The sequence below is a fragment of the Homo sapiens genome, chromosome 12 (assembly GCF_000001405.40).
Source record: "Homo sapiens chromosome 12, GRCh38.p14 Primary Assembly".
Classification (NCBI taxonomy): domain Eukaryota; kingdom Metazoa; phylum Chordata; class Mammalia; order Primates; family Hominidae; genus Homo; species Homo sapiens.
Window position 1 is genome coordinate 92,655,835 of NC_000012.12, and position 1,016,300 is coordinate 93,672,134.

Genomic DNA, 1,016,300 nt, shown 5'->3' on the forward strand with positions numbered 1-1,016,300 from the left:
ACACACAGATCTTGTGCACAAGCCCCCTTCTCAAGACAAGCCATTAAGAGACAATTACAGTGAGTGTTCACAGCTGAATTATTATGTCCAGGTGCTGCCTCTGTTATCTCTTTATGGCAAAGTGAAAGCTGAAGCGGGCTTGGATTAAATGAATAAAGATTTTCCCAGGAGATGCCACTGCTAAGATTCCATCAACTCGGCTTGTGCATCTGTGAAAAGAGATCCAATTCACGATTTCCATAGCCAAAGTCAAGCCCAATAGATAAAGCTTATAAAAGAGCTGGTCTTTAAAAATGGCATGTGTTCTGGGCTATTCAAAGACAGGAAGACCAAAAAGAACTTAATCCCAAACAAATGAAAACTCTCTGGCTGAGGAGTACCAAACTTAAAAGGTATAAGGAAAGGATCATGTAAGGCTTAAAGAGATAAAAAAAAAAAAAAAAGTAAATCAATTATCTTCAAGACACTAACCACGCTTCCTGGAGAAGAGAATCTTAGAAGTTGAATTAACCATACTCCTCACATCTTTTAACTCCATTTTATTCCCTGAAAGCATCAAGTTCAGCCAGTGTATGACACTGTATTTCATTTAGTCAACAAATATTTATTGAAAGCCTACTGCATGCCAACTATTCTACAGCAGTGAAGATGCGTAACCCAATCTCTATCTTCACAGAGTTTATAGTCTACTGGAGCCAAGTACCCCTCCAACTATGTAATATACAGTAAGGTAAATTGGAAAGGACACTGAACTAAGACTCAAGAAAATTGAAGTCAAGACTCAGCTTCGTCTTTGACTTATAAAAGACCATTCACAAATCATTACATGGGTGTCCCCATGCCTTAGTAAAATGAGGAATGTTTGTGAGCTGCAACCTAGTTTACTTTCTGCTTGTGTTCCTTGGAGCTCAGAGCTCAGAGCATCTTGAAGGTGAGGTAGAGATTCATGACACCAGGTTCCAGGTTCCTCTACCCTGTATTTTAACTACAGAAGCCGTCTGCTTCTGTTTTCATACATCAGAGTTTAGAGTACGATCTCATTTGAAGAGGAAAAAATAACAGCTAAAATAAAGTTTGAAAACTACTGCCTTAAACAACTTTAAGATCCATTCCTGTTCTGTGGTTTGGTTTCCCAAATTTCATAGTTTCTCCCTCTTAGAGCATAAACCAGTCTTTCATCTCTGGCAGATAAATCACTAGGGGAAATCTCTGAGAAAAGTTTCTCTCCTGATCATACATACTTCTTGGCTCAATATTATCCTACCACAACCCCAGATGATTTCCATCTCTACTCATCCCCAGCAGCATTCTACATTGTTTCTTCTTCTCATCTTTCAAATGTAAGGTCACCAGTGTAAAGTTGATATGGGCATCTCATATTCCCTCTAAGTTACTATCCTTGAGTGTTTTTTCTTGTATAAACCACTGTGTTTCCTATTTCAGGCACCACTATACGCAACTTGTTCTCCTTAGGAAAGATTTTTGGTTTTGTTTGTTTGCTTGTTTACATTCCACCTTGTTCTCAGAATGCATAAAATATGGGATTGCATAATATCTTTAAATGAATTGAAATAATACATGCACACATTTTAAAAAAATAAATAGCCCAAACGGCAGAATGGGGAAAAAAATAGGCCTACTTCTCAGAGGCAACTTCTTTAAATCATTCAGCTATTTTTTTAAAATCCTGGCAACCGCCTTCATATCCCCTAAATAATATGCTGATATTTAATTTTTACATTTTCTACCTATTGATTTCTCTCTTTTTTAGACAGAGTCTCGCTGTCACCCAGCCTGGAGTGCAATGGCAGGATCTCGGCTCACTGCAACCTCCGCCTCCCGGGTTCAAGTGATTCACCTGCCTCAGCCTCCCAAGTAGCTGGGATTACAGACACGTGCCACCAAGTCTGGCCAATTTTTGTATTTTTAGTAGAAAGGGGGTTTCACCATGTTGGCCAGGCTGGTCTTGAACTCCTGACCTCAGGCGATCCACCCACCTCGGCCTCCCAAAATTCTGGGATTGCAGGCGTGTGCCACCACGCCCAGCCCTGGTTTCTGCTATTACAGATGGGAGTTAGTGCTCACCTACCCCATGCTCCCATTGTAAGTGTGTCACTATTTTAAGCAAATGCATTTTTCTAGTATGATGATTATTTAAATACTGTTCCTGGAAAGGCCAATCTGTTTGCTAAGAATAAAGCCTAAATGGGAACCTAAAAGTGGAAAAACAAAGGCTGGGAAATAACATGGAGCTATGAATAAGATTAAAGTACATACTCTACCAAAAAAAAAAAAAAAAGAGTATTTCTCTGGTTCCATGAATAAACCATTGCTTAAATCATTCTCAAACTATAATGTGTATAAAATTCACCTGGAATCTTGTCAAAATGCAGATTCTGATGCAATAGTTCTGGGTAGGGCCTAAGATTTTGCGTTTCTGACAAACTCCCAGGTGACACCAATGCTGCTATTCTATGAACTACAGTTTCAACAAGGTCTTACCCGACGGCTTCCAAATTTCCTTCTCCTTTTCCTTCTCCATGGAGAGCCCTCTTCAGAGGGACTCTTAAGAATTATCTCATCCTATTCCATTTATTACTCTACAGGGAGAGGCAACCTAACCTGGCTTTAACCATAACTACTTGCACAATGAGGAGGAGCAGATTTCCCATCTCTGATTCGCAGATGGGAAACACTGTGGCAGGTAAGGGATTTCATCAGGGCTGCATGGCAAGTAGCTGAATTCCGTAACATATGAAGAATTGCTTCCATTTCTACATTTCTTGTTAAAAGACTCAGAGGATGTTGAGCACTTAGAAACAAGCTGAAGAGCATGTCTGGCCTGAGCCCGATGAAAGTCAGAGTCAATAGCGTAAGCAAAGGACCAGGCACATTCCCTGTTCCTTTCCCTGGTCTCTGCTTCTCATTTCTTAATCTTTGCTCATACTCAACCAGGCTACCAGCAATCTGGAGACACATATGGATGGAAAAGATGCCAAGGGAAGCCCTCCCCTCCTTCCATGATTACTGTCCTTCATTGCAAAAGAAACTCTTTTTAAATATGCCTGGAAAGCAGTACCTGTTGTTTTTTATGTGGGTAAAGGCCAGTGGTATGCTACAAATGTTTAACAACTGACCATCAAAAAAAAAAACAAAACAAAAAGAGGCCCTCTTTTGTAGCATTTGCCAGTTTCCATGGTGTAAATACTCTCACTCTGGCCAATATCAAGCTTCCAACATGACTTTACTGAACATGGAATTAGAAAGATATGAGGCCAGTGACTCTCACAAGCTAGTATGAGCCGGCCGCAGTTCATCATGATAAAGCCTATAATTTTATCATCAGGCAAAATTAAAACTGTAGATTCAGAAAAGATTTACACCTGTTTGATCAACCTTCTCATCATCACGTCCCTTTACTACCAAAGTAAGTTGACCTGCCATTGCTCTTTAACAGTTGGTAGTTTTTCTTTAATGCAAGGTATTTAGCAGAAACCACCACATAAATTAAGCCCTTGTCCTATAGATAGCTTTTACAAAGAGCTTTCCTTGATCCCTATTGAATTATTGCCCTGGACCAGAGAAATACAATGCCCTTCCCAACAGTTTAATGTATTTAGTAACCCTCTGGAAAGAGAAAAATAACAAAACAAAACATTACAATTTTACATGTTGAAATTAAAATGAATCAAAACTTTTTTTTTTTTTTTGAAACAGGGTCTCACTCTGTTGCCCAGACTGGAGTGTAATGGCCCATTCATGCCTCACTGCAGTTTCAACCTCCTGGGCTCAAGCAATCCTCCCGCCTCAGCCTCTTGAGTAGCTGGGACTACAGGCACATGCCACCATGCTCAGCTAATTTTTTGTCTTTTTAGTAGAGACAAGGTTTCACCATATTGCCCAGCCTGGTCTTGAACTCCTGGGTTCATGTGATCTTCCCACCTTGGCCTCTCAAAGTGCTGGGATTACAGGCATAAGCCATCACACCTGGCCCTCGAACTTTTTATTATGTTCTAGTTATACATTGTATGAAACTTTTTCAGGCATTGAAATAAATGCCTTTATACCACTTAAAGGAAATGAGAAAATTTTTTGTACAAGAACAAAAAGATCATATGGCTGTGTTGAATGACAATATTTCTTAAAAATTTATTAGTGATCAATTTCTATTCATTTAAGAATAGTTTGAAGTTAAAATGTAAGCTTTAGGAGATATGTATTCTTTGACAGATTTTAAGGGTTATGGAAATCAAAACAAGTTTGGTAAGTGGCTATAGTAGATTGCCAAAATTTTCACAAATTATTCCCTTCCTTAACAGCTACGTCCTTTGCAATATAGCTTTGCAATTTCTCCCATCAACAGGTGGAGTTGGTCTTGTGCCTTCTTTGGCCAATGGAATGTGACAAAGCAGCATTGCAGTTCAAGCCTAGGCTTTAAGAGACCTTTTGGGATTTCCTAATTGCTACAAAAAAAACCTGACACCAGGTGAGTAAACCCAGGGTAGCCTACTGGGGGATGAGAGACCACCTGGGACAAAGATGAACCATCCCAGGTAAGCTTTGTACCCCAACCACCACGACACACCAGCCAGGCTCCAGCTGACCTAGCACCTTCTCACACCTGAGCCCAGCTCAAATCGCCAAACCACAAATTCTTCCAAAATGGGATGTTGATTTACACCAGGGGTATCCTATCTTTTGGCTTCCCTGGACCACAAGGGAAGAATTGCCTTTGGCCACACATAAAATACACTAAGGATAGCTGATGAGCTTTAAAAAAATTGCAAAAAAAATCTCATAATGTTTTAAGAAAGTTTGCAAATTTGTGTTGGGCCACATCCAAAGCCATGCTGGGCTGCATGTGGTCCCGTAGGCCATGGGTTGGACAAGCTTGATTTATGCCATTGAGCTTTGTAGTGCTTTAATAGCTAAAACTAATTGATATAGTCACCTATATCAGGAAATACTCAAAATACACCCCAACCATATGCTGTATGTAGACCTTTTTGGAGGCTGATTGAAACCAAACCAACTTCTTAAGATAACTGAGGAAATTTAAAATGGTATGAGTATTAGACAATATTGAGGAATTATTGCCCCTTTTGTGAGATGTGGTAATGATATTGTACTTATGTTTTTAAAAAGTCCTCATCTGTTAGGGACATACAAAATTTATACATGCATATATGAAATAAATATGTACCTACACACATACATAAACACATACACGCTGAAATATTTAGGGGTGAAATAACTTTATGCTTGGAATTTGCTTTAAAATACTCCAGCAATTAAAAAAAAAAAGAGCAGGAAGCAGGGCATAGAAGAGAGGAAAATAGGCGAAATGTAACGGTGATAATGTTAGAAGGTTGACAATGGCTGCATGGCAGTTTGCCATGATATTTTCTCTACTTTTGTGTATGTTTGAAATTTTCCAAAATAACTTTTCATGTTTTTGCCTTCAAAGAGGTTCTTAAGATTATTTCTGAGGCTTTCCCAAATACCTGGAAAGAAAACAATCATTAAATGGAAACACCGCGTAATACTATCATTGGCCTGATGGTTCAAATAACCAATACATTTCATAGCGCCACTGTGGAAGTGGGAGGAATCAAGTAGTGACAGTAGAGATTAGATTAGCTGGAAGTCATAGTAAAAGTCAAACCCAAAGCATGCTTAATGGAAATTACAAAATTAGTAAGACAACAACAAGGAACCTGGCTAGTCTCATTTTAAGTCCAGTATTTTTCCGCTGTAATGCTGCCACTCCCTCACGTTGATTACATTCAAGTGGCCAAATGTTATAAGCAGGACTCTTCTGGTTGCCGGTGACAGAAGCGCAACTTAAATTGCCTTTAGCAATAAAAGGTTAATTTTTAGATTGATCAGTTAAGGTATTAATCGACAGTTGCTTAAACAGTTACCCCCCAGATCTCAGCATCTTAACACAATAAACATTTCTTTTTAGCTCTTGCCACTGATCTATGGTGGCATACCTGCCCAGATGGCTGCAGGATGCACTCTTCTCCAAGCCTTCAGCCTCCTAGCCAATGGGTAGGGAAAGGAAATGAATGATCCCTCATGGGATGTGATCATGGGCTTCGGCCACATAAGGTGAGAACTCACAGGCCACACCTAACTACAAGAGTCTGAGAACTGTGGTCTAGCTGTGTGCATAAAAGGAAGAAAAAAATGGATTTTGACAAACACACTGCAATTTCTGCCATGGCTAGACTTTCTGCTGGAGAAGGCTGCAATGGTACATCTTGCACAGCGGGATCCAGGGTTACACCATCATGTGAGATCTCTTTCACATTCTTTCTTCCTCTCTCTTTTCTCTATTATGTTCTGCCTCAGCTCTGCCTCATTCTGTCTGCTGGCTTTTCCCGCCCTCAACTGAAGAATCTTTAGGCATCCATACTGTTTGGAAACATGGCTAGTGTGCATTATGTAAATACTGGTTTTTCCTGCATATCACAGTATTCAGTTTTAGCCATTCATTGAAATATCACAGTTTCCAGTGGAGTCACATAAGGAAGAAATTGCAAAGGTGGTAAAATAAATACTGACATTTAGGAAAAGCTGGAATAACACCTTCCCTTTTCCCTTTTCTTCTTTTTCTTTCTTCTTTTTTTTTTTTTTTTTTTTATACAGAGTCTTGCTTTGTTGCCCAGGCTGGAGTGCAGTGGCACAATCTCGACTCATTGCAAACTCTGCCTCCCAGGTTGAAGCAATTCTTGTGCCTCAGCCTCCCAAGTAGCTGGGATTACAGGTGTATGCCACCATACCCAGCTAATTTTTGTATTTTTAGTAGAGATGGGGTTTCGCCATGTTGGCCAGGCTGGTCTCAAACTCCTGGCCTCAAGCAATCCACCTGCATCAGCCTCCCAAAGTGCTGGGATTATAGGCTTGAGCCACTGTGCCCAGCCATCATGTTTCTTCCCTCTTAATGCTCAGTTTTATGGGAAAGAAGGACATACAAATAAACATAGACAAAACAAGAAAAGTTTAAATGTGCCAAGCCAGAATTATAACCAAAGTGCCCTTAGCATCCAGAGGAGAGTGGATGACTGTCTCAAGAGTTAGAAGGGTTTTGCAGAAGGATGATTTCTCTTTCCTCTTGGGAAGGAGGGATATTCAGGAAGACAAGTCAGGACATGCAAAAGTACAGATTTGAGAGAGTCCATGCACTGAGGGAAGAAGGCCAACCTGGTTGGAGCACAAAGGCCATGGAGTGAGTGGGCAATAAGATATGAGAAGAAGGAGGAAGTTATAGTCTAAATACAAAGTCTTATCTACCAAGTTCAAGATTTTGAATTGGTTTCCATATTGGTAACGGAGGCTTTGTAATCAGAAAGTCGTTCAATATGGGGTTGTTTGGGTGGCGGTGGTTGTTTTATGTCAAAAGATGGATAATCTAATGGAGTGTAGTGGATGACTTGGAGCAAGATGATACCAAAGAAATGAAGTCCAGAGAGGAAGCTGATGGAAATAGTGCAGGCAATAGAAAGTGAGGCCTGAGCTGAGACTTTGGCAGTGGGAAAGCAAAGAAGAAACATTTCTGAATTAGAATTTGTAAGATTTGGTCACTAACTTGATGCAGACAATAAGAGACATAGGGAAACAGGTAAAGCATCTGAAATTTCCAGATGGCATGTGGATGAACAACCCCATTGATTGGTTGCTTCAAAAAAAATACAATCCATTTGAGCCATATTTCTATATGTTTAAGCTATAGGAAAAAAAGTTCTAGAAAAGGAGATTTTGGCTTGAGGTTTTCAGGGCAATCAGAGAGCACAAAAGCTGAGTTAAAATAGTAGAAATTGGCTGGGCACGGTGGCTCATGCCTGGAATCTCGGCACTTTGAGAGGCCAAGGCAGGTGGATCACTTATGCCCAAGAGTTAGAGACCAGCATGGGCAACATGAAAAAACCCAGTCTTTACAAAAAAAAGAAAACACAAAAACTAGCCAGATTTGGTGGCGCATACCTGTAGTACCAGCTACTCAAGAGGCTGAGATAGAAAGGATTGCTTGAACCCAGGAGGCTGAGGCTGCAGTGAACCATAATTGTGCCACTGCACTCCAGCCTGAGTGACAGAGCAAGACCTTATCTCAAAAAAAAATAAATAAAAGTAGAAATTACATTATGTAAAGTTTGATTGCTAGATAGTATATACAGTGTTTCCAAATGAAAACCAAAGTCAGAAACCAAAGTCAACACACACACACACACAATGTTATACTTTTTTGAAAATGTGTATTTCCTTTTTGTGTTTAAAATCCAGATAAAAATTATGTTGTCTATTACCTGTAGTAGTTTTAGCTGGTAAATGTTTAATGGGAAATAAATCACGAGACTATTTTAATGGAGAATTTCTACGTGACATTACCTAGAATAATGCACAAGGACTGGCTAGTGATGTTTTAAAAGACTCAGAAAAGATTTTAGAAAAGTAAGGGTGGAGATAGAATATCTACAATAAATTTTGGGAACTAGAATTGAGAAAAGTATCCAAAGACACAATTATTCTTAAAGTCCTTTTGGAAAATGATGTAGAATGCTTGATGTTTCCCCAGAGCCAACACAATTTATTTGTCAGAATTGAGCCATGAGAAGAGAGTTAGAAAATTCTTTAAGATGATTCTAAAAAAGTAATTATGTCCTCACTTGTCCTGAATATAGCATTTTATATACTTTAATGAGGACAGGATACTCACACCATTAACCCATTTCACTTAGTTACCAACTCCAAGTGTTGAATGTTAAAAACACTGTAGAAAAATTCCAACCCTGGGGAGCTCCAAGTTCCCTCGCTGTGGCCAGCACTGCACATCCTTCACAGTAGATAATGAAGGAGGAATTAAACACGGTTCCTGCCAGCTTTGAAAAATCATCTTACACCATATAGGCAAAAGCCAATGACATATTGCCCTGGAGAGCCACAGGGCAGCAGTGGAAGGCAGGGCAGCCCCAGGAAAGCTGTGCCTCTCTCCTCCCAAGGAACAAATGAATGATCCTTCTTCCACCACCCACTGTCTTCGGTACTCAGAGCAAGTCACTGAAAGTCTCCACACCTCTAAGATGGAGAATTGTTAAAGCTTGTCTTTGTTAGCTCTTTGGTTTTGTGTGTGTGGGTGAGGATTATATAAGATAAAGTGATGGACGTGCAACATAAAAGCAGAACGGATTCTTCTGTTGACGTTACTGTCACTATAATACTACTTATATTACAAAGCTTGGAGAGAAGTTGAGAGTATGATATTCAAACAACTTACTGGCTACCATCTGACTCTTTTATAAGCCCCAGAATTCCACAGTGATATCTCTCAATGTAATGTGCTTATTCAATTTACAAGATAAAAGAGTACTGAAAGATTATCTTGGAATTGTATTTCTTCCTTTCAAATGTGGGTTTCTTTTTTTTATGTAATACTGGCTCAAGATCTCCATCCTAAAAAGCATACAGTCCTATGGCTATGACCTATCAAACTAAGGGAAGAGTTAAAATAATCTGTATTCTCAGGATCCTCTCTACTGAGAGGCAAAGGCATGTGGGAAAAAGAATTTGGATTCAGACTTTGTTTAAATTCTGATTGATCACTTGCTAACTGTGTGCCCTAGGATGGTGATTTTCTGGGCCTCAGTTTTCCCATCTTTAAAATGAGGGAAGGGAATGGGTAGAAATAATACCTACCTTGCAGGGCTGTTATGAGTATTTAGGCAAAGTGTAAAATGTGCCTAGCAGAGCGCGTGGCCAGCAGGCATGTGCTCCTTAAACAGTGACAATTATTCCTAGTATCACCCAGTAGCAGTCATCTTGCTCCTTCTACCTGAGTCTGCAGAGATTTCTAGATTGCATCATAGTGTCAGTTTGCTGTTCAAACATGGGAAATGCATATTTTTCTTGTATTGATCAATGTTTATATTATGTGTATATTTTGTTCTTATTACTCATAAGAATGGGATAAGAGTAAATGAAATATAGACCATAAAGCCCTGGAAATTAGCACAATGTGTAGTTTTTTATAATTAGCTCTGTTAGACATGGAAATCAAGAAAGGAACTCATAAAACTTTCTTGAGAATGATCTAGGAGATACACCTATTTTACAACTCGCAGAATGCCGGTAATTACTATATCCTTATTAATACAAGCATAACATCTATATAACATAAATTCAGTTTCATTTCCTCCCCTTCCATCTAAATTTGCATTCACTATATCCATTAATTACATGAATTAATTGATTTTAATAATTTTTTAAAGTTGACACCTTTATAGTTAGAAAAACAAATGCCTATTCATTTGCCTTTCATTAAAGAACACAAAAAAAAGACATATGGAAAATGAATTTAACATCAATTTTTTTATACCAAACAACAAGCTTTATCTAATTTCTAGTTGGGAGACAAAATTGTTGGGACAGTATGGACATATGCAAAATCTCTTTAGTTTCTTCTGAATCTGGCACTTGCAAAAGTGCTAACAGACAGCAGCAGGTACCAGCAGAATATCATGGACTTGTTGGCCTTGACTGATGCTGTTTGCTTGAGATTTCAATAATCAGATGTGCAACTCTGATGTCTTTCATTGTTCTATAACCACTCACTGAACTTGGCCAAAGTAATGATCCTGCAGAAAATAATAACAAAACATTCCACCCCACCTGGCTTATGAACCTCTCAAAGATCATTGCCTCCCTCTTTCCCCTCTCCCCAGTCCCTCCCTTCTCTCAGACGGTGACTTCCCTTGCAGGTCTAAGCCTTCTGTTTATTTCCCTCTACCTCTTTTATCCTATTAAAGCCGTATCTCCATCCCTCTGCCACCCACCTTCCATCTCTGGTTCTCTATTTTCTCTCTTCAAAACAGATTTGACCTATGTAAACATCTGGCTGCTAGAAACTCCTAGACTGGTAAATTCAGCTTTACTTGGTCACCTATGATTTTGAGTTGTAGGCCCTCCTAGTTGGGTGAGGGTCACTACCTCTTCATAGCTGTTCATTCCCAGGCTGACCATCTCTTTACATAGGATCCATGGGCAAGGATAGGACCGCAGCAACAAAGCTGGAAGGAGGATTGGTTGGGAACAGAAGGAGGAGTTGTCTGCCTTGAGCACCTTCTCCAAACTGATGCCTTCTCAAAATATTTTAAACAAATATGTTGACATAATAGTTGTTAAGATGCATTAAAAATCATCACAGGAAGGAATGTAAACGGACATCTGTAGGAAGTTAGATGGGGGCGATTGCAGTAGCTCATGCCTGTAATTCCAGCAGTTTGGGAGGCCAAGGTGAGCAGATCTCTTGAGTCCAGGAGTTTGAGACCAGTCTGGGCAACATAGTAAGACCTCTGTCTCTACAAAAGAAGTATATAAAAAATTAGCCAGGCATGATGATGAGCAACTGTAGTCCCAGTTGCTCAGGAGGCTGAGGCAGGAGGATTACTTGAGCCCGGAAGTTCAAGGTTATAGTGAGCTATGATCCTGCACCCTGTACTTTAGCCTGGGTGACAGACAGAGACAGACAGAAAGACAGATAGGCAGACCACAAGAAGAAAAAGAAAGAAAAGAGAAGGAAGGAAGGAAGGAGAAAGGAAGAAAGGAAGGAAGGAAAGAAGGAAAGAAGGAAGGAAGGGAAGGAAGGGAAATTAGATGGTAGTTAAAGGGGCCTTTATATGTCCTTGGTACCCTGTCAATCATCAACCATCAGCAGAGGCTCCTCTAATACACCCACAGTCTCCCCTCCCAGGTCCCTGGGATATGTGCATTTTCTGTGTGCTTCCTCTCCTACAGTAAGAACCTCAGTTTATGTTTGATATTGGAGTAAATTTTTTAGATTAAAAACATTTTTCTCAGGATAAAGCAAGAAAGGACAGTGATTCACACATATATGTGGGTTTTTATCCCTGCTATAGTACTTTTAGCATCAACACTGTGTGCAGTAGGTATAAAAAATAAATATGTTCCCTTATATTGGTGAGGAAAATGAGATACATGGTGGTGAATGAATTATATCTAAGTTCACATCATGATTAGAATATAGTCCTTGGACCCCACTTCCAGATTACTTGCAAATAAAAGAAGTTGGCTCTCAATTTAAGTTGGGATTAACATAAACTAATGGATCTTAAATTATGAAAGATATGAAAGAGTCTAAAAGAAACCAGGCTAAATATTGAAGAGCCTGGTTTCAGTGAATATTTTAGTGCTTTTCTATTATTATTGTCATTATTATTAATGACCCCCTAGTGGTATATTTTAGAATATTGATGAGCTTTGACCTTAGATGCCATACCATCATGACATTATTAAGTGTCAGAAGAATTGATAGCTTTTAGAAAGTAACAGCAAGGCTGAAATTAACTCCCAACCAGTATGCAGTTGACAGCAGCAGATGAATGAGAGTAAGTGCAGAAAAGATGTGGTTGCAAAGGAAATCACATGTTTCTGCCCCTTGAATCTCTCAAATCTGATTAACATCTGTGCTTTCCCAAAGACCACTGTGAATTCTGATGGTAGAAGAAGGTGAAGGCCTCCCCTTTTACTTCCATTGACCAGGGAGCTGGAGGATACTGATTTATGGATTCCCTTGTTAAATGAAAAGCAATCCTTGGTCTTGGGAAATAAAATTATTGGAAAAATATAGGCATTTGCCAACTCTTTATTTTCTGTTGAATCAAGCACTTGCAAAGGTGCTAACAGGCTGCAGATTTTGGAAGAGGTTTACAGCCTACTGGAGCTTCAGAATTCAGAAGGCTCTTCTGTGTTACAGTTTTGTCAACATGATCTGCATGCAGGTTAGAAGCACAGTAGCCAGCTAATAAAATAAAAATTTGGAAAGGGAAAATATGAGAAAATTTTAATTTTTTAAAATCTAAAGTAAAAACAATTTCTGAAAGAGTGTTTTTTTTGTATCAAAAGTCTCTTTGGCTTTAATGGCACATTTCTTCTGAGGGCTGTTTGAAATGGAACCTCTACCACTGTTGGGTGACTCTGAGCCCCAGAGGACTTGGGTAGAAATCAAGAACACTAGTCTCTGGCTCTTGGCACTTGGGCCAGTGCTCCATTTTCATCTGAGTTGGCAATACTGGGCTGGATCTAACCTCTTTCTCAAAGCCAAAACCCCAAGGAGGCTTTAGAACTTACAACATCAATCTTTCAAAGGGCACTGTGTTGCTGTAAGTGCTGGCCAGGACACAAACAGAGCCTGAAGATATTTAGGCAGAACATCTCAACCATATGATCATGAAGATGATTAATAGGAACTTTTCAGTAGGCTGTAAATTTCCTCTTCTTTGGAGAGACCCTCCAAAAACTCTGGAGGAAGTGAAGGTGCACATCATGTGGAAGCTGTAATTCATCAAAGCATGTTTTCACCGCAATACTGTTGAGGGAGTGAGAGAGAGGGAGGGGAAAAGGAGAATGGGGAGGAGGCATGGAGAACAAGAGTGAGAAAAGTTTTCAGAGTAGCAACTATGAACAAGTCATCTTGCAGTTTAGTGACATGGCTTCTTGAAGAAGTGTTCCGTGTGAGAAACCAAACTGCAAGCCAGACAGAAAATAAGAATAAAAAGATGGAAATCGATGCCCTTCCAATGCTGCTGCTCCCCTAAGTACCTGGCCCTTGTTTCTATTGGGAAGCTATCATCCCCACTCTCTCAACAGCTCCTCCTTGTGCACTGTGGTCAGTCTCATAGATCATAGCGGAACTTCCACGGGCAAAGTAGGGAAGTGAATTCTCAGCAAGCTTATCTGGGGGCCTGGGTTCCACAGGGAGTTTGGGGAATGTTAAGAGAGAGACTTAGAGCAATTCTAGAGCTGGGAAGAAAATTTGGCTGTGAACTTTACTGTAAATAGGGGTTTTCCAGAAATTTAGCTCCTTCTTCACCCTCTGCCCCACCCAGACCCACGCTTTAGGAGCTCCTCCATGTTCTACTCTGGGCCCTCTTTTTTTCTACTGTATTTTCAGCAACCTCAACAAACCTTCTTCTTCCCATTTCTCTGTATTGTTTATCCCTTATCTCTAGTTTGAATGGTTTGAGCTTTGCTGTTCATTGTCTTAAGCACCCTAAACACATTTTTCTAAGTAGTGGAAGTAAATAGAGAAACACACAAATAAATAAAACACAGGGACCTTGTTCTAGAGCACTCTCATGGTTTTAACCACTTCTGTAAGATGATCCCTGAACCTGAGTCTTCAGTCCTGAGAGTCTTCTCCCATAGCCCAAGTTCACTGGGTCGGCTTTCTTTTTAATATCTTCACCTGATTCTCCTGTGAGCAACTTACACACAGACCCAAGAGCCATTTTCCTCTCATTCATCCCAGATGAATTATATTACAAGGATAATATATTATCCTTGTAATATAACTTATATTATATTACTAACTTATATTACAAGGATTACTCACCACCTGCTCAGCCACACAGAAACCCCCAATCACCTGTGATTCCTCAGTCTCCCTTGTTCCTAAATATCCAAATATTTGTTACATACCATCACCCTGTTGCTGCCATATTTCCTGAACCCATCTTTTTCTCTTTCTATAAAGCCCTCCCTTAGTCCAAAATTCTCTGTCTGCCACTTAGGCATTACAACAACCTTCCTTCCTAGCCTGTAGTCTTTGCCCACCTCCAACCCTTCCTATGTAGGGTAACCATTTAATTTCTCATCCAAGCCAGGACACCTTTAACAGTGAAAGCAGCCACTATTAATAATTACTTCAGAACTATAGGTATGATTCATATCTATCCTGGATATATATGGTCATGCCCATTCCACATCCATCTAATGTAGTAAAGCGGAACTCTGATTCTATACAGCCCTGAAATAAAATCTTTACTAACTCATTGCAGCTTGTCAAACAGATTTGATACTTCCTTAACACAGCATTTAAGAACTCAAGGCTCTGGCTGCAGCCTGCCATCCTAGCATGGTTTCTTTCCACCCTTCTTCCTGCCTCTCCACTCCAGCCAAACTCAGGGACCTATGCCCTATCTCTTCCAAAATTTGACCTTTGCCTTCACCTTCCATATATTCCACTCCCAACCACCGCTGGTCTCCCAATATCCAAATCCTATCTAATTATCAAGCTCTACCTTAAAGGCCACCTCTTCTGGAAGCCATTCTTACTCTCAACATGGCAGGCTCTGAAATCAAGCTGCCTGGATTAAGTTCCTGGCTGTTCCACTCACAGGAAGTGCACCCTCAGACGTTTTACCCTTGTCTTAGTTTCCTCATTTGTAAAGCCTCATCAGTTGCTCTGAGCATGAACTCACTAAATACTTAAAACTGCTTACAGCACTGTCTAGCCTAAGGAGAGTACCCTAGAAGTGCGGTGATCCAGAAATCCTGTTATTGGGTATATACCCAAAGGATTATAAATCATTCTACTATAAAGACATATGCACATGTATGTTTATTGTGGCACTATTTACAATAGCAAAGACTTGGAACCAACCCAAATGCCCATCAATGATAGACTGGATAAAGAAAATGTGGCACATATACACCATGGAATACTATGCAGCCATAAAAAGGATGAGTTCATGTCCTTTGCAGGGACATGGATGAAGCTGAAAACCATCATTCTCAGCCAACACAGGAACAGAAAACCAAACACAGCATGTCCTCACTCATAAGTGGGTACTGAACAGTGAGAACACATGGACACAGGGAGGGGAACATCACACACCAGGGCCTGTTGGGGGTTGAGAGTCTAGGGGAGGGATAGCATTAGGAGAAATACCTAATGTAGACGATGCGTTGATGGGTGCAGCAAACTACCATGGCACGTGTATACCTATGTAACAAACCTGCACGTTCTGCACATATACCCCAGAACTTAAAAAAAAAAGAAGTGTGGTTGATCATGATTATTTTGAGACACCTCTCTTTCCTGTATGCACCTAAACCCTTCCTCTTTTTTTTTTTTTTTTTTTTTTTGAGATAGGGTCTTGCTCTGTTGCCTAGGCTGGAGAGTGCAGTGGCGCGATCTCGGCTCACTGCAAGCCCCGCCTCCTGGGTTCACGCCGTTCTCCTGCCTCAGCTTCCCGAGTAATTGGGACTACAGGTGCCCACCACCACACCTGGCTAATTTTGTTTTTGTATTTTTAGTAGAGACGGGGTTTCACCGTGTTAGCCAGGATGGTCTCGATCTCCTGACCTCGTGATCTGCCCACCTCAGCCTCCCAAAGTGCTGGGATTACAGGCGTGAGCCACCGCGCCCGGCCACCTCCTCTTTTTTTTCTTATAGCTTCCACAGGACCCTTATTGCAGTCTACTTTGTACTTCAGTATTTCCCAGGATGAAAATATTTTGAAAATAATGTCTTGATAACAGCAAACAAAACGAAAAGAAGAGAAATAGAGCTTCCCTGGTCCACCTACCTGCTGGGTAGGCGTTCTGGCAGCCCATGTTTCCCCAGAATCATTGTCAGGACTTTGGAGGAGAGGTTGTCCTCATCAATGTTAGGTTTTGGGGTGGGGGAAGCAGTAAGTAAGCAATCTCTCAGTAAACCTTCAGACCATGAGCTCTGGGAAGGCCCAACACTGTTGTGACTGGAGGCCTGAGGAGGGGACAACAGAGCAGGACAAGGGGGAGGAGGGGTCATAGGTCAACGTGAAAAGGGGGACAAGGAAAATGCTCCATACCAAGGGGACAAGTTGTTTAAAGCCCTGTGGCAGGCCAGGCGTGGTGGCTCACGCCTGTAATCCCAGCACTTTGGGAGGCTGAGGTGGGCGGATCACTTGAGGTCAGGAGTTTGAGACTAGCCTGGCCAACATGGTGAAACCCCATCTCCACTAAAAATACAAAAATTAGCTGGATGTAGTGGTGCGGACCTGTAATCCCAGCTACTCAGGAGACTGAAGCACAAGAATCGCTTGAACCTAGGAGGAGGAGGTTGCAGTGAGCCGAGATTGCACCACTGCACTCCAGCCTGGGTGACAGAGCTGGATCCCTCTCAAAATAAATAAATAAATAAATAAATAAATAAATAAATAAATAAATAAATAAATAAAAATAAATTAAAAAATAATAATAAAGCCCTGTGGCAGGAAGGACCAGGGTCCATTCACGATGTGAACAGCAGTACCGAGAGAGAGACTATGCCCAGTGAGGTAAGGCTGACATCTGGGGCCCGGGCCACACAAACCAACCAAACCTAGGTCGTGAGGACCAGATTGTACTTTATCCTGAGAGCAATGGGGAGCCATCAAGCGGCTGCAAGCAAGAAGGTGGGAAGATCATGTTTGTCTTTTGCAGAGATCTCTCTGGTAACAGCGTAGAGAATGGAGAGTCCGGGTGCTAAAGTAGTTTGAGAAGTGGAGTTAAACCAAGGGAATCCACGTGCTTTCCTACAGGGCTTGTCGCAGGCTGTAGAAACGGAACATGCCCTGTGAATCTCCCAAGAAAGGGAGCCGCCGGGGCACACATTTTCACAAACTTGTTTGACCGTAGAATGCTTTCATTTCTTTCTGCAAGCCATCCACTATCATATCCTAAAATACTGTTTTCTGGAACACTATCTTGGGAAACACTGATTAGGCTTAATTTAGAATCTTTGCTACTCAGTTGTTTATGGATATGAAATTCACCCCTAATGGCACCTTCAGCACAGGTTTCCTCATTGAATTTCTCTACATCCCCCAGCAGGCTGCCTTCCTTGTAACATTTGTAAATGATCATCCTATCATTTACTGTAACAACCTTGACCGTGTTGTTGTTATCAACATTGATTGAAAACTTGCTAGGGATGCCTGACACTGTGCTTCTCATATTTTATCTCATTTTATCCTCATAAAGTCCCTCTAAATTTCATGGATCTTTAGGAGGTAAAAATAAATTTTCATGTGGTTTTAGCAAAGACATGGTAAAGCCATCCAATGTGAATCTTAAGTTCTTAATAATTAATTCCACTGTTTTTATTCTCCTTTCCTAGCTCAGAGGAAGGGATATTTTAAAGCCATCAGGGGAATCTCTGCCCATGTCAGGTGTGGCTTTTGGGTAATGCTGTAATTATAATTAGGATAAACTTGAATGGCTAATTTTAGAAAATGTTTTCCCCACAAAGTGAGAGTAAAATGACAGCTTGTTCACAGATGATGAGATGACTCAGTATGCAAAGGACTCGTATTCAAGAAACCAGGAGCTAGAAGATTTAATGATCAACTACTTTTGGCCACCTGGCCCAGCCATGCCTCCTAATGAAGCTCCTCTCAGCAGGGCATCAGGCACATCCACACCAGCTGGAAGGAGCGAGTGAAGGGACAGAGAGAAGCTAATAAAAATGATCCTCCCGTCTTTTTATCCCTGGGAATTAGAATAAAAATCCCATTCCTTCTGCCAAAACATGAGGAATGGAAAACGCATTTCTCACAGTCACATTCATTATCATCATAACCAACATAGTGAGGCTTAACCCTTTACCTAGATCTCACAGTTGACACCAAAGTTTGCATCAAACCTGGGAGGGCAAATCTGATGTCCCCATTTTACAGGCGAGAAAAGAGAGATGCTGTGAGGTTAACTGACTTATCTAAATTTACCCAGTCAATAAGTTAACACTCAAACCCAACTCATTTTCAAGCACTCTGTTATGCTGCCTTAAAATGGTACCAGTAAGTAAATCCAAGGGTCTGGTCTCCATAAGAGTTAGTCAGTTTTATGAAGAAAAACATTTTATCTGCCATTAGAGGCTATAATGATAACATTCTCTACAAGTGAGTGCTTCTGCTTTTCAGGAGCCAGGAAGGGCTTTCACTGGCTTGGCCCTATGTTTGGATTTGTGTGGCCTGTTCCCAGTGACGGCCATTGAGAGTACAGTGCATCTGGCCTGACCCCCTGCCAAGCTGACTGCCTCAAATTGCTGTTGACCTGACCTTCAGAGTTGGAATAAGCCAAGGGCTGGAGACGTGAGTGGCAGTAGCTGGAGATAAATCTCATGTTTGCTTCATTTGGAATGTCTCAGAGGCCAATGGTATGAGGAGCCCACAAGGCAGGATCCGACAATGGTTCTAGACCCCCAGTTCCCTCCTTGAGCTCCCCTCCTATGTGATTTAGCAGGGATCGGTTCCCTCCTCCATCACATTAAGTAAGAGGTGTGTCCATAGGTGTCGTATATGGCTTCTGAGTGTCCTCCAGGGATCTCCACCTCCTGATCTTCATGCCCCTCTGTGATCCCCTCCGCTTGAGTTTGGATTGGACCTGGTAACTCAATTCTAGGAAGGGAATACAGCAAACGTGATGAGATGCCACATCTGAGATTAGGTGACACAAAGACTGTGGCTTCTCACCTGGACACTTGGCCTCTCCTGGCTTGTTCACTGGCTGTAGGTGAGGGTAGCCACCATGATGTGATCTGCCCTATGGCAAGGCCCCGTTCATGGGAACTGATGACTCTGTCCAACAATCAGGAAGGACCTGTGTGTGGCCTGACCACAGCCATGTGGGTGAGCATGGAAGCAGAGCCTCTTCTCTTCAAGCCTTGAGGTTCCCTGGCCAAGACTTCAATTGCATCCTTGTAGAGACCTTGAGTCAGAGGGGCACTTAGCTAAGCTGCATGTGGATTTTGCACCCACAGAAACCGCAAGATAACACGTTTGTTGTTTGAAGTTATTAAGGTTTAGAATAATTTTTTGTGTGTGTGCAGCAATAGATAACTAATACAATAAGAGGAAATCCCATGGTTGGGTACAAAGTGGGGACCTCAAGTTCTTCTCAGCAAATGTACCTTTTAATGCTCTTCTCCTTACATATTTGGTGGAGGAATAATGAAACTTTTGTGGGTCCCTGACGCAGTGGTGAGTCAGGAGTGTTGTGTGCTGAGCATGTAAGATTTTAAATCTAAGGAACTCTGCATTTGCTGCCCTGACATGTCCTCTGTCTAGCTCAGCACCTGCCTCTTCTAGAACAGCAAAACTGACGTCTTATACTGCCATCTTCATATCTAAGGACCTCTACTTAATTATTAAGTAACTTTTGTGTGTGATTCTGTCTTTAAATCTGTACATCTACACATAAACATATATAGAGTATATCTTCCTTTATATATTGACACAAACTGTTGACTCAATGATAAGATTAAATGAACAGTATGTCATTCAAATGTACTTCATACTTAATATAGATGTGTCTTTATTCACAGAGAGACTTCAAGGTCATTGTGTTAAGCAGTAAGGGCTATAGCAGAAAAGAAATGAGAACTGGCTTTGCTTTACTGTCAACAGAGCAAATTCGCAGCATATAGAACAATTTATCTTCTAACAGAATATGAAAACAGAAATCATTGGGAGTTATTTTATTAAAAGTTATTTATTAATTAGTTAATCACTGAGTTATTTTCAGTATCTGTCACTCCCCCATTATAACTGCCTCTCCATTAATTTTATTTTCTTCATATAGAGAAATATTCTTTTCAGATAAGTACTCTCTTTCTTGTCTGTTCAAACTTAACTCTGAAGCTCTGAAAAGCACATGACCACATTTGGCACTGAAAAAGAGAATAAATGATCCTCTATAAATTACCGTACTATAAAAAGGCAATTCACCAGTCTTCTATAGGGAGTCAGAAGGATGACCACTATGAATAAAGAATAGTATATCCCTTTTCTCAGACAGACAGGCACACACACACACACACACACACACACACACACACACACACACACAGTCTGTCTTTTCCCTTAGAGTAGCTATATTTGTTCCAATTAATATTTGAACAGTGGTAAGGATTTGGATCTCAGGACTTACTTGATTACTATGGTGATGCTTAAGGCCTCCTGGAATACAAATGATTTTCTGAATCTAGAGAGACTTTGCAATGCTAAGGGTAGCACCAGATTAACTTCATTGGAGGAGAAAGCAGGTATAGTATCCAGATTGATAAGGCAAATGAGGCACTGACTTTCATGCCTTGCAGATCATGTTTGCACATCCCCGAAGGTATTTTTTATGAAACGATCACCAGATTGACCCTTTGCTCAAAATGCATCACTTGGTACAATTTCAGTCTCTTTAGGGCCATCTATGCAAATGAGATGGAAAAACAGTCAGCCAGGTTACCATTAACAACAAGGCAATGCAGTACAGATGAGCGTTGTGCCTGCTTATGCACAGCTGCTAAATGAGGAGACTGGGAACAGGTGATCTGCACAGCTTTGCCAGCTCTGCAATTACTCTGCTTCACACCAAGTAAAATAAAGTGATGAAACTACTCCAAGAGGGCTTTGTAACCACACAGAACTGCAACCCCACACAATTAGCGTGGCCTTGCCCACTTTGCTGCAGGATCAAAGAGCTCATCAAAACCCTGGATCTAGCCCCCAACATTCAAGTGAAATAACTGGGGAGTCAACAAGCCCAAGAGGTTGGAAGCTATTGTAAAAGGTCCATGCCAAGCAACTCTGGGTGTTTTAAGGGCCTGCTTGAATTGTCTCAAAGTCCTCATAGAACTTTCTGATTTTTTTCTGTCTCTCTACAACACTCCCTTGGAAGAGAATGAAGTTCTTGGACATGTCAAAGATAAAACTGTCATCACAATGATGCTTTCAAGTCCGACTACCTTAGGCCCATCCTTCAACTTAAAGCTGGGGGTGAAGGGCCACATGAAGAATAGCATAACAGTTAAAGAGCTCTGGATTCAAAGGACATGTCCATTCTTTGCTGTGTGGCCTTGGGCAATAACTGAACTTCTCTAGGCTTCTGTTACCCCTGGTAAAATATGGAGAGTAAGAGTACTTCTGCCTCCAAGACTGACTGCTAAATAAGTAAAGAGTCAAAGACTCCAATGTGGAAACTTTGGAACACTGTACCAGGTAGGGAAGGCACTCACCCCATGAGACAAGAGCACCTGAGCCATTCCAAGAACATGAGGTGCTTGTCAGAGCTTTGAGTCCAACACCACAGAACTTATCTCTCCACTCAGCTTAGCCAGACATTGTGCTGAGTATTAACAATTGACAGAACACAAGGATTATCTTTTTTTTTAATTTTATTATTATTATACTTTAAGTTTTAGGGTACATGCACACAATGTGCAGGTTAGTTACATATGTATACATGTGCCATGCTGTTGTGCTGCACCCATTAACTCATCATTTAGCATTAGGTATATCTCCTAATGCTATCCCTCCCCCCTCCCCCCACCCCACAACAGTCCCCGGAGTGTGATGTTCCCCTTCCTGTGTCCATGTGTTCTCATTGTTCAATTCCCACCTATGAGTGAGAACATGTGGTGTTTGGTTTTTTGTCCTTGCGATAGTTTGCTGAGAATGATGGTTTCCAGTTTCATCCATGTCCCTACAAAGGACATGAACTCATCATTTTTTATGGCTGCATAGTATTCCATGGTGTATATATGCCATATTTTCTTTTTTCTTTAATATTATACTTTAAGTTTTAGGGTACATGTGCACAATGTGCAGGTTAGTTACATACGTATACATGTGCCATGCTGGTGCGCTGCACCCACTAACTTGTCATCTAGCATTAGGTGTATCTCCCAATGCTATCCCTCCCCCCTCCCCCCACCCCACAACAGGCCCCAGAGTGTGATGTTCCCCTTCCTGTGTCCATGTGTTCTCATTGTTCAATTCCCACCTATGAGTGAGAATATGCGGTGTTTGGTTTTTTGTTCTTGCGATAGTTTACTGAGAATGATGATTTCCAATTTCATCCATGTCCCTACAAAGGACATGAACTCATCATTTTTTATGGCTGCATAGTATTCCATGGTGTATATGTGCCACGTTTTCTTAATCCAGTCTATCATTGTTGGACATTTGGGTTAGTTCCAAGTCTTTGCTATTGTGAATTATGCCGCAATAAACATACATGTGCATGTGTCTTTATAGCAGTATGATTTATAGTCCTTTGGGTATATACCCAGTAATGGGATGGCTGGGTCCAATGGTATTTCTAGTTCTAGATCCCTGAGGAATCGCCACACTGACTTACACAATGGTTGAACTAGTTTAGAGTCCCACCAACAGTGTAAAAGTGTTCCTATTTCTCCACATCCTCTCTAGCACCTGTTGTTTCCTGACTTTTTAATGATTGCCATTCTAACTGGTGTGAGATGGTATCTCATTGTGGTTTTGATTTGCATTTCTCTGATGGCCAGTGATGGTGAGCATTTTTTCATGTGTTTTTTTGCAGCATAAATGTCTTCTTTTTACTAGTGTCTGTTCATGTCCTTTGCCCACTTTTTGATGGGGTTGTTTGTTTTTTCTTGTAAATTTGTTTGAATTCATCGTAGATTCTGGATATTAGCCCTTTGTCAGATGAGTAGGTTGCGAAAATTTTCTCCCATTTTGTAGGTTGCCTGTTCACTCTGATGGTAGTTTCTTTTGCTGTGCAGAAGCTCTTTAGTTTAATTAGATCCCCTTTGTCAATTTTGGCTTTTGTTGCCATTGCTTTTGGTGTTTTAGACATGAAGTCTTTGCCCATGCCTATGTCCTGAATGGTAAAGCCTAGGTTTTCTTCTAGGGTTTTTATGGTTTTAGGGCTAACGTTTAAGTCTTTAATCCATCTTGAATTGATTTTTGTATAAGGTGTAAGGAAGGGATCCAGTTTCAGCTTTCTACATATGGCTAGCCAGTTTTCCCAGCACCATTTATTAAATAGGGAATCCTTTCCCCATTGCTTGTTTTTCTCAGGTTTGTCAAAGATCAGATAGTTGTAGATATGCGGCGTTATTTCTGAGGGCTCTGTTCTGTTCCATTGATCTATATCTCTGTTTTGGTACCAGTACCATGATGTTTTGGTTACTGTAGCCTTGTAGTATAGTTTGAAGTCAGGTAGCGTGATGCCTCCAGCTTTGTTCTTTTGGCTTAGGATTGACTTGGCAATGCGGGCTCTTTTTTGGTTCCATATGAACTTTAAAGTAGTTCTTTCCAATTCTGTGAAGAAAGTCATTGGGAGCTTTATGGGGATGGCATTGAATCTGTAAATTACCTTGGGCAGTATGGCCATTTTCACGATATTGATTCTTCCTACCCATGAGCATGGAATGTTCTTCCATTTGTTTGTATCCTCTTTTATTTCCTTGAGCAGTGCTTTGTAGTTCTCCTTGAAGAGGTCCTTCACATCCCTTGTAAGTTGGATTCCTAGGTATTTTATTCTCTTTGAAGCAATTGTGAATGGGAGTTCACTCATGATTTGGCTCTCTGTCTGTTATTGGTGTATAAGAATGCTTGTGATTTTTGTACATTGATTTTGTATCCTGAGACTTTGCTGAAGTTGCTTATCAGCTTAAGGAGATTTTGGGCTGAGAAAATGGGGTTTTCTAGATATACAATCATGTCATCTGCAAACAGGGACAATTTGACTTCCTCTTTTCCTAATTGAATACCCTTTATTTCCTTCTCCTGCCTAATTGCCCTGGCCAGAACTTCCAACACTATGTTGAATAGGAGTGGTGAGAGAGGGCATCCCTGTCTTGTGCCAGTTTTCAAAGGGAATGCTTCCAGTTTTTGCCCATTCAGTATGATATTGGCTGTGGGTTTGTCATAGATAGCTCTTATTATTTTGAAATACGTCCCATCAATACCTAATTTATTGAGAGTTTTTAGCATGAAGGTTGTTGAATTTTGTCAAAGGCCTTTTCTGCATCTATTGAGATAATCATGTGGTTTTTGTCTTTGGTTCTGTTTATATGCTGCATTACATTTATTGATTTGTGTATATTGAACCAGCCTTGCATCCCAGGGATGAAGCCCACTTGATCATGGTGGATAAGCTTTTTGATGTGCTGCTGGATTCAGTTTGCCAGTATTTTATTGAGGATTTTTGCATCAATGTTCATCAAGGATATTGGTCTAAAATTATCTTTTTTGGTTGTGTCTCTGCCCAGCTTTGGTATCAGGATGATGCTGGCCTCATAAAATGAGTTAGGGAGGATTCCCTCTTTTTCTATTGATTGGAATAGTTTCAGAAGGAATGGTACCAGTTCCTCCTTGTACCTCTGGTAGAATTCGGCTGTGAATCCATCTGGTCCTGGACCCTTTTTGGTTGGTAAGCTATTGATTATTGCCACAATTTCAGATCCTGTTATTGGTCTATTCAGAGATTCAACTTCTTCCTGGTTTAGTCTTGGGAGAGTGCATGTGTCGAGGAATTTTTCCATTTCTTCTAGATTTTCTAGTTTATTTGCATAGAGGTGTTTGTAGTATTCTCTGATGGTAGTTTGTATTTCTGTGGGATCGGTGGTGATATCCCCTTTATCATTTTTTATTGCGTCTATTTGATTCTTCTCTCTTTTTTTCTTTATTAGTCTTGCTAGTGGTTTATCAATTTTGTTGATCCTTTCAAAAAACCAGCTCCTGGATTCATTAATTTTTTGAAGGGTTTTTTGTGTCTCTATTTCCTTCAGTTCTGCTCTGATTTTAGTTATTTCTTGCCTTCTGCTAGCTTTTGAATGTGTTTGCTCTTGCTTTTCTAGTTCTTTTAATTGTGATGTTAGGGTGTCAATTTTGGATCTTTCCTGCTTTCTCTTGTGGGCATTTAGTGCTATAGATTTCCCTCTACACACTGCTTTGAATGCGTCCCAGAGATTCTGGTATGTTGTGTCTTTGTTCTCGTTGGTTTCAAAGAGCATCTTTATTTCTGCCTTCATTTCATTATGTACCAAGTAGTCATTCAGGAGCAGGTTGTTCAGTTTCCATGTAGTTGAGTGGTTTTGAGTGAGATTCTTAATCCTGAGTTCTAGTTTGATTGCACTGTGGTCTGAGAGATAGTTTGTTATAATTTCTGTTCTTTTACATTTGCTGAGGAGAGCTTTACTTCCAAGTATGTGGTCAATTTTGGAATAGGTATGGTGTGGTGCTGAAAAAAAATGTATATTCTGTAGAATTGGGGTGGAGAGTTCTGTAGATGTCTATTAGGTCCACTTGGTGCAGAGCTGAGTTCAATTCCTGGGTATCCTTGTTGACTTTCTGTCTCGTTGATCTGTCTAATGTTGACAGTGGGGTGTTAAAGTCTCCCATTATTAATGTGTGGGAGTCTAAGTCTCTTTGTAGGTCACTCAGGACTTGCTTTATGAATGTGGGTGCTCCTGTATTGGGTGCATATATATTTAGGATAGTTAGCTCTTCTTGTTGAATTGATCCCTTTACCATTATGTAATGGCCTTCTTTGTCTCTTTTGATCTTTGTTGGTTTAAAGTCTGTTTTATCAGAGACTAGGATTGCAACCCCTGCCTTTTTTTGTTTTCCATTTGCTTGGTAGATCTTCCTCCATCCTTTTATTTTGAGCCTATGTGTGTCTCTGCACGTGAGATGGGTTTCCTGAATACAGCACACTGATGGGTCTTGACTCTTTATCCAATTTGCCAGTCTGTGTCTTTTAATTGGAGCATTTAGTCCATTTACATTTAAAGTTAATAGTTTTATGTGTGAATTTGATCCTGTCATTATGATGTTAGCTGGTTATTTTGCTCATTAGTTGATGCAGTTTCTTGCTAGCCTCGATGGTCTTTACATTTTGGCATGATTTTGCAGTGGCTGGTACCGGTTGTTCCTTTCCATGTTTAGTGCTTCCTTCAGGAGCTCTTTTAGGGCAGGCCTGTGGTGACAAAATCTCTCAGCATTTGCTTGTCTGTATTTTATTTCTCCTTCACTTATGAAGCTTAGTTTGGCTGGATATGAAATTCTGGGTTGAAAATTCTTTTCTTTAAGAATATTAAATATTGGCCCCCACTCTCTTCTGGCTTGTAGAGTTTCTGCTGAGAGATCTGCTGTTAGTCTGATGGGCTTCCCTTTGTGGGTAACTTGACCTTTCTCTCTGGCTGCCCTTAACATTTTTTCCTTCATTTCAACTTTGCTGAATCTGACAATTATATGTCTTGGAGTTGCTCTTCTCGAGGAGTACCTTTGTGGCGTTCTCTGTATTTCCTGAATGTGAATGTTGGCCTGCCTTGCTAGATTGGGGAAGTTCTCCTGGATAATATCCTGCAGAGTGTTTTCCAATTTGGTTCCATTCTCCCCATCACTTTCAGGTACACCAATCAGACGTAGATTTGGTCTTTTCACATAGTCCCATATTTCTTGGAGGCTTTGCTCGTTTCTTTTTATTCTTTTTTCTCTAAACTTCCCTTCTCACTTCATTTCATTCATTTCATCTTCCATCGCTGATACCCTTTCTTCCAGTTTATCGCATTGGCTCCTGAGGCTTCTGCATTCTTCACGTAGTTCTCGAGCCTTGGTTTTCAGCTCCATCAAATCCTTTAAGCACTTCTCTGTATTGGTTATTCTAGTTATACATTCTTCTAAATTTTTTTCAAAGTTTTCAACTTCTTTGCCTTTAGTTTGAATGTCCTCCCGTAGCTCGGAGTAATTTGATCGTCTGAAGCCTTCTTCTCTCAGCTTGTCAAAGTCATTCTCCGTCCAGCTTTGTTCCATTGCTAGTGAGGAACTGCGTTCCTTTGGAGGAGGAGAGGCGCTCTGCTTTTTAGAGTTTCCAGTTTTTCTGCTCTGTTTTTTCCCCATCTTTGTGGTTTTATCTACTTTTGGTCTTTGATGATGGTGATGTACAGGTTGGTTTTTGGTGTGGATGTCCTTTCTGTTTGTTAGTTTTCCTTCTAAGAGACAGGACCCTCAGCTGCAGGTCTGTTGGAGTTTGCTAGAGGTCCACTCCAGACTCTGTTTGCCTGGGTATCAGCAGCGGTGGCTGCAGAACAGCGGATTTTCATGAACCACAAATGCTGCTGTCTGATCGTTCCTCTGGAAGTTTTGTCTCAGAGGAGTACCCGGCTGTGTGAGGTGGCAGTCTGCCCCTACTGGAGGGTGCCTCCCAGTTAGGCTGCTTGGGGGTCAGGGGTCAAGGGCCCACTTGAGGAGGCAGTCTGCACGTTCTCAGATCTCCAGCTGCGTGCTGGGAGAACCACTGCTCTCTTCAAAGCTGTCAGACAGGGCCATTTAAGTCTGCAGAGGTTACTGCTGTCTTTTTGTTTGTCTGTGCCCTGCCCCCAGAGGTGGAGCCTACAGAGGCAGGCAGGCCTCCTTGAGCTGTGGTGGGCTCCACCCAGTTCGAGCTTCCCAGCTGCTTTGTTTACCTAAGCAAGCCTGGGCAATGGCGGGCTCCCCTCCCCCAGCCTTGCTGCCACCTTGCAGTTTGATCTCAGACTGCTGTGCTAGCAATCAGCGAGACTCCGTGGGCGTAGGACCCTCCGAGCCATGTGCGGGACATAATCTCCTGGTGCACCCTTTTTTAAGCCCGTAGGAAAAGCGCAGTATTCGGGTGGGAGTGACTCGATTTTCCAGATGCCATCTGTCACCCCTTTCTTTGACTAGGGAAGGGACCTCCCTGACCCCTTGCACTTCCCGAGTGAGGCAATGCCTCACCCTGCTTCAGCTCACACACGGTGCACTGCACCCACTGTCCTGCGCCCACTGTCTGGCACTCCCTAGTGAGATGAACCCGGTACCTCAGATGGAAATGCAGAAATCACCCGTCTTCTGCGTCACTCACACTGGGAGCTGTAGACCAGAGCTGTTCCTATTCAGCCATCTTGGCTGTCTCTATGTGCCACATTTTCTTAATCCAGTCTATCGTTTTTGGACATTTGGGTTGGTTCCAAGTCTTTGCTATTGTGAATAGTGTTGCAATAAACATACGTGTGCATGTGTCTTTATAGCAGCATGATTTATAATTCTTTGGGTATATACCCAGTAATGGGATGGCTGGGCCAAATGGTATTTCTAGTTCTAGATCCCTGAGAAATCGCCACACTGACTTCCACAATAGGTGAACTAGTTTACAGTCCCACCAACAGTGTAAAAGTGTTCCTATTTCTCCACATCCTCTCCAGCACCTGTTGTTTCCTGACTTTTTAATGATTGCCATTCTAACTGGTGTGAGATGGTATCTCATTGTGGTTTTGATTTGTATTTCTCTGATGGCCAGTGATGATGAACATTTTTTCATGTGTTTTTTGGCTGCATAAATGTCTTCTTTTGAGAAGTGTTTGTTCATACCCTTCGCCCACTTTTTGATGGGGTTGTTTGTTTTTTTCTTGTAAATTTGTTTGAGTTCATCGTAGATTCTGGATATTAGCCCTTTGTCAGACGAGTAGGTTGCGAAAATTTTCTCCCATTTTGTAGGTTGCCTGTTCACTCTGATGGTAGTTTCTTTTGCTGTGCAGAAGCTCTTTGGTTTAATTAGATCCCCTTTGTCAATTTTGTCTTTTGTTGCCATTGCTTTTGGTGTTTTAGACATGAAGTCCTTGCCCATGCCTATGTCCTGAATGGTATTGCCTAGGTTTTCTTCTAGGGTTTTTATGGTTTTAGGTCTAACATGTAAGTCTTTAATCCATCTTGAATTAATTTTTGTATAAGGTATAAGGAAGGGATCCAGTTTCAGCTTTCTACATATGGCTAGCCAGTTTTCCCAGCACCAGCACCATTTATTAAATAGGGAATCCTTTCCGCATTGCTTGTTTTTCTCAGGATTGTCAAAGATCAGATGGTTGTAGATACGTGGCATTATTTCTGAGGGCTCTGTTCTCTTCCATTGATCTATATCTCTGTTTTGGTACCAGTACCATGCTGTTTTGGTTACTGTAGCCTTGTAGTATAGTTTGAAGTCAGGTAGCGTGATGCCTCCGGCTTTGATCTTTTGGCTTAGGATTGACTTGGCAATGCGGGCTCTTTTTTGGTTCCCTATGAACTTTAAAGTAGTTTTTTCCAATTCTGTGAAGAAAGTCATTAGTAGCTTGATGGGGATGGCATTGAATCTATAAATTACCTTGGGCAGTATGGCCATTTTCACGATATTGATTCTTCCTACCCATGAGTGTGGAATGTTCTTCCATTTCTTTGTATCCTCTTTTATTTCATTGAGCAGTGGTTTGTGGTTCTCCTTGAAGAGGTCCTTCACGTCCCTTGTAAGTTGGATTCCTAGGTATTTTATTCTCTTTGAAGCAATTGTGAATGGGAGTTCACTCATGATTTGGCTCTCTGTTTGTCTGTTATTGGTGTATAAGAATGCTTGTGATTTTTGTACATTGATTTTGTATCCTGAGACTTTGCTGAACTTGCTTATCAGCTTAAGGAGATTTTGGACTGAGAAAATGGGGTTTTCTAGATATACAATCATGTCATCTGCAAACAGGGACAATTTGACTTCCTCTTTTCCTAATTGAATACCCTTTATTTCCTTCTCCTGCCTAATTGCCCTGGCCAGAACTTCCAACACTATGTTGAATAGGAGTGGTGAGAGAGGGCATCCCTGTCTTGTGCCAGTTTTCAAAGGGAATGCTTCCAGTTTTTGCCCATTCAGTATGATATTGGCTGTGGGTTTGTCATAGATAGCTCTTATTATTTTGAGATATGTCCCATCAATAGCTAATTTATTGAGAGCTTTTAGCATGAAGGGTTGTTGAATTTTGTCAAAGGCCTTTTCTGCATCTATTGAGATATTCATGTGGTTTTTGTCTTTGGTTCTGTTTATATGCTGGATTACGTTTATTGATTTTCGTATGTTGAACCAGCCTTGCATCCCAGGGATGAAGCCCACTTGATCATGGTGGATAAGCTTTTTGATGTGCTGCTGGATTCAGTTTGCCAGTATTTTATTGAGGATTTTTGCATCAATGTTCATCAAGGATATTGGTCTAAAATTATCTTTTTTTGGTTGTGTCTCTGCCCAGCTTTGGTATCAGGATGATGCTGGCCTCATAAAATGAGTTAGGGAGGATTCCCTCTTTTTCTATTGATTGGAATAGTTTCAGAAGGAATGGTACCAGCTCCTCCTAGAACACAAGGATTATCATTTTAAGAGCATAGCAAGAAAGTCAGCATGTACTGTCTTGTTTAGAGGCTTAAGAAAAAACATTTCAATACTTTTTAAATGAAAGACTTTACCCTCGCCATAGTGGGACAACCATTGGAATAGAGAGCAGTCCAGATCAAATCTAGACAACCAAGTCATCCAGAGTGATGTCAAGGGGAACAACAGCATGACTCAACGTTAGGAAAAAAAACAGCAGAGTTACTACAGTGGAGACCCAGAAGGGTCTCTGTACACAGCAGGTGCTCAATACATGCTAGCTGAGTGAACTACTAAATTTGATTTGCACAGCCAGCCTCTGAGTTAGAGCAAATACTTTCCATTTTGCAGATGTAAAACCAGAGATTCCAAGAAAAAAATGCATAAAATTATGTAACGAGGAAACAGAAAATCTAGAAATCAAATCCTGATTCTTATACTTTTGAGTTCATGTCTCTTCCTATCATATGGAAATGCTCAGTAGATGGAATCTGCTGTATCTACAATGATGCAATGGCATCATTGTTTTTATTACTTTTGTTATTATTATTACTATTGCATCAAAATATCTTTTAGATGAACAACATTATCTATGAGCTCTGCCTTCCAGGAGCACATCATTGAGTAAATAAAATAAGACAAGTACACAAGTAACAATCTCTTGCAACCCAAGTAACATTGGGCTTAAGCCACCTTCCAAGACTTCTGCCAATCCCAATGGGTCATTCGTGTGGTCATGTCTGGCTCCAGGCTCTTGTGTTGCTGTCTGTGCTGACTCAATTTGCTACCAATTTCAACAGGGACATGAAATTCAGCCCCCTCTTAGATATCACACAAATATACACAAACATCAAAATATGCATAAATTACAACTCAAAAAGACTTCCAATTATTGTAGAGTTTACTGAAAATTTATGAAGGAGAGATCTATGTCTAGTAGTTCATCCCACTTTAAACTGAACTTTAGATTCAGGTTACACAGTAGATTTTTCTAAAGATACTGCATCAAGAAATTTTTACACGACACTTCGCCCCCACCAGTAAAGCCAGCCATGTCATATATAGCTGGCTTCTTTCTACCTTCATACACACTCCCTCCCTCTTTTGTGTCCTCCCTCTCTTTCTATATTTCTTCTTAAAAGCACAAAGGCATTAGCCTTACTGTCCCATTCAAACGAGTATAATCATCACCTTTGGTCTCTTGGGTCTTATTGAAGCCAGTACTGTCTTCTACTTATGAGTAGCTCATCAGTGTGGTTTTCTAATCAAAGACAGCTTTCTCCCTAAGAGTCATTCCACTGCCAGCTGTTGAAATAATCTAATTAATGTCTTGCTACCACTGCATTAGTACAAGGCTGATCTGTAATAATCAACCTTGTAATTGATTAAGCATCCACTCAAACACAATCATGGCTAATTATAAGCTCTTTTTTTTTCCTTTGTTTATTTCCTGTGCATGGTATAAATAAGATTTTGTAGACTTTTCTTTTCTACTTAATTTTATATAACAAATATCTTCTATATAACTACATAGTCATTATATGTGTCATTTTTCATGGCTATGTAGTAGGGTTTTGAATGTATATACCATATCGTTTACTTAACCATTCCCCTATTGTTGGACTTTTAGGCTCTTCATAAATTTTTTCTGCTATAAATTAGGGTATATCTTTGTGTATAGAGATCTTCTTTTGCCCTTAAAAACAGAAATTTGGGAAGAATTTTCTGTGAAACTTTCACAAAAATCTAAATGAAATTATTGGTCTATAGATATATTAGCAACTGAGATTGCAAGTATTCTATCAGTTTATTTTCATTTAGAAAAATGCTTTTATAGAATCAAAGACATGTCTATAGAGAGCAATCAAATTCTTATTAAGTGACTATCATATATCAGGTATTTTTAATTAAGTGTTGATGGAGAGAGAGAAGAACAATTTTAACTTTTACAAATCCCCTTTATGAAAATGTTGCCATTCCCTATATGCCTGATCGGCATTATCATTCATTCAGTAACACTCAGGGTAAGTTTAACAAAAAGATGGCAACATATCTTTCATATTTTATTATTTAAAGTTATGTCCATGCCATTGTATATTGGCTTGTTTCCTGGAATGCCCTTCCATACTTATGACGAATTCATGATTTTTTGAATTAAATGATGAATTCCTATTTTTTTCCAAATCCTGTTCAATTATCACCTCCTCTATGGAACATTCTCTGGCCACCCCAATGATGTGTTGGAGCCAGCTTACATGAGCAGCAGAAAGCCAGTTGTATGCATCTCTTCTCATATCTGCTTTCTATGACTTTAGGTAGTTAGCTTGAAATCAGCCATCACAGTAACATTTACACAACAAGAATTGGTAAACTTACAAACTGGGACTTTTCCCTAGAAAGCTGATTGTTTAACATTTCCTGAACCACCTCCACACCAAGGTAATCACATGTTTCTCTGAAGTACTTTTATTTATTACTACTTTTAGATTAAAATTTTAATTTTTTTTTTTTTGAGATGAAGTCTTGCTCTGTAACCCAGGCTGGAGTACAGTAGCACTATCCTCACTGCAACCTCTGCCTCCTGTGTTCAAGCAATTCTCCTGCCTCAGCCTCCCAAGCAGCTGAGACCACAGGCGTGTGACACTATGCCCGGCTAATTTTTTTGTATTTTTAATGGAGATGGGGTTTCACCATGTTGGCCAGGCTGGTCTCGAACTCATGACCTGACATGATCCACCCACCTCAGCCTCCCAAAGTGCTGGGATTATAGGCCTGGGCCACTGCACCTGGCCTAAGTGTTAAGTCTTATACTTACTATGTTGGTTATCACACCATCTCTATTTGCACATCTTTCACTGTCAGTCTGGAACTTCTTGAGCCTAGGGACTGTGTCTTAATCATCTTTTTGCTGCTTCAGTCTTGTACAAAGTAAGAACTCTATGAACTATAGTGCTTATTGTTGTCATTGTCATCATTGTTATTTAAATGGTTGTTTAACTGAACTGGTAAGTTAGTATGTTAACTTTAGGGCAACGTTAACTGCAACATGGACTCTTGGCAGATAGGCAAAGTATAAACTAAGCATGTTTTAAATTGGCTTTTTAATATCCAAAAAAGTCAATTTAAATTTTACTGGTATATTTTAGGGGCTTGATTTCATTAAGAAATATTGTAGTTAATAAGCCAAGTGTCAGACTCAGACAAACTATGGTAAATTTTTTGGAGCCAAATCTCAGTGATTAAAGAAGAATTAAAACTGACTTGATAAAATGGAGATATTATATAACCACACATTCATTTTTCTCTCCCAAGCCAAAAGCTAGTGTTTTTCACATTTTTTTTTTAGCCCCACAGGGACTAAAAAGGGACTTACACAGACTGGACACTCTGGCAAGTCTCTGGGACTGATTAGAATGGGCCCTCTTCTTCATGGTCTGTTGACCTTGTCATTCAAACCTCCATACATGATGTAAAATCCTTTTAAAATATTCAAAGACACAAGTTCTGGGAACAAATTTTTGCCACTAAGGCCCCTGGTATCACAGATAATGCTTATCAGTTTTGGGATGTCTTGCCATGGCCTGAAAGAGGTAAAAATGAGGATTCCTGAAACATTAATTTATGAATAAGCAAATCACAAAACACAAATGGTGGTGTCATCTTCCTCAGCATTACTTCGAGTGGCTTCATAACAAAGGCTTGTCCAGTGATGGGTTTTAGAAAGAGCACTGAACCAGGAGTCAGAATTCCTGGGTTTTAAGGCCAGCATCGCACTAGAGGCAAAATGATCTTGGGCAAATTGTTTAATCTTTCTTGGTTTTGTTTCTGTAACTGAAAAATGAGGGGATTTGATAGGTGCCTCCTTGCTTTCCTCCCAATTTTTAATTCTCTGACATCTGTGGGGGCTAAGAGATTAGTTCCCTTGAGAAGCTTGTGCCAGGAGGAGCAGATATTGTCACCTTCACATTTTCAGTGATTTTTCTTTCTTGTCTTCTAGTTAGAAATTTCTGAGACTGATTTTGCTGCAGGCAGAGAACTGTGAGAAAGGAAAGAAACATTCTTGGGAGTTTTGACCAACGGCATCTTGAAACTAAAAAATTAAAGTATGAGAAAACATACACAGATAATGAGCCCAGAATAACATAGTCATGGACCTTCTAGTGAGACAATTGCATCTAAAAAACAATGAAGTAAAAATGCATTTCACAGCCAAGAAAAACATGTAGAAACAATGAGTGGAGGATGTTTCTACTTCCCTATTCTCTTTGTGATGCTAATATCAGGAAAGAATCATTAAATCTAATGGCAAATTTAGAAAAGCTAGCCTTACTATATGGATACCCTGAATTAAAATTGCTTTTAAGTCTTTTCTGCAAAACTCAAAAATACTTCCACTGATAAGAAAGTATGATGAAAATCAAACTGATGCTTAAACATTGGGCCTTAAATATTTTGAAATCTAATCAATTGGGGAAATAGAGGAGTTCATTTGAAATAATACCAGAAATAAATAATATAAAGAATCTGTGCCAACAAATGTTGTGACATTATTCATATGTTATTCACTGTATGTCCTTAAGTGAGAGTTATATGTGATAGTAAGTGGTCATTGTAGTACATCTGCTTCTCTGTATGAACAGGTGTTATATATGCCAGAGGCACCATTTGTGTGCCTTCTGACCTGTAACTACTAGTGTCCTTCTCTTGACAAGTATTTATAGTATAATAGCTAAGCATAACAGACATCAGAAAGACACGGTTCAAGCTATAGTTCTGTCATTTATTATTTGAACAGTTCACTTTACCTCTTGAAACTTCAATTTCTGTATCTGTAAGACAAGGTTATAGTAATACCATCCTTACAGGGTTATAAAGAAAGGGCTTAGAACATTGCCTAAAATATAGTACATGCTCAATAAATTATTTTGTCTTGTTTTATAACCTTCAATGTGCATGGTCCTGGGGATTTTAAAAGGTTGCAAACAGTAATCTGCATATCCATTTGTTTGTTAAGTTCCAAATGACCTAGAGGGTTCTAAGAATGTTGGCCCTGCATGAATTCAAAGTACAGGTGGAAGCTGCTATGGATTATAGATGTGAAAACATCCCTTTCGTAGAGGCAGGAAATCAGAGGCAGCAGCAAGCCATCATTCCAGCTGCAATTCTAGAAAAATTTAAAGATTTTCCTATGTGGACTGAGATTGTTAGCTGTTATCTTCCCTGGAGACACAGGCTAATTCTGGTACGAGCAGAGGACTGGCTTGGCATAAGTAGTGGTACACTGCTAGGGACAAGAGAAACCAGCATAGCTTTTGATAGCTACACGGGCTGACGTGGGAGGTGAAATCTAGAGGAGACCCAAACGCATGGCTATTTTTCCCAGAAGGCCACTGCTGAGTGCTGAGGCAGTGGGAAGCAAGAGTGGGCTGAGAAGACAGACTGAACTCTCCCGCAGTCCCACAGTGCTTAGGCAACAAAATCCCACTAGAAGTGCTCTGTAACAAGCATGCCACAGGTTTCATCCTTGAGACATTTGACCACAGAGATGGACTGAATATAACCAAAGCTTCTACCGAATCCTAAAACCAATAAAAATCTGATTAGATTGAGAGGATTAACACTTTGACCCAGTTACCAAACAGAGGAATGGATAAGAGCCCCTGACAAAAATATCACTTATTTTATGTACAATGTGTGTGTAACACTCAATCAAAATTACATAGCATGTGAACAGACATGAAACAGTGGCTAGTAATCAAGATAAAAAACAGACAATAGAACTGGGCCCAAATGTAATCCAGATATTGGAGTTAGCAGATAAAAACTTTTAAGCAAATATAATAAATGCGCTTATAAAAAATTGTAGAAAGATGAGGAAAATAAACGAGAACATAAAGACTTTCAACATAGAATTACAGTCTACCAAAAAAACACATTAAAATGGATATTCTAGAACTGAGCAAATAAAATATCTGAAATTAAGAACTCAACAGATGGATTTAATAGTAGACTGTAAGTCAAAGACAGAATTAGAAAAACAAAAGAGAGGCCTACGAAAAGGTTCCAAACCAAAGCCTTACAATGAAATAAAAAAGTGGGGAAGGGAAAAATGGAAGGAATAGAACAGAGTATAACAGACGTGTATGACACATAATTGAAGTCTGAGAAGGAGATAGAGAAAATGGAACAGGAACAATACTGGCAACAAACAATTGCAGAATATCATCTGATTCTTCTCCTTTGTTGTTTATGTTGTTCAATGTGTGAATTACATTACTTTTTTAATGTTAAAACAGCATTGTGTTCTTAGAATAGACCCCATTGCAGTAGATCAGCAACTCTCCAGTCTCTTCAGCCCAGCTCTTTCCTCTTGTAGTTCTTTTCCTAGGTCAACACATTGGAACTATCATCCCTCAGCTGTTTCCCAAGCTGGAGTCCCTGATCTTTCAACATGGGCCTCCCCATCCCATTACTGCCTCTCTGATGATCTAAAAACCAGGGACTTGGCCACACTCACTAGGTATCTTCTGTAATGAGTAGAATTTTTCTGTTGTCATGTTACTGCTCTGGGATGTGGCCTTTTGAATACCTACCTACAAAGCAGCTCTTCATTTTCAGACAGCCCTAAGTACTATACGTTTTTATTTATTTAGGGCTAAAATTTGGTTATCTCTAGATGACAACCTAATTTGGGGCTGAAGCTATTCAGAATAGTCTATTACTTTAAATTTCACATGATTCTTTTTGTAATGAATTAATTTATTTTTATTGATACATAATAGCTGCACATATTTTTGCAGTATATGTGATCATCAATACATTCATATAATTAAGTCAGTGTAGTTGGAATATGCATCACCTTAAATACTTTTCTTTATGCTAGGGACATTCAAATTATTCTCTTCTAGCTATTTTGAAACGTACAATTGATTTACATTAACTATAGTTACACTACTGATCTATCAAACACCAGGTCTTATTTTTTCTAAGTGTATATTTGTACTCATTAACCATACATGACAACTCCTTCAATGTGGAAGATAATTCTTATATAACCCCAGTTTTCTCTTACACAAGCTAAACATCTCAACTTCTGTTAACTTTATCTTACTTCCATATTAATTGGGACTCTTGGTTACTAGTGATAGAAACCTAGCTGATACAGGCTTTGAAAGGGAGGATCTAGAACATAGCTGGGAAATTTAAGAGATTAGAACTGGCTTTGGGCATCCACATGCTTTCCTTTCCTGGAGCTGACTTCACTTTAAGGCAAGCACTCCTGCATGGTAACTATATTAGCTCTGAAGCTCTCTGACATACCCTGGAGACATTTTCCTCATTGTCTTGATGATCAACATTGGGCTCCTCATTACTTATGCAGATTTCTGCAGCTGGCTTGAATTTCTCCCCAGAAAATGGGGTTTTCTTTTCTATCTCATTGTCAGGCTGCAAATTTTCTGCATGGCTGGGGAGGCCTCAGGAAACTTACAATCATGGTGGAAGGCACCTCTTCACAGAAGGGCAGGAGAGAGAATGAGTGCCCAGACAAGGGGGAAGCCCCTTATAAAACCATCAGATCTCATGAGAATTAACTCACTATCACAAGAGCATGATAGGGGAAACTGCCTGCCGTGATTCAATTACCTCCACCTGGTCCCTCTCACTACACGTGGGGATTATGGCAACTACAATTCAAGATGAGATTTGGGTGGGGACACAGCCAAATCATACCAGTAATAAACATGACTATGAGCAAATCCCAGTTGACATCATCTTTGCAGTATGTAATCAAAGAGCAAAGATCTTTCAACTTCTTTGAATGCCAGCTTCTTTCAACCCGCTTCTTTGAATGCCAGCAAAAGTCTTGATTGGCCCAGCTTGTGATGCCTGTCAACTCCTAACCAATCACATGCAGATAGAGTGATAAACTGTTCTGATTGAGCAGGCCTGGTTCTGTGTTGGGGGAAGGGAAAAGGAAAATCAGCCCTACCCAAACCAAGGGAAAAAGGATCCAACCACTGGGAGAAGGAGGGGAGGAAAACCACTCTAGTTGAGCAATGTCCTACTGTAGATTAGATGACAGTGCTATCAATACAGGCATGATTACATAATTGTAATTCCATCCTGCAGGATAGTATATAGCTCTTAAATTTTATGTATATTCAATGACACAGAAGAATGCCCATGATATATTGTTAAATGAAAAAAAAAGCATGATGGTATATAAACTATTTTGCCATTTTTATAAATAATACTCAATACCCTGCCCTCCACACTTACCCTCATAAACCTCTTTGGAATATATTTGGTCCCTCTTAACCTATCTAAACTCATTTCCTCATCTTGCCGTGAAAGATAGCAGGAGAGTTATTGTTAGATACAACGTTAAAGTATCCTACGTGTGACAAAAGTTATCCTTATCTATGAGAAGAAGAAAATAATAATAAAGTTGTTGGTTTTTCAGACAACGCGAAGTGGATCCATAGAATCCTTACTAAGTTAATTTGACCGAACTTATGAGCTGTGACATCGTAAACCATGCACAAGGGCTCTTCCAGGGTTAAACAAAATGCATAACAATCAAATACAGCAACATCTGCCAAAAGAAGTAACACCAATAAATTGCAAGTGATTGTTTAACTATCTAATGTGGTATAATCAGCCATGCACACAGATCATTCCCCAATAAATGCTCTCACCATGCATGGGATATGAGGCATAAATCAATTTCTGATTACTATAATCCTTTAAACAATAATCTGAGAAATATTTCTGCCCGCAAAGAAAACAAAAAATAAAATCAGGTAAAGTGCTCTGTGGTCAGGAAAGTTTAAAGATAACTCTGTCTTGATAGAATGACTCTAGGTTGTATAGGAAATACGAAATAATAGGCATTGCATTTTGAAAAAACTTTACATTCATCGCATTATTTATATAAAATGTGATAGTAATTTGATCATTCTCATAGAGCCGCCTTGCTTGAGAAGACTTCATGAGTGTCATTTGACAAAATTGAATCAACCTTCCTTTCATTCAGAAATAATTCTTGCTTTATGTAACAAGCCATGTTTTCTTTCTTCTCTCTCCACTCTTTGCTGTCCTCAGGAGCATTTTCAGAAGAACAGAAGGTTTATGGCTCTCAGTTTCTAGGGTTCCTGCTGTTTCTGTTTATTCACCACCTGAAGTCTTAATTCGCTGTGTGTAGCCTGCAATTGACTACTGTGGAGATAATTTTGACATAATCATGCTAGAATTATGACTTAGGGACAGAAATCACAGGAAAGTGAATGAAGTCTTACAATGGGTCCTAAATCACCAAGAAGAACCAGCAATAGGATAATTTTCAGCCTAATTATCTGTTCTATCTTTACTACATATAAAAATAAAATCCGCAGGCTTATTTTTCCCCCATTGGCTCTTAAAACTCATTTCCAAGGCTGTTTTTGCAGTTATTAACTTCTTCACATCTAGAATTCTGACAAGGGTACCACTTTAGAAATGTCAGAACTAAAAGTTGGTTTGAGTTGAGCTGAGTGAAATGTACCAGGTAAATCAGCAGCCACTTGGGACTTCGACACAATTTGGAAATGAATTTCACACTTAAATCCCATCTCCTTACTTTCCAAGGTAGATGATTTGCTGCTGGTTCAGTCAACATCAAAACAAATTCATTCATGTAAGTCTAAGCATTACTGTGAGCCCCTGTTGATTGTCAAAGCAAAATTCAAAGCAGCCCACACTAAAATTAAACAGAAGAAATAAACCCCACAGTGCCTTTGCTGGGTCTTGGCAAACAGATGGGCTGGTGCAGAGCCAGGGGCAGCCTTAGGAATTGTGAAACCTCAGCTGTGCCTGCTTCCTGAGTTTCTCTGATGCACACTTGCTTGGTTTACTTTCATTTTTCCACACTTGCCTCTATCCCTCAGAAACACTTAAAGCCATTCTTCAAGCCAATCTGATGTCAAAAACAGAGTAAAAGAAAGGCATGGTGCTAGAAGTTGGGACATATCTTAGCCTAGCTACATATTAATTAGAAAACAAATCTCAATTAATATTGAAATGGCTGTGAGAGACACAGCCTTATGTTACCTCCAAGTCACACACTTGGGTAACTCCCTCCCTTCAAGTGTGGGTGAGTAGAACCTGGGATTTGCTTCTAACCAATAGAATATGGCAAAGGCGATGGGCTATTACTCCTGTGATTATATTACAATATATTTATAAGACTCCATCTTGCCAGACTGGAGGGAAAAAATGTCCCACTGGCCTTCAAAAAGCAAGTTGTGGTGTGAACTGCCTATGGAGAGGATCACATATCAGGGAACTAGGGGTGGCCTCTGTGGACTGAGAGCCTCAATCCTACAACCACAAGGACTTGAATTCTTCCAACAACCACATGAGATTGGAAGAGGACCTTGAGTTCCAGAAAGGAATGCAGCCTAGCCAATGCCTTGATTGTAGCCTTCTCACAAGGCCACAATAAAAAAAATTCAGATAAGCTGTGTCTAGTCTCCTCACCCACAAAAACTGTGAGATAATCAATGTGTGCTATATGTTAAGCCACTAAATATATGGTCATTTGTTATCCAGCAATAGAAAACTAATACAGTAACCATCAAAATATTCACATTGGAAACACTTTTGCATGACCATTGGAAATCAAGGAATTGGTGCTATCTGTAATCTAGAAATCTAGAAGAGTTAATTCTTCAGATACAGTCTGATATGGTTTAGCTGTGTCCCCACCCAAATCTCATCTTGAATTGTAGTTCCCATAATCCCCATGTATTGTGGTAGGGACTTGACGGAAGATAATTTAATCATGGAAGCTGTTATCTTCATGCTGTTCTCATGATAGTGAGTTAGTTCTCATAATCTGATAGTTTTATAAGTGGCTTTTCCCTCTTTTGCTTGGCACTTCTCCTTGCTGCCGCCATGTGAAGAAGGACATGTTTGCTTCCCCCCCACCATGATTTTAAGTTTCCTGAGGCCTCCCCATCCATGATGAACTGTGAATCAATTAAACCTCTTTCCTTTCTAAATTACCCAGTCTTGGGAGTGTCTTTATTAGCAGCATGAGAATGAATCACGGACACAGTCTAAGTGGTCCTGGATCAAAAGAAGATGCTGAAAGCTGCCCTCTTTCTGACAGCAATCTTTCTGGAAGGGAGGAAGAGGAACTAATAAACTCCCACAGATGCCTCTCTATCTGTGAGGATGCATTTGGATGTAAGCAAAGAAAGCATGACTCCACATTGCTTAAAAACAAAAGAAATTTAATGACTTGGGGAAACAAATGTAGAGGAATCTCTTTCTAGCATTGGAGGAGGACTGATTTGGCTACTCAGGATGTCATGAAAGCCCAGTTTTGTTTTGTTCTTTCTAACTCCACTCTGCCTGTCATGGTGTCAGATATATCCTAAGACTGGCTCCTAAACCCCATAGATTCAAGGTGTCTGCCAACAGTTCCCATTGCTGGCTGCCTCCTCTTCCACATCCATCAGGAAACAGTCTTTGTCCCAGGATTCTCAGCAAAATTTCTGAAAGTCACACTGATTGGACTGGCTTGGGTCACATGCTGATCTCCTAAACCAGTCCTTGCAGCCTGGGGGTTGAAATGCAAATTTGACTGAGCCAAGGTCCAGTGTTCCACCCCTCAAGCTGGGAATGAAATAAGCATGGAGAAACACATGGAACCTAAATGGAAATCACGACTCTGGAAAGGAGAGTGGATCACGGGTGCAGGGAGGCTGCTAACAAATGTCTACTAAAACTCCAATTCCAAGAGGTGAGTTGGCACTGTTCCAAGACTCAAAAGGCAGGAAAGCATAGGGAACTCATGGGAAGCCCGGCCCATTGGGTCCTTTCACTTGAGCTCTAGGAATGCACATCTGAGGGAAGGCCTCAGATGTGGCTCCTGGTCATAAGTCTGAAAGCAAGCAGAGGACTGGCCATGCTGGGGAGCCCTTCATTCCTGAATGAGTGTGATGGCACCCAGCTTATGCTCTGATTGTGGCTGCAGCTGTCACTCTAGGTCCCTGCCCCTTAAACTGCAAAATTGCTGAGCAAGCAATCAGAACCTAGTGAAATCCTTTGTCAACCCCAAATCAACACTGGCCAAGCAAAGATACCCTTCTCTAAGGAATGGCAAATGGAATAACTACTGAGCATAGTAAAAGAGCTTACAGGTCATAAGAATAAAGCAAAAAAATTCTAGGATGGCTCAGTAGAACTACTTTTTTTGAAACAGAGTTATTTCAAAAAACAGAAAAAATTAGAAATTATAATTCATGATTCTTTGACTTTAATTTTTAGACCACATATAGTTGAGTTAATCATAACCCTCAGTTCATGACACACTAAATAATCCATATTTTTGACATGAATCAAGAACCTACAGTCTGCCACCATGAAAACATTTTGTAATAAAAAAGAATTGCAAAGCCAGGAGCGGTGGCTCACACCTGTAATCCCAGCACTTTGGGAGGCTGAGATGGATGGATTACCTGAGGTCAGGAATTCAAGACCAGCCTGACCAACATGGTGAAATCCCGTCTCTACTAAAAATACAAAATCAGCCGGGTATGGTGGCACATGCCTGTAATCCCAGCTATTTGGGAGGCCGAGGCAGGAGAATCACTTGAACCCAGGAGGTGGAGGTTGCAGTGAGCCAAGATGGCACCACTGCACTCCAGCCTGGGCAACAAGAGCAAAAGTCCATCTAAAAAAGAATTGAGCTGAAATACTCCTATTTATCTTGAAAGGAAAATTGATGTTAAAGTCATTATGGAAACAGTTAAAGGCAATTTGGACTATGCAGAAAATGGAACAAGCAAAATAGCCAAATAGAAAACAGTATCAAGAAATTATCCCTAAGGTAAAAGCAATAGCAATAATGTAGAGAAAAGATAAAATATCAGAGTGAAGCGATAACTTCACTCTGAAGAGTGAAGAAAGAGAATGAGGAAAGTGAAGAGTGAAGTGAAGACAAAGAAGAATGGGGACTGAAGGAAAAGAATCAGTGGAAGAGAGATAAATGTCAAATAGCACAGAAAATATTTCTTATTTAGAAAAAATATTTTAAATAACAGAGAGTACACACCAGATATTTGGTAAACAGAACCCACCATGACATATGCTAGGTAAACCTCTCTACCTTCAAATATAAAAGAAAAAACTTAAGCCTGGACAACATACCAAGAACGTATCTCTTTTTTTTTTTTTTTTTTTGAGATAGAGTCTCACTCGGTCGCCCAGGCTGGAGTGCAGTGGCGTGATCTCAGCTCACTGCAGGCTCCATCCCCTGGGGTTCAGGCCATTCTCCTGCCTCAGCCTCCCGAGTAGCCAGGACTACAGGCACCCGCCACCTCGCCCGGCTAATTTTTTGTATTTTTAGTAGAGACGGGGTTTCACCGTGTTAGCCAGGATGGTCTCGATCTCCTGACCTCGTGATCTGCCCGCCTCTGCCTCCCAAAGTGCTGGGATTACAGGCGTGAGCCACCATGCCCGGCCAACCCTATCTTTTAAAAAAATTCAAAATAAAAAATTAGCAGCATTCCCTGTAGTCCCAGCTACTGGGGAGGCTAAGGCAAGAGGACCACTTGAGCCCAGGAGTTTGAGATCAGCTTGATATAGCAAGACCTAATCCCAATAAAATTATATATATATAATGTTCTATTGTATTGTGTGTGTATATATATATTTCACACTTCAATAGAACATACACAATCTCACAAAGAAGTAAAAAAAAATTTAAGAGTATGGTACCCAGCAAAGAGTAAATATTCTATTGACCTCCTATTTCAACTATTAATGACTGAAATCATGCAAAAATGTCTACAGACCTTTAAAGGAAAATACCATGTTGCAAGAATTCCATGCCCTGCACATGTGATAGCAAAATAAAGTCATTTTGGGGTATGAAACAGCTCAGAATATGTACTACCTAGAAACTTTTCCTAAATAAATACCTCAGAAATATTGAAAGATATCAAGATGCATTGATATTAATCTGATAGTCACCTTTTTTTGTTTTGGTTTGTTTTTGAGAGACAGGATCTTTCTCTGTCACCCAGACTGCAGTACAGTGGCATGATCACGGCTCACTGCAACCTCAGCCCAAGCATTCCTCCCACTTCAGCCTCCCAAGTAGCTGGGACTACAGGTGCCCAACACCACACCCAACTAATTTTTGTATTTTTTGTGGAGACGGGGTTTCAGCATGTTGCCCAGGCTGGTCCCAAACTCCTGGGCTCAATCAGTCTGCCCACCTTGGCCTTCCAAAGTGCTGGGATTACAGGCATCAGCCACTGTGCCCAGCTATATTAATCATTGTAAATATGGTACAACTGAATTTTTGTAGCCCTAAAACCTAAAAGGAAGCTCAAATAAATCTCATACCTCTTTTCAACAACTAGAAAGAAAATATCTTTTAGGAATTTGCCAATTCAAAGCCATAAAGTAAGCAAACCAGGATGTCATCTTTTAGCATAGACATACTTTTTAAGGTATACTTTTTATTGAAGCAAAGCATACATAAACGTAAAACTACACACAGGCAAAAAATGCTGAGGCGAGCTGCTCCCTCTGCGATATTGGAGAGCACCTCCATGTGTCATCTGAGAAAGGGCCACAGTGAGGTTGCCCCAGGTTCTTAAAGGAAAAGCTGACTCTGGGGTGTCCCTTCCCCACCCAAAATGCCTCCCTGTTGCCATCTCCTTGACAAATCAGATGGAGGTGGCACATTTTTTTCCGTGATAATCTTTTGTGACCTTTCTATAAGACTCTTAATTTCCTTCTTGAAGTTACAACCAGAGGTTGGAAGTTTTTGCATTGGGATCAAGTATTCCATTATCATTATCCCCTAGGAGAGACAGCTTTACAATCCCATGTGCGTGAGGGGATTGGTAGAAAAGAGTATGACCTTCCTTCCACAAACTAAAAGCTAAAAGACTTTATTCATTTTTTTCCTTCCCAAATTGAAGCAATTCACTTCTAGACATCCTTGGCAGGAGCTCAGAACTGTTTATGCAGGCTCCATGCAGGCAAAATATTTTTTGATATCCTGCTTTTGGTTGAGTCATGGTAATGTTGGCAATGGTGGTGAGGGCAGGAGATCAAGTCATTTTTCAAAGTTCTAAGTAAATGATGTTCTAGTAAGATCAATATGAGAGAATTAAAGACTAATATAAAGTTTATCACAAGGCCAACATCTATAAGTTAGACCTTTTTTTCTTTTCCTCTAAGGGCAGTGGTTCTCAAATTTTAACCCATGTAAGAATCACCTGGAAGTCTTGTTAAACACAGACTTCTGGCTGGGCACAGTGGCTCACACCTGTAATCCCAGCACTTTGGGAGGCCGAAGTGGGTGGACCACCTGAGGTCAGGAGTTCGGACAGCCTGGCCAATATGGTGAAACCCCGTCTGTACTAAAAATACAAAAGTTAGCCGGGCCCTGGTGGTGTGCACCTGTAATCTCAGCTACACAGGAAGCTGAGGTAGGAGAATCGCTTGAACCCAGGAGGTGGAGGTTGCAGTGAGCTGAGATCGTGCCACTGCACTCCAGCCTGAGTGACAGAGTGAGACCCTGTCTCAAAAAAAAACCACGGACTTCTGACCCCATCCCAGAGTTCCAGGGGTTGGAGAGCATGGAGGGGGAAGATTTTTCCTTTCTAACAAGTTCTCAAGTCATAGTGATACTGCTGGTCCAGGGACCCTACTTTAAGAACTACCGACCTCAGGGAACCTTCACAGTAAGTATCTGTAATGAGTCCAATCAATGAAAACTTCAGTGAATTAGACTTCATTAGAATTACTTCAACTTTGTTTTGGGAAAGTCTATAGACATTTTTGTTTAATGCTGCATACATATGCATTATCTCCACCTAGGCATCAAATAAATATTCTTTGGGGTACTGATCTAATGAGAATACTGGTAGATATAAATGCTCTTCCATTTGCATTTTAATTATTTGAAAACTAATGTTCACAAATTCACTCCCTGGTGCTCTAATCATTTCCTCTACTATTCAATGCTTATCAAAGCAAGTCATTAATAAAATAGATCAACACAAAATGTTTTATGATGTGAAGAAAGTAGAGTCCCAAAGAATGCATCTCACAACCTTAGAGAAAATAAATGAAATAGAAACCTAGAACTGCTTCACTGAACTATGAGTGATGATTTGTTGAATGCCTCAAGAGGAAGTAAAAAGTTACATTTGCATCATTTCTGTATTTGATCAGCCGTTGTTTACCTGACTTGTTCTTAGGCTGCCTTAGATTCTGAGCTGGCTTCCCTTTAGGCTTTTTCATAAACAAATAACTGGAAATGTCTCTAAGGAGGGGAGAGACCAGTTCCTCATTGCAGCTGGTAGCAAGGTTGCTTTCACTCAGCCAGGAGGACGCATTGTTACAGGTGTGGAACTTGTTGCTCCGAGCCCTCGCCTGGCAGCTCACTCTGGATCTGCGGGTTCTGAGGAGCCTCGGGACCCACCTGGGTGCAGTTGCCTTCAGGGACAGACCATCTTACAGGTATTAAAGGCAACATTCAGCTGCTTTCTGGGTTTCTCTCTTGCACTTTCCTTTTGTCCTATTGCTATCAGTTTCGCTTGTTTTGCTGATCTCTCCAGGTCTCATTAGAATTAGTGAATCATTAACCTGCAATGGTTTCATTTCTAGTACAGTGAGATGGCTTCCCCAACAGTGTGGGTGGGTGTTTGCTGGATTCTCAAAGCTTGGAAGGTCAAAGGTTGGTGAATTTTCTTTATGGTGACCATGTATTAATTTCCTCTTTTAAACATAAAGAAGAGTTAGCATGAATGGATTGACTTGTTAACTTTTGATTCTACCAGATCCACTGGGTGTAGTCATTTAGGGAAAGCTTCCCAGGAGCCTTAGCCATTATCTCATTTAATTTCTGCAACAGGCCTGTGAGGGAGGTTCTTTGATGTCCTCTTGGTAAATGCTGCATGGCAGTTGGCAGAGGAGAAGTGGCTTGTCCTAGGTCACACAGCCAATTGGCGGTGATACTGGAAGAGAAACCAGACCCATTTCTTCTGGTGCTTGAGCTCTTCCTGCCTTTCTGCAAACCACCTCCCTAAGCCCTGCTGTTTTTAAAGTTTCTCCATTTCCGCAGTGCATCATGTCGGCAGTTACTATTGCCTTGGTTCCAATATTTAAGACAGTGGCTAATAAATAATTCTTACCGATGTGAATCCTATTGGCCATAAATAACTTCCTACCAGCAGCTACACCCCTGTGTCTGAACGACTACAAAGGAAACCCAAAGCCGTATCCTAACCCCTCAAAAGAGGAGAGGAAAAGGCCAGAAGGACAGAGGGGAAACCCAAAGACTAAGAAATCTGATCTAACTATTATGCAAGTGCCTATGCAAATATACTGAATTCCTTTAACATTGTTGCTGCCTAGAACTTGGACAGTCTTCTAAAGGAGAAAAATAATAGAACGGCCCTGATTGTATGTATGTGTGAAAGTACCTATTGATTCAAAATTAGCTGGGTGGGGTGGTAAGCATCCATAGCCCCAACTACTCAGGAGCACTGCAGCATGAGGATTCTGTGAGGCTAGGAGTTTGAGGTTACAGTGCGATATGATCACACCTCTGCACTCAGCCTGGGCGACAGAGCCAGACTCCATCTCTAAAAAGAAAAAAAAAAAGAAAGAAAGTACCTATAGATTTGATGCTCAGCTCAGCATTTGTTTGTTGGGAGAATGAGGAACTGGCCTCTCCATGTAGCAACAATGTACCTTATTTTATCAATGGTAGGGAGGGACCATTTCATACCTCTCCAGCAATGTTGGTATCAACCTTCAGAGCAGCCTCCAGGAATTACCAATCTAAAACCAAAACTAGTACAATCTCACCTTAACTGAACATAAGTTTCCTAAACTGGCATTGCCCTCTTTCCTCCACTCTGCAAAAAAGGGTACCTCATGGGTTTTAGTTCTACATGTGAAGTTCTATAACAATTGAGTCCTCAGCTCAAAATAAAGCAAACACAACATTAAGAATTTTAGATTTCTTTTGTGAATAAGAGTTGAATTGACGTTAGTTTGCATCTAAGTTGTTCCTCAAACAACTCACCAGTCTGAAATCCAGTACCTGTTAGTTTCATTTGGCATTTTAAAAAGGTTTTTATAGAGATGGGGTCTCACTATGTTGCCCAGGCTGGTCTTGAACTTCTAGGCTCAAGGGATCCTCCCGCCTTTGCCTCCCAAAGTGCTCGGATTACAGGCATGAGCCTCTGTGCCTGGACTTACTTGACCTTAAACAAGGTAAGAGTCAGGGAGTAAAATAAGAGACCACAAAGTCCCCAAAATCAATGTCAAGTCACAACATTGTCATGACAATGTCATAACATTGAGCTCCTCCTCTACTGATAGGAATAGATCTAACAACCTATTAATTATCTATTCACAAGGTTGTTGGACTTCTATGACTGACACAGATTAAAAGAAACAAAGAGGAGAGAGTGGTTGCCATAGGCAAGTACAAAAAGCATAGTGAGAAGTAAGGAATAAAAATTAGGGAGTACATTGGTGTGGGGCCATTTGGTGTGGGAGTGAATATTCAGATGCTATAGAAGCCTGTAACAATTATTGTATTCTCCACAGAACTATAGTAAACATAGTAGTAATCACTGTATTTTGGCAAAGTACTAGAATGATAGTCAACAGAATGAGGTCAGGTTATAAGGAAAAGGTTTATTGGTTTTCAGCCTTCTCTATATCAAGTTAAAGAAGCAAATAATACACCCTAGAAAAGTTCTACTAAAAAGTATTGCCCATGCAATTAAAATTATAAGAAGTAAATTATTAGCCATTCTTAAATTTTGGCTATCCAAATGTGGGCAAAGGGTTTCAGATTGCTGAGTTCTGCTTTAGAATGATAAACTTACTAAAACTATTATTGATGATCTTGGAATATACGGTCAACTACTAATGTTCCATCCACAAACAATCCACGCACAGTCTGAAGCCACCTCCCATGCCATCTGCGGCCAGGGAAGATGGGTCTCTCGCCTGTCCCACAGTCCCACACCTGGTCTGCAAATCATCAAGCATCAACTCTCATGCCATAAGGGATGTGTAAGGATTGATGTTTTCCCACACATACCTTCTTCATGTGGGAAAGTACAGAATAACGAAACTGCAATAAGCCACTCCCATGAATCAAGCTGTGAAATGGAAGGGTCAGCTTTTCTTGAGCATGAGAAGAGATAATTCTGCATGCATAGATTGCAAAAAACACCTCCAATCATGAACAGTAGGGTACCTGGTGATGTCTGGGTTTTTCTTTTCAAACCTGCAAGTCCTTTTTCCAAAATGTAAAGATTGATAGAATCTAAGATAAAAGACGTTGTCAGATACTTTACATCAGTTACCTTCAAAGCCTGTCTCATTCTGTAATTTAAACCTTGAGGGAAGGAGGCTTGTTTTCCTTGTTCTTGCATCCCCAGAATGCACCACAATATGTACATACATACATAAATGTAGATGATAAGGAGGATTTAATGTATATTTGATTCTCTTAAAATGGAATAATCACAAGGGGAGGAGCTATGTGGTTTCCAGGAAGTACCTTAAGTTACCAAAGTTTTTAAAGGCTTTTTTGTTTGAACCTAGAAGGAATATTAAGTAGACAGTAAACAGACTTCAATACGCTATTTAGATGAGAAGGCTGGAGTCACGTATATTAATTATCTTCTGAACGTAAAGGATGCTGATGTGAACTGAGCTCTATTGCCTATGAAGAATTAGAAGTTTTCCTTTGAAATTTTAGACCTTTTTTCTCACTGCAGTCTCCCTCATTTGCTACATATTTCACAGTCTGCTCTTCCTCACTACAGATGCAATAACCTGCTTGACATTCTCCTCTGGAAAAGGAAAAGAACTACGAGAGGAAGCATGGCACTTGGATGCAGAAATTGAGCACCCTCCATGTGATCCAGAGAACAGCAACTCATACGTCTTCTGGAACCTTCTACCAACAGTAGAACCTCTTAGCTTTATGGAGAAAACAGAGTCATTCTGTCCAGAGGTGCCACCCCAAGACTGTGGAGCCTCTCCTCGGCCCTCGCTGAGGAGCCTGCCAAAGAACCAGGGGAGTCTCCTCCAGTTTGACCGGCAAGCCCCAGGCCGCATCTCCACCTCGCCCACTTTGAGGAGATTAAGGACCCGTGGCTGTGGGACAAGGCAGGATGCCTGGCAGGTGACCACCTGGGGAAGCTGGGGAGCTCCTGTGGGCTTCCCATGTTACCTTTCGAAGAGCCTGCCAGGAAGCCCAAAGGATTCTTCACACTTGCTGTCACCCTTGAGACTCCACTCAAGATTGACCTCTGAACCTGAAAGGGCCCTGAATGCAGCTGACTCACTGGAGCCCCAAACCCGGCCCACTGACAAGTATCTCCCTCCTGAGCTTCAGCCTGTCAATGAAGGGTCCCTTCACCAGGCCTCTCTTCGGCAGCAAGAAGGCCACTTCCTGCCCAGCCCCACCCTACGACACCCTAGTCCTCAGGTAACACAGCTCTAAGCCTCCGGCCTCTCAGTTGCTGAACCACAAAGCAAAATAGATCTCAGAGTTGCTTAGTTCCCCCAAGGGCCAGTAGATCCTAAAAAGGAGACAGCACAGGAAGTCACACTGAGGGGACACATTCTCTTTAGGAAGCATTGGCTCTTAAGTGAAAGGAGGGCAGCAATCTGGGGAGGAAAGAAAATGATCTCGCTCACTTTCTTCTGTCCTTAGAGGCACTTTGAGAAAGGATGCACCAAGGCCAGGCTTACCGATGGTCTGTCAGGTACCCGAGAGCAATGGGGGCCCTCTTGCAAATGCACACTATTTAAAGACAACGTCGTGTCACTGATTTAAAAGGGGAGAAAGAGCCAGTTATTCAAATTTCCAATCCCACCAAAATGTAAAACATGTTTTAACTAGGAGGGCTCATTGTTTCTCCTTTCAACATGTTTGCTTTGGAGTTTGGGATGGGTTTGAGCAAGACTAAAACATATGTTCTTAAAATTTATTTCAGGGAGAAGAATTGCACCCATCCAGGTGTGTATGCATTTATTTTCTCCGGTGCTATGACATCTGTTGACTATTTACTATTAGATTTTTATTTCTGTCCTGACATAACAAAGCTGACGGTGTGTTAACCAGTGCACTTTGTTTTATAGCACTCAAGTCACTCTTCGCATTTATAGGTGCACGAGTTTTCATTTCAAGAGTCTCCCTTTAAGAGCACAGCATTTGGGGGCAGGATACAATGCCATATGCAGTCATAGTTTTCATTTTGAATTGTCAATGTCTTGGCCCTGTGGCTTAATTAACATCCACTTAGTAATAGGTTTTGTCTGGTAGAGAAAATAGAAAGGCCAGAGATATGCAACAGCTTTTCAAAGAAAAATTTGGAGGATAAAAGAAAGGAACAAGATGTCCTGGTTAAATCTAGGGTGACCTTTAAAATAACCTGTTATGACAGACTGTGCCCTTATCCAGAATGAAGTAGACTGTGTCATTTCCAAAACCAGCTCTGAACTTTCAGCACGGCCCCCTGGTTGTAGCAATGGATCTGCCATCTCTGACAGGGATGAAGAGTTTCTGCAGCAGCAAGGGAAAGATCCATGCCCAATTTTATCTTCCTGACTTGTGGGATTGGCAGGAAAGCCCTCATTTCATTTGAAAAGTCACAGAGGATTTTTTTGGAGAAATAGCTGCTGTTTTATTACTGGACCTCAATCCTCAAGCAATAGTTTGATATTCATAGCAGTAAGGATAACATCCATGTACACATTCTTTGTTGATTTTAATCCTTGTTGGCCTAATTGTACCAACAAAGGTAGAAGATACTTACCAAGCCATAGGGAAATGCAAATTGTTATGTCTGTGTATCAGCTAGCTGTTGCTAGATAAAAAACCACTTAAAGTAACAGACAGTTATTGTTTCTTATAAATCTCTGTGTTCCCTGGGGGTGACTTGGTCTAGGCTGGGTTTAGCTGAGCAGTTCCACTCCAAATGTTCCTTATCCTGCTCATGGGATCAAAGGGCTCCCATGGGTCCATGGGATCAATTAAGCAGATTCTTTATACAGTGAAGGGAGAGGTTCAAGAGGACAAGTAGAAACATGCAAGGCCTCTTGGAGCCTGGGCTCTGAATCTGGTCTAATTTTATTGACCAAAGCAAGTCACTCAGTTGAACTCAGCGTCAGGGAATTACATGTTACCAACAGTGGGAGAGCATTGAAATGTTACATGGCAAAGTGTATGGATGTAAGGAATGGGGAAGAGTGGGGCTGTTAATGTAAATCTTCCATACATGTGAAACAGAATAAAGCTCTCAGATGAGATCTAGTTCAGTTGTGTCAAAGAAAGTGGAAAAGGGTAGTCTTAGAAAAAAAAATTATGTTTAGAGTCGAATTATTTTAATAAGATTTTGAGAAATTTTATTCCTTACCCTAAGAGCAGTGTGAAACCATTTGATGAATTGATATGATCAGATGGATGTCAGATATACCTGGGATTTAGATGCAAGTAGACTTGAGTCAAATAATTCGAATGTTCAGGTATGAGAAGTTGTTAAGTTAGATTATGATGAAGGCAGTGGGGTTAAAAAGAAGTATCTCAATGCAAGAGATATTTAGGAGATACAATCCCCCAGACTTTGTGAATGGTAGCCTATCAGGGTGAGGGAAAGGAATCTTCAAGAATGACCTCCAAGCTTCTGGCTTGTTCAACTGGGTAACCAAGGTGTCCATTCACTGACCTAGATAAACTTGGGTAAAGAAATTAAATATGAGTGGTTAGAGTGTAGGTCTTGTGTTCAGGTTTGGACATGTTGAGTTTGAGGAACTATGAAACATCTAAGTGGAGATTTTGAGTAAATAATTGGTTAGAGAAGGCACCAGGGGTGGATGTACTATATGTATATTTGTGAGTCTTAAATCAAGGAATGTTTCCTAGAGCAGGTAAAGTCTGGGTCCAGCTCTGATTATTAGATGGAGCCGGCAGACATAAAGGCAGATCAATGGGATGCATGAAGCCATTTGCAAAAAAATGATGTGAAGGTAATTTCCATTGCCATATGAAATCTGTGAGGAAATAACAAAAATAGTCTTGGTAAATTTTAAAAGAACAGCTAGGTCAGGCTGGGCACAATGGCTCATGCCTATAATCCCAGCACTGTGGAAGGGCCAGGCAGGCGGATCACTTGAGGTCAGGAGTTTGAGATCAGCCTGGCCAACATAGTGAAACCTCATCTCTACTAAAAATATTTTTTCTTTAAATAAGCTGGGTGTGGTGGTGGGCACCTATAACTCCCTTCTTAGCCTGTTGACTTAAAGGTAGGAGGAGCCCAAAGTGTCCAGGTGGCAATTTTAACTTCAGTTTAATGGAAACTTTCTTGCGTCTCCTGGTGGCAGTGTTCCTCCCTCTGGAACTAAGACCTCTAGGCCAGCAGAACGTAATGTCACAGGAACAGGAGGCAAAAATTTGGCTAGTGGATCACTAGGGGTGATGATGAGTAGTGCCACTTTGACTTCCACCCCTTGATTCCTGAACCTGTGAATCCTGGCTATGGGAGAAACAGTACCATATATTGGATGCTGATTCAGAGCATTACATGGCCATCCAGAAAACTTTGTCCCAGCCCTGCAAAGTATTGTCACCTAGTTGGCACTACGATTGTGACTTCAAAAGGCCATTCCACCATTCTGTCAATCTAGCTGCTTCAGGATAATGGGGAACATGGTAAGACCAGTGAATTCCATGAGCATGAACCCACTGTCGCACTGCTTTGTCCATAAAGTGAGTGCCTTGGTCAGAGGCAATGCTGTGTGGAATACCATGATGGTGGATAAGGCATTCCATGAGCCCACAGATGGTAGTTTTGCCAGAAGCACTGCATACAGGATAGGCAAACCCATATTCGGAGTAAGTATCTATCCCAGTGAGGACAAACCTCTGCCCTTTTCATGATGGAAGAAGTTCAGTATAATCAACCTGCCACCAGGTAGCTGTCTGATCACCCCAAGGAATGGTGCCATATCGAGGGCTCAGTGTTGATCTATGCTGCTGGCAAACTGGGCACTCAGAAGTGGCTGTAGCCAGGTCAGCCTTGGTGAGTGGAAGTCCACTTTACTGAGCTTATGAGTAACCTCCATCCCTACCACCATGGCTACTTTGTTCATGGGCCCATCGGGCAATGACAGGGGCAGCTGGGGAAAGAGGCTGAGTGGTGTCCACAGAACGGGTCATCCTATCCACTTGATTATTAAAATCCTCCTCTGCTGAGGTCACCCATTCATGAGCACCTACGTGGGGTACAAATATCTTCACAGTTTTTGACCACTCAGAGAGGTCTATCCACATACCCCTTCCCCAAATTTCTTTGTCACCAATTTTCCAATCATACTTCTTCCAAGCCCCTGACCATCCAGCCAATCCATTGGCTGCAGCCCATAAATCAGTATATAATCGCACATCTGGCCATTTCTCCCTCCATGCAAAGTACACAACCAGGTGTACTCCTCGAAGTTCTGCCCACTGGGAAGATTTCCTTTCACCGTTATCCTTCAGGGATGTCCCAGAAAAGGCTTGTAGTGCTACAGCTGTCCACTTTTGGGTGGTGCCTGCATATTGTGCAGAATAATCTGTGAATCAGACCCTAGTCTTCTCTTCCTCTGTCAGTTGGTCATAGGGAACTCCCCATGAGGCCATTGGTGCAGACTGGGGGAGAGAAGGCAGGGTGGCAGGAGTGGAGACCATGAGCATTTGAGCCACTTCCTCATATAACCTACTTGTGCCTTCAGGACCCGCTTGAGCCCAATCACATATATACCACTTCCATTTGATGATGAAATGCTGCTATGCATGACCCACTTTATGGCTAGATGGGTCAGAAAGCACCCAGTTCATGATAGGCAGTTCAGGTCGCATGGTGACTTGATGACCCATAGTCAAATGTTCAGTTTCCACCAAAGCCCAGTAACAGGCCAAGAGCTGTCTCTCAAAAGGAGAGTAGTTATCTGCAGAAGATGGCAGGGTCTTGCTCCAAAATCCTAGAGGTCTCTGCTGTGATTCACCTATAGGGGACTGCCAAAGGCTCCAAACAGCATCTCTGTCTGCCACTGACACCTTAAGCACCATTGGATCTGCTGGGTCATATGGCCCAAGTGGCAGAGCAGCTTGCACAGCAGCCTGGACCTGTTGCAGAGCCTTCTGTTCTGGACCCCACTCAAAACTGGCCACCTTTCAGGTCACTCGATAAATGGGCCAGAGTAACACACCCAAATGAGGAATGTGTTGCCTCCAAAATCCAAATAGGCCTACTAGGCATTGTACCTCTTTCTTGGTTTGAGGAGGGGCCAAATGTAGCAACTTATCTTTCACTTTAGAAGGAATATCTTGAAAGGTCCCACACCACTGGACCCCTAGAAATTTTACTGAGGTGGAAGTTTTCTGAATTTTAATCAAATTTATGTCCCATCCTCTGGCATGCAAATGTGTCACCAATAAGTCCAATGTATTTGCTACTTCTTGCTCACTGGATCCAATCAGCATAATGTCATCAGTGTAATGGACCAGTGTGATATCTTGCGGAGGCGAAAAGCGATCAAGGTCTCTCCGAATAAGATTATGACACAAAGCTAGAGAGTTGATATACCCCTGAGGCAGGACAGTAATGGTATATTGCTGGCCTTGCTAGCTGAAGGCAAATTGCTTCTGGTGGGCCTTATGGACAAGAATGGAGAAAAAGGCATTCGCCAAGTCACTGGCTGCATACCGGTACCAGGAGATGTGTTCATTGGCTCAAGCAATGAAACCACATCTGGTACAGCAGCTGCAATTGGAGTCACCACTTGGTTAAGCTTACAATAATTCACTGTCATTCTCCAAGATCCATTTGTCTTCTGCACAGGCCAAATGGGAGAGTTGAACAGGGATGTGGTGGGAATCACCACCCCTGCGTCTTTCGAGTCCTTGATGGTAGCATTAATTTCCACAATCCCTCCAGGGATGCGATTTTTTTTTATTTACTATTTTTCTAGCTAGAGGTAGCTCTAAATGGCTTCCATTTTGCCTTTCCCTCCGTAATAGCCCTCACCCTACCAGTCAGGAAGCCAATGTGGGGGTTCTGCCAGCTGCTAAGTATGTCTATGCCAATTATATACTCTGGTCCTGGAAAAATGACCACAAGATGAGTCTGGGGACCCACTGGACTCACTGTAAGTCAGACCTGAGCTAAAACTCCATTAATTACCTGACCTCCATAAGCCCCTACTTTAACTGGAGGACCACAATGATGTTTTGGGTTCCCTGGAATCAACCTCAGCTCAAAGCCAGTGTCCAGTAGTCCCCAAAATGTCTGATCATTTCCCTTTCCCCAGTACACAGTTACCTTGGTAAAAGGCCAGAGGTCTCCATAGGGAAGGATGGGAAAAAGATTCACGGCATAGTGAATTGAGATCGCACCACTGCACTCCAGCCTGGACGGCAGAGCAAGGCTGCATATCAAAAAAAGATTCACTACATAAATTGTCAGTAATGTAGTGGGGTCCTTCCTCAAGGGGACCTGGCCTTCCCTTTATTCAAGGGGTTCTGGGTTTGTAAACTGGCTCAAGTCTGGAAATTGATTGAGGGGCCGTGATTCTGTTTTTACAATTCAAATTAGTCTTGTCCATTCAACCTAGAAGTTTTCTGCTTATGAAAATTAGGTAGGAATGTAGTAGGCTTCCTATCAATTTTAATTCTAGGAACACTGTAATTAATTAGCCAGTGCCAGCACTCTACAGGAGTCAGTCTATTCTGATTGCCGCTTTGCCTCTTCCGTCCATTATGGTAGCTACACCCACCTTGCCTTTGATGGTTGAGTGCTGCCACCTGGCCTCTGCCACCTTGGGATCCAATTATTCCCATTGTATTTAAATTTTGTAGTTGAGTGACTGCAGTTCCCACTGTTAGATCTGACATACAGAGAAGAGCAATTACAGGGCTCTTCAAAAATGCAGGTCCTGCCCTCACAAATCTATTTCACAAGGCATTGGTCAAGGGTGTATCTTCTGACCCTCTCTACTGGGATGAGTAGGTCTAAAGTGACTAATCCACTCCACCATCCCAATCTCCCTAAGCCTTTGGATCCCTTCCTCTACATTAAACTGAGGGAGATGAGGCATTTCCAGCTCACTCACAGTGGGCTATCTTTTAATCCATATTTTAGCTAACCAAGAAATAAACTCTTGGACCCTTTTTTAACTCCCCAAGCTGAGACATTAAATGCAGAGTCCCTATTTAGTGGGCCCAAATCAATAAATTCAGCCTGATCCAACTCTATGTTCCTTCCACCATTATCCCACACCCTTAATATCAATTCCCATGCCTGTTCTCCAGATTTCTGTTTATATAAATTAGAAAACTCAAGCAGTTATTTTCAAGTGTAGGACCCCTCCTCATGGGTCACACTCTCAACCTTACCTCTAGGTGCCTGCCGGGACTTTAGTCCAGTTACAGGTCTAGAGGCAAACAAGGTTGTTGGGGGTGGCTCCTGAGAAGAATCAACATTATCTTGCCTGCCAACTGCCTCAAGGGAGGCCATCACTATTGCCTCAGGCAGTGCAGGGTTTATCTCCCCAGACAAAGGTGGAAAGGCTGATGGCAGCATGGGTCAGGGTGGGGATGTTGCCACTACTGGGGATGGGGAAGCTGTTTTTTTCTAGCAAAAAGCATTGTCAGAATTTACAAACTCAGTGTCCCCAGCTTCATCAGCGTCCTCCCGGGCATCCTATTCCAAGTTGCAGGGTCTCATTCTTTTCCAATCAATGCCCTCACTTTAACAGTAGGCACCTGGTGGGGCTGTGCATGCACCTTTCATTGCAGGTCAGCTACTCACATAATAAGAGCTTGTGTCTATTTTTCAACAATTTCAGCTCTTTCTCTACAAGAGATAAGACTGTCACTCAGGGCAATCTTAGCAAATTTTGAGGCTCAGTGTCTGCTTCTGAAGCCAGGAGTTAGAATCCCTGAGTTCATCATTTTCTCTCAACACTTTGTCTACTGAACTTAGGAGCACCCAACCAGCTTTGTTATGTTCCTTGGTTCTCCACATATGTCAAAGGTATTATGTATAGAGTCACTAAACTTGCCTGTCACAAGCAGTGAATCAGGAGTGTCAAATGCATTTATGTTGCATAACTCTCCAAACGGTTCACACCAAGGACTATCAGTGTTCTCCATACTATTAGAAGTAGAGTCCTTAGCATTTTTCGGTCTAATCATATGAAGCAGCCAACTCCAGAAGCCCCAAAACCAATGAAAGAACTCCATCCTTAATACTCTGTTCCTCTAGAACCACTCCTTGTACCAAAATCTGTATTAGTCAGAGTTCTCTAGAGGAACAGAACTAATGGGATAGATAGATAGATAGATAGATAGATAGATAGATAGATAGATAGATAAAGAGTTTATTAAGTATTAACTCACATGATCACGAGGTCCCACAATAGGCTGTCTGCCAGCTGCGGAGCAAGGAGAGCCAGTCAGAGTTCCAAAGCTGAAGAACTTGGAGTCCAATGTTCGAGGGCAGGAAGCATCCAGCATGGGAGAAAGACGTAGGCTGGGAGGCTAAGCCAATCTCAGATCTTCACGTTTTTCTGCCTGCTTTAGATTTGCTGGCAGCTGATTAGATGGTGCCCACCCAGATTAAGGGTGGGTCTGCCTTCCCCCGCCCACTGACTGATATGTTAATCTCTTTTGGCAACACCTTCACAGATACACCCAGGATCAATACTTTGCATCCTTCAATCCAATCAAGTTGATACTCAGTATTAACCATCACAAGATTCTTACATTACTACTAATAAACAAGAACTGAAAACAAAAACAAAAACAAAAACAAACCGAGACAGATCCCCCATTTGTCTCTCTTCACTCCCTCTTCTCTTCTTCCACATGTCTCTGCAGTCTTTTCTGCAGCAGCCATTTGTTCAAAGAGCCCACTTCCTTGAACAGCTGCTTGCCAGGCTGCATGGTCATATAATGTTAGGTGAAGAGTGAAGAGCTCTGCATGAGGCCCCACTGTCTATCTAAGAGCAAGGGTTCTTGCCTCAAAAAAAAAAAAAAAAAAAAAAGGCCTATCAAATGGTATAAACTAGGATTTAGCAAACTATGGCCCATAACCTGTTTCTGTTAATAAAGCTTTATTGGAACACACCAACGCCCACTCATTTGTGCATTGCCTGTGGCTGTTTCAACATTGTAATGGCAGAATTGCAAGAGACTGCATGGCCCACAAAGCCTAAAATGTTTACTATCTGTCTCTTTACAGAAAAGGTGTGCTGACCCCTGGCCTATACAATTAAGAAATGCTTGCCTCTGTGGCTTCCAATCACAGCAAAATTTTTTGTCTTGCAGAATAGATATGAAACCTTTTTCAAAAATACTGATTCTTCTATTACAGTGGTTTTGGGGTTTTTTTGTTTTGTTTTGTTTTGTTTTGTTTTTTTTGAGACAGAGTCTTGCTCTGTCACTCAGGCTGGAGTGCATTGGTACAATCTCAGCTCACTGAAATCTCTGCCTCCTGGGTTCAAGTGATTCTCTTGTCTCAGCCTCCCGAGTAGGTGGGATTACAGGTGTGCACCACCACACCCGGCTAATTTTTGTGTTTTTAGTAGAGACAGGATTTCGTCATTGTTGGCCAGGCTGGCCTCAAACTCCTGACCTCAAGTCGTCCACCCTCCTTGGCCTCCCAAAGTGCTGGGATTACAGGTATTACAGTGTTTTAACCTGTAATATATGTAACCTGACAATGTGTAAGTGAGAAGTGCCCAATATACTCTTAGTTCTGAAATTGGCTAACTGGAAAACCCTTGCTCTCACGTTTTTCTTTGTGAACTCGTTCTTCCTGCCATTCCCTCTCTCATTCTGTAATATTTAAGTGAACTCATACTCACTTCAAACCTTCCTCTGTTATCACTAGAATATGGCCTCTGGAAAAAAAATCTTCACAATTCATTCTTACACAAGTGTGAGGGAATTTAGGCTTAAGGGATATACACTCTCATCTTTCCAAGTACAGCCAGTACATTTCTCCCTTTTGGGTTTCCCCGCATCTTATAAATGTCTCCATCATAATTTCTAAAACACTATATTGTGTTTCTTTTAAATTCATCTGCCCCCAAGAATCAAAACCTTCCTGAGAGCAGAGACTGCTTCTTATTTATCTTTGAACCTCTAGCATCCAGTACCCAGAAAGAGTCTACTTCCAAAAAGATGAATGGAAGAAGGAAGACAGGCAGGTTGGCAGGCTTCTTGGATTACCGTTCCACTTATCTATCCCCAATGCATTTGCATTTTAACAAAAGACAGCTTGAAGCCAAGCAGTGAAACTGTGTTGGTGGAAATTTTAAACATCAGAAGCAAGTGAGGGAGATGCTTTTGTGGATAGGGAAACATTCCTAGCATCCCTTCAATTTTATATTCATAGGAAGCATCCATCTTACCTAATTTTCAGGTCAGCCCTGAAAGAGAGAAGAGAAACGTACATGCTACATTTCTATAAGACTATAGACTAACCTTCCAATGCTCAAATAGAAAGTAGGAGAAAAATTAAATACATCCATATTAGCCACTGGGGCAACACTAACATGAAAGCCAACTGATGAGATATTTGAAAGTTTGTCTTGAGGAAAAAACAAACAAAGAAAGTATTAAATGCCAGTAAAACTTCCCCCAAAGTCAGAGTCATCTGGGGTTACCAATAGGGGGCAGCAGGACCTGGAGTTAAAATCTACTGGAGTCAAACTCCCTGAATTTAAATCCTAGCTCCACTTCTCTGTGGCAACAAGATCTTGCACAATTTCCTTAACCACTTGAAACTTCGATGTTTTTAATCCACAAAGTGGAGACACAAATACAGTCAGGCACTGTATTAATGATGCTTTTGTCAACAATGGGCCTCATATACAATAGTGGTCCCGTAAGATTATCATAACGTAGTTTTGCTCTACCTAGTTTATGTTTAGATACACAAATACTTCCCATTGTGTTACTGCTGCCTACATTATTCAGTACCATAACACGGTGTACAGGTTTGTAGCCTGGGAACCCCCAGTGACACCTTACAGCCTAGGTGTGTAGTAGGCTACACACCATTGAGGTTTGTGTAAGTTCACTCTGTGATGTTCACACAATGACAAAATTGCCTGAGGATGCATTTCTCAGAACGTATCCCCATCATTAAGCAATGCACACCTGTAGTGTTCCTCTCACAGGTCTTTCTTTTGAACTGGTTAATAATATAACTCAAATAGTAGCTATGGTTATTCTTAGAGAAACCATTCATTCAGCACCTCCCACATGTAAGTCATTGACTTATCCTTTCTAAAATTTTCTAACCCCAGAGCTAAATATTCTAACATCAGGCACATCAAATGTAATGTATCTGACCTTTAGGTTCAATACAATATTATACCCCACAGGCTTTTATTTAAAACCCCTTATGTCCCTAGCACTGTCTGTTAACTGTAGAACATACTAGAGGAGAAGACTCTGTCAGCTTCTTCGGGGCTTTAAGGCTTGTTGGACAGGATTCAGAGACTACTAGGCAGTGTACTGCTCATTACTCAAAAGAGAAGACTGCAGCCTTGGGGAGCCTTCCTGATATGGGCATGGTGCAAGGGGAACCACGTGCCACTCTTCCAGCAGCATCAGCTCATCTGTTAGGCTGGTGCAAAAGTAATTACGGGTTTTGCCATTACTTTTAATTGCGTCAAAAACTGCAATTACATTTGCACCAACCTAATAGAATGTAAGTTCCAGGAAAGTGGGATTTTCATCTGTTTTGTTTATTGCCTTATCCCCGGTACCTAGAACACTGCCTGGCACTTAGTAGGTGTCCAATAAATGTTTAAGGAAAGAAAAAGAAAAGAAAAAGGAAATTGATTGGTAGTTGGGTTTGGACATGCCTTTTAGGGAAAAATTGTATGGTCCCCTTTTGTTTCGTGTATTTTCTCCTCCAACTATTTATCTGACTCCCTCCAGCTCCTCTTGACCTCCTCGATCTTCCTTATAGTTTTGTGCTTGTCTCTGAGTGTACTTTGGGTTTGTGGGGATTTGTACAAATATTGCTTAATCCCACAAGGGAGTATGTTGAGTGTTTTCCATAAAAAACAGTAACCTAGAAAGAAGGTGAGATTTCTGGGCAGTTGCCAGCAGTTACCATGGTGCTCTGAACACATGTCCTCAAAAAATATTACTGATTTGACCCCACAGCCACAGTACATGGCATTTCTCACACATGATGAGACTCTTAAGAGGCATCTCTGTTCTGTGTTCAAACTGATGTATAGGGTACAAGTCTTCCATTTGTTCACTCTGCATTTATGAGAAATCGCCATCATAGTACCGGATTCCAGGCGGTAAACTAGAAGCTCATCATCCTATCTGCTTCTCATTTGCGTTTCCAACAAATGGAATACTTTGATAGAAAGTTGAATTGGAAACCATAGTCGAACATACAAAAGCGCATTCCCAACAATTTTTTGAAACTCATAATGGAAAAATATATCCCAGATTTAACCAAGAGAACTGTAGTTCAATAATTGGCAGTACAGTTGTCATTTCTCTTTTGATTATTTTAAAAAGAGATTTTTAGAAAAAGTTTGTTACTGATGCTTAATTTGTTCTTCCTGTGTAATCAACCCATAGTTATAAGCAAGCATTCCAAATTGCACTATATTTCTTGCATAGGGTAAAACATTATGATTCTTAAAATGGAATGCCAACTTTTTCTAGTCACACAATTGCTGAAAAGCTGCCTGCTGAAAAAGACTACATTTACCATGAACTCTTACTACCAGACAAGGACTATAGTTTCTGATGAATAGGGCCTGATAAGGCTGCCTGATTAAAAAACAAAAATCACTGGGCAACATTCGTAGCAAAGGAAAAGATAAGACTATGCTTTATCCAAGTTGCAGTGCCTTCAATAAGATTTTTATTCCTTTTAGACACACATATCACTAAAGGGCAGTTGTACTTCCCATATTCTCTAGCCTTTGTTATTATTTTTTCTTAAAATTTGCACCTGGGAATTAAAGGCTAGGAGTCCTTGGCTTAAGTCTGCTGCACAGAAGGAATCTTTTAAAAATGTAAGTGATCTATTAGTCATATTTCTAAAAGGGGAGCTTTGAATTAATCATCTTCAAACGTTTCTGCCAAGATAAAGGTCACCACACAATTACTGTCCTCACCCACTGGCCACAGAAGGAGAGAAGGAGAATGATGCTCCTGGATCTCACACTAGAGCATGCAGGATGCAGGCAGCCTCACGTGGCACACTTGCTTTCCACATAAGGAAACGGTGGCCCGGGGAAGCGACAGGCCAAGGTCACAGTTGGGAATCTGGGTCCTAAGTTGGGTGCCCTTGCCACTCAATAGGACTGCCCCATATTCGTTTCCTGTGGCTGCTATGATAAATTACCATAAATCAGGTGACTTTAAAAAACAGAAATTTATCCTCTTTCCATTCTGGAAATCAGAAGTCTGAAATCACAGTTTGGGCAGAGCCACACTTCCCCTGAAGGCTCTAGGGGAGGACTTTCGCTTGCTTTTTCATCCAGGCGTTCATTGGCTTGTGGCTGCCTCCCTTTAATCTCTGCCTCTGTTCGTCTTCACATACCCTTCTCTCTTCGCTGTGTCTCTTCTCTTAGTGTCTTTTTTTTTTTCTTTTTTTTGAGATGGAGTCTCACCCTGTCACCCAGGCTGGAGTGTAGTGGCGTAATCTCAGCTCACTGCAACCTCTGCCTCTCAGATTCAAGCTATTCTCATGCCCCAGTCTCCTGAGTAGCTGGGACTACAGGCGTGCGCCACCACATCGGGCTAATTTTTTGTATTTTTAGTAGAGACAGGGTCCCACCATCTTGGCCAGCTGGTCTCGAACTTCTGACTTCAGGTGATCCGCCCACCTTGGTCTCCCGAAGTACTGGGATTACAGGCGTGAGCTACTGAGCCTGGACTCTTAAGTGTCTTTTATAAGGACATTTGTCGTTGGATTTAGGGCCCACTCAGACAATCCCGAATAATCTCATCTCTAGATCATTAATTTAATCATATCTACTAAGACCCTTTTTACAAATAAGGCCATATGCACATGTTCCAGGGGTTAGGATGTGGACATATCACTTTTGGGGGGGCCACCATTCAAACCATTATACCCCATTCTTTTTCCTAAAGTAGTAGCCATCATCACATCATTTTAAAAGTTTTGTAGTGCATTAAAATAGTTGGTAGTCTCTTTTTCTCTTCTTCCCATTCACAAGTCTTCTTGGAGTCAGACCTGCATATTTGAATTTCTAATTCTAGCTCTGTCATTCACTACAACATTGCGACCTTAGGTAAGTTCCTTATGCATCCCTCTAAGCCTCAGTTTCCTCTGGTCTAAAATAAGAACAGTAATATCCACTACATAGGGTGCTTGTGAAAATCAATATGATAATGCATGTAAAGCACGTAACAAAGTGTCTAAGAAGAATCAGTTCTCAGTAAACGCCAGCTGATTTTAAATTAGAATAATATTCACCAAGATCAGTCTATTGCTTACAAAATGTAGACATTTGAGGTCTACTGGGGGACCCATTTCCAGCAGCCAGAGACATTTCTGGCACCAGCACGTGACAGCTGCCTCATTGTTGAGTGCTGACACATGGGTGCACGGCCTGCTCAGCAGTGGGGTTGGGGGGGAATTCCCGGGATGCTCTGAATTGTTGCTTTCTCAGCCCACACCATGGACCTTCAGATCTTCAGCAGAGCATAGAATAAGGAGACGTTCTGGTACCAGAAGGGAGACGAGACTATTCCAGCAGCCATGGGACTAGTCCCTTCGGATCTGACCAGCTTGGGGCAACGCAACTCAGGGTTAGTGAAAGAGTGGCTATATTGGGGTTTCTACATGGTGGGTGGGGGTGGGGAAAGCCAGTGGAAGGGTGTCCTGCTCTAGAGAGCTGCAAAGTCTGGGTCAGACACCCAGTTATACAACCTTCTGGGTTCCAAAGCTTGTCCTGAAGCAAAGAACCAGAATAGCCAAGCATAAAACCAAAAAAAAAAAAAAAAAAAAAAAAAAGCATTTATCAAGGATATTTGTTTAGTTGTATTTTTCTAAACAAATAAAGGGTGGCATGGAGTTATACTGTACTTACACGGTGACAATGGGTTGCCAGCCACACCCCAAATAGTTTGCATTTATTATTAGTTTATTCACCAGCTTAGTCCTCCTGTGAGGAAATCCAATCTCTAAAAATATTCTTCCCTGTCCTCTTCACACTGGGCACCCCTACCCCACACAGACACCACTTTGCTTAGGGGAGGGAGATAAGAATTCTGAATTCACTACAGTGATTGCTTCCAGTGGATGGTCAATCCAGAATTGGAGACAATCCTGCATGAATGCCACATTTATTAAAAAAAAAAAAACCCTAATATTTAGAACAGCCAAAAGAAGATACCAGTTCGGATACACACTGCACCCACCGTGAGACCTAAATTCAGTCATGCTGAACTCATTACAGCTATTTGAGTTAATTTCATTCATCCAACGATCCGAGCAACCCCAGCTGACACAGACCCGGGTCTTTTCTAGAGTGCCCAGAAATCCAGTCCACTGCCAGGCATGGAATTGACATAGAGGCACATTTTCCGCACCAATCCATGTCTCTTCATGTTACTGGTGCAGATGTTCTGATTGCTTTCCTAGGTCTCTGCATGGCTACAATGGTGGTTCTTGATATTTTTATTAACTCATGCTGTCTTTTGATGAACAAAATATATTTCATGCCACAGAAATTTTGTTATGCCCTTCCAGAGGCATATTCACCTTTCCAGAATTAGCATTAGTGGGTTTTGAACACCAAGGCAAAAAGTCAAGGTCATGGATCAAGCCGTTCACAAGCCGGTTATCTTCTCCCTGCTCCCTATGTGCAAATTCAACTCCAAATTTGACCTTTGTGCTCCCAAATGGATGCATGATGTCAGAAGGTATCCCAGATGAGCAAAATGGATGTGGGTAACGTAACCAACCACTTTTAACTGGGGGAGGGTGAGCACTCAAACTGTATTCTGCTTTTGTATATACATACAATTATTCATTTATGTTCCAGAACGGAAAAACAAATGCAATTGAGGACTGTCAGTATTTCGATCTATAGGTCAACATGTCTATTTATTCAACAAGCTTATCTGAATACTTGTTCTATGTCAGATTCCATGCTAACAGATTAGATTCGGTGATATATAAGATCCAGTATGAATCTTCAACGTGTTTATTATAAAGAGACAAGGTAGGAGTAGGGAAGGGAAGGGAAGAGAGAGAATTGTCCCTCCCTGAGTGGGTCGGAAAAGATTTATGGAGGAGGAGTGTCTAAGCTAGAATTTAAAGATGAATACAAGTTTTTCAGGCAGACAAAGTACAGCTAGGCAGGCAGATGGGAACTACCTGAGCCAAGGCATGGAGGCGTAAAGTGCACAGTGTGTTTAAAGAACAGTACACAGCTAGCTATTCTTGGAGTACACATTCTGCAGGAGTTTGTGTAGGGAAATGGCAATGATCAATCACTCTGAGTATATGTGGATTGGGTTATTGTTCCATTTACTTAACAAATGTTTACTGAGCCCTTGCTAAACAGAGGAATTCAGACCAGGAGCTGGACCTAAGGGTGATAAGGAAAATATGACATGAATCTACAAAACATAAGATACTTTTCATGAGAGAAGATGGTTTCATTCATTCATATTCATCAGCAACAATGGATTAAGTTCTAAATTAGCACCTACCAACACAAATGATTATAAGACATGTTTTTTGTACTTAAAGAGTGTCAGTCTAATGGAAAAAACACATAAATAAAACATGATATTATAATATATTCAATAATCAGTCTAATAGCATTTATTGGCTGCTTACCAAGTTCTGGACACTGATCTAAGTGCTTTATATTGATTAATTTAGCCCATCCTCACACAATATTATTATTGTCTGCATTTCCCAAATGGCAAAGTAAGGACTGGAGAGGTTACTCAAGTTGTTCAACCAAGGGTCACACTGCTAAGATTAAAATCCACGAAATTTGACCCCACATTCTTAACCACCACTCCAGAGGACTATAGAAGCATGGAACAGAAACACAGAAGCCATCCAAGAAGGGGTTGGGGAAGATGAATCCTTCCACCCCAACAGTAGTTACACGCTCTCTGAGGTCTCCGGGGAATAGAAAACCAGTTTATAGAATCTTGGGAAACTACCAAACTTAATGATACTAGAGTGTATACATCTAGAGTTCAAGCTCACAATAGTCCATTTTTTTCCCAAAAATTCCCCTACATTACATTTCTCATTCAAATTATTGTAACTTTTTCAATCCCCGCCCTCTTTAAATGCTAAAATCTCATTATATGCTTCTTAGATTTTTATCAAGAGACCTATATAGTTGATGGGGAAGCTTCTGACATTTCTCTTCAGGGTCTTCTTTTTCGGAGCACTCAGCATTTTATGTTATGTAATACCTTCTGAAGACCATTATAAAACTTTCTGGCTGGATTTGTACACTGCTAATCCATTATGTGTCAATCCCAGTGTCCTGTATGCAATATGATGAAGGTAGAATTATGTTTCTCATTCAAATTATTTTAACTTTCTCAACTCCCACCTAATTCAGTTCCCTCCATCCTTATAACTATCATTGACATGGAGTTGGCAAACAAAAAAGGAAAGTTGTAAGAACTCACAGCCCTAATGATCTTCTTATAAAATCAAATCATAAAGTAGAGAAAAAGTCAAACAGGACCGTAGAATGCTGAAAGATGGCCTCATCCTTGGAGGAGGAATCCAGGATGAGAGATCTGTGTCAGTAAGGATAGCATTTGCCTGGATGTCACAGAACCCAACTAGAATGACTTTAGCAAGGAAAGAGAGGGTTTTGGGTAACATAACAAGATCCCAGGCACCTGTTTTTCTATTCTGCTGTTGTCTTTGCAAGAGTTGTGATATATGTTCAGGTTTCAAGATCTATTCCGAACAGCAAGAAGGCAAAGGACAAGGAGTAAACAGAAGAAGCTAGCTAAGTCTGTCCCCTTTGAAAAACTTTTTCCAGGATTCACATGCTTGAGCCTCCATTTAAATCTCATCAGCCAGGTTTGGGTCACATGGCCTTCAGTAGCTGCAAGAGAGTCAGAGCAGGTCAGCCTATGACCTCAGCACATACCATCCCAGACAAAGCAGGGTTTTAATAGCAAGAAAAGGAAAGAGCATGCACATTGAGTTGGCACATTATCTATTATTACAATAACAGTGATGACTACATTCTCCTAAAGTTTCCTGATTAAAAAAAAAAATAGAAGAGCAGAGAAAAGGCAGGTGAAACAGATTACAAAACCCCAGGGAATATAGACAATTGACTAAAGCTGAGCCCAGTGTTACTTAAGTACTTGCCCCTTTGTGATTATCTCCTTAACACAGATAATCCATGGGCCTGAATCTCATAGTATGACTAGGAGTTAGACAGACTTGGGGAAGGCACCTAGGGGATAAAACATTCCCAGCCAAAGCACCAAGCTGGGAAGCACCATTTTGTATGGGGAATTACAATGCATTCCCTATTTCCAGAGATCAAATTGCAAAGTAAGGAATATCAGGCAGGTAAATGGAGCCAGATCACGGAAGGCTTGTGTTTGTGCTTTAAAAATGTGTTTATCTGGTATGAGAATCCTCTGAGGTGTCTTAAGCCAGGGAGGGAAGGTTCAGACTTAAATTTTAGATAACTCACCTTTAGTGACCATTATAGGATGGAATCAAGGAGATAAAAAGGAGGGCGGAGAAACAAGGTAAGAGGCGACCATGTTAATACAATTGGAAGATGTTGAGGCCCTGATCTGGTGGAGACATGGAGGAGTGCACAAATATGAAGAATTATTTCCTTTGAGTATCATGGAAGACTTCTTGGAGGAAGCAGCCTTTTATAACTGAAAATGAACTTTATTTTGTGTCTACACTCTGTATCTGAACAGTCTGAGGCATCCTTGCTTCATATATTTTGTAAAAAATTATGGGATATAAGTTAACCACTAATTATAAATTCCTAAACAACTTGTTCTACTATTCATAAGTAAAACGATTTGAAAAAAATTTTGGCAAAGGCTAAAAACGTGAAATAATACTCAAAACCTAAAAGTAGGAAAAGCCTATATCAAGTTACTTATAACCTCAAAAGTAATTGTTCTCTAGTTGTGGTGAGTATCCAGGGAGCAGGGTGAAAATACAGATACAGAAGCCCACTTCAGATCTACTAAATCAGAATCTCCACGGTGGGACTTGGGGATGAGTATTTATAATTAATTCCACAGGATATGCTAATATACACTGGTTTTCATCAGCAGCATGATGAACCTAATAGGGCATGATACACTCCACCATTACACATATTGACAAGAAAGAGGGCATGGGATCCGAGAATGTGCAATTAAGAGGCAAGAGACGAAAGTGCAGGCAGAAAGGCTGACACTCATATAGAATGTCAGAACCATGGAACTTGGCTGCAGAGCCTGGTAGGACTTGAGCAGCAGCTAGGTAGGAAAATGGAAAGAGCAGAGGAAGGACTGGGATAGGGAGACTAACAGGGATCCAAGCACAGCCACTTTGGGGGTGGGAGAGTGCTAGATGGCAATAGACAAAATCACCCTATCCAAAAGGGTGTGACAAACCTGGTCTCTCAACTTTCCAGGCAATTCATAGCTATGCTTTTGTTGGTAAATCAAGACAAATTTCTTTCTATGTAAAGTATATATGCTAACTATTATTTGTTGGTGAAAATATAGAGATTACATTGGTCAGTAAACAGAAGAAATTGCATCTCTGTCCCTTAGAATAGACCAAAGGAATATCTGAACAATTCTGATGAGAAAACTGTGAGTCCCTACAGTTCCATGTTATTAGGCAGGTCCCCAGCACGACAGACCCCTTACCAGCCTGACCAATTTTGCTCCTTAGAGATCACTGAGCAAATACCTGGTGGCTTTGGCACTGTTCCCTACTGTGTCTGTGACATCACCCATTTATTTTGTGAACATCCTACAGACACATTTCATGAAATGGGCCAAGGGAAAGAAGAAGGTAGGAGAAAGGAGAAGGGCAGAGGAAAGGAGAAGGTAGATAGTCCTGTGTGATGAACTTTTCTAACACTATTTCTCATTTTTCTCTGGGAAAAATAAAAGTAGCTGACTTTAAACAACCAGCTTCAGATCATCGGGGAACCATGATCACCCCCATGGATCCTGCTGCCTTCTGAGGCAGTATGCATGATTTGCAAAGACTTCTGTGTTTGAGGTCTTTTTCCTAGTATCCTGAGTCAGAACAAGCAGGGTGCATTTGCGTTGACATGTCTACGTGAGCTCTTCTGCTTTGGATTAGTCAAAACCATAAACAGCAAGTAAGGCTGGAAGAGGTGGTGAGTAGATGTATGGGGAGTTTTTGTCATCACAGCCCTCCCCTGCCTCCCAGTCCTTCCTAACAGAGTGGCAGCAGGCAGCTCGCAGCCATTCTGCATGACCAGAGGTGGTCTGAACCATGAACCTGCCTAATTCAGCTCTAAGATCTCTCCTTGCATCTTTTTAAAAACTTATTTTAATTCAGAGAGTACATGTGCATATTTGTTCCACGGGTATATTGCATCATGGAGGAGATCAGACTTCTAGTGTACCCATAACCCAAATATTGAATGTTGTACCCAATAGTTAATTTTGCAACACTTACTTCCCTCCCACCTCACCCCTCCCCACTTTTGGAGTCTATTGTTTCCATCTTTATGTCTATGGGTACCCATTGTATAGTGCCCACTTATAAGCGAGAGAATGTGATATTTGATTTTCTGCATCTGGATTAGTTTACTTAGGATAATGGCCTCCAGCTCCATCCATGTTGCTGAAAAGAAAATAATTTCATGCTTTTTTTTTTCCAGACAGAGTTTCGCTCTTGTTGCCCAGGCTGGAGTGCAATGGCGTGATCTTGGCTCACTGCAACCTCCACCTCCAGGTTCAAGCGATTCTCCTGCCTCAGCCTCCCAAGTGGATGGGATTACAGGCATGCACCACCATGCCCAGCTAATTTTGTATTTTTTTTAGTGGAGACAGGGTTTCACCATATTGGTCAGGCTAGTCTCGAACTCCTGACCTCAGATGATACGCTCACCTTGGCCTCCCAAAGTGCTGGAATTATAGGCATGAGCCACTGCGCCTGGCCAATTTCATGCTTTTTTATGGCTGCATGGTATTCTATGGTGTGTGTGTGTGTGTGTGTGTGTGTGTGTGTGTGTATATATATATATACACATATATACACACACCACATTCCATGGTGTATATATAAATATATATACACACCACATTCCATGGTGTATATATAAATATATATACACACCACATTCCATGGTGTATATATAAATATATATACACACCACATTCCATGGTGTATATATAAATATATATACACACCACATTCCATGGTGTATATATAAATATATATACACACCACATTCCATGGTGTATATATAAATATATATACACACCACATTCCATGGTGTATATATAAATATATATACACACCACATTCCATGGTGTATATATAAATATATATACACACCACATTCCATGGTGTATATATAAATATATATACACACCACATTCCATGGTGTATATATAAATATATATACACACCACATTCCATGGTGTATATATAAATATATATACACACCACATTCCATGGTGTATATATAAATATATATACACACCACATTCCATGGTGGTGTATATATAAATATATATACACACCACATTCCATGGTGGTGTATATATAAATATATGTATATACCACATCCCATGGTGTATATATAAATATATATATACACCACATTCCATGGTGTGTGTATGTGTACACATACCACATTCCATGGTGTTTATATGTGTGTGTATATACCACATTTTCTTTATCTAATCAACCATTGATAGACACTTAGGTCAGTTTCATGACTTTGCTATGGTGAATAGTGCTGCAATAAACATGTGTACAGGTGTCTTTTTTATATTATGATTTCTTTTCCTTTGGGTAGATAGTCAGTAGTGGGATTGCTGGGTTGAATGGTAGTTCTATTTTTAGTTCTTTGAAATATCTCCATACTGTTTTCCATTGAGGTTGAACTAATTCACATTCCCACCAATGGACTATAAGCATCCCTTTCTCCACAACCACGCCAACATCTGTTGTTTTTTTACTTTTTAAAAATAGCCATTCTGAGTGGTCTAAGATGATATTTCGGTGTGGTTTTCCTTTTATCTCTTGAGCACAGGTTCTACGAGCACAGGCGGAGTTCTGTGGTGCTGAACTTACCTGGACTTGAGGTGTTCCCCGGGGACCTTCTGGTGTCAGATGGAGCTGCTGATTACCTATGCCATCCACTTCTGCTGCTGAATTCAGGTTCTGTTCATTCAGTATACTTTCATTCCATGCCCACTGTGGAACAGATATTGCCATAACCAGGGGGAATTTTCAAAATATTGAATAATTAGTAGAATATATGCACTGACCTGTTACAATCAGCCTCACCAATTACAACGGGCACCAGCTGTTACTGGAATTACGGGAACCAGCTGAGTACCAGTCTTGGTATTGGGCATTCCATTTACAGAGATGAATAAGGTATGGTTCTTCCCTTAAAATGTCTTCTGGCCAAATGTCTTATCCCAGGCCCAAGACCTGAGACAGGTGCAGCATCCTAGATCAGAGTGCCCTCTCTAGGCTGGTGAGTAGCTTCCCCATTATTGCTGTCATGTTCATCTCCCACCCCACTCCTGGGCTTCAGCCTCACACTGATATCTTCCAACCAGGGTGGTACCATGGGGAGGCAGAGGTGCCGGTGGCAGATGAGTGTCTGATAGACAGGCAGCTTTAGGGATAAAGCGTCTGCATCTTCATCTCATTTGTGAAATAAAAGAACAATTAGGGTCTTCAGAGTGTTTTCTTCAAGATTCTGGGGATAGGTAAATCAAAGCCTTTGAGAGCTAAGAGGAGACTTAAGGATTATCCATGCTGGTGGTTTTTAAACTGGTTTAGTTCTTAGCAGAGTCCTTTTTACAAAAGAATCCTTGCTTGGAAATCCAATGTATAAAACAAATCCAGGTGAAGTTGCAATGCTTGCAGCTGAGATGAGCCCCAAAGACTCACCTCCAAGGCATCCCCAGGAGTCTCAGACACCCAACAAAACAGTTTAAAAACCACCAGGGTCATCCCTCATTCACATATGTGTGAGTGAGACCCAGAAAGGAGAAGTGGCCTAGTCATGGGGTCAGCTGGTTTGTGCAGAGAAATGGAATCAAGGCTCCTGACTGTGAGTCCAGTGCCCTCTCTACCAGTCTGCATCTGTTATCATCTGTCATCTATTGTATGGGCAGCTGCAGTCTCCTGTACGTGGAGCCCAGGACCACCAGTGAATACATCATAACTAACATGTTTATAGCTCTTTATTTTTACAGAGCCTTTCACATCTACTTACTGTCTTATATGATACAGTAATCCAAGTGAACAAACCAAGAGGGATTAAGTGATCTGCTTGAGGACATGCCCCTAGAAATCTGAGCTAGTTCTAAACACAATGTGGCCTTAACAGAGGTTACTACATTTTAAGAGGCTTTAGAATGCTGTCAATTAGTTAACAACTACAACAGTGGTTCTCAAAGGCTGTCCCGAACTAGCAGCTTTGCCATCACCTGAGAAGTTGTTAGAAATGCAGATTCCAGGCTGCCCACCCCCAAGACCTTCTGAATCAGAAACTCTGGGGGTGGTGTCCAGCAGTCTGTTAGTCCATTTTGTTTGTTGTGGTGGTGGTGGTGGTTGTTGTTTGAGACAGAGTCTCACTCTGTGGCCACCACCACGCCTGGCTAATTTTTTTGTACTTTTAGTAGAGACGAAGTTTCAACATATTGGTCAGGGTGGTGTCGAACTCCTGACCTTAGGTAATCCACCTGCCTTGGCTTCCCAAGGTGCTGGGATTACAGGCGCAAGCCGCTGTGCCCAGCCAGCAGTCTTTTTTAACAAGTTCTGCAGGTGATTTTGATGCCGGCTACAGTTTGAGAACCACATGCTAAGGAACAAGTTCATCGCTGCTTCTACATCTCACTAGCTGTTATTTTTGTGTGTGCCTAGCATCGTGGTAGATACCACACAGCAAAAGATAAGCAGCCTCCTCCCTATACCCCTCTGCCCTCTTCTCAGGAGTTTAGAATAGAGGCCTCATGTTCCCAAGTCACGGTCTAAAGCAGTGCTGCTCACGCTTTGCTGTGCATATGAGTCACCTGCAGATATAGTTGAAATAAAGATTCTGGCTTAGCAAAATTGTATATTTAAGGCAGATAATGAAAGATTGTGGATTCAATAAGGACTCATGAATCTTCTGAATATTTACAAAGCTTTCCCAAGGCTCCAAAGCTAGAAAAGCACAGGAGAGAAATTGGCCAAGGATCAGGGACCCCAATTATTGCAGTTCAAATTGGATGTAATAATTTACTGCCAGGCATGTGAAATCTAAGTGTGGTGAAGCTGATTTGTGCCTAAGGGAGAGTCCACCTAATCTCTCTTTAATAAAGATCAATAAGCTGGTCAAAATGAATGAGAGGATAATCTGTTGGGCAGGTGCCTCCCAAGGTTACAGTGGGAAGGTGCCTTAAGCACATCCTTTGCAGTAAATGCTGCTCAGTTCATTGCTTCCCTTTGATTGAATTATTATGCACACTCTCCTGGGGGATCTGATAGAGAGAGAGATGGACGTATAAGACATCCATTTTGTATGCTGAATGGTCAGAACATGCCACCCACACCTAAGAGACAATTTTCAGCTTTGGCTAGGTAGCATTACAACTTTATGCAAACAGCATAAAATTCAAAAGGCTAGAATCCAATCGAATCTCTTTCCTTCCTGGTCTTCCAAATAATGAGGGATTGAATAACGGCTTCCTTCTCAAGTCAAAGCAACTCCTAGAAGATGGCCAGTAGCAAGAAGCCCCGACATGGGTGATGTTTTAATGTTCCCTATTTTGGGAGTCTTCATTTAACCACATCTGGGGATTATGAGTGAATGCAGTTTCCAAGTCTCCCATTTGCTCAAGCTATTGAAGTTTGCATGTGATGGGGGCGTTCTGGAAAGATGGTGTGAAAATGAAGGGCCTGTCCTTTTAGCCCCAGAGTGCTTTGGCTCCCTGTCTTAAATAAATTACTCAACATCTTCAGTACAGTTTATAGATTTCCTTTCAAGCAATGAGGAAAAAGAGTTTAAATAATACACCAGTAAAGAAACAGGACAGTACCACCTTAAGGCAGCAACAGAACACCAACTTTTAGGTTGCAACATTGTTTCATTCACTTGTCTGCAAAAATATAAATATTCATTTTGTGCATTCTCAAGAGAAAGAGAATTAAAGCAGGATGAATTCTGTTTGGCTAATTTTCAAAAAGCAGGTTTTGTAAAGCACTACGATGATCTGTCGCTAGTTACTCTAAGTACTCGTAATAATATATTGTCTTTAATTTCACCCAGAATCCAAAAAGCCAAGATGGCCTTTCTCCAAAAGAGGAGTGGTAAGTGTTGCAAATTGCCATTTTTGTTTTAATTAAGCTTCCTGTAGCTAAGAAAGTAAGAAATGGCTGAAGAGTCTCTTCATTCTGCTTTATCTTTGTATAAAGGCAGATGGCACGTGAAATATAAATGATATCATCACATCCGTAGTATTGGCTACGGAACATGCCAAGTGGTGCCAATTTGTGCAGCGAAACAGTGCTAATTGCCAGTGGTTAATTAGTTCTGCAAAAAAACACAAAGCAATCCTAATATAGTGATGCTTTACAACACTAAATTTATAACTTGCTGCTTAGAAAGCAGCTCACTCGATGAAGCAAACTTGCACAAATGTATGCCCCAGTTTGCAGTTAGTGTCGTGTATATTGGGAACATTGAAAAATGAATGAGATCTTACAGAAACAGATTCTGCAAATACACTTCTATTTCTGGGAAAGCCAATTGGATTAATCCTAGTGGGTTTAAATTCATTCTTGGCTCCATCAATAATTGACGAGTTATCCATCTCAATCAGCGGTCCCTGAGACTTTACTGCCTAAGACAAGGGTGGCCACAGTCAAGCCGTTCCTTCTGGCATGCTGTGGGAAGAGGGAGGGAATGTTCATGATGACAACCTGACTCCTGTTTTCTAGGGGGAGAAAAGGGACTGATTTGTGTTCTCCCAGCATTACTAGTTGCATTACTTACACACCACGACCAGCAGCAGCAGCGGGGCCTTATGGACTGTTACTATGCCTCATTCTGTTAAAAATCTGCCCACGTGGCCTTGCCAATCAGTTTGGCATCAGTTGCTGACATCTGCAGTGGTTCTATGGACACACACACCTTGCTATTTTTTAAGTCCCATCGCTAAATAAAAAGCCCTCTGAAGTTCTAATTCTAGCTGCTTCCCTTACTGCCCTATGACCTTGGCCAAATGGATTACTCTCCCTCAACTCAGATCTTCCCTATAAAAGGCAGAAGACCAGTGCCAGCCTCACAGGGTGATTGTAACGAATGCCGTATAATGCAAGTGGAGCCTACCCCAGAGCTGAGCACACACAGACGCTCAGTCAATCTTGGCCGTATCACTAGTAGTAGTATCTTTAATTAGGGTTTGGAAAACAACTTATTCTCATAGCCAAGTGTATGATTGACTTTCACTTTTTTTCCCAAAAATAAAACGTTTATATGGAACATACTGTAAACATTATGAGCTGCAAATCTTAAATTGTTAGTAAAATGGTAACACCATTGCCACCAGGGCTGTTGCTCATCAGTCATTTAGAGACGTGCTTTGTCTGTTTTTCTGACAGATCTGAGACAAGGCTTATGATGCAGCCCCTCCTGAGCTCTTTCTTCGAATAAACAGAGGCAGAGCTGGTCACCAATCACATCTGAGGTCTCAGGAGAAGGGGCATCTCCCCCCTAGCCCTCCCGAGGGCTTATCTAGGACAGGGAAGCTCTGAGGGCTGCCTGAGAGATAGAATATGCTTTCAGAAGGGAAGAACTTGGCCAAGGAAGGGACACTACTACAAGTTGTTGGGATTGATCCATTCTTTTCCCCAAAAAGAAGCAACTTGTTCTACACACATGTGTTGAGCAACTGGGCCAAGTACTGGGACAGATATCTAAGATGCCAAGATGTCCATTATCAGCTCACAATTGAGAAGATGGGACTGACAAGTAAACTGTGGGTGGCGGAGGAAAACATGCTAAATGGTTGGCACTATGTTGGAGGGAGGGAAGCAATGAGGGAGATACACAAAGGAAGAATAATTAGTGGACGTTTTCAGCAAATGTTTTCAGCAATGAAGAGAAAGTCATTTCTAGAAGCTTCACTTTCACAAGAACACAATATCTGTTTTCTTAAAATTAACGTCTTCTTCTTTCATTTATCCTCTTAGCCTTATTTATCATGTAATTCATATCTCTATAAATGGTAATCCACATCAATATAACAAACATACTTCTATGTTGTCATGTGCTTTTCCAATCTTTAGAGATTTTTCTTTTTCCTCCTTTTTTCCTTCCTTTCCTCCTTCCTTTCTTCCCTTCCTCCTTCCTTTCTTCCCAACCATCAATATAATATTAGTAATAAAAGCTAACACCTCTATAACGTTTAGCACATTACCAGGTACTGTTACTGTTTGCATGTATTCTTGTTTATGCATGTCAGTTAACACATGTGAACTCATAAATTCTACAACAATCCAACAAGGTAGGTAACATTATTACTTCTCATTTTGAAAATGGGGAAATGGATTCAGAGAGTTTGACTAGTTTGCCTGAGGACACACAGCTCATAAGCTATGGAGCATGCAGCAGTTCCAGGCAGTCTGGCTTTGAGTCTGTTCTACCCCTGATGTGGCCCTGTTCCTTCAACTGTAGGAGTCCCCATCACCAGACCTGGAAACTCCTCCCTCCATTCTCTCATTAGAGCTCTCCATAGATCTTGCCTTTTCTCATTGATTTGTCAACCACTCCAAAAATTTATATATTCAGTCTTAACCTTCAGTTTTGCTCCAGTTCCATGTCACCAATGACTACTGTACATCTTCATGCCACCTACCTCTTAGTTACTAAGTTTGAGACTCCAGAATTAACCTTGGCTTCTCGATTTCTTTACCCTGTGTATCCTCTCTCGTAACCTTCAAATGCTTCTCATTGCCTCTCCTAACCACTGCCACCACAATGGAGGCAAGAAGGTACTAAATGGGTGTGTCGTTTTCAAGAGTTAATGTGACCACTGGGAGAATGGTCTCCTCTCCCCTCACTGGAATACCCACCCAGCCATTTGGCCAGGAGGCTGGTCAAACCCATAGAAAGCCATGGTGAGTGCCCTTCAAAACACGGGGTTGGCACTCACTTTCCCACAACTCCAATGCTGCTTCCATTGTCTCAGCCTCTTTCTTTTCCAACTGGCTGCTGATTTTTTATTTCCACAACATGCAGTCACTATGGTTTCAGACATCAACAAAAGGCATATGTCCCAATTGCAGTAGGAGGTCTTTAACTGGTTCCAAGATTCCTTTGCTGCTGTGGAGGCTAATGAGTCTACAATAGGTTTCCTCTTTCAGTGCCATAACCCTACCAGAGAAACCAGCCACAGCCCATTAGCACATTCTGAAACTATGACACGGTCTCCTTTCAGCACACAGGGAGCCCCCTACCTGCAACAGCAGATAACCTGTGCCTTCTCTTGCTCCTGAAAAAAACATTGATTAACTTTCACAAAACTGTTTAGATCCATGCCAATATCGTGCACTCTGAGGCAATAGAACAAGTTGAAAAATTGTGATAAACATTCATTTGAAATGCAGCCAAGCTGACTTTTAAAAGCCTTGCACATTGTTATTTGATAGCTTCTTCCTGCTTTGGTTGGTAAAATGAACTCTTTAAGTGGGCAATTCATGATGTCGCAATAGAATAGTGAATGAACTAAAAAGAAAATGTTCACAATATAAGCTTAAAAAGCAAGTTGCAAAAGGATGTGTAAATATGGTACATTATACCATTTAAAAATTAATTATGAATATGATCAGAATACCATATTTCCAATGGGTATATAGGGGTGAAGACACATTTCATGCTTTTTTTTGTTTGTTTTTTCTCAAATTTTCTACAATAAACATATTATCTTAGAAATCAGATTTTTTAAACAAATATTATTAAGAAAAAATGACTATAACAAAAATAAGTGGGTGATTCCATTCTAAGGAAAATAGAGTTTCCAGCATATTCTGGTATTCTGTAGCAGAGAATTATTGTTTGGGGCAACTCGCTTGAACACTGGGCTTTATTTTGTCATCTGCTAAATTAAGGGTTGAACCAATATGTCTGAGGTACCTTCTGATGTTAATAAATCTTAGGGTCCAGAGTTTGGAAAAGTTAAGACTGTGAAGGCTATGTCACCCCAATGGGTAGGCATGATAAGACTGTTTGCTATATGACCATTCTGTGCCTAGGATTTTTTTTTTTTTAATTTGTAAAATGAGAGGTTTGGACAAGGTAGTCTCACGGGCCTGTGTCCCCCAGGTCTGACATTCTGTGGTTCTGCAGCTCCTACTAGAGCTCAGAAATGGCTTTGGAACTGTTAGTGGCTTAAAGACAAAATATGCCATCTCTTATCATGAATGTTAGGGAATGAACGAAAGATGCCAAGGCTACCGAAGTCATGTCATTAAAGAATCAATGTTTGAAAATCCTGTTTCTAACCATCTTCGAGCAGGGCAAAGACAAACACAAGCACATATCTGATCTGGAAAACTGCCTGTCCTCTGTGAAAATTACCAGCTTCAGGGGCTATGACTTCTACGGTCTTAAGGTATCTTTCAAACTGTTAACTATGGGGTTTGACTTTTTCTTTTCGTTTTTTGGTGGGGTGGGGAAGGTCGGGTCAGTATTTTAAGCTGCCAGATTACTGCCTTGTTTATAGTAAGAGCAAAATGCAAGAGAGGAACCCAGGACTGAGCAGGGCCTGCTCTCCTCAAACACACTGAAAGCTGGGGAAAGTCGTTTTATCTTAAATAAGGTAACAAATGTGAGAGCACTTCATAGGCCAGGAAGCCTCTACAAATGTTAAAAGTGGGTGTTACTACTCTTCGTCTCTCTGGGCCTGGATTTCCTCATTTGAAACGTTAAGTTGTTTTTGATAAGACAATTTCTAAAGGTCTCTTTGCACTCTAAAGCTCTCACTTCATGCTTCTTCAGTAGTTAATTTCAATAAGTTTTGCCAACGGAACCTGGAATCAGACTTCCCAGTCCTGGGTTTAGGGTTCTTTGAGTTTTTTTTGTCAATAAACTGAAAAAGACTCATGATATTCTCAAGCATAATTCAAAACATCATCAATCTGAATTGATTTGAATCTTAAACTAGAAATAATGCACATTGTGCATTTCATGCTGCATATTAGGAGGAATTGGCATCCCGGAGCCCCACAGAGAGAAGCTGTGGCTTGGGTCACTTGGGGAGTCACTGTCAAGAGGGATGCCCAGGGTCTGAAGCAGGAAATCATGATTTCGGGGGTTGCTTGGTCCTTTGGAACTGCAAGCCAAAGCAAATAGCCAACAGGTCAATCCACTGAGGTGGAAATGTTTTGTTCTCTCTTTTTCCCTCATGTACAGGATAAGACCTGGGATGAAGTCTTGGAAACACATCACAAACTCCCGACCGATCAATTAGACCTGAAAAAGCAGCAAGAGGCCGTGTGGGAACTTTTCACAAGTGAATGCACCTATTTTTTGGACCATTTATTAGTTCTTAAGATGGTAATGCCAGGCTTAATTTTTGTAGTAGATGGAAAATATTAATTTGTTTTTTTGGGCACTTGTTTTCCTCTTCTGAAAGAAATAAAGAAAAGAAAGAGAGAAAAGAAAGAAAGAGAAAGAGAGACAAAGAGAAAGAAAGGAAGGAAGGAAAGGAAGGAAGACAAGAAAAGAAAAAGAGAGAAAGAGAAGAAGAGGGAGGGAAGGAAGGAGGGAGGAAGGGAGGGAGGGAGGAAGGAAGGAAGGAAGGAAGGGAAAGAGAGGGAACGGGAGGCCAGGTGAGGCTTTTTTCTCCCTCTTTCAGGGGATCGTGAAAATTTTTATTTGTCATTTATTTTTGTTTACCTATTACTCTACTGTCTCTTTATACTTTAACATTGGATGAGATCGTCTAAGTGAACTAGTCCAGTGTCCCATCCGATGTTGAATGAATCTCTTCTGCCTTGTCTCACCAGTTTGCACACTCCTGAGCCAGGGAGCTTACACCCTTCTCAGGCAGTCCATTGCATCTTTGCTCGGCTTTCTCTCTCGGAGCTCTTGCTCCCTCGTGAACAGTACCAGGTGAATGCTTTTTATCAGCTGCAGGGCCACCATTGCAGATATAGGGGGCTACCACCCACATGCAATTTAGTACTGTTGAATTACATGGTATATTCATGATGTCTTTCATGTAAATAGCACCCCTATGGTCGCAGCCATGCTCTGGTGAGGCTCAGAACACAGAATTTTTTCTAGAAGAACAATAGAGCAAGGAAGAGAACCATAGAGCAGCTTCCTCCCAGGACCACAGGGGAGGATGGGCCACACAGCTCCCAAGGTTGCCTCTGCCCACCGCACTTTTGCATCCTGGTGACTGTCTTACACAGCCAAAAGGCACTGTGCTGGCAGATCTGAGTTCAAGCCCTGGCTCTGCCTCTGTTTTGCCTTGTGACCTTAGAAAAGTCTAGTCCTTCATACCCTAAACCAGGGGTTGACAAATCTTTTCTGCAGAGGTGCAGACAGTAAATATTTTGGGCTTTTCAGGCTATATAGTTTTTGTTGCAACCACTTAACTCTGCCATTGCAGTACAAAAGCAGCCTAAAGGAATGTGCATGACTGTCACCCAGAAAACATCATTTACAAAAACAGGTGGCAGGCCAGATTAAGCTCACAGGCTGCATACTTTGACAGTCCTTGTCCTAAGCTGTAAAAGAGAAATGACAATACCATCCCTGGCTATCTCATAAGACCATTATGATGATCAAATTAGTTTTCTTTGAAATCTATCAAGTGCTATACAAATGTCAGTTATTTTCTGTAAGTAATATTTTTTGTCAATCACAGTGCTAAATCCTTAACTTAGCAAAATGTGAACCGCAAAGACACTCTAGGAGAAAACTGAAATTTAGAGACAATATCAGTTAGGATGCTTACAAGAGCACGTAATAGAAAACTAGCTTAAATAATACAGGATTTTATTAGTCCATGTGACTGCAAAGTTCAGAGGTGGGAGAGAATTCAAGGCATGTTTGATCAAGGGCTCAAAACAAAACAAAACAAAACAAAACAACATTTCTTCCCATCTCTCACCCTGCCTTCCATGGCATTAGCCACATCCTATGGCTGGCTTCTCTTGTAGTCACAGCCTGGTTGCTATCCTTGAGCTAATGGCCAGAGAGAGAGAGAGATCTTCTCAGCATTCATAGCAGAAGTCTTGAGATTTATTCTGATTGGACTGGCTTAGATCACGTGCCCACCCGTGAGCCAAATCCTCTAGCTCTGTAAAGAAGGAATGTGCCAATTGGCTTAAGGCAGTCAAGGCCCACCCCTGGGAATGAGATCAGCTTGCCACATGGCACATGTGCAGCCTGGGGAAGAGTAGACACTGAGGTGAAAACCATGCTGTTTTTAGGGAAGGGGAGTATTGCAGGGGGTGGTAACAATAAATGTTCACCGCAGAGAACGAAGCCCCTGAGTTATGCCACCTTCCTTGTCCTAAGAAACTGCACAGAACTTTCTATCCCACTGTAAGCTGTCCAAGCTTTTCAAACTGACATTTCCTGTTTAAGAAAAGGCCAATTTGAGCTCACTGTCAAATACCTCAGTGTATTTAAAGTATATATGTACCTTCCTTTTACACAATCAATATGTTTTCCAAAAGTGCTTATGAATTAAAAATTTGTAACTCATATAATAAATATACTGGAAGACTCAGTATTTTTTTTAAATAGCAAAATTTCTGTAAAGCAAAGAATCTTATAGCAAAAGTAGTATTTCTTCCAAATTGTCCTAATCTATCTGTAGTAATGAGTTCTGTTTCTTACAATCATGTTTTAAATGCTTGGATATTGACAAATTTCCAGACAACCAATACTCCATGGATTTTAAAAGGTCTAAGTGGTTCTTGACAGGTGGCCTCTAGACCAGCAGCATCAGAATCCCTTGGTGACTTGTTGGAAATGCATGTTCTCAGACCCCGTCACAGATGAGGGTGGGGGCCCAGCAAGCTCTGGTGTAACAAAGTTGCCAGGTGATTCCGATGCAAGTTCAAGAACCACTCATTACACTAATGAAATAATACAGGAATAGGAATTGGAGAAGGTTATCTATCTAAAGCCCAGTCTTTTAACCCCTAAAATTCTTGAAATAATTTGTCCTTTTGTCCCTTTGAATGCTTCCTGTCTTATGTATACAAAGTATTTCTTTTTCAATAAATTGATCTCTCTTCAGTTTATAGAATGAAGGGCAGGCTATCTGTAAGTGAGGATTGTACTTTTTTTTGACTTGCTGTATAGTTCTCCAATTTGTGAAATCATCAAATTAAGTGAAAATAACATAAAAACTCCCTCAATGTTTTCATCCATGTTTAATGCCTCTAAACAAACTGAAACATTTTACCAGTTATCAGAGATTAACTCATTAAATATCTACTTTTAATTCCCTGAAAGTAAAGTATATTTGGGTCTTTTGCAGAAGAAAGAGCATATGAGAATACACCATGAATATTGTTTTGCTCTCAAGTTAGTAGTGTTGTTGGCAAGAAGAGAATCTTTGGGATTTCTTTGGCACTAGAAGTAGAGGAAGCCCATTTGGACAGATTATGTTCAATAGGAATGTTGTTAGAATTCACATAAGCAACCACAACTTTCATACTGAAAAGCTCATTTCCAATATGTTCTTTGAAGCTTAAATGTGACCATTTGTCTTGAGTATAACATTTAAACCTTGAGAGTGCTGATTTCTCCATTGTTTTGTAAAGTTACACCCAGGAGGTTTATGTTTAAAGTTCTTGCAAAAGGCATGTTGCAAAATTAAAAAACAGAAATTAATGTGTATATATTTTTTATTTCAAAGATCTTTATGAATACACTAAGATATCTGCAAACTCATGAATATCTCCTAGATGTGGATTTATGGAGACTTTTTGCAAACCTGGAGGAGTTAACTCAGGTGAGCCAAGTAGGAAGATTCATGTTTTAACATTCACTAGAGGACCATGAAAATTCATGCTTGGTCTGTTCTTATGGCTTGTATGCCATAATACATCTCCATATTCCATTCCCAGTCAGGACTTCAGGTTAATAAGAAAGAAGTTGAAATATCCATTATGCCTTTCCCATAAATTGTAGATATTAGTTACCCTTTATTTGTCATTTTTCCATGGCTATTTTAAAAAGTAAACACATTCCTAAGATCTCCATCATCTTCATAAATGTTTATTTTCAAATGAATATCCTCTTCTCGCATACATTATAAATAAATAATATTTTTCCTCTTAAAAGTAAAGGAAGAGAGATAACAAGAATTTATTTATAAGAAATACTTATAAGAAAATATATATTGGAGAGTGGAGGAAATAAATCTTTGAATTTTTCTAGGAGATATATTTGAAATGGGAAACACCTGTAAGAATGATACTTGAAGTTCAACAAATGTTTATTCCTTAACCCTGGGTGTGTGCCTATTTTTGTTTTCTTTCTCTCTGTCCCTAGACAAGCCTTGGTTTTGTGAACAGTCTCTTTGGCATCATCAAGGACTATGTAGACGCTTCTGAGATTTCCTCATCACTGGATTTTATTTCCGTGCTCACAAAGGTAAACTCCTTCTGGGAGACCTCAGCTTCATGTAGTAAAATCACCCACCTCCCAGGACAGTTGTTTATACCCTACTTGATTTTAATTCTCCCTGGGAAAGTTCTACCTCCACTCTCCTACAAAGGAACTGTCCCTTTCTCTGCCAGTCAACATTTTCAAAAATAACTTGCAGATTCTGTTTTCCCATTGCCACATCTCCTGTGTGGGTTTTATTAACACAGAAATCTGCATGCATAGAAAAGCCATTTCCAATTCTGTTTTTTAAGTGGCTTCAATTTAAAGCAACATTCACGGCAATAGTTTAGTGTTTGCTAATTACGTAATTCAGTTGTTTTAACGAAAGTACCAATTTCTCAGAAAGAAACAGAATAAACCTTCAAATCCATCAACACCCTTGATCATATTTCTGTGGGTGAAATGAGAAAAGAGGAAAACCTGTACCCCGGGTTTGATCAATGTTATTTATTTCTTGAGTAGACATTTGGACATCCTCCCCTACTTTTCTTACTTTGAGGTTTTTAATCTAATTTTAATCTAATTTCATTTAGCAAGATTTGAATTTTTACACTCCACTTTTTAAGAGAAAAAGATAGATTGAGATTTACTGAGAACCTCCCAAGTGCTATGTATGGAGCCAATACCCTGTACACAATAATATGAAAAATTAAACAAGCGCCTTGCTTTTAAGAAATTGTAAGTCTTGTAGGGGAGAAATTAATCCAATAATGACACTAATGATTATATAATCAAAGTAAGATAAATGCTGGGGAAAAGGAGTAACATAAATATAATGAGTGTCCAACAAAGGAAACCTTGTAAGTTGGGATGCATAGTAGGGCAGTCACAGATAGGAAATGCTTCCTGGGGATATGATGCTTGAGAAGATACATGAAGAAGGAAGAGTTTTAACAAGGCAAAAATAAGCTGCAAGATCCTTTAGTGAACATTGAAAATGGGCTTAAGTAAGAAAATCTTTGGATATTTTTGTTTGTTGTTTAGTTTTTTTTTTTTTTTAGACAGTCTCACTCTGTTGCCCAGGTTGGAGTGCAGTAGTGCGACTTCAGCTCACTGCAACCTCCACCTCCCAGGTTCAAGAGATTCTCATGCCTCAGCCTCCCAAGTAGCTGGGATTAAAAGCATGCACCACCACGCCGAGTTAATTTTTGTATTTTTAGTAGAGATGGGGTTTCACCATGTTGGTCAGGCTGGTCTCGAATTCCCTCCCAAAGTGCTGGGATTAGAGGAGTGAGCCACCATACCTGGCCCAAATTTAGTTTTTAGTAAATATTCTGGAGAAATGTCAGCTTCTCATCAAAACATGTAAGTATACTTAGAGGCCACTAAAGAATGGGGTATTATTAGGCTCTTTACTAAGGGTCTATAATAAACCCACATATGAATGCCCCACGCTATGCTACAGATGTGCAATGATGGGCTATAAAAACTTCTCCTAAATGTAAAATGTTCTAATCAGCCAGGTGAGAGTCAGTTGTGCCACGGTAGCAAATGACCTCCAAATCTCAGTGGCTTGGTTCATGTCTCACTATGCTCTGCTTCCAAGTTGTCTTGACCCTGGGACCTCTGCTGATGAAATGGCCACTACCTGGAACATTACCATTTGGAGACCATGGCAAAGCACTCACTGGCTCTTTGAGTTTCTGCCCGAAACAACACATGGCATGTCTGCTCACATTTCATCAGTACATGGCCAAGCTTACCTTCAGTGGAGCAGCTACATATCATCCTCCCCAAGAAGAGCAAAGAGATAAACAGGAAACAGTATACCTGTGCCTCACAAGAAGCTCACCAGCTGGAAGATAGGGACGTCTTGTTATTCACATGTGAGCCATCCAATGAGATAGAAACTGAGGCTTAGAGAGGTTACATAATTTAGCTAAGATCATATAGCCAATGGGTGATAGAACTGGATATCTAAGCCTGACCATTAATGACTCTATTTTTGGTGGGGGAGGGGGTGGTGGGGGTGATCAGAGTCTTGCTCTGTCACCCAGTCTGGAGTGCGGTGGCACGATCTCAGCTCATGGCAACTTCTGCCTCTCAGGTTCAAGCAATTCTCCTGCCTCAGCCCCCCGAGTAGCTGGGACCAGAGGTGTGCGCCACCATGCCCAACTAATTTTTGTATTCTTAGTAGAAACGGGGTTTCATCATATTGGCCAGGCTGCTCTCGAACTCCTGACCTCAGGTGATCCACCTGCCTCGGTCTCCCAAAGTGCTGGGATTACAGGCGCAAGTCACCGTGCCCAGCCCCATTAATGACTCTTAATCTTGGCTTCTAACCAGTTACCTCCTAGTTCCAACATTTCTCAAGCATCTCAGTGTCCATGAGAAGACCCTCTCTTTACCTCCAAGTCCTTTTCAAGGCCCAGCTATCAATATTCCCCTCCAAAATAAACTCACATCATCTTTCAAATTACTTCTTGCTGAAGCCAAAACTTGACATTGCTCCCTATAGTGTTTTGTCTTCTAAGGTCCTATAACAAAATATTTTTCTAGGTTTCACCATCTCTGACTTTGTTACTGTCACTTCTGCTAGTGGTTTTTCAGACTGGGTCTGCTTTCTCTACTCACGAGTAAGTGTGTTTTCCTTCTCCAATTTCACCACATTGGGATACGATTGGAAATTCCTTAATGCAGCCCATGAGTTATTATATTAATCAATAAACCTATCAATGGACACATAAGCTTAGCAACATGGTAGACACTATGGAATCCTGAAGAGAGTGCCTTCCAGTAACGAGCCAGAAGAATTGCTGAAGAGAAAAAGAATAACCATCATTCCCAAGAAAGACGCTTAATTGAGATGGTGGCATGTAGTTCAGTGTGCTCAGTTTACCCATTATATGTATGAATATATGTATATATAAATTAACAATTTGCCTTATTCTAAAAACAATTTTAGGTGGCTTACAAATGTGTAGTCATTATAGCAAGTTTAAGACATTAAATAAAAATAACGAAGAAAAGGGAAGACAAGCATTAGATTGAGTAAGATAAAGCGCATGCTACTAGATACAGTATGCTGAGTAGAGATGTCCCAAATTTCTTTTTTTTTTTTTTGTTTTTGGATATGGAGATGGAGTCTCCCTCTGTCACTCAGGCTGGAGTGCAATGGCGCGATCTCAGCTCACTGCAACTTCCACCTCCTGGGTTCAAGCAATTATCCTGCCTCAGCCTCCCAGATAGCTAGGACTACAGGCCCATGCTGCCATGCCCAGCTAATTTTTTGTATTTTTTATTAGAGACGGGGTTTCAATGTGTTGCACAGGCTAGTCTCGAACTCCTGAGCTCAGGCAATCCGCCTGCCTCACCTCTTAAAGTGCTAGGATTACAGGCGTGAGCCACTGCGCCCAGCCAAGATGTCCAAAATTTCTACATGTTTAGAAGCCAGCAAAATTAAATGCATGGAAATTTTTGAGACATATCAGATGAAAAGTTAAGTGTCCTTACTTTAATCACTTACTATCAATACAAGCTTAACATTAACCAACAGGGTCACCCAAATCAAAGGCAGTATTTGTTACTGGGTGTCCTGGAGGGTGTGGCACCTGAAGAAAGCTTAAACAGAAGTAAAAGGGTGAATTAAATCAAGACAGCCTAAATAGAATTTTCTTTAAGTATAGGGAGAAAAAGACTATTTATTCAGGTGTCAACTGTTTATTATGAGAGTACGATATTCTGTTAAAAGAATGTTTATGTGGAGATTACCTTTGTATTTCCATGCAGTTGTGGCGCCTGCTTGATCATGGCGACTCCTCCACTTTTCCCTGTTCTAGTTAATGATAAAAGTGAGGAGAAACACTCTTTCAGGGCTCAATGCTCTCCTTAACTTGTGTTCATCCTCCTTCTGCTCTTCCTTTCTTGCAGTATTTCCGAGGGAGTCTCTGTCAGAGCCACCAGACCTACTGCCTGAACTATTCAGCTGCTATCTTTTATCTTGAGAGCCTGAGGCAGAGAGATGACTTTGGAATTTATTTAAAAGTAAAGTATCATTTTCTTTTCTTTTGTATTTTTGCTGATGCTTTTTGGGTGTCACATGTACTGGGAATGATTATATCTAAATTAAATGGGAAAGAAGAAAACAAAATGATCAATAATATGTTTTAACTACAAATCTGCTTTCCTCATAAATACATTGTCCACTGCACACTTAGGAATATTAAATGGTGCACATCTGGAAAGATTATATTATCTAATATCCCTCCTGAAATGTTGGCTGGGGCTTAAAAATGTTTTCTTGGTTCATTATGCTATTTGCGGTAGAAATTGGTACATTGTAAGGAGAAAACTATATAGTAAGAACCTGAGCTTTGTGACTTAGAAGTTTGGCTCTTGCAGGAGTTAGTTCCAGCATAGAAACTTGGGACATCATTTACACTGTATTCTACATGAATGCTGCCCCCTTGATTAGAGTATAAAGCACAATGTCAATGTTGCCTCTGGAGCTGTGCCAATATGGCAGCTCTGGGTCCCACAGCATTAAAAGAAGAATTTTCTGCCAGGGTCCTTCAGCATTTTCTAGTAGCCAAGCCTAAAACCTATCTCCCCTGACTTCTCTAATTCTGTTGGTCCCTGCTTTGATATTTCTTTAGTCTGAACTGAACCTTTTCAGTCCTGTGCCAGAGCCCTTTTGGATCATCCAGAGAAAATGGTCCAAGCCTTTCCAGAAAACCAGCTCTTCCCTGCAGCTGCGAGAAGCCCCTGCCAGAGCATGACCTCAGAGGCTTGGGAGGAAAGGCTCCCATGGTTCCCAATGACTCAGCTGTGAATCAGTGGGCTTCCGCCCCAGCCTTGATATGCCAGGAAGCCTGGGTGTGCCAAGGACGAGAAAAGGGGAATAATCTTAGGGAAGAGACTTGGCCATATTTTTGTAGCTTCAGCCCTTTAGTGTTTTTTTTGCTACTCAAACTGAAAGGTGATAGCTCATTAGATTTCCAAATGCATGAATAATCATATTGCAAATGTTTCCCCTAGAAGCTGATGGATTACACTCTTAGCTAGGCCCCCAAACTGGGAGAATCCAGGTTCCTTTCTCTCCCTTCCAAGCTGGGAAAGAGATTAATTTAACAAGGTCCAACTATTGTTTTCAAATAACTTTGGAAAATCCTATATACATATATTCAAAGCCAGATGATTTTTGACAAAGGCACCAAAAACATACATTGGAGAAACAACACTCTCTTGAGTAAATAGCATTAGGAAAACTGAATATCTCGATGCAGAAGAATGAAAGTAGACCCCTATCTCTCACCATATGTAAAAATCAAATAAAAATGAATTAAAGATTTAAGTGTAAGGCCTGAAACTATAAAACTGGTAGAAGAAAACATAAAAGAAGCACTTGAGGACATTGGTCTACACAAATATTTTAGGGCTAAGACTTCAAAAGCATAGGCAACAAAAACAAAAATAGACAAATAGTACTATATTAAACTAAACGGCTCCTGCACAGCAGAAGAAACAACAGAGTAAAGAGGCAATCTGCAGAATGGGAGAAAATATTTGCAAACTATTCATTTGACAGGGGACTAATACCTAGAATATACAAGGAACTTGAAGATCAAAAAAATAAATCCCATTACAAAGTGAGAAAAGAATCTGAGTTGACATTTCCCAAAATGAAACATACAAATGGCCAACAGGTATATGAAAAAAAAAAAATCTCAACATCACTAATCGTCAAGGAAATGCAAATCAAAACCACAATGAGATATCATCTTACCCCAGTTAAAATGACTACTAAGATATCATCTTACCCCAGTTAAAATGGCTGCTATTTAAAAAGATAAAATAAAATAAGAGATGCTGGCAAGGATATAGAGAAAAGGGAACTTTTGTACACTGTTGGCAGGTATGTAAATTAGTGCAGTTGTTATAGTAAACAAAATGGAGGTTTCTCAGAAAACTAAAAATAAAACTACCATTATCCAGCAATCCCACCACTAGGTGTTTAGCCAAAAGAAATAAATCAGTGTATCAAAGGAATACCTGCTCCTCCCATGCTTATTGCAGCACTATTTACAGTAGCCAAAATATAGAATCAATCTAGTGTTCATCAACAGATGATTAGGTAAAGAAAATGTAACATATCTGTGCAGTAGACTATTATTCAGCCAGAAAAAAGAATGAAATCTTGTCACTTACAGATAAAACTAGAGGTCATTAAGTGAAATAAGCCAAGCACAGAAAGACAGATATTGCATGTTCTCACTTGTATGTGGGAGCTAAAAAAGTTAGTCTCATGGAGATAGAGAGTAGGATGATGGTTACCAGAGGCTGGGAAGAGGGGAGAAGGGGATGAAGAGAGGTCGGTTGATGGGTGCAAACATACAGTTATAGAAGGAGTAAGTTCTAGTGCATGATAACCCACTAGGGTGACTATAGTTAACAATAATTTATTGTGTGTTTCAAAATAACTAGAAGATTTGAAATGTTCTCAACATAAAGAAATGATGTTAATAATTATGGTTATGGCTATCCTAAATACCCTGATTTCATCATTACACATTGTACACATGTATCAAAATATCATGTGTGCCCCATAAATATGTACAATTGTATATGAATAAAAATGTGTGTGACATCCAGGGATATTTTGGGAAAGGTAGTAGAGGATAAGTGCTGTTATAACACATGATGCTTTTTTTTTTTTTTGAGACAGAGTTTTGTTTTCTCACCCAGGCTGGAGTGCGGTGGCACAATCTCAGCTCGCTGCAACCTCCGTCTCCCAGGTTCAAGCGATTCTTCTGCCTCAGTCTCCAGAGTAGCTGGAACTACAGGTGCCTGCCACCGTGCCTGGCAAATTTTTTATATTTTCGGTAGAGACGGGGCTTCACTATGTTGGCCAGGCTGGTCTTGAACTCCTAACCTCAAGTGATCCACCTGCCTCAGCCTCCCACAGTGCTGGGATTACAGACGTGAGCCACCGCACCCAGCTCACATGATGCTTTTATAACGCATAATACTTCACCAGACACTTTCTCAAACATCTCTTAATTCGGAACACAAACCTGTAAAGTTGATTACATTGTTCCTTTGTGTCCCTGAGGCTCAGAGAGGTTAGATGACATTTGCAAGGCCACATAGCCAATAGGTGGCAAAGAAAGAACCATAGCAAGATTTTCAGGCAAAAAAATCCAGTGCTCTTCATATCAGAACTATTTCCAATTCCTTGGGGCTATGACCCATCACCATGGAACTATTAGCCTCATGAAACAAAGGTGAGAGGTCAGGGAGAGACTCGCAGATACCCAAGGTGACTAGTGTTTGAGCCCTTGCTATGGCCTAGACACTGTGCTACATGCTGGTCATCCATCCTCTTCTTGTCTACACACTAACTCTGCAGAATTTGATATTGTTCCCGTTTTTCAGGAGTTTAGACAAATTAGGCAACATGCTGAAAGATATGGTTGTTCTAGGGCAGAGGTAGGATTGAATTCAGACCTGTCTGAACCCAATGTTGAATCTCCTACAATGTTCTGTTGTAAACAACGTTCTTGGAGAACGTAAACCTATGCCATGTTATGGGCTGCCTGAAATCGACCTATAAATGCAGTGGGATAAATTTACCCTCCACACCACATGAGGCTAAGCTTTATGAATGTATGTACTTTATCCTGGTGTACATTAATGGGATTAGAATTCTTCCTACTGTTTGTTTTTTAATTAATTAATTTATTTATGTATTTATTTATTTATTGAGACAGAGTCTGACTCTGTCACCCAGGCTAGAGTGCAGTGGTACAATCACAGCTCACTGCAACCTCAGACTCCTGGGCTCAGGTGACCCTCACACCTCAGCCTCCCACATAGCTGGGACTACAAACATGTGCCACCACACCTGACTAATTTTCTAATTTTTATGGAGATGGGGTCTCGCTAGGTTGCCCAGCTTGTCTCAAACTCCTAAGTTCAAGCAATCCTCCTGCTTACTATTTTAGAAACAAAACGATGCAGAGGAAGAAACTGGGAACTTCGTACCAAGTCTCTTCGTGTGGCACAACTAACAATGGCTAAGAACTCTAGCTGCCATGGACTGAGTGTTTGAGATGTGCCAGGCTCTGTTCTAAGCACTTTGTGAGAATTATCTCATTAAAACCTCTCACCAACCTAATGAGGTAGTTACTCTTGTTATCAACATTTTACTGATAATTTTTAGAAAGGGTAAGTAAATTTCCTGAGGTTCCAAGAATTCTGGTTGCCCCATCCTAATGCTGCATCCCACTAAGACAAATTTATTAGGATATTTTATTTTATTTTATTTTATTTTATTTTTTATTTTATTTTATTTTATTTCATTTATTTTATTTTATTTTATTTATTTTATTTTATATTTTATTTTATTTTATATTTTATTTTATATTTTATTTTATTTTATTATTTTATTTTATTATTTTATTTTATTTTATTTTATTTTATTATTTTATTTTATTATTTTGGAACAGGGTCTCACTCTGTCACCCAGGCTGGAATGCAGTGGCACCATCATGGCTCACTGCAGCCTCAACCTCCCTTGCTCAAGCGACAGGACATATTTTCATCTGGGGCCCTTGAATCCTTTCACAGTTCCCCTAAGCATATTGGATACTTATTATAAAGCAAAAGTAGCCTCTATTGATCTAGACTTATCAATAAAAAGGCCTTTTATGTCCAATCTCTCTCAATGGAAGTGTTATTTGCCTTCCCTAACGGACCTGAAAAATGAAGTCAATAGAGAGATGAAAGGAAAACTTACAGCTTTACTTTTATAATGTCAAGCCATTCTTTTTGTCTCTTCTGAAGTTTTCTGAAATACAAATGCTTCCAACATCCCTGCCTGGATCCTTCTCTAAATTATTTACCACGGATGCTTCTTGCCAATTGTTACCTGGAGGAGTTTGGTGTTTTCACTTTGACCCTGAATACCAGTGCACGCTGGCAGCCACAGCTGTTCCCCACAGCAGGGCAATTTGGGGCAGTGGCCTGGGGCAGTGAGTTTTTTGGGAGGACAGGGGCCTAACTGCTGCTGAGAAATCAGTTACAAGAACTCCCAGCCACCCAAGAGGTCCAGGACCTGAAGGTAGCACTGGAACGCTGCTGCCCGTGAGTCAACATGGAAATCAGCCGCTAAAGCATAGCCCTGCTCCCCTCCACTCCCAGCCTTATCTTCATCTGTCGTGCTCACTTCTGTCTCCATCCCTGCCAACCTCAATGAGAACCACAGTCATTTGGAGGAGACCTTGGAGATCATCTAGCCAAGAGCCATCTAGCCACACTGGAGTCTGAGGTTGCAGTCAGCCATGATTGGACCACTGCACTTAGCCTGGGTGACAAAGTCAGACCTACCCTGTCTCAATAAATAAATAAATAAATAAAAATAAAACAGTTGGAAAAATTCTAATCCCATTAATATACATCAAGATAAAGTACATACATTCATAAAGCTTAGCCTCATGTGGTATGAAGGGTAAATTTATCCCACTGCATTTATAGGTCGATTTCAGGCAGCCCATAACACAACATAGGCTTAAGTTCTACAAGAATGTTGTTTACAACAGAGCATTGTAGAAGATTGAACATCGGGTTCAGACAGGTCTGAATTCAAATCCTACCTCTGCCCTAGAACAACCATATCTTTCAGCACGTTGCCTAATTTGTCTAAGAAGAGAAATCGGAGGTCCAGAGAGAGAAGGTGGTCCTTGGAGCCTGGCTTCTGGAGCTCCATTCACCATGCACTGTGAGCTCACTCTCATGGCCAGCCACCTGTACACAGGGGAGAGGAGAAGATTGAATTGTAGACAGAGTCTTGCTCTGTTGCCCAGCCTGTAATGCAGTGGTGCTATCTTGGCTCACTGCAACCTCTGCCTACCGGGTTCAGGCAATTCTCCCACCTCAGCTTCCTGCGTAGCTGGGATTACAGGCGTGCGCCACCATGCCTGGCTAATTTTTTTTTTTTTGTATTTTTGGTAGAAACGGAGTTTCACCATGTTGGCCAGGCTGGTCTCGAACTCCTGACCTCCAGTGATCCTCCCACCTCGGCCTCCCAAAGTGCTGGGATTACAGGCATGAGCCACCACGCCCGGCCAAGAAGATTGAATTTGGCAGAATCCCCATGATGAAGAGCCCAGGATGTTTTCCAAAACATCCAGCTGAGCCAGGTACTATGGCTCACACCTGTAATCCCAGCACTTTGGGAGGTGTGCAGATTGCTGGAACCCAGGCGTTTGAGGCTAGCCTGGGCAACATAGTGATATCCAGTCTCTACAAAAAATTTAAAAATTAGCCAGGTGTGGTGGCCTGCACCTGTGGTGTCAGCTATGTGAAAGGCTGAGGTGGGAGGACTGCTTGAGACCAGGAGGTCAAGGCTGCAGTGAGCCATGATCATACCACTGCACTTCAGCCTGGGTGACAGGGCAAGATCCTGTTCCCCATCCCCCTTAAAAAAAAAAAACAGCTGATAGTGTGGGAGGAGAGTGAGACCCCACCTCACCCCACCAAGGACATGGTCAAGCTATGAAAGACAAATGCAAATTGCTAGGCAAGAGGCTAGGAGATAAAAGGGGAGGGTTTGTTTAAGGGGGAAGAGAGAAAGAACTCTCTCTTTCCAAAGAAGAGAATAGAGCCAGCAAAATAGTAGGGTCTCATGGGCTGTGTATTTGACCCCTCTTCACAACCCAAAATCTTCAGTAAAATAAATACGTATACTCACAAAACATGTCATGAGGGGGTTTACAGCAGAAACTAACATAGGAAACCAAGGGGATATGTTTGTTCCATGTTGTTCAGGGAAGAAACAGTATACATGGAAACAAGAGTCCAGGAGCCAGAGGAAGATGTTAGAATCTCAGTCCCATGAGTTGGTAAATATCTAGGGGAGGAGTTTAGACCTCCACAGGCCATTGGATTGGTGGGGGGTTGAGCTAATTGTACCTAGATCTTCAAAATGCAAGGACTGACACGTGGGCTTGAAGACATCTCTGGGGATGCAGCAGGAGTCTCCTGCAGTGTGCCTGGCCCACCTGAGGATGGCCCTGAAGGGTCTGGGTCACAAGGCAAAGGATTTAACCTGGAGAATGAAAGGAGAATGGAAGGTGGAAATGAGGCAACAGCCTGCAGCAGGAGAAATATTTAGTGTAAAGGCAGGATCCCTGTTGTAGTCAATTCAGGCTGCTAGAACAACACACCATAGACTGGGTGGCTTATAATCAACAGGAGTTTGTTGCTCACAGTTCTGGAGGCTGAAAGTCTCCTGGTGCCAGCATGGTTAGGGGCCGGTGATGGCCCTTTTGTGGGTTGCAGACAGCTGTCTTCTCGCTGTAGCCTCACATGGTGAAAAGAGAGCTAGAGAGCTCTCCGGGACCCCTTTTATAGGGACACTAATCCCATTCAAGAGGGCTCCATGCTCATGGCCTAATCACCTCCCAACAGCCCCACTTCCTAATGCCGCTCCACTGAAGGTTAGGATTTTATTAGGTTGGTGCAAAAGTAATTGCAGTTTTTGGCGTTAAAAGTAATATTAGGTGGATTTGAAGGAAAGCAAACATTCAGTTGATATTAATCCCTTTATCGCTGAACTCAGGGTCAATTTGGTGTGAGTGTTCAGGGTAAGAGAAGAGGAAGAGAACACACACACCCCTATACTCCTTCCTGATGTACCCATCTGCATGCTGGCCAGCAACCACGTCCATGCCTCATTTGCCACCTTCATTAAAGCCAGAGCCCCTTACGTTCAAGGAAGCTCACATTCAAAGAAACAGCACAGCAGATAAAACAAGCGTAAAAGCTATTCTCATGTTTACTCAGGTTTCTCAAACATCATTTATGGAACCCCAATGGATAACCCATGGCAATACTTACTACAATTACTAAATTACTAAAATTTCTTGTCTTCCCCGGTGCTGGCATACCCTAGAACTGCCTCTTCTTCCAAACCCCAACTCCAAACTCTCCCTATTGAAAATTGTCCGCATCTCTACCTCTCTCCTCTCCTCTCTTTGTTCTAGATCAACTGAGCCTCTTCAACTTCTATCTTCTATTTTCATTTCTCTTCATTTTCGATCATTACCCTGATCCTCCCCAACTAAGAGGAGTCAAGGAACTGACCCAACAAGCAAGAATCCTTCCTTTTCCCTTCTGCCTCTCCAGTCTCAATTCTCAATTGTCCTAACTGCATCACAACAAGGATGGGACCAAAGCTGATGAAACCAGAACTCTCCCCTGAAGGCCAGGGAAGAAAAGCCAATGGGCAAAACTAAATTCACTCTCCAATGAGAAGGGTAAACAAGGCTGGAACCCACCTATTACTACATCTTATCACTACTGCTAATGGAACATGCACTTTTCAGGGGATTTAATTTGTGGCTTATAAATTGTCCCAGCAAACTCACAAGTAGGTCCTGCAGTTACTGAGTAAAATCTCCAAGAACCTCTCATATCCAGGCTTCTTAGTGGCTCAGTGGGAGAGGTGATCATTCTGATATGGCTGCTTTTGCCTTCCCCAGTGGTGTGAGCAGAATGAACAATGCAGACGGCTCCACGTGCCAGAGCTGCTAGTGGCCCCACTACAGAGGCTCACTCGATATCCGTTGTTGCTGAAGAATATCTGGAAAAGGAGCATGGACTCTGCTGAGAAAATCATGATCTACTCCATCAAGGAAAAGGTGGAAAAGTCCATCCGTAAGTCCCTGAGATAAGTGAGCTTAATTACAGAATTGTGGCCTTGTGACTCCTGGAAACCTTCTGGGCTTCCATCCTAGGAGGTAATTCCACTGATTTGAGGTCATGGCTCTTGGAAATGTGGGTTCAAGTGTGAGTGCATTGTAAATCAAATGCGCACAGAACAATGGGCTCCAGTCACATCCTGGCGAACCCTATGAGAACTCTAGCACCAAGTTTACACAGGATGTGGCTCTGTCTCCAAGTGTTTCAGAAGTGAGTTCAGGCAGGAAAAGTTCTACTTCCCAGATAACTGAAGGCACTTTGTTTTTAACAGCCGTACTGACCCCACACACAAAGCAAATGGGAGTAAACACCATGGAAAGTGTGTCCAGAGGATAAATTACCATTCATCATTTCTTAAATCACCGAAAGCCAGGGTCAATATGGAACTACTGCCAACTGCAATCTTTAAACTGAAATTTGAGGATGGGAACTGAGCAGGCCCTATGATGACTTAAGTTTATTTGTGTAACTCTGTATAACTGAAATTCCCATAAAGAAGTTCATGATTTATGCCCAAAAACCAAGATTTTCCTCGTGGGCATCAGAAGGGAACAATTCAAATTGGTGATATTCAGCTATACATAATTTTTTTCTTTTACAAGTTTAAAAGTAAAATGATACTGCCTGAAACAGATGCTTTAAAAAAAAAAGTAAGACTGTTTAATTGGGTTTTTCTTCTGTTTTTAAATTTTTTATTCAAATTCTAAAATTATCTGAAGAGCTGGAATTAAGTTTATCAAGCAAGTAAGACAAAGAATCTCTTAAAGATGACTTCTTTAGCTTTAGAAGTAATCTTAAGGATTATTACTCATTTGGATGGGTTTGTGAGGAAAGATAAAGCAGCACCTCTGGAGATTTCTCAGTGAAAGATGGATTCTCATTGTTGAGGGAAGAGATTTGTGTGGCCTCCCTTTATGTCTATTACCTTAAAGATGGTGAATTCTGAAGGTTCCACTAACAATGTGATTCTTCAGGTCTCTTACTTGCCCTCCATGTTTTCAAAAAACATTTCAAACCCTCAATAGCAACATGTTATTAGAAAACATTGGAAAATGAATATAAACCTTCCAAAGAGAAATTGAGTTCCTACCAAAAAAGAAATAATCACCATGATCATGAAGTGAATATATACTTTTATGATTGGGACAAAAACATATGTTTGTCCTTGTTAGTCTGATTTTTTTTTTCCTCCTCTAATTATAGGCTGTGTGGTCTAGGGAATAAGAGAAAACTACCAAGGATTTTATTGGTATTATTGAAATAAGAATACACAATATACTTTCAAACTACTGAATTAAATTAGCTAAGCTTGATTTTTCTCTGCAAGAGACTGATTCCAAATTAGTGAGTTTTCTAAGACGCATGAACAGCAAGCAATATGTGAAATGAACTTTATATATTGTCTGGCTCCAGGGGCAGCCAGTGTTTCTAAATGATTCCTGTGGACCTTGGTTAAAATTTATACTGCAATGTCATATGCACCTAAAAATATACTGACTATGTCATGTCTTTCAGGGGACCTTGAAGGAAAAGTGAAGTGGCTGGACAATTTCCAAAAATTTAGATATCTACAGGAGATTATAGTGTGGCCACCGCTTTGGGATAGAGATAAAAGGTTTTTCATTCCAGAGGTACAAAAAAAAAATCAATTAGGACTTATGTCCATTTCTGGAATTTGGGCATTCAGATAGAAATACAATCATCTTAGATGTCCCCATCTGTCCACTTGAAGAATAAATCTAGTTTCATGAACAAGAAGTAAAGTCTTCATCTGTAGGGCATTGTATGCGGGGAGGCTGAGGTCGCTGTGCCATTCTTATGATGGTCCTTCTGAGAGGGTTTTTCATTGTTTCCCATTCCCATGTCCATCTGCTGGCATTTCCAAATGTCATGAACTTTCTAGATGGAGTTAATTGCCCCAGCTTTTTAAACATGTTCTCTTCCAATCACTAACAACATCTCTTTTATTTTCTCGCTTGTTTTACAAGTGTTTGAAACACATTTTTAAAGAACACATGGCAGAAAACATCTTGTCACCAACCAGCAGACACCTTCTCTATGAAGGAAAATTAACTCTTGCAGGTAAATAACTGCTTCCTTTAAAAAACCCAACATCTGTGCCGCCTTGTAACTTGTTTGACTGCCAGTAATTGAAGAGCAGGAGGACTTGTGTTTGCCTATGTTCCAGGTGATGGAGGGTGTGAATGAGAGAGTCCCTATGGAGTCACACAGACTCAGGCTTGAATGAAGACTTCGCAACATAACTAGCTAGGTGCTCTCTGTTTTCTCTCTGTAATGGGATAACTCTAACTATTCCATAGGATTGTTAAAACAACATACAAGAACAACTTCGCTCACGGTCTGGAATCTAGTAAATAGTCAATGGCAGCTGTTATCATCATAATCGTTGTACTCCCCCAATGAGCCAGACAATCAAGCTCTCAAATGTTTATGGAGACTCTATTATATTATATAGGACAAGTTGTGCTAGGTAGGTACTATTGGAAGATATAAAAACTCATTCTGTATAATTCTTTCCCTCTAGTTGGGAAGCTCTGCCTTATTACCAGACCTTCAGGATAAGTTCAGAAAAGAAGAGAGTCCTTGAGGCTGCAGTGCCCTGGAGAGGCTTCGTGCAGTCCATGGGACTGGAGGTGGGCTTGGAGGGGCAGGAAGGATGAGGTCAGTGGAAGGACAGGAGGGAGGTCATTCAGATAAATAGCACAGCTGGAGAAGTCTTGGAGGCAGAAGCCCCTGGAGAAACTTAGTTTCTAGCAGAGTACATAGGAAGCCAAGCCCCTGGGGCTGACTGCCTGGCTCACTCCCTGCTCAGCCTTTTCTGCCTGTACAACCTTGGGCCATTTACAGTGATCTCCTGTGCTTCAGTTTACCTTACTTTATTGTGAGGATTAAATGAACCAACGGATGTGTAAGCACTCAAAAGAATGATTGACACAAATTTCATGCCCAATAAATATCATGATGATCAGAAAGGCTGCCTGGCTGAAATAAGGTTTTAAATCATTTATTTATTCATTTCTGCACAAAATCTTGACCAGGCACTTACTGAGTGTGAAGTCCTGTGGGATGGGATGTTGCCTAACAGTGGTGATGTGATATCTGGTGGGGAGGGGCTGGGAAATAATCCCTTAATACATGTATATTGAAACTCTGCTCTATTTTAGAGGTAGTCTGGATGTCAGGTTAGGACATAATCCCCACCTGGCAGCTGTTAAATAAGGAAGATAGACATATCCAGCGTTTTATATCCAAGGGCTTTTTCATACATTGTCTCTTTCCAGTAAGTTAAATAGAGAAGTTGCTTTTAATCCCTTGTTATAGGTGAGAGATTTGGGGCTCAGGGAGGTTCTGTATCATGCCCAAGTTCACCTGGTGGGTAAATGACCGAGTACCAGCTGGAGCCTGGCTGCCTTGGTCCAGCTGGCTTCCAGAATCAGAGCAACTGCCTTGGAAACCAAACAGAAGGACCCAGCCAGGAAACTGCAGGCAACCAGAAGTCATTGAGCTCTCAGACAGGGAAGTGATAGGTTAAAAGGGTGTTGAAGAAAGCGTTGTTAATAAGCAGTGTTCAAAATGGCATAGAGGAGACCAAAGCAGAGTGGTGAAACCGGAAGTTCAGTGGTGAACACGGTGAGGTGAGAAGACTCGGGGCCTGTCTGTTGCTCTACCATTTTTAACATGTGGTCAACCCACCCCCCACTTTCATTTGAAAACATAACAATTTTAACTTTTCTTTAATGTTATTTACAACTTCAAAGTAATTATATTTTATGACAAGAACAAATCAAAGTAATAAAGCAAAACATTATCTGTGTTCCAGCATGTATCTTTACCTCCAAAATTAGCCCCACCTGAAATTATGTGAGGCTTTGGTTCACTCCTTCCCTCTTCCTACCTACCTCCCAATACTGCAAGATGCACCAGCTTCTCCTAACACATTAGAAATGGGCATGATAGAAAAGGATATGGGAGACATTGCAAAGGCAAAACCAGGAGGATTTTATGATCGACAAAGTGGATGAAGAGGAAATGAGTATCAAAAACTGTTCTAATCTATGTATCTGAAAGTTTTGTTGATAATGCCATGAGTGGTAGAGGGAGTGGGTCAAGGAGTCAATTTTAGGGTTCAGGTTTGGGCATAATGAGAACCCACATGGAAGCTGGAGGAGCAGCTCCTGGTGGGTGAAAGTCTAAGTCAGATGTGAATTCATGCATCGCATGGGTTCAAAGTGACTGTCATAGATGTATGGGTTGGAAGCTCACCTAAGAAAGACTCTTTACAAACAGACTCAACTTTTCCAGAAAATGCTTCTTGTACAGTCAAATGTGGTAGTATGGACATGAACTACATAATGTCACTAACACCAGGCACTTGTTTAATGGCATATGCTGTATTAGTCAAATTCCATCAGAGATGGAGACTCCATATGATGTAGTCTACATGGCATCAAGCCAAGTGCAAAGTCCTGAGACTGGACTCAGAGTTGAGCATCGAGATTTGATGGGGCAGGGTGATAGTGTTAGAAGAAACAGGACATTTCACTTCTTGGTCTTTTGGCTAAGATCAAGTGAGGAAACAGGACATCATTTTAAATGAAAAAAGCATTGAACCAACAGTCAGGGGATCTAGCACCAATTGTAGGCTTTGGGAAAATTTAAATTCTCTTATTCTCTTTTATAAATGTTATTGCTGCTGCTGATAATGATGATGACAATGAGGATGAAAATGATGTGATGAAACCTAACACATACTGTGTTTCCAAATTTCTCCCAGCCTTAAAAACTGTACTCTTATAATCAAATAAGTATATGTTCTCATTCCCAGAAGGTACACATTTTCATAATTTGTTTCATAACTTACTTGGTGGAAAACTAGGGCCTCAATAAATGGTAGATAAAATAATTACCACTTTCTAGAATAATGTCTGTAACATTATCTAGAATAACATCTGGAATACGTAGAAGGTGTGCTCCCTGCCTGTTTGTCAAAATAAAATAGTTGAAATTAGAAGGAGAAAACAAAACTATTTCATTTTGACAATGATCATTGAGCTGACGCATACATGAGTAGCAGAAGATGGGAATAGCAAATTTTACAGGTTTGAAGGTTGCTGTGGACTGAATTGTGTTCTTCCATTGCTGTGGACTGAATTGTGTTCTTCCACAAATCACATGTTGAAGCCTTAATGTCCAGTATGACTATACTTGGAATAAGGAAGAAATGCAGGTAAAATGAGGGACTCAGGCTGGAGCCTTGATCTGATAGGATTAGTATCCTAATCAGAGCAGACATCAGAGAGCTCACTCTCTCTGTTTGCCATGTAAGAACACATGCAGAAACCCAAAAAGAAAGCCCTTATCAGGAACTGAATCGACCAGCACCTTGATCTACTTCCCAGGCTCCAGAACTGTGAGAAATAAATTCCTATTGCTTAAGCCACCCTGTCTGTGGTATTTTGCTATGGCAGGCTCAGCTGGCTGTTCACAGGTCTAGTGCTGTACCATTCCTAGCCCTGTATATCAGTTGGCATATAGATTCAGCCACTGGAGACGGACAGGTTAAAAAAGATAGTTTATTTCTCTCTTGTTAAGTCTCAACCTATATGACAACTCCACTCCATGAAGTCATTAGGAATCCAGATTCCTGCTGTCTTATTCCCAAATCTAGGGAACTGCCTTCTTCTGTGTGGCCCAAGATGACTCACCAATATGTCTGTATTCTACCCAGTGAGAAGGAGAGACAGAGACAAGAGAGCTTAGCCCTGCCCTTCACGAATATGACTCAGAAGTTGCATGCTTTGGCTCACATTCCATTGGTCAGAATTTAGCTCCTTGGTCATATTCAGCAGCAAGGAAATGTAGTCTCTGTTCTCTGAGGATGGGTACTCACTAAAACTTGGGGATTCTACTGCTACAAGAGAAGGGGAGAATGGTTTTCAAGGGACAACCAGAAGTCTTTGCCACAACTTGATTTATGAAAAGTTAAGTTTTTAATATGATTTTTAAAAAAACTATTCAAGGACTATTTAATTTGAATAAAATACCAGATTTCTCCCCTATGCAAATATAGAAAAAATCTTTTCTCTAAACTTAAAGAATGAGAGGAGATAGAAATGAATCCTAAATGTTTTAGCTACTACTTTAAATCTTCTAGGGGTAAAAACATATAAGAAAGAACTTCTAGAACAATATATATATATAATCTAAATAGAACAAGCTGAAAAAAATTTACTGGGTTTTCCTATGATTACTCTAAGCACTTGTCACATCTCCCTCTAAAAACCTTTTCCTCTGAAATCACTTAAATTTAACCCTTTTTTCTAATTTCTAAGGGATAGAGTAAAATAAGGAAGGAGATGCCTTATTCTGATACTTGGTTTCTCTTCTACTACTATTCCCTTCTTAGGGAAAACTAAAGAAAAGCTATTTGCCTTAAGTAACTATTAAAACTAATATCAGAAAAGTTTGTAAATATGAAACAGATGGAGAATATCTAAACATTTATAGACACTTTCTAAAACTTGAGAAATAAGTAGTTTTAATGACTGTCAACCTAGGCCGCCATAACAAAATATCACAGACAGGCTGACTTAAACAGCAGAAATTTATGTCTTACAATCTGGAGGCTGAAAAGTCCCAGGCCAAGGTGATGGCAAATTCAGTTCCTGATGAGCGCTCTCTTCAAGACAAGGAGTGGGGGATAGGGTGGAGGTATCCGGTGTCTCAAAGAACACTAATGCTACTGGATCAGTGCACCAGCCTTATCACTTCATTTTACCCTAATTACTTTCTTACTCCAAATGCAGCCACCCTAGTGGTTTAGGGCTTCAACATATGAAATTTGAGTGACACAATAGCATAATTCATAGCAGTGAGAAAATGCCTTTTCTCTGGTTATGTGTGCCTTTGCCAATAACCACCCAGAGGAATCTAGAGGCAAAAATGCTGCAAGTTCAATCAGTTGATAGATTTACCCTCGGCTGAGTTGAAGCCACTACAAATAACATCTGAGTTATCTTAGATTCAAATGAGACGCATCATAAATTCAATGTCTTTAATGTTGGAAGCTTGGCCTCTCATCAAGTCTCTGCTTTAGGAAGAAATCAATTCAACATTGAGGCAGGCAGCTTTCTGACCTACATGATTGGAGCCCCTGGGGTGCCGTAATACTCACCCAGTTTTGTTTTCTAAGGAATTCATTGATTAAAAAAAAGAGAGAAAGAAAGAAAGAAGGAAGGAAGGAAGGAAGGAAAGAGAGAATGAAAAGAAAGAAAGAAAAAGAAAGAAAGAAAGAAGAAAGAAAGAAAGAAAGAAAGAAAGAAAGAAAGAAAGAAAGAAAGAAAGAAAGAAAGAAAGGGAAAGAAAAACTCTTCTACTTAACAGTTTCAGGTCCCCATTTCAGCTTCTCTTTTTTTCCTCAGAAAGCACGAGATTCCTAGATGTTTATCTGTTTCTCTTCAATGATTTCCTCTTAGTTACGAAAACTAAGTGCAACAAAAAGGTAAAATGCTGCTATTTCAAAGTACGTTTCTAAACAAGTTTGCTAAATGAGTTTAGAAATATTTCTAAATAAACTGTGGTAAAAATATAAAATATTCTTAAGCTGAATCTTTTCCTCTAAAAAATGAAGGCATTATAAACTATTGGCTTTTTTAGTCATAAAGCTCTGAAGTAAATAAATAAATAAATAAATAAATGAAACCAAAAAAATGCAAGTTGCATTTCTCAAGGATGTCAAAAGAGGAATACATTTTTAGAACAACTTAATCTATATACTTGCAAGCTAAGTCCCAGAAGCCACAGGACTTTGCCTGACCTGCCTAAGCAAAGGAACCCAAAACATCTTTGTCCATTTTGGCCTGTTCCTTTTCTGAATTGGCCACCACAACAAAAACAGCCAGAGTAGGGCCCCTCTGAACTGTCTACTGTCTTATGTCGAGGTGGTTTCAACACTCATTCTGATTTGAAAGCTCACATTATTTCTGAGAAATAATGATTTGGAGGTGGAGGAGAGAGGGAGCCCTGATCTCTCAGTGTCTACCTATATAAAAAGTGTAGAAGCCAAACATGTATGTAGCATCACAGACTAAATTAGTCAACTGGGAGCTAGAGCTACAAAATCTCTATAGGGAATAGGGATTTTTTTCACGTTACTTAAGTATTATTTGTTACTGTTATTGTTGTTGTTATTTTTACTACCCATTAAGCCACTGGTCTGCTGCTGGTCCCCAAAAGGCTTTCTGTCTAATTTACTATTTCACAATCTGTTTCCTGAATGGTGTGTTTGAGTGGTATCAAGTAGAGAAGTTTATCTAAGGCTCCCAGACACCTGCTCTAAGAGGTGGGAAGAGGAACGCAATGTCTTCAACAGTCAGAGATACCTAATGTTGCTTTATTCCATTCATTTCTTTACCAAATGACTAGCCTTACATAGATAAGATCATGAGACTAGCTATGTCATATCTTTTAATAAACTAAGCTTCTACATGGCATGTTGGTTAGTTGAGCTAAATCTTTAAGCAATAAAATAGATACCCATTAATCAATCTATGAATAGCTAATCGGTGGTTGGGGAGGGAATGGGTGTACGAGAATATTAAGAGTCATAGTTTCGGAATTTGTATGACCTCCCATTATAAGTTACTCAGACTAGCATGTCTGAACAAGCCAAATTCTGAAAAATCTCTACCCCCTTCAAAAAAAACCTTGATGCTTGCATAGTTGACCTTCACGTCAAATAGTGGTACAAATCAGAGTATATGAATTAATGGCAGCCCATGTTGATAATATAATAAGCTGATATTCCGGTTTTATGCATCACAAGTTGATTCCTAAAGTAAGGAATGGTATCAGTTTACATGCCTCTTTGCTATTTTATGTACAATTTATACCATGCAGGTCACAATTTTTAATTTTTACCCCCTTTTAAAAAAATCACCATCTTATGTGTTCAAAACAATTTCAATTATTCATAAATTCTAGAGCATGGAATCTATTAAGAATTCAGTATTAGATCCCAGGCATACAGTTGGCCAAAGTGAGGCCCCCTTTCTCATTCATCGAACTCAATACTATAGAGAGATTAAGATACTAGGAATGAAGAACTTCCCATTGACGTGAGGGTGATTTAAATGTTTCCCAGTTATGGACATCAACCATTATTTATTCAGGTAATGAAACTTGGAGATCAGAAACACTTTGCTGCTGGACATGGTAGCTCACTCCTGTAATCCCAGCACTTTAGGAGGCTGAGGTGGGAGGATCACTTGAGCCCAGGGGTTCAATACCAGCCTGGACAACATAGTGAGATCCCATCTCTACAAAAAAATTAAAAAATTAGCAGGGCATGGTGGTGTATGCCTGTAGTCCCAGCTACTTGAGAGGCTGAGATGATGGGAGGATCACTTGAGTGTAGGAGGTTGACACTGCAGTGAGCTGAGATCGCACCACTGTACTCCAGCCTGGGTGACAGAGTGAGACCCTGTCTCAAGAAAAAAAATTTTATTAATAATAATAAAATAAACACTTTGCTATAAATCACTATGCTTTGGGGAAATGCTTTTCAAGATCCAGAAAGAGTAGTAAGATTTTAGGCAATAATAGTTTTTAGGCAATTGTTTCTCAGAATCTATTTGCTTACAGATGCACTTTAGATAAGTGTGCCAATATTTATTTCTTGTTTATTGCATTATTTTTCTTGTTAATTTCAGAAACTTGGAGGCTCAGACCCTGGTTTAATGTGTCCTTCTCTTACTCCTGAGTTGCAAGCAGTAATAAAAGAGGGTGGTTCGTGTACAGTACTCGATCAGCCTATTCCACTAGATAGATTGGTAGTCAAAAGTATTGAACCACTCCATGTGTCAGGTATGTGTCTATTTTCATTATTCAGCTCATCTGTTTGCCATCACAGAGTTTTATATTGGCCTTTCTTGGTAGCAGGTCATAAATCCAATTCAAGTCTTCATAAAAACAAGACTGTGTTCCTATGTGTCTACATATCTTTCACTCTATGAATTAGTTATGGTGTCCGGTGCTTGAGTGATAGCTCTGTTACTTGCTAGCCGTATGACCTTAGACAAGAGACTCTTCAGTTTTCTAAGCCTTTGAGAAATAGGGATAATAATATCTATTTCAGTGAGAGTCTGTGAAAATTAAATAACAAATGTGATGCATTCAATAAATGATAGTTGCTACTGGTATTGTTATTATAGTATCATTAATACTATTGCTGTTATTAAAACACTGAGAAACCATAACCAGACGTGCAAGAGTAAGATATTTTATTACCCTCTATTAAAATAATTATGCCAGCAATATATATATATTCATATATATACACACATATATATGCATGTATCTACATGACACATGCATCAGAAATATATATCATTTTTAATCTTTTATTCAAGTATTTCTTGAGTTATCTCCTGAGACCCAGGAACTCAGCAGGCCCTACAGATACAAAGATGAATAAGAAACAGCCGTTGACCTTGGGGAGCTCTTAGAATAATGAAAGATCAGTAAATCCTCTGTCAGAAAAGCCCTGGGACTCTGAGTTACTCAAGGCTTGAGTGGGCGGCAGTGTTCAGGAGGACGCAGACACCACTCTGCCTTGGCTAGAGGCTCCTAGACCAGCTGAGGCCAGGCAGGTGGGGACTGACTTCCTGTCCCCATTGGAGGGGCCGGAAAAGAGAAAGCGCTCACCATCCCCCTCAATTCCCATCCCAGCAGCCAAGCCCAGAGCTTCAGTGAAGAGCATAGGACTGACTCATACATAATAGAGAAACCTTAAAGAGTGAATGAATGAATATACAAACAACAGTACCAAATACTTACATAGTTATGCTACATAACTAAGTTATATATTTAAATGCTGGCCGGGTGCAGTGGCTCATACTATAATCCCAGTACTTTGGGAGGCCAACATGGTAGGATTGCTTGAGGCCAGGAGTTTGAGACCAGCCTGGGCAACATAGTGAGACCCAGTCTCTTATTAAAAAAAAAAAAAAAAAAAATAGGCTGGGCGTGGTGGCTCACGCCTGTAATCCCAGCACCTTGGGAGCCCGAGTTGGGCAGATCACCTGAGGTCGGGAGCTCGAGACCAGCCTGACCAACATGGAGAAATCCTGTGTCTACTAAAAATACAAAATTAGCCAGGCATGGTGGCGCACACCTGTGACCCCAGCTACTCTGGAGGCTTAGGCAAGAGAATCGCTTGAACCCGGGAGGCGGAGGTTGTGGTGAGCCGAGACTGAGCCATTGCACTTCAGCCTGGGCAACAAGAGTGAAACTCCATCTCAAAAAAAAAAAAAAAATAGTGAGGTACAGCAGCACACACTTGTACTCCCAGCTACTCAGGAGGCTAAAGCTGGAGGATGGCTTGAGCTCAGGAGTTCGAGGCTGCAGTGAGCTATGATTGCCACTGCACTCCAGCCTGGGTGACAGAGTGAGACCCTGTCTCTAAAAATAAAAATAAATTGTAAAAATTTTAATGCCTTACATATATTAACCCATGAATTAATATAACCTCTCTCTCCAAGAGCAGAAGGGAAGCCTGTATCCAGAAAGATAGCCTCTGCCTCCTGTGTCCATTCTTTCTATTTTCAGTAAGATTTGCTGAAAGGTAACAGGGCAGACCTTAAAGCCTCTTGTATTTAACTTGACTGGGACCAAAGTCTATGTAGGGCAAAATCTGCCAAGCCAGACAGCAGTTCAGGAGCAAGCCACAAAAAGGGTATGTCAAAGTTGCAAAACCTTTGCTTGGTGAGTGCTCTCACTTTCAGTGTGAGCTTCTTACCTGCCCAAGGGATGGCAGAGGAATGTAGATAAAACAAAGCCTCAGTATGTGGCGGCTGGAAATCACTTCTTTTCTGTCATTTGTTTAGTTTACTTTTTCATGGGGAAAAATATCATAGTAGAGGGCATCCTGTGCTAGGAATTTATTCTCCTACTACAGTGGCTATAGTTATAGATTATGATACAGTTATACGCTATATAGTTATAGATTGTGGCCTGACACATAGACTTGAGTAAAGGAAGGTGCCAGAACACCCATGAGGAAGAGGATGCAGCTTGGCTGAGGGTTCAGTGTAGTCACAACCCTGCCAGCTTTAAGACTTGAACTTTATGGGAAATCTAATGTCACCGGATTACCTTGAAAGATGCATGTTTTTTCTCCTCTATTTCTTTTTTTTTTTAATTAAAAGATCTTTTTAAAAACATGCTTCTGGGAACATGCACAGTGGCTTACGCCTGTAATCCCAGTACTTTGGTAGGCTGAGGCGGGCAAATCACTTGAGGTCAGGAGTTCAAGACCAGCCTGGTCAACGTGGTGAAAAAATACAAAAAAAATAGCCAGGCGTGGTGGCACACACCTGTAATTCCAGCTACTGGGGAGACAAAGGCACGAGAATCACTTAAACCCAGAAGGCAGAGGTTGCAGTGAGCCAAGGTCGCACGACTGCACTCCAGCCTGGGTGATGGAGTGAGACTCTGTCTCAAAAAGCAAAAACAAAACAACTATGCTTCCACCTTTTTTATTTTCTGATTTGTAACTACCATCTCTTGTTCCTTTTAAAAATATTTTTCTCATTCCTCGGGCCTATTAACTTGACTAATTAGATACAGTACATGGGCAGAGCAGCTATAGAACAGGAAAGAGTAAATGAGGACAAGAGAGAGATTGAGCTCTGGAGTGACAGACCTAATTCCAAATCCTGGCTATATCATTTATAAGCTCTGTGACCTTGGAAAAATTAATATGTTTCCTCATTTACAAGTAGGAATTAGCTGACCTATCTCACAGGGTTGCTATATAGAGAAAAAACATAGTATGGTGCCCAATACATAGAAAATGCTTTTAAAATTGTGTCAGTTATTGTATTAGAATGTCAGTAAAAAAAGAGCTATTCTTGCCTGTATATTATACTCTCTCCAAATTGTATTTTACAGGCCTAGCTTAGCAGGTCCTTTTATTTATAAAGTCCCTTGTACCCATACTACAAACCAAATGAAGCAAGGATGCCTGGAATAACCTGGAAGTACAATTATAGTTTTTGAGGAAAATGAATTCCAAAAACCAGCCAAGAACAATGACCTGATCTTTAAAGCCTCACTTGCTACAGGGAATTTATAAGGCAAAGAATTAGAGAGTAAAACACAGCCAGCTTTTTTTTTTTTTCCCCAGAAAGTCATTTTAATAGGTTTAAGTCCTCTCGCTGCAGAGAAGCTGGACAGAATTTTATGGCCTCTCATTAACAGACTTTATTTTTTGTAGTAGAATTTGGGAATTATGATGTTTAGATTGTTATGAGTATAATCTGTGATACTGGGGTAGTTCTTGCAGTTAAGAAAATAAGTATTGTATTCACCTGGATTCTGAAAGAAGCCCAACAGCCCCTCAGATAAGCCTGAGTTAAACTAACTTCAACAAATACAAATAGTGACAGCAGACAAGCATCAGCTTAATGATCAGCAAGAATATGTCACTTGCTCACTTTTTCTCTTTCCTGAAGTACTTGATGTGGGCAGGAGACAGCCCTGGCCTGTTTTTGTTTGTTTGTTTCTAAACACTGACTATAGAAAGAATGTATAGGGCGGGCGCGGTGGCTCATGCCTATAATCCTAGCACTTTGGGACGCCGAGGTTGGGTGGATCATGAGGTTAGGAGTTCGAGACCAGCCTGGCCAACAAAGTGAAACCCCCGTCTCGACTAAAAACACAAAAAAATTAGCCAGGCGTGGTGGCGGGCGCCTGTAATCCCAGCTACTCAGGAGGCTGAAGCAGGAGAACCATGTGAACCTGGGAGGCAGAGGTACAGTGAGCCGAGATCCCGCCACTGCACTCCAGCCCGGGCGACAGTGAGAGACTTCGTCTCAAGAAAAAAAAAAAAAGAGAGAAAAAAGAATGTGTAAGCTTCAGGACTGTGTTGTATTAATAATTCAAAGAAGAGACTTTCATTTTAAGCGCTCCTGCTATATTAGAAAAAGAAGTCTGCTCTCCCACTATCTTTTCTTTGAGGCCAGCTAGGAAATGACAGAACAGGCTTTCTTTTGCAAACACAGAAACCATGCCAATGTCTCTTTTTGTTTTGTTTTACATTTCACCCAGTTTGGTGGATGCTGGATTTTGAGTGGTTTTTGGCTTTTCTTGGCCTGAAGTATTCAGGTGGTTTTGTATTTTTGCCACATCTTAATTTGTTTATAAACCTTGGTTGGATGTGACTTCCCTTTAAACACAAAAATAAAATTTTTTAAAGGAGTGGTGAAGAACAAAGAAGAAAATATTATATTGTTTTGTATATTTTTATTATCTATATTTTCATACACAAAAAAATCTACCGCATATGTTTAGCTTGTTCTACGAGCAGGGGCCCCATTACCTAAGCCTTAGTTGCATTTCATCAAGTATCAGAAGTCATTAGCTAAGGAAGAAAGGGTTTTTATAGTAGAGTAGGCTTTATTTGGACATAGTGGTGGGGTCTTGGCATTGAAATAAAATTTAAAAAAAAATTATAAGCTAGATAAACCTCCCACCCTCGTTAAAACAGAAACAAGCCAAATAGAAAACAAACCCCAGATTCTTGTACTAAGAAATTGTTTGGATTTCATATGAAATGATTTGGCTTTTTGTCTTTGTAATATCTTTTTCTAGTCTTTGGGCTGAGAAATGCTTTTCTTATACAACACGAAAACAGATATCGACAGTGTATAGCAGCATTCTTATTACAAGCCCAAACGGAAAACATCAAAGTATGTATTTTAATTTTGTAGGTCTTTGATTCTTCAGAGTTTACATAAGCTCCCCCCAAGTGTCTTAAGTAACAGTGAATGGAAAGTTTTGTGTTTTTCTCTCACCCACTTGGGAAGGGCAGATTTGGGAGGAGGGGAGGGGTACATCTAGTCCATATAATGCTCAAAAGCCTCAGTATTGACAATTTCCTCACACTTGTGGGGTTGAGGAACAATTTCCTCACACTTGCGGGGTTGAGGAACAATTTCCTCACGCTTGCAGAGTTCTCCTGCAGAAGCTCAAGAACTGCCTGCGTTCTACAGTTTCTGTAGGAAATGGGGGAAGAATTGATTTGGATTGCATGATGAACCTTTAAGATGCTCCAATCAGTTTCCAAAGTGCATATAATAGGATATTAGCTTAAGGAGGGCCTGGCGCAATAATGATCCCTGTCAAGTCAGCTTGTCAACCTTTGAAAAACTGCCATTGTTTTTACAGCTATGGAGTTGAAAGAGCAGCTGCCTGACTCTGGTTTCTCTGTCTTAGAAGTTTCTATTTTTGTATTTCCCCTGGTAGGCTTTCATCATATCTACAATGTGGCCAGACAACAAATGCAATATTCAATTTCCTGGGTCACTGCCCTCAGTCTCTTTCAAGTTATACTACAGGTTAAGAACTTGTTTCCACAGAGAATAGAAATTCCAGCAATGCCACTTTCAAACTACATATATTCTCAGTGCTCATTTTTCTAATGAGTTATCATTGACTATTGTTTCTTGATTACTCATAACTGTTATCCAACATGCATACCATACTCATTTAGCCCATCTGCATTTTCCTGTAAGATTAGAAGTATTTATATTAGATGTAAGAAAGAAAATGGGAAACATATGCAAATGTTTCATTAGTCTTCAGTTTTAAAGAGCTGGTCAATAAATATAGCAGAAAATATTAGCCCAAATATGTGAGAAATTGTCAGCTTAACATTCTAATCTCTATTTATGTATTTTTTTCTTTTTTTCAACAGAAAACATGGATGGCACAAATAACAACTGCAATTTCTTGCTTTACCAAGAGTCAGGAAACCAAGAAAATATCTTTATTCACATTGCCCGCAGAATCCTCTGAAATTTAGGGACCTAAAACAAGTGGCATGTCTTTTTAGAAGATTATGGTTTAAGGTATAATTTCATTCAAAGTTTTGTAACACTTAGCTAGTGATAAGCTAGAAGGAAATTTGCATTTTAAAGAAGTTTCAGAATTTGAAATTTTGAGCTAGGAAAATCCTCAGTATAGAGGAATAATGACTGCAACAAATTTGAACTCTGAGGAATTTCTTGACAAATATATACTGACATCCAGATTACCTTCTAATGCTTCCGTCAGGTTTGTAAGAGGTGTGAGTGAAGAAAGGTGCTAATTTGTAAAGGGTGAATGATCAGATAAATGGAGTATCAGAAGGAAAACAATGTCCACTGCTTATGTCCAATATGAACTCCAGCATCTTACTCTGTATCCATAAAATAATGAAACCAATTTTCCTTCATGGCCTGTCAATCAGTCTTAACCGCTTTATAGTCCTACCTCAAACATAATGATAAATCTTTAGATACAAAGCTTGATTGTTCTTTTAATATACAAAGCAATAAATAGGGACTACATTTAAGTAGCAGTTTTAAAATTCCTATTCTCAAACTCATCTCAGGTATATAGTACTCTAACGTGGAAGTAGAAAATCCCAAAGACTAAATTCCATTACTTTAAGATAGGAAGAAAAAAAAAATCTGGCTTTCACCAGTTAACACTTTTGCATGGCTTTTCTTGGCCTGTTGTGAAGTGTACAGATTTTCATAGACATAGTAAGGTATCTGTCTCTTAACTTTATTTTTTGAAGAATGATGGTGTTTGCCATAAAAATACTTTCTGGTTTTGATTGGTGTGTGTGTGTGTGTGTGTGTGTGTTAGCACAGTACAGTCACTTAATTTTATTTGGCAGGACTTCAAATTTCTTCAGAATTTTTATCATGAAAGGCAGTTTGAATAATTATTATCATGGCAGGATATATACTATTAACTACATTCAAGGAACTAGTTCTTAGGGTCAGATTATTGCATCAAAGGGAAGTCCACAAACTTCCATTTCAGAATCGTACCTTTTGCAATTTGCAAAGTGAAAGTAGTAAATTTATCAAATTTGGCTGCAAGACAACTGAAGCCTTAGCTGATTTTGTTAAGCTGAAGAATGGGGTAGAGAGGATAATGTTTGGGCAAGTCATGTGCCCAGTAATTCCTTGAGGAAGGTGAAATTTCACTATGCAAACAAAGCAGTAAAGACAAGTGCAGCAGAAAGGCTTTTGTACAAGGCAAGCACTATTAGAATGGAGACTAATAACCTCTTTATAATAATGTCAGAAATTTAATAGAAGAAAAAAAGGAAAATCTGGAGGACAGTAACTATTGTTAATAGCTAAGAATAAATGAGGTGGAGGGGAGAAAAAGGGGAGAATAGACTTCAAGCTTCAAGTGAATTCCTAGAGATGGCATCTGGATGGGACTGAAAGCAGTTATGTCCAGGAGAATACAATATAGATTATGCAAGAGAAGATTTTATAAAGAAATTTCTGGTTAAAAAAAATTTTTACATTAACAATCATCTTGCAAATGTTTAGATATAAACTAACCTCGGAGGTGAGCAGTGGACTAGGATGAGGTGGCCTCTCAAATTCCTTTAGTCCCATGAATCCAGCAACCACAGACTTACATGTATAAAGGTAGTTTTCTCCCTCTGAATCTCATTAAAGGGAGAGACAGACTGACTAAATTAACAAAATATATAAAACAGCTCAAGAATATGCTGTACATAAACTGGAATTCTATAAAGCTCACAAAGTAACATGTCTAATATACAATATATTAGATGTTTGAGGATATGCACATTAAACTCTTTGGAGGGTTTAGAATGAAGCACATTCGAATGAAGGGATCACGGGGGTCAGAACAAAAACCATTCTAGAACCGTGGCTCCCAGGAAGAAAAAATAGCAAAAAACAATGGCACATTGGGCCTTCCAAAAAGTATCTTTGGGGAGGGGAGGGAGAAAAATAAATAAATAAATAAATAAATAATGTTTTAAGTATCTTTAAATGGTCATCTGGGTATTAAATGCAGACACACAATGAAATAAGGGGTTAATTACATATTTTTTATATTTGTTTTTAGTTTTGTTAATTCTCTACAATATTAAATGGAATGTCTAAGGCAAAATGGCATTAATAATTTCTCTTGAGATCAGGAATTTAATTACTATTCGAAATTGAACAACATTAAAACACCACTGTCTATATCCAAGTGCAAAGTCCTAATATTCTGTAAATAAATTAATGCAAAATGGTTAATACAGTGTTCTCTCTTTTGTTAGACAAAACAATTTATAGTCACAGAATACAACTAGTTTAGAAAGAAATGTTTTTAATATAATATTTAAACATATTAAAAAAAAGCAACAATTCAATAAGGATCCTTCCATTGTTCTTTATACAGATTTAAATGCTGTCACGTACTTTATCAGTTACATTTATAATTAATAACCTTCCAATCACTGAGTTTAGAAATTGCAGTATTTACTGAGCTAACCTTTCTCACAAAGTAAGGCACAACTACATGATCACAAGTAGTAAACACAATACAAATAATGAACCCAAAAACTAAATGAGAAAATGTTCATGCATAAGTATCTACAGAACTTATGAATATATGATCCAGTTCAAGGAATTACAGAATGTCATATACACAACTGCATTGTGTTACAATAAATTTATTACTTCTACACAGAAAGAACTTAGTGACTTCTAATTCTATTTTATACAATTTTACATAAATTTAGTAAGTTTATGCACAATATTCACATCTGCAACAATAACAAATTGATCATTAAAATTCAGGCTAAGGGCAATTAAGACACAATAATGTGTGGCACGTTATAATTACAGAATACCATTCATCAAGCTCATGTCTAGGAATACTATAATGGTGGCACATTTAAATCTTATGGATCAAATCATCCATGGTTTTATAGCCAAAGTGCATTTTTTTAAAAAAACTCCTATAGTCAAACAGGTCATGAATATCAAAATATATGATCATAATTTGCTCTCTACTTAAAAGCTAAACATTTTTATGCAAATGTAAGGTTAAAAAAAAGTGGCTTTAAAGTTCTCAAAACTATATAAAATAATCATAAAGACTTTTTTAAGAGAGATGGGAAAATAACAAATTTGGCAGTTACTATTTAACATTACTGTCAGGAAACTATTAAAGTAGATAATTCCACATTAAGAGGTAGTTGAACAAAATGTTATTTATACACTGCATTGAGGTTTTTGTGTTTGTTTCCCTCATTTTTTCTTCAAAGGAACAAATCCTATACCAGCAGCTTTGTCTTCTTTCTATTAAAAAAAAGTCTGTAGGTATAGTTTATTGTACACTAACCCAGCAAGACTTAATTTTAACTCACATTCTGTGCCGGGGTTTGGAATTTACTAACATTATGTCAATGTGCTTTTCATTAAAGCCAAGAGCTGTACATGCCAGCTTTAACTGACTGACAAAATAATAGTACCAGCAAACATGTAAAATGTACAGCCAATAAGGACTTCAAAGATGACTTTTTAATTAAAAGGAAAAAAATTTAAATTTTTATTTCGAAAACACATTAAATTGGGGAGAGTTAGTAGCAAAAAATGTTCGGTTTCATTTATATTATCAGTATAGTAGCCTATGGTAGGTAAATTACTCGGGACTTATGAAATGAAATTAGATAAAAATGAGAAAATCATTCAAACACCTATATATGGTTACTTGTTGTCTTAAAATTTTTTTGTGAGTATTTTGGGGGTAAAGGGGAGACAGACAGAAGGCCTGGAGTGGTGTTCAATTAGGAGACAAAGTAAACAAATATTCAAACCCAGATTTCTCATGGAATTTATTATCTCAAAAAAAAAAAAAAAACAGTGGTGCTGTGAATATCTGTGTTTTTCCAGCACACTTATTAAGTTATTTATATGTAAAAGGATAGAATTAAAACTATTTGGAAGGATTTATAAGTATATAAAAATGCATAAATAGTTCAGTTTATATTATCCAACTATTATTTTTAATAAAGAGCCACTGTATTTCTTCATTATATATGTTCAAGGATATATGTTTATCCAAGTCCAGGGACTTAATCAATGTTCTTAATAGCTAATGACAACAGGGTTTACTTAAATTTTTTTTTAAATAATTAAACAAATATGTAGTGATCTCTTTAGTTTACATACACTGTAGGTATAGCATGAATATAATTTCATTTCAGAATATTTGAAAGCAAATGTATATTAAGAACTATTATAAATGAAATATTAACTACTGTTATAAAATGATTGCACTGAATGAATGTATAACTACACTTCTTCTCTAGAAAGATTAATAAACCAATATTAATAACTTCTCTCTTGAGATGTTTTACAATTTTCCAAATTAATAAGACTATGCTAAATTAAAGTTCGATTCCATTGTTCAGCATACAAATAAGCTAATTTCTTAATTATCCTTAAGATGCTTAGCCATGCTGTTTCAGTTTTTATTGTAACTGGGATTCCTAAATACATTTGTTTTTGGTGATACTCTATTTCTAGGTGTTAGTTACTTAAAGGGAATTTCACAACATTATTTTTGCAAAGTTAAAATTAAAACTGGGAACAGTTGACATGGAACACCAAATTCAGAACCATTTTAACTTTAAGTCAATTTTACAACTTTTAAAAATTCTTCCCAATAGGGTAAGAAATAGAAAGTAAAATATTTAATGTCTTCTTATCATTTTATATTTTGTTTTCACCAATAAGACCACAGCAATATTAGTTACTAGCTTTAAGATGCAAAATTATAAAACAAATACATGAAGCTGATCTATGCTTGAAAATGTTAAACCAAATAAAGGAAAAAATCAGATCTATGTAAAAAGCAAACTCAGGTTCCTGAAGATGCTAGAGAGACAAAATAAGGGTATGATATGAAGGCTGATCTCAAAAGACTTCCCACTTACAAGAAACCGAGAATAAGAACATTATACAATGTTTATTATTCATCCTCCAACTGACAGCGAGGGTAAGAAGCTTTCTAAGATTCTAAATGGACAATGCGTGGGAGTTTAAGAAAGAGACAGAAAAAGACAAAAAGAAAAATTAACCCTATTCTTTGCAATACAACCCCAGATAACTATAAGTAAACAAATTGATTTTACAGAGGTTTTTATAAAATCCACCCAAGAAAATTTAATTAATATTGTTAAAACAAAAACCATTTTTGAATTCATATTACTACATATTTTAAGATAAACTGTATTTAGAACACCCAAGTAGTAAATTCATAACATAACAATGCAACTGAACCATGAACCCACATATAAGAGAAAAAGGCAGAGGAAAGTGTTACAGTTCTGTGCATAACTTCACAAAGAGAATATTTAATATAATTAATGTGCTATTGTGCAACAAAAACAGCAACAAGTGATAATATCATCCATGTACATTTTTGTACATTAAATTTAGGAGAAAGAAGTAAGCTATGGAATTGCATTCTTCATTTGTGAATAATGAAATTATATTAAAAAAATACATTGCTATTTTCTGTCCAAAGTTTATTTACATTTCATTGGCTAATTCTAAACTTGGCATGAAAGCTATTCCAGGGGCTAAATGGGAAAAAAGTAATGAAAGATGATAAGCCCAAGTCTCACAAAAATAGAAGAGTTTTACTTGATATCCATAACATTCCAAAATATACTAATTCCTATTTGGTCTAGTATTGCAACCAGTGTCCAAACCAAATAGTAGTCCAAGACCTCTATTAAGTACATTTATTAAAAATCTAATGTTAGTGTAATATTACTCTGAAGTTGTGATAACCCATTATCCTTGCAAGTCATTGAAACATGCATCACAGACACGAACAGGCTTCTTGGAGGAAGGAGTTAAGGCATTTTTGGCTGAACATTCAGCACAGAAGATATTTCCACACTGTCGGCAGTGATGCTGTAAATGACAAAAATTAAACAATTTCAAGAATAAAAACTATACCAAAAGTATTATGAAACTACATGAATACCACCAACTACATTATGAAGGTACATTAGCTTTCAAGTCATTGGTATATTATTTAATGATATGTTTCAATATGTTAACTTAATCTCTGTTATAATTAAATTGAATGCTTCCTATTTATCAAACACTATGCTAAACATTTTACATAGAATTTATTATGGAACTCTCAAAAGAACCAGAGGAGGCATTTAAAAAGTTTTTATAAAGTATCTCTATCAAATGAAAAACTATTCCTATTTGCCAAATGTTTCAGGCACTAATGTCTCCAAAAGAAATATAAACTTAAGTCATTAACACAATGGTAGTATTTAGAATATATTTTTAAAATACCTCTGCTTTTTCTTCCTTTAAAGAACCCAATGATTACTAAAACATGAGTTTAATATTGGTGCACTGATTCAGAAAATGATTGTCCCAGACAGTAACTAAGTTGGAAGACAAGGACTGAATTTAAAAGTAAAATTCAAACACATATGCTAACCAAAAGCTAGACTGCATGAAGTTATTCTATGTTGTTGTTAAAGTTTACTGATAAACAGAAAATTATTCTGTCAAATGAAGGACTATTTTGATGGTTAAAACATTAATTATCAGTGACAAATGAAATCCAGAAACATAGTTACATGAACAAAATTATTTACCCGTCTCACTGTTACTGAAAAGCCTTTCCCACAGGCCATACAGTTTTGTACTTCATTGTCTTCGGCCCACTTTCTATTCAACGCTTGTGTATGTTTGATCTGTTTTTTAAAGAAGTATCGATATATTATAGTATTCAACATTTTAAAGAATGCTAGATTATTTCTAACTTGCTGCCAGAGTTCTATAAAATTTTGACTATATGACCCATGAAATAAAATTTTAAAAATCAGAAATACACTGGTCAGCTTCTATTGTCAAAAGTAGCTATACTCATAAATCTGAATGACAAAATAAAATTAATTGAATTTTATTCCTGAAATATCTTGCTAACCTTTGCTGATTTCCAATCCATTCTAAACATAATGATGAATTTTCCCTGGTGACTCTGAGAATATACTCAGATCGCTTCTTTAACACATACTGACTCATATATTCTTTGGTATTCTTGAATTTTGTAGTTCTTTCCATATACTAACAATTAATGAATGACATGGCTTTCTAATGAATCTCTGAGGTCTCTGAAACAAGTTCTTTACTTTTATATTTAATTATCCACAAAACCTACAATACTGCTAAACAGAGAGTAGCTATTTGAAAGTATTTATAAAACATGAGATTTTTTAAAAGGTAAAAATATGCTTTTCACTAATAAGCCAATTCTAGACTAAAAAACTGCTTCATATCCATAGGTGACTGACCTGAAGTGATTGGTTTTCTCTGCCCAGCTCCTGCACTGCTGCAGTTGTATTATCCAGCTTTCTTTGCAATTCTAATACTTTGGTTTGAAGCTTTTCTATTTCACCTTCTCCTTTAAGACATCTGGAATAGATTGCAAAGAGGTAATTAATTTTTTAGAAAATCATTTAAAGACCCTTCTAGGGTATAGATAATGGACTACTTTAGTAATTTAAAATATATGATACATTAATTTTGACTATCTGATTGTTTTACAGGTTAATTTTTAAATGGCTACTTAAATACCTATAGAGGCTTATGCACTTTTCTCAAGATTCTTCTATTTTTAAAAACTATGGAATATGACAATCTTTTTATCACTTACAATGGAAATAAACTAATTTTACTAGATATCAATCACCTTTCCAGTAGTGCTCTCCTTTCATCTTGATTATTCTGAACCGTTGCTTCTAATACTGCAATTTCACCCCGTAAGTCATCCGTTTGTTTCTCAAGCTCACTAACTCTCCGTTGACTAGATTGCCACTCCTTCTTCACAGTGCCTAAGTTTTCATTTAATGCTGTAATCTGCATGGTAAGTTTAGCCTCATTTTCTTCATGCTTCTTCATTCCTACTTCCTTTTCTTTTATTTCGGAATGCTGAAAAAAAGGAAAAGTTGGGGGGAAATCTATTACAAAAGTAGTGCAAAATAAATGTAAGTGATTTATTACATTTAAAATACTGGCAATTTGCTTCTTCGGGAATGGAGGCAGGAGAACATATTTCATTACACATTAATAAAACTGATTCCACAAGCATCTATGTAATATGAATTGGCTCAAAGGTCAAAATGCTGAAATGATGGATAGTGACCATCATGATGGTGAGCTAAAGTGACACAATGTGAGATCTTTCTTCTTCTCCACCAGAGCAGGAAAGACACATATGGTTAGGGATAGCAAGGTGCCCTAGAGACAAAGCTGAAATTTCCTTATTCGTCCCAATTCCATATGCTTTCTTTTCTCTATCAGTCTGCCAAAAACCATTATGAAACCTTCAAATGACTGTTTGAAGTTAAAATTGAAACTCTTCAACTAAAATATTCAATGGCCAAGTTATCTGGGCATATTTGGACTTAATTCAACAGAGGAAAGCCAGATGCTTCCCATTTGGCATGTGCAACTTAGGAAAGGAAAAGCAGACTTTGTTCATCATAATTTCAAACTCAAGTTTCCGCTCCCCCTTATCAACATTCGTTTTGACCCAACAAATGGGTTTAACATGACTAGCATTCACACCATTTACCAGATCTACGTAGTTGTGGGGTTGTTTAGCTTCTGACACTTAAAAAACAAAAAAAATTTTTTAATTTTATTTCATTTCAATGTTCACTTATAAAAACAGAATTATGGTTACAGGGTAAAATATTTCCAACCACATGTCAGCTATGTAAATAAATCAGATCTCCTTCCTTAATCAAAAACTAAAATGTTAGGAAAGCATTTCAATCAGATCTTATAAGTAGAACAGTCCTCTCACTGGATTGATTTAAAGCTCTACTGCAAAACACACTTCCCCCGATTAACTCACTGACCAACTTAGCTTCTTTCTCAATAAATTCTTTCTTCAGCTCCTCTTCTTCCTTTTTCACCTGGTCTTTTAGTATCTGCTGATTTCTCTTCTCCTGTTCAACAGCTGCCTTCAGGGAGTCCGCTTTTCCTTGAAGTTCTAATTTCTGCTGAATTAGAAGCTGTTTAGCATCTTTAAGATTTGTTATCTCCTGTTGAAAAAGTAGGGCCAAAAATAAATCATCCTTCATAGTAAATATTTCAAAATTTGGCTAAAATTTATGCAATTTATCACAATAGATCAAATATAGGTTTTACCCACTTATGAAATTCTTAAAGTTCAGTATTTTAAAGAATTGGTTAAAAAGATACAAGATTATAGTATGTCTTGCTCAACAATCATTTAAATCCAGGTGACAAAAATGTATACGTTTTGATTATGTGGAGAAAAAAAAACAAACTGTACTCTCTATTTTCCCTTTCCTCACTTAACATTTACTGGTCATCATTTAGTTATCACACACTGAGTTACGTTCTGGGGATATAACATAAAGATGAATTATACACATTCCCTGATTTAAGGAAGTCACATTCTAGAGGACAGAGGAACATAAAGAGATAATTAATTATAAACCAAAATGAAAGTATGCTTACAGACATAAAGGACATTATGAGTGCTCTCAAGAAAGAATCTAACCTTTTTTTAAGAAATTAGTATTTTACAAAGCAAATAATAGACAATTAGTTTTCTTCAATGGGTACCCTATCTATGCTTATAACAGGTAAAATGTTAAAAATAACAGATTATGAAAGGACTTTAGGAAGAAAAATAATTGAATAAACAATCCCTTTAAATCTTACTTCTAAACTCTTTCATATTTTGAAATTTACTACCTGTGAGCATAATTTTCTAAATCAATACATCTCTTGATTATCATTTCAATGAGATCCAAACTCTTAGGGTTACTTTGCTTCATTGGGTAATGTGAAAACAAATGTAGCAATTTCAATATGTGTACGGGTATTATGCAATACAAAAGCACTCTGGCAAGAGTATTTGTCAGAAACAACAGAACAATTTGCCTAGCACATAGCAAGTTCTCAATAAATAAATAAATATGTATGGGTATATATATTTCTTTAAAGAGCAATATAACACAGAAGGCAGGAGAAATGATTATCTTAACATACCTTTATGCTTTCTAGTTTGTGGGACTTGAGTTCTTCGTTTAGTTTAGTGATTTCTTTTTCTTGTCTACATTTAATTTCTTCTATCTCTGCCAATTTAGACTTCTCATTTACCAGTTCTTTTTCTTTCAGTGACTGTAGAAAAATGATATATTTTAAAATTATTTTAAAGCAAATACTTAAATGAAAATGGGTGTAATAAAAATGACTGCTACTATTGATGACACTGGCTCTGCCCTTTTCTACCTAACTTGGGCAAATTACTTACCCTCTCTTGGTTCTTGGCTGTTTCCTTATTTATACAGTGTGAACAATAATAAAATAATTGTAAAGATTAAATAGTTATAGTTAATATTGTGAGATAAATTGTACCTGGTCAGAGTAATGATACTGCAAAACTACGATTCTTACTCTTATAACTCCTATTTTATTACTATCACTATCTTTATATAAGGTATCTAGTTAGGATATTATCTCAGTTAATCTCTAGTATATGTAGACTTTTAAATCTCCATTTTCTAGGTGAAGAAACAAAGGTTTAAGAGACATAAAATAATCTATCAGAGATAGAGCCAAAACCAAAGCAAGTCTGTATGATCTAAAGCTCACACAACTAAACTCCTATAAACAACAGTTCTTTTTCTTTTTGAAACAGGGTCTCATTCTATCACCCAGGCTGGAGTGCAGTGGTATGATCATGGCTCACTCACTGCAGCCTTGACCTCCCAGGCTCAAGCTATCCTCCCACCTCGGTCTCCCGAGTAGGTGGGACTACAGGTGTGCACCACCATGCCCAGCTAAATTTTTTTTTTTAATAGAGACAAGGTCTCACTATGTTGCCCAGGCTGATCTTGAACTCCTGGGCTCAAGCAATCCCTCCTCCTTGGTCTCTGGGAGTGCTGAGATAACAGGCATGAGCCATCAAACCTGGCCTTATGAACAAGAGTTCTGTCAGAATTCTCTAAACTTGAAGCACAAATCATGAATTTCATTCCAGCTTCACCATCACCACACCCACAGAACATTTTTAAATTAAATTTCAGGAACTGAACCATTTAGAATTTACCAAGAATTTCAGGGAATATACACTGCAGAGTAATATCCTGTCAGCTAACAGGAATATATGATTTCAACTATAAAACAAAAAATAAACTCTTTCCTAGGATCTGAATTTTTCTTTCATACAGAATTTAAAGTGATTTTTAAAATGTACTGGTCATATATTAGTAAACCAATGCTTTCAACTTTGAAACTTAATAAACTCCTTAGACAATCTGGTTCTTAATTTTAAGAATTCTTAACATGTTTAAGAATTATTTCTAGATCTTTTATTATCTCATTCACACATCTAAAGGATAATACGTTATATGAGAAATAGTTGAGGAACTATATTATCTTTTCTGCAATAACCAAGGGTCTATGGTGTGAAAAATTGACTTGTTTGTAAAACTAAAGAGCAGTAAGAAAAAAGGGTAGAAATAACAAGGAGGCCATTAAGAAGTACTTCCTAGCATTAAAATCCCAATGATCAAAAGTGTCAGAAACTAGAGGTCCCTCTGAGAGAGCTGTTGAAAATAAGGATGATGCCTGTACTAAATAAGAGGTTTGACTGGATGATCTCTAAGACAACTGTAACTCTAAGATTGTAGATTTAGGTCAGAAACATGCAATACCTTTTCTTTCTGAATGTCTTGTAGTGCTTTACATCGCTCCTGCAATTGCTGTTCTTTCTTTGCTGAATCCTGCTCCAATGTAGCCTTGGCAGTCTTCAGTTCTTGAATCAATTTATTTTGATTTCCAATTTGATTTCTGTTTGAAATCAAGTCCTCCTGTGCTAGAGAAAGCTTCTCTTCTACAGACTTACAAAAACAATTTTCCCAAATTATTATATGCCATGTTTTTAGTAAATTCAACAGAAACATAGTTAATATAAACATTGTAGAAAGCAATAAACTATAAAAAGATAGCATATTATACCCTTCAGTAAGACAGGTAAAAGAGAAAGAATTCTAAAATATTAACTCTCTTGCTTATAGAAAACATTTATAATATAAAATATTTAGTAAAATGGAAGCAATTCCAAAGCCTCCAAAAATAATCTATTTACTAAATAAATATTTAAAGTATTTGCTGAATGTTGATCACATCTTCAATATTGGCTAGTTGATATGAAAGAATACCAAATAAGTAGGGACCATATCAGATACACTCAGAGAACATATATATGGTTAAAGTCATAAGGCAGTGTGAAAGAAAACAATCTTAAAAGAGATATAATTAAATGCTTCATTATGCATACATATACATTTGGTAGGTTCTATGATGTCCCTTGACATGCTAAAAATATTAATAAATAGTATGGTGTTATGATATAGTGGTTTTTGTCCAGGGTTCCTGAATCACAACTCCCACATCCTTTGTTACAGTTTTTTGTTACAATGTTGGGTATGTTAGGCCTCAGGAAACAGAATCTCGTCTCCTGCCCTTCTTCCACTGGTCCCTAGGCAGGCCTCTAATCTTCTTCCCCACCCCATTTTCTGATTGTGAGTCTTAAGACTCTTCCCTGAAAGGGTCCTGCCTCATACCCTGGGTGAAAGAATGCTTCCATAAAAATCCAAGAGAACTGGGTTTGGGGAACTTCTAGATAGCTGAACATACGGAGCCTGGAGGGTGGCATGCCCGGGGAGGGCACGGAAGCTCTGTGCCCCTTCCCCCATATCACCCAACACATCTCTTCATCTGTATTCTCTGTAATATCCTTTATAATAAATCAGTAAATGTAAGTAAGTTTTCCCTGAGTTCTGTGAGCTGTTCAGCAAACTAACTGAACCCAAAGAGGGTGTCATGAAAACCCCAACTTGAAACTAGCTAGTTGGTCAGAAGTTCTGGAAGCCTGGATTAATGATTGGTGTTTGGAGTTGTAGGGAGCAGTCTTGGGGATTGAGCCCCCAATCTGTGGGATTTGATACTATCTCTAGGGAGATACTGTCAGAATTAAATTGGAAGACACACAGTTGGTGTCTGCTTCTTGGTGTGTGTGGGAAAATCCCCATATGTTTGGTCACAGAAGTCTTCTGTGTTGATGATTGTTGTGGTGTGAGAGTAGGGGAAAAACACAATTTGAGAGAGTTTTTCCTGAAACAAATAGGAAGGATTATTTTGTCATGGAATAAAAATAATAACAACTTCACAGCTGACAACCTGATCAAGTGAACAAAAAGAGAAAATTCAGCCAAACATAGAATGAGGCTCTATCCTGAGAAAGCACACTGTCCTCTTCTCATCTATATCGTAGAAGTAGTGATTGTCATTTAACATAGTCCATAGTTGTTGACTGTTTTAAAGCCCAAGTATTTTGAGAAGAAGAAGTTGGGGAAAGGGGAAGCTTTTTCACTCATGACACTTCAGTTGGGGATAAATATGGTAACAGGTAGATAATGGGTATGGTAGGAACCTTGCCACTCTCAGCTGCTACTGCGAAGAATCAGCAGGGTAAGAGATCCAACTGATCTCTTCCATCAGATCTGGAAAAAGCTGATCTTTCTTATTCTGGAGATACAGCTCCTTTGAAAAGGAGGCAGAAAACGTAATTTAGCAAAGGATCCTTGCTGAGTAGGCTTGTATACAGCAAGTACTCAGTAAAAAAAAAAAGAAAGATGAAATAAATAAATAAAGATCTTATTTATGAGGATTCTTAAGCTTCCTGAAAGTTTACTTCTTACCAGTAACCCAGTTACGTCTTTCTGATATAAATTAAATCTTAATTTTCAATGACTGCCAGTAGAACACTAAACCCCTTGAGGCTTTTTTCAGGGAAGAATTAACATCAGCTAGTTCTTCACTAATCCAGCACCTAACCATTAATTGAGAACACTGCTAAGACAGAACAGGAGGGTACAAGCTGGTCTTTGACTTAAGGGAGTTGAGTACATCGCCCAAAAAGCAGAACAGCCATGTAAAATGGAAGCTACACAGGGCAGGAGAGTATACGCTATGTGCCAAATGCACAGAAAAACAGTGAGTGTGAGATGCTGTGGAGTGGGGTTTACAGAAGGCTCTATACCACATGTGGGAACTGACCTATATGTCACAAAGGGTGAGAGTGATTTCACATAAAAAAGGAGAAAAGTTGACAAAGTCCAGTTCAAACAGTCTACAGCAACTATAATTAGTTAATAGAGATCCTGATCTAATGTTTAAAAATACCAACGCTTGCTAGAGCCTGGAAAGCAACCCTAACCTCTAACCACAAGATTTCCAAAAAGCCCATGGTTTAAATAACAGCCTATAAAATGTTAAACTCACAAAACCCAGTGACTGATTTTTTAAAGTCAAGCTCAAAATTTGGACTGCTCCATGAAATCCTTTCTGAACATGCCAAGACATGTTTTCCCCTGCCTCTGAACTTTCATCTACATCATTCAATGACATAGATGAACATTTATACTGCCATGCATTTTAAATGTTCTTTTCATCTTTCTTATTGCAGATTATAATAATATTGCATATTATTTCCTCTGCTCAGCATCTCTTCCCTCGGAGAACCCTCTCTCCCATTCCATGGTTTTGTTGGGACTATCTCTAACCCATCTACTCCCCTTGAAATAGGCAAATCCCTAAATGGATCAAATACCAACCTTGACCCTGATTATGCCAATCACATTATAGCACCCCAGTAAACAAATGATTTCTGCAGTGTTCCATGGTAGCTGTTGTTTTTGTCTATTCAGCAAGTTTTCCCATACTTTCTTAAAAAAAAAAAAAAAACTTCATATTTTTAGTTGTTTTTTCTTGATTTCTGATGAAATGATATAGAGTACTAGGCTAAGAAGATTTATATTTAATTCTAAATCTATTATCCTAGAATTTTCACTTCACTCAGGGTGTAAATTTTACAGTTAAATTCTACCTCTACCTTTCCTGGACAACAAAGAGTGGTGTACAGCATAGCCAATCTGAAATATCCAGTCAACAAACTTAAGTACTTCATAAATAATCCAGCAGATGGGGCTAAAGGCATAGATCAGGCCAGGCTACCTTCCATTCTACTGGTGTCTAGGTATATACACTGTTAGCCCATGCTCTACACTGTCAACCCATGGTAGATAGCCTTGAAGTAGTTAGGTATCATGTTACAAGGCTCTGAATCTCTCCTCTTCTCTCTCTTATACACAAGACCATCCAACATCATTGAAGCAAAAGAAAAATAATAACTGATAGCCATCTCTTATCCTAGTCTATAAATATCATCTGAACTTCCCTAGGAATTGACTATTTTTTTTAATTAGCTTCTTAAGTAGTTCATACACTTCTCATTTTAAAAGCATTTTATATAAAATTTACCAATCTTTTATTTTGTTAAAAAATTATAGTGAAATGATGAAAGAATGGCAGACTTTGAATCAGAACTAAGATTTAACCATGGTTCTGTTATTGTACAGCAGTAGGCCTGTCTTCTCTGCAAAAGGAAGCACTGGGCCTGCTCTCTTTGGCAAAAGCAAGCTTTGGAATAGAGGATCTATCCAAGGTCCCTTAACAGTTGTAAAACTCTATGGCAGCCTTGTCCCTCAGCTTTCTCTTTTTGCCCATATTTACATTTGAGTTATTCTTTCATGTATGAAATTATTAGTACACAACATAGCTTTCAAGCATAATAAAAATCGCTGGCTTAATGAAAGAATATCAATCAAATCAATTAACATTGATTAATTTAATGTTGGTTCCTGTTACTAGCTTATGCTTTGGGTAAATGACATCCATATGGAAAGAGTGTGATTTCTATAAGACTTTTCCAATCAAACATTAAGTTTCATCTCTTCTATCATTTAAATATCCTTCAAATTCATCCACTTTTCTCCATCCTTGCTATTACCAGCCCACACCACCATCGTCTTGCACTTAGACTACTGCAAAGTCTTCTGGTCTTCAGATTCAGCCCTGTTTCTCATTCCTCAATCTGCAGTGAGTCATTTGCCTAAAATACAAATGTAAGTAACTCCCTTTAGTGGTTCCTCACTGTTCTTAGGCTAAGCCCAAACTCCTCCACAAAGCTTCCTTGACTTTCAATACTTTCAATAGTGTTGTAAGGTCAAATAATAATAATTTAACACTACCTAAATCTTGTGTGGTATTTTTTCTTAATAACAACTATTGCTAATTTTTACCTCCAGATAAACAGATAGATACATAGATAGATACATAGATATTCTACTGGCACTATGAAAATTCTTTCACCCAATTTCCTATCTCTGTCAAATCCTTGCAGCCAGGTATGGGTTCAGTCCTTTTGTTTCTTCTCTCTCTCCCATTAATCTCTATTTCATCCTCTTTAATGTTCATCCCAGTTCTAATCAACTCATACCTCGACTATTAGAATTTATGGAGAAAGGAAGTTAGTAACCTCTTAACTCATCTCTCCACCACTAGTCTATCCCAGGTCCAATCCAAGCTGTCTGCAAACCACTACCAGGTTGTTTTCTAAAGTACTATTTTCTTCATTTTACTCCTCTATTTAGACTTTTCACTTTTTCCCCTCAAATATAAAATCCAATCATCTTTGCTAGGCATCTAAGATACTTCACAATTTAGATCCAACCTTTTAAACCTTAATTCCAAACATAAACTAGTACGCCAGCAAGGCAATTATGTTAACTGTCTGCTTGCTTTATTCATTCTCACTATGGCACCTTTTCTCAAATGTGCCCCTGAATAAAATGACCTTTCTCCGGAGTCTCTGTGTATTCAAATTCAGGACCTAATCAAGTCCCACCTCCTTCATAATTCCTTATAACAGCCTATGGATAAAATATATGCTCCCTATCTAAATAAAACATTTTAATATTCTTTCATTCTCAGAATTTTGCAATATGCACTTTAAATAAACAAAATCCCAAACATAGGAAAGAAACAGATAAAGCATTTCCCCTTAACAAAAAGAGAGACAGAAAAAAAACTGGCTGAATCCTCTGTGAGAGAACACAAATATTCCATTTTCCTTAGAAAACTGGTACCTTCCTGTGACCTAAAAATTGTTTACCCTTTTCCCATTATCCTTCAATTTAATAAACTTGATACTTTATCTAATCAAATAACATTACCAAAGACAAAATTTCTATACATTGTTATATAATTAAGGGTAAGTTTATTTTGAGCTATAATCTCCTAATTTTAATCATTAGGCAATCCAGTAATATTGGGAACTTGACAAATATTATAACTAATGTCAGAATTGCCTGACAAGCAATGGTAAAATTGCTTGCATTTTTTCACAAGTGGTTTACATTTAAAACTTAACAGCAGCCTATCTTTAAAGTTATTCACACACAAAGACAGCATAATACTTACATAAGTTAACAGTGTCACAATTAAGATATATCCAAATTATCTTACTATTATAAATATGTCATTTTAAAATGCCCACATTTTAAACAATTTTTTAAAGCATGCTAATACAAAATAACAATTTAATAGAAAACAGCACACTATTCCACAAATACTAACATTTCCTTGCCCATTTGGATTCAAATAGATCATTTAATAAATGTCTATAAAACTTACTGAGACTTTATGGTACAGTATAGTTTACTATACCTTAAGATCTTGCCTGGTGGCTAGAAGTTCAGATTCCCTCCCATAGAAATCAGATTGAAGCTGTTTGAAAGTTTCCTGACTTTTTTCATAGTTGTTTTGTAATACTGATATTTTCTCTTTCTCTGCTGCAAGTTCCTGGGCTGCCTGTGTTAACTGCTGCTGTAGTTTATTCTCAAGCTCTGTCTGAAACATACAATAGTTATTTAAAACAGTATGCATTCCAAAAACCAATTACAAATATAAAGTAAAATCCAGACAACTAGAAGAAAATTCCAAACAATAAGATGAACTGTACTTATGCCCCAAATTTCTACCTCAATAGGGTAAATTACTTATAAAGTCAAAGAATTACAAAATCTAACAAGTCTCAATTTAAAGAACATAAAATACAAAAGTAATTAATTTTTTTTTTTTTTTAAAAAGGCATTTCACTGGGAAGTACTATCAGGTCTCGGGAGAAAGAGTAACAACTACATTCTGAGGGAGCATGCAGTGCTAGATGCCTCAGCTGACGTAATTTAAGGTGGAACTAAGGGAAACTTGTACATGAAAGAAAGTAAGAAGCCATTACTTTGTTGAAGTATTAATATATAGTTTCTACTCTTGGAAATTCAAGAATAACTTAGGAAATTTCTACAGGTCATCTTAATTAATATCAAGGCAGAAAAAGAAAATCTCACAAAGTTTTAAAGCTCCTCTAAACTCTAAACTTGTCTTTAGTCTTCAAGAAGATTCAGGAGATATGCACAAATTATGACATAGTTAAAACATATACATATGCATAGTATGAAAAATAGGTATTTGACTTTCAAAATATACTACCTTCAATAAAATTGCTGTTGAAGTCATTAGTGACTGCCATGTTCCAAAATCCTATATTCTTATCCTTGTCAATGTCTTACTTGACCTGTCAAGTTGTACCTGATATAGTTGATTATGTCTCCTTCTAGAAACACTTTCTTCAACTGGTTTCCAAAGTACTTTATATTTTAGGTTCTCTTCCTACCTTACTGGTGATAACTTCTCAAAATCTTTTACTAGCTCCTTTTCCTCTGCTACTTCTGTGAATGTTGAGACACCCCAGAGTTCTATTGCTGGCCCTCTTTTAATCCATACACTCTCTCTTTAGAAGATCTCAACTAGGCCGGGCATGGTGGCTCACACCTGTAATCCCAACACTTCGGAAGGCTGAGGTGGGTGATCACCTGAGGTCAGGAGTTCGAGACCAGCCTGACCAACATGGTGAAACCCCGCCTCTACTAAAAATACAAAAATTAGCTGGGCATGGTGGTGGACACTTGTAATCCCAGCTACTCAGGAGGCTGAGGCAGAAGAATCGCCTGAACACAGGAGGTGGATGTTGCAGTGAGCCGAGATCGCACCACTGCACTCCATCCTGGGCAACAGAGAGACGCCATCTCAAAAAAAAAAAAGAAAGAAAGAAAAGAAAAAGAGAAAGAAAAGAAAAGAAAAAAAACCCAGATCTCAACTAGTCCCAGGCTTTAAAGATATTCTTTACAACTGACTCCCAAACTTATGTCTCTAACTGCAACCTCTCCATCTGAACTCTGGGTTCTTATATCCATGTATCTTCCTGATGTCTCCACTTGAATGACTGACATACCTATCTCAAGCAGAAATCTGGATTCCTGAGAGTAGCCACGAGCATCAAAAAGCTGTTACTTCTGAGCCTGGCTCGGAGAGGGGGGTCTGCCATTGCTGAGGCTTGAGTAGGTAAACAAAGTGGCCAGGAAGCTCGAACTGGGTGGAGCCCACCACAGCTCAACAAGCCCTACTGCCTCTAGACTCCACCTCTGGGGGCAGGGCATAGCTAAGCAAAAGGCAGCAGACAACTTCTGCAGACTTAAACGTCCCTGTCTGACAGCTCTGAAGAGAGCAGTGGTTCTCCCAGCATGGCGTTTGAGCTCTGAGAACGGACAGACTGCATCCTCAAGTGGGTCCCTGACCCCTGAGTAGCCTAACTGGGAGACACCTCCCAATAGGGGCCAACAGACACCTCATATAGGCAGCTGCCCCTCTGGGACGAAGCTTCCAGAGGAAGGATCAGGCAGCAATATTTGCTGTTCTGCAATATTCACTGTTCTGCAGCCTCCGCTGGTGATACCCAGGCAAACAGAGTCTGGAGTGGAACTCCAACAGATCTGCAGCTGAGGGACCTGTTAGAAGGAAAACTAACAAACAGAAAGGAATAACATCAACATCAACAAAAAGGTCATCTACACCAAAACTCCACCTGTAGGTCACCAACATCAAAGACCAAAGGTAGATAAAACCACAAAGATGGGGAGAAACCAGAGCAGAAAAGCTGAAAATTCTAAAAATCAGAGCACCTCTTCTCCTCCAAAAGATCACAGCTCCTCGCCAGCAACAGAACAAAGCTGGATGGAGAATAACTTTGACGAGTTGACAGATGTAGGCTTCAGAAGGTTGGTAATAACGAACTTCTCCGAGCTAAAGGAGGATGTTCGAACCCATCGCAAGGAAGCTAAAAACCTTGAAAAAAGGTTTTTTCAACCTTTTTGAATGATGAATGGCTAACTAGAATAAACAGTGTAGAGATGGAGCTGAAAACCATGGCACGAGAACTTCATGACACATGCACAAGCTTCAACAGCTGATTCGATCAAGTGGAAGAAAGGGTATCAGTGATTGAAGATCAAATGAACAAAATAAAGCAAGAAGACAAGGTTAGAGTAAAAAGAAATGAACAAAGCCTCCAAGAAATATGGACTGTGTGAAAAGACCAAATCTACATTTGATTGGTGTACCTGAAGGTGATGGGGAGAATGGAACCAAGTTGGAAAACACTCTTCAGGATATTACCCAGGAGAACTTCCCGAACCTAGCAAGGCAGGCCAACATTCAAATTCAGGAAATACAGAGAACACCACAAAGATACTCCTCAAGAAGAGCAACTCCAAGACACATAATTGTCAGATTCACCAAGGTTGAAATGAAGGAAAAAATGTTAAGGGCAGCCAGAGAGAAAGGTCGGGTTACCCACAAAGGGAAGCCCATCAGACTAACAGCAGATCTCTCGACAGAAACCCTACAAGCCAGAAGAGAGTGGGGGCCAATATTCAACTTTCTTAAAGAAAACAATTTTCAACCCAGAATTTCATATCCAGCCAAACTAAGCTTCAAAACTGAAAGAGAAATAAAATCCTTTACAGATGAGCAAATGCTGAGAGATTTTGTCACCACCAGGCCTGCTTTACAAGAGCTCCTGAAGGAAGCACTAAACATGGAAAGGTACAACCGGTACCAGCCACTGCAAAAACAGGCCAAATTGTAAAGACCATTGATGCTATGAAGAAACTGCATTAATTAACGGGCAAAATAACCAGCGAACATCATAATGACAGGATCAAATTCACACATAACAATATTAACCTTAAATATAAATGGGCTAAATGCCCCAATTAAAAGACACAGACTGGCAAATTGGATAAAGAGTCAAGACCCATCAGTGTGCTGTATTCAAGAGACCCATCTCACATGCAAAGACGCATATAGGCTCAAAATAAAGGGATGGAGGAAGATCTACCAAGCAAATGGAAAGCAAAAAAACACCAGGGGTTGCAATCCTAGTCTCTGATAAAACACACTTTAAACCAACAAAGATGAAAAGAGACAAAGAGGCCATTACATAATGTTAAAGGGATCAGTTCAACAAGAAGAGCTAACTATCCTAAATGTATATGCACCCAATACAGGAGCACCCAGAATCATAAAGCAAGTCCTTAGAGACCTACAAAGAGACCTAGACTCCCACACAATAATAATGGGAGACTTTAACACCTCGCTGTCAATATTAGACAGATCAACGAGACAGAGGTTAACAAGGATATCCAGGATCTGAACTCAGCTCTGCAACAAGCAGACCTAACAGACATCTACAGAACTCTCCACCCCAAATCAACAGAATATACATTCTTCTCAGCACCACATCACACTTATTCTAAAATTGACCACATAATTGGAAGTAAAGCACTCCTCAGCAAATGTAAAAGAACAGAAATCACAACAAACTGTCTCTCAGATCACAGTGCCATCAAATTAGAATTCAGGATTAAGAAACTCACTGAAAACCGCAGAACTACATGAAAACTGAACAACTTGCTCCTGAATGACTACTGGGTAAATAACAAAATTAAGGCAGAAATAAAGATGTTCTTTGAAACCAATGAGAACAAAGACACAACATACCAGAATCTCTGGGACACATTTAAAGCAGTGTGTAGAGGGAAATTTATAGCACTAAATGCCCACAACAGAAAGCAAGAAAGAACTAAAATCGACACCCTAACATCACAATTAAAAGAACTAAAGAAGCAAGAGCAAACAAATTCACAAGCAAGCACAAGGCAAGAAATAACTAAGATCAGAGCAGAAATGAAGGAGATAGAGACACAAAAAAAACCTTTCAAAAAAATTCAATGAATGCAGGAGCTGGTTTTTTGAAAAGATCAACAAAATTGATAGACTGCTAGCAAGATTAATAAAGAAGAAAAGAGAGAAGAATCAAATAGATGCAATAAAAAAATGATAAAGGGGATATCACCACCGATCCCACAGAAATACAAACTACCATCAGAGAATACTATAAACACCTCTACACAAATAAACTAGAAAATTTCTAGAAGAAATCAATAAATTCCTGGACAGATACACCCTCCCAAGACTAAACCAGGAAGAAGTTGAATCTCTGAATAGACCAATAACAGGATCTGAAATTGAGGAAATAATTAATAGCCTACCAACCAAAAAAAGTCCAGGACCAGGCAGATTCACAGCTGAATTCTACCAGAGATACAAAGAGGAGCTGGTACCATTCCTTTTGAAACTATTCCAATCAACAGAAAAAGAGGGAATCCTTCCTAACTAATTTTATGAGGCCAACATCATCCTGATACCAAAGCCCAGAAGAGACACAACTAAAAAAGAGAATTTGAGGTCAATATCCCTGATGAACATCGATGCGAAAATCCTCAAATAAAATACTGGCAAACCGAATCCAGCAGCACATCAAAAAGCTTATCCACCACAATCAAGTTAGCTTCATCCCTGGGATGCAATGCTGGTTCAACATATGCAAATCAATAAATGTAATCCGTCACATAAACAGAACCAACGACAAAAACCACATGGTATCTCAATAGATGCAGAAAAGGCCCTCGACAAAATTCAACAGCCTTCATGCTAAAAACTCTCAACAAACTAGATATTGAGGGAACGTATCTCAAAATAACAAGAACTACTTATAGTAAACCCACAGCCAATATCATACTGAATGGGCAAAAACTGGAAGCATTCCCTTTAAAAACCGGCACAAGACAAGGATGCCCTCTCTCACCACTCCTATTCAACATAGTGTTGGAAGTTCTGGCCAGGGCAATCAGGCAAGAGAAAGAAATAAAGGGTATTCAATTAGGAAAACAGGAAGTCAAATTGTCCCTGTTTGCAGATGACATGATTGTATATTTAGAAAACCCCATTGTCTCAGTCCAAAATCTCCTTAAGCTGATAAGCAACTTCAGCAAAGTCTCAGGATACAAAATCAATGTGCAAAAATCACAAGCATTCCTATACACTATTAACAGACAAACTGAGAGCCAAATCATGAGTGAACTCCCATTCACAATTGCTACAAAGAGAATAAAATACCTAGGAATCCAACTTACAAGGGATGTGAAGGACATCTTCAAGGACAGCTACAAACTACTGCTCAATGAAATAGAAGAGGACACAAACAAATGGAAGAATATTCCATGCTCATGGATAGGAAAAATCAATATCATGAAAATGACCTTACTGCCCAAAGTAATTTATAGATTCAATGCCATCACCATCAAGCTACCAATGACTTTCTTCATAGAATCGGAAAAAACTACTTTAAAGTTCATATGGAACCAAAAAAGAGCCTGCATTGCAAGGACTTCATGACTAAAACACCAAAAGCAATGACAACAAAAGACAAAATAGACAAATGGGATCTAATTAAACTAAAGAGCTTCCGCACGGCAAAAGAAACTACCATCAGAGCGAACAGGCAACCTACAGAATGGGAGAAAATTTTTGCAATCTCCCCATGTGACAAAAGGCTAATATCCAGAATCTACAAAGAACTCAAACAAATTTACAAGAAAAAAACAAACAACCCCATCAAAAAGTGGGCAAAGGATACGAACAGACACTTCTCAAAAGAAGACATCTATGCAGCCAACAGACACAGGAAAAAATGCTCATCATCACTGGCCATCAGAGAAATGCAAATCAAAACCACTATGAGATACCATCTCACGCCAGTTAGAATGGCAATCATTAAAAAGTCAGGAAACAGCAGATGCTGGAGAGGATGTGGAGAAACAGGAACACTTTTACACTGTTGGTGGGAGTGTAAATTAGTTCAACCATTGTGGAAGACAGTGTGGCGATTCCTCAAGGATCTAGAACTAGAAATACCATTTGACCCAGCAATCCCATTACTGGGTAAATATCCAAAGGATTATAAATCGTGCTACTATAAAGACACATGCACACGTATGTTTATTGCAGCACTATTCACAATAGCAAAGACTTGGAACCAACCCAAATGTCCATCGATGATAGACTGGATAAAAAAAAATATGGCACATATACACCATGGAATACTATGCAGCCTTAAAAAAGGATGAGTTCATGTCCTTTTCAGGGACATGGATGAAGCTGGAAACCATCATTCTCAGCAAACTATAACAAGGACAGAAAACCACACACCGCATGTTCCCACTCATAGGTGGAAAGTGAACAATGAGATCACTTGGACACAGGGCAGAGAACATCACACACCAGGGCCTGTCGGGGGGTGGGGGGCTGGGGGAGGGATATCATTAGAAGAAATACCTAATGTAAATGATGAGTTGATGGGTGCAGCAAACCAACATGGCACATGTATACCTATGTATCAAACCTGCATGTTGTGTACATGTAAACTAGAACTTAAATAAAAGAAAAAAAAAAGCTGCTACTTCCCCCAATAAATGGCATTACCAACTACCCACATGCACAAACCCAAGTTATCCTTGATCCTCTTCCTATTACCTCTCACTTTTGAATCTATCAGAAAGTCCTGATGATGCAACTTCCAAAATATATTCACAAATCATTATAATCATTCACAAAATCCTTTATTTTCCCTTTAGTCAAACCCCACCATTCTCTGTTCTAAATTCTCCAATAGAGTCCAATTGCCCTTAGAATAAAATATACCATTCTGTTATCTCATAATCTAATTTGCATATAAATGATCTGGCCCCTGTCTAATTATCTGAGCTCATCTCATGTTACCTTCTCCCTCAGAACCAAATTTAACCATATTGGTCATCTGTTTTTAGAAAATACCAACATCAACTCAAATCTCTTCAGCAAAGCTTCTTTGATCACCCAACCTTCAGTAGAATTATGTCCCATCACTATCTTTCATACCTCTCTGTTTAGTTTCTCTACGCACTAAAGTATAAGCTCCACAAGAACAGGTCCCATGTCTGTTTTATTCGCAGCTGTGTCGTCTTCAGCACCTAGAATTGTGCCATGGCATAAAATAAGTGCCTAGTAATATTTCTGAAACAAGTGATTGAATGACAAATAGACTGGAGGGCCCGGAACATTTATTAGGCTATATTAACAGCCTAGATAAGAGAAAAAGAAAGTCTGGACTAAGGCTGTAGCAGTGGAAAATGAGAAGGATGGATTCAAGAAAGCTAGGAGACAGAATGATAGGAATTGGTGCTAACTGCCTATCGGGGAGCAGAGAGCTGATCTCCCTATACAGTATCTGATAACATCCCATGCCATCCTCCTTTCATAGAGTTCTTCTTCCAATTCACATTGAAGAATTCCTGGATATCTTTTTCACATTGACGGTCATAATGCACTTACACATTTTCTTTTCTAAAATACTGCTTCTTTTCTTTAACATTTTTTCACAAATCTAGGTTTCTTAACTCTTTAATTATTGTTCTGACTCTTAACTAAGCTCTCTGTGAAGTCTCAATAATGGCCATAATAGCTCTTTGGGCTCATGTTTGGGCTTTCAATATTTTTCCTTTGACAAACTCATTCATTCATTTTTTTAAAATGATTAAGAGCTTATTTGCTAGAAAAGACAAAATTCTCTGTCTTTGAGGAACTCAAATCCATTAGTGAAGAAGTTAAATGAAAAAAAAAACAGATAAATGCAACAGTTTGATAACTGCTCCATTATATAATACAGTTTTCTTTTGCTTTACATTTTGCTTTCTCATTAAATTATAAGCTGCTTGAAAATAAGGGGCCATATCCTATTCACTTTATATTTCCACATTAGATTTTGAGCAAAGTTGGTGAGGGATTGTTGACTTAACAGCATGCTTTCTTGATTCTAGATCAGTAACTCCCGAATAGTCTTATGCTATATATAATGTTTTAAATCATCTTTAGATTACTTACAATACCATTAGGTAACATAGCATTAACAATATAAATGCTATGTAAATAGTTGTTTTTACTGTATTTTAAATTTTGGTATTTTTAATGCTGTAGTATTACTTTTTATTTATATATATATATGCAGAAAATGTGTAAGTGCATTATGACCTTCAATGTGGAAAACTATATATCTATAGATATCTACTTATATATATAACTCTATAGCTATAGATATAAAACTACATATCTAGACATAATGTGTGTATACATATTTTTATGTTTTATATATATATTTAAGTGTGTACACACATACATCTATACCCATTTAAACATTATCCTTGTTTTCCCTACTTCACCATGGGCCAGTGACAATGATAACTTTGTCATGGCCTATTATTACATGGTCTACCATATACACTGACATTCTCAGGTCACAGTTTGCTATACTTCCATATAATATCCAACAACTATTTTACTTCCACATTGTATGAGTCACAGTACTAGAAACTTTAAATACATTATCTCAATCTTTACAACAACTCTATGACTCCATTAAATTGAGCTCAGAAAGATGAATCATTTCTCTATGACCAGTAAGTTAATGTGTGTCCAAATTTAACAAAATTAAACAAAATTTGCATTCAGATCTGCCTGGCTTGAACATCTCTAGATTACTTACAATACCTAATACAATGTAAATGCTATGTAAATAGTTGTTTTACTGTATTTTAAATTTTGGGTGTTTTGGTTTTGTTTTGTTTTGCTTTTTTGAGATGGAGTCTCACTCTGTTGCCCAAGCTGGAGTGCAGTGGCACGATCTTGGCTCACTGCAACCTCTGCCTCTGGGGTTCAAGCGAGTCTCCTGCCTCAGCCTTCGGAGTAGCTGGGACTACAGGTGCACACCACCATGCCCAGCTAATTTTTGTATTTTTAGTAGAGACAGGATTTCACCATGTTGGCCAGGCTGGTCTCGAACTCCTGACCTTAAGTAATCTGCCTACCTCAGCCTCCCAAAGTGCTGGGATTACAGGTGTGAGCCACTGCACCCAGCCAATTTTGTATTATTTTTTAATACTGTACTGTTACTTTTTATTGCTTTTCTTCTCCCAAATATTTTCAACTCCAACTGCAGTTACAGAATCTACAGATATGGAGGGTCAACTGTACAGGCAATATATATTAATCACAAATCCAAAAGAAATATTATTATAACTCATAATTTTTAAATAAGAAAACATGCTAAAAATACTTGTGTTTTTTATTTCACTAAGTTACGATGCTATAAAAACGAAGATTTTGTAAATATTTGGATACAAGGCTAGTATATTTTGAAGAAAATGACCTCAGGATATGAAAGCATACAACAAAGTATGCACTGTGATAATTACATGTTGACTTTTGATTATATATGGTAAGAAAAACAAAAGAATAGACACATTTGTCTACTCTTGGTTGTATTATTAAAGAACTACTATTTTGTAAAGCAGCATAATAATAGCTACAAAAACAGTGGTCAACATAAAATGTGTATTTTTGATTGTTTTAATTTATATACTTTGTACTTTAGCAGTATGAAAGCCAACTCTTAATGGCATGATATATTTAGTTTATTCTACATAGGAGGGATTCTACTATCTTCTCCATAGACCAATTAACATGGACATACTAACAGTAGAGAAGGAACTCATTGTGCTCAAATATTTCATATTAAGTATAATCCATTTTTACCAACTCTTGGTCTGGACAAGTATTAAAACACTTAAGAATAAAAAATATGCTCAATAATAAATTAGAATAGATTTGGAAATGGAAACCATTACAGTGTAACTTAAAATATTAATAATTAAAACTATATGAAGCTTTACACTAGTGAATGTTTTTAAGATATCCCACTTTGTAATTTTTATTCTTAGCCCTTAATAAGAATGATTTATTTTAAATTCCTTTAAATTTTTCTAATACACGATGAATGTTGCATAAATTATTTCCTTAAGTGTTACATTATTATTATTATTATTTTTTTTTGAGACAGAGTACCTCTGTCGCCCAGGCTGAAGTGCAGCGGCATGATCTCAGCTCACTGCAACCTCTGCCTCCTGCCTCAGCTTCCTGAGTAGCTGGGATTACAGGAATGCACCACCACGCCCAGCTAATTTGTGTATTTTTAGTAGAGACGGGGTTTCACCATGTTGGCCAGGCTGGTCTTGAACTCCTGACCTCAGGTGATCTGCCTGCCTTGGAGTGCTGAGATTACAAGCGTGAGCCACTGTGCCCGGCCAGTTATATATTATTTTTAATAAGATAGTTTCATGTCTATCAAATGATTAGTACAATAATTTTAAATAACAATTATCTGACAAGAGAGTTATAGTGAATGGAAATCCAGACTCAGGTATTTGATAATATAGTCAAATGCTTTCATATATTAAACTTAGAAAAAAATTAGCTTATGTAAACTTTTCAATGTTGCAACTTATCCATCTGTATTAATCATCATACTATTTTCTTAATTGCCAAGTTTTTCTTCCTATAAAAAGTAAACAAATATATCACTACCTTCTGTAAAACAGCAATTTTAAGCTCTCCTTGGAGTGCTTCAATTTGTTTTTTCTTCTGTTCACTTGATTGCTTTAGCTCATTTATGTTCCCCTGAAGTTGTTGCTCTTCTTTTTCATTTTGTTTTAAAGTATTCTGGGCCTGTATAAGTTGTTCCTGCATTGAATTGAGTTCCAATTTCAACTGATGAGAAGCCTGAAAGAAAAAAAAAATCTATTTAGCCTTCATTTGTTCATTCAAAAGACGATGTACTGAGTAACTAGAAAAAAAAATCTATTTAGCCTTCATTTGTTCATTCAAAAGACAATTTACTGAGTAACTACTACACTCCAGGCACTACTCTAGGAAGAAATTACTGAGGCTGTTGGCTACAGATAATTAGTAAAGATACCTGCCCTCATATTGCTTTCATAACCAACACTATTCACTATTAGGTGACATGCTGGATTAATCTTTATTATTTTTTTTAACACTACCTTTCTTTTTGACTTATAATTGTATAGTTACAGCTTGTAAATGATCTACATTAGTATTCTCTTGTATTATGGAAAATAGGTATGTCAACATCAATGTCTAAATTGTTGGATGTCAACTGTCTTTCAAGAATATTCTCGGCCAGGCACGGTGGCTCACACCTGTAATCCCAGCACTTTGGGAGGCTGAGGCGGGAGGATCACGAGGTCAGGAGATCGAGACCATCCTGGCTAACACAGTGAAACCCCATCTCTACTAAAAATACAAAAAAATTAGCCGGGTGTGGTGGCAGGTGCCTGTAGTCCCAGCTACTCGGGAGGTTGAGGCAGGAGAATGGTGTGAACCCAGGAGGCAGAGCTTGCAGTGAGCCGAGATCGTGCCACTGCACTCCAGCCTGGGCAACAGAGCAAGAGACTCCATCTCAAAAAATAATAATTAAAAAAAAAAATTCTCATATGCCACTAAGCCTATTGGCCACAGTTGTCGCAAAGAATAGCTCTATAGTAACTATGATAAAAACAAAATCACTTTTGACAAAATACATTTAGTATCTGTCTGATGACATTAAATTACACTGCACAGGCCAGGTGCTCACGCCTATAATCCCAGCACTTTTGGAGGCCAACGCGGGCAGGTTACTTGAGGTCAGGAGCTCGAGACCAGCCTGGGCAACATGGTGAAGCCTGTCTCTACTAAAAATACAAAAATTAGCCAGGCGTGGTGGCAGGCACCTGTAATCCCAGCTACTTGGGAGGCTGAGGCAGGAGAATCGCTTGAACTTAGGAGGTGGAGGTTGCAGTGAGCCGAGATTGCGCCACTGCACTCCAGCTTGGCTGACAGAGCGAGACTCTGTTTAAAATAATAATAATAATACACTGTAGAATAGTTACCTCATTTAGAGATCTGGGGCATATTTTACTACTACCTTGTTTGTACAATCCACTAGGATATGTTTCTGTTCAAATTCAGACATCATACAGAAGTCACACTGAAGTTCCTCTGTCACCAAGGTAAACCACTATTATCTCCCACCCTCCAACCAAAGTCATGTTTTCATGTTCTATGCATATTTTACTAAGAACCTAGCATTACATTCAAGCATTTGACCATATCCAAAGTTACTTTTGAAAAAATGTTAGTGTTATATATAGACGTCTCAGCTTATCTCCACAATGAATAGCAAAATATTTTTATGCAAAACAGGAGTCAGAGAGTATGACAATAAGGATGATATATGATATAACCAATGATAAAATAATAACTAGCATGAGCATTTACTTTATTATAGTCAGTGTACTGAGTACTTTAAAGATATTAACCCATTTATTTCTCACAATAACTCTATCACATAGATTCATATAGACTCTATCATATAGAAACTAGAGCACAGAGATTAAGTATTTGGTCTAAAAGATGGCGAAATGGCATAGCTAATAAATGGCATAGCCAGGATATAAATTTGAACAATCTTGATTCAGAACTTGGGCATGAAGCAATTATAATTTTGCTACTTACATGGCTGGCATCTACAACACAAGTCTGCTTTCAATCAACAACTAGAATACAATCACATCAAATACTTGTCAGTACTATGTCTTGCTCCTTTATCAAATCAGATTTTCTAGAAAGTTGCATACCTAGACTCTAGCAGCTAGCAGGTATGGCTTCAGAGAGCAACAACCATATATTATACCCATGTGTTTACTCATTTGCTTGTCTGTTTTTGCTGGAAACAATAGAAGCATTAACCACAGAAAAATATTTTGGTTGTTCTACAACCATTATCAAGTATACATTAGTATGTGTATAAATGTCCATGAAATAAAGAGCCATAAAGAGTCCATGAAATAAAGGTCATTTCTATAGAAAGCCTTTTAAGATTTTTTTTTCAACCATAAAAATGGTCCTTAACCCTGTAGTTAGCTGACTCAATTTTCTACCTTTATTAATAATATTTCTTTATTTGGGTCTTTGATTATAAACTAGCTTAAGTCTTTTTAATAGTAGGCAAAATACAAATAACAATTTTAAACTATATACATGATTTGTTACATTTCAGAGAAATGAACCTATGACCTAAATATCAGTATGAAAATGCTTATTTTTCTTAAAACTATAAAAAAAAATTATCTGTGGAAATGCCCCCAAGAACAAACATGCTTTATATATTTATTTGAAAATATAAAGACCTTACTATACTTTACAGATTTTATGTTACAAAAAAAAAATCTTACCTCCTTCTCTTTTTCAAGTGACTTTTTCAGTTCCTTCTGTTCCTTAAGTGTGTTTTCCATCTGCACTTGAAGTTGATGCTTTAATTCTTTGCAAGTTTTTTCCTTAAAAAAAATGAAAACTATATTACATAAAAAATATTTGTAATAACCTTAAGAAGTTTAGTTTATAACCTTAGTAAGATACACACGAAGAAATAAACTAAAATTATGATGAGCTAAGATGAGACAGGATCATCCATTTCAATGATAAAACTAGGAAAATATTACAGAAGTAATGGAGGAGGGACAACAAAACACTAAGGGTTTTGATCATCAACCAAGTCACAATGGCATATTTTAAACATTAAAATGATATCTTAGAACACTTTAGAAATCACATTTTATGTCACACAATTCATTATAATTAACTTGCCACACTACTTTTATAGCAATGGGCTTCAAGAAAATGGAAGCAAGAAAACTTAGGAAACAATAAATTAAGAAATGATCACAATAGGAAAAGTGTACAGATAGAAAATGTTTTCTCTAAACAGAAAAGAACATAACAACACACATGAGAAAGACTAATATTCAACTGAAAATATTCTTGGCCTTTAGAAAATGGCGTGCACACAGGTGCATACACACACATTATTATCTTGGGCTTCTTCTCAGGTTAAGCAATCCCAATTAATTTCCTCATAAGAACTACTTTAAACTATTTAAATGTGGAAAGAAAAGCAAACTGTGAATTAAGCAGAAAAATCAGTACATTTTAAATAAAATAATCACTTCTACCTAAGAAAGTAAATGTAAACTACTAACCAAGTCTAATATAGCGGCTTTTCCTTTCTGATTCTCCTTTTCAAATTCACTTTTAGAGTTTTTCAAAGAATCAGAAACTTTTGATAGTTTGTCCTTTACTGTAGAAAGCTCTGTCATTAAAGCTTCTTTCTCCATTTTCACTTTTTGTAGTTCTGTTACTGTTGTTTGAATTCTGTTATTCAATTCCTCATGCTGAATCTTTGTTTCTTGACTTAAAGTTTCAAAATCTTGTTTCAGGATTTTTTTTTCTTCCTCTTGCTTGGTAAGCTTTTGCTTGATACTTTCAAGGGCTTCAGATTTTTTCTGTAGATCCAATCTTGTACTGGATACTCTAAATATTTAAAAAACAATCTTTTTAAATAACACATAATTTACCACTTCTAATTTACCATTCAAAATTAATCACAAACAATTACTGAGTTCTGAAACTTTTTTGTATAGTTCACAAGTAAAAATAATTTAATTTCATAAAATCGCACCACTGAAAAATACTTTAGAACATCTCATTTGATCATTTAACAGATGTAGATTATTTTTCCCAAGTCAAATAAGTTAGTAGTGAAGACAAAACTATCTAAGCTTCCTGACTTAATCCATTTTTGTCCGCCACAACTAATCCCGAGGAAAAAAACTATGTATCACAGACCCTCTACTCTATAACAGCCAGAAACGTTTTTCCATAAAGAATCTATTCATTATGTTAGTTCTCCAACACAGAGAGAACTTTGTCTCTTTCCTTGAAAACATGAAACACATTATGTGTGACAGTTCTTAGGCTTCAAAATATTTATGGTTAACCCAGAAAAAAATCAAAGAAAGAAAATTAAAAAAATATTTTATTTACAATATAGAGGGAAGACAAATGATTTACTTTAACCCTAGAAGCTAGCAGATTATACAAAGGATTTGTTATCATTTGTTCCTTAATATAGTTCTCTTATACATGAATGAAAAAAGCAACAAGAATGAAGAAATAAAGTTATAGCTTTAGAAAGCTATAGACTTTTATTGTTTTCATAAAAGGAACTATGCAAATTATACAGCAAAACCCTCAATACACTATAAATAACAGCCATTTTAAAAGTCAAAACCAGATGCTAAGTAACAGTATTTCTAGAATGCACACTAGTTCCAATGTAATCAGAATAAATTTGTAACCAATAAAAATAAGTCAATATGTTAAAGGGAGGTTGTTAAAAGATGTACTAATAAAGTATTTGAAATTGTGTATTAATACAATATCAAAACTGTATTTATACCTCGAAATCTAATTTTTTAGTTCTAGAAACACACTTTTACCTCCTAAAAAATAGCTGGAAAAGATGTTAAAGCTTAATAGGTTCACAAGATATTATTCCTCCTTGATTTTTAAAGGTCCAAATGGAAAAGTCATTATACTAATATTATTTTACATTTTAATATAGTTAAAATCCCTGTTAAGCAACCTTAGAATTAAGACTTGATATATTTATTTACTATGCTGCTTAACTTTTTCAAAATTAATTACAAAATCATAAGACTATGTGAATCAAAGAAAGCAAAACAGAAATAGAGGCTTACATAGTCACTGTGACACTTCTTGTTTTTTTTTAAGTAACTAAGGGAAGAAATAAACAAGTCCACAATCATAGTTGGAAACTATAATATCTCTTTTTAGAAACTGATAGAACAACCAGAGGAACAAATTGGCAAGAATATAGACAATAAGAACAGCACTGTAATTGTTATTTATAGCCACTCCACCCAATAACACAGAGTACATATATGTGCACATGGAAAATTAATTATGATAAGCCATATGCTGGGCCTTAAATAAGACTTACTTTCAAAAGTTTGAATTTTACCAAGAATGTTCTCTGACCACAATAAAATTAAATTAGAAATTAGGGCCAGGCACGGTGGCTCACGCCTGTAATCCCAGCACTGTGGGAGGCCAAGGTGGGCGGATCACAAGGTCAGGAGATCGAGACCAACCTGGCTAACACAGTGAAACCCCCATCTCTACTAAAAACACAAAAATTAGCCAGGCATGATGGCAGGCACCTGTAATCCCAGCTACTCGTGAGGCTGAAGCAGGAGAATCGCTTGAACCCAGGTGGCAGAGGTTGCAGTGAGCCGAGATCACGCCACTGCATTCCAGCCTGGGCGACAGAGTGAGACTCTGTCTCAAAAAAAAAAAAAAAAAAAAAAATCAGTAACAATAATATACCTAGGAAAGCCTCAATATTTGGAAAGTAAACATACTTATAACCTACACATTAAAGAAGGAATCACAAAGGAAATCAGAAAATATATTAAACTGCAGAGGAATGAAAATACATTGTAAGATGGGAGGGAAACATTGGGTGTATAAATGTAAGGGGGCCCTCAAAAAGGGGAGCCCTGTATCCTGTTATTTGGGCTAAGCCCTGGGCTCATGGGTGGGGTTTAGTCAAAGTCTCTATATGTTTATCTGATATAAGAGCAGAAGGGACCCCAGCCCTCCTTGCCTAGGTAGTACTCCAGAAATGTGAGAAGACCTCAGAGGAGAAATGTATGTACAAAGTACATAGGCAAGAAAGATCTTAAAGGTTTTCCTACCCCAATAGGATGTGGGAGCCCTGTAAGTGAATTCTGAACCATGAGATTAGAACATAGAATGAAAATGGGTCCACTTCCATTGGGCCCATTGGAAACAGAAAGAACCATTGGGCCTGCAGAGTTTTTGAGGAACAGAACAAAAGCCATCTCGGAGATGATCTTCATGGACTGATGCCTGCATTCTAGAGATAATGATGAACCATTTGGTTGGTAATGTAATGGATCAGATATGCTCCTCAAATACCTAGGCACTGGAAACTACCGTGAGGAGGAATGCCACCTGAGGCACAAGATGCAATTCTATAACCTCCGATTCAAAGCATCAGGACCCAATTTACTAGATATGAAAATGAGAATATTTTCACCATCATATCCCCAAACAAGGATGAAAACCATGAAGGTGTGAAACAACTTAATCATCAACTCTGATGGGTTTTATTTCACCTTTCTGAAGAGGACTTTTCTCAGGTTCTTAGTCTCTACCTTTACTACTGGAACAGTCAAGAGCCCTCATCCCCTTGACACAAGTCAAGTCCATCAACTCAGTCAGAGCAGGTGATTTGATGTTTAAAGACAAAATGTACTCAAATGTAACCAGTTATATGAAGACATTCAAATGAATTGGGTGGAACTGATTTTTATCCATCAAAATAATGGTGAGTGATGTGTTCATTGAAGATCTCATCATGGCAGGACCCAAATTCAGCATCAACATCAAGGATAAGCTGGGCAAGAGACTAATTCTACCTTGGGAGTGAACGAATGATGCTGCAGCTAAGCACTTCTATGGCTATATATGTTCAGAAGCACATGCCCATTCTGCCACCAGAGACATTTGAAATTTCATATACTAATAAATCGTATAGGTCCCAATAACTTCTAAACCAATCCACCCTTATACTCAGAGCTGCCATGAATCCATTGAGCACTTTAGTGCAAATTAGAAAAAAGATACCCTCTTTCAAGATAATTTATTCCATCTGTGGCAAAACTGTCATAATACACTGATTTTATTAGAATAAGGCTACATACTACCATCTGCAGAAATCTTACATCTAGCATTGACAAGTGAAAAGTGGGTAACTGAAAAAAAGAAACAGATACTACAAAATGTAGACAGACACAGTGACGCTTTCACATTTAAAAGCTATTAAAAAAAAGCAAAGTAATAAGGTCTAAAGATGGAAACAATAAAGAGGAGAAATAAATAAGATAGAAAACTGACAAAATAAATCAAAAGCTTTTTACAATAGTCTGATAAAACTGATAAATCTCTAATTAAATTGATTTTTAAAAAGACAAATTAGCATGATTAAGAATAAAGGAGGAACACTACTACAGATCCTAACAGACCTTAAAAGTGTAATATTATGAACAACTGCCAATAAACTTGAAGTTTAGAGGAAATGAACCCATTTCTGAAAGACACAATGTACCAAAACTGACTCAAGAAAAAAAAATCAGGAAATTAGAATAGCTCTATGTCTATTAAATGAATTGAACCCCAAATGAAACAATCCAGAAAGAGAACTCTAAGCCTAGCCAGTTCACTAGTGAATTCCATCAAACTTTTAAGAAACAAATAATATCCATCTCATACAAACTATTTCAGAAAGGAGGAGGAAATACTTCTCAATTCCTTTTTAAGGCCAGTATAACTCTGATATCAAAACCTGACAATGATATTAAAAGAATACTACAGACCAATACCCCTCATAAATATATGAAACATTTTTAACAAAGTATTATCAAATCAAAAACAGCAATATACAAAAAGGTAATACAGCATGGTCAAGTTAATTTATCCCAGGAAAGCAAGGTTGGTTTAACAGTAAATCAATCAATGTAACTGACCATATTAACAGAATAAAACAGAAAATCCATATGATCACATCAACAGATACAGGAAAAAAGGTGATAAAATTCAATCCAAGCACGGTAATTTTTCTTTTTTAATAATTTTTTTTTTTTTGAGACGGAGTCTCGCTCTGTCGCCCAGGTTGGAGTGCAGTGGCACTGGAGTGCAGTGGCATGATCTCAGCTCACTGAAACTTCTGCCTCCCAGGTTCAAGCAATTCTCATGCCTCAGCCTCCCGAGTAGCTGAGATTACAGGCGTGTGCCACCATCCCCTGCTGATTTTTGTATTTTTAGTGGAGACGAGGTTTCACCCTGTTGGCCAGGCTGGTCTCGAACTCCTGACTTCAGATGATCTGCCTGCCTCAGCCTCCCAAATTTCTAGGATTACAGGCATGAGCCACAAGGCCGATAATTTTTTTTTTATATATAACTAGGTATCAAAGGTAATGTCTTCAATCTGATAAAGGGAATCTCAGAAAAACCTACAGCTAACCTCAAACTTAATGATGAAACATTTAATATTTCCTGCCTAAGATTAGAAATAATGCAAAGATATTTGCCAATACTGTTTACATTCACAATGTTACTGGATGTCCCAGCCAGCAAGAAAAAAGATATAAAAGGCCTATAGGTTGGAAAGGAAGAAGTAAATTTGTCTCTATTCACAGATAACATGAATGTCTAGTTAGAAAACATCAAGAACTCTACAAACAACAACTAAAACTAAAAAGTAAATTGAGCAAGGTTATAGGCAGAAAAGTCAATATATATTTAAAAATTCTATTTTTATACTAGTCATAAGTGGAAAATTAAATTTAAAAAACAATTACATTTACAATAGCATTAAAAAAATATTCAGGAATAAATTTAACAAAAGATGTACAAGATGTCTATGTTAAAAACCATAAAATACTGCTCAGAGAAATTAAAGAAGGCCCAAGTAGATAAAGAGACATATGTTTGTGTATTAGAAGACTCAATGTTGTTAAGATGTCATTTCTCCCCAAATTGATTTATAGTTTCAAGGGAATTCTAATCAAAATACAACAGTTTTATTTGTAGACATGTACAAGTTAATACAAAAATGTGTATGGAAAAGCAATGAACTTACAAGAGTCAAGACAATCTTGAAAAATAATAAAGGTGAAGGATTAATATCTAATATCATAAAGCTACATTAAAAATATACCATTTTATGGTATATTAAAAATATCTTCTGGTTTCTTTTGTGTGTTATGCCACACCAACTTAGCTACATTTATGACTTTCAATATCATAATTATGATATTAGATACTATGATATTAGGTACCAATACCATGATACTGGTGTCAGGATACCATATAGACACATAGACTGTGGTTGTCTACAGGAAAAGGATAAGGAAGGTATTGACTAGAAGGGCAAGTGAGAAAACTCCTGGAGTGATGACAATGTCCTATATGGTGCTGTGGCTAGATCCACAGATACACAGAATATACACTGATTAAAACTCAAAGTACATATGTAAAATCTGTGCATTTAACTATGTGTGAATTTCGCATCAATAAGAAAAACAAGAAGGCACACTGGTTTTTGTGTTTCCTTTGTCTTCATAAACATAGACAATCTGCCAAAATGCATCACAAAGCTGAGGTTATTTTTTTTTTTTTTTTCTTTTTGAGATAGAGTATCACTTTGTCGCCCAGGCTGGAGTGCAGTGGTGTGACAGCCTCGACCTCCCAAGCTCAAGCAATCTTGCTATGCTACCCAGGCTGAGAAGATCACTTCTTATAAGAAAGAATCCATTCCCTATTTGGTATAGCTAGAAGGCTAACTACTTTTGGGTAACACATAAATATCCCCGAATTTTTTAATTTTACAGTAATTTATTCAAATTTGTGAACAACATAAAACAAGGTTTATGCCAGAGAAATGAGCACCATATCATTGTTGAAAAGAAACTGGATGACCCAAATTTTATAAAACTAAGTTTTCAGTCCTTTCTAGAGAAGTTTAACCCTATTATGATGGCTTTATTTTTTCATTCACATTAACATCAGTTTATAAAATCAACACAAAATAAATATCTAATAAGTCTTTAAGCACTACGATAGCAAAATTTAAATCTGAAGGAAATTTTAATACTTAGTTCACAATCTTTTCCCTTAATTTGTAAGTAAAGTGGTTTAGCTTACATTTCCTTCTCCATTTCAAGTTGTTTACTCAATTCTGTGGCTCTGAGCTCTAAATCTGTGTTCAGCTGTCTTTGCTGTTGTAGATCTTGCAAAGCCTGCTCCTTGCTTGCTTTAACTTCAAGACTATCAGCTTCTAGTTTCTATGAAAGAAATATGATATGGCAGCCATTTTAATATTAGTAATTATCAATCTATTATTAAATACTATAACATTTTTGTTTATATTCAAACAGGTGTGACATACAAAAAAAAATTTATTATAATAAAAAACATATTCTGAAACCATTACTAAGGGTGTTATTTATTTTAAAATCTTTCAGAAGACCCAGCAGAAAGCTTTATACATGATAGACTGCCACTAAGTGTTGGTGTTTAAAATTAATTCTGGGCTGGGCGCGGTGGCTCACACCTGTAATCCCAGCACCTTGGGAGGCAGAGGCAGGCAGATCACTTGAGGTCAGAAGTTCGAGACCAGCCTGGCCAACATGGTGAAACCTTATCTCTACTAAAAAAAAAAAAAAAAAAAAAATTAGCCAGGCGTGGTGGCCGGTGCCTGAAGTCCCAGCTACTCAAGACGCCGAGGCAGGAGAACGGCTTGAACCTGGGAGGCAGAGGTTGCAGCGAGCTGAGATCGCACCACTACACTCCAGCCTGGGCAACAGAATGAGACTCCATCTCAAAAAAAAAAAAAATTAATTCTGAATGAAACAATCAACTTAAAAGAAACATAGAAACATAAATAGTTATTATCTCAGTAAAAGTTATTAACTCAAGTATGAAAAAATAAGTTAACAGGTTCACTGATCTACTCACTTAAAACATATTATCTTTTATAGTCACAGTTAAAAACACTGATGTAATTATAAGATATTTAAAACTAAAATGAAGTTCTCACGTACTCCTTCTCATTAACACCTATTGATCCTAAATATAAAGCCAATTAAGTTCCTGATTTTGCTTCTTTAATCTCTTGGACTAGATGACATTGTTGTTCTTCAGAATATAGTTTGCATCTCACATGTATACATGTAATTATGTGTGTATTTTTACAAACTTACAAAATCAAACTGTTGAATATAAGTTTGAAAAGCTTTACACAATGCATTTCCTTGCAGTGGTAGTGATTTTGCACACTAAATATTTTATAAACTGATTGGTATCTGTAGCCCTTACCATTGACCTACACTGAAAATATTCATTAAATAAAAGATATTTGATGTAGCTAAATTAATTATACATGTCTATATAAAAAATATGATACTCCCTAAAATGATAATTACAAAGTGTTAGAGCTGATAATCACAATAAAAACTCAGTTCTAAATAACCACTATTTTTAATAGGTACCCAAAAAGAATTCTCATTAGACACTTTTCAGTAAAATAATACTTCTGTTATTTTTAACCATGCCTAAAGTACCTTGCCTTTGCTATTATCGTTTGTCATAAAGAAAAAGGAACCTATAAACAGAATTGTAAATGTAATTATTCCCCCATACTATATTGGTATGTATGTACATATATTCATTTCATGACTCTAAACTTATACACACACGCTTCACCGGGTTGAGGAAGTATAAGTTACATATATAGTAACTTGAGAAGTTTTTGTTTAACTGATAGTAGCTCAATTTTTAAAAATTTTTTTTTTTTTTATTTTTAGCCAAAGGCAGTTAAGCAGCAAGCGGTTCTAATTTGAAGGACACAAAAACTCAGGTCAAATCCTTCTGAGATGTCTAATCATCTTATCTCTTCAGTAAATCAACACATTCATATGGAGTTGTGTTAAAGTAAGATACAGTTTATCATAGTCTCAATGTGTTTTTAAATTAGAAGCAAAATCCAAAGGGTATAAAGTTCTAAAAAGGAAAAGTCTACCATATCTGAAATGTGATATTGGAGTAAGTTGGTAAGAGATGGAAGAATGAAGGAACAGAAGAGACTTCACAACAAAAAATTGAGAAGTTCCTTGTAATGGTAGAGTAGATACCTGGTTATCTGTCTTTGGAAAAAGTAACACATTACAATGGAATCAGTATGTAAGTTGACTGTCATTTATAAAAGATGCTCATTAAGGGAGACATTAAAAATAAAGATAGAATTCAAACTTAAGACATGAAAAATTACAAGCAATTTTTTAAAAATTTTATACCACAACTTCACCTTTCTTTGTTAACTAAAAATCTTTGATTCCATGTAGGTCATGAGATTCCATTGCTACTGAAGTAGAAAATATGACTAAATTCAACTTCTTTTATACAAACCTTAATTTGACCTTCTAGCTCTTCGGTTTTCTGTTCTAAAGAGAGGTATTTCTCTTTATATTCTTTAAGATGACTTTCCAGCTGACTGCAATGTTCTTGCTTGTCTTGTAACTTTGCAGTGACCTGATCCAACTGAGTAGTAATCTTATTTAACTCCTTTAGAAAAGTACAATTGAAGAAAACTTTGGTAAGGTTTACTATATTGTAGTGGCCAAATGTTCAACGTAAAATTGAAAACTCTAATTTTATTTAAAAAAATATTTGGAGTAAGAGCTCAGATAAATCTAATGATATATCAGAGGCTATACTTACCTACCAATATAAACGACATGAACTAAATTCTTGCATAGTCTGAGATCCTAAGTTTATATGTATAACAGTTTAATAACTTTTCAATGTTTATCTAGGAAGAATTATTTTAGGAGCCAAATATTAGCCAGGCTAATAATAAAATAACACTTTTATATTATAATTAAATATTTTCAATGTTCAAGACACCAATTTTTAAAACTATTTTTTAAAAATATTACAGTGTTTACATTTATGATGCTTTTCAATTCATTTGGAATATCCAGTTGCACAAAAAAAAAAAAATAAAATAAAAATTACTAGTAAATCTACTATGTACCAAAAGTAGGACACATACCAAATTTAACAGCAAACATTCCATTCAAATGGGCTTTTCATAAAGGGTAAATATAGAAAACTGTTTTGTTCTGTTTTTTAACTTGATATACTTCTGTATTGTTTTTTAAAAAATGGACCAATAAAGCCAGGTGCGGTGGCTCACACCTATAATCCCAGCACTTTGGGAGGCCAAGGTGGGTGAATCACCTGAAGTCGGAGTTTGAGACCAGCCTGACCAACATGGTGAAACCCTGTCTCTACTAAAAATACAAAATTAGCCAGGCACGGTGGCACATGCTTGTAATCCCAGCTACTTGGGAGGCTGAGGCAGGAGAATTGCTTGAACCCGGCAGGTGGAGGTTTCAGTGAGCCAAGATTACACCATTGCGCTCCAACCTGGGTAACAAGAGCAAAAAACTCCATCTAAAAAAAAAAAAGACCAATAACTAATATTACTCCCTGAATAACAAGTAAATTTTAAAAATTTCTACCAGTAAAAGCTAAGAAAAATCTACCAGCAACATTCACCGTGACCCTAAAGTAGGATGCTTCTATTCTACCAGAGTATCGCTTCTGTATTCCCTCCAGCTCCTCACTTCCTCCTATTACCAAGAAAGGAGTAACTCTTATAACTGAGGTAGAATATACAGTGTTCTTTTCCTGTTTCCAAGTGGCAAGTACATTTGGGTCATGGTCCAGTCTACCTACTAAAAACAAATGTGGTGGTCTGCCCCATCCAATCACCAACACTTGAAGGGATGGGGCAACAATTCAAAAGTTAGGAGGAAACATTACTGCTCTACACCAAGGTCTAGGCTAGGGGAGAAGGACAATATCAGGAAACCAACCACACCTGCACACTAGTAGAAATTTATCAAAAACAAAGCTGTTATTTTTATCTCCATCTATGTGACCCCCACTTTTACTACTCAACTGGAACTCATGGAGAAATTAAGGGGGATAAGCAAGTCTATCACAAGATTATACAAAACTGGGTATCATCTTTACATGTTTGCAATTTATTTATCTACCAAAGCACTAGGTGATAGTATGAAATTGCATCTGTTTCCCTACCTGCTGTTTATCTTGTAATGCATTTTGAGCTGTGTCCAAATGATTCTGAAGATCAGCTCTTTGAGCAGTTTTTGCTGCTTCTGCTGATAGTAATAGTTCGGTTTTGGCTTTAATCTGTAACAGCATTTACAAATTATTTAATTTATATTTAGTTCTTGATTTCCTCTTGCTTGAACGCACACTCCTTTTGTGACTAAACAAACTATTTAAAAATTAAGTCCTTGGCAAAAACATATGGATTTATATATTGAAAAATATGTATGTGAAAATCGCCAAAATAGGAATGATAGGGGAGAAGACTCCTAATAATGCTGGATAAATAATAAAAAGATATCCTCATGTGATTCCAAAACACTTTAGTATTCCTTTGCTAAGAAAGAAAAGGTACACTTTTTTTCCAAAAAAGGCCACTGTATTTTCAGAAGTGAGTATCTGAAAGTCTACCACTATTATGATAAAGTAAATAACCATGCCCCAAAAAATGATTACTCCGAAGATAATCAAGAATTACAGAATTCAATGACTCAAAACAGCCAGACAACTGGCACTTTGTAAAATTCAGTATTCCCTGATAACTTCTCACTTAAAGGGTTTTATTTTTGAAGCTCACAGTCAAAATATTAAATATTAAAAATTCAAGGCTGCCAATAAAATCAAACAAGCAAAAAGATCTATCTTGTTATCAAAAGTAACACCTTTAAGTGTTGGAATACCTTTAGTACAACTCACCTCGAATACGAAAAGCAAAAAATAGGCCAAGTGCGGTGGCTCACACCTGTAATCCCAGCACTTTGGGAGGCCAAGGCAGGCAGATCACAAGGTCAAGCGATCGAGACTATCCTGGCCAATGTGGTGAAACCCCATCTCTACTAAAAATACAAAAATTAGCTGGGCATGGTGGCATGCACCTGTAGTCACAGCTACTCAGGAGGCTGAGGCAGAAGAATCACTTGAACCTGGGAGGTGGAGGCTGCAGTGAGCTGAGATCGCGCCACTGCACTCCAGCCTGGCGACAGAGCAAGACTCTGTCTCAGAAAAAAAGAAAGAAAGAAAGAAAAGCAAAAAAGAAAATATATATGTAAAAACATGTATTTAAAATTAACATATTTTGAGAAAACAGTAAAAATGGGGGGTGCATTCTTTTAGCTGGTTGAAGAGAGGATCAATGAACATAAGAAATCTAAGATTTACATTGTATGGATAATTACAAGCTGAAGGAAAAATTCAAATAATTTTTTCTCAATATCAAAATACTTAATTTTCACAGAAATAATAGTTACATCAAGGTATATACATTTACATTGATTTAAAGGTGAAAACTAAAGAAATCTTCCCTTTAAACAACACATAGTAAATCTATACTGATGAATATATAGCATAGACTACAAATATATTTTTGCAGAAGTCAGCTTTATTTACATACGGCATTTCATCTATCTGAGGAACCAAAAACTCATGAAATATTTTAACATATGATAATCACTCATGATCTTTTTTATACAGCATGCTTCAACTAATGTAATATATGTATATTCCAAAATCATGTAGCATATAAAGAAAGTTTGGGGGAAATTAAGTAATTGCTCCACTAGTTTGCCTTATTTTAGAAAGGCTTCTGATGGGGGGCGGGGGGGGAAATGTGGCTATTCATATAGCCAGCCCCTCTGTTTGCCCTTTTTATAGGCAATGACTAAGTACCAATTACTACAAGGCTACAATTGTTGCAACTTTTGCATTAAAGCCCTTAAAACAGTAAAAGCAGTGAAGTGCCCTCATACATGTGCATAATAATGTACCTTGATGCTGTCCTGATCATGCACACAAGGAAGTACCGTGGAAGTAGAGATCAAAAGGTGTATTATGGAACTTTAAACTGAGAAACAGCTTAAAAGCCTCATTTGTATAGTTAAAGGGACACTCCAGAAAAAAACATTACCTTAACAGTTAAGCTACAGCTGGCTACAGCTAATACCCTTTGGCTAAGCACTTTTGGTTGACATTCTTTTATTAATAATATCACTTAAAGCACTAGGTTTTTCTCAGAGTCCTAATTCTCAAAAGAAAAGTAAGGCCATACATCCTACTTTATGAACTAACACTAGCTCATAAAGAAGTTAAAGTAGTTTTGAAAAAAGCCTCAAAAACTTAAAAAATATCTACAGGTAATATTTTTCAGAGTAATGGCAAAGAAGAAGTTACTGTCAAGGTGATAATGGGAGCAATGATAGTAACAAAAAAATGGGCTGATCTCATTGCTGGAACTAGTTCTGAAATGAATAGCAGTGGAAGAGCAATATTTTGTAAAGGAAAGGAGCTTACAATGCAGAAAGAATCACAGACTGCCCTAATATATTAGTTCATTCACATTGTCACTAGACTCCCATTCCCTCCTCATTCCCCTCCCCCTTATATTTGACATCCACATAACAGGTTATCTATCATATAACTCATCTAGCAAATAATTTTTTAAAAAAGAAAGAAATGTATATTCTCTCCAAGTTCTAGTAAGTATGCCAGTTATATTATTATATTCCGTCTTTCCAGTGGAATCATTATCTTACAGTAAAATCAAGCCTTGAACTATTTCTATAAATTTCTATTCTATATCATAGAATAAGAAATCAATAGTAAGAATGGAGAAAAAATTATGTCTTACTGCTTACCCCATGATTGACTCATTGAGGAAGACTGCTATATAGAATTCTGAAAGAATACGGCACCATGTAAGGGAATTTTTTTTTTAATCAGAAGTCAGACTTTTAAAGGAAGATTTAAAAAATCAAAGTCAAAAAAATATTTAGCATAGAAATCTAATGGTATAATATCTAACTAATTTGAATGTAAAAAACAATCATGGCATGATCAAAACAAGGAAAATCTAAAAGATTTAGTGATTTCACTAGGTGTAGCTTGAGGACAGAGAGAGCGCACCTGAGAGCAAGAGCCAGAGACAGAGAGACAGAGACAGAGAGAGAGAGGGAGAGGAGAAAGGAAGAGTGAGAGGAAGGCAGAAGGGAGGAGGGAGGGAGAGACAGAGAGGGGGAGCAGGGGAGAAAGTCAAACAGGAAAGTTCAACAAATTATCTAGATATAGCCTTTATCTAATTCTTATTTCAAATTTTTTTCAATTAATATGCAAGGTAAAAAGAGATAGAAACAGAATTTAAAACATTTGACGGTCTAAAACTGGTGCTTTACACAAACATTAAATTTAATATTACCTGTATGTCAAGCTGGGAGACCTTCTCCTTGCTTTCATTTAATTGACTATTTAATTCATTGACACTAGTTTCTAGGGAAAGGACACGGTCTTGTGCAGCTCTAAGATGTGCCTTCTGCTCTTGTACCTGGTCATGCAAATTCTCCTGGGCTTGTTTATGACTTTCTGACTGATTCTTCAGCTTCTCTGTTAGTTGAGTTACCTGTTATACAAGTAAGACTAATCGTGAAGTTCACAAATGACATAACAAAAATTCAGAAACCTAAATTTAAGAACCATGAGAATATTAAAGTGCTTTATGATAGTTTATCTCAAAATTTTTCAAGTAAAATTATTCACTTGCCAAAATATGTCAACATAGTATCTCAAATACCAAGAAATAACATTAAATTCAAAGACTGATATTACTTTTAAAATTATTGAGCTGTAAGTTATATAAAATTCATTCAATTTAAGTTGTACAATTTGAGATTTGATGAATGCATACACTTATTTAACTAGCCATCACCACAATCAAGATAAAGAACATTTCCATTAGCCCAGAATGTTTCCTCATGCCCTTCTGCAGTCATTCCTCCCATCCCATCTCTAACTCCAGCCAATCACTGATTTGGTTAAGTAATAAGTTTTCTTTATATATTCTGGGCATTTCTGAATTGTCAGATACACATACTGCAAATGTTTTCTCCCATTCTGTGTTACGGCTTTTATTTTCATAATGGTATCTTTTGAAAAGCATACTTTTTTTTAATTTAGATGAAATCCAAGTCATTTGATATTTCTTTGATGTACCTTGCTTTTGAGTTCACCAAGCTTTTTGACCATGTTTTTAACCAAAAATTAAAGTTTTTTCATTTGCATCCATTGAAATTTTAAAAATTAAAATTTTTTCAGCCAGTTTCTATTTTCCTCCTCCCCACCCTTCTGTGACATTAATTGTACTTATGCTAGCTTACATAATACTATCCCATGGGTCACTAAGGTACTGTGTTTTTTTCCCCATCCTTTTTTCCCTCTGTACTTCATTGTGAACAGTTTCAACTGCCTTGTCTTTTACGTTCACTGATATTGCTTTCTACTTGCTTAATCTATTAAGTACATCCAATAAAATTTTCATTTCACGTTATTTTTGTTTTATCTCTAAAAGTTCAATTATTTTTATTTTTTTTTTACCATTTCTGTTTTTTTTTAAGAGACAGGGTCTCACTCCGTCACCCAGGCTGGAGTGCAGTAGCACAGTGATAGCTCACTCCCAGGCTCAAGTGATCCTTTCACTTCAGCCTCTAGAGTAGCTGGGATTACAGGCACAAGTTACTGCACCCAGCCATTTCCACTGCTATCTCCATCATTATAGTTTTTTGTTTCTATCCATAAGCATATTTGAAGAGCTGTTTTAAAGTACTTGTCTGGTGACTCCATCATCTCTTACTTCAGGGTCTGTTCCCACTGAATAATTTCTCTCCTCGTCATGGCTCACATTGTTTCTGTTTCTTCACATGTGTAGTAATCTTTTACTATTTATTGTGACCACTCTCGATTTTGTTGTCTTCTTTCAAAGAATGTTTTGTCCCAGCACATATTTAATATTTTTGTGGTTCTACTGGATCCTTTTAAGGTCTTTTTTACACTTCGTAAGGTCAGGTGTATGGCAGCTTTTACTCTAGGGTTAGTTTAGCCTTACTGCCCTCCTAAGGTATGACATTTCTGATATGTCTACTGAATACTCCAAGTGTTCAACCACATCTTTCTTCTGATTGGCTGGAACCTGAACATCTTCCAGCCCTGTATAAGCACTAGTAATTTTTCAGCCTGTAGCTCCTTGATAGTATTCATTGGCCTCATAGAATCCCACTTTACAAGTACAAAACTTGGCATTGAACAAAGCCTCAAGTGAATTCCTAAGCAGATTTCTGAAGCTTTTTCTCTGTACTGCTCCTTCCTTTCTGGTATCCTACCCTACAAATTCGATCTGCCTTAACCTCCCTGAACTTCAGTCTCTCAATTTAATTTAATATCTCACATCCTCGGTTCAATAAGACCACCAGGCTTTCCTTAGATTCCCCCAAGCGGTGCCACAGTCTGGAAAATGTCTCTGGATCAAAAGTTAGTGTGGTCAAAGAGTTCATGTCACTTGCTTCTCTTCTCTCAGGGATCACAGTCCTGCACTGCCTATTGTCCAATGTCTGAAAACAGTAGTCTTGTACATTTTTTCCACTTTTCTTGGTGTTTATGGTAGAAGGGCTAAATAGGTATTAACTATCCCAATATGGCCAGAAACAGATTTATTTTAATTTATTCTTTAAAATGAATGCAGGGCTTCCTGACCATATTTATATGATAAGCAACATCAAGTTGTATACAACTAAAAACTAACCTAAAGAATTCTTCAAAACTAACTTTGAAATTTGGGGGGAAATCTGTTATATTCTAATTCTAAAATTAGAAAAGTGATATGGCTTTCTGATACTTTGTTTTAAATATTTTCTCATTTAGATAATAACTCTCTTATTACACAATTCTTCCAAAAAAGCAACTGTAAATTCTTTTTTGTTTGAAAATGTATTTATCTAAATTTTATAAACTTTTCCTAAACTACATTTTAATGCTGGAACATTAAGGCAACTTATCAAAATTATTATTGGCTATACATGATGCAAAGACATATACTTTATCAAAATATGTTACTGTTAAGTCTGTATATTAATCAATACACAGTAAAAACTAACACTTGATTAATATCTTCAATTTATGAATACATTTCATTATTCTTTTTTCTAAACATCACAAAATGCCATTAGGCAAGCATGCACTATTAATATTTCTGTTTTTCCAGTGAGCTAATAATGTAAAATGATTTATTCATAGTCACACTAACTTACATCCAGGGACATGAACTGAGAAATTTTCCTTTGTCAAATCATGTTAACTAACTTTCACTACAATAGTAACCTACCTCTTAAGGTACATGAGATGCTATTTGGCAAAAAATATATAACACTTAAAATGTGCTAAAAAGAGCAAGAATGAAGAATCATTTAAATAAAGCACTTAGTAAGACTTAGAGAGACAGAAGTAAATTTTACAAATATAATATATTTTACAAGCTTACTTGCTCCTGTAGTGTATGGTTTTTTTCTTGTAACTGGTTAAGAACAGCAGTCTCTCCTTCACCAGCCTGAATTTTTGCATAAAGATCTTCTCTTTCTTTTTCTAGTAATGAAATATTTTCTTTACTCTTCTGTAATAAAGCTTCAAGGTTCTGGATCTTTTGGTCCTTATCGCCAATTTGACGTAGAACTTGTTCCAAATCATTCTGTAAAGAATTGAAAACTACTACTTTAAGAATAGAGAACTTAAAAAGTTATTCCTCAAACATAAAATGACTAATAATAAATTCTATCACTCAAATACTCAGTCTTACATTTTTTAAAACTATTACATTTCAATATGGTAAATTTAGTTAAGTACTTAGAACTATATATTTAATAATATAAATCTATATCATTATAAGCTAGAATTTAACAAAAAACTCTCACTTAACCACGTTTTTTTTCTAACACTCTAATATGACCTCCTGCTACTACTCTTTTTCTGACCCTGATTTCAGACACATGAGACTCAATCTCATACTAGGCACACTCCCACTTCAAAGCCTTAGTGTACCAACTGTTCCTTTTGCCTGGAACTCTTCCCCCACAGAGTCATATAGTTTACTCCCCGTTCAACTGTTTGTTCAAACATCACCTTCTTAATTAGGACTACTCTGACCATTCCATTTAAAATTTCAGCCTTTCCCAATATTCCCTATCTTGGTTATCATTTTCTTTCCATAGCGCTTACTTTCCAACACACTAAATAATTTGCTTACATTGTCATGCTTATCTGCCTCACTCCAACCACCCCCCATTAAAATGTATACTCTAAAAAGGATTTTTGTGTCTCAGTCATTGATATATCCAAGATATCTGACACATGTTCTAAAAAAGTCACTGAATGAATAGAAAAATAAATGATTCCACTCTAAATCACATATACCCGCAGGCTCACTTCAATACCCCAAAAGAACTCTTCCATCGATATAGCAAGAGATCCCTCTTCTTTTACTTTCACACCACTCTGCTGACACAGACCCAGCAACCATGTGGTACTCTCATGATTTGTGCCAATATTAAAATATTTGAGATCAGTCACTTTCAAGCATACTTCTCATCCTTCTAAGCTTTGGTCAAATGACAAAAGGCAACCAAACCTCTCTGCCTCTCAGTCTCTGTTCCTGCCACCGATAGATAACTCCTCTCTCTACATTCCACTAATCTGGAATCAGAATTCCAGGCCTAAGCTTCTTTCCATAAAAGTCACTCTGAGGGAGGGGAACATCACACACCGGAGCCTGTTGGGGGTTGGGGGCAAGGAGAGGGAGAGCATTAGAGCAAATACCTAATGCATGCGGGGCTTAAAACCTAGACGACAGGTTGATGGATGCAGAAAACCACCATGGTACATGTGTAACTATGTAACAAACCTGCTCATTCTGCACAAGTATCCCAGAGCTTAAAGTATATATATATATATATATACACACACACACACATATATATATGTAAAGTCACACTGTTTTCAAACCTTAACTGAAATTTGATTCTCCCTTTACAGATGCCAATTCTCCCTCACCCCTCACCCTGCCCTGGTCGGTAATGTCTATTCCACTGGGCAAGTAGAGGAGGGTTACCTTTTCCTGGTATTTCACTGCCATTACTCTCTCTCTCATGTGAAAGCTTCGTGCTGCTCTGGGGAGTATGCCATTTACTTATTCTACTCTCTACTTTTTGTTGCTATCATCTATTAAATCCCTACCTCATTCACTGAAGACTTGAGACCTGATTTAGTCTTTCTCTCAATCCCAATTTCTGCCAATTTCCTGGGAAATACAAAATACATAGATAATTAAGAGCATAGCCTCAACATTTATATCATCTTAATTACTGGACCTTTACTCATTCCACATTTCACCCCCTCATATAGGATTTGTAACCACCTGAAATTCTTCCAGCTAGAAATTTCTAACTATCCTACTGTATGACCACAACTTACTGCCTTCCAATTTAATGACCTAATTTCTGTTATTCAATGTCAGAGACGTCAATTTCCTTCTAACGTATTCAGCATATGCCTAGCTTTTCTTCCTGAACTTCCTGTGTAGATACGAACTAACCTTAACTATTCTTTCAACCACATTGTCCATTTCCTTTCACCCAAAAATTTCCAAAAGCCACTCCCAAAATAGCCCAATTCTCCATTCCTTTACTTCTAAGCACTGTAAAATCACAAAGTAAAATCACAAAGCTCCATAGATCGACGCTACTACAAATTTCTGGTTCCGGTTTCAACCTCCATCACAGTATATACTCAGAATTATCTTGTCAATCTTTTTATTTGAATGAGGTCCTCACCCTCAAACATTCCCCTCAATAACGACTTAAAAGATTCCATATTATCTCTACATTCTCAATCTCTGCTTGCCTGATTTTCAGCTCTTACTATCTCCAACTTTATCAAGAAACATGAGATTTTCAGGAATGATCAATCTTTATTTTCCAAAAATAATTTTATATAAAATTATATATGTATATATAATTACATACACATATAATTAATTAGAACCATGTTTAATAATATAAATCTATATTATTATAAACTCGAATTTAACAAAAAAACCTTCAATTAACCACATTCTTTTTCTAATGCTCTAAACTCATCTCCTACTACTCTTCTTCTGATCCATGAGACATATATATATATACATATAACTACATATACATATAATTATATATATAGATATATGGAGCTATGTATATATACCCCACTCCATATTTTCCTCCTTTCCTCAAGCTTCAGTGGATGAGTTCCATTTCACCCTCCCCCATTGTATCCGTTACCTCGTAGCTTCTTAACAATACCTTATTCCCTCAGTTGCCTCTCCCCCAATATCCTTAATAACTCCCTCCCTATGAATCCCTTTGTCCTAGACTACAGACATGTCCAGGTCTCTCGTATTCTCAAAAACATTCCCCATGACACATCCCTCTCCAGTTTCTGTCCAGTGTTTAAACAATTCACATTTACATTTCAAAAATAATTTATATTTACATTCCTAATTCCCTCATCTCTCATTTACTCATTAATCGACAATCAGATTTTCATCTCTATTACTTTACTGAAATTATGTTTAGCAACATTATCAATTTACTTCTTAATTGCTTACTCTAATTGGTATTTTTCATTTATCATACTGAGCATCGCCACCACACAAACCCACATTTGAAGGTGCTGATTACCCCCAACTTTCGACCCTTCCTATTCCTTTGGCTTCCATCTGCAGGTTATTCTTAATTACTCTGATCATTCTCACTCTTCCTTGGGCTGCTCTTCTTCTACCCAGTCATCACTTAAGGGGTGGTGTTTCTCAGAAGTCTTATGTAACCAATTACCTATTTTTCTCACTATGCTCTCTCTTCTGGCTGATCACATCTACTCTAATAATTCCATTTACTTCATATATTCTGATGTCTCTCTCGGTTAACATATATAGCACGATTCCCTCCTCCGAGCTTTAAATTAATATTAAATATATCGCGCTGGTGCCTCAAGACACATCCTAAACTGAACACACCACATTCCCCTATGAGATGGCCATTTGTCTCACATTCACTAACACAGCTGATGACACCTCCACTTACCATGCATCCACCGCTACCAACCTGGAAGTCATTCCCCTTCTCCCTCATCCCTTTTATCTATTAAGTCAACCAGTGCTGTTTATTTATTTTACCTCCTAAGTATTTCTCACATTTGTCTGTATGACTTCAACAACTGCTTGAACTAAGACCATTATTATTTTTCATCTGAACTGCTGCATATATTAGTCTTTTAACTCATTTCATTCCAGAATATTCCCACCCAAATCCATCTTTCACACATCGACAAGAATATTCTATTTAAAAAGCAAATCTGACTATGGCAATTCTTTCTTAAGACCTTCAATACCTTTCCATCTTCAAAATCTTTCCATCTTGAAATATAAATGTCATGTGAGATCTGCTATAAACTTACCCATATCTAATGCTCTGACTTCTTTAAGTAATCTCTAACTTACACTTTAAGGTCCAGCAAAACCTAAGAGTTTAGTTCACACTAGCTTCAGTATCCTTTATCCTTGTAACTTCTATCTGGAGTAAACTTCTCACTACCACCATCTTTGCACCCCAGAAATATCTACTCATCCTTTGTGCTCAGATTGTCACTTTTAAAAAGTTTTCCATGGCTGCTCCTTTCCAGACTCTGTTTGGTTTAGGTAACTATTCTCTATGCTACCATAACAATTTTATATACAGATACACACCTAGAACTAGACTCATTACATCTGTTAGTTGTGAGGACTTTTCATGTTTCCATAATGAGGGACTTTGCCTGGCCCCTCTTTCATCCTTTCTGTATTCCTCCCCAGGGAATAAGAATTTAAACTTATTGGAAAGTGCAGAATAAGAAACAAATAACCATGTTCAACTGAGTCCCTGCTGTTCCCTCAGTTTGAGAGACAACCTGTCTGCAAAAGGGTGAAAGGCTGCCATTTCTAGCTTTGTGGCTAAATTAATAAAGTTAATTCTGGGTACAGTGTAAGAAAGCCCACTTGGCTGCTGACTTATACCAAATTCTTCACACTTGCTTTACTATTGACATTTCTTCCTTGACCTTTACAATAAAGCTCCTAGAGTTATCTATATTCACTCTATCAAACTTTTTTCTTCCCATTCTCTCTTGAACCCCCTCCAATCAGGCTTTTGTCTCACTTCTTTATGCAAATCACCCTAATCAAGGTCATCAATGACCTCCATATTGCCAAATCCAGTGGGATTCTCCATCTTCATTTTGTCTGGTCTCCATCCTTCCAAATGCCCAGACTAAAATCCTTGGAGTCACCCTTGAGTTCTCTCTCAATACTCTACAATAAATCAGTCAGCTTTACCTTTAAAGCATAACTAGAATCTGACTTCTCACTACCACTCTAATCCAAGCTACATCATTTCTTGTCTGGATTATTGTAGTAGCCTTTTAGCTAATTTCTATGCTTCTACTTATGTACCTATACAGTCTACTCTCAACACATCAGCCAGAATAATTCTGTGAAATCATAAGTCAAATCATTTCACCGCTTTGCTCAGAACCCTCCAGTGGTTTTTCAACTTAACTCAAAGTAAAATAAAGTCCTTAAAATTACCTATGAGGAACTGGAGGTTCTGATCTCCTGTGAGCTCTATGACCTGCCCTTTTTAACTCTTCTAACACTCTCCCATCCAGCCCTGACTTCCCGTTATTCTTGAGACATGCTCCTGCCTCTGGACCATTTAACATACTAATGTTCTTCTCTCTGAATCACAGGCTCCTCCTTCCTTCAGGTCTTTCATCTTTTCAAAGAGGCCTAACACTGCAGTCCCAACTCTGGCCTCCCCAAAACACTTCCAACTCCCCATCCCTCCTTCCTTCATCTTTATAGCACTTATCACCATTTAACATGCTATATGTTTTGCCTATTTACCTTGATTATCCTTGCCTCTCTCACTAAGCTCCATGAGAGCAGATATTTTTGTCTGTTTTGTTCACTGCTATGTTCACAAAATCAGTTCCTTGGCTGAGACTAGAAGTTAATAAATGTTTTTTGACTAACTGAATAAAGAACAAATAAATGAATCCAGTATTTTGATCTCTATCCATCTGACTCCCATGCCACTCTCCAAACTCAGAAGAGAAGGGCATATTATTTATTGCCTCCCTCAAACTGCAATATTGTTTCTACATATATATCATTAGATTGCCATCTCCTAGAGGGCAAGCACTCTGTCTAGTCACAGTGCTGAGCACAGTGATTAATGAAAGAATGAATTAAAGCCGGGTGCAGTGGCTCATGCCTGTAATCCCAGCACTTTGGGAGGATGAGGCAGGCGGAGCATGAGGTCGGGAGGACGAGGCAGGCGGAGCATGAGGTCAGGAGATCGAGACCATCCTGGCTAACACGGTGAAACCCCATCTCTACTAAAAACACAAAAAATTAGCCGGGCACGGTGGCGGACGCCTGTAGTCCCAGCTACTACCCGGGAGGCTGAGGCAGGAGAATGGTGTGAACCCAGGAGGCGGAGCTTGCAGTGAGCCGAGATAGCGCCACTGCACTCCAGCTCCAGCCTGGGCGAAAGAGCAACACTCCGTCTCAAAAAAAAAAAAAAGAATGAATTAAAAAATATCAAAGTCAAATTCACTTCAGCATTTGGGCAACCTCCCCTTACCATAACAAAATGAAAACTTCTTTCAATATTCTAAGGTATGCTGCAGACTTTGTATAAATTTAACCCAAACAATTATATTTTCTACACCTACAATTCCAGTGTTCAGATTATGGTTATAAAGCAGGAAAAGAAATGACCAACAAATACTAAGTTCTACTGAAGGAAATACAAAATATTCTTCTTTACTGGGCTAATGATGCCAGAAAATTTTATTTGAACATTTTTCATTTTCCAAATACTGTATTTTAGTCAATAATAAACAATAATGAATAAATTATTTATAAGTAATTTAAATAAATGTATTTAACTAAACTGATTTAATAGATAAATCTAATAAATTTAAGTAAATTAATATATAAAATATAATAAATACATAATAAATTAGTTTATAATAAATATTTTACATTATGTTGGAAAAACTTTTCAACATAGTAATCAAAAGAAAAATAATTTTCTGATTATCCAGACTTCAAAGTTATCAAAATCCCTCACAATCAAGTATTTTGTACTTTCTAGTTTTACCACAACAAAAGGATAATGATTTGGATTAATTAATTTTATTTTTTCTCTTATATTCTATGTAATGGTAATTAATTTGTGTTTACAAGGCTAATAACGCAACTAATGTTTACCTGAGCTTCTCGAAGTTTTGCCGTGGTGCTTTGCTGAAGAGCCTGTTGTTCTTGATGCTGTTGCTTTGTTTTATCTAATTGATGCTGCAATTCTGTAGAATTTGTAACTTTTTCCTTCAACTTAAAAAAATGTAGATTGTCAATTGAGAACTTAAAGGCATAATGCTATCATTCATAAGTATCTGGCATTACTTCAATTCTCAAGTCTGAACAGAACAAAAAATTCAGGAATATATAAGATAAACTTTAAAAGTGGTACCTTGGCTGGGCACAGTGGCTCATGCCTGTAATCCCAGCACTTTGGGAGGCCAAGATGGGCGAATCACAAGGTCAGGAGTTCGAAACCAGCCTGGCCAATATGGTGAAACCCTGTCTCTACTAAAAAAAAAAAATACAAAAATTAGCCGGGCATGGTGGCAGATGCCTGTAGTCCCAGCTACTCAGGAGGCTGAGGCAGGAGAATCACTTGAACCTGAAAGGCAGAGGTCGCAGTGAGCCGAGATTGCGCCACTGCACTCCAGCCTGGGTGACAGAAAGAGACTCCGTCTCAAAAAAAAAAAAAAAAAGAAAAGAAAAAAAGCAGTACCTCATTACTTACAGAATCTTAATCTCATGTTAAAGAAAGTATTTTCTATAAATAGGCTTATCCTAAAAAAACTTTCTCCAGGCTGGCATTTAGTTTATTATTTTTTTGTAAACTAGTATGATCAAGGAATTAATTACATATAAATTATTTTTAACAATAATTTAAACCACATATCAGTATTTCTTTTATTTTTTTCCTTAATAGTCATAATTATCACTTATTGGAAAAGAATAGGATCATCTACCACATCTAAGATTTTAGGTCTAGAAGAAAATCTATTGCTGAAGCTACAGATTTTATCGTAGAATATGTGTTTAATTCTGGCCAGTTGTGGTGGCTCACACCCGTAATCCCAGCACTTTGGGAGGCCGAGGCAGGCAAATCACTTGAGGTCAGGAGTTCAAGACCAGCCTGGCCAACATGGTAAAACCCTGTCTCTACCAAAAAATATAAATATTAGCTGGGCGTAGTGGCGCACATCTGTAGTCCCTACTGGGGAGACTGAGGTGGGATAATTGCTTGAACCCAGGAGGCGGACGTTGCAGTGAGCCGAGATCAAGCCATTACACTCCAGCCAGGGTGACAGAGTGAGACCCTGTCTCAAAAACAAATAAAATTAAATTAAAAATTAAAAACTTAAAAATAAAAAAGTGTGTTTAATTGCAATAAAGATGCAATTTAATAACTTTTACTTTATATTACAGGCATCATTTATGGCAACTGCAAGTCTAATGAGGGACAGCATTCAAATATATGCTTAATTTTTAAAAGCAAAAATCTTTAAATGGAAACTCAAAGTTTATATATACCAACTACATGTCATTAACGATCTTTACCAACAATTCATAGTTTACTGTTTCATTAGGAAGTAGTCCTTCCTGAGTAGGAAGACTCTAGCAGCCTGATGGGTTCACCCCCAGAATTTTTCCTGCCTAAACCTGAAAGAGTAGTTTTCCTTGTGCATTTCTGTTGAGAACTTTAGGGAATACAATTACAACAAAATGACTTAATGTAGTTAATAAGCAAGATGTTGCTATTGGAGAGCAATAAATTTGCACTTTAAAAAGTCCAATTAAAGCTTTGACAATTAACAGATTGATGAATCATAATCATGTTAAAGATGCCTCAAGCCTATCAATAAATTGAAAATGCTAGCTTACCTGCTCTTCTAACCGAGAAAGTTTGAGTTGTAAATCAGCCACTTGTTGTTCTTTATCCATCAACTTTTCACTTGAAAGCTGTCTCTGTTCCTTCAGCCTACCATGAGCTTCCCCTAGTTGGCGCTCTGTCTCCAGAAGTTTGCTATGTAACTTTAAAAAAAGAAAAAAAAATGTATGTACATATGTACAAACACACACACAGCACCACCTACTTTCCAAACAATGTTTTACTTTTCACCAAAATAAGTACAATATCTTAATTTTCGTGATACTTTGGGGAAACCTAAGATTTTATACAGTAATTTTAACTGCAACTGAATTTTAATCATATATTATAATGAATCACATAAAATTATCGTTAAACATCACAATTTTTGTTTTTGTGTTATGTTACTGCTCTCTTAAAACAAATGCAGGTTCTTGTTTGGATATAAGTGTTGGAACTTTCAGGAACTTAAAAGAATAAAATACAACTTAAAAATTAAGACACTTAGTACACACTCAGATCTATTTTACAGTATTGTTTAAAGTTCCACAGTGATTCTTGTTGGTTTTCCATAGCCAAGAACTACTACAGTTAACTTTTTACATTTGGGTATTGGATAGTGCCCAGTGCATTCCCAAGTCCTCATACTGGCACATAATTTCTAAATAAAATACAGGAAATGATCATATATATAGATATATATATGTGTACATATATATATCATATATATATATATATGGTGACCCTCATTCATTAACTTTACAAATGCCACCCAATTAAAACTAAGGGAGTTAAGAACCATCACGAGTAGTCCACCCTGTTATACATACCCTATCCTAACAGCAAATCAGTGTTCCTTCCTACCTCTTACAACACTTTCCTGCCACTAGTTCGCTCTCACTAATCCCTCTGGCTGTGAGACACATCTGCTTTCGAACTGCCACCTGTCAAAACCTATCCGATATTCCCAATTCCAAGTACCACCTCCTCTCTCTAACACAAAGATTTCCTGATCACATAAATGGATTAAAAATTACAACAGCTGAAGTACTAAGAGGGGGAACAAAAGAAAGAAACTCTTCCAATTTCCCATAATATACAGAATCCTTTTATTATAATTCTCATAATCTTTGGTATGATAGATAGTACTTGCCTTATCCTCTCCATGATATTTACACAATTATTAAAGGTAGGTACTGTCTCTTACTCATTTATGTATCCCCTAGTAAATGAGGGATGTGTCTTTTAGAAAGCATAAACGCAGCCAGGCACAGTGGCTCAGGCCTGTAATCCCAGCTACTCAGGAGGCTGTGGCAGGAGAATCGCTTGAACCCGGGCGGCAGAGGTTGCAGTGAGCTGAAATCTCGCCACTGCACTCCAGCCTAGGCAACAAAGTGAGATTCCATCTCAAAAGAAAAGAAAAAGAAAAAAAGAAAGCATAAATGCTAAATTTGTTTATCTGAACTAAAACTCAAATATGTAAGTTAGTTTAAGTTATTCATTGATATCCCCATGGCTCAGTTTCCTTCCACTATGAATGCTTATATTTATTCATTCATTCACTCACTAAAACATAGGCAGATTAACAAGCAAAATGCTGGCTGGGCGCGGTGGCTCATGCCTGTAATCCTAGCACTTTGGGAGGCTGAGGAGGGTGGACTGTCTGAGCTCAAGAGTTCGAGACCAGCCTGGGCAACATGGTGAAACCCCATATCTACTGAAATACAGAAAGTCAGTCAGGTGTGGTAGCATGTGCCTGAAGTCCCGGCTACTCAGGAGGCTGAGGCACGAGAATTGCTTGGACCCGGAAAATGGAGGTTGCAATGAGCCGAGATCATGCCACTGCACTCCAGCCTGGGTGACAAAGTGAAACTCTGTCTTAAAAAAAAAAAAAAAAAACAAAAAACAAGCCAAATGCCAGGCAGTAAAAATAAAAAATGAGTAAGAGATGGTCTTTGCACCCGAAGAGTTCAGAGTCTATTAAAGAAAGACATAAATTATGATAATAAACTATATTATGGTATAAGTAAAATATTAAAGATATGTACATGCTTAAGCTATCTTGGGTGTGGGGAAGCAGTGGCATGTTTAGAAAGGATTTTTAGGGAGAGTGTGGGGGGGGCGGGTGAGGGTTGAAAAATTACCTGTTGGGTACAATGGTTACTATACGGGCAATGGGTACACTAACAGTCCAGACTTCAACATTACACAACACATACATGCAAGAAATCTGCACTTTTACCCCCTAAATATATTTTTTAAATTTTTTCAAATATTTAACTTTTATTTTAGGTTCAGGGATACATGTGCAGGTTTGTTATATAGGTAAATTACGTGTCACAGGGGTTTGGTGTACAGATTATTTCATTACCTAGGTAATAAACATAGTACCCAATAGGCAGTTTTTCGATCCTCACCCTCCTCCCACCTTCCACCCTCAAGCAGGTCTGGCTGTCTGTTGTTCCCTTCTTTGTGTCCATATGTATTTAATATTTAGCTCCCACTTTTAAGTGAGAACATGTGGTATTTGATTTTCTGTTCCTATATTAGCTCGCTTAGGACAATGGCCTCCAGCTCCATCCACATTGCTATAAGGAGCATGATCTTGTTCCCTAAAAAAAAAAATTATAAAAAGTGACAAGTGAAGTAAATAGTATCTATCAAGGTGAAGAGGAATAAAAAGAATATTTCAGGTCAAGAAGACAGACTGAATGATACAACAAAAGCAAGACACAGCACACATGTAGGAAAAAACTAAAGACACTTCCATATTCTTGCAGTGAAGAATAAGGAAAAGAAGGGTAAATTGCTGAGGAGGTGAGCCAACAAGATCACTATGGATAGTGCATGTCATAACAAGGGACCTCAACTTAATCCATTAGGCCATAAAGAGTTATTAATGGGCTTAAAGCATGGTTGGAACATGGTAAGATTTGCCTTTAATATAGATTACTCTGATGCCTATATAAAGAATCAATTTGTCAGGGGCAAGAAGGAAGGCAGATCAGTTAACGGTTGTTACAGTGGTTTAAGAGTGAGACAAGGAGGACAGGGCCAGCAGAAGCAGGGAAGGAGAAGACATGTTACAGAAATATTCTTAATTCTTCTGATTCACTGTATCATGGAACTCACAGTCCAAACTCAAAAATTAGTATTAGCATATGTGAAGTGCTTACTCTAATTTCTGAAACATAACTGAAGCTCATTAAATTACTAACATAATCATGATTATTATTATTACTAAAGGATAGAAAGCCATGAAAATTATTAATTATAGTAAAATAAAGTATCACTGCCATTTTAGAAAAACAGCTGAACATTATCAAAAAAGTAGCTGAGACCTGAATATCCCCCAATTTCCATTTTCAACCAATTTTCAATGTTACCTAAAGCAATAATTAGAACACAGGTATTAAAAAATTAAGTTAATGGCAAAGTCAAAACTTGCATTAAACTTCATCTGATAGCCACTATATTATTAACCTATACAAAATATTTTTGCCTTTAAGCTAGATTTACCTACACAAAATACTTTTGTGTAGGTAAATAATGTAGTTCAAAATATGAGCTATATAGGTAAATAATATATGAATTGTATATAATATATGATATGAATAATATATGAATTATATATCAATATCATGATATGAATATCATGATATATTGTGTGTATATATACTATATATATAAAATATATATTTCATAAATATATAAATATATAATATATATTTCATAAATATATAAATATATAATATATAGTTCATATATATATAATTCATATATTATTTACCTATACAAAATAGCCACAGCATTAGGGCTGATTCACTTTCTACAAAATATCTAATTTTTATTTATTTTCAAAAAAGTTTTCCCTAAAACACATAATTTTTTAAAAATATCCAATTTGGCCGGGCGCGGTGGCTCACGCCTGTAATCCCAGCACTTTGGGAGGCCGAGGCGGGTGGATCATGAGGTCAGGAGATCGAGACCATCCTGGCTAACAAGGTGAAACCCCGTCTCTACTAAAAATACAAAAAAAATTAGCCGGGCGCGGTGGCGGGCGCCTGTAGTCCCAGCTACTCGGGAGGCTGAGGCAGGAGAATGGCGTGAACCCGGGAAGCGGAGCTTGCAGTGAGCCGAGATTGCGCCACTGCAGTCCGCAGTCCGGCCTGGGCGACAGAGCAAGACTCCGTCTCAAAAAAAAAAAAAAAAAAATATCCAATTTGTATGCTATTTGTTTTATAATAATGATGCTTTTAAAATTTAGTAACAAAAAAATTTCAAATGAAAGAATGGTCAACAATTCAAATTAATTATAATAGCTAAAATCTAGTGAGTACCTACACGCCCCAGGTACCATCCTAAGCAATTTATAGTATCAATTCATAAACATTTCCCCACAAAGCTGTAAGATGGATATTATAATTTTTTTAAGGGAAACTGAAATTAAAAGAAATGAGATCTGACAACACTACAGGATATAAAAGTTAAGAGTTAATCTTTTAAAATGACAATATTTTTTCAACATGAACTATATTATGATCAAATAACCATCAAGTACACGAAGAAGAAACCAGAGGGAGAATTACAATAAATAAAATTAACAGCTCTTACTTGATTAATTTCACTTTGGAGTTGTAACCCATGCTGCTCCTTTTCTTCTCTCTGTTGTTGTAGCTGCTTAAACTCCGCCTTTAGATGCTGGTACTTGGTCTCTACCTCAGATAATTCTTCTTTGAGCTTTTGAGTAGCTTCTCCTTTTTCACTTAGTTCTACATGTATTCTATGCAGTGAGGTTTCAGATGCAGACAATCTTGACTGAAGCTGTTGACAATCTAGGTCTTTTTGATGAAGGGTTGCCTGAATATTCTTTTTACTCACAGATTCTTCATTATGTTTCTCCTCTAACTTAGTATAGTCTTGTTCTTTTTTCAGCAAGTTTTCTGTCAAGGTCTAAAATATCAATTTAACAATTTATTTCCTTTTCTAATATTTTTAATTACTCCAATTACTCAAACAATCTTTGGAGCAGTACTGTCTCCTATTATACATTTTAGTCAATATTAAAATATAAAACAGTGACAATGTTCTAGTCAAGAATTAAATCATTACATACTAACTTGTGATTTCACTATTGGTCCACTTAACTAAAATCTACTAATACAACTTAAGAATTGCCAAGCAAATGTTGACATAAAAAAAAAATAAAATCTACTGGATTTTTTAGGTTATGTGACATATTTATATTCTTCCACTTGAGTTAAAAACTGAAACTACCATTCTACCAACAAATTATTTTGAGTAACAATATACTATGCAAACTTTGATTTTTCACTGTGCAATTTCATAGTTGGTAAGAGCTTTAGCACAGCAATATCATCCACTGTTCTAATGCACCTAACCTATTGATTGCATCTTTTTATGCTCTTCTTGTTAAAGACCAAGTTTTGGAGTCACAAGCTAAGACTAATTCAAATTTTTTTCTAGGTGTATTAAAAAATGATCTAAAGCTAATCACCTGCCTTAAATTTTGTCATTTTTCAATGCTATCAAGTATAAAACACAAAAATAACACTTCTAATCAAAGACCTGGATCAACCAACCTAATCTAATGTCAAAGCCTGGTCTCAGTGGGGTTGTAAAAATTAACACTAAACATTTTAAGTAAACATATTTAAGCAAAAAACATGGATCAGAATTTTAACTAAATTCTGTAAGACATCCAGCCAGGATAAGAAGCTACTGTAAGTACCTGGTGAGTCAGTTAGTGGACCTTTAGTGTACAAACTTACATGCAGTGTGCTGGAAGGGGATGACACTGAAATAGGAAAGAACAATCAAAGCCTTCATGCTTTAAACAAAATATACTCTAAATGAAATACACACAACTAAACAAACAACAACCACAAAAACCTTCTAAGAAAGTTAAAACATAATGCATGAGTCAGAATGGGTTAATAGAAAAGTGTGTCAAATTTCTTAAGGCACAATTTTTTTAAAAAATGAGCAAAGTCAAGGGGAGCTAGCTAGTTAAGATCATCTAAATACAATGAAGTTTGAGCCTGGTTTTAAAAGCAATGGGAAAAATCATGGAATACATACATATGATACATGCCATCTGCTCTATATAAATGTATAAGACATGAAGGAAAAGGCAAACAAGTTTCAGGTGGGGTGACAGCAAAACCCTATTATTTCACAGGGGATAATAGATCTTTATTGCTGCGTTCCCCAACATGGGAAACGCAGCAATAAAGGTTCTTGAATATTTGTCTAAGAAAAAGTAAGCTAATGTTACTTATCAAACAGAAATATACTATGGAAAAGCAGTGTCCAGAGAGATGATAAAAGTATGTATAAGAGAGGCCAGGTGCAGCAGCTCACACCTGTAATCCCAGCACTCTGTGAGGCTGAGACAGAAAGATTACTTGAGGTCAGGAGTTAAAGACCAGCCTGGGCAATATAGCAAGACTCTATCTCTACCAAAAGAAAAACAAATTAGCCAGGCATGGCGGTATGCACCTATAGACCTAGCTACCCGAGAGGCTAAAGCAGGAGGCATGCTTGGGCCCAAGAGTTTAAGGCTGCAGTGAACTAAGATCACGCCACTGCACTCCAGCCTGGGCAACAAGGGCAAGACCCTGTCACTAAAAAAAAAAAAAAAAAAAAAAAGAGTACTTATAAGAGAGGATGACAGACAGACTTAAAAGTAAGAAGAGCAACCATTAAGTTTACAGCAAAATTAGCTACAAGATGTGTGCTTTGACTAAGCAACAAAAACAGAAAAAAAGACATAGAGCCAAGAAAATCACAGAACAAAAATAATACTTCTGATTCAACTATGTTAGAAAAATTATCTTTTTATAAACATTTCTTTGTAATTCCAAATTTTTCTTGACATAATTCTACATTTGTTTTGTTTAGGAAAACATTTGTTTTAGAATTTGTAAGCAAATTATTCATTAATCTATAAATCATCTTTTTTTTTTCTTTTTCTTTTTTGAGACAGTCTCACTCTGTCGCCCAGACTGGAGTGCAGTGGCGCGATCTCAGCTAACTCCAAGCTCCGCCTCTCGGGGTTCACGCCATTCTCCTGCCTCAGCCTCCCCAGCAGCTGGGATTACAGGCTCCCGCCACCATGCCCAGCTAATTTTCTTGTATTTTTAGTAGAGACGGGGTTTCACCATGTTAGCCAGGATGGTCTCGATCTCCTGACCTCATGATCCGCCCACCTCGGCCTCCCAAAGTGCTGGGATTATAGGCCTGAGCCACCGCGCCTGGCCAGCTATAAATCATCTTTTGTAAAGAGAATTCTAAGTTACTGAATTTCATAAATGCAACCATGTTCACATACACTGAGAACTTGGATGGAACATACCTTTTAAAATATGCTACAAAAATTAAGGCATATAATGAGTTAGAGTCTTCTTCCCCACAGACTTACTTAGAAAGTAACCAACTAATCCCACCTTTCTATATACACCCTTGAGATAGTTTCACTCCTTTTTTTTTTTTTTTTTTTTTTTTTTTTTGAGATGGAGTCTCGCTCTGTCGCCCAGGTGGGAGTGCAGTGGCACAATATTGGCTCACTGCAAGCTCCACCTCCCGGGTTCACACCATTCTCTTGCCTCAGCCTCCCAAGTAGCTAAGACTACAGGCGCCCGCCACCATGCCCAGCTAATTTTTTGTATTTTTAGTAGAGACAGGGTTTCACCATGTTGGCCAAGCTGGTCTCGATCTCCTGACCTTGTGATCTGCCCGCCTTGGCCTACCAAAGTGCTGGGATTACAGACATGAGCCACCGCGCCCGGCTGATAGTTTCACTCTTTAAAAGGCAAAAAACATATGGTAACAACTAGGGACTGTTTAAAATTGCCTTGTCCCAAAAAAATTAACCAAAATCTACCAGCATTATTACAAACATGAAAGAGAATTAAATTTTCTTTAAAAGTACCGAAACCACTTTCTTTCTTTTTAAAAGAATCTAATCCACTCACACTTTGTAATTTTTACAGGCAAAAGACTAACTATATTTTATTATTAAAACTTTTCATTTTTATTATGGTCTTCCCATGGAATCTGAAGCAAAATATTATAGTGAATACATGGTTTTTGAAGAGTGACTTTTTAAACTATAGTGAAATTCATTAAAAAATAATAAGAGCATTTTCACTTCTCCATATTAATCTTTACAACAAAATATGAGATAGAGATTTACAGATGAGGAAGGTGAAGTTGACAGAGCCTGATATGATTGGTCAAATGGTAGAATCATGGATTATGATTCTAAATCCAATAAATTTTTCATAACACAATTGAGACATTCAATAAATCAATTTGTACTCCCTAAAATATATCCTATTCAAATTTAAATTATAAAATGCATGTTAATCCTATGTTATAACCTAATTATCATTTGAGTAAGCAAAATTCTTCCCTTCCAAGTATCCAGTCCCTTTTTATTTTCTCACCAATTGTTATCTCAATATATATTCTTACAGCGACAATTTCCCTATATTACGCTCCATTTTTCATTTGTTACTTGTTCAGATAATGAAATGAATATAAAAAGAGTGCCATGTTTTAATGCTTCATAGCTTACAAAGTTATTTCAGAGATCTCATCTCACTTGTTCCTCAGAATAGCTTGGTGAGAATGAACAAATTAAACTACTTTGTAGCTCGCCAACGTCTCTTATTTTATGAGATACATATGCTCTTACATTGTTCTATGCCTTTTGTACACCTAGCTCTCAAAATGAAATGTCTTAACCCCTCTGCCATATGAAATGCTCCTTAGCAACCTTAAAGACTCAGCTAAAAAGTTATGTTTTATACAAAAGCCTTTTACTGCCTAATTTACTAGGCAGTAAATTAGGAAAACTCTCACCTTGGTCTTGACCCAATCCTGTATCACAACACTTAACAATTAAAAACAACAACCAGCCGGGTGCAGTGGCTCACATCTGTAATCCCAGCACTTTGGGAGGCCGAGGCGGGCAGATCACAAGGTCAGGAGTTTGAGGCCAGCCTGACCCACATGGTGAAACCCCGTCTCTACTAAAAATACAAAAATTAGCCAGGCGTGGTGGTGCGTACCTGTAATCCCAGTTACTCAGGAGGCTGAGGCAAGAGAATCACTTGAACTCGGGAGATGGAGGTTGCAGTGAGCTGAGATCGCACCACTGCACTCCAGCCTATGTGAAAAAGTGAGACTCTGTCTCATTTAAAAAAAAAAAAAAAAAACCAACAACAACCCACATTCACTAAGGTGCTTACTAAAAGTCAATAAGCACTTTTATTATTTTATTAATTTATGTAATGTTCCTATTAATCCTAAGAGGTAAGTGGGTATAATAATATTTCTTAGCAGGAGAGTAAACAGACTCTCAGAGGCTTAGTGTCACAGCCAGTAAGTGGCAAAGCTGAGATTTAAGAATGCCTGTGACTACTGCACTATACTGTTCTTATCAATATACCACTTTGCAATGCAGTGGTAATACAAGCGATATAATAACTACTGGCCAAATGTGGCTCCCACTTTGGCATGTGAGCGTCTTAGAACTGGGACTGGTGAAAAAGGAGAGCAATGGAGAAAAGCGATGAAGGATGAGACCCAAAAAAATCTCTGTCTCTTCCAATGACCTATATTATATTGTAGTGACTGTAGATAAGCAATATAATTTTGTTTAGAATTTATAAGGAAACAGTTAATTGAGCTGTTTAAATGTCAGAAGTTATTTTTGTTAAAAACTAGGAAGAAAGTTTCTTCAATTTTTCCATTATGTTTTTAAGTTTTCAAGGCTAGTAATTATAAAACACTGGTTTAAACCTGAAAACCTTGACATTAACACAAAAGCAATTATCTTTTCCATCCATTATATATTACAATGTTACCTATCCACGTTGATACTACCTGTGACCCACAAAAGCTGCCCAGGACATTTCATGTAATAGCCTTCAAATGACCAAGTAAAGAGATTCCAAATTCAAAGCACTTGAAAATCACCACTGTCAATAATTATGGTTTACCAAAGACATGGGGTAAGGAGGGGTGAGAGAAGTAGATAGTGAGGATAATAAGAAAAGGCAGATGCAACTGTGGGCTTGCACTGACTGGTGACCAAATCCCAAACAGAGAAACCCTTTGGGAAAAACAAAACAAAACTGCAAAGTGTTAAATTTATGTAAGGCATTATTAAGATTAGTAGAAGGTCTTATTATTCCCTAATAAGAAATGTTCCAATTCTAACACAATAAAATAATCTTGATTCTATGTATTAATCATAAAATAGCCACAGGACTTCTTTCAATAATGTGCACGTGTGAATATACATACACACAACACACACAAAATGTGTGCTAGAGTATTTGACTGTACATTTCAGCTATCAATATCAAATCATGTCCTTTATTAATAGCTTAATGTTTGAGAAACACATAATAACACTGATCATCAACACTCACTGCTTGCAAACTGCTACTCTACATATCCTGGTCAGCTTCCAAGAGATAGAAGGTAAGCTCTGGGTTCAAAGAAATTAAAAATCAAACAGAGGGACAAAGGCAAAACTAAATTATGTAGAAGTTTTCTACGTGTAGTTTGACAGGATATAAAAGGGGCGCAAGGATCTAGAGGTTTACTAGGGAAAAGCACAGCTATGAAAGATTATATTTTAAACATCAATCAACACCAAGAGTTGATGGGGAAAGGGGCAATGGTAAACTGGTATAATTACTTTGGAAAATAGCTGGAGGTCATCTAGTAAATCTGAGCACGTGTCTGCCCTACAGGACAGGAATTTCACTTCGAGTATCTAACATAGAGAAATTCTTGTACTAATGCATAAGATTTATATATGAATGTTCATAGCTATAATATTTGAATATTTGTAGTAGCAAGAAAAATAAAAAATAGAAAGTATACATGGACCATTTCTCCTCCACACCAAAGTATAATACAGTTGTCATGAAGAAAAGTACTCATGTGATTGAGTTATACTGAACTAGCCACACTTTTTTTTTTATGAAACACCACTTTTACTAGAAAGACCGACAGACTATTAATATTCGGACTTGAGTAGGAAGGGAATCTGTCACTTTAAAGAATAGAATTGATAGTATTTGTTGCCAGTGATAAAACTCAAGCTTTCAAATACAGCTTAGAATTTTGGAAAACATGTATCCACCACCATGAGCTTGACAGCTTCCTCATATTTAAAGCCTAATCTGAGATTGATGGTGATATTGACAAATGTGACTGTTTTTATATTGTACAATAAAATGTATCAAAATTTGGAAGATCTGAGTAACTCAGTGAACCAATATTTTCCACATGACTAATGCATGATCTTATAAAATCACGCACAGGAAAAGATCCACTCAAAAGGCAAGATAGATCAAATTTTAATGTTACAGTGTACAAAAAGTCCACTGACTCGGTTTCAGATTCCACATTGTCACTAACTTTTAAGACACTATTATCAAATTTGAGCACAGTATCAAATAAAGAAAGCCACAATTATCTGAAAAAGTATTAAAATATTCCTTCCTTTTCCAACTACATATCTGTATGAGACTAAATTTTCTTCATATACTTCAACCATATACTACAATAGATTTAATGTAAAGGCAGATATGAGAATCTACCTGTCCTATATTAAGCTAGACATTAAAGAGGTTTCCAAAAATGTGAAACATCACAACTATTCTTGCTGAATTCTTTTGTTTTAGAAAATGGTCATTTTTCATAAGAAATGCTATTTATGTTAATATTTAATGAGTTAATGTTTTTTAAATAAATTAATATTTTTAAATTACTTTTAAATTTCGATATGACAAGTGTCCATAGATATAACCTCACCCAAAAATGGCTCTTTGGAGTCCTTAATCATTTTGAGAATGTAAAAAGAAGTGCTTGCCAAGGGCAGCAAATTACCCTGAAACTTCATGGCAGCAAATTACCCTGAAACTTCATGGCAGCAGCCTAAAACAATATCTATTATATCATATAGTTTTTGAGGGTCAGGAATCTAGAAGTGGCTTAACTGGGTGATTTCACCTCAGGGTCTCTCATGAGGTTATAGTAAGCTGCTGGCCAGAGCTACAGTTTCTGAAAACTTGACTAGGATTGGAGCATCTACTTTCAAGCTCATACACATGGCTGTTGGCAGGAGGTTTAATATTTATAGCTAATTATATTTCTCTTTATTCCCTTATGCCCTATTTTTTTCTTTCTTGACTTTTTCCTTATTATATTTCACGAAAATGTTAAGTTATTACAACTTAACCAACACATTCACATCTCTGAATAAAAGGGTTTCATAACTCTCTACTGCCCCACCACCAAAAAAGTAAAGACAAAGGGAAAAAGTATTAATATTAGTACCTCCCCTAACCCCAAACAAAATACTATATGTTGCTCTTTATTTTTTGAGATGGAATCTCACTCTGTGGCCCAGGCTGGAGTGCAGTGGCATGATCTCGGCTCACTGCAATTTCTGCCTCCCATGTTCAAGTGATTCTCCTGCCTCAGCCTCCTAAGTAGCTGGGATTACAGGCATGTGCCACCACACCCAGCTAATTTTTGTATTTTTAATAGAATGGGATTTCACCATGTTGGCCAGGCTGGTCTCAAACTCCTGACCTCAGGTGATTTGCCCGCCTTGGCCTCCCAAAGTGCTGGGATTACAGGCGTGAGCCACCGCACCTGGCCAATGTTGCTCATTTATAAAGAAACAATACAGAAAATACTAACATTTAAAAATACAAAACAAAGTTGAAGGCTTATCTTCCTGATTTTAAAACTTATTACAAAGCTACAGTAATCAAAACAGTGTGGTACTAGCATAAAGATGGACATAGAGTCCAATGGAATAGAATAGAGAGCCAGAAATAAACCTTTGCATATATTGTTGCTATGGTCTGAATGTCTGTGTCCCCCCAAAATTCATATACTGAAACTCTAACCCTCAAGGAGATGGTATTAGGAGATGGGGCATTTCAGAGGTAATTAGGTCCTCAGGGTTGAGTTCTCATGAATGGAATTACAAAAGAGGCCCCAGTGAGGTCTCTTGTTCTTTTCACCATGTGGGACACAGTGAGAAGGCACCATCTATGAACCAGAAAGCAATGTTTCACCAGACACCAAATCTGCTAGTGCCTTGATTTTGAACTTCTCAGCCTCCAAAATAGTAAAAAATAAATTTCTATTGTTTATAAGCTACCCAGTTTATAGTATCTTATTATAGGAGCCCAAACAGACTAAGACAATGGTCAAATAATTTCTGACAAGGGTGCCAAGATTATTCAACGGGGAAAGGACAGTCTTTTCTACAAATGTTGCTGGGAAAAATGGATATCCATGTATAAAAGAATAAAATTAGACCCTTACCTTATACTATATACAAAATTAAATCAAAATGGATCAAAAACCTAAACATAAGACCTAAAAATTAGAAAACTCTTATAAGAAAACAAAAGAAAAGCTTCATGACACTAGGTTTAGCAATGATTTTTTGGATATGACACCAAATAGACCTTAACAAAAATGAAAGTAGATAAATTAGACTACATCAAAATTTAACATTCCTACAGAATGGGATAAAATATTTGCAAATCACATATCTGATAAGGGGTTAATATCCAGAATATATAAAGAACTCCTACAACTCAATAACAACAATGAAACCCAGTTTTGTTGCATATGGCCAGCAAGCACATTAAAAAATGTTCAACAACGTAGTCATTAGGGGCATGCAAATCAAAGCCACAATGAGATACCACCACCCTATACCCATTAAGATGGCTACTCTCAAAAAAGAAAAAGAAAGTAAGTGTTGGTGAGGATGTAGAGAAACTGGAACCCTGGTACAGTTGGTGGGAATATAAAAGGGTTACAGCCACTATGGAAATTAGTATGGCAGTTCCTCAAATAATTAAAAATAGAATTATCATATGATCTACCAATTCCACTTACAGGTAAAGAATTGAAAGCAACGTGACAAAGAGATATTTGTACAGCCATGTTGAAAGTGGCATTACAGCCAAAAGATTGAAGCAATCCAAGTGTCTATCAGCAGATGAATGAATAACATATATACATACAACAAAATGTTATTCAGCCTTAAAAACAAATTCTGACAGAAGCTATAACACAAACGAACCTTGAGGACACTATAAGTCAGTCACAAAAAGACAAATACTGTTGGATGTAGTAACCCAAAGTTGAAAAAATTTAAAAAACAACATTTTTAAAAGACAAATACTGTATGGTTCTATTTATATGAGGCACCTAGGGTAGTCAAATTTTAGAGACAGAAAGTAGAATGGAAGCTTCCAGGAGCTAGAGAGAAGGAGTAATGCAGAGTTAACAGTTATAGAATTTCAACTTTGCACAATGAAAAAAGTTCTAGAGATTGGTTTGCACAATAATGTGAACATATTAAACACTAAAAAAAAAAAATAAGTCACATTGTACTATGCCAATATATTTTTTAAAGTATGTAAGATTAATATTTAAAATACATAAAATCAATTTGCTATTATATATAGCTTTAAAATTCTCACCTGATTTTTTTGTGTTAATTCATTAACTGAACTTTTCAGTTTTTGTAGTTCCTGTACATATACAGCAACTTCCTGGGGGCCTTTGGCAAGTTCACTCCTTAGCTGGCTTATTGTGGCCTAACAAAACAAAACAAAACAAAAATTAAAGCAAACTAAATTGTCTAAAAGATAAAAAAAATGAAAGTATATAAAGGTTTTAAGAAAACAAATTTTTTGTTGTTGGAATTTTCAATTTTGTTCTTTATCCTACCACCTATACTGCCACATTATGCTTTTTTCGGCTTACGACAAATTTTTACAATTTAACTAAGATGCATAACTTCATTTATTTAGTAATACATAAAATGAAAATCTGGCATCCTACTTTAAGTTTCTGAAGTATCAAATTGCAAACCTAAATTTACTGGTTCTTAAACTCTATACTTCAATCTTCCAGAATTTAAAGATAATATGCCAGTTATATCTACATTTCCTCCCAACTTCTATAGCATAAAATTATCCTTTTACTTTAAGACATGTATATACAAACATGCAACACAGAGCTTGATATTAGTGAATCATCTTTCTAAATTGTAAAGAAAATATCTTTGTCCAAAGAAGTTACCAAGCTGAAGTTATACACAGCTTCCTTAAGCTAGATCACTATATGGTCAGGTATAACCGTCAGGCATGAACTTGCTTTAGTGCATTTTAATTATTATTATTTTTTTTTATACAGGGTCTTGCTCTGTCACCCAGGCTTGAGTGAAGTGGTACGATCACAGCTCACTGTAGCTCTGAGCCTCCCCGCTTCAAGCAATCCTCCCACATCAGCCTCTCAAGTAGCTAGGGCTACAGGTGTGTGCCATCACGCCCAGCTAATTTTTTTATTTTCTGTTGAGACAGGGTCTTACTATGTTGCCTAGGCTGGTCCCCAACTCCTGGGCTCAAGCGACTCTCCCACTACGGCCTCCTGGGATTACAGCCATGAGCCACTGAGCCCAGCCCATTTTAATATTTTAAAAAATGTGAAAATCACTTTTTATTACTAAAGCAACAGTTTGATCATTTAAAAATAATATAAGACAAAGACAGGTAAGCAAAGATCTTGGAAATAATAAATTTCGAATACATAAAAGCTGAACCATTACAGAGAAAGACGAAGTATTTTTTTTTAAGTATGGTCTGCTGCAAATGACATTGACAAAATAACTTTCTATTATATTAATATTTCTAATATTGCTTATCGGCTTTACTTTCCACTTTATTTATAAAGTTACAATCATTTCCAGTGTCTATTTCTTTATTACTGAATAAACTTTATAATATGAATAAGATACAAGTTTTAAATTTTTTCTTAATACTTATACTTATTCATATCATATATTACAAATGAGTGCTTTCATCTTCAAGGGAGAAATCTCAGAAGGCTACTAACTTATCACGGCAACAATGCTATTATTTAAGAGATCATTGGCTGATCTTCTTTTGGAAACCCTTCCAGAGTGTGTGGAACTTATTTTTTTAAGGGATTCTCAGTGGTGGTGTATCCTCATCCATTTTATGGTGGCTTTGATTCTAAGTTTTGGAAACCAACAAGTTTATAGGCAAGGTAAGTGACTGAACTGAAAGATCAAACACTTGGGCTTATTTTATTTTAATAATTATTTTATTTAATAACCATTTTATTTTAATAACTTGGGCTTATTTTAAAAATCAGAAGGTAAGCGATTGGACTGAATGATCAAATTCTTGGGCTTATTTTAATAACCATAAATTAACAAAATTAGTTTTTTTAGTGTGTTCCAGATGGGCTAAAAGTCAATGAAAATAAGTTTCAAAAATGCTTTTAGGAATGGAATATGTCTGAGATATGTGCATGGCCTGACCTTTTTGGGAAAACATTCACTTAAAAGTACAAATTCTGATGCAATGAAAGGCAATCTGTAACATTACCATATTGTTACACCTTATACACAGTGCTTCAGTATCATATGTAACAGCTGATATGTTAATATATACATAATCTTATACAATTCAAAGAAGAAAATGTTGAAATATTCATGTATTTTCAACTACACTCAAGTTAAAGGCCTACCCTAAAACCATCTGTCTTAAACTGAACATGTAACCTTGAAATGGATTTAGCTACTGTGAGTTTATTTCAAATTACTATTTCTAATAATTTTGAATCCCAAAATTATTTTGTTAGTAGGGTAACAATTTGACTATTTTAACTCACTATGTTTTAATCATATAGCAAAAATGCCAATTTATTACAAAATAAAATATCACATTTAAATCCCTACTTGTAAATATCTTATCAAAAAAATTTGCACAGGTTCCTGGCACATAACGCACAGAAATAATAACAGTATATATTAAAATGCAAATTATGTGTATATCTCATTAAATATCATGATTTCATATTGAAGTTCATAAAATTTATTAAGCCAAGTGTAAGGTCTATCTTGCTGATAAATTCCAACATGTAGAAATAAGAATTTCTAGTAAGAATAAGAATAGAATTTTCCTTATTAAATAAGGAAAATGTAAAGCAAACACACTCCAAAATATCCTATTTTAGAGCTTTTTTGTATCCTATTTTATAGCTTTTAGATATGCTCTTACTGTATAAGGTTAACAACTAAAAAACTGGACATTAAGTGTATCATTTACACTTTGTACAACAAATTTGGATATTGTGAAAACTAAAATTTTTATATAGATAAATTCCAGCACTTGAAACTTTAAAATTTACTCAAGGGGACAATAAGGAAAGATTTGGGAAGACTTATACATCCAGAGGCCAACTTTAGTTATGAAGAAGAGGAGTGAGGAGAGTGAATTCTGGAAAGGCTTCCCCTTTTCTATTGCACATTATGAATCATTAATCTTTTACAATAATCACATATTATGTTTATATTTGGGGAAAAAATAAAGATTAAAGACAGACAATAATTACAAAAGACAAAAAGTAAATACAATCCCTCTTCAGATATCACTATGGGTGAAGTTCAAAGATCTCTATTCATACTGACCTTCTTCTCTAATAGGCCAAGATTGTATGTGCCTTGGACTTTAACCTTCTCCTGGGAATCCTAGCTCCCACTGCTTAACTCTGACTCTTGCTTATTTCATTCTTCTCACACATATCCTCCATGAGATCTTCCCCGACAACTCTAAAACTGTTCTAAAGTATTCCCACTTCCACTACCGCCCATATGCACTTTATTTTTCTTCCTCGCAGCCCTTATTATTACCTAGCTTTCTATCATGATTCAGTGTACTTGTACAGTCTGTTGTTTGATTTCCACAAAGGATTAAGCCTTATGGGAGCAAGCATTCTGTCTTATTCAGTATTTTAATCCCCACACCTAAAGTAGTCCCTGACACTTGGAAGACCCAAAAAGACTCACTAAAGGAATGAGTAATTATACCTCCAAAGAGATAATAGATATTTATTTCCAAGGAAACAATATATTAGATCCTATAAAAAGTTTGCACTTCCTTGGTTTTCTGAAATGTTATTGAATTCAATACTGAATTTTTACTAAAAAACTTTACAAAATAAGGAAAGATATTTCAAGCAAACATCCTGCTGGTGCATTAGAATTAAAATTATTGTTTTAATATGCTACAACTATAAGTAAATAATCATTTTAAAATGGTTGAAGCTATGCATGATTAGCAAAACAAAAATGAGCATGTCTTCAAAGCTCTAAGATTGCCTTAAAACATAAAATTGCCATATAACAATTGAAGGTGACACATTAAGGGTATTATTAATATTAAAAAGCCTCCCAAAATCACATTACCTCAAGTTTAAGCATCTCCATTAGAAAGCAGAAAAAGTAATAACAAAATGGTGGATGAAAGGTGGCAGACAAGACTGACAAAAGTACACACTGAGCACATAATTAAAATGACCAAACATGCCTACACATCTAGTCTCTTAAAGAAGCATACTTTAAAAGATATTTAAATACTTTCATAGCTATGCATGGGTATAATCATACTTATTCCATATCTACATGAACATTTTAGCACTTAAAACTGGGATTCAATGAGTTTATTTGGAAAAAAGTAAAATTCTTTAAAAATCATTTCCATTAAATACTACACCAAATATAAGTTGATTACAGCTTAGATATTTTCAATAATGTAGATTTGTATAAATATACTTTTTAACCTTTAAATCCTCAATTTCCAATCCATAAAACAGCCAATTATCTATAAAGAATTTTCAAATGCTTTAGAATGAGATATTTTCTATATGCCTTCAAAAATACCCAGGCAAAAAGAAGTCAATGAATTCATAAGGTATGCATTCAATGAAAATAATAAACACAAGGACATACATAGTTAATAATGTACACCAGATTATGTATCTTCAGCCCCAACTAGGTATACTAGTCAAATAAACATTTATTTGAGCTAAATGTTAAAACACATATTCCTAAAATTGCCATTAATTTTGTTTGAAATAAATGTTTACTTGAGATTTTAATTTTTTTTCTTTTTTTGAGACAGAGTCTCACTCTGCTGCCCAGGTTCGAAGTACAGTGACATGATCTTGGCTCACTGCAACCTCCACCTCCCGGGTTCAAGGGATTCTCCTGCCTCAGCCTCCCAAGTAGCTGGGATTACAGGCATGCGCCACCACACACCCGGCTAATTTTTTGTATTTTTAGTAGAGACAGGGTTTCACTGTGTTGGTCATGCTAGTCTTGTACTCCTGACCTCAGGTGATCCACCGCCTGGGCCTCCCAACGTGCTGGGATTACAGGTGTGAGCCACTGCACCTGGCCCTTAAAAATAAATTTTTAGCTTCTTTAATTCCTTTGTATGTGTTTTGTTTCTGATGCCAATATTTAGGTTTGGTAAAAACAGCAACATCCATAATAAAAATTGTTGTATTAAGTCCTATAATTCACTAACATACTTAATTGAAAATAACTAGAATTGAATTTTAATAAATTAATAAAACGTCATATATTCAGATTAAGGAAAAGCTAAAAAACAAATGCAGTTATAAACAAATAAATGAGATGAAGTAATTAGTAATTTTTTTCATATGGAAATGGTATGACACAACTCAAAAGTATTTTAAGCTATTACCCAATACAAATATTACAACACACAATATGGCAAAATTAGAAAAGTAATTAACAATAAGTTTTAGGACAAGATTAATAGCACAAATTTACTTAAAAGGCAATCATCAGACCACCTAAATTAGGAGACAACATAATAAAAAGGGAATGACACAGGCTTTGGACAAAACCTGAGTTCCAACCCTAGCTTTTATATTAGGTGTGACCTTGAACAATTTACTTAATCTCATTGCCTCTCAGATTCCTCACATGTAAAACATACTTAATAGTTAACTTACAGGGTTATAAGAAACAAATGCGACCACGTTTTAAGTGCCTAACATAGTATCCAAAACCTACTGGTGCTCAAAAGAGTAAGAGTTTGTTTCTAATAATAATATTATTCTGACTCTTAAGTTACCATTTCCTAAAGTTATTCAAAATATTTTAACATAGCCAAGGTCTCATTCATCACTACATATCTATTAATTAAATAGGTAATAAGTATTATTATTTTATTAAAAATATAATGAAATATTAAATCACCTATTCAGTTACTCAGCACAAATAAGTTCCTTTCTAAATTTATTTCCAAATACTTGAAAAGATAAATTTTTATGAAAATTTAAATGAAAACACGAAGAACTGATTTCTAAGCCATTTTCCTTCTTTCCTAGAAATACCTTTTCTAGAAAAAAAAAAAAAATCACCATTTCTTACAAAGCCCTGTTTGCAGGAGGAGACGATGGAGGGAGACACTAAATTCTTTCACCTCCCTATCTTTCATAACTCTAGTCATAGAATGGGTGTGGTGACTCACATCTTTAATACCAACACTTTGGGAAACTAAGGCAGAAGGATCTGCTTGAGGCCAGGAGGTCAAGACCAGCCTAAGCAACATAGCAAGACCCCATCTCTACCAAAAATAATTTGTTAAATAAAGAAAAACAAAAAAACTCTAATCATAGCTTTTTCATCTTAAATGACTTATTCTCCTTAGATATAAAGGTATTTTAATCTACAATAGAAATATAAATTCATAAAACACTAAAAATTCTTAAATAAGAATTTATTAGAGTAACTCTTAAATATTACTTAGAAATGAGTAATTCTTAAATTAGAGTAACTCCTAAATGTTACTTAGAAATGTCTTCCCATTAGCAAGTTATATTATATTCTCACCTTTTTTTTTTTTTTTTTTTTTTTTTTTTGAAACAGGGTCTGCCTCTATCGCCCAGGCTAGAGTGCAGTGGTGTGATCATGGCTCACTGCAGCCTCAACCTTTTGGGCTCAAGCAATCCTCTCACCTCAGCTTCCCACCTAGCTGGGAGTACAGGTACGTGCCAGCACGTCTGGCTAACTTTCTATAGAGACAGGATTTCACCATGTTGCCCAGGCTGGTTAAACTCCTGGACTGAAGCAATCTGCCTGCCTCAGCTGCCAAAGTCCTGGGATTATAGAGGTGAGCCACCATACTCAGCCTGTATTTTTTTTAAATGCAAGTAAACATGTAAATTTATTTTCCTTGTTAATGTTCTATTTGTTTAAAAAGTATATGCATAACTCCAAAACTTGCAGCTGGAATAAGTCAGAGAGGACTCAACTTTAAAATACATATTCCTAAAACTGACATTAATTTGGTTCTGTTTTAGTCACCATAATACATTTATTTTAAAATTTCAAATAGCATTTAAGATATTTTTTAATCAAAAGGGAGTGTATTTTTTTTTAATTTGAGAAATACCAATAGGCAGACATATCTAAACAAAAATAGTTCTTACTGATACAAAGAAATAAATGACTGGGTTCACCCTGGTTTAGGTATTTTGACATTAACATCTGAATAGCACTTTTCCTCATGAGACTTCTTTGATTCAGCCTCTCCTTGATTTCACATTTGTACTTATAGATTTATCATTGTCTTCTGCTGATTAATAATACCAGTAGGACAAGAGCTTTTAACTGGCTTCAGTAAGTTCATGAACCACCTGAAATTGTTTGAAAATTTTTGGAATTAAGTGTTATTGGGCTACAAAGTGTCAATTTTGGAAAAACTGCATCCAAATATCATAAGTTAGAGAGTGTAGTGTTAGGCATCATAAGGCCTTACATGCCTATGTGTGTTATATCCACAAACTTTCACCATCTCTTCCCATAAGATAAAGAAAGATTTTTAAAAATGAATTAGACATGGGTTATCTATAATACTTATACCCCAAAGCTTGATGACATGTTATATTTGTGAATAGAGTGGCTTTTAGATCACCAGTTACAAAACTCTAAGGAAGAGATTCAAATTAAAATGTTACGGTAACAACTTTTTAAACTGAAAATATGAAAATCAGAGGTCTACTTTACATAAGGGAGCTTAAAGACTACAAATAACAGTAGTCATAACAAAATGTCTCCTATAATAAAGTAAAAAGGACAAAGGCTAGGATTTTTAAGCACATTTATGTATTATACATCTTAGAGTTTATTAAATGCTGACATATTATACAAGGGATTTACAGGCCAAAGTCATGTCATGTAAGAAATAGTAGAAGAACTGAAAATGTTTATCTTGGAAGAGAAATACTCCGAATAAATATGAGCAGTCTTCAAATACCTCATGTGGAAAGAGGAACAATTTATTCTGTGTAATTCCTAAGGACAGAACCAGAACCAGCGCATGTAAATTACAGGGAAACAAATGTCAGCTCAATAAAATAGACTTAGGAAGAAATATGCACACCGTACACCACCTAGCAAGGATTGTGGATCACTTAGCAGGGTTGGCATAAAGGGAAGTTCTGGACTGAATTTAGACTAGTTCAAGACTTCTTTCAAATTCATAATTCAAAGTCCATCAATTAGAAATAAGCTTATGGCCGGGTGCAGTGGCTCACGCCTGTAATCCCAACACTTTGGGAAGCCAAGACAGGCAGACCGTCTGAGGTCAGGAGTTCGAGACCAGCCTGGCCAACATGGTGAAGCCCCATCTCTACTAAAAATACAAAAATTAGCCAAGCGTGGTGGCAGGCACCTGTAATCCCAGCTACTTGGGAGGCTGAGGCAGAAGAATCACTTGAACCCGGGAGGTGGATGTTGCAGTGAGCTGAGATCACGCCACTGCACTCCAGCCTGGGTGACAGAGCAAGACTTTGTCTCAAAAAAAAAAAAAAAAAAAAAAAAAAAGAAATAAGCTTATTACAAAATAAGCCTTTCTTAAATATATTTTCTAAACAAAATTGGTAATATAATTGTAGAAAATGCTATCATTCTTCCTTTAAAGTCAATTACCATTTATCAACCAACCTTGAGTAAATTTAACCTTAAATATCATGTCAACAATATATATATTAAACAGAATAATAATCTTTATGCAAATATTCCTGAGTGTCTAGCTTTATAAAGCAAAACATACTGAGAGACCACATTGACTATAAACAAATATTATTCAGATCAAAAATGAAAGAAAGACAAATATTTTGATAGGCCACTCAGAAAAATCTCAAATCCTGGCTTCACTCAATAGTATACACTACACAAGCTAATATGAATCACATTTAAGTACAATGAACTTCATTACCTCTGAGCTAGCATATTGTGACTGCAATTTTTTGCATTCATCTTTGAGTTTTTCAGATTCTCGCTCACGTTCCAAGGTCATGTTATCCATTAGTGTTTGAACTTGGACCAGTTCTTTCTTTAGCACGGCAACATCTTCTATACCAGGTCTCTGAAGCTGTGAAACAACACATTTTAATTAAAAATTAAAGTGAAAAACTAAAATAATACACATTTTTAGAATCATTTCACTACAAAGGAATCAAAAGGGAAACAATCATCAATATCAATTTTTAGACTTCAAACATTGAACACTGATATCTTCTCCCACAATAAGCCACTTCCTCTTCCCATCCTACCTCATATTTAATAGTATTAATACTCAAGGTGCTGTATAGTAAATTCACAATTATCTTTACTACTTTATTTGTTTTCCTTCCCTTCACAAACTACATCTATTGGTCATAACAGTGACTTGAAAATGCTACATTCCTTCTTTTTCTATCCTACAAAACTGGTAATAAAAATGAAGGAGCAAATGAAAGCATAGAGTTTGCTCCAGGTTGGATGTAGTTAATTTATATATTTATTGAGAGCTAAATAAAGGAAAGAAAGTCAAGGACAGATCCAAGATTATTAAGTCTTGGGAGAGTATTAGAGATGTATGGTTCCAATAACAGAAATACAGTAATGAGGAAACATGATTACTTTGATTTTATACTTGTTGAATTTGAAATTAAAGCTAGAAATTCAACACAAAGTACCCTAAAAGCAGATGGATTTATAAAACAAACATGCAAGAGAAGACCAGGATCAGAGATGCAGATATGAAAACTACTAAAATGACAGATGATATTTAGATAGAAACAACAAAAATGTTAAGGTAGTAAGTTACGTATCATAACATTCCATTTTTATTTTAAAAATCATATACAGAATATATATGCAGGTGGTAGAATATAGGGAATTGCTTATTTCCTGATTTCACTCAAATTATATTTTTAAACATTTTCCTTCAGGGTATGTATTTTATTTTTAATTTAGAAAGGTATAAGAGTACATCTCAATAAATAATTCCTAAATTACCAGTTCCGTCTTCAGATCTTGAATTACAGTTGCCTCTTTGTTTAATTCTTCTGTCAGACGTGTCACTTTTTGTTCAGCAGCTTCTCGAAGACTCCTTTCTTCATCATACTTTGACTTTATATCTAATTAAAGATAGTTATATAAATATTAGTTTAAGGGGAGGACAGTTTTATAAGTTTCCATATATTACTCTGCATATCTGTATATCACTCTAATTCAAATTCACATTCCTTAGATAACCATAAATATATACAGTAAATTTATACTTCTAATTACATGAAATGAACTTAAAATTAACTGTCTACATAAATTCCACTCAACATTAAGTTAATAATTAGCATTTTAATGTACTTAATCACATATTTTACCTAAAAGCACATGTTAAAAACATATATATGTAATAGTATAACCAAGTGTTACATTTATACTACATTATTTACTTCACTTCTTTAAAATGTTCCTTTTTAATCTTTAAGCATGCCACAGAAGAAAATGTATCTTCTCTAAATTTCAAGAAGAATCTACAAAGAAACACCAGTCCTTTGAAGGCAGGCAGCTAGAGGACAAACAAAATAATTTACATAGCAACTCTGAAATCATTAAATTCCATTAATCACCATTGGAAGTCTATCACAAATGCTTTAACACACTAAAATACTATATTTATTGCTAGGGTATATAATGGCAAAAAGGTAATGAGATTGATTTATTGGCTAAAAAATTCTAACTCAATTTACCTGCAATTTCAGTAGCAAGTTGGGCTGCTTTCTGTTCAAATAAGTCTTTCATTTGCTTAATATTAAAATTTTCTGTTTGGGCTTCTTCTAATTGCTGTTCCAAAGACTGTAGTTCTACAAAAAAGTGTCGCAGTTATTCAAATACCATGTTAATTACATATGCTAAATTGTTATTACTTATATTTATTACAGTTGTAAAGATGATCAACTTAAGTTTATTATCCAATTACAAGTAGTATTTTGACACTTCAAGAAATTAAGTATATCTGCTTCACTTAAGGTACAAATCATAATTTACAAACATACACTACAAATGAAATGAATATTTAGAATCACTGCTAAATAATCTATAAATATTTTATTACAAGTTATTTTGATTTCACATTTCACAGTTATTTTCCCATATCCATCAAATGACCAAAAAGGAATACACCCCTTATCTTTTTTTTAAGAGATGGGGTCTCGCTATGTTACGGAGGCTGATCTTAAATTCCTGGGTTCAAGCCATCCTCCCCTATCAGTATCCCAAAGTGTTGGGATTATAGGCATGAGCCACCAAGCCTGGCTCAAAAAGGAAAACATTCTGCTCCTCTGATAAAATTAGTTATAAAGCGGGATGTTGGAAATGGTTAAGATCTCAAGGCCTTTTAATTCATTAAAGTATGCAGTCAACTCCTAATACTTCATCATAAAGAAAATAAACTATCTTACTCTTAATATAGACTTAAAATTTCATTAAACAACCATATTAATGTAATATTCCAGAAGTTTCTTACTTCAAAATATAATGAACTAAAAAAACTAAACTTTTAGTTAACTGATTAAATTATGAAGTTCACATGTAACTCTCTACACCTAGAATATGACCATTATCTTCACTGTTTTAGAGTCATAAAGCATAACCATGAAACAAAATTCATTTGGCAGGCATCAAAGAAAAAGAAAGGAAAACAAATAAGAAGAAAAAGAAAACTGACAAAATATCTGCTTTAAGTAAAGTTACCTGCTGATGAATCAGTCACCAACCCATCAGGTTTGGCCTCCTCAATTAAAACAAAAGACATAAACAAATGAATTAAAAGGAAAAGATAATACTGTTAAAATGGTCAATGTTAAAAAATCTCTGAAAGTCACTTTCTTTCAGGTAAGTAGTAAGATTTTGGTGAAAATTTAAATTTGGTGGTTTCCATTCTTCCAGATCTGTAAGAGACCAGCAGGCAGACTAGCCTAATGATCTAACTTCAGTTTATTAGTTCTAACATAGATTTTTTTGTATGTTAATATATATGAAGTTATTATGGTCATCTTAAATTCCATGAATTCAGTAATAAATAAATAGCACAATTATTGTAATTATAAATATAGATTCTAAAACAAATACTTAAGTCAACTGGCAACATTCAATCGTATTAGTATGTAGCTTTGAAATAACTTCTAACACTAACATAGTTTGCTACATGGATGCTACATATTTTGCTGTCATAAGAACTTGGAGTGTTATCCCCCTCCGCTCAAGCATGTAATACCTGTTAGACCCCATATGTGAGAACTTGGAATGAACTTCTCCTCTCTTCAGTAGTATTACATCAGACCTTATCATACCGCAGATCTGAGCTACTGACCTCAACTACTGGACTTCAAAATACATATTAACCAAAGAGTTTGAAAGATACTTTGAAAGCTTAGGCCATGGCAGGCTGCACTTTTTCAGCTGCTTTCTTTGAGACTGGCAGCTCATGCTGCAATAGGGCCATATCCTATTGGCCTTAGATCTTTGAGTCTCGGCAGCCAACACCTACATCTCCTCTAGCAGCAGGAGATCCCCATTGTCTGGGATCTCCACTGTTTTGGATGCCATCTCTCCAGAGAGACTGCTCATAAAAAAAGGTACACCTCAACCCTTTTAGACTTTACTTTTCACAAAAGCCTGCTTCCATCCTGAGAAAGTGACTAGACTTTAATAATTTTGGAACTCACCCACTATATGGTTAATATACCTCATCTATTGATATTCCCTGTAAGATTTGTTCATGTTATTTCTCTCCCTTTTAAGCACTGTGAACCGAAGAAAATCTCTCTTTGGCAATAAACCATGCAATTCATGAAATCATACTTCAAATCATGCTTCTTATTACAATCAAACAGAACACCTATAATAGTTGAACATTTGCATTAGTTAAAACATGCTATCAAGCTATCACTACTAAAACTTGCATTAGTTAAAACATCCTATCACGGCCGGGCGCGGTGGCTCACGCCTGTAATCCCAGCACTTTGGGAGGCCGAGACGGACGGATCACGAGGTCAGGAGATCGAGACCATCCTGGCTAATATGGTGAAACCCCGTCTCTACTAAAAATACAAAAAATTAGCCGGCCTGATGGCGGACGTGCCTGTAGTCCCAGCTACTAGGAAGGCTGAGGCAGGAGAATGCTGTGAACATGGGAGGCGGAGCTTGCAGTGAGCCGAGATCGCGCGCCACTGCACTCCAGCCTGGGTGACAGAGCGAGACTCTGTCTCAAAAAAAAAAAAAAAAAAAATGCTATCAAACTATCACTACTAAAAAAATTGGCTTTATAAGCATAAATTTTTAATTCAGGACAAGTCAACTTTAAAAGAAGCAGAAATAACAGATTCCATAAGGCTTAATTTGTCACATGTATTAGGAACAAAATAATATACTACCTTGGCATTATTTTTATATTTTAAAGAATTATACCCATCTGAAAGAGTTTAATAAGGCATTTCCTAGTATATCTGACTTTTTGTTTCTCTATACATTGAACTAAGACATACTGATTGCTAAGAACCTTAAGTATTTAAAATATATTTTCCCCAAAAGGTAAATTTCCTGCCAAGGTAACTTACATCTTGCACTGTGGAAAAGTTATTTAAGTGTATTAAATGTGAAATAGTCATCTCAAATGCAGTAAACAATTTCCACTCTGCTTTCAGATACAGAAAAGAATACAGCCCATACTCAATTAATTATTAATGGCATCTATATAAAACATGAGTAAATGAGTTATAAGTAATTTGGATTACTAAAAACTCCTTTAATGTTAACAGAATCACCAATTAGAAAAGCTGAGTAGTAATAAGACTGATTATCTTGTCATTTATTTATTTGTTTTTGTCTTTTTCAGTCCAACTGCCAATTCTTGGTGCAAAGGCTTTAAAAAGCAAACAAGCCTCACTGAAAGTCACAATATGCCAAGATAACATGCAAAGGGATTATTAATTACTTTACAAAAATATTAGAACTATTGCTGAAGGGTAACTACTTTTATTCTTACAAATGATGACTATGGTAAAATTATTTGGTAAAACTTCGTTAATCTTTGATTCTTCCTATAATTTCAGAATAAAATCAATATAATTTCAGCATAAAAATCATAATTAAGGCATTTACTTAGAAAATACACTAAACTATATAGAATCTAAGACATCAAAAAAATCCTATTCAAAGAGAACCACTTTTGATACTGCAGTGATTTTCTTCTGTTTTTCTCTATGTATTATTTTTATGTAAAGTCATACAGAATATGAGTGTGTGTGCATGTATGTACAAATACACATTTTTTAGTTTTTTAAAAACTTAACATTGTTAATAGAACAGGTTTCCCAGTTTTCAATCTTCACTAACATAATACATAATATTACTAGCTATTTATAGCTAGTAATATCTCTTTCCCTACCAATATACACTTTAGTCATTATCAATTTGTCAGAAACTTAAATGCTTTGAAGACTCACTACTGTTTGAACCTATTTTTTTTAACCATTTAGGTATATTACAAAACATTAGGATAATACAGCCTGGTATAAAAAAAAACAACATATAGATACCTGATTCTTTTTTTTTTTTTTTTTTTTTTGAGGCAGAGTCTTGCTCTGTTGCCCAGGCTGGAGAGCAGTGGTGAGATCACAGCTCACCACAGCCCTGAAATCCAGAGGTCAAGTGAATCTCCCATCTCAGCCTCTCAAGTAGCTGGGACCACAGGCACATGGCACCACACTCAGCTAATTTTTAAATTTTTTGTAGAGACAGGGGTCTCCCTGTGTTGCCCAGGCTGGTCTCGAACTCCTGGCTCAAGCAACTCTCTCGCCTCAGCCTCCCAAAGTGCTGGGATTACAGGCGTGGGCCCATCCAGTAACTCATTTTTAATGGAACACCTTTTAAAAAATTACATCTTCACTCCTCATACATTTGTTTGCATTCATCAGAATTCAACACAGAGAAACAAATTAGGAAGTTATTTATATCAGGCCGCCACCTGCTTGCAAAAAGGTATTAAGTTTAGTTTTCAACAATAAAAATAAACAACTAATAAACATGCTTTAAGTAGTTAAAAGCAATTACTTGCTGCTGCAGCCCTTGATATTTTTCTAATTCCTTCTTTAATTCTTCCGAGTACCATTTTTCTTCCTAATAAAAAAGATTTTTAATTAGTAAATTTAAAAAGAGGTATTATCTGAAACACTGAAAATAAAAAGGTATAACAATTTTTATTCTTACCTTAAGTGAAGCCTGTAGGTCTTGGACCTCTTGTCTGAGCAGTGTTACATCATCTCTAAATAAAAATGGGAGGAAGGAATTAATAGTCAATGTCCTTTAATTAACAAACTGGTCTTAAGAAATCATGGCTAGTAATTGTATATTAATATTATAGTTTTTTCAATTCAAAAAAAAACTACGGAAGATTTTATCTATAATAGCATATATATAAATCCCTCAGAAAAACGATTTTATTCCTAAAGCTTACTGTTTATAAATGGAAAAAACATTTTCTCATGGAAATAATCATATAACTGACTGTTAAGTGCCCAAGCCAAGAGGCAAAATGTCTCCCATTAATTTACTAACAATAAGCATCAATGGCTTCCTATTGTAGTTAGCATAAAATCTAAACTCATTAACATGGACTACAAAATATACATAATCTAGTCATTGCCTTATCACTCTCCCCTTCATTCATTTAGCTCTATCAACATTGGCTTCCATCTTTCATACTGAGAAAAAGCCCTGGTTCACTCTGCACCACCATTGGTTACGCCCTGATACTGCGCACTGAGTAGAATGCCGTCTGCAACTTGCGCATTTCGCAGCTGCCATCTTGCCGCTGCTCCTTCTCAACGCCACTTCCACTCACTGCCACCAACACCAACATGAACGGGAGCTCAACAGCTTCCACTAGGTGTTCATTGAGAAGGGCACATTCCTCTTCACCTCAGAGTTGGTGGGGGAAGGCCCACCCAGATAAGATCTGTGACCAGATCAGTGAGGCTGTCCTTGATGCCCACCTTCAACAAAATCCTGATGCCAAAGTAGCTTGTGAAACTGTTGCTAAAACTGGAATGATCCTTCTTGCACGTGAAATTACATCCAGAGCTGCTGTTGACTAACAGAAAATGCTTCGTGAAGCTATTAAACACATTGGATATGATGATTCTTCCAAAGGGTTTGACTACAAGACTTGTAATGTGCTGGTAGCCTTGGAGCAACAGTCACCAGATATTTCTGAAGGTGTTCATCTTGACAGAAATGAAGAAGACATTGGTGTTGGAGACCAGGGCTTGATGTTTGGCTACGCCACTGATGAAACTGAGGAGTGTATGTAGGCCTTTAACCATTGTCTTAGCATACAAGCTTAAAGCCAAACTGGCAGAACTACGCCATAATGGCACTTTGCCTGGGTTATGCCCTGATTCTACAACTCAAGTTACTGTGCACTATATGCAGGATTGAGGTGCTATGCTTCCCATCAGAGTCCACACAATTGTTATATCTGTTTGGCATGATGAAGAGGTTCGTCTTGGTGAGATGAGGGATGCCCTAAAGGAGAAAGTCATCAAAGCCATTGTGCCTGCAAAATACCTTGATGAGGATACAATCTACCACCTATAGCCAAGTGGCAGACTTGTTATTGGTGTGCCTCGGGGTGATGCTGGTTTGTATGACTGGACAGAAAACCATTATGGACACTTACAGAGGTTGGGGTGTTCATGGAGGAGGTGCCTTTGAGGAAAGGATTATACTAAGATCAACCGTTCAGCTGCCTATGCTGCTCATTCAGTGGCAAAATCCCTTGTTAAAGGAGGTCTGTGCAGAACGGTTCTTGTTCAGGTCTCTTATTCTATTGGAGTTTCTCATCCATTATCTATCTCTGTTTTCCATTATAGTACCTCTCAGAAGAGTGAGAGGGAGCTACTAGAGATTATAAAGAAGAATTTTGATCTCCACCCTAGGGTCATTGTCAGGGATCTGGATCTGAAGAAGCCAATTTATCAGAGGACTGCAGCCTATGGCCACTTTGGTAGGGACAGCTTCCCATGGGAAGTGCCCAAAAAGCTTAAATATTGAAAGTTTTCATCTTTTTTCCCCATACTTGTTGGCAAAGGCAACAGAGAAGCCTTCAAGCTCTGAGGGAAAGGGCCTTCCTTCCTAAATTTTCCTGTCCTGTTTCAGCACCTGATCAGTTGTAGTCACTCTAGTCAATGACATGAATTTTAGCTTTTGTGGGTAAGTTGGGCTTGCTATTCTGTCCGTAGGTGTTTTGTTTATCAATAATGAATTTAGTGAGCATAGGTGATCCATGTAACTGCCTAGAAACAACACTGTAGTAAATAATCTTCGGTGTTTTGTTGGGCTTGCTATTCTGTCCCTAGGTGTTTTGTTTACCATTGTAATGAATTTACTGAGCACAGGTGATCCATGTAACTGCCTAGAAACAACACTGTAGTAAATAATGCTTTGAAATTGAACATTTGTGCCCTACCCAACGCTCCAAAGTCCTAATTGCGTTGACTTTCCCACACCAGATGCTGAAAATGTCCACATAAAGTACTTGTAGTTCCGCTTATAGCCTCTGCCTGGCAATGCCACAGCCCTGTCAGCATGAATTTGTAATATCTTGAGCTCTATTATGAATGTGAAGCCTTCCCCTTATCCTCCCTGTAACTTGATCCATTTCTAATTATGAGCTCTTTGTCAGGGTGTGTTCCCTATCTGATCAGTCTTGTATGTAACGCAAGTTCCCAGTTGGAGCTCTAGCCTGACATCAAAAAAAGGCAGTTACCATTAAACCATCTCCCTGGTGCTTACGCTCTTAATTGCCACCTCTTTAACAGCACCAAATCAAAATCTCTCCACTTTCAGCTGTATTTTGGAGGACATACACGCAAGGTTTTAATTTAGTAAACCAATCCTATGCATGGTTTCAGCACTAGCCACACCTCACCAACTCCTAGCTCTAGAAAAAAAGGCACCTGGCATCTTTGTGATGCCATACAGGGAAGTCACAGGCCAGTACCTGAGGGTCTGAAGGTTGCACACTTTAGTACCAGATAACGTTTTTTTTTCTTTATAAGAAAGCCTGAGTACTCCACACTGCACAATAATGCCTCCCAGGGTTTTAGTTTTGTTTTATTTTCAAAACCAGATCCAATGAGCTTTCTCAACAGCTGGTGTAGCTACAGAGAAGTCAGCTTCCTTCAGAAAGCAGTGTTTTTGGCGGGGAGGAGGAAATCCCTTCATACTTGAACATTTTCTAATTGCTTATTTATTGTATTCTGGGGTATGGCCTTAAGTACAGTGAAGCTATCACCTCAAATGGCAGCTTTAAAAAAATTTTTTTTCTCTCAATACCATGATTACCATGATTCCTTTAACATGTTTCCAGCATTCCTAGGTAGGCCAAGGTGTCCTACAGAAAAACCTTGGGTTTGACCTACAGGGGGTTTGGCTGGTGTTAACAGAAGGGAGGGCAGAGCTGGTGTGGCTGGCCATGGAGAAAGCTGACTTAGCTGGTGTGATACAGAGAAGCCAGCTTGTTTACATGCTTATTCCATGACTGCTTGCCCTAAGCAGAAAGTGCCTTTCAGGATCTATTTTTGGAGGTTCATTATATATGTCTGGTTCTCAATTCCAACAGTTTAATGAAGATCTAAATAACATGCTAGGTTCTACCTTAAAAAAAAAAAAGAAGACAAAGAAGAAGAGGAGGAGGAGGAAGAGGAAGAAGAAAAAGAGGAGCAGCAGCAGCTCTGTAAATAGGGGGGAAATACACACAACACACACAAAACACTGCTTATTTCTGTTCCTTTGGGTATGACATGCTCTTTCCTGTCTCAGAAGCTTCTCACATTCTGTTCCCCTCACCTAAGGGTCAAACTGACAAAGAATGGTGAACTGACCATTCTAAGCCCTTCTGCAGGAGAGAGATTTCATGAGAAAACATCATTATAAAGAATTATTATTCTGGCCGGGCACGGTGGCTCACACCTGTAATCCCAGCACTTTGGAAGGCCGAGGCGGGCAGATCACCTGAGGTCAGGAGTTCGAGACCAGCCTGACCAACATGGAGAAACCCCATCTCTACTAAAAATACAAAATTAGCCGGGCGTGGTGGCGCATGCCTGTATTCCCAGCTACTCAGGAGGCTGAAGCAGGAGAATCGCTTGGACCCAGGAGGTATCGGTTGCGGTGAGCCGAGATTGTGCCATTGCACTCCAGCCTGGGCAACAAGTACAAAACTCAGTCTCAAAAAAAAATTATTATTCTGGATGTCAGGAACATATCTTCCCCTGCTGGATTCAAATTCATCCTACAGATATACTCAAACAAGTACAAATGGTATCTCCAAAGGAACTTTGTGATGTCATAAGTATGCAAAACATGAGAAATAACCTGAATAGTCATCAACCAAAGAATGAGAAAATTCCATGCTATCATTAAAAAGATAAGATAGCTCTATCTACCTTGATATGAAAGAATCCATAAGATACAGAGAGAAACAAAAGATACAGAACAACGTAGAATTGCTATCTTTTATATAATTACATATATTTATATATTTATTTATATGTACATAGATATAAGCATATGAATATATAAGCATAGAATATCTCTGGAAGAATACGTAAGAAATTGATGAAAAAAAGAGGCTAGGGAAAAAGGGGTGGCAAGCGCTCAATTTTCACCATAAACTTTTTTGAACCATCTGAATTTTGTACTATGTACATCTACATATGTACATTTAAAGATCTAGCCTAAAAAAGCTCACTAATGCATCAAGCTTCAAATATTTGATTGATGTTGATGAAATTCGCATATAAGCTGATGAACAGAAGGCTTTAAAGCAAAAAGGTTTCATGACCCACCTGAGTCATGTGGACTTTTGATCTAAAAGACATAGCCTGCTCATAGTCACATGTCATCCACAGTGTTATAGTGGAGTAGAATGTAATTGTCAGAAACTGAGGTGTAGGAAAATGGGAAGAAGAGATACAATACAATAAAAACGGAAACGCATGCAGTAACTTCCGTAAGCAATGAGAAGCCTGCAAAAATTACTACTTAGAGCAATGCCAATCAAATTTGCATTTTAAGAATATTATTCTGGCCAGGCGCAGTGACTCAGGCCTGCAATCCTAACACTTTGGCAGGTTGAGGTGGGAGAATTCCTTGAGGACTTCTTGAGGTTCTTGAACAACATAGTGAGACACTGTCCCAAAAAGAAAAAAAAAGTAAAAATTAGCCAGGCATGTTGGTCCATGCCTGTAGTCCCAGTTACTTGGGAGGCTGAGGCACGAGGATTACTTGAGACCAGGAGTTGGAGGCTACAGTAAGCTATGACTATACCAGCCTGGAAAACAGAGCAAGATCCTATCTCTAAAAAAAAAAGAAAAAAGAATATTATTCTGGCAGCAATATGGAGAATTGGAGGAGTACAAGACTAAAGATAGAGAGCCAACTATAAATATGAAAAAACATTTCTGAGTGAGATTTAAGGCCTAAAATAAACTATAACAGTAAAAATGTAAAAGAATATATGCTGTTAAGGAAACAGAATTAACTAAACTTTATGATAAATCAGATGCGGGTAGGAGGAGCAGATGTGTAAAAATGATCACACCTACTTTCCTGGCTTTACTAACTGGGTGGACAGATAATGACACCATTCTCCAGAAGAAGTAATAGTAGACAAGCAGTAGGTTTAGAAGAAAACAGAAAAAACTCTGTTTTCAAAATGTCAATGATGAGGTGCCTCCAGAACATCTGAGGGAAGATACCTAATAGGCAAGTTGGGAGATAATTCTAGGTTGGAGATATGGTTTAGGAGGAAGTTATGGATGTAGATATTACCCTAGGTAGATCATACAGAGAAAGAGCAGCATACAAAACAGATCAAGAAAAAATTATCACAATGGTATGTCATCTCAGAAGAGTAGAAGGAAGGAGAACTGGCACAGCCAAATTTTGCAGTGGTTGTTGCAGATACTCTACAGAGATGACTACAATCAAGTTCTTCCTTTCCTATACTAATCCACTAAAAGACAAAGTTTATCTTCAGGCCTCATGAATCTGACTTGGCACTATGACTACTTTATCCAATAGAATGGCAGAAGTGATGCTCTGACACTTTTGAATCAAGCCTAAAGAAGATTGGCAGCTTCTGCTTCTTTCCTCTTGGAACATACTACCTTAGAACGAACTACCAGCTTTTGAGGAAGTCCAAGCAGCCACATAAAGAGGCCCACATGAAAGAGAATTGAAGCCTTTGGCATAAAGCCCCAGATGAGCTCCCAGCTGGCATCCAACACAGACTTCCAGCCATGAATGTGAGGCCATTTTGAACCTTCTGGTCTTCCTACAACCCCAGTCTCCCTCACTTAAAGCAAAAGAATCATGCAGTCAATTCAAAGAATCATGAGAATTCATAAACTGTTATAGTTTTAAACCACTATGTTCTTTGGGTAGATTGTCAGACAGTAATAGATAATCAAAACAGAGGTCAAGCAAAATAAGAACTGAAAATAATCCAGGTTACTGTTGGTCTTCAGAGCCATAGCCAGAGAATGGTAGGGCAGAAGTCAGGCTTCAATTAACTAAAACACTAAATGAAAAGTTAAGAAGAACAAGGGTAGACCGTGGATGCTTTTATGTTAAAAGTTCATATACTGGACACAGTCTAATTCATAGTTGAAACACAACTCTATTAAATTGATATTAAATATAAGAACATTTATAATATAATTTAACTACATGTTTTTAATGTATTTCCTAACAAATGACAAAAGAATAGTAGCCAAAATTATTAATTCACACATAAAAATACCCGAGAGCATTAGCAGTCATATTAAAAAGGAAGATCCATTCTTCCCAAAAGCACTGGTTTTCCCACATATTTTAATACAGTAAAATGGCCATGTTTTATAGATCTACATTATCTATCAACCACAAAGTTTATATGGTTATCATATTTTCCTTTATGTAGTATTCTTTGTGTTACAGCAGATTAATCAACCAGTAAGTTTTTTTTTAGGAAAGCATAAAAATACTTTTTTACAAGTACAATGAAGTGAAACTTTTATGCCCTCAGTGGGGATAAAAGACAAGAGTTCTCTCCAATAGCAGAAGAAATGCAAAGTTATACCATTGAATGCTATTCTAAGTAGTTATATTTTAGTTTACTTTTACTTCTTAAAATGGCCAAGAAAAATTACCAGGAAACACAATGTGTACGTATGCTTATTGCTATACTGGTGATTATAAATGGAAATTTTTAAATTTTAAATTAAAAATTAAATTTTAATTGTTGGCTAAATTTATTATTTTAACAACTTACTATAAAGTCATCTAAGCAAATCGTATCATCTTATATTACACACAATATGCTAAATATAATTTAATCTTCTTTTGCTAACTCACAATCTTCATTAAAAACATAACCTATGTACCGTATTGTACTTGCTGGCATAGATAGTTACTGGTCAAGGATTGAATAGTTTTTAACAATAGTGGAGGAAGGATATGCTAAATGATGACAGATTTAAATTAAATAATACAAAAAGGTTACTATTTTCATAAGCTAATTAATCATGATTAAACGACGATACCACATGCATATTCCATAACATTATACTTCAAAATTATCATACCGTACCGCTTCAAAGCAAGATTAGACTCTCCTCCATGACCTGAGTCATTACCAGCATCATGAACAGCTTCATAATGTTTGAAAAGTTCATCAGCAGATCCAAGAGATTTCATACACTGGGGACATATGAAACCCTATAGAAAGGGGCAGAAAAAAGTTTCAAAATAGTATTTAATATTGTGAAATAACAATTTGCATATTATTAAATATCACCAAATGTCTGAATCATACCAATGGTGCCATTAGGTAAATTTTATCTTATGGTATTAATCCCAAATTCTAGTATCATGCAAAGATACTTCATTGTCTATTCTAGTTGAAGTTTACAAAATACAAAGAAAGCCCTTGCAACCATCTTTTATTTTTAGGTCAGATAAATTAATAGCTGGAGTACCCAAGTCTAATCTGAAAAGTTAGTTCTAATATAGATTAGTTGAGAAGATTTGCCATCATATCCTTCCTTTCTCTAGCTATCCTCATTAGTAAAATAATATCTGTTCCAATCTACTTCATAGGAATGCTATGAAAAAAAAAAAAAGAAGATGAACCACTGAGGGGGAAAAAAAGTAATTCATAATCACCACAGAGTTTGGATATCTACAATGATAACAAGTTTTCTAGTCAGTAAATGTCCTTGCTAACCTACAGCTAACACAGTAAAGGCCTAAAATTAATGTGTAGCCCCATAAAATATAAAAAACAAACATAACTACATAACTAATCTCAAAATTATTATATGGTTAAAACTACCAACTAGAGTACTATGTTAAAGATGCTGATAAAGATCCATGTTTTACAAATTTTAGGTTGCAATTCATTAATGAATTATGAAATCAACTTACTGGGTTGCAACTTTTATTTTTTTATTTTATTTTATTTTATTTTATTTTATTTTATTTTATTTTATTTTGAGAATGAGTCTCGCTCCGTCACCCAGGCTGAAGTGCAATGGTGCAATCTTGGCTCACTGCAAACCTCCACCTCCTGGGTTCAAGCGATTTTCCCTGCCTCAGCCTCCCGAGGAGCTGGGATTACAGGCACCCGCCACCACGCCCAGCTAATATTTGTGTGTTTTTAGTAGAGATGGGGTTTCGCCATGTTGGCCCGGTGGTCTCGAACTCCTGACCTCAGGTGATCCACCCGCCTCGGCCTCCCAAAGCATTGGGATTACAGGCATGAGCCACCATGCCCAGCCGGGTGTGGTGGCACACACGTGTAGTCCCAGCTACTCAGGAGGCTGAAGTAGGAGAATTGCTTGAACCTGGGAGGTGGAGGTTGCAGTGAGCCAAGATCATGTCACTGTACTCCAGCCTGGGTGACAGAGCAAGACTCCTTCTCAAAAAAAAAAAAAAAAAAAAAAAAGAATATTTGTAGTCATTCATTAAATCAAAGATTTTTTTAAAATAGTAATTAGCAAAATCATGATAAAGTTATTACACATACAATTCTGCTAATTAAAGGTAGCAAGAAATAAACTTGTTTTGCTTCCATCAAGTACACCACAATTCTAAAATTCCCCTCTATTAGAGATACAAAAATAAAATGGAATGTGTGTGGCAGTGGTGCTTCGGCACTGTAAGCAACAAGTAAATATATTATAACTTTGAAGGTTCTATGGAAAGTAAGTTTTATTAGAATGTACAGCTTTTACATATAAGAATGGTCATCCTCTCTTGATTCTATAAAAAAAAAAAAATACAATTCCCTTTAAAGATCACTGTTCCCCAGGGCTCTCTCATTGACCTCCTCCTCTTCTGACTCAGCATTCTCCCAGGTATATAACAATGCAATGGTTTTAGCTATCACTGACATGCTGATGACTCCCAAATCCATCTATCTAGCCAATAACTCACTCCAGAATTCTTCTGGATCTTTAACAACATATATCTCTACCTGCATCCCACAGGCATCTCAAATACAACAAATGCAAGACTCATTTTCCAAACCTCCTTTTCTCATCAACGCCCACCTTTCACCTAAACTAGAAACCTAAAAATTTGGCTAAACTACTCACTACTCTCCCTCTCACTCATTTCTAATAAAACATTAAGCATAAACATTTCTCCTTTCCATCTTCTCATCTCCATCCTCATTGCAGCTGCTCGTGTTCGGATACTCAGTATCTCTTGTCCACACTCTGCAATAACATTAGAAACAGTGCTCCTATATCCAGTCTTCCCTCTTCCTAATTAATCTTCCACAGAGCTGCCAGAGGAATCTTTCTAAAACAGATTCTTCAATATCCTTCAGCAAACTTTATCATCAATATGGCATACAAGGTTCTGCATAACCATTCCCCTAACAACCTATGCAGTCTGATCTCCAGACACTCCCTCACCATACTTCAACAATACTAAAATACCTGCGTTTCCCTGAGCACGCCATCATACTTCAAATTTCTGTGCCTTTGCGTATACTGCTTTTTCCCTCCAGGAGCACCCTCATTAGCTTGTCAAGTTCCTATACTCACTGTAATACACAGCATATTGGATTTTTTTCATCCATATTTCCATAATGGCCACAGGTGGTACTTTAAACATACTATATTTTTCTATATTGTATATTTATTCACTGAAATATGAATGAACATGGCAGTGCAAAAATTGGCCAAAAAAAAGAAGATCTTTAATAGCTTACAGATTATAAAATCTTCTAAGGGAGAAAATGAGCTAAGCAATAAGTACTCTGAGCACGTAAAAACTAAAAATAAATAAATAAAAAAACTGCTCCTTGAATGCTGATGCCAAAAAATGTACATCCTCATTTATTATTTGTGCACATTATGTGGCAGAATCAAGGCTCACTGTTTATTGGGGATACTGATATGTAGACAAATATTACCATACAATGCTATATAATACAATTATATATAAAGAATTACAGGAACACAGGAGAAGTATCCAACTCCACCTGTGGCAGCAGTTAATACTTTACAAAAATACATATACACATACATATTATATATGTGTCTCATCTCCATCCTCATTGCAGCTGCATAGTGTATGTGTGTGTGAGAGAGAGAGAGAGACACAGTCACTGGAATTCAGTACGAAAGAATAAATAGGAGTTTACCTGGCAGAGAGAAAAGCATTCTAAGCAAATGGAGGAGCATAAACAAAGGTGCAGGAAACACTATGAATAGTCATGTTACATTTAGGAAACAGAAGGCTTCTAGGTGTGTTCTGATCACAGAGCCAGAATGAAGGGCAGGGGCACAACAGGTGATAAATGCAATAATCTCCTATGAAACTCCTGAAATGAGCAAACGGTAGTATTGAGGATGTGCCTCTGGACATCAGAATACAGTAATGCCATTAGGCTCCAGAGATATGGTACTCAACATTGTCTTCTGAATGAATGAATGCTCCCAGTCAGGATGTTAGTCTAGCTGCTGTTATTCTCCTTTTCTTCAAAACCATCTGTTGGCATTCTTAGATCTCCTACCCACTGTTGTACAACACTAGTAGATATGCCTTTAGTGCAACAGTACATGTACCCATATAATGTTTAGCCTGTCATTTCTCTTTTGTGTCTCAACTTCTGCTAATAACTAGAAAGCAAATGAAAAAGTGTTCCTCGGAGAAGCTACATCCCTATTACACGATTTAATCTTCACAACTGTGGCTTTTTGACTATTGGCTCCACTTTCAGGTTTGGGCTCCAGATACCTAAGTGTGCCAGAAAGCTAATGATCACACTGAGGTATGCCATACCTTCTTACAACTTCCAAAAATTACCAGATTAATACCCTGAAATAAATGATTCATTCCTAATGAGAAATTTCAGAAATCAGTAACATACATTTCATTATAGAAATATTCCACATAAGTGAATTTTCCATGTGATTAAGATTTCCTTGTTTAAATAAAACTTAAATTTGGGGACATTTCTAATAAAAATAAATCTTTCTAAAATACATATAATTCCGCACCTTCTCAAATAGATGATATTAAACCTTTGTCTAATACCTCCAAGACATAAATATTTATCACTGAAAAGATGTCTTCTACCCTATTAATTCTGGCAAGCCTCTTTAATTCTTATATCCACATTTTATAGTTTGCCTGCTCTGTATTTCAACAGTCATTACTAAAAATTCTTAGCATACTAGCTCTGGGAATGCTAACTTGCAATAAATGGGATGGGTAGATTAAAAAAAAAAGTTTATTAAAACCCATCATTCATTTAAAATAAAAGTATAATGAGTTTAGAATGAGTGCCTCAGGGATGTCCCATGAACAGATCGCATGACCTTTAGTTCATGGACTTTGAAAACCAATTTGATATAAGAGACTCCTCTATTTTTTTCTAAATGATGTCCAAGGGGATCGAGGTTGCTAGATAGATAAATTCCAGAGAAAGGCTGTTAGCTAACAATAACACACTAAAACTAGCCAGCTACATTTATTTCCCTTAGTCATTTCAAATTTGTCACCAACTTCCAAAAAACACAATTTACTTAAGATTTAAAACAATATATTCAATACTTCCAGAGTTTGGTTATCTGTAATCCTTTCTCATATCCACTGCAACTAAGAACTTACCTTAACTGGAACTTAAGGTACTCCTGTTGTACCAAGTATCCTTTTAGTTAAAAGAAAAAGCCCTGGCCGGGCGCAGTTGTTCACGCCCATAATCCCAGCACTTTGGGAGGCCAAGGCAGGCCGATGACTTGAGGCCAGGAGTTCTAGACTACCCTAGCCAACATGGTGAAACCCCATCTCTACTTAAAAAAAAAAAAAAATACAAAAAATTAGCTGGGCATGCTGATGCACCCTTGTAGTCCCAGCTACTCGGGAGGCTGAGGCAGAACTGTTTGAACCTGGGAGGTGGAGGTTGCAGTGAGCCAAAATTGCACCACTGCACTCCAGCCTGGGTGACACAGTGAGATTCTGCCTCAAAAAAAAAAAAAAAAAAAAAAAAAAAAAAAAAAAAGGAAAGCCCTTATTTTAAGTGCAGAGTAGGTGAGATTATTACTTTTGATTTTGGCTAGTCCATCAAGAAGAAAAGTTGACCCACAAGGTCCAGAAGGATAACATGTGATAAAATGCTAACCAGATTTTCAAGAATCTTTTATGCCTCCAGCTTTGCTTGCACTGCTTCAGCCAGTTTAACTGGTATCATCCTACATGCACCCATTTTCTCCACCACAGTTAAAATCTCTGGTTTAACTGTCCTCCTATAAAGTTTTTCCTGAGTTCCTCTTATGCTGAATTAGCCACTGCACTTTTTGCAAATAATACCTATCATAGAAACCTCCTGGGGTAGAGATTGTACCTTATTCACCTATTATCTCCCTCACCTGCCAAAATATCTGCCACATAAAAGGTACTCCATTAATGTGTCAAATAACTAAATGTTGTTAAGAATCCTTTCTTATATACATAATTACCTCATAGAAAAAAGTAATTTTTGGTCTTTCTGGTGCAAAAGGTTGCATTATTTTATAAGATTTATAAAATATTTTTTAAAAGCTATGTTTCCTTTGTTTTTGGAATACCATAGTGATTTTCAAAGAAAACACATTATCAGGATCATCTGAGAAATTCTTTTCAGCCTGAAAATGGGCAGCGCTTCCCCTAACTTGCTCCCCTCCTCAGCCTTTGTTACGTGCAGCCTCAGATACTGGGAAATACTGAGAAATATTTTCGGACTGATCCACTGTTACTTATGAGAGTATGTCATTCTGTCACCTTCCTCAAGTCTAGGGGTGTTAAAACAAAAATTGAGACAGTCTGAGATTCAAGTTCTAACGCTGTATATTTTCCTGAATAGGGACAATAACTGTTTATATGCAAAGTCTTTTTCCTTTTTTTTTTTTGGCGGTGGTGGGGCAGGGACGGGACAGAGTCTCACTCTGTTGCCCAGGCTGGAGTGCACAGGCATGATCTCGGCTCACTACAACCCCTGCCTCCCATGTTCAAGCGATTCTTGTGCCTCAGCCTTCCCTGTAGCTAGAATTACAGGCACATGCCACCACACCCAGCTAGTTTTTGTATTTTTAGTAGAGACAGGGTTTCACCATGTTGGCCAGGCTGGTCTCAAACTCCTGACCTCAGTGGTCAGGCTGGTCTCAAACTCCTGACCTCAAGTGATCTGCCCACCTCAGCCTCCCAAAGTGCTAGGATTACAGGCGTGAGCCACAGTGCCCAGCCTCAAAGTCCTTTTTCTAAGTAAGAGCAAAGTATTTTATACTAAAGCATTTTAATACATCCATTAATGAAACATTAACAAAATAATAAAAATATAACTTACCAATGTTGGAATAATATTCACTTAATATTTTGATTTCATGGCAAAATTGATACAAAATATTAACTTAAATTTCTGTATTTATTTACAAATTCACAAAAAGACAGCTGCAAACAGGAAGAGAAACCACGCAGACTTCCCAAGAGCCTCTTTTCCTTATTGAAACTTCCTTTAAGCATGCATAATTAAAGCAATCCATATTCCCTTGTAGCATAAAAAGTTAAGCAACACCGAGGCAAGGAAAAACCAGCTATTTTGAGCAACCCAAAACCAAGCTGCTAAAACAAAATATACAGGACCCACAGTAACACTGGAGTCATTAAGAAGTTCCTGTCCTCTTGTTTCATTTTCATCGTGCACTTTCTGGTAATGCTCCAATAAATCAATAGCAGTTATACATCTTTTCATACATAAGGGGCAGATGAAACCCTGTGAAATAACAACTTTTAGAAAAATATACAGAAAAATATTTTTATAAAACAAGACAATGCAAATAGAAATAACAAGAAAATAACTAGTGTATCTCTTCTGGTATACGTAAGGAAAATTTTCAAGTGGTAACTGTACAAAAGGTGAAAATCTATCCAAAGTAGGACTTCTAAAATTAGTTCCCATCCTTATGCTATAAATTTGCATTGGTTCAATTCCTTTTCATTATGGTATCCAGTTGCTTCAGTTAGAATATTATTTTGTTTATGACACTTTTAAAAAATTCTTTCTGCTTATGATACTTTGTCCTTACCTATGTAAGACCTATTATCGGCAAGTTAGCTTTTATTTTATTTATTTATTTATGAGACAGTTTCACTCTGTTGCCCAAGCTGTAGTGCAATGGTGCCATCTCAGCTCACTGCCATCTCCGCCTCCGGGGTTCAAGGGGTTCTTGTGCCTCAGCCTCCCGAGTAGCTGGGACTACAGGCGCGTACCACCAGGCCCAGCTAATTTTTTTTTTTTTTTTTTTGAGACGGAGTCTCACTCTGTCGCCCAGGCTGGAGTGCAGTGGCACGATCTTGGCTCACTGCAACCTCCTCCTCCCAGGTTCAAGCAATTCTCCTGCCTCGGCCTCCTGAGTAGCTGAGACTACAGGCATGTGCCACCACACCTGGCCAATTTTTGTATTTTTAGTAGAAATGGGGTTTCACCATGTTGGCCAGGCTGGTCTCCAACTCCTAACCTGAGAAGATCTGTCTGCCTCGGCCTCCCAAGGTACTGGGATTACAGGCGTGGGCCACCACGCCCAGCCGAGATCAAGAAATTACTGGCAAGTATAACAAATACTTTTATGTCATATAATGTGTTCAACAAAGAAGTTCTCTTTGAAAGTAATTTAATGAAAGTAATTTTTAGTCTTTACTATATTCCACTAGGTTGAGATCCCATTCTTCCCCACACCCATAATTCCCAGCAGATGATTCTTCCTTGTAATTTTCTGAGCCAAATAAAACCATCTTCAAACAGTATTTTAAATTACATATACCTAACAATATCTATATTTTAAAATATGGGCTGTTATACTGATGTATGTATGGCTTGAGGTTTTGTCAAATAAGAATAATAGGATGAGGGGCTGGGCATGGTGGCTCATGCCTGCATCCCCAGCACTTTGGGAGGCCAAGGCAGGCAGATCACTTGAGGTCAGGAGTTCGAGACCAGTCTGGCCAACATGGTGAAACCCCATCTCTCCTAAAAATACAAAAATTAGCCAGGCATGGTGGTGTGCACCTGTAATCCCAGCTACTAGGGAGGCTCAGGCCAGAGAATGGCTTGAACCCGGGAGGGGGGAGGTTGCAGTGAGCCAAGATCACACCACTGCACTCCAGCCTGGGTGACAGAGTCAGACTCTGTCTCAAACAAAAAAAAGAATAATAGGATGAGAGACTAGAATTGAAAGCATCAGGGAGAAAGTAAATAAAATGAAGACAGCAATAAGCATGAAATGTTATAACATCATGAGTGTCAGTGTCAAAAATAGATGTGGACTTGGGTCTTGGGTCTCAACCAATGCCTGATTATATGACCTTAAGGAAATCACTTTGCTTTGCTTAAATGTCCTTATCTATAAAATGGGGCTAATACTAGCACCTATTCTTCTAGAGTTTTTGTGTATATAAAATACTAAATACAGTGCTTGAGATATTGTAAGTGCTCAACGAATATGAATTGTCATTAGATGTACGCTTAAAGATGAAAGGGAAAGACTGAGAGACTAGATGAAAAGATAGCAATTAAAAACCTAGATTACTCAGCAAGGCCAAGGAAATGAAGTAATGAGAATATGAAGAAGAAAGTTTGTGAAAGGATAGACAATTATAGTAAAGAATGGGGAGATATGACTTTAATATTTCAGGTGAAACTATTGTGCCTGATGATACAGTAGAAGGTACTGCCATGGAATTAAGTAGCAAGAAAAGAGATACGAAAGATCATTGACATTGACAACATTAAGGAACTGGGAGGTTAAAATGTTCCTTGAGTTATCAAAGTCACTTAGAATAGCAAGGAGAGAGAGGAAGACTGAAAACAGATGCCAGATGGGAAGCAAGACAGGGTAGCAATTAAGAGCTAGGCTTGGGCTTGAATCCTGGATTCATATCACTCTTAGTAGCTATGAGACCTTCAATTGCCTCATCTGTTAAGTGGAATAACAATAACACCTACTTCATATGAATCTCATGACAATTAAATAAGATAATACATGCAATGCATTTATCATTGTACCTGGTACAAAGAAAACATTCAGTAAATGTTAGCTATCATTACTTTAATTATTCCTTTTGTTAATAACCTTTAAAGGAGATTATCCAGGGGATGAAAATGAGGAATATGAGTTCATCTTTTTTTTTAACTGATGAAAGAGTTGTCTTCCAGATGACCACAGTCTCAAGTGCTAGAACTACAGAACAATTCTTCTTTAAAAGATGCTTCAGCCCAGCACAGTGGCTCACACCTGTAATGCCAGCACTTTGGGAGGCTAAAGCAGGCAGATCGCTTGAGCCTAGGAATTTGAGACCTGCCTTGGCAACATGGCAAATTCCCATCTCTACAAAAAATACAAAAAAAAAAAATTTAGCCAGGCATGGTGGCATGCACCTATAGTCCCAGGTACTTAGGAGGTTGAGGCGGGAGGATCACTTGAGCCCAGGAGGTCCGGGCTGCGGTAGCCATGTTCACACCACTGCACTCCAGCCCAGGCAATAGAGTGAGACCCTGTCTCAAAAAAGAAAGAGAAAAAAGAAAAAAAGAAAAAGAAAATATGCTTCATTTGTTTTGTATTGTTTGAGACAGAGTCTCGCTCTGTCACCCAGGCTGGAGTGCAGTGGCACAATCTCGGCTCACTGCAACCTCTGCCTCCCAGGTTCAAGCGATTCTCCTGCCTCAGCCTCCCGAGTAGCTGGGATTACAGGCGCTTGCCGCCAGGCCTGGCTAATTTTTGTATTTTTAGTAGAGACGGGGTTTCACCATGTTGGCCAAGCTGGTCTCGAACTCCTGACCTCAGGTGATCCGCCTGCCTCAGCCTCCCAAAGTGCTGGGATTACAGGCGTGAGCCACAGTGCCCAGCTGTTTTGTTATTGCCACCATAGCTTTAGGCTGCCTTTCACTTTACTCTTGTTTTTCACTGTTAAGTTTCCATATACAGTCATTCATTCAAAAAGTATTTACTTGCTGGTATTCTACCATGCAGTAGGGTAACTGTGGTTAACAGTGAAATATTGTATATCACAAAATAGCTAAAAGACAGCCTTTTGAATGCTCTCACCACAAAGAAATGATACATGAATAAGGTGATGGATACACTACACTGATCGGATTATTATACAACATACATATGTATTGAACATCAAAATGTAACCCACAAATAGGTGTAATTAAAATGTGTCAATTTAAAAAGTAAATAAATTTTTTTAAGTAATATACGATTTTTTAAAAATCACATGGGCATGTGATTACTATGTTCTAGCTGTTGTGGTATGGTGCTAAGAATACAATGATAAATAAGACAAGGTCTTCACCCTCAAGAAGCTTACAGCCTCTCTGAAAAAGTTACCCAAAAAAATGACATTTTAGGCCAGACACAGTGGCTCATGCCTATAATCCTAGCACTTTGAGAGGCTGAGGCAGGCGGATCACAAGGTCAAGAGATCAAGACTATCCTGGCCAATGGTCTATTAAAAATACAAAAATTAGCTGGGCATGGTGGCACGCGCCTGTGGTCTCAGCTACTCGGGAGGCTAAGGCAGGAGAATCTCTTGAACCCAGGAGGCAGAGATTGCAGTGAGCTGAGATTGCACCACTGCACTCCAGACTGGGCGACAGAGTGATACTCTGTCTCAAAAAAGAAAAACTTACATTTTATGCCCCACTAATCAGAAAATCCTATTAAATCCACATTGAAAATGCATCCAGAATCTCAGCACCTCTACTGTTACCACTCTGCTCCAAGTCACCATCACATTGTACACAGATCATTACAACAGCCTCCTAACACTCTTTGCTCCTACCCTCACCCCACTAACACACAGCAGCTAGAGTGTATCCCATAAAAATGCAAATCAAATCTTGTCGTTTCCTTGCTTAAAATTATCCGATAGCTTTCTACGACAGTAACAGTTAAAAACTAAAGTCTGTATAATAGTCTATAAGGCCCTACAAGAGGCAGACCCGATCGCTGACCCAATCTCCCCCTTGCTCACTATGCTACAGCTACAATAGCCTCCTGGTTGCTTTTTCAACATGACAGGCATATTCCCACCTTAGAGACCTGCTGTTCCACAGACCTGGAAAAATACTTGCCCCAGAAATCCACGTGACTCATTTCCTCACCTCCTTCAGTTCTTTTTGTGTTATCCCCTCCTCAGAGAAGTCTTCCCTGATAACTATTTAAAATTGCAGCCACCAAGAACACTTTATATGCCTCCTTTCCTGCTTTATTTTTTTCAATAACACCAACTGTCTAACTTGATACATTTTTTATTTATTTATTTTTGAGACAGGGTCTCACTCTATCATCCCAGCTGGAATGCAGTGGCAGAATCATGATTAACTTGCGGCCTCGAACTGCTGGGCTCAAGCGATCCTCCCACCTTAGCCTCCCGAGTAGCTGAGAATACAGGTGCATGCCACCACTCCTGGCTAATTTTCTTTTTTATTTTTTGTAGAGATGGCATCTCCCTATGTTGTCCAGGCTGGTCTTAGGCGATCCTCCCACCACAGCCTCCCAAAGTGCTGAGATTACAGGCGTGAGCCACCATGCCTGGCCAATACATGTTTAGTATGTTTTTATTTTTGCCTATTTCCACCCACTTGAATGTAAGCTCCACCAGGATAAATACTTTTTAGTTTATCCTAACAAATGGGTAAAAGGGAGCTCTTTAACCCATCCCACCACGTGAGGACACAGGGATAAGACCCTATCTATGAACCGGGAAATGGGCCCTCATCAGACATCAAATCTGCCAGCACCTTGATCTTGGACTTCTCATACTCTAGAACTATGAGAAATAAATTTCTGCAGTTTATAAGCTACCAAGTCTGTGGTATTTTATAATAGCAGTCTGAACTTACTAAGATAAGCAGGTGAGGTACAGAGATTAGCTTATGGAAAAGCCCAAGAAAAGAAAAAACTTGGCACACTATAAAAACAGAGAATTCGATATGCCCGGATCAGAGTATCAAGAAGACTATGAGAAGAAATGAAGCTATAGAGGTAAAAAGAAAGCTGATCACCAAAAAAAAAAAAAAAAGATAAATAAACAACAACAAAAAAACTTCTAGAACAAGCTAAAGAATTTAGACTTTATTCTAAGGACAATTAATTGAAAGCCATTAACCTGGGTGTTGTTTTTTTTTTTTGTTTTTGAGACAGAGTCTTGCTTTATCACCTAGACTGGTGTGCAGTGGCACGAACTCAGCTCACTGCAACCTCTGCCTCCCAGGCACAAGAAATTCTCGTGCCTCAGCCTCCCGAGTAGCTGGGATTACAGGCATGTGCTGTCATGTCCAGCTAAATTTTTTTTCTTTTTTCTTTTTTCTTTTTTTTTTTTTTTTGTATTTTTAGTAGAGACAGGGTTTCTCCATGTTGGCCAGGCTGGTCTCAAACTCCTGGCCTCAACTGATCCGCCAGCCTGGGCATCCAAGTGCTGAGATTTCAGGCATGAGCCACCATTCCTGGCCTAACCTGGGTTTTAACCAGGAAAATGGCATCATAAAATCCTAGCGATATTTTAAAAGAATAGATTCAATTGGAAGAGAGAGGAGATAGGAGGTGGGTAACATCAGATAAAAGGAGGACAGTTACAATAATATGTGAGGGTTAATGATTGATGGTAGTCTGTGTTAAGGCAGTAACAGAATGGATTAAAATTATTGCTTAAGCAATTTCAATAGAAAAGGTTTTCTGAGAAGGTGATAATTGAACTAAAATTAAAATAATTTTTTTTTTTTGAGACAAAGTCTTGCTCTGTCACCCAGGCGGGAGTGCAGTGGTGCGATCTTGGCTCACTGCAACCTCCACCTTCTGGGTTCAAGTGATTCTCCTGCTTCAGCCTCCTGAGTAGCTGGGACTACAGGTGCGTGCCACCACACCCTTTAGTAGAGATGGGGTTTCACCATGTTGGTCAGGCTGGTCTCGAACTCCTGATCTCGTGATCTTGGCCTCCCAAAGTGTTTGGATTATAGCCATGAGCCACCACGCCTGGCCTAAGAAATGAGATTTGATAGGTAGGTGGAGGCCACAAATGCAGGGCCTTATAGACCATGATAAGATATAATGGAATTTATTTTGCATAATAGGAAGCCAATGAATTTTCTTTTTTCTTTTCTTGCTGGGAAGCATAGCCTCCAGCAGAAGCTGGAAGCAGGCATTTCCTAAAGCCAATGAAGATTTTAATTCAGGGAATGGCCTGATCTGATTCCAGTCCTTGTGGTTGCTCTTTGGAGAAGTGACCTAAAATGATAAGGATAATACACCCTTATGATCATCTAGGTGACCAGCAGAAACAGAAAGAAGAAGATAAGACCAGGCACAGTGGCTCACACTTGTAATCCTAACACTTCAGGAGGCCAAGGTGGGAGGATTGCTTGAAGCCAGGAGCTTGAGACCAGCTGGGGCAACATAGCAAGACCCCTCGCTACAAGAAAATTAAAAATTAAATTTCCATACAGCTACCTTTGGAAAAAACAAAAACAAAAAACAAAAAAGGTGGGGGAACGGACTGAAGATATATCTGGGGGCTAAAATGAATAGGACTTATCATGTACTGAATATGGTGGATGAGGAAAAGGAAGAATCAAGTTTACTCTGAAATCCTGAGCTTCAATATCTGAGATTTTCTACAATTTTCAGCTTTCTGAGACAGCTAAAAGAATAGCAAGTTGAATGTTGGGGTAGGAAAGACTGGAGGGCAAGAATTTAGCTTAAACAATAAATTTAGGACAAATATTAAATTTAAAATGCATATTAAAGTCCTAAGCTTCCACCTTAAGAATCTAGAAAAAAGATGAGCAAACTAAATCCAAAGTAAGTAGATGGAGGAAATTAAATATAAAAGCAGAAACCAATAAAAGAGGAAAGCAAAACACAGAGAAAATTAACAAAGTCAAAAGTTGGCTACCTTAAAAATTAATAAATGGATAAACTAATAGGAATAATTAGGAAAGAAAGAAAAGGATAAAATATTTTATCTCTTACCAAAATCATGGGATATCACTACAGATGCTATAGACATTTATGCCAATAAATTCAACACATTAGATGAAACAACAGATTCCTTAAAAACACAATTCACCAAAACTGACTCAAAAAGAAACAGAGAATCTGAGTAATAATCAATACACTTCCCAAAAAGAAAGCTCCAAGCCCAGATGGTTTTACTAGTGAATTCTAGCAAACATTCAAGGTATACCTCCCTAATTTATGAGGCCAGGAAAACCCAGATACCAAAACCTGATACAAACATTTCAAAAAAGAAAATTACAGACTGATATCCCTCATGACCAAATGAAAAGGTCCCCCAAAAATACATAAACAAATGAAATCTAGCAGTATACAGGCTGAGCACCCATTATCTGAAATGCTTGAGACACTTTTGGATTCTGGATTTTTTTTTTTTTTTTGTATTTTGGAATATTTACATGATACTTACCAGTTGGACATCCTAATCCAAAAAAATCCAAAATCTGAAATGAACATCATTTCGGCACTCAAGTTTGGAATTTTGCAGCATTTCGGATTTTGAATTTTCAGATTAGGGATGCTCCACCTGTATTAAAATAGTAACAACACAGCAAGACCAAGTGGAGCTTATCCTAGAAACAAGAGTAGATCAACATTCAAAAATCAATGTAAATCTTCACAGTAACGGAAAGAGAAAATCATATTATCATCTCAATAGATGTGGGAAAAGCATTTGGCAATATTCAAAATTCATTCAAAGGGAAGGGGGAGGGGAAAAGAAGGGAGAGAGGGAGGGAGGGAAGGGGAAAAGCTCTCAGAAAACTAGAAAGCATCCTTAAGCTGATCAGAAAAAAACCCATGGCTACCATCATTCTCAGTGGTAAAAACCTTAAATGCTATTCCCTAAGTTCACAAAGTAAAATACTTACTCTCCCCAATTCTATTTAATATTTGACCCAAATTAAGGCCCAATATTGTGTGCTGCCTTGACATCTGGTGAAAGTGGGAGGGCCTCAAATGGCCTAACCAGAAGTTTGCCTCCCCATTCTCCTCCCACAGATAAGGCTGCCTACTCAAACAGCCCTTCTGATCACAGGGACCAGGCACAGTCCCTGCTTATCCCTACGTAGTGGGTTTCCCATGTCCTGGTCCCCTGCCAGCCCACAGACTTATCCAAACAATCCAATCATATCCTTCTTTAGGAACCAGAAGGCACCCCAGACTCTTGATACTACCAAGCCTGCCTCCTACAGCCCCTGGTTGTTCATTTTGTTCCCAAATGTAATCTACATGTAGCCATGCATGGCATGTAGTGTCCTACTCCCCTAGGCTGTAAACATAAAACAAACTGCTGTTGATCTCAACTGTCCAGTGTCACGTGTTACATGTTCAGCCATTCCCATAACCTGGGGCAAAATCCCTCCTTCACTACACAGTAAATAGGAGGCAATGAAAACACTGGCAAATGCAAATGACTTGCACCCAGTATAAAGGAGTCTCACAATTCAATAATAAAAAGACAATCCAATGTTTTTGTTTTTTTTTGAGTTGTGGTCTCACTCTGTCACTCTAACTGGAGTGCAGTAGTGCAATCTCGGCTCACCGCAGCCTCCACCTCACAGGAGCAAGCGATTCTCCTGCCTCAACCTTTCAAGTAGCTGGGATTACACGCACACGCCACAGTGCCTGGCTAATTTTTTTTGTTGTTGTTGGAGGGGGCGGAGTCTCACTCTGTCGCCCAAGCTGGAGTATAGTCATGCAATCTCGGCTCACTGTAAGCTCCACCTCCCAAGTTCTCACCACTCTCCTGCCTCAGCCTCGCGAGTAGCTGGGACTACAGGCACCCACCACCATGCTCGGCTAATTTTTTTGTATTTTTAGTAGAGACGGGGTTTCACAGTGTTAGCCAGGATGGTCTCGATCTCCTGACCTCGTGATCAGCCCGCCTCGGCCTCCCAAAGTGCTGGGATTACAAGCGTGAGCTACCACACCTGGCTTAATTTTTAAAATAGGCATTTCCAATTCCAGAAAAAATGGCATAGATGCACTTTTCCTTATTCCTTCTGCCAAGTACAGCTAAAATTCATGGACATTACATATAAAACAAATGTAAGAAGACTCTGAAAGATACAGAGGGGAAGGCAGACCAGTTAGTGATCTCAGGAGACAAGGAATGACAGACTGATGAGTTCTTTGCCTCATATATTCTGAAATGAATACTAGAGAAGCCAGCAATCTGGAAACACCAGACTATGCTAACAAGAAAAGCCTGCTCTCTCTAGGCACATGATCAGGGATGAGGTAGTCCTCCCACTGCTAAATCTGACTGGCTTTTTAGAAAACGGGCTCAGTGTAGTAGATCATGCCTGTAATCCCAGCACTTTGGGAAGCCGAGGCGGGTGGACTGTTTGAGCCCAGGAATTCAAGACTGGCCTGGGCAACATGGCAAGACCCCATCTCTATGAAAAAAAAAGAACAAAAATTATCAGGGCCATGGTGATGTGTGCCTATGGTCCCCAGCTACCTACTCTACTCGGGAGGCAGTGGTAGGAAGATCACTTGAGCCCGGGAGATCGAGCAGTGATCACACCACCACAATCAGCCTGGGCAACAGAGTGAGATGGAGAGGAGGAGGGGAGGGAAAGAAGGAACGGAGGGAAGGAAAGGAAAAGGAAGAAAGGGAAAGAAAGGCGATGCAGTACTGAGATACTACAACATCTGGAGGTCAGTTGAAGAGGTAGGAAAAACACCAGAAGAGAGGTATCAGAGAAGCACAAGAAAGACTGCGTTATTAGACAGCAAGAGTCGACTGGACTAAATGCGTCTAAGAAGTAAAGTAAGATGAGGACAAAGAAGTACAGATGAGAATTAGTAAAAGACAGGCCATTAGTGAGTAGTTTCAGTGGAAAAACTGAGGATGGAAGCCAGCTTGGAATAGGATAAACAATAAACAAAGACATTTACTTCTAGCAATATGGTGTACTAAACAGTCTGAACTGTCCTGATGAAAACAATGAAATGATATAAAATATCACTTATTACATTATGTATTACATATATTATATATGTTATTACAGCTGACCCTCGAACACCGCAAGTTTGAACAGTGTGGGTCCACTTACACGTGGATTTTCTTCCACCTCTGCCTCCTCTGAGACAGCAAGACCAACTCCATTTCTTCCTCCTCCTCCTCCTCATCCTACTCAACATAAAGACAAAAATGAAGACCTTTATGACCTTCCACTTAAAGAATAGTAAATATATTTTCTCTTTGTTATGACGATTTTCCTTTTCTTTTTTGGCTCTATGGAATCTTTCTAGTCATATGATTTTTCTTTTTTTTTTGTTGAGACAAAGTCTCACTCTGTTGCCCAGGCTGGAGTGCAGTGGAGTGATCTCAGCTCACTGCAACCTCTGCCTCCTGAGTTCAAGTGATTCTCCTGCCTCAGCCTCCTGAGTAGCTGGGATTACAGTCACGTGCCACCATGACTGGCTAATTTTTGTATTTTTAGTAGAAACATGGTTTCATCACGTTGGCCAGGCTGGTCTCAAACTCCTGACCTCAGGTGATCTGCCCGCCTCGGCCTCCCAAAGTGCAGGATTACAGGCATGAGTCACCGTACCTGGCATCTTTTTTTTTTTTTCCACTTTTATTTTAGATTCAGAGGGTGTATGTGCAGGTTTGTTACCTGGGTATATTGCATGATGCTGAGCTTTGGGGTACAAATGATCTTGTCACCCAGGTACTAAGTATAGTACCCAACAGTCGGATTTTCAACCACTGCCCACCCCCTTCCCTTCTCATTCTAGTAGTCTCCAGTTTCTGTTGTTGCCATCTTTATGTCCATGAGTACCCAATGTTTAGCTCCCATTTATAAGTGAGAACAAGCAGTATCTGGTTTTCTGTTCCTGTGTTAATTTGCTTGGGATAATAGCCTCTAGCTGCATCAGTATTCCTACAAAGAATATGATTTTGTTATTTTTATGCCTGTGTGGTATTCTGTGGTATATATGTACCATTTCTTTTTTTTATCCAATCCACCATTGATGGGCACATAGTCCGATTCCATTTATTTGCTATTGTGAATAGTGCTGTAATGAACATACAAATGCGCATGTCTTTTTGGTAGAACAGTTTGTTTTGTTCAGATATATACTCAGTAATGGATTACTGGGTTGAATGGTAGTCCTGTTTTAAGTTCTTTAAATCTCGAAACTGCTTTCCACAGTGGCTGAACTAATTTACATTCCCACCAGCAATGTATAAGCATTCTCTTTTCTCTGCAGCCTCACCAACATTTGTTTTTTAATATTTTAATAACAGCCATTCTAACTGGTGTGAGATGGTATCTCATTGCGGTTTTGATTTGCATTTCTCTGATGATTAGAGATATGGACCATTTTGTCACGTTTCTTGGCCATTTGTATGTCTTCTGAGAAGTGTCTGTTCGTGTCTTTTGACCATTTTTTAATGGGGCTTTTTGCTTGTTCAATTGTTTAAGTTTCTTACAGATTCTGGATATTAGACCTTTGATATCTGCAAACTTGGCTGCACAGTTTGCAAATATTTTCTCCCATTCTGCAGGCTATCTCTTAACTCTGTCGATAGTTTCTTTCACTGTGCAGAGGCTCTTTAATTAGTCCGGCTTGTCAATTTTTGATTTTGTTGCAATTGCTTTTGAGGACTTAGTTATAAATTCTCTCCCGACACTAATGTCCAGAATGATGTTTCCTAGGTTTTCTTCTAAAATTCTTATAGTTTAAGGTCTTACATTTAAATCTTTAATCTATTTTGAGCTAAATTTTTTATATGGTGAAAGGTAGGGAATCCAGTTTCATTTTTCTGCATAAGCCACATGATTTTCTTAATAATATTTTCTTTTCTCTATCTTACTTTATCGTAAGAATACAGTGAGACACGTTCATCAGCTTGTTCTTTTCTGCCCGCGGACGCCACTGAAGAAGCATCGTTAAAGTCTCTCTTCTCCCTTCCGTCATGTCTAAGTCAGAGTCTCCTAAAGAGCCCGAACAGCTGAGGAAGCTCTTCATTGGAGGGTTGAGCTTTAAAACAACCGATGAGAGCCTGAGGAGCCATTTTGAGCAATGGGGAACGCTCACGGACTGTGTGGTAATGAGAGATCCAAACACAGAGCACTCCAGGGGCTTTGGGTTCATCACACATGCCACTGTGGAGGAGGTGGATGCAGCCATGAATGCAAGGCCACATAAGGTGGATGGAAGAGTTGTGGAACCAAAGAGAGCTGTCTCAAGAGAAGATTCTCAAAGACCAGGTGCCCACTTAACTATGAAAAAGATATTTGTTGGTGGCATTAAACAATGAAGAACAACACCTAAGAGATTATTTTGAACAGTATGGAAAAATTGAAGTGACTCAAATCATGACTCACTGAGGCAGTGCCAAGAAAAGGGGCTTTGCCTTTGTAACCTTTGACGACCATGACTCCGTGGATAAGACTGTCATTCAGAAATACCATACTGTGAATGGCCACAACTGTGAAGTTAGGAAAGCCCTGTCAAAGCAAGAGATGGCTAGGGCTTTATCCAGCCAAAGAGGCTGAAGTGGTTCTAGAAACTTTGGCGGTGGTCGTGGAGGTGGTTTTGGCAGGAATGACAACACTGGTAGTGGAGGAAACTTCAGTGGTGGTGGTGGATATGGTGGCAGTGGGGATGGCTATAATGGATTTGGTAATGATGGAAGCAATTTTGGAGGTGGTGGAAGCTACAATGATTTTGGCAATTACAACAATCAGTCTTCAAATTTTGGACCCATGAAGGGAGGAAACTTTGGAGGCAGAAGCCCTGGCCCCTATGGTGGTGGAGGCCAATACTTTGCCAAACCATGAAACCAAGGTGGCTATGGTGGTTCCAGTAGCAGCAGTAGCTATGGCAATGGCAGAAGATTTTAATTAGGAAACAAAGCTTAGCAGGAGAGGAGAGCCAGAGAAGTGACAGGGAAGCTACAGGTTACAACAGATTGTGAACTCAGCCAAGCACAGTGGTGGCAGGGCCTAGCTGCTACAAAGAAGACCTGTTTTAGACAAATACTCATGGGTATGGGCAAAAAACTCGAGGACTGTATTTGTGACTAATTGTATAACAAGTCATTTTAGTTTCTGTTCTGTGGAAAGTGTAAAGCATTCCAACAAAGGGTTTCAATGTAGATTTTTTTTTTTTTTTGCAAACATGCTGTTGATTGCTAAATGTAAGTCTGATCATGATGCAGAATAAATGTCTTTTTTTAATGTGCAAAGAAAAAAGAATACTGTATATAATATATATATAACATGCAAAATATGTGTGAATCAACTGTTTATATTATAGGTAAGGCTTCTGGTCAACAATAGGCTATTAGTAGTTAAATTTTTGGGGAGTCAAAAGTTATACATGAATTTCAGCTGCACAGGAGGTTGGCACTCAAATTGTTCAAGGGTCAACTACACGCTATAAAATATAAAATATTATATAAATAGAACCAAAGTTAGCTTTCACCCTGAATATTTCTTTAATGTCCTGGAGACCATGATATTTCCAATTTAACTTAGAAGCTGTTAAAGGCACAATGTTAAAACCTACAGCTTGTCCAAAGTAGGAAGCCAAAGTCAATGTAAAGGTAAAAAGGAAACAAACCTCAGAGAGACAGAGACAGAGACCAACCAAGACCTTGTCTGTACCTTAGTATTGGTGGCATATGGAAAAAACAATTTCCCCTGAGAATCCATAACCACTAATAGCCCTCAATTAGATTAGCAGTCAGAATGTATGCTATTGTATAATCTGAAGAATTTCAAGCTCAGAACTTAATTTACGGCAGTCCCCAGTTAACAGCACCTCTCTAATGTTCCCCAGTTAACGGCACCTCTCTAATGTTCCCATCCACTAAGTGGAAGTGGATCATGACAAAGTTTTTCATCCTTGTTGTCTCTGAGTAGGCTGAAAAGCAAGAGAAAGAAGTGGAATGGGTCTTGCTGTCTCAGAGGTGGCAGAGGTGGAAGAAAATTCACATATAAGTGGACCTGCGCAGTTCAAACCTGTGTTGTTCAAGTGTCGGCTGTAATAACATATATGTAATACATAATGCTGAGCAAATCCTCGCTGCAAGAACATCGACATAGCCCACAAAGAGTTTCCACTAGAAAAGTTCCAAGGAACATAAATTCACAATCGAAAAAAATTCACAAAATACACAAGAGAAAAAGCCACAAGCCATTACGAGTGACATCCAACAGAAAGAACTGGCAACAGAGTCAAACCTATAAAGTTTCAAATACTATAATGCTATAAACATTACCAGACAGAAAATATAGAATAATCATATTTGAATGTTTTAATAAATAAAAGGGAAGCTTGAAAATTAAAGCAAAGAACAAGGAACTAAGAAAAAGAAAGATCAAATTTGAAAAAAAAAAAAAACAATCAGAACTAGCTGGACATGGTGGCACATGCCTATAATCTCAGCTACTCAAGAGGCTGAGGTGGGAGGAATGCTTGAGCCCAGAAGTTCAAGGCTGCAGTAAAAGCTATGATTGCACCACTGCACTCCAGTCTGGGTGACAGAGCAAGATCCTGTGGAAAAAAAGAAGAGGCGAGGAGAGGGGAGGGGAGGGGAGGGGAGGGGTGGAGAGAGGAGAAGGGAAGAGAAAGGAACGCCAGGAGGGGACTGGAGGGGAGAGGAGGGGAAAGGAGGGGAGGAGAGGGGAGGGGAGGGGAAGGGAAGAGAAAGGAAGGGATGGGAGGGGAGGGAGAGGAGGGGAGGGAAGGGGAAGGGAGGGGAGAGAAGGGAGGGGAGGGGAGAGAAGGGAAGGGAGGGGAGGAAAGGGAAAGAGAGAGGAGGGGAGGGGGAAGGGGGAAGGGGAGAAGGGGGAAAGGGAGGAAGAAAGGAAGGAAGGAAAGAAGGAAGGAAGGAAAAAAGAAAAAGAAAAGCCAGTCACGGTGGCTCACGCCTGTAATCCCAACACTTTGGGAGGCCGAAGCGGGCGGATCACAAGGTCAGGAGATCGAGACCATCCTGGCTAACATGGTGAAACCCTGTCTCTACTAAAAATACAAAAAATTAGCCGGGTGTGGTGGCAGGCGCCTGTAGTCCCAGCTACTCGGGAGGCTGAGACAGGAGAATGGCATGAGCCTGGGAGGAGGAGTTTGCAGTGAGCCGAGATCCGCACCACTGCACTCCAGCCTGGGCAACAGAGCGGGACTCCATCTCAACAAACAAACAAACAAACAAACAAACAAAAACAAAGAAAAAAAGAAAGAACTTCTAGGAATGAAAAAAAGACATTTAAAATGAAAATTAATGGCATATTAAACAGCAGGTATTCTCCATAGCTGAGGAAAGATTTAATTAATTGGATAATTCATTTTTTAATCCAAAATGAAAAACAAAAAAAAAGGATATAAAATATAAAACAGGCCAGGCACAGTGGCTCATGGCTGTAATCCCAACATTTTGGGAGGCCAAGGCAGGAGGATCACTTGAGGTCAGGAAGTCAAGACCAGCCTGCAACCAGAGTCACAGATGGAGACCCCATCTCAAAAACTAAAACTTAAAAATTTAAAAAATAAAACAGGGAGGGGTGCAGTGGCTCACATCTATAATTCCAGCACTTTGGGAAGCTGAGGCAGGAAGACTGTTTAAAGCCAGGAGTTCAAGATCAGCCTAAGCTACATAATGAGAGCCCATCTCTACCAAAAACAACAACAACAACAACAACAAAAAGCCAGGCATGGTGATGTGCACCTATAGTCCCACTACTGGAGACGTCAGATTGGGAGAATTGCTTGAGCCCAGGAGTTTGAGGTGCAGTGAACTATGACCACGCTCCAGCCCAGGCAATAGAGCAAGACCTTGTCTCAAAAAATAAAAATAAAAAAAATACCTATGATAGAATAAATGATAAAGGGAGAAATTTTAACATACAGGAAGCCCCCAACTTAGAATAGTTTGACTTAAAATTTTTGACTTTATGACTGATTTATCAAGATGTAACCCCATCATAAATCGAAGAGCATCTGTATATCTAATCTAGGTTTCAGATGGCAATATCAGAAAAAAATTGAGGCAATAGTCAAAGATAATCACCGAGAATTTTCCAAAACACTTCAAATACACATTGGTGTGTACAGAAAGCCCAATGAGTCTCAAGCAGGATTAAACACACACACACATAACAGGAAATGAAAGAAAGAGACTAGAACAGATTAATTTATTGGCTGATTAATTATAAAAAACAACCACAGGAGTAGAGAAAAGGATCCCTTCAATAGAACCAAATAGACTAAAAGCAGTCTTCTCAACAGTAACAATGTGACCCAGAAAAAAGACAGAGATGGAAGTTTTCAATGTGCTGACAAAAAAAAAGGTCTGTATGTAGAATTTTATGCTCAGCAAAATCGTGTTTCAAGAACGAGCATGAAATAACATTTTAGACTGAAACTGAGAGTCTAGCAAATCAGTCCTCATTTTAAAAAAATCCTAAATGATGTTCTATAAAACGAATAAAATAGGCCGGGCGCAGTGGCTTACGCCTGTAATGCCAGCACTTTGGGAGGCCGAAGCAAGTGGACCACAAGGTCAGGAGATCAAGACCATCCTGGCTAACATGAAACCCCATCTCTACTAAAAATACAAAAAATTAGCCGGGTGTGGTGGCGGGTGCCTGTAGTCCCAGCTACTCGGGAGGCTGAGGCAGGAGAATGGCGTGAACCCGGGAGGCAGAGCTTACAGTGAGCCGAGATCGCGCCACTGCACTTCAGCCTGGGCGACAGAGCCAGACTCCATCTAAAAAAACAAACAAACAAACAAAAAAAAAAACCCAAGAAAACAATTGTAAGTGGAAGGCTGAAGATGCAATAAGGAATGGTAAACAACTACACTGGTAAATACATGGATAAATCTAAAAATAATAATAACCTCTAATTTGTGAAGATAAAAGAAAATAAGATAAATCTAAACTAATGAACCACAATATAAGTTAGGAAGTAGTGATCCATATCAAAGCATTCAAAAATCCTCGAAACGGAAGGAAAGAAAAGTATGTTAGACATTATGTATGTTACAAAAGAAACAAAAATGGGCCAGGCATGGTGACTCACACCTATAATCCCGGCACTTTGGGAGGCCAAGGCAGATGGATCACTTGAGGTCAGAAGTTCGAGACTAGCCTGGTCAACATGGTGAAACCCTGTCTCTACTAAAAATACAAAAAAATTCGCAGGGTGTGGTGGCACGTGCCTGTAATCCCAACTACTTAGGAGGCTGAGGTGGGAGAATCATTTGATCCTGGGAGGTGGAGATTGCAGTGACCCAAGATCATGTCACTGCACTCCAAGGCAACAAAGCAAGACTCTGTCTCAAAAACATTAAAAAAAAAAAAAACACTAAATGAACAGAATATAGTGCATAATATCCAAACTAGTAGCAGTACCCAGGACTAAACCCAGCAATGTACTCCACCACCATGTGAAGGTTGCTTACCAAAGGGCCAGCAAATAAGGAGAATGAACAGCTAGAGAGGTAAGAAAAAAACCAGAAGTGTGTGGTATTACAGAAGCACAGAAAAGGGTGTGTAGTAAGGAAGTTAAATCCAAACTAAGGCAAAAAGAGAAAAAGAAACAGAAGAGCAGGACAAAGAGAAAGTACATAAAGAGTAATAAAAATAAATCAAAATATAACCAAAATAATTCAAAGGGGTTTAGCGGTTTTCCCAGTTAAAAGACAAGTGTTAACGCTCTTTGCAAAAAAAAAAAAAAGAACAAACCAAAAAAAAACCCCCACCTAAAACAAAAGGAACAAGAAAATACGAAAATGAAAAGAAAGATAAAGTCCGGGAGCAGTGACTCATGCCTCTAATCCCAACACTTTGGGAAGCTGAGGCAGGCAGATCACCCGAGGTCAGGTGTTTGAGACCAGGCTGGCCAACATGGCAAAACCCCGTCTCTACTAAAAACAAAACAAAACAAAACAAAAAAATTAGCCAGGTGTGGTAGCATGCACCTGTAATCCCAGTTACTCAGGAGGCTGAGGCAGGAGAATCATTCGAACCTGGGAGGCAGAGGTTACAGTGAGCCAAGATTGTGCCACTGCACTCCAGTCTGGGCAATAGAGTGAGACTCTGTCTCAAAAAAAAGAAAGAAAGAAGAAGATACACAAAATACTAATCAAAACAAAGCTGGGGTTATTCCACTACTATTAAACACCAATTCATCAAAAAGATATAACAGATCTAAGTAGATAAAATATGAAGCCAGTGACTGTAAACAGCATATTAGAGAAGTTTGGCTCTGAAGGAAAGCAAATAACACATGGTACCTGAAGACGGGATTTCAAGTCAAAGAAAGAGTTTTTGGTCTTGGTTTTATTCATTTTTGATTTTTTGGTGTTCTTTTCTTATTTGTTTTCATATGAATCATATTGAACAAATTTGTATGTTATTGGGAATTATATGAAGTAGAGGTAAAAAGTGAAGTAGCAGGAGGGAGAGAGGATAAATTAAAAATGAAAAAGAATGGAATCCACAGAACAAGAGAAAGGACTGAAATTTTATAAAAAGGACTTTTTTTCAGTGTAATAAAGTAAGAGGAAACAGGTATGGTATAGGTATGATAAAATAAGAACATTTATCTAATGGTTCCTATTTTCTCAGTTATATATACGGTGACTGAGAGAAGGTTAAAAAGAGACAGATTTCAAAACAAAGAAGGTACAAAATAACTATCTCAGAAAGTAGGAAGTTAATCCTACTAATATGATATTAACAGTATTGCCAGGCACTGCTCAATACCAATACCCATTGGAATTGTTTTTTGGTGTTGTTCTGATTGAGGTCAACTAAATTATTACTAGATTCCTTTCAGTTCATCATATTATGAACACAGTTTAGAACATTTTTCTTAAAGACATTTACTGAAACTTGTTCTTAATAAAGTCCAGCTGATAGTTTTCCTCCCCTCTCGCAAATCTGTAAAATCTTACTATGGTTAAAATACATACACATGGAGACAAAAAATAAACACATGGTCAGAGAGAGACAAAACAGAATGATGAATGGACAGAAAGAGGACATATCCAGAAACGTATGCACAATACACAGACTCATCAACCAAGAGGTGGAGAAGAGGATAGCAGAGAAAAAAAGACTGGGTAAGGACTACAGCTAGGCCTTCAAAGGGGCAACTGACAAAAACTATCAGAGCAAAATTTGAGCATCTTCATCTCTTCGTGGCAGTATTATGGGTGAGTGTTATGTTCTTCACATTCCTTATCTCCTTTTTCTATAATCATCCAATATTACTTATTTATTAAAAATAATATTAATGCAACTAAAGCTGACTTTTCAAATTTTTGGAATTTTTTTACTTATTTACAATAATTTCTTCATTTTTAATATAATGTATTTATATTTAATATAATGTCTTTAATATCAAAGACAAAAGTCCTTACAAAGTCATACATGAAGACAGTAAATAATATGTAAATTTTATAGATAACCCAATTTTTCCTTAGTCCAATAACAGTTCATGACAGTACACACACATAAATAGATACTAATTAACCTGTAATTCTTTATAAACAGACGTTTTAAAATCTTCAGTGAGATGACATTAGCATTAAAGACAAATTGGCAATATTATTTTTCAGAGTCTTAATGTACACTTTCTCAGTCTCACAACTAGGCACAGGCATATAGCTACAAGTATGTTTCAAAAGTCACATTCCAACTTTTACAAGAAAAACTTGTGAGAACTTTTCCTATACAAATCACCAATCGTTACACCAAATATTTGCTCATTTTCCCTTAATATTGAATTTTATTGCCAAGTTATTATTTTCATACCTCTGAAGAGCTTTCATTATTGACGTCCACTGTGTTTATAGGAGTTGCTGATGAATCTAAATCAGAACCTTGAGAGCCAACTCTCCCAGGAGTCTGGAACACAAACAGTAGGGAGGAAAAAAAAACAAAGCAGACATTAACAATATATTCATCGGCCATTTAATAATCTAAACCTTTTCACATAAGAAAAGTAGATGTCTTTACAATAATAACAGTACTAACAGTATCATTTATGGAAGAGTGTACCTAATGCTGTATCAAAATCTCTATATATGCATTTCTCTCATTTTAAGTCACTTTAAACAAAATGTATACAACACTTTACAAAGTCTTCAAGTCACCTTCACAAAACATCATATTTAATCAAAATGACATCTCTTAAGACAGGTAAGATGGATGTTATCTCTGTAGAGAAGAAAACAGATTTAAAGCAGGAAGTGACTTGTTCACCATTGTACTCTTTTGTTTTGGTTGTTTTTTGAGTTGGGGTCTTGCTCTGTCACCCAGGCTGGAGTGCAGTGGTACAATCTTGGCTCACTGCAACCTCCACCTCCCAGGCTCAAGCGATCCTCCTATCTCAGCTACCCAAGTAGCTGGGACCACAGGTGCACACCACCACACCCAGCTAATTTGTTGTATTTTTGGTAGAGACGAAGTTTCACCATGTTGCCCAAGATGGTCTCAAACTCCTGAGCTCAAACGATCTGCCCACCTCCGCCTCCCAAAGTGCTGGGGTTACAGGTGTGAGCCATAACGCTCAGTCCACCATTGTACTGTCAGCAAAAATCAGAAAGTCCTCAAGATGCAAGTTCAAGGAAGAAGAAAAAAAATCAGAAAGTTCTCAAGATCCAAGTTAAAGCAAAAAAAATCAGAAGATGCAGAACTAAAATGCAGATCTTCTGATTCCTTTGACAATGCTTTCTCTTTTCTTTTTTTTTTTGAAACAAGAGTCTTGCTCTGTCATCCAGGCTGGTCTCACTCTGTCATCCAGGCTGGAGCATAGTGGCACGATCTTGGCTCATTGCAATCTCCACCTCCTGGGTTCAAGCAATTCTCCTGCCTCAGACTCCTGAGTAGCTGGGACTACAGGCACATGCCACCATGTCCAGCTAATTTTTTTTTGAGTAGCTGGGACTACAGGCACATGCCACCATGTGCAGCTAAATTTTTTTTGTATTTTTAGTGGAAACGGGGTTTCACCATGTTGGCCAGGCTGTTCTCGAACTCCTGACCTCAAGTGATCCCCCCACCTTGGCCTCCCAAAGTGCTGTGATTACAGGCATGAGCCACAGCGCCCAGCCGGCAATAGTCTCTTTTCTACACAAACTAAAACTACAGTGATTCAAGTGGTGCAAAAAAGACCAATGCAGCCCAAGTTATCAAGTCCCCATCACCTACCACTCAAACCAATCATTACCATCCAGCTCCAATACTTGATATGACACCATCAGAGACACATTTTGGAGGGTTAAAGGTCTTTTCCCCCTGTACCATTTATCACTTAGCATTATCATTCATTAAAATCTAGGTGTTACTTTTATATCAAATTGCTTTTTGGATGAATCTGAAACCTAGTAAAACACTGGGTAAAAAGAGATTTAGAGCACAAAAACTGACTCAATAATACTCATCAAAAATATATATGGTATATGCTAGCATTATCCACACTTTACAAATGAGGGAACCAAGGCATAGAGACTAAGTAAATTGCCCAAGGTCAGATGGGTAATAAATGAAAGAAGGGATTTTAATTAGAGCAGTGTGGCTCTTAATCACTAACCAATACTGCTTCTCTGTTAGACATCTCCACTGAAATGCCCCTCAATCACCCAAGATTCAAAACACCTCACTACATATTTGCCTCAACATGTGAACATCCTGTACATCACTACTAAATGTTCAACCTAAATCCAAATAAGGATGAATTCATAATGCTATATTCATCAAAATGATTATAAAAACTATATACAATGGAAAAATATACACAGTATGATTTAAATTATATATAAAAACTACTGATATAAGAAAAAAGATTAAAAAGAAATATTCCAAAATTCAAATAATGATTTCTGTAGCAAGACAGGAATCTTCATTTTTATTTTTTTCAGTTTTCATTTTGCTACTTTTTTTTTCAGAATTTTAGATCCATACTTGAATTGCTTTTATCTTGAAAAAAATGTTTTATGTTAAAGATAAGCAAACCTCCAGTTTAATAGCCAGCATTCCTTTTTTTTTCCTCATGCAGATACTTTGCACATTTATTTACAGGCATATCTCATTTTATTGTGTGTCTCTTTATTGCACTTTGCAGATGTGGCGCTTTTTAGATATTGAAAGTTTGTGTCAACTCTGCCATCAAGCAAGTCTATTCCTGCCATTTCTTCAAAAGCATGTGCTCACTTTGTATCTCTGTGTCACATTTTGGTAATTATCATAATATTTCAAGCTTTTTTATTATTATCATATCTGTTATGGTGACCTGTGATCAATGATCTTTGAAGTTACTACTGCAATTGTTTTGAGGCACTACAACCCATACCCATATAAGATGGCCAACTTAATTGATAAATGTTGTGTGTGTTCTGACTGCTCCACTCACTGGCCATTTCCCAGTCTCTCTCCCTTCTCCTTGAGCCTCCCTATTCCTTGAGACACAACCATATTAAAATTAGGCCAATTAATAACCCTATAATGGCCTCTAAGTGTTCAAGTGAAAAGAAGAGCTGCTCATTTCTCACTTTAAATCAAAAGCTAGAAATGATTAAGCTTAATGAGGAAGGCATGTGGAAAGCTGAAACAGACTAAAAGCTAGGCCTTTGTGCCAAACAGCCAAATGTGAATGCAAAGAAAAAGTTCCTGGGGAAATTAAAAGTGCTACTCCAGTGAACACACAAATGATAAGAGCACAAATTGCTGAGAATGTTTTAGTGACATGGATATAAGTTCAAACCAGCCATTAACGTTCCCTTAAACCAAAGCCTAATTCAGAGAAAGGCCCTTCAATTGTACGAAGGCTGACAGAGATGAGGAAGCTGCAGAAGAAATGTTTGAAGGTAGCAGAGGTTGGTTCATGGGATTTAAGGAAAGAAGCTGTCTCCATAACATAATAATGCAAAGTGAAGCAGCAAGTGATCATGGAGAAGCTGCAGCAAGTTATCCAGAAGATCTAGCTAAGATAATTGATGAAGATATCTATATTAAGTAACAGATTTTCAATTCAGAAAAAAACAGCCTTCTATTGGAAGATGTCATCTGTAACTACTATAGCTAGAGAAGAGAAATCAATACTGGGCTTCCAAGCTTCGAATTCCAAGCTTCAAAGAACAGGGTAATTCTTGTTAGGGGTTAATGCAGCTGATGACTTTTAAGTTCAAGCCAATGATCATTTATACCGTTCTGAAATTCCTAGGACCCTTAAGAATTACGCTAATGCTACTCTGCGCTCTATACATAGAACAAGAAAGCCTAATTAATAGCACATCTGTTTACCACATGGATCACTGAATTTTTTTTTTTTTTTTTTTTTTTTTTTTTTTTTTTTTTTTGAGACGGAGTCTCACTCTGTCGCCCAGGCTGGAGTGCAGTGGCCCGATCTCAGCTCACTGCAAGCTCCGCCTCCCAAGTACATGCCATTCTCCCGCCTCAGTCTCCTGCCTCAGAGTAGCTGGGACTACAGGTGCCTGCCACCAAGGCCGCCTAATTGTTTTTTTGTATTTTTAGTAGAGACAGGGTTTCACCGTGTTAGCCAGGATGGTCTCGATCTCCTGACCTCATGATCCACCCGCCTCAGCCTCCCAAAGTGCAGGGATTACAGGTGTGAGCCACTGTGCCTGGCTGGATGACTGAATATTTTAAGCCCACTATTAAGAGCTGCCACTGGAAAAAAAAAAAAAAATCCTTTCAAAAATATCACTGTTCATTGACAATTCACCTGGTCACCCAAGAGCTCTCCTGGAGGCATACAAGGAGTTTAATGTTGTTTTCATGCCTATTAATATAACATCCATTCCGCAGCCTATGGATCAAGGAGTAATTTTGACTTTCAAGTCTTATTATTTAAGAAATATATTTTGTAAGGCTATAACTACCATAGATAGTGACTCCTCTGACAGATCTGGGCAGAGTGTGTGGAAAACCTTCTAAAAAGGTCACCATTCTAGATGTGATTAAGAACATTTGTGATTCATGGGAGGAAGTCAAAATATCAACACTAACAAGAGTTTAGAAGTTGATTCCAACCTTCATAATGACTGTGAGGGGTTCAAGACTCCAGTAGAACAGATACGGTGGAATCAGCAAGACAACTAGAATTAAAAGTGGAGCCTGAAGATGCGACTGATAATTTTCTTTTTTTTTTTTTTCTTGAGACGGACTTTTGCTCTGTCACCAGGCTGGAGTGCAGTGGTGTGATCTCAGCTCACTGCAACCTCCACCTCCCAGGTTCAAGCGATTCTCCTGCCTCAGCCTCCCGAGTAGCTGGGACTACAGGTACGTGCCACCACGCCCAGCTAATTTTTGTATTTTTAGTAGAGACAGGGTTTCACCATGTTGGCCAGGATGGTCTCGATCTCTTCACCTCGTGATCCACCCACTTCGGCCTCCCAAAGTGCCGGGATTACAGGTGTGAGCCATCGCGCCTGGCATGACTGATAATTTTCACAATAAAACTTTAATGGAGGAGGAATGGCTTCTTAGGGATGAGCAAAGAAGGTGGTTCCTTGAGATGAAATCTGCTACTGGAGAAGATGCTGTGAACACTGTTGAAATGACAACAAAGAATTTAGAATATTCCATAAATTTAGTTGATAAAGCATCAGCAGCTTTTCGGAGGATTGACTCAAGTTTTGAAGGAAGTTCTACTGTGGGTAAGATGCTATCAAACAGCATGCTACAGGGAAATCTTTCATGAAAAGAAGAGTTAATCAAAGCAAAACAGCAAACTTCATTGTTGTTTTATTTTAAGAAATGCCACAACTCCAGCCTGACCAACATGGTGAAACTCCGTCACTACTAAAAATACAAAAATTAGCCAGGCGTGGTGGTGCGTGCCTGTAATCCCAGCTACTCAGGAGGGAGGCAGGAGAATCGCTTGAATCCGGGAGGTGGAGGTTGCAGTGAGCCAAGATCGCACCACTGAAAGAAAAGAAAAAAAGAAAAAAAAAGAAATTGACACAGCTATCCCAACCTTCAGAAACCTCCACCCTGGTCAGTCAGCAGCTATCAGTATAGAGGCAAAACCTTCCACAAGCAAAAAGATTATGACTAGCTGGGCAAGATGGCCCACATTTGTAATCCTAGTGCTTTGGGAGGCCAAAGAAGGAGGATCGCTTGAGGCTAGGCATTTGAGACCACTCTGGGCAACATAATGAGACCCCATCTCTACCAAAAAAATACAAAAATCAGCAAGGCGTGGTGGCGTTCACCTGTAGTCCCAGCTACCAGTGAGGCAGGAGAATAGGGTCTGGAGGCAAGGAAACTAAGGCTGTTTCATGGCAACTTCCTAGAACTAAATTGAAAGGAAAACCCTAACTTTCCACACCTAAGTAACAAAAGGACCACAGGCTACTCCCTTTGACCTTTCCTTTGACCTTTTCTGCACAGATGGGAAATTGGCTATCCACAACAAATCAGACTGATTGTGGGCAAGTCTTCATTTGCATAGAAGTATAACTGTGTAGCTTTACCCTAGGCTCTGATTGGTTGCCTTTTGCAACCAATCAGATGTTTGCACAGGAGTGTGACCTTTGTAACTTTACTTCAGCCTCTGGTTGGCTGTTTTCTGCAACCAATCAGACTGAATGTGGGTTACCACTTCATTTACATGAGGTGAGCGTGAAGTGGCTAATCAGAAACGTCTAGGGGGTATTTGGACCCAAGAAGATGCTGTATCCAGGCCCTTGAGCTGCTGCTCAGGCCCACTCCCACACTGTGGAGTGTACTTTCGTTTCCAATAAATCTCTGCTTTCGTTCTTTTGTTGCTTCATTCTTTCTTTGCTTTGCTGGGCGTTTTGTCCAATTCTTTATTCAAAACGCCAAGAATCTGGACAACTTGCAGTCACGACCCTCTACCAGTGACAATAGGAAGGCTGAGGCAGGAGGATCACTTAAGCCCAGGAATTCAAAAATGCAGCGAGCTATGATCACACCATTGCATTATAGACCGGATGACAGAGCGAGACTCTGTCTCATCAAAGAAAAAAGATTACAAATCACTGAAGGCTCAAACGATTGTTGGCATTTTACAGCAATAAAATATTTTTTAATTAAAGTATCTATTAGACATAATGCTATTGCACACTTAATAGACTACAGTATGCCGTGAATATAATTTTTATATGCACTGTGAAACCAAAGAATTTATGTGACTCGTTTTATTGCGATACTTGTTTTATTGCAGTGATCTAGAACCAAGCCCGCAATATCTCCAAGATATGCCTATATACAAGTATGCCTATATACTTGTATAATTTTTATATAAATCAGGAAACTAGAACAAGTACAAAATAACAACCAGTAATTAAAGCTACAGAGAAATTCCCAAACTCTTCTCAAACATACTTCCTCAAAGAAGGGTATAAGATTAAACTTTTATTTTATATTCTGGATAGAGTATTAACCTAGCATGCCATGACAAAGGGGAAATAAAATGATCTTGAACCTTTTTTAAAGTACTTATGTTCTTTAGGATTCTCAGAAGAACTCAGGGTTCTGTGAGGTTCTGTCAACTAAAGAATGACAAAGAAGGAACATTATGGCTGGGTGAAATGGCTCACGCCTGTAATCTCAGCACTTTGGGAGGCTGAGGTGGGTGGATCACTTCAGGTTAGGAGTTTGAGACCAGCCTGGCCAATATGGTGAAACCTCATCTCTACTAAAAATACAAAAATTAGCTGGGCATGGTGGTGCACACCTGTAATCCCAGCTATTCGGGAGGCTGAGGCAGGAGAATTGCTTGGACCTGGGAGACAGAAGTTGCAGTGAGCCGAGATCGTGCCACCGCACTCCAGCCTGGGTGACAGAGCGAGACTCCATCTCAAAAAAAAAAAAGAAGAAGGAACATTACTTGTGTAACTATGTCTTCTTTTTTTTTTCCTTTTTTTCCCTTTTTTTTTTTTTTTTTTTTTTTTTTTTAGAGACAGGGGTCTCAGAATGTTGCCCAGGCTGGTCTTGAACTCCTAGGCTCAAGTGATCCTTCTCCCACTTCATCCTCCCAAAGTGCTGAGATTACAGGCATGAGCCACTGCATCCAGCCTATGTTTCAATAAAGATGGCTAGAGAACATCAGAGGCACACTTCAGAAAGAGACAGGTATCTTACTCATGAGTGAAAAAAAAAAAAAAAACCACAAACATTGTTTAGAGATGGAGGAGGCAATAACTGTATCCTGTCCAAGAATAGTAGCAACCACCACACCAAGGCTTATCCAAAACAGGTAGAAAGTGGCAGAATTTCAATAAAGTACTAAAGATGAAGAATGCAAAATGAATCTCTGGCCAAAGGCAAAAAAAAAAAAAAAATGAGAGGAGCTGGATATGAGGGGTCTCCATTTGGTTGTCGATACCAGGAGACAGTACCCACTACCCGAAATGATGAAATTGTAAGGCTTTCATCCTCAGAGAAGTCAGAGAAGGTTAAGCCAACTGAATACATGAGTGAAATAAACATGAATTTTAGATACCACCAATCTAGATCAAATCTCACTTCAGCCTAACTTCAATTTGCTACAGGCTTTAGAGAGGCTGCACTTTATTGCCAGGTCTTGGAGCCTGAGCACTACCTCCTGCCTCAGCGTGGTCGCTGACCCTTCTTCTGGGAGGTTTCCACTTTCTAGACAAGCAGACAAAGCTTGTGAAATAATCAAAGCAGTGATGCCAAGGATGTCATGGCAGAAGGCCTGGGTTCCTGAGTCACTGAGAGCTCAGAGGGCTGGATTTGACATTCCTGATGCATTACACAGGCACATTCATCCTGCTGACACTGTAATCTGTCCTCATTGGGAAAGTTAGGATCATCTTCCTGGGCACTGAATAGGGTCAGCTTTTAATCTGGTCTCTTCACTTTGTAGTGGGACAAAAGGTGTTGGAAGAATTAGGGGAGAGGGTGCAGTGGGCCTCTACTTTCTCCTTCCTCTTGCTCGTTCTCATTTTCTTTGTCCTTACAATCTTCCTAAAATGCCTATGCTTTTTTGGAAGTTGATCTAGCTTTCTTTTCTGGACTGGAGGCACAGCAGGATATTGTGAAACCTCAGCCACATGACTCTTGGGTGTCTCCTCCAATGGCTCTGATAATGATTCCAAACTTCTCTTCAGAGGGTGAACTTCCATTCTCCCTTGGGTGGAATTTATCTTCCACATCTTGAGTATTTGGTGATGAACGTTCAAGTCTTTAGTGACATGTTTGGGAGACTGGAGATTCCTAAAGTCTGTCACTGAGGACTTTTTTTTTAAAACCTACTATGCTGATCCTAGCCAGCTTTGCAGAAACAAGGAATCACAACAAAAGGGACCAAAAGTCAAATGATATTTTTAAAATGGTAGTTAGCACCCTGACTGTTTCCAATGACGTATCCTTAGCTATCACTGATACAGGAGATATACTCATTTCAGATTTCTCCCCTCGACTTATCTAAAGGCATTCAATGGCCTTCAGAAATAAAGTCCTCAAGTTGTTCTTAGCCTAGGGAATCTCAGATTTCCTAGTATAGTATGGAAGAGCAGGCCTCAGTCTCTACAGTCCCTTTAAACTTTCCCAAAATCTAACATTCTAAAACTGTCTAAATTTATCCAGAGTATGTCTTTACTGTGTGTTTTTTTTTTTACATTTAATGCCCACAAAATTTTCTTGTTTTAATATCAGCTACAGTTCTGCAAACACCAAAGCAAAATTCTTTCCCAAAATAATATAATTGAGACATGAATTTATAAATAAATAAAAGCCAGCTCTGGATTTAATGATACACTCATGGATGTGGCAAAAAGTAAATGGCGAAAATGTTTTAAAAGAGCATTTAAATTTTTTTTTGTAGTTGTTTTTTTTTTTTGTCTTGTTTTATTTTTTTGAGGCACAGTCTCACTCTGTCACCCAGGCTGGGGTACAATGGTGTGATCTTGGCTCACTGCAACCTCTGCCTCCCAGGTTCAAGTGATTATCCTGCCTCAGCCTCCCCAGTAGCTGGAATTACAGGTGCCCGCCACCACGTCCAGCTAATTTTTGTATTTTTAGTAGAGACAGGGTTTCACCATGTTGGCCAGGCTGGTCTCTAAATCCTGACCTCAACTGATCCGCCCACCTCAGCCTCCCAAAGTGCTGGGATTACAGGCGCGAGCCAACACGTCCAGCCTAAACTGGATATTTAATATAAAGAACCGTTCTATAAAACTAGAAATTCATTTTTGATTCATTAACATTTCAATAACTTCACACTACGATGGTATTAAGAACAATGAAAGACACTGGAAACAGGAAGTTATACTTCCAAAGAACTGTATTTTCCTCATTTCTGTTTCCTTTATTTTTCCAGATGCCAGATGGCTTTTCACCAAGGTTTTCCTTGACTGAGCCGAAGTAAGCAATTCAAAGAAATATTGTACTTTTTTTTATTTTTGTAAAGATGAGGTCTCTGTATGTTGCCTAGGCTCATCTCAAACCTATGGGCTCCAGTGATTCTCCTGCCTCACCCTCCCAAAGTGCTGGGATTACAGGTGTGAGCCACCATGGCCACCTGAAATAAGGTACTTCTACATAAACCTATTATCATCACCAAAAATACCCTTTCTCAAATTTGCCTACAATAATCCTAGTAAATATACCTAAGTAAAGCCCAAGAGGCATGGGGAGTAAACAGAGAAAAAAACAAGGAAACCCTCACAAGTCAGGGGTTTTTGATGTCCATATTTTAAATATACTCCTCATGATTGCTGTTAAATTATCTAAGAACTTCTTGTTTTTTTTTTTTTGAGACGGAGTTTCACTCTTGTTGCCCAAGCGGGAGTGCAATGGCATTATCTTGGCTCACTGCAACCTCTGCCTCCCAGGTTCAGGCGATTCTCCTGCCTCAGCCTCCCAAGTAGCTGGGACTACAGGTGCACGCCACCATGCCCAGCTAATTTTTTGTATTTTTAGTAGAAACGGGGTTTTTCCATGTTGGTCAATCTGGTCACAAACTCCTGACATCAGATGATCCGCCCACCTCAGCCTCCTAAGGTGCTGGGATTACAGGCATGAGCCACCGCACCCAGCCTTCATTCTTATTCTATTTTTAAGCCACTAAAATTCCTTTATTTCAAGGAGAAGCCCAAAAACAATAACACTAACCCTAAATAAAGCATATAAAGCATTCTAACTTTTTCACTTATAAAAGTTTTATTTTGCAAAAAGAATGGGATTGGAATGATTTATGCTAAAAATTTAAAGTGATAGGCTGGGCACAATGGTTCACATCTGTAATCCCACCACTTTGGGAGGTCCAGGTGGGAGGATCACTTGAGCCCAGGAAGTCAACGCTGCAGTGAACTGTGATTATGCCACTTTACTCCACCCTGGGCAACAGAGTAAGACCTTGTCTCCACAAAAAAAAGAATTTCAAATATTATTAAGATGGAACCAATCTTAAAAACAAGGTACACAATGGACCAAAAATAAAATGGAAACATAGAGTATCCAGGATTCTGGAACCTAAAACAGGTAGAGGCAGCTAAGTTCAGTAATAAGAACCAAAAACGCCCTGGATGCGCAAGGTAACAAGAAGCCAGGCCCACTGTGAGAACTTAGTAAGCGGGGCAAGGCAACTATCCCTTGCAATGAATAGAAACTCTTTAAAAAGCTGTAAATCCGGCCGGGTGCGATGGCTCACGCCTGTAATCCCAGAAGTTTGGGAGGCCAAAGTGGGCATAACACGAGGTCAGGAGTTCGAGACCAGCCTGGCCAACAGGGTGAAACCCCGTCTCTACTAAAAACACAAAAATTAGCTGGGTGTGGTGGCGGGCGCTTGTAATCCAAGCTACTCAGGACGCTGAGGCAGTAGAATCATTTGAACCTGGGAGGCAGAGGTTGTAGTGAGTCAAGATTGTGCCACTGCACTCCAGCCTGGGCAACAGGGCGAAATTCTGTCTTAAAAAAAAAAAAAAAAAAGGCTGTAAATCCTGCCACACACTGTTTAGGCCCAAAGTTTGAGCAGAGCTTTTCCAGGTAGAGATGAGAGGGCATTCCAACCAAAGCATTATTTGTAACAGCTTATAAATCATAAGCAACCTATATGTTCAAAATGAAGAAACTGTTAACTAAACTACGACGTAACTGTTCAACAGTCTTTTTTTTTTTTTTTTGAGACGGAGTCTCGCTCTGTCACCCAGGCTGGAGTGCAGCGGCGCGATCTTGACTTACTGCAAGCTCCGCCTCCCGGGTTCACACCATTCTCCTGCCTCAGCCTCCCAAGTAGCTGGGGTTACAGGCACCCGCCACCACACCCGGCTAATTTTTTTTGTATTTTTTAGTAGAGACAGGGTTTCACCGTGTTAGCCAGGATGGTCTCAATCTCCTGACCTCGTGATCCGCCCACCTCGGCCTCCCAAAGTGCTGGGATTACAGGCATGAGCCACCGCGCCCGGCCTGTTCAACAGTCTTGACAATTAATGGGATAAGTGTGTAGGTTATAAAAGCATGAAGGTTATGTAGAAAAATGAGAATGCAGTCGGAAGCGGTAGCTCACGCCTGTAATCCCAGCACTTTGGGAGGCTGAGGCAGGCAGATCACCTGAGGTCGGGAGTTTGAGACCAGCCTGACCAACAAGGAGAAACCCCATCTCCACTAAAAATATAAAAATTAGCCAGGCGTGGTGGCACGTGCCTGTAGTCCCAGCTACTCGAGAGGCTGAGGCAGGAGAATCACTTGAACCCAGGAGGCGAAGGTTGTGGTGAGCTGAGATAGCACCATTACACTCCAGCCTGGGCAACAAAAGCAAAACTCCATCTCAAAAAAAAAAGAAAAATGAGAATGCATATGATATATGATACATCTATTGTGAGAAATTAAAAAAAGAAAAAACAAAAAGAAAGAAAAGAATGTATATGATATAAATCCTGAATTTGTCAAAGAGGTAAATACAACATTTGTATATATTATGACTTCAATTACATAAAAATACATACACATAAAGAGATTAAAAGGTAATCATATAAGACCAATGAGTTTTATGTTAGGATGATTTTTTTGTTGCTACTTTTCCCCCTCATATTACTGAATAGATGAGATTTGTGTTAAGATGATTTTATTAACCACCCACCTACTTCCACCCATAATTTTTTGTTAGTGTTGTCATATTACTTTTTAAAGTTTTCTGATTTTTTTTTTTTTGAGACGGAGTTTCTCTCTTGCTGCCCAGACTGGAGTGCAATGGTGCAATCTCAGCTCACCACAACCCCCGCCTCCCGGGTTCAAGCGATTCTCCTGCCTCAGCCTCCTGAGTAGCTGGGATTACAGGCATGCACCACCACCCCGGCTAATTTTGTATTTTTAGTAGAGACGGGGTTTCTCCATGTTGGTCAGGCTGGTCTTGAACTCCTGACCTCAGGTGATCTGCCAGCCTCAGCCTCCCAAAGTGCTGGGATTACAGGCGTGAGCCACCATGCCTGGCCAAAAGTTTTCCGATTTTTAAAAAACCATTTGGCCTTGACAAAAAGATCCAGAGAATTCTAATTATCAAACACTCACCATTAATGTTTAAGTAGCTACAACCAAACAGACCAACTAAAGGAAAACCAGCTACAACAAAACTATTTCTCTATTCACTATACTTCTGAACAAATGTTTGAGTTTTCCACACCAATTCTCTGCAGCCACCAACTGTATGTCCCACAATTTAATTGAATTCTGACACTATCTGGAATTAGCACAGACCTCACAGACTAAGGGATCAGTCCCTTAAGACTGCCCTCCCCTTCTAACACCAATAGCAAATAAAAGGTCCCCAGGTTACCCACACTTTTGTCTACTTTGGCTACATGTCGGGAACCCTCACAACTCCCCTCCTCAGGTTTGATAATTTGCTATAGCAGCTCAAAGAACTCAGGGAAACATTTTACTTATGTTTACTCTAAAAGATATCTTAAAGGATACAAATAAACAGCCAGATGAAACAGTATGTAAGGGAAGGTCTGCAGGGCTCCCAAGCACAGGAGCTTCTGTCCCCATGAATTTAGAGATACATCACCCTCCCAGCACATGAATGCATTCGACAACCAGGAAGATCTCCAAAATCACTGTTTAAAGTTTTTACAGAGGTTCCATTATGTAAGCATGATTGACTAAGTCATTGGCCATTGGTGATTAACTCAATCTCTAGCCCCTCTCTATGCCTGAAGGTCAGAGGGTAGGGTCGAAAGTTCCATAGCCTTAATCTTGTGGCTAGTGTCTATGGCAACAAGTCCCCAACCTGAAGCTATCTAGGGGCCCATCAATATCACCTTATTAGCATAAACTCAGGTATTGCCAAAAGGTACTTATTATGAATGACAAATGACATTCCTTTCACCTCCATCACTCAAGGAATTCCAAGTTTTAGGAGCTCCATGCCAGAAACAAGAAAAAAGACCAAATATATATTTCTTATTATAACAATATTACATCAATATTTGAAATTATGAAAAAAATACATAGTATTCCAAGTATTTACTTCAAATAAGAACAGATGTTGGCTGGGTGTGGTAGCTCACACCTGTAATCCCAACAATGGGAGGCCAAGGCGTGCGGATCATTTGAGGTCAGGAGTTAAAGACCAGCCTGGCCAACATGGTGAAACCCCATCTCTACTAAAAATACACACACACACACACACACAAAGCTGAGCGTGGTGGCACACACCTGTAATCCCCTGGGGAGCCCAGGGCAGGAGAATCGCTTGAACCCGGGAGACCGAGGTTGCAGTGAGCCGACATCACGCCACTGCACTCCAGCTTAGGTGACAGAGAGACTCTGTCTCAAAAAAAAAAGAACAGATGTCTGCAATAAACAGGATATCCTAGACTGCTGGTAATAAAAACAAATTCATACTACAAGATCAGTATAAAACCGCATTAATCTCTGCAAAAAACTATCAAAGAAGCAAACACAAATTTGAGAAAGAACAGCACTTTACTGGGAGAAAAAATGTTATTGTTTACTTATGCAATATCTTAAAAAGAAATATCACTGTCACAGAAGTTTTAACAACCTAAAACTTTTTTGAAATAAATGATTTATCTATTGCAGACTAGTTGTTTACTGAGTATAATTTAGACATATATATATATATATTTTTAATAGGCAAAATCTCACTCTGTGACCCAGGCTGAAGTGCAGTGGCACAATCATGGCTCATCGTAGCCTCAAATTTCCTGGGCTCAAGCCATCCTCCCGCCTCAGCCTACTGAGTAGCTAGGACTACAGATGAGTGCCACCACACCTGGCTAATTTTCTTTTCTTTTCTTTTCTTTTTTTTTTTTTTCTGAGACAGGGTCTTACTCTGTCACCTAGGCTGGAGTGCAGTGGTGTAATCTCGGCTCATTGCAACCTCTGCCTCCTGGGTTCAAGATATCCTCCCACCTCAGCATCCTGAGTAGCTGGGACTATAGGCACATGCCACCACACCTGACTAATTTTTGTATTTTTTTTATAGAGACGGGGTTTTGCCATGTTGCCCAGGCTGGTCTCAAATTCTTAGGCGCAAGCAATCCACCTGCCTCAGCCTCTCAAAGGGCTGAGATTACAGGCATGAGTCATCATGCCTGGCCCTGGCTAATTTTCTTTAAGCAAAATTCTTTCTAAAACTGGAAAGGATACAAGTATTAGAAATTAAATAATATACAACTCAAAACCTTGGGGATTTATAAGCTATCTATAAGGATTTCTTATAAAATGTAACTTTAGGGGCCGGGTGCAGTGGCTCACGCCTGTAATTCCAGCACTCTGGGAGGCCGAGGCGGGCGGATCACGAGGTCAGGAGATCGAGACCATCCTGGCTAACACGGTGAAACCCCGTCTCTACTAAAAACACAAAAAAGGTTAGCCGGGCATAGTGGCGGGCGCCTGTAGTCCCAGCTACTGGGGAGGCTGAGGCAGGAGAATGGCATGAACCCAGGAGGTGGAGCTTGCAGTGAGCCAAGATTGCGCCACTGCACTCCAGCCTGGGTGACAGAGCTAGACTCTGTCTCAAAATAAAAAAAAAATTAAATAAAATGTAACTTTCAACACTGATTTTGTTACTCTATTTCATCTGCATCCCACCATAAAAACAAATTAGAAAGATTTTCACAAAAAGTTTGAAAAGCCATTTACTATATGCAGACCTTAAGAACAATGCTTTAAATACATTATGCAAGCCTTATACTAAATGGATAGACAAAGGGCTCTCACTAACCCTTTTCTACTATTAAGAGCTAAAAACGTAACATATAGATAAAGCGAGAAGTTATCTTTGCAAATAACAAATACTATTTCATGAAAAAAAATTCATGTAAAGTAATTGAGGGGTTCCCAGGGAGTTTTCATACTTGACCTCTTAGCTTATCACATACTCTTTAGGTAAATTCATTTACTCCCTTAATTTTCATTAACACCATTGCTGAAAATAATAAAACACTAACTTTAATCCAGACCTTTGCTGAGTTTCCAATTCATATTTTCCTGTCCTGCCAAATATATCTAATTGAATGCCTTGAGAGCACCACAAAGTCAGCTTATTCAAAACCAAATTCATTTATCTTTGCTCAAAGCTTTCACCCATCTACATTCTCCATCTCAGATTATAGAACCATCACACACTCATTTTGCCTAAATCCAAGGCATCACTCTTACTTGTCTCTATTCCTTAACCTTCACATCCAATCACCAAGTTAATTCAACTGCCCACTTAAATTTTGAATCTATCCCCCTTTCTCCATCTCCTTGGCCACTACCTTAATTCATGTTGCAATCATCTCTCACCTGGACGATAAAAGAGACCTAATATAGCACTCTATACCTCTACATCCACATTTGTAGTTGTTTACTAAGAAATCAAGCAATGGATTTCTCAAAGCATTGTAACCAAACCAAACTCTTCATTCATCTCAACACTTTACCATCCTAGGAAAAAGTTTACTTTCCTCACTATGTTCTCCAGCTTAGTCAATAATATCCTCATTTATCAAGAACTTCAGTTAAAACCTAAATGAACTATTAACCAGGCATGGTGATGGGCACCTGTTATCCCAGCTACTTGGGAGGCTGAGGCAGGAGAATCACTTGAACCCAGGAGGCGGAAGTTGCAGTGCACTGAGATCACACCACTGCGCTCCAGCCTGGGTGACAGAGTGAGACTGTCTCCAAACAAACAAACAAACAAAAATTAAAACCTAAATGAACTAAAACAGATATTTGCACACCAATGTTCATAGCAGCATTATTCACAATAGCTAAAACATGTAAATAATCCAATGTCTGTCAACGGATGAATGGATAAACAAAAGGTAGTATATACATCCACAATGAAATATTATTCAGCCTTTAAAAGGAAGAAAATTCTGATAACATGCTGCAACATGAAGCTAGAAATAATTATGCTAAGTGAAATAAACCAGACACAAAAGGATCACTATCGTATAATTCCACTTATATGAGGTACCTAGAACAGTTAAATTCATAGTGACAGGAAGTGGAATTGTGGTTACAGTGGGTTCAGGGGAGGGGAGGAATGAAGAGTTATTGTTTTATGAGTATGGAGTTTAGTTGTAATGATTGTACAACAACGTGAATACATTTCATGCCACTGGATTATACACTTAAAAATGGTAAAAATTGTATCTTTTAAATTACGTATATTTTGTCATAATTTAAAAAAAATTTTTTTAAAACCTAAATAAGTATTATATTGCAGGCATTACCATACAGACAAAATAATTATTTTAAGTATTTAAGAATGCAGAGTTTCTACTACATATCCTTTTGGGATATAGCACAAAGCCAAAAAAAATTGCTAAAAAAAGAAACAGTAAAATTAATTCAATAATCTTAGCCATAATATTCATATTGTTAATTTTAAAGCTATTTATGTATATTTTAGCAAAAAACATTTGCTAATGTTAAGAACCAAGATATTCAGTATAAGAAAAAATGATATAAATACAGAATCAAATAAGTAAAAAACCATTTTATATCTTAAATTTGAATTATCATTTGGGTTTTTGTTTCATTTTTTTCCTGAGACAGAGTCTGGCTCTCTCACCCAAGCTGGAGTGCAGTGGTACAATCTCAGTTCACTGCAACCTCCGCCTCCCAAGTTCTAGCAATTCTCCTGCCTCAGCCTCCTGAGTAGCTAGGATTACAGGCGTGCACCACCACACCCAGCTAATTAGTAAAGATGGGGTTTCGCCGTGTTAGCCAGGATGGTCTTGAACTCCTGACTTGTGATCTGCCTGCCTCGGCCTCCCAAAGTGCTGGGATTACAGGCATGAGCCACCGCGCCCAGCCCTGTTTCTTAACAATAATTCTTATCATTCAAAAGCTTAAAAGCAAAGACAACCCAAAAGCAAAGCGCACCCTACGTGCTTATACTATGGTCTCTAACCATCACTCCCCACTCAAAGGAACCAGAATTTTCTAGAGAAATGGCTGATTCCAGACATGGGAGAGGGAATTTACAAGATAAATCTGAAACATATTATTGTGCCAAAAAGCAAGGAAGCTTTTTGAACACAAATAAGGTCCTGTCAAAATGACAAACGTCACCTTGAAGGTACTCCCAGTAGCTAAAGCTGAGATCATTTTCACATCAGCAAAACACATTGACTGTAATTGACTGAAACATGCTAAACATATGTAAATCCGTGAGTTCATAATATAAAAATCCATGAGTTAGTCAACTAATCTTTGACAATGGAACAAAGGCAATAAAATGAGAAAAGATAGCTGTTATCGCTTGAATGTCCCCACCAAAACTCATGTTGAAATTTAATTGCAAATGTAATGGTATTGAGAAGTGAGGCCTTTAAAAGGTGACTAGGTCATGGGAGTTCCACCCTCATGAATGGATTGCCATTATTGTGAACATGGATCAGTTATCATGGGAATGGCTTTGTTATAAAGACAAGCTTGTGGCCGAGCATGGTGGCTGACACCTGTAATCCCAGCACTTTGGGAGGCCGAGGTAGGAGGATCACTTGAGCTCAGGAGCCCAAGACCAGCCTGGGCAACATGGTGAGACCCCGCCTTAATAAATTTAGGTTGGGCACAGTGGCTCACGCCTGTAATCCCAGCACTTTGGGAGACCGAGAAGGGTAGATCACCGGAGGTCAGGAGTTTGAGACCAGCCTGGTCAATGTGGAGAAACCTTGTCTCTGCTAAAAATACAAAAATTAGCCAGGTGTGGTAGCAGCCACCTGTAATCCCAGCTACTTGAGAGGCTGAGGCAGAAGAATCACTTGAACCCAAAAGGTGGAGGTTGCAGTGAGCCAAGATCACGCCACTGCACTCCAGCCTCGGCAACAGAGCAAGATTCCATCTCAAAAATAAATAAATTAATTAAATTTTAATTTTAAAAAATTAACTCAAGGTCAGGCGCGGTGGCTCACACCTATAATCCCAGCACTTTGGGAGGCCGAGATGGGCAGATCACGAGGTCAGGAGTTCAAGACCAGCCTGACCGACATGGTGAAACCCATCTCTACTAAAAATACAAAAATTAGCCGGGCATGGTGGTGCGCACCTGTAATCCCAGCTACCCAGGAAGCTGAGGCAGGAGAATCGCTTGAACTCGGGAGGCGGAGGTTGCAGTGAGCCAAGATCATGCCACTGCACTACAGCCTGGGCGACAGAGCAAGACTCCATCTCAAAAAAAAATAAATAAATAAACTCAAAATGGATCACAAACCTAAATGTAAAACACAAAACTATAAACCCTAGAAGATAACATAGGAGAAATTACTGTGGTTTGTCCATTATTTTTTTAGGTAGAACACCAAAGGCGCAATCCATGAAAGAAAGAATTAATAAGCTGGACTTCATTAAAATTTAAAATGTCAGCTCTTCAAAAGACATTGTCAAGAGTAAAAAGACAAGTCACAGACTGGAGAAAAATATTTACAAAAGACAAACCTGATAATGGACTATTATCCAAAATATACAAACAACTCTTTAAATTCAACAGTAAAAAAATAAACAATCTAATTTAAAAATAAGGCAAAGACCTTAATAGACAGGCATCTTACAAAAGAAGATATACAGATGGCAAATATGCATATGAAAAGTTGCTCCACAGCATACACCATCAGGGTAATGCAAATTAAAACAATGGGATACCACAACACAGCTAGTAGAATGGCCAAAATCCAGAACACTACCACCATCAAATGCTGACAAGGATGTGGAGAAATAGGAACAGGAATTCATTGCTGGTGGAAATACAAAATGTTACAGCTACTTTGGAAGACAGTTTGGTAGTTCCTTACAAAACTAAACATACTCTTACTATACAATTCAGTAATCACACTCCTTGGTATTTACCCAAATGAGCTAAAAACTTCTGTCCACACCAAAACGTGGACATAGAAGTTTAAAGTAGCTTTATTCATAATAGCTAAAGCTTGTAATTGACCAAGATGTCCCCCAGCGGGTGAATCAATAACTTACTAGTACACCCAGACAATATTCTCCAGCGTTAAAAAGAAATGAGCTATTAAGCCATGAAGACAATGAAGAAACTTAAACATATATTACTAAGTGAAATACAAAGTGAAAGGAGCCAATCTGAAAATGCTACATACTGTAAGATTCCAATTATATGGATTTCTGGAAAAGGCAAAACTATGAAAAAAGTGAAAAGATCAATGTTTGCCAAGAGTTAAGGGGAAGGGAAGGATGAATAGGCAAAACACAGTGGATTTGTACAGAAGTGAAAGTACTCTGTATGGTATTATAACGGTAGATACTAAAAATTTGTCCCAAAATCTACAGAATGTACAACACCAAGAGTGAACCCTACTGTAAACTGCAGACTCTAAATGATAATGATATGTCAACATAGGTTCACGAATCATAACAAATGTACCACTCTAGTGGGGAATGTTGATAATGGGGGAGTCTATGCATGTGTAGGGGCAGGAAGTACATGGGAAATCTCTGTAACCTTCACTCAATTTTATTGTAAACCTACAACTGCTCTAAAAAGTAACTTGTTTTTCAAATCTATGAATTTCCTTTTCTCAAGAAAGAGAAAATCAAAAGAAAACTAAGAAAACCTCAGTGATCACTGCTGGAGTAGCTAGTGTACCAACTCTTATTCTAACACTTAGTAATCAATGAAAAACAATTAAGTCTTTATCCTGCCTTCCAAGTATGCACTGAAATTTGGGATAACCAAATAGCCCTGGTTGATATCGAAAAGTTCTTTACAGAAAAAATTTCAGTTAATATATGTAGAAGCAATGAAAGATTTAGAAGATCATTTTGCAAATACTGCTGAAATCTAACCCAAATGACATCATAAAATCTTCTTTGAATGTTCTTACTCAAATAAGAAGTCTTTCCATCCTTTAAACTCGACTACGTCCCTTATTTATATTTCCTCTTGCAGCACTTACTCATAATACAAGGAAGAACAAAGTGGTGTCAGTGGTAGTTTGTTATGGTAATTACCATCAATGAATCAGGCCTATGTTTTCATGCCCTTGTAATTCTCTTATGTAATCCTCCCCTACATAAACTCTGGGCTGGCCATGAGACTTGCCTTGACTAATGGTAGTAGCAAATGAGACACAAGCAGAGACTTGAAAGGCGTCTGTCTGCACAATGGGATTTGTTCTCTTGTTGCTGGAAACTCCTCTGCCACCACATAAACCCAGACTAGCCTTAGACACATGTGGCCCAATGGATAAAACCAGCAATATGACTGAAGGTACCTTAGATCATCCATTCTGTTTTCCACCTTATTTTCTTTTTATAGATTTAGTGGGTACAAGTGCAGTTTTGTTAGATGGGCATATTGTATAGTGGTGAAGTCTCGGCTTTTAGTGTACCCACCACCCTAATAATGTCACTGTACAGAATAGGTAATTTTTCATCCCTCACTCTCCTCCCACCCTCACCCTTTCCCCATTTCCATCTTTACGTCTATCTGTATCCATTGTCTAGCTCCCACTTATAAGTGAGAACATGCAGTATTTCACTTTGTTTCTGAGTGATTTCACTTAGGATAACGGCCTCCAGTTCCATCCCTGTTGCTACAAAAGACATGATCTCATTCTTTTTTATGGCTGAGCAGTATTCCATGGTATACAGAAACCACATTTTCTTTATCCAATCATCTGTTGATGGACACTTAGGTTGATTCCAAGACTTTGCTGTGGTGCAAAGTGCCATGATAAATAGCCATGTGCAGCTGTCTTTTTTATACAGTGATTTGTTTTCCTTTGGATATATACCCAGTACTGGGACTGCTGGATTGAACTGTAGTTCTGTTTTTAGCTCTTTGAGAAATCTCCATACTGTTTTCCACAGAGGCTGTACTAATTTACATTCCCATCAACAATGTATGGGCATTCCCTTTTCTCCACATCCTCACCAACATGTTGTTGGTTTTGTTTTTTAATTTTTTGTAACAGCCATTCTGACTGGTGTAAGATGGTATCTCAATGCATTTTTAATTTGCATTTCTCTGATTAGCAATGTTGAGCATTTTCTCATGTTTGTTGGTCACTTGTATGTCCTCTTTTGAGAAATATCTGCTAATGTCCTTTGCTTACTTTCTGATGGACTTGTTTTTTTCTTGTTGCGTTCCATGTAGATTCCGGATGTTAGTCCTTTGTCAGATGAATAGTTTGCAAGCATTTTCTCCCATTCTGTAGGTTGTCTGTTGATTATTTCTTTGGCTGTACAGACAATTTTTACTTTAATTCCCATTTTTTTTCTATTTTTGTTTGTGTATTTGCTTTTGAGGTCTCAGTCATAAATTCTTCGCCCAGGCTAATGTCCAGAGAGATTTTCCTAGGTTTTCTTCCAGGGTTTTTACTTCCAGGTTTTTTGTTTGTTTGTTAGTTTGTTTTTGAGGCAGAGTCTTGCTCTGTCACCCGGGCTGGAGTGCAGTGGCGCGATGTCAGCTCACTGCAACCTCCACCTCCCAGGCTAAAGCAATTCTCCTGCCTCAGCCTCCCAAGTAGCTGGGATTACAGGCATGTGCCACCACATCTGACTAATTTTTGTCTTTTTAGTAGAGACATGGTTTCACTATGTTGGCCAGGCTGGTCTTCAACTCATGACCTCAGGTGATCCGCCCGCCTAGGCCTCCCAAAGTGCTGGGAGCCATCACACTTGGCCTAGTTTGAGGTCTTACATCTAAGTCTTTAATCCTTCAGTTAATTTGAGTTATCTTTCGTATATGGTGAACAATATGGGTCCAGCTTCATTCTTCTGCATATGGCTAATTTTCTATTTATTGAATAAAGTATCCTTTTTCTATTTATTGAATAAAGTATCCTTTCCCCGCTGCATTTCCCTACCCCCACCACACCCTCAGGTCTCCCCTTACCACTCACCCACCAGCCCATGCCCCCATGGCCTCTGCCCCTGCCTTTGCTTGCCTCTAGCCCTGCACTCAGATCCCAGGCCCATAATCAGAAACCACAGTGCATATTTTTGTCAACTTCATCGAATATCAATTAGTATAAGTATGTGGCTTTATTTCTGGGTTCTCTCTTCTGTTCCATTGACCTGTGACTATTTTTATACCAGTACCATGTTTACTGTAGCCTTGTAGCATAACGTGAAGTCAGGTAATCTGATGCCTCCCACTTTGTTCTGCTTAGGATTGCTTTGGTTATTCGCTCTCTTTTTTGGTTCCACACGAATTTTAGAATTGTTTTTTCTAATTCTATGAAAAACAATGTTGGTAATCTGACAGAAATTGCATTGAGGCTGGGTACACTGGCTCACACCTGTAATCCCAGCACTTTGGAGGCTGATGTGAGAGAATCACTTGAGGCCAAGAGTTTAAGACCATCCCCTGGGCAACATAACAAGACCTTGTCTCTACAATTTTTTTTTTTTTTTTGAGAAGGAGTCTCGCTCTGTAACCCAGGCTGGAGTGCAGTGATGTGAGCTCAGCTCACTGCAACCTCCACCTCCAGAGTTCGAGCAACTCTCCCACTTCAGCCTCCCAAGTAACTGGAAGAAAAGGCGTGCATCCCCACGACCAACTAATTTTTGTCTTTTCAGTACAGATGGGGTTTTGCCACATTGGCCAGGCTGGTCTTGAACTCTTGACCTCAGGTGATCCACCTGCCTCGGCTTCCCAAAGTGCTGGGATTATAGGTGTGAGCCACCGCACCTGGCCAAGCTTTGTAAATTTACTTAACTTCTCTAAGCATGAAATTCCCATTTGTAAAGTGAAACTAATAATGTCAGCCTCACAGAATTGTTGCAAAGATTAAATAATAAATATAAAATGTTTAAATTAGTGTCTGGCATTATGGTAGATACACTATAAATAGACACATATTATTATTAAGTACATCTCTCTACACAAAAAAGACCTAGAATCAAAATTTAAAAGCTGTCCAGGCACAGTGGTTTGTGCATGTAATCCCAGCACTTTGGGATGCCAAGGTGAGAGCATCACTTGAGCCAAGGAGTTCAAGACTAGCCTGGATAACAAAGTGAGACCCCGTCTCTACAAAAAATACAAAAAAGTAGCCAGGTGTGCTGGTGTGGGCCTGTAATCCCAGCTACTAGGGAGGCTAAGCCAGGAGGACTGCTTAAGCCTGGAAAGGCTGAGGTTGCAGTGAGCCGTGATCATGCTACTTGCACTCTAGCCTGGACAACAGGGCAAGAACCTGTCTTAAAAACAAAACAAAACAAAACAAAAACAAAAAAAGCTGGAAGGTACTCAGAAATCATTTGGTCCAATTGCAGTGACTTCATACATGAAGAAACTAAAAGAAAGAATAGCTGGCTTGCCTGACAACGCTCTGCTATCTAATGGTAGAGTTGCAATTAACACTTAGGTTTCTGGGATCTCAACTGATATTTTCCCTACAATCTCAAAATGTTTCTTGTTCATCTCTCTGATAACAATTAAGCCTAACTTTTCTAATCTCAATTTCTTCATTGATAAACTCTAAGGACAGGATGAATTCACAGGATCTTCCAACTCCAAAATTCTCATTCTATGATTGATTTGGAGCCATAAATTGGCTGACCTAAAAGGATGTCAAACATATTTCCAGTATCTGTATATGCTTAGTTTTCTTATGGTCATATTTAAAATTCTAAAACTTAAGTTATTAGTTACATGAAAATAATTTGTCTCTCACAAGCAGCCAAGTCAGTAAGAGACTGAGACTATCAGAACTCATTATAGATAAGTTCCTAGTACCTAAATTGAGTTTACATATATCATACAATTAACTTAATATTAAGTGAAATATTAAGTGAATATAAGTATTATTAAGTGAAATAATAAAAGTTTTAAAAATACCCACCATATGATTAAAATTGACCTACATATGTTAGGCAAGTTTAAAGTATAGGGTGTTTTGATTCATCAAATATGAATAGACAGCTACAAAAACATACCAAAATAAGGGTTAACAGTCTGCTTTAAAGAAGAAGCCACTTTTCATTTTATTTAAGTCTTAAACTCACTTAAGGGAACAGGGAAAGGTACTGACAATAAAATTTCTTGAACAGAGATCTGTGGATCATGCTCAAAATCATGGACTGTGAAACAAACTTAAAAATCTGGGCCGGGCGCGGTGGCTCATGCCTGTAATCCCAGCACTTTGGGTGGCTGAGGTGGGCAGATCATGAGGTCAGGAGTTCAAGACCAGCCTGATCGAAATAGTGAAACCCCGTCTCTACTAAAAATACAAAAATTAGCTGGGCGCAGTACCACACACCTGTAATCCCAGCTACTGGGGAGGCTGAGGCAGAATAATCGCTTGAACCTGGGAGGCGGAGGTTGCAGTGAGCCATCATCAAAGACCAAAAGTAGATAAAACCACAAAGATGGGGAAAAAACAGAACAGAAAAACTGGAAGCTCTAAAAATCAGAGCGCCTCTCCTCCTCCAAAGGAACGCAGCTCCTCACCAGCAACAGAACAAAGCTGGATGGAGAATGACTTTGACGAGCTGAGAGAAGAAGGCTTCAGACGATCAAATTACTCTGAGCTACGGGAGGACATTCAAACCAAAGGCAAAGAAGTTGAAAACTTTGAAAAAAATTTAGAAGAATGTATAACTAGAATAACCAATACAGAGAAGTGCTTAAAGGAGCTGATGGAGCTGAAAACCAAGGCTCGAGAACTACGTGAAGAACGCAGAAGCCTCAGGAGCCGACGCGATCAACTGGAAGAAAGGGTGTCAGCAATGGAAGATGAAATGAATGAAATGAAGTGAGAAGGGAAGTTTAGAGAAAAAAGAATAAAAAGAAATGAGCAAAGCCTCCAAGAAATATGGGACTATGTGAAAAGACCAAATCTACATCTGATTGGTGTACCTGAAAGTGATGGGGAGAATGGAACCAAGTTGGAAAACACTCTGCAGGATATTATCCAGGAGAACTTCCCCAATCTAGCAAGGCAGGCCAACGTTCAGATTCAGGAAATACAGAGAACGCCACAAAGATACTCCTCGAGAAGAGCAACTCCAAGACACATAATTGTCAGATTCACCAAAGTTGAAATGAAGGAAAAAATGTTAAGGTCAGCCAGAGAGAAAGGTCGGGTTATCCTCAAAGGGAAGCCCATCAGACTAACAGCGGATCTCTCGGCAGAAACCCTACAAGCCAGAAGAGAGTGGGGGCCAATATTCAACATTCTTAAAGAAAAGAATTTTCAACCCAAAATTTCATATCCAGCCAAGCTAAGCTTCATAAGTGAAGGAGAAATAAAATACTTTACAGACAAGCAAATGCTGAGAGATTTTGTCACCACCAGACCTGCCCTAAAAGAGCTCCTGAAGGAAGCGCTAAACATGGAAAGGAACAACCAGTACCAGCCATTGCAAAATCATGCCAAAATGTAAAGACCATCGAGACTAGGAAGAAACTGCATCAACTAACGAGCAAAATCACCAGCTAACATCATAATGACAGGATCAAATTCACACATAACAATATTAACTTTAAATGTAAATGGACTAAATGCTCCAATTAAAAGACACAGACTGGCAAATTGGATAAAGAGTCAAGACCCATCAGTGTGCTGTATTCAGGAAACCCATCTCACGTGCAGAGACACACATAGGCTCAAAATAAAAGGATGGAGGAAGATCTACCAAGCAAATGGAAAACAAAAAAAGGCAGGGGTTGCAATCCTAGTCTCTGATAAAACAGACTTTAAACCAACAAAGATCAAAAGAGACAAAGAAGGCCATTACATAATGGTAAAGGGATCAATTCAACAAGAAGAGCTAACTATCCTAAATATATATGCACCCAATACAGGAGCACCCAGATTCATAAAGCAAGTCCTGAGTGACCTACAAAGAGACTTAGACTCCCACACAATAATAATGGGAGACTTTAACACCCCACTGTCAACATTAGACAGATCAACGAGACAGAAAGTCAACAAGGATACCCAGGAATTGAACTCAGCTCTGCACCAAGCGGACCTAATAGACATCTACAGAACTCTCCACCCCAAATCAACAGAATATACATTTTTTTCAGCACCACACCACACCTATTCCAAAATTGACCACATAGTTGGAAGTAAAGCTCTCCTCAGCAAATGTAAAAGAACAGAAATTATAACAAACTATCTCTCAGACCACAGTGCAATGAAACTAGAACTCAGGATTAAGAATCTCACTCAAAGCCGCTCAACTACATGGAAACTGAACAACCTGCTCCTGAATGACTACTGGGTACATAACGAAATGAAGGCAGAAATAAACATGTTCTTTGAAACCAACGAGAACAAAGACACAACATACCAGAATCTCTGGGACGCATTCAAAGCAGTGTGTAGAGGGAAATTTATAGCACTAAATGCCCACAAGAGAAAGCAGGAAAGATCCAAAATTGACACCCTAACATCACAATTAAAAGAACTAGAAAAGCAAGAGCAAAGACATTCAAAAGCTAGCAGAAGGCAAGAAATAACTAAAATCAGAGCAGAACTGAAGGAAATAGAGACACAAAAAACCCTTCAAAAAATCAATGAATCCAGGAGCTGGTTTTTTGAAAGGATCAACAAAATTGATAGACCGCTAGCAAGACTAATAAAGAAAAAAAGAGAGAAGAATCAAATAGACACAATGAAAAATGATAAAGGGGATATCACCACCGATCCCACAGAAATACAAACTACCATCAGAGAATACTACAAACACCTCTACGCAAATAAACTAGAAAATCTAGAAGAAATGGATAAATTCCTCGACACATACACTCTCCCAAGACTAAACCAGGAAGAAGTTGAATCTCTGAATAGACCAATAACAGGATCTGAAATTGTGGCAATAATCAATAGCTTACCAACCAAAAAGGGTCCAGGACCAGATGGATTCACAGCCAAATTCTACCAGAGGTACAAGGAGGAACTGGTACCATTCCTTCTGAAACTATTCCAATCAATAGAAAAAGAGGGAATCCTCCCTAACTCATTTTATGAGGCCAGCATCATCCTGATACCAAAGCTGGGCAGAGACACAACCAAAAAAGAGAATTTTAGACCAATATCCTTGATGAACATTGATGCAAAAATCCTCAATAAAATACTGGCAAACTGAATCCAGCAGCACATCAAAAAGCTTATCCACCATGATCAAGTGGGCTTCATCCCTGGGATGCAAGGCTGGTTCAATATACGCAAATCAATAAATGTAATCCAGCATATAAACAGAACCAAAGACAAAAACCACATGATTATCTCAATAGATGCAGAAAAAGCCTTTGACAAAATTCAACAACCCTTCATGCTAAAAACTCTCAATAAATTAGCTATTGATGGGACGTATTTCAAAATAATAAGAGCTATATATGACAAACCCACAGCCAATATCATACTGAATGGGCAAAAACTGGAAGCATTCCCTTTGAAAACTGGCACAAGACAGGGATGCCCTCTCTCACCACTCCTATTCAACATAGTGTTGGAAGTTCTGGCCAGGGCAATTAGGCAGGAGAAGGAAATAAAGGGTATTCAATTAGGAAAAGAGGAAGTCAAATTGTCCCTGTTTGCAGATGACATGATTGTATATCTAGAAAACCCCATTGTCTCAGCCCAAAATCTCCTTAAGCTGATAAGCAACTTCAGCAAAGTCTCAGGATACAAAATCAATGTACAAAAATCACAAGCATTCTTATACACCAACAAAAGACAAACAGAGAGCCAAATCATGAGTGAACTCCCATTCACAATTGCTTCAAAGAGAATAAAATACCTAGGAATCCAACTTACAAGGGATGTGAAGGACCTCTTCAAGGAGAACTACAAACCACTGCTCAAGGAAATAAAAGAGGATACAAACAAATGGAAGAACATTCCATGCTCATGGGTAGGAAGAATCAATATTGTGAAAATGGCCATACTGCCCAAGGTAATTTACAGATTCAATGCCATCCCCATCAAGCTACCAATGACTTTCTTCACAGAATTGGAAAAAACTACTTTAAAGTTCATATGGAACCAAAAAAGAGCCCGCATCGCCAAGTCAATCCTAAGCCAAAAGAACAAAGCTGGAGGCATCACACTATCTGACTTCAAACTTTACTACAAGGCTACAGTAACCAAAACAGCATGGTACTGGTACCAAAACAGAGATATAGATAAATGGAACAGAACAGAGCCCTCAGAAATAACGCCGCATACCTACAACTGTCTGATCTTTGACAAACCTGAGAAAAACAAGAAATGGGGAAAGGATTCCCTATTTAATAAATGGTGCTGGGAAAACTGGCTAGCCATATGTAGAAAGCTGAAACTGGATCCCTTCCTTACACCTTATACAAAAATCAATTCAAGATGGATTAAAGATTTAAACGTTAGACCTAAAACCATAAAAACCCTAGAAGAAAACCTAGGCATTACCATTCAGGACATAGGCATGGGCAAGGACTTCATATCCAAAACACCAAAAGCAATGGCAACAAAAGACAAAATTGACAAATGGGATCTAATTAAACTCAAGAGCTTCTGCACAGCAAAAGAAACTACCATCAGAGTGAACAGGCAACCTACAAAATGGGAGAAAATTTTCGCAACCTACTCATCTGACAAAGGGCTAATATCCAGAATCTACAATGAACTCAACCAAATTTACAAGAAAAAAACAAACAACCCCATCAAAAAGTGGGCGAAGGACATGAACAAACACTTCTCAAAAGAAGACATTTATGCAGCCAAAAAACACATGAAAAAATGCTCATCATCACTGGCCATCAGAGAAATGCAAATCAAAACCACAATGAGATACCATCTCACACCAGTTAGAATGGCGATCATTAAAAAGTCAGGAAACGAGAGGTGCTGGAGAGGATGTGGAGAAATAGGAACACTTTTACATTGTTGGTGGGACTGTAAACTAGTTCAACCATTGTGGAAGTCAGTGTGGCGATTCCTCAGGGATCTAGAACTAGAAATACCATTTGACCCAGCCATCCCATTACTGGGTATATACCCAAATGACTATAAATCATGCTGCTATAAAGACACATGCACACGTATGTTTATTGCGGCACTATTCACAATAGCAAAGACTTGGAACCAACCCAAATGTCCAACAATGATAGACTGGATTAAGAAAATGTGGCACATATACACCATGGAATACTATGCAGCCATAAAAAATGATGAGTTCATATCCTTTGTAGGGACATGGATGAAATTGGAAATCATCATTCTCAGTAAACTATCACAAGAACAAAAAACCAAACACCGCATATTCTCACTCATAGGTGGGAATTGAACAATGAGATCACATGGACACAGGAAGGGGAATATCACACTCTGGGGACTGTGGTGGGGTTGGGGGAGGGGGGAGGGATAGCATTGGGAGATATACCTAATGCTAGATGACGAGTTAGTGGGTGCAGCGCACCAGCATGGCACATGTATACATATGTAACTAACCTGCACATTTTGCACATGTACCCTAAAACTTAAAGTATAATAAAAAAAAAGAAAAAAAAAAAAAAAAAAGAATCGCTTGAATCCAGGAGGCAGAGGTTGCAGTGAGCCGAGATCACACCACTGTACTCCAGCCTGGCGACAGAGCAAGACTCTGTCTCAAAAAAAAAAAAAAAAAAAAGAAAAAAAGAAAAGAAAGCTATTAGAAGATGGTCAGAGAATGACAGATTACATTAATGCATTTAATATTTCAATAATTTCCATGTAGTCTGTACTCCCTGTTTCTATTCCCTTACTTCCTAGTCATTCATTTCCCCCTGTGACTCTCTTGAAACTGAAATAGGTATGACCCAATTGTCACATTCAGCGGCCACTTCTCAGTCCTTATTTGACTCAACTTCTCTTCAACATTTACACATACCCAACACCTGGCCTCTACTTGTCTTCTGAGTGCTGGACCTGTATTTTCTCCTGCCTACTGAACATCTCCACTTGGGAAGTCCAGACCTCTAGTTCACATTTATCTTCTTCCCCAACATTTTCTTCCTCCTCTACCCTTAATCTTACATCTATTCCACCACCCTCACAGCTACCCAAACTACTCACAAGTCAACAAGTTCTAGCAATTCTATCCCTCTTATTGAAAATCAATTTATTCTTTCTCCATCCCCAAAACTGCTGCCTGAATTCAAACTTTCGTTATCCCTAGACTGAGGGCCAGAGGTCCAGAAATTCTGATTCAATTGAGAAACTCAAAAATCTGGTTTGTTTTTAAGAATTCCAAATGACTCCAATATGCAACGATTTTAAGAACGACAACAACTTTCTAGCTGATCTCTCCCTAATGAAGTCATCCTCTCTACAGGGCCAACAAGTAGTCAATATATACTACTGAAAAACCACCAGGCATCAAGCACCACGTTAGACCTAAACATAACAAAGAAAGACAACAAAATCTCTACCCTGGCGGGGTGCGGTGGCTCACGCCTGTAATCCCAGCACTTTGGGAAGCCGAGGCGGGCGGATCGCCTGAGGTCAGGAGTTTGAGACCAGCCTGGCCAACATAGTGAAACCCCATCTCTACTAAAAATACAAAAAAAAAATTAGCTGGGAGTGGTGGCGGGCACCTGTAATCCCAGCTACTCAGGAGGCTGAGGCAGGAGAATTGCTTGAACCCGGGAGGCAGAGGTTGCAGTGAGCTGAGATTGCACCATTACACTTCAGCCTGGCCAACAAGAGCAAAACTCCACCTCAAAAATAAAATAAAATAAAATAAAATAAAATAAAATAAAGATTACCTGGGAGAAATATTTTTGGAGGGTTTTTCCTTATTACAGATTTGATAACTTTAAAATTCTCTGGCCGGGCGCGGTGGCTCACGCCTGTAATCCCAGCACTTTGGGAGGCTGAGGCAGGCAGATCACGAGGTCAGGAGATCGAGACCATCCTGGCTAACACAGTGAAACCCTGTCTCTACTAAAAATACAAAAAAATTAGCCAGGCACGGTGGTGGGCGCCTGTAGTCCCAGCTACTCGGGAGGCTGAGGCAGGAGAATGGCGTGAACCCGGGAGGCGGAGCTTGTAGTGAGCCGAGATTGCGCCACTGCACTCCAGCCTGGGCGACAGAGCGAGACTCCGTCTCAAAACAAAAAAAAAAATTTTCTGTGGCTCCTTACTGTCTACAGTATAAGGTCCAAAACCCTTCAAGCTACCTGTTGCAAACATCCCATCCACATCCAGAAATACGCACAATCCCCCTACTCTATACTAAACTATATCATGCTCTTGGATTTGTCTGGTTCCTATCTCTAAAATGCCCTTCTGTCCTTTTTCCCTCCTTGCCTGAGTCACTGCCATCCTCTGCAAAGACTTCCACAATCTCTATTCCTTGCCCTCCCCTACCACACCCCCTCTCCACCACATAGTTACTTTTTCTTTTGTGCTTACAAACTTTTCCTCTGTGTATCTATTACACTTATCACATTGTTTTGTAATTATTTATCTGTCTCCTCCATTAAAACTCAGCAGGTTTTTTTTTTACTCTCAAGAGTGTTTTGCACAGTAGTTAGCACAAAATAAATATTCGGTAGTACATAAAATGAATGTACCTATGTTCTAAGTCCTCATCTACCTCATCTACAAAAAAAAAAAAAAAAAATGGAGATTAGAAAAATAAAGGAAGTGATAAGAAAAGTGTTCCTTAAAGAAATTTGGAGTTTATAATTATAATAACACTGAAACACCATTTTAAAAAAATCAGCCAGGTGTGGTAGTTCACACCTATAATCCCAGCTATTCCTGAGGCTGAGGCAGGAGGGCCACTTGAGCCCAGGAGGCAGGGGCTGCAGTGAACGTGACGGTGTCACTGTGTCACTGCACTCCATCCTGGCTGACAGAGCAAGACCCTGTTTCAAAAAAGAAAAAAATAAGAAAAGAAAGTTAAACACCAAAAACAACAACAAAACACCAACATTAGCAGCAGCTAACATTTAAGACTTTTTTTTTTTTTTTTTTTTTTTGGGATGGAGTTTTGCTTGTTGCCCAGGCTGGAGAGTGCAATGGCACAATCTCGGCTCACTGCAATCTCAGCCTCCCAGGTTCAAGCAGTTCCCCTGCCTCAGCTTCCCTAATAGCTGGGATTACAGGTGCCCGCCACCACGCCCAGCTAATTTTTTCTATTTTTAGTAGAGACGGGGTTTCACTATGTTGGCCAGGCTGGTCTCAAACTCCTGACCTCAGGTGATCCACCCACCTCAGCCTCCCAAAGTGCTGGGATTACAGGCATGAGCCACCGCGCCTGGCTGAGACTTTTATACATATTAGTTATCTAGTTCTCAACTTTATAAGGAGGCTAGTATTATTACAACTATTTTACTGAGACACAGAGAAGTAACTTCTCCAAAACTACACAGATAGTAAATGAAACAGGATACAAACCCAGGTAGTCTGGCATCAGAGTTCATGTTCTTAACTACTAAATTACATTATTTCTTTAGCTCAAGCAAAAGGCCACTGGAATTAGAGAAGAAAATTGAGTACTAGCCCTGGTTCTTTTCATTTCTTAACGTCTTCTTTATTCTTAGTTCTAGTCCTGGTTCTTTAATATCTTAATCTCTTCTTTATTCCTAACATGCTAAAAAAAAAAAAAAAAAAAAAAAAAACTACTCAAAAAGAAAATCATTCCATTAGCTGTCACTTTTTAAAATTCACTTCAATAAATTAGCAATACTTTCATCAAACTTAGATGGGCAACTAATCTGGGAAGCCTTCCCAACATCTAAAACCAGGGCCCTCTTGCTGGGTGTTCTTGGGGCATCCTGAGTTTGTCCTTCCTAGAACTCATTCAAGAGTATAGTTGTATGAATCTCTGAACAATTCCTCTCTCTTCCACTGGACGCTAAACTCCACAAAAAATTCATGACTACTTTACCCATCATTGTCTGCACAGCACACAGTTGGCCCACAAAAGATGTCTCAAAAAAAAAAAAAAAAACACTAATCACAGTTTTTTTGTTTTGTTTTGTTTTGTTTTTAACACAGGGTCTCACTCTGTTGCTGGAGTGCAGTGGCACGATCTTGGCTCACTGCAACCTCTGCCTCCCAGGTTCAAGCAATTCTCCCACCTCAGTCTCCCAAGTAGTTGGGACTACAGGCGTGCACCACGATGCCCGGCTAATTTTTGTATTTTTTGGTAGTGACGGGGTTTCACCACATTGACCAAGCTGGTCTCGAACTCCTGATCTCAGTGATCTGCACGCCTCGGCTTCCCAAAGTGATGGAATTACAGGCATGAGCCACTAAGCCAGCCCACAGTAAGTTATAATACTTAAGAAAGAAATGGCAACAAGGTTTACAAGCTGCCTAAGGTACTAAACGTTGATTAAATTTCTAACCATCAAGTACTTTAAATTCATGTTTTTCTTTGAAGGACTATTAAGTAAAATATTCAATACATACATATTGGAGCTACTTCACTTTGGTTTTGTTTTGAGGTTTTTTTGTTTTTGTTTTCCAGCTTCTTTCAAGCCTCAGAGAAACACCTTAGTAAGCTAATGAAAAAGGAGGAGCAGGAGGAGGGACAAAAGCAGGAGAACCAGAAACCAAATTTCCGTAAAGTATCCTGAGACTTATTGATGATGTTCAAACACTTTGAGTTCTAATTGATGGTAAGCAGTTTGTCTGTTTCTTCTTTTAAAAAATGCTATTTAAAGGAAACTATTCAGAAGAAAATAAGAATAGTTAAAATGAAAAGTTCATCTAAAAACAAAATGCTAAAGGAATGCCACATAATTTTTTTTTTTTTTTTAGACGGAGTTCCGGTCTTGTTGCTCAGGCTGGAGTGCAATGGAGCAATCTCAGCTCACTGCAATCTCCACCTCCCGGGTTCAAGTGATTCTCCTACCTCAGCCTCCTGAGTCGCTGGGATTATAGGCATGCACCACCACTCCCGGCTAATTTTGTATTTTTAGTAGAGTCAGGGTTTCTCCATGTTGGTCAGGCTGGTCTCGAACTCCCGACCTCAGGTGATCCGCCCGTCTCGGCCTCCCAAAGTGCTGGGATTACAGGAATGAGCCACTGCACCCAGCCAAGGAATGCCACATAATTTCAAAGCACAGAGTCCATTTCAAATAAATCTCTAAATTAACAATAGCTTTAATCTTATAGCTTAATATCTGTGCTGAGAAATAAGATTAGCAGGGAGGGGTAAAATAGGTTGCCATGTTACACAATTTAAAGATTCAAGTTATACTTGTTGGTAAATACCACTTGTAGAGTTAATAAAATATATATTCTACCTTCTAAACTAGTAAATCACCAGATTTAAGACATTTATCAAAATGTCCCTATTAAATACTCAGCATTAACACTGACCCAACTACAAGATAAAAGCTGAACTCCTTCAAAGGGACTCTTACGTCCTCTCACAATTTGGTCTCTAGCCACCACGGTAGCTTCATCTCTTACTAATTGCTACAGACCATCTCACTTCCTAAGCTTCATTGTTCACACTCCTCACAGTACTACCTGCGCCTTTTATGACTCCATCTCTTTGCATTTGCTGTTCCCTCTGCCTGACATGCCCTTCCCTCTTCTGAGCTGTGAATATGCCCCCGTCCCTGAAGCTTTTCCTAATTGCCCTCACCTCCCACAGAGTGCCTCCTGGGTCCTCTGTCCTCTTCATTATTCTATTACATAGCACTGTCATTACTTTTAAATGTTCACCTCCCAAACAGCCTGTGAGTTCTAAAGGGAGGACCCACAGCTTAATCAACTGTTTCCTACCCCTTAGCATGAAGCCTGGCATTTACTGAAACTCAATATAAATACACTGAATAAAAGAAAATTAAGTACTTAACTGTGAGAAACACTTCAAACTTTCCTACTAAAGAGTTAATGCATTTAACACAGTGATTCTCAACCAGAGGCAATTTTGCCCCTAGGGGACATTTGGTAAAATCTGGAGCTATTTTTGGTTGTCACAAGGGGGAAGGGATATAGGGGAATGCTACTGGCATCTAGTGGGGGTAGATGCCAGGGATGCTGCTAACATCTTACAAGGCACAGGGCAGCCTCCCACAACGCAGAATTATCCAGTCACAAATGCCAATAGCGCCGACGTTAAGAAACTCAGTTGTCAACTGACTTATTCAGAAGTGATGATTCAATATCACATCTCTGCAATAACCACAATCAATTTCACTTTTGTAGTTTCAACAGAAGCTTCTTTAACAGTTGATAGGTATGCACCAACATTAAAAATGATCTTCATATAATCTCGATGTTTAACTTTAAACCAAGATTACTAGAAAGCATCCCATATTTCTGAAAACCAATCTATAACTACAGCTGAGCTACCCTTAAACCAGTAAACACTTTTATTTGTAAACTTCAAAGCAAACCACAGGCAAACTAATTTTCACTTGCAGAACTATGACAGAAACACAATCTGAAACATGAGGTAATCAGTTCCTCCAGGTCTGATAAAAGAAAAATCTCCTAAAGCCTGAAAGTAAATCATGCACAGATGTCTTTACTGCTGAACTAAGGAAGTGATGGGGAAAGTAAAGGACATGCCCTTGTTACTGCCAAAATCATCGCTTACCGGGATTTCAAAATTCACAAAACACTGCAAAATACAATTAAATGTCAACACAGGTTGTCAGATAAAGAAGTTAACTATTTCTCCCTCTAATAACTGACCAAGTTTCACATGACTTCATTCTTTCAGGAGAAAGCTAGGCAGAAGCAAGAGCACTCCCTTCCTATCTACTGGATGACTCAACTCTCTTCCGCACATTCCTCGGCTGAATCCTACAAATTCACTAATTTCTTTTGTCCTTTGAACTAGTTATCCTACTCCCTCGGTAAAGAACTAATAGGCTCGGCACCTACTTTTCAATCATTTACATTTTGTTACACCCTATCAGCCTCAAAAAGAAAAGAAAAAAGCTATACCAAAAAAAAAAAACAAATTTAAGTTGACAGGTACAATAACTCTTACAGGAAAAGAGATGTGAATTATGTTATTCTAGTAACTGATTCTTAAATGATACACCTACAGTTTTCTAATGCTCTAATCTTTCTATCCTCAAGGTTTTCCAGATTTCAGAGACAGCACAGGCAGAAACTAAGTGTATATACCACTTGATCAAGCTTACTGCGGATTTATTCTTGGATAGCTAAAATAAGGTAGTGGGGCTTGCACAGAAAACATATTTTTAATTAAAAAAAAAGTTTCCAACAGTGAGTAACATCTTCCTTCTCGGCTGACTGTGCCAGTGTCAGTCCCACGCCTGGGCCCAGGCTAGGCCGGGGCTCACCACACCACCCTCCACTGTGGTCCAAAGGAGAAAGCAGGGCCGTGTGTGGCAGGTGCGCATCGTGTCAAATTGGGGGGCACGGGGAGTGCGGCGGGTGGGGAAAGGCGAAGCAAGCCGCCCGAATCTCCCATGGGGCGTTCTCCAGCCCGGCAGGCGGCGGCTGGCCCGTCCCACGGGCACCAACTCTCCATTTTCACTCCCACTCAGGGTTCCCGGGAGGAACGCGCCGGCACCACACCCTCCAGCTCGCAGCCCGCTCGCACACACGGAGCCCCGCGCCGGAGCGGGCGCCAGGCCTGGACGCGCGGGGCCACCAGGGCTCTGCCTGCCGCCCCGCCGCGCCGGCCCCACCCGCCCTCCCCGCCCCCGGGCCGGGCGACCGAGGCCTAAGCGCCTGCCGGGCTGTGGGGCCTAGGGAAGGAAGGAGCCCGCGCTGAGGAGGGGCGCCCGCGCCGCGGCCCCGAGCTCCGGCTGTCCCGCTCACGTGCTGCCAGAAAGACGGTTTCACTCTCTTACCCTCTGTAAAATCCTCCTTAACATGGTTTAACCACCACCCGGCGCCGCCGCGGTGACTCTCCAGACCCTGCGCGGGGCCACTCACTACTCGGGGTGCGCGGGCGGGAGGGACTGGGCCGGGAGGGGACCGGGAAGGAGGTCGGGGCGAGGCGGTGGCGACGGCCGCTCGGGCGGCCCCGACTTCCCCACAGGCGGCGAGAGGGAGCACGCGAGAGAGAGCGAGCGAACGACTAGGCAGCCTGCGAGCGCCTCCAGCCCGCCCGCCGGGCAGCCCCCGTAACTGACAGATGGGCGGGCCCGCCCGCGGCCGCCGGGGGGCGGGGCGGTGGCGGGCCCGCCCCTCGCCTGTCCATTCGCGGGAGGCGGGGCTGAAGGGGGCCGGTCCAGGCCAGCGACCAATCGGAAGCGGTGGCAACGTGGGCGGCTGCGTGACAGACAGGCGGCAGGACGCTGTCGCCGCAGCTTCTTCCGGCTAGCTGGGGGACGCCGAGGCTGCGGAGTGCACGCCTGGGCTCCGTCAGAGGGCCGCGCCCGCGCGACGACCGCGTGCCCGCTAGTGGGAGGCGGGCGAGGACCCCTGGGGGTGTCCCTCCCTGACCCAGGCGGGAGGAGGGGACGCCTTAGGCTGTTTTGTAAAATGTGTCGGTGTGACCCTTCCGGCGATGGCTCCTGACTCGACGTGGTATTGAGCCTGAGCTATATGCTAGTTTCTGCTGGAAACGCTGACTCTGCCTCTTAGCCCCTGGGTTGAAGCCGACTAGAGAATCTCAGACGTGCTTAACCGGTCTGTTGGGCTTCCCTGCCCTTTTCCAGTCCCAGGTTTCCTTTCCCTGCTCCCTTCCTGCTTCTAATTTCAGCCAAAGAGAAAGCAAAGATTTAGAAAAGAAGGGTAGGAAGAAGCTGGAATTTGAATTGGCAAGAGAAGTTTGAGGTTGTCTTTTCTAGATCAAAACAATTTTTAATAGGCTGATGTTCACATGTTGCACTTTCTAAAGCCCGTGCTTGACCTCCTAAGGAATTTTAAGTCCTATTCTGATAATCGATTTATGAAGTAAATTGTCATTAACGCCTCTGTTTTATAGATTAAGAAGAAAATGAGGTCACAGATAAATATCGTGCCAAAACGACGTGGTCTTTGAACTGACCTCCAGGCACGATGTCATTATTTAACTCGAGAAATCACAGCTTCTGCGTCCTACCATTCTGCCAATATTCACAGCCAAGAGGCTCAACTTAACACCCTGGTAGAAAAAGAGAAGCCTTTAATATTGCTTGAATAGGGAAGGAGAGGGAATAATGGAACTAACCTTGCTGGGAGGGAAAAAAAAAAAAAAAGAAAAAACCAACAGACCACTGAATGAAGCCTATGAAGCAATGAATGGAGTGCTTTTTGGAAAGCACTTCCAGATCTTTTGAAAAGCAGCACAAAATTAAATATTATTTGCAAATCAGTTAATGAATAGGAAAATGTTTTGTAAAGTATAATGCATTATATAATGTAATATGATATTTCTATCCCAAATATATTTGGTTTTTTATTATGTGTGTGTGTGTCTCTCGATGGTGCAGCAGCACGGTCATGCCTACAGCTAATATATGAGTAATCACTAGTGATAATGCACTTACAAAGAACATACTTTTCCATCTTTCTAAACATGAGGTGCTTTATTTTCAGACAATATGGGAAACATTCTCAGCGACATGGGGTGATAAAAGTGACTTTTTTTCTCTTTTTTGTTTGTTTTTCAAAAATTAGTTTAGGGTCAGGCACACTGATTTTATGCCTGTAATCCCAGCACTTCGGGAGACGGAAGCAGACAGATTGCTTGAGCTCAGGAGTTTCAGACCAACCTGGACAACATGGCAACAACTCGTCTAAAAAAATATTAGCTGGGTGTGGTGGCATGCGCCTGTGTTCCTAGCTACTCAGGAGGCTGAGGTGAGAGGATCACCTGAGCCCAGGGAGGTTGAGAATGCAGTGAGCTATGATCTCACCACTGTACTCCATCCTGGGTGACAAAATGAGACCCTGTCTTTAAAAAAAAAAAAAAAAGTTTAAAACTGCTTATTAATGTTACATGCTAAGACCTTCTTTACTGGAATTCTCATGTAGAATCCTTTGAATAATATAATAGGCTCTCATCTACAGCTGAGCTAGATGGATTATTGGAAAATCTGTGTACTCCCCTGCACAGTTCATGATAACTCCATCACTGGGATAATACACTGGAGAACTTAATTACTCCAAAAGAAAATAAGCAGTGGGTGAGAGCTAACCATGTAAGAATACCCTTCACTAATCTAGCAGCTTCCTATACATAGCAGTTCTGCTTACCCTGTCTGACCACTAATTCCCATCCGTTCAGCTCTTGTGCATTAATATTCCCCCACCATCTATTTACTTTGATCCCCAGCAAGACCTCAAATCCATTGGCCCTTCTTACTTTCTTAATATCAGTCATTTCCCTAGCCTACTCGTTTCCATCAAAACCCAACCTAAAGCCCATGGTCCAACTTTACAATCTTCCCTTTGCAAATATGCTTAACTTCTTCACCTTTCTTTTTTTTTTTTTTTTTTTTTTTTTTTTTAGATGTAGTCTGTCGCCCAGGCTGGAGTGCAGTGTGCAATCTCACTGCAATCTGTGCCTCCTGGGTTCAAGCAATTCTCCTGCCTCAGCCTCCCAAGTAGCTGGGACTACAGGCACCCACCACCATGCCCAGCTAATTTTTTGTATTTTAGTGGAGATGGGGTTTCACCATGTTGCCCAGGCTGGTCTCAAACTCCTGAGCTCGGGTAATCCACCCACCTCTGCCTCCCAAAATGCTAGGATTACAAACATGAGACACCATACCCGGCCACTTCTTCACCTTTCTCTTCCTCCATTGCTTTTGTCTAGCAGAGGCCAAACCCTGGTTAAGTTCAATTAACCACCTACTCTCTGCTGCACAGGATCCATAGGAATAGAAGGCTGGGCACAGTGGCTCACACCTGTAATCCCAGCACTTTGGGAGGTGAGGGGCGTGGATCACCTGAGGTCAGGAGTTCAAGACCAGTCTGGTGAACATGGTGAAACCCTGTCTCTACTGAAAATACAAAAATTAGCCGGACGTGGTGGCGCACGTCTGTAGTCCCAGCTACTGGGGAGGCTGAGGCACGAGAATCACTTGAAGGCAGGAGGTGGATGGAGGTTGCAGTGAGCTGAGATCACGCCATTGCACTCCAGCCTGGGCAACAGAGTGAGACTTCATCTAATACGTATATATATATGAATAGGAAAGTGTCTAAATATCACTAGAGATACACATATATAACTGGGGTTGTTGGGCTCATTCTGCATTAATAACCACAGATCTCAGGCATATGTCTCCACAACAAGAATATCAATTTTCTGAGCACAAGGATCTTGTCCCCCATTCAGTGCTGTGACCCCAAAACTAAAACATTGCTCAATTCATGGTAAGCACTAAATAAATATTTGTTGAACGAATGAAGGAAGGATTGAAGGAATGAAAGGTATGTAATTACTCCTTTAACAGTTGCCCAGCAGCATTCCTGTTACACTTTATTTCTGTCTTCTTTCTCAAGATCTTCAAGATGGCCTACACATCTATAGTTGCTGCACTTTCTTACTGTATATTTTCTTCTCGACCCATTCCAATCAAGCCTCTGTAGCCTGTGTCCCACTGACTCCAATAAGGCTGTTCTTATGATCACTAATGACCTGCATGTTTCCTATTCCAGTGACTACTTTGTTGTTTCGACTTCGACTGTTTCCTATATAGAAAACAGTTGGCCACTCTCTCCTTGAGTTACTTTATTCTCTTGGCTTCCTTGACACTATACTTTCTGGTTTTTCTCCTCATTGCCCATTCCCTCTATGTCTGATGGCTTCTCTACTGCGTATCTTAATGTTGGAGTGCCCCTACTCTGTTCTGGGGCCCTTGCTTTTATCTGTCATACTCAGCCTAGAAGTAATCTCAACTAGTCCCCTGACTTTTAATTTCATTTATCAGGCCAGCTACGGTGGCTCACACCTGTAATCCCAGCACTTTGGGAGGCCGAGGTGGGTGGATCACGAGGTCAGGAGTTCAAAACCAGCTTAGCCAACATGGTGAAACCCTGTCTGTACTCAAAATACAAAAATTAGCCCGGCATGGTGGTGCACATCTGTAATCCCAGCTACTGGGGAAGCTGAGGCAGGAGAATGGCTTGACCCCAGGAGACGGAGATTGTGGTGAGCCGAGATCGTGCCACTGCACACCAGCCTGGGCAATAGAGCGAGATTCCATCTCAAAAAAAAAAAAAAATCATCTACTTCATATTTCTTCTTGGATGTCTAGTGAGCATATCAAACGTAACATGGCCCAAACAAAACTGTTTCATTTTTATCCTCAAAACATCGTCACCAGTTTTCCTGTCTCCATATGTATCACTACAAGATACTTAGTTGATTCAAACCAAAAATCTCTTTATCTCACCACTTCTCCTCCTTCCAGCGAATCCATCAGGATATCCTGACAAATCCACCTCCAAAATATATCCCAAATCTGACACTTCTTGCCACTTTCACCCTAGTTTATAGCCCCTTCATCTCCTGTCAAGACTACTAGAATAGTCTTCTAGTTGGTCTCCCGCCTTTTACTTTGGCTTCTCTGTAATCCATTCATTACACAGAAGCCAGGGACGACTTTTTAAAATGCAAATCAAAAATGTCACTGCCCTCCTAGATTGTAGCTTCCATTATCATCACAATGAAATCCAAATACCTTATCCTGGCTTACACGCCCTGCTGATCTGGGCCTGCCTGCTTCTCTGCTTTCCACTTAGAATATCCTCCCCTTGACCCACTATGCCCCAGCTGCTCTGGACTTTTCTCAGTTGCACAAAACCTGTTCCTGCCTGTACACCAACCAGTTCCTATTTAGGGAATGCTTTCTCCTGAAATCTCATAGTTAATTTTGTGTCATTCAGATTATTCCCTTAAGGTCACCTCCTTAGAGAGGCCTTCAAGGACCACCTCATCCAAAGTGCTTCGAATCTCTGGTCACCCATTCTAATTCTCTACATGGTAGAGAAACTACCATTTCTGACTTCTCTTGTTTGTCTGCATATGTCTTCCCAACAAGAATGTCAATTTTCTGAGCACAAGGATCTTGTCCCCTCTTCAGTGCTGTGACTTCAAAACCAAAACATTGCTCTATTAATGGTAAATACTAAATAAATATTTGTTGAATGAATGAAGGAAGGATTGAAGGAATGAAAGGTATAGAATTACTCCTATAACAATTAACTTCCAAGGTTCCTCAAGCTAACATCTTCCTATTTATGAAGAAGTGATCCAAATGCAACAATCCTGAAAGCAACCCAACAATCTTTTGATCCTATCTGACAATCTTTTTTCTTTTTACATAATGTGTATGTATGTTTCTTGACTCTTCAAAATTTCCCAATATTTATGGGAAACAACCTATTTCTTACTTTCCATAAATTAGAACATTGGGCCAGGCATAATGGCTCACACCTGTAATCCCAGCACTTGGGAGGCTGAGGCGGGCAGGTCACCTGAGGTCAGGAGTTCAAGATCAGCCTGGCCAACATGGTGAAACCCTGTCTTTACAAAAATACTAAAATTAGCTGAGCATGATGACAGGTGCCTATAACCCCAGCTACTCAGGAGGCTGAGGCAGGAGAATCCCTTGAATCCGGGAAGCAGAGGTTGCAGTGAGCCAAGATGGGGCCATTGCACTCCAGCCTGGGTGACAGAGTGAGACTCTGTCTCAAAAAACAAAACAAAACAAACAAACAAACAAAACATTGTTAAGGCACCTTTCTTGTCAATTTCCTGTGCTATAACCAAATAATTCATTTCCAACCAGAAGCAAGTCCATGAAAAAAATCACAATATCACTTGAACCCGCAAGGCAGAGGTTGCAATGAACCAAGGTCGCGCCACTGCATTCCAGCCTGGGCAATAGAGCAAGAAACCATCTCAAAAAAAAAAAAAAAAAAATCACAACAAAAATAAGCAAAGTGTAGATGATGGCTCTGTATAAGTAAGGCCAAAACAGTTTATGGATTCTTTAGAATCCAGACATGACCACTAACCCAACTAAAATAGCTTTTTCTTTCTTTTTTCTTTTCTTTTTTTTTTTGGTTTTAAATTAACTGAATTGTTCACAAATTATGTTAGCATCATTGAACTAACTTGTTGAAGCCTAGCATCAAGCCTATGCTTCTTTCAGCCCTTGAGGGCAGGGTAGGGAGGGCAGTAAAGATGAGGAGCTCAGAGGAGTTGGGAGATACATGAATTCTCTAGTACTTCCTGCTGGTTTTCTCCAGGCCCTAGGTGACTTGCATAACCTCAAAAAAAGTATCTGGTCTCCATTGAATTTATTTGAAGGCAGGATTAGGGAAAATTCAGAATAATAGTGAGGACTAAGTTCTGATTTTTTTATCTTGCCCAAATTCCTACCTAAGGGTCCTAGGGAGTCATGTCCTACAAACCGTAAATTCTCATCAGATGGGTTTTATTTGATCCTATATATAGTGACTTACTTTTCTTTTTTCTTTTTCTTTTTTTTTTTTTTTTTTTTGTTGCTGCTGTTGAGACTGAGTCTCGCTCTGTCGCCCAGGCTGGAGTGCAGTGGCGCAATCTCGGCTCACTGCAAGCTCCACCTCCCGGGTTCACGCCATTCTCCTGCCTCAGCCTCCGGAGTAGCTGGGACTACCGGTGCCTGCCACCATGCCCGGCTAATTTTGTTTTGTATTTTTAGTAGAGACGGGGTTTCACCATGTTAGCCAGGATGGTCTCCATCTCCTGACCTCGTGATCTGCCCACCTCGGCTTCCCAAAGTGCTGGGATTACAGGCATGAGCCACCAATCCCGGCCTATAGTGACTTACTTTTCAGTCTTACTCTGGCATAACATTATGACACAAGGAGAAAATATTAAACCGCAAAATATATTTTCTTGCCATACCTTGAAAATGTCCTGCAAAGTCTCTTGTGGGAAAAATCCACATCCTGTAGAGAATCCCCTTTCCCCTTTGGTTTCCTTCTTTCCTTTCCAGATCCAGGAGATAATCAACTAAGAGCCAGGCACCCTTTTAGGTCCAATAAGAAACATTTTACAACCTACTCTCTCTCTCTGTCTCTTTTTTTTTTTTTTTTTTTTTTTTTTTGAGATGGAGTTTCAATCTTTCGCCCAGGCTGGAGTGAGGTGGCGCGATCTCAGCTCTCTGCAACCTCTGCCCCCCGGGCTCAAGTGATTCTCCTGCCTCAGCCTCCCAAGTAGCTGGGATTACAGGTGCGTATCACTACACCTGGCTGATTTTTGTATTTTTAGTAGAGATGAGGTTTCACCATGTTGGCCAGGCTGGTTCACCTGCCTTGGGCTCCCAAAGTGCTAGGATTACCGGTATGAGCCACCATGCCTGACCACAACCTGTTGTCTCTCTGAAGTCTGCTGAGAGATTCTTCTGCACAATAAAACTTGGTCTCCACAATCCTTTATCTCAACCTGAACATTCCTTTCCATTAATCCCAGGTCTTCAGATAAACTCAACCAGTTGTCAATCAGAAAATTTAAATTTACCTATAGCCTGCTTTAAGTTGTCCCGCCTTTCTAAACCAAACCAATGTATTTCTTAAATGTATATGATTGATGTCTCATGCTTTCCTAAAATATATAAAACCACGCTGTACCCCAACCACCTTGGGCACATGTTCTGAGGACTTCCTGAGGTCTGTGTCATGGGCCATGGTCACTCATATTTGGCTCAGAATAAATCTCTTAAAATATTTTACAGTTTGACTCTTTTTGTCGACAATAATTACATTTTAAGATATATTATAAATAATGCCCTTCCAGCCTAGGCAACATAGCAAGACCCTGTCTCTATAAAAATTTAAAAATCAGCCAGGCATGGTGGCACACACCTGTAGTCCTAGCTACTTGGGAAGTTGAAGCAGGAGGATTGCTTGCATGCAGGAGTTTGAGGCTATAGTGAGCTACGACAGCACCAGTGCATTGTAGCCTGAGTGACAGAGTGAGACATTGTCTCTAAATAAATAAATACATGTTTTAAAATAAATGAAAAGAAAAATGATGTTCTTGGCTGGGCGTGGTGGCCCACGCCCTTAATCCCAACACTTTGGGAGACCGAGGCAGGTGGATCACTTAAGGTCAGGAGTTCAAGACCAGCCTGGCCAACATAGAAACCCTGTCTCTACTAAAAATTCAAAAGTTAGCTGGGCATGGTGGTGCACACTTGTAATCCCAGCTACTCAGGAGACTGAGGCACTAGAATCACTTGAACCTGGGAGGTGGAGGTTGCAGTGAACTGAGATCACACCACTGTACTCTAGCCTGGGTGACAGAGTGAGACTGTGTCTCAAAATAAAAATAAAATAAAATAAATATTTTAAAAATGATGCTTTTAATATATGAAAAGCAATAGCCAAGTCTATCACATTTAAACTTCAAGTTTGTAGAGTACAAAATAGACAATGTAAAGGTGGCACAACAAAAATTCCCATCTATGATAACAGGGTGACTCTTGAATGCCAGTGTCTCCTAAGCAAGACCTGCCTGTGGGCCCCAAGCTGAGCAGCAACAAAATGTAATACAACATATAAAGTATTACAAAAGTGGTGTGGGTACATTTTAGAAACAGAACTAATATCTGAAGCTATTTCCTGAAATATGTCTGTGGGATTGTGGAAGCTAAAGCAACTCCATCTTAGATGCTAATCCACCATGTTGACATCTGATTAATCTGTGTTCCCGGAAGGCCTCTAAGATTTCTACTTTTTCCATTGTTACAGTGAATCCTTCCCTTAGGTCAAAACAACCTTGACCATAAATCCTACCTTAGCCAGACTCACACAGCATTCTTGCCTTCCCCTTGGAAGTCAACTTCAATTGTGCTACACATTTTTTCCCTGTGATATTTAAGCCCTGGGTCTGAAGGGTAATGGAACGGGAGTCCACCATCTCCCTTTTGGACATCTGAGACTGTGCCTTCTTTTTGTAAATCCCTGTTAAATGTTTCTTTCTGAGAATTGGTTGTATCAGCCTCTTTCTTCAGCCTCTCAGCTTCCTCAGACGTTGGGGTAGGTTTGCATAGACCTACTCACCACAGAACAGTGGTCAGGTGAAGTTATTTAGAGTGCAGTATAGAGATGTCATCCCAGCATTAGTCAGAGCTTAGATTTCTTTAAATTTGTGGAGTGTAGTGTTTTTGAAAGTGTGTTCCTTGAAGCCCTAGAGTCCTCAGAAGCCACCTCAGTGGATGGAGAAAATCGAGCAATTGAGGCCCTGTGCTATTCACCTTTGCATTAGCTGGTATAGCTTTACTTTTATCTTTATGTGTTTTACATAATAGGGTGATGAAGAAGAATTCTTTCTTTCTTTGTTTTCCTTTCTTTTTTCTTTTTCTTTTTTTTTTTTTTTTTTTTTTTTTTTTGGTTGTAGATAGGATCTCACTCTGTCGCCCAGGCTGGAGTACAGTGCTGCGATCTCAGCTCATTGCAGCCTCAACCTCTTGGCCTCAAATGATTCTCCCACCTTGGCCTCCCACAGTGCTGGGATTACAGATGTGAACCACTGTGCCCAGCCTGACATTATTTTCTTTACACTGTACACTTCAGGCATGCTGAACTATTACACATTTCTGGGCTCATCATAGTCTCTCCCTTACTTCTGAACCATTATATATGCTATTTCATATGCCTGGAATGTTCCCTACACCCATCCTACTGTTACTTGTCTAATTCCTACTCATCTGCAAGTCTCACCTTGCCTCCCAAACGAAACTACATGGCCTACGTATACCTACATTTTTGTACTCAACCCTGTAACTACAGGGAAGAAGAGACCTTGGGTCAAAAACTCAAAACACTCCGGGCCACATGACAAATTTGACAAAAATGTAAGGTACGTCTTCCAACTACCTTCTCTTGTTCTGAATACACACCCCCAAACTGTCAATTATAATTGGATTCCCATGTAGTTTTGTCTTTAAAGAGTAAATGCACTGGTCCCATTGGTACAGCACAACTCACATAAAAAATTTGTTGCCCTTTGTAAATTAATACCATTTCAGCCTCTGTACGTTTGAATATTATGAGTCTGCTAAGAGAAGAATTTACTTTCAACATGCTGACAAAAATTCAAGTTTTGAAGCTGCTGAGCAAAGATTCAGAGCCTGGACCACAGTGAATTTACCAATTTAAATGAGCATCCTGAGGTCTCTTGACAGCTAGCCAGCTGGCCTCCCTACATGATATAATTAGGATGATGGGCTGCATACAATTTAGACCTACAGCACTTCTATCTCCCCTTAGAATTTGATAGAAACTCAATGATAGATGATTCCAGAGGCTAATTCTAACAATACCATTGATTAAACTCATAGATTACTTAGAATGGTCTGAACATTTAAAGTAATGCAGTAAGGACTCAAATAAATGGTTTTTGTGAAATACTAATCTGAAAATGTCTTGCTAGCATATAGATGGCAGCATAAGTAAAGAATAGAGATGGTAAAGTACTCTAAAGTATTATTACTAGTGACATTATTATTTTGTAAAAATATATTCTAGTGGCCGAGCACGGTGGCTTATGCCTGTAATCCCACCACTTTGGGAGGCCGAGGCGGGTGGATCACGAGGTCAGGAGATCGAGACCATCCTGGCTAACACGGCAAAACCTCATCTCTACTAAAAATACAAAAAATTAGCCAGGCGTGGTGGTAGGCGCCTGTAGTCCCAGCTACTCGGGAGGCTGAGGCAGGAGAATGGCGTGAACCCGGGAGGCAGAGCTTGCAGTGAGCCAAGATCGCGCCACTGCACTCCAGCATGGGCGACAGAGTGAGACACTGTATCAAAAAAAAAAAAAAAAAAAAAAAAAATATATATATATATATGTATATATATATTCTAGTGAAAGAGGTACATACACACATTCCCTCTCTCATTTACATCATTGTTTCTAAGTGATATCAAATGAAATTTAATATTAAAATTTGTAAGATAACATAAACAACACAATACACTTTTTTTTTGTTTTAGATGAAGTCTCACCCTGTAGCCCAGGCTGGAGTGCAACGGCTCAATCTTGGCTCACTGCAATGTCTTCCTCCTGGGTTCAAGCAATTCTCCTGCCTCAGCCTCCCGAGTAGCTGGGATTACAGGCGTGCACCACCACGCCCAGCTAATTTCTTCGTATTTTTGGTAGATACAGGGTTTCACCATGTTGGCCAGGATGGTCTCGAACTCCTGACCTCCTGATCTGCCCACCTCGGCTTCCCAAAGTGCTAGGATCACAGGTGTGAGTCACCGCGCCCGGCCCAATATGCCTTTTTAAAACTTTTTCAGGACAATGCTTGTTATGAGTTAATTGGCTAAAAATGGGACCCAAAAATATATTCTATTGACATATTTTGGTTAATATAAAAAATAGACATTTAGATGATGAAAAAAAGCAACAAACAAATTAACCTGAAAAGAAAATTAAAGAACAACTTGGGAAACATACAGTACTCCTCCTCTTCCTTTTCCCTAATGCCTCTTTCCTCAGGTTGTAGAGCATTGTGTGGCCTTCAGGAAAAAATATCAATTTGCTCAATTAAATTAAAATCCAGTTTGTAATGTTGTTCTGTTGACCTAAAGGGAAAAACTGAGGCAAACGGAATGTAAGTAGAGAGTTTATTTGGGCCAAGTTTGAAGACTGCAACCTAAAACATAGACTCAAAGTTCCCTGAATATGTACTCCAACTAGCAGCAATTACAAGTAGCTGGGGTTTTGTTTTATTTTATTTTATTTATGAGAAAGGGTCTTTCTCTGTCACCCAGGCTGAGTGCAGTGGCACAACCATGGCTCACTGCAGCCTGTGCCTCGTGGGCTCGAGTGATCCTCTTGACTTTTTTCTTTTTTTTTTTTTTGGTAGAGAGAGGGTCTCACTGTGTTGCTCAGGCTGGTTTTGAACTCCTGGGCTCAAGCAATCTTCCTGCCTCTGCCTCCCAAAGTACTGGGATTACAGGCACAAACCACCACACCCAGCCACAAGTAGGTTTTTAAGGGACAAGAAGAGGTGATCTTACACTGTTTACTGATATGGTTTGTCTCTGTGTCCCCACCCAAATCTCATGTTGAATTGTAATCCCTACATGTCAGAGAAGTGGCCTGGCAGGAGTGACTGGATCATGGGGGGCGGATTTCCTCCTTACTTTTCTCATAAAAGTGAGTGAGTTCTCACGAGATCTGATGGTTTAAAAGTGTGGCACTTCCCCTTTCACTCTCTCTCTCTTCCTGCTCTGCTACGGTAAGACGTGCTTTGCTTTCCCTTTGCCTTCCGCCATGATTCTAAGTTTCCTGAGGCCTCCCCAGCCATGCAGAACTGTGAGTCAATCTAACCTCTTTTTAAAATAAATTACCCAGTCTTAGGTAGTTTTTTTTTTTTTTTTTTTTTTTTTTTTGAGATGGAGTCTCGCTTCATCACCCAGGCTGCAGTGCAGTGGCACAATCTCGGCTCACTGCAACCTCCACCTCCAGGGTTCGAGTGATTCTCCTGCCTCAGCCTCCCCAGCAGCTTGGATTACAGGCATCTGCCACCACCCTGGGCTAATTTTTGTATTTTTAGTAGAGACGGGGTTTCACCATGTTGGCCAGTCTTGTCTCAAACTCCTGACCTCAAGTGATTCGCCCACCTCGGCCTCCCAAAGTGCTGGGATTATAGGCATGAGCCACCATGCCCTGCCTCAGGTAGTTCTTTATAGCAGTGTGATAATGGACTAATATATGTACCAATAATTTACATTTAAATAATATAATTTATTGATTGGCTGTACCATGTTCTTTGTATCACAAATTTCAGGAACATGAAGATAATGGGCAGTTCAGCTAGTCAGAAACAAAATGGCTTTTTTTTTCTTCAAAATAGGTGTATTTAAACAGAGACAGGGTTTCTCTATATTGCCGAGGTTGATCTCAAACTCCTGGCTTCAACTGATTCTCTTGTCTTTCCAAAATGCTGAGATTACAGGATGAACCAGCATGCCAGCCAAAATGCCTTTAAACAATTGTCCCTGACTGGGCACGGTGGCTCACACCTGTAATCCCAACACCTTGGGAGGCCAAGGCAGGAGGATCCCTCGAGCCCAGGAGTTAAAGACCAGCCGGGGCAACAAAAGCCATGATCATGCCACTGAACTTCAGCCTGGGCAACAGAGTGAGACCCTGTCTGAAAAAACAAAAAACCTGATAAAGGGCACGTTGGCTCATGCCTATAATGCGAGAACTTTGGGAGACCAAGAAAGGAAGATTGCTTGAGCACAGCCTGGGCAACATGGTGAGACCACATCTTCACACTCACACAAAAATTAGCCAGACATGGTGGCATGCACCTGTAGTCCCAGCTACTCTTGAAGCTGAGTGGGGAGAATCACTTGAGCCAGGGAGGTCGAGGCTGCAGTGAGTTGAGATCATGCCATTGTATTCCAGCCTGGGAAACAGAGCAGGACCCTGTGTCAAAACAAAAACCCAAACAAAAAACAATTACCCCTGGGCATAGATGCAAGATGGTGGGGGGTTGTAGGATGTGACTAAAGTCACATACTCATGTCTCTCTGGGCCTGGCACCTCTTGCAGACCTCACATAGCTCAGATTGCTCTGAGCTATATTTCTTTCCTCAATTCACTCAAGAAACTGCGCTATATATGTTGTTACTGCATAACATGATGGGAAGAAATGTAAAACTAATAAATAATTTAGTTTTTTTATGAGAAGTGACAAAAATCTTTAAACCCTTTCATATACTGAAGAAAAAGTCTGAAATAGCATATATCGTAATTTTAAGTAGAAAAGTTAGGGGTATTGAAACCACCTTCGCAAAAATAAACACTGAGAAAATTATGAAAGAGGTCTGACCTGACTGACTCCAGCTTGCTTACACTCTCCAAGCTGCCCTTCTTCATTCCTGGGTGCAGGCCAAACTAACTTTGGGAGGAATTTAATTTATAGTCTAACTTTGAAACAAAGATGATAACAGCAGTTTCCTGAAACAAACCTCCTTCTTGCCAGGGGGACCAGACTGCCTTTGTAAGACTAACATATTAACCACAAGATTAGAAATGATGGCTTAGGAGCCATGCAGCCAGAAGCCACAGGATTTCAACCCTCCCCAGTTGCTCCTAGGGATAATATTACTATTGTAAAACCTGAGATTGGTGCTCAAGATATTTTTTAGACCCTGCATTATGGTGCATCAGCTGGCACCTCCTGATCAATCAGCACTCTCCACTCCCTGGCCCTCTACCCACCAAACTATCCTTAAAAAAATGCAGTCTCTAAATTTTGGGGGGGACTGATTTCAGTAATAAAACTCTAGTCTTCCATTCAGCTCGCTCTGTGTGAATTAAACTCTTTCTGTATTCCAATTCCCCTGTCTTAATAAATCATCTCTGTTTGGACAGTGGGCAAGGAGAACCCACTGGGCAGTTACAGTATTATTAGGTTAATAAATATATTTGTCCAGGAGTTCGAGTCCAGCCTGGACAACATGATGAAACTCTGCCTGTACAACAAATGCCAAAAAAATTAGCTCAGCATATTGGCCCATGCCTATAGTCCTGGCTACTCGGAAGGCTGAGGTGGGAGGATTGCTTGAGCCCAGGAGGCTGAGGTTGCAGTGAGCCGTGATGGAGCAATTGCATTCCAGCCTGGACGACAGAGTGAGTCTCTGTCTCTAGAAACAAAAACAATATATATTTGTCCCTCCATATTGACAATCTTGCTAAATTTTAAATACTGTGAGGTAGAGTAGATTAAAGGGATCTATTGTACCTTTTGCTCTGAGTTAAAAAGTTGAAAACACTTGGAAAGAGCAAGCCATTTTTAAAAGCTGAAGGCATTCGGAAACACCAAGTCATTTTTCAAGCTTGCATAGTAGCTTCTGACCTCTAGTGGGAACTTGGCTTGAATAACTATGCCTACAGTGTAGAGGGAGCCATATCTACTCTTGTTTTGTTTCATTCTGTTGAATTTTTATTTTCGTGTCTTGTTTCTGTGGTTTGAAGAATAACTACTAAAATTTGGTTTAAGTGTAAATCCTCTAAAGAAATTCTTGCCAGAGCTTTTCTTTATATTTTAACTTGCTTACTCAAGCAACTTAAGCAACAGTTAACTTAGGAAGTTTTTTGTTGAGGTTTTTTTTTTTTTTTTTTTTTTTTTTTTTCCCCATGCAAAAGAGGTATCGTTTGTGTTGAAACCTGGGTTTCACTGGACAACACAATTTACCTGTGGTTGACCTGAGTTTCACTGGACAACACAGTTTACCTGTGGTTGGTTGTAAAATGTTCTGTAATTCAATAAAATAAAGATAAAATACAAGACTCTTTTGGTGGATAAAAATTAATCAATATTTTGACTTTAAAGAAGCTTTGTGTTTCTTTTTAAAATCAATGTTTTGACTTTAAAGAAGCTTTGGTAAGAATGTTTCAACACTGAGTAACATTCTGTTGAACTTTGCAAACATTGTATATGATTTTAAAAGTAATTTATGATAATAGGAAGTTGCATTGGTTATTTACTTGCTCTGTATTACTTTATATATTGTAACTTTTCATTGCAAAGATAAAAATAACTAAACAGAAAGTTTGTAACTAAGCATTTGGTAGCACCGTCTAAGCTTCTTACTTATTTCATTTATTCCTCACAACAATCCTGTGAGGTAAAAAGTAATGAGGTGTTTTGTTGTTGTGATTGTTTGTTTGAGACGGAGTTTCGCTCTTGTTGCCCAGGCTGGAGTGCAATGGCGTGATCTTGGCTCACCACAACCTCTGCCTCCCAGGTTCAAGCGATTCTCTTGCCTCAGCTTCCTGAGTAGCTGGGATTACAGGTATGCGCCACCACACCTGGCTAATTTTGTATTTTTATTAGAGACAGGGTTTCTCCATGTTGGTCAGGCTGGTCTCGAACTCCCGACCTCAGGTGATCTGCCTGCCTCAGCCTCCCAAAGTGATGGGATTACAGGCTTAAGCCACTGTGCCTGGCTAGTCATGAGGTTTAAAAAGATTAAATAACTTGCCCAAATTAAGAAGTGATTGAGCAAAGATTTAAAACCAGACAACCTGACTCGAGAGCCTGCAGTGTCAATGATTTCTAATACTTAAATACCTAGTATGCTGGTTACACTAGTAAAGAGGCAATATTATTCTAGGAGTTTAAATGTTTTATTTACTTTTTTATCTATATATTTTTTAAAAAACATTCTCATAAGCTTTCATCACATATAACTCTATGGTCTTCATAATTTTAATTTCTAATGCCTAACAGTCTATCAACATTAGAATGTAGAAAATCAATCCACAAGGAAGTTTGTTTTTTTATCTCTATTGTTTCATTTTTAGTATATATATTTTAGGTTTTTGTTCGCTCATTAAAAAATGTATAACAAATCAGAAGCATATAAAGTGCATTCCATGTGTCATTGTATAATTTTTAAAAAGCTAAAACCATGGCTCTCATCTAGTACGTATATAAAGAGTTGTCTGAGCATGCTGGCTCACATCTGTAATCCCAACACTTTGGGAGGCCGAGACAGGAGGATTGCTTGAGCCCAGGAGTTTGAGACCAGCCTGGGCAACATAGTGAGACCTTGTCTCTACTAAAAATAAAAAGAACTTAGCCACCTGTGGTGGCATGTGCCTGTGGTCCCAGCTACTCAGGAGGCTGAAGCAGAAGGATTGCTTGAGCCCAGGAGGGCAAAGTTGCAGTGAGCCATGATTGCACCACTACATTCCAGCAGCCTGGCTGACAGAGCAAGACCCTGTCTCAAAAAAAAAAAAAATCCAAAAACAAAATCAAAGAGCTCATAGATAAGAGAGTCAACAACAGGAGAAAGCCAATTCAAAGGGGCATAGGACAGGTAGTCACTGAAAGAAAAAACAAATGCTAGACTATACTAGAACAAACAAAAATGCTAGACTACGATTACTAAATTACATAAAAACTGGTTAGTGCCGCATAGGGTAATAAAACTAACTGTTGGGTTGTAGTCTGTTTACCAGCCTCACAACATCTGCATCTCTATGGGACAAAGGTTATTTGCACTTATATTACACAATGATTATTTGCATCACTATCTGGTTTTCTACAATTTACTTTCTGCTCTTACATCTTTACCAATTATCACTATCTATTATATTGCATATCTTATATATTTACTTTGTTTGCTGTCTTCTCCATTAGAACATTTTCCCACTTCTGTACACTGCTATATCCCCAATGCCTAGAACACTGCCTAGCACATAGAATGTACTTAAAAGTATGTGTGGAATAAATAAATAAGAAAAAATTTTTCCATGCTGGCTAACACGGTGAAATCCCGTCTCTATTAAAAATACAAAAAATTAGCTGGGCATGATGGTGGGTGCCTGTAGTCCCAGCTACTCGGGAGGCTGAGGCAGGAGAATGGTGTGAACCCGGGAGGTGGAGGTTGCAGTGAGCTGAGACCGCGCCACTGCACTCCAGCCTGGGTGACAGAGCAAGACTGCATCAAAAAAAAAAAAAAAAAAGAAAGAAAGAAAAAAATTTTTTAAATGCAGATCAATTTGCCTTTAAAACCACAAGCTATTTTTTTTTTAACTTTTTACCTTTTTCTCTTTTTTTTTTTGAGACTGGGTCCCACTCTGTTGCCCAGGCTGGAGTGCAGTGGCATGATCTTGGCTCACTGCTGCCTTGACCTCCTGGGCTCAAGCGATCCTCCTGCCTCAGCCCCCTGCGTAGCTGGAACTACAGGTGCATGCCACCATGCCCTGCTAATTTTTGTATTTTTGGTAGAGGCAGGGTTTTGACATGTTGCCCAGGCTGGTCTTGACGTTCTGGGCTCAACTGATTCACCTGTGTCAGCCTCCCAAAGTGCTGGGATTATAGGTGTGAGCCTCTGCACCTGGCCCCACAGTTATTTTAAAAGGAAAAATGGGGGAAATGTAAAGTAAACAAACCCCAAGTACATTTAAATGTAAGTTAAATCAGCTGTGTAAAGGACACCCAAGCCCTCATATTGGTGATTGAACAGAGAAAAGCTTGTTTCTACCTATTTGTGGAGAGATGAATAGAAACGACGTGTGATGAGGAAATAAAACATGGAGAAACTGGAGAAAATCTACTAACCCCTCGTTCTTTTTTTTTTTTCTTTTAAGATGGAGTCTAGCTTTGTCGCCAGGCTGGAGTGCAGTGGCGTGATCTCAGCTCACTGCAACCTCCGCCTCTCGGGTTCAAGCGATCCTGCCTCAGCCTCCCAAGTAGCTAGGATTTCAGGTTCATGCCTCCGTGCCTGGCTAATTTTAGTATTTTTAGGAGAGAGATTTCACCATATTGGCCAGGATGATCTCAATCTCCTGACCTCAAGTGATCCACCCACCTCAGCCTCCCAAAGTGCTAGGACTACAGGCGTGAGCCACCGCGCCCAGCCTTACTAACCCCTCATTCTAAAGGTAAATGGAAGGATACAACTTGAGAATGTAGGAGAGAAAAAAAATTTCTTTTCCTCTATTCTTTTTCATTGTGTGGGTCCCTGCAAGTTAGCCTGACAAAAGATAGATTAACAGAAGAAAAGGCATACAAATTTTATTTAATGTTAATTTTTAGCAAACAGAGGTGCTTTTTGTTTTTTGAAGAGATGGGATCTCACTGTGTTGCCCAGGCTGGTCTTGAAACCCTGGGCTCAAGCAATCCTCCCACCTCAGCCTCCCAAAGTTCTGGGATGACAGGCATGAGCCACCATGCCCAGCCCACAGGGGCTTTTCTAAAAAATGAAGTGAAGACTCAGTAAAGCAGATAGGCCTAAGAGCTTAAGTACCACTTTAAACAAAGAATGATAAATTGTGGAGATGGAACAAGGCAACAGAAAAGTGTTTTAGGTTTCCAAGGGCAAATGGTGGGAAGGTAAATATATGGGAGGAGAAACTAATGGAGTAAGGTTGATTTGTGCAGGTCCACTTTGGTATTGACAATCTACAGAATAGGAGAAAATTTTTGCATTCCATCCATCTGACAAAGGCCTAATATCCAGAGTCTACAAAGAACTTAAACAAATTTACAAGAAAAAAAACAACCCCATTAAAAAGTGGGCAAAGGACATGAACAGACACTTCTCAAAAGAAGACATTCATGGAGCCAACAAACATACAGAAAAAAAGCTCAACATCACTGGTGGTTAGATAAATGCAAATCAAAACCACAATGAGATACCACCTCACACCAGTCAGAATGGCAATTATTAAAAAGTCAAGAAACATGGCAAGGTCCACATCGGTGGAAGAAAGCAAGCAAGCTAGGGTGGTAGATTATTACCTGTAAAATTATCTGGCCCTGGTGGGTTTTCTTTGTATGTATGAGAAAATTTTTAAATACTAATTTAATTTTTATGATAATTGTGATTTCTCCTAAATTCATTCATTATATTCTCTTCTTTTAATTTCTGTTTATCATTATTGACCTTTTCCCTCTGTCTTTTAAAAATTATTATTATTTTCTTTTTGAGTCAGAGTTTCACTCTTGTTGTCCAGGCTGGAGTGCAATGATGTGATCTCGGCTCACTGCAACCTCTGCCTCCCAGGTTCAAGCGATTCTCCTGCCTCCCGCATAGCTGGGATTACAGGTGCTCACCACCATGCCCAGCTAATTTTTTGTATTTTTAGTAGAGACGGGGTTTCACCATGTTGGCCAGGCTGGTCTCGAACTCCTGACCTCAAGTGATCCACCCACCTCAGCCCCAAAAGTGCTGTGATTACAGGCATGAGCTACCACGCCCAACTCTTATTTTTTATTATTTGAGACAGAGTCTCACTCTGGTCACCCAGGCTGGAGTGCAGTGGCAAGATCACAGCTCACCACAGCCTCCATCTTCCCATCTCAGGTGATCCTCCCATCTCAGCCTCCTGAGTAGCTGGGACTACAGGCAGGTATCACCAAACCCAGCTAATTACTGTATTTTTTGTAGAGACAGAGTTTTGCCATGTTGCCCAAGCTGGTCTCTAACTCCTGGGCTCAAGCAATCCTCCTGCCTTAGCCTCCCAAAATGCTCAGATTACAGACATGAGCCATTCTTCATTTTTCTGGCCTATTCTTCATTTTTAGTTTCCCATTCTGGCCGACTTGACCATTATCTTTTGCCTAGATGACTATAGAATCTTCCTCTCTAAATGATTGTTTGGCTGGGTGCACTGGCTCATGCCTGTAATCCAAGCACTTTGGGAGGCCAAGGAGGGAGGATTATTTGAGCCCAGGAGTTCAAAACCAGCCTGGCAACAAAGTGAGACACTGTAAGAAAGAAAAGAAAAGAAAAGAAAAGGAAAGAGAAGAGAAGAGAAAAAGAAAGAAAGAGAAAAAGGAAGGAAGAAAGGAAGGAAGGAAAGAGGGAGAGAGGGAGGAAGGAAGGGAGGAGGAAGGAAGAGAGGGAGGGAGGAAGAGAGGGAGGGAGAGAGAAAGCAATAGGAGGGCAGGGGAGGGGAGGGCAGGGGAGGGAAGGGAAGGGCAGGGCAGGGAAGGGAAGAGAAGGGAAGGGAAGGGATTAGCCAGGTGTGGTGGTAGACGCTGGCTGAAGAAGTAGGAGGATCACTCCCAGGAGGTCAAGGCTGCAGTGAGCCATGATCACACCATTGCACTCCAGCCTGGGCAACAAAGCAAGACCCTGGCTCAAAAATAAAAATAAAAAAGTCATTGTTTATATCACAGCCAGAATGGTCATATTTAAACATAAACTAGATTTCTTTTCCTAAACATAACCTAGCCTATAAATCATTAACCAGTTTATACACATAATTCTGCTCCTTGTTCTATTCTCACTTAACAATATATTGGACCTCACTATGTTCAAATATGACATGGGACATACATTTTTTTTTCTTAAAGTATTCTTTGTTTATATGAAATTCAAATGTAACTGGGTGTTCTGTATTTTTAGTTGCTAAATCTGGCAGCCCTACTTCTACCATTGGTCCAACACAAGGTGGCTGTTCCAGTTCTAGCCTCCACTCAGCCATGGGAAGAGCTTAAGTAGGCTTGAGGAGCACAAGTCCAGTTCTCTTTAGGGCAAAACCTGGACATGTCACATATTACTTCTGTGCATATACCATGGGTCAAAACATTTCCACATTTAGCTTCTAAGGAAGCTGGGAAATGTAGTCTTTAGCTAGGCAGGCATGTAGCCAACTAAAACCCTATTGCCAAGAAAGAAAAGAAGAATGGGTACGGGAAAACAACTAGTAGTCCCACATTGACAATAATCTTGGCCAGGTGCGTCGGCTCACGCCTATAATCCCAGCACTTTGGGAGGCCAAGGCAGGGGGAATCACCTGAGGTCAGGCATTCAAGACCAGCCTGACCAACATAGAGAAACCCCGTCTCTACTAAAAACACAAAATTAGCCAGGTGTGGTGGCCCATACCTATAATCCCAGCCACTCGGGAGGCCGAGGCATGAGAATTGCTTGAACCCAGGTGGCGGAGGTTGTGGTGAGCCAAGATTGCATCATTGCACTCCAGTCTGGGCAACAAGAGCCAGGAAGGAAGGAAGAAGGAAGGAAGGGAGGGAGGAAGAGAGGGAGAGAAGAGGGAGGAAGGGAGGGAGGGAGGGAGAAAGCAATAGGATGGGAGGGGAGGGGAGGGAAGGGAAGGGAAGGGAAGGGAAAGGAAGGGAACGGAACGGAAGGGAAGGGAATCCCAGCACTTTGGGCAGCTGCGGCAGGAGGATCACCTGAGGCCAGGAGTTCAAGACCAGCCTGGCCAACATGGAGAAACCCTGTCTCTATTAAAAATAAAAATTAGCAAGGCATGGTGGCTGGTACCTGTAATCCCAGCTACTCGGGAGGCTGAGGCAGCAGAATAACTTGAACCCAGGAGGGGAAGTTTACAGTGAGCCGAGATCATGCCAATGCACTCCAACTTGGGCAATAGAGCAAGACTCCATCTCAAAAAACAAAGAAACTAAATGAGAACATAGTGAGAAATGAAAATTAAATCTGATTAGGCTAATACTTAGGTTTACTCTGCCAGGTGCTTTGCGAAACCTTTTACACACATTATTTCATTAAATCTTTTTCTTTGAGACAGAATCTCTGTCGCCTAGGCTGGAATGCAGTGGTGCAATCTCAGCTTGCTGCAATTTCCGCCTGCTAGGTTCAAGAGATTCTCCTGCCTCAGCCTCTCAAGTAGCTGGGATTACAGGCATGTGTCACCACACTGCCTAAGTTTTGTATTTTTAGTAGAGACGGGGCTTCACCATGTTGGCCAAGCTGATCTTGAACTCCTGACCTCAAATGATTTGCCCACCTCAGCCTCTCAAAGTGTTGGGATTACAGATGTGAGTCACCATGCCCTGCTTCATTAAATCTTTATTGCAACAAGAGGAATTATTATTATTATTATTATTTGAGACACAGTTTTACTCTGTCACCCAGGCTGGAGTGCAGTGGCACCATCTGGCTCACTGCAACCTCTGCTCCCGGGTTCAAGTCATTCTCCTGCTTCAGCCTCCCGGGTAGCTGGGATTACAGGCATGCACCACCATGCCCAGCTAATTTTGTATTTTTAGTAGAAATGGGGTTTCACCATGTTGGCCAGTCTGCTCTCAAACTCCTGATCTGAAGCGATCTGCCCACCTCGGCCTCCCAAAGTGCTGGGATTACAGGCATGAGCGACCATGCCCGGCCAAGAGGAATCATAATTCTTATTTGGCAATAGGGAAAATGGAGGTTGTAAGGGTTAAGTGACTTTCCTAAGTCATATAGCTGATAAAAGATGTAGCCAGTATTCAAAACTGAGGTTAACTTCATTATGCCATATTACATTCACACCTTAAAAAAATAAAATCAAGGTATCTGATATCTAGACAGAGTCTTACTCTCTTGCCCAGGCTGGAGTACAGTGCTGTGATCATGGCTCTCTGCAGCCTCACCCTCCTGGGCTCAAGAAATCCTGCCACCTCAACCTCCCAAGTAGTTGGGACTACAGGCATGTGCCACCACACCTGTCTAATTTTTGTATTTTTTGTAGAGATGGGGTTTCACCATGTTGCCCGGGCTGGTCTTGAAACTCTTGAGTTCCAGCAATCTGTCCACCTCAGCCTCCCAAATTTCTGGGATTACAGGCATGAGCCATGGTTCCTGGCCTTTAAACCTTTCATTATGGAAAATTTCACATGTGAAAATAGAAAGAAAAATGTAACAAAGCCATATGTACCTATTGCCCAGCTTCAATAATTATTTACACCCTGCCATTCTTTTTTTATGAATCTTCCCTTACCCCCTAAATTCTCACAATTTTTTCTTTTATCATGGAGTATTTTAAAACAAATCCCAGTCATCAAATTTCTCTACGTGTAAATATTTCAGTATGCTTCCCTAATGCCTAAGAACTTGAAAAAAGAAACATAACAATAACATTGTCATGCCTCCAAAGAATCATATTTAACATCCAGTCCAAGTTTAACTTTTCTTGATTGTCTCAAGAGTATTTTTATGGCTGTTCAAATAAAAATTCAAACACAGTGCAGACATTACATATTTTACATATTCTCTTAAGTCCGTTTTTTGCTTGCGTCAGCAGCACATATACCAAAATTGGAACGATACAGAGAAGATTAGCATGGCCCCTGCTCAAGGATGACATGCAAATTCGTGAAGCGTTCCAAAATAAATAAATTCATTAATTAAAATTAAAAAAAATTTTTTTTAGTCTACGCTTGGTGGCTCACGCCAGTAATCCCAGCACTTTGGGAGGCCGAGGTGGGCAGATCACAAGGTCAGGAGATTGAGACCAGCCTGGTTCACACGGTGAAACCCCATCTCTACTAAAAAAAAAAAGTACAAAAAATTAGCCGGGTGTGGCGGCGTGTGCTTGAAGTTCCAGCTACTCGGGAGGCTGAGGCAGGAGAATAGCGTGAACCCGGGAGGCGGAGCTTGTAGTTAGCTGAGATCGCACCACTGCACTCCAGACTGGGCGACAGAGCGAGACTCTGTCTCAAAAAAAAAACAAACTTTTTTTAAAGTCTCTTTTAATGTATGACAGTTCCCCTTCCCTTGTGTTTCCTCGCTTTTCTAATGCTTTTAACTCTGGGATCATGAATTAACTTTGTAACCTGCTATGTGTTCATTGAAGAAGTAAGGCTGTTTGTCCTGTTGAATTTCTTACATTCAGAATTGGGCTGACAGTTTTCTCCTGGTGTCATTAATGGGTTTTTCCATCACCTATACTTCCAGTAAGCTGGTAGTTTGTTGAAGAGGCTAGTCTAAATTCAGGTTCAAGTTTTTTTTTTAATTTGTTTTTATTTTTTCTTTGTGGGTTTTATATATATATGCAAGGTTAGACCATAGGTGGTACAGTAGCTTACTTTTAAAATAAACTGTGTAACTAATTTATTGAATGTGCTGAATTGGTTATTATAATCAGTAAACTACTTTTTCTTATCTACTGCTACCTTCAAGCAAGCAGATCTCCCTTCTTTGCCCCAGATGACATTTCAGGGAGATCTCTTAGCTTTGGGGCCATTCTCAGATGTGAGAAGAGTCTCATTTTCAGCTATGGAAAATTCTAGTTCAGTCTATATTAAACTTTAATTTCTCATCCAATTTAAATCTCCTGTCCTCTCTTCTCATCCCTATTCCTCCCCTGTCTTCTATGACAGCTGACAGGCAGGACCAGCATTGAGGAAATGGTACATGATCTGTCCTTTTACTCCATCTGGTGAACAGTCTCCACAGTGTCCCCGTGGTTCATGGATAACCTTATGCATTCTTGCCCAGTCAAACAATGGTGGTGTAATTGCTGCCACAGCAACCCTGTGTACTTGCCCTGTCACTAGAGGTCACTCTAGTTCCTCTATACCCCCTCAAACTCCAGGAGACCTGATGCAGGATTTTTGCTCCTTAGCTCAGCTAAGTCTGGGTTCTTGTCTCACGACCAGGAAGAATTAGGCACACAAACATCAAACAGTGAGTGGAGTAGAATTTATTAAGTGAAAGGAAAGCTTTCAGCAAAAAGAGGGGACACGGCAGGAGGTGGGGGTAGTTCTCCTACCCGAAGACAGGAAAGTTCCCCGATATGGCTGAGCCTGGGGCTTTTTATGGGCTCAGAATAGGGAGTGTGTGCTGATTGGTTTGTGAGTATCCAAAAATGGTCATAGCAAAGACACCACTCAAAGGTGGGCACAACAGTGTAGAAAACCAATTAGGAAAAGGTAGGTATATGTAAAATAGGTGAAGAGTGGGGATCAATCAAAGGAAAGTGCACCAAACAGGAAGGTGGGTTCTCAATCCCATCTGAGTATTTACCCAGGACAGTTTCTGTCTTGAAGGTTGGGTTTCACCAGGGACCTGCCCCTATCTGCCTAGGCATTTGCCTGCCTCCTGCCTCTATCAGACCCTTGTCAGGTTCTCCCCAAAACTTAATTGCCTTTCAGTCCTGTAGTAGCACTGGGCAGGCCTACACACTCCTCCAGCCCAGCAGGCATCTGGCCAAGGAGTAAAAGTCCCTCACCTGTTTCTGGCTAGCCCCTCGATTCTCTAAGGGGTGCTCTTACTGTCCCCCTTCACTTGGCTCCATCCCATGTGGAACAGGGAATAAATGCCAGTGTGTTCTCTCTTTTTGTGAAGTCCCCCCAAAGATGCACCTGTCTTAATGAAACACCAGCCTTCTCCGCTATAGGATTTTGGGAGTGACAATTCCTGGACGAGAAAGAATGACTGTGTCATAGTAAGGCCTGTGCACATGTGTGCAGATACCCTTTTCAAAATGGGGGCTACTTCCCACCCATTGTCAGCACCACTGAGGATTATCCTAAAAATAAACAGGAAAGTCCTAATCTATATTCAGACAAGTTTGTTAAGATTTACCCCTTGACTTCATTTTATAAAGTAGCTTAGCTAAACATACAGAATTTTCTAGTTTATTTTAAAATGAATGACTTAAAGAAACTATAATTTTTTTTTTTTTTTTGAGACAGGGTCTTGTTCTGTCACCCAGGCTGGAGTGCAGTGGCATGATCACTGCTCACTGAAGCCTCAACCTCCCAGGCTCAAGAAATCCTCCCACCTCAGTCTTCCAAGGAGCTGGACTACAGATGGACACCACCATGCCCAGCTAATTTTTGTATTTTTACTAGAGATGGAGATTTCACCATGTTGCCCAGGCTGGTCTCGAACTCCTGAGCTCAAGTGATCCTCCTGCCTCAGCCTCCCAAAGTGCTGGGATTATAGTTGTGAGCCACTGCACCCAGCCAAGAGAAACTCAAATATAAATGATACCCTTCAGGACATGTTTTCATGTGTCATTGGGATGTTAATAAACATCATATACAAGAGCTAACAAATTCTTATCTTTTGTCCGTATTTTAGAAGACCTGGGCGGCCTACCAAATATTAACAACAACAAAAGCAACAAAAGAAAATAATTTCTGGCAGAGCGTGGTGGCTCATGCCTGTAATCCCAGCACTTTGGGAGGCCGAGGCAGGCAGATCACCTGAGGTCGAGAGTTTGAGACCAGCCTGACCAACATGAAGGAACTCCATCTCTACTAAAAATACAAAATTAGCTGGGCGTGGTGGCATGCACCTGTAATCCCAGCTACTCGAGAGGCTAAGGCAGGAGAATCACTTGAACCTGGGAGACATAGGTTGCAGGGAGTCATGATTGTGCCATTGCACTCCAGCCTGGGCAACAAGAGTGAAACTCCATCTCAAAAAAAGAAAAAGAAAAAGAAAAAAAAATCATTTCTAAAAACAGCAGAAGACATGGAAGCAGGTCCACAGTGATAGATCAGCTATGTTAAACATACTCAGTCTTGTTTTCTATTTTAGCCTTTGTACATAGAAATATTTACTTGTTTGATTCACATCTTTGTTAGACACAACCTATACCATTTTAATTGATGTGTTAAGGTCTATGTGTATTTTTTTAATTAATGGGTTTAATTACAATTGCTGTGTAGATAATTGCTTATTCAATCCTGAAGTAGAACTGGAATTAGGAAATGAAAAGAGGGTCCACTGACTCACTACAGTCAGCTGAGCACACTCTTATTTTGCTCTCAGAGTAGAGGTGAACAATAATCTAATCAAGAACTGCATGGTGGTGAGTCAGTATTCAAAGATGAATGGGCCAAAATAAGAGTTTAAAAACATGTGAGACGTGTGGATGGATATTACAATAGGTCAATTGCATCACATTAAACTTATTCTGGACATGGCTGGTTAAGTATGCTTGAATCTAAGTATTATATCTTCCAAATGTGTGCACTTAGAAAAGCTTCAGGCTCATAAAAGGATGAATGTTTGTGGAAGAAAGGAAGGAGGAATAAAAGAGGAAAAGGGGGGAAAGGAAAGGAGGGAGAAAGAAAGGGAGAGAGGGAGGAAAAGCAAAATGGTTTTCACTACTTCATTTCAACCACTGAGTGAGTATAAATTGCTAATGATTTTTTCATGGTGTGGTTAAAATGTTGATTTTAGGCCTAGTCACATAAATGAAATAAAAGTAAGAGTTTAATTAAAATTATGTTATGGTAATAATCGAAAGGATGACAGCACAGCTTGTGTTTGAAAAAGGAATGTTAAGAGTTTATATGTTTTTGGGTTTTTTTTTTTTTTTTTTTCTTTTGAGACAGAGTCTTGCCCTATCACCCAGACTGGAGTGCAGTGGTGCGATCTTGGCTCACTGCAACCTCCATCTTCTGGGTTCAAGTGATTCTCCTGCCTCACCCTCCTGAGTAGCTGGGATTACAGGAACCCACCACCACGCCCAGCTAATTTTTGTATTTTTAGTAGAGATGGGGTTTCACCATGTTAGCCAGGCTGGACTCGAACTCCTGACCTCAGGCAATCTGCCTGCCTCGGCCTCCCAAAGTGCTGGGATTACAGGCGTGAGCCACCAAGCCCCGTCATGTTTTTGTTTTTAACTCTGGCATCATGAATTTACTTTGTAACATATTTAACATTCCAGAATATCAATGTCATGCCCCTCTGTGTGAAGAGAGTCCACTAACAGGCTTTGTGTGAGCAACAAGGCTGTTTATTTCACTTGGATGCAAGTGGGCTGAGTCCAAAAAGAGTCAGCAAAGGGAGATAGGGGTGGGGCAGTTTTATAGGATTTGGGTAGGTAGTGGAAAATTACAGTTAAAGGGGGTTGTTCTCTTGCAGGCAGGGGTGGGGGTCACAAGGTGCTCGGTGGAGAGCTCCGGAGACTTAATGTCCAGGAGAAGGAATGTCACAAGGCTAACTGATCAGTCAGGGTGGGGCAGGAACAAATCACAATGTCATCAGTTAAGGCAGGAACTGGCTATTTTCATTATTTTGTGGTTTTTCAGTTGCTTCAGGCCATCTGGATTTATAAGTGCAGGTCACAGGGGATATGATGGGGGCTCAGAGGCCTGACAATCAAGTCATTGCTTTGTTCTCTTGGAAACTCCATTTACCAAGTCGCTTGAATATAGTTACAAATGTATTTAAACACAAAGACATGGTAATTAATAGAAAGGAAATGTTCCATTAAGAAATACAACGTAGAATGCATGTTTAAAGCAAACTTGTAGAAATAGAATTTCAGGGCAAGACAGTACTTCAGTCATTCTCAATTCTGTGTCACATGCAGCAGAGTTAATCTTTGTGTAAGTCTTGAGTCTTGGATACAGATGCTGCAGAGAGGGTCACAGCCATGGTCTTGTGGGGCTCACATAGAGGCTGCATCCCTTGAATTGCCCTCCCCCTTCTCCCTCCATTGCATGGGAATATCGTTCAACCTGCTGTGAATTTGCCATGTGGTGCTGTCACCCTTCCTTCATTTCAGTCCCTTGAAGTAATCTACAAGGACATGGAAGGAGATGAGAAATTGCCTCATGGCCAAAGTAACCCTTCTCTTCAGGGTGTTCCTATGGTATTTTATTTTGTTTTATATTTTTTTTATTTATTTATTGTTTGTTTGTTTATTCTTTTGAGACAGTCTCACTCTGCTGCCCAGGCTGGAGTGCAATGGCATGATCTCTGCCCACTGCAACCTCCGCCTCCTGGGTTCAAGCAATTCTCCTGTCTCAGCTTCCAGAGTAGCTGGGATTACAGGTGCCTGCCACCACACCTGTCTAATTTTTGTATTTTTAATAGAGACAGGGTTTCACCATGCTGGCCAGGCTGGTCTCGAACTCCCGACCTCAGGTGATCTGCCCGCCTCAGCCTCCCAGAGTGCTGGGATTACAGGCATGAGCCACTGCACCCGGCCTATTTTATTTTTTGAGACAGAGTCTTACTCTGTCACCCAGGCTAGAGTGCAATGCATGATCTCGGCTCACTGCAACCTCTGCCTCCCGGGTTCAAGCGATTTTCCTGCCTCAGCCTCCCAAGTAGCTGGGATTACAAGTGTGTGCCACCATACTTGGCTAATTTTGTATTTTTAGTACAGATGGGGTTTCACCATGTTGGTCAAGCTGGTCTCGAACTCCCGACCTCTGGTGATCCACCCGCCTTGGCCTGCCAAACTGCTGGGATTACAGATGTGAGCCACCGTGCCTGGTCCCCTCTGGTATTTTATATGACTATATTGCACTGATCACATTGATCATTTTAATTTCTTGCCCCTAAAATATTCACTCCATATAAATTGAGTTCATATTCATTTTGGAATCCTCATTGAACAGGCTTTCTTGTATGCCCATACTGATCAAGGTCTGTGTTAGATATTACATTTAAAATTGAACAAAGTAGGTGTGGTCCTTAAATTTTGGAAGGGTTGCTGGCATCTGAGGAAGACAGTCATTATCTAAATCAACAGGAAAAATAGAAGATTGCAAGTTGTATTATGAAGGAAGAGACCAGGGTTCCAGGGGCTAGAACAATAGGAGAGGCAGAATCAAACTGAGGATTTAGCAAAGCTTCTTTGAGGAACCAACATTTAACTTGAGGCCCACAACTAGGAGCTATTCCGGTTATTCAGGCTTTGAGTGAAAAGAGGAATGTGCCTGCCATATGGGGCACCACATGGGAAGCTGGGGGCAACTGGACCTGGAATACATTGGGCAAGGAGTGAGTGATGGGGGAGGGTCAGGGCCCAGGGGCTGTGGGGCCTTAGAGGCCACATTAGGGATTTTGTATTTTATCCCAAGTGCAAACTATTTAAAGTTTGAAGCAGGTAAGTTGCAGTGGCTCATACCTGTAATCTCAGCACTTTGGGAGGCTGAGGCAGGAAGATCGATTGAGGCCAGAAGTTCAAGATCAGTCTGGGCAATATGGTGAGACCCCCCCGTCATCGCTACAAAAAATTTGTTTTTCAAAACATTAGCAGGCCTGGTGCCACATGCTATAGTAACAGCTACTTGGGAGGTTAAAGCAGGAGGATCACCTGAGCCCAGAAGTTTGAGGCTGCAATGATCCATGACTGTGCCTCTGCACTCCAGCCTTGGTGACATAGCGAGACTGCATCTCAAAAACAAATAAGTAAATAAAAAATAAAGTTCAAAGTTGGCAATTGATGTGATTTGCATACCCTGCCTTGTGTTCACTGGCCAGTATTGAATATTTAGAAATAAACTAAACATGAACAATGAATCAATGATACAGTTCATCTATGCCATTCCCTAGTTTTACCAACCACAGGCAATTAGATTAATGCAATATAGTTTGTTCTTAGAAAATATGTAGTAGAGGCCGGGCACGGTGGCTCACGCCTTAATCCCAGCACTTTGGGAGGCCGAGGCAGGCAGATTACCTGAGGTCAGGAATTCGAGACCAATCTGGCCAACATGATGAAACCCTGTCTCTACCAAAAATACAAAAATTAGTCAGGCTGTGGTAGTGGGTGCCTGTAATCCCAGCTACTCGGGCGGCTGAGGCAGGAGAATCACTTGGACATGAGAGGTGGAGGTTGCAGTGAGCCAAGACCGTGCCATTGCACTCCAGCCTGGGCAACAGGGCCAGACTCAGTCTCAGGAAAAAAAAAAAAAAAAAAAAAACCTGGGCGTGATGGCTCACGCCTGTAATCCCAGCACATTGGGAGGCTGAGGCGAGTGGATCACCTGAGATCAGCAGTTTGAGACCAGCCTGGTCAACATGGTGAAATCCTGTCTCTACTAAAAGTACAAAAATTAACTGGGTGTGGTGGTGGCAGGTGCCTGTAGTCCCAGCTACTCAGGAGGCTGAAGCAGGAGAATCACTTGAATATGAGAGGCGGAGGTTGCAGTGAGCCAAAATTGCACCATTGCACTCCAGCCTGGGCAATAGAGAGAGACTCCAGCTCAAAAAAAAAAAAAAAAAAAAAAAAAGAGAGAAAAGAAAAGAGAAAGAAAGAAAAGAAAAAAAAGAAAACATGTAGTAGAAATTTGTTTTTTTTTTGAGATGGAGTTTCGCTCTTGTTGCCCAGGCTGGAATGCATGACGCGATCTCGGCTCACTGCAACCTCCTCCTCCTCTCCTACCTCAGCCTCCCGAGTAGCTGGGATTACACGCATGCACCACCACGCCCAGCTACTTTTTTTGTACTTTTAGTAGAGATGGGGTTTCTCCATGTTAGTCAGGCTGGTCTCCAACTTCCGACCTCAGGTGATCCACCAACCCTCGGCCTCCCAAAATGCTGGGTTTACAGGCGTGAGCCACCGCACCTGGCTGTTGACTTTTAGTCACTCACCATTCCCTTTCCTTTTCTACTAATCCCTCATTTTATTTTGGATAAGTACACTGTGATGGTTAATTATATGAGTCAACTCGACTGAGCTAACAGATACTAGGATAGCCAGTAAAACATCATTTTTGGATGTGTCTGTGAGAGTGGTACCATTTGAATCAGTAACGGAGTGAAGAAGATCTGCCTTCACCAGTGTGACTGTTCAGAGCACAAACGAAACAAAAAGGCAGAGGAGGGGTGACATCACTTTCTCTTCTTGAGCCAGGACATCTATCTTCTCTTGTCCTTGGACATCAGAATTCCTCGTTCTCAGGCCTTTGGACTCTAGGACTTGCACCAGGGTTCCCACCACCCCGTCCCAGTTCTCAGTCCATCAGTCTTGGACTGGGATTTGCACCACTGGCTTCTCTGCTTCTCAAGCCTTTGGCCTCGACTGAATTATATCACTGGCTTTCCAGGTTCTCCAGCTTGCATCGTTCATTTGTTTCTTGGCCATTTGGGAGTCTATACATTTTTTTACACTTCCTTTCCAAGAAATCAAATACAGGGCTGCCAGTTGGGCACACCCTCAATGAGTATGGCTGATGCTACTTGCCATGACAACGTTGCCTGGTTTCCTAATGTTAACGTTAGCTCCTACCTTCTAAGTTGGGTCACTGAAGTCCACCTTTATAAGTGGGTGTGTTCTGGAAATAGCTGTTTTTCTGTAGACACAGTATCTGTGATCCCTGTATTGGATCCACTGAGTTATAATACTCTCCTAAATCTCACTATGGGAGGCTAGTCTATGTAATTGAACTATTGAACTTCTGCCTCAAGAGCTAAAACCCAGCTCTACCCAACTAGAGCCCTGTGAAGTCTTAGCATTCCCCTTCCTGGGGGCCTAGAGACTCTCTACTAATCCCCAATTGCTGTCTAGGGCTCTACTCTAAAAAGATGAACAGGCCAGGAGTGGTGGCTCACCCTTGTAATCCCAGCACTTTGGGAGGCCGAGGCGGGTGGATCACTTGAGGTTAGGAGTTCAAGACCAGCCTGACCAACATTGTGAAACCCCGTCTGTACTAAAAATACAAAAACTAGCATGGCCTGGGGGCGCACAGCTGTAATCCCAGCTACTTGGGAGGCTGCGGGAAGAGAATTGCTTAAACCCGGGAGGCGGAGGTTGCAAAGGGCCAAGATCACACCACTGCACTCCAGCCTGAATGACAGAGAGAGACTTAGCCTCAAAATAAAATAAAATAAAATAATAAAAAGATGAAGATTCATAAGCAAGTTCCATGCTAATTTGAGGCATTACCTCTTCATGGAGGCCTTTACTGACATGCTTCAACTGTAAACTGGACTCTCTTAGATATTAGCATTGGATACATTTATGTCAAGTCTGCCACTTCCCTTTGAACACCAAATTGGACCACCTGCTAGCATCCTTGCGGGTCTGAGTCATAGTCATGTCATGTGCCCCATCCTGGCTCCAACCACTACTTTCTCCCCACCAGCCAGGCACCAGGTCCCTGCATGCCTTGAGGCTGACCTACTAGATAATGACATCTGTCCTTTTTCCTCGGTTATTAATGTCTCGATTAAATATAATTTTTATTGATTTGAACTTTTAAGCAAATAAAAAAATTGTTTTGCTTCATTGAAATCTCCTTCTTTGAGGTCAAAAAATGATAATGCACAAATCTTTTTCTTTTTTTTGAGACGGAGTCTCATTCTGTCTGTCACCCAGGCTGGAGTGCAGTGGCATGATCTCGGCACATTGCAACCCCCACCTCCTGGGTTCAAGCAATTCTCCTACCTCAGCCTCCCAAGTAGCTGGGATTACAGGCATGTGCCACCACACCTGGCTAATTTTTGTATTTTTAGTAGAGACGGGGTCTCACTATGTTGGCCAGGCTGGTCTCAAACTCCTGACCACAGGTGATCTGCCCACTTCAGCCTCCCAAAGTGCTGGGATTAGAGGCATAAGCCACCGTGCCCGGCTGACTTACTTTTTTTAAAAAAAAAACTTTAAAAAATTTTAATATAGATGGGATCTCACTATGTTTGCCCAGGCTGATCAGAAACCCCTGGCCTCAAGTGATTCTCCTGCCTCAGCTTCCCAAATTGCTGGGATTCCAGATGTGAGCCACCATGCCTATTTTTTTTTGTTGTTTGTTTGTTTTTGTTTTGTTTTGTTTTGGTAACTCTCATAGCTTTTATTGTTTTCCTGCCCAGGATTCAAACATTTCAATCCAAGTTACATACTGAATTAAAATCATTTTGGCAAGGATAAGCAAGTATCCCTTAAAATTTAAACAAGAAAAAATTTTGTCTGATATTTCAATGGATTTTCATACTTTAGGTCAGCATATTTCTTTGAATTTAGATATGTGGAAATACTGTGGCATTTGGTTTACAAAATAGGCCATTCAGTAAGACCGTAATGTGGACAGAAAGTTCTGTAGAACACAGCAGCATGGGGAAGCAAGTGATTTTTTGCCAAGCTTACTCCAGGTACTTAAACATGGCCCAATTCTGCAGTGAAGGAGAAAAGCATAATTAAAATTTCTAACCTTGTACCTTCTTCTTCTGTTCTTATGCACAAAATTTCACTCCCAACTATGCCCTTTACACCTCTTTTCCAACCTCTGCTCTTCCAGGGTATGACTATGCTGTTTGGTTTCATTTGTCCAGAAATATATCAGGCAGATTCCAGAATTCTGAGAGAGGAAACCATTGTTTTTTTAGGAAATTATATTCTCTCTTTTTTTTTTTTTTTTTTGAGATGGAGTTTTGCTCTTGTTGCCCAGGCTGGAGTGCAGTGGCGTGATCTGGGCTTACTGCAACCTCCGCCTTCCGGTTTCAAGCGATTCTCCTACCTCAGCCTCCCAAGTAGCTGGGATTACAGGTGTCTGCCACTACGCCCAGCTAATTTTTGTATTTTTAGTAGAGACGGGGTTTCACCATGTTGGCCAAACTGGTCTCGAACTCCTGACCTCGTGATCCACAGGCCTCAGCCTCCCAAAGTGCTGGGATTACAGGCGAGAGCCACCGCACCCGGTCGGAAATGCTATTCTCTATTGGCACTTGGAACAAATCATTTACAAGCTCAAAATGTTTCCATAATATATTTTAGAAAAGAAAAGAAAAAAAAAAGATCAAGTTGCACATCAGGAAGTTTTTCAGAGAAAATATTATCACTGCCAATCACTAGTCATGTTTTATTGCCTCGGCAAAACAAATGAATAAGAAATATTTGTTCCCATAAAAGCACAACTGTGATTGCAAGAATTCTGAAATTTGATTTGGTTGCTAGTGGAATGAGTCTGACCATTAATCTCTGAACTATGACCCTTTTCATACGTTAGGATTTGACGTCAACCCGAAAATGGGAGGATTAGCCACATTTTTGAATTCTAGAAGTTTGGCTAGTTCATAAGCGCTATCCAAGTGCTTTTGGTGAGGACTAACCTCTAATTTTTTTAATCTTGCCCAAATTCCTATCTAAGAGGTCTGGGGAGTCATGCCCTACAAATCATAAATTCTCATCAGATGGGTTTTATTCAACCCTATATATCATGATTTACTTTCCAACCTGACTCTGGCATAACATTAGGAGACAAAGAAGAAAATCAAAATATTTTACCCCCAAAACATGTTTCTTGTCATATTTTGAAATGGCCCTGCAAAGCTGTTCTTTGTGGGGGGAAATTTGCATCTGTAAAGAATCTCTATTAATATAGCTAGATCTTTTTCTTCCAGACCCTCCCAATCCTAAAGAGATTAACTAAAATCTGAATAGAAAACATTTGTCACCTATTGTCTCTAAATGCAGCCACTATAAGACTTCAAAAGAACTTTGGTCTCCACAGTCTGTTATCTTAACCTGAACATCCCCTTTCTGTTTATCCCAGGTCTTTAGACAAACTCAACCAATTGTTAACCAGAAAATGTTTAAATTCACCTACAGCTCCCACTTTGAGTTGTTCCACCTTTCTGGACCAAACCAACGTATTTCTTAAATATATTTGATTGATGTCTCATGCCTCTCTAAAATGTATAAAACCAAGCTGTGCCCTGACCTCCTTGGGCACATGTTCTCGCATGTTCTGAGGGCTGTGTCACGGGCCATGGTCACTCATATTTGGCTCAGAATAAATCTCTTCAAATATTTTACAGAGTTCGACTCTTTTTGTCTACAGGTGAATGGTGGTTTTTAGATAGCAAGTTTTAGAAAATTGAAAACTGTTTGACCACTCACTTGGTCGTTCTTTATTGTATCAGCCTTTGAGTGTAGATTGCCCTGACTAGTGTTCCAGTTCACTGTTCCCATAGAAAGGTGATATTTCTTTTCTTTCTTTTTTTTTTTCTCTTAAATAATATGTTATTTATTTTTGCTGGTTTGGGAGTTGCTTTTTGTTTTGCTTTCTGTTTTTTTTTTTTTTTTTTAATTTGACTTTAACTTCTGGGATACATGTGTAGAATGTGCAGTTTTGTTACACAGGTATACATGTGCCATGGTGTTTTGCTGCTCTTATCAACCCATCATCTAGGTTTAAGCCCTGCATGCATTAGGTATTTGTCCTAATGCTCCCCCTCCCCTTAACCCCCACACCCCAAAAGGCCCCGGTGTGTGATGCTCCCCTCCCTGTGTCCATGTGTTCTCATTGTTCAACTCCCACTTATGAGTGAGAACAGGCAGTGTTTGGTTTTCTGTTCCTGTGTTAGTTTGCTGAGAATGATGGCTTCCAGCTTCATCCATGTCCCTCCAAAGGACATGAACTCATTCTTTTTTATGGCTGCATGGTATTCCATGGTGTATGTGTGCCACATTTTCCTTATCCAGTCTATCATTGATGGGCATTTGGGTTGGTTCCAAGTCTTTACTATTGTAAACAGTGCTGTAATAAATATACGTGTGCATGTGTCTTTATAGTAGAATGACATATAATCCTTTGGATATATACCCAGTAATGGAATTGCTGGGTCAAATTGTATTTCTGGTTCTAGATCCTTGAGGAATTGCCACACTGTCTTCCACAATGGGTGAACTAATTTACACTCCCACCAACAGTGTAAAAGTATTCCTATTTCTCCACAGCCTCGCCAACATCTGTGGTTTCCTGACTTTTTAATAATTGCCATTCTAACTGGCGTGAGATGATATCTCACTGTGGTTTTGATTTGCATTTCTCTAATGACCAGTGACAATGAGCTTTTTTTCATATGTTTGTTGGCCACATAAATGTCTTCTTTTGAGAAGTGTCTGTTCATATCCTTTGCCCACTTTTTGATGGGGTTGTTTTTTCTTGTGAATTTGTTTAAGTTCCTTGTAGATTCTGGATATTAGACCTTTGTCAGAAGGAAAGATTGCAAAAATTTTCTCCCATTCTGTAGGTTGCCTGTTTACTCTGATAATAGTTTCTTTTGCTGTGCAGAAGCTTTTTAGTTTAATTAGATCCCATTTGTCAATTTTGGTTTCTGTTGCCATTGTTTTTGGTGTTTTAGTCATAAAGTCTTTACCCATGCCTACATCCTGAATGGTATTGCCTAGGTTTTCTTCTAGGGTTTTTATGGTTTTAGGTTTTACATTTAAGTTAATTTTTGTATAAGGTATAAGGAAGGGGTCCAGTTCCTGTTTTCTGCATAGGGCTAGCCTGTTTTCCCAGCACCATTTACTTAATAGGGAATCCTTCTCCATTGCTTGTTTTTGTCAGGTTTGTCAAAGATCAGATGGTTGTAGATGTGTGGTGTTTTTCTGAGGTCTCTGTTCTGTTCCATTGTTCTATATATCTGTTTTGGTACCGGTATCATGCTGTTTTGGTTACTGTAGCCTTGTAGTACAGTTTGAAGTCAGGTATCATGATGCCTCCAGCTTTGTTGTTTTTGCTTAAGATTGTCTTGGCTATACGGGCTCTTTTTGGTTCCATATGAAATTTAAAGTAGTTTAGAAAGGTGATATTTCTTAAGGATGGTGTGACGGTTAATACTGAGTGTCAACTTGATTGGATTGAAGGATGCAAAGTATTGTTCCTGGGTGCCTCTGTGAGGGTGTTGCCAAAGGAGATTAATATTTGAGTCAGTGGACTGGGAGAGACAGACCCGCCATCAATCTGGGTGGGCACCATCTAATCAGCTGACAGCATGGCTAGGATAAAGCAAGTAGAAGGGCTGGGCACAGTGGCTCTTGCCTGTAATCCCAGCACTTTGGGAGGCCAAGGTGGGCAGATCACCTGAGGTCAGTTAAAGACCAGCCTGACCAACATGCTGAAACCCCGTCTGTAGTAAATATACAAAAATTAGCCAGGCATGGTGGTGGGCACTTGTAATCCCAGCTACTCGTAAGGCTGAGGCAGGAGAATCACTTGAATCCGGGGGACGGAGGTTGAAGTGAGCCGAGATCGCACCACTGCACTCCAGTCTGGGCAATAGAGTGAGACTCAGTCTCCAAAAAAAAAAAAAAAAAGGCAGGCAGAAGAACATGGAATGGCTAGACTGGCCTCCATCTTTCTCCCATGCTGGATGCTTCCTGCCCTCGAACATCAGACTCTAACTTCTTTGGCTTTTGGACTCTTGGACTTACACCAGTGGTTTGCCAGGGGCTCTCAGGCTTTCGGCTACAAACTGAAGACTTCATTGTCAGCTTCCCTACTTTTGAGGTTTTGGGACTTGGACTGGCTTCCTTGCTCTTCAGCTTGCAGACAGTCTATTGTGGGACTCACCTTGTGATCGTGTGAGTCAATACTCCTTCATAAACTCCGTTTCATTTATACATTTATCCTATTAGTCCTGTCCCCCTAGAGAACCCTGACTAATAAGGATGGAGAGTGGGATACACTTTTCCCAACTCACTCTATAGAGCCTTCTGTCACACATACATAAAAATGTGTATCCTCAGCTGGAAGGGGGATGTCAAATTTATATACTGATTAAAATTTGTCAACACACCATAAAAATTCATGGAATAGTACTGTGCCATGCATTCAGGTACAGAACTATTGTCTTAGGTCTGGTTTGAAAAAGCAGCTTACTCTGGCTAAGAAGGAAGCTTTCCTTGACAAATAAAAAATCCATCTTTGTGGCTGAGGGTCTTGGCTGGTTAGTGTAGGCCAGTGTTTTCAAAGTGCCTCACAAATGAGATGAGTTTTAGTAGTATATAGACACAGCAATAGCTAAAATAGTTATCCTGTGATTTCTTTCCAAATTCTCTTTAATCCTTCTGATTACATCAAGAAGAAAATTTTGATTTGGTACTGCTACTTTTTTTTTTCTTTTAACCACTTCTCTTTTTTTGTTTGTTTGTTTTTTGTTTTTTATTGGTGCTGCACAAATTAAACCACTTCTCTTCTAAAGAATGACAGAGAGAGAAGGTGCAAGGAAGCCTTAGGCTCAGAGCTTTCAGTAGACAATCCTGTCTTATTAGGATTTAATAACACTGTTTTGCTTTCGTTGTGATTAGTTTTACAATTACCTTCCCTTTCTGACAAATGACACCAGTCGTGTAACATATTGGTGGAGCACATGGCAGCTTGCTTCCCCCAGAGCAAGCGCTGGGGAGTGGGGACCCATGATGGAAGTGAGTCTTTTTATTACCTAATCTCAAAATGACATCCTATCACTCTACCATATTCTATTTGTTAATAGCAAGTCATAAGTTGAGTCAACACTCAGGAGAGGGGGATCACACAAGGACATGAATACCAGGAAGCAGTGATCATTTGGGCCATTTCAGAAGTGTTTGCCACAGGGATATATTGCAATTGCTGTTTTCCTTCTTTTCTCCAAGAAATAATATGCTCCATGGGAACAGAGATAGTGTCTTGTTCATTGGGAGCATTCCTAGCACTGGACATAGTGCCTGAGACTTAAACTGCTCATAAATGTTTCTTTGAAGGAAACGAAAAAGGAAGGGAGGGAGGAAAGGAGGGAGGGAGGCAGGAAGGAAGGGAGGAAATGAATCAGCATGAGAAGATCAGGGCACTTTGCTAATCCATAGAAAACAGGAGATGGTTCTTTGGGGAAGGAAAACTCAACCATAAAAAGGATTGTGAAGAACAGAGTCAGTACTTTTATTTATTTCCTAGTCTTGAGCATAAATGAGCTTCTAGGAAAGTGGAAGCACTCTGTGAAGAGACAACGCCCACCATCTTGCTCCCAGGGTAGCTTCTGTGGATGGTGGAGAGCTGAGCTATAAAATAGCACAATGTGTTACCCATGGAAGGGCAGTCCTGGTTGAGGTTCTTAATTGTGAATGTACAGATTCTGTTGAATGAATTGTGATAACCTCCAATTATCAGGAAAGAATCAATTAGGGAGAACTCCTTGGTGCTTTTTTTCACTTGCACTTGCAGAGTGCAGCAAGAAGTTACACTGAATGCACATAGACTGCTAGACTGCTTTGGCATTTAAAATTATAGAATAAACATATCACTTTGTTAGCATAATTCTTTTTGTGTGTGTTGTGGGGGTGACAGCATCTTACTCTGTTGCTGTGGCTGGAGTGCAGTGGCACGATCTCGGCTCACTGCCTCAAGGGTTTCTTGAGGCACCTCGACCTCTGTTCAAGGGTTTCTCCTGCTTCAGCCTTCCGACTCGACCTCTGTTCAAGGGTTTCTCCTGCTTCAGCCTTCCGAGTAGCTGGGATTACAGGTGCCTGCCACCATGCACTAATTTTTGTATTTTTAGTAGAAATGAGGTTTCACCATCTTGGCCAGGCTGGTCTTGAACTCCTGACCTCAAGTGAGTGATCTGCTCACCTCGGCCTCCCAAACTGCTGGGATTACAGGTGTAAGCCACCATGCTCAGCCTTTGCTAGCATAATTTTAATGGCTCCATAATATTTAATCTAACAGATATGGCACAAGCTGTTTGGTCATTACTCTACTGTTGCATTTATGGGTTGTATCCATTTTCTTCTTTTTTTTTTTTTTTTTGAGACAGAGTCTCACTGTCGCCCAGGCTGGAGTGCAGTGGCGTGATCTCAGCTCACTGCAACCTCTGCCTCCTGGGTTCAAGCGACTCTCCTGCCTCAGGCTCCCAAGTAGCTGGGATTACAGGCATGCGCCATCACACCTGGCTAATTTTTCTATTTTTAGTAGAGATGAGGTTTCACCATGTTGGCCAGGCTGGTCTCGAACTCCTGACCTTAGGTGATTCACCCACCTCGGCCTTCCAAAGTGCTGAGATTACAGGCATGAGCCACCGCGCCCGGCTGGGTTGTATCCATTTTCAACTGTTATATAAAATGCTTCAATAAATGCTTTTGTAAACTTATCTTTCCACAATTGTATAAATATCTCCTTAGGTTGAATTCCTAGAAATGGAATTGCAGGGTAAAGAGTATGCACTCTGTGTGTGTGTGTGTGCATATGCATTTGTGTATACTGTCAAATTGCCCCCAGAAATTACGTATAAACTTTCATTCCCAATTTATAGATGTTTATACACATTTGATGAGACAAGATTTTAGCTGGGCTGGGTGCAGTGGCTTACATCTATAATCCCAACACTTTGGGAGGCTGAGGTGGGAGGATCCCTTGAGTCCAGGAGTTTCAGATCAGCCTAGGCAACATACGGAGACCCCATCTCTCTCTCTCATTCCATATATATATATATATATATATATTTTTTTTTTTTTTTTTTTTTTTTTTTTTGAGACAGAGTTTTTGCTCTTGTTGCCCAGGCTGGAGTGCAATGGCGTGATCTCCGCTCACTGCAACGTCCGCCACCCAGGTTCAAGCGATTCTCCTGCCTCAGCCTCCTGAGTAGCTGGGATTACAGGCGCCTGCCACTGCACCCAGCTAATTTTTGTAGTTTTAGTAGAGATGGGGTTTCACCATCTTGGCCAGGCTGGTCTTGAACTCATAACCTCATGATCCACCTGCCTCGGCCTCCCAAAGTGCTGGGATTACAGGCGTGAACCACCGCGCCCGGCCCCCGTCTCTATATTTTAACTTTTTTGTTTAAAAAACGTTTTAGCTATTTTTTTAAAGTTGCCAATCTGGTAGCTGAAAAATAATAACTTATTGTTTTGATTGTATGTTATAGTCATTAATGCTCCCCCCAAGCACATGATAAGATTTAATTTTATGAGCTGGGCATGGTGGCTCATACTTGTAATCCTAGCACTTTGGGAGGCTAAAGCAGGCAGATTGCCTGAGCTCAGGAGTTTGAGACCAGCCTGGGCAACATGGCAAAACCCCCTTTCTACTAAAAATACAAAAAAAATTAGCTGGGCGTGGTGGCACATGCTTGTAGTCCCAGCTACTAGGGAGGCTGAGGCACGAGAATCGCTTGAACCTGGGTGGCTGAGTTTGCAGTGAGCCGAGATCACACCACTGCACTCCAGCCTGGGCAACAGAGCGAGACTCTGTCTCAGAAACAAAAACAAACAAAAAAGAGATTTAATTTTATGGCCCTTGAGGTTAAGCGGGGCCATGTGACCTGGTCTGGTCATTGAGTTGTGAATAGCAATGGTATGTGTCACTTCTGGGTTGAGCAAGACCTTTCAGAGTTCTCTTTCACTTCTGCAATTGATTACCAACAATGTTTCAGAAAATGGCCTGGGTCCCATAATTGATTAACATAAACATACTCTGTTCAGTTTGATAGAACAACATGGAATAAAGACTCTAAGTAAGGCATGATGAGTATGAACAAAAAATATGACTTCTTTGTTGTAAGCCACTGAGACTTAGGGTTGAGCGTTATGGCAGCATTATCTACACCATCCTGACTAATACATTAAACATCTTTGCTCACTACTGAGACTAAACATATTTTCCTGTATTTATTGACCATTTATTTGGACTTCCCTTTTTGTGAATTTTCTGCTCATGTCCTTGCATGTTAATTTTTTAAACATATGACGCTCAGCTACACATTTGTTAAACCTGGACCTGATCATCACTGAGGTATCAGGGAGAAAGATGAAGTCTGTGAACTAAGAAAAATAGATGTATCACAATAGTCTCTAATACCCAGGGCAAGATTTCTCCAATCTACCTTTAAGGATCTGAAAATCCTTTGCCACAAATTGTTTTTTTTTAAAGCCATGTGCTTTCATTCAATGATAATGTCAAAATTAATAGAAGCATATTTTGGATCATTTGAATGGTCACTTTATAACTGAAGGATGTTATTTACTTTTATGATCAAAATGGTTTCTTATGGGCATCAATACCACTACTTTTATCCACACAGACTCATAAGAAAAAAACAAATGTGAACATAATACATAATGTAATGTTTTTGCACCAAGTGAGGGACAAGTGGTATTTCAGCATATTGTACACAGTAAGATCAGAGGTTGCACAGCAGAATTACTAAAGAAAATTGTGGGAGCATTGGGTCATCCCACAGTCTGCAAGCAGGCTCAGCTCAAAAGAATCTGGCCCAGAACACAGCACCACTTTCACATTGTCACTTATCTCAGTTATGGTCCTTTGCTTGCAAACAACAGACATAGATTCTGACTAATTTAAGCAATAAAGAACTGATTGGAATAATACAAGAAAACACAGTATTCAAGCAACAAAAAGAACAAATCAGGCTCAAAAAGAACCAGACTAGGGGATCTCCAGGGGCTTCAGTACCAGAAATTCCTGAATCAGTACATTTTGGATGCTGCCAAGAAAATGACTCAATGACTCAATCCAGTCTTCTTTTTTTTTTGAGACAGGCTCTTGCTCTGTTGCCCAGACAGGAGTGCAGTAACCCTATCATGCCTCACTGCATCCCTGAACTCCTGGGCTCAAGAAAATCTCTTGCCTCAGCTTCTTGAGCAACTAGGACTATAGGTGCATGCCACCACGCCTGGCTAGTTTTTTAAAATTTATTTTTTGTAGAGACAGGATTTCGCTAAATTGCCCAGCAATCCTCCTGCCTCAACCTTCCAAAGTATTGGGATTACAGGCATGAGCCACAGTGCTGTGTCCATCAACCCCAGTCTTCTATCTGTGTGTCTTTATGTTCTAGATTCAAATTTCTGGCTTCATTTGGGTCATATGCTCTTCATATGAGTGGGGTAGGGGGAGGATGTTTGAGACTTCAAAATACTCAAGACATCTGGATGCTTAATGAAGAAAAAAAGTTGTTACAGTGGGGCACAGTGAGTTCACACCTGTAATCCCAGCACTTAGGGAGGCCAACACAAAAGGATTCCTTGAGTTCAGGAGTTCAAGATCAGCCTGGGCAACATGGCAAAACCCCATCTCTACAAAAATACAAAAACTGGCCATGCATGGTGGTGTGCACCTGTAGTCCCAGATACTCGGGGGACTGAGATGGAAAGATTGCTTGAGCCTGGGAGGTCGAGGCTCCAATGAGGTGAGATAGCACCATTGTACTCCAGCCTGGGCTGAGATCCCGTCTCAAAAAAAAAAAAAAAAAGTTTATATATCTCAAAGAATGTGTGAGATATTAAGGGTCACTCCTAGAAGGTATATGGGATTTAATCCTTCCTGAACAGAAGAGTGGATGGGACCTTTTTCTTATAAAGACCTTTTCTTTTCTTGCTTTTTTTTTTTTTTTTTTTTTTTTTGAGAGATGGAGTCTTGCTCTGTCACCCAGGCTGGAGTGCAGTGGCGCAATCTCGGCTCAGTGCAACCTCCACCTCCCAGATTCAAGTGATTCTCCTGCCTCGGCCCCTACCAGTAGCAGGTACAGGCGTGCGCCACCATGCCCAGCTAATTTTTGTATTTTTAGTAGAGACGGGGTTTTGCCATGTTGGCCAGGCTGCTCTCAAACTCCTGACCTCAGGTGATCCACCCAGATCGGCCTCCCAAAGTGTTGGAATTACAGGTGTAAGCCACTGCGCCCAGCCCATGTTATTTTATTTATTTATTTATTTATTTAAGACAGGCTCTCACTCTGTTGCCCAGGCTGGAGTGCAGTGGCATGGCCATAGCTCATTGCAGCCTCGAAATCCTGGTCTCAAGCTTTCCTCCTGTGTTGGCTTCCCAAAGTGCTAAGATTGGGGAACTGTGAGCCACTGTTCCCACCTGCTATGAACATCTATGTCCATATTTGTACATGTAGACATAAGTTGTCAATTGCGAAATATGGTTAGGTAATGGTTGGACTGCAATTTTCTTAACTGACTGGAACTTGTAAGTCTCTCAGTCTTTGCTAAGGAGCTCTATGTGCATGTTGGAACTTGCCTTTAACACTCAGCCAGGCAGTTTTCAACTCTGACTTAGCATTCACTTCCTGCTAATATAGTTTCAAGATCAGCCAGAGGTGAGAGTTCAGGGCCTTCTCAATTCTTTCCTGAACTTGTACACAGCCCTGGGCATGCATATAGTTCTACTCATTTGTATTGCTTTCTTTTTTTTTTTTTTTTTTTTTTTGAGACCGAGTTTCGCTCTTGTTGCCCAGGCTGGAGTGCAGTGGCACAATCTCAGCTCACCTCAATCCTCAATCTCTGCCTCTCAGACTCAAGTGATTCTCCTGCCTCAGCCTTCCTGAGTAGCTGGGATTACAGGCATGCACCACCACGCCCGGCTAATTTTGTATTTTTAGTAGAGATGGGTTTCTCCATGTTGGTCAGGCTGGTCACGAATTCCCAACCTCAGATGATCTGCCCACCTTGGCCTCCCAAAGTGCTGGGGATTACAAGCATGAGCCACCGTGCCCGGCTTTATTGGTATTGCTTTCTAGACTCCCAGGAATCTATCACAGCATGTCAAAGCCCCCTGTGGACATCTCATTCCCCTTCTTTTCCTTTTTTAAAGTTTTTTCATTATTCTATTATTTTGCCCTCATGTTTATCTACTACCTCAGTGTAATCACCTAATGGGTTCCTCTTGCCTGCTGTCCAGAAAAGCGAATGCACTCAGAACAGCAGATTTATAAAGCAAAGAAGGAATTTAATAATTGCAGGTCTGGCCAAGTAGAAGCTACAAATCTTGTGACATCTGGCCACATGACTCTTGAGCAGTAATGCATTATAGAAAAGCAAGCTAGGGAACAAATGGCTGGTTATCATTTAACTGTACCTACATTTTAGCAGAAATCAGCTCTGCCCCTCACCATAATCCTAATCTTGTGGCCTTTCATTAGTCTTAAAAAGGTGGTTTCAGTTTTAAGGAGGAGGTCAGTTTTAGGGAGGTACTATTATCATCCTTGATGCAAAGTTAAACTATAAACTAAATGTCTCCCATGGTTAGCTTGACCCACACCTAGGAATAAGTGAGGACAGCCAGCCTGTGAGGCTTGAAACAAGATGGAGTCAGCTATGCTAGACTTCTTTTGCTGTCATAATCTTTACAAAGGTGATTGCATCCGGCAGCCATGATGTTAAACAATTGCCTCTAATTGTTTTTAATAAACCCCCATAGAGAAAAGGCTCTTTTCACTGCATGAGCTCCAACTCAAGTCAAACAATGACAACCTTGCAATTGGGGTCTTCCAGGGACCTATGAGACAGGTTAAATAATGACCATTCCCTGGGGATGGGGTTTTGAAGGAGCCCCAGTAACATTCTACCTTTCCAGTGGCTGACAGGCTGCTGGTTTCCACTGTGATCATTACAAATTTGTTGCAGCTTGTTGGTTTTGTGGCTTGTGGCTGCCTTGTTGCTTTTTAAGGCTTTCTTCGAGCTGCAAAAAGTGGGAATGGAAATAGAAAAAGTTAAAATGACACAAACTCTCCCTTTCTGAGTTTCAGTCACTTTTCTTGAATAAATATTCTCCAGATTGCTGAAAGCTTTTGATTTTCCAGAATTCTGAAAAAGTTGATTGCATAAATGTTTGAATCATTCTCATTGTTTTTATGGAAGAGAGAATATTGGGAAGGTCCTTACTCCACCACTTCACTGACATGACCTTATAAAAACCTTTTGATCTAAGAATAATCAACCATTTTATAGATTAGTAGTATTGTAGTGCATCTCATCCATTATCTAGTTTCCAAGCTGTATAAATTATGCTAATTTTTCTGCCCTTTTTTTTCTCTAAGTCCATTGTATTTCTCTTTGATGTTAAGTAAAGTACTTACTGATTCCACCTGATGATCAGATTGCCTCAGAGGACATCAAGCCATTCTAGCCAAGAGATTAGCTGTTTCACAAGCATTAAAATTAAAGGATGCTTGAAGATTGTAAACTAAGTAGTTTTAAGGTAGGGTTGCCAGATTAGCAAATATAAATACGGGACCCCCAGTTAGATTTTAATTTCAAGGCTGGGTGAGGTGGTTCACATCTGTAATCCTGGCACTTTGCAAGGCTGAGGTTGGAGGATCGGTTGAGCCCAGGAGTTCAAGATGAGCCTGAGCAACATAATGAGACTCCATCTATACAAAAAGTTTTTTTAAAAATTAGCTGGGCATGGCAGTGAACACCTGTAGTACCAACTACTTAGGAAGTTGACATGGGAGGATTACTTGAGCCCAGGATTTCAAAGCTGCAGTGAGCCTTGATCATGCCACTGTGCTCCAGCCTGGGCCACAAAGCAAGACCTTGTCTCAATAAATAAATAAATAAAATGAAATGTGAATTTCAGATAAACAATGACAAAATATTTGGGACACATTTACACTAATCATTTTCTTGTTGTTGTTGTCGCTTATCCGAAATTCAAATTTAACTGGGCATTGTATATTTGATCTGAAAGCCCTGTTTTCGGTGAAAAATAAACAAAACAATACCTGTAAAGTCATTCTCAGATGACTTGATGGTGATCCTTTCTTCTGTTTTCTTTTAAACCACTGTTGAAGCTCTTTTCTAGTCTATAAGAGATAACTAGTTTTGATTAATGTAGGTTTAGTTCTTTTATGGAAAAATATGTTAATTTGGCATGGTGACAATCCTGTCCATATTTCTTATACATTCAACAAGTATATTTAAGATGGTCTACTTATATATACTAATCAAGATTTGTAGTCTGTACAACCAGAATTTTAAGTTCAGCTCAGCTCCTAGGAAAATACATGTATAGAACAAATATGCTTATGAAAGACCTCTAGAGAGCCAGAACACTCAAATCAGGAAAACAAGCCAAATCAGTAAAGTCAAGGACTTGCAGGTAGATAGATAAATATGTAGGGAGAGAAAAAGAGAAACAGAGAGAGAGAGAGAGACATAAATTTAAGCAATTAAATACAATGGCACAGTTTATTCCATAATATGGAATTTATTATTCATTAATAGCAATCATTTACAAATCATACAAAGCATCAGTAATTTGGAATCTAGTTGTCACTAAGGAAGACAGGAACTCAAGAAAACTCAGATAAAAAAAAAACCCTCAAAATATGTGTTGTGAACTAAGAAAAAAAATCAAAACACCCTCCAGACATAGATAAGGCTTTGAAGAACCTCTTTGGGACTCAGAGGCAGCTTTTAACCCCCGGTAACACATACTTTCAATCCACTGTAGTCCTCTTACTTAATCATTCAAAAATAATTTCAAAATACCCTTAAGAAATTGAAACCCAGACATGACAGAATTTATATACTATTTCCAACTCTAATTGCTTTTCATATCTCTTCATTAACCATGTATTAATCAACTAGTCTGTGTCAAGCACTGTGCTATCACTCTATCTTTTCAGAATCAATTTCTCTTTGGTCATCAGTCAATCATTTTGCCTTATAACGACACTGGGCAGCTCTAAACATGGAAGCAAGCCCTGGAAGAGACCAATTTGATCACCAAATGTTTTCTTTCTCACTATTCTCACCACATCCCAGGTGCCCCCGTGACTGCCTTATTTCCGTTTGGCTTCTCTTTGAGACACTGCTTTGTTCCACTGTCTCGAGACTAGCAACATCATGAGGGAATCTGGTGTGGAGAGGCAGAGAGGAGTGTGTATGCGACACTGCCCAGCCCAGTTGCTGTCCAGGGGTGTCAAGTTGCCCTCAAAATATCACTTTGTGCAAGACTCAGCCAGGAGGAAATGACATTCTCAGCCTCCTACGTAAAGACTCAATCACAATACTTCCTTTGATTAAAAATCTAACCAGAATTCTCTACAGCTGCTTGATGTCCTGAGTGTAAGCTCTACATGGAGAAGAAAGCATCAAACATTCATAAAATGGAACTCATTTCTTTGCTTCCACCTGCTGCTCTGAGCAGCAGTAGCCACTCTGCACAGGCAGATAAATTGTGAGTTCTGAGAAGCTAAAAAGATCACCCATTCAAAACTGCAAATATCCTTACCCAAGCTACCAACTGTCTACCCCATCACCACCACTGTGGTGATCTGTTGACCAGATTTTCTGATACTGCCACTTCCAAGGTGATTAAGTCTGGGCAGTGGCAACAGTTCAATTTTTTTTTATTTTATTAAAGTTATTTCTGAAGATGGCCAACTAGACGCAGCCAGGAAGAGCATCTCCCGCCGAAAGACCAGACCATCAGGGAAACTGGGTACACTCTGAGCAGATCTTTGGAGATAAGGCATTGAGAGTGAATGCAGGGAGGACGTAGACCCCGGGCTGAAGGCAGAGGAAGCTGAGAACCATGCACAGGGCTGCCAAGCACCAGGACTTGTTCCTGGCCCCCAGTGGTTCCTTGGGAAGGGGTGAGTTAAACAGGTGGGGAGCAGCTTACTCTCACCACGGACCTACAGACTTCTAGTGCAGCAGACCCCATGACCCCCATTTGAGCTGGCAAGGAGAGCTGTTCAGAGAGGTGGCAGGGGCAGAACTCTAGCTTGTGTGGAGTCCAGAGGGTTTGGCATGAGAATGGCTACAGTGGAGCATGGCCAGGGAGGCCCATCCTTCAGGGCTTGCCATGCTCCTCTGGGTGGCTTTGCCTCTTGGTGACTGCCAGACCTAGACGAGCAGGGCAGTCTTCCCTGTGGGATGGGGCCAATCTAATCTGAGTGCTCCACTGTCAACCAGCTTCTTCTGGGGCCCCAGCCTTGCTGTGCTTGCTTGCAGCATAGCCTTGGATGCCCAATCAGGGTGCTTCCTGAGGGCCTTCATTTTAGCTCTTTCACTGGCAGAGCACTCTTAACCATTGGAGAATTCCAGCAGACTGACCTATGCTAAATGCACCCACCTGAAGCCTCCCTGAACCACAGCCTCCCCCTGCCACTTTACCTGTGTACACTTGCCCATGCCTGCCCTCATGCCAACACATACACACACTGCTTTGCATGTGTGTCTGCATGGGTGGAACCTACTTCTCTTTTCCCACGGATATGTGTGCGTGCATTCCACCACCCCACTGCCAGTGTGAGCATGTGCCTGGATGCCACCACCCTGCCCCCACCCCACCCCCACTAGTGCCCCACCTGTGCCACTGCTGCTGCTGAAATACACATGAGCACAAATCCTGTCATTACCACCACAACAAAGCACTTTGGCCAGCACTCTCCATCAGAGTTTTGTTGCCACCTAGCCAGGAATACTTCGACCCCCTACCAGCGCAGCAAGTTCTTAATCTCAAGGGGCCAAAGAACAAAGCTGGAGCCCTAGTACCAGCCCCACAGGGTTAGAACACACAGCTCAGGAGTGCTGAGCTGAGCCTTGGGCCCCTAAAATCTTCCAGAAACAAAGCCAGTCAGCTGAACCCACCTTATATCACAATCAAACCCTCAAGGATGTCAAAGAATATAAAAGCAAAAAACTCCATCCAAAGGACTGCAGCTTCAAAGGTTAAGGAAACATCAGCCCACACAGATGAGAAAGAACCAATGCAAGAAGTCTGGCAACTAAAAAAGCACCTTCTTACCTCCAAACGACTGCACTAGTTCCCCAGCAACGGTTCTTAACTGGCTGAAATGGCAGAAATGACAGACATAGAATTAAGAATCTGAATAGGAAAGAAGATCATTGAGATTCAGGAGGAAGTAGAAATCCAATCCAATGAATATTAAAAATCCAATAAGTCACCAGGCACTGTGGCTCCCACCTGTAATCCCAGCACTTTGGGAGGCCGAGGCGGGCAGATCATGAGGTCAGGAGCTCGAGACCATCCTGGCTAACATAGTGAAACCCTGTCTCTACTAAAAATAAAAAAAAATTAGCCGGGTGTGGTGGCAGGTGCCTGTAGTCCCAGCTACTCGGGAGGCTAAGGCAGGAGAATGGTGTGAACTTGGGAGGCAGTGCTTGCAGTGAGCTGAGACCACACCACTGCACTCCAGCCTGTGTGACAAAGCGAGACTCCATCTCAAAAAAAAAAAAAATTCCAATAAAACTATACAAGAGATGAAAAGTGAAACAGCCATTTTAACAAAGAACCAAACTGAGTTGATAGAGCTGAAAAACACTACAAGAATTTCATAATATAATTGCAAGTATTAACAGCAGAATAGACCAAGCTGAGAAACAAATCTCAGAGCTCAAAAACCAGTTCTGAAATCAACTGAATAAGACACAGATTTAAAAAAAATTAAAAAATTAAAAAATGAACAAAACCTTTGAGAAATTTGAGATTATGTAGAAAGATCAAATCTGTGACTCATTAGCATCCCTGAAAGAGAGACAGAGAAGGCAAGCAACTTGGAAAATATATTTGAGAATATTGTTCATGAAAATTTCCCTAACCTCACTAGAGAGGCCAACATTCAAATTCAGGAAATGCAGAGAGCCCCTGTAAGATACTATACAAGATAACTATCTCCAAGACACATAGGCATTAGATTCTCCAAGGTCAACATGAAAGAAAAAATATTAAAGGCAACTAAAGAGAAGAGGAAGGTCACTCACAAAGGGAACCTTCATCAGGCTAACAGCAAACCTTTCGGCAGGAACCCTACAAGCCAGAAGAGATTAGGGCCTATATTCAACAATCTTAAAGGAAAGAAATTCCAACCAAGAATTTTATATAAGTTTCATAAGTGAAGGAGAAATCCATTTCAGATAAGCAAATGCTAAAGAATTCTTTACCACCAGACCTGCTTTTCAAGAGGTCCTCAAAGGAGTGATAAATATGGGAAAAAGAGATCATTACCAGCCACCACAAAAGCACAAATACATAGACCATTGACACTATAAAGCAACTACACAATCAAGTCTGCATAATAACCAGCTAACATCATGATGACAGGAAAAAAGTCTGCACATATCATTAACCTTGAATGTAAATGGGCTAAATGTCCCACTTAAAAGGCACAGAGGCTGGGCACAGTGGCTCACGCCTGTAATCTGTAATCCCATCCTGGCACTTTGGGAGGCCAAGGCAGTTGGATCATTTGAGGTCAGGAGTTTGAGACCAGCCTGGCCAACATGGTGAAACCCCATCTCTACTGAAAATACAAAAATTAGCCAGGCATGGTGGTGCACATCTGTAATTCCAGCTACTTGGGAGGCTGAGGCAGGAGAATCAATTGAGCCCAGGAGGTGGAGGTTGCAGTGAGCCAAGAGTACACCACTGCACTCCAGCCTGGGTGACAGGGAGAAACTCTGTCTCAAAAAAAAAAAAAAAAAAAAAAAAGGCACAGAATGGCAAGTTGGACAAAGAAGCAAGACCCAACTGTATGCTGCCTTCAAGAGATCTACCTCACATGCAATGACATGGATAGGATCAAAGTAAAGAGATGAAAAAAAATCTACCAGGCAAACAGAAAACAGAAAAAAAGCAGGGATTGCTATTCTAATTTCAGGCAAAACAAACTTTAAACCAACAATGATCAAGGAACACCAAGGGCACTACATAATGGTAATGGATAATGGTAATGGGTTCAATCCAAGAAGAAGACTTAACCATCCTAAATATATATGCACCCAACAGTGGAGTACACAGATTCACAAAACAAGTTCTTAAAGATCTACAAAGAGACTTAACCCCATAATAATAGTGGGAGGCTTCAAAATCCCAATGATAGTGTTAGACAGATCAATCGAGGCAGAATAATAACAAAGATATTTGTGAGCTAAGCTCAACACTTGACCAAATGGACCTAACAGACATCTACAGAACTCTTCACCCAAAACAACAGAATATACATTCTTCTCATCTGCATATGGCACTACCTTAAAATTGACCACACAATTGGTCATAAACAATTCTCAGCAAATTCAAAGAAACGAGAATCATACCAACTACACTCTTGGACCACAGGATGATAAAAATAGAAATCAATACTAAGGAGATTGTTCAAAACCATATAATTATATGGAAATTAAACAATCTGCTCCTGGATGACTTTTTGCGTTAACAATGAATTTAAGGCAGAAATCAGGAAATTATTTGAAACTAATGAAAACAAAGATATAGCATATCTTTAGATATAACATATCTCTGGGACACAGCTAAAGCAGTGACAAGAGGAAAGTTTATGGCACTAAACACCCACATCAAAAAGTTAGAAAGATGTCAAATTAACAACCTAATATCACACCCAGGAGAAAAAAAAAAAAGAGCAAACCAACCTTAAAGCTAGCAGTAGAAAATAAATAACCAAAATAGAGCTGAACTGAGTGAAATTGAGACATGAAAAACCATAAAGAAGATCAACAAAACCAGAAGTTAACTCTTTGAAAGAATAAATAATATTGATAGACCACTAGCTAGACTGTGATGGTTAATATTGAGTGTCAACTTGCTTGGATTAAAAGATGCAAAGTATTGTTCCTGGGTGTGTCTGTGAGAGTGTTGCCAAAGGAGTTTAACATTTGAGTCAGTGGACTGGGAAAGGCAGACCTACCCTCAATCCGGGTGGGTACTATCTAATCAGCTTCCAGCTCAACCAGAATAAAAGCAGGCGGAAGAACATGGAAAGACTAGACTGGCTAAATCTTCTGGCCTCCATCTTTTTCCTGTGCTGGATGCTTCCTGTCCTCAAACATCAGACTCCAAGTTCTTCAGCTTTTGGACTCTTGGACCTACACCAGTGGTTTGCCAGAGACTCTCGGGCCTTCAGCCACAGAGTGAGGGCAGCACTGTCAGCTTCCCTACTTTTGAGGTTTTGGGACTCAGACTGGCTTCAATTGCTCCTCAGCTTGCAGACAGCCTATTGTGGGACTTCACCTTGTGATGATGTAAGTCAATACTCCTTAATTAAATGCCCTTTAATACATACATCTATCCTATTAGTGCTGTCTCTCTAGAGAACCCTGAATAATACCTAGACTAATAAAGAAAAAAGAGAGATTCATATAAATACGAGCAGAAATGTCAAAGGGGACACTACCACCTAATCCAAAGAAATAGAAAAACCCCTCAGTTTTTGTTCATAGAGGTGTTCACAATAGTCAGAACTATTATGAAATAAAAGGCATCCAAATAGGTAGGGAGGAAGTCAAACTATCTCTCTTCATAGGCAATGTGATTCTTTATCTAGAAAACCCCATAGCCTCTGCCCAAAGGCTACCAGAACTGATAAACAACTTCAATAAAGTTTCAGGATACAGAATCAATGTACAAAAATCATTAGTATTTCTATGCAACAATAACATCCAAGCTGAGATCCAAATCAAAAACATAATCCCATTCACAATAGACACAGACACACAGACACACACACACACACAGAGACACACGTATAACCAATACCCAGGAATACCATAGCTAACTAGGAAGGTGAAGAATCTCTACAACAAGAATTACAAAACACTGTGAAAGAAATCGGAGATGACATAAACAAATGGAAAAACATTCCATGCTCATGGATAAGAAGATTCAATGTTCTTAAAATGGCCATATTGCCCAAAGCAATTTATAGATTAAATGCTATTCAATATATAAATGTTTATATATTCATTGTTATTTTTCACAGAATTAGAAAAAAAACATTCTAAAAGCCATATGCAACCAAAGAAGAAGCTGAATAGCCAAAGCAATCGTAAGCAAAAAAAAAAACAAAAAAAAAACAAAGCTGGAGGAATCACATTACTCGACTTCAAACTATACTACAAGGCTACAATAATCAAAATAGCATGGTAATGGTACAAAACCAGACACATAGACCAATGGAACAAATTAGAGAACCTAGAAATATAGCCATATCCCTTCAACCATCTGATCTGCAACAAAGTCTACAAAAACAAGCAATGAAGAAAAGTCTCCTTATTCAATAAGTGGTGCTAGGATAACTGGCTAGCCATATGCAGAAGATTGAAACTGGACCCCTTTTTTTCACCATATACAAAAATCAACTCAAGATGTATTAAAGACTTAAATGTAAAACCTAAAGCTATAAAAGCCCTAGAAGAAAACCTAGGAAATACCATTCTAGACATAGGTCCTGGTAAAGTTTTCATGATGAAGACATCAAAAACATTTGCAACAAAACGAAAAACTGACAAACAGGACCTAATAAGTTAGAGAGCTTCTGCACAGCAAAACAAACAAACAATGGAGTAAACAGAAAACCTACAGAATGGGAGAAAATATTTGCAAACGATGCCTGTGACAAAGGTCTAATATGCGAATCTATAGGAAACACTATACACATATTAAGCAAAAAAATCAACAATCCCATTAAAAAGTGGGCAAAGGACATGAACAGACACTTTTCAAAAGAAGATATCCAACAAACATATGAAAAGATGCTCAACATCACGAATCATTACATAAATGCAAATCAAAATAAAAATGAGATACTGTCTCACACCAGTCAGAACGGGTATTAAAATAGTCAAAAAATAGGCTGGGTGTGGTGGCTCAAGTCTGTAATCTTAGCACTTTGGGAGGTTGAGGAGGGCAGATCGCTTGAGCTCAGGAGTTCAAGACCAGCCTGGGCAACAGGGCAAAACCCCGTCTCTACAAAAAATATTTAAAAATTAGCCAGGCATGGTCATGCCTGCCTGTAGCCCCAGCTACAGGCACGTAAGGTGGGAGGCCAAGGTGGGAGTATCACTTGAGCCTCAGAGGTGAAGGCTGCAGTGAGCTGAGATTGCACCACTGCACTCCAGCCTGGGTGAGAGTGAGCCCCTGTCTCAAAAAAAAAAAACAAAAAAACAAAAAAACAAAAAAAAACAAAAAAACAAAAACAAAACAAAAAACAGCTGGGTGCAGAGGCTCATGCCTGTAATCCTAGCACTTTGGGAGGCCAAGGCAGGTGGATCACCTGAGGTTAAGAGTTTGAGACAAGCCTGGCCAACATGGTGAAACCCTGTCTCTACTAAAAATACAAAAATTAGCTGGACGTGGTAGAGCACACCTGTAGTCCCAGCTACTCAGGAGGCTGAAGTAGGAGAATTGCTTGAATCTGGGAGGCAGACGTTGCAGTGAGCGGAGATCATGCCACTGCACTCCAGCCTGGGCGACACAGCAAGACTCCGTCTCAAAAATAATAATAATAATAATAATAACATGCTGGTGAGGCTGTGGAGAAAAGGGAATGCTTACACAGTGCTGTTAGGACTATAAATTAGTTCAGCCACTGTGGAAACCTGTTTGGTGATTTCTCAAATAATTTAAAACAGAACTACCCTTCAACTTAACAATTGCATTATTGGGTATATACCCAAAGAAAATAAATCATTCTATCATAAAGACACACACATGCATATGTTCATTGCAGCACTATTCACAATAGCAAAGACATGGAATCAACCTAAATGCCCATCAATGGTAGACTAGATAAAGAGGTGGTACATATACAGCATGAAATACTTTGCAGCCATAAAAAATAATGAGAGCATGTTCTTTGTAGAAGCTGTAGGTCGTTATCCTAAATGAGCTAATGTAGGAACAGAAAACCAAATACCACATGTTCTCACTTACAAGTGGGAGCTAAACACTGAGTACACATGGACACAAAGAAGAAAACAATAGGCACTGGAGTCTACTTGAGGGTGCAGGGTGGGAGGAGGGTGAAGATAGAAAAACTAACCATCAGGTACTATGCTTATCACCCGAGTGACGAAATCATATATACAACAAAACCCCGTGACATGTATTTACCTATATAATAAATCTGCGCATGTAGCTCTGAACTTAAAAGTTTAAAAACACAAAACAGCCGGGCACGGTGGCTCATGCCTGTAATCCTAGCACTTTGTTAGGCCAACGCAGGCAGATCTCTTGAGGTCAGGAGTTCAAGACCAGCCTGGCCAACATGGTGAAACCCTGTCTCTACTAGAAATACAAAAAGTAGCCAGGCATGGTTGTGGATGCCTGTAATCCCAGCTACTCGGGAGGCTGAGGCAGGAGAATTGCTTGAACTCGAGAGGCAAAGGTTGCAGTGATCCAAGATGGCACCATTGCACTCCAACCTGGGCGACAGAGCAAGACTCCATCTCAAAAAAAAAAAAAAAACAAAAACCAAAAACCAAAAATAACAACAACAACAAAAAAACATCTGATGTATCTCTCAGAAAGCAATATTCCATTTATGTTTCAGGACTGGATTTCTCTATGGGCTTATTGGTGTATATGGGAGACAGAGCACGTTCTAATAAATATTGTCAATATTTGCTTACAACAAATTTCTTTCTTCTTTTTTAAAATTTTCTTTATTTTAGTTTGAAAAAAAATAGAGATGGGGTCTCACTAGGTTGTCCAGGCTGAGCTTGAACTTCTGAGCTCAAGTGATCCTCTTGCCTTGGTTTCCCAAAGTGCTAGGATTATAGGCATGAGTCATTGTACCTAGTATCTCTCTCTCTCTCTTTTTTTTTTTTTTAAATAAAATAGAGACAGAGGCTAGGTGCGGTGGCTCATGCCTGTAATCCCAGCACTTTGGGAGGCTGAGGCAGGCAGATGACGAGGTCAGAAGTTCAAGACCAGCCTGGACGACATGACAAAACCCTGTCTCTACTGAAAATACAAAAATTAGCTGGGCATGGTGGCACATGCCTGTAGTCCCAGCTACTCAGGAGGCTGAGGCAGGAGAACCGCTTGAACTCGGGAAGCAGAGGTTGCAGTGAGCCGAGATCACACCATTGCACTCTAGCCTGGGTGACAGAGCGAGACTCTATCTCAAAAAATAAATAAATAAATAATAGAGACAGAGTATGACTATGTTGCCTAGGCTGTTCTTTAACTCCTGGTCTTAAGCAATCCTCCTGCCTTGCCCCTGCTAAAATGTTGGGATCACAGGTGAAGCCACCATGTCCAGCCTTTTTTTTTTTTTTTTTTTTTTTTGCTTTCTCTCTCTCTCTCTCTTTCATAAATTAGAGATGGAGTCTCACTATATTGCCCAGGCTAGTCTCAAATTCCTGGCCTTAAGTGATCCTCCCACCTCGTAATCTACTTTTTGGGGACTAATGAGGTGTAGCCAAAATACAACATGTGGGAGGCAGTAAATGTAGAGATTAGGAGTAGATTTGGCAAGCCAGACTGCTGTGGTCACACCCCAGCACAGAATTTATGAATCCGGCTCCTCTCCATTCAAATCTCTGCCAAAAATCACCTCCTTCTGGAGGCCCACCATGACTATTCTATTTAATACAGCTTACCCCACTGCCCTATCACTCTCTACACCATTCTCATTTTATTATGCTCAGAGTATCTATTATTCTCCGAAGAAGCATTTCTTGAAATCTAGCTGGTAATCTTCTTTCCTTATTAGAATGTAAGCTCCATGAGAGCAGGGATCTCTCTGTATCAGAATCTGTATTGTGCTTGGTAGGTAGTTGACTCAATAAACATTTCTGAGTGAATGAATATATTATATGGAAATTGAAGAATACAAGCTTCTCCACATAAGCACGTGGCAGAAAAGACAAAAAGAGAGGTAGAGAAAAAGACTCTCTTTTTATTTAAGCTTCCCTCCCCTGTTGAAATCCACTACTCCAAAAAAGGGAGACACTGACCAAAACAGAAACAAAAGAAACTAATTCTTGGTTTTTATGCTTCCTGATAATTTAAGGGATTTTCATAGATAGGTTTGACAAATGCAATTTTTTTGCCTTAGGCACTGGCACTAGAAACTATTAATAAACAAGATTGGCCTACAGAGGGTGCTAGTTCTCTTCAAAAAAGTAAAAGAAGTGCATGCGCTTTTCCACTGGGTCTGGGAAAGAGTTTACAAAACAAGCAGAGACACAGCTTAGTAACAACTAATGAAACGTCTAAATTGCCACATTTTGCTTCATAAAAAAAAAAAAAGGAGGAATCTGTGAAAGTGCCAGAGGCATTCAAAGACGTCCCCTGAGGAAAAGAATTGGCATCATTTTTCAAATGCAAAGAGAAGCTAAGCTAAGAGAAGCATCCATTTAAAAAGTTTTTTTAGTTCTTATTTTTGATAGAGAAGGGGTATCACTATGTTGACTGGCCTGATTTTGAACTCGGAGGCTCAAAGGATCCTCTGCCCCTCAGAGTGCTTGGATTGCAGGTGTGAGCTACCAAGAGAGGCATCCAGAAGTTGAAAAGACTGAATCTGTTGTGAAACAGAAGACCCAGGTCGGGGGAAGTTGTTGCCAGCCCTGGAGGGAGGAGAGGTGACAGGCCTCTGCCACATTCCACCCCCACTTCATGCTGGGACATGGGGACCTGGAGACCTAGTGTGAGATGCCTGTAGACTCTGTAACTGGAGGAGTGTTCTGACAGCTGTGTTTCCTGAAACTGAGTCTTGGTTTCAGAGTTCAGCAAGGGATATGCATGGTGGTGGTAGCGTTGGGACAGAAGCGGGGCACTACTTGAGAGTTTTGAAATATGTAATTTGTCACAGCAAGGACAAGGGCAAGTGAGCCTGGCAGGAGGGAGGAGCCTCTTCAAAGTCTGGATCTGCAAAAAAAATCTTCAGAAGAGGAAATGAAACAAATAAGCGAGTTCTTAAAAAAGCTTTTGAGCTCTCTAAATGAGCAATAGTTGAGGCAGCTTTGATAGTCCAAAGCTAACCTCAAGGCTGGGATTCTTTTATTTATTTATTTATTTATTTATTTATTTATTTATTTATTTATTTATTATTTTGTAGAGATGGGAAGGGGAGGGGTCTCACTATGTTGCCCAGCCTGGTCTTAAACTCCAGGCCTCAAGCAGTCCTCCAGCCTTGGCCTCCCAAAGTGTTGGAATTACAGGCATGAGCCACTGTGCCAGGAAAAGGTTAAGAGTCCTTTTTTTTTTTTTTTTTTTAACTTCAAGGCTGAGATTCTTAATCCTAGTACTCTAGACGTCATATTCCAGTGATCAGATGCAGAATCCATAAGTGCTCTGACAGGTCTTATCATTATGTGTGGTGTTTTCACTTAGTGAGTGCCCTTGTTTTGTCAGTTCAAGGTGGCTTGCTTAGTTACTTTATTGTAATGTTCAATGGCTAAACTTTAAACAAAAATCAATAAAGGGCAAGGAATGAGTTTGCAAAAACTATCAGCCACTTCCCTCAATTTAATTGTAAAATCAATCAAATCTGTTTTTTGGCACAGTGCAAGGAAAACATCTATTTGTCCAATAAACTGTCTCATTGATTAAATGGTTCATTTGGAAGAGATAACAAAAGTCTAAGATTTTAATCTCAAGGAAAAATGTATCTTGCAAACATGTTTTCAAGATCCTGAGATCATATTATTTTCCTTTAAGGATTTGCTTCATCCCAGGTGTTCATCTAATCCTACTTTTGCTATTTTTAATCATTATTCATCTATGTAAAATGGAAAATCTATTTAGATGCTTAAAAGTCAACGTAAGCTCACAAACCTGAATTTCAGCAACTAAAAAGGGAGAAGTAATAATGATTCAGTTCTTACTGGGAGCTACTTTATACACTATTTTATTTGGACCTCATAACAACTATATGAGAGAGAACTGTGCACTCTCTGCCAGGGGTTAGGGTTAACATAAAGCCAAAACCCAGGCAGGTCACGAAAATGAGCAAAGCAGGCCAGTTATGAGTGCTGTCACCTTACAAGGAGGTGGAAACAATGTTTCCGGATCCTGTTTCTTAAGAGAAGCCAAAAGATTTACGTAAAGTCTCCTGATTTTTTTTCAATGGTGGTAATTGATTAAAATAAATATTTCCAATACTGTATGTACTGAATAAAGAAAATTTGGGGCTGACCCTGGCCCAGCAACTGCCACTTAGCAATGTCTGGTATTGAAGTGAAAATAAGGCTCAGGGCTGGGCACGGTGGCTCATGCCTGTAATCCTAGCACTTTAGGAGGCCATGGTGGGCAGATTGCTTGAACCCAGGAGTTCCAGACTAGCCTGGGCAACATGATGAAATCCTGTCTCTACAAAAAGTACCAAAAAAAATCAGCCAAGCATGGTGGCAGGCACCTGTAGTCTCAGCTACTTGGGAGGCTGAGGTGGGAGGATTGCTTGAGTCCAGGAGGCCGAGGTTGCAGTGAGCTGAGATTACACTACTACACTTCTGCCTGGGCAACAGAGCAAGACTCTGTCTCAAAAAGAAAAGGCTCAGGAAGGTGACATCACTATGCTAATTCAAGGAGGAATGAAAGAGTGACCTCATGGGACAGTAGATCAGAGAATGTTCTACCTGGTGGCCAGCCTATTTGTGGGGAGGGGTCCCTAAGAAGAGGCTGTATGCTGGCTTGGGTTATGGAGGGCCAAAGCTCAGGGGCCTGGGGGAAGGAGAGAAGCTTAACCAAAGTTTGGCTAACAGGCATTTTGTTCTGATTGATCAGTGGTGACAAGCAGTTCAGCTAGTCATTTAGGAGGTCAAAAACAGAAGACTGGAAGATCCCTATCTAGTTTTGTCATCAGTAGACAAAGGGGCACTCATGAAACTTGTCTAAGTCATACGGGGAAGGGTGGCCCCTTGCAGTAAGTCATTTTCCAGAACGTAAAAGGGCAATGGGCTTTCTTAACCTTCAGGTAAAATTCCACTTTGTCAAAACATAAGCATGATGTAGACAAAGGTTGAGAGTGAGATCAGGCTTATTGCCCAGTCTTAAGCCATTTAAACCCAAGGTGGACTTTCCCCTCAGGAAAGAAGGGAAGGAAAGAAGCTAGGAAGGCCCTGGCTAGGTTCTGTGTGGGTTGGGGAATGTGAATCCTGATGGAGCAGCCTAAAGAAGTCAAGCAGTCCTGTAGCAGCAGCCGTGGGGGAGGTTCCTCCTGGGAGTGGAGGAGGGCGAGTGCTGCAGGTCCATCAGTGGAAATGGGAATGGACCATTAGGCGGAGAAGACTTATCGAAGCTGCGAAGTCCAAGATCAAGGTGCCAGCAGATTCTGTTCCTGGTGAAGGCTATCTTCCTGTTTTGCAGGTGGCTACCTTCTCGCTGTGTCCTCATATGGTGGAGAGTGAGACTTCATCTAAAAAGAAAAAAAAAAACCCACTCCGGACATAGTGACTGTAGCTGGGTCTTGGACTGCAAGAAGACCATCCTGGTGAGAAGATCTTGACCACAGGTGATATTCACCTTGGATAAAAAACATTCTGATAATTCAGAATGTTTGTGCAAATAAGATTTCTAACCCAGTTCTATGGAGGTATAATTTATATATGGTAAAATTCACCTCTTTAGGTATTCAGTTTATGAATTTTGAGAAATGCAATCACCAGCCACTACAGTGAAGATTCAGAACATTTCCATCACCCCAGAAAGCCTCCTAGTGACCCTTTGGAGTCAGTCCCCTCCCCTCAGCCTGAGCTCCTGGTGACCAGTGATCTGATTTCTATCCATGTACTTCTCCCTTTTCCAGAGCATCACCTGAGTGGAACCGCACAGTATTCCACCACAGTATTTTGCATCCGACTTCTTTTCCTTGGCATGTGCTTTTGAGATTCATCCTTTGCTGTTATATTATCAGTGGTTTGTTCCTTTTTGTGGAGAGTATTTTATTGTTTGGATATACCACAGTGTGTTTATTAGTTTATCGCCAGTAGATGGACATTTGTATTGTTTCCTGTTTCTGGCTGTTAGGAATAAAGTTAATATAAATATAAAAAAAAAAAAACCCAATAAAACAAGAAGCTAGAAAGTTGCTAGTTTTCAGTAGAGGGGGACAGGCTGCTGTAGAAGCTCAGGACTGCTCTGCTTTTGGCACCCAAAGGTGAGAGTGTTTTGCTGAAGGCAGCAGCTGTGAGGAGTGACAACTCCACCAAAGTCAAGGAAGCAGGTGTAGAACAGGCAGGTCATAGGTGGCAATCTGTGGTCCTAAAATACCCTGGAAAAGACCGGGAGCCCTTACAGGATTGAGAAACCAAGAGAAAATGTGGGGCAAAAAAATTCCTCAGGTTTCATTCACAGTCATCCCCACAGCCATCTTAAGTCATCAAGAAAGATTCGGAAAAGCTCCGAGAATCAGCAGATGGGGGCTAGTGCAAAATAATACTTTTTGTCTTAATTATTAGTAATCTCAATCCCTCACTCAATTCTTAGGTTGATGCCTGGGAGGTAATATTTACTACCTTGCATTTCCATAAATGGTGACCTTTTTTATATGGATGTTGGACACCAGGGAATGCTCTTAAGTTAACTGCATTTCATCAGATCCCCCTACTATTTAAATTGATCTTATTTCTATCATTTCACCTCAAGATTTATTGTTCTTATCTTACATTCTAAAGAACTGAGGGCTGTCTTTGAAGTGGATATGAAAAGTTTCACCTCAGTCTACCAATATATCATTGAAAGTTTAAAATAACAAATACAAGAACAAAAATACTCTCCACTTGTCCAAGCATCCCAGGAGGTCTCTGTATTGTTTAAATTACTTCTGAGTTTAAATTGCAATTGCTCTAGTAAATTAGCTAACATCTGCTGTCTGCCTGATGATGAAGACCACCCTACTAGAAACCAAATACACTCTTTGCTTGAGTCATTTATTTACTATCCAGGACAACACTGACTCACAGCAGTATAATATGAGCCACATTTTATTTTAAATGTTGTAATAGTAACCACATTTTAAAAAGTGGGAACAGATAAAATTAATTTAATAATACATATTTAGCTCAGTTTATCAAAAGTATAATTTCAATACATAATCAATATAAAAATTATTATTATTATTTTGAGATGGGATCTTGCTCTGGCACCCAGGCTGGAGTGCAGTGGAGCTCACTGTAACCTCAACCTCCTGGGCTCAAATGATCCTTCTGTCTCAGCCTCCTGAATAGCTGGGACCACAGGCACACATCACAATCCTGGCTAATTTTTTAATTCAACTTTTCTTTTCTTTTTTGAAATGGAATTTCACTCTTGTTGCCTAGGCTGGAGTGCAATAGCACAATCTCAGCTCACCGCAACCTCCACCCCCCGGGTTCAAGCAATTCTCCTGCCTCAGCCTCCTGAGTAGCTGGGATTACAGGCATGAGCCACCACTCCTGGCTAATTTTGTATTTTTAGTAGAGACGGGGTTTCTCCATGTTGATCAGGCTGGTCTCGAACTCCCAACCTCAGGTGATCCGCCCACCTTGGCCTCACAAAGTGCTGGGATTACAGGTGTGAGCCACCGTGCCTGGCCTTATTTAACTTTTTAATTTAATTTTTTATTAATTATTTTTTTATTTAATTATTTTATTTAGAAATTTTTATGTAGAGATGAGGTCTCACTATGTTGCCCAGACTGGTCTCTAACTCCTGACCTCAAGTGATCCTTCTGCCTCAACCTTCCAAAGTGCTGGGATCATAGGTATGAGCCACCACACTCAGCCAATACAAAAATTATTAATGAGATATTTTATATTCTTTTGTCTTCATACTAAGTCTTCAAAATTATGTGTGTATTATAATCTTATAGCACATCTCAATTTGGACCTGCTACTGAAGGAGATTAGCCACCCCAAAATATGCCACTTTGGCAAAACGATTATTTTGAGCTGAAAGCAATTATGAATTAACAGACGCTGGAAGGAGGTCTCTGCCCTCTCCTTATCTGCCTAAAATCAGAGCATAAACTTCCCTTGGTGCAGGTCCCCTCTCCAACCCTCCCCTGCCAGGAAAGGAAGAATGACTATTATCATTGGAGAGGAGGAGTCAACACTGAGATGAGTTTGCACAAACAGAACTTACTAAAATAACCTTTACCTTCCATTGGTTCTCTCATCATTTTGTAGTTACTTCCCTATGATTTACCATCCTTTGAAGCCCAAACTCTTTTCTCTTTGTTAAAATGGTATATAAGCCCTCAAGTCTAACTGCTTCTTTGAGTTTCACTTCTATTATGTGAACTCCCATGCACATAACTATTAATAAACATTGTGTGCCTTTTCTCTTATTAATCTGTCTTTTGTTAGTTTAATTTATTTAACTTAAGAAGATGGAGGAAAAGTTTTTCTTCCCCATCACTACATTTCAAGTGCTTAATAGCCACATAAAGCTAGTGGCTATATATTAGACAATGCAGGTCTAGGAGAATATGTAGCATAAATCATTTCTAATCTACACTTTATTTTTTTTTCTTATGCAAAACCTATTTTTGTCAGTACTTTTTCCATGGTTGCAGAAAATCAGCATAAACAGTGTTACATTTTAGCAGCTACCAGCAATTAGTAACGTAATGGAGTCTGTAATACTTTAGTTTTATATTCTTGAAGGTTTCAGAGCATGAGAAAAAGACCAGTCCTTTCCCAAATTTCTTCGTACTTTGGTCCTGAAAAAGCTATTACTAATAGTTCTGCAAAGTGAAAAAAAGTAAATCTCAATTTAAAAATTACACGTGGTTTTAAAAACAAATAAATACAAAACGAGACTATATCAAAAAGCCAGGCACGGTGGCTCAAACCTGTAATCCCAGCACTTTGGGAGGCTGAGGTGGGTGGATCATGAGGTCAGTTGTTCAAGACCAGCCTGGCCAACATGGTGAAACCCCATCTCTACTAAAGATACAAAAATTAGCTGGGTGTGGTCATAGGCACCTGTAATCCCAGCTACTCAGGAGGCTGAGGCAGAGAATTGCTTGAACGTGGGAGGCAGAGACTGCAGTGAGCCGGGTTGTGTCACTGCACTCCAGCCTGGGCGACAGAGCGACAGAGTGAGACTCCTTCTCAAAAAAAGAAAGACTAAATCAAAGTAAGAATTCACTTTGTACTTTGCTGGAATTTTCTATTCTGTAGTCAATGGTGGTTTCTAGTAGTGCAGGGTAGGGAAACTCCAGAGCCCAACTAAAATAACCACATGTTCTGAAGTTAATTAAAAGTATAAATTAGTGTTATAAATAGCAAGATGTCCCATTCAATGGTTTTAATTATTTTACTTCTTTGAAACAACAAATGGATTTGATTAAAGAATAATTTGATCTATTAAAATGTAATTAAAGGCATGTGTTTGAGCACTTCCATTATTTCTCCAAAAATATAAAGATGTGCCCTTTATCCCTTTGTATATATATTTTGGCTGCATTTAAAATTTACACAAGTGTTCAATACCTAAAATCTAAAAGTAGGATTAGATGTAAAATTCCCACATGATTGTTATTTTATTTTTCCCACCACCATATCAGACATGAAAGATGAATTGCGAATCTTCTTCCTACTTTTCTTTCATGCTCTGCTCTGCTCTGAATGAAGACTCATGCTGTAGCAGTTAAATGAAAATAAGATCTTTTTTCCTTTGGCTTATCGTTACTAACAAAGGATTTTTTTTGGGGGGGGGGTGGTAATAATTCCTGGTAAAGGAGAAGAAAAAAACTCATCATTAACAGGCCCAGCAGACTTTATGGTGATATCAATTAAATTTTTGATAAATGAATGACTCTCTGAGTAAATGAATGGATATGGCCATGACATAGGATGTAACAAATACTCAGGAACCTGGTATTAGAATCAATGCCCAGTTCTGAGAAGGCTCTGAGTGTCATCCATAGTCCTTATGCAGTCTTCCACGTGTGATTACTCCATGATGACTATTCTCTGGAAGCTTATATAAAAATAAATCTGCAGAAGGTTAGGGATGTTTGGGGCTGTTAGTACAATTCTTCAAAGGAGCTGAAGGTCTGATCAGATCTGTACAACTTTGCACATCTTGCATCCTGCCACTTCCCCAAATCTCTGCTGTTTAGTTCAGCTATTACTGCAACTATTCACTTAAAAAACGAACTGTCAAGAAAACAAGTTGTGGCTCTACTGAAGCCTAAAGCCAACCACACTGTGTTGCTTCTAGCCTTGTTTTGTGTTCTGATTCTATGCCAGGGGTTTAACTTACAGTTCACGGACTCCTACTTGGATCATGGCTTTGGGAAGTCTATGAACTTCCGGAAATAGCATGAGTCTTCTTTTTTTCTTTTTCATTTTTATACCAAGGGCTTTCAGTGGATTCTTGCAGAACCAAGAACCACTGCGCAAAGCACACGTGCACACTGGGAACTGAGAAGCAACACTGTCATAATCAGTCAACTGAGAAGAGCCCACTGATGCCTGACTGCCAAGGACCCTGCTAAGCTGCTTTGCGTCAAGAGAACAGACAATCCTGGCTTGGCACATTACATTTCAGCAATGGGGTGTCCTTTGGACTAGCGGCTTCCATTCAGTCCACACACAACTGTAAACCACACTGGGCTTTACGGATCAGAATTTTTAACTATAGAGAAAAGATCGTGCACGGGGGTAGTATATCAAATTGCTGTGCCCGGGTCTTCTACACCACACCTATACAGGGGTGGTGATTGAAGTTAAGAGCATCACTTTTTTTTTTCTTTTTTGAGACAGAATGTTCCTCTGTCGACCAGGCTGGAGTGCAACGGCGCGATGTCGGCTCACTGCAACATCTACCTCCCTAGTTCAAGCGATTTTTGTGCCTCAGCCTCCCGAGTAGCTGGGATTATAGGTACCTGCCACCATGGCTGGCTAATTTTTGTATTTTTAGTAGAGACAGAGTTTTGCCATGTCGGCCAGGCTGGTTTCGAACTCCTAACCTCCAGTGATCCGCCTGCTTCGGCCTCCCAAAGTGCTGGGATTACTGGTGTGAGCCACCGCACCTGGTCGAGAGCATCAGGTTTTGATACAATAAACAAAAGTAGAACTTGACCGTGAGGTAATTGCCATGTCATACCATGGAAATAGCTGCATGAGGGATGGCTGAGGATATTCATCTCTACAAATCATTTTCAAAGTTTATCTAGGTTATTGAACCAAAAAACCATGGGAAAAAAACAATGGTATGTATTCTTTCACACTTGATCTTAGAAGCCATGGTATGTATTCTTTTATTCCAAATACTTATCAAGCTCATCTAATAAGAGCAATTTATCTCCCTGAGAAACTTTGTGCTTCTGCCTTGGCCCATGTTAATGAGCCATGTTTGGCTCATGGTGGCTCATTCCCATAATTCCAGCCCACCTTAATGTACTAAAGGACAAAATCACACGATTTTCTCTTATATATGAGAATCAATTGTGAACTTTTGAAAAAGGTGTTTACAAAGCCAGTAATAGATAAAAAGTTTTTTAAGTTGCCAAAAATCAGCAGCAAATTTAACATTTCTTGGGTAAATATTAGAAGCATTTCCTTTAAGGTTGAGAATGAGCTAGGATGCCTCTTGTTTTTTTGTTCTGTCTTAAAAATTGTTTTGAGACAGTCCTGCTTCAGCCCCACAAAGTATTTTGGGATTACAGGCATGAGCCAGCATGCCCGGCCTCTATGAGGCCTTTTAAATTACCTTTTCTTCCATGTAATATTGGGAATTTTGATCAAGAGACATAAGTAAGCAAAAAGATCAGAAGAAAGAGAGTCAGGAGACTCAGCTGTCATTATTTACAGATGATATAAATATTCACAGAAAACTCACAAGAGAATTGGCAGAATCTGTTTAGAATTGTGAATAGAGTTCAGCAGAGTTCCAGAGGCCTTTCTGAGCTCTATTAACCTAGGAATTAACCTAACAAAAATGCCCAGCTTCTCTTGAAGAAATCTTTAAAATTCTACGAAAGCTGTATTTTTCCAACTTTAACGTACCTCCAGATAACCTGGGGATGTTTAAAAAGCAGATTCTGATTCGGTAGCTCGGGGGTGGGGCGGAGCCTGCGTTGACATTTCAAAGCCTGTCAGGTGATGCAGCAGGCCCTGTACAACACTTTGGGTTGATGGTCCTGATGCACTTAAAGAATACATGCAGACAGAAGGCATGCTCATGTGGGGACTCTTTACCATTGCAAAGACTCTCATTCTCTCCAAACTAGTCTATGATTTTTAATACCATTCTCACCAAAATCCCAGTAAAATTTGGGGGTCAGAGGTACTTACTTAATTTACATGAAAAAGGTCAACTTTCAGAAAAAAAAGTGGGGAAAATGGAGAATTTGGCTACCATATATTAAGACATGTAACAAAACCAGGGTAATTAAAAAACACCACCACCAATTTGATAATGCCCAGGAACAGACAATAAAACAATGGAACAGAATATAGAAACAACCCAGAAACAGACCACATGATATTGATTTATGAAAGAGATGGCATCAAAACTTTGTGGCTCATGCCTGTAACCCCAGCATTTTGAGAGGCCAAGGAGGGAGGATTGCTTGAGGCCAGAAGTTCGAGACAAGCCTGTGCAATATAGTGAGACCCCATCTCCATTATTAATAATAAAAAAAAAAACCTTGGTGAAACAAAAAATACATTGATAAATGGTATGCACAAAACTGGCTTACTAGATGGAGAGGATAAAAAATTCTCTCTCTGACACACACACACACACACACACACACACACACACACACACACACAGTCTAAGCTAAATACCTGAAGTTGTTTATGCTTCTGGTAGAGATTGGTCTTGGGCTTCTGATTCAGAGGCAGAAAGCAGAGGCGAAAGACACACTCTTTCTTTTTTTTTTTCCTTTTTTTTTTTGAGACAGAGTCTCGCTCCACTGGCAGGCTGGAGTGCAGTGGGGTGATCTTGGCTCACTGCAACCTCCACCTCCTGGATTCAAGCAATTCTCCTGCCTCAGCCTCCCGAGTAGCTGGGACTACAGATGCGTGCCACCACACCGGCTAATTTTTGTATTTTCAGTAGAGACGGGGTTTCACCCCATTGGCCAGGATGGTCTCGATCTCTTGACCTCGTGATCCACCCGCCTCGGCCTCCCAAAGTGCTGGGATTACAGGGGTGAGCCACCACACCCGGCCAAGACACACTCTTTCAAGCAAGCTTCCTGCATCAGCACATGGGATCCACTACTTAACTCCTTCAGTTAGTCACTCTTGGCCTTGCCATTCATGGAAATTCCTCTGAGATTCTCACAACAAGCCAGTTCTCATACATTGTCTCAGTATATGGTATTGTGAATTGAGTTTTATGATTTCTTTTTTTTGGTCTTCATTAGTATTTTATTGCAAACTTGGAAAAAGGCACGTGAGGAGCTGATAATCTTATCCAGGTTTAACTACACTCAACTTTTTGATTATTGAAGCCAATGCATTAAAGGTTTTCTCTAACTCTGTGTTGTTCACAAATTTTATTTTCATATCCTTGTTTTCATTCAAGTTCATAATGACTATTTGAATAGGTCAGAGTCATAGACAAAGCTCTCAGACAAATAATTAAGAGCTTTCCCACAAAGCTGGTATAGACCTACTGGTTGACCCTACGTGGGGATAAGGCACTTCCTGATTCTTTCCCTTTGTATCCCTCCTCTCTATAGCTTAGGCCACCTGACTTCTCTCTATGGGCGTGGTCTCCCCCATTTGTCTAGGGATAATACTCAGAATTTGAAGGTCTCCAGACCAAAAATCTAGAACTCAGCACAGGATTGTGATTCCTCCTTGTACAGTGCTGGCCCTTAGGGCTAACAGCCGAGCTTCTGCCATGCATGTGACCCTTTCTTTTTTCTTTTTCTTTTTCTTTTTTTTGACAGGGTCTAACTGTGGCCCAGGCTGGAATGCTGCGGCATCATTACAGCTCACTGCAGCTTCGACCTCCCCAGCTCAAGTGATCCTCCTGCCTCAGCCTCCCGACTAGCTGGGACCACAGGCATGTGCGACACCAACCAGCTAATGTTTTTTTTTTTTGTTTTTTTTTTGTTGTTGTTGTTGTTTGTTTGTTTGTTTTTAGTAGAGATGATGTCACATTATGTTGCCCAAACTCATAGCTGGTCTTGAACTCCTGCCCCCAAGTGATCCTCCTGCCTTGGCCTCCCAAAGTGCTAGGATTATAGGCATGAGCCATTGCACCTGGCCAATGCTTTCTGAAATTACCGTTTCAATAAACTGCTTTTTATCCCCATTATTCTCTAACTGGAGTACCTTTATATTTTTTTAAAAACATGTTTAAACTTGGGATCTTTTCATCCATTTTGCATATATCCTCATGCAGAGACTTCTCCCCACCCATACCCCAATACTAAAATTACAAGCCTGTGGCCTGTCCATCTTTCTGTGGTGCCCATTCTTGCCTGCCGAGGACTACCATTTGCTCCTGACTCAAGTACACTGCCCACTTATTAGTGTGCCCACCATTCCCATTAGACACTTGCCAACCTCCCCCATCCTCTTTGTTTGCCTGAACCATGTATCTGTTTGTTACCTGTCACAGTATCTTTATTTTTTAAAATTTATTTTAATTGTAAATTGACAGATTATAGTTGTATATATTTATGAGATTGTTGTGGCTCAGAAAACAATATCCCAAAGTGAAGGCCTCAGAGGTAGCCTCAGAAGCAAGTTCTCTCTGACCTTCTCCTTCCCTCCTGTCTCTGGCCCATCAGTCTCCCCCGAGGCTAGCCATAAAAACTATAATCCTTCTTCCCCAAGGTGTGTTATAGAAACTAGAACTCCTGTTCCTCAAAGCCAGCCATAAAACCTAAAAACATTACTCTAACCTCCTGCCACTCCCCGACCTTCCTGTGTAAGACCTGGCCATAAAGAAATCTCTGACTTACATTGTTTAACGATAGGTCATAAGACACTCATTCCAAAAAGGGTTCTGCCTCATACCTGGAAGGAAGACAGCTGCACAGAGAGGCCAGGAAGAACCTTAACAGACAGGCCTTGCTGGGATTCCCCACTCGGTCTATTTCCATAAGATTATACCTTTTCTGTCCAAACACAGTTCTACACTGCGGTCCATTCTTCATGGAACCTAAGTATAAAAATGGATGGTTTTACCTGTATCTTTGGGTCTTCATTCTAAAGGCTCCCATGTCATATAAAACTATGATTAAATAAATTTGTATGCTTTTCTCTTGTTAACCTGTCCTTTTTTATAGGAGTGTCAGCTTGGACCCTCAGGATGGGGAGAAAAGGGATCACCCCCTTTCTATCCCTATGAGGTACAAAGTGATGTTATGGTTCTCTTTTTCTTTTTTTTTTTTTGAGACAGGATCTGGCTTTGTCACCCAGGCTAGAGTGCAGTGGCACAATCTCGGCTCAGTGCAACCTCTGTCTCCCGTGCTGAAGCAATCCTCCCACCTCTGCCTCCCGAGTAGCTGAGACTACAGGTGCACGCCACCAAGCCCAGCTAGCTTTTGTAATTTTGGTAGAGACAGGGTTTTGCCATGTTGCCCAGGCTGGTCTTGAACTCCTGGGCTCAAAGCGATCTACCGCCTTGACCTCCCAAAGTGCTGGGATTATAGACGTGAGCCACCAGGCCCAGCCCATGATGTTATGACTTATGAATACAATGCGGAGTAATTAAATCAAGCTAAATAACATATACATCACCTCAAATACTTTTTTTTTGTGGTGAAGACATTGGAAATTTACTGTCTTAGCAATTTTGAAAAGTACTATACACGATTATTAACTACCTTCACCACGCAGTGCAATTTATCTCAAAACCAAACCAAAACACAACCTTGCTCCTCCTGTCTAACTGAGGCTGTATACTTTGACCATCAACTCCTCATTCCCCCAGCCCCCAGCCTCTGGTAACCACCATTCTACTCTCTGTTTCTATGAGTTTGATTGTTTTAGATTCCAAATATAAGTGAAGACATACAGTATTTGTCTTTCTGTGCCTGGCTTATTGCACTTAGCATAATGTTCCCTAAGTCCATCTCTGTTTTGCAAATGACAGAATTTCTTTCTTTTTCAAGGCTGTCACTGTACCTTTAAAATGCCATGATCTGTTAACCAGTCTTGTCTTCCTCAGCATCTTGTCTTTCTTCAGCACTACATCATCTCCTCAATATTTTTCCATCCAATATTGGCCAAAATATTATAAGCAATTTTATCAAATGCTTGCTGAAATCCAATATGTGATGGTGGTGACTTCCTCCGGCATGTAATCTACTAATCCTATCAAAAAAGGAATGTTTAGCTTGGCACGCTTGGTCTCAGTGAATCCGAAGTAGTTACCACTGTTTACCTCTCCTTTCTTTAAATGCTTGCATGTCAAATATTGTTCCATTCTCTGGAATGACTTTTACCTGTGAATGGAATCTTGAATGTCATTCTACAGTAAAATTCTCAACCAAAAAAAAAAAACAAAAAAAGCCACTGATTTCTAGTCATCAATCTATAAACACTAAAGACATTTTACTAGTTCACATAGCAAAAAAATTCTGAGGTAGGGTGGTTTCAGGTTGGTTGATTCAGCGTCTCAATAATATTATCAAAGACTCAGATTCTGGCCAGGCACAATGGCTCATGCCTATAATCCCAGAGCTTTGGGAGGCCTAGGTGGATAGATCATTTGAGCCCAGGAAGTTGAGACCAGCCTGGGCAACATAGTGAAACCCTGTCTGTATAAAAAATACAAAAATTAGCCGGGCATGGTGGCATGAGCCTGTAGTCCCAGCTATTCAGGAGGCCAAGGTGGGAGGATCACTTGGGCCTGGCAGGCAGAGGTTGCAATGAGTGGAGATTGTGGCACTGTACTCCAGCCTGGGTGACAGAGGGAGACCCTGTCTCAAAAAAAAAAAAAAAAAGACCCATATTTTTTCCATATCTGTGCTCTGCCACCATCATTATGATGGCCTTATCTTTGGCTGGTTCTCTTCATGGAGGCAAGGGAGCTATGGCAGCTATGACCTGCTTTTCTACAGGTCTTCTTTTAGGAGCAAGAAAAGCATCTAGGAGCTCCCCTTGCCTGACCTGCCACGGTTTTATTTCACAGAACTGGGTCACTTTCCCCCTCCAAACCAGTCACTGGCAAGCTGAGACAGATCAGAATTTAATCCCGAGACATACAGGGAAGAGATGGGTAAACCCTTGAAATTGGCTGTTTACCAACAAGAGAAAGTCGACAAATGCTCTGGGCTAGGAAACCCTACTGTCTGGTCCAGACTGGAGGAATTACTGTCTAATTTGGAGAGTGGTCATATTTGAAGACGGTTACTGATGAAGACCTATTAAAATAACATGGACTTTTTATCTATTCAAAACAGCTTAAAACAGGACTGTGTCCAGAACAAAGGGGTAGATTAAGTTATCTCTAAAATTCCCGGCCAACTGTTTAATGCTGTGATTCTGTTCTCATTGTTTTCACTGTGGAAACTGCTTGCAATTTGGAAGAGTGCGTGTCAGCAATGTTTGTGCTGCCAGCAAAAGTGAATAGTTGCTGATCTGTGTGCATTTCCCCAAATAGCACATTTGTGGAAAACTGAGTCATGGGGATTCTAGGTACTGTGAATCCATCATCTGCACAATTTTCTGAATGCCTTACATCTTAGACACTGGCGGCTTCCCTGTAAATAAACAAATTGTAATGAGACAGTTGACACATAACATGGGATTGGCCAAAGCAAAGCAGGTTTAGCTAACTGGTTTTCCTCTGGCAAATTGTTCCTTTTTTTTTTTTTTTTTTTTTTTTTTTTGAGACAGAATCTTGCTCTGTCACCCAGGCTAGAGTGCAGCGGCATGATCTTGGCTCACTGCAACCTCCGCCTCCTGGGTTCAAGCGATTCTTCTGCCTCAGTCTCCCAAGTAGCTGGGACTACAGGCGCGTGCCACTGTGCCTGGCTAACTTTTGTATTTGTAGTAGAGACAGGGTTTCACCATGTTAGCCAGGCTGGTCTTGAACTCCTGACCTTGTGATCCACCCTCCTCAGCCTCCCAAAGTGCTGGGATTACAGATATGAGCCACCTTGGCCGGCCATTGTTCCTTTTTATTTATTTTGCCCTGAAAGCAGATGATGGTGTTAAATAAAGCAACAAATTAAATGTGGATGTTAGTGCTGCAATGGAGGAAAACTTGCAGAAAAATTGACCTGACTTATTTAATCAAGTGCAGAGACATTACTGTGCTACCTGGGGAGCTATTCAAATACAATACAATCTATATGCCTTCCACCTGAGCAACCAAGTTCTTACAGCGCTAACTAGAGAAGGTGCAGGGGAGGGGGGGAGGACTGGATAAAGTTATTTTTGTGGCAGTTAAGCTTCGATTACTTGTAGATCCATAAATCATCAGCCAAGGTTCTCTTTTCTCCAGCAGTGAGCACAGGGAGGAGGAGGTGCATGCAAGCGATACTGCAGGGCCAGAATCAGAATCATCAGCACGTAGCAACTGATTGGATTTCTGGAGCAAGAAAGAAGAGTTGAAGATAATGTTGAACTTTCTCATTGGGAGATTTTACTAACATTATTGAGCAATTACTGCATGATGGATGTTACGCTAAGAGCATTCTACAATTATTATACCTCTTACGTCTCCCAGTAGTTCTGTTAAGTAAGTACTATTGTTTTTGTTTTAGAGACAGAGTCGGCTCTGCCACTCAGGCTGTAGTCCAGTGGTGCAATCTCAGCTTACCATAGCCTCGGGCTCAAGCGATCCTCCCACCTCAGCTCCCCAAGTAGCTGTGGTCCCAGCTGGCTCCATATGAAAAGCCTCTTGCTTCCTTAATTACTAACCAATGGTAATAGTTTTTTTCTTTTTTGTTTTTTTCAAGAGACAAGGTCTTGCTCTGTCACCCAGGCTGGAGTGCAGTGGTGGTAACATAGCTCACTGCAGCCTTGAACTCCTGGGCTCAAGGGATCCTCCCACCTCCGCCTCCTGAGTAGCTGGGACTACAGGCATATGCCACCATGCCCAGCTAATTTTCAAATATTTTGTAGAGACCAGGGTCTTGCTAATTGCCCAGGCTGGTCTTGAACTCTTACCTCAAGCAATACTCCTGCCTCAGCCTCCCAAAGTGCTAGTACTTCAGGTGTGAGCCACCACCCCCGGTGACCAACAGTAATTCTACACTTCAATCTCTTGCATCCTTACCCTTATCTTGTGTCCTTATGATCATCATAAATAGCTCATTTGGCCGGGCACAGTGGCTCATCCTGGGCAGCACATGAAACCTCATCTGTACAAAAAAATATAAAAATTAGCCAGGTGTGGTGGCACATGACTGTGGGCCCAGCTACTTGGGAGGCTGAGGCAGGAGAATTGCTTGAGGCTGGGAGGTCAAGGCTGCAGTGAGCCGAGATCATGCTTCTGTACTCCAGCCTGGGTGAGAGAGCGAGACCCTGTCTCCAAAATAAAATAAAATAAAATAAAAGCTAATTTGTCTCAGGCTTTGAATTAATCTGCATTAGCTCATGTAATTGTTGCAATAACTCTATGTGGTAGGTACTCTCAGCCCTGTTATACAATGGGTTTGAAATGACTACTGATATACAGAGGTTTGAAATGATGTTACTTGCCCAAGTCTCATGGTGAATGGAGGAGCAAGGAATGGAACTCAGCTCATTTAACACCAAAGGTCTGACCACCACACAGCACTGCCCTCTTTAGCCAAACTAATGTTTTTGTCTTTCTTACTTTTGACCCATTTTATTCCACCTTTCTGAGGTATTTTCAGCATTTTCATTAAGCTAATGAATACAACAATTATTTAAGCAGCTAATCCTTAAATATGCTTCTATAAAATGTCCTTTTAGTTTCATTTTCTCCTTATCACTCCCCAAACCCACCAGACCTACACTTCATATTTTCCCAAACGTGTATACACAAGGCATTCACCTGCTTTTATATGATGTCCTTTCCTGTTCATCTCAACCTGGTAAGGTTAAGAAGGAAAATGATTTTACATATCAGAGGGGAGAGTGCTACAAAAGAATATGAGACACAGACAATTTTGTAAAAAAAAAAAAAAACAACTTTGTATGAGATACCTTATGTACATACACAGAACAGTTAAATCCTGGGCAACATGAAAAAACCTCGTCTCTACAAAAAAATACAAAAATTAGCTGGGCATGGTGGCACAGGCCTGTAGTCCCAGCTACTTGGGAGGCTGAGGCGGGAGGATTGATTGAGTCCTGGAGGTCGAGGCTGCAGTGAGCCATGATTGACAGAGTGAGACCCTGTATCAGAATAAATAAATAAATAAATAAATAAGAATATAATAAGCCAAAAGTGAAGTACAGTGAATGACTAAGTGTTCTAAAGAAAAATAAAAGCAACAGTCCATGGAAGAGGTAGACCTTAAGGATGAGTGGGATTTGATGGGAAAAGGGTGGAAGCTAGAGTGAAGACAGAAATCAACATCTCATTACTGACAGCTATTTATCAAGCACCTCCATGTGTTTGGCCATTAAATTAAAGTTTTGAGGATAGAGATGGAAAAGCTGCTTGCTGTCTTTCTCCCAAATACTCTGTGTTTGGGAAAGGCTTAAACAGATAGCAAAATACACAGTGACACAAAGAGGCACACAATACACCGAGCAAGAGTTTCAGGCATTCTGAAAATGCAGGGGACATATCCCAGTAAGAATGGTAAGCCCTGGGACAGAGGGTGAGCGGTTTACATGGATCAAAGGGCTCGCTCATGATAACAACAGCCTTCTCTAAGCCAGGCACTGAATACTGTGGATACAAAGAGCCCAGAGTCATCAAGAGGAACCAGGAACTCTAACATGATGTGTGGAGCAGGCTATGCAAAGAGGGGTACCTCTCCCAGTCAGAGGCATCAGAGAAGGCTTCCTGGTGGAGGTGAGTAGGAATCACGTGCAATCGTGCAGGCGAGGCGGGGAGAGGACACTTCTGAGCAAAGAAACTGGTTAGAAAATGTACTGGTGTGTAGGGAGAAAGAGGGCCTCCAGGTCACTCAGGGTTGCTATGAGAGCACGAAGTTTAAGGCCAGGAGCAGTGAGATGACATGGAAGAGAGAGGTGGTGACTGGCTGCCTTAGGGAGCCTGGGCTTGATATTGAGCCAGGAAAATGTTTTAAGCATCCTTTAGGTTAGGGAGCTGTATGAATTAGATTCAGGTTGAGCCAAGGTTTTAGCAAGCTTCAAATGCCAAACTGAGCAAATCTTCCCTCACTGTGAGTTTGCTGTGATCACTGTTCTTATGGTTCAGAGAATAACTGTGCTGTAGATATTAGGCTCAATTCAAAGTGGAGCTGCTGAAAAATTTATTAGTGCTGGAGTGCATAGGATGCTGTTCATGCATGACTAGCATTTCAAAGGGCTGTAGATTAAAAGTGAGAGGTCTCTGAAGTCCAATTTCAAAACCCAGAGCCTCTCCGCCACTTATCTCCTACTTCGCACCAATCCTGGAATGAGTCTATAGACCACTGTAACTTCTCCTTCTCAACTTCCACATCTTTTCTTCTCTTTCTATTAGCAACCTTTATATTCCCTTTGGGTGTTTTCTTTTTCTTTCTTTTACCACTTATGATGCCCACATGGTCATACTATGGGAAATGCAGAGCTGAATCCCATTAGAGTCCATTGAGAGCCTGCTGTGCTCCAGGCATTGTTTGGGGCATTTTAAAACATTATCTCATTTAATTATCCTAGCAACAGTAAAAGGCGGGTGTCATTTTACATGAAGAATTCGTGGCACAGACAGGATAAATTACTTGCCCAAATTCACACAACTAGTAATGGACAGAGGTTTTTCACATAAGCTTTTTGGATGTGAATTGGAACACACTCGTCTCTGTGAATTCCCAAAGCTCTTGGGATAACAATACAAAACTTTGTCATGACCTACAAGGGTTTGGATGGCGATTTCTCCGCTCTCTCACCCTACAACCAAACCCAGACAATTGGCATCCAGGGCCCAAGGTCCTGGCCACTCTGGCATACTGTCTCTGGGTTTCGAAACAGTTCATTTAGGATCCTTTATATACAACGAGTTACAAATCATATTCTGTGAGTTTCTGATCTAAGTTAACAGTTCTTTCTTACCAAGGAGACGATGAACACACACACAGACAAGAAAGAGCTGCAGGGAAGTAACAATAACCTCCAACAGGTTCTTAGTTGGAACGGACCCATCACAACAGACAAACAGGAGAAAAACAGAAGTTTATTAATATGGATATTTTATACACGCATGGGGGACATCCAGAGAATGAGTTTTCAAAGAGGTGGCTTTAAGTTCCAGTTTATATATAGCATCTTCAACAAAGAACAATAGATTTTTAGACAAGTGGCAAGACAACAAGAAAGGACTTTTTGAGTTTCTGTGAGCAGGCTGGCAACTCAAGGAAAAGCAAACAAACAGCAGATAAACGCTAGTTAGGAAAGCCTGCCAATGCAAATTCCTCTGGTTCCGACTCTAGGCTGATGAGGGTCTAAAGCTGTCTTCAGTGGTTAAACTTTTCTTGAGGGAAAAGGCGGGGGTTGGTGGCCAGGATATTTTTTGCCTTTGTAAATCTATGTCCTCCTTTTGGACAAATTGAGGCAGAGACCTCTCCTGTACCTGTTTCTTCTTGAGCATCTTCAGCTCAACAATCCTTCATATTTTGGGGAAGATATTCTGGTCTCCCACAGAGCCTTTCAAAGAAGGTTCAGCTCTGGTCTGGGTTCCTCGTCTCTCACTATTATCTGAGTTTGTGTCTCCCACCCTCCTCTGAGTCCATACTGGTCTGTGGAAGAAGGCTGCTTCCCTGAATAAAGGCCCTAATGTTCTATTTGCACAAAGCTCAGTCTTTCTCTATGCTGAACTTGGCTTTATTACTAAGTGGCTGTGAGATTTTCATGTTGTCAACTCTCCTATCTCAGTTTCAGTTTCCTCATCTGTGCAAAATCAGTCATCCCCAAAGTGTTGCCCAGATCAAAAATTTTAGAATTCTATGAAGAGCTTTACCCACTAGTAGAAGAGAGAATTAATACATTCATCAACGAGGACCCCATTTGCACTATTGTCCAGTATAATTATTTAAACTTTCTATCTTTGTGGCATTTATGATTACTTATTGTAAATGAAACTGGTGTGAAGGACACACATTTTTAATGCCTTTAATTGTCATCCAAAGGCGCTTTCCAGCTGAAAAATTCCATGATTCTAAATGTGTATCATCAATTTCATGTCAGGCAGGATCAGAGGCTTGGTCAATATTATTTTTTCCACAGTGAAATTGTGTAAGGCAGGAGATCCTACTTAAGCTAACATATGTGTATCCTTCACAATGGAAGAATAAATAAAAGTATAAGTTGTGGATTTGCTAATAGTTTCTTCCTGCTAAAAATATTAACCTCTTCTATTCCTTAACAATAACTTAACACATGTAGTTTTAGCTTAAAATTTTGGGGAACTTTTGGTGTCTTGAAGTATTTTCTGCAAATTTATTTCTCATCTCCAAATTCTATGTCCCTTTTCTGAATGTTCTTGATGCTACATTTTCATGTATTCATCAACTTGAGATGTTTGGCTCCTTTTTTTTGTTTGTTTGTTTTTGAGACAAGGTCTCACTCTGTCACCCAGGCTGGAATGCAGTGGCATGATCATAGCTCACCACAGCCTCGACTTCCCTACCTTAGGTGATCCTCCCACCTCAGCCTCCTAAGTAGCTGGAACTACAGGCACGGGCCACAATGCCCAGCTAATTTTTGTATTTTTTGTACAGGCGGTGTTTTGGCATGTTGCCCAGGCTGGTCTTGAACTCCTGGGCTCAAGTGATCCTCCTGCCTCGGCCTCCCAAAGAGCTGGGATTACAGGCGTGAGCGACCACACGTGACCTTTTCTACTGTTCTCTGAGCTCCCCAACATTTTCATATTTGCCAAATCACTGTTATGTACAGAGAAATCTCCATCAACTATTTCATTATTTGAAAGAAGCGACGCCAATAAAGAATTTACTCTCTGTTTACTTGGACATAAAGAGCTACTCCAAATTAAGACCTGACATTTTCTCATCTCCTTCTTTGCAATAAAAATAAAATTGAAATTAAACTGGGATAAGTGCAACACATTGTATCTAAGCAGCCATTGTCAAACTGTTTCTAAATATCAACAGTAAAAGCTCTAATCTGAGTCAATTTTGGAATGCACATATATTCCAAAGGGAAATGAATTTTCAAAATGGTATAGGACTCAACATCGCATATTTTAGTCTTCAGGCCAAGCAGGAAAATACTAACAAGCTACTTCTTCCAATTTTGCTATTAATGCAAATTGATGTAAAACTACCTGCTATGGGCGAAACACTCAGCCTCTGCAAATGGTCTCATTCTGAAACTGTCAGTGTCAGAGAAATGGTGTTTCCCTTCCGCAGCTCATTGAAATGGAGATGGCATGGAATGGAGTAAAGGGATGGGGATCTGCTTTCTAATCAGGCAAAATTAGATTCATTTGAATTGGTGCATGGACTGAAATGAAGGGAAAATCCAACCAGTGCCTATTTTTACCTCCTTAGACAGCCTTTGAGCAGCTAGGCATAGTAAAACCATACATGCTAAAATTTCCCACATTGATACAGAATTCATGAGGAAATTATTTTCACACTTTAATGGAATGGGTCTATTGCTTACATTATACAATGTAAGGGAAAAAATTACTAAACTCAGAAGCACATTTCCATATTTCTCATCAACTTAGTTTCTTTGATACAAACATAAGAAGCTACCCCAACTATTACAGAGCACATTTTGCAAATTTCACTAATGCATCGTACTCATGTGACATCAAAAGCAAAAATATCAAAGCAAACACACAGACAACAAATGAAAGCAAACCTTTATAGTGTATCATTCAGTGAAAAATACATGTTCTAAAGAGTTGTGATATATGATACTACGGAACTATAATATATTCCAGTTTCTACAATTTCAGTTCTTTTCAGATTTGGTGTTTATAAAATAACCTAGTAAAGAAGTGGTAGGAGAAAGTGAAATTTTACACAGTGGATTATGTGAAACACAAACTAATGAAACCAGCCAAAGTTTCTGAGTTCTTTTTTTTTCCCAGCCTTCCCCCAGCCAAATGAGTTTTTAATTCATATAGGATTTTTAAAAATCATTTATTTAATTCTCCTATATTTTAGAATAATAGCGTTCCTAGGTTAGTAGTTTTCAGACTTTAAGTTTTCAGGACAGCAAAATTTCCCAAGGCAGTAGAAAGAGCTAACATAGAGTTGCCAAACTGTTAATTTTGCCAATAACAACAATAACAAAAAGCTACCATTGCCATCATTTCAGACAGGAAAGGATATTTCCACACCAAAAATGTAGGAAGTTCATAATGTCAGAATACAAAAGAGCTCTTCCCAAGAAATACAATTTGTTAACCGTAGATAATTTTAAAGGATATACTTATAGTTTTATATACATTTAGAAACATTTATAACATTAAAATTTATTTTATACTACAACAAATATTATGTTCCCTTGGTACAATTTTTTTTTAATTTGATAGCACTATATGTATTTCATACTCTGGTATTTGATAGCACCCATGATGAAGGGCTCTAAGGTGTCATTTGTTTTGGTGTTATATTTTTATCAGTGCCATCATGAAAAATTCTGTTTTACAGATATGAGCAAAAATAAAAACAATAGTCTTAATAGTGTTTTGTTTTTTGTTTTTGAGATGGAGTTTCACTCTTGTTGCCCAGTCTGGAGTGATGGTACGATTTGGACTCACTGCAAACTCTGCCTCCTGGGTTCAAGCGATTCTCCTGCCTCAGCCTCCAGAGTAGGTGGATTACAGGTGCCCGCCACCATGCCCAGCTAATTTTTTGTATTTTTAGTAGAGGCGGGGTTCCGCTATGTTGGTCAGGCTGGTGTCAACCTCTTTAGCTTGGGTGACTCATCCACCTCGGCCTCCCAAATATGCTGGGATTACAAGCATGAGCCACCATGCCCGGCCTAATGCCGTTTCAATTATTCTGACATAGTCTAGGCAAATCAATATGCTCAGGAACAGTAGCTCCCACATTCTCAAGTCCTTCCTTTTACCTTGCTTACAATGGGCAGGTAGAAAGGCCGGTTGAGCCAGGCCAGGTGGGTGGCTGGGACTCCGCAGGAAGTAAGCTCAGGACTCTCCTCAGTTATTGCCCCTCACTTTCAGGGCAGAACCATATGGTCTCCTTGCCTTACAGAGAGAAGCTGGGAATTTTTACAATAGGTGTTCTGTGGGCCAGTAAAAACTCTGGCCCTTCCCGGCATTTGGGAACCATTGAAATGGGTCCTTTAGTCTTTGAATTCCTGAATTTTGTGTAATCCAGAGGAGCCTGAGACTCTGCGTGGCTATGGGTTGAATCCACAGCCATCAAAAAGCACCTTCCCACTGGTAAGTTAAACACAGTACAAAAAGCACTGGTTCTAGGGACAGAAAAGTTGTGTTCAAGTCTCTATTTAACATAGACAGTTGACTCTTGAACAATGTGGAAGTTAGGGGTGTTGACCCTTCCAGGAGTTGAAAATCCAAGTATAACTTTTGACTCCCCACCAAAACTTAATTATTGATAGCCTGCTGTTAACCAGAAGCCTTACTGTTAACATAAATAGTCAATTAACACATATTTTGTATATGTATTATATATTGTATTCTTACAAATAAAGTAAGCTAGAGAAAAGAAAATGTTATTAAGAAAATCATAAGGATGAGAAAATATATTTACTACTCATTAAGTGGATAATCACAAAGGTCTCATCCTCATCATCTTCACATTGAATAGGATGAAGAAGAGGAGGAAGAGAAGGGGTTGGTCTTGCTGTTTCAGGGGCAGCAGAGGTGGAAGAAAATCTGAGTTTAAGTAGACTCACACAGTTCAAACCCATATTGTTTAAGAGTTAACTGTACTTGATTTCATAATGTTTTCTAATGTTTTTCTCATGTTCAGATGGGGGTTGTGGGGAGGAAGACCACACAGATAAAGTGCAGTCAAGAATTCTTGATAGAATTTGGGAGGCCGAGGCGGGTGGATCACGAGGTCAGGAGATTGAGACCATCCTGGCAAACACAGTGAAACACCGTCTCTACTAAAAATACAAAAAATTAGCCAGATGCAGTGGTGGGAGCCTGTAGTCCCAGCTACTCAGGAGGCTGAGACAGGGGAATGGCATGAACCTGGGAGGCGGAGGTTGCAATGAGCGGAGATCGCTCCACTGTACTCCAGCCTGGGCGACAGAGCGAGACTCCATCTCAAAAAGAAATAAAAAATAAAAAAGAATTCTTGATAGAATTCTCATCATATTCTATCAAGGTTACATAGTATCAATAGAACATCACTATTGATATCAACCTTGCTCAACTGGTTGAAATAGTGTTTGTCACATTTCTTCATTGTGAAGTTACTTTTCCCTCTTTCCACACTACTCTTCAGAAGGAAGTCACTTAAAGAATGGGAAGCTATGTTCCACCTCCTTCAGGGTACAGTACCCTCATAAATTGTTTGAAATTCATTTACATGGAAGATTTGTCTATTCTCCTCCATCTATTTATTTATTTGACAATTTATTTATATCAATATGTTGTCATTAGTTTTCATTTCAACTGTTCTAATATGTGTATAGTAATGGTCTTAATTTGCATTTCCCTTAATGGCTAGTGATATTGAACATATCTTCAAATGCTTGTTTGCCATCTTTGTATCCTCTCTGGTGAACTCTCTGGATGTCTTTTGCCAACTTTCAACTAGATTCTTTTTAATGTTGAGGTTCAGAGTTCTTTATATATTCCAGATACTAGTCCTTTGTCAGATGTGTGATTTGCAAATATTTCTCCCAGTCTTTAGCTTGTCTTTTTATCTTCAACAGGGTCTTTTGCAGAGTAAAACTTTTAAATTTTTGATAAAGTCCAATTTATTATTTTTCTAACGGTTTGTGCTTTTGGTATCACATTCAAGAACACTTTACCAAGCCCAAGGTCCCAAAGACTCTTCTATGTTATCTTCCAAAAGCTTCATAGTTTTGCATTTTACATTTACCTCTATAATTCATAATCAGTTAATTTTTGTATAAGGTATGAGATTTAGATGAAGATTTATTTTTGTCTATGAATATCTAATGAGCCAAGAATAATTTTAAGGAAGTGATATCAATGGAAATGAACTCTAAACCAGATGGGAAGAAAATGAAGATGGGGCCAGGTGTAATGGCTCATGCTTGTAATCCTAGCACTTTGGGAGGCCAAGTCGGGGGGATCCCTCAAGCCCAGAAGTTCAAGACCAACCTGGGCATCAAAGTGAGACCCCATCTATACAAAACAAAAAATTAGCCTAGTGTGATGGTGCAGAGTACTGTGGTCCCAGCTACTCTGGAGGCTGAGGTGGGAGGATCCGAGGCAGAGGCTGCAGTGAGCTGTGATCATGCCACCACATTCCAGCCTAGGCAACAGAGGGAGACCCTGCCTCCAAAAAATAAATAATAAGTAAAGATAGAAGGCTAACAGATAATTCTTAAGTGTCAGAGTCCATGCTTAAGGTAAAATAAATGTAGCTACGGGCTGGGCTTGGTGGCTCATGCCTGTAATCCCAGCACTTTGGGAGGCCAAGGTGGGTGGATCACCTGAGGTCAGGAGTTCGAGACCAGCCTGGCCAACATGGGAAAACCCCATCTCTACTGAAAATACAAAAACTAGCCAGGCATGGTGGTGCGCACCTGTAATCCCAGCTACTAAGGAGGCTGAGGCAGGAGAATCGCTTGAACCAGGGAGGCGGAGGTTGCAGTGAGCCGAGATTGCACCACTGCACTCCAGCCTGGGTGACAGAGCGAGACTCCATCTCAAAAAAAAAAAAAAAAAAAAAAGTAACTACAAAGCCAGTCAGCCAAAGACTAAGAAATAGATAGTAGTTGGAAATTTCAGAAAGAAAGCAGGTACTGGTGGTGTAAATAAAAAGCCCAGTAGTGGCCAAGGGGGTGACTGGCTGAGATGAGGTGGAGTGGGGTAAAGAAGTTAAGGAACTGAGATATCAGGGTGTAGAGAGGCAGCCTGTGAAAGCTGAGGTCAGAGAATGATGCAGGAGTGGGTGGAGAGAAAGCACATTGGTCAGGGGCTCAAGTGTTTTTGAATGAGCAGGAATGAGCGGAGGTCAAGGAGATGACTGGTCCAAGATGGGGGGAAAGGAGCAAGAGGAGACAGTGTCAGGAGGGAGGGAGAGAAATGCTTTGCAGTCAACAGTGAGGAGCCAGGGGGATGCTTTTTCTACTTCTTGGCCTTAGGGTGCAAGGGGGATGAGAAAGAAAAAACAAAACAAAACAAAAAACTATCCTGTCCTTGAAGAGGCAGTGGGGAAGGAAATGGCCTCAGAAGTCTTCCAATGTCCGTTAGAGCAAACAGGTGAAAGGAATATTTGGAGAAAATGCTGCATGAGATGATCCCAGGACAAGAGGCAGGAGGGCAGTTTCAGGAACTCAGAAATACCAGGAATAGGAAGAAGGCTTTGAGTCACACTGGAGAGCAGAGCCCAAGTGACAGAGCTGCCCTTGGTTATCATGAAATTCTGAGGGATACGTCGTTGTTAGACTGGGCCTGAAAGTCAAGAGTGGAAGTTCTAAGAGTCCTCAGAGAAAAAGAGGGTGAGCTGATGTTCAGGCCTCTAACTGAGATAATTATGTGAAAGCACTTTGCTTATTTATTTATTTGTTTATTTGTTTTGAGACAGGGTCTCGCTCTGTTGCCCAGGCTGGATTGCAGTGGCATGATCTCGGCTCACTGCAGCCTCCGGCTCCCCAGTTCCAGTGATTATCCTGCCTCAGCCTCCCAAGCAGCTGGGATTACAGGCATGCGCCACCACACAGCTAATTTTTTGTATTTTTAGTAGAGATTGGGTTTCACTACGTTGGCCAGGCTGGCCTCAAACTCCTGACCTCAGGCGATCTGCCTATCTCAACCTCCCAAAGTGCTAGGATTATAGGCCTGAGCCACTCCACTGCCTAAGCACTTCATTTATAAAGCTGTGTCTTAAAAAGCTGGAAATCACTAGCTATTGTTAGGTGGTGAAAGGCATTACACAAAGCAAATTAATATGTTTGATACTTGTTGTCCAGAAATTATATATTTATGATTATATCTACACACACGATAATATTAAAAAATATCCATTGTTGCTGGGAGCAGTGGCTCACTGCTATAGTCCCAGCTATTCTGGAGGCTGAGGATGGAGAATTGCTTGAGTCCCGGAGTTGGAGGTTACAGTGAGCTATGATCATGTCACTGCACTCCAGTTGGGGTGACAGAACAAGACCCTGTCTCTAAAAAATAAAAATAAAAAAATCCATTGGCCTAGACATAACAATTTCATGGTTAGTTATATAGACAAATATATAAATACACACATACACGTTAGCCAAAAATGGTAAGTTCAAGCAGCTGTAAAATAAAATGCAATCGGACATTTTACAGCTTGTATTTTAAGGTCCTGGCTCAGTTCAATCTGTCTTCTCACTGGTTCCTGCTTCTCTCTTCTTTGTTCTACTTCTATTTCTCACCATGTTTTGACAGGTGAGGTTGTTCATGCAAAGGGATCCAACAAAAATACAGGAATGCCACCTTTGCCTCCTCAACCAGGACAGAGCAACCCTCCCTTTCCTCCTTGCAACAAAGCAGGCAAAACACACATTCTCCTACCGCCCCACCATGAAGCTGAGGCACGAATGGCAGTGATGCTATTGTTTTGCTTGCAGGGAGGGAATTTTCATGCAATCAATAAGTCACCTGCCCTCTTTGCCCAGGATCAGCTCTCCACCCAAACCCCTGTGAGCTTCAGTGGTAGAATACTTCAAGCTTCAGCCAGCACAAACATGTCACAGCAAGAGGGACAGCGATTGTATTTGCACACACAATTTGTTTAAGTACAGGCTTTATTTGATCCTTAAAAAAAAAGAACAGCTTTGGTATTACATTACAACCAAAGGAATTTAGCCTTTAACCTGCAGTTTCCCTATTCTCAGTGATATAAAACCTTTTTCTGATAAGAGGTGAGGCCCAGTGAAATTTTATTCTTTTCCCTCTTTCCCGGAGGTGAGGTAATGAACTAACAACTTAATTAGACCCTGTTTTATACCAACTAAAATAATAGAAGGGAGTCTTTGGTAACATGGCAAAAAAAAAAAAAAACAAAAAAAAAACCCCAGGAACATCAGGCATCATAATACAGAGAATATATGATTAGAATTAATCAGGATATGGAAAGATATGTTTATCCTGTAGATACTTCACCCTGAAGCCATACCATTTTTATTTCCCCTCCATTGGGCATAATGGAAGGGACTTGAACCCTCTGCAATGGACTGAATATGCATTCCCCTGAAATTCATATGTTGGAGTTCTAATTCCCAAGGTGATGATATTAGGAATGGGGCCTCTGGGAGGTCGTTAGAGTTAGATGAAGTCCGGAGGGTGGAACCTTCATCATGGGATTAGTGCCCCATATAACAGGCCTCAGAGAGATCCCCTGCTTCTTCTAGCATGTGAGGTTACAGTGAGAAAACGACTGGCTATGAGGAAGCAGGCCCTCACCAGACACTAAATCTGTCAATACCTTAATTTTGGACTTCCCAGCCTCCAGAACTGTGAGAAATAAATTTCTGTGTTTATAATCTACCCAGTCTATGGCATTTTGTGATAACAGCCTGAAGGGACTATGACATTATTCCCCACTGCCCAGCTCCACTGAGAGCTTGAGAGCTAGGACTCTAGAGGACACCCGAGAGAGAGAGGCTGGCTGGAGAACAAAGGGAGATAGGCTTTTTTTTTTTTTTTTTTTTTTTTTTAACAAAGGCCTTCTTGTTGCTCACAAAGGAGGAGGATTCTCATAGACTAATTTCCACCAATGGAAAAAAATAAGAGCAGCTTTGCCCCATCCTCTGAACCCAGTGTCTCTCCAATCATCACACAGCAAGGTTTTTTGTTTTTGTTTTTGTTTTTCAGGTAATGGTCTGTGTATTTGTTTTCTATGCTGTGTGACAAACTACCACACGCTTAACAGCTTAAAGCAACACATGCTTATTATCTCACATGCTCTTTGAGTCAGGAGCCTGAACACAGCTCTGCTGGGTTCTGTCCTTAGGGTCTCACCTGGTGGCAATCAAGGTGTTGGTCAAGGTTGGGTTCTCATCAGAGGCTTGACCAGGTAAAGATCTCTGTGCATACTCCCTCAGGTTGTTGAATTTATTTCTTTGCCATTGTAGGGTTCATGGCAACTCAATTCTTCAAAGTCAGCAACAGAGAGAGAAAGAGAGAGAGAGAGAGAGACTCTACCTGGGTCTACTAAGAAAACAGAGTTCTACATGAACAAACATGATCTTGGGAATGACACCCCATTACCTTTGCCATATTCCACTGGTTACAGGCAAGTCACAGGTCCTGCCTACACTCAAGAGGGCAGAAACTTCAGGAGATAGAGATCCTGGGTACCACCATAAAGTCCATCTGTGTCTCTCTAGTCTAGAAATTTAAGGGTATAGCCAAGGAGTTCTAGAAGCAACATTTGTAGAAGAATCATAAAACGAGGGTAGATATTTTAAGTCTACACACATATTCACACACCCTAACCTACAAATAAAATAAAGGTAGGAGTTTTTCTTGGTGGTCAATGGCATGAGATATTGTAGTCATGCAGTGTGGCTTTGCATCTCTGATCTATAATTTATTGGTTGCTTAACTTTACTAAGCCTCAGTTCCCATCTTTAAAATGGGAATCATGGTACTTATCTTTGAAGCTGTTATGAAAATTAAATTAGATAAAGTAGACAAAACACTTAGCACAATGTCTGGCATAAAAGTGCTCAAAAAATGATTGCTATTGTATCCGGGTAAGATCCTGAGGTGCCTCAAACAAAGTAGAATTTTATTTTTTTAGTTTTATATACTTAATTAACTAACTAATTTTTGGAGACAAGATCTCCAAAAGTCACTCAAGCTGGAGAGCAGTAGTGCGATTATGGCTCACTGCAGCCTGTAGCTCCTGGGCTCAAGCTATCTTCCCACCTCAGCCTCCTGCATAGCTGAGACTACAGGCATGTACCACCATGCTAACTTTTTTTTTTTTAGTAGAGCTGGGGTCTCAATATGTTGCCCAGGCTGGTCTCAAACTCCTCGGCTCAACCCATACTCTCACCTTGGCCTCCCAAAGTGCTGAGATTACAGGGGTGAGTTACTGCACCCAGCCCAAGGTATGATGTTCTCTAGACACAGATAACTTAATCTTCAAGGTTGGGTTCCTTCTGAGATCTAAGAGGTTTGACACCATTTTGGCTCCATGCTTCCCTCAAAACCATGGTCTTTTTAACCTCCTGAGTGGCTCTACCAGGATCTCAGCCTACCTTTTCCTGTATCTTCATCAATGGAACCGGTAAACTTTTGCAATGCTGAGTTCAAAGTCCCTGCAGACCTTCACACTTCATAACTGGAATGCCCTGGAGGAGGCTGGCCTCTTTCCTACCCACCTATGCCTCCACCCATCCTGTCCTTAGGCAGACACCTACGGGTCCTAGCTGACTGTCTTAGCACAAGCTTCCTATATGCTAGACCTGCTTAGACCTTGGAACCTGGCTCCTGAGATGGATTCACTCAATTATTCACTCACTAAACACCTAGGTGACACTTACCAAGTGCCAGACACAGAGCTAGTTTGAAAGAGAGAGAAGAGTGATGAAGACAGAACCCTCTCTTCAAGCAGGCCATTGGCCAATGGAGAGGCAGACACACACCAACAGAGTAAAGCCAACACTTGACTTTGGACAGGAATATATCGGACATCTTACACCAATCCCTCAGCCTGTGAAAATGCAATGATCAGCCGGGCCCCTTGCTTTCTCCCATGTCTCAGTTCCATCAAGATTCATGCTTTCTGTACGGTCTCACACCACTTGTGCATTTCCAACTTCTACTACAGTTTTATGCCTCACGTGATAAGCAGTTTTTGTGCTAGCTGTTTAGTAAATGTTTAGTACTTACTAAAACATTTCATACACCATGTTTTCCTTTCTCCGCAGAACGTGTGTGATGGACTTATGGACTCATTCACTGCATCGATCTTGGGCACTGCCCAGCTTCATGTTCCACTCTCCCGTTTATCCCAAATTGCTGAGGATTTCCTAAGAACCATCACTTTCCAGAGCTCATTATTTTCTGTTATTTGCCTCAGCAGCACAAGCTGTTTTCACAAAGAAATAAAGGGTCTTCTATTCCAGAAGAGTTCTTCTATGCATGTAGGTGAGCAGACAGTGCAGAGCCATGCTGAGGTGTGTGTGCCTTGCTGTCACTGTCTCTCCTCCGGGAGGAACACTAGGCTCCTGTACACCAGGCTTCCCACAGCCCAGGAGGAACACATCCACGCCTTGCCAGTCATTTGCATCTTAGTAAGACTAAAACTAATAAAACTAACAATAAAACTTAAAATAGATTGAAGGATTACAGTATGCCAAGCATATATGTATTGTGTTATTTGGCCCTCACAGTCACCTTTTGAGCTAGGCACCAGTACCAGCTTTAAGAGCTCAGGAAGCTGAGGTGTCAAGATTTTAAGTCATTTGCTCAAGGTCACACAGCTAGGAAGTGTAGTGGGAGAGTCAGTCCCCCATTTGTCCAATGCAGTGCTGTCGCCCAAGTGTGAAGAGGGATGTGCGGGTCTGAGAACAAAGTTAGCCTGCTTAGTACTTTGTCCAAGGTCAGCCCTGGCTCCAAGCCCAAGAAACAAGGCAGGATCAGCAGCCACAAAGTCCAACAGTCAGCCAGGCTCCCATACTGCAGGGGTCTCTATCACAGCCCAGCTCTGGATATGGGCAAATGAAAGCTAGCAGCAGAGTACCCAGGCTACCTCTGCACAGGGAGTGACTGCGGAACTTCAAGAACAAAAGAGAGGCAAAAGATGTGGGGTGGCCTGTCTGGGAGGGACTAGGGAACAGGGACACCTTGCAGATAACTCTCAGGACTGAGGAGTAAATATCTTTTATTAAACAAAGCTTATAATTCTGACTCTAAGCCTGGCGTTCCTAACAATGGCAGGGACTGATGGCTGTGAAAGGCACTAATCAGACACAGTAGATTCGTGTTTACACTGGGAAGGGCCGCTGATCCCGCATAGGCCTTTGAAGCCACCCGTGCTCACACAGATTGTAATGCACTATGAAGTCATGTCTTCAAATAAAAGGGAGGAGTTGAAATAGACCTGTCTAGCCAGTTATTTCTCTAAGGCACTTCAAAGAAACATTTTCTTTGATCGTTTTGACTTTCCATCTATAAGAAATGTGAACATATTACTCATAGAAATTGCTGAGAGACCTCAGGCTGATGGGGGCTTCAGTTTGACCCATCGCCAGTGAAATGGGAAGGATAAGGTAGGGAAGGGCACACTGGTTCTTAAAACTTCCACCAGGAAGTGACACACATCCCCCACTCCCTCACATTTCACTGGCCAAAGCAAGTCACCTGGCTTATCTAACTTCAAGGGGAGCAGAGAAACACCATCCCACCACATGCTGAGAGGGAGGGTGGGCAGATACTCATGACCCCCAGTAAACAGCACTGATGACTAACACAAAGGCCAAGTGATAAGGAGGTTGTTTTTAGGAGGTCAAATGAAGGAGTATATTCTTCAAGAAAATAAGGCACTGATGAGCTTTGTTACATCTCCACAGTAATTTCTAAAATGGAATTTCCCCATGAAGGCCTTTAATATGAGCATTACAATTGTTTAAGAAAACAAAGTGTCCTGATTTGACTAAATTATCAAGGAAAAATGTGGAAATTACAAAACTGGGACCAAAGCAATTTTCCCATGTGTAACTGGAGGATGAAACAATCCGTCTCTCATTCTGGATTGTTGGTGGGAAAATCCACTATAGGACTCTACAAAGGAAAACTACCAAAACTTGGATGGCACCTTAAACCTTTTCTCCCTGGAACTTGCCTATTATCTCGCTTTTTCTCTCAGCAGTTTCAACGCATTTTACATGTATCACCACGTCTGGAGTTTCAGATAACCTGACGATGACTATTTATATTTCACTCACGTGTTCCTTCATTCAACAAACATTTATTTTGAGGATCTACTACACGCAGCATTCTTCTCTAGACACTAGGGATACAAAGATAAGACATGGTTCTACCTGTAAGGTACTTATTAACAAATTTAGTTGAGGGAAGAAAGAACATGAATCAGAAAATTATAGAATATTGCAAAAGTACAGGCTGGTCTCAAGGTAGTGAGATATCTTAATTGATTTTTCAGTCAGCTGCAGATCGAATTATTCGTCCTACTCTTCCCTTCTCATTACCGTACTTGACTAGACTTTAAGAAAAAAAAAAGTAGGCCAGGCTCGGTGGCTCACACCTGTAATCCCTGCACTTTGGGTGGCTGAGGTGGGCGGATCACCTGAGGTCAGGAGTTCGAGACCAGCCGGGCCAACATGGTGAAACCCCGTCTCTACTAAAAATACACACACACAAAAAAAAATTAGCTGGGCATGGTGGTGGGTGCCTGTAATCTCAGCTACTCAGGAGGCTGGGGCAGGAGAATTGCTTGAATCTGGGAGGTGGAGGTTGCAGTAAGCCCAGATTGCACCTCTGCACTCCAGCCTGGGTGACAGAGTGAGACTCTGTCTCAAAAAAAAAAAAAAAAAAAAAAAAAAAAGGTGCCAGCTATTATGGGAGAGCTGAAATGATATTTATAAGGACATCACCTTCCTTGCAAGGGAGTAGTGTCCGTGTAGGGGTCACTCAGTACACAGGGACATGGCTTGAGGCAGTGCAGGTGTGCATTGCACAATATCAAGGCACACTCATCCCCTTACAGGCTTCTTAGATTTATGCAGATGTCACTTAGGTGTCTTGAACCACGAGTACTCCTATCTGTGCCACCATTTGAACTGCGAACAGGACAGCCAGCAACGAACCAACCCTTAGTTCTCTGAAATATGTTCATCATATGCTTACTCTTATTTTTATTAGTATGATATAATGATAATCTCTAACTTGCTGAACAATTTTTTTTAATAATCATCGATTATACATCCAGTCTGACTAAGACTGTTCTAACCACATTGGAAGTCCGAGATAAAGATATGCCACAGTCCTTGACCTCAAAAAGCTTTAAAACTAGATGGGGAAGAGAGACAAAAGCACATAAATCAGTTCGAGGATAATTAAATGCTAACTTGTGTAACACTAAGTTTAAATACAATCTGAGTTATGAAGACCAAGACATCAGCCTTAGATGGGACTTCATCTGGAGCTTAAAGGACATGGAATATTTGGGTAGGCCAGGGGAAAGAAAATGATGAGAATGTATGACTCTATCGATCTTTGGCCATTACTTCCTGGGCAAAACACCTCAAAGCTCACGCCTTGCTGATGGAGAGTAGCAGCTGCCCCTGTTGTCACAGCAAAGAGGGTGGCACAGCTGATAAAGGGTAGGGAACTCTGCCCATCACTCTCTGACCTGCTCTAACTCCTTTCAGCACATCAAGTTACCCTGTGCCATTGTCCCAGGTTCCTTCCGTGTAGAGCAAGTCCTTCCTTCTGCTATTACCTTGCAGCAGTTAAGAGCACACGCTAGTTCACTAATTCTCCAAGTGTGGTCCCCAACCAGCAACATGAGCATTACTGGGGAACTTGTTAGAAATGCAAATCCTTGACCCCTGCCCCAGACCTAGTGACTCAGATAGTCTGGGGGTTAGGTCCAGCAATGTGTGGTTTCCCAGTCCCTCCAGGAGATTCCGGTGCACACATGTTTGAGAACCACTGGGCTCAGCAGACACCCTGGCTTCAACTCCTGGCTCTGTTGGCACTCATCAACTCCGTGCCTCAGACAGATGGTTAATCCTGCTAAATCTCAAAAGGATATAATAGTAGCACCCATCCCCATGGGGCTATTGTGAAGAAAAAATAAGTTAATGCATAATGCAAGGCCCTTAGCCTAATTAATCCTTGATAATTGGTAAGCACTCAGTGACTTAGTACAATTATCGCCTGATAAGATTTCCCTTTACTTTTTTTTTTTTTTTCATCCAGGCTGGAATGCAGTGGCACAATCATGGCTCACTGTAGCCTCGACCTCCTGGGCTCAAGTGATTCTCCCACCTCAGCCTCCTGAGTAGCTGGGACTACAGGTATACGCCACCAAGCCTGGTTAATTTTTTGTATTTTTTGTAGAGATAGGGTTTCACCATGTTGCCCAGGCTCACTTCGAACTCCTGGGCTCAAGCAATCCATCTGCCTCAGCCTCCCAAAGGGGTGGAATTACAGGTGTGAGCCACTGGGCCTGACTCGTTTTCTTACCATAACATGGTTGGGAAATCTTATCTAAAGATATGTTTCTCAACATATCTAAAGATGTATTTCATTGCTCCTTCTCTTCTCCTTCACCACTGTCATCTCCAATAGCCCCATTCTCACCACTCTTTGGCTTACTAGTCTTTTTTTCAATAGCATAAGATTTACCATTTTAATCAATTTAAGTGTACAGTTCAATGACATTAAGTACATTCACATTGTTGTGTTATCGTCACCACCATCGATCCCCAGAACTTTTTTTTTTATCTTTCCAGACTAAAACTCTGCACTCATTAAGCAGAAATTCCCATGGCCCCTTCCCCTTCTCATCCCTGGAAACCAGCAGTCTTCTTTCTGTCTGTCTCTGGGAATTTGACTACTCTAGATACTTCATAAAAGTAAAATCATACAGTATTTATCCTTTGTGATTGGCTTATTTCATTAGCATAATATCCTCAAGTTTCATCCATGGTGTAGCACAGGTCAGAATTTTTATCCTTTTTAAGGCTAATATTCCATTGCGTGCATAGTACACATTTGTTTCTCCATTCATCTACACATGGACACTTGGGGTGCTTCCATCTTTTGGCTGTTATGAACAGTGCTCCTGCAAATATAGGAGTACAAATGTCTCTTGGACTCTCTGCTTGTAATTTTTTTTTTTTTTTTTTTTTTTGAGACAGTCTCACTTTGTTGCCCAGGCTGGAATGCAGTGGTGTGATCTTGGCTCATTGCAACCTCTGCCTCCTGAGTTCAAGTGATTCTCCTGCCTCAGCCTCCTGAGTAGCTGGGATTACAGGTGCCTGCCACCATACCAGGCTAATTTTTGTATTTTTAATAGAGATGGGGTTTCACTGTGTTGACCAAGCTGGTCTTGAACTCCTGACCTCAAGTGATCCACCTGCCTTGGCCTCCCAAAGTGCTGGGATTACAAGTGTGAGCCACTGCATCCGGCCTCTGCTTGTAATTCTTTTGGGTTTATACCCAGAAGTCGATTGCTGGTGGTTTACTAATCTTGATAGCCCCCATCTTTAAGAGAAGCCTTAGTTTCCTGTCTCCTCTGTCAAGGTGGCTTAGCCTCCACTACCAGAGAGCAGTACATCCTCCTTCTGCATCTAGGAGAATGTTATAGGAGTATCTTGTATTCTTCAAAAACTTGAAACTGGGTGAGTAAAGGGCCAGTTTTCCTCTAAAACATACTTAGGCCCCTCTAACCCTAGACTTCATTTCATCAGAGTAAATGGTTTTTATTGTCTGTCTACAAATACAAACTCCTCAAAGAGAAAACTTTATTTTCTGCCATTCCACTGGTGACAAGGACCTGAGAATAAAGGAGGATTATAGGGCAGACTGTCTGCTATGATAACTTATTTTTCTTCCAGTTGTTTCCAACCAAACATACAGTATTATTAACTTTGACTGTGGTCGTCATTTTGGCTTCAGGCTTAATCTATTTTGACTAGGAATATTGTCCTCGGAAACACTACAATTTCCTGAAGAGACTGCAAATCAGCAGTCTTGACTAAACTCATACATGGCCGTTATCTTTCCTCTGCTTGAAAGATGTACAAAGACAGTATGTCATTGTGAGCCAGGAGGTTTTCTTTATTTAGCGTCTGCCTTCTGGCTCAGCTATAAGGTAAGGCAATTAGGTACCCAACATTTATAACAGACATGTTTAACTTCCCTGATATGTCCTGCAGAAGTTAAGCAAACACAAAGATAATAGATTTTAACTAGCAGTTAGGAAGTTTAGACTTCAAACCTTTGAGACTGTATAAAATATGATGGCGAGACAATGGACAATGTATTCATTTACTACTTAAAACCATCTTGAACTGAAATATTTAAGGTAGAATCATTTCTACCTGTGAGGTCCACAAGAAATGTGTACTAAACATCTTTTAATGCAAGACTTTGATGTTGAGCATGGTCAAGAATAAGCAAAACAAATGTGATCCCTCTAGGAGGCAGTGTTGTGTAGTGGAGATATCTTGATTCAGGTTGGCTATGTTGCTGTTAGCCTCCACCTCATACTGGTTATATGACCTTGAGCAAATTACTTAAGTTCTTCATATCTCAGTTTCTTCACCTGAAAAGTGTAGATACTATTAGCACAGGAAGGCCATTTCCTGTCATTTAAGGGTAACTGGTATCTGGAAATTCCCACATTGATTGATTGATTGAGACAGGGTCTTGCTCTGTTACCCAGGCTGGAGTACAGTGGTGCAATCATATCTTGCTGCAACTCAAACTCCTGAGTTTAAGGGATCCTCCCACCTCAGCCTCCTGAATAGCTGGGACTTCAGGTGAGCGCCATCATCCCTTACTAATTGTTTCTTACTTTTTTTAGAGACGAGGTCTCCTTATGTTACCCAGGCTGGTCTCTAACACTTGGCCTCAAGCCATCCTCCAGTCTTGGCCTCCCAAAGTGCTGTGATTCCAGGAATGAGCCACTGCACCTGGCCTCTAGGGCTACTTAAAATAAATGCACCAAAATATCATTTGGAAAAAGTAGGTGTTATTGGGACATTTTCTTGAAAAATGAACTAAAAATTACACCAATTATAAAACTGTCTTACATTTAACCAAATTTAGTTTAAAATTTCAACTGTACAGTTATTCTCAGAAAAAAATTCAACAAATAAATTAGTTTGGAGCAATAATCTATTGCTTTGGTATTGGATTCTCCCTTTTGAAGCACTTGTCACTGTTCCCATCATTGTTTTCTTCAATTGTTAACAGGTTGAGTCATGTCAAATCCTTGTTTGCCATTGGCTTGCAAGTAGTTCTAGTAGCTCTCCTCCATCACTTTCATCAACTTCATGAAATTCTAAATGTTTAGCAAATTGTGCTTTTTCCCTTTGCAGTCCTTCTGCTTTATATTTTCAATGTAGAGTATCATGTTGTAAATATCTGACAATTAATGAGACTATGGCCAACAAGGGTGACTGGCCCACTGGTCAGAAAATATGATGGATCAAACAGGAATAGACATTTGAATGGAGACTGATTTTAATAAAGGGCCAGCTCATGACAATTTTTACTTTCCCAACACCTATTAACTACAGAGACGTGGAAAATGAGTACTCAGATAGCATAAACGCTCCATTTCTCATTAAATTGTCAAATGCCATGGCTCAGCACAGTGTCACATGAGTAACATGTGTGCCTTAGCTGTTAATATTCTCATTATTTATTTAAGAGGACCCACATGTTCACAAAGGAGTTGAAGGCATTTAAATACAAATTGTATATAAGCTAAGAAGAATATTTTCCTTAAATCACTCCACTTTTCCATCAATAAACACCATGATTAGAGAACAAAGGAATCCCTCACTCTTAAACCTGCCTCTATTCCTTATTCCCCTTTCCCCTTATTTTGTCTTATCTTCTCTCGGCAACACTTATTGCCATCTGACAGACTGAAAGTTTATATATAAATACATGTGTGTGTGTTTTCATCTTTCTCCTGCCACTAGAATCTAAATTTCAGAGTGCAAGGATTTCCTTTGTTCATTTATTTGTCCCTAGCACCAAGAACAAGATCTGGCAGATGGTGCGTGTTCAGTAAGATTTGTTGAATAAATGATGAATGGAAGACTCCTCATTCCAGGGCCCAAGTGCCCAGGGACCATCACAGCAATTCCATGGCTAGGGATCCCAATGCACTATGTCCTGAAAGAGTCTCTGATGTGAATAGGAAACACAATCAGTGGATACTGTGCAAATCCTAAGAAGAAAAGACAGCACAGAGATTCCAAGAAGCACACGGTAGATTGAAAGGCTGTGCACAGTTACTGCAAACTCAGCCCTGATTTGTGGTTGAACTAGGCTCCATTCTAATTCAATTCAATTCAGAAGGAATAGAAGGGTCTTCTGTGGGGCAAAGGAAGCAAGTTGGAATTCTCCCTTCCACAAAGAAAAAGATATGTGTTTTTGCATCATGGTGTAGTGGAAAGAACTACCTGTACAGATCAGAAAACTGGTGTGCTGATCTCAGCTCTGACGTGACTTGGGTCTGTAACTCAGCAAAATCACTTCAAGCTTTCAGGGCTCTACAGCTTCATCTGTATGACCAGAGGGTGTGACTAGATCAGCATTTCCTAAAGCACGATCCTTGGAACAACTGGCACTCTAGACCTGCACTCACAGGTAGTCGCTAGACACATTTAGCTATTGAGCACTTGAAATGTGGCCAGGGTCACATTTTAAAATATAAAAACTAAAACAACATACAAGGAAAATTTAAAGTGTCTCACTAATAATTTTTATGTTGATTAATGTTGGAATAATAATCATTTTGTAGATTGGGTTAAATACATTATTAAATTTGGGATAGAAGGGGAGGCTGGGCATGTTGGCGGAAAGGGGTATATGGGGACTGTCAGTACTTTCTATTCAATTTTGCAGAAAATTGAACCTAGAACCAAAAAATGAAGCCTATTTATAAATAAATAAAATTTATATAAAAAGTTAGGTTTACGTGTTTCTTTTTACTTTTTAAATGCGGCTACTAAAACATTGAAAATTACATATGTAGTTACAGATACAGTTGGCAGAATATTTCAACTTGACATATATTTCTATTGCTGTTCTATAATCTGAAAGAAGAAAAAATGTTTCTCTAACCAAACACTGTACATCATATCCCCCACATTTCACCACCCCTCTCCCTTGTCATCACGCTCATTATTAAGGTGTGAATATCGACATGGATATAGGGTGTGGAAAGGTAGACAATGGAGATTTGGAGGGGCGATGGGATGGGAGAGGGGTGGATGATGAGAGATTACTTAATGTGTATAATACATGTTATTTGGGTGATAGATGCCCTAGAAGCCTTGACTTCACCACTATGCGATCTATGCATGTCACAAAATTACACTCATACCCCATAAATTTATGCAAAAAAATACCCAAAGTGTGTTTAATACACAGTATGGAGAAACATGTTTGATTGGCATTTTCTAGATGCATTTGATAATGGAATCTATTTTCCACTGACCATCTATTCATACCCTTCAGTTCTGAGGAAGATATTCTGGAAATGTCAGATCTAGATTCTCTGTAAAGTCTTTTTGGAGTCCAATAATTTGTGACATTAGGATTCTAAGGATGTGGAAGGAGGCCATGAGTGAGAGTCTAACATGCCTGTTCAGATAGGGAGAGTTTTAAGGAGAAATCATGTTCTTCACCAACACCTCACAGGAGAGGTAGCAGCTAACTGAATGCTGAAAGGGAAGAAAATTGGGAGACCAGAGCCTGGAATCAAGGGACTGGGGAGGAGAGCCAAGCTCAGGCCCAGGGGGTCTCCTAAGAGAAGTAAACCTGGCTCTCTACTGTGTGGGATGCTGATGCTTGAGAAACCAGCACCACAGGAAATGTCAAAGTCCTGGATAGAAGTTGGAAATGGAAAACATGAAGTTCCAGCAGCAGCAGCAGTATGAGCAACTAGAGGGCTGCAGAAATCCCACCGTTGAAAGAACTCCTTCCATGTCAGTGGGTCAAACCCAGCCAGGGAGGCTAGGCTGCTCCACACTTCCACCCTCTCACCCCCAGGGCTCCAGAGAGCAGATGAGGAGAAACCCGTAAGGATTTATCTAGCCAGATAAAGCACTGAAGCCACAGCCTGTGGCCTCTGACCGAGATTTCTACGTGAGTGATAGGAAACCTATTTCTGTGCCTGACATTTCTGCCTGTTTCCAGACAGGGTGTCCCAACTCAAGTGCTATGTGGCTTAGGATTTCTGGGGTTCCATTATGAATTGAAGTTTCTCTGGGATGAACCTCAAAAATTTTCCTACCGTATTGCTTCCTAACTTCTCCTTGGTCCTCTGAAACTGCCAAAGTCTTGCTTTGTAGAATTACTTTCTGTAAGCTCCAAGTGTGTATTTATTTTGAATTAACATTGTTTACAGCTTTATTGAAGAATAATTTATATACAATAAACTTCACCAACTTAAAGTGTGAATGGATTTTAGTAAATGAAAATAGTCATGCCACCACCACCACAATCACATTTTGGAACACTGCCATAACCCCGAAATTGTCCTCAGGCCCCTTTGCATTCAACTCCTGTCCATATCCCCAGCCCCAGGAAAAAAACAATCTATTTATTGTCCCTTTAGTTTTGTCTTTTTAGGATTTTCATTAAATATTTTGAGACAGCCAGGTGGGAAGGGATCCCCAGAGAGACTCCAACCGGCCTGCTCCCCGGGAGGAGTGCGCACTGGGGTGGAGCCTTGGGAAGTTCGTGCCATTTGCAGGGGGAGGAGCCTGGCCTTTCTTCTTCCTGGGTGGAACCCGGGATTCAATCTGTGAGGCGGAAGCCTTTACTAGCAGGACTCTCACTCTGCTGAGGGTCCCTGTTTGCCCTTTTTTTCCTTTTCACCCAATAAATTCCATTTTTCTCACCCTTCAAAGTGTCTGTGGGCCTAATATTTCATGGCCGTGTGACAATGACCCGGCTCTTAGCTGAACTAAGGAGAAAGCCCTACAACGATTTCAGGTAAATGGAATCATACAGTACTATACATGGTATTTTGTTTTTGGCTTCTTTCACTTAGCCTGGTGCCTTTAAAATTCATCCACATTGTTGCATCAGTACTCTATAGAGGAGGAAAAATAATTTTTCCTCTACCTTTCATGAGTTCTTAATTGGAACAGACCCTTGTAACAAAAAACAGATTAATAAGAGAAAAACAAACAGAAGATTAATCACATGTATACCTTATGCATATGTGGAAGATACTCAGGGAAGAGTGAATAAAATCGCCAGAGTAGATCTCAAAAGCTTGCTTACACTTGAGACTACAGTCATGTACCATGTCCCCTGAAATAAAGAAAGAAGGGTGTGGGAAATGCCTAGTTATGGGGAACTGGCCAGGAAAAGCCCCATAAACGAGGTTTAGATTTGTTGTACAGATTTAAGCCTATGCCTTCTCCATTGGCAAGAGTGTCTAGTGATCTACCATCCTTTCCTCCTGGTACAGAGAGGGAGACAATCTTACAAATGGAGAGTTCCTTTATAGATGTACATTTCTCTTACAAAAGGGTAACCTCTACTCTCATTTTCAGAGCTTCTCCTGTGTCTGCTGTTTCCCAGAAGAATCACCTCAAATAATCCTTATGCCAAAAAAGCATATTTTGAGGTGGTATATTCTGGTCTCCTACAGTCATATTTTGGGGGTATTGTGCCCTGTAGCCCCATCAACTCCATTCCTTTTAGTTGTTAATATTTAACTGTATATCACCATTTTCTTTTTATCTATATATCAGTTGATGGCCATTCAGATTGTTTCCAGTTCGGTGTTATTATGGAATGATGTTATGAACATTCATGTATGTCTTTCAGTGGGCATATTTTCTCATTTCTCTTGGGTAATACCTAAGAGTGGAATTACTGGGCGGTAAGTGTATGTTTAACATTTTAAGAAGCTTCTTTTTTTGAAACATCTGTATTGTTTTCCATTGCCAACAGCAGCGTATGAGATTTCTAGTTGCTCTATAGCCTCACCAACACTTATTATTGCCAGTATTTTTAACCTTAGCTATTCTAGTGTGGGTGTAGTGGTCTCCCATTGTGGTTTTAAGTTGCAGTTCTGTAATTACTAATGATGCTAAGCATTTTTTCATGTGATTTTTTGACAGTTCATGTATTTTCTTTTGTGCATTGTCTATTCAAATATTTTTCTCATTATATTATTGGATTGTTTTCTTAAGTTGTAAGAGAAATTAATGTTATCTGGATACAAATCCTTTGTTAGATATATATTTTACAAATATTTTCTCTTAATGGCTTAGCTTTTCATTTTCTGAATTGTGTCTTTTGACAAGCTAATGTTTTAACTCTTTATGAAGCCCAATTTATCAATTTCTCTTTTACAGTTCATGCTTTTTGTAATCTATTACATAAGAAACTTGCCCTAATCCAAGGTTACGAAGATTTTTTACTATATGTTATTCTACAAGGTTTATAGTATTGGCTCTGAGATTTAGGTCTACTCTCTGTTTTGAGTGAAATTTGTGTATGCTGTGAGGAAAAGGTCAAGGTACCTTTCTTAATATAGAGATCCAGTTATTCCAGTATAATTTATTGATGGCTGTTCTTTTCTTACCTTGGCACTTTATCAAAACTCAATTGACTATGTTAGTGTAGGTCTATTTCTGGACTCTCAACTCTGCTGCATTAATCCACATACCTGTCCTTATGCCACTACCACACTGTCCTGATTTTCTAGCTTTTCTAGTAAGTCCTAAAATCAGATAGTATAATTCCATTAACTTTGTTCTTTTTAAAAATTGTTTTGGGTATTCTAGTTCCTTTGCAGATGCTGCATTTTAAATAATGCTTTAATGATTGGGAAATATAGCATATCTAATACTATACCCATTTTATTTATTTATTTATTTATTATTTTTTTTTTGAGACAAAATGTCACTCTGTTGCCCAGGCTGGAGTACAGTGGCACCATCTTGGCTCACCGCAGCCTCTGCCTCCTGGATTTAAGCAATTCTCCTACCTCAGCCTCCCGAGTAGCTGGGATTATAGGCATGCACCACCATGCTTGGCTAATTTTTGTATTTTTAGTAGAGATGAGGTTTTACTATGTTGGCCCAGGCTGGTCTTGAACTCCTGACCTCAGATGATCAGCCTGCCTCGGCCTCCCAAAGTGCAGGGATTACAGGCGTGGGCCACCACACCCAGCCATGCCCATTTTATAGACAAGGAAGCCACAGACTTATAGACAAATATCTGACTTCACATCACAAGTCTGAGTTTCTGTCTTTTTGTGGTCACGTCTCATTTTCCTACTGGACTGCCAGTAAGGATCCTATGACAGCAGAAACTATGTAGGTTTTCTTCACTTCTGAATCCCAGGTAAAGTAGCTTTTATAGTAGGTTTTCAACAAATACTTCTTGAACAAAAGAAGGAATCAGGCCCAAGAGAAATTCAATGACTTGTGTCTGGTACTAAGGTCAGTAGCAGAACTGAATCCAGAACTTGAGTTTCCAAACCCTTCATTTAGTACTTTTTCTATCATGCAATGTGAGTGGAGGAGATAGAGAAGAAATGCAAAGAAGAAAAAACAAAGCAAATGATGTTGGTGTAGATAAGAGCATTATTAGAAAGTTTGATAAATGCTTTTGTTTTGATACATCTCAGCCTATAGCCTGCAGCTGCCAGCCACTAAACACTTAGATGTTTATGTTTTGCTTGAAATACTTTTTAACATGCAGAGGGATATCCAGATGATTCACAGATCCCAGACCACAGCCTAAACAGGAGGCAACATTTCCTTCCTGAGCATGGTTCTAGGAAAATAAAGAACAGGTGCATGAGGCCAGAATGAGTCTCTGGGGCTCACAGCAGACAGACCCCAGCTGAACTCTTCTGGACTGACAATGCTTCCAATGAGGAAAGATCTTCAGGGAGCAATGTTTGGCAATGATTTTCTCCCTACAATCTAATTATAAAGTAATTTCAATCAAATATATACAAACATATATATATATATGTATATATCTTGTGCTATAGTTCTTCTTTTTTTAAACCTGGAAAACCAGGTGCCAGAAAAAATAATAACACGGTGTTAATCTGAGAAGGAAAGTAACTGGAAAAGAGGATAAGGAACGTACAACAATCAGACAGTGGAGGTGGCTCCGACTCCACAACCTCTAATTCATGTGACATGTAATCTTCTTAAACAATGATTATAGATACTAACTGTGTATTTGAAGGGGATGGAATTGTCATTAAGTGCTATGCAATATCCTGTCAACCAAATTCTCCCTTCAGGTAAACACATGTCGCTTCTGTTGAAATTAGTAGGTGTCACAGGTAACCGGGAGGCAAGTTTGGTTCTGGAACCTTACAAGGCACTGTGAAGACTTTGATTTACAAGCGATTATTAAGGAAGATTTCCACCAGAAGTAGTCATCCATAGGGGAGAAATTAAGTATCTTTATTTCAATAGAGTCAAGAAACATTCGCTGATGGTAGACTTTGTTCAGAGCAAGATGCTGAGTGTTGCTGCGACAATCCAAGAAGAAACACGGACAGCCCTGCCCCAACTTGCTCCCAAATCTGCAGGTGAAAGGCAGACCATCTCTTGTGTCTGCCTCATTCCCTCAGTTCTCAGCTTAAATGTCACTTTCCCTGGATGACATTCGATTTGCCCAGTAAGATGCAGCATATTTGTAATTACTTATTTAAGGCTTGTTTTCCTCTTTACCTCCAAGAAGAAAGGGACCACGCCCATCTTATGTTGGCAGGCTGTGGATGTCTTGAGAAGAACACAGGTTCTAGAGCCAGCAGCCTGTGTTCATATTTCAGCTTCACCACTTATCTCAGTATGATCTTGGGCAAATCACATAACTTCTCTAAGCTTTGGTATCCTCATCTGCCAGACAGAAATAATAATTCTCTAGTACTTATCTCATAGCACTGCTCTGAGCTATGATTAAATGAGGTAAAGCCACTAAGTGGCCTGGCATGTATTAAGCCCCCAATAACAATGAAATAAAATGTCAGCAGATAAATGAAGTTCATCCCTTTAGTGAATAAAAAAAAGACAATGGTTGCCATTCTCTGGTTATTATAATGATGATACAACAACAATAATTCTTATTGAATGCTTACTATGGGCCAGGCACTGTAATAAATGCTTTACATATAGTCAGTGAATTTAGGACATGTGGATATCAAGCCATCGATGACAACCCGGCCTTTTAAACTCTTCTCTCTGGGCATATCAGCATTTATTAGGGAAGCAGGACCATCAGAAGAGCCAGTGTTGGTGGCATACGAATGTCTGTGTTAGTCAATGTCTTGGAAGGAACTGAATGACATGCTCAAAGGGTTAATTGAGGAGGATGAAATGAAAGAACTGTGTCAAGGATTTGGGCACGGTTAAGGAAAACAATAAGCATCAAGGAATACCTAGGGACTAGCAGCATTTGGGCTGTTACTTCCCCTAAGCTTGAATGGATAAGAAAGAGAAATGGTGTTTCCAGGGTGCAGTGAGATCTATAGTCAAGGGAGGGGAGCTGCCCTGCAGATGCAGTAGTGGGAGATAGAGGATCCCAGCCATGCCAAAACCATGGTGAGGCAGGGAGCATCCAGAGAATGCTCAGAGCACTCTCCTCCTGCTTGCTTCATCTCCTGTTGCTACCTCTCCATGGCCAAACTGTGCTAGAAGCCAGACAGTGATGGAGCCAAGGTGATGCAGCCCATAATTATCTCCTCCTGAAGCAGAGAATCAAACAGAGAAGGGCTGAGAATGAATCTATTTAGAAGAGCAAACAGAATAACCTGCACAAAACCACTGACCATCACATCTAGTCAAACTTGAGTAAATTCATGTTGACTACATGAAGAACATTACAGGGAAGTGAGGAATCTCAACAGTTAAGCCAAGCAAGACTGTCAGAGCTTAAAAAGTTAAAAAGAGGTTGGGGATCTGGTTCTCAGTCTCTTTCTGGGCTACCTTATAGCAATTTGAGGCTCCGTCATCAGTTTCTGCAAGGTTTCAAAGATCCAGGAGAAGCTTAGTGTTGTGTCAAGATGCTGATGGACCCATCACAGAAGTTTAATCCAACCTCCATCCCAGAGTCTTCACAAATGCTCACCAAAGAAAATTCCCAGGACGATTCAGGGGCCTCTCAAATCTGCTCCGAGACGTTGACAAAAAACCTTAATAACTTGACTGTCAATGCTAGTAACGAATCCCCTTCCCCTCTACCGGAATGTTCACTCCATGAACAGTCTACAAGAGCAACAATCCTCAGGGAAATCACAGATCACTTGCTTTACAGGAGGAGAGGAGTAAGAACATTGCTGTCTGTGCAGAGAGAGAGGATGGCAAGATTCAGATACATGTTACTCGGCGGAGTTCATCCGCATGAAAGAATACTAACAAACACTGGGCTTAAGGGAGTTAAGAAGGAATCAAGACCATTCAGATGTCCCTGCAGTTTCTGCTTGTTTAACAGATGGGATCCTTCTGAGAATGCTAGAATAGGGAATTTTGACACCAAGCCACTTCAGCCATAAACCTTATTCTTGTACCTTTTTTTCTTGCTGGTAATTTTATATAGCAGATTGAGAAAGCTACTCTATGCTACTATAGACTATACACCAATACTTTTGATAATGAGTTCTAGGATGTATTTTTCTTCTTGTATCTTTTTCTTCCCGCTATGATACTAGTAATTTATAAGGGATCTGTGTAATTTGAATGTATTTGAATAACTTTAGCTCTACTGTTTGATTTGACCCAAAGAAGCCAAGACGACATAAGTATTCCCATGTGTCTTAGAAGCCCAAAGTCAATGAGATGAAACCCAACATCAAGAAATTGAAGCAAAGTTACTTGTGGATAAAGAAAGCATTAGGTAGTTTGGCTATAGCATAATAATTAGATTTTCTGGCTTTCAAAATTTTGGATTGCAATCACAGCAAACTTTGTTATTTTTACAGTTTTCAGTACAAAAAGGAGTTTATATAGAAACAGTAAAGTTGGCATTTGAGTACCTTTAAAAAACAAAGTTAAAAAGAAAGACAAGCTTTTATTTCCTGCTACAACTACTGAAGATGCAAAAAAGGTAAGGGCCATTAGTTAGCAACCAGTGTCTATTATTCCTCTTTCTGCTGTCATTGTTGAAAGATGAAAGTTCATGCAAGCAGGCTCCATTCTTGCACATGACCTAATTATCATATTTAGTTGAATGTAAAAACCCTAGTTTTGCTGATGAATCTGAAACATCACAGCCAATCACTTTGCCTTCCCATTTTCCTGTCTAACATCAACTGATTAAGATTGGGAGTATCTTCTGTTTGTTAAATGAAGCACAATTCTTCTGGATGATATCTTTATATTTTATTTTTTTGTTGTGATAAAATATATAATACCTAAAATGTACCTTTTTAACCATTTTTAAGTTTACAATTCAGTGGCATTAAGTACTTTCACATTGTTCTGCAACCATCACCACTATCTATCTTCAGAACTTTGTCAACATCACAAAAAGAAACTCCCTATCTATTAAACAATATGTCCCATTTCCCTTCCCCCCAGACCCTGACAATCACCATTCTACTTTCTGCTTCTGTGACTTTGCCTATTTTAAGTACCTCACATGAATGGAATCGTATAGTATTTGTCCTTTTGTGACTGGCTTATTTCATTTAGCACAATGTCATCAAGGTTCACGCATGTCATAGCGTGTATCTGAATTACCTTCCTTTTTTAAGACGGAATAATATTCCACATTATATGTACATACCATATTTCATTTATCCATTCATCTGTCAATGGACACTTGGCATGCTTCCACCCCTTGGCTAGTCTGAATAGTGCTGTTCTGAACATGGCTTTGCAAATATCTGTTCTAGCCCTCATTTTCAATTCCTTTGGTCATCTACCCAGATGTGGGATTGCTGGATCATATGGTAATTATATGTTTTAGTTTTTGAGAACACGCCATACCATTTTCCATAGCAGCTGCAGCATTCCCACAGCAATGCACAAAGGTTCCAATTTCTCTACATCCTCACTAATGTTGCAGAACTTTATCCTTAGTTCAGCTAAAACCAGGCTCTTTCACACGACCAGGAAAGATTATGCTTGCGGACATATACAAGAGTAAGGAAAACGGAATTTATTGGGCAAAAAGGAAAAAGGCAAAATAATTCTTAGCAAAGAGAGAGAGAGTCCTGCTAGCAGATTTACTGCCTCACAGATTGAATCCCAGGTCACCACACAGGAACAGGAGAGGCCAGGCTCCTCCCCACTGCAAACGCCATGAATTTCCCGAGGCTCCACCCCGTCCTCCCAGTGTGCAGGTGGGCATTATTCAGAAAGAATCAGTCAGGAAATGGCAGGCTTCATCCAGAACCAGCAGTCTGGTTTTTCAGCCTTCAGGCTGCTTTAGGCTCAAGGGCGGGGTTTTGCCAGGGGACTTTTGGCTGCCTCCTGTCTCTATCACTAACACATATTTACTGTTTCTATTTTATTTTATTTTATTTTTTTGAAGACAGTCTTACTCTGTTGCCCAGGTTGGAGTGCAGTAGCACAATTATGGCTTACTGCAGCCTCAGCCTTCTGGGCTCAAGCAATTCTCCCACCTCAGCCTCCCAAGTAGCTGGGACTACAAGTGTGCACCACCACACTCAGCTAATTTAAAATTTTTTTTCTAGAGACAGGGTCTCACTATGTTGCTCAGACTGGTTTTGAACCCCTGGGCTCGTGAGCCCCCTGCCTCTGCCTCCCAGAGTGCTGAGATTATAGGTGTGACCCAGCATGTCTGGATTTTTAAAAAAATAATAATAATAGTCATCATAATGGGTATAAGGTGGTATTTCCTTATGGCTTTGATTTGCATTTCCCTAGTAATTAGTGATGTTGAGCATGTTTAAATGTACTTATTGGTCATTTGCATATCTTCTTTGGATAAATGTTTGTTTAGATCTTTTGTCCATTTTTAAATTAGGTTATTTGTTTTGTTGTTGTTGAGGTGTAAGAGTTCTTTATATATTCTGGGTATTAATCTCCTATAATATTTATAATTTGCAAATATTTTTTCTTATTCTGTGGATGGCCTTCCTACTCTGTGGATAATGCCTTTTATGCACAGAAGTTTTTAATTTTAATGGAGTCCAATCTATGTATTTTTTCTGGAAGATTTATCTGATTTTATTTTAAGACAGAGACCTCAGCTCACTGCAACCTCCGCCTCCCAGGTTCCAGCGATTCTCCTGCCTCAGCCTCCCGAGTAGCTGGGATTACAGGCATGTACCACCACGCCCAGCTAATTTTTGTATTTTTAGTAGAGACGGGGTTTCACCATGTTGGCCAGGCTGGTCTTGAACTCCTGATCTCAAGTGATCTGCCTGCCTCAGCCTTCCAAAGTGCTGGGATTACAGGCGTGAGCCACCATGCCCGGCCAAAGATATCTTTTAATGTAGGCTTTGCACGGCTAAAATTTTTGAAGAGCAAGGCTCAGATTGGATGTGGTTTTGGTTGTGGTGGATTTTTATTCTATTCAATTTACAGCAGAGCAAAAAGAATAAAGGCTTAGGTTTCATAACTCACAAAAGTACACTAACTGATTCATATACTTTGGATGATTCCATCATATGTCCAGCACTGAAATTTTTCCTCATGGCAATTGAGGGATACAGGTCTCCCTGCCTCCTCTCCAGTCTATTGGATGCTCTAGCACCTTGCCGGGAGGCACCAGAAGGGAGTCAGATGAAAGTTACTCTTTCACTTGTAGGTCACAGTGTATTAGTCTGTTCTTGCATTTCTATAAAGAAATACCTGAGGCTGGGTAATTTATAAAGAAAAGAGGTTTAATTGGCTCATGTCTCCTCAGGCTGTACAGGAAGCATGGATGCATCTGTTTCTGGGGAGGCCTCAGGGAGCTTTTATTCATGGTGGAAGGGAAAGCAGGAGTAGACATCTTACATGGAAGGGGCGAGAGACAGGGAGAGAGAGAGAAAAGAGAGATAGAGACGGGGGGTGTGTCAGACACTTTTAAACAACCAGATCTCATGAAAACTCACTATTGGGATGACAGCAGGAAGCGGGATGGTGTTAAACCATGAGTAACCACCCCCATGATGCAATCACCTTCCACCAGGCCCCACCTCCAGCATTGGGAATTACATTTCAGCATGAGATTTGGGCAGGGACACAAATCCAAACCATATCACACAGTAACCCAACTCATTTTCTTAAGCAAAGACAAACTTAAAAATGCGGAAAACATTTAAATTCTGCTCAGAATTAATTAGCTCCTATAACTGAAAGAGAGAGCGGTATCCTGGCTTCAGGTATGGGTGGCTCCAGGTTTGCAAACAATGTCCCAGCTCTGCTCTTCTTGGGTAGGCACCATTTTTAGTTAGTACTTCTCTTTTTTTTTTTTTTTTTTTTTTTTTTGAGACAGAGTCTCTCTCTGTCACCTAGGCTGGGGTGCAGTGGCGTGATCGCAGCTCACTGCAAGCTCCGCCTCCCAGGTTCACGCCATTCTCCTGCCTCAGCCTCCCGAGTAGCTGGGACTACAGGCGCGTGCCACCATGCCCGGCTAATTTTTTGTGTTTTTTAGTAGAGACGGGGTTTCACCGTGTTAGCGAGGATGGTCTCGATCTCCTGACTTCGTGATCCACCCACCTTGGCCTCCCAAAGTGCTGGGATTACAGGCGTGAGCCACCGCACCTGGACAGTACTTCTCTTTATGATAACAAAATGATGCCTGTTGGCTCTTAAATTATTTCTTACCTTCTCAGCAGCTCCAAGCAGAAAATAAGTTCTCTTTTCCTTATAGTTCTAAGAAAGTCCTTGTGTGATCTTTTATCTTAAAACTGACTACACTGTTGGCCCCACGGATGAGTAAACATCGGTGGGTCAGCTGAAGTGCTTTCTTTGTTGGGGAGACACGTTCTCTGATGAACAACTATGGTCAATATTGACACCTGTTACACTATGAATGTATTTCTTCCCATCATTAACTTGCTTCAGCTCTTACATGGAGGAAATACTCATACTGATGGTACACTATTCAGGGCTGCATGAAGATGCCCCTGCTCCCAAGATGCGAGGGACCAGTGGGCTAAGAGCAGCAGAAAGAAAAATCCATAGATATATTTTGTTTTGGAAACCAACATTTAGGCGTACATCACTGCCTCATGTAGTATTTCAAAGTAAATAGAATCAGTTCACTAATCACCCAATTCTGCTTGTTTTTAAAAAATATAAACACCAGCTAGACTGAAGACTTGAATAGGACTGAGTGTATGTGCATATAACATAAGGAGAAAAGCTGTGAGTATAAGAAAAACGCCTATCTTATTTTCTGACACCTGTCCAAACAAGCAGAGGAAGGTGAAGACAGAAGACCATTTCGGCATATTAAATATGAGAAAGAAATAAAAATACTCTGGGGCCTGTGAGCCAGTGATCTATCCTCTGACATAACTGTTATTTCTATAAAGTACAATTTTGAAGCTCCTTGACAGCTGAAAGTTGAAAAATTACTTGTTTATCTTTTTCACTCCTCCTTAAATGCCAAGTTTACATTTTACTCTTCGTACCACTATGTTACTTTCTACCTATTCTGCAGGCAGTCAATTTAAAATATGATGTATTTGGCTGGGTGCAGTGGCTCACACCTGTAATCCCAGCACTTTGGGAGGCTAAGGTGGGCGGATCACCCAAGGTCAGGATTAGAGACTAGCCTGGCCAACAGGGTGAAACCCCATTTCTACTAAAAATACAAAAATTAGCTGGGCATGGTGGCAGGCACCTGTAATCCCGACTACTTGGGAGGCTGAGGCTGGAGAATCACTTGAACCCAGGAGACAGAGGTTGTAGTGAGCCAAGATCGTACCACTGCACTCCAGCTTGGGTGACAGAGCAAGATCATGTCTCAAAATAATAATAATAATAATAATGAAAAGATTTATTTGCCTCCTTATGAAAGAAAATTTTAAAATAAAATAAAATGTAACATATTCCCACCCCAGGACCTTTGTACTTCTTGTTCCCGCCACCTGGAACACTCTTTCCCTAGAGAGCTATATAGCTCACTCCTCCACTTCATTCAGGTCTCTGTTCAGTCGCCACCTCATTATAGGGGCTTTTCCAATCACCCTATCTAAAATAGTCTCCTCCAACCCCATCACTCTCTCTCTACCTTTTCTTACAACACTCATTCCTACCTGATATTTTATACATTAACTTATTTTTATCTGTTGTCCCCAATAGACTGTAAGTACTACAAGGGCAAAGACATTGCTTTGTACCCAGGCACTGCTTTATCTCCAGCACACAGAACACTGCCTTGTACATAGTAAGTGTTCAATGTATAGTATACAGTGAATATATCTCAATCTTTTTTTCATTGCTACAGACAAGACAGCATTGTTCCCATGCAAGGGCACACTCCCACAGGGATAAACACATCATGGCAAAGCTTAAAATTAATTTTCTGGCAGTACAACCAATGGTGGATTTTGTTTTAGTTGGAAATTGGGGGTGGAACTCAAAAGCATTTTACAATTATGTCAATGATAAAGATCACTTATTTAAAGATCCCAAAGCTCTTATAAGGGAAAAAATAGAATTATGTCTTACAAGACAACACAGCAAATCAAATTTAAAACTTTTAAATATATATTTTATATATATATACTTTTTTTTTTTTTTTGAGATGGAGTCTCGCTGTGTCGCGCAGGCTAGAATGCAATGATGCGATCTTGGCTCACTACAGCCTCCGCCTCCCAGGTTCAAGTGATTCTCCTGCCTCAGCCTCCTGAGTAGCTGGGACTACAGGCGCCTGCCACCACGCCTGGCTAACTTTTGTATTTTCAGTAGAGACGGGGTTTCACCATGTTGGCCAGGCTGGTCTTGAACTCCTGACCTCAGGTGATCCACCCACCTCGGGCCTCCCAAAGTGCTGGGATTACAGGCATGAGCCACCGCCCCAGGCTCGCATTTTTTAATTTATTCATTCAGTGCCCATCACATGGATCCTGTCAACCTTCAGTGGACCATGGGCATACACTTTGGGAAACGCTGCCGTAAAACAAATACCTGATTAAGTATTCATTTTAGTTCCCAGTATGTGCCTGATACAGTTCACTGCTTATGAAAGGAATATAAAAATATGAACAGGCCTTTGAGGAGCTTATAACCGAGTAGATACTCAATAAATATTTAGAGAGATCAAATTTTAGAGATCAAAGCAATGTATATGTCTAGTATCATTAGAAAGAATGAAAACACTGGCCGGGTGTGGTGACTCATGTCTGTATTCCTAGCACTTTGGGAGGCTGAGGCGGGTGGATTGCTTGAGCTCAGTAGTTTGAGACCAGCCTAGGCAACATGGTAAAACTCTGTTAAAAAAAAAAAAAGAAAGAACAAAAGGAAGAAAGGAAGGAAAGGAGAGAGGGAGGGAGGGAGGGAGGGAAGGAGAGGGGAGGGGAGAGCAGGAAGGGATGGAGGGAGGGAGAAAAGGAAGGACGGAAGGAAGGAAAACACCTTTGTCCAGTGTTGAGAATAAATGCAATACTTCCAACTCTGTGGTCTCAAGATTTGTTTTGCTGTATCTAATGCGGATGACCTTTATCAGCAAGACACCCATTAACACATAGAAGATAAGTTGCAGTGTGAATAGTGCCTTGAGACTGTGGCAATAAAACTGGAGCCACGCCTGAGTTTGCAGTTTATTTGGCCGCACGTGGCCATGGAAAGTGAGCATGAACCATCATTGTATGATATACTCAAGGCTCAGGAATATGTATACAGGTTATTAAGTCAAAGTAGCTGTAAAACACTGCACGAGAGTTGATTCAGTCTGTTAAATATTTTACACCTCTTACAAAAATATCTACCCAAAAAGAAAATTAGATACAGTGAATAATTCACAACATAAATGCTCTTGTGTGGGCAGGAGTTGGGTGGTATTTGTTTTTATGAGGTGAAATCTGCAGTTATAACATAGACTTCTTCCTAGAATGGCAACCAGGATTCTAAACTGGCAACAGGCAGCTGCAGGCCTGATGTGAATTTACAGGTTGCCTAGTAGTGCTACTGAAAAATAGATTGTGTGGTAGGAGGTTTTCTCATAACTTTTTTCTTTGTCATTGCTTTTCTTCTTCTTTTCCCTGTGCAGGCTGTAAACAGATTGTAAAATGTGTGACACCCCAGAATCTGAGAAAAAATACAAAGCTACTTTTAGTATCCTTCACCATAGCCTACAAGTTCTTTCCTTCCTCCCTTCCTCCCTTCCCCCACCCTCCCTCCCTCCTCCCTCCCTTCCTTCTTTCCTGCCTTCCTTCCTTCCCTCCTTCCTTTTTTTGAGACAGGGTCTTGCTATGTTGCCCAGGCTGTTCTCAAACTCCTGGACCCAAGTGATCCTCCAGCCCTAGCCGCCCAAAGTGCTAGGATTACAGGCGTGAGCCACCAGCACCAGGCTGCTCTTGCTTTTCTACCCAAAACTGCTGGACATGTGCACTTGATACCTATGACTTCATCTACTTTCAGACAGCCATGAGGGGTAGGAGCTAGGGAATGAAGGTGGGGCCCGATGAATGAGTATATCAATCATGTTTTTAATTTTAGATATCTTTTGGTATTTCAACATTTTGGGGAATTTACAGACCCCAGAAGAGACCACCCCTCCCGGGGCTATCTAATTCCTAAGGATAATAACTTGCCTATAAGCATGCCTTTCACACACAAACCAACCAAACTCAAGCCCATATTCACCAACCACCTCCTTATCTATCTCTCACACACTAGCCAATATTTCCCCTGAGCTAAATTATCTCAGGGCCAGGTATTAGGCAACCACAGACCACCTAGATAAACCAAAGCCTGCTGGGATTATTCAAACTAGGCAAAGCTGAACTGTTTGCCCTGCCTTACCTTTCCTGCAGAAACAAGGCTCTAGCCTAAGTGTTCCCCTCGCTCCTTTGTCCCTTCTGACAGAATCTGCATGATGTGGCGTTTCTCCTCTCAGAAGAGCAAGTAATAAATTCTACTTTCAATAGCATCGGCCTCTCCTTGTCGTCACTCAGTCCGTACCTCCATAAGTTAAAATCTCACAGATGCAAATGGAGAAAATGGACTTTTGTAGCCATTTTTAGGAACAAGGCAGCTTGGCTTCAAATCTTGCTCAGAGACAAACTACTTTCCCCAAGGCATCATCAGTGACCGTAACACACACCTAGTCACCTAGTGTAGGATGGGAGCCAGGCATTCTCTCTGCATGGCTTCCTACTTCCCACGTGACATAAGGTTGCATGGCCATGCGCACTCCTGTGTTGACTTTCTACAGCAACATTAAGGTCCAGAAAATTTGTGTGGCCTCCTGAAGAAAGTAGGAATGCAGATCTGTAGAGGGAGTGTAAAGGTGGAGCCCTGCTCTTCCGATTCTCACACAGAGCCACTGGAACAATTATAACGAGCATGGCTGTAAACATTTATTTACTGAGTGCCTCTCTCTCTGCTTCATGTTTTACATGCATCGTCTCACTAAACCCTTGCAACAAGGCCATTAGGTAAGTCCTATTATTATCCCATTTTAGAAATGGGAATTTAGTGTTAAAGACACTGGTCATATAGCTGGTAACTGGCATCTTGGGACTTGACAGACTAACTCTAAATTCATAGCCCACACTCTAAATCCCTACTCTATATCATCTGTCCAAGCTGAATGAGGCTACCTCTCCCTCATGAGACAGAATTCAAGAGTCCAGTTCCCTTTGTGAATGAAACATCAGTCTGAAAACCTTAACTCCTAGTTGGGCACCTTTAATTGGCTGATGGATGGTACCATGTCTCCTTCCAAACCAAACATATTTTTGGTAGGTTTTCAGAAGCAAGATCAGCTCCAGGCAACACTGTGAAATAGGCAACCCTCTTGGTTTCTGGTGACTGAAACCAAGTGCCCTCACTACCTCTGCAGATGACCCAGATCACTCTACTCCCAATACCGTCTTCTGTGGTCTGTGCCTTAGGCCCCAAATTCATTCTCTGCCTTCCTAAACTTATCAGAATTCTCATTCCACTTTTTTGAAATCCATTAAGGGCTCTGGATTCAAATGAACCTGGTTTCTAATTCCAGTTGTACAGCTTTTAGCTGTATCACCTTGAGACCCAATTTCCTTATTTGTAACACTGTCACAATAACATAGACTTTCTCAGTTTTTTTTAATAAGAATAAAATGTGGCATATCCAGTGTGTTGTCTCAAGATCAATTCTTAACACATGGTGCTCCATAACGATAGTTCAGCCATGAGGAATATTTCCCCAATTTTCATATATGCTATTTAAACAAAAAGTAATAACACTGGCTTCCAGAACCACAAAAGTCAGACTCTTTCCATTGTAGACATACATCACAAATACGTCTTGATAGACCAACCAGGAAAGTAAGCACTGACCTAGCACATTTGCTGGGAATTCAAGTGATATGGTTTGGCTGTGTCCTCGCCCAAATTTCATCTTGAACTGTAGCTCCCATAATTCCCATGTGTCATGGGAGGGACCCAGTGGGAGGTAATTGAATCATGGGGGCAGGTCTTTCCCATGCTGTTCTCGTGATAGTGAATAAGTCTCATGAGATCGGATGGTTTTATAAAGGCGAGTTCCCCTGCACACACTGTCTTGCCTGCCACCATGTAAGATATGCCTTTGCTCCTACTTCACCTTCTGCCATGACTGTGAGGCCTCCCCAGCCATGTGGAACTGTGAGTCCCTTAAACCTCTTTCCTTTATAAATTACCCAGTCTTGGGTATGGCTTTATTAGCAGTGTGAGAACAGACTAATACACATAGGAAGTTCTGTTAAAACTAGACAGTAGAATAAATGAAAATTAAGCAATTAATCTAATAAGAGATGTAAGAGAATGCAGTCTACTTTACAATTTTGTCAAATGTTTGGAGCTCTCATGTCATAAAATTCTAAAAGGAGAATTTTGTAAAAAATTCGTCACGGAAAAAGCACTAAATCAAGCATCATAAGACAAGCATCCTCATCACTGCTCTGCCACTTATTGGCCATATGACCTTGTATATATCACTTGACCTCTATGGATGTCAATTTCCTTCTCTGTAAAATGAGAATGTTGGACCAGATAATCCCAAGATCTTTTCCAGTTGTACCACTCTTTGAGTCAATGACTCCGCCATTATCCCTCCCCTTGTTCTCTGGAGATTTTGTTGCCAAAATAATTAGTGTTGCCCCCGAGTAACATCACGTAGCAAAGTCCAGTCACGCACAGGAATTCTAGGCACTGTGACTGCGAATTCTAATCCCTCTTTGGTCATGCCATCATTGAATGACCTTGGGCAGGCACCTAACTTCAGCTAACTGCCTCACCAGCCCTCCAGGGATTTGCCCGATAAATTTCCAACTCCTTACTCTCCACAAGCTGCCCTCCAAAATGCCTTTACAATGCTTAACTTGGGACCACCCATGACAAATCATGAAATTAGGCTTTTTCTCTGAATAATTCTCAATCATAGTATGTTTCTGCCTCAAACATAAAAGCCTTCTTTTCTTCCTGTTAAAATCATAACCGTCTTTCAAGGGAGGTGAAATACAAGTGAAAACTTAAAAGGCTGAAAAATTTGTCAAATCTATGGCAAACTCAAGTCTGGGTAGAAGAACTGATACACATTGTATAATAGAACCACCATGATTTCATTAGGCTAGAACAAAGGGTGGAAACTAAGGAGAAATACAAGCCCTCAGCAGGTATTTTTGAGCAGATGTGTCTTATAATAGGATTGGCACTACAGTCTCTGACCTAAATTTAATGGAAAATAAGTCCAATATTTCTATTAATAATAATAATATAATAGCTGTCATTTGTTATGCAAATATTGACTTAGGCATTCTGATAAGGGATTTACATGCTGTACCTATTAGAATGCTTTCAGCTGCAAGTAAGAGTACCTAACTATAAGGGGCTTGGTGGTTTCCTGTCTCACATTGGCTGAGGAGGAGTTGGTCCCAGGGTTGGCTAATTGAGCAGCATGACACCAGGGAGCATCCATCCTCCAACTCTGCTATTTTCCATGTGTGGGTAATATCACCCCTTGTGGTTGCACAATGGCTGCAATGATTCCAGGTGCCACACAGATATTTCAACATCTACCAAAGCACACCTCCCACATATCTCTTTTTATTGTTTAGGAAAACTGTACCCAAAAACTTCCTACAAATTTCCCCTGACATCTCATTGTCCAGGATTAAATCACATTACCCATACCTAAACCAATCAACGACAAAGGAAATGGGACTGCCAATATCATCTTAGATCAATCATGATTCACCTCTGGTTCACCTTCCTTGAACATATGGTATGGTGACCACCCTACCCAAACAAAACTGAGCCCCACTGGCAAAGAAGGGGAGGGTGAGCTGGGAATTGGCAGTTGGGTAGATAACAGTGTCCACTACACACAAATTATTATTTCAACAAATACCCTCTGAGGAATTATTATCTTCATTTTGTAGATGAGGAAATTGAAACTCAGAGAAGTCAAGTAAATTGCCCATGGTCACACAGCTAGAAGTTGAGAAATTCTGTGTTCTTAACCACCATATTGATAGTTCTGAAGTTTCAGTGTATGCAAGAAACATTAGAGAGTTTAGTACAAACATAGATTCTCAACTCAACTCCACACCCAGGGATTCTGATTCAACAGTCTAGGAGAGGAGCCCTCAGTCTTCATTTTCAACAAATAATTTCAGTTAATTTGGATACAGGTGGTGTATGAACCACATTTTGAGAGAATAGGATTGGCTATTACTTGGACAGAAGTCCGACTTAAAACAAAAACAAGGCCAGGCATGGTGGCTCATGCCTGTAATCCCAGCACTTTGGGAGGCCAAGGCAGGCAGATCATGAAGTCAGGAGATCGAGACCATCCTGGCCAACATGGTGAAACCCCGTCTCTACTAAAAATACAAAAATTAGTTGGGTATGGTGGCGCGCGCCTGTAGTCCCAGCCACTCGGGAGGCTGAGGCAGGAGAATGGCGTGAACGTGGGAGGTGGAGGTTGTGGTGAGCCACCGCACAGTCTGAACAACAGAGTGAGACTCTGTCTCAAAAAAAAAAAAAAAAAAGAGCAAAAAAGCCCCCTGATTTTCTGGAAGTCCCAGACTCACTATCTACAAAAGCCATCCATCGTTTTTAAGTACCACCACAGAAACATCTCATCCCAGTCCCTCTATAGTCCGTACAGGTCAGCCCCTATATAGTGTCAAGATCTTGCTCCCTAATTTAAGAAGGTTATAGATAAAACTTTCAGATGAGGGGAATGAGCTCCATGAGAGATCTAACAGGTCATCTAAGTAACCATTGAAGAATGTGGGAAGATTTACGGTTGAGGACAGTCAACTCTTGTGGGTAGGGATGAGAGAAAGCCATCATCACCCTTTAAATATTGTCTAGGATATTACGTGTAAAGGACACTCAGAGGTAGGATCAATGATAAGAAATTATGAGGCAGCTCATTTTGTTTTACTATGTGGGAGAACAGACTAATAATTAACTTGGTCAACAATGGTAAAGGCTCTCCACCTCACAAAACACTCCGAATGCATTCCAGCAGAGGCTGGCAGACCCTGTGCCTGTCACCAATGCTGTAGAAGGGAGTCCTCCATTGAAAGGAAGCATTGTGCAGATGACTTCTAAAATATGCTGTGATCCTTCAACCACATCCTCTGCAAACTGACTTGTATTCTTTTTTCACTATAGTCATTTCTGCTGAATACCTAGGGGTACCATTTAATTTCGAATGCATTAATGTCCTATTTTCCCAAATTGATAGAATATGTCTGACTCTTCTTTGTGTCTTCATGGTACCTAGCTCAAAACCATGCTCATCATAGGTACTTAATAAATTGTTGGTAAATGTAAAAGGATGGCGTAGAATGGCGGGTAAGCACATCCAGATGATGGGTAGAAGATAACTGTTAGTACTTCTGCCCTGTTTACCACCATTCTTCCCTCTCTGGACAAGGGGCATGGAGGCTATATTTGCAATATGCACCCTCCTCGCTGGCCATTATTGATTGGGTCAGAAATTAACATGTGAGGCAAGCTAGGGCCATAAGACTGACACTAAGATATTAAGACAATCTTTTAAGGTGGCTATAATTGTAACATGTGAGCTAAAAAGCATGATCTACTGAAAAAGAATGAGGCAGATGACAGACAAAGACTGAGCTCCCTGGCTTTCCATCTCCTGGGTCCCCATCCCTTCCTGAGGCTCATGTATAAGTGCGCCTTTGGTCTCTGAGATGAACCCCTCTGTCTTTGTAAAATTCTTCCTCCCTCCTTCCCTTTCTTCTTTTCTTGTTTTAGATTTTATTGAAGTTGGTTTTAGTTCATCTCAATCAGAATATTTAATCCAAAGAAATTTGTTCCTGAGTTTGCTGTTGAGGCCACTGATGCAAATAACTCATGCTCTTAGAATTCCAAGAAAATCCAGGATTTGGGGGACCCCAGTGACTACAGAGCATTTAGACCTTTGCATGTTACCAGATATTTTAGAAGGTTCGAGACTGGTTCTACTGCAGGCTGATTTTCTTACCACTCCAAACCCTAACCTGCAGGGGCATCAAAGCTCTTATGAAGGCTCCACCATCAGACCACAGGTCTCCTTATAACGAAGATCCCATCCCCTGCAGAAGAAATTTTGAGGTAGGAACTAACCTCTAGCGCAATGAGGCAAGGCCAGCCCAAATAACAGATGGGAATATTTAGAGGTATCTAGAACTCCGTTATGCTACAAAGTGTTTCTCCGTACAACATCTTGGGTCTACATAAGGCAGTATCCCTGTAAGATGCAAATCGTCTTTCAAAACCACATTTATCAGTGAGTAGTCAGTCACATGAACCTTTGTACTTCAGTTTTGTGGCAAAACTGTTTCCCAAGATGCCTGTGTTTTTCTTAATCTGTGCCCCATGCTGTTAAGCAGAGCATGTGGCCTGTCACTTTGACATACTTAAACAGGCTGTGAACAAATCCAGCTGATGCTTTTCCAAAACCCATTTCAATCTTGGCTGCAAGGGCATCCCTGGCTGTGAGGGGTAGGTAGAAACAGATAGTCCAGGAGTAGGCAAGGAGATCATTGAGAAATCCATGTTTTTCCCTCCTGCAATTAGGATATCTCTTATGTTGGCTAAAGATGGCAAATCATTAATACATGGGAGATAAGAAAGAACCAATCCTTTCCCCTTTCATTCTTATTCCTTAGAGTTCTGATGATCATACTTTGCCTAGGACATTCGGAGGCCCCTGCCATAGTCCTTTCATCAGCCCTTACTGCTTTTTGATCCTTTTGTTTTTCCCCAGGCATAACTGCCCCTTGTGCTGAGTTCCCTTAGGAAAGGAATCACGTTTCAACAAGGTCCTCACATTGTAGAATGAAATCTCTCTGACTCATTGTATAAATATGCAAAACCCTAAATTCTCTTAATTAAAAAAGTAGAACCAGGGAAGCCAACTCAACTTCTTGCTCTGAATCTGAACAGAAGTGCTGTTTGGTGAAAGCAACTCCTCAGATGTGTGACCAGTTCGGCATCCACAGACAGTAATGAGGAATAACTTTAATAACCAATATTCTATAAGGATAGGGACTGTCATCAGAAGAGACATCAATAATCTTCTCTTGGCAAATGAACAAACAAAAATCACTCCCATTTTTTCACTGATGCTTGAAATTTCTTTAACAGGAATTAAATATTTCTGGAGAGGCTATATGTAATTTTGGCTAAAAGTTTAGGTATTTACTTGTTATTGCAACTAGGCAATAAGTATCAAAATTTTTCAAAATATGCATACCTTTCGACCTCACAATTCCACTTCCAGAAATTTATTTCTAGTAAATAATCTGAAAGTTGTACAAAAAAGTCTGTACGTGAAGCTTCATTATAGCTTTTTAAAAACTTCTTATAATGCAAATTTCAAACATACGCAAAATTAAAGAGGATAATATGATGAACCACTGTGTATGTACCACCCAGCTTTATCAGTTATCCACATTTTACCCAGCTCCTGTTTTATTTATTCTCCACCATTCTTTTTCATTGCTATTTTTGCTGGAATGTTTTAAATGCAATTCCAGCCATCTGGCATTAGTCTTTTAAATATTTTAGTTGTAATATTTTTAAAATAAGAATTTTTTTGGATCTTATTATTACCTGGTATCTTTCTTTCACCATCCAAGTTAGCAATAATTTCTGAATATCCTCCAATACACATTCATGTGCAATTGCAGAATGTCAAAAATGTCTTTTTACAATTTGTTTAAATCTGGATCCAAAAATTTTCACAGGTTGGATTTAGTTGATAGTTCTCTTAAGTCTCTGTAACCTATGACATTGTCTCCACTTTTTATTATGCCATTTATTTGTTGAAAAATTAAGGTCATTTTGTCCTGTAGAATTTCTCATATTCTGGATTTGGTCAATTGTCTCCCTCTTGTATCATTTAATCATTTTTTTTCCCCCTGTAAACTGGCAATTAGAGCCTGAGGCTCAATTGAATCCAGGTTCTCTTTCTTTCTTTTTTGGGTAAGAATACTTTGTAGATGGCTCTGTGTACTTCGTATTACATCACATCAATAGGCACATCAGGCTGTTCATCCCATTTTTAGTGGTGTGTACATCAATTAGCAGATTCAAGTGCTCTCAGCCTAATCCCTCCATTATATACTTTTTCATCAATTTTTCGCCTAATGGTTTTAGCAGTTATTGATGTTCATTGCCTAGATCCATTATCTCGTTAGAGATTTTAAAGTGTTGATGTTGTAATTTTTTAATACCATATTGTTACATTAGCTCTTCCTTCTGTAATGAAGCTTTTGAACCCCAGCTTTTTATTTTTTAAGAAAATGTCAGTTATCAAATAGTAAACACCTATAACCTTCACCTAGATTCACCAGTTGCTAACATTTTGCTACATTTGCTTTATCACTCTCGTTATTTATACTTATTTTTTGCTGTTTCATTCAAATTAGTTTACAGACATTATGGCAAGCTTTAAATATTTCAGCTTGTGTCTTCTAATAACGATGACATTCTCCTCATAACCATAGTTCCACACTCAATAAATTTAGCATTGATTCAATATTATCTAATAAAGATTTTTTAATTGCCAATTGTCACCAAAATGATCATATATGTATGTGTGTGTGTATATATATATATATATATATATATATATATATATATATATATATACTTTTAAAATCCAGAATCCTTCAAAGGTACATGTGCTACAGTGGTATCATGTCCAGTAATTTTCTACTTCCATCTTCTTTCTACATTTATTAGTTGGCATTCTTTTGTAAAGAAGAGCTTTCTCTTTTCCTCCATTGCCATCATTATTTTTTAGATGCTCATATTGACTCAAATTTGTCCAATGCGAGCAACCATAACCTGGTTACTGCATCATTTTGACCCAGTCCCATTGGTCTTTGAGCATTTCCTTATTTTCTGGCACACGTGATTCTAGGCTCACCTTACACTTTCCCAGTCTCACACCTAGAATCAGCAGTTTCTCCAAACTTCCCTGGTTCTTTTCAATGAAAAGTGCTGTTTAGAAACCAAGATTTGGCTGCTAGATATGCTTCTAGATATGCTCATTGTTTCTAGACCCTGTCAGTGCACAGAGCTAAGAAATATATCTTTCAAGAAACGTGAGTTCATACTGATACCTCTTATTCAAATCCTATATCATAGAGAAATCTTCCTCCATTCTCCCTTTTTATATTTTATCTTCTCCCACAGTAAGAACCCTCATTTCCAAAAAAATTAAGTGTTTTATTGTTTGCTATATGCTTTAAAATGCACAAAATATTCTTAGTATTACTTAGCAATAGTATTGTACCACCACAAAAAACAAGTAAAATTAAATATTTCTTTAAAGTTCCTTCTCTTCATAAAATATATTTTATTAAGGTGTATTAAAAATTTATTTGAGGCTGGGGATGGTGTCTCATGCCTGTAATCTCAGCACTTTGGGAGGCCAAGGCAGGCAGATCACTTGAGCCCAGGAATCCAAAACCAGTCTGGCCAACACACCAAAACCCCATCTCTACTAAAAATACAAAAATTAGCTGGGCATGGTGATGCATGCCTGTAACCCCAGCTACTCAGGAGGCTGAGGTGGGAAGATGGCTTGAACCTGGGAGGCAGAGGTTGCAGTTATCTAAGATTGAACCACTGCACTCCGGCCTGGGCAACAAAGAGAGACTCTGTCTCAAAAAAAAAAAAAATTTTGAATTAATTCTGCTTTCTATGTAGGAATACTTGCTGTAGAGTTGGATATATAGTTAAGTTCATTTGTTTCTCTTTATATTCAATTTCAGTGTTGCCCTTTTCATTCTTTTGATTTAATTTTATTTTTTGAACATGTATAATTTTTACATGGTTCAAAAGTCAAAACTACAAGAAGGAAAACTCTAAAAAATAACAACCCTATTCCTATCCTTTATATTCTATTATTGTCCCCAAGCCTCTTTGGTGTCTAGTTTTATGAATTCATAGATTATTTTTGATATGTTTATGCTTGCAAATATAATCAAATATTTCTTCTTTTTTATTACTGTTATATATATTTTGCTATTTAAAAAGATTTATATTTTTAACACAGTGGTTACCTTTTTACTAATATTTAATTTTTTAAGGGTCATAATCCCTTTTTCTTACATAGACTTCTACAATTGGTTTGTACCTTTAAATGATATCTTCTGTCTGCCACATACTACCTACATATCAATCAATAGTCTTATTTTACTTCCTCCTTTCCCTTTCTCTTCTTCAATGTTTTCAGTTGTATTATCTCTAATGTATCAGAATGTATAATATATACATATTTTTCTTTCACCTCTGTTCCCATCTTTGTTTAAGTCTTAGAGCTACAATTAAATATAATCAGCACTCACCATCAGTGCTTTGCTGATATCTCATCATTTCCTGGTGGGATACATTTATTGTCTAGTAGATTTCTCAGGATGGAATCATGATTATGTGTATTCTCACTCTTGTATGTTTACAGCTATTTGCCTATAGCCTTGATATTTGAAGGTCAACTGGGCTAGATAACACAGACTTGTTTTTAAAAGTGGGAATTGAAACAATTCAAGGAATCAACAAAGATTGGTAATATAAATAAATAATGGTCAGTTAAATAATGGAATCCTGTCCATTCAACCATTATACATACTATAAACAGTGTGGAAAAATAGAAAATGATACATAAACTTGCAATGGTCAAATTTGTGCATATGAAGTATAAGGATGCTACAAATGTGTGTGCACATGTATTTAGTAAAAAGAGGGTTGGATATACATGAAAAAGTTAACAGTAATTTTCTCTGGTTAGTAGAATTATTGGTGGTCTTTAGCTTCTTTGTGTGCTTTTCTGTATTTTTTAAGTTGTAGCATTTGTGGGATTGGAGAGAATACAATTTTTTTGAAGAGCAAGACAAAGATCTAAAGTTTTCAAGGTTTATTTTTAATGTGCTTTCTTTAATCAATACCACAAGATAGGGTGTACCAAGGAAAAAGCAGTGTGATCTAATTAGCAAGCTCAGGACAGCATAAGCTGGCCTCAGTGCCCTGCCTGCGCTAGGCACTCAATCAGTTGGTGCTCGTGATGATGAAAACTAAAATGAGTCCGTTCCAAGCAAGAACCTTTTGGGGAGTAGAGTTAACTTTTCTGAGTCAAGCTCCTGCCTCCAGGTTTGCACCGAGGATGAAATGAAGTAGTATTATATATCTGTAAAACCCCTGTCACTTCATCCAGGCAGAGAAGATAGATTGTTAGTACCTTATTCTCAAAACTAACAGAAATGTGTTCAGTTTTACTTGTTCTGAAGAATATAAAAACAATATGGATGAATGGCCAGTAAAAGGAGCCAGAAGCAGCCTATGAGAGTGTTCTAGAAAAACATGAAGGGGACAAGAAAAAGATACGAGGGATAGATGGATAAGGAGGGAGAAAGAGATAGAGAGAGGACAAGATAAAGTTTAGAGCCTATCATTAGAATATGTAATACTTGGGACTTTGCCTTCCGTTTAAGTAAAATGGAGGAAATCTGTGCCCTTACATCCTGACTGTGCTGTCGTTATGATAAAAAGAAGTAAATGGAGTGCAGGGTACACTATACACCTGCTTCTTTAAGTAATCCTTGCCAGGTAACTAATCGCTGGGATTCCAAAGGTTGTTCTTCCAGTGGGGGTGACCGTGAACTGTACCCCAGAGCAACTGAATCAGAATTTGAATGGGAAATGTCAGCCATAGAATTTGTTTAAAACATCTCTTCCAATGATTACGATGACTAGCCTGGTTTAAGAACTGCTGGCCCATACATAGGGCTACCATCTATCCCCTCTGCTGGGACAGTCCCAGAGCAAGTATTACTAGCAGCCCTTTCTCTTACAAAAATCTCTCTGCAGGGTATATATTATGCAGTTTCCTATCTGTACCTTGCCTCCGCTATTGGCATTCTCAGTGAAGGTGCATAGGGATAGCCTTGTACCATTACTTTCAGTCCAGAACTGAACACAAGACGTAGAGAAAAATTACCCCACGAAATTAAATTTGCATCAAAGTGTAGACCAAAGTCAGATCTTCCCTGAGAGTGGAATCTGATGTATACAGAAAACAAAGGCATAACTTTAAGTGGGGGAGAGAGAATGGGAAACCCGAGACATCTCCAAGACAATTGCTTCTGCTACTTCACCATTTGGCTCAAGCCAATTGAGAGAGCCAGAAATGAACATAGGTTTGGTTTTATCTGCTGGTTATTTAAGAACTTTTGCTTGTTTCTTCTTTACCTCTTCCCCAGTTTCTGGAAGAGTCAAAATAAGATAATCATTTGGCAGTGATATAACATTGCTCTTCAACTGCTGAGAAACCAATCAATATTCCCCATCTAGCTAATGTGTCATTCAATATTGAGTGTTACCTTGTTCTAGTTTAATCCTGATCTGTTACCTCTAAAATAAGGACATGCAAAGATAAAGATAAAAACTTGGGCACTCTCAAAAATATTCATGTTATAAATATGTAAGGGAAAATATTTCAGGTCATAGTCCTCAGTACATGCCAATACATTCTTGGGGTACCCACTTTCCTGCAGCACCAGAAACTTTGGCTTCCTCCTATGCTCTGGACATTTTCATTCTTCCTCTTTTTGCTCATCCTCTTCCTGTATCCCATATTATGGGCCTTTTCCATGGAAAGCCTTTTCAATTAATTCACTTTTAAATTCATATTCATGTTACCAAGTTTACAAATTTTAAAACATGGTTTTCATTACTTTCAATTCAAACTATGACTCTATCTACAAAGCCAGTAAAACAAGAAGATCACCTTCAAAATTTCTCTGACAAGTTTCTAGAAACTCCAGTCGACAGACTAAACTGCTTAAAGAATCAATCTCAGGTACAAATTTAATCAATTAAATAGTCTTAATTTTAAACTGCATTTGTAAGTGTAACATGTTCAGATTCATTTTTACGTGCTTCAAATGCTTGACAGGATGAAGTTATAACCATAACAAGCAAAAACCTCCCTAGCATTTAAAGATCTCTTGTTGCAACTCTGATCAAATAAACTTAAAAATATAAATTGAATTATCTTAACTATTCCAGTTCTATTTACAAACTTATCTTTATAAACATTCACCTTACAAATCCCAAGATTAAAATGTTACAGATTTTATATTGCTATCATAAAGATAACTTTTTAGGGTCAGAACGTGTTGGATTCTTTTGCAATAGCAAACATACTGGCCCTTTTAGAGCAGCTTAATTTGGGCAGATGGAATTCAGCAACCCCTAGCCTAGGCTGGATTCAACTAATCTCTTTACCGCCTGATTGAATTCTTCATTCCTTTCATATTCTTTTTGTCCAGCTCCATCCACAAAAGCCCCCATCTGTCTAAAAACGATCAGCCTTTCTTTGACCCAAAATTTCATCAAATCATAGTCCTTTCTTCACGTTGTGTCTGAAAATCCCTTTGAAATGCACATATACTATCTTGGATGGAGACTGCATCATGGCTTTAATTCTCATAACACCATCAACACCACACACACATTGGTTTCACTTACTCAACAAGAGGCTCAATGAGGTAACAGACTATTATGAAATGAATTTCAATGTCTTCTAAAAACTTTTTTTTGTTGTTGATATTTGTTTAAAACACACTGTGGAAAGAACACAGGCCTTTTTGTAAGCAATTTTTGAAAGGCTTGTCTCCTAGGCAGCTACAAACTCAAGACATTGCTAGGAGAAATTCTGTTATATGAAGACAGGGAGAGCTGGAAGGGATCTGATGACCATTTGGTCCCACCCCATGCTGTACAAAGAAGAAAACTGAGCCCCAAAGAGCAGGGGCAAAGGAGGGTAAAATGCCTTCACTTCTTCTATGTTCCAATTTGTGTGCAAGTTGAACTTCAGTTGAGATGCACAAAGTGGCACTCAATCCTTTCCCACTCATGCACGTTGCAGACATTGCCATGCTCCTCAAGCTCACTCATCCCCTGGCCCTGAATTCCTAGAAGACCACTCAGCCTTCACCTCCACTGAGTCAGTGGCAGGTATCATACATTCACTCACCACCCTCAAACTTCTAACCCAGCCTCACAAGAACCTAAATACTTTGTGAACAGAAGCTAAATTTCAGTGAACCAAAGGGTGAAAAGGAGATGAATAAGTAGAGACTCTCTTTCCAGAAATCTGGAGAAGGAGCAAGGTTGCACAGCAGCTGAGGGAGGGATGCAGGGTCAAGGGCAGGAGGGAGGCTGGAGAGAGTTGAGCCTATTCAGCTTTTAGAGGGAGACAGAGGGAAGGAATTGAGCCTGTCCACAGAGACATGGAGGAAGGTGAATACATAGGGCAGAGAGGGAATGATTGGCAGGGAAGGAAGAACCTTGAGAAGCGAGAGCAGGCATGGAGTGCACAGGTTGAAATATTGATTTTGAAGGAAGGAGAGATGCTTCATTCTCCAAAATAGGAGGAAGAAAAGGTGGATATGGGCATAAATACTGCTAAGGATGTGAATGAGAAAACAGTCCAGATGACCATGAGGATGGGGGATAAGCCAGGAGGGAATGTAGACTGTGTGGATAAGGAAGAGTCTAGGATCTGGACACCTTCACGAGCTAACTGATGGGGTAGTGGGGATAAGGGAATGAGTGAGCTGGGAGGACCTAGGAGTTTGAGACTTGGGGATGAGGGAATCCTGAGTGATGACGCAGCAAGTTAGGGCTGTTGAAATCCCGCATGGCAAAGTATAGGCTACGTGAAAACATTGAGGCCGAAACTAAAGATCGGAAGAGTTAGTGCATCAGGAGGACTGTCTTCCTGGACACTGGAGTTACCCAGCTGGCAGTTGGCAGAACATGGGGGAGAGAAAGGTCGTGAGCCTGCTGCCAAAATCTTTTTTTTTTTTTTTTTTTTTGAGACAGAGTTTCACTCTTGTCACCCAGGCTGGAGTGCAATGGTGCAATCTCGGCTCACTGCAACCTCTGCTTCCCAGGTTCAAGAGATTCTCATACCTCAGCCTCCCAAGTAGCTGGGACTACAGGTGCACACCACGACGCCCGGCTAATTTTTGTATTTTTAGTAGAGTCTGGGTTTCATCATGTTGGCCAGGCTGGTCTCAAACTCCTGACCTCCAGTGATCCACCCACCTCGGCCTCCCAAAGTGCTGGGATTACAGGCATGAGGCACCATGACCAGCCCCAAATCTCATGTGAATATTGGAGACTGAAAGGCAGATTGACACATGATAGGGATAACATAGGACAAACTGTGAACCACAAAGCCAATGGAAATTTACATAAGAGAGAAGGAATAGTGACCTGGCAATAGCTTTGGAGAGCAAGAGAGATATTAATTCCTAACTCCCAGCCCAGAGGGGCAGAGGGCAGGTGAGCATGAGCCCTCGCCACTTGAGAAGGATAAAAGGGAAGCAGGAACCTTAGGGGAGACTAAGGTTCAGCTGATAGCAGAAGACAGAGGAAACATTTAGGAAAAATGTTAAAGATATATGAATAGAGTTCCAAAGGGCACAGTTGAATGATGTGGAAGGAAAGGAGAAAGGGCAAGGAGACAAAAAGCATCCCTTTGTAACGGGATAAAGATTAAAGAGGTTTTTATCCAAGGCAATGGCTGAGATTGAGAGAGACAGGAGGCAGGGAGACCTCTGGCCTTAACTGACTAGCTGTGTGACCTTAGGCAAGTTACTTGCCCTCTCTGTGCCTCAGTTTCATGATTGTGAAATAAGGATAATACTAATACTTACCTCATAAGATTGTTGTTGCTATGAAGATTAAATATGTTAATATATGTAATGCACTTAGAAAAATGATCAACACATAGTCAGTTGTGAAGAAGCATTAGTTTTGGAAGGAAAAAGATTCCACTCCGCACTTTCCTTCAAGTGACAGACATTCAATTATATCAAGTCCTGAAGAATACATCCTCATTTCCCATCACTTACACACAGCAAAAGCCCAGCATGCAAAAGAAAAAAAAAACCCAAAAAACAAACCCTATCAGAGTCAGTGATAGATTCAGTTTCTCAGTAATTAACTATTATCTGTTCCTGTACAGAAAGAAAAGAGTGCTTAAAAAGTTGGTTGAAGACAGAAAGAATCTAGAGCTATAAATGTTAAAGATGAACAGTTAATATCATCAGAGAAACAGAAATCAAATCAAAACCACAAGGATATATCACCTCATGCCCATTAGGATGGCTACTATCAAAAAAAGCAGAAAATAACAAGCGTTGGTAAGAACGTGGAGAAATTGTAACCCTTGTTTGCTCTTAGTGAGAAGGTAAAGTGGTGCAGCACTGTGAAAACAGTATGGCAGTTCCTCAAAAAATTAAAAATAGAACTAGAATGTGATCCAGCAATCCCACTTCTGGGTACATATGCAAAAGAATCGAGAGCAGGGTCTTGAGCAGATATTTGAATACTCAAGGTTATAGCACTACTCACAATAGCCAAGAGGTGGAAACAACCCAAATGTCCATCAGTGGATGAATGGATCAACAAAATGTGGTATATCTGTACAATGGAATAGCATTCAACCTTAAAAAGGAAGGAGATCCTGACACCTGCTACAATATGAATAAACATTGAGGATTTTATGCGAAGTGAAATAAGTCAGTTGCAAGCAGAAAGATACTGTATGGTGTCCCTTATATGAGGTCATAGGAGGGGCATAGAAACAGAAAGTATAATGGTGGTTACCAGAGGCCTCAAAAAAGAGAAGAAGGAGAGTTGTTTCATGGCTATAGAGTTTCAGATTTGCAAAATGAAAACGTTCTGGAAATCTGTTTCATAATGATGTGAATATACTTAGTACTACTGAAATGTACACTTAAAAATGGTTAAGATGGTAAATTTTATATGTTTTTATAATAAAGAAAAATGAAAACAAAAAGATCATCTAGTATCTCCCCCCTTCCCCTTTACAGGTGACTGAAGTAAAGCCCAGAGAAGGTAAGCGACTTATCCAAGGTCACACAGTTCACGGAGGCAGAATCAGGATCAGAACCTGGGATTCTGACCCCTGCAGTAAGGGTCCGTCCATTACATCCTGCTCTCTATGTGAGGTGCTGAGGTAATGGAAAAGATGACACTGTTGATTTATCAGTAGTGACAGTGACATTCCAATGAACCTGAAAGGGATAAAGATTCTACTCTGCTTATAAATGTTCATGTGCCTGTGCTCTTTCTCCAAATCTCATCAGGATTATTCAAACCAGCAGTCTCTGACAGGCCACAGTGGAAACCTCAAGATATTCACAGCTGCTCTAGTCTGGAGACAGGCCAGAAAGCAGATGAGAGCAGTTTTTCCGTTCCTGGGCTGTTGCCCCTGTAATTTAGAAGTTCCGACACTGGAAAACAAGAAGAACTCAGGGGCTCACTTAAAAGCAAGCTCAGTGTGGGGTCTCCAATGTCGTGCAGGGAAGCTGCTAGTCAAAACTTGCTAATTTGAAATGGGTTCACTGACTCCTTCTTCGGACTCAGGGAATGAAGTCTTTTTTCCCCACTTAGGAGTTTTTCTTCGGCTCCTTATTTCAAATTCCATAAAAGAGACAACAGGAAAAGCTGGCCCTAGCCCAAGAAGCAGAGATGAAAACCAGATCTCTATTTTTGTAAGTGTGATGTCTATAGGTTGCCTTCTATTTTATATCAGAAAGTTCTATTGTTTCCATGGAAACAATGAGTGTGGCTGAGGATCCCTACAGGACCTCAGCACTTTTGGGGCTTGGGTGATTGGTGCTATTGGCTTGGTGATTCCAAAAACCTCCCTAAGTTTCAAAATTTTAAAGCTCAAGCCAACCTTCTCACACCCCTGCTGTGCTCCTCCCATCTCTTTGACACACAGATACCTCATGCATATGGCACTGCTCTGAGCTCTGAAGGTGTTAGGAAAATCCTCCCTGCAGAAATATGACCTGTGATAAAGAACTAAATAAAACATTTTTTGGCAAGAACATTTCTGAAGATCTTTCCAATCCAGAAATATTTTTTTTGTTTTCAGTAACCCTACCAAGGCTGAACCAGGATGCCTATAAAAAGCCTTCTGTGTTCCCCTAAGCACTCTTAATGAATCCTCAGGAAGGATGGAATAAGAGGGGGGTCAGAGACCTGAAGCCCGTGCCAGAGGCTGAGCATGCCAGCTTGGCTTGGTGCACTGGTGGCAGTGCTCAGGGCCCCTGCCTCCTGTCCTCCCATTGGCATGGTCTCAGCCCACACTCCTTAAGGGAATTGGCTGTGCTCCTGGCTTGTCTCGCCTGTGTGTCTGCTAGTTATCGAACAAAGGGTGGGATTACTTCCATGCCCAGTTTCCCAGATGCTCGCAAGCACAGAGCCAAGAATCAGCTGAAACAGAAGGGACAACTGAGCAGAGAAGCCCTCTTGATGAGACTCGGCCACACTTGAGCTGTTGTTCCTGCCACGAGACACACCTGTCATATAAAAGCCAACAAGCCATACAGGAAACATGGTGTGCCTCCTGTTTACAGCCGATCCTAGAAAACAAAAACTTTGCTGAGACAGCACCAAACGTGAAAATGGGGAGACCAGCCAAGGGGCCTGAACCGTGCACAGCCCCTCTCCCTGTTGCATAGACAGGAGGAGGAGTCAAAAGCTAAGAAGGTTTTGCTGCTTCCAGAAGCTGTTCCCTCACCTCCTCCTCTCCTTCACTAGGTATATTTTCCCCAATCTTCAAGGACTAGCTTCAGAGCCTGAAACTCCAGGAGCTGACCCCCTGATAAAACTTTTTACCCCAAAGTAAACGCAGGCAAGATGCTTGCTCCGGGTGGAATGATGGGCACCTCTTGGTTCATGGCTACCTTCTGCAAGCTAAAAGGACCTACAGGGTAGGGGTGCATACTATCCCTGGAAACCGAAACACAAGAAAGTCTCTTAAAACCCCCTTGATCACCCAAATGTCCAGAAGTCATTGGACCATCTGAGGCTCCTCCAGCCCCAATTCCTTCAGGAGCTAATTGCAGAAGAATTTCAAAAACGATCTCTCATCAACTTGTCCAAGGAAACCAGGACTCAATATACCAGAAAGTTGTGAAAATGGGGTGTCCAGTGGGATGACTAGATCCAAGGTTTAGGGAGAATTAGAAGGGAGATAGGAGAATTGAAGAAAGGTAAGGACAAAGAGGAAGATTATTCCAGGGCAAGAGAGAAAAAACCAAAAATATTAATTGGAGTAAATAAGAAAAGTATTAATTGGAGCTGTTTTGAGGGATCCAGAGAGGAAACCATTCCCCTGGCACAAGGTACATGTTTTAAGGGCAAGAGAAAAAAACATATGAAGAGCACTGAGTAAAAGCACTGAATTTTTTTCCTGGCTACTCCTTTGGAAAGAAGAAAGGGGAATTGTGTCCATAATTATGCATTTTTTTTTTTTTTGAGACAGAGTTCACTCTCTTGCCTAGGCTGGAGTGCAGTGGCATCATCTCAGCTCACTGCAACCTCCAGCTCCCAGCTTCAAGCAATTCTTCTGCCTCAGCCTCCCAAAGTAGCTGGGATTACAGGTGTGCACCACCATGCCCAGCTAATTTGTTTTTTAAATTTCTGTAGTAGAGACTGGCTTTCACTGTGTTGACCATGCTGGTCTCGAACTCCTGACCTCAGGTGATCCACCCGCGTTGGCCTCCCAAAGTGCTGGGATTACCAGTGTGAGCCATTACACCCAGCCTATGTCATATTCTTTACAAAGCTGAGGTTAAGGAAACCAACTTGGTCCTTGGATCAAGTCATTTATTTCTATAAAGCAGCTCCAGGCTGCTATAGGTAAGGAGAAGAGACATAATAATATAGATCAATACTGACTTGGGAGTCTTCTCTTCTGTGAGTTTCCATGAACAAAATTTGGGAGTCAGGGATATGGAAACAGAAGGGAGCTGCAACTCATTGAGCATCGCTCTGCTTTGAGCCCTGGGCTGAGTGCTTTATATTCAGGACCTTTGTACTCCAGATCCATACAAGCAGCTGCCCACCCAATATCCCCACTTGGGTGTCTAAAGGCATCTCAAACTCATCCCAAATTGAGCTTCTGCTCTTTCCCCCATATCCTGTTCCAGCCACAGTCCTTCATTCAGTGGATCTCAGCTCCATCCTTCCAGTGGCTCAAGCCAAAAGTGTTGGAGTCATGCTTCACCCTGTACTGCTCGCATACCCCATGCCTGCTTCAGTAAGAAAATCTGTTGGTTCTACCTTCAAAATGTAATCTGGAATGGCTGTACTTTTCCCTACCCCTACTGGCTCCACCCTGGTCCAGACCATCCTTGTGTCTCACTTGGATGATTGCAATGTTCTCCTTGCTTCTACTCTTGCTCCTTTGCAATCTATTCCCACCACAGTGGCCAGGGGGATGTTTTTTAACATGTCATATCATGTCATTCCACTGGTCAAAATCCGCCAACAGCTTCTCATTCTACTCAGAGTAAAAGCCCAAGTCCACCCATCTGGACCACATTCCCTCCCTGATTCCATCTAGTGATACCCCTTGCCCACTCGGCTTCAGCCTCACCAGCCTCTAGGCATCAAAGCTTTTGTGCTTACTGTTTCTTCTGCCTAGAGTCCCTGTCCCTAGATCTCACCCCCTCAAGTTTTTTCTCAAACATTACTGTGGGGAGGCTTTCCCAACTAATCTGAATAAAATGGCCTTCTTTCCTGCTTAATTTGTTTTCCAGAGCCCATATACAGTAACTCTTATTTATTTTCTTTATTTATCATATGTCTCTCTTCCCTAGAATGTAAGTTCCTGAAGTTAGGATTTTACCCACTGCTGTATCCCCATTGCCTAGAATGGTCATTGACACACGGTGAATGCATGATGAGTGATCTATGTAGTTGTGCCCTCTGTAAAAAGTCTGCTGGGCACGGTGGCTCATGCTTGTAATCCCAGGGATGTGGGAGGCTGAGGTGTGAGAATTACTTGAGCCTAGGAGTTTGAGCCTGCAGTGAGCTGTGATCACATCACTGCACTCCAGCCTGGGCAACAGAACGAGACTGTCTCAAAACAAACAAACAAACAAACAAACAAACAAATAAATAAATAAAATAAAAAAGCTATGAGTTGATGAATCTATCTCAAATCTATTCTTCATCCAGAGTCCTCATTCCAAGTGAACTACGCACCCAGCATCATGAGCTGCCTAAACTGTTGACCAGAGCATCAGCTCACGCAGCCCCAGGGAGATCCCTGATGTTCAGGCACTGTTGGGGGAGGAAGACAAGGTACAAAGAAACCAACAGGAGTCAATGTCAAGAATTTCACAGGGGATAGGAAATTTTGATTTGGTTCATGCAGCTTGGATTCCTTCAGAAAGCCTTGAACTGCCACCATTAGAAAAAGATACACACACATACACACACATGCACACACCCACACGCCCTGCCTGGGAGAACTGACATTACCAAATTCCAGAAAACCGAAAACAATCTTATCCTAACAGGGAGAGAGACATCATGGAGAACATGGCATTTAGTAAGGAGAAAAGGAAATATAGCTCCTGAGTTTGAATGGAAGAAGAACCTAAAAATAACTAGGCGGGGCGTGGTGCCTCACTCCTGTAATCTTAGCACTTTGGGAGGCTGAGGTGGGCAGATCACTTGAGGTCAGTAGTTTGAGACCAGCCTGGCCAACATGGTGAAACCCCGTCTCTACTGAAAATACAAAAATTAGCTGCACATGGTTGCAATTGCCTGTAGTCCCAGCTACTCGGGAGGCTGAGGCTGGAAAATCACTTGAACCCAGGAGGCAGAGGTTGCAGTGAGCCGAGATCGCACCACTGCACTCCAGCCTAGGTGACAAAGCAAGACTCCATCTCAAAAGAAAAAAATATGAAAATAAAAAAATAAAAATAAAAATAACTTGCCCTATTCAAAGATATCTTGCTTGCCATATATTTTATAATAAAAATAAATACATGAGTTGAGGGAATGAGGTGAGGGTATCTTTAATACTGCCTTCCATTAATATCTTGGCTTTCTTTCTGAGAACACATGGTACATTCCAGGAAGACAGCCCTGTCTTATTTCTAATTTTCTAAAATGATTGTTCCTGACTTTAGCAGTATGACATGGGTTTTTCCAAGCCCAATCACTCATGATTTTTTAGCCTAGTAATCTTTAAAACCAAAGATGCGTTTTGTCTTGGAGCTGGGGAAGAGGAAGGCAATGATCATTTACAGAGCCCTATTATGTGTCAGACACTTTATACTTCACTCCTCAAATTTGAAGTTCGTATCATTATCCCTGTTTCACAGATGAGGAGACTGAGGCTTAAGAGCATTAAGTGATTTGCACATGATTGCCCAGATAGCCAAGGCTTGACCTCAGGACTAATGAACTCCAAAAATGCTATTCCTTCAACTATGCAGTGTTGCGTTTTTCCTACAGTGACTAACAGAAGAGTGAGAGCTGTGCCTGGACATTAATAATGAATTAGCTTTATTTGTAAACCCCTGACCAAGAAAATATGTAATACACAATATCTATACCTGTAGACATTTTCCTTCATTCAAGGAAATAGCACTTCAAAAGAATGGAAATAACACAAAACAGTTTGATGGTAAACCAAAATAATCTGTTCAGGTCAAAAGAAGTCAAACTTGATCCAGCCTTCGAAGGGCATTTTCTAGCATCATCTGAACAAATCTTACTCCATCTGTAAGGTGGAGATAATTATTTAATTTTTAAATTTTTCATGTATGACTTTTTACACCTTTAAACATCTCTAACAATTGAAAGTCATGATGTGTATGATTCCTGAGCGATCCATTGGGATGCTACAAATAGCTGTTAATAGAAAATCCAGGCTGGGCGTGGTGGTGCACACCTGTAATCCCAGCACTTTGGGAAGCCAAGGTAAGAAGATCGCTTGAGCCCAGGAGTTCAAGATCAGTCTGGGCAATAGAGCAAAACCTCGTCTCCACAAAAAATACAACAATTAGCCAGGTATGATGGTGCATTCCTGTAATCCCAGCTACTCTGGATGCTGAGATGGGATGATGGCTTGAGCCCCAGGAAGTCAAGACGGCAGTGAGGCATGACTGCACCATTGTACTTCAGCCTGGGCAACAGAGGAAGACCCTGTCTCAAAAAAAAAAAAAAAAAAAGGAAAAGAAAATCCAAATGGGATGACAGAGTGGTTTTAGGTTGGCAATGTCAGTAGCTCTGTGGCATGACCAGGACACAGGTTTCTCTCATCTTGCCACTCTGCCACCCTCTGTGCAACGGCTAGTCTTCTTCTCAAGGCAGGCTCTTGTAATGGTCTCAAATGGCTGCCTCAGTTCCAGCCAACATTCAGATGACAATCTTGAGAGGTGGAAAAGGAATATTCCTGTCTTGGGTCTCTTGGGTCTCCTTTTACAAGTGAGATAAAACTTCCATCATTCTGGGCCAGGCATGAAATTGCAGGGATGACCTAGGAACCTATATGCTCCTAGTGATACAGAGGCACGAGCAAAGTCCAACTGCACAAGCACATTGCAAGCCTCCTTTTTCATCCCATCTGTTAATATTCCATTGCTCAAGGCACATCCATGGCAGAACCCAAAGTCAAGGAGCAGAGAAGTATACTGCTCCTGTGTTGGCACTGTGACGAGGGTTCTGATATATGCTACTACAGGGAGTGAAGAATTGGGATCAAGGATTTAAACTACCAGCTACACGGGCTCATGCCTGTAATCCCTGCACTTTGGGAGGCTGAGGTGGGCAGATCACCTGAGGTCAGGGGTTCGAGACCAGCCTGACCAACATGGTGAAACCCCATCTCTACTCATAACAAAAAATTAGCCATGCATGGTGGCGTGTGCCTGTAATCCCAGCTACTCAGGTGGCTGAGGCAGGAGAATCACTGGAACCTGGAACCTTGGCTGCAGTGAGCCGAGATCGCACCACTGCACTCCAGCATGAGTGACAGAGTGAGACTCCATCTTGGGGGAAAAAAAAAAGAATTTAAACTACCTAAACTACCACCTGTGGTTATATTAGGCAGAACCTTATGAAACTGCCATATTTCAAATACAAAATAGTCGAATGCTGACCATCCTGTATGATTCGGTGTAATGCCATCACTGGAACTTCAGCATGACCTTTTGTCCACTGGCTATCAGAACTCTCTGGAAAGCAGAGGACACAGTTGGTGGTTCAGAAAAAGCAGATTTACTAAGGACATAGGAAGTGAAAAACAGGTAATTATCTGTCTCTGATATAGCAGTATCATTCCCTTTAAGCAGAGTCATGCTACATTTGAATCAAGCACTTATTAGAATTTAAAGATTATGTGAAAATAAACCTTCAAGGTTGAGTCCCAAAGATATTTTTCCCTGGGAAGTCAGATGTGTCATGGTCCCATAGGAAGACTATTACTTTTAAGTAGAGATTTAATTACATTTTAGGATTGTCTTAATTATCCCCGCTCAATAAACTTCCTTTCCAATAGAATCCACGAGCAGCACATCCTAACAAAAGTTCCCTAGTTTGTCATCCCCTCATCCCTTTTCCCCTCCACCACGCATATACACCCATGAACTTGATTTCCCTGCCTCCACCTTAGTTCATTCTCATCTCTTTGGAATACCTGTTAGTCACTTGCTGACCTCCAGTCATCCTTTCCACACTCCTGTCCCCATGCAAACTACCTCCTCTGCCTTCCCATAATACTCTATATATCTGTAATATAGAATTTAACACATTGTAACAAAAATATGTAAGTATACATCCATTTCACCCTCTAGATTATGAACTCCTTGAGTTCAGGGACTGTGTTTTATTTATCTTTGTTTTTTTGTTTTGTTTTGGTTTGTTTTTGAGACAGTCTTGCTCTGTTGCCCAGGCTGGAGTGCAATGGCACAGTCTCGGCTGAGATTACAGGCATGTGCCACCATGCCCAGCTAATTTTGTATTTTTAGTAGAGATGGGGTTTCTCCATGTTGGTCAGTCTGATCTTGATCTCCCAACCTCAGGTGATCTGCCTGCCTTGGCCTCCCAAAAAATTTTGTATTTTTAGTAGAGATGGGGTTTCGCCATGTTGGCCAGGCTGGCTCGAACTCCTGACCTCAAGTGATCCACCCTCCTCAGCCTCCTAAAGTGCTAGGATTACAGGTGTGAGCTACCGCGCCCGGCACTCTCAGTTTATTTTTGGCTTGTGCAAAGTCTAAAGCAGATGTGCCTGCTTGGGCAGCTCTCCACCAAGTGGTAACGCAGGGATCCAACCTTCTTCCATCTTGACACTACCATCTTCAACATGTGGCTTCTAAAAACAGTGCAAACATGAGACATGTCATGGGAAAGGCACAGCAGATGCTCACCACCTTAGCTCAGAGATGACACAAATGACTCCTTGGCTAGTCACATGGCCTCAGTTAGAAATGGGGGTGTGGCGAGGAAGGCGGGTGGGAGGGCCTGGATGAGCAACAACTCTACACGATGGAAAGGGAGCATGAATCTTTGGTAGTTAGCTAACTATCTCTGCTACAGGGAGGAGAGAGGAAGAAAGGTAGGGAAAAAGGGAGGGAGGGACTTACTCAATGCCTAAATACATACATACTACTTTTTAAGTCCTGTGCAAAGACTTCTCAAATTTTCTGCCACTTAGATCCTTAAAACCAGATGTAGAAAGCAGTTGAACAATATGCTGAGAGAAAACACACCAAATATAAAAACTAAAAATAAGGAGGAGCCCATTGCAGTTTCATGTCTTAAGCACAGTCAGGAGGAAGGAAAGCTTCAGGATCTGGGGACAGGGTATACATATGTCTGCTTGAGTTCCATGTCTTAACTTGAGAGAGGAAGAGAGAAGAGGAGAATAGCAGGAATCTGCTCAACTGGAAAGCTTCTAAGGAGAGGAGGCTTATGGGAGAAGCGTTATCAAGGGATACATCCTGCTATGAAGAAGGCAGAGTGTTCACAGTGAAAAGCAAACCAGGGAATTGGGGGGACATGACTGGGTCATGAGAGAATCATAGTCATCACTATTTGGGAGTGGATGAGGAGTGAATCACCAATATGAGACTACATGTCCAGCTATTGCAGTTCAATGCGAAACATCTCTAACAAGTCATTTTAGCACCAGTAAGCTCCTGCTCTTGAGAAAAGCAACCACTATCCAGGAGGTTGCATACAGTGAGGAGGTCTGGGATTGGAAGCCGGGGGGTGAGAGAGGAGGAGTAAAAGCATCTGTGGTGGAGACTGATAGCTGTTCACTCAAATCCATTTCCTCTTCTTCCTGAGCACAGGGCCTCCCTTGCAGTTCAGCATTGCCATGTCAATGAAATATGAATAGAAATAGTATGGGCCCCTTTCAGAATCAGCCTATAAAATCCTCCTATGTGTGATCCTCCAAGTGTCTTCATCCTCTGCCAGCAAGATGCACATGGCAGTGAGGTCTTATGTTTTGGTGAAGCCACATTTGAACCTGGGTCCTTGAATGACTTCATGGAAGAGAGCCTACTTGCCTAGCTGGACACCTGCCAGGACTGTTAGATGAGCAAGAAATTAATTTCTACTCAATGATAGACACTGTGACTGCCACCCAGATTCCATTTCAATCAAGGACTTATTGCCACAGCTGAGGTAGTGCTGTCAGCAAAGAGTCCCTTCAGGGGCTGCCTCCCTGAAGAACAAGAGAATGGTTTTATTTAAGGTTATGCCCTTTTGAGAAAAGCCCACATCTGGGGATCAACCAATGTGAGGCTCCATGTCCAACATTGTGGTTCAATGTAAAGCATCTCTAACACGGCATTTTAGCACCAGGGCTTCTGTAGTCTTGACCAAGGTTTAAAGCATCTGGCCTGATTTACAGATCAACTTCTCTTTTGCCCAGTGCTGCTTCCGTTTACTCTTTTCTACAGGTTTTTAATGAAAGAACACTCTTTAATCAACATCTGGCACACTAAACCCTCAGAGTCGCCTTCCTGGACCCCCTGTCTCCCCCTGCCATGCCCCGTAAATACACTATGTTGTTGGATGTGTTTCATCTATATGCTGTGTTAGTTCAGATAAGCCATGGCATATTTGATCTACATATAGATGAAACATTTCTTCTGCTGACACGGCTATGCTAGGTTGGCCAGCACACATGTTCCTTGCTATGTAGAAAAGTCTAGGCCGTCTGCAATAGGAGAGAATTTTGTCAAGACACAAGCAGTAGAGACAGAGGCAGATGGGAGAGAGAAAATCCAGCTGGAGTGAGTCTCTTCCCAGTTTTTGTAGCAATGATTCCTAAAACTTTTCCTTCAGCAACTCTAGTATCTTCCCCAGTGACAGAAGCCATTGACTCCCTTTTCCTTCCTACTTTTTTTTTCTTAAGATGGCTTAAACTGGGTTTCTGTCATTTGCAACCAAAAAAGTCCCAATACAAGCGGTTTTGTGCTATGTAAGTGAATGAGTACCCTACCCTTTCACTGGTACTCTCTCAAAAGAAAATTAGAGACAGATTTACATAAACTTTTAATGAAACCATCATTTATTGAGAACTTTCTACATGCCAGTTCCATTCTACATACTTTTTTGTTTTGTTTTGTTTTTTTAGGCAAAGTCTCACTCTTGTCGCCCAGGCTGGAGTACAATGGTGTGATCTCGGCTCACTGCAACCTCCGGCTCCCGGGTTCAAGCAATTCTCCTGCCTCAGCCTCCCGAGTAGCTGGGATTACAGGCACCTGCCACCACGCCCGGATAATTTTTATATTTTTAGTAGAGATGAGGTTTCACCATGTTGGCCAGACTAGTCTCAAACTCCTGACCTCGGGCTATCTGCCCGCCTTGGCCTCCCAAAGTGCTGGGATTACAGGCGTGAGCCACTGCGCCCTGCCTATTCTACATACTTTTAATATATTAACTCAGTCCTCACAAGAGCCCCACGAGATGGGTACCATTACTATTATTCCCACTTTCAGACAGGAAAACTGAGACACAGAGAGATTATGAAATACACCCGAGGTTACCCAGTTTATGAGTGATAGATACCCCCAGCGCCTGTGCTCTTACCCAGTGATGCTCTCTTGCCTGTGTTCACACAGCCTGAGATGGGGACATGAGAGGCTTCTGTCTCATATGGGTTATATTCATGAATGACTAGGGTTCTTTCCCTTCTCTCTCTCTTTTTTTTTTTTTTTTGGTTGAGATGGAGTCTCACTCTGTCACCCAGGCTGGAGTGCAGTGGCACGATCTCGGCTCACTGCAACCTCCGCCTCCCAGGTTGAAGTGATTCTCCTGCCTCAGCCTCCCGAGTAGCTGGGATTACAGGCATGTGCCACCACGCCTGGCTAATTTTTGTATTTTTAGTAGAGACGGGGTTTCGCCATTTTGGCCAGGCTGGTCTTGAACTCCTGGCCTCAGGTGATCCACCCGCCTCTGTCTCCCAAAGTGCTGGGATTACAGGCATGACCCACTGCGCATGGTAGGTCCTTCCCCTTCTCTTTGTGCATCCATTATAACTTGCAAGAGCAACTACCTTACAGAAGTTAACAGCAAAAATGAACCAGAAGGCAGAGAAATTGATCCCCAAACTAACAAGCAAAAGAAGTAATTAGGGGTGCTGTGAGAGGAAAAGCCAGGGCTGGGAGGGTGTGCAGACCTGAAGTTATTTAAATGATAAAGGCACGGGGTGCTGCAGGAGAGACGTTGAAGGGTTAATGTTGGACATATAAACACTAGACCCGTTGGGAAGAGCCCAAGAGGCAGAGCAATCAGCTCTGAACAGTACACAGGAGGCTGACCAAAGAGCAGTGCTTTCTAAGCCAGGACATGGGCTAGAACCTGCCAGATAGAATGTGGTTTTCTCAAGAACCAGGAGAATGGGGTCAAGAAAGGTCAAGCTGGTAGGGAAACTGAGAGAGGCTCTGAGTCAAGAAAACCTTGGAGGGTAAAGTGTCAGGTCTCTAACTTCACAGTCCCTATTATCATGTAACTGTGAACTCTTCACACCCCGAGACTTCACATATTGGAGTGAAGAATTGGTTTCTTAAACTTCAAGGGCTAGGTGAGTGTGATGTTTCCTTACTGAGCCAAGGAATAACAGAAGAGTACGGGGCAGAGCTACATTCCCAGAGAAAAGTCAAGAGGAGTCCAGTCCTGACCCTGTGTCCACCATCACCCATGGGAGACAATGGTGAAGGCTTCTGCTGCTGAGTGTGGGGGACTCTGGCATTTTGTCACCACTCTTAAACTGAGTTTGCCTCCAAATATGTTAGCCTGCTTTAGAATAAACAGTGATAACAATCCATTTATTTGCAGAGAAGGACTTCCCTCCACTTGCCCTGGGTTAAGCTAAAGTAGAATGAAATATTGGTAAAGGCGGGCAGGCACACATTTCATCCATCACTGCTTTTTTTCCAGGATGCTTTTGACTACATCTTATGTGCATATAATGTCTCTGATGATAAATATTTCAAGATTAGAAGATTCTCCTTATTTACCACTGCCTACAGTCACTTTTTACAGTTTCACACCAATTTAACTATGAATACCAACTATGGTAGGTGATGACATACATTAGCTCACTTAGTGTTTGAAACTACCTCAAGAAAAGGGCATTATTATATTTCGATTGTGGTAAAATATCCATAACATAAAATGTACCATTTTAACCGTTTGGAATTTACAGTTCAGTGGCATTCAGTATATCTACTTGTTGTACAACCATCACCACCATCCATCTCTAAAACCCTTCCATCATCCCCCAACTGTCACCACCATCCGTCTCTAAAACCCTTCCATCATCCCCCAACTGTCACCACCATCCGTCTCTAAAACCCTTCCATCATCCCCCAACCATCACTATCATCCATCTCTCTAAAACCCTTCCATCATCAGCCACTGAAACCTCACACCCATTAAACAATAACTCCCCATTCCCTCTTTCCTCCCAGCCCCTGGTAACCATTATTTTGCTTTCTTTCTTTATTTAGCTACTCTAAAGTCAAATTGTACCTCAGATAAGGGCAGTCATAATATTTGTCCTTTTGTGTCTGGCCTATTTCACTTAGCATGTTTTTGAGGTTTGCCTATATTGTAGTTTATGTCAGAATTTTTTTCCCTTTTTAAGGTTGAATATATTCCATTGTGTGTGTGTGTACATACATGTAAGTATGTATTTTGTTTATCCATTTATTCTTTAATAAATATTTGGGTTATCCTTTTGGATTTTGTGAATAATGCCGTTATAAACATGGATGTCCAAATTTCTGTTCAAGTCCCTCCTTTCAATTCTTTTGGGTGTATACCTGGAGACGGAATTACTGGATTATATGCTAATTCTATTTTTAAATTTTTTAGGAACCTCCCTAATGTCTTCCACAGTGGCGGCACCGTTTTTCACTCCCACCAGTAATGCACAAGAGTTCTAATTTCTCCATATCCTTGAAAGCCATTATATTTCATCCCCAACATTACAGACAAGGAAACTGAGGCTCACAGAAATGAGGACTTCTCACAGTTACAAGCTACTGAATATCAGATCCCCTACGGGAAGCCAGGATTCCTGACTCCCTGTCCATCGCACTTCCCCAGTCCTACAGCTGCCTCAGTCACAGAACAGCAAAAGTAGAAGCCCACTGAAACCCAAAACCAGCAGAATTATATCCAGGAAAGAATTTGTGTCTGGGAGTTACTGTGGGGAAAAGCAAGAGAGATCAGATTGCTACTGTGTCTGTATAGAAAGAAGTAGACATAGGAGACTCCATTTTGTTCTGTACTAAGAAAAATTCTTCTGTCTTGAGATTCTGTTAATCTATGACCTTACCCCCAACCCCCTGCTCTCTGAAACATGTGCTGTGTCAACTCAGGGTTAACTGGATTAAGGGCGGTGCAAGATGTGCTTTGTTAAACAGATGCTTGAAGGCAGCATGCTCCTTAAGAGTCATCACCACTCCCTAATCTCAAGTACCCAGGGACACAAACACTGCGGAAGGCCGCAGGGTCCTCTGCCTAGGAAAGCCAGGTATTGTCCAAGGTTTCTCCCCATGTGATAGTCTGAAATATGGCCTCGTGGGAGGGAAAGACCTGACCGTCCCCCAGCCTGACACCCGTAAAGGGTCTGTGCTGAGGAGGATTAGTATAAGAGGAAGGCATGCCTCTTGCAGTTGAGACAAGAGGAAGGCATCTGTCTCCTGCCCGTCCCTGGGCAATGGAATGTCTCGGTATAAAACCCGATTGTACGTTCCATCTACTGAGATAGGGAAAAACCGCCTTCGGGCTGGAGGTGGGACATGCGGGCAGCAATACTGCTTTGTAAAGCATTGAGATGTTTATGTGTATGCATATCTAAAAGCACAGCACTTGATTCTTTACCTTGTCTATGATGCAAAGACCTTTGTTCACGTGTTTGTCTGCTGACCCTTTCCCCACTATTGTCTTGTGACCCTGACACATCCCCCTCTCGGAGAAACACCCACGAATGATGAATAAATACTAAGGGAACTCAGAGGCTGGCGGGATCCTCCATATGCTGAATGCTGGTTCCCCGGGTCCCCTTATTTCTTTCTCTATACTTTGTCTCTGTGTCTTTTTCTTTTCCAAGTCTCTCGTTCCACCTTACGAGAAACACCCACAGGTGTGGAGGGGCAACCCACCCCTTCAAGTTACCACCCCAGTTATTCTTATAATGGTGATAGCTCGAAACACACTGTTGCTAGAACTCTTCAAGCAGAAATGTATGTGGTTCAATGACAAGATTGATCCTGTTGATTTAGCAAACATTTCATCCTTCAGTCATCCGGAATTCATTAATTCATTCAACAAGCATTTATTGAGTGCCTATTAGGTGCCAAGCATATTTTTAAGAGCTGTGAACAAGACTGCCAAGCTTTCTCCTCTCATGGAACTCACATTCTCGAGAAGAAAACAGACAATAAATAGAAAAGCAATAAATTGGATCATTTCAATGTTATAAGCACACTGAAGTCTATGAACAGGGTGATGGGACAGAGTAATAAAGGCAGGGAGGAAGAGCGACTTTAGATACTGTGAAGCCTGTCTGGAAAAGGTGGTATTTAAGCTCCATGTGAAATCTGGTAGAAGAACATGTGGGCATACAGAAGAGCAATGTAAAGGTGTTGAGGTAGAAAGAATTGGAATGTTCTAAGAAAATCAGGGTGTCAGTCTGGTGGGACCATGGAAACAAAGAATGGAGAGTAGAGGGAGATGTAGTCAGAGAGAGGACAGGCACCAGATCAAATGGGTCTTTATATGATAATAGCTAATGTTTATTTAGCACTTACTTTGTGTCAGATGCTATTCCAAGTAATTTTTATGGGTTAGTTATTCAATCATTATGCAACCCTATAATTAAATACTATTATTATTCCCACTCTTCAGATGAGGGCACTGAGGCCCAGAGAGGCTACATAACTTTTCCAAGGAGCTCTAGTTGTTAAGGGGTGGAACGTAGATTTGAACCCAGGCAATTTGGCTTCAGAGTCTCGGTTCATAACCACTTTGTCATAGGACCATCTTGTGATTAGATGTTATTGCAAGATCAATAAGATATCAATGAAGGGCTTTAAGCAGAGGTGACAGGACTTGTTTTGTATTGTTGAGATGATCACCCTAGCTGCTGCATGGAGCAAAAAGGGAGGCAGAGAAACCAGATGGAGGCCATTATGGAATTCCAGCTGAGAGAAAGTCATGGTGTGGATGAGGGAGGTAGAGGTGAAACAGACAGAAATAGACACTGTTAGGATACCTTTTTGAAGCAGAGCTGTAGGGGTTTGCTGACACCTTGGATGTGGAGGTGAGGGGAGGGGAGGAACTCAGGCTCACTGCTAGGTTTTTTACTTGAGCCATGTGTCAAGTGGAGAAGACATCTAGTGAGTTGGGGGAAGAACAGGGTGTAGAGGGGATATGTGTTGAGTATTTGAATGTCTAGCATCCATTTCCCTAACAGCACCCCCATTTCTTGTTAGGGAACACCACCTCCTTTTTTTTTTTTTTTTGAAGCTGAGTTTCGCTCTGTCGCCCAGGCTGGAGTACAATGGTGCAATCTCGGCTCACTGCAAACTCTGCCTCCCGGATTCAAGCAATTCTCCTGCCTTAGCCTCCCAAGTAGCTGGGATTACAGGCGCCCGCCACCACATCTGGCTAATTTTTTTGTATTTTTAAAGAGACGGGGTTTCACCATGTTGGCCAGGCTGGTCTTGAACTCCTGACCTCAGGTGATCCGCCCACCTCGGCCTCCCAAAGTGCTGGGATTACAGGCATGAGCCACTGCGCCCGGCGGGAACACCTCTTTCTTATGAGTTATAGTCAAGCCGAGAGGCCATACATGATTGAGATAGTCCAATCAGGTAATCCTTTCCTGGAATGCGAATCTGAAGAAGGACAAAATTCAGTCCCTCCAGGAGCTCCTAACAAGTTTTTTCTTTTGCAAGGCATTTGCTGTGCTTCCTAGTTCCAAGTCCAGGACTCCAGCCTGCCATCAATTCTGCGAGTCCCAAAGCCTTCCAGCACATTCTGCCTGCCTAAGTTAGCCAGTGCCAGTTCTTCTTGCTTGTAAGCAAAGAAAGTACAGGTTGGGGATAGGATAGGGTAGAGGTGTGATGCTCATAATCAAGAGATACATTTTGGACAGGGTAAGTGTATTAGTCTGTTTTCACGCTGCTGATAAAGACATATCCGAGGCTGGGAAGAAAAAGAGGTTTAATTGGACTTACAGTTCCACATGGCTGGGGAGGCCTCAGAATCATGGTGGGAGGTGAAATGCACTTCTTGCGTGGTGGCGGCAAGAGAAAATGGGGAAGATGTAAAAGCGGAAACCCCTGATAAAACCATCAGATCTCGTGAGACTTATTCACTACCATGAGAACAGTATGGGGGAAACCACCCCCATGATCAAATTATCTCCCACTGGGTCCCTCCCACAACATGTGGGAATTATGGGAGTACAATTCAAGATGAGATTTGTGTGGGGACAACAGAGCCAAACCATATCAGTGAGATTAAGATGCCCATAAGACGAGTCAAGGAAGCTGTTTGATATATGAACCTATAGTTCAGGGGTGAGGTCTGGACCAGAAAGAAAGAAATTTGGAAATCTTCAGCATATACATAGTATAGTTCTGTGTGGGAAAATATGCCATATCTTTTGCTAAAAGGATCCTGATTTTCTTTCGGGGAAATATCCCTCCTTCTTGGCTAAGAATCATGACAGGCTGTTAATCAAAGTTCCAGATTCTCCTCTAGCCAAGAAGTAAGGAGAAGTCTCAGGCCTGAACAGTCAGCACAAGCCATTTACCCAGTCGTAGTGATTATTCAGGGCTATGCAGATAACCCAGATCATTTCAATAAGAATTAGCCAAAGGACTTTTAGTGGAACAATAAGGAAGGAAAAGTTGTTCTTTACAGAAGAATTGCTAAACTGGTACAGTGCAAGCTTGGAGCTACCAGAGCCTTTTTTTTTTTTTTTAAACCACCTTGGGACTGTAGCCTAATAAGAATGAGACCAACACAACACAACAGGAAAAAAGACCCAAGTAACAGAGGGAGAGAGGCCACGTGCTGATGCAGCATTGAGGCCCATGAGGCTGTCAGTCCTGGAGCTAACATCACAATTACATGAATCAATGAATTCCCATTTTTGCTTCAGAGTTGAGTTAGTTTCTGCTACTTGTAACCAAGTGGGTTCTGACAAGTACAAATGGCATTTAAATGAGTAAGATCACACAGGAGGAAAATGTAGCTAGGACTGAGCTGCAAAACACTAATAATTAAAGCTCCAGTAGAGGAGGAGGAGCCAGCATTTTGGTTAGATTGTTTCTTGTCTTTGATGACAATTGGGACCAGAAAGGTAATGCAATGTATTGTATCGCTGAAAGAAAGAGAATCTGTTAGCAGAGTATCGCAAATTTTGTTTAACTGTCTGATAGGTACAAAAAGGGCCTTATGTTTGCAAATTCCCAATATAAAAAATTCGCTTGTAGCTTAGTGTTGGCACGTTATTCCTGTGTTTAAAAGTCAGTACCTCATTGCTGAAGAGCACCATTGCTGCTGAGTCATGCCATCCAAGACAACTATGGCTACCTGCCTTTTCTTGGCACCCAGCATTCCGAGATGCTGGAATTCAGTGATTTTGGCGAAGACAAGTCAGACATGTGCGGACTGTTGGTAAATATGCACCAGCCCTTTGTGGCTTGACTGCCCAAAGTCAGGGAAGAGCTTGGACTCGATCTCTGCTGGCCCCTGAATTCATTTTGGATGAGGCAGGTTGGTGTGTGCTAACCAGGGTCCCCGTTCCTAACAATAGCCAGACTGGCATCGTTGGCTTCAAAATGGATTGTTCTGGCTCCCAAGTCAAAAGCGGCTCTGCACAAAACTAATATTTTGAGCAAATTGTACAGAGTTGTGCACAGTGGAATGATGAGTTTTACCCAATAGGGAGTGCTGAGACAGCCAAATGGTGGCTCTGAAGTGAGTGCCAGGAAGCTGGTCTTGGGGATGGGAGCAGAGTCATCATAGAAATGGATGAATGGCAGGGACTGCAGAAACAATCAAGTAAGAGTCTGCAATTAGAGGAAAGAGTTTGCTCTTTTAGCCAGACACAAGAAGACAAAGGGAAACTCTTCCTTTTGCCACACAGGAAAGAAAATGTGGATTTCAAGTTGTTTTATTCTGGGTTAGTAGGCTCTGAGAAGCACTTAGAGCCATCCAGCCAGCCCATGCTTTGAAAAACTATCATCATTGACTCTGTGAACACAAGGCTCATTGATAAACAGCACAATGATGCTCTTAAGTACTCAGGCACTGGAGCCAGACTGCCTGGCTCACCACTTCCTTCCTTAATGTTCCTGCGCCTCAGTTTCCTCACCTATGAAATGAGGATGACCATGAACGTGGGAAGCATTATGTTAATGAAATAAGCCAAACACAAAAGGGCCAATACCGCACGATTCCACTTATATGAGGTGCCTAGAATAGGCAAATTCCCACAGACAGAAAGCGGAATAGTGGTTACCAGGGGCTGGGGGGAAGAGGGGGAGAATGGAGTTATTGTTTAATGAGTATAGAGTTTCTGTTTGGGATGTGGAGAAAGTTCTGGCAGTGGATACTGGTGACGGCTACACGACATTGTGAATGCATTTAATGGCACTGAACTGTAGACTTCAAAATGGATAAAATGGTAAATTTTGTGTTGTATATATTTTACAATTTTCAAATTAAGTTTGTTGCTACAAACAAAAAATTGACCTAAGAAGTCATAGACAAAAGAATTAGTGCTGTGCGACTTCAGTACATAAAGTACAAAAAAATGGCAAAAATCCTCATTGGTGTTGGATTTTAGGATAGTGTTGTAACTGCCTGAGGGGTTCTTCCTGTGACCGCACAAAGAAAAACCATGGCATTATATTAAAGAAAGAGTTTTATAGACACAAGGCCGGCCATGCCACGTGGGGACCAATTTAGTACTGAAATAATTCTCTTCCAAAGCTCCTAGGTTAAGAGTTTTTCAAAGGCAGTTCGGGGGAAGTGATGGGGGTGATTAGGCCTGCTGCTGATTGGTTGGGGCAGAGATGAAATCATAGGGGGTCAACGCTGTCCTCCTGTGCACTGAATTGTTTCTGGGTGGGGCCACAGGAGTGGGGTTGAGGGTCCAAGTGGAGCCATCAGGTCAAGGTGAAGCCATGGGTGTCAGACATGCAAAAAAACCTGAAAAGATATCTCAAAAAGCCAACCTACAACAGAGATGTTATCTGCAGGAATCACTGGGGAAGCTGCATCTCCTATAACCTCTGGAATAATGACTAAACAATCCTTCATGTCTATACCTTAGCAAGAGACTCAGGCTCTTCTCCTTCCCCTAGCCTGGAGGCCTCCCCTTAGCTTTAGAAAAGCAATTGAGTTTGAGGGAAGGCCTATTATCATTTAAATTTACCCAAATGTCCCTCAAACTCAGCTCAGCCCCAAAGCCCAGGAATAATTAAGGGAAAGGCAAGATGGGGGTGGGGCGAGGGTAGCCCAGCTCACTGTTACAATTTTTCTTACTGATATAATTTTTGCAAAGGCGGTTTCAGTGTTGGTGTTGGATATCAACACCACTGAGGGTGGTGGAGACTGGAAAGGGAGTCTTAGGTGGCTGGTCATGTTTTCTTTCCTGATCTGCAGGCTGATTGCCTGAGTGTGTTGCCTTTGTGAAAATTATTGAACTGTCATTTATATGTGCACTTTATGTATATTAGACTTCAATGAAAAGCACCCCCCACCTCTACAAAAGACAATATTATCCTCCTCAGAGGGCTATTTTAGTATTCAGTGAATTAGTGCAGATAACAAACTTAGAACAGTATCCGGCATATAAGGGCCTCCTAAGTCATTTCCAGCAGTGTTAAAAAAACAAAAGAAAAGCTTTCCTCCAGAAAGCTTTGTGGACTCACCCCTGCGGTTGAGATGCCAATCATTCCCTTCTTATCCACACTTCCTGTGCTTTGAGATACTTTGTATTTGCTCCTCCAAATTCTCCTCCCTGCCACCACCACCCCAGACCCCAGCCCCGGCTTGGCTGTGTCCCTTTGTTAGAGTAGGTAGTTAGGCAGACATAAGCAGCGAAGGAGAGGGGCCTCTTAGCCCAGAAATGTCAGGCAACCATCAGGTGATGGTAGGGCTGTTGTTAAACTGTCTCTCTAAAATAATAATTGGGGTCAGCTGGCACCAGGGAAAGCTACTCTAACAATAGACAGAAAACACCTGAAGCTGGTGATTAGCAACTTCCAGATAAGATCTCAGGAGCTGGATGAGCAGGCTCAAGCATGTGCATTAATTAAGATGCAAAATGGTGGAGTTTAACTGGTATATGACCTTCCTCCAGGAACGCTCAACTTGTAAGGGAAAAATGCCTCAAGTGAACATGCGCACAACTTCCGTAAACACACTGTGCAGTGATCCTTCCCAAGCGCTGGCAGGCCACTGTGCGTGAGGATAGCCCACCCCAAGGGAAGAATCAAGGGAGGAGAAACAGAAACCCAGGAACCACGCCAATGGAGAAAACCCCAAGTCAAGGATCAAATAGGGCACTTGGATCTCTCAAGTTGCCCGCTCGGCCCTCTTCCAAGTGTACTTTGCTTCCTTTCTTTCCTTCCTGCTCTAAAACTTTTTAATAAACTTTTAATTCTGCTCTAAAACTTGTTTCTCACTGCCTTATGCCCTTTGGGTGAATTCTTTCCTTCGAGGAGGGAAGGATCAAGTTTACTGCAGGCCTGTCGGATTCACTGCTGGTAACACCTTTATTAAAGGTTGCAGGTCCTGTCCAGCAGGCCCCTCCACTTGGCTCTCTCCCCAGGTTCTGGTAACTGCCTCTTTTGGCCCAGGGGTAATAATGGTCCCCTGCAGTTAATCCCCAAGGATACTGTACTACTATCCCTTGTGGTTTCTTGTGGTTTTCTTATGCCCAGATCTTTATAAATCACTTCTTATTAAAATCTTCTCCAGTTTTCCCAATTGCAGTGTATTATTAACTTCTGGGACCTGACTGATATCTACCCGCTTAGAAAAGCTATGGAAAGCAGGCCGGGCGCGGTGGCTCACGCCTGTAATCCCAGCACTTTGGGAGGCCGAGGCGGGCGCATCACGAGGTCAGGAGATCGAGACCATCCTGGCTAACACGGTGAAACCCCGTCTCTACTAAAAATATAAAAAAAATTAGCTGGACGTAGTGGCGGGCGCCTATAGTCCCAGCATCTGGGGAGGCTGAGGCAGGAGAATGGCGTGAACCCGGGAGGCGGAGCTTGCAGTGAGCCGAGATCGCGCCACTGCACTCCAGCCTGGGCGACAGAGCGAGACTCAGTCTCAAAAACAAACAAACAAAAAAAAGAAAAGCTATGGAAAGCAGCCATGTAGGCTACGGGACCTCAATCAGTCAGATAACTGCTGACTAGGGCGGACACAAGCAGCTGACCACGCTGAACCAATCAGAATCATAGAAACAGAGGGATTGAACCAGTGGAGAACCACAGAACTATAAGATCATGCACAGGTAGAGCCAGGGTTGGGGCCATGGCAGCCCAAAGGCACCAGCAAGCGGAAGCTACTGTAGGGCAGTTGAAAAAAATTGGTCTGTGGGGAAAAAGGAACACATGCAAAGTATCATTTATTCATGTTTTAAATGCATTAATATATTCAAAAATGTGTTCTAACAATATGCAATCAAATGTAAAATCATCTAATGTGGTCTTCCCAGTTATTAAACTCCATTTTTTTTTTTTAATGTGGGCATGGAGGGGATGGAGTTTCACTCTTGTCACCCAGGCTGGAGTGCAGTGGTGCGATCTTGGCTCACTGCAACCTCTGCCTCCCAGGTTCAAGCGATTCTCCTGCCTCAACCTCCAGAGTAGCTGGGATTACAGGTGCACACAACCACACCTGGCTAATTTTTGTATTTTTAGTAGAAATGGGGTTTCATCATCTTGGCCAGGCTGGTCTCGAACTCCTGACCTCAGGTGATCCACCCACCTACACCTTCCAAAGTGCTGGGATTACAGGCGTGAGCCACACTCTATCTTTTTTTTTTTTTTTTTTTTTAATTCTTCAGCTAAAACAGTGGAAAAGGTGATTTATTATATGGTTGTTACACTCGGCCACAAATAAACACAGAAATAGTCCAGAATGTCACAGGTCCAGGGCAGAGGACCAACATGGGCATTTTGTTTATGAGCAAGGTGGGTCTCAGAGGTGATCGGCGATCAGAGGGCGATGAAGTTCTAGATCCATTGACACAAGCTCTAGACAGTAGCATGCAGTCCCACAACTTGTACCAGCATCCCCAGCGTCTGGCATTCCATGTTTCTGCTCCTGTGGCCTCCACGGTGCAACAAGCTAGCGGTTTACTTGGACCTCTGCCTCATCTTTCTTCTTTTGCGCTTCAGCCTGCGCATTCGCTTCTTCCTCCACTTGGCTCTCATGGCACAGAGGTTTCCAAAAAAAATGGCGCTAAGGCCGAGAGCCACACTCTATCTTTTTTTAAGAGACAAGATCTCACTTTGTTGCCCAGGCTGGGGTGCCATCATAGCTCACTGCAGCCTCGAACTCCTGGGCTCAAGCCATCCTCCTGCCATAGCCTTCCCAGTTGTTAGGACTACAGGTGCACATCACCATGTCCGGCTAATTTTTTAATTTTTCTTAGAGATGGGAATCTCACTATGTTGCCCAGGCTGGTCTAGAACTCCTGGCCTCAAGTGATTCTCCTCCCTTGGCATCCACAAATTACTAGGATTACAGGCGTGAACCACCATGCCTGGCCTTGAACTGTATCTTTAAAGCCCCTGAAATATTGTTCCTACCAAAGTAATATAAATGAGATTATGTCCTAAAATGAACTGTATGAAATGCAAGAAAGCTACTCATTATGAAATCCTGTTAATATATGTGTGTTGGGGTGGATAAGGTAAAGAATGATTGACGCTACTTAATAAATTGTGGTTATCCATTAGTACATTTTTAAATTAAATTACTAATGAAATACAACAAAGTAGAAAATATCAGCCTTCATCATGCTTCTAAGAGCAAATACTGATTTGTGAAACTTATTTCAGTGATACATATACTGGGTCAAGTGTAAAATGTATTTCCACTGGGTCAAAAAAGTTTTTAAAATTCTAGTTAACTGTGGTTAAAATATGCAGTTCAGAAATTACTGTGATGTACTACAGTGTGGGAGTAACACAGGAAGAAAACACAGTAGAGTTATTATAAATAAAATCTTGCTAACATCTATGGGAATCATATATTCTGAGCCTTAATATGTTCTTTCATAGATGGTTTTAAGTTGGAGGTGGTCATCGAGCTACCATTTCATCATCATCCTTCTCACTTTTCTCTTTTTACAAACTGGAGAACGGTACTGTCATCATTTAGGTATCCCCCCAGTGCTTGGAACACCATATGCACTAGATAAATGTTTGATACATCTCTAGAAAATGGTCTTTTCACAAAGCCATTGTGTTTACATAGAATCAATGATATGAATAAGATATTTAAAATTTCCATATATGCACTGCTGTAATCAAACATCATATGATCACTGTAATATCCCATAAGCAGTGGTTTTATATAAAAAAATTTTGAGGCCGGGTGCAGTGGCTCACGCCTGTAATCCCAGCACTTTGGGAGGCCGAGGTGTGTGGATCACGAGGTCAGGAGATCGAGACCATCCTGGCTAACCTAGTGAAACCCCATCTCTACTAAAAATATGACAACAAAAGAAAAATTAGCCGGGCATGGTGGCAGGTGCCTGTGGTCCCAGCTACTCGGGAGGCTGAGGCAGGAGAATAGCAGGAACCCGGGAGGCAGAGCTTGCAGTGAGTGGAGATTGCACCACTGCACTCCAGCCTGGGCAACAGAGTGAGACTCCGTCTCAAAAAAAAAAAAGAAAAAAATTTTGAAAGACTACATTTTAAAAAAATGAGCTATTATTGTTATTCTTTATATTATTTTTCATTGGCATTTTTATTTAGATGTAATAATGTTGATGCTAATACCGCGTCAGTAACAAACTTTACTAGCTGTAGTGAGTTGAACTGTGGCTCCCAAAAGTTATGTCCACCTGAAACCTCAGAATGTGATCTTATTTGAATACAAGTCTTTGTAGATGTAATTAAGATAAGGGTCTCAAGATGAGATCATCCTGGATTGAGCTGGGACTTTAATCCAGTGAGAAATGTCCTTCCAAGAAAGAGAAAAGAAGACACAGAGACAAAAAGAGAAAGCCATGTGAAGACCAGGGCAGAGGCTGGAGTTATAAAGTCCCAAACCACAGAATGCCAAGGATTGCTGGGAGCCACCAGAATCCAGGAGAGAGGCATGGGATGGATTCTCCCTCAGAACCTTCAGCGGGAACGTGGCCCTGGCAAGACCTTGATTTTGAATTTGTGGCCTTCAGAACTTAGAGAGAATAAATTTCTGTTGTGTTAAGCCACCAACTTTGAGGTAATTTGTTAACAGCAGCTCTAGGAAACTAATATACCAGCTGAATAATATACTGATAGTTTAAAGGTCACACCAATTATAGATTTGGTTTTCCTGGCCCTTGCCTGACCTATGTCTTTCACTTAGAGAATGTTGGTAAGAGTTTATTCTGAAGCAGTAGTATTGGATTCCCACAGACAAACATACGAGGTCACATGGCAGCTGCTTTACACAGGACTGTCAACTGGGCCATTGCTATGGTTAGAATGTTTGTGTTCCCTACAAAGTTCACATTGGGATTCAATCCCCAGTGCAGGTTTATTAAGAGGCAGGACTTTTAGGAGGTAATTAGGTTATGAAGGCTCTGCCCTCATGAATGGAATTAATGCTCTTATACAAGGGCTTGAGAGCCTGTGCAATATAGGGGGACCCCATCTCTACAAAATATTTAAAAATTAGCCAGGCATGGTGGTGCACACCTATAGTCCCAGCTACTCTGGAGGCTGAATTAGGAGGATCACTTGTGCCTGGGAGGTTGAGGCTGCAGTGAAATGTGATCATGCCACTGCACTGCAGCCTGAGTGACAAAGTAATACCCTGTTTGAAAACGAAATAAAATAAATAAAAGGGCTTAACAGAGTTCATTTGGCCCTTTTTGCCCTTCCACCATGTGAGGACACCACAAGAAACCCCCCATGAGGAATAGGCCTTCACCAGACTCAGCTGCTGGTTTATTGCTCTTGGACTTCCCAGCCTCTAGAACAGTAAGAAAGAAAGTCTGTTCTTAATATATTATTCAATCTAAGATGTTTTGTTATAGCAGCAAGAACAGACTAAGACAACTATTGCTTGGATTTTCTTTTACTCCTCAAAAGCCAAATATGTCCATGGTTGAAACCAAAGAAACTGGATTTTCATTCCAACTGAACGACCACAGTAGCAGAGCGATCAGGAACATGGGATGGGGTCAGGTAGTTCTGGATTGGAATCCCGGCTCCAACCCTTAACTGAGGGAGTGAACTTGGACAAATACCTGAAACTCTGGGCCTCTCTTTGCTCATTTGTAAAACAAGAATTGTTAAACTCCCTCAAATGCTGTCAGACAATTTAATAAGGAAAACACCATCTTGACAAAGTCTTAGTGGTACCTCAGAAAAAAGAAGTCAGGGATGGATATTTATACAGTTTTGAGATCTTGGTTCAAGTAACCTCAAGAGTCTTTAAAGAAGGGAACTGAAGGTCAGGCGTGGTGGTTCATGCCTGTAATCCCAGCACTTTGGGAGGCCAAGGCAGGCAGATCAACTGAGGTCGGAAGTTCAAGACCAGCCTAACCAACATAGAGAAACCCCATCACTACTAAAAATACAAAGTTAGCTGGGCGTGATGGTGCATGCCTGTAATCCCAGCACTTTGGGAGGCCAAGGCAGGCAAATCAACTGAGGTCGGAAGTTCGAGACCAACCTGACCAACATAGAGAAACCCCATCACTACTAAAAATACAAAATTAGCCCGGTGTGGTGGTGCATGCCTGTAATCCCAGCTACTCGGGAGGCTGAGGCAGGAGAATTGCTTGAACCTGGGAGGCAGAGGTTGCAGTGAGCCGAGATCGCGCCGTTGTACTCCAGCCTGGGCAACAAGAGCGAAATTCTATCTCAAAAAAAATAAATAAATAAAAGGGAACTGACTGGAATTGGGCTAAGATCATGATGTAACCTTAGCCCAAGGTGGACGAAGGGAGGATCTTAAAGCAAGTGTTGATGAGTAAACTATGGCTTGATGAGAGTGAGCAATTTGCCCAAGGGAGCAGATTGTTATCTCAGATAAGCTGATCAGCAGGAATTTCCTAATGCAAACAGAGAAGTTATTTGTTGGCTTACAGTCTTATCTATTCTATGAAAAGTTTTCAGAACAAGTAACTTAAGTTATATTGACACAGGTGGTCTGAGTTCTAAGTCCAAATAGCAATGTCATGTTGATGGCAGTTGTCACAGTTCTCAAGAGAATGATATCTACTTTCTGTGGCTGTTGTCAGGAGTAAATGACATCATGGTTCTATAGTATCTGCCACACAGCAGGGACTAAATAAGATATTATTATTATCCATTTTAATTTATTTTGAAAGACCAAACAGATGTAATAGGAAATTTTTATATCTCTCAAATTTTTATTGCTTTTCATAAATAATAAGCAAAGTAAATGGCTTGCGGCTTTCCTGGAGTTTAGGAACTACTAAGTTACTAAGGTTATAGTAGAATTTGCACTTACTGAAAGAAAAAAAAAGGGGACAAAAGGAAAAAAAACATTGAGAGCTCTTTTTCTTTGCCATGATGCTAGTTGTCGGCATATTTGCATTCCCCAAGGACTTGGGAGTAATTAGCTCTGCATAAGCTGCACATCTTCAGGAAGAAAACAACTTTTATAAATGCAGAGAGGTTTCATGAAATGGTGTGTCATATGGAAATGCAATAATTTCTGGAGACTAGGAGTCTTTATTCATTCCCTCTGCATATTCTCAATTGAATTAGTAAAATTTTCTTATAAGAGAATGCTACATCTCTTCAGTCTCTGAACATACAAAGCCCAGAGGAACTTCTTGAGTGTTTGTATATTTGAGTGTTTGACTTCAGAATCTCTAGACGGTGGTTGAGTCTTATCCTCAGGAACAGAAAGCAACATGGTCAGATGCCTGTTTGACTCCAAGGGCAGTGCTCATTCAATGCCCCCACCCCAGCTTTCTCCACTGAACCTCGCAGCAGCATTCTAAAGACTGCAGGAGGGACTGCCCTGGTTTTGCCCCCTTCACTCCAGGGAGTCTGAACCTGCTTCACTCAACTTTCCCATCTCTAAAAGAGAGACAAAAAGTGCAGCACTCTTAATGTTTTGATGCGTCATTAAAACAAATAAAATAATCCAAACGATGTAGAAGAAAATTGTTTTACTGACAAATAATAATTATACATATTTATGGGGTACAATGTAACATTTTGATACACCAAGGGATGATTAAATCAAGCTAATTAACATATCCAGCACCTCACCTACTTACCTTTTTTTTCCTAGTGAGAATATTTAAAATCTACTCTTAGCAATTTTGAAATATGTAGTAAGTTATTATTAACTATGGTCACCATGCTGCGCACTAACATTTATTCCTCCTGTCTAACTCAAACTTTGTACCCTTTGACCAACATCTCCTCTTTCCCTGTCCCACCCCGTACCCCCATCCTTGAGTAATCATCATTCTATTCTCTACTTCTGTAAGTTCCACTTTTTTAGATTCCACAGGTAAGTGAAATCATGGAGTATTTGTCTTTCTGTGCTTGGTTTATTTCACTAAACATAATGTCCTCCAGGCTTATCTATGATGTTGCAAATGACAGAATTTCTTTCTTTTTAAAGGGTGTCTAGTATTGTGTAGCCAATTCTTCATAATCCCAAGATATCATTACTATGTGATAATAAAGGCAAGCGTATGAAGTAAAAGAAACTGTAGTAGGTCAAACTAATAAGAAAAATGCTGATCTGAATGTCTATACAATGCATAGATTGTGTTTTTAAAAATGCAACAGTATATAATTTCCGGACCTGCTATAGTCTTGGGAACTAAGCAGTATAAAACTTGGCTAGTGACTAGATAAAATGATGATGTATAACAGACATTAGTTACTTATATGCTTAATTAATCTGAACATTTACCCTACACTCTTATTGGCGTTATTAATTTGTTCAATTTGTTAAAAGAGTTTCCTAAGAAAATGTGGCTTTATTTCAGTACCTATTTTGAATCCCAAATATTTTTTATATTCTGGCTTGATAACTGAGTGACTAAGAGGTTTCAGGGCCTTGCTACTTGGGTTTGTATACAGGCCTACCATTTTCTGGCTATGTTTTCTTAGATTACTTCACCTCTCTGTAACTTAGTTTCCTCAATGATAAAATAAAAATAATAATCATGGTCACCTCATAGGGTAGTTAGGAGGATTGAATGTGTTAGTTCTTATAAAGTGATTAAAGAACCAAATGCATAGTATGTTAGTTCTTGTTTATTTTTCTTGAAGTTAACTGTAGGAATTTTACCACTTACAATTTACAGTGGCATTGCTCTATGGGAATAATACTACGTGGGAGGATTCTACCGTGGTTTTTGATATAGTTTGGATGCTGTCCTCCTCCAAATCTCATGTGGAAATGTAATCTCCAGTGTTGAAGGTGGGGCCTCGTGGGAGGTGATTGGATCATGGGGAGTCTTTCCCCCTTGGTACTGTCCTCACCACAGTGAGTGAGGTCCTGTGAGATCTCATTGTTTAAAAGTGTGTGGCACTCCCCCAACTCCTGCTCCTGCTTCCGCCATGTGAAATGCCTCACTTCCCCTTTGCCTTCCACCATGATTGGAAGATTCCTGAGGCCTCCCCAGAAGCAAAAGCTGCTATGCTTCATGTACAACCTGCAGAGCCATGAGCCAATTAAACCTCTTTTCTTTATAAATTACCCAGTCTTAGGTATTTTTTTATAGCAGTGAATGGATTAACACATTTTATTTCAAATTTATATCCTGTATAGCCTTGCATTATGAAAAGAGCACAGAACAGGAAGTTAGGACATCTTGCTTTGAGGTCTAGAACAGCCATCAACTATATGATCTTGGGTGAGTCACTTCACCTCTCTGAACCTGTTTCCTCAAGAAAAATAAGCAGAGTAGGCTGCCTGCGTGATCTCAAGACAACACACTGTGCTAGAATGAGTCTTACAGCAAGAGTTCAAAGTTCAAATTCTAATTCTAGAACTCGTTGAGTGTAAAATTCACAGCAAGTCATAGAACCTCTTGGAACCCCAGTTTCCACATCTGGAAGAAGGGGCAGAATAGTATCAAAAATGCTTCACTCCCAGGAATGTGGTGAGCATAAAATTAAATAATGAAAAAGTCAACTATAAAGCACTAAATAAATATAAGGTAAAACTATTAATAAAATCTCATTTAGTTTAATATTTCTGCTAAATCTTTTTATTTTCCTATAATCTTTTCCAAGTATTTGTTCTTCTGCAGGTAGAATTCTGTGGGTTGAAACCAGACTATAAAAATCTGTGTGTTTTTTTTTTTTTTTGTCACTCAGACTATCTGCTATGAAGAATGTTTTCCCTTAGTTAAGGTAACAGCTATAAATGTTCAGTTTGCCCCTGAGTCATTATCTGAGTCATGATTCTGTATGAGTCAAGAAATCTAAGAAATATAGAAATTATCTATTTATCCCCTTTCTTTTCTTTGTATAAATATCTCTAGATATAACCAATAAATAACTTGCCTCTATCTTGGGTTTCTTAATATTTTAAAGAGACTGTTGTAGAGGAATAGGGTAATGGGAGATTATCTTCATCAAGAAAGAGCCTGTGCATATAACCTGTACACACACACACACACACACACTCACACACACACACACAAAATCAACAAAACCCTATGCTCCAGCCAGAAAAACACCTTCTTGCCACTAGGCCCCTATTAGTGCTGGTCCCTCCACCTGGAATTCCTGTTCCTCTGATTTCTAACTGTTCAATTATACCTAGAATTCAGGGTTTTGTTATAATCTCAAACTTTCAGTGAGATGGATTGAGTGGTTCTTTGCCCAGTGAAAAATCTTTAAGGCCAATATTCCTTTTTTTGCAGATGGTGAATCTGACAGAGGAAGAATTAAATGACTTGTTCAAGGTCACCTTTGAGGAATTTGCAGGAAGTTTAACTTATGTATATTTTTCCCCTGTAGTACCCCAGGTATATCTTTTCAAATCATCCTCGTCTGAACCAATTTATGCTCCCCTTACCCATCAGGTTCTCCTGTAACACATATATAATACCACATGTTGCCTTGCACTATAGTTGCTTGTGAATAGATACCTCCCTTCCCAGAGAGTAGGTCCCACAGAAGAGTAACTATCTTATTCTCCAAATCCTTTAGAGCTTTTAGCACTGAGTACATACCCAGGTATCACAAATTTTGTATTTGTTGAATTGGAGTGGAACATCTCAAGGATATTTTTCTATTGCCTTTCTATGAATAAGCTCAGTTTTGCATGAGTCCACTTTGATTCTCACCTAAATAAGATCATGTAGAAACACCAAAAGCACCAGTGTAGATGCAAGAGATGGTGAAGACCTGAGGCCTTCACTGCTGCCTCCTGCCAGCCCTGCAGTTCTCAAAGAACAAGGGTCGTTGGGCAATCCTTCCAGACAGCTTCTGGGAGTGACCCGTCCTTGACACATTGAGTTAGCTGTGCTCTGAAGGCCCAAAGCGATTCGAAGCATGATTTTAATGACTGTCATTACTTCTGCCATTACTACCACCCAATAAAAACCATCATCAGCTTGATGTGATTATCCCTCGGTTGTGCAGTGCCTCTGGACTCCAGCAAGCAACAGAGCATATGGTCTTTGCCAATAGCATTATTCATCAATGGAGGATAAAATTCACAGTAGCACCCAGCTTGTCACAGTGGGGAATGGCTTTGGGCAAGTCACAGCTTCAGCTCAGCTTAGCTCTTTCCAAGATGTGGGCTCTTATTCACAATGCCCTTCATAAAAGTGAAAATGAAACACATGCTGAATGGGATTTTTAGAACAATAAGAACCCTATAATTAGGAAGCAATAGCTAAAATTATATTATCCCTGAGAGCAAAGCATAGTAACAAGTTAATGCAATTACTAATCCAGCTTTTTCCGAGGTAGAAGCAAACCATGCAATTATATCCTTAGTCTATATTTTTTCAGGGGCCTAATGACAGGAAAACAAATGAAGTGGATCCCCATCTTCCACCCTTGCCTCCGCTAAGCCATCAGAGGACAAGTTTCCCACCCCACTCTCTCCAATTTCACTTGAAAAATAAAACAGGCCTCCAGCTGTGAAATGGATTATGCTCTACAACTATGTACCTGGAATAGAAGCCATCATTCTTCATGAAGTTTGCTGAGAATTATGTATCGCAGCCTGGCAGCTTCCTGTTCCCTCGTTAGCCTGCATATCCCACTTAACGAAAGATTCGCCATGCACTGACTTGTATGTGACTCACAGTGTGCACAGTATGCACTGACTGTGACCTGTCCCCAAATGAACACAGTACCAGTCTAACGTACCACCTTACCTATGGCTCTCTCCCATACACACCCAATCCACTGCAGGCAAATGATCTACCCACAATCTCCCAAACACAGTCTTCACTGTCTGGTCACTGCTCCTTTACACGTGGCATTCACTCTGCTTGCAGAGGCATTTTAGAGTGGATATCTAAAGAAGGAGATTTCTCCCAAGCATGCACATAGGAGGGCACTGGTCTGATGCTCTGATTGACAGTTCACTACTGCAAAGAGGACAGATGAGAAAGCAGCTCAGCTCTTTGATGCTAAGGAAAAAACACAGAACCTCACTTATCTATATGTAATCACAAACTTTAGTATCCATCAGTACCAAGCCAAAATAGTTCCTGTTTGGACATACATTATTAGAAATTAACAACAAAATTTAGTAAATGGTTGGCCAGTTCTGAACGCAGAATAGCCACCTCTGAGTGAGCATTTTGATCAATCTAACTCACACATTTCTGGTTCAACAAAGTTATTAGATGAGAAGACCCAAAACGGTGTGTAAATGGGACACAGATTTATAAACAGTTAATTTATAATCATATATGGCAAATTAACCTGTATGTCACTAATGTGCCACCAATCATAAGACATGCCATCATTTAATCTGTCATGAAGAAGTGAAAAACTCAATTAAACGGTGACATCATGCTTCCTGATTAGAAATGTTCATTTTTTTGTTATGCTAAATTTACATAAATACATATTTATTTAAACAACACGGGGCCACAATATGAACATCTATGCCCAAGTTTCTGCATGCCCAGCAATGACTGCCACCCTGACAATGGTGACTGATATCATCAAGTGTAACATGCATCCTGATTCAAGTTGTTCAACTGTGACACAACGGGTACCTTAGCACTGATGAAATATGGTACCCGCCTGCGTCACATGAGCTTCTCATGATCCAGCAGCCTCTCCTCACCTGACACTGGCTCTAGTCCCCAGTAATGACTCTGATCCTGTTTGTCCTAGGAGTCTTCTCTTCCTTTGTTTCCCACTTCCCTCACTGGGCTACTCAGTAACCAGTTAGCTGTTAAGGCGCAAGCCTTTTTTTATTTTAATTTTTATTTTTTCCAAAACTCCTCAACAATTGCAATTGCCACTTTGTTTCTACTATTATTGCCCTTGACTTATTTCTTTATTTATTTAAGTTTCTTTTGTTTTTAAACAAGAAGGCTGGGTACAGTGGCTCGTGCAGATAATCCCAGCAATTTGGGAGGCCGAGGCAGGTGGCTCACTGGAGGTCCTGAGTTCAAGACCAGCCTGGCCAACATGGCAAAACCCTGTCTCTACTAAAAATACAAAAATTACCTAGAGGTGGTGGCACACGCCTGTAATCCCAGCTACTCACATGGCTGAGGCAGGAGAATTGCTTGAACCTGGGCAGCAGAGGTTGCAGTGAACCAAGATCGTGCCACTGTACTCCAGCCTGGGCAACAGAGCGAGACCCTGTCCAAAAAAAAAAAAAAAATCTCAAGGCTGGGCATGGTGGCTCACGCCTATAATCCCAGTACTTTGGGAGTCACAGTACTCAGGATCATCTGAGGTCAGGAGTTGAATACCAGCCTGGCCAACGTGATGAAACCTCGTCTCTACTAAAAATACAAAAATCAGCCGTGCATGGTGGCATATGCCTGTAATCCCAGCTACTTGGGAGGCTGACACAGGAGAATTGCTTCAACCTGGGAGACGGAAGTTGCAGTGAGCCGAGATTACGCCACTGCACTCCAGCCTGAGCAACAAAGTGAGACTCCATCTGAAAAAAAAAAAAAAAAAAAAAACCAAGAGAATCTTCCATCATCAATTGAAAAACAGTAACTGCCCTTATTCTCACCCAGGAGGAGAGAATGAAAAAATGTTATCATTTTAATATCTTTATAATTTTAGTACCATGTACATAACATGAAGTTTACCATTTAATCATTTTTATTACAACAAAATATTTTTTAATTTTTCTGCTATTGTTGTCATATACTTTACTTCCGTGCATGTTATAAACACCATGATACATTGCTATAATTTTTCCCCAAGAGGCTTTCAGAGGTCTGCAATGAGTTAGGGTTGAAAAAACAGTGATCCAATGTGCTAGTTCAAAGACTGCCTCTCCTTGGCTTCCAGGAAGCCTTCTAAACCTACCTTTTCTATTAGCCTACCTTTTTTTTTTCTTTCCAATCTTTTAAAATTCTATTACAGATGTACAGCAAGATCAAAGGGAACACCTTGTCCCTGGGGCTTTAGCTACTGGCTGGAAGAGAAGCATAGAAATGTCTTTAACTCTTTCCAGTGGATATCACTAAGGTTATCCAATCATCCCATGACCACTCGGCCAGAGGGGGTGAGATCACCCCACCACATCCTTTACATGCACACACACACACAAACACACACACACACACAAACACACACACACCTTTCAGGCTTACTGTTGCCTTTTTATTTACTTTGCTTCACCTTGGAAGAGACTGTTAATGCTCATGCTAACCTGATTTCACCTGTATAAAAATGTCCAGGGACATGTGGGCATTCTGTGATTTGTCCTGGTTCTAAATATCCCTGAGGGTGGTCCTGACCCACATAAAAACAAGTCTGCTTCAGAGCCAGCTTCAAAGCCTACCTCTCTGATCCCCAAACCTCAGGTGATCGCACTGTCCTCTGGCCAGTGATGGTTCTTAGAGTCTGTACTTCCTATTTGATATTTATACGCAATGGCGTGCTGGTAAATGTTTAGCACCTGGCTCTGGGGGTGGAGAGGTAGGAGTCTGGGTTCGGCGGGTTTATAGATTCAATTTCTGTGGTGTAAACACTCCCACCATGGCTATTTCAAGCCACCAGTATGATGTCACTGACCACAGTCAGGAAGAGACGCAGAGTGGCATATTGTTATGTAGTATTTCTACCACACAGATATAATACACATAAATAACTTCAAGATCAGAGATAATACTGAAAGGTAATAAAACAATTAGTAATGAGTTTTGACTATTTATTATCTTTGTTATTAGTATACTTTATTTAATTATAACTTTATATAATTTAATTTCTAATAATGGCTGTGTTTAATAACCAGCTCACAAAACTGGAAAACTTAGCAATTGGCTTTTGCAAGCCAGTAGGAGCAGCTCCAGCCCACAAAAGTAATAAAGTATATGCTATCTTGTATTATTATTTTAAATCTTTTATGTCCCCAACTAAATTATATACTTCAGATTATGAAGTTATTTGTCTTAAATACTTCTTTTTATTTACCATGCTGCTAAACACAAATAGGTAATTAACTTCTTTTTTTTTTTTTTTTTTTGAGATGGAGTCTCACTCTGTCGCCCAGGCTGGAGTGCAGTGGCACCATCTCGGCTCACTGCAACTTCCGCCTCCCAGGTTCAAGAGATCCTCCTGCCTCAGCCCCACTAGTAGCTGGGATTACAGGTACGTGCCACCATGCCTGGCTAATTTTTGTAGTTTTAATAGAGATGGGGTTTCACCATGTTGGCCAAGCTGGTCTTGAACTCCTGACCTCAGGTGATCCACCTGCCTCGGCCTCCCAAAGTGTTGGGATTACAGGCGTGAGCCACTGAGCCCAGCTGGTAATTAACTTCTAACATTAATAACGTTTACTCATTGTAAATGTTTTTGAGAGGCCACTAAAATTCACCAATAACAAAATTTAGACTGGGCCCCAAATCTGACCCTTCCTGAATCATATCTTTAACCTAGAAAGTTTATGCACTAAAAAAATTTATCAAAAAAGATATATTGGCTGAGTGAGGTGGCTCACCCCTCTAATCCCAGCACTTTGGGAGGCCGAGGCTAGTGGATTGCTTGAGCCTAGGAGTTTGTGACCAGCCTAGGCAACATGGCAAAACCCTGTCTCTACTAAAAATAAATGAAAAAAAAAAAAAAAGATGTATTACTGACAGTGTAATTGAATCATTTCTGCTACCAGCTATAAGATTGCCTACCATTAAGAGCAGCGGTGACCAGCTTTGTTATCAATGCTGTTAGGAACATTGATTAACTTTCAACCCCAACAAGCAAGCAAGCCAACTCCTATGACTGCTGAAGTGAGCGCTCTAAAAGAGAGAGTATTCTTGGAGGAGGGAGCCCCGTGGTGGGTAAACAAACTGAGAAACTTAGCTAACCAAACTTGCAAGAATGATCAGTCTCTTTATAATTTACGGTTACCAAGAATTGGCATGTAACCCAAAATGTCAACTTATTATCAAGGAGATACTATCATTATCCTACTGATGGAATATCTTCCCAGTAACAATGATATTGGTATTCATTAACCAGGATTCTTCCTTCCCAGAAACAAGGAATCAGATTAGCAATGAGAAGGATATTTGTTGTGTATCAACATGGAGAATTTAAAGGTCTTGAAGCATATATCCTCTAGATATGAAAAATCCAAACGAACTATCTCTCTTCCACAGTGGAGTGTATCTATTTGGTGCAAAAGTAATTGCAGTTTTTGCCATTAAAAGCAATGGCAAAAACAGCAATTACTTTTGCACCAGCCTAGTATCTAATCCCCAGACTATTAATATCTACCAAAGTGTGTCTGTCATCTATGAAAATTACTGGTAAAGTCTGTGAAAATTTTCACTGAAGGTCAGCAAAGGCACTATTATCTCATGCTGGAGAAGTTACAAGTGAATACTAGTACTAGTAACTAGTATTCATTAATACTAGTTAGCTTTGTACACTACAGTTCCATGGCAGAGACAGCTTACTGAAAATATGCCCCAGTTCAGGGTTGGCAAATACATAGCACATGTGCTGTCCCCATCCCTTCCCATACTCTTGGCAGACATCACTAATTGATCACTACACTCTTCCTTCATTGAGTCTTACAGTTCTTCCCAACACAGCTCTATATGCAGCACTACCAATCCTGGCCCTGAGCTCCAGAAGAAGAATTAGGAAGCAAGGCATGTGCAGGTTTCTCACAGGGAGGTTAAGGACTACATGGAACTAAGTGCATTATTTCAAGTTCATTTTGATAGCTTGCTGTTAGAAGGTTAATGTTGTTGCCTGCTGCTCCTTACTGTAAACCCCTAGGTCCTGACTACCGAGGGGATATCAAGGGCTCTATGTTGGCTTTGGTTTTTCTCCTCTCCAGTGTTACAATATGGAGATGCCTACGTCTTACTTACACAGAACGAATTGTTCACCATCATTTTGTCAGTGAATGTATGTTTTAGAAGTCAGTTACTATGGGTGCAGCACACCAGCATGGCACATGTATACATATGTAACTAACCTGCACATTGTGCACATGTACCCTAAAACTTAAAGTATAATAATAATAATTAAAAAAAAAAAAAATAAAATAAAAAGAAGTCAGTTACATATTTAAGCTTCCCTTGGCTCTTTGCCACTTCCACTAGAGGGCGCCACTGAAAAGGAAAGGAGGTAAAACTAAAGGGAAGCCATTTTTCTCCTTAGTGCCTTTCTGTTGCCTCTGCTCAGCCTTACCATCCAGAAGAGGAAGTCCTCAACCAGTCTGCACAGCCTCTGGTGTACCACGGACATAGCACTCTCCACACAAACAGAAACATCTCTTGCTATACTTGCCCTTCTCCTCTGATCCCAAACACCCTTCATTCATCTCAATCACTTTCCCATGGACTTGTTTTCCTTCTTTCATTAGAACCAGAGCTCCATGAGGGCAAAGCTGGTCTTTGTCTTCCCATACCATTATGGTGCCTGGCACAGAGTAGGTCTTCCATACACAGTTGTGTGTTACAAACCTCATGTGCTGAAAAATCACAAGCCTCTTATTCAAGGTGACAGAAATGGAAACCACACCACCTTATTAAGTCGTAGCAAATTTTCCACAACTTCATAAGCATGTGCTTGGACCCTGCTTTCTAATTCTTCAAACCAGGAAATAACTCCCACATGGGCACTAGTGTTCTGCTCTTCTACACAGTGGAATTAAGCTTCTTAACTCCGCATCTATAAGGTTTGATACAAAAGGAAACTCTATTGTCATTTAACCTGACGTTCTAGCAGTTTTCCTTGAAGTTCTCACAGGAGAACTTTGGGGACAATCCTCTCATCAAAATGATTTCTAGCTGCTACCCTTCTCCCACCTTGAAATTCTTAAAGTTTCTTGCCCCCTTGTTGACTTTAATTATGTTCTTCCAATAGCCTTGTAAAATTGAGCAAGTTCCCGACAGCATTTTGAAAGGCCCTGTGAGCTCCCTGGTCAGCATTTTCAATCTCTAATTATAAATCTGCCTGATGGCTTTCACTTAATACTTCTAAGGTGGGGCTGAGGGTAATTGATGGTTTTGAAGCTAGCTCTTTAATAGCAGCCGTCAATGTATCAAGGCTTAATTTCTTTCATGATCTCAGAGAAGTTGCTGCAAGTGGTGAGGAACTTATGTTATCATCCATCCTAGGAAAACAGAGAGATTTTATTAGAGTGTAGTGAAATATTTATAAGAACATTAGAGCTTGTGGGACTCAAGAACTGACTTCACCTCAAACTTTCATTTGCATACTTGCTTCCAGGGAAATCTATTATGGGATGGCCTGGATATATCACTTTAAAAATCCTGCTTTTAATGAACAAATGAGAAAAGGTGAGTAGTTTTCTCTAGAAAGAACATTTTTCTCACCCACTGTCTTCCCGGAAAGATAAAAATATGCTCAAAATATAGCATAGAAATAAAGGGACTATTTTGAAACAGAGACGAAAACATTTTAACTCAAGAAAGAAACGTCAGTGATGATGGAGGATTTCCTTAACAAGAAGAAGAGGCTTCACTGTTTGTTCACAAAGAAACTCGGTCTCTCAGTCTTTAGTTGTGACTTTCTGTTTTACCGAACTATTATTTTAATTGTGGCTTCTCTGTGTTCTCGTTGCCTTCCCGTAACATTTCCATGTTACTTTGTTGGTACTCATTGTCCTTCTGACAAGCCATGTCAGTCTCTTCCACACTGCCTCTTCCATCAAATGTATACTACAGTACCTTCATTAGCCCATTATAGATGCTATGTTTATTCATTCATTCAACAAACATGTCTTGTGGGTCTACTATTGGCCAGATGTTATGAATACGAACACAGAAAGCAGTCCACACTCTCAAGGAACTTGCAGTTCAGTGAGAACTTGACTGGTTAGAAACCACCTGGCAATGTTACAAACTATATTACATTTTCAAGCTATATTCAAGTTATCAGAGACTGTCATCACTCCTCCAAGCTAGAGATTCTGATTAGCTGACACATTTGCAACACTGATCTAGTGAACAAGATGTAACTATGATTCCTTGACCTGAATTTAGAGGCCTTTAGTACAAAAACAGTGCTGGGAGAGAAAGCTGAGGGAAGACTGGTAGAAGTCTGGAACTTCAGCAAAGAACAGATAAATTCATAGAAAGACAGATCTGCTTTCCTCTAGTTCAGCGGTTCTAGGGTAAGACTTTGTGCAACTGGGAATTAGAATTTTCTGGCAGCAAAGCTGTATCAGCCCTTTACAGGTTTACCTGGAATAATTCACACTCCCTTCCTTAACGTTCTACCTGGCCAAACTATCCAGGCCTAGCATAAACCTCAGAGCCCACAGTGAGAATCATAGTCACCTAGTTGCTCTGACCTACTGCAATAAGAAACCAATGTTTTGTTTTGTTTTGTTTTGTTTTTATGAAGTAAATGATGTTTAATGCCAAAAAGCACACTCGCTTTGGGTAGCTCAAGAGGTGTAAATTCAGACAGAAGCCTACCTCCAAAGTACAGAGCAGAAAAAAGCATTCCCAAAAATGCATTCTGGATTTTACCTCTCCCTCAAGCCCATGCTTAAAGTCAGCATCTGTGTAATGCTAATGATTAGTAAATCAAAAGGCATTTATTTAATGGAGCCGCTTCAGTATGCTGCAGTAAGTTGCCTTCTGCCATATGGCTTTGGGTATGAAATGATTAAACTATAATATCTGGAGCCTCTGTTGCTGGCTATTTAACGGTGTTATGCATCATGAGCTCCGAGATGGCTGCAAATCTGTTTTCAGTTTGCATTCCCAGCAAAAAAGGACTCCTGGCCCAGAGGGATTTAAATCCTCCTCCACTAATCACTAGGGCATACAGAATCACACTGATCCTGCATATAGTTAGTAGCTACAGACAACCCAATCCTAACTCAGGAAAGAGACAGGGACCTTCATTAGGCAGCCATTTCCGGGGTTTAAAAACAAAGAAAATGATAATCTGTAATGGCTAAGAAAGCAAGAAGAAGGGAAGGAAGGCCCAGCACAGAGCCCTTGAGATGAGGACAATTTGGGGCACAGTAAAAAGGCTGCAAACTGGACCTTCTCAAACACTAGTCCATTGGCTGATCATAATCGCTACCTGGCATGGATAGCATCTTCTCTGCCAGGCACTCTGCTAAGCACTTTAACACATGCTACCTAGGGTGGGTGTGGTGGCTCATGCCTGTAATCCCTGCACTTTGGGAGGCTGAGGCAGGAGGATCACTTGAGCCCAGGAATTTGAGACAAGCCTGGGTAACATAGTGAGAACCCATCTCCACAAAAAATAAAAAACAAAAATTAGCAGGGCATCATGGTGCCTACCTACTTAAGAGGCTGAAGTGGGAGGATTGCTTGAGCCTAGGAGGTTGAGGCTGCAGTAAGCTGAGATCGCACCACTGCACTCTGGCCTGGATGACAGAGCAAGACCTTATCTCAAAAACAAAACAATACGAAACAAAAACATATCTCACCTCTCTTAATATTCACAACATCCTCTATCTAGTAGGTACTACTATTGTTCCCATTTTACTGATGACAAAACAGAGGCTCAGAGGACTTAAGCAAGTTGACCGAGGTCACAGCTGGTTAGTGGTGGAGCTGAAGTTCAAATTCAAGTCGGCTAGACTGCAGGGCCAAAATTCTCTAACTACAGTCCTAGTTGAGCATCACCACTAGTTCCTTAGGTAAGAAACACTGATGGTGAATACCACCATCAGGGGATTTTTAGTTTCTTGCTTCTAAATATGATCAGTAAACTATGTATGATCCTCATTGCAATGGGTGGACTTAGTCTTTTTTTTTTTTTTTTGAGACAGAGTCTCGCTCTGTCGCCAGGCTGGAGTGCAGTAGTGCGATCTTGGGTCACTGTAACCTCTGCCTCCCAGGTTCAAGCGATTCCCCTGCCTCAGCCTCCCAAGTAGCTGGAACTACAGGCGGCATGCCACCATGCCTGCCTGGCTAATTTTTTTTTTTTGTATTTTAGTAGAGACAGGGTTTCACCATGTTGGCCAGGATGGTCTTGATCTCCTGACCTTGTGAGCCGCCCACCTTGGCCTCCCAAAGTGCTGAGATTACAGGCATGAGCCACCGCGCCCGGCTGACTTAGTCGTTTTCAACAAATCCTTTTGTTGGCTTCATAAAATCCAAAGTTGAGAAACCATTTCAAGTGCTGTTATATACAGGCACCTGATCCAGCAAACCATGCCTAGTATTTAAATGATCCCAGAACTTAGAAAGGGCAAAAATAGATAGTTATTTCCTGTTCAGAATTCTGCCTCGATATGGCTCATGCCATTTTATGTGCTATCCATTATAGTATTGTAAGTGTTACTAGGAATATAACCCAGTTCCTGTCCCCAAGAATGTTGCCTTTCTACTGGAGAGACTGGAAACAAAGAGGTCAGTTATACTTCAAAGTATAAGCAATTTAATTCCTCAGTGGAATTAAAGTACCATAGACATGGAGAGAATCAAAAGAGTTCAAAAGAAAGCCTTGGCTACTTTGCTATGTGCAAGAGCAACTACCAGAGTAAAATCAGAAAAGAAACTCTTGTTCATCTATTCAACTCAGCATGAATAAATCACTTAAAATCATAATTGTTCTGGAACTTTGGGTGGCTATGGGCAAAAAGTCCTATAGAGAATTTAATAAAACTGTAGGCTTTGTATCAATCAATTCCTTTGGAAATTTTTAGCATAACTCAGGAGTTGGAAACTTCCTTCTTACAAAAGACAGAGGCACTGTCTCACCCTCAGCCAATAGCCTCCTCCCTCATGGGTCCTGCTTCATTAACTTTTAACTGGTGCTTTTACTATTCAGTTTGTACTTTTAAACTTTTAAAGCTTTTATCAGATGTCCTTTGAAACCAAAGCATACCATTAAAACACACACATTTCCAACGTGACCAGATTTTTTTAAAAAGACCTATTCACAAAGACCTTGAGAGGACAAAGAATGTATTTAATGATACCAACTAGCATGGCGCCAGTAATGAATGGTTCTGTTCTGCCAATAATACCCAAAACTAAGGCAATGATTTTTTTGTAAGCCTTGTTTTGCTTTAGAAATTTACAGTAATATACTTTCCCATATATTATCTTATTTCATCCTTCTGTCAACCATAGCGCCAAGCAGAGTTGGTTTTATTATCCCCATTTTAAAATAAGGAAACTATGGTTCAGAGCATTTAAATAACAGAGCCAGGCTTACACATGCAGTAAGCAACAGAGTCAGCGCCAGAATTCCAGCTCTCTGGTTTCCAGCCCATTGCCATTTCAAGTCAGCTATTTATATCAAACAATATAACTTCTATTCTTATGTGATCTCTGCAAGGAAAGGTTGCAAGTCCTATTTGTCTTTGGATCCCTGGCACCTGACTTGGGACAAGTCAGAGTTTATGGTGGACCAGAAATAAAAACACTTTGTTCTAGTGTCTATGCTTTTCAGTCACTGTTACCAGTTACGAGGGTTAGGCTAACACTAAGAAGGCCAAAGTTTCAGGTTTTAAATATGCATGGGACAGTGAGTTTTCTGGTATTCCATGGCCACACAATCTTGCTAACCTATCCCAAAAGGGACCTGGCAGGTTAATGGATAGATTGGTCCAATGTACTCCCCTAATCCATCGTCCATGCTTGAAATCAGGGACTGTCACTCTCACAACTAACTTCTCAGGAAACATCCTTGCCTGTAGTCTCTCCCAGGAGGATTCTGAGGCAGGGCCTTGTAGATTGGTAGCCACACTCTATTCCCAGTGATTCTCCCTGTACCCCCAGCCTGGTATAGCTAATTAGAGCAGAGCTGGTGCTTGGTTCAAAGGCTATGGATGAGCATCCAAAAATCTTTGAGATGTCCTGGCAGAATGATACTTCCCAATGGAAACAGTGATTTACTGGGCCCATGAAATGTTCCTTATCATAAATTCAAAGTGAAGGTGTATGGTAGAAAGGAATTCACCAGGGTGATGAAATGATGTACAACAAACCCCCATGACACATGTTTACCTGTGTAACAAACCTGCATTTATACCCCTGAACTTAAAAGTTAAAAAAAAGTTAAGGAAATAAAAAAGAATATAGACCAAAAAAAAAAAAAAAGGAATTTGAGGAGAAGTAATAGAGAAATTTAAAAATTAAAAGACTTTAAAAAAACAGAGTGAATATAATAGAAAAGAGTAACTTAGGAGTGAGAAGAGAGAGAATCAGAGATGAAGACACATTGACGGTAGACCCCCAGGGGAGGAAACTCAGGGAAGCTTCCCCCCTGGGTTCCAGCCAGGGTTACAGAGCTGATGGCTGTCTGCTGGAACCGAGGTTGGGTTTTCTTCCCTTCAAGACCAGTTGCTCTTTAATCTTTTTGGATCCCAATCACTTTCATCATCTGATGAAAGATATGGGTCCTTGTCTCAGAAAAATGTGTATATGCACATTCAGACCAATGACTGCATTTAATTTCAAGAGACTTCTAGATCCCCTAAACCTGACTTCAGATTCACTAGGGACCCATGGGCCACAGGGCAAGAAATCTTGTTTAAACTATTAGTTCATCTCAGATAGCTATGGTATCATAGCCATCTCTGAAGCTCAGCATTTAGTATGGGGCCTGAAACGTAGCAGGCATTGCATACATCTTGGTAGAATGATTGAGTGAATGAATGAATGAATGAATGAATGAATAAGTAGATGAATGAAATAAATACAACTTGAAGTTTATGTCCTACTCAGCACATTGGGAGCATCCTCTTCTTCTTATGAAATACTGTATTAATGTAAGCTGAGTAGTATGTCAGGAAGGAATGCCTTTACCCAGATGATGTTTAATATATCCATCAACATAATTGATGGGCACACTGTCACCTTCTACATCCGGAGCTAGAAGGCCATTATACCACCAGTTACATGCAAATGAGAACTTGGAATGACATAGCCTAGAAGAACAGCTCTACTTTCCTAGTAGATATAGAAATGAAAAGCAACTATGTTTTCTACCTGAAATATATGTGTAATGATTATTTTGAACTGTAAGCTACTTTTTCCTACTATATAACTTGAAGGCAAGGTTATGTGACATAGCTTTGTACCTGCCCCCCTTGCTCACTGCCAATCTAAGTGTGTTACAGATAGAGAGATTTTAATTAAACTTATCTCATGGACTGTAACGTGGGTAGAGAAGACCTGCTTTTTGGTTTGTCGGGTGATGGGGGAAAATAAAAGGGAATTATAGCAGAATATAATGATCTCAAACTTTAAGTATTGAAGTCATTGTTTCAAACTGATTACATCTAAAAGTAAGAGTCAATTCTGTGAGCTATTTTTTTTATTTCTTAATTCTTGATCATAAAACTCCCATATAGTCCAGGCATAGTGGCTCAAACCTGTAATCTCAGCACTTTGGGAGGCTGAGGCAGGAGGATTGCTTTAGGCCAGGAGTTTGTGACCAACCTGGGTAACATAGCAAGACCTTATCTTTACTAAAAAAAAAAAAAAAAAAATTAGTCAGGAGCGGTGGCATGCACCTGTAGTCCTAGCTACTTGGGAGGCTGAGGCTGGAGGATTTCTTGAGCCTGGGAGATCAAGGGTGCAGTAAGCTGTGATCATGCCACTGCACTCCAGCCTGGGCAACAGAGTGAGACCCTGTCTCAAAAACAAAAAATAAAACCAAAAAGCCTCCTATATAAAAAGCTGTGCTTCAACCTAAATCTTCAATAATTAGAATTGCAAGGTATGGCAAACAATTGCAGTTTTCACGTAGACAGTCTTCCCCTCCTTGTGGATCCCATGCCCTGGTAGCGCAAGAAGAACGAGGGCCCAATTCACTCACAGTGCAAAACTTATGGGGTTCCATTTGTCTCAGTACTTCCTTATGGGTACCAGTGGCATAAAATATTGTATGGTGCTTCCACCCAAGGAGCATGAACATTCTCTCATTAACATATTTAAAGCCCAGTAACAGAAAATCCATACTTGGCATGTGACATAGCTAACCCTAAAAACCTAATTTTTGCTAGCTCTTGAGTCACTTAGCTTACCTAAGCATAACATTTATTTTATCTTTTTTTTTCTTTTTTGATACAGGGTCTTGCTCTGTCACCCAGGCTGGAGTGCAGTGGCGCAATCTAGGCTCACCAGAGCCTCGACCTCCCAGGCTCGAGCTATCCTCCCACCTCAGCCCCTGAGGAGCTAGGACCACAGGTGTGCGCCACCACACCCAGCTTATTTTTGTTTTGTTTTGTTTTGTTTTGTTTTGTTTTGTAGAGATGAGGTTTCACCATGCTGCCCAAGCTGGTCTCCAACTTCTGGGCTCAAGCGGTCTGCCCTCCTTGGCCTCCCAAAGTGCTGGGATTACAGGTATGAGCCACCACGCCCAGTCACATTTATTATTATTATTTTTTAATGTGATTTAGCATATTGCTGCTGTATTCAGCATGTGCCTGGGGTGAAGGACAGTGAAAAAATAATTTTCTAGCTCGGCACAGTGGCTCATGCCTGTAATCCCAGCACTTTGGGAGGCCGAGGCAGGCAGATCACCTGAGGTCAGGAGTTCGAGACTAGCCTGGCCAACATGGCAAAACCCCATCTCTACTAAAAATACAAAAATTAGCTGAGCATGGTGGCACATGCCTGTAATCCTAGCTACTCAGGAGGCTGAGGGAGGAGAATCACTTGAACCCGGGAGGAAGAGGCTGCGGTAAGCCAAAATCACATCACTGTACTCCAGCCCAGGCAACAGAGCAAGCTCCATCTCAAAAAAAAAAAAAAAAAGAATTTCCTGAATACCTTTATGAGGCAAGGACTTTCCAAAGATTATCTTATTGTATTAGTCTGTTCTCATGCTGCTAATAAAGACATACCTGAGACTGAGTAATTTATAAAGGAAAGAGGGTTACTTGACTGAGTTCCACGTGGCTGGGGAGGCCTCAGGACAGTTACAATGACAGTGGAAGGGGAAGCAAGCACATCCTTCTTCACATGGCAGCAGCAAGGAAAAGTGCCAAGCAAAAGGAAAGGGAGAAAAGCCCCTTAAAAAACCACAGGATCTTGTGAGAGCTCACTCACTATCATGAGAACAGCATGAGGGTAAATCCCCCATGATTCAATTACCTCCCACCGGGTCCCTCCCACAATAGGTGAAGATTATGGGAACTACAATTCAAGATGAGATTTGTGGGGACAAAGCCAAACCATATCACTCATCCTAAGGATTTTCTTTTTTCTTTTTTTTTTTTTGACCCATTTTACAGACCAAGAAATTGAGCTACAGTGAGGTCACACAGCCGAGAATCACACAGTGAAGAGTTGGGATTTGAGCCTGGAATACTCTGACCTCAGAGTCTGGATGCTAGTCTCTTGCTGCCTCCCCTGTGTTATGAGGTCATGTCTAAATCACCTCCGTTACTGAAAATGCTTGTGAAAGACCTATTCTGCTGGATAGAGCAGTCACCTTAGTCAAATATGATCCAAATGTTGCCATTAGGTCCTACCCAACCCCATCAAAGATCAGAACCTGGAGGTGTGGTAACTCCCTCCAGTCCAGAAAAAAAAAAAAAAAAACAAACCCAGTAGGTCAGAGTAAGGAGCTGCTCTGAGCCATCAGTGGGAGGGTTAAGTTAAAGAATAGAAAGATGTAACCTGACCCAAAACTTAGCTCTCATTTTCAACAGGCAAGAGCTCCTTGCAGGGTGACCTTGACTCAGACCCACAATTTCATCTTTTTTTTTTGTTTTCTTTTTGGAATGGCAATAACAATGTCTGCCCAGCATCCACCACTTTAAGTTGGTGTTTACAATAGAACTGACACAGCCCTTTAAGCAGGCTCTTGCGTGCAGAGTTAACTCTCCCCTTGCACACAGAGCAGATCGTCAGGCTCCCTCCAGCCCCAGGACCTTTCTCTAACCATAAAAAGGCAATTGTACCTCTAAACCCCAAATCCTTACCTATCCCTGCTGCACCCAGCTGTGCAAGGTGAGTCCTAGGAGGTCACATCCCACATGATTCCACGTTTTCTCATCAGTATCCTTTGCTAGTTCCAGATATTGCAACATCACTACTGTTCAAGATTAGAACTTAAGAACTTGAAAAGGTCAAGAAAGATGTGGTGCCTTGTCTCCACATCAAGTAAACAGTCCGTGGCATTGGCCTCTGACAAATGACAACAGACTCACGGGGCAGCAGTTGAGGAGCTGTGCTTACATGATACTTACCATCCTGAGAAGCATGGATGTATGGGGATACCCATACCCTGGTAACCCAACCCCATGGGCTCAGACAGTGTTGAACACTAGAGAATCTTCATCATTTGCTCAGCTGTCACCACTTCCACAGATGCAAGAAATGGCCGATGGTTCTAGAGGATGACCCCAGCCTCTCAAATAGAAAAGGGAGTGTGTTAGATGTCATCCAGCCAGTCGTATAGAAAGGTGGACTTTAAGAAACTGTGGTTAATGTTGGAAGGAAACATAAGGCAGCTTTTAAAGCTATTTTCATAGTCTTCAAAGAGAAATAAATGACCAGCGCCGACGGCTGCAGACAGCAGGACAGGCAGCCTGACGGAGCTCTGTATTCACTTTATTCTAATCTGTTGGGGGCAGGGGAATTCATGGGTCCACACTCTATGAATCCATGGGTCCACAGACTAATTACATCATACATTGTCTGATTAATCCTCCCGATAATTGATCCTGCTCTGGCATGAGATAGCTGTGTGACCTTGAACCAATCATTAACCTTTGGGCCTGTCCTCTTCTAATGCCAGGGTAAGAATTATCAACATATATGTTGAAATCCCCAAGGATTATGCCAAGGAATGGAACAGAGAGGAAGACAGTGAGACATGTTGAGGGGGTAGAGGACTTGGATAGAGAAGAGTGAGGCAGAGAAGCAGCGTAAATAAGTGGGAGAATATCTAGGGAGAAAAGGAAAGACAAATTCAATAAGCAGTTTCAAAGCATGAGCCTCAAAATAAATGTCTTTCTTCCTTGCAATATTACTGTTTTGTACTGGCTTAAGAAGCTAGACTATCTCCTGTCTGCAGAAAACAGACAGGATAACAGGAAACAGTTTTGGATTCCACAGTGATTATAGCTACTTAAGTTTGACTTACCAAATACTGTCTCAAACAGATGGTATGTAACATTTGATTAAGGGCTTATCCTGCAAGCCCGACAGGGAACATTTCTTTCCCTCTTAATATAGAAAAAATGTAGAGAAGAAGGGAAATAAACTGACGATCTTGCCCATGTTCCATGTATACCAACGTTTATGCCTTTTCTAAAATGAATCTGTGCTTATTATGCAACTCAAGACCAAACTGCATACTGGTGACACCATAGAATTTCAGTAAAAAAGGATATTGAAGATCATCCTATATAAGCCCCTTATTTTATAGGTAAGGAAACAGAGACACAGAAAGATAAGTTTGTTTGCCCATGGTCACACTGTGGCACATCTGGGACCAGGTCTCCTGATTCCAGGTCTGGCATTCACACCAGTCTTTATATGTGCATAATGTTCAATATAGGGAAAACATACAAATCTGTCAGCACCATTACTACTAAATTAGTGCCAATCTGTGATGAGCAATTATCAGAACTTGAAGCTGATGGGTAATGCCATTCTAGTCCAGTTAATGAGCCAAAAGCTTGGTTCTTCAAAACACTTAACATTAATCAGCATTTGGCTTCAGTTTGTGACAAGTGTTTTCAAAACATCACAGACAATTACAATATTCCTAGCTTTGCCTAGTGTAAATACATGATGAAAGAAAGTCAGAATTTCATAAATGACAGTCTCCAGAATGGAAATAATGAGTCCCTTAGAGAAGGTACAATGTGTTCATCTTTCTTGCTAGCCAAAAGTAATTTGGGAACTAACGAGGTCACTGAGAAATTACAAAGTGTGAACTTCTGCTGGGTGAGGATGAAAAGGCCTCTTTTCACAGTAGCAAAGCAGAGCTAGCACGTGAGATCAGCCCCATATGAGTAATGAAGGAGTGACACCAGGCTTCATGCCTCATCGGCCACCCCCACACACACCCCCTTCCCCCTTGGTTACTGGCAATGCCTCAAAGGCGGGGGGCTCCCAAGCATGGAGTACTGAAATGCTCATCTAGGGAAGAAGAAGCATTCCAAGAGGACTTGGGAACTCATTACACAGTAGCCTGATGCTGGGAAAGTAGTAGAAGAAAGAAAACCAGAAAAAAAAAATGGTGGTTTGTACGAAGATGATGTCCTCAGCTCCAAGCTCCACGTTTCCCAGGACGGTTCTTGCAGAATTTTGTCCCCTAGGATTTCTGGAGAAGTTGTCTATGATTGATTGATTGATTGACTTTCTGCAAGCCAAGAACCCAACTGTGGTTAATATTAGGTTTTCTGAAAGACAGAGAATTGCTTAATTAACTGGGCTTAGGATAGTGTTACTCATTAGCTAGTTTTATATTAATAAAAATATGTTAATCAATTAACCAGTCATTGTCGATCACCTGGTTAATAACTAATATTTATTGAGAAGTCATTGTGTGACAGGAACAATGTGAAATGTTTTCCCTTCATTATCTCATTCACTCCTCACCATGAGTCTTTGAGATGATAGTAATCATAATTACATTCAGGAATTTATTCGACGTATATATTGAGCACCTGCTTATCAATAGACAGTTCTAGGCATTGGAGATACAGCAGTGAACAGGCAAAATTTCTCTTGTCTCTTGGATAGATTATATCAGGTAACTATCGCTGCCTAACAAACCTCCCCAAAACCTACTGGCACAAAACAATTAACACTAATTATTGTTCATAAGTGTATGGGTTTTCCAAGCGGTTTTTCTGATCTTGATGGGACTCACTCATGTATCTGTTGCCACCTGGCAGATTAGCTGGTCTAAGAGGGTCTCTACTAGGAAAACTCATCTCTACTCCACAAGGTCTCTCATCTTTCAGCGGCTCTCCTAAGCTTATTCTTATAGAAAAGGCAGGGGTCCCAACAGAGGGGCTGGAAATGTACAAAGCCTCTTGAGGCCTAGATTGGGAGCTCATACAGTATCACTTCTGCCACACTCTGTTAGCCAAAGAATGTCATGAGACTAGCCCAGGTTCAAGGGTGGGGAAATGGAGTTGACCTCACAATGGACAGAGTTGCAAAGTCACATTGAAAACACAGGGTATGAGAGGTCATTGATGCAGACCATCTACTACATATATAATGATGACTAAAATGACACTAAGGAATTCATGGAAATATTTCATTTGAGTCTCACAATAATCCCTGGAGGCAAATTCTATTACCAATCTCTGCTCCCCAAATGAGGAAATTGAGGCCTAGGGAGGTTACAAAACTTGTCTAAGATCTATGAATATTTGGTGATGGCCTCAGGGTTCAAACTTAAGATTCCAGTGTCTGAGCACTGACCCACTATGTGATTCTCTCCAGCCTGCGCACTTCATGAGAGAAAGTACAGGACATGGTCACTGCCCGTAAGGCACTTATAGTCCTACTGGGGATAGATAAGTCCCTGAGGAATCAGTAAAAATACGTGTCTCTAACCCAAACTTGGTAATTGCCCAACAAGCAGTAAGAATTAAGGGGGCCAGGACAAGAGACAGAAGCTTCCATAAAGAGATTCTCCAATGAACTGGGCTTTGAAGGGTCTAGGCAGTGAATAGCAAAAGGGGAGAGTTTTCTGATAATGGCATCCTCTCACCTTCATGTAAGGGCTTATAGTATAAACTTCCTTTTCTTTAGAATGGCATTCAGTGCTGCAGGCAATAGAAAACCTGATTAACAGTGACTTCTCATATAGGGATTTTTGTTTGTCATGCACAACAAGTGTGGGAAAAAGAAGTTCAGGACTTCACAATAGCCAGATGATGTCATCAAGGAACCAGGTTCTTTCTGTCTTTCTCCTCTGCCATTCTACAAACATACCCCGATTCCTGGGGGTTTCATAATGCCAGGATGGCAGCTGTATTCATGAGTATTCTTGTGCATTCTCAAATAGGAAGAAGGAGGAGGTGAGCATGCTAGCACATCCTGTCCACTGAACTACTTTCCCATGATTTCCACCCATTGTACCCTCCTTACTCTCTTTGGCTAGAACTCAGTCATGCGTAGCTGCAGGGAAAGCTGGAGAAGCTAATGTTTCAGTTTTCTGAAACTCTGTAATATGGGCAAACAAGAAAAAAAGGGGGCTGTGAATGACTTTTACATAATCAATCCACAGTGTCGATCCCAACCCGCCCAGCACCGTCTCCCAGCACTTTCCCCAGCCACTCCTATGCACCAGCAAACAGAAGTCCTCTGCATTAGTCCATTTTCACACTGCTGATAAAAACATACCTGAAACTGGTTAATTTATAAAGAAAAAGAGGTTTAATGGACTCACAGTTCCATGTGGCTGGGGAGGCCTCACAATCATGGCGGAAGGCAAATGGCACATGTTACATGATGGCAGGCAAAAGAGCGTGTGCAGGGGAACTCCCCTTTATAAAACCATCAGATCTCATAAGACTTATTCATTATCATGAGAACAGCATGGGAAAGACCCACCCCTATGATTAAATTACCTCCCATTGGGTCCCTCCCATGACACGTGGAATTATGGGAGCTACAATTCAAAATAAGATTTGGGTGGGGACACAGCCAAACCATATCATCCTCATTCCAAGTGCACTTCAATCAATTGTTCTCTTGGCTCCCTTTTTTATTTTCATAATGTCCTCTTGCCTTCATGGACTGTTGAAATTCTTCCATGACTCTTCTCTGATCTCCCGTAGCTGGCATGACCCCTATCTTGTGTTAGGCCCCTTGGTCCTTCTGCTGCTGCCCCTGCTGTAGCACAAAGCACATTCTGATTTCATAGTTCCTCTACTAGAATGCAAACTCTTCAAGTCAGGGGTCATGCCCTGTCCAGTTTTCTACCCACCTTTAGAACCACATGCAGCTCCAGGATCATGCAGACATGAAGGAAATTGAGTGAGCTTCATGATTTAGCATGAGGAGGATGAGGAAAAGAAAGGTGGCACAAACAATTGGGGGACTGAAGGAGCTGTTGAGGAGGAAAGAAAAAGTCTCCTCTTCCCATTTAGGCCCTCTTCCAACTGGGCCTAAGAATTAAACTGATATATGACAGATTGACCGGAGAAAAGCATACAAGTTTAATTACAATTTTTACACATAAGCAGGGACCTTCACAAGAGAATGAAGGTCTGAAAAATTGACCAGACAGAAAGATTCTTGCTCTGTTTGCCCAGCCTGGAGTGCAGTGGTGTGAACACAGCTCACTGCAGCCCCAATCTCATGGTCTCAAGCAAACCTCCCATCTCAGCTTCCCAAGGTGCTGGGATAACAGCTGTGAGCCACCGTGCCTAGTGTTTTTGTGCCTTTTAGACAAAGAAACTATTAATTTGTGAAGAAATAACAAGACAAAAGGGTGTTGGCCAGGGACAGCAAATTGTGAGGAAGTGACTAAGATACATAGTAGAAAGAACCAGAGGAAAATAAGGGTTATTTTGGTAACTTTGTTTGTCCAGATCCATTTCAGCATTGATTCCCAGTGCCTGGTGATAAGAATGTTCCTCTCTCTCTCTGTCTCTTTCTCTCTTTTCTTCTCCACACCATGATTCTGTAAGGAATGTTCTTCTCTTGCTGGTTCAGGGTAGACACCTTTCTCATGGGAAATTTTATGGCCTGTTTAGGTTAAAAAAAAATGTGGAGGGGAGGGGTGGTCAGAAAGCCCTTCCTGCATCTGCTGTTTCTCAAGTGCCTTCAGCTCAAAGTCATCAATCTGCCAAAGTGGCCTATTTTGGGGTGGCATGTCCTGAGCTCCTTTAGAACAGATGACAGGCACAATGCTGGTGCCATCGTCAGCACCAGAACACTGCTGAGTTCTGTTTCAGACTTGTTGAGTGTGAGGTGATCATGGAATTCTCAAATAGAAATTTAAAACAGGCATCTACTTTCAGAAGAAAGGTCAGGATTTCTTTTTCTTTTTTTTCTTTTTTTTCTTTTTTTTTTGTTTGAGATGGAGTCTCGCTCTGTCACCCAGGTTGGAGTGCAGTGGTGCAATCTCAGCTCACTGCAAGCTCTGCCTCCCAGGTTCACGCCATTCTCCTGCCTCAGCCTCCCGAGTAGCGAAGACTACAGGTGCCCGCTACCATGCCAGGTTAATTTTTTTTTTTTTTTGTATTTTTAGTAGAGACAGGGTTTCACTGTGTTAGCCAGGATGGTCTCGATCTCCTGACCTCATGATCCGCCCCCCTTGGCCTCCCAAATTGCTAGGATTACAGGCGTGAGCCACCGCACCTGGCTGGTCAGGACTTCAATTGTAAGTTTGATACAAAGTGGAAAAGGCTGAAGATTTCATCCACAGTCTGAAAAGACCATATGAAAGAGGAAGGGGTGAGCTCCAAAGAACAAGCGTATGTCAAAAGTAGTGGTGGGCAAAGACTCAAATCTAATATCACTGAGGCTTCTGCCAGGCAGAGAGCAGTGGCCGTCTGCTCACCGCAGTGGCCAGTGTGTCTTTGTGAAGAGCAATGGAGGCCAGGATTGAGGTGAGTATTGTCAGTACCAACTCTAAATTTCAGATTAGCTGTGGATGGAGGCAGTAAATAAGCAAATGCGTTTGTCCAATTTCCTTACATTGCAAGTTGCAAAACCCACTTGAAGTTGGGTCGAGACCAGCTTAAGTAAAGCAGAATGTATTGGCTCATGAAAGAGCAGGATAGCTTTGGCTTCAGCCATGGCTGGATTCGGGGTCCAAGTAATGTCCTCAGGACTCTGTCTCTTTCCATCCATCTCTCATCTCTCTTCATTTTTGATTCTCTCTTAATGTTAGATTCATTGTCTCTCACTATGGATGGCTTTCCCCAGGTATCCAGGAAAGGTGACAGAAAGCAACTCTGGTCTATATCATCTTTACAATCTTGTGATCCAATACTGAAAAAAGAGCCTTTCTCTCTCTCTCTCCGCATTTAAACATCAAATCTCAAGGAAGAATCTGATTGGCTTTTCTAGGGTTTTCTGCCTCTTCCCATTCCAAAGGAATAGATTTATCTGATTGACTGAACTTAGATCACATGCTAACTTCTCTGGAAAGTGGGGGATTCCCCATAAAAAAGTAGTTCCATTAGCAGAAGAAGAGAAGAAGGCATTCTAGACAGAAAACAAAACAAAACAAAACAAAAAAACCAGAAGTCTTCTCTTAGAAGGACTGTTGCAAACAGGGTTTAATCATTTGGGTCCTGCTTCCTTGTCAGTGGATCCAGACGCATGGAGCTTATTGATAAGCACCTGTGGAGACGTGTTTGACTCGCACCCCTGCTGCTGCTGCGTGCTTGCCTGTTTAGCTAGAAGCCATTCTCTACCTTTCAGACGTATCCCCAGCAGAGGAACTGAATGGAGACTTAGGCCAGTCAGTCTCAAGGCTGGTTATTTTTAGTAACTGGATTCTGCCCTAGTTGCCTTATAATTACATCTGTTTTAGATTATATTTGGCTCCCCCCTCCGTGCCTTCCTGAGCTACATATTGGATTCCAACTCTGTATGCTATTTCTTCCAGGCCTAGAATATTATTTTCTTCTCTCCTGATATAATCCCCTTACCAAGATCCTATGGCTGGGTCTCCACTCTTTCTTTGAATGGCAGCTGTCTGTACTAGAGCTATCTGCAACTGGATCCTGAGCTCTACCCACTTGCCGAGACTTCTTCCTATCTCTACTGGTTGGACCACCCCTGCACCATCTCTGAAGGCTGGTTCAGTCTCTGAGTCCCACTCCACCCCGCACTGGCCAATCTCCAATTATGACAGCTGCTAACGTTCTTATAAAAACTTCCTTAGTCTCTAAATATAGAGGGTAATCAGACCACATGGAACAGAATTCATGGAAGCACCCAAACTGTGTTTATTGCGTTATAAACATTTGATCTTCTCTGCAGAACCATGAAGAAGTGGGAAGAATGCCCAGTTCCCCTACTTCTTTAGCACACTTTGCCACCTGGGCCCTGAAAGAGTTTGTACCACTGGCCAGGTGCAGTGGCTCACTCCTGTAATCCCAGCACTTTGGGAGGGCAAGGCAGGTAGATCACAAGATCAGGAGATTGAGACCACCCTGGCTAATATGGTGAAACCCCATCTCTACTAAAAATACAAAAAATTAGCCGGGCATGGTGGTGGGCGCCCGTAGTCCCAGCTACTCGGGACGCTAAGGCAGGAGAATGGCGTGAACCCAGGAGGCTGAGCTTGCAGTGAGCCGAGATCACACCACTAAACTCCAGCCTGGGTGACAGAGTGAAACTCCGTCTCAAAAAAAAAAAACAGTTTGTACTGCTGAATGGCAGTGTGTTAGAACCTTCATAAAACAGATCCTACTCTTTCTGCCTGAGCCTTTTCTTCCATAGAGTTCAGACTTTGTCATGGGATAGCTGCCCTCTGGCCCTTCCATTTCTCCCATAGCTCTTTCTAGGCTTTTGTATATAAAACTCAGTTTTCCCTTCCTTCAGGAAAAGAGCAAAGAACTCATGCATATGGATACACACAAATAGATTTTCTCAAGTCTGCCCCATTAATTTGCCAAACATGCCTGATGCCTAAAGAGAAACACCAGCAGAAGAATAGGTTCAGGTTGAAATCTCTGCAATAAGAAGAGTTGTGTTACTAGAAAACTGTTTCCCAATCTGGGTCTATATTACTAAAGCATTCTTGGTATGTGTACGGGATACCTCTCATGTACCACTTCACATCCTCTCAGCCCCACCTCCAAGTGCAGCCACTGCTGCAGTATTGCGCTCCATGTAGTCTTTGTCCAGCTTCACATGAGTGTAATCTCATCTTGTCTGGGTCCCCACCACATACCTCTTGCTTCCTGTACCAGGTCTTCTCTCATGCCAAGGTGCAGTATATCTAGGGGAACCTGCTTGGCACCCAAACGTTATAATCCAGAAGTAAGAGCGTGGCTAAGGCTGTTGGGACCATCTTGGGCCAATAGATGACAGGAGTTAATGGCTAGGTAGTTCCTCCGTTCCTCCTTTTGTCTTCCAGGCATGCTTTTTTTTTTTTTTTTTTTTTTTTTTTTTTTGAGATGGAGTCTCGCTCTCTCTCCCAGGCTGGAGTGCAATGGCGTGATCTCGGCTCACTGTAACCTTCGCCTCCTGGGTTCAAGCAATTCTCCTGCCTCAGCCTCCTGAGTAGCTGGGATTACAGGCGCCCACCACCACGCCCAGCTAATTTTTGTATTTTTAGTATAGACGGAGTTTCACCATGTTGGTCAGGCTGGTCTCCAACCCCTGACCTCGTGATCCACCCACCTCGGTCTCCCAAAGTGCTGGGATTACAGGCGTGAGCCACCACGCCAGGCCCAGGCATGCATTTTTGAGACACAATTCATAAGGCTGCTCAGAAGGTTCCAGTGAGATAGAAGAGGAGTTGTCTGTAGCTGTGGCCAAACCAGTAACTCATCCTCTTTTGGGCTTTTCCTCCTTCCCTGTCTCACATCCCTTGATCCCCACTCCTCTTCTCTGGAATCACTGATTTTTTTTTTTTTTTTTTTTTTTTTTTTGAGACAGAGTCTCGCTCTGTTGCCTAGGCTGGAGTGCAGTGGCCCGATCTCAGCTCACTGAAACCTTCACCTCCTGGATTCAAGCAGTTCTCCTGCCTCAGCCTCCTGAGTAGCTGGGATTACAGGTACCCACCACCATGTCCGGCAAATGTTTTGTGTTTTTAGTAGAGACAAGGTTTCACCATGTTGATCAGGCTGGTCCCAAACTCCTGACCTCCAGTGATCTGCCTGCTTTGGCCTCCCAAAGCACTGGGATTACAGGCGTGAGCCACCACCCCCAGCCTCTGAGATCACTTTTCAAATAAAATATCTCAGGCTCTGCTTTCAGAGCCACCCAAGACAAGAGAGTATATCATGGCTTCTTTGTAATTGTCTAACAGAAAGAATAAAATTTTGGTACCAAAGAGACCTCATGTCGAATTCTAACAGTATGACTGAAAACAAATTATTTAGCCATCTTAAAACCCAATTTCCTTATCTTTAGTACACAGATAACATGAGTGGCCCCCATGATGTTTGTCTAAATACTAAATCAGATAGTCTCTCTGAGAAGCATAATAGGTATCTGACACAGAGTAGCACTCAGTCAGTATTCATTCTCTTCTCCTTATTCTCACCCGTTGTTCTGATAGAAATAAGAACTTTTTAAAAAAGAGTTATAAAGTAGAAATGAAAACAGACATAATAAACAGACGGTTGTATGTTCAAAGAAAACATACTTTAAATATGCATACTTACTAGCATATAGATGGATGCATATGTAAAAATTCATTAAGCTAAACACTTAAAATTTGTGTGCTTTATGTAAGCTATGCTGTAATTGCCAATTTATTTTTTTCAAGAGATAAGGTCTTGCTCTGTTACCCAGGCAGGAGTGCAGTGGCACCATCATAGCTCCCTGCAGCCTTACACTTCTGTGCTCAAGTAATCCTCCTGCTTCAGCCTCCTGAGTTGCTGGGACTACAGGAATGCACCACGTGGTTATTTTTTGTAGAGACAGGGTCTCAAACTCCTGGGCTTAAGCAACCCTCTTGTGTCAGTCTCCCAAAATGTTGGTATCACAGGCGTGAGCCACTGCACCAGGCTTGTAATTCTTTTTAAGTTAAAAATTGTATGGATGTACTAAATACTCCCTAAAATGAAAGGACACATTATTGTTCTAAAATGCATTTAACATACATCCACAATGGGATGAACAAATGGGTTCTTATTTCTATCAGAGTAGGAACTCTTTAATAAGTTTTAAATGAAAATGCCCTTATTGAATATATATATTCAAAACAAAGTGTTTACGTATACTAAACCATCCTTGTTTTTCTTTTCTTTTGTTTTTAGTTGAGACAGAGTCTGTCACCTTGGTTGGAGTTCATTGGTGCAATGATCGCTCACTGCAACCTCAAATTCCTGGACTCAAGTGATCCTCCCATCTCAGCCTCCTGCATAGGTGGGACTACATGTACCCACCACCACACCCAGCTAATTAAAAAAAAAATTTTTTTTTGTAGATGCAGAGTCTCACCCTATCAACCAGGCTGGAGTGCAGTGTTGCAATTATAACTCACTGCAGCCTCAAACACCTGAGCTCAAGCCATGAGCTCCTCTGCAGCCTCCCAAGTAGCTGGAAATACAGATACCATGCCCAGCTAATTTTTATCTTTTGTAGAGACAGGAGTCACACTATGTTGACTATATTGGTTTTAAACTACAGCTCAAGCTATCCTTCCATCTCAGCCTCCCAAAGTGCTAGGATTACAGGTGTGAGCCACTATGCCCTGAAACTTTTATGAAACTAAAAGTTTCATAGTATGAATGACAGATTCTTTAAGAATCTGATAAAAAGGGAACATCACATTTTTAATCTCTTGCATACTTTTAAAAATATGTCAACAGAGAAAATAAAAGATTGGATATTTATATCAGAAAAACTAATCGTGGCCAGGAGTGAGGCAGAGGTGGTGGGGCCGGCCAGTCATCAGAGCCAACTCAGGAGGCGGGACATTGACACGAAGGGAGGACTTTGGCTTGATCTCTATGGAAATGGGAAGGAAAGCCTTGGTCTTATTAGCGGCAGATAACCAACTGAGATAATCAACCAACAGTGGGGTAAGAAATTCAACAGTGAAGTAAAACAAAAAAGTGCATGCCATAGAAGTCACCACACAGCCAGAGTTGGCGGCGCTGCTTGAACACCTCAGAGTAAGAAGGAAACCCTTGTCAAATAAATGCTAGGATGCTATCCTCTCAGGTCTTGACTTTTACTGTACTAGCTTCTGTTCTTATCCTCTTTCCCTCCTAACATCAGACTGGGGAAAGAGGAATCATGGAAGACGGGATCCCTTAGTGCAAGAGCGGAAGGTGTCACCATCTCCCCTCAGTTCTCTCTGCCCACCACATCTAGGGGAGTGGCAATTTCTTGAGTGCCACCACCAGTGCCTTGCACAGGCAGGGAGGCACTCACAGTCTTTGTTGGGTTTGTGGAATGGATCCTGTGACCTACAGACAGTGATGGGGTGCAATGGGTGCTATCCTGTATGGAAGTAGAGCGGTAGATGGCCCAGTCCTTGTCTGGAGGCATTCATGATGCAGTTGAGAAGACAAAAAATGCACTCCAGCAGGGGCCCACTGTGGACAAGGCTTCATGCCAAGTGAGGGAACCCAGAAAAGTATGTGAATGATGACCAGTGTGAGGGTGGCCCAGAAATGGAAAAGGAAGGAAATATCATGGGAATGATTTGCTTACATTATAAGTATCTAAGGGCAAACTTGTACAATGATTCTAAGATAGTGACAATTACTGCTCGAAAGAAAAGCACGTATCACTTTTGAGATATATGCCTTCTTGTAACACATCTCAAAATGCCAAGAAAACTACACACAAGCCTAGAGACAAGTCAGTAGATACTAAAGAGACAGAGCCATATTAAAACAGGTTGTGAGGGTAGCAGCTATGGCAGGAGCTGAGGGGGTAAAGGAAGCCCATCCAGAGAGCCGAATCTTCCAGGTTACGGAAGTGTAGAGCCAGGAAGCCCCCCGGGGCCTTCCAAAGACCCACAGCATGCCGCCAGCCTTTGGGTACCTGCTACATGGGAGCACCCACAAGCCAACAGAGTAAGGCTGTGGCACAGCATCAACATCGTGAAAGGACTGCAGATGTGAGCAGGCAGCTGAGAGACACTGATCCCTTCTTCTTCCCCTCCTCCCTACTTGACACACTGAAAGAGCGTAAGAAAGGGTGGAGTGGAAGAGAGAAGCTGTGAACCAGAATGAGATTTAAACTATGCAGACCTACTTTTTTAAAACGGCAAATTTCTACAATCTGCCCTAGATGTTGTTGGACAGAAAAAGGGATTAGACATAGCACCATTGAAAGTGCTGATTAGGGGCCAGGCACGGCGGCTCACGTCTGTAATCCCAGCACTCTGGGAGGCCAAGGAGGGTGGATATCTTGAGGTCAGGAGTTTGAGATCAGCCTGACCAACATGGCGAAACCCCATCTCTACTAAAAATACAAAATTTAGCCAGGCGTGGTAGTGGGTGCCTGTAGTCCCAACTACTCGGGAGGCTGAGGCAGGAGAATCGCTTGAACCCGGGAGGTGGAGGTTGCAGTGAACCAAGATCACGCCAGTGCACTCCAGCCTGAGCGACAGAGCCAGACTCCATCTCACAAAAAAAAAAAAAAGTGCTGATTTTAGGGACCAAGAAGTGAACCCATTCCATGTTTATGCCCCCAGTATGTTGCAATTTCCCAATTAACTGCTTCCTGAGAGGTCAGTGATGTAAGAGAGGCGTATATACACGCAGTATCCATTCATACAAACAAAGAATTGATTTGAAAAGATTCAAATAGTTTCAGGGTAGGATAAAAACAGCGACATTCACAGGGGGATTCTTATTGTGCCCTGGATTGAACCAAGTTCATTATCTTAATCTATTTCACCCTCCCAACAAGAATTGCATTATCCCCATTTCTCAAATGAAGAAACCAAGACTTTAAGAGACTTTGAGAGCTAAGGAGTCTGAAGTCCTACTGTTTGTAAGTGTCTAGTAAGTGGCTGTCTGCCCTCAACCTCCTCTTATTGCTTGTCCTAAGCCAGGATTCATTAAATCAGTCTAGTTTTACTTTCCATTACCTGATTTTATAAATGTTTAAACTTAGTCCCAGAGAAATTAAAAGACTTGACTAAAGTCTTTAGTATTCAGTAGCAGAGGAGAGATTTCTAACATAAAAAGATCTTCCAAGTTTTACTACAGGGCTTGTAATAAAACCATTACAAAGAAAAAGAATTATTGCAAACTTGCCTACCAACATGTGATAAGCACTTTTGTTCTGAGCCGTGATTGTCCTTACCTTAAGAGAAACATAGTACAAAAAAGGTGACTGGCTCTGGCTGTCCTCTTATCGAGAGTGGGCAATGGAGGGGCTTTGTACAATTCTTGCATTCTCAGCATCTAGCATAGTGCCTGGCAAACAGTCATTACTCAATAAATGTTTGCTGAATGAATATTATATATAACTCAATATTCCCTGGACACAAAAAAATAGCTCTTTTCCCCCTTCACATTGTGGAGAGAACACTAATGAACAGATTGACTTTGTTTTTTCTGCCAACTCACATCATTCCAAGTTTTATTTGCGTTTGTAATACAGATGCATACAAGTGGACTCATCATCCATCATCTCGTCTGAGCTAACCACCATGACATCATTACCAATCCCCAGATACCAAGGCCAGATCTTCTAGATCAGTCTCTCTACATATGTGTATTGCTTTTTCCTTTGCATTACTTATTTCCTTTTTGTACTATAGCTGATATTCCAGGAGCTGACTCCTGGACCCTCTTTGCCCCCAGTGACTTTCAAGGTGCAAGATTCTGTTGCCTCTCTTTTGCTGATAGATGTTGCTGAAAGGCCTGTGTGGAAACTTACAAAATCAAATGAGTTTTCTTCTCCTCCCCTTCTGTTAAATTCTAACTCACCATCCCTCACCCATACCTGAAGCCCAGCTCTCTCCCGCAGGCAGTCTCTGCCAGCCAGGCCAGGCCTGAGCTTGTTCTCTGCGTGTCTGAAGCAGGGAGTCCTAAAAGGAAATATTGCTCTCATTCCAAAGTTGCTTCATCTTCATGGGCAAAGAAAAAAAAAAAAGCAGAGGAAGGTAAATGCAGCAACTCTGAGAAATTCTTAGTTGATTATTTACTGTTGCTTAACCTTCAAAAGATTCCACTGTAGAAAGGGAGGGCCGGTATTCATACAGTTCCTAGCCCAGGTAACTTCTCTTTCCTAGACCTGCTAGTCCAGTTAGCTTGAGCTCATTTGCAAGGAGGCCAATTCTGTGACCCCTTTCGTTTCCCAGAATGCCTCACAGTGGACACTCAAAGCAGTCGACTTGCTAACAAGGCTAAAGGAGTTAGGTTTTACATCATTCCTGAATTATTGATGTGCTTTGCAAATTAGCTTTTCCTGTGCACATGACTCTCCTTAGCTAATCTTTACAACATATAAGACAGTTGTCAAAACTGTTTTGAAATATGATTCTGGGGTTTCAGAGTACCGTTTCACGGGACTTGAGTTTTCAGAACAAATCTCTGTGCAGAGATAGGAACTATTCTGCTTAATAAGTATTATTATTATTAATTATCTGAAGCAATTACTCAAAATACCTAAATGCAATTTGCAAAGTAGTCAGGTAATAACACCATGTAGAAGTTCATGTTAAGAGCTACCATTTCAATGAATGTAGGGAACACTATCCACTTTTCTCAGAGTCCTTAGAAAAATATAGTAAGTGAAAATAAAGGCCGGGCATGGTGGTTCATGCCTGCAATCCAGGCACTTTGGGAGGCCGAGGCGGGCGGCCTTATTTGAGGTCAGGAGTTTGAGACCAGCCTGGCCAACATGGTGAAACCCCACCTCTATTAAAAATACAAAAATTAGGGCTGGGTGCAGTGGCTCATGCCTGTAATCCCAGCACTTTGGGAGGCCGAGGCGGGCGGATCACTTGAGGTCAGGAATTCGAGACCAGCCAGGCTAACATGGTGAAACCCTGTCTCCACCAAAAATACAAAAAAATTAGCCAGGCATGGTGGTACACACCTGTAATCCCAGCTACTCGGGAGGCTGAGGCAGAATTGCTTGAAGCTGGGAGGTGGAGGTTGCAGTGAGCCAAGATCACACCACTGCACTCCAGCCTGGGCAACAGAGCAAGACTCCATCTCAAAAAAAAATAAATAAAAAAAAAAGTAGAATGGTTTATTACACATAAGAGGCAAAGGCAAAATGACACATGGTATACAGACTGAACCAAAATATCAAAAATAACAATGCACTCTTTTCTTTTTTTCATCCAACAAGAAGCCATAACTTTATTTATGATAGAAGCAGTACAAATTTCAAACCAAGCTGCAGTCACTCATTTGAGACACCAATAAAAGTTGCTTTCAGATGGTTACACTGTTAATTCCATAATAGCATTTACAATATTATTACTTTGTTCTTCCAGGCTCCAACTGCCTTTGCTCTGGACACATTCCCTTGTGACATGACCAATTCTATGTCCTTAACTTCTACACCTGTTTCATCAACCTCATCCTCTTCACTCTCCTTTTGTACAGTTGGAGTCTGTGTGTTTTCTTGAACATTTAAGACAGCTTCACCCTGAACTTTGAATTTCGCAGCAGTTGCTACTTGTGCTTGCTGAGATAAATCTTCAATCTTGGCTTCTGCCAAAACGATATAGGTATCCGAAGCAGGGCTCTTGTAGACATCTGGTTTCGCGATGACAAAGAGGATATTCTTAGATTTCCAGATAGTGACTCTAGTAACCCCTATAACCTGTCAAAGACCCAGTTTGGACATAGCCTTCTGTGCCTTCTTTTCACTCCAACTCTGTTGTGCTTTACTGACTGGTTCTTCATCAATTTCAGCTGCTGCCACCACAATGCACCCTTTATTATGGCTATACCAGTTAGGAAGAGCAATTGGATGCAAATCACAGAGATACCTCAAGCAGCTAAAGAAAATCAATGGTTACTATCACACATAAGAAAGTCTGAAGGTATGCAGTCCTCTGTCTTTTGTATCTGCCATCCTTAACCTCATGACCCAAGAAGGAGGCTGGAGCCCTAGGCATCACATCCATATCCCAGAAAAGAAAATGGGAAAAAGGACAAAAGGGGTAGGCCAGGCAAGGTGGCTCATGCCTGTAATCCCAGCACTTTGGGAGGCCAATGTGGGTGGATCATTTGAGGCCAGGAGTTTGAGACCAGCCTGGCCAACAATGGCAAAACCCTGTCTCTACTAAAAATACAAAAATTAGCCAGGTGTGGTGGTGCACACCTGTAATCCCTGCTACTCAGGAGGTCAAGGCAGGAGAATTGCTTGAACCCAGGAGGCGGAGCTTGCAGTGAGCCAAGATGGCACCAGTGCACTCCAGTCTGGGTGACACAATGAGACTCTATCTCAACAACAACGACAACAACAATAAAATGTTCATTATTGACTGAAATTCTAATTTAACTAAGTGTTCCTTATTTGATCTGGCAACCCTGACCACCCAACATCTCCTGGGATTTCATTAGTCACCCCTACTGTGAAGGAAGATGGAAAATGTAGCCTTTTAGCCAGGCACTTTCCCACGCTGCTTATTCTACCAAGGAAGACATGGAGAGTGAATACTGGGTAAGGAGCCAACAGTCTTTGCAGGAGTGAGGGTGGTTCTGGGAAAAAGTGACAGAGCTACATCCATGCCCCATGCCCTCTGTGAAGAATTTCTTGACTGCATCAGCCTCTTGTGGTCACTGTGACCTCTGAAAGCCTATGGCCCTTTTTGTCTTAGTTCTATTAATAGATACAAAGTAAAGATTACTGATTTTTAATTAACATGTAAGAACTGATGTATTCAGGTGGCTACTGTCTTCTTCAAAGGGTTAAACACACAATATTGCCACTCTTAAAAACACTTTTAGAACTTAGAGCTGGTAGAAGCAGAAGTCTCCCTTTACAAGGCATACGGGAAGCTGCAGGCTGTAGGCAGGGCCAGGGATGCGTTGGAAATTTGCTAACTCTGAGTGCTTCAACAAATTGCATTCTATGTCAAACTCATGCCATTCCTCGTAGAAAGACCAATTTCAAATGTCCTCACTCATATGGGGAAGCCAAAAATTATAACAACTGAACTCATGGAGATAGAGAGTAGAATGATGGTTACCAGAGGCTGGGAAGCGTAGCAGGGAGCAAGGGGAAAAATGGGAATGGTTAATGAGTGCAAAAATATAGTTAAATAAGATCTAGTATTTGACAGCACAACAGGGCAACAACAGTCAGCAATAATTTACTGTATATTTTAAAATTGCTAGACTGTATATGTGGCTCACGCTTGTAATCCCAGCACTTCGGAAGGCCGAGGTAGGAGGATCACTTGAGCCCAGGAGTTCGAGACCAGTTTGGGCACCATAGGGAGACCTCTTCTCTTGGAAAGACTCAAAAATTAGCCAGGCATGGTGGTGCATCAGCCTCTTGTGGTCACTGTGGCCTCTGAAAGCCTATGACCCTTTTTGTCTTAGTTCTATTAATAGAACTGCATGGGAGGCTGAGGCCAGAGAATCACTTGAGCCCAGGAAGTCAAGGCTGCGGTGAGCAGTGATCTTGCCACTGCCCTCCAGCCTGGGCAACAGAGCGAGACCCTGCCTCTCAAAAACAAACAAAAATGAAACTAAAAGAGTAGAACTGGAATGTTCCTAACAAAAAGACATAATAAGTGCTTGAGGTGATGGACACCCCAATTAGCATGATGTGATCATTATACACCACATGCCTATATCAGAACATCACATGTACCCCTGCCATGAATACATACATGTATTATGTACCCATAATAATCAAAAATTAAAAATAAAAACTTACACTATTTCTCCCCAGAACCTTCTCCTACCTTTGTAGGAATATAGGATTATCTTCCAGGATGTCAATAGCTCTGGCCAGTGGGGACCAGACTGATGAGAAGCAGCTGGTTTAGGAAACTGATGTTGGAAAGCTCATGGCCTCTCATAACTCAGTCATCTGTGGCCTGATCAATGTCACTAAAGCATGGTTTGTACTCTGTGGTATGTCCTAGAATAAAGGTAGGGAACAATGGAGGAAAACAGGCCTGAATTAAAATGTTCTCCATGTCTCTCTCGAAAAATTCCAACTTGGAAGTCCCTTTTGCCTGATAGTGACTGCTTACAGTTCCTACCCAATGTAAACTACAGTTCCATGTTTTTCCCCCTGGCTCTTAACTGGCTGAACTTGGGATGTTTTATAAGTGTCTGTCTGTACTTCCTATGACAGCCAATCACATCCAACCTATCCTCAGGTCCCTTCCCCAAATTAACTCTGTGGTCCACTGACTTCCAAAAGTAGGGTCAAAATTATTTTTCTAAGATTAAGCCTTAATAACGTCACTTATATGTTTCATCTTTTCCTGGATGGCTACTGGGCAAAAATATCTTCATGCAGGTGCTGATAACAGTAAACACATCATATATCTTCAGCCTGGGGTTTAAACACATTCATTTCTGGGTTTGTCATATGTTCTCTCGCTATTTATACTGCTTTGGGTCAGCTACTTGATACTTAATAAAATTTGCCTCCAAGCTGTCCTGCAGGGAAAATGACCTATCTGGGGGGAATGCTGTTCCAACTCTATAACCTCTGATGATTGCCCAATAGTCCTCCAAAAAGGTTGCAGGGCAGGAGCAAGGGAAGGTCCATGCCACTTCCTGGCATTTAATGGCAACAAGTGCTTTAGTGTAAGTATAATTATATCCCCTGCTTTCAGGAGGCCTTTCCAGCCAACCTCTCGGACACGGGAGCAACTGTAGATGGCATGAGCAATGTGGAAATTCGGCTTCTGCTCAAGGTCAGAACAAGCCGTTCACCAGCGTTGATTTTACCAACCTTTCGGTTATTTTGGAAAGCCGAAAGAGAACGCAACAGAGGCAAGAATGGATCTATGGGATGGAAATAAGGAGCCATTTATAACCCAAAATGAGACTGCCAGGAAAAACAAACACACAGAAAAGTACATTTTATCAGAGGCTTGGGCTGCCCAGGGCTATTGGGGTACAAAGTACTGCGTGTTCAGCTCCCTGGGCCAAGAGCTACAGTAAGTCAGGCCCCCCTGCAAAGCTCCTCTCCTGTCAGCCCCATCAAGCAGCCTTAGCCACCTGGCGGAGACAAGCTTTAGTGTTTTTAAAGTGTGTGCTGCGTGAATGTTTCACATTTTTGGTAAAGATGTGGGGTCATGTTGCAACACTTAAGTGCTTCTGCGTAAACCTTGCGCAATTCCGACAGGCACTGGGTTCCTAGCATCAGTGGCATCCTCTGCTCACATACGGCTTATGTAATGTGTGATCAGGCCCCCCAGGTTTCTCCTTGTAGCCTTTGAAAAAAATTTCAGGCTCTGAACTTGGCCCTGGTTTCCGGCAGTTCTTTGCTCCGAAGGTGCGTGGAATGGCTCAGCTGTCAGCACCTGCTGGTGAGATACAGAAAAGTGCCACGGGTTGATCTTTCTCTGGCACCAGTACACAGGAGGCTGGCGATGCTCCCCAGATGGGCTTGGCCCGCCCTGAGGCACCCTATAGGGAAGGAGAGTGAGGGCGGTTCATCTAAGGAAGAGTAGGTCGGAGGATTGAACGGGGGCTGCTACCAATAGGTAACAAACATGAAAAGGATTTCCCCAAAGCAAAACTTTCTAGCCAGAGCAGCAGCACAGTGAATGGTTTACTCACAGCTCCTTTGTCTGCTGATGGGAGATTTGGCACTGTGCTTGCCTCTTGGGCTTACCTGAGCAAAGTTACACAGTAGGTCAAGTGTTTGATGCCTTCTCACCTCCAGTCACTGTGCTGGCGCCCGCCTCCGTGCCTGGCTTCTGTTTCCATCCAGACTTCCATCCATTCAACAAAGCTTTCGAGCACCTGCTCTATGCCAGGTGCTGTGCCAAGTGCTGGGCACCAGGCAGGGCTTTCTCAACACCTGGTGGCCCCCTGTGGTGCGCTGGACCAGTCCTAACACAGGCCTCCTCTCCAGTGTCACTCTCGGCCCCACCATTTCCCAAAATTATCCCTCCCTGCATTCACTTCCTATGACTCTTGTCCTTTCTTCAACCTTAGGGATGGGACTATTTCTTTACAGTTTTTATCATAGAAATCCAACAAATTTTATTTTTATAAAAGAATTGTTCTTGGTAGTCACAGATTTCTCTCTGTGGAATCTGAGTTTCTGCAGATTAAAAAGTGATGATGTGAGCTGGGCGCTGCAGGTGGTGCCTGTAATCCCAGCTACTTGGGAGGCTGAAGCAGGAGGATCACTTGAGCCCAGGAGTTCGAGACCAGCCTGGGTAACAGAGAGACCCCCCCATCTCTAAAACATTAATTAATTAATGCTAATTAATTATTTCAAAAATGGTGGCATGAAGAAACAATGTCTTCCATGGAATGAACAAGGCATTAATTGAAAAATGTGAAGCAGGAAGGAACAGGGGAGGAATACATTGTCTGAGCAGAATCTACAATTTCACCAGGTAGACAAGTTGCCCCTTTCACCTCTCCATTTATTATTGGTGAGCTGTATGTGTAATGGTTAAGGAGGCAAATTCTGGAGCTGGACTACCTGGGGATTCAAATCCCAGCTCTGAAGGTTATAATCTAAGAAAGCTATTGTTATTTGTTCCTTAATTTCTTCATGCAAAAAGAGGGATGGTAGAAATACCTAAGCACATCTCACAGAGTGGCTTAGGGATTAACATAAATTAATATGTATGACATTTTTATAACACCGGGATGCACAGTAAGCACTCTCTATATAAATATTAACTTTGATTTTTCGTGAAGGCAACTCTAGGCTTTCTACTTTGCAGTCAGATTCTCATGGCAGTTACTGCATGCGAAAGACAGAATTTGTTATTTGGCCTGCAGTTTCCACATCTGCAAAGTAGGAAGAAATGATTGAATAAAGATGTGGGGGCGGAGGCTGCGTTCTGGTCTGTGATCTCCACTTGCTTCGTGACCTTGGACAACTCACTTACTCTCTCTGCATCCTGGAGATTGGACTTGATCTGAATTTCCCAAACTCAGGTCATTCAAATAACACTTAGAGAATCTTTGCCATATTCCAGTCCACTTTCCTATACTCAGCTACTAACTTGATGTTTTCCTTTAGATAATCCTTAAATCAATTCACTTTCATATGTAGCCTCACAGGAAGCAGTAATATCCACGTATGCAAGAGTCCGATATGCTACAGATTTTTGTTTTTCCTTTATTTATTTATTTATTGTGATAGCGTCTTGCTATGTTGTCCAGGCTGGCCTTGAATCCCTGCCTGGGCTCAAGCAATTCTCCCGAGTAGTTGGGACTACAGTTGTGTGCCACCACAGAGGGCATGATACACTGTCGATTTTTCTAATGCATGTTAAAATAAATGCCTAATGAAAGTTTTAAATGTTTGTATAATGCCCAAATCATCTTGCATCCTATCAATGAGATGAGGACAACATTTCTGGAAACTCTGGATCAAATGTTCCCTCTGGATCCAGGCAACTGTAAAATCTATAATGTTATACCATGTTCAGGTGGCTATTTAACTTAGGGTATGTTTCTTTATACCATTTGCCTCCTTGAGAGCTCAGACTGTGGCTTAAACCTCTTTGGGCACGTAGCAAATAGAAGAGTGCTTGATAAATCTGTATTTAATGTTAAATTAAAAGCACACCATACATACATACAAATATATCCATCGCCTACTCACCCCCAGACCCCATCCACTGCCAAAATGCTCATTTCTTTCTCTCCACCTCAGTGTCACTGTGTTCCTCAAGTGGCTGTCTGTAAATGAACTGAAGCATGTGGCGTTCCAGGCCTTGTGTGGGCACTCAGGAAATGTTACCTTCCCTGACCCCTTTCCCTCTTCCTGTGCCTCTTTGTTCATGAGTTGCCATTTGTCTGTGTGAAAAGTGGGCCGACTTCCCAAGGAGTTTATAGCCCAAGCTCTTGGGTCAGAATAATTGTTGTCTTCAATTTCAGCCCTAAAAGAGGTTCCATTGCCAGGTGCAGAAACTTCTAATCTAAGAAAAAAAGAAAGTATACTTCTAAAAGCTATTATTAAAGAGATCTTGAAAAACTGTCTGGTGATTTCCTAAAATTCATCAGCAAAAATTGAATACACACCCACAGTATCATGACCCCATTGTGGGTTCACGGTCTGAGAATTTCACAACCAACCAGCATTTACTAAGCATCTGCTTGAGCCCTCTCTGTCCATAACCTTGGGAGACACAAATCTGAATAAGGCTATCTATTAGACCATGAGACTAGAAGAGACTAAAAGACTGAATACCTTGAAAGCAAGGAATATGTCTTCATCTTTGCCTCCCCAAGGGCTTAGCAAAGCATCATGCATGTGGTAGTTATGCATTAAATATTTGATCCGTAAATGAACAAATGGATGAATGACACTGCTCCAGCACTGAAGGAGCTTACAGTCTGTTTGAGAAGAAAGAAGCCATAGATAAACGATGGGTTAATTAACAATAAACTCCACATTACAAGAGATAACACTGGCTAATAAAAACGTTAAATGAAAGGGGTGCTGTCATTTACTTTCCCCCAAAACACCAAATGTTGATTCAGCCGCAGGTCTCAAAAAAGAATGTGTGTTGGCCACTCTTCTGTACTTTCATTTTTCTGCACATGAGTCCAACTTTAGAAGGAAGTTGCTAGGTTGTTGTCATGTGACTGATTTTTATTTAATTAATTAATTTATTTATTTATTTTTGGGACGGAGTCTTGCTCTGTCACCCAGGATGGAGCGCAATGGCACAATCTTGGCTCACTGCAACCTATGCCTCCTGAGTTCAAGCAACTCTCCTGCCTCAGCCTCCTCAGTAGCTGGGATTACAAGCATTGCCACCATGCCCAGCTAATTTTTGTAGTTTCAGTAGAGACAGGGTTTCACCATGTTGACCAGGCTGGTCTCGAACTCCTGACCTCGTGATCCACCCGCCTGGGCCTCCCAAAGTGCTGGGATTACAGGTGTGAGCCACCGCACCCGGTCCATGTCAGTGATTTCTAAAGGCCACCAACCTTGCTGGCTCCTGGGAATGAGCAGGGTATTATTTAATGTAAATAAATCAGCGAGTGTTTATCCTTCCATGCATTCTTCTGCCATCCACAGGCAAAGAGAGAAGTGGCACTGGTGACTTTTTTAGAGCTATGAAGTTGGAATATACAAGAGAAGCTGAAAGCTTTCAATTAATGATTTCTTAGGCTTTAAGTCAGGGTGACCCTTCAACATAAAAGGGCTTTAGCCACCACTTGCTGGGGAGAAGCGCTGGGCTTTCTACACAGTTCTCTGGGACTCCAAATTGTTAGCATAAAAATAGCAGCCCAAATCAATGTTCTCTATTATTCATTAGTTACCGAAATACTTTTCCCAAATATACGCATAGCTGAAAGATGCCTTCTTTCAAAATGTTTTAAACCACTTTCAGCCCATGAATCTTAGTCCATCTTTAAAGGGCACCCATTTTTTTTCAAACCATATATTTCAGTCGATTTCATTGGGCACTGATACCATCACCAGCAAAACCCTAATTAATTGGGAAGAATGACATTTCCATTAAAATTCTTTTTGAAAAATGATTTATGCACCTGGCTGATAAAAATTTCAAACAGGGCAAAACAATATGGAGTGGAAAGTAAACTTCCATCGACCTCTGGAACCCAGTCTCCCAATCTTTTTCATAGAAACATCCAGTGTTAAATTTCTGGGGTATCCTCCTAGAAATACTCTGTGTATATATAAGTGCATACACACAAAAGAGGTCTTTAAAAAGTTTATGGAAAATGCATATTATGAAAAAACTATGCATGGATTTTCATTTTTCTTGCACCAAAATAAACTCATACTAACCTGTTATAACATGTCTGAACAGAATCTAGTTGAGGCAGTAAGAAGGATAAGACTTCAGTTTGAAAAGCGCCTCTGTCAGAGCAACATGAATTCTGCTAAAATTGAAGCAAGAACAAACTTCAAATCTAGGGTGAAGTTTGCATGGAAGAACAGTGAAATCATTGAAACTGTACAAAAAGTGTGTGGGGACACTGCCCCAAAGAAATCAACAGTTTACACATGGCTAATTCCTTTTAAGAAGAGATGAGACGATGTTTAAGATGAAGCCCACAGCAGCAGACCATTCGCATACATTTTGGAGGAAAAAGTTAGTATTGTTGGCTCATGCGTATAATCCCAACACTTTGGGAGGCCAAGGTGCGAGGATCACTTGAGCCCAGGAGTTTGAAACCAACCTGGGCAACATAGTGAGACCCCCATCTCTACAAAAAATTTAAAAATTAGCCGAGTGTGGTGGCACAGGCCCGTAGTCCCAGTTACTTGGGAGGCTGAGGTGGGAGGATCACCTGAGCCTCAGAGGTCAGCCTGCAGAGAACCACTATTGTGCTACTGCTCTCCAACCTGGGCAACAGAACAAGACCCTGTCTCAAAATAATAATAATAATAATATTGTTTGTGCCCCAATTAAAGAGGACTGACAGTTAGGAACATAAACCTAATTATAAACATAATAAGCATAAGTCTAATTATAGCCAACACCATAGACATCTCAATTGGTTCAGCTTACACAATTCTGAATGACAAATTAAAGTTGAACAAACTTTTCACTGGATAGGTAACAAAACCACTGCACTCAGATCAGCTGCAGACAAGAGCAGAGCTTTCAATGGAATTTTTAAAGAAGTGGGATCGAGATCCTGAAGCATTTCATTTAAGGATTGTAATAGGAGATGAAACACGGCATTACCAGTATGATCCTGAAGATGAAGCCCAATCAGAGCAATGGCTACCAGGAGGTGGAAAGGGTTCAGTCAAAGAAAAAGCAGACTGGTCAAGAGCAAAGGTCATGGTAACAATTTTTGAAGATTCTCAAAGCATTTTGCTGTTGACTTTCTGGAAGGCCAAAGAATGATAACATCTGCTTCTTATGAGGGTGTTTTGAGAAAGCCAAAACTTTAGCAGAAAAAATCCAAGGAAAGCTTCACCGGAGAGTCCTTCTCCACCGTGACAATACTCCTGTTCATTCGTCTCATCAAACGAGGACGATTTTGTGAGTTTCAGTGGGAAATCCTTAGACATCCAACGTACAATCCTGATTTGACTCCTTCTGACTTTTTGTTTTCTAATCTTAAGAAATATTTAAAGAATACCCATTTTTCTTCAGTTAATAAGGTAAAAAAGATTACATTGATATGGTTAAATTCCCAGGACCCTCAGTTCTTTAGGGATGCACTAAATGGCCATCACTGCTTACAAAAGTGTCTTGAACTTGATGGAGCTTATGTTGAGAAATAATTTTATATTTTTATTTTTATCTTTTAATTTTTTCCATAAACTTTTTGAAGTCCCCTAATGCAGCAGTCACCAACGTTTTTGTCACCAGGGACCAGTTTCGTGGAACACCATTTTTCCACGGACCAGCATGGGTGGAGGGCAGTTTTGGGATGAAACTGTTCCACCTCAGATCATCAGGCATTAATTAGATTCTCATAAGGAGTGCACAACCTGGACCCCTCACATGGGCAGTTCCCAACAGGGTTCACACTCCCATAAGAATCTAATGCCCGCTAATCTGACAGGAGGCAGAGCTCATTCGCTTACCTATTACCTTCTGCTGTACGGCCTGGTTCTTAATAGGCCATGGACCAGTACCAGTCTGCTGCCTGGGGATTGGGGCCCCCTGCCCTAGTGTGTGTGTGTGTGTGTGTGTGTGCGCGTGTGTGTGTGTGTGTGTGTGTGTGTGTATTGTGTGTGTGTATTCCCCTCCCCTTCCTTACATATACTCTAACATTCTTCAGTGAAACTTAACAGATATTGTGAAGTTTGCTGCAAATCTGTACAGCTGCACTATATTTCATAATATGAGTGTCCCATAATTTACCCAGCCTCTTCTGAATAGACATAATGGTGGTTTTCAGTTTTTTACTTCCACAAACATACTTTTGCACATATGTATGACTAGGACTACAGAATCAATTCCTTAAAGTGGAATTACAGAATCAGAGGATATGTGAGTTTTCATTCTGATAGACATTGCCAAATGGTGACACTTAACTTTTGATGAGAACTGCCAAAAGTAAAGTATTTGTTCGTGCCAGAAACAGAGTGAAGATAGCATTTTATTTTAAAGTTTAATACCTCAGGCAAGCAAGTAGCACATTTATTCATGAAACTCATTTGCCCCTGTCTTGCCCACCTAAAGCACATACACATTGTTATGAACCCATTCAAAATATACTTGTGACAACAGCTTACTCAATGAGGAACTTGCTAGAAATTTCGTATCACCAAATTGTGTGAGTATTTGTCGCAATGGGGTTAGCTTGCACGCTCTCTACTTTGCCCTGGCTGTGTTTACTACCTTTCATGGCCCTGGTCAGTTAGTAACACTGTCTTGTTTTTCTTTTGTAACCAAAGGTCAGTTTGTGACCCTGCTCCACTCCCCACCTCCTCTGCCTTAGTTTCTTCTTGCCTTAGTTTCCTCATAAGAGTAACCAGTCTTAAAGTGTCAGGGCAGGCACATTACTGATGTATCAGTGAAGAGCCCCTGGGCACAATGGAACTTGAATTTGATTTTCTATTACCTGTGAGGGTGAGTTAGTAAGCAGACAGCCTTGTACTCTGTTCAGCGGCTTCCCTTGCTGCCTTTCTATAATGAAAAAAGCAGAGACCCAGAACATTCTCCCGTTTCTCTAGTGTTTACCCAACACACACTCTGTGCTACCATCCCCATTTGTGGCTTCTTTCCTATTTGCTCTTGTAACATGAGAAACAGTGTGGAGGTTTTATGCTTGTTTTGTAACCAGCTATAACCATTTCCTTTTCTCTGCCTCTGATTATAAACACATTTCCTTCCTGGTAACCATTGAAAATCTATATCTGACCAGGTTGAAACCAAATGAAGTCATTTTGGTTCCATTGGTGACAACCAATTAAATATAATTCTGTTTACATTTAGAATGGGTTGTAAATTTAAGAAAATGATTTAAGCCCTACTTAAAATATTTTTTGGCTCATAAAACCATGAAATCATTTCTGTAATATGAGTAATCAAGAAGCTTCATATTTACATTTACCTTTAAATTGCTCTAAAAGAGCCAGAGACTGGACATTAAAAACAAACAAACAAAAGATTCAGAGTCTGCAAGGAAGCTATTTCACTATCCCCATGCTGCGAGCTGGTTAAGCTCTTTAGCTCAGATAGCCCTATTTTCTCAGGGAGCAATGGAAAAAACAGATCTCCTACTTAAAAATAACAGTAAAAACAAGAAACACACTGCACTATATTGGTAAACCTCAAACTCACGTAAGTCAGTTACCTGCCCCGATGGGAGTTTAGAAGTTGGTGCTACTACTCTTAGTACTGCCATAAGATGTCACCAGAAAACAGGACCCTGAGTTCTAGGAAAAGGGATAAGAATGGACAACAGGTGGGAGCCACCAAACTATTCCAGGCCGGATGACAGAAACCTTAAAAGAAAAGTTCCAAATACAATTAACTGACCAAACCCCTCCACACAGTGGAGAGGCTTCATAATCAATAAAGACAACTTCCCACCTCTGAGCACTTACAACAAAGATGCAGATGTATCTTTGGCAGTGGACTTTTTTTTATTGAGTTCTATCTCCTTTTCTTCACAAGCATGTATTAAGCAAGTTTTATGTGTTATACTTTCACTGGGTGTTGTGCAAAGACTAAAAAGTCATCAGCTCTGCCCCATAGTGGGTGGTTGTTAAATGTTGTTAAATGAATGGATCTGTGAATATATGCATGTGTGAATGAATGAATAAATAAAGCTTATAATATGGTTATGGGAGAAAACACAGCTTTAATTTTCTGTTACTTGTCAGGGTGGTGTGTACAGAACACAGTGGTATGCGTGACCAGTTCTACCCAGGGTAGTGTGGCAAGATCTCAGACTTGAGGTGACAATTGAATGGGCGTTGGTCAGATGAAAGGAGTTTAACGTAGACAAGTAAAAGACCACAGAATGAGCAAAAGCCTAAAGCAGAGATCAACAAACTACAGCCTGTGGACCAAATCCCATCTGCTGCCTGTTTTTGTAAATAAAGTTTTATTTGGGCAGAGCCATGCTCATGCATTTATATTTTTTCCATGGCTGCTTTCACACTACAATAGCAGCATTGAGTAGTTGCAACAGAGACCACATGACCCAGGAAACCAAAAATATTAACTATCTGGCCGTTTACAAGTAAATGTCTGCCGCCCTCTGGCCTAGAGATATGAAAGAGCTGAATATTCAGGAACCTGTAGGGAAGTCGTAATAGCTGAAACTTGTAGTCCAAAAAGGGGCTCAGTGAGAGAAGAGACAAAACGGTGATCAGAGGCCAACCCTGAAGGTTCTTCTGTGCCATATTAAGAAATTCAGTTTTGCCATCGCATGTTCTCACTCATAGGTGGGAAATGAACAATGAGAACACTTCGACACAGGAAGGGGGACATCACACACCGGGGCCTGTTCTGGGGTGGGGGAAGTGGGGAGGGATAGCATTAGGAGATATACCTAATGTAAATGACGAGTTAATGGGTGCAGCACACCAACATGGCACATATATGCATATGTAACAAACCTGCATGTTGTGCACGTGTACCCTAGAACTTAAAGTATAATAATACAGAAAAAAAAGAAATTCAGTTTTGCTCCTTTAGGAAATGGGTAACAAGAGCAATTTTGCTTTTAGAAATATCTCTCAGGGATCAGGATAGACGAGAGAGATGCAAGTTTGCAGCAGGAGATCAGCTCTCCAAACTTCACATCTTATAAATTCCTTGATTCAACAAACATTGAAAAGCTTAATGCTGTCATTATGCCTCTTGCTCTATCCTTGGGAAACAGAACCTGGCACACAGACATGCCCAATCAATATTTATTGAATAAAGGAATTAAGGAAAGAAAAAAGACAATATTGTAATGGCATCATTATTAAATGGTTTTCTGAATAGGCTGCCTCTGCTATGAGACAAATAGCTGAGATTCTCACAGATTTCCAGTTTCCATACTAGCAGGCATTGAGATCCAGGCAAAAGGAGGTTAATAGTGAAACACAAGCCAGAGAGAAATTCCTCCCCTTCATCTCTGGTGCCAACATCATCAAATACCAGTCACTGGCCAAACCTGTGTTTATTCCATGCCCTGTGGCCTAATGAGAGGGGATGGGACAAGAAGCAGCTCTGCTAATAACTGTCATGAAAATAATAATATCACTTGGCTGTATGCGGCAACTTTCATTGGAAGCTCTTGAATCAATTTTTTCCTCTTGCATAACTATTATTTCCATTTTATTTCCACTAAAGGAGAAGCCAAACCACAGAGTGGTTGTGACTTGCCCAAGGTCATGGAGCAAATCAGAAGAGCAGTTTTTAAAAGCTGAGAAGGATATCAGGGGATGTAAAATCCAGTTGCCTTCCCAGCCTAGAATGGGCTGGGTTCATGACTCAGTAAGACACATGGCGTTACCTAAGCTCAGTGTCTCTGAAAATGAGTCACACTAAGGGAGACTCAGGGCCTGAGGGGCTGTGTCAGACATACGTTTTCAGTAGTCACTCATTGTCCCTGCCCATCAGATTTTAACGTCTGTCACCGAAGCCCATCACAGACAGGGCCTCTTGGGAGGTTTAGCCTATGGAACTGGGAAGGTCTGCCTTGGGGGTGTCTGTCTTTTCTGGATGTTTACCCAGCTGTCAGTTCCTATGAAGCCCAGGTCTCCCCATTCCATTATCCATCAGGAGCCCATGGCTGGGGTAGCTGTGGCTTCCACTCGGTCCATGATGATTCTGGTGTTTGCCTGTTGTCCCAGCATAATTACTAATAAATCTTTTTTTTACTCTAAAAAAATGCCCCAGTTTGGACCATAAATTAATTATATGGTCACTCTAACTGACAAATCAGGAAGCACCTATGCAGAAACCAAAAGCCCTCTTTTCATCATGATGATTCTATCTCAGCCACTTTTGTTTCATGGACCTAGAATCTTGAACTTACAATAGGCCCAAACTCCCAGTCAGTTAAGGAATCTCCTCTGAGCTATGTAAATGCTCCTGGTCATAGAGTTAGCTACACAGCCCATAGACCAGTTAATTACTAATTGTGAATAATCACTTCCTTACCTTGTACCAAAATCTGCCTTCCATATCTTTTATACAATGATCTTAGCACTATTCTCAAGAAGCTGAAAAGTCAATTCTCCCTCCTGTCCCATAAGAGAGCCCCCTTAAGTCCTCCGTTGTACAGCCCAAACACCACCAACCATCAGGAACAAATTCTAAACAGCATTTAGGAATGTAGCTTTGGAGTCAGACATACCTGGATTCGGATCTGGGCTCCATCACTCCCTAGCTAGATAGCCTTTGGTAAATACTTAACTTCTCCAATTTCACTTTCTTTGTCTGTAAATTTTGAACAAACATTAACTACTTAAGCTAGGCATGACTGGTTATGGAACCAATAGCTAGTTCTCCTTTCTTTCTTACTAACAAGGGGCTCACTTAAATGCTCTTGGATTACCCAACTTCCTTGCAGCTAGATGTGGTCATGCAACACAGTTCTGGACAAGGAGCTGCAAGTGGAGGTACCAGCTGGAGTTTCTGAGAAAGCCTGTTAGAGGGCACACATCCAGCTTGCATTCACCTTGTCAGTTTGTGCTACTTAGCTTCTCCCTTCTTTCAAATACTTCCTGCCTAAAAATTAGTTGTGAAGCACAAAATAGAACAGCTATGCTGCATACATGAGGAAGCAAGCCTCCAGCAAAAGAGACTGGGTTCTTGATGGCACCATGGGGCCTGCATACTCACTCTGAAGTGCTTACAGCTGGACTTCCTATTACATGAGAAAAATAAATCCCTCCATTGGTTAAACCATTGAAATTGGGTTTCTGCCACTTGCAGTCAAATGAATCCTAAATGACACATACTTCAGAAGGTTGTTTTGAACATAAAATGAACTTACTACAGTGCCCAGCACAAAACATATAGTGAATGGTTTGCTATTATCACTATCATAATTATTATCATTGCTACTCATTGCCATAGACCTTAGAGAGAGGGGCAAGAACATGTAGCTATAGCAATCCTTCCAACCTCTGATAGCACCAGTACAAAAATATCTGTGATCTCTTAAGCACACACAAAAAAGTCAGTTGCTGATGTTTTGACAAGTGCATCTCTGTTAGTGGCTAATGAAGCCAGTTCTTCAAAGCACCAGATCCCGAGAGCACAAAGAAATGAAATTCCACCTGGCTGGCAGGTCAGGGAGCAAGTTCTTTCCTGTAGTGAAGGGTGCGCCTGGTTTCCTCTCTGGACAGGGGATCCATCCATATTGTATAGTGCATTTCCTGGAAGTGCTGTCTTCTCTGAACGACAAGCAAAGCACAACACCTTAAGGATGTCATTATTTCATGGAAAGAGAGTTTCTGCTCAGAAACCAAAGCCACACCTAAAACCAGCTGAGCATAGGAGCACATGTTCAAATGGAGCACTGGGAAGTGGAATTAGCTTTCTATAACCTCACTGAAGCATCTGCCAAGATCAGACAAGGATGGGACTAGCTATACATTCTTCCCTGGAGTCCATCAAGCCACAGATTTGGGTTCACGGGGGCCTATCATGGTATTCATCCCACCTCCACCTACTCCCTACTGCACTCTGCAGATATAAAGAGTGGTGAAGTGGGAAAAAAAAAAAAAAAAACAACAAGACAAAACAAAACATCATAAATTTCAGAGTTCAACAGACCTAGGGTTCAAATTCCAGTGGGTCACTTCTAAACTGGGTACCTTTGGACAGACCATTTGCCCTTTCTGAGCTGCAGTTTTTGTATCTGTAAAACAGATAAGAGTTTCACAAGTTTGCAGAGGATTGAAGGAGAAAGTCTGTGTGGCAGTACCTGGTACAGGGTTATCATGAGTCCTTCTTTCCCTATCAGCAGGATGGTCTTGGCTGACTTTTTGTATTCATCACCCAAGCCCAAGGAGTGGACCCAGCTCAGGTCACTGCCACCAAGGGCAGCTCGTTTGTTGCCTTCTACCCCGTGCATCATCATCCAAGTTTTTGGGCCACACTTGGGGAGCCAAAGCCTTCTCCAAAGCTGAGGTCATAAAGCAGAAAAAGACAAAGCTCTGCTTTCAGAGAGCAGGTTTGGTTGGCAGTGAGCAAACCACCTCTCTATAGCCAATCTGCCCTTGGGTATGGGAGTGAGTCCCCAGTAAATCCAGCAAAAAGTGGCTGGCCCGCTCAGCCCTCCCACCTACCACAGCCACGCGCAACACCTGGACAAAGATCTAAGGCCTGGGAAGCAGCTTTGCCCAGCCTCTCCATCTCCGGGCACAGCCCCCTTGGGGCACAGCCTCAGGCAGGATGGAATATGACAGTCACAAGATTCACACCTCAAGCCACAAAACATATTCTTCTCCCAACGTCACCTGGCAGGTGTCATCGTAGTTGGTTTTATAGCTACAGTGGCAAACACAGTGTTTTCTTCACCTCTGTGTCACAGGAATGGCCACTGTTACTCTCCTCACTTTTAACCACTGGAGTATCTAGGGACATTTGTCAACAGGGTTTGTGGATATTGAGACTGACCGGATATTCATACATACATTTCTCTGTAACTCCATAAGCTGGCAACATAAGACCATGCAGAAACCAGAAATTTGGGGTCCATACATAATGGCTCCACACAAAATGTGTTTTGTCACAGAGTATAAGAATAGATAAACTAGTAATAGCAAACAATGTGCTAACTGTACTGCAGGCTCTGTGCTGAGCATGTCACTTTCTACAATTATTATTATCTCCATTTTACAAAAAAAAAAATCCCTTGAGTCTTCTTGGTGTGTTCTAGATATTAATTCTTTATAGGTTTAGATATTATAAATCTTTTCTCACTCTGTCACCTTTTTGTTAACTTTGCTTGTTGTATCTACCCTTTACAGAATTTTTAATTTTTAAAATATAGTCAACTCTATCAAATTTTCAACTTATGGCCAGGCATGGTGGCTCATGCCTGTAATCCCAACAATTTGGGAAGCCGAGGTGGGCAGATCATTTAAGGTTAGGAGTTTGAGACTAGTCTGGCCAACAAGGTGAAACCCTGTCTCTACTAAAAATTCAAAATTACCTGGCCATTGTGGCACAAGTCTGTAATCCCAGCTACTGGGGAGGCTGAGGCAAGAGAATGGCTTGAACCCAGAAGGCAAAGGCTGCAGTGAGATGAGATGGCATCACTGCACTCCAGCCTGGTCAACAGAGTGAGACTCCATCTCAAAAGATAATAATAACAATAATTTCAACTTATGGTTTGTGTAATGAGTACCTTCTTTAACACCTCTGATATTTTAGCTTTGTAATTTTACTTTTGCACTGAATTCCTCTTTGGCATATGCTTGAGATAGTGAACGAATGAGCTGTTTCTCCACTACCAAGTAGTAGGTTTTAGGCAATCCATCCCTTCCCCACTGATTGATGGTGCCATGTTTATCCCAAAGCAGGTTCCTATGTAGACTCAGGTCTGGCTCTCACTCTTTGCTCTTTCCCTAGATGTATTTTACTATGTTCTTGTTCCATACTGATTTTATATGGAAGGGTGAGTTCCTTCTCTTTGCTCTTCTTTTTCAAAATGACTTAGGCATCATGAACATTTATTCCTTCATATGAATTTTAGAGTAAGTATGTTGAAGTCCTAAAAAAAAGACTTGTAATAATTTTGTCTGAAATTACATTGAATGTATAGGTTAATTGTGAGGGAAATTAACATATTTATATTTCGAAGATGTGGTGTATATTTCTATGTATTCAGATCTCTTCAAAGCAACAACTGAGTTTTAAATTTTTCTTGGTAAGTTCTTTGATAGGTTATTTCCTACATACTTTAGAGTTTGGGAATCATATCTTATTTTTTAAAAAATATTTTTGAGATGGTTTTGATAAAGAATAATAATTCTTAGGCCAGGCACAGTGGCTGATGCCTGTAATCCCAGCACTTTGGAAGACTGAGGTTGGAGGATCACTTGAGGCCAGGAGTTTGAGGCCAGCCTGGGTAACATAGTAAGACCCTGTTTCTACAAAAAAAATTAAAAATTATCCAGGCATGGTAGTGGGTACCTGTAGTCCCAGCTATCCAGGAGGCTGAAGTGGGAGGATTGCTTTAGCCCAAAAGTTCAAGGTTGCAGTGTGCTGTGATCTCACCACTTCATTCCAGCCTAGGCAACTCTGTCTCAAAAAAAAAAAAAAAGCAAAACAAACAAACAGAAAAACAATAACAATTGTTTAAAAGTGATCAGGTATTCATCATCTCTGCTGAAGTCTCTTATTCTATTTAGTCTATTGATTAAATATGCTGATACAACCTTTTATTTCTTTTTTCTCTCCTTTTCCTTTTTTCTTATCTTCCTGTCTTGCCCAGAAACTGGGTAAGCGTTATATATATATATAAGAAGCACAAAAATACGCTTACTTCAAAAAATATATAAATGTGCTTACTCAAAAAAATATATATATATGCTAACTCCAAAAGCTAATAACTTATCGAACTTCTACTTGAACTTTATTCCCAAAGAGATGAACATATTGAAATAACATGATTAACCCACAAAGCTGATAAAGTGTCCATTGACTTAAATGTTCCTCCTTAGTTATGTGCCAAGCATTGTGCCTCTGTGTAACAGCAGCACAGAAATGGCAATATACAAAACAATTAACAGTTAACTGTTGCTAAACAGTAACAATGAAAGCAGGTTGTGTCTAAATTTTCTTTTAAATCCCATTGTGTGACCCTTTACAACTTTCAAATAACTTCCATACCCATTACACCATTTGTGTTTCATAAACACATATTAGTAGGGAGAACAGGTATTGGCTCATTTTATAATTAACATTCAATATGGTTGGGTTTTGGAGGATCAAAAACTAGAAAGGATCAAAATTCATATTCAGGTCTTTAAAGCTTCAAGTTCTCTCACTATAACAAGCTGATTTATATATAAACAAAATATATAAAACTACGTGATTCAATTCAGTAACACTGAATTTTCATTTAAATCTCATTCCATCCTGAAAAAGATGATCTGATATCATCCTATCATTTTTAAAGAAAACTGTATCAGCTGATATTAAACGTCTAAACATTTTCAAGGTGTAAGAGCCAGATGACCATATCAATTAGGGTTGTAATTCTACTAAGAATTTGGGTCTATACCATGGCAAAACAGTCAGTTAATTTGGTCAGTTTAGGTAAACAGGTCAGTTTTGTGGGAGGGAGGGAAATTGGGTAAGAAATATTCATCACATTAATTTTACTAACATTGCAATACAACTAAAAATGTTATTTGGTTGGGCATATTTAAACATTTAAAAGCTGCTGTAAAGATAATATTGTTACCTCATTTTTATAAGAAGAAAAAACTAAGTAAATCCATTTCTTGGGTGTGCAAAAATAGCCCAAGGGGAAGTGACAGACCTGTGAACAGAACTCATGAATTAAACCTGAGCTTGGTCTACCAGTTCTCTGTAATCAAGCCCCATGATTCACTCATGGAAATCAATGCCTCTTAAACTCACTGAATGACAGACACCTCAACAGACACACATCTGTGGATTCCCATAGCTCCTTTAAAAGTAACCATCAGGAAGCAATTAGGGAGTGCATCTGTCTCTAACAGTCAAGGTATTTTTCCTTCCATTTCTTGCATCTTCTCTTAGGGAATGTGTAACGGATCGTCCTCTCTTAATGGTGCTGTTACTTGGAATATACAAAGTATGCTGACTTGTGAAAGGGTCCCAGGCTTAAACAGCAGGAAAACACAAATAAAGCTGTATTCAAAGAAGATGAATCAAAGTATCTCAGAAGAGGAAACCAGAAAATTGTAATCTTTCTTAAATGCAGCTTTGTGAGCTGAGTAATAAAATACAATAATGTAACTAAGCAGGAGGCTTACATAACTGAAAAAATGAGGGGCAAGGAACTGTTCCAAATCCATTGTACTTATTAGAACCTCTGATTTCCTTTGAAATGGCACATGCAATAAAATTTACTGTGAGCTAGCTAACAAAAAAATCTCATTTTTATGGGAAATAAGTATTGTCAGAAAAACGAATAGATTCTATTTTAAATCCTGAAGATTATAAAATTGAGGTTTTAATAGATGAAGAAAAAAAAAGGCTCCAGAACAGAGGCATCATGGAGGCAGTGATTTCTATTTAATCTTTTATCTGTAAGAGAAAAAAAAATCACCTCAATTGAAACTAATATAGTTTTCTGTGGCAGAATATACCACGATAGCTAATAATGCACTGGCTGTCTGTATTAAGTGAATTTTCTTTTTGTTAAAAAAAATCAGTGCTTGTTAAGCACATGAACTGTGCAAGTTTATATCTGGCCAACTCCTGTCCCCGCACCTGTTCATTCAGGCATTAGCCCTAAGGACTTACAAAGCAAATGAATGTATCCGTAGAGCAATGGGTAAAAATAAACTGAACTATTCTTTTAACACTATCAAAAATGATCTGACCAAATAGAAGATCACATTTCACGAGGTAAAATAGCCAAATGAGATGTTTCCTCACGTTTTATGATTGGTTTGGCTTATTCACTGCGTATGAAATAGCTGACCTTCATTCCAGGAGAATGAGCAGCAACCAAATTTAATGCTGTTTGCTCAGGGGTTCAAATCTGGTTTAGCTGGTTTAATTGCCTCTGAGGCAAAGTTTCTAAATGTGCTACTGTTACACAGAGACCCAATGCTTGGCACATAACTAAGGAGGAACATTTAAGTCAATGGACACTATATCAGCTTTGTGGGTTAATCATGTTATTTCAGTGTGTTCATCTCTTTGGGAATAAAGTTCAAGTAGAAGTTCGATAAGTTATTAGCTTTTGCAGTTAGCATATATATATATTTTTTGAGTAAGCACATATATATATTTTTGAAGTAAGCATATTTTTGTGCTTCTTATATATGTATAATGCTTATTTTATATATATATAAAATATATATTATATATATAAATTATACATATATAAAATATTCTCTATAATAAGAAGTTCCCGGCTGGGTGCAGTGGCTCACGCCTGTAATCTCAGCACTTTGGGAGGCCGAGGCGTGTGGATCACGAGGTCAGAAGTTCAAGACCAGCCTGACCAACATGGTGAAACCCCATCTCTATTAAAAATACAAAAATTAGCCGGGTGTGGTGGTGCACGCCTGTAATCCCAACTACTCGGGAGGCTGAGGCAGGAGAATCGCTTGAACCTGGGAGGCAGAGGTTGCAGTGAGCCAAGATGGTACCACTGCACTCCAGCCTGGGTGACAGAGTGAGACTCAGTCTCAAAAAAAAAAAAAAAAAGAAGAAGAAGAAGAAATTCTCCAGGACAGACAATTATAAAATCAACTAGTACTGTCACTCCCTGGCTCACTATTCTTTAGCCATATTGGCAATGGATTCCTTGAAAAACCTAGATGTGGTTGACTGAATCATTGTTCACAATTTTTCACATCTTTCCTATATTAGATAATGTATCCACATTCATCTACATTCTTCCAAAATACCATCCGCTATGGGTAAAATATTTTCCCCATCCCACTGATTTTGGGCTGGGCCATGTGGCCTCCTTTAGCCAATGAAGTGTTCCTGAACATGTTAAGAGGCCTTAAATGTGCTTGTGTGATTCCATTTGGGCTCTTGTGCTCCTGTCATGTGCTATGTAAGAAACATGTTCCTGGAAGCTATTGGTCAACACAGAATGAGTAACACACAAGGGAGACCTGAACCCTGGAGTCCAGCCAAGCCCCACCAGTTGCAGCTGGCTCACAGACCCATGTGGAAGGAATAAATGCTTATTGTTTCAAACTAGAGTTGTGGATAGTTGGTTGTAGCACACTGCTATAGCAAAATGTCATCTCAGTGCCTCAGCACATTCCCTTCCCTCTACCAGAAATCATCTTCCACGACCACTCTTTGCCTAGTTAATTCCTACTCATGCTTCAGAATTCAGTTTAAATGTCTTGACCACAGGACAGATGTCACAAACCAGATTACCTGCCCCTTCACATCCTGGGTTTCCTATTTTGTGAGATTCATCACTTTTGCAATGTTTTGCTTCATGTCATTCAACTAGAATATAAGCTTCTTTAAGCGGTGGGACCACAGTATATTTTTCATTGGTATTATTCTTAGCACACGACACACAATGCTAATACAAAGTAGATTTAATAAATATTTGTTACCTGATTTTTAAAAAAGGCCATGTGGTTCTACTACTTAAGAGTTAGAAAAGAAACTTAATTTGTATGAGTTTTGGTTTTCAGCAACTATAACATGAACACAATAATACCTATCTCCTAAAACAGTGAGGATTAAATAAACCAACCATTAAATTTAATGAATTTGAGGAAAGACTTGTAAGTATCTGACACATGGGTGCATAAAAGGCATTTGACAACTGACAGCTTTTATTATGGTTGGAAAGATAAATATATTTGCCCTCTGTCTAAGAACTTGATTTATTTTAAAGAGATATTTTTGCAACTCAAAAAAGAAAAAAATCAGATTAGGTTGCAACTTATGATTATTTAATTTGGACATTTCAAAGTATCCTGTTTACTTCCCAGGCTCTGAGTCCCTTTTAGAAGCACTTTCAGGTAGAATTCAGCTAAGAAGAAACAGGTTGGCGATTGATACTTGGTTTATTTCAAACATTTGTCATTAAATGACTCTATCCTTTTAAAAAAGAATGAAATTCATTTTTGCTATTTATGTTTATTTCTATTTGTATTCCTTCCCACCATTTTTGCTATTTAAAATTTTTTCCCTGCTTAATTAATTTTTTAGAGTTGGCACTTACTTATTTTCAAAATGTTTTTCTTCATTCCTACAAATAGCTTTTGGAATAGGATTTTATACAACCTAAATCAGTTTTTTTCTTTTGCCAAAAACAATATGTATCCACTACAAAAAAATTAGAAAATACAGGTAAGTGTAAGGAAGGAAGATTTAAATGTTTGTAATCCTGCCACCCAGAGATATCCACTGAACATTCCTCCAGATAGTTTGATTCAAATGCATATATTTAATAATGGTGGAATTATGTTGTACATTTGCCCTTTTGAAGTTAATATTTCATTTAATTACCACAATTATCTTTCTATGCCAATAAATATTCATCTACATCTTTTATTAGTAGCCTTCCATCATAACATCATTTACCTGAGCAATTCCCTATTGTTGGAAATTTAGTACATTTTACTTTTTTCTTTTACTGTTATCAGCAGTATCTTCATGAATAAGTGAAGAGATAAAAATGAGTTACTCAAACCTTTAGAAAACACCACTTAATGGGGTCTTGCAGTTCAGAGCAGAACAGATCATTATCCCAACTGTAATCCAACCCTTTCCTTGCATTTCTTATTGTGAGTCTAGGACCATCATTGGAAAATAATCAAGTTTGGTAGGTGGGCTAAACTAGAATCAGAGAATTTGAGGCAACACTTTCATTTCTGGTCTCAATAATGAATGTGTAAACCAGAACCTACAAATCGACTCATGATCAAAAATATCATAACAGAAAGCAGGAATTCTGAAATGGGAATAAAGGAAAGAGAAGGAGACCTACAGACCACTGTTGCTCTCCCTATCTGCGGCTACCACGTCCATATTTGTTTTGACAAACACTCCTTTACCACAATCGGGTCTCTGGTATCATAAGCACTGACTTTCCCATTTTACAGATAAAGGCACTGAGGCACACACAGAGGGGCTGACAACAGTGTCCACAGTGCCACAGTTAGTAGCACAGCCAGGGTCTGAGCCTGTGTGTTCTGCCTCACAGACAAGTGCTCTTTTCATGCTCACAGAGTTCTCAGTAATACTGGGAATTATTCAGAAGAGGGAACAGGACGCAATGCAGCAGGGAGATTAGCAGAAACATAATTCTCCTGAGAGTCAGCATGGAGGTATTTGTTAGCTACTCAACACTGGTCTAACATCCTCGGTAAGAGGATCATAAATACCTCTATCCACCTCCCTAGGGCAATATGAGCATTATTGCTTATTTAGAAATTTGTCCCTGTAAGAGCTTTGATATTCTCAAAGGAAAGGTGCTGCCAAAAAGTGAAAATATTTTCTATGCTTCCACTATGCACGTGAGAGAAAGGAGATTTGGATCAGGTAAAAGAAGTATTGTCAGGCACATAAATTCTTTATCTAATCATATTAGGATAATACTCCTGAGCTCCTTGAATGGAGGCATCATGAGTACCTGCTGCGCTTAGCACATACCTTACAAAACACTGAAAATCTTACTCAACACAATCAGAACTGCTCATTAATGAGCTCATCAGTAATGTCAGTCAAGAAAAAAAAAAGGGGATACATTTATGTTGTAAATGTAATCAGTCGACAGGTTCTTCCCGCCTGATGCACAGAAGAAATCAATTCACTGACACCATGGTATCGGAATAAAGGATGAGTTTAGTTAATGCAGGGCTGCCCAGTGGAAGGACTGGCGTTATCACTCAAGTTGGTCTCCCAGAAGGCTCAGAGGCTAAGGTTGTTCAAGGATAGTTTGGTGGGCCAGGGACTAGAGAATGGGTGTTCCTGACTGGTTGGGGATGCAATCAGAGGAATGTGAAAAAATTATCTTCATGTGCTAAGTCTGCCTCTGCGTGAGGGCCACAGGACAGGTTGAGTCATGAGTCACAAGTCCAGGTGGGGTTAGTAGATTGCCAGAATGCAAAACCCTGAAAGACATCTCAAAAGACCAATCTTAGGTTCTACAATAATGATGTTATCTATAGGAGCAATTGGGGAAGTCATAAATCTTGTGACCTCTGGCCACATGACTCCTTAGCAGTAAGAGATGATAGAAACTCTGCCTATACCTTAGCAGAATCCAGGCCCCTTCCATAATCCTAATCATGTGGCTTTTCATTAGTCTTGCAAAGGCAGTTTCAGCCCCTGAACAAGGAGAGGATCAGTTTTAGGTAGGTACTATTATGATCCTTGTTTCAAAGTTAAACTATACACTAAATTCCTCCCATGGACAGCTTGGCCTACACCTGGGAATGAATGAGGACAGCCAGCCTGTGAGGCTAGAAGCAAGATGGAGTCAGCCATACTAGACTTTTCTCACTGTTGTAATCTTTGCAAAGGTGGTTTCATAAACATTGTATTTTATTTTATTTTTTAATCTTTTTAAGATGGAGTCTTGCTCTGTTTCCCAGGCTGGAGTGCAGTGGTGTGATCTCAGCTCACTGCGACCTCCATCTCCTGGGTTCAAGTGATTCTCCTGCCTCAGCCTCCCAAGTAGCTGGTATCACAGGCATGCGTCATCACACCCGGCTAATTTTTTTTGTATTTTTTAGTAGAGGTGGAGTTTCACCATGTTGGCCGGGATGGTCTTGAACTCCTGACCTCAGGTGATCTACCCACCTCAGCCTAGCAAAGTGCTGCAATTACAGGAGTGAGCCACCGCACCTGGCCCATAAACATTATATTTTAAATTAAATAAATATAAATGTATTTACCAAACTGGTGGAAGGCCATGGTTCTTTCCCTCACTATAGATTCACTGGCAAGGGTCCAATACCACCTTTTCTGGCCTAAACCACACCCATAAGATCTCATTTTTCATTTCCAACTTTTCTTTCTTTGTAGGGGGTCAGAACTTAAAGACACTCATGAGCAAAATACTGTAGAGTTTATTATTTTTCCTAATCTCTTACTGTTAACTAATTTAACATTAGTCTTTCCAAAGCATTCCATTTAAATGTCATTTTAATAATTCTCTCTCTCTTCACCCTCATGTTATTAAAGTAATATTAAAGTAAATAGCATAATTTTAATAACAAGTAAAACCAGCACAAATATGTCAGGGAACAAACAATTCTGATTCTCATAAAGCACAAAACTCAACTCCTCAAAGAAGAAAGGGATCAGTGAGGACAGATGGACAGCTCTGTTCAGTGTGTTTTGAGCACCAGCCCAAGCCTTACAGAGGGAATGGATGCTGGTTCCCTCTATGAATCTCTTAAGTAGAAGTTGGTTTAAAGAGTGCCCACCATAGTTTTTTTTTTAAATTAGTTAATTATTAATATTAAACAGTGTATTTGTGGACAATGACAGGTGACAGTCCCAGGTAGGAGTTTAAATCATATGTATCCATTCATACTCAAAGTTTTAAAATCCCATCCTCCCTACCCAAATAAATTTCCAGAGTCTGTCAACTTGCCTGTCTACATAATAGATATGAATTCACATTATCCTGCTCGTAGGACCATAAAAGACCCAGTTACTCACCAGGGAAGCCTCTTAAGATGAGAGGGAAGAGCTAGAAGAGCAAATTAAATCTCAACTTTTATTTTCTTCCTACTACTTACAAACATTGTAAGCTTTCTTATTATTTCTTATTTTCTGTCTCCCAACTTTGGAAGGTAAGTTCTGCGAGAGGAAGGATTTCATCTCCCTCACCTACCTCTGTATTCTTGGCACACTTAGAAGAGTGCCTGGCACAGAGAAGTTACATAATAAATGTTTGTTAAGTGAATGATTGATTTAATCCAGGTAAACACAACATGGATGTTTGCTACACAAATTTGATCCCACTTAATGGTTAACTTTTTGTTTTTCCATTTTTTAAATAAATTTCTACACTGTTAGAAATTTTTCAAATTTCTTGGCAAAAATATACCATGCAAAAGGCTAGCCAGATTTTAATCTTGTCTAAATCAGGTCAGAAAAATCACTTTTATTCCAGAAAACACAAAGGGCAAAGTACAATGGCCAGAGCTGTATAACAGCTACACTCACCAGGTGTGCAAAGCGATTTAATATTGTCATTCAGACTCAGCCCTAATGAGCAATCTTGTTTATCTACAAAACTGTGAACAACCCACTGCTAACAACCGGACATTGTCCCCAAGCCCAGCACACTTCATGTCAACTCTCGATGCACCCACAATCTAGGACCGTTATTAGAACTTCTAATAAGGACCATGATAGAACTGCTGAGAAATAAAGAAAAAAATGGATTTCATGCACGTGCTTTAAAACTTTATGTTTAGTTATTTTAAGCATATGTTTTGTTCTGGTACACTTAGATTTGCAACTGAAAAGAGAAAGGCATATCAGAAAGAAGTTTTTTGTTAAAGCAGACTGATGAAGAAACCAATGCTAGATGGAAAGCACAACTCATTTTAAGTTACCGGAGAAAGCAACAGAAAGTTTCTCCAAAAGAAAGAAAAAATAAAGAAAGAAGCAGCCAATTGGAGAGTTACTTATTTTTATTATGCCAATTAAAAAGATAGTCAAGGGGCCAGGCACGGTGGGTCACTCCTGTAATCCCAGCACTTTTCAAGGCAGAGGTGGGTGGATCATTTGAAGTCAGAAGTTCAAGACCAGCCTGGCCAACATGGTGAAACCCTGTGTCTACTAAAGATACAAAAATTAGACGGGCGTGGTGGTGGGTGCCTGTATTCCCAGCTACTTGGGAGGCTGAGGCAGTTGAACCTGGGAGGCGGAGGTTGCAGTGAGCCAAGATTGCACCACTGCACTCCAGCCTGGGCGACAGAGTGAGACTTCAACTCAAAAAAAAAAAAAAAAAAAAAGTCAAGGGCTTCATGCCACGTCTTTTTTTTTTTTTTTTTTTTTGAGACAGAGTCTCACTGTGTTGCCCAGGTTGGAGTACAGTGGCTCAGTCTTGGCTCACTGCAATCTCTGCCTCCCAGGTTCAAGTGATCAGCCTCCTGAATAGCTGGGACTACAGACGTGTGCCACCATGCCCAACAAATTTTTGTATTTTTAGTAGAGATGAGGTTTCACCATATTGGCCAGGCTAGTCTCGAACTCCTGACCTCAAGTGATCCGCCCACCTCGGCCTCCCAAAGTGTTGTGATTACAGGTGTGAGCCACCATGCCTGGCCCCACATGTCTCCACAGAGTGAACATGACCACGATCTTTCTTCAAGCATCACCTTTGATAGCCTTTCAATATAGAGTTATGGGCTTTACTTCAAACATTAACTCGTCTTCCACATTCAGTTATCAAAGCCATTGAATACAACCTTTAAAACATTTTGCAAGTTCAGCACTTCTTCTCCATCCCATTGATACTGATTCAGACTCTGCTCCTCATTGCAATGAGCTGTTATAACAGCTCCTGAATGATATACTTGCCAGTGCTCTATCCTTGTGCTAATCCATCTCCATGAAGCCACCAGGCTTCCCTCTGACCCAGACTCCCTGGCATACCATTTAAGGCTTTCACCCCAACTCAACTTACCTCCGAAATCCTTTTTTTTTTTTTTTTTTTTTTTTGCTCTATCGCCCAGACTGGAGTGCAGTGGCGCGATCTCGGCTCACTGCAACCTTCATCTCCCGAGTTCAAGCAATTCTCTGCCTCAGCCTCCCGAGTAGCTGAGATTATAGGCGCCCACCACCACGCCTGGCTAATTTCTTTGTATTTTTCAATAGATATGGGGTTTCACCATCTAGGCCAGGTTGGTCTGGAACTCCTGACCTCATGATCCACCAGCCTCGGCCTTCCAAAGTGCTGGGATTACAGGTGTGAGCCACCATGCCCGGCCTGAAATCCTATTTCTAGTCAATCCCCCTGCAGCATATATTTTATGCTTTAGGCACAATTAGTAGACAGTGGGCTACATGAGTCTGAAGCCCAGTGGGACAATCTGGAGCAACTGAACATTTGTAAATAGAGTAGTTCACGATTTCTGTGGTGGATACTGTGATGCGCCACTCAGATCCTTCAAGAGCATGATGCTCATTCTTCCAGCTGCAGGGGAGTGCTGACTCACAGCTAACTCTCTTTCCAAAGAAGCTGCCTTACTCAAGCTCACATCCCCTCCAAACTGGCAGCCCATATCCAGTGACTGGTTGAGGCAGAGCACAGAAGCCCAGACCCCTTGCCTTGATGGCAGATAACTCTGAAGGGTGATCCCAGCTTGAGGACTCATCCTGCGCCATGGGCTCTGTGTTGGCTATATTATAGCTTACCTTCTCCTTCTGTCCAGTCCTGCTTCCCTTACTTCCAAGGAATTCTTCCCTATAAAGCTTCTGCATAGGAATCTTAGGCACAGGGCCTGATTCCAGGAAACCCCACCTGAGGTGGTTTTATTTACATTTTACTCGAAATATTATTATCTTATAAAAATGACTTGCTTTTTAATTAATGTTTATGCTTGACCATTTCAACTTTTTTAAGGTTTCATTTTAATTCAAAGTGTTTAATTGAAAGGAAGGAACATCTGTATATATTTTTAAAGTATTAATTCCTATCCAGCTCCACAATCAGATATTGCTTAAAATATTGGAGTCAGAACTCTGAAACCTGGCTCCATCATTTCCCGGCTGTGTAATCTTCAGTAGGTTACACAGCCCCTCTGTGTTTCCGTTTCCTCACCTACAAATTGAGGATAATAACAACAAAATGATCCTAAATAAACTACTGGGAAGACTAAATGAGTTATCATATATAAAGCATTAAGAATGATGCTTAGCAAAAATACATGTGCTAAAATTCATTAGGGTAACACTAGCTGCTATAACAAACAGACCTAAAATTGTTCAATGACTTGACTATATAATAGATATTTCTTCCTCATTTGTCTACACGGTTTTACAAGGACTTAGGTTGATAGATGCACAGTTTTCTTCACTACATAGTTTCTCCATCCCAATTGGCCAGAAAAGGGAAAGAACATGAAGGAGTATGTACCAGAGAATTCTACGGAGGTCATTCTTCCTGCTCAAATCCCATTGGCCGGAACATAATCACATGGCCACACCTAACTGCAAAGGAGGCTGGGAAGTGCAGGCTAGACAATGGATTGTAATGACTAGCTGTCTATACAGCAGACTTTGCTGTACTGATAATTATTGTTATCATCTCATTATTACCAACTTTCGAGCTTGGGCTCTTATCTCCACTTACCTAGAATGTTGCAAAAGCCTCCTCACTGGTCTCTCTAACTCCAGGCTATTTGCCATCCCAAATCCTTCCTCCACAACAAACCCAGAGTTATTTATGTAAAACACCAAGTCTGATCTTTTCCCTCACCGTCCTCCAGCTTCAGTTTAATATCCTTCTGTGACCTCCCCACTGCCTCAGGTTCCAGTCAAGTCCCCTTCATTGCCTTCGTGACTCAGTCCCTCCACATCCCTTTAGTTCATCTCCAAAATCCCCGCCCACCTTGCAGCGGGTGTTTGCGATTTGACACCCACTTTGTGCCTGCAACAGTGCTGGACATAGGCTACTCCAGTGAAGAAAGCGGGCGGGATCCCTGCTACATTTTAATGAGGTAGCAGAAAAAACAAGTAAACAAATAAATATGTAATATTAAGCTATAAGGAGTACAGTGAAGAAAGATACAGGGTAAAAAAAAATGGGGGCGGTGAGCTAAATGAACAGGTAGTAAATAACAGCTTAAATTTCACGTGCAAGTGATAGCCATTCTGCAGCAGGATGCATTGTGGACTTTTTATCTTCACTATCATTACCCACACCCCTGAGACTGCATATTACAAAAGAGTTCTTATCATTGACCTATATTTGCATTCCTTTTAGCTTCTTTTATGGCTGTTATTCAGGGAAATAATATAGAGCACTAAAGATTGCCTAATGTGCTATTTGTGTGGGATGCTGAGAGAATATCATTTGCTATTGCCCCACGGGGCAGTGACGGTACAAATGACTCAATTTTTTTCCCTGCAACCTTCTTTGCAGGAAAATTCAACTAAAAATATTTAATAAAACCAAGTTTTACTCAAGTATAAAAAACTGTTGTTTTTTAAAGTTCCCTGGGCTATGTTACTGTCACCGTGGTAGCTTAAAAAGTATTACATATGTGATGTTCCTGTCACTTTACTGGATTTAGGTTTTCAAATTCAGAGCAGGTGAAATTGAAGGTTTTCTTTACAGAGGCTGTTCTTTTAACCAGGGTGATTTGCTCCCACCCGACTTAGTCATTTTTAAAATTCTTATTTTTATTTTAGAGACAGGGTCTTGCTCTGTCACCCAGGCTGCAGTGCAGGGGCACCATCATAGTTCCCCGCAGCCTCCAACTCCTGGGCTCAAGCAATCCTCCCACTTCAGCTTCCCAAGCAGCTGGGACTACAGGTGCACATTACGATGCCTGGCTAATTTTTTATAGAGACAGGGTCTTGTTTTGTTGCCTAGGCTGCTCTCAAACTCCTGGGCTCAAGCGACCCTCCCACCTCAGCCTCCCAAACTACTAGGATTATATGCATGAGACACCACGCCCAGCCTGAATTTTTTTTAATATAAGAAATCAATATAAAGACAAAATAAAAACGGGTAAAATGTGTGCCTTTAACCTAAGGTATAGACAAACCCTTATTATCCTCATCTAACACACAGACCTTAATTCTACTGCTGATTTCCTTCCCACTTCTCTTCAACTCAGAAGCACTTTCTGAGGCAAAACATAGCTTCAGCTTTCTGGTCTCATGGCAACTTGGCAGCACAAGGCTTCTAGGCTAAAATCCCAGCTTCCATGGATCCACGCTGTTTCAGTCACAAATATTTACCTTGCCTGGCTCCGCAGGCTAATTAAAGGGGTAGGCTCTGTTCCTCTTGGCTCTCCTCTAAATTGCTTTTAGAGGAAGAAGCAGTGGCGGGACCAGAATGGCAGCCCCATCACTCATCTCCACAGCCACACGGTGACTACCTTACAAATATCCTGTTCAGATCAGAAAAGGGGTTTGCAGCCACGCCCTTGCCTCTCTCCAGCTAGATCTGAAATTGCACATCCCAACGATGATTTCCCCTGGAAGCTGACATTAGCCCTAGCAGCGTATGTGACTGATGGTGCCTCTGAAAGAGGGACTCTCAGGATCAAATACTAAGAGCTTATTATACCAGTTAGAACACAGTGTTTCACTGTGAATATATACTTTTATTATAAAAATGACATATGCTTATTATAAACAATTCAAGGTGAAGAAAAGTTGGGAAGTTCACAGGGAATTTTTCTTCTGCTCTCACTCAGCCCCAGCACTGATCCAAAGACTGCCCTCCCTCTAGAAACCTCTTTTATCAGTTTCTGGCATTTTCTATGCATCCACAAGCAAATGGATATATACACACACACACACATATATATATATATATACACACACACAAACATACATATATATATATATATGCATTTAAATAAATCACTCTAAAGGCTTTAAAGTGATTTCATAATAACAAGCAAGTCCACATTTGATAAACCATAAAATGGAGTCACATAGTTCCAGTCAGCAAAGGGCTTGGCCCTTCCTACAAAGCAGAGTCACTGGGTGAATCCTGCTTACAACTCACAATCGAGTCAAGAAGCCAGAATCAAATTGCCAGGCCCAGGAAGCAATCAGAACATGAGGTGAGGTTACAACTCTGAAAACAGATACTCAAAGTCTGGGCAGGGGAGGGAAATCAATGGAGAAGGTAGAAATACACTCTGAAAGGCAAGGGGCTCAGAGTGCTGGGTCTAGTTGGAAGGGGAGGTGATATGGTTTGGCTGTGTCCCCATCCAAATCTCATCTTGAATTGTAGTTCCCATTATCCCCACCTGTCTTGGGAGGGACCCAGGGGGAGGTAATTAAATCACGGGAGCAGTTTTTTCCCATGCTGTTCTTGTGATAGTGAATAAGTTTCATGAGATCTGATGATTTTATAAAGGACAGTTCCCCTGCACATGCTCTCTTGCCTGCTGCCATGTAAGACATGCATTTGCTCCTCCTTCAACTTCACCATGATTGTGAAGCTTCCCCAGCCATGTGAAACTGTAAGTCCATTAAATCTCTTTTCCTTTATACCAGTCTTGGGTATTTATTATAGCAGTGTAAGAACAGACTAATACAGGAGAGAAAGCACCCCAGGGTTTACTGTCATCACTGGGGTGATGGGTAGGGAGCAGAAGTGGAGAAGTGGCAATTTGAGTTTGCCTTACAGGAAGAAGCAAAGATACCACTGGAAAAACAGAACACATCCATCCACAAGTTGAGAGGAGACAGAGAAGCCCACAGGGGCTGAAGCTGGATGGCGTCTACCTGGGAGGCAGTCTCCCTCTGCCTCCTCTTTGAGAGATTTCTAATAATATTATAAGTTGCCTTTCAGCTTGCTTTTGTTGCTTTCTTCTTTTAATATAGTAAAATGTATATGTAATGTAAAATTCATCTTTTTAGCCAATTTTTTAGTGTACAGTTGAGTGGCATTAAGTATGTTCACAATGTTGTACAACCGGCATGATCGTTCATCTCCAGAACTTTTTCATCTCCACAAACTGAAACTCTGTCCTCATTAATAACTCCCCATTCCCTACTATATTAGTTCATTTTCATACTGCTATGAAGAAATACCTGAGACTGGCTAATTTATAAAGAAAAAGAGGTTTAATGGATTCGCAGTTACACATGGCTGAGGAGGCCTCACAATCATGGCAGAAGGCGAAGGAGGAGCAAAGGCATGTCTTACATGGCGGCAGGCAAGAGAGTGTGTGTAGGGGAATTGCCCTTTATAAAACCATCAGATCTCATGAAGCTTATTCACTATCATAAGAACAGCATGGGAAAAACTCACCCCCATGATTCAGTTACCTCCCACTGGGTCCCTTCCACAATATGTGGGGATTATGGGAGCTACAATTCAAGATGAGATTTGGGTAGGGACACAGCCAAACTGTATCACCTACTTCTCCCAGCCCCTGGCAATTATCATTCTAGTTTCTGCTTCTATGAATTTGACTACTCTAGGTACTTCACATAACTGGACTCATACAGTATTTGTACTTTTGTGACTGGCTTATTTCACTCAGCATAATGTCTTCAAGTTTCATCTATGTTGTAGCATTTGTCAGAATTTCCTTCTTTTTTACAGCTGAATAATATTCCCTTGTATGGATATACCACATTTCATTTATTCATTTATTAGTTGATGGACACTTGGATTGCTTCAATGCTTTAGCTATTGTGAACAATGGTGCTATGAACATGGGTGTACTTTCAGGTGCTTTTCTAAATGAAGTATTCTAAGCCGTGAAAGGTGAACAGGGTTTTTCTAAACAGAAGACATTCCCAAGTGAGGGAAAGTGTGGTGTGAGGAAGCACAGCTTGTTCAATGAAAGGTAGGAGGCCCCATGAGGCAGCGATATGAAAGAGGGGAAGAATGACAAGTGAGATAAAAAATGTGGGTCAGGCCATTAAACTTAAAAATACAAAGAAGAATAGAATATATTCACCACCTAGTTGTGCTGTGTCTTAATATCTTGCCCTATTTACTCATTTTTCAAAGAAATATGGTATTACAGATACAATTGATCCTTCCTGCAAAATCCCTCATCTCATTCTTTCATTCCCCTTCATAATGGCAACCATTTTCCTGAATTTTAAATTTATTTTTTCATGTTTTATAAATTTACAACGTATATGAACCATGTCATGTTTTGCATACTTTTACATTTTATATGAGTGACATCACACTCTGTATATATCCATTTCCAACTTGCTTCTTTAAATCAACATTATGTTATAGGGTTTTACTTAGATTATTTCATATTAATACTTCATAGTATAAATATTTTACACTGTATTTTTGTACCATTACAAACAGTGCAGCAATAAACATTCTTGTACATTTTCCTTGTTTATATGGGTATGACTTTAGGCTATGGACCTAACAGCCTCAATTTGTAAAGGCAAATTTCTCTCCAACTAAGTGGTTATATCAATTTACACCCCAACAAACAGGGTTCACTTGTTCCCATTCTGCCACATCCTTAACAACAGTGAGTATTGTCAAATGTTTAAATTTAACAAGTTGATAAAATAGAAGGTAGTTAAGAACTCAGATTTTAGAGCCAAACCACTAGTATTCAAATGCTGGCTTTACTGTTTACTAGTTGTATGATTTCAGCCCTACTTTCCCTCTCTGGAAGAAAAAAAAGGTCGTAATACCTACCTCACACACTCATTGCCAGGAATATGTGTGTTAACATATGCAAAGCAGTTGGAATAATATATATATTGTTAATACTCAGTAAAGCCTTTAGAATAATACACGGTGAGTGCTCAATAAGTGTGAGCCTTGTTTTAACATTTTGAATTGGCCATTCAAGTCTTGTCTCCTGTGAATTTTCTATTCCTTTCCTTACCCTAGGACTTATCATTTTAACTTAACTATTCTGAACATAATCATTCATTTGTGGTTATATGCTGGAAATATCTTCTTTTAGTCTGTGGCTTGTCTTTTTTGTTTTTATGACATTTTTTGTTAAGAAGTTTTAAATTGGAATCTAGTCAATATATCGTTCTTTGTACTCTTTTTTCTCTTGTTTAATCAATCCTTCTCTTTGGTGCGGTCATACAAATATTCTCCTATATTTTATTTGTAAAAGTTTTTAAAGTTTGTTCTTCACATTTAGGATTTTATGATTTAATCCATGTTGAATTTAATTTTGTGACTAGTGTGAGGTAAGGAGTTTTTTCAATCACTTCTCCATATGAGAAACCAAATATTGTGATATCATTAATGAATTTGTAATGTCATTTTTGTCATGTTATTTCTATATATGAATAGGTCTGGTTTTAGGCTTTCTGTTCTATTACTCTATTTGGGGGGGTTTTTGTCTTTTGTTTTTTTTTTTTTTGCCTACAACAAACATTTCTTTTTTTCTTTTTTTTTTTTTTTTGTTTGTTTGTTTTGAGACAGGGTCTCATTCTATTGCCCAGACTGGACTGCAGTGGCTTGATCATAGCTCAGTGCAACCTCAAACTCTTGGCTTCAGGCAATCCTTCTGCCTCAGCCTCCTGTGTAGCTGGGACTACAGGTGCACTTCACCATGTCCAGCTAATTTTTTTATTTTTTGTAGAGATGGGATCTCACTATGTTGCCCAGGGTGGTCTGGAACTCCTGACCTGAAGTGATCCTCCTGCCTCTGCTTCCCGAGTAGATGGGACCACCGGTGCATGCCACCGCACCTGCTAATTTTTTTTTTTTTTTTTTTTTTTGTAGAGACAGGGTCTCCCTGTGTTGCCCAGGCTTCCACTGTCTTGATTACAATAGCTTTAACATTCATCTTGACATGCTAGGTTATTTCATTACCACTTTGGTTGAGCTAGGAATTCCCTTTCCTGTCTGGTTCCAGGTCCAAGTTGGCCAAGAGAAGACCTTGTGTGAGACTTTGGGATGTGGAAGTGAAGGGCAGTTCTTTACTCTGTGAAGCTCTTCAAAGTTAGATGGGGTGACAGACACAGAAGTACCTAACAGATTCCAACTTGCCCTTGTTCTCCTCTGCTTTGCATCCTGCTGTTCTTCCCAAATTCTGGTCCCGCAGCCCAAGACCTACTACCAGATACTTGGCTAAGAGCCACAGAGAAGGTGGCTTCACAAAGGCAACAGCTTCACACAGACATCTCCATGAGTTCCCTTGGCAGGACAAATTCAGTAGCTGGATGTGTACTTGGCTTCTTAGATTTTTTTCTGTAAACTCGATGTTGTCCACTTATGCCAGTGCTTTCAAAAGATAGTTTAGACTCTTCTCTGAGCTCCCAGCTTCTCCTTCCAGATCTTCATCTCCCCAGCTCCTCCCACAATTGGATAAAGTCTGCTTTCTAGAATAAATCCCATGTCATAACACTCTTTGTGGCTCTAGTTCCTTGATTGAACCCTGACTGACATATTTGATAGGTTAAAGTGAGCCTTCCTATCTTGGTCTTCTACAAACTTCTTGGTCCTTTGCTCTTCCACATGGCTTTTTAAATCATCTTGTCAAGTATCAAAAAAAAAAAAAAACTGTTGGGATTTTGAGTTGGGATTGTTTTGAATTCATTAATTAATTAAGGAAGAACTAACTTTTTATGATATTTAATATTTTAAAAATTATTTATTGATGTTGATAGAGTGTAAATTATCTTTATACTAATGTTGTGCTTAGTAACTTGTTGATTTTTTATGTTAGTTCCAATTGCTTGCCTGTATTTTCTCTTAGACTCTATGAGGGCAATTTCTATAAATAGCGATTGTTTTGTTTTGTTTTTACAATTAGTATGTCTTCCTTTTACTGCCTTACTGTTCAACTAGAACCCCCAAATAATGATTGGCTACAAATAGTAATTGTAGGCATCTTGTCTTGTCCCTCATATTAAAGGAAATAATTCTAAAGATTTACCACTAAATATGATGTTTGCTGCAAGTTTCTGATAGACATATTTTACTCTGTAAAGAAAATCTGCTTCTATTTGTATTTCTTAATTTTTTTAAATATGAAAGTGTTAAATTTTAACAAATAATTTTTCTGCCTCTATTGAAGTAATCATGTGCTTTTTCTCTTGCAATTTGTTAATGTGGTAAATTATATTAATAGATTTTTCTAACACTAAACCATCCTTGCTTTCCTGGGAACTCAACCTGGTTATACTGTATTATAATATAGTATATAGTATAGCATATTTTTGTTTTTAAACAAAATATAGTTTTGTTTTATACAAAATATAGTGTGTTTTTGTTTTTAAAGTAACCAATTTTGCTAAATATTATTAGAATTTATAGCTTTATATTTAGAAGTGAGGTTGGCTTACAATTTTCATTTATTTATTTATTTATTTTTGAGATGGAGTTTCACTCTTGTTGTCCAGGCTGGAGTGCAATAGTGCAATATTGGCTCACCGCAACCTCCACCTCCTGGGTTCAAGCAATTCTCCTGCCTAAGCCTCCCAAGTAGCTGGGATTACAGGCATGTGCCACCACGCCCAGCTAATTTTGTATTTTTAGTAGAGACGGGGTTTCTCCATGTTGGTCAGGCTGGTCTCAAACTCCCGACCTCAGATGATCCACCCACCTCAGCCTCCCAAAGTGCTGGAATTACAGGTGTGAGCCACCATGCCTGGCCTACAATTTTCTTTACTGTCCATGTCTTATTTTGGAGTCAATCAAGCATACGTCAGTCTAATAAAATGAGCTTTGGAGTACTCCTTCTTTTTGTAATCTTGTTATAGTCTCTGGAATAGTTTATATAAGATTGGGATTATACATTCCTTGAAAATCTGGTAAAACTCACCTGTAAAAAATTATTTGTGGCCAGGTGTGGTGGCTCATGCCTGTAATCCCAGCACTTTGGGAGACTGAGGCTGGAGGGTCACTTGAGGTCAGGAGTTCGAGACCAGCCTGGCCAACATGGCAAAACCCTGTCTCACAAAAATTAACCAGGCATGGTGGTGGGTGCCTGTAATACCAGCTACTTGGGAGGCTGAACCAGGAGAATTGCTTGAACCCAGGAGGCAGAAATTGCAGTGAGCCGAGACTCTGTCTTAAGAAAAAATTATTTGTATGTTATTTCATAATATAGGTAGCTATAATCATTGATGTCATATCTTTCAAGATCATATAATTTAGGCTATTTCTTCTTAAGTTTATATTGATTATTGTTTTCTGGAAGTTAACCATTTTGTATGTCTTCCGAATTAATTGACATAAAGTCATACCTGATTGTCTCTTGTTACCTGTTTTAATTTCTGGTATATTTGTAGTTATGTCCCTTTCTAATTCACAATTTCAATATTGCTTTGAATATCTTTTGTATGTAACATCATGCTGAAACTGGCTGTAAGAAAGCCAAGTTTTAAATAGTTTTAATAGCTAATTCTTCCGAAAACCCAGAGTTGTAAAGAGGAATAGAAACAGAAATACCACTAAAACTACTTCTCCATAACTTCTACCTACTGTCCCTAATTCTTCCCCTGGGAGTCACATAACCTCAAATGTGTACTTCTACATACTCCTTAGAAATTATTACTCTTAAGTAAATCCAAAGTGGTGGTGTTTTGTTCAGTCCGTTCAAGAAACAAGAGACAATACATATCTCTCCTGAAATACATCTTTTGCAGTTTAAGGAGCCTCAGTTTTTCTGAAAGTTACTCAAACACCCTGCATCCCAAGCTCTTTGCTAGCACTCCTTTCTGATGATCCATCCCCAGGCATCAGCATCTGGAACTGAGTCCTTTAGTCCAAGCGTAGTCTGACCAACATGAGGAGAATGAGTCTAAGGCTATCCTCTCACTGGACCATTCCCTTCATACTTCCTAAAATACATTTCTTGCTTGTTCATCACACTGTTGACTCATGTTAATTTTGCAGTCAACCAAATATTTGAGTCTTTTTCACACGTGCTGTTGAGGAATCTTTATCCCCAAGTAATAAAAGAAGACTCCATTATATAACTCCCTAGTCTACAGACTTCAAAAGAGAATTTTAAGCATGTTTGGGCCTTGAGCAAAGCACTGAGATAAAAAGTTGAGGGTGAAGGAGTAGCAGACAGTACTATCCTCAGCAATTAGAGGAGGAGTTCTTTCTTTATAAAGGAAGGCATCTCAGCTGGGTTATACCATAGTCCAATTTCCACAAACAGGGAAGGAAAGAATTCCCTTTTACTGAGTACCGACTGGGTGCCAAGTCTAGGTTAGGTGCTTTATGTGTGTTTATCTCGGCTTTCGTGCTGATAACATCATTGGGTCAAGGTGCAGTGTAAATAAAGAAGGATGTAAATAAATGCTAGGTAAAGTTATTCCCATTTTATGTATGAGGAAACAGAAATTCACAGCATGACTCGCCCCAAATGATACAACTAAAAAGTAATGGGGCCTTGTTCAACTTCTGCACTCTCAGCCAGGAATGAATGACTACAAGTAGAGAGGAGGCAGCAGGCAACAAGAGCAATTGGATGATGCTTTGTGGTTTAATGAAGGACAGGACTTTCACCTACATTAACTCTTTTGGATCACCTGCTCCACCTACCATAAGAGGCTGATTCTCACAACAGCCTCTTATGGTAGGTGGAGCAGGTGATACAATCTTTATTTTACATAAAGATTACAGGGCTCAGAGAACTGAGGGACCTACCCAAGGTTGCCCAGCTAGCCAGTGGTAGAGACACTTTGACCCCGGCTTTCTGACAGCAAGCACCTCTTTTGGCAGCAGGTATGGGGCAAGGAGAACAGCAGGGACCTGGGGCAGGTGTTGACAGATCAATGTGGACATGGGGAAAAAAGCCCCAAAACCCCTCACCAAGGAAATGTAATGCTCTGTTATTTATTTAAAAAAAAAAAAATTTTTCTCAAGCCTTTGAGATGCACAGAAGAGGCCTGGCGTGGTGGCTCATGCCTGTAATCCCAACACTTTGGGAGGCCAAGGCAGGTGGATCACTTGAGGTCAGGAGTTTGAGACCAGCCTGGCCAACATGGTGAAACCCCATCTCTGCTAAAATACAAAAATTTAGCCAGGCATGGTGGCTGGCACCTGTAATCTTAGCTACTTGGGAGGCTGAGGCAGAGAATTGCTTGAACCCAGGAGGCAGAGGTTGCAGTGAGCCAAGATCACACCACTGCACTCCAGCCTGGGCTACAGAGTGAGACTCTGTCTCCAAAAACAAAACAAAACAAAAAGAAGATGCACAGAAGAAAGCAAGCCCAGTGTATTAGTCTGTTCTCACGCTGCTAATAAAGACATACCTGAGACTGGGTAATTTATATGGAAAGAGGTTTAATGGACTCACAGTTCCACATGGCTGGGGAGGCCTCACAATCATGGCAGAAGGCAAAGGAGGAGCAAAGTCACGTGTTACATGGCAGAAGGCAAAAGAGCATGTGTGGAGGATCTCTCCTTTATAAAACTGTCAGATCTCATGGGACTTATTCACTATCATGAGAATAGCACAGGAAAGGCCTGCCCCCATGAATCAATTACCTCCCACCGAGTCCCTTCCATGACACATGGGATTTGGGTGGGGACACAGCCAAAGCATATCACCTAGGTCGATGACAGAAGCAGCAGAGGTGCCTAGGACAGAACACATCACTCCTTCTGCCACAAGCATGTGCTGGAAATGCCTCCAGTCAAGTATCCTTAGAACAATCGTTTTCCCAGCTATTTAAACTCCACTGAAGTCAAGCACCAGCTTATTCCAGGCCAGGCTTTGCCTGCTAATTAACAATTCACCTGCTGGTTACTAGTTCCCACAGGGCCTCAAGTGAGACCAAATCCCCCAGCTGGAAGGTCCTCTTTTTTTTTCCAGCACTGCTAATTCAGCTCTGTTGCCCATCTCAAGCCTGGCTGAGAAGTTGTTCCCCTGCAGCCCCCTTAGTTGCCCCAGGGATTCTAGATGCCCTCTATATTCAAGCCAACATTCATCGTCTGTCAACAGGTGGTGGACATGTACTTTTATGATTGTACTCAGGTTCCTCTGAGTTTTGTTTTTTCAACCCAGACATTAAGAAATCCTTATTTCCTATAGAGGATTTAAGAAATAGAAAAATGGCATGAACCTGGGAGGCGGAGCTTGCAGTGAGCCAAGATCACACCACTGCACTCCAGCCTGAGTGACAGAGCGAGACTCCATCTCAAAAAAAAAAAAAAAAAGAAAGAAATAGAAAAATGAAATTAAAAAAAAAGATAAAAGACATTAAGAAATCCAGAAGCAGAAACACAACTTCTCCAGTATTTTCCAAGCCTGGCTATGGATCAAATTCACCCAAGCACCTTAAAAGAATATACAGATACAGAAAGGATTCTGCAGCAGAGAACCACGTTAAACATTACTTGGATGCCATCAGCAAAATGCAGACTCTGGAAAAAAAGAAAAAAGAGAGAGAGAGAGATGAAGGAAGATGAAGGGAGAACTTGTACATTAAAAGAGACTTAAGAAACGTAACAACCAATGGGATGTTTGAACTTAGTTGGTTCCCATTTCAAAAAACACAAGGTAAAAACAGACAAATGAAAAAAGAAAATTTGGGACATTTGAGAGACAGTTAAAATTTTGAACACTGGCTATATGATGATATTAAAGACTTTTTATTATTTCTGTTTAGATGTAATAATGGTATTGTGGTTATATTTTGAAAAGATTTCATATCTTGAAGAGAAATGTACTGAAATATTTTTGGCTAAAATGATGTGTCTAGGAATTGCTTCAATATGGAGGAGAGCGAGTGGAAATCCAGACGAAGCAGGAATGGCCATCAGTCGATGATTTTTACAGCTGGATGTTAGGTTCATGGAGGAAAGTGGGGTTCATTATACTTTTTGTTCTACTTCAGTATATGTTTGAAATTTTCTGTAATAAAAGTTTAATCTCCCCAGTTTTGTGAACTATTCTATTTATTTTATCCTCATCCTTTAACACACCTATGTACACGGAACTTCCTGTGTAAAATGTTTATTGAGTGTTTATTCCCCAGAGGAGAAGCAAAGAGGAAGTAAGAGTAGGATATTTTTGAACTATGTACAAATACAACCAGTTTCAGACCCTTTTATATGATCTATACTCATTCTAGACTGAGCCACATAGAAGAGCTGTTCCTGAAGTCAGATCAGCCTGGTTACCTCTAAAAGACCAAAAGACTAAACTAAAACAGCCTTTTTTTTCTTCTGTGGAAGCGTACATGTGTGTTTGCATGTGTACGTGTACCGAACAGCTGTCATGGACCTTTGTGCAGGCTGTGCACTGCACAAGTTTGTCACATCTAAGGGGGCATGCTTCACCTCATCAACACATTGCAGATCTATATATTTATTGTGACAACAGTCTTGTAAGTGGCAGCAAAATGTCTTCTTCTAACAAAATTGGTATTTTTGATAACTTTCCAAAAGATGGAAGCAAAAATATCTTAAAGTAGGGACTTCTTTTCTAATTATGTACTTATGGTATGGGCTAGCAGTGGACCTGAACTGACTGTCTTGCCTGAGTTTGAATCTCTTCCCCCAAACTCACTCACTGAGTTTGTTATTTAATAGCCTTGAGTTCAAGTTTCTTCATCTGTAAAATGGGATGATAATATTATGTACCCTGAGAGCACTGTTCAGAGCATTAAATGCATATAGACAGTATCTGGCCCATAGGAAGCCTTCAAAAAGTGTTAGAGATTAGCTATTACCATATCTGTTCACCCATATCAAATTTTATAGGTGTCGGTATGTTGCGTTATTCATAAACTCAACTAATAAATTTTGCAGTGGACTGAAAAAAGACTGTCTCCACTATTTCATGAATCCAAACTATTTTAAAAAGAGGATTTTCCCCTAACCATCAGTTCTGAAAAATGCAAGGAAGCTCAAGCTCCAGGTAAGCAGCCAGGGTTTCTAAGCCTCTCTGCGCACAGAAGCTGTGTGCATATGCTAATGAGGAACCTTTGAAGAAAAGTGCTGGGGTTTTTCCAACGCTCTAACTACTTGGCCAGTAAGCCTTTAATGATGGGAAAAGACCCAGTGGGAGTTGCCAGCCACAAAAGGGGTTTTACCTCACAGGCAGAATAGTCAAAATGCTTCAAGACGTTAAAAGCCTATTTTTAAAAGGAAAGAACACAGAGTATGTCTTTAACTTGATGTTAAAAATAAACTCAGCCGCCTCCTCTGCGTTTCCCACCCTCTCCCACTGTCCTTCCGTCCCCTGCACTGCCCTAAAGGAAAGAAAGAGTGCTTTTGTTTCATTTTTATTTTTCTCATGAGCTTTTCTTTCATTATTATTTGTTTACTCTTAGCCAAACTTGTTTTTCCGTTCACAAAACAAGTTGCATTTTTCTCTTAAAAATTCCTCGGGGATTCCCAGGAAGCAAGACGGATTATCAATTAGAACTAGCCCGTGTCAGGATGAGTAAAAGATTCGCGCGGAGATAAGCAAAGTGGAGCCCTTACGGCGTCCCTTGTGCCCAGAAAGTATCTGCAGGGGACGTTGTTCAAGCAAGGGGGCCTTTTATTTATTTTTTATTTTTTTATTTTATGTATGTATGTATTTATTTATTTTTGAGATGGAGTTTCACTTTTGTTGCCCAGACTGGAGTGCAATGGCGCGATCTCGGCTTACTGCAACCTCTGCCTCCCGGGTTCAAGTTCTTCTCCTGCCTCAGCCTCCCAAGTAGCTGGAATTACAGGCATGCACCACCACGCCCGGCTAGTTTTGTATTTTTAATAGAGACGGGGTTTCTCCATGTTGGTCAGGCTGGTCTCAAACTCCCGACCCCCACGATCCTCCTGCCTCAGCCTCCCAAAGTGCTGGGATTTGAATGCTTTTTCATATTGGGGTTTAAGTACAGACACTTCCTGAGGCATGACTAGACATAGCAACACTACTTTGCTGAGCTGCCTTCAATAAATTCCATTAAGCAGCCATAAAATTCCAATAGATCAGATGTGCCAGTTTTTGTTCATGAAAAAGCTAATCTGTGTAGCAGAAAAGCTGCCAGCTGGAGTGGAAAAGCTGGATTTCTTATTGTATATTGATGGCGGAGGGATTTCAAGACCCCAGTGGAAGCCAAAGTTGTTGAAAGACAAGGAGACCCAGGCCTGTGCATAGTACTATGATTTCACTGGAGGGAAATATAAGAGATGAAGGGGTGGCTGAAGGCTTGAGACCCTGTTTACTTAAAAATATTAAAAAAAAAAAAAAAAGAAAGCCCTTAGGCAATATAAGATAAAGGAAAAAACAGCAAAAATCATTTTAAGAAATAAAATTCTGCCAGTGTGGTGGTAAACACCTGTAATCCCAGCACTTTGGGAGGCCAAGGCGGAAGGATCACTTGAGCCCAGGAGTATGAGACCAGCCTGGGCAGCATGGTGAAACCCCGTCTCTACAAAGATACAAAAGCTAGCTGAATGTGGTGGCATGCACCTGTAGTACCAGATACTCTGAGGGAGTGGGGGAGGCTGAGGCGGGGGATGGCTTGAGCAGGGTAGAGAGAGACCTGGAAGGAAGGAAGGAAGGAAGGAAGGAAGGAAGGAAGGAAGGAGAGAAAGAGAGAAAGAAAGGAAGGAGGGAGGGAGAGAGGGGAGGAAGGAAGGAGAGAGAAAGAGAGGAAGGAAGGAAGGAGGGAGGGAGGGAAGAAAGGAAGGGGAGGGAGGGAGGGAAAGGAAGGAGGGAAAAGGAAAGAAAAGAAGAAAAGAAAGAAAAAGCTCTAGCTGGGTGTGGTGGCTTGTGTCTGTAGTCCAGATATTGGGCAGGCTGAAGCAGGAGGATTGCTGGAGCCCAGGAGTTTGAGGCCAACCTGGGCAAAGTAGCAAGACCCCATCTCTTTAGAAAATTAGAAAACAAAGTTCCTGTCTAGGGTTGGCCTCTAACTTGCAGCATGACCTCAGTCCAGTGATTTTCTTCCCTACAATTTCTTTTTCACAAAATCAGATCCCTCTCTTCTTGAATCTGTTCTTTAATAGGAATATATAATTGATAAATTACATATAATTGAAAACAAGATATTACATCAGAGCGCTTAATAAGTGAAAATCACAGTACAAACGCATGCTTAAACACTGTTGAAATTTAATGAAGTAATTTTGACACATGTCTAGAAAGTCAGAAGGGAAATTTTGTTACTAAAGGTTGAGTTTGAGCCAATTGTTTTCCAATTTTCATGAAAGCGAAGCACTGTAATACAAAAGCATGCCTAGGAACACTAGCACCTAACTCAATATGCCTTAACAAATGAGTAAAGGAAGAATGCCAAGATTTCCAGCCTGCAAAGCTTCACCTCTAGGGAATCTATGGCCTTCTTGCAATGGATCTTCTAGTTTATAAGCTCACCAACATAATTTGACACCCAGTGAAAATGATATTTTCACCATATGTATATGCCACCATTTTCAAATGTGTGTAGATTGGTTGTGACTAATAAAATACAATAAAAAATTATAAATTTATCATTTGTATATGTATTAATAAAATACAGACTCATTTAAAACATTACCAAAATTGAGTCAATTGTCAACATCTATTTCTGGATCAACCAACTCTAAAATTACAATTTCTTCCAGCTGGGAACTCTGGAGTTTAATATACTATAGCTTTTTGTCATAAATTGATCTCTGCTGTATTAGTTCATTCTAGAAAGTGATGGAACATTGATACTTTGAGTAACTTGTGTGCCAGTAACAAAGTGCTTCCCTAAAGCACAGCCAGGAATCAAGTCTATGATTAAAAACATCTGAGTCAATAACTATTTATTTACTTATTTGTGTTGTCCTGGGAAGGCTTGAGGATGGCTTACCAAGATGCACAAAATTCAGCAAGATACCATCAGTTAAATAAAAGTAATGGGGGAAAAAGATAGGATAGAAAAATGAGTAGCAGGGCTGTGGTTAGGACATAAAAGGCGTTCTGTGAAATCCCACATTCTTCCAAGTGCTGGCCTATTTGGCTCTGCCCTTTGTAAGCAGCCAAAGGGAAGAGGAAACCATTATTAGATACATAACTCATATTAGCTGTTAATAAATATACATCAACTTCTTATAAGAAGCCCAACTCTTTCTGCTGGAAAGATGAGAGAAACTTCAAGAAATGGCAGCGTCCCCAACAACATACCAGTTGCAACAGATCAAAAACTCAGTTTTAGCCCATGTCCTCATGCCAGAGCCAGATTCAGTAACTAATTTTTTACAGACTTTCTCTAATGATGAAAAAGTACTTTTCCAACACTCCGTGAAAATGATCTCTTCCCTCTTGTTTAAGTGGGGAAACAGAGGCAGAGAACAGTGAATTGCTTCCACTTCATATACTAGGTCAATTGCTAAGATAAAAGTAGAAATAATTTGTCCTAGCTGGATATAATTACCTCCAGATGTGCATTTGCAGATTACATGATGATTATGAAGTGCTCTTGAGGACTCCTTAAGGTGTAATGGTGACCTTTGACTCCATTTCATTTTCTCTTCCATCCCCCTGATGCAATTTTCCTCACCCTGACTCTTATCCTCTTGCCTTGGTCACCACTGAGCACTCAAGGATGTAGAAAATAGATGGCCTCTACAAGGCGGAGGTCCAGGGGAAGCCATCACAGAGATGGATGAAATAGCAGAGCTGGAACACTCGGGCATGCACTATGGAGATGGCCTGGAATGAGTTTCTGAAAAGAGTCTGGGCCTCCAGCACCTCACTGCTGACCAAGAAGTCCAGAAACACGTCTGTGCAACTTCCACTTCCACGGCACCAGCAAATCACCAGGCCATTTAATAATTCACCAAGCAAATACGTACTGAGTGCCTTCCAAGACACCAGGTGCTGAGCCTGTGCTAGGGAATCAAAGGCAAAAAAGGCACAGGTGTGTCCCCATAGAAACTGTAGCTTAGCTGTAAGAGAGTCCATCACACAGGAATTTTAATATGGCATACACACATTGACTCTGGAATCAAACTCTTGAGTCCTACTTCCACTTTTGCTATGTGAGTAAGTCAAACTCTTGGGGCTTCAGTTTTATCGTCTGTAAAATGGAGATAGCAACTACCTTCTAGAGAAAGAGCCTAGAACAGTGCTGGACACAGTTCCCATGCCCAGACCACTGCCTTCTCCTGGGATCCTTATCTCTGTAAGAATGACCAAAATTTACTGTGCGTGTGATATTCCAGGCACTATTCAAAATATTTGAAGTGTGTCAACTCATTTTCCCTTTATCATAGCCCCATACAGAGGATATCACTATTATTTTCATTTTACACATCTGAGACATGTGATTCAGTGCCTGGCCCCAGGTTCTCAGAGTGGCAGTGTACATCAGTGGTTAAGGGGACACACTCTGGGACCAAACTACCTAGACTTTGCAACTTAGAAGTTGTCAGAGCTTGGAAAAAGTAATGAACTTCTCTGGGCCTATCTTCTACCTATTTCTCTCAGTTTGTTCCCCATCTTTACCGCGACCTCTGCAGACTACATTTTCCCAGGCTCCTGCCCATGAGTGTCTGGTTAGCTCAGCCGACAGGAAGCAGTGGTGGAGCTTAGCAGTAGGATGAGGGAATGTCAGGGTACTTAAGCCCCTCTCAGTTTGGGGTGGCTGCTCTGACAGTGGCTGCACCTCCTCTAGAGCTCCAGTTCCCGCTGGGCAGTCCCAGTGCCTCACCTCTGGTGACATCCCCACTTCCTTCTGTCCCTCCAACCTGGAGCAGCAGCTTCCTACTGTTTCTCATCTTTGGATTGTCTTGCATCCTCCATTTGTTTTTTGTGTTCTTGCAACAGACTTATAGTCAGAGCCCCATGTCAGACTTCCTCTGGTGAACTACTAGAGTGGCAGATGCACCGTGCTCCAACAGTCTCATCTGCTAAGTGGAAATAATAATTGTGTCTACCTCATATGGTTTTTGCAAAATTAAATGAGTTAATATATTTAACGTGCTTGGGACAAACCATGGCACACAGAGTGACAGCCATACTGTAACACACAGCCAAGGCACCAAAGTCCCTTTCTAGACCCCAGAGAGGAGATCCCCAAAGCCTTTGAGAATGAATAAGACTCAAGCAGGTGCAGAGAAGATGGAAGGACATTCGAGCTGTCTTAGTCCCTTTGTGTTGCTATCAAGAAAGACCTGAGGCTGGGTGATTTACAAAGAAAAGAGATTTCTTTGGCTCATGATTCTGCAGGCTGTACAAGAAGCATGGCGCCAGCATCTGTTTCTGGTGAGGTCTTTAGGCTGCTTCCACTCATGGTGGAACATGAAGGGGAGCTGGTGTGTGCAGAGATCACTTGGTGAGAGAGGAAGGGAGCAAGCAGAAGAGAAGGAGGAGCCAGACTCTTTTTAACAACCAAATCTTGTGGGACCTAAGAGTAAGAACTCACTGATTACCACAAGAATGGCACCGTGCCATTCATGAGCCATCTGCCCTCATGACAAAACACCCCCCACGAGACCCCACCTTCAACACTGGGGATCAAATTTCAACATGTGATTTGAAGGAGACAAGTATCCAAACTGTATCATAGGCAAAGGGATCAGACAACTAAGTGGCCAAGAGGTAAGAGAGAGAAGGGGGCCTTCCGGGAGCCAGGAAAGGGAAGAAACACAGGAAGACGGGGCATGCTAACAGAGCAAGGGGAGGGGATGGAGTCAGGGAGAAGGATGAGGCTGGAGAAAACAGAGCCCAGAGCATACCTTTTTAGGCATATTGGAGTCCAGACTTTGCCCTGACAATGGGGAACCATTGGAGCATTTTACTGAAGTGACACATTTGAATTTATGTTTTAGAGAGGTTTCTTTGGCTGCAGTATGGAAAATAGATGGGGTGGAAAGGAGAGATGAGAGAACAGCAGGAAGAGCTGTTAGGAAGCCATCGTGAGTGCCCAGGCAAGAGATAATAGCTTGGACTATAGTAGTGACCCAGGAGCAAAAAAAAAAAAGAAAAAGAAAGAAAGGCTCAAGTTATTCAGGAGGTAAAAGGAACTGGATTGGCATTGGATTGGATGTGGGAGCCAGGGGAGAAGATGACATCAAAAATGATGCTCCAGTTTTTGACTTGGGTAAATGTACAACAGCAAGCAGCCCAGCCGAGTGATTAGAAGCATGGGCTACAGTTTCAACAGCCTGCATTCAAAGTCTGGCTCTGTCCACAGCTAGCTGTTGAACCTGGGGCAAGGCACCGATTCACTGGGTGCCTCAGAGTATAAGAGAGGGATAATAATTGTATCTTCTGTACAGGGCTCTGGAAAAGGTTAAATGAGGTAAAGTATGTCAAATGCTTGGAACGGAGCCTGGAATATCACAAGCACAGTAAATCTTGGCCACTATTACATAGACAAGATCTCAGGAGCAGGCATAGTTTGTGGGGGTGGGAGCATCATGAGCTAGGTTCAAACACACTGATTCTGAGACATCTAGGGAACCACAGAACAAGTTCTGGGCTGGAGATGTAGATTTCATTTGAGAGCTGCCAGTAGTAGAGACGGTAATTGAAGCCATGGGAATGGAGGTGATTGTCCAGGGAGTGTAGGTAAAGTGAGAATAGATAAGTGCCAAAGGGCACAGTCTGGGTATGTCAACATTTAAGTGACAATTTCAGAAAGAGAAGCCAAGGAAGAAACCAGAGAAAAGCAGTTGGAGAAGCAAGAAGGCAACCAGAAGTGGCCTTGGTACAGCTGTGATGGGGAGACAATGACGAAACAGCAGGAACTGGCACTGAGAGTTATTGGTGTAGCTTGGGCTCTCCCCTCATCATCCTCTCCAGCTGGGAGTCATGTGACAGAAGCAAGAAGCCTGTCACAGCGCACATGTAAAAGAGCAAACTCCAGACACACACGTCTTATCTGTGCTGACGGCCCACCTTGGTGACTGGAAATGACACCATCCAATTTTTTCTGGCCGCAATGTTGCACCCCTGATTTTTTCCTTCATATGACAGACTTCACAGCAAATACTCCTACTGAGTCCAAACAACCGCTACGATTGAGAACAAGCATGAATCCGCCACCCACCTTCTCCTGGAAATAAGGTGATGTGTAGGTTCCTCATCTCCTTTCCAGTGTCCACAAACCCATCTGAGTAATTGCAACTTCAAATTTTTCTTTTCTTTTTTTCTGTTACAGACACTGATTCCAGAAGAGTGTTCCATATGCTATGCTTTTTTAAATTTATTATTTATTATTTTTATTTTTTTGAGACAGAGTCTCGCTCTGTCACCCGGGCTGGAGTGCAGTAGCACAATCTCAGCTCGCTGCAACCTCTGCCTCCTGGGTTCAAGCGATTCTCCTGCCTCAGCCTCCTGAGTAGCTGGGATTACAGGCACACACCACCACACCCGGCTAATTTTTGTATTTTTAGTAGAGATGGGGTTTTACCATGCTGCCCAGGCTGGTCTCGAACTCCTGACCTCAAGTGACCTGTCCACCTTGGCCTCCTAAAGTGCTGGGATTACAGGTGTGAGCCACCGCGCCTGGCCCATATGCTAAATTTATTAGAACCCCCAAGCCTGGCCAAAGGCCTCACTCCTAAGATTCTGGTGGCAATGCCAGCATACACTGGGCTCAGAGGAGGTCTTCAGATACCAGGAGGATTACTCTAATTCAACGCAGAAATGTTGTGAAACTGCTTTATATTCTGTCTAGCACAAGCAAGTGGGGGTTACTATTTTTGTAATCATTATAAGAGCCTTCAACTATATAATTTTGGGAAGTGGTGATAAAAAACAGAGTACTTCTCCCTTGAATTCTACCAGCCCCAAACTTTCATTAACATCCAATTAATTTTCTTAAAAAAGTTCAGCATGAAACTCTCTGCAGCACTTTGGCACAGTAGTATCTATGCATTTGGAATGACACAGTAATTTCTTATCCTAGGGAAAAAAAATTACTCTGTCAAAATGAATCTTTTAGCCTAAGATGAACTGGTTCCATTTCTCATTTCTCTTTTCTCAAGGTTATTGGGTTGCTGAACTCCCATGAACCAAAAAGAAAACACTGAATGGTATCCAAACCAGCCTGGAAAGGACAGCGAGAAAAGCCAGAACCAAGGCTGACCAGCCTGAATGCTGGTAAATGTTATCAAGGTAACAACTTCTCATGTATCGGTATGTGACCAATAAAAAGGGAATGTGCTTGATTAGCAAAAAGAATCTCCATGAAAAATAAGGCATATTAGCATGATGACTTTATTATACAGCAATAACATAAATGGCAATCCACTCTTGTAGAATATTTGTGTTGAAATTAGGAAATGGCAGCAGATTCAAACACAAGAGTTAATGGAAGCCCTAAATATAGATGATATTCCATCTGGCTGCCAAGAGCCTGCCTCAGCACATTAACCAGAAGACCAAACCAGAGAAGGGAAATAGCTTTTAAAAGTGCAAAAGAGAAAAGAGATTCACTTAGAATTTTATCTGGTAAAAAAAAAACATCTAGTCATAGGATGAGGAGTCATCTGTTTCATGGACTATTTATGACTCAGATGTTAATTCGGATGCTGTCTTTAAATACATGGAGAGAAGAGAGAAATTTTCCCCCTTTATTTAGGCTTGAAAGAGTTTTGTTGAAGCAGGTAGCTCACAGCTGGTAAGTGGCATTCAGTTGTTTAAAATAATTTATATGATTTGGCTTTCATATTTGCTACATTTGTGCAACAAACAGAGCTGCTGTTTTGATTCCTCCAAAACCATTTTAAACTCTAGCACCATGGGGACCATGTACCCTTAGCATTTTGCAAGAGTTATACTTTGCACTAAATGAACAGCAAGCCTGTGTTTACAAAACAAAATTATTTTTTTCCAGTTTCAGTTTTGCTTATTAACAAAGTAGATATTTCTCAAGTCAAAATTTCTCCTTTGTTTATGGTTGGAGATCTTGGCCCTGATGAAAAAACAAAAATCCACTGATGAGTACAGAAAATCACCACCATGCAGACATCTCTCTTTACAACAATCCTGTGGCTCACAGAGCCATCATGATTGCCAGTGTCCTCGTAGAAAGTCAACAATAGCTATTTGCAGTTGATTCGGTTCCTCTGTTTAGGAGATTTTTTGTAGCATAAATAGATTACAGTGTTTGCAAAAATGTGTGTTTATGGTTGACCCTTATGCTTCTCAGAATCTGTTTGGAGTACTAAGGCATGCTATCCTGGGTGTGTTGATTTCTCTTTGTGCAAACTCTGCTGAAAACCAAGGGCAATCAACAGGATGAAGAAAGTTTAATTCAGGACCCCGGTTGATAGAGATTACCTCTGGGTCTAAGGTCAGGGATGCTTTAGTCCTCCTTGTTAGAATCTCCAGGGAAACCCTAACTCCCAGATATTAATCAGATCTGTAGAACCCTGCTTAAAACCTTCCAGTGGCTCTGAATTACTCTTAAATAAAACTCCTTACCCTAGCTGATAACACAGTATATAATCTGACCTCTGTTCAGACCTTACCAGACCTATTATGCGCTGTTTATCCTGAGGCCTCTCACCTTGACCTGCAGAAGGCTGTCTTCTCCCTTTGTCTTCACATGACCTTTCCTCTGTGTGTAACTGTGTCCTAATCTCTCTCTTCTTAGAAGGACACCAGTCTTACTGGGTGAGGGCCCACCCAGAGGACCTCTTTTTTGCCTTAATTACCTCCTTAAAGGCCCCATATTCAAAGACAGTCACATTCTGAGGTACTAAGTGTTGGGACGTCAACATATGAATTTTGGGGGGCTATAATTTGCCTATTCTGCACATTTCATATAAATGGAATCGAACAAAATGCGGCCCATTGATTCTGGCTTCTTTCACGTAGCACAACGTTTTCAAGGTTCATCCAAGTGGTAGCAGGTATCAGTGACAGAGCAGGAGCACCGTCATCTTGGACAAACATCGCCATTTCAAGTTCCGGCTCCTTTTCTAATCTCAGGCATTTCAAGGAAATCACTTCTCTTCTAACAACAAGCAGCCAGAAAGAGCAGACAGTAAAACACAGATAAGACAGCTCAGGCACAGAAGGTGGGGGGAAAGTCTCTTGGGTAACTGCCAAACTTCACACTCATACAATGGGCCCCAGTAAAACAGTGGGCCCTAATAAGCACATTCCTTTCCCTTTAGGTACACTAAGATAGGGAAGCTAAAAGCAGGCTTGGGTATGCCTGCAGCTGAAAAAAAAAAAAAAAAAAAAAAGGATAGAAACAAACACAAAAACTCCCTCTCAAATAAGCAAGACAAAGAAACACAGAAATATTCTGAGCCTGTGATAAGCTCTCCTGCCCTAAACCCTTAAATACTCTTAGTCTGTAACAGAGAGTGCCCCTGACCTAATTCAGCCAGAAGCCCCTCTCGGGTTTATTCTCCAAAATAAACCTGTTTTTAACTGTGAAGCCACTTTTCATGTTTCTTTCTTCCTTATTCAACTCTTACTATCAGTACTTTCTTCTTTTTTATGACTGAATAGTATTTCACGGTATGGCTGTATCACATTTTATTTATCCATTCCTCAGCTGATGGAGATTTGGATTGTATTTGCTTTTTGCCTGTTATAAATAATGTTGCTATAAATGTTTGTGTACAAGTTTTTGTATGAACATACGTCTTCAGTTATTGTGAGTATATACCTAGGAGTGGAACATTCTGGGTCATAAACACACATAACTTTGTGTTTCCCTTTTTGAGGACCCACCAAACTGCTTTCCCCAGCAGCTGCCAGCTGCATCATTTTACATTCCCACCAGCAATATATGAGGGCATGTTTCTAGAGATTACATAATCACAAACGAAGGGCATTGTCCTTTATAGCCTGCTGAAGTTCAAAAGAGAGAGGAAGAGATGTTCAAGTAAGGAAGAGATGTTTTATTAGGAATATGAAGGGTTCACAAAGTCCTGCTTACTCATTTTCAGCCAACTTTGCCATGGCATTATTTAATTAGCATTTTCACCTCATCTTCAATCTTAACATGAATAGCCTGGGTCTCAAGGCCATCTTTTCCCAACCAGTATAAGCACCTTCGAGACAGCATTCAATATGTGTCAATTTATTTCCTATTCAATAAGGAAAATTAGGTCTTGCTTTGCCCACTCAGCTTTATTCCTGGAAATACACTTTTCAAAAAGTAGAAAGTTCAGTCTTGCTTTAAACCACCAAGCTGCCTGAATGGATTTCATCCATTATTTGGGCTTTATTTTAAACTTTGCTTTTAATAGGCACAGAACCAATGCATATTTTAAACTTTTGACGCAGGCAAATTTTATATGTCCAAAAGACTCTTGGAAGTTAAGCAGACATAAGGGGTACCGTGTGTGTGTGTGTGTGTGTGTGTGTGTGTGTGTGTGTATCACAGAATGAGGGGCACATGCTGCCAATTTAGTAATTAATTATCAACTAACAGAAGGCCACTACCTATACTGTCTGTGGCAGCCAGAGCCTCACCACACTGACACCAAGTTGCTGTGCCTCCTTGACAGAAAGTAACACAGATTGCCATCAATGGATAGACAAAAAAACTCTGAATCTATGGTTATACGTGTGCATCTTACAAATGGAGTAACAACAAATAGAAGAAATATATTTACAAATGAAAATGAACCCGCATTTATTTACTTCACTAAAACTGTTTTTTTTTCTTCTCATCAAAGATTTCTCTATTCATGCTACTCAACATCCCAAAAAGAATCAGCATAAGGCCACAAACTCAACAAAATTCCTTCTCCTGTTCATTAAACTCCTGTCCTGACTCCAAGTTCACACCTAAATAAACAGGCAAGCCTGTGCTCTGCACCCTGAGGAACAGTCTCCTAGGCTTTGTCCTTGCAGAGAGCCCATTTCCAAGGACAGGCCGTCCATCTACCCAGCTTTTCTCAAGGCCACATAGCTCCTCTCTAAAGACAGCCATCCCCAGGGGTTCAGTTGATCCTGACAGCTGCGCCTACAGAGAAAGAAGGGAAGAGAGATGGGAGAGGAAGATCTCCCAGGAGTCAGGATGCAAGGTGAAGCCAGCTGTTGATCAGCGGTCACTCAGCAGCTAGACCATGCGACACTCTCCTTCTGAAGGCTGCAGGCTGTGAGAGTGTTCTGAGTGGCATTTAAGGATAGCTCCCATGCAGCGTGCCAGCTTCGGCAGGGCCTCCTATGGTAAGCCCTAAAACACAGAGGGAAAAGAATAACCAAGTGGAAGTGGATCATCATGCCATCTATCAGAGACAATGCATGTGAGAATGCTGCTACTAAATGAATGAAAAACGCTTTGTAAACTCAAAGTCTGTGGTTCTCAAACTTGAGCATGTATCTTTTTTTTTTTTTTTAAATTAAAACGCTGATTTACTTGGCCTTATTCTAGAAGTTGGATTCATTCGGTCTGGGGTAGGACCTAGAAATTTGCATTTCTAACATTGCATTTCCCAGAGGATCTGATACTGCGGGTCAGCGGCCACACTTGGAGAACTAGTTGCTAAAACACAGGATCCATGTCAGCTGAAGCTATAATGGGCAATCATGAGCCATGCCCAGACTGAGCAGTAAAAGGAAACAATGTTACTGTCTAAAACAAGCAAGAAAATAATAGAATATTTAAAAATAACAGAATATATAATGCTTGAGTTGCCAGTAGCAAAGTGTTATGATTAGGTCCTTGAAGTCGGAAAAAGCAGAGATTAACTAGACATTTCTGAATAAGCCCTGTCCTCTAACTCAGCAGAAAGGAAGAGACCAAGTCCATCATCCTCTCAGTAAACCATTAGCCCTGGAGCATTGGCTTTCCCTCTTCACAGATGAGGAGTTCCATCTTCTAACTCACACAGAGCAGGGAGAGGATAAGAGCTGAGGAAATGCCATCAGCCCTCAGCTGGTGACTGTCTCTACTAGTAGTGCCTCATATGGGTATAAGGCTTTGTGGTTTTGAAAAGCTTTCCAGTGATCAAAACAATGTGACATGGGTGAAAGAATAGACAAATGGACCAACTGAACAGAATAGAGAGCCCAGAAAAAGACCCGCCCAAATTTAGTCAACTGAGCTTTGACAAAGGAGCGAAGGCAATACAGTGGAGAAAGGACAGTCTTTTCAGTAAATGGTGCTGGAACAACTGGACATCCACATGCAGGAAAAAATAAACTAGAATCTAAACCAAGACCTTACATCTCTTTCACAAAAATTACCTCAAAACGGATCAAAGACCTAAAGGTAAAAATGCAAAACTGTAACTGGTGACAGCCAGAAAGAAAAAATAATAATTGAGTGACTACTAGTGCCAGCTATCGAGTTAAGTACTTTTAATAGCTTATCGCATTGATTCTAAACTCTGTACACAATGTATTATTCCCAAATTGCAAATGATGAATTTTTTGCCAGTGATAAAGTATAATTTCTCTATGTTATTCCCTATAGAATCTGGAGCAGGAGCCTCAGTCTCCTATCAAAAGGAGAAGAACCTGAAGAAAACACTTCTCTTCCTTCTCTCTGCCTAGGGGCAGTGACCTTGGATTCAACCACCATCATCCCTTCCAGACACCAGAGGGGGGAGTCCCACAAGGCAGAAGGTGCCCCTGTGACCCATCCACTTCTCTTCCATGTTCTTTACCTCCTTGCTCAGGAAGCCATAAAGTTGAGCTGAGTGGAAGGTGAATTTCATTGCAAAGTTTACACAGGCTCTGCTGACAGGTTCATGAAAACACTACTGAATATGTTACATACCACCAAGGCTCACAGCACATCCTGTGTTGGAAGTGATACTTTTCCATTACCAGTAAACCTCCTTTTGTCCTAGGAGCTCACTGAACAGCTAAAATCAGGTGATATTTTTATGTGGAACATGCAACGTATTAAGTCCTTTTGCTCAGTGACCCAAAAAGGAACTAAACGGTACCCAGACTAGAAATCAATGTCAAATTATTCAAATAAATTCCACTTAAAGAATGGTGGTTTGGAAAGCGCTCAGTCAGAAAGAATTCTCCCAAGATTAGTTTACTGTGAAGTAGAAGGGAAGAACGTTTTAACTTTGGTTGGAAATCTGATGACATTACATAGAAGGTGATGAAACATCCTCTAAGAAACGGTTCTGATCCATTGTATGGCACCCCCCTCTCACATTCCCCCATTTTACCCACTAAAGAAGTTCTTTTACAAGAGGCTAAGGAAACCAAGCAATATAAGATCTAATCAAAACTGAGTGCTGGAAATGTGTGGGGAGAAATCCATAATTAAACTGAGCAATTAACTCCAGAAAGTTAACTGGGGCCAACTCTGACACTGCTATAAAGTTATAAAATCTCCAGCATCTCATTTCTTTGTCCCTCTACCCAATTTCCCCTCAAAGGTAAGCCTCTCTTTCTCTCTCCTCTCTTCTTCATATTTAATAAAACTGTTTGCCAGAAAGGAAAGAATCTTAGGTTAGTCATTTACACTTTAGTGCGAATTAAAGCCAGTGTGTCAACTCTCACAGGAATGAGAATTTCAAGCCATACTTCTAATTGTGGAATGGCTGTCATTGAATTCTTTTAAGGGTATTTCATGGAACAACTAAATATAAGGAAGAGGAGAGAAACTGCCCAAGTCTGCCTATGCCTAAAGTCAGCCTTAAGTTCAATCTTGAGGGTGACAGCTTTCATCTGCCACTCCCAATTGAAAGTGAATTCAGATTAATTCCTAGATGTTTGTTTGTTGTTTTTTTTTTTTTTTTTTTTTTTTTTTTTTTTTTTTTGGGACGGAGTCTCGCTCTGTCGCCCAGGCTGGAGTGCAGTGGCGGGATCTCGGCTCACTGCAAGCTCTGCCTCCCAGGTTCACGCCATTCTCCTGCCTCAGCCTCCCAAGTAGCTGGGACTACAGGCGCCCGCCACTACGCCCGGCTAATTTTTTTGTATTTTTAGTAGAGACGGGGTTTCACCATTTTAGCCGGGATGGTCTCGATCTCCTGACCTCGTGATCCGCCCGCCTCGGCCTCCCAAAGTGCTGGGATTACAGGCGTGAGCCACCGCGCCCGGCCAATTCCTAGATGTTGAATGAGAGTTATAATTTATCCTTTCAGGATCTACTGGTTTTCTTTTCTTTTTTTCTTTTTTTTTTTTTTCAGACAGAGTCTTGCTCTTGTTGCCCAGGCTGGCGTGCAATGGCATGATCTTGGCTCACTGCAACCTCCACCTCCCGAATTCAAGCTATTCTCCTGCCTCAGCCTCCCGAGTAGCTGGCATTACTGGCATGTGCCACCATGCCCGGCTAATTTTGTATTTTTAGTAGAGATGGGGTTTCTCCATGTTGGTCAGGTTGGTCTCGAACTCCCAACCTCAGGTAATACGCCTGCCTTGGCCTCCCAAAGTGCTGGGATTACAGGCGTGAGCCACCATGCCTGGCCGGTTTTTCTTTCTTTTTTACTTTTATTTTACGTTGAGGGGTACATGGGCAGGTTATGTAGGTAAATGGGGGTTTGTTTACATATATTTTGTCACTCAGGTACTAAGCCTAGTACCCAATAGTTATTTTTTTTCTGATCCTCTCCCTCCTCCCACCCTCCAGCTTCCAAAAGGCCCCAGTGTCTGTTCTCCTCTTTGTGTTCATGTGTTCTCATCATTTAGCTCCCACTTAGAAGTGAAAACAGGTGGTATTTGGTTTTCTGTTCCTGCATTAGTTTTCTAAGGATAACGGCCTGCAGCTCCATCCATGTTCCTGCCAAAGACATGATCTCATTCTTTTCTATGGTTGCATAGTATTCCATGGTGTATATGTACCATGTTTTCTTTATCCAATCAGTCATTGATGGGCATTTAGGTTGGTTCCACATCTTTACTGTTGTGAATAGTGCTGCAACAAACATTCGCATGCATGTGTCTTTATGGTAGAATGATTTATATTCCTTTGGGTATATCCGGGATCTACTGGTTTCAATATCCACCTCTTCTCCTCTAGGCCCAGAAAACAGGTTAATTTCTGATGGCTTTTAAGTGTCAGCCCTATAGGACCCATTCTCACTTGACACCAGGTATCTCCACTCCAGATGCCCTTCCCCCTACCAGGTTTTACTTGAAAAGCACAACATGAGTGGCTTGGGCCAAATGTGGCCATAGGTCCTTCAACAAATGTTGAGTGAGTGTGACCCTTGGAGCAGAAAGTTGACAGGGATCTGACACATGGCTCGTCCCCCAGAGGCTCTCACTGCTCTCTTAGCTGGAAGAACTTCAAACTCTCAGACAGTGGAAAATTCAGTCTGTTCCAAGCAGGAGACACAAATGTGCTCTTAAAATTCATACTGGCGTTTGGAACTGCCCAGGGTATTATAAATATAATCGTTCTGAAGTGTGAGTGTGTGTCAGGGAGAGAAAGAGATGGAGAGAGAGAGAGAGACAGACAGAGTGTGTGTGTGTGTGTGTGTGTGTGTGTTTGTGTGTGTGTGTGTGTGTGTGTGTGACGACAGAAAGGAAAGTGAGAGCAGACCCAGGGCCAGCAAGTATCCATGCCAAGAACACAAGGCCAAGCCCAGAGAAGAATGTCCACCAGATGCCCAGTGACTACATTTTGGATTTTCTACTGCTTCCTCCTCAGAGAAAAGGGGGGAAATAAATTAGAGAGAACGCAAAGGGAGAGAGAGAGTGAGCAAGATGGGTGGGGATGGAGAGAGAAAGGAACAGGAAGTGGGAGCCTTACTAAACATAGAGCAAGAGGCCCAGACTGAGAGAGAGAGGCTGTCAGAATGAGGAACTACTGAGAGATCACAGGCTTCTCCACCAGTTACAAGTGATTAATATCTACATTTATTGTGTTTTGAAGCCATCAAGTTCTATGTCCAAATGACCCCACCCCTCCCATAATGCAGCACCAAGACTAATCCACCATCCACAGGGCATTCTGTTTCCTGCCAAACAGATGGGGCTTATTGAGGTTGGTCTTACACAGCCTCTTCCAGGTCTTGGACACACGCTGGCCAGCCTCTGTGGCTGAGGAATAGAATAAAGTTAAGTGAACTGACCCTACACGTGGGCCCCTATGACCTTCATTGCTCTTGAACTAACTGAGCTGACCAGCCAGCCTGAAGCAACATGGCCCCAGGGCAGGGGCTCTTAACCTTTTATGCACCAGGCTTCCTTTGGCAGGCTGGTAAAGCCACAGACTCCCTTCTCAGAATAATGTTATTAGGCATAAAATGAAATACATAAAGCTACAAAGGAAATCAGTTACAACATCAAATATTTTAAAGATTACAAATACAGTAATATTTTTACTCTTTTATCAGTGCTTTAAATAATAGGATCTGGTGAGAGGTCAAATAACAACCATCATTTCAAAGAGTGATGAGAGAAGGAGTGTTTCCATTGTCTACAACAACTACCAGGTGATATGAAAAGATCTGTTATTTCTGTGGCAAGAGTCATAGGCGCTGCTAATACCAGTGCAGTTTCTTGCCTACATTCTTAATAGAAACAAAAAGCTAGATTTCAGTGAGAGGTTAGATAAAATAAAGATGCAATTTTTCCCCATCCAAATTTATGAACCAGAACAAAGGCAATAAAAGGAAGGGAGCTGCAACAACAGTAATCGTAGTGACAAAGCAACATCTGCTACAAGAACAACAGCAAAAAATGGCTGCCATCTCTGCTCTGTATCAGGCCCTGGGTTAAATGCTTTCTACTCATCTTTCTCTTTCATTCTGAGGGAGGCATCATTTTGCCCACTTTACAGATGAGGAAACTGAGGCTTTAGGACATTAGGGAACTTGTCTAGGACCATAGCCAATAAGTAGCTGTGGCAAGAATGGAAGTCAAGGCTGTCTGACACTGAAGGCCACATTCGCTGTGCACTGTGTCTTCAGAAAGAGATAGGGTGTGTGTGTGTGTGTGTGTGTGAGAGAGAGAGAGAGAGAGAGAGAGAGAGAGAAAGCTGTTTCCTTTTTCTCATTCATGCCAGAAGAATTGGACTGGTTTAAGCATCTATACTTTCACCCATCTTGACTATCCATTTCCATCTTTTTAATGTTTGCTCTTTTCAGTTCAAAGACCCTTATGCTTCATACATTCATAGCCAGTACATATATGTTGGGTACTGGCTATGTTTACTGACACCAAAAATTCAAAGATAAATATGTTCTCTGACTTTCAGGAAGCTTATAACTTATTGGAGAAAACAGATATGCAAACAGATAAATTATAATATGCAGCAATTAGAATTCAAGGTAATTTGCACAATAAGGAGAATTTATTGACTCATATAACTGAAAAGTCCAGAAGTAGACAGGCTTCAGGCACTGTTTGATTAGGTCTTCATCAGCAGTGTGCTAGGAAGTATGTCACAACTAACTGACTTTCCAGAGAAAAAAGAGCCATGAGTTTGTCTATTTCCATGGTGTAAATACTCCCACCACGACCTATTTCAAGCTACCAACATGAAGTCACTGAAGATAGAATTAGGAAGAGATGTGCGCAGTCACCCCTTGCCTGATGCAGGCTAGCTCCAGCATGCTATGACCATTCTCATTTCTTCACAGTTCTCTCAGTTTTTCCATCCTCTGTATGCTGGTTTTGTCCTGATGATGCAACCAGCAGCTGGGACTGTACACTTTCCTTCTAGTGTCTAGCAAGCTTCTCTTCTACTAATCACCAAAAAAAAATTCCTGAGCTCTTCTGAAAGAATCGCTGTATCCAAGGAATATCACCCAGCTGGCTTAGCCTTGGGTGGCATATTAAAATAAGCAATAGCTACCTTCTCTCAAGGCTCTTCATTTCACCTATCAAGTACTCCTTGTTGGACAAAGCTACGGTCTGAATGTTCTTGTCCCTTCAAAATTCATATGTTGGAACCTAATACTTAAAGTGATGGTATTAAGAGGTGGGGGTCTTTGAGGAAGTGATTAAGTCATGAGGGCTCCACCCTCATGAATGAGATTACTGCCCTCATAAAAGAGGTTGAAGGGAGTGTCCTTGTCCCTTCCACCATGTGAGGTCATAGCAAGAAGGTGCCGTATAAGGAATGGGCCCTTACTAGGTGCCTTAATTTTGGACTTCCCAGTCTCCAGAACTGTGAGCAATAAATTTCTATTGTTTATGAATTACCCAGCCTAAGGTATTTGGGTATAGCTGCCTGAATGGACTAAGACAGGCAGAATTAGCACCAAAAACCTATCCTCTAGAAGGTGGAATTATCAGCAAGACAAGAAAATGATATTCTTGTTTACCCATTTTAGTGCCTGTGTCAACCAGATGTTCCCTTCAGAACTGAGACCCTCATTTTCCCACTCTGGAAGTATTGATGGCTGATGGCTCACAGCTGAGTTCCTCCCAAAGCATTGCTCTGACCAAAAGGAGCTGCCAGACTCGAGGATATTGTCCCCCTTAAGAGGACACTGCCTCTAATGGCTGATCAATGAGTGAGTATAAAAGCCTGAGGTCACCTCAATTCAGGCATGTCTGAAGGATCATCCTGGCTCCAGCGCTTCCAAAGGGGAATCAGATAAAGCCTCTGTTGAAATCATATACTGGGTCAATTTCTCCCTCTGTGCCATCATCCTTCCCTCTCTTGCCTACATCATTCCTATGTGTCCTCCCCACTAAACCTCCTGCATGCAATCTCAGTGTCGGTTTCCATGAAACTGAATATTCAATGCCTATCTCTAAACAAGTCACCAGATGTTCTAGACAAATCAGGGCCCATCCTGGAGCTGGGAGTGGAATCAGTCCCACCCACATCCCATGGCTGCCCCACGGTGGGAGAGGGTTGGGATGTATCTTGAGAAATAACTGCACTGTCTGCTACATAATAAGGCATACTGGGTGATGTAAAAGACGTATGAACAATATCACAGTCCAATGGCTGAGCCATTATAGGCATAGAGAAAGAAAAAAGCAGGCCCTGACATCCAGAAATAGTCACCGGTAGACCTCAATATTATTACAAGCTGATCTGACACTCACAGCCAGGCTATAGTTCTCCTGTTGGACATAGACAATCTCACAGAACACCAACCTCAGACAAGCTTATTCTGAACCACGATAAAATGAAACAAAACAAGGTCACTACCTAATTTTGTCCATGCACAAAAACAAGGTCACTCTGCCCCCTGTAATGCACTCAATCATAGAATTGCCTGGATTTCTGATGGTATCTGACCTAGAGCAAATCTTTAATTTCTTAAGCCCTCCACAAATCACCCAACCAAAGTCCAAATCTTCTAGTAGTTTCTTTCTAACACAGTTGCTAAGATAGTGTCCTTAAAGTATGTTCTCCCTAAATCAATGAGTAGTAAGCCCAGCTTGTTTAATTATCAGTGTGTTCCTGGTGGTCTTTGGCTGGAGGGCATTGGTAGCCTTCAATCAGTGTTTGTATGGTGAATAACTGGGTGTGTAAATGGCTATGTTGCCCCTCTTTCAAGAAAGGCTTAACAGAAGACCTTTGAGCTGGTTCTTAAAGGAAGATTGAGCTTTTCCAAGCAAAGCAGGGTCAGAGAGAAGTCATTCCAAGCAAAGGAAGCAAGATGTGCAAAGGTTGGCATCACTGAAATGAAGGATGAAGAGTCCATATGGGTGGGGTGTTGGGTGGACCGGAAGGGTGCTAGGACCAAATGTGGATATCCTTGTAAGTCACAACTAATCTTTTAGGCAAAGAGGACAGAGAAGCAGGAGAGAGACAGAGAGCTCGAAATTTGAAATCTGATTGCAGAGAGTATTACTGGAGTAGCCATAACTATTTTTCCTCCAACCCTTTCTTTCTTTTTTGGAGAGAAGGAGAAGACATTTGCTTTGGTTGAAGCAAAATTGCATATTTTGAGTTTTCTCAGTTTTCCCAACCTGACATTTAAGGCGCACACCTAACAACACTGAGCCCTTAATTCCCTGGATATTGTGAATGCTTCGAAGACATCATGGCCTTCTCTCAAAGGTTTGATAACTTGCACTTCACTATATAATTCCTCTTGCTTGTCAGAAGTGCAATTCAGCTGGTCACTTCCTCTGTTATTTATAATTAAATGACTTACCATACATTCCTTAAAAGAGACTTCCAGATGCCCTGATAGAAAATGCCAATGTCTTCCCACTTCCTTGTGTGTGTCCACCTTTGACTCTCCATTCGTGGCGCCCCCAAGATGACCTTCATCGTCTAGGGGTCTTATCTCTAGGACCTCCCAGGCCGTACGATTCCTGCAGTCCCTCCGTCTGTGTTTAAGTCTTGCTTGTGCTCCACAAAATCCTTCTGCCTTAACAGCCCTACAGCTGCACGGCCTCCTCTTCTGTTCCCTTCTGTCTGTCTTGCCCTGCCCTGCCACTGAGCACTCAGATTTTATAACATCTTGCCTTGCCAACTGGTTTTGTGAGTATCATATAAGTATCTGTTAATTATAGATCTTTTACAAATAACATATACCTGATACAGCTGAAGGAGACTGAAATGTCCCCACTCTTACAAATCCATGTTAGTGCTGCCCTAGACTACCCTTAAAAAGAATTTTGTGTATATTTGTGAAATCCACATTTTCTACTTTTACTCTCTCTATATATATCTCAATAACCTATGTATTACTTTGTGCTTTTAAACATAAAGATAATCATAGTGTTGTATCATTTTATTCTATGCTTTTTATACTCACAATTATGTTTTAAGATTCAGTTTTGTTAATATATGCAAAGCTTTTAGAACAGTGCCTGTAAACACCATATAAGTATTAGCTACTATTATTTTCAGTATTATTATTATTGTTATTTTGAGGCAGCATCTCATTCTGTCACCCAGGCTGAGTGCAGTGGCATGATCACAGCTCACTACGCCTCAACCTCCCAGGGTCAAGTGATCTTCCAACCTCAGCCTCCTGAGTAGCTGGGACTAACTACAGGCATGCACCCCATGTCCAGCTAATTTTTGTATTTTTGGTAGAGATGAGATCTCACCATGTTGCACAGGCTGGTCTCAAACTCCTGGGCTCAAGCAATCTGCTTGCTTCAGCCTCCCAAAGTGCTGGGATTACAGGTGTGAACCACCACACCCAGCCTATTATTTTCAATATTATTAATAAATGTATTTACATCATTCCTTGTAATTATAGTAAGCTAACATTGATCATACAACATTTTATTTATCCCATTCCTCTCTTGATGTGTTGGGACTTAGAAAACGACACCCCAGAGTGAAGGCCTCTGAAGCAAAGTCTCTCTCTGACCTTCTCCTACTCTCCTGTCTCTTGCCCCTCATTCTTCCCTAAGGCAAGCCATAGAAAATGTGATTCCTCTTCCCCAAGGCAGATCTTAGAAACCAAAACAGATTTTACATGAAGCCAGTCATAAAACCTAAAAATATTACTGTAATCTTCCCCTGCCTTTCTGTGTAAGAACTGGCTGCAAAGAAATTAAGACCCTCGTCCCAGAGGGTTCCTATTCCATACCTGGGAGAAAGAAATGCTGCACAGAGAGGCCAAGAAGAAGCTGAGCTGACGGGGCTTGATAGGTATCGCGACTCGGTCTATTTCCATTAGATTATTCCTGTTTCCCCCAATTGTAGTTCTACATGGCTGTACATTCTTCATTGAACCTAAGCATAAAAAAAGGGATCAATTTTTCCTGGATCTTTGGTCTCCATTCTGAAGACTCTCATGTCTCATAAAACTGTGATCAAATAAATGTATTATGCTTTTCTCTTGTTAGCTTGTCTTTGTTATAGGGGTGTTGGCCATGACCCTTATGACAGGGAGGAAAGGGATCACCTTCTTTCTGCCCCTAAGGTACATATTTAGGTTGTTTCCAATTTTTCACAATTAATTATCAGCAGTATCCCAAAGAATATCCTTAAATATGCCATGTTCATATGTTCAAGAGTTGGTATTTGCTTAAAAGTGGACTTGCTGGGCTGTAAGGAGAATGTATTTTAGGTTTTGCTAGCTATTGTCAAATTGTTTCCCAAAATGTCTGTACCCTCAGCAGTGTATGAGAATTCTTATTTTTCTATCTTTGCCAACCACCACTGATTTTTTCAAAAGTTTGTGAGTACAAAGTAATAATCTTGTTTTAACTTGCATTCTTCTTTTCATTAATACGTGATATTTGTACATTTTTTTTCTCTCCATTTATTGGCCATTATGCACTGGGCCTTAACCTTTGCTGGGGTCTTAGACGCCTTTGAGAATTTACTTCAGAAAAATACACACATATATATATATACACACATACACTTTATAAACACATTGAGGGGCTTCACAGAGTCCCTGAAGACCCATCCACAAAGCCCCTTCAGAGCAGAGACTCTCGAGCTTTTAGTAGATATGAGAACCTTCTGGGAAGTTTTTAAAAATGCAGATTCCTAGGACCCATCTTTGAGGATCCTGACTCAGAGGGCCCTAGCTAGGAACTGAAGGGCTGGTGCAGGTGATTAAAAAAAGAAAGAAAGAAAGAAAGAAAGACAACCAAGACTATACTTTCAGGGGCCATTTCTGTAGTTCGTTAAGAAAGACAATCTTGAGTTTCTGGATTCCCAGTAAGAACTCCTATTTCTGCTTTCCAAAACGTTCCCTTCTCCTACAGCTATGAAGCAAAGGATAAAGTCACCAAGTTTAATGTACTAAAGCTGTAACTTGCCTTTAAATTGATGCTGTAGCTACTTTTAAATCCATGGTTACTTCTGCAGATATACCTTGTGCCTCTCTCCTCCTTAGCTGGAAAGGTCGGTGAGGGAATGAATAAATAGGGTGACATGTGAGACAAAGAAAAACACAAGGAAAGGAAAAAAAATTAGGAAATTCGAAGCTATTCAGAAAATGCTACATAAAAAGCATCATCCTACTAAATATGAACAGCTTGTGTTTGGAATGGTTTGTGTTTCTAATTTTATTTCATGAGCAAGCTCATTTTTTTTTCTCTGCCAGATACTTCAAAGATTCTCTTGCAAAAAGAAGGAAATAAATTTATTTTCCTCTTGGATCCAAATTCACATAAATGATTCTGTTGTAAGATGAAGAAAATTGATTGCTTCAATGGCAAATAAGATACTTTTTTAATTTAAAAATTTAGTACTAAGGAAATCATGTGCCAGGGAATTCTCAAAACATTTTGAGAGAGGTTGAGAATCCCGGTATGATGAGATGATGATGTTACTCATGCACATATTCCCCCGCTTTCTTTTTCAAGCCTGCAAGTGTCAAGACAGAGTTAATCCTTATTTTTGACTCAGTCACACGCAAATGCGTTCTTCTCTGAGCTGGTCAGTGGCCAGTATCCTCTTGAACCTTTGGTGGAATTCAGGTCCGTGAATGATGCCAGGAACAAGAATTAGGATCTGATTCTAGGACTTTATAATGACTCACTCGGTACCTTTGTCCAGTAACAATAGAAAAATGACTCGGTTGCTCTATCCATGAAACTAGGGCAGTGATGCTGGCTGCCTGCCTCACACAGGGTTGAGGGGAAACCAGGCTTACAAAATGACAGAGGTCTCCGGAGCACGGGCATCACATGGGAGGAGGTGGGGGTATCTTCACAGAGCCAGAAGACAACAGAGGGGGCAACCTGACACAGAACCAAAGGAGGTCCTTGAACCCTGCCACACCAGCCTGGGTGGAGGGTATTCTGTATACACTGTATACACTGGAGAACATGGAATGAAGTCAACTTACATCTTTTGTCTTTCTGGAGACCATCTTTTTACTTTCACACATTACTCATGGATTAAGAAGAAAAGTGGTGGCCATGACATTTTCTAACATTTTCTGGTATCCATTATCTTGTTCGCTTGGCCATACAGTGCTTCTTATACTCTAGATTTTCAGATTCTAGACAGTATGTTCATTAAAAGCAGGAATTAAAATTGACATATAGATATACATAGACGTGTGTGTGGTGGGTAAGGTGCCTGGCACTCAATATAAACACTGGATATAATAAATGAGTGAATTCCTACACACAGAAAAACACAACACACACAAACACAAATAAGTCAGCATTTTTCCAGGACCCAAGCCACAAGGAAGAAGATTTGGGGAGTGGGAGACTTCTGCTGCCAACCTCATTCCTGCCTGTATTATTTAGGATATAAATACCATTGCAGTAAAGGAGACTGAGTGACCATAACTTAAACAAAATAGAAGTTTGTTTTTCTCTCATATAACATGGCTGCTCTGTGGTATCACAACCCCAAGTTCCTTCCACCCTTCTTAGAGTGTTATCTCCATCTGCATGGTCCATGTAGCTCACCGCAGCATCTGCATCCCAGCTGATAGAATAAGGAAAGGAAGGAGAGCATATCTTCCCTTTCAAAAAGGCTGTATTTCTTGGGCCAGAACTTAGTCACATGACCACATCTAGCTGCAAGGGAGGCTGGGAAATGTAGTCTTTATTCTGAGTAGCTGTAGATCCAGTTGAAAAATAAGCATTGTCTTAAAAAAATAAAAAATAAATAAATATTGGGGGAAGTAACTGTCCCTGTCACACTGAAAAAATAAAAGCACAAAGATGTAGGTTTCTCAGAATCACTAGAAAAATTCCCAGTAAACCTAGGACTAGTACTAGGCTGGGTGCAGTGGCTTGCACCTGTAATCCCAGCTACTTGGGTGGCTGAGGCAGAAGGATGGCTTGAGGTCAGGAGTTTGAGACTAGCCCAGTCAATATAGTGAGACTCTCATCTCTAAAATATAAATTAGCCAGTCATGGTGGCACACATAGAACAAGATCCTATCTCTAAAAAGGAAGTAGCTAATACTTAGTTGGTCTCACAAGCATGTCAATCTACTAAGCAGATGTTCACTCCAGAGAAAGACAGTTCTCAACTTCTTACATTTGCCTTTTAAACAATTTACACTTTCCTCTATTAATCTCTGATAAATTTAAGCTTCATTTCCCATACCAAATTTGGGTTTTCATACTGCAGGTAGAATTTTATATTTTCTGACCTCTAGGAGAATAAATGCCCAACCTGATCACCACACATACAAGGCTAGAAGATGAATACATTTGGTGTGAAATCAGAGATCTGCCAGCATTCAGCTTGGGAAATAAGAATAAAAAGCCAAGGAGCCTGTCCAGAATAGGTAAGGTTACGAATGATCAGACAACCTAATAGTGATAATTAACGTAACCATAACATAGTTAAAATCTATGGAGGACTTACTTTGCATCAAATGCTTTGCCCACATCATTTTATTTAGAATTTTCTTTTAATGTTGGAGGGTGTATTAGTCTATTTTCATGCTGCTGATAAAGACATATCCAAGACTGGGCAATTTACAAAAGAGAGAGATTTATTGGATTTACAGTTTCATGTGGCTGGGGAGGCCTCATAGTCATGGTGGAAAGTGAAAGGCACATCTCACAAGGTGGCAGACAAGAGAAGAGAGCTTGTGCCGAGAAACTCCTGTTTTAAAAACCATCAGCTCTCCTGAGACCCATTGACTATCATGAGAATAGCACCAGAAAGACCGCCCGATGATTCAACCATCTCCCACCAGGTCCCTCCCACAACATATGGGAATTATGGGAGCTACTAGATGAGATTTGGGTGGGGACACAGAGCCAAACCATATCAGAGGGCTATCCTGTTACTAACCCTATTTATAGTCAAGGAAATGGGCTTAGAAAAAAGTTGAGGAACTTGACCAAGATCACACAAATACCAATTGACAGAGCCTGGACCTTAACTCAAGAATCTAACTCTACTGTTGGTACCTGAAATCACTGATCACTGTGGAGTCTCAATTAAAGAAAAAGACAGGCTGGTGGGAGCAGGGAAAAGCAACAAAAAAAGGCAAATACACTATAAGTCTGCCTTTCTTCATGGTCCAGGACATACAGACCTCCTGTGCAAATAATTCATAATCTTCCTGTGTCCAGCTATCACCAGACCCTCAGCTAATACAAAAAATGCAAGTTAGCTCCCTGCAAACTTGGTATTAGCAGTACTGCACGTAGCATTCTGCAGCCCAAAACCGTCCTATAAAATCTCCAGCAAGCCTTTGTCTCCTGGCAGTCAGCTTCTGTTCTGCTGATTTGCCCGTTGCTTTCTTGCAATGTATTTTCATACTTTCTCTAATAAATTTACCTTTCTTTATCTACAACTGTCTTGGTAAATTCTTTTACCTCCACGCCACTGGCCCAGATAATCATCACTCCCCAGCAATAATCTCTACCACTACGCTGATGGCAAGGAGGACAGTGAGCAATGTCCCACGCATCCTTCCCGCCCACCATCACATGGATAGGTATCAATCTTGTTGTTCATCCTATCTGGGAGTATTGAGTTTGGTGACCTAAAAAAGAATATAAAAGTTCCAACCATCAGTATTTAAGAAGTGATCTCAGAAATTTACTTAAATCTCCACATAACCTTTGTAAAACAAAAAAATCCAGAAAAAAATTGAAATATATTAAAAGAGACTTCAAACTTTGATGAAAATGTTTTGTAATTACTAAAGTTTACAAAATCTACACTATTGCAGATGGTCATATCTACAAACTACTCTTTTATGGCACTTACTGCTATTGGAATTCATCACGTAATAATTTGTGTAAGTTTACCTTGCCAGTGGAGAGAAGACTCCAAGAAGGTGTTTGTTCCTAAATCGGGAACAGAATAGGTGTCCAATAATTATTTACTGAGTGAATCAATGTTTTTCTTTCAACATATCTTTTTAGAATTATTTGCCACTTATTAGAAATAGTTAATATAAATAATTATATTATTAGATGTTGCTGTGCTTCAAAATTTGATACTAAGAGCTTGCACTATAAAAAGTTTTGCTTAATCCGTGTTAACTTATCACAGGAATTTAATATCCCACTGACTTGTGTGTGTCTGTGTTCCCTGTGGGATTTCATTTCTATTAATAAGTTTGTTTACTGGACTACTTTTTGCCCCCAACATTTCGTGTGGTCGGTTTTAAATTTGACACTGCTGGATATGAAGGAGTCAAGTCATTAAGAACTCAAACTGCTTTAGAACATGGTAATTATGCTCCAAGTGGAATGAACCGTGGATCCATCTGACTTTAATAAATCCATTCTTGAAAAGAAATCTCTTCTCCCTGAGATATATAATTAATGTAACATGAAGTCTAAAACTAAATTTCTCCCCAGAAATTCCAGGTGAAAATTTCAGGACACTTTTTACCCTAGAATTTTGATTCTTCGTCACATAGGCAGACAGATTCTTACTAAGTATGCACAAATGCTTAACGGGCCCAAGAGACTTTGACTTCCTTAAGGTTTTCTAAATGGTTGCTCTCTCAAATGCATGTTCATGTTACTGTTTCCTTTTGTGAGCAAGCCCTCCCTCCACAGCTCCCTCTCAATCCAGCCTTTCAGCTGCAGGATTGTAAAGAACTGAGGATTCCCCAATGTGAGAATTGACCAAGAGTTTATATACCCCACTACCTTTTATAGGTTGTGGGAGCCATTCGTCTCAAAAGGAGAACAGCGCCCTGGTGTCTTTGTGAGTTTGCATCAAGGGCTCCTCACTGAACAGAATGTTTGCTAGAAAAAGACATGCAGATTGGTTAGCTAGTTTTTTTCCATGAAGATTTCCCCCCACCCCAACTTTTTATTTTGAAAATTTTCAAGCCTACAGAAAAGTTGAAAGCACAGTTCAATGAACACCCATAAACCTTTCACAAAGATTAATCAGTTGTTAACATTTGTCATGTCCCAAAGAACATTTTCTACCTCTTTACATATCTGTATGTGTGTGCTTACAAATATAGAAACAGGGTCTTGCTATATTGCCCAGGCTGGAGTGTAGTGGCAATTCAGAGCCCCAAGCATGGCTCACTACAGTCCCAAACTCCTGAGCTCAAAAGATCCATGATCTTCACCTTCCTGAGTAGCTAAGACTACAGGCATGTGCCACACACCCAGCGTGTGTCTGTGTGTGTATGTGTGTGTGTTATTGAACCATTTGAAAGTAAGTTGCAGGAATCATGATGCTATACCCTTAAATACTTACTCTTATTTGTCCTAAAAAAAAGGATACTTTCCTACATAGTTATAATATCATTGTCATACCCAAGAAACTTTCCTTTGATTCAATAACATTATCTAATATACAGTCCACAATCACATTTCCCCAGTTGTTCTATAATGTATTTTACAGTTGGGTTTTTTTAGGGGAGTGCCTATCTGTATTCATTCAAGATTCATGCATTGCATTTAGTTATCATGTACATTTAGTCTCTTTTAATCTAATTCTACCTACCTCCAGCCCTGCCTTTTTGGTTTTGCTCTGTCCTTTCAAGTTTTTTGAAGAGTTTAGGGCAGTTGTCTGGCAGAATGTGCCCTAATCTGGTTTTATGTGATTGTTTCCTTGTGATTCAATTCTGCTTAAGCAATTTTGGCAAGAATGATACAATGAGATGCTGTTCCCATGAACTTTGAATAAACTCAAGGACAGGGATTTTACCAAGCCTGAGTGATCAGATTCAAAGAGGCTTAAAAAAAAAGGCATTTTTGAAGATGAGAATTTAGTAAGTATATGGCTCTTCATAGCAGGGTGAGATGTCCCAAGCAAAATGAAAAAATGGAGCTTCTAAGATTAGTGTCCAAGATTATTCATGACTTGAAAGAGGCCCTTGTTATGTCAAATCTAGCAACCTTTGTTGAATCATCAGGACTGAGATTTGGGCAGAGTCAACCTCTGCTGTTGTAAAGTGGATAATTACTAACTTGGTGCAATTTCAGGAATGCAGAGGCCACTCTTCCCCACTCAGCTACACTGCCTCCATTATGGGAGTGGTGACGCCTGTCTGCTATTATTAAAGATCAGAGCTGCTCTCTAATGACTATCTACTATATGTCAGGCCTTGTGCTTAGTGGTTTATTAATCTGTTCCTTACAAAAACCTCATGAGGTAAACATTATTATTCCCATTTCCTAGGTGGGAAAGTGAGGCTTAACAATGTAACTTCCCCAAGGACCCAAGCAGCTAATTTAAGATGTGAACCAAAATCTCCCTCCATAACTAAAGTTCCATAATTCCATGTTCCATGTGATGCTCCTCTATTCCCCAGTCCCAGTCTTACCTCATTCCCTAAATGGCTTTTCCTTCTCTCTCTAGAGCATACATTACACTGGACATCTGATTACCCCATTTTATGCCAATAGATCCTTCTACAAATGCTAACCATTATTGTGTGTGCCAGGTCCAGTTTGTGCCAGGCACCTTGCTGAATGCTCTACACACCCAAACTCATTTACTCTTCCCAAGAACCCCAGAAGGAAGGTGTGCATCAGTAATGTCCTGTGACCACTCTGATAGTAGATGGCAGAAAGAGAATCTGAACCAGATCTGACTTCAAGCCTGAGTTCCTAACAAAGATAGGAAGAACAAGGCAACCCCGGATGATACAGTAGCCAGACACTTGCTAGTAAAGGCCAGAACACTGACTCACTAAGCTCTGAACTCCTCTGCCCCCATGCTGCCAGGGGCACAACCCCAACAGACTGCCCAGCACACTGCCCTAATGGCCATTGACTCATCTGCTCCAACGAGCAAGTCACTGCACAAAACTCCTCCCCCACAGAAAGGTGTTGGTCCTCCGGCATTCAGAAAGAACCAGGAGCCAACATACCACTCACAGGAAGAAAACGCACACACTGTCTCTATTTGTTATTCCTCCTACACAAACTCTTTAAAATGATTGAGTTTAATAAAGGAAGATGTTTCCCTGCAGCTGTAGAGAGGAAATGTTCTAAAGTAAAAATCAGAACACAGTCTGACTAGGATCACTATGCCTATAGCAAGGATGTCCTCAAGCGGGGAAAATGAACTCGGCTAAATGCATCCAGTCTGTTCCTCTGGCCCTTCTAATGAGCAGGACCTGCAGAAGGCGAGGAAGGTTATGGTCGCACCCATAAACACCTCTTGGAGGCACCTGCCTTATCCATGCCCCGTTCTTTCACAAGTGCACCCCACTCCCGACCCCACTTCCCTGACAAAGCTGACAGCACCAACAGTAGACGCCTGTTAGGGCATCTTTCCTAGATTCTCTCCTAGAGACTGGTATTTAGCAATTCCTGCTCTTGAAGGTTCTTGAACTTAGAGCAGTAGAAAGGCCAGGAGGAAAAGCCAGTCTTGGCTGAGCAGAATAAAGCAGCCTCAGTGAGAGATGAGATGAGAGACAGACACGAGCCCAGGTGGACCCGTCACAGCCCCGTCTCAACACCGCCCAGTGAATCTATCACACATGCCTAGTACATTTGTCTCCCCATTTCCAAAATGAACATTCTCCTCTCTTGAAACCCCAGCCCACCCATGCCCGCCCTACCCTTCCTTTGAGTCCTGAATTGTATTCCTTATTGCCTTCTCCGGGACTCCTCTGTCATAATTATGCCCCCTCATGGATTATTCCCATGAACATAGAGTAATACTGCCCATCTTTTAAAAACAACCTCCAGCTGGGCACCATGGCTCATGCCTGTAATCCCAGCACTTTGGGAGGCTGAGGCAGGTGGATCACTTGAGGCCAGGAGTTAGAGACCAGCCTGGCCAACATGGTGAAACCCCATCTCTACTAAAAATACAAAAATTAGCCAAGTGTGGTAGCACAAGCCTGTAAACCCAGCTACTCAGTAGGCTGAGGCAGGAGAATCGCTTGAACCCTAGAGGTGGAGGTTGCAGTGAGCCAAAATCGTGCCACTGCACTCCAGCCTGGGTGACAGAGAGAGACTCCATCTTAAAACAAACAAACAAACAAAAACACACACAAACAACCTCCCTTTTCCACACATTTTCTTCTAGCCTCCACTTCATTTTCTGCTCCTCTTCAAAGCAAAGAGTTGTCTCTATTTACCACCTTCACATTTTAAAAAATTTTCTATTCTGTCTTCAGTCCACTTTAGCCAAGCTTCTTTCCCAATCACCTTGTTGAAGTCAAAATTAAAATATAGAGACAAATCTCTACAAGTAATGTTTTCTTTGGCAAGAAAGGATCCCAATGTGGGGTGTACACACAGTCTGGTTGGTTTTTGGTATGTCCAAAGAACAAATAGAAGGTTGGGGATTTTATAAAAAAGAGAGAGGATTGTTATGTGTGGTCCTGAAAGAAAGTTCATTGTGATTAGCAAAGATTTGGGGAGCTGGCAAGCTCCAATTGGTGGGCGAGGGTGGTGGGCAAAGTTAGTCCTAGAATTGCAGCAAGTTATCTTAGCAGCTGTAGATAAAACTGGTTTCAGGTTACAACCAGCAGTTTCAGCTGCTGGGCTTGCAGAAAGTAACATTTCTAGAGCAAGTTGAGCATGACAAGAATGACCCAATTCATATGATCAACTTTCACGACCCCATGAAGACTGGTGTCATTAAGGTTACTAATGGCTTTGATGTTTGCCTAATCTAAGGATCACACACTAGTCCTTTCTCACTTGGATGGCCTGCAGCATTTGACAAAATGATGATCATTTTCTCCCATGCAAGATTTGCATGACACTCCCTTCTCCTGGCCTTCCTTCTCCTTTTCTGCCTCCTTTTCCATCGCCTTTACTGTGTCCATCTTCTCTTGTTCTCCAAATATTGAGGGAAGGGAGAGTGAGGCAGGAAAGGAAGGAAAACAAACACAATGTTGCATCCCTGAGCTGGCTTTCTCTCAGGATCATGCATGGCCAGTTACTCCATGTCCCAGGACTTTTCGTCCAAGAGACCACAGGAATGACCACATCTGAGCACTGGCTGTCCAAGGAGAGGAAGAGGGAGGAATTTATCCACCAGCTCCCATTCCCCAATGGTCAAAAGTTTACTCCACAGGGTGTTAACTCCTCCTCACTTCTCAGTCACTTCTACAGAGGCATTGAGCACGTTTCTGTCATCAATAAGAAATCCCCGAGATGGAAAGTGACACCCACAAAAGGTCAGTGGGAGCAACACAGAGCCAGCCACAGAGGCAGAACAAATCTGCAAGGCCCCTGAGGCACGTGAGCCTGAGAGCACCTGGAGTAGCTCATGACAGGTGTCTATGACACCCCAGTCCTCTGTGCACAACGCCAGACTTGCCAACTTCACATTTCCTCATGAATGTCTAATAGGTATGTGAAGCTGAACGTGGCCAAAAGAGAACTTTTCTTCCTCTATTCCCCAACTTGCTCTTCCTATATCTTCCCTATCTTGGTCAGTAACATCTTAATCCAGCTAGTTGCCAACCTAAAAAGTGAAGGGTTACTATAGACCCCTCTTGCATCCTCACCCCACTCATCTATCAGTAGGTCTTGTTGGCTCCAGCTACAAAATGTATCCCAAATCCATCCACTTCTCCTGTCTATACTACAACCAACCTAACCCTGCCCATCACCATATCTCAGATAGATTCTGCTTTTCTTAACTGGTCTGCCTGCTCTTTGTCCCTCTAAAACACAGTCTCCACACAGTTGCAACCAGAGATACTTTCTTTTTTTTTTTTTTTTGCAACATCTCATTATTTAAAAATTTCAAGCATATATAGAAGTAAAAAGAACAGTAAATCAAAACCCCCACTACCCACCATTAACAAGCATCCAATCATGGCCAATGTCATTCACCTCTATCTCTAATTTTGAGGTAAATCTCAGATATTACACCATTTGGTCTATAAATGATCTGATTTTGCATATGTTTGCGTCTCTTAAAGATAGGAACTTTAAAAATAACCACATCTAAGGAAAAAATCAATAAAAATTCCAATTAAAAAAACACAAAGTGTTTTTTTTGTTTTTTTTTGTTTGTTTGTTTGTTTGTTTTTTGACAGGGTCTCATTCTATTGTCCAGGCTGAGTGCAGTGGCACAATCATGGCTCACCCCAGCCTCGACCTCCTGGGCTCAAGCAATCCTCCCTCTTCAGCCTCCCGAGTACCTGGGACTACAGGCATGTGCCACCACACCCAGCTAATTTTTGTATTTTTTGTAGAGACAGGGTTTCACCATGTTGCCCTGTCTGGTCTCGAACTCCTGGCCTCAAGCTACCCACCTGCTTCAGCCTCCAAAAGTGCTGGGATTACAGACATGAGCCACTGCACCTGGCCCAGAATGGTCTTTTCAAAAAGTAAAGCAGAACATGTCATTTCTTTGTGAAAACCTTCCCGTGGCTTCCCATCATGCTCTGAACAAAGCCAAACTCCTTCTTAAGACTGCTTTCACATGGCTCCTGCCTATGCCTCTGGTCTCATTTCCAGCCAGGCTCTCCCTGTCCGTGCACACCAGCCACCTTCGTTCTTCCCTGGGAGCCCTTATTCTAGTCGTTCTCTCTACCTAGGAGGCTCATTCCTGTCATCTTCCTATGCTTGGCTCCTTCTTGTCACTCAGGTCTCAGCTTATATAAGGACATCTCTTATCACCTGTGTCAAGTAGCCACCCAGCCCTCGCCACATGACTCTACTCTAATTCTCGCCATAGTCTTTTGCCCATGACATTTCCAGTGTGTCCTGGACAGGTTTACTCTTATTGTCAAGCATGACTATTAATAGCACCTCATTCACTCTCAAAAGTAGGCAACAAGGCTGGACACGGTGGCTCATGCCTGTAATCCCAGCACTTTGGAGGGCCAGGGTAGGAGGATTGCTTGAGCCCAGGAGTTCAAGACCATCCTGGGCAACATGGTGAAACCTCGTCTGTACAAAAAATACAAAAATTAGCTGGGTATGGTGGCACATGCTTGTAGTCCCAGCTACTTGGGAGGCTGAGTGGGAGGATCCCTTGAGCCAGGGAGTTTGAGGCTGCAGTGAGCTGAGATCACACCAATGAACTCCAGCCTGGTGACAGAGCAAGACCCTGTCGCAGAAAAAGAAGTAGGAAACAAATTTTATGATCACTCTACTTATAAGAAACTTATTTTTATTTGACTTTGACTAGCTTATCACCTATCTCCTTCTATGAGGATATAAGCTCTTTGACAGGAGGTCTCTCTGATTAGTTCTTTACTGTATCTACAGTACTTGGCTCATAGGAGATGCTTGATAGGTATCTGTGGAAGGAAGGAAGAAGGAGGGAAGGAAGGAAGCAAGGAAGGTAGGAAGGAAGGAAGGAAGGAAGGGAGGAAGGGAGGAGGGAGGGAGGAAGGAAGGAAGGAAGGAAGGAAGGAAGGAAGGAAGCAGGGAAGGGCATGAGGAAGGGAGGAGGGTGGGTGGGCTCAGGCCCTGACTTTTCAGTTCCTGGTTTCAGACATCTTTTGTAGTACGTACTGGGCTTCCATAATCTCCCGTTAAAATTCCTGTTTTGCTTAACATAGATGGAATGGTTTTCTGTGAGTTATAACCAAGCAATTCTTGACACCTGCTGATTTCTTTTAATAAATTGTCCACTTTCCTCTTCATGCTATACTTTACTTCTAGTGAATTGCTTTATTTAATAAAGAAAAAGAAACTTTTATCAGCACCATCCTTTTAAAAAGTGTTTTCTTTAATCGTAAGCTGTTGAGAAGTCTGGAATTGCAAACAAACAATCCTAATACAAGGTAATTCTTTCTGCTCCAAAATCTACAATAAATATTAGTGACACTGGCAATAAAGCTTCAGATCCTGATTATGCATGAACCCGTTTTTACAAAAACGTTTCAGTGGAAGATATAAATGCATTGTCAAAACAGCATTAAACCCTTGAAATAAGAGCCAGATTTTTTTTTTATAATTCAAGTATGTAAAGCATGTGTATTGCCATGGCCTTTGGGTCATTCCATTTCAGGAAATTCATGCTTTAAAATAGTCATTGTCAAATAAGAGCCATTCTTGGAGGAAACGAAAGGTTGGGTATTATTCATTCAAAGAGAACAATCCAAATATCAAAACTCATTTTGTTTTGTTTTTAATAGGGGATGCTGGGGGTTGGGGGTTTTCTCTGAACTTCAGATAACAGATAATGACAGGAATGTTGATTCATAGTGCACAATATTGAGAAAAAATAAATAAGCTCATTCCCCAAGTAACAGTAACAGTCTTTGAACAAAGAATGAGGAAGCCAAGCATGGAAGGAGATAAAGAAGTTTTACTAAAGAAATGTGCCCCATACCACTTCTCCAACCTCAGCTCTGCTCTCTTTCCCAAAAGAAAAGATTATATTTAACAACCAAAGAAAATTAGAAGATCATCGCACCTCCTTCCAGTAGCCCACCCCCAAAAGCAACAAGTGCCATTTCTGTAAGAAAGGCACTATAAATTCATTTATTTCATGAAAATCCATTGTACTGAAATGTGCTAGGATTTGGATGTACAGTGTGAGTAAAACAGACAAAATCTCTGCTTTCTTGGGGCTTGCAATCTTCTTGAACCCTCAGAAATGGCCCAAATCCCAGCCTATGTGATTTTTCCATCAAGGAGGCAGCATTCCATTGGCCCTATAGTCAGTCAAGGGGCCTGGGTGAAAATCCTGGCTTTACAGTTTACGAGCTGGGTGATCTCAGGACAGTTACTTAATCTCCCTATGCCTCAGATTCCTCATCTGTAAAACTAAGATGGTAATAACATCTACCTCATAGGGTTGTTGGGAGGATTACATGAGGTAAGCAATGTAAAGCAGTTAGATCAGTGCCTGACATAGATTAAGCAATATTTAAGAGTTTGCCATTTTTATCATTAGTACAGCAAAGTGGGATTGACCAAAAAGGTCTGTATTTAGAACAGTTAATCAATGAATATAATGCACCAAAACATCCCTGTACATAGTTTCCTGGTAGCCAGGCCCAGACAGGAATTATGAGGTTTCTTATTTGGAGAAACTGAATGGCTCCAGAGAAAAGACCTTGATATGGTTAGGCTTTGTGTCCCCACCCAAATCTCATTTTGGATTATAATCCTTATAATCCCCATAATCCCCACATGTCAAGGGAAAGACCAGGTGGAGGTAACTGAATCACAAGAGCAGTTTCCCCCATGCTGTTTTCATGATAGTGAGTGAGTTCTCAGGAAATCTGATGGTTTTATAAGGGGCTCTTCCCATTTTGCTTGGCACTTCTTCCTGCCACCTTGTGAAGAAGGTACCTTGCTTCCCCTTTGCCTTCCGCCATGATTGTAAGTTTCCTGAGGCCTCCCCAGCCATGTGGAACTGTGAGTCAATTACACCTCCTTCATTTATAAATTACCCAGTCTCGGGCAATTCTTTATAGCAGCATGAGAATGGACTAATACAGACCTCCATAGGATAGCATTCAGAAATTTCTCAGTTCACAAAGCATTCAGCTCCTTAATTTAAAAAGAAGGAAAAAAAAATTTCCAAGTATTGCGGCCAACTCCCTGCTGCCAATCGTCCTAAAACAACTACCCTCAGAAAGTTAGCCCCAATGAGGTCTGAAGCATCCCCGCTCCACTCTCCAGCAGCTCACGCTTCATTATGCATGAAGAGCTAAGGGTGACCAGAACTTTGATAATAGAGAGACACCAAGAAAAGCAGGCATCTCATCAGAAACAAAGAAAACATAAGAAACTGAAGAGAACCTGAAGCCCCTGAAAGATCAGGGGAAGATATTGCAACTATAAAATAACATCAAAATTCTATGGGGACAAAAAAAAAAAAAAACCAATAGAGAACAAGAAAGTTTGGGGAGCATTAAAAATAAAATTGCTCAAATTGAAAATTCATTAGAACAGTTGGAGAATAAATTAAAAAGCACACACACATACACACACACACACACACACACACACACATATATATACATATTAGTCAACCCTGTTCCCCTCCCTTAACAGTGGCATCAAGAGTCTATCTTCCCTAACCCACTTTTCTTCCCTATCCCGTGCCCTGGGCTATATTAGAGTGCTCTTGACACTAGAGACATCTGGCAGATGAGGCTGGAAAATGTCCAATGAGGGATGGAAAGAAGGAGTGATGGCAGAAGTGGAGCCCAACTTCATACCTTTGCAGCCGCCTGGGCTCAGTTTCTGCTGCCCCTCCCTAGGTGCTCTTCCCCTCTGCATAGAGGCGACACCTGATGAAGTTTTCATAAGTACACAAACACTGGACTGGAATTACACAGACTGGTTGTGTGTCCAGGCTCTGCTATGAAGTTTCCAAAGAGGCAAGAAGCATGTCCATCAGAACAGCTATTGGCTTGCAATCTTGTTGTCACCATTAACCAAAAAGAAAGTATCAATTTTATTTGAATGGCCTTTGGCAATGTTGGTCTGAGAATATGTGGCATGAAATAATAATGATTACTATTAAATTGATTATAAGTACATACCTATATCAACTGATATATAAAAGAAATGATTGAGCCAGGCACAGTGGCTCATGCCTATAATCCCAGCACTTTGGGAGGCCAAGGCAGGAGGATAGCTTGAGCCCAGGAGTTTGAGGTCAGCCTGGGCTAACATAGTGAGATCCTGTCTGTACAAAAATTTAAAAATTAGTTGGGAGTGGTGATGTGCACCTATAGTCCCAGCTACTCAGGAGGCTTAGGTGAGGGGATCACTTGAGCCCAGGAGATCAAGTCTGCAGTGAACTGTTATAATCATAATAATAATAATAATAATAATAATAATAAACTGATAATGTGAAAGAAAAGATTAATATGTAAAGGATTGATCCAAGATCTCAAACATTTGATAGGAGTTCCTGAAAGAGAAAAGGAAGGGGATAAAATAATCAAATAAAGAACTTTTTCCAAGGTTTGAAGAACATAAATCTTCAGATTGAAAGAACTTAGCACAGAAGAAAAACCTATACCAAAGAAACAGCATCATGAAATTCTAGAGCATGAGACACAAAGAGAAGAAATAACATTCCTACTTCACACGATACACCAAAGTTGATGCCAGGTAGATTAAAGACTTAAACGTGGAAGTCAAACTTGAAAACTTTAAGAATAGAATATAGCATAGTATCCTCATGTCCTTAGGATAGAGAATGATTTTTCAAATAAGACATCAAATGTACAACATATAAAGAAAAATCTGTGGCTGAGCAGGTTGGCTCATGCTGATAATCTCAGCACTTTGGGAGGCCAAGACTGGTGGATTGCTTGAGCTCAGGAGTTGGAGACTAGCCTGGGCAACATGGCAAAACTCCATCTCTACAAAAAATACAAAAAAACGGCCGGGCGTGGTGGCTCATGCCTGTAATCCTAGCACTTTGGGAGGCTGAGGCAGGAGTTTGAGACCAGCCTGACCAACATGGTGAAACCCACTGTCTACCAAAAATACAAAATTAGCCGGGCATGGTGGCACGTGCCTGTAGTCCCAGCTCGGGAGGCTGAGGCAGAAGAATCACTTGAACCTGGGAGGTGTAGATTGCAGCGAGTTGAGATGGCACCATTGCACTCCAGCCTGGGCAACAAGAACAAAACTCTGTCTCAAAAATACAAATAAATAAAAATAAAAACAAACTAGCCAGGCTTGCTGGCACACACCTATAGTCCCAGCTACTCGGGAGGCTGACGCAGGAGGATCACTTGAGCCTGGGAGGTCAAGGCTGCGGTGAGCCATGATCGTGCAACTGCACTCTAGCCTGGGTGATAGAGTAAGACCCTATCTCAAAAAAACAACAAAACAAAAAACACCCAAAGTGACACATTTGACTACATTAACTTTAAAACTTATATTTAATCAAAGGAGTCTGACATGATTTGGATATTTTTCCTGCCCAAATCTCAAATTGAAATGTAATCCCTGATGTTGGAGGTGGGGCCTAGAGGGAGATGATTGGGTCATAGGCTCAGATCCCTCATATCTTGGTGCAGTCCTCATGATACTGAGTGAGTTCTCACGACACCTGGTTGTTTAAAAGTGTGTGGCACCTTCCCTCCCTCTCTCTTACTCCTGCTCTCACCATGCAACGTGCCTGCTCCCACTCCACTTTGTGCCATGATTGAAAGCACCCTGAGGCCTCCCCAGAAGCTGAGCAGAGGCTGGCACAATGCTTGTACAGCCTGCAGAACCATGAGCAAACTAAACCTCTTTTCTTTGTAAATTATCCAGTCTCAGGTATTCCTTTATAGCAAAACAAGAATGGCCAACACAGAGAACATATCAAAGCTGCGTGATTGTTCACTCATCCTTTTGTCCTTTCCTCCTGTACTCTGACTGCAGTTCTCAGCCTTACTTGCAGCAAGTGTAGCCATGTGATGACATAGTGGTCAATGAAATGCATCCATCTGGGACAAGGCACCCTCCATCACTTAAAGATACACAGCTAACAGGGCGTGTGTTTTGTTTTGTTTTTGTTTTTGTTTTTTTATTCTCAGTGTTCAAGACATATTTGAAGGGAGGAGGAGGTAGAGGTTGCCATGAGCTGTGATGGTGCCACTGCATTACAGCATGGGTGACAGAGAGAGACCCTGTCTCAAAAATAAAAATAATATGGAACTCAGAATAGCAGCATTTAACTGTTCCTAGAACTTTCTAGAAATGGTCATCATTCAACTTCAGCAACACGTATGCATTACTACTACTTCACACCAAAATCCCCATAGTTGCAAATAAAATATGAAAGTGCTTTGCAAATATAAAAGGTAACATAAACAGAAGTGTGCTAAGAGGAAAGAAGTGCTAAAAAGAGAGTGAAACCCACAAAAAACATTATTTTAATTTCAGTAAGAAGAAACAATTGCAATGTCCTTAGCAATTCACTTACCCTCACTTGTTCTTCAGTGTCTAAGTCTGTAACATGGAGGTAATAATAATACCTCCCTTATAGGATTGGCGTGACAATTAAATGGGTCAATAAACTTTGGAGCTTAGAACAGTGTCTGGCATTTCAGCATAATAAATAGTTTGTTTTTTTAATAATATTGCCTTAAAAATGTCAATGCTCACAGCCCTCAGTAAAATGAAAAAAAAAGAGAATGAATTGAGAGAAGAGGGGGCTGAAACATAAAAGGAGCTGGGCATTTTTTACAGGCAATCTGACTTGAAGCCTCTCTACAAAATTATGAAGCAGATAACACTGTGCCTGTTTTATAGATAAGGACAAAGAGTCTCGAAACTATATGGCTATTAAGTGTACTTCAGGCACATTTTCATTTCATTTTACTTTTTTTCCTCCTTTTATTTTATTTTTCCATAATTTATTGGGGTACAGGAGGTATTTGGTTACATGAGTGAGTTCTTTAGTGGTGATTTGTGAGATTTTGGTGCACCCATCACCCAAGCAGTATACACTGCACCATATTTGTAGTCTTTTATCCCTCGCCCCCCTCCAGTCCTTCCTTCGAAGTCCCCAAAGTCCATTTTATCATTCTTATGCCTTTGCATCCTCATAGCTTAGCTCCCACATATCAGTAAGAACATATGATGTTTGGTTTTCCATTCCTGAGTTACATCGCTTAAAATAATAGTCTCCAATAATAGTCTCCAATCTCATCCAGGTCACTGCAAATGCGTTAATCATTCCTTTTTATTTTATTGCTGTGTAGTATTCGTATACACACACACACACACACACACACACACACCACAGTTTCTTTATCCACTCATTGATTGATGGGCATTTGGGTTGGTTCCACGATTTTGCAATTGTGAATTGTGCTGCTATAAACATGTGTGTGCAAGCATCTTTTTTGAACAATGACTTCTTTTCCTCTGGGTAGATACCCAGTAGTGGGATTGCTGGATCAAATGGTAGTTCTAATTTTAGTTCTTTAAGGAATCTCCACACTGTTTTCCATAGTGGCTGTAGTAGTTTACATTCCCATCAGTAGAGTAGAAGTGTTCCCTGTTCACCGCATCCATGCCAACATCTGCTGCTTTTTTATTTTTTTATTATGGCCTTTCTTGAAGGAGTAAGGTGGTATCGCACTGTGGTTTTGATTTGCATTTCCCTGATCATTAGTGATGTTGACCATTTTTTCATATGTTTGTTGGCCATTTATATATCTTCTTTTGAGAACTGTCTATTCATGCCCTTAGCCCACTTTTTGGTAGGATTGTTTGTTTTCCTCTTATTGATTTGTTTGAATTCATTGTAGATTCTGGATATTAATCCTTTGTCAGATGTATAGATTGTGAAGATTTTCTCCCACTCTGTAGGTTGTCTATTTACTCTGCTGGCTGTTCCTTTTGCCGTGCAAAGCTCTTTAGTTTAATTAGGTCCCAGCTATTTATCTTTGTTTTTATTGCATTTGCTTTTGGGTTCTTGGTCATGAAATCCTTGCCTAAGCCAATCTCTTGAAGAGATTTTCCAATGTTATCTTCTAGAATTTTTATAGTTTCAGGTCTTAGGTTTAAGTCCTTAGTCCATCTTGAGTTGATTTTTGTGTAAGGTGAGATATGAGATCCAGTTTTATTCTCCTACATGTGGCTAGCCAATTATCCCAGCATCATTTGTTGAAAAGGGTGTCCTTCCATGGACTACTACACAGCCATAAAAAAGGATGGGTTCAGGTCCTTTGTAGGGACATGGATGAAGCTAGAAACCATCATTCTTAGCAAACTATCACAAGGACAGAAAACCAAACACCGCATATTCTCACTCATAAGTGGGAATTGAACAATGAGAACACTTGGACACAGGAAGGGGAACATCACACCAGGGTCTGTCGTGGGGTGGGGGGAGGGGGAGGGATAGCATTAGGAGACATACCTAATGTAAATGATGAGTTAATGGGTGCAGCACACCAACATGGCACATGTATACATATGTAACAAACCCACACGTTGTGCACATGTACCCTAGAACTTAAAGTACAATAATAAAAAATGATAATAATAAAAAGAAAAGGTTGTCCTTTCCCCATGTTACATTTTTGTTTGCTTTGTCAAAGAGCAGTTGACTGTAAGTATTTGGGTTTATTTCTGGGTTCTCTACTCTGTTCCACTGGTCTATGTGCCTATTTTTATACCAGTACCACGCTGTTCTGGTGACCACGGCCTTAGAGTATAGTTTGAAATCAGGAAGTGTGATGCCCCCAGATTTGTTCTTTTTGCTTAGTCTTGCTTTGGCTATGCATGCTGTTTTTTGGTTCCATATGAATTTTAGAATTGTTTTTTTCTAATTCTGTGAACAATGATGGTGGTATTCTGATGGGGATTGTGTTGATGGCTTTTGGCAGTATGTAGATTGCTTTTGGCGGTATGGTCATTTTCACAATATTGATTCTACCCACCCATGAGCATGAGATGTGTTTCCATTTGTTTGTGTCATCTATGGTTTCTTTCAGGAGTGTTTTGTAGTTTTCCTTGTAGAGTTCTTTTGACTCCTTTGTTAGGTATATTCCTAAGAATTTTATTTTATTATTTTTTATTTTTTTCAGCCATTGTAAAAGGGGTTGAGTTCTGGATTTGATTCTCTGCTTGGTTGCTGTTGGTGCATAGAAGAGCTACGGATTTGTGTACATTAATCTTGTATCCAGAAACTTTGCTGAATTCTTTTATCACTTCTAGGAGCTTTCTAGAGAAGTCCTAAGGATTTTCAAGGTAAACGATCATATCGTCAGCAAACAGTGACAGTTTGACTTCTTCTCTACTGATTTGGATGCCTTTTATTTCTTTCTCTTTTCTGATTGCTCTGGCTAGGACTTCCAGTACTATATTGAAGAAGAGTGGTGACAGTGGGCATCCTTGTCTTGTTCCAGTTTTCAGAGGGAATGCTTTCAACTTTTTTCCCCATTCAGTGTTATGTTGGCTGTGGGTTTGTCATAGATGGCTTTTATTGCATTAAGGTATGTCCCTTGTACGCCGATTTTGCTGAGAGTTTTTAATCATAGAGGATGCTGGATTTTGTTGAATGCTTTTTCTGCATCTACTGAGATGATCGTGTGATTTTTGTTTTTAATTCTGTTTATGTAGTGTATCACATTTATTGACTTGGGTATGTTAAACCATCCCTGCATCCCCAGTATGAAACCCACTTGATCATGGTGGATTATCTTTTTGATATGTTGTTGGATTCAGTTAGCTAGTATTTTGATAAGGATTTTAGCATCTATGTTCATCAAAGACATAGGTCTGTAGTTTTCTTTTTTGGATATGTCCTCTCCTGGTTTTGGTATTAGGGTGATGCTGGCTTCATAGAGTGAATTAGGGAGGGTTCCTTCTTTCTCTATCTTGTGGAATAGTGTCAAAAGAATTGGTACCAATTCTTCTTTGAATTTCTGGTAGAATTCTGCTGTGAATCCGTCTGGTCCTGGACTTATTTTGAAATGGTAATTTTTAAATTACCATTTCAATCTTGTTGCTTGTTATTGGTCTGTTCAGGGTAGCTAATTCTTCCTGATTTAAGCTTGGAAGGTTGTATTTTTCCAGAAACTTATCCCTCTCTTCTAGATTTTCTAGTTAATGCATGTAGAGGTGTTCATAGCAGCCTTGAATGATCTTTTGTATTTCAGTGGTGTCAGTTGTAATATCTCCTGTTTCATTTATTAGTGAGGTTATTTGGATTTTCTCTCTTCTTTTATTGGCTAATCTTGCTAATGATCTATCCATTTTATTTATCTTTTCAAAGAACCAGCTCTTGTTTCATTTTTCTTTTCTATTTTTGTTTTTGTTTTTTTCCATTTCATTTAGTTCTGCTCTGGTCTTGGTTATTTCCTTTCTTCTGCTGGATTTGGGTTTGGTTTGTTCTTGTTTCCCTCATTCCTTGATGTGTGACCTTAGATTGTCTGCCTGTGCTTTTTCAGACCTTTGGATGTAGGCGTTTAGGGCTATGAACTTTCCTCTTAGCGCCGCATTTGCTGTATCCCAGAGGCTTTGATAGATTGTGTCATTATTGTCATTCAGTTCAAAGAATTTTTAAATTTCCATCTTGATTTTGTTTTTGACCCAATGCTCATTCAGGAGCAGGTTATTTAATTTCCGTGTATTTGCGTGGTTTTGAAGGTTCCTTTTGGAGTGGATTTTCAGTTTTATTCCACTGTGGTCTGAGACAGTGCTTGATATAATTTCAATTTTATTACATTTATTGAGGCTCGTTTTATGGCCTATCATATGGTCTATCTTGGAGAAAATTCCATGGGCTGTCGAATAGAATGTGTATTCTGAGGTTGGATGAAACGTTCTGTATATATCTGTTAAGTCCATTTGCTCCAAGGTATAGATTAAATCCATTGTTTCTTCGTTGACTTTCTGTCTTGATGGCCTGTCTAGTGCTTTCAGTGGAGTATTGAAGTCCCCCACTATTATTGTGTTGCTGTCTATCTCATTTCTTTTCTTAGGTCTATTAGTAATTGTTTTATGAACTTGGGACCTCCAGTGTTAGGTGCATATATGTTTAGGACTATGATATTTTCCTGTTGGATAAGGCCTTTTACCATTATATACTGTCCCTCTTTGTCTCTTTTAACCACTATTGCTTTAAAGTTTGTTTTGTCTGATATAAGAATAGCTATCCCTGCTCGCTTTTGGTGTCCATTTGCATGAAATGCCTTTTTCCACCCCTTTATTTTAAGTTTTTGTGAGTCCTTATGTGTTAGGCAAGTCTCCTGAAGGCAGCAGATGGTTGGTGAGTTCTTATCCATTCTGTGGTTCTGTACCTTTTAAGTGGAGCATTTAGGCCATTTACATTCAATGTTAATATTGAAATGTGAAGTACTGTTGCTTTCATCATGCTCTCTGTTGCCTGTGTACTTTGGTTTTTTGGTTTTTGATTTTGCTTTTTAACTTGTATTTTTGTTTTATAGATCCTGTGTGATTTATGCTTCAAAGAGATTCTGTTTTGTTTTGTTTCAAGATTTAGAGTTTCTTTTAGCAGTTATTTTACTAGTGGTTTGGTAACGGTGAATTCACTCAGCATTTGTTTGTCTGAAAATGACTGTATCTATCTTTCCTTCTTACATGATGCTTAGTTTCACTGAATACAAAATTCTTGGCTGATAACTGTTTTGGCTGAAGATAGGTCCCCAATCCCTTCTAGCTTGTAGGGTTTCTGCTGAAAGATCTGCTGTTAATCTGATAGATTCTCCTTTATAGGTTACCTGGTGCTTCTGTCTCACAGCTCTTAAGATTCTTTCCTTTATCTTAACTTTGAATGAGCTGATGACAATGCCTAGGTGAAGATCTTTTTGTGATGAATTTTCCAGGTGTTCTTTGTGCTTCTTGTATTTGCATGTCTAGATCTCTAGCAAGGCCGGGGAAGTTTTCCTCGATTATTGCCCCGAACATGTTTTCCAGGCTTTTAGAATTCTCTTCTTCCTCAGGAACACCAATCATTCTTAGGTTTGATCATTTAACATAATCCCAGACTTCTTAGAGGCTTTGTCCATATTTTCTTATTCTTTTTTCTTTGTCTTTGTTGGATTGAGTTAATTCAAAGACCTTGTTTTTGAGCTCTGAATTTCGTTCTTCTACTTGTTCCATTCTATTGCTGAGACATTCCAGAGCATTTCACATTTCTAAAAGTGTGTCCAAAGTTTCCTGAATTTTTTATTGTTTTTTCTTTAAGCTGTCTATTCCCATGAATATTTCTCCGTTCATTTCCTGAATCATTTTTTTCCCTTGCACTGGGCTTTGCCTTTCTCCAGTCCTTCCCTGATTGGCTTAATAACTAACCTCCTGAATTCTTTTTTAGGTAAATCAGGAATTTCTTCTTGGTTGGACCCATTGCTGGTGAACTAGTATGATTTTGAGGGGGTGTTGAAGAGCCTTGTTTTGTCATATTACTAGGGTTGTTTTTCCGGTTCCTTCTCATTTGGGTAGGCTGTCTGAAGGAAGGCCTAGGACTGAAGGCTGTTGTTCAGATTCTTTTGTCCCACGGGATGTACCCTTGATGTAGTACTCTCCCCCTTTTCCTATCGATGTGGCTTCCTGTGAGCTGAACTGCAGTGATTGTTGTCTCTCTGCTGGGTCTAGCTGCCCAGCGAGTCTACCTAGCTCAGGGCTGGTACTGGGGGTTTTCTGCACAGAGTCCTGTGATGTGAACTGTCTATGGGTCACTTAGCTGTGGATACCAGCACCTGTTCCAGTGGAGGTGATGGAGAGTACAATGGACTCCATGAGGGTCCTTAGCTTTGTGGTTTAATGCTCTATTTTTGTGCTGGTTGGCCTCCTACCAGGAGGTGGCACTTTCCAGAAAGCATCAGCTGTAGCAGTATGGAGAGGGACCAGCAGTGGGTGGGGCCCTTGAACTCCCAATATTATATGCCCTTTGTCTTCCACTACCAGGGTGGATAGGGAAGGACCATCAGGTGGGGGCAGGGCTAGGTGTGTCTGAGGCCAGACTCTCCTTGGGCGGGTCTTGCTGCGGCTGCTGCCGGGGATGGGGGTGAGATTCCCAGGTCACTGGAGTTGTGTACCTAGGAGGATTATGGCTGCCTTTTCTGAGTCATGCAGGTTGTCAGGAAAGCAGGAGAAAGCCGGCAGTCACAGGCCTTACCAGCTCCCAGGCAAACCAAAGTACCAGTCTCACTCCCACCATGCCTCCCACAACAGCCCAAGTCTGTTTCCAGGTGGAGGGTGAGAAGGGCTTGAAAACTTGCCCAAGGCTATCTGCCTCCCAGCTGCAAGAGAAAAAAGCTTTAGTTCTGCCCTTGCCTGTGAAGTCTGAACACCTGATTCACGCCCTCCCCTTAGTTCTGGCCAGGAGGCTTCTTGCCCTGTTTAAATTGTTACAAAGTTCAACTAGAGAATTCCTTCTCCCTGTGGAGTTTTACCCTCTGCTCCTCTGGCCACCCTCTGGATGGATCCCTGTGGTGTCAGGCAGGAATGGGCTGTCTGGGGACCCAGCAAGCTCCCAAGGCCTTTCTGCTGCTTCCTCTACCCCTGTGTTTTGCTCAGCTCTCTAACTTGACTCAGGATCATGTAAAGTCAGAAGCTTCTCCCACAAACAGTACTTCAGTTTCTCCAGTGGGGGTGTGTGTTCGGGAAAGGAGGATCTCCCTTTCCCAATTCAACAGTTGGGGCACTCACAGTATTTGGGGTGTCTCCCAGGTCCTGCAGAAGCAGTCCACTTCTTTCAGAGGGTCTGTGGTTCCTCTCAGGATTGCTGGTTTGTTCTTGCAGTTGATCTGGAGATAAAATTCACAATGCAAGCCTCCGCATGCTGCATTTTCATTTTAAAAGGCACTACAAGTGCTTTACCTTTCAGAGAAGCCATATAATTCCATAGACACACTCCATTATCATATGCTAAAGATTATTTAAGCTGTTCATTCTTGCTAAATTGAACCATAATCAAACTGTCAAGAAGGCATAGAAACTCAAAGACTGCTGTTAAATCACCCTTTTGCCCCCTCATTAGCAGGGAAACTGACCTCAGATGTTTTCATCTCACCCCACAAGTGTTATTTCTCCAGCCTTTACTCACTGCCCCTTCCCTCTACAGTCCTGAGCCTAGGTTTCTAGAAGAAGAGAAGCTGCTTTGGATGGGTCCCTTCTCCCATATGTCCCACCCTCTCTCTCTATTTAATTTTGGCAACCTTGGCTAATGTCACCAGAGATGTGTCTGATTTTGTCAGTTTTCTCAAAGAAGCAACTTGCCATTATTGATAACTTTTATTTTATCTTTGTTTTCTATTCTATGTAATTTACATGTATTAAGTTTTTAGCCTTTGTAGTGTATAGTTCTGTGATTTTTGACAGGTACAATCATGTAGGCAGAACCATGAAGATATAAAGCATTCCGATTATCTCTAAAAATTCCTTACAACCCTTTGTTGTCAGCTCCTTCCCTCGCCTCCAACCCCTGAAAATTACCATGTGTTTTCTATTCCTCCAGCTTTGCCTTTTCCAGAATATCATATAAATGAAACCATGTGGCATATACCTATTTGAGTCTGGATTCTTTCAGTTAGCATAAGATATTTGAGATTCACCCAGTTGTTGCATGTATCAGAAGCTAGTTTCTTTTTATTGCTCAGTGGAGTTCCATTGTTTGGATGGACTACAGGCTGTTTATCCACTCACCAGTTGAAGGACATTGGGGTTTGGGATGTGATATGGTTTGGCTATGTCCCCGCCCATATCGCACCTTGAATTCCCACATGTTGTGGGAGGGACCCAGTGGGAGGTAATTGAATCATGGGGGCAAGTCTTTCCCATGCTTTTCTCCGGATAGCGAATAAGTCTCACAAGATCTGTTAGTTTTAAAAAGGTGAGTTTCCCTGCACAAGCTCTATCTCTCTTTGTCTGCTGCCATCCATGTGAGATGTGATTTGCCCCTCTTTGCCTTCCGCCATGATTGTGAGGCTTCCCCAGCCATGTGGAACTATAAGTTGATTAAACCTCTTTCTTCTGTAAATTGCCCAGTCTCAGGTATATCTTTATCAGCAGCGTGAAAACAAACAAATACAGGGTGCTTATGAATAAAGCTTCTATAAATACTTGCACACAGGTTTTTATGTGACTATATATTTGCAATTTGCTTGGATAAACATCTAAAGTTGGTATTAGTGGGTCATAAGGTAATGATATTTTAACTTTATAAGAAACTGCCAAACTTTTTCTAAAGTATCCATACCATTTTGCATTCCCACCAGTAATATTTAAGAGAGAGTTCCAGTTTGGGTACAGTGGCTCATGCTTATAATCCCAGCACTTTGGGAGGCCAAGGGAGGAGGATCACTTGAGCCCAGGAGTTCAAGACCAGCAGGCTCCATCTCTATTATAGTTAAATTAAAAAGAGAGAGGCTGGGCACAGTGGCTTACACCCATCATCGCAGCACTTTGGGTGGCCGAGGTGGGCAGATCACTTGAGGTCAGGAGTTCAAGTCCAGCCTGGTCAACATAGTGAAGCCCCGTCTCTACGAAAAATGCAAAAATTAGCTGGGTGTGGTGGCACATGCCTGTAATCCCAGCTACTTGGGAAGCTGAGGTGGGAGAATTGCTTGAACCTGGGAGGCGGATGTTGCAATGAGCCGAAATCAGGCCACTGCACTCCAGCCTGGGCAATAAGAGTGAGACTCCATCTCGGGAAAAAAGAAAAAAAAAAATTAAAGAGAGAGTTCCTCTGCATCTTCATGAGCACTTGGATTTTTTATGTTTCTTTTTTTGTTATTATTATTTTTATTTTTTATTTTTTTCTGAGACAGAGTCTCGCTTTGTTGCCCAGGCTGGAGTGCAATGGTGCAATCTCGGTGCACTGCAACCTCTGCCTCCTGGGTTCAAGTGATTCTCTCACCTCAGCCTCCCAAGTAGCTGGGATTACAGGCACCTGCCATCATGCCTGGCTAATTTTTGTATTTTTAGTTGAGACAGGGTTTCACCATGTTGACCAGGCTGGTCTCAAACTCCTGACCTCATGTGATCTGCCTACCTCAGCCTCCCAAAGTGCTGGGATTACAGGCGTGAGCGACTGTGCCTGGCCAGCACTTGGGTTAAAAAAGTTTTTTTTAGCTACTTTATTTTGGGTTTAGTGGTATCTCTTTGTGGTTTTAATTTGCATTTTCCTAATGATGCTGAATATCTTATAAATGCTTATTGGGCATTTTTATATTTAAGTTTCCTTTTGAGTTGTTTGCCCATTTTTTAATTGGGCTGTGTTTTTCTTATTTTCGAGCTTTAAGAGTCCTTCATCTATTTTGTCCTACAGCACATATTGATTTCCTGCTTCCTTTTTTATCCTCCCAGGGGCCACATCTAACATTTTTGAGATGAGCATACAGATTGTGTTTTGCCCAGAGCCACTAGTCACAAGGGAAGGAGGGGTCCAGATATTGATAAAAGATGGGAAAGGCCTTGATTGTACAGTAATCCAAAGTTTTCCACTGTCTTCATCTAAGTTAGAACAACACAGTGGGTCTATGATAAGAGAAAATAAAGAAACAACATGGCACAAAAGTCTTAAGGAATGGGCCAAGCTAGTGAAAGAAGTTAGTTTAGTAGCTACTTCACTCTGAGACAGGACCAGAAGGTACAATTTTCATTCTACCCTTTGCTCAAGATTAAGGATTTATTGTATGCCCCTCATCTTCAGTTTCAACAGGACTGATCTGATTGGCTGAGCACTGGAGCCAAAACAGAGAGGAAGAGGTAGCGTCCAAAGACGAGGAGACACTGGAAGGAGAGGAAGAGGAGTGCCCTTGCGCACACCAGACAGACAGCTCAGTATGTACTGAGCAATGATTTTCTTTTCTTTGCTTTTTTTTGGTTGTTGTTGTTATTGTTGATACAGGATCTCACTCTGTCGCCCAGGCTAGAGTACGGTGGTGTAATCTCAGCTCACTGCCTCCCTGGTTCAACCTATCCTCCTGCTTCAGCCTCCTGAGTCACTGGGACTACAGGCACATGCCACTACAGACTAATTTTTGTATTTTTTGTAGAAATAGGGTTTCCCTATGTTGCCTAGGCTAGTCTCAAACTCCTATATTCAAGTAATCCACCCGCCTCAGCCTCCCAAAGTGCTGTGATTACAGGAGTCAGCCACCATGTCCAGTAAGCCACCATGCCCAGCCTGAGTTATGATTTTCTATGTTGCAACATTATCTGGACTCCTTGTGCACACTTGGTCAATAGAAAGATTTTTAGGTAGGAAAGGCTTAGAAACGGTAATCTGTTTAGGAGTAAAAGAAAGAGCAGGAGGGGCATGCCGCTATGTTTGCAAATCTCCTCCCAAAAGATTACAAATATCAATACTCCATATCAAAGAAGAGAGCAGAGATGAATCTTTATGCTAATGGACTGTAATATCAATCTTCTAGCCATTCAGGACAAAGTGAGGATAAGAATTAGCTCAACTCCCCATCACTGTTTCCACTACATTTTTACTTTCACAAAGGAGAAAAATTTTAAATATTCTATAAATTATAATTATATACTATAAAATATAATTGTTATATGATAAATATAATATATAATTATAATATGCATATTTGTATATTTTAATATATGTACTCAATCACTGGCTTTTAACTTTAGTCAAATAATCGAAACCATCTTCAAATTTCTGACTCCATATTACTTACTTGACCTGAGAATATGTTGTGATTTTGAAGTACTCACAGCATCCAGGAAATGAAAAAAGACAACCTCAAATTGCCCAATCTTTCTATGGGAAACATAAGTAGTATATTTTTATTTCCTTTCTCTATGTCAAAAGAGACAATTAAACCTGCAATACAGAAGTCTGAATTCCTTCAAATCGACATCAAATTACTGTGCCCTAGTAAGTCACCAAATGTCTTGACCTCTGCAGATTTTTTGTTGACCCCTATACTTTGGATTATTTCCTTAATTATCAGAATTTACATAGGGCTGTTCCACATTGTGGCACTCTATGCAAGATGAGTGGTTCAGAAAACACATCATCATGGGTCATCGTTTATAATGAGAAGTAGATTAACCCAGGGGCATGCCATCAGATGATCTGCCAAAGGTACAGTTGACAAAGTCTTCATCAGTCAGTACTGATATAAATACCATCCTCCTCAGCAGATCATTTGCAATGTGTCTCTCAGAGCTAAATCAGTACTCTAATTGCAACATCAGTTAGGGGCCCTACTTGGTGATGAGAGGGGCAAAGATAAGAGGATGTTCTCAACTGAAGCTATTTATACACACCACGTAGTCCTTAATTATCTGTAGGGAGAGGAGGGAAATAAAGAGAAGGTTGACATGACTGAAATTGAATCCACCCACCGCCCTTTGTGCCACTCCAGCAAGAGAAAATTCTTACTAAGTAAGAAAAGTACTTACTTTCTAAGAGAAAAAGGTAAGAAACCTCCAGTTCTATGAGAGTACAGCCTACTCAGTTGCCAACTGATATTTAAATGCTAATACTCCTTTTTATTGTGTGAGTCTTACAACCATTCAAGACTTCAGGAGACTTAAAAAAAAGAAAACTTAAGTTTTATATCCCCAAAATTAAACAAGCAGTCTAGGTAGAATCTCCTTTTATCGTTATAGAAAAAAGTTGTGGATTAGAAAATTGATTCAGCTATTTCAGAAGTTTGGTCAGTAAAAAATCCAGACTTAAATACAAGAAAACTTCCTGGAACTCAACATACAATTATTGATAACTGTTGGGGCTCAAAAACCAATACCCCAGAATATGATGTTTTGCCTTCCTGAGCTGAAGAAGCGTCAGGGTCTCTCTGACCTTCCCTGCCCCCGTCCAAGCGAAGCTGAAGTTTCTTTAGCTGCCTAAGATGCAGACCCACCAAGAACAATTGTTTTTTCTTACCAAGATATAACCACACCTGAGCAGACCCCTTTATCATTTAAATTCCAAACAGAACTATTTACAAGTTAATCCTGCATTGCCCCTTAATAGAATTCCTCTTCCCCCTCTTCTATAACCTGTTTTACCAGGATCCAAGCCCCCATTCCTTCTGTAACCTCAAGATGGTTTATAAGCTTCTATACCACACTGAGTAGCTGGGCCTTCATTCTGAAGGCTCCCGTGTATACATGGCAAATAGATTTGTATGCTTTTTCTCCTACTAAGCAATCTGCCTCATGTTAGTGATTTTCAGTGAACCTTTAGGGGGCCAAGAGCCTATGGCCCCCACATTACATATTCATAAATTGATATATGCCAGGAGATTCAAAAGATAGTACAGGATCAAACATAAGGTACACTTGGGAAGAAATAACTGTAATAATAACTGCCTTTATTTAGTGCTTCTATGTGTCTGGGACTGTGCTAAAAATTTTGCCTATATTTTCTCAATAAATTCTTTCAGCATCTCAGTAACAGATACAGAATTATCCATGTATTACTGATAAGGAAACTATGGCTCAGAAGATTAATCAATCCAAGCCACATAGCATTAAAGGAGAAGTATTAATATTCAAATACTCATCTGACTCCAAAGCCTATATCCTAAAATACTACTCTTTATGGTACATATTTGTATCAACCTCATGGCTTATCTTACCCATACTTCTTGTGTTCCCATAATGTTGACTGACCTTTTTGTTGATACTGGCCCAATTGTCCCATAGAACTGATGTTTATGGTTTTTTAAATAAACAGAAATTGACTCTCCTTGATCTTAAAACTTGAAACTTACATTGTTTTATCTGAGTTCCTTCCTCAGGAAACTGACTCTCAGGTAAGAAACTGAAACTCATCAGATCACTGCATCCAGCCAGTGAAGATGCCAGACCCCTCATCCGTCATGATTGCTTCCTGACCCCTCCATGATTTCTGTTTTCCCCTACACAGCTACCTTCATACCCTGCTGTATAACCACTAAATAAACCCCCAATTTTATTTGGTTGGGAGAGATGGACTTGAGGCTGATCTCTCCTCTCTCCAGCTAACAAGATCCAAATAAAAAGTTTTCTTCCCTGGCAATACTGGTTGTCTCAGTGATTGGTTTTCTGTGATGTGAGAAAGGTGACCTAGACTGAACCCCTGGCATTTCAGTGACATTATGACCTTTGAAGGCATCTCTTGCCATTTCCCCATGCATCTTTAAGCTGTGAATCCACTGTGAACTGTTTAACTTTCTGGTTATTTCCCAGCTCCAATCTAACAATGAGGTCATTGTAGGTCTACATCTTTCCAGTCTGCACAGAGACTTTGCACTGGGCACCCTGACAATCCAGTGATTGTGCATGTGTCCTATACCTAGTCTCATTCCAATCAGCCAGTGGCTGGCAGAGAGGGAGCAGGAGAGGAAGGGTACCCTGCCCTTTTAGCAGGGGTTCTGTGTGGGCCAGCTTTCCTTGGCAAAGCTACAGAAACTGGGATTGACTTGGGTAACACAAATGCAGACTAGTTTGAAACCATCAAAAATGATACTGTAAAATAATATTTAATGACATGAAAAAGTCCACTAAGTTAAAAAATAAATATATGCATTTGTATATATGCACTCAAAGTCTAAAAGAATGTTCATTAAATTATTAACAATTATCTTGAGAACCAGGAACAATTTTAACTTTCTTTTTTATTCCTTTTTGTGTTATTTGAACTTACAATAATAAATGTATATATTTGTAAATGTTAAAAAATATGTAAATGTTTTCTCTTTTGGAAAGAAATAAGAATCTATGCATACCATTTGATGAAGCCATATTATTATTATTATTATTATTATTATTATTACTATTATTATTATAGATGGAGTCTCACTATGTTGCTCGGACTGGTCCAAACTCCTGGCTTCAAGCAGTCGTTTCACCTCAACCTCCCAAAGAGACATATTATTTTTTAAATTTATCATAAAAAATAAAGATGAACTTAAAAATATAGCCAGGAAAACATTCATTGCCATATTGGCAAGATAAAATTTCAAATAAAAGAGTCCAACAACACAACATTGAATAAATATATCCATCAATGGATATTTTGTAATTTTAAATATATTTTATTTTAACAGATATGACATGGAAATATGTGCACAATATATTAATTGAGGGGAAAGTTACAAAACAATAGAGTATGGATCTGTTTTATAGTTAAAATTCACGTTAAATATATTTACGCCTAGAAAATAATCTAAATTTAACAAAAAGTAGGTGGGATTATAGATTATTTTAATCACCTTAAATTTATGTATCTATATATTTTTTATTATCCTACAGTGAACCTTCATTACCTATGTAATTGTTAGAAATAAAGGTGGGGGTTTGGGGGCTTTATCTGGTTGGGGTTTTCTTTTCTTTTCTTTTCTTTTTGTTTTTTTTTATACAGATGAGGTCTCACTAAGTTGCCCATGGTGGTCTTGAACTCCTGGCCTCAAGCTGTCCTCCTGCCTCGGCCTTGCAAAACATTGGGATCATAAATGTAAGCTACTGTGCCCAGCCTTGGGTTTCTATTTTATTTAAATATCAATGGCTCTCATTGGGATTTAGGAGTTTTCTTTTTTGTCATCTCACTTGACCTTGCTGAGAGCACATGGGAAAACCATCAGCAGTTAAGGTTGTATAGTCCCAAAACAAAACAGACTAGACTAACGAGTGTACATTTTAATAGAGAAGGCAGAGGCAATTTCTCAATCACCATATTAGGTTTTCTTAATGAGTGTTCATGTATTCATCATTGAGTGGCAGATTGTCCCCAGAGCCTGGTTCTACTCTATAAAGTCCTGTGCGCCTCATATCCATGGTAACAAAATATCTGAGAGTTTTTATTTGCAAACTTGGCAGGCTGCTGGAAAGCAATGGTGAGGAAACATGAATATTCTAAGGTAGTACATTATTTCACAGTAGCTGTAATATGAAAATTATACCTTTATGAAAAGTATTATCTTCCTCAAAAAACTGAAAATAGGATTGTTACTGGTAGCTAATCCATATGGGTCTGCAGCAACCTCAATTCTTGCCACCACAGAAGAAAGAATTTGAGGGGCATAAGGCAGAAGGAGAGACTGAAGCAAGTTTTAGAGCAGGAGTGAAAGTTTATTAAAAAGCTTTAAAGCAGTAAAGAAAGGAAGGAAAATACACTTGGAAGAAGGCCAAGCAGGCAGCGTGACCTCCTGATTTGGGGTTTTATAGGTTGGCGTGCTTCCAGGATCTTGCATTACTTCTTCTCACTCCTGAGATCTTATTGGGAAGCTGCTGATCAGTTTCAAATGTTTTCTATCTATTAGGAGACTGCCTTTCCCTGGCAGGAGCTGTAACCAATTATTACTTTACAGAAACAGTTAACGATGTTGCCCAACACTCCTGGTGTGTGTGTGTTGCAGGGGCTGGGGCCCTCTCCTGCCCTGCTCATACCTCACTATCTTCCCACTGTAACAGGGTTACCATTGATTTGGCAGTTCCACTTCTAAGTACCTACCCAAAAGAATTGAAGGCAGGGACTTGAATAGATATTTGTACACCCATGTTCATAATAATATTATTTACAGTAGCCAAAATATGGGAGTAACCCAAATGTCCATTAGTGGATGAATAGATAAACAAAATATTATTTAGTCTTAGAAAAGAAGGAAATTCTGCACCTGCTACAACATGGATGAAACTTGAAGACATTATGCTAAGTGAAATAAGCCAGCCACAAAAGGGGAAACTGAGTATGATTCCACTCATCGTGGAACTAGCCCCTCACTCAACATTGATGTAAGATTTGTCCATGTGAATACCTGTAAATCCAGTTAATCATTTTAACTAGATAAGTCATATTCATAGAGACAGGAAGTAGAATGGTGGTTGCCAGGGGCTGGAGGGGAGGAATGAAGGGTTAGGGTTTAATGTCTACAGAATTTCAGCTTTGCAAGATGAAAAAGTTCTGAAGATGAATGGTGGTCATGGTTGTACAATAACATGAATGTACTTGCTACTGAACTGTACACTTAAAAAATAGCTAAAATAATATATTTTATGCCATGTAAATTTTATAATTTTTAAAGAAAAATCTATATAAACTAAAAAATCATTGTCAGGCATGTAATTTCTCATGTAGCTCATTTAGCTCTAAGATATATTTCAAAATTGTCTTCTTTCCACTTCCATGGTCCCTGGCCCAGTTCAGACCTTCTTCCTCTTATATGACCTGAATTACTGTAATGGCCTCCAGAACTTGGCCATGTCTTTCTCCCCTCCAACTCATTCCTTTACCTATCTCCAACTTTATCTTTCTTTTTCCATTTTATTTATTTATTTCAATAGCTTTTGGGGTACAAGTGGTTTTTGGTTACATGGGTGAAATGTACATTGGTGAAGTCTGAGATTTTACTACACTTGTCGCCCAAGGAGTGTACTTTGTACTCAATATATAGCTTTTTATCCCTCATCCACCTCCCACCCTTCCCTCTTCTTAGTCTCCAAAGTCCATTATACCACTCTATATGACTTTGCATACCCACAGCTTTGCTGCCACTTACGAATGAGAACATATAGTATTTGGTTTTCCATTCCTGAGTTACTTCACTTAGAATGATAGCCTTCAGCTCCACACAAATTTCTGCAAAAAACATTATTTCATTCTTTTTTATGACTGAGTGGTATTCCATGGTGTATATAGATCACATTTTCTTTATCCACTCATTGGTTGGTGGGCACTTAGGTTGTTTCCATATCTTTGCAGTTGCGAATTGTGCCTCAGCATTATCTTTCTATTATCCTTTCATTTACGAATTTTTTTCAGACCCACAGAAGATAATATAAGCACCCACTTACCTGCCACTCAGATTCTTAAAGATTATTATCAGTCACATCTTTTTTTGTATTCTGTGGTGACCCCATTTCTCTCCTTCCCCAGAGTAAAAACTATTCTAAAGCTGGTAAGTATCATTCTGTCCATACTTTTACACTTTTATAACATACATATATATGTGTGTATACATATTTATGTGTTGTCTGTACATGCATATGTATATATGTATATACTCATATAATATGTATATATGTATATGTATATATGTATATACTCATATAATATGTATATATGTATATACTCATATAATATGTATATATGTATATACTCATATAATATGTATATATGTATATACTCATATAATATGTATATATGTATATACTCATATAATACATAATATGTTGTTTCATGTGCTTTAAAAATCTGACACAAATGCTATTATGCACTATACAGCTTTCCTCAACTTGCTCCTTTCACTCAACATTGATGTGAGATTTGTCTGTGTTGGAACATGTAGACCCAGTTTATTTATTTTAACTGCTCTAGAGTATTCCACTGTAGAAACAGTACCATGATTTATTTATCCCTTCCTCTACTAATGGTCATCTAGGTTAGTTTCCATTTTTTGTTTTACAAACAATGAATAATCCTTCCAAATATGTAAGTTCCTCTAGGGTGTACACCTGGAAAGGCAATTACTAGATCTTAGGATCAATGAGGAGCATTTGGATACAGCAAGGGAAAACCTGGCTCACAAAAGGTCTAGAGAAGAATGTTGCTGGAATTGATTCAATGGCTAAGAGATCAGTGCCTTTATTAATCTTTTGACCTTCCCTTCATTGTCTCAACATGACTATAGCAGTTCTAAACACCACTTCCTCAGACCATACTCAAAATCAGGCAGTGAGGGAGAGTACATAAAACCATCCAGCAGACATCCTATTTCTCATTGGCTAGAAATGAGTCACATAGCAACCACTAGATGCAAGAGAGAATGGGAAAGTTAGTATTTGGGTTTTCCAGCCTCTACAGTGGGAGATGAGAAGGGAGAAGTTGTTGGAAATGGCTTTTGGGTACCCAACCAATATATCTACCACATCATTAAGTTAACTAGATATTGTGAAATTGCTCATTCAATATAGTTGAACAAATTTACACAGCCTCAAGTAATATATGAGTTCCCATCTCCCAAAATTCTGTCGATATTGTTAGATGCTTTATTTTTTGCCAAAATAATAGATGTCAAATTGTATTATCTCATTGTGGCTTTAATTTGCATTGCTTTAATTATTAGTGAAATACAGTGCCTTGTCAAATGTTATTGATTATCTAGGGTTCCTATTCTACAATTTCCTGATTATATGCTTTATCCCTTTTCCCTTGAGTTTTTTTGTCCTTTTTTTATTTTGTTAAAGAAGTTATGTTTTTTTAAATATAGTCTAGATACTGGTATTTGTCAGTTTTATGTGTTGCAAATATCTTCTCCCAATTAGTGAATTTCTTTTAGATTTGTATATAATGTCCTTGTCTTTATGATTTACATTTATTATGGTCTTGTTTTAAGAAATCTTTCTCTACTGTGAAGTCATAAAGACATTTCCTATATTTTCTTCCTTCATTTTTTAAAGTTTCTGATCTGACAAATAGGTCTTAAATCTCTCTAAATTGATATGTTCATATGAACGGATATTCATTTTTCCATGTGAACTATTTCAGCATTGTCTATTGAATAATTCACAATTCATTGATTTACAATGTCTTTCCATCATATATTATCATATATGCTTGAATCTGAGTTTATATGTCAGCAATAAATTTTTTAAATTGTGTTATTTAAATAGTCTATACCTTTACTAATTTTTGGTCTATTTGATCTACCAGTTTCTGAGAGAGATATGACAAAATCTCTTCCCTTTTTATCATAAATTTGTTGATTTCTACTGGTCAAATTTTTCTGTTACATATTTTGAGGCTAAGTTGTTGAATGTATGTAAGTTCAAATGTAGTAATATTTTCTTGGAGACATGTACCTTTTATTAATGTCTTCTTTAATCCCCAAGAATGATTATTGTCTAAAATTTTTTTGACTGATGGTGATATTGTTAATGCAGCTTTTTTTTACTCAGTATTTTTGTATAATTTTTTTCCATTCTTTGATTTTCAAATTTTTGTGTCATGTTCTAGAAGTGTACATTATATTCCTTTTTCCTCCCTATTTGAATGAAAACTTTATGTTCTGTTTTATTATTTTCATAGTTACCCTTTAATTTTGAGCAATACTGAACTAAAATTCTAAAATTAATCAATTTCCCTATTGCTCTCTGGAAAAAACTATTAGCTTCTTAAAATACTTTAATTCTAATCCCCCCTTCCATTTTCCATGCTATTATTGTCTAGCATTTTCATTCCCCCTTGCTTTAAAACCCTCTAAACATGTCTACGTTTGAGCAGTCAATACCCATGTAGACTTATCAGCATGTTTACCAATTTGCTTGTTTACCATTCTTGCATCCTACTCTTATGAGGTTATTATATCCAAAGTATATCCATTAGCAATTCTTTCAGCAATGGTTTGTGACTCTCAATGTTTCATCTTTCTTTGAAAATCTCTTTAGTTTGCCCTCATTTATAAATATTTTAGCTCAGTATACAATTCTAGGTTAACAATTATTTTCCCTCAACACTTCGATGGTATGAGTCCACTGTTTTTTGACATCTATTATTGCTGAAAAGGTACTGCTGTAAGTCTATTTACAACTATTGTTCACTAGTTGGTAGCATGTCTAACATTTTATAGCTATGAAGTTTTTCATTTTTGCCTTTGGTACTTCACTATGGTATGTCTAGGTGTGAATTTGTTCTTAGTTTTTATTAATGCTGCTTTAACCTGAGAAGATATTTTTCTTCAAGCTGGAAAATTCGTCATTATCTTTTCACACACTGCCTCTCCTACACTTTTTCTATTCTCTCCTGAAACTCTTATTAGATATCTATTGTACCATCTCATTCTATTCTTCGTGTTTTCATCTTAGTTAAGTAAATTAAGATATTTTCATACCTTTATTTATTTTTTTTCTTTCTCTAAGCTGTATTCTGGATGATTTCCTTGAATCTGTTTTCCAGTTCATTAATTTTCTCTTCAACTCTATGTAATCAGATATTAAATCAGTCCCAAATGGGTTTACTTTCAATGAACATAATTTTCATTTCTAGAAATTCTATTTGTATCCTTTTCAAATATATGAATTTTACATTAATGTTGCCCTATTCTTTCCTACACTTTGAATTTCTTATTATTAAATTATATTTATTTAATAATATTAAATTATATTATATTTATTATTATTAAAATATAAATATTTTAAAAATATTTATTATATTCTCACTCAGATTATTCTTTCATCTCAGTTTGTTGGGATGTTATTTTTCCTATTCATTGCATCTGTTAGTTATCTTACAGTGTTTTGTTTTTTATGTAACTTGTAAATATTCTTAGCATTTTGAATTCATTTTCACCTGGAATTGCCTTTTCTAAGGGAATGGTCTATATCCTGAGTTATGGGTGCTTATGTGCAGTACCTAATAAGAGGTGAAAGTTTCCCAGGTCCAGGAACAAAGTACAGTAGTCCCTTGTTATCCATGGGGGATACATTACAAGACCCCCAGTAGATGCCTGAAATTGCAGATAGTACGAAATGTTATATATACTTTGATTTTTTTCTATACATACATACCCATACCTATGATAAAGTTTAATTTATAAATTAAGCACAGTAAGAAATTAACTTTCTTTAGCATATATTTGGCTTTTCTTTGGCATATCAAAATTGCCAGCATCACTACTATTGGCCTTCGGGGCTGTTATCAAGAACAATAAGGTTTACTTCAACACAAGCACTGCAGTAATGTGACAGTCGATCTGATAAGCAAAGGCTACTAAGTGACTAACATGTGAGTAGTATATACAACATGGATATGCTGGAAAAGGGATGATTCATGTCCTGGGTGGGACAGAGTGAGATGGCATGAGATTTCATCATGAAGCTCAGGACAGTACACAATTTAAAACTTATGAATTATTTATTTCTGGAATTTTCCATTTAATATTTTTGAACTACAGTAGACTGTGGGTAACTGAAATTACAGAGAGTGAAACTGTGGATAAATGGGGACTACCGTATTACAGAGGTAGCAGGAGCTGGCCACAGAGTGTTGCAGGGGGCGGGGGGTCATCATATGTGCCTCCAGCCACAAGGTATCCTTTTTGGAATTTGACAGTGTATAAATATCATTACTATTATACCCTAGATTTTCCTAATACAGTCATAATTTCAGACATTGTCAGTCCTCATGTTAAGCCAGCGTTTTTCGCTGCAGGTTGTGAAGTATCAGTGGGTTGTGGAATCAATTTAGTGGGTTGACCTGCAGGGCTTTTGTTTTTAAAATGAAATGCAGATTAAAATAGAATAGGAAATGTCAGAGTTGCATTATGTAAGAGGAAGTGTTGGGATTTGAAATGTTTTGCAGTTACAAATGTATATGCATGTATGTGATGAAAAATGTATTTCATGCTGTGGGTCATGGTCAAAATTGTTTGAAAGCCTCTAAGTTAGATAATATGTCCAGATATGAGAATTAGAAAAAATGGAATAAATTATAAATTAGTTGATTTTGTTAAAGTATTTCTATCAGTAATCAGAGAAGCCAGCAAAACATGGTGGAATGCAAGTCCTTAGTGTTCCTAGTTTATCACTGCCCTTTTCAGAAGCATATTTCTTTCTGAATTCACTCCAACGTCTCCACAATCTCGATAGGATTTTCAGCTCTCTTTTGTGATAATCACGTAGAAGTATGTCTGTATGTGATTATCATAAAAGGAAAGCCTAAGTAGTAAAGAATATCAACAAATAGCAGATTGCTTTAATATTTTAGTCTACTTAAGTAAACAAGGATTTTTCCTACCCCTCTGGCTCTTTAAACTTATAAGCTTACATGTTGATATGCCTCAGAAAATTTTATCTTCTCAACCTCTTGGGTTAAGAGAGGCCTAGTGAGGACAACATGGGCGGTCGACACGCTTGCCCAGGATGAAGCAGTCAGCTAGTTGATACCATGTGAAACCATGGGACCCCGTGTTAACAAATCTAATTTTCAAAGAGAAATGAGAAATTTTTATTTTTATGTGAAATATCCTGTTTTTAAATGTTGGGGCCAGGTGCGGTGGCTCACGCCTGTAATCCCAGCACTTTGGGAGGCTGAGGTGGGCAGAGCACTTGAGGTCAGGGGCTCGAGACCAGCCTGGCCAACATGGTGAAACCCCATCTCTACTAAAAATACAAAAATTAGCCGGATGGCTGGGCACGGTGGCTCATGACTGTAATCCCAGCACTTTGGGAGGCCGAGGCATGTGGATCACCTGAGGTGGGGAGTTCAAGACCAGCCTGATCAATATGGTGAAACCCCGTCTCTACTAAAAATACAAAAATTAGCTGGGTGAGGTGGTGTGCGCCTGTAGTCCCAGGCACTCAGGAGGCTGAGACAGGAGAATTGCTTGAACGCGGGAGGCAGAGGTTGCACTGAGCCGAGATCACTCCACTGCACTCCAGCCTGGGTGACAGAGCAAGACTCCATCTCAAAAAAAAAAAAAAAAATTAGCCAGGCATGGTGGCACATGCCTGTGGTCCCAGCTACTTGGGAAGCTGAGGCAGAAGAACCACTTGAACCCGGGAAGCAGAGGTTGCAGTGAGCCAAGATCATGCCACTGCACTCCAGCCTGGGTGACAGAGCGAGACTCCATCTCTAAATAAATAAATAAATAAGTGTTGGAAATTTATTCAAAATAATTTCAAACACTGTGAAAGACAATGTGTCCACAGGCAGCCCCATTTGTGATCTCTTCCCCCAGAAGCATACTAGATAAAACTTCACAACGATTACTCCTCAGAGCCTCCCTAACTTTACCCCATTCTCACCTTCCCTCCCTCACCCTCACGTCAACTGCTCTCCACTTTGAGTTACTAACGCAATTGATATGTGCCTCTGTTACACTGCTTATGACATTATATGGTAGTTATGTTGTTGCTGTTTGCTGTTGTTTTCTTTTAACATATCCATCAGCTCTGCTAAAAAATAATTAATAATTCAATGTGGAATCCTGAGGTTGGGGCTGTCATAGTTTGAGGAAATCAGTTTGAATCCCAGCCCTGATGAGACAACTTTGGGTGGGTTTTCACATCTAAAATGTGAGTGAATTATAATAATGGATAACATGGTTGTTGCATTGTCAGCCTTGCAGGAGAAGCCATCACCTCGAATTCACATGTGCAGGGGACACTGCAATAGAACTTTCTTTGCCTTGATGTAAACTGATGTCAATTGGACAGATGTTTCTTGGATACCATCTATTCCCTTTTGCTGCAGCCTCTTAATGGCCCTCTCAAGCTTCTCAAACTAGGCATGTTCCATATGCTGGGAAAAGTCATGCTCTGTTTGACAGTCACCTTCCGAGGGCCTCTGATAGCAGAACTCGGTGAGGATTATGGAGATAGATTGATGGGGAGATCAGCCATCTTGCTGCCACACACACCTTGACAGAGAGATTTACTGCCTCTCCAATATCGCTTCCGAATCAACTTTTTTTTTTTTTTTTTAATGGGTTCTCACTCTGTCGCCCAGGCTGGAGTGCAGTGGCACAAACATGGCTTACTGCAGCCTCAGCCTCCTGGGCTCAAGGAATCCTCCCACTTCAGCCTCCCAAGTAGCTGGGACTACAGGCATATGCCACCACACCCAGCTAATTTTTGTATTTTTTGTAGAGACAGGGTTTCACCATGTTGCCCAGGGTGGTCTCAAACTCCTTGGCTCAAGTAATCCACCAGCCTCAGCCTCCCAAAGTACTGAGATTACAGGCCTGAGCCACTGCACCCAGCCCAAATCAATTTTTGCTGTTCATTCCCAAGAGGAGAAAACATTAAAAGGTTTTCCTTTTTTCCATTTTTCCTTTCTTTTCCCCTCAACCTCCCTTCTTCACCCTTATACCATCCTCCTTCCTTCTGGCACTGGTTCCCCCTCAAGCAAAAAGATAACGTGTACCTCCAGGATTCTTGATAATCAAACACCATATGATTTCTATCAGCTGAATGCCTGGCAAAGCAATACTTCCCTCATCAAAAATTAAAACTGGAGTGGCATTTACTTTCCTCCAATATCACCTAAGAAGTTATAGTAGGACACGAAGCCAGAAACTTCTCAATCTCAGCTTTTAGTTGAGATTATTTTGCCCATTGGATTATGGAGCTCTTTCAATGGTGAAGTTAGTAAATTTAAATTATCGGGAAATTAACCTTTAACCCCATTGAAATGGTCAGAGTAATTCTCAATCTACAGAAGGAAAAAACAAAACATGGCAACTGAGTGATTTGTTCTATTACAAATCCTGTACAAGGAATAATTTGGAAACTGGGTGGCTTGTTCCAACTGACTATAAAAGTTGAGCAAATAGTCAAAATGCCTATTATGCTAATTTTTCTTTTTTTCTGGATTCTATGCATAAGGCCAGTGTGAACTTAAAGCTCTAGTTCTTTCATGCCTGTAATAAACCAAAAGTTTCTGCTCAGAGCAGAGTACAGAATTAGAATTGCCCATTTGTCCTTTTTTACTATTCTTTTAAGACTTTTGCAGGTTCACAAATGATATAACAGGACACTCATGAACGCTGAGCTACAGCAACAGAGACACATGTGTATCTGTAGTCAGACCTTCCCACAAGGCTTCAGGAAGAAACCTTGAGTGCAGACTGATTTTTTTAAATTAAGATTATGGGTAGTAGGCCAGGCGTGGTGGCTCACGCCTGTAATCCCAGCACTTTGGGAGGCCAAGGTGGGTGGATCACAAGGTCAGGAGTTTGAGACCAGCCTGATCAATGTGGTGAAATCCCATCTCTACTAAAAATACACACAAAAAAAATTAGTTGGGTAGCGCGCACCTGTAATCCCAGCTACTCAGGAGGCTGAGGCAGGAGAATTGCTTCAACCCGGGAGGCAGAGGGTGCAGTGAGCCAAGATTGCGCCACTGCACTCCAGCCTGGGGCAACAGAGCAAGACTCTGTCTCAAAAAAAAAAAAAAAAAAAAAATTATGGGTAGTGGGTGGAATATTGAGAGTTTATATGAGCCAGGCACTTTCTAGATGCTTTATAAGGTCCCATCATCTTCACAACAACTCCAAAAGGTAAATACTAGCATTATTTGCATTTTGCCAGTAAAGAAAATGAGGCATAGGGAGGCTGAAAGGCCCCTCTACTATGTGTCTGAATTGGAACCAGGAAGGCCCATTTCAAAGCCCACAATCTTGAACACTCCGCAGGCTAAAGCCTCAGAACCATGTCTTTCTCTCAATCTGGTTGGTTAGTGATGCAAGAAAATGGATAGTCACATATACCTTTGTGTCATTTATATTCCTTTTGTGGAGAAATATGCTTGCATTTATTTATGACAAAAATCTGGCTGGGTGCGGTGGCTCACGTCTGTAATCCCAACATTTTGGGAGGCTGAGGTGGGCAGATCACCTGAGGTCAGAAGATCAAGATCAGCCTGGTCAACATGGTGAAACCCCATCTTACTAAAAATACAAAAATTAGCCAGGCATGATGGAACATGCCTGTAATCCCAGCTACTCAGGAGGCTGATACAGGAGAATTGCTTAAACCAGGGAGGCAGAGGTTGCAGTGAGCCAAGATTGCACCACTGGCTCTCCAGCCTGGGCAATGGAGTGAGACTCTGTCTCAAAAAAATAAATAAATAAACATAAAATAAAGTAAAATAAATAAATAAATAAAAATTAAAAAATCTAGAGTGGCTAACCTAGATGGAAGTTTGCCTGTGGACACACGAAAGGGGGCTGGCCACTCCATGGTTTTAGGCAGGTTTCTCTAAGGGGACAAGGTTTGAGAAAAGCTCTCAACAAAGAGAAGGATGGGGGTTGGCAGATGTGGAAAAAGAGCTTCCTCTTGCCTGTTCCTGGCACCTCGGCCCCAACCCAGATGTAGAGAGCTTGACTTCAGAGACTGCTGCCAACCAGGCAGGAATGGGGCCAGGGGTGACAGCTGGCTTGGGAAAGGTGGAGGCTGCCCAAACTTTAGGAAAACTCTTTATCTTGGCAATGGCAGGTCTTCCCATTCATCATGGAAAGGTAAATATAGGAAGCCATGAGATAACCATCTGCTAATGAGGGTTTACTTTACTAAGGCAGTTCTTACTTACAGATCAATCCCTGGCAAGTAGTTGGTATTTCCCATTGTTAGGGAAAATAGATTTGTCCTCCAAGATACTCTCAATACTTCAAATCTGACACTAAATAAAAGAACAAACAGTGTTTTCTATGCTCACACTCAGCACAGAACACTTCTGTGACCAGATGTGTGGCCTGTTCCCATGCCAGACAATTCTCCAATTCCCACGCCAGACAATTGTAGGACAACTGGGTGTCCTACAATTTAATTCAATTCAGACACTATGTACCTGGAAGTAGCGTCAGATCCCACAGGTTCAGGGCTCAGTACCACAAGACTTCTCCCCACCTCTCCCCCACACTTCAGACACCAATCATGAGCCCAAGTTGTCACTGGTGCCTCTGACTGATTGGCTGTAAATCAGAGCTTCCCAGAACCCATCTCAGGTTCCATCGTTTCCTAGAATGGCTCACAGAACTCAGAAAAACATTTTGCTTACTAGACTACCAGTTTATTACAAAGGGTACTGATAGGGACAGGAGGCAGAGAAATTCTAGGCAGAAAAGGGCAGGGTCCCTGGTGAAGCCCCACCTTCAAGCATGGAACCATAACCTAAAGTGAAAACGTGCATTCCTGCTTTCCCGCTCAAATGTTGCCTTTTCCAAAACCACACACGGCCCTCTCCACCCCCCATCCTGTACCCATAAAAACCCCTAACCCAACTGGTGGAGGGCAGAGAAGGGGAGAAGAGAAGAAGCAGATGGACGTCAGAGACTGCGGTTGCACATCAGAGAGAAGCAGCTTGACTTTAGAGGGACAGCTTGACGGTGTTGCTTCAGAGAGGAGTCCAGCTGGGTATGGCTGTACTCCAGGGGAAGATCACCTTCCTGCTCCATCCCCCTTCCAGCTTCCCTTCCCACTGAGAACCACTTTCATTGGCAATAAAATCCTCCACATTCACCACCCTTCAATTCGTTCATGCAACCTGAGTTTTCCTGGACACCAAACAAGAGCTTGGGTGCCACAAGTGCAGACACTAAAGGCTGTTATGCTGATCCTCTGCCCTCATGAATAGGTAGAGGGCCCACTGAACTGTTTAACACTTAAGGCATCTGTGGACAGCAATGCTAAAAGACCACTGTAACACACGCCCTCTGGGGCTTCATGGGTCACAGGGACCACACCCCCTCTCCGCCCAGATGCTGTCACAGGGCCTCACAGAGTTTTGCTCCTGCTGGCGCCCAAAAACGCTTACTCCAGCTCCTGCACCCGCTCACCTGCATGCTCCCCCTCCCTCAAGGGGTTAAGAGCTGCAGGCTGAGTAAGGGAAGCACCCCATCACAAGGGTCAAGGGAAATTTCTTGTCTCAGTACAACTCAGAAACAGCCAGATGGAACAGATATGTTGCCCTTGCATATGGGAAGATACTGGACACAGGGTGCAGAGCTTCCTTGCCCTCTCCAGGTATGCCACCCACCAGGCACCTCCGCAAGGTCAGCAACCCACAAACTCTCTGAGCCCATCCTTCTGAGTTTTTAAGGAAGCTTCATTACTGCATAGGCATGATCGATTACATCACTTGCCATCAGTGATCAACCCCCTCAGCCTTCAGCCCCTCTCCCCTTACCTGGAGGTAAGAGTTGAGTGGTGGGGCTGAAAGTCCCAACCCTCTAATCACATGATTGTTTCCCCTGGCAACCAGCCACCCTACCTCCACCCCACCCTGCTTGTCCAGAGGCCATCCAGAAGCCCCCAGCCTTCAGTCATCTCATTAACATACAAAAAGACACTTATCACTAAGGAAATTCCAGGATATTTAGTTAGTTAGTTAGTTAGTTTTTGAGACAGAGTCTCACTATGTTGCCCAGGCTGGAGTGCAGTGGCATAATCTCGGCTCACTGCAACCTCCATCTCCTGGGTTCAATCGATTCTCCTGCCTCAGCCTCCCAAGTAGCTGGGATTACAGGTGTGCACCACCATGCCCAACTAATTTTTGTATTTTTAGTAGAGACAGGGTTTCACCATGTTGGCCAGGCTGGTCTCAAACTCCTCAAGTGATCTGCCCACCACGGTCTCCCAAAGTGCTGGGATTACAGGCATGAGCCACCACACCCAGCCAATTCCAGGGGTTTTAAGAGCTGTCTGCCAGGAAATGGAGGCAGTGACCAAATATATTTTTGTTACTATATCACACCATGTACATTTTTAAAGGCCTGAGTGTCATTTCTAAAGAAAGGAGGGGGTAGTAGGGGCTGTCAGAAGTGGGTGCAACATTCTAAACACAGTTGCCCTCACTGGCATTATAAATCATTGCTGTTCATTTTTAAATAACTGTGCACAAGAAAAAAAAACAGCTTTAGAAACCTTTACAAATTTAGGTAAACTTGTCTGGAGTTTTTGGTTGTTTCGTTTGTGAAAAGCTGTTTTCACAATCCCAAGCATTGATAAATGAAAGCTACAGCATGCCTGCATAACCCAGGAAGGCTCTGGACAGATGACCTAGCTGAGAATGAGCCAGCACTTGTATCCACAGTTTCTACCTTCTAAAGATAGAAATAACTGGGCACGGGGCAGGGAAGGGTGTCCCACAGGGACATTTTGACCAATGCTAAAGAAATAAAGAGGACAGGAGCCCCCACCACAAGTTCAGCCAGATTCAGCCAGATGAGAATGGTAAGTGGGACTTCAGGGGAGCCAGAGCCAACAAGAGAGAAGTCCTCGGTCATGAGGGCATGAAATCAGAGGGACACCTTAGGGTGGCCTATTGGCCAGCTTTCAGTGTCCCATTGAAAAAGCATGGGTTGTTCCAAGCCACTGAGCAGCTGCCCTAGGGAGCATTCAGATACTTGCCCAATAGTCCACAGGGTGACCCACATTTTTGTTGCTGTTGTTGTTCTTTCAAGAGGATTGAGCAAGGCAGTCGACTGACAACTTGAAACCCAGCCCAGCTCACTGGCCTCATGGGGGTAGACCAGCCTGCTTTGTGTAGTACATCCAACTCTAAACTAGATTTCCTTGCTTCCTACTGGGCCAGTCCAATGTGATGCCCATGTCTTACAGTCTTCCAATAGTTTTAAAAAAAAGAAAATGGAAACAAAGGAAGGAAGGAGGGAAGGAAGGAGAGAAAGAAAGGATGGACAGACAAGCTGGATTTCTGCACCTAAGTATTCCAGTTAGGAGACAGGCCAAAGGCTGGGCTTACTTTACCCTCAAGACAATCTGTAATTGCCCAAGGGGTTCAGCTTACCCACTGCCTGGACAGAGTTAATTTCTCAAGACAGGGGGATTGCAATAGAGAAAGAGTAATCCATGTAGAGCCAGCTGTGTAGACTGGAGTTTTATTATTACCCAAATCAGTCTCCCTGAGCATTCAGGGAGCAGAGCTTTTAAGGGCAACTTGGTGGGTGGGGGGTAAGGCAGTGAGCCAGGAGTGCTGATTGGTCAGGGATGAAATCATAGAGAGCAGAAACTGGCTTCTTGGCTGGGCACGGTGACTCACGCCTATAATCCCAGCACTTTGGGAGGCTGAGACAGGTGGATCATTTGAGGTTAGGAGTTCGAGACCAGCCTGGCCAACATGGCAAAACCCCATCTCTACTAAAAATATAAAAATTAGCCAGGCATGGTGGTGCGCACCTGTAATCCCAGCTACTGGGGAGGCTGAGACAGGAGAATCACTTGAACCCAGGAGGCAGAGATTGCAGTGAGTTGAGATTGCACCACTGTACTCCAGCGTAGGTGACAGGGCGAGATTCTGTGTCAAAAAAAAAAAGAAGAAGCCAGCTTCTTGCACTGAGTCAGTTCCTGGGTGGGGGCCACAAGATCAGATGAGCCAGTTTATCAATCTGGCTGGTGACAGCTGATCCATCAAGTGCAGGGCCTACAAAATATCTCAAGCACTGATCTTAAGAGCAGTTTAGGAAGAATCAGAATATTGTATCCTCCAGCTGCATAACTCCTAAACCATAATTTCTAATCTTGTCGCTAATGTTAGTCCTGCAGAGACAACCTAGTCTCCAGGCAAGAAGGAGGTATGCTTTGGGGAAGGGCTGTTGTCATCTTTGTTTTAAACTATAAATTATAAACTAAGTTTCTCCCAAAGTTAGTTCAGCCTACGCCCAGGAATGAACAAGGACAGTTTGGAGGTTAGAAGCAAGATGGAGTCAGTTAAGTTAGATCTCTTTCACTGTCTCAGTCAAAATTTTGTAAAGGCGGTTTCAAATCCTATGAAGGAAATACTATTCCTTTTGTCTACAGATAAGAACATCAAGGCACAGAGTGCTTAAGTAATCTGCCTCAACCTGTCAATATTTTTTTAAAAGTCTATGTGGCTCTAGAATCCAGATGTTTAAACACTATCCTGTCCTCCCTCTCAATTAGATGATTAAAGTGGTTTGACAGTACCTGCTTTATAGAAAGAGTTCAATAAATATTGGCTACAATTATTATTCTCCTTTTATACATGGACCTTCATATTTTAGTTAAAATTATCAGCTAAGATTATCAGTTAATTAAAACATTTAAAATAATAATATAATAATTTGTCAAGTCATATTTCCTAGGAATTTCTACTAGGTTTAGGAAGTATCTCTGGTAGCCAGCCTCCAAGATGGCCGCCAACAATCCCTGCCTCCTGGTATTCACACCCTTGTATGGTCCTCTCCCATATGGTATCAGGGTTGATCTGTACAATCAATGGAATGCCACTTCTGAGACTAAGTTATAAGAAATTGTGACTTTTGCCTTTCTCACTTTCACAATAAGATCCCTAACTCAGGTGGGATAAGTTAGCTGCCATGTTGTGAGTAGCTCTATGGAAAGGCCCCTATAGTGAAGAACTGAGGCCACCTACCAACAGCCATGTGAACGGGCCATCTTGAAAGTGGATCCTTCCCCAGTCAAGCCTTCAGATGGGCACAACCCAGGAGAGACCCTGAGCTAGAACTACTCATGTATTAGTCCATTTTCATACTGCTATGAAGAAATACCTGAGACTGGGTAATTTATAAGGCAAAAAAAGTTTAACGAACTCACAGTTCCACATGGCTGGGAAGGCCTCACAATCATGGTGGAAGGCAAAGGAGGAGCAAAGGCACATCTTACATGGTGGCAGGCAAGAGAGCGTGTGTAGGGGAATTGCCATTTATAAAACCATCAGATCTAGTGAGACTTATTCTCTATCATAAGAACAGCATGGGAAAACCTGCCTCCATGATTTAATTACCTCCCACCAGGTCCTTCCTACAACATGTGGGGATTATGGGAGCTACAGTTCAAGATGAGATTTGGATGGGGACACAGACAAATCATATCAACCTAGCTAAGCCACCTCCAGACTTTCGAGCCCTTAAAAACAATATGAGATAACAAATGTGTATTGTTCAAATCCACTAAGTTTGGGGTCACTGTTATGCAGTGATACATAACTAATACATCATCTCTTCTAGAAGCCTTCAACTGACCCCCAGCATTCTGTGCCATATCATAGCACCTACTATATTCTGACTTACATCTTTTCCCTTCATTCTCCCATTCTAGATAATGAGATCAAGGACAGGGACTAGCTCATACTGATTTTTGAATTCCCAGGATCTAGCATAATGCTGCAATTGGTGTGGACTTCAATAAATGTATATTATTGAGCTGAACTATCTTCACTTACTGTACATCCTTTGTCCTTAAAATATAGTTTGCATTTCAGATTTCTCATGAATTCAGGTAGTTCCTGCCATCTAAACAATTAGGCCTGGTTTCACTCAACTAGTATTTGATTATTAAAGTCAATATTAAAATTGTACTATCCAAGATCTTAGACACATCTTTTTTATTTTTGCAATAGAATCATATCAACTTGTAACAGAAGAGGTTTGATAGTACGTAAGGTAGCAACATTCCTCTGTTTTCAAAGTAATTGTGCCATTAGCCCAGAATTTTTCTTTTTTCCAAATAGGATTAAATAACCTGGAGATAAAAGTAGTTCTCCAAAGGAAAAGGTAAAATAATTTCACAGAAAATATTTCCTGAGTTGGTCATATGACATCAGAGATTGGGATTAAAGATTTTATTTTTTTAACTCATTTAATTCATGGAATATAAATTTATTGTTATCAAAGATATCAGTTCAATTTTATTATTGAACCTGTAATTCATTCTATACTTTGATCCTGTGAAGACCAAATTCATCATTTTCTTCAAAAATGTCATATAAAACTTGAGTGATCAGTGACATTCTTTATTTTGTTTTTGTAAAATAAGGAAGACATTAAAGCCATATGAACTTCCTCAGTAAATGGAAAGCAGTCCACATCAATGCATTCCTCATCATGGTCATTACCAAGGGATTCACTACTTCTAGGAGGCTCTATCCTCAGCAAACAAACAATGGCCCACTTCATCATTTCCAAGTTGAAGTTCCTTGCCCCAAAATATACTACAATCCAACAAAGGAATGGACATCATTCTTGCTGATATGTCCCCAGATGACAGCATTCTTAAGAGAAGTTTCACAGCTCTGGATAATGTGAGTTTATCTGCAAGCATTGACACAATACACATTCAAGGGAAGTGGTGGTGGTCTTGGCATTGACACACAGTGGAAACTCAACAGTGACGTAGACTACAGTCAACACACATGTAACATCCTCAGGTTATATCCCACTTCAGTCTAGCCTGGCAGAAACAACTAAAATAAAATACATAAGCATGCAACATCCATATAATAAGTTCAGGAATTAAGGATGAGAATGAAAACCATCTATCCCATATACACAGCTTGGGAACTAAGGACTTGACCTGTCTCTCTAACTCTCTCCCTCTCAACACACACACACACTCACACACTCACTCACACACATACATACACTTTCTTTCCTACATTAACGTAAGTTTACTACTCCACTGTCTTCATTAGCATAACTTTACTATTCCAGGAGATTCTAGCCTAAGCAAATAATTTGATTATTCATTACAGAAACTTCCCAAAAAGATCCTTCACTCTTCAACAGGAAGTACCAGCAGACGGTTAACACCCTAAGGATCTTCAAATCCCTCAACTCAAAATCCTTTCCTTGCTGTTTCCAATTCTACACTGTTGTGTTATTATCCTTATTCAATCTTCATCAAGCTCCCTTACCGAAAGATCACCTTAAACCAAACTCCCAATAAAACATATTTTTTAATTCACCACTGATCGGAAGGCATAAAATAATTTTTTAAATAATAAAATACAACCTTGCTTTTTTCCCCTCAGAGATATTACCAAAGCTCTGCCTAGGAGGTGATCTTCCCTACCACAATAAACAATACAGATAGCTTTGACTTATCAGCAGGTTGTGTTGGTGATATTTGGAGAGCCAGCATTTGACAAGTACTTAGTATGGATCGAGCAATAAGCTAAAACATTTGGAAACTGATATATGGCTTAATCTAAGCTAAAACTAAAGCATCTGGAAACTTAATCTATTTCCCCCTAGAGGTCAGAGGCCCTCACTGTTTAAACAATTCCACATCTGGACATTTAAATTTCTGCCTGGTCCAGCATTTGCTACCGTATGTTAAGAGGAATTATTTGTCTAAATGAAAAAACGTTTCCATGGTCAAACAATTTGAAGACTGATGAGTTAAGAATAAAAAGCATCATTTCTTCACTGTGGGACTTCTCAGGGCCTTTAGGGTATACTACTGGGTATCAAAAATATCCAAGAGGGAGTTATTAATATATAGCCTACGCAAAATGTATATAGATGCTTTGTCCTACAGTAACTCCCTAGATTCTCACTGGATACAACAGGGATGATGGACAGTTTTATCTAACCTTCCATCCTGCCGTTTATTCACAGGCCATTTCCAGAGAACATGGTCAGAAAGGAAGATAAATGACCACAGCTGTCTTAGCCCTCAGCAATCAGCTCCGTGGTAATTTTAGGGCTGCCTTGATCTGTGGGCAGGGGAAAATGAAGGAAATGAATTAGCCTGAGTCCTGCCAGCCTTTAAATGAGGATGCCTGTGTGCCCTGAGCTATGCTTAGCTAATTCCAGCCCTTCTCCCCAAAGGGAATGCTGGTCTTTCAATATACTGCCAGGAGTTCCTTAAACCTTTCCCACATCTGTGAACACCAGGCAGAAGTTGTCCAAATGGTCCAAGTTGCTGATCTTTGCTCAAAGGAAGGCCCTGCTGGCATGGACCCCTCAGTTTACAAAGAGGTGGCATCTGACATACTCTGCCCCACTAACAGCTAAAATCCTCATGCTGTTATCTTTCTTGACTGTACCCTTCTGCTAAGATCTCCACTTAAAGGACATTGTTTTGGTCAGCACTCTGACTTGCTTGTTTTGGGTAAAGGAGAGGAAATTGACATTTACTAGACACTTTCTATGCGTCTGATGTCACATAAGACACTTTACATGCTTTATTCCATGTAATTCTAACAAGTGCAAAAAAATCATAATAGCAAATGTTTATCTAGTGTTTCCCATGTACCATGCACTGTTGTAAATGCTTTACATAGTCTCACTCTCTCAAGGCTCAAGGCAACTCTACGTGGTAGATGCTGCTATTACCCCCACTCTATAAATGAGCAAATAGAAGGATAAAGAGGTGAAAATAATTTGTGTAAGGTCACATAGACAGTAGCAGAGCCAGATCGGAACACAGTCACAGTCCATGCATCTAACCACACTACCATTGTCTGCCATTATCTGTCCTGTCAGATGAGAAAACCAAAGCTCAAAGAAGCAGCTCTCTCAAAGGCACACCGGAAGTGGAAGAACTGGTACCAGAACCCATGTCTGTCTACTCCCAAGTCCGTGTTTCTCCTCTAGACCACAGGCTCTCAGAGCATAGTTCCCAGACCAGCAACATCTGTAACAACTGGGAAACTTGTTAGAAATGCAAATTCTTGGCCCCACTCCAGATCTACTAAATCTGAAAGTCTGGCATGGGGCCCAGTCATCTCTATTTTAACAGGACTCCAGGTGATTCCCATGCAGACTAAAGTTTGGGAGGCACTCCTCTACACCATGCTGCCTTCTGTAGAGCACTGAATTTTGATTTTACCGGCAAGGACTAGAGATAGTGCTGTCTAGTGGTTAGAAGCTCTGGGAAGCTAAGAAACAACTTGGTCATGACCCAGCATATTTCACTGTCCTTGACAGTAGACAGGCCAGGGGTTGCTTTTTCCCCCCTTAGCAAATTCATGGAGCAGAAAAAGAACAGCTGCACTGTGGTCAAGAGGAAGACTGGATTCTGTCCTTGGCCATCCTTTACCCTGCTGATCACTTTTCAGATCCAGAGATTCTCAGTGCCTTTCTGTTCAATGTTCTGCTGCTTTTGCCTGCCAGCTTTGTCAGCTCCTACCTGTGACCCTTCTTGTCTTTCAACCCCTCCCACTTCAGGAGGAAGCACTTCTGTGGCAATATGTTCAGCTGATGAGCTGCCCTCCTGGTTCAGATATTGTGCAATGCAAAACATTTCTTAACAATTCCGGAAGCAAACTTTTTTTTTCTCCTTTATTGCTGTCAGGATCAGTTCAGTAGCTACACTAAAGCTTTCACCACTCACTGCTTCACTGAAAAGTTTAAGACCAGAGCGTTCTGCTGAATCAAGCTGTTGTTGAGAGGTTCAGTGTACGTATATAAAACAGAACAATAATTGATTTTTATAGAGGCTGAAAGAAAGTTAAGGAATCTTGGATGGCTCAGGGTGGGAGCTTGAAAGGCTTTTGACTCAGGATGAAGGATCACATGGTCCTCAATTTGTGCTTAATAGCTACAACATGGGGAAAGAGAGAGAGAGAGACACGGTATATAGGGGAAGAAGCTAAGTTAGCGCCAAGCTGAGTATTTTGCAGTCAGGGATCAAAAGGATACTACTTTTAAAAACCATATTTCTTCTTTAACAAACATTAATTCAAGCTCATTGAGTTTCTGTAGGTCATACGTTTCAATCCAGGATCAGCAACACAGAGTGTGTTATTTCACTTTCAATGCTGAGGGTGGGGACCTCCCCCTGCGAGAACATGCTGTATGTTGATTAAAGTTGCAAGGAGAGCTATGAAGGATCTGCCCAAATCTCCTTAATCTCTTTTTCTTCCTTCTTGATAGGTTTCTAGGGATCTGTTGGTTGAATTGTTCTGTGCTTGATATGGAATCTTGGTTTTTATTGGCCCACAGTAAAACTAATTACTACTGGAAAGGGCACCAAATTAAGATTAGCAAGCCTGACTTGATTTATCAAAATGGAATGTATGTATGTAATGGGTGAGTGTGTAGATGTTAGAATCAGGCAGAACACTCCTCAGTTTATGACCTCTCCAAAACCTGGTAGCGGCCGGGCGTGGTGCTCACGCCTGTAATCCCAGCACTTTGGGAGGCTAAGGTGGGCAGGTCATTTGAGGTCAGGAGTTCAAGGCCAGCCTGGCCAACATGGCGAAAACCCATCTCTACTAAAAATACAAAAATTAGCTGGGTGTGGTGGCACATGCCTGCAGTTCCATCTACTCAGGAGGCTGAGGCAGGAGAATCACTTGAACCCGGGAGGCAGAGGTTGCAGTGAGCCGAGATCGTGCCACTGCACTCCTGCCTGGGCAACAGAGCAAGACTCTGTCTCAAAAACAAAACAAACAAACGAAAAAAACCTGGTGGATTATCTTAAGGATTAAGTGGGAAAATACAGGTAATTCCCAACCTGCACAGCTGGGGCATTCAATACTGTTAACTGTTATCAGTGAATTCGCACTCATCGGAGTCTAGTTGGTGCCCGCCCCTGTGCTGGCGAGGCCCTGCAGGATCACAGAGGGACTCTCTGTTGGGGGCAGGCCTAGTTGCAGCTGCACTATTGTCAGCACACCTGCCCCCAACCTAGCCCTGTGACTTTCGAGAAGCTCTGTAAACCCCTAATCCTCCATACCTTCTCATCTGAAAAAACCCACATCCTCCTGGGGCTTACAGAGAGCAAGTGAATGAAATTGTCTGAAAATTTCAAATTGCTCTTCCAGGCTAATAAGAGAGTATCATAATTTGTTATATAAATAGAATATACACTTTTAAATTTCTCAATCTGATTTTAGTTGAACTTTTAGTGCTGTGGCATAATAGAAAGAATTCCTTAAATTGGGATTAGAAAACCTGAATGTAGGTCCTGGTTCTGAGATACTGCCATTTATTAGCTGTGCAACTCTGGGCTAGTCACCTAACCACCCCGGACCTCAGTTTTCTTATCTAAAAACCTGGCTAAGATTATCTACCCCTTAGGCGGATTTTTTTTCTTTTCTCTCCACACTCTGCCTACCCCACAGGTTTTTGTTTGTTTGTTTGTTTTTTGAGACAGAGTCTTACTCTGTCACTCATGCTGGAGTCCAATTGCGCAGTTTCAGTTCACTGCAACTTCTGCCTTCCAGATTCAAGCGATTCTCATGCCTCAGCCTCCTGAGTAACTGGGATTATAGGCACGCACCACCATGCCCAGCTAATTTTTGTATTTTTAGTAGAGATGAGGTTTCACCATGTTGGCCAGGCTGGTCTCGAACTCCTGGCCTCAAGTGATCCACCCACCTCGGCCTTCCAAAGTGCTGGGATTACAGGCATGGGCCTCCGTGCCCAGCCCCCTATAGGTTTTTATATCAAAAACATCACTCCAGCCTGGTCGAGAGAGTGAGATCCTGTAAAAAATAAACAAACAAACAAACAACAACAACAACAAAAAACACCTCACAACTCTACAGGCAGGAATTACTCTTCCTGGCTTGCAAATGGGCTCAGGGACTTAATTATCCAGAAGTCACACAGTGAATAACCTGAGATTTCAAACCAATACCTGAGCCCACACATGTAATCACTATTATTATCACTGTTCTTTTATTGTGCGTGCCATTTTTGGAAGAACAATGAAGTCTATTTGGGTTGACGATCCCAAATCCTCCATCTTAAATCTTCTTATTAAACTGTGTGAAAAAGTTACCATGTAATCTAAATTATGATCTGTTTTCCTACCTTCACTCCTCCAAAATAATTGCAATTATAAAACACTTGATGTAAATTAATCTCTGTTCCTCAAACTTGAGAGTTACATTAAAAAGTCTCAATTATAAATGACAGATAGATGCTGTTCCTAGAGCGAAATCTATCTTGGTTTGTTCTAGGATTTTAAAAAATATTTGATGTAGGCCAGGCACGGTGGCTCACACCTGTAATCCCAACACTTTGGGATGCCAAGGTGGGTGGATCACCTGAGGTCAGGAGTTCAAGACCAGCCTGACCAACATGAGAAACCCTGTCTCTACTAAAAATACAAAAATTAGCCGGGCATGGTGGTGCATGCCTGTAATCCCAGCAACTCGGGAGGCTGAGGCAGGAGAATCACTTGGACCCGGGAGGCAGAGGTTGCGGTGAGCCAACATCGCGCCATTGCACTCCAGCCTGGTCAACAAGAGCGAAACTACGTCTCAAAAAAAAAAAAAGAAAGAAAAAGATGTAAAATATGCCACAGAGAGAGAGAGAGAGACAGAGAGAGAGAGTCTTTAAAGCTTCCCTCACCCCATTCCTGACAAAAGCAACAGAAAAAAATTTTCCCAGGACCCAAGCTCGAGATATTCCTGATACCAGCCACCTCCACAAGCAAGGCTGCTGTCAGTGGAACTGAGAAGCTGCCAAGAAGCTAGGCCATTTCTACTCCACATTTGGTCTGAGGCCAGAGTGTTGTCTTTCAGTTTTTAGACAAATCTCCCAGGGTGATGTAGACCCAGCAATAACCATATGTGACCATCACAGCCTGCAGGAAAGAGAAGAAAGGTAAAGACGGCTTTCATAAATGGCCCTGATCTTATCTGCAAAAGCTGGACAGCTCTTTTTCCAATACAGAAGCAGAAACAGTCGAGATTAAGCTTTGCTTAGGGAGGTAGGGAGTTCTAGTTCAATGGTCCAAATCATGCTAATCAACTTCTGCAAAGGACAGTGTCCTGGAGCTGTGGGCCTTGAACAGCAAGCTCGGGTCCACAGGTTTGGCCACAGTATGACTATGCCTGTGTTATTTAAAGTTTGTCCCAAGGAGTGTTATGATGTGCTTGGTATGGGCTTCACCCCCAGCAGGCACAAGCATGTGCATGCCTCATTGGCACTGTGTCCGTATGGAGCATTGTGAAGGGACTATGTGGAAGGAACAGGAAAAAAGAGACTACTTAACATCCTTTGCTTTGCTCTGCCACGTTTTATATTTACAAGCTTCTGTGTAGAAGGATACTGATGTATGTTCTTGGCTTCCATAAGACAGTGGGGGTGACAGGAGTAAAAAGGAAGACGCCTAAAGACACTGAAGTTTCCTGGTCTATTTGGTCAACAACTATTTAATAGGGGCCCACCATGAATCAGATAAGGTACACATGCTGCAGATACAAATGACCAAGAGCAAGCCTGACTGCTGCCCTTATGGAACTTGGTATCTAGTAGGGGAGTCAGCCAACAATCGAATAGTCACATAAATGTATGGAAAATGGAAGCTGTGGCAAGTGCTAAGAAGACATGGTCATGGTGCCGTGAGCACCATTAATGGAATCTGACCCAGTCCAAGAGGTCAGCAAGGGCTTCCCTGAGAAAGTGATGCTTCAACTGAGACCTTCAAGATGAGTAGGTGCTAAGTAGTGAAAGGAATGAGGATGGGAGGCAAAATCCTGGCCAAGTGAATAGCACATGCAAAGGCCCTGTTTTGGGAGAGAAACAGCTTGGTGGAAGGTAGGAGATCTGACCTAAGTGTTACCAGGAAGGCCCCCCAACCCCTAAACACCTCTGCCTCCTAAAATTCCACCATTATTAAGGAATGCTTTGGGTTAAGATTGTTTTTCTCTTGAAATATTCCCTTTTTTTTTTTTTTTTTTTTGGGCAGGAGACCAGAGCTTATTATTACTCAAATCAGTCTTGCTGAACATTTGTGGATCAGAGTTTTTAAGGATAATTTGGTGGGTGGGGGAAGGCCAGTGAGTTGAGAGTGCTGATTGGTTGGGTCAGACATGAAATCGTAGGGAATTGAAGCTGTCTTCTTGGGCTGAGTCAGTCCCTGGGTGGGGGGCCACAAGATCAGGGGGCCACAAGATCAGATGAGCCAGTTTATTGATCTGGGTGGTGCCAGCTGATCCATCAGGTTCCGGGTCTGCAAAATATCTCAAGCACTGATCTTAGGAACAGTTTAGGGAGGGTCAGAATCTTGTAGCCTCCAACTGCATAACTCCTAAACCATAATGTCTAATCTTGTGGCTAATTTGTTAGTCCTACAAAGGCAGTCTAGTCCCCAGGCAATAAGGTTTGTTTTGGGAAAGGATTGTTACTGTCTTTGTTTTAAACCATAAACTATAAAATAATTTCCTCCCAAAGTCAATTCAGCCTACACCCAGGAATGAACAAGAACAGCCTGAAGGTTAGAAGCGAGATGTAGTCAGTTAGGTCAGATCTCTTCCACTGTCTCAGTTACAATTTTGCAATGGCAGTTTCAATCCCTCCCTTTGGGTTTTATAACACCTTAACCTCAAGATGTTGGCAATTGAAGATGGAAAAAGAGCAAAGACTGCTCTAACTTCTTCCTGCTGATCAAGGGCATAGTGAGGGTAGGTGTCGACCCCAAGGTAAGGGGAGTAGAACTGCTTTGCAACTGTCTGAAAGTACTCATGCAGGCCTGGCTGGGGTCCCAAGGCTTGCATGGCAAAGGCGTTAGTATTATTATTTGCAGTTTTAGTACCACGTTTGAGGGAATAGTATGCTATAACGTAAATAATGAGTACTAGTGTAAGGAATGCAATTCCCAGTTTTAAAAGCAAAAATTTTAAAGCATTACTTTGGGAACTTGTAGCCCACAAAGAATTTAGGATTTAGCCAAACTGAAGAAAAAACTCAAGAACAGCTAATAGCAGATGTACTATAGACTTTTGTTTTGTTTTGGTTTTGGTTTTGGTTTTGGTTTTTTTTGAGACAGAGTTTCACTCTTGTTGCCCAGGCTACAGTGCAACGACATGATCTCAGCTCACCACAACCTCTGCCTCCTGGGTTCAAGTGATTCTCCTGCCTCAGCCTCCCGAGTAGCTGGGATTGCAGGCATGAGCCACCATGCCCGGCTAATTTTTTCTATTTTTAGTAGAGATGGGGTTTCTCCATGTTGGTCAGGCTGATCTCGAACTCCTGACCTCAGGTGATCTGCCCATCTTGGCCTCCCGAAGTGCTGGGATTATAGCATGAGCCACCGTGCCCGGCCCAGATGTACTATAGTTTTTTGAAGCATAATTTTTTTCTTTCTAGTTTCCATTTTTATTAAAAACAAATTATGATAGAACTGATTTGTTTGCAAAAGTAAATTTTAGTCTTATTAGATTTGGTCTGATTATTTGCATAAAGTGTAGCAAGAATGATTATTTCCCACAGAGGCTTTTTAAATTGGCTTTGATGGAACTCTATTCCATAAGGAATCTTAGATAAGACTTTTTAAAGCTGAGCCCAGCCATGGGTTTGTAAGCTTAAATACCTATAAGTTGGGTAAATTTCTCTTGACATCCCAAGATAACTTGGGGCTCCTGAGCCTGTTAGAAAGTGACATTTTTTTACTTACTACAGGTCGGGAACCCTGTACAGGGATTGTGTAGACAAGGTATGAGGTCAGTTTTCCCAAGGGGCTTTTATTGGCTTTGTAAGTCAACTTTGATTTTTTTTTGTTTGCTTTTTTTTTGTTTTGCTGAGACAGAGTCTTGTTCTGTTGTCCAGGCTGGAGTGCAGTGGCACCATCTCGCTCACTGCAACCTCTGCCTCCTAGGTTCAAGCAATTCTCCTGCCTCAGCCTCCCAAGTAGCTGGGATTACAGGTGTGCGCCACCACATCTGGCTAATTTTTTGTATTTTTAGTAGAGAGAGCGTTTCCCTATGTTGGCCAGCTGGTCTCAAACTTCTGACCTCAGGTGATCCACCCGCCTCAGCCTCCCAAAGTGCTGGGATGACAGGCATGAGCCACTGTGCCCAGCCACATTAGTGCATCTCTAATGCTAAAGGTAGTTTTCAAATACAATTTTATAAATCTATTCAGTTTTAATTAATTTGACCAGAAGGTAAGATTTCCATAAACTTTTTAGAACCCTTTACAATTTTCCATTAAACAGCAGATTAATTTTTTAAGAAAACCGTATTATTTGGACACATGGGCCCATAAAATCAGTATGATTTTAATGTTTTAACCTATAGAAACAAGCTAAATAATCTCCTTTAAATTTTAGCCAACTTGCTTATACCCACAGAATGTTTTACAAGGTTAACCCTTTACAAACCCTTTTTTAATTTGCTTAAACCTTCGATTTTGTCCCATTACTCTTCTAGGTTAAGACAATCTTTTAAAACCCTCTGAACTAGACAAAATTACATTCTCTTTAACAAAAAGCATATTCCCATATCTTCTTATAATCTCCCACCAAGATTATATTCTGCTTTTCTTCTATACCTGACAACTTATATGTAAAACTGTTTCTCCAGTAGTCTCAATTGTATGTTACAATGTTAACTCTTAGCAACTTTTATTTTTGGTGAAAAACCTAATAAGTAGGCGATTTATTTAGGTACGAGGTGTGGAGCCTAGGACATCAGGAGTACTGACCCTTTTCAGCATAGCTAGGGGACATGGCTTTCCATATGTCCCCAGGCCTTATCTATAATATCATACTCCAAAGTAGGTAAATTGAACAATTTTCAAAAGTCAAAGAAGCAGTTTATGACTTAAAGCATTTAGCAAATCTAATATCTGACCTTAATTGAGACCAAATGTCTAAATTTTGAAGACATTTTTATTTTACTAATAATCTTTAAAACTGAAGGGTTACTTCTTGTTGTTACTTCTTGTTGTGAACAAGAAGGCATTAAAGTTTCTATTTTTCTGATAAAATATGATTTAAGTGCTTTTTTTCTAAGCCAATTAATCAGCTCTTTTATATATAAACATCACACACACACATATAAATACACAGACAGACAGAAGATCCAGTAGTTGTAAGACTTTTCATTTGCCAGTTTTTTAATTGGATTACTGGCTTCAGGGTGGATCCCTTGGATGAGCAGGGCCAGGAAAGCATGCAGTTTTTAGGACCTAATAAGTAGGCACAGCTGGAAGGCAAAGACAAATCCTCAAAATTAAAGGTGCCATTTTATACTGGATCCTGGATCCCCAAAAAGGAGGGAAATACTACAAGAGAAGATAGTGCAGTGCTTCTACCATGCATTTCATTGCAAGGCAATTCAAAGCCAATCAGCCCATTTTTTAATTAGCCCATCCCCAACGGGAGTCTCATCTTTCAGTGGGGGTTGGGGATGTTTCCATATCCCACTTCCAAGTGGCCAAGAGCATGCTTCTTTGACCCAAGCAAGTAAAGAGATAAGTATCTCTTCATAACTGACATTAGCCATTTCTTAAAGTATATATATATTTTTTACCTAGTTATTACACACCAAGGCTAAAAGCTTTCCCATAAAATAATTTGATTATTATTTCCCATAAAGTAATTTGATACCCTCAAAAGTCAAAACCATTAGCTAAAGCAAGGCAAAACAAAACAGAGCCTTAGATTTTGAGAGGGATTTATTGTTTTCAATTCCTGGGGTTCCATGAGGAAAAGAAGTTTTTCCCAGAATGGGGTCTGTGGTGCCATCTCTGTTTTTCCCCAGGAGTCCCAGGTTGTTAGTAATTATCTTGAGTTTTTTCCTGTGGACATTAACAGTGGCAAGAAGACAAAATGGAGAAAAACAATTCAGTCTACTGAGAAGAAAAAAACTTTTTCAGAAAAACACAACTCAAGAAGAGGAAAAAAGATAAAGGCCTTTTAAGTATGTATACCTTGGGTATCCATTTTTAATTAAGTTGAATTTAACCATAAAGTTCTTTTCTCAAAAAAAAATTGCTTATTACCCAGGACAGCCAATATTTTTGGCTTTTGAATTGTACCACAGGTAACCTTCCATGAGAAATTAGTAAGTTTTAACTAAGGTTATGACTTAACCATGGATGCACAAGGTGTTTCAAAGACATGATAAGCAGTTTTTTTCCTTATTTATTTCTTTTCTTCTTTTTTTTTTAACAAGATTTAGAATCTCCACAAGGGTCGTTCAGAGAAAGGAAAATCCAATCAGGAAATCAGAAGCTATCCATGGGGCAGGGGGAAAAATACACCTCAATATTAGTGGCAAAGTTACACAAATGACAAACCAGAAAGGAATCATTCTGGAAGCCAAGAATTGAACCCGAGCCACCATTGTCAAAAGGCAAAGCCTTACCTACTGAGCTACACGCCATTGAGCAGTTTCTATTGCTGTGCCCTGAAGAAGTCTAAAGCAGCCAATTCCAAGCTTGCAAAGCCTCTTAACTGTTCAAAATAATTTTTAGGGCTAACTATGACATGAACCCCCAAATTCCTGTCCTCTGGTTGGAGGAAACCAAAAGAAAGTATCTCCACATGGTCACAAAGTTAAGCTCTTGAGGACACAAAACAAGACAGAGAAATTTCATCTGGTATTCGTTTCAGGGACCCTCAGCAAAGTTTGTAACAGACCAGCCTGCCAGGCTGGCTTGAAAAGCGGGAATATAGGAGTTCTAAACCTACGTTTTATCTTGTGATGCCCATCTCTCCATTATAGAACAACATAGAAAGACAAATTCTTAGCACAAAGTACACCAGATTTGCTACAACCTAAGACTAGTCTCACAAATCCTTTCTTCTATTAATCAAACCCTTGTAGAGGAGACAAATAGTGGTGTTTACCATTTACACACATACACACACACACACACAGAGAGAGAGAGAGAGAGAGAGAGAGAGAAAGCCGAAACTTGGCTGGTAAGATTTTCTTATCCTTTTTGCTGGCATACTAGGTTTCCAGGTTCTCTTTCTTCGCAGCTTCCACAGAAACAGAGTGGCTTTTGATGATCCTGACCACTGTGCCATAACTGTGAGGGTCAAGCCACCCAACAAAAGAAAATCACCCCTTTCTGTTTTATGGAACCATAGGCAAAAGATTCTCAATTTTGCAAGATGTTGCCCAACAGGCTGCTTGGGGAACCAAATTAACATTCTCCATCCCAACAAAATACACACAACAAAACAGACACTAGTCACCTCGTTCAGTACCCAATATTGATATGGCAAGGCTCAAACTTTCTCCTCTTGGTTTCTGTTGCCTTTGGTCTACTCCAGGTGGTTGAGGGATGACTTCAGAACAGTAATTCAATGGGTGGTCTCTGGGAAAGACAAAGAGCAGACAGTCACCCCAAGTCAGTCCTGTTGAGCTTACTTCAGGGTTCACTGAATGTAACCACACAAATAAGGAGGGTTCTCCGAGTTAGGCCTGTTGGACTTCTGTCAGCAATTCCTTCGGAGATCCCCTCCACATATACAAACACACATAAACACAAGACAGACAGAAGGCCTTCCAAATCAAGATCCCTAACCAAGAATTCCAGGAGTACTTCTTCTAAACTATCTTACTATTCTCCATTTGAGAAATCTCCCCAACATCTTCTGATGGAGGAGAAGTCTCCCAAACCAAGACTCTTCCTACTAGTTAGGGAGAGCCAACTGAGAACCCCCAGGAGCTGAACTGAGACAGACACCCCATGGTGGAGCTCCAGGCAGACACCCCACAATGCGGCTACAGCTAGACACCCCACCATGGGGTTACAGAACCAGTCAGGAGAAGGAAGGAGACATTGGCAGTGCCTAGGATACTCACCAACCCAGATACTCCATAATGGGGCTATAGCTACAGACACTCCATGACCTGGCTACAGCACCCCGCCATGGAGCTATGGACAGACACCCTGTGACAGGGCTTCAGTTATGAGATGTCTCCTGAGGACTATTTCTCCATTGCAATTAAATCCATGCACATTGGGTTGGCAGTGCCCAACTGGAAGAGACGGTGCCAGAGTCACCCACTGTCCAAGAAAATTAGGTGGCCACTTGAGCTGACCTCCAGATCCATTGCCAGAGGCAGGCTACCAAACCATGGGCAGCTAGCCACAAGGGCTATCCTGGACAAGCCCCCAAATTTGTAACTGCCCAATGGGTTCACCTTGCCCACTGCCTAGACAGAGCCAATTTATTAACACAGGGGAATTGCAATAGAGAAAAAGTAGTTTACACAGAGCCAGCTGTGCAGGAGACTGGAGTTTTATTATTACTCAAATCAGTCTCTTGAAGTGTTCCTTTATGCTCAGAAGAATGACTCATTAAGTCAAGTGAATGGTTTTATCTGATAAATTCTCTCCCTAATAGCAGAAGTCATGGCCACAAGTCCCTGAGATTAGTATGGGAATTTGGGTAGGTGGGTTTATTTTAAAGAGAAAAAGAGTTACAAAAATGAGAGATGTGTGCCTCAAAGATCAAACCTCATATTTTTCTAAATTTATCCCAAGACCAGCCCTACCAGAATTTATTAAAAGTCTGATCTCCAGGAAATCACGTAAGCTTTTGCATTCAGCAAGACTAATCAAGATGGTCTCAGCCTTTGAGAGAAATCTATGAAAAGGAGCAATTCAAAGAAAAGAGGTAAACATCATATTATGAGAATGCCGGCATTTTTTTCCATAAGCTGAGTCCTCCATCCTAAACCAGCTTCATCAGCTTGAGCATCCTTAAAAGTTTCACAGCTGACAAAATATAGTCATGCACTACATAACAACCTTTCAGTCAATGACAGACTGCACACACCACAGAGGTACCATAAGATTATAATACTGTATTTTTATTGTACTTTTTCTATGTTTAAATATGTTTGACTACACAAACACTTTCCACTATGTTACAGTTGCCTACAGTATTCAGTACAGCAACATGCTGTACAGGTTTATAGTCTGAGAACAATAGGCTATACCATGTGGTCTGGGTGTGTAGTGGGCTGCAGCATCTAGGTTTATGTAAGTATATTCTATGATGTTCACACAATTATGCACTTCTCAGAACATATCCCCATTGTTAAGCAACACATGACTGTATATTAATTCAGTATTTTGTTCCTAGAGTCTCATAACAGATGTTTCTCCCCCATGGCACATAAACAAGCAGTAAACCATACCAGCTTTTCAGTCACTTAGGCCTGGATTCAAATCCTGACTCTTCAGCTTAGCCATGTGACCATGGGGAGGTCATTTAACTGCCCTAAACCTTGTTTTCTCAACTGCGAACTGGGAATCATTGTCCCTATCCCATAGAATTGCTTGGAAGATGACATAAAAATAATGCATTAAAGAGCTTACCGAAGTGCAGGTCATACAATCAGCACTTAATGGGAGAAAGTTAAAAAGAAGGGCCAGGTGAGGGGAACTGGCAAAGACAGAGAAAGAGTGTGGAGCTCCTGAGAGACACAAGTGCATGGGTTCCAGGTGATGCATTGCTTGGGCAAAACCACACACACCAAGTCTCAAAAGAAGTTGAAAAGCCTGAGAGAAAGCAGGCCTGGAATTTACAAATGGAAAGAGTCCTATCTCTCTTGTATTTTCTCTTGGAACATGTGAGATGAGTTCACCCAGAGACAGGAAAGAAAACAGCAAGGACCGCCCAGGCATTACAGCATGGGTTCTGCCTGAAGAGGCCCATGACAAAAGAGAATTTAGGGTAGGACATCCACCTGGAAAACTTCCAGGCAGAGTGGTGCCTGGGAAGCTGCTAAAAGCTTAAATAAGGGGGAGTAAACCAGAGAGCTGGACGAAAAAATAAAAAGCCAAAAGGACCCTCCTGGTCTCCCTGCAGATTGCCAGCCTCATCCCATGAAACTGGCCTCAGTTATTACAGACAGAAGAATTTCCTGCTGGAAAGCTCTTTGACCTTACTGAGCTTGGCCTAGGATATTCAACATTCTCAGGCTTGGCATGGCATTCCCCAGTAAGATTTTCTCTTTCTGGAAAAAAGTAATACAGAAAAAGAAAAGGCAACTATATAGTGAAAATACCAAAGAATGTCAGGAATCTGAATCATGGGGAAGAGAATTCCTAAATTTATCTTTCCCAAAGTTATTTTTATCAAGGAGAAAGACATTTCCTTACTGAGGCTCTGAATCTATAAGTCCCTAAAACTCTTTCTTATGAAATTCATGCTTGTGCTTTATTTTTTATTTTATTTTATTTTATTTTATTTTTGAGACAGAGTCTCACTCTATCACCCAGGCTAGAGTGCAGTGGCGTGATCTTGGCTGACTGCAACCTCCACCTCCCGGGTTCAAGCAATTCTCCTGCCTCAGCCTCCCAAGTAACTGGGATTATAGGTGCCCACCACCACACCCAGCTATTTTTGTATTTTTAGTAGAGACAGGCTTTCACCATGTTGGTCAGGCTGATCTCCAACTCCTGACCTCAAGTGATCCACCCGCCTCGGCCTCCCAAAGTGTGTTTTATTTTTTAAAGATATAGGCACTTTGCATACCTCTTTCTGTATCAACCCTTTTCCCTCCTGCCCACATAGCTGTGAGAAGAATTTCAACAGGCCCAGCAAATGACATAAAATGATATACCATGTGCATTTTGGAGGCTGAGGTATGAGGACTGAGAGTTGTAAATAAAGTGCTGACCCAAGTGAGATCCAAAGAGCACCTGGGAAGCTCTGGGTGCAGGGTAGCAGCCCAGAGCCGCTGGCCCCTTCCTGGCCATCTGGGTGCTGGGCATAGATTTCTCAACAAGAAGACTCTGCTACCTCCCCTCACCAGGCCTCTATTCTTCTGAGAAACACAAAGCAATAATAAAAGAAAGTGTTAACCAAATAAATAAATAAATAGTGCTGAAAAGGGCTCACTGCATCCTGGAGTTGCAGCTCCTGTAGCTGTAATAATGAATCTGGTAGCCCTTAGTGATTCTCCTTTATTTGTTTTGAGTTGGGGTCTCACTCTGTCACCCAGGCTGGAGTGCAATGGTACCATCTTGGTTCACTGCAGCCTCTACCTCCCAGGTTCAAGTGATTCTCCCACCTCAGCCTCTTGAGTAGCTGGGATTACAGGCACCTGCCATCAGGCCCAGCTAATTTTTGTATTTTTAGTAGAGACAGTGTTTCACCATTTTGGCCTGTCTGGTCTTGAACTCCTAACCTCAGGAGATCCACCTGCCTCAGCCTCCCAAAGTGTTGGGATTACAGGCCTGAGTCACCACACCTGGCCTTCTCCTTTATTTCTCTAAGCCTAGTTTCCTACCTGTCTGAGGAGACCAAGCAGGGAATAAACAGAGAGCATCTGCAACGCCTTGTTAGAGGGAACTGCTGTCCTCAAGCATCCAACAACCCCAGTGAGGAAAATACGGCCAAACCTCCCTCCCAGTGTTACAGGAAGCAAGGCTAGAAATTGGACCAGCGATAAGTTTTCCAAGAAAGTGAATCACACACGTGAGACTTCAGGACCACTTAATGCAGAGCAGATTTTCGGACCACTTAATCCATGGAAAAAAAATAAACGGATTAATAGTTGCATAGAAAAAAATATGCTTTAATAAAAAACAATGCATCACTTATGCATACCCTTCTGGGTTATGAGATTGTAGCCATGTTTATTGTCTTTGAGCTACTTTGTAAATCTTCGTAAGTTGTAGGTAACTGATAGATATATAACTTCTGTCCTATCTGGTAGTGATTTAATTGACTCCCCCTGGCCCTATCCTTCACTCATGGATAAAACAGTTTTGCCTCCATTTGCAATTCATCTCAGCATTCCTTTACTTGTAAAAAAAAAAAAAAAACCTGTGCTGTTTTGACTTTTCCTTTGAGCCAGTTGCTATGGGTTGAATTGTGTCCCCTTCCCCCAAAAATATTGAAGATATGTCCCAACCCCCAGTACCTGGGAATGTGAGCTTATTTGGAAATAGGGTCTTTGCAGACGATCAAGATGAGGCCATGAGAGTGGGCCCTGATATAATATGACTGTGTCCTTAAGAAAAATAAAAGGTGATTTAGACACAGAGACAAATTACCTTCCTCTTCATGCATACACAAAAGAATGCCAAGTGAAGAGGAAGTGAGAGATAGGATGATATGTCTCCCAGCTAAGGAACACAGAGGATTGCCACCAAAACCACCAGAAACTGGGAGAGATACACAGAATAGATTCCCCTCAAAGCCCCCAGAAGGAACCAACCCTACCAACACCTTGATTTGGAACTTCCAGCCTCGACAACTGTGAGAGAACAAATTTCCGTTGTTTAAGCCACCCAGTTTGTCATACCTTGCTGTGGCATCCCAAGCAGACAAATAAACCAGTTATAACATGTTTCTTATTCCCTAGTATCATATAAGCAAAATAAATTTTTTAGCACATGTTCATTTTTGTATCTATAGAAGAGTCATGATTTCATTAGGTTGGGGAAAAAGCTATTGTGATTTTTGCCATTAAAAGTAGTGATCCAAACCGCAATTACTTTGCACCAACCTAATACCTTTTTCTGAACGTTATCTTTTAACAGTTTCAGAGGATTCACCAAGATGTCCTGTGGATTTGCTGACCAGAGCCAGGTAGACTTCATCCACAGAAAAGTGCACCACATGGGCAGTTGAAGCACAGAAATATATTTTCCTGATTCATGAGGTCAAGTAACATGAAGTGAACAATAGAACTTTGCTGACTCTGTTTTTCTAATTTTATTTTGCCCTTACTAATTTTGGTTTTGGTTTGTTTATAGCCAGTAAATTATTCCCCATTGAGAATTAGTTTTAGGGTCTGACCATTTATGATCTTTGTAAATGTCGCATAGAGATCTAGTCTCTGTTGGGTGAAAGGCTCCAGGGAATTTAGTTTGTTTGCCTTTTTGGTTGAGAATTTGGTTGCTTTTTTTTTTTTTTTTTTTTTTTTTGAGTCAAAGTCTCACGCTGTTGCCTGGGCGGAGCTCAATAGCTTGATCTGGGCTCACTGCAACCTCTGCCTCCTGGGTTCAAGTGATTCTCCTGCCTTTGCCTCCTGAGTAACTGGGATTACAGGCACGCATCACCACACTCAGCTAACTTTTTGTATTTTTAGTAGAGACGGGGTTTCACTATGTTGGCCAGGCTGTCTCAAACTCCTGACCTTGTGATCTGCCCGTCTTGGCCTCGCAAAATGCTGGGATTACAGGTGTGAGCCACAGTGCCCAGCTGGAATTTGGTTTTATGATGAGATCATCGGAGGATCTCTGCAAATGAATTAATAGTTTACATAGAACTTGTTTCTGCTGGGTGAGAGATAACAGAGAATCTGGTTTGTTAGTCTTTTCTGCGTGTTCACCTTTATATTTTGAATGCAAATTATTAAGAGTTTAAACTGCAAGGGAGGAAAAAAATTTCCTCCTCTCCTCTAAGTTCAATGGCTGGGACCCTGCAAATTAAACAATCTGACAAAAGACAGATTAACAAGAGAAAAACAAATTTAATTAAGTATATTTGCACACATAGGAGTTCACAAACAAATGGAGCTTGAGGACATGGTTAGAATTTGCTTTTTTTTCTTTTCCTTTTTTTTTTTTTTTTGAGACAGAGTCTTGCTGTGTTGCCCAGGCTGGAGTGTAGTGGTGCAATCTCGGCTTACTGCAACCTCCACCTCCCAGGTTCAAGTGATTCTCCTGCCTCAGCCTCCCGAGTAGCTGGGATTTCAGGCGCCCGCCACCATGCCCGGCTAATTTTTTTTGTATTTTTAGTAGAGATGGGGTTTCACCATGTTGGCCAGTCTGGTCTTGAACTCCTGACCTCAGGTGATCTGCCCACCTTGGCCTCCCAAAGTGCTGGGATTACAGGCATAGACCACCACCCCGCCAGAATTTGGAGCTTATCTACCATCTTAACAAGAAAGATAAGGTGTGGAGAAGAGATTAGACCAAGGAAAGAGGGTGCTTTTTGGTTTCTTGGAGGGTGGGGGCTGTAAAATGATCATGGGAAGGTGAGTAAGAAATTAGGAAATGTATGGTAAGTAAGGTTGTTTAGTATGGTTTGTTATACAGATGAGTCTCCAGTGATAAGAATTGTCCCTAGTAGTTCTCTTCCTCATATAGAAGAGGGAGACAACTTTACAAAAAAGGGATGTGTATGCCCTGCTTTTAAACAGAAGGGAGTTTTTTCCTGCATCTGCTATTTTTCAATTATCTTCAGCTCAAAATAATCCTTATGCTAAAGTAGCATATTTTGGGGTGACATATTCTGGTCCCCTTCGATACCTACTAGGAAAAAAGCTCTTTGACTGGTGAGTTTTATAAATGTATGTTTACTTTGACTCATGACTGAAAATCTAGAATTAAAACTATAAGCTCCCTCTGTCTGTTTCCACGCTTATGTTTCTGCAATTCAGAAAGGCATTTAAATCTCACATAACAATTTTCTTTTTTATTTATTTATTTATTTATTTATTTATTATTTTATTATTATTATACTTTAAGTTTTAGGGTACATGTGCACAATGTGCAGGTTAGTTACATATGTATACATGTGCCACGCTGGTGTGCTGCACCCATTAACTTGTCATTTAGCATTAGGTATATCTCCTAATGCTATCCCTCCCCCCTCCCCCCATCACATAATAATTTTCACCTCTTGTTGGTATTAATAAATTGGGTTAGAAAATCCCTGAAATTAAAGGAGCTCTATTCTGATTAGCTTATAGAGATAAATAAGTGTTTGTATTGATTGTTTCTAGAATTGCTAGAAAATAAGGAAATCGAACTTCTAATATTTTCAATGTAATTTTTATAGAAAGTAACATGGAAATGTTTTAAGATTGCAAGTTCACATAATTTAGGTAAGTCTTCAGCAACCAAGACTAGTTAAATAATTTTGGTTTAATAAAAACAGCTACAGATTAGCTGATAATCAGATTAGTTAGATAAATTCTGATTTATCAGCATTAAATATAATACCTGCTAGTATTTTAATTCTACTTGGGCATGTACTTCTTAACACAGGTTTCTTGATTGAACAAGCTACCATTACTTCTACTTAATACTTAAGATTACAGAAAATATAAATTTGTGTTTCATTGACTCATTCTCACAATTTTGTTTGCCTCGGGTTATGGCTTGTGCAAACAATGAGTCTGAAAGGCTACGAAAGCTGTCAAATTTTGCTCAATTTTGACAGACTTGTTCCCTTGGTTACTGTTTATTGCCTTCATCTACAAGATGAAGGGCTTTTTGTTTTTCTTATGTAATCGGCGTAGACAGCAAAGATTCTGTGTTTTACTGGAATAGCCTTCAATGGTTTATGCTGAATTTATTATTATGTCCTTGACTATTTAAGAAAACAAAAGTTTCTCAGTTAGGAAAGATCTAAGCCTCCTTACAGTCATGTTACCTTCTATGTTTACTTTTTAAATACTTTATTGTCACTTAGAAATGAGGAGCCAAAGAGTTTTGTTTCAGTTTTTGTTTTGTTTTGGGTTTGTTTTTTGTTTGTTTGTTTGTTTTGAGACGAAGTCTCGCTTTGTTGCCCAGGCTGGAGTGCAGTGGCACAATCTCGGCTTACTGCAACCTCCACCTCCCCAGTTCAAGCAATTTTTCTGCCTCAGCCTCCCCAGTAGCTAGAATCACAGGCATATGCCACCATGCCTGGCTAATTTTTGTATTTTTAGTAGAGACGGGGTTTCACCCCCATGTTGGCCAGGCTGGTCTCGAACTCCTGACCTCAGGTGATCCACCAGCCTCAGCCTCCCAAAGTGCGAAATTACAGGTGTGAGCCACTGTACCCAGCTCCCAAATAGTTTTTTAGACACCTAGATCCGATTCCTGTCATAGTGTTCAAATTGCCTGACAGTGTCTGGTTTTTGCCTCCCTAAAATGGAATTCTAAATATAAAATAAAATGAAGCTTTCAGGATTTTTTTTGCTACTAAAGCTATTTTGAGATTTCCTAGGGGGCCCCTGGAAAATCACAAAGACTTATTTTTTAGCCTTTTGAAAAGAGAGGTGTTAGAAATAATTAGGTTTACTTGCTGGATTACTATTGATGAACCACATGAAAGGCTTGTGAAATCAGAAGAGATGCTCAGCCTTTCCTAGGTTAAATTGGTATATGTTGCATGTTGTTAGTATATTTCAGAAACTGTACGCTATATGGGCATTTTCCAGAGCTTTGCAGTGTCCTCGCCGTCCATGACACATTTCTTCTTATTAGGGCCCTAGTGCTGCTTTGCCATATTAGACAATGACACTACAGTGTTATCACTCATGATTTCAGTTTTGTTTTGTTTTTTTTTTTAATAGAAATGGGGTCTCACTCTGTCATCCATGCTGGTCTCAAACTCCTGGGTTCAAGTGATCATCCTGCCTCAGCCTCCCAAAGTGCTGGAATTACAGATGAGAGCCACTGTGCCTGGCCCAATTTCAGTTGCTTTCTAAGTGTTAACTTGATCACAGCTTTACTTATTTAATTTGAATCTAGTATCTTCTAGGGCAGTGGTTTTCAACTGGGGATTGACATCACTTACATAATTTTACTAACAAACAGATGTCTAAGAATTACTGAGGACCACGAACTCTCTTTACTTGATATTCTTGATATATTTTTGTTATATTCTTACTTAGCAAATTCATGTTATATTATGTTTCAGCATTATTACGTTATATCTCAAGATTTTTTTCTCTGGAAAGATTATGTTCATCCATTTTTATAAATTAGATATAACGTTCACTGTCTTCTTTTGTTGTTGTTGTTGTTTTGAGACAGAATCTCCATCTGTCGCCCAGGCTGGAATGCAGTTGCAATCTTGGCTCATTCGAACCTCCGCCTTCCAGGTTCAAGCAATTCTCCTGCCTTAGCCTCCTGAGTAGCTGGGATTACAGGCGTGTGCCACTACGCCTGGCTAATTTTTTTGTATTTTTAGTAGAGACAGGATTTCACCATGTTGGCCAGACTGGTCTCAAACTACTGACCTCAGGTGATCTGCCAGCCTCGGCCTCCCAAAGTGCTGGGATTACAAGTATGAGCCACCCAGCCTGGCCTGTCTTCTTTAAAAATAGAGCTAATCATTGTAAGTTTTTTTGGTTTTTTTGTTTGTTTGTTTGTTTTTTAGAGGGAGTTTTGCTCTTGTCGCCCAGGCTAGTGTCCAATGGCGCGATCTTGGCTCACTGCAACCTCCGCCTCCTGGGTTCAAGAGGTTCTCCTGCCTCAGCCTCCCGAGTAGCTGGGATTACAGGCTCCCGCCACCACGCCCAGCTAATTTTTTGTGTTTTTAGTGGAGACAGGATTTCACCATGTTGGCCAGGCTGGTCTCGAACTCCTGACCTCAGGTGATCCACCCGCCTCAGCCTCTCAAAGTGCTGGAATTACAAGCGTGAGCCACTGCACCTGGCCTGTCTTCTTTGAAAAAGGGCTAATCATTATGTTTTTAACTATTTTATCTAAAATTTTTTTGAATCGACTTTATTTTCTTTTTGGCATGCCACAGAAGCAACCAAATTTTCTTATCGGTTGCATTTTTATTGGAATAAATTCTTATCAGAACTTTTGCTTTTGAAAATTATCAGTAATACATTAAGCACAGTATTTTAAGCCTTTTGTCATCTAGAGGTAGTTTTTTTGTTTTACTCTGACGCTTCCTTGAAAATGTTTCCTCTTCAACAAAGGACTGTCTCAGAGACCCGTGGAAAAGGACTATGTTGGGTATTTTGGGGTATGTGCTGCTGATGGCATCACTTAAACAATTTTGAGACCATACCAGCAAACTGAGTAAGGATTTCCAGAACTCTAGGCAAGAAACAAATGGAGTCATGAAAATGCTAACCCAAGATCCAGTGAAACAAGAATTAATTACATAGGGCTAAATGAACTGATGAGGAATGATTGTAGTTTATGGTGGGCGGGGGGAGTATTACTGATTTTTTTTCTTTTTCTTTTTACAAAATTATTTTTATTCTTCTTCACAGCATCTGCAGCTGTGAGATTATTGATGTTTTAATATACAGAAGCCCTTTCTTTTTTCTTTTATCTATAACCCATAACAATTTAGTAGACTCTGTTTTTGTAAATGGAAATGAAACATTTATAAATGATATCATATTCTTCCAGCCTAACCCCTCCAGAATCTGGAAACTCTTAATGAACATTCTTCTTTTCATACCAATATAGTTATTTCCGTAGATGCAATAAGGACATATCTGGGACTTAATTTTACTGGGATTTCATTGAAAACATTGGTTATACAACCAAGAACTTGCCTGGAATGTCATATTTGAAAACTATGTTTATTTACTCGTATATCACCAAGTCCTTTTAAGTAACTAAAGTTGTTTTATGGAGTCAAGGCTTACAAAACCATTGGGTGCAGTGGTGCACACCTGTTGTCCCAGCTACTTGGGAGACTGAGGCAAGAGAATTGCTTCAGCCCAGGAGTTCAAGACCAACCTAGGCAACATAGTGAGACCCCATAGTGAGACCCTGTCTTTAAAAAATAAACAAATAAAAAATAAAACGCTTATACAACCCTCTTGAAAAAACTGGCCTGGGACCTGGTTTACAGGGTTTCCAGACTTACTCTTTTTTCATTGAGTTTTTGAGTTTCACGAAGGCATCACAATATATCTTTTTAAAAACAACCCATAATTGGAAACTTAACTAATCAAAATGGGCCACCTCTCCTCATTCATACAAATGAATGGAAGAGATTGGAGCCCACACAGCTGCCAGGCTCTATGCAGGGCACTTGGCACATAATCTACAGGATGTTTAAATTTTTATTTTACTTTATTCTTATTTTATTTTACTCTTATTTATTTATTTTATTTTATTCTTTTTTTTTTCTTTTTTAGAGTTTTTTTGAAAGTCCTTGTCAGACAGGTAATGTGTCAACATCATAACGAGGTTTAAGGGAGGTACAGCTCACACATGAGCATGAAAACCCAATTATCATGCTTATGAACTACAAAAGGATCACAGGATATTTTTGTAAGTGCCTACCCAACAGATCTCCCCTCCTTCTGTGGTACAATGTGTCCAGTGTTGAACTAGTAGCATTCACATTTCCCCACAAGTGTCACGAAAGGGGGACTGTCTCCCAAGTTTCCCCAGCAGTAAAACCCGATTGGTTTAAGGTCTGCAGGGCGGATCTAGTCCTCTTGCCAGTGATTAATTAGACATGACTGTATAACATGGCTGGGAGGTGGGAGCAGAAGATGAGATTCCAAAAGGAAAGGGTTTATGCTCTTGAAAAGAGCTATGTGATGCCTCTGATGAAGCCTATGTTAGTAGAGACATCTGAGAGTGTAGATGAATGCCAATGGCCCTCATGGAAAGAGAGAGAGATGAGAAAAAGCACACTCTTTTTTTGCATCTACATGTGATGTCTGGAATTACAGCAGCCATTTTGTGATCATGAGAGCAGCTGGCTTGGCTAAGGACAAAATTCGTCACACCAAACATGGCAGAGAAGAAAGAAGATTCTGGATTCCTGATAATATTTTTGAGCCACTGGACTAACCAAGACTGGAATTGGTCTTCCTTGGGACTTCTTAATATGTGGGATAGTGAATTTTCACATTGAAGTAAATTTTGAATGGAGTTTTCTGTTTCTTATAGCCAAAACCATCTTACCTGCTACAAATATTTTATTTAATTTCATCTTTACAACAGTCCTATATCTGTGGACATTCTCATTTTATAGATAAAAATCTGAGATTCAGAAAGTTTTAGTAACATGGCCAGGCACAGTGGCTCACAACTGTAATTCCAGCACTCTGGGAGGCCAAGGTGGGGGGACTGCTTAAGCCCAGGAGTTTGAGACCAGCCTAGGAAACATATTGACACTCTGTCTCTACCAAAAAAAAAAAAAAAAAAATTACCTGGGCATGATGGTACATGCCTATAGTCCAGCTACTCAGGAGGCTGAGGTGGGAGGATTGCTTGAGCCCAGGAGGTCAAGGTAGTAGTGAGCTGTGATCGTGCCACTGCACTCCAGCCTATGAAACAGAGCAAGACCCTGTCTCAATAATAATAATAATGACAGATAGAACAACCACACAGAAGATAAGTAAGGAGAGAGAGGACTTAAACAACATAATAAACCAACTAGAGCTAACGGACATATACAGAACACTCTACACAACAGCATATACATTCTTCTGAAGCACATGAGACATTTTCCAGAATAGACTATACGTTAGGCCACAAATTAAGTCTCAATACATTTTAAAAGATAGATATTATAGGCCTGGCACAGTGGCTCATGCCTGTAATCCCAGCACCTTGGGATGCCAAGGTGGGTGGATCACCTGAGGTTGGGAGTTCAAGACCAGCCTGACCAACATGGAGAAACCCCATCTCCACTAAAAATACAAAATTAGCCAGGCGTGGTGGTGAATGCCTGTAATCCAAGCTACTCAGGAGGCTGAGGCAGGAGAATCGCTTGAACCCAGGAGATAGAGGTTGCAGTCAGCCGAGATCATGCCATTGCACTCCAGCCTGGGCAACAAGAGCGAAACTTCATCTCAAAAAAAAAAAAAAAAGATAGATATTATATAAAGCATCTTCTCTAAGCACAATAGGATGAAGTTAGAAATCAATAACAGAAGTAAAACTGGAAAATTCCCAAGTTTGTGGAAATTAAACAATGCATCAATAATCAAAAGACCAGGTGCAGTGGCTCAAGCCTATAATCCCAGCACTTTGGGAGGCCAAGGTAAGTGAATCGCTTGACCCCAGGAGTTCAAGACCAGCCTGGACAACATAGTTAGACTCCACCTCTATTTTTAAAATATATATATAAAATAAAAATAAATACAGTAAAAACAATGAAAAACCAAATAGATGAAAGAAAAAATTGCAACAAAAATTTGAAACTACAGAAGAACAAAAACAAAAACACAACCAACTAAAACTTACAGGACATAGCAAAAGCAGTGCTAAAAGGAAAAACTATAGCTATAAATGTTTAAATTTAGGAATAAGAAAGTTCTCAAATCAACAACCTAACTTTACAAATAAGAAACTAGAAAAAAAAAAACAAACAAAACCTAATGCTAGCAGAAGGAAGAGAATAACAAAGATTAGAACAGAGATTAATGAAATAGAAAATAGGAAAACAAAAGGGAAAATTAATAAAACCAAAAGTTGTCTCTTTGAAAAGATGGACAAAATTGACAAACCTTTAACTAAATGGACTAAAAAAAGAGAAAAGACTCAAATTACTAAAATCAAAAATGAAAATGGGAAAATTACTACCAACTCTATGGAAATAAAAACGATTGCAAGAGAGTACTGTGAACAATTGTATGTCAACAAATAGGGTAACCTGGATAAAATGGAAAGATTATGAGAAACACAAAACCCACTAAAACTAAATCATGAGGAGACAGAAAATATGAATAGACTGATAACTAGTAAGGAGACTGAATCAGTAATCAAACATCTCCCAACAAAGAAAGGTCCTGGACCTGTTGGCTTCACTAGTAAATTCTACCAAACATTTAAACAACTAATACCAATCCTTCTCAAACTTTTCTTTAAAAATTAAAGAGGAGGAAACACTTCCTAAATCATTCTATGAGACTAGCATTACCCTAATACCAAAGCCAAAAACACTAGAAGACTACAAATCGATATCCTTTATGAACATGTGTGCAAAAACCCTCAGCAAAATATTAGCAAACTGAATTTAGCAGCATAGTAGAAGGATTATACACTATGAGCAAGTAGGATTTATTCCTGGAATGCAGGGACAGTTCAACATATGAAAATGAATTGGCCGAGCACAGTGGTTCATGCCTGTAATCCCAAAACTTTGGGACACTAAGGCAGGAGAATCACTTGAGCTCTGGCGTTCAGCCTGGGCAACATAACAAGACCCTATCTCTACATAAGTTAAAAAATTAGCCGGGCATGGCCGGGCTTGGTGGCTCATGCCTGTAATCCCAGCACTTTGGGAGGCCAAGGGAGGCAGATCACTTGAAGTCAGGAGTTTGAAATCAGCCTGGCCAACATGGTGAAACCCACCTCTACTAAAAATACTGAAAAAAAATTAGCCAGGTGTGGACGGGCACAGTGGCTCACACCTGTAATCCCAGCACTTTGGGAGGCTGAGGTAGGTGGATCACCTGAGATCGGGAGTTTGAGACCAGCCTGGCCAATGTGGCGAAACCCCATCCCTACTAAAAACACAAAAAATTAGCCACCCATGGTGGCGGGCACTTGTAATCCCTGCTATTTCGGAGGCTGAGGCAGGAGAATCGCTTAAATCTGGGAGATGGAGGTTGCAGTGAGCCAAGATAGTGCCATGCACTCTAGCCTGGGCAACAAGAGTGAAACTCCATCTAAAAAAAAAAAAAAATTAGCCAGGTGTGGTCATGGGTGCCTGTAATCCCAGACTCAGGAGGCTGAGGCAGAACAATTGCTTGAACCCGGGAGGCAGAGGTTGCAGTGAGCCAAGATCATGGCACTGCACTTCCAGCCTGGGCAACAAAGCAAGATTCTGTCTCAAAAAAATAAATAAATAAATAAACAACAACAAAAAAAGCTGGGCATGGTAGCACACAGCTGTAGTCCCAGCTGGTCGGTAGACTGAGGTGGAAAGATCACTTAAGCCTGGGATGTTGAGCCTGTAGTGAGCTATGACTGTGCCACTTCACTCCAATCTGGGCAACAGAGTGAGACCCTGTCTCTCAAAAAAAGAGAGAAAATCAATCAATGTAATACATCCCATTAACAGAATGAAAGGGTTAAAGAACTACATGATCATCTCAATGGATGCAGAAAAAGCATTTGACAAAATTCACCACCTTTTCATGATAAAAACCTCAACAAACCAAAAACAGAAAAAAGCTACCTCCGCATAATAAAAGCCACATATGAAAAATCTACAGCAGACATCATACTCAATGCTGAAAGTCAAAAAGCTTTTCCCTAAGATGAGGAAAAAAACAAAAATGCCCATTCTCGGCCTGGTGCGGTGGCTCACGCCTGTAATCCCAGAACTTTGGGAGGCCAAGTCAGGTGGATCACCTGAGGTCAGAAGTTCAAGACCAGCCTGGCCAAAATGGTGAAACCCCCATCTCTACTAAAAATACAAAAATTAGCCAGGTGTGATAGCATGCACCTGTAATCCCAGCTACTCTGGAGGCTGAGGCAGAAGAATCACTTGAATCTGGGAGGCAGAGGTTGCAGTGAGCCAAGATCACACTACTACACTCTAGCCTGGGTAACAGAGTGAGACTAAATCTCAAAAACAAAAACAAAAACAAAATGCCCATTCTCTCCACTTCTATTCAACCTAGTACTAGGGGTTCTAACCAGAGCAATTAGGCAAGAAAAAGAAATAAAAGACTTCCAAGTTGGAAAGGAAGAGGTATAAATTATTTCTGTTTGCAGATAATATGATCTTACGTGTAAAAAACTTAAAAAGATTCCACACCAAAAAAAAAAAAAAAAACCCTGTTGGAGCTGATAAATTAATTCAGCAAAGTGGCAGGTTAAAAAGTCAACACACACACACACAAAAAAGTCAACACATAGAAACCAGTTGCATTTCTGTACACTAACAATTAATCTGAAAAGAAAATTACAAAACAATTTCATTTACAATAGCATAAAAAAAAAAAGTAAACCTGGGAATGAACTTAACCAAGAAGGTGAAAGACATGTACAATGAAAACTACAAAACATTAATGAAAAAAAGTAAAGAAGACATAAGTAAGGCCAGGTGCGGTGGCTCATGCCTGTAATCCCTGCACTTTGGGAGGCTGAGACAGGCGGGTCGCCTGAGGTCAGGAGACCGAGACCAGCCTGACCAACATGGTGAAACCCTGTCTCTACTAAAAATACAAAAATTAGCCGGGTGTGGTGGCGGGGGCCAGTAATCCCAGCTACTTGAGAGGCTGACGCAGGAGGATCACTTGAACCCAGGAGACGGAGGTTGCAGTGAGCCAAGATGGTGCCACTGCACTCCAGCCTGGGCAACAGAGTGAGACTCCGTCTCAAAAAAAAAGACATAAGTAAATGAAAGCATATATTATATTCTTATATTCGTGGACTGGAAGACTTAATATTGTTAATATGTCAATGCTACCCAAAGTGATCTACAAATTCACTGCAATCCATATCAAAATCCTTGTGAGGTTTTTGCAGAAATAGAAAGTTCCATTCTAAAATTCATATGGAATCTGAAGGGACTCTGAATAGCCAAAATAATTTTGAGAAAAAAAAAAAGCTGAAGGACTCATACTTCCTGATTTCAAAACATACTACAAAGCTACAGTAACCAAAATAGCATAATACTGGCATAAAGACAGACATATACACCAAAGGAATAGAATGGAGAGCCCAAAAATAAACCCTCTCATATACAGCCAAATTATTTTTGACATAGATGCCAATATTATTGAATGGGAAAAGCCCAGTCTTTTCAACAAATTGTGCTGGGAAAACTGCATATCCAGATGTAAAAGAATGAAGTTGGACCGTTATCTAATACCATATACAAAAATTAACTCAAATTTCATCAAACACCTAAATGTAAGACCTAACGCTATAAATCTCTTAGAAGAAAGCCAAAAGCTACATGACATTGGATTTGGCAACAACTTTTTTGGATATGACTCCAAAGGCACAGGCAACAAAAGAAAAAAATAGACATATTGGACTTCACGAAAATTTTAAATATGTGTGCATCAGAAGACAATATTAACAGAGCAAAAAGGCAACCCACAGAATGGGAGAAAATATTTGCAAATCATATATCTGATAAGGGATTAATATCTAAAATATATACAGAACTTCCAAAACTTAATAACAACAACAAACAACCTGATTTTAAAAATGGGCAAAAAGGCTGGGCGCAGTGGCTTATGCCTGTAATCCCACCACTTTGGGAGAGATCACTTGAAGCCAATGGATCACTTCAGCCCAGGAGTTCAAGACCAGCCTGGGCAACATGGCAAAACCCCGTCTCTACAAAAAATAGGAAAATGAGCAAGGTGTGTTGGTGCATCCCTATAGTCCCAGCTACCTGGGAGGCTGAGGTAGGAGGATCGATTTAGCCCAGGAGGTGGAGGCTACAATGAGCAGAGATCAAACCACTGCACTCCAGCCTGAGGAACAGAGTGAGACTCTGTCTCAAAAAAAAAAAAAGAAAAAAGAGAAAATGATTTGAATAGACATTTCTCCAAAGAACATATACAAATGGCCAATAAGCATAGGAAAAAATGCTCAACAACACTAATCATTAGGGAAATGAAAATCAAAACTACAAGATACCATCACCTCACACCCATTACAATGACTACTATCAAAAAAATGGAAAATAACAAGTGTTGGTGATGATGTGGAGAAACTGGAAGCCATGTACACTGGTAGCAGGAATGTATTAGGTTGGGGCAAAAGTAATTGCAGTTTTGCCACTGAATGTAATGGCAAAAACTGCAATTACTTTTAATGAAATGGTGCAGCGACTATGTAAAACAATATGGTGGTTCCCCTAAAAATAGAATCACTATGTGATCCAGCAATTCCACTTCTGGGTATATACCCAAAAGAATTGAATGTAGGATCTCAAAGAGATGTTTATACAACCATGTCGATAGCAGCAATATTCGCAATAACTAAAACGTGGCAGTAACCTGGGTGTCTATCAATGGATTAACAGATAAACTATGTTATAGCCATAAAATGGAATATTATTCAGCCTTAAAAAAGAATGAAATTCTGACATATACTACACCATAGATGAACTTTGAGGACATTATGCTAAGTAAAGTAATCCTGTCACAAATGACAAATACTGTATAATTCCACTTATATCAGATACTTAGAGTAGTCAAAATCATAGAGACAAAGTGAAATGGTGATTGCCAGGGACTGGGGAGAGGGAGGAATGGTGAGCTATTTCTTTTTCTTTTTTTTTTTTTAGACAGTGTCTCACTCTGTCACCCAAGCTGGACTGCAATGGCCCAATCACGGCTCACTGCTGCCTCAACCTCCTGGCTCAAGCAATCCTCCCACCTTGGCCTCCCAAAGTGCTGGAATTACAAGCATGAGCCACCATGCCCAGCCTACTTTATAATGAGTATAGAGTTTCAGTTTTACAAGATGAAAAGAGTTCTGAAGATGGATGTTGGTGATGGATATACAATATTGTGAATGTATTTAATACCACTGAACTGTACAATTTAAAATGGTTACAATGGTAAATTTTGTGTTATGTGTATTTCAATTGAAAAAGTTGAAAAAAAGAAAACTTTCTTTTTTATGTGTGAGACAGACAGGGTCTCACTCTGCCGCCCAGGCTGGAGCACAATGGCATGATCTCAGCTGAATACAACCTCCGCCTCCCAGGCTCAAGAGAAAAGAAACATTTCTTAGACCATAGAGCTTAGTGGTTAAGAGAAAACTTTGGTGTCAGCAGACCTGGGTTTAAATCCTGCTTCTGCATGACCTCAGGGCCTCTTTAGGGCTCCTTTTCTCTATGCAGAATGAAGATAGCATTACTGTAACATAAGGTTGTGATGTAGACTCAGTGAAACTATGTATGTAAAGTACTTCTGCATGCCCAGAAAAAGAATGATGGCTATGGCAATTATTAATATTATCATGCCTCTCATTGTTACCCTAATCAGTAGGCAGCCAGCATTTTGTTTTTGTTTTTGTTTTTGTTTGTTTTTCGTTTTTTTGGTTTTTTTTTTTTTTTAGATGGAGTCTGGATCTGTCGCCCAGGCTGGAGTGCAATGGCACAATCTAGGCTCACTGCAACCTCCGCCTCCCAGGTTCAAGCAATTCTCCTGCCTCAGCCTCCCTAGTAGCTAGAATTACAGGCACCCGCCATCATGCCCAGCTAATTTTTGTATTTTTGTAGACAGGGTTTCACCATGTTGGTCAGGCTGGTCTTGAACTCCTGACCTCAGGTGATCCGCCCACCTCGGCCTCCCAAAGAGCTGGAATTACAGGCATAGCCACCATGCCCAGCTAGCAGCCAGCATTTTGAATGGAAAGAGAGCATCTTGTTCCCAATACCACAGAGAGGTGTCATCAATTTCACTTCAGGCCTCTTAGAGCCTCCCTGTCCATGCTAAAACTTGGAGCTCCTGCTCTTCCTGCCCAGCCACCATCAAAAGCAGCCCAACTCCCTGGGAGCACCTTTGTCTCTGCTCACATTACCTCCCTCCCACCATTCCCAGGGCGCTGAGAGCTTTGATGTTCACGTGGCTGCATGGCAGGGGCAGGAAGATAAAATCCCACTTGTTCTCTCTCTCTACAATACCACCTTTCCGCAATTTAGAGGGGGACAGAGATAAAAGAGCAGGTTTTTTCTCTTTTTCTTTTCTTTTTTTTTTTTTTCAACAACAAATGGTGGTTTCTCTTTACCAGCCGCTACTTCAGAGCCATGCCAACATCAAAGAGCATGAAATCAGTGGAAACTCAAGCCAGAGGACTTCTGTCCCACCCTGGGGTGGTGTGTCGGGGTGGGGGGAGCTTGGCTGTTTACAAAAGAAACAGAAAGTGGAGAGGAGAGGAGGGAACTGTGTGCAGAGGAACATCCCACTGAGGATGGCAAAAGTTTGTTTTCTTAGCATTTCCCCTATGCCACATTAAGCTTGCCAAACAGATGGGACTGAGACAAGGAGGGATGCGGGAAAAAGAAAGCTCAACTTGTCTCACGAATAAATCTTGAGTTGACTTGACATCTTCTAGTCCAGAGGGATTAAGGTGGTGACAGTGGGTTGGCCTGTGTATGTGAGTATTCAGGTGGGACTCACAAGTCCGATGACATTCTCTGCTCTAAATCCATGTGACTGTGTGCAAGGGCAGAAGGAAAAGAAGAAAAGGGTCTACTTGCATAACTAGGAGGCCTGTTGTTTTCCAGAGTGTGCCCCATGTGCCAGGTCCTGTGCTAAATACCTCACATGTAGCAACCATGGGGTAGGTAGGCTTGCTTTTCCCACTTAACATATGTGAGAACTGAAGTTTAAAGAGCTGAAGTCCAAAAGGAGAAGCAGGATCTCCACTCAGATCTGCATCAAAATGTGTGTTCTTGGCCAGATATTATAAAGCTGCTTCCCACGGGGATTGAGTGTAACTTTGAAAAGTGACAAACAAGATACCATTGTAGGGCATCAGTTATTGGTGGGAATGTGATTCCAAAAAAAGATATGTTAAAGTCTGAACCCGCAGTCCAGTACCTGTAAATGTGAACGTATTTGGAAACAGGGTCTTTACAGATGTAATCAAGTTAAAATGATTTATTGGGGTCAGGAGAACACTAATCCAATGACTGGTGTTTTTATTTGAAGAGGGAGATTTTGCCACAGATCCTCACAGAGGGAAGATGGCCGTGCGAAGGCGGAGGAGGGAGCTGGAGTTGTGTTGCCTTAAGTGAAGGAAGACCAAGTATGGCGCAGCCCCCAGAAGCTGGGAAGAGGCCCGGAAGGGTCCTCCCCTAGAGCCTGCGAGAGCGTCTCATGCCAACCCCTTGATTTTGGACTTCTAGCCTTCAGAATTGTGAGGGAATAAGTGTCTGTTGTTTTAAGCCACCCAGTGTGTGGTACTTTGTTACAGCAGCCCTAGCAAACTAATATCACATCTGCCTTTCTGAGTTTGGAGAGAGACCAAGACAGAGAGACAGAGAGTCAGAGAGTGTTGTGGGGTGGGAATAAGGCAAGACTTCAATTTTCAGACAAATATCGTAAAGATTATCTCTAGCATACTGGTCTGGGGAATGAGGCAAAGATGCCAGCCACCAGAGAGAGAGACAGAGAGAGAAATCGAGGGGGGCGGTGGGGTGAAAGCAGTGAAACAAGGGGTTTCACTGAAGTAAGGGGACCAGGAAGAAAGAGAAGGGAGCTGGAACCCAAGTGAGACAGGTCAGCTCCTTGAACATGAGGAGAGTCAAAGAAGGTTCCAAGGTTCCCTGCCAGGAGGGGAGGGGTTGAGAAAGAGCAGGATGCTGCCACCGTCCACGCCTGAGGACGACCTTGCCCGCGCCAGCGCCCCTGCCTTCTCACACCTCAACAGGGCTCTTGCATCAGACTCTTCTTCAGTTACTGCACTCAGGGAACATGTATTTAGCACTCACAAAGTGACAGGCACTGATGGGGAGAGGTGGGGAGGACTGCCAGGGTCAGAGAGCCGCACTAAGGACCCAGGGAATGGAGAGCCCTATGACATCCTCAGCCTGGACTGCTCTTCACTTCCCAATCAGCCTAGAAAATGTCCGCTCAGATTTCTAGGCCCACTCAACTTGACTAGGGCCTTTACCACCTTGCTGGGCCCATGATACCTTCCGTACACCTTTAATGCTTGGTAGCTGTATTGTTTCTTTCTACCTGTATCTAGATCTAGATTTCAAAGAAAGCAGATCCAGAAGCTCACAGTCTAATGGAGAATTCATATATCTCAATCTCTATCTAGACCTACATATAGACCTAGATCTAGATAGAGACATACACGTTTTTCTCTTTTTTTAGGGAAAAAAAAAAAAAGGCCAGGTGCAGTGGCTCATGCCTGTAATCCCAGCACTTTGGGAGGCTGAGGCGGGTGGATCACTTGAGCTCAGGAGTTAGAGACCAGCCTGGCCAACATGGTGAAACCTCGTCTCTACTGAAAATACAAAAATTAGCTGGGCATGGTGGTGGGCACCTGCAATCCCAGCTACTTGAGAGGCTGAGGCAGGAGAATCACTTGAACCCATGGGGGCGGAGGTGCAGTGAGCAGAGATTGTACCATTGGATTCCAGTCTCGGAGACAAAGCGAGACTTCCTCATTAGACTGTGAGCTTCTGGAAGGTGGGGCCAGCATCCTATTCATCTCCATCTAGTCTGTGCTTTTGTGGAGCCTGGTGCAACTTAGTTGATCAGCAAATAGTTGACAAATGAATGTTCTGAGTATTTTAGAACTCAAACAACAAAAAATGTAAATAATTTTAAAAAATAAGCAAGTGACATAAATGCACAACTCATGAAATAAAATACAAATGGCTCCTAATCGCACGTACTAGTCACGTCGATTCCAGTCATAATAAGAACGCAAGTTAAAGCTATGCTGAGAAAATATTTTACCTCTTAGCCTGGCAACATGTCGTATCAGGAGGCTGGGGAGGGAGCCGGGCACAGGCAGGCTCATACCTGGAGTGTGAAATGGTGTGTCCCTAAGGAGGGTAATTTGGCATCGTCAATCAAAATTACAGATATGTTTATCTTTAGTCCAAAAATCTCACTTCTGCAGGATACCTGCTGAATATCTTACAGATCTGCAAACATAAAATAGCTATATGTATAGGGTTACATTGCTACATTGCTTGTAACAACAAGATATTTAAACCAAATCAAAGGCCCTTCTCTAGAGAACTGGGAAGATAACCTGGGTAGGAGCGGGGACCAGCGTGGATAGCTGGCGAGAGAGGAAGATCTCTCAAGGCGTAACTTTCATATCAGGTTGATTTTTTTTTTTTTTGAGACTGAGTCTCTCTCTGTTGCCCAGGCCGTAGTGCAGTGGCGCTATCTCGGCTTAATGCAACCTCCATCCCCTGGGTTCCTGTGATTCTCCTGGCTCAGCCTCCTGAGTAGCTGGGATTACAGGCACGCACCACCACACCCAGCTAATTTTTATATTTTTAGTAGAGATGGGGTTTCGCCATGTTGGCCAGGCTGGTTTTGAACTTCTGACCTCAAGTGATCCACCCATCTCGGCCTCCCAAAGTGCTGGTATTACAGGCATGAGCCATCACACCCGGCCGGGTTGATTCTTGCATTATGTGAATGTATTATATAGTCAAAAATGATGAATTAGAAATGAAAAACAGGTACGTAGTGTTAAGTAGTAGATCTAAAGATAGAGTTGGAAAAGTCTTATGCCTGTCTTGTCCACTGCAGGAAGGTTCATGGAAAGAAATAAAAATGACTCTCAAACTCAGAATAACTTAAAATTTTAAAATGGCATTAAAATGTACCTATCAGTTAACTAATTTTCTGAAAGACTTAAGATGGCGTCTGTTTTCCTTAAGAACAACAAAAAAGCATCATACCAACCAAAAACCCCTAAGTCATCTGAAGGAAATGCCCCATTGCTCACTGTGGGGCATTTTATATGCTCAGGACATGGGCTGCCTAACCACTATGTTCCCTCATTTTCCCCTGCCAATCCCATCAGAATTTTATTTATTTCCTACTTTCAACTTTTTCTAGCCAGTTTCGACCTCTTTTTCAGAACGCAATATCCTCACATATCTTGGACTTTTCTTTTTTAATTTTTTCCCTCTCTGCCCCACCAATCTGTCTTGGACTTTTTTTTTTTTTTTTTTTTTTTTTTTTTTTTTTTTTTTTTTGAGGCAAAGTTTCGCTGTTGTTGCCCAGGCTGGAGTATGATGACGCAGTCTCAGCTCACTGCAACCTCTGTCTCCTGGGTTCAAACAATTTTCCTGCCCCAGCCTCCTGAGTAGCTGGGATTACAGGTGCTTCCCACCACGCCCGGCTAATATTTTGTATTTTTAGTAGAGGTGGGGTTTCACCCTGCTGGCCAAGCTGGTCTTGAACTCCTGACCTCAGGTGATCCACCTGCCTCAACCTCCCAAAATGCTGGGATTACAGGCATGAGGCTCTGCGCCCAGCCTGTCTTGGACTTTTCTAGCCTCCATGCCATCTATCAAAGTCTTCTAAGATCTCTGACTCCATTCAACTTACACATTTATACTCAAAAATCTAGATTGCCTTCTATGCATATGATGCCCTACCCAAGCCAGGACACAATAAATACCTCATGTAACCCAATAAATATCTCATAACAGTCCTGTAAGATGAAGACCATCACAATCCATCTTCTCAGCATTTTACAGGCTTTTTTTTTTTTTTTTTTTTTTGAGACTGAGTCTCACTCTGTTGCCAGGCTGGACTGCAGTGACTCAATCTCCACTCACCGCAACCTCTGCCTCCCGGGTTCAAACGATTCTCCTGCCTCAACCTCCCGAGTAGCTGGGACTACAGGTGCGCACCACCATGCCCAGCTAATTTTTGTATTTTTAGTAGAGATGGTGTTTCACCATGTTAGCCAGGATGGTCTCGATCTCTTGACCTCATGATCTGCCCACCTTGGCCTCCCAAAGTGCTGGGATTACAGGAGTGAGCCACCACACCTGGCCTTTACAGGCATTTTTTAAATGGAGCCTGGAGAGGTCTAGTACTTTGTCCAAGGTTATGCAGTAAGGGGAGGTGGGGCCAGGAAGTCATCTTGAGCAGTCTGACTCCATGGCCCACTATTCACTAGCACTGCCTCCCTAGATGCCCCCAAAATGCTTCTGGCCATAGACCTTTCCTTCTGCTTCTCATCCCTCTATGCTTCTTTACCTTCCATGCATGCATTCATTTGTCCATAATATCCCTGGCCACCTGCTGTATGCCAGGCACTGTGCTAGGCGAGGAGGATGCAAAGATTAAGAAGACAGTAGTCCCTGACAGCAGTCCCTGACTTTGAGAAGCTTACATTCCATAGAGAATGCACAGAGGTAAAGGACAACCCCATGCACAGGAGGTTCTACAATGTGAGCCTAGGATAGGGCCACCCACACACACTTGTATGCCTTTCTTGTTTTTCCTCCTCTGCTCAAAAAGTCTTCATTTAAGGCCCTGTGTTCATCATGATGGGAAAATCAGCTCAAGAAAACTTCAGGAGGATTCCTCCAGGTAAATTAAGTTACCCAAACAGACTAACATGCTAACAACTTTCAGATTTGGAATCTGCTCCTCTAGAGCCTACAGTTTGATGACTGTCATTTCATGTTGAAACAAGAACAAGAGGATTGCTTATGTTTGCTTCTCTCTGCAAGAATCTAGGTTGAAAACAAAATGAAAAGGAAATCTAATCTGAGGACACTTCTCAAGTAGAAGTCAGAGGAAAGAGCAATAAAGAAGAACTCAGAGGTCTTACCTGTTACCCTTAAATGTCTTCTTCCTGATCACAGTCCAAAGGACTCATGTTACTAATACCATTGTTCTGACAAAGCTAGCAAGGACAGTCTGCTGAGCAAGTATGCAGTCTTCTCTGTGATCTATTCTGTCTTCACAGGCAAGAGTGATTGCCCATGTTCCATCCCCCAACAAAGCATCAAAACCAACCACACAGACCTGGGTTCAAAGGCAGACTCTACCACTTACTGAGAGATCATCAGTGTCCTTATCTGGAGAATGGGAATCATCCCTAACAGGTGCAAAGACTCTAGCCTTGGGCATGATCAAATTCAAAGCCTTCTTGGGACACTCTCATAATCAGTCACTGCAGGCTTTCACCTGCACAACCATCTAGCTCAGCTCTTGTGCTAATATATCAGAGCCCTGGCCCCAACTGCCCAAGGGACTTGTAATTATTTTTGCAGCCGTAAGTCTGGCATCTAGTCCTGCAGATGGGTAGGGAGAACAGGTCCTATGACCTGGGAAGAGAGGGAGTTGAAAGCAACAGAGTATCCCAGCTGCAGTCACACAGGCTGGGGCTCAGATTACACTCCAGACAGGATGCAGAGCAAGAGTACAAGGAAATCCAGGCGAAAAGAAATGCTGCAAGTTGGAGGGAGGGAAGTGTCCAGGATGCCCCCAGAGACAGACTGAGTCCATAGTTAGATATCAACAAAGCAGCACCCAAAAAATGACTACAGAAAGAATTCCCTACTTCCCAAAAAACACTCAGAAAATCACATTGAGGGAAAAAAATCTGAACTATGTTGGACTGGCCTGAACTTTTGTATAGTTTAATATTGTTTTTAGTTTTAATACACAGAAGCCAGGTGAAGGTAGGGATTGGAAGACATCATATTCTTCTCCACGCTAGGTCCACTATGGTTCCTAATCCAGCCTGGCCTATTAAATACCAATGAGATTTAATGTATGTCTCTCTAGATTGAGGGTCAGAAACCCAAATGCCTACAGAAGTCAGGCAGATTAGATAAACGAGAAACTGTGCTAGGTGGGGGTGTAGGAGCTGGAACACAAATGCTCTATGGATGCAGGCAGTTGTTAATCAGTCAATTGCTGCCACAGAGAAGCATGGCCTGAGTTGCTGGATCAATTTACTTTTACATTCCCACATATTAATTCTAAAAATGATTTTTCCAACTGTCTTAGTCTATTTGAACTTCTATAATAAAATTCCATAAGAGGAGTGGTTAATAAACAACAGAAATTTATTTCCCCCAGTTCTTGAGGCTGTCAAGTCCAAGATCAAGGTACTGGCAGATTTGGTGTCTAGTGAGGGCCTGCTTCCTAGTTCATAAACTGCTTCCTTTTTGCTATAACCCTACAGGGAAGAAGGGGTGAGGGAGCTTTCTGGGGCCTCTTTCATAAGGGCGCTAATCCCATTCGCTACGGCTCTGTCCTCAAAACCTAATCACCTCCCCAAACCCCACCTTCTTATACTTCACATTGGTGATTAGGTTTTAACATATGAATTTGGGAGAACATAAACATTCAAATCATAACACCAACCTATTTTGGGGGTTTTTTGGGGGTTTTTTTTTTTTTTTTTTGAGACAGAGTCTCACTCTGTCACCCAGGTTGGAGTGCAGTGGTGCGATCTCAGCTCACTGTAGCCTCCACCTCCTGGGCTCAAGAAATTCTCCTGTGTCAGCCTCCCAAGTAGCTGGGATTGCAGCTGCCTACCACCAGGCCCTGCTAATTTTTGTATTTTTTTAACTAGAGATGGGGTTTCACCATGTTGGCCAGGCTGGTCTCCAACTCCTGACCTCAAGTGATCTGCTTGCCTCAGCCTCCCAAAGATAGCACCAACCTTTGTTCAATTTATAAAAGATGTTTGAAATTAAAGTCTGATTAATTTCTATTTTCATTATGGATTACTAATAATATCAGCTAACACTTCCATAAAACTTACATGGCAGGCAGCATTCTAAGTGCTTTATTCACGTTGACCCATTTAATCCTCACAACAGCCATTTGAGGCAAATCTATCATCATCCTCCTGTTGTAAATTAAGAAATTGGGAGTCTCTGAGCCTACTCTGGCTCAAGAGGCTGCCCAATAAGAAATAAGAAATTGTTTTTTAATATTTAAAAGAAAGTTAAAGAAAAAGAACAAACAAATTAAGAAATAGAAGCATAAAGTATCAAGCAAATTCTCCCAACTCACTCAGATAATTTGTGGCACAGCTGGAGCTACATGGACAACTAACCCTGGGTTCAAGATGAGTTTAACTTTGAGGCTTCCAGAAAAGACATGAGAGAGCCCTCCTGTAAATGGTGAATGGTTTTCTTTTACCAAAGTCTTTATAATAGCTCATTCCCCCAAAACCCTATAAATCAGAGAAGTCAACTCTGACCCCTTGTCTGTGTTAGTCAAAAAGTTTCATTGGAGCAGAACCATACCTACTCGTTTATGTGTCCTCTGAGGCTGGCTTTGGTGTATGGTCTCTACCATGAGTAGTCATAACAGAGACCATGTGGCTCCCAAAGCCCAATATGTTTATTATCTGGCCCTTTACAGAAATAGTTTGCAAACTGCTACTCTGAATTTAAAAAGATTTTTTAAAGTTCTTATACTTTATACTTAATTGTACTAGACTCAGATTAAGAAAAATATGTCCTTGAGGCCGGGCGTGGTGGCTCATTCCTGTAATCCCAGCACTTTGGAAGGGCGAGACAGGCGGATCACCTGAGGTCAGGAGTTTGAGATCAGCCTCACCAACATGGCAAAACCCCATCTCTACTAAAAATACAAAATTAGCCGTGTGTGGTGGCACACGCCTGTAATCACAGCCACTTGGGAGGCTGAGGCAGGAGAATCGCTTGAACCAGGGAGGTGGAGGTTGCAGTGAGCTGAGATCATGCCATTGCAGTCCAACCTGGGCAAAAGAGCGAGATTCCATCTCAAAAAAGTAAAGAAAAGAAAAAGATGTCCTTGAGGCCAGGTGTGGTGGCTCCCACCTGTAATCTCAGCACTTTAGGAGTCTGAGACAGGCGGATCACTTGAGGTCAGGAGTTTGAGACCGGCCTGGTGAACATGGCAAAACCCCATCTCTACTAAAAATACAAAAATTAGCTGGGTGTGGTGGCGGGCACCTGTAGTCTCAGCTACTTGGCAGGCTAAGGTGGAAGAATCACTTGAACCTGGAAGGCAGAGGTTGCAGTGGGCCGAGATTGAACCATTGCACTCCAGCCTGGGCAGCAGAGCGAGACTCCATCTCAAAAATAAGAAAAATATGTCTTTGAAACTTCAATTAAAAGTATCTCCTCCTAAAGTTGAATTCATAGAAGGAAGAAAGCTCTTAACTAGAAAGTTCCTTAAAAACACACAGATATGGCCAGGCGCGGTGGCTCACACCTGTAATCCCAACATTTTGGGAGGCTGAGGTGGGTGGATCACCTGAGGTCAAGAGTTCGAACCAGCCTGGCCAACATGAAGAAACACTGTATCTACTGAAAATACAAAAATTAGCTGGACGTGGTGGTGCGTGCCTGTAATCTCAGCTACTCGAGAGGCTGAGGCAGGAGAATCGCTTGAACCCAGGAGGCGGAGGTTGCAGTGAGCTGAGATCATACCATAGCACTCCAGCCTGGGCAACAGAGTGAGACTCTGTCTCAAAAAAAAAAAAAAAAAAAAACACAGATACATAAACTTTTATGGAAATTTTCAGTTTCTTCTATAAAAGCAGAAAAAGAAACAATTCAAACCACAATTCCATTTCTCCAATTATCAAAAATCTGCCAATCCTTTTTTTATCCAAAAAGACAACTTTTAGTGGTAAAAGCTGCTTTTTTGTGGCAACTGTTCTTGTTTCTATTTTATTTAAGGTTTTTTGAATAACTAGAACATACTAGAATTGTGTTTAAGAAGACTGAGAATACATCTTACATTTGTGACTAATGACCCTCTTAGACTGAAAATCAATGTTTAGGCAATAAGTGTAAATTTTACAGATTACAATAAAATAAAAACAAGTTAGTACACAGCTATAATTTGATGAAGTTAAGATGGTATTTTTAAACTGAAAGGTCAAGTTTCTTGTGGAAACAAATATGTGTTTCCAAGGATTGTCTCATTAGTAACTGGTGGAATCATTTATAAACAAATAAGACAAACAACCTTTCCAGGCCTCAATTCTTAAGATAAGATATAGAAAAAGGTCATTTTAAGACCCTAGGAAGTGTCACACCATCAGGACCTTTCTACAAATGAGTGTTTAAATATACTGATGATAAATACCTGAAGAAATTAAGTTGACCTTAAAGAAATTAAATTAAGTTGAATCATTGGATTTTGTCCTAAACTTTGCAGAATCAGAGATCATTTCGACTTTGCAGACTTCAAGCAGGGTATTTTTCTGCTCAACTGCAGTTGACATTTCTTGCATGGTAGGGGAAAAAATATCTAAACAAATGGAGGGATACACTGTGTTCATGGATTGGAAGTCACAATATGTTAAAATATCAGTTCTCCCTAAATTGATCTATAGATTCAATGCAATCACACTCAAAATTCCACCAGACATTTTTGCAGAAATTGACAAGCTGATTCTAAAGTATATAAGAAAAAGCAAAGGAAGTAGGATAGCCAAAACAATTTTGGAAAAGAATGTTAGCTGCCTCACACTACCTGATTTCAAGGTTTTGTTTGTTTTTTTTTTTTTTTTTTTTTTGAGACGGAGTCTTGCTCTGTCGCTCAGGCTGGAGTGCAGTGGCGCCATCTAGGCTCACTGCAAGCTCCGCCGCTCCCGGGTTCACGCCATTCTCCTGCCTCAGCCTCCTGAGTAGCTGGGACTACAGGCGCCCGCCACCACGCCCGGCTAATTTTTTGTGTGTTTTTAGTACAGACGGGGTTTCACCGTGTTAGCCAGGATGGTCTCGATCTCCTGACCTCTTGATCTGCCCGCCTCGGCCTGCCAAAGTGCTGGGATTACAAGCATGAGCCACTGCGCCCGGCCTTTTTTTTCTTTTTAATTTTTTTTAGAGACAGGATCTCGTTCTATCGCCCAGGCTGGAGTGAGTGGCATGATCGTAGCTCACTGCACCTGGGCTCCTGAGCTCAGGCGATCTTCCTGCCTCAGCCTCCTGTGTAGCTAGGACTACAGGCACACACAACCACACCTGGCTCTGATTTCAAGTCTTACTGTAAAGTTAACAATAATCAAGATATTAAAGAAGGCCAGGTGCGGTGGCTCACGCCTGTAATCCCAGAACTTTGGGAGGCTGAGGCAGGTAGATTACCTGAGGTCAGGAGTACAAGACCAGCCTAGCCAGCATGGTGAAACCCCGTCTCTACTAAAAAAAATACAAAAATTATTCGGGCATGGTGGTGTATGCCTGTAATCCCAGCTACTCAGGAGGCTGAGGCAGGAGAATTGCTTGAACCCGGGAGGTGGAGGTTGCAGTGAGCCAAGATCGTGCCATTGCACTCCAGCCTGGGTGGAAAGAGCGAAACTCCGTCTTAAAAAAAAAAAAAAAAAAAAAAGATAGTAAAGAATAACTGCTGCAAATCACTTGGGCTTAATCAGGTGGTAAAGATTTTTGTTTCCAGAGTAACTAAAATTTTAAAAACTAACAATATCAGCCAGGCGTGGTGGCTTACGCCTATAATCCCAGCACCTTGGGAGGCCGAGGCGGCGGGCAAATCACCTGGGGTCAGGAGTTCGAGACCAGCCTGGCCAACATGGTAAAACCCTGTGCATACTAAAAATACAAAAAGTAGCCGGGCATGGTGGCACATGCCTATAATCCCAGCTACTCAGGAGGCTGAGGCACTTAAACCCAGGAGGTTGCAGTGAGCCAAGATTGTGCCATTGCACTCCAGCCTGGGCGACAGAGCAAGACTCCGTCTCAAAAAATAAATAAATAAATAAATAAATAAATAAATAAATAAATATAAGAATACAAAAATTAGCCAGGCATGGTGGCACACACCTGTAATCCCAGCTACTCAGGAGGCTGAACCAGGAGAATCCCTTGAACCTGGGGGGCGGAGGCTGCAGTGAGCCAAGATCGCACCACTGCACTCCAGCCTGGGGGACAAAGAGAGACTCCGTCTCAAAAAAAAACTAACAATATCAAGTGTTGGTGAAGATGTGGAGCAGCCAGAGCAAAGTGGTGTGTAGTTAGAAAAATGAAATTAAGTCAAAGAAAAGACTTGGACAAGAGTGTTTATAGCAGATCTATTCGTAATAGATCCAAGTGTCCAGCAACGAGAGAGTGGATTAAAAAGTGTGATATGTTCATACGATGAGATAACAAACACTCAGCAATAAAAAGGAACAAACTACTGATACGCAGAACATTATGGATACATCTCAAAATCATCAGCTTGGTTGAAAGAACCCAGAAACAAAAGAGTATATTCTATATTATCCCATGTGTATAAAGTTTAGCAACAGGCATAACTAGTGACAGAAATCAGAACAATGGTTGCCTCTGCAAAAGGCAGGTATTGACCACCAAGGGACACGAAGGAACTGTCAAGGTGAGGGAAATGTTCTATACATATCTTGACTTGGGTGACAATCACATGAGTGTAATCATTTGTCCAAATTCGTTGACAAATTCACTTAAAATTGGTGCATTTTCCTGTATGTAAAATATATCTCATTTTTAAAACTTGTGTTTCCACATTGACCAGAAAGATCAACACATGATCTATCTCTTATTCATTGTGCTTTCATTTTTAGGACTAGTTGGCAGAAATCTAAGGCTTTAAACAGGTTGTCTATGATTCTAGTCAGAGCTACCAACCTCTTAACACAAGACGCTCCTTCTTTCATTCATTCTACAAACAGACCACAAAACAATCAAACACTGTTTCAATATATAATTTATACAATACATAATTTATGCACGAACATGGCACTCTTCTGGCTTTTTATATTCATTAGTTAATCTAAATTCTACTTTTTAAAAATATGCAGTACGGGCCGGGCGCTTTGGCTCACACTTGTCATCCCAGTACTTTGGGAGGCCGAGGCAGACGGATCACGAGGTCAGGAGATGGAGACCATCCTGGCTAACGTGGTGAAACCCTGTCTCTACTAAAAATACAAAAAATTAGCCGGGTGTGGTGGCGGGCGCCTGTAGTCCCAGCTACTCCGGAGGCTGAGGCAGGAGAATGGCGTGAACCCGGGAGGCGGAGCTTGCAGTGAGCAGAGATCGCGCCACTGCACTCCAGCCTGGGAGACAAAGTGAGACTCCGTCTCAAAAAAAAAAAAAAAAAAAAAAAATGCAGTACGGCCAGGCATGGTGGCTCATGCCTGTAAGGCAGGAGGATCACCTGAGACCAGGAATTCAAGGCCAGCCTTATGAACAGAGCAAGACCCCATCTCTACAAAAATTTTAAAAATAAAAATAAAAAAATTGCCGGGCATGGTGGTGTGCACCTGTAGTCCCAGCTACTCACAAGGCTGAGGCAGGAGGATTGCTCGTACCCAGGAGTTTGAGGCTGCAATGAGCCGTGATGGCACCATTGTACCCCAGCCTAGGTGACAGAGCAAGACCTTGCCTTAAGAAAAAAAAAAAAATTGGGGTAGGAATATTTAACACATGAGAATCAAGGTTCAGAAAGATCAAGGAACTTCCCCAAGATAACATAACTAAGGAGTGATGTCATGAAGACTCAAACCCAGATCCTAAGCACACACCCTTTCCTCTCCCCAGTAAATACTCTTACAACGCACACTTGTGTGTGTGTGTGTGTGTGTATGAAATATTCAAATTGCTAATTGTAGATTTTCCATTCTTTTATCATGAATCTGTGATAACAGTTTTTTTGTGATATTTAAAAATAAATAATCAAAGCCTTTATAAAGGTCTGGAGCACATGGAAAGTTTGAAACCATAGCCTGATTCACCATACCTGGCTCTCATTCTCAAACCCCTGTTTGCTTTGAATTCTAGGGGCTGGAATACTGACAGTAAAAGAAGGAAACATTTGTAGTGCTTGCCAAAGGGTAAAGGGGGAGTTTCTCTTGCTTTGTTTAGGTGTAAAACATAATCCTCTATTATCCTGCACACCGAAGTATTGCCAGCGTCTTTAGAAGGGAGGTAGACATACTGTTTGCATTTTCAAATTTTAAAATTGAGGTAGTGGCTCATGCCTGTAATCCCAGCACTTTGGGAGGCTAAGGTGGGTGGATCACCTGAGATCAGGAGTTCGAGACCAGCCTGACCAACATGGTGAAACCCCATCTCTACTAAAAATACAAAAATGAGCTGGGCGTGATGGCAGGTGCCTGTAATCCCAGCTACTTGGGAGGCTGAGGCAGGAAAATCACTTGAACCCAGGAATTGGAGGTTGCAGTGAGCCGAGACCACACCATTACACTCCAGCCTGAACAACAAGAGCAAAACTTCATCTCAAAAAATGAAATAAAATAAAATAAAATTGAAAGCAATTAGCAGGAAAAGAGAAATGAGCTTCCTCATCTGCAACCACTGGCTGCTCTTCCAAGCCATGGTCCTTAGAATATGGTTCCTTACTGAATTTTTTGTTCTCATTAGTGGTTTTTAACAGTGAATTTCTAACTACCCAAGTCTATACCAAAGCCATAATTATTTAATTCTGATCTGTTAGAAACTTTCTAAGAATCCACCCAAAAATGCCAGAAAAATTCAAATGACTCTCGTGTATATAGTGAGATTAGTATTCCACAGAAATGCCTCATTAATGTCAAAATAATTCACTTAAATCTTATCCTAGCAAAGCATAAAACAGCTATGAAAAAGAATAATATCGTGTAGATACCAAGACAGAAACAAGCTGAATAGCTGGTAATGTTTATAGACGAGCAATCAATTAACTGATGAAGAAAAAGAAAAAAAATCACTATTGAAAAAGCAGGCTTCTAGTCTACTTCCATAATACTAATGCTCTAAAAGTCATTTTGCATCATCCACAGAAAGCTCCCACATATCTGGCCAACAAAATTGGAAGTTGGTTTCCAATCTGTTTTCAAGTCCTAATCCTAGTTTCCCTAAAAAATAGTTTGCACTTTAAAGAGCCCAGGACAATAATTCCCCTGGAGACAATTTACTTTTGTGGCTGGCTTGTCATTCTACATATAAACCATCTTAGGCATCAGCTATAAGCTAAAAAATCTCATTCCTCTCCTTGGCTCTTGGAGCATGGAAATAATAAAAGTGTTTCCCCAGATCTTACACCCTTCTGAGTTCCAAGCAGCAGTGAATATGATTCCCAGGATTGTAAATAGTCTTATAAATCTTGCCTTCCCTGACAGGTTTAACTTTTCATTTTTCTTAAATATTAGCAATAAAAGTACTGTGTGTAAATATCCTTAAGATTTGGGCAAAGCTATCACAGGATTCAAAATACCCAGTGCCTATAAACACACGGCTTTTCATACAGCTAACAGTGGAGAAACAATTCCAGGAGTGTGCCAGGAATAGAGAGGAAAGATTCTAAATAATACAGGTGAGGTAGAATCATAAAGGAAAAAAAGTTAACTTTAAAACACATAATTTTTGTTCTGCAGGCAGTTTCAAATTGGGTCGTTCAAGCCAGGGTGTTTTTTGACTTTGGTTCTCCCTAGGGAAAAGCACACAGTAGCAAAGGATAATGAAAAGGCCTGGAGAACTTGGATACAGACGGTCTGGGATTTCAATCCCACTTTAACTCTCCCAAGACAAGAAACTTGAACAATAATAAATTGATAATAACAGTGAACAGTTATTGAAACTTAAGGTGTGGTGGGCTGTCCTAAGTGTTTTGTTTTTGTTTTTGTTTTTGAGATGGAGTCTCTTGTCGCTCAGGCTGGAGTACAGTGGTGCGATCTCAGCTCACCGAAACCTCTGCCTCCTGGGTTCAAGTGATTCTCCTGCCTCAGCCTCCCGAGTAGCTGGAATTACAGGCGTGCACCAACAAGCCCAGTTAATTTTTGTATTTTTAGTAGAGACTGGGTTTCACCATGTTCGCCAGGCTATTCTCAAAATCCTGACCTCAAGTGATCCGCCTGCCTCAGCCTCCCAAAGTACTGGGATTACTTTGGGATTACTGAGATTACAAGCCCGGCCTTGTCCTAAGTGTTTTATGTACATTAACTCATTTAATTCTATGAGGTAGTGAAGTGTTTAGGAGGATAAGTTCCGGAGCTACACTGTGTGAGTTCAAAAACTTTCCCATTTGCTAACTATATCATCTTGGGCAAATTCCTTTTCTGTATAATGATCCTTCAATGGTATCTACCTCCTAGGTTACTTATAAGAATTAATGAGCTAATACTAACCATAAGCACTTAGAATAGTGTTTGGCACAATGTAGGTGCTTAATTGTTTGCCATTCTTATTTTCATTTTACATTAGGAAACTGAGGCATAGAAAGTCTGTTTACTAGAGATGCAGTAATTAATATCTAATGAACCTGTAATATCTGGTACTTTGTAAATATTTTACACGATAGTTATTTTTTATTCCATAACAAACAAAGAGGTTGAAAGGTTCTTGTATTGGTTCAAACCCCGAGAGCACACCAACAGATAACACAAGGCGGTGTGGAGCAACATGCTGTTTTAATGAGCGCCTGGGTGCAGGCAGGCTGAGGCCTAAAATGGCGTCAGCACCAAGTGAGGATGGGGCAGGGGTTTTATAGTCCTCTGTAAACAAGAAGTGTCCCAGTCTGACGTGACTGCTACGTAGTACCCAGACGGCCTCTTTCTCAATCTTCAGGGGTACATGTCTCCCTGCCAGAGTAGGTGTCTTCCGGCCAGGGTAGGTGTCTTCCTGGCAGCTCTCTTCCTGCTTCTGCTGTCTTGCTGATGCACGCAAGTGGCCTTGAGCCTTGGGACTGGGCCTGAGAAGGGAGGAGTTATCCCTCCAAGCTTTCAGACCCCGGGAGAATCTTTCAGAGGTCACTGTGAAAACAACTCCCCCTTTGTAATTCAAAATTGCGCTTCGCCTATGTAAACCAAAAATAAAATTATAAGCCTCCCAACTGACTGAATGGATCCCTCCTCTTGGCCAAGGGGATTCCAGAATAAGCCTGAAAAACTACTTCAGGCCATGATGGGAAGGAGGGGTTGAGTATGCCTCATTATACTCTCCTCCCTTTGGAATTCAGGTACAACTGACCAACAGTAACATTAAAATAGAGATCCCAAGACTGACAAAACAGATTCTTTGTAGCAATAAGATACCAAATTCCAACCTGACTCTAGTATAACATCACATGACAGATAGCAGGCCCTGAAAGAAATTGAGGCATTTTACCCCAAAATATATTTCTTTGACAGATTTTGAAATGGCCCTGCAAAGCTATCTCCTGTGGGGAAAAATCTACATTCTGTAGAGAATCCTCTTCCCTTTTCAGGTCTTTTCCTGATCTGGGGGAAATTAAAAGTCTAGCACCTAAAAAATAAATTAAAAATAATTTTAAAGAAATAAAAATAATTTTTAAAAAATAGTCTGACACTTTTTAAGGTCTGATAAGAGACATTTACTATCTATCCTCTCTGAAGCCTGCTACCTGGAGACTTCCTCTACATAATAAGAACCTTGGTCTCCACAACCCCTTATCTTAACCTACACATTCCTTTTGATTGATTCCAGCTCTTTAGATAATGACTTAATTCTTTTTTTTTTTTTTTTGAGACGAAGTCTCACTCTGTCACCCAGGCTGGAGTGCAGTGGCATGATCTCGGCTCACTGCAAGCTCTGCTTCCTGGGTTCACGCCATTCTCCTGCCTCAGCCTCCCGAGTAGCTGGGACTACAGGTGGCTGCCACCACTCCTGGCTAATTTTTTGTATTTTTAGTAGGGACGGGGTTTCACTGTGTTAGCCAGGATGGTCTCAATCTCCTGACCTTGTGATCCGCCTGCCTCGGCCTCCCAAAGTGCTGGGACTACAGATGCCTGCCACCACGCCCAGCAATGACTTAATTCTTTCAACCAATTGCCAGTCAGAAAATCTTTGAATCCACCTATGACCTAGAACCACCCCACTCTGTTTCAAGTTGTCCCACCTTTCTGTACACTTTACATGTATTGATTGATGTCTGCGTGTAATTCCTGTCCCCCTAAAGTGCATAAAATCAAGCTGTAACCCAACCACCATGAGCACATGTTCTCGGGATCTCTTGAGACTGTGTCTCCAGCCTTGGTCATTTATATTTGACTCAGAATAAAACAAAACCTCTTTACATATTTTACAGAGTTTGACACTTTTTGTCAACACCTAAACTGATCATAAAAAGTTCCAACTGTAGATTTCTAATACAAAACTTTTTTTTTCTTTTTCTGAGATAGAGTTTTGCTCTTATTGCCCAGGCTGGAGTGCAATGGTGTGATCTCAGCTCACTGCAACCTCCTCCTCCCAGGTTCAAGCGATTCTCCTGCCTCAGCCTCCTGAGTAGCTGGGATTACAGGCCTGCGCCACCAAGCCCAGCTAATTTTTGTATTTTTAGTAGAGATGGGGTTTCACCATGTTGGCCAGGCTGGTCTTGAAATCCTTACCTCAAGTGATCCGCCCGCCTTGGCCTCCCAAAGCGCTAGGGTTACAGGCGTGAGCCACCGCATCCAGCCATAAAAAACATTTAAATAGCTGTCCATTACTATCATGCCCTTCTTGCATTCCTGGTAATAAATCCAGAGCACATTAAAACTCTACACATTGAATGGAGACATTCTGCAATAACTCTTGTGTTAAATCATCTTTCCAATAGTAGTCAGTTTACTGATCTGTAAAATGGGAAACCAACACTAGTCCCCACAGCAGGGCACCTTAGGGTGAATTCTCTGCTGTCTACATTGTGGCCCACACACTGGACAGCCTTGGAAGCTTGAGTAGAGAACACAGCCATCTCTCAGCGACAAACTCCCCTAAACCAGGCTCATCATCAAGGCCCATATATAAAACTAAAACGTCAAATTATTTTTCTTTTTATTTTTTATAGAAATGGGATCTCACTTTGTTGCCCTAGCTGGTCTCAAACTCCTGGCTTCAAGCAATGCTCTTGCTTTGGCCTCCTAAACAGAATGATGAATTATTAATTTATAAGGAGATATAGCCCGCCAAGCAGGCCTGAGAATAGATTAGTTGATGGCTATATTTGCTCCCTGGAGGCCAGAGTATAATTAGGTTGCTTGATGAATGCAGAACCAGAAAGCAGGCAGAGTCATCCACCTCCAGAGGAACTGGAATTGAAGAGTTTGTACTGGGGCCTGATGAGGCGGGGCCTTTGCTCTGTAGCCAACCCCCCTTAGGCACAGTTTAGTTTGCCCTCCTCTCGGGCGAATTAATTTCCTTTCTGAAGGGCACATTCTTTCTTTGTCTCTGTAAATAACTTCAAGCCTATTAGTCAAGTCTTGGGACCTAGAAGCCATTCCATCCTTTAAGGTAATTTGCCTACATAATCTGATTCCTTTTATGTTTGTTTTGCAATTTAGCTCTCTCTGAAGGCAATCTCCTTTCTGAAGTTCAAAGCCCATAGGGAAGTATATCCCTGTTTCTTCCATACACCAACAGTAAGATAATCACCTAGTCTAGCACAAAACAAATGCTCCAGAAAAGTAATCCCCTTTCGTAATGCCCTTCTTCCAAAAGGTCAACAATAGTTTTACCTACCGGTGGAACTTTAGAAATGCTCATGGGGGGACACTGGCAGATCTAAGGGTGAGTTCATTCATTCATTCATTCATTCATCTTCTACTTTCTGGCTATTAGGTGCCAAGGGCTGAGAAATGTGCTATGAGTCAACAGGATGTGAAAAAGACATGGACCATGCCAGCCTGAATCTCTAAGGTCTTTGAAACAAATATTAACAAATTAAGCTACACTGTAATCCTACCAGAGAAGGCAAAATTATAACCTGAGAAAAGTACTCTGAAGAAGAAAAGAAATACAATTCTTTTAGAAAACAAATGATCAGGCCAGGCACAGTGGTTTACACCTGCAATCCCAGCACTTTGGGAGGCCAAGGCTGGTAGATCACGAGGTTAGGAGTTCGAGACCAGCCTGGCCAACATGGTGAAACCCCGTCTTTACTAAAAATATAAAAATTAGCCAGGTGTGGTAGTGCACGCCTGTAATCCCAGCTACTTGGTAGGCTGAGGCAGGAGAATCACTTGAACCCAGGAGGCGGAGGTTGCAGTGAGCCGAGATCACACCAGTGCACTCCAGCCTGGGTGATAGAGCAAGACTCTGTCTCAGGGAAAAAAAAAAGAAAACAAATGATCAGACCCAACTCAGGCAGTTGAAAAGGCTTTCCTGAAGAAATGAGATGTTTGTTGAGGTTAAGAGGAGAGAAGTAGATGTTAGCTGGTGGGGGCAGAGAGTGGGTGAACGGGCTTAGGAAGAGGAGAGCCTTTCATCCGAAGGAAACTGCACTTGCAAAAATCTTAAGGCTTGCAACAGTGAGCAGCAAATGCATAAGAAGAACCTAAGAAAGGCCAGCCAAGCAGGGGAGCAAAGAACCATTGAGCAAAGCAGTGATAACACAGGTGGCATAGGCCAGGCATGGTGGCTTATGCCTGTAATCCCAGCCCTTTGGGAGGCCGAGGCAGGCAGAACACTTGAGGTCAGGAGTTAAAAGACCAGCCTGGCCAATATGGTGAAAATTCGTCTCTACTAAAACCACAAAAATTAGCCAGGTGTGGTGGTGGAGTGCGTCTGTAATCCCAGCTACTAGGGAGGCTCAGGCAGGAGAATTGCTTGAAGCTGGGAGGCGGAGGTTGTGGTGAGCCAAGATCGTGCCACTGCACTCCAGCCTGGGCAACAGAGTGAGACTTTGTTTCAAAAAAAAAAAAAAAAGACAGGTGCCATAGGTAGGAAGGGGCTGACCCATGCAGGGTCTGGCTGGCCAAAACATCAATTTTGATCTTTATACCAGGAAGAAGAGTTTTAGGGCAAGTTGAAGATCCTTGAGCAGATGTGTACTTCTAAAGATCACTCTTCCTGCATAGTGGAGAGTAAGTTGAAAGGGGCTAAAGAGGAGGCTTGGGGACCAACTTAACAGGATCTGCGGTTGTCCAGGTGAGGGATGCTGGTTCCCTTAGTGCAGATGAGGAGAAATGGACAGGGCTGAGATACAGAGAAAATAAATGCCTATTAATAAGCAAAGGTTAAGAAAAATTGTCCATACCATGATGTCAACCTAAAGGAAAAAACTGAGGCAAAATTTGTATAAGTATAGCGTTTATTTGGGCCAGATTTGAGGACTGCAACCCAGAAGCATAGATTCAAGTTGCTCCGAATATACACTCCAAATAGACTCAATGAAATAATGGGACAGAAACTTAGGGGATTGGCCAACGAGAATGGCCAGGAAAGAGCACTAAGGAAACTTGGGAGGTGAAATCTTGTGTTGGTGGTTACATGAATATAAATTTTTTTTTTTTGACATGGAGTCTTGCTCCGTCACCCAGGCTGGAGTGCAGTGTGCGATCTACAACCTCTGCCTCCTGGGTTCAAGCAATTCTCTCGCCTCAGCCTCCCACGTAGCTGGGATTACAGGCACCTGCCATCATGCCCGGCTAATTTTTGTATTTTTGTAGAGATGGGGTTTCACCATGTTGGCCAGGCTGGTCTCGAACTCCCGACCTCAGGTGATCCACCCACCTCAGCCTCCCAAAGGGCTGGGATTACAGGCATGAGCCACCACGCCAGGCCATAAACATTTTTTTTAATTCATCCAAATATATGTTTAAATGATTAAGTTTCATTGTATGTAAAGTACACCTCAATAAGGTTAATATTTTTTAAAAATCAGTTTAGCTTAATTATTAAGAGCAAGTACATGGATTTTGGAAGTGTACAGATATGGCTTTGAATCCTAGCTTTACCATTAGTAATTGTGCACTCTAAGAAAGTCAGTTAGCCAATGTAAGCTTTAAGTCTTATCACTGGTAAAATGGGGAGGGAGGATGGCTGTTTTGAAGACCAAATTGCCTAGCTTAGCAGACTGCCAAATACAAAGGCAAGAGGGCTTTTCATTCAAATTTTATTCCTTGCCACAGTGGAAGTATTAGGTGAAAAATTAATGTTTCTTGAGTGTTTCCTTGTTTTCTTTTTCTTTTTCTTTTTTTTTTGAGACAGGGTCTTATTCTGTCACCCAGGCTGGAGTGCAGTGGCATGATCACAGCTCACAGCAGGCTCAACCTCCTGAGCTCAAGCAATCTTCCCACCTCAGCCTCCCAAGCAGCTAGGACTACAGGTGCATAGTCCCACATCTGGCTAATTTTTTTAAGTTTTTTTATTAAAAATAACTATATTGCCCAGGGTGGTCTCAAACTCCTGGGCTTAAGTGATCCTCCCAAAGTTCTGGGAGAACAGGCATGAGCCAGCAGACCCGGCCCATTTCTTGAGGGCTTCCTATTATTAGGCCTATGGTAGGCCCTTTACAGGTGTTGTCTCATTTGATCCTAATGGAAACTCTAAGAGATGGTCTTTGTTCCTATAGCTTAGAAACTTCCCAGGAACCAGTAAGTTGGTCAAGGTCATTCACAGACAGAACATGGAGCCAAAGTTCCTTGCCACAGTGAGAGAATGCTGCCTTCGCCCCACCCTCAGTGACTGGGGAGGAAACATGAGGGTCCTCACAGGGGATTTTCCAAAAGAGAGTTTAACCCCAAGTGGTCTGAAAGATGATTCTAAATGGCACACAGTAGGTCATTTATTATTTTGCTTTTATTGTATTCAGTTAACTTCTGTTTCATAGTAGTCTTCCATTTATGATAATTAATTTAATCTCCTTTTAAAATAAGCTTAAGTTTTTAAAGTGAGTCAAATTAAAGAAAATTATGAAAGAATTGATAGTATGGGCATTACTTGTGTATTTTTCAAAATTGGGAAGAAGATTTGGAAAGCTTGAGAAAGGATGGGCCAGCCCAAGCAGAGACATGTTAAGGCCCTGAGATGCCAGAAAGACAGTCCAAGGAGGCGGGGAGGATTCTGGCTGGCTTATGACCCTAGAACACCTGAGAAGAGGCTAGAGGGTCAGAAAGGGGGTGATCCCTTTCCTCACCATCACAGGGGTTACAGCTGACACCTATAACAAAAGACAGGTCAACAAGAGAAAAGCCTAACACATTTATTTGATCACAGTTTTATGTGACACAAGAGCCTTCAGAATAAAGACCCACAGATACAAGGAAAACTGTCCATTTTTATGGCTTAGGTTCAATGAAGAATGGACAGCCATGTAGAACTGTGGTTGGACAGAAAAGGAATAATCTAAAGGAAATAGACTGAGTGGGGAAACCTATTAAGCCCTGTGGACTCAGATTCTTCTTGGCCTCTCTGCAGCATTTCTTTCTTCCCAGTATGGGGCCAGACCCTTTCTGCAATGGGAGTCTTATGACCTATTACCAAACAAGGTAGGTTAGAGAATTTTTTATGGCCCCTCTTACACAGAAAGGCCTGGGAAGTTTAGAGTAATATTTTTAGCTTTTCTGGCTGGCTTTGGGGAAGAGCAGTTCTATGACCCGCCTTGCGGAAGGATTCTAGTTTCTACAGCTAGCCTCAAGGGAGAACAAAGGGTGAGAGACAGGAAGGCAGGGGAAAGTCAGAGAGAAACTTTGCTTCAGTGGCTGCTTCTGATACCTTCACTTTGGGGTATTGTTTTCGGAGCCCCACTGAGGGCTTATGCTCACATTACTATTGCCTCCTATTTGAGCAGCTTCAAGACATCTAGGGAAAATACCTGGACCCCAGAGAAGGAATAAAGATGGGGAAGGAAGACATGGGAGGAGGAGAGTAGGAGGAGGATGGAAGGAAGCTGGAGAAAGTGATCCAGATCGAGTAGCTGTCAGCTCCAGGCTGGGATTCCAAGTACCATCATCTGTCCGCCCCAGCTAGGGCAGCAGTCTGGGGAAAGCCAAAACAGCTCAAAGCTTTCAAAAGCCCTATTTTCCCCTATGAACTAGGGAGAACCTGGCTGTAAAAGTGATCATTTTCAAAAACAAAGAATTAAAATAATGAATCCTCTTGCAGTTTCAGCTTTGCCCAGTCACTGTCACAGGTGGCCTTTGAAGATGAGGCAAGAGATAATAGGGTAACTATTCCTAGAAAAAGACAGTGATGGTCTGCAGATTTAAATCCAGAGCTTCTTACACCAGGTATTGTGTTTTCCAAGCAAGAGCTTTGCAGAGCAGCTGAATGGCCCACAAGATACATTCTTCTCAGAAGCCACAACTGCTTGCGTTTTTCCTAATCTTTAGGGGATTTTTTTAAATGCTTATAGAATTTATTCTATACCTTGTTTCTGCTCCTGTTTTTCTGGTACCAGCAGGGTGTAGCATTGGATTTGGTCAAATTAACTTTTAAATAAAGCCCCTAAATTCTACTCCTAATACCCTTACCAGGATCATCCCCCAAAACACACACTGTCTATGCCCAGGCTCTCAAGAGAGATGTTCCGGAAGCTTATTCATCTACAAAGGGAGCAAGAGCAAGAGAAATTAAGAAGCTTCTTTAAAACTGCAAATCAGTTTGCACAAAGAAAGAGCAGGAAAATAGGAATGAGTGGCCAGGCTTCAGTGTTAGACAAAGTCTAGACCCAGGAGAAAGAACATCAAACCTACACACTATGGGTGGAACTTTGTGGGGGTTGAAGAAAAGGATTATAAGCCAGGGGCTGGCTAATGCAGGAGGATCACTTGAGCCCAAGCATTCAAAACCAGCCTGGTCAACATAGCGAGACCTGTCTTGAAATAAACAAACAGCCAGCACAGAAAGACAAACTTCACATGTTCTCACTTAGTTGTGGGAGCTGAAAATTAAAATAATTGAACTCGTGGAGACAGAGAGTAGAAGGATGGTTACCAGAGGCTGGGACGGGTAGGTGGGGGTAAGGGGGTAGCAAGGATGGTTACAAAAAAATACAAAGAATGAAAAAGATCTAGCATTTGCTAGCACAACAGGAGGACTATAGTCAAATATAATTTAATTGTACATTTTTAAATAACTAAAAGAGCATAATTGGATTGTTTGTAACACAAACGATAAATACTTGAGGTGACGGATACCCCTGATGTGATTATTACACATTGCACACTTGTATCAAAATATTTCATGTAACCCATAAGTATATACACCTACTATGTACCCACAACAATTAAAAATTAAAAAAAATTAATAAAGGAAACAAAAATCGGGGGGCTTGCGGGTTCACAAGAGATTATTTGGGAGAAGGCCTAGTTCAAAATGAACACTGAATGTTTGCAGATTGAATCAATAAATGCATGAGTGGCTGGCTAAGCTAGTGGGCCCATGGCAAGCCCAGGAGAGAGAAGACAGGGAGCAGACCACCAGAAGCTTATTCTTATGCTTCTCTAGTCTCAGTCAAATTTGGGTCAAAAAAATAGAGGACACATCTAGGTACCTTAGGGCCCCTTTGTCCAGACCTGTGCATTGGAACAATATGAGAATCAGCACCTCCCCACCTACATTTCATAATAAAGATCGTAGGAGTTTTCTCAATTGCTAACAGTCAGTTACAGTTGGAACTGCTTGTTCTCCTCTTTCTCCCCTTCTTACAACTGCACTTGACTAGTCTTATTTATTTTTTTTCTTTAAAAAGATCATATAAGCTCCTAGGCCTTTCTAAGCTTAAAAAAGCTGAAACTCACTAAGGGGAAGAGAACTGTGAACATGCTGCATGATAACTTCCATATGAACTAGTAAAACTTCCCTAAACATATGGTTGTTATCATAGATAGCATCATTGTTTCAGGGAGCACTTACTGAAAGGCTACTACGTACCTACAGACCTCATGTTGATGCAGAACAGGTGCTTGATCCTAAACGGTGGTGACAGTTCACATAGACAGAGAGCACTGGGTGAAGAGTCAGGAAATATGAATTCCAGTCCTGGCTCAGACACTAAGTGGCTTTAGGAAATAGGCATTCCAAGCAGAGAATAACTTGTGAGCCATCACAGACTGACAAGAAAAAGCATGTGTGAGATCAAGAAACTATAAGCAGCATGGTGCTCAGTAGAATCGCTGGGCAGGAGTGGCTAATACTTATTGAGGGCTCAGTAAATAGTTGTTGAATGAACGAATGAGGGGGAGGAAGATACAGATCACAGAGGATCTTATATTCATTCTATGCTAAGAAACATGAATGTCTCGGCCAGGCATGGTGGCTCATACCTGTAATCCCAGCACTTTGGGAGGCCAAGGCAGGTGGATCACATGAGGTCAGGAGTTTGAGAGCAGCCTGGACAACATGGTGAAAGCCCTCTCTACTAAAAATACAAAAATTAGCCAGGCGTGGTGGCGGGTGCCTGTAATCCCAGCTACTCAGGAGGCTGAGGCTGAAGAGTCGCTTGAACCCGGGAGGCAGAGGTTGTAGTGAGCGGAGATCGCACCATTGCACTCCAGCCTGGGCAACAAGAGCGGAACTCTGTCTCAAAAAAAGAAAAGAAAAGAAACATGAATGTCTCTTGGAGGCAATGGAGAACCACTGAGGACAGAGGACTTTATTCAGACTTAGGTTGTAGCTAGGGGCTGTGCTACATAAGGAGTTAATTTAGGAGAACAAGGAATTACACAGAAAGACCCATTAAGGCCGGTCGTGGTGGCTCAAGCCTGTAATCCTAGCACTTTGGGAGGTGGACGCAGGAGGATCACTTGAGGCCAGGAGTTCCAGACCAGCTTGGCCAACATAGCGAAATCCCATCTCTACTAAAAATACAACAAAAAATTAGCCAGGCGTGGTGGCACACGCCTGTAGTCCCAGCTATTCAGGAGGCTGAGGCAGGAGGATCGCTTGAACCCAGGAGGCAGAGGTTGCAGTGAGCTGAGATAGTGCCACTGCACTCCAGCCTGAGTGACAGAGTGAGACTCCATCTCAAAAAAAAAAAAAAAAAGAAAAGAAAAGAAAGAAAGACCGGTGAAGAAGCAATGATCAAAGAGAGGGAGAAGAGCAAATGGCTTGGAGAAACCAGACCTGAAACAGACAGCACTTGCTGGGTGATTAGATGAGGGAGATAAGTGGAAGAAAAATTGAATCATGGGCTTTTAGGGTAATAAAGTTCTTGATAGTAACACTAGTTTACATAGAAAGTGCATAAAGTGCAAGTAACTGATAACTTCGGTTTGGAATGTTAAGTGGAATATCCATGTGGAAATAAACCAGAGCTAACATTTACTGAGCCTTTCCCATACGCCAAAAGCTGTTTTAAGTCCCCTACAGATGTGAACTTGTGTAATCCTGCAACAGCCCCATGAGATAGGTACTATTATTAGAGTCCCTTTTTTAGACAAGGAAAACAAGGTACAGAGAGTTTAAGTAACTTCTCAAGGTCACACAGCTGGTCAGTGGCAGAGTCAGATTCAAACTCGGACAATCAACTCCAAATCCCACTTTCTTAACCTCTGTGTAAATGGGTATTTGCCATATAGTGAGGGCACAAAGCCATCACTCTACCTCTTCTTGGAGAAGTAAAAAACAAAAAATAATCAAATCAAAGTGATGATTTACATTTTTTAAGCACACGAAATGCAAGAATTCCAACCATCAGATTGTGAATGCCATTATTTTTGGTGCTGTAAAACATATTAATAGTTAAATCTAAGTCTACATTTTAATATACATCTAGTCTCCAAAGCAAACAAGATGTAATGTGATTTGTAATATGCACTTGTCAAGTCCTGCTTTATTTATTTATATATTTATTTATTTATTTATTTATTGAGACAGAGTCTTGCTCTGCACCCAGGCTGGAGTGCAGTGGCAGGAGCTTGGCTCACTGCAACCTCTGCCTCCTGGGCTCAAACGATCCTCCCACCTCAGCCTGCCAAATAGCTGGGATCACAGATGCATGCCACCACATCAGCTATTTTTTTGTATTTTTAGTAGAGACGGGGTCTCGCCATGTTGCCCAGGCTGATCTCAAACTCCTGAGCTCAAGTAATCCGCCAGCCTTGGCCTCCCAAAGTGCTGGGATTACAGGCATGAGCCACTGCGCCCGACCCTAAATCATGCTTTTTTATATAATCTATTTAGAGTAAATTAAGTAGCATACGTCATTTGTTTAAGGAAAAGTTAAAGCTGGTGTTTATATGCATTATAAGTATTATTACAGAACATATTAAGACATACTTCAATATAATCTTTAAAAACATAATTCTCTTAAGTTGATTTTTTCTTTTTTTTTGAGACAAAGTTTCACTCTTGCCCAGTGAAGCAGCATGATCATAGCTCACTACAGCCTCAACTTCCTGGGCTTAAGCAATCCTCCTGCCTCAGGCACCTGAGTAGCTGGGACTATAGGTGCCCATCATCATGTCAGGCTAATTTTGAAAAATTTTTTTTTTTTGAGACGGAGTCTTGCTCTGTTGCCCCAGGCTGGAGTACAGTGGCGAGATCTCAGCTCACTGCAACCTCTGCCTCCCAGATTCAAGTGATTCTCCTGCCTCAGCCTCTTGAGTAGCTTGGACTACAGGCGCCTACCACCATACTTGGCTAATTTTTTTGTATTTTTAGCAGAGATGAGGTTTCACTATGTTGGCCAGGCTAGTCTCAAACTCCTGACCTCAGTTGATCTGCCCACCTCGGCCTCCCAAAGTGTTGGGATTACAGGCGTGAGCCACTGCACCAGGCCCTAATTTTTTTTTTTTTCTTTTGTAGAGATGAGGTCTCGCTATGTTGCCCAGGCTGGTCTTGAACTCCTGACCTCAAGCAATCTCTCACCTTGGCCTCCCAAAGTGCTACAGTTATAGGCATGAGCCACTGCACCTGGCATTAAGTTGATTTTTAAAAACCTAAAATAATTTCTTTATTTCCTAACTACTTTGCAGAAATAACATAATGACTTTAGTTCCTTAGAGGGGATCATAACATTATTTATTACTGTAAAATAGATTTGAATTTTAAAAGATCAGGAACTACTGCTTGGCACCGAGGTGTAATTTCTGCCATTTTGAGACATATTCCATAACCCAGGGATCCCCACAAACAACTACGACAAGAATAAATATGAGATCCTTTCCATTCCAGGGTTTGTGGTAGAGGGTTTAGCTTTGACTTGGACCCCTTACTGAGTGACTAACCATTACACAGACAGAGCTTGTGACCTCATGGACATGCTCAGCTGGTGAGCTATTCTGCCAGGAGCTCAGTGCTATTTTCATTTGGCTTTAATCTTTCCTAGATCAAGACATAGCCTTCTTTGAAAAGCCAGGTTTAGTAAGATATACACATGACGTATTCTCAGAAATGAAAGAAAACACTTTTAGCTTCCTTCCCTAGTTACCAAAACTCTAGAACTTACTGTAACCCTAATAGCAGCCAAAAAGAAGGTCTTTTCTCTTGACCCTTGGCTGACCCTTCTTCCACTTCCACGAATTTTCTCCCTCTTTCTGGCTATGGCATAAGTTTTGTTCCCCTTGAGATTCAGCCCTTAACAGAAATAATTCAGGCAGGGTAACAGAATGTTCTAGAGCACTCAGCCATGACTACTGAGCACTCAAAATATAGCTACAGTGACAGAGAAAGGAGATTGTAATTAATTTAAACTTTAATTTGAAAACTTGGACCAGATTTAGTTATTGAAGAACTTCTACATAATTTAGTTATTGGAGAATTTCTGCATATGTTTGGAATAACTTTGATATGTAAATCTACTTTTTCAACTGTAAATTTTGTGAAACCTAAATTTTATAAAATCTAATTTTATGAAATTTTATGAAATCTAAATACAGACCAAGTATTTCCAATGAAAATTTAGTCTCCAAACCGAGATGTGCTATGTGTTACATCCACACCAGATTTCAAAGACTTAGCACAAAAAAAGTAACTGTCTCATTAATAGTTTTTATATTGATTACATGTTGAAATGATAATATTTTGGCTATATTGGGTTAAAGGAAATATATTATTAAAATTAATCTCACATGGTTCTTTTTACTTTTTAATGTGGCTATTAGAACACTTTAAATAATATATGGGGCTCACATTATTTCTATCAGATGGTGATGGTCTACAGCATGGGTGATAGTGTCACAGAGACTAAGCTCCCCCGACTTGCTGGCTGTGTGACTTTAAGCCATCTTCTTAACCTCTTTATTATTTTATTTTATTTTATTTTTGAGACAGAGTCTCACTCTGTCGCCCTGGCTAGAGTGCAGTGGCACAATCTTGGCTCACTGCAACCTCTGCCTCCCGGGTTCAAGCGATTCTCATGCCTCAGCCACCTGAATAGTTGGGATTACAAGCATCTGCCACCATGCCTGGCTAATTTTTGTATTTTTAGTAGAGACGGGGTTTCACCATGTTGCCCAGGCTGGTCTCGAACTCCTGGCCTCAGGTGATCCACCCACCTAGGCCTCCCAAAGTGCTGGGAGTACAGGTGTCAGCCACCGTGCCTGGTCTACTTAGCCTCTTTAAACTTCTGTTTACTCATCTGCAAACTGAAGAAAATATTGGCCGGGCGTGGTGGCTCACTCCTTTAATCCCAACACTTTGGGAGACCAAGGCAGGCGGATCGCCTGAGGTTAGGAGTTCGAGACCAGCCTGACCAACATGGAGAAACCCCATCTCTATTAAAAATACAAAATTAGCTGGTCCAGATGGCGCATGCCTGCAATCCTAGCTACTCGGGAGGCTGAGGCAGGAGAATTGCTTGAACCTGGGAGGTGGAGGTTGCTGTGAGCCAAGATCACGCCATTGCACTCCAGCCTTGGTAACAAGAGAGAGACTCCATCTCAAAAAAAAAAGAAAGAAAGAAAAGAAAATATTACAATTTTCTGAATAGGCATACAGTGAATTTTACATGAGACAGTGAGCATAAACTGTGCCTGACTTATAGTAAAATATTCTGCAAATATTCACTTTTATTATCATTGTTATTATTCTCTAGCAATCATCCAGATGTTTAGCAAAAGAATGCCTCAAAATAAATATTAGTTCCCTATGGGTTGCCTCTTGTATCTCATGACTAGATAAATTGTAACCTCATTTTCCAAAATGAAAAAAAAGGGACTTGAGGTCAGATACAGGTTTTTCTCATATTTGTCAGTTTTTTAGTATTTAAAAAATCACTTTTTTTAGTTGATGAAATGCTTTTGGGGGGGGGGGGATTAAAATAATGAAATTACTTAAAACCCAGACTTCCCTGAAAAATCTAGGGCATGAGTTTTACTCCTAATAAATAGTGATTCTCAATATCTCAAATAATCCAAACTTAGCAATCCTTCGTTTAGATTCAATTTTGGCCAGGTGTGGAGGCTCATGCTTGTGATTCCAGCATTTGGGGAGGCTGAGACAGGAGGATTGTTTGAACCCAGGAGTTCGAGACCAGCCTGGGCAACATAGTAAGACCCCATCTCTACTAAAAATAAAACATTAGCTGGGTGTGGTGATGTATGCCTGTGGTCCCAGCTATTCAGGGGGCTGAGGTGGGAAAACAGCTTCAGCCTGGGGGTCATGCCACTGCACTCCAGCCTGAGTGACAGAGGGAGACCCTGTCTCAATAATAATAATTAGATTCAGTTTTGAAGACTAAAGTTTCATTAATGTCCACAGTTTTTGCAGCGGAGGGGCAGAATTAAAGAGACTTCCAAATAAATGGGCTGAATATACATTAGGGACATCTGCTTTGAGAAAAATGGAGAAGTACATTTCCCTATTCCTTCTGCAAAGTACAACTGAAAATCATGGACCTTATATATAAAGGTGGAAAGAAGAATGCAGACTACTAGGAATCTCAGGACCCAAAGAATGACATAGCAGTGAATTCCCTGGGTTTCTTTATTGCCTCTTATATCCCAAACTGTGCTGGAGCTGGAGAAGGTAGATGCACAGAATGCCAATGGATACAGACAAAGAAAGTCCAAAACAAGCCTGATGTCTCTAGCCAAAGGACCAGGAAAAGAGAAGGTTAGCCAAACAGCAAGACAGAAAACTTTTCGATAATAACCACTCTACTCCAGCTAAACATCATAGAAAAACTCTGACTCCACCTCCACCCATGCCAGCAAAGGTAAAGGAGGGAGTCTGGACTTCCACTTCTGTTAATGGGGCACCCTTCCCCTTCTCCACTGGGATGGTGTCAGAGTAGCTCTAGTGGAGATAATAAGACTTTTTCCAGTGCTCAAAAGTAACAAGGCTACTCCAATGCTTGTGGTATCAGTGGAGGCAACATGGGGAGCCAGAATTCCCACCTACACCCGGCACTAATGAGGAGCCCTTTCTGTCCTGAGGATGTTAATGGATGCTGAGTGGGGAACCTGGATTTCTACCACACCTGGCATTAATAAAGAGGTGGCTCCCTCACCACCAGCCAGAGTGGTATTAGAAGAAGCCAGCTAAAACAGAAGGCTTAAATAAGATCCAGAGTCCCATAACACAATACCCAAATGTCCAGGTTTTGATAAAAAAACATTCATCATAGTAAGAACAAGAAAAATCTTAACTTATCTAAAAATATAACCAATAGGTGCCAACACTGACATGACAGAGATACTAGAATTATCTAACAAATATTTGTAAACAGCTATTATAAATATGCTTCAATTAGCCATAATAAACATATTTAAACAAATGAAAAAAATAGAAAGTCTCAGCAAAGAAATAGAAGATTTAAAGAAGCACCAAATGGAAATTTGGAACTGAAAACTACAACGATAGAAATTAAAAACTCAGCGGACGAGCTCAACAGCAGAATGGAGGAGACAATAGAAGTAAACAGTGAACTTGAAGATAGATAACTAGAAATTACCCAGTCTGAACAACAGAAAGAAAATAGATACCCCACCCCCCATAAATTAACAGAGCAATAAGGATCTATAGATTATTTTAAACAGTCTAACATTAATATCACTGGAGTCCCAGAAGAAGAGAAGAAAGAAGATGGAGCTGAAAAAAGTATTTGAAGAAATAATGGCTAAATATCTCAAGTTTGGCAAAAGATGTAAACCTAGAGATTTAAGAAGCTCAATGCACCTCAACAAGAAAAACCAAATGAAATCCATGCCAAGACACATCATAGTCAAACTTGGGAAAACTAAAGACAGAGAAAAAATTATTAAATTAAGTCTCTTCCATGCTTCATGACCAAAAAGAAAAAAAAAAGTAATGAAAGCAGTGAAAGAGAAATAACACCTTACTCACAGGAGAAAACAATTCTAATGACAACAGATTTCTCATCAGAAATCATGGAAGCCAGAAGGAAGTGGCACAGTGTTTTTCAAGTGCTGGAAGGAAAGAACTATCAATCCAGAATTCTATATCCAGAGAAAATATCTTCAGGAATGAAGGGAAAACTTAGACATTCTCACATGTAAGAAAACTAAGATAATTTGTCATCATCAGACATAAACTAAAAGATAGGCTAGGCTGGGCACAGTGGCTCACGCTTTTAATCCCAGTACTTTGGGAGGCCAAGGCGGGCAGATCATGAGGTCAGGAGTTCGAGACCAGCCTGGCCAACATAGTGAAACCCCGTTTCTACTAAAAATACAAAAAAATTAGCCGGGTGTGGTGGCACACGCCTGTAGTCCCAGCTACTCGGGAGGCTGAGGTGGGAGAACTGCTTGAACCCGGGAGGCAGAGGTTGCAGTGACCTGAGACCATGCCATTGCACTCCAGCCTGGGTGACAGAGTGAGACTCCGTCACAAAAAAAGAGAAAAAAAAAAAGTGCTAAAGGAAGTTTCCTAAACAGAAAAACAACAACAAAAAAATGATAAAAGCAGTAATCTTGGAACATCAGGAAGAAACAGTAAAATTATGAGTAAATATAATGGATTCTTCTTCTCCACTTAAGTTTCCCAGATTCTTTTAAATAGCTAAAGCAAACATAACAGTGATGTGGTTCTAAATGCATATAGATGGGCTATTTAAGATTTATGGGCTGGGCGCAGTGTAATACCAGCACTTTGGGATACCAGGGTGGATGGATCGCTTGAGCCCAGGAATTTAAGACCAGCCTGGGCAACATGGCAAAACCCCATCTTTACTAAAAATACAAAAATTAGCCAGGCACCAGGAATCATGCCTGTAATCCCAGCTACTCAGGGGCTGAGGCAGGAGGATCACCTGAGCCTTGGGAGGTTGAGGCTGCAGTAAGCCATGATTGCACCACTGCCCTCCACCCTGGGTGACAGAGTGAGACCCTGTCTCAAAAAAAAAAAAAAAAGAATTATAAATATGGAGAGTAAAAAGACATAAGGAGAAGTAAGGTTTCTATGCTTCACTTAAACTGCTAAAATGTCAATTCCAGTAGACAGTGATAAGTTATGTATATATAACCACTAAAAATACTATGCAAAGATACACTTAAACGCACTAAGTTGTTTTTGTTTTTTGTTTTTTTTTTTTTTGAGACAGAGTCACACCGTCGCCCAGGCTGGAGTCTAGTGGTGCGATCTCAGCTCACTGCAAGCTCCGCCTCCCTGGTTCACGCCATTCTCCTGCCTCAGCCTCCCGAGTAGCTGGGACTACAGGCACCTGCCACCATGCCCGGCTAATTTTTTTTTGTATTTTTAGTACAGACGGGGTTTTACTGTGTTAGCCAGGATGGTCTCAATCTCCTGACCTCGTGATCCGCCGGCCTTGGCCTCCCAAAGTGCTGGGATTACAGGTGTGAGCCACCACGCTCGGCCTAAATGCACTAAGTTTTAATAACCCATAGGAAGTTAGAAAAAAAACAGAAACATAAAACTGAGAGAAAACAAAAGATACAAAATACAAAAAATAAAATGTCAGGCACAAGTCCTATCACATCAATAATTATATCCAGTGTAAACGACCTAACACACCAATGAAAAGACAGAGATTTGCAGAGTAGACGAAAAAACATGACCCAACTATACATGTGTCTACAAGAAATTCCAATTATAATTAGATAGGTAGATTCAAAGTAAACAAATAGAAAAAATATATCTCATCTAAACATTAATCAAAAGAAAGCAGGAGTTGCTATATTAATATCAAATAGAGTAGACTACTGAGTAAAGAAAATTACCAGAGATGGGGCAAAACATTCCATAATGATAAAAGGGTTAGTCCATCCAGAAGACGTAGCTTCCTAAATGTGTGTGCAACAAACAACAGAACTGCAAAATGTGAAACACAAACTGATAGAACTGAAAGAATAAATAGACAAATCCACACTAATAGTCATAAACTTCAATGCCTTCTCTCAACAACTGATAGAACAAGCAGACAGAAAATTGGCAGGGATGTAGAAGAAGTCAGGAATACTTTGTTTGTTTCCTTGAGACAGGGTCTCACTCTGTCACCCAGGCTGGAGTGCAGTGGCATGATCACAGCTCTCTCCAGCCTCGACCTCTCAGGTTCAAGTGCTCCTCCCACCTCAACCTCCCTTGTAGCTGGAACTACAGGCACCTGCCACCACACCTGGCTAATTTATGTTATCTTATTTTTTGTAGAGATAGGGGCCTCACTATGTTGTCCAGGCTGGTCTCAAACTGCTGGGCTCAAGCAATCCTCCTGCCTTGGCCTCCCCCAGTGCTGGGATTAAAGGTGTGAGCCGCCGCTCCCAGCCTGATAATACTATTAACCAATAGGACCTAATCTACATTTATAGACTATTCCACCCAACAATAGCAGAAAACACATTATTTTCAAGCGCCCATGGAACACATCCCAAAATAGACTATATCTTGGGCCATAAAACCAACATCAACAAATTTAGAGGACTAAAGGCTGGGCGCAGTTGCTCATGCCTGTAATCCCAGCACTTTGGGAGGCCAAGGGGAGTGCAGATCACTTGAGCTCAGGAGTTCAAGACCAGCCTGGCCAACATGGTGAAACCCTGTCTCCACTAAAAAAAATTAACCAGGCGTGGTGGCGGGTCCCTGTAACCACAGCTACTCAGGAGGCTGAGACAGAAGAATCGCTTGAACCTGGGAGGCAGAGGTTGCAGTGAACCGAGATCGAGCCACTGCACTCCAGCCTGGGTGACAAAGAGAGACTCTGTCTCAAAAAAAAAAAAAAAGTATAAATAAAACTGCCATATTTAAGAAAAATATTGTTGCAGGTTGGGTTTCCTGGGAAACAGACTTAGAGATGGAGGCTTACACACAGGAGGTTTATTGGGAAGTGATCTTGGGATTAACACCTGTGGAGATATCAAAGCTGCTGATTCAGGCAGAGGGAGAAGTTGGGCTGCAACGCAGTCACAGCAAGGGCTTCCGCCCATCTCCTGGGGAGCCCTTGAGCTAGGATGGTCTTACAGAAATATCCCAAAATAAAGCAAGGGGGCTGGACATTTAGACCTCACATCATGATATGAAGGGAAATGACCTTGGACAGCTGGCTTCTCATCACTAGGGTTGTCGGGGAGAGCAGGAGGAGACAGGTGTGAGCTGTCAGCCAATCAGACTGCCGGTTTCAGTCATGAAGTGGGAGATCTGGGCAGCCCACCCAGTGCTTATTCTAAGTTTGAATCACCTACTCATTCACTCTCACCAGGGAAACCTTTATGTAGACCCAATAGACAGTAAAGGCTACCTCCTGAAGAAAGAGCAGGCTGTTAGAAAAAAATAATCATAGCTACAAAACTTTTTCTTACCAGAGGTAAGATGACTTGTCACCACCAAGGTAAGGCAGCATCTTATGCTCAGCACAGGACTGATTCCAGCTTCCCTGTCCCACGTAAAGGCAGCCCAGCAGTGAACCTCATGCCATTGACCCACTCTTCTCTCTGCCCCTTGCCAGCACTGACGATATCTTACCAAACACTAGTGACTGACACATGAAATGCATTCCATCCCAGAGAGCCTCCTGAATGTTAATTTTTTCACGAACGGACAGGGAGAAAACTTTTATGTGGAAATCGTTGTGACAGAAAAATGGTCTATGGCTGGGTGTATACTTTCAGCAGAGCTCAAAGGTCAAACCTTCAGTCTGATCATACAGTTTTCATGCTTTCTGCCTGCTGGAGATTCCCAGAAAAATTTTCCAATAGAAAAAAGAAAGACAAAAAAATCATTAGAACCAGAAAGAACATCCGCCCGTCATACTCAATGTTAAAAAACCATGTGACTCTGCCGGGCATGGTGGCTCATGCCTGTAATCCCAGCACTTTGGGAGGCCAAGGTGGGTGGATCGCCTGAGGTCAGGAGTTCAAGACCAGCCTGGCCAACATAGTAAAACCCTGCCTCTACTAAAAATGCAAAAATTAGCTGGATGTGGAGGCAGGTGTCTGTAATCCCAGCTACTCAGGAGGCTGAGGCAGGAGAATTGCTTGAACCTGGGAGACGGAGGTTTCAGTGAGCCGAGACTGTGCCATTGCACTCACTCCAGCCTGGGTGACAAGACCGAAACTCAGTCTCAAAAAAAAAAAAGTGACTATTTAAACAAGGAAACTCATTCTTTTGCCCACTTATGGTATGATCATTTAAAATAACATTTTTAAAAATGTATAGTATAAACTTGGGGGAGGGCGTGGGGAGAAAGAAGGAAGGCTTTCTTCTCAGCACTTTCCAAAAGCAGACAGATGAAATATAGACCTAGCACTAGAATAATGACTTCAGATGAAGTCCTGTGAAAGCAAGTTCTATCTGACTGTCTCTCCGTCTGTCTGATGTGACATCAGTGGTCAAACCCTGGAAATGATGGCTAGAGGGCAAAATCTATTTTAGGTGTTCTCTCAATCCCCTTAGCCTCACCAACCCACTTGTCCCAGGTTTATCAAATCCATGCTAGAACCTGGCCACACTGCTAAGTCTAAATCTCCAGGAAAAATAACGTTTAAAAAAGAAAAGACTGGGCCAGGCCCGGTGGCTCACGCCTGTAATCCCAACACTCTGGGAGGCCGAGGCAGACAGATCACCTAAGGTCAGGAGTTTGAGACCAGCCTGGCCAACATGGTGAAACCCTGTCTCTACTAAAGATACGAAATTAGCCAGGTGTGGTGGCGGGCACCTGTAATCCCAGCTACTCAGGAGGCTGAAGCAGGAGAATCACTTGAACCTGGGAGACGGAGGTTGCAGTGACCTGAGATCGCACCTTTGCACTCTAGCCTGGGCAAAAATAGTGAAACTCCATCTCAAAAATAAATAAAAGACTTAAATACAGATGAAATTCAAAGGTAGGGGCAGTAAACCTACTTAGCGAATAATCAAGTTTCTGCATTTCCTTTTCTCTTTGGTATGAGTGCAATAATCTTGTCCCCAGTCTACGGGCTCTTCTGGTACTTCCAATAAATTCCTTCCAGGGACCCCACCTAATCCTTTGTACATGGTCCCAGTTGTCTGCCTTCCTGAGGTAAACGCATTCCTAAAACATTCTGTGTGAAGGAGATGTTCATAGTACAAATAATACTTTTCCACTGACTTTAATTCTGATTCCCTAGTATTTTTATCATGGCTTCTAATCTATCTTCTGGCTACAAGAAGTGAGTCATTTGTAAAGTGAAGAATTTATTTTAAAGTGAGCAATCATACCACCCATTTTCTGTTTTCCTCCAGAGAGGCATCTAAAAATGACTTTCCCCTTGTAGTCCCAAAGTTCTCAAACCTACACTCACCTCTTTGCCCAAAACTTCCAGCCTCAACTATGTTAAGGTCTCTCTCTGCCTTGCTTAGAGCCCCACCGTCGCTGTGATAGTTTTCTAGAGATGCCCAACGAAGTATCGCAGAGTTGTTAAAGAACAGGAATTTATTTTTCCACAGGTCTGGAAGCTAGAAGTCCAAGATCAAGCTAACAGCAGGGTTGGTGTCTTCTAGGGCCTCTCTCCTCAGCTTGCAGATGGTTTTCTCTCTGTACCTGTCTATATCCACATTTCTTCTTGTAAGGTCACTGGTCATATTGGATTAGGGCCTACCCATAATTTTATTTTAACCACTTCTTTAAAGACCCTATTTCTAAATACAGTCACATTCTGGGGCCCCCTGCCTTAAGGGACAACATCCACCACATTGGCCGGTATGCTAAATGGAAGCATTACATTTCTTTGTGCCAATTGCCATAAGAAGTAAGGCCGAAAGCAGGAGAAGCATGTCTTCATTTTCTCAACTCACTACTCCACCGTCTAGGTCCTTGATTTAAATGATTTCATGACACAAGTAGGAACAGACCCTTTGGGCAACTCAGCAGCTAAGCCAACATCACCTTAAGCAAAATGTTAGACATGAAAATGTCACATTACATGGAAAACAGCGTTAAGGGACCACAACTACAATAAGGAAAAGACTGTGGTTTTTTTTCTCTCTTATATTGTTTGTGTAACTAGGATGATTCCTGTACATAATTTATTCGTATGCATATGTATCCATATATTATATATAACATTTATTGAGATCCAGCCATGTGCCAGGCACTGCTCTAAAAGCATTATGTGTACTAGCTCACTTAATCCTCATGATAGCTCCATGAGATAGATACTTTTATGATCCCCAAATTATGGACAAGGTGCTGCAGCACAGAAGTTAAGCCGCTGCCCAAGGACACACAGCTGGTAAGTGTTGCAGGTGGGATTTGGCCCTGGAAGTCTGGCTTTTGTATCTTATGCATCAGTTAGCAGACTATTGCTTATTTTGATCAAGTCTTTTCTATTTCTAATATGCAATTAACATATAAACACCATTAGTTCCATTGAAAAACCCACTGCAGAGATTTCAGAAGGGGCTGCAAACCCCTTTGAGCAGGCTCCCATCAGGCTACCTTTCCTGGGTGGTCAGCAGCTGCTTTGCTCCTCTGTGAACTTTTTCCTTAATAGCAAAGTGGCCTCAAGAAGACCTCTGGCCTCAAGAAGCTCCCCACTCTTGTACTGGCAATTGGCAATACAGTGTACAAATGTACACTGCTTCAACTGGTCCTAGAAAACCTGGGAACCGATGCATCCCCACAAGGAAATATTAGAGTTGGGGACCAGGTGAAATCACAGTCATACCTTCAGGACCTTCCATATATACTTGCCTTATTCAGCACGTACTCAGTACTAAGAACTTAAGTTATTTACACATATTAGCTCACTTTAGCCTAGAAGAAGCCTACAAGAAGATATTAATGTTCATCATTAAGAACAATGTATATAAAAATGTAAACTGCAAAATGTGTTAAAAATCTTAAGCTTTAATAAACTGGAGTTAAAAGAGAAATTGAATTAAACCACACTATCCTTACTCAAGTTCAAAACCATATATATTTTCAAAAATTATTTTCTGTAGAGATGTGGCCTCACTATGTTGTCCAGGCTAGTTTGGAACTCCTGGGCTCAAGCAATTTTCCCATCCCAGCCTCCCAAAGTGCTGGGATTACAGGCACAAGCCACCTCAGCCAGTCCAAAAATATTTTTCTTAAATCATACTCTCACAAAAACGTTTTGTCTCACTCCACTTCCAAAGTGACTCATGGAAGCCGTGAAAACCAGAACCAATAATAGTAATGGGATTAAAAATAAATAGAATTTATTAAATATCTACTGTGTCCCAAAGTGGCATGTGTTTCTTTTCTTCTTTTTTTTTTTTTTTTTTTTTTTTTTGTAGAAATGGGGTCTCACTATCTTTGCCCAGGCTGGTCTGGAACTCTTAGTCTCAAGCAAGCCTCCCGCCTCAGTCTCCCAATGCACTGGGATTACAGGCATGTGCTGCCCAACGGTGTTTCCTGGACTCAAACTTGCTTTGATGTCTCAGGTCTGCATCTACAAACTACTGGATGTTGAGAAAGTCCTGTAACTTTCCCATGCCTCAGTTTCCTCATCTGTAAGTGGGATGACAAAGATACCTATCTTGTAGGCTTGTTGTGAGGATGAATTGAGTTAGCTTATGTAAAACGCTCAGAAAAACACATAGCATGTTGTAAGAAGACAGAAGTGCCTGCGGCTATCATCAAAATCTCACAACCTTGGTAATACACATTTTTACATCTGAGGAAAACATCTGAGGCTTAGACCTAAACTTGCCGCAGGTAACTCATTAGAATGTGGCTGGGGCGGGGGACAGTGGTGAAGGTTCCAACCCAGGTGTGGCAGATTCCAGAGCCTGCGGTCTGAACCAGCCCCTGGTGACCTTTACCCCGAGAGCGGAAGAAAGGCAAACAGGCGGAAGCCCACAGCCGAGGCCATCGCGCTGCGCATGATCCGTGGCAACCGTCCTTCCTTGACCTTTGCCCACTGGAAAAGCCAATCCCAAGTCAGCCTGGGGTAAAGGGGCGGGGCCTTGTGGTTGGCATAGCAACAGACATGGGTCAAACTCACCTGGGGGTTAGGGCGGGGTTGTTTGTCACTAAGGAATCATTGCTGAATGACACTACAGTGGAGAACCAGAGCCCCGGGCTTTTCTAAACAAACAGCCCTGGTCACTGCTGAATTCAAAGTGTACTGCCGGGGCCGGGCGCGGTGGCTCACGCCTGTAATCCCAACACTTTGGGAGGCTGAGGCAGGCGGATCACGAGGTCAGGAGATAGAGACCATCCTGGCCAACATGGTGAAACCGAAACCCCGTCTCTACTAAAAATACAAAAATTAGCTGGGCATGATGGCGGGCGCCTGTAATCCCAGCTACTCAGGAGGCTGAGGCAGGAGAATCACTTGAACCCAGGAAGCGGAGGTTACAGTGAGCCGAGATGGTGCCACTGCACTGCAGCCTGTCAACAGAGCAAGACTTGTCTGGAAAAAAAAAAAAATGCGCACCGCCGGGCCCGCCTCCCTCAGCACCCAATGCTGGTCGGAGCCCTCGGGCAAACAAACTACCTCCTGCATCCGGGAACTTACCCTCCAGGCGGAAGGAAAGAATGCGGGGACAGAGACCTGTCCTGGGAGAAGCTCCTTAGGAGATGAAGGAGCACCGAAAGATGCCTGACGTTTTTACGACTCCTCTTTCATGTTTGTGTCCCATCTCTTCTCAGAAGAATTAGCCATGTTTTGTGAATTCCAGGTGCCATCTTCAAAAACACCCTTGGATTCTAGCCAATCACCAAAATGGCAGAGACGGCCACCTGAGACCAATTAGAATATCCACACCAGTGGAAGAGAGCTCCAGTGGTAAATTTCCTAGATGTACAACTATTGATTTCATGATGTATTGTTCCATAAGGTGACTTTAAAACAGGACAAAAGTCATGATTCGTATCTTTGTTTCATCTTGTCGTTAATATTATATCTGGTAATTTTCTTGAAAACATAAGGACTTATTTTACAAATTTGTATGCTTTCATAAGTACTTCATTGTAACTTTAATAGTAAATAAACTTTGGCTTTATTAAGGTGTAGGAGAGAAAACCCTACGAACAGAAATAAAACAATTGTGATGAATCATTCATTAATCCCTGGGAGAAGCAGAGTGGGCGTACTGTGGGCTTAGGCTCACTAAGAAGGACCTGGATTCACATCCTAGCTTTGTCCATTGTATGTGGCCTTGGGCAGGTCTCATAAGCCACACTCCTTTGCAAAATGAAGATAACAATATCTACTTCTGAGAGCTGTTTTCAGAGGATGAAAGTGCATAATAAGTGCCTTATCTTACACATGGCCCAGTCTTGGCTCAAAAATGTTACTTTTCTTTCTTGAATATCCCCACTTCCTCTTGAACAGCCTCCCCCAAGGCAGTTAGTTGCTCATCTTTCTCCCTAATCCCCAGATAATTTGTTCTGAGCAGAATAATTTTTATCCCGGTAGCTTAGAACAGTGGCCAGCCCACAACAAGTACTTGGTGTCTGTTTATCTGGACTTGGTTGTGCTGTAATTTATGTGCTGACTGAGAGCTCCCAGGGATAGGAACCACATCAGCTAGCATCTAGCATAGTACCTAGTACATAGTGCCTACTACATAGGCTATGCTCAGTAACATAGTTGTGTTACTATGCATTGCACTCCTCATTTTTGCAAGGTACACAAACATATCTGTCTTCAGCAGCCAGGCAGGTGAATTAAGATAAGAGCGATAAAGTCCGTGACAAACTGGAGGCATTCCCATTCAACTAAACAAAAAACACTTTTCTGGCCAAACACAACAATCTGTCCACAGGATTTACCCCTCTACCATAAAACTGCCACCATAAACAAAGCTTTGTAATTAACAAGTTCTTTTTTTTTTTTTTTTTTTTTTTTGGGCAGGGTATCAATCTGTCTCCCAGGCTGGAAGGCAGGAGTGAAGTGAAGTGGCATGTGGTTCACAGTAGCTTCAACCTCCTGGGCTCAAGTGATACTCTCATCTCAGCCTCCCAAGTAGCTGGGACCACAATCACATGCCACCATGCTGGGCTAGGTTTTTTATTTTTTGTAGAGATGAGGTTTTGCCATGTTACCCAGGCTGGTCTTGAACTCCTGGCCTCAAGCGATCCTCCCACTCCAGCCTCCCAAAGTATTGGGATTATAGGTGTGAGCCACCATGCCCAGCCCACAATTACTTTCTTATATGTTATCTCATTTGATACTTGAGCAATTTTCTGAAGAAAGCGTTTTTGAGTTCATTTTACAGGCATCTGATAGAGAAACTGAGGCTCAAATACAGAGATTTATCCAAATCAAACTAAGTTAATAGCCAGCCAGGGATTTGCATTCATGTCTTCTAACATCGACCCAGGACTCCCGCTTCTCTTTACACCATATACTGTTCTTTATGTGCCGCTGTTTTTCTCTTTATAGTTTTTCTAGGACAAAAACCAAGCTCCATCAGAAGGTTAAACCTGTGTCAGGTTTACAGTCCAATGACCGCCGTGGGTCATAATCCATCTAGAGCTCTGAGACAGGTGCCTTTAGAAACAATGCCTTCTTTGCAACCAGAGGAGCGTGTTTTCCTCGAGTCATCAGCATAGAGAGGCCTGGCAGCAAGGTATGATGAGCATGATGAGTGGGCTGACAGGAAGAACTCTGCACCCAAATGGCAATGAGGAAGCAGGCTCCTTATATCAACGTGAAGAATCTTTAAAGGAACTTGAGTTTGTAAAGAGAGCAAGAAAAACAAGATAGAGTCTTAGCAACTAGAGGAAACAAGCATCTCATTTCTGTAGGCCAGTGTTGTCCAACAGAAACAAAATGTGAGCTACATATAACTTTAAATTTTCTAAAGAGTAAAATTTAAAAAGTAAAAAGAAACAAAAGAAATTAATTTGAATAATACATTATATTTAATCTAATATATACAATATATTTTTAACATGTGACCAATATAAAAATTATTAATGAGCTATTTTATTTATTTATTTTTGAGACAGAGTCTCACTCTGTCGCCTAGGCTGTAGTGCAGTGGCTCAATCTTGGCTCAGTGCAACCTTGCCTCCCGGGTTCAAGTGATTCTCCTGCCTCAGCCACCTGAGTAGCTGGGATTAATTAGCATGTGCCACCATGTCCGGCTAATTTTTGTATTTAGTAGAGACAGGGTTTCACCATGTTGGCCAGGCTGGTTTTGAACTCCTGACCTCAAATGATCTGCCTTCCTCGACCTACCAAAGTGTTGGGATTACAGGCGTGAGCCACTGCGCATGTAATTCTTTTTTTAATTTATATTTCTTTTTTTTTTTTTTTTGGACAAAGCCTTTGACATCCAGTGTGCATTTTATATTTACACTCAGTGGCACTGGCCATATTTCAAGTATTCAGTAGCAGCTGGGCACAGTGGCTCACACCTATAATCCCAGCACTTTGGGAGACTGAGGTGGGCGGATCACCTGAGGTCAGGAGTTCGAGACCAGCCTGGCCAACGTCGTGAAACCTTGTCTCTACTACAAAAAAAACCCAAAAAAATTAGCCAGGCATGGTGGCGGGCACCTGTAATCCCAGCTACTCGGGAGGCTGAGGCAGGAGAATCGCTTGAACCTGGGGCAGAGATTGCATTGAGCCAAGATCGCGCCACTGCACTCCAGCCTGGGCGACAGAGCGAGACTCTGTCAAAAAAAAAAAAAAAAAAAGAAGTACTCAGTAGCCACATGTGGCTAGTGGCTGCCATCTTGGACAGCACAGATCTAGGCCAAAGAAATTCCTAAAGGTCTATATTTCTGGCATAGTAAAAATGAGTGACATGGCTCTCTTCAAGGCCACTGAGAGGTCTCATTTCCAATCCTGCTAGTCCAGTTTGAAGACTGATCTTTTAGGGTCAACTTCAAACTTTGCCGCCATTTAGAGAGCAGCCGTGTCAATTTCCAGCCAGTTGCTCTGCAAAGCCAATCAGAGCCCATTATGTTTGGCTCCCTGTTTTTGCCTTGCAAGAGTGCAGTCCTCAGCATGTCCCCTTTCAAATACCTATTATTCTGGTGCTGTCTTCAGTGGTGCCATGACTGGCAGTGATTAGGGTGACATTTTTTATGTGCCTGAGTTCACAGAGCAAATTACATAGCGTGAGTGGCATGGTGATTAAGTGGCTGTGTGTAAAGACTAGAATCGCTACATTTGCATGTCTCTGAATAATGAGATTCTTATCTCCATTATGTGGCAATGAGGTCGAAATTGATAGCGCTATTAACTGTTTACACAGTAAGCACAATTTTCTATTCTCTCTTTCTCTCTCACTGGTTTCAAAGCAGCCAAAAGCTTTGAGCCCCCCAGCAACCCTCCCAAATAAGTTTTCCATAAAAAGAGATTTCCACAACCCCTCAATAAATTTTCTGGCTGCCTTCCAGAGCCCACAGATAATCCAATCCACCCTCTTGGTTTCACAGGGAAGAAGCTGCAGTGTAGAGAGGTGAGATTTGTCCAAGGTCACACAGAAAGAAAGAGGGCTGGAAAACAGAGGACTCCAACAATACTCATTCCTTCTCTGATTTGTGTCCTCTGGTGCCCGGCTGCAGCTTTGGAATAATGAAGTCCCACCTTCCAGCCTACATACATATTGTGCATTCTGGTCACACACCCATTTTGCTGCTGAAGAGATGATGAAACTGGCTGAAATTATAATTTGATTCTCCAAACACAGAGACCTTTTCAGTTGACCCTAGAGATGAGCCCTAACTATACTTTGAATCAACAAATATCAATTTTCGCAGCAATGAAATAAATATATGGAGAGATAGTTATAGTTACAGTGGGTTATAAAACAGGGCAAGGGAAAGCTGTGACTATTTATTTGGCTCTGCTCCTAGCAATGAAGTATTTATCCATCAGCTATGTGGCAGTGACATTTTTTATATGAAGGGCAAGTTTGAATTAATAACTAAAGAGACCGTTTTTAAAAATAGATCATCAGTGTAGCAACCCAAAAATGTATCCAATAAAGTGCTTCACTAGCAATATTGCAAAACATGAGGAGGAAAAAAACTCTCTCCAATTAAATTCTCACTCACCAGTGCTTTCGTGGTGGAACAACCACAACAGCATGAAGGTTAACTGCCTTGGCATAAAAGAGGAGACGGAGTAACAGGATTTGTCAAGTAGATCGTGGCATCAGCTTAACATTTGTGGGAGTTAAATGTATGCATGAACAGTTGTAATGCTGAGTTCCATTAAAAAATATGATGGTGAAATGGCCTGGAGTGAAGCATTATTATTTATTATGAACTAAAACGGACTATTTGTTTGTGATATATCTTAAAAGTACTGAGTGCCTTGAAATCACTAGAAGGGTTCATTACCTCTGTATCCCATCAATAACCAAAAATCTTGTCCTAGGAGTCAAAACTGAAGGAGATTCCAGATGGCATAAAGCACAAGAAAACTGGTTCCTATTTAGCAGTGGGTAAAGAAGTTGTGAAATCCTTCAGGACTCCACTTAAACTTTGCGGGGTTGAAAGAGGCCCTCCCTGGAACCCATAGTCTAAATTACACTTCTTTGGTATAAGTCACCATATTTCTTTTTTTTTGAGATGGTGTTTCACTCTTGTTGCCCAGGCTGGAGTGCAATGGTGCAATCTTGGCTCACTGCAACCTCCGCCTCCCAGGTTCAAGTGATTCTCCTGCCCCAGCCTCCTAAGTAGATGAGATTACAGGCAAGTGCCACCATGCCTGGCTAATGTTGTATTTTTAGTAGCGACAGAGTTTCACCATGTTGGTCAGGCTGGTCTCCAACTCCAGACCTCAAGTGATCTGCCCTCCTCGGCCTCCCAAAGTGCTGGGATTACAGGTGTGAGCCACCATGCCCAGCGAAGTCACAATATTTCCACATGCGCTGTTTGATTTATTATATTTGTTACACGAAGGTACTTACTACCTGTCTTCTCCACAAAGTCTGTGAACTCTAGCAAGGCAGGTGCCTATGCACCTAACAGCATATTCATCCATTCAAAATGTACCTACAGAGCACCTACTAAGAGTTAGCCAACACAATTCTGCCCTCATATGTTTACATCCAGATAGGGGGACATAGACCATAAACAATTAAACAAGCGAGTTGATTTGCTTTTTTTTTTTTTTTTAGGCAAGGTCTCACTCTATTGGCCAGGCTGAAGTACAGTGGCATGAACATAGTTCAGTGCAACCTCAAATGCCTGGGCTCAAGCAATTCTCCTGCCTCAGCTTTGCAAATACTTGAGACTACAGACTCACCATCACACCCAGCTGATTTTTTTTTTTTTAGATGGAGTCTCACTCTGTCGCCAGGCTGGAGTTCAATGGCACGATCTCGGCTCACTGCAACCTCCACCTCCCGGATTCAAGTGATTCTCCTGCCTCAGCCTCCCAAGCATCTGGGACTACAAGTGCTTGCCACCACACCCAGCTAATTTTTGTGTTTTTAGCAGAGACAGGGTTTCACCATGTTGGCCAGGATGGTCTTGATCTATTGACCTCGTGATCTGCCCGCCTCGGCCTCCCAAAGTACTGGAATTACAGGTGTGAGCCACCATGCCCAGCCACACCCAGCTAATTTTTATATTTTTTTGTAGAGACAGGGTCTCACTATGTTGCCCAGACTGGTCTCAAACTTCTGGCTTCAAACAATCCTCCTGCCTTGGCCTCCCAAAGCATTAGATTACATTTGTGGGCCACCACACCTGGCTTGATTTTAGATAATAATATGGGAGACTGATCAGAGAAGGTTTCCCTGAGGAAATGAGATTAAGGAAACCTGATACTGAAAGTTCTGGGCTGGACATAGCAGCTCACGCCTGTAAGCCCAGCATTTTGGGAGACCGAGGTGGGCAGATCGCTTGAGCTCAGGAGTTCAAGACCAGCCCAGGCAACATGGCGAAACCCTGTCTCTACTAAAAATACAAAAATTAGCCAGGTGTGGTGTTGCATGTCTGTAGTCCCAGCTACTCGGGAGGCTGAGGTGGGAGGATGGCTTGAGCCTGGTAGGCGGAGGTTGTATTGAGCTAAGATCACACCGCTGCACTCCAGCCTTGACAACAGAGTGAGACCCCGTCTCAAAAAATAAAAATAAAAATAAGTTCTGGATAGATATGAGCTGAGAGGAGTGAAAAATAAAAATAAAAGAAAAACAATTTTTTAAAAAGAAGAAAGTTCTGGGTAAGGGGCATTCCAGGCAACCAGAAGAGCAGGTGGAAGGACCCCAAGGTGGAAATAAGTGGCTATGGCTGGAACCTAGTGGGTGAGGAGAAGATGAAGTCAAGGAGGCAGATTGGGGCTGGATTATGTGCTTGGCACAGAGTAAACACTCAGTAAACATATGTTTCATGAACAAGTGAGCCCATATCAGCTATAATTGCAGGCGGAATGTAATTCTTGCTACCCTGGGCAAGACTGCAGGTGACCAAAATACAAAAGTAAAGCGTAGATATTAAGTGTTGTCTCCACAAAAATAACTACATGATGTATATTGCGTTTGTTAATTAGCTAGATTTAACCATTCCATAGTGTATATACACTTCAAAACATCATGCTGTACACAAAAAATACATACAATTTTATCTGTCAATTTAAAGAAATAGTGGTTGTTCTAGGGTTTACAATGTTCATATTTTATGTATCATAGTCTCCCTTCAAAGAATATTACACTACTCCACATGTAGTTTAAGAACCTTATGATAGTATAGTTACAATTCCTCCACCCTTTGGTCTTTTAATCCTCACAATACACTTATTGTATATTTGTTTACACTGCTAAATATCATTGATTGGTTCTTTAAAAATCCTCTGTTAAAAAAAAAAAGGCTGGGAACAGTGTTTCTCATGTCTGTAATCCCTGTAATCCCAGAGTTTTGAGAGGCTGGGGCAAAAGGATTGCTTGAGCCCAGGAGTTCGAGGCTGCAGTGAGCTATGATCGCGCCATTGCACTCCAGCCTGGGCAACAGAGATAGGCTCTGTCTCTGAAAAAAAAAAAAAAAAAAAAAAATAGAGAGAGAGAGAGAGAAAGGTAGAGGCTAGAAACTTGAAATTTCAAGAGAACCACAACAGGTAAATAAGATAAGTCCTGGGGACTCAGAGAAAATGAAAATGAGATATTTAAGGCAGCCTATAATAAACCCCAAATTGCTGCAGAGGAAGTCAGGGCAAGGGAGCTAAATGCAGGCTGACATCATATGGGGCAGGTTCCTGAAGGCAGGATGTGAACTAGGCCTTGAATCACACACAGGAATTTATTGGGCAGAACAAATAAGGAAGGTAGGGCACTCCAGGAAAATCGGTCTTATCACATTATCCCAATGGAACTACCACATTTATTTCTAGGACGTTATGTAAATCCATACTATGCTCATTACACAGAGGGACAATTGATTATATGCATGGAGTATAGAAGTTGGATCAAATTTATTGGCCAGGCACCGTGGCTCACGCCTGTAATCCCAGCACTTTGGGAGACTGAGGCAGGCGAATCACCATGTCAGGAGATCGAGACCATCCTGGCCAACATGGTGAAACCCCATCTCTACTAAAAATACAAAAATTAGCCGGGCATGGTGGTGTGTGCCTGTAGTCCCAGCTACTTGGGAGGCTGAGGCAGGAGAATTGCTTGGCCCGGGAGGTGGAGGTTGCAGTGAGCAGAGATCGTGCCTCTGCTTTCCAGCCTGGCGACAGAGCGAGACTCTGTCAAAAAAAAAAAGAAGTTGGATCAAATTTGTTTTAAGTTTTAGGCTTAAATTGTCTCCCTTGAAATTCATAGACTCCTCATCTAGTGGAGAATTGCCTATCTTCAGCTCATGCATAGTGAAATTGATGAGTTATGGATCTATAAGGGATGTTCTAATTCTCTCATTTGCTGGAAACTCAGTAGCCTGCTATTCTTGTTGTAATGGTTTAGTTCTTTTTAGCACTTTGTTAATCAAACTGTGTTGGAGATTGTGCCAGGGTGATCCAACCTCCTATTATAAGGTCTGTGAGACATGAGTCACAGCACAACCAAGAGGCCTCACCAGAAACTAGGGTAGCATCCTTGACACCACCGTTTCTCTCATGACCCCCAGTCAATCTAACCAGTGAAGTGCTATCAATTCTACCTCTCAAGTAACTCTCAAATCTGTCGTTTTTGCTCCTTGCTTACCACACTGCCTTATTCAGCCCCTTAACATTTCTTACTAAATCCCACCCTTTAATTTCCACCTCACCTCCAGCTATTTTTAAACATTCCTTTCCAATCCCCATAACCTCCCTGTGACTGCTTGAACACTCACCATAATATACATACACACCCTTCACGATTTGCCTACTCTTTCATCCTTGTCTTACTTCATGCCTCCCAAACAGCCCGAGTTCAAGAAAACAGCCATTTATGGTTTCCCCAAAGCCACATGCTGCTGGTAGTCTCCACTCCTTTGTGCTTGCAATTTCCTCTGCCTAGAATTTCTTTGCCCAGCCCTGTGTGGTCTCTTTTATTCGTCCTTTAAGACTCAGCTTGGGCCAGGCATGGTGGCTCACGCCTGTAATCCCAGCATTTTGGGAGGCTGAGGCAGGTGGATCACCTGAGGTCGAGAGTTTGAGAGCAGCCTGGCCAATATTGTGAAACCCCAACTCTACTAAAAATACAAAATTAGCCAGGCGTGGTGGTGCATGCCTGCAGTCACAGCTACTCTAGAGGCTGATGCAGGAGAATCACTTGAACCTGGGAGGTGGAGGTTGCAGTGAGTCGAGATCATGCCACTGCTCTCCAGCCTGGACAACAGAGCAAGATTCCATCTGATTTCTATAAGCAAGATTAGGGGTTTTTCTTAATTTTTTTTTTTATTTTCCGAGACAGTCTTGCTCTACTGCCCAGGCTGGAGTGCAGTGGCATGATCTTAGCTCACTGCAACCTCCGCCTCCTGGGTTCACACTGTTCTCCTGCCTCAGCCTCCTGAATAGCTGGGATTACAGGCGCCCGCCACCACGCCCGGCTAATTTTTGTATTTTTAGTACAGACGGGGTTTCACCATGTTGGCCAGACTGGTCTCAAACTCCTGACCTCATGATCCACCCACCTCAGCCTCCCAAAGTGCTGGGATTACAGGCGTGAGCCACTGTGCCTGGCCAAGATTAGGGGTTTTTCTTCTGTAGGTTCTGCAGCATCCTATTTTAGCATTCCTACATTGCTGTAATTAATACTAGGCATATCCGTCCCACCTGACATGGGTAGGAACCATGTGCCAGCCATATTTTTATCCCTTTTTTTCTCTCTCTCTCTTTTAAGAGGCAAGACCTTGCTCTGTCACCCAGGCTGGAGTACAGTGGCATAATCATAACTCACTGCAGGCTTGAACTCCCATGCTCAAGGGATCTTCCTGCCTTAGCCACCTAAGTAGCTAGAACTACAGGTACGTACCACCACACTCGGCTAATTTTTTTATTTTTGTGTAGAGACAAAGTCTCACTATGTTCCTCAGACAGGTCTCAAACTCCTGGTCTCAAGTGGTCCTCCTGCCTTGGCCTCAAAGAACTCTGGGATTACAGGTGTGGGTCACCCTGCCCAGCCTATTCCCATTCACAGTACACCATCAGTAAATACTTATCAAAGTAATGACCAAGTAAATGCATTTTTATATTTTTAGGACACTATTATACATGCCTAGTCCTTACAACTACTACTAGACCAGGGAATTATTGTTAACATCCCAGGAAAGAAATAAAGTTAGAGTACAGGCTGGGTGCAGTGACCCACACCTGTAATCCCAGCAATTTGGGAAGCTGAGGCAGGAGGATCACTTGAGGCTAGGAATTCGAGACCAGCCTGGGCAACATAGGGAGACCCCTCTCTACAAAAAAATTTAAAAATTAGCTGGACATCATGGCGTGTGCCTCTGGTCCCAGCTATTCGGAAGGCTGAGGTAGGAGGATCACTTGATGCTGGGGGTTTGAGGCTGCAGTGAGCCGTGATCATGCCACTACACTACAGTCTGGATGACAGAGCAAGACTCCATCTCAAAAAAAAAAAAAAATTAGAGTACAAAGAAGCCATCAACCCCACTTCCCGCTAAGAGACTACAAACGCTGAGTTTCATTTGGAACTTTTGCCCCTTGGTTTATGGGGCACAAAAGATGGCCTGGCTCCCTTAAGCCTTCTTTGGCAGTGAATGAATGGTCCTGCTCATGACTATCCCAGCTCCTACAGCCACTGACCAAGAGGCAGTTCCTGACAGCCATCTGGACTTACACCTCACTCCGTGACTCACCTATTCATAAGTGTCTCGGGAACTTTCCTCCGAGTGTGTGTGGTATAGTAACACTCAAGAGAACATAATTCCGAGCATGTGTCATAAACTAACTAGAACAAATTCCTCCCTTTAATTAATTACTTTATTTATTTATTTATTTATTTATTTTTGAGACAGAGTCTCACTCTGTCACCCGGGCTGGAGTGCAGTGGCACAATCTCGGCTCACTGCAACCTCCACCTCCCAGGTTCAAGCGATTCTCCTGCCTCAGCCTCCCGAGTAGTTGGGATTACAGGGGCCCACCACCACGCCTGGCTAATTTTTGTATTTTTAGTAGAGATAGGATTTTACCATGTTGGTCAGGCTGGTCTCAAATACCTAACTTCGTGATCCACCTGCCTCAGCCTCCCAAAGTGCTGGGATTACAGGCATGAGCCACCGCACCCAGACAATGGGACACTTTTTTTTTTTTTTGAGACGGAGTTTCACTCTCGTTGCCCAGGCTGGAGTGCAATGGCACGATCTCGGCTCACTGCAACCTCTACCTCCCAGGTTCAAGCGATTCTCCTGCCTCAGCCTCCCTAGTAGCTGGGATTATAGGCATGTGCCACCATGCCCAGCTAATTTTGTATTTTTAGTAGAGGCGGGGTTTCTGCATGTTGGTCAGGTCGGTCTTGAACTCCTGACCTCAGGTGATCCGCCCACCTTGGCCCCCCAAAGTGCTGAGATTACAGGCATGAGCCACCACGTCCGGCCAATGGGACACTTTTAAGACAGTCTCAAAAGAATCTCTAAGATTTTGGCCAGACTCAGTGGCTCACGCCTGTAATCCCTACACTTTGGGAGGCCAAGGCGGGTGGATGACCTGAGGTCAGGAGTTCAAGACCAGCCTAGCCTACATGACGAAACCCTGTCTCTACTAAAAATACAAAAAATTAACTGGGTGCAGTGGCGTGCGCCTGTAATCCCAGCTACCTGGGAGGCTGAGGCAGGAGAATCACCTCAACTCGGGAGGCGGAGGTTGCAGTGAGCTGAGATCGTGCCACTGCACTCCAGCCTGGGCAACAAGAGCAAAACTCCGTCTCAAAAAAAAAAAAGAATCTATAGGATTTCATCAAAAATTGATGTCCCTGTGACATCTTCTCTCCCAACAAATTAAGAAGGCCCCTAGACTTCTCTAGCTAAACTAAGAGGCTCTAAGGACCAAGCACGAATGACCTCTGAAGTTTTCCTTTCTCACTTTCCTAGCTCTCAGCCCAAATACTAGTTATCAAATGGTACCTGGGTAACTTTCGGAGATATTTTTTGTTTGTTTGTTTGTTTGTTTGTTTTTGAGATGGAGTCTCGCTCTGTCGCCCAGGCTGGAGTGCAGTGGCGCTATCTCGGCTCACTGCAAGCTCCGCCTCCCGGGTTCACGCCATTCTCCTGCCTCAGCCTCCCGAGTAGCTGGGACTACAACAGGTGCCTGCCACCACACCCGGCTAATTTTTTGTATTTTAGTAGAGACGGGGTTTCACCGTGTTAGCCCAGGATGGTCTCAATCTCCTGACCTTGTGATCCACCTGCCTCGGCCTCCCAAAGTACTGGGATTACAGGCATGAGCCACCGCGCCCGGCTTTTTTTTTTTTTTTTTTTTAACTTTCAGAGATATTTAAAGCTTCTAAAGCAAGACTCTTGACACTGCTCTAAGATGAACTTAATCATGATGCACTATTAAAAACAATGTCTGGGTGTGGTCCAGCTTTGGGTTTATAAACATGCTATCTATTTTTCTTCATATTTTTATAAGTAATTCTGCATCATTGCTAAACCATGCAAACGAGCTTTTCATGATTCTTAATGAGCAGCCTCTCAATCACAGCACAAGACATCCTTCATGATAACAAATGTGGAAGGAACTTGTTTCCATCTTGAATACAGATCTTTCTTCTGTCCTAAGGATAGAAAGTGGAAAATCAGAGAAACATACCTTGTGTAATGTCCCATTTATTCTTCTTTCTGAAAGAGAGAAGGTAGGAACTACATTAGATGCATTCTGAGGTTTCCAATTCGGCAATACCAAACAAATGTTACAGGCTAAATTGTGTCACCCAAAATCCATATGTTGAAGTCCTAACCCCAGTACTTCAGAGTGTGACATTATTTGGAGATACGGCCTTTAAACAGTTGATCAAGTTAAAATGACATCCTTCAGGGTGGGTCATAATCCAACCTTACTGCTGTCCTTATAAGAAGAGATCAGGACCCAAACTGGACACAAAGGGAAGACCATGTGAGGACACAGCCAGATGGTGGCAAGCCAAGGAGAGGGGCCTCAGCGGAAACCAGGCCTACGGACACCTTGACCTTCCATTCCAGCCTCCACAACCATCAGAAAATAAATTTCTGTTGTTCAAGCTGACGAGCCTCTGGTATATTGTTATAGCAGCCTGTGGTATCTTGTTATGGCAGCCTGGCAAACTAATACAAAAAATGATTTTTAAATGTTAGAGCAATTTTACAATCCTAGTGCATGATGCATTTTGTTTGTTTGTTTGGGTTTTTGTTTTTTGTTTTGTTTTGTTTTGTTTTATTGAAATAGGGTCTCATTCTGTTGCCCAGGCTGGAGTGCAGTGGCATGATTTCAGCTCACTGCAACCTCTGCCTCCCCAGCTCAGGCGATCCTCTTGCCTCAAGCCTCTTGAGGAGCTGGGACTACAGGTATGTGCCACCATGCTCAGCTACTTTTTAAATTTTTTGTAGCGATGAGGTCTCACTATATTGCCCAGGCCAATCTCAAACTCCTAAACTCAAGCGATCCTCCTGCCTCTGCCTCCCAAAATGCTGGGATTACAGAAGTGAGCCCAGCCATGATGTGTTTTATCTGCCATTTTGGCTAACAATGTTTTGACTCAACATCTATAATACAAATATTTTAAGTAAAATAACACCATTACTAATTAATTTGGGTTAAGAAATAATTTTTGGTGTGAATGCCATTAAGCCAATTTAAATTTTTAGTCCATTTTCTATGGAGAACAATGAAACCATTTTCAGCTTTTTCCATTTTAGGTTTTATTCAGCCGCAGTAACTGTCACTGAATCAATTTTTATGAACATACATTTCATTACAAAGATATGATTCATCAATGAATGTTTTGCCCAACTATAATTATATCAATTGTGGCCTTTTATAATCTTTCTGCTGCAGTTAGTATTTATATTATATGGAAAAATTTATCAAATTTTTCAGGTCAAATTTAACAGGCAAAATTTTACTCTTTGGTCATTTTTTTAAAATAATAGTTGTATTGAGACATAATTCCCTAACCATAAAGTTTATCCTTTTAAAGTGTACAGCTAACTGGTTTTAAGTATATACAAAGGTTTATGCACCCATCACCACTATCAATTTCCAGGATATTTTCTTTTTTCTTTTTTTATTTTTTTTTGAGACAGAGTCTTGCTCTGTTGCCCAGGTTGGAATGCAATGGCGTGATCTCGGCTCACTGCAACCTTCACCCGCTGGGTTCAAGCGATTCTCCTGCCTCAGCCTCCGGAGTAGCTGGGATTACAGGCACGCACCAGCACTCCTGGCTAATTTTTGTATTTTTAGTAGAGATGGGGTTTCACCATATTGGCCAGGCTGGTCTTGAACTCCTGACCTCAAGTGATCCACCCTCCTTGGACTCCCAAAGTGCTGGGATTACAGGCGTGAGCCACTGCACCTGGCCAAATTCCAGAACATTTTCATCATTCTTAAAACATACTTCCCATTTCTCCTTCCATGTCTCCTGGCCTCTGGCAACTACCAATCTACTCTCTATGGACTCACCTATTCTGGGCATTGCACATTCAGTCATGTGTTACTTAACAACAGGGATACCTTCAGAGAAATGTGTCGCCGGGTGGTTTTTGTTGTTGTGTGAACCTCATAGGTGCATTTATACAAACCTAGAAGGAATAGTCTACTGCATACCTAGGCTATTGTAACACAATGGTAAGTATTTGTGTATCTAAACATATCTAAACATAGAAAAGATATAGTGAAAATGGCCGGACATGGTGGCTTACGCCTGTAATCCCAGCAGCTTGGGAGGCCAAGGCAGGTGGATCGCTTGAGGCCAGGAGTTCAAGACCAGCCTGGCCAACATGGCAAAACCCCGTCTCTACTAAAAATACAAAAATTAGCTGGGCATGGTGGCACACACCTGTAATCCCAGCTACTCAGGGGGCTGAGGCAGGAAAATTGCTTGAACCTGGGGGTCGGAGGTTGCAGTGAGCCAAGATTGCGTCACTGCACTCCAGCCTGGGTGACAGAGCAAGACCGTCACAAAAAAAAAAAAAAAGAATTTTTAAAATATTGATAGATGGTTGAAAAACTCAAAAGAGGCATAATATTTTTGTAATTCATGAAAATTATGTAAAATTCAAATTCACTAACTATAAATAAGGTTATATTGGAACATCACCACACTCAGCCACACCTACTCATCTAGGTACCATCTATTACTGCTTTCTCACTGCAGTGACAGAGTTAAGTAGTTGTGACAGAAATCATTTGAGCCACAGAGCCTAAAATATTTACTAGCTGGTTCTTTACAGAAAAAGGTCTATCATACGGCTGAACCAATTCATCTTTATCTTTCAGATCATATGGTATGATGGGCACTAACTGTCCAAATAGTTGGCAGAAAGAGCAAATGGAAGCTACCCAAAGTATGGGTCTCAGGCTGTTGCCAGTTGAACTGTTAGGATCATAATGAGATAAATACAAAAATTGAGAGTAAGCCTTAGAAAGTTATAGAAAATTGACAAAGTAATTTTATGTCTATTTGAATATAATACTTGAAAAATGAGGTTTAGGCCAGGCATGGTGGCTCACGCTTATAATTCCAGCACTTTGGGAGGCTGAGACGGGAGGATCTCTTGAGCTCAGGATTTCGAGACCAGCCTGGATAACATAGTCTCTACCAAAAATACAAAAAATGAACCAGGTATGATGGCATGTACCTGTAGTCCCAGCTACTCAGGAGGCTGAAGTGAGAGAATGGCTTGAGCCTGGGAGGCAGAGGTTGCAATGAGCTGAGATCACGCCATTGCACTCCAGCCTGGGTGACAGAGCAATATCCTGTAGAAAAAGAAAGACAGAAAGAAAGAAAGAAAGAAAGAAAGAAAGAAAGAAAGAAAGAAAGAAAGAAAGAAAGAGAGAGAGAGAGAGAGAGAGAGAGAGAGAGAGAGAGAGAAAGAAAGAAAGAAAGGAAGGAAGGGAGAGAGAAAGAAAAAGAAAAAGAAAGAAAGAAAGAAAAAGAAAGAAAAAGAAAGGGAAAAGTGAAGTTTCTATTTTGTATGTCTTTGGGAGTTTTTAAATTTCATCTTTCTAGCCATTGATTTTTAGACTAATTGAATTTTTAAGACTGACCCTTTAATACAGTTTGAGACACACTGAAATAGAAGATCAGTATCTTTAGAATCAAAGAAGTGGATCTACTAGGACATGAGCATGCTGAGGGCAGGTGCTTCATCTGCCTTGTGCACCTGTTTCCCCAGCACCTGGTACACTATAATAGGTGCTCAATAAACACTGGAAGAATGTACAGATCCAAAACAACTCACTTCTTAACTCTAGTATCATTGTCAAGGATTATCATTTTCTAGGTTTGTTTTTGTTTCTAATTTATTTTCAGACGCAATAGATAGCATAGAAGCTAGCAGCAAGCCTGTGTTCATATCCCAGCTTATTTAATTAATTAATTCATTTATTTTCAAGATGGAGTTTCGCTCTTCCTGCCCAGGCTGGAGTGCAAGGGCACAATCTCGGCTCACTGCAACCTCTGCCTCCCAGGTTCAAGCAATTCTCCTCCTCAACTTCCCAAGTAGCTGGGATTACAGGCGCCTGCCACCACACCTGGCTAATTTTTGTATTTTTAGTAGAGACAGGGTTTTACCATGTTGGCCAAGCTCATCTCGAACTCCTGACCTCAGGTGAGCCGCCTGCCTGGGCCTCCCAAAGTGCTGGGATTACAGGCATGAACCACCGTGCCCGGCCTGAGTCCTAGCCTTTTAAAACAGTCCCTCCAGGTTAAGATCACCAGATATTTTAGCAAATTGTAAGATATCTATTTGCATATGATTTTTCATGAATTCATAAAGTAGTTCTTGTAATTTTTTTTTTTAAACGGAGCCTAGCACGCCCAGGCTGGAGTACAGTGGTGCCATCACAGCTCATTGCAACCTCGACCTCCTCTGCTCAAGCGATTCTACCATCTCAGCCTCCCGAGTAGCTGGGACTACAGTGTGAGCCACCACACCTGACTAATTTTTGTATTTTTTGGAGAGATAGGGTTTCACCTTGTTGCCCAGACTGGTTTTCAACTCCTGGGCTCAAGTGATCCACCTGCCTTGGCCTCCCAAATTGCTGGGATTACAGGCATGAGCCACCATACTCAGCCCATAAATTTGATCAATACAGTCCAAAGACCTAACTTCAGGTATATAAAGTACAGCTCATGAGTTGATGCAAGTAATGTGCAGAAGTTTCCATTCTGACATCCTGCACACAGTTCCACCCCAATCCCAAACAACCTTTACAAAATACAAAATTTTTTCAGAGTGAATCTCCCTAAGTCTGTGGTAGCCCTTTCTTAGGAAGGTCCCCAGGCATTGTGAGGGTGGCAGAAATACTGAGTGGCTGTCCGAGGAATGACCCTCTTTATTCTTACATACTAGCACAATATTCAGGGTTACTGCAAGACATAGCAGAACCAGAAAATGTCTGTGTCTCCATGAATCTTGCTGCCTTGTTGCCTGGCTGTGTTCTTCCTTGAGCCTGGAATAAATCTTTTTTTTTTTTTTTTTTGAGATGGGAGTCTCGCTCTGTCTCCCAGGCTGGAGTGCAATGGCACTATTTCGGCTCACTGCAACCTCCGCCTCCCAGGTTCAAGCGATTCTCCTGCCTCAGCCTCCCAAATAGCTGGGACCACAGGTGCACACCACCATGTCTGGCTAATTTTTGTGTTTTTAGTAGAGATGGGGTTTCGCCATGTTGGCCAGGCTAGTCTCCAACTCCTGGCCTCAAGGGATCCGCCCACCTCAGCCTCCCAAAGTGCTGGGATTACAGGCTTGAGCCACTGCAAGCCTGGAATAAACCTTCCCCCAGTCTCTGCCTACTGAGAACTAGACATCCTTCAAGAACATCTATGTCTTCACCTCACTTATTTATTTATAGTGTCACAGTCACTAAAGTTCCAGGAAGTCACAGAATCATAGCTATGAATGCTAGAAGGAACCATAGAGAGTCGAATCCAGGGACTGCAAACTCAAAGGCCTATAGTAGCTGCACAGGTTATTTGATAGAAAGAAGACTGGCAGGTGGGGGCTGGGGAGAAGAGCAAAGAATAGAGCCATTTAGAGAGGGCAGATACTCAGCTCAAGTGGGCTGTTGCCAACTGGTACATGTGGCCCAATATGCCAGATTTGTTTTAATATATTTTTTAAGTCGACTATTCAGGTTTTCATGAGTTACCACTCTTTATTTTAATTGTGGTAAAATATACATAACATAAAAACTTACCATCTAAGGATTTTTATGTGTCCAGCTGAGAAGTGTTAAATACACTCACATTGCTGTGCAACAATAATTCCCCCTCTTCCCCGCCATCCCTGGCATCCACCATTCCATTTTCTGTTTCTGATTTTAACTATTCTAGGTACCTCATAAAAAATAAATCAGGTCAGGCACAATGGCTCATGCCTGTAATCCTAGCAGTTTGAGAGGCCGGGGTGGGAGGACCACTTGAGCCGAGGGGTTTGAGACCAGCTTGGGCAACACAGCAGACCGCATCTCTACAAAAAAATATATTAATAATAAATTAAAATTGGGTGTGGTGTCATGTGCCTATAGTCCTAACTGCTTTGGAGGCTAAGGCAGGAGGATGACTTGAGGCCAGGATATCAAAGGACATCAAAGCTGCTGCAGTGAGCCATAATCTTATCACAGCACTCCAGAAGAAAGGAAGTGGAATCATACAGAATTTGTCTTTTTATGACTGGCTTATTTCACTCTATGTAATGTCCTCAAGACTCATTCATGTTGTAGCATGTGTCTGAATTTCCTTTTTTTTTTTTTTTTTTGAGACAGGGTCTCACTCTGTCACCCAGGCTGGAGTGCGCTGGCACAATCTCAACTCACTGCAGCCTCGACTTCTGGGGTTTTGACAATCCTCCCACCTCAGCCTCCCAAGTAGCTGGGACCATAGGTATGCTCCATCACTCCTGGCTAATTTTCATATTTTTGGTAGAGACGGTGTTTTGCCATGTTGCCTAGGTTGGTCTCCAACTCCTGACCTCAATTGATCCACCTGCCTCAGCCTCCCAAAGTGCTGGAGTTACAGGCATGAGCCACCATGCCCAGCCTCCATCTTTTTAAGGCTGAATAATATTTTATTGTATATATAGTCCACATTTTTTTCCATTCATCCATCAATAGACTCTTGGTTGCTTCTACCTTTGGCTATGTGAATGATGCTGCTACCAGCATGAGTATACAAATAATGTATCTTTTTTTTTTATTTTGAGACAGAGTTTCACTCTTATTGCCCAAGATGGAGTGCAATGGCACGATCTTGGCTCACAGCAACCTCCGCCTCCCAGGTTCAAGCGATTCTCCTGCCTCAGTCTCCCAAGTAGCTGGGATTATAGGCATGCGCCACCACACCTAGCTAATTTTGTATTTTTAGTAGAGACGGGGTTTCTCCATGTTGGTCAGGCTGGTCTCAAACTCCCAACCTCAGGTGATCCACTCACCTCAGCCTCCCAAAGTGCTAGGATTGCAGAAGTGAGCCACCATGCCTGGCGAAGTATACAAATAATATATCTTTTGAGTTCCTGCTTTCAATTCTTTTGGGCGTATATCCAGAAGTGGAATTGTTGGATCATGTGGTGATTCTATTTTTACTTTTTTTTAGGAACCACCATACTGTTTTCCATAGCAGCTGCACCATTTCACATTAATACTAACAGTACACAGCATTCCAATTTTTCCACATCCTCACCAGCATTTGTTGTTTTTTGTTCTTTTGATAATACCCATCCTAGTGGGTATGAGGCAGTAGTATCTCACTGTGGTTTTGATTTGTATTTCTCTAATGATTAGTGATGTCAAGCATATTTTGATGTGCTTGTTGGCCATTTTTTAAATTAGATTGTTTTACTATTGTTGAGTCCTTTTTTAAATGACGAACACTAGTTTAAATTTTATAAAAACAAAAACAAACAAAAAATGGCCAGGTGCAGTGGCTCACACCTGTAATCCTAGCACTTCGGGAGGCTGAAGTGGGCAGATTGTTTGAGTTCAGGAGTTTGAGACCAGCCTGAGTGACATGGGAAAACCTCATCTCTACAAAAAAATACAAAAATTAGCCAATTTAGTGGCATGCGCCTGTAGTCCCAGCTACTCAGGAGGCTGAGGTGGGAGGATCACTTGAGCCCAGGAGGCAGAGGTTGCAGTGAGCAGAGATCGTGCTACTGCACTCCAGCCTGGGTTACAGAGCAAGACCCTGTCTCAAACAACAACAAAAAACAAACTAACAAAAAAACCGCCGTAACACCATATGGATAAAATACATGATTTCAGGCAGTATACGGCCGGAGACCTCCATTTGGTGACCTCATCTAGGCCCAACAAACTCATCTTCCAAACAGGGAAACCAAAGCCTAGATCATAAAGCCAACAGTTGCACATGGCTATCTGATATCTGAGCCAGCATTAGATCTGAGGTCCTCTAGTGCACAAGGCATTGACACATTTCTTAGAACACTCACCAGAGCCAACGCGTCTGATTTGTAAGGAGTTGCAATTTGCTAAAAATTCGTAACTGGGCTTAATGACTTGTGGGTGAAAGTGCAAAAGTCAGGCAAGGCGCAGTGGCTCGTGCCTGTAGTCCCAGCACTTTGGGAAGTTGAGTGGGTGGATCACTTGAGCTCAGGAGTTTGAGACCAGCCTAGGCAACATGATGAAACCCCATCTCTACCAAAAATACAAAAAATTAGCTGGACATGATGGCACATGCCCATAATCACAGCTACTCAGGATACTGAGGCAAGAGGATCACTTGAGCTCAGGAGGTCGAGGCTTCAGTGAGCCAAGCTGGCGCCACTGCCCTCCAGCCTGGGAGACAGAGAGAGACCCTGTCTAAAGAAAAAAAAAAAAAGAAAGAAAGAAAGAAGGAAAGAAAGTGCAAAAGGCAGCAGCACAAGACAGAGTCAGGAACTTTTTGAAAGGAACTCTCTCTGGCAGCTGCTTCAATCTTCTTTCTCTAGAGGTAGTAAGAGGGGGCTGGAGATCTATTCATTATCTTTTAACAATGGACAAAGAGAAGCCTGTCTGCTGCGTTAGTCATTGCTTGGAGGTCCCCGACTTCTGCTTCCACTACTGCTCTCTACCCCCAAAGTGACTTCTCTTTGATGCTATTTATAAAATGGAATGTGACCCTCCAGCTAGGCAGGGCTGGGGGCATGGGGCGGGGGGGACATGAGTGAGATATTAAAGCCGTATTTCTGCTTGGGTCTGGTATGTGGCTTCTCAAGAGTACATGAGGCAATGAGAAACTGGAATGATTGTTATTTAGGGTATAGCTCTCTAGGGAGGAAAACTGAGCAACTTTCTTGAGAAGGAATAGTGAACATGTGAAGGTGTCCAATTTAGAAAAGGGGATGGGCTTCCTCTTTCTGGGAAAGACTCACCCCTGACTTGTGGATTACTAAGGAATGGAGTATTTCTGCCTCCAACTTGCTGTGCATCCTAAAGTGAGATCCTGTACTTCCTTCTACCTCAATTTCTCTCTTCATAATATTGAGGAAAAGTTACATAAATGCAGGGTTTCCTGCCTTGCTGACTGTGGCACTTAATTACACTAAATAGACATAAGTCGCATATCCGTGCCACCTGCCTTGACTGGTGTCTTCTGCTCAACTGGCCCCTTGACCAACTTCAGCTGCCTTTGGTAGTTCAAGAATTGAGAGTTTGAGGAGACATAAGAGCAACTGTAATAAACTGAGGGACCTCATTCAAACTCATTTGTTGCTAAAGACCATCTTAAAATTTCTGGTCACCTGGAGCAAACCATCAGCCAGCAACTCCCAGATCTGATCATATTTGATGTCGCTGTGAGAAGTGCCACTCCCCACTTCCATCATGGCTGGAGGCTAGGAATGTGCAGGGGAATGTCTAAAGGGGTAGTTGATATTTGAAACTGCATTTGGGGGATCTGGGCCGGGCGCGGTAGCTCACGCCTGTAATCCCAGCACTTTGGGAGGCCGAGGTGGGTGGATCACGAGGTCAGGAGTTCGAGACCAGCCTGGCCAACATGGTGAAACCCCGTCTCTACTAAAAATACAAAAATTAGCTGGGCGTAGAGGCGCGCGCCTGTAATCCCAGATACTCGGGAGGCTGAGGCAGGAGAATCGCTTGAACCCAGGAGGCGGAGGTTGCAGTGAGCCGAGATTGCGCCATTGCACTCCAGCCTAGCGATGGGGCGAGACTGTGTCTCAAAAAAAAAAAAAAAAGAAAAAGAGAAAGAAAATGCATTTGGGGGATCCTCAGAAAAAGCTACTAATTACACCTAACGGCTGGCAACCAGCTGTGTTATCCACATTCTAGGGTTGAGTATCATGACACACCATAGTTTAAGACCATCTGGGCTGGGCACAGTGCCTCACGCCTGTTCTCCCAGCACTTTGGGAGGCCAAGGCAGAAGGATCACTTGAGTCTAGGAGCTGGAGACCAGCCTGGGCAATGTAGGGAGATTCCAGCTCTATAAAAAAATAAAAACAAATTAGCTGGGCATAGTGGCTTATGCCTGTAGTCCCAGCTACTCGAGAGGTCGAGATGAGTTTGAAGACCAGCCTGAGCAACAGAGTGAGATCAAGATGGGATCATAGGCTGTACCTGTCATCGCACCACAGCACTCCAGCCTAGGCAACAGAGCAAGACCCTGTTTCAAGAAAAAAACAAGACCATTTGAATGATGCCTTTTATACCAGGGCTGGAACTTGGGATGCTCAGTTGTCTACTTCTTTAACCTCCAAATTCCATAGTATAAACTCAGGAGAGTAGGTTTAACAAATGTTTGACATAGGCAGTAAATGGCCCAGGGTGGAGCACCACTTATTGAAGAAGTGTGCCCAGGTTTGTGAGTGCATTAATATACATTGCCTGATAACATTATACACTATCTGGATTTAGCCAAAAATGAGGCTTTATTATAATCTCCTATAATCCCCTTTTCAGGGCAAAGGCCATGTCTTACTCATTTTGGTATTCCCAGCACGTATAATAGTATAAGGCCTGGCCCAGAGTAGAGCCTCTCAACCCCTGATTAACTCCTAATCATCCTGCAGTTCATTCACTCAAGTTTGAATGCTGATTGAGTACATATGTGTGCAAGGCAGTGTCGTGGGAACTGGGGGACAGCAGCACAGGACAGCGAGGTCCCTCCCTAAGGTCACTTGCAGCCTACAGGAACTTCACCTCATGCAGGAAGGTTCCCTTTCCCCCCATCCCTCCTGGATGCGCCCTGAAGACCCTGCACCTATCCCAAAACCACACTTACTATACAGCACTATAATTACCTGTATGGATTTCATTAGTACAGGGCTGTGAATTATTAATCCTTGGAACCTCAGAGTCTAGAACGAAGCACAGTTCTCTGTAGATGCTACTCAAATGCTCATTAATCACTGAATCCACACCTCCCTTCTGGCTTCCAAGACAGGAAAAGGAGGCTCAGAGCGGAATATGCAATGCTGCTCTCTTGGCTTATTCCTTGTGCTAACCAGCTGCTTCGTAACTGCCCGCTTACTAACCTGGTTGCCCCACTAGAGTGTAAGTTCCCCAAGATTGAGGGCGGTACCTTATTTACCATTGTATCCCAACATGCAGCACAAGCAGGCGCTCCATAAATGTTTGTTAGATCACTGAATAAACAAGTGAATTATGAATAAAATGAAAGAGGCTTAGATATAAAAATGATGCCCAGTTATACTTATAATGATAGAGCCCTAAAGAGTAAAATAAGACTATTCTGTTTTTGTTTTTGTTTTTGAGACAGGGTCTTGCTCTGCAGCCAGGCTGGAGTGCAGTGGCACAATCATGACTCATTTCAGCCTCAATCTCCTGGGCTCAGGTGATCCTCTCGTCTCAGCCTCCTGAGTAGCTGGGACTACAGACGCGCACTACCACGCCCAGCAAATTAATTTTTTTGGTAGAGATGGGATCTCACTGTGTAGCCCAGGCTGGTCTTGAACTGCCGGGCTTGATCCTCCTGCCTGTGCCTCCCAAATGCTGGGATTACAGACATGAGCCACCAAACCCAGTCTATTCTGATATTTCTAACCTGTTATTGGAGACCCATTAGGTTTGCTTCTTACTTAGAACAAAACCTAACCAACCAGGCACGATGGCTCACACCTGTAATCCCAGCACTTTGGGAGGCCAAGGCGGGCAGATCACCTGAGGTCGGGAGTTCGAGACCAGCCTGACCAACATGGAGAAACCCCATCTCTACTAAAAATGCAAAATTAGCCTGGCGTGGTGATACATACCTGTAATCCCAGCTACTCCGGAGGCTGAGGCAGGAGAATCGCTTGAACCCGGGAGGCAGAGGTTGCAGTGAGCTGAGATGGCGCCATTGCACTCCAGCCTGGGCAACAGGAGCAAAATTCCATCTCAGAAAAAACAGACACACAAAACAGCCTAACCCAAGATAGATAGAAATCTGTCAACAGTTGAACTATTATGGTTTCTATTATCGGATCATGCAATGAAAACACTTTAACCCTTCTTCACTTAACCAACTCACTCAATTAATATAGGTCTCTGTTTCCTCTCTAAAACACACTGACCTGTCACCAGACACCCACTGAAGGGATGCCGCGGGAAGGGTCTTGATTTGCATGTCTGAGTGCTTCTGTTCCTATCTGCTGAACTGTATGCTTTCCAGTTCCAGTGGAGATTGTGCCCACTCCCATTGATGTCCATTGTTATTATCATTTTACAATTTAATTAAATATTACATAAGTGCTGAAATAGGAATGCAAAACAAGAGTTGTTATTTTTGTAAAAATTAAGTTGAATGTTTTGGGGAAAGTTGATAGAATAAATCATTAAAAATATTGTCATACAGGTGCAAGCTAATCAACTCTAAAAGTTTAGGGCAGAAAAGCCTACTAAGATTCTGCCCTCAAAACCAGAAAATGTAACTCGGACACGGTGGCTCATGCCTGTAATCCCAGCACTTTGGGAGGTCAAGGTGGGCAGATCACTTGAGGTCAGGAGTTCAAGACCGGCCTGGCCAACATGGCAAAACACCATCTCTACTAAAAATACAAAAATTAGCTGGGCATGGTGGTGGGCACCTTTAATCCTACCTACTCGGGAGGCTGAAGTGGGAGAGTCACGTGAACCTGAGAGGCAGAGGTTGCAGTGAGCTCCAGCCTAGGTGATAAAGTGAGACTCAGTCTCAAAAAAAAAAAAATAAACAAATAAAATAAATTTTTTAAAATTAGGAAATGTGGATAATATTTTATGAAAATAGTTTGTGCAAAAAAAGACAGAGTAGAACCTGAATCAGCAGGTCCGTCTTGAAAGGAAAAGCCTTGAGGTCTAAACCAAAAATAGACAAATGAATCTATAGTATATGCTGTGAACTGTATAAAAATATTTAAGGCTTATAGGTATCATATCATATCTTTTTTTTTTTTTTTTTTTTGGTCTCACTCTGTCACCCAGGCTGGAGTGCAGTGGCACAATATCAGCTCACTGCAACCTCCACATCCTGTGCCCAAGTGATCCTCCCACCACAGCCTCCCAAGTAGCTGGGACTACAGGCATGCACCACCATGCCCAGCTAATTGTATGTGTGTGTGTGTAGAGATGGGGGTTTCACCATGTTGTTCAGGCTGGTCTTGAACTTCTGGACTAAAACAATCCTCCAGCCTGGCCTCCCAAAGTGCTGCAATTACAGGCATGAGCCACTGTGCCCGGCCTGTCATATCATTCTTTATGATTATAAACACTTCCAGAGTTTTTTTCAGTTTACTAATTTACTGGTTCCTGGTCTATGGATCTGGCAGATTTTCTACTGTACATTGGATTATTCAAAAGCTCTATCTGAAAATGGTATCTCTCCAGGAAGGTCCCTGTAATTCCATCCTCCTGGCCCGCTACCCTACTAATTAGAGTGATATGGGATGGCCATAGCTACGTTTCCATCTTGCCGTTTTCTCTAACGTCACGTCCTGAATAAGGTAGGAGAGTCTAACCAACTGTAAGGCATTTAGATATCCATCATCATAATCTTTCTAAAAGGAAATTTTACTTTAACATTATAGTGAAAAGAAGAAACTCTTTTCTGAAACAGAAGCCCTCTCTGGAGAGCTTATTTTCAGAATGGTAAAATGGGGAACTAACTTTAGTTAAGTATCTTCTGAGAGCAGATGCTTTCATATCTAATTTTCTGTAATCTTTGCAAACATTCTGTGAGTTCAAAATCACTGGCCCCATTTTATAGATGAGGAAACTGAGCTCCAGGGAGGTTAAGCAAGGTCACACACAGGCAGTACCAGAGAGGTGGCATGTGACCCATTGTGAGCCAATATACTTCCCAAGTCACCAAATTACATCTGATGATTTGCCCCAAATGTGACATCCCAGTTTTTTTCAGAAGTAAAGTAGTATGGTGGCTACGTATTATGTTTCTTAAGTTCCAGCTACTTCAAAGGGATTGCCCTTGTTTCATTATTGGAATGTGTCCAAACTGAGCAGCTCCCCTGCCCTCCTTCGACACTGGCTGAGGATGGATGCAGAGGCTCTATAAAAAGCCCGAGGATGGATGCAGAGGCTCTATAAAAAGCCCTTTGCTACATGCTATGCTATGCTATGCTATGCTATGCTATGCTATGCTATGCTATGCTATGCTATGCTATGCTATGCTATGCTATGCTATGCTATGCTATGCTCCAGTTATTCTAGAAATTCTCCAGGCTATCCCCTACCCCTCTACTTTCAACTCTGTCTCTTTCTCTGTCCCTCTTTGTCCTTTCTCTCTCTGTTATGGGTTAGTTTCTCCCCAAAAGATATTGAAATCCTGTGACTATGACCTTATTTGGAAATAGGTCCTTGCAAATGATCATGTTAAAATGTTAAAATGGGTCCTGGCCAGGTATGGTGGCTCATGCCTATAATCCCAGCACCTTGGGAGGCCGAGGTTGATGGATCACTTGAGGTCAAGAGTTTGAGACCAGCCTGGCCAACATGATGAAACGCCATCTCTACTAAAAATACACAAATTAGCCAGGCACGGTGGCACACGCCTGTAATCCTAGCTACTCGGGAGGCTGAGGTAAGAGGACAGCTTGAGCCTGGGAAGCAGAGGTTGCAGTGAGCCAAGATCGCGCCATTGCACTCCAGCCTGGGTGACAGAGTGAGACCCTGTTTCAAAGAGATAGACAAGAGGGAAGATGATGTCAGGACACAGGGAAGGAGGATGCCACCTACAAGCCAAAGATACCAGAAGCCAGGATGGAAGCAAGGAAGGGATTCTCCCTCACAGCCCTTAGAAGGAACCAACCTCTGCAGACACCTCAATTTTGTACTTTTTTTTTTTTTTTGGTGACGGGGTCTCGCTCTATTGCCCAGGCTGGAGTGCACTGGTGCGATCTTGGCTCACTGCAACCTCCACCTCCTGGGTTCAAGCGATTCTCCTGCCTCAGCCTCCCGAGTAGCTGGGATTACAGGCATGCACCGCCAGGCCCTGCTAATTTTTTGTATTTTTAATAGAGACAGGGTTTCACCATGTTGGCCAGGCTGGTTTTGAACTCCTGAACTCAAGTGATCCGCCCGCCTCGGCATCCCAAAGTGTTAGGATTACAGGCGTGAGCTACCGCGCCCAGCCAGGGAAGAGCACTTTAATGAATTTAATTTCCTTGGGAATCCCCAAATTTAATTGTGCCCTTATCAGTAATGTTCATTTTGTTAATGTAAAAGAAATATATACACCCTGCAGAAAATATAGAAATTAGAGGAACTATGAAGAGTAAAAGGCCAGGCGAGGTGGCTCACACGTGCAATCCCAGAACTTTGGGAGGCCAAGGCAGGCAGATCATCTGAGGTCAGGAGTTCAAGACCAGCCTGGCCAACATGGCAAAACCCTGTCTCTACTAAAAATACAAAAATTAGCTAGGTGTGGTGGCACACGCCTATAAGCGCAGTTACTCGGGAAGCTGAAGTAGGAGAATCGCTTGAACCCAGGGCTCATAGGTTGTAGTGAGCTGGGATCACACCACTGTACTCCAGCCTGGGCTACAGAGTGAGACTTCATCTCAAAAAGAAATAAAATAAAATAAAATAAAATAAGAGAGTAAAATTTAATGACAGTAAATCAATCATGTAGCGAGAACTATTGTGAATATTCTGGAGTATTTCCTTCTTGTCTTTTCTTCTATGAGCACACACACACACACACATACACACACATAAATTCATATACTCAGCACCCTCTGCAGTGTCTGAAACATCTGTGTGCTCAATAAAGTTCAAAGAATAAATGAATGAAGAAAATTTTATTTTTACACATAGTCAAACTTACGTACAGTAGGAAATTCATTTTTAAAAATCTTACTCAACACATTATGTGTATTTTTCTATGTATTATATAGATTTTTAAGGCATTTTTTATGAAAGCATAAGTGCTATAGAATAATGCTGACCTAAACGAACATCTAGTACATAACCCTACATTTGTATCTCTGAAGATTCCCTTAGCCTAAATTCTTTTTTTTTTTTTTTTTTTTTTTTTGGTGAGATGGAGATTTACTCTTGTTGCCTAGGCTGGAGTGCAATGGCACGATCTCGGCTCACAGCAACCTCCTCCTCCCAGGTTCAAGTGATTCTCCTGTCTCAGCCTCCCGAGTAGCTGGGATTACAGGCATATGCTACCATGCCCGGCTAATTTTGTATTTTTAGTAGAGATGGGATTTCACCGTGTTGCCCAGGCTGATCTCGAACTCCTGACCTCAGGTGATCCGCCCGCCTCTGCCTCCCAAAGTGCTGGGATTACAGGCATGAGCCACTGCGCCCGGCCAACCCTTAGGCTAAATTCTTAGCCATGAAATTAATAGGCGAAAAAGAATAAACTATTTAAGGTCCTTGGTGTCATTCAGCGTTCACAAACGTCCCGAATTGAAGTGATACTTCACATGAAAACCCAAGCAAGCCTTTGCAAGCTCCCTGGCAGCCCATAGGCACAGATTCTCCATCTGTGGGGTGATCCTCTTATATAGACTGTAGCTCCATTATCCCCTCAGACCAGGGATAACCCTCCTTCTCCAGCATCTTTAGGTCATCCCTGGAATGACCTGAGCTGGATTAAGCTCCAGCTCAGCTGCCCTGGTCCTCCACAAAGGCTCAAAGGAGAGATCGAACTTTTGGTGTTACATTCCATTTATTTATTTATTTATTTATTTATCAATCAATTTATTTTTCTTTTTGAGATGAAGTCTTGCTCTGTTGCCCAGGCTGGAGTACAATAGCGTGATCTCAGCTCACTGCAACCTCCGCCTCCCGGGTTCAACCGATTGTCCTGCCTCAGCCTCCCGAGTAGCTAGGACTACAGGCGCTCACCACCACGCCCAACTAATCTTTGTATTTTTAGTAGAAATGAGGTTTCATCATGTTGGCCAGGCTGGTCTTGAACTCCTGACCAGTGATCCACCTGATCAGGTGATCCACCTGCCTCAGCCTCCCAAAGTGTTAGGATTATAGGCATAAGCCACTGTGCCCGGCCTTGCATTCCATTTAATTCTCACTTCAGCATGTCTTTAATATCTTTCTACTTTCTCTAGCCCTATCTATTCCAAAGAAATTCTGTGTCACGAGCTATTTCTTTTTTTATTAGTTTTTTTTTCATATTGTGTGCAGTGTGAGATGGAATGTAAGTGGGTGGCTTTGTCCTTCCTTGAAACATAACTTGTGCCAAAAATAACATCATTTGAATTGTGTGTCTTTGGTAACAACATGACATATGCCACCGCAAGTACATTCATCCAATATGTGCATGTTACAGGGCTATGCACTGCGAAGTCTTGTTTGCTTGTTTTTTGAGATGGGAGTTTCACTCTGTCGCCCAGGCTGGAGTACAGTGTCGCGATCTCGGCTCACTGCAACCTCCACCTCCCGGGTTCACGCCATTCTCCTGCCTCAGCCTCCTTAGTAGCTGGGACTACAGGCATCCGCCACCATGCCTGGCTAATTTTTGTGTTTTTAGTAGAGACAGGGTTTCACCATATTAACCAGGCTGGTCTCAAACTCCTGACCTTGTGGTCTGCCTGCCTCGGCCTCCCAAAGTGCTGGGATTACAGGCATGAGCCACCGTGCCCAGCTTGTTTGTTTTTTAATAACTAAAACTCTGCCTTTCAGAATTCAGATTCACCATATAACATCTTCACCCAAATGTTACTCCCCTGGAAGCCTTTCCTGACCATCTTTTTTCCATTTGCAACGCCCTTTCCTCCTATGCTTAATTCTTTTCATAGCAGTTATCACCACCTCATCTACTATATATTTTACTCATTTGTCTTGCTAACTATTTTTCTCACCCACTAGAAGCATAACCATGACAGAGCCATTCATTCATTCATTCACTGTGTATGTAGTGAACACCTACAGGTGCCCAGGAATGTGTTAAGCATGAGAGTACGGCTGCTTTCCAGCAGCTTACAATTAGAAATACCAAACAGCTAAACAAAGATCAGAGTGTAATCTTTTTTTTTTTTTTTTTTTTTTTTGACACAGGGTCTTGTTCTGTTGCCCAGGCTGGAATGCAGTGGCACAATCTCGGCTCACTGCAGCTTCAACCTTTCAAGCTCAAGTGATCCTCCCACCTCAGCCTCCCAAATAGATGGGACCACAGGGATGCGTCACTACACCCGGCTAATTGTTTATTTTTAGTAGAGAGGAAGTCTCACTATGTTGCCCAGGATGGTCTTGAACTCCTGGGCTCAAGGGATCCGCCCACCTTGGCCTCCCAAAGTGCTGGGATTACAGGTGTGAGCCACTGCGCCTGGCCTCAGAGTGTAATCTTTCAACACTAAAATAAGTGGGGCAGGACAAGTTAGGTTTCCAGAGGAAGAGAAGAGCTCAGACTGTCTCAAATGAGGGTCAAGCTATAGGAAGTAGGTGAGAGTTAAAGGCAGGTCAGAACTTGATGGAGGAATTTGAGGTAGAAACATTTGGCTCATCCCATAAGCAGGGCAGATTTGTGAGCAGGAGAATGGCATGATAAAAATGATTTATTTAGATTAAGCCACAGTGGCTCACACCTGTAATCCCAGCGCTTTGGAAGGCCGAGGCAAGCAGATCAATGGAGGCCAGGAGTTTGAGACCAGCCTGGCCAACATGATGAAAACCCATCTCTACTAAAAATACACAAATTAGCCGGGTGTGGTGGCACGCTCCTGCAATCCCAGCTACTTAGTAGGTTGAGGCAGGAGAATCGCTTGAACCCGGGAGGTGGAGGTTGCAGTGAGCTGAAATTGCACCACTGCACTCTAGCCTGGGCAACAGAGCAAAACTCTGTCTCAAAAAAAAAACAAACAAACAAACAAAAAAGAGAATGGGTGAAACTCTAGTTCGAGAGTCAATTTGGCCCTGGGATGGGGAGACACTAAAGGAAGGTGATAAATAAGAATGGACAAAGAGGGTGGAAGCTAGCACTCAGTCAAAACACATTCACCTCAAAGCAGGCAATTCTCAAAATAAGATGTTTAAGATCATCAACCATTAAAGAGGGCCTCGTTAGTGGGTTACAGGAGACTGAGTTTTGCTGCCTGAATTGGGAGAGAGGGAGTGAGAGATACAAAAAAGCAGAGGGTAAAGTCAGCTCGGTTATTCTATGCTAAGTTAAACCCATTTAAAGAGCCCAGATGAAGAGGAAAAAAAAAAAATGAGAGGAGGGGAAAAAATGAGAATCGCTATTTTAGACAAATCCCATATGGGTTATACTCTTAATTTACTTAAGCCAGATGGCTAGGCTGGGGACCGACTAATTTATTACCATCCTGCCATTCAGAGCCAGAGCCTTCCTTAGGTTCCTAAGCAACTCTGAGGGGGAAATGTCAGATTGCATGAAATTTCCTGATTAGGTCACATGACCCAAGCACAGCCCACTGAAATGATTCGAATCCTCCAAATCGCATATTCCAGATCACAGCTGTCAGCTCGGCCCTCTCCTGCTTATGGCAGATGCACGGGCCTTCCCCTCTTTGCAGGCAGTATGGTGGCAGTTCTAGGAATAAGAAACACCAAAATAAAGGCTGGGGGAGGACTGACAAAAAAAAACTTTAGAATTTGGCATTTCAGATTCTCCCTTTGTACCATGTACATCCCAAAATTTTCTATAAAAGAAGGAAAGTAGCAAAGTATTTTTAAAAGGAGCATTTAAACTACTGTGGCAATTAAGCAGCAATCTCTGAGTCAGCAAATCCCATCCAGCAAACTGAGTAACATTTGAGATAACATGAGAGGATTAAAAAAGTAGGGACACTAGCCGGGTGCAGCGGCTGAGGCTGGTAATCTCACCACTTTGAGAGGCTGAGGAAGGAGGATTGCTTGAGCCCAGGAGTTTGAGACCAGCCTGGGCAATATGGCAAAACCCTATCTCTACAAAAAATACAAAAAATTAGCTAGGCATTGTGGTGTGCACCTGTAGTCCTAGCTACTCAGGAGGCTGAGGTAGAAGGATCATTTGAGCCCAGGACGTTGAGGCTGCAGTGAGCCAAGATCACACCACTGCACTCCAGCCTGGCCAACATAGTGATACACCATCTCTACTAAAACTACAAAAATTAGCTGGGTGTGGTGGCAGCCGCCTGTAATCCCAGCTACTCAGGAGGCTGAGGCAGGAAAACCGGTTGAACCCGGGAGGCAGACGTTGCAGTGAGCCAAGATCGTGCCATTGCTCTCCAGCCTGGGCAGCAAGAGCAAAACATCTTCTCAACAAAAAATTAAATTAAAAAATTGGGAAAAAATAAGCAGCTAGGCTGGTTTATGATCTGAAGAGGAAAGCATAATGATATAACAAAAGCAACAATGAACATGTTTTAAGATGGAGTCATTATGTAACAAGCCATGTAGAAACTATTGTTACCCGCATTTTGTATTATGGATGAGAAAACTGAGGATTTCTAAAAGACTTAAGTTAGGTCTCACCGCTAGTAAGTACCACTGTTAGGGGCCAATTCTATTCATTCGTCAGAGAATAAGAAAATGATTGGCCAGAAAGGTGAAGGGCAGGCCGGGCATGGTGGCTCACACCTGTAATCCTAGCACTTTGGGAGGCTGAGGTTGGTAGATCACCTGAGGTCAGGAGTTCAAGACCAGCCTGATCAACATGATGAAACCCCGTCTCTACTAAAAATACAAAAATTAGCCGGACGTGGTGGTGGGCACCTGTAATCCCAGCTACTCAGGAGGCTGAAGCAGAAGAATCGCTTGGGCCCGGGAGGCGAAGGTTGCAGTGAGTCAAGATCACGCCACTGCACTCCAGCCTGGGCAACTCTGTCTCAAAAAAAAAAAAAAAAAAAAAAAAAGCGAAGGGCAGCAGGCTGCAAATGCCAAAATGAGAGCATAACTAGTGGTTCCTGGGGCCTGTCTATGAGCAGAGGTGGCTAGAAAGCTAACAGAACAGTGACTGCCAAATGCGGAATGGAGCATGTGCCAAATTCAACGGGGATTGAATCCTGGAACAGAAAAAGGATATTAGTGAAATCTGAATAAAGTCTGGGGTTTAGTTAATAGTAGTGTACCAATGTTGGCTTCTTGGTTGTGACAAATGTACCATTGTCATGTGAGATGTGGGTAAGGGACACAGGGGAACTCTCTGTACTCTCCTGCAACTTTTCTGTAAATCTAAAATTATTCTAAAATTAAAAGTTTTAAATAAATTTAAATGAAATTAAAAGTTTATTTTTAAATTATTTAAGAGAAGAGAGTATTGGTGACATGTTTACAAATATTCTTCAGAAGAGTAACATTTTAAATGGCAATGGCGAGGGTAACGCTGCATTTTTGTAGCCAGTCATATTTCTTGGCAGACAAGATGACTAATGACAATCACAAGGACTAACATTACTGAATGCCTATAATATTTCAGCTTCCGCCCTAAGGATGTTACATGCATGCCCATAGCATCTTCAAGATTATTTTCCCAATTTACAGATGAGAAAAGTTCTTAGAATAGTGCCTGGAATCTGGCAGGTGCTCAAAAATTAGATCTTTTTTGTTTTTTTAACAGAGGCTAAGAAATGTACCCAGCTTTTGAACAAGAGTCACAATTCAAGTCCAAACTCTAAAAGGTTTTTTTTTTTCCTTGTGATGGAGTCTCACCTGTCACACAGGCTGGAGTGCAATGACATGATCTCAGCTCCCTGCAACCTCTGCCTCCTGGGTTCAAGCGATTCTCCAGCCTCAGCCTCCTGAGTAGCTGGAACTACAGGCGCCCACCACCACGCCCAGCTAGCTTTTACATTTATATTTTTTAGTAGAGATGGGGTTTCACCAGGTTGGCCAGGCTGGTCTCAATCTCCTGACCTCAAGTGATCCGCCCACCTCGTCCTCCCAAAGTCCTGGGATTACAAGTGTGAGCCACCGCGCCCAGTCCCTTCAAGGCTTTTAAATCTCAGCCTTGCCACTTACTAACTCTATGACCTTGGGCAAGTTTCAAAGCCAAAACAAAGCTAACTGATATCACAGAATGGATTTTAAAAGTATGTTGAAAGTTGCATAGTATCAACCTAAATTTCTAAACAGACAAATTATTTATAGAATATTTCAAAATTGTCAAATTGAATAACTGGAAAATAATCAGGCTGTATCGTTCTGCATTGAAATCAATAAAAATAGGGCTCAAAATAACAGTTCTGAAGAATCCTTGGGCACACCTCTGGATGTAAGAACCAAACAAGAGACAACTAAGGAAATTGTTAACTCCTGGTAACTACCAGAGCCTCAAGGAAAAACGTGTTTTCAGCTCTCCTCTGGGGTCAAATGACTATAGCTCACTGGGCCAGACAGGATCCATGATGAGATTTTCTCAAGAGGGGAAGGTGGTAAGGGCAAATTATAAAGATACACCTTCTGGCTGGGTGCAGTGGCTCACACCTGTAATCCCAACACTTTGGGAGGCCAAGGGAGGCAGATCACTTGAGGTCAGGAGTTCAAAACCAGCCTGGCCAACATGGTGAAACCCCATCTCTACTAAACAATATATAAATATAAAAATTAGCCAGGCATGGTGGCATACGCCTGTGATCCCAGCTACTCAGGAGGCTGAGGCGGGAGAATCTCTTGAACCCGGGAGGCAGAGGTTGCAGTGAGCCGAGATCATGCCACTGCACTCCAGCCTGCGCAACAGAACATGACTTTGCCTCAAAAAGTAAAATAAAATAAAGATAGGCCTTCTGATGACTGACGCTCAGTCATCTCACTGACGCTCAGTCATCTCTACTAAAAAATAAAAAATAAAAAATCTCTCGTAGTTCATGAGCATGATGATTGTGTTCACACGCATGTGTGAAACGTACCACCACAAATCTTATTACAACGTTGGTACATTACCTGCCTGGCATGAAAAAAAAAAAAAAAGAGTGAGAGAGAAATCCCTGAGTCACACCTCTGTTCACACATCTGTTCATTTTAAACTAGATCTTGGCCTCAACTGTTACAGCAAAAGGGAGGTCACAGCAGAAAAACTAAAGTTTTTTTTGGCTTCCAGGTAGGCAGAAATCCAGATTCAACCAATATAAAGACTATTGAGGGAGGGTTTCAAGAACTAACTTCAGAGGCCTACCACATCATTAACCGTACCCATCCCTGCCAACCTAGGTACAAAGATGGGGGTGCTGAAATCCAATTCATACCTTGCTGATACAAAGCTGCTTAGAGCCTGAGAAGGCTGAAGCCCTCTTCCAATACATCTGCCCAGACCTCCAGCCATTCTAATTAACATAAAAGCAAGAAACATGCCTCACCCTTCCCCATCCCCATACCCCACTAAAATGTGACACCCTTGCACATCTTGATCCAAAATAGATTGCCCAAACAATAACAAAACCCTAAGCCTAGAGTCACATATTTATTTTTTTTAACAAATACTTGTTCAGCCCCTGCCAAGACCAGCTTGGTCGGGGAGACCCTAACCCAGCAGCACTAGAGGAATTAAAGACACATACACAGAAATATAGAGGTGTAAAGTGGGAAATCAGGGGTCTCACAGCCTTCAGAGCTGAGAGCCCCGAACAGAGATTTACCCACATATTTATTAACAGCAAACCAGTCATTAGCATTGTTTCTATAGATATTCGATTAACTAAAAGTATCCCTTATGGGAAATGGGATTAACTATAAGTATCCCTTATGGGAAACGAAGGGACAGGCCTAATTAAAGGAATAGGTTGGGCTAGTTAACTGCAGCAGGAGCATGTCCTTAAGGCACAGATCGCTTGTGCTATTGTCTGTGGCTTAAGAATGCCTTTAAGCAGTTTTCCGCCCTGGGCGGGCCAGGTATTCCTTGCCCTCATTCTGGTAAACCCACAACCTTCCAGCGCGGGCATTATGGCCATCATGAACATGTCACAGTGCTGCAGAGATTTTGTTTATGGCCAGTTTTGGGGCCAGTTTATGGCCAGATTTTGGGGGGCTTGTCCCCAACAAGCCCCTACTCTGTGCCCTGGCCCATTTTCTTCTCCCTGGATCCCTGGGCTGCCTTTAATCTCCCTATTCCACCCTTGCTTGCCCTGCAGGTCTCCAGTTCATAATCTATTTACTGTTCCTTCTCCAGGGCCCCACCTTCTGGTGTGCAGATCCGCCATCCCTTTTCTCCAGCATGGATTATTGTTCTATACTCCTCTCTGCCCTAGGCTTTACCTCTTTCCTCCTGGCTTAATTTCATCACCCTTAATCTCTTCACTGTTCAGCCCTTCTTGCAGCTCTTTCCCAGTCTCCTGCCACTAATGTCTGATCTCAACCAACCACACAACAGCCCCTGAATACAGCAAATGGGGCTGAAAGAACGTAATTCATTTGCCTGTGCTAATCCCACAAGCAAGTGGTCCCATTCAACAAATTCTGTAAATCAGTAATGGTAACAATAATAGCTGGCACTTGAAATTGAGCTGATGGACAGGTTGCAGTTATTAGTAATGAAGTCTAAGGATTGACTTTGGGTGTGAGTGGCATGAGGCATGGAAGGGTGCAAGGCCATTTGAAGAGGGGAAGCCTAAGAACACTAAGACTAGATACCATATTGAAAAAAATCATCTGTAGGGATAAAACAATCATCAAGGATGACAGAAACCACGTGGGTGAGAGGAAGCTTGAAGGAATGAGGGCGTGTGTGGGAAGGAGGAGGCGTTAGAGGACAGCAACACGGTGGGGTAGAGTTTGATGATGTGACAGTCGGAGGTGGTAGTGGGAGCTACAGAGTGGGAGGGAAAATGGCCTGGACGCAGGAACGAGAACACTCACCCCATTTGCAGGCCTGTGGTCTGAGGAGTGTGGGAGAGAAAACGGCCATCCACAGCAAGGGGAGCAATGTGCTCAAGAGAACCAGGTCTAGCAAGCAGGCAAAGAGAGCATTCAGATAAGTGAGGAAGTGAGGTTTTTGAAAGAATACAGCTGAGGTCCCTGTGGAAGAGTTGCAGAAGTTGGGGAGTGGGCCGGTGCAGTGGCTGACGCCTGTAATGCCAGCACTTTGGGAGGCCGAGGAAGGTGGATCAAATGAGGTCAGGAGTTCGAGACCAGCCTGGCCAACATAGTGAAACCACGCCTCTACTAAAAATGCAAAAATTGGACAGGTGTGGTGGTGCGCACCTGTAGTCCCAGCTACTCGGGAGACTGAAGCAGGAGAATCATTTGAACGTGGGAGGTGGAGGTTGCAGTGAGCTGAGATCATGCCACTGCACTCTAGCATGGGTGAGAGAGCAAGACTTTGTCTCAAAAAAATAAAAATTAAAAAAGTTTTTTTTAAAAAGAAGTTGGAGAAGGGTAAGACATGGGATCAGAAAAGGGGATATCCAAGGCCATGTGGATATCAGAGTCTAAAGGATGAGCGATGACCTGGGAGACTGGGCTGACATAAACAGGGAGGAACAGGAATGACATGAGGGGATTAGTCCCAGGATCCCAGAGCAGATTGCAGTGGCACAGCTGTGAGTGCGGGGGGCAGGATAGTAAGGGTTGTCAGGAACATGAGGAGTTCTTGCCCACTGCAAATTAATAATCTGTTGGGGGAGCCCCATATACATGACAGAACCATACATCCCAGATGCCTTTGAAAATTGCAGATATGGAAACCTACAGGAGAGCGACCCAAATCCAACAGGGAGGGTCATAAAAAACTTCGAGGGAGAGAGAGAGAATAACGGAATTCCATAAAATGATTGCAACCACTAGAAAAAAAAATTTTTTTTTTTTGAGATGGAGTCTCACTCTGTCTCCCAGGCTGGAGTGCAGTGGCATGATCTTGGCTCACTGCAACCTCCACCTCCCGGTTTCAAGCGATTCTCCTGCTTCAGCCTCCCAAGTAGCTGGGACTGCAGGCATGTGCCACTAAACCTGGCTAATTTTTTTTGTATTTGTAGTAGAGACAGGGTTTCACCATATTGGCCAGGCTGCTCTTGGACTCCTGACCTCGTGATCCACCGGCCTCGGCCTCCCAAAGTGCTGAGATTTCAGGCGTGAGCCACCACGCCCAGCTGGAAAATAATTGAGATGCTTCTCCTATGGCAATGAGTCTTTGTATAAATGAACCATAAGTTGAAAAAAGTTGTATAATATTTTATATTCACATTATTTGAATAGTCTTTGGTCTTGCCAGAGTGAAATGTATTGCATTTGGCTAGAGAACTTTGCAAGATTTACACAGCACAAGGTGAGTATATTACCTTTAATGTAAGTTGTAAAATTCTAAATAGATGTAGGTTAGAGATTTTCTAAGATTCTAATTCTTTCCCTATCCCTTTATTACCTGAAATCTCTGAAATTACCTCCAGTATTTGGGGTGATGGCTAGAGATAGAAAATTAAATTGATGGAACCTTCCCTGACTCCCTTATCTAAATTAGCTAAACTACCTTTATGTCAAAATGTGTTGATTGCCTGAATGTATCTCATATAATCCTCATAACAACCAGCAAGGTAATAATTTCTATTTTATAAACAAGAAATCTAATGTTCAGAGAGCCAAGATAAGTTGCTCCCACAGCTAATGAACAGCTGAAGAGGGACTCATGATTGTCTGCTAACTGCCCTTTCCTGTAGACCATAATGCAATCACATTTTCAGCGTTGTTAAAATGCAAAAAAAAAAAAAAAAAAAAAAAAAGCTATTGTGTTGTCCACGCTAGATGGTAATTCGCTTACCTCTTCTAGTAGTTTCAAGGGCGAATACTAGTTGATTAGACCTTGAAGCCTTTTATACGGTCATTGATAACATAAAACAAATTAAAATAGAATATGGAAGAATCCCCCTAGGGAATTCTTAAGATTACAAGCTAGTTTTCCAAGAAGAAATTGGCTTGTGTTTAGTAGAAGCAATAGATTAGAGACAGACTGATAGACTTGGACAGCCAGACAGTCCAAATGGGACCACTCATTATATCATAACCAGACAGGTAGTGTTGAAAGCGGGCTCAATCTACAGAGCATCCTCATTTCATTTCATTTTATTTTGAGGCAGAGTCTCACTCTGTCACCCAGACTGGAATGCAGTGGTGCAGTCATGGCTCACTGCAGCCTCAACCTCCTGGGCTCAAGCGATCCTCCCACCACAGCCTCCCAAGTAGCTGGCCCTCATTTTTAAAAACAGACAAAAAAGGCATCTGTCAACCCACATAGATGGACTACTATTCAAATGTAGAGCATTTACTCATCTTAAATCTGTGGCTGGTTGCAGTGGCTCACACCTGTAATCCCAGCACATAGGGAGGCTGTGGCAGGAAGATCGCCCAGGAGTTCAAGACCAACCTGAGCAACAAAGTGAGACACCAACTCTATAGAACATAAAAAAATCAGCCAGGCATGGTAGTACACTCCTGCAGTCCCAGCTACTCAGGAGGCTGAGGTGGGAGGATTGCTTTGGCCCATGAAGTCGAGGCTGCAGTGAGTGGTGATTATACCACTGCACTTCTAGGGCAACACTTTCTCAAAAAGTGAGACCCTGGCCAGGCGCGGTGGCTCACGCCTGTAATCCCAGCACTTTGGGAGACCGAGGTGGGCGGATCACGAGGTCGGGAGATTGAGACCATCCTGGCTAACATGGTGAAACCCCGTCTCTACTAAAAATACAGAAAAATTAGCCGGGCATGGTGGCGGGCATCTGTAGTCCCAGCTACTGGGGAGGCTGAGGCAGGAGAATGGCGTGAACCGGGAGGCAGAGCTTGCAGTGAGCCGAATCGTGCCACTGCACTCCAGCCTGGGCGACAGAGTAAGACTCCATCTCAAAAAAAAAAAAAAAAAAAAAAGTGAGACCCTTTCTCAAAAAAAAGAGAAAAAAGGAAAAGAAAAGAAAAAGAAATGGATTTAGATTCAGGATCAGAATCCTGGGTTTACCATTATTAGCTGTGCAACCTTGGGTTACTTAACCTTGGGTTCCTCATTACCTTACCTATAAATTGGGTATAATATTGGCACTCACCTCACAGGGGTGCTGTAAGAATTAAATGGATTAATGTTTGTAAAGTTCTTAGCATAGGCCTGGCTCATAGTAAACCTTTCATAAATGTTCACTATTATAATTATCCCTGGTTCTTAGACTTTTTTTTTTCTTTTTTCTTGAGACAGGCTCTTGCTATGTTGCCCAGGCTGGTCTTAAATGCCTGGGCTCAAGCAATACTCCTGCCTCTCGGCCTCCCAATGTGCTGGGATTACAGGTTTGAGCCACCTCACCTAGCTGGTTCTTAGACTTTCAAACTTCCAAAATCAGTGTTTAAAAGAAGAATTAGGAGATCAATATGGGTTTGTCTTCTTTGCTTTTTTGTTTTTTTTAGCTTTTCCCAAATCAAAACAGTTTTTAAAAGCCAGTATTTTCTATAATAACCAATATTTCATAGAAAAAAATAATATTTTAATAACACAAAATTTAGGCAGAAGATAATGTCAAAATAAATGACTTCTATTATTACATTTAGCTTTGAGAGAAACTTAAAATTTTTTGTTTTAGAGACGGGGTCTCATTCTGTCATCCAGGGTGGAGTGCAGTGGTACAATCCTAGCTCACTGCAGCCTTGAACTCCAGGGCTCAAGCGATCCCCTAGCGTCAGCCTCCCACGTCGCAGGGACTAGAGGCCGTGCCACTACACGTGGTAATGAGAGACATTTTTTATGTTATACATATTTTTCTCAGTTCTCCTTGGAATAGTAAGCATATTTTTTGTTCACTGTATTTGAGGACGACTTAGTCATATTTTCCAACACCCTTACATGTATAGTTTTTACTAATTAGTAGTTAAATGTTTTTAACTTTTAAAAAACTAATCATAGACTATAGACAGTAGTGTTTGTAAACTGTGAATGAAAGACCAGGATCATAAGGTCAGTTACTGGCTTTGCACATTGCAAATAGACAAAAAAAGAAATATTTTTCTGTAAGACACTGGAAAAAAATAAAAGTGGAGTTAAAACCTATTCTTTGGACAAGAAACTTGGCATTCCTACTTTTACTGTGATAGAGGAGTCCCTAAAAACAGTTGAAGTGAAGATGAAATTCCCAAGCACCCATGTGCCAACTCATTTGTGGAAGAGCAAAGAATCTAATTAACTCGAAGCAAGACCTGAAAGGGGACAGAATGCTCAGGAAAACCACATGAACTGTCCAAACTATTGATTGAGCAATTTGCAATCATTTCTAGTTTAAAAACAAATAGTTTGGGTAAATGAATGAATATTCCTATTGCATTATTGCTATTGCATTACTTCTTGCAAAGTTTTCCAAGGAATTTCCTAGTTGTCAGGCATATATATATACACATGCCCAGCCTTTTTTTTTTGTTGGGGGAGGGGGTTCCTAGCCACTAGACCATCAGGGAGGAATCTTAAGAATTATTATTTTAGAAGACTAGCAGTCACTTTTCTTTCTTTTACTAGTTATACATCTAGCAAGGCCATATTAGTTACAAGCACACATAAAGTTATATACCAGGATCTTGGAATATTCATTTTACCAAAAAAAGTCAGTAAAGTCAGTTGTGCTGCTACAGTTTTCGTATTTTCCACAGATTCCAATGAGCCAACACAAGTTCTACTAATAAAATCCACACAAAATAAAATGCAGTCAGTGGAAACACTATATGTACATTGTAGTCATTTATACTAAGACTGTTGAATACAATACTCCAGAGTAAAATGATCTCAATAACAGCTATGAGGCTTCTTTTTTTTTTTAAGAGATGGAGTTTCCCTACGTTTCCTAAGTTGGACTTGAACTCCTGGACTCAAGAGATCTGCCTGACATGGCCTCCCAAAATGCTGGGATTACAGGCATGAGCCATTGTGCTGGGCCTGTGAGGCTATTTTTAAAGTCTGAATCTTAATGTCTAGGTTGGATGATATTAAATCCCCATTTACTCATTCATTAGCTCTTCTGAGAGAGATTTTTCTCTCTTAGAACCAGTTTTCTTTTTTCTTTTTTTGAGACGGAGTCTCACTCTGTCGCCCAGGCTGGAGTGCAGTGGCGCGATCTTGGCTCACTGCAACCTCTACCTCCTGGGTTCAAGCAATTCTCTGCCTCAGCCTCATGAGTAGCTGAGATTACTGGCACCCACCACCATGCCTGGCTAATTTTTGTATTTTTAGTAAAGACAGGGTTTCATCATATTGGCCAGGCTGGTCTCAAACTCCTGACCTCAAGTGATCTGCCTGCCTCGGCCTCCCAAAGTGCTGGGATTACAGGTGTAAACCACCGTGCCCGGACTGATTCTATATATTCCTGATTGTGTTGTTGATAACAACAATAATAGCAGCTACTACATATTGGGTATTTCCTATGTTTCAGGCAATTATTTCAGTGCTTTATGTTAATTTTTTACAATAACCCTACAAAATAGACAGTGTTTGCAAATCTCCACTTTACAAATGAGCAAACAGAAACTGAAAGGTTAAATAACTAGCTAAAGGCCACACAGTAAGTAGTGAAGCTGGGTTTCAGACCCTGAACTGTCTATAACTCCTGAACCTGAATTCTACCCTACGGCCTACATGCTTATGGAATCTCTAAATGGCTCTATGGACATTCGAAAGAAGAACTCATCAAAGTGCTCTCTCCTTTTTACTAACTTCTATTATAATAAACATATTACTAACATTTACTAGAACAATTATAAATTTTTAAATCTTAAGAGTTTTAGGTCTCAAAGGGACCTTTGAGGTATTTAATCAATGCCCACAATTCTACAAATAAGGAACTGAGCTATCTCAAGTTCAACTGAGCTACAACTAAAACACCAACGATTCTCTTAAAAATGTTAGACAATGGCTGGGTGCGGTGGCTCATGCTTGTAATCCCAGCACTTTGGGAGGCCGAGGCAGGCGGATCATGAGGTCAGGAGATCGAGACTATCCTGGCTAACACGGTGAAACCCCATCTCTACTAAAAATACAAAAAATTAGCCAGGCGTGGTGGCGGGTGCCTGTAGTCCCAGCTAGTTGGGAGGCTGAGGCAGGAGAATGGGGTGAACCCGGGAGGCAGAGCTTGCAGTGAGCCGAGATGGTGCCACTGCACTCCAGCCTGGGCGACAGAGATTCCATCTTAAAAAAAAAAAAAAAAAGTTACACAATATAGACCTCATTGTATGTATACATGTTGTTGATGATAACTACAGTTTGAAATTAAATGACCATGTACTAGGAAGATGGTATCAGCCTAGCCAAGGATTTGACACAAAAGACTGGAATGTTTTCAAACCTTACTTAGTAACTTTGTTGCTGGACTACAAGGCCAAAAGCAAGTGGCTGCTTGGACACTGGCTATTCAGCTCTCCTTTAATCTTTCTTAAAATATCAAAGATATGTTTATTTTAAAGATGTCTTCAGTGGATGCATTTTTATTTAAAAACCTGGTCATCCAAAACTGAATTTACTTTTCCCCTAAAGCAAAAGCAAAACCTTTCTAGAAGTAATTGAAAATAAAAGCATTGCCTAAAAAACAAACACTATTCAAAAATCAAGATTATACAATAAGGCCATTGGCTAAAAATAACAGAGACAGAAAGTTCAGCTTGTGGTTTTTTACATTGTTTATTTTTTATCCTCCTATCCTTAATAGGATCAGTTTTTTTCCATGAACAGTTTATTGATCATTTGGTAAGTTTGTTTTTTTTAAATAAAAGACCATTTTTTCCACTGTAAAATGAGAAAATAAAATTTTCCTCAGAAGAAAAAATGTACAACTTCATTAATAACCTGAGTGATAACAGATTAAAATGAGATACCATGTTATAAACAATGAAATTGACTGAGATCAAAGACTCCCCCCACCCCACCCCAATTCGCAATGTTGGTCATGGTGTGAGAAAACAAGCTTATATGGTGTTTTGATAATATTAAGAAATAAACTAAGGCAGTCTTTCTAGAGGTCATTTAGCAAAATCCCTTAAAAAGTGCATTTTTGGCTGGGTGCAGTGGCTCACACCTGTAATCCCAGCACTTTGGGAGGCTGAGGTGGATAGATCACCTGAGGTCAGGAGTTCGAGACCAGCCTGGCCAACAAGGTGAAACCCTGTCTCTACTGAAAATACAAAAATTAGCCTTAGCCAGGTGTGGTGGCACGTGCCTCTAATCTCAGCTACTCCGGAGGCCGAGGCAGGAGAATCGCTTGAACCCAGGAAATGGAGGTTGCAATGAGCCGAGATCACTGCACTCCAGCCTGGGTGACAGAGTGAAATTCCATCTCAAAGGAAAAAAAAAAGTGCATTTTTTGGACATAGCAATTTCACTTCTACGAATGTAAACTACAAAAACAATTAAGCTTTATGTGCAAAGGCTTACCTATAATGATATTAATAACAGGGTTATTTGTAATAAGATGGAAGGAAGGAAGGTTAGAGGGGGAGGGAGAGAATAAAGGAAATCAGAATTTCCATCAATAGGAATTGGTTAAATAAACAAATGTGGTACAGTGCATGCATCAAAAGCAGTATTATTTTTCCATTGAAAGTGATGCTGTGGATAAATATTATTGAAATGGGAACTGTTCACATAGGTTACTAGATTTAAAAAACAGATTACAAAACTCTATGTAACTGTATGTTTCTATTTATATGAAGGTCAAGATCAGGCAAAGCCAATCTGCAGTGATAGAAATCTAAACAATGGTGCAGGGAAACTGGGTAGAGCAGAGGCTGATTTGGAAAGAAGTAAAGGAACTTTCTGGAGTGATGGAAATGCTCTAAGATGATATTCTTGCCATATGGCTTGTGGGGGGGTGGGAAGCACAGAGTAGGTGGACATTTGTCAGAATTCATCAAAATGGTCAGTTAGCATCTATATATTTCATTTCATGTGAGTGATACCTCAATTTTAATAAGAAACAAAATCCTCAAATGTACAACATGATCTTAAGTTTATAATAAAAACAACGGTTTCTATTTGTACAGACAGAAAAGGATTTGGAGACTGTCTTAGTCCATTCTGTGCTACTATAACAGAATATCACAGACTGGGTAATTTACAATAAACAGAAATGTATTGGCTCACAGTTCTGCCAGTATCTGGCAAAGACCTTTTTGCTGCATCATAACACAGCAAAAGGCATCACATGGCAGAAAAGTGATAGAGAACGGGTGTGGGGAGAGAGAGGGAGAATGAGCAAGACAGCAAGAGGAGACCAAACTCATCCTTTTATAAGGGACCCACTCATGCAATAATGTAATAATGGCTTTAATCTGTTTGTGATGGATCCACCCCCATGACTAAATTCCTCCATTAGGCCCCATCACCATCAAGTTTCTAACCCGTGGACTTTGGGGAACACATTTAAACTATAGCAGAAAGGATTTAGAGGTAGTGGGATTATGGGCATTTTTAAACTCTTTTTTTTCCCCACTTGTCTCAACAAATGTTGTAATAATTTAATCATAACAATTAAACACAAAATGCAAATGTATCCAAATGTGTTTCAGTGAGCCTCTCTTGCTCTTAATCTGAATATTTCCTAACACCGCATTAAAGGGTACTGTGAAGATTACCCAGTGCATCACCGACTTGCTTGAAATTCCTTGGAAGGATACCAATGGCGTCCCACCCCTTGTGGAGGTCTTTCACCATAGGCACTTCCGGCCATTTGTTTTACTCTTTCAAACAGCTCAAAATGCCAAAATTAAATCAAGAATTTTATCATTTGGAGGCATGCTTGAAGTAGATTTTATTTCTGGTGCCCAAACCCCTCTCAGGTCCAGAGTAAAAAGCTTCAAATTCCTGAAGGTAATGCAAATACTTTATGGGCTGAGAAGTAGCTGTTTCTTTGCATGTGTCCTGCCAAGCTTCTAAGAATGGTTTTGCCATTAGTTCCAAACCCACAAGCAGCCTGGTCTGAGCTCCACCACCTCCAGCAGGCTTATTACAGATAAGTCAGCTGGTCTTCATGTGACAGAGAAGCCTTCTGTGCCAGGTGTGCTCACAGCCAAGACTGGGTGTCTGCCACCTCATGCTGATGGCAGCTCATGTTCACATGCAGCCCACAGATCTCAGCACAGGCTGCTGGGTGGTTAACGATGCAGGCACAATTACCTCCTGACAATAATAGTGCAAACAACTATGGGCAGTTGGTTGAAGGATGGGAGAGAGGAGGAATAGTAAAAAGCAGATGAAACGTCATTACACTTCTCTAAACTCCTGCAGGATGCAGCCCAGCATCGTGGCTCACATCTGTTATACCAGCACTTTGGGGGGCCAAGGTGGGCGGATCACTTGAGGTCAGAAGTTTGAGACCAGCCTGGGCAACATGGCAAAACCCCATCTCTACTAAAAATACAAAAATTAGCCAGTCATGGTGGCGTGGGCCTGTAATCCCAGCTACTCGGGAGGCTGAGGTGGAAGAATAGTTTGAACCCGGGAGGCAGAGGTTGCAGTGAGCCAAGATCGTGCCACTGCACTCCAGCCTAGGTGACAGAGCGAGACTTCATCTCAAAATAATAATAATAATAATAATAATAATAATAATAATAATAATAAACTCCTGCAGGATGGATACAAATTGAGAACTGAAGTAGGTGGGAATAAGTGAGAACTGAAATCTAGTTTTCCCTTGGGATATAGCCAAAGAAACTAATGGATGAACAGTGCCAAAAGAAACTCACCTCCAACAACCTGGCCTGGATCTGGTGCAGAGAGGAAGACATATGTCCACGGATCTGTATCTCTAGTCTACTGGATAGCTAGACAAAAACGTCCCACAGGGCCATCACAATTACCTGGTCTAACATCCCTGAACTGAACTCAACATCCCTTCCTTGCCTCCAACCTGCTATGTCTTTTGCAAAGACGTATAACAACCAGTGTATAACACAGGCTGCTGGGTGTATAATAACCAGTGACCCCTTTACAAGAGCGAGAACTTAGAAGCCCTTTAGACCTCCTCCTTCTTCATCTTCCACATATGATTAGTTCCAGTTCCTAGTTAGGACACTATCATCCTAATATCTTTCTGACTAGCCCTTCCTTCTTGTTGTGCTGCCAACTGTCACAAAATCTAATTTCCACCTCACTGCCTGAATGATCTGTCTACACTGCAAATCTGATCATGCCTCTGGCCTATGCCAGTCTTTCCACAGTTCTCCATTATCTACCTAGCATATTCTTGAGAAGATCTCAAATGCCTTCACTACCAGGCACTCAAATGTGTGAAGCCATGGGGTTTAATATGGCCAAGAAGGAAGTTGTATGGACCTGGAGAAGATCTGTCCTACCTGAAGTTATTCAAATCAAAAATTATTTTAAAACAGCTGCACTGGCCTGGGAAAACTTTCTGAGGTCACTTTGATACTCTTGGTCTACAATAGAGTCAAATTCCTTAGCCTGTGATGTAGCTGAAGCCTGCTTCTCTAGCTTGTCTTCACCTATTTTCAATTAAGCAGCCTGCATTTTCCTGAAGGTTCTCTTTCACACAGTGATGCCTTTGAACATGATCTTTTCTGCTTGGGTCCGTCTCCTTCTTTCCCCATCTTGCCTAGAAACTTATGTCAAGACCTCATCTGCCAGCCTTTGTGGAGCCCCGGGAAGAGTTATACCCTGGACATGCATCTGTTATTGTTGTTCTTTCCAAGCTTGCAAATATTTATTTTCCTTCTCTGCAAGTAGTACTTAGGGGGCCTGTCTTATAATGGCACAAATTGTATGTTACAAAATAAACGGCAAAGGCTAGAGACAGTTTTCCTCCCCAACATTTTAAATAAGATTGAGAAATTATTGTTTACATCACAAAATGTCATTTAAAAAAAATTCAGAGTGTCCTTTAGGAGCTAATAGAGATTTTATGAGGACCTCCAAATGTGCCCTGTGTCCCTAGCTAGCCTTCATCAATAAACCTGTATTGAATGTGATAGTACAACAATCCTAGGCCAGAAAAACTGCTTCAGGCCTTGATCAGGTTCCCAAAATATTAGAGGTGATATTAATCATTATCATAAAATTTTAGTTGTTCAGAAAAAAAAAAGAAAAAAGAAATGGTCACATGCTCCAGTGCATTTTTAAAAATCACTTAAAGAAATAAAAGAGAACTCAACTCCACTCCCACAACTGGGTCACAAGCTCCATTGGCTAAGGTAGTTGAGTTCCCAGCCACATGAAATAGTTCTATTTCTCAGAACTTGTCCAAAAGACCTCTCCTGCCTGCAGAGATAGAAGTAAGGAAAAGAGAATCTTTCCTACGCCTTTAAGTTTGACCTGCCTCATTTTTTTTTCCCCTCCCTTTCTGTCCATTGATTTAGGCCATCAAGGAACTGTAGAAGTAGAATAGGAAGTGGGAAAGGGAAGAGATAGTGAAGGATGAAGGGGTGGGCCAATCGTGGGGGGCTTTCAAGGGATCTATGTCTATAGTGGCTGAGGTTAAATGAAGTTAACCACAAAGCTAGAGTCACCTCACCACTTCCTACTTTGTAGACTAATAGGCTGAGCTCTGGTTTAACTTAAACTTGAGTGGTCTGGAGTGAACTCATTCGTTCTACACCAGTTCCTCACAGAATATTATATATTTTTTATCATTATTATTGAGATTTTACGTGTTTTTATTCTTTCCTTTTTTTTTTTTTTTTTTCTGAGACAGGGTCTTGCTCAGGTGCCGGGACTAGAGTGTAGTGGCGTGATCATGGCACACTGTAGCCCTGACCTCCCAGGGTCAAGCAGTCCTCCAGCCTCAGCCTCCCAAGCAGTTGGGACTATAAGTGCACACCACAACACCCAGCTAATTTTTTTTTTTTGAAGAGATGGGGTTTTGCCATGTTACCCAGGCTGGTTTCGAACTCCTGAGTTCAAATAATCTGCCTGCCTTGGCCTCCCAAAGTGCTGGGATTACTGGCGCAAGCCACCACGCCTGACTGTTTTTATTCTTATTAACCAATCTGAAAGCAATTTACTTAATGTCTGGCTGAACACACACACACACAGACGATATTCTAATACAAATGAACATGCACATGACATGATTTTGAGAAATACAGGAAAGCATAAGGAAAAAAATCTATAGTTAACCCAAAAATAAAAATTATTAACTATTTTGTCAATTCTGCTATTAAGATCTTTATATAGTTGGGACTGTATTGTATTCACAACTTTTTTTTTTTTTTTTTTTTTTGAGACAGAATCTCACTCACTCTGTCACTCAGGCTGGAGTGCAGTGGCACAACCAGGCTCACTGCCTCCTGGGTTCAAGGGATCCTCCCACGTCAGCCTCCAGAGTAGCTGGGACTACAGGCATATGCCACCATGCCCACATAATTTTTGTATGTTTTTTTAGAGATGGGTTTTGGGTTTGGCCACGTTGCTCCAGGTGATACAACCTTTAATACTTAGAAATCTAACTTTGTAACAAGCTCTTGCCTTGCTTTTAGAAACTATGTAAGCATTGTTATTTATAGCTACATAGAACTCCTTGAAGTGTATATATTGTAATTTATATAACCATTTTTCTTTTTTCTTTTCTTTTTTTTTTTTTTTTTGAGACAGAGTCTTGCTCTGTCGCCCAGGCTGGAGTGCAGTGGCATGATCTTGGCTCACTGCAAGGTCCGCCTCCTGGGTTCATGCCATTCTCCTGCCTCAGCCTCCTGAGTAGCTGGGACCACAGGCGCCCGCCACCATGCCCGGCTAATTTTTTATATTTTTAGTAGAGACGGGGTTTCACCATGTTAGCCAGGATGGTCTCAATCTCCTGACCTTGTGATCCGCCTGCCTCGGCCTCCCAAAGTGCTGGGATTACAGGCGTAAGCCACCATGCCCGGCCTACTTATATGACCATTTTTCTACTACTAGGCATTTAGTTTTTAACTAAACATATTTTGGAATAATAATATGGATTTCGACCTTTTAAAAGCTCTCACTACCAGCAATGAGAAAATAAGACCTCTTTAAAGAAGGTATAGGCAGCAGTAGTTTAAAAGTATTTTAGTCATTGGTTTCCTTCAGCCAAGAAAAACAGGTACAATATCACTGAATTATGGACAAAAGCAGGAAATACCCTGAAATTTTCCCAAGAATAATATATTTCTTAAACACATGCTGATGTGAAGGTTGGACTTGTTCTAGGAAGGCTTTAGGAAAGAAAGGAGTCTTGAATAGGAGAATAAATATACAAGAGGTGGTATAAAGACATGATGTTGGGGGTAAGAGAAAAAACATGGCAAATGTCGTGAGGTGAAGAACTCAGGCTCTTAACGTGGTGCCTGGCAGAGTTCCTCTGCCATCATTGCCTTTGATGGTGACTGGATTCTGGTAAGCTTACCACAAATCCTTAAATTCTAGGCAGAACACTTGCTTAAACAAAGAATTTAAACAACCATTTGCTAACGGTAATCTCCTGCCTACTCTAAGTGTCTTTTCACCAAATCGTTCCTCTTTTTCTATGCTATTTAGACTTTGCCAGCATTAGAGTGGGCAGCCAGATGTTATTTCACAGAATTCACACGGCTGGAATCGCTGCTGTGAGAATTCTTTTAAAGGGATGTAGAACTTATAGTCTTCCTAAAGCCCCATGTCCCTGAACTTTTGTAGCAATCTGGGGAAGATAGAATGCTGCATTATTATATTACATTTGATTTTCATTTAAATCAATTCTTTTCTTAGAAAGTTATCTAAAAATTTTGATTCATTCTACGTTTTGCCCAATATGTTTCCCATTATTTATCACAGTGTGTCTTCACAACACCCTGAGAGATGGGTAGGCCAGATGTTGCTACTTCCATTTTCTTCAAAGAGAAGAAAACCGATGAAGAGACTGAAGGCATTGCCACCAGAACCCAGGTGTCTCATCTTTTTGGCCCAGGGTGTGTTCCTCTGACACATTAAACTGTCACCGTGGCTTTGACAGATGGCATTGGCAGAGAGTCCGTAGAGACATGGGTTGTGTCTCTGCTATTGGATATCTCAGGGAAGTTTTATACTTCAGTTTTTCAAACCTGCCATAAACCCTGAGTATTTCTTTAAGCACATATCAAAGTAGTCTATCTTAAAGTACCTCCAAGTTTTTACCAGATTTGGATTTTTTAATTTTTAATTTATTTCATTTTATCTGACACAGAGTCTCACTCTGTCACCCAGGCTGGAGTGCAGTGGCACCATCTCGGCTCACTGCAAACTTCGCCTCCTGGGTTCAAGCAATTCTTCTGCCTCAGCCTCCCAAGTAGCTGGGACTACAGGCGCGTGCCTCCACACCCACGTAATTTTTGTATTTTTTTTTAGTAGATACGGGGTTTCGCCACGTCGGCCAGGCTGGTCTCAAAATCCTGACCTCAGGTGATCCACCCGCCTCAGCCTCCCAAAGTGCTGGGATTAGAGGCGTCACCCACTGCGCTTGGCCTTTTTTTTTTTTTTTGAGACAGAATCTTGCTCTGTCACCCAGTGGCATGATGTTGGCTCACTGCAGCCTCCTGGGTTCAAGAAATTCTCCTGCCTCAGTGCCCCAAATAGCTGGGACTACAGGCATGCGCCACCACGCCCGACTAATTTTTTGTATTTTTAGTAGAGACGGTGTTTCACCGTGTTAGCCAGGATGGTCTCAATCTCCTGACCTCGTGATCCACCCTCCTCGGCCTCCCAAAGTGCTGGGATTACAGACGTGAGCCACCGCACCCAACCAGAACAATGCTTCTTTAAAAATGACTAAAAATACAAAGGGCTGGATGTGGTGGCTCATACCTGTAATCCCAGCACTTTGGGAGGCCAAGACAGGAGGACTGCTTGAGCCCAGGAGTTTGATACCAGCCTGGGCAACATGACAAAACCCTGTTTCTACAAAAAATACAAAAATTAGCCAGGCATGATGGTGTGGGTCTGTAATCCCAGTTACTTGGGAGGCTTAGGTGGGAGGATGGATAGAGCCCACGAGGTTGAGACTGCAGTGAGCTGTGATCACACTACTGTACTCCAGCCTGGGCAACAGAGTGAGACCCTATCTCAAAAAATATAAATAAATGAATAAATAAATAAAAATTTAAAAAAATTATATAGATAATTTTTTCAAGCTGAGCCTTATATAAAATGCATTTCTGTATGTAGGTCTCCCTTTGTAAATAATATGACTTTTCTATAAACCTATAATATAAAAGACTCTTGGAGAACATACAACAGAAAAAGGACATGTCCACTCTATATCATACTTGAAAGTATTATTGATTTTCTTTTTAAGATAGAAAGGAAAAGTCATATTAAAAGCTACTTTTGGCTGGGCACTGTGGCTCACGCCTATAATCCCAACACTTTGGGAGGCCGAGGCGGGCGGATCATGAGGTCAAGAGATTGAGACCATCCTGGCCAATATGGTGAAACGTCATCTCTACTAAAAACACAAAAATTAGCTGGGCGTGGTGGCGCACACCTGCTACTCGGGAGGCTGAGGCGGGAGAATCGCTTGAACCCAGGAGACAGAGGTTGCAGTGAGCCAAGATTGCGCCATTGCACTCCAGCCTGGTGACAAAGCGAGACCCGGTTTCAAAAAAAAAAAAAAAAGCTACTTTCACTTGGGATGTGTGTGTGCACACATGTGTTATTGTTGTCGAAGAGCAGTTTCCAAGAACCCTCAACTAGCCTATGAACGTGGCTGCAAGTTGACACTTGACAATACTCAGTTCAAGACTATACCTGATACTGCCGCACTCCCTTATATTATTTCCTGTTTTCCCAAAAGATAGCAAGTGTCTTGAGGTTAATAACTGTCTTTATTTCTGTTATGTCCCTCATAGTGTTTCCCATCATATCTGTGTTGAAATGAACATTCATGTGATGTTCCAGGAGACCCAGTCCCACTAACTTATCCAGTCTTTGAAATAAATTGCTCTTATTCTCTGAACTGTAAAATTGAATGTTAATATTACTATTTTTTGGAATATCTTGACTCTACAATAATCTACATTTGTATGATATGGTTGCAAGCATTACTATCATGTGAAAAAGAATAGTTTTTTTGTGCTTATTCCCTAAAAATTTTGAAGCTTTGGATATAATTTTATCAATATAGTAAGTCTGTGTGCGCGCGCTCTCTCTCTCTCTCTCTGGCTCACTCCCACCTTCTCTTGCCTTCCCTCACCCTCCCTCCCTTTCCTTACCTCTCTCCCTCACCTCTCCCTCTCTCCTACCTCTCTTCCTTTCTCCCTCTCTCCTTCACCTCTCCCTCTCTCCTACCTCTCTTCCTTTCTCCCTCTCTCCTTCTCTCCCTGTCTTTCCCTCTCCCTCTCCTTCCTCTCTCCCTCTCTTCTTCTGTCCCCTTCTCCTTCTCCTTCTGCCATAAAATGAAAAATAAAAAAAGTAGTGAATAAGAGTAAGTAAATAATAGAAAAGCAAGAGCCCATCACCCCCTGAATCTCTTGTAGATTGTTTTTAAGGTATGAGGAAACCTCTTAGGTTTCTAGGTTTCTCTTAATTTCTCCCATTAGAATTCAACTGACCAGCATTAACATTAAAACAGAGATCTTGAGACTGACAAAACAGACTCTTCTAGTAGAAGATACCAAATCTCAACCTGACTGTATATACTGACTGTAGTATAGCATCACATGACAAATAGCAAGGCCTTAAAGAAATCCAAGTATTTTACCCCAAAATACATTTCTTTGACATATTTTGGAATGGCCCTGCAAAGCTGTCTCTTGTGGGGAAAATCTACATTCTGTAGAAAATCTCCTTTCCTTTCCAAATCTTTTCTTCATCCAGGAGAGATTATCTGTCCCCCTAAAATGTATAAAATCAAGCTGCAACCAACCACCTTGGGTACCTGTTCTCAGGACCTCTTGAGGCTGTCTTAAGCCTTAGTCACTCATATTTGGCTCAGAATAAACCTCTTCAAATATGTTACAGTGTTTGAATCTTTTCATTGACAATTTCAAAAGGTTCATGATCTTTCAGAGGCCCCTTATTTATTTATTTATTTATTTATTTATTTATTTATTTAATTTTTACTGAAAAAGCATCTGGCCATGTTGCCCAGGCTGGTCTCAAACTTCTGGGTTCAAGTGATCCTCCCCCATCAGCTTCCCAAAGTGCTGGCATTACAGGTGTGAGCCACTGTGCCCAGACTAAAACTATTTTTTAACATCATTTATTAATGAATTTATTTTTGAGACAGGGTCACACTCTGTCACCCAGGCTGGAGTGCAGTGGCACAATTACAGCTCACTGCAGCCTCGACTTCCCAGGCTCAAGAGATCCTCCTGCCTCAGCCTCCCAATTAGCTGAGACTATAGGCACATGACACCATGTCAAGCTAATTTTTTGTATTTTTTTGTAGAGATGGGGTTTCACCATGTTGTCCCACCTGGTCTTGAATTCCTGGGCTCAAACAATACACTCCACCTGCCTGGCCTCCCAAGTGTTGGAGTTACAGGGGTGAGCCACTGTGCCCAGCCCTCAGAGACCCCTTTTGAGGGATTTCTGCTGGTAGTAACCTACAGCATTTTTTATTTTTATTTTATTTTATTTTATTTTTTGAGACCAAGTCTTGCTCTGTCACCCAGGCTGGGGTGCAGTGGTATGATCTTGGATCTTGGCTTACTGCAACCTCCACTTCTCGAGTTCAAGCAATTCTCATTCCTCAGCCTCCCGAGCAGCTGGGACTACAGTTGTCTGCCACCACACCTGACTAATTTTTGTATTTTTAGTAGAGAAGGTGTTTCACCATGTTGGTCAGACTGGTCTCGAATTCCTGACCTCAAGTGATCCGCCCACCTCGGCTTCCCAAAGTGCTGGAATTACAGGCGTGAGCCACTGTGCCTGGTGATAGTATTTTTTAAAACTACAAAAAAACAATGTACATATGTTTCAGAAAATCCTCAAATTGTGTTTTTCTTCTGCTCTGACACAACAGTCATAAATACAGAAGACTTCTGTGACCAAATATTGGGGCTTCTCCTCACCACCAATTCTGCAGTAGATACCAGCTGGGTGTCCTCGAATTCAATTCTGGGGTTATCTACCCAGAGATACTGTGAGATCCCACAGTTGAGGGCTCAGCCCCTAAGGCTGGACCCCATCCCCCACCAGTCACAAGGTCAGGCCTCTGGAACTTCTGACTGACCAGCTTCAAGTTGGGGTTTCCATGACCCTCTCTTTGGGTTCGATTAATTTGCTGGGGGCAGATCACAGAATTCAGGGAAACACTTACGTTTACTGGTTTATTATGAAGGATATTAGAAAGGATACAGACAAAGAGATGCCGGGAGCAGTGCCCAGGGAAGGAGCACAGAGCTTCCGCGCCCTCTCTGGGTACACCACCCTCTAAGAACCTCCCTGTGTTCAGCTATCTGGAAGCTCTCTGAACCCAGTGTGTTTACGGAATCTTCATAGTGTTAGCATTCCTTCCCCCAGGGTATGGGGCGGAACCCTCTCTGGAATGAGGGTCTTAGGAATCACAATCGGAAAGGTGGAGAAAGATTACAGTCCTACCTTGGAGCAGGTGAAAGGAGGGAGAAGTTCAAAGAGTTTCTGTTTCCTGAGGTTGGCCAGGCCCAACATAGCAACAAAATGACTGTAACATAATCTAGGATTTTTTTTTATACCTGCCAGTGAAGATGTTCCTTTCAGTTTTGGGGGGTTTTTGTTGTTGTTGTTCTTGTTGTTGTTGTTTGTTTGTTTTTTTGAGACGGAGTCTCCCTCTGTCACCCAGGCTGGAGTGCAGTGGCACGATCTCGGCTCACTGCAACCTCCACCTCCTGGGTTCAGGCAATTCTCCTGCCTCAGCCTCCCGAGTAGCTGGGATTACAGGCGCCCGCCACCAGGCCCAGCTAATTTTTGTATTTTTAGTAGAGATGGGTTTCACCGTGTTGGCCAGGTTGATCTGGAACTCCTGACCTCAGGTGATCCACCCGCCTCTGCCTCCCAGAGTGCTGGGATTACAGGCGTGAACCACTGCGCGTGGCTGTCCTTTCAGCTTTTAGATAGAAGGGAGAAAGAGGTCAACTCAGATATCCAGAACCAAACTAATGAAGTTATATTGTTCTTTTCTATTTCTGATCAAATACGTTTCTAAACAGCCATTCCAGGCTCTAATATAACAAGTATAACACAACTTGTATTCTAGCAGTGTGGGGATTCATGTCCATGTCTACAAAACATTCTTCCTCTCCCCAATTTTCCTAATGGCTTACAACTTAATATTTTAAACACTTATAGAAAATTTCAAAAAATGCAAAAAAATAAAAAATAAAAATAATGCAACCATATCTCAACTATGACAATAATCAACTAATGGCCAATCTAGCTTCCTTCACACTCCTACTCATTTTCCTTGCCCCCAACAACCTAGATTTTTCTCCATCATAGTACTGCAGCTGCAAATATTTTTGTACATATGCTTAAAAGATAAGGACTCCTTTTTTGAACATCATCACACTGCCCCAAAAGCAACAATAGATGCTTAATATCATCACATATTCAGTGTTCACATTCCCTAATTGTCCTTATAAATGTCCTCTTAAAAATCTTTGCTTGCCTATTGGGAAAAATTAGTCATATTAAAAAATTGTTTGAAAGTTTGTTGTTTGGGGCTGGGTGTGGTGGCTCACACCTGTAATCCCAGCACTTTGGGAGGCTGAGGCAGGAGAATCACTTGAACCTGGGAGGCAGAGGTTGCGGTGAGCCGAGATCATGCCATTGCACTCCAGCCTGGGTAACACAGTGAGACTCTGTCTCAAAAAAAAAAAGGTGTGTTTGAATCTGCATCAAAACAAGGTCCCAGGTGGGCATAGTGGCTCACACCTGTAATCCCAGAACTTTGGGAGGCTGAGGCAGGAGGACCACTAGAGCCCAGGAGTTTGAGACCAGCTTGGGCAACATGGCGAAACCCCATCTCTACCAAAAATACAAAAATTAGCCAGGCATGCTGGTGCATGCCTGTAGTCCCAGCTACCTGGAGGCTGAGATGGAAGGATCGCTTGAGCCTGGGAGGCAAAGGTTGCAGTGAGGCATGATCAAGACTATTGCTCCATCCAGCCTGGGCAACAGAGTGAGACCCTGTCTCAAAAACAAACACACAAGGGCAGGGTGTAGTGGCTCACGCTTGTAATCTCAACACTTTGGGAGGCCGAGGTGGGTGGATCACCTGAGGTCAGGAGTTCGAGACCAGCCTGGCCAACATGGTGAAACCCCCATCTCTACTAAAAAAAATAAAAAATAAATTAGCCAGGCATGGTGGTGGGCACCTGTAATCCCAGCTACTCAGGAGGCTGAGGCAGGAGAATCGCTTGAACCCAGGAGCTGGAGGTTGCAGAGAGCTGAGATCGCACCATTGCACTCCAGCCTGGGCAACAAGAGTGAAACTCCGTCTCAGACAAACAAACAAACAAACAAACCTCCAAAAAACCAATGTCAATTTATTGTGATAATTAACATGTCTCTTATGGGCAACATTGTCCTTTTTTAGCCTTTGCCCTCAAATAAAAAAATTGTTATGTAGCAAAAACAACCATTTCCAGATGATGCAAGAGTTCAAAATGCTGGCCTGAAGAAGTCTATGAAAATGTCAAGTCATGCCTTTGCGAGGAGATAACTACTTGGCATATACCTTTCCCTGAATGATAAAGAAGGAAAGAAAAAATGTACTTCCAGTAAACATATTCATTAGCCACAGAGAGCTGCATATAAACATGATGCTTGGAAAACAAATGCTCTGCAGTAAATGGGAATTGAGAAAATAGGTAATAAGTTGCAAATCTGAAAATCATTTCTTTATTTCAATGTAAGGTAAGTTTATAAACAGTCAGACCAAAAGGTCTGCTTTTAAAGTTTTGCAAATGCTGGTCAGATTGATTAGTCCTTTTTTGAATTTTTTTTTTTTTTTTTGAGACGGAGTCTCGCTCTGTCGCCCAGGCTGGAGTGCAGTTTTTTAATCCTAAAGCTTTTTAATTTAAGGCTTTTTAATTTTCAGTTTGCTTACTCCATTCTTTTGTAAAAGAAAAAAATCACTTTAGATTAAATGAAATTGTAATTAAGGCTTCTACTTCCATTTCTCACCTTACGAGCTTATCTTCTGGATCCCCCACTTAAAAAACAAAGTTCCCTTTTCATTTAAAAATTAAAGAAACTCCTGGGTTAGTACTTAACACAAACAAACTAATAATTACCATGTAATAGAAGCAACAGGACAAGCTCACAGTAATATTACAATGCAGGAGGTAAAAACTTGGGCAACATAGAAAGAAGGCTCCGTTTCTTAGTCTGTAAATGGGGACAATAAATAGCTGCCTCATAAGGCTGATGCTGGGATCAGTCAAATGAGATCATGCAAAGCACCCAGCACTGGCTAACACTCAATAAAAAAATAGCCATTATGATCATTAGGAAGATATAGGAAGAGACTTTTGTCATTGTCACAGTTTAATCTTGAAAAGGAACTTACTGTATGGTAGCATTCTGAGTCAGTTACAAGAGAAAGTAACAAGTGACCTGCATTGCTGAGGATCCTGCCTCCTCCAAGCTACCCTGCTACATTGTTAAAACACCCTGGGGGAGAAAAGTATCCTATTCAGCCAATGTTAAACTGTTTCCTTTTCTGAAAGTTAGAAATAGATGAAAATAGCATAAGAAATAACTCTGTATATAGTAAGTTCTGGGTAAGACAATATTGTGGTAAGTGAACTAAACAAAGATTAATCTGAAATTGGACTCTGATCCCCAAGTGAACCAGCCAGTGTAGCCCAGTCCTTACTGGACCTGAGGAGGAAAAACAAGCCTGTGTCTATCTCAAGCGTGATCTGGCTAGATATGATCTAAACTTTGAAAAGTGCCTAAGCATGTTTCAGATGCATATTATGTGTTAAATACTAAGCAGGGAGCTCTGAGCTGGGGCAGTGCACCCTGATGCTGAGGAACTGACATAGGAAAATGAACACCTAGCATTGTAATTTGGCCTTTTGCTATTTATTTATTTATTTATTTATTTATTTTGAGACGGAGTCTCTCTCTGTGGCCCAGGTTAGAGTGCAGTGGTGCAATCTCGGCTCACTGCAACCTCCGGCTCCTGGTTCGAGCGATTCTCCTGCTTCAGCCTCCTCAGTACCTGGGATTCCAGGCACACGCCCCCACGCCCAGCTGATTTTTGTATTTTTAGTAGAGATGGGGTTTCACCATGTTGGCCAGGCTGGTCTCGAACTCCTGACCTGAGGTGATCCACCTGCCTCGGCCTCCCAAATTGCTGAGATTACAGGCATGAGCCACCACGCCCAGCCTATTCTCTCATTTTAGTCAGACAAGTTTTCTTTTCTGTTAGATCTCTCCCCAATAATTGCAAAAACCAACCAAATAAATAAGTATGGGAGAGAGGTGGTTATTTATATTATGAAAGCATTCTTCAGTTTAATTCATTGCAGAATCTAAGATCCTTTCCTCCACAGTGTTAAAATCCATAGCCCTCTCAATTACTCTTCCACGCTTTGAGGAAAAGGAAGACAGGGAGGAGAGATCTCCAATGGAAATTTCCTTGTTAATAACATCTTATGTTTCTCTAAATGTTTTACAGTTTCAAAGCACTTTCAGACTCACTCTGGTATGTTAGTTAAGCCTTGTGCAAGATACCATAAATCATATTATACTCAATTAAGAGGTGAGAAAAGACAAGGCTCAGAGGTGAAGCAAATATAAATAGTAGTAATTAGTTTTATATATATATATAACTAATATATATAACATTCATATATATATATATATATATATAGAGAGAGAGAGAGAGAGAGAGAGAGAGAGAGAGAGAGAGAGGGCGCAATTGGTACATGTGAGACCTGAAGCCAAGATTTTTAAACTAAGTCCAGTGGCCAAGAAGCTGAAGCAAGTAGCTCACACTCACTGCCTTGGTGTTGCTGTTTTTCCTCCCTTCCGTGATTTGGTTCTAAGCATCTTCCCTTTTTTTTCTCAGTTAATTCTGATTCATGACTTCCCTCATGTAATTAATAAATGGGAAAGACTTGAGTGAACAAATATTCAGCCAACTAGTATTTATTGAGCAACAACTAGAAACCAGAACTTTGAAGGGTTTTAAACAAAGGAAATGGAATCTCTTTGTCATTTAAAAGGCCACAATAAAACAAATAAAAGTAAAAAATAAAAAAGACCATAGTGAGGAGGGTGCAGTGGCTCACGCCTGTAATCCCAGCACGTTGGGAGGCTGAGGTGGGCAGATCGCCTGAGCTCAGGAGTTCGAGACCAGCCTGGGCAACATGGTGAAACTCCACCTCTACTAAAAAAATCCACAAATTAACCAGGCATGGTGGCATGCAACTGTGGTGGTTACAGGTACTCAGGAGGCTGAGGCCGGAGAATCCCTTGAGCCTGGGAAATGGAGGCTGCAGTGAGCTGAAACAGCACCATTGCACTCTAGCCTGTGCAACCAAGCCAGGATTAATAACTTTATTGATGTGAACCAATTATCCAAAAATAATAATCACATATTAGCCATAGCGGACTCCCCAGCTAGATGTTTTCTGCCTGTGTTTGTAAATCCTGGACATAGTTAAATTTCAAGTGCCTTCAATAAGAAATCAATGGCTTGGAAAACATCTCTGCGCAGTCTTGATAAGATTTCTAATTGTGGTGAAGCCTCATTCCTTAAATTATTTATTCAACACTAACCCATTCTACAAACTTACATCTGCTGGGCTCTGGGAGTAACAAGATGAGTTAGATGCAGCAGTCCCAAATCTAAAGGAGGTTGGAGACTAGAAAGACCAGTGCCTGCTCTGAGCTCTCCAGTGGTCCCCAGCCTCTCAGTCAGGCCTCACAGGCCCCTCTGCCAGAGGCGGAACCAGCTTGCCTCCGCTCTGCAGCCACACTGGCCTTTTCTTTCATTTCTGAGAACTCTCCTCACTCCCTCCCACTTTGGGCTCTGCAGAAATCCCAGTTCCCTTTGCCTTGAAAGCTCTTGGTCAATTTAGCTCCTCCTCCTTCAGCCCTCAGCTCCTGCCTTGCTGCCCCAATAATCTTTTTCTGACTGCAGATCTGGTCAAATCTTTGTCTGAAACCTTAGAGCCCATTACATTTGTAGTTTTACGTGTACACGTGTGATCATTTAATATTTGACGGTGTGCTCTCAGGTGCCTACGCTCCTGGAGAGGCAGGGGCTGACTGGTTTTGTTAGATGCCAGTGCCTGACACACAATAGGCCCTCAAGGGGTGAAAAACCAACCAACCAAGTCAGGACCCAAGCAACCTGGGCCTCTGTGGAAGGGCAGAATGGCCTGAGTTTGGGTTTCTCGAGCTACCTTAAGATCAGGCCTCCTGGCTCCTATCTTAGCCCTTCTAACACTCTGAAGTGTAGAGGTTGTTTGTTCCAAGTCCCCAAGGTACTGTAAGCTCCCAGATAGCAGAAATCCCATTATATTTTAGTGCTGTGGCCCCAGCATCCAGCTGCGCTGTTACTTAGCATGAGATCCACATGAAAACCATTTCGCAACTATTAGCCATTGCCAGTATTAATACTTTCCGGAAGGTGGCACAAAGTGGGGGATGTTATAGACAGCTTCAAAGAAACGTTTAAGCTAGAGTTGACTCTTTAAATAATACAAGCCATCCCCAACCAAAGATTAAAAATTTAAATACAAAAAAAAAAAAAGGAAATTTGCCTACCCCCCATTTGTGAAAACAAAGAAAAAAAAAACAGTTAACGTCTTAACTTTTCTAGGCCTTCACTCTCGCCTCTCCCCGCGCTACAAGGGCGAATTCTGGACGTATCTACACAGTCACCGCGGAGTCTGCAATCGCCGCGACGTCCCCTGGCATTTCTTGGCCAGGCTGCAACTTTGGTGACGGTGTATGTAGTTACATCCCCTGTAGTGCAGCTGGTATTTAGGGTCCTCATTGGCAAAGTTGAGGGTATAAGCAGGGAGGGAGGGGACCTTGGCTTCTTTCCATTCACTGGCATGTTTTCGGGGCACGGTCATCCCACGCTGGGCTCCAGCGCCAGTCCCAAGGCCTCGCCGAACTCCAGCCCGGGAGTGCGCGCGGCCCCGCCCACCGGGCGGCCGAGGTCCCGCCCCTACCTCCCCCGCCACACCTACCCACCCACCCCATTGCAATGGTCTCTGCACGCAGGCGCAGTGGCGCGCGGGGGAGGCGGGGCGCATGTGGGCTTCATTTAAACAGAGCAGAGGGGGCGGCGCGCGGTCGCCGCGGTGCTGCTGCTCAGTGGGAGCGGGTCTTCGCAACTGTCTCCGCGTGGCGCGCGCCTCTAGCCGCCCTTCCCCTGGCGGCTACGGCCGGAGGGAGCGGAGGCGAGCGGGAGTCGGGCTCCATGGAGAGCGGCGGACAACTGGGCAGAGGCGGAGCTTTCATCTCGGCACCCTGGTTCCAGTGACCCGCGCTAGCGTCCCGTCCCGCCCGCGTCGGAGCGGCCGCCGGCCCCGGGACTGACCGGCCTCGCCGCACCTCCCGCACCGACTAGCGCTCCCGGGCGCTCCTGCGCCCGACTCGCCCTCGCCCCCACTCCCCGGCGGGGTGGCGGCGGCCGGGCCCCCACGGCGGCGGCCGGAGCAGCAGCAGCAGCAGCAGGAGCCCGCCTCTATGATGAAGTTCAAGCCCAACCAGACGCGGACCTACGACCGCGAGGGCTTCAAGAAGCGGGCGGCGTGCCTGTGCTTCCGGAGCGAGCAGGAGGACGAGGTAGGGCGCCCGGCGCCGCACGCTGCCCTCCGGGGCGCCGGGGTCTAGGGCCCGGGTGCTTCCCCTCGCTCCCCGCCCCTGCGCAGGCTGCGGGGCTGGGAGGGATTAGCCCCCTTCCTCCCTCCCTCCTTTCCTCCCTCACTCCTTTCCTCCCTCACTTCTTCCTTCCTTTCTCTGGGCTGATAGATGAGACAAAGGGGGCTCGCCCAGCCCCAGTTTCTCCATCTGGGCACTCGAGAAGGCGCCTGGTCCCCGGGAAGGTCCCGGGCCGCGTAAGTCTCGCCTAGCGGGAGTCACCATCTTAACGTGCGAATTGAGTTGAAAGCCGGATAAACCTCGAGTGCTCAGCGAGAGGAGGGTGGAAATGGCGTGAGTGTTGCAGCAGAGCCCTTGTGCCTCTTTTACATATTTTCCTTCCATGTTACAGCCGTTTGCGGTCTCGGATTCGATCTAAGCATGTTTGTGGAGTAACAGACAGTCCTCGTGCTTGGAATTGAGTCTAGTCTTGGCAATTCTTGTGGGTCCATGAACCCGCAAGCTGTTGGCATAATTATGCCTCATTTTTAAAACGGCCTTCCCTTCTTAAAGTTTTCTGACTGCAGAAAAATGGTTAGTGAAAAATGTGGAATAATGCCAAAAGGGAGACGATGGACTAGAGATGGGCAAAGCTGCCATTTTCAGACAGTAATCTCCAGCTCTCAGCTTATGTATAAAGGGTTCTTTGCTGTCTGGCTTGACATCTGGAAAGGAGTAGCCTTTCTCGTTCTCAGAGCAGTCGTTCTTGGATAATTTACCCATCTGCATTGGGCTGAGAATGAGACCCTTGGGGTTTCCCTGGAGAGCGATTTTTACTTAATTCAGTAGTATTTATTTAAAATGGCTAACTGTTGAAGTTTGCTTAGGGCAATAGTAGCCTTTTGGTATTGCCACTCTTAAGATAAATTACATAGGTGAAAAAAATTAACATTCTGAGTTCTGCTTTCATAACCAACCGTGTATAAAATACTAGGCTAAGGCTGGAGATGGGAATTTAATGGCTTCCTTACTGCTAGTCCCTGTAGTTGTGATGAATATGACACAGAATACACTCAGTGGCTTAGTTCTTGTTATGTTAACGAAAAGTTCTCGAAATTTGCCCTTCAAACCCTTGTTTTGCCTTTATTTTTTTTTGAAAAGAAACCAAGCCCTTTAAATGGGTTGCTCTGTGCTCACTCATAACCTTTACGTATTAGACTTGAATCCCAAACGAGTGTGCAGAGAAATACGGCCCCAGCCTTTGAGATGGGTCTGCTTAGGAGAGCTAGAAACTGCAAAGGGAAAGGTTATTAACTTTTACAAAATGAACAAGTCAACAAGCATTAAGTGTGTTCTGTAAAAAAGATAAAGCCTTAGCGGAAAGGGGCCATGTTGAGGCAAAGTAGTAAACTTTAAATATAAAAGAAATGATAGCCAAAAGGGATCAAGATAGATCAAGGATCTTGTCTGGTTTCCTCAATATTGTGTAATGATATTCTTAATTGAGTGCTTACAATGTGCCAGGCGCTGCCAGAAGAAAACTTGTTATACATTTAATCCTTTTAACACTGGGAGGTAGTGAAGTTACTCCCATTTTATAGGTGAGGAGACAGTTGCAGAGCATAAGTACCTTCCCAAATGACACAATTAGGAAGTGGTAGAGTCAGGATTCAGGGTCCAGTCCTTACTCCTGATGTTGGGCTCTGTTTGTTGAGTGAGTGAGATTTTTGTGAGGCTAAGTTTGGAAGCCTATCTGAAAGTGGTGACTGAAGTGTTGCCATAATGTGAACTTGGAATTCAGGCTTTGTAAAAATACTAGACTCTAGGGGAAAATATGAGTGATGGAAATTGAAATGATGATCTCTATTGTGCTTATGGTAAAGCAAAGACTGATAGAAGCTTTAGGAATTACTTTAGCAATAAAAATAAATGATTATTTTTATGCTTGGATATTATTTCTACTGAAATAAATACTAAATTCATAGCCTCTAGTTGAGTCAAGAGACCCGTGTCATTAGGTAAGGTGAAGTAGGGAGCAAGTTTTGGAGAATGTATTAGAAAAATCCATTGTATAAAACTTTGTAAATCTGATAACCTGTAGGTTGAGAATTGAAGAGAGTGAGTCATCTTGTTAGAGGATATGATCTGAGGGAAGACTCTAGAATTCTCCTTAAGTGAAATGCACAGCCAATTTTAACATCTGGTTTAGCTCTTCAGAATTTTCATTTCTGTGATTGTGTGTAGTTGAGGCTTTATCTATTACATGATTATTACAGAATAAACTCTGTTAGCTTTCCTGGAGATTCTATTGTTTCTCTATGAATTTGCCTTCACTCTGTTGAAATTGCATTGCCAGACTTCCCAGGACAGTCTAGAAAACCAGCTTGAGCCCACCTCTCTAGTTAATAGGTGAGAAATGTTTCCCTCTACTGGATGAAAAACACCTAGATCCTGGTTAGAAGATTTAAATGTATGTTTTGTTTGAGGATGAAATGTTTATATAGAGTACAAATGGAAGTAAAAGAGTAATTGCAATTTGACCCCAAAAAAGCTACGTGGCGCTCCCATCTGGCTGTTCCTGTACTGAAGTTCTCAGTAAGTTTCTACTTTAAAACAGATTGTTCTAGGAAAGAAGGTTGTTCTAAGAGCAGAGTTATTCTTTTAAGGTGGCTTTATATATTAAATATTTTCCATTTTATCTTTTTCTGTTCTGTAGGGTAAATAAGTATTAGTATTTGTTTAGGAAGAAATTAGGTAGCAGAAGTAACCTATCCCAAGGTCACAGAAGCTGGCAGATCCTTTTGAGCTCTGGTCCTTTGTTTCTAAATGTTTTGTTTATTTGACCTACCTCCCCAGCTAGTTATTTCTGTGGGGAAGCACCCTCAGTTTTGGCCGCTGGGCTTCTAGACAGGCCCACAGCTAATTGCCCTGTAGAGTAGCTGGGTACTGTGCTTGTACAGTGAAAGATGACAATGCTTTTACAAATAGGTAATCAGAAATGGATTCTGTTGAATGTATTTGCATATATGATAGTTTAAAAGGGGATGAAGAGATGAGGTCTTAGCTCCTAAGAATCATTCTGTAGGGAAAGGTTGGACAAGGGATCAATGGAAAGGGAAATAAAGTAAGGGAAAAGTGCGGTCGGGTATTCTGGGGTTCAGATCCAATGTGAGTCATTTGGAGTTGGATGTGGGTGACTGGGAGAGGAGGGACCAGGCGTCCCAAATAGAGCAAGACTTGGGGCTGTGATAGATTTGGCTGCAGCTTAGGGATAGCATAGAATCAGTAATAGTTGAAAAATTTGCAACACTTCAAATGTAAGGTTGAGAAGTTGCTACGCAAGAACAAAGTTTTGTTTTGAACTTAGTTTTGAACAAAGAACATTGAGATAGTAGATGTGTTCAAGCTTGAGAGTGATCTGGCAGCAAAATAGGTTTAGACTGCTAAGGGGAGAAGTAGAATGACTTGATCCTGTGTGAAATCCAGACATAGTTGCAAGAGAGGCATTAACAAATCAGTCTGAAGGACTAACCACTACAGGCCAGGCAGGTGGCTCATGCCTGTCATCCCAGCACTTTGGGAGGCGGAGGTGGGCAGATCACCTGAAGTCAAGTGTTTGAGACCAGCCTGGCCAACATGGCGAAACCCTGTCTCTACCAAAAATACAAAATACAAAAAGCAGCCGGGCGTGGTGGCATGTGCCTGTAATCCCAGCTACTCAGGAGGCTGAGGCATGAGAATCCCTTGAACCTGGGAGGTGGAGGCTGCAGTGAGCCGAGATCATGCCATTGCACTCCAGCCTGGGCAACAGAGCAAGACCCTGCCTGCAAAAAAAAAAAAAAAAACAACAAAAAAAACCACTACTCTTCCATAGGACTTGCTGCCCTAATTAGCTTTTAAGCTCTATGAGCCAGGGGCTGTCTTCTACAGATGGTCTGCTATAATGCTGAATATATATTCCTGAAAAATCTTGAGCTGTACAAAATCATGCAGTAAAGCTTTGGTGGGAAAGGTCAAGTCTGAAAACCTAAAACCAGAGCTCCGATGAGCAACAATACTAATTCAAAATATTACTAGAGTTAAATCTCAACTAGCATTTTTATACTTAGAATCAACAGTCAGTCCACCCTTTTCACACATACTCTGGGGCTCATAGTTCTTCAGAGTTAAGTCCTTGAAGGTATTTCTTTCAAATGGAGACCACTTTCATCAAAAATAAGTACTATCCAAAGGTAGCCTTTTTTTTTTTTTTTTTTTTGAGACAGAGTCTCGCTCTGTCCTCCAGGCTGGAGTGCAGTGGCGCGATGTCAGCTTACTGCAAGCTCCGCCTTCCAGGTTCACGCCATTCTCAAGTAGCTGGGACTACAGGCAGCCGCCACCATACCTGGCTAATTTTTTGTATTTTTAGTAGAGAAGGGGTTTCACTGTGTTAGCCAGGATGGTCTTGATCTCCTGACCTTGTGATTTACCCACCTCAGCCTCCCAAAGTGCTGGGATTACAGGCATGAGCCACTGCACCCGGCTTGGAAGCCTTTTTTAAACACAGGGAAGTGTCACCAACTTCTTCATCTGTGCCTCCAGCTCTCCCAGAAGGTTTCCCGTCATTAAACCAGGCATTAACGTAGAATTTGCATTGGATTTTTTTTTTTTTTCTTAGGGTCTTGGTATAGCTCAAGCTTTTCTCTAATTGAAAAAAAGCTTATACCCCGTCACTTTAAAACATTGACCTGCTAGGTAAAAAATCCATGGTCAACCTGATTTACAACATTATTGATAATACTTATCTACCAATCCCATATAAGTTGGAGCTAAACATAGTTTAGAAGAAAGAACTGTTATTTCTGGTCTACTCTGCCTCTGGTCCAAAAAGAAGTACTAATTTTCTTAATAGTAGGTAGCTGTTTAGCATGTATCAAACCATTTTCATAACCTATGTTCTTTTAAAATGTCTATGTGCATAGTGGGTGTTTCTAATAACACGGCTGGCCTAATTTTGGCTAAATTTTGGTTAAGTGTAGTAGAATTAGGTTAACGTAGTTTCAACCATTCATGATACCCTGATTTATGATAATTTGGAAAGAAAGAATAGCAACCTCGAAACAGTTTCTGAGTAGGCCAGGTGCAGTGGCTCACGCCTGTAATCCCAGCCCTTTGGGAGGCCAAGGTGGGTGGATCACCTGAGGTCAGGGGTTCAAGACCAGCCTGGGCAACATGGCAAAACCTCGTCTCTACTAAAAATACAATAATTAGCCAGGCGTGGTGGTGTGTGCCTGTAGTGCTGGCTACTCCGGAGGCTGAGGTAGGAGAATCCCTTGAACCCAGGAGGCGGGGCTTTCAGTGAGCTGAGATTGCGCCACTGCACTCCAGCCTGGGCGACAGAGCGAGACAGCGTCTCAGAAACAGCAACAACAACAAACAGTTTCTGAATAGCTACAATTTTCATAATAAACCTCTTCATTCTTAGGGGTCACTTGAGGTTCTCTGGATGGCTCCTCCGCTCCCCTTCCCGGGAACAGAAGTGGTATCTATAGTGGTTGGAGTTCCTAGAGCCAAGCCATGACAATTGCATCTTTAAGGGTAAAAGCTGAAACACAAATGGGAATTCGAGGCCCAAGGACCTACAGCCTCTGAAGGCATAAATGCATTACATAGCCCTTGAACAGCACCCTTTTATACATCACCAGCGAGGAGGACCCGTCAGGTGATAAAGGGTATAGATTCTATAAAATAGATCAGGGGTGCCCAAGCTTTTTTTTTTTTCTCGCTCTGTCACCAGGCTGGAGTGCAGTGGTGCAATCTCAGCTCACTGCAAACTCTGCCTCCTGGATTCAAGCGATTCTCCTGCCTCAGCCTCCCGAGTAGCTGAGACTACAGGCGTGTGCTACCACGCCCAGCTAATTTTTTGTATTTTTAGTAGAGACGGCGTTTCACTATGTTGGCCAGGATGGTCTTGATCTCCTGACCTCGTGATCTGCCCACCTCAGCCTCTCAAAGTGCTGGGATTACAGGCGTGAGCCACCGTGCCTGGCCTGGGGTGTCCGATCTTTTAGCTTCACTGGGCCTCATTGGAAGAATTGTCTTGGGCCACACATAAAATACACTAACATTAATGATAGCTGGTAAGCTAAAAAAGTAATAATTGCAAAAATATTTTATAATATTTTAAGAAAGTTTACAAATTTGTGTTTGGCTGCATTCAAAACCATCTTGGACTGCATGCAGTCCACGGGCCACAGGTTGAGCAGGCTTGCAATAGATCATTCTAATTCATAGACTTTTATCCAATAAGATTTAGGGTTGGTTTCCTGTTGACTACTGTCAATACACTATTCTTTTTTTTTTAAGAGTCTCACTCTGTCACCCAGGCTGGAGTGCAGAGGCGTGACCTCAGCTCACTGCAACCTCCGCCTCCCAGGTTCAAGCCATTCTCCTGCCTCAGCCTTCCAAGTAGCTGGGATTACAGGCACATGCCATCACGCCTGGCTAATTTTTGTATTTTTAGTTGAATTTTGTATTTAAATTTTAGTTAAGTTTTGTATTTTTAGTCACCATGTTGGCCAAGCTGGTCTCTTACTCCTGACCTCGGCCTCCCAAAGTGCTGGGATTACAGGCGTGAGCCACCATGGCCGGCCAATACACTATTCTTAAAGTGATAAATGCTTTTCTCCAAATGCTTAAAACCTTAGGTATCTAGGAAAAGACAAAATAACTCTTCAGCAGTGCCAGGTGAGTGGTGTTTTTTTCTGGTAATTATCTAATACATGGGAAGAGGGAGTAAGATTTAGTAGAGTAGTAGGAAGAAAGAATGCTTATGCGAAGATAGGTTGAATAGAGTAGGAAGAGATGTCTTCACTTTTCACCACACTAATAGCGTTGGCTTTGGGGTCTGAGTGTGCTCCAGGTCTGGCTCTGCAACCTGGTAGAATGAGTAGCCTCCTTTTCGTAAATCTTTCATATAGTCACAGCTCTGATTTATCTGGAAGGTTGAATGCATCTTCCTTCATCTCTGTCATCGCTAATGTAACAGACCAGTATCTTGATGGATACAGAAAATCTAGTCTACTCAGAGAAGGGAATTTCAAACCTATGAATGACCATGTGTGGCTCTGTCAACTGTTGGTGTGTCTTTGTAGAATGAGCTTTTATAACCCATCTTTAGAGCATTAATTAGCATGCTAACTATACTAGTAGCTTTGGGGGTGTGATAGAAATGTGTAGATGGCTGTTGTGTGCGTTTAGAGTGAGTGTTGAAGAATAATGCATTGTGATAGGGTTCTAGAGATTGAGATTCTTCCACTTTTGTAGGAGGGGCTTAGGAGCAGCTGCCTATTATTTGAAATCAATATTATTGCAAGAAAAGCAACCATTATGGTTATGTTGCTATGATTCAGCAAATGGCGCCCCCAAAACAAGCCAAAAAAAAACCTTACAATAAATTGTGCTGAAATTTGATTTTAGATTTCTGCATGTATAGATTTTATATATATATATATAGTAAATCTTTTTATATATATATATATATATATATATATATACATAATTTTTTTTTTCTTTTTGAGATAGAATCTCACTTCTGTTAGCCAGGCTGGAGTGCAGTGGCACAATCATGGCTCACTGCAGCCTTGACTTCCCAGGCTCAGATGATTCTCCCACCTCAGCCCCCCGAGTAGCTTGGACTACAGGTACATGCCACCATGCCTGGCTAATTTATTGAGTTTTTTGTAGAGACAGGGTCTTCCTATGTTGCCTAGGCTGGTCTTGAGCTCCTAGACTCAGTCCGCCTGCCTTGGCTTCCCAAAGCACCGGGATTACGGGTGTGAGCCATTGTGCCTGGCCTATAGAAGATATTAATAGTTCAGGCTGGGCACAGTGGCTCACACCTGTAATCTCAGCACTTTGGGAGGCCGAGGTGGGTGGATCATTTGAGGTCAGGAGTTCAAAACCAGCCTGGCCAACATGGTGAAACTCAGTCTCCACTAAAAATACAAAAAAAATGAGCCGAGCATGGTGGTGTGTACCTGTAATCCCAGCTACTCAGGAGGCTTACGCACGAGAATTGCTTGAACCCAGGAGGCAAAGGTTGCAGTGAGCCGAGATCACGCCATTGCACTCCAACCTGGGTGACAGAGTGAGACCCTGTTTCAAAAAAAAAAAAGAAGCTATTAATAGTTGAGTTTTCCCACAGAGTTTTAGTAGAAAAGATATAATGAAGCTGAAAAATGTGAGTATGTAACTAGTAAAAACACGGACTGCTCAGAACTAGTATCTCCAAAATTTATGTAAGAAACAAAATTTCCATTATTGACTATACTAGATATTTTCATCATTCTCAAATTTTTGTGGAACACTTAAAATTTGTATTAGCAGATATGTCAAATCTTTTGTCTAGGTTGGAAAACTCTTAACTGGAAGAACATAGCTAAATCTTTGATAATGAAAGTACACCTTCTTATTAATTTTGGCCTCTGGAAAACAATACTGAATGAACTCTGATTTTTTTTTATTATTATTATTTTTGAGACAGTCTCACTGTGTTGCCCAGGCTGGAATGCAGTTGCGCTATCTCAGCTCACTGCAAACCGCCTCCTGGATTCAAGTGATTCTCCTGCCTCAGCCTCCCGAGTAGCTGGGATTACAGGCGTGCACCACCATGCCCAGCTACTTTTTATGTTTTTGGTAGAGATGAGGTTTCACCATGTTGGCCAGGCTGGTCTTGAACTCCTGACCTCAAGTGATCCTCCTGCCTCGGCCTCCCAAAGTGCTGGGATTACAGGTATGAGCCACTGCACCCGGCTAGACTGTTTTATTTGCATGCTCTTTACAAAACGTGTTTTTTCAAGCTGAATTGCTTTAGTAGTTCCATAAAAATGTAGTCCAGAAAAATCTACATTGATGATTTTCATTTTCAACAGATTCCAAGTGAATTCAACAGAAAAGCTGTAATTCTTGAGTTCCTGATAGTTCTGGAGTGACAGTACTCCACTACGGTGCAACTCCTCACCACCATCCCCAGTTTCTCTTTTATAATCTCAGGCTTTTTAACTTGGTGAAATGTTTTTCTGGAAAGAGAAATGGTCATATAGCACTGAACAATAGAGCAGGTGTGGCGGTTCTTAGGAAACACTGAGTTATGTTTTCATCTTAATCTCAACCCCTTGCCTAAAAAGTTGTTAGTGTCCTCTGTTGTCTGCCTAATTAAAATATAAACATGCTCCAATGTGATACCAACTTTTTTTCATCTGTACTGGTCTAGATCTAGTGCTGGGGACCGCTTCCAAGTGCATGACAGACCCCAGGTGATCACAGGATGGCCTAGCTATCACACTAGTTGGCCTTAAGTTAAAAGACTTTTCACTGTTATTGGGGTTGGGGGCAGGCAGGGGACTGTTTTAATTGTCCTTCTCTCTACTAATGCTGTTCATATTTTTCCACCCTGGCAGACATACGCCATCATCCAGTCTATTCTCTTATCTGGAGTGTATCCCTCAGTTCTTGCTCACTCTTAGTCACTGCCTTCTCCCCACCACCACCCCCCCAGATGTGGCCTTGCCCTCATTTGAACACTCAAATGAACTATTCAAGATGAGTAGGCAAGTACTTAATGAAACAGACAGACTTTCAAATCTGTCACCATGACATCTGTGTGAGACCTCTTTTCATAAGCTAGTTGTTTAGATGGCCAGTCATTTCTATATCACAGATATTAAGTACCCATTTAAAGCGATCATTTTATGGAAAGATAATTTGAAGTTATTGGTCTGACCAAATTTATTCTTCCTGAGATGTCAAGGGACTCTTGGATGATAAGTTACTGGATTAGGCTAAATCGTTTGTCCACAATTTATAATGATATAGATTTATATAGATGTATGTGTTCTTGCAGTTTTTAGACACAAAATATTGAGCATTCTATGTGACTGTATTCCAACCCCACCTCCAAGAATATAAGCTCTTTGAGGGAAAGATGTATATTCAGTATCTTTTCATCACATACAATTCTTGTTGAGTATCACACAATTAGTAGATAAGGAACAAAATCAGCAACTTCTTTCTCCACAGTGCTTCTCTTTAAGGTGGAGAACTTGTGCTGAATTGTCACTTTTTGACAGGAGTCAGTCTGTTCTCTGTCCTTCTAGAGGCTGAAGATTGTAAAGACAAAAGTGAATGGATTTAGTTTGGATACCATGTGCATGATGCTTCTTTCCTGCTAGCCCATTTTCATGATTCTGATTTTCTTTCGAAAAGCATTTTAAAGTGGTAAGGTTTTGCATGAAAATTTAAGTGGATAAATAACTAACAGTTACATATTTTACCTGTTCTGAAAAGGATATACCATTAATTGGCTGTAGATGTCCAATATGTGACCCTTGAGATGAGCACTTGAAATATGACTGGACTAAGGAATTGAATTTTAAATTTTATTTAATCTTAAATTTAGCCATATGATGCTAGTGGTGACTGTGTTAGCTGTAGACCCTCAAAAGCATGAAAGGTTCAAAAGTAGCAGAGTTTAGGACAGACTGGAATTAATTGGCAGATCAAGGGCCCAGAGGAGCCCAATTCTATCTGCAGGTTTGTCAATTTAGATGAGTAGACAAGTGCTTAATGAAACATGCTGGATTTTAAAACTACCATCACCAAAAGTTGGATATTAGCACATCTGCCTTAAGCTAGTAGTTTAGATGTGAATCATTTCTGGACCATAGATAATTACTCATTTAAATTTATCGGCCTTTTTTTTGAAAGATACATTTGGCTGGGTGTGGTGGCTCATGCCTGTAATCCCAGCAGTTTGAGAGGCTGAGGCGGGCAGATCACCTGAGGTCTGGAGTTCAAGACCAGCCTGACCAGCATGGAGAAACCCCGTCTCTACTAAAAATACAAAATTAGCTGGGCGTGGTGGCGCATGTCTGTAATCCCAGCTACTTGGGAGGCTGAGGCAGGAGAATCGCTTGAACCGGGGAGGCGGAGGTTGCAGTGAGCCGAGATTCTTATATCATAAATTACTGGATTGTGCTAAATCACTTATCAAATTTATATACTATTTTCATGAGGCTTTCTAAAAAGTAATTTATGAAAGAGAGATGTTGAGACACAAGGGTTCCATATTACTCATTTTTGGAAGAAAAGTTTAGTCATGCTGATGTCTTGTAGATGCAGGATTGGTTTTAAATCTGAAGCATAGACCGGGCGCGGTGGCTGACACCTGTAACCCCAGCACTTTGGGAGGCCGAGGCAGGTGGATCACGAGGTCAGGAGTTCAAGACCAGCCTGGCCAAGATGGTGAAACCCCATCTCTACTAAAAGTACCAAAATGAGCTGGGCATGGTGGTGGGAGCCTGTAATCCCAGCTACTCGGGAGGCTGAGGGAGGGAATTGCTTGAACCAAGGAGGCGGAGGTTGCAGTGAGCCGAGATTGCACCACTAGACTCAAGTCTGAATGACAGAGCGAGACTCTGTCTCAAAAAAAAAAAAATCTGAAGCATAAAATGTTTCTTCAGAAAAGCAGACACATCTTATACTAATGGTTTTTCAACATTATTAATCTCCTGTAATTTAGCTCTGTCTTGGAGAACTGGAAACATCATAGTCAATGACCTAGATACATGAGACTTTGCATTTCATTTATTCAGGACTGCAACATTTTGAATATGGATGATTTTGAACTCCCTATTTACTATTTACTAAGTGATGATGTACTTTTCAGGCGGCTAGCCACCTGCGTTATGTCCCATTATTAACGTAATCCAGGAAGTTGCTTAGAGAGCATAGAATTGTGTAACAAGAATTTCATCTAGGCAATAGAAACCAGTTTATTCCTAACCCAAACCTAGTGACCAGAAAAAGAGGCCTGTAACTCTGCAGTCCGGACCAGTAGTTGCTGTTTACTTTTCCAGTGATGCGAGACAAACTCTTAACATTTTTATTTAACTTAAAAACTAACATTCACTTGCCAGTCTTGATAGAGGGCCAGTGCCTTTGGTTGCCATAGATCCTCTGTAAGCCTCCAATTTTGAATAAAATACAAAGGTTTTGAAATCTGATTTGTAGTTTCTCTGTTGAAAGTAGAATTTGAACTTAGAGACCCTTGCATGCACTTTTGGATTTTTAATTTTCTTTTTCTAATTTTCTATAAAGTCTCATCTGGGTATAATTTGATAATGTAATAACCCCCCCTCCCTTTTTTTGAGACAGTCTCATTCTGTCGCCCAGGCTGGAGTGCAGTGGCATGATCACAGCTCACTGTAACCTCGACCTCCTGGGCTCAGGTGATCCCTTCCACCACAGCCTCCTGAGTAGCTGGTATTATGGGCACATGTCACCATGCATGGCTGATTTCTGTATTTTTTTGTAGAGGGAGTTTTGCTGTGTTGCCCAGGCTGTTCTCACACCTGCCCGCCTTGGCCTCCCAAAGTGCTGGGATGGGATTACAGGCGTGAGCCACCATGCCTGGCCTGGAATGCTGCTTTTCTAAGAGGAGGTTCTATGCCTAAATAGATACTCTCTTTTAACTCAGCATTTTGGGGGCTTGAGAGAAGGGTGGGAGTTGCTGAATTGTCAGCTTGAAACTTTCCAGTTTGGAAAAGTTCCTGGTAACTTAGTCAAATGAGAGAGGACTCCTGTGCTGGCTGAGAACTCTTAAAGGCCAGCAGCTCCTGGCAGCAGGGAGGGAGCAGGGCAGATAGAAGTGCTGGCATGCATTTAAAAGAAAAAAAAATCAGTCATGGCTCTTGCCTGTAATCCCAGTTGGGAGGCCAAGGTGAGAAGATCACTTGAGCCCATGGTTTTGAGACCTGTCTAGGCAACATGGCAAGACCCCACCTCTACAAAATAATACGAAAATCAGACTGGGCATGGTGGCTTACTCCTGTAATCCCAGCACTTTGGGAGGCCAAGGCAGGCAGATCACTTGAAGTCAGGAGTTTGAGATCAGTCTGGCCAACGTGGCGAAACCCCATCTCTACTCAAAATACAAAAATTAGCTGGTCTTGGTGGGAGGTGCCTGTAATCCCAGCTACTTTGGAGGCTGAGGTGGGAGAATCACTTGAACCCGGGAGGCAGAGGTTGCTGTGAGCCAAGACCATGCCACTGCCCTCCAGCCTGGATGATAGGACGAGACTCCATTTCAAAAAAAAAAAAAAGTACAAAAATTAGCCAGGCCTGGTGGTGGGTGCCTGTACTCCCAACTGCTCGGGAAGCTGGAGTGAGAGGATCACTTGAGCCCGGGAAGTGAAGGCTGCAGTCAGCAGAGATTGTGTCACTGCACTCCAACGTGGATGTCCAAGTGAGACCCTGTCTTAGTTATCATCATCATCTCTATGCACACTGGGAATTAAACTTCGTGATAAACCCTATGTGTTTTCGAGGGAGAACTGTTTAAATTTACTTGAAGGTAGTATACTAAGATAATTTTGTGGACACTTTTGTTCAAATTGACTTATTTATTTTTATTTTTTATTTTTTTGAGACAGAGTCTCACTCCATTGCCCAGGCTGAAGTGCAGTGGTGCAGTCTCGGCTCACTGCAACCTTCGCTTCCTGAATTCAAGCAATTCTTGTGCCTCAGCCTCCTGAGTAGCTGGGACTACAGGAATGTGCTACCACACCCAGCTAATTTTTGTATTTTTAGTAGAGATAGGGTTTCACCATGTTGGCCAGGTTGGTCTTGAACCCCTGACCTCAGATGTCCACCCACTTCAGCCTCCCAAAGTGCTGGGATTATAGGCATGAGCCACCACGCTCACCTTGAGTTGATTTTAACTTAAGTGAAGTTCAACCTAAGCTAGCCCACAAATATTCCTTTGTTTCCCCCCCCCCCTTTTTTTTTTCCTTTTTTTGAGACAGAATCTAGCTCTGTTGCCCAGGCTGGAGTGTAGTGGCATGATCTCGGCTCACTGCAACCTCCGCCTCCCAGGTTCAAGTGATTCTCCTGCCACAGCCTCCTAAGTAGCTGGGATTACAGGTGCCTTCCACCACGCCCGGCTAATTTTTTGTATTTTTAGTAGAGATGGGGTTTCACCATGTTGGCCAGGCTGGTCTTGAACTCCTGACCTCAGGTGATCTGCCCACCTCAGCCTCCCAAAGTGCTAGGATTACAGGCATGAGCCACTGCGCCCGGCCAGATATTCATTTAAAAGATGGGTATGTAATACCTGTTACCTGTTAAATAAAATCTAGGATACTTGTCTAAGGTAATAGGGTATTTTTGTAACAATTTGTAGATTTCAGTCTTTTTTTTTTTTTTTTTTCCCCCGAGATGGAGTCTTGCTCTGTTGCCCAGGCTGGAGTGCAGTGGTGCAATCTCTGCTCACTGCTCACTGCAACCTCCGCCTCCCAGGTTCAAGTGATTCTCATGCCTCAGTCTCCCGATTAGCTGGGATTACAGGCATGCACCACCACACCTGGCTAATTTTTGTATTTTTAGTAAAGACGGGGTTTCACCATGTTTTGTCCAGGCTGGTGTGGAACTCCTGACCTCAGGTGATCTGCCCACCTCAGCCTCCCAAAGTGCTAGGATTACAGGCATGAGCCACTGCGCCCGGCCAGATATTCATTTAAAAGATGGGTATGTAATACCTGTTACCTGTTAAATAAAATCTAGGATACTTGTCTAAGGTAATAGGGTATTTTTGTAACAATTTGTAGATTTCAGTCTTTTTTTTTTTTTTTTTTCCCCGAGATGGAGTCTTGCTCTGTTGCCCAGGCTGGAGTGCAGTGGTGCAATCTCTGCTCACTGCTCACTGCAACCTCCGCCTCCCAGGTTCAAGTGATTCTCATGCCTCAGTCTCCCGATTAGCTGGGATTACAGGCATGCACCACCACACCTGGCTAATTTTTGTATTTTTAGTAAAGACGGGGTTTCACCATGTTTTGTCCAGGCTGGTGTGGAACTCCTGACCTCAGGTGATCGCCCACCTCGGCCTCCTAAAGTGCTGGGATTATAGATGTGAGCCACCACGCCCGGCCACATTTCAATCTTAATGCTATTCTTGGTAAGGGGTCCATAGACTTCCAAATTAAGGGCCAGACAAACATTTTAAGTTTTGAGGGCCACACAGTCTCTGTCACAACTGCTTTGACTCTGCTGTTGCATCATTAAAACAACCAGACAATATGTAAAAATGAGTAAGTGACTCGATTCTAATAATTCCATCTGTGGACACTGAAATTTGAATTTCACATAATTTTAAAATGTAAAAATACTTCTGGCTCACAGACTGTACAGGTGGTGAGCTGCAGACTGCCAGTCCTGTTCTAGATCATAAATGATAGCTGCCTGTTAGAAGAATGAAGTGACTTTTGCCTATGTATGCAGGTTTAAAATGTGAAGGATGCTTCTTGCCACCTAATCATAACAGTAACAAGCACTCTGTATCAAGAATCGTCTTTATGTGCATTTCCCTATTTCTTTCTCACACATCTGTTATCTTCTTAGTATTCTTATTTTTTAGGTGAGGAAACAAGGTAACCTACCTATGGTCATTTCCTTAAATTTGGAATATTCCATAACTAAATAAACTTATGTGACCATAGACCTCAGTGCATACAACTCTGGCTAATAAGCCAAGTTTCTGTTTTTTGTTTTTTTGAGATGGAGTCTCTGTCACCCATGCTGGAGTATGGTGGCACGATCTCAGTTCATTGCAACCTCCACCTCCTGGGTTCAAGCGATTCTCCTGCTTCAGCCTCCCAAGTAGCTGGGACTATAGGCGCCCGCCACCATGCCTGGCTAATTTTTTTAGTAGAGACGGGGTTTGGGGTTTCACCATGTTAGCCAGGATGATCTCGATCTCCTGACCTCTTGATCCGCCCGCCTCGGCCTCCCAGAGTGCTGGGATTACAGGCGTGAGCCACCGCGCCCAGCCAAGTTTCTGTTTTTATCCTTTGTTATTATCCAATAATTTGAGAGTTTTACCACCAGTAGTTTATTTCATTAGATAAGGTGATTTGGTAGTGTGACCATGTTAATGTTAATTCTGATTTCAGAAAGATGGTGTTTAACAAAGGTTGTCAATTGCATTTTTGTGGTGTAATGCGTACCCCCTAATTTTAATTAAATTTTAAAATATTTTAATCTAGAATAGAGTTATAACCTTGCAGAGGTTTGAGAATGTTGTTTATATACGAAGTGCTTCTCAGGCTGGAAGTATACAGTTATGGTTCACCTTACAGGTGCTGCTGGTGAGTAGCAGCCGGTACCCAGACCAGTGGATTGTCCCAGGAGGAGGAATGGAACCCGAGGAGGAACCTGGCGGTGCTGCCGTGAGGGAAGTTTATGAGGAGGTGAGATGTTCTTTCACACAAATTCTGTTTCGGAGTTTTAAAAACAAGGCCCTTTGCTACATAACACTAAGACAGCGAGACGGGTCCAGGAGTGCTTTTTGCCTGATGCAACTTTATTTTTAATTTTAATTTTTTTTTTTATTTTTTGAGATGGAGTCTCGCTCTGTTGCCAGGCCTGGAGTACAGTGGAGCGATCTTGGCTCACTGCCACCTCCGCCTCCCAGGTTCAAGTGATTCTCCAGCTTCAGCCTCCCGAGTAGCTGGGATTACAGGCACGTGCCACCGCGTCTGGCTAATTTTTGTATTTTTAGTAGAGACAGGGTTTCACCATGTTGGCCAGACTGGTCTCAAACCCCTGACCTCAGGTGATCCGCCAGCCTCAGCCTCCCAAAGTGCTGGGATTACAGGCGTGAGCCACTACACCTGGCCTTAATTTTTGTATTTTTAGTAGGGACAGGGTTTCACCATGTTGGCCAGGCTGGTCTCGAACTCCTGACCTCAAGTGATCCTTCTGCCTCGGCCTCCCAAAGTGCTGGGATTACAGACATGAGCCACAGCGCCCAGCCAGAAATACTAATTTTTGATCAGTCCTTGCCGCTGATGAAGTAAATGACAATAAAAACTTCACAGAAGCAGGAAGATAGTGAGTTGGTATGGGGAGGGGTATTGTATTTAATTAGATTTAAGTAAATAGCCAGAGTGTAACTTGTATTTATATACATTTTGTTATAAAAAGGTAAACATTTTATATTTCATCTTTTTTTAATAGGCTGGAGTCAAAGGAAAACTAGGCAGACTTCTGGGCATATTTGAGGTGAGTTAAAAAGTAATCTTCACTTTGCTGATAATAGAATTAATGATTTCTTCCTAACCAACCAAATAATGTGGCAGCAGCCTGAACCAGACATTTCTCTCAGACTAGCAGTAGGCAGTCAGTCCAGGATTAGGTAGGGAGGGAAGTAAAAGCCACTTTTTCATATGCCACCACTTTTATTTATTTATTTTTAATTAATTTTTTTTAAGACAGAGTCTCGCTCTGTCGCCAGGCTGGAGTTCAGTGGTGCAATCTTGGCTTACTACAACCTCTGCCTCCCAGATTCAAGCAATTCTCCTGCCTCGTCCTCCCAAGTAGTTGGGACTACAGGCACGCGCCACCACGCCCAGCTAAGTTTTGTATTTTTAATAGAGATGGGGTTTCACCATGTTGGCCAGGATGGTCTCCATCTCTTGACCTAGTGATCCGCCCACCTCGGCCTCCCAAAGTGCTGGGATTACAGGCGTGAGCCACTGTGCCCGGCTGCCATCACTTTTATATAGCATTATTATGGTAGTGATTACTTCTGTTTGAAAATACAGTGGAGCTGATACTGAAATGTTTATCTTAATCCACTGTAGACTGTTTAGGGTATAGATCTTTTAGGAGGTACAATATTTTTAGTATGACCTAAGAGCTTAGGTCTCATGTGTTTTATCTGGAAATGTCCCCATTGCCCTTAGCAAATATTATATGATACACCTAGTGACTTAAAGGATTGTACGAAGATATAAATCTCAGGTACATAGAACAGATGCTAAAAGAATAGAATTCTCTTTCATATATTCTCTTATTACTGAAGGCAGAATAGAATTTTCAGGGAGGGAATTTGAATGTGATAGGCAGTCTCTGGAAGCCAGGGAGAAAGGAGGTCCAGATGTATCTTCATCCAAGATTCAGACCTAGATACACAGTATACCAGAAACATGGTCACTTTCCTTTTTTCAGGGTGCTGTTTATAGGTTAGTACAGCCTTTATAGTAGAACCATATAAATTTTATTTTTAAGCCTTAGGAATTCAGAAAAAATCCCGATTTTGTAGCACTTGGTAGAATTGATGATGACTTTTACCGGAATACAGTAATTAAGAGTAAAGTTGGCCGGGCGTGGTGGCTCATGCCTGTAATCCCAGAACTTTGGGTTGGCCAAGGCAGGAGGATCACTAGGTCAGGAATTCAAGACCAGCTTGGCCAATATGGTGAAACCCTGTCTCTACTAAAAATACAAAAATTAGCCGGGCATGGTGACGCACGCCTGTAGTCCCAGCTACTTGGGAGGCTGAGGCAGAATGGCTTGAACCCGGGAGGTGGAGGTTGCAGAGCGGCACTCCATCTCAAAAAACAAAGAGAAAAGTCGTTCAAGTAGAATTCAGTCTTTTCCAGAATTCAGCAGTTGCTTCACCCAGTTAAATAGCACCATCTCCTGGTTAAACTGAAAAACATACTGAGGTTTTTACAAATAACACATTTGTCAATATGCTGACAAGGTGTTTGAAGAAAATGTCTCACATTATAAATAAAGCTTAAATAATATGGGAAGGTAACAGTATTAAGTGCTTTACAAATACTGTTTAACAGCACACGTCAATCAAAAAATACCTTTCCCCTTAGAAAATATAAGGGAAAATTGGATTGCCCTGCCCATTCATCCCAGTGATTTTTGTGAATTTGTGAATATAGCATAATAAATGTACTGATTTGTGAGACATAGAAATAAAACAACTGATTCTTAAAAATAATGAATGATGTGTTAATTGACAGTTGCCTCTAATTTATTGTTGTTTTTATTCCTTCTCAGATATAAAAAGATAATCCTTCCCAGCTGTAAAAACCCACTGTTTTGAGTAGATTTTTCAGGTTGTTTGTGGCCAAAATCAGGACAATTATCTAAAGTCGTGGACTATGGCAAAGAAGGCTAACTTTAATCAGGATGAAGGAAGGCCAACTTGTTTAATTTTTAACCCAGAAACAAGCTCAGTTGCCTGTTTTATTTAATTTATGTTTTTTTTTTTTAGATGGGGTATCATTCTGTCATCCAGGCTTTAGTGCAGTGGCATGATCTGGGCTCATCGCCACGTCCGCCTCCTGGGCTCAAGCGATCCTTCACTTCAGCCTCCCAAGTAGCTGAATTACAGGCATACAACCACGCCCGGCTAATATTTTCGTATTTTTAGTAGAGACGGGGTTTCACCATGTTGGACAGGCTGGGCTCGAACTCCTGACCTCAAGTGATCTGCCCGCCTTGGCCTCCCAAAGTACTGGGATTACAGACGTGAGCTTCTGCTCCAGGCCATGGGCTATTCTTTATGTGCACCTTGATAGGCCTGCAGGAGGAGTGCTTAAAGGAACTGGTGCTGTTTGCTCTTACAAAGGTCCTAAAGGAAGCAGTTTTCCATGTCATTGAAAGGTTGTCAGGATTAGCCCCAGGGAAGAGGGGATAGGATAAAAACTATGGGAATGCAGGTCTATTATTTTAATAAGATTGCATTCAACTCTTAAGATTTTCTTTATGAAAATAACATCAGATAGGCCAGGTAAGGTGGCTCACACCTGTAATCCCAGCACTTTGGGAGGCCGAGGTGGGTGGATCATGAGGTCAGGGTTTAAGACCATCCTGACCAACATGGTGAAACCCCGTCTGTACTAAAAATACAAAAATTAGCCAGGCGTGGTGGCGTGCACCTGTAATTCCAGCTACTCGGGAGGCTGAGGCAGGAGAATCACTTGAACCTGGGAGGCAGAGATTGTGGGGGAGCTGAGATCACGCCACTGTACTCCTGGGCAACAAAGCGAGACTCCCTGTCTCAAAAAAAAAAAAAAAAAAAAAGAAAAGAACATCAGATATATAGAAATAAGTGTTTAAAGTTTAGTACTGGAGGCTGGGTCCTCATACCTGTAAGCTCAGTTTTTGGGAAGGCCAAAGCAGGAGGTTCCCTTGAGGGCAGGAGTGGACCAGCCTGGGCAACATCTCCAGACTTCTACAAAAAAAGTAGTATTGAGAGCCAATTTCACCACCAGTAATGATGAAGCTCTAGTTCTAGTCTTCTGTTTAACTTTTAAATGTTTTGTCTTATATAAAGTCACTTTTGTGTTGGACTGTACAACTGAATATACTTGCCTGTGCTGGGAAATACGCTATGCTAATCAGCAGTATGCCAGACTAATTTTTTTCCCTTGGAAAATGTGTCCATGGCTAGCTCCTGTAGATTAAAATGCATTTCTTTTTATATTCAAGCAGAACCAAGACCGAAAGCACAGAACATATGTTTATGTTCTAACAGTCACTGAAATATTAGAAGATTGGGAAGATTCTGTTAATATTGGTAAGTTCCCTTTTGTTATCTGAATACTCTGTTCTAACAGAAGATTGGGAAGATTCTGTTAATATAGGTAAGTTCCCTTTTGTTATCTGAATACTCTTTGCTTATATTCCTGTGTCCAGTTTCCATCCTAGATTTTTTTTTTTTTGGTCACTTTTCATTTAGAGCAGGGAAGATAATTCAAATGTAGAGATGCATATTCATCTTAATTATTCCCCAACATATTGTTGTCTAAGTCATTTATCGGGGAGTAAGTGGACATTACTTATATGGCTTACTTTTTAAAATGGACTGTCTTGTAACCAATGTCATTCTTTTCTCTAGGAAGGAAGAGAGAGTGGTTCAAAGTAGAAGATGCTATCAAAGTTCTCCAGTGTCATAAACCTGTACATGCAGAGTATCTGGAAAAGCTAAAGCTGGGTTGTTCCCCAGCCAATGGAAATTCTACAGTCCCTTCCCTTCCGGATAATAATGCCTTGTTTGTAACCGCTGCACAGACCTCTGGGTTGCCATCTAGTGTAAGATAGAGAGAACTGGGTAGGCCTCTCCCACCATGTGCAGTCTCATGGGGAGAGGCTTCTTTCGTTTCCTCGTCAAACATCTGATTGACGCTTGCAAACTGTCTGAATTTGCCATGCAAGGTTTTCAAACAATTTGCATGTTTTTCAGATGCTTTCAAATCTTTTTTTAAAAAAATAGTGTAAAATATTTTAATAAGCCAAAGCCATGTGGAATTTTTGTTTAGATGCCTTAACTGTGCCACACCCCACAACCCCCTATATTATTTTGGTTGTCTATTTCTCACAGCATATTTTCAGTTTTTTGTCCATTTGACATCAGTCTGTGGTTTATTTTGTCATCAGATTACTTGTGGGTATACCTACCCCAAAATTGTTTTCTCATTCACAGCATTAGCATATTCAGCAAATCCATCTGTGGTGGGAATTAAAAATATTATTGGTATTAAAGAAATCCATTCACCCCAAAACTTGTTTTACAGGATTACAATTTTAATTCAAAATTTCCAGATTTGGGCTATTTCTGTATGATCCAATAACTTATTTTGTCACAGGGCTTAATTTGCCATTTTTGGGGATTTGTCGACTCATTTTGTCTGAATTTTCACAACTGGTATTATGTCACTAGCTACCTGATACGGCTATTTCCCTTATAACTCAATAGTACCTTAACACAAAGTATAACTCTGTAGAGTTGGTGAATATTTTAGGGAAATATTAGCAAAATGCATGTAGTAAAGACATCTTATGAAAACTGTATTCATGGAATTTGATTTAGCATGCTCAGTTGCCAGTTCCCATTATCGATACTCTTTCTTTGCAGAATACCTTAGAACCGTTATTTCCCTCAGTGTAGATTGCTCTTAAAATGTATTCAGTTATTTAGTGGCCCCCACAGGAGTGGAGTCTTGAAATCTAATTCTAAATGCCAGTCAGTGATGATCGCATCACAGTTGAGTGAAATGGCCTTCCTGTTCAGCTGTTAGAGACTGAAGATTGTTAGGGCACCTTAGAATGTCTCATCTTTTCTAGGTTGTCAACAGGTACTATTTGTCACATAACTAACTTTCGAGGCACTGGAACATACCTGAACTAAGAATTAAATCTTTTACTTTATACTCACTTAAAATCAAGAATCCCATCTAAAACACATAGGTACCTTATCTGAAACTCTTGCACTTCCCCAACCAGGGCAGAAATGAGGTGGGAGAAGTTTGACTAAAATGAGGGATGGGGGAAAGTAAAAGATGTTTTTTTTTTTTTGAGACTCGCTTTGTCACCCAGGCTGGAGTGCAATGGCACAATCTCAACTCACCGCAACCTCCGCCTCCCGGGTTCAAGCGATTCTCCTGCCTCAGCCTCCCGAGTAGTTGGGATTACAGGCGCCTGCCTCCATGCCTGGCTAATTTTGTATTTTTAGTAGAGACAGGGTTTCTTCATGTTGGTCAGGCTGGTCTCAAACTCCTAACCTCGTGATCCGCCTGCCTCGACCTCCCAAAGTGCTGGGATTACAGGCATGAGCCACCATGCCCAGCCAAAGATCATTTTTTTATATAGACTTCAGCCCTTTGTAAATATTGTAACTGGGGAGTATAGAGTAGAAAAAAAGTATAGTTAAAACATTTGTTCTACAAATTAACCTTTAAAAATATAATTACTGCTAAAAATAGAGTGCTGTTACACTTAAGGAAAATTAGTGCCATTTTGGAAATGAGATCTTGTGCCATAAATACAGCTGAACTGAATATAAATGTTCACAAATTAATGCTGTCAAAGGAATGAGTAAAGCAGAAAAACTTTTAACCAGCAACATTTCAAGTACGTAGTGTGATCAAACATGATCATCCAGAATTTTTATATTTTTTTCTTTGTACAGAGGTTACATATTCTGGGTGTTCTTTTATAAAGGAAACATTTTAAATCCCACAAATTGACACTTTCTATCTTCAATGGACTAAGATTTTTTTGGTCAGTAATCTCTGAAATTTCCTTAAATTATATACTTAACATAGCAGAGAAACTGGATTGTTTTTGTATATAAGACTGCTTCCACCTGAAATGCTGTCATAAGTACTGGGGGGGTGGGGGAGTGCCCATCTTGTACATGATATTCTTAGAGGTAATAAGGTAATGATGCATGAATTTATTTTATAAACTCTTGGACTATGTATTTGACATGTAAAATATGTACAGTATTAACGTCAACCATCTCTTTAAAGTTAGCCTATAAATATTGTTGTATAATTTTCTTTGGTCAGAAACACTTGGACTGAATAGTGACACTCGGTAAGGATTTTCAGTGCCATTTAGCAAAACGTCTTTAGTCTATGCAACTAGCAAAAATCTGCATAATGCAACAACACAGTTTTCACACTTCAAATTTTACATGAGGGGTTCTTCACGATTCTCCTGGAACCCAGTCTAGCAAAATGAGAGGAAAGGCCCTAGGGAGATTTATTTCTGTTAAATAGTTAACTCTGCTGAGTATGACAAATAGTGTCTACTATCTCAACCCTCCAAAATTTGCAGAGTGTTGGGACTGTCATTTGTGATTTTTTTTTTTTTTTTTTGGTGGGGTAGTTGAATAAAATTGGGCAGCTAAATTTTTCAGTTCCATGTGCCTCCCAAATAAAAAACAGAAAATAAGTAGTTTTTGTGAATTGACTTGCAGACAAAGTAGAAACTGTGCTGCATGATGTTATTTTGTAAACAGATGACATTTTCTGACCAGGCACATGCCATCCAATTTTCTGTCAATCACACTGTTGTATAAAGCAGCAGAACTGAAGGGGAAAAATGATTGTTGTATACACTGAATTGCTTTGCATGGTCTCATTTGAGATAATTGATGTAAGAATCCTGACTTTTTTATATTTGGAAACATCAAATAAAAATGGAAAAAATGATCATGGCTTTAAAAAAAAAACAAAAACACACACACATGAACTCAGATTTGCAAACCAGGTTTCTGAAACTTTGGGTAAGGTGTATGCTTTTAACTTTGAAATGTATAAACACCCAGCGGAAACGTATACCTTTCAGTGCATAGTGCATTGTGTGCTTACCCTGGGTTGTTTAAACTTGTGTTCAAATATTCCCCCTCCAAGTGAAAGCCTGTCGGGAATTCCACAGTAACACCTTTACTGTTCTCCCATTGATGATCATATACGTTACCTCTTCCTAGCGGTACATTTGTATGATCCTTACTACTGGAATTACCGGGTTAAAAGGAAATGCTTACCACTAAGATGTCAGTATTCTCCTCATGGATATTTTCAGTCTCAATGTTGCCAGTCTAATAGTATAGTATGTGGTTGCTTTACTGCTGTTCTCCCCACCCCCGTGGAGTTGTGTCATTATTTTAATGAATGTGAGCTCTTGACTTACTCTAGAATTCTAATACAGATACTTTCTGCACTAGTATCACTTTTATTATTGCAGTTCCATTTAAAAGCATAACTGGCTAAGTCACCGCCCCACCCGCCGCATTACATTTCCTAAAACATACTGCTGCCAAAGACCAACTGTAGAATCCTTAAGTCCTGTTCAAGTGTCACTTCATTTTTTATTAGGGGTTTCTTAGTTGGAGGGCATGAGAAACTTGGCCCTTTCCAATGTTGTCTTCACATTGGAGTATAAGAATTCTCTATAGGACTCTTTAATTTTTTTTTTTTTTTGGTAGAGATGGGGTCTTGCTGTGTTGCCCAGGCTGGTCTCAAACTCCTAGGCTTAAGCAGTCCTCCAGCCTCAGCCTTCTCAAAGTGCTAGGATGATTGGCATGAGCCACCTCGTCTGGCCTGCAGGTCTTTTTAAGCATTTGCTGTTCAATAATAAGCATCTTCTTTATGCCTAGTATTTGTGATAAGAGCACAAAACAATTTTCTAATCTCAAAGAGCTTATATTCTAGTGGGGTAGAGATAAGTGATTTATCTTGGTGTAGTTTTGGCTTTTTTGTTTGTTTTTTTGAGACAGCATCTCACACTGTCGCCCAGGCTGGAGTGCAGTGGTGCAATCTCAGCTTACTGTAACCTCCGCCTGCCAGGTTCAAGCGATTCTCCTGCCTCATCCTCCCGAGGAGCTGGGATCACAGGCGCCTGCCACCACGCCCGGCTAATTTTTTTGTATTTTTAGTAGAGACGGGGTTTCACCATATTGGCCAGGCTGGTCTCAAACTCCTGACCTCGTGATCCGCCTGCCTCGGCCTCCCTAAGTGCTGGGATTATGGGCGTGAACCACCGCACCTGGCCTATCTTGGTGTTTTTACATCCTTCAGTATTTTTCAAGGTTTTACAGCTTTTTTATCTATAGACTTATACCATCTTCAAAAGCAATACAATTTTATTTGTAGACGTGATTTCCCCCACCAAATGCACATTTTATGGAGCTCTAGGACAAAAGTCAGGATGAAAAGTAATCTATCGCTGGTGCTACTTTAATACCTTCCTGACTGGTGCCACTGGCTAAATTCTAGCAGTACGATGAGAGGGCCATTAAGGCCTATCTTAGCAAGCAAGACATTATAGCAAAGACCTAAACACTCAAAGGTTCAACGTCTTCTAGCCAGGGAACTATTCTCTAATTCTTCCACCTTGATATGATTTCAGCAAATTCTGATAACCCGGTATTACTCTTAATGCATTTTTGTAACATTTGACAAACATCTCCCAATATGTAGACTCCCACTCTCCTGATGCTAATCAGTATCAGACAATGGAAGTAAATTTTCCTGCTTTTCTCAACTTTTCCTCAAATTCATGTTAGTGAAGTACTTTCATTTGGCCATCATTATTTATCAACCTTAAGAAACATGCCTATTGACGAAGTAAATATACTAGGAATTCAACGTATCTACGGGAATGTGGACAAAGACATATACCAAGACAAGGCACTAGAGTGAAAAGCCATTAAAATAAAATGCTCAGCAGCAAAGGATTTGTAATGGTTAACTTGCAATATATCCATATGGTGTAATATTACAGTCATTAGAAATGACATTTGCGTAAGGATCTGAGTGGAAACTGATACAGCCTGTCGGAGAGCTACTGAGTAGTATTTTATCACAGCTGCATACATACCCTTTCACCCAACAGTTCCACTCCTGGGAGTCTAGTCAACAAATGGACAAGTTGCACAACCAAGCTATGGTCAAATATGTGTGTTGTAGGATTTATGAAACTGGTACCAATTTAATATTCAAATGTGATTAAGTCATGGCAATCTATTTACTGGATACTTTGTGGTTACCAAAGAGCTATGTGCTGCCACAGGGAGTCCTTTCAATAGTGATTGAAAAAGGCAGAACACTACTAGACAGAACTACCTGTTTTATGCATGTATTGGCATACACTGAAAAAGCTTAGTCACTTAAAATGAGGTTGTACAGATTGTAGATTTTGTTTTTAAACGCCTGTATGGTTTAAAAAATGTTTTGGGAAATAGACATGAGCAGGGCAGAGAACTACAACCTACAGGCCAAACCCCACCCCACTGCCTGTTTGTACGGCCAACAAGTTTAAAATTTTTTTAATGTTTTAGGTTTTTTTTTTTTTAAAAAAAATACTATGCCCATTTGTTTACAAATCGTCTGTGGGTGCTTTCTCACTACAATGGCAGAATTCAGTAGTTGAGACAGACCTATGGTCCACAAAGGCCGAAATATTTACTGTTTTAGGAGAAAAAAACAACATGAATTGTAATAACTTGGACTTACTTGGTTGCTCAGTCCTGATGTGTCCTGTTAAAACCTAAGAGAAACAGCACCAAGTTCAATCTAGTGCAATCAGCCTATCACATCTAAGCTGCTTTTGCCAGATCTGATATCTACTCCCGACCTTAAGCCAGGAGACTTTGTAAACTTACTAGGTTATAATAAAACTTAAGAACTATCGATATTTACTAATCTACATCATGGAACTATTTCAAAAGCAGTCATATGGTAAGATGGATCAGGAGTCTTTAAAAATAAAACTGAGAAAGAAAAATCATGTGATCAATTCAGTAGTAGAGACAGAGGTTGGTATCAAGTCTATGTTCATACACTTACCAGTGCCACCCAGCAGGGCCATACAAGACACATGAAATGAGATCAGCTCAAGGGTGACAAGATGAAACTGGGAGAGGGCCGGGGAGACCCGAACTCTTAATATTGGATTCCACACAAGAGGAAAAATTTTAGTCCAGCTCCCAGCATGGCAGCTAATGGCAAGTTAGTACCATAAAGCCAACTCTTGGAATATACCTGACTTCCACGATAAAATGGAGATGAGTGCAGGGGTGAGTGTATAGTTAAGAAAACAAACAATATATTACTAGTCCAGGTGGTAGATGACAGATTTTTATTATTTACACTTCTCTCAAATTATTACATTCAGCATGTTTTGCTTTTTATGTTATTTAAAGTATAAACCCTCATATAATTCCCTAAGATGGGTGGCATGCCAAGTAGCTAAATGAAATATCATCCCAGCCCAAAAGTACTTATTCGAATGAAATATTACATTTTTCTTAAATAAAGCAATAAATTAGGTACCCTATTATCATGGTATTTTCTTTTTTGGCCAGCTTTTCTAGATAAGGTTGTATTGCTACTGCAACTAACAAAAAAGATGTGGCAGGGCTGGGCACGGTGGCTCACGCCTGTAATCCCAGCACTTTGGGAGGCCGAGGCGGGCAGATCACGAGGTCAGGAGATGGAGACCATCCTGGCCCAACATGGTGAAACCCCGTCTCTACTAAAAATACAAAAAATTAGCCAGGTGTGGTGGCAGGTGTCTGTAGTCCCAGCTCCTCAGGAGGCTGAGGCAGGAGAATCGCTTGAACGCGGGAGGCAGAACCTGCAGTGAGCCAAGATCATGCCACAGCACTCCAGCCTAAACTACAGAGCTAGAAAGTGGCTAGAGCAGCCAAAAAAAAAAAAAAAAAAAAAAAAAAAAAAGGTTCCTGAACCATTCAACAGAAAAATGAGGCCTATTCCTATCATTTCCTCGATCCAATTTAGTTCCACTTAGGTCACTGTGTTTATAATGTCTTTTAGGACAGATTTCCTTCCCCATTCTCCATCAAACAACCATAGCACCTGTGACTTTTATCTGTTGGTTTGTATTTAATCTTATTTTTAAGTGCTTCTTTGAAATTGTTTTACAAGTACATTCTTGGTCTAGAGTAAGGTTCTATATAGTTGGCCCTCCATATCCATGGGTTCCACTTCCGTGGATTCAAACAACCAGACAAAATATTCCAAAAAACATTGTGTCTGTAGTCAACATGTATATTTTTGTCATTATTCCTTAAACAATAGTGTAACTATTTACATAGCACTTACATTATAATAGGTATTATAAGTAATCTAAATATTAACATAAGCGGGAGGATTTGTGTAGATTGTATGCATATACAACATCATTTTATTCCAGAGACTTGAGCATCTGCGAATTTGGATATCCAAAGGAAGTCCTAGAACCAGTTCCCGACAAATACCAAGAGATGACTTTACTTTAGACCTAAGATCTTGCTAGACAGCCTTTGAGAGGATGAAGGATAACTAGAGCAGAAGCAAATCGCAGCGAAGTAGACTACAACAATCAAGTCAAAAAACATAAAGCTCCTATCAACACCTCAAGATTTTAGAAAAGCCTCTTAACGGGCAATTTTCTTTTAAATAAAGACTGGGTCCCACTATGTTAGCCAGGCTGGTCACAAACTCCTGGACTCAAGTGATCCTCCTGCCTTGGCCTCCTAAAGTGCTGGGATTACAGGCATGAGCCACTGTGCCCGGCCTGGGCAGTCGATTTTCAGGAAGCCACTTAATGTTCAGATTCTTTTCTTCTCTCCCAGGACTTTGCAGATGCTGCTGTTCCCTCTGCCTGGAGATGTTCATCTGGCCTGAATCCAAAAGTCTGTCCAAGTTACTTCTCTTTTCCATGACAGAGTTACAACTATTTGTCTGTCCCCCTTCCCCATTAGAGTATATGGTCCCCAAAGGAAAGCCCCATGCCATTCACTCACCACCTAATCATCCCCAACAACTAGTGGGCAAACATGAAACACTTTTGTTGAATAATGTGTTTCCTTTAGCCCAGGGATTACAAAGTCAAAGGCTTACAAGGGGGAAGGACTAGCAGGTGTGCTCGGAGGGGACTCTAGCCAACTGGAGAGTAACTGGTGAGAAGACAATGACATGCTCTTAGGGTGTCTGCTACTCAGATCCTCTCAGTTAAGTCCCGTGCACAAAGGTGGGTCAGGTCTACTGTTGCCAGATCTTCAGATCATTCAAAAGTTACCCGAATTCTGGATTTTCATGCAAATCTCCCAATTTTTAAAAATGTTGGCATCAAATTCAGAATGTTTTAACCAGCCACACTGTGTGGGCCAGGGAAAACAGGCCCAAAGGCCAGGTGAAGCTGCAGTTTTCAACTGCTGCCTTGGCCTCTCCCAGAGCCCCTTAAGTCCTAAGAAGGCTCAGTCAACACACTGGCACTCGTTTCATCCCACTGGTTGAGAAAGCAAGTCTTAGCAAAGTAATGGGGGAGTCTTACCAAAACTGCAAAGGAAAAAAATATGATACCATGAAATTAGAAATTCACTGCATTTGAAATGAAAATGACTTATTTCTGTACTTCTATAACTCACAAATTTAGCAGACATCATTTAGACATTTTTGTAGTGCAACAGATTTAAATCTGGAATTTCATGGTTTGTAAATCACTATGTGATACTAGCTATAACCATGAGCAATATTACGGGCAGTAAATGTTGATTTCTATTTCGTTTCTTGAAGTTTTGTGTGGTTCATTTTTAAAGTGAGATTCAATTTCCTTAGCTATAGTCAAATGTACCCTTTAAACAGCCCAAGAATTGTTATAAATGACAGCTGCTATCAGTTTTCAAATTTTACAATATTAGGGTTGTTAACTATTTCATTCTGAATTAAGCTAACATTTGTTACCAAGCAATGCATTTATTTGGAAGGATACCAGTTACCAGTCATCAAAAGCTTTTGTATGTTGAAAATGTAATTTTAATAGTTAATTCTTCATCTTACATAGGAGCACAATAAAATACACCACAATCTGAAGAAACTCCAGAATTACGAGAATAAGAGTGAAGAAAATTCAAATGGGCTACAATATCCATTACCTTAAACTGCAAGAGACAAGGTTGCAACCCGAAGGTTAACATTTATGTATTTATGACTGGCTACATTTATGACTTAAAAATAACAAGAATCAGGAATTAGATATGGAGAGAGGTGGGAAAGAACAGTTTTGTGAGGGGAGGAATTCGTCAATAAAGAAGAAAAATTACTGAATTCCAAATTAAAGAATAAAACGAGCTCCCACAGCAAATACTGGAGGGATGAAAGCAAGAATCATTAACTGAGGACTTGATACTCTCAAAGGGATAAACCTTTCTGATGACACACAAGCTAGATAGTTGAGATCTGCTCATCAGGTTTATAAGGAAGACTCACAAATGCCTCAGCAAATCCCAAATGATCAGATCAGTGTTTCTTAACACACATGAAAGGTTACAGATGAAATTTTCAGATAAGAACCAAGAAAAATGTCATAACCCAAATTTTAGGCAAAAATGTGGCACAACTGTGAAAGTCCTACATGTCAGTCACAACTGCTATCTTTGCTGTGACTTTCCTGTACAGTAATTTTTAAACATTGTGGCAAGACACCAATGATCATCTAATCAGACAACACAAACACATTTATTTCAAATTCCTAGAAGGTTAAAAAAAGGTCAGATACTGATGCTTTATGCATGCTCAGGGCCAGTTTATAAATACTCCATTCAGTACTATCTTAACACAAATCTGCATCAGTGAAAAGAAACTGGCAAAATCCACCTCTTGCCATTCAATTTGTCAGATGGTGAAGACCAAGAAAGAATGTTCCATCAGTTTCAATTTTAAAATACGATTGTCAAATTGGGAAAATGAAATAAACACAGTAAAATAAACTGTACAAAGGCAAAGTAGAATAACAAAAAATATTTTACTAAAACATAAGATTTACAGAAGTTTCCAGACAAGCCATACAAAATGGTCACAAGCTTTTTTTGAAGGGGGGAATCTACACTTGACAGCAATGTTATTAGTGAGGGCTGTGATGTTTGTTTAATGTTCCCATTTTGGTTCCAACAATCAAGCTTGTCCATCTACAGCGTCTAAATAAAGTTAGACTTGGCTAGAGCATATTCTAAAGACCTGGTTAGCTGCTTTTAACCAATGCAATTAGATCACCAAAAAAGGGGGAAAGGAGCCCATAAAATTAAACTACCTCCCCCCTCAAAAATAAAATAAAATAAAATAAAATAAAAACACCCACACCCCTGCAGCTAACCTGACAACTACCTTCATTCACAGTGCTTTATACTTAAACCAGGATGGGGGAAATGAATAAAAGCAGGGAGGGGCCACTGCTTTTAAACGTTTCACAACAATCCAGATGATACTTCTAGCCTCTGCTCATGCTTTATGACAGTGAATCAGGACAAGACATAGATTTGCTAATGTGCATTTAATCACCAAAGGACTGAAGATGTCTGGGCTTTTTTATTCTGTAATGTTTCTAAGACTGTGTCCATTAAATGCAAACAAAGAGGAGGAAGTCTTGGCAGAACAGGAGAAGTGATGCACACTTGATGATCGTATCAATTTAAATATTATTCATGGCATATAGCCTAGTCCATGCTCTAGCTGTAGACAGAAACAAACATACGATTATTATTTTACTTAGTTCAATATGTTACTTTCCAAACTATAAATGGCAAACAACCACTATTAATTATGGAAATGTCATGCTGTAATCTGTTAAATTCACGCCTTTTTCTATAAATTGGATCAGGGCTGAAAGATTTTGTAAATGTCCAATTACCAAAACACTACAATAAAATTAAGAAGTTCTAGAAAATTCAAGAGGATGAATCAAGTTGTCCATTTCTAGATACACAATTCTCCCCACTAATTTTCTTAAAATCTGTAGCAGAAGCTTCTTGACTCCAAATTCCGTAGCCATAAACAGCTGAATACTTTAATCAAATGGGTTACAAAAACAGTTCAAGTTTTCCAGTATTCTTTACATATAACTAGATAAATGGTATGCACTCAGTATTTGTTAAACCAGGTGTAGTTACAAGAGACTCCAAGATCTTTCAATTACAGGTTGTCTTTATATTTGGGGGGTCCCATAGCAAGCCATTTTGTTAAGACGTATTTACATACTATAAGCAGGATCTCACTTATTATACTTTTTTCTATTTCTTTTCCTTGCCAAGAGCTTTAGAAAAGTTTAAGTGGTAATACAAATTTGTAAAAGTGGAAGTGGTGTGAAGGAGAATGAATATTAGATACCTGTTTCTATGGCTTGGGCTTCGTTGGTCTTCCACTGCTCCGCTACATCATTTGCTAATGGATCATCTGGATTGGGAGCACTTAACAAGGCCTGGATCGATAGCAGAACTGTGCGGATCTGCAGTGCTGGGGACCACTTATCTATGAAGGCAACAGGCCCAGTATGATAAAGCATGAAAAAAACAGGCCCAGAACTGCTTCACTTCCCTCCCACAGACCTCTCTGATCTTTGTATAATGTTTACATTCTAAACATGGAATGCTTAAGAGAAAAAGGAGAAAGCTTAATAATAGCATATGCTGATAAAGATAACACTTACCTTTCAAAATATCTAAACATATTCTTCCCAACTTGTCTACATTAGGATGATAAATTTTGGTCATGAAACGTACTTTAGGGGCTGCCATTGGGTATTCTTCTGGAAGGAATAGTTCAAGTTTAAAAGTCCCTCCCTCAAAGGGGGAATCCTGAGGGCCAGCAATGACCACATGAAAATAACGGGCGTTGCTCTCATCTGGTTCGGCTTTGATGCCAGGAACTGGTTCTGCCAGCAAACGCTGGGTTTCCTATGACAGAAAAACAAACACATTTGTGAAACAAATGTCATTTTGCTAGACACCAAAAGTAAAATTAGAAAGTTCATCTCTTAGAACTACGCATAATAGAACAGCTCCAATCTCCCAACAGATTTAGCTTATAAAATGCAAAATTCAAAAAAATACCATTTAAATAATTACAACCAGCTGAATGAAACTGCAAGCGAATACTAATGATGTTATCATACATTTTGGCTACAAATGTCTACAAATATGTTAATAAAATTAGCTTAATAAAACTGATTTTTTACTCAAGTAAAATAAAGTAACATTAGGATTACATAAGTAAGGCAACTTGCTCTAAACTCAACCAAAACCAAGCTATTTAAAAAGTAAAATTAGCTTTTTTGGTGGTTTTTTTTGGCTTGTTTGTTTGTTTTTGAGACAAGATCTCACTTTGTCACTCACGCTGGAGTGCAGTGGCAAGATCTTGGCTCACTGCAGCCTCGACCTCCCTGGGCCCAGGTGATCCTCCCAACTCGGCCTCCTGAGTAGCTGGGATTACAGGTGTGCGCCACCACACCTAGCTAATTTTTGTATTTTTAGTAGAGACGGTATCACCCTGTTGGCCAGGCTGGTCTTGAACTCCTGGCCTCAAGTGATTTGCTCGCCTTGGCTTCCCAAAGTGCTGAGATTACAGGTATGGGCCAACACACTCGGCCAAAAATTAGTTTTTAAACCCACTGAAAACCTCCCCTCTGAAAAATGTAACGGACTAAAGAAAGGAGATAAGAAGAGGCCCAGGTACCTGAACAGGACTAAAGAAATATATTTAACAATGCTGATTACTCTAAAATTGACAATTAACTTCAGAGGAACCCTTAATACTCCCAACAATCATACCATTAGTTCTCTTTTTCATCATTCTCCCTCTCCCCTAAATAATTGTATTATTATTATTTCTCTTCTCTCTTCAAACCTCCAGCATCTCCATCCCCATCCTCACTTGTGGCTGATGTCCTGCTTCCTATTTCATGACAAGTTAGATACTTCCATCAGTTCCCACTGTAGCATTTGGACATTTCCCTGCATCTGCACCCATACACTCTGGTTTTTCTCCTGTATAGATGAAATGTCACGTACTCTTGGCTAGGGCCAATCGGTCTTGAGCACTAGATCTTACTGATCTCTGAAATGTTTGTTCTTCGGTACCATAAAGAAATAGCACTTGAACATAAATTTAATTTATTTAGTAAAGCCATTTTTACTTCCTGCAGAAAGGGTACACTCGCCAGGAGTTTTGCCACAAGAGTATACTGAACAAAGGAGACAGGGTCATTTATAACCTGACGCGTCCACCCTACTGCTGTGTCCGGTTTCCACTGGCTGGAACGGGATCTCACATTCTGTATTTGTCCTGACTGGCTAGCAACTTAGAACTTTTTAAAAGAGGTAAAGGTAGAGGGGAACAAAGGAAGGAGGAAGTAACTTGTGGAATGCTGAGAAAGGTAAAAACACTTTTAAATAAGGAAGAGGAACAGGCTATGACCTAATGCTTGCTTGGACCAGTATAAGCATGCCAGGGCAAATATTTAGGCTAAATTGTGGGAGCTAAGAACATAAAGTATATTGATTTCTTTATTATGGCTAGCAAATATTTAAGAATGTTTGCACAGGTCTTCGAATAAATTTTGCTTCTAAGAGAAGTTACTATTTATTCCTAATTAGATGGGGAGGAAAGTCTTTGAAGAGGAACCTCTACTTTGCTTGTCTCCAATTTCTCTCCTCCTCTTCTGTCTTGAACATACCCTCCAATCAAGCTGTAGTTATCGCTAACTTGTTTGTTAAGGTCACCAATGATTTCCACAAGGTTAAATCAAATGTCCAGTGCTTAATCTTTATCTTACCTAAATGCGACATCTTATCCAGCTGGTCTCCTTCCTCTTTGCAAAGCTTTATCTAACTTCCTATAAACATTCTCATGGCTCTCTTCCTCCTTGTCTGGCAGCAGCTTCCTTTAGTTTCCTTGTTGGTTTCTTCTATCTCCCAACATCGCAACACTGAAATGCACTGGGGCTCTATTCTAGGGCTTCCTCTCTGTTTATACATTTCCACAGTGATCTCATGTAATGCAATGAATTTAAATACTAAACACACTCTATAAGCTGAAGCCTCCCCTAATTCATATCTAGCCCAGACCTCTCCCCTCATCGTGCCTCTTGCCTCTATAACTACCTGCTTGATATACACTCTTGAATGTCTAATAAGCATCCCAAACTTAACATGACCTCCCTATCCCCAACCTTTGCTCCTCCCATAAAGTCTTCCCCACATCAGTTACTGGCAAACCCATCTTTCCAAATGATCCACCTTTTCCTTCATATGCCACACACATCTAGCCTGATTGGCAAATTGGTTTTTTTTATACTTCAAATTCTACTCATGATTGGACTGTTTCTCACCATTCCACTGCTACACCTCTGATCCAAGCAACCATCAGCTCTGACCTGGCATACTACAACAGCCTCCTAACCTGTTCTTCCTGCTTCTGACCTCACTACCTCCCTCGCAGGTCTATTATCCACAGACCCTTTAAAAGTCATAGTCCTGAGCCGGGTGCGGTGGCTCACGCCTGTAATCCCAGCACTTTGGGAGGCCGAGGCGGGTGGATCACCTCAGGTCAGGAGTTCGAGACCAGCCTGATCAACATGGAGAAATCCCATCTCTACTAAAAATACAAAATCAGCCGGGCATGGTGGCACGTGCCTGTAATCCCAGCTACTCGGGAGGCTGAGGCAGGAGAATCATTTGAAGCCAGGAGGCGGAGGTTGCAGTGAGCTGAGATCGTGCCATTGCACTCCAGCCTGGGTGACAGGGCGAGACTCCATCTCAAAAAAAGTCTGGGCATGGTGGCTCACACCTGTAATCCCAGCATTTTGGGAGGCCGAGGCGGGTGGATCGGCTCAGGTCAGGAGTTCGAGACCAGCCTGATCAACATGGAGAAATCCCACCTCTACTAAAAATATAAAATTAGCTAGGCATGGTGGCGCATGCCTGTAATCCCAGCTACTTGGGAGGCTGAGGCAGGAGAATCGCTTGAACCCCGGAGGTGGAGGTTGCGGTGAGCCCCGATCATGCCATTGCTCTCCAGCCTAGGCAAAAGAGCGAAGCTCCGTCTCAAAAAAAAAAAAAAAAAAAAAAAGTCATAGTCCTTGTAATGGGCCCCCAAAAGACGCTCTATATGATGCCCTCACTCCACCTACCTCTCTGACTTATCTTCAGCTGTTCTCTCTCCATCCCCTAACCTTCTCTGTTCCAGACAAAAATTAGCTTCCTTGTAGTTCTTCAACGTGCCAGGCATCCGCTCACCTCAAGGGCTTTGTACTTCCTCTTCCTCCCCAAGATATCCATATGGCTTGCTCCCTCAGCTCCTAAGATCTTCATGTTTTCTCAGTGAAGCCATCATAACTGAAATTGCAAACCCCATTCAACCCTACCCTGCACACTCCCTATCCCCACTCCCTGGCTTTATCTCCACAGCACTACTAACAAATCTCATTTCTACTTATTTTGTTCAGAATTTAAGCTCCATGAGAGGATGGATTTGAGTCTATTTTATGGACTGCTATATCCTCAGCATTTGGAACACTGCCTGGCACAATAGATATTCAATTAATATTTACTGAATTCTGAATCTATTTGATGTTATGAAAAGAGGGAAATAAACGATCAGAATTTCATCGTTAACATCATTAAGGCAGGGTTATTTTCAAGGCAGGATGTGCACATTATGGAAGGAAAACAAAAGGAGCCACTCAGGTATGGGGAAAAATAGTCTAACTTCTACTTATATTTATTTTTAACCAGAAAAATGTTCATATTTAAATAAGCTTTTAGGTATGAAAAACAATAAATGAGAACATTTTATTTACACTGCCTTCACCTAAAAAAAAATACATCATAAACTGTTTCATTCCACAAGCTACAGGGCATACGTTAAAAACAACAACAACAAATAACTTCTCTCTCAGCACAGTAATATACTGAAATAGTCATAAGATGTAAATACAAATCAAATGCTTCCCCAAAATGTGTTAATTAAACCCATGGCCATTTTAGGTAATGTCTCTGGTATTTTAAGACTAGTTTTTTGTTTTGATCATGGCGATGTAAGAGCAAGTGAGAAACTGACATGTTCTTTAGGTTCAAACTAAAACATTTTTAGAGTATTAAAAAGCTCAAGAGGCAATAATGAAGCCTCTGACCTTGGGAAGTCCTTTAACATGTGACCAGAACAAAAGAGGCTGGTCTTCATTTTTTAGGAAAAAAGTTAAGATATTAGGGATGAATAGCAGGAGTAGAAAAATGAGAAAATAACTGGATGGTAAAATTCCTTGAATTCTGGGCTCTCCTCACCTCCATCCTTTAATTTTACCCCAGGTCTTCATGTTTTTAGAAAGCCATAAATTGGGTGACTGGAAAAAAAAGAAAGCCAGGGCCCAAGAGTCCCAATCCACCACTCACCAGTTACACAAAGTAGTAGCAGCTCTGTATCTACTATAAAAAGCTACAGAAAGGCCTCCAAAAGCGTATCCCAAAATAGCTTCAAAATCACTCTCAATACACAGTGGCAGAGATAGGTATGGCATTTACTTTCTCATCTTCAGTTCACCCTCAAAATCAGATATTCTTTGTAAAGAATGTACATATTAAGCACATCATGTGACCTGATCAAGCCTAGATTTAATTGGAACACATTCTAAAATAAGCTTTCGTGTGTAGAAAACATTTTGAAATAGTCCTTATAATATATGCTGCTCTCAAGTTCTAATGGACTGACACAAAAACATGCATAATTATTTCACTAAACTGTTGGTTTCCCTAACAAACCCACAGCATAAACTGTGGGAGGGGAAAAAAGGAATAAAATCCAAACTAAATGAAACAAGTCTGAAATGGCAGCATCTGAAAAAGTCTCAACCACAGAAACTGATGTCAACTTTTTTCCTAAAAAGGCAAAAACTGGCTAGGAAATAAAATCTTTCCGGCCACTATTCAACACATGACTAACTAAAATACCTTCTGGTTTTACACTATTCTTTGGTGGAAAGACAGAGTACAGTATGATTTCTTTAAGTGAAGAAGTAAAGGGCTAAAATTCCTACTGTTTCACTTATCTATCTTTTTTTTTTTTTTTGAGACAAGTCTCGCTCTCTTGCCCAGGCTGCAGTGCAGTGGCACGATCTTGGCTCACTGCAACCTCTGCCTCCTGGGTCCAAGTGAGCACCTGGCTAATTTTTGTATTTTTAGCAGAGACAGGGTTTCACCATGTTAGCCAGGCAGGTCTCGAACTCCTGACTTAAAGTGATCTGCCCGCCTCAGCCTCCCAAAGTGCTGGGATTGTAAGCGTGAGGCACCACGCCCGGCCTTATCTATCTTTTGGCACAAATAATTTACATTGCAGGTGGGATGCCATGGTTCACACCTGTAATCCCTGCACTTTGGGAGGCTGAGGCAGGCAGGGGAATCACTTGAGGCTAGGAGTTCCAGACCAAGCTGGGCAAGCATAGTGAGACCCCATCACTACCAAAAAAAAAAAAAAAAAAAAGTTGACAAATGAGATCACATAGGAAGGCCATAGTTGTTTACAGAAAAACAGAATAACCCTTAAATGAATTTTGTGATTCTATTATGTTTAAAAGCAGTCCAAGGATTGAATCCCAAACAGAAGTGAGTTTAGGGCCATGCATAATAGAAAGCACTGTAGACTATGTTCAGGAAATTAGTTAATGTAGACTATGTTCAGGAAGTTAGTTACTAAAATAGACAGGTAAGTTGGTAAAGGAATAGGGTATGGATTTAAATGTCCACAAAATTAAGTCTAAAGGAAGGTATCTCATCTTATAGAACGCATACAATAGTTAATGCTACAAATATTTTTAAAAGGAATCAAATATCACATCAAATTGATCTAATTATCAACAGATCTACTGGGTCTTGAAGAGCAAACCCTAGACTCACACTACTGTAAACTATACTGTAGTTAGTCAATTATAACAACTGACATTCTGTCAACCTATCTCTATTAACCAGGACTCTTATTTTTAAGTTGAAAAATAATTTGTGCTCAGTACGAAGCAATGACAGGTCTTAGATGCTCTTCTGCAAGGCAATGATTGGAGTATGTACAGTAAAATTTTGGGGTAATAAACAGTATTCTTAGAAAAAGTGCTAATTTGTGTGTGAGAAAAGTTGGTCCAGTTAGTAACTATCTATATCCCAGTGCATCCTGTCTACAGTGATTAGGTTTTTTAGAATATTCTCTGAAACACAAAATTGCAATATATGACCAGTAATATCAACTGTAGATCTTTTAGCTCATCTCAAACAAGAGCTGTCTGATAACTCAGTAACTGCCAATTTCATTACTGAAAAATAAGTGTTAAAAAACTGAGTGATGCTTCAATGATACCTACTCTGTAAACTCCAACCTGTCACTACATCTTTAAGCGATTCTAAAATATTAACAAACAGGGTTCTGGACAAAGTTGTGTGTTATAGAAAAAAAATTTAAATAAAGAAAAAAATTATGAAAAATTTGTAAGATAAAACAAACGGGCTCCTTTTTTGGGATCACTAATAAAGCAAGTCAATTCTTCATTATGTACACAACTGTAAGTTACTTATGAGAATCTGCAAGTTCACCCTCTATATATATAAGTGGGCATTTTTATTTATCACTTTTTTTGTAGAGATGGGTTTCTCTATGTTGCCCAGGCTGGTCTCCTGCCTCAAGCAATCTTCCCGCCCTGGCCTCCCAAAGCAATGGGATGACAGACGTGAGCCACCACACTTGGCCCAATAAGTGAGCATTTAAAAAATGTTACCACCAGCCTGGGCAACATAGCAAGACCCCATCTCTGCAAACCAAAAAACTAAAAAAATTAGCTGGGCATGCTGGCATATGACTATAGTCCTAGCGTACTTGGGAGGTTGAGGTGGGAGTACTGCCTGAGCCCAGGAGTTCAAGGTTACAGTTAGCTGTGATCATACCACTGCACCCCAGCCTGGGCGATAGTGAGACCTTGTCTCTTAAAAACAAAACAAAACAAAACAAAAAGTTAATTATCATCAATGGACATTTTCAAGTGCATACCCCTTGCTTCATTTTATCTGTAAGCCCTGTGAATTTTACTACATGATTTTGTATAACATAACATTCTTAGAAACATATAATGTCTCATTATAGTAAAACTGACTGCCTATTTTCTAGCTGGGATTAGAAATAGAACCAAAGTTTTGCTCAAGCTCCCCATTACACTACTTCCTTACAAATCATAAGGCCACCTAGAGATACACTAAGATAAAAATGGCTGATGAGTACTTTTCTCCACAGCACTGCTATCCAACAGAAATATAATACAAGCCACGTAAGTATTTAAAAATTTTCTAGTAGCCAAATAAAAAAGTAAAAAGAAACAAGTAAAATTAATTTTAATATATTTTATCTAAAAATGTATTCAAAATATTATTTCAACATGAAATCAGTATGAAATTAATGATGTATTTTATCTTTTATCATAGCCTTCAATGCCCACTGTGCAAATTACACTTGTAGCACATGTTAATTTAAACTAGTCATATTTCAACTACTCAACAGCCACATGGAATGATTAGTGGCTCCCAAATTAGTCTGGAGAGTGAAACACAAGACAATCATGTTATAATGTTACTGCCTGGTCATTATGAATAATTTAATTTATTTCATATAATAGGTAAAATTTTGTACAGAAACTTTAAAGCATCACTATTTTCCCCTCAAAAAATTCTATACAAAAAGTAATGTCAGGCCGGGCGTGGTGTCTCATGCCTATAATCCCAGCACTTTGGGAGGCCGAGGCGGGCAGATCACCTGAGGTCAGGAGTTCGAGACCAACATGGAGAAACCCTGTCTCTACTAAAAATATAAAATTAGCCAGGCCTCGTGCTGCATGCCTGTAATCCCAGCTACTCGGGAGGCTGAGGCAGGAGAATCACTTGAACCTGGGAGACGGAGGTTGCAGTGAGCCGAGATCGTGCCACTGCACTTCAGCCTGGGCAACAAGAGTGAAACTCCGTCTCAAAAAAAAAAAAAAGTAATGTCAGAACATTTGACATCACTAATAACAGAAATGCATGTAACAACAGTTGCTGTTTGCTACACTCACAAGATTGTGTTTGAAAAAAATTTATGGCAATTTCAAAACACATTAAATGAACAAAAATTAATTCAAACAAGCTAACTGAATGATGAAGTAAAGAGTTCACTGAGGAACTATTTTAATTTTTACAGTACACACTACCCCCTAGTGGACATAAGACATCATCTACTTATTTCACCACCTTTCCTTTGCAAATGAAAAAACTGATGCTCTTAAAAGTTACTGTACCCAAGTTTGCTAAGCTTTTTAAACTTACATTATATGATCACTCCTTGCTTTGGTAAAACCAAACCAAAGTTAGCACCTACCTAAACACGTCCTTGAAAAAGACCTATAGATTCCAACAGTAAATAAAATGAAAATAGCTTAAGAAAACTAATAAAAGCAAACCAAGCAAAGCTAAGACAATTTTGTATTCCCTTTCTGCTTTCACCTCTTGTGCCTATCTTGCTCCTAACCACTTAGACTCCCCCAGATAAGCTAACTGGGTCCATGAGAATTTCCTGAAAATGCCTATCCTAAAGTCAAATGGAGAATAATGATTCTCAAGACACACCCCTCCCTTGTTCTTTCTTTTCCCTTCTACTCCCACATATTTAAATCTCAAAATTTCTTAGGTGGCAGATTCAGAGAAGGAAAAACGGAAGAAAAATCTATTTCTAAGATTCTGCGTACCAAAGACTAAATCTCAGAGTACTTTAGACCAGAGTATTCCTTTTTTGGGAAAAGCTTTATTTATGGGTTGATAGGTAACAAATAGGTAAGTACTCTCTATTCCACTTGAAGTAATAATGAACAGATGGGGCCAGATGACTTGGGCTAGAAATCTCTACATCCTAATTTTTTCCCTCAAACCTAGACCAGATCAATATTTCTGTGAAGCTCAGTGAAAAGGAATGGAGACTTGGGAGCTGGAGGGACTTCTGAAAGTCAAAGTATATATAATCTGAGATACATCAGAATGTATCTCAGGTCTGAATTAGTCTAAAAGTTTCTCCCTTGTACTTCCAGTTTCCTGTTCATTACCACCTCTCCACTTACTGTAACTACGCACAATAACTGCTGGTTTACTTCTCAGACCCTAAACTATTTGAAGAGAGGAACCCCAGCTAGTAAATGGTGGTAAATTCTAAATAAATGCTTGCTTGGTGAACGAACATCTGCAATGCTTAGGTACCACCCAGAGCTGATGAGGAATACTGTATCTGCTGTGTTCATTGGTAAATTCCATCTCAGGAACAGCATTTAAGATTATTCCAATCACTGACAATGACAATGGACAAAAATCAGAATAATCCTACTAACAAATTGTCCCACCAAGAAGAAAAACTGTTAAGCTGAATTCCTTTATTTCTTGTCTATCTTGCCTCCCCAATTCTTCTGCCCACTAAACACATCAGGTTGTATTATAGTCTGTGTATATTTTCCTCCCCACCAGTCTGTAAGCCCCATAAAAGCAGGGACCACATGCAATTATCAAGCACTGTCCCAGATATACAGAGAATCAATAAAAGAAAATCTCGGGTAACAGTTAAGAACAAACTATGCCAAATACTGACTTAAGTGCTACATATGTATTAGCTCATTTAATCCTCATACTCATTTTACAACTGAGAAACAAAGAGTAATCGACCAAAGCTAGTGAATGACAGAGTGAAGATTCAAATCCAAGCTGCTGGGCTCTATTCAGTCTGGTTTCAGGATGTGTTTCTTAATCTTTTTCTTTCTTTTTTTTTTGGGGGGGCTGGGGGGACAGATTCTCACTCTGTCACCCAGGCTGGAGTGCAGTGATACAATCTCAGCTCACTGCAAGCTCCACCTCCCGGGTTCACACCATTCTCCTGCCTCAGCCTCCAGAGTAGCTGGGACTACAGGCACCCACCACCTCGCCCAGCTAAATTTTTTGTATTTTTAGTAGAGACGGAGTTTCACCGTGTTAGCCAGGATGGTCTCGATCTCCTGACCTCGTGATCTGCCGGGCCCGGCCCATGTTTCCTAATCTTGATGGTATACAATAAAGACAATTAACTACATAAGCAGTAAATGTCTAATGTTTGGCAGGGACAGTAAACAGCACGGGAGTTAAAAGGGCTATTTTCAACCCTTCATAATCGTGAAGTGGTGCTTCATGAAAAAGGTAAATTTAAGCCATAATGTCATAAATTTTTTTTTCTTTTTGAACTGGTAACCAGAAAAGTATAGTCTTATTAAGATAAAAATAGGAAAAAAACTGATTTGATTGAAAAATTGGTATATACTATTTTGACTTGGAATTATCAGATGGTAAACCATTTTGCCTATCTTTGATAGTGCATGAGATCAACATGCTCTAAAATGTTTCGTGACTTTGAAATATAAATTTACTTACAAATGTTTACTCATTGCTATTTTGTTCATGGCATTGTGGTATTAAATAACTGGAAGGAAGAGTAAAACTTCTTGGCATCCAGCAGTTTATTTCATTGTGAGTAGTCAAGGTCTTAAGGTACAGGAGGTGTGAGTTAGGATACTATTAATATATGAAGAGCAGAACCAGATTACAGGGCTATTATGTTCTTGTTTATTTCTAAAGACATTTTTAAAGTTTTCTGGAAAGATTAAAAACCTCGTCTCCATCTTTTTTCCCTCTTTGTTTTTTCAAAGATTTCCAAATATTGGCATCACAGCTAAAGATGGTGTCAACTATTCCTTCATAAAACACTCATGAAGTTCTTGGTGGTAAAAATGTCCTTTGAATATTCAGCACTATAATTAGTAGACTCGTGGCAGTCAAGCATCTCCATTTTCTATGGTTCCTGATTTGATGAATGACATAACACTTCATTGCCTGAACTTTTCTTAGCACCAGCTCAAAAAATAAAAATAAGACTTTAGTGATTTAAATAATGTAGCTGTCTATCTTAATGAACTCTGTTATCTCAGGAATGATTTGACAGAGATGTCTCAGAATGCTGAATGAAAAGAAAGGACCTAGCTTAGTAACACAGTTCATTGGGACTGCTGTGTGCCATGGTCCTCGAGGCACTATTAACAAACCTATTGCATATTTTAGGTTCTGGGAGTGGGTATATAACTTAGTAGGTGAGGTAGGAAATGTTCTTCTGTATTCATCTTGAATTAAAATTAGGGAAATTTTTTAAAAGCCTGTTTTATGTGGTGAACACTAAAATAATAAGATTTATTAGCAAAAACCAGTGAACTTGGTTTTTTTCTTTGATCCAGCTTTTATGTAAAAAATGATGTAGATTGTGGGTTTTTTCTTTCATAAAATTTTACTTGTTTTTTTCAAGTTGGTAATTCATTTCAGGCCCTTATGTGTAATTTTAGTCATTTGTCTATGTTAACTATTAAACAATGTTAAAAATTCCCCCACTCATTCATATGTTCCTTTAGCTCCCACTCTTTAGTATAATGTTGGAGCTGGGAGATAAGAAAATTGTAAAAATTTTAAGTAACTTGTAGAAAAAGAAAAACTTACCCGTGGTCACACAAAAGGACTGCCTGGAAGCATTTAGGGCAAAATGAGGTTGGTAGTATGCATCCAGCACTTCTTGCGCATCACAAGCAAAGAAATAACCCATTCTGGAGAGAACTGCAGTAGTTACCACTAAGACAGCAGCAGAGTTCTAGTGGTAGCATTCTGCGCTTGACATCAATAATCACACCGCACACACTGTAGAATGTGTTGCACACAGTGTGAGCACTGAAATCATCGTGATGTGATTCTGAAGTTTGTTCCTGGCTCCCTCTTTTCTTTGGCCCTCCTGAAGAATGTGTGAGGTAACTAATAACTCTTAATATCATTTCTGCTTAAACTAGCCAAAGCTGGCTTCTGTTGGTTGCTAAAATGAAGTCTAAACTCAATAGGAAAGGAAGTGAAGAAAAGGTTAAGAGTTAGCAGACCAAGGCAGGAGGGGGTTGGGGGCTGGTAAATACGTTAAGAAGCTAAATAACTCTTTGGGATTAAATGAAGTCAAAAGAGGAGAGCATACAAGTCAACCAATCTCTTTATCAAAGAACTTCTACTTAAAACCTTTTAGAGGAGGAGCTAATTTCACATTAGACAGTTAAATTCAACTAAGCAGCCTGGTGTACCTAGCGTGGGGAGGGGGAAGAGGCTCAAGAGTTAGCACATCTGAATTTAATTCCAATTTTAATTGTACCAATGTGATATGTGACCACAGACAAATCATTTACCTCTCCAGCCTTCTAAAATGTCCCTTGAACATTTAAAAGGTTCTCTATAGCACCAAAATTGTCTGAATACTTTATTATTATTAGAATGAGTTGAATCTTATTGCTATATGCTTCTTTCTACTGGAAGGTCCCCTTTTGTAATAACATTCTTTAGGCCTATAATTACTGTTTTAGTCTTCCCTGCTGAAGGAGAAGGATATTATGAACTGTCATCCTGGTATTTATGCCAACGTTCAATATCTAAATAAAGAGAAAATTTGTTGCTAAGGGCACCTGCTTTTTTCCCAAGTTTTTTTCACTTGCTCATTAAAGAAATACATAAAATTAATCTAAATAAAATTAGCCATTCTCCTAATAACCAAAATCCAATTAACATTCTAGAATGTTTTTTGTTGTTGTTGTTCTGATAAAGACAAAAGCCCTTAAAAACAGTTTAATATGTTTACATTTTTTCACTCCTGTGTCACTGCAGCCACTTTCCTCAAGGCTAGTTGATTTACAGACAAATCAATATTCTTTAAAAACCATACGGCATAAACAGGTACTTTTCCTGGCCTACAAGCTAGTGACTATACTAGTATAGCTACCATGTATTTACTTACTCGACCCTTTTTCTTCAGGTTACTTCTGGTTTCAAATGCAGCAATCACAACAAAATTTAATGCCTGAGGACTCCATAATAGGTAAGGCAAGACAAGAACAGATGGAAGCAGAGCAGTTGAACTTTTCAGCGAAGCAAACAAAAAAACAAGTTACATTTCGCTCAGATTTGCATTCTCAATCCAATTGTACCAGTAACACAATTTTGTATAAAATCCAAACCATCAGGAAAGAAAAATTAAAACAGTCTTTCACACTCTGCATACTAACTCTGAGATAAATTAGGAAACATGAAAGCATGCAGATATTGGAGGGTTGTCTCCCACACAGTAAGCATCCTCTCTCAGGGCTAACCATACCGCACAGCTTCAGGAGAGGACCATTCGTATGACAGTCTGCATAAATGGCGCCTCTTGAAGTTATACAGTGAAATACTTTGGATTAAAAAATAAAACTTCAATTTAGCAGTTGCAAAGATCAACTTTATTATTACCTAACCCATGGAAAATGGATTACACATATGATAATTTTAATGAAATCAAAATGTTATTTACCCAAAACATCCCATTTTGCTATCCACTGTCGGTAAATGAGCATTCATTGTGCTTTCACAAAATCTATGCCTCACTTCAGAGAGTTATATTTAATGTTATCTATTTTGTGAAACAAATACATAAATGAACTTTGTTTCGTTTATGAAACGAACAAACCATTTTCCCACACACTAGGAAGACATTCAATCTTTTTATGTTTATGGTGAAGCAGCATCTTTGCAAAGTCAGAAAACAGTAATAACCAACACTACATAAGGCTCAGTATTACGTTAGGGTCTGTTCTTTACATTCTAATCCTTCCAATTACCATAGAGCTAGATTAGTATATTAAGCAGATAAAGAAGCAGAGAGGTCAAATGAGGTTGCCCAAGCTAATATTTGGCAGAGCTAGAAATCAAACTCAAGAGTCTGGCCTCAGATTCTTTGTTCCTGCCATACATAAACATACATTTCATATTCCCTAAATCAGTGTTTTGCTCTAGAGAATTAGGAAGTAAGGCTCTCTGAGCCATAAAACATTATTTTAGTCATGAAAAGCAGCATTTCTACCATCTTGAAAGTCAATTGTCAATTAAGAGGTCAGCAAAAGACTACAGTAGGAATGAACCTTCTGTAAGCCATCCCTTACACACTTTGCTACCTTACTGTCTCTCCAACTAAACTAGTTCCTAGAGATCAAGGCCTGTGTCTAACATTTGCAGACCCAATGTTGGACACCAGTGTGTCTTGCATTTCTTACTGGTTAATGAACAGATCAACTGCAGAACTACCTGAGACCAACCCCACAGAGTAAGGAAAACCACTGACTGGGTTAAAAGGAAATTCAAGAACTTCCAAAAATAGTAGGCCTAGCCAAGCAGTGACTGCAAAGAGCAGGAGTATGCAGAAAAAAAGACTTGCAAGACTCCAAACCGAATCTTTACAAACTATTTCACACGTCTGTCCAAAAGCCTTAGCTTTGACACTATTCCTACAGGTCATACACTTAAATGGACCAATTACGAAGCACCAGAGATACCAGCCTTATCACTTCTTTTGCCCCTCTAGGCAGCTTCAACAATCTAATAAGCATTTTCCTCAATTTAAAAAAGTGATCATTGCCTCAATAATCACGAGTTGACATATTAAAGATGATTCTTTCCCCTACCTCAAGGTTTTGGGAAGAATCTGAAATGAAACAGCTTGGTTAGGGACTTTAATATTTCACAGATTATCAATTAGGTCTGAAATTTGAACAGTCTTAAGAGATCCAGCTGGAGTAAATAACTCAGCAGATTTTTTACTCTTCTGTGATTTCAGATTATCTCGTCCTGCACTACTAAGCCAGAAGAGGAAATGATCCAGACAACTCAGATTTTAATGTAACTGAAATAAGCACAAACTTACACACTAGGGCTGATGTATTACAATAGAGTACGATGGACAATAATACTGGGTCAAATTCATCCACTTCATGTGGACAGCTTGAGTCTCCGAAAGAATGCGACAATACATTCAAAGAACATAAATGCTGGAATCAGTTCTTGCTAGCAACACGAGCCAGCAATGTTATTATGTGAAACTGCATCCAAAAAAAAAAAAAAAAAAGCTACAAAGTCATAAAAATAGCCCTGAGAATAACTAATTTGAATAGTGTAAGTAAACAGTTTTCTTGAGGAAGGAAATCGGGTGGCTGGAACACAGGTAGGAGACACCCTGCAAGTCAAACAAGCTTAATCAAAACAAGAGCTAAAAAAACCCTATAAAACCCCTAATCTGACAAGTCTGAAGTCAAGCCACATACTGCCACATCTCAAGGGCTTCTTACCCATCCCTATCTATCCTGGGCTGGGCCAGGCCAGGCAGTTTTCTAAAAAATCTCTGCCTTAGGAAACTAGTAAGTCAGATATAAAGTCAATCAATGTCTCTCACTTTCCTTCTACACTTTTGTGATTCTGGAGGTAGGACTCTGCCAGGGGCTCCTAGTTTAAGTCTGCAGATAAGGGAGTGTTAAGGGAAAACTGCGAGAGACGACAGTGCTGTCTCCCCTCTCATGGGTGCATCAGCAGATTTTTTTTTTTTTAAGCTCATCGGCTATCATTAGTGTTAGTGTATTTTATGTGTGGCCTAAGACAATTCTTTTTTTTTTTCTTTTGTCGCCCAGACTGGAGTGCAGTGGCACGATCTCGGCTCACTGCAGCCTCTGCTTCCCAGGTTGAAGCAATTCTCCCACCTCAGCCTCCCAAGTAGCTGGGATTACAGGCGTGTGCCACCACACCCAGCTAATTTTTGTATTTTTAGTAGAGACAGGGTTTCACCATGTTGGCCAGGCTGGTCTCGAGCTCCTGACCTCAAGGGATTGGCCCGCCTCAGCCTCCCAAAGGGCTGGGATTACAGGCGTGAGCCACCATGCCCAGCCATGAGACAATTCTTATTCCACTGTGGCCCAGGGAAGCCAAAAGGTTGGAAATCCCTGTTCTAAAGCAATGCAGGCTTCACATGTGACTAGTTTTATGAGAGCCAATACAGATTACCTATCTCCTAAAAATTCTACCTTGCTTCCCTTCAGCACTATCACTTTTTAAAAGGTTTTATTTAGAAAACACTTCAGGTAAAATATTTACAAAGGAATGAAGTACTAATACATGCTACAATATACATGAACCTTGAAAACATGCTAAATGAAAGAAGCCAGAAAGAAAAGGCCACATATTGTATAATTCCATTTATATGAAGTGTGTACAATAGGAAAATCCATAGAATTGGAAAGCAGATAAATGGTTGCCAGGGGTTGAAGGTAGAGTGACTGCTAATGAGCACAGGGTTTTTCTTTTTGGGGTGACAAAAATCTTCTGGAATTAGCAAGTGATGATGTTGTACTACTTTGTGAATACATGAAAAAACCACTAAACTGTACACTTTGAGTGGGTGAATTTTATGGTATGAGAATTATACCTCAAAAAAATAAATGAAGCATTTGAGTTTTCCTTCAATATTCAGTGAGATTTTGGAATCTTACCGATGAATTAGAGATTGGAATAGTAAAAGTAAGTGAAGGGAAAATAAATATCTATTACTTGACTATTTAGTATATAACATATTCACAGCATGTTAACAGAGTTTTCAGTTTTTTGAGATAGGATCTTGCTCTGTCGCCCAGGCTAGAGTATAGTGACACAATCTTGGCTCACTGCCGCCTCAACCTCCCAGGCTCAAGTGATCCTCCCATTTCACCCTCCCAACTAGTAGCTGGGACTACAGACATGTGCCACCACACCTGGCTAATTTTTGTATTTTTTTGTAGACATGGGGCTTCTTCATGTTGCCCAGGCTTTTCTCAAATTCTTGGGCTCAAGCAATCTACTTGCTTCAGCCTCCCAAAGTGCTGGGATCACAGACATGAGCCACCGCACCCAGCCAACAGAAATTTTAGTAATGAATATATATTCATGGACTACACTTCTGAAGAAAAGAAACTTCAAGTTAAAAGATTACTTTTGAAGCTAAGTATCTGTGATCCAAGCATAGACATGCTGACTCAAGTTACACAGTCTTAGTTCAAATATCTCCTGGGTCTGGTATGTCGACATTCTACTCCCCCTTTTCTACTTATGCTTCAAAATTCAGCTCAAATATCATCCTCTAAAAACCTTTCCCTAAACCAACCTTGAGGGTTTTCCAGGCCAGTCTGTCACTTCTTTGGTGTTCCCATTGATGCCTTTGTATTCAATATACAAAGCAGTGCTAGCTGTATGATTTTACTTTTGTCTCCCATTCTACCCATCTTTGCATTGAAGCCAAGCACACATATGACCAGTGTTTCTGCAAAGTGTACACTAAAATCATAAGCAGCTCTTAAAACAACAAAAATATGTTGGGCTGGCAATGTTAAATTTACAAACTTCCCCAGATAATTCCAATGTATAACCATGAACTAAGTACTCAGACTAGAAACAAGTGTTCAGAGAAAATAGCCCATAGATTCTTGTCTTGGCATCCTTGCCAATACATCAGCAGCCCTGCCAATTAAACTAGGAGAAGAAATAGGCAAGGTCTGGCCAAGTACTTCTCTAAGCACAGTCAGTGCTGGCCCCTGAACAGAACTTGCAGCACTTTTAGTTTAACCCTTACCTGAACCACAACAATAAAGACAGGGTCCTGGACAGTGCACTTTATTTGAAAAAGTGTAGGCCAGGCGCGGTGGCTCATGCCTGTAATCCCAGCACTTTTGGAGGCTGAGGCGGGCGGATCACGAGGTCAGGAGTTCAAGATCAGCCTGACCAACATGGTGAAACCCCGTCTCTACTAAAAATACCAAAATTAGCTGGGTGTGGTGGTGCACGCCTGTAGTCCCAGCTACTCAGGAGGCTGAGGAAGTAGAGCTGCTTGAACCCAGGAGGCGGAGGTTGCAGTGAGCCAAGATCACACCATTGCACTCCAGCCTGGGCGACAGAGGGAGACTCTGTCTCAAAAAAAAAAAAAGAAAGAAAGAAAACACAAAACTCAACTTGATATATAAATGAATGCAAGATAACTCTAACATATTTTTAGACTTACTGAGAAAAAAAATTCTCGTTTAAAATTAGTCTGATTCAGTGGTACTTTAAATACAGTCATGCGCTGTATGAGTTTCAGTCAATGATCAACTGCACAAAAGACAGTGGTCCCACAACATTATAATGGAACTGAAAAATTCCTATTGCCTAGTATTTACTATACTATACTTTTATTGATTATTTTAGAGTGTATTCCTTCTGCTTGTTAAAAAAAAAAAAAAAAGTTGACTGTAAAACAGGTTCAGGCAGGTCCTTCAGGAGGTATTCCAGAAGGCACTGTTGTCACAGGAGATGACAGCTCCATGTGTGTTACTGCCCCTGAAGACCTTCGAGTAGGACAAGAGGAGCTGGAAGACAGTGATACTGCTGATCCTGAATAGGCCTAATATGTGTGTGTATGTCTTAGTTTTTCACAAAAAAGTTTTTTTAAAAAAGATTGTAAGAGAAAAAAGCTTATAGGATATAAAGAAAATATATTTTTGCACAGCTGTATGATGTGTGTTTTAAGCTAAATGTTAATACAAAAAAATCAAAAGTTTAAAAATATAAGTTTATAAAATAAAAAAGTTACAGTAAGCCAAGGCTTATTATTGAAGAAACATTTTAAAAAATTTTTTGGTGTAGCCTAAGTGTACAATGCTTATAAAGTCTATCGTAGTGTACAGTAATGTCCTAGCCCTTCAAATCCACTCACCACTCACTCACCCAGGGCAACTTCCAGTCCTGCAAGCTTCCTTCATGGTTAAGTGCCCTATACAGGTATACCATTTTTTATCTTTTATACCAGATTTTTACTGTACCTTTCCTATTTTGATACACACATACTTACCACTGCATTACAACTGCCTACAGTATTAAGTACAGTAACATATTAAACAGGTTTGTAGCCTAGGATCAACAGACTATACAACATAGCCTAGGTGTGTAGCATGCTACACTATCTAGGTTTGTATAAATATACTCTATGATGTTCACACAATGATGAAATTGCCTATGGTGCATTTCTCAGAAAGTAACTCCATCGTTAAGTGATTCAAGACTGTATATTTTGCCGGTAAGAAAGAGCAGCAAAGAGTCCCTTCTCACCAGAACCACAAAATTCCTCAAATCCAGGACTGGCTGGGTGGGGAGGGGGAGGAAAAGAATATGCCATCCAGACCAGAGGCATTCCATCTTAAAGTGAACTATGTTACTAAACAGGGTCTCATGTTTGTAGGAAAGCCTCTAATTAAATTACAATAAAGAGACTTCTGATTAAAAAAAACCAAGAAAAGCGGCAGGCTCAGTGGCTCACGCCTGTAATCCCAACACTGTGGGAGGCTGAGACAGGAGGATCACTTGAGCCCAGGAGTTCAAAACCAGCCTGAGCAACATAGGGAGACCCTGTCTCTATGTAATATATATTATATATGTATATATATTTTATATTGTACATAATATATATTTTATATATATATAAAAAATTTTTTTAAATTAGTTGGGGATGGTAGTGCATGCCTGTGATCCCAGCTACTCGGGATGCTGAGGCTGCAGTGAGCCATGATCATGCCTGGGCAACACAGTGAGACCCTATCTTAAAAAAAAAAACACAGCCAAGCGCAGTGGCTCATGCCTGTAATCCCAGCACTTTGGGAGGCCAAGGCGGGCGAATCACAAGGTCAGGAGTTCGAGACCAGCCTGGCCAACATGGTGAAACCCCGTCTCTACTAAAAATACAAAAATTAGCCGGGTGTGGTGGCGGGCACCTGTAATCCCAGCTACTCGGAAGGCTGAGGCAGGAGAATCGCTTGAACCTGGGAGGCAGAGATTGCAGTGAGCCGAGATCGTGCCATTGCACTCCCAGCCTGGGCAACAAGAGCAAAACTCCGTCTCAAAAAAAGCCAACCAACCAACCAAACAAACAAAACACAACCCAAAACAAGTAAGCTAAGCACTTAGATCCTGTTCTTAAACATGTTTCCACTTCATGTGTCCAAATGATACAGTATAAAAATACATGCACTGCCAGTTATTATCTAGGAATAGACATGTTCTTCAGTATCCACAGTCTACAGAATCAGACCACCTGGGTTCAAATCATAGCTCTAGAAACTAATAAGTCCCTCTGTGCAGGTTCCCATAGCTATAAAATAGGAATGATACTAATATCCACACATCATAAAACTGCAATTAGAATTAAGTAAATTAATGCACGTAACATGCTTAGAACAGTGCCTGGTACACGATGCCAATGAAAGATGTCTATTTTTACATAATAAAAACTATATGACCAACCTCACTTCAGGAACAGCTGCCACACTGCATGCTAGTGAATAGTTCACAGACTAAATATGAATTTCATAATTAGAAACACTTTGTTTGCCTAACAATTCTTGATGCCAACTCTTTGAACACAGTCATTAAACAGTAATAATTATTTTTGATGAGACCCTGATTCTATTATCCATCACATACTATATTTCTAGATGATGCCATGCTTTCTGTCTCTCCTTCCAGCTTTCATATCTGCTGCCCCATGTGCCAAAAACTCACTCACACTCCCTCCTTCTCTTGGCCCAGCAAACTCTTACTCTTCAAGTTTAAAAACACTTCCTCGGCTGGGCGCGGTGGCTCCTGCCTGTAATCCCAGCACTCTGGGAGGCTGAGGCGGGCGGATCACGAGGTCAGGAGTTTGAGACCAGCCTGACCAACATGGTGAAACCCTGTCTCTACTAAAAATACCAAAATTAGCCGGGTGTGGTGGCGTGCACCTGTAATCCCAGCTACTCAGGAGGCTGAGGCAGGAGAATTGCTTGAACCCGGGAGGCAGAGGTTGCAGTGAGCCAAGTCACGTCACTGCATTCCAGCCTGGGCCACAGAAATTTGTTTCATGACTGTGTTTTCCATTACACAGGGATGCCTTTCTTGTTCACCTGGCTTACTGGTAAATGCATATTATGCATTCAATGAATGTCCAATTAATTGAACTGAAAAAAAATCTCATGAATGGATAATAAAGAGACACGCAAATCACAAGGTTACAGAAAACTGAAATTTGGCCTTGGGATCGGCCTATGTTACTAAAACCACTTTGTCCCTGCCTCATAGTAAGATGGTAATCTAGTTGTCTTTAAGAGTCACAAAAAAAAAAAAACAAAACAAAACAGCTACTTACTAACATTTTCCCGAGTATAAGCTATAATCTTAAGAAAGTTACAGAGCAATAAAAAAATCACCAATGGTTTCATGATATAAATTTGTTAGTTCTTTCTAGTGTTTCCTTAACTACAATGCCTTCAATCCCTAGAACTGTAAAGACTTTCAAAATATAAATTCATTTGCCCAAAATTAACCAAACTGACAGAGACATAATGTGAAGGTATTGAAAACTAAAAAAAAAATTGAAAATCTAAAGACAACATAGCCAGTTGTTTTAATGCAAAATATGTCAACCTTAGATTCTGAAACCAGTATCTAAAATTACTTTAAATTACAGTAGAATCCTAATTATTCAGAAGCATCTCAGTTACTGGCCAATTCAAAACCAAAAATGTCTGTGCCTAAGTACTCAAGAAATTTTAGAATAGCTTCATTCAGGTTTTTTTTTTTTTTTGAGACGGAGTCTTGCTCTGTTGCCCAGGCTGGAGTGCAGTGGGGTGATCTCCGCTCACTGCAAGCTCTGCTGCTCCCGGGTTCACACCATTCTCCTGCCTCAGCCTCCCGACTAGCTGGGACTACAGGCACCCACCACCACGCCCAGCTAATTTTTTTGTATTTTTAGTAGAGACGGGGTTTCACCATGTTAGCCAGGATGGTCTCGATCTCCTGACCTTGTGATCCTCCTGCCTCGGCCTCCCAAAGTGCTGGGATTACAGGCGTGAGCCACCGCGCCTGGCCAGGATTTTTAAAAAATATAAAATGCCCCCAATGGTGTCATGTAGCCCTTGAAAGAATGAATAATAATGAAGTATTTCTGTTGATTCTGAGGGCTCTTAACCAATTATCCAGTTCTTCCAACCACACAGTCATGTTTCTGCCACAAAAGACCCTAGGGCCATCAATCACTTCACTTGGGAAGAAATTTTAAAAGCTGCTAAGATTTTAGCTGAAGTTAAAAGATTCCCTATTATTTAATTGCCTAATTGGTATATCCACATTCATTCCTTCATATATTACATTTGCAAAGAAAATTTCAACTCTAATGAAACAACAGTCCAACTCGTTTTTCGCATACACACATAAGAATTCTTTTCCTTGATATAATATTATTACATAAACTATGCCTCTCATATTTATTTTGTTTTTAGAAAGCAGCACTGTATAAGATACGAATTTGGCACCTAAATCAGAACTCTGATTACTATAATTGTAATGTCAAAAGCCCCTGCTGGATGCTGCTGTCCTCATTTCCTTGTTTCTAGTATTTATTTCTATAGCACATATGCATCCATAGTTCATTATAACAGAAAACATAATGTGTGTTCAGAATCCATACAACTTGAATCTGTAGCATATTTTCTTCTTAAATCCATTTACACAGGTAAACTATCCTATAAGGTATAGGGAAAAAAGAAGAAGAACCGAATTGTACATCAGGAATCTGGTCATCCAACTTCTTTGGCCTACAAATTCCTCACCAGAGAAAGAAAAGGATAGAACAGATGTTCTCTAATGTGTAAAACTCTGGTGGCTCACTCCCGTAGTCCCAGCACTTTAGGAGGCCGAGGTGGGTGGATCACGAGGTCAGGAGATTGAAACCATCCTGGCCAACATGGTGAAACCCGTCTCTACTAAAAATAAAAAAAAATTAGCTGGGTGTGGTGGCGCGTGCCTGTAATTCCAGCTACTCGGGAGGCTGAGGCAGGAGAATCGCTTGAACCTGGGAGGTGGAGATTGCAGTTAGCCGAGTTCGTGCCACTGCACTCCAGCCTGGCGACAGAGCGAGACTCCGTCTCAACAAAAAAAAACTCTGGTTTTAAGAGTGGTCATTAACACGTGTGGAAAAAATTCCAAACTTGAGCAAAGCAAATGCATAACATTTCCAGTCACAGTCATTTAGCACAGTGAATACTAAAGTACTTGATAATTTGACAAAACTTAATTTCACTTGTGCAGGAGTTGATCAATCTGGACTAAAGGAACTGCTTGACACAGAGGAGCTTAAAAAAGAATACTGAACTGACTGCTATTTTTAACTTACTTTCAGTTATGCTCACATTTCATAATCAAAACATTAGATAGTATATTAAAACAGTATCTTTAGAGCCTGAAAGTTTAATCACTATCAAAAGCAGTTCAAGGATTCTTAACATGGAGCACATGGAGACCTAGGGAATCCACAAATAAACTTGGCAAGAATCTGAATCCCCAGAAGTCATACGTTAAAAAAAATAGCTTTTTTTCCTAGGAAGAGGTCAGAAAATTCTTAAGTGAGACAACTGAAAGAACTAAAGAACCACTGTTCCTAGTCAAATTTTTTACAAGTTTTTTCTTAAATTCCAAAGGTGATTTTAATTACAACTTATAACAAATCTGTCTTCATCATAATGAGTTTGTATTTATTTATTTATTTATTTATTTATTTAAGAGACAGGGTCTTGCCTCTATTACCCAGGCTGGGGTGCAGTGGTGCCACTAATAGCTCACTGCAGCCCCGGCCTCCTGGATTCAAGGGATCTTCCTGCCTCAGTCTTCTGTTAGGATTACTGCATGAACCACCATACCTGGCTAAGTTTCCCTGCCCCCACCTGGAGGTACATATATTTCTGAAACATCATGGTAACTTTTCCATGCCTTTTTTTAATTGGAAGAAAACATTATCAGACAAGTATTTTCAGAGCTTAAAACAACAGATAGGACAGGCGCGGTGACTCACACCTGTAGTTCCAGCACTTTGGGAGGCCGAGGTGGGCAGATCACCAAAGGTCAGGAGTTCGAGACCAGCCTGACCAACATGGTGAAACCCTGCCTCTACTAAAAATACAAAAATCAGCTGGGCGTGGTGGCATACACCTGTAATCCCAGCTACTAGGGAGGCTGAGGCAGGAGAATTGCTTGAACCCAGGGGGCAGAGGTTGCAGTTAGCCGAGATCACGCCATTGCACTCCAGCCTGGGCAACAAAAGCAAAACTTCATCTCAAAATAAGAAAAAAAAAATGTTCAAGGCAGAGAGTAAAGCTACTCCAGTGGCTGAGGCAGGAGAACTGCTTGAACCTGGGAGGCAGAGGTTGTAGTAAGCCGAGATTGTGCCATTGCACTCCAGGCTGGGCAACAAAGCAAGACTCCCGTCTCAAATAAATAAAAGGTGAGTTTTCTAAATCACTTTTCTTACAAAAAAAAATACCTTATGCACTAGAATACCTATCAAATGAGTGGCTTTTAAACAGTAACAGGAAAAAATGTGTGTACTTCAAAAAATCCTATTAAAAAAGTAAACTCAAGTCTCAATGTAAAATCAGACTGTATCTGATTTTTAAGAATTTGAGGCTAAATCACACCAAATAGAAGAGTAAATTTTTCCACTGCACTTCAGCCTGGGTGACAGAGACCCTGTTTCAAAAAATTAATTAAATGTATTTTCTTAAGTAAATTTTTAAGCACCATAGACAAGGGACCAGTGGGGAAGGGAGACATAAAGTAAATTCTGCGAAAGACTGGTAAAATTCTAATTCCAGCAGGTTGACTCACTAGGTTTTAATCAAATAAGTCAACCCCTAGGGTAAGTTAACTACTTTTTCCCAAGACTGTATTTTATCATTTTCATTATTATCATTATTACTATTTTGAGACAGGGTTTCACTCTGTCGCCCAGGCTGGAGTGCAGTGGCGCGATCTAGGCTCACTGCAGCCTCAACTTCCTGGGCCAAACCAATCCTCCCACCTGTCTCCTGAGTAGCTGGGACTACAGATGTGTGCCACAACACCTGGCTAATTTTCATTTTATCTTTTTGTAGAGACAAGGTCTCATTATGTTGTACAGCCCAGTCTTGAAACCTTGGGCTCAGGGGATCCTCCCGCCTCAGCCTCCCAAAGTACTGAGATTATAGGCATGAGCCACAGTGCTCAGCCCTCATGATTAATTCTGAAAAGACCATTAAAGGAATGTCAGTCACTGTATCAACGTAACATGTAAAGCTGAAACAGATTTGGTTTTGACCAAGGCCATAACTATAGATCTCACTTATCGGTTCCCGAAAGTGATTCTCCTTTATGACAGGATTATGCAGAACCTCTCATTTGAGGGACATTTTAGGTACCTCCTAACCTTTATGACTTTAAGCTTTAACTGCTCACTTTTTTTTTTTTGGTGGAGATGGAGATCTCACTATGTTCCTCAGGCTGGTCTCAACTCCTGGCTTCAAGCAATCCTTGGGCCTCAGTCTCCCAAAGAGCTGTTATTACAGGTGTGAACCACCATGCCCAGCTTCAGTCACTTTTATTGGCTAAAAGAGCTTTGGTCCAGAAGATAAGGCAGAAAAACGAAACTAAAGATTCTAGCTTAAAACAGAACTACTAAGACTCAATATCACTCACACTTGTGCAAAATGCCATACATACAAAACTTCGTTACAGCATTTTTTATATAGCACAATTTAGGAAACATTCTGAAAGTTATGAATAAGCAATTAGTTACAATAAAGTCTAGGCCAGGCACGGTGGTTCATGCCTGTTAACCCTAGCACTTTGGGAGGCCGAGGTGGAAGAATCACTTGAGCCTAGGAGCTCGAGAACAGCCTAGGCAACATGGCAAGACCCCATCTCTACTGAAAAAGTATTAAATTTCCAATATTTGAAAAAATAAAATAAAGTCTAACCATAAGGTTCCATTAAACAGCCCTTTGAGAAAAAAAAAAGAGCCAAAGCAGAACACTATGATGCATGTCTGTAATCCCAGATACTGGAGGCTGAAGGTAGAGATCACCTGATATTAGGAATTCGAGGCTGTATGTATATAGTGTACTATGATCACGCCTGTGAAAAGCCACTGCACTCCAGCCTGGGCAACAAAGCAGCAGTCTGTCTCTTAAAAAAAAAAAAAAGTCAACTTGAAGATACATAGGTGGTTAGAGGGGAAGAGAAGGGAATCAAGGTATTTGCATGAGAAGGAGAAGACGCCTAACTTATAGCAGAAAGTTGCTCTGGTCTTCTTGTAAGGATACACAATAAAAATAGTGGTTGAAGTCGGGTGCAGTGGCTCACACCTGTAATCCTAGCACTTTGGGAGGCTGAGGCAGGTGGATCACTTGAGAAGAGGAGTTTGAGACCAGCATGGCCAACATGGTGAAACCCCATCTCTACTAAAAATTAGCCAGGTGTGGTGGCACATGCCTGCAGTCTCAGCTACTTAAGAGACTGAGGCAGGAGAATCACTTGAACCTGGGAGGTGGAGTTTGCAGTGAGCCAAAATTGCACCACTGCACTCCAGCCTGGGCAACAGGGGGAGACTCCGTCTCAACAAACAAACAAACAAACAAAAACAGTGGTTTTCTAAGCAGGGGAACTGGAATGCTGAAGGACAGATGAGGGATTCTCTACGTATCCTTCAGAGCCTTTCAAATGTGCTCTATGTGTGCATTTCCTAGTTAATAAAAAAAGATACATAAGCAGAGTAGGCACACAAAAAAGAAATAATGTAAAAGATTGATGTCCTTTTTAAGTGAGCTTATGGGTGGAAAACGAGACTAGCTTTAACTTTTAGCTCAGACATTGGTTCAGACAGAATATACCAAGGAGTAACAATGTCAAATTATTGCTCATTGAGATTAAGGCTCATCTATTCAGTTAGTCTATTAATATTTCAGTATCTACTATGTGCCAAGGATTGGTCTAGGCACGAATGAGCAATGCCCGGGATATCCAAGAGTCCCTAACTTCATGAAGGTTTAATGGGGAATAGAGAGAAATAAACAGTAAATAACATAACTTCGAACAGTAATAAGCACTTATACAGAAGAAAGGGAGATAGGAGGATAAAATTGTGGGGGAGGAAAAAGGGAAACTGGTTTATACGGGACAGGTTAGGTAGAGGGTATGACATATGAGCTAAGAACGGAACAACTGGACAAAGCAAGCAATGCAACAAACTGGAGGAAAGTCCTGTGACTGGAATAAGCTCAACCACTTATTGTTCAGGGTACAGCAAAGCAACAGTGTGGCTACAGTGGAGTGACCCAGAGAGAGAAGTGCAGATGCGCTCAGAAGTAGGCATCCCAAATGAATGCAGGGCCTTATAGCTAAGGGGTGGGGGGGAAGGCAAGATTCTAATGTAAGTGTGATGGAGAACCTCTACAGTTTTTAGCAGGGGAGTAACATGGTCTATATTTTAAGAAGATAACACTAGCTGCTGCTCCAAAGTAGGCTAATACAGGAGGCCAGGCAGTAAATGATGGAAGTGAACAGAGGTTTGAAAGACAGGGGGGAAAGTGTCTGATTTAGTACATATATTGAAAGCAGAACCTACAGAATTTGCTACTGGATTAGATACAGGAATCTAAATGAGATAGCAACTGGGTGAATAGTAGTCCAGAAAATCATCTTGTATTTGTAGTTAGTCATTTTACAGTAACAAGAGACAGGGGAATGTTACACTAATCAAGATCCAAATTCTGCCTCTTACCAGCTTTACCTTAGGAAAGTCATTTAAGTCAGTTTCTAGACTGCAAAATATATTGTCTAGTTCACAAAAATGTCTGTAAGAATCAAATGGTTAAGAAATCTACAAATGTAAATAGTGATCATTATAAGTTAGAAAGCATCATATTAACAGTCATGCAAATCAAGCCACCTTATTTTAACATTTTCATTAGATGAGAATGCTAACACTGATGTTATATCAACACTAAATTTCATCCTTTGAAAGTCAAAGGTCAGGCGGGGCACAGTGGCTCACGCCTGTGATCCCAGCACTGTGGGAGGCTGAAATGGGTGGATTGTGTGAGGTCAAGAGTTTGAGACCAGCCTGGGCAACATGGCGAAACCCCGTCCCTACAAAAATTAGCTGGGTGTGGTGGCATGCACCTTGCAGTCCCAGCTATTGAAGAGGCTTAAGTGGGAGGATCATCTAAGACCAGGAGATCAAGGCTGTGGTAAGCCATGATCCTGCCACTGCACTGCAGCCTGGGAGCGGAGTGAGACGAGTCTCAAGAAAAGAAAACAGAAAGAAAAGAAGAAAGTCAAAGATCACCCAGAAATAAAACAAATTAACAGTCCAATCAACAAAGTCATGTCCCTATTGCCTCAGGACAATACCGTTACCCCCATCCACCACACAGAAGTTTGTATAGTGATTGACAGAAAAGAGGCAACTTTTAAAAATAAATTCTGATTTTTTTTAAAGCATTGTCACTGATTATGGAACAACCTACATAACACAAGCATGGACACTTTTAAAAATCTAGTCTTTTAGTCTTCTGTTTAAGGATTAGAGAAAACCATCCTTTTAAGCTATAAATGACACTAAACTAGTAAGATAAAACCCAAATCAAGGTGTCATTCATTAGATAGATGTTGTCAACAAGATACCGTAAAATTAAGATTATATATCACAGTATGAGTTACTGTCTTAGTTTCAACAGCAAAATGTAAATGCCCAGTGTAAATTACTGTGTGCCAAATGGATTGAATCATGAGGACTTCAACTTATTGCCTTAAACCATTTCTGTAAATTTATAAACAAGGTTCCACAGAATTTATTTTTTCATCCAAGGCTTTCATATTACTGGGCATATCTTCATAATCAAAAATAGAAAAATGCGTGTTAAATGTTTAGTTCACTATGTATTTCAGAGAATTATCATGAATGTCAACTTGCATTATGTACTTAGTCAATAACCTAAGTAACAACGAAAACAAGGATATTTGATGTATGGCTCTATCACTCCCTATTCATTTTTCAACTGGGGCCTCAATAAACATGACCTTTGGGGACCATGTGACTGCATTATAACTAAAACCACGTTGTACGGACCTGCCAATACATATGACAATTAAAACTCCTTGGACAGAATCCTAGATAAATCCACACACAACAAATTTCGGACTATGAAGATTCACATTATTAGACTCCAGTGCTCCCTGACAATCTGTTCTACTTCTCTCATTTCTAAGAATTTCTACCATACAAAAACGTCTTATTTCTCTACATCAGCACCCTTAGGTCAGTGACATCTCCCTCATCTCAGATATATTTAAATGCAATTGGATGAAGCAGTATACAGTACATCATCCTCGAAGCCTAACAGGTCTTCCACTTAGTATGCATCTCCCCACAGATTTCACAAGAATGAGCAAGATTAACATACACGTTCACCAGGTTATATCAAGCAAAATGATGCTGCAATTGAGTCACTTTAACTGGCGCATTTAGTCACATAAATGTGCAACTAATTTCCTTCATAAAAACCGACACAAAAATTTAAGGTTTAGTTGTTGTGATGACAAGGAATATCTCACGTCTGAAGACTTGTCGATATTTCCTTAAGACTTTACAAAATCAAAGAATCGAAAATGTCATGGTTCCATACATACTTGTCAAAACACAGTATTCATAAACAGCCAATTAATAATTAAAACGCACAAAATTGAGGGGCAAAAGATTTCACGAGATCCCCCACAGAGGCCAAGGTAGGAAGATCTCTGAAGCCAGGAGTTTTGGAAGCCGCCTGGGCACTATAGCGAGGCCTCATATCTACGAAAAAGAGAGGAGAGGAGAGAAGAGGAGAGAGAAAGAGAATCCCCCATAACTGCGGCCCTCCCCCAGCCTTGTGTTAAAACTATTTCCTCGGAACAGCTCTGAAAGAGTTTGCCAACCAGAGTAAAATCACTTCGCAGAGATAAACGAGCGGAAACGTATTCAGAAGAGAGAGATCGCGGAAGCAAGGGCAGCGGGGCGCGGGGCCCCCACGTCCCGGGACCCAGGCAGCCGCGGCAACCAGGGGCGAGCATGTGCTGACCGCGGCAGGACGCGCGGGCCTCCCAGAGCCACTTCCCGGGGCGCAGGGCCCCGCCCGGCCTGACCCTCCCGGTTCATTCATTCTGCACCCGCGGTTGCCGCACCTCCGCGGCCCCGTCGGGGCGGAGAAGAGGGGCTTGGCTGCCGAGGGACCTTGTCGGGCCACAATCCCCACCAGGCGCCCGAGCCCCGCCGCGATTCCCGCGCGCCCGCGGCCTCCGGCGGGGGGGTGGTCTCAGAAGCTATGGAGGCCCGCGCCCAAGCCCAGAGACCCCCAGCCTTGCCGCCCCACCCTCCGCCGGGGCGTGGGACAGCACTCCCTGGCCCGCCGGGCAGCCGCCTGGAAGCCCCGGGTCCCCGCTGTCCGGCTGCCCCGCCGCGGCCGGAAGTCTCCCCGGCGCCCCCTCCTCAGCACCCGACTTCCCTCGCCGCCGCGGCCAACCCCTCTCCGCGCCGCCTCGGGCCTCCCAGAGCGGGCCGCGGGCCGAAGGAGGCGAGAGGCCGCGCTGCCTGCCCAGCTGAGCCGACGAGAGCAGAGCGAAGAGCTGGAGGCCGGCCTGGGCGGTTACCTTGATGATCCTGCGGGGCAGCCCGGCCATCTTGTCAGAACCCGAGTTCGGCCTCTGGTCTCGTCTCCGGCTCCTCTCGCCTCACGCACGAGTGGAAGTCCCGGGCTCCACTTCCGGGGGACGTTGCCGCGCCCGTCGCCGCAGCCGCCGCCGAGGCCCCTCGGGAAATGTAGTCCCTGCTCGGGCGCGGGCTCGGGCACGGGCGGGCTTCCCTCCGACCTGGCCCCCTCCCCCGTGCGCCCCGCCCCAACCGCTGCCGGGGATGGCGGAAGTGACGCTCTGTTGCGGGGCAGGGACTTGGGACAGGCCGCGAGGGGAGGCGCGGGGCTCTGGCGCTCGTGGCCGAGCCTGCCCGCGACGGTGGTACGGCACGACCCGCGCGCGACTGCGCGCGCGTCTCTCTTAACCGTGGCCACGCCCGCGCCGGTGGACGACGTAACAGAGGCCTGGCCTACGACGTATCCCATTCATTCATTCACGCGTTCGTTCTTTCAGCTCACGCGTTCGTTCTTTCAGCTCAGCCTGCATTGCGCGCGTTCCCTGCTGGCTCTGCAGTGAACGACTGAGGTGGGGCTCATCGTCTTGCTCCTTCCTCAAAGGGAGGGCAAGACCGAAACTCGGTGGCAAAGCTCTGACTGGGGGTCTCTCCAGTTACTCACACGCTGTTGGGGGAGTTTTGATGTTTAAATTGTATAAATCGGACCTCTGACACGCCCCTAGGCCCAGGGTAGGCTGAAGGAAAAGGGTTTGGAGCGAGTTGGAGGCGGGAAGAATGGTTCTGAACGCCTAGACCTAAAGGTTGAGACTCAGAATTGTTAACAGGACGAATGACCAAGGAGAGGTTTAAAGAACCCAGAGTAATCCGTAAAGCAGAGATTACCTATAGAGTGCGAGGTCCTATGAGAGAATTAGAGTGGGGGTGCCCGAAAATTGAATTGTTGGGGAAGCGTTTTATCCTGATGACGGATGGTTTGCTGTGTGATGGACTGTTTGCAAGCACTTTACTTCATCTTCACAGCAATCGTGAGGAGGTGTTGTTTCCATTTTACAAATGAGGCTTAGATAGTTAACCTTTTCCAAGGAGCTGTTTTGTCCCCAGGCAGATCCGCCAAGACCTGGCCCTTAACTACTTAACCACAGTGTTTCCTAGCACACTAACAGACAGTAGATGGTGAATAAATGAAGACAAGACTGACCGTGCCTTCCAGGAACTTAGATTCCAATGGAGAAGAGAGACCAGTAAACAATTAGTTACAATCCAATGTGTTAAGGGCTGTCTGTAATACAGGTTCCTCCAAGGTGCTATTTTAGCAGAGAGGCATTAACTGCTTGAGAACTCAGGGAAGCCTTCTTAAATAAGTGAAGTCCTCAATGATGAGTAAGAACCTACCTGACCTTGTAGGGAAGAGTATGCCAAGCATAGGAAATGGCCTGTGAAATGGCATTGAGCTATGAGAGAGAAAAAATAGTGCACTAAAGAAACTGGAACTCTGAATACAAGAAACCTACTAAGAACAATAAGAAATATTTTGTGCTGGCACGATGCTAAATGGTTAATAAATTTAATACATCATTCAATTATGAAACAGATGAAGTAGTCTCTATTATTAACAGAACGTTTTAGATGAGAAGCCAAGGTTCAGAGGTAATAATGAGAATTTCAAATAACCAGAAGTCTGCAATAGGTGGTTCTGTGACTAGAAGAATCTGCAAAAGTAAATGAAACTGGACAAAGATACTTTTCAGAATATTTTATAGAGGACCCAGGATAATTCATGCTGGTAGGCAGAAAGGCAGAGTGCTATTGTGTTGGGAGTGTGTAGGTCTGCAGTCTGGGCAGGGCTTGGCAGGAAGGCACACTCTGCTTGTGCTGCATCAGCCTGTGCAACCAGAAGATTGGCTTCCATGATGGTTCACAAGGCGGGCAAGTTGGTGCTGGCTGTTAGTTTCACTCCAAGTGGGCCTCTCCCTGGGGCATCTTGGGCTTCCCCATTGCATGGTGGCTGGGCTCCAAGAGTAAGTGTTCTAGCAAGCTGAAATGGACACTAAATCGCCTTTTTTGACCCAGCCGTGGAAATCACATGGCCTCGTGGAAGTCAAATGGCATCACAATAACCATAATCCATCAGTCAATCAGCCACAAAACTCACCCTGTCTCAAGGGGCAGGGAACATGGACACCACCTCTTGAAAGGGGAGCTGCAAGACTCTAGGAACTAGCAGCATATATGTGATGGAAAGTATGGTTGTGGCCAATTTTGGGAAAGAAACTGCCACATGTACAATATTTGTCAGAGTATGCTTACCAGCCACCCGCCTTGGAATCATCTAGGGCACTGTTTTTTGTTTTGTTTTGTTTTGTTTTAAAAAAAGCATTCCTGCAGCTGGAGCCCTTCCCCCAGGGATTCTAATTCTCTAGGTCAGTGCTGAGACCTGGGAATCTGCATTTAAACATCAGGGGTAATTTTGATGGATACTAACACTTGAAGACAAAAAATTCTGAACAAACGAGAACAAAAAAAACAATAAGCAAAACAAAAAGAGGTGCCAGGTGCTTTTTTTTTTTATGTTTTTGAGACAGAGTCTCTCACTGTCACCCAAGCTGGAGTGCAGTGACATGATCTCGGCTCACTGCAACCTCTCCCTCTGAGATTCAAGCAGTTCTTCTGCCTCAGCCTCCAGAGTAGCTGAGATTACAGGCGTGTGCCACTGCCCCCTGCTAATTTTTGTATTTTTAGTAGAGATGGAGTTTCACCATGTTGGCTAAGCTGGTCTTCAATTCCTGGCCTCAAGTGATCCTCCTGCCTCGGCCTTCCAAAATTCTGGGATTACAGGTGTGAGTCACTCCACCTGGCCTCCTTTTGTCTATCTTCTATTAGAACAGACAATAAGTATCATTTAGGTTAAGAGTGAGAGCTCTGGAGCCCCCAGTCGGGGTTTGAAAACACACTTTGCTTAATTTCTCTGTCCTTTGTTTTCTTCACCTATTAAATATACTTACCTTCATGTGGTTGTTGGGAAGTTTAAATGATGTAATTTGTATAAGGTACTTAGAACAGTACACAGCACTTAGCAATCACTTATTTTTTGTAATTTGATAGAACCATGTGTAGTTTTCTTTAGGAAACCAGATTTTTAAAACTTGATAGTATAACCTTGTTTGGTAGAGATTGCTTTGATGGCATAAAATTCTCTGAGAGTATTAACACTTTAACATATACATTTTTCCTGTCTCTCCAAATTGTTTTTTCTGTTTTCTTCCCCTCTTGAGGACAGCTCGCACTAAACTCATCTGGAAACGAAAATCTGAACTTCCGATTCATATAAATCCTGTGGAACAGGATATACTCTAGAAGAACAGGTTGTCACAGGGCTGAGATACGGTTCTCAAATTAGAGGGCTAGTTAAGAATCCTATTTACTCTAATACAGAGATAGACAACAAAACAGTGGTTACCTGGAGCAGGTTGTGGGGTGGAGTGATGGAGAATCAGAGATGTAGATCAGAGGGTACAAAGTAGCAGATATTTAGGACAAGTCTAGAGAGTTAATGTACATGAGAACAAGCCTAGAGAGCTAATGTATATGAGAGCTATAGGTAATAAGTTTACGCTATGTATGAGATTCATGCTAAATAAGTAGATTTTAGCTACTGTTGTCACAAAAACATAGGTAACTATGTGAGACGATGGATATGTTAATTTGCTTCACAATAGTAACCTATTTACTATTGATACGACATATTCCATAACATCATGTTGTATACCTTCAATATAAACAATAAAATAATTTTATTTGGCCACGCACAGTAGCTCACCCCTATAACTCCAGCACTTTGGGAGGCTGAGGCAGGTGGATCACTCAAGGTCAGGAGTTGGAGACCAGCCTGACCAACACGGTGAAACCCTGTCTCTACTAAAAATACAAAATTAGCTGGGTGTGGTGGTGCATGCATGTAATCTCAGCTACTTGGGAGACTGAGACAGGAGAATCGCTTAAACCTGGGAGGCAGAGTTTGCAGTTAGCCGAGATGGCACCATTGCACTCCAGCCTGGACAACAAGAGCTAAACTAGGCCTCAAAAAATAAATAAAATAAAATAAAATGTTTTGAGGCAAGGTCTCACTTGTTGCCCAGTCTGGAGTGCAGTGGTGCAAACATGGCTTACTGCAGCCTCAGCCTCAACCTCCTGGGCTCAAGTGGGCCTCAGCCTCCTGAGAAGCTGGGACTACAGATGCACACCACCATGCCCGGCTAATTTTTAAATTTTTTAGAAACAGGGTTTCACCATGTTGCCTAGGATGGTCTCGAACTCCTGGGCTTAAGCGACCCCTCCCACCTCAGCCTCCTGAAGTGCTGGATTACAAGCATGAGCCACCATTCCTGGCCAAAACTTATTTTTAAAAATCCTACTTACTATACCCATAAAATATGGATAAAATAGGATATCTAAAAAACTGACTGATCATGTACCTCATAAATATATATACCTACTATGTACCCACAAAACATTTTTTTAACAAACTAACTGGATTCCTTCAGAGGTGGGATATTGAGCAGCTAGAGAACAAATGTAAAAGGGAGGCTTTTTACTGTGTACTCTTATACTTTTTGAATTACGAACCACGTGAATGTTTTACCTATTCAAAATGTGAAATATGTATTCAGTTCACAAATTTCAATAGACTGCTCAAGAGGTATTCAAAGCTCTAACAGTGCTGATCAGGAATTATATAATACACTCAAAACTCAGCAAAAAGATGCTGGTCCAGGTCCATGGTACTGAATAAATGATGACAGTGGCCAGATAGCTTCACTAAGCTGAGCAGTGCTAGCCATAACTCTTTTTTTTTTTTTTTTTTAAGAGACAGGGTCTTGCTCTGTTGCCCCAGACTGAAGTGCAGTGGTGCAATCATAATTCAATGTAGTTTCCAACTTCTCCCCACTCAGCCTCCACCATGCCTGGGTAATTTTTAATTTTTTTGTAGAGACTGGGTCTGGCTATGTTGTGCAGGCTGGTCTCAAGCTCGTGGCCTCGAGAAATTCTCCTGCCTCTGCCTCCCAAAATGCTGGACTTACAGGTGTGAGCCACCATGTCTGGCCCAGAACTCTTTTTTCTTTCCTTTTTTCTTTTTTTTTCTTTTTTGAGACAGAGTCTCTCGCTTTGTTGCCCAGGCTGGAGTGCAGTGGTGCGATCACAGCTCACTGCAAGCTCCGCCTCTCGGGTTCAAGCAATTCTCCTGCCTCAGCCTTCTGAGTAGCTGGGACTACAGGCGCTCATCACCACACTCGGCTAATTTTTGTATTTTTTAGTATAGACGGGATTTCACCATGTTGGTCAGGCTGGTCTCGAACTCATGACCTCAGGTGATCCACCCACCTCAGCCTCCCAAAATGCTGAGATTACAGACATGAGCCACCACGCCCAGACCAGAACTCTTAGCTAATTAGTCTTTTTTTGGTTCTTTGTCAGGCCGCACTCTTCTCCTTGTTTTTTTCCAGTCTCTGCTCCTTCTGGGACTCAAAGTGCAAGTGCCTTTGCATTATCTTACAGGGGACAAGCAAATAAGAATGAATGCTATGTTGGAGGCATTAGAGGAGTCCCATTGTATGAGAAACTCTTACTCCCCCAAACAATATTTTACTGCCCCTTGCTGCTTCCTCATTACCCACCCCCAAATATTCCAGGTTTTCTACTTTGGTCTTGTAATGGCAGAGACCTAAGTACTATTTACCCTATAGGCAATAACTTAGGACATATGTGCCTGATCTTCTCAGAGTCAGGGATCTTCTCTGTCTTGGTTACCTCTGTATCCTGGGCCCAAGTGCAGGGACTGCTACATATATGCTCTCAAAAAATACTTGTCAAGGGAATAAATCAGTCGGTGCAGGCTGAATATAAACACCTGTTTGAGAATGGTTGCCATAGATTCATGATCCGTAAGTGAACACTTAGAGAAAGCACAGGATGTTTATGTCAATCTCTAAACCTTTCAACTTGACTTTCTGGAGAGCAACAGAGTTTTTCTACAAACTAATGCTTTGCAGAAAAAGAATAGAGTAGTTCAGTTTGGAAAATGGTATATCAGTCACCTTTAATAGAGGTCCTATTTCAATTCATATACAATTGTCATCAGGCAGAAGTATTTGTTTGCAAGTTCCCTTATTGTTTCTTGCAGCGTAGGGAAACTGTTTCGTGGGTGATCAAGACAGTAGAATCTGTGAGAGGAAGGTTCATGAACACTGACTCAAACAGGCAGTAGGTGGGGTGGGGGTGTGGGAAGAAAAGACTGCTCACTGATTTTAAAAAAGGAAGAAAAATTGCATGGTGGCTTATATTCATGCCTTCATCATAAGACATTGAGCACTTACAAACTCTTAACCAGCACAAGACCAGCCTGTAAGAAGGACCTAAGTGGGATCTTCCAGGGTCATAGGCAGTCCCTAAGGAGTGCTGTCTCACATGGAAGACCCTGGGAAACATGAGACCCAGGAGAATCAGAGTAATACACCTTTGCTTTGTTTAGTGTTTTATGCTTTACAAAGTGTTTGTGAATGTTATCTCACCTAGTGACAGCTTTAAGTACCTTTAAGTGCATGCACCACTAGAGTGATTTTGTAGGATCCATCATTGATTCTGCAATGTTCCTATAAAAGTAAATGGAGCCGGGTGAGGTGGCTCATGGCTGTAATCCCAGCACTTTGGAGGCCGAGGTGGGCGGATCACTTGAGGTCAGGAGTTCGAGACCAGCCTGGTCAACATGGTGAACCCCATGTGTACTAAAAATACAAAAAAAAAAAAAAATTAGCTGGGCATAGTAAGTAGTACGTGCCTGTAATCCCAGCTACTTGGGAGGCTGAGGCAGGAGAATCGCTTGAACCCAGGAGGTGGAGGTTGCAGTGAGCCGAGATTGTGCCATTGCACTCCAGCCTAGGTGACAGAGCAAGACTCTGTCTCAAATAAATAAATAAATAAATAAAAGTGGATGGAGGAGGGTGTTCCACACGTATATTCGTCTCCTTTGTCTGGGCCAGTTCCCAGTGGAAACAGGACTCCAGAGGTTGGTAACTCAAGACATTTGGCCAGAAGCCTGGCTGGAACAGGAACTCTGCAAAGCAGGGCTCACTTCTCCGCCTGTGTGTCACCCTTTCAGGTTCCCAGGAGAACTGTTTGCTTTCCACGTCCCTGGGCTTCAGTCACTTCGTAACTCTGCCAGTGATTGCATACTCAGCCCCTACCCAGCCTAAACTGTTCTCCCACTTCCTCCCACCTGGTGTGCCCCACCCAAGTTTCTTTTTAATTCACTCCCATCACCTTTCTTCCTCCTTCACCATCACCTGTCTGTCTCAAGTCTGATTGATTTCTCCCATGTTTCTCTATTATGTCACTTGCTATCTGCAAAAAAAAAAAAAAAAAAAAAAAAAATTCATCTGCTTCTAGTATGATTAGAAATGTTTTTGAAATTGTTATTTTTCTTCTAAGTGCATTGATTTGGGATCCGATATACCCTGGAACAGATGTTTTCAAACTTTAGACTGCTTGCTCACCTCAGAGACTAGTTGAACATACTAGTGAAGGGGCCCTGCCCAAGGTCTTCTGAGTTCAAGTCATAGTCCCCATGTCTCTGTGGTTTTAACAAGCTCCCTAGGGGCTACTGAAGAGTCTGAAGCTTGAGAGTCAATGTCATATAATGTGATCTTTTCAAGAAAAGCAAAACAGTTGCAACAGGAACCTTGACTTATAATTTACTTACTCCTGCTTTTCTAAACTCTTCTGACCCAATACCTATATCTTTCCTCCTGCCTGTTCAAATTCTTTTGGTCCAAGTGTGAGATATTTCAGATGGTTGAATTTTAAGTTGGCCCCAGGTGTTCAGTATTCCAGATTGTTGGGTTTTGGGTGTTCAGTATTGTTCACCTCTTTCCACTCCTGAATTTTTTTTTTCTTTTGAGACAGAGTCTCGCTCTGTCGCCCAGGCTGGAGTGCATTGGTGCGATCTCAGCTCACTGCACCCTCCACCTCCCCAGTTCAAGCAATTCTCCTGCCTCAGCCTCCCGAGTAGCTGGGACTACAGGTGCGCACCACCACGCCCAGCTAATTTTTGTATTTTCAGTAGAGACGGGGTTTCACCATGTTGGCCAAGATGGTCTTGATCTCCTGACCTCGTGATCTGCCCACCTTGGCCTCCCAAAGTGCTGGGATTACAGGCGTGAGCCACCATACCTGGCTTTCCACTCCTGAAATTATAACCAGTTGAAAAACACAACAGACAGAAATTAAAATATTGCTTTCATTATTAGTAAATCTGATTGGAGAATATAGCTCTAAATCAGCAGTCAGTTGGGCTTACTAATGTTCCCCCACTAGCCCCATAATTGCAATTATAGCTACGTAGTCACTTAGCACAGCTAGACAACTGCAAGCTCCTTAACCCAAGACAGCAAATGGGAATGCATGAGGCCAGAGGCAGGGACAAAAAAAAAAAAAAAATAGGAGAGAGAAAAAATGGGAGGAGGGAAAGATAAAAGGCTGAGCAGACTGAGTTCATTAGTATGAAATTCACCAATCAGAAAACTTATTCCTCTTGTAATCACAAAATCACAAAACCACTTGACTTTTTCTTTTTTTTTTTTTTTTTTTTTTTTTTGGAGAAGGAGTCTCGCTCTGTCTCCCAGGCTGGAGTGCAGTGGCGCAGTCTCAGCTCACTGCAAGCTCCGCCTCCCGGGGTCACGCCATTCTCCTGCCTCAGCCTCCCGAGTAGCTGGGACTGCAGGCGCCCGCCACCACGCCTGGCTAATTTTTTGTATTTTTAGTAGAGATGGGGTTTCACCATGTTAGCCAGCATGGTCTTGACCTCCTAACCTCCTGATCCGCCCGTCTCAGCCTCCCAAAGTGCTGGGATTACAGGCGTGAGCCACTGCGCCCGGCCCCGACTTTTTCTTATGCTTCTGCTTACTTCTTGTTGTTGTTGTTGTTAATAGAGATGCTGTTGTAACATCCCTATTAACAACAACAACAAAAAGTAAGCAGTAGCATAAGAAAGATGTTATGTGTTCAAGACCAGGCTAGACAACATGTTGTTAATAGAGAACATGTTGCCTCACCTGGTCTTGAACTCCTGGCCTTAAGTGATCCTCCCGCCTCTGCCACCCAAAGTGCTGGAATTATAGGCATGAGCCACCACGCCAGGCCCCGACTGCTTACTTTCTATGACAACTCCCTGAAAGCAACCCCAGATCACAACCTGGGCAATCTCTTCATTGTTTTGAACGTCCTATAATGGGTCATACTTGCACTCCCTCTAACACCATAATTTTCACATCTGGTTGCCTTTTCACAAGTGGTTCTCCACCCCATCTGCCTGATGGTTTCTTGCCCTCCTCCATGAATGTTATATGTAAAATGTTTATTTAAAAACAGAATGCTTGTTCCTTGGTACCACAAGGAAAAATTAGCATTCAGACAAAAATTCTCTCAACGAGGCAATTTTACTTTCTGCAGAAAGGGTGCTCCTCGCAGATGGAACAATGGTGACAGCACATCTGAACAAAGGAGGGAAGCAATTTTTATTCCTTATGCAGCTTGTCCTTGCTACTGTGTCCTGTCTCCATTGGCTGGAGCCAGACCTCACAGTCTAAACTGCACCCGATTGGTAACAGCTTAAAAACTTTTAAAAATAGGTAAAAGCAATGGAGAACAGAGGAAAAGAGGAAGTTGCTTACCAAAGGACTTAGAAAAGTAATAATATTCCCAAATAAGGAAGGGGCATAGGCTGCGAGCTGGGACATGCCTGTGAGCACGTCCAGCACAAATATCTTGGTTAAAGTACAAGGACATAGAAAGTACTATGTGCCTGTGAGCATGTCTAACAGCTACATAGGATAGGGCTTAACAGAGAGTTATTTGCACAAAGCAAGGAGGCTTAAAGGAAGTTAGTCTTTAAAAGAAATTATTATTTCTAACACTTATGATTTATTCTTTAACAAGAAGGGAAACTTTGAAGAGGAAACTTTTTACTTTCTACAGTGAAGTTTTCTCCATGTTCTCCAAAACACCTTGTTCATCATGTTCTAACAACAGTCACTTGTAATAATCTGTTTACCTGTCTCCTTCACCACATTGTGCACCCCTTTAAGGCAGGGAACACCATATTCTTCTTTGTTATGTGTTCAGCAGTAACATAATGGCTGCACACATTCTCTCCTTCCTGCCTTCACTCATTCTCTGCCTATGATGTATTATACTAGACCATCTATAGGAACTTTTTTTTTTTTTTTTTTTGAGACAGGGTCTCACTCTGCTGCCCAGGCTGGAGCGCAGTGGTGTCATCATGGTTCACTGCAACCCCGACTTCCTGGGTTCAAACTATCCTCCCATCTGAGCCTCCTGAATAGCTGAAACCATAGGCACATACCACCATGACTGGCTAATTTTTGTATTTTTTTTTTTTTTTTGAGCCACCAGCCACCACACCTGGTTTAGGAACTAAATTTTTTTTAAATTTTTTTTTTAAAGATAGAGATGGGGTCTTGCTTTGTTGCCCAGGCTGGTCTCGAACTCCTAAGCTCAAGCGATCCTCTGGCCTTGGCCTCCCAAAGTGCTGGGTTCACAGGCATAAGCCACCATGCCTGGTCTAGGAAGTAAATTTTTTTTTAATGAACAAGGTAGGAAAGGTAGGATCTCTGATCTTGAATTTGCATTTTTTTTTCTTTTTTTTTTTGAGATGGAGTTTTGCTTTTGTTGCCCAGGCTGGAGTGCGATAGTGCGATCGCGGCTCACTGCAACCTCCGCCTCCCAGGCTCAAGCAATTCTCCTGCCTTAGCCTCCCAAGTAGCTGGGATTATAGGCATGTGCCACCACACCTGGCTAATTTTGTATTTTTAGTAGAGATGGGGTTGCACCATGTTGGTCAGGCTGGTCTGAAACTCCTGACCTCAGGTGATCCACTCACCTCAGCCTCCCAAAGTGCTGGGATTACAGGCATGAGCCACCACACCTGGCTTGAGCTTACATTCTAATAGGGGAAACAGACATTAAAAACTAATACAATTTGATGTGACAAGTTTTTAAACTGAGATATAGAAGATGCAATGAGGAGTATATAGAAGACAGAGAGAAGGCTTCTTCATCCATCCAACATTTATCCCAGGCTCGGTGGCTCACACCTGTAACCCCAGCACTTTGGGAGGCCAAGGCAGGTGGATCACCTAAGTTCAGGAGTTCGAGACCAGCCTGACCAACATAGTGAAACCCCATTTCTACTAAAAATACAAAAATTAGTCAGGCGTGGTGGCAGGCATCTGTAATCCCAGCTACTCAGGAGGCTGAGACAGGAGAATTGCTTGACTCCAGGAGGGGGAGGTTGCAGTAAGCTGAGATCATGCCATTGTACTCTGGCTTAGGTGACAGAGTGAGACTCTGTCTCAAAAAAACAAAACAAAACAAAAACATTTATTTGGTTAGCGCCCACTAAGTGCCAGACACTATATTAGACTCTGCAAGTAAAATTATGAGCAAAATCAGATGAAGAACTACTCTTATGGGGCCAGGCACGGTGGCTCACACCTGTAATCCCAGCACCTTGGGAGGCCGAGACGGGTGAATTACTTTAAGTCAGGAGTTCAAGACCAGTCTGGCCAACAGAGTGAAACCCCATCTCTACTTAAAATACAAAAACGAGCTGGCCACGTCCCTGTAATCCCAGCTACTCAGGAGGCTGAGGCACGAGAATCGCTTGAACCCGGGAGGCAGAGGTTGCAGGAAAAAAAACTACCCTTATGGGCTTACGGGGAATGGAAACATAATGTTAATAGAATTGTCACCGAGTAAGTGCAAAATATTATGTTAGTCAGGGTTCTTGGTTACAGGCATGGAAACTGACTCAGGCTGACTTAAACAGAAAAGGAATTCACTGGGAGGACATGGGGTGGTTCACACGATCACAGGAAAGGCTGCAGACCAGGCTCAAAAAACTTACCGGCATTCCTCCTCCCAAGTTTTCTTTTTTCTTTTTTTCCTTTGTTTGGAGACAGGTTCTTGCTCTGTCACCCAGGCTGGAATGCAGTGGTAAGATCATAGCTCATTGAACCCTCAAGCTCCTGGGCTTAAGCAATCCTGCAACCTCAGCTTCAGCCTCCTGAGTAGCTGGGACTACAGATGCACCACCACAGCCGGCTAATTTTTCTTTTTCTTTTTGTACAGATGGCACCTCGCTATGCTACCCAGGCTAGTATCTAACTCCTGGCCTCAAACAATCCTCTCGCTTGGACCTCCAAAGTGTTGGTATTACAGGCATGAACCACCATCCCAGCCACCTCCCCAGTTTTCCATTGGACTCTTCTCCTCTGCCCTCTTCTAGGTATAACTTTCCTAAATCCAGAATCTTTGGGATTTGTATTTCCATTTCCAACTGGGGTAGGCTGTTAGATATGGGAGTCTGAGGTCTAATTGTGCTTTATGCTGATTTTCAAATATTCCATCACTTTTCAGCCCCCTCATCCCTCCTGCCTTCCTAAATACTTGATGCCACCAATTCCTGAGCCTTGGTGCAACTTGCATGCTTGACTTTGCTCTACCAAGTCAGGTATTCCAGTTTCTGTCGGCTTCCATTTTTGTTCTCATTGTTGTTTGGATGTGATTTTTGAGAGATGAGGGCAAAAACAACTTTGAGTTGATGTATTTTGTTGTCTTTGAGGCACAAGATTATTCACATAATTTTTTTTTTGAGATGGGGGTCTCACTCTGTCACCCAGGCTGGAGTGCAGTGGCACAGTCTCGGCTCACTGCAACCTCTGCCTCCCAGGTTCCCAGTTTGAAACGATTCTCCTGCCTCAGCCTCCTGACTAGCTGGGATTACAGGCACCTGCCACCATGCCAGGCTGATTTTTGTATTTTTTAGTAGAGATGGGGTTTCACCATGTTGGCCAGGCTGGTCTGGAACTCCCAACCTCAAATGATCCACCTCCCTTGGCCTCCCAAAGTGCTGGGATTATAGGCATGAGCCACTGTGCCTGCTCTAATTTTTATATTTTTAGTAGAGATGGGGTTTCACCATGTTGGCCAGGCTGGTCTTGAACTTTTGACCTCAGGTGATCTGCCTGCCTCGGCCTCCCAAAGTGCTGGGATTACAGGTGTGAGCCACCATGCCTGGTCATTTACAGATTTTTAAAAAATTAACATTAAATTGATTGAAGTAACAGTAAAGTGTAGTTTTTCCTCAAGTCTTCAAGTTTGATTTATAGTTCTTATTATTCTTTTTTTTTTTTAATTTAAGTTCTGGTATATATGTGTAGAACGCGCAGGTTTGTTACATAGGAATACATGTGCCGTGGTGGTTTGCAGCACCTATCAACTGGTCATCTGGGTTTTAAACCCCACATGCATTAGGTATTTTTCCTAATGCTCTCCCTCCCCTTGCCCCCCACCCCCGACAGGCCCCGGTGTGTGATGTTCCCCTCTCTGTGTCCATGTGTTCTCAATGTCCAGCTCCCACTTATGAGTGAGAACATGAGGTGTTTGGTTTTCTGTTCCTGTGTTAGTTTGCTGAGAATGATGGCTTCCAGCTTCATCTATGTACCTGCAAAGGACATGAACTCATTCTTTTTGATGACTGCAATAGTTCTTATTATTCTATTTATAGACTAGCAGCTAAAATAATACTTGAGTAAGTTAAATACATTTAAATATTAATTTTTTTTCTTTTTTCTAAGACAGGGTCTCACCATGTTGCCTAGGCTGGTCATGAACTCCTGGGCTCAAGTGATCCTCCTGTGTCAGCCTCCCAATATGCTGGGATTATAGGCATGAGTCACCATGCCTGGCCATTTAAACATTTAAAATTGCACTCATAAATCTAGCGTATATGATTTTCTTTTCCAGCCCTTCAATTTTCTGACTGATAAATATTCTCAAGTACTAAAATAATTCTCATAAATTAAAAAAATCTAAATATGGCAACTCACCTATGAAATACTCTAATAGTGCTTCCAAACCTAATACAATTTTTTACACCCTCCAACATAGACTTATAAGTCTAAATTGGCTACCTAAAGATAAATTTTTAAAATTTATTTAAAATTTAATTTAGTTTTAGATTCAAGGAGTACATGTGTATGCCTGCTACATGACTGTATTTCACACTGGTGGGGATGGATTGGGGTTCTAGTGTATCCCTTATCCAAATAGTGAACATCGTACCTGATAGGTAATTTTTCAACCCTAGTCCCCCTGCAAACTTCCTCCCTTTGGGTGTCTATTATTTCCATCTTTATGTCCATGTATGCCATTGTCAAGCTACCACTTCTAAGTGAGAGCACATGGTATTTGATTTCCTGTTTCTGAATTAGATCACTTAGAATAATAGCCTCCAGCCCTATCCACGTTGCTGCAAAGGACATGATTTCATTCTTTTTTATGGCTGCATAGTGTTCCATGAGATATCTATCTATCTATCTATCTATCTATCTATCTATCTACCTATCTCACATTTTCTTTATGCAGCCAACTGTTGGTGGGCACTTAGGTTGGTTTCATGACTTTGCTATTGTGACTAGTGCTGTGATAAACGTATGAGTGCAATTGTCCTTTTTAATATAATGATTTCTAAGGAAATCATTTTTTTGAAAAATTGGGATCACAAATTACAGAAGACACAAAGGACCTGGGAACATGTTAAAGTTTGCCCCAAGGATGCACTCAGCAAAGTCCAGACTGTGAGAATCTTTTCAGGGCAAACAACCCGGTTTATTTGACAAATAAATGCAAGGAAAAAAAAAAGAGAGAGAGAGAGGAATTGAGGAGGAACGTGTAAATTAAAGAAACTTAAAAGTGATCTCAAACAGTTAAAATGCATGCATCTAATTTGGATTCTGATTCAAACAAGCAAAGCAAATTCAAAATATGACATTTATGAACCATCTGGAAAGCTGTATATTCACTGGATATTCGAGAATGTTAAATAATCCTTGTCAATTTTTAAAAATTGTATAATGACATATGGTTATGTTAGAAGAAAGGAGTTCTTACCTATTAGTGTTTCTTACTAAGATAGTTATAGATGAAATTGCAGGCTACGTGTGATTCGCTTCAAAATAATATAGGAGAAGGTACAATGTGGGAGTACAGATGAAATAAAATTGGCCATGAGTTATCATTGTTGAAGCTGAATGAGAGGTACCTAGTGGTTTATTGTACTATTCTTTCTAATTTTTTATATGTTTGAAATTTTCTGTAATAAGAAGTCTTTAAAAATTAGAATCATAGGTCAGGCACGGTGGCTCATACCTGTACTTTCAGCATTTGAGGAGAATAAGGTGGGAGGATGGCTTGAGCCCAGGAGTTTGAGACAAGCCTGAGCAACATGGTGAGACCCCCCCATCTCTACATTAAAAAAAAAATAGCTGGGCATGGTGGCACACCTGTAGTTCCAGCTACTTGGGAGGCTGAGGTGGGGGGATCACTTGAGTCCAGGATGTCAAGGCTGCAGTGAGCCGTGATAGTACTACTGCCCTCCAGCCTGGGTGACAGAGTGAGACCCCATGTAAGAAAAAAATTAGAATTACAAAGATAAACTAATAGGCCACAAGGTGAATATAATACATTCTAAGGACTTACATATAGAATACATGCACACAAATCACATATATAGTAATATATGATGTGTATATATGTACATACCATATATATGATGTGTACACACATATACACACACAGACAAATATACACACATATATATATCTGTAATGAAATAAACCAGATCCACCTACAGTGCTATTTTCCAGTATACACACACACCATACACACACACACACACACACACACATACACGCATGTCTACATCACAGATTGGCATCTGCAGGGGTAGAGGGCAGTCTTGTGTCTTATGAGACTGGGCCCTTAACCCATGGGAGGTGGGAAGAATGGAGAGGTCAGGGTAATTATTACTCTGGGTTACTCCTTCAAGGTCACCTCAGGCTGGCTATGCCCTTCAGTTGAAGGTTACTTCCCCTCTCAAGGTAGCTGCTGCAGGACTCTCTTTTTCTGGGCTCTGATAACTGCTCCCTCTCTTTGTACCTTCAGGCCTGGAGGGGCATGAAGGAACAGCCAGTTTTACTAAGCCCAAATTCTTCTTCTACTACTACTACTGCTACTACTATTACTACTACTACCTGTGATTCTGTGATTCCCTACATACAACTCACACTTCTGTGAAGATACTTTCTGTAAACAAACCCTCCTGAAACCATCCCGATTTGAGTAAGTCATCTGTTCTCTTCTGGGACCCTAACAGATATACCAACCTTTTTGTTTTTATTTTTGTTTAGACAGAGTCTCCCTCTATTGCCCAGGCTGGAGTGCAGTGGCATGATCTTGGCTCATTGCAACCTCCACTTCCTGGATTCAAGTGATTCTTCTGCTTCAGCCTCCCAAGTAGCTGGGACTACAGGTGTGTGCCACCACACCCAGCTAATTTTTGTATTTTTAGTAGAGATGGGATTTTGCCATGTTGGCCAGGCTGGTCTCGAACTCCTGATCTCAGGTGATCTACCCACCTCAGCCTCCCAAAGTGCTGAAATTACAGGCATGAGCCACTGCGCCTGGCCATTATTGTTCATTTTAGACCAGATTTATTTTTTCATTTTTAGTTACATTTATTAGATTATTCCTGGTAGTCAAAAGGGATGGCTTTTATTTCTTTTCTTAATGCCTAAGAAATAAGTTATCTCCTTGGTATAGATTTTCACAAATAATTATTAGACAAGATTTTGTTAAGCATCTATAAGATATGATTATGGTTAGCATTGATTGAGTGCTTACTACCTGCGAGGTACTTTGCTAAGCTTTTTGCTCACTTTCTGTTATTTATTCCACTCAACAATTCTATAGATTACAGGTGTGAGCCACCGCACCCAGCCAGAAAACATATTATCTTACTTTTACAAAGGATAAACTGAGACTCAAAAATATTAAGTAGTTAAATTACCCCAAATAACATAGTTAAGAAGCAAGGGGAGATTCAAATTTAGGCAGCTAGATTCTCAGACTCCATTTCTTAACCTCTACACTCTACTGCCTACCTAACATTATGCTGGACCTCCAGGAGCTATAAAGAAATAATTAAGATGGTCCTGGCTAGGCACAGTGACTCATGCCTGTAATCCAAGCACTTTGAGAGGCTGAGGTGGGTGGATCACTTGAGGCCAGGAGTTCGAGACCAGCCTGGGCAACATGACGAAACTCAGTCTTTACAAAAAATAACAAAAAATTAGCCGGGGGTAGTGGTTTGTGCCTGTAGTCCCAGTCACTAGGGAGGCTGAGGCGGGAGGATTGCTTAAGCATGGGAAGCAGAGGTTGCAGCGAGCTGAGATCACACCAATGCATTCCAGCCTGGGTGACAGCACAGGACCCTGTCTCGAAAATGAAAATAAATAAATAAATAAATAAATAAATAAATAAATAAATTTCTATTTAAAAAAAGAAATAAGATGGTCCTACACATGGGGAGCCCTTTAAGATGTTAAGGATAGAGAAGATATTAAGTGTAAAACTCATTTTGAATGGTCATAAGAAAACTTTTGAAGGAAAAGCAGTTTATAACTCGTGATCTGTATTGTACTCAGTAGAATAGAGGACCTTATATTTTTATCAGTACTAATCCTTTATAGATATTTTTCTTGAATTATTTCTGATTTGAATTATTTTGATTCTGTCATTTCAGATAGGATTAGTTTCCACTGTTAGTAAAAGACAAAGTATTAGGTTGTTGCACAGCAGCCTAATACTTTGTCTTTTACTAACAGAGCAGCAGTTTGTCTTCACAGATTATATGGCAAATTCAATTCACTTCCTCAGGAAAGCCTCTCCTGTCCTGAGTACACTAGTCAGATGTTCCTGATATGTGCTCCATGACATCCCTTTCCTCTGAGACACTCAACATAATTGTCATAAAATAATTAATCCCATCATTATATATTTAATATCTGTCACGCTCTGACTATATAATCTGTGAAGACTGCTGCTCTGGTGTCTGGCAAAAATTGGTGCAATTACTTTTGCACTAACTTTTGCCATTACTGTAAATGGCAAAAACTGCAATTACTATAACAGCAGATTAAACAAGATAAAAGTCTACTTCTCTCTTTTGTAAAAATCTGTAGTAGGAAGTCTCAGGAACCTTGTCTACAAAGCCATCAAAAATCCAGACTCTTTCCAGCTGACTGCTCCGTCATTCCAAGGTCAAGGCCATCCTGGGATTCTACAATAATGATCATTAAATCCACATGCCAAGAGGAAGGATGAAGTAGGGAGCAAAGAGGGTGCATACTAGTTGGCTTTAAGGAAGTCACATGACCACACCTAGGATTGCAAGGGAAGCTGAAAAATGTAAATTTTTTTTTTTTTTTTTTTGAGACAGGCTCTCGGTCTGTCATCTGGGCTGGAGTGCAGTGGCACAATCTTGGCTCACTGCAACGTCTGCCTCGCAGGTTCAGGTGGTTCTCGTGCCTCAGCCTCCTGAGTAGCTGGGATTACAGGCACATGCCACCGTGCCAGGCTAGTTTTTTGTAAAAAAAAAAAAAAAAAGTGTGAATTTTATAATTGTGAGTAACCATATACCCCTGAATTAGGGGTTCTGTTAATACAGAGAAAGAGGAGAAACCTCTGTTAGAGGATAGCTTGCAGTTTCTGCTATAGATTTCTCAGTTTCTGGTGGGAACATTTATCCCTATGATTTAAGGTATAACATTTATCTTAACAAGGCAAAGCAAACACTTCTTAAAGAGAATACTTAGTGTTTACTAGAAAAACAGGGTCTTGAATTTTGGTTAAGTTTGAAATAATGTGGTCTCCTAGAAAGCTTTATTTGTTAATTTTTTTTTAGGCCAGTCAAGTGAAGCAGCGGGAGTGGAGAAGGAACAAAGAAATCTGTAACTGGTTATGATCAATGAGTTGTAAACACCGCTGCACTTGAACCAGCCAGTTTTTGGCTGTCAGGAATAACATTAAAATAAATCTGCCTTTGCCATCAGCCTCATTGCTTTTGCTAGCACCCTATATTCTAGTCACACAGGCCTCATTTATTTATTTATTTAGAGACAGGGTCTTGCTATGCTTCCCAGGCTGGTCTCGAACTCCTGGCCTCAAGTGATCCTCCTGCCTCACCACGCCCCCAGCCCTACCACCAGTTGCTGGGATTATAGGCTGAGCTACTACACCGTCTCTTTTGTTTCTTAAAAGAATCATACTACTTCCTATTTTAGCGCCTTCACACTGGCTGTTCCCTCCGGCCCTCTTCCTCTACCTAACTTCTACTCTTCCTTCACGTTTCTGCTTAAATTCGCTTCCTCAGGAAAGCCTTTCCTGTCCTGAGCACACTAGTCAGATGTTCCTGGTATGTGCTCCATGACATCCCTTTCCTCTGAGAAACAGTCATACAATAATTAATCCCATCAGTATATATTTAGTATCTGTCACCCTCTCATGATATAATCTGTGAAGACAAACTGCTGCTCTGGTGTCTGGTACATATAATAGGTCCTCAATAAATATTTATTAGATAAGTAAATGAATTAGAATAAATTAAAAATCTAGGAGTTGCAGGAAAGCACCTAATAATGAATTAACTTTAAAATGAAAAATATCATCTTGAGAGGCTGAGGAAGGAGAATCGCTTGAGCCCAGGAGTTTGAGTCCAGGCTGGACAAAACAACAAGATCCCATCTCAGAAAAAAAGATGAAAGCTATATTGTAAGGATTTCTCTCTCTCTCTTTTTTTTTCTCTTTCTTTTTTTGAGACAGGGTCTTGCTATGTCACCCAAGCTGGAGTGCAGTGGCGCAACCATGACTCACTGCAGCTTCAACCTTCTGGGCTCAAGTGATCCTCCCACGTCAGCCTCCTGAGTAGGTGGGACTAGAGGCATATGCCATCACACCTGGCTAATTTTTTTAATTTTTGTAGAAACAGGGGCCTCACTATGTCACCCAGGCTGGTCTCAAACTCCTGGGCTCAAGTAATTCTCCTGCCTTGGCCTCCCAAAGTGCTGGGATTACAGGTGTGAGCCACCATGCCCAGACTTCATTTTTTTTTTTTTGAGACGGAGTCTCACCCTGTTGCCCAGGCTGGAGTGCAATGGCACAATCTCGGCTCACTGCAACCTCCACCTCCCGGCTTCAAATGATTCTCCTGCCTCAGCCTCCCGAGGAGCTGGGATTACAGGCACCGACCACCACGCCCAGCTAATTTTGTATTTTTAGTAGAGACGGGGTTTCACCATGTTGGCCAGTCTGGTCTTGAACTCCTGACCTCATGATCTGCCTGCCTTGGGCTCCCAAAGTGCTGGGATTACAGGCATGAGCCACTGCACCTGGCCCCAGACTTCATTTTTAAAAAGCAAAATTAAAAATTTTTTGTACAGATGGGGTCTCACTATGTGGCCTAGGCTGGTCTTAAACTCCTGGGCTCAATATATCCTCCTGCCTTGGCCTCTGATAGTGCTGGGATTACAGGCATGAGCCACCATACCCAATGTAAAGATCTTTAATAATCAAAATAACCCTTTAAGTCCTGATGATCTCTAGGAGGCTTGTGGTTCTACACTGACAATTTTAGGGTGTTCACAGGAAAAAATATGTGCATACGTGTATATGTATATTTATATATGCATATTAACAGTAATAGGAGAAAACCTAAAAATAATGTGTTTGTGTGAAAGAAAGGGAGATTGAAGGAGAATCGGGCTATCTAGTTCCTATCTCAGCTCCACTTGCCATAGAACTTTAGAATAGTACACATAATGTGCTCAATAAATGCTAGCTATTATCATAATATAGATATAAGAAGAGAGCTGGGTGCTGTGGCTCAAGCCTGTAATCCCAATTACTCAGGAGGATGAGGCAGAAGGATTGCCTGAGGCCAGGAGTTTGAGACCAACCTGGGCACTATAGCAAGACCCTGTCTCAAAGAAAAAAAAGAAAAGAAATGTAAAGTGAAAAGTTATATATCAAAATGTTAGCAGTGATTATCTCTTGGGTTTTGTTTTTAAAATCTGCATTCATTTTTTTAAAATATGTTTTATTTGTTGTTGAGATGGGATCTTGCTGTGTTGCTCAGGCTGGTTTTGAACTCATTGGCTCAGTCAATCCTCCTCACTCAGTCTCTTGAGTAGCCGGGATTACAGGTGCACTCCACAGCACCTAGTCTAATCTATATTTTGTATTTTGAAATAAGCATGGCTCAGCCTAGCACAGTGGTTAAGTTCACGAGCACTGGTAATAGTAGTTCCTGGGTTCAAAGCACAGTAACTTGTGTGACTTTGAACAAGTTGTTCAAACCTCTCTGTGCCTCTGTTACTTCTGTTTGTAAAATGACAGTAACAATAATTGTTTAAGTGTTTAGAAAGTTCATTCCTTTTTTTTTTTTTTTTCTTGAGACAGAGTTTTACTCTGTCGCCCAGGCTGGAGTGCAGTGGTGTGATCTCGGTTCACTGCAACCTCTGCCTCCCAGGTACAAGTGATTCTTCTGCCTCAGCCTACTGAGTAGCTGGAATTACAGGCGTGTGCCACCACGCCCGGCTAATTTTTGTATTTTTAGTAGAGACGGGGTTTCACCATGTTGGTCAGGCTGGTCTGGAACTCCTGACCTTGTGATCCGCCTGCCTTGGCCTCCCAAAGTGTTGAGATTATAGGTGTGAGCCACTGTGCCCAGCCAGAAAGATCATTCCTAATAGTTTGGTCATAAGATTGCTCTGGAGTCTTTGCTCTCTGATTGATACAAAGAATGACTTTTTTTTCTGGGAAGTTACAGAAGAAAAGGCAATCCTCTTTTAAATGGAAGCCATTTGATGCCAATTCCAAAGTTCTAGAATTTTGTCTGTTTGTCATTTTACTAGCATGAATTTAAAGCATTTGTAGCTGAGCACAGTGGCTCATGCCTATAATCCCAGCACTTTGGGAGGGTGAAGTGTGCGGATCACTTGAGGTGGGCGGATCACTTGAGGTCAGGAGATCGAGACCAGTCTGGCCAACATGGTGAAACTCCGTCTCTACTAAAAATACAAAAATTAGCTGCGCATTGTGGTGGGCACCTGTAATCCCAGCTACTCAGGAGGCTGAGGCAGGAGAATCACTCGTACCCAGGAGGTGGAGGTTGCAGTGAGCCGAGATCACATCACTGTACTCCAGCCTGGGTGACAGAGCAAGACTCCGTCTTAAAAAAATAAATAAATAAAATAAAATAAAGCACTTTTATGTAGGCCAATATAAGTTATTTGCTGGTATTTCAAGTTTGTATTTTTGGAAATTATACTTTTTAAGTTGCTAGCACTGACCTCTTAAGTTAGGAACACTTTGTGACATGGCCTCTCTTAACTACTCTTACATCACAGTATTTGTTTTCCTTCTACCTTTCTCACTGCCACTCCTGGGAGGCCCTTGCTAAAGGTTATCCTCCTCCATCTGATTTCTAAGCCTTCGAATTCCCTGGGGCCAGCTTCTAGGCCCTTTATCTTTTTTTTTCTATACCTAGTCCAACCTCTACTCTCCAAACACACCTCTTCAAGTACCTGCCTTTTGTTTTTTGTTTTTTTGGAGATGGGGCTCTCACTCTGTTACTCAGGCTGGAGTGCAGTGGCATGACCATAGCTCACTGCAGCCTCAACCTCCAGGGCTCAAACGATCCTCCTACCTCAGCCTCCTTAGTAGCTGGGATCACAGGTGTGCATCATCAACCTTACTAATTCTGTTTATTTTTTGTAGAGACAAGGCCTCACTCACTATATTGCCCAGGCTGCTGACTTGTTTTGTATCTCCACTGGAGTGTCTCAGAGCCATCTCAAACTCAACAACTCCCAAACGGAAGTATGCATTTCCACCATCATCAGACTCCCCAAACCTGTTCCTCTTTCAGTCTTCCTTGTCTTATGAAGGGCACCACTGTCAACTAGTCATCAAAGCATCACCTGAAGTATCTTCCTCCCTCTCAATCAATCCATCAGCAAGTTAAGTCATCACTTCCAATTTCAAAATACATCTGGACTCTTCCTGTCTCTCCATCTCCACTGCCACCACCCTCCATCACATGATTTCTTGACTGCAGTACTGCAGTAGCTTCCTTGCTAGACTTGCCTGCGGTCTTGCCACTCTCCAAACCACTCCTCCCAGGGCAGCCAGAGTAACCTTTTAAAAATGGAAATCAAATTATGTCACTTCTTTCATGTAAAAATCTCAAGAGACAGGGCTCACTCTGTCACCCAGGCTGGAGTGCACGGCACGATCATAGCTTACTACCGCCTTGACCTCCTGGGCTCAAGCAATCCTCCCACTTCAGCCTCCCATTCCCAGGGTAACTAGGACTACAGGCACACAGCACCACCTACTCTATTTAATCTCTACATATGTCCTGTGTCCTAACTCCATGTTAACCCCTCCAAGGCTTATGAAGCCCAACATGACCTGGCTCCAAATCTCATCTCCTGCCGCTCTCATCCACACTATCCACCCTACTCCAGTATATGGTAAGCTATTTCCACCACATTAAACCTTTGTGTAAGTTGTTCCCTCACTCAGCCTAAACCTGTCTCTCCCCTCTCTTCCCCCAAAAATGTTGGTTTCTTTTCTGGTCTCAGCTTTGTGAGACCTTCCTTGGTCCCACTAAGTGAGTCTCCCTGTTGGGGACTGGTCCCACTCTGCTCACAGCCATCAAGACTTGACCTCTGGAATTATCTTTGATCCATTCTTCTTACACTTTACGCAGGGAATGTTCAACCAGTCCAGTTGACTGCTCATTCAAATCTGTTTCTCCTCTCTGTCCCTTCCTATTGCACAGTCCAGAAAGACATCATGGGTGGCTTTGGAGGATGGACACGACTGGAAAGGACACAGATGGGCCCTCTGTGGGCTTCTATAAGAGCAAAGATTAGCCTCCTGATATTCCGTGGGAAATGAGGAGACACACTACACAGCCCGTATTTAGTTTTCTTTACTATGTGATGTGTGTTCACTTACTTTCAATACTAGTCACTTCAGGAATATGGTTCTTAACTTGTTGAGGGGTTTATCAATTCCCTGGAATACATAATAAAAGCTATAGATTATTTCTTAGAAAAATATACAAAAGCAAAATTTTGCAAATCATGGGAGAAGGGAATTTCCAGGCGACCGCTTCTGCTTTACCAGCCAATCATCTACTGTCTTGGATACTTGCAGCGTTATCTAGTCTTTTCATTCATTCAGCAAACACTTCCTGGAGACCTATAATGAGACCAAGCACAGTCTGAGATGCTGGGTTTGCATACAGTGAAGAACAAGATAGACATATGTCTCTGTCTTCAAGGAGCTTACATTATCCAGCATAAGAGACATTAAACGAGGTTGGGTGTGGTGGCTCACGCCTGTAATCCAGCCCTTTGAGAGGCCGAGGTGGGCATATCACCTGAGGTAAGGAGTTCGAGATCAGCCGGGCAAACATGGCGAAACCCCATCTCTACTAAAAATACAGAAATTAGCTGGGCGTGGTGGTGGCCACCTGTAATCCCAGCTAATTAGGAAGCTGAGGCAGGAGAATCGCTTGAAGCTGAGAGGCGGAGGTTGCAGTGAGCTGAGATCATGCCACTGCACTCCGGCCTGGGCGATAGAGCAAGACTCCGTCTCAAAAAAAAAAAAAAAAAGAAAGAGACATTCAACGAGCAAACAAATAATCAATATAAAGTCAGGTAATGGTAAATATTCTGAAGGAAAATAAAGCGGGGCATGGAATAAGGGTGGGTGAGGCTATTTTAATGGTGTGGTCCTTTCTAAGATGATATTTGAGAAAGACCTGTAAGGTCATGAGAAGAGGTCAGAGAAGCACATTGCTGGCAATGGGAACAGAGAGTGCAAAGGCCCAGAGGTCTTTCCTTCCTCCTAAGATGGAAAGCGAGGTCCAAGATTCTGCATATTTACTTCCTCCCATAATAGGTAGCCAGCACAGTTCTGAGGGCACAGTGCCAGGTTTTCAGAGTGGAGGTTCTCTTCAGGTTCTGATTTCAAACGTCCAAATCCTAGCCTCCACATTTCAGGGCTTCTCTGGAATGTCTCTTCCCCTGGGAAACTTTAACTCATCTACTAAAGAGCAATCTACGATTTCTCTGAATATTAACATAATTTTTTTAAAAAGTACTTATAGGTTTGCATGGTGGCTCATGCCTGTAATTCCAGCACTTTGGGACGCCGAGGCAGGAGGATTGCTTGAGACAAGCCTGGGCAACATACCGAGACCTCGTCTCTACAAAAATATTAAAAAATTAGCTGGGTGTGGTGGTGTGCGCCTGTAGTACCAGCTACTCAGGAGGCTGAGGTGGGAGGCTCTCTTGGGCCCAGGAGGTAGAGGCTGCAGTGAGCCGTGAGGGAGCCATTGCACTCCAGTCTGGGTGACAGAATGAGACTGCCTCACAAAAAAAAAAAAAAAAAAAAGCTTGTTACTTTCTAAGGGTATGTGTTTGGGGCAGTGATTTTGTTTTTCTGGGCACCTTAGTAACACTGCGGCCACGCTTCCCCAACTAAAGGTAAAAGTCCATAGCAACAATCCTCCCTTTCTCTCTGCACCCGGGCCGCTTTCCCGCGGAGACTACATTTCCCAGAATGCCCCGCGGGCTGGGACGGCGCGCGCAGCGCTGTTTCGTGGGACCAGGATTGAAACAAGATGGCGGGTTCGTGGTGAGAAGCCGTCAAGGTAACCGCTTCCCTCTACTCCTCCTGTCGAGGACTTCCTCGAAACTGGGCAGTCCCACAGTGTTGGTCGGCAGTTGTAGAGGTCTCCCGCCTGTCGTTCCCGGCAGGGCGAGGTTGCCTGCATCCCCAGCCTTTGTCCTTCCTGCAGAAGAGCCGGCATGTGGCTGCGCGTTTCTTATAGCGCCCCCTTTGTTCCCTGGCGGACGCCCGTGGGGAGGTGATGCAGCTTGTGGCTCTAGGGACTCCTTTAGGTCGAAGAGTTCTGGTGCTCTTGGTAGCCTGTTCCTCAAACCTCTGACCCTCAGAGGCTCTGTAGCTTTTGTTTTGGGGTTGAATTCCGGGCTGAGGGACTTGATCTCTGAAATGATCTTCCTGGGGTGAATAATCTGACTCCCAGCAGGGCGTGCTTTTCTCTGGGCTTCGGACAGAGGGGACCTAATTTCCCCCAAGATGTTTTATTCGTGGTCAGAAGTCATGGGTTTACGTCCCACGCATGTATTAAGCAGCGATATACTGAGCAAGTAATCGATTGACCTCTCTGAGCCTTTGTTCTTAATCTGAAATGGAGATGCTGCTTCACACACTTGTGAAAGTCAGAGCACATATTGTATATGAAAGTGGGTTGTAAACTAAAAAGCACACCTATGAGCTCAGGGTTAACGGTGTTAATGTACTGGCAGTGCAAGGTATCAGTGTGAGTGGTTTAGACTAGCAAATAAGAGGGCCTGTGTCCTAATTCTCTTTTATCACTATTGGGGGGAAGGGCACGGATACTCATTGAAGACTATTAAAAACAAGATTTAACAATGGTTATTTGTCATTTATTCACAACAGGCCATGAAGATTGTGGTTTTCCCCATTTTGTCATTGGAGAAACTGAGGATCGTTTAGTTAATGACTTGTTTAAAGTTTCCCAATTTGGCAGTGACTGACTCTAAAGTCCTTGGAAGCAAGACGTTTAAATTTTGTACTTTAGTTTCTTCATGAATCAGAATAAAGATACCTCACATGATTAATACGAGAGCAAAATGAAATGGTGGTGAAAGTACGTTGGAAAGTTAAAGACTTTGTACACATATAAGATGGTGAAATTTTATCTGGGACTTGAGGGCATTTATGAGTTCCTCCAATTGAGTAATAGGCTAAGGATAGGCCTTGTTTGATATTTCTTTATTATTATTATTATTATTAATGGCTCAGGGCAGACAACTATTTCATTTAATCAGAAACAGGATAGTACTGTAAATGATGTAGTATCTTGTGTATGGAACCTTGGAGGGTGTACACAGCCACACTAGCATTAAAAGAATGAATACTCTGTGTACCATTTGTGAGTGACTGTTTCAAGAGTAATTACACATTTACTGAGTATTCATTAAGTGGAAGGAGCTGCACTGGGTCCTGCAGAGAAGTTTGTATCTAAGATAAATAGTAATGGACATAGTTCCAGTGGTTCTGATCTTATATTCTGTCCATGTCGCTCTTCGTCCTGTTGTTCAATCATGTGGAATTGCCAAGTTGTTTAAAAGCATTGCTTCAGTTGACTTCTAGGCAGTGATTCTTACCTTGTTCTTGTGGTGTTTAATATAACTTAAATTTACCATAGGTAGCACTGATTTTTCTTTATCTCTTCAGCAGGAGTAGAAATTGGTATGCTTAGAAGCAGATTCTAAAAGCAGTTTCTCTTCAGAACATCTTTTTTCATACCACTTGATAAGCATCTTGAAACACCATGGCTGTAGCTGCAGTAAAATGGGTGATGTCAAAGAGAACTATCTTGAAACATTTATTTCCAGTCCAAAGTAAGTGAAATTTTTTTTAATGTTTAAAAACTTTTAAACTTTTAAGAATTAAGAAAATTTAAAGCATTTAGTTATTGTATATGCCTGTAATTTGCAGGAGTGTTTGCAGCAATGGAAAGTGGGAGAAAACCTAAATGTCAGTCAGAAGGGGAATGGATAGGTCAGATGTGGTGTCTCATGCCTGTAATCCCAGCACTTTGGGAGGCTGAGGTGGGAGGATTGCTTGAGGCCAGGGGTTTGAGACCAGCCTGGGCAACATAGCAAGACCCCCACCTCTAAAAAAAAATGTGGGTTGGGGAGGGGAATGGATAAATTATGGTACATCTGAACTGTGACTGTCATGTAGCTGTTACTGACATGGAAAGATCTCCAAATAGAAACAAAAAAAGCATGTCAGAACCACATCTATATATATCTATCATATGATCTTATTTGTATGTTTAAAAGATGATCCATCATATGCATGTGTGCATATGCATAAATGCAGAGGTAAAAGGTCTGGACCAAACAGTGGTTATCTGTGTAGCCCACTCTTGGGATTTGGCTGAGGGCAGGAGTAAGGGACTGGTCAAGGGTAACTTTCTCTTGTTCGATTACATGTATTACTTTTTTAGTATTTCTCTCTTTTTTTTTTTTTTAACGGAGTCTGGCTCTGTCGCCCAGGCTGGAGTGCAGTGGCGTGATTACTTTTTTAGTATTTCTTAAAATGTGCGAATAAAGGGTAAATTCACAGTCCCATCTTCCAAAGATAATCATTGTTAATATTTTGGTGGATTGTCATTGTGTTTTTTCTATGTACCTAGCCATTTTTAAAAAAATGAAATGTAATTTCTGCCTTTCTTTTCTAAAGAACTGTATATAGTTAGTATTTTCTCGAAAGCTTGTTAATACATGTTTGACAGTCAAAGCATGGACCCAAATAAGTAAATAGAGTATTAAAGTCTTTTTTCTCAGCCAACTGTGCTTTCTTTTTCCTTTTCCTGTCTGTAAACAGAGTTTATAGCTCTTATAAACAGCTCTTATAGGAAGCTTTCCATTTCTAAAGTAGACATGTATAGAAGGCAACAGTAGGTTTGCCTTTTTATATTAAACTATGTGAGCCAACTTTTTATTTTTATTTTTTATTTTAGATTCGGGCGTACATGTGCAGGTTTGTTACGTGGATGTATTACATATACTGAGGTTTGGGCTTCAACTGAACCCGTCACCCAAATAGTGAACATAGTACCCAATAGGTAGTTTTTCAACTCTTCCCTCCATCCCTCCATTCTGTTTTGAGTCCCCAGTGTTTATTGTTCCCATCTTTGTGTCCATATGTACCCAATGTTTACCTCCTACTTGTAAGTTAGAACATGTAGTATTTGGCTGTTTTTGCATTAATTCACTTAGGATAATGGCCTCCAGCTGCATCTGTGTTGCTGTAAAGGACATGATTTTATTTGTTTTAATGTCTGTGTAATAATCCATGGTATGCATATACACCACATATTCTTCCAGTCCACCATTGATGGGCTTGTTTCCATGTCTTCGCTATTGTGAATAGTGCTCTGATAAACATGCAAGTGCAGCTGACTTTTTAAATACAACTCTGCTTGACCTTGACCTTTGTCTCTTCTTTCTTATTTCCTATTTACCACCATTTGTAATTGAAAGTTTGCTTATTGAATTAGGGAGAAAAGAGCTATTTGAAGAATGGAGTATAAGTAAAGTAATAAATAGGCAATTTGTTATGCTTGAGACGAGGAAAATATTTTACTCAGTAAACACCTTTGTTGAATAGAATGCTCAAAAGTTTGCCAGATCCTACTCTATTTTATTTTATTTTATTTTTTGAGACTGGATCTTGCTCCCAGGCTGGAGTGCAGAGGCATGATCTTGGCACACTGCAACTTCTGCCTCCCAGGTTCAAGTGATTCTCCTGCCTCAGCCTCCCGAGTAGCTGGGATTATAGGCACCTACCACCAGGCCTGGTTAATATTTGTATTTTTAGTAGAGGTAAAGTTTCACCATGTTGGCCAGGCTGGTCTCGAACTCCCAACCTTAAATGATCCTCCTGCCTTGGCCTCCCGAAGTGCTGAGATTACAGGTGTGAGCCATTGCGCCTGGCCTAATTTTTGTATTTTTAGCAGGGGAGGGGTTTCACCATGTTGGCCAAAACTGGTCTCAAACTCCTGACCTCAAGTGATCTGCCCACCTCAGCCTCCGAGAGTGCTGGGATTATAGGCATGAGCCACCGCACCTGGCCACCAAATCCTGCTCTTATAGGAAGCTTTCCATCCCTGCTTCCTTGCTTGCCCCACTCTCCCATTTTTTAGGGCCCTAAACATAGAAACATTTATTACATTATATTCAAAGTAAAATCAACTTAGAATTCAGTAAATAGAACAGGACATTGCTTAAGAGACTTTGGATATAAACCAAAATAAGTCACAACAAAACTGCAATCAGCTTTTGATTATCTAGGAGCATTTTTGTTGTTGAGAATTGGGAGAAAGACCCTTACTCTTACTTCTTAGATTCCTCTTTGCCTTGCAGGAACCCAGCTCCTAGGCTAATGAGAAGTCACATCCAATCAGTTTTTACATAGACTATGTTTTGAAACAATTAGTCCTCACACAGGCCCATCAGAAAACCAGTTAATGTGTCCCTGAATAATTGAAAATTATTTATATATCTTTTTCCCCACTGGATTTCCCACTAAGTTTGTACTGGATCTAATTCATTTTGGTGTCCCTGGGGCCTCTCATTCATGATAGGAGATCTATCAGTGTTTGTTCAAGTAATCTGAATGGTTTAGAGTTAACTCTCAAAATATCTAGTTAACTAAGAATTAGGTTACCCTAGAAAATCATTCCATTATCAGTTATCCTAATACTCAGTGACCTAACTTCTTATATCCGAAAAGTCCCTTATACTGCAAAGTTCCTGTTGCTACTATTATTGAAAGTAAAGGGCTGGGCAGGGTGGCTCACACCTGTAATACCAGCACTTTGGCAGGCTGAAGCAGGCTCTGAAGTTTGAGACCAGGCTGGGCAACATAGGAAACCTCATTTCTACAAAAGTTACAAAAATTAGCTGGGCGAGGTGGTACACGCCTGTGGTCCCAGGAGGGAGCCAGCTTACTCAGGAGGCTGAGGTAGGAAGATTGCTTGAGCCCAGGAGTTCGAGGCTGTGATTGTGCCATTGTACTCCAGCCTGGGAGACAGAGTGAGACCCTGTCTCAAAAATAAAAAATTAAAATTAAAGAAAGTTTCATTACTGTTATTATTGATGTTTAATAAAAAAGGGAAGGACAGTAAGATTGGAGGCAAAGCGAAATCATGATTAAGGAAGAAAGTTCAGTGAGCAAAAATAAAAAGCCTTCCTTATATTCTAGAAGGAATATTTTAAAATTTCCCAAATGGTCAGTCAGCCCGGGAGTGTAGAACACTTCACAGTTTTCAAAGCATGTTAAGCCATTTGATCCTTATAACAGCTTTGATTTTGGTAGCCCATGTAGTATTATCCTCTTTATGAAGGTAAAGAAACTTGAGTTCTGTGGCCCTCATAAGTTCACCCAGGGTCACATATTTGGTAAACAAAAACTGTGACCAAAATCTGGATCTCCCACCTTACTTTGTCCTGTATACTTTCTACTGTACTTCCTTTTCTGTAGCAAGGTAAAATACTGAGCATTTGAAGATGGGACAACTTTTAGCTTTCATAGCTCTTTCAAAATGCAATTAAATATATATATGTAACAAGAATAACTCATAAATTACAGAAATTATTGTTAATTGAAATTCTTTTGGCACATTGAGCTTAATTGCTGTTAACTTTGGCATTGGTCCTAATTATATATTTAGAGCTTCTGCTACTTCTATATCCAGAATTACTTCCATTGGTAAAATATCAGGTAATGAATGTTTCCTTATTTTTTTTTCAAGGTGAAGTCTCACTCTGTTGCCCAGGCTGGAGTGCAGTGGTGCAGTCTTGGCCCACTGCAGCTTCGACCTCCCTGGGCTCAGGTGATCCTGCTATCTCAGTCTCCCAAGTAAGCAAGACTACAGATGTGTACTACCATGTCTGGTTATTTATTTATTTATTTATTTTTGAGATGGAGTTTCACTCTTGTTGCCCAGGCTGGAGTGCAATGGCATGATCTTGGCCCACTGCAACCTCCGCCTCCCAGATTCAAGTGATTTTCCTGCCTCAGCCTCCCAAGTAGCTGGGATTATAGGCATGTACCACCATGCCCGGCTAATTTTGTATTTTTAGTAGAGATGGGGTTCCACCATGTTGATCAGGCTGGTCTCGATCTCCTGACCTCAGGTGATCTACCCACCTCAGCCTCCCAAAGTGCTGGGATTACAGACGTGAGCCACTACGCTTGGCCTATGTTTTGTATTTCTTTGTAGAGATGGAGTTTTGCCATGTTGCCCAGGCTGGTCTTGAACTCCTGGGTTCAAGTGATCCACCTGCCTCAGCCTCCCAAAGTTCTGGTATTACAGGCGTGAGCCACCATGCCCAGTCCTTATGAATTTTTCAAACATCAGTTATGCAGAAACATTTGAGAGGCAGTTCGGCAATCACTTTTTAATGTGTAGGCACTATAGGGGACACAGTAATGAACAAGGTACAGTTCCTGGCCTTAAGGAACTTATTTAGACTTGTAGGTGAAACAGACATCTAGCAACACTAAGAATGCCCAGAATATGAGGCAGAATGTGATAAGTGTGTCATGAGGGCACAAACAAATGTCTGTGTAAACACAGAGTAGAAATTTTACTGAGTTTCTTGTTAACTAAAATACTGTTGTCTTGAGTTTTCTTGTCTGCATATTTCAGAACACTTAATTCTGTCACCCAGTCATGTTTCTTTCAGTGAAAATGTATATCATCTAGTTGGTTTATATTCAGAGATACAAAATTGTTTTTTTTTAATTTATATTTTTTATTATTAATTTTTTTTTAATAGAGATGGGGTCTCACTATATGACCCAACTATGTTGCCCAGGCTGGTCTTGAACTGCTGGATCAAGCGATCCTGCTGCCTTGGCCTCGCAAAGCGCTGAGATTACAGGAGTGAGCCACCACACCCCACCAGTTTTAATTTTTTTAGAAACGATTTTGCTCTGTTGCCCAGGCTAGAATTCAGTGGCACAATCATAGTTCATTGCAGCCTCACCCTCCTAGGTTCAAGTGATCCTTCAGCTTCAGCCACCTGAGTAGCTGGGATTATAGGTGCATGCCACCATGCCCAGTTAATTTTTAAAAATAGTTTTTAAAGATAATATCTCACTGTGTTGCCCAGGCTGGTCTCAAACTCCTGGCCTTGAGCAGTGTTGGCCTCCCAAAGTGTTGAGATTACAGGCGTGAGCTACCATGCCTAGCTTTATAAACTTCTTTTAATATTAACCCAATCCATGCATAATTAGGAAGGTCCCAGTGATGTCAAACAAGAAAATAAAATATGGCCAGGTGCAGTGGCTCACACTGGTAATCCCAGCACTTTGGGAGGCCAAGGCGGGCTGGGCTGATCACCCAAGGTCAGGAGTTCAGGACCAGCCTGGCCAATATAGTGAAACCCTGTCTCTACCAAAAATACAAAAATTAGCCGGACATGGTGGGCGCCTGTAATCTCAGCTACTCGAGGGACTGAGGTAGGAGAATTGCTTGAACATGGGAGGCGGAGGTTGCAATGAGCTGAGATAGACAACTCTTTCTTCTGTGAAGAACCTTGGGGGCAGGGAGAGTAAAAAGGATTTCATGGAAGAAGAGTGTTTGACCTTTTTTTTTTTGAGATGAAGTCTCACTCTCGCCCAGGCTGGAGTGCAATGGCACGATCTTGTCTCACGGCAACTTCTGCCTCCCGGGTTCAAGTGATTCTCCTGTCTTAGCCTCCCGAGTAGCTGGGATTACAGGCATGCACCACCACACCCGGCTAATTTTTTGTATTTTTAATAGAGAGGGGGTTTCACCATGTTGGCCAGGCTGGTCTTGAACTCCTGACCTCAAGTGATCCACCTGCCCTGGCCTCCCAAAGTGCTGGGATTACAGGCATGAGCCACTGCGCCTGGCGAATATTTGACTTTTAAGGATGAGGGGTATTTGAACAAAATGGGGCTGGAATTCCATACTGAGGACATGGTAAAGGCATGGAGATAGGGAAGGCAGGATAGGTTACAGTTCTATATCACAGGAACAAGAGGCTCTGTTGAGACTTTGATTCTTGGCATTGACCAAGGTGCATTCAAAACTTGCTTTTAACTATATTGAGCTACTTTTAAATTTTTTTCTTTATATTAAAAGAATACCCTTTTTTGAACATAGGAGAATCTTTCACAAGCTTTTAAAAAAGCAGTTTATAGCTGAGCACGGTGGCTCACACCTGTAATCCCAGCACTTTGGGAGGCCGAGGCAGGTGGATCACGAGGTCAGGAGATCGAGACCATCCTGGCTAACACGGCGAACCCCGTCTCTACTAAAAATACAAAAAAATTAGCCAGGCGTGGTGGGGGCCTGTAGTCCCAGCTACTTGGGAGGCTGAGGCAGGAGAATGGCGTGAACCTGGGAGGCGGAGCTTGCAGTGAGCAGAGATCGCACCACTGCACTCCAGCCTGGGAGACAGAGCAAGACTCCGTCTCAAAAACAAAACAAAACAACAACAACAAAAAAAGAAAAACAATTTTGGCTCTTGAATTTGCAGGTATTCTAAAAAAGGAAAATATGCTTTAAAATGTAAGCATTTTGATTAAGAAAAGTTAATTTTAAACAAATCATTTCATATTTCATCACTTCACCACCACCACCCCCCCTTTATAAACTATGCACCTTGGAAAACCCAAATACTTTATTTTTATTTATTTTTTTGAGACAGAGTTTCGCTCTTGCACAGGCTGGAGTGCAATAGCATGATCTCAGCTCACTGCAAACTCCGCCTCCTGGGTTCGAGCAATTCTCCTGCCTCAGTCTCCCGAGTAGCTGACCACGCCTGGCTAATTTTGTATTTTTAGTAGAGACAAAGTTTCACCATGTTAGTCAGGCTGGTCTCGAACTCCTTGACCTCAGGTGATCTGCCCACCTTGGCCTCCCAAAGTGTTGGGATTACAGGCGTGAGCCACTGTGCCTGGCCCCAGATACTTCAAGTTCTTTCTTGGAAAGGCTGGAGTACCCAAACACTTTTATTTTTTTTCTTACCTGGAGTCCTTGCGCCTTTTACTCACTCTGCTAGAAACATTGTTTTCATCTCTTATCAATCCTTACTTATTTTCTCATTCTTCAGAGCACCTTGGACATCATCTCCACTGAAAAGGCTTTCTTGAACCTGCACAATTTGTTTGGTAGCCTTTCTGTGTGGCCCATCTTTGCCAATGTTTACCATTCCTAACAGTGCTTATCCTCTATGTTGTAATTGTTTGTCTGTCTCTCTCACAAGCAGACTATACCCTTTTGAGGGTAGGGACTGAGTCTTGTTTGTTGTTGAATCCCTAGCCCCTAGCACAGGCCTGTTTCATACTAAACAGTAATGTTGGTTGAATGAGTAAAACTAGCTTTAAATTTATGGAGAAAATATGCTCAAATTAACCAAATCTGTTTTACTGTTTGGGGTTTTTGCAGATGGAGCTTTATATTGTGTTTGTCATAAATCTACGTATTCTCCTCTACCAGATGACTATAATTGGTATGTATTAAAATTCAATTGAAGAAATAATAGTCTTAGCTATAGCTGAAATGATTTAATTTTATTTCTTGTTTTGATGTCTGATGCTTTCTTTTCTCATTATTCTTTCCTTAATTTTGTTTTTAAAAATTATTTTAATGATTTTATTTACCCAGTATCTGGGCTTATAAACATTTTAAATAAAAATCATTGTCATTGTGTTTCATTGAATATTTAATTTGTTATAAGACAGACATGCTGTTTAGAACTGCTATCTTTTCTTCCTGAAGCATGCTTTAGCTTTTTGGAAAAGTTAATTAGTTTTTATAGGGTTCATATCTATTAGCTTAAGCCATTATTATCTTTTCTTTTGTTTGATATTGAATAATCCTAAATTATACATACTTAATTTAGCCACCATTTATTTGGTACTTATTCAATTTAGTCACTATGATAAGAACTAGGAATAACATATGACATTGTCTTTTTTCTCTGCAGCAGAGTCTGATATGCAGAAACTGCAACCTATTTTCTTAATCTATGTTGTTTTTATTACAAATTATAATAAAAATATTTTTTCTTCTCTCTTGACACTAGTTTTATTTTTATTTTGTTTTCGAGATGGGGTCTTGTTCTCTCGCTCAGGCTGGAGAGCAGTGGTGTGATCTTGGCTCACTGCAACCTGAGATGGGGTCTTGTTCTGTCACCCAGGCTGGAGAGCAGTGGTGTGATCTTGGCTCACTGCAACCTCCACCTCCTGTGTTCAGGAGATTCTCCAGCCTCAGCCTCCTGAGTAGCTGAGACTACAGGCGCATGCCACCATGCCTGGCTAATTTTTGTATTTTTAGTAGAGATGGGGTTTCACCATGTTAGCCAGGCTGGTCTCAAACTCCTGACCTCAGGTAATCTGCCCACCTGGGCCTCCCAAAATGCTGGAATTACAGGCATGAGGCACTGCACCTGACCTTTTATTTTTGTGAGACAGAGACTCACTTTGTCACCCAGGCTGGAATGCAGTGGCACAATCTCAGCTCACTGCAGCCTCAACTTCTGAGGTTCAAGTAATCCTCTTGCCTCAGCCCCCCAAGTAGCTGGGACTATAGGTGTGTGCCACCACACCCAGCTAATTGTGTATTTTTTGTAGAAACGGGGTTTCACCATGTTGCCCAGGCTGGTCTTAAACTCCTGAGCTCAAGCAATCTGCCTCCCTCGGCCTCCCAGCGTACAAGGATTACAGGTGTGAGCCATCATGGTTGGCCTTTTATTTTTGAGACAGGGTCTCGCTTTGTCACCCAGACTGGAGTGCAGTGGCGCTATGTCAGCTCATTGCAGCCTCAACCTCCCAGGTTCAAGCTGTCCTCCTGCCTCAGTCTGCCCAAGTAACTGGAACTACAGGTGTGTGCCACCACACCTGGCTAATTTTTTTTTATTTTTTGTAGAGACAGGATTTTTCCATGTTACCCAGGCTGGTCTCAAACTCCTGAGCTCAAGTGATCCGCCTTGGCCTCCCAAAGTATAAGGATTACAGATGTGAGCTACCACGCCTGGCCTTGATACTAGTTTTAATTGTACATCTAATGAGTACTATAATAGCGATGAAATTGGAATAGGTAACAGTTTTTGAACCTGGAAAGACTGAGTCATATAAGTGTTTTGCATTATATAAAACTATCTTCTCGTGAAGAAATCGTTTGACAGATTAAATGTTCATTGTAGCCATGTTATGGTATTCAATCTTGAAACCACGGTGAAACAATCTAATGCCTATTCTTTGTTAGCTACAAATGTATTTTGTTGTGGTATTTAAGCTGACATATTCTGTGGGATGGTCTTCATTTGTGTCCTGTGTTATGGGTACCAGGTTTGCCAATCCAGTGATGTAGTATCTTCAGCAATTTGTGATTAATTTTAGCTTTTATTTATTTATTTATTTATTTATTTATTTATTTTTTTGAGATGGAGTCTCATTCTTTTGCCCAGGCTGGAGTGCAGTGGCGTGATCTTGACTTCCTTCAGCCTCTGCCTCCTGGGTTCAAGTGATTCTCCTGCCTCAGCCTCCTGAGTAGCTGGGACTACAGGTGTGTGCCACCACACCTGGCTAATATTTGTATTTTTAGTAGAGACGGGGTTTTGCCAGGCTGGTCTTGAACTCCTGACCTCAAGCAATCTGCCCACCTTGGCCTTACAAAGTGCTGGGATTACAGGCATGAGCCACCACGCTGGGCCCAGAATGATTATTAGGCCGGGCACTAATTTTAGCTTTAGGCTGGAGTGCCCACTGCACTCCAGCCTGGGTGACATAGTGAGAGTCCATCTCAAAAAAAAAAAAAAAGGTAATCATTTTGCCTTGAATACAGTATAACTTTATTTCTAAAACATTCTTTTTTTTAGCAACGTAGAGCTTGCTCTGACTTCTGATGGCAGGACAATAGTATGCTACCACCCTTCTGTGGACATTCCATATGAACACACAAAAGTATGTATGAGAAAATTTCTTGCAGTTTTTAATTTGCTGTTAGAAATGTTTGCACTTCTTTATAGTATCCAAAAAGAAGGGAGTCATCTGATTTTCTTTGTTTTAGATTTTCTTTTGGCTTTTTAATTTTACTATTTTGATTTTTCTCTTATTTATTTTTCATCTGCTTTCTTTACAGTCTTTTTTCAGAATACAAAATGAACCATTTAAACACAATTATGGCATCAGTTTTCTGGTCTAAAAAATTTGGTAGATTTCTGGTTAAGGATCAAATACATCTAGTATAAAATTATAAAATGCATTATCCCATGCTACCCCATATTATAATCTAGACAATTATGAGAAAGTTGTATTTTAGAGTGCTGGGATTACAGCTACTTTTTTACTATTGGTTCTGACAGTTTTTTTTTTTTTTTAACATTTGGTGAATTTCTTTATTTTTATGTTTTAATGGGCCAACATAGGTATATATTTTGAATGGCCCAGTTAGATTTTTTTCCCTATTTTTTAAAAAGCCAAGTACTAGATAGAAGAGGATTTTGTATTGTTTTTAATATAATTTATTTTTAGTTTGACCCAAGTCTTTTTATTGTTTTGTATTTGAAATGCTTTTTCCTATTTCTTTAAGCCTCCTTCTACTAGGTAATGTTTGATTTGCTTTTTTTTTGAGACAGGGTCTCACTCTGTCACCCAGGCAGGAGTGCAGTGGCGTGATCCGGCTCACTGCAGCCTCCACCTCCTGGGTTCAAGCTATTCTCCTGTCTCAGCCTCCCGAGTACCTGGGACTACAGGCACCTGCCACCACGCCCGGCTAATTTTTGTATTTTTAGTAGAGACGGTGTTTCACCATGTTGCCCAGGCTGATCTCGAACTCCTAAGCTTAGGTGATCCGCCTGCCTCGGCCTCCCAAAGCGCTGGGATTACAGGCATGAGCCACCGTGCCCGGCCTTGATTTGCTTTTTGAGGAGAAAATTAGATGGTTTAAGTCATCACATGATGTATTTAGTGGTACTTATTTTGAAAAATCATCATTAGGGTCAGGGTGCCGGTTGATTTGACAAATAATTTCTTTTCTTTTTTTTTTTTTGAGACTGAGTCTCACTCTGTTGCCCAGGCTGGAGTGCAATGGCGCGATCTCGGCTCACAGCAGCCTCTGCCTCCTGGGTTCAAGCGATTCTCCTGTCTCAGCCTCCCAAGTAGCTGGGACTACAGGCGTGCACTACCACACCCGGCTAATTTTTGTATTTTTAGTAGAGACAGGGTTTCACCATGTTGGGCAGTATGGTCTCGATCTCTTGACCTCATGATCCGCCTGCCTCAGCCTCCCAAAGCGCTGGGATTACAGGTATGAGCCACCGCGCCCGACAAATAATTTCTGTATTCCTTTTTAAACTCACCATTTTGTCTCCCTGCTTTGTTAGGAAACAAAAGCCAGGTATCATAGGTACTAATTCAGTGCCTCTTTTTTATCACTTATTTGGGCAACGTTTAGAAAAATAGGCCTACATCACTGAGTTTTGGCCTATAAACCCTCCAGGTCACACTATGTTGTGCCTTTGTCCATTGTTATTTTGTTAAATATCTTCGGTTTATTTGCTGTGTTTTAGCAATTATACTAAGAATGCCAGGTCATTTCATAGCATCCAGACTCTTATCCCCAAATGGCTCTTTATATCTCTGAATCTGACCCTCCTCAACTGTCAAAACTTTCCCACTGTACTTGTAGAACTTACTACCCTTGGCAAAATCTCTTACAATCTTAGCCTATTCCAGAATGTTGCCTTCACCTTTTGACTCTAATAGAAACCTGCCTGTACCCTGGAGACGTTACTTCCCCAGCAGTTCTTTTAAGTAGTTGCTGTTTTCTCTCGCATACTCTTTTACCACTGGGTCTAAAGATGGGGAAGGTATCTCTGTAGCTCTTCACTGTCAAATCTAGATCATTTCTCTTCCTTCCTAACAATTTCTAGCTTTGTAGCTTGTATCATTAAACTGCATCATTTACTATCTTTTTTTGTTGCTGTTATCTACCAACTGCCAGGTTATTTCTCCTCCTCCACCACTCTGCACTTCCTTGAATATTCTAAGCTTGCTGTCACACTTTCTCCAATACTGTTTTACCCTCATTCTTTTACTTCAATATCCATGTAGGTGATCTAATACCATGGTGTCTCACTTCTTGATCTCTCTCTACATCAGCTACCCACTTCCATGGGAGGATTCCCTATGATTCCCTAGAGATATTCTAATTACCAGTAATTGCTACTCCTCCTTCCCAGTCTAAATTTTAAGAAATCCAATAGTTAACTACCAGTCCCTCTTGGTCTCCCAGCTCCAAGAATTATTCATTCCCTCTTTGTAACCTACATCGATTGATCCAACCACTTTTTCACAGTCCCTCATGTATCTCACACATTCTCACTCCCTACTTAACCCAGCACAGACTGATATCATGGTTTATCATTATCATCATTCCTCTGTACACATGACCACCTCCCCTGCATCCTCTTTCTTTGTTGTGTTTCCTTTGTTTTGACAATTATCTTCTCTGCCACATCATCAATATTCATCTCTCTAGTTTAGGTAAGTAATCACTCCTACAAGTTTTCAAGTAATCACCCCACTGCCACCATACTGACCACAACTCCAGCTGTTCTTCAGCTGTATTAGGTGAGCTCTCCACTCAGAGCTTTTGTATTTCCTGCTTCCGTTGCCTGGAATGCTTTTACTTCATAGTTTACTCTCTTTCCTTAAGGTCTTTTTCCTTATTTGTTATCTTGTGTGGCCTTCCTTGGCTACTGCATTTAAAGTTGTACCTCTGCTCCTGCACTCCTTGTTGTCCTTTGATTTACTTTTCTCAACAGCATTTATCATTTCTAGCATACTGGATGTTTTCTGGCTATCTCCCATCACTAAAATGTAAGCTTGATGAGGACAGGGCCTTGTGTGTTTTTTTCCCCTGCTTGGTCTTCAGCACCTGGAATAACGCTTTGAACTTGGTAGGTGCACAATAAATATTTTTCTATTAAGTGAATGAAGTTGTTCCTTCCTCTTCATGCTTAAGGGTTTTTTGTTTTAGGGCTAAGAGACATTCACATCAGAAAGCATGGAAAGTTTTTGTTTGTCAAGCAATAAATTGTAGATTGGGCTGCAAAATAAGAAACACTCTTGAGAACATGTTACTATTAGTAGAATAATAGTAACATGGGCTCAAGCAATCCTCCCACTTTAGCCTCATGAGTAGCTTGGACTATAGGCACACACCACCATGCCCAGCTAATTTTTTAAATTTTTGTAGAGACAGGGTCTCACTATGTTGTCCAAACTGATCTTGAATTCCTGGACTCAAGCAGTCCTCTCACCTTGGCTTCCCAAAGTGCCGGGCTTACAAGCATGAGCCACTGTACCTTGCCCAATCTGGTTCTTTTTTTTTTTTTGAGACAGAGTCTCACTCTGTCAACCAGGCTAGAATGCAGTGGTGTGATCTTGTCTCATTGCAACCTCCATGCCTCCCCAGGTTCAAGCGATTCTTATGCCTCAGCCACCCAAATAGCTGGGATTACAGGCACTCGTGACCACGCCTGGCTAATTTTTGTATTTTCAGTGGAGAGGGGGTTTCGCCATGTTGGCCAGGCTGGTCTCTAACTCCTGGCCTCAAGTGATCTGCCTGCCTTGGCCTCCCAAAGTGCTGGGATTACCAGGCATGAGCCACCACACCTGGCCCCATTCTGGTTTTTGTGACAAGGATCTGGCTTGTCTCCCTTTCTACTTTTCACTGATATCTTTGTTACTTTGCATTTCTGTAGTACAGTCATGCATTGCTTACTGATGGGGATATGTTCTGAGAAATGCATTGTTAGGCAATTTCATTGTTACGTGAACATCATAGAGTGTCACTTACGCAAACCTAGATGGTGTAGCCTACTACACACCCAGACTTTATGGTATAGCCTATTGCTCCCAGGCTGCAAACGTATACAGCATATTACTGTAGTGAATACTATAGGCAATTGTAACACAATGGTCAATATTTATGTATCTAAACGTATTTAAACATAGAAAAGGCACAATAAAAATGTGCTATAAAAGATAAAATGTAATATACCTGTATAGGGTACTTAACCAAAAATGGAGCTTATAGGACTGGAAGTTGCCCTGGGTGAGTCAGTGAGTGTAAAGGCCTAGTACATTACTGTACACTGCTGTATACTTTATAAACAAACACTGTATGCTTAGGCTACACCAAATTTTTAAAAAAATATTTTTCTTTCTTTAATAATAAATTAACCTTAGGTTACTGTCACTTTTAAACTTAATAAACTTAAAAAAAATTTAATACTTTTTTACTCTTTTGTAATAACACTTAGCTTAAAATATCGTGTACAGCTATACAAAAATATTTTCTTTATATCCTTATTCTATAAGCTTTTTTGTATTAAAATTTTTGTTTGCACTTTTTAAACTTTTTTTGTGAGAACTAAGACACAAACACAGTCTAGGCCCACACAGGGTCAGGATGATCAATATTACTGTCTTCTACCTCCACATTTTGTCCCACTGGAAGGTCTTCAGGTACAGTAACATGCCTGGAGCTGTCATCTCCTATGATAACAGTGTCTTCTTCTGGAATACCTCCTGAGGGGCTTGCCTGAGGCTGTTTTACAATTGACTTTTTTTTAACAAGTAGGAGTACGCTCTAAAATAATGATAAAAAGTATATAGTATAGTAAATGCATAAACCAGTTGCCTAGTCATTTATTATTATTTTTATTATTTAATTATTTTGGTTGAGACGGGGTCTCACTACATGTTACTCTGGCTGGTTTTGAACTCCTGAGCTCAAGCCTCACAAAGTGCTGGAATTACAGCCATGAGCCACTGTAGCCTGCCGTTATTTATTATTATTATCAAGTATTATGTGCTATACATAATTGTATGTGCTATACTTTTATACAGCTGGCAGTGCAGTTGGTTTGTTTACATTGGCACCACCACAAACATGTAAGCAATGCATTGCACTATGGCGTTCTGCACCATCACTAGGTGACAGGAATTTTTTTAGCTTCATGATAATCTTATGGTACCACTGTAGTATACACTGTCCTTCATCACTGTACATTGTTGACTAAAACATTGTTATTTCAGGCAGAATCTTGCCCTGTCACCCAGGGTGGAATGCGGTGGCATGATCTTGGCTCACTGAAACCTCTGCCTACTGGGTTCAAACGATTCTTCTGCCTCAGCCTCCCGAGTAGCTGAGGTTACAGGCATGCACCACAACACCTGGCTAATTTTTTGTATTTTCAGTAGAGACAGAGTTTCAACATGTTGGCCAGGCTGGTCATGAACTCTTGACCTCATGTGATCCGCTCACCATGGCCTCCCAAAGTGCTGGGATTACAGGCATGAGTCACTGCGCCCGGCCTCAAAACATTCTTATGCAGCCCATGACTTTACTTAATTGTGCCACCTCCATTGCTTTTTAAAAAACACACACACACACACACATATATATATATATATATATATATATATATATATATATATATATATATAAACAGAGATGGGGGGTCTTACCATGGTGCCTAGGCTGGTCTCAACCTCCTAGGCTCAAGCATTCCTTTGCCACTTTGACCTTCCTAAGTGCTGGGATTACAGGTGTGAGCCACTGCACGTGGCCCACATTGCCTTTTTTTTTTTTTTTAATTGACACAGGGTCTGTCTGTGTCACCAAGACTGGAATGCAGTGGCGTGATCTTGGCTCACTGCAGCCTCAGCTTCCCAGGCTTAAGTGATCCTCCCATTTCAGCCTCCTGAGTAGCCGGGACTGCAGGTGTGAGCTACCATGCCTGGCTAATTTTTTGTATTTTTTGTAGAGACAGCGTCTCCAACTCCTGAGCTCAAAGTGATCTGCCTGTCTCAGTCTCCCAAAGTGCTAGGATTAACACATGTGAGCCACCGCACCTGGCCACATTGCCTTTTAAAGAGGTCTTGTTTCATGTGCATAAACTAGATATAAATATATGCTATAATATTTAATACAGTGGTAGAATGTAGTTGTCACTAATAGCGTATGAATGTAAAGAAAATATGTTTGAATTGTTTCTTACTGGTTGTAAATTCAGATTTTCATTGTATTATAATACATACATATTGTTATTTTAAAGCAAGGCAGTGTTACAATCTTGTTACATATATATTATTATTGAATATGTTACTTTCATTATGATAGCGTTATATAGTATTGAATGTTACAATCTTTGTTACATACCTTAATATCACTTAATATTTAAAATATAGGTAACTTGACCCTCCAAGATAGTGATTCCTTTTGTTTTCCGTTTTGTTTTGTTTTGAGACAGGGTCTCACTCTTGCTCAGGCAGGAGGGTACTGTGCAGTCATGGCTCACTGCAGCCTTGAACTCCTGGGCTCAAAAGATCATCCTGCCTCAGACCCCAAGTAGCTGGGACTGCAGCCATGCACCACCACACCTGGCTAATTTATTTTTTGTTTTTAAATTTTTTGTAGAGATGAGGTTTTTAAATTTTTTGTAGAGATGTTGCCCAGGCTGGTCTCAAACTCCTGGGCTCAAGTGGTTCTGCCACCTTGACCTCTGAAAGTGCTGGGATTACAGATGTGAGCCACATAGCTGGCCAAGACACTGATTCTTAAAGTCTTTAGTGAGTCACTATTACTGGTGGAATATGTTGTATATCATTCATGTGTGTTGAGGAGATAAGATTTTTAGTAATCATTAACTTTGGGGGAAAGCTATTTAAATTACAATAAAGCACTGTTTGGTGGCATTTTAGTCACCTGAAATGAAAATGTTGAAAATTTTTCTGCTTCCATTGGATGTAAGAAATGTCATTTTCTTTCTTTTTTCTTTTTGAGACAGTCTTGCTCTTTCGCCCAGGCTGGAGTGCAATGGTGCAATCTTGGCTCACTGCAACCTCTGCCTCCTGGGCTACAGCGATTCTCCTTCCTCAGCCTCCTGAGTAGCTGGGATTACAGGTGTGCGCTACCGCACCAAGCTAATTTTTAAGTAGAGATGGGGTTTCACCATGTTGGCCAGGCTAGTCTTGAACTCCTGACCTCAGGTGATCCACCTGCCTTGGCCTCCCAAAGTGCTGGGATTACAGGCGTGAGCCACCGCACCCGGCCAAAAAATGTCATTTTCAATGAAAAGTTTTTAATTATTTCTCATCTTAATGATATAAAAGGTAAATGGTAAACTTTTAAGTTAAAAAATAATAATAGGCATAATTTATACCTTTGAGAAACAGAAACTAAAGTAATAAGTACTTTATTACTGCAGAAAATAAGAACATTAAATGAGGGCTTTCTTTTTTTCTTTTTTTTTTATTTGTAGTAGAGACACGGTCTCGCTGTGTTGCCCAGGCTGGTCTTGAACTCTTGAACTGAAGTGATCCTCCCACCTTGGCCTCCCAAAGTGCTGGAATTACAGGCATGAGCCACCACACCCGGCCTTTCTATTTTTCTTTCTCTTTTTTGAGACAGGGTTTCACTCTGTCACCCAGGCTGGAGCACAGTAGTGTGATCACAGGTAGCCTCGACCTCCTGGTCTCAAGTGATCCTCCCACTTCAGCCTCTTGAGTAGCTGGGACTGCAGGTGCATGCCATCACACCTAGATAGTTTTTAAATTTTTTTTGTCTGACCATGTTGTCCAAGCTGGTCCCATGCTTTGGAACTCCTGGGCTCAAGTGATTCTCCTGCCTTGGTTTCCCAAAGTGCTGGGATTACAGGCATGAGCCACTCACTGCACCTGGCCTAAATAAGAACTTTATTATTGGAAAAGAAACCTAAAATTTGCTGTGAGAAGAAAAATATTTCTGACTAATGAATAATGCACTAAGTGAAACTTTGTTTTGATAACTTATTTGCCCACCCTAAAGTACTATAGTGAATTACTGAATATGGTAATTGTTTTATTGTGATCTCAAACAAATGCTGGCTAACATTCCCACATCTTCATGATGTTTGTTACTGATTATTTTGTAGCCTATCCCTCGGCCAGATCCTGTGCATAATAATGAAGAAACACATGATCAAGTGCTGAAAACCAGATTGGAAGAAAAAGTTGAACACCTTGAGGAAGGACCTATGATAGAACAACTTAGCAAAATGTTCTTTACTACTAAGCACCGTTGGTATCCTCATGGACGGTAAGTTTTCTTTTCTTTTCTTCAATCCCTACTACATACAGTAAAGGAACACATGGATTTTCTTGCAATAACAAACTTCTGAAGTGGTGTTTTGCATGAGGAAATTAACCCTAAGTAGAATCACCTACTATGTTGTACTTTTTTTTTCTTTTCTGAGACAGGATCTCGCTCTGTCACCCAGGCTGGAGTGCAGTGCCACAATCTCAGCTCACTGCAGCCTCAACCTCCAGTGCTCAAGTGATCTTCGCACTTTAGCCTTCCGAGTAGCTAGTACTACAGGCATGTGCCACCACACCTGGCTAATTTTGTTCTTTTTTTTTTTTTTTGAGACAAAGAGTCTTGCTCTGTCACCCAGGCTGGAGTGCAGTGGCGAGATCTCGTTTCACTGCAACCTCCACCTCCCAGGTTCAAGCGATTCTCCTGCCTCAGCCTCCTGAGTAGCTGGGACTACAGGCGCATGCCACTATGCCCAGCTAATTTTTTGTATTTTCATTAGAGGCGGGGTTTTACCGTGTTAGCCAGGATGGTCTCGAACTCCTGACCTTGTGATCCACCCACCTTGGCCTCCCAAAGTGCTGGGATTACAGGCGTGAGCCACCGAGCCTGGCTCTTTTTTCTTCTTTTGTAGAGGCAAGGTCTCACTCACTGTGTTGCGCAGGCTGATTTTAAACTCCTGGACTCAAGTGATCCTCCTCCCTCAGCTGGGATTGTAAGAATGAGCCACTGCCACTGTACTTTTAAATTTACATATAATTTAGCTAAAATGAAATAGTACTTCTTTTTTTCTTTATTTTAATGGGGGAATTTAACCAGAGCTTTCAGTGAATTTTGTAAGAGTTCTTGAAAATTTTTACATTCTATGATGTATTCATTTAATATGTTGTTTTTGTTCATTTTCCTGTTAAGTAATTGATTGTGTCTTCAGCCCTTTATCAATTTCTTTATCATATTTTGAGTTATCGAAAAAAACATTGGGGTACAGAAAATGATTGGGCAGCGTATGTTGTTCTCAGTTCCCTTGGAAACTGTAATTGCCCTGATGTTTGCAAATACTCACATTTTCCATCGATTCTTACCTGCCATTTGACTCTGGCATTAATTAGTTTTCCTCTTTTTGATTTTTTTCTTTTGTATCTATCTTCTTCCATACCAAACTATAAGATGTTTTTGTTGTTTATATTTGAACAAACTTTTTTTTCTTTTTTTTTTTTGTGAGAAGGAGGTCTCATTATGTTACCCAGGCTGATCTTGAACTCGTGGGCTCAAGCAATCCTCCTTCCTCAGCCTCCTAAGTAGCTGGGATTACAGGCACACTCTGCCACGCCCAGCTAGTTTGAACAAAACTTTGTTCTTAGTTGTTTAACTCAGTAACTAGCACTGGCTGGCATATTTATGGCAGGGTACATTTATAGAATTAATGAATATACATTTATCAAGTGGCTCTAAGTGCTGGTTAGTGTAAAACATAATCCCCAGTTACAAATTGTTTATAGTCAAGGAGGGAAGATAGTAGAGTAAATAAACGGTTAAATCAAGTGTGATAGAGCCTTGAAGGAGGGTTAGGAGTTAACCCATGGAGAATGAGGGGTAAACTTCACAGATAGAGGAAACAGCATTTCGGATAAAGTGTGTGGGGGAAATTACTAATAGGTTGGGTTATGGCACCCAGAATATTAATTTATTATAACAAAACATAGCCCATCATTTCCTGTCTTAAGAAGCCCCTTTCTTAATAATCTCTATAATAAAAGTGATTTTTTTGTATCATTTTCCCAAGGAAAAATATTGATTTTTTGGGGGGGCAGGCAACATAGTCTTTCAATTCCTGCTTCTCTTTTGTATCTCCTTCCTTGATTTTTCCTTCTTATTTTATTTTATTTATTTATTTATTGAGACATAGTCTTGCTCTGTCACCTAGGCTGGAGTGCAGTGGTGTGATCTCAGCTCACTGCAACTTCCGCCTCCCAGGTTCGAGTGATTCTCCTGCCTCAGCCTCCCAAGTAACTGGGACTACAAGCATGTTGCCACCATACCTGGCTAATTTTTTGTATTTTTAGTAGAGACAAGGTTTCGCCATGTTGGCCAGGCTGGTCTCGAACTCCTGACCTCAGGTGATCTGCCCCACTTGGCCTCCCAAAGTGCTGGGATTACAGGCGTGAGCCACTGCTCCCGGCCTTCCTTCTTATTTAATACCCACTTTGTTTATGCATGCTATCTGGATTTTTCTCTATATTTTTAATTGTAAGGTTAGGATATGTGCAAACAAATTAGGAAACCATCTCATAGCCCTGTGCCTTAAATCATTAAATCTCATTATATTCTGAGATTTCTTTTTATGATTCTTAACATCTCAGGTTTATTTTTGATTTATATCACATTATCCAGGTATTTGAGTTCAAACCTTGTTTCAACTTCTTCTGTAATGGCTTTCAGTACCTGTTTCTTTCCTGCATGTTCCATATTGCTACAATCTGTTTTAAGCATTCATAACCAAATCACTCTAAAGGTATGTAACTTGACGGAGACAAGACTGAAGACAGGGAGACTAGGAGTCTTAAAACCGAGCATGTTGTCTTTAGACATTTGTGTCTAGTACCCTATGTTTAATCTTATTTACTTAATCTTACTGCTAATCAGCTTTTGACTGCTAGTTAATTTAATCTCCTGATATTTTTTCCCATCAAAATTACTAGGCGTTTTTTAATTGTAAAGTGACTTTAATTAGATTATCCCAATATATATCCTAATAAAGAGCTTGGCAGAGAAACCCCAGAGACTAGTTTATGTGTATAAAGAGAAATTTTATCTGTAGGCCTTGTCCTTGTAGATGTATCATCTTGCTGAATTTTAAATATGCCTATGTGTCATCACTTATCATTCAACACATATTTATTTGATATCTACATATGTATTTTGGATTAATGTGAGTCATTTTCAAGTGTTGGTTTCTGGATGTCAGTGGCCATTTCTTTCTTTTTGTCTGTCTATCTGTCCATCTGTCCATTCATCCATTGATTCATTCATTCATTCTCAGCTTGTTTTCCCTAGTCAGACCATTTCATTTTAAACCTCATTTAATATATAGAAGGATGATTTACTAAATATTTCACAGTTCTTAAGTTACAGCAGTCAAAAGAATGGGACTCATTATGAATTTAATAACTGGGGGTATATAACTTCTTCTTAAATAAGTTTTTATTAAAAGGTATAAAACACATTTTATTTTTATTTTTATTTTTTATTTTTCTGAGACAGAGTCTTGCTGTGTCGCCCAGGCTGGAGTGCAGTGGTGCCATCTCGGCTCACTGCAACCTCCGCCTCCCGGATTCAAGCGATTCTAGTGCCTCAGCCTCCCAAGTAACTGGGACTACAGGTGCACATCACCATGCCTGGCTGTTTTTTGTATTTTTAGTAGAGACGGGGTTTCACCATGTTGGCCAGGCTGGTCTCAAACTCCAGACTTCAAGTGATCCCACTGCCTTGGGCTCCCAAAGTGCTGGGATTACAGGTGTGAGCCACCATGCCTGGCCAAAACACACATTTTTAAAAAGTATTTTTAAACTATGCAGAAGTATTTAAAATATAAAATAGAAGTGTTCTCTATTTCTGTGTTCTCCATAGGGAATTGGGTATAATATGAGGTAGGACTATTCATAGAGGTAGAGGTTAACCTACCTAGATGTTGAACATCTTTTCATGTGCTTATTGGCCATTCATATGTTTGGGTTTTGGTTTTTGTTTGTTTTCAGTTAAGTATCTGTAGAAATATTTTGCCTATTTTTTAAAAAGCAAATTGGTTGTCTTATTAAGGTATAAAACTTAGAGACCAAAGTGCTATATGAGCTATATGCTTTGTAAATTTTTTTATCTAAGCTTGCCTTTCACTATGTATATATGTATGTATGTATTTTAATAGATGCTGTCTTAGATGTGGTTTCCTAGGAGACCCTAAGATAAGGATTTTTTTTTTGTTGTTTTATTTCAATTTTTAGCTTCAGAGGGTACACAAGGGTATATTGTGTGATGCTGAGGTTTGGAGTATGATTGAACCCATCACCCAGGCAGTGAGGTAGTGCCCAATAGGTAGTTCTTCAGCTTTCTCTCACCTCTTTCCCTCCTGTCTGTTGTCCCCAGTGTTTTTTGTTTCCATCTTTGTGTCCGTGTGTACCCAGTGTTTGGCTCCCACTTACACGTGAGAACGTGTGGTATTTGGTTTTCTGTTTCTGTGTTAATTCGCTTAGGATAATGGCTTCCAGCTGCATCTGTGCTGCTGCAAAGGACATGATTTTGTTCTTTTTTTATGTCTGTATAGTATTCCATGGTGTATGTGTACCACATTTTCTTTATCCAGTTCACCATTGACAGGCACCTGGATTGATTCCATGTCTTTGCTGTTGTGAGTAGTGCTACAGTGAACATACAATTACATGTGTCTTTTTGGTGGAACAGTTTCTATTCCTTTGGGTATTTACCTAGTAATGGGATTGGTGGGTCGAATGGGAGTTCTGTTTTTAGTTCTTTGAGAAATCTCCAAATTGCTTTCCACAGTGGCTGAACTAATTTACATTCCCACCAATAGTATGTAAGCATTTGCTTTTCTTTGCAGCCTTGCCAACATTTATTATTTTTATCTATTTTTAATAATAGCCATTCTAACTAGTATCAGCTGGTATCACACTGTGATTTTTTTAAATTTGCATTTCTCTGATGATTAGTGATGTTGAGCATTTTTTCATATGTTTGTTGGCTGCTTGTATGTCTTCTTTTGAGAAGTGTCTGTTCATGTTCCCTAGCCCACTTTTTAATGGAATTACTTATTTTTGCTTGTTGATTTAAGTTCCTTACAGATTCTGGTTCTAGAAGGGGTTTGGGAAGTCATTAACCTCTTGAAATTATTTGTAAAAATTTTGAATAGGTGTTTTTCTGGGCAGTGGATTCAAAACTTTTATCAGACTCTCAATGAAGTATGAGACCTTCAGAATGCTAAGAACTGTCCATTAAAAGTGTCATTCAGCATACACTGTTCAATTATATTTACTACTCAAGACTGAAAATGTTTGAGACTCTGATAGCCCTAAACTGAACAAAGTCAAGTTCTAAAATATGCTCAATAAATGTCAAATAGCATTTACACATATCTTATCATGCATGAATTTTAATGTGCACTACAATCACTAGCCAAAAGCAAGCACCTTAATTTTACGATGACCTTATTCTATCATCCAGATTGGGAACCTTGCAGACACTATTAATTAATACAAGAGTTAAATTGAGATTGCTCCTGGCAAACCAAGTTATATTGTTACACTTCTTAGATTACACAATGACTCAGTGACATCTGGAACACTGGTCTACAGCTCTTAACCCAGAAAACTTTACCTCCTGGTTCATACTAAGCTAGGTAATCAAATCTGTTTCCTACTGATGGAAGTAGCTAATTTTTGTTGTCTCCATGGGAAAATATTAAAGTAGTTTCTTAAATAAAGTGGTACTATTATTCATGCATTTGTAAGATTGCCCTATATTTCAGAAATTTAGAATTATTTTCTCCTGCCTGCCTGCCTGCCTGCCTCCCTCCCCCGACCCCCTCTCTTTTTCTCTCCTCCTTTCTTTCTTAGAGTCACGGTCTTGCTCTAACACCCAGGATGGAGTGTAATGACACAATCATAGCTCACTGCACCCTCAAGCTCCTGGGCTCAAGTGATCCTCCCATCTCAGTCTTCTGAGTAGGTAGGACTACAGGCATGCACCACCATGCCCAGCTAATTTTTAAAAATCGTGGGGGCTGGGCACAGTGGCTCATCCCTGTAATTCCAGCACTCTGGTAGGCCAAGGTGGGCAGATCAGTTGAGCCCAGGAGTTCGAGACCAGCCTGGGCAACATGGTGAAACCACATCTCTACAAAAAATTTAAAAAGTAGCCAGGCATGGTGGTATGCATCTGTAGTCCCAGCTACTCAGGAGGCTGAGGCAGGAGAATCTCTTGAACCTGGGAGGCGAAGGTTGTAGTGAGCCGAGATCAGGTCACTGCATTCCAGTTTGGGTGACAGGGCAAGACCCTGTCTCAAAAAAAAAAAAAAAAAAAAAAAAAGTTATTATGAGAATCAGAATCATTTATCCATTTTAAAATGTGTGAGCACCTACTATGTGTAGATCCTAATGATTCTGTAGTACACAAAACAAGATAAAAATCCCGACTTTCATGGATCTTACATTCCAATACAGGAGATAGGAAAATAAGATGAATAAGCTGGTCAGGGAAGCCTTCATTGAGTAAAAACCTGAAGGAAGTAAGAGAGCTAGCTTTACTGATACTGTGAGAAAGAGTGTTCTATGCAGACAAACAGCAAGTATAAAAGCCCTGAGATGGAAGGAAGGACATGTTCAAAAGCAAAAAAGAGGCCATGTAGCCAGAATACATGAACAAGGAAAAGACAGTAGGGCATGAGAGCAGAGAGGTAATGCAGGACCAAATCATGTAGGTAGTTGTAGGCCTAGAGTGTTTCTGAGTGAGATAGGAAGCTGTTTGAGGATTTTCAACAGAAAAATTACAAGAACCAAGGGAAGTGTTAACAGTAGGTTACTCTGGCTGCTACGCTACAAACAGACTGCAGCAAAGCAAAGGAAGCAGCTGGGAGACCAGTTAGGAAGTTATTTCAACAAAACAGGCAAGAATGATGATTTGGACTAGGATAGCGGCAGAGGGAATGGTGACAAATGGTCAAATCTAGATACATTTTGGAGATAGAGCTAACAAGATTCGCTAATAGACCAGATGTTGGGTATGAGACAGAGAGAGGAGTCAAGAGTGGTACCAAGGTTTTTGGCCCAAGCACCTAGAAGAATAGAACTGGCATTAACTGAGAGAGCAGGCTGCAGGAGAAGCTGGTTTGTGGAGGACCATCAGAAGCACAGTTAGACACATACCAAGTTAAGGATACCTACTACACATGTCAAGTAGGCAGTTGGATATGTAAGTCTAGAGGTCAAGGGACAGGTCTTGACCACAGATGGATTTGGAAGTCATCATCACACAGATGGTATTTAATGCCATGGGACTGGACGAGATTCCTGTCCTAGAGAATGGAACAGAAAAGTGGAGCAGTCCAAGGACTGATTCTTGGGGCACTCCAAAATCTAGAGACAAGGGAGATGAAAGGGAAGCACCAAGATAAATCAAGATAGTATATTAACTTTAGATATGTAAAAAGAATTTCAACCGTTACTAAGGTCGAATTAATGAGAAAAGTAACAGACACACCATCAGGAACTCTAGAGATATAGTGATACAGGGGTCCCCAGAGAAACTCCGACCAGCTTGTGCACTGGGAAAATGGGGTGGAGCTTCGTGAAGTTCACGCTGTTTGCAGGGAAAAGGAGCCTGGCCTCTGTGATCTGGTGTGGTAACCTGGGGATTCAATCTGTGAGATGTGGGCCTGTTAACAGGAACCTCTCTTGCTTTGCTGAGTTTTTTCCTTTTCACCCAATAAACCCTGTCCTTCCTCACCCTTCAAATTGTCTGTGAGCCTAATTTTTTGTGGTTGTGTGTCTTTAGCTGACCTAAGAAAAAAGTCCTACAATAATAATATTGCTCAAATGATGTGTTCTAGGAAGATTATATTAGAAGGAATACTTTATGACTTGATTTTTTTTCATGTCAACTAAGGAAGACTAAAGACTCAGCCTCCTAAGTAGCTGGGACTACAGAAGCATACTACCATACCTGGCTGATTTTTTTGTTGTTGTTTGTATTTTTTGGAGAGATAGGGTTTGCCATGTTGCCCATGCTGGTCTCCAACTGCTGGGCTCAAGCAATCTGTCCACCTTGGCCTCCCAAAGTGCTGGGATTACAAGCTTGTAATCCTGGCCCACACATTTAATAGTAAACACTTCAGATTTTCAGACATGAGATAATCTAATCAACGATACTTATTAGCCACTGGCCTATTCAGCATTGATTCTTTAGAGTCATACAACTTACACTCCCAGTTCACCCACCTTGGGTGAGGCCAATAATTAGACTCAGGTAGCTTCAAGACTGAATGAAGTGGGGCAACACTTCTGGATCATTAAGGATCTGCTGACCTTGATTAAGAATCTGATAATGAGGAACATCTTAACCCACCTGTGACCCACCTAGATAAAATGGATAAACCCATGTAACCTGGTAGCTGAACTCTGGAAATAAAACTTCCAAGAATCACTGGGAAATTTACCAGTGCATCCTCAAAACTTCCATAAAGTATGGTTTCAAAGAGGAACTGAACACCTTAAAGAAGCTGTGAAGACAATTAGGTGAGATAGTATTCCATCAGACAATCATTTAATACCCATACATTGTATTAAGGATACTGTGTTAGAATTATTGTGGAAAATTACACAACAGATGTTTGGGTTTTTTGTTTTTGTTTTTGTTTGACACGGAGTCTTGCTTTGTCACCTAGGCTGGAGCGCAGTTGCACAATCTCAGCTAACTGCAGCCACCACCTCCTGAGTTCAAGCAATTCTCCTGCCTCAGCCTCCCGAGTACCTGGGATTACAGGCAGTTACCACAACACCCGGCTAATTTTTGTATTTTTAGTAAAGGCAGGGTTTCGCCATGTTGGCCAGGCTGGTCTTGAACTCCTGACCTCAAGCGATCCACCCACCTCGGGCTCCCAAAGTGCTAAGATTACAAGCATGAGCCACCACGCCCAGACAACATCCTTAACAAAGAGAAAATACTCCAGAGAAGATTTAACCAAAAAAAGTCACCTAAAAATGTAAATATAACATTAATAGATACCTAATAAACTATAATTATATGCAGTTGTGCTAAGAGGGACAGTAGATATTCAAAGTGAATATAAAAAAGTAAAATGTCATGAAGAAAGTAAGATAAGAGCAAATAGCAGAGGAAGAGTAAAAGTGCTGAAAACTGAGGGATAAAGCATTTGAAATAGCTTGATGTTGAAATGAGATGGGGCACTGAGGTCAGATTAGGTAAAAAAAAAAAAAAAAAAAAAAGGCAAGCTCCAACTATATGCTGCCTATAAGAAATCCACTTTAAAAATAAAGACAGCCAGGTTAAAAGTAATACAGAAATGACAAAGGTGACATCACAACCAATCCCAGAGAAATACAACAGATTCTCAGAGACTATTTTTTTTGGGGGGGTTTGGGGGCGGGTGGGGACGGAGTTCTGCTCTTGTCCCCCAGCCTGGAGTGCAATGGCACAATCTAGGCTCACTGTAACCTCCGTCTCCCAGGTACAAGTGATTCCTCAGAGACTATTATTAGGAACACTTCAAGCACACAACTAGAAAATCTAGAGGCAATGGACAAATTCCTGAAAACATACAACCTCGCATGTTTGAATCAGGAAGAAACTGAAACCCTGAACAGATGAATAATGAATTCTGAAACTGAATCAGTAATAAAAAAACAACAACCAAAAAGCTCTGGACCAGACAGATCCACAGCTGAATTCTACCAGATGTGCAAAGAGCCAGTACCAATCCTACTGATACTATTCCCCCAACAACAACAACAAAAAATCGAGGAGGAAGGACTCCTCCCCAACTCATTCTACAAAAACGGCATCATCCTGATACCCAAATCTGACAGAGACATAACAGAAAAACAAAACTATGGGCCAGTATCCCTGATAAACATGGATGCTAAAATCCTCAACAAAATACGAGCAAACCAAATCTAGCAGCACATCAAAAAATTAATTCACCATGATCAAGCAGGCTTTCTGCCTGAGATGCAAGGCTGATTCAAGATACGCAAATAAATAAATGTGATACATCATATAAACAGAATTAAAAACAAAAAACATATGATCATTTCAGTAAACACAGAAAAAAACTTTCAATAAAATCCAACATCCTTTCATGATGAAAATCCTCAACAAACTAGGCATTGAGGGAACATACTCCAAAATAATAAGAGCCATTTATGACAAACCCACAGCCAACATACTGAACAAGCAAAAGCTGAGATCATTTCCTTTAAGAACAGAAACAAGACAAGGATGCCCACTCACACTACTCCTATTCAACATAGTACTGGGGAAGTCCTAGCCAGAGCAATCAGGCAAGAAAAAAAAAAAAGGCGTCCACTCAGGAAAAGAAAAAGTCAAATAATCTCTCTTCACTGGTTCTTGTAATTTTTCTGTTGAAAATCCTCAAACAGCTTCCTATCTCACTCAGAAACACTCTAGGCCTACAACTACCTACATGATTTGGTCCTGCATTACCTCTCTGCTCTCATGCCCTACTGTCTTTTCCTTGTTCATGTATTCTGGCTACATGGCCTCTTTTTTGCTTTTGAACATGTCCTTCCTTCCATCTCAGGGCTTTTATACTTGCTGTTTGTCTGCATAGAACACTCTTTCTCACAGTATCAGTAAAGCTAGCTCTCTTACTTCCTTCAGGTTTTTACTCAATGAAGGCTTCCCTGACCAGCTTATTCATCTTATTTTCCTATCTCCTGTATTGGAATGTAAGATCCATGAAAGTCGGGATTTTTATCTTGTTTTGTGTACTACAGAATCATTAGGATCTACACATAGTAGGTGCTCACACATTTTAAAATGGATAAATGATTCTGATTCTCATAATAACTTTTTTTTTTTTTTTTTTTTTTTTTGAGACAGGGTCTTGCCCTGTCACCCAAACTGGAATGCAGTGACCTGATCTCGGCTCACTACAACCTTCGCCTCCCAGGTTCAAGAGATTCTCCTGCCTCAGCCTCCTGAGTAGCTGGGACTACAGATGCATACCACCATGCCTGGCTACTTTTTAAATTTTTTGTAGAGATGTGGTTTCACCATGTTGCCCAGGCTGGTCTCGAACTCCTGGGCTCAACTGATCTGCCCACCTTGGCCTACCAGAGTGCTGGAATTACAGGGATGAGCCACTGTGCCCAGCCCCCACGATTTTTAAAAATTAGCTGGGCATGGTGGTGCATGCCTGTAGTCCTACCTACTCAGAAGACTGAGATGGGAGGATCACTTGAGCCCAGGAGCTTGAGGGTGCAGTGAGCTATGATTGTGTCATTACACTCCATCCTGGGTGTTAGAGCAAGACCGTGACTCTAAGAAAGAAAGGAGGAGAGAAAAAGAGAGGGGGTCGGGGGAGGGAGGCAGGCAGGCAGGCAGGCAGGAGAAAATAATTCTAAATTTCTGAAATATAGGGCAATCTTACAAATGCATGAATAATAGTACCACTTTATTTAAGAAACTACTTTAATATTTTCCCATGGAGACAACAAAAATTAGCTACTTCCATCAGTAGGAAACAGATTTGATTACCTAGCTTAGTATGAACCAGGAGGTAAAGTTTTCTGGGTTAAGAGCTGTAGACCAGTGTTCCAGATGTCACTGAGTCATTGTGTAATCTAAGAAGTGTAACAATATAACTTGGTTTGCCAGGAGCAATCTCAATTTAACTCTTGTATTAATTAATAGTGTCTGCAAGGTTCCCAATCTGGATGATAGAATAAGGTCATCGTAAAATTAAGGTGCTTGCTTTTGGCTAGTGATTGTAGTGCACATTAAAATTCATGCATGATAAGATATGTGTAAATGCTATTTGACATTTATTGAGCATATTTTAGAACTTGACTTTGTTCAATTTAGGGCTATCAGAGTCTCAAACATTTTCAGTCTTGAGTAGTAAATATAATTGAACAGTGTATGCTGAATGACACTTTTAATGGATAGTTCTTAGCATTCTGAAGGTCTCATACTTCATTGAGAGTCTGATAAAAGTTTTGAATCCACTGCCCAGAGAAACACCTATTCAAAATTTTTACAAATAATTTCAAGAGGTTAATGACTTCCCAAACTCCTTCTAGAACCACTATTCTGATGACCGTTCTCCCTGCTTTGAGAGAATGCCTTTCAGAGACACTATTGTACTAGTACAACCTTGATTATCTGGTATGTCAATGGAACCTTTTAGAAAAAAACAGAATTTTCTGTATGCCAACATAAGTACATGTAGAAATGTTTATGCAGATGGTATTTTACTGTGTGTATTTTTTGACAGCTTACTGTTCCATGTTAGTATAGACAGCTGTACTTCGTTCATTTCAACTTAATTCCTGTATTTTGCAAATTTTCAAAAATAAAATCAGTGTATCAGGAAGTTGCCCATATGAAACCTGAAGCAAAAAAATGCTTTAGATATCTTAATCACAACAACTAAAGATCACAGGGTACATGTCTTACCATTTATAGTATAAAACTGAATTTCCACATTAGCAAAAGATTGAAAACAAAAATTAACTTGTGACCAACTTGCCAAAATCTGACCTGAAGGAAATTTTTGAACGTAACTCATCACAAAAACACATGTACTCTGTGCAGAAATGTTTCTTAAATCAGTAAAGAAAATAAGGAAATGCAGAGGAGCAAAAAGAATTCTCCATGGTGAAATCACTCAAAAACTATCACTGCTGACAATGCATTTCATTTCTCTATATCTATACATAAGTTTTGTTAGTTTGCCTATTTTTACATGGTTATCATCATACTGTATATGTAAATTTTCTCCTGTGTTCTTCCTTAATATTTTAACTACTTTTTCTATATTCCTTTGGGACAGAGTGCTAGAAGAGGAATTACTAGGTCAAAAATTATGAATATTTCTTGATACATCTTATCATACTGCTTTTCAAAAGTATTTTGAAGTAAAAGTTTATACTTTTAACCAGTCGGGTCTCATACTGCTAATTTCACCACACCTGTGCTTGGATTGGGCATTATGATTTTTAACATGTTTGTGATCTCAAAAACAAAAGGTTCCTCACTGTTCTGATTTGCAGTCCCTCCATTTTGCATGACATTACACATTTTTCCACAGACATATTACTAGTTTTATTTTATATTAAAACATGATTTTGCATTTATAGAGACCTCCATTTAGAGGACAATAGCCCCTTGTAAATAAAACTTTTAACAGAACACGTTCATGTTCACGATGTGGTGTTTCTTTATGTTTTGGAAGCCTAAATCTCACCAGATGTGATATTTCTTCACTACTAAGACAAAAAACCATTAGTTTTTATCAGAATCAGTCATCTGGGTTACCATGTTGAAATTATCCTCAAGATATGAAAGAAAACTATTTCAAATGCTTAATTTAATTAATAGTCAACAACTTAGCCACGTGTGGTGGTGTGCCTGTAGTCCCAGCTACTAGGCAGGGTAAGGTAGGAGGAGCCCTTGTGCCAGGAGTTTGAGGCTGTAGTACACTATTATTGAGCTTATGAATAACCTCTGCACTTCAGCCTGGGCAATAAAGCAAGACCCAGTCTCTAGAAAAAAAAAATGATTAGGTAAAGAAAAGAAAACAAATTTTCACAATGGGAGAATGTGGCTTATTACTAAGAAATGGCTGATACGTAGTTTCATTGATTTTTTAAAAAAATAGTTCCAATAGCAAAATAATCATAGAAGTTAGATTTTTATCAGGAATAATTTTTATTAAAATCATCTTATTCCAAGTATTTTCTTCTTTTCAAGGTATCACAGATGTCGTAAGAATCTGAATCCTCCAAAAGACAGATGATGCGGAGGTTCCTGGGGGAATCAAAGAGAAATGTGCCTCATTTGCCATTTGAGAAAATGCAGTCTGGTGTATTCAGTAATATATAGTAAAGTAATAATGATAAAATATCTTTTCATATATTAGAATGTGTACTTTTATATAAAGTAATTCTGGATTTGACATTCTCATTTAGAGAAACCTATTTTCTTTTTTCTTTTTCTATTTTAGTGTTTCATTTATGTGCGGTCTCCAATTTAGGACTTTTCCATAGTGCCAAAGCCATACATATTCAGTAGAACATCAATAAATTACATCAGAAATTCAACACTTTATTATAAAACGGGCTTCGTGTTAGATAATTTTGCTAAACAGTAGGCTACTGTAAGTGTTCTGAGCATATTTAAGACAGGCTAGCATTTTCAATTTACAATATTTTCAACTGATAGTAGGTTTATTGGGATGTAACCCTATGATAAGTTGAGAAACATCTCTTTTTGTGTGTCTACTGTGATTTAAGTATTTTTAATCATCAGCCAAGCATTGTTAGTAGTATAAATATGATTAATAAAAATGTGCATGGCTTTCCTGAAGGAGATTTTTTAATTGCCTTTGAGAATAAACTCATAAGGTCTACCAAGAAAATAAATGTTATGATGTTTCAGTTGGCTTCTAGGAAATAATTAAATTAGTGATATTTTAATCAGGTTTTACTATCTGCTAGGCCCCTTCCATCAATTCTTATTAAATTCTCAAAATAATCCTTTGAAAAGGGAGTATAATTACATTTTACAGTGACTCGAACCTTACCCAAACAAGTGGGAGAGCCAGGAGCCAAACTATCAGGCTCCAAAGCTTTTTTTTAGTGCATCACAATGACAAAGGGGTGGTTTTCTTTCACCCAAGAATGTGCTTTCCTGGAAATTTTTCTAGATAGAATATTATGTAATTTGTTTTGAAGGTTTTTTTTCCTGACTGTCTTAAAGATTATGCTAGCTTTAGAACACATGCAAACAGCTGCAGCTCTGTGATTAAAATGTTAAGGTCACTAGAATAGTGTTAGGAAAATGTTAATAGATAATTCTGCTGCCTCTATTAGCTTATGTATGATCCTTAATAGCATTGCTTCCCCTTCAGTTTCTATTTAGGAGGTGAAGAATCTTTTAATAAGGTAGAAAGTTGCTTTATTTAAATTTGTACTGTAGAATGTTTGTGATACAGTATTTGTAAAATTGATATGAAAAATAATTTCTCAAAGTCTATTGTTTGATCTAGTTATTTTAATAAAGGAACTCTAGAAGTTTCAAGTGGCCAGTGAAGTGTGAGGAATAGAGAGTAAAGGAAATAATTAATAATGGTGACCCTCTGTTAAGTGGTTTACTTTTTCCATTAATATAAATTTCATTTGGAAAGATTAAAAAAACAAGTTTGATTGAACTTGATAAATCAGAAATATTTACCAGCTTTGTCGATGGTGTATTCTTGAAAAATGTTTGGTTTTCTTTCAGGTTGACTTATATCCAAAATTCTACAAATTCTTAGCTATGTTATAAATGTAGAAAGAAGTGAAAAATCAAAATATGATTATGAAGATTTTCTTCTCTTCCGAGTACAAAGCTCTGCTAAATAAGGATTTACCCAAGATGCCCACATCCACATACTTATGTGTCAGTGCTTTGGAGAATTAACTTTGACTTTATTCTACTGGAAGTATAGATTAACACTGTGCTTTCTGGGATTTTGCTTTTCATGGGTTGCTGATTTTTAATTTTGCTAAATAAGCACATAGTCCGTGATCACCAGCATCACCTGCCCTCTGTTCCTCCCCCGTCCCCCAGGGATAAGAACCTGTTATCCACCATCAGTAACATTTTATGAAAGATCTACTTATTTGTCTGTTTTGCAGACATTTTAAAATTCGTAAAGTGGGATGCTTCTTTAATTTAAATACATTTAGCTTCATGAAAAACTCACTACACAGTTCTTGTTCAAGCATTATTGGGAAACCACCAGAGGGCACTCTCACCCAGGGCTTAATTTGAACATCTCGCCCAAAAGTGACTTTTAAAAGCACTTAATTAGCAGAGAATTTGGATGTTCATTAGTTGAGAATGACTAGTAGAATAAATGGTAATAGTGAAATTAAGTGCTGGAATATTCTGAGTAGACCAATAGCAAAAACTGATTTTTTTTTTTTTTTAAAGAAAAGGTCTTGCTGTGTCGCCCAGGATGGAGTGCAGTGGCACAATCACATTGCACTGCAACCTCAATATCCTGGGCTCAAGCAATCCTCCCACCGCAGCCTCCCGAATTGCTGAGACTACACATGTGTGCTACCATGCCTGGCTAATTGTTTTAATTTTTTTTATAGAGACGGGGTTTCGCCATGTTGCCCAGGCTGGTCTTGAACTCCTGGGCTCAAAGCGATCCACCCACCTTGGCCTCCAAAAGTATGGGATTACAGGTGTGAGCCACTGTGCCCAGCCTTATTTTTTTTTTTTAAGATAATATTGTTAACATTTTGTATTTCTCTGCATAAATATATTTCAAAAATAAAAATAGAGCTCATAATATATGCTGTTTTGTAATGCTTTTTTCACTTAATAGGAATTTTTTCCGTATCATTAAGTACTCTGATTTAATGGGTGCATATTATTCTATAATCTGGCTTGTCATAATTTAATTAACTCCCTGCTGTTAGACAAAATCATTGTTTCTGTTCCATCTTGTGAATAATGCTGTTATTAACATCCTGGTGGATTATTACCATTTTCTTTTTTTATTTTTTTTTTAAATTTATTTCTTCTTTTTTTTTTCTTATAATCTCATCAGAAGCTGGCAAGATCATTACTGTTTTCTTAGATTTGTTTCTGTAAGTGCAATCGTTGAATCACCATGTCCGGCATCCATGTTTATGTACATTTTTAAAGTCAGTGGTTTAAACTGTATACTTTTTGGGTTTTGGAGATGGAGGTTTGCTCTGCCCAAGCTGGAATGCAATGGCGCGATCTTGGCTCACTGCAGCCTCCACCTCCCGGGTTCAAGTGATTCTCCTGCCTCAGCCTCCTTAAGTAGTTGGGATTACAAGTGTGCACCACCATACTCAGGTAATTTTGCATTTTTAGTAGAGACAGGGTTTCACCATGTTGGTCAGGCTGGTCTCGAACTCCTGACCTCAAGTGTCCACACACCTTGGCCTCCCAAAGTGCTGGGTGGGATTATAGGTGTGAGCCTCCATGCCTGGCCTAAACTGCATACTCCTAACATCAGTATATAGAAATATTTTCTCTTTAGTTCTATTAAAATTTTAAAAAATCTTTATCAATTTAGTAGGCAAAGACTGGAAAATGTTTTAATTTGATCAGCCACTTTAATGTATGTCTCATTTCAAAGCATATAAAGTATACAAGTTTCAGGTCCTAGCTTAAACCTATAAGAGGCCTTATTATGGGCTTATTTCCTTTGCAGCCCTTTACCATAATGTGTTTCTTCTACCTCCCCTGCACAACATTGTTTATATGCCCCCTAAAATGTAACTTCTTTAGATTCTGTTGTTACGTGCAACACTGTATATCTCTCCATAGCACTTAATCAGAGTTTGTAATTAGGCATCTTTTTGTGTGATTATTTGGTAAATGTCCATATCCCCTACTAGCCTATAAGCTCCATGACTTCTAGGTACCCTGTCTGACTACGTGTATCACTGTTTCTACCGCCTAACATTGCCTAGCACATTCATTGCTTCACAGGCATCTGAATATGGTTTTATAAAATACATTGCTCTAGTGCACAGGATTTTAAGCTAAGGATTTCATGAATGGGATTTGGGGTAGGGGCATCTATGAAATTCCTGAAATTGTGTAGAATTTTGAGAATATGTGTTTTCCTGGGGATAGAGTATGTAGTTTCTCAGCAACTCATTACAGTCTGTCACATCATGCCCTAATTCTACTTGCCTGTAGCTAAACACCTAATAACATTAGAACTGAAATGATAGTGATATGCAAGATAGCACGTGTGGTTTCCACATATTCTAAGAGGCATCTTCAATTAGATTCCAAAAATTTTTAAGAAAAAAAGATATAATGTGCCATCATTTTGGATGGTTCTGGGCACTTCAGGTAAACCCTTACTCAAAGAATACTTTTTCAGTTTCAATGTGTATTTTTAAAATTTCCAGAAGATGAGTTGAATATCAGCCCACAAACACTGGTAGTAAGCAAACTATTTTATTTGCTAAAGGCATAAATAAATGTCTCCTTTGCTTTTAGGCAAAGGGAATGCTTCTTCAGATTTTTTTTTTTCCCCAGAAGTTCAAAATAACTTGCTCATAGTCTTCCCAAAATAATTTTCAAACATTCTAACACCAAAGAAAGATACTCCCAATTGAGCTCAGCCATCAGCCTCCTACTATTTTTTAATGTGCTGTTTAACCTTGTGAATGTGAGAATATTTTGAATGCACTGGGAAGGAATACTCAGGAACAATATGTAATGTGCTTTCTAGTTTTGCACAAAGGCATTCATTTTGATTTAGTAACAACCTCATACTTACATAGCATATCCTTCTGCAGAAATGCTTCACAGCCATGACTGCTTGAATTCTTGTCATGTTGCTTGTAAATGAGCTCCTGTTTTTAGATGGAGAAATGGAGGCAGAGTCTCACAATTACATGTGAGAATAGCAAGTAGAACCTTATGATTACTTCTGAGTCTTTTTTTTTTTTTTTTTTTTGAGATGGAGTTTCACTTTTGTCACCCAGGCTGGAGTGCAGTACAGTGGCCAGTGGCATGATCTCAGCCCACTGCAACCTCCGCCTCATAGGCTCAAGCAATTCTCCTGCCTCAGCCTCCCGAGTAGCTGGGATTATGAGCGTGCACCAGCATGCCTGGCTGATTTTTTGTATTTTCAGTAGAGATGGGGTTTCACCACGTTGGCCAGGCTGGTCTTGAACTCCTGACCTCAGGTGATCTGCCCACCTTGGCCCCCCAAAATACTGGGATTACAAGGGTGAGCCACTGTGCCCAGCCTCTTCTGAGTCTTCAATTCAGCAAGAATGTCTCTTTTTTTTTTTTTTTTTTTTTTGGGACAGAGTCTTGCTCTTGTTGCCTTGGCTGGAGTGTAGTGGCACATTCTCAGCTCACTGCAACCTCCACCTCCCGGGTTCAAGCGATTCTCCTGCCTCAGCTTCCCAAGTAGCTGGGACTATAGGCATGCAACACCATGTCCGGCTAATTTTTTGTATTTAGTAGAGATGGGGTTTCTCCATGTTGGTCAGGCTGGTCTCAAACTCCTGACCTCAGGTGATCCACCTGCTTTCGCCTCCTGAAGTGCTGGGATTACAGGCATGAGCCACCACGCCCGGCCAAGAATGTCTTTTCTTTATAATGTTGTCTCTAAGCATGTAATCTTTTCGGCAAATTTTATTAAGCACCTATAGAGTTCAAGCCACTGTGGGTTCAAAGATAGCCCTCATTCCTGATTGACAAAGTATCTTGCTATGACCATCCCTTCTTTCCCCTCTAGTCAAAATTAGTCTCTTCTTCACTCATAATGCAAAGTACATTGGATTACTATTATGCCACTTACTTGAATAATTGTCTTGATGAGTAATATATGTAGTCAGTAACATGGTTAAGTGTGGCAATTTGGATTGATCCCATTGGACTTTTCAATTGCTGCATCCAGGTGTAATTACCATAAGAGCATAGAAGATAGAATCGTAAAGCTGAAAGACATCTTAAAGATGATTTTTGGGGACTGATTTGGAAACAGATCCAAAGACACTAATTGACTTGCCCAAGATCACAGATTGTGGCAGAACCAACCAATGTCTTTTTTAAACATTAAGGACATCTTATATGTATATTTATGCATATACATACTGATGAAATGTGCCTTTAGCAATAGATGTGTCCAGTGATGTACTAATGAAGATTTAACAACTGGTTCTAACTTGTAATGTTTGCCAGTTTCCATGACTGGGTCTTACAAGTTGTTGTGCACTGACTCCATCATTCCACTGGATGTGCCCCTGAAATCATATATTTACTACTAAAACCATTAGATTGTTTCCTTGTTCCAGTTATGCATTCAGAGACACTCCACCTTATTTTCTGATTACATTTGCAGGGAGAAATAACTCCTTACTTGTCAGTTTCAGCCTTCACTTTTAGTTTCTTTTTCTTTTCCTTTTTCCAACCCAGTATACCTTAGAAACTTTCAGTTTCTTTTAAGGATTTAATAACTTGCTTATAAGTGTTTAAAATGACTTAATGGGTTCTATCTTTTAAGGGAACTTTGGATGAATCCTTGAATATCAGTTATCTATTGCCAATTAACAAATCACCCCAAAGCTCATTGGCTTAAAACAACAATCTTTCATTAGTTTGCGTTCTTCCAGGTAATTCTTATAGTCTGGATCCAGCTCAGCTTATCTTGGCTGGACTTGCCCATGCAGCTGAGGTCACTAGTTGGGTTGTTGAGGCTGGCTAGTCCTAGATGGTGTCACTCATATGTCTGGTATTGAGTGACTGTCACCTGGGGCATTAGGGGGACTGTGTCTCTCATCATCCAGCAAGCTAGGCCTGGATTCTTCACATGGCTTTAGGATTTCAAGAGTATGAGATTGGGGCTGGGCATGATGACTCACACCTGTAATCCCAGCACTTTGGGAGGCCAAGGTTGGGGGATTTCTTGAGCCCAGGAGTTCAAGACCAGCCTGGGCAACATAGTGAGAGCCCATCTGTAAAAAAAAAAATTTTTTGAGATGGAGTTTCGCCCTTGTTGCCCAGGCTGGAGTGCAATGGCGCAATCTCAGCCCACCAGAACCTTTGCCTCTTGGGTTCAAGCGATTCTCCTGCCTCAGTCTCCTGAGTAGCTGAGATTACAGGCATGAGCCACCACGCCCAGCTAATTTTGTATTTTTAGTAGAGATGGGTTTCTCCGTGTTGGTCAGGCTGGTCTTGAATTCCCCACCTCAGGTGATCTGCCTGCCTCAGCCTCCCAAAGTGCTGGGATTACAGGTGTGAGCCACCACGCCTGGTCTTCTACAAAAAAATTTTAAAAAATTAGCTGGGGGTGGGGAGGGTGGGGTGGTGCTGCATGCCTGTAGTCCCAGCTATTTGGGAGGCTGAGATGGGAGGATTGCTTGAGCCCATGAGATTGAGGCTGTAGTGAGCCATGATTGTGCCACTGCACTCTAGGCTGGGCAACAGAACAAGCACCTGTATCAAAACAAACAAAAAAGTGCAAGATTGGAAGCTTCGAGGCTTCTTGAGGCCTAGTCTCAGAACTGGCACAATATCACTTCATAAGGCTATCTCAGATTCAAGGGAGTAAGAGGAGAGATGCTACCTATTAAAAGGAGAAGCAGCAAATACTATGGCCATTCTCTTCACAATAGTTGTCACCAAAACGTAATCGATTTGTTTATGGGTTTACATTGTCATGTCTCCACAGGACAATGCACATGGTATGTTTGTCAGAACCCAGTTGGAGTTTTGTTTCCCAGCATCCAAAGGAAATCCCTAACTTTCATTTTTTCTTCCCGTAAGCAGCCCCGAACACTTACTTATAAGCCATCTCTACCTGAATTAGCAATCATGGATAAGCTCAATAACTGATCATTTCCTTATCAGTTTAAACCATATATATTTTAACACTGTCTCTTTTTCACACACACTAGTTAGCTAAGAATGAGCTGGGGGGCTGGGCGTGGTAGTTCACACCTGTAATCCCAGCACTTTAGGAGGCGGAGGTGGGCGGATCACTTGAGGTCAGGAGTTTGAGACCAGCCTAGCTAACATGGTGAAACCCCGTCTCTACTAAAAATGCAAAAATTAGCTGGGTGTGGTGGCAGGCATCTGTAATCCTAGCTACTCAGGAGGCTGAGGCAGGAGAATCCCTTGAACCCAGGAGGCAGAGGTTGCAGTGGGCCAAGATCACACCACTGCACTCCAGTCTGGGTGATAAAACGAGATTCCGTCTCAAAAAAAAAAAAAAAACTGCCAAAACGCTTTTTGCAAAGTGGTTGTACCATTTTATATTCTCACCACCATGAATGAAAGTTCCAATTGCTATATTCTTGCCCTCATTTGATAATATTTTTAGTTTTAGCCATTCTAATGGATATATAGTAATAATTTGATGGTTTTAATTTGCATTTCTCTGATGATCAATAACATTAAGTTTTGATTCAGGTACTTGTTGGGCACTCATATCTTTGGTGAAATATCTGTTCAAATCATTTGCTCTTTTTTTTTTCTTAGCACTTAAAAAAGACTTTTTGCCAGGCACAGTGGCACATGCCTGTAGACCTAGCTACTCAGGAGGCTAAGACAGGAGGATCACTTGAGTCCAGAAGTTCTGGGTTGTAGTGAGCTATGTCAATCAGGTGTTTGCACTAAGTTCAGCATAAATGTAGTGACCTCCTGGGTCACTGGGACCCAGAGTTGCCTAAGGAGCGTCAGAAGTGGAGCAGGTCAAAACTCCTGTGCTGATCAGTAGTGGGATCACACCTGTGAATAGCCACTGCACTGCAGCCTGGGCAACATAGTGAGATCCTCATCTCCTGAAAAAAAAAAAAAACTTTAGTTTTTAAAAGTAGTTTTAGGTTCTGAGCAAAATTGAGAGGAGGGTACAGAAATAACTTATATATCCTCAGTGCTCCCCTCCCCCATGCCTCCCTCATCACCATCCCCCAGCAGAGTGGCACATTGGTTACAATTGATAAACCTACACTGACACATCATTATCACCCAAAGCCTATTGTTTCCATTAGGGTTCACTCTTGGTGCTGTACAATCTATGGGTTTGAACAAAGGTACAATGACATGTATCCATCTTTATAGTCATGCAGAGTCTACACTGTCCTAAAAACCCTTGGCTCTGCCTCTTCGTCGTGTCCTCCCCACTGACCCCCGGCTACCACTGGTCTTTTCACTGTCTCCGTAAGTTTTTCCTTTTTCAGAACGCCATATAGTTGGAATCATAAAGTATATATAGCCTTTTCACATTGGTTTCTTTCACTGGATAATATGCATTTGTTTCCTCTATGTCTTTTCACAGTTTGATAGCTCATTTCTTTTTAGCATCGAGTAATACTCCATTGTCTGGGTGTACAACAGTTTATCCATTCACCTGCTGAAGGACATCTTGGTTGATTGCTTCCAAGTTTTGGCAATTATGAATAAAATTGCTATAGATATCCATGTGTAGGTTTTTGTGTCCATTTAAGCTTTCAACTCCTTTGGGTAAATACCAAAGAGCACAATTGTTGGATTGAATGCTAAGAGAATGTTTCGTTTTGTAAAAAACCACCAAACTGTCCTACAGAGAGGCTGTACCATTTTGCATTCCCACCAGCAGTGAATAAGGGTTCCTATTGCTCAACATCCCTGTCAGCACTTGGTGTTAGTGTTCTGAATTTTGGCCATTCTAAAAGGTGTGTAGTGGTGTCTCACTTGTTTTGTGTTTTTCTCTGCTCAGACAGCTCATCCACATCACATTTATTTTAATTTGCATTTCCCTGATAATATGTGATATGGAACATCTATTTACTCATTATTTTTTCTTCTTATGATTGAAGTTATAATATTTCTTTAAATATTTTGGATAAATCTTTTGTCAGATATATGCACTGGAAATATTTTTATGGGGGACCAGTGTTAAGATTAGATCTGTTTAAAGAGAAAGGAGAGAAAGTTTCAGGCAGGGAATGCAATCGATGTGAAGGTTTGGGGTAATTTGTTTCATTTATCTTTAACACCATGTTATGGATGGCAAAATAACTTCACTGGCTTTTTTTATCAAGAAAAGACTTACCTTTTCTGAATGCAACAGTATTAGTAAACCTAATGGTGACAATAAAAGCGATTCTGAATAAATGAAAACCAATAGATTGTTCTAGTTTTACTCATAAATATAATTCTTCATATACTGAGTTCAGTTTTTTAGCCATAAATGAAGACATGGGAAAACCATAACATGTTATTTGCTGAGAAGTTCTGGCAAATGAAGCAATAAAATAATCAAAACTAAATCAACATTTAAATACAGAACATAAAGAGATAAATCCAAAACCAGAAGATCTCTTTGAAAGAAAAACCTAAGTAATTAAAAAACTGAAAGCACAGATATTCATTATTTCACAAATAAACGTTAATGCTTTTTAGACATCTTTAAGCAACTTTAGATTGCTAAAACTAAAAAATGCAATTAAGACAATAATCTTATATATAGACAATAATTGTCTTAATAATAATCAGCATCAAAGATTCTTAGAAATGTTGGGAGACTGTGTGGCAAAGAAAGTACTTCAATTACCAGTTACCAACACACAACAATTTGAAATATCCAGGAAGATCAACCCATAGAACAAAGAAAGCTAATAAATTACCTTTTCTTGCAATTGGTTTGATGTACCATTAATATATAGATATTACTAATATGGCAATTAGTTTATATGCTATTTGAATATGATAGTAATATGAAGGAAGATTCTCTTTTTTCCACTTCATTGCCAACAAACAGCTAACTCTAAACAACAGTAAAGTGTGGAATAAATTACTTTGTTAATTAATGTGGTTTGAAGCTTTGTAGGAATCCAATTGGATGGATAGCAGCAGTGGTAAGAGAACATTCCGGAATAATTACCTAAATTAAGGAGCTTGCCCTAGAATGTAAATCAACCTACTATATCTTTTTATTTGAAAAAGTCTTGGTAGAAAAAGCATATCAACTGAACTGTACAGTGTGTTCAGTGACTTAGTAAAGAACATAACTTGTGTAAAGGCTAATGCAATAAGTTTGAGATTGTTCTCTTTATGTAATAGTTTGGAAAACAAACAACTGTGATTACATTTAGAGATATGATGATTATCTAGAGGGAAAGTTCTGTTGAGCATATTTGAACATTTAATTATTGCTGCAAGAAGCCAGTTTGGTCCCAGCTTTATAAAGATATACATTGGGCTGGGTGCGGTGGCTCATGCCTGTAATCCCAGCACTTTGGGAGGCCGAGGCAGGCGGATCACCTGAGGTCAGAGGTTCGAGACCAGCCTGGCCAACATGGTGAAACCCCATCTCTACTAAAAATACAAAAATTAGCTGGGCGTGGTGGCACACACCTGTATTCCTTGCTACTCGGGAGGCTAAGGCAGGAGAATCGCTTGAACCCAGGAAGCAGAGGTTGCAGTGAGCCAAGATTGTGCCACTGCACACCAGCCTGGATAAAAAGAGTGAAACTCTGCCTCAAAATAAAATAATAAAATGAAATAAAGATATAAATTGGCCAGCTAGAGTTACCTGAAGTTACTATCTTCAATTATCTGAAGACAGTTCTGATAGCTTCAGAATTCTTTCATACAAGGCAGGAATGCAACTTGTTTTTTAATGGCAGATAAAATCAAAGAGCAAAAGCAAAAGGTAGAAGCTTGAAAGACCAGAGTTGCTACAGATTGTTATTACATGTTCCATAATTTAACAATTGTCATTGAAGTTGGTGATTGTCTTGATATTGCACATCTGTAAGAAGTAATCAAACTATTGTGAATTTGATAGAATGCTTTAAGTTTTATTTTCCAACAAAAGAATGTCTACATACGGCAAATTCATAGATCTGGAATCCATTTATGTCATCAAAAGAGGATTTAAATTTAATTGTAAGCTTATATGATACATTGTTCTAACTGGCAACTAATGAAGGATTAAAAATGAATTTTGAAAATACCACACCACTTGCTTCATTTTGGATAAAAGTTAAAAGTGAATATTCTGAGTATGCTGAAATTAGTTTAAAAACTTTTTTTTCCCATTCCGACCATTATCCCTTTGTAAATCTGGTTTCATCTTATGAATAATATTTTTTAAAAACCATGGAAACAGTTTAGATATACATCAATCCATGAAAGTAGTAGTATTGTCAATCTACCCTGGATTACATATTTTAACGAGAAAGAAACCAGCTCATTTGTGACATTTAGAATTTTTTTTTTTTTTTTTTTTTTTTGAGAGAGAGGGTCTCATTCATTTTATTGCCCAGGCTGGAGTGCAGTGGTGCAATCGTAGCTCACTGTAACCTTGAACTTCTGGGCTCAAGCAATCCTCTCACCTCAGCCTGCAGCTGGAGCTTCAGGTGTCTGCCATCACGCCTGGCAAATTTATTTTTTGTAGAGACCAAGTCTCCTTGTGTTACCCAGGTTGGTATCAAACTCCTGGTCTCAAGTGATCCTCCCATCTCGGCCCCCACAAGTGTTGAGATGACAGGTGTGAGCCACCTTGCTTGACCTAAAAACTTTTGAATATTAATATGCATTGTGTTTATTCAAAGTATATCTAATGGTCTAATAAACAGAATCACTACTTCAATTATAATCTTCAGTTATAATTGAAGAATGACAAAAAGTTGAGTTATAGAAATTATATTAATCTTAAATTCACATTTTCAGTGAAAGTTTTTAAATAATTTTTTCTCTTTCCGTTTTATGTGTGTTCCAATTCTATTTATTGAAATTTAATTTTATATCCATTAACATAATTAAAAATTGGGGCTTTTAAAAAATGTTTTTCATTCTACTAATTTCATTTTATAATTTATAAAAGTACTAGACCACAATGGATTAAAGAACTATCCTTTCATCACAGATAGTTCAATGACTCCTGTTTTTTTTTAGACCGAGTCTTGCTCTGTCACCCCAGCTGGAGTGCAGTGGTGTGATCTTGGCTCACTGCAACCTCCGTCTCCCAGGTTCAAGCAAGTCTCCTGCCTCAGCCTTCCGAGTAGCTGGGACTACAGGTGCCCACCACCACACCCGGCTAATTTTTGTATTTTTAGTAGAGACGGGGTTTCACCATGTTGGTCAGGCTGGTCTTGAACTCCTGACCTCATGATCTGCCTGCCTCGGCCTCCCAAAGTGCTAGGATTACAGGCGTGAGCCACCATGCCCAGCCAACTCCTGTTTTATAGTGTACTTTCTGGAATATTATTCAGCTTTCTCTTGAATTCTTTTAGTAACTAGGAGTTCACTACGTTTCCATGGACCTAACTCCAATAATGATTGGACAGTTTTCTCCCTCTGCTTTTTCTTTCTTTCTTTCTTTTTTTTTTTTTTTTTTTTGAGATGGCGTCTCCTCTGTCAATCTCGGTTCATTGCAACCTCCACCTCCCAAGCTCAAGCGATTCTTGTGCCTCAGCCTCCTGAGTAGCTGGGATTACAGGCACCCACCACCACACCTGGCTAATTTTTTTTTTTGGTAGAGACAGGGTTTCACCATGTTGACCAGGCTGGTCTTGAACTCCCGACCTCAGGTGATCTGGCTGCCTTGGCCTCCCAAAGTGCTGACATTACAGGCATGAGCCACTGCACCTGGCCATTATTGGACAGTTTTAATGGAAAGTGTTTCCTTATATTGAGTGGAAATCAGTCTGCTTATGGTTTATAATCCTCAGACTTGATTCTCCCCCTGAATCTATATGAAATAAATTTACTCCTATTTGAAAATATTTGTCATATTCCTTCTTATTTTTCTTTAAGCTTTATTTTTTCTTATTATCCATATGACATGTTTCCAGAACTCTCCCTTATCCTGATTGTCCTCCTTTAGACACATGCTTTTAATGATATATTTCTTAAAATGTATTACCCAGGACAACATATTTTTTTTTACTGTGGACAGTATACTTTTACGAATGGTGCCAATAATGCATTACATTTTTTAGCAGTCATGTCATCCTCTTGATTTGCATTGAGTCATCATTTCTTAAGAGGGAATCAGGATATCAAAATAGTCTCCAAACTCAGCTGATTCCTTCTGCAGATACACTCTCCACCCTTCTTGATTCCTTTTCGGGAGAAAAGAAAAAAGTTTATTTTCATTGCTAACCTCACTGATTTTTAATTTTACCATTTAAATGTTAGTAACAGCTGGTAATGTAACCAAAGAAGATTTTTGGCAGGGGATGATGCATTCAGAGCCTTCACTCTGGCTACAGGGAGACCATGGAGGATGGGCTGGAACGGAAGCACGATGGACTCCTGGGCACACCGTTAAGTGACTGATGGAGTCATTCAGCTGACAAATGATAATGGCCTGGATTAAGGAAGGAGAAGAGGGGACCAAGAAATGCCAGAGATACATAGGAAGTAAAAATTAATAGGCCTTGGCAACTATTTTTTTTTTTTTTTTTTGAGACAGAGACTTGCTGTGTTGCCCAGGCTGGAGTGCAGTGGGGTGATCTCGGCTCACTGCAACCTCTGCCTCCTGGATTCAAGCAATTTTCGTGCCTCAACCTCCTGAGTAGCTGGGACTACAGGTGTGCATCACCATTCCCAGGTAATTTTTGTATTTTTAGTATAGATGGAGTTTCGCCATTCTGGCCAGGCTGGTCTCGAGCTCCTGACCTCAAGTGATTCGCCCGCGTCGGCCTCCCAAAGGGCTGGGATTACAGACATCAGCCACTGCACCTGGGTTGGCAACTAATTTACACGGAATGGCAGAGAGTGATTAATGAAAAAGCGGGGAGAAAAGCTGCTCTTGACATCTGAAAGCTGACTTGGCATTCACAGCTAGGCTATGTTATTTTCCTATTGGGCATAAGTCTCACAGAATACCAACATTAAACAAGATGACTCTGAAACCTTAATAAAGTGAGAAAAAACAAGTCCACTTTGTAATTTTGTCTAAGCACAGGCAAAAAGAGGGTCATGGTGCCATCCAGAAAATACCAAAAATCACCCTCTCTCAGCTAAAATGAGCAACTGCTACTTTACCAGTGACAGCTTTGTCCCAGCTCTAGTCTGCCTTCCCTATAGAGAAGATGTATTGAGATAATCATGAAATTCTCCTTCTTTCTGATAGTATCCAATCTGGAGCAAACCCGTTTCCTTAGACCCTCTCCCAATCCCAAATTCTATACTAGGTTCTTCTAAACACTCTCATACTGAGACACCCCATGGTTCCCTATGTTGTGTGTTCTTCTTTGCTGCAATGAGTAATAAACTCAACTTGTTTAACTAGAGGTGTGTTCCTGGTGGTCTCTGGTTAAAGAGCATTGATGTTAAGAATAATTTCAGAGTTTCTTGCTTGGACAGTCAGGTGTGAGTAGTGCCAGTAATAGAAATAAAGAATACTGGAGAAGAAGAAAATGTCTTCAGTTTTTAACAGGTTACCTTTGAGATATTAGTAGGTTACTCCAAGTGGAGATATCCAAGAAGTAATTGGATGGATTTATGACTCTGGAGCTCAAGAGAGATGTCTGTGCTGAATCTATCTATCAGTCATCCATGTACCTACCTACCTACCTGTAGCTACACATAATATACTCAGAAATGTACATATTTGAGAGCTTTTTTTTTTTTAAGGCAGGATCTCACTCTTGCTCAGGCTGGAGTGCAGTGGCTCAATCTGGCCTCACTGCAGCCTTGACCTCCTGGGCCCAAGAAATCCTCCTACCTCAGCCTCCCAAGTAGCTGGGACTACAGGTACATACCACCACACCTCGCTAATTTTTGTGTTTTTAGTAGAGACGGGGTTTCACCATGTTGCCCAGGCTGGTTTCGAACCCCTGGGCTCAAGCGATCTGCCTGCCTCGACCTCCCAAAGTGTTGGGATTACAGGTGTGAGCCGCTGTGCCTGGCCCATTGTGTGTATAATAGCTGAAGCTGTAGGATTGGCAAAGAGCCCCCAGAGAAGGAAAACAATGAGAAAAGAAAAGGGCTGAGGACACGGCAGCAAGGAATATCCCATATACTTATGGGATGAGCAGAAAATGAGATACAGAAAATGAGAAAAGACTCTTAGAAGGAGCTGTCATGAGGAAAGATAATCAGAAGCAGAAGACCAGATGTTAGAGGAGAGAGTTTCAAGGAGGATGAGATTAGTAGTTTAATAGGCTGCTAAAAAGTCAAGTAAGATAAAGTGCCCTTCAAGCTATTTGATATATATCCCCATCATTTTTCGAGCACCTCTGTTTTTTGGCACAATAAGATGTTCAGGCTCCTCTTATACTTTCCTGTCCTAGCCCTGGAATCAGCCATTTCTCTAAGGAGTCCTGTATCCTTTTAGTGGAAACTGGTATCTAGAAACCAAGATCTGGTGTAGTATTCCTTTCAAGAAGCTTGTCTGTGAAGGGTTATGGCTGTATGATCACACGTGGGACTGGAAGTACAGAGGGGATACCTGGCTCAGGTAAAGATGAACAAAACATTGCTGGGCATGGTGGCTCATGCCTGTACTCCCAGCACTTTGGGAGGCCAAGGTGGGAGGATTGCTTCAGCCCAGGTGTTTGAGACCAGCCTGGGCAAGAGAGAGAGACCTTGTCTCTACAAAAAATAAAGTAGCCAGGCATGGTGGCAGGCATCTGTAGTCCCAGCTACTCAGGAGGCCAAGGTGGGAGGATCCCTTCAGCCTGGGAGGTTGAGGTTGCTGTGACCCGTGAGTGTGCCACTACACTCAGCCAGGGCAACAGAGTGAAACCCTGTCTCAAAAAAAAAAAACAAAAAACCGCAAAGCAGAGATAGTATGATCAGAACTGAAGCTTAAGGCCAGGCCTAGTGGCTCACGCCTATAATCTCAACACTTTGGGAGGCCGAATTGGATCACCTGAGGTCATGAGTTCAAGACCAGCCTGGCCGACATGGTGAAACCCCTTCTCTACTAAAAATATAAAACTTAGCCTGGCATGGTGGTGCACGCCTCTAATCCCAGCTACTCGGAAGGCTGAGGCACGAGAATCGCTTGAGCCTGGGAGGCGAAGGTTGCAGTGAGCCAAGATTGTGCCACTGCACTCCAGCCTGGGCAACAGAGTGAGATTCTGCCTCAAAAACAACAACAAACTGAAGCTTAAGGTCAGAAGCAGGTTTGAAGATGATTTGACCTTGAGTCCCAGATAGCGAATAGAGCTCCTAAGGTTGGGATTCATTTTTTAAGAAATGTGGGTGAAGCTCTGCTTCTCAATAGACATGAAGTGATCTCAGCTGAGGAAAGAGGCCATCTGCCCAGGCTGGGCACCAAGCAAAACCTGAAACCACCTTTGAAATGTTTGGGAAAGCTACCTGTGCCAAGAATTTTATCCTGGTGTAAAAGCTTTGTATAAACAAAGCAATTATAACTTTGTTTATTAAAGTGAGAATTATTATTATTGTTATTATTTTTCTTTTGAGACCGAGTCTCGCTCTGTCGCCCAGGCTGGAGGGCAGTGGTGCAATCTCAGCTCACTGCAGGCTCCGCCCCCCGGGTTCACGCCATTCTCCTGCCTCAGCCTCATGAGTAGCTGGGACTACAGGCGCCCGCCACCTCACCCGGCTAATTTTTTGTATTTTTAGTAGAGACGGGGTTTCACCATGTTAGCCAGGATGGTCTCGATCTCCTGACCTCGTGATCAGCCCGCCTCGGCCTCCCAAAGTGCTGGGATTGCAGGCGTGAGCCACTGTGCCCGGCCGAGAATTATTTTTATTGACTTTAATATTTTTCATTATTAAGGAAATAATGGAATGTTTTAGTTCCATTATTTGAATTAAAATCTTCCAAAGAAGATTGAAGCTGTACTTCAATCTTGATCCCAACTTGATCCCAACCTTTTTTGTTCTGGAAAATGCCCATTTTCTTACTGCAAATGCATCTCAAGGGGATTCCCTCCTCCTGGCCATAGTAGATTGGACTCGAGGTGAGTAACTATATTAAGTAGGGCTGACCCATTTATGGTGTTTTGTTTCTTGGTAAGCACATGACTCACACTAGGCCAGTGAGGGTCATTTCTCAGGATTTGAAAAACCAGAGCTGGCGCAAGAGGCTTATTCGTTTTCTAGGACCAACAGAGACGGGGGACATTAGGTTTGTTTGTGGCGTAGTTCCTAGGAAGAAGCCAGTGCAAGAGAAACAAGAGATGAAGAGAGAAGATTCCAGGCTGTGTCTGAATCTCTGATTCCTGGTCTGTGAGCCCCGGGTGTGCTCTTGCCATCTCAGAATCACGTGAACCTCTCTTCCAACACAGATTCCTTTTGGCCTCTGCTAGTTTGACTTTGCGTTTCAACCACATTTCACCAAAAAAGAGAGACCTTGCTCATAAAGTGACTTCAAATAAACTTGGTTTTAATTTACATTGTCAAAAGCTAACCTCCTTTTGATAAGTATCTCCAGTATCCCACCTAAAATGCCAAGAAATAAAGTGACCACAAATGGCTGATGTGTTTTTCCTAATAAAAGCAGCAATTGTTCAAAATAATTTTTTTCTATCTATACCTAATATTAGAACATTTATGCAGGCAACCCCCCAAGGATCTCTTTCTTGTGAATCACATTAGTCTAAATTGTATTTCCACTTCTCTCCTTCCTATCACATGATTGCATTGAATGTATATTATCACTTCATTCAAATACTTTCTTCTCTAAAGCAACAAGAAGTAAATCATTTGTAAGAAAAAGTACATATACATTCTTATTTTCTTCCCTTAAGTTACATATAATTTCCCAGATGCCTACTCAAACTTATAGTATCTCTAACCACGACTTATTTTAATAGGTTGGACTGTCCCTATTTGCTCTTTTAGATTTCCAGGTCCTTAAGGTTAAGCAGAAACCCTAATCCTTGTGTTTATCCAGGCAAATGCTAATTTCAAAGACAGCTATCTAATCTGGTTAGCGGTTTTGTTCTTTGAAAATAATCCTGGGTTTGCTTATAATAGCAGGGTTAATCATTGTACCGATAGTTTTTGGTTTGTTTTTGTTTTTGTTTTGTCTATACCTTCATAGAGAATCAGTCTCCTATTTTGTTCTGGGATTCACCCGTTCCCCATTTCCAGTCTGAGATCTCAGTGGTACTCTGACCCCCTGCATTAGGAATAGAGTCATGGCCCAGGGCCAAGAAAACCTGCACATGTGTTCCTGAAGTGGGCACATGACCTAAACCAGTACAATTAGGGGACATTTCCAGACTTTCATGAATGCCACCAACAGATAAGTTTTTTCTCTCTGCTGGACATGACCTTGAGGGACTATGAGGCTGGCATTTCTGCAGCCATCTTATGATCATGAAAAGATTATCTGAGAATGAAGTCAGCCCAAAAGGCTTCTGAGAGATGGAGAAAAGGAAAACAGGTCCTAATTATTTGCTAATTACCTAAGCCAAAAAAGAGACTTTTTTGCTAAAACTCATTCAAATGGATCTTTGTTACTTACAACCAAAATATTCTTAACTGATATTATACTTATCATGTGAAATTAAATTGAGTAAGAAGAAAAAGTGGGTAAATACATGTGTATCTGATTTTTTTAAAAAAGAATAAGATCTGAGAAATGAATGAAAACTCAGAATCTATTGGCCGTATCAGCTTATACCTATATGTTTGCCACAATTATTTATCTGGAAAGAGAAACAAGGCTCTGAGCATTTTCTTCTAAGACATTCAGTCAGTGTCTTGGGACATCCAGAGTTGGAGAGATTTAACCCAGTCCCTTACAATCTCTATGGCAACAATCTACTGCAATAAAACAGTTGTTCTGAATAGTGACCTTGAGATGCACTAAAGCCAGTCGTCAGAAAAAGATGCATAGTCTTACAGAATTTTAGATCACCTACTGCTTAGTAATGCCATTTTCAACAGTATAGATTGAAATACATATGTAGGGCTGAAACTTTAAATAACTGAAAGATTAAATATATGAAAACAATGGTTTTTCCAATGCCTTCCTTTCTTGATGAAAATCCCTTCTTTATAAAAACTACTACACAAGAGAGTTTTTACCATGGCTGGGCCTTCTTAGGTCTTGGAGAACATAGAAAACTAATAAACACTACCTCTCTTTCCCCATCCTATAACTCCTATGCTAGGACTGGAAGATAAACAAATCTTTTTATTTTTTGAAGTAATCTTTAAGAAATGTGATACATTTTCTTTCAAATTACCCAGAAGGAAGCATATGGAGTAGAAAATGGAAGAAATTTACAATTAGCAGATTCATCTGAATTCTATCCCTGTCCATAACTGGAAGAACTACTAGATGTAGTTCTAAGTTAGACGTAGGGTAAGCCCCACTGGGGTATGGCCCAGATCTGTCTTAATTCATTGGCATACAACCAATGCCAAGCACAGTGTCTGGCACATATACTAGGTGCTCAATAAATTTTCTTTAAATAAACTCATATATGGACTTTGCATGAGTTTCTTATCCTTTCTTAGTGAGGTTAACTGCTGCAACAACCACCAAAACCGCAGTGCCTTGATACAGTAAATGTTTACTTCTCACCTTTGTTACAGTCTAACTCTGGCCAGTGAATGGGGAGAAATGTGTATGCTCCACAGTGCCATTCAGGGATACAGCCTCCTTCCAAGTGGTAGTGGTGGCTTCCCCATTCCTTGGGGCCGTGGGCTCCTCTTCTGGATTGAGGGCACCCAGCCAGCTGGCAAGGAAGAAAGAATGTGGAAAACAGAGGATCATGCGCTAGCTTTCAATGGCCAGCCCTGGGGGGGGGGACTCAAATCACTTCCACTCACATCCCATTGGTCAGAACAAAGTTTTATGCAAGCTCACCGCTGCAACTGCAAGACAGCTGGGAACTATGCTCTAGCGGTGTGCCGTGGAAGAAGAGAAACTCAAACACTGGTGAATGTTAGCTTGCTTGGCTTCACTCTCTGAGCCCCATATTCTTTTGAAAGTGGAATTAATAATTGCTATTTGCCAGCACTTTATGAAGATTAAATGAGGCAATAAATGTGGAAGCACTTGATAAAGTGCCAATTAAATCTTAGCTATAAATATTCCTGGGTAATTTGCTTGGTTACATTACCTCTGCACATCATCTGTGAAATGTGTAGGCTGAAATGTACTCTAGGAGTCCTTTCCAGCTCTAAAATGCTTAGATTCTGTGTTTCTTTTAAACTTTCAGCAAGTGTCTTTGAAATTTTGTCGACCCTTTAGGATCCTACATGTGATTCTACAAGCTAACCCTCTTGCCCTCAAATCCTCTTTCATTGCTATAATTTTGCCCGTGATCTTTTTGAGACATAACCTGACTCTGTTTTATCTCATTTTAATTCTGTTATTTCCAACTATAGATTAAAGGTAATCTTTGCCTTCCTATTACATTAGCCAGTTTCAGTCTGTTAGATTTCTTTTTTCTTTTTTCTTTTTTTTTTTTTTGAGACAGTCTCACTCTGTAGACCAGGCTGGAGTGCAGTGGTATGATACTGGTTCACTGCAACCTCTGCCTCCTGGGTTCAAGCGATTCTTGTACCTCAGCCTCCGAATAGCTAGGATTATAGGGGTGCACTACCATGCCTGGCTAATTTTTTTTGTATTTTTAGTAGAGACAGGGTTTCACCGTGTTGGCCAGGTTGGTCTCAAACTCCTGACCTCAAGTGATCTGCCTGCCTTGGCCTCCCAAAGTGCTGGGATTATAAGGGTGAGCCACTGTGCCCAGCCTGGTCTGCTAGATTTCTTAATTTCAGAAGGAAATTGTAGCTGTGAGGAAAAGAACCCAAGGAGATATTTGACAGATTTGAAATATTAAAAACAAATATGATTAATCCTGCCTTGAAAGAGTCTATATAATAGAGGTTTGGTTCAATCTGTCTTTTTTTCCTGTGGCTTCCTTAGTTGTCTTACCCCAGCTTCCCAGCCTTTTTTCTCCAGCTAAATGCCCCTGTCCATTGACAGCTGTTTTGAATGGTTCCTGGGGAGTCAGCCAGGTGAAGTCTGAAATCTTCTATATTAAATTCAGGCGAGGGGCTGACATTCATTAACGCTCAAGGGTATACTGGCTCCTAGGTCATTCACATAAAGGAGAGAAACTGGTCTATCCACTTCCATTCTAGCCCTTTCTAATCTTTCTCTAGACCAAAATCAGGGTGCTCTTTTTGCGGTGCAAATCTGGTGTCATTTCTGTGCTTTCAACACTTTAGCATGTGTATTTAACTTTTTAAAAACTTTTTGATATAGACAAATAATAAAATGCACAGATCTTCAGTACAGTTTGATGAGTTTTGATATACCTGTGAAACCACCACCCTAAACAAGATAATAGACTATACCATCATCTCAGAAAGTTCCCTTGCTCCCCATTTCCTGCCATTTCACCCTCTTCTTACCTGCTACCCAAAGAGGAAACCAGTTTCTGATTTTTGTCACCATAGATTTGTTTTGTCTATTTTTGGATTTCATACAGTCATACAACATAGACTTTTTTGTGTCAGGTTAATTTTACTGCACATAATCTTTCTGAAATTTTCCTGTGGTGGCGTGTGATCAGTAGTCTGTTTAATTTATTTATTTATATGGAGTTTTGCTGTTGTTGCCTAGGCTGGAATGCAGTGGCGCAAGCTCACCACAACCTCCGCCTCCTGGGTTCAAGTGATTCTCCTGGCTCAGCCTTCCGAGTAGCTGAGATTACAGGCATGTGCCACCAAGCCCGGCTAATTTTGTATTTTTAGTGGAGATGGGGGTTTCTCCATGTTGGTCAGGCTGGTCTCGAACTCCTAACCTCAGGTGATCCACCCACCTTGGTCTCCCAAAATGCTGGGATTACAGGTGTGAGCTATTGCGCCTGGCTAAGTCTATTCCTTTTAAATGCTGAGTGTGGATGCTCTATATGAATATATAGCTTTTTTTTTTTTTTTGAGACAGAGTCTTGCTGTGACACCCAGGCTGGAGTGCAGTGGCATGGTCTAGGCTCACTGCAACCTCCTCGTCTTGGGTTCAAGTGAATTATCCTGCCCCCAGCCTCCTTAGTAGCTGGGACAACAGGCACGTGTCACCATGCCTGGCTAATTTTGTATTTTTAGTAGAGATGGGGTTTCACCATATTGGCAGGCTGGTCTCAAATTCCTGACCTCAGGCGATCCACCCACCTCAGTCTCCCAAGGTGCTGGGATTTCAGGGGTGAGCCACTATGCCCAGCCTATGGCAATTTATTTATCCACTCTCCTGTTGATTGACATTTGGGTTGGTTCTAGCTTGGAGCTATTTTAAGCCTGCTATGAATATTTGTCTTCAAGTCCTTTGTGGATATGAGTTTTCGTTTCTCTCAGGTAAATACTCACCAAATCATAGGGCCTTTGATAGTCTAAAGACCCATTGTTTTTAGGATGAAGACTCAAACCTAAGGCCCCACATGGTCCTGACCACTTCTCTGGAGGCGTCCTGCACACTTGCCCCTTCCCTTAACTCTGAATTTCAGCCTCTATGTATATGTTCTTCCCTCTGCCCAGAACATGCTTCCCTCCCTCTCTTCCTGTTAACCTTGACTCATCCTTCAGATCTAAACGCTGGCAACATTAAGGTAAAGCCCCTTATCATAGGCATTCCCAGCTCTGTGTGCTTGATGTCCTAGCACTTACCAAGACTGTGGCTTTATATTGACATGTATGAGTATTTGTTTAATGTTTGCTTCTCGTGCAACAGCAAGCGTCACTAGGGCAGATGTTGTGTTTGTTTTATTCACGCAGTGCCTAGCCTAGCTTCTGGCACATACTAATCACTCAACAAACCATTGTGGGATGCATGAATGATGACTGCCCTATACCCCATGGCGAATTTTTTTCTCTACTTTGGTGAAGTCTCATTTGGTCACCCAGAGAAGAAACCCTCTGTGCCCTCATCATGGATTTTTTCATGACCTGGACACAGCAAGAGGGGAAAAGACGAGGCAATCAGTTACGTTCAGGCTACCTGGCTTCCAGGAAAGAGAAAAGCTTAAACTTCAATCTTGATCATTCTTGTCCTAAACCATTATGTAAACCAAATTCCTGCTAAACGGGCTTCCAATCCAAATAAGACAACAAGGCAACACAGTTAGCAAATATTTCACCTTGAAGGAGGCCAAGAGATTTGCTCCTGGTATTTTTTCCCCTTGGTTTGTCTTCTGGAACAACCGGGTACTGGGGGCATTCTCAAGATGGCACTGCGTTTCTTAGAAAGTGGGACTGTTTCTTGGTAGAAGTTGTTCCAGACGCTGGGTGCAATGGCGCACGCCTGTAATCCCAGCACTTTGGGAGGCCGAGGCAGGTGGATCACCTGAGGTCAGGAGTTTGAGACCAGCCTGGCCAACATGGTGAAACCCAGTCTCTACTAAAACTACAAAAAAAACTAGCCAGGTGTGGTGGCGGGTGCCTGTAATCCCAGCTACTCCGGAGGTTGAGGCAGGAGAATCACGTGAACCCCAGAGGCAGAGGTTGCAGTGAGTCGAGAATGTGCCATTGTATCCAGCCTGGGCGATAAGAGTAAAACTCCGTCTCAAAAAAAAAAAAAAAAAAAAAAAGAAAAGAAAAATTAGGGGCCATAATGTTCTTCCATCAATAAAATTTGTTTCCCACGTGGAAATGCACAACCATGGGGCATTTTTACTGTCTGAGTGGCCACATGGGGGTGCTGAGTCGAAAGGCACATTTAACAACGTGTTGTTACTGTGAGCAAGGCTATTCGGGGATGCGTTTTGCTATGCATCCCCCCAAAATCCCAATACATGCAGTAATAAAGATGATTAATATAATCTTACATACCTTCACATGACTCTGTCTTTTTCATGGGGAATTTCCTCCCCAGGTGGGCGTTTTGTCTGTCTCGAATGATAATAATGAGTAGACAAGTGTATGGATACTGTCTCTTCTTTAGATGTTTTGCCTTTGCAAAAAGAGTGCAAATCGAAGTGATCCTACAGATGAGCTGTAAGTGTTAAAGAAAACAACATTAGTTTGTATCACCACCAGACTACTTTTATTGCCACCAGAAAATGAAAGTGTTTTAGGAAACAGCAAAGCCCTATAAAAGGAATAGAATGATGTCCGCCAGTCTTGAAATAGGGATGGGTGATTCTTGAAGAGGATTTGAGGAAGTCAAAGGTGATAATACACGTTAGAAAGTTGTGGGGGGTACAGGTGATGGATTGCTTTTTATTTAAAAATATTTATTATTATTCTTTTGTACTTGATCTTAGCCAAAAGGCCGAGGAGCAATTATTATTATTTTTTGAGACAGGGACTCGCTCTGTCACTCAGGCTGGTGTGCAGTGGTGCTCACTGCAACCTCAACCTCCCAGGCTCAAAGGATCCTCCTGCTTCAGCCTCCTGAGTGCGTGCCACTGTGCCTGGCTATTTTTTTTATTTTTTTGTAGAGATGGTGTCCCACTGTGTTGCCCAGGTTGGCCTCAAACTCCTGGGTTTAAGCTATCCTCCTGACTCAACCTCCTAAAGTGCTGGCATTACAGGCGTGAGCCACTGCACCCGGCCTGGATTGCTTTTATAATTAAAACAGAAAATGATTTAAAAATCTAGCAGAGAAATGAAGGTTAACATAAAATAACAACAACAACAACATAGATGATATTAACACTCCTGGAAAAGCATTGAATGGAAGAAGGAAAGATGAAAACAACTCCTTCTCCTCCCCCAAAATAAACAACAAAAAACTTGATCTTGAATATGGGTCCATGGAAGAAACTCTCCTTCAGGACATTTTAGATGGAAATAGAGTCCATATGCAGTAATGGGTGTGCTTTCATCTAAAATGAGCTTCTGTTAATAATAGTTCTAGAGCACTTTGTGTGTGCTAAAATTTTTTTCTGAGATTTTGGTTTGAGGATCTTTCCTAATTTAAGAGAATTTTATTCGTTCACTGTTTTGTTAGGTGAAGAGTTGGAAATATTTCTGTCTCATTAAACAGCCTCGATTCAAAGACAGACCACCTGCCTGATTTCCTACTCTAGTCCTCTAAAATAAAGACAGGCAACTGTGGGCATTCCTGAAAATTGTTTGCCTTGTCCATTCAAGCTCATTTTTAAAGAATGACTCACGGCCAATCTGCACTCCAGCCTTTGATACTTAAGAGTGTGTGTGTGTGTATGTGTGTGTGTGTGTGTGTACGCAGAGGAATGGTGGAGAGAGGTATAAAAAGAAAATGAACAAAGAAGTGTGGGTTAGAAGCCATACTCTGAGCTAAGGGCTGCACTTAATTGGAAATTAGGGGCCAACCTACAAGTACAATGCTATAAAACTAAGATCAGGACAAAGCCATCAAAGTCCAAGATTACTCTGGGGGATAGAGACATGAGTCTGAAGCAAATGACATTGTGCCTCAGTGTGTGGGCAGACCTAGCTTTGAGGAGACTGGGGAAATGTTATAATTTTGGAAACCCTCTTGAATAAAGAATACAATTTTAGGTACAAATACAGATGCTCCTCAACTTAGATGGAATTGCATCCTGATATACCTACCATAAATTGAAAATATCCTAAGTCAGAAATATAGCCAGGTATGGTGGCTCATGCCTGTAATCCCAGCATTTTGAGAGGCCAAGGTGGGAGGATTGCTTGAGCCCAGGAGTTCTAGATCAGCCTGGGCAACATAATGAGACCCTGTCTCTACAAAAAAATTTAAAAATTAGCCAAGCATGGTGGCACATGCCTGTAGTCCTAGCTACTTGGGAGATGGAGGGGGGAGGATCGCTTGAGCCTGGGAAGTAGAGACTGCAGTGAGCTATGATGGCATGATGGCACTCCAGCCTGGGCAACAAAGTGAGACCCTGTCTCTAAAAAAAAAAAAAAAAGAGGGAACAAAAAGGAAATGCACCTAACCTACTGAATATCATAGCTCAGCCCAGCCTACCTTAACTGTGCTCAGGACACTTACATGAGCCTACAGTTGGACAAAATCATCAAACACAAGCGTGTTTTATAATAAAGTGTAGAACATCTCATGTAACGTACTGAATACAGTACATTGTAGAGTACAGTATCAGTTGTTTACCCTCCTGATCTCATGGCTGGCTGGCAGCTGTGGTTGATACCACTGTTCAGCATCTTGAGAGTACTATTGAATATTGCTAGCCCAGGAAAAGATCCCAATTCAAAATGCCAAGTATGATTTCTACTGAGTGTGTACCACTTTTGCACCATTGTAAAGTCAAAAAATCATAAGTTGGGGACCATCTGTACAATAACAAGACGACATGGCAGTGATTACTAAACACATACACACATCCACTACACCCGACTTCGCGTATCCCCAAGCCAGATTCCATAGTGTCCAGGGGCACTCCAGAGTTCTCTGACACGAGGAAGATTGTGATGGAAGAAAAGTCAGAGAGAAAGGACTTATTTGTTAAAATGCATGATCAGGTGCAGTGGCTCATGTCTGTAATCCCAGCACTTTGGGAGGCAGAGGTAGGTGGATCACCTGAGGTCAGGAGTTAAAATAAAGGCCAGGCGCAGAGGCTCATGCCTGTAATACTAGTACTTTGGGAGGCTGAGGTGGGCAGATTGCCTGAGCTCAGGAGTTCAAGAGCAGCCTGGGCAACATGGTAAAACCCCATCTCAACTAAAATACACACACACACACACACACACACACACAAAACAGCCAGGCGTGGCAGTGGGCACCTGTAGTCCCAACTACCCAGGAGGCGGAGGCAGGAGAATCACTTGAACCGGGAGGTGGAGGTTGCAGTGAGCTGAGATCACACCACTGCACTCCAGCCTGGGTGACAGAGCAAGACTCCATCTCAAAAAAAAAAAAAAAAAAAAAAAGAGAAAAAAAAAAGAATTTTATTTTTATTTCTCAAAAGGTATACGCACTTTCCATTTTGATACTGTCAAAATGCCCTCAGAAAAGTTGATGTCTGTAGGCCCACAATGGTACACAAGTGTCCTCTTATTCCTTAACAAAACTGAGTGAGATTCTTTTTTAATCCCTGTAAACCTGCTGGGTAAAAAATAGCTTATTGTCAATCATACTTGCTATTTTTATTATTAGCTTGATGGCTAATTTTATGTGTCCATTTGGCTAGGCTCTGGTACCCAGTTTTTGGTCAAACACCAGTCTAGACGTTGCTGTGATGGTATCTTTTTAGATGCGACTTAAATTTAGGCTGGGTACGGTGGATCATGCCTGTAATCCCAGCACTTTGGGAGGCCTAGGGGAGAGGATCCCTTGAGCCCAGAAGTTGAAGACCAGCCTGGGCGACATGACAAAACCTTGTCTCTACAAAAAAAAGGAAAGAAAAGAAAATTAGCCAGGCTTGGTGATGTGTACCTGTAGTCCCAGCTACTTGGGAGGCTGAGGTGGGAGGATCAATTGCACCTTGGAGGTTGAGTCTGCAGTGAGCCATAACTGTGCTACTGCATTCCGGTCTGGGCAACACAATGAGACCCTGTCTCGAACAAAACAAAACAATATTTAAATCAGTAGACTTTGAGTAAAGCAGATTACCTCCATAATATGGGTAGGTTTTGTGCTCCTTATGAGAATCTAATACCTGATGATCTGAGGTGGAACAGTTTCATCCCGAAACCATCCCCCCCGACCCCTGGTCTATAGAAAAATTGTCTTTCATGAAACTGGCCCCTGGTGCCCAAAAGGCTGGGGACCCCTGTCCTAGAAGAACTCATGTTGGCATTAAGAGTGTATCCGCCATCATCCATGTGTCCTCCACCTGAGGGATGCCCTTTTGCTCCTCCACTACCTTTTCTTCCACATCTCAGACATCTTGGAGGGCCTCTGTTTCTCGAAGGAGATGGTGGTCTCCACCTAACACCACTTTCAAAAGATGGTTCGTTGGCTTGCTCTACTTGAATTGCTTTTCCATCCAAAGACTTTCCCTTCATATCGTTGGCAGCATTCTTAGCATCTGCAGGGCTCTCAAAAGTAATCAATGCAAAGTCTCTGGACTTGATTTTCCCATCCTTCATCAAAAGAACTTCTGCTATGTGGCCATATTTCCCAAATACTGCTTAAAGAGCCTTTTCATTAGGTTCTGTATTAAGGCCACCTATGAACAGCTTGCCAGGTGGATCTGCTTCCACAATTTTGCTCCTTTTCCAGATTTTCTGAGATCTCACCTTTATGCTTCCCTGGGTGATCATTAGCTAAACTAATCTAAATGTCTCTTTATATATAATTACACATGCACACATACATATACATACACACACACACACCCATCCTATGGGTTCTGCTTCTCTGGAGAACCTTGTCTAATACAATTAGTGAGGTTACCTAGGTCAAATGTTTATTGGTATCTGTATTTCATTTCATCTTATTCCCTTCCCCCTTCCCTTTCCTCCTTTCCTCTTCCTCCTCCTTTCCCTCTCTTTCTTTTTGTTCTTTGCCCAGATCTTTTTTTAGATCCTCTGTGTGAACAGGGGTCCCCCAAAGTGAGGGGCTCTGGCCTATGTTCCCTAATTTGCTGGGAGTGAAAAGCCTTTTTGACTAGGGACTTGTACTACCAGTGAGATTGTGCAAATAAATACATTAAATAAATAAAGCTAAGTAATGGAGAAGGCTGCTTAGTTATGGGAACTTACTTTCAAAACCATTTCCTCCTTCATTTATCAGTTAACAGCTGAATGCAGAATTTCCTGTTGTTTCTTTTTTTTTTTCCTTTCCTTCATAGCAAGTGATATCATCACAGCTACCTAGAAGAACGATTTCCCACAGTGACGGAGGTTCCGTGATGTCATTGGGATTACAAAAGCCAGGAAAGAAATTTGCTATCGGTATTTGTTGCCAGAAATTACGAAGCAAATTAATTTCAAACTTTCTGGGAAAGAAACCCTTCAGTGAAAGTAAACATTTAAGAAATTATTATTATACAAGGAAATTCTGTCCTTAATCTGCCAGAGAGAGAATGCCTGCAACCTCAAGGTACTAAATAAACAGGCCTGGTATAAGAGAGAGTTCTATTTTGGGGATATTTAGTGGGCTAAGTATCTGTGCCAGCGGTCCCCAACCTTTTTGGCACCAGGGACCTATATCATGGAAGATCATTTTTCCACAGACTGGGGTTGGGGATGGTTTGGGGATGAAATTGTTTCACCTCAGATCATCACACATTAGATTTTCATAAGGAGCGGGCAACCTAGATCCCTCACATGTTCAGTTCACAATAGGGTTCGTGCTCCCGTGAGAATGTAGTGGCGCCACTGATCTGATAGGAAGCCATGCTCAGGTGGTAATGATCGCTCACCGGCCGCTCAATTCCTGCTGTGTGGTCTGGTTTCTAGCAGGCCATGGACGGGTACTGGTCCACAGCCGGGGGGTTGGGGGCCCCTGATCTGTGCCAAAACGCTAACTATCTTCAGATTGGCTAGGCTGGTAACTGGACTATTTTTCAAGCAACCAGACCTGTCCTGATGAAGCTTTGAAGTGTCTCGCTTTCTCTATCCTAGGTCAGATCTCCTGAACACGGTCTCCCTTCCCTTTAATGGAAGTAGAGGTGCTAGGTTTCTGTGACTGCTGTAACAAATTACCACAAACCGGTGGCCCAAAACCCCGGAAATTTATTGTCTCACAGTTCTGAGGCCAAAAGTCCAAACTCAAGGCGTCGGCAGGACTGGCTTCCTCTGCAGGGTGCAGGGAGAGTCCGTTCCACGTCTGGCTCCTGTCTTCTGGAGGCTGCCGCCATCCTTGGCGTTCCTTAGCTCATAGGCGCATCCCTCTGATCTCTACCTCCATCTGCACAGCCCCTTCTCCATGTGTCTTCTCCCTTCTCTTCAAGTTTTTTTTTTTTCTTTTCTTTTCTTTTTTTTTTTTGAGTCAGGGTGCTCTGTTGCCCAGGCTGGAGTGCAGTGGCCCTATCATGGCTTACTGTAGCCTTGACTTCCAAGGCTCAGACAATCCTCCTGCCTCAGCCCCCCAAGTAGCTAGGACCACAGGCATGTGCCACAACGCCTGGCTGAATTTTCAATTTTTAGTAGAGATTGGGGGTCTCACTATGTTACCCAGGCTCATTTTGAACTCCTGGGCTAAAGCAATCCTCCTGCCTTGGCCTCCCAAAGTGCTGGGGTTACAGGTGTGAGCTACTATGCCTGGTCATGTCTCTTTTATGGTGATACTTACCACTGGATTTAGGGCCCACTCTAACCAGGATGTTAGGTCATATTCTCAGGTGAAAGGTGTTAGGGCATGGACATATCTTTTTATGTCTTTTTATGCCACAATTTAACCCACTGCAGTGGATGAGGGTTTATGACCGCCTGGCCCCATCTTCTCCCGGAGGTGATGGTGACTCTTGAGAGCTGACTCTTTCAAGTGGTGGCATGTGAAATCTTCACAGGTTCATTCATTCATTACTGTAATGGGCTGAATTGTGTTCTCCTGCTGCTCTCAAAGTCATATCTTGAAGTCCTAACTCAACACCCAGTACCTCAGAATGTGACTGTATTTAGAGGTGGGGTCTGTATTAGTCCATTTTTATGCTGCTGATAAAGACATACCTAAGACTGGGTAATTTATAAAGAAAAAGAGGTTTAATGGACTCACAGTTCCACATGGCTGGGGAAGGCCTCACAATCACGGAGGAAGGCGAAAGGCACATCTTACATCACAGCAGACAAGACAGAATCAGAACCAAGTGAAAGGGGTTCCCCCTTATAAAACCACCAGATCTCGTGAGACTTATTCAATACCATGAGAACAGTATGGGGGAAACTCCCCCCATGATTCAAGTATCTCCCATGGGGCCTGTCTCACAACAGGTGGGAATTATGGGAGCTACAATTCAAGATGAGATTTGGGTGGGGACACAGCTGAGCCATATCAGGGTCTTTAAATTGGTATTAAGGTTAAATGAGGTCATTGGGGTGGGCCCTGATGCAACATGACTGGTGTCCTTATAAGAAGGGGAGATGAGGACACGGGAGAAGGCAGCCATCTGCAAACCAAGGAGAGAGAACTCAGAAGAAATCAATGCTGCCAACAACTCGATCTCAGACTTCTAGCCTCCGGGACTATGACAAAGTATTTTTCTGTTGTTGAAGCCACTCAATCTGTGGTACTTTGTTATAGCAGCCCTTGGGAACTAGTGCAGTTACTAAGAACCCACTCTCTGCCACATCTTCCACAAGGCAGAGGCACATCCTCTGGGACTGGCTGTGAGTCTGGAGATAGTTACCATTTTAGTCCAGATAGTTAGCCCACCAAGTACCCCCAGAGAAGGACTATTTGTCTCTTACTAACATCTCACTGATATGGTTTATTATTCTAAAGATTTGGGTGTAAACAAGAGTTTATTATGTCTTCAAATATAAAAAGCTACAGTAAACAGCTGATTTTTGAAAGTATAATGAGGAAGATGCCATAGAAACTGTGAAAGAGGTCAGTGAAACTAGAGGAGTCCACCTGGGCTTAGATGATGTGATGTTTAAGCTGGGATCAAAAATGAATAAATCACAGGTGAACGAGGAGGAACGTTCCAGTCAGGGAAAAGTAAAAGTCTAAAGAAAGCCTGAGCAACATGGTGAAACCTGTCTCTAGGAAAAATAAAAAAAAGTAGCTGGGTGTGGTGGCGCACCTGTTGTTCCAGCCACTCAGGAGGCTGAAGTGGGAGGATTGTTTAAGACCGGGAGGTGGGGAGTGCACTGAGCTGTGATTGCACCACTGCACTCCATCCTGGGTGACAGAGTGAGACCCAGTCTCAAAAAAAAAAAGTCTAAAGCAGAAAAATATTCGAAAAACTGGAGAAAGCTGGGGAGATAGGCTGGGCCATACTGTGAAAGGACAATGAGAAGACCCCAAAGTGTTTTGGGCAGGGATGTTCTTATTGGAAAGATCACTCTGACTGCAGCGTGGACCCAGAGTTAGATAGGAGAAGACTAGAACCAGGAGACTCAGTTAGGAGGCCGTCCCAGGGGTCTGCAAAGGGGGATGGTGGATGGGGTGAGAGATTGAGTGCAGATAGAGAGAAATGGAAGGATTAGATATTTAGGAAGTTGAAGAAAACACATTTCCTCATTAGTTCAGTGTAGAAGGGTTGAGGAGGAGGAAGGAGTTAAGTATGATTTGGATAATTTGATGGGTAATGAGTCATTTACTTTGGGGAATATTGGGGATGCTTATGGGGAAAGGGATTATATTTATCAGGACTTCCATGATTGCAAGTGACAGAAACTGAATTCAAATAATTTAAGGATATAGGACTGATGTGAAGAAACAGAGCTACTCTACCCGCTTCATTTCTCTCTTTTTAAAATTTTCACTTCTCTTGGTGTGTTGGCCTCATTCTTTCCTATTGCAGACTTGCTTCCTCCAGGCAATGGAGAGAAGGTGGTATTGTTGCAACTTGACATTTACGTCTTCCTAGCTCAGGGACTCCAGAGAGAGAGCTTTTTTCTCCCAGCATCTTAGTTTGAATTTCACTGTGCAAGGTTTAGCCCCACCCAATTTTAACCTTTCTGAAATCGGAAGCGTCTTTTAATAGATGTCATCTTCCTTTTTTGTTGTTCCAATTGGCAGTATTATTTCTTAGTGATGGATAAAATAACAGTGTTTCTTACTGTAATGGAGTCTTAGATGTAATGAAATCCGTATAAAATTTTAGAGAAGGGCTCTGACTGGTTTGGTGTGTGTCATTGATTGCCACTGGGCCAATCATGGTGACCCAAGAGATAGGGGAGTAGATGATCAGTACTGGGATACAGGCCCATCCCTGTGGCCAGTGCCATAGGGTGCTATGATTGAAAATCCCATCTGAACTACACTTAGTAGGGAGTGGCAGTTGCTGCAAATAACAGAAATACTGCTGGGAACACATGAAGCTTGTCAGGCCCAAAAACATGATGAAGAGTGCTTGAGAAAACAGTGAGTTCAATGTAGACTGGTGGCTAAACTGGCTGGTGAGATACTGTATTAGTCTGTTCTCGCACTGCCATAAAGAACAACCTGAGACTGGGTTATTTATTTATTTAGAGACAGAGTCTCACTCTATCACTGAGGCTGGAGTGCAGTGGCACAATCTTGGCTCACTGCAGCCTCCACCACTCGGGTTCAAGCAATTCTTGTGTCTCAGCCTCCAGAGCAGCTGGGACTACAGGCGTGCGCCACCATGCCCAGCTAATTTTTGTATTTTTAGTAGAGACAGGGTCTCACCATGTTGACCAGGCTGGTCTTGAACTCCTGACCTCAGGTGATCCACCCACCTCGGCCTCCCAAAGTGCTGAGATGACAGGCATGAGCCACCGCACCCAGCCGAGACTGGGTACTTTATAAAGAAAAAGAGGTTTAATTGACTCATGGTCCCCAGGATGTACAGGAAGCATGGCTGGGGAGGCCTCAGGAAGCTTACAATCATGGTGGAAGGTGAAGGAGAAGCAGGCATGTCTTTCATGGCCAGAGAAGGAGGAGGAGATAGAGAAAGGGGAGGTGCTACACACTTTTTTTTTGTTTTTGTTTGTTTGTTTGTTTGTTTTTTTGAGACAGAGTCTCAGTCTATCGCCAGGCTGGAGTGCAGTGGCGCGATCTCGGCTCACTGCAAGCTCCGACACCCTGGTTCAAGCAATTCTCCTGCTTCAGCTTCCCAAGTAGCTGGGAATACAGGCACACACCCAGCTAATTTTTGTATTTTTAGTAGAGACGGCGTTTCACCATGTTGGCCTGGCTGGTCTCGAACTCCTGACCTCAGGTGATCCACCTGCCTCGGCCTCCCAAAATGCTGGCATTACAGGCATGAGTCACTGCGCCCGACTGCTACACACTTTTATAAACAACCAGACCTTGTGAGAACTTACTCATGGGAACAGCAAGGGGGAAATCTGCCCTCATGATTCAATCACCTCCCATCAGGCCCCCCTTCCAATGTTGAGTATTAGAATTCGATATGAGATTTGGACAGGGACACAGACCCAAATCATATCAGATACCCAAATGATGATGTCCCCTGCCCATTAAATTTGGCAGCAAATTTGTCACCTTCAACTTCACTGAGAGCATTTTCAATAGAGTGCAGGGCAGGAGGCCAGCTAAAGGGAGTTGAGGAATGAATGAGAATTGAGGAAAATGAGATAGGGTGGTCAGAAGCCAAAGAGAATTAAGGTTTGTTTGGGGACATTCTCTGCATTGAGGACAGAATTGCTCATGCAGCCCTTCAGGATCCAAGGCAATGCCCTAGAGCAGTAGTTCTCAAAGACCATCAGGAGCCACCACCTGGGATTTACTAGAAAAGCAAATTTTCGGGACCCACCCAAGACCTACTGAGTTAGAAACTCCAAGGTAGGGTCCTGTGATCTGCATTTTAACAAGCACTCCAGGTGATTTGGATGCAGGCTAAGTTTGAGAACTAGGGCCTTAGAAGCCTACAGCAACAGGCTTTTATGGAGCTGAACTATGATATTATCTGTCTCAGGGAGGCAAATGTGTGTTGTTAACATGTTTACTTCAGCTGGGCTTGCTGGAAGCAAAGAATCTGGTTTGAGTTGGGGCTAAGGGGGGTAAGGGCACAGATTTCTATAAAGCAATCAAATGAGAAAAAGGACTGTTGCCTTCCCAGGGCAGGATCCCTGCTGTATGAAATCCACCTATTTGGGTTTTTCAAGCAGATGAGCAATTTGACATCTTTCCACTCCTCTGAGCAACACAGTGTTAAGTGGATCTCTTGAAGGATGAGCCTGGTGCTTGGCTGAAGCTGTCACAAAGTGGCATTTCTCACAGTATTTGCAGAGGCCCTGAGAAATGTTAACCAGAGACTCAGTTTGCTCTTTGATTTCAGTCTTCACGGTTGAAAACCTTTCTTAAATGCATCTTTTTGCCACTTTAGAGGCTAGAATAAAAACCAAAAGAGCAAAGTTTGTGAAAGATTGTTTTATCTTTACAAATCAGAATGGGTTTAAGATGTAGCTCTCTAATGTCACTCTTACTCACTTGCATTCTGATTTGCTTTCTTGAGAGAAAGAGATTGGGATGCCTGGAGTTCCTGTTGGCTGCTGGGATTTGCATGTGATCCCCGACATAGACTATTTGTGACACACGCTGGTATGTGTGTCTGTAGCTGATGTCCTATTAATAGCTGATACATGAATGTCATTTGTTGGTTGGGCAGACACAGGAAGTGTGGCACGATGTAAATTCTGTGAAGACAGGGCTGGTTGATTCAATGTTTTATCCCCGATACCTAGAACAGCACTCAATAAACATGTTGAATGAATGAAAAAAATGATAATTATAATTGAATCCTGGATCACTCAGAAACCTACAGATTCAGGGTCACCAGTCTGAGCATTAATTCTCACCATCTGGGATCCTAAATATAGCATGTGTAGGCAGCACTGGCTGCATAATTTGTTGGGGCCAGTGCAGAATAAAAATGCAGAGCTTCTTGTTCAAAAATTAATAACTGTGAGACAGCATTAGCAGAGTATTCAGCCAAGCATGCAGCTCTTCTGAGTGTGGAGTCCTGTGCTCCTGCACAAGTCACACCCACGATGCCAGCCCAGCAGGTAAGGAATGGGACAAAATTTTACCAATTCTGGTAATTTTCTGGAAATGGCTTTACAATTTTTTCCAGAAATCCTTGAAATGACTTTTTAATTTAATTTAATTTTATTTTAAGATGGAATCTCACTCTGTTGCCCAAGCTGGAGTGCAGTGGCATGATCTCAGCTCACTGCAACCTCTGCCTCCCGGGTTCAAGTGATTCTCCTGCTTCAGTCCCCTGGGTAGCTGGGATTACAGGCACCCACCATGATGCCCAGCTATTATTATTATTATTATTATTTTTAGTGGAGATGAGATTTCACTAAACCCCGTTGGCCAGGCTGGTCTCGAACTCCTGACCTCAGGTGATCCACCTGCCTCGGCCTCCCAAAGTTCTAGGATTACAGGCATGAGCCACCGCGCCCGGCCATGACCTTTTAATGTAGTTATTTTCCATGAAAAAGAAAGTAACATTAAAAATGAAGGTTGTCTGTGATAGGACTGGATTATCCCAATTCTTTTCTTCCTCCTTGGAATGTATCCTTTCTTTGCTATGTTGCTCTACAATGCCTCCTACTGGAGAGATTAGAGTCTGTTTCCCCACTTCCTCATGTCGGGCTGGATCGTGAGGCTTGCTTTGGCCAATGGAATGTTAGTGGGCATGATCAGAGGCTTTAAATGTGCTCATGAGGTTTGGCTTTGCTTCTCAGGCTCTGTCCTTTACCATGAGAACTGTCCTGGGTAAGCTGTTGGCTCAAGCAAATGACAGAAATATGGGGTAGACTTGATCCCAATCAGCTGCCCCAGCTAACCTGCAGACCTACATAGAAAGATGGAAAAGAAATGCTTTTGGTAAGCCAACAACGTTTTGGAGTCTTTTGTTACACAGCATTTACATAACAGAAACCTAAGAAGGCATCCTTCAGGAGGATCCTAATAAATGAATATCAACTGGTTTTTTTTTAAATTTTGAGGATGCTGAAAAAGAACGACAAAAGAGACTAGAAAAAGAATCAAAATTAATGCTGAATATTGGTATACAATCCTGCTCAGAAGATGGTTTAACCTGATGCTCAAATCAAGTCATTAAGTCCTAAAAAAACTCAGTGCTAAGCACTTTGCAAACTTTAATTCAAGTAATCCTCCCAGTAACACTATGAGTGAAGTTGCTAATATCATTGTCGTTTTCAGCTGTGGAAGCAAAAAATCAGAGAGATGTAAGTAACTCAGCTAAGGCCACACAGCTTGGAAGTAGTGAAGCCAGGATCCTAACCCAGGTGGGATGGATCCAGAGCTGCACACTTAATCACCACGCCTTGCTACATTGCCATCTAGAAAGCAAAGGCCAGTGGCTCATGCCTGTAATCCCAGCACTTTGGGAGGCCAAGGTGGGCAGATCACTTGAGGCCAGGAGTTTGAGACCAGCCTGGGCAACGTGATGAAACCCCGTCTCTACAAAAAATTCAAAAATTAGCCAAGCCTGGTGGCTTGCACCTGCGGTCCCAGCTACTTGGGAGGCTGAGGCTGGAGAATCACTTGAGCCCGGGAAGAAGAGGTTGCAGTGAGCCGAGATCGCACCGCTGCACTCCAGCCTGAGCAGGAGTGAGAGCCTGTCTCAAAAATAAAAAATAAGGAAAGTCCTGGGGAAATTCAAGGTACTTTTATCTCTGTCCTGAACTTGACTTGACTTCAGACCACTTCTCCTTCTGCCTCCTCCTTGATGATCAACTCAAATACCTGTTTCTTTGCTCTTGCCTTCACCCACACCTTGAGTTTGATGCCCGAGTGGATGATGCTCCCAGCTCCCAGCAGCCCAAACTCCACTCTCCTTACCTAGCATGATGTGTCTGAGGAAACTGAGCCAATAACCCACTTGTTTGCATAGCCTAGGGCTCTTTCTCCCAGGATGTAGCTACCATTCCCAACCTTAGAATTGGGCCCACAAGAAGACCTTGAGATTCAAAAGCTTTCAAGGTATGTGGGAAGGGTTTGCAAAAGGGGAATCAGGTTTATGGCTAAATGTCAATAAGAATGTATGCCCCTGCCTTTCTACACTTCTCTGAATGCCCTTCAGCCAGGCTTCTTGGTGACTGTGTGGTGGCTGAGGCCATTCCTATAGCATGAATATATTAAAACATGGTATAATCCAGACATTTGTCATTCTCCCTCCAGGTCATTACATATGAGCGGGTCTCTTTGACAATGCTGTAATATGCCCTCAAGGAGGCTTCATTTATTTAGAGCTGCATACAGATTTTGAAGAGAATGTATTTAAGACAAGTAGAAAAAGAATCTTCCATCCTTATTAGAGATTATGTAAACTCCTTGCCAGATTCTAATCTTGCTGATCCCAAACTTGCCAAGAAAGCTTTTTTTTGGACATCATTAAATAGATCTTATTCTAGTTGTCTTTGTTTGTTTTTTAGAGATTGCAAGTACTCCATAGGATCTCCTTAAAGAAGCAGCAGGAGGAAGAGGCCTCATTTTTAAGAAAGCTTGTCTTATGCTTGGGCAAAGGTGGACACATCAGCTACTGGTGCATGGGCCGGCAGTGGAGAGGAAGGATATTCACAAGACTTAACAGCTAGTCCAGAAAGAGTTCTGATCAATCAGGGAGAGGCCCTGTTCCTGACCCATCTGCCAAGCAGATGGGCTGTGATCAGACCGGTCATCAGAAGGGGAGCATCTCTTTCCCAAGAATCCCAGTCCAAGTTCCAAGCCTGTGCTGGGAGCCACCGTTGTTGGGTTGAACTGATCCAGAATATACGGTCTGAGAGTAGAAAGGGAAGGTTCCCTGCAGTAGGCAGAATAATGTCCCCAAACCCACCACAAAGAGGCCTATGTGTGAATCCCCAGAATCTAGGAATATGTTACATAGCAAAGGGAAATTAAGGTTGCCAATCCATTGACTGTAACATAGGGATATTACCCTGGGTTTTCCAGGTAGGCACAATGTAATCCCAAGGATCTTTAAGAGGAGAAGAAGGAAGTGGAAGAGGAACCACCAAAGAGAAGGCAGCATAAGAGGGATCTGGCCTGGCATTGCTGGCTTTGAGGTTGGAGGAAGGGACTACCAGCCAAGGAAAAAAGAAGCTAAAAAAGGGAATGAGACAGATTCTCCCTAGGGCCTCCAGAAAGAACACAGCCCAGTTAACACTGTGATTTTAGCCCAGAGAGATCTATTTTGGACTTCTGATCTCCAGAACTATAAGATAACAAATTTGTGTTGTTTTAAGCCACTAAATTTATGGTCATTTGTTGTGGCAACAATAGAAAAGAAATACATTCCCCAACAGGAAATTAGGGCGGTCTTACAAAAAGGAGGAGGAAGATGCTGGGCAGGCCAACAAAAATATCAGAACAGATGTGTACTGCAGATGAGATCTCTGGGAGTGCTTGTTCTATAGCTCCCTGGATGGGTATTTTCCCAGGGGAGACAGAATATACTTTCAAAGTATCAATAGTGGTATGGACCTGTTCCACAAAGCAAAAGCTAAGCTCATAGCACCTGTCAGCAAGACCAGAAGAGCTGGAGTTAGGAGTGTGGCCTCTGAAGGCGCTCCACACAGATTGGAAACCTGGTTCCCTCATTCACCAGTTGGGTAACTCTGGGCAAGTTACTTAGACTCTCTGTGCTTCAGTAAAATGAGGATGATAAATATCTGACAGCATTTTCATAAGAATCGATGACATTTATACACATAAAGAATTAAGAATCACTTCTGGCATATGGTTAAGGCTCAATGAATGTTAATGGTTGCTCTTATGACTAATACTATAACCTAGCTCTGGAGCCAGACTACCTGGGTTCAAAGCCCAGCTCTGCCACTTAGAACTTCTATGCTTGGGCAAGTTACTTAGCATCTCTGAGCCCCAGGTTTTTTCATGTGTAAAATGGGGATATTAAAGGTACTTACCTCATAGAGTTGTGATGAGGATTAAAACATTAATTTATGTAAAGTACTAGAACAATGCCTGATATACACGATACATGTTATCTAGCATCATCATCGTTAGTACTAGTATGAGGTCACTGTCACTCTGGAGGACTAATAACTAAAACACCACCGCCGTGATGATGCAGTGGCATCTTATGTGATCATTAAGACCTTTTAGGTTGGGAATAACCATGGTTCCCAAACTGTAGGGACCTCTGGGAGCAACATTCTCTATCTTCCTATCAGAATTCAAACCATGGAAGCACCCCAGTGAGATGGCTATATAATATATGAAAAGAAAAGAAAGTAGAAAAATTCATCATCAGAAACACACTGTAAGACTCCTGAAAGGGATGTAGAGAGAACCCACTTGTGTCTCCTATTTCTCTGCTCTGCAGTTCTACAGGGTTGCATTTGCCTGATGCTTTTGATTCAGTGTTTTTACACTATGTAACATAGTGAGAACGTTAGGTTAAGGAAGCTTGCCATTTCCCTTTTCAGAGCAGTCCTTTCAACAATACCAAGAATTCGCACTTTGGTAGATAATGACAAGAAATACGACAGCCCAGCCGTTAGTAAACAAGCAAATCATCTAATGGCAAAGGCTGATTTAATCAAAACATTCTGGTTCTCCCTCATCTGAACCCACACAAGGAATGAACCAATCCAACTGGAAAAAAATATTTGTTTTATCTTTGCCACATTTATTTACTCTTAAGGACTGTTTAACTTGATGGGGCAGAGAAGTTGGAAAGAACAAAAATACTCAAGGCAGTGAACAGCCTCCCAGGTCTCTGGCAGCAGGCAGGAATGCCAGTGGCCTGGAGGTATTTCCACAGGGGCCTGTTTGTGAGCAGTTTCTGAAGTTGTTTGCCCTCATCTTGAGGGGTGGAGAAATGACCTGCTTATGTGGCAGGTTTGCAGGGCAGGGGGTGCAGAATAAGAACTAGAGAAAATAAGCCAGGAATTTAACCCCTGCTCTGTAAATGATTCCAAAATATGAAATACTTATTCCAAAAACTCTACTGAGCATTCTATATGTGCAAGACATTGAGACAGGTGTTACAGGAAGGCTAAGATAAAGTAGACATAGATTCGAGCTCAAGAAACTCTGTCAAATAGGGCACGAGAAAGAAACACAGATACCTACGGGATGTAGAAAGCTCCAGGTGTGTTTTATTTTATTTTTTACTTTTTTTAGACAGAGTCTTCTTTCGTTGCTCAGGCTGTGGTACAGTGGTGTGATCTTGGCTCACTGTAACCTCCACCTCCTGGGTTCAAGTGATTCTCCTGTCTCAGCCTCCCGAGTAGCTGGGATTACAGGCATGTGCCACCATGCCCAGCTAATGTTTGCATTTTTAGTAGAGATGGGGTTTTGCCATGTTGGCCAGGCTGGTCTCGAACTCCTGACCTCAAGTGCTTCACTTGCCTCAGCCTCCCAAAGTATTGGGATTACAGGCATGAGCTACTATGCCCAGCCTCTAGGTGTGTTAAATTGGAAGCCCTAGAAACAGGACTGGAGATGGGGCTTGTGTACAGGTGCTTACTGTTGTAAATTGTTTTTATTTTTTTAGAGACAGGATCTCATTCTGTTGCCCAAGATGGGTGCAGTGGCATGATCTTAGTTCACTGCAGCCTCAACCTCCTGGGCTCAAGCCATCTTCCTGCCACAGCCTCCTGAGTAGCTGAGACTAGAGACGTGCACCACCACACCTGGTTAATTTTTTTATTTTTTATAGAGACGGGGCCTCACTAAGTTGCCCAGGCTGGTCTTGAACTCCTGGCCTCAAGCCATCCTCCTACCTTGGCCTCCCAAAGTGCTAGGATTATAGGCATAAGCCAATGTGTCTGGCTTTATAGGTGCTTTCTTGTAGAAGAGCTCTTGGGTGGAACCTTTAAGGATGCAAGTGAAGCAGAATAGGGCAGGGGAGAAGCTGGGCAAAGAGGTGACTGCAGCCCCAGCCTGAAGCCATTCTTAGATCTGGAGGGTGATTGGTACCTGTGGTAAAATACAAAATATATATTTACTCTTGGTCCCTGGTTCCCAGCATAGAGCTCCTAACACCCTTGGAAATTACTCTTTTGCTAATGAGAAGACTCTTGTTGGGCAGAGGGGGCCTAGGTAGCTTTAGGATGGGACCTGGACACAGGAAAAACCAACCATGTACTGAGAAGGTTAGAACTTCCAGCCTTGCTCTTCCACCTCTGAGAGCAGGAGAGGGGCTAGAGATTGAGTTCAATCACCAATGGCCAATGATTTAATCAATCATGTGTACTTACTGAAACTGCCATAAAAAATCCCTACACAATGGGGCTTGGAGAGCTTCTGAGTTGGTGAACACATCCAGGAGAGTGGCTCATCCCAACTCTCCAGGGACAGAGCCTCCTGCATTCAGATGCTTCCTCAGTACCCCTCCATCTGGCTGCTCGTGTGTGTCCATCATAATAAAGTGTAATAGTAGGTATGGCATTTTCCTGAGTTCTGTGAGGATTCTAGTGAATTATCAAAGCTGGGTAGGGAAAGTCACAGAACCCTTGAATTTATAGTCCACTGGGCAGAAGTGTGGGTCACCTGGGGACCCCATTTGTGGCTGGTGTCTGAAGTCTTGTGGAGCTGAGCCCTTTAATCTGTGGGATCTGGGCTTGGTAAAGTGAATCTGGGCATGACACAACAGCATTTACTACAAGGTAATGTTACTGAAACACCAGGGTTCCAGTCTAGGTTCTGCTGCTTGTTACACAGAATGCCAATCACTGAGACAGTAACTATTGCCAGGGAAGAAAACTTTAACGGGGTGTTGCAGCCAAGGAGAACAGGAGATAAAGTCTCAAATGTGTTTGTCTGACCGACTAAAATTGGGGGTTTTGTATAGCAGGAAAGGTGGGAAAATAGGAATTAAGGAGGAGTATAGAAGCAATCATGATGGATGAGGGGTCTGGCGTCTCTGTCTGGATACAGTGATCTGATGAGTTTTAGGTTTTTGTTTTTGCCTGAGTGTCTGTTTTTTGAGGAAGGAATTCAGATGAGATAAATGTAAGTTTTAAATTTTAAAAACAGGAAGGTTAATTTTTATGTTTCTTTTAAAAACCGTAATATCATTTCTATGGGACAATTGGGCTGGTTTTAATCCCCTTTTTTCTATTCATCAATTTTTCGATCATGGGGAATATGGTTGTCTGCCTTTTTGGCTACTTAATGCTAAGGGGTGCATTGTGGGATAATGATGGGAAATGCAAACATCACCCCTGAATCTGAAGTGCTCAGGATTACCTGACTGGCATCCCGCTTGTTGGAGCACCATGATTAAAAAAAAAAAAAACACCCAAGAATTAAAGTGGATCCCTTAAGGAATCCAAGAGAACAATCCTAAGCCTATTAAAAAGTATTTCTGATTCATGGCTGGGTGTGGTGGCTCACACCTGCAATCCTAGCACTCCGGGAGGCTGAGGCAGATGTGGCTCACTTGAGGTCAGGAGTTCAAGACCAGCCTGAGCAACGTGGTGAAACCCTGTATCTATTAAAAATACAAAAATTACCTGGGCATGGTGGTGCACACCTGTAGTCCTAGCTACTTGGGAGGCTGAAGCATGAGAATTGCTTGAACCTGAGAGGTGGAGGTTGCAGTGAGCTGAGATTATACCACTGCACTCCAGCCTGAGTGACAGAGTGAGACTCTGTCTCAAAAAAAAAAAAATTACTAACAACTATTTCTGATTCATTACATCCTGCATGCAAGAAGGGTTTTGGGGAGAATAATACCAACCTGAAAAGCACATGTTTCCTTTATGACTTCTTATTTAGGGTCTTTGGCTGGGCATTGAATATTAACTTAAGGCCATCTTAGGGTTCACAACAGCATGCCTGTTTTTTTCTGGAGGGATCCCAGAGGGGCAGGTTTTATCTGAGCGTGGTGAATCCATGGCTTAACACTGGCTAACTTGGCAGATAAGTGGGTAGTCAGCAGCATCTCAAAAGGGCTGACCCATTGTAGTTGCAGCTGGTTTGCAGCCTGCTGGGATTTCCAGGTCTTCAGCATGACTTGGTTTCTCAGCTTCAAAGAGAAAAGAGGCACATCTGTAGGACACTGGAGCCTGTTGGAAGCAAGCTCAGAAAGACTAGTTAATATATTTTTAAAACACAAAGTTAATATTCCCATCATTATAAAGCCAGTTCCCAATGGCTTGCATATGAAGCATATTGGTTGCTTCCTCTGGGGTGTTCCACTTAATATTGATAAGTGGAGTTGGGCAGTCCACTTCTCAGGGTAAATAGATCGTATAGTGGCTTTTATCCAGTTCACCAGGCTGGCCGTTCTCTCAGGAATAGCCTCCTGTGTGTCTGAATTATATATACCGATCTGTGATTGTTCAGTAGTGAGCTGCGGGTCTTGTATTAACCAAAACATACTCTTTCATTTTGCAGCATTTAAAACCAAAGACATTCCTCTCAAATTAGTTATTTTTACAATTCATTTTAGAGGAGGTTTTTTTGGGAAGCTGATGATACCAATTGGTATACCAACACAAGATGGAACAATCCCTTTGCATCATATCCTCTGGTTTTAATAGTTATTTGGTGTTGCATTTTCCCCCACTTTGACTACCTTCTTGGAAACCACAGGTGTGAGAGGTACTTTCTGGTGTACTGGCATAGTTTTTCTTTTGTGGGTAGTCTCGAGGCTAGTGATCTGAGCTTAGACAGACCCACATCTGAGCTTGGTCCAGCCTTAAGGCCCAACTCAGTGTTTTTAAATTTTTAATTTTAGCTATTATAGATAGTGATAACCAAGGGATTGAATATTTCACTTTTTCCTTATTCGTTCACATTAAAATAGATGTATATTTAGTGAACCAATTTCCCTGGGAGTTGAATTCATTTTTATTTTACTTTTATTTATTATTATTATTTTGAGACAGCATCTCGCTCTGTCACTAAGGCTGGAGTGCAGTGGCATGACCATAGCTCCACAGCCTTGACCTCCTGGGCTCAAATGATCCTCCTGCTTCCACTTACTGAGTTGCTGGGACTACAGGCACATGCCACCATGCCAGGCTAGGTTTTTTTTAAACTTTTTGTAGAAACAGGGTCTTGCTATGTTTCCCAGGCTGGTCTCAAACTCCTGGCCTCAAGCAACCCTTCTTGCCTCAGCTTCCCAAAATGCTGGGATTACAAGTGTGAGCCACCATATGTGGGTGAATTCATTTTAATTTTTTTTCTGGTAATTTTTACCTTTAACAATTGAATGCAGCACAGATGCACCTCCATACCACAGAGGTCCGCTATTAGTTTAGTCTGTGCAATTAACTCCTGTTTTGCTTTATACTGGGTTAGCATTCCTTATGTACACATCAGCCTTTTAATTGCAGTCCTGGAAGTTTTTTTCTAGTTCAACGGCACAATGTCTAAAGTTACCAGAAACCTACATTCAAGAGTCTTTTTATGAATTTTCCTAAAGGAGGATCCTTTGGATTGTAACTGATTCTAAGCCACTTTTTGAGAAGAATCAAAGTAAAATAATAACTATAGATGACAAAAATTTTAGGACAGCCATAAAGACACAATTTGGTTATTTTGTGGCATATAATAACTTAATGTAATAATCATAATAATTACAGAAAACATACACTGACATATTAGAATTTTAGAAATTTTGTGATCTGGGAATACATATTAACAATATATTTATATAGCTATAACTCAGAATGGGTGGACATGTACCCTAGAACTTAAAGTATAATAAAAAATAAATAAATAAATAAATAAAACTCAAGAAAGTTACACATAATTTTATATTTGACATATAAAATATGCTTTCTGTATAATTCTAAAATACCAAATAAGCATAATATGTCTCTCTTGGACTTTTGGAGACCCTAATATCTTAAAAGTTAGTTTGAGGTCAAAAAGACTGAATTTTGAATTTGACATTTTTGCTTTGGGAAAGTTTGTCAAATATCAAAGGTTTAAAACACTTGATATCACAAAATAGAATCACAGGTCATTTATTTAGCCAAAACAATAATTTAAAGATTTAAAAAAACAAAAGCCTTTATTCTTTGATAAAGGGGGTACTCAGTTTCCCAAACAGTAAGACCAAATCAAGGCACAATGAGACCAACTAAATCTGTCTCTCTCTCTCTCCTCTTTTCCCTGCAGTTTATTCAAAAGGTAAAATTTTTAAAAATTATTTTTTATTAATTGTACATGAAAATTTAGTTCAAAAAGAGAAAAATAAATTTTACTTTTGTATAGTATATTATTAATTTTGAAGCTAATTTTAATAAAATCCTATTTAAAAAAAGTATCTAATTTTAAGCAGTTTGACCATAAGTTAAGATTTTTATAACCTTTCATAGGTTTTTACAATTTGTTACTAAAGAGTGGATCAATATTCTAACAAGAGCCTGTTATTCTGACACGGGGGCCCAGATGCTGGCCTTGCAGCAGTGTGCTTTTGATATTAACGTTTAGTTTACAGAAAAGCTCTGAACTATTGTTATGTCTCAAAATCGGCCCTTACAATCTCACGTGCCCACCTCTTCAGCAATAGTCCCCAGGGCTAGAGGGATTGAATAGTTTTAATTTCTGGTCCTGTGTCTCATAAAAGCAGTTTATTTTGATTGTTACCTTTTCCTGGGTCTGAAGATGAGGCTTTGACTAGTGCCAATGTTCAAGATTTAGCAGGAGTCAGTGAGTGTCTGTCTTTCTTTTCCTCCCTTCCTTCCTTCCTTCCTTCCTTCCTTCCTTCCTTCCTTCCTTCCTTCCTTCCTTCCTTCCTTCCTTCCTTCCTTCTTAGATAGGGTCTTGCTCTGTTGCTCAGGCTGGAATATAGTGGCATGATTACAGCTCACTGCAGCCTCAACCTCCTGGGCTCAAGTGATCCTCCCACCTTAGCTTCACAAGTAGCTGGAACTACAAGCACGCACCACCACACTGGCTCATTTTTTAATTTTTTGTAGAGATGGGGTCTTTCTATGTTGCCCAGGCTTGTCTCAAACTCCTGGACTTAAGCTATCCTCCCACCTTGGCCTCCCAAAGTATTGGGACTACAGGTGTGAGCCACTGAGCCAGGGCTAGAATTCTTATTCTTAATAACCTTAAATTTTAGTGAAAAATCTCGGAAGCAAGAAATCCTAAACTGTCTATCAGATATTAGCACTTTATTAGAACCTTCCACAATTTTTTTAAAAATGTTTATTTTTATTACAACGCTCCACATTTATAAGAGCCTTTCACAATTAAAAAAAAAGTTTCTCCATATCACAACCTTCTTAAAATTGGCCAAACATCTAACGAGTATCCTAAATTATTTTAAGATTTTAAATTACACAGAAGTTTATTTATAGTATTTATTCCATTAACGTTATTCATTTTTAGCAGTTTATCTAAATGACTTATGAGAACTGAGATATTAGACAAAGCTAGTCATTATTTCCTTGTTAATCATTTTTACAACCTGTGCATATTAGGTGTTCACCTAAGTAAGAAACTTAAATACATGGATATTTTCACCAATAACTCAGAAGATTCGGCTATTTGCATTAAACCGACAATATTAAATTGTTCTTATTTATCAAAAAATCATACAAACAAAGATTATTTTGTTTTTGGCTGGTTTTACAGTATTATAACCTATTGTGCTAAACCCTGATACCTTAAAATATCTAGCAGAGACAAACATAAAACCCAGACAAAAATATATGCTAGCCGGCACCTGAGCTGAGATCATGCCACTGCACTCCAGCCTGGGCAACTGAGCAAGACTTCGTCTCAGAAAAAAAGAAAAAAGAAAAAGAATATGCAGAGGCCTCATCCTAGGGTGGGGAAGTCAATTTCCCCTTCCCACTGGCTCAGTGCCCCAGTCCATAGCAGACAGGCCATCATGCCCACCAACGCTAATTGCAGCCTCACACCAGGACATGCTCAGCACCTGGATCAGGGATGGGAAGAAGCCCCCGATAAGTAGCCCATGGATTGAGCTGGTGCTGCCATCCTAGAGTGGGGACAGCTGCTGCCTGGCTCTGGCCTGGGCACCATGCAGTGTGCATGCAACCCCGATCCTCTCTGTGTTTGTGCCCGGGCCCCCACCAGGGGCAGAGGGCAATGGCAAACACAAGCCTCCTCTCATCAACACAAGCTGGCTGCCACCTCGAGTGGAGGGTGGCAGTGGTCATTGGGCAGGGTGGGAGACCAAGTAGGGAGGATGGGGTGCAGGTGCTGAGAACCCAGGGTGGAAAGGGGAAGCGGGATGTGAGCCAAGTCTCCAAACCCCCATGCTTGCTCCATTGTCCAACTGGACTTAGGAAACACAAATTAGAAGGTAAAATTAAACTTCAGATTCGAGGCTCTGTGTGGCTACACTAGTTGCACACCCATGAATTCAACTCTGGCCAGATAATATTTACATTTCTAGCAGGTTCCCAGGTGACCCTGAGAAGCACTTGATCTTTCCTTTCTTTTCTTTTCTTTTTCTTTCTTTCTTTTTTTTTTTTTTCAAGACTGCCCAGGCTGGGACTATATGTCCCTTCTTTTTTTTTTTTTTTTTTTTTTCCTTTGAGACGGAGTTTTGCTCTTGTCGCCCAGGCTGCAGTGCAATGGTGCAACCTCGGCTTACTGCAACCTCTGCCTCCCAGGTTCAAGCAATTCTCCTGACTCAGCCTCCTGAGTAGCTGGGATTACAGGCACTCACCACCATGCCCGGCTAATTTTTGTATTTTTAGTAGAGACAGGGTTTCACCAGGTTGACCAGGCTGGTCTCGAACTCCTGACCTCAAGTGATCCACCCACTTTGGCCTCCCAAAGTGCTGGGATTACAGGTGTGAGCCACCACGCCCAGCCAGTCCTTTCTTTTGAAAAGGTGCAAAGCATTGCTCCACAGTGTGACTTTCCTCTTTTCCTCAGTAAAATCGTGATGCTATTTCCCGCATGTCCTGCCTCATAGGCTTTGGTGAGAGGACAAAGGGAAGGATGCCTGAAAGTGCCCGGCACAGTGGTTAGAACAAAGCATGCACTCGGGAAATGTTAGCAGCAGCACTAATAGTAATAGTCATAATTATTCTTGCTGCCATCACTTCCACTTTTGTTCGGGCTATTGTCTCTGATGACTTTCTATTGCTCCCTATTTACCCTCTGCTGTCTTCAGAAAAGGAACTAGAGAAGTACAGGGGCAGGGCAGGGCTAGGGAGGGACACCTCAGGTCAGAGCCAGTTATTGCCAAAAGTCAAATCATGAAGAGATATGTAAGGATGCTGAGATTTGCCAGAACAAACTGAAAACTCAGATCCTCTGAAACTGGCCCTGGAGGAAGAAATCTGAGTGTGAGGAGAATATAGGCAGACCATTGCACCCCATTGTTCCCTGGAGATTGAGTGCCCAGTCTGTAAAAGACACATAAATATCTCTAAGGGGTGGAAAGCTCCAGGTGTCCTTCAGAGGAGGACAGATCAAGTCCTAGAGATAAAGATCCAACTCCCACAGCCACCCGCTCCTGTCCTTTCAGGAGTGAGTGGGGAGGTACCACTTTCCCTTCAACGTTTAGACCAGGTTATGACGTCCAGAGCACAAGAACCCTGCACAGCCAGCCACAGAGGCAGGCTTCTCCCCACAGGGCTTTACCACATTCTAGATTACATGGTCTTGCTTGCTCTCTAGGGCTCACCCTTCCCATCTCACATGGCAGACATCCACTGTTCTCAAACTCCAGGCCAGGAGACCACAGCCAGAGAAAGAGAACAAGCCTGAGTGCCTCTGCAGTGGGTCTTGACTGTGGAATCTTCCAGGATGCTTAAAAAATACCGATGCCTGGGTCCCTCCCCCAGGAATTCTGATTTAATTAATTTACGGTACATTCTATGTATCAGTGTTTTGAAAACTCAGCAGGGGTTACTACTGTGCACTTGAGGCTGGGAGCCACTGCTGTCCCGCCCACTCAGTTGTAGGATATTCTCTGAGGATCCTTCTCTGAATGGCTGACAGGCAGGGTGAACAACCCCCTCAGAGGCACCTCCATTAATCAGATGCATGAACTTGCCTTAGTAGCTATCCAGGAAGGTCTTCAGGAACCGCACTGCATGACCACAAGAGAGAGCCAGCCACTGCAGGCGAGGTGAGGATGGCCTGTGCACACGGAATTATTTTGGGAAGAAGTGGGAGGATCACCAGGTCAGCACAGGGTCGATTGTAGGGCTGTGTCTAGGGCATATTCCCTGGAAATAAAATAGGTTCTTGGAGCTGTACTGAGAGCAGCTTTCGACCATGCTAAATTCCTATTAGTAGTTTTTTTTAAATGAACCAATTTGCTATTAATATGTATTCTTTGGTGAAACTGTCCAAATATTTTGACCATCTTTTATTTTATTATTATTATTATTATTTTTGAGACGGAGTCTTGCTCCATCACCCAGGCTGGAGTGCAGTGGCATGATCTCGGCTCACTGCAACCTCCACCTCTTGGGTTCAAGTGATTCTCCTGCCTCAGCCTCCTGAGTAGCTGGGATTACAGGCGCCTGCCACCATGTCCGGCTAATTTTAGCATTTTTATTAGAGATAGGGTTTCCCCATGTTGGCCACGCTGGTCTCGAACTCCTGACCTCAGGTGATCTGCCCCCCTCGGCCTCCCAGAGTGCTGAGATTACAGGTGTGAGCCACTGCCCCCAATCAGTTCAATTTTTAAAAAATATTTTTTATTGGCCTGGCATGGTGGCTCACGCCTGTAATCCCAGCACTTTGGGAGGCCAAGGCAGACGGATCACCTGAGGTCAGGAGTTCGAGACCAGCCTGACCAACATGGTGAAACCCAATCTCTACTAAAAATGCAAAAATTAGCCAAGCGTGGTGGTGGGTGCCTGTAATCCAAGCTACTCGGGAGGCTGAAGCAGGAGAATCACTTGAACTTGGGAGGTGGGGGTTGCAGTGAGCTGAGATTGCACCACTGCACTCCAGCCTGGGCGACAGAGCAAGAATCCCTGTCAAAAAAAAAAAAAAAATTATTATTGAGCTGTAAAAGTTCTTTTTAAAATTAAACTTTTTTTTTTGTAGAGTTGGAGTCTCGCCACATTGCCCAGGCTGTCCTCGAACTCCTGGGCTCAAGCAATCCTCCCACCTCGGCCTCCCAAAGTGCTAGGATTACAGGTGTGAGCCACCATGTCCAGACCAAAAGTGCTTTATATGTTCTGGGTACAAACTGTCAGATATAGAAGCCTTCTTCTGGCTCCAAGCAGTTGTGCTAGAGAGTGTTCACCAAAGCCTGGTATAGGTGCCCCGTGTTTATGAGCATTTGGCCTGGTCTGCCCTCTCTTCTCTGCCAGGCAGCACTGCCAGCTCAGGTACAACCTGCTCACATCAGATCAATTCCACAAACATTTACTGAACATCTATTCCCTGACAGGATCATGCTAGGAACCGGGGAGAATGAAATAAATAGCTCTTGTTTATTAATATTCTTTGTAGAATGTTGACCTCGAGCAAGTTACTTGCTTCTCGATATTTCAGTTTCCTGATCTGTAAAATGTGACTGTGAAAGGGCCCACCCTGAAGGGTTGTAGTAAAGTCTAAGTGAGTTAATACATCAAAATACTCAGTAGGATGTCTGGCATATATTAAGTACCTAATAAATGTTAGCCAATGTTGTCATTATTTTAAAAATTCTCATTATTTGTTATGGCCTGAATGTTTGTGTCCCTCCCCCCAAATTTTTATTTACATATATATATATATATATATATATATATATTTTTTTTTTTTTTTTTTTTTTTTTTTTTTGAGACACAGTTTTACTGTTTCCCAGGCTGGAGTTCAGTGGCACAATCTCAGCTCACTCCAACCTCTGCCTCCCAGGTTCAGGCGATTCTCACGCCTCAGCCTCCTGAGTAGCTGGGATTACAGGCGTGTGCCACCATGCCTGGTTAATTTTTTGTGTGTTATTAGTAAAGATGGGGTTTTGATATGTTGTTCAGGCCGGTCTTGAACTCCTGACCTCAGTTGATCTGCCTGCCTCGGCCTCCTGAAGTGCTGGGATTACAGGTGTGAGCCACTGCGCCCAGCCTCCAATGCAATATTATTAAGAGGTGGAGCCTTTTGGAACTTATTAGGTCATGAGGCAGAGCCCTCATCTATGGGATTAATGCTCTTATGAAAGAGGCCTGAGGTAGCTTGTTCATCCCCACTGTCATATGAGTATGCGGCCAGAAGGCACCGTCTTTGAAGCAGAGTGCAGCCCTCACCAGCAACTGACTCTGCTGGCGCTTTGATCTTGGACTTCCCAGCCTCCAGAACTATGAGGAATACATTTCTGTTGTTTATAAGTTGCCCAGTCTAAGGTATTTTGTTATAGCAGCCTGAATGGACTAAGACATTATGACAACTGCTACCATGGTGAGACGGAACTTAGAGGGTAATGGGGAAAACAAGCAATTATAATAGAGTGGTAGGTACTAATATACCTGGAAGCAGAGGTGCCCCTATACAGGATTGGGGGTTATTGAAGGTTTCCTAAAGAAAACAATGGCTTAGCTGAGAACAAGAAATGATCAAGACATTTCCAGGTGTGGGAAGGACTGTGTATTAGTCCATTTTCACGCTGCTGTTAAAGACATACCCGAGACTGGGTAAGTTACAAAGTAAAAGAGGCTTAATGGACTCACAGCTCCACGTGCCTGGGGAGGCCTCACAATCATGGCAGAAGGCAAGAGAGAGAATGAGAGTCAAGTGAAAGGGGTTTCCCCTCATAAAACCATCAGATCTCATGAGACTTATTCACTACCATGAGAACAGTATGGGGGAAACCACCCCCATGATTCAATTATCTCCCACCGGTCCCTCCCACAACACATGGAAATTATGGGAGCTACAATTCAAGATGAGATTTGGCTGGGGACACAGCCAAATCATATCAGACTGTGAGGAGGAGGAACATTCCAGGCAGAGGCACTAGCAATGTACAGTCTGCAGATGAGAGAGGAATGGCTTGTTGGAGAAGTTGTGGGGTGCTGAGAGGAAGAATGGACACAGCGGTGAGGTCATCCAGGCCTGATAAGCCATGATAAGGAGTTTGGACTTGATCTAAAGATGGAGAAGTCATAGATCCTGCCCTTTGAGTAGCTCCAAGTTAAACAGGAGAGGTGGACATAAAACAGATCATTTATTAATTATGTCATAGTTTAATATAATGTGAGATGACAGAGGAGAGACCCCAAACCCTGACTATGGCAGAGAAGTGCTTCTGGAAAAAAACAAGATGATATATAACAAAAAAACAAGATGATATATAACAAAAAAACAAGATGAAATGCCCAGATCAACATGGACAGGTATCACAAGGGAACACTTCCTCTTCCCAAGCATGCCGTCTTCCCCTCTTCCCAGAGTCTTTTGGTGTAACATCATCCTCCACCAAGTCAGAAACCTTAATGTGACCCCCCTTGCTACTTTTTCCCTCATCCCTCCCTCACATTCGACCAATGGCCGAGTCCCACTGAGTTGTTGCCTCTAACTCTGTTACTCCCAATTTCCCTAGGCAAGGGCTTCAGCATCTGTTCAAGGGATGCTTTCAGCAACTGGGTCTATCTATCTGGATTTGCCCTGATCAAATTCCCTTTCCACACGGTGACTGCCAGAGTGTCTTCCAGCACTTCCAACATGTCAATCCAGTCATGTCTCTCTCATGGGCAAAACTATTTAGTTCCACAACATCTTGCTGTGTCTGAATTTCTACGCATCCATAGATCTATTGAGAGCTAAGAATGAATGTGTGTAAAATATCTTTACCTCCTCTGGGGAACTTAAGAGACCTCTTTTTAATCCTATATTTAGTATTAAAGATATGTCAATATCTTTTCTTATGTGTCATTTCACTAAACCTGAACTATCCTTTCTTGAAAAACCTGAATTAAGGTTGGAAGGTGTGTCTAGACCTTCTGGTAGTAGGGATTAAAAAAAATAAATATGTAAATATGAATTCTTAACGTCCTTATTTGTTTTCCCAGGGTGAGCACCATATAAATGCTAAATTATTGGTTAGTAGGAAGGAAGGTTATTCCGTGATGGAGTCCTCCATATACACTGACCTCAGCCTGAATAATGTAAGATTTCAGCATTTTCCTCCTTCTTTGTTCTTCTCTAAGGTGGTTCTTTTCTACTTTTGCTTTTGCTTTTAAGAGTCAGGTTTATTAGAGACTAATTTTAATAAAATTTACCACTGTACAGTACATAATTCAGTAAGTATTGTTGATTGTCTACAGTCATATATCTTTGTGAAGATATAGAATACTTCCATCAACTCCAGAAATCCTCTCATGCATCTTTGCAGTTGATCTCCTCATCCACCCCCATTTCCTGGCAATAGCTGATCTGTTTTCCAGAATGTAACATTAATGAAATCATATAAAATATAGTCTTTTGTTTCTGGTTGCTAATAGTATATTGGTTTTGAGAATAATTAATATTGTTGCATGAATCAGTAGTTTGTTTTTTTTCATTGCTGACCATTATTCCATGGTCTGAGTGTAGTGGAATTTGTTTATCCATTTCCCTGTTGATGGACATTTGGGCTGTTTCCAGTCTTTAGCTATTATGAATAAAATTGTAATTGTAATGTGAATACAGGCCTTTGTGTAGACATATGAATTCATTTCTCTTGCATAAATCCCTGAGAGTGGTATTGCTGGATTATATAGTAAATGTGTATTTAATTTTATAAAAACTGCCAAACTCTTTTAAAGTGGTTTTATCATTTTTCATTCCCACCATCAGTGTAAGAGAGTTTCAGTTACTCCACATGCTTGTCATTGTTTGATAATGTCACTCCTTGTAATTTTAGACATTCTAGTGGGTGTGCAATGGTACTTTGTCATATCTTAATTTACGTTCCCCAAAATTCAAATTAGCATCTTTTAATGAACAGATTTTCCATTTATATATATATTTGTTGGTGAAAGTGTCTGTTCAAATATTTTGATCATTTTTTAGTTCAATTTAAAAAATATTTTTATTTTTCAGCTGTCAAAGTTCTTTATATATTCTGGATACAAGTTATCAGATACAGAATTTTATAAAATTTTTCTGTCTGTGGCTTTAAATTTTTTTCTTATCTTTTTGCCCAGGCATGGTAATCCCAGCACTTTGGGAGGTTGAGGTGGGTGGATCACTTGAAGTCAGGAGTTTGAGACCAGCATGGCCAACATGGCAAAACCCCTTCTCTACTTAAAATACAAAAATTAGCTGGGTATGGTGGCACATGCCTGTAATCCCAGCTACTCTGGAGGCTGAGGCAAGAGAATTGCTTGAACTTGGAAGATGAAGGTTGCAGTGAGTGGATATTGTGACATTGCATTCCAGCTTGGTCAACAGAGTAAGACCCTGTCTTAAAAAAAAAAGAAAAGAAAAGAAAGAAAGAAAAGAAAAGAAAAAAAGTTTATCTTTTTATAGCAGCTTTATTGAGATACATTCATATGACATCTTTTGAAGAGTAGAACATTTTAATTTTGATGAGGTCCAATGTATCAGATTTTTCTTATATGGTTTGAGATGTTTGTGTCCTTTCTGAGAAAGCTTTGCCTAATTCAAGATCATATAATTTTATCCTATGTTTTCTCAGAAGTTTTATAATTTTGACTTACATGTAGGTCTATAATCCATTTCAAGTTAATTTTTGTATACGGTATGAAGTAATGATCAAAGTTCATTTGTTTTGATGTATGAATGTCCAATTGTTATAGCATCATTTGTTGAAGAGCTATCCTTTCTCCATTGAATTACCTTGGCACTTTTGTTGAAAATAAATTGACTCTATATTTGTGGTCTATTTCTGGATTCCCTTGTCTGTTCCTTTGGTCTATATGTCTATTCTTACACCAGTATTGCACTGTCTTGATTCCTGTAGCTTTAGAATAAATCTTAAAATCAAATAGTATGACTCTTCCAACTTTGTTATTCTTTTTCAAAATCATCTTTAGGTCCTTTGCATTTTTATATAATTTGTTAATTTTTACCCCCAAAAAAGGCTGTTGAGGTTTTGTTTAGGTTATGTTGAATCTAAGACTAATTTGGGGAGAACTGACATTTTAGCAATGTTGACTCTTCCAAGCCATGAGCATAGTCTGTCTCTTTATTTATTCTACCATAATTTCTCTCAGTATTTAAAAACATTACTTCAATGTAGAGGGCTTACATTACTAATTATTTCACGTTTTAAAAATTATTATAAATTGTGTTTTTAACATTTTAAATTTCCAATTGTTTCTTGCTAGTAAATAGAAAAACTATTTTTTATATTGACGTTTTCATATCTTGAAGCCTAACTAAATTTACATATTTTATTTTTCTAGCATTGGCTAGAACCTTAGGGGGGAAGCATTTGATTTTTTACCATTAAAAATGATGCTAACTGTAGGTTGTTTATAAATAAGATTTATCAGATTGAGGAAGTTTCTTTCTATTCCTAGTTTGCTGAAATTTTTTTATGAGGAATGTATGTTGAATTTTATAAACACTTTTTTTGCATGTATTGAGATAATTATATAATTGTACTATTTTAGTACATTGAGATCAAGAGTTTCAGTGATTGACTTTAAATGTTGAACTAACCTTGCCTTCCTAGAATATGCCCAAGTATGTCCTTTTTAAATATTTCTGGATTCAGTTTGCTAATATTTTGTGACTATGTTCATGAGAGATATTGGTTGCTAGCATCATGATGACAGGATCAAATTCACACATAATAACATTAACCTTAAATGTAAATTGGCTAAATGTCCCAATTAAAGACATAGAATGGCAAGCTGGATAAAGAGTCAAGAGCCATCAGTATGCTGTATTCAAGAGACCCATCTCATGTGCAAAGACACACTTAGGCTCAAAATAAAGGAATGGAGGAAAATTTACCAAGAAAATGGAAAGCAGAAAAAAGCAGGGGTTGCAATCCTAGTTTCTGACAAAACAGATTTTAAACCAACAAAGATGAAAACAGACAAAGAAGAGCATTACATAATGGTAAAGTGCTCAATTCAATAAGAAGAGCTAACTATCCTAAATATATATGCACCCAATACAGGAGCAACCAGATTCATAAAACAAGTTCTTAGAGATGTACAAAGAGACTTAGACTCCCACACAATAATAGTGGGAGACCTTAACACCCCACTGTCAATATTAGACAGATTATCAAGATGGAAAATTTAAAATGATATTCAGAACTTGAATTTAGCTCTGTAGCAAGTGGACCTGATAGATATCTACAGAACTCTCCACCCAAAAATAACAAATATATATTCTTCTCAGTGTCACATGGTGCTTACTCTAAAACTGATCACATAATTAGAAGTAAAACACTTCTCAGCAAATGCAAAAGAACTGAAATAATAACAAACAGTCTCTCAGACCACAGTGCAATCAAATTAGAACTCAAGATTAAGAAACCCATTCAAAACCACACAACTATGTGGAAATTGAACAACCTGCTCCTGAATGACTCCTGGATAAATAATGAAATTAAGGCAGAAATCAAGAAGTTTTTTGAAACCAGTGAGAACAAAGAGACAACATACACCCCAGAATCTCTGGGATGCAGCTAAAGCAGTGTTAAGAGGGAAATTCATAGCACTAAATGCCCACAACACAAAGCTAGAAGGATCTGAAATTGACATCCTAACATCACAACTAAAAGAACTAGAGAACTAAGAGCAAACAAAGTCCAAAGCTAGAAGAAGACAAGAAATAATCAAGATTGGAGCAGAACTGAAGGAGACAGAGACACGAAAAACCCTTCAAAAACTCAACAAATCCAGGAGCTGGGTTTTTGAGAAAATTAATAAAATAGGTAGACTGCCAGCTGGACTAATAAAGAAGAAAAGAGAGAGGAATCAAATAGACACAATAAAAAATGATAAAGTGGATGTTACCACTGACCTTACAGAAATACAAACAACCATCAGAGAATACTATAAACACCTCTATGCAAATAAACTAGAAAATCTAGAAGAAATAGATAAATTCCTGGACACATACACCCTCCCAAGACTAACCAGGAAGAAGTTGAATCCCTGAATAGACTAACAAGTTCTGAAATTGAGGCATTAATAAATAGGCCGGGCGCGGTGGCTCACGCCTGTAATCCCAGCACTTTGGGAGGCCGAGGCGGGCGGATCACGAGGTCAGGAGATCGAGACCATCCTGGCTAACACGGTGAAACCCCGTCTCTAATAAAAATACAAAAAATTAGCCAGGCGTGGTGGCGGGCGCCTGTAGTCCCAGCTACTCGGGAGGCTGAGGCAGGAGAATGGCGTGAACCTGGGAGGCAGAGCTTGCAGTGAGCCGAGATGGTGCCACTGCACTCCAGCCTGGGCAGCAGTATGAGACTCCGTCTCAAGAAAAAAAATAATAAAAAAAATAAAAAATAAAAAAAAAATAAATAAATAGCCTACCAACCAAAAAAAGCCCAGAACCAGATGGATTTACAGCTGAATTCTACCAGACGTACAAAGAGGAGCTGGCAGCATTTCTTCTGAAACTATTCCAAACAATTGAAAAGGAGGGACTACTCCCTAACTCATTTCATGAGACCAGCATCATTCTGATACCAAAACCTGGCAGAGATGCAACAACTAAAGAGAACTTCAGGCCAACATCCCTGATGAACATTGATGCAAAAATCCTCAATAAAATAATGGCAAACCAAATCCAGCAGCACATCAAAAAACTTATCCACCACAATCAAGTTGGCTTCATCCCAGGATGCAAGGCTGGTTCAACGTATGCAAATCAATAAACATAATTCATCACATAAACAGAACTAAAGGCAAAAACCACATGATTATCTCAACAGACACAGAAAAGGCTTTTGATAAAATTCAACATCCTTCATTTAAAAAACTCTCAATAAACTAGGTATTGACGGAACATACCTCAAAATAATAAGGGCCATTTATGACACACTCACAGCCAATATCATACTGAATGTACAAAAGCTGGAAGCATTCCCCTTGAAAACCTGCACAAGACAAAGATGCCCTCTCTTACCATTCCTATTCAACATAGTATTAGAAGTTCTGGCCAGGGCAATCAGGCAAGAGAAAGAAATAAAAGGTATTCAAATTGAAAGAGAGGAAGTCAAACTATCTCTTTTGGCAGATCACATGATCCTATATCTAGAAAACCCCATCATCTCAGCCCAAAAGCTTCTAAAGGTAATAAGCAACTTCAGCAGTCTCAGGATACAAAATCAATGTGCAAAAATCACTAGCATTCCTAGACACAAACAATAGACAAGCAGAGAGCCAAATCATGAATGAACTCTCATTCACGACTGCTACAAAGAGAATAAAATACCTAGGAGTACAGCTAACAAGCAAAGTGAAGGACCTCTTCAAGGAGAACTACAAACCACTGCTCAAGGAAATCAGAGAGGACACAAACAAATGCAAAAACACTCCATACTCATGGATAGGAAGAATCAATATCATGAAAATGGCCATAATGCCCAAAATAATTTATAGATTCAATGCTATTCCCATTAAACTACCATTGACATTCTTCACAGAGTTAGAAAAAACTACTTTAAAATTCATATGGAACCAAAAAAAGAGCCCCTGTAGCCAAGACAATCCTAAGCAAAAAGAGCAAAGCTGGAAGCATAATGCTACCCAACTTCAAACTATACTACAAGGCTATGATAACCAAAACAGCATGGTACTGGTGCAAAAACAGACACATAGACCAGTGGAATGGAATAGAGAACTCAGAAATAAGACTGCACATCTACAAGCACCTGATCTTCTTCGAATCTGACAAAAACAAGCAATGGGGAAAGGACTCCCTACTTAATAAATGATGCTGGGAGAATTGGCTAGCCATATGCAGAAAATGGAAACTGAACTCCTTCCTTACACCTTATACAAAATTAACTCAAGATGGATTAAAGACTTAAATGTAAAACCCAAAACTGTAAGAACTCTAGAAGAAATCTAGACAATACCATTCAGGACATAGGCATGGGCAAAGATTTTATGACAAAAATATCAAAAGCAATTGCAACAAAAGCAAAAATTGACAAACAGGATCTAATTAAAGTAAAGAGTTTCTGCACAGCAAAAGAAACTATCTTCAGAGTGAAGAGAAAACCTTCAGAATGGGAGAAAATTTTTGCAATCTATCCATCTCACAAAGGCCTAATATCCAGAATCTACAAGGAACTTAAACAAATTTACAAGAAAAAAAACCAAACAACTCCATTAAAAAGTGAGGAAAGGACATGAACAGATGCTTCTCAAAAGAAGACATTTATGCAGCCAACAAACATATGGAAAAAAGCTCAACATCACTGATCATTAGAGAAATGCAAATCAAAACCACAATGAGATACCATCTCATGCCAGTCAGAATGGTGATTATTAAAAAGTCAAGAAACAACAGATGCTGGCGAGGCTGTGGAGAAATAGGAACGCTTTTACACTGTTGGTGGGAATGTAAATTAGTTCAACCATTGTGGAAGACAGTATGGCAATTCCTCAAAGACCTAGAACCAGAAATACCATTTGACCCAGCAATCCCGTTACTGGGTCCCAAAGGAATATAAATCATTCCATAAAGATACATGCATGCATATGTTCACTGCAGCATTATTCACAATAGCAAAGACATGGAACCAACCCAAATGCCCATCAATGATAGACTGGATAAAGAAAATGTGGTATATATACACCATGGAATACTATGCAGCCATAAAAGGAAAGAGATCATGACTTTTGCAGGGACATGGATGGAGCTGGAAGCCATTATCCTCAGCAAACTAACGCAGGAATAGAAAATCAAACACCACATGTTCTCACTTATAAGTGGGAGGTGAACAATGAGAAAACATGAACACACGGAGGGGGACAACACACACTGGGGCCTGTAGGGGTGATGGGGGAGGTGGGAGCAAGAGCATCAGGAAAAATGACTAATGCATGTGGGGCTTAATACCTAGGTGATGGGTTGATAGGTGCAGCAAGCCACCATGGCACAGATTTACCTATGTAACAAACCTGCATGTCCTGCACATGTACCCCAGAACTTAAAATTTAAAAAAAATTTTAAAATGAGAGATGCTGGCTTATACTTTTCTCTTCTGTCTTGCCTGTCCTTGGTATGACAGACTACATAATGTTGGCCTCCTGATACAAGTTGTTAAATGTTCTCACATCTCCGATTTATTTTTTTTTTAAGTTTATGTAGGGTGGATATTATTTTTCCATGAAATGTTTGGTATAATTCATCAATGAAGGCTTCTGAACCTGGAGACTTTATTTCATTAATATAAATAGGGCTATAAAATTAGCCACTTGTTTATTGTTTGTTTGTTTGATTATTTATTTATTCTGAAGGTACATCAGCAATCTACTTCTTCTTGAATAAGCTTTGGTAGTTTGTGTTTCATTTTGTGGTGGTCTTTGTGTGGGATGTTGGCATATAACTATCTTCTGACTTCCCAGTGCTACAGTGATCATCTATGTATTTATTCATATCATCTTATGCTATTGTTATTTTTGTCCATTCAATGGCTGGAATCAATAGATCACAATATAATCTGTTGTCAATGAAGATGTGGCAGGGGGAACTTTGTGGTTGTGGCAAAGTAGAAGGCATTGTAGATCTTGGGCTAAAAATATAAGAAAGACAAGGATTTGCCTGATGGCTTTGTCAGTCAAATTTGCCTCTTTTAATTAGTATGGGTTTTAAAAATGGGAGAAAAATTTAGAAAAGAGTAATTGGCTCAGAGAAACTTGTAATAAAAAAACACTCCTTCCCTGCAAGCATTGGAAAAGCCAGAGAAAAGCCAGATAAATTGGCAGGACTTACTAGCATGATGCTTTCTCTCTCTCTCTTTTTATTTATTATTATTTTTTGGCATTGTATAAGAAACAAGACTTGACTTTAGTATGTATTTTAGAATTGTTGGCACATACTGAAATGTAACATTTTTTTCGATTGGGAGTTTTTGATAACAAAACAGACAAAAAAACCAATTTTCCTCAATTCTTTATCCCGGTCCTATGTTTAAATATTGTAAATCACATTTGAGAATATTATAGTTACATTTGTTGGAATAGTACACAGTGATTTGAATCACCTATTTTAAAAGCAAGTTACTTGCCAAGCTACTTTTTCACTTAAAATGTTACTTTCATTTATATTAAACCCTATATATACTGTTTTTCTAAGGACAATTTGTTTACAAGTACAGAATAAACTACTTAATGTACTTTGGTTTAATTTACTTACATGTGAGGTAAGTATTTTTTTCTACCATCATCAAAGGGTTGCCACAAGAATAAAATCAGGCATATGCTATAATATGTTGGTGAAGAGAGATTAAAACCATAAGTAAAGGCAAAGTGATAAAGGCAAACTGATATTATTATATCACATTCCTTTATGGTGGGACATGATAATTATGATTGTAAATTTAACGCGATAGGATAGCAGAAAAGGCCTATATGTGTGATCAGCTGGCCTTTCCAGGTGGAATGTATATAGAAGTTGTCCTGTGGTTTGAGGAAGCAGCTACTATTTGCAGAGCCTCCCTCATGTGGTTCTGCCACAAGCCTTGGCTAAAGGTAGCCTCACCCGTGATTGCCAGCCTGCAGGTTGGTTCACTGGGTGCTGCTGCTTCTCAGAATTCCGTGACTAAGCCAGGAGTGGTGTTTGTTCTTTACTGATAGGTATTCTTCTGCCTGCTCTGCTTACCACATCATCACACCAGGCCTTGACCTTTGTGAACCTCTCTGGAAAGTCAAACATACCTAGAGGCTGACCAGGCTTAGGTCTAATAACACCATCAACTGCTCTTTGCAAGGTCATGGAAAAGAGGTTGGAAGTGATTCAAATGAGAAGGAAACTTAATAGCTCATCCAGTCCAAATTTCTCATGACATGGATGGGAAAACAAAAATTCAGAGACGTTAGGGGGCTCCATCCGGGTCCCCTCTACTGTGATGCCTTTCTGGACATCCCAAGGTGATTACAGTGGTGCTTCTGGCTGTTTGCAAAACCATTCTGTGCACTCTCCCGTGACTTCTCACCCTTTGTTAGAATTATCTGTTGATGGTTTCTCTCTCACTAGAACTAGACCTCTTTAAGAGGAAGGCTGAGTCCCCCTAGTGGGTTCTACGAGGCCTGGAACATTGTAAGTACTCATGCATGTTTGTTGACTTGATGAATCTCTCTCATGCTACTAGGTACTATTGTTTTGGGGCCAGGCTCATGGAGATTAAGCAGGAACTTCAAGAAAGCCAAGCTCTTCTTGGTAGCACACCAGAGTCTGAAGGGTAAGCCAAAGAGTAAGCTGGGAAGCACATCCAAGTAGGGGAAGATAAAAAAAAGTGGATCCAGGGCAGAAAGAAGGTGGCAAAAATGTTTCGGTTCCCTCACTTACAGACGCATTAGATTCATTTATTTATTTATTCATTCAATAACTTTATATTGGGCCAGAAGCTGTTGTAGGCACTGAGGATAGAGGGGTGAATATAACAAAGTCCCTGCTTATATCACAGTGGGAAGAAAGGCAGTAAACAAATAAATGAGTAACCATTATATGGTCAGAGAAGAGTAAAGTGTTAGGATAAAAAAATAAAGCAGGAGGAAGAAATGGTCACTGGTGGGGCTTCTATTTTACATAAAGTGGGGAGGGAAAGCCACTCAGAGCAAAGACATGAATGGAGTGAGGGAGCAGCGACATGGGACTACTGGGGAAAGAGCATTTCAAAGAGAACAACAGGTACAAAGGCCCTGAGGCAGGATTGTTGTGTTTGGGAAATAAGGAAGCCAGAAGGTTAGAGCACCATGGCTCTAACGAGTAAAATAGTGTCCTTCCCAGCACCAAAGTCTTATTGATTGATGATCCTCTGACTATACAAACCAATTCCAATAAAGAGAGTCCCAGCCAGGTGCAGTGGCTCACGCTTGTAATCCTAACACTTTGGGAAGCTGAGGTGGGAGGATCACTTGAGCGGGGGAGTTTGACACCAACCTGAGCAATAAAAGGAGATCCTGTCTCTACAAAAGTACAAAAATTAGCCAGGTGTTGTGGTGCACACCTGTGGTCCCAGCAACTAGGGAGGCTGAAGTGGGAAAACTGCTTGAGCCCAGGAGTTTGAGGTTGCAATGAGCCGAGATTGTGCCACTGCACCCCAGCCTGGGTGACAGAGACAGTGTCTCAAAATAAAAACAAACAAACAAACAAAAAAGAGTCCCATACAATGCTCAAGGCAGACTTTTATTTCTCAGGGTTATCTTAATAAAGACCTTCCACTCCCTTAGAACAAGTGTTCTCACCTGAGGTCAACAGACCCATGCGGATTTAGAGTGAGGTGTCAGGTTGTCAATCAAGCCCCCAAATCTGTGCATCTAGAACATTTTTCTGCAGAGAAAGTCTTAGGTGTAGCCTGCCAATAAATGCCTGCAGAGCTAGGTGGGAATATAGAAGAATGAAATACATCAGGTGTGAGAACCCAGTCTCTTAAACACAGAGGAATATTATTTTCTTCCACAGAGAAATATGCCTTCTCCCTTTTATTCTGACATATTCAGCCTTCTGGGTCTGTCTTTTATTTCGTCACTTCTGGTAGAGACTTGGGTCCAAATAAATATCTCTCCACCATAAGAAACAGTAATGCAAGGGTGATGACAAAAGGCAAGCAATGCTCAGTGTTGGGGAGACCTTGGGGCGGGTGAGGATTGGGCAAACGGGAGGGCACATGCCTTCTAAGGCAGGCACTCACTCCTCTGCTTCAGTTGATCACTGCCTTGAGGAAATGGGACCCAGTATTGACAGACCTTATGGCTGATTAAGAGAAAGCAGAAATCTGGTTCTCTTTGGAGATGAAATCTCAATTTAGTTCACATTTTCTTTAGAGAATCCTGGCATACCAACCAGAACACTCTGAGTGAGTCAAATATGGTCCCGATAGGCAGGTGGTTTGTGACCTCTGGTCTCTAGATTCTACCGGAATTTCTGATTGATTCATGTCTTAAATAAGATTGATGACTGCTGTCCTAGAACATGTTTCCCCTCCATTCTGTGGGCGGAAAGACAGACGGCATGGACATTTACCATGTTCTTGGGTCCCAGAAGTCCAGGAGAAAGCCATCTGCCTCACTGCTCCCTGCCCCATCCTGGGCCCAGAGCACTAATGCCAGTGGCATCAGCTCTGCTCCTCTCCCTCTTCCTTTGTCTACCAGTGAGTGTCCTCCATTATGGGGATGGAGCAAGCAGTATATTGTAAAAGGGACTTAGTGCTGAGAAGCACCAGAGGAAAAGTAGGAGATGCTCATTAAAGTGGAAGGCAGCTCTCTTCTTCCCCTTCTCAATTCTGCATTCTGCTCTCTCCCCTAAATGCCCCCCACCCAACCCCCAAACTCTTGAGAATGCCCAAATCCAACCAGGTCAGGAAAAAATAAACTCACTGGCTCCTGTATTGAGAAGTCCAAGTGTGGTGCGGCTTCCGGCATGTGGGATTCAAGCACTCAGGAATTTCTCCCTCTCACCCAACCTCAGCTCTGCTCTCTTCTCTGTTGCCTTTGTTCTTTGACAGGCTCCCTCCAAGTGGTGGAAAAGTTGACCTGTATGGTCATTATCACTCATCATTTCAGAAGGGGAGAGCCTGCTTCTCTTGTAGCATTTCCATCAAATCCTGAAAATAAAAATAATCTGGTTGGTTCTACTGGACTTGTGATACTGGACAAACCTCTATGTCCAAGAGCTCGAGTCATTCCCATTGGCTCACCTGGGCCACACACTCTTCGTTGAGTGCATCCCAGGATCACAGGGAGTCTTGAGGGTGCTGTGTGTGGTGGTGGTGGTGGTACGGAGATGGCAAACTCTAAAAGGAAGAGATGGTGGATACTTAAAGCCTACCTTCTGCCCACAGGTGTGTCAGACACAATCTCCAAAGGCCATCCTATTGTTACCCTATCCCCCAAACAAACACTGAAAAACTCTCCTGGCAATTTGGCAGTAGCTCAGTGTGGAGCATTTGTTAATTCCAGTACTAGAACGTCTGCATTGCAAAACCAGAAATGTCCAGTTCTGGTTTGGCACACAGAAGAGATTTTCAAGCCTTGGCAACTCCTCAGTGCAGGCAGTGGAGGAAATGCTCCAGCTTTGTGAAAATCTTCTCCCTTCGCTCCTCATGGAGAATAACCGTTCATCACTGCAGCCATGAATCTGCCACACTGAATAGATATGGTCTGAAAATCTAGGAACAAATGGAATCACTTTGGAAACCTGTAAATTTTAAAGCCGAAAGGGCGCTCCAGGGAACCAACTACATGAAGTTCTCTGGAAGCCACAGGATGGGAGGTTTGGTGGGGGTGGAGGTGACCATTGAATTTTACATAGGCAAATGTAAGACAATCTTATCCATAGACAGAAAAATCCAAACTCACCGAGAGTAAAAGGATGACAGTTGAAATAACAGCTAATTGTTATTAAGTATTTGCTAAGTTCCAAAGCACTTTTCATAGATTAGCTCAATTAATTCTCACAACAGCCCTGTAAGGTAGGGACCATGATCATCTCCAGAAGAGGCTAAATAAATTGCCAAAGATCACATATGTAGCAAGTGGTGGCAGAGTGAGGATTCATACCTGGACAGCTTAACTTTAAAGCCATGGTGCTAATGCATTCATTCATTCATCCATCCATTCATTCATCCATCCATTCATTCAATGATTATATTGGATGCCTACTACATGCTAAGAACTATGTTCAAGGTGCTGAACTACAGCTGTGAACAATGCAAGTACAAATACATGAAGCAGAGTTGGGGAGAAAGTAAGCTGGAGAAATAAGACATAAACTAGGTTAGATGGTGAACATGATTAAGGAAAAAACTAGAGCAGGGAGGAAAGAGAAATGTGCAGGGGGAAGGTCAATTCTGAGTGAGCCAACAGGCAAGGTCTCACTAAGAAAGCGGCATTAAATAAAGATTTGAGGAAGTGAGGGAGTAAACCTTGCAGCTATCTAAAAGGAGAGCATGAGAGGTAGAGGAGACAGCAAATACAAAGACCCTGAAGCAGGGGCAAGGCTAATGAGTTCTAGAATTAGCAAGGAGTCCAGTGTAACTTGAACAGAGTGATCAAAGAACAGAGCAGGAGGAAATGAGGTCAGAGAGGTAAACAGGCTGGAGTGCAGTGGCACCGTCTCGGCTCACTGCAACCTCCACCTCCCGGGTTCAAGCGATTCTCCTGCCTCAGTCTCCCTAGTAGCTGGGATTACAGGCATGCACCACCACACCCGGCTAATTTTTGTATTTTTAGTAAAGACGGTGTTTCACCATGTTGGCCAGGCTGGTCTTGAACTCCTGACCTCAAGTGATCCACCCGCCTCAACCTCCCAAAGTGCTGGGATTACAGGCGTGAGCCACCGCGCCCGGCCAGGATTCTTTTAATCAAGTATGATGCAGCCATCAGGGTTGGAGCATTCTAGGAAGAGGGAACAGCATGCACCAAGGCAACAGGAAAGCACATAAAAAAGGAGTTGCTGGAAGATTCATTTCAACCCACTATCAAGTAAATATTAAACTTACTGTATAAAAATGTTAGGGCCAGGAGGGGTGGCTCACGCCTGTAAACCCGGCACTTTGAGAGGCCGAGGCAGGAGGATCGGTTGAACCCAGGAGTTCGAGACCAGCCTGACCAACAGGGCGAAACCCCGTCTCTACTAAAAATACAAAAACTAGCCGGGCGTGGTGGTGGGCGCCTGTAATCCCAGCTTCTCGGGAGGCTGAGGCAGGAGAATTGCTTGAACCTGGGAGGCGGAGGTTGCAGTGAGCTGAGATCACGCCCTGCACTCCAGCCTGGGCGACAGAGGGAGACTTGGTCATGCTCCCTCCCCGCCCTCCGTCAGTTTTAGGAATAAATACCTTTTTATTTAAGCTAAAGTGTGGGTACACCCTTCCTCTAGGATTCTCCATCAAGGAATAAGAAGCCATATTAGGACAATTTAGAGGGCAGTTAACCCTAGTAGACATAGTGGTTCTTAAAAGGCTTGGGGCCTCAGACTGTACACAGGCTTCACATGGAATCTGATTTGTTCCTTTATCCCAGTCCCTCACCCAGAACCCGAATCTAGCCCTTCATGTTATAAAAAGGGCCAGAGGTCCAAAGAGGGTAAGTGCCTTGTGCAAAATTATTCAACTACTTTGTAGAGGATTTTAACTAGGGTTCAGTTAGCTCCGCCCACACTATAAAAGGCTCTTTCTAAAAAACGAAACATGATTAAGGGCACACGGCTCCAGCGTTAACAAAGCTCTTTGTTAGCTGGGAAATGCCCCCCTCCCCGACTCATCTGCTTATCATCTGCATAGAATTATGTACTCAAAAGCAGGAAAATTATTGAGAAAACCATTGGTCCCCGGCTGCAGACCCCAAGGTTGGGAGCTGGTTCCCGTTTCCTCCCAGAGCCGGCAGGGGGGGCACCAGGCAAAGTTTGCAAGACGCGCCTCCCTCCCACCCCTCCCCCTTCCTCGCCCAACTTCCCATAGCCGCGGCCTCAACTAAAAGTGGCCATTGACCTTTCAAGCTTTCGAGCAGTGATGCAATAGAATAGTATTTCAAAGAAAAATGCTTATCGAAATTTTGGATCCGGTTTTCCCGTGATTGTTAAGGGTTTCTTTTAAAAAGTAGGTCACATTTCAAGTAGGTCATATTTCGGGGGCGGGTGCGCAGACAAGGAGATGAGTTTCCACTAAGGCCAGGGGGCCTCCAACGGGGTTGGAGGTGAGAATCCCAGGTAGGGTAGAGGTGCCGAGATCCTTCCGAATCCCAGCCCTGGGGCGTCAGCCCTGCAGGGAATGGCAGAGACACTCTCCGGACTGAGGGAACCGAGGCCAGTCACCAAGCCCCTTCCGGGCGCGCAGGTAAGGGCGCCCCCTTAGCAGCCGGCGCAGGTGACCCGGGCGGGCCGCCGGGTCTACCGGAGACGTTGGAGCAGAGGGGAGGAGGAAGGGAGGAGCCGGGTGGGTGCGGGTGACAAGGAGCCGGAGCGCCAGGGGGAGGGGACTAAGGACGGCCGGCGCCGCTTAAGGAGGCGCTGCTCTCCCGCTCGCTGCCTTCCAGGACCTGATCAAGGGGACCGCCTCCGGTCCCCGGCCGTGGGCACCGGGACGAGCACGGCGTCCCCACGCCATCGATGTGTCTTAGAGCCGGAGAGTCTGGTTTCCGAGGACCCACAGTCGCTCCTGCACGCCCACCCCCCGCAAAAGTGCGGCCAGGAGGGTCGCATCGAGGGGGCGCCGCCGGGATGTTTAGAGGAACCCACCCCCGTGGCAGGCCAAGGGCCAAGGATCGCTATCCTTCCCTGAACCCGGGCGCTCAGCTGGCCCGGGTAGGGGGCAGGCTCCGGCCGCCGAAACGGGGTTGGCTGTAGCCGGTGGCCGGGGAGATCTCTAGCTTGCGCCCGAGCACCCCGGGGTGTGGGGCCAGAGGCAGGCCGACCCCGGCGTGCACACCGCCCGCCCTGCACCCGAGCGCTCTCACCCGGTCTTCCCTGAAGCCTGTGTATTGCGACCGAGCCTCTTTAAAGCAGTAGCGGGGCCCGCGGTCACGTGAGGCCGATTCCTGGAAAGTTCCTGGAAAGCCGCCTCCGCAGCAGCCGGGCGGGGCGCGAGCGGAGCGCTGACTGGGGAGGGAGGCGGGGAGCAAGGGAGGCGCGTCGGTCTGGGAAGTCGCGCGCACTCGCTGCTCCTGGGACCGACGTTTAACTCTTGCCAAGTCTCGTCGCAGCCGCCGCGGCTGGCGGGCCTTGGGCTTCCCCTGAAGCATGAGCCCTCTCGCCCGCAGCCACCCTCACCGCGTGGCCCGCGGACAGTGCGCGCCGGGGTCCCGGGTGCACAGCCTCAGGATACCCCGTGCCCGCAGCTCGGGCGCCCGCGGCAGGTACCGGTAGTGGGGGAAGCCCGAAGGCTCCGCCCCGAGGAGAGTTACCGGGGAGGGCGGCGAGGCGCGGCCGCGTGCGCCGGGGAGCGGCGGACGGCCTGGGCTTCCGCAGCTCGGAGCGCCGGGGAAGAGAGAGTCCGAACCGCGGCTCTGCCCCGCGGCCTAGCGTTGCTGCCTGCTTTCTCCAGCCCCTTCTCGGCGTCTGGAAGTGTCTGGAGTTTCTTTTTTTTATTTCCCCTAAACTGCCATTCAAATTAATAATCCTCCTAATAACCTGATCTCCCGCTCCTCCCCACCGGCCTGCCTCCCGCCCTCGCTCCTTCCTCCCTCCCTCCCTCTCTCCTTCCCACCTCCAGGGTCGCAGCCGGAGGGAAACCCGGCAGCAGTCCGAGAGTGGAGGTGTCCCAGCCCGTAGGGGGCGTCGCCGCGCGGTGGGGGATGGGGTCGAGGCAATGATCCTCGAGGCTTTTGTGTGCCCTCTGCGCACGGAACTCCGACCGCCGCCTCCGAGCGCGGGGCTGGTTGCATCCCCGGGCATCTCGTTCCCAAATTAAACGTTAACGGGGGAAACAAGGGCAGACGCCCCTCCTCTCCCGGGCCCCTCCCACCTCCCCTTTTCCCCCCACCCCCCCGCCCCATGTCCGCTGAGGAGGCTGCCTGGTGCGGAGGCGGCGGCGGCGGCCGCGGCCGAGGTCGAGGTAAGAGCGCGGCGTTGGTGGTTTGCATTTTCCGCAGCGCTCGCGACCGCCCGCTCGGCCCCGGCCTCGCCTCGGAGCCCCGCGAGGGCTGCGCGCTCGGGCCGATTCCTCGACAGCGCCCGCGGCGGCGAGAACCACCGCAGCCATCCTGGTCCGGGAGCGACCGCCGCGGCACCCCCAACCCCGCCAGAGCGGGCACCAGGAAGCGGGGGGAGGGGAGCGAGGAGCCTCCCGGGCGGAGATGCGGCAGCTCCCGCACCTCCGCACCCCGGGTTGGTGCCTCGGGGCCCCGCAGCGCTTTAGGGCGGAGAACCAAGTTTGTGTGGGTGCTTCTTCCTGGGGGCCCTCGGGCTGCGCCAGGTGTGAGACCGGAATGCCAATTTGGGGAATCTCTCCTGTTCTTTCCTTTTTAATTTTTTCTACTTGTCCTTGACAAGGGCCTATTCCCACTGGATCTGCAGGTGACTATTTGCTCTTCCTAGGTCGCCAGTCTTTGATTTCAGCTAGTGACCCTGGGCGGGAAGACACCCTGTTCACCCTCCTCCTGACCTCCGCCCCCCACCTCTTCAGCCAACTTTATCTTGGATCTCTGCTCTCTTTATCTTTTCTCTAGAGCTGGGCCAGGGCGCTAACTGGAAGCTTGGGGTTAAATGGTGCAGGAACGTAGAGGCGGAGGAGTCCCTGGGATTTTCCACGTCTATTTCCCCACCCCCACCCCAGCCGCAGGGGTCCAGTTTGGACTGACCCAACCTCCCGCTTTCTCTTTGTAGGCGATCAGTGGGTGACCGCGGCTGCGAGGGACTTTGTCATCCGTCCTCCAGGATCTGGGGAGAAAGAGCCCCATCCCTTCTCTCTCTGCCACCATTTCGGACACCCCGCAGGGACTCGTTTTGGGATTCGCACTGACTTCAAGGAAGGACGCGAACCCTTCTCTGACCCCAGCTCGGGCGGCCACCTGTCTTTGCCGCGGTGACCCTTCTCTCATGACCCTGCGGTGCCTTGAGCCCTCCGGGAATGGCGGGGAAGGGACGCGGAGCCAGTGGGGGACCGCGGGGTCGGCGGAGGAGCCATCCCCGCAGGCGGCGCGTCTGGCGAAGGCCCTGCGGGAGCTCGGTCAGACAGGTAGGGAGCCGATCGGCCGCGACGCGTGCGGGAGGGAGCGCCTCCCCAAGGAAGCAGCTAGGAAGCGGGGTCGAGGTGGGAAGCAAAGAATAAGATGGAAATACGTCCCTTGCTTCCAAGGGACCGCGGAGAGCACGCTCGCAGGGTCCTGGGTCCTTGGGAATGCGTAAGGAAAGTGGTTCTCCAGGGACTCAGGCCTGGCGGAGCGCAGAGCGCGGGAAGAGCTTCTTGGAAATAGCTTCTTAGCACGCTGGAAGATTTACTGTTTTCCGCAGCTGCTCAGGGTTAGGCTCCCGGGCTCGAACCCCGGCCGGGGAAAGCGTCGGGCGCCTCCCTTTGCACGGGGTGCAATCAGCAAGTCGGTGCCGCGGGCCCCGCAGGCCCAGCAGCATCTGGCTCCCGGGCGGAGCTGCGGCTGCAGCCCAGGATCTTGGCGGCCAAGTTCAGGGACTGACACTGCCGCGAGGGCGGCTGCCCGGGCGTCGAGAGTAGGCTGCGAAGCCCCCGCCGAGCGCGGCTTCCATGGTCGGCGCGCCCAGGGTACTGCCGCTTTCAAGTACAGTCAGGCAATTCGCGCGGCACGCTGTCTCTAGGCATCTGAAAAAAGAAAAAAGAAAAAAAGTAAAGTATCTGGCAAATCATTCTGGCTTTCCAAATCCGTATCCTAAAAGCTTACAGTTGTGGCACAGTTGAAATTTTGGTAGCAACAGGGGGAGGGAGAGGGAAAAGTTCTCTCGCTTGCGATTCCGGTCTTTCCGTGTGGGCCACGGGCTTTCCCTCCCGGGGAGGCACCGGCAGATTGCAAGTATCCCGGTAATTGTGGGGGTGGGGGGAGCACAAATGTTCAGACTTCTTAAATACGGACGGTCTCTGAGCCTTCTTAGAAAGCAGAGTGGGCCGGGGAGATGGTGCAGGCAGATGAAATCAAGAATGCAGGGGAGATGGATGGTTGTGATTGGGTTTGGATTAGGGCAAAGTTCAAAAGAGTTTAGGGAAGATTGTAAACTTGAAGTAGTAATTATCACTTGGGAATTCCCATTTCTTAGTGACTGGTAAGGTAGTCATAAAGCAGCGAACAGAAGCTATTGTACTAGAGCTGTGCTTTTACAACAAGTACATAGCAGTGCTTTCTACATAGAAGGCTGTTCATAGCAGGCTTTGCAGATTCTTTTTTTTTTTTTTTTTTTTTTTTTGGTGGGGGGCACACCAACCATCCAAAAAAGTTGCTTCTGTTTTTACTGTAGTTCAATTACAGGAGTTGGGTTTTCCACTTTTTAAAGGGCATGGCTTTTATTTCTAACTTCTGATTTTTTTCTAATTTACCTAAATCTTTATTTTACTTAAATAATGTTAAAAGTGTCATGCTTCATCAGCCAGTGTGTCATGCTGCAGATGTTCTTTTGGTTCATTAGAAGAAAATCTTAAGAAGAGCTTCAGAAAGTTGATTTTTTAAAAAAGAAAGAAAACTGGCTCGCCGTTTGTGTTCATAAAATGGACCCAAATTTTTATTAAATTCCTACTGAAAGTATTTGTGGTGGCCCGGTAAACTTTCGCTCACACACCACCTTTTTTTTTTTTCTTTTTTAGAGCTAAAAAAATTATTGCCAATTACTTGCTCTGTTCTAAGAATTCTTATAATAACTGTTTTACCCTCTTTTCTTTTTCTTTTTGAACAAAAACCCCAGGATGGTACTGGGGAAGTATGACTGTTAATGAAGCCAAAGAGAAATTAAAAGAGGCACCAGAAGGAACTTTCTTGATTAGAGATAGCTCGCATTCAGACTACCTACTAACAATATCTGTTAAAACATCAGCTGGACCAACTAATCTTCGAATCGAATACCAAGACGGAAAATTCAGATTGGACTCTATCATATGTGTCAAATCCAAGCTTAAACAATTTGACAGTGTGGTTCATCTGATCGACTACTATGTTCAGATGTGCAAGGATAAGCGGACAGGTCCAGAAGCCCCCCGGAACGGCACTGTTCACCTTTATCTGACCAAACCGCTCTACACGTCAGCACCATCTCTGCAGCATCTCTGTAGGCTCACCATTAACAAATGTACCGGTGCCATCTGGGGACTGCCTTTACCAACAAGACTAAAAGATTACTTGGAAGAATATAAATTCCAGGTATAAATGTTTCTCTTTTTTTAAACATGTCTCACATAGAGTATCTCCGAATGCAGCTATGTAAAAGAGAACCAAAACTTGAGTGCTCTGGATAACTATATGGAATGCTTTCTAAGAACAGCTGAAGCTAATCTAATTTAAATTTAACAGCTTGAAGAGGTAGCTAGGTGTTTAAAGTTCCTCCAGATACTTTTACCTGAGTGATGCTTCCCTTCCTAAGGCTGACCAAGACCTGTTGATCCTTTTAGATTAAAAATAAAATGTCGCATGTAAAGGCTGAAGTCGCGTTTTATCAGAATGCCTTGCCTTCTTAGGTTCTTTTCCATTATGTCAAAGGTCCAGGCTCCAGTAGGAGAGAAAGAACTCCTCATAGGAATACTGAAGAAGTGGGAAGGAACCAAGCTGACACAGGCCTCACTGCAATTTGATATGCCTGCTGATCAGAGTCTCTTGGGCATTTTATATTTTGCATTCTGATGTACCTAGGAGTTTTGTTAAACAGATGATGTATGTGAGTATTTATCCCATTTTATGCAATTAACCAAATCAACCAAAAAAAGTGACCATGAAGTCCTGTATTTGTCTTTTTACTACATGTAGGAACTCTCATGTGAATGAGTACTGTAGTAATCCATTCTATGGGAGCCTTATTTCAGAAATATTTCAAACTGGTGCAAATGGAAAAGACTTTCTCTTTTCCTTTAAAGCTAAAGACAAGAATATCATGCTATACAGGTGCAACTCAATCCCCGTTAATAAAAACCAATGTAGGTATAGGCATTCTACCCTTTGAAATAGCTGTGTCCCAACCTGTTGCCATTGATTTTTTGGAAATGGCTTTAGAAATATCCAAGTTGTCCTTGAATTGTCTAACCATGGACATAAACAGTTGTCTCCCTTCTACTGTGTAGAATACTTTGACTTAATTTTCTTCCAGATACAGGGGGATACCTGCCTGTTTTTCAAAGTGTTTATTTACTGCTGTTACTATTTGATTAGAATGTATTAAATAAAAAAAACCTGATTTCTACAAGTTGCACTTATTGAGTTCTAGAGAACGTACACTTTCATGGTAATAGAGGATTGCCATAAAAACTTACGTCAAGTGAAATAAGCCAATTATTCAACAAAAGGTAGAACATTACTTGCCATTCTGTAAAGTTATGGGCTGTACCTGCCCCCTTTGCAATTTGGAAAGCATGGTTTAGAAACTACAGGCATTGTCAAGTGGCCGGGTCTTTTATAATTTGAATAGGCATAACACTGATGTCCTCTGTGTTTCCAAAAACATGGTTTAGAAACTACAAACATTATGACATGGCCAGTCTTTTACAAGTTGAGTAGGCATAATACTAAAGAAAAATACAAAGTTTTGTGGCCACTTATTTTTTGCTATGTTAGTCTGCATAACTGTTATAAATGTACCATCTTTTCTAGAGTCCAGACATTATTTATTTTATGGCTTTAAAATTTTCCTGCATAGCTACAATCCTGTGGTGTGTCACCATAAAGGTGGACCCTGTGTGAATGAGAAAATTCAGTTATAAATTGTAATAAAACCTGCTTACTGGATATCTTACCTTATTTTCATGAAGAAGTTGAAAAATGGTTTTGTGCCTGGCAGGAAACATACTATGTATATCCAAACAGCAGAGCCAAACACAAAAGATTGCTAGGTGTGCCTCAGGAAGAGTTTACTTGTGGCCTAAAACTTCAAGAAAAGCTAGACATTTGGGGTCGGATCTATGATGGGGCCATAACCATTTGATGAGGATGCTTAGAATCTGTGCTTCATTCACCGTTTTTCTCCCACTGACAACACCTGTTTAGTGTTGGATGTTTGATTTTTCTGGCAAAACTTCTATATGATCAGTGCCAAGGGGCTTTGTGGAATTTCTTTAAAGGTCTTTTGCCTTTCTATTGTCACTGTTTTGAACACTCTATTTCTCAGTTACTGGGAGTGGGGAGGCAGTTGTGAGGCATGAGTACCTGTGAAATTGGAAAAAGTTCTGAGTTACTGCTCGCAAGTGACTAATTATGAGAAGGCTGGAGGACAGCACAAACATCTCTGGAGTGTGCCATGAAACCTATTGCCTTATATTTCAATCTTCCATATTGCAAGTAGGTTGATAAACATCAGGAGGCAATTATTTTTGGTTTTGTTTTGTTTTTTTACGATGACTGACATCATTTATTTATTGAGTTTATTGTGAACCAGGTTCTCACTCAGCACTTGTATTATCTCATTTAATTTTCCCAAGAACGAAATGAGCAAAGTACAATGATGATAGGAGGTTCCCCTCCTGATTTGTGAGTCAAGAGGCATTCCAGGAATATCCTAGCTCTTTTTTTTTTTTTTTTCCCCCGGGAGAGGAATTGGGAAGAGCAAATTGCTGCTGAAAATTTCTACATTGATCCAGACAAACAAGTTAGAGCAGGCTGAAAAAGAACCCTTGGTGTTTTTACTGCTGTTCAACCAGATCAACTGGAAAAGTATAGATACCTTAATTAGCACTGTGCTCTGTGGGATTCTGGTCAGCCTGGCCCAGTGGTTTTTTTCCCCTGAACACGCCTGAAAGGGGAGCTCATAATGACTGCTGTGCAGGTGGGCGGGGAGGGGGCTTCCTATTTGATTTAGTGGCTGATCAATGCCAGTTACCAATTATTGGTAGCCCCATTTATACATGGTGGAAAAAAAGTACACTTGTCTAAATTATCCTCACCAAAGCCTGGAAGAATATCCAGTGTTTTCTCCCAATGTAGGGCAATTTAGGGCATTTGTGAGGATATTTATTATTGTTGTTGTTGAAGAATATGGTATACAAGACTTATATATCCCCAAACTCTGAAAATATTTTGACCTCAGTTTCTGTTCTGGGCAGAGATGAGGCAGTGCAGTTTTTCATGACCATTACAGTGAGCAGTGGTGATTGCTTTTTAGGGACTTGGAGATTTTTTGGAACTTTGGATAGTGGAGAAAAAGGCAGTTCAGCTTATGAGATGAGAGGTCTTTTTTGGTGTGTCAGTAAGAAAGTCTTGACTTCATAATAATTATGTAATCCAAATAGGTAACAGAATGGGACAGTTGTTTGGGAGTGTTTATTTTCTTGGGAAGGATTTTCTCTGCTTTTAGAAAATTGTACCCTGTTAGGAGGGTAGGAGACAGAGACGTCATCTTCGTCAAGTAATCCAAAGGATGGAATGTCCTGAGACCAGGCTATGCCCTTCTCAGTTGTGAGTTTAGGCACGGGGTAGGTGGGGTTTGAGTGGCTGTGGTTATGTCTAACAGCTGGGCTGAAGTCTCCGTCTTTAAGTCGTCCTTTCTATCCTTTAGAGCAAAACAATGTTCTTGTAGGCCTTTCATTTACTTAAGAGGTCTTCTGTATTCTCCTTTCCCAGTTTTTTTAACTTCTTAGAATTTTAAAGCTTGAAACCACTTTTTAGATCACATATTATGGATTTTATGGAAGACTTTCAGATCCAGAGGGGCTGGGAGATTTGCATGCTCGCACACACACACACACACACACACACACACAGGCACACAACCCAGCCAATCAATGACAGAGTCAGGATTCAAACGCAGATATTTTAGTCTTAGGATTACTATTTGTAAAAGTTGCACGCTCCTACCCTTTGATAAAATTGCCGAGACTCTTCTTTGCTTTCCTGCAAGTCCTACAGTTCTCTTAACATCATATATTTCTTCCGCTGGGATTCAGAAGCCAGGCCTGTGGAATACCCTGTGGGATAATTACAGTTCTTGGCCTCCTCTACCCGATTCTGAAAAATCTGCCTCTGCTGGATTTCATGATGTCTTGATCCACATTAGTTTTTTGTTGATTTTAACTCCTTAACATTTCTAATCTGTTTGCTGTTTTAAAATCCAAAACCTCCCATCCATGCTGTTTGATGATCTCATTTCTACCTCCACCAGATGTGACACACACCCAGCCACAATGCCTGGGCGACTGCCCGCCCTCCCATCCTTACCAGCAGGACCCATTCTTGCTTTTGCCCATTCATGGGCATAAGGGATAGTTAATTCCTGCCTTACTTTCTCCCTTTCCTATCATAAAGTTGCCCTCTTGACTTATCTAACACAGCCTTTCTGGCCGCATGATACTCCAGTGAAAGAGGATAATTATACTCTCCTTGAGTTGGGTAATTGAATGATTTGGACTACCTTAAGATTAAATCTCTTTGTATCTCTTTTTGGTTCCATTCAGGTTGTGAAGCAAGTAACCAGCCCCAGATGCCACACTTTTGTTATGGGCATTTTTTTTTTAAATCTACTTATTTTTTAAGTATGGCAGGCTCCTTTTTCAGTGTTAAGTTAACCTTCATTTGCACGGAATAAAAATGCCCTCCATTCCTTTGCTTCTGCTGCTGTATGTCTGTAAGTAAGAACGATTCTGTGAGAGTTTTGTTTCATTTCTTCATATGCATGGTTCTTATATTCTCATCTTCACATATTTTTGATTTTTCTAACTTTTCCTCTGTGTGGCTTGAGTTCAGGTGACTATTACTATGGTAATAAAGGTAACAAGTGTTGTTAGAGTGGCCTCTAAAAGTCCTGGAGTCCCCAGTGTCTGAAGTCATGGAGCAGAGCTGGCTTTTCCTATCTACCCCTTCCTGAGCTTTGTCAGCAAAGGAGGCTGGATCAGCTAAGTGTGCCACAGAGAATAGGACTTACTTCAATAAACATGCATTTGTAAAGATAAAACTAACTGCTTTTACAGACAACTCTCACTTTGACCCACATCCTTAACTTATAGGCATTCTGACTTGCCCTAGATCAGAAGTGCATTTTGTGATGTATTATTCACGTGGCTTTGCCTCTCTTAGAGAAAGGCTTGCCAGAGTCCTAGTGAGAGAAAAGGAAATATCGCCAGCTGCCTTCTTCTCCTGTCTCAGCATAAATGCCACCCAAGGAGCCCCCTTGCCATGGTGGGGTGAGACTTTTTCGCCAGTTAAACCATCACACAACTTCATAAAATTTTCCTACATCTCCCCAGTTTCCGGTTTCCTACAGTGTTAAAGATAAAAATTTGTTTGTTTTTGCTAAGCATTTTTTCCCTTCTGTTAGTTTGGTATCCTTTTTCCTGTTTAGTGTTTGGTCCAGAATGCTGCTGTGATCTTTAACATTCAGAAAAAATCCATGTTAGCCAGGCACAGTGGCTCATGCCTGCAATCCCAGCACTTTGGGAGGCCAAGGTGGACGGATCACTTGAGGTCAGGAGTTCGAGCCAGCCTGGCCAACATGGCGAAACCACATCTCTACTAAAAATACAAAAATTAGCCAGGTGTGGTGGCGCACACCTATAGTCCCAGCTACTTGGGAGGCTGAGGCAGGAGAATTGCTTGAACCTGGGATGCAGAGGTTGCTGTGAGCGGCAATCTTACCACTGCACTCCAGCCTGGGCAACAGAGTGAGACTGTCTCAAAAAAAAAAAAAAAAAAAAAAGAAAAGGAAAAGAAAAAGAGGCCATGTTATTTCTACCCAGAGAAAGTTGTTTGACTTCCCATTTTAACATTCCCCCTTGCCATCTTGATGAACTTGACCCATCTTAGGTTTCCAGCATAGCTTGTTTCTCTTCATTTTTATTTCTAGGTTGTGGCCATCAATTCTGTATTTGGTCAGAAAGTGTCTTTGTATTTTGCATATTGGATTAGAGCATCTGCTCTTAATTATCTGTAGGAATAAGAGGCAGAGAGACTGGGGAATAGTAGAAGCCCATAAACACATCTAGCCAATAGTTTCAACTTCCTCCCCATTCTGTCTCCTTTGCTAGAACCACTGACAGAAAAATCAGCTGCTTCTCTGTTCTCTCATTTTATTTTCCTTGTCCATCATGTGATAGGGATGTTAATATGCAACAAACTGGCTAAAAAAATATCAAGAGAGAAAAGTAAGGGAGATGGAGCATCAGTAGTGTGTGGAGGCTCCTGAGAGTCAATTACTAAAAACTGAGAGATTTTGTGAGCTCAATCATTATGCATAAATTATTGATAGATTGAATCAGCCATGGTGGGAGTATTACACCACAGAAATAGGCAGATGCTATAAATTAAGACTCTCCGCCACCAGATAGCTGATTTAACAACATAGCACTGATCTAGGTATTATGTCCTCCTCAATAATTGAGACCTCATTAGGGTAAGATCAGTTTATTTGTAGCCTCTTTTATACCAAGCCCAGTGCTTAGAGCAGAATAGGAGTGAACAATTCAAGGAATGATTTTTTTTTTTTTTAATGTGTGTCAATCTTATATTGGGTTACATTGTCTTCTACTATGGATCAGGCCATCTCCTGATTCTGTGTCTTTTTCTAGTTACTCTGGGGTATCTGTAGCTACCTTTTCAATTTCTTAGTAGGAAGGTGTTAGGCAATCTCAACATCATGTGATCATTGTTTACAACAACTCAGCTCTAATAGATCAGGGCCTCTTTTTTCCTTCTAGCTTCGTTCATTTATCTCATTAGTTTTCTCTTTTTTTTTCTTCCTCCCTCCCTTCTCACCTGCTTTCTCCCTCCTTCTCTCCTTTCTGCCAACGTTTATTGAATGTCTACTGTATTACTCAACAGTAGGAAGTGTTCTTTCATTGAGGGAGCTCTTACAGACCATGAGAAAGGATGGAGAGGATGGGGACTAACATTTATTAAACAGTCTAATATATCCCATTACCCTGCTTAGCCATTGCATTTCATCTTCACAACAACCTGATGAGGTATGTATGACCCTCATTTATTCCAAATGAAACAGAAACTTAGGTCAAATATCCTGCCCAGTCAAGTAGGGAAGTCATGAATCAAACCCAGGTTCTGCATCTCAGGATACCATATTGTATAGGAGCTGTAATTACATGAATAACTTATTGTAAAATGCATTGTTAAAGGCAGTGTAGTTACTTTGCGGACAGGGTGCCATTGACCTGCTTTGAGGGTTTATGAAGACAAGCCCCCAGAGGAAGGTATCTTGTGTCTGAGTGTTAATAGACTGGAAGGAGTCCTCAGACCTGCTGAGTGGGGAAGATCTTTTGGCTGAAAGGTTGAAGAAGAGGGTAGAGATGAGGCTTCTGGGAGGTGCTGTCTGAGGGTGACTTGGGGCAGATCTTGCAGGCCTGGCTGAAAACCTTGGAATTTATCCTGAGGGCAGTAGGGAGCAGATGTCAGCTTTTTAAATGGAGGGGAAAACAACAGAACTAAGTTTGTGTTTTATATCATCCCTCTGGAGGTCCTTTGGAAAAATGGCTTGGAACAAAGCAAGGGCGGAGAGAGGGAGACCGGTTAAGTGTTAGGTAGGAGGGAGGTAGTCCTTGTGAGAAGATTGGAGAGAGAGTCAGAGGTTGACTCTTTCCTTCCTTGGCTGCAGGCTCAGATTTGCCCTGGAGTATGCGGCTTTGAGTCACACAGATTGCACGCTTCCCTTTGAGGAGCGGCTTCCACTTTGGGCAAGTTGGGGTAACTGGCACAGATTCTCTTCTCAGGAAAGCAAGAGGTCGCGGTGCAGCGGGCACAACCCTGAACTAGGAATTGGAAAACTTGGGGTCCACTCTGGTTCTCTGACCTTGGGCCAAACATTGAATCTCTGTTATCTGTAAATTGAAGAGCCTGGAGCCTTCAGGATTTTTGGTCCCTTCCAAGGAGGTCCCATCTGCCCAGATGTGATAGTACATTGGGGTGAGAGTGCTCAGAGGAGAGGCAGGCTCCACCTATCAGTGGAGTCTCAGTTTCTACGTAGATTGTAGTACAGATTTTACCTCTATGCTATAATATATTCTCATTTATTTTGAAAATATACTTCCTTCTTAACTCTGGGTTTTGTTTTTTTTTTTTTTTTTCACAGCCAGCTGTTTTTTATCCTGGTTAGAAGAATTTTGTGTTTTCTTTTAGCTATGGATCTTTGAACATTACCCTATGATCGAAGAGTTTTGAGTTGGGTTTTTAGATGTTGGTTGTCATGGAGAAACAGGAATCTGGTGTATGCCAGCCATCATCATCATCATCATAACCCTTTGGATGAATTTTCATTATCAAGGGATCTGGAAGGCTGTCTTCGCTCTGCTTCCCAGCTAACAAACAGATGTGTTCCCAGAAGATGATGGGCATAGGGTGTGTTTTTGCAAGTCATTTTTCCCATTTACGTAGATTATTCTTATTTCCAATTGATCCTCAATAGATAAGAGTGCCATTGAGCTTTATTTTCATCTGTCAGGCAATTAAGAAAAAAGTAAAGGAAACAAAAAAGCTATAATATACTAAGGAAATTCTTAGATTCTTTGGTAAAATTAAAAGAATCTTGGTGCATGAATGATCCGGCCCTAATCTATCCATCTTGCACATTTGGGTTTTCCTGGATCTCTCTTAAAGTGGGGCACATCTCTGGTCTTGATAGTCAAGGAGGAGGGTTGGGGTAATCAGATGTCTCAAGCAGAGGTGCATCATTGAGCCTGGGTAATGGCTGAAAGTCCCCCAGATATCCAGTTTGAAGCTGCGTTGGGCAGGCCATGGGTTTTATTACGTCCAAGGCGTGACAGGCAACCATTCTATAACAGACCAACTCTTGGGCTTCCAGAAGACTGAAAAAAGCTAGAACATTTACTAATGCCAGGTGTTGCATTTGACACTTTACAAGTATAACCTCACTGAAAGTTCCCCACAAACATCTGAAGTAGATTCTGCTTTTATCTCCACTTCAGAGACAAGGAGATTGACACTTACACAGATTAAATGATTTAATAGTGTCGAAAGACAAAATCACAACAATTTCTCTTAAAGATCTTAATTACCTTTATTTGCAATTCCAGAATTGGGTAACACTTCATTCCATAAAATAGAGTAAGTGTTCCAATTAGCTAAGCAGAAGAGGTTGGTTTTACAGCCAGAGAGGAGTAGAAGAAAGCAAAAAACAGAACCCAGAGTGGATTGGTCCTTTCAAAGTTAAGTTCCTTGTAAGGTGGGGACAGGGAGACAGAACAATAGAAAAGTAACTGATTGGTTAACATCAGGTTACTCCAGGTTACTTTTTTGTAAGGATTACAGTAGAGGGAACTTAATTATCATGCTGATTGAAACTAGCCTGCTTGGGAAATTAGGCTGTTACCTCTCTCCCGATTTCTCAGAGGGTCAGATAACAACCTATTTTCAGTTTGGTAAAAATCTCAGCTTGAGTGACTCCATTTTGATTAAATTAGATTTTTGGGGTCTAGTGCAAGACCTTAGTCCAAAACAATGACTTTCTATAATTTTTATTTAACAGGAGGGAAACTTGAGATTTGAATTCAAGCCACTCTGACTCAAAAGCCATGGTTTTCTCACTCTTTTGTTCATTTTCTCAATAAGCTTGCAAATGCTTTTAACCTCTGATGCCTGCAGCCAGCATGTACCTCAATATTGTCTGCTAGTCACATGTAGGTAATATTTCATCATGTGGTTAATACTAAGAGGGCTATGACCTCTTAATAATGATGCATCTTAATAATGATGCTATTATTGGGACTTTGATTTCAGAAGTAATGCAAGATCTGCCTAAATCCTAATTATCCAGCTTGGAAGAGTCCCTGACATCTGAATTTACACCTTTTCTTCCCTTCTTTTTTTTTTGAGACGGAGTTTCGCTTTTGTTGCCTAGGCTGGAGTGCAATGGCATGATCTCAGCTCACTGCAACCTCTGCCTCCCAGGTTCAAGTGATTCTCTCGCCTCAGCCTCCCGAGTAGCTGGGATTACAGGTGCCTGCCACCATGCCCAACTAATTTTTGTATTTTTTGTAGAGACAGCGTTTCACCATGTTGGCCAGGCTAGTCTCAAACTCCTGACCTCAGGTGATTCACCTGTCTCGGCCTCCCAAAGTGCTGGGATTACAGGTGTGAGCCATCACGCCTGGCCATTCCTCCCTTCTTTTAATCTCCTTTAGGTGTCTATCCAGTGCAACCATAACCCACAAGCTCTTCCCTATCACTCCTTTCCTTTCTCTGGAGGTAAATTTTATAAATGATGTGTCCATCATAATAGCCATTTTACGTTGCAGAACAAACAACCCCAAACTCTCGGTGGCTTAAAACAATAAAGATTTCTACATCTATACACATCTGTCATAATCACCAGGGAGGCTCTTTTAGCCACTCAGAACCAGGCTGATGAAGCAGCTGCAGCACCTCCTCAAACAGCTGGTCTGAGGTGCTGAGCTGATGGGCAAGGAGAATCAGAGGATCTCTTAGTGGTGTTTAAATGCCCTGTCACTTCTGCTCCTGACAGATTGGCCAGAACTCTGTAAAATAGTGCCACCCAACCATAAGGGGGCCAGGAAGCACAGTTCTCCCCTGTGCCAAGAAGGAGAGAAACAGAAATGTTTGGTGAGCGGCATGGTGTAACCACCACATATACCATGCCATATATATCCTGCTTCCTTCTTTTTTTCTGCCTAGCTTGGCAAATCTGACTTCACGTAAACTTTATAGAACATGTATAGCCTCTTTAATTCCATTTCTCTTTCGCCTTTGTCTTCCAAAAGTTTTTCAGGTACTGCAAAACAGTGTCTCTCCTTCGTGTAAGCCAAAAGGAAAGATCTCAAGCCTTGAAGTGAAATATACATAATTCATCCCTCAGTATCTTCAGGGATTGATCCCAGGACTCCCGCCCCTGCCCCCTCAAAAGCCCTGCCAAGGATACCAAAATCTGAAGATGCTTAAATCTCTTATATGAAACGGTATAGTATTTGCATATAACCGGCATACACCCTCACATATACCTTAAATCATCTCTAAATTACTTAATAATACCTGATACATGTAAATACTATGTAAATAGTTGTTATACTATATTTTAAAGGTTTGTATTATTTATTAGTATTGTATTGTTATTTTTTATTGCTTTTTTTTCCCTCCCCCAAATATTTTCGTTCTGTGGTTGGTTGGATCCGTGGATGGGAAACCCACGGGTACAGAGGACTGACCATATTAAAGAGTTAGGGCTACTAACCTCAAAAAGTTTCTGAATGACCGGAAGTTCTTCTGATCTTCACAAACATCTCTTGGGTTTTCTCACTTGCTAAAATTAAATCTGTCTTTTCTCCAGTGTCAATATTCAAGATAAATAAATTATGTTCACATTCACTCCTATTGTTTACTGTTTTGCTTAATTGGCTATATTTCAATAATATTAAATGGTATTATTTTCTACCAGTTTTTAATCAGACTTGAAGCTTTTCAGGCACATTAGAGAGTAAATGGACTTTTGTGTGATAAATTGGGTACCTAATCACCAATTTTAATTTACTTCTGAGGAAAATTCTATTGTAAATTCCAGACAACTGGTTTGCAAACCCTGCTTTAGAATGCAACCTCTTTCTAGGATGAGGCCTTTTTCTGTAGCAAATTTCTGTATAACGAAAATACCAGAATAAATGCTGGGTTTTAATGGACAGTTATGCTCTACTACATTCATGAAAAATGTACTTAATTTACAACTCTACTGAACACAATTCAGTTTTTTCCTTCGTTCAGTTTTTTTTCATTTCAGTTTTTCTACTCTAACCCAGATTGAAACTTTGCATTATCTTTAACTTCTCTGTCTTTATATTTATTTCCTTCATTTAGTTATTCATTTTTTCAATCATTCATTCACTCACTCATTCAATAAATATTTACTGAGCATCTACTTGTTGTAGTCATGAAGCAAGGTTCTGAGGAATGTTAAAAAACACAGTCCCTGGCCGGGCACAGTGGCTCACACCTGTAATCCCAGCACTTTGGGAGGCCGACACGGGTGGATCACTTGAGGCCAGGAGTTCAAGACCAGCCTGGCCAACATGGCAAAACCCTGTTTCTACTAAAATTACAAAAATTCGCCAGGTGTGATGGCGTGTGCCTGTAGTCTCAGCTACTCTGGAGGCTGAGGCACGAGAATCACTTGAACCCGGGAGGCAGAGGTTGCAGTGTGCTGAGATGGCACCACTGCACTCCTGCCTGGGTGACAGAGTGAGACTGTCTTAAAGAAAAAACAAAAACAAAAAACATAGTCCCCGACCTCAAGGAGATTCTGTATAGCAGAGAAACACACAAGCCAGCATGCCATGATACATGGTACAATAAGATAATGGCTGCAACGGAGGTCTCTGCAAAGAGCAGCTGAGCAGAGAAGACCTATCTGGATCTGTTTGAAGGAGTCAAGAAAGAAATCAGAAAGGAGGCAGCTTTTCATCTGAGACTTAAAAAATCAGTTGGTGGCTGGGCGCAGTGGCTCACGCCTGTAATCCTAGCACTTTGGGAGGCAGAGGTGGGCAGATCACGAGGTCAGGAGATCGAGACCATCCTGGCTAACACAGTGAAACCCCGTCTCTACTAAAAATACAAAAAAGTAGCCGGGCGTGGTGGCACGCGCCTGTAGTCCCAGCTACTTGGGAGGCTGAGGCAGGAGAATCGCTTGAACCTGGGAGGCAGAGGTTGCAGTGAGCTGAGATTGTGCCACTGCACTGCAGCCTGGGTGACAGAGCGAGACTCTGTCTAAAAAAAAAAAAAAAAAAAAGTTTGGCTAGGCCAAAGAGCCAGGCAAGGCAGTTCCAAGTAGAGCAGACCACACGAAGGTGTGAGAGAACACAGTTTGTTCCCATAAGTTCTACCACTGTGGGTGGAGCTTCAAATGCAAAAGAGGAAACCAACTAGGAGATAACCCTAAGTTGGTGGGCAGGGAACTGAGCACTCAGGGCTTTGCCTGCCTCTCAAAAGAGTTTGTATTTTATGTGGGAAGTGAAGGAGCTATCGAAGGCTTTTGAACAACAGAGTGACCGCATCAGATTTGGTGGCAATATGGAGGCTGCTCTGGAGGGACGTGACCTGAGATCAGGGCTTCTGAACTTTATCCCTAGACTTGCAAGGGACCCATGGATAAGATGTCTGGGATCTGTGAACTTGGATTGGAAAAAAGCGTTATACTGTCATTTTCACTATCCTCTAAACTGAAATTTAGCATTTCCTTCAAATAAGAATCTAGGCAACGGATCACAGTAGAATTAACAGAAGATGTGAGTTTATCACCAGTAGAAATGCTCTGATAGCATATTACAGTTGTTGTAGGTATTTCAAAATATCTTTTACACTTATCACTAAACTGAAATTATTATAGATATTAGACTCACTGCCATAAATTGTTACTTAATGAATTAATAAAGAACATATATAACTGTGTGACAAATATAAAAAATAATTTGATATTTACATTTTAATATAATGTATCTTTTGTTTTTATTTTATGATTTAAGCACAGTATTCTGAGAAGGGGTCCATAAAAAAAGTCAAAACTCAACACACCAGAGGATGTGAGTCAAAACTCACATCACCAAAGGAACGTGATCGTTGAGGAGGTCAGTGTAGCCTAAGGCAGCGATGGGGAGAAGGAGGAAGAGGAGTTGGAAGAATTTGTGAGAAATTCTGGAGACAGTGAATTTTTTTTTTTTTTTTTGAGCCAGAGTCTCGCTCTGTTGCCCAGAGACTAGACTGCAATGGCATGTTCTTGGCTCACTGCAATCTCCACCTCCCAGGTTCAAGCAATTCTCCTGTCTCAGCCTTCCAAGTATCTGGGACTACAGGCATGCACCACCAAGCCTAGCTAATTTTTTTTTTTTATTTTTAGTGGAGAAGGGGTTTTGCCATGTTGGCCAGGCTGGTCTTGAACTCCTGACCTCAGGTGATCCACCCGCCTCGGCCTCCCAAAGTGCTGGGATTACAGGCGTGAGCCACCGCGCCTGGCCTGACAGAGTGAATTTGTTGATAGATCAGGGACATAAAGCAGGGGTAGGGGTACGCATAGACCCCATTTCCTCCAGCAGTTTTCTGGCTGGAGCAGAATGCTTATGCTTGCCACATGTGTTCCTTTCTTCCCAGTGCTATCATTATTTACCGTACAGCATGGTTTAAAACACGGAAAACATCCATCCTTTGCTTCCCTCCTCTGTGCCTGCCAGTCCTACACCTTTCTCAACTCTTTTAGTGTTATCTTCTCCAGCTAGACTGCAGATTCTGGGCAGGCAGTGCCTTGCAGTCTGCGACCCCATCATATATTTTTCACAGTTGATGTTGAATACATGACTGATAGATTTCAAAGGCATTTCCTGTTTTGAGGTCACCATGTACACCATATTCTAGTTACAGAAATTATACCAACCTTGACATTCTGGGAATTTTTTTTTTAAATTCCCATGGGTTCTATCATTTGTCTTCTCATAAAATAATACAAAATGTGCAAATAAAAAAATCCATATGCTTGGGCTTCCTGATTGTTTTTATTAAAGTGAGTTTAGTGATGGTGGGTTAAATAATGCTGTAATCTTAAGCCAGAAATTGAGAATATGGATTTGAAATGTCCCCATTCCCTTTTTTTGTTTGTTTTTGTTTTGTTTTGTTTGCTGTTGCATGTTCTTGGCAGCAGTGGTTGATGTCAGTATTGTTGCCCATGTTGTAGACTGCAGATGTTGCAGTGTAGCTTAGTACTTTGGTTCGCTTGCTGAAATTCCTCACTGTGCTTCTTATGAGGTCCAGGAACATATAGATTTGCAGTCTGATGTATTTTGATGATTGCCAGATAAAACTGATGTCTGGCACTTTTTCCAGGAGAAACACATGTAGACGTTTCCAAGTTGATTTGTAGGGACTTAGTGTTATTAGAACTTTGTGGCAAAACTTTTTCTCAAGTGGCAGAAGAAATAAAGGAACTTCAGTTTTGAGGGCTGTTAACAGCACTTCCATTAGTGGCAAAGCTGAGATGGTTGACAAAGTACTGGATTGTTGAGATGGACCTTCCAGGCCGGGTGTGGTGGCTCACGCCTGTAATCCCAGCACTTTGGGAGGCCAAGGTGAGCGGATCATGAGGTCAGGAGTTCGAGACCAGCCTGACCAACACGATGAAACTCCATCTCTACCAAAAATACAAAAATTGGCCTGGTGTGGTGGTGCGCGCCTATAATCTCAGCTACTCAGGAGGCTTGAACCCGGTAGGTGGAGGTTGTAGTAAGCTGAGATCGCGCCACTGCACTCCAGACTGGGTGACAGAGCGAGACTCAGTCTCAAAAAAAAAAAAGAATAAGCAAGTACTGTATTTGGACTTTTAAGCATTACTGATACAGTAAAATACAGTTTTAGCTACCGACGCAAGACTAGCACCCAAGATTTTAGAAAAAGGCACTTTTTCCCTTTTATTTTCCAATAACATTTCTCAATCTGGTAACCAGAGAGACTACTCTGGGATTAATTTGAGTCTGATTGCTGTTTACTGTTCTAACAAGAACAGTTTTTTTGGAGAGGAGAGCAGAGTTTAGGAGAAACGAACTATTAAAAGTTAGCTTCCCGTATGGGCGTGGTGGCTCAGGCCTGTAATCCCAGCACTTTGGGAGGCCGAAGTGGGCGGATCACGAGGTCAGGAGATCGAGACCATCCTGGCCAACATGGTGAAACCTGTCTCTACTAAAAATACAAAAATTAGCTGGGCGTGGTGGCACGTGCCTGTAATCCCAGCTACTCCGGAGGCTGAGGCAGAAAGAATCGCTTGAACCCAGCAGGCAGAGCCGAGATGGCGCCACTGCACTCCAGCCTGGGCGACAGAGCAAGACTCCGCCTCAAAAAAAAAAAAAAAAAAAAAAAAAAAAAAAAAAAAAAAGTTAGCTTCCCAGTGTACACATGAAAAGTACAATCCTTTTCTTCATTTATATTATAATTATTTGAAGAGCAAATTAGGTATTGTTAGTGAAGAAATGAGAGTGATTACCTGGTAATATGATGAGTTACTTTTTCTTTAAACTTACTGGCTTTTCCCTTAACACTAATGGTCTGGATAACAAGTTTTTACTTGTTGGCAGTGCAGTTTAGCCTCCGAACACTCTTGGAACAAAATGACTAATTTTTTTTAACGCTTTATTGAAATATAAATTTTAGGAGAGTAAACATTTTCGATTTGGAAGAAGTAGTTACGTTACAGACCTTCAAATCCAGCTTGTTCGGGAGACTTGACATTTAATCACTAGGCTAATGAAGCGCCAGAAGAGAGAGCTTTTATGGTTAGAAAGGGAGGTGTTTTTTAAAAAAAAAACAAACGAACAAACAAAAAAAAAAAAACAAGGCTCAGCCCGAGATACTGGAAGCGACTTGACCTTGATTTACATATACAAGGAACGGAAATGAATTAGCCCGGCTAGATATTTCTAGGAACTAGTTAAGGGAGAATGAACAAGATGGGAGCGAGGAGAAAGCGTGTGTGCGTTCGTGTGTGGCTGTCTGTCTGTCTGTCTGCGGCAAGAGGAATCTCAGAGTTTCGGTTATTTCTCCTTGAAGAATTTTCAAACGGAGTTCCTGCAGGGGCTGGCTCTAGCGTCTACGATGTGCACACACTGTCTCTCAAGAGGGAAGTGATCCTGGCGCCACGGGGTGATGCAGCAGAAGTTCTTTTTGTCTGTGGCCAGGGTAGAGTGCGGAGCCCCACGGAGCTGTGGCGTGGCGGCTCCTCCCAGACGCGTCCGGGGCGCCGCTCGGGTCTCCCAGGACCTTATGTAACCCAGCGTCGGCAGCAAGGAGCCGGTCACAGGCTGACCAACGTCAAGGCGTTTCACTTTGGAAGCGCACCAGATGAGTGTGGTATTGAGAGCAGACGGCTGGGTGCAATGTTTTTGCCGCATATCTCATGGGTTATTTTAATCTTTTCACGTAGTCTTAAGGGTCTCACTAGACCGTATATGAGAATGTGGCCAGGGATGTGGCTTCTATAGATTGTCCCAGATAAGAGCATCCCTTTTGTTTTTGTTAATGCAGGGTAAATACAACCTCTTCTTAGGAGCTAGTTTTTCAATTATTCTAAAAGTGATAACATGCTCATGGTTCAAAATTTAGTCAGTTCAGAAGTGCACAAAATGAAAAAATTGTCCAACTCCCGTCCCACTCCCCAGAGGTAACTATTATTAAAAGTTTCCTTTTTATTGTTCCAGAATTTTTTTAATGCAGTCGAAGCCTCTATTTAAATCATGTTTTAAAGCACACACAAATATTATTGTACTATACTTTCTGCTCTGCAATTTGCTTTTAAAATTTAATATTTGGACTCTCTATGTCTACCTTTCTCTCTATATATCTATTTATATCTTCATGGCAACATAAGGCTTTGCCTCATTCTTTTCAACAGCTGCACAATATTCCATGATATGAATGTACCATTACTGATTGAATCAGTCTCCTGCTAGTGGATATACAGGTTGTTCCCAGTTTCGTGCTATTACAAACAACGGTGCGGTACAAATCTGTGTGCTAATTGTTGCTGTGTGCTTATGGGAACATATATGTTGAGTACATTCTTAGAAGTGGAACTTTGGGGCCCAAGGGTACATGGCACTTAACATTTTAATAGATATTTACTTTCAAATCACATTCCCAAAAGGTTGTTCCCATGCATATTTCAGATGGAAATAAATTCTGTCTTTCAAGTTGTACACATAGCTGAGGGTTTTCCTTAAAATACTGTTCATTTTTAAACAGCATATTTTCCATTGAGATCGAATAAACTTGTTTATTTGCTAATTAATTGCCCTTGAAGTTAAATCTCTATTCTAGAAAAGATGTCTGAGAAACCTAGTGGAAAGGCCTCAACAACTTCGTCCCAGCCTTGATCAGAGACATTCACAGCTATGGGACAGGCACATGGCTCTATGCCTTGACTGTGGCTTCATAGACAGCTGTCTTTAAAAACCCTAGGGTAGGACTGAGAAAGCTTTTTTTTTTTTTTTTTTTTTGGTATGTGTAATAATATCATCTTCAATTAGTTCTGTTCAAAGGACATCGATTAAGCACAACTATAGTAAAAGTTTCTCCAGTTCCCTACTCTCTGTCCCCTTATCCTGGTTTCCTGCCTTCTCTCTCCCCTTTTGTGTTTGTTTCTTTTCATACCAGTTATCCTCTGCACCCACTCCTGACACCAGATTGGGTGGCCAGTTCTAGGAACAATGAAACTGATTTCCTACAACTGGAAGGTGGTTCTGGAGAGGGAATTAGCTTTGCCTAAGATTATTATCACGCTGACCCGACTCTATATCTAGATCCTGCCTCCAGTGGGATAGCTGATCTGCTATGACTCCCAAATGCCTAAAGCTCTCCGCCTACTCAGAAACACAGCATCTTCTTTAAAGCTCCAGAAGAGAGAGCTTTTATGGTTAGAGAAGGAGGTTTAAGAAAAGCAAACAAATAGGGCTCAGCCTGAGATACTGGAAGCAACTTGACCTTGATTTACATATACAAGGAACAGAAATAAATTAGATATTAGAATTAAATTAAAATCAAATTTTAATTTAGATTTGTATAGGTAAGACCTATTACAGATGAAGCCAGATACCAAGATATGTTTCAAAAAACATGTGGTTCACATTGCTATTAAATTGTTTATAAATGATCATAGTAGCATCCCAATTACCTTTTAGATTATAGCCAACTTTTTGGGAATTACAGGACTTTTACAAGTATTTTATTTCCCAAATTACCTGCTTATCTGGAAAATAACCCTAGTAAGACCAAGCCCACTCATCCTGAAAACTCATCTTAAATGAAGCCAAGTCAAGTCAGAATAAGATCTGGGTGTCAGCAAAAAGGAAAACAAACAAACAAAAATCAAACCGAACCACGCTAAAATAAAATAAAATAAATTTCCCATTTAAAGTCTGAATCCCTTTGGCTTTGTAAGCTACTGTTACCATACAGAGGCATCTGCCTTAAAATAAAGGAAATAAATCAAGAGCGTAGAAAACCTGTTTAATCAAAACTCTTAATTTCAAATCAGTGTTTCCATAACACATTACAAGCCAGCAGGAAGAGAGGGGAGGCAAAATGTGCAGTTCCATGATGTCCCCAAATAGAATGTTCACAACTGACAGGAAGCACCTGGGGGATTATGATTATTTGCTTTAGAAATTCAAAAATAAATTGTTTTTTGAAATAAAAAGGGAAGAACAAATCGGTTTCTCAGTTCAGGTTGTTTTTAACACTTCACACACATCCATTTTTATAATCCCAATTCAGAAGACAATGAATTCAAGTTAATAATGTATTTAAATTTAAGGATAATGCAGAGAATGTCAAAATAGAAAATTGCAATAGAACAGTTGAGCTGAACTCTGAGGCTCCTTTTCTTATTTTGACTCAAGTTGACCTTCAATATTATAGTACTTTCATTTTTACAGCTCTTTACATATTCTGTAAAAAAGCTTTTAAAAAGTGAAATGAAGATGTTTCTTAACTATTAAATTTCTATTGCCTAACTCTTTTAATTTTTTGAGTCCATTAAGACTTTAGAAGATATTCTTTCTCAAATGTGTCATTTAATTAACAATTTGCTAATGGCCTTGATAGGATTTTTCCATTTTTGTTTTCCAAATCAAGAAATCTCCATGTTCCTTTTATTATTTTCACTTTGTTTCTTTAGATATAATTCTTGTTTTTCCTGGATAATTAGTATAGAATTTATTTATTGTAGAGAACTCTGTTCTGACAGCTGATAATATAAATATATGTTTGACCCACATTACTAGAAAGAATGTTATGTAAGGGAGTTTGTCAGGGAATATCAGCTCTCGAACACTGGGAGTTCAGGGAAAGAAATGAATTTGTAGGTCATTGATCTTTGTGTTTTAAATAAGAATTAACCAAGAATTTTATGGTTACATAACCAGTACATGAACTAGTTTTTACTACATTTTGTTAATACATCGAATTGAATAATCCAATTCAAAACATAGGGTACCAATTCCTCTTGTCAGCAATACTTTGAAAGTAGGGATTTATTGAGAGTTCTTTTATTGCCTTGACTTCCTTACGTTTGTAAACTATGTGATGGGTATTACACTTAGATTTATTAGGGTACTTAAAATCTTGCCAAAATGAAACAATCTCTTTTTGTCATAAGTATTGCCGACTTAAAAGCATTTGTGAGGGGACGGGGGGTGATTTTGCTTTTGGAGTCTTACTCGTTACTGAAAATAAAATATGCTCAGCTTTTTCTTTTTCTAGTAGACATTTATTTTACTGAGTTCCACACTGATAGTTAACTTTAGGAAATGCTTCACATATTTTAACTAATTTTATGATTTAATTTTTAAAAAGGAGGTACATTTTAGAATTTTTTCCCCCTTTTAGATACCTGACTTACGTGTTTCTGAAGATAAATTGCAGATCCAGTCACTATAAATTCAGTTGAAAGACCAATCTTTCTACCCTTCTTTGTTGTTCTGATTTCAGAATTCCAGGCCAGTTTGTTGTCAACTTTAATGTACCTTTTGAGAAATAAATTGAGTCTCACATTTCTTGCATGTGTTTGTGCCCCTAGAGCTGGAATGCTTTTCTTCGGCCAACTGAAAGTAGAGCCTGCTCCTTCTCCTCTCACAGATTAAATCTGCTTTCATTCGTGTTAAATTCAGTTAGTTCATGACCAAAAGAAAAGACGTGCTCTCCTTTTTCTTTTTAATTTTAAACAACCACCATCTATAGTCTTCCTGTAGTTTTTGAGAGCTTCAAGTTATATAGCTATTTTTGACTTTGTGTTTGGTTAATCTAATAGAGTCTACATTTTTGGGAGGCATTTAATTTGTGATTATCCCTTATTGTAGTCTACAGAGTCACATCAACAAAATGAGCTGTTTTATTTTATTTTACTTTACTTTCTTTTCTGGTCTTTTTGTTTTGTAATTTATTTTTAAATTTATTAATTTGTTTTTAATTTTTTTTTATGTGATTCTTCCAGCTACTTTCCAGTAGCAAATAGAGGGCAAAAACAGTCATAATTTTATTGAATTTGCCTCACCCCTGTGTTTGCCCCTGTTCCTACTTACTCACAATTTAATACTTCTCAGAACTTTCACATTTCACCTAGCATGGAAACCTGATTGTTAAATGGTTGGATAGGACAGTGTGTAGGAGAATCCTTGGGATCAATAATAGACATATTTGGGTTTATTTCACAGGTATTAGGCTGTGTTTCTTGACTTTTAGTTGAGTGCTTACTCTTGCCAAATTTTATGCCATGCACTTTACATACATTATTTGATTTAATCCCCATAACACCATGCTTGGCATGAAACCACATAGTCTGTTTACATTTTGCAGATGAAGAAACTGAGGCTCAAAGAAGGTTAAAGTAGAAAGGCATCCCTTTACTAAGTGGCAGAGCCGAGATTTGAATCAGCTTATCTGATTTTAATACCTGATTTAATATTTAATATTTGGGATCTTAAGCTATGCCATGCAGCCTGAGTTACTAACTGGGAAGTCATGGTTATATCAGATTCCTAAGATAAGACTACCAAGAGACCCAGGCCCATGCATTTGATCTCTTGAATGTTCAAAGGAAACTGCAGGGGCTGGGCACAGTGACTCACACCTGTAATCCCAGCACTTTGGGAGGCTGAGGCGGGCAGATCACATGAAGCCAGGAGTTTGAGACCAGCCTGGCTAATATGGCAAAACTCCGTCTCTACTAAAAATACAAAAATTAGCTGGGCGTGTTGGCCTGCGCCTGTAATCTCAGCTACTTGAGAGGCTGAGGCATGAGAATTGCTTGAACCTGGGAGCTGGAGGTTGCAGTGAGCCAAGATTACACCACTGCACTCTAGACTGGGAGACGGAGCAAGACCCTGTCTCAAACAAACAACAACAACAACAAAGCTGCAGGTTCTGCAGGCCTTTCTGCCCTGCACCCTCCACCACCTACTACAAATTGTCTTTCTTCTTGGGGGCCTCACTTGTCTCATCTGTAAAATAGAAGTATTATTTCATGTGGTCTATATCTCTCCTTTAAAAGAACACATTTTTAAAAATTTCAAAAGAATTATAGATCTCAAAGGAAGTTGTGGAGATAGTACAGAGAAGGCCTGTGTACCTGTCACCCAGTTTCCCCCCAGTGGTTGGCTACATCTTTTGTAACTATAGCACAAGTAAACCAGAAAACTGATCTTGGTATAAAGTGTTTGTGTAGTTCTGTGCCATTTTATTACCTGTAGATTGGCGTAACCACCACTGAAATCAGGATACAGAACTATCATTACAAAGATCTCCTTTGTGCTACCCATTTATAGTGACTCCCACATTCCTAACCCTTTGCAGCTGCTGATTTGTTACCTATCACTATAATTTTATCATTTCAAATCCCTTTTTTTTTTGAGACACAGTCTTGCTCTGTTGCCCAGGCATGATCTCAGCTCACTGCAAAACCTCCTTCTCCTGGGTTCAAGCAATTCTCCTGCCTCAGCCTCCTGAGTAGCTTGGACTACAGTTGTGCGCCACCACACCCGCCTAATTTCTGTATTTTCAGTAGAGATGGGGCTTTGCCATGTTGGCCAGGCTGGTCTCAAACTCGTGACCTCAAGCGATCCACCCACCTCAGACTCCCAAAGTGCTGAGATTACAGGTGTGAGCCGCCATGCCCGAACTCAAATCTCGCTTTTAAAAAATAATTTTTTGTATTATGAAATAGCTCATCAGAAAAGTACAGGGAATATTGTAACAATACTTATGTAATCACCACTCAGCCATAACAGATAGCCAGATTTAATAAATATTGTTGTACTTCCTTTGCTGATTTATTTTAAGGCATCTTTGTCCTACTTTTTGACCCTACTGACCTCCTACCCTCCCTAGAGATAAACTCTACCCAAAAGTTATTGTATATCCTTCCTGTCCATGTTTTTTCTGTTTCACTGCATAACTAGGTGTCTACAAACACTATGTAGTTTAGCTTTGTAGGTTTTAAAAATTCACATAAGTCAACAAATATATATTGAGTGCCTACTGTGTGCTAGACCTCAGGAATATGGTAGTGAACAAGGCAAATCTTTTGTTCTAAATATGTAAACATTTGAATACATGAGATAATTGCAGGCATCTGTAACTGTGTGAAAATGATAATATAGGATATCAGACTGGCAGGGAAAGTGGGGAAGTGAGGGGATTGGCAGGGCACCGAGGAAACACGTTGCTGACGATACTGTGTTTTCGATCAAAACCTGATTGATGAGAAGGAAGAGCAAGTGTTGATGCCTTAACGTAAGGATGAGTTTGGTTTGTACAAGGAAGGGCAACAAGCACAATGTGGCTGGAACAGTGTAGACTCCAGGGAGGAAGTAGGAGATGAGCTCAGAGGGGTAGAAGGTGAAGGTGGGAGGAGAGGGGGAGATTAGGAAGGACCAAAGAGATGGCACCGAGGAGTTTGGGTTTTATTAAGGCTGCAGTGGGAAGCCATTGAAAGGTATAAGCAGGGTCATGCCATAGTTATGATATAGGGGATGGCATAAAAGGCATTCAAGTGAGAAGAGTTAGGACGCTGTTTCCATTTTCCAGGGAAGAACTCAACCAGAGGGATGGTGATACCTTCTATTAAGATAGAAAGACTTGATATTGATTTATCTGTCTGGATTTGCCTGAAGGATTCAACATTGTTTCAAAATTTACTTATGTTGATACTTTTAGATAAAGTTAACTCATTTTCATTGCTATGTATATTCCAATCTATGAGTACAGTATAACAAATTTTCTTTATCTATTAATTTACTTATTAGTAGATGTTAAAGAAATTCTAGCTTTTTTACTCCTGTACACAATTCTGCCAAAGCATCCTTACATAGAGAGGTTTGTGGATAGGATACTAGAGTTTCTCTGGAGTGTATATCTAGCAATAGAATTGCTGGGGTCTTTTTGATATGCTCATTGTCAACTTTGTCAGATAGTTCAAAATTGCTCTCCAAAGAGGTTGTACCAATTATTGTCCCTAGTGCCTAGCTGTTTATGAGAATTTCCATTTCCTCACCTCCTCAACAGTTAGTGTTAAGCTTTTAACCATTGCTGATCTGATGGATTTAAAATCATATGTCATTGTTATAATTTGCATTTCCTGCTTACTAGTCACTATTTTTTTTGACCATTTAGATTTAGATTTCTTTTCTAATTCCTATTCCTGTCCTATGTCCAGTTTGCTGTTGTGCTGTTTGTCTTTTTTTTTTTTTTTTTTTGAGACAGGGTCTCACTTTGTGGTCCAGGGTGAAGTGCTTACGGTAACTTCAAACTCAGGCTCAAGCAATCCTCCTGCCCCAGCCTCCCAAGTGGCTGGAACTACAGGCATGCACCACCACTCCTGGCTAGTTTTTAATTTTAATTTTTATTTGTATAGATGGGGTCTTGCAATGTTGCCCAGGCTGGTCTTGAATTCCTGGCCTCAAGTGATCCTCCCACTTTGGCCTCCCAAAGCGCTAGGATTACAGGCATGAGCCACTGTGCCCAGGCTGTTTATTCTTTTTGAGTTATAGGATTTCTTTACATATTCCAGGTAAACAATCCTTCGTTGGATTTTAAGCATTGATATATACATTGAAAAAACCTTTGTTGGCTTTTATGCACTACTGTGGTTTGAATGTATCCCCCAGAGTTAATCCCCAGTGCAACAGTGTTGAGGAGAGGTGGGACCTTTAATAGATGATTAGGTCATGAGGGCTCTGCCTTCTTAAATGGATTAATGTAGTTATAATGAGAGCGAGTTTATTATTTCAAGAGTGGGTTTGTTATAAAAGCAAGTTTGGCTTTCTCTTGCTCTCTTGCACATGCATGCTGTCTTGCTCTTTTGCCTTCTACTGTAAGATGATGTAGCAAGAAGGCCCTTGCCAGATGCTGGCACCTAGATATTAGATTTCCCAGCCCATAGAAGTGTGAGAAATAAAATTCTTCATATGTTACCCTGCCTCAGGTATTGTGTTATAGCAACACAAAATGGACTAAGACATGCACTGAAATAATTTTGTCTTCCAGTTTTAGCTTGTCTTTTCACTGTTTAAAGTAATGCTTTACATTTACAATATTACTGTAGTCAGATTTACCAATCTTATTCTTTACATTTTGTGTTTTCCTACCCTGTCATAAATATATTCAAGTTGTGCTTTTCACTTTAGTTGTTGAATTCACCTGAAAAAAAAATTAATAAATGGAGATAAAGGTATAGATTTAAAAAAAATTATTTTTCTTTTCTTTATGGAAAATGAACTAACCCAGTACCACTTATTGAACAGTCTTTTCCTTTCCCTACTGATTTTTAATGTTACCTTTGTAATATATCAAGTTTTCCATAAGCATGGGTCTGTTTATGAGCTCACTATTCTGTTCTGCTCTTCTATTTGTCCGTCTCCACACCAGTGCCATTCTTTTGTAATTACTATAGCTTTATAATAACTTTGCTATCTAGTGTGGTGAGTGGTTTTTGTTTATTCTTCTGTGTTATCTTGGCCATTTTTGATTCTTTACTCTTTGATACTAGCTTAAGGATCAACTTGTCAAATGCTGTGATGGGAAAATGTATAGATTTTAATTGTAATTACAATGAATTTATAGATTAATCTGAAAACAATTGCCATCTTTGAGCTTTTCCATCCCATACATGAACATGAATATCCTTTCATTTATAGAGATTTTTTTATGTACCTCAATCAAGCTTCACTTCATAATGATCTTGTATTTCCTTTGTTAAATCTGTTTATAAGTTACGTAAAGTTTTTTTTTTTTACTATTGTTAATGGAATCTTTTAAAATTTTGATTAAATAAAACATTTTATTATTTATTATTTTCATTTTTTTTTTTTTAGAGATGAGGTCTTGATCTGTCACCCGGGCTGGAGTGCAGTGACGTGATCATGGCTCACTGACGACTTAACCTCCTGGGCTCAAGGGGTCCTTTTGCTTCAGCCTCCCAAGTAGCTGGGACTACGATTGTGCATCACCACACCTGACTAATTTTTTTAAATTTTTTGTAGAGACAGGGTTTTGCTAAATTGCCCAAGCTGGCCTTGAACTCTTGCGCTCAAGTTATTCTCCTGCCTCGACCCCTGAAAGTGTTGGGATTATGGGTGTGAGCCACCTTGCCTGGCTGGAATCTCTCTCTCTCTCTTTTTTTTTTTTTTAAATATACCTTCTGTTAGTTTTGTGCTGGTATATGGGATCACTATTGATTTTTGGATATTCATTTGTATCCAGCGACCTTTCTGAATTCTTACTAATTCTAATAGTTTGTCTGAAGAGTCTGGAGTTTTTAAAAATTTCATATTTATTTATTTATTATTATTACTTTTTTGAGACTGAGTCTTGGTCTGTCACCCAAGCTGGAGTGCAGCGGTGTGGTCTCGGCTCACTGCAACCTCCGCCTCCTGGGTTCAAGGGATTTTCCATCCTTAGCCTCCCAAGTAGCTGGGATTACAGGCGCCCACCACCATGGCCGGCTTTTCAGTAGAGACTGGGTTTCATCATGTTGGCCAGGCTGTTGTATTTTTTGTAGAGACTGGATTTCACCATGTTGGCCAGGTTGGTCTCGAACTCCTGAACTCAAGTGATCTGCCCGCCTCAGCCTCCCAAAGTGCTGGGATTACAGGCGAGAGCCACAGCGCCTGGCCAAAGTCTGGATTTTTTAAATGTATTTGTTCATATTGCTTATAAGTAGCTATTAGTTTTCTCAAAGAACGAGCATTTAGATAATCTCTTTAAGTCTCTCTTCCAAACTCTGTGATATATGATTCTATTCAGTGCTTTTGTATCTATATATGGGTAAAAATTAAGCATGACCACTCATTCTTGGTACATTGCACAATATCTTGATGCATTATACAACTGTCTTTTTTTTATTCCTGCTTCCTATTCCTGTCTCTATTGAATTTACTAGAAAATTTTCACATAAACTTAGATTAAGATTTTAAAAATATATAGCAAAAGTAAAAATCTTTAAGAGATTTAACAACCTTATATCACTTGCTGATGACCATCAGCATGTACAGTTACTGACAGTGTGTGACTATAGACTCAAACACATTCTAGACATATTACAGATTGCAAGATGGGGCCAAGAAAAAACAAGAAAAAGAGAATTATGTCAGTCCTTAGTATTTGTTTGTTTTTTTAAATACAAGGGCTTGCTGGGTCGGCCAGGCTGGAGTGCAGTGGCGCGATCACAGCTGCCTGAAGCCTCCATCTCCAGGGCTCAAGCAATCCTTCTGCCTCAGCTTATCCTAGACTACAGGTGTGTGCCACTCCACCTGGCTAACTTTTTTAAAAATTTTTATTTTTAGTAGAGACGAGGTCTCACTATGTTGCTCAGGCTGTTCTCGAACTCCTGAGGTCAAACAATCCTCCTGCCTTGGCCTTTCAAGGTACTGGGATTACAGGCATAAGCCACTGTCACTGGCCAATCCTCAGTATTTGTAGCATATACATACACATGAAAACCACACATATGAATGTATGTGTATGTATAAAGTCATGTGACCTGTACAACATATCGGCATGAGAATGTGTGAACGTGCTTCCTGTTCACATGTACTCCAGGAAATGGAACCAGTTTCCAATTAAGATTCAAAGGTATATGACAGGTCTACAAGAGACTTTGGGAGATATTATTTCAGAGTTGAGTCCACTTCACCAGGCCTTTCAGACCAGGAGTGGCTCAAATTTGGGTAGTACTCACCACTTAGGATTATGGTCAGGGCAGTTCACAGGGTGCTTCGTAACAAAACTCCCCTTCACTTCTCAGCTCCCAGGAAAGAAGGGGGCTCTTTCCTGCCTCAGAGCCCTGCATTCTGTAATCCACTAAGATACTCACCTTGACTCTGCGAGGAGAGGGTGGTGACAGGGAAAACACAGAAGTCAGTGAACTCATACAACTCACAGCCAGGTTGTCATCTGGGTCCTTTCCATCTTTGTAGTTTTCTAGGTGAAGTAGCTGACAAAGGGCCTGGCCTAGAGAGCGCTGCTGGGCCTGCTTTACTGGGTTGTCCAAACTTCCCTGGAGTGAGGTCCATTCAAGATGTGGGCTCAACTAAGAGGAAGTTACCAGACTATTTAGTCCACTGCCGAACCTTGGTCCGAGACCAAGTCGTAGCTGTTCCCCGAAGCTATGAGAGTAAACACTGCCTCCTATTTTTAGTAGTTAATTGCTTGCAAAAAATAGCTGGAAATCCAGACCTTTAAGTCTCAGCAGCCTTTAGCTTCACAGACCGTCCTGTGGCAACAACAATCTTAACAACAACAGTAAAAAAACCACTAACACTTACCTGGGGTCACTGTGTGCAGGGCCTTGTGCTATATGCATTGTTTTGTTTAATCCTCAGACTGAGTGGTCATTGTTATTATCCCTATTTTTTTAGGTGGGAAAAAGAAGACTCAAAAAGGTTAGGCCCTCTGCCTCAAGTCACACAGCCCTTCAGAAGCAGAACCAAGCCCAGTCCAAGTTAGTACAGCCTAAGGCTACAGCCTACGGTTTTGACCACTTCTCTTTCCCACCTTTCCACATCCCATAATGGCATCCATGGTGGGATGTTTATTACATGGATCTGGTCCAGTTTCCTCAAAGCACTTTCGTTGATAAACTGGACTCAATCAAGTTAAATAAACAAGAGATTATTACCTTTATTATTTTTTTTAAAGCCATTAGATTTACAAGTTACCTTGTCTTCCTCCTCATGTTCCCTTTTTTACAGAGAAACCCGGTATTTTTCCAGTGCAGTATTATTTGGGGTAATGCTTGACAATTTAAAGGGCACGCAGCAGTTGTGTGGAATGTAGTCTGAAAATGGCCAATAAAACCATCAGAGTATGAGCAAGCTCCAGGGTGGAACCAGAAATGTGGCCGCCTGCTCCTTGGGCTGATTGCTTTAGCAGAAAAATCAAGTTCAGGATCCTGTGTTTACTGAGATGATTGGCATGTATTATCAGAGTAGCTGCACCTGGAAGATTTCCGACTTAAATCTATTGACTTCATGTAAATGGCATATGGAAAACAACAAATGATAGTTTGGTTGCCAAATAAAAGTACACAGAACACCCACATGGAGGCAACATGCTTGTTTCTATTTTGACAGCTCTCAGAGGGAAAACGTTGCGGTGTTGGCCTCTTCCTGGTGAGTCCTCATTGGGTATATGGGTATAAAAAAGCTTTGAAACATCCTTTGCTCCTACTCTTCTGCACTCATAGATTCTCAAAAAAACAAACAAAACAAAACAAAAAAAACAAGAAAAATAGTTTTTCTCACTGTTAATCCTCTGATGTGGAAAGAATGTGAAAAGCAGACGACATTCTTACATGAATAAGCCATATATAAATGAAATATTGGGCAATGCCTATTTAAAAAAATTAACACCCAATAATCTGCATTTTTATTCCCCAGACCAAGCAGAAATGATTCATTTTATCCTAATCTAATATTTTTATGCTTGAGTTTTATTGTTCAAATTAACAACAAAAACTACAATAAAAATGTAGTTTTGTCAGAAGAATGATTTTATAGGCACAGTTATGCCTGCCAAATATACCTAAACTCAATGTTTTAAGAAAAAAAACTGTGGTGGGTATTTTAGAAAGTTAGACTTACATTCGTAAAGTGTTTGGTCACCTATTAACATATGAGCAAGTTCAGAATTTTTGCATGTTGGGTTTTTTCTTTTTCTTTGCTTTTATTTATTTATGTTTTTTTGAGACAGGGTTTCGTTTTGTCGCCCAAGCTGGAGTGTAGTGGTGCGATCACAGCTCACTGTAGCTTTGACCTCCCGGGCTCTAGTGATCCTCCCTCCTCAGCCCCCATCGTAGCTGGGATACAGGTGCACGGCCCCACACCTGGCTGATATTTTTTTCTTTTTTGTAGAGACAGGGTCCCACTATGTTGCCCAGGCTGGTGTCAAACTCCTGGTTTCAAGCGATCCTCCTGCCTTGGCCCCCGCAAAGTGCTAGGATTACAGGTGTCAGCCACTGTGCCGGCCTGGATTTTTTTTTTTTTTAAGTTGATTGCTCACATGTATAGGGTAAAATTTTTAGGAAATAAGCAGCCATGCCCACTCCCCACTCCTGCCCCAGTAGTCTTGTAATGTTATATGTCAAAGCAGCTCTCAGTGCTTTTACATTTTCTTACTTTTAATTTAAAATTGTGTTTATAATGTATTTCAAATATACAAAAAGCACAGAGCACAGTAATTACCAATGCCACCACCACCACCCACATTTAACAAGGATAGTTGTTGCGGCTTGTCTTTATCGCTCTCTTAAACGAGCAAGTTGCCGAGTGTTACACACACTATATAACTAACGTATATAAGATAAGAAATTACCCCAAAGTCTACTATGTATTGCTTATGGATACTTATACTTCTTAAGACATAAATACACAATGGGGAAAATACTTAACCACTCCTGAAGGGCCATTACCTGTCAGAAATTGGGTGGATGAGGCCAGGGGCTTCAACCATACCTGTGAAGCCTTATTTTTAAAAAAAGTCATCTGAGGTGAATATGGGAAATGTTAATAGTTGTTGATCCCTGGAGATTTTCAGTGTAAAGCATATGGTGAGACAGTTTGACTCTTCAAGCAGAAACTGGTCCCTTAGAAATGCACCTCCTCCGCCAATCAGGCACATTTGTAATTAACAAAAAGGAATTATGTGAAATGACTACAAGTGGATGCCTCCTGCATGCATTTCTATGGTATGAATATCACTTGAGTCAGGTAATGGGGAAAAAACAAATGTAAAAGAAAGGGAGCAGGGAAAGGAAATGTACTTCAAATTGTGTCCTTCCTAATTTTATTCTGTCTGACACTCTTCTGAGGGGCAGTAGAGGCAGAATTCATAACCTCCACCATCATCTTCATAATTGATATTTACTGAGTTCTTTATAATGTGTCTGTCATTGCCAAGTACTTTACTTCAGATATTAGACAGGGTATAGTTTCATATGCCTGAACAGAGACCCAAAGTAACAGCAGCTTAAACAAGATAGAATTTTATTTCTCACTCACATGACAGTCTGGACATATGTAGTCCATGACTGATATGATGGTTCCACGTGGGTCAAGGATCCAAGCTCCTCCTATCTTGTTGCTCTGCTCTTCCTAGAGTATCGCCCTTTTACTCATGACCCAAAATGGCTCTTGACTCTCCACTACAACATCTAGTTGTTGTTTATATTTCACTGGCCAGAATTTAATCATGTGAGTGCATCTGGCTGCAAGGAAAGCTGGGAAATTTGGTCTTTGTTCTGCACAGCTATGGATGGCAGCCATAAAAATTGGGGTTCTATTCCTGTAGAAGGAGAAGAGATGGATATTGAGGGCCACTAGAAGTGCCACAAGTGGATAGTTTCTATTAATCCTTCTGACACTAGGAGTCAAGCCCAAGTTACCCCATTCAACACATCAGAAAAAGACTAGGTCAAATGCTGTAGGTCACACAGTTAATACTTTGTGGAACTGCTGAGGTGTGGCTTTATTTTTGTTCCTTTTTGCTTTTGCATCTAGTTTGCTGAGAAGCTCTAATACTAGGATCAGGGCTGAGAGTTCTTGGCCTCCTTGGGATTACCATACCTCATCAGTGTTTGCTTGATTTCATCACACCTTTTAAAACAATTATCCAGCAAGGCACTTTGTGGTGTGTTCTTTAGAGTTGAAAACAAGCACACATTTAATTGTTTTTGTTTTTGGGACAGGGTCTCGCTCTGTCACCCAGGCTGGAGTGCAATGGTGCAATCTTGGCTCACTGCAACCTCTGCCTCCCAGGTTCAAGTGATCCTCCTGCCTCAGCCTCCTGAGCAGCTGGGACTATAGGTGCCCACCACCACACCCAGCTAATTTTTGTATTTTTAGTAGAAATGGGGCTTTGCCATGTTGGTCAGGCTGGTCTTGAACTCCTGGCCTCAAGTGATCCACATGCCTTGGCCTCCCAAAATGCTGACCTTACAGGCGTGAGCTACCACAACCGACCCATTTAATTTTGTTCAAGGAATTCTGTGACACTTATTTAGCAGTGGGTAGTACATTTGGGTGTTGCCTAATCAGAACTGGGGACCTAGACCAGGGAAATATCATTCTATAGTTTGATTCAGATTATACCTGGCTTCTGGTTAGGCTAGAATATGTGCTCCCAAAATCTTTTAAATAAGGACATCCTTTAATAAAATATGTGTTCTTTTTCTATAACATCTTTTTCTGAGCCCTATCTTGAGACCATAGACTATCTCCTACATATTAATAAAAGATGGCAGATTTTCTAGGAATGGTTTTATTTGAAGGAGAAAAAAGTAGCATTGAAACCAGCTTTTGCTTTTCTACATCCTCCAACCACTGGCATCTTCCATGAAACACAATTTGATAAGGGAGTGATCCCTTTTTTCCACTCAGAGTACAATTTCCAAGAGATGGCATGTGCTGAAAACAAAACTTAAAAAGGGAACCTGGTTCCTGAGAGTTCACATTTGACATTTTTCAAGGTCATGCCAGATAAAAAGGATACACCCCAGGAAGAAGAACACAAGATACCTGCTGTAGCCCTCTGCCTTTGGAAACGTTAAAATTGAAGTCATTGCATGGTGCAATACTGGAGTAAGGAATAGGGTGAGGCAAATGAGGCATTCACTCCTGACAGCAAAATTCACAGGGGTGCCAAGCAAAATTCACAGGGATGCCAAACCCTTTGTAATCAAAATCAATACTATTTTAATGCAATAGTTGAAACTTCATGACGAGCAAATATCAATATTTTAAATAAAAATACGCTGTCATTTGTTTGTTTTACCATTCTGCATCATCGTGTGATGGGAACAGTCATTTCCAGTCAGCCTGAGGGTCCTGGCCCCCTGGAATACCCCTCACTGTGTGGATTTATGAGGATTGACAATTGTGAGAACAGACTGTATGATGTGGGGCTTTATTACAGTTACGGCTTCTAAAAAATTTATTCTCAACTTTATGGAAGAAAATTAGTCTGTCAACTAAATTTTGTTTTTAGTAGTTATGGATTTTGACTGTAAATCTTTTTTTTTTTTTTTTTTTGAGACAGGGCATCATTTATCACCCAGGCTGGAATGCAGTGGTGCAATCATAACTCGCTGCAGCCTTGATCTCCTGAGCTCAAGTGATCCTCCTGCCTCAAACTCCTCAAACTCCATGTGCCAACATGCCTGGCCCTTTTTTTGTTTTTTGGTTTTTTTTTTGGTAATGACAGGGTCTTGTTACATTGGCCAGGCTGGTCTCGAACTCCTGTCCTCAAGTGATTCTCCCACCTTGGCCTCCCAAACTGTTGAGATTACAGGCATGAACCACCATACTTGGCAATGTTAAGCTTTTATTAATTTTTCTCACTTGGCTAAAAATACAGAAGGATATTTTGATGAATGTATATAGGAGGGCACATTTTTCTTTTGCTCCTGGCTCTAATGTGGCTCTACAGAGCACTGTTCTGGACCTCTGAGAAGCCTGTTCTTCATGCTAGATGAGTCATGGCTCATCTAGGTTCTATTTTCAGGATGACATCACTTACTAACTCTGTGACCTTGGGGCCTCAGTTTCCTCATCTGTAAAACTGAGGATGATATTACATAGTTCATATACATATACTTCATATACATGCAGCACTATAGAACATGATGTAAGCACTATATAGACATGACATAAGCAATGTTGAACTATGTAAGTATTAGCAATTTTTGGTATTATTTCTGACAATGCGATGTCTTATTTATTGCTATGCCTTCTACCTTCTAAAAATCACCTCCTATATCACATTAAATCATCTCCCATTCCCTGATGGGATGCATCCCACTCGGTGCAACATCAGTTTAATGGAACCACCACAGGCTCTGGAAAGTTATATCCCTGAACCCCAAAATACTCAGCTTAATTGGTGTTCCTTTAAGCAGGTCACTAAGTTCTCTAAATTTGAATTTTCTAGATGAGGATAAAAATACCTACTTTCCAGGGGTAAGTATTTACCTTAATAAACACTGTAAGAGGCCAAGCATGCTGGCTCATGCCTGTAATTCCAGCACTTTGGGAGGCTGAGGCGGGCAGATAACTTGAGTTCAGGAGTTCAAGACCAGCCTGGGCAACATGGTGACACCCTGTCTCTATTTAAAAATAAATAGGCCAGGTACGGTGGCTCATGCCTGTAATCCCAGCACTTCGGGAGGCCGAGGCAGGCAAATCACCTGAGTTCAGGAGTTCGGGACCTGCCTGACCAACATGGCAAAACCCTGTCTCTACTAAAAATTCAAACATTATTTGGACGTGGTGGTGTGTGCCTGTAATCCCAGCTACTCGGGAGGCTAAGGCAGGAGAATTGCTTGAACCCGGGAGACAGAGGTTGGGGTGAGCCAAGACTGTGCCATCACACTCCAGCCTGGGCAACAAGAGTGAAACTCCATCTCAAAAATAAATAAGTAAATAAATAAATAAAGACTGTAAAATTTACTTATTTAGATAAAGTATTTTATTAATTTATTAATTTTTATTACCTTAATAATAAATTAATTACATTGATTTACTTAAATATTACCTTAATAATAATTATTTATCTTAATTTATTACCTTATTATTTACTTTAATTTATTACCTTTATTATTTGGTAATAATAATTTGTAACTATGGGAATAAATAAGATCAGAGATAAAATAGAGAGCATCTATTCAAACACTTGAGCTGTAAAGGATGATCAGTAAATATTGGTTTACTTAAAAGCAGTAATTTATGACTGTTCCCTAGGGATCTGTGGAAATCTCCAGTGGAATCTTCAAACATGTTGCCTACTGTCTTAGTTTGTTTTGTGTTGCTACAACAGAATACCACAAACTAGGGTCATTTATAAAGAAAAGAAATTTATTTCTCACAGTTTAGGAGGCTGGAAAGTCCAATGTCAAGGTGCTGATATCTGGAGAGGGCCTTCTTGCAGTATCATCCCATGGTGGAAGGTGGAAGGGCAAGAGAGAACAAGAAAGCAAGAAGGGGCTGAAGTTGCTTTTAGAAGAAGCCTATTGACATGGTAATGACATTAATTCATTCAAGAGAGCAGAGCCCTCATGATCTAATCACCTTTTAAAGGTCCCATCTCCCAACACAGTCGCACTGAGGATTAAGTTTTTAACATATGAACTTCAGGGAATACGTTCAAACTATAGCACCCACCATATTATATTAATTGTAAAATATCCACACATATGTTACAACAGTCGTTCTCAGACTTTAGCACACATAAGAATCATGTGGAGCTAGGGCAACCAAGTCATCTCAGATTGCCCTGGACTTTCCAGTTTTAGCACTAAAAGCCCCTCATCCCAGGACACCCCTCAGTCCCGGGCTAACCTGGATGGTTGGTCACTCTGCCTGGAGGATTTGTTCAAACACAACTTCCTGGACCCCCACCTTTAGAGATTCTGATTCATCAGGTCTGATCTGAAGGGGAGCCTGTGAGTTTGTATTTCTGACAAAGCTCCCAAGTGCTGCAGGGGTGTCTGAGACCACAGTTTGAGTAACATTGTGCTATGACTTGAATCCATGTGTTCCTCCAAAGTCCATATGTTGAAACCTAATACCCAATGTGGTAATATTAAGAAGTAGGGCCTTTTGGAAAGTGATTGAGTCATGGGCACTCCAGTTCATGAATGGGCTCAGTACTCTCGTAGAAGAGGTAGAAGGGAGTGCCCTAGTCCGTTTTTGCCCTGCCATCTCTTTTGCCATGTGAAGACACAGTGTTCATCCGTTTTCTGCCCTTCCACCATGTAAGAACATGGCCATAAGGTGCCATCTTTGTAGCAGAGAATGGACCCTCATCAGACACTGAATCTCCTAGATCCTTAATCTTGGACTTCTCAGCCTCTGAAACTATGAGCAATGAATTTCTGTTGTTTCTAAGTCACCCAGTCTAAGGTGTTTTTTTAATAGCAATAGGAATGGACTAAGACACACTTTCACAATATCATACTAATGGCCATACTTGGTGTTTTATTTCTAAAAGTTGAGAATTGCTCAATTTTTAGAACTCCACAGGGTTCCTTACATCCCTAGGAGGCTGGTGTTTTAACTCTCATTTTATAAATCTTCAAGGAGGTGTCCTAGTCCCCCTAGTTTCCTGGCCTAGACTGGCCAGGAGATGAACTTCTGGCCAGTTATTACCATAGATCTGCAGTGGACACATAGAGACTCAAGTGGGGACCTCTGCTGAGCAAATTTTGCTTACATATCCCTTTTCTAATTAGGAACTGTCAAAAAATGATTTTTTTTTCTTTTTGAGACAGGAGACGGAGTCTCACTTTGCCACCCAGGCTGGAGTGCAGTGGTGTGATCTCAGCTCACTGCAACCTCCACCTCCTTGGTTCAAGCGATTCTCCTGCCTTAGCCTCCTGAGTAGCTGGGATTGCAGGTGTGTGCCACCACGCCCGGCTAATTTTTGTATTTTTGTAGAGACGGGGTTTCACCATGTTGGCTAGGCTGGTTTCTAACTCCTGACCTCAAGTGATCCGCCTGCCTCGGCCTCCCAAAGTGCTGGAATTATGTGCATGAGCCACCTCGTCTGGCCAAGAAGCAATGTTTGCTTTGCAGACGGCATTATTTCAACAAATTTCACACCATCAGCTATAGCAACCAAAGCACCTAATTGCTTACCAAAAATGTATTTAAAAAATTCTCTTTCATTACACTGTAATTATTGGCAGCCCCAGGAGTCATATTTTATTCTGATTTTATGTTTCAGCACAATTTATCCAATTTCTGCAGTCCCCAAAATGCAGAATTGCTAAATGATTGCAGAAATAAACAAAATCTAATATTTTATTGTATTGTTTCAATAATCAGTACTATTATGTGTACATTTGGTAAGACTTCCTTTGATATTCAGTTTATATTGATTTTTTTTTTCATCTATCACAAAGGAGGCCTCCGTTGGTTTGCTTCTCTGTTTTCTTTACAACTCCTCCCTCTGCTCAGAGAACTGCTTTTTTTGTTTGATCAGCCCCCATCTACTGGTTATACTTTTGATTGAATTCTCAGTCAGGCCTTGTCATTTCTGGGATTGGAGCTTTTCCATGTAGCTCCAGGGAATGTTGTTCTTTGATTCCAGGAGATGCTAGAACGACCCTGTGAGCAACACCTACTTCATGGGGTTGGAAGCAAAATAAAAGGATGTATCTAAACTGCTAAACATGAGACCTGCCCATTTTGCACTAAAAAAATTTCTCTGATCTGTCCATTTCCCTTCACACTTCCTCCCAACCCACTGCCTTTCCATGAATACTCCCCCTGCCTGAAATTCAACCTCTCCTGCAGTCTAGGTTGATTCCTCCATGGTACTTTTCCATGGTATCATGCACCTGTCCTTTGGAGCACCAATCACAGTGCCATTGTACTTTTTTTTTTTCTGTGATTACTTCATGGCTGTCTTCCTCCTCTACACTGAGGACAACACTGAAAGGTCATTCCATATTTACAACTCCTTGTGAGGCTGGCCCAGGCTTCCTTTGAACCAGTTTCATATTTTGGCATTGTCCCCTGCTCAATCCTGCTATCTTCACTTCTTTCCATGGTGTTAATCCTAAGTGTACTCCCTAAAGCAAACTATGCATTCTAATCTCTGTCTCAGAATCATCTTCCTAGGGAACCCAACTTGTGCCATGGTACTCCCAACATAGGGAGGAATTGTATTGTTTTTTTCCAATTGTGTATATTCTCAGTCTATCATAGTCCCTGGCACCAGGAGGATGTCAGCAGATAGCTGTGAAATGAATGAACAAATGAATCAATGAATCAATGGTGGTAGTATCATTGGTAATTTCTGTTTTATGCCCCACCCTTCTCCTTTCTTTAAAGGCAATGTAACCCCTACACGGGAATTTCTTGGGTTTCTGCCCAGGGATCTATTTTACTCCTCTTCATTTCCTTCCCTTTTCCCTTTTACAGCCCCTTTTTCTCCTACCCCTCCCTTTTGTAAAATCTCTGCCTAGCAATAGCTCTTAGCTGTAGCTAAGGAGTGAGGAGGAAGCCCAAGGAAAGTGGCTGAGAGACAAAGACGGAAAACAGCTAAATTAGTTTAGAGGCCAATTCAGGAACTCCGGCACTTCTTTCTATCAGAGCCTGTGTGGAGCCCTGCAAGAAAGGGCAATGCCAAGGAACAGAGGAAGCCAATATCTGAAGGCTCTGCTCATTGCATGGCTTTCCGAAGGTATTTTCTCCTTTTGAATGAGAATAAAGAGCCTTTTAAAACAACAAAGCTTCTGTATAAATAGAAAAAAGGGAGAACTCACATTTTCAGTCCATATGAAAAATAGCCTCTTCGTTAGTAATTTCTCATCCTCATGTACAGCCTACTGCGGTCAATGCTTTATTTCTGCAGCCCTGTTTTTTGTTTTTATGGTCCTTTTTTTCTTTTTCTTTTTGCTCCTTCCGCCCCTCCCAGAAAAAAAAACCAAAAACAAAAACAAACAAACAAGCAAAAAAACAGATTCAAGCTAGAAGACTTGAGTTTGAGACCTAGTTCTACCACTTTAGTAGCTGCATACTGTCTCCGAGCCTTAGTTCTTTATCTGAAGGTGGGCATTTGTTAACCAGCTCACAGAGACGGGCTACTGAGAAGCTCAAATGAAACAACGGATGTGAACAAGCTTTAAGAATTGTGACACTCTAAAGAGAAATTGTCATTGCCACTTAATTTTTAGTGAAACGGAACAGCATGCTGAATATAGTTAACAATTGAGTACTCTGGCTTTCAATATTGGTTAAGAAAGTAACTTTCTAATGTTCTCATCACAAAAATGTTAAATATTGGTGGCAATAATATATTAATTAGCTTAATTTAATCACTCCACACTGTAGTCAAAATCATAACACCACTTTGTACCCCATCAACATATACTACTATAGCGTGTCAATAGGCAATAAAAAAATAAAAAGAAATTTAAAGCTGGTACCCTCCCAAAAAAGAATAGAACACACTTCAAAGCCAAGTATAAAAGGTTTTTTAATTATTCCTCATTTTGCATGATGTTTGGCAAAGGTCCTTGTTAGCCCACATGATTAGGAATCCACTTTACTTGGAATGGACTGAGAATGTCAAACTTCTAGGTTAACCAGCCATTTTTTTTTTTTCATTGATTCATTGATACATGACAGACTTGGAAGCCACTCGCTCTCTCAACCAGGGTTTTGGGTTGATCAAGTAGATGTTATTGTCACAGCTCAATGAATACTTCTTATTTCTCATCTGCCTAAGGCAGCCCTGGTGTTCAAACATATCCTTGTTTTTCCTCCAAACACACGATGCTCTGAGAATTTACACCATTAGGAATAATCTCCTACCCTCAACTCTGGGTGTATAGGGATTCAAGATTTCCTTTGTATATAGCAATTTTCCTTCTTTCTTTCTTTCTTTCTTTCTTTCTTTCTTTCTTTCTTTCTTTCTTTCTTTCTTCCTTTCTTTCCCTTCCTTCCTTCCTTCCTTCCTTCCTTCCTTCCTTCCTTCCTTCCTTCCTTTCCTTCCTTCCTTCCTTCCTTCCTTCCTTCCTTCCTTCCTTCCTTCCTTCCTTCCTTCCTTCTTTCTTTCTTTCTTTCTTTCTTTCTTTCTTTCTTTCTTTCTTTCTTTCTTTCTTTCTTTCTTTCTTTCTTTCTTTCTTTCTTTCTTTCTTTTGATGGAGTCTGGCTCTAATGCCCAGGCTGGAGTGCAGTGGTGTGATCTCAGCCCACTGCTACCTCTGCCTCCTGGGTTCAAGCGATTCTCCTGCCTCAGACCCCGAGCAGCTGGCATTACAGGCGCCTGCCACCATGCCTGGCAAATCTTTCTATTTTAGTAGGGATGGGGTTTCACCATGTTGGCTAGGCTGGTCTTGAACTCCCGACCTCAGGTGATCCATCCGCCTCGGCCTCCCAAAGTGTTGGGATTACAGGCATGAGCCACAGCGCCCGGCGCCTTGTATGTAGCAATTTTCTATTTAAAAAAAAAAAAAAAAGACAGACTGATAAGGGTCATTGAGCAGCCGGCAAAGGATCCTAGGGAGAAATTGTCATTGCCACTTAATTTTCCAGGCCCTGTTTGGGATCTCCTTCTTTGGGATGACTTCTCTGAATCTCTCCTTATCTCCTCATGCCTTAACCCTCTCCCCCACTGGGATAGGTGCCCCTTTTCTGAGCTGCCTTATCATCCTGCCTCTGCCCTTGCTTGACATTCTGAATTGTTCATCAGTGATCTACTTGTCTGCACCCACCTCAAGACTGTTGTTTTAGAGAGCAAGGACTTTTTTTGGTTCATTGTTCATTCCCAGAGTCTAGTACAGCTCTTGAGATGTAAGAATTACATCATAATTGTTGGTTGAGTTTATCAATGAATAGATGCTTCAGATTCCATCCGTTTCTCTCCACTGGCACCAATCTCTCTGGCTTGTTTTCCTGTGACATTCCTGGGCAGGGATCCTGCAGAGTAGATAGAAAAGGCCTGTGTCTATCATGGAACTTGTCCCTCCCAATTGGCTTGTACAGGCAGTTATGTCACTACAGATCCTCATTTTAATTGGATTAAGGTATTCTCCTCTGAGAAGTGAAAACAGCATATAATTTACAAGGGATATTAGGTGGAGTTATAAAGTGTGAAAGTATTTGTTCTGTTTTGTTTGAGACAGAGTCTCGATCTGTCACCCAGGCTGGAGTGCAGTGGCACCATGTCATCTCACTACAACCTCCACCTCCTGGGTTCAAGCGATTCTTATGCCTCAACCTCTGAAGTAGCTGGAATTACAGGCATGAGCCACCATGTTCAGCTAATTTTTGTATTTTTAGTAGAGACAGGGTTTCACCATGTTGACCAGGCTGGTCTCAAACTCCTGCCTTCAAGTGATCCTCCCGCCTCGGCCTCCCAAAGTGTTGGGATTACAGGTGTAAGCCACTGAGCCTGGCCTAGAGTGTGAAAGTAGAAAGGACCTTAGAGGTTACAGGATCCATCCCTCTTATTTTACAGATAAACCAGGCTCAGAGGTGGAAAGATTTGTCCAAGCTCTCATGATTAATTCATGGCTAAGGAAGATATCCATTGCTTTAGCCTGCCTCAGGCCCTGTGGGGAATCAGCCCTTCCCACTCTTGGTCCTAGCATTTTGGCTGGTGCTGACTTTACTCCCAAATCCAGGATGAGCATGAGAACTAGGCCTCTTCAATCAGAGCACCAGGACTTATGTTCCCAGAAGGCCAATCAAAGCCAGTGAGACATGATTTCAGGACATTGGAAAGAGAAGTTTATGTGCTCCATTGGGGTTGCTGAGAGGATGAGATTCAAGCTTGAGACTGTAGACAGCCATCTTGTCACCAGAGGCAGACAGCCAAGGGAAGCAGTACCAAGAGATGGAGAGAATGAAATCCAGTTTTCTTGGTTTGGCACTGAGGTCTCTCATAATGACATCATTGGAGACCCTGATACAACCATGCCTGACCTCTGATCTCTGTAGGAGCTAATTAATTACTGGGGTTTCTGTTTATTTCTTGCTCAGTCAAGTTTCTGTCACTTTCCACTAGTTAGCCTAAAGAATTCAACATTAGACCTAGAAGCAGGCTTCTTAACTTTCAAATGCTGTCCTCTTTCCACCAAACCACATCGGGCATTCCTCTGATTAACCCAATACCACCCACTGTCACATAACAGAGAGCAGAATTAGGCAGGAATGGGAGACAATGGGCTGCATTTCAATGGGCGGGGGTATGTGTGCATCCAGTGACGTGCTCCGGGGACAAGTGGGAGGCATGAGGCCATGGGGTAATGAAAGGGTTACATCAAAACAAACTTTGGCTGCTTCCCTGTTTTAACCCTGGCAGTCTAATGAATAAGAATTGGCGGGCAGGAGATGGGGAAGTACATGTGACTAGAAGCTGATTCAGCTGGATGTTTCTTCTCGATTAATGAAAAAACCTTTTGGTCTGGACCTGGCAAAACCAAAAGTCAAGGCATCACTGTTTTATTGTTAACCTCTCATGACTCACCTAAGGCATGGGAATATACAAGGCTACAGAAGAGTCACAGCCTTAATCAACAAACATTATGCAAACCCAGTACTACCGAGGTGGCTGTGCTGGGCCGTGTCCATTGATGGGGATCAGGCAAACAATTATATCACTGTGATATGCTAAGCAGACTGTCTTATGCTTTGGGGATAACCTGGTTGCAAGCCTCTGAGATCAGTTCTTCATTACCAGGTGCAATAAGCAGGAACAGAAATTGTGGGCCTGTTCCTGGTGGGAATCCCATACTAACCACATCCCAGGGTGGGATTTTTAGCAATCTGCTTTCTCCTGATTTCCCCCTCTTCTCAGGTACTGATAAATTTCAACAACCAGCTAAACTAAACTAGGGTGTGGGAGTAGTGACTTGGAGAGGACAGGAGAGGGGTTCCTGGAGTCTTGGTGATGTTGAGTTCCTAAACTGTGCTGCTTCTATGGAGATGTTCAGTTTGTGAAAATTTATTGAACTATGCACCTATGAATGTTGTATTTCCTCTAAGTATATTATGTCTGAATAAAAACACCACAGTATGTTAAATGCTGTTATTGTAGGCAATTATTTGGCACTGTGGAGGTCTTAGAAATAAAATTAAATGGGGCCACTGAAATTATGTGATAATACTCTTCCACTCTAAAGTGGCCATACAGATACTCCACATATTTATATTTACTTCAAAATATGTAATAATCAAAATGAACATATAAATGTAAAAAAAAAAAATAGAGTTTTCACAATCTTCCAGGAGCCTAGGATACTGGTTGGGAAAGACTGAAGTATTGTTATAGTTCAGAATCACAGTGCAAGTTGACCTCAAATCCATTTACATCTCTCCACTTCCACTGCCATCACTCTAGATCATGCCACTAGTAACTCCGGCCTGGACAGGAGCAGTACCCTCCACTCTTGCCTGATGTGTAATCCTTTGTCTACTGATATGGTCTGGATCTGTGTCCCCACCCAAATCTCACGTCAAATTATAATCCCCAGTGTTGGAAATGGGATCTGGTGGAAGATGATTGGATCATGGGGGCAGTTTCTCATGAATGATTTAGCACTAACCCCCTAGTGCTGATGTTGTGATAGAGTTCTCATGAGATCTGGTTGTTCAAAGTGTGTGGCACCTCCCACTCTCTCTTCCGCCTGCTCTGGCCATGTAAGATGTGCCTGCTTACCCTTTGCCTTCCGCCATGATTGTAAGTTTCCTGAGGCCTCCCCAGAAGCTGATGCCACCATGCTTCCTGTACAGCCTGCAGGACTGTGAGCCAATGAAACCTCTTTTCTTTATAAATTACCCAGTCTCAGGTATTTTTCTTTATAGCAGTGTGAGAATGCACTAAGACACCAACCCAGTAGAAAATCAGAAGATGATAGTTTTTAAATATGGCTCAAATTACTCTCCTTTCCCCCAGGCCTCCCACCCAAGCCCTTCGAAGACTTCCTGACACTCTTAAAGTCCAAATCCTTCTCCATGGCTCACTGTGTCCATCCTTGACCAGTCCCCACCTGCCTCTCTGACCAGCTGCCCACCACCCTTCCCCAGCTCACCAGTCTCAGCCCCACTGGCCTCTTTTCATTCTCCCAACACCACATGCCTGTCCTAGCCTTAGGGCTTTTACATGTATGCCTCTACTGCCTAAAATAGAAGTCTCCCAGATCTTTGGATTGCTGGCTCCCTCTGATTCCTTAGGTCCCAGCTCAAATATCATTCCCTCGAGTAGCCCCTCTCAGCCATTCTATGTCATTGTCTCACTACTTTACTTTATTTTCTTCACTGTATCCAAAGCTATTATGTTAATATGGTTGTTTACCAGAACATAAGCCCCATAAGGGCAAGGATGTTGTCTACCTTGTTTATGGTTTGTATCAGTCAGGGTACCAGCAAGGCGTCTCACTATGTTGCCCAGGTTGTACTTGAACTCCTGGGCTAAAGTGATCCTCCCACTCAGCCTCTAGAGTAGCTGGGCCTGCAGGCACACACCAGCACACCCAGTGAGATGGCATTCTTAAAGGAGTTTAACTGAAGGGAATTTGAGAAAGGAACCAGGTACAGAAACGTGGGCAGGGTTAAGAGAACACATGATGCGGCACCCAGGGCCTACCACTGTGGAAAGCTATCCCCACCGGTAGAACTGAAGGGGCAAGAGTGCAGAGCTGTGTTTGGAGATGGTAAGAGCGGAGGCTATGGGAGAGGAGCTACCCACCACAGCCATGGCAACGCAGGGGACAAGCGGTGACTGGGTAAGTTGCCCCGCTTCTTCCTCCTCCCACCTTCAGATTTCCTGCCATTATTTCCTGGCCAAGCCCAACTGGAAGCCAGAGAGCAAGAGAGCCTTACACAGTCCATAGGGGTCAGACTCTGGGGCCCCAGAACAGGGCAGGAAGGGTGGGGCACAGGGCAGGATCGGAGCAAACAGAGCCTAGCCAACCCTACATTGCTTGCTACATAGGTGCTCCCACATGCTGATTAAATGAATGGTTGATCGAATGAATGAATAAATGAACAACAAAGAAAGCTGAAGAGAAAGACAAAGGGATATCCACAGGAATTAACATTTAGGAAGCTCCTAGTGGGTGCCATGTGGGCATCATATATAAATAATCTTGTTTAATCCACACAGGAATCCTATGAGATACCTTACTGTCCCTGTATATGGCTGATGATCCTGAGACCTTAGAGGTTACCATACCCTATTAAAGAGAAATCATGGAGCCAGGATTCCAACTGAGGTTCCAAGTGTTTTTCCCTTGCATTACACTAAACATATATTGCATGTTTCCATACTTGCATCAGCCTGGAACCTGCATCCCTCCCATTCCTGCCTGGAATGCTCTATAGCCTGCCTAAATCCCAGTTAACTTCTGGTTCAGCTCATGCTCCTCCTCTTCACAGCCTGCCCTGGATCACCACAGCCAAAGGTAATCTTTCTCTCTTCTGGATATTATAGCAACTGTTATATATCTTCACGTTTCAATTGCCATCTATTTCTTCATAATCTAATTATTTGAGAGCTTCTCATCTCCTCAACTATATTGAAATATCTTGGAATTGGAAATTTTTGTGTTTTCTTTTGTCTATTACTTTGTATCCTTATTGCAGGTAATCAATAAATATTTGCTGGTTTACTTACCTGTCTTATATAACTCATTTTCAATGTCTTTTTTTGTTTAAGAAAAAAAATCACTTAAATGATACATTTTTACATATACTGTATAAACAACTTGTATCATTTTCTCATTTAATATTGGATCATAAGTATTTTTTATTACACATAATTTGTAAACAATGTTTTGATGGTAGTCTAATAGTCAATTCTATGGCTGTACCAAAATTTAAATCATTTTCTATTGTGGACATTCGGGTGGATGGCATCCCCCATCGCCTCAATATCAATGTTGTCCTGAAGAGTTTGGAGCTACATTTCTTTTCTTTTTTTCTCTTTTTTTTTTGAGATGGAGTCTTGCTGTGTTGCCCCAGGCTGGAGTGCAGTGGCACGATCTCGACTCACTGCAACCTCCACCTGCCAGGTTCAAGCAATCCTCCTGCCTCAGCCCCCCAGTAGCTGGGATTACAGGCATGCACCACCATGCCTGGCTAATTTTTGTATTTTAGTAGAGTCAGGGTTTTGCCATGTTGGCCAGGCTGGTCTCAAACTCCTGACCTCAGGTGATCCACCCGCCTCAGTCTCCCAAAGTGCTGGGATTACAGGCATGAGCCACCATGCCTGGCCTGGAGCGACATTTATTCCTATGGAATCAATTTCCTTCACTAAGCTCTTTTTTAGGGAATGCTTAGTGAAGATTTGATTAAACACTACAATTGTTAACTACACCAGATAAGTTTAACTTTGACACTCTATTTTGTAATTCATCTTGTAATGGAAGAGTCAAAATAACAGTGTCTCCTGGTATATGCAGATAGATGGATACCTTTGGGAAGCCCACTCATTCATCTATCCATTCGTCCAGCCATATCCATCTATCCAAGTCTGCACTACTTGGGAGCCCAGGTGAGGAGAGCTGCAGTCATGATGGGAGGTTGGTGGTCTTCTCTGAAGATGTAACATTTCACCATCTTCAGTGCAACTCTTGTCCTTTGGCGACCAAGAGCTGAGCATATACGTCCTCGTGACTGTTCCAACTCCTAGTCAAGACTATATAGATTCCATGTATCATTATACTGATCACCTATCTAGACATCACAGTAGTTTTTGAGATACCTAATTGAAATGACAACTTTTGTTAGTATTTAAAATACCAAACTGTCTTTCTTTAGCATCAGAAAATCCCCAGTTCTGTTTCTGAAGTTGCCTCAAAGCACCTGAGGGGATGTTGGGAAGGGAAATTACACAGACTGTCTATCATGGATCAGAAGCTTGTACTGCAAGCATAATGCATTGATTAAGAGAGGTGAAATCTGAATCCAGATTGCCTGGGTCTAGGTTCAAATCCCTGCCCCACTTCTTCATGACTGTATGACCAGAACAAGGTTACTTAACTTCTCTCTCTCCTTTTTTTGAGACAGAGTCTCACTCTATCACCCAGGCACAGTGGAACAATCATAGCTCACTGCAGCCTCGAACGGTCAGGCTTAAGAGATCCTCCTGCCTTAGTCTCCCCAGTACCTGGGACCACAAGCACACACCATCATGCCCAGCTAATTAAAAAAAAATTTTTTTTTTGTAGAGATGGAGTCTCACTATGCTGTTCAGGCTGGTCTTGAACCCCTGGCCTCAAGCAATCCTCCCACCTTGGCCTTCCAAAGTGAGTGCTAGGACTATAAGCATGAGCTGCCATGCCCAGCCTACTTAACACCTCTTATCCTTACTTTCTTTATCTGTAACATAGAGGTAGTAATTACACCTCCCTCATAAGGTTGTTCTGAGACTTAAATCAGTTAACATATGAACACCAAAGTGGTGAAGCGAGCAGAATAGTGCCTGACACATATTAAGTGTGATGTGAGTACTTGCTATTATTATTACTGATCTTATTTTAAACTCATTTAATTTAGTTCTTACAACAACTCTTACTTAGATTGAGGCTGAAAATTGTCAGCCTGTAGGTTGAACTTGGCCTGCAGATATGTTTTGTTTGGCCTGCACAATTTTCTTTAGTTTGAGCCAACATTTAAAACTCTGGAGTTTTATACAAAAATCTTGATTTCTGGCTCTTCTTGTAAAATCCTTATCTGACAGCAACCCACAGGAGCTGAGGGCTGCTGATTTCTTTAGATAAGGAATGCACCTTGGTAGTGTGCCCTGATTCTGTGGGGATGATGTCAGTGGTGAGTGATAGAAGACCCAACTAATAGTCGCTTCAACTAAGAATTTATATCTCAATTAAGAGGTCTGAGGTAGGGTAGTTCCAGGTTTCATACAGAGGCACAAAAGTGTTGTCGGAGACTCTTGCTCCTTTACTGTTAATGTCTTCCACCTGTCCTCTCTGACATCATTGGCATGTCAGCTATGATGCTGCACTCATACCTACTGATGCCTCCAAAGGCTCACACATGTCACATGCAGATACACGACCAGTGAAGAAGAGATGTCTTTTTACTGGTCTCTTTTCCTTATAAAGGAAACCTTTAAAACAAAACAAAAAAACCCTAGCTGAGTGTCTCCTGAGCTCACAATTGGCCAAGACTGGCTTCTATGCCAATACTCTGGTTGGAAGAAAGCCTAGGAAAGCTGGTCTCACACTTCCTGCCCTTAAGTGGGAAGGCAGGATGTGCCTATAAGAGGGATGAGGCAAGGGGTAGTGAACAGGCCAAGACTGCCAGGCACATCTCACTCAGAAATCGCTCAAGCACACACACCCAGCTTCCTCCACCTATTTACCTAACTGAGGGCAACTGGATAATGGAATCTGTATGTCAAGTTCAGGATTCAGCCCTATAAACTTATGGAAGGTTTGAGCCATGACTAGTTTAGGTGGATTTTTTAAAATAAAAAAATCACTTTCAGTTCTTAAAAAAGGAATCCATTTTAGGTTCAAAGTAGCATGATAACTTTGCTGTTTAGAGTTTGAAATTCAACAAGGATATTTACTCTTGCCTGGATAACCTGCAGCACTGATAGCATTTGGCTCTTTGTCCCCACCCAAGTCTCATCTCGAATTGTAACCCCCAAATGTCAGGGAAGGGCCTGGTGGGAAGCAATTGGATCATGGGGGCAGCTTCTCCCAGGCTGGTCTCGTGATAGTGAGGGAGTTCTCACGAGATCTGATGGTTTAAGTGCCAAGAAGTTTTCCTCCTCTCACTCACTCCTTTCTCCTGCTGCCATGTAAGACGTGCCTTGCTTCCCCTTCACCTGCAGCCATGATTATAAGTTTCCTGAGGCCTCCCTAGCCATGTGGAACTGTGAATCAATTAAACCTCTTTCCTTTATAAATTACCCAGTCTCAGGGAAGTTCTTTTTATTTATTTATTTATTATCATTATTTTTTAATTTATTATTATTATACTTTACGTTTTAGGGTACATGTGCACAATGTGCAGGTTAGTTACATATGTATACATGTGCCATGCTGGTGTGCTGCACCGGGAAGTTCTTTATAGCAGTGTGAAAACGGACTTACACAAGCACCAACCAATATTTATGGTGTCTCTGGGTGAACATGTAAGATGCCATTTAAAATGCTGTATAGAGACATGGGCACTACCCTCTAGGTACTAGCTGTGGTCTAAATGCATCCTCTAAAATTCACAAGTTGACATTTAATCATGAATTTTTTTTTTTTTGAGACAGGGTCTCGCTCTGCTGCCCACGCAGGAGTGCAATCGCGATCTCAGCTCACTGCAACCTCCGCCTCCCGAGCTCAAGCGATTCTCCTGCCTCAGCCTCCCAAATAGCTGGGATTACAGGCACACACCACCATGTCCAGCTAATTTTTGTATTTTTAGTAAAGACAGGGTTTTGTCTTGTTGGCCCGGCTGGTCTTGAACTCCTGACCTCAGGTGATCACCCACGTCAGCCTCCCAAAGTGCTGGGATTACAGGTGTGAGCCACCCCACCCAGCCTGAGCCACTGCGCCTGGTCTTAATCACGAATATTAATAGGTGGGGTCTTTAGGAGGTAATTAAGTCATGAGAGTGAAAGCCTCATGAATGGGATTAGCCGCCTTGTAAAAGGTCTGGAGGAAACTAGTGTTTGTCCCTTGTTATCCTTCCATCCCTTCCACCACATGAGGACACAGAGGTCAAGGTGCCATCTTGAAAGCAAAGACTAGGCCCTCACCAGACACGAAACCTGCCAGCGCTTTGACTTTGGACTTCCCAGCTTCCAGAACTATGAAAAATACATTTCTGGCCAAGCGCAGTGGCTCACGCCTGTAATCCCAGCACTCTGGGAGGCCAAGGCGGGTGGATCACGAGGTCAAGAGATTGAGATCATCCTGACCAACATGGTGAAACCTTGTCTCTACTTAAAATACAAAAAATTAGCCAGGTGTGGTGGCAGGCACCTGTAGTCCCAGCTACTAGGGAGGCTGAGGCAGGAGAATCACTTGAATCCGGGAGGCGGAGGTTGTAGTGAGCCGAGATTGCACCACTGCACTCAGCCTGGCAACAGAGAGAGACTCCATCTAAAAAAAAAAAAAAATCTATTATGTGTTAATTACCAGTTCTTAGGTGTTTTGTTATAGCAGCACAAACAGACTAAGACAATACTCATCACCCAAGTCACTCTGGAAGGCACTGTTTTATAAGAGCAGAACAGAGTGTGATACATGAATGCTGCAGGCATCAGAAATTGCTGGAACCCATTAAGTTGCTCCCATTAAGTTGGGGGCAGGGTAAAATAAGTAGAAGTACACAGTATGCCACTGTGTGGGCAAAGTTGTTTCTGATTTCATACTAAAGATAGAACCCTAAAACAAGACCTAACAAGAGGTTTCTTTGTGGAAACAATCTTCTTGGGTTAATAGCTAAATATAGTGACTAATGCTTCTTCCTGTTCTTTCTCGACTATACCTTATGAGCTACCTTTAGAACAAGCAGGTTGAAGCCCTGCCTTTTACTAATCCCCTGAGATAATCTTTTTAAAACTCTCAGTGGCAAGTGAAGACCCCAGTGTTTTCCCCATCTCTGAGATTTCTTTCATATCCCTTTAGCATTCGCATTTGCTCTTACTGGTTATTTCCCATGCTGAATCATTCACTGACTATCTGGTCATCTCCTGGGGGAGCCAAATAGTTTTAAACATTCTCAGTGACTCATCTATCCTCACCAGTTCTTTTATTTATTTGTTGTTGATGTGTCATACACACACAATCTCTCTCTGTCATTAAAATGCTAAAAAAAGTTTCTATTTACCGTCATAGTATACTCCACTTTCTCAGTGCATGTCTTCACTTGTTTTGTAGTTTTCTAGTTCATGCAATTGAAATAAAGGTACAGTTACTTAGTCTTTAACCAAGTCCCAGGTTTAGCCAAAATTGTCAAACTCAGGATTCAGCCCTTCAAAGCTTACGAATTTATTGAGGGCCGGGCGCGGTGGCTCACATTTGTAATCTCAGCACTTTGGGAGGCCCAGGCGAGTGGATCACCAGAGGTCAGGAGTTTGAGACCAGCCTGGCCAACATGGTGAAACCCAGTCTCTACTAAAAACACAAAAATTAGCTGGGTGTGGTGGCACGTGCCTGTAATCTTAGCTACTCGGGAGGCTGAGGCAGGAGAATTGCTTGAACCTGGGAGGCGGAGGTTGCAATGAGCTGAGATCACGCCACTGCACTCCAGCCTGGGCAACAGGGTGAGACCATCTCAAAAAAAAAAAAAAAAAAAAAGAGAATTACTTGGTGAAAATAATTCCATATCATTACTATTTTGTAAAAGGGAAACTGCTCTCTTAGCACATTGTGTTGTTTGCTTTGCTACCTTCAGTTGCTCTGCGTCAGAACCCTGTATCTGAAATCCCTCAATAATGAGACTAACTGAGGTAGTGGTGATACTCTATCTTGTTATTTTAAAGCAGGCCTGCAAATACTGGGTGCTCAGTAACCATGAGAAAAAGGCCTGATAAAAGCAACAACAGAAGCAATTGGGACCCAAGGTGGACACCACGGCAAATCCTCAGCGCCTGGGTTTTAGACGGTTCTGCCAAAGGTTTGGTTCTTTCCAGCCTGAGATCATTGCTTAGATCTTTCTGGGGTGTAGTTAAAGTAAAATGAGCCTCTTTCTATTTATCCCACAGATGCCGTTCTCTCTTAACAATGTACTCCTTGAAGGCTTCTTAAGGTAATGTCTGGTCTCTGCTGAATGCAGCCATAAATGCAATAGAACGCTACCTTTGCTGAATGTGCTCAGTCCTCCCCCCTTAGCACAGCTCACCCTACTAGCCTTATCTTGCTGGCCTCCCTCTACCCCCACTGCAACCTCCCAACAGGCTTTAAAATCCAGACATACCTAACGAATCACACAATTACCAAGCAGGTCAGGATACTTTACATCAGAGCCTCTGAACATACTGTTCTCTTCCCAGAATGCCCTTCTCCACCTCATCCACCTGGAGAACCCCTACGTATCCTTCAAGACTCAACTCAAGCTTTTTTTGTTTTAACCCCCCTACAGCCTTCTTACCTTTCCAAATAGCACCAGAACTTTTCATCCACCACTGTACCTTGTATGCAACTGTGTTACAGCACTCTCTAAACCTTCATGTCATCTGCCTTACTTTTTGAGGTTTATGAGAGGAGTGATATGGTTTGGATGTTTATCCCCTCCAAATCTCATGTTGAAATGTGATTCCCAATGTTGGAGGTGGGGCCTGATGGGAGGCAATTGGATCATGAGGGCGTATCCTTCATTAAGCGGTTAGCACATCTTCTTGGTGATAAGTAAGTTCTTATTCTGAGTTCACACAGGGTCTGGTTGTTTAAAAAAGTGTGGCACAACACCCTCACCTTGCTCCCACTTGACCTTCCATCATGACTGTAAGCTTCCTGAGGCCCTCACTAGAAGCTGAGCAGATGTTGGTGCCATGCTTGTTGATATAGTTTGAATATATGTCCCCACCAAATCTCATGTTGAATGGTAATCTCCAATGTTGGAGATGAGGTCTGGTGGGAGGTGTTTGGGTCATGGGGTGGATCCCTCATGGTTTGCGGCTGCACTGGTGATAGTGAGTTCTCACAAGATCAGGTCATTTATAAATGTGTGGCACCTCCCCAGTCTTGCTCCTCCTCCCGCCTTGTGAGATGCCTATTCCCCTTTGCTTTCCACCATGATTGTAGGCTTCTTGAGGCCTCCCCTGAAGCTGATGCTGGCACTATGATTCCTGTACAGCCTGCAGAACTGTGAGCCAACTAAACCTCATTTCTTTATAAATTACCCAGTCTCAGGTATTCCTTTATAGTAATGCGAGAATGGCCTAACACAAGGAGGGACTTACATTATTTTCTGAATCTCAGTGCTTATCTCCTGGAAAGTGTTTACAAAGTATTTGTTGAATGAGTAAATAATTATTTTGAAATATTTATAACTCTCTGATAACATAACATTATATGGTAATAGAGAATTTAGGAAATGCAGAACTATACAAAGAAGAACTAAAAACCATCTGTAATCTCTGGTTAATGGTAATTAACCAAAGTTAATTATTATTCAATAATTTTCTCTGTAGATTTTTTTCTATATTTTTAAAATAACAGCTTTATTGAGATATACTTTACATACCATACAAGTCACCCATTTAAAGTATACAATTCAATGATTTTTAGTATTTCATAGACTTGTATAACCATAATAATAAGTTTTATAACATTTTCATCACCCCAAGAAGTAACCTCATATCCATTAGGAGTCATTCGATTTCCCTCTAACTCTAACCTCCTCCCATCCCTAGGCAATCACTTACCTATTTTTGCCTCTAAAGATTTGCCTATTCTGGACATTTCATAATAAATGAAACCATACAATACACAGCCTTTCGTATCTGGCTTCTTTCACTTAGAATAATATTTTCAAGTTTCATTCATATTATAGGATGTATTAGTTAGCACTTCATTCCTTTTTATGGCCAATAGTATTCCATGGCATTAATATACCACATTTTATTTATATGGTCATCAGTTGATGGACATTTGGGTTGTTTCTACCTTTTTGGCTATTGTGTATAATGCTGCTATGAAGATTTGTGTACAAGTTTTTATATGGACATATGTGTTTGTTTTTCTCTTAAGTACATGCCTAGGAATAGAATTTCTGGGTCAAATGGTAACTCTATGTTTAACCTTTTGGGGAAACTTCTAGACTTTTTTCTTTCAAAGATGCTGCACCATTTTACATTCCCATTAACAGTGTACCAGTGTTATTCTAGATTCTCCACATCCTTGTCCGCACTTATTATTAGCTATCTTTTTTATGTGGCATCTCATTGTGGCTTTGATTTGCATTTTCTTGATAGACAATTATGTTAAGTATCTTTCCATGTATTTATTGGCCATTTATGTATCTTCCTGGGAAGATCATTCAAGTCCTTGGCAATTTTTAGTTGGGTTATTAGTCTTTTAAATTATTGAGTTGTAGGCATTCTTTATACATTGTAGTTACAATTCCTTTATAAGATATGTGATTTGTAAATATTATCTCTTATTCTGCGGGCTGGCTGTCTTTCCACTTTCTTGATGGTGTACTTTGAAGCACAGAAGTTTTTAATTTTGGTGAAGTTCAGTGTATCTATTTTTCCTTTTGTTGCTGTGCTTTTCATGTTAGATCTAAGAAGCCATTGCTTAACTGAAAGTCAGAAAGATTTCACCTATCTTTTCTGAGAGTTTCACCTATCTTTTCTTCTAAGAGTTTTATAGTTTTAGCTCATACATTTAAGATGTCTTTGATCTAGTTTGATTTAATTTTTGTAGATGGTGTGAGATAGGGGTCCTACTTTATTCAGTAGGCTATCCAATTGTTCCAGTACCATCTGTTGGATAAATTATTCTCCCCCAACTGAATTGTTTTGACACTCTTGTCAAAAATCAATTGACTGTAAGTATGGTTTACTTCTAACTCTGAATTACATGCTGTTGATCTATATGTCTATCCTGGAGCCAATACCACACTATCTTGATTATTGTAGCTTTCTTGTGAGTTTTGTAGTTGGCAAGTATGAATCCTCAACTTCATTCTTCTATTTCAAGATTGGATTATTTTTGGGACTGTTGAATTTTCATATGAATTTTGAGATTAGCTTGTCAACTTCTGCAAAAAGGCCAGCTGTGATTTTGAAAGGAATGACATTGAATTTGTGGATCAATCTGGGGAGTATTGCTAGCCTAACAATATTAAGTTTTTAATCAATTTCCATTTATTTAGGTCATTTTCAGTTTCTTTTGTACGTTGGGCTTTCATTTTCATTTGCCTCAAAACATTTTCTAATTTCCTTTGTGATTTTTTCTCTGATTCATTTGTTATTTAAAAATCTGTTGTTTAATTTCCACATATTTGTGGATTTCTAATTTAATACCATTGTGGTCAGAGAATATTCTTTGCATAATTTCAAACCTTTTATTGGATAAAGCAAATACGGTATATATACACCATGGAATACTACAGAGCCATTAAAAAGAGAATGAAATCATGCCCTTTGTTGCAGCATGAATGCAACTGGAGGCGATTATCTTTTTTTTTGAGATGGAGTCTCACTCTGTCACCCAGGCTGGAGTGCAATGGCGCCATCTCTGCTCTGCAACCTCTACCTCCCGGGTTCAAGTGGTTCTCCTGCCTCAGCCTCCTGAGAAGCTGGGATTATAGGCACGCACCACTACTCCTGGCTAATTTTTATATTTTTAGTAGAGATGGGGTTTCACCCTGTTGGTCAGGCTGGTCTTGAACTCTTGACCTTGTGATCTGCCCACCTGGGCCTCCCAAAGTGCTGGGATTACAGGCATGAGCCACCATGCCCAGCCGAAGCCATTATCTTAAGCAAATTCACCCAGAAACAGAAAACCAAATGCTGCATGCTCTCATTTATAAGTGAGGGCTAAACATTGAGTACACATGGACATAAAGACGTGAACAATAGACATGAGGGGGCTACTAGATGGGAGAGGGAGGAGAGGAATGGGGCATCAGTTGAAAAACTACCTATTGGATACTATGCTCACTACCTGGGTGATGGGATTAGTCAGATCCCAAACCTCAGCATCATGTAATATACCCATGTAACAAACCTGCACATGAATCCTCTGAATCTAAAAAATAAAAGTTGAAAAAAATTTTCAATCTTTTTAGAATTTATTGAGATGAGTAGGGCTGGCCGGGCAAGTTGGCTTACGCTTATGTTCCCAGAACTTTGGGAGGCTGAGGCGGATGGATTACTTGAGGCCAAGAGTTCAAGACCAGCCTGGGCAACATGGTGAAACCCCGTCTCTACTAAAAATACAAAAATCAGCCAGGTGTGGTGGCACTTGCCTGTAGTCTCAGCTACATGGAAGGCTGTGGCAGGAGAATTGCTTGAACCCGGGAGGCAGAAGTTGCAGTGAGCTGAGATTGTGCCACTGCACTCCAACCTGGGTGACAGAGTGAGACCCTGTCTCAACAACAACAAAAAAAGAAAAAGAATAGGGCTAATACCACATCATGCATCCTGGAAAATGTTCTCTGCACATTAGAAAACAATATGTATTCTGCTGTTGTTTAGTAAAATGTTTTATAGGTATCTGTTAAGTCTAGTTGGTTTATAGTGTTGTTCAAGTCTTCCTTTTTTGTTGTTGATCTTCTGCCTAATTCTATTAATTATTGAAAGTAGGATATTGAAGTCTCTAGCTATTATTGTTGAATTGTCTATTTCTTCATTTAGTTCTGTTATTTTTCACATGATATGTTTTGGAACTCCATTGTTAAGTGCAGAGATATGTTTATAATTGTTATATCTCCCTGATTGATTGACCTTGTTATCATTGTAAAATGTCCCTCTTTATTTCTAGAACCATTTCTTAAAAATCTATGTTGTCTGAAATTAGTATTGCCACTTCAGCTTTCTTATGACTGCTGTTTGCATGGTATATCTTTTTCTACCCTTTAACTTTCAACCTATTTGAATATTTAAATCTAAAGTGTGTCTCTTATAGACAGCATGTAATCCTGTTTTTAGCATAGTGGCAATTTTTGCCTTTTGACTACCTTGTTTAATTCATTCACATTTACTGTCATTATTGATGTAATTGCATTTATATCTGCCATTTTGGTTTTTGTGTTTTCTGCCTCTTGTCTTTGTTCCTCTATTCTCCTTTGCTGCTTTCTGTTGCATTAAGTGATTATTTCCTAGCGTAACATTTTAATTCCTTGAATGATTTTTTTTGCAGTGCATTTTTGAGGTGTTTTCTTAGTGGTTGCTGTAGGTGTTCCCATATATATCTTAGCTTATCGGAATTAACTTCAGATTTATACTAAATTAATTATAGTAACATATAGAAACTTTATTCCTACATAGCCCTATTTTCTCCTTCCTTTTTTTGGTGCCATTGTTGTTACATATATAATATGTGTATATAATAGAAATCCAACAGTATGTTATTATAATTATTACTTCATATCATTTTATGTCTTTTAAAGAAGAGAAGAAAAGAAAGCAAGTAGATATTTATAGAGTCTGTTATACTAACCTTATTTACCTTTTCTGGTTCTCTTCATTTACTCCTTTAGATATGAGCTACTCTCTGGTGTTACTTACTTACTCCAATATGATTTTGCTACCATCTACTTCCTTTGTGTTGTTATTGCCAAATATATTACATTACTTTATGTTGTGGGCCTAACAATACAATTATATATATATATTATTTTATACAATTGCTTTTATAAAAAAGAAGAAAGGGAAAGAAATATGTGTTTCAATTTTCTCTTATAATCACCTACATAATTACCTTTATTGATGCTCTTCGGTTTTTCTGTGTAGAATCAAAGTATTCTCTGGGATCACTTGCTTTTAGTGAAAACAACTTTCCTTAATGTTTCTGGTAGAGTGTGCCTATATTTTTTGCATTGAATCTTTGTGTGTTTCACATAACAATCCACCCTGTCATTTCCTGTCAATTCTTCATTCAAAGCACAACTTACTATGTCTACGTGAAATGCTGTGACCAGCATGTATGTAACTATTCTCCTAAGGGGTTGTTTTTAACCTTTAATCACTGCAAATGATGCTATCATAAACATCTTTGCATATACATCCTTTATAAAACTTTTTAAAAGTATACAAGTGATATGGTTTGGCTCTGTATCCCCACCCAAATCTCATCTCTAATTGTAATCCTCACGTGTCGAGGGCGGCACCTGGTGGGAGGTGATTGGATCATGGGGGGCAGTTTGCCCCGTGCTGTTCTCATGATAGTAAGTGAGTTCTCATGAGATCTGATGGTTTTAAAAGTGGCATTTCCCCCTTTGCTATCTCTCTCCTGCCACGTTGTGAAGAAGGTGTCTGCTTCCTCTTCACCTTCTGCCATGATTGTAAGTTTCCTAAGGCCTCCCTAGCCATGCAGAACTGTGATGCAATTAAACCTCTTTTGTTACTAAATTACCCAGTTTCAGCAGCTCTTTATAGCAGTGTGAAAATGGACTAATATACAAAATTGGTACCAGGAGTGGGGTTGGAGACCCCATACAGAGTCCCTACTGGGGCACTGCCTAGTGGAGCTGTAAGAAGAGGGCCACTGGCCTTCAGACCCCAGAATGGTAGATCCACTGACAGCTAGCACCATGTGCTTGAAAAAGCCACAGGCACTCAATACCTGCCCTTGAAAGCATCTGTGGGGGCTGTACCCTGCAGAGCCACAGGGGCGGAGTTGCCCAAGGCCTTGAGAGCCCACCTCTTGCATCAGTGTGCCCTGAATGTGAGACATGGAGTCAAAGGAGATCATTTTGGAGCTTTAAGATTTAATGACTGCCCTCTGGGTTTTGGACTTGCATAGGGCCTGTGGCCCCTTTGTTTTCGTCAATTTCTCCCATTTGGAATGGGAACATTTGCCCAATGCCTGTACCCCCATTGTATCTTTGAAGTAACTAACTTGTTTTTTGTTTTAGGCTCATAGGTGGAAGAGACTTGCCTTGTCTCAGATGAGACTTTGGACTTGGACTTTTGGGTTAATGCTGGAATGAGTTAAGACTTTGGGGGACTGTTGGGAAGGCATGATTAGCTTTGAAATGTGAAAAGGACATGAGATTTGGGAGGGGCCAGGGGCAGAATGATATGGTTTGGCTCTGTGTCCTCACCCAAATCTCATCTCAAATTGTAATCCCCACATGTTGAGGGAGGGACCTGGTGGGAGGTGATTGAATCATGGAAGTGGTTTCCCCCATGCTGTCCACATGGTAGTGAGTGAGTTCTCACAAGATCTGATTGTTTTAAAAGTGGCACTTCCAGCTGAGCACAGTGGCTAATGCCTGTAATCCCAGCACTTTGGGAGGCTGAGGCAGGCGGATCACTTGAGGTTGGGAGTTCGAGACCAGCCTGGCCAACATGGAGAAACCCCGTGTCTACTAAAAACACAAAATTAGCCGGGCGGGGTGGCGGGCGCCTGTAGTCGCAGCTACTCAGGAGGCAGAGGCAGGAGAATTGCTTGAACCCGGGAGGTGGAGGTTGCGGTGAGCCAAGATCGCACCATTGCACTCCAGCCTGGGAAACAAGAGTGAAACTCCTTCTAAAAAAAATAAACAAATAAAAATAAAAATGGCACTTCTCCCTTTGCTCTGTCTCCTGCCACCTTGCGAAGAAGGTGCCTTCTTCTTTACAGCAGTGTAAAACCAGACTAATACAACAAGTAGTCTGAGAATATATTTATATGTAAAACCATTCAGACAACAAAATTTCCCTCCAAATCTGCTCTTCCTGGACATCCCCATCTCCTTCCCAAACATAATCATGCTTATGGGCTTAGTGTGTGCACCTTTTTTTATGTTTGTCTATGCATTTACACATACACAGAGAGATGAAGAGGAACAGGGATGATATGGTTTGTTTTTCTGTCCCCACCCAAATACCCAGGTGTTGAGGGAGGGTCCTAGTGGGAGGTGACTAGATCATGGGGGTAGTTTCCCCCATGCTGTTCTCATGATAGTGAGGGAGTTCTCATGAGATCTGATGGTTTTATAAATGGCAGTTTCCCCTGGGCTTCTCTCTCTCTCCTGCTGCCTTGTGAAGAAGGTGTCTGCTTCTCCTTCACCTTCTGCCATGATTATAAGTTTCCTGTGGCCTCCCCAGCCATGAAGAACTGTGAGTTAATTAAAGCTCTGTTCTTTATACATTACTCAGTGTTGGCAGTTCTTTACAGCAGTGTGAGAACAGGCTAATACAAGGGAGAAGGTTTTATATTTGTTGTTTGTTTTGGTTCTGGTTTTAGTTTTACATCAATGGGATCAGCTTGTACATCCTCTTTTTCACCTTGTTTTCTTCATTTAACAGGTCTAGGATATCTTTCTAAGTCATAATTGGAACTCCTTTTTATTTTTTAGCTACCACATAGAATTCCAGAGTCAGTTAACAAATACTTGTTGATCCTTACTAATGTAGCAGGTCCTGGGGATTCAGAGACTATGTTCTCATGGAGGTCGACTATTCATCACAGTATGAACGTATCAAATTTAACATTCTTATTTTGATGAATGCGTAGGTTTTTCTCCAAGGATAGATGCTTAGATGAGGAATTACTGAGTCAGAAGTCTCTTGACAAGTAGTATGAAATTGCTTTCCAGGAAGTAGAACCAGTTTATATTCCCAAGAGGAGTGTATGGGAGTGCTGGCTTGCTAATTTGGTAGAGGGGAAATTTCAGTTTTGATTGCATTTGTTATACTACTACTGAAATTGAATATTTTTTCATGTTTATTAACCAGTTTTATTTTCTCTGTGGGCTGTTAAAAACTTTTTTCTCTTGTTCAACTTTTAATAATATTAATATTTTTGTGTTTTCTTGTTTATTTGCATAAACCCATGTATTGACTGTATTTTCTTCTTTTGTAGTTTTTGTTGCAAATATTCTTTCCTATTGCTTTTTTACATCTCATGTTTTGTGACTTTTTGATAGACAAAAAGATTTTTTTAAAGATTTCCTTTTTAAAGTCATTTTTCTCCTTTTTTATTTCTTTTATTATCTTTGTGCTTTCAAAATCCTTGCCCAAATTGATAAGATAATCTGTTTACTTAGCTATTGGTTTCATTTTTAGCATCAAACTTTTTAACAGACTTGAAAAAAAAAATTGTAAAGAGTAAAGAAAGATTTAACTTTACTTTTATTCCCAAAATTGTGCTCACACAGAATACTGAATGTCCCTTCCTTTGCCTATTGTATCTGATGCCATGGGATTCTGTCCTCCTTCATCCATGTGAGGCCCTTCTCTTTACTTACATTTTTTACTTCCATCACTGATCCCACTCCCATTCTATATGATCTATAGACACCCATTTTAGTGTATTTGCTCTAGATCCTTGAATAATGTATGCATCCTTCTAAAATGTACCTAAAATACACATTCAATGGTAAAATCCCACAAATCATTCTGTTTCTTACTTGATGAGTCTTACTATTAATAGTGTTATGTCTATTTTGTTCATCTTTCCAAATAATCAATTTTTGGTTTATTAGTATTTTTTATTTATTTTCTGGAGCTATCTTTATTATTTCTTTCCTTCATATTTCACCAGATGGATTAGACTTTTTCCCCAGTTTCACAAATTCAGAGTTTAGCTTATTTTATTTTGATTTCTTGTTTTCTAACAAATGTATTTAAAGCTATAAACTATTGTTTTGGTTCTGCTTTAATTGTGTTTCATACTGTCTTTTTTTTTTTGAGACAGGATTTCACTCTGTTGTACTTTCTTTCATGTAGCATGTTCAATGTGGTTCAATTCTAAGCACATTTAATGCTGCTGAATTTCTGCTCTAACCCAAGAGTTACTTTAGTAGAATATATTTTGATTTTCAGACATAAGGAATAATTTTAATATCCTTTTGTCAATGACTTTTAATTTTATTAGAACATGATTGGATGTTAACTCGAAAATAAAATTATTAAATTTATTAAAATTATTAAATTTTATTTTGGGATTAATTTTTATAAGGGTTCTATATTTGGTTGGAAAGAATGTTATATTTATTAAAGTTTACTTTGTGGTTTTTAAAATGAGAAAATTCTATATTTGCTTGGAAATAATTGGTTTATATTTAACTTTATTCATTGTTTTTTCAAATGATCCATACATTTGTTTTTGTTTTTATCTGCTTGATCTATCAGTTTCTTTTTTTTTTTAACTCTGATATCAAGAATCAGTCCAATGATCTATTGGTTTCTGAAAATAATATGTGAAATATTCAACAATTGTACCTTCTGTTTCTTCCCATAGTTCTCCCAGCTTTATTTAATGGAGAGATGCTCATGTCATTATGTTTTATCGAAGTTAGTCTCTTTTTCTTTCCTTTTTTCTTTGTTTCTTTTTTGAGATGTAGTCTCACTCTGTCACCTAGGCTGGAGTGCAGTGGCGCAATCTCGGCTCACTGCAACCTCCGCCTCCTGGGTTCAAGCAATTCTCCTGCCTCAGCCTCCCGAGTAGCTGGGACTACAGGTGCACGCCGCCATGCCCGGATAATTTTTTGTATTTTTAGTAGTGACGGGGTTTCACCATGTTGGTCAGGCTGGTCTCGAATTCCTGACCTCGTGATCCACCCGACTCGGTCTCCCAAAGTGCTGGGATTACAGGCGTGAGCCGCCGTGCTCGGCCTATTATTTTATTGTTCCGGGTATGATATGGCAGACTCCCAGCTCAGTAATTTGTTTCTCAGGTGTATTCCTTGAGATATTTATCTTAATTACTGAGTTATTTTATTTCAACTATCATGTCTTTTGTAATCAGGTTTTCCACTTGGTTCTTCCTTATTCTGTTAGTTCTTATTTCATTTTGCCAATATTGTCTCTTATTTGTTTGAAGATTTTTATGCTTATTTAGCATTTGTTATTTACCTACTACATTCATTCTGTGGCTTTTCTTTTTGTCCTATTTCCTTTTATAGTGATGCTCTTCACGTGTGTGGGTTTTTGTTTTGTTTTTTCTCTTTGGGCTTCGATGCCCCTGGGAACATCAGCTTCTATAGTTGGCAATGTGCACTGGGGAGTGATCAGTACACCAGGGTTGTGGTGCAGTCAGGTCCTGGAAGGGAGTGGGGCTACAACCCCCCAACCCCAGGTTGTTAATAAAGATTGGGCCGTTATCTCTACCTGGAAGGAGAATTGTTCTTTTGTCCTCTTCCATTAGTACATAACTACGTATTATTTGATCAGATAAACTCTCTTCTACTTTGACACTCAGAAGTGACTTTCTGGACTTACCTGAGAGGACATAAAGTAAATCAATTTTAATGTGAGCTCATAAGAGCGTTCAGCACAAGGAACAGCAGACCTAGGAGTTTGGAATTGGCACCTCAGGTGATGTAGGGGGCAACCTTGGGAGGAAGGATTCTCAGAGAATCCCTCAGTTTCTATAATCATTCATTCTGCATCTTGGCAGAGAGGATAACTGGATATTGAGAAGAGTGGTGAAAATGCTTACTTGACTCTGACACTTGATAGCTACAACCCTCTGAATAAGCATCTTATTTATGATCCTCAGTGTTCTCACCTGGAAACTGGGGTCATAATACTCACCTTAGAATGTTGTTGTTAGAAGTTTATGGAATACTAATAGAGAGGCTATGAGTTTCAAGCACTGTGCCTGGTCCTCAATAGATGTTTAATAAATTCTAGATCCTTCCCCAAAATATTCCCCATCATTTTCCTTTCTATCGTAAAGTTATAAACATAAGGCAAGAGAATGAATGCTATTACTTTTCAGCAAATGTGAATATCTTTACATTTCATTTTTTTTTCCATTTATATCTCAGCTGTGTTTCTTTACGTTATTGCTAGTCAGGAATGCAATTTGCAATTACATGGGTTCATGAGTTCTGAAATTCAAGGGAAACCTATCTTCACACATGCCTTCCTCTTTCACCCCATTTCTGTGCACTTTTGTCCAAGCCTTTTTCTTTCCTGAACACTGTCATTTTGTCATGTACTCTGGTCCTAAAGGATAAGCAGATGAATTGTAGAGGAGTCCCCTTTGTATCGAAACATTTACAGCTTCTATTCCAAGAGTTAACGTGGCGAATTTTCACAATCTGTTTGTTGTTCTCATTCTTTCAACCTTCTTTTGCACTTTTTGCAAAACAGCTGCTATTGTTAGTTTTTCTGAGTACTCTTGTGAACATTGGGAGCTGTTCTGTTGTCAAAATCTTTGCAGCTGGCTCCTGGCTAGTATTTTGTAATCCATTCTCAAAAGTTTAATAGCTCCTAGTTTTTCATGTCAGCTGTGTTTCTTGTTTTAGAGATAATTGTGAGTAATGGTCAAGGCTTAGTTGAGCCATCCATTCCCTTTTTCCACATGTCTTTGAAAGGCAGACAGTTCAGATTCCTAAGGCTGATAGAAACTGACTAATCCTTTTTTGTTTCCTACTATGATTTTCCTCAAAGATATTGCTATTTACTTCACTTCTGAGCATTGATTCGTCCTTGAAATTTGTGTGGTTTATCCTTTTAATATATTTGGGTGTTTTCTTAGTTGTCTTCTTTTTTTCTTTCTTTGTGAATGATTCTTAAAGAGTTCTGGGCATTTGCATGTGTACCAGACTTTTAAATTTCATGGACCAGTGAAAAAGAAAAAAAAAAAGCTGAGGACTGATGGAGTGTTGCCAACATTTTATTTCACCATGAATATAAGAGAGAGGAAAAAAAAAGAACACCATCTTCTATCGTCTTTTCACAAAAGGAGATTTAATATCAAAACTGTGAAAGAAGAAATCTTGGAATAAAGGACAGTCTTTTAAGTGAAAGGTATAAGGGAAACTTGCTACATTGTCCTTTTTTGTTGGGGACCAGTGAAAACCTCCACAAAGATATTTGGGAACCGCCACCTCACGAGCTGTATCCACACCCTCTTAACAGTTTGCTTCCAGCACTTTGTTGTTCACTTTATTCTGTCAAGGTTATTCCTACCTGGCACTTTCCCTTCTCGCTCCAGTAACATTTAAAGACCTTTCCCCCGGCAAAGGCTTTGCTGCCACACTGGAGAGCTTTGATCATCAATTCTGTTAGGCTGGTTGTCAAAGGAGCTGGTGGTGGAAAAAGCCCAGCAGAGGTGGCTGCTGTTAGCTCTGAGGAAACCGAGCAGCTGTTTGCTGTCGTTCCAGGGTTATCTCATAATTTATTGTGCGCAAAGGTGGCTTTACTGTTCTCCTTCATCCTTGTCCTCATCACCCAGGCTCTGACAACCCAGTGCCTTTCATCTGGGTGCCATGACTCAAGGTCTTCACCATTTGTCTTGCTTTTCTTCAGGGCTTTCTGTAAGTTATTCGTGTCAGACACTGGAGTGTCTTCCAATGTCAAACACAAAATGCAGCCCTCCATAGAGAGAGGAGTCCTACTCTTTTGGCTTTGATTGGATTTCTTTCTGAGTTCCAACCAAAACCTCTGCAAAATTGTGAAGAAGATGAAGTGTGTGGTGTGCCTGGACTTTCCTCTTTGCACCCTTCATTTCATTTCTATGTACCCTTTCTCCTGAGAGCTGGTGGCTTCACGCTGTCATTCTCTCTTCCTCCAGACTGTAAGTAATCTAATAAAATCACTCACACTAAGAGGTTAGGAGTTTAATTCTGTCTCTCCCAGCGGCTCTTGCACACAATGAAGTGGAAAGAGAGCCCAGCATTAGAGTTTGAAGGATTTAATTCCAGCCATGGCTCTACTTGCTGTTGCAGGACTTACACAATTCACATCATTTCTCTGGGACTCTGTTTCTCCTTCAGCAAAATGGGAATGATAGTAAGATCTACCTCACAGGTTTGATGTAAAAGTTAAATGAGATTGTCATAATGTTTTATCATCTGAAAGTGTTTTTTTTTTTTTTTTTTTGCACATCACTCCTTTATTATACTGATATGGAAAAAGGATTTAGTACAGTTATGCTCAGATGAACACTGGACCCATGTGGCAGGGTCAAGCAACTAGAACATGATTCAGAAATCAGTGAAAGATACACTTGGACAGGACCAAGAGGCATTTCACTGCCATGAAACAAGGCAGGAAGGGATTCTAATACACACACCAGGAAGCACTCCTGCCCCTCAGAGGTCAAGGAGCTGATCCTATATTGGTATGAGGAATGGCTTATTTTCTGATGACCACATGTGGGACTATTTCAACCGCCACAAGAAACCCCAGAAGGGTTATTGTTTTGTATTATTTATATATACTATACTTTTTTAATAAAAGTAAATTAACACATAACGAAATTCAGGATTGATCCCAACCTAGAGCCAGATCCTCTGGGGTCAGGGAGGAAACAGTTGTCACATCACCACGCAGGTTACATTCGTCTTCCACTGGAATGACTAGAGCCCCCAGGCAGTAGGCAGTGGCCTGACTGCAGAAGAGCAGAGGACAGACTCCGCTCATGGGGACAGACAGGCTCTGTTGCTTCTCCTCACTGGTCATGGCTTAGCATGGTTCCTCCCCAAAGTCCTTAGTAAACAAAGCACTCGCAAAAACCCAAGTCACTACTTTTAAACTCTGTTGGATAAGGGGAGCTTTTCCATAGCTTAGACTGAGAACCTGTGCTCTAGAACTGCTATTCTGACTAGATTGTATGAAGGGAGTGGGTGCAGGCGACAAAATGGCTAAAATGAAAATGGGAGCCACTGGTCCCCATCTGCAGCTACAACTCAAGATGTCTACAGATGTGGTCAGTGTGACATGTGCAGGTGGGAGGGGCAGAGGGACAAGACGGGCAGGGAGGGTGCTCCTGGGGACAGTATCCTCCCCGCCGGCCTTCACTTCTTGGCCTTGCCCTGGGCAGCCACAGCTTCCATGGCTTTGCGCACCGTCTCTTCATCCCCCAGAAACTGCATGGGCTTGATAGGCTTCAAGTTCTTGTCCAATTCATAGACAATGGGAATACCAGTCGGCAGGTTCAGCTCCATGATAGCCTCTTCAGAGAGACCCTCCAGATGCTTGACAATGCCCCGGAGGCTGTTGCCATGGGCTGCAATCAGTACACGTTTCCCCTCCTTGATCTGGGGAACTATTTCTTCATTCCAGAAGGGCAGAGCTCTGGCAATAGTATCCTTCAGACTCTCACAGGAGGGTAGCTGATCTTCTGTGAGGTCTGCATACCTACGATCCTTACTGATGTTGCTGTAGAAAGGATGGTCGGGCTCCATCGGAGGTGGTGGGACATCATAGGAGCGCCTCCAGATCTTCACCTGGGCCTCACCATGCTTTGCAGCAGTTTCTGCTTTATTGAGACCGGTTAGACCCCCATAGTGCCGCTCATTGAGGCGCCAAGTCCTCACCACTGGCAGCCACATCTGATCAATGGCATCTAGCACTGTCCAGAGGGTCCGGATCGCTCTCTTCTGCACTGAGGTGAAGCAGATGTCAAACTCATAGCCAGCATCTCGTAGCGCCTGCCCGCCGCGCTTCGCCTCCTCGTGGCCCGCCGGGCTCAGGTCGGCGTCGTACCAGCCGCTGAAGCGGTTCTCCAGGTTCCATGCGCTCTCGCCGTGCCGGATCAGCACCAGTTTGTAGGCGGCCATGGCGGCGGGCTGGGGATGCGGCACCGACTGTGAAAGTGTTTTGATTATTTGTTAGTCCATAAATACTAGAAACTCACTTGTGCTAGCTTGAGTAAGGATATTGGATTTGACCAATTAAGTGTCATACAGCACAAGATCAAGAAGGAACCCAAGACATTATCTTTCCCGTATGTAGCAGATCCTTCCAGGGTTCACAAATATCTGGTTCTTTTTACCTTTGTAGGCACAAAGTGAAGTTAAATTTTCTAGTCTTCTTTGCATCTAGATAGAACTGTTACCAAACCAAACTGGGTTCGTTTGCCTGCATGCAATGGAAAGCGAAACACTGAAGCACTGCATTTTTGCAGCAAAAAGGCTTATTGCCAGTGAACTGGCAAGGAGACAGGAGGAAATGCTCAAATCTGACTCCCCAAGCTGAGGGCTGGGTTGGGTTTCATAAGCATAGTGTAGTGAGGTGTGATCTGATTGGATCTTACAATGCGGTGGTGCCAGGAGGCATGATCTGTTGGGATTCTGCCATGGAGTTACACCAGGGCTCAATCTGATTAGATTCTGGATCCTACCATGAAGGAATCCAAGACGTTCCAAGATGTCTGCTTCTTGATTCAGTCCTTGCCCCTCAGTGCAAGCACTTTGGTTCCACTTGTGGTTGCACGCTTGGTTCATCTGGGCATGCTCAGATTACATGACCTTCAACCTTGGGGTGGGGGGGTGGTCCATGGGACTAAAAAATAACTCACAACTTTGTTACATAGGAGTTGAACCAGATTGATCCAGGGCAGTTACAGAACTATGTGATTGAGTTCTGGCTAATGGATAGTGGAAGGAAGTGAGGTATGCCTATTCCAGCATACATCACAAAATGTCTCTTGTGATCTTTCACGTTCTCTCTCTTCCTCCCCTCTCCTGGCTGGGATGATATCATGGGGCTCTTGAAGCCATAAGATGATGGAGACATGAGATAGAAGGAGCCTGGGTCCCTGAGTCACCACTTGGAAAGAGCTCACAGGAAAGCTATCTAACCAGCATCATCAGATTCGAATTTTTGCATGAGGAAGAAATAAACTTGTATTGTCTTAAGCTACTGAGATTTGGGGCTGTTTCTTATAGTGGGTAGTCTACCTTAATACATACACTGTATCTCAGGTCTGCTTCTCCCTGCCCCCTGCATCTTGCTGCACACCACTTTCTCTGCCTTCTTATTCATCATGGTGGAAAAAAGGCCTCCAGGAACAACAACCAAGTTGACTTCTCTTCTATTCAGGGAAACAGGCTGATTGCAACTAAAAACACTTCATTTATTTCAAATTCCTTTGAGAAGACTGGGTTAGGTCCAGCTGGTATTGGATGTTGACTGAACCAATCAACTTGTAGTGTCTATGAGGATAGGGGAAGGACAATACCCCAGAAAAATGGTGGTTGGCAGCCATCCTAAAATGTAGTTGACGCTGTGCTCCATGCTTGCAGTTAACATTTTTAAAAAGAAACATGGGGAGAGTGAAGACATACATTTCTTTTTATATACCCCAAAAGAATGAATCTCTATGGATGTCTTTTCAGTGTTCAGTTAGTGATTTACATTTTGGGGCTGGGTAGCTTTTCCCAATTGCTCTCAAATTATATAGCTTGAATGCAACAATATTGCCCATCCAGTGTTGGAAAGCACAGAGTTAGGGGCTGCAGGCTCTGGCCTGTGGGGCACACTGGACACAAGAACCATGCTAAAATATGCAGGTAAGTAAGGGGTAAGAATCATTATCCATGCATTGGTACTTAAAGTGTGGTGCAGCAAAGTCCATAAAGTGACCTTGACGTGGTGCTGCAAGATGTGGTGGACAAAAATTAGAGTTCGATTCTCTCCAAAGCTGATTCTCCATGTATGCTTTCTCCTCTGCCTGAAACACCCTTTTCCCTTCACCAGCAGATAATCCTGGCTGACTTCAGGACTCAGCTCCAGCACACCTTCTAGAAATGGCCCACTCCCACTTAGGGTTAGGCCACCTCTCCTTTGTGCTCTGTTATAATACCCAAATGTGATTCAGTTTTTAAAAATAACATTTTTTCCCTTCAGTTGCAAAGGGAAAAAATGTTAATGCTACAAACTGAAAAGTCCAAATGAGCTCAAAAAAGAAAATAAGAGTCTCTCATTATTCCACTCTCTAGGGGAGTATACGTACACACACACACACACACACACACGTAACATGCTTCTAAAAATTTTTGCTTTTGTACTTTTATCTCTTAACAGTATGTCATGAAGATTTTCCCACTCATTTACAATATGATTTATGAATATGTAGTAGCTTATGGAATCTCATAATTTCTTAACCAAATTCATATTGTTGGACATTTATGACTGTTTCTAATTTTTCATTATAGTAAATGAACTCCATTCAAGTCTGTCCTATTCAAGAGAACAGCCTGATTGCAACTAGATAGACTTGTATGTAAAGTTTTGCATATTTTCTTAGTTATTTCTTCAAGATAAAAACCTAGGATTAGATTGCTGGATCAAGAGGTATATAAACAAGGCAGGAAAGCAGAGAGTATTCATTACTGTCTTGGGTCCCTTTCTAAGAAAGAAGAGAATCTTTCTAGGTACCCCCTCTCCCTAGCAGATTTCCCTTTGTGTCTCATGGACAGAATTCCATCACATGCTGTATCAGTCTGTTCTCACGCTGCTAATAAAAACATACCCAAAACTGGATAATTTGTAAAGGAAAAAGGTTTAATTGACTCACAGTTCCACATGGCTGGGGAGGCCTCACGATCATGGCAGAAGGCAAATGAGGAGCAAAGTCAAGTCTTACATGGCGGCAGGCAAGAGGGCTTGTGCAGGGGAACTCCCATTTATAAAACCGTCAGAGCTCATGAGACTTATTCACTACCATGAGAACAGTATGAGGGAAACCACCCCCATGGTTCAGTTGTCTCCACCTGGCCCTGCACTTGACACATGGGGATTATTATAATTCAAGGTGAGATTTGGGTGGAGACACAGCCAAACCATATTACATGCATATGCAGAAACTAGGTACCAGCAAGGGTAGTGAGACTATGATCAGTTTAGACCATCCAGATATTTCCTATAAGATTCAATACCTCAGAATTTTTTTTTCTGTTAATTAGGAAGATTTGGGAGTAGCTGTGGTACAGGAACCAAGTCCTTTTCATACTTGCTACAGAATAATAAAATGTTTAAAAATCTGTTCTAAGTTAATAGGTAACAGTTCCTTCTTGTCATCTTTGTTTATATTTTATTGATTACTGGTAGATGTGAACAGTGTTTCAAATATGTATTGGTCATTGTATTTCTTCTGTGATTTACTGAGTCATATTATACCTATGCATCCTTTAAAAAGTGACTGTTTTATTTTTGAATTCTACGGAGCAGCAAATTATGTCAGCCATATAGTTAGCACAAAGTAAAAGCTCATCAGGTGAATAAACATGTATGTGCTTGCACACAGTTTGCTGTGTGTTTTGTAGTTATAAATAATAGTAGATGGGAGAGTGGTTCCTAGTGCAATTGGCCTACAGAGACTAAAAAGTTGTGGAGAACAGACTTAAGGTAGTCCTGAAACAGAATAAGACATCAGGCAGTCACATCTAAAATTCAGCTTTCTGGGCCAGGCACAGTGGCTCACACCTGTAATTCCAACACCTTTGGAGAAGACCAAGTTGGGTGGATCACTTGAGTCCAGTAATTCGAGACCAGCCTGGGCAACACGGCAAGACCCTGTCCCTACAAAAAATACAAAAATTAGCCAGGCATGGTGGTGCACATCTGTAGTCCCAGCTACTTGGGAGGCTGAGGCGGTGGGATCCCCTGAGTCCAGGGAAGTTGAGGTTGCAATGAGCCGTGATCATGCCACTGCACTCCAGACTAGACGACAGAGTGAGACCCTGTCTCAAAAGTAAAATAAAACAAAACCCGACTTTCTTTTCTGTTAGTCTAATGTATTTTTTCACTGGCTAGCTTTTGAATCAATTTTACAATGATCACGACAATGTCATCTTTATTTAAGCTGAAAAATCTTTGTTGGGTTCGGAGAAAAAAAAATCTATCACTCAAAGGAAAAACAAGAACAATAACAAAAACTAGACATTAATTATGGAATTGTTGCCTGGCTGTAATCCTTTTGTTAGTGAGTCCTTGCATAATTATCACCCAGTTTAATGAGTGTGAATTTGCAGGTAGGAGAAATTATCATGATATCTTAAGGCTAAAATTACAGTGCTCTAGAGAGCAATGGCGAGAAACATCAGTCTATTGCCAGAAACCTAATATGGTGAGTCATCAGTTTGAATCCTGAGGTTTATGGAGATGGAATAAGCAGGAGGGACTCCCAGAAACTTCTTTTGACAATAGGAGGCTTGGCAGTTGGTCTTACAAACCCAGGAGCTTGAAGTTCTAAATGAGGAAAGTACACAATTTTAAAATGTCATGATAAAAAATGTAAAAGAAATCTTTTTTGTTTAGAGATTAAAAAAACAAGATCTACCTTCTATGGAGCCTTAAGCAAGTGAATAAGGTCTTCTTTAAAATGTAGCTAATGACATACATCAGCACAGCGAGAAATCAGCATTGCATCCAGGTAATGAATAATTATGTACCCTACGGTCTATCAATAACCAATTATCTGGTTATGCTAACATACCCAACCGTCATGTGCAAGTAGTTATTTAGATTTTGTAATAATTGATTATTGAATTGACTTTTACAATAATTTATCTAATTCTAACTGCTTATGCTTATGTTTTATTTTACCTTAAAGAATGAATGCATCAAATCACTTTCTTTTTTAAAAAAATAATTAAAAATTGAAATGACTTTTGCATGAAGGATATGCAGACCATTCAAAGACTGTGTAATTGATCAGAAGATTCTATAATTGTTTGCAAAAGCTAAAATTCTCCATCATCTTGACGGGAGAGCAATCAATAGCAATGACAAGCTGATGAGAATTACAAAGCACATATGTGTTGAAATTCACTTACTCTTCAGGCATTCAGGTATGTGAAGAGATTATAGAAACATGCCGATAAGAAAGAGGCCATACAATTCTGACCAGTTTCCTCCCTGCCAAATCCACACGAGTCTCTGACCAGGGGTAGCATCCCCTAGAGCAGAAACCCTGCCCTGCTCATTCTATAAAATGATCACAGGTAGAGAATTAACTTTGGACTGATGTTATAGACTGAATGTTCATGTCTCCCCCAAATTCATATGTTGAAGTCTTAACCTCCAATATGATGGTATTTGGAGGTGGGTCCTTTGGGTGGTAATTAGGGTTAGATTAGAACATGAGGGTAGGGCCCTCATGATGGGATCAGAGTCCTCATAAGAAGAGGAAGAGACACCAGAGCTCTCTCTGTGCCATGTGAAGATACAGAGAGACCGCAGCCATCTGCAAGCCAGGAAGGGAGCTCCCACCAGGAACTGAATCAGCTGACACCTCAATCTTGGACTTCAAAGGCTCATGAACTGTGAGAAATAAATTTCTGTTCCAGCTGGATGCAGTGGCTCATGCTGTTAATCCTAGCACTTTGGGAGGCCTAGGTGGGCAGATCACCTGAGGTTGGGAGTTCAAGACCAGCCTGGCCAACATGGTGAAACCCTGCATCTACTAAAAATACAAAAATTAGCCAGGTGTGGTGATGCACACCTGTAGTTCCAGCTACTTGGGAGGCAGAGGCAGGAGAATCGCTTGAACCTGGGAGGCAGAGGATGCAGTGAGCTGAGATCGCATCACTGCACTCCAGCCTGGGCAACAGAGTGAGATTGTCTTAAAAAAAAAATTCTGTTCCATAAGCCACCCAGCCTATGGTATTTTGTTGTGGCAGCCTGAGGATTTGATCAACAACTGGGTTTATCAGGGGTATTGTTTCATGACTGTACCTTTCTTCATATGCATTTCCTTCCTCATTTTTATCAGCAACCATCAGCACACCTCATCAGCAATTACAGAATATGTAAGTTGGCTTCATTACTTTATTGAATAAGTATTTTTTAGGCATATAATAATGCAGCCATCCTAGACTTAAGCTTTGATTAGGATACAAAGAGGAATGAGCACCAGTCACTGCAATTGAGATCCTAACACTTTACACCTGAGTCATAAATAAATAAATGATGTGGGCCACAAAAGGGTACTGAACTGAACAGGACCTGTGGGAACCCAAGGAGGGAGATTTCCAGAAGATTCCAGCAAGGTTTCCAAGGGAGGTGATATTTGAGTTTTACTAAGTAATAAAACTGCATGTAAAAGTTAATGTCAACACTTTAAATGTTATAGACCATAAATTATGAAAAAATTAAGCATACAGAAAATATAGAAAATACTCTAATAGACTTTCATGTATCCAAATTTAATATAGGTAAGCTTTATTTTAGATATCTCCCTGAAATAGTTGGAATGTTTCTCCCCTCCAAATCTCATGCTGAAACCTGTTCCCCAATGTTGGAATTAGGGCCTAGTGGAAGCTAGGTTATGGGGGCAGATCCCTCATGAATAGCTTGGTGCCCTCCCTATGGTAATGAATGCGTTCTCACTCTGTTAGTTTACAAGAGCTGGTTGTTTAAAAGAGGCTGGCACCTCTCTTGCTCCCTCTCTCGCCATGTAACATGTCATCTCCCCCTTTGCCTTCTGCCATGATTGGAAGCTTCCTGAGGCTTCCCCAGAAACAGATGCTGGCACCATGCTTCTTGTACAGCCTACAAAACTGTGAGCCAAATAAACGTCTTTTCTTTATTAATTATCCGGCCTGTATTCTTTTGTAGCAATGCAAGATGGAGTAATACACTCCCCTTCATTTTTTTTTAATTTTTAGAAATAAAATGCAGTAGTTACAGCTGAAGTTCCATCTTTCTTCCCTTTATCTTTTCCTTGTCCAGAGGTAATAACTATCCTGAAATGGATAGGTATCACTACACATATTTTAGAATGCTTACTGTATTGGTAAGTAATATGTATATATAATATTGTTATATGTTTTATTTTTATTTTTTTGAGGCAGAGTCTAGCTCTGTTGCCCAGGCTGGAGTGCAGTGGCATGATCTCAGCTCACTGCAACCTACATCTCGCCGGTTCAAGCCATTCTCGTGCCTCAGGCTCCCAAGTAGCTGGGATTACAGGCATGCGCCACCATGCCTGTCTAATTTTTGTAAATTATATGTATTTTGTAAATGCACATGATAGTATTCCTCTAAAACTTGCATTTTCATGTAGCCATACATTTTTGAGATGTGTTCACATGTAAATAGGTTATTCCTTCACTTTTTTTTGGAAGGGCTATGAATTAGTAATGTAATGGGCATTTATACCTAGAGAATGCTTCTTTAAGAGCACAAGGGTTATATATATATATATAGTAATTAATTACTGTATATATGTTTGTGTATATATGTGTGTATGTATGTGTGTCATAGATCATAAATCATGAACAAATTAAACATACACAATTAAGAGCACAAGGGACATATACACACACATATATATATATACACACACACATACACACACACATATATATACACTAATTAATTACTATATATATATATCCCTTGTGCTCTTAAAGAAGTATTCTCTAGGTGCCTAGAAATGGAATTTTTAAACCCCATTTTAAAGAAACTCTGTGACTGCATTTTAATTGTTTCAAGAAGGTGTTGTTCCTACCTAGGAAATTGCTTCATCATTTGAATGCAAATTGCAATAGGAACCTTGTCAGTAACAATAATAAAACAACACAATCATTAATTATTGGGGCTTCATATATGCCTGGCACTGTTACAAGTGGTGTTATAAGTGGTCATGCAATTAATTTACATGAGTTAATTACAAGAATTAATGCAAAATGTACATTTAATACACAATCATGTGGATAGTACCACTGATCCTCTAATTTTACTGGGTTGGACAGGAGTCCATCACACTCATAGGCAGGGTGGCTGAGAACAGCTAAAGCAATGGTTCTCAGACACCAATGTGCATCATTATCACGTGGAAGAATTGTTGAAACTTCTTTGCTGAGTCCCACTCCCAGACTTTCTGACTCAGTAGGCCTATGGTGGAGCTCAAGAATATTTCTTTCTTTTCTTTCTTTCTTTTTTCTTTCTTTCTTTTTTTTTTTTTTTTTTTTTTTTGAGACAGAGTCCCGCTCTGTCATCAGGCTGGAGTGCAGTGACACGATCTCGGCTCACTGCAACCTCTGCTTCCCAGATTCAAGCGATTCTCCTGCCTCAGCCTCCTGAGTAGCTGGGATTACAAGCACACACCACCACACCTGGCTAATTTTTGTATTTTTAGTAGGGACGGAGTTTCACCATATTGGCCAGGATGGTCTCGATCTCTTGACCTCGTGATCTGCCTGCCTCGGCCTCCCAAAGTCCTGGGATTACAGGCGTGAGCCACCATGCCCAGCTGAAGAATGTTAATTTCTAATAAATTCCCAGGTGAAGCTGATGCTGCTGACCCAAGGACCACACTTTGAGAACCATTGATCTAAACCATTCCCTCAGGCCCCAGCATCAATCACCACAAATCTTTAGGCATGAGCATAATGAAATCAATCAATCTTCCCTCCCTCCCTCCCGCTACCCTGCTCCTTTTCTCTCTCTCTCTCTCTCATTTTTTGCAAACATTTATTTCATGCTTACTAGTTGCACAGTACCAAACTGGGTGCTATGAAAAAAAAAATCAAATGATAAATATTGAGTAGTACATATGAAGAAAATATTTAGCGATGCTGGCAATTAATGAAAAGTTGCTGGCTTCAAGTGGATTTCACTTTATCTGAGAAGACAGTCACATGTGAAAAATTAAATAACAACTGTGATTAAATGACAAATTAAAGTTATAGAAATAACTCAGACACATCATAATAATCCTGGCTAATGAGTATACAATTCAACATTTATAAGATGCTATATTTGTTTTTCTTCTAATAAGAATATCCCAGTAGCATTTTCAAGTAGAAATGTAATAATGTGTAGGTTCAGACACTTTAACAAAGATCAACTTAATCTGGTTTAAAACAAAATAAAACTGTCTCTCATGTGACAGCCTGAAGGTAGTGATCCAGGGAGGTCCATATTTCAGCTTCTGGAAAGGGAAAAGGGAAATGCAGGTCATGCCCCCCTTTTTTATGGATTTACCTAAGAAGTTTCACACATGACTTCTGCTCACATCCCATTGGCCAGAGCTCAATCATATGACCACATCTAGATGCAAAGGAGGCTGGGAAGTGTATCTTAGCTTAGTGGCCATGTCCCCAGCCAGAACTTGGGCGTTCCCTTATCAAAGATGGAAAAGGAGAGTGGATGTTGGGGAACAACTACCATCTTTGCCTAAGAATTACTGTCCATTTTTATAGATGTAGAAAACTGAAAACAGAGAATGTAAATGACTTGCCCTTAATTACATAATCAATAACTGGTGGACTTGGAGTTGAAGTTCTGGCTTTTTTGTTTGTTCATTTTTGTTTGCTTCGTTTTAAGTCCATTGGCCTTTCCCTTCTATTAAACTCTTCAAGTGTAAAGCCATTCTATTTTAAACAATCCATAAAAGAAAATGTTGGTTTCTGTGATGGTTAATATTAGATGTCAACTTGATTGGATTGAAGGATGCTTAGATGGCTGGCAAATTGTTGTTTCTGGGTGTGTCTGTGAGGGTGTTGCCAGAGGAGACTGACATTTGAGTCAGTGGACTGGGAGGGGAAGACCTACCCTCAACGTAGTTAGGCACCAGGTAATCAGCTGCTAGTGCAGCTAGAGCAAAGCAGGTGGAAGACAGTGGGACAAGCTGGCTTGCTGAGTGTTCTGGCTTCCTTCTTTGTCCTGTGCTGGATGCTTCCTTCCGCTCCTACTGCCCTTGGACATCAGACTCCAGGTTCTTCAGTCTTCGGACTCTTAGACTTACACCCATGGTTTGCCAGGGCTCCTGGGCCTTTGGCCACAGACTGAAGGCTGCACTGTTGGCTTTGCTGCTTTTGAGGCTTTTGGACTCGGAATAAGCCACTACAACCTTCTCTCTTCCCCAGCTTACAGACAGCCTATTGTAAGATTTCACCTTATAATCATGTGAGCCAATTCTCCCTAATAAACTCATACACACACACACACACGCACACACCCTACTTGTTCTGTCCCTCTGGAGAACCCTAATACAGTTTCCTACGTACTTTTTTTTTTTACAATACTCATTGTTAGGAATATTTTTCTGGAAGTAAATTAAGTTTCCGTTTACTGCAATTTCAATCCACTCTATTTTATTTAACCAACAAAATAGAACATAAAATATTAAAGATTCACTGTCCACTTTCTGACCAGACACTAAGCTCTCACTTGACTCGTACAGAATCTAAGTGTTCATAACCTCCAGCAGACACAAGTCATCCATTGATATGAGACCAAGGAGACTGAATCTACTTCCCCATTTCAAACCCATTCCAAATAATGCTTTCTTGTCAATATCTCAGACTGTGCCATCATGACTGAGATGGTGTTTTTTTGAACGTTGATGGTTTGCAGAGCACTGTAATAGTTTATGTGTGTGAAGGTGAATGTGCAACATGACCAAACAAATCAAACATCACTCTCCTTCCAGCTAAGAGTTTTCTTATGGGGCTAATAAAAGCCACAGCTGGCCAAGATTAAAAAGTTACTCATAAGAAGGTAGTTTGAGAAAAAAGAAATGACAAACTAGGAAAATAAAAAGTTATGAGCTTTTGTAGTATGAAAATAGATTTAATTAAGAATATTTAGGTCAGGCACAGTGGCTCATGCCTGTAATCCCAGCACTTTGGGAGGCTGAGGTGGGTGGATCACTTGAGGTCAGGAGTTTGAGACCAACCTGGCCAATATGGTGAAACCCCATCTCTACTAAAAAAAAAAAACAAAAAACAAACAAAAAAAACTAGGTGAGCGTGGTGGCACATGCCTGTAATCCCAGCTACTTGGGAGGCTGAGGCAGGAGAATTGCTTGAACCTGGGAGGCGAAGGTTGCAGTGAGCTGAGATCTGCCACTACACTCCAGCCTGGGTGACAGAGCAAGACTCTGTCTAGAAAGAAGAAGAAGAAGAAGAAAAAAAGAAAGAAAGAATAGATAATCTGAAATTGTGTTACAACCAGATTTGAACCCAATAATAATTTTCCTAACAATGTTGGCCAGGCTGGTCTTGAATTCCTGGCCTCAAGTGATCTGCCTACCTCAGCCTCCCAAAGTGCTAGGATTACAGGTGTAAGCCACTGCACCTGGCCCCAATGATTTTTAAAAATACATTTGGGTCATTTCCCAACCAATAGGTCAACACGAGTTCAGATGATTTGGTGAAGGTATTGACTCTTTCAACCTTTAATAAAAAGTGTTCAATGATAGTCTTATTAAGCTACCACGAATGAAAATAAAACATAAAAATGAGAAAGAAATTAGGAAAACAGTAACATAAAACTAAAAAAATTATTGATACAATTGTGTGATATTCATATATAGTCATTCATGGATATATTCAACATTTTCCTGGCCCATACAAGAATTGCAACAGGATTCACCTTATTCTTATGACATTTTACAGTTTAAAAAGTTTTTCATATAATTATTTTATTTGACATGAGGATGAATCAGATAGATAGCAACTCAACTCAGGAGATTATGGTGGAATAGAGGATGTGAGAGTAATATGCAAATAACGGTAATATACAGTCATACATCACATAAGCACATTTTGGTAAATGATATGCCACAAATATGACAGTGATCGCATAAGATTATAATGGAACTGCTCTATACAGATGTGCCATTAAAAATTTTTATACTGTATTTTTACTGTACCTTTTTTATGTTTAGATATGTTTAGATACACAAGTACTTACTACCGTGCTACAATTACCTACAATATTCAGTACAGTAACATACTGTACAGTTTGTAGCCTAGGAGCAATAGGCTATACCATATAACCTAGGTGTGCAGGAGGCTATGCTTGTATGATACACTCTATGATGGTATCACCTAATGATGAAATCACCTAACGATGTTTTTCTAAGAATGTATCTTTGTCATTAAGTGATGCATAATTGTAATAGAAAAAGTGGTGAATATCATCAGGGAAGTTGCAAGGCAATTCCGAGAAGGGAGCAATGGTTTTTCGTTGAGGAGGAGGGAGAGAGTGTGTCTTTGATACACAAGTGATACTTCTATCTGCTATACTCTGTTCCAAGCATCAGCACCCCTCAGCAGGATGATTGCAACAGCCGCTTAACTCGTCTCCATACATGCCCTTAACTTTACTCCACTCCTGCCCTTTGATGTTCTTTTCTGTTTTGCAAGGGACTGGAACCCTGAAAACTACATTTCCCAGACTCCCAGCTGTTCTCTGGTTAGATTCTGCTAGTAGGAAGCACTGGCTGGAGATTAGAATATGCTCTTATTTAATTATCTACTCTGAAAGCTAACCATTGGCATTAGGTGAGGATCTCTGCCTTTATGAGCTTTTCCTAAACAAAGCTGGACTTCTTAAGCAAAGCTTACTTTTACTATGGCAGAGAAAACAACAACAACAACAACAAATGGTTAAGCTGAAGTTTGCTTTCAGGTCCCTGGCATTCTTTTTTAGCTTTATCTTACTCTTCCATCAAACCTCCTCAGTTGGCAACTAATGCTTTACTTTTGCCTACCTGAAGAAAAATAGCTCATAAACATATTGAGTCTAGTAAGGCCCAGGAAGGGGCAGTGCTAGTTCATTCAGAGTCTTTGCATGCAGTGGAAAAGGCTGCCTTCTTCCATTAAGACAAAGCCCTAGGACAGGCTCACAGTTTGGCAAGGGGAGCACAGGCTGTATTTTGACCTCCTCCTACCTGCTTAGTCAGGTGTCTTTGCTCAGTGGACAATCTGCAGAACTGTATATAGCTGGTCAAGACAATACCTCAGACCTACTCACTGGAGTTCACCACTGGGGACTTTGTTCCTACCACTGAGATCTTCCCTTAAGACCATTACTGGTGCCATTTCATAGATGCCCAACCATCCATTTCCCTACTTATTCATTCATTAATTATTAAGGCAGGGTCTTGCTCTGTTGCTCATGCTGGAGTGCAGTGGTGTGATCATAGCTCACTGTAACCCCAAATTCCTGGCCTCAAGTGATCTTCCCACCTCAGTCTCCAAGTAGCTAGAACTACAGACAATCACCATCACGCCCAGCTAATTTTTTAATTTTTTTTTTTAGACGGAGTTTTGCTCTTGTTGCCCAGGATGGAGTGCAATGGTGCCATCTTGGCTCATTGCAACATCCGCCCCCGGGGTTCAAGCGATTCTGCCTCAGCTTCCCAAGTAGCTGGGATTATAGGCATGTGCCACCACGCCCAGCTAATTTTTGTATTTTTAGTAGAGACGGGGTTTCTCCATGTTGGTCAGGCTGGTCTCAAACTCCCAACCTCAGGTGATCTTCCCACCTCGGCCTCCAAAAGTGCTGGGATTACAGGCATGAGCCACTGTGCCCAGCCTTAATTTTTCAATTCTTTTATAGGGACAGGATCTTGCTATGTTGCCCCAGCTGGACTCAAACTCCTGGCCTCAAGCAATCCTCCTGCCTCGGCCTCCTAAAGTGCTGGAATTACAGTCATGAGCCACTGTGCCCGGCCTCATTAAATATTATTAAATGTCTGCTCTGCACTTGGTTCTATTCCAGACTCTGGAAACTAGAAGCAGACCTTAAGATGATGACAACACAGTGACCAGAGTTAGAGTCAAGCTTTCCAGAGAAGTTAACCTTCACACCTAGCAATGTTGGGGAAATGGGTTCTGTGTTCCAATTTGGAATGGCAGTTTTATTCTTTCCTTACTGGGGCCTCCATTTTCCTTTACCCTTGTCTTCAGGGCTTGCCGTCAGCTGTTAATGGTGACTGTCTTGGCTTGAGGTTCCATTGGACTGGGTCTGGAGGGCTGACATTCAGAGTAGGGAGTTTAGGGGATGGGAAGGTGATCTTCTGGCCATTTGAACCCTGGGGATATGCTTTTAATCCTGACTTGATGCCCTCTCTGCTACCTTACTTTTCTTTTGCATGCCCCGGGGCCTCATGGTTTGCTTCGTTTTCCACCATCTACAGCTTCTGAATGGTTTTTCTCTCCCTTCCCTGCCCTGTGAAGGAACAGAACATGAGCTTAGAGCATCTCTCTTATCCTTCTTTCACTTGGTAAGCAGTCAGCTCTTCTGACACTTCTGAGGGACACATAGAAGGTTCAAATGCCCACCTTCCCATCTGCTTTTCAGGACAACTACAGATAGGCACGTAGGATATGGGGGGGTCTTTTGTCAAAAAGAAAACTGAGGGAAGAGAATCCACAGGTAAGTTCCCATAGGTTATCTCCCATAAAGCCTCACAATAAGCAGGCTAAGATGGACATTCTCTTCATTTTTCAGCAAGTGAAGAAACCTGCCTGGACCTACAGAGCTGGACTTGAACCTGATCTAACTACATTACCTTACACTCTCTCCCCTTTAGAAACTGAAGACCTAAGGGAGAAAGCTTCTTACACAGCTGGCACAGCACACTAAATCGTCACAACCCTATGAGGTACATATCACTATTAGCTCATTTTACAGATGAGGAAACTGAGGCACTAAATAATTACTTTACTTGCCCACAGTCACAGGGTTTTTAAGTGGTAGAGGAGGGATTCCAATCTAGGCAGTCTTCAAAGCCTGGACTATTCACCATTGTCTTCTGGGCAAAAGAAGGTGCCTCAGCCACATTCCTGAAGTGTTCCTGTACCCCTGTTTGTCTTGAAGTAATGTTCGCCTGGGTCAGGAGCCACTTCTGTAAAGTTACCAGATAACTCTGGGCTCCTGGGAACAAGAGAAAAAGCAGGCTGTGGTAAGATTTGGGCTCTCAGTTGTCCCTGGCTTTGCTGTACAGGGACTATTATATTAGTCAAGGTTCTCCAGAGAAACAGAACCAATAGGAGAGAGAGAGAGAGAGAGAGAGAGAGAGAGAGAGAGAGAGAGAGAGAGATTATGGGAATTGGCTCACACTATTACGGAGGCCAATACATCCCATAATCTGCTACCTGCAAGCAGGAGAACCAGGAGAGCTAGTGATGGGCCTCCCAGTCAAGTCTGAAGGCCTGAGAACCAGGAGGTCCTATGTCCAAGGACAGGAGAAAACAGATGTTCTGGCTCAAAAAGAGAGTAAATTCAGCTTCCTTTATCCTTTTATTCTATTTGGGCCCTCCATGGATTGGATGATGCCCACCAACATTGGTGAGGACCATCTTCTTTATTCAGTCCACTGATTCTAATGCTCATCTCATCCAGAAACACCCTCCCAGACACACCCAGACATAATGTTTATCAGCTATCTGGGTACCCTTTAGCCTAGTCAAGTTGACCCATAAAATTAATCATCACAACTTTTCCAGGCAACCACCCAGTTGTTTGATGACAGTTTCTCTTAGGCACATCAGATGTAAAAGCCAAAAGGCTGGGTCCACTACATTATTTGTGGGGCTTAATGTAAAATAAAAATGTAGGTCCCCTTATTCAAAAAGTAAGAAAAGAGTGCCAATAAACATATTAAAATATAAGGCCATTTCCTGTCTTTCTTTAAATTGCTTGCAAAAACCTTACCAAATCTCTTTCTATTGTGCAATTGTAAATGCTAGTATAAGAGCATTTCATTCATATGTGGAATCACAGATATTACACAATTTGTATTTTGCGGCCCATACATGCACATGTGTCTTGTTCTTATTACAACAGTGGAATTGTTGCACAAAATTAAACTAACTCAACTGTTTTTATTTTGCTTCTTGATGTGCATACTTGTTTTTGTTGTTGTTGTTGTTGCTTTTGAGACGGAGTCTCACTCTGTTGCCCAGGCTGGAGTGCAATGGCGCGATCTCAGCTCACTGCAACCTCCACTTCCTGGGTTCAAACAATTCTTCCACCTCAGCCTCCCAAGTAGCTGGGATTACAGGCACCCGCCATCATGCCCGGCTAATTTTTGTATTTTTGTAGAGATGGGGTTTCACCATGTTGGTAATGCTGGTCTTGAACTCCTGACCTCAGGTGATCCGCCCACCTTGGCCTCCCAAAGTGCTGGGATTACAGGTGTGAGCCACTGCGCCTGGCCGCTGTGCATACTTTTACCAACACTGTGGAAGCTGGTGGCTTCCATAATTCACTATCTTGTACTCACTTTGAGTCTTGCTGACTTCCGACAGATCGTGGGTTTGAAATTCTGTGTGAATGGATGGCGAGAAACTGTGGGCACATATTAATATATTATGCATATCTCCTCTGCTCACACTCACACTCCATTGTCCCATCGGATTTCAATTACAAAACTCAAGTTCAAAGGTAAAGTTATTCAGAATTTCAAGATGGTGACAGCAGAGCATTACACCAAGCAGGAAGCCCTTTCTAGCCTGGGGCCCATGAAGCCAGTCCTGCCAAAGGGGACCGAAAAGATTTCACTGGAGCTCAACCTTTCATTTTGGTGGGAATGCCCAAGCCAGATCAGAATTAGGTGAGCCTTGAGCCTCTAACTGAAATGCATGACATTCCTAATTACACAATTCTAAAATTCAGAGCTGAAAAGGGCATTATTTAGCTATGGGTTTGTTTGTGGGTATTTTTTTGTAACGAAACCTACATTTTGAAACCTAGGAAAACACATAAAATACTGTAATAAACATCATTTCACTCCAGAACCAATCATTGTTAACATTTTGCTTCTTTTCTTCATAGTTCTTTTTTTTTTTTTTTTTTTTTTTTGAGTTGGAGTCTCTCTCTGTCACCTGAGCTGGAGTGCAGTGGTGCGATCTTGGCTCACTGCAGCCTCTGCCTCCTGGGTTCAAGCGATTCTCCTGCCTCAACCTCTTGAGTAGCTGGGACTGCAAGTGCGTGGCACCACACCTGGCTAATTTTTGTATTTTTCGTAGAGACGGGGTTTTGCCATGTTGGCCAGGCTGGTCTCAAACTCCTGATCTCTAGTGATTTGCCCACTTCAGCCTCCCAAAGTGCTGGGATTACAGGTGTGAGCCACCGTGCCTGGCCCTTTTTTATTTAAATAATAGAACTGAGACATTTTAGGTAAAACTGAAGCCTCCTTCATCTTCCACCCCTAATCAGATTCCACAGTTCCTTCACCAGAGGCAGCCACTACCATGAATTTGGTGTATATTTTTCCAGGTCACTTAAATACTATAATGCTTTACTTGAATATACAGTATCCATAAACAAGACAGATATTTTTGAATGTAAGTTTGTTTCTTTTCTTTTAAGTTACATACAGTGGCATCTTCTAGTACAAATTGTTCTGTAACTTGCTTTTATTCTCATGCAACATTATATTTTTAAGATCTACCTATCTTAATATGTAGGATTAGTTTATTCCTATGAAATGGTTATAGTGCATTTTATGAATATGCCACATTTTATTTACCCGCTTAGCCTGGTGGACATGTAGTTGTTTCCAGTTGTTCACTATTATAAACAATGCTGCAATGAACTTTCTTTTTTTTTTTTTTTCTTTGAGACAGGGTCTCATTCTGTTGCTTAGCCTGGAGGGCAGTGGTGCAATCATAGCTCACTGCAAGCAGCCTCAACCTCCTGGACTCAAGGGATCCTTGTGCCTCAGCCTCCAATAGGTGGGACTATAAGTGTGCACCACTACACCGGGCTAATTTTGTGTATATGTGTGTGTGTGTGTGTGTGTGTGTAGATGACGTCTTGCTATGTTGCCCAGGCTGGTCTCAAACTCCTGGCCTCAAGTGATCCTTCCACCTGAGCTCCCAAAGTGCTAGAGTTACAGGTATGAGCCACTGAGCCTGACCTGCAACGAACATTTTTGTGTGGGAGTTCTAGTGCACATATGAGAGAGTTTCTCTAGGACAGTACTTGCTGTGTGCCAAATTGCTCTCCAAAAAGATTGTAGCAATGTGCATGTCCACTGGCTGAGTACGAAAGTTCTCATTTCACTGCATCCTTGACAGTGCTAAATAATACCTATTTCTTTTTTCATTCTTGACCTTCACGTTTTATAGCCTTGAGACTTGGGCAGAAACAGTTCTAGAACCCAGGACTCATTTCCAGCCTAGGGCTCAGCAGTTGATTCAAATATTAAACTATCATGCTCTTTTCCCGCTACCTTCCACAAAATTTTCAGAAACATTCTATGGTAGTTGCCAAAGTTGTAGGCCTGGGATTTGGGTTGTGCCCTGACAACCTACCCTGTATTGTATATATTGTAAATGTTCTGTGTATTTTGATGTTTTGATATCTTAAGAACCCTTTCTAGGTGAGGAGAGACTGCCCCTCCCGGTGCTAGCCAATTCTTACAGATAGCAAAGAGCCAAGATAGGAGCATGGCTTTGGTAGGCAAACTAATCAGTGCAGAGCCATGCCTTCTCCATTAGGATGCACAACCCAGCAGACAATATTCCTCTCTCTCAGTCCTCCCAGGGCCAGGTGCCAGGCAGCTAAAGACCACTCTCTTAGAGTTTAAGAGCCCACTGAAATTATACAAACTAGCCAATCCTAAACCATTCACCCTGCCCTATCTTGCCTTTCTTGCAGAAACTCCAATAAAGGCAGTGGCCTAATGTTCTCCTCTAGCTCTTGTCTTTTGCCTCCTGCCTACCCTGGCGCCTTTCCCACCTGGCTCTGTGTGGCATGCTGTGTCTCGAGGACTTGTGAGTATAATTAACTTTTTTTTTTTTTTTGAGACAGGGTCCCACTCTGTTACCCAGGCTGGAGTGTAGTGGCGCGATGATGGCTCACTGCAGCCTCGACCTCCTGTGTGCAGGTGATCCTCCTCCCACCTCAGCCTCCTGAGCAGCTGGAACTATAGGTGTGGGCCACCACGGCTATTTTACTTTTTATTTTTTGGATTTTTTTAGAGATGGGGTTTCGCCATGTTGTCCAGGCTGGTCTCAAACTCCCAGGCTCAAGCGATCCACCTGCCTTTGCCTCCCAAAGTGCTGGGATTACAGGTATGAGCCACTGTGCCAGGTCATAAACTTCATTTTCCTGAGCCTCTCCTATGTCACCTCTTGGGGGTGCCCCTGAAAGGCAATCTCATAAAAGAATAAAAATAACCCCTACCCCAAGTCTGGCAGTAGAGGGGACCTAGCCAGTCTTATCTTTTGTCTCAAAAACCTCCAGGAAAACATGACTTCTTATCTTGTGTTTTCCTATGTGCATATGAGGACTTGCGGCAAAGTATCGGGTGAAATCATATACAGGATATAAGTACTGTTATTTGGAGGGTCTGAAGCACTTTAAGACAAGACTGGGGATAAAATTCAAGGAATAGTTGAATCAAAAACAGATTAATCAGAAGAGGTGCAGAGTATTATGAATGCAATCAAGGAGAAAGATTGTTTGGAGAGAAATGCTAAACAATTCAAGTCTGGAAGGTTGACGTGATTCCGCTGTTATGAAAATAGGGGGTGCGCTTTTATAGATCAACACACTTCTATGCAAATCATGTATCACTCTACAGAACTCATTGTTCAAAAATAATATGAAAAGAAATCCTCCTTCCTTCACCTTTGTCCCAGGGGACATTCTGTTGGCTAAAAGAATAGGTCTTCACAGAGGTTTATCAGCACGAATTAAAGCTTGGGTTTTTTCCCTGAGGGCCATGAGAACTGGAATTTGGCCCTGCATTTATGAATAATGCAAAGAGATGCTAGGGAAAGAGCAGCATGGTGGGAGGATCTCTGTCTATCCACACTCCTCGATTTTCTCCTTTACTTAATCCAGACCTTGTTTGTTTACAAGCAAGCTAATTAGCCTTTAAGACTTGCAATCCTCATCTGAAAATGAGGATGATGATAATTCTGACTTCACAGGACTGTTGTGACTACTGAAACAGATCATGCATTCGAAGTGCCTAGCATATAGAAGGCACTTGATAAATGCCAGCCCTTCCTCTTATTAGTTTCTACCCTCTTTGAATTCTTAAGAGGCTTTTCATTGAGAGCCTCATAATTTAGTAGCTGATTGCATACTGTCTTATACAGTTTGCTATTGTTTCTCCTAAGTTAATCTTATCTTTCTTATGCCTCGTAGAACTTATGAAGGAGATACTGTAAGATCTAAACCCGCTGCTTTACAGTGTATGCAATGTGTGCACAGATATTCTTTTACATATCTTTTGATTCCTCCACTTGCTCGGCCCACAGCTGAACATGGACGAGGCACACTACAGTCCGTATTAACTGATTGATGGCTCTTTGTCACAAAGGCGAATCCCTCCAGAACTTTTTTCAATGATTGGGAATCAGAGACTTTCACTTTGAAGAAAGAGCACAGTGCATTTTCAACATCCTAAGAGAAAGCTCTCACCTTGAGAATTTTCAGTCTGCTAGATTAAATACAAAATGATTATGAATTCTTCTTCATGGGAGCACGGTGGTAAAGTTAAAAAGCACCTGTGGCACACTGTTCTTTTTTGAAGAGGAAAACACAGGGCTGTAATGGTACGGCAGAGCCCATTGCTAAGCAACAGAACCAGGTCTAGACTGCACAGGAGCAAAAATTCTTCTTTGTTCAGTATAATGAAGAATTTTTAAATGGAAAATGCTTAATAGATTTCTAGCAGCAACAATACTCCTTATGATTTTCTAAAGTACTAATCAGCAGTTGATATCTAACTTTCATGGGAGTCTCTGACAGTAGCTCACTGTTTTGTTTTCTAAATGAAACACTTCAACAAGAAGGTTTCAGATCATCAATTTTATAAAAGGCATGGATCTAATGTATGGATTAGAAGTCACCTGTCCCTGTGTTTTAGTTTAAATTCAGGATTATAAAAATCCATCTCAAGTAATGTCAATACCCGTTAATGTTGATGAAACTATGTTGTTTGTTGGCATAACTTGAAATGAGCAGCATCTGGGAACCTGTTAGAACTGCAGATTATTGGCAGGGCATGGTGGCTCACACCTGTAATCCCAGCATTTTAGGAGGCTGAGGTGGGCGGATCACTTGAGGTCAGGAGTTGAAGACCAGCCCGGTCAACATAGTGAAACCCCTTCTCTACAAAAATACAAAAATTAGCCGGATGTCATGCCTGGTGCCTGTAATCCCAGCTACTTGGGAGGCTGAGGCAGAAGAATCACTTGAACCTGGGAGATGGAGGTTGCAGTAAACTAAGACCATGCCATTGCACTCCACCCTGACCAACAAGAGCAAAACTCAGTCTCAAAAAAAAAAAAAAGAAAGAAATGCAGATTATCGAGCCCCATCCTTGGCCTACTGAATCAAACACTCTGAAGACGGGTTCAGTGCTTGGTGCTTTCTGGGGCTCTCCAGGTCATTCCTCTATAGTTCAGAGTTTGAGAACCACTGAGTTAAGGGATTGGGATCACTGTGTGAGACACGAAGAAGCAGAGAGTAACGAGTTAGGTCCTGTTTGGTACTAGTGAGCCCTGGGAATCAGTGGAACTCCCGAGCCATTTGGAACTGGGGAAGAAATCTGTAGTGGTAACTCAGACAGCATGCAGAAAATAGCATATGAAATGGAGATGCTTCACAGTAGCCTTCACTTCCTGCTGAAATTGGATCTGTCTGTAAACACTGTCTGGGATGGTTAATTTTAGGTGTTGACTTGACTAGCTGAAGGAATACCTAGAAACTGGGTAAAGCATTATTTTTGGGTGTGTCTGAGCACATTTCCAGAGGAGATTAGCATGTGTGTCTGAATAGACTAAGTGGGGAAGATCTGCCCTCAATGTGGGTGGGCACCATCTACTCTACTAGGGCCCTGGAGAGAACAAAAACAGAGAAAAGAAGAACATGTCCATCTCTCTGCTGGGGCTGGGGTACACTCTTCCTCTCCTGGCCTTGGACAACAACTCTGGGCTCCCTGGCCTTTGGATTTCAGGACTTACATCAGCAGCCCCGCCAGGCTTTCAGGCATTTGGCCTTGGACTGAGAGTTACACAATTGGCTTCCCTGGTTCTAAGGCCTTTGGACTTGGACTGAGCCATGCTGTCAACATCTCAGGTCTCCAGTTTGTGAATGGCCTGTCATGGGACTTCTTAGCCTTCATAATTGCAGAGCCAATTTCCCTAATAAATCCTCTGTCATATATCTATATCTCTTATTAGTTGTGTTTCTCTAGAGAACCCTAATGCACCTCCCAATTGTCTCCAAACAATTAAAAAAGGGCACTATTTTAAATGGTCATTTGTCTGTCGAGTATTTACTGGGTAACTCCTATGGGCCAGGCATCACGGTAGGCATTACAAACAATTGTTTGTAATAAATATATAGTGTTTTGCCGAGTCAGCGGTAATATGCTTATGCAGAGTTGAAGAAGAGGGATATTTCTTGAAAACTGGAAATTATACAGATTAAAGGAATAGTGAATAGGAATATAAACAGCTAAAGATATAGAAATATAGTTAGTGAAGTTTCTATTCCTGTGGCCAGATTAAAGATGGCCACAAATTCTTTGATGTCAAATAATTCCTGCATTGAGAGGTGGGATATATTTCCCGCCTCCTTGGACCTGAGCTGTGACTTCTTTAACAAGTAGAGTATGACAGTTTCAGGCCTAGGCTTGCAAGAATACCAGCAGCTTCTTCCTTGTTCCCTTGGAGCCCTGAGCTGCCAAGTAAGGCATTAGACTACTGTATTAGTCTGTTCTCACACTGCTGATAAAGACATACCCGAGACTAGGTGATTTATAAAGAAAAAGAGGTTTAATGGACTCACAGTTCCATGTGGCTGGGGAGACTTCACAATCATGGTGGAAGGCGAAAGGCGCATCTTACATGGTGGCAGACAAGAGAGAATGAGAGCCAAGCAAACGGGGAAACCGCTTATAAAACCATCAGATCTCGTGAGACTTATTCACTACCACGAGAACAATATGGGGGAACCTTCCCCTATGATTCAGTTATCTCCCACTGCATCCCTCCCACAACAGATGGAATTATGGGAGCTACAATTCAAGATGAGATTTGGGTGGGGACACAGTCAAACCATGTCAACTACCCTGCTGGAGAGGGCAGGTGAAGTGCCCTGAGACTACATGGATAATGAGAGGAGTCTTGCTGAGCTCAGCCTTTCATTGTCCTTGCCAAAAAGCCAAGCTTGGGAATGAAGCCAGATGAACCATCAGATGACTACCACCAAGTAACACCAGTCAACACCATATCGAGCAGAAGAGTCACCCAGCCAAACCCTGACCACATTTCCAACCTGCAAAGTTGTGAAATATAGTAACTTTGTTGTTGTTTGAAGCCACTAAATTCTGGGGCAGTTTGTTATGAAGCAATGGATAGCCCTGCACTTTAAACCATTGCTGACAGAGATGGAAAATGACCTAACATGAGTAAAGCCGTCAGACATGGACTCATGTAGAACTACAAAGTGTAAGAAAGAAAAGCAAAACCAGGACAATGCAGATGAGGACCAGATTAGAACAGGCCACTCCTGAGTTAGGGTGTCTCCCAAAACCCAGTGAGAAGACACAAGAAGTCAACATCAGAATCACACTATTTTTACAACTATACAGCAAAATTGTTAAGAGTGCAGGGTATGCAGTCAGGCCAACTTGGCGTTAGAGCCCAGTGCCACCATTACTGGCTGCATGCTTAGAAGAGAAACTTGACCATGCTAAGATCCAATTTACTCTAGGGCATGTAGTAGTACCTGTCTGTTGTGAAGATTAAATCAGATAATCTGCATACAAGTGCTTTATCAGAATACCTGGCTATGCAGGTTCTAGGTCTGCTTGACCTTGAATGTATGCCTTGTCTTTCCCCTGACTTGCTCTGCATGCCGAGTTTCCTGGGCTGTGTGTTGTCTGATTTCCAGTTGGGTTCAGCCAAGAGGAGGCAACAGCAAAATATTGGAGAGCCAAGGAAGAGAGAGAAGCCTAGCTGTTATACCCTGAATCTCTTCTAGCCTTTTGTTGTTGTTCATTTTGTATCTGTTTTCTTCTGACTTTTGTTTTCCTCATCAACCTTTTTTTTCTCTCTTTTTTTTCCTGAAGGTATAGTTCATTGCCTATCCTAGCTCTATACAAGATGGTCTCCAATTCAGCTTCCCAACCTCCATGAGTCCAGGGCTTTACTTCCAGCCTTCCTCTCCCCCTACTCCCACTCTGCTACCCACTTCACCCACTGCTGCTAAATTTTTAGCCCTATAATTTGTAGGTGAGTATCAGGTGTACAAGGCTCAGCCACCTCCCTGGACTCATGCACCCACTCTGGTCATGGCCTCAGAGCAATTTTCTTATTTTTTGTAGGCTTATGCATTCATAAAAGAGTAACTTTTATATTTTATCTTGCATTTTTAACATTGTGTAGCATTAGGTTGCAGGATCTCTTATCCACCATGTTGCCAGAGATGTTGAAACTATTTTTTATAGTATTAAGCATTTAGTAAACTCTATTATGTTTTTCCAGGCTTTTGGTCATTTTGATAAATTTCTTCTTTATTTGTAAAAGTTTCTGCTATCGTTTGAATATTTGTGTTCCATCAAAATTCCTATGTTGAAATTGAATCCCCAATGTGATGGTATTAGGAGGTGGAGCCTTTGGGAGGTGATTAGGTCATGAGGGCGGAGCCCTCATGGAGGGGATTAGTGTCCTTATAAAAGAAGTCCCAGAGAACTAGTTCATCCCCTCTACCATGTAAAGACACAGTAAGAAGGTGACATCTCTGAGCCAGACAGCAGGCCTTCCCCAGACACCAAATCTGCCAGTGCCTTAATCTTGAACTTCTCAGCCTCTAGACATGTGTGAAATTAAATTTTTGTTATTTACAAGTCATCAAGTTCATGATATTTTGTTATAGCTGTCCAAATGAACTAAGATAGCTCCAAATTAAAATAAATGCTTTATATATAATTAAAAGGAGTTATCTCAAGCAGGCAGATGCTTGCAGTCATTTTTCTGTTGTCTGGGGTAGCTGTTGGAATTCTGGGTGACATGGCTCTTTATATAGAACTATCCCTTGGATTACAGGCCATTTATACTAACATTCTTGTCCACTAGACACCAAATGCCAGGAGATTTCTCTAATCATTATGACAACCCCCCAAAAAATCTTCATACATTTCCAAATGTCGGCACTTCCTGTTGAGAGTCACTAGGGAAAAAAGCACCCATTGACAGTGTCCATCTGCAGGACTTTTACTGTTCAAATGCGCCATATGTTACAGTTCCACCTGTGACAATTTTTGAAGAGATCATTGATCATAAATGTATAGTAATTTTGTCTTGTTTTGTTTTTCCTGGAGACATTAAGGTGAAACGATGCCTACTGCTCATTATATGGGCGACTGGTCTCTTCGAAAAATGTTTTATAAAATATAAGGTCCAGAAAAAATATGTCCACATCAATATCATAAACTTGGCATCATTTTGAAAGTTTGAGATCAGGTGTGTTAACTCAGTTAAGATGATTGTAAGGACCACTGCTGAGATTCAGATTGAAAACTAAATTTAGGGCCGGATGCGGTGGCTCACGCCTGTAATCCCAGCACTTTGGGAGGCCAAGACGGGTGGATCACTTGAGGTCAGGAGTTCGAGAGCAGTCTGGCCAACGTGGTGAAACCCGGTCTCTACTAAAAAAAAAAAAAAAAAAAAAATCAGCCAGGCGTGGTGGTGCATACCTGTAGTCCCAGCTACTTGGGAGGCTGAGGTGGGAGAATTGCTTCAACCAGGGAGGCGGAGGTTTCAGTGAGCTGAGATTGTGCCATTGCATTCCAGCCTGGGCAACAGAGCAAGAATCCGTCTCAAACAAAAAAAAAAAAAGAAAGAAAATTGAATTTGGTAAACAATGTAATTTCATTCTATAGGCTACTAGCCCCTCAACCACAAGTCACTTTACCTCTCTGTGCCTCACTGTTCCCTTTCATAAAATTAGGTGCCATTTCTTAGTTCTTTTCCATTTCCAGAATTCTGTGATTATATTATGGTGCACATTCTATGTAATAGTTTGTATTTTTTTCAAAGAGATATCATATATACTAGCTCACTTGATCCTTACAAGAACCCAATCCTTCTGTATGTAAAAAGAAAATTTTGTCAAGTATCAACTTTGGAGGCCTGAATCTTAGAAAATGTGTAATAATCATTGTACAGGTTCAGCAGGACACTCAGATATTTATTAATTAACTAACTGAAGAAATGCTGTTTTGGCTAATGTCTTGCTGTGCTCACAGCATATGCGTCATGGGAAGAATGCTCTTGTATAGCCAAGCTTTGATGTCCATGTGCTCTCAAAGGAAACCACACAAATGCTGCAGCCTTTTAGGGGAGAGCCATGGGGCTCTACATTGAGGCTAAGCTGCCCTGACCTTACTTTGCTGGATGAGTGTTCTAGGGAATCTGGCCAATCTGAAAGGAACATTCATATTAATATGGTAATAAAAAGCTTGGGACTCTGGAATAAGCCTGACTTTTATTTGAATCCTGGCTTTGCCACTTAACTAGTTATAGTTACTTTATAAGGCTGTACAAGGATGGAATTAAATTCAGTGAGCTAATATGTGAAAAAATGTCCAGTTTCTGGCATGTAATAAATGTTCAATGATTGTTAACTAAAAAATATTAGGGTGGGAGCTGTCAAAGGAAATTGGATAATTTAAATTTAGTCTCAATGAATCTATTACTTACATAAAAACTGTGTTGTTCTGCATTCTGCTCATCTTTCACGTTCAAATACACATTAGGCTTATTCACTAATTGATTCATTAATTTCTTAATTCAATGACTATTTATTGAGCACCTATTATGTGTCAAACTCTATTATAAATAAACACTGGAAATGCAGAAGCAAACAAGACATTAAGAGTCCCTACTCTTATGGACGTGCATTTTAATGGGGAGTGACAGAAAATATCCTCCTTCCCAATAAAAAAACAAACAAATAAGAAAATTAACTGGTAATGATAAATGCTAAGAAAAACATGAAATTAGGCAATGTGATAGACTCTGGGGAGCAATTTTAGATTGGGTGTTCAAGGAAGGCCTCTCTATGGATGAAAAGATGAAGCAAAGTTCCGGGGTCCAAGCAAGATATGATGTAGAAGAGAGTAGAGGTGGTTAGGATGGAGAGAGGCGAATGGGTTAGGGGATGATGTAGAGGAAGAGCAATAGTACTTATTGATGGGTCGGACAGTAGGTGTGAGGGACAGAGAGGAATTAAGGAGGAGCCCTGAAGTCTTTGACTTGAGTGGATGGTGGTACCATTTACAGAAGTGGAGCAGGCTGAGTAGAGTAAATTGGGAGTGAGAGGATCAGGAGTCTGGTTTGGGAAAGATTAAGTTTGAAGTGCCTATTGAACTCCAGTGGAGGTGTCAAGTAGACAACTGGATACACAAGGTCATAGCGAAACATTTGGGGGATTTTTGCCTTTAGATAATATTTAATGGAGTGGGCGGGATGAGAATGGTTAGGGGAAAGAGCACACTCTCACTTCTCGACAATGGGAGTTAAAAAAGAGAAGAGGTTCCTGGTATATTCTTACATTTTCAGGTATCTATGACTCATAACAAAAGCTTACAGTAATAAAATACAGTCCTCATAGAATTACCCACATGGAAATAAATTGATAGGAAATTCTGGCCTTTTCACATTCTTTAGTATACATGAATGGGAATCAGAAATAAGTCGGATTGTAATACACTAGTCATTCTTTGACCCACATTTTTGACTGCCTACTGCTAGGCACTGTATGTAAAAGGAAATCAATAGCACAGTCATGTTGTTGGTCAAACATTTACTGAGCACATGCTGTGTGCATAGTACCAGATGAGTCGGGTAGAGACTAAAAAATGGAAAATTAATTTTCTGCCCCAAGAAAAAGCGGTCTAAATTAGGGATGGAGTACAAACCACTCAAAAGTTTAAAGAAGAGTATGTTTCCTTTTCCTTCCACATATCTGATGTTCTTAGGCCACTAGGAGTTCTTGCACTGCTATAAAGAAACACCTGAGACTGGGTAACGCATAAAGAAAAGAGGTTTAATTGGCTCACAGTTGCACAGGCTGCTAAGGAAGCATGATGCTGGCATCTGCTCAGCTTCTGGGGAGGCCTCAGGAAACTTACAATCATGGCAGAAGGCGAAGGGGAAAGAGGCACATCTTATGTGGCCTGAGCAGAAGCAAGGGGTGTGGGGTAGGTGCCACACACTTTTAAACAACCAAATCTCGTGATAACTCACTCACTATCATGAGAACAGCAGCATGGGGGAATTCCACCCCCATGATCCAATCACTTCCCAACAGGCCCCACCTCCAACACTGGGTATTACAGTTTGACATGAGATTTGGGCAGGGACACAGATCTAAGCCATATCAGGCAGTATGTTTCCTTCCACATATCTGATGTTCTTAGGCCACTAGGAGAAACCCGTTTGTGCCGAATGGATTTGGTGAGGTAGGCCACAGTCCATAACTCCTTCTGTCTTTTCCCCTCCCTTCCACTTCTTGACAATGGGTGGGCTTCTCTGAGTAAAGAGAAGTGTATTTCAGCCCATATTTTATTGCTAGCCAACTAGTACTCTAGGCAACCCAGCATTCATATTCCCATTATTAGAGAAGAAGGTACATTGACATTTTTAATGGGTTGATTTTTTTTGCCTGTTAAATTAAACACAGTCTCCACTTTCACATTAATATCCACTATTTGGGCCGGATGTGGTGACTCACATCTGTAATCCTAGCACTTTGGGAGGCGAAGGTGGGAGGATCGCTTGAGCCCAGGAGTTCAAGGTGAGACCCTGTCTCTAAGAAAAGAAAAGAAAAAAAAAATCCACTATTTGTTCAACATGCTACGCTTCCTGTCTAGCTAGTATGTAGATTGGATGCATGCCCACTTATCAGCAAAAATGGGAGGGAAGGGAAGAACCCTTTTCTAGGCCAATGGTTGTATTTGCCTCATTAAGATGCAGCAGAGGCCAGGTGCAGTAGCTCACGCCTGTAATCCCAGCACTTTGGGAGGCCGAGGTGGGCAGATCACCTGAGGTCAGGAGTTCGAGACCAGCCTGACCAATATGATGAAACTCCGTCTCTATTAAAAATACAAAAATTAGCCGGGCGTAGTGGCATGCATCTGTAATCCCAGCCACTTGGGAGGCTGAGACAGGAGAATTTCTTGAACCCGGGAGGCAGAGGTTGCAGTGAGCTGAGATCATGCCATTGCACTCTAGCCTGGGCAACAAGAGTGAAACTCCATCTCAAAAAAAAAAAAAAAAAAAAAAGAGATACAGCAGAGGCTTTTGATGGCTTATTGTCAGAAAGAACAGCCAGCATTAATTATGTGGAAACAAAAATCATTACATTTAGCAGTCATTTAGTTTTTAAATGAAATTTATTAAGTAACCCCAGATAAAAGCTTTCTTCCTTCAACTACTTGGGACATTTACTGATAAATCATCCTGGCAGACCAATGGTGAGGTAATTCTGATTGGAAAGAAATTCTCAGTAGGGTCCACGGTGAAGTTCTTTTGTGGTCAATATGGCCAAATAAAATACTCAGGGATTTTTTTGGGGGGAGGATGTCAAAATAACTTCTTTATGCTTGGTGATGTCAAGTTCTGTGATCTCCAAATACTTGGCCATCTTCTGAAACAGGTTCAAACTCTTTTTGTTGTACATTGAGAAACATCTTGGCCCTCTTCCCTGGTACCAGTGCAGCCTGCTTCTATGTCAATTTGCTTGAACGAGAATGGAAGGTTAGCTATTAAATTGTTTGCCACAAAATGTTAAATCAGTCCCCTTCATGTCTGCTATCTGAACCGTATGTATTTCTCTTCCATCAATGATATGCAATGTCAGCCCAGTAGATATTCAGCAGAGATTTTTAGCTATTAAATTTTGCTATTCAGAATACTGAAGTTCAGGGTTGTTACTTAGTACCTGAGAGAATCTAAGTGGCATTCATTTACTAGTTTCTTTCAGTCCCTGCATGTAGTTATATCACCAGAAAGTCACTACCTGGACTGCATTATCTTGTGGTTTATATTGGGTTACGATCAGAAATGTCATTTGAAGAACATTTTAGTATCTTATGCAAAATAACACGAGAAAATGGCAGTTTATTAACTTATCTGATATTCCTTATAGAAAGAATCATATGATAAATTGCTGCTTGAAACCAGTGCCAGAGAAATATTAGTCCCTTTAGGTGACTCAGTATATTTTCTTTCTTTGAGAGATGAGAACTCTACAGTAATATGAATGATGTTGTCTTTTTACTGTGAGTGCCAGGAAACTAAGAAGTTATTTTAACATGTCCTCATACCTTTTTGTGTCCTAATACCTTAAATTCTTGATTTTTGTTTTTTTTTTAATCCAGCTGTTATTTATTTATTTATTTATTTACTTATTTGAGACAGAGTTTCTCTCTGTTGCCCAGGCTGGAGTCCAGTGGCATGCTCTCAGCTCATTGCAACCTCCACCTCCCAGGTTGAAGTGATTCTCCTGCCTCAGCCTCCCGAGTAGCTGGGATTACAATCGCGTGCCATCATGGTGGGGTAATTTTTGTATTTTTAGTAGAGACGGGATTTGGCTATGT

At 40.8% G+C, this 1,016,300-nt stretch overlaps 6 protein-coding genes, 7 long non-coding RNA genes, 3 other non-coding genes and 8 pseudogenes across 54 annotated transcripts, besides 61 other annotated features; 15 read left to right on the forward strand and 9 right to left on the reverse strand.

Moving 5' to 3' along the window:
* Window positions 1–47,154: 47,154 nt before the first annotated feature.
* PLEKHG7 (pleckstrin homology and RhoGEF domain containing G7) lies at window positions 47,155–116,621 on the forward strand. 5 transcript variants are annotated; one of them, NM_001377329.1, is made up of 17 exons: window positions 47,155–47,298; window positions 50,637–51,304; window positions 51,816–51,838; window positions 73,159–73,286; window positions 76,399–76,439; window positions 80,648–80,743; window positions 81,544–81,687; window positions 85,019–85,114; window positions 85,657–85,758; window positions 89,644–89,757; window positions 98,256–98,430; window positions 99,991–100,106; window positions 100,464–100,557; window positions 105,918–105,997; window positions 108,207–108,360; window positions 113,149–113,246; window positions 114,254–116,621. In NM_001377329.1, exons 2-17 carry the CDS (start codon window positions 50,798–50,800, stop codon window positions 114,359–114,361), a joined length of 2,076 nt encoding a protein of 691 aa, NP_001364258.1. In that variant the 5' UTR covers window positions 47,155–47,298; window positions 50,637–50,797; the 3' UTR covers window positions 114,362–116,621. The 5 variants fall into 5 exon arrangements, with proteins under 5 accessions (NP_001364258.1, NP_001032760.1, NP_001171568.1 ...); XM_047428867.1 differs by lacking the exon at window positions 47,155–47,298 and adding an exon at window positions 47,450–47,515; XM_047428868.1 differs by lacking the exons at window positions 47,155–47,298; window positions 51,816–51,838 and having other exon boundaries at window positions 51,047–51,304; window positions 80,645–80,743.
* Window positions 47,296–47,355: an enhancer, noted in NCBI's record as "active region_6753". NCBI's record gives its function as "activates an Ori minimal core promoter by ATAC-STARR-seq in GM12878 lymphoblastoid cells {active_cell/tissue: GM12878}" and the evidence as "EXISTENCE:reporter gene assay evidence [ECO:0000049][PMID:35858748]".
* Window positions 89,910–91,109: an enhancer, noted in NCBI's record as "P300/CBP strongly-dependent group 1 enhancer chr12:93139520-93140719 (GRCh37/hg19 assembly coordinates)". NCBI's record gives its function as "activates an origin of replication core promoter dependent on BRD2, BRD4, P300/CBP, MED14 and CDK7 cofactors, with strong dependence on P300/CBP, by STARR-seq in HCT116 cells {active_cell/tissue: HCT116}" and the evidence as "EXISTENCE:reporter gene assay evidence [ECO:0000049][PMID:35650434]".
* Window positions 113,405–113,605: a silencer, noted in NCBI's record as "peak1888 fragment used in MPRA reporter construct". NCBI's record gives its function as "represses an SCP1 promoter by STARR-seq MPRAs in K562 erythroleukemia cells {active_cell/tissue: K562}" and the evidence as "EXISTENCE:reporter gene assay evidence [ECO:0000049][PMID:32103011]".
* EEA1 (early endosome antigen 1) lies at window positions 114,803–273,461 on the reverse strand. Of its 2 annotated transcripts, XM_011538814.3 has the most exons (30): window positions 273,209–273,461; window positions 235,795–235,887; window positions 215,575–215,700; window positions 209,026–209,153; window positions 201,597–201,651; window positions 201,441–201,506; window positions 198,081–198,120; window positions 197,078–197,191; window positions 196,341–196,462; window positions 195,277–195,432; window positions 186,631–186,747; window positions 176,678–177,016; window positions 172,078–172,227; window positions 170,332–170,451; window positions 163,474–163,677; window positions 160,366–160,566; window positions 157,146–157,259; window positions 155,445–155,600; window positions 153,183–153,322; window positions 146,570–146,900; window positions 145,766–145,867; window positions 143,058–143,252; window positions 132,033–132,215; window positions 126,116–126,301; window positions 124,446–124,577; window positions 123,281–123,466; window positions 122,107–122,345; window positions 121,709–121,829; window positions 121,010–121,108; window positions 114,803–120,299 (listed from the first exon to the last, which is right to left on the reverse strand). In XM_011538814.3, the coding sequence occupies exons 1-30, from the start codon at window positions 273,230–273,232 to the stop codon at window positions 120,177–120,179; spliced, it is 4,362 nt and encodes a 1,453-aa protein (XP_011537116.1). In that variant the 5' UTR covers window positions 273,233–273,461; the 3' UTR covers window positions 114,803–120,176. The 2 variants fall into 2 exon arrangements, with proteins under 2 accessions (XP_011537116.1, NP_003557.3); NM_003566.4 differs by lacking the exon at window positions 215,575–215,700.
* On the forward strand, window positions 121,766–122,102 carry LOC124902984 (uncharacterized). The gene is made up of 2 exons (XR_007063407.1): window positions 121,766–121,849; window positions 121,964–122,102. It is a non-coding gene; the product is annotated as an uncharacterized LOC124902984 (long non-coding RNA).
* On the forward strand, window positions 202,107–203,638 carry LOC100287544 (s-adenosylmethionine synthase type-2-like; annotated as a pseudogene).
* HNRNPA1P50 (heterogeneous nuclear ribonucleoprotein A1 pseudogene 50) lies at window positions 227,858–229,066 on the forward strand (annotated as a pseudogene).
* Window positions 253,346–253,546: a silencer, noted in NCBI's record as "peak1889 fragment used in MPRA reporter construct". NCBI's record gives its function as "represses an SCP1 promoter by STARR-seq MPRAs in K562 erythroleukemia cells {active_cell/tissue: K562}" and the evidence as "EXISTENCE:reporter gene assay evidence [ECO:0000049][PMID:32103011]".
* Window positions 271,621–271,750: an enhancer, noted in NCBI's record as "active region_6754". NCBI's record gives its function as "activates an Ori minimal core promoter by ATAC-STARR-seq in GM12878 lymphoblastoid cells {active_cell/tissue: GM12878}" and the evidence as "EXISTENCE:reporter gene assay evidence [ECO:0000049][PMID:35858748]".
* Window positions 272,851–273,930: a silencer, noted in NCBI's record as "silent region_4703". NCBI's record gives its function as "represses an Ori minimal core promoter by ATAC-STARR-seq in GM12878 lymphoblastoid cells {active_cell/tissue: GM12878}" and the evidence as "EXISTENCE:reporter gene assay evidence [ECO:0000049][PMID:35858748]".
* Window positions 282,479–282,528: an enhancer, noted in NCBI's record as "active region_6755". NCBI's record gives its function as "activates an Ori minimal core promoter by ATAC-STARR-seq in GM12878 lymphoblastoid cells {active_cell/tissue: GM12878}" and the evidence as "EXISTENCE:reporter gene assay evidence [ECO:0000049][PMID:35858748]".
* On the forward strand, window positions 296,806–296,904 carry RNU6-1329P (RNA, U6 small nuclear 1329, pseudogene; annotated as a pseudogene).
* Window positions 308,405–308,962: an enhancer, noted in NCBI's record as "NANOG hESC enhancer chr12:93358015-93358572 (GRCh37/hg19 assembly coordinates)". NCBI's record gives its function as "activates a minimal SCP1, AML or CMV promoter by ChIP-STARR-seq in naive H9 embryonic stem cells {active_cell/tissue: H9 hESC(naive)}" and the evidence as "EXISTENCE:reporter gene assay evidence [ECO:0000049][PMID:30033119]".
* Window positions 314,928–314,997: an enhancer, noted in NCBI's record as "active region_6756". NCBI's record gives its function as "activates an Ori minimal core promoter by ATAC-STARR-seq in GM12878 lymphoblastoid cells {active_cell/tissue: GM12878}" and the evidence as "EXISTENCE:reporter gene assay evidence [ECO:0000049][PMID:35858748]".
* Window positions 315,478–315,527: an enhancer, noted in NCBI's record as "active region_6757". NCBI's record gives its function as "activates an Ori minimal core promoter by ATAC-STARR-seq in GM12878 lymphoblastoid cells {active_cell/tissue: GM12878}" and the evidence as "EXISTENCE:reporter gene assay evidence [ECO:0000049][PMID:35858748]".
* Window positions 317,825–318,025: a silencer, noted in NCBI's record as "peak1891 fragment used in MPRA reporter construct". NCBI's record gives its function as "represses an SCP1 promoter by STARR-seq MPRAs in K562 erythroleukemia cells {active_cell/tissue: K562}" and the evidence as "EXISTENCE:reporter gene assay evidence [ECO:0000049][PMID:32103011]".
* Window positions 317,825–318,180: a biological region, named in NCBI's record as "MPRA-validated peak1891 silencer".
* Window positions 317,911–318,180: an enhancer, noted in NCBI's record as "active region_6758". NCBI's record gives its function as "activates an Ori minimal core promoter by ATAC-STARR-seq in GM12878 lymphoblastoid cells {active_cell/tissue: GM12878}" and the evidence as "EXISTENCE:reporter gene assay evidence [ECO:0000049][PMID:35858748]".
* Window positions 332,406–332,455: an enhancer, noted in NCBI's record as "active region_6759". NCBI's record gives its function as "activates an Ori minimal core promoter by ATAC-STARR-seq in GM12878 lymphoblastoid cells {active_cell/tissue: GM12878}" and the evidence as "EXISTENCE:reporter gene assay evidence [ECO:0000049][PMID:35858748]".
* LINC02413 (long intergenic non-protein coding RNA 2413) lies at window positions 334,911–363,773 on the forward strand. Its single transcript, XR_945212.3, has 4 exons — window positions 334,911–334,976; window positions 347,903–348,139; window positions 350,260–350,395; window positions 363,577–363,773. It is a non-coding gene; the product is annotated as a long intergenic non-protein coding RNA 2413 (long non-coding RNA).
* On the reverse strand, window positions 347,924–721,902 carry LOC643339 (uncharacterized). The gene is made up of 5 exons (NR_040096.1): window positions 721,603–721,902; window positions 672,193–672,221; window positions 559,748–559,845; window positions 348,680–348,764; window positions 347,924–347,989 (listed from the first exon to the last, which is right to left on the reverse strand). It is a non-coding gene; the product is annotated as an uncharacterized LOC643339 (long non-coding RNA).
* Window positions 352,133–352,442: an enhancer, noted in NCBI's record as "active region_6760". NCBI's record gives its function as "activates an Ori minimal core promoter by ATAC-STARR-seq in GM12878 lymphoblastoid cells {active_cell/tissue: GM12878}" and the evidence as "EXISTENCE:reporter gene assay evidence [ECO:0000049][PMID:35858748]".
* DPPA3P5 (DPPA3 pseudogene 5) lies at window positions 379,312–380,397 on the forward strand (annotated as a pseudogene).
* Window positions 381,740–381,917: a silencer, noted in NCBI's record as "fragment chr12:93431350-93431527 (GRCh37/hg19 assembly coordinates)". NCBI's record gives its function as "represses an EF-1alpha promoter that drives an FKBP-Casp9 reporter gene in an ReSE screen in K562 erythroleukemia cells {active_cell/tissue: K562}" and the evidence as "EXISTENCE:reporter gene assay evidence [ECO:0000049][PMID:32094911]".
* Window positions 404,625–404,674: an enhancer, noted in NCBI's record as "active region_6761". NCBI's record gives its function as "activates an Ori minimal core promoter by ATAC-STARR-seq in GM12878 lymphoblastoid cells {active_cell/tissue: GM12878}" and the evidence as "EXISTENCE:reporter gene assay evidence [ECO:0000049][PMID:35858748]".
* Window positions 418,331–419,251: an enhancer, noted in NCBI's record as "NANOG-H3K27ac hESC enhancer chr12:93467941-93468861 (GRCh37/hg19 assembly coordinates)". NCBI's record gives its function as "activates a minimal SCP1, AML or CMV promoter by ChIP-STARR-seq in naive H9 embryonic stem cells {active_cell/tissue: H9 hESC(naive)}" and the evidence as "EXISTENCE:reporter gene assay evidence [ECO:0000049][PMID:30033119]".
* Window positions 427,459–427,882, reverse strand: RPL41P5 (ribosomal protein L41 pseudogene 5; annotated as a pseudogene).
* Window positions 434,646–452,780, forward strand: LOC105369908 (uncharacterized). Of its 5 annotated transcripts, none has more exons than NR_188216.1 (6): window positions 434,646–434,794; window positions 435,506–435,610; window positions 436,605–436,890; window positions 440,281–440,402; window positions 443,499–443,569; window positions 451,474–452,780. It is a non-coding gene; the product is annotated as an uncharacterized LOC105369908 (long non-coding RNA). The 5 variants fall into 5 exon arrangements; NR_188217.1 differs by lacking the exon at window positions 436,605–436,890 and adding an exon at window positions 450,488–450,580; NR_188218.1 differs by lacking the exon at window positions 436,605–436,890.
* Window positions 442,499–442,748: an enhancer, noted in NCBI's record as "active region_6762". NCBI's record gives its function as "activates an Ori minimal core promoter by ATAC-STARR-seq in GM12878 lymphoblastoid cells {active_cell/tissue: GM12878}" and the evidence as "EXISTENCE:reporter gene assay evidence [ECO:0000049][PMID:35858748]".
* Window positions 468,225–468,723, reverse strand: NACAP8 (NACA pseudogene 8; annotated as a pseudogene).
* Window positions 479,557–479,626: an enhancer, noted in NCBI's record as "active region_6763". NCBI's record gives its function as "activates an Ori minimal core promoter by ATAC-STARR-seq in GM12878 lymphoblastoid cells {active_cell/tissue: GM12878}" and the evidence as "EXISTENCE:reporter gene assay evidence [ECO:0000049][PMID:35858748]".
* Window positions 486,099–486,259: a silencer, noted in NCBI's record as "fragment chr12:93535709-93535869 (GRCh37/hg19 assembly coordinates)". NCBI's record gives its function as "represses an EF-1alpha promoter that drives an FKBP-Casp9 reporter gene in an ReSE screen in K562 erythroleukemia cells {active_cell/tissue: K562}" and the evidence as "EXISTENCE:reporter gene assay evidence [ECO:0000049][PMID:32094911]".
* Window positions 511,857–512,406: an enhancer, noted in NCBI's record as "OCT4-NANOG hESC enhancer chr12:93561467-93562016 (GRCh37/hg19 assembly coordinates)". NCBI's record gives its function as "activates a minimal SCP1, AML or CMV promoter by ChIP-STARR-seq in naive H9 embryonic stem cells {active_cell/tissue: H9 hESC(naive)}" and the evidence as "EXISTENCE:reporter gene assay evidence [ECO:0000049][PMID:30033119]".
* Window positions 518,532–525,998, forward strand: LINC02412 (long intergenic non-protein coding RNA 2412). The gene is made up of 3 exons (NR_120492.1): window positions 518,532–519,142; window positions 520,066–520,195; window positions 525,471–525,998. It is a non-coding gene; the product is annotated as a long intergenic non-protein coding RNA 2412 (long non-coding RNA).
* Window positions 528,552–528,701: an enhancer, noted in NCBI's record as "active region_6764". NCBI's record gives its function as "activates an Ori minimal core promoter by ATAC-STARR-seq in GM12878 lymphoblastoid cells {active_cell/tissue: GM12878}" and the evidence as "EXISTENCE:reporter gene assay evidence [ECO:0000049][PMID:35858748]".
* Window positions 576,105–576,305: a silencer, noted in NCBI's record as "peak1892 fragment used in MPRA reporter construct". NCBI's record gives its function as "represses an SCP1 promoter by STARR-seq MPRAs in K562 erythroleukemia cells {active_cell/tissue: K562}" and the evidence as "EXISTENCE:reporter gene assay evidence [ECO:0000049][PMID:32103011]".
* Window positions 587,868–588,127: an enhancer, noted in NCBI's record as "active region_6765". NCBI's record gives its function as "activates an Ori minimal core promoter by ATAC-STARR-seq in GM12878 lymphoblastoid cells {active_cell/tissue: GM12878}" and the evidence as "EXISTENCE:reporter gene assay evidence [ECO:0000049][PMID:35858748]".
* Window positions 604,945–605,145: a silencer, noted in NCBI's record as "peak1893 fragment used in MPRA reporter construct". NCBI's record gives its function as "represses an SCP1 promoter by STARR-seq MPRAs in K562 erythroleukemia cells {active_cell/tissue: K562}" and the evidence as "EXISTENCE:reporter gene assay evidence [ECO:0000049][PMID:32103011]".
* LOC124903102 (small nucleolar RNA U13) lies at window positions 609,795–609,898 on the reverse strand. The gene has a single exon (XR_007063639.1). It is a non-coding gene; the product is annotated as a small nucleolar RNA U13 (small nucleolar RNA).
* Window positions 610,183–610,262, forward strand: LOC124900325 (small nucleolar RNA SNORD74). Its single transcript, XR_007063629.1, has one exon. It is a non-coding gene; the product is annotated as a small nucleolar RNA SNORD74 (small nucleolar RNA).
* Window positions 647,242–647,301: an enhancer, noted in NCBI's record as "active region_6766". NCBI's record gives its function as "activates an Ori minimal core promoter by ATAC-STARR-seq in GM12878 lymphoblastoid cells {active_cell/tissue: GM12878}" and the evidence as "EXISTENCE:reporter gene assay evidence [ECO:0000049][PMID:35858748]".
* Window positions 647,322–647,371: an enhancer, noted in NCBI's record as "active region_6767". NCBI's record gives its function as "activates an Ori minimal core promoter by ATAC-STARR-seq in GM12878 lymphoblastoid cells {active_cell/tissue: GM12878}" and the evidence as "EXISTENCE:reporter gene assay evidence [ECO:0000049][PMID:35858748]".
* Window positions 658,775–658,919: an enhancer, noted in NCBI's record as "145 bp enhancer 125 fragment used in the MPRA reporter construct; PK_construct_5351". NCBI's record gives its function as "activates an SV40 promoter by MPRA in HepG2 cells {active_cell/tissue: HepG2}" and the evidence as "EXISTENCE:reporter gene assay evidence [ECO:0000049][PMID:23512712]".
* Window positions 658,840–658,853: a transcriptional cis regulatory region, noted in NCBI's record as "HNF4 motif; enhancer activity is reduced when this motif is scrambled". NCBI's record gives its function as "necessary for full MPRA enhancer 125 activity {active_cell/tissue: HepG2}" and the evidence as "EXISTENCE:site-directed mutagenesis evidence [ECO:0005528][PMID:23512712]".
* Window positions 679,597–680,098: an enhancer, noted in NCBI's record as "H3K4me1 hESC enhancer chr12:93729207-93729708 (GRCh37/hg19 assembly coordinates)". NCBI's record gives its function as "activates a minimal SCP1, AML or CMV promoter by ChIP-STARR-seq in primed H9 embryonic stem cells {active_cell/tissue: H9 hESC(primed)}" and the evidence as "EXISTENCE:reporter gene assay evidence [ECO:0000049][PMID:30033119]".
* Window positions 680,099–680,598: an enhancer, noted in NCBI's record as "H3K4me1 hESC enhancer chr12:93729709-93730208 (GRCh37/hg19 assembly coordinates)". NCBI's record gives its function as "activates a minimal SCP1, AML or CMV promoter by ChIP-STARR-seq in primed H9 embryonic stem cells {active_cell/tissue: H9 hESC(primed)}" and the evidence as "EXISTENCE:reporter gene assay evidence [ECO:0000049][PMID:30033119]".
* Window positions 681,599–682,099: an enhancer, noted in NCBI's record as "H3K4me1 hESC enhancer chr12:93731209-93731709 (GRCh37/hg19 assembly coordinates)". NCBI's record gives its function as "activates a minimal SCP1, AML or CMV promoter by ChIP-STARR-seq in naive H9 embryonic stem cells {active_cell/tissue: H9 hESC(naive)}" and the evidence as "EXISTENCE:reporter gene assay evidence [ECO:0000049][PMID:30033119]".
* Window positions 691,472–691,640: a silencer, noted in NCBI's record as "fragment chr12:93741082-93741250 (GRCh37/hg19 assembly coordinates)". NCBI's record gives its function as "represses an EF-1alpha promoter that drives an FKBP-Casp9 reporter gene in an ReSE screen in phorbol 12-myristate 13-acetate-treated (for megakaryocytic differentiation) K562 erythroleukemia cells {active_cell/tissue: K562(+PMA)}" and the evidence as "EXISTENCE:reporter gene assay evidence [ECO:0000049][PMID:32094911]".
* Window positions 694,782–694,882, forward strand: LOC124903116 (small nucleolar RNA U13). Its single transcript, XR_007063650.1, has one exon. It is a non-coding gene; the product is annotated as a small nucleolar RNA U13 (small nucleolar RNA).
* Window positions 708,426–708,495: a silencer, noted in NCBI's record as "silent region_4704". NCBI's record gives its function as "represses an Ori minimal core promoter by ATAC-STARR-seq in GM12878 lymphoblastoid cells {active_cell/tissue: GM12878}" and the evidence as "EXISTENCE:reporter gene assay evidence [ECO:0000049][PMID:35858748]".
* Window positions 714,461–715,424: an enhancer, noted in NCBI's record as "NANOG-H3K27ac-H3K4me1 hESC enhancer chr12:93764071-93765034 (GRCh37/hg19 assembly coordinates)". NCBI's record gives its function as "activates a minimal SCP1, AML or CMV promoter by ChIP-STARR-seq in naive H9 embryonic stem cells {active_cell/tissue: H9 hESC(naive)}" and the evidence as "EXISTENCE:reporter gene assay evidence [ECO:0000049][PMID:30033119]".
* Window positions 721,687–722,626: an enhancer, noted in NCBI's record as "H3K27ac hESC enhancer chr12:93771297-93772236 (GRCh37/hg19 assembly coordinates)". NCBI's record gives its function as "activates a minimal SCP1, AML or CMV promoter by ChIP-STARR-seq in primed H9 embryonic stem cells {active_cell/tissue: H9 hESC(primed)}" and the evidence as "EXISTENCE:reporter gene assay evidence [ECO:0000049][PMID:30033119]".
* Window positions 721,687–722,722: a biological region, named in NCBI's record as "H3K27ac hESC enhancer GRCh37_chr12:93771297-93772236".
* Window positions 721,863–722,202: a silencer, noted in NCBI's record as "silent region_4705". NCBI's record gives its function as "represses an Ori minimal core promoter by ATAC-STARR-seq in GM12878 lymphoblastoid cells {active_cell/tissue: GM12878}" and the evidence as "EXISTENCE:reporter gene assay evidence [ECO:0000049][PMID:35858748]".
* On the forward strand, window positions 722,091–752,312 carry NUDT4 (nudix hydrolase 4). Of its 9 annotated transcripts, none has more exons than XM_047428136.1 (6): window positions 722,744–722,956; window positions 725,154–725,197; window positions 738,775–738,885; window positions 739,655–739,699; window positions 742,934–743,021; window positions 743,343–752,312. In XM_047428136.1, exons 3-6 carry the CDS (start codon window positions 738,832–738,834, stop codon window positions 743,543–743,545), a joined length of 390 nt encoding a protein of 129 aa, XP_047284092.1. In that variant the 5' UTR covers window positions 722,744–722,956; window positions 725,154–725,197; window positions 738,775–738,831; the 3' UTR covers window positions 743,546–752,312. The 9 variants fall into 9 exon arrangements, with proteins under 9 accessions (NP_950241.1, NP_061967.3, XP_047284092.1 ...); XM_047428137.1 differs by having other exon boundaries at window positions 722,744–722,859; NM_199040.4 differs by lacking the exons at window positions 722,744–722,956; window positions 725,154–725,197 and adding an exon at window positions 722,091–722,587.
* Window positions 722,423–722,722: a silencer, noted in NCBI's record as "silent region_4706". NCBI's record gives its function as "represses an Ori minimal core promoter by ATAC-STARR-seq in GM12878 lymphoblastoid cells {active_cell/tissue: GM12878}" and the evidence as "EXISTENCE:reporter gene assay evidence [ECO:0000049][PMID:35858748]".
* Window positions 749,850–786,113, reverse strand: UBE2N (ubiquitin conjugating enzyme E2 N). The gene is made up of 4 exons (NM_003348.4): window positions 786,021–786,113; window positions 755,219–755,465; window positions 754,900–755,040; window positions 749,850–754,245 (listed from the first exon to the last, which is right to left on the reverse strand). The coding sequence occupies exons 1-4, from the start codon at window positions 786,048–786,050 to the stop codon at window positions 754,205–754,207; spliced, it is 459 nt and encodes a 152-aa protein (NP_003339.1). The 5' UTR covers window positions 786,051–786,113; the 3' UTR covers window positions 749,850–754,204.
* Window positions 770,555–770,604: an enhancer, noted in NCBI's record as "active region_6768". NCBI's record gives its function as "activates an Ori minimal core promoter by ATAC-STARR-seq in GM12878 lymphoblastoid cells {active_cell/tissue: GM12878}" and the evidence as "EXISTENCE:reporter gene assay evidence [ECO:0000049][PMID:35858748]".
* Window positions 785,329–785,448: a silencer, noted in NCBI's record as "silent region_4707". NCBI's record gives its function as "represses an Ori minimal core promoter by ATAC-STARR-seq in GM12878 lymphoblastoid cells {active_cell/tissue: GM12878}" and the evidence as "EXISTENCE:reporter gene assay evidence [ECO:0000049][PMID:35858748]".
* Window positions 785,479–785,618: a silencer, noted in NCBI's record as "silent region_4708". NCBI's record gives its function as "represses an Ori minimal core promoter by ATAC-STARR-seq in GM12878 lymphoblastoid cells {active_cell/tissue: GM12878}" and the evidence as "EXISTENCE:reporter gene assay evidence [ECO:0000049][PMID:35858748]".
* Window positions 785,769–785,978: a silencer, noted in NCBI's record as "silent region_4709". NCBI's record gives its function as "represses an Ori minimal core promoter by ATAC-STARR-seq in GM12878 lymphoblastoid cells {active_cell/tissue: GM12878}" and the evidence as "EXISTENCE:reporter gene assay evidence [ECO:0000049][PMID:35858748]".
* Window positions 786,011–786,648: an enhancer, noted in NCBI's record as "NANOG-H3K27ac-H3K4me1 hESC enhancer chr12:93835621-93836258 (GRCh37/hg19 assembly coordinates)". NCBI's record gives its function as "activates a minimal SCP1, AML or CMV promoter by ChIP-STARR-seq in primed H9 embryonic stem cells {active_cell/tissue: H9 hESC(primed)}" and the evidence as "EXISTENCE:reporter gene assay evidence [ECO:0000049][PMID:30033119]".
* Window positions 786,059–786,518: a silencer, noted in NCBI's record as "silent region_4710". NCBI's record gives its function as "represses an Ori minimal core promoter by ATAC-STARR-seq in GM12878 lymphoblastoid cells {active_cell/tissue: GM12878}" and the evidence as "EXISTENCE:reporter gene assay evidence [ECO:0000049][PMID:35858748]".
* Window positions 811,512–811,571: an enhancer, noted in NCBI's record as "active region_6769". NCBI's record gives its function as "activates an Ori minimal core promoter by ATAC-STARR-seq in GM12878 lymphoblastoid cells {active_cell/tissue: GM12878}" and the evidence as "EXISTENCE:reporter gene assay evidence [ECO:0000049][PMID:35858748]".
* Window positions 811,632–811,901: an enhancer, noted in NCBI's record as "active region_6770". NCBI's record gives its function as "activates an Ori minimal core promoter by ATAC-STARR-seq in GM12878 lymphoblastoid cells {active_cell/tissue: GM12878}" and the evidence as "EXISTENCE:reporter gene assay evidence [ECO:0000049][PMID:35858748]".
* MRPL42 (mitochondrial ribosomal protein L42) lies at window positions 811,680–860,380 on the forward strand. 5 transcript variants are annotated; one of them, NR_038159.2, is made up of 7 exons: window positions 811,680–811,720; window positions 813,355–813,521; window positions 814,652–814,671; window positions 821,120–821,183; window positions 823,554–823,638; window positions 831,663–831,826; window positions 845,342–860,380. NR_038159.2 is itself a non-coding variant. In NM_172177.5 (6 exons), exons 2-6 carry the CDS (start codon window positions 813,452–813,454, stop codon window positions 845,385–845,387), a joined length of 429 nt encoding a protein of 142 aa, NP_751917.1. In that variant the 5' UTR covers window positions 811,680–811,720; window positions 813,355–813,451; the 3' UTR covers window positions 845,388–860,380. The 5 variants fall into 5 exon arrangements, 2 of the variants coding, with proteins under 2 accessions (NP_751917.1, NP_054769.1); NR_038161.2 differs by having other exon boundaries at window positions 813,358–813,521; window positions 814,652–814,756; NR_038160.2 differs by having other exon boundaries at window positions 813,358–813,521.
* RN7SL737P (RNA, 7SL, cytoplasmic 737, pseudogene) lies at window positions 853,653–853,934 on the forward strand (annotated as a pseudogene).
* Window positions 860,381–877,338: 16,958 nt separating the features above from the next.
* Window positions 877,339–881,773, reverse strand: LOC124902985 (uncharacterized). The gene is made up of 2 exons (XR_007063408.1): window positions 880,983–881,773; window positions 877,339–880,881 (listed from the first exon to the last, which is right to left on the reverse strand). It is a non-coding gene; the product is annotated as an uncharacterized LOC124902985 (long non-coding RNA).
* Window positions 883,645–883,845: a silencer, noted in NCBI's record as "peak1894 fragment used in MPRA reporter construct". NCBI's record gives its function as "represses an SCP1 promoter by STARR-seq MPRAs in K562 erythroleukemia cells {active_cell/tissue: K562}" and the evidence as "EXISTENCE:reporter gene assay evidence [ECO:0000049][PMID:32103011]".
* SOCS2-AS1 (SOCS2 antisense RNA 1) lies at window positions 909,794–915,564 on the reverse strand. The gene is made up of 4 exons (NR_038263.1): window positions 915,431–915,564; window positions 911,230–911,325; window positions 910,910–911,136; window positions 909,794–909,910 (listed from the first exon to the last, which is right to left on the reverse strand). It is a non-coding gene; the product is annotated as an SOCS2 antisense RNA 1 (long non-coding RNA).
* SOCS2 (suppressor of cytokine signaling 2) lies at window positions 914,135–970,402 on the forward strand. Of its 18 annotated transcripts, none has more exons than XM_017020147.2 (4): window positions 914,135–914,364; window positions 916,851–917,202; window positions 918,888–919,339; window positions 919,676–920,369. In XM_017020147.2, exons 2-4 carry the CDS (start codon window positions 917,064–917,066, stop codon window positions 919,814–919,816), a joined length of 732 nt encoding a protein of 243 aa, XP_016875636.1. In that variant the 5' UTR covers window positions 914,135–914,364; window positions 916,851–917,063; the 3' UTR covers window positions 919,817–920,369. The 18 variants fall into 18 exon arrangements, 17 of the variants coding, with proteins under 17 accessions (XP_016875636.1, NP_003868.1, XP_016875641.1 ...); XM_017020152.2 differs by lacking the exon at window positions 914,135–914,364 and adding an exon at window positions 914,555–914,831; XM_017020148.3 differs by lacking the exon at window positions 914,135–914,364 and adding an exon at window positions 915,178–915,382.
* Window positions 914,608–914,657: a silencer, noted in NCBI's record as "silent region_4711". NCBI's record gives its function as "represses an Ori minimal core promoter by ATAC-STARR-seq in GM12878 lymphoblastoid cells {active_cell/tissue: GM12878}" and the evidence as "EXISTENCE:reporter gene assay evidence [ECO:0000049][PMID:35858748]".
* Window positions 914,718–914,907: a silencer, noted in NCBI's record as "silent region_4712". NCBI's record gives its function as "represses an Ori minimal core promoter by ATAC-STARR-seq in GM12878 lymphoblastoid cells {active_cell/tissue: GM12878}" and the evidence as "EXISTENCE:reporter gene assay evidence [ECO:0000049][PMID:35858748]".
* Window positions 915,278–915,557: a silencer, noted in NCBI's record as "silent region_4713". NCBI's record gives its function as "represses an Ori minimal core promoter by ATAC-STARR-seq in GM12878 lymphoblastoid cells {active_cell/tissue: GM12878}" and the evidence as "EXISTENCE:reporter gene assay evidence [ECO:0000049][PMID:35858748]".
* Window positions 915,918–915,967: a silencer, noted in NCBI's record as "silent region_4714". NCBI's record gives its function as "represses an Ori minimal core promoter by ATAC-STARR-seq in GM12878 lymphoblastoid cells {active_cell/tissue: GM12878}" and the evidence as "EXISTENCE:reporter gene assay evidence [ECO:0000049][PMID:35858748]".
* Window positions 915,978–916,287: a silencer, noted in NCBI's record as "silent region_4715". NCBI's record gives its function as "represses an Ori minimal core promoter by ATAC-STARR-seq in GM12878 lymphoblastoid cells {active_cell/tissue: GM12878}" and the evidence as "EXISTENCE:reporter gene assay evidence [ECO:0000049][PMID:35858748]".
* Window positions 917,505–917,644: an enhancer, noted in NCBI's record as "active region_6771". NCBI's record gives its function as "activates an Ori minimal core promoter by ATAC-STARR-seq in GM12878 lymphoblastoid cells {active_cell/tissue: GM12878}" and the evidence as "EXISTENCE:reporter gene assay evidence [ECO:0000049][PMID:35858748]".
* Window positions 926,300–926,800: an enhancer, noted in NCBI's record as "H3K4me1 hESC enhancer chr12:93975910-93976410 (GRCh37/hg19 assembly coordinates)". NCBI's record gives its function as "activates a minimal SCP1, AML or CMV promoter by ChIP-STARR-seq in primed H9 embryonic stem cells {active_cell/tissue: H9 hESC(primed)}" and the evidence as "EXISTENCE:reporter gene assay evidence [ECO:0000049][PMID:30033119]".
* Window positions 926,801–927,301: an enhancer, noted in NCBI's record as "H3K4me1 hESC enhancer chr12:93976411-93976911 (GRCh37/hg19 assembly coordinates)". NCBI's record gives its function as "activates a minimal SCP1, AML or CMV promoter by ChIP-STARR-seq in primed H9 embryonic stem cells {active_cell/tissue: H9 hESC(primed)}" and the evidence as "EXISTENCE:reporter gene assay evidence [ECO:0000049][PMID:30033119]".
* Window positions 928,088–929,034: an enhancer, noted in NCBI's record as "OCT4-NANOG-H3K27ac-H3K4me1 hESC enhancer chr12:93977698-93978644 (GRCh37/hg19 assembly coordinates)". NCBI's record gives its function as "activates a minimal SCP1, AML or CMV promoter by ChIP-STARR-seq in primed H9 embryonic stem cells {active_cell/tissue: H9 hESC(primed)}" and the evidence as "EXISTENCE:reporter gene assay evidence [ECO:0000049][PMID:30033119]".
* Window positions 929,035–929,980: an enhancer, noted in NCBI's record as "H3K27ac-H3K4me1 hESC enhancer chr12:93978645-93979590 (GRCh37/hg19 assembly coordinates)". NCBI's record gives its function as "activates a minimal SCP1, AML or CMV promoter by ChIP-STARR-seq in primed H9 embryonic stem cells {active_cell/tissue: H9 hESC(primed)}" and the evidence as "EXISTENCE:reporter gene assay evidence [ECO:0000049][PMID:30033119]".
* Window positions 935,287–935,846: an enhancer, noted in NCBI's record as "H3K27ac-H3K4me1 hESC enhancer chr12:93984897-93985456 (GRCh37/hg19 assembly coordinates)". NCBI's record gives its function as "activates a minimal SCP1, AML or CMV promoter by ChIP-STARR-seq in naive H9 embryonic stem cells {active_cell/tissue: H9 hESC(naive)}" and the evidence as "EXISTENCE:reporter gene assay evidence [ECO:0000049][PMID:30033119]".
* Window positions 968,720–969,919: an enhancer, noted in NCBI's record as "P300/CBP strongly-dependent group 1 enhancer chr12:94018330-94019529 (GRCh37/hg19 assembly coordinates)". NCBI's record gives its function as "activates an origin of replication core promoter dependent on BRD2, BRD4, P300/CBP, MED14 and CDK7 cofactors, with strong dependence on P300/CBP, by STARR-seq in HCT116 cells {active_cell/tissue: HCT116}" and the evidence as "EXISTENCE:reporter gene assay evidence [ECO:0000049][PMID:35650434]".
* Window positions 984,069–985,785, reverse strand: LOC642969 (phosphoglycerate mutase 1 (brain) pseudogene; annotated as a pseudogene).

Coding starts and splice junctions, on each gene's coding strand:
- PLEKHG7 (XM_047428867.1), top strand. CDS start 47,455: ATGGCTTCCCCAACAGTGTGGGTGGGTGTTTGCTGGATTCTCAAAGCT. Junction 47,516..50,636: donor CAAAGCTTGGAAGGTCAAAG/GTTGGTGAATTT, acceptor TCCTCACTACAG/ATGCAATAACCTGCTTGACA. Junction 89,758..98,255: donor ACTTTGGAATTTATTTAAAA/GTAAAGTATCAT, acceptor TGCCTTCCCCAG/TGGTGTGAGCAGAATGAACA.
- MRPL42 (NM_172177.5), top strand. CDS start 813,452: ATGGCTGTAGCTGCAGTAAAATGGGTGATGTCAAAGAGAACTATCTTG. Junction 813,522..821,119: donor ACATTTATTTCCAGTCCAAA/GTAAGTGAAATT, acceptor GGGTTTTTGCAG/ATGGAGCTTTATATTGTGTT. Junction 821,184..823,553: donor CTACCAGATGACTATAATTG/GTATGTATTAAA, acceptor TCTTTTTTTTAG/CAACGTAGAGCTTGCTCTGA.
- EEA1 (XM_011538814.3), bottom strand. CDS start 273,232: ATGTTAAGGAGGATTTTACAGAGG. Junction 195,433..196,340: donor AAGATCTGAAGACGGAACTG/GTAATTTAGGAA, acceptor GTTGTTTCACAG/CTTCAGAGACCTGGTATAGA. Junction 121,109..121,708: donor GAGAAAACCAATCACTTCAG/GTCAGTCACCTA, acceptor TTTAAAAAACAG/ATCAAACATACACAAGCGTT.
- UBE2N (NM_003348.4), bottom strand. CDS start 786,050: ATGGCCGGGCTGCCCCGCAGGATCATCAAG. Junction 755,466..786,020: donor TGCCCCGCAGGATCATCAAG/GTAACCGCCCAG, acceptor TTTCTGTCATAG/GAAACCCAGCGTTTGCTGGC. Junction 755,041..755,218: donor ATGTTTAGATATTTTGAAAG/GTAAGTGTTATC, acceptor TTGCCTTCATAG/ATAAGTGGTCCCCAGCACTG.
- SOCS2 (XM_017020147.2), top strand. CDS start 917,064: ATGACCCTGCGGTGCCTTGAGCCCTCCGGGAATGGCGGGGAAGGGACG. Junction 917,203..918,887: donor GCGGGAGCTCGGTCAGACAG/GTAGGGAGCCGA, acceptor CAAAAACCCCAG/GATGGTACTGGGGAAGTATG. Junction 919,340..919,675: donor TGGAAGAATATAAATTCCAG/GTATAAATGTTT, acceptor ATTATGTCAAAG/GTCCAGGCTCCAGTAGGAGA.
- NUDT4 (NM_199040.4), top strand. CDS start 722,489: ATGATGAAGTTCAAGCCCAACCAGACGCGGACCTACGACCGCGAGGGC. Junction 722,588..738,774: donor GGAGCGAGCAGGAGGACGAG/GTAGGGCGCCCG, acceptor TTCACCTTACAG/GTGCTGCTGGTGAGTAGCAG. Junction 738,886..739,654: donor TGAGGGAAGTTTATGAGGAG/GTGAGATGTTCT, acceptor TTTTTTTAATAG/GCTGGAGTCAAAGGAAAACT.